The sequence below is a fragment of the Lissotriton vulgaris genome, chromosome 11 (assembly GCF_964263255.1).
Source record: "Lissotriton vulgaris chromosome 11, aLisVul1.2, whole genome shotgun sequence".
In the NCBI taxonomy this organism is placed as follows: Eukaryota; Metazoa; Chordata; class Amphibia; order Caudata; family Salamandridae; genus Lissotriton; species Lissotriton vulgaris.
In genome coordinates, this window is record NC_141699.1 from 181,406,398 (window position 1) to 182,559,830 (window position 1,153,433).

General features: G+C 44.5%; 1 protein-coding gene across 1 annotated transcript; it reads left to right on the plus strand.

Moving 5' to 3' along the window:
- The first annotated feature begins 74,849 nt into the window (after nucleotides 1–74,849).
- RPH3A (rabphilin 3A) lies at nucleotides 74,850–801,198 on the plus strand. The gene is made up of 19 exons (XM_086943083.1): nucleotides 74,850–74,955; nucleotides 251,164–251,310; nucleotides 376,886–377,018; nucleotides 381,952–382,038; nucleotides 389,971–390,136; nucleotides 439,928–439,966; nucleotides 489,601–489,771; nucleotides 556,064–556,147; nucleotides 582,480–582,539; nucleotides 616,854–617,087; nucleotides 625,243–625,322; nucleotides 632,347–632,421; nucleotides 650,427–650,536; nucleotides 651,677–651,803; nucleotides 661,534–661,590; nucleotides 665,838–665,992; nucleotides 684,530–684,611; nucleotides 696,732–696,828; nucleotides 794,882–801,198. Exons 1-19 carry the CDS (start codon nucleotides 74,879–74,881, stop codon nucleotides 795,010–795,012), a joined length of 2,112 nt encoding a protein of 703 aa, XP_086799209.1. The 5' UTR covers nucleotides 74,850–74,878; the 3' UTR covers nucleotides 795,013–801,198.
- Nucleotides 801,199–1,153,433: the final 352,235 nt, after the last annotated feature.

The following is a 1,153,433-nucleotide window of genomic DNA, read 5'->3' on the forward strand; positions in this document are numbered from 1 at the left end:
CCTGGTTCATCCTGGTCTGAGCTTTTTCAAACGTTTTTAATGTTGAGGAAGCTATGGAAATGCTGAGAAGTATGAGACAACTTGGAGCCGTGGAGGACTTTCTGAACCACAAAAGTTTCTAAATACAAATGTGAAAATTTAGACCTTCTTAATCCATTACATTTTATCGGGCCAAGCTCTATTCTGGTTGTCCAAAAATTGCACCTAGATCTTAGTCAACAGTGCCATTATTTTCTTGGCGATATGTTTAACTAAAACTTTATACGTTCAAATCACCAGTTCCCTTATTCTGATATTTATACATTTGCCTTATTTTGTTTATTATATATTCCTTCTTCATTCTAAATTATATTCAGAATTTCATTTAGAAATTTCATTTCTGTATCTAGCTTTAATTAATATTGCTTAGGTGTAGCTTAAATACTCAACACAACTTTCTATGGGGTAAAATCTGCTACTTATACTATCGCTGCCAGGGGCTGAGCAGGTTTTCCCCATTGGATCTGTGTTTTAACCTAGCAAGAGACTGTTCCATTAGGTTGTTGGGACACCACGTCAAAAAATATGAATCCTGTATCTCAGATATAATTGATATTTCCCTTCTTTGCTTCCAGGGGAAACACGGATAATGTTCAAATGCCTCTACATTTTATTCAGAGGCAAAGAAGGCACGGCTCCCGCTACTGCAGTGATATAATCAAACAATATAATCCCAGATGGACACTCAGTTCTGGGAAATGAAACCTTCCACCCCAAAATATTTCTCGAGTAGAGGGCAAAAGTATTTCTAAAATGTGTAATGCACACAGGGGGATATACAGTATGCACTGCAAGTGAAACTCTAGAAAATGGGCCGTGTGACCTTGTATTGGGGCCCAGTGAAGGTACCAGAGTGTGGCCACAAACGTGAGAACAAGACAGCCTCTAATTAGTGATGAAGCCGTTTTTACCCTTAATTTCTCTCTTCCCTACTTTACAACTGGGATCTCCGTCACTCTGGGTCTGTGGTCTTTTCCCTTAAGCTTTGGTCCATACTGTGACAACAAAATGAGTCCCCAACGAATTAAAAAATGTCTTCAAGACCATGGCCATACAATCTTGATCTTTAACAACCTTTTTTTCATTCTTGGTGCAGAGTGCCTGCATCCTCCATCTTCACATGTGTTTCTGTTTCATACCTCATTCTTCCCACCGCCCTCCAGAACTAGGGCACATGGCAGACCCAACTCTTTCCTTCCCTCACACTTCTTCTGGCTGTTTTAGTTTTGATAAATGTTTTTATACCCCGATAAGTGTTTTTTTAAACATTTTGTGTGCACAGGTTTAAATGGCAGAACTCTTAATTACAAATGATGTCAAAAATGTAAAAAATTGATGGGTGGAAAAGGGGTCACGATCAAGAGCAACGCAGGAAATAGACAAACAGAGTACAATAAGTGAAACCCTTTGGGTTCGGAAAGATGGGACAGACTGGGTGGAGCTTTATGTGCTTGCGATAGAGGTGGGCAAGGCACTTGAAAGTGCATTTTGTGACTCCTGTGAAACCTCAAGAGACCAGATGTTCGAAGAATGGGCATTAGCATTGGCAAATGCTGTCCTTTGCAGCACACAAGTAATCACCTCATTAATTTGCCAGGAATAGAAACTGCATCAAACGGTGTATCTATAGTATATCTTATAGCTATAGTAATATAGTGACCTGCTCCTCGGCAAGGGAATGCACTGACCTAGTTGGCTATACTACCACAACTGGCTCATTATTACGTGTTAGATGTTGTTATTTGACAGCCCTCTGGGTTATCCTGATGACTTAGCACAGTGTCCTGACAGACCATGTATAACAAAGGTACCCCCGGGATGTGAAGAGGAATCCCTTCCACTCAGATTTACACTGAACATATGGGGCCCTATTAGAAGGTTCCCTATAATCTCGAATCTGCGGGTGGATCTCCACTCTCTCCCAGAACCCACCCACCGACCCCACCGACACAGACGCCGACGCCTGAAACTTCAGACAGTGGATCAACGACTGCGCCAACACCCTCGATCAAGAAACCCTCCATCAATCACCCCAGCAAGAAAGCCACCTTATTCACCGAAGAACTCCAGATCTCTAAACGAACATGCCAGAAGCTGGAGAAAAAATGGCTCCACGACCGCGCACCAGACAGCTACGCAGCCCACAAGAATGCCATCCGCAGACATCACCACCTTATCAGAACAGCCAAGAGATCGTCCTTCAAAACCCGACTGGATAACAGCGCACACGACAGCAAAGAACTTTTCAACATAGTAAAGGAACTCTCCAACCCCAGCGCCAACACCAACGAAATCCAGCCCTCGCAGGATCTGTGCCACTTACTGGCCACCTTCTTCCATCACAAGATCGCCGACATCCATGACGGCTTCAACTCCTCATCCGCCCCAACCGCAACAGACCACACCCCGATCACCACCTGAACCAACCAGCTGACCTCCTGGTCCCACATCAATGACGAAGAGACACGCAAGGTCATGAACGCCATCCACTCAGGATCTCCATCAGACCCCTGCCCACACCACGTTTTCAACAAAGCTGACGCAACCATCACACCCCATCTTCGAAAGATCATCAACATCTCCTTCAACACGGAGACATTTCCGGAAAGCTGGAAGCACGCTGAAATCAAGGCCCTCCTCAAGACACCCAAGGCAGACCCCAAAGACCTCAAGAACTTCCGGCCCATCTCCCTGCTCCCCTTCCGGGCAAAGGTCATCGAGAAAATCGCCAACATGCAGCTCACCCGCCACCTCAAGGACAACAGCATCCTAGACCCATCCCAGTCCGGAATCAGACGCAACCACAGCACCGAGACTGCCCTTATCGCCGCCACTGACAACATCAGGCGCCAGCTTGACAATGGCAAAACCTTAGCCCTCATCCTCCTGGACCTGTCAGCCGCTTTTGACACGGTCTGCCACCACACACTAAGAACACGCCTCCAAAAAGCCGGAATCCAGAAGAAGACCCTGGACTGGACCACGTCCTTCCTCTCTGGCAGAACCCAGAGAGTCCGCCTCCCGCCCTTCCGATCAGAGGCCACCAACGTCATCTGCGGTGTACCCCAGGGCTCATCCCTCAGCCCGACCCTGTTCAATGTCTACATGGCCCCCCTCGCACAAGTGGCCCGCCAGCACAACCTAAACATCATCTCCTACGCCGACAACACCCAGCTCATCCTCTCCCTCACCAAGGACCTGCACACCACCAAAACCAACCTCCACGAGGGAATGAAGGCCGTCACCGATTGGATGAGGAACAGCTGTCTGAAACTAAACTCAGAAAAGATGGAGGTCCTCATCCTAGGTTCCACCCCCTCTGCTTGGGACGACTCCTGGTGGCCGACCGCACTGGGGCAGCTCCAACACCCACAAACCACGCACGCAACCTAAGATTCATCCTCGATTCCTTCCTCTCCATGTCTAAGCAGGTCAACACCATCTCCTCCTCCTGCTACAACACCTTCCGAATGCTTCGCAGGATCTACAAGTGGATCCCGACCGAAGCAAGAAGAACAGTGACCCAAGCCCTCGTCAGCAGCAGGCTAGACTACGGCAACGCACTCTAGGCAGGAATCCCGGCCAAACACCTGCGATGACTACAACGCATTCAGAACGCCTCAGCCCGACTGATCCTCAACGTCCCCTGCTGCAGCCACATCTCCCAACATCTCAGAGACCTGCACTGGCTCCCCATCAACAAGAGGATCACCTTCAAACTCCTCACCCACGCACACAAAGCACTCCACAACACCGGAGCAGCATACCTGAACAACAGACTCAACTTCTACACCCCCGCCCGCCAGCTCCGATCTGCCAGCCTCACCCTTGCCGCCGTCCCGCTTGCAACGAACGACCTCCGGCGGCAGATCCTTCTCCTTCCTCGCCGCAAAAACCTGGAACACCCTCCCCACCCATCTACGGTAGACACAGGACCTGCTCACCTTCAGAAGACTCCTCAAGACCTGGCTCTTCGAGCAGTAGCAGCAGCGCCTTGAGACCCTCACGGGTAAGTAGCGCGCTTTACAAATTCTCTGATTGATTGGTTGATTGAGTGGATAGAGGAACTGCCCGAATTTTGATGACCAGATACCTGATCAGGAGTATTTCACCTGGAGACGCCATCTGCTGAAACTAGGGGTTTCCAGGTGAAATTCTGGGGGGAAATGATGAATATCCAAGAGTCTCTGGACCACAAGTACGGATTCCCCAGGTAATTCATCATTTCCCACTGGACACTTGTGGTCCCACGTGTAAAACCTGGCAACTCCTTGGGGGAGGGGTGCAGTTTCAGGCCATTACTACGGAGCCTCATTATGAGGCCTCTAGCGGCTAGGGACTGGCCAGCAGACCTCGAGGCACAGCAGAGAGCCAAAATCTAGGTTCTCACAAAGGTAAACCCCCGCAAAACATCACAGGCCGGTGGAATTTTCTATGACCTCATTTCAGTGATGCGATATTCACAATAGCAGAAATGTGCGGTACTCCAATTACATCTCCCCCGTTCGAGGCGCTGTAACTGGGAGTTAATTGCCCAGCTGCCCTCGCTGAACCCTAAAGGAACCCAGAGGTCCAACTAGCTGCCTTCCCATCTATAGTGTGCGCCTGCACGGTGGAAAGAAGGAAAGCAAATGAGGCTGCTCGTTCTGCACCTCATTACTGGCTCTGGAAGACTAGACAAGTGAGGAGAGACAGGACATTCAATATTTAAAAAGGCTGCAATGCAGAGCTCGGGGAAGTGCTAAAAGCCTGATGCAGGTTGCATCCGAAGGAAACCACATCACAGTAAACATGTCACGGTTTAGGCCTCTCTGACACACCCATAGCATTTTATGACATTGTTGCCTTGTTCATATTGATCTATGGAACTATGGACTTCTTGAAGGTAAGTGTCCTGATGAGTTTGTCTACCTGTTTATGCCATTATTTATATTTTAGTATAAGGAAACATTTTGCTATTTTGTTCTTCTTTCTTGCATCTTATGTTACATTAGCAATTCATCTTTTTTTTAAACATCGGTCAAACAAAAGACAAAGTTTTTATCGTGCAAATAATTGCTGTTGCGTGCACAGACGACCAGTACCCAGTTCGTTACTTAGTGAGGCACGAGGCGCGGCTCTCGGGCACCTTTATTACATCTGTCCCCCCCCCCCCCCCCCCCCCCCCCCCACCGGCAGGAACCATTCCGTCCGTGGGTGGAGGGTTCAGGTCAGGAACACCCCTCCTGCCTGGGCATACAGTGGGTCCACACAGCAACATACTAGTTTTAAGCACAGAAACTCCGTGAATATATGTTTGCACAAAATGCAGATCAATAATTAAAACGAGGGTTCAAGGAGAAAAATGCCCAACTTATTCGATGATATACGGGTCATTTTTGAGGGTTCACAAAATATCATACATGATCCAGTTCAAAATCTTTATTCAGGTACACAAAGTATCCATACATCTCAGCAGCATTCCAAACTGCCCGGTAGCCAGTCCGGCCCTGAGCACAACATATCAGTAGGACCAATAAATACATAATGAAATGTAATACATAAAAACAACGATTTAAAAAGTAGTCCTTACCCTCTGTGCAGTCACAGCACGTAGCAGCATAGTCAACGAATCCAACGTATCCAGTATTCATTGGACCAGGGGCTCGCACTGCCGTTCTAAAAAAACATGCCCACATGAACAATGACCGCTTCATTAGAAAGTTGGTATAACGTATCAAAGCTACCTTATAATCATTAAACATCTTTTTATAAGGGAAGAAGAAAGGGCTTGGTGTACATTGAGTAGAAGGCACAAAAGGATAAAAAGTGCAGTTTATATTGCTCTGATCTACCATCACAAGGAGACGGTGTTCAATCAAAATTTCTTTTGAAACCAAATTGGAAGCATAATAAATATTTAATTATTCCACACCTATGACGAAACAAACTATCATATATAGTTATCAGTTATGGTAGAAGTGGTTGTTATAGGGCATTTAAGTGTCCCAGCGAACAATAAGTTACATGGATAGAACTGTAACAAATGTTTATTCTAATCGACAAGTGATATCAGAGTCTAGGCACTAACTTGTGGGTTTCTGATTTGTAATGAAGGTCTCCTCTCAGCAACTACAGAAGGGAAAGTGCCCGAGACTTCGTATCTCGCTTTCGCTCGAAGGTTCCTGGGGCCACTATGAGGATCCTGAGCGAAACAGCATGTGGATCGATGCACAGGAAAGCCAGACTGAGAAAATTGAGCATTAATACCGAACTTTTCATTCAGTAAATGTGTAAACCGATCCGAACTGCCAGAAATGGCGCTGGTTCCTCTTCCCACTTAGCCCCTCTCTCTTGGTAACGAGCTTCCAATGCAAATTCGAGCCATCGCAGACCCCAGACTGTTCAAAAAGCAGCTAAAAACCAGGCAGTTTTCAACATTTTTTACGCCGTGAATGATTTCCCTCCATCGAACCCACTACAGCGCCATGAGACCCTTCTGGGTGATATGTGCGCTTCACAAAAACCTAATCATAATAATAATAAATGCAGCGCGTTATTGCGGAAGGCATATCTTTTTGATTTCACACAATCTAGGTTTTGTGAACAGCAGCTGGGGAACCTTTTTGCGCTACACTACAAACACAAGAAACCCCTGTACCCGGGACTTTAGTTAGCAATCATCTAACAAGCATGAGAACATCATATGTTAGAATCCTCAATCATAAGATTCAAAACATACCCCCTCTCAATTAAATGGTTGGGTATATATTCTCTAATGCCCTACTAATGCCAATTCACTGTTTGTGACTACTAATGGGAAATTCAAGTGTGTGTTCAACTCGACATGCCCTATGATGTCTGCCCTACTGGGACAATACATCCATCCACACAAAAACCGTCAAACCAAAATACAAATGTGTGGCGGAGAGGAAGGCACCTCACAGGCGAACACCCTCGGGGAAATTGGCAGATGTCACCAATACTTTGCCCCTTTCTCATCATTGGTTGCCATTCCTTTTCCAGAAGAAAATGGTGTCACAACACAAAACAAATTGTGAAACAAATAATGTGAGACACAAGGTGCTGAACACGGAGCTCAGAGCATAGCTCCCTAACGTGACAAACAATACAGAGTGACAATAAAATCAACAGTCACACCAACCGTCCTACTTTATTATTGAATAAGGTATGCACTGCTGAATTAAAAAGGCTGGTAGCTTACTGCTGCATACCACTACCTGTAACCAACATGTTTCACTGCCCAATAAATTTTATTGCAGCTGGTACGAGTGGACATGGCTGGTTAAGGTTTCCTGATTAAAAGATGTCCAACGCTGGTGCAGTGACAGAGTGCTAACCCTGATGAATCTGCCATAAAATTTATTGGGCAGTGAAACATGTTGGTTACAGGTAGTGGTATGCGGCAGTAAGCTACCAGCCTTTTTAATTCAGCAGTGCATACCTTATTCAATAATAAAGTAGGACGGTTGGTGTGACTGTTGATTTTATTGTCACTCTGTATTGTTTGTCACGTTAGGGAGCTATGCTCTGAGCTCCGTGTTCAGCACCTTGTGTCTCACATTATTTGTTTCACAATTTGTTTTGTGTTGTGACACCATTTTCTTCTGGAAAAGGAATGGCAACCAATGATGAGAAAGGGGCAAAGTATTGGTAACATCTGCCAATTTCCCCGAGGGTGTTCGCCCGTGAGGGCCTTCCTCTCCGCCACACATTTGTATTTTGGTTTGACGGTTTTTGTGTGGATGGATGTATTGTCCCAGTAGGGCAGACATCATAGGGCATGTCGAGTTGAACACACACTGGAATTTCCCATTAGTAGTCACAAACAGTGAATTGGCATTAGTAGGGCATTAGAGAATATATACCCAACCATTGAATTGAGAGGGGGTATGTTTTGAATCTTATGATTGAGGATTCTAACATATGATGTTCTCATGCTTGTTAGATGATTGCTAACTAAAGTCCCGGGTACAGGGGTTTCTTGTGTTTGTATTGCATTGAGTGGAGGGCTTCCCCTGTGGTACCCGTCGTTTCCCTCTGAGCTCCTCTTGTTATTGAACCTTTTCGTGCCCCAATGGTAAGCAAATCAGTATTATGTGCATATCATTTTCTTCAAAACAAATACTGTTTGAACATGGCTTAATCAACATTTGACAAATGCCTCTATTCCACACACAAATGTCAGGCCCAACACATTGTTCTGGAAGGCGTATCACAAGATGGCGATGAATTGCGCTCTGGACAGTTCATGTGATGTGCTGTCCGCTGGTTTTAATAGGATATACTTTTGTTCAATCTGGGATTAAAACCCTGGTTTGGTAGGAGTGGTATCCCACCGAGCAAATTGCGGGAATTTAATGCAACGGCCCAAAGCCCCTGTTGAGGCAAATTTTTCTGGGTCACTCGGGGAGAAGCTATCAATGGCGCAGCAGGTGCAGTGACACTGGTGCTCTGGGGCCTACTTGACTCCAATTAGAGACTGTTTTTCACAACCAAACCAGGTGATAAGGGCAGACTCTTGTTGCTTGCATTCAGCCTATTGCACTCTTTCTGCTTCAGTCTGGGTCGGCATAGTGGTCCCAGTACCTTTGAGTAACCACCAGGTACGATGTATTCAGACTTTTGTGAGCTTTGTGTGAGAATCTGGTCAATTAGAGTAAATATTTTTCAAGGTTCCATCTATGTAACTCTGCCCTGTCTCAGTGGAAGGAATCTGGTTTGGAGAACAGGTAGGTTTACGTAGGACCTGTATGGAATGCATAGCAAGATACCACCTGAGAAGCTGCAAAGATCCCTAGGACTTAACTTACACCCTGCTGTGGAACAAAATAAGTGAAAGAATGACTACAGGGTTGTGATGAACTGCCCTGGGTCAATAAAATACACCAACACACACCTTGCATACTGCTGGGTCACTCTCTAGCATGGAACAGCTGAAATTGTGGTGATTCTGAAGTCTGGGCGTCCACAGAAGTTTTGCTCTTCCTACCACCCTGTTTCCACCTGAACACAGAGGTCAAGAAACTTACAGTGAATTGCAAGTGGTCATACGAGCATTTAAATATCTGGGCTGTATGTCATATTGGATAGGACTGCAGCAGAGGAGCAGAATATCCAACCATTGATTGATGCATTGATAGTAGATATTAAACATTGGTCGATGCTCCCCAGTCTCTCTTAGGCAGATCTTCAATTTTCAAAATGGTAGCATTGCTGCACTTTCTTTATCAATTGCAAAATTATCCCTTTTAGCTACCATGCTCCTTCTTCACCAAAACAGACTCGATTTTATGGGGCTTCCTCTGGGGTCATGGGGTTACCATGGATAGCTTTGACAAAATGTTTTAAATCGACTTACGAAGCGGGATTGTGGCGGTGCATATAAAGCCTCCTATCTGCTGATCGTAAATGAATGGTTGTGTGATATTCAAGGTGACCCCTCATATTAATCAAAACAACTGGTGCTAGGAGAGGTGCCCATACAACATAAACTATACAGAATGAAAGTGCATCCTTCCCCCTCCCCCCCCAGAGACCAAAGTGGTATCAAGATTTGGAAGGACACCTCAAACATGTTGGGTTGGGACAAGCAGTTAACCGAATAACTCTGCTCTGGGTAGGTACCATATTTCAACATGTAGCTACACTGAATGGGTTCTGGATATGGGATGTCAAAGGAATGGGACATCAGAGGGATTATACACCTGGGGGATGTGATGGCTGGAACAAGACTTGGCTTCTATCATGACCTCCAGATTGAATACAATTTGTTTTGTAGCCGTTTTTTTAATTACTCACAATTAAATCATGCAATAACACCATATATATCAGAGTTTGGAGGATCTCCAATCCTTAGAGGCGTACTAAATCTTGGGATGATTGGGAAACCAAAAAGTTACTCAAATGTATTGTTCTTTGGTAAACAGCATGGCAGATTCCTTTGATAAGCTACACCTGACTTAGGAGCAAGACCTGGGCCCATCACAGATGAAGGTTGGGGAGAAGCTCCAGCATCCCTGAGAGAACTAACTATAGTGACCAGATTCTGCCTCAGTCACTAAAGTATCTACACAGAGTATACATCATAAGGCACAGATTAAGGAAGATGGATGCAGTGGTCACCTCCTCTTGCCTCTGAAGCTCCACTCAGGACAGGGACTTATTGCATAATTAATGGAGTTGTAGGGCACTTTGTTGTTATTGGGAAATCGTACTGCTTCAGTTTCATGTTGGGTTGGACACTGCAGCCTTTTGAATGTAAATATAAATTTAGATGCAAACCGATATAAAGTGGCCTTGCTTTGGCTTGGGCTTCCTGCTAAGAGGGACGTGGCTTGTCGATGGAAAGACAAACATCCCCTCTCACTGGAAGACTGGCAAAGAGAGCTTGATTTATTCATGAGTATAGAAAAGCAAATGTATATCACCAGAGTTTGCTCTCGAAAATGTACAAAAATATAGGAGGCTTTGACTCAGTCAGTCAGTCAGGATATCTTTATTCGACTTATTACAAGTCATACAAAGAAACATAAACGATAAAACGTAACATAGGATACATATGCCCATACATACATAGCCCAGCATTTCCATAAGAACATTAAAACTACAAATATAAGTTAAATACTATACAATGTTAAAACTATACAAATTCATTCATAAGAAGCAAAAATAATACTGATGATAACCCTTAAAAATTGCTAAGGCGAGTTTTGACCGACAGCTTTCACCCTAGCTGCGGCTACTAAGAAATTCGCGATGCAAAAGGTAGTGCGGGGATTTGACAAAAGCTGTAAATAAAGCAAGGCTGGGCGAACCTGAGTGAAACCCGCTTCTTTCAGGACAGGGAGTAGGTATTTTTTCCTCTGCTCATGAAAGAAGCTGCAAAACATGACAAAGTGCATTGTGTCCTGCACCGAGAAGTCGTCACATCTACAAGGTTGGGCTTCATCTGGCTTCTGCCAGCCCTTAAATGAACCAAGGTGGTAGTGTATCAGGTTGAACCTGAACTTGGTTAACAGGAACCTATGGTAGGGAACGGTTACAAAAATAAGATAAGGTGCAATGGAGGGGGCGCTGACCAAAAGGTTATGAGACCTAACTGATGGCTTCAATAATTCGGCATCCTCACGATGCGCTTCCTTCCTATCCATGAATGCCTTTTTTATGTGACCTATATCTTGGGCCCTGATTTTGTCTGGGCATAGAAAGAGCTCAGGGCGGCCCAGGTCAGTAAAAGATTTAATTAGATAGGCCATCCATGGGATACTACTGTGTTTATCTAAAGATAAAACATCCTTCAAAATTTTATGGTTTAGTGGGAGGTCTTCGTTTAACCACAATTTCAACCATAGGATCAGGGGTGCTAAGCTCAGTAGATCTGACAGATACGGTAAGCCCACCTCTCGATGGATTGAGTAGGTTGGGGTAGACTGAGGTACGGATAGAAGGGATCTAATAAATCTGTTTTCCGCTCTCTGGATAGGGTCAAGATTAGCGTAGCCCCACAAAGATGAACCGTAAAGTGCAATAGCCACTGGCTTGCTCTTATAGATCTTTAGAAGGGCTTCCATGGGCCGGGCTCCCAGCTTGCCTGCGAAACCCAGGATCGCTGAGGAGGATCTAATTACCGCCAACTTTTTAGCTCTTATCTGTGGCCCCCATGTTCCCTTTTGGTCAAATAAAACACCCAGGTAGGGGAATGTCGTTACCATTGAGACGGGGACCCCTCTACAAAAAAAGGATTTATGCCTTTTTTTGGTGCACTCGCGCCCCATTACCATTGTGTGTGATTTTGATACATTCACCTTCAAATCCAAATTATTCATAAAAATGCCAAATGCGTCCAAAAGAGTCTGAAGGCCAACACCAGTTCGAGCAATCAACACGGCGTCGTCAGCGTACAGGAGTGCCGGGATTTGCACGCCCCCTGCACGTGGGACGTCCGCATTCTGGCCGCGCAGATGTGCCCCCAAGCCGTTGATGTAGATGGTGAAGAGCGTGGGGGCTAAGATGCAGCCTTGACGTACCCCCTTTAAGGATTTAAACAGTGGGGTACATCTACCATTATTTGACACTCGAACAGGACTCCCTGGGGGGAGGGAGGCTTTGACTCCCTCCCGTGGTATGTTTATTGACCTGATAAATTACCCAGTGGAATGCTAGATGATGAAATACATGAGTAAAAACGTTGAAAGGGTTGAACAACCTCGAGTATAGCCATGTAAAAGTCTGTTTTTTAGGGACTGTTGATGGAGGGTATGGTGGACAGCGGATGGATAAGGGCATGGTGTCTTATCTTGCTTTTAATGTTTTTTTTGGAGATGATGACAAACATGAATAAAGTGTTGAAAAAAAAAGATTGCAAGCAATACCGAAACGACATTAAAGTCAACACACCAATCAGTACAATTCCAAACCCAATTTAGACGAGAGGTGTTTATTGAAACAACACCACAATTACAAAATTAGACAAAGGAATCAAAGGATGTGAATTATTGAGCAAAAATGTTAAAAAAGAACACCAGTGAGAGCAATGTAAGTGCAAATTTGAGATAATAGTCCTTATGTGTCAACAAACATAGCCACAGGAAAGAAAGTTGACAGCAAGCAGCTGTTTCACTAACTTCTCTATCCCTGCTTCTTGCTACAGCCAGAAGTAACAATTATTCATGTACTGGTTAACTATTTTATGGTCACTAATAAAGCTCTCAGGCATACAGGGTATGTCTAGAGTCTCAGACCGCAGAAAACCGTAATACTCAACTCAACAACTTCCTCTAGCCAAGGGTTCTTCGAGGAACCTAGCTATAAGTGGTTCTGATTCCAATCCACCCTATTGGTGGCAGAAACCGATTACCTGGTTCCAGAGCAGCTTCAAAGTCTCAACTGACATGCTTGTTTCATGGAAGTGAGAGAGAGAAGGAAAATAACCTATGTACAGCTCCCTACCAAACCATATACACACAAAAGATACCTAAGTTGATAACAAATAGATTCTACCTTTAAGTCTCACAATTACCTCCAAATGCCACAGATATTGGAAGAGGACACCTCACCCGCATATTATTGTGACATGCTTTGTCATCTTTTTTTACATCTCCCCATCAAGGTAGGTGAATACCACCTTGATGGACTCAACCAATGGTGGGAAATCTCAATAAAATGTCTCTGGATATGAGCTGCATCCAGCAATTAAAAATGCATTAGGATACACCCAGAGGATATTTCTCTTTATTTAATGGGTGGCCGTGGTATGACTAAAAATAAATGTTGTTAGGATGTGTACTGTAGCCAATGGTTTATACAGCTTCTTTGAAGCATTATATTTTGGAATTCTAGAACCTAGTACTTAGATGGATTAGAGGCCTTCTTCAGGGTTTGAATGTCCCTATCTGTTTGGCATAGATCTCTTCAAGTGAATGGCTATTTATGTGTGTAATGAATGAGGCATTCTGCTCTCGTCATACTTGTATGGAAGATCTTATGTACCTGGGTTGCAGACAAAATCTCCATATTCAATATTTGAGGGACCGAGCATAATTGTTCTACCCACTGTGTGATCACTTATTGCATTTAATTATTCATTACGAACTACACCCCACCATTTGACATTTACTGGATATTCGTAGTATATCAGCCCAGCACGGACATGCTGTTTTTAAACTCTCTACTGTTTTTTTTCCACTGCAGCTATGGAATGACGTTACAGGCTTAATCAATCATATGGATGACTATGTGAATTGTGCATGGCATGCATTTAAATGGTGATCCTATTAGAGGACAGCATGGAGTGGCACCAGTAGGAACTGGTTTTCTATCGGTCCTGAAGAAGAGCCATTAGGGGACAGGCTCGAAACATGTTGACCACCCTGAAGAGTTAAACTCATTACCTCTTCAACCAGTATACCCTGATTGTAACTATACAGACAAGAGGCAGGAATAAAGCAAGAGTCCTACTAGTGAGGTATTTTTAACCAGTGAGCACATATCTCCCACTTTCCTAACTAGCCACAGTCTTTATCATAGACGCTATCTTTTAAGTGCACCTGCGTGTCCTTTTGGTCGCAGCACGCCTTGATCCGCAGTAGATCGGGATGAGCCCCAAATGAAGAAGCATGCCACCAAGGGGCAACCCTGGTGAGTGAGGGTTCTCTAGGTTAAACAATTTTTCCTGATTCTTTCCATCAAGGTGGAGAGTCTTTGTTCATTCCCCCTGACTGAGTTCTTTTTTTGTTGAAGACAAAATCTACAAGCATTTAAAAACAATACTTAATTTATTGAGTAGCAGAATTCTGTCACAGCACCCTTATACTTAAAACTTCAAATCACACAAAATATTGTTACATCCATTGGTGAAAAAACAATGCTCATCATGCTTACATAAAAAATCATAGCAAACATGACAACACACTTGTGTTATGTGAAATTGCTTATCTTACCATGACTTATAGTGTTTTTGCTTCGTGGACATAGGGAGGGTCAATTCCCTGTAGTCGAACACTAAAAGGAGTTATTACTGACATGATATGCTCTGAAACTAAAAATCCTATGAACGTGACACTCATATGAATAACAACCACCATGATCTAGGTTTTTTACACCATTATTGGGGACATGATCCAAGATCTTCTGAGTTTTACTTTTAATGGAATATAAGGTGATATATGTTAATGAGAACTGCTCTTGCCATGGCGTTGAAGCACAATTCTTGTGCTGTAGAATTATTCTATTCGCCTTGGCCACAAGTAGTATTTGTAAACCATGGTTCCTATAGTGGAAGGTCAGTCATACTACATAACTGCATGTAAAACAGACAAGCAATAAAATAGATTAAGTGCATATCATCTTCAACTAATACACTAGCATTGCTGTTCTCAGTGGTTCAGGCCAGCTTTATCTAGGGGCCATCTACTCTTCCTGTTCATTAACCTCTCACACATTCCAAGAAAAATAGCTAGCGTTACTCTTCCCCCCTTCGTTCACCGCAATGAGAGATTTTATATAACTATTCAAGAAACGCTAAAACAAAATGGATTCTGCCGTCCTCTATCTGCAGGAGCTCTGGTCATTCCCGTAGCCACTCCGCTATGGAGGCGAGGTGCCCTCCCCTCTGCAAGGGCCTGAGCTGCTTTTCTCTCCTGCTGAAGGAAGGCATACCAGAAAGTCTCAAGTAGTCCAGGGAATGAAGGAAGAAGTTCCTGCCTCCCTCTATTGGCGTTCCAAATCGAAAGCACTGTGAAAGCTACGAACTGTTCCTTTCCTCACTGTAGATGGCTAATCCTTGTTAGTTGACTATTTGTTGACCCATTCCTTGTTTTCCTAGGATCAGAGACCAGTCCATTGAATCTAGGAGTAGGGTCATTAAGGTGAGGATATGTATTGGGCCTCTAGTGAATGACCGGGAGGCCAATCAATTCGAAACTGGTTTATTCTTGGGCATCAAAAGTGCATATTCTTAATGGTCCTTTTCTAAAAAGGGAATCAAAATCTACTTTTACCAATTAAATCATTATTTTAAACTAATCGAAAAATAACTTTTAATCCTCTCTATAGCATTTTCCCATGCCTGGATAGGAAATCATGATTTGCAATGTTATTGCTGTCAGATCCTGAAAAAAGCAGCTTTACCTACACAGTGAAAACAGCTTATAGAGAATTGCTTATTGTGAGGCCATACTATCCCCAATAGGGAGTATGTCCCATTTGTATTTAATAGGCAATCTGCCTTTATGGGTGTCTTGGCTAATATATAAAAATAGATGACACGGCGCTTTCTTTCCATGTATTACTTAAGTGCCTTTAAAGTTTGAGTTGTAGCCCAGCAAGAGCAAAATGGTGTTAATTGAAGCCATATGTTTTTGACATATATGTGGGTGGTATGTACCCTGTAGCCCCCATATTCTATTTATCACCGACACCATTGTTGCACTTTGTGTGCTATTTATGGTGCCATTACAGGAAACCTAATTAAGCCAGTGTGGTGAAACCATTGCACAGTATATGTTTTAGGGGTAAGCACAAATGCTATATCACTGCTCAGCAGTGGCATAGTGCACAGAACCCTAGTGTCAGAAAAGCGAGTCTGGAGAAAGTTGGGAGACCATGACAAAGACAATATCATTGCTTACTTGGGTTATTTTAATTAATTTAGTCTTAATTGGTGTGGCATGCTTTTTTTGAGTTTGTAGCCCACTCCCACCTCAAAAGGCTAGCGTTGTCTTTCAGCTTCATCAGCTCTGCCCACCTATAGGAAGTTACTTGGTTATCTTGTTGGAGTACACAGCTATTGGTGGCCCTGGGACACAAGAGATAAATTACAGCAACCACTGACTGCAGTACCAAAGTACCCTATATAAAATATACCACAAACACATTAATTGAAATTACCTGTGACATCAAAATCTTTGTCATGAAAGCATGTATACATATTCATCCTCCCCAGTGAGCAGAAGAAGAGTGTGTAGGAGAGAAGACGATGGATGCAGGCACTCTGCACCATCGGCTTCTAACATTCGTATTGTTCCATCAAGATATCAAGCTCCTAAATTTGATTTTGTTGTGGGGAGGGAACATGATTTCGCTCGTTTTGGGCAAAAATTCAAATTTAAGTGACGCTTTAATGCTCAACCAAGAATGACTAGATACTATTTCCACGTCAACCATTTTTTTAATTTCCTTTCCTCATCATCTGAATCGTTTTGTTTTGATAAAGCTGACAGAAAGGGAAAAGCATAGGAAAAAATCACATTGACATTGTAGTGTTCATAATACTTTCATCTCCTCTCTTCACATCCAGCCCTCCTTTCTCCGGAGACTTCTCCCTGCACTGACCAGTTTAGCCCAGTCCACCGCCAAGGCAATCCATGCCCTTCTGCTGACACTAGTATTTCTTGTGGGGCACTAGAAACAAGAGTCCATCAAATATGATATCCTGAAATGATGTAGAGGTGGGAAGAATGTTTCCTCTATGTGATAATATAGGATGTGAATCCATCTATGTTAAGGTTCGTTCAAATTAAGGCACTAAAGTGGGCTCAGGCAGAAGACTGCATGTCTCTAACATAGCAACATTAAAATAGGGTCCTCAGGTTTGGTTACTGATGTGAGAGTCTGAGGGCAATTTACAATAATCCAATAATATCAGTGTTGATTTCATCTACCAACTTCGATCCAATTTAGCAGCGCATTTGAATTTATTTGAGTGATACATTCTTTCTGCAAAATAGTTGCTAGGTTGCAATGGATCCTTAAGATTACCTTTGAACACAGCATTTCTGAGAGTGATCTGTCCTGCTCCATGTTTTTCATACTGAGTGGGTAGCGCGTCCATGTGTTCTGCATTACTGCTGTTATCTTACAGAAGGCTAGTTATCTATATGTGGCCTACTGAAGTCACTCCTGGTCTACAGTGGCAAGAACTGCACTAAGGGTACAAAGCTAAGCCGCTTAAGAGAGCAGCCAGCCTGCTTAGATGGCCATGGCACATAGCAGAGGTCAAGATTTAAGAAAAAGAGGGAGAAACATGCAGTTTCTGGTGGGTTTCATCACATACATCCTGTTATATTGAACATGTGTCAAGAAATGTGAGACTTATTTAACCACAATGTGGGTGGAGCTACCTACATTTTCTGTTTAGTTCATCTGTAGACCTTGCCCTCAAATCGATTTTGCACGTGTTGACATGGCAGTGGGAATGTTAAGGCAGTGCTTAATTTGTAAAATCAATTACCTCATCAAAAGGCCACTGCAGCCTACAACACCCATTGCCCCTGATAGCGCTACCAATGACAGTGCCAAACAAGCTACTAACCATCACACCCTACAAGTGTGACAATTCAGACTATTCCAGGCCTCCGAAGCTATAAGATTAGCATGGGTGGCAGGTATTATTTAGTCATTTTTAACTTCTATTGAATTATTAAACAACTGTTATTGTGCTTACTCTAAACCAGACAAACAGCCCGCCATGTGGCAGGCTGTCAGAAGTGCTGGCGCTGCCAATTAAGTGCCTCTGCCGAGCACCGGAAACCACTGGCTCAAATTAAGCACTGGTTTAGTGCAAGTCATTTCCTAGTCTGACAGGATGTTGGCTGAGATATATGGTTCTTTCATGAATGTCCACATGTTACAGATTGAAGACCAGTATAACCCCGAAGTTAAATTGAAACGGACCTATTTCTGACAGGGAGTTGCACTCCGTCAAAGAAATGATTAACCTGTATAAAGTGCACAGATTTAGAGGTTAAAGATGTATTGATTTCACTAATCTTATTTGAAAAGTGACAACTGGATTTGCACAACAGAGGGCATGTGCCTAGTATTGTCTTTGAGTTCGCCAATGGTGTGCTTTGGTGTTTCTTTTCCTGGAACTCATTATTTCTCATTATTGAACAATACATATAATGCACATTTAAAAATATGGTGTATGATCTATATTTCTTCGGAGCGGCAAAACCTCTAGAAACCCAAATCCGAATTGTGTTAGTGTGCATAAAACATAAACAGGCAACATGAAAAAGCTGCTGCAGCGCCAGCGTGCACCGTGGGACCATGTTCATACAATGCTTTATTTAAAGAAGTGGAGAAATGTTTGATTTATAGGGAACCGGCGGAAATGGTAGGAAATTGAAAAGCGCGACCAAGATGCAGAAATTACAATGACTAATGGGAATCCCGCAGCGGCGTGGAAGCAGAGTGGAGTGATTGGACAACATCCTCCAGTGGGTCACTGATCTCAGGAGGATGCTGGTGTGTCTCACTACATCGCCAATTTGTGAGGGTGTTTAGTTCAGCATTCTTTTCTGATTGCAGCTAGAATCAATTTAATAGACCAGTAAAGTTATTGAGAAGTACCGCAAGAGATATAAATGCAAGGTGTGTTTGAAATAACATAACACCTGCCTTTAATATAGCCTTATAGCCCGCCGTAGAGGGCTATACCAGCTATTAAAGGCCCTCTCCAGCGTTAAAGGCCCGAGCCGAAGGAGAGGGTCTTTAACAAGGGAGAGGGACTTTAATAGCGGTATAGCCCACCTACGAAGGGCTATAAGGCTATTAGAACATTCTGTCACTAGAGGACAGAATGTTCTAACAAAAAAAACAAAGCCTTTTGGGAGCGTGAGGGGATTGGAATCCTCTCAGACTCCCTGAACCCTTTGTTCACAGCCAAAGCTGTGAACAAAGAGACATTGGAATGTTGGAGCTCCAGGCTCATACCAGCCATTATAAGCCCAGAGCACTCCATTGTTTTCAATGGAGCTCCCAACATTCCAATGTTCTAATAAAGTGCACATCCACGCGGGTGTAGAGAGAGAAAAAGAGATGTTGCATTTCTACGATCGAATCCCAGTTCTTTTTTGTTCATTGTAAGAAACGGGGTTGTTGGTTGGGCGGGGTGAACCCTTGTCAAGCAGCAACCTCCATTCTTCTCGGGCTGAAGCACAAGCAAACCCTAAATTAACCTCTGCTCAACCCTTGGGTAGCTTGGCACAGAACAGTGAGGCTTAAATCCGAGGCAATGTATCAAGTATTTGTGCAAAACTTCAAACTGTAACATAGTGAAAACACACCACAAAAGTATCCCACAACCGATTTAGGAAATAGAATATTTTTTATTAAAGAAAACAAGACCAAAATGACAAAAATCCAATTAGTACAACTGGAGATTTTAAATTTTCAATATTTTAGTGAATGAAAATGTCACCAAAAGGCATAAAGCGCCAACTATGGTAATCTGGTGGCACCAAACATGAACAAAGTCACAAGCTCAGGCTGACAATATTGGAGCGTAGGTCATCTACAGGTAACCATTTAGGCCAGCTTAACAGAGTACCTTAAATCCTGGTTGGTGGAGCGTTGCGAGGTTCCACGATGAATATGTGCTGCACAGCTGAAGTGATGAATCGGTTCCGAGATGTGGCAGGGCTGTGGTGCAAGGCCCTGCGGCATAGTCTAGGATCCCATTGACAGGGGCTTGTGATGCGAAGCCCGGCATTGAGGATGTGATGTGCCGGTTCCAAGGAGCTGTAATGCAGAATCTGGTGCTGCTTCCATCATCAAGAAATGTGCTAACCTGTGCGCAGTGGCGGGTTTGCAGCGGCGCTGGGCTGCAATGTGGGTCTTGGCGATGGTTCTGATCCATGCAGTTTTGTTGATGCGTCGTTTATGCTCAGTGCTGCACTGTGCAGCAGAGAATATGAGTTGGTTATGCTGTATCCAAAGAGGCTAGTAGAGGAATATAGGCCCACTTCCAAGGGCCTTACTTGGCACGGCCGACTCCCAGATGGCAGCGTCCTGGTGCAAGGTTGTTCAAAGCCTGTTGTTTCCCTGAGGCTTCAGATCAGGAGGCCAGCCAACTACCCTTGCAGCCACTCTGGGGTTCTGGGTTCAAGAAATGCAGGTCCTGTCCTTTTCACTCAGGCAAAAGATCTGCAGGCTGCAGGTCAGCAGGGCAGCCATCCAGCAGTGTCAGTCCTTCAGCAGCACAGCAGTCCTTCTTCCTGGCAGGTATCCACAGGTTCAGAAGTGTACTGAAGAGTCGATGCCTGAGGTCTAGTATGTATACCAGTTGTGCCTTTGAAGTGGGAGAGAATCTTTTAGAGGTTTTCCTTTGAAGTCCCCTGGCATCCTGCGATCCCAGCCCTGGCTCCAGACTAACTACAGGGGGTATGCAGCCCTTTGTGTGGAGCACGACATATCCTATTCAAGTGAAAAGTAGAGCTGGCTGCAGCTCAGCTCTCCCATCATGCAGTGATGCCCATCCAGGCCCACCCAAGCCCTCCATTGTGTGTAGTTGTCTAAGAGAAATACAAAAAGCCCACCAACTGTCAGCTAAACCCAGTCAAGTGACCCACGGACAGGCTACAGACACTAAATGGCTTAAGCAGCAAAATGCCAACTTTCTCAAAGTTTTATCAATACAGGAGTTTTGTCCTACGGGACCAGGCTGGACACTATAAACTTGGAAAAAATGAAAATGCCTGGTCTCGAGTTTAAGTGCTGTTTTTTAATTGTCAGCAACACAGCTTCAAATTAATTTGAAAGCTCATGTGTACTTTCACATGTTTACTTGTTTAGAACCATTTTTGTGGATACGAGGTTTAAACACAACCTTTACACAACTTATACACACACATTATACACTTTTAGTGAAAACATAATTAAACATATTGTGAAAAATGTAAAGCAAATGTTAATTGCAAATGAATTACATAGAAATTTTATCTACAACATATGAACATTCGATTGATAGGTACACCAGAAACAATTATCTCAGTCCTGTCTGCCTATTCCTTTAGCTATTTCGGACTGAAAGTCACCATAGGCTTTATTTAAATCAAATTATGTCCAACAGCCTGGGACTGGTATTTTTTGCCTTTGCTGAAAACCTGGGATGAATCCTTAGGGAAAGCCGACGCGTTTCCAAACCCGGTCCTACATTTTTCGGGTTTTTCCTCAGGGCAACCTGGGTACCTCACGTGATCCATTTCAGCGCATTTTTGAGCAGCACGCCAAACAGTAGCAGGAGCGAGTGTGGCAGAATATAACTAAGAATAATAAGCAGGACAGAGTTCCCGCGGTAGCGAAATCATTAAAGGAGAAGCACCGCGCCCATAAAGAGTGCCGCCACAAATGGGGTAAAACATATGAAATATGCACCAACAGAATCGGGCCACAACACAAGCTAGTTTCAAGTTAGAAAATTTCTTCCACCGAAAATTGATGACATCACTGCGCAGGAACAAAAGGGTACCCAGGTTGCCCTGAGGAAAAACCCGAAAAATGTAGGACCGGGTTTGGAAACGCGTCGGCTTTCCCTAAGGATTCATCCCAGGTTTTCACCAAAGGCAAAAAATACCAGTCCCAGGCTGTTGGACATAATTTGATTTAAATAAAGCCTATGGTGACTTTCAGTCCGAAATAGCTAAAGGAATAGGCAGACATGACTGAGATAATTGTTTCTGGTGTACCTATCAATCGAATGTTCATATGTTGTAGATAACATTTCTATGTAATTCATTTGCAATTAACATTTGCTTTACATTTTTCACAATATGTTTAATTATGTTTTCACTAAAAGTGTATAATGTGTGTGTATAAGTTGTGTAAAGGTTGTGTTTAAACCTCGTATCCACAAAAATGGTTCTAAACAAGTAAACATGTGAAAGTACACATGAGCTTTCTAATTAATTTGAAGCTGTGTTGCTGACAATTAAAAAACAGCACTTAAACTCGAGACCAGGCATTTTCATTTTTTCCAACTATCTCAAAGTGGCATTTTCAAAATTGTAATTTAAAATCCGACTTTACCATAAGAGAGGATTTTTCATTACAATTCTAAAGACAGCAAACATAAACTAGTTACCGCCACACATTTGGAAATTACAGCTCATTAGAGCTGTGGGAGAAGTAAACCTTGCAGTAGTGGAAAACAAATTTAAGGGCTTTTCACTACCAGGACATGTAAAACTTAAAATTACAAGTCCTGCTTATCAAATACACTCCACCTTGGCCTACGGGCTTCCATGGTCTAGCATAGGGATGACTTACATGTATTAATAAGGGAGGTTTGGGCTTGGCAAAAGGTTTATTTTTGCCAGGTCGAAATGGCAGTTTTAAAAATGCACACCTAAGCGGCAATGGCAGGTCTGAGACGCTCTCTTGAGTGGGTGGTGCAATCTGTTCTCCAGGCCACTAGTAGAATTAATTTACCTGCCCTGGGTACATTTAGTACCAATTTACTATGACCTGGAGTTAAATTAAATACGTCAATTGGGGGTAAGCCAATGTTAGCATGTTTAGAGGAGAGATAACACAAGCACGTTGCATGGGTTAGCAGAGATAAAGTTCACTGAGTCCTAATATAAAAGGGTTTAGTTGAAAGCTGGTGTGAATGTGTAATGTTTTCAGAGGTTTCCTGTATGACTTGTGATTGGGTTTGAATCAGTAGCACAGCAAGGATGCCATGGGCCGTGGTACAAGTAAGCACAATTGCTCTTTTGTCTGTTGTTGGTGGTGGTAAAATGTAGCAATTACCTAAGTTCATTGGGCCCCTCACAGCTCTTTGCCCCATTGCCACCGCAACTACTGTACTAGTGCATTCGCCACCGAAGACACCACCACAACCTTGAAAAACACCCACTTAAGGAGCCCCCACGTACCAGCGCCCTCCTTACATCTTCCACAGAGCCACCGCCGTCATCGCGCCTGAACTACGCCACACCATCAATGCCACCTTTGAATCCAGCAACTTCCGCGATGACTGGAAGCGGGCTGAGGTCAAACCCCTCCTCAAAAAATCCACGGCTGACCTGACACTCAGACCCAACTCTTCAGACTACCTCTGGCTCAGGTGGATGACTCAGAAGGACTGCTGTGCTGACAGACGGAATGCTACTTTGCTGCTGTGCTGCTTTAGTAAGTACTGGACATGCATCTTCAACCCAGAACCATTGGAGTGACTCCAAGGGCTAGTTGGCTGGCTCTTGATCAGAGCCTCAGGGACAGAAAAGGCTCCAACCACATTGAACCCAGCACTAGGACTCTGCCTGCTGTGACTCTTGCCCCCCAAAATGATGCCACCCCAGTCCTGGACCCTAGGAAGTGCACTTGAAAGTACTCTACCATCTCAGCTGTGGTGTCTTGTGTAGAACTGATGCAGCACAGTGCATCTCCTCTCTGCTCCGCATCGGAACCACCGATGTGCAGTGCATCCCAGATACAGGACCTTGCATCACAGCTCACAGCTCCTGGGAACTGCCACTGTGCGATGCATCCCAGACTCAGGACTTCACATTGCAAGCCTTCATCGATAGCATCCTCAATGACAATGCAGGATCTCCATGATGCACCTCTGATGCAGCAACTCGCATTATAGCCTGCAGCTTCTTCGGAACCGCTGCTGTGGGATGCATCTTCGACGCAAAATCTCACAATGCACAGCAACCAGGATTTAAGGTACTTTGATGAGCAGGCCTAACTTGATCCCTACATGCGGCCCATGCTGCATCGCAGTATGCATGAACTTGTGACTTTATCACGGTTCCTGCGGAACCAGATAACTACATGTGGTGCTTTATGTTTCTAAGCACTAGTGTCACTTAAATCTTTAAAGTTGCATTTCTCCGCTTCTACTGATTGGATTTTTGACGTTTTGGTCTCAAGTTATTTCTTAAATGTTAATCAATTTTTTTAAATTGCTACGAGATTGTTCTTGTGTTTTCACTTTGTTACTTTTTGGAAGTTATGGATAAATACTTTACACATTACCTCTCAGTGAAGCCTAACAGATTTGTGCCAAGCTACCAGAGGGTTAAGCGCAGGTTAATTTGGGAGTTACTTGTATTTCACCATGACAAGAATAGTTGTTTCTCCTTCTGTAGGGTTTCACCCCATTCTCCCAGAAACCCAACTCTCCACATTGTCAATAAAGAAGAGGGGCTCTGTTTGTTTCATCGAGGGATGAAGGACCAGGTCAACATGGAAATACACTCTGAATACCAAGTGAATCGAACAACAAATTGAATTGAACCATTGCGAGTGCCGTCAGGGATCCACACAACCGCTGGATTTTCGCAAACAATAACAATGAGCTGTAAACAGTGTGAAAAACATTAAGTAGCATTATACAGAACATGCATCTGTACATATAGGTGAACATTAGTAGCAAAGCGCATTATGCACGCATGGAATTCTTCCGCGCCCCCGGGGCGCGCGGCTTCTTGCTGCAGGTAGCTTCTCTGCCAGGAGCCCCTGGGGGACCGCAGCTGGCAGTCAGACATTACTCTCAGCTTCTAGTCCACGCACTGCCTGCAGTAAACCCTTTATCAGTGCTGAGGAGGCCATCAGAGAACCACCATTATGTCGGGATTCAAAAATTAAACAATGCGCTCCAGTTTCCCCTCCTTGGGGAGGAGGTTTGAAATTAAAAACAGGGCCACGGATTTATTCTGACACCTTAAGGTGCAATCAATCAATTGACAATATTAATGCTCTCATTAGCCAAAATCCATCTAAAGACAAAGCTTCCAAGTAGGGAACATGCTTACGATTATAAAGCGAATTAAGTCGGGTAATACATCTTCACCGCAGGGAAGACAAAGAAACCCCATTACGCGTTTTACTTTGTAGCTTGATTATTGCAGTATTGATTCGGGTCCTGATTTTATATTGTGAATAATTTGACATTTGTTTGCCTCGAGGACAACCCATTTTGGAAGATAAGGCACTAGATGAACTTTGAAAAACAGGGTATGCACTGGAAAATTAATCTTGATCAGTAGGAAAACCAGCCTTGGAGCTGGGAAGCTATGGCTCTTGCATCAGAATTTAATCACCAATTTATATCTGTCACTATTTAACTGTGTGAATGTGAAGATTATGGCCCCACGGCGACTTATTATAAGCCTCAAATATTCTACTAACCGTACATAAGGAAGTAACATACATATGAAAGGGGACTATTGGGATACTTCAGTGCACATTTCTTAGCATGTCATTGACATCACTTTCGTTCCGGATATATTTATTAAAACATGCCTCAAAGCATTCAGATATTAATTAAATCTGTCTCACAAAACGAGCCACCTTCCTGCTAACTTGGGTTTATGCCGTCCCTCGAGTAGGTTTCTGGCATCCTTTGAGTAGATTTCTGGCATCCTTTGAGTAGATTTCTGGCATCCTTTGAGTAGGTTTCTGGCATCCTTTGAGTAGGTTGCTGGCATCCTTTGAGTAGGTTGCTGGCATCCTTTGAGTAGGTTTCTGGCATCTTTTGAGTAGGTTTCTGCCATCCTTTGAATAGGTTTCTGGCATCCTTTGAGTCGGTTTCTGGCATCCTTTAAGTAGGTTTCTGGCATCCTTTGAGTAGATTTCTGGCATCCTTTGAGTAGGTTTCAGGCTTCCTTTGAGTAGGTTGCTGGCATCCTTTGAGTAGGTTGCTGGCATCCTTTGAGTAGGTTTCTGGCATCTTTTGAGTAGGTTTCTGCCATCCTTTGAATAGGTTTCTGGCATCCTTTGAGTAGGTTGCTGGCATCCTTTGAGTAGGTTTCTGGCATCCTTTGAGTAGGTTTCTGGCATCCTTTGAGTAGGTTGCTGGCATCCTTTGAGTAGGTTTCTGGCATCTTTTGAGTAGGTTTCTGCCATCCTTTGAATAGGTTTCTGGCATCCTTTGAGTCGGTTTCTGGCATCCTTTAAGTAGGTTTCTGGCATCCTTTGAGTAGATTTCTGGCATCCTTTGAGTAGGTTTCAGGCATCCTTTGAGTAGGTTGCTGGCATCCTTTGAGTAGGTTGCTGGCATCCTTTGAGTAGGTTTCTGGCATCTTTTGGATAGGTTTCTGCCATCCTTTGAATAGGTTTCTGGCATCCTTTGAGTAGGTTGCTGGCATCCTTTGAGTATGTTTCTGGCATCCTTTGAGTAGGTTTCTGGCATCCTTTGAGTAGGTTGCTGGCATCCTTTGAGTAGGTTGCTGGCATCCTTTGAGTAGGTTTCTGGCATCTTTTGAGTAGGTTTCTGCCATCCTTTGAATAGGTTTCTGGCATCCTTTGAGTCGGTTTCTGGCATCCTTTAAGTAGGTTTCTGGCATCCTTTGAGTAGATTTCTGGCATCCTTTGAGTAGGTTTCAGGCATCCTTTGAGTAGGTTGCTGGCATCCTTTGAGTAGGTTGCTGGCATCCTTTGAGTAGGTTTCTGGCATCCTTTGAGTAGGTTTCTGGCATCCTTTGAGTAGGTTGCTGGCATCCTTAGAGTAGGTTTCTGCCATCCTTTGAATAGGTTTCTGGCATCCTTTGAGTAGGTTGCTGGCATCCTTTCAGTAGGTTTCTGCATCCTTTGAGTAGGTTTCTGCCATCCTTTGAATAGGTTTCTGGCATCCTTTGAGTAGGTTGCTGGCATCCTTTCAGTAGGTTTCTGCATCCTTTGAGTAGGTTTCTGGCATCCTTTGAGTAGGTTTCTGGCATCCTTTGAGTAGGTTTCTGGCATCCTTTGAGTAGGTTTCTGGCATCATTTGAGTAGGTTTCTGGCATCCTTTGAGTAGGTTTCTGGCATCCTTTGAGTAGGTTTCTGGCATCCTTTGAGTAGGTTTCTGGCATCCTTTGAGTAGGTTTCTGGCATCCTTTGATTAGGTTTCTCGCATCTTTTGAGTAGGTTTCTGCCATCCTTTGAATAGGTTTCTGGCATCCTTTGAGTAGGTTGCTGGCATCCTTTGAGTAGGTTTCTGCATCCTTTGAGTAGGTTTCTGGCATCCTTTGAGTAGGTTTCTGGCATCCTTTGAGTAGGTTTCTCGCATCCTTTGAGTAGGTTTCTGCCATAGTTTGAGTAGGTTGCTGGCATCCTTTGAGTAGGTTGCTGGCATCCTTTGAGTCGGTTTCTGGCATCCTTTGAGTAGGTTTCTGGCATCCTTTGAGTAGGTTTCTGCCATCCTTTGAGTAGGTTGCTGGCATCCTTTGAGTAGGTTGCTGGCATCCTTTGAGTCGGTTTCTGGCATCCTTTAAGTAGGTTTCTGGCATCCTTTAAGTAGGTTTCTGGCATCCTTTGATTAGGTTTCTGGCAACCTTTGATTAGGGTTTTCTTTTGGCATCCTTTGAGTAGGTTTCTGGCATCCTTTGATTTGGTTTCGGATATCCTTTGAATAGATTTCTGCCATCCTTTGAGTAGATTCATCCTTAGAGTAAATTTCTGGCATTCTAGTAATTCACAAAGAATTTCAGGTGAGTCCTGAAAGCATTGACTTCGGCAGCTTTCCAGGAGTGCTTTCAGGCGTAAATATGCACACACACGCGGAAATGTAGCACAACTTCCTTTGTGCATGTGCACACGTAGCCTTTTTTGTTTTAAACTTTTTATTACAATATTTTTGTTTCTCTGCTAGGGAAATATTTTCCTGGTCGGCAGCCGCATTGCACTACACAAGCAACAACCGCTTAGCATTCAATCTGAGGCAACAATACTGAGGTTAAAGAAAAGGCTGAACAGAAAGCTGGCTATTTTCTACTAGGGAAGTGAATGAAGGCCCTTTTATTCTGTCTTTTTTTCTTATGCCTTTTCTCTTTTTGATTGGTCTATTTGTATGTTTTTGATAGAGCTTTCCACTTAGGTAGGTTCAAGAGACTCCCTGAGAGTGCATGTGTGTTTTATAAACAAATAAAATACATAAATGAAATGCACCCTTGCCAATTGTGGGAGTGATCTCCCCTTTTATGCGTGGAAATGAATTTAGTTTTGCCCTTTAAAGCAGTCAGGGGTGGGGGGAGGGTGGGAATCAGTCGTATGGCTTCAGGACAAATACCCCAAAATTGCATCTTTGCCCACATGCACCTGAACGCTTCAACCAACATACCATGACATTTCTTATTTTTGGAATTAACAAAACATAGACAGCATCATCAGACCCCTGTATTGTTTGCTGGAGATTTCACCAATAATGACCAGAAAGCCCTTTGAACTATCAGAAATAGACTCCCATTTGCTCATGGTTATCATCTATCACCTAATATTTGTTTGTAACCCCTTGAGCTGACACAATGCATCTGTACATTTGCTAGTGAGTCACAAAGACTCATGCCTGCCTCTAAGCCTGCCATTGGCAAGGGTCTGCAATGCATGTTTTGTAATTTTGCAATGTGATTTCACTTCAAACTACTTTGCACATTGCCTTTACAAATGCAAAGTGCTTTGTAAATCTGCCCCTTTGCATTTTGAGGTTCAATATTCAGCCTAGTGAGCAATTGCTAGTGCTCCTCAGTGAGCAAAGCTAAATGCTATTGTGTTGTTTTTGGAAATTAAAGTGACTGTACCAGGGGGCCTCCTTATGATTGCGGCTTAGCGAGATCTGCCTGCTCATTGCACATGTCGCAGGGATGGTGCAGATAACTTTAGCCTCAATACATCCCTGCAATTGATAATAGATATGGGCATCAAATAAAAAACATTTCTTTTAAAGAAAATACATTCTAGGTTAAACTATATCCAGGCTAGCAAACGTGAACAGTGGCTTGCACGTCAGATTTTCTATTGTAAATATTAAGAGATTAGAATCGTTCATAAACGGTCCAAGTAGCACAACGTTTGCAGGTGTCAATTCACTTTTAAGTTATTTCTGTGATACTCCACGTCAAGTTTAAAATGGTCTCTAATTTGTCTTTAAAACTCACTTTTTTATGCATATAGTGATTCCTTCTATAGTTTTCAAATATGAAAGCACTGCTAATAACAGATTTTACTGTTACCTGATTTAACTGTACTCAACTTACCAATCTTGAAATAAATAAAATCAGAATTGGCACTTCTGTTTTTCAAACTTGTGACTACAAAATCACTGCAGATGTCGGTGCAAAGCATGTAATGCCCTTTGCTATTTTCCCAGGTAAATGTTTATTTTTAACGAACCTGATCGCCCCAAGCAGAACTGTCTTTGGTTCCTTTGGGTCCTTTACCTTCTACAGAGAGTTTCAATAGTATGTATCAATGGTTTGCGACCAAATGCAGTAGCACAACATGAGCCAGGTACTGACCCTCGATTGGGGTGGTATCTGGCAACATCCCTCTTAGGAATCATAACTGCTGACCTTTAGGGGGAGGGGCTTGTCAAGGGACAGGGCAACGACACCGGTCAAGGGGGCCACTGCAGGATCTCCCAATCCATCCCTTAAAGGACACCTTTTTTGTAAAAGCAGCACCTGTCCCTTTTAGTTTTCCTGCAGTGGATGTGATTTCAGAAATTGGTGTCTGTTGTGGTCTGTTTGCATTCACAGGAAGTTACAAAATGCCTCCTGCCTAATTGATATTGATTAGGAGGCTTTGTGTCTTCCTGTGAATCCACATGACCAAGTAGTAGATCAGTCATCACAAAGTGCTGGGCAGAAGGAAACCATTTGGTGCACAATTTGCACCCACTGCTTGTGACAAGTCCCATCACACATCAGACTCTCTTTTGATTCTTAGGGAGGCCTCTGCTCAGGATGCTGCTGCAGTCCAGTCTTGATAGAATTATTGATCTGCCCACTTCAATTCAATAGTATCGTGCACGCATATTAGACTGACAGTGCACACTTGTCTATTGCACCAACCCAGCATGAGTTGAACTAAATATGGACTGTGACACATCACCATCAGCTGGGGCCCTGAGAAAGGCACCCCCTTTCCTGCCTTTCTTTATCTGATCCTCTGCGATTGACCCTTACAGGCAGAACCCACTCTACCTTATCCAGAAAGGGATGTGCGACAGGCGTACTGGGCTAGAGCTCTGATTGCCAGATGTGTCCTCCATGTAGATGCATTTGGGTATCATCTGCATACATTTGGGACTGAAAGGGATGTGTTTCAATGCGATGATCATCAGCCCTGCACTTTCAGACATTGTGGCTGTGCCGTGTGGCTCTTTGAAGCCTGTAGCGCATTCCGATGATGGGTTCCTAGAATTAAAGACTGCGGAACTGGGGGTAGTGTTTGATCTGCCAAAGAGTTTTGGCTATTCATATTAAAATATAATTTGCATAATATGTAAATATTTCATAGCCTTGTTTTATTTCGTTTACACGAAGAGGAGCAGTGCCTGCTCGTTAGTTTCTGCAGTAAAGGTGCGCGAGGGATGTCTGTGTGTGAGAAATGGTGCTGCATTGCAGTACAAGCACGAGCTGGTGGAGCACAGAGAGCAAAAGAGAGCACAGCCGACTTTGAAGCAGTAAACAGACTACCGAGAAACAAAAGCACCTGGAAGGGAAAATGGAGGCGCACATAGGCTGATTGCACCTCCTGCAGCTCGACAGAATTGGATTGTCGGAGCAGCTGGAAGGATTGGCGGTGCTGGAGAACCAGACAGCCTCTCAGAAAGTGCTGAAAGATGCATGCATTGATGATTGTCACAAACCTGAAAACCAGACACTGAGGCGGTGTTTCCTTGGTCACGTATTAAATTATTAACAGTAATCAATGCGGCTAAATGTATGTGGTGCATGGCCGGTCAGGCTTTGCATACCCCTGAGATTCTCCCATTAGCATGCACACCCCTTAGAGCTCTAATTGTACCAGATAAACAGTGGTAATTGTTATTCTGTGGCTATCTTGAAAGGTCAGTACTTTCCAAATCCTGTTGCAAGGCAGAGTTGTAAAACTCCTGCATGCTAATGTATTGCATTAGCATGTAAGAGTGCAATCTTGTTAGTAGGACTTGCTTGACTTCCTTTACGTCATCATGGAGCCATCTTGATTTTATGGGTGTGTATTAGTCCCCCTGTCCTTCTTTTGAGACTGTGCTTGTATAAAAGATGACATACATATAATGCGTGTCGCAAAAAGCAAACATCTCTTCAAAGCATTGAAAAGTGTAACAGGTATTGATTGGACTGAAAACATTGTCGATGGCCTGTATACTCCTAAAGTGCTGAAAGAGGTGGGCTTACCTCATTTTGGTCCTTCTGGAGCATACAGGCTACAATCTATCAGTGCTTAATTTGTAAAATAATAAGTGCCAGTGCTCTCGACGGGAGGCCACTGCAGCTTGCTACGCACATTACCCCTGCTAGCTGCCTATGAAAGTACAAACACAGCTACTAACCATTACACCCTTATATGGGTGACAAGTCATACTATTTCAGGCCCCCAAAGCTATTCGATTGGATTGGGAGGGTGGTATTAGTCTTCATAAATGTAAACTGACCTAATAAGCACCTGTTATTGTGCTCACACCTAAACTAGCCAGACAGCACCACTATGTGACTGTCATACGCCCTGGTGCTAGCAATTTAGTTGTACCTGTCTGCTAAGATCTTCCCCAGGATTTTATAGTCATCGTCCAGAATGCCGATGGGTCTAAGGAACCTGATCTCGTAGGGCCTTTGTATAGCTTTGGAAGGGGAAACAGGAGGGCCTCACATTGAGAATGTGGTAGTCCACCGGTGCGGAGCTGTGTTGTGTTTTCACTTTATTTCTGTTTGTCTGCTGCTTAAATACTTTCCCTCTAAGTTAAGGCGTTTGTGCCACCCTACCAGAGGGACGAGAACAGGCTAATTTGGGGTTTGCTTGTGTATCATCCTGAAACAAATTATGATTGATGCTTGAGTAGGGTTTAACCCCCTCCAACCAGTAACCAAATTTCCCACAAGGTTGCATTGCCAGGCACTGGGATGTTCTGAGGTAGGGAAGGTGGGACTGGAGTTCGGTCTTCCGTTGTACACTAGCCAGTGCCTGGAGAAATTCCTGAACCCCGTCCTGGCTACTCTCTCACACTATTCTCACCTCTTTATTTAGCATTGCCTCTTTAGTTTACTAAAAAAATTCCCAGAACCCTGTATCCACAGTGGTTATCCCTTTATTCCTTTTTGAGGAGTGCTGGCCCTAGCCCCTACCCTTTACAGATGTAGCGCCCTCCCCTCTGTCAGGGTTTAAACTGGCTTTCCCTCCAGCTTGGGTCGGAGCCAGTAAGTCTGGAGCAGGCAGAAAATTAGCAGAATCAGCTGTTCCTGCTTATTTGGCACTGACAGTCAAAAGAAGAATTGCTAATGTGGTCCTCTGTTCTGCTTCCCTCCCAGATGGATAATCCCTATTAAGTGGCCAGTTGTTGACAAAAGTATTGTTTCTTGGGTCCAGAGTCAAAGCAAATGTCCTGTAGGAGCAGGCTCATCTACTTATTTAGTAACACACTGCCTTCCACAGTAGTAGGTGAAAAGTGCAATATAATCTCAACATAGACAATTTAATAGATCATATAATGATAAATCCATTTGAAACTGAGAAACAAAATAAAATATTTTAATAGTCTATAGCAAACATTTACAATATCCACCATATATAATAAAATTATTGCATTGTTTAATTCATAATACCTTCCCTCTTACAAAACGTAAGCAAATATTGTTCCCTGGTAACAACCAGCCCAAGAAATGTAAATAAAATGTGCCATGTCTGGGCATCCACATAATGTGTACAGGTCATTAGCTCTCAGCAACGGAATTTGTGCTGAGTCGCTACAGTCTAGCTGAGAGGCGAACTCGTTATAAACCAGTTTACTCTCAAACAGCACAGAGTACACTTTATTTTTACTATTTCACTAACTTCATCAACAGTCTTTCACTATTGAATTTGATTTTTGGAAATAAATGGAAAATAATATTGTTTTCTAGTATTTTCCAACGTGGAACTACAAATATGTATTTTTTCTACACCTAGCTCTATTAATTGAAGATCTAGCCTAATTGGTGCAGTGAAAGCCATTTTGGAGTATGTTTTTTCACTATTCTTAACATGTAGGATGCCACATTTCTACATATTAAGCACACAAGCCCCGTGGGATTACAAGGCACACTTTAGGGACACCGAATTTATAAAGGAAAAATAGGGTTTCCTCTTGGTAGAGGCACATTTTCCTGCCATGCATCAATCTAATACTTCTGAACTACAGTCCAGCCAGGGTTTAATAGTGCTCTTAGCGGCTTTATACTTTTGTCATATATGAAGAGGGTGTAAATGCACACTACAGTCACAGTTGACCTTTAACTACCACTCCACTCGTGCAATTTACATGCCAATTTGCAATGACCTCAGAGGGAAGGTAAATAGATGGGGTGAAACTATTTGATAGTGAGGAAAACACTTTTTACAATTTTTATAGTATCATTTTAGAAGCAGACCACATGCACTGTGGCACTGGGTTGTAGTGTCACAGCGGCAAAAGGTGTAAAATCAGGGGAGACCCTGCAGATAAGGTACATTTCCTACACTAATATTGAAAGACCTAAGGTCAGGTACATGCTCCTGGTCCTCTGGCTTGTGCTACAATGTAGGAACCAAGATACAGTTTAAAATATTAAGGTATGGACCTGATTTAGAGGATGGCTGTCATGGGGAAGCCACAAAATTTGACTGATTTCGCATCTGCATCTTTGGCAGCAAAATTGCTCTATTTAGAGGTCAGAAGAAAGAACATATCACGCCAGTGAATACTCTTGTAGACCAGTCTTCAGCTTTGCCACAGTGCGGATGTAACCCACCAGAAATGGTGGAGGATCAACTGCGCAATTTATAGTGGTTGGTATACATAATATCTGGAAGAGGTGTTTCTGTGAAAGACCTTCCTGGAAAGGGTGGTAGGCCAAAGGAAAAAGTAAATTCTAGTACTCCCAACGTACTGGGAAACATCCCCAAGCATATAAGTGTGTCAACATATTTGGGCACTGTAAATGTACTTGCATTGTCAGTGTCCATATTTGGTGGTGCAAATTCCACTATCAGGCCTAGACATCAACACATTTTTAGCTGGAGGTCTCACAGCTGCGTTGCTTCTTCCAAGGCGGATGAAAACAGAGCCTCAACTGTCCTGATGGATAACAGTAAACTCCTCTGCTGCTTTAGCAGAGAACCAAATTCTTCCGCAGGGATAGACTGAAAATGCAGCTACACATATCATATCTTAATCTTAATCTTCAATATTATTTAGATTGCAACACTACTATTTCTATCACTAGTGCATTTATATCAAATGATTGGCTCATACATTTAGGGTGGTGCTAATTCTAGGCACTATACATATCATGCATCATATTTAAAAAATGCAAATACCTCCTGAATAAGAATTTTTATAATCAATACAACCCCAGCATAGGCCGCTAAGATTGTAGTCTTCTTGGAGCTTTCCTCTAACTCTCTTCTCTACTCTTTCCTTCTCTCTCAGCTGTCCTTAATCTTCTAACAATGCATTGGAATGGGGTACAGCCTAACATGTATATCACCTGCCTGTAAACATGACAACATCACCCAAGCTTGACCAGTACCCTATAACAGTAAAGCGAAAGTACCTATATGGAAAACTCAAAAAATACTTTGAAATTAAAAACATATATATATATATATATATATATATATATATATATATATATATATATATATATATATATATATATATATATATATATATATATATATATTATCACAGGATCTCCCCGATCCCGGGGAGGAATGGAGTCGCTGAAAGACGGCATTGACACGCTTCTTTCAATAAAGGTGATTTATTTCATCAATCCATGTGGGGGATTTAGCAACAAAAAGCAACCAACGCGTTTCGACAGCGTCCGCTGTCTTGATCACGGTCAGTTTGGGAAGTGAAGCTTGCAGTTTTATGAAACAAACAAAACATTTTGGTTACACCCCTTGGTCACTGGCCCCACCCATACATTTGGGTATTGTGGGATATGTAGTCCTCATGCAATTCATATTACTTTTTCCGTGAAAGTTTTTAGGGATGCATGTCATTTATACATTTAAATTGCTGTTCAATTTAGTTCTGTCCACATTTAAATTAGCAGTTTTTAGGGGTGCATGTCATTTATACATTTAAATTGCTGTTCAATTTAGTTCCGTCCACATTAAGATAACAGTGGCGATACGTTTTGGTATTATGGGTGTCATGAGAAGCCCGTGGATTTTGTGGTCCCGCCCTCCAGTGGGCTTGGGCTGTGCCTCTGCTGACTGGTATTGGTAATTATTTCACGCCCACCATTGCTAGACATTTTGTCATGTTACCCAACCTATGACCTGCATTTTATGTATTGGTAATCAGGCATAACATTTCATATAGTTCGATTCATTTATACAATAGGGCATGTGAGCACAGTCCTTTGGTGTTTATGTTCAGGTTCTCATTGGCATAATACTGCCCTCTGGTGGGCTGATTAGTCCATTGAAACAGCTGTTTGTTTCATCTGTGAGCATAGTTCAAGTGAAAAAATAAGTGCAGTTGTGAAAAATTAAAAATAATGGGTTAAAATTGTTCATGGTCTGCGGGAAGTTAATAGAGAGTTGTTTGATTAAAGATGTATATATAGTTCTTCCGACTGGTTGAGCCCAAAGGGGGTCATGGTCCTGAAGCTCAGGATATGTTTCGATTCTTTTCGTCGGAGTTCCTTCTCATTGTGTCCACCCCTGATTGAGAGACTTAAGGTTTCAATGCCCCAGAAACGTAGTTTCTTCCAATCTCCTTCGTGATTCAACTCCATGTGTTTTGCAACAGCGTTGCTTCTGTCCTTGTGTACAGTGGCTCTGACGTGCTCTAATATACGTTTTTTTAACTCACAGATTGTACTGCCTATATATTTGAGCTTGCATGGACATTCAATCATGTACACTGTGTTTTTGCTGTTGCACGTCATGCATTCTTTGATTTTCCAGGTTTTGTTGTTGGGCATTGGTATTTCCGTAGTTGGCTTGGCTATTTCGCAGATCTTACAATTGTAACATTTTACAAAACCTTTGGTTTGCAGCCATGATTTCTTGTTGGAGGTTTGGAAGTGACTATGAACCAGTTGGTCCTGCAGATTTTTAGCTCTCCTGTATGTTAGGATGGGGTGGTTACCCATTTTTTCTCCTATTACTGGGTCCAATTGTAAAAGCTTCCATTTTCTTCTTAGTATTTGATTCAGTTGTTTGGTCTCTTGACTGTAATCCGTAATGAACCTGATCGGTTCTTCTTGTGTTGGTCCTGAGATCTCTTTTGGTTTTAGGCAATCTTCCCTTGTTTTAGAATTGGCCTTTTCCCAACATAGTTGAGTTGCTCGTTGATTATATTGTCTCTTGTCAAAGCGTTGCTTGGCGATGTTACTTTGTTTTTGCCATTGTTGCTCCTCACTGCAAATTCTCCTTAAGCGTAAGAATTCCCCGTAGGGGATGCTTGTTATGAGCGACTGCTGGTGGAAGCTGGCAGCTTCTAATGTTGAGTTTGTCGCAGTGCTTTTGCGATGAAGGGTGGTTTCCATTAGATTGTTTCGTATGTACACTTCCGTGTCTAGGAAAACTGCTGTATCTTGACTGATGTTGTAGGTGAATTTGATGCCAGGTGTGCTATTGTTTAAAATTTGAAAATATTGCAAAAATTTGTCTTTTCCTCCGTCCCACACAATGAACAGGTCATCTATAAATCTTTTCCAGACTTTGATATGTTGTGTGAACGTTTGTAGATTTATGTTCCATGCCACTGTTTCCTCCCACCAACCCATGGCGGTGCAGGCATAATTGGGGCTAAAGGAAAAGCCCATGGCCGCTCCATTCTTTTGTTTGTACATAGTTTTCCCAAACACGAATACATTGTTTTCAAGCAGATATTTAATCATGTCGAGCAGCATGATGTTGTGATGTTGGTAATGGATGTTCCGTTCCTGGAAGGCGCATTGGCATGCCTCAAGACCCATATTGTTGTCTATGTTTGTGTATAATGCAATTACATCCATGGGGATCAGGATGTAATGTGATTGCCATTGTATTTGTTTCAAATTACAAAGAAAGTCCGTGGTGTCTTTTATGTAAGACTTTAGGAGCTTCACATGTGGGCTCAGATAGAAATCTATAAAGTTAGATATGGGCTCCAGTAAGGAACCATTAGCCGACACAATTGGTCTCCCTGGTGGTTTCGTGGCGTTTTTGTGGATCTTAGGCAGAAAGTATATGGTAGCTGTCTTCGGGAAATCCACTGTCAAATACTTTTTCTCATCAAAGTCTAGGAGTTCTTCTTTTTCCCATTGTGATATCTTTCCGTCCAATTCTCTCTTAATTTGATCCATTGGATTTTTGTCTATTTTTTCATAATAGTGCAAATTGTTAAGTTGTTCCATCGCCTCAGCAATATAAAGTTTTCGGTCCCATAGCACTATGTTCCCGCCTTTGTCGGCCGCTTTGATCTCAAAGGTGTCATTGTTCCGTAATGAGTTTAAGGCTTCTCTTTCACTTTTAGATAGATTATCTTTGGTTTGGTTTTTTATTTTGATGTTATATAAGTCGTGAATTACTGCCTCTTGAAACATGTCAATTTTGTTTCCTGGTGCTAGTTGCGGGTAAAACTTGGATTTCGCTTTCAAACCACTAGTTCCGGCTCCCAGTTGTGGTATGGCTGTTTCTAGGCTAATTTCCTGGCCCTCTTGTGCATTTAGATTTAGCACAGTTAAGTATGCTTCCGACTCTTTTGCAAGGAGTATCGATGTTGGTTTGGGCTGATTTTTGGTGATTTTGGGTTTATTTTTTCTCTCCGCAAAGAATTTTGCAAGCTTGATTTTTCGTATATATAAGTACAGGTCAATTCTTGTTTGGGCCAGGTTAATGCGTGCTTTGGGACAGAAATTAATTCCTTTCTTTAGTAGGGAGATTTCCGCATCCGTGATTTCTTTTCCAGATAGATTGACTATTTGGAGTTCTTCATCTATTTCCCTCTCTTTTGTTTCATAAGTCTGGTTTCTGTTCCCACTTTTTCGCTTGTAACCGTTTCTCCGTCGGCCCCTCCTTGTGTGGATCTGTTGAATCTTGGTTGCCAACCTCTTCCTCTGCCCCTGGCTCGACCGCGTGTATTTCTCTGCACCCCGTGGTTCTGTTCCCATCTTTGTTGCGATAGGACAAGGCGCATGTCTCCTAAAAAAACCCTCTGTCCGGGGTCTAGATTTGTGTCATCTTCGCTTAAATCTGCTGATGTTAAGGATGCCATACTTGAGGAGGAGCTGGCAATGTTAGTTTTGGATGGCCTGAATGAATCATATTTTCGTGCAAACGTAAATATGCGACCTTGCGCATAATCATTGGCGTCCCTTTCGAATTTAGTTTGTTTTCTTTGCCTGACCTCTTCTTCATGTTTTTCAATTTGCTTGTTTAAGTCTTCTTTAAACTTTGTCATTTCTGTATTCAGTTTGATTGAGTCCAGCTCTTTCTCTACTGTTCGCAGTTGTTCTTTTATTTTTTCTAGAGCTATCTCGATATGTTTGACTAGAATTTTTATCAATCCCAGGGAAGAGTTTAGCGTGTGTTCACCCCACTCTTGAAGTAGTTCATTGGTGACATCCTGTTGGCTTGGCATTGTCAGTATTCGTAGCCCACGGGGCACTCTTTCTACTTCCAGATACTGTTGCAATGAAATCAGTTCCCAAGATTTGTTTATTTCTTTTTTATTTAGCTTCTCCCATAGTCGGAGTTTATCCTTTATGTCATTCTTTTCTTGGTCCTTATGGCTCTCTGCTGGTTTAGCCTTATCTTGTTTATTGAACATGGTACCAATGAGTTCTTTTCTCTTAGCTTCCCGCTTATCCATTGTGAAATTTCGTATTTTTGTTGTTTATATTGCCCCACTTTTGAGTATCAGTGTCAATTCGTTTATTTTAATAGCGAGTCCGTCTTGTTTACTCTCGTCCTTTACTGCTTGTGCTATTAGTGTCTTTGTTTATGTTTATGCCCACGATTGGGTAAGTAAACGGATTTATCAGAATCCCAGAGCACTTTGACAGTTTTTGGCAGATTTCAACCCAAGTAGCCGGTTAGCGCAATGCTGTGTTTTATCTCAAACTTTCAGGGTCGGGCGCACTCAAACAGCGTTCCACCCGGCGTACTCCAGCATTCAAACACTCTTACCTTGGAGTCTCCCTCCGTGGTAGGTGAATGGCCGCCTTCTTCCGCCAGTCGTCAGCTGTGAGTCCCTCTGTCTTCCGAAGGTATGCCGGCGAGCGCCTCGAAGAGTGATTTGTATTCCACCGCTTGGCTCACTTTCCCTTCGCTAGGCGCTCCTTGATTCTCGGTCGCGTTTCTCCTGCGGTTGAGCCAACCGCTGCAAATTATCACAGGATCTCCCCGGTCCCGGGGAGGAATGGAGTCGCTGAAAGACGGCACTGACACGCTTCTTTCAATAAAGGTGATTTATTTCATCAATCCATGTGGGGGATTTAGCAACAAAAAGCAACCAACGCGTTTCGACAGCGTCCGCTGTCTTGATCACGGTCAGTTTGGGAAGTGAAGCTTGCAGTTTTATGAAACAAACAAAACATTTTGGTTACACCCCTTGGTCACTGGCCCCACCCATACATTTGGGTATTGTGGGATATGTAGTCCTCATGCAATTCATATTACTTTTTCCGTGAAAGTTTTTAGGGATGCATGTCATTTATACATTTAAATTGCTGTTCAATTTAGTTCTGTTCACATTTAAATTAGCAGTTTTTAGGGGGTATAAATGACATGCACCCCTAAAAACTGCTAATTTAAATGTGGACAGAACTAAATTGAACAGCAATTTAAATGTATAAATGACATGCATCCCTAAAAACTTTCACGGAAAAAGTAATATGAATTGCATGAGGACTACATATCCCACAATACCCAAATGTATGGGTGGGGCCAGTGACCAAGGGGTGTAACCAAAATGTTTTGTTTGTTTCATAAAACTGCAACCTTCACTTCCCAAACTGACCGTGATCAAGACAGCGGACGCTGTCGAAACGCGTTGGTTGCTTTTTGTTGCTAAATCCCCCACATGGATTGATGAAATAAATCACCTTTATTGAAAGAAGCGTGTCAGTGCCGTCTTTCAGCGACTCCATTCCTCCCCGGGACCGGGGAGATCCTGTGATAATTTGCAGCGGTTGGCTCAACCGCAGGAGAAACGCGACCGAGAATCAAGGAGCGCCTAGCGAAGGGAAAGTGAGCCAAGCGGTGGAATATATATATATATATATATATATATATATATATATATATATATATATATATATATATATATATATATATATATATTTTATAATAATAATTATAATCACCCTATTTTAATGACTTTTCAGAGGCAGAATTTAAATATTGGTAATTAACCAAAGGACATAGTCATCGCCATTCACAGATTCATTTTTACTGATTTATCTGCGCCTGCCATTTACCTGTTAGTGATCACTTAGATGCATTTTTGCTCGATTAATATAAATTGCATGATATCTAAAATGAACACTATTTTATTTTAATCGTGATGAAAAGTGGCAGGAGAGGAATTTTTCAACATCTGCCATCTGTATTCTTACTCTGCAGTAGATGAGTGGTTAAAATAAGGACGAGTATTTGGGGTTCTCTGGCAACATGAGACAAATTTTTAGTTATCAGGGAATTGCAGTAAATCTGAAGGTCTTACAAAATCTGGCTCAGGACATTCAAAGCCCTGTAAGGTAAACTGTGCATGTCACAAGTCTGAATACGTGCATGTAAAAGTAAATGTGTTTGTATTTATATAGCGCCTTCTACCCAGAGGTCTCGAAGCGCTGTATTCATACCGCTGTGGAACCCTTCCTGGCTTTCCTGTGAGATGCCCACTCCTGGGCACCCCCAAGTTGAAGTCAGGCATCCAAGCGCTGCTGGGGCCGTTGTGGAGATTAAGCAAGCTATTGCCCAGAGTCACAGAGTGGGACCCATGATTAGACTAGGCACCGAGGCGAGAATTATCAGGTCCGGGGAGATTGAGTCCAAGAGCCGCCGAGGCGGGAATTGAACCCTGGTCCCGGGCCAAACCTCTGCATCAGGGTCTGCCGCTCTAACCATTGAGCAACGCTTCTCCACTTTGCCATGTCGCAGACTAATGCATTTTGTCTCAGTCAGTTTTCAGTGGTGTGCTATAAATGCTTTCACTATCAGGCACGTCGACCGGTGTAGCTGCACAGGAAACTGACCTCTGGGGGGCGCTGTTTAAAAAATAATTACTTACGATTAAGAAACACATGCTGCAGAGTTCCCTGTACGTCCAGCTCTCAGGCAGCAATGAAAATATCAAGATAACTCTTGAAATTATTGTTACTGCTAGAATGAAAGATCAGACTTTTGTCTAGTGGCAGTTTTGACTCCCCATAAAGTAGCACAGGGGGTTCATATCCCCAGCCGCGGCTCATGCAGGTAAGAGTGGTGGGGCCAGGTGAGGGGGGATTTCGAAAGACGAGGAAAAATGCATTATTTATTTCATTTTTCCTCGTGGTCATCTGTTGTCATCCCTCACCCGGCCCCACTGCTCTCACCTGCATTGGCCGCAGCAGAATATGCCTGCTACAAAGAAACTACTAAGCATGGGCGGAAAATCCGTTCCGCTTGCGAATTTTGCGGATTTTCAGTAAATTCGCAATCCGCGAACTCTTGCGATTTTACCGAAAATCCGCATATTCGCACGCAGCGGATTTTTTTGCTTGGTGATACAATATTGCAGCGTGCGGCGTTCACTTACCCTCATTCAGCGTTTGCCGAGTTGTTTTCTCGATATTTTGCGAGTGCTGCGCCATTTTGGATCTTGCTGCGGGATCCCGCGGGAGTTTGGCGACGCATCGCGAGAGTTAGCAATTGAGAACATGTAGATGCGGCGAGCAGCAACAATCTCAAACTCGCGAAATTACAAAATTTGCAATTCTGCACAAGAAATCCACCAGCAAGCACCATAAACATTCTGAAAATGATGATTTTTATTAGAATAACTCCTCAGGTTGACATTTGCCTGCACTTTTTTGGATTTGAGGCATTTTTTACTTTCTTTGGATCACTTTTGGATTAGAAATCAACTTTCACAAGTAAGTTTGTTTGGGACATTACAGTTGCTGTTCTGCAGAAAAACAAGTTTTGCAAAACTGGAAGCACTCAGCAGGTGCAAAAGTTCACTCATCATTAGTAACCATTCCCTGTAGTGCTTCCTGAGGGGCCCCTCCAGAGTTCAGTTGCCTACGTTTGTTTGGGGCATTACAGTTGCTGTTCTGCAGAAAAACGAGTTTTGCAAAACTGAAAGCACTCAGCAGGTTCAAAAGTTCAAACTAATCATTAGTAACCATTCCCTATAGTGCTTCCCGAGGGGCCCCTCCAGAGTTCAGTTGCCTACTTGCAACTATTCTATGACCCTGCTCTGACCCTCACAGCAGGCTCATAGAATAGATACAAGTAGGCCACAAAGGTCCTGGGAAAAAAATTGCACTGCAACAGAAAGCAAATTACAGATAAGGAAGCAGGTGCCAGACAGGAAGTTTAAATTCAGTGACACATTAATCAACCCCAAATGAATTCATGTCAGTTGAAGCAGGGCAGGTGTGCTTGCTTTTCCCCCCATAATCTACAGTGATGAATCAGAGGGTGGCAGTGATGTACCAGTGGGTGGCATGGGTGAATCAGAGGGTGGCAGTGGTGAAACAGAGGGTGCTGTGAACCTGTGATGATGAACCAGATGTAAAAACAACAAAGTCGCGACCGTTGCGAGCTGACAAGTAAGTTCGCAATTGCGAACTGGTACAAAACCCTCGCAAACTGGCAGAAACCCTTGCGAACACAAAAAAATCCGCAAATTTGCAAGAGTTCACGGATTTTGCGGATTGCGAGTTCGCAAATACGCAAATTCGCGAACGCCAGTTTCGCAAAATTCGCCCATGCTTAGAAACTACCACGCATATCACAGATCTGAATTCTATGTTGATAGCTGAGTGGATTACTGTTTTTGTTACAGAGATCCATTTGTTACGGCAGTTCAAAAGATACAACTGTAATGTGAAACAGTGACTGTTACGAACTGCCAACAAAGAGCTCCATGCAAACTACATAAAATAGGTTAGGACTAGGGTTGGTTGGTGAACTCCACTGCGCCTGTGGAGTTCGTGGAGTTTTCCCACTCCGTACTCCTCTTGGAATGCGGAGTTTGGTAAAACTCCGTCAACTGCTCATAAAGCTGAGTTTACCAGCACACGCTTGCCCCTTGTAAGCATAGCCTCAGGGAGTATTGCTCTGTTTTGCGCTGTGCTAGTATGACAGTGTTGGGCATACATGGACCCATGAGTAAGTATGGGTGAATTTTGCAGATCTGCGGTCCGCGAATTCGTGCAAAATTGCAAAAAAAATCCACAAATTCGCAGATTTTCCTGCGAAATCGCAGATTTTTTTGCAATTGCACTATACTCAACTGGGGTACTTTCAACTGGCTAATCAGTAAGTGATACCTCGTTGGGTAAATGTATATTGCTTTTCCTACACTGCAGCTGCATAAAGGGCCAGAAGATTTGCCTTCAGTGACCCTGTGTGCCTGTAACTTTGCCACCATGCCAAAATGCGCTAAGGTCCCTTGAGTGAGCTGTCCATCATAGTTGGGAAAGGGCTGGTACCGCTAGTGTGTGGTGCAGGGCTTCCATGCGTGTCAACATGCCTCTTGTGTAAAGGGTCAGAGAGAGAGCAGGGCAGCAGGTGAGAAAAAAGCAGCCTCCTGGCCACAGGAACTACACGGGGATCACGCTCGAGAAACTCATGGATGCAAGGACCTCCGTCGAGTATTACAGCTCATTTTCGACGGTAGATATGGGGTTAAAGCACACTTGCCCAGCCTCGACCGTGCTAATGTTTTGGGCTGATTAAAACATTACTGACTTTGAGCTTCAACTCTGGCACCTGCTTTATTTGTATCTGTAAGTGCTTCCTGCTGAGTTTTGATTTTTGGGAAAGGAGCCTCGTGCCAGAATGAATCCTGCCCTGCATAGTTATTCATGAAGATGCCACTATGATGGACGAAGCTGTCCATCATAGAGGGGAAAGGGCACGGAGACGTTTGGTACCGGGAGTGTGTAATGCGGGGCCAAACGAGCAGGTCTTCTATGCGTGTCAACATGCCTCTTGTGTATAAAGGGTCAGAGAGCGAGCAGGGCAGCAGGTGAGGAGAAAGCAGCCTCCTGGCCACAGGAACTATACAGGGATCACGCTCGAGAAACTCATGGATGCAAAGACCTCCCTCGAGTATTACAGCTCATTTTCGACGGCACATATGCGGTTAAAGCACACTTGCCCAGCCTCAACAGTGCTAATGTTTTGGGCTGATTAAAACGTTACTGACTTTGAGCTTCAACTCAGGCACCTGCTTTATTTGTATCTGCAAGTGCTTCCTGCTGAGGTTTAATTTTTGGGACAGGAGCCTAATTGCCTACTTGTAACTATTCTCTGACCCTGCTTCGAGGGTCAGAGCAGGGTCAGAGAAGAGTTGCAAGTAGGCAACGAGGCGCCGCTCAGGAAGCACTTACAGGGTTACAGCAGGTGCCCAACTTGAAGTTGATTTCTTTGTAACCCTTTTGTAAATGGTTACTTGGGCACCTGCTGCTGTAACCCTGTAAGTGCTTCATGAATAATTTGTCCCTCTCGCGGATTCGCGGATTTTTCTGCGATTTCACGAGGTTTGCAGATCGTGAAATCGCAGAAAATCTGCAAATTCCGCGAGCGGAACAAATTTTCGGCCCACACTTACCCATGAGTACAGGGCTTGAGAAGCATGTTACCTGACTTTGGTGGGATAGCACTGAACCAGGTGTACTGTCCTGAAGAAGTCCAGTCCTGGGGTACAGCCACCTGGCCGACCCTGCTTTTGGTCTCTCATACGGCAGCGCGCACCACCATCCTCGGATCCACAGGTGCAAGGCTCTAACATCACGGCTGTTGATGAATTACTGAGGGCTGCACGAAGCTCGTGCAGAGACAGAGTGGGTGCTGCAAACAGCACAGAGCTGAGCAGAGCTTAGGCATGGGGAGCCGGCTACATGGACAGCTCACCCACGCCGGTGAGTGAGGGTCGAGGGAGGAGGGTTAGGAGAGTCCCTGTCCTTGCACTTATCTTGTTATGCTCTTTGTTTCTGTCATTATAGGAAGGACCCCCACATCCCTCGTTGCACACACTTTGTGTTTAAAGAGCGAGATCATTTTTTTACTTAACAGGGTCACCCACATCTCTGTTTTTAAGAGGGTGAGATTTTATGTCATACACATTCTGTTGGGAAGGGGACCACAGCTAAATTTTACCTCATTAAAGACCTGGTAAAAAAGCCCTGCAAAGCTTCTCATGCCACACCTTGACTCCCATGTGAGATGCACATCACATTAGCGCCTGACATGGACTCCATGTAGTGGCTCTTTTTGCCACATGGTAGAGATCACTATGAAGCAATCATCTTGTTCTGTGGGTGTTTTGCTGCTTTTCATACAGTGAACATTTCTGCTGTGGGAGAAATACCACTGTACACCCGGTCTCACATACATTTAATACTCGCTGCACTGTTTAGTTATTTTATCCAGTCTCTCATTATCTGTATCTGTTGCTAAAAAGTGTTCGCTTAGGTAAATAAAATGTCTTATTTGTGCGAGAAGCAGAAACATAAAATGGTAGTTTTACCATTTTATGTTTCTGCCTCTCGCACTGCGAGAAAACTGTGGGTCGACGCTCCTCCACCCAAATAAAGGAGCTGCCCCTGGAGTGCTTCCTTGTAATGATAGGAATTGTCTTTCTCTGGCTTTCCACAAAATCAGCTCTTTAAATAGAAAATCCGTGAGATAGGCCAGAAATATCAAGAGGTGGTGCTGTGGGGCGCCTCTGGAGGTCTACTCTATGTGCACGTTCTATTTTCATCTCAGTTTCTGGGGGGCCACCAAAATATAGCTGAAGCGGTCTCTCAAGTATCGATTTATGTCTGAACCCTCTGCCTCGGATGGCACCCCCATGATGCAAATATTGTTCCTCCAAGAGCGATTTTCGAAGTCCCCGGCATATGTTTGAAGGTCTATCTGTCGTTCACATAGCCAAATCATCTCCTGCTGTAGCTGCTCCACTTCCTCGTCGCAAGTATGCTCATAGTCCTCTATGATCGCCACACTATCCCCTATGAAATCCACGTCATATCAAATCTCTTTATTATTGTTGGATAATTCCCCTCTGAGAATTTGTAGGTCTTTATGCAGTGTGAAAAAGAGTGTCTCTAAGAAGGAGTGTGTGACTGGCTCGTCTGCATTTTCTGTCTCTTGCCCAGAGTGGGTGTTGAGAAACACCCGCTCATCTCCTCCCGTTACGGTCAGCATGTCTTTCAGTGTCTCATTCTTCTTCCTCCTTACAGAAGGCAAGTTGGAGGATGTGGGTTACTTCTATTTACTGAGAGAGCCTCCGTCGCAGTGGGGGACTCTCGCTCCCAGTCGTGATTATGTGTTTCCGATGGACGTGTGTGGTGGATCCAATGTGTGCTTGCACTTGACAACCTGTTCTCAGAGGCCCAATGTTCCTCCTCTCCCAGCTGTCTGTAAGTTTGGGTCTTCCTTTAGCCTCTGTCTCAAGGCTCTCTTCACATTTAACGACCCTTACTCAGATTCGTCACTAGTGTGAGGCTCTCCCATCTTCTCTTCTCTTTTATCAGGCACTCTAGTTTATCAACCGGGCCCACATCCCAGAGGCTACCTCAACTGTCTTCTGGCGTTCCTGTTGGCTCAATGGGGGACTGCTATCATATGGCCACTTCCTCTGTGAACTGCCAATCCACTTGTGTCTTTGTGGTTCGCCTGGTGTTCTCTCGCTATTAGAGATCCGCCACTATTACTACAAGATTGCGAGGTCCCGTCGGGTCCCACGAAACTTCACTTCGATGGTTCCACACCAAACCTGGGCAGGCTTCGTCAGCCTCGGTCCCACCCATGAGGGTACGCTGTTGCTCAGGGGGTCAAAGCAGGCATTCTTAACACTATGATTAACCTCTGCAGTGTGGCCGCTATCCCTGAGCGCACCCCACACAGTCTTCTCCTAACGCTTCAGGCTAATCGTCCGGAGCTTCTTTTACTTCAGCTCTCCTTTGGGTGCCACTCCTTCAGGGCCGGCTCCCCTCCAGGCTCTCTCCTGGGCTATCTAGTCGGATCTCTCTGGGCGCTTTACCTCATATTGAGTGTTTCTTTAGTCCCCCCCACCTGCCACCCGTCTATGGCCTTCGCCAGTTTTTCTTTGATTTGGGAGAGTGTCCCTCAGGGCCTTCCTCTTTCAACAATCCCTCTAGGAGTTATAGACGGGGCTTCTTGGCAGCAGGGATCAGGCATAGCCTTTTTCCCCAGGGTCTGCCGGTTCCACCACTCTCCGGAATCATTCTGGCCTCATCCTATGTGCAGGTGTCAACACTCTTCCCCACAGCTGCGCTGAGTCGTGGGAGCCGCTGCGCTGCAGTTTCATTCTCAGGTCTCATCTCTGCTCGCGTTCCCAACTATCCTCTGTCGTCTACCTTCTTGGCAGGTGTCCAATGTTTAACGTTCTGGAGGCCACCTCCACAGTTGAGCACTGTGCCTCCTCTGAAGGTGTCTGAGTGCTCGATCTGGCCCAGGTGTCTCACAGCTGGGAAGTCCTTTTATGGAGCACTCCGGGCTGCAGCCACCATTACTCGCAGCTGGACCTGTCACTTTTTTGTGAGCTGTTGGTCTCCTGGGGGGGCAATCATGCTCTGGCTCCGATGGTCAGCACTCTGCCCTTTGCTGTCTGCTGATCTTTTGGGCATTCCCAGATTGGGCTTGGGCCATGGCAGGCGAACGGGAGCGGTGAGATGAAGAACGCACGTCTTACCCATTTGCCACCTTGGCCAGCACCCCCAAGACATAAACTTTAAACATTAATTTGTAAACGAAAAAAATACTAAACCCTGTAATCCAGAATTGATGTTATTGAAAATCTGTCAGACGCCAATAAAATGACTTATTTATATTTAGCTCATAAACAGAATGTTTTATTGGTGTTCTTACCGCTCATCAAGCCTAGTTTTTCGGGATATTTCACTTGCAATTTTTTTATTTTGGTAAGCTAGCAAAGTTTAAAAAAAAAAACACTAAAGTTGCAAAAAGTAAACTTTAGAAATTCCGCACACCATTCATGGCAACATCTTGATGGCATACACATACTTATACATTTCATTTACCCTGGTAGCATGCAAGTAACAGTTTATGGAACATCCTTGCCGCCATGCTTAAAAGTGCTTTTATTTCTTAGCATGACGGTGCTCTCACATTTTAAGGGGCTGTTCAGCTTTTATATTTTTCTGTCTCGCCTACTCGTTTAACTTTTCTTTGCCAATTATGTGGAAATGTTAGGTTTCCTTTACTAGGGATATCCTTTCTTGTTCGCACCCACCTCAGTGATCACAGCATCTTCCGACCTGCCAGTCACTCCATGGGAAGTGCTCATTATTCAAGTCTGTGGAGGAGAAAACGGGACAAAATCACTCATGATGCCATACCCGCCTTCACATGTTGTTCCTGTATCTGTGTGAGTGAATGAACTCTTGAGTATGTCAATAGTGCTACACTAATTACACTATTCTAAGGTAGCGAGGCCTCTATGGACCTTCCTCAATTTCTCCTGATGCCCTGTGTTGCTGAGAACATATTGGGTACCATGAAAGGCTGATGATGTGCATTTGATTTCTCCCTTATATCCTGGGCTATGCCCCAGGCCAGCTTGGCATTTGTTCCTTTTCCCATGATAGTGTGGTGTCCGTTGTGGGTGTGTGGTTTTATCTGTAGACCCAATGGTTATTATTTCACTGGACTAAAGTGGCTGGTGGCAGTGACCACTTTCCTACTCTTCCTGTTGCACTGTCATGTGATTGACATTTTGGGTGCAATGCTTTACTACAGGAGAAAGCTTTCTGTTGATCACATAAGCAACAACTGGAAAAAAGCAAACCAAAGCTGATATCACTACAATACTACCCACTGTATCCTGGTAACACAAGAAGCCAATGAACTTCCAATCTCCTAGATCAATCAACACTGCTTCATATTCCATTAGCCTTAATACTCACCTACACCTATATATCTTTATATTATATTCAAATGATTGCCTAAGAACAAACAGAGGAATTGCTAATATTATGAACAAATGACAACCAAGGTAGGGGCTCATCTATGAATATTCTGAAAAAAAGTTATGTTGACCAAAGAAAATTGAGACGCGCCAGTTTGAAACAGATCTATTGATCTTGGGACACATGTTTTCTAAGGACATTAAATCTTGTTATTTTTCTGCAGTTCATCATGTGAATGGTCTTTTTCTAACCAGGAGGACATCTGTGACCACAGGAATAAGTAATTGGAAGATAATGTGCGTACTTATGTAATGCTATTAGCCCAGTCTGACAGCGCCAGCACGGCTTGATAAATCTGCTCACTTGGGTTCCATTAATTATGAGTGTTCGCTGCGTGGCTGCGATGGGTGATGAGTGTAAAACGATAGAGTCAAGTGATGCATCCTTAAATTAGGTTCTCGAAGTGAGGTGCATGCAGCAGAAGATGAGTGTAACAGTACTACCACATCATATGAATTAGCAACATACTGTGTCCACAATAAGGAGCATTTTTAAAGAAAGAGCTGTCTGGTTGCAAATCAAGGACTTTATGAACCATATGTTTTTAGCTAATGGAGACTTGTGGATATGCTTACTGTGCAATACATTAAACACCTGTTAGAACTGGCCTTTGCGAAACGCAGCCCCCGAGCTAACGTTTCACAAGCATAATGATTGAAGAGGCATAGGGAAGTGCAAGATGTTGCAAGTCAATTTCCATGGAAAATGTAAGCAATTTAATTCAATCTCCACAGCTCCATACTATAGACCCATTCAATAGGGAACTGGGGTAGTTAGCTAATACCACAGAAGCTGACATAAAGTGACAAACTTAAACTAAAAAGAGAGAAAATAAAACTAAGAGGTGTGAAATGTGAGCAGATAAGATTTTTTCTGTTAACGCTAAAAAGTTGGTGCCCTGTGGCATTTGAATGCAAAACAATTCCAACAAATAGGGAATGGGCCGAATAGCAAAGACAATACAACATTGAAGTCATATGGATGCTATCAGGATAACATTTGAGAGCTTACTTCCAGAACAGAAATAAAAAGGAAAATGCTCAAAACACAAATGTTGACCAGACCAATATATGTAAACTCGTTCTCATCAATTCCAATTTTTCTTTTTTTTTTTACAGATTTCTGCTTGTTTATTCTCACAAGGATGGCACCCAGAATCTTTTGTAGAACTTTAAACATGCTGCTTTATCCTCATGAAGATGAGCACACACATTTCTAACATGAATAGCAATTTTTAGGCATCTGCCGGTGTTTCCCAGTCACTAAAAAGATGAATACAAGCCTGATTTTAGGTTTTACGTTCTAAAATAAAAAATATAACCACAAATCTCGAATTGATTACTTTTTGTAAGATTTTAGGCTGGTTGACTCAGTGATTCAGGTGGGCCATGTTGGAGTACATTTTTCTGATCATTTAGCGATTACTCTTTGGTTGGCTATAGGGGACAGCATATCGGGTTCGATTTGGAGTTTAGAAAGTACGGTGCTCTCTGATCAGGAAGTCCTGGAGCTTTTGAAGGAGGATACAGAAATATTTTTTGAGAAGAATCTGGGATCAGCCAGGATAGAGATTGTCTGGGATGCATATAAGGCATTTTTACTAGGGAGATTGGGATCTTTGGAGGCGAAAAAAAGGAGACTCTATTCGGGAAGGGTTGCAGACTTGGAAAAGAAGATCCGTCAATTGGAGGCAGATATGATGAATTGTGGAAGTAATATTTCAAATGAAATGGTCCTTAAAGAGTTAACGGAGTTAAAGATAGATCTGCTAGGAATCCTGAGATGGAGGGTTAAGGAAAAGTGGGACTCTAGTCAACTGGCACATTTCGAATATGTTGAGGGCTGCAGTAAACTGTTAGCCTGGAAGACAAAGGAGGACCAAGTTCGGAATTTTATTAAAGAAGTAAAGAGCGCGGAGACGGGGTTGATGATCACAGATAACAAAGGAATAGCTGCTGCCTTTCATTAGTATTTTGTGAAGGTCTATAATGAGGATATGATGGTTGAAGAGCAGGCGGTGCAGAGTTAGGTGGAACTTTTGGAGCCTTTACCAGATGAGTTTAAGGACGTTTTAAATCAGGAGATAACCGAGTTGGAGGTTGAAGATGTTATTAAGGGAGAAAAAAAAGGCGAAGCTGCTGGGCCAGATGGCCTTCCCACTGAAGTTTATAGATCTTTGGTTTGGATATTACCACCGATTATATGTCAGCTGTTTAATCAGATATTCTTGGGTAATGCGTCTCTGCCCCCTTCTTGGAATGAGGCGAATATTACATTAATACCGAAGCCAGAGAAGTCACCAAAATGTATGGACTCATATCGGCCTATCTCATTACTTAACTCCGATTATAAACTTTTTGCTATAATTATGGCCGATAGATTGAATGGAGTTAGTTCACGAGGACCAAAAAGGTTTTTATAAATGGTAGATACTTGAAAGAGCGAACTTTCTCACTTATTGGCACTATAGATATGGCCTCAGCCCACGATCTTCCCTTGGCGGTTATCGCCCTAGATGCCACCAAGGTGTTTGATCGTGTGAATTGGGTTTACTTGCACGCCTTAGTAAAACATCCTAATTTGGGGCAGAATTTCAGTAAATCTCTTTCAGCCATATATCAGACCCCCTCGTCAAAGGTGTTAGTGAACGGGATACTTACTCCGCCAGTGCCAATCATGCGAGGTACTAGACAAGGGGGCCCTCTGTCACCACTTTTGTTTGACTTATACATAGATCCCCTAGCATGTAAGATAAGATCTGTTGAAAATATCGTCCCCTTTGAATTTGAAGGTTGGTCTAAAAAGATTGGTCTATATGCAGACGGCATCATTATTTATACTCCTAATCTACACCAGTCAATGGGATGTCTTTTAGATTTAACCAAAGGGTTTGGGGCTGTTTCAGGATATGATATAAATAAGTAGAAAACAGAAGTTATGGCATGGAATATAAACACGGAGGGTACTGTATGTAAAAACGAGATGAGATATCTTGGAGTTAGAATTACTCAGAATATTGGGGAACTTACTAAAGTCAACTTCACTAAGCTTAAAAAGGAGATAAGTGCTAGTTTTCGAGGCTGGACACATCTACCACTTACTTTGTTTGGTCGGATGAACTTGTTAAAAATTATGGTTCTGCCGAAGGTAACGTTTTTGTCCGAAACAGTTCCCCTGTAAATTAATAAGGAATGGTTTGCCAAACTACAGAGTGTGATCAGTTCCTTCCTGTGGGCATCGAAAAGTCCACGTCTGTCTTGGAAGAAGCTTAGAAGAAGACTGGTTAAGGGAGGTTTGGCGGCCCCAGATTTGCACTTTTATTCATGGGCCTTTTTGTTGAAAAACAGCAGAATGCTGTTGGACATCCCGAACAACACGGTGATAGGGAAAATGTTTTCTGCAATGCTTAGGAGGCAAAACTTTATTGAAAACGTTTTTTTATATAAATTCGCTGATCCGAAAATTCTTTAAAAAGGTTAGGTTAAAGGTTTTAAGGGACTTAGAAGAAACTTGGTTTAGAATTAGGAGGGCATTAAAGTTTCCATACTTCAGCCAGATGGCATCGATTTAGGATGCGCCAGGCTCTCCCCTCTGGTCGAAGGATGCGTCGGCCCGACCTTTAAAGGAGATGGGTCCTCAGAGATGGAAGGAGCTATTCCCGGATGGGGAGTTGGTCTCTTGGAGTTCCTGTGAACAAGAGTGGGGCCATAGCTTTTCTAGATTTAAGTATTTGCAGATCCAGAGCTGGTCGGTGGTAGTGGGGGATCAAATTGGAACTTGCAACGAGCTGGAGGAGAAGTTGTTTTCAAACTATGCATTTAAAAAAGAAGTTTTGTTGTGGTACTGGCTGATGTTAGAGATGGAGGACGGCCCTTTCAAGTTACCTGAGAGCCTGTGGGGAGATTCCTTGCCGGAGATTGTTACAGAAGACCAATGGCAAGTAACAATGTCTATGCTCTATAAAATAGTAAAGCCTGCAAATTTAAGGTGGAATCATTTCTTTACGATCCATAGGGTGTACTGGTCTCCTCAAAGACTCTCCAAATTTGGCTTAGGCGGTGTGGTGGTGTGCCCCAAGTGCAAAATCCCCAATGAAGATGACCTGCATATGTTTCTCCTATGTCTGAAGATCAAAGAGTTTTGGGAGGCTGTGAGTAGCTGTTTGTCGAGGGCCTGAGGCCTGCAGATCAAGGTAAGCCTAGAGCTAGTTATATCTGGGAGACTTGACCTGCAAGGTAAGGGCCCAGACGATAATGCAAAACTTGTTTTTTATGCTATGCTCTTGGCATGAAGAGAAATTTGTAAATTGTGGGTTTCACCGGTCTCCCCAACAGAATTGGATTGGTTAAGAGCTATGAGATTTATTGCGAAACTGGATATTTCGGATCAGACGAAGAAGAGATATAAATTTTGGACTCCTTTTTTGGCGTGATTTGGGTGAGGGTAAAGGGGTCTTTTGCTTTTGATTTATTATAAATCCGATGATTAAGCCTTCGCCTACCTCGGCTGATTAAAACCTTCTTAGGCTCCGCTGAGATTCAGGGTAAGGCTCGATATGCGCTGGAGGAAGACTCCCTGACCCCTTTCGTACAGTGGGCCATGCCCGGAGGGGAGTCTCAGCTCTAAACATTGCTGTGTATGCCCCCCTCTTTCAAATCCAGCAAATGAGGTGGAAAAGCCCATGGTGGTTTCCTTGAGTATTGGGTGGCAAAAAGGCAAAGAGAAAACAAAAAAAGCCTGATTTTGAGTTGACTCAGCATCTCTTGTTAGTTAAAAGCATGCGAATAAGCATGGTGCCTGCAAGTTTTATATCTTTGCTGTTAGATGTGCAAGTCTTCACCCATACCTTTTGCTTTACCCCTCCATTTTTTGTTGATCCATTTTGGTTGGCCTTAGGACCCTGCACACTTGACCACTGCTAATCAGTACTAAAGTACTTGAGCTCTCTCCCTAAAACATGTAACATAGGCTTAAACCCAATTGGCACATTTAATTTGCTTGTAACTCCCTAGTAAAGTGGTACTACATGTACCCAGGGCCTGTAAATTAAATGCTACTAGTGGGTCTGAAGAACCGACTATGCCTCCCACCTGAGTAGCCCTTTAAACATGTCTCAGGCCTGCCATTGCAGCCTGTGTGTGCAGTTTTAAACTGCCATTTCAACCCATCTAAGTAAACCTTTTGTCAAGCCATTACATATAAGTCCCCCATAGGGTAGGCCCTAAAGAGCTAATAGGGCAGGGAGCTGTGTACTTAAAAAGTTGGACAAGTACTTTTCATTTTTACATGTCCTGGTAGTAAAAAAACTCTTAAATGTGTCTTTTACTACAGCAAGGCCTACCTCTCCCATAGATAACATTGGGTTACCTTATTACATTTAATACATGATCACTTTCAATTGGGAGCAGATGGGAATATTGAGTTTGGTGTCAATAGAATTGAAATTTTAAACTATCTTTAATGGTAAACTTGTTTTTAAGTCACAATTCTGGAAATGCCACTTTTAGAAAGTTGCCATTTTCTTGTCCCAACTATTTGGTGCCAGCTACCTGTTTCCTGGGGCACATGACTAGGTGTAGCTGGCAGTTGGTCTTGGTATATTACACCCAGACAGTGAGACAAAGGGGAATAGGTGTTGGCAGGTTGGGCCATCTCAAACTTGATGATGGGTGGAGCTGTCATGTACCATACTTGCTCATCACTAAGGCTCTGCTTGAGCATTCTCACAAAGATTTTGACACTGGTCATTTGTGATGCCAGGCAAGCTGGGTCCAGGGTAGGGGGGCAGGAAATTCCAAATACCTCTGGGAGTGGAAACCTCCAGAATCTTCTCCTACTTCAAAGGTGGCACCAGGTATAAATATTGGACCCTCAGACCCAACTCTTCATTACACCTTTGTACCAGTGGATGACCTTGGACAATGCTGCTCTGCAAGGGTGACTGCTACCCTGCTTCCCTGCTCCTCAAGTGAGAAGGACAGGACCTTCACTTTAAACCCACTACTACCAGAGTGACTTCAAGGGCTAGTTGGCCAGCCTCCTGATCAGAGCCTCAGGGACAGAAAAGGCCCTAAATAACTTGAACACAGCACCTGAGCTTTGCCTATTGTGAGTATTACTCCCCAAAATGGTGCTTCCCCTGTCCTGAATCCCTGGAATTGGACCTGAAAGTGCTCTGCGAACCCAGCTGTGGTTGTGTGAGCAGAGCAGATGCAACTCATCTCATTGCAGGCACTTCGGAACTGCAGCTGTGTGACGCATCTCCAATGCAAGACGTTGCATTGCAGCCCGCATCTTCCTCAGAAAGTCTGCTACGTGGTACATCCTCTAACCAGGACTTCGCATTGCTAGCCCTTTTTTGACAACATCCTTGAAAACAACGCAGAACTTCACATCACAGCCCTACAAGTTCCTAGGAACAACCACTGCGCAATGCATCCTAAACACGGGATTCTGCATTGCAAGCACCTTATCTACGGCATCCTCGATGACGATGCAGGGTTCCACATCGCAGCGCTGCAGCTTCTAGGGAACCCTAGCTGCACGACGCATCCTTGACGTGAGATCTCACAACTCTTCGCTAACCATGATTTAAGGTACTTTTGTTTAGTGGGCCCAACTATGTCCTCGTAGCCGGCCTACGCTCCATCGCAGTTGGACTTCACTTGTGACTATGTCCTGGTCTGGCACTATTTTCACTTATATCTTTAAAATTGCATATCTCCAACTCTGCGGAATGAAGTTTTGACTTTTTTGTGGAAAATAACGTATTTAAGTTACTCTATCTTTCTGAATATTTTTTCCTTGTGTTATGTTTTCACATTATTACTGTTTGAAGTGCTGCACACACACTTTACTCATTGTCTCTAAGTTAAGGCTGACTGCTCTCAGCAAAGCCACAGGAGGGTTGAGCTCAGGTTAATTTGGGGTTTGGTTATGTTTCACTCTACAAGAATTGTGGTTGCTGCTTCAGTAGAATTTCATGCCCCCTCAACCAGTAACCCAATTTCCAACACTTACTCATTTTGATTTGTCTGAGTTCCCTAATTTGTGAAACGTGTGCAGGTTGGGTGAGTAGAACCCTGTTTGTTACTCCCTTCATTGCAAATGTAGCCAGAGACACGGATTGAGGAATTCTCTTCTATTCACTAAGACTCTTTGTAGTCATGTGAACTCATATCTCAGTCCACTCAAGGTCATAGGTTCTCTTCATATATCCTAATCTTCAGTATTGCTTGGAATTACCACTTTGCATTTGCACATCCTTTTTTTAGGGCACAATGTTAGGGCTTATTTTGTTTTTGGCACTTTTTGGTGCATTTGATGTGAGTGAGGTAACTGCACTCACCAAGTGGTATCCGTTGGTTGCGTATCTGATTTTGATGGGGCCTGGGTGAAATTCCAAACATCGGCATAATCTCTCATAATTTTAGTAATTCCATTTTACTTTTGTTATCCAAAATTCCAGAGGTTACTCTATTATGCACATTATGTAATTACATGCTGTTTACCGCAAGAGCACAGGAATAATGAGAACAACCAGAATGCGAGTGTCTGAAGTTTGCAGTACTTATGTTTTTTCCAATGTTTCTTTTGTGACAAATTGGTTGTGCCATCCAAAATATGGGCCTGATTACGATTGCGGTTTTCCCGCATCCTCCGGGCTGGCGGAAGCCACCGCCGGCCCGGAGGATGCAGGAAAACCGCTGCGGACTGAAAAAGACCCCCCGCCAGATTAGGATGGCTGGGGGATCGTTTTTCAGTCCGCAGCTTTTCCGCCGCGGTCGCCTTCCGACCGCGGAGGAAAAGCTTTAACATGGCTGGCGGTGTCTATCAGACACCGCCAGCCATATTAGGATGTCTGCGGAAAGATGCCTTTACACGGCGGCATTTCCGCCGTGTAAAGGCATACGGATTTGTGTTTGGGGGCCCGTTGCGGGCCCCCAGGGGTGAAGGGGGGGTTGGGGGTGCACATGGGGGGTACCTATGGTACCCCCCTGCATTTGCCTGCACAAAGCGGCAGGCACCGCGAGGTGCCTGCCGCTTTGTGCATGCAAATGCACAACTCACATTTTTATCATTGCGGAGGGTGCTGCTTCAAGCAGCACCCGCCGCAATGATAAAAATACAGGATGTGACCGCCAGGGTGGCGGTCACATCCTAATTTGCACGGAGGGACCGCCGCTGCCCCTGCGGACGGTCCCTCCTACTCTATGGTGGCGGACGGACTCAGGTCCGTCCGCCATCAAAATCTCCCCCTAAATGCCAGAATGCAATTCGCTCTAAGAAATAGCACCAAATGTCAGTTTTGTTTTGCTATTTTATAATTATGTGAACGTTTGCACAATTTTCCCCACATTTCACGTAACTACATAAATGCAAATTATGATTTTGAACAGCACCCAATGATCGTCCACATGCCCCTGTTTTGATGTGTTAAGATACAGCGGCGGCCAGCATGGATCGCAAGTGGGGGGGGTGGGCACAGGGTTCACGGAGGGGGGCTACAGAGGGGTCATGGGTGATGTCGGGGGCAAAATAATAATAAAAAAAAATAGCTATACTTACCTTGACGGGTCCTGGGTCTTCTCTGCTCCTGCTCTCCTGCCTCCTACCTCCAACAGGAAGCAGGTAGCCAGGCTCCCTCCCCTAAGCCAATCACACTGCTGCAATAGCAGCGTTCTGATTGGTCTGAGCGCTGTGACACGGGGCTCAGCCAGAGGCTGGAAGGGTGGGAATATTCTCCTTGCAGGCTGTAATGCAGCCGGTATGGAGAACAGGGAAGTGCACATGACTGGTTTGGGCAGCCCAAGAGGGCTATCCAAACAGTCATTGCACACTTTGGAGTGGGCAAACCACTTCTCCCCTGCACTGCTCGGAGAGCAGAGCAGCCCTGCCCACCCGCACGCCGCAAAGGAGCAGAACATGTCAGGAAGAATAAAATGATAATTACTTACATTTATTATCATTTTAGGTTACTCTTCTGCTTAAAAGCAATGGGGCGATGCCCCCGCTAAGATAACACCAGAAGACTACAAAAATGGCTTGGCTTTATTGAAATTAGTGATATTTCTTGATCATCACAGCTTGTGGAAGTGCTGGTTGGAGGCAAGTTCGGACATGTTGGGTGCTACATAATAACGTTTCCACAGTCTCCTTTGCCTCTGAAGGATTAAGGATGCTTAGAATCATTTGTTGAACCTAAATTCTAAAGTTGTGGAACAATTCAGGCAATTCTTAACTTCCCGTTGTTGAACATTACTCATGTACACAATAATGAAATCTATCACTGTCTATTCCACCAATTTTGTCAGCAGGCATAACATTCAATTTAGATTTGCTCATACTTATATTAAAAATTAAATATTGATGCTAAAATGATACGCCATCCTAAAAATAAATGATGATGGCATGCCATGTCTTCATTAGCAGTATGCTGCTGTACCATCCACTCTTCTTTTTTTGACACACTTCTGGATGTGCAGCCAAAGCATTTCATTCTCCCCTTAATGTGTACGTGTAGAGGTGACTTCTCCATGGATATGCACCCTCAAACATTCATTCTCTCCTGTTCTTCATTTGTTTTTTTTAATGTCTTCCTGTTCTCCAAGTTTGTGTTTTCAATTTATGGGTTTCACTCTAAGTTTTCAGCAGATAGAATAGATTGAGCTATTGAACTGTTGCTCCGATATGATTTTACCTTAAATAAATGAAAAGACAAGGCATTTGGAAAAACAGGAATACATTGGTTTAATTAAATGAAGTGGCTGGAAGAGTCTTGACAGAGTGTGTCTGAATAAAGTTTCACTCTGAAAAAGTCTCAGCTGACAATATATACATATCAAGAGGGACAATAAACCAATTCTGCATTCTTGAAAAAGCATCTCAATTATAAATGAACAAGTTTGGGCATCTGATAAGGAAAACGATGTCTCTCGACCTCGGGGAGAGCTAGTGTCGGCCAGTGTGTATGTATCCAGATATCCGGTGTGGGGGAGCACATGATGTGCATGTTGTGTTCTGATTGGCTGAGTGTTCCTTCCTACATGTGGAATCTAGCTTCATGGTATTTTGGGTAACGTGCACCTTTAACCAATTTTATTGGGGTCAATTTCCTTAGACCGGTTTGTGGTGCAGCTATCTATCTGTGGGATCTATCAGGGTTTTCTCTGGGTGCGTGTTTGTTCATGGGCTAAATGTGATTCCACCTGTGACCTGTTACTCGATAGGCTTGGGTTGGGGGTAGTAGGACGACCTGTCTGACCACATATCTCTGAGTCTAGGTTAATGGAGAGGTCACCGTGGGAGAATCCAACAGCAATTATACGAGTTTCTCAGAACTCCCGAAAATAATATGGGATTAATTTATATAATTCTTACCTACATTCGCAACATTGTGCATATAGTTATCACAGTGTACATCGACATTGTCTTTACTGATATTGACACAGTTATGCATTCCTAGATCATGCCATATATCAGAATTGTTTCTACTGGTAACAACATTGTTATGCGTGACTGGATTATGGCATACACTGACATTGTTACTTCGGTATCAACACTGTTGTGCAGGCACAGGTAATGGCATACTTTGACATTGCATTTACTGGTATTGCTGTTGTAGGTCCTGCACATATCACGGTATTCATTGACATAATATTCATCCATTCCAAAAGAACTACATTCTGTGAAAGCAGTGCTCCCTTCTGCTGTTGATGGTTTAAAGACTGGGTCAAAGGCAATTGTGCAGCATTTACTTTACCTGCTGTGGCACATAGGCACCATGACGAGACTAAATTTGTGGATTAGCCAAACAATGCAGTTTTGACATTCCTGAAGTCAAGTCTTGTAAGTTTTCCTATGTACTTCCTTTAACCCTTTGCAGAGTTTATGGACATAAAGGGCCTGATCACTAGGAACCCACAAAATGGTAGTGATACTTATGTGCCTGTATTTTTCAGTAGCATGCCCATGCTAGTTAGCAGGTGGCCAATATGCACCTATTTCAGAGTTTGACATAACAAAATGTGGAATAACATGCCAATTTCAAATGGTATTCCCGATACCAATGTGAGTTACTGCACATATGTGCTACTTGCTTTCACCATTGAAAGGAGAATTTGCTCGTTAATGGGATTTGTAGCCCCACTGTGATGACTGCTAAGGTGTGAGGTCAACTGACAATAATTTCCTGCATCTTCACTTATTCCCATAGCTCTAAAAAGAGACCTGATGCTTTAAAACACATCCAGAAGTGGTTCTGCTTCCCGTGTAGCCCAAAAGTAGAGATGGCAGCAAAACCTAAGACCACCATCAGCCTCTTTCCAGTGTTCTTCATAGGCCAGTCTTACATTTTATCTGGGACTTCCAGTGGCAAACTCACAGCTCTTGTGCTTTTTGTAGTAAGGTATAAAACCTTTATTTTGTGTTTTGGGGGCGCACTCTGTTACCTACACCTAGCGACTGACCAACAGAACAAGCCTCAGCCTCCAGTGGTTATTTTGCTAAGAAACCGCCATTTTAATGTGTTACTTTGCTACGCATGCTAGTGGTGCATGTAGATAAGGCATGATTTGATGCTTTCAGACTGTATACAGAACACTGTGTACAGTACACTGTTTAGAAGATTAGCCTCTGATCCTGAATTGTACAATAACTGGACAAGTAACCTTTAATGCAGGACAATAGCACATTGGTGGTTTTAAATCATTAAATCATTAATACTTCAATTCAGTGAGAATCCTACTGTAAATAGGACCATAGTTAGTTCAGGAGTCTTACATGCTTTTGGCATTGCATGAGCTGTAGTCCAATGCAGGACTGATTCATTCCACTACTCCTTCCAAAAGGCCATAGACCTATTCAGTGCTGGTTCAATCTACTGCAGCCTACAAATGTACAGATCCCCATGCAGTGCTGGCTCACTTGACTGCTCCCTACAAGAGTTTTGTGGGGCTGTTCACATCGGTGCTCCACAAAAGGGCTAGAGTTCAATGTAGTGCTGCTTCCCATACATGCTCCCTATAGAGGATGTAGTCCCATGCAGTGCTACTTCATTCCACTGCTCTGTACAAGGATTATAGTGGTATGTGGTCCTTGTTCAGTCCACTGCTCCTTACAATGGACATCATTCTTCATGTAGAGTATGGCGGATGACCCACTTTTCCGTCAGTGTGGTCAAAGTAATGCTCACCCGCACTGTGGCTCGAATACTTTCTACCAATATCTAGCTCTCCACTGGCCCTGCAGGGATCTCTGAAAGCAGTAAATGGTTTGTGCGCTACCAACATGTTTCAGGCAGCCGCTTATATATTTTTTGGGTTTCCCCAAAAACTATTTCCAGTGCTTATGTTTGAAAAACAAAAAATAAATGACCCTGAGAGTGTTCCCCCAGGATGTGAGGATCATTCTTTTCTCTATCTGTTTCTGTTTGGGACCGCCAAGCTTTTCCTGGCAGTCATGAACAAAAGAAATACTTCATACCCTCAGGTCTAAATTGGGCCAATAATGTAGGGTTTCTACCTATGGGGCCAGCAGAGGCAAAACTTAAAACAAAAAGAATATGGTCTGCCAGACTCTAAATAGAGGGGGTGGACCATCAGTTAGTGGTGGAGCACCCAATCTGCCAAACTCTTATTCAGGCCCATGGAGGTATGCAGCGCTATTCCAGTTCTTGCTTCTGCTCTTTACAAGTACTAGATTCAGTGCAAGTTCATTCCTCTTGCTCTTTGCAAGTTATATTGTCTCATACAGTGCTGTCCTGTACAAAGATATATAAAAAGTCTAGTTCTTTTGAGTTGCACACCCTTGTATACTCTAATAATGTTGGACACCTGCATGGATTTTGAATATACACAAAGCTCTTGTGAATAGCACTCTTTGGACAGCACTTTAAATAAAGTAACCTATCCACAAGAGTTCACGCTCGCGCGGTTCAACAAGATATCTCAAAACCACTGAATGAGTCAACAGAGTCTTGCGTCATACCAGCAAATGCTTTAATAATGTTTTTTCTATGCCAGCAGAATGTATATTTTGAACCATTTTGTAATAGGGATTTTGCTGCAAAAGGAATAGAAGAGGCCTGTATTAGTTGGAAGGAGAAAGTGCAGCTCTATTTTAAGAGTAGGAGATTTGTTAAACCATAAAATGTTTCTTTTTCCAGAACCTCATTGTTGACACCAGAAATAATATTTATATTAATAAAGCCAGAATACTATGTCATTTTTGCGTATGCAGTGGAACATGTAATGTACTAATTAACTACTAATGGAGATGATTAATGTTTATTGATGTATGGAAATCTATGGAAACGGAAAAATAATAAAAAGTTTTACAGAATACTATATCATCAGTTTCAGTAACAATCCGTATTAGTTTTACTTCTACATCTGTAATGTCAACTTGGGATGAAAGTCTGTTAGATAAATAGTGTTAGACCTGGCATCCTTGGTGTGGTTTCCCCTATCTTTTTTGCCTCTGCCTCCGGTATTTTTGACGCTGTGCTGGATTTCCTTTTTGCTGGTATAGATGCTTTGGGCACTTTGCCACCGCTGATCAGTGTCAAAGTGCAAGTGCTCCTTGTATAAATTATTATTGTAAATTGGTTATCCATGATTGGCATATTTGTATCACCAAGAGGTCCCTAGTAAAGTGCACTGAGTATGCTAGGGCTGGTGATACAAATGCTACTAGTGGGCCTGCAGCACTGATTGTGCCACCCACAGGAGTAGCCCTAAAATGGTGTCTCAGGCCTGCCACCGCAGTGCCTGTGTGCAGGCTGTGAACTGCCATGTCCTCCTGGTCAGTGTCCCCACTGACCCGGCCTAACCCTTCCCTTTCTGTGCACATTAGTCACCCCTATGCAAGGCCCAAGTTACCCTCTTGGGCAGGGTGCAGCGTATGTGAAAGGTAGAGCATGTACTAGTGCAGGTGACATGCTCTGGTAGTGAATGGCAGCCAGTTTAGTTTTTCACTATTGTAAGGCTACCTTGCCCATAGGCTATCAAGGGGAATGCTGGCTACAGTGGCTTCCAGCATATCTTCGCATAGGAGCAAGATAGGACATAAATGTCTGGTATCCCTGAACTCAGAATAATTTAATAACACATCTTTTAGGAAAGGTGGTTTTTAAATCCTGTGTTTGAGAACAGCACTTTTAGAAAGTTGCTGTTCTCTTGTCTAACCTTTCTGTGTGCCTTGGCTTGTTTGTGATTTGACTCTCTGGTTTGAGAGTGACAGGGGCTGGGGAGCCCCAGGAGGTTGGCTGAGTCAGCCCTAGGCTGAATGACTGCATCTTCATCTTGAGTGGTGGGATTGGATAGCACCTACTGCCTGAATAGGTCTGTGCCTGCCTTCCAAAATGCTGGCTCCACCTCCTGCTGGGCGGCTGACGACCATGCTCCTCTCTCTGAAAGGAAGGGAGAGGCCAGGAAAACAAAGTGCTCAGGGAACATCCAGACCTGGTTCAGACAGGATCAGAGCCCTCCTGCACAAAGGAAACAAAGACTGTTAGGGGTATAAGTATAGGACCCCTGACTACAGAAAATTATATCATCCTGGAATCAAGAAGAAACCTCTGCCAAGGAGAAAGCTGAAACTGAAGAAGGAAGACTGTCCTGCTGTTGCTCTGTTGGACTGACCTGCTGTTGCTTTGCTGCCAAGGAGAAGGGGAAGGACTTTGCTTTGTGCTTTGTCCCCTTGCTTGAAGGAATCTCAAAGGGCCTGAGAAGAGCTGGCTCCCTATTAAGAAGTCCCAGGAACAAAAGGACTTCACCTCCAGCTTCCCTGAACTCTGCTGAGAGAGTTCTGTCCTTCCTAGAGTGCTTGGGCCAGTTGTAGTGCCTCTGGAAGTTGTAACTGTGTTAGGAAGCTGGAAACCAAGATTTTAAATACTTTCTGCAAGTTTTATCGTCTCGCTCGCTTGCGGAGCGCATCCCCATCAGTGCAAGGAAATTCCCGCTGCTACCTAGGCCGAGATCGTCGCAGCGCTGTTGCCGCTGCAAGTGTCGTTGCATCCTTCATTTGTGGGACGCACCAGTTCGGTGCAGGAAGATTACCATCGCTGTGAGTATCGTCGCAGAGCCTGTCGTCACTGGGTGAGATCGTCGTACCGCTTGCTTGCGGACCGCATCATGTGGATGCGAGATTCATCGCAGAGCCATCTCATCGACGGGCCGCGAGAGTAGAAGATTGACGCTTAGCCGTGCATTGTCGCCACACCAGAGATCATCGCCGCCCCAAAGATCGTCACATCGTACCTTTTGCGAGCCGCCTCCACGAAAATCTGTGCACCGGAATCCATGCACGCATCCCTCCCCATACAGACCGAAGTCATCGCAACACGCCCACTGCATAGAGCGGGGTTGTCGCATCGCCTCCCAAGGGTCTCAGGATTGACGTATCGCTTGCTTTTCATCTCTGCAGCTTTTCACTTGGAACTTTTGCCATATCTAAAGGTACTGTTGGCTAAAACGTGACACAACTGTGGGTTATTTTAACGCAACCTTAAGAACTCATTTGAAACCATATTCTTGAACTGTGTATGTTGGATTTTTGTCATTTTGGTCTTGTGTAGTTTAGATTAAATACCTTTATTTTTCTAAACAGTTGAGGAGACAGTTTGTGATGTTTTCACTGTGTTACTCTGAGTGTTGGTACAAATACTTTACACATTTCCTTTGATAAGCAGGACTGCTCATGCCAAGCTACCATGGGGGTGAGCAGGGGTTATCTAAGAGTGTTCCCTCCTTACCCTGACTAGAAGCAAGGGTCCCTATTTTGACAGTTGTATCTACCCCTACCAACTAGAGACCCCAAGTTCTAACAAGTAGACTAGTACATTCCCTTATGGGGAATGTGTTTGACCATGTGGTCACATGCTGAAGCTTGGTATATCACTTTGATCTCCCGCCCCCTCTCAGCCGCTTGAATCTGGGCACTGTAAGCAGATGCTTGCTTGCAGACCTAAGGTTCCTTGTAGGGACAAAATGATGAAAAAATGCTTTAATGCAGTCTGAGCCCCGGCCATAGTAGGCATTATGAGTAAGGCAGAGAGCTTTAAACATCACCCTACGATCGATTGGAAGCCAATGCAGAGACCGAAGGGAGGATGAGACTGAATGGTGTTTGGGCACATCAGTCACCAGCCTTACCGCAGTGCAAGTTTGCTTGCACAATATTATTCTGAGAAGACACTGTACATGCTGCTCATTTTTAGAAACCTTTTCTCATCATGTAATCTGTGTTCTTCGTTCAAGGCTAGGAACACAGAACAAGATATTCTAGTGCTTGTATTGCCTATTCGGAGATAGCTTCTAACATCTAGACATATCATTGCAACAGAGCTATACCTCTAACACAATGGGTTTTATTATATGAATGTTACATTGGCCTTCAGAGGTCAGAGAGGAGCACTGTCCTGGAATGAATTTGTGTTCGCTGATCTTCCATCTTAGTCCATGTAGCCCTGCAAGAATTTATAATTGGCAACTAAATCATAAAGAGAGAGATCAGATGTGCTGCAAGTTGCACTCAGTTGTCAACTGCAGAACCACAGAGAACGTTTCAAACTGACAAGCACTGTATTTGGCGGAATCCTCCAAGCATTTATGAAAAATCTTGACTGTAAGAGAAACTTGTTAGGTACAGGTGGGGGCAGAGCAACTTTCTTAACCGAACCCTTGGAATTGTCCTGCGCACTTTTGGCACTCACCAAAGAGTCAATCAGGAAAGACTGCCCTTTACCTCTGAATTAATGTTCGCAAACTTTAACACTAATTATCGTACTGTCTTCAGAAGTGCCATGTACTAGTACATGGTGAGTTTTCTTATTCACAACAGCTCACTATGTCCGGCACTTAATAAGCCAATTAAAGGCAATGGAACCCTCTTCATGCATCACCCACCAGTTTTTCGTGATTGAGAGGCCAATCTGTCTGTGACGGCATAGATAAGGAAATCTGCTTCATAGGTCTACGTGCTGCATATCCTGCCTCAGCCATACCAAAGTGATGTTCCCTTTTCAAGATTGTCTTCAAGCTCTTCTGTCTTGATGGAACTAAGATACAGAAATGATGTTGCATTAGGAACTCAACTGCATGCCACACTCATTCATTTGTCCCTCCCCTGGCCTTCCATCACAGCCCTGCTAAAAAGCCTCATGCAGGCTCTTAATTTCTGAAAAATGTGTTACTTCCATAGATCCTATTCAACCCATATAACAAACCTGTATTATTCAACCTTAAATCTAAAACCAAAGTAGCTGGTTGGTGTTTTTGCACGACTGCTTTTGTTTTCTTAGTCAAAATTCTTTGCATTTTTCTGTCTCTTTATATTTAAATGGATAGATTTACTTGTTTTTTGTATGCACCAGCTTATTTTGCAGGACAAAACAGTCTAACTGAAGGGAAAGCCAATAGTAATTTTGAAGGCATTTGGTCAATCTGTCAGTGAACAGATGTATATACATATTGCAGGAGCTGGTTAGGATGCACTAAAGTCCTGATTTAGGTGAGAAAGGTAATAAGAAGTTTGTCAAAAAGCAGTCGTCCTGTCCCCATCCCTAGTTCTCCACCATCCTATTATTGGGATTGTGGAAAGTAGACTAACTGATGTTGCATCATCCTCAAGCTCAATCCATGGGTTCATCATCCATCGTTGTTTGTGTCTCTAAATGTGGTGATGGACCGACCATTCAATCAAAGGTCAGTTGTCTGCATCAATGCGATAAAAGGCCACCATGTAGTGGGTGGCAGTCTTTCATGAAAAAGGCTTTTAGATATTTGTGATTTACCAGAAATATATCTCAGCATGTCAGGAATACTTGAAATGTGGGTTTGTTGTAGGTACACAGATATAAGGCTGGAAATTTACCACGGTACACGGAAAGGGTGGAGTTCCTATTGTAGACTTATTACTCCCAGGACCGAGACCTTGGTGTTAAAATAAAAGTAGCTGAAATGGTTGCAATATTTGACTGCGGTTGACTTTTCAGTTACTTTGGTGGCAAGGACACCTCCAACACAGGTGTGACGGGAACGTCCAATCTACATGCTGTAAATTAGCTCTTGAAACCCTAGCTTACTTTTTCCTTTTCTTGCAAATTACTTTCTTGTTAGACAGTAGCGTCTTATGAGAACAAAACAAAAGCTGGGCAAAAGCCTTGAGCTGTGCAAAATTCTTTTGCGCTCCTGGGAAAGAATAAGTAGATGAATCTTTACATTGTGACCACCAAAAACTAAAATTGATTGTGCCAGGGTAAAAACATTATTAGTTATTCAAAAATGCTTTAATATGTAAGTCTGTATGCGTAAAGGGCAAGGATAATTCAATTCACTTTTTTTTATATGGGGCATGGCTACCCGACCAGGCCTCCCAGTGCTAGTTGCAAAAGAACCCCGCTAAGCTACTGTTATGAACCAGTTTTTTTTCTGAAGCAGACTTCTGAATGCTGACTTCTGAAGGAGGCTGGAAGGGCGTTCCAAAGCATGGGAACAAGGTATGCAGGGGAGCAGCCTCTGCTTCAGGCTCTTTTGAACTTAGGCACCACCAGGAGTCCCTGATTAACTGATCTAAAAGACCTCCCTTGAACATATGAGGTGGGTAGGTTCCAGATGATGAGTAGGCTTTTGCCGTGCAAGGCCGATGCGTGATGCAAAGAGCTGGTCTGGCTGATTCATGCTTAGGTATTTTGTGAATGATTCTGGCAGCGGCATTCTGCATCATATGGAGCATTTGTATCATGTATTTAGGGCTCCCTAAATAAAGGGAGTTGCTGTTGTCTTAATGAATTGAATGTGAGTCTGTATGCCTAAAGGACGAAGATAATAAACCAGTGTTTTACATACATTTGCATCTTTTCCATTAAGTTTTACAAAAGGCATGATTATTAAAATTGCCCACATTTTAAGACACCAGGATGGAGTCAGTTACCTTTAATGACAAGGAAAGGTAAATTTCAATACATTTACATTTGACATTTCTTCCAGGCTGCGCAGAGCGCCCACAACAAAGGCACAAAGAGGTGTGTGAGCTTTCCACTGAAGTGTGATCAATGTAGACAAATGCTTGGCCTCACCTAACGGGCCCCCTTCAATCTGCAACTCCGCCCTTACTCACACATAGCATTTACAACAAGCATTTACAATGCAATGGTTTTGCCTTTGTTAAAGTTAGAGCTATTGGCATTGCTCTTGAAATTTTTTTTATTTATGTTTTTTAACATAAATAAATGGCATTGTCATTTACAATAGCAGGGCAGGGCACAGGGAAGGGGGGAGAGGAGAGACGAAGGAGAGCTGCGGGCTCAGGGAAGGGGGGGCGAGGAGAGACGAAGGAGAGACGAAGGAGAGCTGCGGGCTCTTGTTGTAATGCTTGCATAGATGAGTTGGTGGATGCATGCATGGGTGCATGCATGGATGGGTGTATGGATGGGTGTATGGATAGATGGATGGGTGGATGGATAGATGCATATATACAGCCAATCCCTCAACAATTTATGCAATCCACCAACCCATCTAACCAACAACCCATCCATGCATCCACCCATACATCCATGCATCATGCATACATCCATCCATCATGCATCCATCCACCCACTGTGTCCCACTCCGACCCCTCTAAATATAACTCATTTTTTCTGTATAAAGAGACGAGGTTGACCTCTGTAGCCGTTAGGCCACATCCTGGTAAACCTAACCTCAAAGGAGCAATGTTTTTTGCAAATAATATTTACAACACAATATTTACATCAGTTGATAATTTTGTTATCGATACTCTGACATACAACCAATCTAGTGCCGTCCCGTTAAATTCCCCAAACCTTGCTGTGCTGCCTACAGTCTTGCTACATCGCACTACCAGGTCCATACTACTGGAAATAACTTCGTGCCACCTCCTCTTTCTGCTTTAAAAACTTCCTTTTAGACTCCCCTTCTCATGCTGGAAAGTGGCCACAATTCTTTGGAACTCATTCTTGCACCTGGCTGCACTCACGTGTCCCCCGTAATGTGCGCATGCCACGTTGTCTAGCTTGTGTATTGTCCTCCAGTAAACACATTATGCATCCAGGATAGAAACAAACTCTACTGTCACCCGCACTATTTGTGACCTTCTGTGCTGTGGAGGACACTTTTTGCGGGCAAGGAGTGTCTCTTTCCAGCTAAGTAAATGCCCACTTAAAAAAATGGAAGAAACGGGCTCAGGGTGCCAGGCCGTCCCAGTCCCATTAAAAGTAGATTTCCTTGGGCACATGACCAGTCTGTCAAAGCCAAAACATGTAGGTGATGGCACGTGCCTGCTGGTGCTGTCGGGCGTCACCTGGTCCTTCTATCAGCCATTTTCTTTCTCATCCCAGTGCTATTAATAATATGGGGCGTCTGTTAATAAAAAATGCTTACCCTCAAAGTGCTCGTGGTGCCCTCGGTTTGGAGAAGAGCCCCTCGGTCATCCGCCCCAGGGGTTGCCCCAGAATTCGCACAACTAGGGCCGATGTGGGTCCCAAGGTGCTGAATCCATTCTTTGTTGAGGCGGAGCCCCCGCGAGCCTCCTGCTAATGTCCCCCGCCGCCAGAGTGGAAATTAGCGGGATTAACCGGAGCGGCTCCCGCTATCGGAAATGTCATCGAAAGCAATTGTTCAAGACCATTTTCTTCAGCCTTGGGGGAGCCCTTTGTAGCCGGCATCTTCCTGCCCTGCAGCCATTAACACTAGGAGCCAGTTTCATTTTACTCAAATTAATACAAAACTATAAATTCATTTTATGACTTGGGGGAATGGCAAACGGCTCTTGAAATGTTCCTCGGGTGATTAGATATGAGACCTGCGGGTTATACCGGCTGGTCCGCTCCATTACATCAGGGTCGTATCTGCTCAGCTTAGTACTTTAAAACATCACTATTTATTTTACTCCCAGTGACTCCGGCCTGGAAGGGAAGCAGGTGAGGGAGGCGCCTCCGTTCTTGATGTACCTTCGCTGCTAATTGCCTGGTAATGCCAGGGCAGCAGAAGCTGAAGCCCTTACCTTCCTTACTGGTGTCTCCCTGCTGAAGGCCAGGCCAGGCCAGCCCAGTGAAGGGTGCACGGTGGACGTGTAATCTGTGTGAGGCTCTGCCGTCACCCCGGGAGTACCATGGCTCCCCGGGGCAGCGGGGGCTCCAGTTCATCAGTGCATTTGTAAATGTCAGGTTCTTTTTACGTTTTAGTAAATATTTAAGGTCGGACTGTTTTTAATGCTGCTTAAATTCGATGAGATCAAAATGATTTACTTGGAATCACAGGTGAGACCTCACTGGGAAGTCGGGATGAGAATTTGGGTCCGTCCCCCCCTCCCGCTTCAAAATCAGTCTTCTAGGGTCGACTGTGATGTCGGAGTATTCTGTGAATATGACACGAGGTAAACAGAGGGAGGGGGAGGGGGAGGGGGGGGCGGAAAGGCACGGAGAGCGGGAGGGGGTCGGGAACGGCCACACACGAGGTAAACGGAGGAGGGGGGGGGCGGAAAGGCACGAAGAGCGGGAGGGGGTCGGGAACGGCCACACACGAGGTAAACGGAGGAGGGGGGGCGGAAAGGCACGAAGAGCGGGAGGGGGGTCGGGAACGGCCACACACGAGGTAAACGGAGGAGGGGGGGGGCGGAAAGGCACGAAGAGCAGGAGGGGGGTCGGGAACGGCCACACACTGACAGCGGGAGGGTGAGGGGCGGGAACAGACACACACACACGGACAAAGCAACAAACTAAAAAACAAAGCACTCACCTGGACATCTTCCGGCAGATCTCTTGCTTCCTGCTCTCCACTCCTCCTCCCGATGACGTGGTGGAGGCTCGGCCGGCTGGGCCAATCCCAGCGCGGCCCTGGCTGGAGGCGGACGGCTGCTTCCTTCGGCTGGCCGGCCTGAGGAGAGGGAGGGAGACGGGCTGCCACGGAGCGGGAGGGAGGGGCTATCCAGCGACTTTTGTGCAATGTCCCGAGCAGGAAGGCAGAGGCAGGTGCCGGCAATGCCGGACCAGATTCGGGGGCGTTCCCTGCTTTTGGCTGACGTCGCGTGATGTTGGCAAAAGCCAAAGAATCTCGGGAACGCCCCCGAATCTGGTCCGGCATTGACGGACAGGCCCCTCGTCCAATGGCTATGCTCCATTTATGGAGCCAGCCAATAAATGACGGGGGCCGTTCCAAACCACACTACAGTTCTCATTAGGTTTTCGCCTGCGCGAAAAAGATGCGCAGAGCGCATCTTTTCGCCAGGCAAAACCTAAAAAGGGTAGAGCTTCAGGAAGTCAAATCAGCAGCCATTTGCTAACAAAGTTCTCATCAGATTTGTAAAGGGACCCCTTTCACCATCCCCTCACTCACACCAGTGTTAGCTTCCCCTATCCTCCAGCCGCTGGAATGCAGGTAATACACTTCCACTGCCTGGGAAGATGTCCTCATCGTCCATCTGGTGCCAATGAAAACCAGAGGCATTTACATGTATCCCACTCTGCTGTATAATTGAAACTGAGTCAAATCTGAGAATGTACACCAGATTCTCTTTTTCAAGGTGTACATTATTTCCCATGTATTTTCTCGACTTGAGTCAAGCCATTACTTCTCACTTTCATCCCTTGAGCTGATCAACTGAGTTACCTGGATGGGTGGTCTGGAAGTAGCCTAGCAGAGGAGCGATGGTTTACCAGATTCTAGCACCTTTAAATAATTCCCAAATAGCTCAATCTTCACAGGTAAATAAAGTTTATTTCCACATTCTTGCATCCTCAAACTTTTCATGCTGTCTCAAAAATAGTCACTACATTCTTTAAATCTGCCATTAAAAAAGTTCCTTTAATAAAAATGATGTTTGTCGCCCCTCCTTTTTTCTTCTCTCTTTCAAATGTCCCTCTCCTTCCCTTCCTTCCTCAGCATGCCTCCTCTCTCTGAGCACAACATACTCTGCCACATGCACGTTTGACTAGGCTCTATGTCAATAAATTTCCCACAACTCAGTTACTCGATCTCAATCTCTTCTCCTTCCACTGAAAGTCATACCTAAGCAACCTAACAAGAGCTAAACATCTCTAACTCCTTTATTATCCCCCCAACTATGTTTTTGAGCCCCCACCCCCCACTAATGATTGCAACGAACCACTATTACTTTAGTCCAGCATAGAAAAGCTGAAATGACTGCATGGATTGGTTTGCTTAGAGCGCACAAGACTAATCCCAATAACTAACAGTAGCCAAGAACACTGAACTAACCATGAGCCTTGGATTCCGGATCAGAGTGCTGCCCGCCGTAAAGCTCTTAGATGCCTCATCAGGAGTAGCAAGCGACATGCAAATGCAAGTACAATGACAATTTCCAAGGCCCTTGTTAGTTTGGTGACAAACTGTCCAGTCACTGTTGTAATACATATCATCATAAAACCAGTCAAACCCATTGAAACACAGTATATTTATCACCCAAACTCCAGAAAAGCTACACTTCTGAACCAATTTCCACCACATATGAGAAGCAAAGAATATTCTTAAATCAGGAATTACATAAAGATTGATTCATGTTTTTTTTTGGCCGGTTATACGTAACTGATAAGTAAATGTGAGATAGCACCAAGGTCATAGATTAGAATGAAGCGAAAGCTAAAGAATCTGTATTTCTTTATATTCAAACTCACTTTCATTAATGTGTGGCACAGAAATAGGGGCATCCCTTATAATGTTTATTTATTTAAGTTTTTTAGAGCAGCCAGTGCCACTAAGGCAACAAATAAATTCACATAAAAATGCAACACTGCATACATGAGAGGATCTTGAAGAGGGCGAGGAATGGAGGAAGGGATAAACCCGTTAGACCAATGGTTCCTAAACTGTGTTGGTTAGCCCTATGTGTGGAGCAGTGCCACAGTGCTGAACACTGTCCAGAAGACTAGTTTCCAATCCACAATTTTGGTGAATCTTCCACAAACTGTTGCTGCTCTTTTGTTACTTCATGATGCCATTTCAACAGAGAATGTGTTCACTATATGCGATCATACACAAACATCCCACTTGTGTATGACTTTTATATTGAGAAATATGGATGTTGCCTAATGGTGAGAGCTGTTGACTTTGGATCTGTAGAGCCAGATTCAAGACCCAGCGTTACTTCAACATCCTTTGAGTCTGGGCAAATGACTAAATCTCTTCTGCTTATAATAAAATGAATCCGACTTTGTGTAATGTCACCTGGTGCTCATGTAATGTACACCAATACCCTTGGGCCATGATCATGCTATAAATCTGTAATACAGAGTCCAAAATGTACTACTGGGCCTCGTTTTAGCACAAAAATGGATACAAGGCCTTCCCCATACTTGGCTGCAGAATGGGTCTCTCAAATTTGCTAAAACTACTGGTATCAACACCAAGATTTTTCATAGGCCTAGTGCTTTTCGTAAACAGATGCCACAGGCCAGCATCCCGCTCTGAAAAGTGGTCTAGCTCCAGACTCCAGAGCTGTTTGTTCTCCATCTGCCACTTTGGTGTGCCGATCAATATTTTGGTCGGAGTCCGATACCAAACGCATGGTCAAGTTTCTGACATTTAAAAACAATTGATGTTACTACATTAACAAATTGCCTCTTCTCATGTCCATTAAAGCAAGGAGGGTTGTGAAAGTTTGTTGTTCTAAACATTAGGTTGTGATTCTAGAAACCTCTGAAAGCACTCAGTTAGACACGAGGTACAGTCTACGCAGGTGTGTTGTTAAGTCTTTTTGGAAGGATAGCAAGTTGGTGCTAAGTGTTACTTTATCTGAAAGTTCATTCTTGCTGCTTAGACTTTTCCTTTTGGAATTCAAAGGCTTAGGCGAGGCTTACTTCTAGTGAGTAGTAGCTGGAAGACCAGGAGATAAGGCTTTGTGAATGGATCACGCCATCTTGAAGTGTGTTCCAGTTTCCTAAGACTGCCAGTGGAGGTCCGTCAGAATCGGGCTGATTTGATCTAATTTCTTGACTTTTGTAAAAACACACTCCGCTATATTTACTGTGGCCTGGAGATTTGCCACATGATACACTGTCGATAATGTATTGTTGGATAAAAGCACACATGTGTAAACTTTCTGTACCTGAGGATGTCGATGCATCTACAATATTGCAAAGTCTAAGCTAATGCCTCATTCTGACATAGCCATGTTTGCAGATTATTTCTACATCATCATTGTTGCATTTGTAAGGTGCTAATGGGAAGGTGCGCAGGTGCAACAAGATGCTTTGCATTTCTCAATACAAAAGTGTGTAAAGGATTTAGCGCTTTTGCTCATGCCAAACAATTCACACCTGCTCATTTTTACATGCCAAAGCACCAAGTGATTAAAATTGCATGAACTAATCACATTTGAAAATCCCTGGTATTTCTCTGAAGCTTTTAATTTACAAATGATTATTTTATTTGCAGATATTGTAGATCCAGGATTCCACGATGACGGACACAGTCTTGGGCAACAGTACTGATCGCTGGATGTGTCCGAACGACAGGCAAATGGCACTCCGGAACAAGTAAGTGACACATTTTGGTTCCAAGCACACAGCCATCTCCAGCCTTTTCCGTGACTTTGCTTTAACTGAATACACGGCCGGATTAAACCCTGTGGCGGGTCCTAGACAGGCAAAATTTCAGGGCCCCCCTCGGAAATGATCTCCTAATACGTTTTTAATTTTAACAACCAACAATTTTAATAAACCAATTTTAGTACACAAAACGAAACATTACCAATTATTAATGTTATTAAACAAAAATGTATTGGAAATAATTTAAGAAAGCTTGATTATAATGGTCTTGCAAGATTAAATCAATATTATTTTTATCCATTGTCACGGGCCCAGAAAAGGAGAGGGGCCCAAAGGCCGGTGACTATTAGGTAATTGCAAGAGGAGTTGGCCTAACGGCTAGGGCAGTTGACCTCAAATCTGGGGAACTGGGTTCGAATCTCGCCAACTATTCTGAACATCCTGTGATTCTGGGCAAATCACTTAATCTCCCTGTGCCTAACAAAAATGAATGTGTCCTCATGTAATGCAATTGGTGACAATTAAAGCAGACAAGTGCTCCCATGCAATCAAATCCAAGAGACCTTGAAAATCATTAACTTTGCTGCCGTTTACCCAACCATCCAATGCTCTGCAAAAGAAAGTGACATACTCTACCCAGGCACTGCTTTCTATCTTCTTGCACTTCCTGAACCTCTGCCTATAGAGTTCAGGGGTCAAACCATACCTAGTCATGAGTGCCTCTTTCATGTGGCTATAGGAATTATGGACTTCAGAAGGCAATACCAACAGTGTGTCCCGCCCCTCACTAAGGAACCTTCCCCACAACCCGCTCCCCAATCTCTCTCAGGGACCCGGTGGGAAGACACGGCTACCTCATAGGCTCTGAACCACTGCCCAATATCATCATTCTTAAAAAAACTCCTTTACCACATCTTTGGGGATGTACACTCTACCTTCCCCAGGTGCTGACAGCGTGCTGCTTCCAGAGGGAGTAATCTCTAGGCTTCAGATCCAACTCCCTCAAAACTTTGTCATGCTCCAATTGCAATCTCATTTCCTCTAGAGCCATCTTCTTGCTTTCTAGCTCCAGTTGCCGATTCAATTTGAGCTTGGCCATCTCCATTTCATGCATCCTGTTTTCTTTTCTGTCTGCCAACTCTTGTGGGGACAGACGTCGGGCAGAAATACTGCTACCCACTGGGGAGGGCGCACCCCTCCTCTGAGGACCCAGTGGCCCACCAAGCTGCACCTCTGTATCCTCATAATTCAGTAACTCACTGGGGGCATTCCTTGCTTCCACCCAGGCCCTCAGCGCCATGTGGTATTGCTCCTTTTTGGGGATTCCAGCTACTAAAATGTTTAACTTTTTGCAGAAGCTCTTGGGCTGGATGTTCTTGTAGCTTTCTCATTTCTCTTCCTCCCAATCACAGTCAACAGATGCAATGGATGCTGCCTTTTCCATTCTGACTGAACCAGGCATGACTTTTCAGAAAAAAAGGAGATCTCTGGCCAAAACAAGTATCAAAGGTACATAGCTGCGTTATGATCTGCAATCACTACGTAGTGTTCACCAATCACTGTACATGAGTCACAAATGCAAATTCGGAATCCTTTCCACTTGCTTCCAATGTTAGAATTGGGGGTCTCTGGTTGGCACAGGTAGGTACTTGTGACAAGCAGGGACGCTCTCCTCAAGTCAGGGCAAGGGAATTACTCTCTCAAAATAACCCCTGCTCACCCTCTAGGCGGCGTGGAGCAAGCAGTCAAGGCTTATTTCAGAGGCGATGTAAGTTAAGCAGTTGTGACAACATACAGTAACCCAGTGACAACACTACAAATGGACACCACACAGGTTTTATATACAAAAAAGTATACTTTATATAGAGTTATCACAAGACCAATAAACGACAAAAAGAATCCACAGTACTATTAAGTTTCAAGAGTTCAGGTTAAAAAGGCTTAATTCAAGGTTCTGTGCGAGTCAGTAGCCTTGTCCGGCTACAGCGTTGCTGAAAAGAACACAGAGTCTATCAAATCCAGCGGACCGCGGCGGTCCGGGCCCATTCATATGTCGACAGACTCAGTCACAGTACCTTTTCCTTGGGGCGGCTGGCACGGAAGTGCGAGCCGGTTCCGGGGTTCGTTGCGGTGTAGAAAAGAAAGTGTTGCAGATCACGGTGTCTTTTGAGTCGCGGTGCAGGCTACGGCTCGTTGACGGCGACAAGACGGAGTCGGTGAGCTCAGAGCTTGCGTTGTTCAAGGCGGACGTTGCTCGCTGCGGTGCTTCCAGCTTTACGGTGCGGCAAAAGAGCCGGAGGTCGGGAGCTGAGATCTGTCCAGACAGCGGTGTGAGTCAGGCGGTGCGTCGCAAAGCGTGCGAGGCGGTGCCCAACCCCGGTGCGGTCACAGGACTCGAAGTCAGCAGCAGTGACCGCATCGGTCAGACCAGTTCGATTTGGTGTAGCGAGGCATTGCACGTTGCGATGTCCTTCCAGTCACAGTGCAGGCTACGGCTCGTTGACAGCGTGAAGTCAGAGTTGGTGAGCGCAGAGCTTGCGTTGTTCAAGGCGGACGTTGCTTAGTGCAGTGCCTACAGGACACCGGGACGGTCGTGAGAGTCGTTCACAGCTCCCTGCCTCTGTAGCCACTTGTTTCCAGCAGCAATTCACAAAGGCTGGTGAAGTCCACTGGTCCTGGGACTTCAGTCAGGGGGCAAGCTCTCTTCCAAGCCCTTGGATATCTTTGCACAAGTTGAAAAGAAAAGTCCACAAAGCCTTTCTCCTCCCTTTGGCAGCAAGGCAACCACTGCAGGCCAATCCCCCAAGCAGCACTTCAGCTTGAAAATTGTCTCTCCTCAGTTTCTTTAGGTTCCTTCTCCTCAGCAGAGGTTTCGTCTTGTAAGTCCAGAAGTGATCTAATTTCATGGGATCAGGGTCCCAATACTTATACCCCAGAATCCTTTGTTCTCTGAGGGGAGAGGGGCCTGTGCCCAGTTCAAGCCAGTTCTGAAGCACTCTGTTTACCAGACTTCTCCTTCCCTTTCACAGCACAGGGCAGGCACATCAGACGCCCCACAGGAGGTGGAGCCAGCATTGTGGAAGGCGAGTACAGTCCAGGAGCACTTTGTTGACAGTCTTCCTTCTCTTCTTTCAGTGTGCAGGGCAAAGACATCAAACACACCACAGGGGGTGGAGCCAGCATTGTAGAGGGAGGGCCCAGCCCTTTTCAGGTCCCAGGTGCAACTCCTCCCTCCCATCTAGATGCAGATCTCCATATTCACCACCGGGCAGCCCCAGTCTGTCTCCTGGAATTCCCCAATCCTGTCACACACAAACCCAGACAAGGAATACACAACCTCGCAGAGGCGGGCTCAAATGGTTAGGCAAGGAAATACCTACTTTCTAAAAGTGGTATTTGCAAACACAGAATATTAAAATAAACTTTACAAAAATATGTATTTTATTATTCGGAGACCAGGCATACTAAACTCGAATTTCTACCATGTTCTCTGAGTCTACTAAGATTATAAAGTGTAATAATTCTAACAGCCTATTCTGGCCTATGAAGAACATGTAGCCTTGCAATAATGAAGAACGAAAATGGGTGTAATTCACTATTAGGACATGCCACACACATCAGGGCTTGTCCTACCTTATACTTACAATGCACCGTGCCTTTGGGCCTACCACAGGGGTGACTAATATGAAGAAAAGGGAAGGTTTAGGGACTGGCAAGTGGGTGCACTTGCCCAGTCAGCGTTACAGTACCAGACTGCACGCAGGCTCTTCAATGGCAGACCTTAGACACATTTTACAAGGCCGCTTCTGTGGGTGGCACAATCAGTGCTGCATGCCCACTAGCAGTGTTTGGATTTACACGCCCTGGGCACACCCAGTGCACTGTACTAGGGTCTGACAAGTAAACCAAACATCCAATCATGTAACCACTAATCAATACATCAATTTACAGTAGGGAGCACTCACACTGTGGCACTGGACAGCATTGGCACAGTGCCCAAAGCATCTAACACCAGAAAAACACAAGGCAACAGCAAAAATGGAAGGGAGACCCACACCAATGGTGCCAGGTCTAACAGTCCTCATGTAATGCAATTGGTGGCAAGTAAAGTGCTCTGATACCCGATTCGGGTCAAGTTCACGATATATAAAGCTCTGTAAAAAAAAATAATCCGGATTGGTGTCTGGTTGATTGTCATTATGAGGGCAAAACGTGACAACTGAAACCAGTAACAGACTTAACTCATGAGATATTCAGCCTGACGTGACTGGGAAGCCAGGAGTGCTGGGAAAGTGTACCTAAAGTGTCAGACATAACACGTGACTAACTGTGGCCCAGCCCTTCCTGTCTTTCAGAGGCAAGGGCCTCTAAGGATGTGTCCCGGTTTGTGTATTCCCAGCACAAGCTTGCTTTGAAGTAAAACGTGTTTGTCTTGCATAACATGTAATTAATATTTTAAAAAGTAAACGAGGCAGATGGGAGAAGATTGTAGAGCTGAGTTAGAAGCTCGAATCATTCTTAGCAACAAAAAAAAATAAAATCGGCCCACACCACAGGATGCCACAAAACTATGGGGCCAAATGCTTAATTTGTAAAAGAATACGTTCTTAGGCGGCGCTAATGCATGTCAGCATGCAGAATACCAAACCGGTTTCGTTTGATTCCACCTCATCTCTTTTTAATCTATCGCCCAACACTTTCTGCCTTTCTGTCTCGCTCATGGAGGTTCATTTTCCTCTCTTCTTTTTTTACCCTCTCCTGTGTTTTTCTCTCTCTTGCTGTGTATTAAAGTATGTTGAGGAAAGATAAGTGCCAGTCCTAATTATCAGTGCAGGTGGGCCTCCCCTATAACCATGGCTGAAATTAAGCACTGGTGAGGCCATGGTTGGGTCATGGCAGTGTAACCTGACCTAAAGGCCGACCCCTAGCCTGAAGCCTATCGGTAAAATGCCATTGTAGCAGAATGGTAAGTCTAACTTTGGAAAGTAGCCTTACCACACGCCCCTAATCTTGGGCTGAGTAATTTTGGCAGATGGAGCGATCCATCAGGGAATGAACTATAGCTTAATTATCCAGGTACATGGTTGAGTTGATAATGGGGACAGGAGATACTGAATTGTTCCAGAACCAGGATATAATTCAATATATTTCAGTGTAGACAACATGCTATCAGAATGAAAAAAATGCAGGAGCGGTTCTAATACTTATCACAGCTTTGGTCAATGTCACACTTCCATATCTAATGCATATTCCGAGATGTAAAAAGCATATTAGCACAGTGAGTAGAAAATATGAAAGTGTGATATGATGCTAATGTTTTTAATGTATAACCCTAATGGATCAAATGGTACACACAGTTAAAAATGCAACTTCTTGCACTCAAGCACTTTATCTCCCTTTTCTTTGTGTCTCTGCGTCCCAGCCAAACATCCCCTCACACTGGGGAGAGGAGTTGGCCTAACGGCTAAGGCGGTCGACCTTGGAGGTGAAGAACCAGGTTCGAGTCTTCTCAGGGACGCACAACATCCTGTGATTCGGGGCAAATCACTTCATCTCCCCGTGCCGAACAAAAATTAATGTGTCCTCATGTAATGCAACTGGCCCAATACCTTCGGGTCAAGTTCGCTCTATATAAAGTTCCGTAGAAAATTGAAATAATTTTTCACATTTATTGTGCAGTATTGATAGGATTAGAGCAATAGTGTTCATCATGGAACCACATGATTGTAAATTGTATTGCAGTTGAATTTCAAGCTATAACACGAGCTAAGCAATATTTTTATAAATATTTATTCAGGACCAAAGAGGATCTCCATTGGAATCAAAACATAAAACCACTACAACACCATTAATCAGTGTGTATATATATATAAATATATATATATTCACTTAAAAAACCATAGGTTTCAGGCCTTATATAGTTAGGAATTAGCATTTAAAAAAACATTGAAATTGCTCCTATATAGTTAGTTGTACTAACTATATTTTGCGCACCCGCAATCCACTGCTGATGATGTCACATATTACATCATTCATGACATGGTCAGTGACATTACTGATGACATCACTGATGACATCTCAAATGACATCACTGATGACATCACTGATGACAAACTACTGGAGGGATTTTCTCCAAACATAGCAAAGGCACATGTGCATACCAGGCCCTACCATTTTGCCAAGTTTGGTGTAATTCCATTCAGCCGTTCGAGCTGTAGCCGTGTCTAAAGGTCCCTATGGAAATTAACATGGGGAAAACACGTTTTGGGACCCCCCTTTTATCTCAACCCCCACTTGACGAATCCCCCCCAAACTTTCAGGGAAGGAGCGGAGCGGAGCAGGCCATCTTTTTTGAGAAATTCGCAAAGATTCGTCCACCGGCGCCAAAGTTATTCTCAATAGAATGTTGCGGATTTCCTATGGAAACTAGGTCCTAACTACTGTCTATAGTTGGGCTACATCTGGCTGATATTTGGGCTACATTTGGGCTCTTTTGTCTCTGGTGGCCATCTCGGGAGACTGCATATCAGGATTGTTTTAATGAAATATAAGAGGATTTGAGAAGTCACTCAAAATGTGCCCTAATTTTTCTTTCTTCAGCACTAATCATAATTTCTATGGCAAAATGAACCCCCTCATTTTGTTCCTTTGCAAATTAAATGTTTTAAGTGTTAACACTTTATTCCAATCAAGATGACTTCAGGTGTGCCATACTTTTGTCATAAGACTGTTAGCACTCTAGTTGTTCTTTAGAACAATCTGGGACATTCTGTCATTGGGCTATAGTTGGGCTACATCTGGCTGATATTCGGGCTACATTTGGTTTTATTTGTCTCTGGTGGCCATCTTTGGGCTACATTGGGCTACATTGGGCTACATTTGGGCTCTAACATATATATATAGCCCAATGTAGTCCAATATATATTTTTTCAAAGTTAATTTTCTCAGCAACTACTGAACAGATTTACACCATTCAAAGAAAAGCGTAATCTGCGAGCTGGACTCTACCTTTCTACCATATTTCTTATAAATCCATTCAGCCGTTCGAGCTGTAGTCGTGTCTAAACGTCCTATGGAAAATAACATGGGGAAAACACGTTTTGGGACCCCCTTTTATCTAAGCCCCCACTTGACGAATCCCCCCCAAACTTTCAGGGAAGGAGCGGAGCGGAGCAGGCCATCTTCTTTGAGAAATTCGCAAAGATTCGTCCACTGGCGCCAAAGTTATTCTCAATAGAATGTTGCGGATTTCCTATATTCCTATATATCTTTGCACAAATGACCACGCCAAGTGAGATTTACGATTTCTTTATTGCCGCTGCCAAACGCGTTTCGACTACACAGTAGTCTTGATCACTGGTTGTGGTTAGAAAAAGCGCGCGGCAATTTAAAGAAAAAAATGAAAAAAAAGTCTTTTCATCATCATGCACGTCAGTGACCACATGTCAACTGACAGGAAAGACAGACTTAATTTTAACAATTCATTGTTGGAACGATGTTTTACACATTTACTTCAACATGATTAACATACATTTGTTCAGAATGCATACAGTACGTTTGACTACTTAGCATGGACAATCTTGTGATTAAAATAAAATTGTTTTTTTACGAGTTACTTGTAGATTATTTTAACACCATGAATTGAGGTAATTGAAGGAAATATTGATTTGCTTTTATGCATGGTACAACCGATGTGTTTGCTCACTGGAGCTCTATTTTTTGCAATGTTTAAATACGAGTTGAGATAGATACATAGTTTGTAATTTCTAAACCTAGAAGAAAATCGGTAACATCTGTATAAATCCGATAGATATTTAGGTAAGCCCACATGGGCTATATTTTTTGAATTGCTAATATTACACTTATGACAAGCGTTGGCAAGGTGTTCATTTTATGCACAAATGCAGCGTAAGCAGGTTAATGCGCGTCATTGTCGATAAAGTTTTTCGAAAGTGTTAAAATAATCTTTAAGTAACTCGTAAAAAAACAATTTTATTTTAATCACAAGATATTTCTCCCTTTGGGCATATCCTTTCAGAACTGGGACATAGTTGTTGTTGATAAACAATTGAAACAATTTATTGATGTTATATGTGAATTTTTTTGTTTGTTCAATTTCTGACAACTATTTTCCAAAAATATTAAGTGTTGTGTTGACTATGATGAAAAAAGTTTGTGATCACAGTAATTCATTTGCATGATCGTGAAGGTAAATGCTGATCAGCGCTGGGACGCTTACGGGCAGCCATGCGCTTTAGAAATCTTTTAACATTTAACATCTTGTGACAGTAAAGTTAATATTGTCATTTGTATATTGGATAGTTTTTAGTGGTCTAGCCTTGCTGTCAGTAAACTGGTCCAACCCCTTACACTTTTGTAGACCTTTAGAAAGTTGGCATCTTCCTTTCTTAGCCATTAATACCTGTAGCTTGTCCCTGGGTCACATGACATGGTGTAGCTGACAGTTGGGCTTTGTGTATTCCTCTTGGAAAGCCTCACACAATAGAGAGCTTAGGTTTGCCTGGGTGGGCCATCACTGGAAGAATAGGAGGGTGGAGCGGAGCACAGCCCTACTTACACTTGAATAAGCTGTGTCCTGCCTCCACACAAAGGCTGCATACCCCTTGTAGTTAGTCTGAAGCCAGGACAGGGAAGGCAGGATCCCTGAGGACTTCAAACAAAAGCCTCTGGAAGTGTCTCCCCATCATCAAAGGCACAACAGGGTATAAATACAGGACCTCAGAAACCAACTCTAAAGTACACTTCTGGTCCTGTGGATCTTTGACAGGAAGAAGGACTGCTGTGCCACTGAAAGGACTACCTCTCTGCTGGACTGCTGCTCTGAAGGACTACTGCCCTGCTGTGCTGCCTGCTTCTCTCTTGCCTGGGTGAGAAGGACTTTATCTGCATCTCTTGAACCCAGAAACCCAGAGTGACTCCAAGGGCTAGTTGGCTGGCCTCCTGATCTGTAGCCTCAGGGAAAGAGCAGCCTTTCCACAACCCTTCATCTGGACTATGGCATTTGTGAGCCTACCATGACAAGTGGTACCACTCCAGTCCTGGACCGTTGGACATAAGCCTAAGAAGCTTCTTAGTCTCTTTGAATCCAACAAAACTGACTCATCTCTGCTGTGTGGTGAAAATACGAGCAGAACCAACGCATCGCCTCTGCTGTGTGGATTGGAACTGTTACTAAGACCTGCATTGCATCTCGTTGCCTCATCGGAACTGACACATCCTCTGAGCAGGGCCTCTAATCACTTGTATACGGCAATCTCAACACCGGGCTCCTCATTGCAACCTTGCAGCTCCTCGGAGTGATGCATCGCAATGACAGCATGATGCATCCTTAACGCCGTACTTCACACAGCAAGCCCACGTTAATGGGATCCTCGATGACTATGCAAGACGTCACACCGAAGCCTTGCCAAATCTTGGAACCAACACATCGTGTTTGCTGCGTGAAGCATCTCCGAAGCGGGTCCTTGCTATGCTCCACAAATAGGATTTAAGGTACCCTGTACAACGGGCCTAACTTGTACCCTGTAGCGAGCTCACACTCTATCGTGGTTAGCCTGAAGTTGTGACTTTATCACAGTCCAGCACAACCAAGTAGCCACAGTTGATGCTTTGCAGTTTTTGGCTGTACTTTTACTGAAATCTTTAAATGCATATCAATGGTTCTACTTATTTGTTTTTTTTAAATTTTGGTCTTGTTTTATGTATTTAAAAATTCCCTGTGTGAGAACCGTTTGTAGTTTGCTTTCACTGTGTAACTGTTTGTGGTGTTGCACAAATACTTTATGCATTGCCTCAGAGTTAAGTCTGCCTGCTCTGTGCCAAGCTACCAGAGGGTTGAGCACAGGTTAATTTAGGGTTTGCTTTTGACTTCACCCTGAGAATGCAGTTGCTGCTTGAGAAGGGTTTCACCAAGTTAACCAGTAACCCAATTTCTTACAGATATAAACATCAACTTAAAGTTGATGAGAGTGCTGAAGATAAGAAGAGTATCGATCCAGTGTTGTCAGTGTTGATAAAATGTGAAATCTGCGGAAATTAGATTGAAAAACAGAAGGAAGCAATAGCTAAATGCTAGCACATTAGGAGAGTGCCTTCATATATCCTATCTTCCAGGACAAATGTCAAAAAATTATATTGTAGCCAAATACCTGATCTGTAACAGTGAACAAAAGGTGATAGTGCTAAGTAGTGTTTACATAAGGAGTATCAATTAAAGCTGGTCAACTCCTGCTAAACATACCAATTACCGATCACGTAGGACCTGGTAGTTATAATAAGCTAATTTTGTAAGCTTTTCAAATGATCTATAATGGATTCCTTAGTTCCATATGAGGAGTAAAGGGAGATTTGCCACTTCAGTGAAGTAATTCCTTAAAAGGAGTGCAGTACACTTTTCAAAAACAACGTAATCCTAGCCATGACAAGCTGCGAGTCAAATATTAAGGAACTTAAAATAAATAGATTCCACTCTATAATGTGGAAAAGAATAGTAACAGGCCATGGGCATTATTTGGAGACATCAGTAATCACCTTGTGTGCATGATGCGGCTCCCAGAGTGTATTGCCGTCATGCGTGCAGGCTGTGCGGATGCTAATATATCATGGTCTTTCGGAAAAGATGATGGACGAGCCAGCATCCAATTCTGTTTCACCAAGCTAATAAGTCCGCCATTTTGAAATGGTGGAATGCCTCACTGCTTCATGTCTGAATGAGTAAGATATTGTGTGAAATTTAACTATTTCAGCAATATTACATGTATCGCAAAATACCAATAATAATAATCATTAATAATAGTATTTTTTTTAAAGTTTCGATTTTCCAGAGAGTAACAGTCTCATAAAAAACATGTGAGAGAACCCACTGAAAAGTGTACATGCAAAGATTAAAGAAATTTTAAAGATATGAAAAACGGTGGCGGTATCCAGGAGTACAATGGGTACAATTTGTTAAACATAAGAAGTTTTCATTTATATTAAACAAACAAGTCACATATGTTACAATGAGTATGTCCTCTGCTACATTTGTCAAATGTCAGAACACCTTATTTACAAAAAGAATCCATCAAGCTAAATCTAGCCTCGATAAGCTATGTGTTATTACATCTTCCATTCGAGTGCCAAAGAACTTTTTAACAGTATTCTGTGTATTTGTGGAAGGATGTAAATGCTAAATCAATTTAGTGATTTTGTCATAGGATTATGATCTAATTTTTTGTCAGCTGTTGATTAATTTCACATATGTAATCACGTTTGTTCATCACTACTATTTCCCCCCTTTGTTCACAACTTTAATAGCAAAAGTTCATGTGTAAGCCATTTTAGTGCTTTCCGTTCCTCCAATGTTAGGTTTTCTTGTGCATGTCTTGATTTTGATAAAATATTATCTTCCAATTTATGAAGTTCTTGAGTTACCATTTTATAAAAAATGTGGTATTTGGCAGTAAGAGTTTGACAAAAGTGGATTTAGGTTTTAAGCCAACATCAATGTTACGGTTTGGTGAAATATCCAACAGAATCAACAAAATGAATGAGGTATCAATAGTGTGGTTAGCTCAGTGTAATCCAGCGACAACAGTAATTGCAAGTCTTTAAATCCCTAATCAGGATATTAAAATTTGAGGGAATGCATGTAAGCCTGCTGTCCATAGGTTTCCCGCTAAAGTATTTGTTTGGTTTAGTCTTGCGAACAGACTGATTCAGATCTATGCACAGTTGAGTAAAACTCACAATTGCAATGGAGGAAAAATAGACCTATGAGTAATAGATTTATTTGGTTTTGGTTCAATGTATGGTCCGATAGATTAATAATTGAAATATTTGATTTGTCAGCAGTCTCACTTTGATTCTTTGAAGTGAAGGATGTCTGATTCAATTTCTTTGATCCATGAAGGCCGATCGCATTTTAAACCCTTCTTGATTAACAGGTTTCTAATAGTCAGGCTTACAAGAATTGAATCATAACCCTATGACAGAGAGGACTACCTTGATGGAACATAAATTGATAAGAAAACAGGATGAATTCTTCTTACTGACCGGGAATTCAAGAACATGTTCAACTCATTTCCTAAGGCTCCATGCATTTACACCTTTCCAAAAATACACAGAATACTATTAAAAAGATCTATGGCACTCAAAAAGAAGATGCAATAACAAATAGCTTTTCCAGGCTGGATATGGAATGATGTAATATTTTTATAAACAGTTTTCTGACACATGGAAAATGTAGCAGATTACATTACCATTGTAAAATTCGAGAATTCTTTGTTTAACATCAATGACAAAATATTTAAGTTTAACAAATTGCAACCTCGTCTGTTTTTTCAGGTTTTTAACTTTTTTTAAATCTCTGCATGTATTCTTTTGGGCAGGTTCTCTAACACATAACTTTCCGTTGAGACTGCTGCTCTCTGGAGTAACTGCACTTTTAAAAGATTACTATTATGAAATATTTTATATTATTGGTATTCTGCATTATATGTATACTTCCACATGATATCTTGTCTATGTAAACATGAATATGTGAGGCATTCCGCTGCAATTAGAAAATTGCAGACTTATTGGGTGGTTGAACAGAATTGGATGCTGAGTCTTCCTTTATCACTTTGCAAAGACCACAATATTTTAGCATTCACCCATCCTGCCGCCATGACGGTAATGTATTGCGGGAGTCAGTTTATGTACACAAGGTTAGTACTGATGGTCTCCAAACAAATGTCCGTGACCTATTACTATTTTTCCCACAATCCCGAGTGGAATCTATTTATTTAAAGTTTCTTTCTATTTGTTTTACAGTTTATCATGGCTAGGGTTATGCTTTTTGGAAGAGTGTACTTTAGTCGTTTTAATGAATTACTTCACCGATTTGGCAAATCTGACTTACTCCTTGTGTGGAACTATGGAAGCTGTTATAGATTATTTGCCAAGCTTACACAAAGCGCTGATTCTTCTGCAGTATCCTACATGATTGGTAGGTGGTGCATTTGGCAGGGTTTAACCAGATTTCATTGATACATGACATGTGAATACTATTTAGAACTGGCATCTTTCGTTCTCTATTCCATTATACTTTTTTTACATTTGTCTAGGAAGATACAAGATATATGAAGGTACTCTGTTAAGGTGCTAGCATTTAGCCATTGTTTCCTCCTGTTTTTCGATTTATTCTCCACAACTTTTAAATCTTGACTATCAGGGGACAACACCGGACTGATACTTTTCTCCAGCACTCACATCAGGTTTCGGTTGCTTTTCACATCTCTGTGTATAGTTATTATGCTCATAATTAACCATTGGGAGTGTATATTTGGAACGTATTTCTTTTTTAGGATAAATAGATTAACTGAGCAACCTGGCTCTTACTATTGTGGCAGTTACTTTACTCTTCCTCTTATGGTAGCACAATTTTTCATGTACCCTTTTCAAAAAGCATGACTTATACCAAGATGTTAAGCTGATATGAACATACTTTAATTAAATAAAGAAATATATACGATAAAGAACCACACTTGACAAAACACTTGTCGGCTGCTGGATGTTTGTATACATATTGTCCTAACTATGACTTGTATAAGTGCTGGAAGTATTGACTATAAAAGATGACGGGAACAAACAACAATTGTTATTACTTTCTTGATACAATAGACCATATACATCGATTAATAGTGCTACAGAGTCATAGTGGATTTATGTTTTGATTGTGACTAGGGGTTTCAATATATTTTACATCCCATTGTATGCAGGGTAAAGGACACTGTTAGAAGCACCTAATGTTCTTGGGTTCAAGTACTGAAAATGTGGCACTTTACAAAACCATTACTACTTAGTTCTGTGTAAATGTGATTATTTTGTAACCACTACTACCTAACTGTGTTGTTTTTCAGGTTCTCAGTTGGAGTACTCTGTTGTTCCCCTTCCTTGGTTGTTTACCACTTTCCTATCTTTGACCGGTTGTATTACAGTCTGCCCAGTGCCTGCATCTATAGTAACTTCGAATAAAATGTGGAATCTGTGAGCGTTTAGTTGATTACATTTGCCATTGAATGTTCAAAACTATTTAATGAAGATGGCCACTGAGATTAAGACCCTCAGCTCTTTTTCAAGTCTGAGTTCATTACCTGCACTCTAGGTGTGATTTGTAATTTGGGACTTGAAACAAACTCTGTTTTATTATTTTCTGATACCAAAATAGTCTTGGGCTTATTGTACTCTTCAAATATCTCTGGGGATGAGTTGTCTTGTACTACCAGCCCCCCTCCTCCCAGTATGTCTCCAAATACACACAGTCTCGCTAAATCTTCAAGGAGATGAGCCACTTTCCCCAATATTCATCCCTGCCCGGAAAACTTCCCCCCTGCTAAGAAAAACTCAAGACACCGGAAGAGGAAACAGCAACCTCTTCAGCCACACCACAGAACTGCTCTGGATGGACTACCACTGCATCCATTTCTCTTTTAGAAAACCCACCACTCTCAAGCACACACACAGCACCCCCTCACAGAATCTGGAATAAAGTCTTCACAGAACACCTCACCTCTGCCCTCATCTGGAATCCACCCTTACCATGACAGACACCAACACTGCGGCAAGCAACCTCCACCAATGGGTCGCCAACTGTACCAACACACTTGCGCCCCTCCGGAAGGCCACAAGGCGACACAAGAAAGCAAACTGATTAGCCATGACTCTCCAAGAATCCAAGTGCTCCTGCCAAAGACTGGAAAAAATGTGGAGAAACAGCCATACTCCAGAAGCATGCCTACAAAACAGCCACCACAGCACACCACCAACTCATCAAAGCCACAAAGAAGAATTTATTTCAAGATAGAATCCTCCACAATGCCCAAGACAGAGCACACCAAGAAACTCTTCACCATCCTACAGGAATTTGCCAAACCCAGCAGTGAAACAACAGACGTCCCCCCTGACAAGACCTCTACAACAGCTCCTTCTTTCACCTCTGCATCACCCCAACCCCCTCCCCCACAATCATCACCCAATAGACCCTACTTACATGGAAACCATTCACGATAGAAGACACCCTAAAGACCATGAAGAGCATCCACTCTGGAGCACCTTCAGACCCCTGCCCACCACACATCTTCCGCAGGGCCGCCACAGCCATCACACGCCAGACGATCAACTGCTTCCTCTGGACTGCCACATTGATCGACGATTGGAAGCATGCCTAAATCAATCCCCTCCTGAAGAAGCCCTCTGCGGACTCGACAAGCCTCAAGAATTTCAGACAATCTTTCTGCTTCCTTTCACTGCAAAGGTCCTCGAAAAGGCTGTCAACAGCCAGCTAGCACTCTTCATTGAAACCCACAACATCCTAGACACCTCCCAATCTGGATTCTGCAGCAATCACAGCACCGAGACCGCCCTCCTCACTGCCACAGATGACATTCTTGCTCCTCTCGGCCAAGGCCAAACAGCAGCCCTCATCCTCCTGGACCTATCAGCAGCCTTCAGCACTGTCTCCCACTGCACACTAGCCACCAGACTCCACAATGTCGGCATCCAAGGAAAGGCCCTAGACTGGATAAGCTCATTCCTCACCGGCAAAACACAGAGAATAAGACTCCTGCCCTTCCTTTCATAACTAACAGAGACCAAATGTGGAATACCCCAAGGATCTTTCCTCAGCATCATACTGGACTCATCGCTCACTATGAATCGCCAGATCAACGCAGTCTACTCTACATGCTTCAACACCCTCCACATACTGGAAGGGATGGGAGCACACTGCTGACCTCCCAGCACAGTTCGCACCTTAGCATTAAGGTAAATGCAGTTTGTAGTGCACGCTTACTTGGTATTTTGCAGGAGTGTTCCACAAAAGTTAGTGCAGGTTAGTGCTGACACATGTGTTTCTGGATTTTATCCGTCATCAGTAGAGATCAAAAAACAATTTTCATCTGGGGTGGCTGAGAAGGCAGCCACAATTCTTACAGGTCTCAGTACCTCTCACAGGCACAAGGGTGCATCTCTACTAGCTCGTCAGCTCAATGGCTCAAGGGAGCCTTTTCAAACAGGAAGGGGTGGGAACACACTGCTGACCTCCCTGCACAGGTTGCCCTCCATATACTAAACAAAACATTCAAATGGATACCCTCTGACTCCAGGAAAATGGTTACTCACGCCCTCATCACCAGCAGACTTGACTAGGGCAACGCCCTCTATGCCTTAATCAACAAAAAAGTCCTCTACAAACTCCTGAACATCGCGGCCAGACTAATCCTCGATATCCCAATACACAACCACATCACCCAATACCTCCTCAACCTCCCCTGGCTTCCCGTCGAAAGGAGAACAACTTTCAAACTACTCACCTGCGCATACAAGGCCCTCCACAACATCAGACCTCAATACCTCAACGACTACCTCTCCTTTTACGCTCCCCCGAGAAACCTCCGCTCAGCTGACGTCTCTCAAGCCACCGTCCCTAGATTCTGCAGGAACAGAACAGGTGGACGGTACTTCTCCTACCTTGTAGGCAAGACATGGAGCAAGCTCCCCCTCCACCTCCTGCGAAGCCCAATGCTGCATCAATTTAGGAAAGACCTCAAGACCTGGCTCTTTGAATGATCTCCAACAGAGTTGCACAAACCCCCCAGTCCCTTGAGACCCTAACTGCTGAGTAGTGCGCTCTACAAAAACACTGATTGATTGGTTGACTTTTAAGCTAGGTCACCATTTTACACCAAGTTGAAAGACTAACAACACTGATGCTCTGTAAGCACACCTACCCATTACAAGTTACCATTACATTACTAGAGCGGCCGACCTTGAAGATGGGGAACCAGGTTTGAGTCTGGAGGGAGGCTCAATATCTAGTGATTTTGGGCAAATCATTTAATTCTCCCCATGAAAAAAGAGTATTTCGGTAAATAGTTGCTAGTACTTCTACACATTACATGAAGCGTTTATATCTCTAATGCGCAGGGAGGGTGTAGATGTTGTACACTTGTTTTGGTACAATTTTTGCCATGCCTTCCTGTAATGTCTCTGTGCTTTAAAGTGCCTTCTAATTATCTTTTGCCGCTCTGTTTTTTTTCTGCCATTTCATAGTTCGCATCTGCCAGAAATTCTATGTTTTATTGCTCATTACATTTCAGAAAGGGGGAACGGCTCACTTTTGGTATCTTTTTAATCCTCAGAGAGCACTCTGTCATTAATCCAACTATCTCAGCTGCATCCGACACAGTAAGGAGCTGCTTTTCTAATCCTTCACTATTACCTCACGTAAGACTTCTCACCCTGTCAGCACGTTGCATGCTGGCTGCCAGAGTATTTATTAGCAGATTATCGTTTTAGTAAAAACTCCTGATATTAACTTTTTTTTTAAATAGGGGTTTCACATACTCTTTATGGAGGGAACTAACCTGCCAACCTCCCCCTGACTTTCTGATCTGCCGCGGCTATTTGTTCCGTTTGAGCGGAGAGAGCCAAAGATGAGGAGTCCCATTTCCGTTCTTAGCTGGCCGCCATCTTAGAAGTTAGCAGTCCAGCTTTTCTCCTGTACTAGGGGATACATTTAGATCTAAGACCAGGCGCACAGTGGATGGGCGCATCGCCCAAAAAGACCAGACTCGGACACATGTTCCTTCAATAGCAGAAAAGGCCACCTTTATTTTAGATCAGGTAACTCCAAATTCAGGCAATTAAGTTTATAAGATCAACAATTTAGTAAAACATGCCAAAACCTTTACCATTTTCCTGGGTATAAAATATTAGCATTTTCAGACCGAAACCCTCAAATATTATGTTAGCACATTCTTTCAAAACCTTGTGTTTCCATTACTCTTCATTTGTTACCTTTACTCCTTTCACCTTTCTTTTTTCTTAAATCGGAGGTGGGCAAGCCCGCTCCAGACTTACCCACCCCAAACCAACGCCTGAACTTCTCTTAAGCCTGGGAGCTACCTATCTAAAAGTGACAATATATATGCAACACACAACATTTTTTTTTTTTGCATTTATTTGTTTATTCTCTTTTTTTATTTTTATTTTTTTTATTTATTTCTTTAACTAATTATTTATAAATTTTTTTAATTTAGGGGATGGGAGGGTGGGACGCACAAAATGACACCTCCCGCCTGCCAGCTGCCTCCTCGCACCTCACTCAACGCACGCTGTGAACATTCCACAGCACGCGCCTGCCTCCCCGCCCGTAGAATACGTCCCAACTGTTACATATGGTTCAATGACTACTACTGGATTTGAGGTAAGTCACTGAACGCAAGATGTCAGCGTGTCCGGGAGGCTTTTCCAGGTGAAGCACGTCTTTTTCGACCTCAACGAACGGATAGACTAATATTCTTGTGATGCTCCTTGAATATATTGGTGATTTAAAGACCAAGTAATTCGATCCTTAAACTCCAATAAAGCTTTTCAGGGGTCATCGGTACATACCTAACAATTCGTCCTGATGATGGTCTTGTGATTAGTCTTCTTAAGACCGAAACGCCGACCTTCACGTCCACTTCTGCCATTGCTGACATCTTGCGTTCAGTCACTTACCTCAAATCCAGTAGTAGTCATTTATGTCACTCCTTTTCATCAACCTTATTCGGAGCTATGGCTTAGCTGGCTTTTCTTACGCCTATGACACTCCGATAGTGGTGTCTATCTCATCAGATGTAAAAGAACAGGCAGGAAACTTTTGCAGCTGCATGTCTCACGTTGCAAGCTAGATGCAGGGTAACTGTCAGAAATTGAACTCTGAAAAAAACGAGGTTTTGCTTTTTGGAAAGGGGAATGAGTCTAGGCGGTCCTCGGTATTAGGTACACTACCAATGCTGGTTCAGAAAGCGAGAAACGTGGGAGTCTTTTTTGACACACAAGTTTGGGTGTCAGAATAAATAAACACAATCACTTCTTCAGGTTTCTTTGTGTTGAAGGTCCTAATTTTTTTCCCCCGTTTATTCTCTGTGATTTGCAAAAGACAGTGATGATGGCTCTTATCTTCTCGAAGTTGGATTACTGTAATGCCCTGTATTGGGCACTCATAAACGAATGTATGATGTTACAATGCATACATTTACAACGGATGCACTTACAACGCAGTTCTTACATCGCAACATCCACTACAATGCATTCCATTACATCGCCTGACACTACATCGCATATTTAAAAACTACCTTTACAACGCATTCCATTACGTCGTATACTATCGTTACAACGCATACCATTACAATGCATTCCATTACATTGTATGTAAGGTAAGTATTGGATAGTGTAGGGGTAAAAATTACTATTCTAACTCCAGGGGTTGCAACAGTAGGGTATGTGTTGGATAGTGTAGGGGTTAAAATTACTATTCTAACTCCAGGGGGTTCAACAGTAGGGTAAGTGTTGGATAGTGTAGGGGTACTATGCGTTGTAATGGTATGCGTTGTAATGCCTGCGTTGTACAGGTTGTTTCCCCCTCATAAACATGTGGTAAGCAATATTACAGTCTTTTCAGAATGTGGCGGCAAGACTATTGTTGAAAATACCCACGTTTGCACCAGTATCCCAATCACTGCATGGTCTCCACTGGCTACCAGTGAGAACAAGCATTTACAATGCAAATGGTCTCGGTTTTGTTAAAGTTAGAGCTATTGGCATTGCAAATGGCATTTTTTTTTTTTTTTTTAAAACATAAATGATATTGTCATTTACAATGGCAATAGGTGAGCATTAGAGAGTAGTAGAGAGTATTAGCCTACACAGAGCCACACACACACACAGCGAGCCCCACACACACACACACACACAGCGAGCCACACACACACACACAGTGAGCCACACACACACACAGCAAAACAATCACAAGCAGGGGACAGAGGCAAGAAAAAAGGATCACAAGCAGGGGACAGAGGCAAGAAAAAACGATCACAAGCAGGGGACAGAGGCAAGAAAAATCGATCACAAGCAGGGGACAGAGGCAAGAAAAATCGACCACGAGCAGGGGACAAAGGCAAGAAAAAACGATCACAGAGGTAAGAAAAAATGATCACAGAGGCAAGAAAAATCGATCACAAGCAGGGGACAGAGGCACGAAAAATCGACCACACAGGCAAGAAAAAACGATCGGGGGTAGAATTAACTATTGTTTTATTCTACGGTCCAAATGTCGACGACCCATCTTACATCAATAACGTACAGGTAAAACTGACTGGAAGGTCTACCCCATTAATAATAGGAGGAAATTTTAACGTTCTCATTAACCCGGTAAAGGACAGGTCCAACCTTATCTACTATGTTGGAGCCCCATGGATTTGCCGTGCTTTACTCAATATGATGCACGATTTAGGGCTCATAGATGTTTGGAGGACTAAGGAAGGAAGTAAGGAAGGGAGTAATGCAGGTTTTAACTTTTATAGTAAAAAGCATGGTCATTCGTCAAGAATAGATTACATTTTTGCAGATAGATCAGGGTTTGAAAGAATTGAGAATATCACTATCTTACCAAGTATCCTCTCTGACCATGCTCCTCTCTTCTTCTCGTTTTCCCACTCAAGCTCCAGACTGAGTTCCAGGCCTAGGTGGACATTGAAGAGGGCTTTTCTCTCTGACCTCGACCTAATCAGCACAATCAAAATATCCACCACAGACTTTTTTGAAAACAACATTAGCTCTACCTCCCCAGATGTTGTTTGGGTGCTTATAAAGCAAACCTTCGGGGGCTTTTGCACAGCCTGATCTGCTCAAAAAATAGGGTAGAGTCTCTGGAGCTTCAGGAGCTGGAGAGGGAGATAGGGAACCTGGAGAGGTTGAGACTTAACACCACACAGATACATACAGAGGAACTATTGCGCATCAAGGCTGACCTTCAGCGTCTCCCTCAGGGTTATAGAGGCAAACTCGAGTCAAAAATTAAAGCAAAGTGGCTGACACATAATATGCAGCTCTACGAGTACGGGGAAAAAGCAGGAGCCCTCCTGGCCTGGAAAGTTCGGGCTGACCGGGTTAAGAACAATATTATTCAGTTAATTGTAGATGAGAATGGAGGATCCTCAAGCAAACACGAAGATATGCAGAACTGTCTCCTCTCCCTATTCTCAGATCTCTATAAGGAGGAGGCTTCCCCCGGTCTGAAGAGCATTAGAGATTGGCTAAAGTTAAAAAAGCTACCAGGACTTATTGTAAGTAGCCAAGCTGCCCGGGACTCCCCTATTACCGAGAGCGAGGTTTCGGCTCATATTAACAAGATTAAAAGTAATAAAGCCGCAGGGACAGACGCCTTACCAGGCGAGGTCTATAAAACCATCCAGGCAGAGCTGATTCCAAGATTATGTGAGCTCTTCAATTTTGCATATAGCATGGACGGTAGAGTACCGAAATCCTGGAAGGAAGCTATTATAGTTCTTATTTTAAAACCAGGTATTGATCCATGCAGGGCAGACTCCTAAAGGCCAATCTCTCTGCTCAATGCAGATTATAAGGTTTTTATGTCCATCTTAGCAGGAAGATTGGCCAAAATAGTCCCACAGCTGGTAAGCACAGATCAAAAGGGATTCATCCCAGGTAGGCATATACAGGTTCAGACTTTGCAGTTAATCGGTACCATCGATCTCGCTGTCACCCGGTCGTCTCCCCTTGCTGTGGCAGCTTTTGACACAGCGAAGGCTTTCCATCAAGTGAGTTGGGCCTTCCTGTGGGAGGTCCTGAGGGCAATGGGATTCGGCCCAGTCTTTATACAGACATTAATCAACTGCTACCAGGGAGCCTCTGCAGCGATATTGCTTAATGGCATAGTGACGGCGAGCTTTAACATCTTAAGGGGAACAAGGCAGGGCTGTCCCATCTCGCCCTTACTTTTCGATCTTTATATTGAACCCCTGGCTCAGGCCATAAGACTTCAGGAATTAATTTCTCCGTTCAGTGTTCATTCCATCAGCTGCAAGCTTGCTCTCTATACTGATGACTTGCTGTTGTACACTAACAACCCTGCCGAGGTATTACCAAGAGTGCAGGTCCTCCTTGAGGAGTTCGGACTGTATTCCGGCTATCTTGTAAATACTTCGAAGACTGATGTTATGACATGGAACATCGACAATTGGACTGGTAAGATAAGTAGTGAATTCAGATATCTGAGTATTACGATTGTGGACAACGTAGCAGATATATCAAGGGTCAATCTGAAGAGGATTTCTAGGGAGATTGATCGGCTGTTTTCAAGATGGGCTAATCTACCACTCACAATTTACGGTGGGGAAAACCTGGTTAAAATGGTTGTCTTGCAAAAAGTAACTTATCTCTTTAGCACTATTCCCCTAGAGTTCCCCCAAAGAGAAATAGAGAAAATACAAAGTAAAATAGGTTCTATTATCTGGTCTAATAAATCAGCCCGACTGTCATGGAAAAAACTAAAACGCAAACTCCAGAAAGGTGGCTTGGCACTCCCAGATATACTCTGGTATTCATATGCGTTCCAGTTTAAAAATATCCGGGCTTTACTTTCTATGGTGGGGAAATCTAATTGTAGGAAGATTTTAAATGAGATGGTGGCTTTTGAAGGTGGTGGGGAGGGTTTTTTGTATACATTTGGTGCTCCCAGATTTTTTAAGTAAGTCCGTCTGACGTTCTTCACAGCTGCATTGAAGTTGTGGTATAGGCTCAGGAAAACATGGGGGTTAGGCTATTACTCTGATTTTGCCCCTATCTGGGACCCACCGGGGTTACCTGAGTGTTTAAGGGATAGTCTAGCACTTCACATTAAGAAAGTCGGGCTTAGGTTCTGGTCAGACCTTGTCTCCTTCGATGGGGTGCACCCATGGGAGGTCTTAAGGTTAAAAGTCTGGGATACACTTTCAAGGTTCAGATACATACAACTAACCTCCTGGTATGCTGCGGAGAAACCACACATTGGTGGGAACTGGGACATCGAGCTCCAATACCAGAATATCCACCCAATCAAAAAGGAGGTTAGAGATTGGTATGGGAAGATGGTGGATGCGAGTGAAACTTTGGGTCTTTCACAACATGCAGTTTGGGACTCATCAGTGCTGCAGACGGTGGCCCCAGAAATGTTTGAGCTTTCTTTGCAGATGTTATACAAAGTAGTTAAACCTGCTTCCTTAAAGAAGAATCCTTTTTACGTAATCAACAGGTTATATTACACCCCAAAGAAGATTGCCAAGTTTGCACCCCTGGTTTCTTCAAAGTGCCCTAGATGCGACACCGCTCAAGCTGACGATTTGCATATATTTTACGAGTGTGGAGTCTTAAAGGGGTTCTGGTAAAACATAGAGAGTGCGCTGGGTGCCATTTTGAAAGTTAATTTCAAGCTTGATCGCCCTACGTTTATATTCGGCATAGATAACAACCCTTCGCTTGCATTGACTGGTAGGCAGAAAGGCCTTTTAATGTATTTGATTTTAATAGCCCGAAGAGAGATATGTAGGCTATGGAAGGATCCATCTCCCCCGCTTTATGAGAAATGACTTTGGGGTGCCTTGGCCATGGCGCAGTTGGGCTTGGGTCACTTGGTCAGTGACGAGCCCAGCATCTGGATACAGCTTCTTGACTGGGGCAGAGAAATTAGGCTAATCTAAATTTTTTTTGTCCAATGATTACATCAGGCTTTTTTTACAACAAAAAAAGAAAGCTGGCCTGGTTGGGCCCATAGCTAATGCAATTGCATAAACCCCGGGCGCACAAGTTAGAAGGCTGGTTTCTAGCTTATATTTGCATGCTTGATGGTGAGATGAGGACTGAAAAAATAAAATGAAAAAAAAAAGAAAAAACGATCACAGAGGCAAGACAAGAAAAGCGAAAAATACCAGCTGACTTCCCGCTGCTGCTGCTCTTCCTCTGCTGGTGCCTGGGCCCGCTGTGCGCCACGTTGGTGCTGGCGCTGCCCTTGTTATGTTTACTCTACCTCTCCTGTTGATTTTTGTGACGGCTTATTTTGTACCATTTCTCTCATGTAACATAACTGGTTCTATTGTACAGCGCTCTGACACCTTCGGGTAAAGTCTGCGCTATATAAAAATGCATTAAATAAATAAATAAATAAATATGTACCTTGGACGGAACCCCTGCAGCTCGAAGGCCTGTGCTCTCCTGTAGGTCGAGTGTTGCCCTGGCTGCAGTATAATTTTACGCAAACCAACGGTTTAAAACTGCAAGCTTAGTTTCTAGGTTCCGAGCTCATGACTGATCTGCTAGCTGAACCATCACCCCAAAAATACTTTGGAAAACACTGCCTTTTTCTAGCGAATTCTTAAATCCCACCGTTTTCTCAAGGGGATAATGACTGGCGAAATGCTTCCCCACCCATCATGCACCGCGATTGTTACATAGCACTCGTATAGCGCAAAATCACACATTTATATCTTCGGGGTATTGGTCATGAGTGCTGAACAGAAATACACAAAAACGACCACGGTGAAATCCTACCGACCTCAACCTTCCACATCACCAACCTACTCAAGGCTGGGAATCCAACACTCCCTTCTTCCCTTGCACCTCACAATTGGGAGTGATGGCTCGCATTTAACCCATTATGTATTCACAGTGGTGCACTATTCCATTTACACTGAACTCCGCCCACCACAAATGACAATTGGCAAACAGCGGGACATCTTCCTGCAGAAACCATTCAACCCGTGTCACAAACTGAGTTCAAAAACTCTTTCGACCACCCCCACTCACTGAAATTAGCTTTACGGGGCCGTCGCTCATCGTGCATCGAGGCCCTCCGAGCTCCGGGTCCCCGGATGAGTGGCGCTCCGGGATGAGAGGCCCTCGCTGCCCGTGCTCCCGCCTCTGTGCAGGTGGCGGTTGGCGAGCTCATCTCCTCAGGCCTGGTCAGAGGCCTCTCGACCCCCGGCTCCTGACGATCACCATCTCAAAGGCTGGAATTACACTCAAATCACAATGGGCCCCGGAGAAGGAGGACCCCACAGCCCGGATCGGATTTCACCCTCCACTGACCAGAATGGGGGAAGCAAGCCATGAACTAACCCTGAAATACCCGTGTGCATCTCCATGAGCGGCCAGGAGTTTCAGACTTTTCCGAACGTCGCGGACACTTCTGCCAGGGAAGGTTCTGTTGGCTTAGTCTGCAGAGCTAAGAGAGATGCCTGTGGTGTAGTGGAAAGGAGGTACAGGAGAGCTGGAAAGGAGAGGGAGAGTAGAAAGTAGAAGAGGGAAGAAGAAGAGAAAACAAGAGAGGAGCACTCCACACTTCCCATTGGCTGGAATATAAAATTCCAGCCAATGGGAAGGGAAGAGAAAGAACCTAAAAAAATACGCCCCTCAATCCCAAAAACACGGGGCTTAAATGGACAGATGCTCCTCTCCTCCAATGGCTGGCCTCCGTTTAGGAAGCCAGCCAATGTAGAAGAGGGGCGGGTTCAAACCCCTCATCGAAAACCATAAGATCTCGCCGGCGAGAATGCGCAAGCGCCGCCTACGCAGGCCGAGACCTAAAAAGGATTTTTTTCAGGGTAATGTGCCTGGTTCATAAGGCCCTCTACCAGGCCGGTCCAGTGTACTTTCAGGAACGGTTCTCCTGGTATACTCCTAATAGGAATTTCAGATCCAGCTCTCCATGAAAGGTCACTAACCCCAGAATAAACAAAGCAAGATGGGGAGGAAGACTTTACGTCTCCAACTTACCCTGTTGCAATTTAGGAAGCAGTTTAAAACTTGACTTTTCACTGAAGCCGCAGGATAAGCTTCAGTCAGAGTAACTGTGCTCCAGCTGGCTAGTTGGTTTTGTTGTCCTACCCTTAGTGCTAAGAAACCTACTGGTAAACGCATGCTTTATAAAACTATCTCATTCATTAATTCATTCAAAATGTTATTTAGCACTGGTGATTTCTGAAAATAAAGATTCTCTTCTGCTTCTGAACCTTCAATCCACATTGTATTCTATGGTATTCTGACGTATTCAGGGACGGACTGGCCGTAGCTGGCACTGGGTGTTTCCCCGGTGGGCAGCCAGGGTGGGGGCCAGTTTTGGGCCTCTGGGGGGGCCATTTTTATTACCGGGTGTTGGTAATATCGGCCCACTGTAACAAAATCGGCTGATACTGGCCATAGCAAACAGCTTGGCTGCACCACCCTCCCCCCCAAGGGGGGGCAGGCCGCGCAGTTCGCCAGGGACGGTTTTGGTTCCAAGTCCAGCCCTGATTGTATTCTGCTACAGGTCGTTGTAATTTACCTCTGGATGCGCTCAAGCTTTTTTCAAATCATAGCATCAATTCAGCTAAAGCTCTATCCTAATTCTTTTTTGAGCCAATTCATTTGAAAAGTGCATTCTGACGATTTAACTCTCGGTTGCGTTCCGTGCTTCCGTTACTGCCCCACCATTTGTTCTCTTGGCCAAGGCCTATTCGTCCCACAATTTTTCCCTCATATCCCACAATATTCTACAACGTGACCAGAGATCCTGAGAATCAGATACTGGTTTGTTAATGAGCGAGAGCCACGTATGAACTCCCTCAAAGATGATAACCCAGTGGCATTCTCAACAAATACAGTTTCAATGAAAGTACCTTGGTTTTATCTCCGGTAGTTATGTCAGGAAGCAAAAGGCTTTTAGAGAAATAGAAGTAACATATTTAAGCAGTATCAAAATAAGATGCAAATCATGAACCAAAAATCATTTACGTGAATTCAATGGTATGAATTTTCGACATTTAAATAAAAGCACAAAGAAACAAGAAAACGTCAATAAAAAAACTTGGTACTATTTTGGCCTACACCTGATGGAGCGCAGGATATTTAAGACCAGTGAGCTGCCCCTTTTAACAGTTTTGACCACTTTACATAGCCTTCAGAGTAGAAGTCAAGTGCAAGGTAGGAAACTTCGACCACCAAATAGTCCACAGGGCTAGATGCGATGGAATTAAATTCCTGCTGATGCCTTCAGTTTTGGCTCAGTGGAGTCAATTTGGTGCAGGGATGACTTTTCCACCTGTTTACCTTGTATTCTACTACACTGGGACTTATTGATAGTTTGGCACAGTTTGAGCACTCATTGCAAATCAGCTTTGCCCTGCCTGCCAAACTCATGGTTCCATCATTCTGTTTGCAGTCAGGGGTGGAAGATCAGGTTAACAACCTAGGAGCCTCCCCTGGGTTCATTCTTGTAAACCTCGACCTGACAGGCTGTCCATATAGTGGCTGCCAGATCCCAGTGATGGTCAGCTGGCCCTAGTGAGGGCAGGGCGACCATCACCCCTTTTCTCTGCCCACATCAGTTATGCAAGACGTGTCTGATTGAGGGATTGAAAAATGCCCCCCCCCCCTTGCATAAGGACAAACTTCCCCTTGTGCCAGGGCCATTTGTTTAAGGTTCTGCTTAGGTAGTTTTTTTTAAAAATGCCTGCCAAGCAGGTGTTTCAAACAACGTTCTTCTCCAAGTTAATTTGAGCCTTCATCAGTAATCACTGACTAGGGATTAATGATAAGACTTCAACCCATGGTATGAAAGCGCCCATACTTCAGTCATTCCACTTTTAGACACTTCCGCAAACCTGACTACAAACAAATATGACAAAATAGTGTCCTCGTGGTCTATCAAAGTACGAGGACCCAAAGGCAACAGCATGGAGCTCCTTCAGAACTCCCAGGGGCCAACCTATTAAACTAAGAACTGAACTTTCCCACCCCCCTGAGCAGAGACAGCATAGGACTTATTCTTGACCCTGAGCAGGACAGGATGAGAGGAGTCAATCTGGCTATGGGGAAGGCCAGCTTCAAATTCCATCTCTCATCAGAGCCATATTTACAATGAACACGTTTGCCTCAAGTTTCCCCCCTATCTTGTGTAAGTCATCATCTATGCTTTCCTCTACCCTCACATTACAATATAAGTTGAGGTGGATATCAGTCGCGGCTGGCAGCACTTGAGAGTGGTGGGGCCGGCAAATGGGTGGTGGGTGTGTGATGGCACACATGATGCAGCAAAAAAAAAAATGTGGGTGATGGCACACATGATGCAGCAAAAAAAAAATGTGTGTACTTACCTGGCGAACATCCTCATTGCTGCATTCCAGTTTCTTACTCTCGCCTCCACCTCCAGCACAGAGGGAGTTTCCCCAGACAGACACTGGATAACAAGAGAGCTGCCAGGGAGCTAATGTCAGAACAGCACTGCAGCACAGCACAAGGGCAGGGTTGCACCGCAGCCATAAATGAGGCTCTGCGGGCCTGGATAGGAGCGACTGAGCTCACCCTGCTCCTGAGGACTTTGCGAAGCACTGGCCCGCCATGTTGTGAAAATAAAGTATTTCAAAGCCCCACAATCACGCAAGTGCCTCGGATCAAGCCCTGTTCCCTTTTGCTGCGGACAGTGACAATGGGGTCTTGGCAGCGCAGGACCCTCAACACAACCCTTGGTCTAACCCAGCTGTCTTAAGACAAAGAGACATGCGCACTTTGAACAGAAGTGCCCTGTGCTCAGGCAGCCCACCCTCCTCCCTGCTGCTGTCAATCAGCAGACCCTGCCCCGTCCTGATTTTCGGGACAGGAGGATAACAAATAAAATGGTAACAAATTACCTTCATTTCCATTTTATTTTTCATCTCTGGCCTGGGGCTTTTTTTTGGCACGTTGGTTAGTGGTGCGGTGCTCCGCCCCTCAAACGGAGCAGCCGCCCTGGTGGATTGTAGTATTTCCTTTCAAAGACGAGGTCAGTAGAAGAATTAAGTTGAAGGTTTATTCCATAAGAAAGAGCACATCCAAGTACTTCAGTGGCATATAACAGAATGAACACAGTGGTACTTAACAGAATCATAACAGTGTCTTGTAGAATATAGAGCACCGGTTAAAGGGATACAAGCATGTAAGAGCGAGACACTTAAAGGGATATTGCAGGATACTACATGGATATTGCTGTAATTACCCTCCCTCTGCCTTCCTGCAAGAGAGCTGTCAAGCCAGTTACTCTGAAATGTCCTTCCTTCTTTGTTGGGAGACTCTTCACACCTTTCTGCTGAACTGTACAAAATTAATTACTGCCTCTGCGGCAGGGAAAGTCTGAGAGAATTACTTTGGGGACTGGCCAAACCTCAGGCAGAGATGAACAACTCCTATTTAAAGAAAGCATCTTTGTGGCAGGTTAATTAACCAAAAATCTATGTTCAACAGTGATTTGAGTTTTTTGATAATTCTCAGTGCTGCACAGATCATTTTTCTGGACCTTCTTAGTCAATTTACATAAAAGTGAATTTCATTCTTAAAGCAGATTTGGGCAAAATGGAATTCTTCCTTCAGTCTAATGTAGTAAAACAGCTTTTGATTTCAGTTAGTGGGGTCCCACACATTTCGTATTTGAAATGCCTCACTTTCTCACATTCTCAGGCCTTGTAGCCTCCAAGGCACTACTTACAAGTGGCTGAGCCTAATGTAGCAAGTAAACTTTTAAACATGTAAAACATTTTGTTCTCATATGTGCCTGTTGCAGCACGTGCTTGTAGAAGCTCAGCCTTAGGCGATGTTTTCACTCTGAAGCAGCTGAAAAGTATTATAGCACAATTTTGATTCGTTGGAAGGCCGCTGAAAAGTGGTGTTGAGAGGTGGTCTGAAGCACCTCAAAAGTGATGTGAGGAAAACATGTGCGACGGTGAATGTCAAAGGAAACAAAACCCACTGCCTGCAAATGATATAAAAATACGCTATTCGTCAAGGATACAAAACAAGGGATCTACATGCACCCGTCCCCAAGGGACATAGAAACAGTGTGCATAGGGGGAAGACCATAGGACATAAACAGATAATGGAAATAGGACAAAATTGATAGGGCATATATTTAAAATGTATTAAGCACTTATTTTTCCTGTTTATCAAAATATCAGCAATATGTTTAAGAAAAATGAAATAAATACAGTGCCATATTCATAAACAATTATATAAATCGGTGGTGCCCAGGTGCATCGCTCATACAATTACCCCACACGTACTCGCAACAGAATCATACTGAGTCATTCACACAGCACATTGCTCAATGACAGTCCACTGCATTAGATACAGTGATTCCCTCGAATAATCATAAAGGTGTATAACATAGATTGTACATAAGATAGCATTATGGTATTTCTCCTATTCCAATATCCACATTTGTAACATATGTGTCAGATTCCTTATTGGTACATATTTTTGTGAGTCTTCATTGGAGCCTAAGGGCGAACCAGCACAGATACAAGGTAAATTCCGCAGGAGACCTAGTGGTCAGTGGACACATGCGCCGATGCGCGTTTCAGTGAACGACCCACGTGTGGGTCACACCTTCTTCAGTGCGCAAAACAGGGAGAACAAGAGGCTATAGGCACCTGGGGAACCAGGGAAGGTATTGAAGCGCTAGAATGGAGCCTATTACACAGCGATTTGGAGGAATACCAAAGAATCTTGATATTAGAATTGATGCAGTTTGCCCTGTATCATAGTTATTTCGAATGGAACGGACGATTTTTCAATCAAACCAACGGCACATCAATGGGTTTTGGGGGGGCCCCCTCATATGCTAATATTTTCATGCAAAAATTTGAAAGGGACAACATCCTGAAGAATGAAACTTGGACTGAAGGTCTCATCATGTTTAAGCGGTTCATTGATGACATTTTCTTGATTTGGTGTGGAGCGAAAGAAAAATTGGAAGACAATATCAAGATTCTCAACTGCCTAAACGAACGGATTAAGTTCACACATACCATTTCCAAAAACACCATATCTTACCTAGATGTGCAAATCACTATATGTAACCAGGAAATTAACACGAAAGTGTTCCACAAGCCGACTGACAGAAATTCGTGTCTTCTCTTCCAAAGTTTCCACCCTGAGTCATTGAAAAAACATTTGCCTGTATCTCAATATATAAGACTCAAGAGAATTACATCCAATGAAGATCAAGCCAGAGAGTCTATTTCGCAACAAACTGTGAGGTACAAACAGAGGGGATATCCCAATGATATTCTCATACAAGCCATGATGAAAGTAGATAAAATGAAAAGGATTGATTTATTGTCATTCAAAACCAAACAAATCACAGAAAAAACTGTATGTGTACTCAAATATTCATCTGACTCAGTAAAGATCAAAAGAGCTATTAATAAGCATTGGCATCTGGTACAATCAGAACCTGATTTAAAGGATCTATATAATGAGCGTATCACGTTTGCATATCAAAGATCGAAAAATCTCAAAGAACTGCTCAATACTCCTGTCATGGAGAAGAAAATATGGAAAGGAATGTCCAAATGTTTTAATTGTACCCACTGCAACAACGTTATCAGCGGTAAAACATTGATGCATCCCACCAAAGGTTTTCCAATTGAACTACACCACTCAAGTATGTGTGATACTGCGAATTGTATATATCTTATCAAATGCCCTTGTGGTAAGGTATACATCGGGCAAACGGAACGGAAATTGAAAGTCCGTATCACGGAGCACAAAAGTAACATCAGGCTCAACAATCTCAAGTCATCAGTGGCTTGTCACTGGAAAGAGATGAATCATCAAGTATCCCAACTAAAATTCATGGTGGTTGAGGCAATCCATCAGCGTCCTGACATGGATCCTATAAAACAAAGACTGAAAGCTGAGTTCTATTGGATCAAAAAACTTAATTCCACCCATCCTGTGGGTTTAAATGATCGTATTGAACATTCGTGGGTCTTATAACACACTTATCCACTGTATTGACTTTCGCTATATCCTGCTCCCCACCTACTCGTTTCGATGTTGATTTCGTGTATTCATTCCTGTACTTGCTGTTGAACCTACCTCATCATTCACATGTATTTTCCTTTATTTATGTACATTCCGTAATGTCTTATTTTTATTTTTATTGTTTATATATATTTGTTCCTTCTCTTCGCTTTTGCATCTCTGCGCTACTTGTTTTGAAGTCACCATACTCGCCTCACGTGACCGGGGAACCACTACTCCATTGGTTGTGGTCGCGGTCACGTGATTGAGTTTGCACCCTATTAGATTCCTTGTAGCTAGCTCGTTCATAATTCTTTGAATCCACGGAAGCGCGGACGCGTGTATTTACTCATAAGTGTTCATTGCTCACTGCTTCATATGCGTAAATGTTAATAACCAGCGGATCCTTGGGTTCTTTTAACACTTAGGTGGAGTATCTTTCTGCTCATAGATTGGTTTTACTTTTTGATTTGAAGTATAGCGGCGACTTTTCCTTGGTACGTTGGCAATTTATAATTGAGCACTACTTTTTTCAATCTTTCCGTTTCTTATCCGGTGACTGTGAGTTTATGGCACGCAGCTTTTTGAGTTGATTATCCTTGAGAGTGACTAACTTTGGTCCTGTTTGATTTCCATTTATTGCAGACCCCTGACGAAGGGTCATGGTTCTTGTACGACCCGAAATGCATTGGGTGTTGTCACAAAGTGGATTTATGTATTGAAAAAAGTTCGACATAAGATGACTATTATGTTGATGAATTAAACAATATAATGTTGGAAGAGATGTATGATTTGAAATTCAGAGGAACTGAATAAATACTTATGAACTTCTAATAGAAAACGTTGTTTTTCATTGTGAATCCGGTGCCCAGTCTAGAGGTTAGGCCTCTACCCTCATCACTTGACTGAACCTGAGATGATACCAGTTCCAAAGGAACGGAATAAGATACTCGCAACCTTGAGTCAGTCTTCAGTGAAAAGGGGCTCCCACATGGAATAGTAGTGGCAAGCTACGATGAAAGATATCCACAGGGGCCTTCAAAGTAGAGGGCACACCATCCTGAGATTCACAAGTCTGGGGTACAAGGGGTCCTAATGTCAAGGGTCCGGGACGATCGGAATGACAGACATAAATGAATATCCTGGATGGTCTGCTCGTCAGTCGCAATCTAAAGACAAAGTGGATATCGGAGCTTCTCCCGGTGAAGCCAATGAGCTTGAGTGACTGAATCAGACTACTTACTGAACCGTACAAACCTACCACTCCTTTGACCAGCCACTTCACCGTCCAGGCACTTTTTTCATTGTTTTTATTACTACCCTGACAATCCTACATCGACTTACCCTACAACTACCTCGGTTTTTGTATTTAGTTTATTTTTGAAAATTATTTATCTTGAAGTCTAATTGTGACTTTTTCAAAATGTGATTTTTATGTTAATTTATTTGATTACTACTTTTAATGTGACCCTTACATCATTATTTTTAAACTCACCTACATTAACTTAATTAATTGTATATCTACTGGCTCTAAACATAGTCATGTTAATTAATTATTTGTAATAAGATACATTTTTTTATTAAGTTATCTGTAATTTAACAACTATTAGTGACCAGAAGTCTAACTATTACATAATTCATTTACAGTTAATTTAAATCAATCGTTATAAACCTACCCCTATTACCAAATCTATCTTGTTATACATTTCAATGTGATTTAATTACATTAAATAGCAGTAATGTAGCCATTCACACAATTGTCATCCTTATTGTTGCATAGGAATGCAATTTAAAGGAGTAACTCCTAAAATGGCTGGATAGTGAAACTTCTCATTTAAGAGTTGGGAAGATGACCCTTCATTCCTCCCTATTTTATATATAAATGTATTCAATGAAATGTTTTATATTTTAATTTTCTTTATCAATTTTAAATAAATACACTTACCGTAATATTCTTATTATACCCACCTATGTTGATATACTGAAAGTCGATGTAGTGGTCACTTTGAAGTAGTGCAGGCCTGTCAGAAACTTATGCGGGGATCACGCTAAAGACATTTTTGAGGTCCAAAGTCTGGTCATGGAAATTAATGGGGAACATTAGTGAGAGAGTGATAGTTTGAGACATTATTGATATAACATAGTGTTAAGATAATAAATGCAGGAATCCAAGGTATAAATGATTTATTATCATAAATGATAACAACACCAAAGACATCCAGTAACCACGAAGTCCAGCCTTCAACTGCTCTGGAACAGCACGGAACGAACCTAAGACTCTAGAACATCAATAGAGTCAAAGCTAGGTTTGTGCCCTAAAGGCATATTAACATAGCAACAATCATCATAACACATCTTCCCCCTTTAATATAAAAAATGTTTTTTAAAAATAAATAAAAACAAAATAAAAAAACAACAAAAAAATTAAGAATACAACTTATTTAGAATAGAAGCTATAAAATCTGAAAACCATATAGGTTTCTTTCGTAAACGTTTAGTGCCAGATGAGCACACATTCTTTTGAACAGTATCTTTACAAGAAGGCACAACTGCTAAATCTTTACCGTTGACACTGATATCATTGTTGTTAACTACTTCAGTATTGTTGTTAAGATTCTTGTCATTATTGTCAACTACTACAGAATTATCCAGAACAACTTCCATAAAATCATTATTCTTCTTGACAGCAGTATCTTTATATAAATCCTTATTCCCTTTGAATATTCCCCTCTGGAACAGCACAGCACGAACCTAAGACTCTAGAACATCAATAGAGTCAAAGCTAGGTTCGTGCCTTAAAGGCATATTAACATAGCAACAATCATCATAACACATAGCCACATATACCTTGCAGCAGAAGCAGTAACCTAGCATGCTATCTTTAAAAGGTGTCACCTCCAGGACACACGCACCTTCATCCTCAGTAGAAGATGCATTAACAAACCATGTGAAAACATCTGTGGCAATTTGGGGATCGACCACATTTAAAATTGCTGGTAAGTTTTAAGTTGTCTTGTTTTCTCCCATATTACTTGTACAAATGTCCACAGGCATTCAGAAGGATCAATTTCCTAATTAATAGTAATATTTTCCTATTAATTATAAATGTTTGGTCCGAATTGATTATGTTCTGCACATTGTTGGGACTGGAATTTCTCCTGTGTGATATACTGTCATGTCACCTCCCCTGGGTGCCTGAACTGCACACCTGTGCCGCTGCTCTTTTTAAATTTTTTTGTCAAGCCGCACACAAATCCCATGTATGCAGATTGACCTGGGCCTAGTGGTTTGACATTGATGGGTTCTGGACCTAGACTTGAATCGGAATGCGCGCACACCTAGAACATCCAAGGGACAACTGTCCTTGTTGCAGGTTTCATGGCTTGAGCGTTGTTGGTGCAGCGCACCATGGTTGATGTATTGTAGTGAAAGTCTTGTACATGCGAGACATCGATGCATGCTTACAAGACCATTCATATAAAGTTTTCCTGTTCATCAGTTCTGAACGCAACATCTTGTGTGTTGTGCTTGTGTTCTAGATGTGATAGTATGCTATGCATGAGTAATATAGGCCTACGGGTTCCAATGTGGCAGCCGACAGCAAGGACCAGAGTAGAAGATGGAGGAGAGGTTGCTTTCTTCACCAAGCACATTACTTTTTTTTTGTTTAAGAAATTTTTATTAAGCATTGAAAAGTAATACAAAAAGCATGTCATGAAAAATTAGAGAAAGTACATATGAATATATTAATAAATGACATTAATCCAGAGGAATTTATATATGGAAAAGAAGGGTAGAAAGAAATAGAGAAAGGAAAGAAGGAAAGAGATAGAAAGAGGAAAGCAGAAGAGAAGGAAAGAGTAGAGGGGAGAAAGAGGAGAAAGGGTAGGTAACCAGAGGGATCATGAGGGATGAGGAGCACGCGGTAATGGAGAAGGATTAGAGGAAAGATAGGAGGTGAAGGGAAGCCATAACAGATCGGATTTAATTTTCAGAGGAACAGAGGCGGAGGAAGCAATAGAAATTCTGTGTTCATCACAATTATAATTCCACCATGTGTGGACCGAGAGTTTTGAATTGTCTTTCCAACACGATAAAATAACTTTAAATGCAAGAGCAATAAATAGGTCTAACAATTTAGCAGAAGAGGGTGTAACAATATTAATATCTTCAGATAAAGAACCTAAAAATATTCGTAAAAAAGATAATTGGGAGGAAAGAGATAACATTTTCATACATATAGTCCAAACATCAGTCCAAAAAGATAAAACAGGGGAACATTCGTACAGTTGGTGTTGTAGAGTACCTGTAACTTTGGAACAAGACCAACATAAAGGAGAAGAGGTTGGAGAAAATTTATGAATAGTAACCGGGGTAATAACAACTCTATGATATAAAAAAAGTAAGGATTGAGTAATGCGTGCAGCAACGGAGACTTTAAAAATCCTGGACCATAAACAATCCCACATTGCAATGTCAAGGGAGACATCAAGATCGGTCTCCCAAGCAGTCTCTACTTTTGATTTAGAACAAACAGAAGAATTGGACAGTAAAAGTGAATATACAAGAGCAGCTTTAGGGAGTTGAGTAGAAAAAAGAGGATAAAGTGGAGTGACAGGAGTGAAGGAAGAAAAAGATTCGGAGGAAGAAGGTAATGAGGATAAGTGAGATTGAATAGCAGATGTTATAATAGAATATTCAGAGAGAAATGAGGAAGGTAAATTAAACATGTTTTGTAATCCTGGAAAAGAAATAAGAGAGGAATCAAGGAAAAATTGATGTACAAACAGTATATCCTTTTCTTTCCAGTGTTTAAAATAGAACGATTTACCTTTATATCTAAGAAATTTGTTATACCAAACTATAGAGGATAAAAAACATTGCAGAGGGGAGAGAGTAGAGGAAAAAACATTTTGCAACAGAGATTGGGAATATTTCAAAATGGGGTATTTGGATATAAAGGTACAATTTGACATAAAAGTAATGTGCTGAAAGGAGAAATCTTTTAAAAGAGAGCGTTCCAGAAGAACCCACTTAGGGACAGGAGTATCAAGGAAGTTGTAAGCCAAGGAGAAGGATTGTTTGATCAAAAAGGCAGAGTGGTATGAGCCAAAATCAGGAAACCGAACACCACCTTCCTTTTTAGGTCTGATCAACTTATGTAAACCAATGCGGGGATGTTTATTATTACACAAAAATTTTGTACATACAGAATTAATACGAGAAAAATAGGATTTGGGAATTTTGAAAGGGAGCATAGAAACAGTATACAACACATGTGGGGTAATCATCATTTTGATGGTGTCCAGTCTACCCCACCAGGATAGAAATAGGGGGGACCAAATTTGCAGAAGGGATTGAATTTTACTAGTCAACGAATCAAAGGTTAATTTAAGGGTATCTTTTAGAGAGGAGGAGAACCATATACCAAGGTACTTAATTTTAGATGGGCACCATGCAAAATCAGTATTATTAAACATGTATTGAAAACACAGTGAGTTAAGGGGTAGAACTTCCGTTTTGGATAAATTAAGTTTATAACCTGATATGGAGGAATACAGCTGAACTTCATTTAAAAAGGGTGGAAGGGAGGATTCGGGATTAGACATGTAAATGAGGACATCATCAGCATACGCTGACAATTTAGTTTCGACAGAGGAAAATTTTATACCAGTAATATCAGGGTTGGAACGAATGCGCTGTAGAAAGGGCTCAAGACATAAAATAAATTATAAAGGGGAAAGGGGACAACCTTGTCTCGTGCCTCTGGTCAAAGAAAAGAATCTGGAAAATTGGTTGTTAACAAAAATACTGGCACGAGGGGATGAATAAAGGAGCTTAACCAAGGATATAAAATTTGGGCCAAAACCAAACCAATTAAGGGTACGAAACATATATTGCCAATTAATACGGTCGAAAGCTTTTTCAGCATCCAGAGAAAGGGCTGCCAACGGGGTTTTGACATTTTTACTGTGAGCAAGAACATTGGAAAAAAGACGAGCATTATCGGCAGGGAGTCTAACCTTAACAAAACCCACCTGGTCTGTGTTGATTAAGCGAGGGATAATAGAGTCAAGGCGAGAGGCGAGGATTTTAGCAAAAATTTTACAATCATAATTAATTAAGGATATGAGGCGGTAATTTTTACATTGGGAATGATCCTTATCAGGTTCGGGGATAATTACAATGAGAGCAACCAAAAAGGACCCAGAGGCTTTAGCCTCCAAAATAAAAGAATTAAATAACTGAAGGAGTTTAGGGGCAAAAAAGGAATGGAAGGAGGAATAAAATTCAACAGGCAGACCATCAGGGCCATGGGCTTTTGATTTTTTGAGAGAATGAATGGCCTTGGTGATTTCCTGGAGAGTAATTTCACGTTCCAAGTGAGAAAAGTCAACGGGGAGGGAATGAGGGGAAGGAAGGCCTTCAAAAAAAGTTGTTAAGTTTGCATCAGAGGGGTGTGTGTCATCTGTATATAGGGCTTGGTAATAGTTGTGAAAGACTTCAGCAATGTCTTCATCGGAGGTAACCAGTCTATTGAGAGAATCATTAAAAATTGGGCCGACAGCTTTGCGTTCAAACTTGATTTTTAAATAATTGGCCAACATTTTCCCTGCTTTGTTCTGGCCACCATGAAATGTAGATTTTATTTTAAGGAGGATGTGACAGGCTTCATTAGTGATAATTTTATTAAGTGCTCTTTTGGCAAGAATCAAGTCCTGATGGGCAGAAGAGGATTTGGAGGTGAAATATATGTGTTCGAGAGTTTTAATCTGTTTAAGTTGATCCTCATACTTCTGCTTATTGAGCTTCTTTTTTGTAGAAACATAAGAAATTGTAAAAGCTCGAAAAGAAGCTTTAAAAGCATCCCAGGTGTTAGGAATGGAGGTGTCAGCGGGGTTATTAAAGGAAAAGTATTCATTGAAAAACTCAGTACATTTTTTCATGAAAGTGGCATCAGATAAAAGAAAAGAATTACATTTCCAACGACTAAATTTAGAGGGGCTGAGGGAAAGATCAAGGGTAGTATATACAGGAGCATGGTCGGAGATAAAAATAGAACCAATAACAGATTTTTGAATGGAGGGGAGAAGAGACTTACTAATCATAATATAATCAATTCTTGAACGGGTGTGATGAACATTAGAAAAAAAAGTATTTTCCAATAAATCAGGGTTACACACTTTCCACGAATCATATAAAGGACGCGAGGCAATGGCAGATTGAAAACTCTTATGAGATTTATCAGGCTGAAATTTACTCGAAGACAACCGATCCGAAAAAGGGTCTAACCATTGGTTAAAATCACCAGCTACTATAAAATCAGGGCAATCTATAGATGCAATGAGCAGTTTGATGTCTTTCCAAAATTTGGGATCTGGACGAACAGGGCCATATATATTCAATAAAACCATCGTCTTGATGTGTATAACAACCTTTGCCATTGCCCAACGACCTTCATCATCATTTTGAGAGGAAATAATTTGAACATTTAAAGCTTTATGAAACAATATAGCAACCCCTCCTTTTTTGTTAACGGCAGGAGAAAACACAACCTGACCCACCCAATGTCTCTTAAGCTTAAGCGATTCAACGTCTGAGCAATGCGTTTCCTGAAGGAAAACAACCAGTGAATGGAATTTGGTTAAGTGTGACAATACCTTCTGACGCTTGACAGGATGACCAAGACCTCGAACATTCCAAGAGACAAAATTACACATGTTGGGAGGAGGGGAGGATAGGCAACAAATTGAGGCGACACATGGCAAGGAGATCACTACAAAAGGGAAGACAAAAAATAACAGGTAAACAGTGGATTCGTAGGACGCTCATCTTAAGAAAGCCAACAAGAGTCAAAAAATGAGGAACCAATAATCGAACAAACAGAGAAAACAGTAGAGACCACTTAGGAAGAAGAAAGCAAAGAGAAAGAGAAGAAAGAGAAAGAGAAAGGTAAGAAAGACATGTAAAGACAGAAAGAGATAAAGGGAACAGATCAAGGCACGAAGGCTTGATCTGAGAAAAAGAGAGTAACCAAAACATGTGAGACGAGGGTACAACAGAGAGAGGACATGACCCACGAGCACACAGGATACGGACATTAGGAAAAGGAAAAACACAAGGATGTGAGGTAAATATCTGACGAAGATAAAGAGGGAAGATAAATTAAGAGAAGTTAGGAAGAATAGAATAAGGGTTTTAAAAAGAGAGAGCAAAGAAAGACGTAAAAGCATTAGCTAGCAGTGTCCATAGTGGAAGGAGAGACACTTAGCAGGTAGTTGCAAAGTTTCTGTGGATCATCATAGGACCTGGTGCGACCATTATGTGTGATCTTGCAGAAGCAGGGATGTAGAATTCCATATTGAATGTTGAGCTGTCTCATCATGGGACGGAGGTTCAGGAACTCTTTACGCCGAGCATTTGTAGCAGAAGATAGATCCTGGGAAATGAAAATGTTATGACCAGACCACTGGAGACGACGTTTGGCCCTGGCAGCCTTCAATACGGCCATTAACTCGGTGAACTCCAAGAATAGCATGATGATGCCACGTGGTTTGGAGGCATTAGAATTGAGGCGGCCAAGACGGTGTGCTCGTTGGATGTTGAGAGGGTATGACGATGGTTGGAGTTCCAAAAGTTCCTGGAGAAATTTTCGAATAAAAGAGACCATGTCAGCCCCTTCCAAATTTTCCGGAACACCATAAACACGTAGGTTATTTCGTCTATTGCGATTTTCCAAATCCTCTGTGTGAAGTTTGAGCTTGTGGATCTCTTGTTCCAATAATGGAATCTTAGTTGAGAGGTCTTGGACATCGCTCACTCGCTGTTCTAAATTCAAAACTTTATTTTCCATAACCACCCAGCGCTCCTCAATCTGTTGAAGTTTAGCATTAGTAGCAGACATAAAAGGTTGAAGACCACGCACCTCTTCAAGGATGGAGTCCAGTACAGGATTAGTCGAAGAGTTAATTGGGGAGGGCGGGTCATTTTTAGGCCTTTTAGGCTTGGTTCCGGTCTGCGACAACTTCGGCGAGGTAGAGACATTCGCCATGGTTCAGGATACCAGAAGCAGGTATGTCCAATAAAATCGTAAAGTGTGAACCGGACTGGAGATGCACTATGGTGATAGGGGCACACAATGTGGCAAATATAAGGCGATGAAAAAAGGAACCGCCAAGTAACGCACTATTAATCAGTGCGAAGACAACGAAAAGCCACACAACACCGTAAAGGAGGCATCAACCAAGACCAGAACATGGACAAGGTGGTATATCACAGCACTAATATGAAGTGGCAGGCTGGAGAAGTAAAAGCCGGAACACAATAAGGCTTGTATAAACAGAGTAATGACAAAATGCAGGAGGCAGATGATCATGGGAAGCCAGGAGAGCAAGAGTCATGAAAAGATGGTGAGGCAGTCACCACATTACCCTTATGTAGAAGTAGAAAACATCGCAGTCAGGAGACTCAAAATGGCGGCCGTTTTACCTCAGAGGAGCTGGTGCGCATTAGAGTGAAATAGGCAAAGTGCACAAAGTAGAAAGAAACTCTGAGCAGTCAGTAAAAAGAGCAGCACCATAATATTATGTCCAGAACAAGCTAATGCCGGAATGAGAGGGGGATTGAAGAAGGTGCGAAGAGAGACATTCACGTCGGCGGCAAACAAAATGGCGGCCGTTCGTGATGAGATGTCAGAGAAAAGTTACCGTTGTAAATTTTCGGTGAAATAGCGGTCGTCCAGGCTGCAAAAGCGCTCCATTGTAGACTGTCCACCTTCCGACACTGCTGTATACCAAAAAAGCTGTCCGAGAAACGGCAGGAAGGGTCCTCACGGCATCCGCGGATCAGTCCGTAGCGGAGCTCACGGGAAAGATGTCCCCTGCAGATGGCGCGCAAGCCACGCCCCCCACCAAGCACATTACTGACATCTCCTGGTATGAGGGGTGAGCACCAGATGCTGTATTGAGGAAAGATGAGACAGGCTTTCCTTAGATGTGCCATGGTCCTTTCTGATACATTGAGTTGTAAGTGACTCTGAGGTAGCTGGCAGGGAGTAGAGTGAGACCTGCATTATCTTTGGTAAGGAAAGGAGCTCTTTCAAGGGGCACAGATTTCTGTCCATCTTCCTGATCTCCGAGGAAGTATCCTAAATAGCGGGATACAACCTGCTCCCATCTTTTTGTATTGCTGTGATGGACAATCCACCTGGAGCCTGCCCTTCTGGGCATAGAGTCCTTGCAGACAGAGGCTAGACCCGGAAGGTGTCCTGTCCAGGACACATTTAAGGGAAACTAACCCAAACCCGTTCCAAGCAAGCAGGCCTGGATTACACATCCTCCGTCTACCAACCAGTAAAAAGATGAGAGCTCAAAACTCCTTGTTGTACATCATTGTGGTCTCTTCTACTGAGAAGGGGGTACTCCGCAGTGTATTCAGTGATGTCTACACAGCCAAAGGGGATTCTTGCTCTGATAGCCGACTCCTCAGAAGTGAAGGAACATCACAGGAGTTTGATCTAAAGTAGGAATACCTGGATGGTCCTTGGTGCCAAAATATGCTACTTGTGAGTGAGGGAAAGATGTGCCAACCCTACAAACACCTGGATATATGGAAGGGATTGCTGTAATCGACCCTGGCATCTGTCCGTCTGACAGACTTGCTAAGCAAAGAACTCTGGGTACTGCCAGATGGCACAGTACAACCTTTTTTATTCATCCCTGTCTAAGCCACCAGGCATCAGGAGCATTTGCCAGTTTTGCAGGCCTCACTGAAGCAAGGATAAGCTGTTGCTGGTGGCCTATGCTCCCCACAACTGGACTGCGTTACTGGGAACTGCTAAATGCATCGCTGGATCGGACCTATTCCAGAAGATTAAGCGACCTGATAGGTGCCCTGGAGGCACCTCATGGAGACTCAAGGTAATCGCCTCGAGCCACTGTGTGGCAAATATAACACCTTGCATCCACCTTGCTGAAGAATCGTCATCTACGGGCGTGTGATTATCATGCCCAAGAAAAAGCACTAAGTACTCACTGGAGCTCCGGATTGTGCTGTGATCCCGGTCAGAAGCCTCTCTTCCTGCCACTATCCTCCAAGCAACACATGGCCAGCTTCCATGCAGTTCCTGAGGAGACTGCCCTGTGATCCCCAGAAGCTCCTTTTGCTGCTGAGACCCCGCAGCTGCGGAGGGATGAACACAACCATGTGCTGCTACTACGAACTTGGTGAGAGACTGAAAGGACCTATGGCCTGAGAGACTTAGATCAAAGGGAGGGGAGCGTATGAACTGCACCCACCAATCTACCTCAAATGCTAAAACTGGGGGTGAGGGAGGAGGGGTATAATCCCAGAGGCCGGGGGACCCACAAGGGGCAGATGGAGGGCTAATGGGCAGAAACCCCTAGAGCAAAAAGACACGCACCTGTGAACCAGGTATTTGTGCAATACTTATTGTACAGTGGAATTCTATATTTTCTGTGTACTAAAGTGCTTTTTTCTGCAAAGAGAAGCATTGGTCTGGACATTGATCTAATTGCACTGCAGGGACATGGGGTGGTATTGATTCTTGAGAGTGAGGAATCCTCACACGTTCCTCTCTGAGCAGCATGTGACTGCTCGCCCTCGCTACTACTGAGAGTCAAAGTGTAGTTCTTGGACTAGTATTCAGAGCCGTAGTAAGACCGGCCTCGATACCGGAGTGGTAACAGGCCTCAGCCCCCATGATTGTTGCCCAGTGACCCTTGCTTGCCCCGCGGCATTCTAAACGTGGGTCTGACCACATAATCTGGCAAAAAAATGATTCAACCTCACATTCCTTCCAGAAATCACAGGAAGAACTTTCAGCAGCCATGTGTGAAGTTTTTTTTTACTCAATGTAACACATCTTACTATCTGAATAATTAATAGCAGTCAGGTGGAACTCTATCAACATTCGCTGTGTTTCACTGGAGACGCATTTAGATTGCAACACCCCTCCACACACAAACCCACACACACACCCCTAAATCGGCAAGCTCGGGAACAAATCACATAATTCTTTCTCGACAACGCTCTGATTCCTCTTCTGTGGCTTTATACAAACAATATACAGAAGCTCACAGGCGTAGATTACTGGAGTTTCATGTTTTTACAGACACATTAAGATGAATTCCTGCTCGTATCTGAACAACGACCAAGAAACACAAGCTACATACCTGACATTCATTTCCACATTTCCTAGAAACAGAGACCATACCCTCAAAAAGACAACACTCCAGATTTAGACTATTGCTTTTAGCCTTCTCCCACTTTTACTCCCTCGACTCCCTTTCAAGTTAATGGGGAAATGAAAGTCTCCACATTTTTTCATCCTAATCTAATATCCACACAACCTGCTGATGCTTGAGGTCCAAGAGACAGCACAGGACAGAAGCAGTAAGAACACATCAATGCGGACCAGTGTCCAGAGAGGGACGATCACGGGACTCTAATTAGGCCTGGCTTGACAACACAGCTACCCACACATCTCTTGTTGCCAATTATTTCAATAAAATATGCCTAGAGTGAGCTTGGGCTACGACTAGAAGGTACGACCCACTTACCACATGCTATTGTCTGATTGGTGTATCATTCCACCTCGGACAGAGTTTTTGCATTTCAATGCAGGAAGGGCTATTTTACACTCAATCGTGCAGTGAATCGTTAAGTATTACATTTGTTTATCATCATAATGTATTGTACACAGAAATCAATCGTCTTTTAATTTGTACACTGCAGCATTTTTTTTCTTGTTCAGATATTGTATTGCAAGCCAGGCCAGTGCTTGTTTTTTTCCGTTCTTACGTTGCTGTGCAGTACAGGGACATCCTAAGGATTTTGGGGGCCCTGGGGCAAGTGTATTGTGGGGGCCCCTGTTCAGAACAGCTTTAAATTTATGATTCAGTTTCAGCTCTTTATGCCCTCTTTGGCAATGTCACCCACAGTGCACAGGCACACTGGTAAAAACTCTAAATGTGTTTACATCTAATATTAAGGGAGAGTAATGTGTGTTTTCAATATTGTAACGCACAGCAGCAGCTCACTAATATTACTGCAAATAATATCTGTGACACCCTCCCATTTCTCATATGTGAATTCCTATTTTGATCTAATAAAAACTATTTATGGATGTTGCATGAAACAGAAACACTTTTTTCTGCAAAATATCTGTAATAGATTCTCACACATCACCCACATTAAAAATAAATTAAATGAAAATGGTGTTTAAAACCATCTGTTTAAGAATTATTCAAGGTCATCAGGGCAAGACTCTGCAGAACAGAGCTGGCTGTCTCAGGGGGCCCCCTTGAAAGACTGGGGCCCTGGGCCAGAGCCCACTTTGCCCATGCCTTAAAATGCCTCTGGTGCAGTAAGTGCATGCTAAAGGGCTGCATGTCAATATCACCCATATTTACAGGAGCTATAATTATTTACAAGAAATGTACCTTGTGTAACATAAGTGGTGCTCATGTAAAGCGCAATAATACTTTTGGGAGAAGTGCGCGCTATACAAAATTGCAAAAATTGCAAAACAGGATTAAAAAACACCCTTCTCCATAAAAGAGATTTTCTGTGTTGGCCTATTTGTTACCCAGCTCGCATAGACCTTCACCCACACCATGGGCCGAAGGTTAGTGTTCAGGCATGCAAGGAGAACCCAGAGCTCATTAAGACTCCTTCTTGCTCCCCTGTGCCCTCTTGGGGTCTGACCTGACTTCCGGAGAGTCAGCGCTCAGGCCTTTTTTCCACGGAATGGTCCATGAGGTAAAAGCTTGCCACAAACCTCTGGAAGTCTTTATAATTCGTGCAAAGCACAGGCAGATGTCTTGCATCTTATTTATTGACTTTCACTGCAGTGCCGAATGTAACCCTGTGGTTGCCCCTAGGCCACCCTTGCAAATTATCTCCTAATACCCAATGCACCGGATTTGTTTTACAAACAGGCAGCTGCCGGAAGATGAACTTTTAAGAGACAATCTGTTTTGTGAACCTGATGTCTCTGGTTTATGTACTTTAACCCCTCCCACGCATGCGAGTTTGCCCCATCCTTCTTGGCTTTCTCATTCAGCATCCTCCCCCCTTAAATTACTCAGGGACAACATGTTATGGTGCATCAAAGGTCGAAGTTTATTTTAACAATCATGGATCATACATTTCACAACTTTTGGTTGGTCATTCGAAAACCTAAGTTTGTTCCACATCACCGTTATCATAGCAAACTTTGATCCACTGATTTGTTTTTCTTTCTGATTGACAGCACAGGCTTTGTGCGATGGCCCTTTTAGCAGGTGTCTCAGTGTACTGTGGATTCTAGACTTCACTAGCTACTGTGGGCGGCCGTCAGAAAAGGCCCGGCCTGCAATGCTGTTCTGCTCACCCTGGATCCTTGTTGACCCCCCGCCTTCTCCCAGTGCCCCTGCCATGTGGCATCCCAAGGACACTGTCTGAGCAGCTCTTCTACCTACGTTACTCTTTCTTCTGGGTAACTTTCTGGGCTGCTTCTGCCACACGGCCGCAGGTTTACCAATTGGGGGCAGTTCCCCTTGTAGCGCTTGCTCATGAGAAACTCAACTGTTCTAGGACCCCGACTATCTTGAATAGGAACATATCCAGGTTTACCCCGGTCATGTGTACCCCATCTTCTAAGTGGTAGCCTGGTGTCCTAAGGTTGATCAGCCCATGTCACACAAAGCCCCAACCGTTTGCCCTACATATCTTAGCCATGGCGATATTTAGCTTGTGCCTTGACATGTCCACTGCCCCCTCGTTAATCACCCCTCTTCAGGCCCGGCAAGCAATGAGTTCGGACGATATGATCTCTGCCGGGCGAATTAGCCTCGCCAGTGTAGCCAACCCAGCCACCATCTCCCCTACCAGTTCTCTTCCCCACTGCTCGCCAGGTCATTCCCCCCTAAGTGAATGACCACTGCATCGGGAAAAAAATCCCAAAGCTCAGATTCATGCGGGCGGATGTACCCTTTGGAAGCGTCCGATGCCCAGTGTCTTAATATGCTCGGCATTGAGCCCTCATTGGGCTGTGGAAGTCGCCGACCTTATCCGGAACAAATATGGCCCAAGCTCACTGGGTCTTAACCCGGTACGCTCCAGTACCGTCCTCTACACTGCTATGAATTGATGCCGGCTGAGACATGACCCATCCATGTGTGAGAATAGGGGCCTGGCGGCTGGAGTTCCTTGATCCATGTACTCCCGCATGAGGCAGACTGGGCAGCATGCCCTGTCCACATTACAGTCGATCCTTGTGAACTTTCCCTTGCCTGCCTAGTCCGTCTTAGACCTCCTTAGGTGAACTACCATGGATCCCTGTCCCATGTGTATGTCCTCTGTGTGCACACATGCCACCCTGGGGTTCCCTCTGGCTGGGCTACTAGCTCACTGATTCTGTAAGCCCCAAATAAGGCTATTGCAAATTTTGGGCCACTTCGTGATGTCCTGTGCATAAGCCTGTCATCATGCCCATTACCCCGTCCAGGACCGCAAAATATATGGGCCTTCTCCTGTCCCAGGCCCTGGGCTGAACCCTCCACAGCCTTTCATCGCTGTCCTACAGAAAAATAAACCTGTTGGGTCCCTCCCTTTGGCCAGACTTTCGTAGTGTGCCACTGCACTAAGATGCACTTGGGCCCAAGACTTGGTCTTCCCCCTCTGAAATGCTCAATTGATGAAAGCTGTAACCTCTGCAGAGAACACCCTGTGTATGTCAGCTGTGTGAGTCCTGGTACTAAAGTCCTCCCAGCACATACGATAATTTGATTCAGTTTTTGGGGACCAGCATCATTATCCCTTGTCCAAAAGGTCCCATAGGTGTCCGGGACCTGGAGTCATGCAGGGGTCTGCGTGGGGGGTCAGCTCCCTGAATCTGTCCCACTGCAAATGAGAAATTGCATCAGCTGTCAAATTTGCCATCAGCTGTCAAATTTGCCACCCCTGCTATGTGCCTGGCCCTCACTGCTGTTTGTGCCGAACTGGCAGCCGACTCAGTGTCGCAGGAGCCTCACCACTGCCGGGCATTTTGCTGTTCCTTGGTTAATCGCCTGTACCACTGCATGATTGTATGACCACAGCATGATCTGCCTGTTTGCCAAACTGTCACCCCATTTTATGAAAGACACTATAATAGGAAAGAGCTCTAAAAGGGTAATGTTGCCTGTGACCCCTGTGCTGTGCCAGCTGTCTGGCCATTGTGATGCTGACCATGAATTGCCTAAGATGGCCCCGAAGCTCCAGCTGTTTGGACATTACCCAGGGTTCTCGCCATATGAGAATGCTGTTGAACCCAGCTGGTAAAGGTATCCCATTGTTCTAGGTCCTCCTTCACCCCCTGTATGATGCCTCTGTCTCATCCCCTTGGTCAACCACGGTAGCCTCCTGGTGACAGGCCTCCCAGCTGGGATCACTCTGGTCTGAAAGCTCAATTTTCCTAGCAGCTCCTGGAGCTCACCCAATGGCACCTTCCTTTTTTGCAGCAGTCGCACTATGATGGCCTGCAGCTCTGTTACCTTGTTGCTAGGCAGCCTGCATATGCCCTCTACTGAATCCAGCTCAATTCCCAAGAATGATAGCCTAGTGACCAGGCCCTTCGTTTTCCCTGCCACTAATGGGACTCCCAGCTCCTCTGCCAACCCTTCAAACTGACTAGTACTTTTGCGCATTCCCCTAAACATGGTTTGCCAATGAACAGGAAGTTGTCCAGGTAGTGTATGCGCCCTCCCTCCGGGTGTCGTGTCCCCATTGCCCACTCTAAAACTCTGCTGAGTGACTCGAAGTAAGCGCATGATATCGCGCACCCCATAGGTAGGCATTTGTCATAGTAGTATGCCCCATCTATTTGAAAGCACAGTAGGTGGTAGCTCTGTGGGTGTACCAGCAGTAGGCGGAAAGCGGACTCTATGTCCGTCTTGACTAACAACCCCTCTCTTCCTATCTGCTTAATCAAGTCCACTGCAACATCCAGCAAGGCATAGGCCACCGAGCAGCTGTACTGCTCCAGCCAAGGCAGCTGCGCGCACCGGAAACCTTTCTTTGAAGGCCCACGCCAACGTCATATAGGCCCGCAACCAATTTTCTATTGACCTCTCTATCCTGGGTTTGCGCCTATCTCTCCTGTCCTCCTCCTTATCCTCCACCGTCAGATCCAACCCCTATTGGCGCACCTCCAATAAGGAGACTATGTCGATGTATTCCTTCCGCCATATCCTTTCCTTTAGCACCAGTGGTATCAAGTTGGATAAATCTGTGAAGTGGGTGGTAATGGAAGGGTCATCTAGGGATGGGCGAATGTACTCACTCGAGGGTTTGCCCTTGATCATTTGCACCGCTTTGCCTGTCTTTGCTTTGTTCACTACAGTCCCCCGTTCCCCTTTGTGTTACCTGGGTTTTCCTGGTCCACTACCCCCTCATCTGTGGTGTCCCAAATCCCTGATTCTCTGGGGATCCCAGTGCCCCGGCTGGTCCCTGTCTTTTTGGGTAAGGTTTGGTTCAATCCTTTCTTGCAGAACTCCGCACCCTCCCGGGGGCCCATCATACCTGGGTGGTGCCCCGTTTTGAACTGCGAGCTGGGCCCTGCCCATGGCCAGCATGGCATCCACGTAGGAGGGTGCAGCTGGGAGGGTACGTACCCCCAAGCATCCCCCTGGAAGTTTTCCTTACCCTGTCTGTCCCTCTGATTTGCTGGCCAGGGGTATTGCGGGCCCCACGGCCCCAGCGCTGTGTTGTTGGTAACCTCCAATTGTGTCCCGTAGTTAAGGATGCTCCCTGGTGCCCCTTTACTGCCCTGGGATCGCCCGCACATTGGCATGCAACTCAGCCCCTTCGCTTTGCACTTGTTGCTCACCATTGTTCGGTGCTGCATGGTAGTTCGTTGTGCTCCCTGTCCCCCTCAGGCCGCCGTTGTGGCCACAGGCCCCCCACAGGAGATTTCACTGCAGTACCCTTTTGGTTCGCTGCTCTCCTCATCCTCGACCAGTGGTGCAGGTGCTGTGCTTCTTCCACACCCTTCCTGTCCTCCTGTTGGCAGGCCTGCTTTGCCCCTCTTTTGTGATGGGGTGGGCTACCATCCCTTTGCCCTAGATGCCCTTTCGTCTAGTTTGGTGGGGTAGCTGTTCTGGCTCCATGCCCCTTCCCACCAGGCCCACAGTGATTTCCCCATCCCTTCACACCCTCCCTTTCAAGGTCACCAAAGCCCTTGGGGCAGATTTATGAAGGCCTTGCGCCGCCGGTGCGTCATTTTTAACATGGGAAAAAGTGACGCACCGGCGGCGCAAGTCCTTCATAAATCTGCCCCCTGGTTTTCTCAAAGAGGGCTTGCAGATTGTCATCCAGCTCCGGACCAGCCTCCCCCAAGGCCTGACCTGTTTCCTCTGCCTTGGACCCGTCTCCTCCTCTTGATCGGCATCCTTGCGGAAGCAGGCAGGCCTTTTTCTCCGCCTGTCGGCCTTCCTCAGTATTACTGCCATTTTGTCTGACCCACACCTTCTACGGCTGAAATCCCCACCACGTTCCAGCTCAATGCTGTTTGTACCACTGAGCATCACAGCTAAGCACTCTCCGCTCTGCTCGGGCTGCTCCACCGCACTGCTCATGCCAGTTTCTTGTTGCCGCTTTGCCTCGGTTGCCAGGGGTTTGAGCAGCATGCTTCTCAGCTCTGGGCAGACCGCAAAAGAGGTCAAAACCCTGCTGAGTTCCCCAACCCACTAAGGGAGTTATTGGCCGGCTGCTGCAGGTCCTGTTAGCACCCACTCAGTATCTCAGAGCAGGGGGGTCCCCATCGCCTGGTCTGCGCCTCTGTACCGCTTTGGTGCCCTCCTGGTGATCTGCAGACTTTTCCTCGTTGACCATGATTCTCCCTGATAGATTGAAGCGTCGTCCACGAGCTTCCTGGCGCAAAGGTTGATTCTCCTGCTGGTGTCTGTGATCCACAAAGGTCATCCACCGAGGTGAAGGTGAGATTCTTTGTGAGTAAAAGGTGGCCTGTGCCCACCTTTTGATCCCTTACTCCGCTCCGCCCTCCTTCTCTCATTGGCAGATTCAAAGGACGCGGCCAATACAGGCGTGCCCTTTTTCTCAGGTTTCTTTGTTTGCCTTGGGTGTTCCCACTGCAGTTAGGGATTCCCTGCGGGCCCCTACTGGGTCAGGCTTTGCCTTCGCTGCCCGCACCGTAAGTTTTTAATGGATACATTGCATTAATACAGAATTTTCTCTACAGAGTATTTAATCTAAAGTTTTTGCTTCTTTGAGTTGATTCATTTTTGTTCTAGCTTATGGAAACAATATTTAAGAATGCTTTATTGTACTTTTCTTTCAAGATCAAATCAATATTATTTGTATGCGTTGTTGCGGACCCATAAAAAGAGTAGGGCCCATTAGCCGGTGCCTGCTTTGCCTATTTGGTAATCTGGGACTGTTCCACTAGCTCCTTCTCCTTACCTTATCCAACATCAATACTTTCTGAGTGATGGTTTCATCACGCCGGGAGGCAGTCACCATGGTTCCCTGTCTTTGTACTACAGTGAAAGAGGCTGGTGGCGAGAGCACAGATATCTGTCAGTATATTCTACCCAAGAGATTCTCTGTTGCCTGATACATGGACAGTCCAGTTTCACTCCGGCTCACATAATGAGGAATTATATTGCTATCTTCCTGCCTGCTGATTACACAGCACACAGGGGAATTGATTTTGGTTGTTGCATTGAAAGTGAAAAGCAGTGCAGTAGTCCCCTAGCGTGTTTATAATGGCTTGTCAATGTATTTCTCAGTCATTAAGCGCATGCAGAAGACAGCGTGTGGCAAATTTCAACATGCATTGTGCACCCCTCTGCTGTGGCAGCAGTCCCTGGTGACTCCCTGCTGTAGTGCAGCATTAAATTAACAACTGCGTGTGATTTTAGTCCCAAACTGAACAGTGATAGGAAATGCCCCGGTTACTTACCGGTAATCTTCATTACTCCAAGCATATTCTTCCTCACCACATGACTAACAAAGTGAGCTGCAGCTCCACACCGGAACCCTCCAAAACAAAAAAGTCAGCCTCCCATGCCTCCCATCCCTTCCCAATATAGCCGACCCATTATACCCCTGACCTCTAAAGAGGCGGGCCGAGCCAACCCATCAGCCTGAAACTTCCAAGCATAAACATGAAGCCGATAGCCAGACAGGGTGGGCGGGATGGGATCTCATGTGGCGAGGCAGACTATACTCGGAGTAAGGAAGATTACCGGTAAGTAACCAGGGCATTACCTCCTTGTTAGTCTTCCTTGCCACATGACTAACAAAGTGAGCACTTACCAAAGCCAAGCGGCTTCATGGAAACTCACAAGAAACCAACGGATCAGAATGGAACCTCCACGGAAGAGGAGAAACCAAACAGGCCAGATGAGCGGAAGAACCACCCAAGAGAGGCAACCGCGAGCCAGAAGAACCAGCTCGGGACTGAAAGACAACGGAAGGGCCAAGAACCCAGACCCCCGAGACACGAAGTGCAGTCAGAAAAAGTGCCCCCAGGAAAGACGGGAGGAGGACAGAGAATACACGGCATCAGACTGCACAGAGCCAAAAGCAACAGCAACAGGCCCCAGAAGAGAAAGCAGCAACCCACCAAGACAGCCCAACGGACAGCCAAAAGTGAGAGAGGGGCAAGAGCCCATGACAAAGAGGGCAACCCCATCACAGCGACTAACAAAAAAGCCACCGCAGCAAGAGAGACGCAGTCCGACAAGCACAGCAACACTGCAAAAGGAGCCCAACACAAAGGGACCCCCCGGAAAGGATCGTGACTACGAGAGAACAGAGGCAGGCAAGAGGCAAAGAAGACCCAGGAAAAAAAAAAATTAACAACTGCGTGTGATTTTAGTCCCAAACTGAACAGTGATAGGAAATGCTGTGCTAGTCTGCTGTGTTAGCTCAGGGCCATCATGGGTATAGTGATTTAACACCATGCGTGCTAGCGGAATTCCGGTAGCGCGCTGGGTTTTTCAAAAACGCACTTCACGTGACGAGCTGGGCTCGTCATCAGCGTGCGAGCGGGCTACGCCATGACGAGCCCAGCTCGTCATGAGCGTCGAAGGGGTTAAGTTGAATGGCAAAGATGGCAGGATCTCAATTGAGGCGTGGGTTAAGAGCTAAGATTCCTCTGCAGCGGGTGTGGCTTACAAAAATAAAGGTGTGATCTAATACTTTTGGATTAGAAGCCTGCATTTCACAAACTTCTATATAGTGCCTGCATACATCAGGAGAAGAACTGCTATCCGCACGCAACACGATTTCTACCAGTTGATATATAAGGGATAAAGTACACCCTGCCGTACTGCATAAGGATATTGCGAGTCACTGAGGAGTTCCATAACCATAAAGAGAAATGAGTCAGAGGGCAAAGTTCCTTTATAAGGTTATGGAATTATGAGATGACTTGCAATGGCCTTATCATGTACGCAGGGAGTATGTTGTACCATAAAACACATGATCACTTCATCAACTTTCCCACAAACCACTTAAAACACATAGCTCCTTCAAATGGAAGAGTGAGCATGTTTGCAAACTTGAAGAATTAAAATAAAACCTTTAGTGCAAAATGAAATATATAAAACACCTGTTACTGTTTGCAAACAGATATTAAATAGTTCATTTCAAGTTAGTTTAAAAAAGGCTGCACTATCTACAAATGTGTAGAATCATGCATAAAGATTCAAGCTTTTCTCTAACTAGCTAAGTGCAAAAAATAAACATGTTCTTTCCACTTTCATTCTTCCACTTTCATTGTCAGCTAAAAAATGTTTTGCCGCTTTAAACAGCTGCTTCAAATATGCTCCCTGACCTGCCTTTCACCTTGGCTACTGGCAGCAGGCATTCTGAAGTCAGAACCTGCCTTTAATAGCTCGAGTTAGCATAGCAGAGGTAGTTCTTAGCATACAGAGGCATCTGTGACAAACAGTATTTGCAACAGTGCAAACATAAACTTGGCACACACTGATTTCCCATTATTTCTGCTGTGTTTGCATAAATAAGTGTGGAAAATGTATTTTTTCCAGTTTTTAAAAGTGAACAATGAGACTCTGTTTTATTCCATGTAAGTTTGCTTATTTATAGGATATATATGGCAAAAGTGGCGAAAATTCAGTTTGCTCCATTGTTCTTCTTTAAAAAACCTGCCCATTTACGAGGGTCTTTTGTTAAAATCTGACGTACAGAAAATGATGCATAATCAACCACATTTGTCATTACATTTGTCATCTATATTAAGCAATAGTTCCAGAATCCACTTTCTTATTTTTGCTCTCTTACAAAAACCTTTTATGGAATATGGACTGGGCCAAAATGTGTTAAATCCATTCAGTATTGCATTAACCGCCAAGCAAAACCCAGGGGTTTTGCCCTATCTTTGCAACATTATGATGTTTTGGCAACGGGATGCATGCTAGCTAGAGAAAGCAATGTAGGACTCAGTTCATAAAACCTTTTGCTAATCCCACTTTTACGAGGGTTTGCAAAAAGTCGCAAGAATATTGCGTTGTATTTCCACACAATATTTCTTCATGCAAAAGAATTGCATGATAATTTATGCTCTTGATGGCAAACGTCTTCATGGTAACTTAAATATCTCACCTCTTCCTTCTGTTTTTCTTTTCGGCTGCGTGAAGTGATAAGGAACAGTAAGTACTGGCATATTTACTTTTTCTACTACACGAGGTTTGCATGTTATTATGCAGCAATAATTGAAATATGATTTGTTAGTTGCCACTTTTCATTTGTCAATGAAGGTTAAACATAAGGAAAACATAGTTGCTTGGAGAAACTCACACAATCTCTTCTATAGTTTTCCTCTCTTTTCTTTCTTTAGCAACATATTTGGAAAGCGCATGCATATTTCTTGTTAAGATGGACATTTTTGTGTGGCATATATGCAGTTCCTGTTCTTTTGTACCTGTGCTATTGATATTTCTCTGTCATTGTAAACTAAAAAGGTAGTAGTGGAGCGTGGAGCTCAGCAGCGGCCTATGCAGGTAAGAGCGGTGGATCCGGTCTGGGGTGGGTAGGTATTCAACAGTCGACCACGAGGGAAAATTAAATAAATAATACATTTTCCCTTGCCGTCGTCTGTTGACCTCCACCCCACCTCCAACCCGACCCCACCGCTCTTACTTGCATGGGCTGCTACTGGTGGAGCTGTATATTTATTTCATGGAAATCCCCACAACATAATATATATTATCTTACAAATCTATATAGGATACATAGGGAGGAATTATAAATTGGGTAAGAATTTGACCCGTCAATCGTTCCTCTCCCTTATGTTTCATCCCAAATTTTTCAGCTGCTTTTAGGAGGTGATCTCTTCGGGCAATGGAGCATGCAAATTTCATCATCAACCCTTTAAGATAAAAGAGGGGAACTTAGAATAAGGTCCATAATGGGAAACTTGTAAATAGTCCTATATTGCAATTGAGATGTTCTGGCGACGACCTTGACCACTGAAGGATTTGGAATTGTCATGAGAGGCTTGCCATTGCAAACTAGTTCAATATTACATGTTATTCATTATGACAAAGGTGTTTTCCAAACTCAGAATTGGATATTGCTAAGAGGAAGGTAAATACTGGACTATATAGGACTAGTTTGTTTTTCTCTAGAAAAAAGGCAAGAACACTTCTGAGTTATGCAGTTAAAAATGTACAATAATAAAAAATTAAAAATACAATTACTTTGTTACAAAATTGATTTTTCTATAGAAGGGAGAGGTTTTGGAAGCTGTTCTCAGCAAAGTGCTGGTAACAGTTGGCACGACATGGAATTAAAATGCTATGGGTTTGGTTACCTTCCATGACTAGAATGTTTATTACATCATGGATAATGGTGCAGCTATGCAAAGTGGTTTGATGCTGGGTATTGTATACCAGCCATGCACTGCTAATTACCCCACGTATTGCATCAGTCATGACATAATCTATGATAGCATTACTGATAACAACTGAATTGACATCATTGATGACACCACCGTGCATGGCAGGCTCATGAGTTCTAGTTACTAGAGACAATTTCAACAGATACATTTCAGCGTTTGTTTTTGTTTAAAATGCTGGTATCACTGAAATTTCACCTAACTATGAGCTTACTTAAAAAAATTAAAGTAAGATATAATTACAAATACTAACATCCCTTTAACCGTTTATTTTTCTTCAGTCTATCTATCTATCTATCTATCTATCTATCTATCTATCTATCTATCTATCTATCTATCTATCTATCTATCTATCTATCTATCTATCTATCTATCTATCTATCTATCTATCTATCTATCTCTATATTGCTATAGATATTCCCTAAAAGCAGTGCTTGCAGGAGTTTCATGTAGGCCTGGGCAAAATGTCATAATTGATGGCATAATGTCATATAATTTCTGGCATTTTGCATCATGATTATCATGCTAAATGCCTAACATAATGCCCCATTGGATAATTGAGATGTGTTTTGAGTAAAAATAAACTATCACAGGCGCACGAGAAAAATGTGAACGAATAGAGTGTGACTCGCATACATCTCACACGTACACAGAACAGATCAGAAGGACTGGCATTCTTACATTGCTCCTTAAGCGTGGACCAGCCTCCCAATCCACATCAGAGCCTCCTTCTCTTGAATTCCGCACGAAGCTGAAGGTTTGATTTTTCAATTAACTCACCTACCATAGTCAGGCTAGCCACACACACCTGCACAGCGACAGGATATCCTCACGGGTGAATGTGTACTTTACAAATTAACATGATATGACTCATGGTTCTAGATTTCTGGAAACTTACCTCTAGCTCCAGGAGACACCTGGGGGACAGATTAAAACATCACATTATTTTAGGTCCATAATGGTGCATTTTATTCTTGGTAGTTCTATATGTTTACTTTCTCCCACAAGTTGTCTTGTAAAAGGCAGATAACCCACTTATGGTAGTAACACAACAGGAATAGAGTTCTAGTTCTATGCAGATCAATGTTTCAAAGTATATACAATCTAGAATCCATTACAGATTTAATCTTGGTAATGAAAATGAGTTTAAACCCAGTGCAGAGGGTAATTTACTATCCAGGTTGAAAATCAGCTGTTGTGGTGCAAGGTTATTTTAAATGTAAATCCAGACATGTGACTGATACATTTACACTCCAATAGATATTTATTGCACTTACAACAAATGCTTCTCATATGCTCCTAGAATGCCGCTCACATGTGCTTCAAGTGCTCCATATATGTGTCCAGAAACAATCCTTGCATATGAGCAAGAGTGTTACATTTTAATGTCATCCCTGGCAATAATGAATGTAGAAAATCTCAACAGATGTGCTCAATTTGTTTTATGATGTGCTTGATCATTGTGGGTAACCCTTCTATTAAAAGCCAACAAGGTTCACAGTGCACTTATGAAACATTCATCTAACATTATATTAGGTGTCTAAAACAGTGAATTATAAAGCATGTAATGTGATTGTGGTAATGCTTTCGGTGTGAAATGGCAGACTGGAACCTCAGAGACTGCGTGTTGTCTTTCTGTTGTAATAATGAGGCCATCTATTGCATAAATAAGTATGTACAAACTGCTACAAGGAGGTGAAGGATATTTAGTCCAGTTGCTATCTTTAGCGAACATTTAAACCTCACTAACTACAGTGAGGAAAAATGTTTAGAGCAACACTAGAGATGCTAGAAAAAATATTCCAAAAAGTGGTAAGTCTGAAAAAATACAAGAACTACTGAGTTTTGTTGCACGCAACAAATGCTCTCTTTACAACTTATGACTAAATATAATCAAAGAATGCATATATAACAAATCTAAACGTTTCACAGTCCCAAACTAGATAAACTGTACTACAATATTTTTTCTGTACTCTATTAGGCCTGTGTAACAAAATGTGTATTGTGCATAAGATCTAGTAGTTATAGAACACTGCAAGGATTTAAAAAACCAGGATCGCAAATACCCTTTGTTTCAGCACGATCACGAAAAATATATGTACACATTTAAACTCCTATTTTGTGCAATTAATCATATTAAACTTCTAAACAGAGAATGCATTCTTCTGAGAAAGCATGTGGATCATACACATACTTACATTAGATGCAGGACTTAACATGGATACTGAATATTTATATTTAACTACATTAATTCCACTGTGCACACAAACTTTTGTACTTTTTCCAATGTTTCTTTAATGAAGTAACTCCATGTTTACTAAGCATCCTACATCAAAAATCTGGAAAACTATCCAATGGATTTCTTTATGAAGTGCTGTCTCTTACCTACCTAAACATTAACTAGCTGGTTAGCCGTCCATTTACACATCTCACACTAAATTCCCTCTGGACTTTTCAATTAAGAATCCTACCCTGTATTGGCATTGCCACCTGTTAAAAAATGAACATACATGAACAGTGCGTTCACTTTCACTTCTGCTGTGAATTCAGCCAAGAAATGTACATTCTATCATCAATGTCTTTGTCAGGGTAGTCTACCTTGCCTCCAGTTCCTACAGAAGATTGTACTTGTCCTCGCTGTGGTGCCTTCTTGTCTTGATTATTACAACAGCATTTTTGCTAGCTTCCCCAAGAAGTCAATACACAAACTGCCAAGAGAAATGTCACAAGACACATTATCAATATCAGGCACAAAGGTCAAATGAGCAGCATTGAGGATTGTGCACGATGAAGATTCAAGTATCAAATGGCTGGACATGTTTCTGGCAGATTTGGCTCAGTAATATGCTGACTACCCAATTGCAATTTTTGCTTGCTTTGACCAATGACTTTGAAGACTACTATCACTAATGCTCATAACCGGAGTCTACAGAATATTAAGATATTGGAGCCCTAACGAAGTTCAAATGCTTGTTTGAATGAAACGCGTCGGCTGAATGTTCCTTTTTACGGGGATTTTATATATTAATAATAAATAAAGGAAGAATATTTCTAAAGAAACACAATTGGGGATTCGTGGATTGTGATATTTCCGGGTGCACCATTCCACTTCTTCATAGCAAAGTGCAGATGAGTTGACCTTTGCTTTGAGATCTTTGCATTAGCCATAGATTAAAAAGAAATCCTGCTGTGCATTGTACACACATCTTGTCATTGCCATGTGCCAGGCTACCTGACCAAACTTGTAAAGCCTTACCAGCCATCCAGTTGCTGAAGATCATATTTTTGCAAGAATCCTGGCTGTCATCAGACTGATCTAAGAAAAATTGGCAGTAGATCTCTACATGTGCAAGGTTCTTGTCTTTGAAACTTTTCTTCAGCCATTTAAGATGGGAAAAGACTTCCTAAAGTTCATCCCTAGCAAAAAACACATCTTTTCTGATTCTCATGCAGCATTGACATACCAGACTTTTGCCAAATGTAATACCATCCTCATGTGTGAATAAGTTCATGTGCATTCTTATTTTTCTACCAGTCAGAAGCTGAAAATTGGCTTACTGGAGTACTACCACACATCTCTAATGCTTTTACACCATTGCATGCATGTTAAGACTTTGCATTGAGGTAATTAGGTGGAGGCTACCAGAAAGGGCATGCTGTCTGCGTGCAAACAACCTATTATCAGCTCACCAAGATCCTATAGTGGACCTAAAGATCATGCATTGCTTACCAATGATTGGCTTTATTGTTACTCATTTGCCTGATTCCTATTCAATGGCTTGTCTTGTCCATTTTGTATTTTTCACTTGCCTGGAGCATAGTTTTGTTACTTGCCCTTCAATTGCTCACTACATTTACCTTTTTGCTTTAGCACTACATAACAGAGCATACGTTTTCCTGTTGCCTCTCTCGTGGGCTTCTCTTCCCCCTCCTTCTCTGTGATGCTTTTCCCTCCTCTGTCTATCTGCTTTTGTTCCCCGACCCCGCTGATCTCTCTAGTTTCTTTTTTGCTTAAGCACCGCAAGCCTGGGTATGTTTTCCTGCTGCCTCACTTGTGTGGTTATCTCCCCCTCCCACTCTGTGTTCTCTCTCTTATTGTCACGGCATCATGTAGCAATCATCAGGAGCACAGAATTCTCAATGGGGTCCCACCTCCAGACAGAGCCAATTCCCTAGTAAAGCCCACCTAAGATGAAACGGGGTGTTAGAGAGGGCAGATGAGGGGTAGAGCTTTTAGGGAAGGGAAACACCTGAGAGGGACTCCTGAACAAGAGAGCAAATGCTCAGGTTAACACAGTGTCTTGAGACTCGGATTATCTGGGTCTTCTTGTTTTAATCTAATATGCATAAATATATCTTTCAGAGAGGAAACTGTCGATTTCTTTCCTTAGTGCCAGACTCACTCCTGCATATGCATGAATTATTTCTTTCTAGACTAAAAACAAACAGTATAAAATTAGCACATCACATTACGCTGAACATCATGGACTTAAAGCCTCTCAAAAGATCAAAGAACTATGCACAGTCACAGTCAGTTTTACATTTCTTCTCTCAGTCTCCAGCTTTATTAACATTTATTCGATCTGTAAGGATTGTCTCATATTATGCCACCTTGTTGCCTCACATGGTCTTTGTAAATATTTCATCAATCTTTCTGTTCACAAGGTTTCTCTACCATTCTTTATTACAATGTAATCAAGTGTGTGGAGCGGCATTTCACCCCACGATGTTGGTTTTGTTAGGTGGATTTGTATGGCTCAACTTATCCCCCATTAGGGCATCCAGGTGCTGGAGAAGGAACGGGCCCGATGGTGCTCCTAGTTGAACAGCCAGGTCTTTAGCTTCTTGTGGAAGTTGAGGAGTAAAGTAGCAGTTGTGATGTGTTTGATGTGCTTTTGGCGGCAATGAAGGAGAAGGCTGACCCTCCTGTCTTGCTTCTGCGGTTGAACAGGATTCTTGCAAAGAAGAGAGCGGTGGAGTTGGAGTTGGTCACTGAGGTAAGCAGGTTCTGTGTTGTGGAGGGCCTTGTAGGCATGGATGAGCAGAAAGAACTTGCAGAATTTCTATCAGGTTAGCCTGTGAAGTTCATTGAGGTAAGGAGTGATGTGGGTGTTTCTGGGGGCGCCTAGGATGAGCCTGCCATCTGTGTTTTTGATGGCCCAGTTTCTTTTTTTTTTAGATAGTTGCAGATGCTGACATAGAGTGTGTTGCTGCAGTCGAGTCTGCTGGTAATGATGGCATGGGTGAATATGCATCTTGTGTAATTTGAAGGTCTTGCAGTGCATTCTAAGGATGTGACAGCAGGATGTGTTCACGGCGTTGACCTGTTTGTTCATCATGAGTTTGTCATCTAGGGTGATGGTGAGATTTCTGGTGTGGTCTTTGGGGGTCAGCATTTGATACAGGTCAGGTGGCCACCAGGAGGAGTTCCGGGTGAGTGCTTATTTTCTAAGATCAGGATTTCCTTTTTGTCCATGTTGAGTTTGAGGCAGTTCTCTTACATCCAGTTGGCCACATTGGATAGGCTGGTCGTGAAGTTGGTCCTGGTGGTGTTGTACATGTTAGTGAGGGAGAGGATGGGCTGAGTGGCATCGACATAGGAGACCATGTTGATACTGTGAGTTCTTATGATGTAGGCAAGATGTGCCATGTATACTTTGAATCGTGTTGGGCTGAGGGATTTGCCCTGAGGGACTCTGCAAACTAGCTTCTTGTGTTCATGGGGGAAAGTGGAGAGTATGACTCTTGTACTGTTGGAGAGGAAGGAAGCAATTCAGCTCAGTGCATGCCCTTGGATACCTGAGTCCTGGAGTTTAACAATGAGGGTGCCATGGGAGACCGTTTCAAACGCTGCTGAGAGGTCAAGCAGGAGGAGGGTAGTGGTTTCTCCTCTGTCCATGATGGATTGGATGTAATCCATGATGAATCGAATGTCGTCCATTGCTGTCAGGAGGGCGATTTCCATGCTCTGGTTGCTGTAGAAACCTGAATTGGTGGAGTCCAGGAGGTGATGCTGTTCAAGATGGGAGGAAAGGTTCTTGTTGAGCCCTTTCTCCAGGACTTTGGCAGCGAAGCGCAGGAGCGAGATGGGCCTGAAGTTACTTCGGTCATTCCGGTTGGCAGAGAGTTTCTTCAGTAGAGCTTTGACCTCTGCTTGTTTCCAGCTGTCCAGGGAATTTCTGCTGGGAATGGAGGAGTTGATGATGGAGGTATTCAGTGTGCTTCCCAGATTGTACATGTGGTGTGGGCAGTTGTCTCTAGGGGACAATGAGTGGATAGTCTGCATGGTTCTGGTGGTATCCTCTGTGGTGCAGGGGTTCGAGTTCGTTAGGAGGTGGGAGCTCCTAGAGGTAGTGGGTGGTTGCGTGATGTCCTCTACAGTGAGTTGCGGTGCAAAGTTGGTGTAGATCTTGAGTATTTCGTTGTGGAAAATGTCAGAAAACTCATCAAAGAGGATCTGTGAGGGTATGATGGTGTTGGAGGTTGGTTTAAGGTTGGTGAATTCTTGGACGATATTGAAGCTTTCTTTGCTGGAATAGGAGCAAGATTCTAGTCTGAGCAGGAGGACCGCTTTTCTGGCTTTAATTAGCTTTTCTTTTGTACCGTTCTAACATTGAAGCTGTTTTATAGTGCTACCTCCCTACTAGGATTTATACTCATGATCTTTTGAGTCATGACCTTTCTAATTGGCAATAGTCCAAGTATTGCATAGCGCTTATCTGTGCTTCTGCCTGGTCTAGGGATCCACCTTGAAAAAAGATCACCAGCCCTCTCCTGAGCTTGTCCTACAAATCTCAACAGCCTCCTTTTTTTGCACTCCTTGGATCTGGGAAGGAAAGCAGTAACCTCTCTTGGGGGGCTTCAACCCTCGAGAACAATCCAATAAAAGATGGACGCAGGGCATTCCTCCTCGCACTGAAACACTCTAAATGAAATATTTTATAATGGGAGACATCCAAGATGACCAGAACCTAGTTTTCTGGGAGTTGGAGTCCAGAACCACAACATTATTCTGTTCATATGGATTCCCCAATAGTTCGTATGGCTGAATTACATAGTACAATGGCATTAATGAAATGGCAACAATTAAATGTTAAATTCAGTGCAAGAAGCCACAGTCTTGTTGGTAATTAGTCTTGATGAATAATGACGTGTGCTTTTCGCCCCTTCTATCTGTTCTTTCTCGTCTATATGCTTCTCCCCTCTACCCTACACTGTGTGTTGCTCTCCCTCGTCCAAGTGCTTCTGTGGTGTTACTCATGCTTCTCGTCGCGCCCTCCGTATCCTTCTTTTCCCTTTTCTTTCCCCACCCACTCCTCCATTTCCCCCAGCACCTCAGTCCACTATAAAAAAAAAATAACTGGGGTTTTTAGTGTATATTTTTTATTTGCAATCGAAGTAGTGTCCATCATTTTGGATTGTAAATGAAAAATTAAAGCAAATGGTGTTCTTGTGCTTCCTCTGGTATGCACATGTGTTCTGCACACATCACTGGAATGAAACAACCATCAGTGTGCCCTCTTTTAAAAAACAAAAAATAAATGATGCTGCATTGTGCCGTCGTGCTATACAGCATCACCAAAAGCTATAGGCAAAGCCAATAAGTCCTAAAGGTGAGAACTACTGGCTTTGCCAATGATTGTGGAATCTTGCTCTCACTTCCTGAACACATCTGATGAAGTGTAGGTCTCTCTTTTGTTAACCCCTTTTGCCTGTAGTCTTGTAGTATCTATTCAGTATGTATATATGCATGTATATGCTATTTCTGAAGTGGTAACATAGCCAAAAGGTAGCCGAGTGCTCTACATGCTCAACAAGGAGCTCAAAGTCAATGGGTAATAGGGGAGGAAGCTGGGTTGCGGATGGTTAATACATTGTGAACTAGTGTTCTTTGAAAAGGTGAGCCTTCAGCTCTTTACTAAATTGGTGCAGTGTTGGAGTAGTCCTGTTGGATACGGGCATGTTGTTCCAGATCCTGAGTGCATAGATGGTACAGCATTACTGTGTTATTTTTTCTGTTACCCTTCTTGGTCTGCAGTCTGATGATTGCAGGTGTTCTGAGGACCACCAGAGATGGCAAGCTTGTAGGTAAGATAAGAAGAGGATGCTGGTCTCAATAGATTTGTAATGATGCATCTGATTTTGAAGATTGTGCAGACCGGCAATGGAAGCTATTGGAGTTCCATCAATATGGGGTTAATGCGATCATATTTCTTCAGGCCCTTGGATGAGACGTACTGCGGCGTGTAGGATTTCCTAAAGGATGCCAGTGCGGTAGCTAAGAGGCCCTGGTGTAGATGATTGCCACCATCCCAATGCGAGAGTATGAGAGCTTGGACAGCGGTTCTGAAGTCACTCCCTGGAAGAAACAGTTTGACTTTCTTTAAAAGAGAGCTGATACCAAGCTTTGTTTGTTTTTTGGCAATGTGTTCCTTGGTGTGAGGTTAATGTCTATGGTGAATCCAAGTGACTTAGCCTTCAGTGAAAGTAGGGGTTCGAAGCCGTCCAAGTTCATGTCATTGTGTCAGGTTTGTATTGCACCTTGTGGTTCTTCTTTGGGAATAACAGTATTTCTGTCTTGGCCAGGTTGAGCTTCAGGTCGGTGCAGGACATAAAGGTCTGGACAATGTGAAAGCAGTGTTTGATGCACTGAATATTTGAACCAGAGGAGACTCTTAAGGAGACTTGTGCATCAACTGTTTTCCCAGATAAATGAGGCCTCTGCATATAGGAGCATCAAGATGGCATGACCAAACACCCTTGGGGTGGAGGGTGATGGTTACAGTACCAAATCTACTATTGAAAATTGAAAGTCAGATAAAAAATTCGGAATTAAAAGTGGTTCTAATACACACACTTGTCTCAAATAGTTCCAAATTTTATTTACTTCTTTTTAAAATAATTCTTCTATGTTTGGTATTGCTCATCATATGGCACCACGCCTCCAGTATAAAATATGTATGCAATACTACCCCTCCTCTACGCAAATTTAATAACTGATACAATAAGCCCTCAATCCCTAGTACACGTTATTTCTGTCAGGAGCAAATTGTGGCCAAAGGGTGGATGCACTTTCCTCAAGTGACCTTGTCAAAAGAAATCAAATCCTTTTCTGCTTTATATTTCTAGATTTTTCAACAATACTTTGGTAAGAACTTTTCTTGGACAGTTCAGTGGGGAAAGGAATTGTTAAGAATGCGGTCCCATTGTTGCCCCATCTTATAAATAGTCCACAGCTGTTGCCTTCCATGAATCTGCTAATCGATAATTGAAGAAGGCTTTATGATAGAGGACAGTAAATACTATGACACAGTATTCTGGGTCAGCTTCCAAAAAGCTCTAGGATTTGCTCGAAGCAATGCTCCAGGGAATTGTGGAGGGTTATAATTAGGGACTAGTCCAATCTCTGGCATAGGCCTTTTTGCATAAAACTGCTTTTGTGGATCCCTTTGAATTCTGGATTTATTTCCCACATATATTTGAAATTATTGAAATCACCTACACATTTCCTACTGGTGCCTAAATTTGCAGGTGGAGTTACTGTGTAGAAAAACATCAGAAAGGAAGGATAAATTACTAGGGCAAGGAGTGTGGGCTGCTGTGCAGCTATTAACGCAAAACAAGCAACCTTGTATTGATAACGATATTGAGCGAACTTGTAAAGCGCAACGTATACCCAGAGGCATCTTGGCACTATTGATGATCAAGGGAAAAAGAGAGACCTAGTTAGGGAAAAGCCACATTTTGTAGGACTTTCTGAAATGTAAGAAAGTGTTTATGGATTTCAGAATTTGGCGAAGACATTCCTATGAAGGGCAGTACATCTAATGAAGCTCCTGCCTCCCCAGACATACGCTTATAGGAAGGAACCCCCAGGTTTCTGGAGTGGCTAGAGTGCAGGGATCTACCTGGAGAGTACCATTTAAGGTTATTCTTTACGTAACCAGGGCCAGTTCCATGAAGGTCCTTGTATGCTATGAAGAGAGCCTTAAAGGTGTTGCGTAGTACAACAGGCAGCCAGTGAAGTTTTTTTTATTGCCTGGGACACTAGGCAATCACTGTGGTAGGCATTCATTTTAATAGCAGCTCAGCAGAGTTGCAGTCTAGTCTGAGCAGTACGTTTTTGAAGCAATGAGGCCCAGCCCATCACACAGAGTGACCCCCGTTCCCTGTAACTGAGTGCTGGAATCATGAGTGTTCTGCAAATATGCAAAGGAAACACAAGGAGATGATGGACAGAGTACTGAAACTTTTCAGACGCTCACCCCCAGTCACAGATCTGTGTTTAATCCATCATCTTTATTTAGCTCACTTCGCCACCCCAGTTCAGACCCAGCATATGCAAATCAGTCTTGACCCTGTTCCTCATGGGAACAGTCCAGCCTGAACTGCCATGCCAGGTCTTCCCTGGACCGGAAACAAGCATTCTGGAACCAGTTTCGGTGTAACACACCTCATCTCCTTATGTTTGTTGTAAAAAATGCAAAGTGGGGTTGGGGGGATGAGAATCAATTAATGGGAGTGCAGATAACCTGGCATTAGCATACGGAAAATGTGTTGTTAATTGTATGTAGAGGGAGATGTGCTAGTGGGACTTAACCTTGCTGTCATGATTTACAAAGTGTAGCTGAAGAGAGTTGTAGGTGTGCAGAGACTCAACAAATTTCAAATAGTTTGTTCTTGGATCCATAATAAATTTCAATTACGCTGGAGCAAATGGCGTTATTTTCGGAATTTCATGTTACACTTGTTAACTGAAATTGCACCGCGTTGAATACTTATGATGTGTTTGCAGCAAAATTGTGGCACAGGAGGGTGGGAGCAAGGCAAACGGCCAGGCGCCCCCTGCAAATCGTGGAGAGGCACCATTAATGGCTCAACGGGGAGGAGCCTTAGTGCGGAATCCCTTGTTTTTGTCACCACAAAGCTAAGGAGGGCTGGCCGGGGGGGGGGGATGGTGCATCGAGAGGCGGGGATTGGCCTCTTTTTCTCTCCACCATGCTGAACTGCGTTAAGCGCTGTTGTCTCTCTCTTTGGGAGTCATTTCAGGGGGGGGGGGGGGAGGCAGCGACTTGCACGTTGTAAGCGCACTATGACTAGAAGGGAAGTGACTGTCATTTACACTGCTTTTTTTATTTTTACTGTTGTGTACATTCTTGCATCTAAAATTGATTTCACCCTAAAATACAGTGGTAAATGCCATATTTGCATTTTACATAATTACACTTAATTTTTCTGAGATTTCACTTAATTATGCAAAAGCAAATTACCTGATTTTCACACATTCCTACTTGTTTTCTAAATATTCAAGAATTTGATAATAAAAACACTGAATACAGTTTGCTGCATTATTTCTCATAATTTTTAGCTTTGGTCTAAGAAACATTATTGGGATTTCTTTCACCTTTTAAAATATTTTCATTAGTGTTCACTTATTGTTCTGCAGATTTGGCCTCCCTCCTGACTTTAGAGAGAAATGGTATCCTCATTCATCTTAGATTGCAACCTGAGCCCATGTGGCCCTTGGAATTACTGGCTTTCAGTGCTGGAGGGTTTGTGTGAGGATGCATGTTGGACCCAGCCTTCTGGGTAGAGAGCCTGGCGGTGAGGTAGAGCGTGAGTGGACACGCAAGACTTTGCTCCTGGTGTGGCAAGGGATAGATCTAAGATGTGTGAGTTGGTGTGTTGGCCAAAGTCTGTGTCTGACTGGCATATAGGGCAATCTAGCACTACCCAATCACCTGGTCTCATAGGTCAGTGTGTGTGCTGGGTTTTTTCTGTTTGTGGCCTATTTTCATTGTTAACTTAATGAACTCCCCATAAGCATTGCCTGCAGCAAGCACAGAAATATGCAAACGGTGCAAAACACCTGTACAGCCAGTCTATACAAGTTCGAAACTACCTTGTTTGCAAATGTGGGCCACTTTGTTTAGCATTCAGGTTCGCTAATGGGCCACTTTTATTTTGATGCTAGGACCTTTTTTGTTCCCAGTCCAACCCTGGTCTCAGACCGAGCCAGTAGTGGTTGGCGGTTGATGATCCTCCACCAGATTTTCTTTTCATCCTTCCACAGTTGATAAAATGACTACCATTGAATTGGGTGATGCCACACAAATTGTTTGTGACAGCGTACAACTAAGTGTGCGTCATGTGCGACATTATGGCAATGGTGTTGTTTTAGGTTTTAGGCAATTAGTTGCATTGGAAAATGCTTATATTGCAAGCGAGAGAGCTAGAAAGAGTTACACCGGTTATTGCTAGCAAAATAGGTTTTCTGGTTCACATAGTTCTTGGGCATTTCCTTATAATTATGCCATTTGCTATTTTAATAACATCACAAACACAAAATGATTTTAATGCCTTTTTGTACTGTTCAATGTTTAAAATGTTAATTTTTTGGGCACTGTGTTTCAGAATTGAGAAATTGCAGGCTATGTTCCTAGCTGTTCCCCGACTACAGCTTCAGAGAACTGTACAGTTCACTCTTTTGCATCACACACACATTTTTTTTCTCAGTATATCTTCAGAAATAATGCAAGGCAATGACTTAAAACGCCTCGGAGCCTTGGAAGGTACCCAGAGCATTCAATCATTCGTCTTTTGTGCAGGGGTATGTTTTATTAATAGAAAGCACTGCCACATGTGGGGAGTGATGGATAGACGCAAATGGAAAGGGACTGGTACTGAAGCAAACAAAAATGGTTTGCAATCGCACAGGTATACTGCCATTTATAACCCGAGACCGGTGGTATTGTAACAATTGTCAGAGAGGGGGTACTGCCATCACTGTTACACCACTAAACACATACTGATTGTGAAAAATGCAAGGATCACACAAAGAACAAGTAGAGCAAATCAGTCATGCTTATTCAGCAGGGGAGTGGCAGTGCTTAATTTGATCCCGTAGTTTCTGGTGCTCAGCACCGCACTTAGGGCCTCATTAGGATGGAGGATTTTCCGCATCCTCCGGGCCGGCGGAAGCCACCGCCGGCCCGGAGGATGCAGAAAATCCTCTGCGGACCCACCAAAGACGCACCGCCACATTAGGATGGCTGGTGGGTCCTGGTTTCCGTCCGCAGCTTTTCCGCCGCGGTTGGCTTACAACCGCGGCGGAAAAGCACTAATATGGTGATGGTGTCTCTCAGACACCGTCAGCCAGATTAGGATGGGCTCTGAAACATGCTTTACCACAGCTACGTTTCCGCCGTGGAAAAGCATGTGTAACTTCACTGTGGGGGCCCGTTGCGGGACCCCTAGGTGAAGGGGGGGGATGCACATGGGGGGTACCTATGGTACCCCCCTGCATTTGTATGCAGAAAGCGGCAGGCACCGCGCGGTGCCTGCCACTTTCTACATACAAATGCAATGCGTGCATTTTTAACATTGCGGCAGATGCACCTTGAAGCCACACCCGCCGCAATTTTAAAAATAGAGGATGTGACCGCCAGGGTAGCAGTCACATCCTAATTGCACAGGAGGGAACTCCGCAGCCCATGCGGAGGTTCCCTCCTACTCTATGGTGGCGGACGGACTCAAGTCCGTCCGCCATCATAATGTGCCCCATAATCAACACCGGTGCTTTTTATGAGCACCAGTTAAGAACACATTACTTACATGGAGATTCAGTGATTTGCCCAGAATCACACGATGTTGAGGTGACCCCGAGACTCAAACCTGGTCCCCCAGCTCGGAGGTTGGCAGCTCTGGTCATTACGCCACATTCTCTCCCCAATTTCATGGTTCGTAGTTTGTTCTGTTATAGGCAGCGCTAACATGAGAAATGGGCTGGTGCAAGCTAGCTCTTGACAAGAGCCCTGGCACTTATTTCTTTTGACAAAATAACCACTGTGGAGTGGTAAGGGTGTGGCATGTAGCCGGTGGAACATAATGGAGGACCCTGTGAATATTACTAAAGCATGGTTTGGTAGTGCACTGCCATTTACAGACTGCATATTTTCTATTGAAACGAAGGCAAAATTAGAACTAACATGCTGGTTTATTGATAAAACTATAGAGTGCCTAAATGATAATGTTTGAAATCGTTTTTAGCAATTTTTTATCATTTGAACACCAACAAGTAAAGTGTTCATTTATTTTTATCCTATTAAAATCTTTGTTTCCATCACACTTTAGAATTACAAAAATGTGCTTCATTTGTGCTTTTCTTTTGCTGTATATTTGGAAGTAGTTGTACAGTTAATTTAAAATGCATTTAAATGTTGGTGTGTTCGAAGAAAATCACATCCTACTAAGGCCTTTTCTTTCAAACTTCTTGTATAAGAGAAGGAGTGTCTGACAGTACTTTGCTGTAGGAGAAAGAAATGTAAACACCACACTCCATTTAAAAAAACATAAGGACTAATTTGTCAGAAAACATAGCCTGACATTTGACCTCTGTCTTTAACCACATAGCATATGTGGCAGGATACAAGACAATATTTAAAGACATCTTTATTGCTCATTCAGATTCTGAACTTTAGCATGCTTATTTTGGGATTGCTGCAGCACCCAAACACCTCTAGTTCAGCGTCTATGCCTGAGACACTGTATAAAATTGTGCATCGGTATTAAGAAGTTGTTTTTAGGTCGAGCCTAGCGGCAGCGCACATGCCCTGCTCGCTCTGCGAGACTGCTGTAGTAGAATATGGGAGAGAAGCCTGGCCCACTCACCTGCCATATTTTTCATTTTCTTGTGTCATTGTCTTTCGTAAATGCTGCCTCCAAATTCGTTAATAGGCTTGTTAGTCCCTCCTTAGTACAGCCGTATCTATATTTATACCCTCCCATGGCGAGTGGCCCTTTTACCTCAGCTGTTAGATGGGGCCTGTTATTTAGTCTGTAAGCACTATTTACTTTCTTGAGTTTCTCTTACTGCAGGCTGGACATGCGCTGCATCAGCTGAAACCACTTGTGTTTTTTAAGCAGCATGGCCGCCTTGTAACACGGGTGCCTGCTTTCAATCACTTTAACCCAGCATTATCTCGTGCCTGTTTCAAGCCCCCAAGTATAATGGATGTAGAAATGATCAGCAAATTAAGCCATGTGAATTCCAGGTAGCACATAATCCTGTGCTAATGGGCTGAAGTTGACAACAGCACATCTGTGTTACATGTCATCTGTACTAAAGCCATCTGACGGGTTGTTTTCAAAAGTCTGTTTTATTAACACCTATACTACCACAACCAATACCACCACCATCAATACCAGCACCACCACTGCCAATACCACCACTACCAATACCACCATCACCAAAACCATCACCAATAACACCACCATCAATACTACCACCGCTACCAATGCCACCACAAATGCTACCACCAATGCCACCACCACCAACAAATCCACCACCACCAGTACAACCACCACCACCACCACTACCACCACCACCAATATCACCAATATCACCACCAATACCACCACCATCACCACCAATACCTCCACCACTACCTACAATACCACCAATACCAACACCAATCCAGCACCAATACCACCACAAATACCACCACCAATACCACCACTAATACCACCACCAATGCCACCAATACCACCCCCAATACCACCACCCATACAACCACCAATACCACTACCACCACCACCAATACCACCACCACCAATACCGCCACCACCAATAACAGCACCACCAATACCACCACCACCAATACCACCACCTCAGTGCCTCAGTGACCTGTTATATACTCTAAAAGCACTATTTTTCTCACTGCAGGTCGGACATGCGCTGCTTCAGCTGAAAGCGCTTGTCTTTTACTAAGCAGCATGGCCGCCCCGTAACAGTGGCGCCTGCTATCAATCACTTTAACCTAGCATTATCTCATGTCTGTTTCAAGCCCCCAAGTAAAATGGATTTAGAAATGATTAGCGAATTAAGTCATGGGCATTCCAGGTAGCACATAATCCTGTGCTAATAGGCTGAAGCTGACAACAGAACATCTGTGTTACTTGTCATTTGTACTAAATCCACCTGGTAGCCTCTTTTATTAACACTACCACCACCACCACTACTACTGCCAATACCACCACCACCAATACCACCACCATCAATAACACAACTACCAATACCACCACCGCCAATACCATCAGCACCAATATCACCACCACCAATACCACTACCACCACCAATATACCAAAACCACCAGTTCCACCACCACCAAAGTCACCACCACCAATATACCAAAATCAATACCACCACCATCAATACCACCATCTCCACCACCAATGTCACCACCATCAATACAACTACCACCGCCATTACCACCACCATCAATTCTATCACCACCAATACGTGGTTAGTGACACCTGGTGTAGATGTCAGCTCCCTGAGCACAACCTTAAGGAAACAAGACGTGTTTCTATATAATGTGATTCAGATGTCACCAAAAAGATTGAACCAAAATTGTAGAATTTTATCTCATGTTTAATTCACATGAATTTTATCATTATCCATGAAGTTCCATAGTATATGCATATCCAAAATCAATACATGGTGATAGTATCCCAATGCATTTCGGACACATGGTCCTTCGTCAGGGGAATCCTAAACAAAATGAAAATGAGGCAATCTAAGTATAATTCACCGGGTAGCAAGATTCAACAAATAAAATAATGCTCTAACAGTTATGTAAGTGTTCTACCTGTGGTACTGATAGGTGAATATAGCGTGAGCCCAAGAACGTGCATTCCATGAAGTAAATCCCACTGTCCACACTCGTGCAAAACAGATAAAAAACAGCGCAGTTTGCAGTTTACATAGGGTGATAAACCAAATCAGTTTGCCCAAAGCGAAAAAGATGGAGCGGTCGCCATGTGCGGAGGATAGTCCAAGTAATCAAACAAACTAAGCGTGATAGCCCACTGTTAAACATTCAGATACTAAATTGTAGACGTTTGCTAAGAAATGAAAACGAAAACGAAACGCGTCTGCAGCAGTCACCGTGAATAAAAAAGCATCTCCGTGATAAAGACATCGGTGCGTGATATCCCAAGTAACAAACATAATTACCCAAGTCTGTGCACTTACGAGAAATTCAAAGCAGGATAGCGCGTCTAACCAGTGCGCTCTTCGCCATGTGGTGTATGCAGTAAGCGTTCAATGTGTGCGGAGGTAAATAGAAAGCAGTCAGTGTGCATAAAAAGAGGACTGTGTCAAGGCGGCCATGTCGGAATGGTGAAACGGAACACCGAAAAACGAATGCTAAACATGAACTGATAGTGTGGGTAATGCGGAAGGTGAAAAACGGGAGGTGAAAATGCAAGGATAGTAGAATGAAGCATTTATGGTGATTGCAGGAGGGTGTAACAATGAACAGGTTCAACAGATCAATGCAAAGAATAATTAGAGGGAAAGCAAGTATATGAAAAAGAGGAGAAGATTAAAGTGCATGTGTGTGGGTGTACCAATAGACAGATAAAGAACATCTATTCATCTCATAACAATATGTATACAGTAAACGAAGGAGATAACTATAGGTAACATTGAAATTCCATCCGATCATTGAGACCAGAGGGTTTCATTGATTGAAGGAATTTGATCCAATGGTTTTCACGCTGTAGTAAAAAATTGTTATTGTCTCTGTCGTCACGCTTACTGACCACCTCCACTGCAGCAAACCTAAGCTGACTGATGTTGTGTCTGCTGTCCTTGAAATGTATAGCCAGGTTAGATTTCATTCTCACTGAGGAGTGCGTGACCCACACTTGAACATTATCTTGATCCTGACCAGGGTCACAGCACCCCAATCCACTTGATTGTAGATTGTTCAAAATGGCATATGATGACATCACAGCGTTAACTGATCTAAAAGCAGACACTTTTGCTTTCAACACAGACGACATAGACAAAATCTATGCTCTAATTCCCGAGGTCGCAAGTCCACAAGGATCCACCAGAAATAAAGAAAGTTGTTTAAAACAGTTACTTTACTTTTCTAAGAAGGAGATAAGCCAAAGGCTCCACGCCAGTACTTTAATACGATACCATCGCGCTCAACGCATACCAAGGGGGCTCCGAGTCCCGCTGAAACCACTTCTATGCAGGAACAGCTCGAAATTTGTTGAAAGATGGTACGCCATCTTAAACAAATGCTCGTTAGATTTAATTTTACTAATAGTTGATGAACTCTCCAGAGCCCTGGAGGAACTTAACAAGGACATACAACAATGTAAGCAAGAACTAAGTGACATGCTGCCCAAGGAAGACTGGTCCAAGATACTGGAGGACATCACCGTACAATTGGACAAACACACCAGGGAGATAAACGAACGGAAATTGCGCAAGTATCGAAGAGATACTATAGATTACAAACTGGGGGAAGTGTACTCTTGGGCTGAGGTATATGCCAGAAGGCGACAGAATAAACCACCAAGATCCAACACTAACACCACGACTGAGACGTCATCTTCAGAGGAAGAATCACGCACTGATCAACGAAGAGCTAATTCACAAAAACCTTCAACCAGTACAGAAACCTCCACCATCCCCGCGGTTCCTTTTTTAGGGGAAGGCCCGGGAGAAAGAGACGACCCAGGAGGAGCCAGGTCAAAGGAAAAAGAAAAAGAGAAAGAGAGCGAGAGAGAGAGGGAGTTGAGAAGTACAACAGTGAATCAGCGAGTGGACAAACCAAAGAAGAAGACAACCTAATCATCAACATATCCTCATATACCCTAACTAAACAAGAAGTCGATGTACTACAGAAAGGTACGTCATTCATTCCCACTAGTCATACAAACGAGCTCGAGCTGGAAGTCAGCTTGTTTAAATTCATGCGTAACCTACGTTTAAGGCATTTCTTTGAGAACATTGCTCCTCCACAAAACAAGGAACAGGAAGACCAATTGAGGGGATTACGGGCCAGAAGCACATTTATGGCACCCACTAGTCACAAATCCTTCGACAAATTTGAAAGCCTAGTGAAGAATGACATTAACAACATCAACTATACCAGGAAGAAAAAACACCTGAACTTAACCAAAAAAGAATACTCATTGCTTAACAACTTAGCTAAAAAGGTGGAGATTACATACCAAACCGCAGACAAAGGGGGTGCGTTGGTCCTCATGGACACGACATTTTACAAAGAACAGGTTCGAGAACATCTTTCAGACAAGAACACCTATGATTTGATTCATTCCAATCCAACCAACAGCTACAAAGAAGTGTTGATGAATATTTTAACCATGGCAGAAGAGAACGGAACCATTGAACCCAAAACCAGGAGATTCCTAACACCGATCAACCCCAGCACACCCAGCATGTACATGCTACCCAAGGTTCATAAGAACGTTACCCAGCCCCCATTCAGACCCATTGTGTCTACACGTGGAAGCATCCATGAAAATACGGGCAAATTCATTGACAGGTATCTCCAGCCGCTAATTCAACAATCTCGCACGTACATAAAAGACACCACCCACTTCTTACAGATTCTCAACGGGATCAGGTTTGGAGAAGATGAAATCATCTGGCTGTGTTCAATAGATGTGAAATCTTTATACACAAGCATCCCTCATGACTTGGGCATGGAAGCAATTGAGAACATTTTGGTACACTCTGATCTCACACAAGACCTGCAAATTTTTTTAATGCAACTTACACATTTCACCCTCTATCAGAGCTATTTTTCCTGGGATGACCAATTCTACGCACAGTTGTCCGGGACTTCCATGGGCAATTGTGCGGCACCTGTCTATGCTAATGCATTCATGATCTACTTTGAGAACAACAACATCCTGAACCAACTTCCTTGGATCACACATGCCATGACATTCCTGCGCTACATTGACAACATCTTTGTCTTATGGCGAGGGGACTATAATTCCTTACACAAAGCAGTCACTGATCTCAATCTGATTAATAATCGCATTCAATTCACATCTGAAATGAGTCAACAATCAATCACCTTCTTAGATGTGAGAGTAACAAGGTCTCAAGATCACCTAGAGACGGATCTGTACAGAAAAACAACCGACAAAAACAACATGTTGTACTACAGTTCTTTTCACCAAAAACCTTTGAAAAATCATTTGCCATTTTCGCAACTATTACGTGTGAAACGTATTACATCTGACACCACCTAATATGAGGAACAAGCCGCTAACATGTTGGAACGCTTTGCAAAGAGAGGATATCCACGACCCATCTTGGCACATGCAAAAGAACGTTGTGACAGCATCACACGGCAGGAAGCCCTAATCACTAAACCCAAGGATAACAAAAATAGACCGGTGGTCGTATCTAAGTACTCTGAATCATCAAGGGCATACAAATCTGCCATTTTGAAACATTGGCCCATTATCTGTCGTGAACAAGATTTCAATGGTATTTTCAATGAGCAACCACTGTTTGCCTATAAAAGAGGTAATAATCTTAAAGAACTTCTAAAGAAACCCAAATCCATATCGACGATTAAATACAAAGGCAACCAACCTTGCCTTAACTGCCAAAATTGTAATAACATGATCAAAGGTTCGGTGATTAAACATCCCATGAAAGGAACTGACATCAATTTGAAATTGAATGCCACTTGTGACACTGAGAATGTTGTTTACATTGTGAAATGCCCCTGCGGGCTGATATATACTGGAAAAACCACACGCAAATTGAAACAGAGAATCAATGAACATAAGAGCAACATAAGGACTGTCAACATGAAATCTAACCTGGCTATACATTTCAAGGACAGCAGACACAACATCAGTCAGCTTAGGTTTGCTGCAGTGGAGGTGGTCGGTAAGCGTGACGACAGAGACAATAACAATTTTTTACTACAGCGTGAAAACCATTGGATCAAATTCCTTCAATCAATGAAACCCTCTGGTCTCAATGATCGGATGGAATTTCAATGTTACCTATAGTTATCTCCTTCGTTTACTGTATACATATTGTTATGAGATGTATAGATGTTCTTTATCTGTCTATTGGTACACCCACACACATGCACTTTAATCTTCTCCTCTTTTTCATATACTTGCTTTCCCTCTAATTATTCTTTGCATTGATCTGTTGAACCTGTTCATTGTTACACCCTCCTGCAATCACCATAAATGCTTCATTCTACTATCCTTGCATTTTCACCTCCCGTTTTTCACCTTCCGCATTACCCACACTATCAGTTCATGTTTAGCATTCGTTTTTCGGTGTTCCGTTTCACCATTCCGACATGGCCGCCTTGACACAGTCCTCTTTTTATGCACACTGACTGCTTTCTATTTACCTCCGCACACATTGAACGCTTACTGCATACACCACATGGCGAAGAGCGCACTGGTTAGACGCGCTATCCTGCTTTGAATTTCTCGTAAGTGCACAGACTTGGGTAATTATGTTTGTTACTTGGGATATCACGCACCGATGTCTTTATCACGGAGATGCTTTTTTATTCACGGTGACTGCTGCAGACGCGTTTCGTTTTCGTTTTCATTTCTTAGCAAACGTCTACAATTTAGTATCTGAATGTTTAACAGTGGGCTATCACGCTTAGTTTGTTTGATTACTTGGACTATCCTCCGCACATGGCGACCGCTCCATCTTTTTCGCTTTGGGCAAACTGATTTGGTTTATCACCCTATGTAAACCGCAAACTGCGCTGTTTTTTATCTGTTTTGCACGAGTGTGGATAGTGGGATTTACTTCATGGAATGCACGTTCTTGGGCTCACGCTATATTCACCTATCAGTACCACAGGTAGAACACTTACATAACTGTTAGAGCATTATTTTATTTGTTGAAACTTGCTACCCGGTGAATTATACTTAGATTGCCTCATTTTCATTTTGTTTAGGATTCCCCTGACGAAGGACCATGTGTCCGAAATGCATTGGGATACTATCACCATGTATTGATTTTGGATATGCATATACTATGGAACTTCATGGATAATGATAAAATTCATGTGAATTAAACATGAGATAAAATTCTACAATTTTGGTTCAATCTTTTTGGTGACATCTGAATCACATGATATAGAAACACGTCTTGTTTCCTTAAGGTTGTGCTCAGGGAGCTGACATCTACACCAGGTGTCACTAACCACGAATTGGATTCCCACACCTTCTTTGTCAGGGGGTGATATCTCTGATGCACACCACAACCTGTTTACCCAATTCTCACTGAGGAGTGCGTGACCCACACTTGAACATCACCACCAATACAACAACCACCACCAATGCCACTGCCAATACCATTACTACCAATACAACCACCAATACAACCAACACCAACAATACCTTACCACTACCACCACCACCACCACCACCATTAATACGACCACACCCAATATCACCACCAATACCACCACCAATACCACTACCAACAATACTACCACCAATATCACCACCCTTAATACCACCACCACCAATGCAACCACCACCAATAACAATACCACCACCAATACCACCTCCACCACCAATACCACCACCACCAATACCACTATCACCAACACCACCACCAACACCACCACCAACACCACCAATACCCCATCACCATCAATACCACCACCTCCACCACCAATACCACCAGAACTACCACCAATACCACCACCACTAATACCACTACCACCATGTATACCACCACCACCAATACCAACACCACTAATAACCCCACTTATACCACCACTAACAACACCAATACCAACACCAATACCACCACCACCAATGCCACCAATACCACCACCGCCAATACCACCACCACCACCACCAATACCACCGCAATACCACTGCTATCACCATTTATACTACCACCACCAATACTACCACCACAATACTGCCACCAATACCACCAGCAATTCCAGCACCACCAACAATACCACAACTAATACCACCACCACTACCAATGTCACCACCACCAATACCACCTGCACCACCACCAATACCTCCACCAATACCACCACCACCAATACCATCACCACGACCAATACTACCCCACCACCAATACCACTCTACCACTACCACCATTAATACCACCACCAACACCACCACCACAGACACCACCACCAATATCACCACAACCAATACCACCACCACCACCAATACCACCACCAATACCAATACAACAACCAATATCACTACTACCAGTACCACCACCACCAATACCACCATCACCACGATCACCACGACCACCAATACCACCAACACCACCAATACCACCACCAATTCCACTAATACCACCACCAATACCACCACCACCAATACCAATACTCCACCACAATTACCAATTCAAATACCACCCCAATACCTCCACCACCACCAATACCACCACCTCCACCAATTCCACCACAACCAATACCACCACCACCACCAAAACCACCACCACCACCACAAATACCACCACCACCACCACCAATACTAATACCACCACCACCACTGTTGGACCTGGGCCTCTTGGCAGGGTCATCCCCTAACTTTTTGCCTTCCTCCAATACTCTCTCTGACCTGTTTTTGTTGGTTTAATGACTCTGGGCACTTTACCACTGCTGACCAGTGCTAAAGTGCATATGCTCTCCCTGTATAAAGTGTAACTGTGATTGATGTTCATGATTGGTTCATTGGATTTACTGTCAGTCCCCAGTAAAGTGCACCAGGAGTGCCAGGGCTTGTAAATGCCAATACTGCTAGTGGGCCTGCAGCGCTGGTTGCGCCACCCACAGAAGCAGCCTTAAAATGTGTCTAGGGTCTGCCATTGCAGAACCTGCGTGCAGTCTGGTACTGTCATGCTGGCTGGGCAAGTGCACACACTTGCCAGCCCCTAAACCTTCCCTTAACTTCATATTAGTCACCCCTATGGTAGGCCCTAGGGCAGGGTGCATTGTAAGTGTAAGGTAGGACAAGCCCTGATGTGTGTGGCATGTCCTAATAGTGAATTACAGCCAAATTCGTTTTTCACTATTGTAAGGCTACCTGCTCCCCTTAGGCCAGAATGGGCTGCTGGAATTATTACACTCTATAATCCCAGCAGGCTCAGGGAACATGGTAGAGAGTCATGCTTAGTATGCCTGAACTCAGAATAATAAAATACTTCTTTTAATAAAGTTTATTTTAATATCCTGGGTTTGCAAATGCTACTTTTAGAAAGTTAGCATTTGCTTGTCTAACCATTTCAGCCGCCTCTGCTCTTGTGTGTATCTGACTGTCTGGGTGTGTGAGTGACAGGGCTGGGAGTTGACAGGTTGTGAATAGCAGGATGACACCTTAGTGGGTGGTGGGAGTTTCCCCTGAGTGATGCATCAGGCTGTGCTCTGCCTCCACAATGCTGGCTCCGCCCCCCTGGGGAGCGACTGATGACTCAGCCTGCACCTGGACCAGGAAGGACCGAAGCTTGTCAACAAAGTGCTCAAGCTGCCCCTGTCCACACAATGCCGGCTCCGCCCCCCTGGGGAGCGGCTGATGTGCCTGCCCTCACACTGAATGCAGAAGCAGAAGTACCCCCAACAAGTGCTCAGAGGCTGAGAGCAGTTATGCAAAGGCCCCCCTGGCCTGTGAGAACAAAAGAAACTGTGTATAAAAGTAGGAGCCCTGCTCCTTGTAAATTAGAATCCTGTTTTACCACGAAGGACCTCTGCCCGCCTAGAAGGAGAAGAGACGCTGGGAGAACTGGCCTGCTGCTTGCCTTGCTGAGAAAGGAGAGGAAAAGACTTGATAGGAAAAGACTTTGCTGCTTTGTGCTTAAACATTCTCCAAGGGCTTGACTGAGCTTGCCCCCTGACCTGAGCCACAGGACCATCTGGCTCAACCTGCCCTCTGCTCGTCTGCCGGTAATTAACCGGGATATCTACTACTGCCGGAGCTGTGACCTTGGTGCCCCCCAGCCCCTCCCTGAGGCCGTGACCGACTGTGTCTCCTCGTCCCCGCCGAGGAAGAGCTCCGCTCCGTTGAGCCGCTCTCCCCCCGCTGAGGAGATCGCTGTGTTGACCGCCTGGGAAGGCTCGCTGCTGTGGTGCCCCCCAGCCCCTCCCTCAGGCCGTGACCGACTGTGTCCTCTCGTCCCCGCCGAGGAAGAGCTCCGCTCCGTTGAGCCGCTCTTCCCCCGCTGAGGGGATCGCTGTGTCGACCGCCAAGGAAGGCTCGCTGCGGTGCCTCACCCTCCCGCCAGAAATCCTGTGCCGGACTACAACAGACCCAGGGGACAGACCCCCGCTGTCCGGACGCCTCGGGTGCCAGCCTCGCTCTGCTAGAGCCGCTGGGCACCTCGCATCTGCCAACAGAGGGAAAAGCCGCCACTGAGACTGCCCTCGGGCTCGTGGCCCGCAACGTTCCTTGACCCCCCTTTGTTGTCTGCCCACTGCCCTGTCCAAAAGTGCCCCCCGGCCTGAAGATCCGCTGCGGTGCGAGCCGCCCTTTCTCGCTGACTCGCACCGCTCTCTGTGCCTGCCTGCAGCTCCGCGCTGCGAGAGCGCTCCAGCCCCTCCCGCTGGAATCCGTTAGCTGTCGGGTCCCGCAGGCTGCAATCGAAGCCCCCGCCCGCGTGACTGAGGCGGCGCTGGGTCCTTGGGCCTTCCCTCCCCCTGGATAGCCCTGAGGTCGGTGTTTCCCCCCCGAGTGGGTCCTGTAGACCAGGGCGGCCATCCGCTCCACAAGACCCGGCCGGGCCGATCGCGTCTCACGCGGGAAGCGTGAGACTTGGCAGGGAGTCGGGATTTCACCCGTCCAAGGCACCGCGAAGCGCGGCAAAGTGCATAGCAGGACCCCATAGGTCCTAAAGGGGTGGAAAAGTGCACAATCTGGGCAGAAACGGACAAGGAAGTAAGAGAACACTGTGAATACCACTTGAAGTAAGCACAGAACATTTGAACTACAACTAAAAGAGAGCTTGCCTATTTACAACCTGTGGGCATACAGAAACGTTATTTGATCTTGTGATAAGTCTGTTCTAAAGAGTATATATAATTTTTACATAAAGAAGCGTATTTTTATATACTCACAGCCTGGAGTCCATTTGTGGGGGGATTGGTGTATTTTACTGTGTGTGTGATTACAAATGCTTAACTAAACAACGCCTGGAGAATAGCCTTGTCTGCTCACGCCACGCACCTAGAGGGTGAGTAAGGGTCATTCTAAAGGGGTCATCCTTCGCCCTGACTTAGAGGAGAGGGTCCCTGCTTGTCACAAGTGCATACTTGCGCCAACCAGGGACCCCCAATTCTAACAACCACCAATACCACCACCACCAATACCACCACCACCAATACCAGCACCACCAATACCAGCACCACCAATACCACCAATACCTATACCACCACCACCACCAATATCACCATCACCAATACCAATACCACCACCTCAGTGCCTCAGTGACCTGGTATACAGTCTATAAACACTATTTACTTTCTTGAGTTTCTCTCACTGCAGGTTGGACATGTGCTGCTTCAGCTGAAAGCACTTGTGTTTTTTTAAGCAGCATGGCTGCCCCCTTAACAGGGATGCCTGTTTTAATCACTTTAACCCAGCATTATCTCATGCCTGTTTCAAGCCCCCAGGTAAAATGGATTTAAAAATGATTAGCAAATTATGTCATGGGCATTCCAGGTAGCGTGTAATCTGATGCTAATGAGCTGAAGCTGACAACAGCACACTTGTGTTACGTGTCATTTGTACTAAAGCCATCTGACAGATTGTTTTCATATGCCTGTTTTGTTAACACCACCATCACCACTAATATTGCCAATACAACCACCATTAATACCACCACCATCAATACCACCACTACCAATACCACCACTGCCAATATCACCAGGACCAATACCACCACCACCAACACCACCACCATCATCAACACCACCACAACAACCACCACCACCAATATAATAACAATATCAATACGACCAAAATCAATACCCCCACCGCCACCACCAATGCCGCCACAAATGCCACCACCATCAATACAACAAACACCACCACCAATACCACCACCAATTCTACCACCAACTATACAACAACCGCCACATCCACCACCAATACCACCTCCACCATCAATACCACCAATACCACTACCAATACCACCACCACTACCACCACCAGTACCACCACCACCACCATTAGGACCAGCACATCTACGGCCACCAATACCACCAGCGATACCACCACCACTAATATCACCATTAATTCCACCACCAATACCACCACCAACAATCTCATCACCACCAATACCGCCACCATCAATACCGCCACCACCAATACCAACACAGCCACCACCAATACCAACACCACCAATACCAATACTACCACCAATACCAATACTCCACCACCATTACCAATACAAATACCACCAGTAATACCTCCACGACCACCAATACCACCACCTCCACTAATTCCACCACAACCAATACCACCACCACCACCAATACCACCACCCCATCAATACCCCACCACCAATACCACCACCACCAATACCACACCCAATACCACCACCACCAATACCAGTACCACCACCGCCAATACCACCACTACCACCACTACCAATACCAGTACCACCACCACCAATCCCACCACCACAAATACCACCACCAATACCAATACCACCACCACCACAACCACCAATACCAATACCACCACCTCAGTGTCTCAGTGACTAGTTATACAGTCTATAAACACTATTTACTTTCTTGAGTTTCTCTCACTGCAAGTTGGGCATGCGCTGCTTCAGCTGAAAGCACTTGTATTTTATTAAACAGCATGGCTGCCCCCTTAACAGGGATGCCTGTTTTAATCACTTTAACCCAGCATTATCTCATGCCTGTTTCAAGCCCCCAGGTAAAATGGATTTAGAAATGATTAGCAAATTAAGTCATGGGCATTCCAGGTAGCACGTAATCTGATGCTAATGGGCTGAAGCTGACAACAGCACACCTGTGGTACGTGCCATTTGTACTAAAGCTACCTGACAGGTTGTTTTCAAATGCCTGTTTAGTTAACACCACCACCACCACTAATACTGCCAATACCACCACCATTAATACCACCACCACCAATACCACCACTACCAATACCACCACTGCCAATATCACCAGCACGAATACCACCACCACCAACACCACCACCACCATCAACACCACAACCAATAAAATAACAATCAATACCACCAACATCAATACCCCCATCTCCACCACCAATGCTGCCACAAATGCCACCACCATCAATACAACCCCCACCACCAATACCACCACCAATTCTACCACCAACTATACAACAACCACCACCACCAATACCACCACCAATACTACCTCCACCATCAACACACCAATACCACTACCACCACCAGTACTGCCACTACCACCACCAATATGACCAGCACCATCAACACCACCAATACCACCACCACCAGTACCACCAATACCACCTACACTAATACCACCACCAACATTAACACCACCACCACCAATACCTCCATCACCATCAATACCACCACCTCCACCACCACCAATAGCACCACCACCAATACCACGACCACCACCAATACTGCCACCACCACCAATACCAGCACCACCAATACCCCCACTAATACCACCACCAATAACACCACCACCAATACCACAACCACTACCAATACCACCACCACCAATATCACCACCACCAATACTACTACCACCATTACCACCATCACAACCAATACCACCACCACCAAAACCACTACGGCCACCAATACCACCAGCAATACCACCGCCACCAATACCACCACCACCACCAATACCACCATTAATTCCACCACCAATACCACCACCACCACCAATAACCCCACCACAACCACCCCTACCACTAATACCACCACCACCAATACCACCACAACCACCAATACCACCATCACCAATACCACCACCAATACCACCATAATGACATCCACCACCACCAATACCACCACCACTACCACCACCATACCACCACCTCCAATACTACCACCAATACCACCACCACCAATACTAATACCACCACCAAGACCACGGCCACCAATACCACCACCACCACCAATAACACCACCACCAATACCACCATTAATTCCACCACCACCAATCTCACCACCACCATTAACCCCACCACAACCACCAATACCACCATCACCAGTACCACCAGAACCACCAATACCACCATCTCCAATACCACCACCACCACCACCACCACCACCAATACCACCACAATCACATCCACCACAACCAATACCACCACCACTACCACCACCACCATACCACCACCACCAATACTACCACCAATAACACCATCACCAATACCAATACCACCACCAATACCACCACCACCATTACCAATACCACCACCAATACCTATACCACCAACACCAATACTACCACTACAACCAATATCACCACCACCAATGCCAACACCAATACCACCACTAATACCACTACCAATTCCAATACCACCAATACCAATATCAATACCACCACCAATACCAATACCACAACAACCAATACCAATACCACCACCAATACCACCACCACCAATGCCACCACCACCAATACCACCGCCATCACCACCAATGTATTTATTTATTTATTTATAACACTTGTAAAGCGCGCTATTACCAGTCGGTGTCCTGGCGCTGAAGTGATAATTCCTGGGGAATGGATTTTTCGGGTACTAGAGGGAAAAGAGCCATGTTTTCAGATCTTTTCTGAATGCCATCAGATTCTCGTTCTGTTTAAGGGAGAGAGGGAGGGAGTTCCACGCCATCGCAACTCCCTGTAACGGCCGGATTCTTGGACCAGATAGGATCAGCTCCTCAGAGCACCTCCAACCCAGCCGGAACTTAACCACCTCCCTCCTCAGGACCCATCTGTCCAGGCACCTGGGTACCTACCTGAGGATGGGGAACTGCAATATACAAGCTCATATCATCAGAAACACCACTAAATCTATAGGGATTACTAGGAATACTCACTGATTACTAAGGACGTCCATGCCCTACACCACACTCATACCTCATAGTCTCGCGACCACATGGGTCCAGACTAATCTACCCTGGGGCAGTTCTGATTAGTTACCATTACACACTGACCACAGTCAGTGCTCGCTTGGCAAGTCGCAATCCTGCGTGCCTACGCACTAGTCTCCTCCCTAGTGTTCCCTCCCTCACAGCCCGATCCACAATCCGGTGGACCTACACACTAGTGTCCTCCCTAGTGTTCTCTCACTCACAGCCCGATCCGCAATCCGGCGGATCTACGCACCAGTTTCCCGCCTGGTGTTCTCATTAACGCCACTTACCAACGACGATCACTTTCCTATGAATACCTTTGGAAGGAATCTCTCATTGGCTACTCGGGATATGATACTGCACTATTATAGCACACAACAGTTTACCAAATTAGATGATGTACAATCTATTCTCCTCCTCAAGGGGCCCCTCTCTCCCTCATTGCTCAGTCACTACTTACCTGACCGGGAATTACATCCGTTCATGAAAACAATGCCTGACTAGAAGAACAGGTTACCCTAATTGAACAAGAATACAAGGCACATGCTGGTTCACTAAGAACTGGGGTATCTTTATTACAATAACAATAAAATGGGAAAAGACACATACATAGATCTGCGGGGTCTCTGCAAAGCTCTATTAATATACCACATCCACATGTAACTAACAGGAACTGTCAATAGACTGCACACCGCTGAAAGAAAAAGGATTAGACATATAGTAGGGACAAGGTTAATATTTAAAGATAAGGAAAGGTATCACCTGAGGAGTGTGGGGTCTTGCTCTAGCTGTCATCTGGGCTCCTCTCTCGTTTGTGCCTTAGCTCGTCTTAGATCCTCTCCTGCACTCTTGGACACACATCTGCGCTGATCACTCTGCACTGGATTCCTCTCTCCCACGAACTCTCTCCACCTTCCAACTTCAGTCTAATTGTTTCTGCCGCTCTGATAACCATTTGCTCCACTAGCTTCTCCACTCTGTCTGATTGTCTCTGTGCTAATGTCCAATTCACTCCAGCTGCTCCCACAGATTAATCCACGATATAACTTCAGTCTCTTCCAAAAGGCATTACTTCAGACTCCAGCTGTTCACAACTCCTCCTGATAAGTAACTGCTTCTGACTGCTTCCTTCAGTTCCAGCTCACTGACTGTCTGCCTGTCTTCTCTCTGTTCCAAGCATCTTCTGTCTCTTCTCCTCTGCTCCAACTCCTCTCCTTCTGAATTCAACTCTTTCTGCTCCAATCATCAACTGAACTCCTTCCAACTCAAACTCTTTCTGATTCTCCACTCCTGCAACTCCACTCCTCTCCTCTGCTCCAATCCAGCTCAACTCTGTCTGCAACTCCAGCTCAACTAACTGACTCCGCCTCTGCACTTCACTAATATAGAATGCTCTTCCCTCATGGAAATTTCCAACAGAGGGCTGCCTCCCACCGAATTCCTGTGCCAGCTCCAGGGCCCCTCGCGCAACCGCAGTGCGCATCCGCATGTTACGTCAGAGCCCAGGAGACAAACACATTCTTCCGATAAGAACCAGTCCTGGCTGGTTTTCCCCTAGCAGACAACAGCTTATAACTAAAACATTACCTTTACCCTGCAAGCATCTCAGTTCTGCAGGGACAGAAAGCAAAATGGAGTCTCTCTAGTTCTGGGCCTTGTAGGCCTGAGAAGGATGAAATAACACTAGGCTCTGTCAGAGTACATACACAAACCATACCAATATGTAATATAAAGTCAGGACTACAGGATCCACCCTCTACTATAGGCAGGATGATGAAAGGACACATAATTATGTCAAAGCCAATAGGCAATAGATGGATTAGAGTCAAGAATAAGGGATCTATCATCATATTAAGCAGCTATCCTCTAGTTTATGCTTCTAGGTCTAGAATAAAGGGCTTAAAAGGACCAACACAAAGCAAGAATACAGATTATAGATGTTAGCAAGCTTAAAGTCATCATCACTCCGAAATAGAGCCAAAAACCATGTCAGGACACTCCCCTAACAAATAGCACCATCACCACCAAATTCCACCACCACCAATACTAATACTACCACCACCAATACCACAATCCCGCCATGCAGAAGGAGGTGAAGCCAGGGCCCTCATACTGCTGGAGTTTTTTTTTATTAGGCTAAAAACAACAATGACAATACACAATGCCACACAGCACAGTCAAATCACAGAAAGGGTAGGAAATAGCCCCCTCCCGCTTTTCCTCCTGAGCCGCAATAGTGTACTCACAGAGCGAAACGTGTTGGAGCGCTTTGTGAGTGTTTATAGCTCAGATCATATGTAACTCTCACTTCACACTTTGAGTCTGTGTAATTTACAATACTTACACGTATTCTTCACTGCACTATTTATCACTACCTTGAAGACATCGACAGACGGTCTCTTCTTCTGATATGTACAATGTAACATGCAGTTAAGAAGGCCCTTTATTGCTATGCAATAGGTCTCACATTTGCGAGAGTTTATGACTTCTGCAGAGCCCTACCGGAAGGATTAAAAAATGAGTGTCGGTAGTGAATACATCTTTGCTAGGTTTCACTGTTTGCTTTTGTTACCTAGTTTATAAACAAGACCGGCTGTGCCTTTATGTGATTGTAATGTAATGTCAGGCACGTGTGTCTTTCTTTCAAACATTATATTTATGACACGCTATCCAGCACCAGCAGGAGCCCCCGTGCCCTGACTTTCCGCCGTTATTCAAGAGGTGCCACCTGGCACCTAGCGGAATTGTTACTTAACCAAAAGCCTCAAGTGCGATCCGGCACTGACATATATTGATATCAAGAATTAAACCATACAAGGAAGGCCCATAGCCTATTGACGATTTAGTGGCTGTCAGCCCCCATTACGGATCTACTGGGCCATATTACAAGCGTGTCATTACCGTTGAACCTTGTTCATCCTTCAAACTAATGCGATATAGGCAAAATATGTGAATAAGCTTAAGACAACAATGAACTATCCTTGTCCTAAAGATGATGCTTTATATTGTTGTGAATAGCATCGTCGACACTAAAAGCACCATATGCAATATGATTTTATAATATTGTAATGATCAATGGTGTGTAAATGGATATTTAAGTCTGTCATAGTGATTACAAACAAACAGACACATCTTATGTGTCCCTGCCTTTGGCCATTCTGTTTTTCGTTGGTTTGTCTTGTGTTCTGTGGGTCATGGCTGTGCCCACTTGTCATTTAATGTTTTGAATCACAACCAACTGAACTTGTATATAAAAATAAATTCTTGTCCGGCTGGACGAAAGACATACGATCTATTTAAGCGTATGATTATTGTGGTTGTCCATTTTTCCTTTCAAAATAGGGACCACTGTTCTCTAAAACATTTCTTTCAAACATGACATTGGCTCCACAAGTGTGATGGATGAAAGACGATTGAAAAGAATGGAGTGGTCCAAAGGGTTGTCAGCCCGCTGATTCAATCAGCAGGTTTTGCATCAGTTTCAGAACTCCAACTCATCAAGTAATGAAATTACCGTACCTCATTTTGCTGGGAATGGTTCGGTTGAGTAAATTTGTGAAAAGCAGAGCCTCCATGCTCTTCTCCAAGATTTAGCAAACACACCACATCCAGTGAGCAAACAAGTTTCATTATTGGAGACAGAAGGAATTTGCTTCTATTTCTTAGGCAAAACATATAATGCACGAAAATTCACGGTGGTATATATAAAATGTTTCTTGCTCTGTTTTCACAATACAGAAAAAGGGTGTTGAACAACATTTCACATACTAAAATGGTCAGCTAATGTGGCACAATTTGATGAAATGTGAAGTTAATATCCCACAGAGAGTATTCTTCAATGTAAAGAGAAACAACCACGTATTAACACTCATTTATTATAACCGCTATTAGTTAACATTCATAATATTCTGTGGGTTTATGCCATTATCTACGATTGGCAAAATAAATCACAGAACAAATTGTATGTACATCAACAAGCTAATCAATGATTAAAATACATAACTTATGTGAAGGGATGGGCAGTTTCTTCTTTTTCACTTTGTAGTATGTGAAAGCAATTCACCGACAACTCCACCTCTGTTTCGGGCTGTGCAGATGTTGACCTCAAACAGAAAAAAAGAGAGAACATTAGGTGGAGTCCTAGAGTAGGGTACATAAATCAATGTAAAATTGCAGGCATGACCAGGAACTTGAAGTCATTAAAGACTTTCCATTGCACTGGCGTTTAATATTGGCAAAGACTGTTCTTAACAAAAGGCCCCTGTTGGACCTGACATTCTTGGTGTGGATTTCCCCCAACTTTTTGTATTCTAGACCCCTGTTTTTGCTGACTTGGTTTTTCCTTGTTTTTGGACTCTGCACACTCTACCACTGCTAACCAGAGCTAAAGTGCTCGTGCTTTCTGATTTAAACATAGTAACATGGTCCTACACCCAATTATCATATTTAATGTACTTGTACTTCATGTACCCAGGGCCTGTAAATTAAATGCTAGTAGTGGGCATGTACAACTCATTGTGCCACCCACTCAAGAAGCCCTTTAAAAATGCTTCAAGGCTGCCATTGCATCCTTTGTGTACAGTTTTTAAACTGCCATTTTTACCAGGCAAAAAAAAACTTTTAGAGAGGCCTAAGCTCGCCTTTTTAAAACAATTGTCATCCCAAGGATAGGCTAAAAAAAGCCATAGGGTAGGGTGCACCATATTTAAAAAGTTGGACATGTCTTGTTAGTGAAAAACTCTTACATTCATTTTTACTACTTTGAGGCCATCCTCTAACATAGGCTAGCATTGGGCGAAGTTATTACATTTAATAATAAATAACTTTCAGTTTGGAACTGGTAGGATTGTTGAGTCTGGTGTCAAACGAATTGTATTTAAACCCCTCTTTAATAGTAAAGTCAGATTTTAATTCACAATTCTGAATTAGAAAGTTGGCATTTATTTGTCAGGCCTGCATACTGGGTCTTGGGTCACATGACTAGGTGTAACTGGCAGTTGTTTTTTGTACAATGCTCTCAGACAGTGAAACAAAGGGCATTTGTAAAATGATTAAATGTAACTTCTTAATATTTTTTATACCATCATGCTAATCACACATTATTAAATATAACTTATCAATGTTTCTCGGTTACCATCATGCCAATCCCAGCATTTCTTGTCATTCCTATAAAAGCTTAAAATCTGTGCACCATTTATTAATATAACTATTGACCTGTAAACTACAGATGCAGAGGTAATGAAACGTTTTTCAGTTCTTTCAGCCAATTTGAATCAAATTGGTATTACATAGATCAATGTATCTCACATGTGTTCATGAGAGCAAATCACCCTAAGTTCATCTCTATCCTTACCGCTGAGCTATGGGAACTTTCCATCTTTTTGCCACCTGTTTAAAAGCAAATGCAGCTATCCTTTCCCTTGCAGCAATAAATATATATTTATGACCTTTTGCCATGGCAATTATCCCCAACAATAGACAAGAAAGCAATATGTTTTAAGATACAAAACAAACAGGAGTGCACCCTCCTGGGCAAGATGGAGTTTCAGAGCACCCACTCCTTATATTTTAAACCTGTTTTGGAAATTTGGGACATCATTTGTCATAATCCTAGGCCAGGACAGAGAAGCATGATATTTCATTTGCATGACATAGCTTGAGTTCCAGTTTATACATGAGTGCAATCATTTCCTTTGGGAAAGCTACACTAGGAGGCTTTTACTCCTTTAAGGTAAACCCCAACTAGATTACATTTAAATGTTTTTCCCATTTGTTTCCATCTAATAGTCAATACTTTTGACTTTGAGTGAGTGGTGTCAATGTGAGTTCAATATTTGTATTCACTTAATGTATGAATCAGTTCCTGTGTTTCCACCTGCCTTCTATCACACACCACATGGTTGTCTGTATATAATTTTGGTCTTTGTTCCTTTGGATATTTGGGCGTCAATTTTAGCTGGGACACAGAGTATAATTATTGATACCGTAGGTAAATCACCCAGAGCCTAAATATAAATGTGCAAGGGTACACTCTTATAGGAGTCTGTTAGTAATTATAATCTCCATCCCAGATGTATTTCATCTGACTCTTTGTGTCAATGTGTGTGCATTTAACTGCAGAAGTTTACTGACAATTCCCACTTTTCCTAATGGTGGTCATATCCATATTGTGAGTAACAAGATTGTTAATCTTTTGGGGAGAGCGGTCACAGCCTTCGCGTGACCTGTGGCTGCACTCTTTCAAAGTCAAAATAACCGGTTTCATGCTATGCAAATCGGTGTCTTTGAGGAATACCTTCTCACCTCTGGTGTCCCCTGAGAAAATCCATGTGCTACATGTACATCAAAACCAAAACAACAAAAAGTTAAGATACAAACTACATTCCTCGGATAGGAGGATCAGGAGTTATAGCAGAAACAAAAACTGTTCACAGAGAAGTTCACAATCGATGTTGATCTACCAGGTGCTGTAAATCGAGATTTACGTACTCTTTGCAGTAGGCCGGTACAGCCTGCTCTGCAATCTTCTATATTCGAGTGAGCTTCAGGATAGAGGTTCCTTGTGCCAAGCCAGCTTCACTAGCACGATCTAGACTTGTATGATCTTGGGGTTCAGTTGGAGTCCAGCAGAACTTCACTTGGAAACTTTTCTTGGCCTTGCAATGCTGGCCAAGAGTTGCGGACATCGCTCTTCAATATTCAGACAGGCAGAAGGCAGCAATCAGGAGCAGGGGCGTCTGCCTGTCTTCTTCTGTTCGAGGCAGTTCACTCATCGGTGTGGGTCCAATAGGAGGATTCGATGGGTTAGACTAGTCTGTGATTGCCAATAACCCAATAGCAAATACAATGAAATTCCTAACACCTTCTGAGCCAATCGTTTTGGCAATGTATCTAGGTTTCTGAATTGAGAAATCCTTTGCTTTAGAAAACTGCCACACCCTTTCAGGAAAGATTTTAAATGAGCCACATATTTTATTTAAGAGTATAATTTTAGAGACAGTATAGGAGAGAAACGCATGAAAAATCTGGGCCTAACACAGTGCTCGAGCATAATTCTTCTGTGGTAAAAAAAAAATTAGATCCGTGCCTATAACAAAATTATGAGATGATCTTCCAGGTGTTCTTTTTTCACTGATAGTAGTATCCCGAGTTAGCCCAAATATTAGCCCATTCAGTGTTAAAATAGGCCCCAGTCTCTCTAGTGTATCTGGAGTGTTTCCAGGGTTCTTCCGCTGAGCTCTGTAAGACCAGCGGAGCCCAGAACACAAGCATAATTATTAGATATTTTTTGCACTCATCATAAAGCAAGAAAAAAGAGGCAAAGAAAATGAAAATAGGGCTGCAATATTAAAAAGACTACATTGAAAAGGGTTGATAAGAGAGCAATTAATGATATCAAAACTGGAAAAAAATATGCATACATGTAGAAGATTCAGATAAAGGATGTACAGTGGTCCATGCACTGGCGTAACGAAAATTGGCCATGGATTAATTTTCAGGAATGGTGCAATCAGAAGAGAACAGAACTATCAGTCAGTTATGTCTACAATCCACCTTGAAAGAGGAAGAGCCTTGTTGATTGATTCCTCACATGACTGGGCACTACTATAAGGCAATACATCATATTAACTTTGTACGTAAAAGGTAAAAAAGAATGCAGTCATGAGTGGGACATTTCCCGAAAAGGCTCAAGCTTTCCAATGAAATGTATGTTTCAGTGCTGCAGAGTGGCCTGGGAGATATTTTCAGCATGGCACTCGCTGGACGCGAGCTCACCAAAATGGCTGAAAATCCTTTCACGTGGTTGCCTGCAACTGAAAGGCTCAGTGTAGAGGGAAAGACAAATGGCTAAAATAAATCATTTGCCGCTAGATTGCTCTTTTTTTTTGTTTTTTTTTTGCATCTGTTGGACAAGAAGAATGGCAGTGACATTTCCATTAACGTATGAGGTCGATAAGTACAGGATATCCTTGGTGCTTCAGAAAGAGGCATACAACTGCAGAGTAGCCATACTGTGGCGGAGGAGACAGGACGCTCCTTGGCTGGAGTATCTGTGCGCACAATAAATAATCGTAACATAACATAACATAACATAAACAACAAAGATGCCCATTCGCAGGAAAGCTGTTTCATTCTCCTTTGTTTCAGGTTATGTAGGTTTTTGTTATTTGCTTAACAATTTTTGATAGCACTGGATTCAGCTTGTTGGGCCACAGAGCCTTTTGTTTTATATATTGTCCAAATACTAGACTTGCTCTAACTTTTGAAAGTTTTGGGTAACTGGGGACTAGAAATAATGGGCCTTTTTAGGGTAAGGTGGATGTGGGATATGACCACATAGGGTGTTCCAGGCATCTGCAACTTTTTGGCAGGTGCCCCGCAGAATTCTATACAAAGTCCATAATTGTAAAGGAAGCAGTCTGGATCCACAAGTCCAGTAAATATGGTTATATTGTAGTGTGCAATAAAAGTTCACGCCTCCTATGATGTTTAAATAATCAGCATATCACGAATTCTTTTAATTGTAATCATTTGCAGTATATGACAAAGTCTTCTAATTTGATCATTTGCAGCATTTTAGTATTTGGGAAAACTCTGTCCTAGGTTTAATAATAGAAAATTTGCTAGAGGTATGGGGGGGTGAAGGGGAGGGTACATGAATGAGGTTGGGAGACAGAACGACAGATGAGTTATTGATCTACAGAGAGGACAGCTCCGAAAGGGAAACGTCCACTTCCTTCATAGAATATTTGGGGAAAGGATAATTTTCTTCCAGATATTCAATGAGGCTTAGTTGCTATTTTAACTCGAACCCTGGCATATTTTGGGGAAAGTTATAAATTCCACAAGTATTTTTAGGAAGGTTTAAAAAGCATTAATTTTGAATGGTAGAAAGTGCTGCCCAAGGGCACAGTTCAGTGCTAAAATAGTATACCATTTGTTATGAGGCACTTCACTGCAAAGAAATAAACTCTAGTCTGTATTTAATATCGATTTAACACAGAATTCACACGAAAAAGAACAGGCTATTAAAACCAAATTGTGGAAAATTGGGTTACTAGTTGAGGGGGTGAAATTGTACATTTTTTTTTTTTTTTTATTAAGCTTTTACATTGTACATACGCACTAGCCACAATTCTTGCCTGGGCCGACCCCAAATTAACCTGTGTTTAACCCTCTGGTAGCTTGGCACAAAAGCAGTCAGGTCAATATGTAAAGTATTGATGCAGAGATTCAAACAATAATAAAGTGAAAACACACCAGAAAAAAAAATCCACACCAATTTAGAAAAAATTAATAAAAGTTAGTAAATAATTTGACCAAATCAACAAAGATCTAATCAGTTGAACTGGAGATATGCAACTTTTGATGGTTTAGGCGAAACCACAGCCTAGAAGCACAAAGCGTCAACTGCAGTTATTTGGTCGCTCCGGATCGGGACAAAGTCACAACTTCAGGCAAACCATAATGGAACGCGCCCTGGATACAGGGACCAAGATAGGCCTGCTGAGCAAAGTACCTTAAATCCTGGTTGCAGAGTGTTGTGATAGCCCACGTCGAGGATGCGTCACACCGCAGCAGTTCTGAGGAAGTTGTGGGGTAGTGATGTGGAGTTCTACATCATCTTCGTCAAAGAGGGGCTTGCAATGAGAAGACCTGAGTCACAAATGCATCACGAAGCAGCGGTTCCAAGGAAGTTGCGGGCTGCGATGCAAGGTCCTACATCAGGGATGCATCATAAAGCGTTGGATCCGCTGCAGCAGCAAGAGGATGCTTCATTGGTTCTTCTCACAGGACCACAGCAGGGCTGATAGACCACCTTCAGGCCCACTCCCAAGGGTCCAGGACTGGGGTAGCACCACTTGGTGGGCAAGACTCACAGCAGTCACAGTCCAAGTGCTGAGTTCAAGGTGGCTGGAGACTTTTCTGTCCCTGAGGCTCTGATCAGGAACCCAATAAGTCCTAAGAGTCACTCTGGTGGTTCTGGGTTAAAGATGCTGATCCAGTCCCACTCGGGTAGGAAGGCAGCAGAATAGCAGTCCTTTTTGCAGAATAGCAGTCCTATTGAGCCTTCCACAGGTCCAGTGGTGTACTGAGGAGTTGGGCCTGAGGGTCTAATATTTATATCTCATGCTCACTTGGAAGTAGGGGAAGGTTCTGGAGGTTTCCACCCTCATAGGTGTCTGGAAGTTCCTGTCACCCTGCCCTGGCCCCAACTTGTCTGGGGTCACAAAAGACTAGTGTCAAACCCTTTGTGAGCATGCTCAGTCAGAGCCTTTGTAATGTGCAAGCGTGGTAGGTGAACGCAGCTCCCCCTTATCAAGTCAGAGATGGCTCATCCTGCCAACACATATTCCACCTTTGTCTCGCTGACTGGGAGCAATACACAAAGATCAACTGCCAGCCACACTTAGTCATGTGACTCAGGATACAGGTTGCAGACACCAAATGGCTGGGAAAAGAAAAGGCCAACTTTCTAAAAGTGGCATTTTCAGAATTGTGACTTCAAATCTGACTTTGCCAACGAACAGGGTTTTAAATTACAATTCTTTAGACCCCAACTCGAAATTCCTATCTGCTCCCTATTGAAAGTTATTGCTTGCTTAAAATAATAGGTTAACCCAAAGTCATCCTATGGGAGAGGTAAGCCTTGTAGTAGTGGACAACAAATAAAACAGTTTTCAACTACCAGGATTTGTAAAAGTGAAAAGTACATGGCCAACGTTTTAAATACACTGCACCCTGTATTATGGGCTATTTAGGGCCTACCCTAGGGGGTGATTTAAATGTATTAAAAAGGAAGGTTTGGGTCTGGCAAAAGGTTTATTTTTCCAGGTTAAAATGGCAATTTAAACACGCACACACAGGCTGCATTGTTTAAAGGGCTACTTCGGTGGGTGGAACAATAAGTTCTGCAGGCCCACTAGTAGCATCTAATTTACAGCGGTGGGTACATGTAATACCACTTTACTAATGACTTACAAGTAAATTAAATGTACCAATAAGATGTAAGCCAGTTTTTCAATGTTTAAAGTTGAGGGCACAAGCACTTTAGCCAGAGCCGGCTGCCACAAAACTTAAGTGGGGACATGGGGGAGGGGGAGATGGTACAGGGGATTAGGGAAATAATTTATAATTCCTAAAAAAAGTTCCTGTTCTGATGCCGTTCTCATGCCGCCAGACACCTTGGTGCTCCTCTTCTTCCCTGATGGTGTCCCAGCAGTACCTGAGACACCAGCAATGGCTCCCCAACCAGTCCTGACACCGCTCTAAATAGCTTGAGAGCAGTGCCAGGATTGGTCTGAGTTACTTGGTTTGCTGCTCAGACAGTGCCTGGGAGTCTGTGCTGTTTCTCCAACCCGGCTGTGCAACACAGCAGGGTTGGAGAAACCTAGTGTGCGCATAATGATTTTGCCGGCCATTTTACAGCATGAACTACTCCTCCCCTGCTAACTGTGAGGACAGCCAAGCCCCTACCCGCCCAGACTTGTCTGGCTTTAGAGGGAAACAGGAAAATAAATGATAATAAAACCAATTTATTATCATTTCATTTTTTCAGGTTCCCTCAGCTGGCTCTCGGGTGGGGATATGCGGCTGATTTTAGCACTGGTTAGCAGTGGTCCAACAAAAATGAGATCAGCAAAAATGGAGGAGTATAGCAAAAAGTTTGGAGGAAGACCATCCCAAGGCTGACAGGTCTAACACACACATTGAAAAAAGGGGCATGAACTATCCAAAATGAGTTGGATGCAAAACTCTAAAATCCGTGGAGAATTACCATGGAGCACAGGGAGCGATAAAGATCCAGATTCCGGTGGAACATTCCAAGAAGCACATAAGGAAGTGAGGGTCTGTGAGGTCACTACTAGTGCCAAATAGAGACTAAAAATCGATAACAGGAAATTCATGACTGAAACCCGAGGTTGAAAAGAGTGCTTTGATATGACCAATTCTGAGAAGATTCTGATTTTGTGTCAAGGTATTACATCGACAGCTAAGAGGAAGAAGAAGATAAGATAGAACTATCTAGATTCTAAAGTTCAAAACTAGAGTAAAACTGCACACTTCAGGAGAAAGTTTCTCTATCTGTGACAAGAGAACAAAACCTAAAAAAATGCGGTTTTCAAAGACAGAACAATCCAACACGCAAATGCAAATTAAATTTGAGTCCTAAGTGGTTAAAGAAACTCTGTGTGGGCAATGCTTTATACAGAAGTGCTGACAATCTTGTAGTGGAGATCACACGTCTCAAAGATCTTCACCCAGCAATAGGCTGATGTTCCTTTATCTATGTTGTCTTTTAAGCAGGTACCTTTACTATAAAAATAAAATATAGTGATGAGGCCCTTTGTACCTGCCGGACATGTTACTGAATCACTGACATCCTACATCACACCTGCCTTTTTCTATCATGTGCATTAAGCACAATGACACAACAAACATACTGTACTTTAATGTAATAAGCCGCAGTCAATGCTACCAACTTTCATTGTAATATTAATTTATTTTAGTGTTGTTAGTGTTGTTAGTAGGAATCACATGTAGCCGTATCATTGCTCTTCTGAGGCTCTTCATTCTTTAAACACATGTGCTGCTATAAAGAAAAACCCATTCATTTTATCTGTGAAGGATTTCGATTTGAGATTTGTGGCAACAATTATAGTTCGGTATGATAACTTTGTTTAGTCTCCTACTTGTCCAAGGAGCAAAACAGCCTTTACCACGCAGGCATTGAAATGCCATGCTTTTACCACACATCTATTACAACGCATTGCCTTTACAACACGTTTTTACCATGCACATGCCTTTACTATGCATGCTTTTACAACAAAATGGTAAGAATATATAAGATAAGTGTGTGTACATATGATCTATCTATCTATCTATCTATCTATCTATCTATCTATCTATCTATCTATCTATCTATCTATCTATATTAGCGTATGGGTGTTTTTAGGGATTGAGTGGGTAAGGGAATTGGGTGGTAAGGTTACAAAAAAGGGGGTTGGACTGTGAGGGACCCCCCAAAAAGAAAATATTTATTTTCATAATAATTGAAAATTGGACGGGTTGGGGAGTGATTCTCCAATTTAAAAAATAAGTCATATAATAGTACATGCAGAGGTTTCACTTACCTTGTATATACAAGCCTTGAATTGTAAAGGCATGTGTTGTAAATGCATGGATGGTAATGGCAAAGAACCGTCCAAGGACAGTGGCAGCTTTTCATAAAGTTCTCCCTGGCGATTAAGCAAGCTATAAGGACAAGGCCGACGCAAGTAAGACACTATACACATCAGGACTGGGCCAAAATAAACGTACCCAATTTACAGGAACAACTGGTGCTGTCTACCCCCAAACTAAACCCCGATTGTAACTTAGCTAACGAGCAAATAAATAACTGGATCAAATCCGCGGTCCTAAAAGCCGCCCCGATAAAAAAGTCAAGTTCAAGAAGAAAGAATATCTCAGAACCTTGGTTCTCTGAGAAACTAAGGCTGCAAAAACAGACATGCAGGAGGGCCGAACGGAAGTGGAGGGCCAACTATGAAGAAGGGGCTAAAGAAATCTACCGTAGGACTCTGGCTTCCTATAAAAAATTAATTCTGAAAGAAAAATCTTCTTATTTTGTAAAGAAAATCAATGAGGCCAAAAATTCTTGTAAAGAACTATTTCCTACGGTCAAGAAATTGACTAACCCTGATACTAACATCCAAATGGAGGGGAGCACTGTATTCTGCAATACACTGGGACAAAGTGAAGTCAGTATACGAATCTGTTAGCTCCACCAATCACAACAACTACCCTTGCTCTGGTTGCATCCTTCATTAGAGATAGAACCTTCACAGTTAAAATAGGGGATTGTACTTCTAAATCCCTTAAGTCTCCATGGGGGGTGCCTCAGGGCTCCTCCCTAAGCCCCACCCTTTTCAATATATACATAGTCCCGTTAGCTACAATCATCAGAAACTGGGGGTTTCTTCCGGTCTCCTACGCCGATGACACCCATATAGTGGTGTCCATCTCCAACAACATAGATGAAACAGCGGAGAAGTTTAGGAAATGCATGGAACAAGTCAACAACTGGATGCAACTAATCTGCCTGAAATTAAACGGTGATAAATCAGAGGTAATGCTATTTGGGATAAAACCCAAAATCTGGTCACAGAAGTAGTGGCCGGACGGCCGGGTGATTGCCCATTACCAGTGGATAAAGTTAGGAATCTGGGCTTCGTGCTTGACGATAAACGTACGTTTCTAGCCCAGACAAACAAGCTGATCTCCTCGGTGTGGTACACCTTGAGGCTGATAAAAAGCTACTGCCGTTCATTCCTGTAGATACCTGCAAAACCTTGGTAACTATGCTGGCTCTTTCGAGGCTGGATTATGGGAACGCCTTGTATTTAGGGATGCAGAAGCAACTGATGCTAAAACTATGACTACAAAATGCGGCTGCTAGGCTGATTCTGGACATTCCTAAGGACGAACCAGTGGCCCACAGACTCAGGAGTCTGCATTGGCTTACAATGGAGAAAAGGGTGCATTTCAATTCAACTTGCCTGGCCTGTAAGGCCCTTCATGGGATTGGTTCCCACTTTCTAAAACAGAACCTAAAACAATATGAACCAACAAGGAACCTCAGATCTAGCAATGCGAAACGGATCAAAATCCCCAGATTTAAACAACTGAGATGGGGGTGGGGAAGTTTCCTGCTGCACACAGCCAAGGCCTGGAACCAGCTGCCACTATCAATAAAAAACAGTCCTTCACTTCTAGCTTTCAGGAAAGCCGTACAAACCTGGCTCTTCTCGGCTTAGCCCATTTTCCAACTTGGCAGGCCTAGACTCTGTACATCTGACCCAGCGCCAAGACGCCCCAGGGCATTCGCCCGCTTTATAAGTCCTTAAATCAAATCAAATCAAATCAAAATTAAGGGTGATTCTGCTCCATCCCAGCATTTGTTCTCGACAGATTGATATCCTTATGAGCCAAGTGTCCACCACTGGCTGCAAGATACCCATCTGCATTGCTGCGTAACACTACAGACGATTGACTCAGACCTGACCCTACATAACTCTGCATTAGCAGGATACACGTGTGCTCTGTTGCTGCAGCACATGCGTAGTTCACTTCTCTGACAATGGGGTGGGGCAGGTTTGCAATGCACCTAAATTACCTAGCTATTATTTATTTATTTTTAAACTGTTTTTATTGTTTTTATAAAGTACAGTTACAGTTTTACTTTCACTGGTAAATGAAGGAACAACATAGAGCAATTGACATGAGACATTGGTATAGATTATTACCGGACCAGATTGTGTTGGTGTGTCTGACCAGACCTTTTTCCCCGTGGTGTCTAAGCTTCCCTTGATGTTCCTGCTACTGTGGCTTCCGTCTTATCTTGGGTCAGTGTCTCTTCCTCCCCCTGGGGAGTCCATAATATTGCATCCAGGGGCCCCATAATTTGGGAAATTTCCTCGGCATCCTCGAGTCTTATATGTCGTCTTCTCAGCTTTCATGTATAGATCCATCCCCCCTCTCCACTCATATAGTGTGGGCGCTTCTGGTGCCCCCCAGTGCTTTGTCACATCATTTTTAGCCACTATCATGCCTAGGTTTGCAGAAAATGGATTGGCTCTAGGGAGGTCTACTTCTGTGGTATTCCCAATAGCACTTATTTGGGATCCATAGGTATTGTCTCCCCCAGTATCTCACTAAGTTCTGTTGTTAAAGTATTCCAGTACCTATGGATAATAGGGCATTCCTACAGTATATGCAGGTTAGTTCCCCTCTCTGTCTTGCAGCGACTGCATGAAGGTGTTTCTGCTCTCCCATTATTGTATAAGTGGACTCTGTCATAATATGCCCTGTGGAGTATTTTGAATTGTATCAAGTGGAGGCGTAATGTGATCGTGACCTCTCTAGGATGCATCAAAGCCACCTCCCAATCAAGGTCCACTAGGGATCCTAGTTCTGTTTCCCACTTTGCCCTTAGTCTTATTAAGGTGTCCGGCTTGTTATTTATAAGTGTTCTGTAAGTCCACGAGACTGCCTTCTCACCAATTTCACCCATAAGGAGTCTCCCCACCAATGGTGCATACTCAGTTCCCCTGTGTCTAACCCCTATGCTGTCCAGGCATGTGTCATTTGGAGGTATTGGTAATACTGTTTTGTATGCACATCGAACTCCTTTTGTAGGGAGGTGAAAGGTATAAGACCCTTGCCCTCCTGTATGCCCCCACCTTTGAGATGGCCAGTATATCCTATGCCCTAAAGCCACCCAACTTAGCAAACTCCTGCAGTTGCATTCCTACCCACAAAGTGGTTTCCCATGTTACTCGGTCATTCCATCGCTTCTGCCTATCTGCCTCGTTCCATGTGGCTATGGTCACCTGTGTCGCCGGCAGCAGTTTTCTCACGCACTTGCATCCATATAGGTAGTGTGTGAGGGTGTGAACCAAAGTGTGGGCTTTCCAGGGCATATGTGGGGTGGTCTCTTGGCAGGTGTTCACAATCATTGATAGCAATCAGATGTGCCACCCAGTAATAAGCTCTGATGCCTGGGAGGGGTATGCTCCAATTATATTGGTTTCATTGCAGTGTATTAAGTGGCACTCTAAGTGTTCTGCCGTTCCATAGGAACATTCTGAGTGTCCCCTCTATATTGGTAAAGACATCTTCCGGGAGTGAGTGGTATGTATTTTGGAGGACGTATGGTAATTTCGGTAGCACTATAATTTTATACATTGCTGCTTTCCCGAGGACTGTCAATGGTAGGGTTTTCCACTGTTCCACATCCTCATTAAACTCGGAGATGGGCATGTGAATGTTAACAAAAGGCTCTCTACTTTGTTTGTGGAGACTCACATGCCCAAATATGTGATTCCTTCTTTTTCTAATTTAGGTTTCTCAGGAATATCGCTTGGGTCAAGGCTTGGGTTTACCTGGTATAGGCTGGATATTTCCCAATTCATTTTGTAGCCCGCATATGCCCCATACGTCTCGAATACAATAAATATGCAGTGAGAGTTGATCGAGGGTTAGTTACATATTGGAGGATGTCATCGGAGTAGAGAGATATTCATTCATCTTCTGCCCTTTGTGCCTCCTCTCGGAAGCCTGTAATCTCTGGATGTGCATGGAATATACACTCTATGGGCTCTAGTTTCAGTGCAAATAGTAGCGGAGATCGGGGTACCTCTGCCTTGTACCTCGTTCAATGGGGAATTCCCTTGACAATGCCCCATTCATTCGCACTCGATCAACTGGGCTTTCATATCGTAGGTCTATCCACGCCCCGAAATTGGGTCTGAACCCATGTTTTTGGAGGGTTAGTTTCAAGAAGGGCAAGTGTACCGTGTCAAATGCTTTTTCGGCGTCTAACAACGATATCAGGTGGGGATTTTTTCTTGATTTTGTGGCTTCAAGCCAGTTATGCAGGTGATGAAGGTTTAATCTGGCCCTTTTGGGCATAAAGCCAGACTGATCATGGTGGACAAGAGGAGATATAATATTCGTCAATTAATGGGGTAGAATGAGGGTCAGCATTTTGGTTTTGTGGTTTAACAGGGAGATTGGCTGATATGAGCTGCATTCCGTGGGTGGCTTGCCCTTCTTGTGGATTACTAGGATTGTGGCACTTCTAAGATCGTGCGGGAGGGTAGCTGTTTCTTTTGCTTCCTGGAATAGACTTAACAGGTGTGGGCACAACAGATCTGCAATCTGCTTATAGTGTTCTGCTGGTATTCCATTGGGGCCTGGAGTTTTCCCGGGCTTCAGGTTACCTAGAGCTGTTTTTATTTCAGCAAATGTAATCTCCTCCTGCAGTAGCTGTATGGCAGTCACATTTAGGGTAGGTGTGGAGATGTCAGAGAGAAAGTGTTCTATTTGTAAAGCACTTGCAAATGGGTGCACTTCATAAAACCTCATAGTAACAGGCAAATTTGTTTGCTATGTCTGTAGGTGTGGTGTGAATATTGCCCCTTCCCGATTCTATATGTTTTACCAAGCGTGCCTCTGCTTCTTTTTTACTCAACTATGCCAGCAATCTTCCTGCCTTATCTTCTGCGTCATAAATCTGCTTGTGTGTGGCCTGAATTGCCACCTGCTCTTTGTGATGGGCTAAGGCTTGATATTCCTTATGAACGATCATCATGGCTCGTAATTGTGAGCATTCAGTTTGGAGAAGACTTGCCTCGATTTCCTCCATCTCCTTCCTTTTCCGGATTTTTTCATAAGCTATTATGTTCTGTGCCCTGTCACTGAGGACTGTCTTATATGCCTCCCAGAGTATGACCACTGAGGATAGAGAGCCCACGTTTTCTTTGAAGTACAACTCTGAATCTGTTCTAATCGCCTGAGCTATCTTATTATCTCTAAGTTTCCAGGCATTGAGTTTCCATCCCGGTTTAGCTGTACAGCTTCTCCTTCTCAGGGAAAGCCATAGGGGGAGTGGTCCGAAAGACCTCTGGCTAAATACTCTGCTTTGTCTATATCTGCCACTTTGCCCGCCCCACCAGGACATATTCCATCCTTGAGAAGACTGTATGTGCTCCCGAATAGTATGAGTAGGCCCATGCCTGAGGGTGGTGTTGTCTCCAAAGGCCTGTCAGTCCCATTGTGGTGAGAAAATGCTTGAGCTGCGTGTCAGTTGCGGGGGTGGTACACTCCAGCTAGGGATCTACCACATTGTTAAAGTCTGCCCCACTAGGTGAGTGCAAGAGCCTACCTCAAGCAGAATTTCTGTCGATCTTGTTAGTGTATATGTCTGTAGGCGTGGGGGTGCATAAACACTGAACAGTGTTATGTTGCGTCTGTTCCATGACCCCTTGACTAACTCATAGGTCCCGTTTGGATCTATCCAAGTGCGCTCTACCATAAATGGGGGTATTTACTGACCAGGATTGCCACTCCTGATGCACCAGTGCCAATGTTTTGTATGCCCCTCTGCCCAGGAATCCACATTGCGTTCCTCTCAAGTGTGTCTCTTGGAGGAATAAAACCTTGGGTTTCAGCCGTTTGAAGTAAGCATCTACCAGGCCTCTTTTCACCTTACTTCCCAGTCCGTTAACTTTCCAAGACAGGATGGAGTATTTACTGTAGTCATGTGACCCCCCCTTTGTTCATCTGGGTATCGAGTAGTATTGTCTTGGGTAGTCCTTTCTGAGGTATGGGCCCGCATCTGTGTAGCTGCTGTGGGTATCACTGTAGTTTTTGTGTGTGTCCCTGTAACTCAACTGCCCACCCACCTGCTCCCCTCAACTCTCCCCCTCCCCCCATGCACCTTCCTCTTTGTGTCAACATGACAACTGTGTGGTGGGTGGTTTAGAGAGGTCTGCCGCCAACCCTCCCCAGACCACTAATCTATTATTCTTCCCCTATTATACCAGTTAAACGTATGTATAGTCAGCAATAGGAAGGCATGTGAAACAATTAAACAAATAAACAAGCAAACAATTAGGCTTTAACTTGAATGTGGGGTAGTAGTCTCTCACAGGTGGTGATCTGTATCAGTGGGGGCTCACTGTCTCCCATGTTGCCGCCCGGCTCTGCCCGCCCCCTGGCGTATTCAACTTTAACCTTCTCTGCCTTGTGACCAATATTTTGCCCCGGATGTGTGTGGGGAGATTGTTCCAGGTTCACAATTTGGGCAACAGGGGGTGTTCCTGTTCAGAGTCAGTTGAAGGAACACAGATCGAAGCCTCCGTGTCTTCATCCTTCCGGTTCATTTCATGAGGGGTTCCCTTTTCACGAGTGTGGGCTCTACTTTCTGCCTCCCAGGAGTGTCCCCATCGCTGGTTGCCTCCCCGGGTAGGGTGTAAGGCATTGTCGCTTGGTCCGGTTCCAGAATTTCCAGAGCTTTCCCTCGGTCTGCCTTGGCCTTGGGTTGATCCTTTGTCTCAAGGCTTCCCTTGGTCCCATCTGATGGTTGCGGTGGGCGTTCTTCTGCCCATGTTCAGGCTTCCTTCGGGGTCCTAATGAAGAACCACTTCTGATTGTAAATGACTATGAGTTGGCTGGGACTAAGAGCATGTACTGAATCTGTATTGCTCTGAGCTTTGCTTTCACTGAGTCAAAGGTACACCTTTGCTTCTGCACCTCTCTGGAGTAGTCCAGGGAGATCATGATTCTTGCCTGTGCATGTCTGAGTTCCTTTGTTTCCCTCACTTCCTGCAGAATTAAGCCTCTGTATTGATAGTTTCGGAATAGGGTTATAAGTGGACGTGAGGGGGCTCCCACTGCTGGTTTGGGGTTAAGGGTTCTATATGCCCTCTCGATCACGAAACAGGTTGAGAAATGGGCTGCGGGGAATGTGTCATGTATCCAGTTCTTCAGGAACGCCCCTGTGTCTAGGCCTTCTAACCCCTCAGGAATCCGACAAAGCGCAAGTTGTTTCTCCTCACCTGGTTTTCTGCGTAGTCTACTCTCCAGGCCACCTCTTTCAGTGTGGCACACAGGTTGAGGACTTCCTTTCGCAGTTTGGTGGTAGTGTCTTCCACCTCTGAGATCCTGCCTTCTGTTAACATTACCCTTTTGGACACCTGTCAAAATAGTGTTACCTCTGACCTCAACTATCCTCCCTTCAAGGGCTTCTCTAAAGGCATTTATGTCCTGTAGGAGTGCCGCATTGTCTGGGGTGGGAGCTTGTGGTCCAATAAGATCTGCTGCTGTCTCAACAGGCTTGATGTATTTATCTAGTTTGCCTTGCCGCTGCGGATTGAATTTGTGAATGGCTTTGATTGTTGACCCTGGTAGATAGGACTCTGTGGTCCAGGGGTAAAATGGACCCAAGTTGGATCGGAGATCCGCTGGAGGCTTTCTGTTAATTCTCTCTCCGCATTTAACCTTAGGTTAGGTTATGTTTCTGGTATTCCCAACGTAAGCCTTTGTATAGGGGGTTGTTGTTCTGTCTTGATTTTCCACCTAATATATGGGTGAACAGCAGTTAAAGAATGTAATTCTTGGGGACTCCTTTAGCGTATCTCTGGCTGTCCGTGAGGTCCGTTTGCACCAACCGTCTGTTTAGTCATCCCTACGACCTGTCTCTTTGGGGCCAGGCTCTGCGTCTCCCAATCCACTTCCCCCTTGGGGCTCCCTGGGGGGGATCACCGGGCCCTCAGCCCTTTTGAGCACCAGGGACAATACCCCCGCAGATGTGGGTGGCATCAGTACTTTAGGGCCAGTCACTGCTGCCTCAGGAGGTTCTTGGCTCTATCTCTTCCCCTCCGTCCAAGAGACACTCCCTGACTCACTTGGCCTGAATGCTTGACCTCTTTCCGCCTCCTTTACCACATCGGCATCTTCAGGCCCGCTCTCTCTGGCCTCCTGGGATGCCCTAGGATCGGGCCAGAGGAGGATGAGGGGTGGAGGGACCTGTCACCCTCCTCACTCCCTCAGGGTCACTGTAGTCCACGCTCCCCCCCAGGGTGTGTCGTGTCTCGGCGTCTCTTCTTTTGTACTGCCCCAGGCTCTGCACTCCCGGGCTGGCTGCTCACTGCTCCGGTTCCTTCAAGGCTGCTCCTCACCATGGGGGACACCGTGCCTCGGCACCTCCCCCTCTGCCTTCGTTCGCCCAAGGGGCAGGCGCAGCACCCACTGTTGTCTGGGCCCTACGCTTCGGACCGGCAGCACCGCAGCTCTAGTCCGCTCAAGGGCTCTCCCCACCGTTTCGCGGCCTCATCAGCAGGACTTTACCCGGGCACAACGCTCATCAGCACTCTCCATGAAGAGGTGGAAAGGCCGAACGTCATCTCCTAGCTTCAATGCGTCTGCCCTGCAGGGCTCATAGCAGACCCTGCTCTCACTCCATCTGGCTGGCGGGTTTGCCATAAGCCCGCTACACCATTTGGTCCTTTCACCTTGCAATAAGTACCGGGGCACAGATTCTTGGCTGAAAGATGGATTTTTCATAGAATTGGGTGTCGGATTCTGTCGCGGGCCGGCGGAGCCCGGTGCCTAGAGCTTCTAGGCCGCCATCTTGCTGGCCATGCCCCGTAGCTATTATTTATCATGCAAGTTTAGTTGCTTATGCACCAATAATGTTATTGTTTGTATCTATAATGGGAGAACAACTCTTTCTCAATGAGGGTATTAAATTGAGAGGAAAGGCTTCTGCAGTTCATTCATTTATACCTAAGGCTACTTCCTGTAATTATATAACTACTCTAGTATTTCTGCAAATTTTGTCCTCTTTTCTTGTTCCATGTCTTCCGTATGTATATAATTCGAGAACATGTAAGTCCTAACAACAGCTATTCAAGTAGTTTTTTTTTTATTACGCTCTCTGTTGCTCTAATGAATGTACCTATGTGTCTTTAATGAGATCTGATGCCCATGGAGCATATTTGCGCTGTATAAAATGTCAAAAATAAAATATATACTTTTTGGGTATTATATAACACACAAAAAATCTCTCCTCCTCTATATAGGAATCACCTAGGGTTCCTAGTTCCGTTTTCTCTAACAAAGGGTTAATGAATCAGCTCAGAGCGATGGACGGGTAAAAAGGGATGGAGAGATGGAGACATCACTGGCCAAGTCCACACCGAGGACAAGGTATTGAGAGAGATTCCTCTACTACCTTCTTCCGGTAGGGCAGGATATGCCCCCAAATCCCCTCACCCCCCTCATTGAGTTGCTTGTTGCTCCAGTCGTCGGATCGAAAGCTCACATGTCTGAACCTTGGCAAGGCAAACTCAGCCTTCCATCCTTCCCAGGTCAGTAAATCCAGTATCATATATTGGGTTGTAATAACATGTCATTGTTGCTATCCAACGAGTGGTGCTCATTTTATTACCCTTGGAACAGGGAAAGGCAGAGTTGAATCATCCAGATTTAAACATGCCACATTCAGGATGCACAGGGACCTCTGCAGTGGGTGCAATAGCCCACTCATTTATTTCGCCCAAAGTGAAGTGACTTGGGGCCACATGCATGAACACATTTTCCCATAGACACAGAACGGGCAAAACCCTTTGATGCATCTGGGACTTGGTCATTTAACATAAACTCAAGTTTTTGTATAAGATTAGTTTGCATACCACTTGTTTATCTAGATACTTTTGTATAAATTGGCAATAGTACAAATGTGCGTAAATTGTTGGCAGCCTTGCTCAACTTCGCTCATGCTTCAATGTTGAAGGGGTAAAGGATTTCTATTTAAGCTTGGTTATAGCATGTTGAAAATATTTACATGTTGGCAGATGCTCCCCCGACACACACTTTTGCTTCTTGGAATAGATACAAGGCGTTTAATCCAAGAACATGGTGAAACAGATTGCAGTTGGAGCTGTTGTGCCAATACTCCTGCAGGGAGGGGCATGAATGTGCTCGCGCTGAGTCTAGATGCGCTGTGAGTCGATCAACACCCTTTCAGAGGTTGGAGACGCCCCCTCCCTGCGTAACTTACCCCCTCCCCCCACCAACTTAAAAAAGTGCTGCTACCCACTACAATGTAAAGACGTGTACCTAAACTGTGAACTGACAGGTAGGCACCATCTGCATTGATGCCAACCCACTACAATGTACGTCTTAGATGCTTCCTCACACTACTCCTACTCTACAACTGCATCTACCTTTTTCAAATCAAAAGAAACATATTTTACTAAATGCATATTTAATTATATTATTTAAGTAACATAATTTTGTTAATTCTAACACTATACCTACGTAAAATGTAATTAATCTAAATTAGATGATTACCTGCCAACCATAATCGTTAATTCGTTTTTTATTTACATTACAATAAATCATCTTTCAAGAAACAATAATACTAACCCTAACTGTTTAAATTAAATGAATAAACAGGGCTTTTTCTTTATTTAAATAAAGAATATTAAAATAGCTCTTCTCCCTTAATGTCATTGTTTTCTCCAATTACATCTAATAAAGTTTTATTGTTCTTACCTACATTAATGTACTGACCTTCTCTGCAGTGATGATATTGATGCAGTGGCCCATTAATATAGTTCCGGCATTGCAATAGGGCTAGCACCATGTGAAGAGTTGTGGTCTAGTGGAATACTTTTCGAACTTCTCCAGACCTATTTAAACCATTTATTACACTTTTGTTTTTAAATGGCTCTTTATTCGTTTTTTTGCAGTATTAATGTGTACAACATCAGTTTGGAACTTATTGGTATACTTGAGCCCTACACCCATCCGGTGATGACGGTTCCCAGTTCTTGACATTATTAATGCTTCACTTTATTTGATACTACACCATTTAGGGTCTTTCATGTATCTTGTCAATCAATATTATATATGGGATCATGGGGGCCTAATTTCGGATTTAGCCATCAAATCCAATATTTCGTCCCTGTGCCTGCATGTATCAAGCCTACACTTCTGTTGGTGTTAAGAACTGCTATTTCTGCTCTTGTCCATTTAATCACATCTTTAAGTCATGTGTCCAATCTAGAGGGCTCAGTGGCTCTCCAGCTTAGGTCAATGTATCGCTTAGTAATGTTTTACCGTGTCAGCAAATCTGTATATATATTCATTTTTCTAAAAACATGTTCTAAGTCTGCATCTAGTCTAAAAGGCATAACCTGGGGGATATCTCAAATCTTTAAGTTGCCACCTCATTTATCACATTGAAAATTCATTTACGATATTCTTTTATTTGATACTGCATGAAAACATGTACATGTGCTAATTGACTTCTGGGACACTGCTCAGACATGTTCGGGAATATACAGGCTAGATAAGTCTGGTGTAGGTAATTCCATGTGTCAAGATCATGGTTAGTATCCAGTGGCGCTGGTGAGTTTGGAAAGTGGTGGGACATAAAGACTAGGGGTGAGTGTTATGCTGCGAGTGAGCAAAGCAAACAAGCCAAACTGAAGTGTTTAAAGAAAGAGTGGTAAATGGTGCATTTTAAAGCAGATTTGCATTACATATGATCCATGTCCTAACTTAACAATGGGAGGCAAAGGATTCAGGCAGTCTCAGGGCACCTTAGCATGTAAGGGACTTACTCGATGGTAGACAGGTAGATGGCAATTGAATTGAACGTGTTGACTTCCGGGTATAACATTGTTTCTTCATCGGGGACAGCTATGCCAATACCACCTTCCAAAACTCCCATGGAATTACCCATGGTCAAGTAGAACGTGAACTTGTGTGTTTTTTTATTTGATTTTATAGTTAGAATCCCTTGGCTGTGTTTTGCAGCACAGTTCTGACCCTGGGTATTCCTGGATGGACCAGCTGTAAAAGAACCACTGTGACAAACACCCTTTATTCTACCCACTATGACAAATCTACCTGCTCCGCGGAAGCCTGAATTGGGAGTAAAGTGTTTTCATTTACAACTGCTGCCCCCTGTGAAACACCTGTCACCACATGACGCAGACAAATACAATCGATCGTAGTTTGCAGCTCTTCAGCTGTAAAATTAAAATTGCAGCTTTTCTGGAAGAGTTCAAAAGGCATGAACATAGCCTCAAAAAGCACAAAAGGACAAAACGCTGCTATTCATCAGCAACTTGTATCAGACGGTTTACATCACCGCAGCAAGTTGTTAGCAGCTCTAAGGCCGGAAAAAGTGGTTCAGGGATTTAAGCTGATATTTGGCATTTGTGTGTCAGTTACGTCACTGTGACATGAGTAAATAGAAAACTAAATTTCGGGAGATAAAATAAAAATCGGGAGAAACACCATAATAAAAGAATGCACAGTAATAGAAAATTAAAATTGGAAAAGTAGTAATGGTCAAGAGAAAGGGTTAGGCTAGTAAGGAAAGAAACAAGCATTTGCAATCAATCAATCAAACAATTTATAAAGCGCACTACATACCCGCAAGGGTCTCAAGGCGCTGGGAGGCTGCAGCTAGTGGTCGAAGAGCCAGGTCTTTAGTAGTCTCCTGAAGGTCTGAGGGTCTTCTGATTGCCGTAGGAGGAGAGGGAGGGAGTTCCATGTCTTGGCGGCGTGGTGGGAGAAGGACCTGTGGATGCGGGGGACGGTGGCCAGAGAGATCGGCGGAGCGGAGTCTCCTGTTGGGGGCGTAGAATGACAGTCGGTTGTTGAGGTATGCTGGGCCTGTGTTGTGAAGTGCCTTGTGAGCGTGGGTCAGGAGCTTGAAGGTGATTCTTCTGTCGACGGGGAGCCAGTGCAGGTTTCCCAGGTGGGGGGTGATGTGGTCTCGGCGGGGGACGTCAAGGATCAAGCGGGCCGAGGTATTCTGGATTCTTTGAAGTCTGCTGAGGAGTCTGGCTGGGGCTCCGGCATAAAGGGCGTTGCCGTAGTCGAGCTTGCTACTGATGAGGGCGTGGGTGACGGCTTTTCGTGTGTCGGTGGGGATCCATCTGTAGATCTTGCAAAGCATGCGGAGGGTGTAGAATCAGGTGTAGAAGCAGGTGGAGGAGACTGCGTTGATCTGGTTGGTCATGGTGAATTTTGAGTCGAGGATGACTCCCATGTTGCGTGCGTGGTTGGTTGGTGTAGGGGCAGTGCCCAGGGAGGTGGGCCACCAGTAGTTGTCCCAGGCTGAGGGGCTGGGTCCGAGGATGAAGATCTCTGTCTTGTCCGTGTTGCGTTTGAGCCGGCTTTCTTCCATCCAGTCGGTGACCGCCTTCATACCGCGGTGGAGGTGGGCTTTGGCGGTGAGGGGTTCGTTGGTGAGGGAGAGGATCAGCTGGGTGTCGTCGGCATAGGAGATGATGTTGAGGTCATGGAGTCTGTCGATGCGTGCAAGTGGAGCCATGTAGATGTTGAAGAGCGTCGGTCTGAGGGATGATCCTTGTGGGACACCGCAGATCGTTTTGGTGACTCCGGAGTGGAACGGAGGGAGGCAGACTCTTTGGGTTCTGTCGGAGAGGAAGGAGATGATCCTTGTCGTGGATCCCTGCGTCGTAGACGCATGTGCGTAGTTTGTGATGGCAGACCATGTCGAAGGCGGCGGAGAGGTCCAGGAGGATGAGGGCTGCTGTCTCACCATTGTCGAGTAGGAGTCTGATGTCGTCTGTGGCGGCGAAGAGGGCGGTCTCGGTGCTGTGGTTTTTGCGGAAGCCTGACTGGGAGGGTCGAGGATATTGTTGTCTTCTAGGTAGCGGGTGAGCTGGGTGTTGACGGTCTTTTCGATGACCTTCGCCGGAAATGGAAGCAGGGAGATGGGCCGGAAGTTCTTTAGGTCGCTCGGCTCCGCCTTGGTTTTCTTCAGTAAGGCGTTAATCTCGGTGTGTTTCCATCTCTCAGGGAAGGTCGCAGTCTTGAATGAGAGGTTGATGATGTTGCACAGGTGGGGTGCGATGGAGCTGTCTGCCTTGTTAAAGATGTGGTGGGGAAGAGGGTCGGTCGGGGCGCCTGAGTGGATGGTACTCATTGTTTTGATCGTGTCCTCGGTGGTTACGCTGGTCCAGGCGGTGAGGCGGTTGTGGTTGGTGGGTCTCGGTGGGGCCGGGGTGGTGGGGTTGGAGGGGTCCATCTGAAGGTTGAAGCTGTCGTGGATGTCGGTAATCTTGTGGTGGAAGAAGGCAGCAAGGGCGTCGCACAGGGCTTGTGACGGTGGGATGTTGTTGGTGCTGGAGCTGGAGTTGGAGAGTTCCTTCACGATGTTGAAGAGCTCCTTGCTGTTGTGTGAGTTGTTGTCAAGGCGGTTCGTGAAGCCGGTCTTCTTGGTGGTCCTGATGAGGTGGTGGTGGTTGCGGATGGCGGTTTTGAGAGCTGCGTGGCTGTCGGATGTTTTCTCGTCGTGACAGGTATTTTCCAGTCTCCGACATGTGCGCTTGGAGGTTAGGAGCTCCGGGGTGAACCATCTGGCTCTCTGACTGGTATATCTGTGGGTGTATTGTCTTGTCGGGGCTAAGGTGTTGGCGCAGTCTTCCATCCAGAGTTTGAAGGTGCAGGCTCCCTCCTCGAGGTCGGTGGGGTTGGTCGGGGGGGTTGAGTGCGAGGTGTGTTCGCAGTAGTTTCTCTGTGATTTTGCCCCAGCGACGTCTAGGGATCTGTAGGGTGCGGTGAAGTGAGACGGGTTTCCGGAAGGAGAAGTGGACGCAGTGGTGGTCGGTCCAGGTGAGTTTGGAGGCATGGCTGAATACAACGTGGGGACTGGAGGAGAAGATAGCATTGTGCGTGTGGCTGTCGATGTGGGTAGGTGTCGTGACGATCTGTGTCAGTCCGAGGGTGGTGAGGTTGTCGATCAGGGTGGAGGAGTTGCTGTCGTTGTTTTCCAGGTGGTAGTTGAGGTCGCCGAGAAGGATGTAGTTGGTGGAGGTCAGTGCGTGCGTGCTGATGAAGTCGGCCATGTATGGCGCGGTGGGGAGGGAGGCTCAGCTGGGAGGCGGGGGAGGTTGTAAGGGTTGACGAATGGGGAGCGGGGCGGGGCTGCAGGGGAGCAGCGGTGGGAAGCCTGAAGACCGGGAAAGACGCGGAGCGCGAGGGAGGGCGACAGCGGGGAAATTGAAGAGTGGAGCAGGCCAACAACCGGGAAGCGGAGCTGACAAACGGCAGGGGGTTATGGCGCAGTCAGTCAAACAGCAGCAGGGGATTCAAAAGGAAGAAGGGCTGGTCATGAGCAAACGAGCAAGCAGGCAATCAGGCAATCCGGCGGAGGATCCACAAGCAGGAGCAGAGGTCTCAGGTAGACAGCGGCGGAGCTGCAGAGGGAGGGGAGCGACCTACCGGAGGGTCAAGGGTCGCTCCAATGCATTTGGACTTGTATTTACGCGACACCTATTGCATTGCAAGCAGGAGTTTGGTGGGAGGGTGGAAGGGGTGCAATTAAGGCACGAACAACGGGAGTGGGGGGCACCGGAGAAGGCACAGACAGCGGGGGGGGCACGAGAACAAAATAGTGCTCAAGAAACACAAAGTAACTAAGTAACAAAGTAGGGGCCAGTAGCTAAGAAGGAGACAAGGCTGTTATAAGGAGGGACTAGAAGCCTATAAACCAATCGTAAGGCAGCATTTAGAAAAGACAAAGACAATGAAAAAGTGGGTGGGGCTTCCCTTACGTAGTCAACTACCACAGATCAACCCCAGAGCTGCGCTTGCGTGCTGGCTCAGGGCTCGACCCAAAAAATGAGACAGGTGGTGAAAATATTAAGAGAAACAGCCCCGGTTCTTTCATAATCACAGGCCAGAAATGGCGCTTGGTTATTTGGATATTTAAGGGCCGCTGTCGCTGAAAGCATGAAGTACTGTACAGGATTGATCTTTTTTATGTTATCCAGTTTACTCTTATTATCGACTCTGCTGAACCAAGAAGTCTGTTTTTAAAGAAAATTAAATGGCAATAGACATTTCAACTTTACCTCTTTATTATTTGTTTTCAACCACAAGGACTGGAGACAACTCTGTTCAGGGTGACAGGACTACTACCGCCGGGTAATCAACCGCAGGAGCTGGAGTATGAGGGCTACATGGGGTGCAAGGTCAGGTGAGAATATCTCCTTCCACTACCTCGTGTGCAATGCCGGTAATGGCGCTGGGCACGCAGAGGGAAGTGAGCAAGGGACAGAAAATGTCCAATCACTGCATGGCTTTGTAATAAAGCCATACAGGGATTGGCCGTATTATGCGAACTTAACCTGAGCCTCCCACCCTCACGCTGCCTCATGTTCAGTGCAAGACTAGAGGCCTACCCATAGCTCCTGAGCCAATCAAGAAGCTGCTCCCTTGCTGTTTATGTTTGAAACAGCATGAAAGAAGCACCGGGATTTGCTACTGCAGGTATACCCAGTGCTCCTTTCGAGGCTGGGTGAGCTGCGGCTGTGATCCTCCCATCGACTGATCTACTCATTTCAGGTAGGGAGAGACGGTCTCTTAAGTATGCATGTCTACCTGGATGGTGAATGGCACCCGTCCAACCAGACATGCACACTGCACCACTGTTCAAGAGAGTGAGCCTGCAAAACCCCACTCCCGCCTTAACTCAGGAAGATAAGGCATCTAAGAGACGGCAATAAAGCACTGCTGCTGCACTGCCAAAATAAAACAATTACTTTTTACATTGATTTAGGGGCCTGGGGCGGGGGGGCAATGCCCTTACACCCCCATAGGGGAACCACCCCTGTTAATATCGCTACTCTTTTTGCACTTTATAGTCCATACTCCATGTTAGTGTATTGGTCGTTAATACATTATTGGGAGCAATATTCTCCTTTTAATTACTCTTAAGTGTGAATAGATCCACTCTCATATACATTTCCAGTTTCATGTGTGCCTGCTTCCTACGATGGATGCCTATTATGTTCCGCTGCAGTTGATCTAAATCTAGGTAGGCAGCACACTGGCATCTCAGGTATATAAGCTGCCTGTGTTGTTATCTGCTTCAGGTATCTTTGCAGACAATAAGGTGCGGCACTGACTGCCTTCCAAATTCATAATCTCAAGGTCACTTCTCCAAAAATACCTCATAGCGAGAGTAGCCTCTAGACATAAAAAGGTACTGCACCCGATCCCTGTTTTATTTGCCTCGCAGTATCTAGATGGCGGTCAATGTCGTCTAGTGTTTGTGTCCAATATTTTTGTATCTGTGGACATTCCCAGAGGAGCTGCACCAAGGACCCAACCTTTCCACACCCCCTCCAGCAATCTGGGCGGATCAATTTTGTGCAGCCGCTCTGGAGTGAGGTACCAATATATCACCACTTTAGTAAATGTTTCAGTGAGGGTTGTATGACGAGCGGTGTGACGAGCCCTGTAGTAAATACTGTCCCAATCCTTGGTAGACAGTTGCCTCCCCAGTTCCTTCTCCCATGTGTTTGGTTAGGCTTATGTGTATGTCCCGTCAGCTGAATCAAGAAGGTGTACATTTCAGAGATCAATCTTTTGTCAGAGGCTTTTGTGATCAGCCTCTTTTCATAGGCAGTGAAATGTCTCTGGGTGGTGGGCTTATTGTCTCGGTGAAGTAGCCAGTGTTGGATTTGCAAGAACTGTAAGCATTCAGTCTATGTAAGGTCGAAGTCGACCCGTAGTTGTGGAAAGGGGTCCAGATTGTTGAATAAAGGTGTCAGCGGAGAAGGAAAGGATGACAACCCACGGAGACTACTGCACCAATCCCAGGCGTCCATGGGCATCTTGGTAATAGGCGAGAGGTAGAAGTTCAGGTATAAGTTCAGGAGTCTATGCGACCTCTTTAGGTAGTGGATCTTCCATAGAGAGGTTCCCGCTGCTGCTTGGTCGTTGTGCCATTCAACCAGATATCGTAGTTGGGCAGCCTGGAAATAGAGTTGGAGGTTTGGGACGCCCAGTCCCCAGCAGTTGGGGGAGAGATAGCTTACTTCTCTTTGCATTTGAGGTTTCTTCCCGGCCCACACAAAGCAATGAAGTTCAGTTTGTAACCTATGTATCATCCCTGCCTCGGGCATCAGGAGAAGTGTTTGAAATAAGTATAGGATTTTGGGTAAAATAGTCATTTTGATGGCCGCAACTCTTCCAAGCCACGATAGCTGGAAGAGCCTCCACCAGGCCAGTTCTAGTTTGACATGCCCATATAGGGATCGGTAGTTATTGACTGCAGTCTTCTGCAGAGATGGCGCCAGACAAATCTCTAGATAGGGGACTGCGTCTTTCGCCCATTCTATTGGGTATTAAGTTGCAAGGTGGGAAACTATCTTAGTGGGTAGAGAAAGACACAGAGTGTTAGACCTGGCACCTTGGCGTGAGTTTCCCTTCCACTTTTTGCTGATGTGCCTCAGATGTTTTTGCTGGTGTCCGCCGCTCAGGGCACTGCGCCACGGCCAACCCGTGCCGCAGTGCAAGTGCTCCCTATGAAAAGTATAACTGTGATTGGAATACCTGATTGGTTCATTGGATTTACTGTCAGTCCCCAGTAAAGTGCACCAGGAGTGCCAGGGCTTGTAAATGCCAATACTGCTAGTGGGCCTGCAGCGCTGGTTGCGCCACCCACAGAAGCAGCCTTAAGATGTGTCTAGGGTCTGCCATTGCAGAACCTGCGTGCAGTCTGGTACTGTCATGCTGGCTGGGCAAGTGCACCCACTTGCCAGCCCCTCAACCTTCCCTTAACGTCATATTAGTCACCCCTATGGTAGGCCCAAGGGCAGGGTGCATTGTAAGTGTAAGGTAGGACAGGCTCTGATGTGTGTGGCATGTCCTAATAGTGAATTACTGCCAAATTCGTTTTTCACTATTGTAAGGCTACCTGCTCCCTTTAGGCCAGAATGGGCTGCTGGAATTATTACACTCTATAATCCCAGCAGGCTCAGGGAACATGGTAGAGAGTCATGTTTAGTATGCCTGAACTCAGAATAATAAAATACATCTTTTAGTAAAGGTTATTTTAATATCCTGTGTTTGCAAATGCTACTTTTAGAAAGTTAGCATTTGCTTGCCTAACCATTTCAGCCCGCCTCTGCTAGTATGTGTATCTGACTGTCTGGGATGTGTGAGTGACAGGGCTGGGGGATGACAGGTGGTGAATGCAAGGATTACACCTTAGTGGGAGGTAGGAGTGGCCCTGGACTTCTAATCACAAACCACAATGCTGGCTCCGCCCCCCTGGGTAGCGACTGATGACTCAGCCGGCACCTGGCCCAGGAAGGGCGAAGCACCATCATCAAGGTACTCCTGGCTGCCCCTGGCCACACAATGCTGGCTCCACCTCCTGTGGAGCGTCTGATGTGCCTGCCCCTCACACTGAAAGAAGACACCAGAGTACACCCAACAAAGTACTCAGAGACTGAAAGGAGTTATGCAGAGGCCCCCCTGGCCTGGGAGAACAAAGAAAACTCTGTATAAAAGTAGGAGCCCTGCTCCTTGTAAATTAGATCTGCTTGAAGCCAAGAAGAAGCTCTGCCTGAGGAGGAGGAGCCGGGAAAGCTGTGAGGAGAAAAGACTGTCCCTCTCCTGGGGACTGGCCTGCAGTGGTGACCTTGCTGCCAAAGGAGAGCAGAGAGGAACTTTGAAAGACTTGCTGCATTTTTTGTCTAGAAAGAACTTTTGCTTTTCAACCTATCTCCAAGGGCTTGGAAGAGATCTTGCCCCCTGAACTGCGCCCCAGGAACAGTGGGCGCTACTCCTTTCGGGAAGAGGAACAGCTGCTGTGTATTGCCGACTCTGCATCACTGCCCTAAAGGACCCGTGCTAACCCCTGTCCTGCCAAGCACCGTAAATTCCTGCCGTCGCAGCTCGCACCGCAAAGGTCAGCCCTGCCTGACCCCAGCACCGTGACTGCCTCCCCGACCGGAAGAAACAACGCAAAGCAGAGGACCTGTCCGGTCCGATCACCACCTTCTGCTGCCCCCGCACCGTGGAAAGTAAATAGATGACGGACTTCAGTACGTGTGCCCATCGGGAGGAAAGAGCCCTGCAGAGACCCTCGCAATCCGCTGCACCCCTCTCCAGGCGAACCCAAGACGCAGCCCCTGCCTATAAGCCTGTGTCCCTTGAACACCGCCAACCTCTAGATCCGTGCTCCTGTGGTCTCCGTGCCGCGTCACCCTCCTGGAAGCACCGCAACGAGGGACGTCTGCCTGGCATCGGCCGCACCAAAGCTTAAAAGACACGAAGGTATTGTGTGCTAAGCGAGCAGCATTTTAGCCCACGCTGTGTGCTCCCAATTGTATGCCCATCCTGACTGTCCGCTTCTACGTTTTACAAAACACCGGGCGCATCCTGATAACAAAGTGAACTGAGCCCGTAGTGTGCGCTGAGAGTGTGCTGTTCTCTGAGAGCTTGTGCGCACCGTACTCTGCTAGTACGCCCCGCACTGCCAGCTCTGACTGTTCACGTCTGGTGTTAGAATAGAACTGTACGCCAGTAGTGCGCTTCGATTTTGAACTTTGACCGTACGCTCCTATTGTACATTGAGTACGCTCCTGTTTCGCTGAGAACAGGGTTCGCGACGTACGCCGGCTCACGCGAGAAGCGTGAGGTGTAAGAGGGCTTGTCCCGAGAACCGTACACAACGTACCAAGAGCGCTACGGAGCGCACAGACCAGAAAGGAAGTGAGAAAGCATTCAGAAGTGCCTGTAAAGACTTGAACATTTACTAAAAGATCTGTGGCATATTTAAAGAATCACTGGAACCATTTTTGAGTTGTACCAAGACTGTATTTACAAGCCTACTTGAAGTATATATATAAAGAGATATATTTTTACAAGAATACAGTCTGGTGTCATTGTGTGGTGGGTTGATGGTTGTTGTGTGTGATACTGCAAATGTTTAACCCTATGTACTCCAGAGTTTAGCCTAGACTGCTTGCGCCACACTACCTAGAGGGTGAGCAGGGGTTATTTCTGGGAGTAATCCTTTGCCCTGACTTAGAGGAGAGGGTCCCTGCTTGTCGCAAGTACATACCTGCGCCAACCAGAGACCCCCAATTCTAACATTGGACGCAGCGGTGAGGATCGCAAATTTACATTTGCAGTGTCCATACATTAACTATTGACCATTGCACAGTGATTCCAGCCCAGTAACTTAGCCACAGACTTGTTTTTTCACTTTTGCTAAAGAAGAAGATCCCTTGTGTTGAAACCATGCCTGGCACCAACAGCATAGAGAGGGCAGAATCTGTAGCTTCTGATCTGTTGGAGATAGAATGGGATGCCTCAGAGTTGGATGACTACAAGAGAAAAGAACTATGGAGCTTTATTAAGAAATTCAAGGTTCCACATGCAGGGTGCAAAAACAAGGAGGATTACCACAGAGCCCTAAAAGCCTGGATTGAATCAAGGGAATCACCTGAAGATATTGTTGTACCTGAAAGGGCAGAGAGCATCCATAGCTTTGGCAGAGGCCTGTCGCCAGAGGAGCTGGCAGACAGACAGGCAACCAGGGATCATGAAATGAAGCTGGCAGAGTTAAAATTGAAGGGCCAACTGGAGCTTGAGAGCAAGAGAATGGCTCTGGAAGAGCGAAGAATCCAAATGGATCATGAAGTGAAATTGAGGGAGATGAGTCTAAAGGAGAAAAGTTTGGAGAATCCTCCCTCTGGTGGCAGCACAACGCCGGTGCAGGTAGAGTCCAGGGTGTACATCCCCAAAGATGTAGTTAAGGAGTTCTTTAGGGGGGATGACATAGGACAGTGGTTTAGGGCTTATGAAGTAGCCATGTCCTCCCACCGGGTCCCTGACAAGGATTGGGGAGCGGGGTTGTGGGGGAGGTTCCTTAGCGAAGGGCGGGACACCCTGCTAGATTTGCCCACTGAAGAACAGAAGTCCTATCCCCGCATGAAAGAGGCCTTAATGACCAGGTATGGGCTTACCCCTGAAATGTATAGGCAGAAGTTCAGGGAGAGTGTAAAACGTCCTGGGAGTACGTATGTGGAGTATGTAACTGGTTTTTGCAGAGCACTGGATGGTTGGGTGACGGGTAGCAAAGTAAATGATTTTCAGGGGCTTTTTGATTTAATTGCATGGGAGCACTTGTCTGATCACTGTTTTCCTGAGCTACGCCAGCACCTGATTGATAGCAAGCTGTCCAGCCCGAGGAAGCTTGCTGAGGAGGCGGACCGCTGGCTCAGCACCAGGGTCCACAAGGGTCCAGTGAGAGACTCCGCCAAGGGTGGGCAGGGTCCCCAGCAGAAGAGTGGGGGGGACAGGGGTAAACAGAAAGGGTTCCCTAAAGGCCCCCAAAGTAATCCCCAAGGGAACCAGCAGAAAGGTTCTCAGCCTCCCCCAACCCCGAAGCAGAACGGGGCCCCGACAGGTAGACCTGTTCCAAAGGGGCCCTTCAATTGTTACAGGTGTGGTGACCCGGGTCACATTGCCAGTGATCCCAAGTATCGCCTGTTTGGTAAATCAGCACCCACTGGTGCTCCACCCCGGCAAGTAACTAGTGTTAATTTGGGGGAAGAAGTAGTAGTCCCTGGGGGTGGAAATCCTGTTCAGATGACCCTGGTCTCGCTAGGAGACAGTGAGATGGTCCCTGAGAACTACCTGCCCTCTAACACTAAGAAATATGGGCAGGTGGTGACCATCAATGGTAAGAAAGCTGAGGCTCTTAGAGACACAGGAGCCAGTGTGACTGCAGTGAGGCAGCACCTGGTGTCTCAAGAGCAGGTTGTACCCCATGCCTACTGTAGGGTTATCAATGCTGATAATTCAGAGAGTCAGTGTCCGATGGCTCAAGTTCCCTTCGAGCGGGGGGGGGTCTCTGGTACTCTGCAGGTCTGTGTGAGGACGGCCATGCCTGTAGACTGTTTGCTAGGGAATGACTTGGAACACTCCCCTTGGGAAAAGGTGGAGAAGACGACTCACCTGAGGATGGTGGGTCTGCCTGACTGGGCGTGCGTGACCACCCGCTCAATGGCAGCCAGTAGGGGTGCTCAAGAGATCCTGGGGCCTGAAGGAGAGGCCCAGGAACCGGCCTTAGGGAGAAGGTGCAGGGGGCGTGGGAAACCGGCCCCTGAAGTTCCCACGGTCCAGGAGGAAGCAGCCCTTGAGGGGGATGCCCTGGAGCCTACAGGGGAACAGATTGCTGAACTGGGGGACCTGCCTGAGCTGACCCATTGGCAGCAAGAAGGAGGCCCCTCCAGGGAGGAATTCTGCAGGGAGCAGAAAGAATGCCCTTCTCTCGTGGGTATGCGGCAGCAGGCTGCAGACCAGGCCAATGGTGTTCAGGCCAAAACACATTATGTGTACTGGGAGAATGACCTCCTGTATTCAGAGCCTAAGGCTGCTGAACCTGGGTCAGCCCGTGTGCTGGTGGTACCCCAGAAGTTCAGAGCCTTCCTACTGGGGCTGGCTCATGATGTGCCGTTAGCAGGACATTTGGGGATGGACAAGACCTATGACAGGCTTGTCACCCACTTTTACTGGCCCCAAATGCACAAGAGCTCAGACGCTCATTGTAGATCCTGTCAGACTTGCCAGGCAAGTGGTAAGAGCGGAGGGAAGCACAAGGCTCCTCTGCAACCCTTCCCCGTGGTCAGTACTACATTCCAACGAGTGGGTATTGACATTGTTGGGCCTCTGGACCCCAAGACAGCCATGGGCAACAGGTTCATCCTGGTCTTGGTGGACCATGCCACCCGGTACCCTGAAGCCATCCCTCTGAGGACAGTGACGGCCCCCGTGGTGGGACGTGCACTGATGGGAATTTTCTCACGAGTGGGATTCCCTCTAGAGGTGGTGAGTGACAGGGGGACCAACTTCATATCCAAGTACATGAAGTCCCTTTGGCAAGAGTGTGGTGTAACCTACAAGTTCACCACCCCTTACCATCCCCAAGGAAATGGGTTGGTTGAGAGATTCAACCGAACCCTGAAAGGCATGATCATGGGCCTAGAAGGTCCAATGAGGCGTAAGTGGGACGTCCTCTTGCCATGCCTTCTGTTTGCATACCGTGAGGTGCCACAGAAGTCCCTAGGGTTCAGCCCCTTTGAACTACTGTATGGTCACCCAGTGAGGGGACCTCTGAGTTTGGTAAAGGAAGGCTGGGAGCAATCTCCCAGGAAACCTCCCCAGAATGTATACAGTTACATGCTGGCCTTCAGAAACCAGACCAGGCGATTCAGGAAACTTGCTGAGGCAAACCTGGAATCCAGCCAGGAAGAGATGAAGCAGTGGTACGACCAGAATGCCACTCTGGTAGAGCTTCAACCTGGACAAAAAGTGTGGGTCTTGGCCCCAGTGGAGCCTTGTGCACTTCAGGATAAGTGGACAGGTCCATTTGAGGTTGTGGAGCGCAAAAGTCCAGTCACCTACTTGGTGGACATGCAGTCTCCCAGGAACCCTTTGAGGGTCCTACATGCTAACCGCCTTAAGCCCCACTTGAAGAGGTCCGAAGTGGGCATGTTGTTGGCAACTGATGATGGAATGGAGGAGGAGACTGAGCCTCTTCCTGACCTCTTGGTAGCCTCTGAGAAAGATGGGTCAGTGGATGGAGTTAACCTCTCACCCACCCTGACGCCTGAACAACAGGATGACTGCCGCCACTTGCTGGGGCAGTTTCCAGATTTGTTCTCCCTGATTCCTGGTGTCACAGATTGGTGCGTCCATGATGTGGACACAGGAGACAGCTTACCTGTGAGGCATAAGGCCTACAGAGTAACTGACAGGGTCAGAGCCTGCATAAAGGAGGAGGTCTCCAAAATGCTTGCTCTTGGGGTGGTTGAGTCCTCCAGCAGCCCTTGGTCCAGCCCCGTGGTCTTGGTCCCAAAGGCTGCTGCGCCGGGAGCCACACCTGAACTCCGGTTCTGTGTGGACTACAGAGGGCTCAATTCGGTCACCAAGACTGACGCGCACCCCATCCCCAGAGCTGATGAGCTCATTGATCGGCTAGGGGCTGCCCGGTTCCTCAGCACGTTTGATTTAACGTCTGGGTACTGGCAGATCGCCTTGACCGATGGGGCAAAAGAGAGGTCAGCGTTCTCCACACCAGATGAGCATTTCCAGTTCCGGGTTATGCCGTTTGGGATGAAGAATGCCCCTGCCACCTTTCAGAGGTTGGTCAACCAGGTGTTGGTTGGGCTGGATGAGTTCAGTGCCGCCTACCTGGATGACATTGCAGTGTTCAGTGGCACCTGGCCAGAACACCTGCGCCACCTCTGGGAAGTGTTGATGGCCCTGCGCAGAGCAGGCCTCACAATCAAGGCCAGCACGTGCCAGATTGGGCAGGGTTCAGTGGTGTACTTGGGACACCAAGTGGGGAGTGGCAAGGTGGCACCCTTGCAACCCAAAATTGAGACCATCCTGGCTTGGGAACCCCCCAAGACCCAGACTGCAGTTAGAGCCTTCCTGGGGCTCACTGGGTATTACAGGAGGTTTGTCAAGGGCTATGGCACTATTGTGACCCCCTTGACAGAGCTGACTTCTAAGAAGCAGCCCAGGAATGTGATTTGGACTGACACCTGTGAGAAGGCTTTTGACACCCTGAAAACTGCCATGTGCACGGCGCCCGTGCTCTTGGCCCCTGATTTCTCCAAGGAATTTCTGGTGCAGACAGACGCTTCAGAGCATGGTGTAGGGGCTGTTCTCTCACAGATGACTGAGGAGTGCTGGGACCAACCTGTAGCCTTCATCAGTAGGAGGTTACTTCCACGGGAAAGTAGGTGGAGTGCAATAGAGCGAGAAGCGTTTGCTGTGGTCTGGGCACTGAAGAAGCTAAGACCCTACTTGTTTGGGTCTCACTTCCTGGTTCAGACAGACCACAGGCCCCTCAGATGGTTGATGCAAATGAGGGGTGAGAACCCAAAACTGTTGTGGTGGTCCATCTCCCTACCGGGTATGAACTTCACGGTGGAACCTCGCCCTGGCACAGATCACGCCAATGCTGACGGTCTGTCCAGGTATTTCCGCCTTAGTGATGAGGAACTCCCTGGGGAAAGGTAGTTCTCCCCACATTTCGGCTGGAGGGGACACGTGTTAGACCTGGCACCTTGGCGTGAGTTTCCCTTCCACTTTTTGCTGATGTGCCTCAGATGTTTTTGCTGGTGTCCGCCGCTCAGGGCACTGCACCACGGCCAACCCGTGCCGCAGTGCAAGTGCTCCCTATGAAAAGTATAACTGTGATTGGAATACCTGATTGGTTCATTGGATTTACTGTCAGTCCCCAGTAAAGTGCACCAGGAGTGCCAGGGCTTGTAAATGCCAATACTGCTAGTGGGCCTGCAGCGCTGGTTGCGCCACCCATAGAAGCAGCCTTAAAATGTGTCTAGGGTCTGCCATTGCAGAACCTGCGTGCAGTCTGGTACTGTCATGCTGGCTGGGCAAGTGCACCCACTTGCCAGCCCCTCAACCTTCCCTTAACTTCATATTAGTCACCCCTATGGTAGGCCCAAGAGCAGGGTGCATTGTAAGTGTAAGGTAGGACAGGCTCTGATGTGTGTGGCATGTCCTAATAGTGAATTACTGCCAAATTCGTTTTTCACTATTGTAAGGCTACCTGCTCCCTTTAGGCCAGAATGGGCTGCTGGAATTATTACACTCTATAATCCCAGCAGGCTCAGGGAACATGGTAGAGAGTCATGTTTAGTATGCCTGAACTCAGAATAATAAAATACATCTTTTAGTAAAGGTTATTTTAATATCCTGTGTTTGCAAATGCTACTTTTAGAAAGTTAGCATTTGCTTGCCTAACCATTTCAGCCCGCCTCTGCTAGTATGTGTATCTGACTGTCTGGGATGTGTGAGTGACAGGGCTGGGGGATGACAGCTGGTGAATGCAAGGATTACACCTTAGTGGGAGGTAGGAGTGGCCCTGGACTTCTAATCAGGCTGTGCTCTGCCACCACAATGCTGGCTCCGCCCCCCTGGGGAGCGACTGATGACTCAGCCGGCACCTGGCCCAGGAAGGGCGAAGCACCATCATCAAGGTACTCCTGGCTGCCCCTGGCCACACAATGCTGGCTCCACCTCCTGTGGAGTGTCTGATGTGCCTGCCCCTCACACTGAAAGAAGACACCAGAGTACACCCAACTCAGAGTACTCAGAGACCGGAAGGAGTTATGCAGAGGCCCCCCTGGCCTGGGAGAACAAAGAAAACTCTGTATAAAAGTAGGAGCCCTGCTCCTTGTAAATTAGATCTGCTTGAAGCCAAGAAGAAGCTCTGCCTGAGGAGGAGGCGCCGGGAAAGCTGTGAGGAGAAAAGACTGTCCCTCTCCTGGGGACTGGCCTGCAGTGGTGACCTTGCTGCCAAAGGAGAGCAGAGAGGAACTTTGAAAGACTTGCTGCATTTTTTGTCTAGAAAGAACTTGTGCTTTTCAACCTATCTCCAAGGGCTTGGAAGAGAACTTGCCCCCTGAACTGCGCCCCAGGAACAGTGGGCGCTACTCCTGTCGGGAAGAGGAACAGCTTCTGTGTATTGCCGACTCTGCATCACCGCCCTAAAGGACCCGTGCTAACCCCTGTCCTGCCAAGCACCGTAAATTCCTGCCGTCGCAGCTCGCACCGCAAAGGTCAGCCCTGCCTGACCCCAGCACCGTGACTGCCTCCCCGACCGGAAGAAACAATGCAAAGTAGAGGACCTGTCCGGTCCGATCACCACCTTCTGCTGCCCCCGCGCCGTGGAAAGTAAAGAGAAGACGGACTTCAGTACGTGTGCCCATCGGGAGGAAAGAGCCCTGCAGAGACCCTCGCAATCCGCTGCACCCCTCTCCAGGCGAACCCAAGACGCAGCCCCTGCCTATAAGCCTGTGTCCCCTGAACACCGCCAACCTCGAGATCCGTGCTCCTGTGGTCTCCGTGCCGCGTCACCCTCCTGGAAGGCACCGCAACGAGGGACGTCTGCCTGGCATCGGCCGCACCGAAGCTTAAAAGACACGAAGGTATTGTGTGCTAAGCGAGCAGCATTTTAGCCCGCGCTGTGTGCTCCCAATTGTATGCCCATCCTGACTGTCCGCTTCTACGTTTTACAAAACACCGGGCGCATTTGTACATTGAGTACGCTCCTGTTTCGCTGAGAACAGGGTTCGCGACGTACACCGGCACACGCGAGAAGAGTGAGGTGTAGGAGGGCTTGTCCCGAGAACCGTACACAACGTACCAAGAGCGCTACGGAGCGCACAGACCAGAAAGGAAGTGAGAAAGCATTCAGAAGTGCCTGTAAAGACTTGAACATTTACTAAAAGATCTGTGGCATATTTAAAGAATCACTGGAACCATTTTTGAGTTGTACCAAGACTGTATTTACAAGCCTACTTGAAGTATATATATAAAGAGATATATTTTTACAAGAATACAGTCTGGTGTCATTGTGTGGTGGGTTGATGGTTGTTGTGTGTGATACTGCAAATGTTTAACCCTATGTACTCCAGAGTTTAGCCTAGACTGCTTGCGCCACACTACCTAGAGGGTGAGCAGGGGTTATTTCTGGGAGTAATCCTTTGCCCTGACTTAGAGGAGAGGGTCCCTGCTTGTCGCAAGTACATACCTGCTCCAACCAGAGACCCCCACTTCTAACACAGAGCCTGTGGCTTAGTGACATTTATTTAGAAGCCCGAGTTGAGGCCAAAAGCCTCCATCTCAGAGAAAAAAGCTGGTAGGGCTGAGATCGGTTTGATCCAGGGTCACAAGCACATTGTCAGCGTACAGGCTGATCGTATGTTGTTCTCCACAGAACGTGATGCCAGTGATCTCAGGGTTGTCCTGTACTCTCTGGTCAAAGGGCTCCACATATAGAGCAAACAGCAGTGGGGACAACGGGCACCCCTGCAGTGTACCTCTAATAATGGGGAAGAGAGTGCATATATGACTATTAACCCTCACCAATGCTGAGAGAAGATAACAGTACAATACCCAAGTATGAAATCATTCGGACACCCCGAAGTGGGTTAGCACTTGTTCTAGAAAGGCCCAATGAACCCTGTTGAACGCTTTCTCAGCATCAATGGCTAAGAGCCTGAACTTGCCCGACGTATGAGAAGCCTTTTCTATAATATGCAGAACCCGTTTTGTATTGTTGATTATTTGGCACTGGGGGATAAAGCTTATTTGGTCTGGGTCTACATTAGATGGCATGTGTGGGCCAAATCTAGCTGCTAAATACTAGTGATCCGAATTTAAAAGAGATATTGGGTGATATGAGTTGCACGGCTGTTTATCTTTACCGGGCATGAGAATCACCTCTACTAGGGCAGTCAGCATCAAGAAGGTGATAGTTCCCAGATCCGAGAAGGAGTTGTATAATCAAGCAGAACGTTTTATGGAAGAGAGGTGAGAACCCATCGGGTCCTGGGGTTTTTGCCTGCTTTTGTCGAGAGATCGCTGCAATGACCTCCTCTATCCTAATGTCTTGCTCCAGAACCCCTGACTGGTCTGGAGTGAGAGGTGATATGTGCGACCCTTCCAGGTAATATGAACTAGTGTTAGAATCTAGTTGCTTGTTAGTGTATGGGTCTGCATAGAAGTCTTTAAATGATTCCGCGATTGAGACATCGTGAGTAATGTTCAGCCCGTTAGCGTCCCAGAGTGATTGTACTCCCAGGTTTTGTTACCTCGGCAGCAGTTTATTGCCCATGAGACGACATCTCTTATCTCCCCCTATGTAAAAGGTGTGGTGCAACCAAAGTGATGCATGCTTGGCTCTGTCAAGGTCAATGCTTGCTAACTGTGCAAGTGCAGCTGTCGGCACATCCTTGATGCTCCTGTGAGTTGGTGGATGCCCTCTAGTTCCATCACCTGTCTAGTCAAGGGTTCTTCTTCTCTTTCTGAGCCTTATTGTCTGCTGCTGAGATAGCAATGAATTCCCTGCAAATGGCCGCCTTTAAAGCCTCGCAGAGTGTAGCTGTAAAGACTTTGGTGGGTTGTTATTCACTGCAGACAGTCAGAGATAGCCTGTCTAACCTGGTCCACCACCTTGGGGTGCTGCAGTAGTGTGTCCTGCAGCCACCAGGATCATGTACGGCATTGTGTGGGTGGGAGGCTAAGTATCAGTAAGACTGCTGAATGGTATGACAATGCAGCAGGAAGTATCGCAGCATCTGAGGTGAGGTTGAGAATATCTTTTGTACCTAAGAAAAGATCCAGTTGAGCATATGTTTTGTGTGAATGTGAAAGGCAAGAGTATTCACGGGCCTGAGGGTGAAGTGTTCTCCAGATGTCTTGAAGGCCCATATCTCTAAGTCCCCGGTGTCCCTCCCTCGAGAATGCTCCCACCTGCCAATATCTGAATGTGGACCTGTTGAGGTCATTGTCGAGGACCAGGTTAACGTCCCCACCTGTGAGAACCTGTTGTTTTTGGGGGAGACAGCGCCTTTGTGAGTGCGGTTTGTATTAATGCCTCTTGATCCTCATTTGGAGCACAGATAGATGCCTCCACCAAAGGCCAAAGGTCAGGTGCAATGCAAGGAGACAGCCATACACCTCTGGCACTTTAGAGCCTATGTTACCTTTAAAGGTATGTGAAAAGAGGAGTGCCACTCCAGCTGTCTTGGTCCGTGTGGACGGGAAGAATTGGTGTGGGAATATGCATGATCGAAGCCTGTGATAATCTTGTGGAAGGTGGTGTGTCTCTTGAAGTAAGCATATGTCTGCCCCTGTACTTTCCAAATATGACAATGCTGCTCTGCGTTTGATTGGGTTGTTCAGGCCCTTGACATTTAGAGTAATAACCTTTATTGGGTTACCCATCTAGAGTATTCATAGACAGCTGTACCCTTCCCGACTTGAAAAGAAGTGCCTGGCCAAAAGGCTACCAGTCTCCCCAAGAGCTTGCAGCTATTGTGAACATATGAGATTGTGAGTGCTTTAAGTTTGAGTGTGTCCCGAAATAAAGCAAAACCCCAAACCAATGAACAGGCAAGTATGTGAATAGAAACATGAGTAGATGTAGATGTAGATGTAGTATACTTGTAAAGCGCACAGCTGCCCCAGCAACGGGGCGTCCTGGCGCTGTATATCGCTGTGGAACCCTTCCTGGCTCTCCCTGTGAGTTGCCCCTCCTGGGCACCCCCAAGGTGAAGCCAGGCACCCCAGCGTTGTTGGGGCCGTTGTGAGCGAGTTTAAAGAACTAATAGTCTATAGTCCCAGGCATCCACTGTGGGGATGAATTTATGGCCATTTCCCCCGCCCGCCAACAAACCCCTGGCTATGCAGTCCACTGAGTTACTTGCCCATCTACGTTAAGAGGGGTTAGCATTCGCTAGTGCACCCAGGAGCACCACCAAGGCCGCCTATTGGCCCTTCGCAATAGTGTCTGGCTCCAGTCTGGTGACCCTTCCCCGGTCTGCAGGTTCATCAATGAGGGCGAGCATAGCAGGCCATTTAGTTAGTGGAGTTGTCTGTTGCTGGATCTACGCTGGGCACCTTGTGTGTTTATTCAAAGGAGCAGACTTGGAGAAGCCTCCCTTCTCAATGAAAGATCAATCAGAATGGATGCCCCCAGGAATATGATACCCCCATGCTCCGGAGGTGTGAAGTTGCTGGTCAAAAGGTGCATCGCTTTTGCAGGGTGCACGCAGCTAGGTAGGGTAGAGGGTGAGCGGTTGATCTCGAAAGGAGATAGGGTGTTTATCTCTGGCCTTGCATAGAATGTCCTCCTTTAGCTGGAAATCATGCAGGCAACCAAACTGTCCGCTGGTGGAGCGTTCTCTGCCCTCTGGGGGTTGTCTCTGTGTGAGCGGTCCATTTTTATTTCAAGTGTTGGGGGGCATGTAGACAAAGCGGAAGAGATCTGTGACGAAGCCCCAGAGATCTGTGCCTTCTGATTTGGATAGTGCTCCTATGATCCAAACATTATTGCGATGGGACCTGTTTTCATGATCTTCAGTATGGGCTTGTAGGTCTAGTTGCTGATCACGGCACAGTACGGAGCCGTAAGATTTCTTGCTACAGTGCCTTGATGTACTCCACGTTGCCATTGCAGTGACCCTCCAGCGTGGATACTCTGTCCCCCGGTGAGTCCATATCTCTCATAAGTTCCCGTATTCCTCTAGAGAGGTCTTTCATAACGTCTTGCAGATCGCCTCTGAGGTCTGTGAACAAGGACTCAGGAAACGAGCGGGTCACTGGCTCCTCCGATTCTTCTTCCTCTTGTGTGTGTTGTGTGACCGGTACCAGGGGCTGGTCCCCAGATGGGCATCCTGTCAGCCTAGAAAGCATTTCCAGGTTACGGTCTTTTTTTGTTTCTGGCAGCAGTCATCTCGGAGGTTTAGTGGCGACGTCCCACAGAGCAGTGCTTCATGGAGTGCTCTCAAAGTTCTGACAGAGGGAGCTCTGGACAGCTCCTCGCGGGGGGGCAAGGTGCTTGCTCTGGTATATCCCCCTTTCTCCAGGGTTGCTGCCCCCCCTGGGGCAATGAGTGTCCAGGACCGGATCCTCTGCTGGGCGCCGCTCCAGGATTAATATCCCCCACTCAATTGAATCCTCCACTGGTATCCAGACCAGGCAAGGCGTGGAGGGCCGGTATGGGCCTTAGTTGGGGGACTTCGGCTAAACTGCTGAAGATACCGTGTCTGGTTTCCTCCGCTCCTACCCACTGTAAGCGTATAAGCCTCCTGTGTGTCGCCTGAGGTGAGAGGAGAAATCCATACATGTGCTAAATTAGTGCAATTACACTTATTATTTTTTATTCCCATTACAAAATTGTTTCCTCTTGAAAAAACAAATTCCCTACAACCCCTCCGTTTTCTGAGGCATTTCATCCTCATTGCATAGCTGTGGATGTAGCAAAAAATGTAGGGATCAAATTTGAAAAGGATATATCCTTTCTACCTCAGGTGCGGACACTGTTGGCGTCATGCTTTTGAAATCATTGAGAAATGTCTTCAAATTTCTCCCCGTTTACATATGAAAAGTTATTGTCCATTCACTGATTACAGCCAGGCTGGACTATGCCAATGCATTGTATCTTGGGGCGACGGAGGGTCTGATAAATAAATTGCAACTGATTCAGAATGAAGCAGCCCATCTCCTTCTGAACATTCCTATAAGACAATCTGTCAGGAAAGGGTTGAAGAAATAACACTGGCTTCCAATTCAACAAAGGATAACATTTAAAGCATTAATATTAACTCCTAGAGCTCTACACAGAAAAAGCCATTGGTATCTGCAGGTTATGAACTCAGAGGAGCTTATGAACTCGGAGGACTCTCTGCTCAGCCAGCGAAAGACTGATTCAGATCCATCTGACTCGGAAAGCTAGAGCTGGAGGAAGAATGTTTTCTGCCAGGGCAGCAAAGTATGGAATGCCTTACCAGGAATCCTACGCAAGACCAATTCCTTTTCATGGATAACTAACTTCAAGACAGTCTGTCTGGTTAGCTCAGCACTGGGATGCTTCCCTGGAAGCAGCTGTGCACTCAACAAATGGCCTTTCATTTATTCATTGCAACTCTTGCCACCAGACAAACAGATTTATTCCTGACCTATGCAGGAGTCATCAACTGCTGTAATCATGGCCGAAATATTCCAGACAAAAGTTTAGGAATACTAACAAACTTGAAACATTTCTGATGGTTACCTAAATAGGACATAGCCCATTTCCCGACCCTGACTGAGAATTGCACACCTAAAGTGGTCTTTCTTTAATTGCAATTTAATATAGTGTGAACTTGACCAGAAGGTATTGGAGTGCTTTACATAAGTACCAGTTACATGACACAAAATGATTGTGAGAAATTTGGTAGTTGTTTAAGGGCGGTAAGGGGGGGTTCAACCCTTTTCAAGCAACAGGCACATTACTTGTCAGGGTGAACCACAAAAGGTCGCAGAATTAGCTTGTGCTTAAATCCTCTTGTAGCTTGGTACAAAAACAGTCGGGCTTGACTTAGAAGCAATGTGTAAAGGAGGAGGATCCAACCTTTTCTGTGGTGAGAGCTACTTCTGATTAGTGAAAATCATTGTGAGCTACAGAAGGCCAAGCAATTCATGAACTGTTACCAGACACCCCCCACCCAGCTTAATTGACTTTAAGCCTAATGTCCATAGAGACAGATACTATGGTTTGAACAAAATACTTTGACCAGGGGCACGATGACAGGGCTGCCATGTGTGTCGGTGAGAGCATTGCCTTTGGGGCTGTATGAACGTGTGTGCATGAATGGGACATATTTGTATGGCTGACTTAGAGCCTGTGTTGTATGTACTTGTGGCACAGGGCAACTTTCGCCATATGTGCACCTTTACATGAATAAAACAAACATTCAATCATTTTTATAAATAGGAACAATTTAGAGTGCAGAAAAAAAAATTCTGGAAAAATGTTCATAACATGGAACTTTTTTTGTACGTTAAATTTCTCCCACTTAACCCCTTGCGAGCTCATGACAGAACCACGTCGTCATGAGCCACGGGCGGCATGTACTCATGATGGCGTGGTTCCATCATGCGGCTGCCACTCCTCCCACAGTGCATTAATTCCCTGCCTGTGCGGGCAAATTAATGAGCGGGCGTGGTCATGACGGAACCACGCCGCCATGAGCACACCCGCCCATGACTCATGACGGCGTGGTTCCGTCATGAGCAAGGAAGTGCCACGCTCACCCCCTAACTCCCCGCGATGCGGCGGAATTCAGCGCAGGGAAGGGGTTAAAGTAATAGATGTGTTTTTCAGTTATAAATATGGCACCATGCCTACCAGCTTCCGGGAACAAGATGCCTGATGTCTAAAGGCAACATGTTGAAATGGAAGAAAATTCAACCGAAGAGTTAACTTTCTTTATATGGATTCCATAAAATTCATCATTTAATTTTTCTCCCATTTCCAAATGTCACATATACAAACAGCAGGCATCTTACTCCCAGTGACATATAGACATGGTGCCATATTTATAGCAGAAAAATACAGCCATTTGTTTAAATGGGAGGAATTCAAAGTGAACAAACATGATACACAAACTATTAAGACGTAATTGGCTTAATAAAAAGTGGAGAAAAACATTAGGACTTAATGTTTCATAAAAATATTTTTCTTCCCTTTCTCCCATTTGAACAAAAATGACTGTGTTTTTCAGTTATATATATGGCACAGTATCTACTGTTCACTAGGAGCAAGAACAAGAGGCCTGCTTTGAACTGCAAGCATATTAAAATGAAGAGTTAATTTAATCATTAAGTTAACTCTTCATTTTAATTTTCACCCATTTAAAAGCATTCAGAAACATCATTTTGTCGTCAAGCTCCCATATTGAGTTGACAAGGACTTCTATTTAAGAGTGAGATACCTTAGTACTTCAGTTCTGCACCGTTGTGCCCCAGTCTGGGCCATAAATCTGACTGAGCACTGCTCATTATTAAGTTGGCAGGGTGGCAAGTCACTTGGGGGCGAACAGGCCCATTCGCTGTTACCAAGAGCCAAAAACTTCAGGACTTCTCCTTTTCATCAAGGAAGAGCTCAATAGAGGCCACACCAAGGGTCAAAATCTTGGAAGGCATCTCTTGGGCATCAGGAACTTACTCCAGGAGAGGCCACCAGGGCTCAGGCTGACCCAATTGTAGATCCAGTGCAGCGGGTCAGCTGGGCAGTTGTAGAGAGGCCTCTAGATCTTGCTGTGTCCCTGTAGCTCAGAGCAAGAGGCTAGCTATCTAGCCCTTGGAGTCACTCGGGTATCCTGGGACGAAGAAAGCAGGTCCAGTCTTCCTTCTCATGCAGCAAGGCAGGCCACAAGCAGCAGGGCAGTCCTCTGGCAGCAGGACAGACCTTCTTCTTGTTGTGTCCAGGAGTGTGCTGTAGAGTGGGTTTTTGAAGTGGGGGAAGCTTCTGGAGTTTCCCCCTACTGAGCGGGCTAGCACTTACTGCATCCCTGGTCCTAGGATGTCTGGAGTCACAATGGACTAGTGTGAAGTTCTTTGTGTGTGTGCTGAGGCAGGGTCTTTGAAGTGCAGGTTTGACAGGTGACAGCTCTGCCCCTCTCATCAATTCGGGGTGGCCCATCCCACCAACACCCAGGCCTACTATTGTGTGGCTGTCTCGGAAGAATACACAATGGCCCACTACCAGCTACACCTATTTATGTGAACCCTTACACAGGCTGCAGGCACCAAATGGTTGGGATTAGAAAATGCTATTTTTCTAAAATTGGCCTTTTCAGAATTGTGACTTATAATCCGACTTTACAATTAAAGGGTTTTTTAAATTACTATTTATTTGAGTGTAAACATGACACTTCTAGCTATTTCCAATCAAACGTTAGCACTTATTAAATGTAATGAGGTAACCAACATTATCCTACGGGAGGGGTAGACCCTTCAACAGTGAAAAATGACTTTGAGAATTTTTCACTAGCAGGACATGTGAAACTTAATTGTACACTAAACCCTGCCCTATGGGCTGTTTAAGGCCAACCCTAGGGGGGGACTTGTATGTATTAAAAAGGGAGGTTAAGTTCGATTTTGCCAGGTTGAAATGGCAGCTTAAAACTGCATACACAAGCTGCAATGGCAGAACTGAGACGTGTTTTAAAGAGCTACGTAAGTGTGTGACACAATAGAGGCCCTGGGTACCTGTAGTGCCACTTTAATGAGGAATTCTAAGTATATTAAATGTGCTATTTGGGTGTAAGCCAATGTTACCATGTTTGAAGGAGAAAACACAAGCATTTTATCACTGGTTAGCAATGATAAAGTGTGCAGACTCTTTTTTTTTTTTAACATGTTTTTATTAAGTTCTTGGCAGAGAATCAATGACATAATGATTAACAAATATCCGACATGTAAATCTAAACATACTAAACTGAAAATACACTGAAATTGCCCAAGATAGGTACAGATCAAACAAAAGATTGTATTTAAACAAAAACATACTGTCCCAGATCCCAGATATCCAGCGTTGTACGCTTTTCTCAGTCAAAGTAATCTTTCCAGATTTTAGTAAATTTACGTAAAGCTCCAATCCTTTTTGCATACCTCAATTCACTATTTCTAACTCTCTTGATTTTTTGAAAACATTCATCTGCAGTTGGAATTATTTCTGATTTCCAATATTTAAGAATAAGAGATCTGGCAATTGCAACAATGATGTACAAAAGCTTCACCAAGGAATCTTCCAAATTAAGCTCTGGATCAACCCCAAGTATAATCAAATTATTATAGTTATCGATCTTAAAATGTAAATATTGAGACAATATAAAAAACATATTTGCCCAGAAAACCTTGATTTTGGGACAAAAGGCAATAATATGTGACCAATTAGCCAAATCAGGTTGAGTGCATCTAAAACAATTAGACGTTGCATTACTATACATTTTAGACATTGTTGCCGGTGTATAATACAATAGCCATTTGCTAAAGAAAAGCATACGTCTCCAGTTTGCCCCTCTAAGGACCGTGAAGTTTAATTTATTTAGTGTTGTCCAGTTTATTTCCTTTAAATTGAAGTTTTCATGTTTCTGCCATTTATTTATCGCTTTGGCACTCAGATCCTCCTCCCTATTTTCTGCCAAACTTTTCCTCCATGTTCCCGCCCTCTTGAATACTGGGGACCAAAAGATATCGTTCGTTAAATTAGAAATCTGGCTTAATTGTGTTATATCAATAATACTCAGTAACTTATACAGCGCTACATATGAGCCCATAAGAAGAAAATTACCGCTTATTAACACTGCCATCTCATCGGGAGTCAACCAGACTCCAAATTTAATAAAATTTGATAAGTTAATGAACCCATATCTTGCCCAGGTAAGTGTGATGTCTAATTCTAATCTGGTCCCTAATCCAAAAACAGCCTCTCTTAATGGAGTTACTAGGGACAGGAGAGAGAGTGAGTACCTTTTCAGCATAACATCTCGCTTTTTAAGAAACCAACGCAGAGTCTTGTATCTGACTAATTTGGGTGATTTAAAAATCGCGAGAGGAGAAGGTATTTTGGATTCTTTGCAGATTAAGTCAAAAAAGAAATTAATAAACAATACATCTCCAAGTGCTGGATATTTAAATCTCGAAAGATACTGCACAAAATATGCATAGTAATAGTCTTTTAAATTTGGTAGGCCCAATCCACCGTGATCCTTATCTACACATAAGGTTTCTATAGCTAATCTTGGAGTCTTTTTTGCCCATATGAAGGCTGAAAAAAGAGATTCAATCTTGGAAAAAAAAAGGCCAGGAAGGGAACAAGAAATGGTTGAAAACAAAAAGTTGAAAAGTGGGAGTATTGACATCTTAATTAATGCTACTCGGCCCAAGATAGATAAAGGAAGTGTATCCCATCTTAGGAACATAGCACGGACTTTCCTAATCAAGGGTTCAAAATTAAGCGTGTATAGATCACGTACTGTAGATGAAAAATAAACCCCTAGGTATCTTTTGGGTTTATTAGTTATACATCTCCGAATATCTGGATGCAGGTCCGGGTTGTTATTACCGCTGATAATAATCTCAGTTTTCCGCTTATTAATGCGATACCCCCCCAATGCTTCAAATTGTGAAAAAATGAGAAAGGCTTGTTCTTGTGACTGCATATCGGATTTCAACAGAAGCATAATATCAGCTGCGTACAGTTTGATCTTATCCATACCATCTATCGGTGGAGAAATATTTTTATTTTTTCTTATTGCAGATGCGAGAGGCTCGATAAAAAAAGCAAAAAGAGTGGGGGAGAGAGGGCAACCTTGTCTCGTTCCTCTTTGAACAGGAATAGACCCAACCATCAATTTATTGATTAGAATATGGGCTTTTGCTCCCTGGTACAAATTTCTAATCAAAGTGATGACTTGAGAAGGTATACCAAATCGATATAAAATAAAAAAAAGAGTGTCCCAAACTACTAAATCAAAAGCTTTTTCTGCGTCTAAAAGAAGAATTAAAGCTGATACCTTACGAGTTTCAAAAAAATCTAGTGCTTCTGCTAAATAATGTGTGTTAGTGAGCAGTTGGCGGCCAGTTATAAATCCATTCTGATCTGTATGAATTAACTGTGACGCAACCTTATTAAAACGAATAGAAAGCAATTTTGTAATGATTTTGTAATCCGAGTTTAATAAAGTTATAGGTCTATAGGAATTTGGGTCTTTTGCATCTTTTCCTTTTTTCACAAAGCTAACCACTGTACCATCATAGAAAGATGTCGGGATTGGTCCCCCCTGAAGCATTGAATTTACTAATAAAAGAAGTATTTCTGAAAGAGAGCCAAAAAAGGTGACAAAAAATTCGGCTGGAAAACCATCTGGGCCGCAAGCCTTACCATGTGGCAAGTTTTTAACTACCTGCTTCAATTCTCTAATAGAGAAGAGAGAAGCCATTACTTCTTGATCCATATTGGAAAGTGATGGAAGAGAGTATTTATCTAGAAATACATTTAAACTAATTTGATCCAAAATATGGGAAGAAGAGTAGATATTTTCGTAATGGGTTAACATAATTGCTCCTATTTCCGCCTGATCTGAGGTATCTTCTCCGGTGGTAGGCGATTTTAGAGAACGAATCAGATTGGCTGCGGCTTGTTCTTTTACTTGCCATGCCAAAAATTTTCCAGTAAAGTTGCTATTCTCATAGGATTTCTGCGCTTGCCTATAAAAGATTTCCTCACTTTTTAAGAAATAGTGAGCACTCAGTTCACGTTTTGCTGCATTTAATAGGTTTTTTACCTCTACTGAGGGATTATAATATTTTTGATGTATTAAGGCTTGTATTCTTTGCAGTAGCTGGTTTTTTGTATCACGAAATATAGCTGCCTCCCTTGCGTCCCTACTAATAATAATGCCCCGGATATACGCCTTCAAGGTGTCCCATATAATATGAATTGGTGCTGTCCCCATATTTCGTTCTACAAAATCCTTAATCTCTGCCTGGACAGACATAACCCAAGGTTCATCATTCAAATAGGATTTATTGAAGACCCAGCGTTTCACCACATTAGTCCTTGCATCTAGCTCAATTTCAAGGACAAGCATTGCGTGATCGGAGAAGCCATTATGTAAAAACTTATGATCTCGACTAGTAAGTATTGAGGAAATTAGAAAAAAATCTATACGAGAAAATGACTTGTGCCTCCCCGACCAGCATGTATATTCTCTTTTATGAGGGTTTGCTAACCGCCAACACTCAGCTAGATCTAAAGTCCTAATATTGTTAAGAATAATCTGATAAGATTTAGGTTTAGACTGCTTTTTTCCGCCCAAAGTTGAATCAAATTGTGGGTTCATCAATATATTAAAGTCCCCTCCAATAACTATATCTCCGTTGACCATAAGGAGAGATTGAAACATTTCTTCATATATTAAAGGGCAATCGTTAATGGGAGCATAGAAGTTCGCAAAAGTAATGGGAGATGGTCGATTCTTAAGTTTACAGTTAGCCCAGCACCAACGGCCCTGTGTATCTGCTTCGGTAAGAATTATTTCTGCCTCTAATTTCTTACTAAAGAATAGTGCAACCCCCCGCTGGGACTCTGAAAAGAAAGAGAAACCTCGATAGTCGGCCCATCCTTTAAACATGGAAAATGTATCTGCCTTAGAAATTGCAATATGAGTCTCTTGTATCATAATGACTGCAGGGTTCTCTGTTAGAATCCATGCCTCTATTGCCCTCATTTTCTTCTTATTATTGAGACCGTTAACATTAAAAGAAATAATTTTCAGACCCAACTTAGACATAGTTCAAACATATAATTAAAGTGCATAGCGTGCATTTCAGCCCTTATTTCCCCAAACTTCTTAGAACCATCCACACTGTGCTTACAAACTATATTAATCATCAAACAAAAATAGCACAATGCAACGTCTATCCACCAAGAACACTTTTTTTTAAAGTTTTCCCCCCCCCTACCCCTCCTTGCCTGTGGCCCCCTCCTAACTCACTGTCCATTCCCCCCACGCTTGCCACAGCACCCTTTCTTTTAACCCTGGGGTGTAGTGATAAAACACCCCCTAACCCCTGGACACGTGCTCCTCCCTCCCCTCCAAAACCAAAGAGTATAGCCATAATGGCGTTTAAGAGTAACAAAAGAGAAGTAAAAAATTAATCTGTTCTATCACTATTATACATTTTGTATTTCGTGCAGCAAATCCTGTGCTTCCTCAATATCGGATAGTAGATAGAATTTACCCTTAATCAGAACTCTAAGTTTAGATTGCTGTGCTATCATCGCCTGAGCCCCTTGAGCCTTAAACAGTTGGAGCATCTTTACAAATTCTTTCCTACGTCTGGCCGCAATAGCTGACATATCTGAGAATATTCGGCATTTCACCGTAGCATTCACAGGGAATTGTCTTTGTTTGATAGCCCTAGACAATATTTGTTCCTTTACCCTAACGTCTGCAAAATTTAGTACAATAGTACGCGGAAGGGTAGAGTTCGGAAATGGTCGAGCAGGAACTCTGTGGGCTCTTGTTATAGTGAGGTCTCCTTTATATTCCGGTATCACCCCTTGTTGAAGAAAAGAGGTTACCCATGCCAATGTATCTGACCCCTCAATTCCTTCCGGAACTCCTACGATACGTAGGTTGGACCTCCTATTATAGTTTTCCAACTCATCAAGTTTTAATTCAAGAGCCCTTGTGGTTTTTATAGTCCCTTTAGTGTCTTTTTTAACTTCGACCATTTGATCCTCCAGTGTTGAAATCCGTTCTTCTACTTCCACTAAGCGGGCTGGGAAAGTAGATACTAATTCCTCGATTTTGTCCATTTTATCCAGTCTCTGGTGGATTGCCGAAAGTTCTGCATTTTGCGACCTTTTTATTTCTCTAACTTCATCGAGAATCAGGTTGAGCATATCCTTCACAGACATTCGCATCTCTCCCTCTCTTTCCGTATTCATCTCAAGCAAGGGCCCAAGGTGGTCCGCCGCTCCCCCTTTTGTCCCCCCTCCTGCTTCCATATCGAAATCTTGAGGTGGCACCATTGCTGCACTTAATGTATCTATCGTTTTGTCTTTAGAGGTATCGAATGCTTGCTTTGAGTCATGAGCAGAATTAGTGAGAGATACCAAGTTTGAAGGGGTCGCTGCTATACACGGATCCTTTGCAGAGATTATGCCAATTGAATGATTTTGTATTGCATCTATGTTTGTTAAATTCTTTGGGGGGACCAAATTAGGTGAAAGAGGCGAGATTTTTTTTGTGAAAAGGGGGAACTGCTTAGCCGCCGAAGGAATAGGTGGAGGCGGCAGAGGTGGAGGTGGATGAGATGAGTCATGGGTATGAGATACATCATCAAGGGGAGCTTCAGTCAAATTATCTCCCATTTGCGACTGACTGTCTGTTAACAAATCCTCGACCTCAGAGTTATCAGATGAATGTACTGAGTCATCATCCTTCAGAGAGTTTCCTTCTGTTAATTTAGCAGCTGCCTCCTTTGCCTGCTGTTGCCGTTGTTTGGCTTTGAGACGAGCGTTAAGCAGTTTCCCCATTGTGCTCACACTAGGCTGGTTTGGGGTCGCAAAAAAGGGCTCTGAATAGTATTTGAGTCTTTAATTGGAAAGCATTCTTCCAGGGCCCTGCCAAAGAAAAAAGCCAAGCACAGCGTGTTCTAAACCAGGCTCCACGCTTCTTCCTAGCAAAGTCGCCGTTTATTTCACCCCTTTAGATGATATGCTATGATGCACTGCAAGCACTTCTGCAGCCTCCGGTAGTTAAGGGGAATGTATCCTCAGTGAAACAAACAGCATGTGTCCTCAGTGAAACAAACAGCACACGCCTCCCAGGTGGCTCCGCAGCAAGCTTGCGTGTACCTTTCCAAGGCGATTAGCGATCCACGTCCTTGACTTCTCCGGCAGCAGCGTCTGTTTGCTCGATTAACCGCGTGATGACAGCGGACTCATGTCAGAAATCCCAGCGCGCAGCTTGCACACCAATCAGGCAGAGTTCTGGCAGATTTCAAATTTTTTTTGTTTTGTTTTTTAAACGTATTATAGCGCACTGATCAAATTTCCTCAAGGTGCTTGCTCAAAAGTTGAAATATACAAGAAAAGTGGAAACAGAGATGTGTACACCCACACTACGGCCGTTTCCAAATTGAATGCAGTTTCAGTGTCAATGCTTGTAGCAATAGTAAATCAAAGCAACAGGCAGGCAGCAAACGAAGAGATACTTGAAGCGAGCACAGCGTTATTGCGCAGCCGAAGTTGTTCTATCCGGACACATTGTATCTCTCGTCAAAAACAGTGTCCATTGGAATTAAAGCGCCGCTCACCTCGCTCCATTCGCATTCCTTTATAAAGCCGATTTTCAATTGCGGAAGGCTTCTGTCCGCCGTAGAGGCTTAATCACCCTCAGCAATTTCAGGTATTCCTTAGAAATCACGGAAGCACTCAACACGGCACACCGAAGCAGCAGCAGCAGACGCCATTGACCTCGAGGCGGGGGAGGAGTCAGGAACAGGAGCTCAGGCTACGTGGAGGCGTGGAGCTCCACCGTAGCGTCCGTGGTAAGCCAGCGTCCGTGGTAAGCCAAGCGTCCGTGGTAAGCCCGGTTGAAATGGCAGCTTAAAACTGCATACACAAGCTGCAATGGCAGAACTGAGACGTGTTTTAAAGAGCTACGTAAGTGTGTGACACAATAGAGGCCCTGGGTACCTGTAGTGCCACTTTAATGAGGAATTCTAAGTATATTAAATGTGCTATTTGGGTGTAAGCCAATGTTACCATGTTTGAAGGAGAAAACACAAGCATTTTATCACTGGTTAGCAATGGTAAAGTGTGCAGACTCAACAAGCCAACAAAAACAAATTCAGCAAAACAGGATAGGTGAAGGCAAAATGTCCGGGGGACTACCATCCAGGGTTGTCAGGTTTAACAGAGACATGTTTTAAGCTACAGTGAGATTATGTGATTTGCCCAGAATCACAGGATGGTGGGCCAATGTTTTTAGGAGCATAAATACCTTTGAGACCTGGGCTCAAAATGGTGATATCAATAACCTCTGTATAGAAATCTTCCCCTACCAGTTAGGACTCTATATGCACTATGTCTTCCTTCAGCCCTTTAACAACACTGCTGTGACAAGGCTCCATGGTGTGGACATTCATCCCCCTTGTTTTCCACACACACAGTGTAGCTGCATTTTTGTGTACTTCATTGCACTTTAGGTTGGAAAGACATACACACAGCTCTTTGTTTTCACTGATAGGAGTGAGCATGTGCACAACCATTCAAGTAGGATACAGCTTGGGGTTCCCAGCCTCTGCGACCGTTGCCCAGGTCTTACACTGACCAAGAGCAGTGGGGCGACTGTGCACACTTGCGTCTATCAGTCTGAGGACACTGCCGGGACACTGCTTAGCTCCCTTGGCCAAAGACCAGCAACGAAATTCAACTGGACAAGATGCTCCAGACCCCAGTTCCTAGGGTGCACCACCGAGCCCATTAAAGACATGGATTTGGTCTCAGTCCCAGTCACATAGACAGTCTAGAACCCACTTGACACAATCCTGTTGAGCGTCATTGTGATGACTGGAGCAAACGCCACACGGTTTATAAGACAAGGCCAATGTGTAGAAGATAAAATATGAAAACTGTGACAAAGGGAAGACGCGTGGTGAAAAAGAAACTGCAAGAGTGAGATAGAGACAGAAGTTGTAGGGTGATAGAAGAAAGAGGCCTAAGGTGGAATCAAGACTAGGCAGCCTAAGTATTTGCCAACTCGAGCATTTCGCAGCACTGGTAGTGTGATCTTAAAACACATTTTGGATCCTGTCACTTTGTTTCTTTCTAACCAAGCAGTGTCTCCATCAGAAATAATATAACTGCAGGCGGTGATTGACAGGTAGTGAAGTACAAGTGGGAACATAAAAAGGAAGCAAGGTGCTGCAGTAACTGTGAGAAATGCTATTATCCTCCTGTCTGCTATAAAAAAATGATTCCGCAACTTGTACCCAGAAAAATTGCACAATGCACTGCGAATTGTGCAACACATTAGGATGAATTCCAAAAATTATTGTTTTAGCTTCCGTATATCACAAAGTAAGCGTGTTGTGTACATGAAGGTTTGTCTGACAAAACCCTCTGGAATGACACCAATTTGGAAAGACCGCTTATTGCAGCAGGAAACATGTTAGACATGAACATAACACTAGATGTAAGATGAACTCTGTAACTTGACAGTTCTGGAGCTTTACTTAGAGGGAAACTGGGTGAGAATATTCACCAGAGAAACAGGAAAGGGGAAGATAATGCACTCAGAAACCAAACAAGGCCACACATGCTTGGTTGAGCATGGAGTGGGAAAAATGTGTTGCCTTCATTGTGAAGCACAACGTTGTGCCGATTAATTACACCTTTTAAGTTAACTCAATGACCTCGGCATAAAGAGTCCTTGACATGCACCAAACACAGGGGACAGCTACTCGGGTGACCAGGGGGCATGTTTAATACCCGGGTGACCAGGGTACACATTTAATACCCGGTACCACTGGGAGGATGGCATATGTGCAGTGGCGTAACGAAACATGAGGGGGCCCCCCTGCAAACTACATGGAGGGGGCCCCCCTCCCATTCTCCCTGCCAGTCTAGAGCTCTCAGGCCAGCGACCCGCCATACTGCAGGGGATGCGGGCGATTGTTATGCCACTGTAACCAATACAGCCGTTATAAGTAACACTGGATGGTGGAGTCAAAGGTTGGGCTTAGTCTGCCCGCAGGCTATCATATGTGGTGGTCCATTCATTACAGGGTCCCTGCCATGAGTAGGCCTGGGAAAGTTTGCCCAATTTTAGGTGGGTTTCCTGATGCAGACTCCTGTCATGATATACAACATCGGGCCCACTCATCGTTTAGTTTTGATAAAAGTGCATCCACTGCTCCTTCTCGTTTCCGTTTTAAGACATTGGACAAAGCTTCAATGCAGTATTTCAAAAGCAGATGTAGCCACAAAGAGCACATTTTGATAATACATTTTTATTTTTATTAGACAATAGCAATCTTAAGAGGCATTGCATAGCTTCATACACACTTTGACCCCAATTCCATCACAGTCTCTCTCTCTCTCTCTGTCAGTCAGTATCTCTCTTTCAGTCAGTCAGTCTATCTCTCTCTGTCATTCAGTCTCTCTTAGTCAGTCACTCTCTCTGTCAGTCAGTCAGTCTCTCTCTCTCTCTCTCTCTCTCTCTCTCTGTCAGTCTGTCAGCCAGTCAGTCTCTCTCTGTCAGTCAGTCTCTCTCTCTGTCAGTCAGTCTATCACTCGCTGTCATTCAGTCTCTCTCAGTCAGTCTCTCTCAGTCAGTCAGTCTCTCGCTCTCTCTCTGGCAGTCAGTCTCTCTCTGTCAGTCTCTCTGTCAGTCTCTCTTAGTCAGTCTCTCTCTCTGTCAGTCAGTCTCTCTCTCTGTGTCAGAGTCTCAGTCTCTCTCTCGGTCAGTCAGTCTCTCTGTGAGTCTCTCTATCAGTCAGTCTCTGTCAGTCAGTCTCTCTCTGTTGGTCAGTCTCTCTTTCTCTGTCAGTCTCTCAGTCTCTTTCTCTCTCTGTCAGGTTCTGTCAATCAGTCAGTCTCTCTCTCAGTCAGTCAGTCTCTCTCTCAGTCAGTCAGTCCGTCTCTCTCTCAGTCAGTCAGTCTCTCTCTCTTCCAGTCAGTCTCTCTATCTCCAAGTCAGTCAGTCTCTCTCAGTCAGTCATTCTCTCTCTACCCCAGTCAGTCAGTCTCTCTCTCTCTGTCAGTCAGTCAGTCTGTCAGTCAGACTCTCTCACTCAGTCAGTCTCTCTCTCTGTCAGTCTCTCACTCAGTCAGTCTCTCACCCAGTCAGTCTCTCACCCAGTCAGTCTCTCTCTCTGTCAGTCTCTCTCTCAGTCAGTCTCTCTCGTTGTCAGTCTCTCTCTCTGTCAGTCTCTCTCTCAGTCAGTCTCTCTCTCAGTCAGTCTCTCTCTCAGTCAGTCTCTCAGTCAGTCTCTCGCTCAGTCAGTCTCTCTCTCAGTCAGTCTCTCTCAGAGTCAATCAGTCTATCTCTCTGTCAGTCAGTCTCTCTGCCTCTCTCTCTCAGTCTCTCTCTCAGTCAGTTTCTCTCTACCTCAGCCAGTCCCTGTCAGTCAGTCTCACTCTCAATCAGTCTCTCTCTCTCTGTCAGTCAGTCACTCTCTCTCTCAGTCAGTTTCTCAGTCAGTCAGTCTCTCGGTCAGTCAGTACTCAGTCTCTGAGTCAGTCAGTCAGTTTCTACTCTCTCTCCACTCTCTCCACTCTCTCCATTCGCTCTCTCAACTCTGTCGACTCTATCTCTACTGTCTCTCTCTCCACGGTCTCTCCTCTGTCTCTCTCTCCACTGTCTCCCTCCACTGTCTCCCTCCACTGTCTCCCTCCACTCTCTCTCTCTCCACCCTCTCTCCCTTCTCTCTCTCTCTACTCTCTCCACTCTCTCTCTCCACTCTCTCGCTCCACTCTCTCGCTCCACTCTCTCGCTCCACTCTCTCGCTCCACTCTCTCTCCACTCACTCTCTCTCCACTGTCTCCCTCCACTGTCTCGCTCCACTCTCTCTCTCTCCACCCTCTCTCCCTTCTCTCTCTCTCTACTCTCACCACTCTCTCGCTCCACTCTCTCTCCACTCACTCTCTCTCCACTCACTCTCTCTCCACTCACTCTCTCTCCACTGTCTCTCTCTCCACTGTCTCTCTCTCCACTGTCTCTCTCTCCACTGTCTCTCTCTACTCTCCATTCTCTCTCCACTCTCTATCTCCACTCTTTCTCTCTCTTTCCACTCTCTCTCTTTCCACTCTCTCTCTCTCCACTCACTCTCTCTCTCCACTCTCTCTCTCCACTCTCTCTCTCCACTCTCTCTCTCCACTCGCTCTCTCTACTCGCTCTCTCTACTCGCTCTCTCAACTCTCTCTCTCCACTCTATCTCTCTCTCCACTCTATCTCTCTCTCCACTCTCTCTCTCTCTCCACTCTCTCTCTCCACTCTCTCTCTCCACTCTCTCTCCACTCTCTCTCCACTCTCTCTCTCCACTCTCCACTCTCTCTCTCTCCACTCTCTCTCTCTCTCCACTCTCTCCTTCTCCACTCTCTCTCTTTCCATTCTCTCTCCACTGTTTCGCCATGCTCTCTCCACTCTCTCTCCACTCTCGGTCTCTCCACTGTCTATCTCCACTCTCTCTCCACTCTCTCTCTCTCTACTCTCTCTCTCTCCACTCTCTCTCTCTCCACTCTCGGTCTCTCCACTCTCTCCAGTTCTCTCCATGCTCTCTCCACTCTCTCTCCACTCTCGGCCTCTCCACTGTCTATCTCCACTCTCTCTCCACTGTCTACTCTGTCTCCACTGTCTCTCTCCACTCTCTCTAGCCACTCTCTCTCTCCACTGTTTCTCTCCACTCTCTCTCTCTCCACTCTCTCCCACTCTCCCTCACAAAGTAGTGTGCGTTCCATGGGTGTCCGCAGAAATGTTTCCAGGGGGGGGCACATTTTTAACTTCATCACCATCCCCCTTGCACCCTTCTCCCCTCTGCCTTGCACCCTTCTTGCCCTCCCTCTTGCACCCTTCTCCCCTTCCCCTTGTACCCTAGTCCACCTCCGCCTTGCACCCTTTTCTACCTTGCACCATTCTCCCCTCTGCCTTGCACCCTTCTCCCCTCTGCCTTGCACCCTTCTCCTCTCTGTCTTGCACCCTATTCCACCCCCGCCTTGCACCCTTCTCTAACTTTCACCCTTCTCCTCTCTGCCTTGCACCCCTTCCCCCCTCTGCCTTGCACCCTTCTCTACCTTGCACCCTTCTCCTCTCTTCCTTGCACCATTCTCCCCTCTGCCTTGTACCCTTCTCCCCTCTGCCTTGCACCCTTCTCCCCTCTGCCTTGCACCCTTCTCTCCTCTGCCTTGCACCCTTCTCCCCTCCGCCTTGCACCCCTCTCCCCCGCCGCCTTGCACCCTTCTCCCCCGCCGCCTTGCACCCTTCTCCCCCGCTGCCTTGCACCCTTCTCTACCTTGCATCCTTCTCCTCTCTGCATTGCACCCTTCTCCCCCTCCGCCTTGCACCCTTCTCCCCCGCCGCCTTGCACCCTTCTCTACCCTGCATCCTTCTCCCCTCTGCCTTGCACCCTTCTCTACCTTGCATCCTTCTCCTCTCTGCCTTGCACCCTTCTCCCCCTCCGCCTTGCACCCTTCTCCCCCGCCGCCTTGCACCCTTCTCTACCCTGCATCCTTCTCCCCTCTGCCTTGCACCCTTTTCCCCTCTGCCTTGCACCCATCTCCCCTTTGCCTTGTACCCTTCTCCCCTTTGCCTTGCACCCTTCTCCTCTCTGCCTTGCACCCTTCTCACCTCTGCCTTGCACCCTTCTCACCTCTGCCTTGCACCCTTCTCCCCCTCCGCCTTGCACCCTTCTCTACCTTGCACCCTTCTCCTCTCTTCCTTGCACCCTTCTCCCCTCTGCCTTTCACCCTTCTCCCATCTGCCATGCACGCTTCTCCCCCTCCACCTTGCACCCTTCTCTACCTTGCACCCTTCTCCTCTCTGCCTTGCACCCTTCTCCCCTCTGCCTTGCACCCTTCTCCCCTCTGCCTTGCAACCTTCTCCCCTCTGCCTTGCACCCTTCTCCCCTCTGCCTTGCACCCTTCTCCCCTCCGCCTTGCACCCTTCTCCCCTCCGCCTTGCACCCTTCTCCCCTCCGCCTTGCACCCTTCTCCCCTCTGCCTTGCACCCTTCTCCCCTCCGCCTTGCGCCCTTCTCCTCTCTGCCTTGCACCCTTCTCCCCTCTACCTTGCACCCTTCTCCCCCTCCGCCTTGCACCCTTCTCTACCTTCCACCCTTCTCCTTGCACCCTTCTCCTCTTTGCCTTGCACCCTTCTCCCCTCTGCCTTGCACCCTTCTCCCCTCTGCCTTGCACCCTTCTCCCCTCTGCCTTGCACCCTTCTCCCCTCCACCTTGCACCCTTCTCCCCTCCGCCTTGCACCCTTCTCCCCTCTGCCTTGCACCCTTCTCCCCTCCGCCTTGCGCCCTTCTCCTCTCTGCCTTGCACCCTTCTCCCCTCTACCTTGCACCCTTCTCCCCCTCCGCCTTGCACCCTTCCCTACCTTCCACCCTTCTCCTCTCTTCCTTGCACCCTTCTCCTCTTTGCCTTGCACCCTTCTCCTCTTTGCCTTGCACCCTTCTCTTCTCTGCCTTGCACACTTCTCCCCTCTGCCTTGCACCCTTCTCCCCCTCTGCCTTGCACCCTTCTCGGCCCCCCTTTCCCTCTCCCTGTGGACGCCCATGGTGTGTTCTAACAAGAGTGCTTACCTGAGGGCACCATTTTGCTGTCTCATCTCTTCTCATGTGAGCTTTGCCCTGGAGAATACTCTGTCTGGGGGGCCCCACTCCCACCCTTGTCAGGGTCCCGAGCACTGCTCTGTGCTGTCTCTTGCTCTTGCTCTCTGAGGCCCCCACCCCATCCTTGTCCCTGTCTCTTCTCTTCTCTTGTGGGGTGGGCCCCCCACCCCACCCCATCCTTGTCCCTGTCTCTTCTTGTCCCTGTCTCTTCTCTTCTCTTGTGGGGTGGAGCCCCCACCCCATCCTTGTCCCTGTCTCTTCTCTTCTCTTGTGGGGTGGGCCCCCACCCTCTCTTCTCTTCTCTTGTGGGGTGGGCCTCCCACCCCATCCTTGTCCCTGTCTCTTCTCTTCTCTTGTGGGTGGGCCCCCACCCCATCCTTGTCTGTCTCTTCTCGAATGGTGGCCTGTCCCTGTCTCTTCTCTTCTCTTCTCTTGTGGGGTGGGGCCCCCACCCCATCCTTGTCCCTGTCTCTTCTCGTCTCTTGTGGGGTGGGCCCCCCACCCCATCCTTGTCTGTCTCTTCTCGGATGGGGGCCTGTCCCTGTCTCTTCTCTTGTGGGGTGGGCCCCAACCCTCTCTTCTCTTCTCTTGTGGGGTGGGCCTCCCACCCCATCCTTGTCCCTGTCTCTTCTCGAATGGGGGCCTGTCCCTGTCTCTTCTCTTCTCTTCTCTTGTGGGGTGGGGCCCCCACCCCATCCTTGTCCCTGTCTCTTCTCTTCTGGGGTGGGCCCCCCACCCCATCCTTGTCTGTCTCTTCTCGAATGGGGGCCTGTCCCTGTCTCTTCTCTTCTCTCCTCTTGTGGGGTGGGCCCCCCACCCCATCCTTGTCCCCGTCTCTTCTTGGATGGGGGCCTGTCCCTGTCTCTTCTCTTCTCTTCTCTTGTGGGGTGGGCCCCCCACCCCATCCTTGTCCCTGTCTCTTCTCTTCTCTTGTGGGGTGGCCCCCCACCCCATCCTTGTCCCTGTCTCTTCTCTTTTCTTGTGGGGTGGGCTTTGTTTATCGAGAGGAGAGAGTGGGGGCCGGGCTCCGTGCTGCCTCAGAGGAGCAGTGGAGACTGCTGTCTCTGGTGCTACCATCCTCTTTCCGGGACTGCCTCTGGCTCTGACTGAAGAGAAACAATGTATATTGATACTTTGTTTCTCTTCAGTCAGAGGGAGGGGGCGAAGGGCTCCGAGCAGGCTGCACCTGCTTCAGATGCAGAGGGAGAGAGGCTTGCTTCAGCGCAGACCTCTCTCACAGCTCTCAGAAGAGCTGAGGGGGCCGGGGGCCCCTGGGGCCCCCTTCATTAACTGTAGAGAGTGAGGCCCCCCCGCACTGCGGGGGCTGCGGGGGCGTTTGTTACGCCCCTGCATATGTGAGCAAAAATGCGCCAAGAAGAAACAATTCAGAAAAATACAACTAAACCCAAGTAAAAGGAACCAAAACTCAGTCTAAAGTCAAGTGTAGCGTATATAAGTCATTGGTTCATGATATAAGCCAATTTCAGAAAGATGTTTTATGGCATCAGCACCGATTCCTCGTCACTTACCTTTTAATGAGGAAATAGATCAAAAGACCGCTTGGAACAAAAGTGCAAAGGATTTTTTTTCCCTACGTTTTGGAGCATTGACTGAGTATTAAGTGGAAGGCTGCATTTTTTTACAGCAATGTTTTGCAAAGTTCCAATTTGTTCTTATCGAGCGTTACACAACATGCTAGTTTACGTCCACCTGAGTAATGGCCTTTTTTTTCGCTTTTCGAGATGGTTTTCAATTTAGAGCAAGTTAATGTTCATTCAAATCCAACCGAACCGACCCTTAAAAATGAATGATCGATCATGCCTCTGCATGTTTTCCTTTTGCAACGCATATCTCTTCACACTGGCTAATGTTTCTAAACATTTCTATGTAGAATTTGATCGAGCAGGAAATAGACACTGTTTTCTACAAAGTTAATCTGCAAAGACCTGTTTTTGTGCGAGTCAAAAACGGACACTTGCTGCACAAATAGGTGTAAATGTATGGATTTTTAGGTGTAAGTGATGAAGTGAAAAACTGAAACCGTTTTCAGTAGAAGTTTGTGATGGCTGCAAAACAACTACCAAACTTCACAAACTCCTAGTTTTGTTTCGGAATGCATTTCTATTTTTTTTTAACATTTAGGCATGGTGAAATTCCTCTATAACATAGTACTGATACCCTACAGCTCCAAGAAACCAACTCACACTCATTATCATAAGTGCGTGAATGCATATAACATACGCAGACCAAACAAAATAAGATACAGGACATGACTTTTTTAGTTGAAGGAAAATGATATTGCAAGTTTATTAAATAGTTTAATGGGTTAACATACAGGTGATCTAAAAAACAGCTAGTGATGATACAACCTAACCTGTGTGGCAGCCTGATTTATCAACAAGCATCAGAGGTCTACACAACCAATGCACTACTTCAGATGACTTCAAGTGAATTTGCCGCACATCTGGAGCCCATAGGCTCTAGAAAAAGTAGTTCTTACTGAAGACGAAGTGATTAAAGGCTACCCCCTCCCCTCCACAGCTGCCCAGACGTTCACCTGTGCCAGGAAATACATGGGCACAGTCACTTTTAAAAGAGCCCTGTCATGAAGCCCCCTCTTCTGGGCATATTTTCCTGGCTGATTTTGGGAACCTAAACTGTTAGATCCCCTGTTGTTCCATCCCCAACACATTAAAACTTAAGCAACACCATGAAGATTTACAATGCACGGGCACAATAACCATATCGTCATATGGGTATGTAGTATGGTTGGTTTCGCTGCGACTGTAAAAGAAGTTGGACCAAGCTCTCAGCTGAAGGTTAAACCCTCCTGCCACTAACCTTAGAAGTGGCCTAACTAGAAAAAGGGGGAGGGGTGGATAACCAGGATGCTGAAGCCCCAGCGGAGTGGGTTTGCGAAGGGTTGCTGTCCTTGGAATCAGTGGTATGCTACCACCCACCAACAATATCTCCTTGCGTTAGATTGGAGCAGCCACATTTTCACTACATTTCTCCATTAAGCCATCTTCAATTTATTTATTGAATTCTGTCACCTCTACTAGTGCTGCGTGAAGGTGTGTACGAGTTAGTTCTCCTCAAGCTCACACTTCGCTTTTGCTGCCAGAGATCATCCCACCTTAATTGGTAGGTTTTGTCAGAACAAAAAGTAAATCAGGAAGGGTGCTGTGCCTGTGGCAGTCCCTGCCACTGCATTCCAGAAGTATGCCCTGCACTGTCTTCATGTTGATGTGACCCCTGCTCATGTGACAGCTCATACAAAACACCTGCAGCGGGCCCCACCGATGCCCAGAACCTGTGTTCACCAAGAGACTCCAGGCAGTGGCCCCTGCTGCCAAACCTTGCCGCAGCCGATCCAGACTGAGGTTGTTCCTGTTGGTGGAGCGCTCCAGAATTGGGAGTGAGCAGAGATGTGTGCAGCTAGATTCCCCGCTGGCCACCGAGAGAACAGGGCAGCGACTCTATTGAGTGGACTGTACTAAATAAACTGAGTGCTTTCAATATTGCACCTTAGCCTTCATTCATGCTGCAAAGACACGAGGGAAAAGGGAAGAAGTTTGTGATATCCCTAGGTGCAATAGGCCAAAGCTCCAGTACATTTTACTATATCCCCTAATATTAAAAGTGTGCTATTCTGTTTTACATGTGTACATTAATGCACTGTTTTTTTAATAGAAGGGCTGAGTTGGATCAATTATTGATCTTCTGGTTGGTTGTCGAGTTCTGAGCTTGCTCACTCCCACCCTAACTTGCAGTCACTGCTCACCATTGCTGTCACTCAAACTGAAGTATTGAAGGGGTTGCACCTGGCTCAGTTTGCATAGCCATAGTAGGATGGACATTAGGCTCAAGGCCCTATGGCTCATCCCCATTAGCTACTGCTTGCCCTTGAACATGGTCTGATGATATGGCAGCATACTGAAAACATGTAAATGAGCTGAAGGTATGTGAATGACATAAGGTGATGTAACATCATTGCATTCAGAGATGGGATTTCCCTTCTACATGTTTCACATGTTAAAGAGCGGAATCAGTTGCAGAGAAGAACCTCCCAAGTGTTGTCCCTGTTTATTTTCTTGCGCACATTATTCTAGAATAAAAATATGTGGGGCATGCTAATAGTTAAATAACACAGCATAAATATTTGATGATGTATGGTATGAGCTCATTAAAATAATATAAATACCATCCCCTTTCAAATCACATAAGAAGACCCTGCCAGTGCTGCATACAGAGAGCTCAGTAATGTATTACTAACAAGTCAGAAGTCAACAGCCTGTGGTGTGATGAGAGCTTTTTCAGTCATTAGCTGCCTAATAGTATAGAGTAGATGGAGAGGTGCCTGGACACTTTACTGTTACAGTTTCATGACCAATGCAGAACAGGCCTTTTATTCCAATTGCATATTTCCCCAAAGGGTTGGAGTCTGTTAGAAATGGGTTTCACTTTGGCTACGGTATGCACCTAAGCCAGGCAGAACCCTCCACTCTAGTCAGGATTACACCCTCCCCCCTTCAACCCCTTGGTAGCTTGGCATGAGCAGTCAGGCTTATTCTAGAGGTAATGTGTAAAGGGTTTGCACAACACACACTACACGCACCACAAAGGAGATCACACTAGGTTATATAAAATATCACTTATATTGTATGTAAAACCCATAGACCACAATCACATAAATCACTTTGCAAACTAGGCAATTGTCATAACATCATAGGTAGTGCAATAAAGTAAATACTTATAGATTGCAAACGTCATAAAAAACACCATCATTGTGCATATCATATACATCCTGAAAGAATACTTGTTATCCTGTCCCTGTAAGGTAAAAACGACATATCCCTATGGACACAAAATGCAGCATGTAATGGAACATGAGTCGTCACTGTTGTCCATGTCTGAGCAGGCACATCACCCCCACGATCTGTGTAAATACAGCAGGGCATACAATGCAGCAGACGATGAATGACCTGGGATCACCACACATTACTACTGCAACCTTAGGCCTAGCGCTCCCGGACTCCTATCACAGGTTATACGGTAATTTAAGCACCAAGTGCAAGGCATAGGAGCTCTTGCGTGCATTTTATCAGAAGTATGGCAATCCTAGGCATAACACTGGGAACCTCAGTCGAGGATTTACCCAGTCCTCCCAACAACAGCAGCACCCCTTCACCAAGGTTTACTCCATATGGAGGAGGGAGGAGGCTCACACCTACTGCCACTGTCAGTGGGAAGAGCTCCCCAGGCCCCCCGCATATGGCAACGATCCCCCAGGAGCTGCCCGTTAATGTGCGGTCAGCTGTCACGCCATGACAATCAGCCCCAACTGGCAGGTTGGGTTGCAGCCTTAGGCTGAAAAGCTGCAAATGTGCAGGTGCTCCCACTTGGCTTCATTTGGTCAGGGAGAACACCTCTGCGAAAGGCCAGGCCTAATGGGGCAGAGTCTCCGTCACTCCACTCACCCTCTAGGTATAAGGCGCCCAAATATCTCCGCTGTCGCAGCCTGAGAAGAACGATATTGCCGCAAATAGAGGAGCCCCCCTTGGCAGGCAGCAATGGGAGAGCCTCTCCTTACGTGACCGGACCGCGAGCCCTGCTCTCCGTGTCCCTTGAGGCAGAGGGGAACTCGCTGTGGGGGGGGGGAGGGTTCCCAACAGCACACAATCAGAAGCAGGGGAATGGTGCCGCAAGCACCACACTTTCCCCTTGTAGTCATGTTACTTCACAGCTTTCCTGGGGCTGGGCGGAGCACCAAGGCTTCTCTGGCACATGTGTCACAGCGGTCACCATGCACAGGTTCTGTCTACAAGCAGATCAGTTGCAGCGCTCACCACACACTGATCCAGGCAGCTTCAATCTGAAGGGGGAAAGGGCTCCACACTTACTTTCCTGAAAAAGCTCTCCCCACACGCTGCTTCACTCTAGTCAAAGAAGTGAGGCACCAGCCAAGGGGAAAACAACCAGGAGCAGGCCACAGTGCTCACCTCGCACTGAGCTCCTGTTAAAGCACTGGGGGCACGCAGATTCAGGATAGAAGGCAGCAGGCCAGCACACAGGGTCCTTGGAGCAAGGAGGCACACCTTCCATCAGGTCAGCACAACAAACGAAGTCCCTGTGTCTGTTTTCCTGGCAGCATAACAGTTTCTTCTGGCTAGGTGCAGTCTTTAGAGCTAAAAGTGTCTGCTTACAAGCCCACGCAGTGTCTTCAAACATCGGGATCACAGCCCCTGTACTTATACTCACAGAGTCTTTGTTCCAGGGGTACTTCAAACAAGTGCACAACACCCCCATTCACTTCCCAGCCCTGGATTCAGACACACTACAGGGGGGCAGAGACAACATTGGAACACGCATGCATAGCCCTATTCAGGTGCATGTGACAGCTCCTCCCACCACTCTAGGTCAGGAAAGCCCATCAGGATATGCGGGCACACTTCAGCACCCTCAGTGACTGTCTAGGGAGAATGCACAAAACAGGCCCAAGCCAGTCTAAAATAGACGTTGATTGGAGCCAGGCTGCAAAGCACAAAGAGTCATACGCACACACAAATACCCACATCCAAAAGTGGCTTTTCTAAATTGTAATAAACAAATCTGCTTTCACCAAAAATCAGGATTCATCACCACTATTCCAAACATACCAAAAATGGCAGCACTACCCCTTTCATATCAGAAATCACGAAATGAAACACATACCAGGGAATTCCCAACGCAAATCGATGAGAGGAGCAGCCTCACAGCAGTGAGAAACCAAATAGGCTGTTTGTCACTACCATGACATGCCACACAACAAAGCCACATGAACTACCTTTTGCTTAGACATTACGCTGCCCAAAAGGCTACCTACGGCCTACCTTAAGGGTGAACTATATGTAGTAAAAGGAGAGTTTTAGACTTGGCAAGAACTTTGATGCCAACTCACTGTGGCAGTAAACGGTGCACCCAGGCCCTGTAGTCACAGAGGCCTCAGATAGGTTTGAAAGGCTATTTCTGTGGGTGACGCAAGCAGTGCTGCAGGCCCACTAGTAGCATTTAATTTACAGGCCATGGGTATATAGGATACCACTGTACAAGGGACTTACAGGTAAATTAAATATGCCAAACAGGTCTAGACCAATCTTACCAAGTTTACAGGAGAGAGTACATGCACTTTAGCACTGATCAGCAGTGGTAAAGTGCCCAGAGTCATAAAACCAACAAAAATAGGTCGGAAAAAAAACAGCAGGAGGAAGGCAAAAAGTTTGGGGATAAACCTGCAAAAAAGACCATGTCCAAGAGAGCCTGATCTTTAAAGCCCAGGACCACTTCTGGTGCTGTTTTCACTTTCCCCAGCTATCCAAGGTTAATTGCAGCGGTCACAGGGAGGATTCAAGAAAGTGGGGAGGGGGAAGGTAGAGAGAAAGTTGTCAGAGAGTGAGAAGAGAGAATTGATGGATGGAAAGAGAGTGTTAACATGAGGAGATGAAGGGAGTGGGGCTGGTTTGAGTATTTTTGTCAGGATGCTTTTGACTCCCAACTCCGGCCCTGTTCAAAGAACTTGGCATGCTCCTCTTGATGGACGTTGCAATGAGGCACACATGTTCAATCATGTACAATGCAACACTGTCCTAGCATAACTCTCAACAGCTCTTGGCATCTACAAGTCTGGTCCATGTCAAAATACAGCCCAAAGATGCATTCTGATGTTAATCCTTTTGTCGTCCATGTTACTTGTCAGAAGAGAAGTCAAGACGTGGGCAAAAAAATATATTTTACTGTTAACAATTTGCTACCATTGTCTGTAAATTAATTACAGCCTATAGGACCCTCAGAAAAATGGTGCCCAAGAAACATCACCTCGGCTACCCCTTCCCATTGTGTTGACTAATGCAAAGTGCTCTTGGCTAAAAATCCAGGAGTGGCTGAAGCAGTCAAACACGACACAGGCCCCTTGGCACTAATGAAAAGAGAAGGATTATATACATTACAAATAATAAAATGCCCTCAACAGTACAAGAACAGGATATTGAAGTCATCTCATAGTCCATGATTTTATAAAGGTAACTGAAATGCAGCCCTGGGGCCTTTATGTGGCCTCAGAAATCATTGGTGACTTTTAATTTGCGGTTTGGGTTACTTTCTCCCACATCCCTCTTCGACCAACAATGGGGCGGGCCAACTATCCAGTGCAGTAGAAGTCTTCGATTGGTGAGTATTCTGTGTGGTACCTCAGTGGCAGCCTCTTCATGGGCTTACTGCAGTGTACACAGTCCCAGAACATGTCTGAGCACTGAATGGCATGCGCTGAGACCATGTTGTACATAGCTTGTCATTGTGCATCCTACAATTAGTGCCCTTACTCATACGATGTCCACAACTGTATTTACTACATTTATAATAATGCATGTGAATGACCAGGCCAAAGTTGGAGTTTGACTTCTTGAGATGGTGTGCCTTTCAAGAGTTGCGTGAATTTGTGTTTAAAAGCAAATCAATACTTGTGCACACAAGGGTCTTCAAGGATTGCTCCCTATAATTGGATTTCAAGGAGGAGATGTGAACCATAACGCCCACTCTTACTCGAATTGTACCTAGTCTACCTGTGCCAAGTCTGAAAATGCAGACACAGTTTTTGCCACATTACTGCAGTGCATTATTGACTCGCCTGTTTCCTTGCCCTGCATCCATCACTGTAGGATTCTGTCTTTTTCAGAGGAATTTACATTAAAACCGTCTAACATCGATCTTGATTGAAAGCCTAATCCTTCATAATTTCTGGCCTTTCGTGTTACAATTCTTACACAAAATTCTCAAATTATGCAGGGTTGTGTAAATTTAAATCTGTTCGAATAAAAATCCTATCGTGGGGTGCAGTGGAGCAATGCAGAAATCAGCCGGGGGTGCCTTGCAGCCGTTTGTTGCTTTTGCGTTTTTTTGACTATTGTTTTAGGTAAAGACCCGCGCCTGTGTTCGAAATGGACACAATGACGCATTTCGGTCTAAATTATAGCGCTTAATGCCAGATTTGGATTTTGTGTCATTTCGTTTTATTTTCTGAAATTTTGCATAATTAGCCTGATTTAGCATGGCAATAAAAGATCATGTCCCGGTAAGGGTACGTGTAATTACCTATACAGCCTCCTAAACAGTTTCAGTGTTTTGTTCAACATTTCAATGCAAACAATACTGTGCGTTCCATTTTTTGTTTTCTGATAAGTAATGGGAACAAGGGCTATGGGGCACAAAGACTCCTCCCACTCATTTTTTTCCATTAATGCAGAATCACGCTGGCTTACAATAAACACCTATGTTTGCGTTCTCTGCATCCCTTGTTTTAGAAGCCGAATTTAGCATTTTCAGATTGGAGACGCCTGAGTGAGGCAGTTTCTAGGCGATACACGTTGCTAAGCAACCTCTATCTTGTGTTCCTCGGTACTTGAGCCCCAGTATTCGCCTGTAATTGCTTTTTTAAGCCTCTCGTAAGTGATGCATTTCCACTCAGAAGTTGACACAGACTCTGTGGTTCACAAGTCCACACGAGTTTGGAATTAATGACCTAACACCCTATCACACCTGATTGTGTGAAAGGTTGTTCAAAGGTCAGCCTTTAATTGACTTCCTGTCTTAGAATGTTTGTCCATGCTTCTAGGGCAGTGTCATAACTTCACAAATCGATGACATCCCTGCTGGAGTGTTAGTCCATTGTAAGCCTTATTTATTGTCCCTCTGCAGCAGCCAGATAGAGGCAGCGTTTAACAACACCTGAGTAGTAACTGATTTTGGCTATTCTGCTGATTTCAGCTCATTTGAAGTGTCTGCAAGTTCTGAGATTTAACTAACTTGTTTACTAATCTAAACTTAACCGTTGGCAATAGCTTTAAGCGTAGAGAACTGTTGGATATTCTCTCCGGTTACAGACAAGGGGCCAGATGTAGGCCGAAAATCAGTGAATTTCCCAAAACCGACCGGTATTTAGCCCTTCCCAATGTAGGAGGCTGTAAATAAGGATTCAGTAATTTACCTATTCCTTATTTTAAGGAATCAGTAAAAATCAGTAAAATGCTGATTCCTTATTTTAAGGAATTGGTAAATTACCGAATCCTTAAAACCTATGTAAGTAGCACTTAAGTGATTGCATTTTTGCTTTAAGGATTCGTTATTTACCACCAACTACAAGTTGGTGGTAAATACCGAATACCTTTAAAAAAACAATTATTTGCTTTTTCCAAAGTGCCATGTGGCAGACATACATGCCCTTCCTATGGGCCTCCAGGCCCATAGGAATGAATGGGAAGGTATTCCTTATTACCGAATCGGTATTACCGATTCGGTAATAAGGAATATTACAGAATCTGTAAATTTTACCAGTTTTTTTACCTACATCATATTTAACGATTCCTAAATACCGAATTTGTAAAATTCGGTACTTAAGAATTGGTCAATTGAGATTACCTACATCGGGCCCTAAATATCTTTGTTAAAGAATATGGCTCTTTTAAGTGGCTCTCAAAACATTGCTTTTCTCTCTGCATTAATCTTCAGCTACTGCAGTATTTGTTCAGGTTGTTCACTCAGCTTGCCCCAAAGACACCTTAATGGTATTCAAGCGTTTTATAAAATGATATAACATAACATAAACGATTGCACAGGTCCCATCACATTTGCATCTTTTATTCATGGACCAAAATAGGTGTTGATATCTTGATGGGACAAAGTCAGAGACAAGAAGAATGGTGTGTCCGTTATGTAGCTGGGAATGAAAACATGTTTCCTTGGGTCTTCCTATGTGTAGATTGGTGAAGTGTATATGTGGTACTTGCTTGAGATGAGGTTGGTGAAATTCAAGGTAAGGCCCTTAAATATGGCTGGTAATCCGACCTAAAGCCAACATCTCGATGGGCTGCCAACCCTACATAATGTCTCTGAAGTGTTGGTGTAACTGAGAGAGGCATCTGTTTTTCTAACTCTTGATTTGTCATCTGCCTCTCATCAGACAGCCTTTCAGAGAAGTGTGGCTCAATGATTCGAGCGGCAGACCCTGATGCAGAGGTCTACACCGGGACCAGGGCTCAATTCCCCGCCTCGGCGGGTCTTGGGCTCAAAATTCCACGGACCTGATAATTCTCGCCTCGGTGCCTATTCCAATCATGGAGTCCCACTCTGCAACTCTGGGCAATAGCTTGCTTAATCTCCACAACGGCCCCCACAACGCTAAGGATGCCTGGCCTCCAACATGGGGGTGCCCAGGAGTGGACGCCTCACAGGGAAAGCCAGGATGGGTTCCACAGCGGTATTCGTACAAGCGCCTTGAGACCCTTGCGGGTGAGTAGTGCGCTATACAAGTATCAATTTACATTTTACATTTTTTCATAAGAATTCACTTGACATCCTCTGTGATGCCAGAAGGGGCTTTGAGATTCAGGAGTACACCTTTCTGAATTTATTAGCTCAGCTGTTTTTCAGCAAGTGATGAACACCTTGTTTAAGGAAATAATTAGGGTAACACATTTCAAGAATTATTTATTGGGGTAGGATGCTCTGGAGCAAGGCTGTAACAGAAGGTCTTGAAAAGTTTGAGAGATAATGGTATGACCTTAAAGAGGGAAAAGTACCAAATCGCAGTTGGTGGTTAGATAATTACATTCTCTACCCAACACTTAGCAACCAGGACCATTTCTTACTCTTACTGAATTGTTGGTTACGTTTATTCTGCATCTTGCTATGTAGACAACATTTCAACATATGCCATTAAAGAAATTATTTTAAATTGGCATTATGTGAGGAGTGCTGGGAAGCTTTCCAACATCAGAAGACTAGTAGAGTGGATGCCTCACCACTGAAAATATTTAAAGCCAATGATTGCTGCAGTGTTGTGATGTTTGTGGCAGTAGTCAGTATGCTATGCTGGTACAAGAGAGCACTAGGCTTGAAGTTGTTGCTTTTGTGTCTATATCCCTATGAGAAGATGCTCAGACGTAGTGCGGGAAGTTCTAAAATGCTAGGGGGGCAGGTCGAGAATCGGGGAGAATTGTAATGTAATTCAGTGGCAGTGTTGCAGTTAGATGTTCCTGTTCCTGTTTTGTTGCACGTGTTCACCATTAGGGATTGGGATGCATATGTAAGGCTAGTTCCCCTCCGCAGGGGGTGGGGTGTATTGACTCCTTAACACCATTTGAGGACACACCAGGGCGCTCATGATTTCTCTATGGACTAATTGCATGTACTGTTATAGCGCCTCGTTGTGCCCCACTGTCGGTGCACTTCTGCCCAAGAACGGCTGTAGAGATGAAATGTGTGTGACGAAGTGCCTAATGTAATGCTACTCTTTATAAACAACAATAAACAGATTTGACCAAAAAAAGTGCTAGGGGGGCACACTCTATTTTAGAGCTAATTGTCAGAACTTAGAATAATTTAAATACTGATTACAAACTGTTGACGTTTTTACACAAGAGAGGGGGATATGCTACACCCAGTATAGCAGAGTGAAGTAGAATTGTAGTAAGAAGTATTGTTACAAGACTGTGTACATATCTGGGGCGCAGATGTTTAAAGCTAATTTTTATCTTGCCAATTTTTTGGTAATAGTAGTGCAGAGGAGTGTGATTAAGAGAGTATGAAGTACTTTCAACATAAAGAGATTGTGGTACATTAGGTGAATGTGGTCGTGTAAGGGGAGTTGAATGCAGTAGAGTGAAGGCAGGCTTTGGATGAGGGGGAAGTGTTGGCTAGCGTGATCAAATATATTGAAGAAGGTTGAATAAGAACGAAAATGTAGGATGTGTCCAGTGGATGCTTATTGTCACATTGCAGATGAACTAATAATGACAAGTTTTTGGTGAAACAGATGTTATTAGGGATAGTGTTGTTGAGGAAAAGAACATTTTACAGAGCTCAGCTACACTAAGTGGTGTTGGAGTGCATTGGATATTATCAGTTATATTGATTGTTAAATATTGTGCTTCATCACCTTTAGGCATTTATGTATGCCATAATTAACTGGGAATCCTCCAGCGTTTACACCTATTCTTTTTATAGGAGCTGAATTCACTGCTTGTGCTTTCTCACTTATTATCCAGCACAGGGTGCATACATTTGGAATCACAACCTTGTGACACCATATTGGAGCCACCATCAAATCGCAGTGTATGTGTGCTATGTAAATCCAAAGGGGACCTTAGTAGCCTTGTTGTTGCTCCCAAATGGAAGCAATTTTTCTCAAAAGTAGAAGTCGACTAACACATTCTAGATTCTTTCATAGTTTCTACTACTTCACTAAGGGATTGGCGGAAATGGGAACCGGTGTGGAGACTGTAATAGGTGCCAATTCTGGAGGGAGCACTTTTAGAATGTGGCCTGGACTTAACACGATACTGTATACAGAGTATACATTTGATTTTGAAACCCTTCTCACTCGTGTCCTTATTTGGACATATGAGTGACAGGCCCAACTCACTACACAAATTCACAGCTATTTTTTAGTTGATGGTGAAAAGAAGAGTGGCTTTGAGTTTTGGGCATGGCCCATGTCCTAATACTACTACTTTCTACATCTCAATTTATCGATCCTTTGCATACTTATTTATTGCCACAAGATGAAAGGAGGAGTCATGGTCAACACCAACAATAATTTCGTTGACTTGGCATGCCAGGGCTGAAATTTATAATAATAGAAATTGATATGTCCTGGGACGACCTCTCCTTACTTACATGCTGTGAGGAAGATAATGAGGTAGACATAAGGTCATAATCTACCAATAGTTTTTATATGTATGCCAAGTTTGTATAAATATTAGGAATGCCAAGTTTGGGATAGTGATTTTAATTTATTATGGTCCAGATGTACTTAGGTCACATTTTGCGATTTCCTAATAGCAAAGTTTTGCGATTTACTATTAGGAAATCGCAAACACCTATGTACTAATGTGTCTTTGACAAATTTAGCGATTCATAATGGAGCCATACTTGACCTACCTCATTAATATTCATGAGGTTGCTCACAGTTTGCCTCCCTTAGGAATGGCTAAAAATACAGGGATGCTGGCCTGCTGGGGACAGCAGACCACCATGACTGTGTTTGCTTTTAAATAAAGCAACGTTTTATGTTTTGAAATGCAGCCCATTTTCTTTAAAGGAAAATGGGATGTGTTTCAAAAAGAAAAATGAAATGTTTCAGTTTAATTTTTTAAGAGTAGGCATTGACCCAATAGGAGCGCACCTGGGGCAGTCCCACACTGTAGGCATAAAGGTCCCCACTGCCAAACCACACCGCAGGCACATAAGGCTTTCTGCCCTCCCTATCCTATGAAGATGGGACGATTATAGTAAGTCCTACAAAGGATATTGAACTGTATTAGCCCCAACCTAGTAGGGATGGCAACTTCCTTAGGGTGCATCAATGCCGCCTCTCAGTCTGTATCCTCCAGGGTCCCAAAATTTGCCTCCCACCATTTGCACCTTCCCAAGAGTATCTGGGGTGTTATTCAGGACAGCTCGGTATAGCTGGGACACCACCTTATTTGTAATTTCCCATCCCTGAACTCAGAATTCCAAGGGGCTGCCATACGGGACAGCCTCCCCTAGGATCCCCTCTACTCCCAAAGCATGGGAGAGCTGTAGGTACTGCTGAATGTGGGCCAGAGCATACTCCTGCTGTAGCGCTTTGAATGTTTTGAGCTCACACCCCAAAAGACACAAGATCACCCACTGTCTCTAGTTCAGTTCGCTCTCATTGATGAAAGCTAGTGAGCGTGCCCACCTGGGTCAAGATTGTACCCCTCCACAAAGAAGCAACCAGCGTGTTTCCCCCCTGCCACCCCTGGCCTCACTGCCTCATCCCATGTCCCCAGCATTGCTGTGGGCCTCAGCAGAATCCGCCCGGCCTACCTTCCAGAGACGCAGTAGAGATAGGTCTTTCCTTCCCTGGCTGGTCTCTCCACACAATATGCTATTTCATCATGTGGGATGAGTCTGTAGCATCCTGTCAGGGCTAAGAAAATGGCACTCCAGGGCCCAAAGGAAGGTTTTTGAAGCAAATAAAGCAGCTTTGGCAGAGTGATCACCTTGTATAACACTGCTAGGCTCATCCGGGTCAGGGAAAGCACCAGCCACCATTCCGAGTCCCCTCAGAAACCTCCCAGGACTCACCCCAAATTAAGTTCCAGGGAACTGTCCTAGTCTACCCTGGGCACCAGGCAAGGCACGTCGACCCCCCCCCCCTCTCTGCCCCCCCCCACTCTCCCCGTCGCCTAGCTGATAAAGCACTGACTTGTCCTAGTAGATGCGAGACCCTGAATGGGCACCCTGTCTAGTCCCACACCCGAGTGCGATTGACTCTGAAACAACTCCGTTCACCCAGAACCGAGGCCCAAAGCCAAACCACCTCAGAGTTCCCAGCAAGTACTGCCAATCAGTGGTATCAAACGCCTTCTCTGCATCTAAAGACAGTATTGCTCTTAGTTCACTGTTGGCCTTAATCCTATCTAACGACAACTTTATTCGCTGCAGGATTAACTGCATCACCTGCCCTTGAATGAGCCTGTCTGGTCCTGGTAGATCACACCTGCAGTCACCCCAAGGAGTCAATGGCTAGAATTTTGGCCAGAATCTTACTCTTAAACAATTGGAGTGTGTGTTAAGTAGTGAGTCAAACGTTTATACAGCTTGACCGGAAAACCATTCGCCAAGGGAGTCTTCTCGGGCGACATCACCTGCACGCCACCCTAATCTCCTTTACTGTAAAATCTTGCACCAGGGCTTCGCGGCTGACCTTATCTATAACCGGGACTAGCACCTCCCCCAGGAAAGCATCAATATTATCCTCTGAGTGGTCGTGACGTTGGCATACAATACCCAATAGTAGTCCGCAAATGCCTACGCTATCTCTATATCTGTCTGCTCAAGACCTCCTCACTCCGTCCGCACTGAAGCCACCCAACGCACAGCCTTCTCTCTCCTCCCCAACCAGGCAAAGAGGTGGCCTTCCTTGTCCCCTGTATCATACAGTTTATGCAGAACCCCCAAATCGTGCTTGCACACTGCCTGGGTCAAATAATTATGATATTGCCGCCTCTTGGTCTCCGGTGCCAAGTAAGTTGCCTGCTCGCCCCCTCTGCCCAGGCTGTCTCCACCTAAAGGAGCTGTTGCTCCAACTAGAGCGTCCGCTCCTCCCTACTTTTCTAGTGGGCAATCGCGTTCTGTGCCTTGTCCCTGAGCACTGTCTTGTAAGCCTCTAATAGGGTGACCAGAGAGACCACAGACCCCTCATTTTATATGCAAAGGTCCACACTCAGGGCCTTGCTGACTTCTGCATCCCACAAGCTACCATCTCCGTAGCTAGCCACCCGCCAAGCCCCTAGTCAGACCAATGGGGGCAAGTGGCCTAATATCCCACATGCCTCTCTCAGCCACACACTCACTGGCAGAGGAAGTGAGTCTAGATGGGCCAGTGTTCCGTGAACCCCGGAAAGGAAAGAATATTGCCTCTCGGCAAGGTGTAAGGATTGCCACACATCTCCAAGCCCAAGGGCACAGGTAAAGCACACCAACACAGAAAAGGCCCCTGGTTGCGACGGAATGAGAGGATGTATCACAAGGTTCCAGTCCATAACTGCATTGAAGTCACCCCAATAGGATGCAGATCACAGGCTGCATCCTATAGGATGGGGCCAAAAGCCTCAATACCCCCAACTGGAGCTCTAGTTAGGCATATACATTAACTATAAAGAGGGATTTCCTGTCCCACTCACCAAGCACTGCAACTTAACAACTCTCAGGTTCCATCCACTGATGCTCAATCACAAAGGGCGGATACTTTTTGACCAGAATCGACATTCCATGGAAGCCCCTCATGAACCCCGTGAACGCTAATACTGTGTACTGTGTATTTACCCGTCTGAAGGTAATAGCACATTTCCAAGTAAATACATTTTCTGGAAGAGCACGGAATCAAGAGAATGTCTACCGATGTATTGCTTGACCACTCACCGTTTGATTTTACAATGAATGTATGACACAATCATGCATGCTTTTACAACGCATGCCATTGCAACGTTGGCAATACAACAAACACGTTATTACCACACGTTTCATTACCACGCAAGCCTTTTTAACAACTTTCCTTGGGGAAACGCTGAACTTTAGAATAGTATATACTACTATTCCAACTCCAGTCTGTGCAACAGTAGGGAAGGTGTTGGATTTGAAATCTAACAACACGGTCCCATATGCATGTTGTTGTAACATTAGGCATGGTACTGGAACGCATGTTAATGGAACGCTTGGTAACAACGCGTTTGTTGTATTGCCGGCTTTGTAATGGTACTGATTAGTTCTGGCTGGGTAGTAAAGGCTATTTCCCTTCAGAACCAAACCATTGACAGGAAAGAAAGGAACAGCACTGCATCACTATTGGGCTGGGACATCCAATAAGCAAATGGCATTCTCACATTCAATGAGCAGCAGGCATCCCACTCGGTGCTTCCCTCCCAGTACCCACCGAAGCAGCATCAGGTAAGCGTGTGACTCAACAAACCAAACTATAGCAGTTTGAACAAACCCTGGCTGGTGTGAACGTGGGTGGCAGGGCAGAGCGGGTGGGGGTTTTGTAAAATATAAAAAAATCACCTCTTCAACCGTCTCTACTCATCGTCTCTCCGCTTCTCTTCCGGAATCCGAGTCCAGAAGAAGCAGGAAGCACACAGGCTGCCTCCCTCTCCTAAGCCAATCAAAATGCTGCAATGCAGCATTGTGATTGGTCTGAGCTCCGTGATTCAGTGCCAGACAGGGACAAGGAGCCTGAGCTTGTTCCTCATGAGTCTGTGTAATGCAGTCTGGAGGAGAACATGCAAAGTGCACATGACTGTTTGGCCGGCCAAAAAAACATCATGCGCACTTAAGTGCATGAACCACTCCTCCTCCCTGTGCCACCTGCCCCGCCCCTCTGTAACAGCCCCACAGCAACAAAGAATAAACTGATGATAATTTTATTATCAATGTATTTTTCCCTTTTCCACGGCTCTGAAAGCAGTGGGGTGATCGACCTCTGCATTAGCGAGGAGCCACCCCTGGGTGCAGCATTTTCCATCCGACATGCTTTGTATTGCTCAGTGTAATAATCACTCCAGATTCCAATGAGGAGTGTGAAAATAGACTGCATAACAGAGAAAACTAATTGCATCACGTGTGAATAGCAGACACACTCAGGGGAAATAAGACCTAAATAACAACAGCGTCAAATCTATAAAAGGAAGTCTTGTATCACTGCGAAATCATTAATTTTTACGCGGCACAATTTCAGAATCGCAACAGTAGCACCTCACATGGTGGGTTTGCATGCAGAAAATCGAGGAAATACAGAATTGTGCATTGAGATTCCACTTATAGTAAATAAAACACGTTTAAGACTTCGTTCCGGTTTAAAGAAAAGCACGATTCGCCGTGTGGTCGAATGATAACAGAACGAGAAAACGGGTTAGTATAATCACTGTTTTCATGCAGAAGGCATGAATCCTTATCCATACGAAACACCCCTGGTCTTGATGCACCGTCCAAGAAGCTCAGCAGGAAACTGCTCGTCTATGTAGTTGTTAATCATTTAGAGCTCCTGGTTCTGCCACTGCTGACATATGCACTCCCTAACACTCCTAACATGAAGAGTCGACATTTGCTATGCCATGGATTTATTTGTTGCCCAAAGTGAGATGGGTATCGGAGTTTGCCTGGGTTGTCCTAATATAATGAAAGAGAAAGGTACAACAGGTGCTGTCCAGGCCAAAGCTATTTCATCGAGGTGATGTGCTGGATGGAAGGGAATTGATTTTATGAATTCATGTATTTTTGGTATGTTTATATAGTACAGATGTGGCTCAAGAGTGCGGGAGGTAAGTTCTTGATAACCTAGTCAGGGGTCCAGTTGTCACCCACGCTTAAAGGACTCCAAAACAGCCAGCAGAGTTTGGCAGTTTGCCTGGTGAGCAATACAGCCCAATCAGAGAACTGATCCTGAAACTGTTGACATGAGTCTCCTGCTCAAGAAAAAACATCAGGTCTCCCAGAATAATAAAATGAGGAGAAGGTTGTTGCGCTAACACTGTGTCAAGTGACATTTGACCATACACAAGTCAAGATATGTTCAGACCAGATCACTTCATAATGTTCCAAGTTTTAATATACCTTTTTGTCCTTGATGGTCCCCCAAGATGTGTGGTCTGCGCTAGTTCTCACATCCATTAGCGCACACGAAGGGGCACAAAGGTGAGAGGTCATTTCCTTGAGTATACCAGCGTGCTAACCTTTTCCTTTCCACGATCATCTCTAGACCTATCTTCCCTGTTACAAAATGTTTCTTCTCTCTTGGTTCTTGGCTGCTGATTTATTATGATTGTTAGCAAACTACTTTTTATCCTGTGACCTCCTTGCAGGTATGAACTATTTGTTCCCTGTTTATCAGGTGCAAATTCGTTGTTTTAGGATGTTTGTTAACACGAATGAGGTTAATGGGAGCTGATTGTGGTGTATGGGGGCAGGCCTATTTCCTGATCCCCCACTTGCTCTCCAGCTTCTACAGGCCAGCATATTTAAGTGCGGGAATGCAAGCACGCAGTTCTAGACTATAGAACTGTATTGCGGTCTTGCAGGACGCACAGATAGTAGTACAGAGGTTCGCTTATTTTAATCTGCAGTGATTCTTGTTGCTATTTCTTTTTAATAATTTTAATCTGTTGATTGATTGAACTGCCATTAGAGTTCACTCGCTTACTTGCACTATAGAATAAAACTTTTTGGTTGAGGGAGGGTCAGGCTTGCTGCCATCTCAGGGCGCCATCTTGGGAGGCGCTCTCGGAATGCAATCGTGCAGCGGGCGCACTGATGGCACGCCGGAGGCAAGCCCGTCTGCGCCCGTCCGTGCTCTGGAGGCACTCACCGCCAGCAACGCCGCCCGCTTGGATGGCGCTCGAGGGCGGCTAACCTATGATAGAGAACAACTTGTGAAGCTACGAAAGATAAAATGTCAAGTTACCTCTCCCACGGTTCCCATGAAAAATGTCAGAAATACCCTTATTGGTGGGCTGATTAACAGCCGGTCACTTGTTAAGTACTCCACTGATGCCTCAGGTCTGATAGAGGATATGGGACTTGACAAATGCAGAGTCAGCTGTAGAAATGGGATGTGCTTGTCCTAATGGCTAAAAAATTCTTCACAAGCCTAGAACCACGGGCAGAGGAGGAGGAGTGGGGTGATTTTTAAAGAGGAGCTGGATTTTAGACTCTTACAGATAGACGAAGTAGAGGGGATAGAAATGATGGGCTTCTCGTTACAAACTTCTAGCGGGAACCTACTTACAGGACTATTATGTTATAGGCCTCCGGGTGGTGCCACACAATATAATTTTTTTTATATTATAACTAATCTTACGTTGGCACACTTCAGAATGATTATATTAGGAGATTTTAATCTTTGGGAAGACTGGAATGTTACCAGCTTGATCTGCTCTTTTCCAAAAAGTCGACTACTAGGGTACTAAATATAGTGCCTCAGAATTGGTCTGACCATTATCTCGTTCATTTCAGCATTGGGGTGTTATGCTCTGGGGACAGCGCTAGTCACCAAAGGTCCTATAGGAGAGGTAGGGAGTGGCCAAAACTAGACAAGACCAGAACTCTTGCATTTGCCCCAGATGTTACCTACTTTGCACCCACGAAGACCGTAGAAGAAAACTATAAAGTTTATACTAGCCATATAACTGACATTCTGGATCAGGTAATCCCTATAAAGGAAAAAAAAACAGGAGCAAAATCACGGCTCCTTGGTATAGTGAGGAGCTGAAGCAGCTCCGCATGCTCCGCATGGTCCGGAAGAAGGCGGAAAGGAAATGGAGAAAGAGCTACTGTGAGGAAGCTAAAAAAGACCTGAGATTGATATAATTGAAATACAAAGAGAGTATTCTCAAGTCTAAGGCAGACTTCTCTGCCAGTTCAATGATACAAGCGCCAAACGGGACAAAAGCACTTTGTAAGATTATCAAGGACCTTTCCTCCTCTTTATGAATGGAAAATAAAGTGGCAGCATCCCAAGAACTATGTGATGAGATTGCTCTACATTTTCAGGATAAGATTGCAAAAACTGTGGATACTCTCCATGTTAATAATAATGTTGAACAACTTAATCCTGAACAAATGATAGATGAAGTTCAACAACAGCCTGTATCTTTGGATAATTTTCAGACTCTAACAGAAGCTGCTTTTGACAGCTTGGTGGATAGCGTATCCTCAGGATCACCTCTTGATCCCTTCCCCCATAAAATGTGGAAGTCATTTGGGCGAGATACCTTTCCATGGCTGAGGCAAATATGCAACCTGTCCCTGGAAAAAGGAATGGTCCTGGAATGCTGGAAATTGGCAGTAGTGACTCCACTGATTAAAAAGCCTTCTTTGGACCCGTCAACTCCGGCAAACTTCCATCTCTCTCCTACCTTATCCAGCAAAAATTCTAGAAAAAGCAGTCAGTAGGTCACTGTTGTGATTTTTGGAGGAGAATCATCTACTTGATAAAGATCTGTTTGGTTTTCGCCGAGGTCATGGGACCGAGACGGCTCGGCCACTATGTTGGATAATCTGCGAATGCGAGCTGACAACGGGAATGCTACTGTTCTAGGGCTTCTCAACATGTCGGCCGCATTCGACACGGTGAACCATCCCATTTTGGTGGAAAGGCTAAAGAGAATAGGAGTGAAAGGTCAGGCATGGCAATGGCTTCAATCTTATTTAGTAGGAAGACAGCAGGTGGTAACCCTAGGACTGTTCTCCTCGAGTAAATCCCCAGTCACCCATGGGGTGCCGCAGGGATCTGCGATTAGTCCTATTCTCTTTAATATTTATCTGCAGCCCCTGCTCCCCATTATAAAGTCTTCTGGAGTCTGCCTAGTCAACTATGCCGACGACACCCAATTGGAATTCTCTTTAGAAGGTGACCATGCATTATCTCTGGACATGTTCCAGCAATGCATGCGGCGGACGACTGACTGGCTCAGAAGAAACTCTCTGCAATTTAATAGTGGAAAGACTGAGGTGGTGTACTGCTCCTCTGGTAGGATGCCTAGACAATTTCCACCTGAGTTTAGACTTACTCCAGAGGAGGAACCACTAACCCCGGCCAGTAAGGTACGTAATCTAGGGGTGCTGATTGATGACGATCTGCAGATGGAATCACAGGCAAATAAGACTGCCAGCGTATGCTTTCCATTATTACGTAAGTTACGTAAAATACTCCCTTTACTACCCAAAGAGTCACGCTCACTGGTGGTAAGCGGTACAGTGGGAAGCAGGCTGGACTATTGCAACTCCCTGTATTTGGGGTCCCCACAATATATTTTTCCGGGGTTGCAAAGAATCCAGTCTCCAGCAGCTAAACTGGCCCTTGGTAGGCAACAGAGCTCCGCCTCTTTCACATCTTTGGCTCTGAGAGAGCTACACCGGTTGCCTATAAGGGAAAGTGTTCACTTTAAGTCCCTTTGTAGAGTGGTGTGGCTCACTGGTTAGAGGCGGCAGACCCGGAAGCAGAGGTCGACCTGGGACCAGGGTTCGATTCCCGACGCGGCAGGGTCTTGGGCCATGGTCAGCGGACTTGATAATTCTCGCCTCGGTGCCTACTCCAACCATGGGTCCCACTCAGCAACTCTGGGCAATAGCTTGCTTAATCTCTACTTACGGCCCCATCAGCGCCGGGGATGCTTGTCTCCACCTTGGAGATGACCAGGAGGGACCATCTCACAGGGAAAGCCAGGATGGGTTCCCCAGCGGTATACAGCGCCGGGACGCCCCTTTGCTGGGGCAGCTGTGCGCTTTACAAGTATACAAAATTTAACATTTGTCTGGTTTTTAGAGCGGTGCATGAGCTAGGTCATGTCCCTCTGCAGGAAAGGTTTACATGGTATCAACCCATAAGGCAGCTTCGCTCTTCTAGTGCTGGCCTTCTGACGATCCCTAGATTCAAACGGTCTAGGTTAGGAGGAAGGGCATTTAGCGTGGTTGGTGCCCGTCTGTTGCATGAACTCCTCCAGGGCCTTAGACAACTCAACTCTCTGCTAGAGTTTTGCAGGAACCTAAAAACCTGGCTCTATCCCAAGGCCTAAGCCTCGACTCTTTTATCTCTCTGTTGTGACCTGCTTCCACTCTGGTCATCTCTACCGGTCTGAAGCACCAGGATACCCGTAGGGTGACAGTATGCGCTATACACGCTCTAAATTTAATCTAAAATCAATTAATCAATCAATGGTAGTCTCAAAGCAATAGTTTCTAAATTAAATTGCATATTTTTTACTTGAAAAAGTCAGACTTTAGTAAAAGAATAAGAAGCACCGGCCCTCTGGGGGAGCTACTGTCAAGCACCACTGCCACTTTTGTTACAGGGGCCCGATATTGCAGCACTGCTGCAAAACTGGCCCCCAGTAACAAAACCAGCCCCCATGGGTCAAAAACCAACCTCCACCCTTCCAGCCCTCTGGGAAAACGCCCGGTGCCCACTCCGGCCAGTCCGGCCATGCCTGTTTAACTGCACTGATTGGCCGCTCCTGGGCCTATTGTTTCAATTCATGAAGCTGTCCACCCGAAGGATAACTGACTGTAAAACATTAATTTAAACTAGGTCCATTGTGGCTTATTTGTCTTCATAAATTACAGCCTTCTATTTTGCATTCAGAGATTCTAATTGGTAAAACTCCTAAAAGACAGTAAGCTAGAGAATATTTATTTACTACTAGAATGGTTTTAATTGAGTTTCAACAAAGCATAGTTTAATTGTCATGACTGAAGGCAATGTCTTTTCCCACGTAGCCACGTGACATGAGCGGCTCAATGCACATTGTAGTAAAAACAGTAAAGGGGTAGGATCTCAGCCAACACATTACCTAAAATAAACTTTATCTGAAGAAACCTGATGGTTATTATTGAAAGCTTAAAAACCACTTAAATTCAGCTGTTAATCTAGGCAAGGATCCATAAAGCCCCATTCACAGAGCATTACTCACACTTGGAGTCATTCATACCATCAGAAATAACCTCATTGACAGTTCAAACGTTGACCTAGGTGTCAAATGCTACCTCGTATCCACACTTACGCTGCTAATGCTCAATAGCGCTCACCGCTGGCCTTCTGCAGGTTTTTATCCTGGACCTTGTGAAAGTTAGGAACATAGGGCCAGAAGTAGGTAAGTAACATTTACCGAATTTTAATTACCGAAAATTACCGAATTTTACCGATTCGGTAATTAAGATTCGGTAAATGTGAGGGGTTGGTATGTAGGGAATCCAGATGTTCCCTTTTACCGAATCGGTAAAATTCGGTATTTACCGATTCGGTAAATACCGAATCGGTAAAGCCTATTGATTCCTATGGGCTTCAAAGCCCATAGGAATCAATAGGCTTTACCGATTCGGTATTTACCGAATCGGTAAATACCGAATTTCACAAGGGTGCAGGGGGTGTCACTTTGACACCCCCTGGCACCCCCTAAACAGGCGTGGGTGCCATGTGGCAGGCATACATGCCCTAAGGGCAGGTCTGCCTGTCACATGGCATAGGTGTGCATGCACATATGTGCATGCACACCGGAATCGGTATTTTACCATGAGGTTTTGGGCCAGATGTAGGTAAGTAACATTTACCGAATCTTAATTACCGAAAATTACCGAATTTTACCGATTCGGTAATTAAGATTCGGTAAATGTGAGGGGTTGGTATGTAGGGAATCCAGATGTTCCCTTTTACCGAATCGGTAAAATTCGGTATTTACCGATTCGGTAAATACCGAATCGGTAAAGCCTATTGATTCCTATGGGCTTCAAAGCCCATAGAAATCAATAGGCTTTACCGATTCGGTATTTACCGAATCGGTAAATACCGAATTTCACAAGGGTGCAGGGGGTGTCACTTTGACACCCCCTGGCACCCCCTAAACAGGATTGGGTGCCATGTGGCAGGCATACAAGCCCTAGGGGCAGGTCTGCCTGTCATATGGCACAGGTGTGCATGCACACATGTGCATGCACACCAGAATCGGTATTTTACCATCAAATAGTATTTGATGGTAAAATACCGATTCTGTAATGCTTGTGGGACTCAGAAGAGTCCCACCTACATATCAATTTTACCGAATCGGAAAAAATACCGATTCGGTATTTTACAGAATCGGTAAATTTACCGATCGGTAAATTTACAGATTCTGTAAAATACAGGGCCCTACATCTCAAATTGCATTTACAGGTCGGTAACGGCCGAATTCGGCCGTTACCGACCGGTAAATGCCTACCTACATCTGGCCCTTTATTTCATGGTAAAATACCGATTCTGTAAGGCCTCTGGGACTCAGAAGAGTCCCACCTACATATGTAAAATACCGAATCGGTATGAATACCGATTCGGTATTTTACAGATTCGGTAACTTTACCGATTCGGTAAATATACCGAATCGGTAAACAAGGTCCCCCTACATCTCATTGACCCATTTACCGGTCGGTAACGGCCGAAATCGACCGTTACCGACCGGTAAAGGCCACCTACATCGGGCCCATAGTGAGCCTTAAGTAATCATTCTCCGCAATCTTTGCATCATCCGGGTGTTTTAGTGCTTAATTGTGCGTGTATTTTTGTTGGTTGACGTACACTTGCTCAAAAGACCATTTTATGGATATGACAAAACCCACTTAAAAGTCTTTGTTAATTTGGAATATGTTGTTTATTTTCCCCGGCTCATACTCATAACATTTCGGGTGAGACCCATTTGCACATTTGTTACTGTTTCTAAAATACAACACTGTATCGCTATAACACTATGGATAAAAGTATCAAAATAAACACTCTTCCTCCATGCATTATTTTCGCTATGTAACGTTTCTCACATCTCGAATTCTAAATAGAACCACACAAGCCTCCATTGCAGAAGCACTCATGTCTAACAAGCATGAAGTGACAAGGCTATACAGATGAGAATTATGCATGCTGGCATCGATAGGTATGTAGTAGAAGGAAGGATTCCCGCTGTCCCTGTGACTGCAAGCCTCCATATATGCCCGAGCTTGCACAATCCAGAGTGCATTTTGTACAAAGCACAAAATCAGTGAAAGGGCAGTTCATAATACTGAATTTTGGACAGTCAGAGAGAGGAGAGAGCCTTAAGCTTCAGGGTAAGTCTAGAGGGGGATGGAGGATTATGCCTTTTCGATTTGTATTTATTTAGGTGGAATGATTTCCAATTGTTCTTTGTTGATTTTCAAATGTGTATTTTTTTGTTATATTCCCATTCATGGAACATGAACAAAAATAATGAGACACATTTGAAAATCAACGAAGAACGATTGGAAATCATTTCACCTAAATAAATACAAATCGAGAAGGCATAATGCTCCATCCCCCTCTGTGAAATGCAGGAAGAACAAAAAAGAAAATGTATAAGCCGGGTAATCTTTCATTTTTCTTAAACTCTAAAATGTAATTTCTATCATTAAAATTTCATACGATCAAAATTATTTGAATAGAGAATAAGGGGCTTATTTCAGTGTCAGTTGCAACGGAGCGATCTCCGGTCAGCGGTCCCGACCACCTAATCACGATGCAATCCCATTACCCTACGGGAGCATGTGTTATAGTCCTAAACGGATGTAACACAAAGTCCCATAGGGAATGTGTACATCCCTGCACCCTGTGGAGGGCACATCAAGGTGCCTGCCACAAGGTGCAGGGATCAGCAAGGGGGCAACTGTCTGTGGCACCCACTTGCACCTGAATCGGAGGCCCCAAACAGAAGGGACCCTGCTAGGGGCCCCCCAACACGCTTTCCAACAAGGTTTCCATGTCAGAAATGCCAGCATGGAAAACCAGCTGGAAACAGTGCATCATACTAGAGAAGGCCGAAACGCCTTCCATTTGGATTACGGGCCAGTCTCCGACTTGCAGACGGGCTCCTGGACCCGTCGGAAGGCAGCCGGAATGACCGTCCGGTTTCAGTTCAGACCGTTTGTATTATATTCAGCTGGTCTGAATTGAATCCGATGATCTTGGTCGTGAAGCCTCTGCCCTAAGGTCCGAGGTTTTACGACCAAGAGCATAAAAGGGCCCTTAATGTGCTGTTTGGCATCTGCAGAACATTGAGAAGTGTTGCTCTGTTGCCCACGTATCTGCTGGTGTCTGCATCTCAGGAACATATAAAAAGTTTAATAGTCTTTAAATTGATCCACAGACTTGCCAGCGGATGGACAATGCATCCCGCCAACCAGACAGACAGACAGAGGAAACATGAGGATCTGACAGACGAGGAAAAGGAGATTATCAACAGGGTAATCGAACGAGCAGAGAAAATGGAAGAAATGGAGCAGGAGCGTATTGGGTAAGGAGATCACCTTTCAACTGCTATGTTGTTTTCTTTAATGCAGCTCATAAAGAGATAGCCGGTAGTTGTCAGGAATAAAGCATGAAACGCAATCTGAATGTTTGAGGTGCTGTTTTCATGAGGGCTGCAATATGCGCGCCCTCCCGGGAGAAAATTGTGCATCCAGTATACACAGATTGCTCGGGTTAGCTAATATCTGGTAGCAAAAATCTGCAAACCATTCTGTCTACAAAAGTAAAAAAAATTGTATGCAATGCTATTAGTCAATGCTCATGCATATTCTGGGCATTTTCAAACATTGCAGAAGCAGTATTTACCCTACGGTTTCCTATAGGTGTGATCTGAGGATAATTAGCAGTGGAAAACCCCCCTGGGATGTGCATTTGTGTCCGCATTGTAAATCTGAGTCTGGCGCAAATTGGAGCTGGCACGCAATTCAGTATTTTCACTTGATTTGCAATCAGGTTCTTAATATTAGCGAAATACTTTTTGACATTCCCCCCCAAAAATTCCAAAAATTCCCGGAAGGAGGATATGTATGTGGTATGTTATTCTCCATGTTCTATACCAGCAACGTTTTTTCAAATAGAATTATTTTCAGTGAAACTCTGGCAATAATTGAAATGTACAAAATCTTGAATTATGTGAGAGAATAATGGAAGCTAAAGGATTGAGGTTTGTGTAGCGTTACAGAGGCTTAGCTGGCGTTTTTGGGGAGACAGGTTTGTTATTCAGCACCCCAGCCTGTGATGAAATGCATCATAACGTGCACCTGAGGCATATTATGAATGGGGCGCACTTACCCTGTTTGAATGTGTGCCCTAATACTTTGAATGCGCTGCCCCTAGGGCAGCACATTCAAGTGAAAAAGGCGGCAGCTTTGAAGCAGCCACTCCGTGTTTCACAGTGCATGCGGCAACGCGCCTGCACTTTTAAGCGGGGAGATCTCCTTGCAGGCGGGTGCAGTGAATAACTGCACTTGGCTGCAAACAGGGACATGTGTGGCCCCAAGCAAATGAGGATAGGCCCTCTGGTCGTAGCGCTGGTGCTATGTGTGCACCAGCGCTATCTGTATTACAGTGTCTGTTGCCCCTTGTCGAATACCAAAGTGCCCGGGTGGTGCGCAAAGCAGGCACTAATGACCTTTGCACCGAAGGGGCACTTTCCTAATACTGCCCCTGGTGAGCTGTTTTTAGAATGCAGAAGATGTAGGAAGATAACATGTTGTGTTTTACCAATTTCAAGCACCAACATAGAAAGAATCCCATAAAGCAGTGTTCCCCAAACTGGGTCAAGCAGATTTTTGGTGAGTCGCGAAATTCCAAGCAATTAATAAAGATGCCTTTAAATTCTGTATTTACCTTGTCACTTTGCTTCACTTTAAAGACAGAGTTCAAATGTCAGTCTATATCTTCTGCTGGTTATGTTTTTTAATGTGGGGACTGATGTCTACAAACTCCTCTCACTTTGCAGCCAGAGAAAGAAAAGTTAAGAAAAATATGTGACAATCTTGCTGGAGTGCATAAAGGGTGGAAGGAAGGGCAGTAGGATCCCATTTTTTAACATATAACAAAATGTAAATACCTGTATATTGACCAGGAACATTCAGCAGTTAGAAAAGCAAAAACGACGTTTTTTGTACTTCTGAAGTGTGCCTGGGTGCCTTTTCTGCACTATAGCAACTATAAACAATAAATACATTGATTTTGCAGGTCAAACAACAAATTATCAATCGATCATTGAATTTGTAGAGTGCCACCAATCTCAAAAGACATCTAAGCACTAAAGAATGCACAGTAGGATTCTTTTGGGAAGAGGGGTGTCTTTAAGGCGTTCCTGAAGGGCTGCAGTTCTTCGAGAATTACTGTGTTCTACCAATAGATTATACCATTCAGCACAGATAATATTCAGGAATGCTCTTCCCCCAGTCCTTTTCCTGATGCTCTTGAATGAGTGACACGTGTGACTTCGCTGCAAAAGTCAAAGATATTCAAAGGTGGTCCACGAGAGACAGATCATAAGAGATTAAGTGAACAGCTGACTAAGCAAATGACCCCATTATAATTCATTAGGCCCACTTCTCTTGTGTACACTTACATTTCAAACGTTAAAATGACTTGGTTTATGCATATAAATCTATAACCTAAGGGTACAAATGGATTGTTTGCAGCTGTTAAATCAGTTTATGATTCTGAAAACACAGTTTTGGACTTTTAAAAATGATTTACTCACGTATTTTTGATGAGATTAAATCTTCTCCCAAGGTGGACATTCCAGGGCGGGAATGCCTTGATACGTTTGTGCACACCCACAACACCACAACATTCCATGTTTGGGGGTGTTTGTAAACCTTTCCTAAGACCATTTCCCCCCTCACATGGTTGTGCATCTACACCTATTTAGAACAGTAGTAAATCCAGTGGCGGCCGGCATGGCTCATGGGTGGCAGAGCGGGCGCAGGGGTTGGAATAAAAAAAACTTGCCTTGAGGTCGGGTCTTGCGTCTCTGGTCCTGCTCCTGCTCTCCAGCCTCCGCCTCTGACAGGAAGCAGGCATCCAGGCTCCCACCCTTAAGCCAATCACAATGCCGTGACGCAGCGCTCAGACAGGGGCTGGAGGGGTGGGCATGTTCTCCATGCAGACTGTAGTGCAGCCTGCATGAAGAAGGGGAAAGTGCGCATGACTAGTTTGGGCAGCCTGAGAGGATCGGCCAAACAGTCATTGCGCACTTAGGAGTGGGCAAACAACTCTTCCCCTGAGCCCTGCTCCGGGAGCAGAGCTGCCCCACCTGCCGCAGAGCAGCAGGAGTCAGACACGAAGCATAAACTGATACCTCAAAGTTACTATCATTTTATGTTTCTCACTGCTTCAAAGCAGTGGGGCGGCGCTCCTCCGCTGTAGCGGAGGAGCCGCCCCTCAGTAAATCTATGTCAGGGTGGAACTGGAATGGTCCCAAACTAGGGCACTCATTTACACTTACAAGAATGTCGATCCTCCCACGCTCACCTCCTCACCACTGCAAGAATCAAAAAATCCAGATGGGGAGGGAGCTCTTTCTCCCACTTGGTCTCAAAACTGTGGAATGCCCCTCCATTGGACCTTAGAGGGCAGAAAAATGAACTAATATTCAGGAAAAAGCTGAAGACCTGGCTATTTCCATCTAGCCACTAATGGGCCCTTCTCTTACTACAGTTCTAATTGTCAGCGCGGGGAAGCCTCCGGGTAGCCAGGGCTATATAAATCACATAAATAAATGTACATTATGTAAATGTATGCAGGCTAAATTTCACTTAGGCATAAGTTTCACTCTATCAAATAATTCCATGAGTACACTTGGGCACCTATGTGCGTGTTGCAACTTCAGTCATGCTCCTGAACAACACAGAAAGAAATTTAATATTGTAGGAGGAAACGTATTGGAGTACTTTTCCACTTTTTCTATGAATAAGGCTCATGGTGGGTGAATGTATCTTACATGAACATCTTAACTGCTTCCATGCTCATGACGGAGCCGCTCCGTCATGAGCTTCGGTTGAGCTGTGCTCATGACGGAGCGGTTCCGTCACGGCCCGCTCGGCCTGCCTGCGCGGCGCGAATTCCGCGCCTGCGCTGGACGTTCCATTGAGCGGGCGGGGCCATGATGGAACCGCTTCGTCATGAGCACAGCACAACCGCGGCTCGTGATGGAGCGGCTCCGTCACGAGCATGCGAGCGCTGCTCGGCCCACCCCTCCCCCCTAGCGCTGCGGCGGAATTGCCGCCGCAGCGAAGGGGTTAAAACTGTTTCATGGCTCTGGCCCCCTGATACACTCTGGACATGCACCTTTGGCATAAAATATTAGCACCCATTTTGCCGCGTGGTTGTATGGCTCTTTTGTGTAATGCAGCAGTAACTGCACATTTCCCAGTTTCGTGATTGGTGTTGGCAAATGTAGCTCCTTGCCTCTCTGTTCGCCAACCCTGTGCTGTAAATGAGCACGCCACTGGCTGTTTCAAGGGGAGGCCGTCGCATGACTAGCTTTCTAGCCAGCAGCCACTGCATTGCAGTGCTTCCGGGTGAAGGGAACCGGAACCGACAGGCGGGGAGCGCTTGAACTAGCTTCAATGGCCAGGAAGAAATGTTGAAATGGAAATAAACCTCTTGCAGGCTCAATCTCACTTCTGCCTCCCCGCCATCTTCCCCGCATTTCTGGTCGAAAGAGTCTGCCTGCCTGTGCGCTTTCCCCCACCCATATAGTGATGCAAATGAATGCAAATTCCAACCTTTTTCTAATAATTTTTTCTGATATGCGCTTTCATAACCAAAGATGCCGCTTGCTTCTCGCGCCTTATCTGCCCTGCACAGACTGGGGATGAGAATGGAGCGGAAGCTGATTAAGAATCCCAGCCACTGTGCTCTACGTTTTCTGAGCTGCCCCTTGAATATTCGGCGATTAATTATTTAGAATTCTCGAGTAAACCAGCAATCCTTAGTTATTTTTCCTTTCATTGTTCTTCAGCTGCAGCACAATAGAGGACAGACAGGCCCGATGGCATAATAGACAAATGCTGCTATTGCAGGCGTCTGTGTTGAAACTCATTGTATGAATTGGGGATGGGGGGCATTCAGGCTATCATCAAAACGAGGTCGATACTATGAGCACCACTGAGTTGGGTGCTTGGGGTGAACGTATGCTTTACAAATATACATTTTAATCTATAGCTGGTGCAGTGAAAAATGTCAGCAAACAGTCTGTTCCTCTCCTCTGCTATCCCTTGTGCATCTGCTGCCGAAGAACCAACAGCTAGATTCATCAAGGATTTTTGCGGGCGCAAACGGTGCAAATCGCAGAATTCGACCGTTTGCGCCCGCAAAAATGGCATTTGGAATTCATCAATGGGTCATGAACTCGCAATTTGAAAAATCGCCAAAAATTGCTATTTTTCAAATTGCGATCGCATTTAAGGAATCTCAATTTGAGATTCCTTAAATGCTATTCATGAACCATTAAAACATTGCGATTTTGCTATTTTTTGCCGCTATTTACTGCGAAGTCTGACTTCGTGGTAAATAGCGAAAACTGAGAAACATGCACTTTTGTGCATTTTTCTCAATTGTATGTTACACACACACATGTCCTTTGGACATGTGTGTGCGCAACATAAGTCTAAATTTACATTTCAGGGGTGCTACAGGGTGTCCTTTGGACACCCCTGGTACCCTTGAAATCGCATCCTTATTTGCGATTAGCAAATTGCTAATCGCAAATAAGGAATGTGTAGGAATCGCAATTTATTTAGCGATTCCTACATGAATCCCGTTTTGCAAGTCCTTAATAGCGATTCCTTAATAATCGCTATTAAGGACTCGCAAAACAGGACAATGATGAATCTAGCTGTCAGTCTTCAGGTCCTTCCTGAACTCGAATCTAAATTTCCTAGGCTTGTAGTGCAAGTCAATACAAATTCACCTTTTCAGCTGTTGACGCAGAGCTGTGTTCCAGCAGCAATCAAGTCACTATGCCAAATTACCTACTGTCCCTGGCAAACTCCTTCCAGTTTCTCTCTGCCAAAGCTTCTGGCCTTATGCCACCAGCCCTTTGATACAACCTCAAGCAGCAATAGCAACTGTGACATATGGTTGTCAGCTTTGTGCTAAAGCAGATTGACTGAAAATCAATGCGGTCATCTGTAACACTGGTATTCAAAGACAATGTTTATGTCGTGTTGAAACATCCACGCATAAAAAATAATAATGATCAAGTTCTGTATATTGTGTCTGTTGTTTTGTCCTTAATACTACTGCAGAGGGTTTGCTGTGCTTGTGCTTGTCATCCTGTAGGCGAATGGAAATGTTTAAGGATCCTGTCATTCAGGATCAAGGCATTTACACCCACAGATCAGAGTTTTGAGCATGTAAGTTCTAATTAGAGGTGCAAACCACTTTGCAAGCCAAATTCACAAAGCCATTTGTAGGTGTAAGATGAAATAAATTGATTTAGGAGTGCAAATCCACATTTTATATGCATAAACCTTAATTTACTTGCATGCAATATTACACTAGCATTTTGTAATATTAGGAGAGTTGGGGCCATATGTATCAAGCCTTTTTCGATTCGCAAAGGCCGGATTTCGGCGAATTCCGGCCTTTGCGAATCGCAAAAGGCTGTTTTGCAATTTTTGATGTGTATTAAAAAATCGCATCATAAGGAATCCCATAACTTTGCGATTCCTTATTTTGCTATAGCATTTAAGGAATCGCAATTTTGCGATTCCTTAAATGCTATGTATGAAGCATTTTTCTATAGCGAATTAAGCTTAAGAAATCGCAATTTATCATCAACTTTCAATTGGTGGTAATTTGCGATTTCTTTAAAAAATGCACAAAATGGGATTTTTGAATATGGCTTGTGACGCACATACATGCCCATAGGGCATGTATGTGCGCCATATGCACACACACATGCTGATTTCAGGGGTGCAGCAGGGTGTCCTTGAGACACCCCTGCACCCTTGTAATCAATCTCATTTTGCGATTCGCAAATTGCGAATCGCAAAATGAAATGCATTTCACAATCATTCCTATGGGCCTCCTGGCCCATAGGAATGAATGGGAAATTATTCCTTATTTGCGAATTCGCAACTTGCGAATTCGTAAATAAAGATTAAGGAATCGCAAAAAAATGCGATTTTTTACATACATACCGTTTTGCGATTTCTAAATAGCGATTCCTTAAAAATCGCTATTTAGAAATCGCAAAACGGAACTATGATACATATGGCCCTAAGGCTGTTACTTTGAGGGTAATTAGAAACTTTTTCTTGACTCAATGTCATACTGGAAATGGTTTGATATTTTTATCTTCTCGGGGAGGAGTAAATCCGTTTTTTTAGAGGGGCGTGGTATGGAAGAGCCCCAACATTGGTGGGGTTGTGGTGGCAAAAGTTAACAAGTGTATATGTACTTAATCAGCAAATATCTTCAGAGTTTATGCAAAGCAGGAGATAAGGCTAATTGCAAACTAGGCTACTTCTATGTAGTTGGATGTGAGAAAGAAGCTACATTGGAATGCTACTTTTATTCTCCATAACCGTAGTCATTGAAAACATAGCACTAGCCTGTGAGATTCAGAATTTTTAACTGGGGTGGGGAAGGAGGGAGGCAAATCTTGAACTCCCACAAAGTCAGTCAACTAGTGCATGTTTAGAAAAAATAGAGCTTAAACAAGAACAAATGTGCTCAGCTCGATGGTCACGGCACAAAACAAACAGGATTGAAATGTGAATAAAGCAAAGCAGCAACAAATTGAGTTTTTCAACTGAAATGAGGGACTATCCCGGGCTGTTTGGGGGGGAGTTCCCCTTTTAATGTGAGTAGAAACAGTTAACCTGGGAACAGCTCACAACCCAAGGCCTTCTTTGCACCTGTACAATATTTTAGAAAAAAGGTCAGTATCCTTAAAAAATATAAGGCAAGAAATGCTTTGTATTATTCAAATAAAGAAACACATCATCCACTTAAGCAAAGTATTTAATTTGTTTCGCTTCATAAAAAAACTCCAATAAAAATCTTCTGATTCACCATGGCTAAAACGGGTTAAAAGGGTTCCAGAGCCAAAATAAGAAGTAACAGGGTTAGACCAGTACTTGACAAGTACCTCTATGTAATGAAAAAACGTGACAGTTGACCATTTATTTATAAAGTAGCTTTGGAATTGGAATACTTGATATAAATCATATTTATAAATTTCATCCAATTCCATGACATTGAGGAGCTTTAAACATACATTTCCAACCCAAGTGGTCAAAAGCCTTTTCTACCTAATATGATTACTGCAAAAAGAAATTTGTAGTTATAATATTCAAAAACATCCGAACATTGTCAGAAGATAACATGCTCATAATAAATCCTGTTTGTTGATTTTTAATCACACAATTTAGAAATGATTCCAATTGCAGGTCCAAAATCTTAGCAAATACCTTACAATACATATTTGTAGTTTGAAAGGTTTTACAAAGGGTTACATCCTCTTCTAACTTAGGAAAGAAACATATACCTGCTTCAGTGAAGGATTAATGATTTCCCTGAAGATAAAAGATGTCAAAATAAATTAAATGACTGACAAGCAATACATTGTGATAAAAGTGTTAAGAGTAAAAGGGAAATCCATGTGGACCAGGGGCTTTAATGTTTGTTAAATTATGTAGCCTTTATAGCTTTATTTAATTCCTGTTTCAGCAGAGGTAGATCTAAATATGGGTATTCTACTGTAGAAATTTAATTAAAGTAGGTATTCATGTTGGTTTCAGAGATTTCTGAATCCTGTGTATACAATTGCTCAGCAGTGCAGTTAACCAACATGCAATAGAGATTTACATACGAGTGTTGTGGCTGCTAAAAAAAACCCGTCCGCCGCTCAGATCAGACTAGAACTCTGCCTCTTTAAAATCAAGCGGTAGGTGCCGGTGCTTTCCTCAATCTATGTCATAAGCTGAGAAGGGCCAGAGTGGACTCTCTGGAGGCCCTACTGTGAGTTGATATCCGCTCTGGTGGGCCAGCGGGGTCCTCCTTTGTTTCCTCCATATAAGATGTTGATGCTTTTATTTCCTCTGATAAAATCTCTAAAGTAGGATGAAGACTTGACTTAGCAGGCGACAGAGAGCTTTTCTGCTTTCTTACTAGAAGTTTCAGCACCAACAGAATCTTTCTTCTTCGGGAACTTTGTTATTAGCAAGGAGACTGTAGGTCTTCTTGTACTAGATGCAAAGGCATCCATTTTAGGATTATCAATCATAGAAGGAGCCATAAAGAGTTTAGAAGGTTGGATACAGCGGCACTTGTCTCTATAGTCAGGGATTACTTCTACAAGAGGCCTGGAGTTAAAAAATAGAATATCAGTTATTTAAAACACATCATCCTACAGAGACTGGAGTTTCCACTACCACATCATTTAGTAATATGAATAAGAAAGTTTATTGCAAAACAACTAGTAGAGTGACCCCAACGTAGTGATGCTAATACTCCTTCAGTTGCCTGAGCCCGCATTATATTGATTTGGGTCTGCAATCACATTTCCAAATAACATTGTGCTTTCCTTATATGCATGTGAAATCTTTGCAAACTGTGGAAGTGCCTCCTATCCACTATATCTAAACTTTAAGTTGTACTTCTTAGAAGGATTTAAACTGTGCACTAATAAACCAAGTGACCTTCATTACTACTTCTGAATCCTGCAAGCTAAAATGGTCCCCATCCTGAAGAGAGTTTTTACCTAGGAAAAACGCCACCAAGCCCTGAATCCACAAACAATATCTCACCGCCAAAGGCCTACCTAGTAATTTAATATGTCCTATTAATGCCAGCTAATAGTGTGAGGCAAATCCATCCAGAAACATTTCAGTATCAACATTCACATAGGATCTTTAGTCATGTGCAACCTTTTTTTTTATACCAGAGAGAGGCCATGTCCACAGTAAAAACACTTTACTCAATTCATAACTGTTGGAGCATGTAAAAGGAAATTAGATATTTGTAAATGTTTGTGCTTATTTACATGTTATTAGGCCAGTCTGGAGCGCAATTTAATAAATTCATGAAATAACTACTGTATAGATAGTGGAACTTATTAAATATGTGACCATCAAACCAAACTCTTGTATGGCATGCTGCTGTCTTTTACCTGTTAGTTGAGTAGGGTTGTATGCGGCTTACGTTTGCTGTATAAAGTGCTAGAAAAAGTTTCAAAGTGGAGGTGCTGCCATCGTCGTTACATCACCCAAGTCAATGGGATTGTGAAAGGTCCAAGCATCACACAAAGAACAAGTGTAGTAAATGCGCCACACCCATTCAGCAGGAGAGTAATGAGGTTTAGGTAGGTAGCGGTGGCGCACTTTGGAGAACACTGTTACATATATATGTATTTTGGTAGTGCACTGTCATTTGCAGAGAGCACATTTTTCATTGAAATGGCCCTAAATTTGCACAGACGTACAGTTTTACTGATACAACTATAAAGAGAACAAAGCACAATGTGTGGAAATCAGGTTTCCATTAATTATTACAATTTGCCAATTACTTACTTAATGTTTCTTGACTTGTTTTGATCCTATTTAAATATTTCCATCACACTTCACATTTGCAGAGAGTGCTCCATGTATGCTTTCTAACTGCTGGTATGTTTTGAAATATGTGCACAGTCCATACACAAGTATTTAAGTGTTGTGGTGTTAGAAAAAAATAACATCCCACAGCCTTTCCCTTCACGCTCCCTGTTCTCTAGCAAGATAATCACATAGCTCTACATACAAAATACTCTCATTTTGTAGTCAGAGAATGAACAGTAAACACCAATCTCCATGTTAAATGAATAATCAGCAATTATTAGCTTGACATTATACCTCTTTCTTTGAACGCACAGCAAATGTGACTTTACATATTCAGATCTGTAGGTCGTAAAGTTTTGACTGATTGGCTCTTAATTCAAATTATAAGTGTATGGGGACAGTTTAAGTGCACGGGCTGTACCTATGTTGAACAGCATTATAAAGCTATAATACATGCGATTCTGCAATCCCTGTATAAATGGAAGTCTACTAATTTCTGTCTAATCTGCGATACACCAAGTCACCGTTTATAAAGAAAAGACGCCAGAACTTGATTCTTGTAAGTTATTATAGTCGAGTTTTGCTGTCACAATGCCTGCTGTCAGAGCCAGCAGCCAAGGTTTAAGGCAGGTCTAGTCACAGAGCATAATTAATGCAACTGTTTAAAGCAAGAAAAGGGACGTTGCTTTTCTTTCTTCTGCTCTATTTAATAACGTACAATGACGAGCAGAGAGAATGTTTATTTTTATGTACTTCGACAGAGAAAAGCTGGAATATATCTGTAGGTTTCCACACATTCTGAGCTACTGCAGCTTTTGTTTTTGTAACAATTGAATTGTATTGAACTGTTTCTAATATCTGTTTGCAACAAATATCTAACAGGCTTTTGATGTGCTTAATTTTGCTCTAGAGCTTTTATTTTTATTCTTCATGTTTACAAACATGCTTGCTCTTCCATATGAAAGAGCTATGCACCACGGTTTTAAATAGTTTGTGGGAAAGGTGATGGGGTGACCATGTATTATATGAGATAAAGTACACCCTGATGTACATGATAAGGATATTGCAAGTCACCTCAGAGCTCCACAACCTTATAAAGGAACTCGGCCTTCAGCCTTGTTCATCTATATGGTAATAGAACTCCTCTGTGATTTGAAATATCCTTTCAATTTACTGAGGGGGTACCTTATCACTTATATGATGTGTTTTGACACCTGGAATTAGAACAGCATGTGAAAATCAGTATTACTGCACCACATGTTTTGCCCCAATTCTGGCCTTTGTTTGGCAGTGGCATCTGGCATGGAATGGGGTGTGCAGGGTGGGGGGGACAAGGGGTTGAAAGGGACAAAATATTGAAAAAAAGAAAACATTTACCTCTTCGCACCATGGCTGCCTGTTTCTTTTCCCTTGTTGCTGAATCCGGAAGCACACAGGCTCCCCTGAGCCAATCACAATGCTGCAATGCAGTGTTGTGATTGGTCTGAACGCTCAGACTGGGACAGGGAGCCTGTGTTTGTTCCCTCACTAGGCTGTAATGCAGCCAGGGTGGGGAACAAGCAAAGTTCGCAGGACTTCTGGGGAAGCCTGAGAGGGCCGACCAAGCAGTCCTGCGCCCTTAGTGAGCTCAGTCCACTCCTCCTCCCTGAGCCACCAGCCACGCCATGCCCCTCAGAAACAAAAAATAAAATCAATAACTTTGTTATCATCATTTTATTTTTCCCTTTTCCATTGCTCTGAGAGCAGTGGGGCAACGCTCCTCTGCCTTAGCGGAGGAGCCGCACCTGGTTTTTGGGCATTGCTCCACTTTTTTTCATGGGGATTTTAGTCTGGAAAAAGAAGGCCACTTGTCACAACGTTTGTGGTCAGCATGCTTTCCTCAAATTTAGGCACAATTTCCAGGCATATTTCACCAATTTTTAACTGATGTAAGGGTTCTGGAAAAAGCGAGAAACTTGTAAATCATGTTTGGGCCAACACCTTGAGTTTGCGGGTGAAGCAGGGACACCAGACCACTTGAACTCGGGTTATCATGGCGCAGTGAACCGCTTCTCATGACCACTAAATCCACTTCCTCTTTCTAAACATTCGCAGGCTCACATCCAACCACTGCCAGCCAAAACAATGAATAAACAATAGGAAAACAAAGCAATTTACATCAAGTGCTGACTACATTGTTTTACAGTCATGGTCACGAAAAAATGCACACACAAAAGGTTTTAGTATTTAAATATGTATTGCCATGCCATACAAATAGATTATCTAAGCAGGAGTAATGAACTGAAAGAAGCAGCGAGAAGTGTGTTTAATGCAGCATACAGCTCTGCTCTCTGAAAACACATAATTGAAATGTAAAGTGATTTAATATTTCAAAATATTACGACCTGCAGTGAGCAACTGCGGTTTCTACATCTATATTAGTCTGATGTTGAGGGGCTGATTCTTGGTTATTTTACTGCACCTAACTACTACTTAAGTGCGGAAAAAATGTAATGTGCATCCCATTCCGGATTAACAGAATCAGATACCGTGAGATTTTACCCTTCGTATTGGGAGATGTAGGAGCAGAAATTACACCAGTATGGTGACATTTCAGCGTGTGCATGTCAAGTTTGTGTCTCTCTTCACCACAATTTGTAATAGTTCCCGACACGGCAAATAAACAGAAAAATATTCCTGGCAAGTGCAGGAGTAAGTGCATTTTCACAGTGGGAACTGGTAGAGAAAATGTATGCAAATATTTTCATAATGGAGAAATCTGCCTGCAAAAATAATTGTGCATGTGGGTGCTCCTGAATGTCGCAACAAAAGAAGAGATGTCCGGTCAAAGGGGTGTGTGTACTGTACTAGAAACTAAAGAAAATGTGGGATCATGCAGCAACCACAAGAAATAACACTGGGCTGAGAAACTCCCATCAGCCCACCCTTATGGCGGAACATCATCATGTGGGATTCAGATAGTGGATCCAAACCTCGCCCAACCCATCAATTGATGGTGCGGAGATAGATATCTGAGGTGGAAATCTAGCCACAGTGTTATTCAGATGGTGCTGATGATGTGCAGTGCTGTGAAAAAATGTGAATGTGAAAGTCTAAAATTGGCTACCAGGGGAAAAAAGTCAAGTTTAATAAGAATTGTCCTAGTGTCAAAATTAAAATAACGCCTAATAGTCTGAAAATATAACAATACTATGGCGCTGTGCAGGAAGGTCAACATGTTTCAGCCGAGCGGAACAAACTGTCTGAATCCCACATGATGATGTTCCGCCATAGGGGTGGGCTGATGAGAGTTTCTCAGCCCAGTGTTATTTCTTGTGGTTGCTGCATGATCCTACATTTTCTTTAGTTTCTAGTACAGTACACACACCCCTTTGACCGGACATCTCTTCTTTTGTTGCTACATTCGAATAGGGGTATTGAGATGTCAGGGTTGGTAAACTAATCCCCTTAGACCCTCCTTACACTCCTTTTTTCAATGCTCCTGAATGTCTACAGCTTTCTTAGATGTTCTTGAGTGATCCTGCGAGTAGACCAAAAAAAAAAATATTCAAATGTACAAAAACGAAGGAGTACCCATACGGGAGTAAATGCCACGCTTTTTCTAGAAGTTTAAGAATCAGGCCTAAATTTGGGGAAATGAGCTCTGCTAACAATATTAAAACAATTAATAAAGGTAACATATAGAATATACACTTTTGAAACTGGTTTCAGAAAAACAACCTTTAGCCGACTCATGGGCAAGCAGTCATAAAAGAGTTTGTGGTTGCACGTCCGTCATTAACACAAAGCTACACAAACTAAAAACGTATTCTACACCTACTAAAAACTTACAGTTGCTCAAACAATTCATCTAAAATTTTTAGAAACTGACCATTAACATGACAGCACACTATCCACCTGTTTCTCGCACTCATTTGACATCAAGGTCAGTGAACTTTAAGCCCCAGGCCACAGGCATCAGAGTCATGCACATGATGCAATTAAAGACATGTTTTTTTACTCAAAAAATGTAAACCACTCCATTTCCCTTTACATCTAGCTCCTCACTTAGCGTGTGAGGTATCTGTCCGCGCTTTAGAAATATCAGTATTATTATTATTATTATCTTGTCCTAAATGTACTGATACCCTAAAAGTTGAATTATTTGAGAACATGTGACCTGATAAAACTCTAAGGGCCAGATGTAGGTCGCCAATTACCGGTCGGTAACGGCCGATTTCGGCCGTTACCGACCGGTAATTGGTTTTTGAGATGTAGGAGGCCCGAATTTTACCGAATCTGTAAACTTACAGATTCGGTAAATTTACAGATTCGGTAAAATACAGACTCGGTATATTTACCGAATCAGTAATTCCAGATGTAGGTGGAACTTAAATTAGTGCCACAGGTACTTAAGAATTCGTTATTTACCATGAAATGCTATCTCTATGGTAAATAACAAATTCCTCTGTACATGCACATCTGTGCATGTACACCTGTGCCATGTGGCACACATACATGCCTTAAGGGCATGTATGTGTGTCACATTGCACACAAGCCAGAATCAGGGGTGCAACAGGGTGTCAAAGTGACACCCTGTCCCCCTTGTAAATTCGGTAATTTTACCGAATCGGTATTTATCGATTCGGTAATTGACATTGATTCCTATGGGCCTCAAGGCCCATAGGAATCAATGCAATTACTGAATCGGTAAATACCGATTCGGTAATTACCGAATCTTACCGTTTCAGTAATTGATTCGGTAAATATACCTACATCTCGATTGCCAGTTCTTAAATACCGAATCAGTATGATTCGGTATTTAAGAATCGGTAATCGGGGATTACCTACATCTGGCCCTAAGTGCTGTAAATAACTGGTTTTAGTAATTTCCTAGCAGATGTTACTAATGTCCTACAAACGGAACTCAATTTACCAACTCCAGAAGGATAGAAGTATGAATTGGTTGTGCCAGGATTCAAGCTTGTGATTGGTAGATCACCACAAATGCAGGCAGCAAGAGCTAATTTGATGAGCCATTTTGCAGGTTGCTTTTTACTTGAATTTTTAACTCCACAAGTAAGACACTTTTGGCATAAGATATGTCTTTAGGGTTTTTTTGGTACTCATCCAGTCAAAGGAGCATGCTCAACCTTTAAACTGATGTGTTTTGCTCTCACCCAGGCTTTCATCTGCTCAGACACTCACTAATGTCCCTTATCGAGACATGTTCATGCCTTCCTCCCACGATCAATGTGTAACCACCTCCTGGTTTCTCAGTAGGAGTGTGTGAAATTTGCACTCTTTTTGATTAATCTGTAGTTTTCATGAAGTTCTATGTCACACAAAACACCTTTCCCCAATATCTCGAATATTTTTTCTCCATGGAGGAATGCTTAACAGAAACAAGTCCCTTGAGATACCAGCAGGAGAATTGTTCGTGGAGAAAATATTTCTGTCTACTGTTAAGACACTTCTACTCAAATTAGTCTTCTGTGAGTAAAAACTATTATCCATTACAATGCAAGGTGTGTCTGCTGCAAGAGGGAATGTCAGATACTTTGTACCACTGAAAACGTGGAAAATTGCAATTCCAATCATTGCGTCATATGCTCTAAGAAATGGGTCTCCAACAGGTCGATCGTGAGCTACCAATAGCTCGCCCGCTGACTCTGAGTAGCTCGCACATGATAATTGCCTGTGCAAGCAGGGTTGAGAATGTACAGATGCCCTCCTAATGACAGCTATCTAACCTCTTCGATGCTCATGACGGCTCCCGGCTGTCATGAGTCACGGTGGGCATGTGCTGATGATGGCCGGGAGCCGTCATGACCACGCCCGCGATCGGAATGTTCAGCACTGCGGCGGAATTTGCGCCACAGTGATGAGGTTAAAACAACGTTGTACCCATTTGTTTGAGAGCTCGGAAACTGACGGTGCAGGATGATTCAGCCTATCCTCTTCTGAAAAATTTCATGTTTACTTCTTTTTCTCATTCCATCCTTGCCTCTCCTGCCTTCTTTTTCTCGTTCTTTCTGTCTTTTAAACCACTTTTTTCTTTCCGTCCTAGGTTGCTGTCCATTTGTTTCGGTTTTATCTTTCTTTTTTCTTCATGTTTCTATTTTTATTTTACTTTTGCCGTTTTCTGTACTATTTTCTTTTTTCTCATTTCTATCTTACATTCCTCCATTATATACCATTTTCCCCTTTTGTTTCTTTCTGACTTTTTGCTTTCTTCTACCCTTTAATTCTCTTTATTTCTCCTCTTTCTTCTCTCCTTATTTCTTCTCTAATTCTTTCTTCTTCACCTTTCTTTCTCTAAATATTTCTTTCCTTTGATCTTTCATTCTTTCTTTTTCCTCTCCCTTTTGTCTTTCTCCTTTTGCTTCTTCTCCTTTCTTAATTTCTCTCCTGCTTCTTTACTTCATTCAGTTTATCTTATCTTTCTTTCTCTACTTTGTTCTTGCTCTTTCCTCCTCTTTCCTTATTTCCCTCTTTTCTTTCAGTCTTATCTTTTTTCTCTGCCTTCATCTTTCCTCCTAATCGTTCTCTGTCTTTTCGTGTTTCTTGTTGGTTTTATGTATTTCACTTTTTCCTTTCTGTCTTTACCTTTGATCCTTTTATCGTTCTGTTTCTTTCGTTTTTTTTTTCTTTGTTATGCTCTTCCTTTTCTTTTTTTCATTCATTCTTTTCACTGTTTCTTTCTTTTTCTCCCTTTTTCATTTTCTATTTAATTTCTTCTAATTCCTTCATCTCCTTTATTTTCTTTGACATTCTCTATTTTACCTCGTTTTTCTTTCCTTTCTTTTGTTCTGTCTTTCTTTCTCTGCTTCTTTCTTTTTTCTTTTATTTCATGCCTTTTTTTACTCATTCCGTCATTGCTTTTTATTCTGTCTCTCTCAATCTTCTCTTCCCATTTCCATGGGCCCTAACTGATTGCTTACCTTTCCTTATCCAACCTACAACCTCCACATCATTGATAGTAGAATCTTCCTTATTTCCCCATCAAAGACATTATATTCTGATCCAAGTTCACCGAACTTACTCGGGGGCACCCAACTGATACAGTGCAAACATGTCAACCTAATCACAATTGAATTCAGAGATAGTTAAGAATTGCTTAAGTAATGGGCCACTCAAAATGGTTCAGGTCCTACTGTGGAGAGGATGTGGCACGGTGGGCAGAGCTGCTGTCTCTACTCGGGAGCTGGGTTTCTTGTTTCAGCATCCCACCATCCTGTGATTCTGGGCAAATAACTTAATCTCCCCAAGCCCTTGGACAGCACCTGGATACCCTCATGGATGATATTTTGTGCTATATAAATCTATAAACTACAAACCGTCCCATCACAGTCTGATATTGCTGGAGACACCTCAGTACCTCAACACCTGTCACTTTCCTGTTACCAGAAGACACCTATCACAGCCCACCAAGTGTATGTTATTTACAAAATTCTGTGGATTAGTAAATAAATACATTGCTATCCTTATGCTAGTGCTTGCAGGCTGTATGAATTGCTTTTTTTACCTTTGTGATTTAGCAACTCTGAACTGCAGAGTCCTTAGTGCAGAATGGGTGGTAATATATTTCTTGGCAGCAATCCCAGCAACTGTTCAGAGGTAGATGCTAGTCATTATAGAACAGCAGATAGTACCCGGCAGAATACTCTGCCAACTGTAAAGCCATCCAACAAGAGAAATTTCGTTTGGATATGGGCATGGATGTGGGCATGGCACATGCAAATAAGGCCTACCTCCTTTCACCACCCGGGGTGCAATACCTTTATGGTGTTATCGGTGGATGGGGACGCCTCATCCTGAATATGGCCAGAATTTCCTGGTCTTATTCTGAGTAGTGGTGCTAGTGTACAATAGTAGAATCCCCAGGCATCTCCCAGGGTGTGAGAGTGGTCTCTCTTGACCCTACCATTCTCAGGACAAAGATCCGACTTCTGGGGCAGGGTGTTACCACACTTCTTGAATTTAGTGGGGGCATTTCGACTGGTTGGACAGTTCTCTGCTTATGAAAATGACCAGGCCAGTGGTAAACTGTACATTTTGCTTTTTAAGTTACGTGCTTGGGGAGAGACAGATTTCTGTATATCACCTGCTCCCGCCTCCGGGAAGCACTGCCTCGGCGGGACGTATGCTGCCCCCCTTTTATGGCAGTAAGTAATCCATAATGTTTGCCCTAATCTAATCTGCCTTTAGATTTTCTTAATTGTAATATCTGTTCTTTTTTGTTTTGGTTGCTGATAACTGTTAATGGTATTGTTTTATTTTCACAAAGGGTATTTAAAAAGGAAGAGTAATGATGTTGTTACAGAGATTATTAAAGAATGGATGGTTGAAAATGTACTAAAGCTCAACTCACTGAATACTACACTACTCTTGGTAGTGAGTAACTTAATGTAGAAGTCCTATTCGACTAACAATGATATCATTCAGATCATGGAGAAGGTCAAAGCCTTAGGTGCTTTTTATGATTCATGGATCCAATGGATGACGAGGCCTAAGCCACCGTAGTAATGGTACAGTAATAACATTGGATTGATGCCAAACGTAGAAACCACTGTAGAAGTTTCTCAGCATTGAGATTGAAGCCTTGGAATTGTATGCCCTGTGTCTCCTTTACTACAACAAGCACCATCCTTTTTTTTTTAAATAACCTCATTTCCTTTTGTATTTTCAAACGCATTTTGCATTATCACATTTGTAAATAAATGTGTTCCTTTCCAAAAGTATGGGAAATTGCACCAATATGGAAATAAAAGAACCATGGAGGAGCTAATGTTGGTAGATATTCATGCATAAATTATATAGGCCTCGACAAGTATGTCTGCAACTTCATGGACCAGGCATGTTCGTTGATGTCTTCTTGGTCAGTAATAAGCAAACTATTGGAACTGGTAAATAAAGTTACAGAAGGAGTGGGGAGGGGAGGAATTGAAAAGGGGGCAGGGCCTTTGATGAGCCAGGCAGGGACTCAAGTAACTTGAAAGCAGGGGTTTGTTGAACTATGTATGATGAACCCCATTAAAGAATGTATGACCTAAATCCTTGGTGAAGTCGTTTAGGTAAGAAGGGAGGTCATCTTGTGGAATGAGTGGACATTGGGTTCTCTGTGCAGTCCAGTCAAGTCTCTGAGACTGTCATTTTCATTAACTCAACTAGGAATGTGCAATTTGCTGCAAAGGGCCTTTTTTGGAGACCTCTGGCCTCGTCTCTACCTAGCATAATGTTTTTGGCATTAGCCCACTTTAAAAGAGTCCAGAATAAAGTTGATGTGGAGGTAGGTGTAACTCTACAGCCAAATCTTGGAGTGTGCCTAAATATAAACGTGCATCTTGGGGAGGTCGCAGCTTTGTGCCAGGTGCCTCTACTAACTGGGACAAGCTACCTCTCAACATAAAATCATCTACAGATCGTCTAGCTTTCATAAAGATTCTTTTTTTTTTTTTAACTTTTTTATTTTTCAGTCACAAATACAAACCTGCAGCCCCACCTCCCCCATCCCCCCTACAGGCATAAAACATGTGGGCACAGATCGATAGACTCATTACGGCACTTTACAGGTGTGGATAACATCAGGAACAGCAAAAAGAGTAAGCACGGAAGTCCATGTGATAATCATAGCATGAATCCAAGTATTGTGGACAGCGTGAGGGTAAACAGTCAGGCCCCATGTCGCACCTACTACAGGCATCCCCTCAGCACTCCCCCCTTCCCTCCCCTTCAGACTCTGACCCTGGTGCAGAGAACAGTTCGCCACTGGTCCCATTCGAGTCAGTATGTGATGTTTGTTCGTCAGTATTTAATGCCTCAGTACACATTATACGCCATGCTAACAGATCATCCTGCAATTTCTCGTCCTTCGGAGTGGCCTGCATGTGCGTTTCCTCCGTATGTGTCCACTCACTCACGTCCCTAAGCCAAGCATCCATCCCGGGGGCCCTCTGTCCCATCCAAGTTATGGCCACTCGACGTCGAGCCAGCAAAAACATTAAATGCAATAGTTTAAATGGGAGTTTCTTTTTTCTAGGGTTGGGCACTAGTCCCAACAGGCAGTGTAGGGGGGGACAGTTCTAGTCGAAGGCCCGTTGTGGTCGATATACAACCGACTACCCCTGTCCAGAAGCTCCCCACCAGCGGACATTCCCAAGCCAGGTGTAGGAATCCCGCAGCTCTCACTCCACACCTGGGGCAACTGTCTCTCCTGTCTCTTGCATAAGGACTCACCGACTGCGGGGTGAGGTAGGTGCGGTGCATAAAGTTGAAATGGATGAGCTTGAAGCGGGCGTTGCATGACACCCGCCGAGTCAAAAGCCCTATGCGCTTACGTTGTCCCTGGTCCAGGGAAGCCCTCAAGTCCGCCTCCCAGGCCGCCCACGCAGGCGGAACCGGGGGAGCGGAGTCGCGTCTCATGGCAGCATAAAGCAAGGTTATCAGCCTGCGTCCTCTGCCACTGGATAACAGGATATGTAACGTGTGGGTAATCGGGGGTATTTCGGGGCACTGTGGCTAAACAGAGCGCACTATTGAGCGCAGTCCCTGATAGTGTAAATATCAACCTCTCCCAAGGGCGAACGACTCCTCCGCCTGTTCATAAGTCAGAAAGCTCTTCGAGGGGTACAGATCGGCGAGGATCTCTCACCCCCCATCCTTCCACGCCTGGAAGGACATATGCTGCTCCAGGTCCCTCATAGGTGCCAAGATCCAGATCAGCAGCTTCCTATGAAATGGGGCCCTGCGCAGGACCCTTTCGATGAAGCGCTGCCAGATAGCAGCGACCTGCCTCACCACATTTTATTTTATTTATTTATTTATTTTAGCGATTTGTAAAGCGCCTGGTGACCCGAGGGCATCCCCGCGCTATAATAATTATGAAGATCTGAGGACAGAAAAGGAGGGACTCTATTTAGGGAACAACAGCGTTTTCAGTTTTTTCCTAAAATTCAGATGATTAGGTTCAAGCCGAAGGGAGCGGGGAAGTGCGTTCCATCTGGTGGATGCTTTAACCGAGAAGCGACGGCCGCCAGTACGTGTCTTCCGGTGTCTGGGGATATTGGCCAGGTTCTCATTCTCCGAGCGAAGGGACCTGGGCGCTTTGTAGGGAGTGACCAGGTCACATAGGGGAGTTCAGTGTCAGCTCCAGACCCTCGCATCAACGTCACCCGGAGAAAGATTCTTAAAACATGGTTATTTAATCCTGTATTGTTAATTAATTCTTGGCAGGTCTCTTTTTGTACTCACAGTAGCCAGTGCCAAGACACCTACGGGTATTCGAGGGCCTAACAAGTTAATTTAACATTAACATTAACATAGTTAGGACCAACTTTTCCCATAGACTAAGCATTTTTGTTTTCTCAATAACGTTTGGGCCGTATGAAGAATCTTCACAACATTTCCAAAACTTGTACGCAAGTTAGTTCAGCTGCTGTCTGGAAAGTTTCAGGGTGATCATTCAAGTAGGGCCAAGAAAAAGAGGGAGTCCCAAAATGCTTTTTCCCCATGCAATGTCTATGAGGATTTTCCAGTTTTAAGACAGTTACTACCAGAAACGCTGAATGGACTTACACCAGATTTGGCAGAAATATAGATCTTGGTCAAGAAAGAGTGCTTTATGTGATTTGGTGTAAATCTGTTCAGTAGTTTCAGACTTAATAAAGGAAAAAGACAATTATATATTTAGGGAAGCAAATCCTTTGCAGATCTACTCGTGGGTAAGCCTGGGCGGAGTTCACAGAGTTCTGCTAAGCGGAACTCCGCGAGGTATAAAAAAACTCTGCCACACTACACAGAGCTCTGCAAGCGGCGGAGTACATTGGATAAATGCTGTTTGTGGTGATTTTCAGTGCCAAGTGCTTATCTACACTGTGCAATCATCACGAATGGCACCATGCACAGCGCAAGCGGGCGCTGCTTCTTTTCGCCGCTCAAGTAGATTTTTACTCAAGTGGCAGCTTTCTAAACACGAACGGACAGTGTCTCAACGCGAGAGGTCGCAAGCATACCAACCACTTGCAGTGAGAAATCAGACCTCCTGCATTGAGAAATCTCACCGAGAGGTTGATTTTCCACGCTTGTGCTCGCCAACTTGATGTTGACGATCGCGAACGAAGGGAAAATCTCGCTGGTAGGTGGATTTTCCTCACTTGCACTTGCCAACTTGACGTTGACGAGCATGACCAAGGAAAAAAACTCCACTATGCGGACTGTTTCAGAACTGCGCGAAACGTAGAGTGTGGAAATCTCTGCAAACTCTGCAAGCGGAGTTCACCACCCAGACTTACTCATGTGTCTCACGGATCCAGGAGAAAAGCAAGGCCTTGACAGGCTGGCTACAACCTAATTGGGTTGGGGTAGAGAAAAAAATACACATAAGAGGTGAGGATACAGGTATCCTGACTCCATAGGACACATGGAGGGCTCCTAATTTGCTTTTTGAGCCACTTTGCGCATCTTCAAATCCACCACCACGTTTAGTGCAGGCTCTGGCATAACTTTGCGATGGATCTGCAGATCCAAAGCACACTGGGAAAAAAATACACCCATTCACACACCAAACCTCCACCGTGAACGGCTGAACACCGTGTGCAACTTGGGGTTGGGTGCATGCAGCCTACCCCTGCAACACATGGGCAAAGGCTGTGCCCTGCGATGGTTGTAATAACGTAGAGTAATTATATATTACTTAATGGTAAAAAAACATACAGATTCACTGGGAAAAAAATGGTCACAGTGACATAGTTAGATTCAGGTTTTACCCACACAAAACCATTGAAACTCAGCAGTTATACTTATACTTATCTGAAGAAGCTACGTGTTGTGCTGTTCAGTAACTTTAGTCCACATGTTATAGTTTCATAACATAAGTATAAGTATAACTGTAACTAGTGAATTTCTATTGTCTTGTGTAGGTAAAACGTGATACATATATATATATATATATTTCCTTTTTTATATATTTTCCTTTATATAAGTATAACTACCCTTGTTGCCACTGGGTAGTTATAGTTAAGTCAGATGTTCCATAGGAAAAATGTTTTCTGTTGCTAATATCTTTAGCCCCATTTGACGAATCTCCACAAAACTTTCCATAAAGGTGCTACTTATTGATTAGTTTGTGCCTGGACATTTGGGGTGATCCATCAAGTGGGCACCAAGAAAAAAGGGAGGTCCCAAAATATAAAATCGGCATGCATTTTCCAGAGCTACAGCAAAAATTGCTGAATGGAATAACACCAAATTTGGAAGGAAGCTAGATCTTTGTACGCAGATTATGCTTTGTAGGATTTGGTGTAAATCAGTTCAGTAGTTTTTGAGATATTAGGATTAAAAAACATATAAATAGCCGGTCGGTTGAGTTTGAGGTACTCCAACCCAATAAAAAAAATTGAGTGCTCTGATTGCACCAGGGAGCTTTTTCTCCCTTGGACCAATTTGCTCCTGCGGTAGTCAGATTCTGGCAGGAGCGAGTGCTTCACATTCAGGCTTTATTAAGCAAAATCAAGAGACGCGTTTCAGCACTTACTGCCTTTTTCAATCTTGCTCAGCGCTAAAAACTAAACACAGAAATTCACTAGTTATAGTTAGCACAGTTAACTATAACTTGCGCACTCCCATGCAGTGCTTATGACCTCACATATTACATCACTCATGGCATCATCCAATGAAGGTGCTAGGTTGTTTTATAGTTTACATATTAATTTTCTACCTAATTGTGTAAAGCCTGTGTCCAACTAATGGGTGTAAGTGTTTACAAAACGCATGTGCTCCTAAGGCACCATTGGAGTGTAGAGGTATTGAACACGTTATAAATCTTTGTATTGAAGAGTAACTTTGTGTTCAGATGACTAGTGGCAGCTCGTCTGCTAACACAAGGAGATGATGAACGGAGTGCTGAAACCTTTCAGACACTCACCCCCAGTCACAGATATGGGTTGAATCCACCATCGTTCTTTAGCTCACCTTGCCACTCCAGTTCAGACACAGCTATATGCAAATCATTCTTGACTCTGTGCATCATGGGAACAGTCCAGCCCGACGTGCCAAGCCATATCTTTCCTGGACTAGAAGCAAGCATCCTGAGACCGGTTTTGGGCCAACAGCCCTCATCAGCCAGGCTTGTTTGAATCCAGTGGCAAAGTGAACAAGGGACCCATGTCTGGACATACCCTGCCAACTTAGGGCGAAAAAAGCAAACACAAGGAGTTGATGAATGGAGTGCTGAAACCTTTCAGACACTCACCCCCAGTCACAGATCTGGGCTGAATCCATCATCGTTATTTAGCTCACTTCGCCACCCCAGTTCAGACACAGCTATATACAAATCAGTCTTGACCCCGTGCCTCATGGAAACAGTCCAGCCCTAACTGCCAAGTCAAGTCTTTCCTGGACCAGAAACAAGCAGCCTTCCTGAGATGGGTTTTGGGCTAACAGCCCTCATCATCCAGGCTAGCTTGAATTTAGTGGCAAAGTGAGCAAGGGACCCACGTCTGGGCATACCCTGCCAATTTAGGGAGAACAAAGCAAACACAAAGAGATGGTGAACGGAGTGCTGAAACCTTTCAGACACTCACCCCCCAGTCACAGATCTGGTATGAATCCATCATCGTTCTTTAGCTCACTTCAGCACCCCAGTTCAGATACAGCTATATGCAAATCAGTCTTGATACTGTGCCTCATGGGAACAGTCCAGCCCGAACTGCCAAGCCATGTCTTCCCTGGACCAGAAACAAGCATCCTGAGGCTGGTTTCGGGCTAACAGCCCTGATCAGCCAGGCGAGCTTGAATCCAGTGGCAAGTGAGCAAGGGACCCATGTCTGGGCATACCCTGCCAACTTAGGGCGAACAGAGCAACCACAAGGAGATGATAAACGGATGATGAGCTTGTCTGCTAAGGCAGAGGAGCGTCACCCCACTGCTCTTTGAGTAGTGCAAAAAAGAAAAAGAAAATGATAATAACAAGTCAATATTATAATTTTATTTTTTTTATGCAGGATTTGGAGCCAGGTCAGGGCAGGGCTGAGCTCACTAGAGCAGCGTGAGGAGTGGTTTGCACTCCCTAAGTGCACATGACTGATTGGCCGGCCCTCTTGGGACGGCCAATGAGTCATGTGCACTTAGCATGTATTGCACTAGCTGCCAAGCACTGCCTGAGCAGCCAAACAGGCAACTCAGACCAATCACGACGCTGCTCATGCAGTGTCATAATTGGCTGGGAAAGTCCGGGAGCCTGGGTGGTTCTGGTGCTGAAAGAAGAGGACGGAGGAGAGGCGTGCTGTGGCGTTTATGTATTTTTCACCCTCCCGTTCCGAGGCAGCTGCCACTGCAGATGATTACTTGTGTTAATTATATTCCACACAAGGTTTTTGGTATTGCAGAAAACGTTTTCATCAGGGTAAAGATTCTACGTACTACATACTAAGTTTTGTAAGCATTTGTGAGTTATTGAACAGAATAGTCTCATCATGACAATTTCTACCTAACATAGAAGACTATGTGCAGCAGGTGCTAACCTATGTGCATGTGCTTGTTTTTCTTTATAAGATAGGCTATTTGTAACTTTTTCACAACAGTATGTTGGCTGAAGGTAGTATGATCTTTAAGAATCGCTCTTTCGAACACGTTTTGCATAGAGTGTACACTGTTCCTAATAGATACTTTTTAATACTCTGTGTTGTATTTCTCATGAGTGGTTTACTGTCTCCAAAAATTGTGATACAGAGTAAACTCTCTCTTTAGAGTAAACACTATTTACAGTACCCATGTTTCTAGTCATATTAACTTTATTTCTCAATGTATGTCCAGTGACTGTCATGGGTTTGATACAGGTAAAGCCTGTCTGTAGTAGGACATTAGTTATGTAGCAGGGTTTTCCCTGATCAGTTGTATACAGATTGAACATGGTGTGCTGGGCTGTTCACGCTTTTATCTGTGGTTCACAGTCAACATAAAGTTGCCTACCCATGAAGTGTATGGTAAACAGTCAGTGTTGCACATAGCACAACTTGGTTTACCTATGGGGTTGTAGGTATGATAGAAGTAATGATGTTTCATATTATACTCCCCTAGTTTGCACTTACTTTCATATCTCAACGCTATACCTGTTTATAAAGCAATGCATGCAAAAGAAGCTTTGATGATGTCAACAGTGATGTAATCAGTGATGTCAGGAATGATGTTAATTGAGATGACATCAGTGATGTCATAAATTATGTCATAGAACATATCTTGAGTGATGTAATATGTTAGGTCATAAGCAGTGCATGGTGGGGGTGCAAGTTATAGTTAGCTTTGCTAACTGTAACTGGTAACGTTTTGTGTTTTTTTTGTGGTCAAATCGTTAATGTTGTATTGACATATTCACCCATAACGTTAAATTAAAATAGCTTTTTTCAGTGTAAAAAATAATAATAATATATATATATATATATATATATATACATATATAGATATATATGTGTGTGTGTATATGTGTATATATATATATATATATATATATACATGTATGTTTATATATGTGTGTGTCTGTATCTATATATATGTATTTATTCAAGGCGTATAGATGAGGAGTTAAGAATAGTCAATCTATACATACCTATATGCACTTACCTTTCGACATTTGTCCACAATGTTCGTGTATGTTGATGCTCCTGGCTTGACATTCACCCATAGCCAACCAATGAAAACATCCTGAAAGAATAGAGGAACGCTGTAGTCTAGGGCCAGGCTTGCGCGGTAAATTCTTCGGCTGCTAATGACATGTTGTGCTGAGCACAGTGGAAACGGTTCATTAAATAGCAGCGTCTCACTAATACAGTAATGACCAATTTAAGCCATGCGTGGTCTTGAACAGCATTGCTCAAAGGAACACGGATGACCCATTTACTGCCACGCATTCTCAGAAGCCCCTATTCAGGGAGATAAAATAACAGAGGCACACCACCGATTTAATTAGATGAACTAGACGCGGCGGTAAGCAAGATTGCCCACTGTTGGGGTGCTCTACCTTTAGCTGTGTTGTCTGAATAAAAGACCATTCCTGTTTCATTTCACACACCGTGGTGCCGCTGCATGTGTAATGAAACGGTGCTGTGCGTCTCCACACGTTAACCCTCTGCACGCCAGTCACAATTATGCTGCAAAGAAACACGCGCGCAGATCTGCAACTGGTCACTTTGTGTTTTCTGCATTCTCATTTTTTCGAGGTGGTGATGAAGAAGGGAGAAGTGATTGAGATGACTGTCGCATTTTAAAACTATTCAAACATAAATAACATGACCTCCTCTGCTCCAAAAATCCCCACTCACCTGCCCTATGTCTAATTTCCCCGCTAAAAACCATAGCACCTTTTTCCTAATTAACTTTGGCGCTTTTCTTTTCAGCCTTCTTCCCCACACCTAAGCACAAGCTTCTTAAGTCCTGTTCAGCTGTCTCTTGCCTTTCAATGCACTCCATTTCTTTTTTCTCTCCTAGCTGATTTCCCAGTTCCTCCTAATCTACCTGCCCTCCTAACATCTCCTTCCAAACATTGGTTTCATGACCAACTTTTTGTTCAGCTACTAATTTCACACATCTGAGAACCGGTAAAATCCACGTGGAGTAACCCCAATTACACCTATTTCTCAAAACTTCCCGACCTTCTTCAGCCTTACCCATCAGGTCTCTGCTAACCGATGAACCAGTAAGAATTTCAGACTCACATGTTCCCTCCCAACTCAATTCTCCTAATATCATCTTCCTCTTTGACTGGTGAGATTCATTTCCTGTCACCCTTTTCTATCTCCTTCATTTACTTGCACCATAAAACTCCTCAAACCTCTAAAAGTCATTGCAAGAACAATCTGCAGCTGCTGAGCAACGTTTCATTGCTTTTCTCGCTCTGTTTCAACACCCCAGATCCAAATGCAATGACTGCCAGCCAAAACAACATGTCCTATTAAATTGTGGCCACACTCTTCTATCACTTCAGCCTACACGAGTTATGTTTCTGCCTGACCCTTGAATATCCTAGAATCCCAAATAAGAAAGAGCAGCCATCTGCCATCAAAAATCACCAAAGCGTACACTCATCTTCAAATTACTTTTTTGCCTTTTAGTTCAAATGATTGTCCTAGTCTAACAAAATCAATATTACTACATCCAACCCTGACCAGTCAACTCGGCTCTTTAAAATGAAAACATTGAATTTCTGCCCAGTGTACCGATTAGTACAGTTTACTAACAATATGTATAAAATGTACTTGCATGTAGGGGCTTTCAGCCAGCCCTCATCATCCATTGGTCTGTTGTCATTCACATTTTAATTCCAGCCTCCCCAACACTTGGCTAATTCTTAGCCTATGTCCCTCATTGGCTAACGCCAATGTGAGTGGCAGCATTGTCCTTCAGAAGGAGCACATCCACACACAAAGTCGTTTATTTCGGTGCTAAATACCTCTACGGCAATACCTGCTTTTTGATACACTAAAAATATTTTTTATTTTAGCTGTTGTGTTTGGATTTTTACAACTGCGAGACTCCACAAGTTCCTCCAACAATCAAGAGAAAACAGACATCATATTCTCTACCAATCCAATCCAATCCCAAAATTCTTTATTTCGGCCATATAGGCCATAAAAGATACATATAAAAGCATACATGTCAAAACATCCACATTATATAAAACATTATGTTAAAACATACTTTGAAAGAAGGGAAAAATAAATAAAATCAGTTCCTTATTGATGTTCAGAAAATACATTGGCAATACAATTCTCTACCTATGTGCAGCATATAAACCCATTGCTTGCTGCACTTTTTCATCCTATTACTATCTCTTCCAACAGTAGCCAGAATTAAATGATGTTTTACCGAACACTCTCTATTCATGAGAAATATGATGACTGATTTAGCAGCTATAATCAATTCCATCCTCAATGCTTTACTATAGGTGCTTTATAAATCTAAAAATATCCATTGACAAAACCTGGAATCAACAAGGCGAAGGAGCGTCGCCACACAGCAAAAATTAAACGATAATAACACCATGATAATATCATTTTATTTTTCTGTACTGGCTCTGTTTAGGTGCGGGGTAGGGCTGGGCTGCCCAAAGAGCAGGAGGTGGGGAGGTGGGCACTTTCTAAGTGTGCATGATGATTTGGCCGGCCGTCTTGGGCCAGCAAAACAGACATGCGCACTTAGCATTTCTCCTTTCTGCTGTATTGCACAGCTGGGTGGAGAACATGCACAGCCTCCCACTCACTGTCTGAGTTCCGAACCAGGCCACTCAGACCAATCACAATGCTGCTGTGAGGCTGATGAGAGCAGCATCGGGATTGGCTTAGGGGAGTCTGGGAACCTGTGTTCCTGTTTACTGCTTCAACCCAAGACCGAAGAGGACAGAGGAGAGGTTGCAGCTGGCAGATAAGTGTTTTTTTTTTTAACCGCCCCCCCTTCTGCTCTACCACTACTGCCCCAAAGCAGCAACTACTGCGAATCCCCAGAATCCATTGTGCAGACACATTCAACTAGGTCTCTACAATTATTGCACCCTACTCCACAGAGGGCATGGACAGACGACTATGCATCTTTACCTTTACAATGAAACACAAGTATAGAAAAAGGGACAGAGTAACACATATCACATCAGAATACGTAGGACAGCTCAAATGTAGAACTACACATCAAACAAAATACCTTCACTTGCATCACCAGTTCGCTCATGCCCAGGAGCTGCCACAATCTAAATCTAAATCAGGGATGGTGTAAAAGGACTCCAAGAAAGTATCTTCATGCACCAACCGAGAAGACCTCGGGAATGGCATCAAGCGACTCACACATAGCACCAAGCCAATGACCTTTCAATGTGAAAAACAGATTTAAACCCAATCACTCTCTCCCTCCCTCCTCCCAGAAGCAATCTTCACCATATGCTCCAATTCATTAAGTCCACCACTTGTACAGCCATGTTTCACCATCACTATTTGGTCGTTGGATAAAATTTGGAGCTGATGTTACTGGATCTGCAAACTCAAACCAGATCCCATTGTCTCGCTTTTTCTATCACCATTGCAGGTTTTCTGCAATTCTATTTTTCCTTGTTGGTTATATGCCATGTGTGTGCCTAAATGTAGCAGTACATCCCTATATGCCCCCCTACTGCAAAAAATAGTAATGGGAGCCCTGCATCACAAACATAGATTTTACAAAAGTGTGACACACCAGAATGCTATTAAAATCTGAATGACCGGAAAATTGTAGCCAGAGGTCCATTGAGCATTTTTGTTATTCCATTTAAGACTGTAATTAGCCATTGACCTAGTGTTGAGGCAGAACTGTAATGCTGAACAGAACTGTGAGTCATAAAAGCATGCAGTTCTATACAGAAATAAATTGTGCACAATTATCGATAACTAAGACAATTTGAAAAACATACACAAAAACTTGATGATGGCAGCAAAAGGCGAGTTACTGCACAAAACAGATTTCCATCTAAATTAAAAAAATCTGTGAGAACTAATATGACATTCTGGTCCCCAGAAGAACTGATAAACGTCATGTTTGCTCTGGTCCTCAAGGAAAGGCAGAGGGATAAAGAGGTGGAGAGGGAGAGTAAGATAGAAGGAAAGAGAGAGAGGGAAGGAGGCTGGTTTTCAGTGGAATGACTCACATGCACACTCCATTCACCAGTTCAATATCAGGGTCCATAGTAACCACCAGTATCCTGTCATGACCTCCTCTTTTCTTGGCCTTGAGTAGGGGCTTCTCAGGTGCCTCTTGAACCACAATACTTCATGGCAACCTCCTGCTCTTCGGGAACCTATACAAAAGGCTGTATATCAGGTTGCGCACAGCATTCCTTCAGCCAATCGTCCACAATAAAATTAAATAAATGAATACTGTGCTATTTACACTTTACACCCCTGATCATCCATCACCTGGCTTAACATTCCCCACTGCATCCTTGGATGCACTCTTACATCCATTAATTTCAACATCCGCTCGCAGCCTGAGCAGATGAGAGGTAAGGGAGTCAATTAACCCTGACATCTCTCCAACCAAGAACAAGATTACTGTCAATGAAATGCATGCAGTTTAAGAGACCATGAGTTCTAAGCGAGCACTGGTGTTCTAGGGATTGCCAGTGGCGAGAACATATACAAGAGCTTTGTGCTTCGTTGATTGTGAGGTAAGACCCTCAAATGAAGAATGTATAATGATTTATCACTATCTAGTGCCCACACACTGCCTAGTATTTCCATTTCTATAAACACAATAATTGAGGTCTCTCTGGATAACATTTCTACATATTACGTTTATACATGCACATTCTGTATCCTTTTACCAGTTGACACCAGCAGCCTCTCAATAATTGCAACACAACAAGGCTGATCCAGGTCATAGGCTGGACATGTTTGGCAGCAGTTTAGCCTCGTAGTACAAAAGCACACCTCTTCACCAGGTATTTTAGTGTTAAAGGTAAGGTGGCAAAGCTGGATATACATTTGGCCTTAATTAGCAGAATCCCAAAAGTGACACTAGTCCTTTCTCTTATCACGGAATGTGGAATGTACTTTTAAGGTTTTAACAAATCAAATAAAGTTTTGTTTGACTGACTGACTGACACTAATCGTGCCCAGTTAGTGAGACAGAGGGCTTCTAGTATGGCACTGGCCATCTTAGTTTTAATTGAAGCCATATCGAGTGACAGCTGTCCAATTACTCCACCTTACTATCGAGTCAAAAGAATATATTTTGTTGCAAAGGAATCCTTTGTGTCTTTAGGAGAATACAGAATCCTATTATTATCCGAAATACTTTTAGCAAATATAATGGAATGGAATGTCGAAGCGCACATGATAAAAAAGCTCATGCATGATGTTAAATTTGACACCGTTTGCATGGTATCCCCCAAACCGTTTCCCTTCACTCCCTGATTTTTGCTAAACACGTTTTTGTTGGCATTGCAAAAAGTGCTAAAGTGCTTGTGCTCCCTGCTTCAAACAAGGCAAAAGTGGACTACACCTTATTGGCAAATTTAATGTACATGTTAATCCCTGACAAATGGTACCAGTACCCAGGGCTTGTACACTAACTGCTAATGGTGGACAGCAGCACTCCTCTTGCCACTCACTAATGTAGCTTTCCAAAAGGTGTCTCAGACCTGGCACTACAGCCTATAGTGCAGTTTAAAATTGTCATTTCGACCTGGCAAAATAAACCTTTTGTCAGGCCCAAATCTCCCTTTTTATTACAAATAGATCACCCCTTAAAGGTTCATAGGGCAAGGTGCACCGTAGTTAAAAAGTAGGACATTTGTACTTAAGCTTTACACTCCTAGCAGTGGAAAAACTCCTAAAGTCATTTTTCATTGTTGAAAGGCTTATCTCTCCCATTGACTACCTCTTGGTTACCTTATTTCATTTAATAAGTGATCATTTCAAATTGAGAGCATATAGAGATATGATGTTTACCATCAAATGAATTGTAATTTAACATTCTTTTTAATGGTGAAGTCGGAATTTGTTTCAATTCTAAAAATGCCAACTTTTTAAAAGTTGGCATTTTCTTGTCCCAACCAACTGTGCCTTTCTGCCAGTGTCTTGGCTCACATGACCGTGAATGGCTCTGCTGTTGAGGTCTATGTATTGCCTCCAGTCAGTGAAACAGTGAGACAAACTGGGCTTAGGTGTTGACATCGTAGGCCATACTGACAGTATGGCTGGAGAGCGACTCTAACATGCCTCACTTTCCCCAGCCTCATGCTTCAAAAGGCTTTGCCTACAGCACACATAAAGGAGCCTGACACCTGGTCTCCTCTGCCTTTTGTCAACGTAGGCTGTTTGGAGCCAAAATGAGGGCAAGAGGAAGAACTGACCAGACCAGTTTTGGAGATCAATCAATCAATCAATCAAGCAATTTGTAAAGCGCACTACATACCCGTGAGGGTCTCAAGGCGCTGAGGGGGGAGAGGGGGTTCTGCTACTGTTAGAAGAGCCAGGCCATGAGGAGTCTTCTGAAGGTGAGCAGGTCTTGTGTCTCCCTGAGTTGGGTAGGGAGGGTGTTCCAGGTTATGGCATCGAGGAAGGAGAAGGATCTTCCGCCGGAGGCGAGGGCGAAGCTGGCGGATCGGAGCTGGCGGGTAGGGGTGTAGAAGTTGAGTCTGCTGTTCATAGGCTGGTCCGGTGTTATAGAGTGCCTTGTGTGCGTGGGTGAGGAGCATGAAGGTGAACCTCTTGTCTACGGGGAGCCAGTGTAGGTCTCTCAGGTGGGGGGTGATGTGGCTGCGGCGAGGGACTTTGAGGATCAGTCGGGCGGAGGCGTTTTGGATGCGTTGTGGTCGTCGCAGGTGTTTGGCCGGGATTCCTGCGTAGAGTACGTTGCCGTAGTCCAGCCTGCTGCTGACAAGGGTCTGTGTTACCGTTCTTCTCGTTTCGGTAGGGATCCATTTGTAGATCCTGCGGAGCAGGCGGAGGGTGTTGTAGCAGGATGAGGAGACGGCGTTGACCTGCTTCGACATGGAGAGGGAGGAGTCGAGGATGATTCTGAGGTTGCGTGCGTGGTCAGTGGGTGTTGGTGCTGTTCCCAGCGTGGTCAGCCACCAGGAGTCATCCCAGGCTGAGGGGGTTAGTCCGAGGATGAGGACCTCCGTCTTGTCAGAGTTCAGTATCAGTTGTCTGCTCCTCATCCATTCGGCGACGGCCTTCATTCCCTCGTGGAGGTTGGTTTTGGCGGTGTGCAGTTCCTTGGTGAGGGAGAGAATGAGCTGGGTGTCGTCGGGGTAGGAGATGATGTAGAGGTCATGCTGGCGAGCCACTTGTGCGAGGGGGTCCATGTTGACGTTAAACAGCATTGGGCTGAGAGATGTGCCCTGGGGTATGCCGCATATGATGTCGGTTGCTTCGGATCGGAAGGGTGGGAGGCGGACGCTCTGGGTCCTGCCGTGGAGGAAGGACGTGGTCCTTCTCTTGGATTCCGGCTTCTTGGAGGCGTGTCTTTAGTGTGCGGTGGCAGACCGTGTCGAAGGTGGCTGATAGTTCCAGGAGGATGAGGGCTGATGTATCGCCGTTGTCTTGTTGGCGCCTGATGTCATCTGTGGCGGGGATGAGGGCTGTCTCGGTGCTGTGGTTTCTTCTGAATCCGGACTGGGACGGGTCTAAGATGTTGTTGTCTTCGAGGTGGCAGGTCAGTTGCATGTTGACGATTTTCTCGATGACCTTCGCCGGGAATGGCAGCAGGGAGATGGGCCGGATGTTCTTGAGGTCCTTGGGGTCTGCCTTGGGCTTCTTGAGAAGGGCGTTGATTTCGGCGTGCTTCCAGCTTTCTGGGAATGTGGCTGTCTCGAAAGAGATGTTAATGACCTTCTGTAGTTGGGGTGCAATGGCTGCATCTGCTTTGTTGAATACGTGATGTGGGCAGGGGTCTGACGGTGATCCTGAGTGGATGGAGTTTATGACCTTGCGTGTCTCGTCGTCGTTGATGTTGGTCCAGGCGGTCAGGCCGTTGTTGCAGGTGGTGTTCGTCGGGCGGGTGGAGACTGTCGTTGTCAGGGTGGTCGAGGTGTTGAAGCTGTCGTGGATGTCAATGATCTTGCGGTGGAAGAAGGCGGCCAGCGAGTCACACAATTCTTGTGAAGGAGTGATGTCGTTGGTGTTGGTGTTGGTGCTGGGGTTGGAGAGCTCCTTCACGATGCAGAACAGCTCCTTGCTGTCGTGTGCGTTTTTTCTCCAGGTGGGTTTTGAAGGAAGATCTCTTGGCTAGTCTGATGAGGTGGTGATGTCTGTGGGTGGCGTTCTTGTGTGCTCTGTGGCTGTACGGTGTTTGTTCGTGGAGCAATTTCCTTTCCAGTTTCCCGAATGCTCGTTTGGAGGTCTGGAGCTCTTTGGTGAACCAGGTGCCTTTCTTGTTGGTGCAGCTGTTGGAGTGTTTTTTGAGTGGGGCGACGGTGTTGGTGCAGTCGATGGGAGGGTTCTGGGCGAGAGTGGTGGTCAGCTGGTCTTCGGTGACTTTGCTCCAGCTGCGGTGGGGCAGCTGTTGGGTGCTGTGGTGCGTGGTGGGTTTCTTGAAGGTGAAGTGGACGCAGTGGTGGTCAGTCCAGTGAAGTTCTGCGGTCTGGTCAAAGGAGACGTGGGTGCTTGTGGAGAAGATGGGGTCAATCGTGTGGCCGGCGGCATGGGTGGGTGCTGTGACGAGTTGTCTCAGGCTGAGGTTGGCAAAGTTGTCAATCAGGGTTGCAGAGTTGGTGTCGTTCTTGTTCCCGAGGTGGAAGTTAGGTCCCCGATGAGGATGTAGTCCGTGGAGGCGAGTGCGTGGCTGCTGGCGAGGTCGGCGATGACGTCGCTGAACTGTGCCTGGGGTTCAGGGGTCTGTAGACGAGTGTTCCTCTGAGGGTGGTGTTGGGGTTGGTGTGGGTCTGGAAGTGCAAGTGTTTGGCGGCGTTGAGGGTGTCGTCTGAGTGGGTGGAGACCTTGAGGGTGGACTTGTGGACGATGACTATCCTCCTCCGATTCCGTTGGTGCGGTCCCTGCGGGTGATCTGGTAGCCGTCCGGGATGACTATGGCGATGTTGGGCGCTGAGAGGTCGTTCCACCAGGTCTTGGTCAGGAGGGCAACGTCTGGGGCGGAGGTGTCGAGCAGGTCCCAGAGCTCGACGGTGTACGGAGCGGGTGTTCAGGAGTAAGCAGCGGAGGTGGTTGGAATTGGTTCTAGGAGGTTTGGAGGTTCTGACGCAGGTGAAGCTGCATGTGCAGCAGGAGAAGGGTCCGTGGGTGCGTTTCGGGGTGGCCTGGAAGCAGCTGTGGTTTTGGCCGGTGTTGAGTGGGTGGAGAGTGCTAGCGTCGTAGTGGAGTCTGGCGTTTTGTCGGTTGCGGGGTCCAGGTGTTCTCGCGCTGGGCGCATTCCTGGCGCGGATGGGTGCAGACGGGCTTGCCTCTGGCATGCCTCTGGCATGCCTCTGGCGGCCTCTGCGGCTTCGCAGCGCGGCTCTGCAGCGCGGATCTGCAGCGCGGCTCCTCAGCGGCCGCCATTTAAGGCGAGTGGGAGGGAGGAGCAGCTGGGAGGCGGGAGCGGTGTGGCGAATGGGCATTGGGAGTGTGATACAGAAAAAAGGGGGCGGGCCACAGGGGGACAGTGGCGGGAACGGGAAACAAACGGTGAGGGGTACTGAAGGCAGGGAGGGGGAGACTGGAATACTTGGGAGAATGGAAGAAAACCAGGCAATGGACCGTAAACAATCACACAATTACACAATTACAGGTAGTAGACAGGTACAGGCAGTGGAGAACTAACCAAGCGGCACTAAGCGCAGCCCAGCAGTGGTGAACTCACAATAGCAGGAGGCAGCAGGGGGGAAGGCACTGGCACAACTGGTGGAGCTGTGCGGCGTGGGGAGCAACCTGGCCGCTCACCACGCAGCGGCCGGCATTATAAGGGGGAGGTGGGAGGGTGGCACAGCTGGGAGGTGGGAGCGAGGAGGGCGGAGGGGAGGGGCCTGTGGGGGCAGCAGCGGTGGGATGGGGAGCATGGAGAAACGAGCATGAAAGGAGGCAAAAATGGTGCGAATGAGCAGTGAGGCACAAAGATCACAGCACAAATGGAGGGGTACAGCAATCGCAACAAGAATAAAACAGTGAGGCACAGTGAATATAACAAAATAAGGTGCAACCAGCGATAAGAAGGTGTTGCAAAAGGGGGCAACAAGCAAGGCTGGGCTCAAACCCCTACCAGCCTGGCAGAGGCACAGCACAAGCAGACGGCAGACCGGAGCTATGGGGTGTGAGATAGGTCGGGTATTTCCCCCTCACAAAGGCTGGCACTCTCAAACCCCAAACCAGAACACTCCTGGACCTGTGGAAGATCCAAAAAGACTTCTCTGCTGTGAGAGGACTTCCTTGCTGCTTGAAGGACTGGCGTGCTGCTGAGGAAGGGTGATTGAACCTGCTTGCCTTGATCCTAGGCTACTCAGAGTAAATTCAAGGGTCAGTTGGCTGACCTCCTGTATGAGCTACAAGAACAATTATATTAAGCTTCCAGAGGCCCCCCTGCAACTGCCCAGCTGGCCAGCTCGAACTGGATGTGCTTCGACTTGCCTGCGCCCTGCTGCTGGCTTCTGCGGGAGTAAATCCTGATCTCTAAGAGGTTCTCTCCAGGTCTCGGACCCTTGGTTGGCGTCAGTGAGAGCTCCTACTGAAGAAGGTGAAAATCCTGAAGCTGGGACTCCACGTGATTACGAATGGGCTTGTTCTCAAAGAAACTCTGTCAATGGGAAACTCCAGTGAGAACTGCTGTTCACTCTGAAGCCACCGTCCATGATGACTAGCAATGCAAGAAATCCTCTTGACACTTCAGCAATTACAGCCCACGGTGACTGTTAACGTGAAGCTCTAGAGATGTCCTCCTCTTCACTCTACAGTGATGACTGTCCTTGACGCATGACCTGTCTTTCGTGCTAAAAGCCTAGTCCTTACGGCCTCTTCCAACATTGACAGGACTCTTCGTGCCAGGACTTGAGAAGGTTACTTTTCAGCTGGACTAACGTGGTCTCTATATCTGGCATGCACTCCATCGCAGTTGGCCTGAACTGACTTTCTCGTTCTAGTGTGACCAGATAACAGTAAGTGGCGCTTCCTTGCGCTAATTTCTCTAAAAACTTTGAGAAAAAAAATATCTCTGGTTCTAATGATTGGATTTTTGTAGTTCTGGTGTCACTTTATTTATAGAGAACGCAATTTTTCTAAATTGGTTTGAGATTTTTCTTGTGCTGTTTCACTTTATCACTTTTTGTGTGCTGTCTAGATACTTTACACATTGCCTCTAAGTTAAGCCTGACTGACCAGAGTGTTAACCACAGGTTAATTTTGTGACTTATTTGGTTCACCTGGACAAGGATTGTGGTTGTTGCCTGAGTGGGGCTTCCTCCCCTTCAGCCAATAACCCAGTTTCTTAGACATGACATGTTAAAATAAGCATTTGGAAAAGCCAATAGATCCCAGCTTTAAATGGCTAAGTTATTGACTTTGATACTTCTCTACACATGCATTCTTGAAGGTGTATCTGTATGCATGCCCAGCAAGCTTGAAATAGCTTTTCTATTAGGGAAGCCCTTTCCAAGATGACTGACATATGTCTCACGAAGCACATGTGCACATGCCTCGTGATGGGTGTGTCACAACATATGTACAAGCATGCATGGTTTTGTTAATTACTATGGACGTACAATTGTCTTTCCGTGCAACTAACTTTGGATTCAACCCCAGGCAATAATCAATAGGTTCAATTTGCTTGTCTTCACCACTGTGCCTGGGCCTTGGCTGTTTAGGAGGGTCTCCACGACGTAGTGCTATGGCTATCCTTTGTTCTACCAGCTGTTCCTATTCATTCCCAGATAGTTAATTCTGCTGAGTGGTCAGCAGTTAACACCTCCCTGTCTTCCCTGGGCTCAAAGCAGTTGGTTGTCTTCTGAGCCACGGTCAATGTCTCTCGCACCCGAGGATGGGTACTCCAGCTTTGGAGGTGTGATGAGTAGCAGATGTGGTTTTAAACCGGCTCTGGCTCAGGAAGCCTAAGGCAGATTTTTATAAAGTTACTTTTGCAGCCACTTAAGAAAAAGTCTGATTTTGGTTTTTAATTTGAAAAATAATTAGGAGACAGCTTTATTTGACTTTGCTAACATTTTCCTAGGTTGGGATATAAACTGTAATATACTTTTGAACCAATCAGCCACAAACTAAAAATCCTGCACTGGCTACCAATTGCAAAAAGGATACAATTCAAATCATTATGCCTGGCCTACAAGGCAATTAACGGAACTGGATCACAATTTCTGAAGTCACATCTAAAACATTATGAGCCAAATAGACTTCTCAGATCCGGCCAAAAGAAACTCATCAGGGTCCCGAGATTCAGTAGAGCCAATTGGGGCGGAAGAAGTTTCCTGGTACATACAGCAAGAACCTGGAATCAGCTACCACTGGCCATAAAAATCAGCCCATCCTTGAAATCCTTTAGAAAGGAAGTTAAAACATGGCTTTTCTCCGCACAGCTCTAATTAACATCTTCAAGAGCCAATGGTATATCTTAGCGCCAAGACGCCTTTGGACATTCGTGCGCTCTACAAATTGATAAATCAAATCAAATCAATTTAATCACATCTACACCTGTCCTTCGGAAAATATAGCTTAACCTATACAGTGAAATAGCTTTTAGGCCTACAGTCACTGTAAGGGCACTTTTTAAATATATAGTATCCCACTTTTTTATATATTCAGCACCCTGCCTTGTGGGCTTACAAGCACACTTTAGGAGTCACTCATTAATATGTAAAATAGGTTTTCAAACATTGCAAATTTATTTTTCCATGCAATTACCTTTCTCCTTGTTCCTGCATTGCCTTTAAAATGATGCCCAGTTACAGCACAATAGTGCTCCTAGAAGCCATTTACTATTGTCATTATATATATGGATGGTGTAAAAGCACACTGCAGCCCACATATGAGACTTAACTCCTTTGTCACTGGTGCATGTTCTCTGCCAGTTAATATGGTTCTACAATCCTGTTCCCCCTCATGAACTCCCAGCGACTGCTCCTCTGGTGGGAGGAGTTTTTCCCCACTGCTCTCACAGCAGTGGAAAAAGGACAAATAAAATTATAAAAACAATGTTATTTTTTAATTTTTCTTACCAGCTATGGGGCTATGTTAGGACAAGGTGGGCTGGGGTCACAGGGAGGAGTGGTTTGTGCACCATAATTGTGCATGACTGTTTGGCCGGCCATCTTGGGCCAGCCAAACAGTTATGCACACTTAGAATTTCTCCACCTGGCTGTGTTTCACAGCCGGGTGGAGCACAGTCCCAAGGCTCCCAGGCACTGTCTGTGCAGCCAAACAGGCTGCTCAGACCAATCTCGACAATGCTGTCATGCGGATGAAAGCAGCCTTGTGATTGGCTTAGGGGAGCCTGTGTACTGCCGGAAGCCAGGTAGAGAAGACAATGGAGGAGGAGCTGTGGCCATTACCAGATAAGCATTTTTTATCCCCCTCCACTCCCTGCCCCACTAGCAGCAGCCACTGGGAACACCCAGAGATAGCTGTGTTGTCAGCAAGTAATGTACACCACTTGCACTCAGCAGTCCTTCTCCATAATGCATTCAAATAGCCAGAATGTATTAATGCAGAGTTTTGAAGGGTGCATGGAGAGGACCAACAACAGCCCATTGCATTGATGATGGCTCATACCACTGTGCATGCACATACAGGGAATATTTCTTATGCACAATAATGGTCACACACTCCACCAGCAAGCATACATTAGGGTGTCACCCGAAGCCATAAATGATAACTCATGCTATGTCGGGCAGCTTTTGCAGTGTAGAGCATGTTTCTAGTTAATGGATGGTGGCTCATGCTGTTCTGTCTAGCCTGTAATGCTGGCTCACTAACTGGCATATGAACTGAGAGTGGGCCTACTTGTAGGTAATGTCAGCAGTAGTGGTAATAAGATGTCAGGGCAGCGAGGAAAGAAAGCTTGGAACAAGCAGCATGCTGTTTATAACAGTCAGACAACCTACAAGCAATATTCTCTTGAATACATTTCCACCCCAGCAGATGAATGCTGAGACAGCAACCACCCATGCTTTACCCACCCCAACGTCAGACTTTGAGACACCACCAATACAGTTGGAATGATGAAACAGGGAGCACAAAGCACATCAAGGTTTATGGGGTCGATGGTCGTGTGCCAGATTCATGTATGTCAAAGGCACAAGTGTCAGGCTCTCAAAGTGTTAAACCTAATAATAATGCATCTGCCTTCAGAGGCTGCTCTACCACTTAAGGTCACATATTTCCCACTTGATCTGCCCTTGATCTCGGCTGAGCTCCCGGAGAAAAAATGCCAGTGCAAAAGGCTGGAAAGAAAATGGTGCCTGGGGTACGCCGAGCTGGATAAAACTATCTACAGGGAAGCTCTTAGAGACTTCAAAAAAGAGATAAAGAGTGTACAAGCTATATATTACACACAAAAAATCTCGGAAGCTAGCTCCAACTCCAAAGAGATCTATCAAATTGTGAAAAGTCTAACCAAACTCCTCCAACCCCCTCCAACTAACTATAATTCGCAAGCCCGTTGTGACGATCTAGCGGAATTCTTTTTTAATAAAATTGACCTTATCTATTCATCATTCCCGGAAATTGAGTTGAATGGCCAGTGGATGCCCCATTGTCCCATGCGCAGGATGCCATATGTAGCCTATCACCCTCGCTAGATGAGTTTCCATTGTTAAACCCAGAATCACTTGCTACTCTAATGACGCAAGTGAAATCAGGCTCTCCCAGCGACCCTGCTCCCCCAAGCACATTGGTTGCTGTTACCCGCACCATTCTTCCTAATATAATGGAGGTACTTAACGCCTCAATCTCCACTAGCACAGTTCCACCTGCGTGGAAATAGACCATGGTGCGGGCACTTGTGAAGAAACCCAATATGGACACTAATAATCTCAATATTTACTGCCCCATCTCCCTACTTCCCTGGATCAGCAAAATCCTAGAGAAACATATAAATAGTTTTTTAACAAGTTTTCTTGAGGGTAACCAGCTGTTTGACCCCTCACAGATGGGCTTCCGCCCCAAACACGGGACGGAGACAGCCTTGTTGGCAGTCATGGTGGAAACTAGAGAAATCTTGGATTGGGGGGGGGTCAGTGGCAGTCATCCTCCTCGACCTAAGCGCTGCTTTTGACACGGTAAACCATAAAATCCTTTTGCAGCGTCTCTGCAAAATTGGAATATCAGGTAGAGCATTAGAGTAGCTCAAATCCTTTCTAAGCGACAGAGCCTTTCAGGTATATGAGGGAAATACCATCTCTTTCAGTAAACCCTTGGGATGTGGAGTCCCACAGGGTTCATCCCAGAGCCCGGCGTTATTTAACGTCTATATGAGACCGCTGGCTGAGATTGTCCGTCCATATGGTATTAAGATCGTCTCCCATGCGGACGATACTCAGCTGGTGGTCTCCTTGGCACAGGAAGATGGCTCCTCAGAGTCAGGGTAAACTTGGCAGGTTGTCTAGAGAAAGTAAAAAGCTGGATGACTCTGTCTTATCTCAAGCTTAATGGAGACAAGACAGAGCTTAATGTTGCTGGACCCATTGGCCCCAGCCTCAATCAACTCAATCTGGCCCTCTTGTCTAGGCCCGCCACCAGTACCTAAGAATACAATAAAGAGTCTGGGTATCTGGCTGGACGGGTCTCTGACGTTTGACTGTCAGGCAACAAGGCTGTCTGCCACCTGTTTCGGCCTCCTCAGAGTCCTTAGGAAGATTCTTCCTTTGCTCCCTTTCAAAGCCAAACAAATGGTGATACAGGGCCTGGTCCAATCTCGTTTAGGTTTTGGTAATGCTCTGTATTTGGGAGCCCCTGACTTTACTCTGCGGAAACTGCAGGCAATCCAAAACTGTGCCGCCTGCACTTTATTGCAAATTTCTCACAGGCAATCTGCTGAACCTGGCCTGAAAAGCCTTCACTGGCTTCCTGTTAAGGACAGAATCAGCTTCAAGTCCTTATGCATTGCCCATCAAGCATTCTGGGAAGCTGGTCCGGCAATCAACCTTTCTCTAATCACCCCGTATCTTCCCAGCAGACAACTGCGCTCAGCCAATGCCTTCTTGGCCGCAGTGCCCAAGGTCAGAAGGACAAGAGCAGGAGGTCGTTCTTTCTCCTTCAATGTGGCCAAGTTATGGAATGCTCTCCCCCTCCACCTAAGATCCAATCCGGAACTGACCTCTTTCCAAAAACAATTGAAAACGTTCCTGTTTAATAAGTAGAGCCTCCCCTGGCCCATATGCTTTGCTAGACAGCACCATTAGTCTCAGCGCTTGGACGCCTCCGGGCAGCTATGTGCGCTTTATAAGAATAATTTTCATTTCATTTAATTTCATCTTCTTAAAATGTTTCTCAACTCCCATGGATGCCTGTCCCTGCTTCAGGCTGGGAGAGAGACTGCTTAACTGAGATTCTGGGTAAGTGCCCTTTATTTGGAACCAAGAACCATCTGGGTCGTTGATGATGTTAGATTATTGAGTAGCTTTCATCCACGCGGACGATGAGGCTTACAGTATTAAATGACGCCACTCTCACTTAAGAGGAAGCCGCTCTCATGGTTGCCGGTACTCAGCAAGCCAAACTCAGATCTTTTATCCCAGTGAGAGCCTTAGCCGGTTTGGGGTGTGTACCATAACTCTACCCTGCCTCCCACACTTTCATTGGGCATGCCCTTCTTTTCAACAATTGCTAAAGCAAGGTGATTAATGGTATGCTTGAATGAATCTCAACCACTGGTAATCGCTCGGGCCTCATCCCATTCCATAATGCTTGGCTGCCCATTGGATTCCCAGATCCCAAAAGTAATTACTTACAGTTTAAAAACACAAAAGGAGCCAATTCTTTGTATTAAAGGCAGATCTCAAGTGAAGGTAATCAACTCGCCCTCTCCGTTCGATCTATCATTGCCATGAGTCAAAAAACGTCAAGAATGTTAGTGTTTTTTGACATCAACATACAATTACACTGCTGAGTTACTTAGTGTTCAATAGTTTTTTTTCCAACTACGAAATATAAAAAAACATTTCCTCCCTCTACTCTCTCTCAAGTATAAAGCTATAACTCCCCTCAGTGGCATTAAGACCTGGATCTTGCAGATACTCCTGACTGTAGCCTCCTAATTAATCTGAATCACAAACTGAAATTAGAAAAGAAAGCACAGAAGTACATTTAGTCTGGGGCTTAATTAAAAAAAAACACAGGCCTCTTCACAAAGGCATTTTGGGCTAAGTAAAATACTCATTAATGTACTCCTACATGACTTTGTGAATTGACCCAAAATCATCTAAAATGGGAATATTCACGTAATATTCAAATACTGTTAGTACAAATAGGATTGTGCCCTCTTTGCACTGTTACTAATAGGGAATTGTGTATTACTTGGGTGGTTCACAAGGTCATGTAAGATTATGTTCCGGAAAGCTGGAAACATGCCGAACTCAGCGCCCTTCTGAAAAAACCCACAGCTGACCCCACCGAACTCAAAAACTACCGCCCTATCTCACTCCTGCCTTTCCCGGCCAAAGTCATTGAGAAAGCGGTCAACAACCAGCTCGCCGCATTCCTCGAAACCAACAAATCCCTCGACTCCTCACAATCCGGCTTCCGAGCCAAGCACAGCACTGAAACCGCCCTCATTGCAGCAACAGACGACATTCGAACTCTATTGGACAATGGAGACACTGTCGCCCTCATCCTCCTTGACCTCTCCGCTGCCTTCGACACGGTCTGCCATAACACTCTTTTACAACGCCTCAAAAACGTCGGAATCCAAGGAAAAGCACTGGAATGGATCACCTCGTTCCTCACCGGAAGAACGCAAAGAGTCCGCCTTCCATCATTCAAGTCAGAAGCCACTGAAGTCATCTGCGGCGTCCCACAAGGATCTTCACTCAGCCCCACCCTCTTCAACGTATACATGAGCCCCCTCGCGGCCATCGCACGCCAACACAACCTCAACATCATCTCCTACGCCGACGACACCCAACTGATCCTATCACTCACCAGAGACCCTAACACTGCCAAAACCAACTTACATGAAGGAATGAAAGAAGTAGCAGAATGGATGAATGGATGAAGCACAGCCGTCTGAAACTGAACTCGGACAAAACAGAAGTTCTCATCTTAGGCACCTCCCCCTCCGCCTGGGATGACTCTTGGTGGCCAGAGGCCCTGGGAAAAGCACCCATCCCGACGGACCACGCACGGAACCTGGGCGTCATCCTGGATTCCTCACTCTCGATGAACAGACAAGTCAACGCCGTCTCTTCATCTTGCTTCAACATTCTTCGCATGCTCAAAAAAAACATTTCGCTGGATCCCCACCGAAACTAGAAAAACGGTCACCCACGCACTGGTCACGAGCCGACTGGACTACGGAAACACCCTCTACGCCGGTACCACTGCAAAACTCCAGAAAAAACTCCAACGCATCCAGAACGCCTCAGCCAGGCTCGTATTAGACATCCCGCGTAGAGAACACATCTCTGGTCACCTAAGAAACCTCCACTGGCTCCCCGTCAATAAGAGAATTACTTTCCGGCTCCTTACCCACGCACACAAAGCACTCTACGAAATCGGACCTGAATGCCTCAACACACGACTGTCCTTCTACTCCCCCCCTCACCAGCTAAGATCCTCCAACCAAGCCTTTGCCACTGTACCTCGCATCAACAAAACCACCATGGGAGGTAGATCCTTCTCCTACCTTGCCGCTAAAGCCTGGAACGCACTTCCCACTCACCTTCGCCTGACTCAGAACCACCTAGCATTCAGAAAGCAACTTAAAACCTGGTTATTTGACAAGTAACTCCCCATCCTTCTTCAAGCGCCTTGAGACCCTCTGGGTATGTAGCGCGCTATATAAATTCACTGACTTGACTTGACTTGACTTGACTTGACTATGTAAAAGATGCTCCTGTGATACCATTTCCCTTACTCACAATTGTTTTTGTGATTCAGTTACAATTTTCCATTTCTTTTACAAGAATGTTTATATTTACCACGACTAGAAGGGCATAACAATATCACAGAGAAAAGGTTAGGGCTAAATACCATCCAGAAATGGAGCACTTTTTTACTGAACCGCAGCAATAAGAAGCCCTTTTTTAAAAGAAAATTCTTTTTTTGCTATCATATTAAACAATGGGGCTCCTCGCTTAGATATGTATGGACTCCTTCAGGTGAGCTGACCAAGATGGCAATTTTACCATCAGTTCAGAAGGGTCTTCTTGTTGCACTCTGTTTTATTGATTTTGTGCCTTTCCGGCTTTGAACCAATTATATTTTGTTCTTTCGATTTTTGAAAAATGTTGCTGGAAAACATATGCCTCTGATCTTGTGAAAGAGGATATAACTCTTTTTAGTCGGCATAAGACAATCTGTTATTTTCAAATTAATATTTTGTGTGGAAAACTAGGAGCACCCTTTGAATTGCAATGAATGAGTGAGTAATTTGCAGATTTAAAAAAAGGCTTCCAGCTTAAATTGATCAAAATTTACTATAAAACTGCCACATGGTGTCAGACAGTGGCAGACCCTTTGCAAAGGTTAATTAGGTGCTGTTTGATGTAGTCAGGTGTTGCACTGGTATTGAGGTGAAGCGTATGCCCAGACTGTATTAACGTGTATTAAAGTGGCAACAGATTGAAATAATGCTCTTGGAAACGACTCCCATGAGAATAATTAGTTAATCAGATGTAACAGTACAGCGGCACAATGATTAGCATGAGCCTTTAAAATGCAAAAGAAACTGGATAAAAAAGAGGTAAGCAGGCTTAATGCCAATTAACAATTTGTGCAAGGTTTCAGTAGTCACATAATTGGGATGAACATTTTGCCTCCCTTGTTAAAAGAAGAGAACTCGGCTTCCTGTAATAAATAATGCTTGTAGGTGGTTTTGTAGATTAAGCTTGGGGAGGGGAGTTGGCCTAAAGGCTAGGGCGGTCGACCTCAAATCTAGGGAACTGGGTTCTCGTCTCGGCAAGGACGCCCTACATTTTGTGATTCTGTGGCAAATCACTTAAACAAAAATAAATGTGTCCTCATGTAAAGCAACTGGTGCTTGTGTAAAGCGCTCTGATACCCAGTACCTTGGGGTCAAGTTCGCACTATATCAAATTCCGTAAAAAAATAAAAAAAATCATGGAGCATCACTTTTAGCGCTCTATCCCAAGACAGAAATGTATACTATACTAGAGGTGAAAACAAGGGAAGAGAAATGTGCTTTCTGGTTACCTATCACCAAGGATTGCTGTGTGCCAGCCGATTCTGTTTTGGCAATGCTGGTTTCCTTGGTTGCCTTCTGCTCCCTGCAGTTTCCTGAGTTGTTGGCGGCCCCGTCTTTGGGGACATGGGCAATGAGACACATTTGAATGTCACATTTTTAAATGACAAAATGTTTGTCCTGGAAAAATCACCGCAATATTCTGCAGGTACGTATATAGAGGTAAGCAAAGATTTATCAGCACTACCGAAAAACCCAAAGCCTAAAGTGATGTTAGATTCAAGTAATAATATTTTAAGTTTACATTTATAAATCCCTAGATATTCATTGAAAAAACATAGGTTTAAGTGATATGCTGGAAATGGAATAATATGAAAAATATAGTTTAAAAACAAAACCCCTTAAATTCACCAGTTATAGTTTACTGAGCTAACTATAACTTGCACCCTGCCACTCCCTGCTTATGAAATCACATATTATGTCCCTCGTTACATGCTAAATTACAGAATTTGTGACATTTCAAATGACATCATTTAAGACATCACTGATCACATTACTGATGACATGATCAATGCTATTGCTCATCAAATAGAAACAGTGTAGCCTCCTGTGAAAGTCTGAATACATGTTGATATGAAATACCTGTCATGTAGTGCTAAAGACAAGTTCTATAAAAACTGTAGATTTAAAAGGTATATACATATTTAGTTTCAAGTTCACTGAAAATTGCGAGACATACATTACTGTAGAATGTAAAATGAATGACTTAATCACAGACACTTCAAATCGAAGTATGATGGTCTGTGTTCTTAAAATAGCGTACTCCATTCTGCTCATTTTGCTAATATTTCTAAGGAATTTTTACATATTACGAAGGTTTGGCTACAAGGGCTGGTAGTGTATGCATTAAAATTGGCTAACGTACAGAAGTGAAGATATTGACTTAAAATTCTGTGTCGGAGAAGGTATTCAGCAGATTCATCCTATTAAGGTAAATAATGACGAAACAGTGTTTTTCAGTGGTATTCAAGGTTCTAAGCTGTTGTTCTCATTGATGTCTTCAGAGCCATTGCGTTTCTTAAGCACCTCAATACCGGTAAAAAAAAATTGCATAAAATCTACCTGATGTGGGTGATTTCATGGATATGCCTCATAATATGTTTGTTCTGCTTGTTATGTAAACTAACGCTTAATAGTACTACAGAGATTATGGAAAATTGAGTGCACGTGTACATTATACTGAATACTTTTCAGTATGGAAAGCTTATTGCAAATTGTCATATCCGTTGGATGATTACCTCAGTGGTATGATCATTGATGCCATCAATGATGTAATCTGTGATGTTACCAATGATGTCATTTAACATGTCAGCAGGGCATGGCCTGGGCAAATGTTTTAGTTAGTTCAGTAAACTATAACTGATGAATTTCAGTGTATTTTTGTTTTTTTAAACAGCAGTTTAAAGTTAAAACACATAAGTATAGAGTCAATTTAACCTTTGATTTTTTACATAAAGTTATTTCTATACCTAACAGTCTGGCAAGGCGTGGGGTTGGCTGCTTGCTCCGAGCCCCCCGGTCAGCCAACCCCATGCCGTGCACAGCTTTAGGCTGCATCCAGGCCCAGAGCCCTACCTCCTGGAAACTGCCATACCAATGACGCCTTACTTCTCATAGTACTGCTGAAGTACTTGGAAGCACAATTATGTCAGCATCTTTAAATGCTGAACCTTGCATAGACATGGTGGATTATTCACTGTTTGTTGATTTCCATTTCCGATCAGAGGCCATGATGTCTTTGGACTGCATGTAATGCAAACTTTCTCTGTTAAACTCTACCCCAGTAAAGGGTGCCTAGCAAAATCACTTAAGGTTGTTTCTAAAGGGTGTGGTCTTTTTTTGAGTGGGCACGCAAACAGCGGATTTCATTTGTATTTATTTTTTGACCTCCGTGGGTACCATGGTACTCCAGCGGGACCAACAGAATCCATGACAAGGTTTTGTGGGTTTACCGAGTGGGTTTAATACCAGTTTCGGTCCAGCAGGAGTACTTTAAAAAAAGTTGTATTTACTATGAAGGGGTAGTTTTATTTAAACCTTGTGCCCAGAGGTTTCCTCACAGGTCCAAATAACAAACGAGTCTTACAGGTTTGGTGGAATTTCGGGGTTTTTAGGTTTTGCAGTACCAGTGATAAAGTGCCTGTGTGCCCCCTTTCAACAAGACGAAATCTATATGTCCCTAATTGGTATATTTTACTTACCTATAAGTAACTAGTACATGGTACAAAATTCTACCTACGGCCTGTAAGTTAAATGTCACTCGTGGGCTGCTACACCCATAGTGCCACCCACTGCAGTGACACTGCAAACATGACTGCAGGTCTACCATTTGTAGCCTGGCTGTGCAGTTTTAAAACAGCAAATTGCACTTGTCAAAATAACACGTTTTGTAAGGTCAAAACCATCCTTTTACATATTAATAAGTCCCCCCTAAGTAGTCCCTATTGCACATAAGTTAAGGTGTATGGTGTTTAAAAGTAGGACATGCCAAAGTTTAATGTTAAACAAGTCTTTACAATGAAAAGGCCCCCAAAACTATTTTTACTATAGTAGGGGTGCTGTTCCATAGCAAAACATTGGGATACAATATTAAACGTAATACTGCTGTCTCCACCTTGGAAATGCCTAGTAATCTCTTTCTTTAACTTTTTAAAATATTTATTACAAGTCGAATTGAATAGTGAAGTCAGGTTTATAATAAATATTTTGTAAAAGATGCTATTAGAAAGTTCAAATTTCCATACATAAAGCCTCAGGACGCCCATTTGAATGAACATCAACTGTCACCTGGTAGCTAAATAGAAGGCTTGGGCCGAATATCAATTATGAAGCAGTAATCGGAGATATTTTAGTAATTCTGCGTTACCCTCAGAAGTACCTATAATTATGCTATTTCTACTTGCATAATTAAGAGTAATTTGGAGGGCAAAAAATTGTACTGCAAGAACGCATTTTAGCAAGTGTGAGCTGCGGCTCATACTCACTATTCATTTTCTGATGTATTCAGGGCTGTTTCTTAGCGTAAAATGCATCATCGTCCATTTTGCATGTGAGAGATCATTTTGCGCTAAGAAGTAGTGCTAATTGCCAGGAATAAGTTGCGGAAAATCATATCCCAAGAGCACATTTAGCGAGCGTGAGCAGGTGTTCCTGCTCACTATTTGTGTTCTGCCAAATTTAGCGCTATTTCTTACTGCAAAATCAATACTCGCATCCATTTTGAATGCACAAAGGCGGTTTTCACAGATAAAATAGCAGTAAAGGATGTGAAAACGTTGGGGGAAAATCCTTCCCTAAGAGCATATTTAGGGAGCGCTAGAAGCTTCTCACTATTTCTGTTGTGTGTAGCGCTACTTCTTGGCATAAAATACATCCTTGAGCTTAACACAGAATTACTCCTTTTGAATAATTCCTCATAATCTTGCTACATTTGTGGGTAGTTCCGCATGATTACAGTACATGGAAACATGCAAGTTATACCCACCCCTACTGAATAGCCCCCCTGATTTGTGAATATTGCTCCGAGAGCAGGTCAAAGGTTTGGGTATGGGGAGGGGTTTTTCAGTTCCTCTGGCAGGATGATCTTTGGGGCTCTAGAACTCTGCGAAAAAAAACAGTAAAATATTTGGGACCAAAATTACAAACATCCCATCAGTAGAACCGCAGATATACAATTTAAAGGTTTTATGTAAAAATAGTGTCTAGAAATACAAAGCACCAACTGTGGTTATCTGGTCACGCCAGACTGGGACCGTTACTAGTTCAAGCTGAAAGCGATGGAGTGAAGCTGGGTACAGAAACCAAGCTAGGTCTACTGTACAAAGTACCTTAAACCCTGGTTTGTACAGGTTTGCGAGATCCCCTGTCGAAGATGTGTCATGCAGCAACAGTTCCAAGTAAGCTGCGATGTAGAGTCTTGTATCGTTGTCAAGGCTAACCCTGTTGAGAGTCTTGCAATGTGAAGACCTGCGTCAAAGATGCGTCATGCACCAGTGATTCTGAAGAAGCTGCGAAGTGAAGTCCTGCATTGTCTTCGAGGATACAGCTGATGTGGGGCTTGCAATCCAAAGGTCTGCATCAAGGATGCATCGTGCAGCGGTGGTTCGGAGGAGACTTTGGACTGTGATGCATAGTCTGGCTTCTAGGATTTGTCACACTGTGGCGGTTCTGAAGCGGAGCTGCAAGAAGATGCATCATGCTGCAGAGGTTCTGCCCACAGTACCACAGCTGAAGTGTCAGAACACCTTCAAGTCCACTTTCAAGGATCCAGCAATGGAGTGGCACCACATGGGGTGGAGGGGGGAGTAGGACTGACAGCAGACAGAGTCCGGTACAGAAACAAGGTTGTTTAAATCCTGTGGTGTCCCTGAGTCTTCAGATCAGGAGACCTGCCAACTAGCTCTTGGAGTCACTCTGGAGTTCTAAGTTCAAGAGATACAGTTCCAGTTGTCCTCGCCCAGGCGAGAGGGCAGCAGTTCAGTGCAGCACAGCAGTAGTTCAGCAGTGCAGCAGTCTAGCTGAGTGGCAGTTCTTCAGCAGCACAGCAGTCCTTCTTTCTGGCAAAGTATCCTCAGGTCCAGAAGTGTACTGAAGAGTTGATGTCTCACGTCTAGTATTTATACCCAGTTGTGCCTTTGAAGTGGGAGGAGAAGTTTCTAGATGTTTCCCTTTGAAGTCCCCAGGCATCCCGCCTTCCCTGTCATGGCTACAGACTAACTATAGGGGGTATGAAGCCCTTTGTATGGAGGCAGGATTAACCTTGGGTGGAGTTCGCAGAATTGCGCTAAGCGAAACTCTGCGAAGTGGCAAAAAAACTCAAGCGGCGGTGATCCATAAAAATGCTGTTCACGATGATTGCACAGTGTGGATACTTGTCTGCACTGTGCAATCATCGCAAACAGACCTTGCACAGCACAAGCAGTCCCTTCTTTCCCTTTTCTGCTTCTCAAGTCGATTTTTACTTGAGCTGTACCTTTCTCAACGCGAACAAGCAGTTTCTCATTGTGAGCGGCCGCGAGCATACGCAACCATTTGCAATGACAAACCTGACTACCCGCGTTTAGAAATCCCGCTGGGATGGGTTTTTTTCAACGTTCGCCCGCGCCAACTTGATATTGATGATCGCAAACGAGGAAAAATCTGGGTTCAGACTGAGGTGGCATGGTATACAAAATAATGATGGGATGGGATGCGACCCTGAGTATTTACCAGTAGCAGAGATTAATTCAAGCACTCCATCACTTTTTGTAAACTTGTATGTACCGTCCTAAGTGGGATGGGTATACCCAGATGTGGGTCCAATGCACACTGTTTCATTGGAACCAAGCTGTACTCAGCTGATGCATCCATAACTAGGGAAAAACCACTCCTGAGTTGCCTGTGTTCCAATTCAGGGAGGACCTGCATTGGCAGTTCATGCTGGACTGGCCCCATTGGAGCAGAGTCAAGACTGATTTGCATATAGCCTGGACCAAACTGAGGTGACATGGTGTGCAAAATAACAATGAATTGGGACGCAGCCCAAGTAATTACCAGTGGCTGAGATTAATTCAAGCATTCCATCTATTATTTTTTTGTATACTTTGAACGTTCTAAAAGTGGCCATTTCAAAATTGTCATTTCAAATCCAATTGCACCATAAGTTAGGATTTTTCATTGCAATTCCAAAGACACCAAACATTAACTGTGTGCCTGTTCCCATTTGGAAATTACAGCTTATTAAATGTAATAGTGTAACTCCAATGTTAGTCTATGGGAAAGGTAGGCTTTGCATTAGTGAAAAATGACTTTAAGAGTTTTTCAAAACCAGGACATTTAAAAATTAAAAGTACTTGCCCAACGTTTTAAATACATTGCACCCTGCCCTTTGGGCTGTCCAGGGCCTACCCTAAGGTTTACTTGAATGTATTGAAAAGGAAAATCTGGGCCTGGCAAAAGGTTTAGTTTGCCAGGATGAAATGGCGCTTTACATCTGCACACACAGCCTGCAACAGCAGGCCTGAGACATGCTAAAAGGGCTATGTAAGTGGGTGGCATAATCAGTTCTGCAGGCCAACTAGTAGTATTTAATGTACAGGCCGTGGGCACATGCACTGCCACTTTACTAGGGACTTACAGGTAAATTAAATACACCAATTAGGGATAAGCCAGTGTTAACATGTTTTAAGGAGTGAGCACATGAACATTAGCACTGCTTAGTAGTGGTAAAGTATGAAGGCCAGCAACAACTAAATCAGCTTAAAACGGAGGAGAATGGTAAAAAGCTTGGGGGGGAACACCAACCTAAGGCTGATTAGGTATAACAGTAATGTTGTACAAGTTGTTTTTCTCATGTCACTTTTGCTGTTCCGTGGTAACAAACTCAATTTTGACATTTGCACCCTAGTAATAAACATGTCACTTTACGTTTATGAACATCCTTGCTGTAATGAAAGTGTTATTGAGATACATTTATTGCCATGTAAATTTTAACCAAATAAAAAAGTATTGTTAGCTCAAATGGATCAGACTTTGCTAAAAATTATGCCATGCTTGTTGCCACTCAATGGAAGAAGGCCAGTGGAGATTGACACCTTCAATGTTGGCATATGCTCTGTTTTTTTCTGAAAGGTGAGCCTCACTTTGGAGGAGCTGCATATTGTGGCACAGCCGCTGAAGAAATTTAATGTATCTTCTAGTGCTGGGACAAAAAAGTCCCTTGCATGATAACGGATGTGGACCCCTGTACTAAGTGCCCCAGCTGCAACAATATCTGGGTTTTTGGTGCTAATTTATGTAGTCATGAGTGATAATTAATGATGCGTGTACACCATGACATAGGCATGTCTCACAGATGGCAATCTTGTTGGACTGAGACGGGTAACCAAAGAGCTACTCTCCTAGTGGTGAAGGCTACTGCCTTTACCAGGAGTAAAGTAGCACGAGTGTGGTGGTGGCAGCATACCATGTAGTAATCAGTAGGTGTACAGGCTCACTCATGTAAAGATTTGTGCTCACCTTACATCAAGTTAGTATATCACGTTGTGCAGCACGCATGCAGTTGCAAGTGAGTGCTGTGTGGATTTATGCCTGTGAATCGAACAATACCTGGAAGATTCTGGGCTCCATTTTGGGAGACCCAGGGCAGACTGGAGGAACCTGAGGGGGTAGAGCATTTCCCCCAGAGAGATTTTGAGATTGCTTCATTTTTTAAATCTGGGTGGGACACACACTCTAGGGAGGAACAGCCAGGCTTTTCAGTACACTTCAAAAGCTGCTCTTTGATTCTGAGTGAGCTCTCTGGAAAGGGGCCTGGGCGCATCTTTGGAAAGAGGTGGGGCAGATAAGAGGATCATAGATTATGGCTGGGGCCCTGGGATAGCCTTTTGAAGCACATATTACTGTGGCTGAAACCATGTGTAAACTAGTGGTAGCCGGAACTCTTGAAGTTTCAGTCAGCGGAATACCGTAGAGTTACATAAAAACTCAGAAAAACGGGCAGAAAAAGTGCAAGTCGCACTGCTTGTGCTGCAACTTCGCACCAGTAGTGCAAACAGGGCTGATAAATCAGTACATACAGCACCATGCAGTGCACAAGAGTGCGCGGCCATTCAAGTTGAAAATCTACTTGACCAGCAGCAAATCTACTCAGACCTCTGACTGTGACCGTCTGCATTAGAAAATAGAGGCAAAATCTTGCTCACATTTCTGGAGCCTCGTGGGAAAAAATTCAACTGTGCAGCGATTGATGGAGTCGCCAAATTCCACCAGTTCTGTGGACAGAATGAAACGTTCCCGCAGTGACAGACGTCTTTCAGTAGGAAGCTGAGGGCGGAAAAATGGACACTTCAAAAGAAAGCAGACCCCCAACACAAACTTTAAAGACTCGGATTGTAAATCAAGTTTGGTGTCGAAAAATGGACTATAAGAAGGAAACCCACCAAATTTGTCAAGTGCCATGCAGTCAATCAGGCTGTATATTGAGGAAGAGACTCTCTGCAGAATTCTACTTGTGACCAGGACTGAGTGCTGAGGTCTGCCAGTCTTCCAGCTGGGTGAAGGGACATCACCCATGGAAATCCAAGACCACCTGCCCCTGTAGCCTGGAGAACCAGTGCCTGCCAGCTTGCCAAGATGAGTGTGACCTATGAGGAAGAAGAGCGCACTAGGAGGAAGTAAGGTCCATTTTGAATTCCTGGCAAGTGGATCTTCAGAGTGTTGTATGAGGAAACAGCTGCTGCACCAAATGAGTTGTTCCCTGTACACCAGAGGGGGCTGCAATAATTAGGCTGTCACCCATGTGCAGATACAAGTTGGCGCCCCCATATGCCAGAAGGTGCCGCCTCGAGGAGAGCATTACTGCTGTGCCAATCGGGCTGTAGCCTGTGTGCGGAGTAAAGTCGACAACCCTATATTTCAGAGAGGGGGTGCCACAAGGAGATTATTACTGCCATACTGATTGGGCCATAGCTTGTGTGCAGAGTAAAGTCGGCGGATCTGTAGGCCAGAGTCAGCCACCATGAAGAGGGAGTTACTGTTGGGCCAATTGGGCAATAGCTCATGTGTGAGATAAAGTCGGCGACCTCGTAAGCCAGAGGGGGGCCACCTTGAAAAACAGAGATGGTGACCTGGTTTCTCTAGTACCAAGATGGAAGGCTGCTGTGATGACCAGTTAGTGCTTGATCTAAAGTGTTGAAACCTGTACAATTGACCCTTACCTGTGAGAGGGATCAGAGAAACTTACAGTGACACAGAAGGGAGCTCTGCAGATGACCAGCCATGCCCCCTGAAAAGCCGAGAGCGCTACTCCCTCCCTGCGGATATCCGTGACGTCTGAGTGTGGAACGCTCCAAGGGGCTCCAGCAGAGCAACCCCAGCAGGAGCGGGCAAGATTGATCGCAAGGCCGAATGGGCAAGGGGAACTGGTTCTGCATCATAGCGTTGTAGGCTCCAACACTTAATTTTGGAACAGTCCGAGTAGGACTCTTAAGACTCAAACTTTGACATTTTTAACATAATTTCTTCTTTTGTCTAAACTATGTAATATGCTAATTGTTTTTTATAGTTACACAATGTTGCTTCCGGAACCTTAATTTGCTTTTCATGCATTACTATGTTATGCCTTTAAAACATGAATACAATAATGTTCAATGTGTAGTTCAATTAATGGGCCTAACCGGAATATCTGCTTTCGTGAATAAGCATTACCAATATGAAGGGAAGTGTGACTCAAGGCCCTGCCTATGTAACTCAAGGGTACTGACTGTTTGAGATATTTGTGTATGCCATATTTCCCTTTGTGTTCTTATAAAATACTCCTTTTTTCATAGAAGCAAGATTTTGACTGTAGGATCATTTATTGTTATTGAATGTATTTTGAGTTGTGAATCTTTGTTCACCCCCTACATTCTATGGACTGCTTGACCAGCCCTACCATTGAGAGTCAAGTGCTGAGGGGGTATTTGGCTCAGAGCCCATAGTAGGTGGGCTCTAGGACATCAGGAGTAAAAGGTCTCATAGCCCACGGTTGGGCCCAATAGCTCCTGCTTGCCCCGTGGCCCTCTGAAAGGGGTTCTGGCAGGTAGTTAATCTGGTTCATGGCTTCATATATAAGGAGGACTGGCAGGGGTGGCCAGGAGAGCTGCTTTTTTGGGGGAGACAGGTAAAGGAACATCTACTGGTTGACTTTCTTTGACAGTTTTCAGCAGAATTTTTACTTCTTTTGTCTAAAATAAGTAATGTGCCTTATTGGTTTTTATGGTTACATAATGTTGATTCTGTTACCTTAATTTGCTTTTCGTGCATTACTATGCTCTGCCTTTAATTGATGAATGCGATAAAGTTCAATGAGCCATGGACACTTTAATGCAATAGTTTCTATTTCAGTTAGGTTGCTTTCATAATAAATAATCCCAAACTTGCATTCACTACATACCGGGGCACAGTAAGTACTCTGAATGACATTGATTTCAGGATTGTGAGCAGCTTTTAAAATATGTTTTAATACAATTGAGAACAAGATAATCTGAATCGTAGAGGTAGATCACAAGCATATGTCTTTGACTTTTCACTGGAGTAGTGATTATATGTTGGGAAGGTAGATGGTGTGACGCAGGAGATGTAGTGTGTTCATTATGTGCTGTGGTCCAATTTATGGATTACGCATGGGTGGGAAAGCGTTCTTTGGCCTGGTGTGTCGATATCTCTGCTGTGTTATGTTGATGATGATCTGAGTGTAAAGTGGAGTGATAATGCTTGCACAACTCATGTGGTTGGTTGTACCGCTGCCCATGTAGGTAAGAGCGGTGGGCCAAGTGTGGGGCGGGAGGTGGATTTCAACAGACGACGAGGAGGGAAAATGTATTATTTATTTAATTTCCCCTCCTTGTCACCAGTCAAAATCCCCCCCCACCCCCAACCCAGCCTCACCGCTCTTACCTGCACGGGCCGTGGCTGGTTGGTTGTGCTTTACTGTGAAGCTCATTTTGATGGGGTGTGGAGTATGAGTTTTGTTCAAAGATGCTGCATTATGTGGTGCGAGGTTGGATGGGTAGATGGTGGGGCGGTTATGATTTTTGTTGGGCTCCAAGTGATAATAGCTTAGGCTTTGCTGGGTGTGATTGGTGTTGGTGTCTTATTAATGTGGTGGTGAGCTGTGTTGTGTAGTTAAGTATAGGTACATGCAGGTGTGGTGGTTCTTCTTACTCCTGAACCTGTAGACTCGAGGTCTGCCCTGGGTGCTGCTGATCAATGCACCTGTTGCAAACAGCACTCCACATTCTCTCTAGCACACCTACAGGGAAGGTGGAACTTGACCCCAAACCTTAGGAGAACAATGCATCTCCACAGGAAGGAACCTAAGGAGCATTTCACTGGTTTAGTGGTGCCATTTTCTGTGATTACAGGGGCAATACAAGCTGAGAGTTTCCATGTGTTAAACCAATCTTGAAATCTATGGGTTGCAGGCTTTTACTTAGCAATGGCATCTCGTTTTAGACATTCACCGATCCGAAAAAGTACTCTTTTTAAAATCGACTGTAGATTCATAGGCATATTGATGCTATCTGGTACCTAGCTCTGCAGATTCTCCCCAATGAGGACAATTCCCACAAATATGTGCGGTGGAAATGAAAATTTGTCTGTCGTTTTTCCTTTCTACTCTATTCTGAAAGCATGCTCCCATGAGGAGAAAAGCCGCCTTCTATGCTCCCTGAAAATGTCGAGGTGTTTGAGAAACTTTCACACCAAATTTGCGCGCCCCCCTCACTAAAGTTTATGAACATTCACAAACCCACGACTCTGTGGGTAGTTAATACTTTCCCAAAGAACATCCTCGCCTTAGGGAACATCTATGCTCTCGTTTCTGAATCCAGGGAAAATCCATCATACTGGTAGAATCTAGTATTCGGTATTTTTGTTCTTAAGTCCAAGTTTTTCGGGTCGTGCACCTAATTGATATCTGCAAACATTTGGGCGATTAATGGTCTCTGCTTAGGACTGCATACCTTGAAGTAAAGCTCCTAAAACATGGACAGATCTTTTACACTAAACATGCTTATCATTTGAGCAGAGTTTCACCCATCTGTCAGTTCAACCTTACTCTGTCTCGTCAGTAGATGTAGCGGAAGCCGAAGTCGAGTAATACACGCCAGTGTCTGTGATTACCAGTGGATGCCTACAGCATGCTGTACGCCTAATGCTGCCGTTTGTCCTTAAGTGTGCTCAGGACATCTTAACCCAGCAAAAGAAGCAATCGCCTTTCTACTCGGCAAGTGCCTCTGTGACAGCTTCCACTTGTCAGGCTGCAATGCAGGCGGCCTTGCCTTTGAACAACCTGTAGTTTAAGATGCTGCAGGGATTTGTGAGGATTTTCATGGGCTGAAAATCGTGTTGGAGAAATAAGGGTTGCAAGACGAGGGAAATGGCTTTAATCATGTGCCGTGGTTAGCACTTACCTTGATTCTATCTCTGTGGGCCACATTCCTATCGATGTCCAAATATATCAATTCTCTGCTTGGTAATGTTGCTTTCCGCCTCATAGCAGTCCTTACCGTTCTCAAATAGGAGTTGCAGCATTGGCTTGCAGCTAATATTCAATACCGCTGCAGTCTTACCATCTAATTCCAACCCTTGGACACACATTATGGGTGGAGGTATTGGGGGGGTGCGCCAGCTCAATAGAGGACACCGACACAGGCCAACAAGTACACGTGGGACACGGGGCCCAGTTTCACTGAGAGCAAATAGCCACCCGGTGAAACCACTTAAGGAAGGAACAGGGTAAGGCTTCGATGCAAGAGCAAAGCCTGGCACTCCCCTAACCACTGCAGCACCACCTGTGGAGCATACAACGTTCCCCACGCAAGGCCCCGGACTTCTCTGGTCTCCTGAGTCCCCTCTGCCTGCTGTCCCAATCAATAAGGCTGGGTATACATGCACACCTAGAAATATCCAGAGCCCCACGTCAGAGGCTTTAGCCCAGGGCTGACATGTCCCCCACCGGCCCCTGCCGCTTCACCGGGGCTGCATACTACACTCCCCTCACGCAAACCAGGCTGAACACCACCTCCCAATCTAATAGCTGAGAGTCCACCCTTAGCAAAAGGACAACGCCCTGATCCCTGGTAAGGCCTGTAACTGATGACTCAACATCCCTGCACCACAAGGACCAATAGCCCGGGGCCAAAAGCAGAAGCCATGCGTATGTGGAGTATGCGGAAAAACATCTATGTGATAACCAAGGGGACGCAGAAGCAGAGTCTGCCCTTGGCGCCATGTGTGTTTCTTGTCACATGGCAAGGTGGATGTTATGCCTATCCAGATAAGCAAGGACTCGTCTGCACTTCCAGGGATATCTCGGCCCTCGGATGTTCCATGTTAGTATATTTAGCCCCATCCTACCCTGCTGCTCTGTCATTTGAAAGGGAAAAAGTATATTGCGTAGGCGCTTCAGCAAAGGGCTGCCATCTCATTTTGCAGATGTCCCGACCCCCCTGACATGCAAGAGCTTCAATTTGTGGCCATGCACTGTACATTTGAGGAGATACACCTGCACACCTCCCCCACCAACATCGACATCCCCAACTTGTCGAAGACAGAACTCCTCCCTTCCCATAAACTAACGCCTCTAGTGGTTGATCAGATAATGTCTAAAGTCTTTGTCCCCACGCCCTGTTCGCTTCACATACTGTAAACGGAGGTCGCTGGATCCCACTCTGTCTGCGTTTCATTTGAGTTTTTGACTGAAGTATGTCCCTATCACAAGGTGAAAACTAAACAATAACCAACACTTAGACCACTATAGTACTAGTGAATTACCTCCTACAGAGAGGAGGAGAATGTGAAAGAGATAAGAATTAAGAGAAATAGAATAAAGAGCTATAGAGACAACAGAGTACCAAAAGGGTTCTCCCGGAAGGTTGGTAGGGATCCCCTTCTGGGGTGTGTATTCCGAGGGGAGCAGAGCCACTCTCCCTCCCGATTGCACGGGTAGGTGGGTGCCCGGATGTGAGATCTTTAGTGTCCCGTGACCTCCTCCTGATGTAGCAGTTAGTCGTATGTTAAAGTCTGATGACATACGGGCTATTCTCATTGAGTGCCTATTGTTCTGTATCTATAAGGTATCCTCCTTCCGGACACTCTCCAGTCATGCCCTCTGGTTCCAGGCTGATACTCTGCCCACCCCAGCCCGATCCCTTTTATCCATGTGATTATGTGGGTGACGGGGACCTCCCAGACAATGTCTCAGTGTCCTTGCTGTTAGGTAATCTTCCACCTGCTGTGGATTAGTGTAGAAGAATGATTTTTCCTGGTGTTTGATCTGTAGGCGGGCTGGGTTTAGCATTGCGTAGTCTATTTGGGCCTACCTCAGTTTTTGCTTGACCGGTAGGAGCTTCTTCCTGGCTTCCTGCACCGCCAGCCTGAAATCCGGGTAGAATGCGATCTTATTCCCCTCGAATGCTCCTTTTCCCTGGAGATGCGAAGGACTATGTCCCGGTCTTGATAGTTTAGGATCCTCGCAATTATATGCCCCTCCCTCCGGAGTGAGCCAAGACCCCAACGAGCGATGACTCTCTCAACTACAAGCTGTGCAGACAAGGCCTCCACTCGAATTGCGTCTACACCATCCGTTCCGCATAGTCTTCCATGCGCCCTGAATTGGTACCTCCGGCACCCCCATAATGCTTACATTATTGCACAGAGAGCGCGCTTCTAAGTCCTTGTCATTCATGGCAATGACTTTTAGGAGGCGCTCCATTTGCGACAGCTGCCCTTTGCTACTCTCCGATGTGTCCTCTAGTTCAGAGATCCTTTGTTCCACTTCCCGTAGCCTACCATCATGTTTTTTCCATTTTTTGAGCCATTAACTCACCTCGGGAGCATATAGCGTCTATCTTGATTTCTATGGATGTGAGGCTGTGTTTCATGGTTTTCAGTAAGTCTTTACATCGTCTTCCGCAGGGTTGTGAGCAGAGTTGGCCCCCTCTGCCAGTTTTCGGTCTGTATCTGTAGACTGAGACTGAGCTGCCCTTGTGGGTTCAAAAGACAACCTGGACTGCTTGCCTTCAGTTCTACCCATGTTGCTCCCCCAGCTCATTGTTGTGCCAACCTCCAAGGGCCTCCCCTAAAGTTGTAGCTGCCGGTGCTTGCTTCGCTTCTTGTGAGCCTGGCCTTCGCCACTGCTATTTATTCCAGCCCCAGTTGTGGCTTGTCTTTCTCACCTTATCCGTTCCAGCCGGTGCTGCTATGTGACCCCTGGCCTGTTGCTGCAATCTTGCTCTGTCTGATCTAGCAGGGGCTGGTTCCCTCCACAGACTCACTGACCAGTGCTAGTTCTTGATGTACTGTATCCCTTTGTGAAGTCCTCTATGTATTTGCCTCACTGTAAGGAGAAGCGATGCTCCTTCTTAATTCCAGTCTTTCTAATGGATGTGGTCCATCCCAGTGCACCACTTTACTAGACTGCCGGCTGGGCTTTTTTTCCTTGCTCTGTTCAGCCCCAGCGTCTCTGCGTCTCCTTCCGGGCGAGCGGTTTGCGTTCCTTGATGTGGCGTGCTGCCTCACCCGCCCTGTGCCACAGCCTCTAGCCTCACGTTCTGCGGGAAATATCTTGGTCGGTCTGCCACTTGCACCCTCTTCAGTACTCACTCCTAGGCACGTCTCACCCACACCACAGGCTTTTCCTCTGCATCCCTTGGCTCACTCGCTGTACTGGCCGTCTTCCACTCTGCAGTGACCAGCCCTCTTTCCGCTACGCCCTTGCTACCTCTAGAGCCCCAGGCGTCTTCGCTGATGCTCGTGCCTGCACCCCCTATCCAGGCCAGGCAACGGTGGGAGCAAAATGTCTCCGCGCTCTCGCCGACTTTGCCGATCCAGCGGTATGGGTCTCCCCCTAGGCTCTGCGTGTAGGCGTCGGCAGCGACAAGTCTGCAAGGCCTCGAATGCGGCCCACGCTGTTTTCTTGTCACCAGGGAGGATTACGGTATACTGGTGGTCACTTCCTGCCAGGTCTTCATTTAACGGGCATATCTTTGGTACACCCGGCCTCTGGCAGTGGTCAATGAGTAAAATTTTTACGGATTTGGCATCCGGGCTCGGGAGCTTCACAGCCATGCAGCCATCTTGCCTGTACAACCCCAACGTTAAGGTAATCCATGTCAGTGAGTTAGGTCCTGTTAGTATTTTACCTGTTTTACTTAATCTTGCATTCCCTAAGAGTGTTAGCTATTTGCAGGGTGTTGTATTTCATTATTATATCAGTATAGCATATTACTCTTGTATAGTGCATACTGTGTACTGAGATGCCCCTAGGTAATAAAACTGCAGCGATTAAGATCTCCCGTTTTGAGGTTGGAAGCAGTGTCATTTTCTCACAGTGCCTGGCAGTGGGGCAAAAAGGATTTCAGAATCCATGGTCATCCAATTTTTGGAAAGCGTGTAGAATACACAGATCAAAGGTCACATATTCCAGTTGCAATAGTGATTCTACGCAAATATGCAGAAAGGAGGTACACAGTTGTGAAAATATTGTCAGGGTGAAAGTAAAAGAAAATTCAGTTCTTAAAGGTGAGTCGATGTGTTGTGTGTTTGGCAGTGGTGAAGCGAAGGAGACAGTGGCGGCCGGCACAGGTAAGAGCAGTGGGGTGGGGGCAGGTCAGGGTGAGGGTCAGTGAAGTTGACGTACGATGGGATAAGTTAAATTAAAAAGAAAATAATACAACTTACATTGCACTCACCGCATCGCCGACTCTGCGATGGGGCTAGCGCAACATAAGTGATAAAAATTTTTTTTTTTTTACTTATCCCGTTGTATGTTGACTTCCCCAACCCCCACCCTAACCCAACCCCACTCGGCCTCACCGGCCCGCCGCTCCTACCCGTGACGGCCACAATTGGAAAGAGATGCGAGGATGATCACTCAGGAGAGAGTGAAAAGAGGAAAAACAAATAGGTGAAAGATATGCAGGTGGACAAGATGTGGGGAGAAAATGGGCGAAGATGTCTAACACAGAGTGAACATAAGAGAGTGATTGAGGCACCCTGAAGAACACTATCCCTTTCACAGGCCTCAGTAATGTTTAAGTCACAGTTTCACAATTTCAGAAAAAACAGCTAACGACTATTGACAAAGCCAATTGTCCTGGCGGATTTTAGTTGCTGACCAGACCCTGCCTGGCATAACATTCCAACACCCTGATATTTCTGCACCAAAATCTGGCAGCCTCTGAATGAGGCCTCCGTCTAATTACAAGCCTTAGACCGCCATTTCTAACCATCTTTTACTTGGGTGCAGTAATGTCTCCGGGGGTCTTGCTGGTATAGCAGGTTGCGTTTTTTCCCCTTATACTGTTGGCTTCCAATTGCGCACCCCAGATGGGGTAACACAAGAACACACATTTTCAAACTGCAAATCTTCAAAATGTTTTGGGTTTTTTTCAGGCACAAACTCTGCCAGGGACTACTTGACGAAACCTATGTGATAAAAATACTGGGTCAGTGTGAAATTTGCAAATATTTTGATATGCCAAATCGGATTTAAAACTCATGCGTGCCTAGTCAGCATTACCAGCCAATTCGAAATTAGAATCTCATCCCTTTGGCAATCTACATTCTAAATTCGCATGAATCCCTTATATGGAGAGACTCTATCCAGCTTCCTTGTTTACAGACATCATTTGCTTGACATCTCTGTCATGTATCCATCTTCAAGTGCTTTGCAGTTTGGGAAGACATAATCAGGGCTATGCAAATTTTGTCACTGCATTTTTGCATCACTGGAATGAGCCACCGACGTCTTATTAAATATTCTTATTGCATTATGTGCAACGAGAAACAAATTGTCATGTTTACTGGGCAGTGCAGTGGTGCCATGTCATAACAAGCATTGGAAATGCAATAGGTCTCGCATTAGGAAAGTTTGAGCGATTGGTATTGTAAATGACACTTTTTTTATTTATGTGTTGGTTTTGAAAATAGCAAAATTAATAGCTTTGTCAGTTACAATGTCAATAGTTTTAACTTTCGCAAATGTGACACCTATAGCATTTGTAATGCAATGTGTGTTGTATTTACGTGACTTAGATGTATTGATATTACAAATAACAATGGCTTTTAATTTTGTAAATAATTAATACTTAAATAAAAGTTATTTTTAATTTTTAATGGCAGTACCTTAAACGTTTGTAAATAACTTTTGTGAAGATTATGTTCAGTGTATTTTATTGTGACGAAAATCCAAGAACATTGCATTTGCACCTACACACACACACAGCCACACACACACACACACACATATAGATATGGTGGTGGTGGATGTGGTGGATGTGGTGTTGGTGGATGCGGTGGTGGTGGATGCGGTGGTGGTGGTGGATGTGGTGGTGGTGGTGGATGTGGTGGATGTGGTGGTGGTGGAAGTGGTGGATGTGGTGGTGGATGTGGTGGTGGTGGGTGTGGTGGTGTATGTGCTGTATGTGGTGTTGGTGGATGCGGTGGTGGTGGTGGATGTGGTGGTGGTGGTGGATGCGGTGATGGATGTGGTGGTGGTGGAAGTGGTGGTGGATGTGTTGGATGTGGTGGTGGATGTGGTGAAAGTGGTGGTGGATGTGGTGGTGGTGGTGGATGTGGTGGTGGATGCGGCGGTGGATGTTATGGTGGATGTGGAGGTGATGCTGGATGTGGTGGTGATGGTGGATGTGGTGGTGGATGTGGTGGTGATGGTGGATGTGGTGTTGGATGCGGTGGATGTGGTGGTGGTGGATGCAGTGGTGGTGCTGAATGCAGTGGTGGTGGATATGGTGGTGATGGTGGATGTGGTGTTGGATGCGGTGGTGGTGGATGCGGTGGTGGTGGTGAATGCAGTGGTGGTGGATGTGGAGGTGGTGGTGGTGGATGTAGTGGTGGTGGGTGTGGTGGGTGTGGTTAAAGTGTTGGTGGATGTGGTGGTGGATGTGGTGGTGGATGTGGTGGTGGTGGATGCAGTGGTGGTGGTGAATGTGGTGTTGGTGGTGGATGCGGTGGTGGATGTAGTGGTGGTGGACGTGTGGTGGTGGATGTGGTGGTGGTGGATGTGGTGAAAGTGGTGGTGGATGTGGTGGTGGTGGTGGATGTGGTGGTGGTGGTGGATGTGGTGGTGGTGGGGGATGTGGTGGATGTGGTGGTGGATGTGGCGGTGGATGTCATGGTGGATGTGGAGGTGGTGGTGGATGTGGTGGTGGATGTGGAGGTGGATGTGGTGGTGGTGGATGCAGTGGATGTGGTGGTGGTGGTGGTGGATGCGGTGGTGGTGGTGGATGCAGTGGTGGTGGTGGATGGGGTGTTGGTGGTGGATGCAGTGGTGGTGGATGTAGTGGTGGGGGGTGTGGTGGATGTGGTGGTGGTGGGTGTGGTGAAAGTGGTGGTGGATGTGGTGGTGGGTGTGGTGGTGTATGTGGTGGTGGTGGATGCGGTGGTGGATGTGGTGTTGGTGGATGCGGTGGTGGTGGTGGTACCTGGGTTGAGTTGTTTATAAATGATGTGATTGCAGTTCATCTATTTGATCTCCTCGACGACCAGATGGTTGTAGGAAATGGTATATGTATTGGCCATGAAATAAAATACAGTTAAACCGTAAACAGCAATTTGTGGATTATAGATAGTCTCTGTGGGCCTAATGTATGAAAGGATTTTTCTCGTCTCTATGGGGAATATGTGTTAATGTATAGGGGCCTTTGAAGCTCTGTCACCTACATGCCCTTGCAATATGGTGATATTCCCTTTCTATTTTGACCAAGCAGAAGCATTTAATGCTACCATTTATAGAAGTGGGAAGTGACGAGCAAAACGTTTTTGAATTCCTGTAAATCGAAGGAGTTTGTGGATGTTCTGTACTTTTTGCATGGTCGCACCCTTGAACATAGTACTATGAACCTCCGCAGAACTGTCTGCAGTGGCGGTTGGTGACATTTAAAAATGATGCGGCACACAGTCAAGCTCACAAACACACATACAATATCATAAATACATCAACACAAAAACGCAGTCAAGCACAGAGGGAGTTAGAAAATGCAAAAAACATAGAAGTTTCACTTACCTTTGAGCACGTCCTCACTCTCTCCAGTCCGCGACTCAGACTCATCTAAGCAGGAGGTGACGTAGCAAAGCAAACTACACTGTATCCAACCCAGACACTGCTCAGAGCAGCATCTGGATTGGCTGGTGCAGGCTAGCTCAGCGCTTTGAAAGGCACTGGGGTCCTGTGCCTGCTCTCCAACCCAGGTTGGAGAGTTTGAACTGCTAATGTCTGTTTGGCCGTATCAAGGTAGTTGGCCAAAATAGCATGTGCATTTCAAAGTGAAGGCACCACTCGTCATTGTTTGCATTTAGCAACAATGACGCACTGGCCCTGCCCTCTCCATTCGGCAGAAAGCTGGAAAAGGAAAGTGGTATTAAACCATTTTATTTTCCAGCTTTCTATGCAGCAGTGTGTGTGTGTGAGTGGGGGGGGGGGTGCTCGTATGGAGGCCCCGCCACTGACTGTCTGTAGTATTAACCTCCGTGTGAGGGTTCCAATGACAATTCATTCTAATTCTGTTAATCAGAATCCAGATGTGCAGCCTTTTACTTTAAAAAAAAAAAAAACGTTTTTAGGAACCTAATTTTGATTTGGTTCATCATTTTTTTTGCCTCTGGTCCCTTTTGGTGTCCAGGAACTATCATGGCTGCTTCGGGGTGGGGGTTGTTGGACCTGTTGATTTCTCTAGTAAAGGAGAGATGCGCCGGCACAGCAGCTGCCCTAACATGTCGGAGAAACTGTGGAATTGGAGGGAAAATCTTCATTTGGATGAATGTTGGTGGTGCTCCAATGTCTCCGACATGTTAATGAGATTAAAACTTCCTTACTGAATAACGTGATGCACGCTCATGTGTCACTCGTTTGTTCCAAAGCACTGTGGTAGTTGTGCGAGGCACCACAAGGGCCAGAAGGAGTGAACTTGCTGCAAAGTATAAGGAAACTTGACTGTATTGTGTAAAATACGGTTTGCAGATTACATGACTATAAGTGCAGTTTTGACATAGAGCTTGTCAAATATTGCAAATAAATACATATGTGTTTTTACATGCCACTCGGTCAATTGCAGTCTTTCAGGACAGAACTTTAACAAAACTGAGCTCAAATTGATTGTAAAATGGCAATTGAAAGGAGGATGCAGAAAAAGATGTTGGAAGCGCAAAAGCAAGGCTTTTAAACAAAGCAAATTGGATTGTTTTCGAGACTGAAATGTATGCTAGTAAAAGATTCAGTGATCCCGGCTCAGAGCGCTGGCTTCCAAATATGGGCGGAGCGGGGAGAGCGGCAGGAGGGTGTGAAGCAGCAGGGGCCTGAGACGCGGCCGCCACTGGCCCTGCCCTCTCCATTCGGCAGAAAGCTGGAAAAGGAAAGTGGTATTAAACCATTTTATTTTCCAGCTTTCTATGCAGCAGTGTGTGTGTGTGTGTGGGGAGGGGGGGGTGTTCGTATGGAGGCCCCGCCACTGACTGTCTGTAGTATTAACCTCCGTGTGAGGGTTCCAATGACAATTCATTCTAATTCTGTTAATCAGAATCCAGATGTGCAGCCTTTTACTTTAAAAAAAAAAAACATTTTTAGGTACCCAATTTTGATTTGGTTCATCATTTTTTTTCCCTCTGGTCCCTTTTGGTGTCCAGGAACTATCATGGCTGCTTCAGGGTGGGGGTTGTTGGACCTGTTGATTCTATGCAGCAGTGTGTGTGTGTGTGTGTGTGGGGGGGGGGGGGTGCTCGTATGGAGGCCCCGCCACTGACTGTCTGTAGTATTAACCTCCGTGTGAGGGTTCCAATGACAATTCATTCTAATTCTGTTAATCAGAATCCAGATGTGCAGCCTTTTACTTTAAAAAAAAAAAACATTTTTAGGAACCTAATTTTGATTTGGTTCATCATTTTTTTTGCCTCTGGTCCCTTTTGGTGTCCAGGAACTATCATGGCTGCTTCGGGGTGGGGGTTGTTGGACCTGTTGATTTCTCTAGTAAAGGAGAGATGCGCCGGCACAGCAGCTGCCCTAACATGTCGGAGAAACTGTGGAATTGGAGGGAAAATCTTTATTTGGATGAATGTTGGTGGTGCTCCAATGTCTCCGACATGTTGATGAGATTAAAACTTCCTTACTGAATAACGTGATGCACGCTCATGTGTCACTCGTTTGTTCCAAAGCACTGTGGTAGTTGTGCGAGGCACCACAAGGGCCAGAAGGCGTGAACTTGCTGCAAAGTATAAGGAAACTGTTGACTGTATTGTGTAAAATACGGTTTGCAGATTACATGACTATAAGTGCAGTTCTGACATAGAGCTTGTCAAATATTGCACATAAATACATATGTGTTTTTACATGCCACTCGGTCAATTGCAGTCTTTCAGGACAGAACTTTAAGAAAACTGAGCTCAAATTGATTGTAAAATGGCAATTGAAAGGAGGATGCAGAAAAAGATGTTGGAAGCGCAAAAGCAAGGCTTTTAAACAAAGCAAATTGGATTGTTTTCGAGACTGAAATGTATGCTAGTAAAAGATTCAGTGATCCCGGCTCAGAGCGCTGGCTTCCAAATATGGGCGGAGCGGGGAGAGCGGCAGGAGGGTGTGAAGCAGCGGGGGCCTGAGACGCGGCCGCCTTTGATGTGGTAATGCAGGCAAGCGGCTGGTGGCATTGTGCACGCGCTTTCACATGCACTGGAAGAAATCGCCTGGGAATCGCCTGATCTCGGTAAGCTCTGTTTAAGCTGCTATATATCGAGCTCCCGCTCAATGCGCATGCGCATTGAGATAGGTCGCTCGACCTAAAAATGAAAGAGGTGACTAAGATGCCATCCCCTGCCTTTTGAGCTCAGAAAATATCACAAGAACGGTCATGAAATTCACTTTGACCTCAGACAGGCAATTATATTTTAGTGCTTAAATATCAACAGTGCTAATGAGTAGTGAATGATAACTTGCCCAAATAACCAACTATTACAGTTAGAAAAAGGTAACGACCTTCTTCATTTAATAGATGTGTTTATTGGGCATTTCTCTATGGTGTTTTGTTTAGTGGAGGCTGTGTTGACTTTTTGCAGTATCTTCAAAGAACTGCATTACGTAAAGGCTTAGACATTGAGCAAGTGCTGCGTGGTTAAGCAGTGGTACATTCAACTTGAGTTTTTTTTTAGGTGTTATCCTGCTGAGTTAGTGGATTTCCTTTCTTTTAACTCCTTAAGCGCGGTGCAAATTCCGCTGCGGTGCCGGAGTTCTGAAGAGTGGGCGGGGCCGTGTCGTCCAACAGACGTGCGCAGCACTAGCCAGGTAGTGCTTGCGACGGCCATTGGCCGACGCGTACAGCAAAGGGGTTACGTTTTTGTGATGTGCCATTATCAAAAATCCCATCTATATTAACTTCCCTTTAACTTACATCTTTTCTGGGATTTCCGATGGATTTTATATAGGAGATGTTCTTTGAGATGACCCTCATTTAGAATATACCCCGTTTGCTCTTTCTGACAGAGTGCTGGAACAGTTGTCTGCTATACTGGCCCTCCTTAGGCCTCATATTTTAAGCATATCCTGTCCAAAGTGAAGGAATAAAAAGACAAATCATGAAGCAGATTGTAGTTGCCATGGTGCCCTGTGGGCTCCTATAGTGTCCAAATGTGGATAGAAGTTGCATGCCCCCATCTTGACTAGTAATGTGGTGTGCTTATTGGCCTTTAAGACCTAATTGATTGCCCAAGGCTGAAAGAGGTAATGAAAATATAAACACAGGGCAGCTCAGGGCTTTCCCAATTTCGTTTGGTGTATGTCCTGCTGTAGTATTGACTGGTGGCACCGAAGATGGCTCATTGTTCTTACCTGTTCCTGAAATTAGTTGCATTGGCCACTGGTTGACTTTTACCAAGTGTCTATGTGGATTAGTGCAAAGTTGAGGTACTTTTGGTTCCTCCTGCCCTGATTAATTTGCCTGCAAGTTACCTGACAGTGAAACATGTTTGGCTTTCTTTATATCTTAGCCAATGCATGTTAGTGTGGTTTTGATGATAAACCCGGGATCACACTGTCGCCCCCCCCCTCATTCACCACAGGAGCCAGGAGTAGGATGTGACACGTCTTTATTCTCTTGTGTCCTACTCACAACTAACTTCCTCCTAAACCCATTTCCTCTTCCTCCCCACGCCCCTTCCTGTCATGCCTGTCCTGTCGCAGACAGGGGTCAGGCAATCACGATACGACACCTCCCCCAAAGTCTTACTGCTTCTTAGATCTCTTCAATGAGGCGCATTGGCCGTCTGGTCTGTCGCCTGGGGCGGTCAGCCTGTTCCGGTGTTCTGGCTCGGCGGCGCACAACATTATCTTGTCTTGCCGGACTGACAAGATTGTGGTCACTGCTCCCACTTCGGCTTTCTGAGTCAGTGGTGGACTCCCAGTATTGACTTTCATTCCGCCCATGAGAGTTACATTTCTTGAAGTGTGAAATATTTTGAGTGATCCGTTTGTGATCAGCTTCTGCTGTGATCATAGTTCCTTTCCGGCGGCTGACCTTCAGGGGGTGAGTGAGGTAGCGGCTGTCCGCTTTTGTTCTTCGGTAACGTCGGACCATCACCCAGTCTCCCTCTTGGATGTCGGTGTGTCTTGCGTGTCTGCGCTGGTCAGCATATGTCTTCATTTGTAGTTTCCTGTCATAGTCTATTTTGACCAGTGTCTCATGATCAATGTTTGTAGCTTGAGGTTGAAGTGCACTGTCCAGGGTAGGCAGTCGAGGGCGAGGTACTCTTCCCAGCATCAAAGTGGCTGGGCATTGGTTAGTCGTGTTGTGAGGCGTGGTGCGGTATGCTCTTAGCACTTCATTCAGAGCTTGTTGGATGTCCCGGTGAGCCAGTTCCGCTTGTTGCACTGCTTTCTTCAAAGTCCCCATAAAGCGTTCTACCATTCCGTTGGCTTGGGGCCATAGGGGTGTGATCTTTTGATGTTTGAAATTAAGGTGTTTTGTGAATTCTGTGGATTCATGTCCGTTGAACGGTGGTCCATTGTCCGATTTGACTCGCAATGGGATGCCCCATGCTGCAAAGTTTCATCGAGAACTGGAATCACTGCGGTCGCTTTGGTGGATGGTATCAGGTGTGCAAACGGAAATCGGGAGTATTCGTCCATGATGACGACAATGTATTGGCTTGATTTCAGATGGCCGAAGAAATCAACGGCAACCTGCTGCCATACTCCTTCTGGTAGTTCCGACATTTGTAGGGGAGCTGGTGGATCGTCGCGGCTTACCAGCTGACATGAAACACAGTCTTTGAGTGTGGCCTCTACCATCTGGTCGAGTGTCGGAAACCAGACACGTTCTCGTAGAGCCTTTTTCGTGGCACTTATCCCTCTGTGGCCTTCATGAGTGAGGTTGATTACTCCTTGCCTTAGTCTTTGAGGAATGACAATCCTCCCCCCTCTCAGGATCAAACCGTCTTCACTGATAGATAGTTCTTCGTGAATGTGTTTGAACGCTGTTAGTTCCTGGGACCTCTGGCCAGAGTCCTGAGACAATTCTTTCACGTGTCGCCATGAGTTGTTGCGTATACGATCCGTGACATCTTGAATGATTGGATCCTGGGCGGCTGCTTCTCGAATCGCTGCTAGGGGAACTTTGGGCGGGCAATGACAAAGTGAATATAGTCTTCGGCCAGTGAGTGCTCCCCACTGTTAGTTGTCTTAGGGTGTCGGGACATGTAGTCTGCCGGATTTTCTGACTTCCCTGGCTTGTGGACAATGGTGTATATGTAGTCCTGGAGTCGCAGTCCCCAACGTTCAATGCGCGGAGGCATCTTGGCTTTGGGATTACCAAAGATGGTGACAAGAGCTTGGTGGTCTGTGATGATGGTAAAGTGTTTGCCGTAGACGAAGAGATGGAAGTGTTCGCAGGCCCACACCACCGCTAGACTCTCTTTCTCCGGTTGGGAGTATCGCTTCTCAGTGCTGGTAAGACTGCGACTGGCATAAGCGATGATATGGCGTTGTCCCGAATCTTCCTGATACTGCACCAGGATGGCGCCAAGGCCCACCAGACTGGCGTCAACGGTGACTTCAGTTCGTTTCTTTGCATCAAAGTAGGCCAGGTTGATGGCAGAGCCAACAGCATGTTTTATTTTGTGAAAGGAGTGGTCACAAGCATCTGTCCATGTAAAAGGTTGACCCTGGCGAGTGAGCTCTCTGAGAGGGTGGCTGATGGCAGCGAAGTCCTGGATATGTCGTGCACAATAGCTTGCCATTCCGAGGAAGGAATAAAGGTCACTGACGTCTCGCGGTGTTGGTGTGTCCTCAAGGGCAGATACTTTGTCTGGATCCGGCTTCATGTCATCTTTAGAGAAGATGTGGTCGTAAAATTTCAGGGTCGACCTGTGAAACTCACATTTTTCTGCATTCAAAGTCAAGTTTGCATTTAGTAGTGCGTGGCATACTCTGTCTAAAGCCGTATCGTGTTCAGTCTGATCTTTTCCGAACACTAACAGATCGTCACTGTAGTTGAATGCATTGGGGATCCCTTGGATTACACGTCTGATAGCCGCTTGAAATATTTCAGCCGCTGACGAGATGCCAAAATTCAAGCGCTTGTAACGGAAAAGTCCTTGATGGGTTGTAAAGGTGGTGATGTAGCGTGATTTGTCATGGAGCTCTAGCTCATGGTACCCCTTATTGAGGTCGAGTTTCGAGAATACCGTGGCTCCGTTGAGGTGAGCGATCATTTCCCTAATGTGTGGTCCAGGGTGACTGTTAAAAGTTAGGCCGCAAACGTCAACATTATCGGCGCCATCTTGCCCTTTTCGAGCCCATTAGTGCGCGTAAGCGGCAGCCATTTTGAGCACCATGGCCTCCCTGCCCCTCGCTGATAGCCAGCGCGTCTCTCTCTCTCTCCTAACCTCGCAAGCATCCCCCACACGCTGACAACCACCGCTCTCTCATGCCTTGGGTCATAAACCCCTCTCCAGCGCAGCTCTGCCTTGGAATCCCATCCTGTTCCCAGCGCGACACCTCCCTTCATTCCTTTCATGGTCCCGGGTCCTTTGATACAACCCCCCTTTTCCTGTGTGCCCGTTTGTCTCCCTTGTTCCCAGGCCGCCACCTGGCCCTGCGGATACTGTTTATTGCCCCCCCCCGTACAGTAGGAAGCTTCCCCCCATCAAAGGACCCTCGAGCTGATCAAAGCCCCCACCCTATGAGATCCGATCAACCCCACACATTCCGTGAATCGGCGGAATGTCCAACTGCGCGATAATCATCACCTGTTGTGACCGGGGTGGGGACTTCAACTGTAAATGTGTGTGGGAACGGGCCTGAAGGGGAGATTCCGAGGATGTCCTTTCATACTTCAAAACATTGCAAGAATGTGTCACATGCAATAAAGATCATAAACCTGTGTATAAGAGGCCAGGCCTCAGAGATGCGGGTAGAGCACCTCGAGAAGATACCCCTGTTGTCTTATTTGATGTGTTCTGCTCCGTCGGAATAAAACTTCTGTTTCCTGCCTTCCGGTCTCCAGCGCCTGCCTCTGTGTTTGGTAACTTGAATGGGTATAGAGGCGGTTAACGCCGGGCAACTCTGAAAAAGGTCATCTGCCCGTACCTTTTTCTACAATTGGCGCCCCAAACGTGGGGCCCATCAGCGATTCGTGGATCCAGTGGGAGAGGTCCTGACGACAGAGTGAACGGCTGCAACGATCGGGAGAGCTCCTGTCCGATAGACCCTCGTCTGACAGCCGATCATCCGAACTTCACTGGTTCCGAACAGACCTCTCTCGAGTCCTGACTGGGAACCATCAGGAGTGCCGCGAGGACTACGAAGAATAGAGGACGATCGGGCGCTGGATTCGGAAGACAAGAAACTGTCCATGCGGTCCGGGTAAGGTCGTGTAAACACGACGAATTGCGAAATGATTGTTTGGTTGTTTGGAAAATACTAGTATTACTCTTTGTTGATTTGTTTGGAGATTCGCTGTCTGCAAACGGAGAAACAACAGGCTCTCTCTTTGCGAACAGTGAAGGATAGGTAACGCAGACTTTTGCCCCCATTGTAATCCGTCGCGCCTATCTTTCTCCCCCACTGATTGATTGATTGAACCCGAACTACTCTTCGCGGATTGTTTTCTGGAGATTCTCTGTCTGCAAACAGGAAAGAACAGGTTCCCTCTTTGCAGATAGTGAAAGGGTAGGTGACGCAGACCTTTGCGGGCCTACTTATTCTCCCCACTGACTGTTTGATTGACCGAACATTGACTGTTAGATATTGGTTCATGAGGTATTCACTGCCTGCAAACAACGTAGAATAGAAATATTCTGTCTAGTCTTTGCACACAGTGATGAGATAGGTAGTGCTGACTTTTGTCCCCATTGTGATCCGTCATGCCTGTCTTCTCCCCACTGATTGGTAGCCTGTTTAGCCTGGACCGCTTATTAGAGATGAACCATCCGGCTCCACTGGAAGGCACCCCTAATAAGGACATGTTCATGAAGCATGGATTGATCGCTATAGCCTATAGCAAGCTGTGGCATAAATATATGAAAAAGGATCGAGAAAGTCAGTGGCCACTGATAGGATCCTTCGATGATGATAAAATAAACGCGCTAGAAACAGCCCTTGGTAAAAACAAGACAACGCCCACTATGCTTGATAGTTTCGGCATGTGGCGCAAAGAAACTGAACAACGTAAAAAGAGAACTGAGAGTAGGTTGGGAAAAGAGCTGCGAAAAGCAGCCCACCTAGCTGCTCAGAAACTAGAAGAAGAGATAAAGGAAAGAGAGGAAGCCAAACAGAAACTAGAAATGGAAACATCAAACCAGTGTCCGGTTAGAACACCCTCCACGCTGTACCCTGAATTACCCTCGAAACAGCGAGCAAACGATGATCTTTTGTTAGGTCCTCCGATCATCTACATGCCCCCTCCATATGCCCCTTCCCAACCCTTAGCACAGCACCCACCACCCCCAGGTACAAACGAGAGTAGCACCACAGCTTCGGCCCCCATGGCCTCTGTGCCGGCCGAACTCCTTGTATTAGATACTACACAAACGACAACGTTAGGTGACCCCGAGGCCCGAAGGGTTGGTACTGCAAGAACAAGTAGACTAGGCAAAGATGAGCGAGCAGGGGTTGACAAGATAGCAAGGACACTGGTAGAAAGGAAGGAAGATGAAGAGTACATCACGGATATGTTTAACTCGTATACAGGAAGTCACAGACGACATTTTACCGTACGACTGTGTTACCATGTCTTGAACGCATACGAGGACCGATATCGAGACAAAGGTCCCGAGAGCCTAACGACTCTGTACCGGAAGGTCGATATCGGGGATGAGGGCGAGTGTGATGTGACGGACCTCCTTATGCGTACGCTTGAGGTTTTCCGCCACCTCACTGAACAAGAATCGGGAGCTAAAACCATGACATCCGTAGCGACCGAACCACGAACTGAGCAATCTAACGCTATGATGCCGATACGAGAGGCTGCCCCTTACTGGGTTCCTCCACGAGGTGAAGGGACTAACGATGATGCAAACCACAAAGATGCAAAAGGAAGGGTAGTGTACAACTGGATCTACCAGCCATGGGACCGGCAAGAGATTCTGACGTTCCGGAAATCTCTGCCTGACCTACGTAAAAACCCCACTGCCTTCTATACTGAATTGGGTACAGCCCTAGGTTCAACGATTATGACCCTGGCTGACATCGACTTGTTCTTCGGGTTATGTCTACCAGCTGATGTGTGGAAGCAAATCCGGAAAGTCGACCACCTTGAGCTGTTTGGACATACCTGGTCACAACTCGATGGCATTGATAAACAACGAGAACCTGGACAAAAGCCTTTGAAATCCATCTTAGACCTCCCAGATAAAATCGTACAGAAATTAAAAACCCTGATTCCAGAGAAGAAAGTGGACTGGTCGATAGTAACGGCCTGTCGCCAGAAACCCCAGGAGGATGTATCGGACTACTTCTCCCGGTTTGAAACGGTGTTCTCCGATTACAGCGGCCAGGACATGACCACTGCAACCGGACACCATCTGTTTGTCCAGAATTATGTTAAGGGTTTGACACCAGAGGTCTCCCAGAAACTGCAGGCCAGCGAGAGTAGTTGGGCAGCCTCCAAACCTACGGCTATCCTCCAGATGGCCCAATATTATGAACATCAGAAAAATGAAAACGATAGAGCAACAGAGAAAAAGAAGAAGGACTTGAAAGAGAGGGTGATGATTGCACAACTGCAAGGGGTGACTATAGGACGAGACCAATACCGGGGAAACTATCAGACGAACGTCCCTAAGACTGCACCTCCCAAGGACCGCACTTTGACTCCCCACATTGGACGTACAGACATTAGAGAGGACCAGTGTGCTTTCTGTAAAGGAACTGGCCATTGGAAATCCCAGTGCCCGGTTCCTTTGGAAATAATCAGAAACAAAGACCCCAAGGACATAGCAAGTGGACCGAGAAATAGGGGACAGCAGCGAGGGCCCCTAGCTGACACGACTAACGACAGATCAGGCAGACCAAATACATTTGATCGACCCAGACAGAACCAGTGCCAGCAATCTGACTACGATGACGCCCACGACTTTGCACAGGACTGCCAAGGGCAAGGGAGGGATCCAGTCGAGCTCTATGTTGACCAGCAAGGCCCTTATGTCACTGCTAAGGTCTTGGGTACAAAGTCTCCATTTCTGGTAGACACTGGCGCAACACGTAGTGCGTTATCTAAACGACTGATTCCAAGGGCACCCTTGTCTGGCTCACTTATAACATCGACAGGTTTCGATGGAACGCCCTCCACTAACCCTTTGTCCGCTCCGATCCTCTTCGACTTAGAAAACAACACCACTGACACCACGTTTTTGCTTTCCTCCAATAGCCCTGACGCTATTATGGGACTTGACTTATTGAAACACTTCCGAGCGACAATTAGATGTTCCCAAGACGGAGTTCGAGTTTTCCTTTACGACAACCCCGTTCTGCTTAGACATTGCCCTTCCCGACGCATGTTTTCCATCACCGACGCTGACACATCCCTGCTTGACACTCTGCCTCCGTATCTGTGGGCCAAGACGGATTCGGACGTAGGGCGCATGATGATTGACCCAGTGCACATTACTGTCCGACCAGACGCAACACTCCCAAAACTTCCACAATATCGGATATCGCCCGAGGGCGAGAAGGCATTGGTAAAGATTATTCAGTCACTGATAGACGCAGGAGTGGTAGAGGAAGTGGTTAGCAACGTTTGCAACAGCCCTATCTTTCCCATCATCAAGAAACAAGGAGAGGGAGATGAGAAAGCGTACCTCTTCATCATCGACCTTCGAGAGATCAACAAAGTAGTTGTACCCCAGTACCCCGTAGTCTCAGACATCACCACCATCCTGACTTTGATTCCTTCTACTGCCACCACCTTCACTGTCATTGACCTCAAAAACGCATTCTTTTCCATCCCCATCCACCCAGACAGCCGATATCTCTTCGGCTTCACCCTAAAAGCCCGCTCATATAGGTTCTGCCGAGCACCCCAGGGCTACACAGAGAGCCCTAGCATCTACAGCCAGGCCCTCAAGAGACAGTTGGATCAAGTCCAGTTACCCGATGGAGTGGTGTTAGTGCAATACGTCGATGACATCCTTTTGGCCGCCGACACCACTCCATTAGCAGTCACAGCCACCATTCAACTCCTGCACTTCCTTGCGGAAAATGGCCACAAGGTCTCCAAGAAGAAGTTGCAATTCTGCCAACCCCAGGTCACTTACTTAGGCCACCTTTTGTCCAAAGACGGAAGGAAACTTACACCCGACCGGATCCAAACCATTCTCGAAACTCCTGTCCCTAAGACTCAGAAACAGGTCCGCTCCCTACTAGGCCTCACCTCCTTCTGCCGACAGTGGTTACCAAACTTTAGCCTCATTGTGAAACCGCTGCTTTCTCTGCTAGCTAAAGACGTCCCCTTCCCACTCCCTTGGACCCCTGAATGTCAAACCTCCTTCACGGAACTACGAGATGCCCTTTGTTCGGCCCCTGTCCTAGGTACCCCCGATTACACAAAGCCCTTCTCCCTTTACACTCACGAAAGGGAGGGGTGCGCTTTATCTGTCCTGACCCAGTCCATTGGCCCAAAGCAACGACCGTGCGCTTACTTCTCTGCCACTCTTGACCCTGTAGCCAGAGCCTTGCCTGCCTGTCTTCGAGCTGTAGCTGCCGCTGCTATCTCTATCCGACAGAGTGAGGGGATCGTACTCTCGAATCCCCTCACGGTACTAGTACCCCATGCAGTTGACACCCTCCTGAACCAAACCAAGACGCAACACCTGACGAGTGCACGACTGACTGGATACGAGCTGACTTTGCTTGCACCCCATATCACCCTAAAAAGATGCACCACACTGAACCCGGCAACTCTGTTACCCTTACCAGAGAACGATCCCAATGTGCCCCCTGTACATGACTGTGTGACTCTTACGGACGAACAGACTAGAAGTAGGGTTGACCTCAGAGACACGGCTTTTCCTGATCCTGACGGAGAGCTGTGGGTGGACGGTTCTTGCATCAAACTCCCCGATGGCACCACTTCAGCTGCCTATGCAGTCACCACGGCTCGAACTGTAGTCGAGACAGCCCGCATCACGCAACGATCTGCCCAGGCAGCAGAACTGATTGCCCTGACACGAGCCTGCATTCTAGCAGCAGGAACCACAGCGAACATTTACACCGACAGCCAGTACGCCTTCGGGGTGGTTCACCATTTTGGGCTCCTTTGGAGGGAAAGGGGATTCTTGACCTCACACGGCACCCCCATTTTACACGGGGATCTAGTCTCCGCCTTGATCGAAGCTGTCCTTCTCCCCAAAAAGCTTGCAGTCATCAAATGCCAAGCACACAAAAAGATGACAGACATTATTGGACAAGGAAATGCGCTAGCCAACATCACTGCTCGAACGACAGCTGAAAATAGGATGACAACACGTATGTATGTGACCAGGTCACAAGCTGAAAAATGGACTGACGCTAGGGACACTATTAGAGACATTCAAATGGCTAGCACACAAGACGAACTGACTGAATGGACACGGGTGGGATTAAAAGATGACGAAGGCTGCTGGCGGACAAAAGACACAAACAAATGGTTACTACCTGACTCGTACCTGATTCCCATACTGACTATGGCACACTCCCCTGCCCACATAGGATCAGCCCCCATGATTGAACTTGTCTCCAGAGTTTGGCACAATGATAAAATTACAGACTCCGCCAAACGTCTGGTCCAACAATGCTTGATATGCCTGCAACACAACCCCGGGAAAGGAACTGTAGTACCCCGGGGAGGGTTTGGGGTCCCAAATCACCCGTTTGAAGTCCTGCAGATGGACTACATCCAGCTAGACAGATGCCAAGGCCTGAAATATGTACTTGTTGTGGTATGCGCATTTAGCACATGGGTGGAAGCATACCCAACCCGTGACAACACTGCTATGGCCACTGCAAAAGTACTGTTAAAGGAATTTTTCCCCCGTTACGGCCTTTGTCGAATTTTATGGAGCGACAATGGCCCCCACTTCATAGCCGAAGTCATCCAGCTCATCTTAAAGGGGCTGGGCATCAAGCAGAAGTTCCACGCAGTCTTCCACCCCCAGTCTGCTGGACTTGTTGAGCGACACAATGCCACACTAAAGCTAAAGCTGGCCAAGATAGTGGCTACCACGGGTCTGAAATGGCCAGACGCCCTCCCACTGGCATTGCTATCGATGCGTTCCACCCCCACCAAACATCACTTGACACCTTATGAGGTTGTTTTCGGTCGACCCATGAGTGTCTGGTCTGCACCGAAACCAACTTCCATTCATGACGTCCCGGACGTCCTAATGTCTGATTATCTGTATAAATTGACTGAAACTCTGTCTGTCATTCATCAGCAGGTGCAGCAGGCCATCCCCAATGCTTCCAGGGGTCCGGGTCACGCCATCCAACCTGGGGATTTCGTGCTGATCCGGAATTTTCAGCGGTCGAAGAGTTTGGAACCCCGGTGGACGGGCCCCTGGCAAGTGTTAATCACCACCCGGGCGGCTCTTCGTGTGGAGGGGAAACGGCACTGGCTGCACGCACACCACTGTAAGAAGGTCTCCTCGACCCTGGCCACGACAGAAAACATCGACAACCAAGAAGAGCTCCTGAACAAGGACCGACCGTCACTAACCTGCTTTCCTGACACCGAAGCACTTGAACTTTCAAAATTCTCTGATCCCACTGTGCCATCCAGAGAAGGGTATTTCCTGCGTCGAAAGGAGGGAGCTTCGGCTAAGTAGACCACGGACTAAGTTAAATCTCAGAACAGTGACCTAAACACCACCAAGGGTCACCCGGAGAGAAGCTAAACGAAGTCTGTGGTTCTGCCTGCTACCGAACACCTTGAAGATGATGGAAGCGCCAGATAAGAAGATGATGGAAGCAACAGGAAATACCCGCTACAGAAACCCAAGAACAGACAGACTCCACAGCTCAAAGACAATTGCACTCTTCATCACAATCCTTTTCTGCTTTCTCCTCATGACCACACTCTGGATTGTGGAAGAAAATGCACCTGCTCACGAAACATTCCTGACCACTGCTCAGCCCACCACCATGAAGGAACATTATCTGATTTCGCTCTCTCCTCAACTCAGAGAGAGGCGAAAGGAGTTTTGGAATAACTCTTTTGTACAGCTACTTCACCAGCACAATCTCGCCACCAATGCCACCAACTGTTGGATCTGTGGGTTGCTACCCCACGCCACTGGACACTCGATACCATTCATCCCTTCACCCTTCTCGGTTCATGGCTCCTGCCTTGCTTGGCTGATCCTCCTGCAAGAAAGCTATAAAGACAATGCCACCTCCAGCAAAACCATGACGCACTTCTATCATGGGGTCTGGCGAAACAAAACAAAGACACACTTCTGCCCGCAGACCTCCAACGACTCAATCCACATGGACATCCCTGCTAAAGAACGAATTGAAATGCAGGTGTTCAACAATCCAACCAGACCCACCTTCTCCTACTTGCGGAAACGAACGGCTGCCATTCTGACTGTGGCCCTGTCAGTCATCAACGTCACAGGCCACATGTGCATAGAAGGGCTTGGGACACAGCTAGTAGGCCACAGCGCCTGCCGTTTCACCAGAACTTTGGACTCCACCGATCCGCCTTCCTTTGTATCCTCTCCAAATATGTATTTCGTCTGCGGCACAAAGGCTTACACCTGGCTCCCCAAAGGCTGGGGGGGCACTTGTTTCATCTCCTTCATCCTTCCTCCGACTTATGTGGCTCCAGCGAATCATCATAGACAAAAACGAGCCAAGGATATTGAACAGGCCGACTCAACAGGAGCGCAGTTCCTCGATGCTATGAAGGGACTTGTTCCACTCTGGGGCCCGATGGCAAACAGCCGTGCCATCCGACATCTGACCCAGGCAGTTGAGACAACAATGAACATCACAGCTGGTATCCTTGCTAACAACACCGCCGAGCTTCAAGCGGTCCGCTTGGTGGCACTCCAGAACCGCCTTGTCCTAGATGTGGTTCTTGCGGACCGTGGTGGAGCATGCCGCATTATTGGGTCCAGCTGCTGTACATACATACCGGACAATTCACCCTCAGTGTACAAAGCCATCGAACATCTCCACAGACTCTCTTCAGAAGTCCACCAGGAACAGGAGGAATGGTCGCTTGGTGGTTGGTTCTGGAACACCGTTAAGAACTGGGGCTGGAGACTGTTCACCATTATCCTGATTCCTGTAGTTGTAATATGCGGTCTATGCTTAGGAATTCAATGTCTGCCACCTCTGTGTTCATTATGTACAAATTGTATTTGCCCTAAGACCGTGGACTTTGGAAACGAACGCATGGGAGCATTATATGATGCCGAGGTTAGGAATTTGATGAAGATTGACATTGAGTAGGCAAGTTGGCTAGATATGTTGAAAAGGGAGGACTGTTAAAAGTTAGGCCGCAAACGTCAACATTATCGGCGCCATCTTGCCCTTTTCGAGCCCATTCGTGCGCGTAAGCGGCAGCCATTTTGAGCACCATGGCCTCCCTGCCCCTCGCTGATAGCCAGCGCGTCTCTCTCTCTCTCCTAACCTTGCAAGCATCCCCCACACGCTGACAACCACCGCTCTCTCATGCCTTGGGTCATAAACCCCTCTCCAGCGCAGCTCTGCCTCGGAATCCCATCCTGTTCCCAGCGCGACACCTCCCTTCATTCCTTTCATGGTCCCGGGTCCTTTGATACAACCCCCCTTTTCCTGTGTGCCCGTTTGTCTCCCTTGTTCCCAGGCCGCCACCTGGCCCTGCGGATACTGTTTATTGCCCCCCCCCCGTACAGTAGGAAGCTTCCCCCCATCAAAGGACCCTCGAGCTGATCAAAGCCCCCACCCTATGAGATCCGATCAACCCCACACATTCCGTGAATCGGCGGAATGTCCAACTGCGCGATAATCATCACCTGTTGTGACCGGGGTGGGGACTTCAACTGTAAATGTGTGTGGGAACGGGCCTGAAGGGGAGATTCCGAGGATGTCCTTTCATACTTCAAAACATTGCAAGAATGTGTCACATGCAATAAAGATCATAAACCTGTGTATAAGAGGCCAGGCCTCAGAGATGCGGGTAGAGCACCTCGAGAAGATACCCCTGTTGTCTGATTTGATGTGTTCTGCTCCGTCGGAATAAAACTTCTGTTTCCTGCCTTCCGGTCTCCAGCGCCTGCCTCTGTGTTTGGTAACTTGAATGGGTATAGAGGCGGTTAACGCCGGGCAACTCTGAAAAAGGTCATCTGCCCGTACCTTTTTCTACATGGCGTTCTCTCTCAATGGCCACGTTGAGTGCACGCATGTCCACACACAGGCGCACTTTGTTGTCTTGTCCCTTTTTTGGTACAACCACTACGGGCGACACCCATGGAGTTGGTCCTGAAGTGCGCTCAATGATGTCAGTCTGTAGCAGATCTTGGAATTCATCATCGACAGCTTGCTGTAAATGGAACGGTACCTTCCTGTGGTGCCGCGCCACTGGAGTCACACGCTCATCAATATGTAATTTCACCTTGAATTGGTTTAGCTTCCCTAGCCCCTTAAAGAGATTTGGAAACTTCGCAACAATGTCCGGGGCATCTTCAGTCATATAGAGGAGTTCCACGAGCTTCAATATTTCAGCTGTCGGCAAGCTAAGCAGACAGTCAGCCACATCTGGGCCTTCGACAACGTGGATATAGGCTGGGAAGTGTCGGTCCTTGTATGACAAAATCGTGTTGAAACGGCCTAGGCATGGTAGTGGCTTCCTGGACATCCACGTGAATATCCTGACAGCTGCAGGTTGTAGTTTGGGTAGTGGTTTCATGCTCTGGTATTCCAGTGCGCAGATGTAGTTTAGTGAGGCTCCCGAGTCTAGGACAAACTTGGCCGGGTGTTCTCCTATCCGGATGTCTAGCTTCGGATATCTCTTTAGTCGGTCTGGGTCTGATACCATACATATGTATTCGTCACTGTCTTGTGGCACGGGCGTGCGTGACGACGACTCGCTGGAGGTTGACTTTCGTGATCGATATGAGCTCACAGACCGGACACTCGACCGGGAAGAGCTAGAGGAACGTTCTTCCCTCCCCTTCACTGCACGGGCGTGATGCTGAGTGGTGGCTAGAGTTTTGGATGACCTTCGCCCTGAGCGTTGAGTCTGACAGACAATTTCAAAGTGATTTTCCCTGCCACAGCGGTGGCATCTCTGACCAATGGCTGGGCATTGTCCTGAATGAGGGTAGTCCTGGCCGCATCTGTAGCACGCGGGTGCAGGTTTGCTGGATTTAGTGTGTCACGATTCATGTCGTGACGATGGCCTCCGTGAAGGCGTGAAGTGTGTTGGCCTGCTCGTTTTATGGTGGTCAGTCCGGTGTTTCTTTTACTTGTGTACTTGCATTCTGAATGCTTGCTCCTTTCTATCCGTTTTATTAGTCTCCATTTTCTTTGCGTGATCTTCCGCCTGGTCGTTGATTCGTGTCATTTCCTCAATTTCTTTGAGGTTGTAATGCTTCTTCAGCAGTCGCCGACGTAGTGACTCGGAGTGGCAGCCTTCAATTATGCGGAGCCGGAACGCATCCTCGGTGTGGAAGTTATCCAAATCGCAATGGCGAGCCAGCCAAGTTGCGTTTGTGTAGGAATCTTTGGTCGAGGGCTCCCTTGACATCATCGTATGGGGCGGTAGCCGCGTTAGGCAGTTCCTTAATGATCTGCGAGATGTCTTTCCCCACCAAGTTCCGTAGGGCTATTAATTTCTGCTTGGGGTCTTGTACCTGAGACCCAGTCATGTAGTCCTCAAAGTCCTCGGCCCAGCTCTTCCACTTAGGTCCCATGCTGTTGCCGGATGTTAGTTCCAGGAGGTCCGGGGGCCGCAGGTATGGCACTCCCATGAATGCCTGAGGAGCAGGTGCTGGTAGTGGTGGGTTGCCTGGGGCTGCTGGTGCTCCTCCTGTGGCACCTGTCGAGCTAGTGACCGACATCTCTGCTTGTAGGTTTACTCAGCTGGCTGCTGTTGTTTAAATCAGTAATTTTGGCTTCTCCAATGTCCACTGAGCAGTTTACGCAAGTTATTTTTTTTTCCTTTGGTGACGCCTGACCCTAAAATTGCCGACACCAAAATTCTAATGGGTGTCTATGGGCAGCGCCTGACCTTAAGATGGCCGCCGCTCGGGACACGTGACCTCATGTAGCTTGCACTTGCAATCTCAAATGTCTCTTATTTGGTCTTCTGCAATCGCTAAGCTCGCCTGCCAAGTCCTTGAATTAAATCCGCAGACCTTTGGGACTCACCCTTGCTCTGCCGATCGTGACAGTCTGTCCCCAGGCACTCTCAGGCCTCGGTGCCGCTTTTGCGCCGTTTCTTCACTTCCGGCCGTTTCTTCCCGAATTAGGGATGCTCCGGGTGGCCCTCTGACCACGTACATAGCCTTGCTTTCACCACTTGCCATGTTGTAGGGCAGCACTCAAGCGCGACGTGTGGAGCGTTCCGATTTCGAGCTCTTCACACGCTGCGCCGACACAGGCTGCAGGCTCTCTGTTCTTGGGCCATTCACGGATGGCAGGGGTTTGGCAATGTGGGCTTCAGTAGCAATCCCACCCTCGTCGCCAGTTTCGCACCCCCCCCCCCTCATTCACCACAGGAGCTAGGAGTAGGATGTGACACGTCTTTATTCTCTCATGTCCTACTCACAACTAACTTCCTCCTAAGCCCATTTCCTCTTCCTCCCCACGCCCCTTCCTGTCATGCCTGTCCTGTCGCAGACAGGGGCCAGTCAATCACGATACGACACACACATGACAACATTTTTTAAAGGATGCCCTGTGGACTCATTTTTAAGTATTTTTGTACAGAGTGGAAGAAATTGATACTCGGAATTTGAGGACCTTTTAACAATAAGGGTGCAGGAGTTTGATATAAAGGTTGGGAGTTAGATTAATCTACTACATACACCCATTATAGATGTAGATACACACACTATATGAGGTCTTCCTGCTGAAATAGGAGCATGCCAATGATGATCGAATGAGCTAGTTGGCAAGCCCTTGGCCAACATCTTTCTGGTGGTTGCTACCATGTGGCACTTCATTTTTTTTTTTAATATCCCTTATTGTGATGCGTTGGTTCTGCTGACACTAGATCCTCATTTATTTACGTACACCCTTGTATCTCGCCTGACCCTGAGTTTCTCCAGACCAGGTTGGCTCCCTAGAACTAGCTTTACTACATGGACCCTATGACATTGCTCTAATAGGAACTTTCTGTGTAGAGTGTGTGACACAGGGGCTTAGTTCTTGTTTAACCAATTTCGTTTGGACCTACACCTTTATTTAAAAAAATATGCAAAGATGGGCAGCTATCTTTTAATGCTTTTTTGTAGTTGTTATTTTTAAAACTCAATCGCCCCTGTATGCATATGTAAGCACGCTCAGGCTTCTACCTTTTTAAAAAAAGAAAAAAAAGTTTTACAAGCGCTTTAATAACCCCGCCACTGGCGAAACCAATCGTCTGGAAGCCAATGCCAGACCTATCAGCTTTGCCAATGCTTGTTAAACTTGAGACTATTCTTTTTCTGACATGGCTGCCATCATTTATGTAATACCCTAAAGCACAGTAACAGTAAAGAAAATCCAGTAAAAGTGGAAAAACCTGGAACGGTGAGCTCATATTTAGATGGCCCTTAAACCGCTGCTGATCACACGGAGTTGCCTGTCAAGTGTCTTTGGTCTGCCTGACATGACAGAGGCCCCCGGTCGCTGGCAGCCTACCCACTTTATTCCTGCTTGCTTCACAAGCATCACTGCACAGGCATGTTTTGTAGCCCAGCACAAAGCAACTCAGGCTGCAACCCCCACTGTTATCAAGCCTCGTTTCACATTATTGTAACTCAGAGTGAACGCCGACAGGGAGTCGATGAATTCTCTTGTACATAAGGATGTTGGTCTCTGGTGGCAACATTTTCAGAGACGCCCGAGTATCACAGTCAGAGTAGACCGAAGCATTTATAACATTTAGGTAAGTCATCGAGCCAGCTCTTTGCCTATCAAAATGCAGTAATATGTAGGGATTGAAGGTCTCGGTATCAACCTGATCTTTTGCCCGGCCCACAGTCAGTGTCACATAGGGGCATATTCATGTCTAATGACCCCATTCTATGTGTCCATGAGCTTCTGATCCCTTCCATGGTTAAAGTGCTTGTGGGGTGAGGCTGAAAACAAGGCGGGTCTCACTGTCTCAGTGGGATTTCAGGATGATCTTTCTGTGCCTAACTTTTGGTGACCTTCCCTGATTGGTTTCTGAAGGTGTTATCCCTGATTGGTTTCTAAAGGTGTTATCCCTAGTGAGGGAGTCAGTGTGACTTCTTTAACCCATTGACACAGGCCCCTTTGCCAGGTAAAACAAATACTGGGAGCAAGAGAATCAAGATGGAAACTTGGTCGTAAATGTGGACCCGCATTGGGAACCACTGTGCTAGGGAAGAAGAAAAGGGCTTAACATTCAGAATGCTGCGGTTTTATTTTCGACCTGATAAAAATTTCCAATAATAATATCAACGACCAGAATATGGTGACTTAACTCCACATATATTTTCAAGGTATGTAGATGTCAAGTTAAGCATAGTAATTATATGCAGCCATTTTTGTACATACCTTCAATACAAGTTGGTTGTTGATATTTTTACCGCAATAAATTGGCAAGTCAATAGTTTTGTCCTCAATGTTCTGAAATACAGCCAGTAAAGGGAAAGTTCAATCACCGAGTGGATGGTCAGAGGAAATTGGCAATAAAAAGACAACCTTGGCTTTAAGGTATTTCAGGTATTTAAGGTATTTAAGGTCTCCTGACTCTAGCAGCACAAAAGGACCATCCTGCCATCCTGCAATCCCAAAGCAACCAGTGGTGTTTCTTAGGAACGTTCTAGACCATGAATTGCTGTATCGGGGTCCCTGGGTTTGGATAAAAACAAGTCCTAACACAGCAACTGCCAAGGTGCCAACCAATAACAGACTTAAAGAGGGCTGCGTGCTGGCCCCTCTTCTTTTCAATCTCTATATGTCAGATCTGGGTAACACATTAAAAGGTGCCAGTTTAATCACACCAAGGCTTGGCAAGGTGCATCTTCCAACTCTGTAGTACGCAGATGACATTGCAATACAGGACCATTTTAGAGCAGGCCTATAGAGAGCCTTCAGCGCTCTCCGTTGATACAATCAGGTGAATAAACTTCAGGTAAGCCGGGAAAAGACACAAATTGTCATCTTCTGCAAATACCCACGCAAGAAACGAGCGCATTGGCAGCCAGGAGATCTACAAATAACAACACTGCAACGTACAACTACTTAGGTGTTTGGTTTACTGAAGACACCAATCCAGTGACCCACCTATAGAAGTCAGTGCGCTGGAGTGATGCACAGCCAGAAATGCCCAAATTGTCACCTATACAGTCCAACAGCAGAACCAATGCTGAAAGTTTTCAGAGCAAAACTGATCCCAGCTCTAAACCTTCCCGTGCGCACTGGAGACGCATCTCATGAATTCTAAAATCTCAGCTTATAAGAAAATCCTCCACTCTCCCCCGCAAGCTAGAAGAGCAAGGCTGAGACTGGAACTAGACCTCGGGAGTCCGGACCTCGTGTGCCAAGGGGCTCGAGTTAAATGCTATATTAGGACTCTGCAAGCCCCTGAGATCACAAATAAAGCACAACTTCAAACAGTCTTTGAAGAGGAAGGCTCCCCATGACAATTACAGCTACTAGCGGCAATCAGATGTTTGGAAATCGAGGCTGCCAACTTGCACAGTCAGAATATACCATTTCCAGCCTGGAAAAAATCAGTGAATGGGCAGGCTATGAAAACCTCACTTGAATGGGATCTCGAAAAGCTTAGTCGCAGTTCCTCCTTTGTTGCCTGATGTCTTACACACTGGGGGATGCCCAGCCTTCCTTTCAGCAAGCTCTCACAGCCCATGCACGTCGGAAACTTTTCATGAGGCTTCTGGCTCTACCGATTATGGCCTTTCACCTTGCCTGAGTGAGGCAGGACAAGGCAACATCCTGGAAATGATGCAACTATCACAGAGAATCCTGGCTCCACCAGTTGTACTGTGGCCCCAAGCTCACTCGTGATCGCCACCGTGTACTAGTTCCTTTGTGCCAGGCCAATGAGATTAGATTTTGCAGGAAAGCCTCCGACCTATGTTTCTCCACCAACTCCCCAAAGAACGTAGCTAGGTCGGGGAAATTCACATATGCTATTTGATCCCCACTTCTCAACTTCTCAACAGGGTGATAACGGTCCATCCTCTGTGTGCCGTATGCACTCTCTTCTTTCCCTCCCAGGTGTCTAGTGACCGCTCATGTTGAATATCCCAAGGGACCCAAGTAAAGTTATTCCAGCCCTGGTAGTTAGGCGCATTGCAACAACAACACTTTGCTTTCTCCTTGTTTCTTGCACAAACCCTATCGACTTTCTATGCAAAGTAACCGGGACACAAGACCAGAAGGGACAATACCCATAATGGTTTCTCCTTTAAGAATTTTAAAGTTGTTGTCACAAAAGCAAGGTGACAATGGTCTAGTTTCTAGATCTCTCATGCACTTTTCATTTACCCTAAGGGACACATGCAAAGTTAGCCCGGTCCCTGTGGCCTTATATGCTGCACAACAAGCCATGCACACTTTTTTTTAGAGCAATCCGGACGTAAGACTAGAAGAGACAATATTTAGGTTGTCCTTACGTTTAAGAATTTTAATGCAGTTCACAAATGCTGCTTTCTTATAAGAAATGCTACAGATTGCATTTTCTTATAACATTTTAAATATTGCTTCTTATTGAATAAAGGAAACTGTTGTTTTCTATTTTTTACATGTAACGATTTTAAGTAACCGAACCTCAATAAAATTCAACACTTGAGACAGTTCTTTTTCTGACGTGGCTGCCATCACCTAAGGTGTGCCCTAGAGCACGGTAACAGCAAAGACAATCCTGTAAAAGTGGAAAAACGTGCAAGGGAAAGCTTTGCTTTACATGGCTCTTAAACCGCTGCTGATCACACGGAGTTGCCTGTCAAGTGTCTTTGGTCTGCCTGACATGACAGAGGCCCCCGGTCGCTGGCAGCCTGCCCACTTTATTCCTGCTTGCTTCACAAGCATCACTGCACAGGCATGTTTTGTAGCCCAGCACAAAGCAACTCAGGCTGCAACCCCCACTGTTATCAAGCCTCATTTTACATTATTGTAATTCAGAGTGAAAGACGCCAGGGAGCAGATGAATTCTCTTGTACATAAGGATGTTGGCCTCTGGTGGCAACATTTTCAGAGACGCCTGAGTATCACAGTCAAAGTAGACCGAAGCATTTATAACATTTAGGTAAGTCATCGAGCCAGCTCTCTGCCTATCAAAATGCAGTAATATGTAGGGATTAAAGGTCTCTGTATCAACCTGATCTCTGGCCCTGCCCACAGTCAGAGTCACATAGGGGCATATTCATGGCTAATGGCCCCATTCCATGTGCCCATGAGCTTCTGATCCCTTTCAGGGTCAGAGGGTTTGTGGGGCGAGGCTGAAAACAAGGCGGGTCTCACTATCTCGGTGGGATTGGAGGATGGTCGTTGTGTGCCTGCCTTTTTCTGACCTTCCCTGATTGGTTTCTGAGGGTGTTTTTCCCTGGGAAGGAGTTAGTGTGATTTCTTTAACCCATTGACAGGAGTCCCTGTGCCGGGTGAAACAAACAAACACTGGGAGCAAGGAATGAAGATGGAAACGTGGGCTTTACAGCCAGAATACTGCGGTTTTATTATCGACCTGTGAAATATTTCTAATGAAAATATCGACTACCAGGATATGGGGTAGGAAAGTATATATACATAAGTATAGTTTTACCATACTTAACTCCATATAAATCGTCATGGTACGTAGATGTGGAGTTAAGCATAGTAAATATATTGTCCCTTTTTTGTACATACCGCCATAATATGTTGGTTGTTGACATTTTTGCCACAATATTTTGGCAAGTCAATATTTTTGTCCGCAATATTCTGAAATACACCAAGGGAAGGCTCACACACCGAGTCGATGGTAAGAAAAAATGAACAAAAAGGAGACAACTTTGACTGACAGGTATTTCAGTTCTCCTGACTCCAGCAGCACAAAAGGACCATCCTGCAACCCCAGCGAGATCAGGGGGGTTACAATAATGTTCGAGAACGTGAATCATTGTTTTTGTGTGAAAAAACACTTTGCAAGAACTCAGAAGCTAGTCCATCCACCAACTGAAACTGGGACCCTGAAAACACAGATGGCAGCCCATTTGCCTTTATGGTAGAAAGGGTCAGGCCAGACAGGAAGCCATCGCACACCCAATGCAGAACCCTCCCATGGTCACAAGAGGAAGCCATATCCTCCTACACTAGGTCTCAATGGTCTTCAATGACAGGTGTAAACAAACCCTTATGGTGGCAGGCCATCTCAACTGTTTAACCCCTTTGATGCTCATGACGGAACGGTTCCGTCATGAGCATCGGTTGGGCTGTGCTCATGACGGAACCGTTCCGTCATGACCACGCCCGTTTTCATTAGGGCCCAGCACCGGCTTTAAATCTGCACCGCACGGATGAGGTTAAAGCAAAGGGCGACATCACAACAGTACCAGAATCTCTAATCTCTCAGATGGGCTATTCTGGTGGCTGAGGGTATATCAAGTGAAAGAGGCAGGGTGGCCTGGAGCCTTGTAATTTTAAAGAGTAGATGAGGCATGTGGTGATCACCCTTCGGCAGACAGAGGGTAGAAGGCCCTGAAAGTTTGTGGACCACAAGCAGTTTAAAGTGTCACTCCTACCAAAACTCTGCCTTGGGGACGGGTATCACAACAGCTTTGTCATCAGGTCCTGGACACTGAATAACAATGATTGCCCTGTGTAGGAGGTCTAGGTGTTGGCAAATGAATATCCACAGCCCAATGCTCATGTACTAAACTTGATATTACGTCAGCAGAATTCAACTAAGAATCTTTCAGATTAGTTTGTCTGGGTCTGTTGGCTTAGTTGACTAATTGCATCCACCGCATGGATCTGTGTTTGACCGCAAAGTCACAAGTTTAATCGTAGTGTTGTCTGCTATACCGGCCCCCCTACTGAGGAGAATGTTGAACAAGTGTTATACATTAACACAACTTCAGGTGGATTAAATTTAGAGCAGCAAGACTGGCCCTATTTATGAAGAAGAGAGACACATCATGTCAACTCTCTGTATCTGGCAAAGACTCCCTGTGCATTGACTGGTTAGATTCAAGTGGTCCTGCATAACCCACAGAGCATACCTGTCTGAAATACATATGCAAACTAGTTCATCACTACAAGCCAACCTTCAGCCAGAGACAAGCATCAGGTAATAGAACCACCCATTTCACCATCAACATCAATGATCATGGGAATACAGGGATTCTGAAGCCTGCAGCCGACTCAATCACGCCTCAAGCCAACCTGAAGACCACTCTAATTTTGAGGCGAAACACTCTCCGGTCCTATCTGGTCCCTTAGAATGCTAGACAAGCCTGTGACCAAGGGGATCCGTTAGGTAACGGATACCTGATACCTGAGAAGTTCTTAAACACTTCACAGAACACCTTTGGAAAGAATTACCTTTCTGCCTCCCGTGGAATAAGAGGAAGAAACTGCGAATAGTCTTGGGACTGCAGGAACTGGAATGCAACAGAATGGGGGATGGGATGCTTTACTATAGCTTTTTTTACTTTACAGTTTTTACGCCTCATTATTCCATTTCCTAATTGGAACTCTGTAGCTGCCTGGCACTGACAGGTGATATCTAACAAAGAAGCAGTAAATAAAACAATAAGCCCCCAGGAAGCAAACCACATGTGCACTGGAATATGAATGTTTAGAGGGAGCAATTGATATTCACATTTGTAAAAGGCTGGTCTATTCAACTACAAATGATAAACTCATGAAGAGCTCTTACAATAAAGTATGACAGGTGCATTAAGTATCCCTCAAGAACAGTGATTTAGGGCTAAAACAATCTATGTATTTGTGATGGAATAATGGGTTGAGCTTATGGCATTCCTTTTTGGGAAACAATCATTTTTTCCCCTTATTTGAACATTGGAATGTTGGGCCCTTCATAGAAGACAATGGCTTCTAATGACCGGTAGAAGCCCGGAGCATCAACATTCCAATGTTTAACAAAGGCCTTACAGAGCCCGAGGGGATTTCAACCCCCTAGGGCTCTGTGAATACTTTGTTTTACAAATTAGAACATTCTGCCATCTGGGGACGGAATGTTCTAATCGACTTAGAGCCCTCCATAGCGTGCTCTACCTGCCATTAAAGGCCCACTCACTTGTTAAAGGTCCTCGCCTTTGGCTCGGGTCTTTGAATGCTGGAGCAGGCCTTTAATGGCTGGTAGAGCCCGCTACATAAGGCTCTAAGGCTATATTAGACTTCAGCTCAGAGCAAGAGGGAGAAAGGCAGTACATGGAGAAAGGAGGGGGAAGAGAAAGATGGAAAAAAAGTGACAAAGGAAGAAAGCAGGAATAGAAAAGCACCTGCAAGAGTGCAAGAAAGAAAGAAAGACAGACATACAGACTGGAAATGTACGGTGATGAAGAAAGAGGCATGAAGTGCAATCAAAACTAAGCTGCCTTGGTATGTTGCAAACCACCCTAGCACTTGACAGCGGTGACCTGACTTCTTAATAACACTTTTGCCTTCTCACTTTTTGGGGTTTTTACAATTTGAGAATGTAAGTTATGGCAATGCACCTGTTTTCCAAGGTGAATGAGGATGGTACCGTCAACTGCAAAGAACTATGTAAGGCGTGGTATGTATACCATGTTGCAATAATCTAATTAGGAACAGTGATTCTATGAACATGATATAAGTGTCCATATCTTATGACATTTAAACAAATTCAAGAATCACAAAATGTATTCATACTGATGAACAATGTTTTGTGATATTGCAGTAAATTCCCCTGATTTTGCATATAGGTTTTTGCTGCATTTTATCAGGAGTTCCTCTGCTGAACTCAACATTCAGGAGAGCAAGGGTTTTTATTGATCTTGTTAAGATGTTTATCTTCCATAGTTTTTTGAGGTGGTTCCTACCTTTGATAAATGTCAGTCTGATGACTGCGTCTACCTCTGCACTAAGCACGCATCCAGCTGAAAGTTATAGCTGTGATGAACCATGAAAATAAAACCCCCGCATCTCTTCTCTTGCTTGTCGCTTTCATAAACTGCTTTGTCAGAATGAGGTCGCCGTGTGATTGTTGTGCATGCAGAAACCCCGGGGCCTACTTATTGAACCTTCGCTGCAGTAGGGCAGCCTTTTCTCAGAAAGTAAAATAATCGGTTTTATTTTTTACTTTTTTTGAACCAAGTTTCTCTTTCACCATTTAACGGATTGTATAATGGTATGTTTGCTGTAATTTGAATAGGGGAGATTAAAATGAGCATATTGTTAGATGCTATTGAAGCAGACATTAAAGTGAATAAGGTGCAGGGGTAGGAATCAGAGCTAGAATTTGGAAAACAGACAAAAGGATTATAAATTGCTTTCTGATTAGTCAAAGGGGACGTTCAACTGAAAAATAAGTTATTTATTTAGGGCACCTGAGTGCTTTAGTAACAGAGGGTACGTCATAACTACAGAATATAGGGGCATATTTATGAGAGGCTTACGTCACATTTGCACCACGCAAAGGGATGTACAGTGTTACAACGCATGCTTTTACCACGCATGCTTTTACAACGCAGGTTTTTCAACGCAAGTCGTTACAACGACTTGCGTTGGGGGGCGCTGGATAGTGAATAGTTTAATTTACTATTCCAACTCCAGTCCCCGTGGATAGTAGGGAAGGTGTTGGATAGTAAATTAAACTATTACCTATCCTAGAGCGACCCCCAGCACAATTCGTTGTAATGACTTGCGTTGAAAAACCTGCGTTGTAAAGGCATGCGTGGTAAAAGTTGCATCGTAAAGGATGTTCCCCTGCAAAGGGGTACATGTGTGATGCAAGCCTCTATGTCAGATTTATGATGCCACGCAAAAAATCCTTTGCGTGGCTTTGAATGGCTTAAAACATTTTGAGTACGGCAATGCAGCGCAAATCGCTGAGTTGCCTTACTCCACGCAAGGGAAGAGTTCCCTGGGCATCGCGGTGGGTGTGCCCAAACAACTCTCATCATTTTTGACACATACTCAGATTTCCAAGGACTTGTAAACCTGGGAATGTGCCAACATCTTATGCCTTCCCATGGGAGGCATAATGAGGAACAATATCTTTATTTCTCCTCGTTTTTTCCTCTTTCTACGCGTGCTGCATTCTGCAGCACACATCGAAGGAGGAAAAAGCCTCTCAGGATTGTTTTTGTGCAGGAAGGTGCCCCTTCATGCACGAAAACAATCCTGCATGCAACAGAGGCGCCCTTCCACTATGGTGCACTATGGTGCAAGGGTGCTTGCGTTGGTTCTAGGCTGCCAAAACGGAGCATGGGGAAAGAAGAGGGATATGCTGTATTGGATAAATATGGCGCATTCCTGGCCTTTCCCAGCGGCGCAGGTGACTTGCTGCGCTGTCGTGCGCTACTATTTTCATAAATATACCCCATAGTTCTTGGACAGAAACAAGTTAGCAAGGAATTATCTACATTCGGTGATACATATTCGACTTATTCTTTACAGTGGGCCATACACAGTGCCTAATTTCAGCCGGTGGTTGCAGATGGTAAGAACCAGCATTTACTTTTGTGTCTGGCACTTACTTTTGACCCAGCGCAAGAGAAACAAAACACAACAGGAGGAAATAAGGAGGAACAGAAAGACAGAAAAACAGTGGCAAAGGGAGCAAGCAGGGATGGAAAAGAACCTGCAATAGTGAAAAAACACAAACGGCCAGAAAGTGGATGGTGGTGGAAGGGAGAGAATTGTGGTGGAATCAGGACTACTCAGCCTTCGCACTCGCCTCCCCAACACTTAGCAATGCTGGCTGCAGGCTTCTGAGAAACGCGTTGGACACCGGCACTCATTATTTTACCAATGAACTATTAGCATAATATTAGAACATAAAAAAATAGAAAATGTGCACGTACATAGGAAAGGGAATAGCCTGACAAGGTATTTTTGCAACAGATAACCTTATATTATAGATCATGAGAACCTTATATTGTAGATCATGAGAAAACCTTTGGGAATATTGGGGACAATTCACAAAGTCATGCAAGAGTATATACAAGAGTTCTCCTGTAGCTGTGAGGTGGTATGCAGTGGAGCTATGTGCCCATCCACATTTCAATGCTTATGCCGTGATATCCCCACACATATGGGGGTGTCATGATGGGATAAGTATGGCTCTTACTAAAAAGTGGTTGATGCTAAGATGACGGTTCTAAAGCACTCTGACACAACCCTGTGGTACAGAAGAGCTATGCCTTAAAGTACAGTGTAAACTCCACTCTGGAAGGGAGGCTCTGAAGCTGAAAGATGGAAACGTAACAATCAGTAGGATTTGAGCAGAACCATAATTCTCCTTGTTTTTTTTAAATATGAGTGAGTTAGCAGAAGGAGGCATCATTTTCATGCTTGTACATGATGCCCTTGTGCGGAACCAACAATGTGTTTATGTACCAGGTGTGGTATTACAAATACACTGAAAAGTGAAGCAGTTCAATGTGTGCAGTGCTCCTACTTTCACTGGCAAACACTGAAAATACCTTCTTGCTCTGGTGGCATGGCCAGTCTTACATAGACCCAGAGACAAAAGGACTGCCCCGTTTGAGCAAGTTGGTGCTTATGAGTCAAGCCGTGAGTTAATATCAGCACCTGAAAGGGATGACTGCTGTGTGAAAGTGAGATAGAATGGGGCATGTTTCAGTCTGTGCAGGTGAAAGAAACCCCTTTTTTATCATAGACCTACCTTGTGACCCAAGGACATATGAGAACCAAACCTCAAACCCAAACTTTACACCTGCTTTTAGGGTTAAAACAAGATGGTGGATTTATATTACTTTCACCCACACACATCGCCATCACTGTTTCTAACGTTCAACTTGACCATGAACCAAATTAATATTTATTCAACATTGGATAACCAATAGACAACACTGTAGATAGTCAAAGGTAGGGACCATCAACGTTCCTTAACTGTTATCTTAAAAAGAATCTTGGTATGTAGTCATAAGCCGCAATACGATTCCCAAACTATGCAGCTGTATGTCTTATTACCATGTGCTGTTACTTATTAGTCATTGAAATATTGTGTCTTAAAAAAAAGAGGGGCTTTAGAGAATCCTAAAATGCTGCAAAGTATGTTGAGTAGTGAGAACCTTTAGTGGCCATGGAGACTTATTTAAATGGCCAAGATACCTGACCTCAGGCATCAGCAAGAAATTCCTTTAAATAACTAGAGGGCATTTTTAAAATAGTGAGCAGCATTTTACAGCACAACTGATTGTATGGGCTTAGACATTTACAATGTTTTCTTTCAGCCCATGGGTTACTTTGCTACTTCAGCGTCAGAGAATTATCGTACAAGGGACCACTATGAGACTAAATGCTTGAAAGTGACTTGGGTAGACATGGTTACTATTTCTGTTGCAGGGTTGATCATTCAAGAATGTAGTAATAGATTAATAATGTATATATGTGTTTGTTGTATAGCACAAACAGTCAAAAAGAAGTGCAATGCTGTTCAGTGTCATAGGCAAAGAAATAGCCAAGTGAATGGAGAAGACGCTGAAGTCATGGCAACAGAAGTAGACCGTTACTGCATTTTGATGTGGTATTCTTTGAATAAATATGTCTTCATGTTTTTCCTAAATTGGTGCAACGTTGGGGTGGTCCTGACTAGCACAGGCATGATGTTTCAGATTCTCGGTGTACAGATGGAGAAGGTTTATTGTCTTGCTTTTATTTGCACTCTTTGCTTCCTTTGCATCTCTGAGAAATGGTGAGTTGTCGGACAGATATAGCGGGGTGTTGGTCATGATGGTTTTGTAAGTGGTACAGGTGGTTTTGAAGATGGTGGTGGACAGCAATGGGAGCAGGTGGAGTTCCATCAGGATGCAGGTGATGTGGTAATATTTCTTCAGGCCCTTGTTGAGATCTCTAGAAGTGTGTAGGGTGCCTTAATGTAGGAGCAGTGTGGAGTCTGAGAGGGCACCTTCCAGATGCAGGAGGACAAGGACTTGAACAGCAATTCTGAAGTCACGTTCTGGGGGAATGGTTTTGCATTCTTTACTGAAGAGCTGGAACCACAACATCTTTTTTTTCTTGGCAGTGTATTCCATGAAGATGATGTTGTCCAGGGTGAATCCGTTTAGGCCCATTGTCATTGAGACAGATTTGGACTAGTTTGTTGTATCCTAGTGATTAGGTGGGGTTGAGCTTCAGATAGGTGCTGCCCATTCAGTTTGGATGAGGTACAGGCATTGTTGAGACATAAGATATCCAGAGCGGAGGAGAATTTCTATTGTGGTTGTGTACCGTTGGCATATTTGTGAACATCTGTGCCAGCATAAGCTGTGTCTGTTTTTAGTTTGCTTCAAAGGACTTTTAAGAACAATAGCTAGCTCATTTATTTCTAACACATATTCCTCATGCTTTTACCGTGCTTAACATTTGACTATTTATTTTCAAATATGGGCATTCTGCCCAGCCTCAACTGTTCGGCGCTTCATCAGAGGTAGTAGGTGCAATATAAATACAATTACAATGTGCCTGTAGGCCATGTCCTTCTTTGTTTATTGCCTCTGCCTGGTGATAAAGCCATTGAAGCAGACCTTCTTTGCTCATTAGTTACCATCTGACCTAAAATGTAAGTGCCCCAAGACATCTCTTTAGCAGAAGGGCGGCAATGGATGTTACTTTTGGGTAACTGATACAATCCAGCGCTTTAGTCATTCAACTTGTTAAAAAGTGTCTCCATTTCTCTGTTCGGCCTTGGCATAGTACTTTCCAATGAGCTTGGAGTTGTTGACACAAACGCTTAAATTGGTAGCCTGCATTTCTGGTTGGCTGCAGTAGGGTTTCCCTGGAGTACATTTGCAAACTTGAACTACAAGGCCATGTCTGCTCTGAAAGAGAACTTTTGCCGCACCCTAGACCGCAGCCTCTGCAAATGGTGAAGTACCTTTAAAAGCAGGACAATTTAAATGTTGTTAGCATGCTCCATCCTGGATATAATCAAAGCTACCACCAATATTCTTTTGGAGAAGGCAAGTAGAAGAGATTCTTCAGGAGGCCCATTGAACTGAGGCGGTTACCCTTTTCGTCTGGTGAAAGTTGTTGTGGAAATGAGGATTGTCTATTTTACGACCAAGATGTTCATCCTGCTTAGGTTTCTTTCACACTACAGTGACACACTCATGGTTCAGTGGATTAAAGGTGGCTAATAAATGCTGTTGGCAGGGTGCATGGTAGGCCAAGTTAAAGAACATTTGAGCGCCATCACACGATTGTGAGAATGCTATCTGTTTATCCTGATAATCTCAGACAGTTCTGTTTTGCATATCAAGGAGGCGCGTTCAGAGCACTGGTTACAAGACGAGGTGACAAAATGCCTAGCTGTCCTCCGCGAAAGAAAATTCAGTCTGCCAGTGAGCCAGACCATTTGCACTGACGTGATGACCTTGTTTGAAGGAAGGTGGCGGCTGATGGTGCTGAAGGCCAGTGAGCAATCCAAATGGATCAGGGTCTCACACTGTAAACATGCATTTCTCTGCCAGGGTCATCTGTCCATCACTAAGGTGAAGACATTGATAGCATCTTGGGTATAAAGTCAAATTGTGCCAGATCTAAAAGTCCGCAATCCTTCTTAAAAAAATTGGAAATGCTCGTTTTCCTGAGTGGCTCAATACATATGGCAGGATTTCTCTCTGCCTGTAAGGGTTCTTGCTTGAGTTTGCTTCTCATATTTGTTATCTTGGTCCTGCACAAACTCTGATTGCTGCCTGCCTGTGGGGTTGTTGGCTTGGAAGTTGTGTTCTCCATTCCACATTGATGTGCAGCCAGCCCCAGGGTTGTAGACGTGTTGCTGTGTTAATTTCTTGGATCTCCCAATAAAAACATTGGTTCCATAAATATGGCAGGATGCAAATTGACCAGAAACTTGCTGGCTCATCAGGGTATAGAAAAGCGTTTTAAAGAATAGCCATTTTAAAAATTGTATGTGCATAAAACCTTTGTTAAGTGATGATTCTATGATCAAAAGGAAACTGGTGACACCTGCTCGAGTAAAGTTCCAAGTGTATTCCCATTGGGGATAAATCCCCAGAGAAGTTGAAATACGTTATTGATGGGACAGGAGGTAGGACAATGCAAATACCTCGGTGGGCCATACCATGAGGGTATTAATTCCTCTGAAGTCTCATTAGAAATGTCCTTTGGATATAGCTTGTGAAGGCAAGTGCTAATGTCACTCGAAATCAAGATGAGATAATTTGGGAACCTGAATTGTATCTAGGATTTGGCTGCTTCTAGTTTGCACCTTTCTTTATTAATTTTCTGTGAACACCTGACAACAAACAACCGGCTAATACAGTGACCCCACTAAAATACCATCACTTTTAGGAAGGTTCTTCTTCTGTACCTTGTTAGATTGGAGGAACCTCCTTAAGCATCTGTAGATCTCGCAATATTAATAGAAAAACGTTTGTCAATCATTGTAGCTTGATGGAGGAACGTTTTCCTTGAAGAAAGTAGGATACGCAACAGCACCTTTCATATCTATCAGTGATAATAACTTGTTATTTATACAGTGGTTAATACTGCATCAGTATTGCACTTAAACCCACTGCAACTAAAAGGTTTTACTCTTTCCCTTTTTTATGGTTCTCAATGTATCAACCTTCGAAGTAGGAAAGGGTGTCTTGAAAGTGTTAGGAATCAAACACATGATGAGATCAATGTTCAATTTGTTGAAACTTCCAGTTATGCCATTTTGCAAAACTTTCACCTGTGGGAGTCTGATTCGAATACAAAATGTCTTACAGAAAGGATAACACCGAGATGGAGAGACATAGGCGCTTTTCAGTGTTTGTCTGATTACTTGTGGTAGCTGATTGAGTTGGGTATGAATGCTTATTTTTTGGGAATGAGTCAGTATTTGATAGAATGAGTGAGCTATTTGTGTGCCAATTTTTATTGTTCTCTGTGTCCCTGGGCTGATGTTATACTATTCTTTGATTCTTATTTATGAAATAATGTATGTCTTTCTGAACCATTTAAAATGTGCTATAAAAATTTTTTAAATGAATAAATAACTTGAGAATTTTGAGCTGTTCTGTGGGCGCTTCCTACTTAATGTTGGAACCCTGTGGGTCCTCTTAAAGATTGGGAACTCCCCTTTTCATGTTGTTCTTGATATATTCTGCCCTGGTGTTTTGTTCCCCCTCCCTTTATCCTGTTTAGACTTCAGGGTCCCTCTTTTATTTTTTACACATATTCTGCTTGAACCAGCATCCTGGCAGTATCTTGTGCCACTTTTTATCACAAAACGTGCCTTCAGGTCAAAAGTCTCGGGCGATATCAGCGAACCATACTGATTAATTGCATGTCATTTTGCTCGAGTTTGAGTAATTTTTCCATTCTGTTTTCATAATATTGTATAATTTGTGTGAAGTATAATTCTGTCCGATCATACGTTTGCTGAAAGAATTTCAAAATTGATATTACATATAAAGTACATACTTTGTGCCTTTTCATACAATCCTGAACCCTCTCCCTACCTCGTACCTGGACTCTCGTGCCTTCTTATGTACCTTAGCCATTGCTACCCGATTAGGTCTGTATGCAAACTGAGGAATGTATTTGTATACTATAAACGTGGACTCTTGTTTTACTTCAATAACAATTCTTCATTAGTTGCTTGCTCTATAAATGTGTTGTCGCTAATTCTACATTTTTAGGTTTGACTCAGAAGTGCACTAATTACATGATGTGGTGTTTACTAATGCTTTACCATATACAGGCAGTTGAGTTTGGCGTCTTGTCATCACATGCTGTTGGCTGTCTGGTCCACCAGGCTCTATTCTTATGTTTTGGTCAGGACTCGTTTGTGTGTGGGAGCCTGACATTAGAATGTGTACCTTATTGCATTGTCACAGAGGAAAACAGCTCTACTCCAAGATGGCCACTCCATAGTCTTGTTGTGATCTTGCAGGACTTCCGGAAATTGTCTCACGATATAGTGTGACTCCGGATCATCTTATGATCGGGCCGTCTAATCCCCGTTCGATGCCAGTGTCATTCATTGTCAATGCTATACTTGTTAATTATGCTTCCTGACAGACTGGATCCATTAACACATTAGACGTGTCTTCTTGTTTTATGATCTCTTTTCCTTCTTGCCTTTGCAGACTCCCAGCTGAACTCTTTTTCAGATGGCACTTTCACATCTAATCATGTTACCGTTTATTTAAGTGTCGTTTAGGCTTACATTCACTTGCTCAGCCACTAATAGCATCATTTGGGATGCGCGCACTAAACTAAACTTGGCTTGGCTTGGCTTTCTTGAAACTGATATTTAAATCTTTTGAAGTTTCTGGGACTCTCAGGACACCCAGGTTATGTTTCTCCTTTTCATTTTTCAAACATCTAATCCTGACCTCATAACAGAATAAACCAGGTGTACAAGTTCCAGACTGCATAGAAAACATGCATTGGCCGCATGAGCTATTGGCTTTGCTAATGTGTTTTTACCCATATTGAACCCCACCGTGGCTGCTGTTCAGCATGGCTAAACGTTAGTGGCATAGAGGAGAGTGGAGTGAAGTGGGGGTGTCATAGATTGGAATGGCAAAGAGTTGCAAAGAGTGTCGTGTATTGCCATAGAAGGAAGTAGTTCAGAGTAGAGTTTTGTAGAGTGCAGTAGTGTAGAGTGACATAGAGTACAGTGGCGTAGCACACATTAATGTTGAGTAGATTATAGTGTCATAGTGTTATAGTGACAAAGAGTGGAGTGCTGCAAAGTATAGTGGTATAGACTGGAGTGATGCAGAGTAGAGTGGTGTAGAGTGCATTGCATAGAATGCAGTAGTGCAGAGTAGAGTGTCATAGAGTGTAATCAATCGGGATTTGTAGAGCGCAGCTAAATCACCTGGGAGGGTATGCAAGTGCTAGTATCCTGCTGAGATCAGTCAAAGAGCCAGGTCTTGTGTCCCTTTCTCAACTTCTGTGAGAGACATACTGTTTCGGAGGGAGAAGGTCTTTCCAGGCCTTGGCGGCGAGGTAGGAGAAGAAGCTACCTCTGCTGTGGCTTCGATGAATGCAGGGAGTTTGAGTGAGGGTGTGGGAGGCAGAGCGTAGGAGTCTGGGGGGGTTGGTGGCAGTTCAGGCGGTGGATGATGCTGGTCCTTGGTAGTGGAGGGCCTTGTAGGCATGTATCAGCATCTTGAATTGGCATCTTTTCTGGACGTAGAGCCAGTGGAGGTTCCTGAGGTGGCGGTTCTTTGGGTCCATGCAGTGGCATAAATGAGGAAAATCACCCAAATTACAACCGATGCCCAGGCTGCTGGCACAAGACGCCTCTTAGTTCCCATCTTGAACAGTTACCAAATAAAGAGACGGGCGCTGGAAGCAGGGACGCAAGATCAGAGTTTTATTTCTCATGAGGAGAGCCTGTCATTTCAGACACGCACACAGTGTCTTCAAGAGGTGCTCTAAAAGTTTCTCTGAGGCTTCGTCTTTTATACACAGATTTACGATGCACAAACATTCCTTGTTGCAATAAAGACACTTTGAAGTACAAAGGGGCATGTTTGGAATCCCAGCTTCAGGCCTATTCCCATACCCTTCCTCGGATGTCGTTCCCTCTCCCAAATGTAACAAGTGATTGTAATCTTGCAGCCGGACATTCCAACAGGACACGAGGGCGAGAGGGGATGGTCAGATCTAACGGTGGGCAGGCGATAGGATCGGGCACTTCGGTTGATGTATCACGTTTTGTTATGCTGGGCAATAAAAAAGGGGGGAGGTGTACACCCACGAGGCTTGGTCTTATGACTTGGGACCGGGTCGAGAGGCCAGGTGTAGCCGGGAGGGGGGTCATCAGAAGAGGGGAAGGGTGTTCCTGAGGGGAAATACAGGGGGTGTGGGCCAGGCGGGGGTGTCACTTCCAGAGTAGGGTCGCGCAGAGGAAGAGGGTTTTATGGTCTATGCATGAGAGAGCGGGGGGGGTGTTCAATGCGCGGGGGGTGCTGGGGATTTAACAAACGGGCAGAGAGGCCATGGTGCCTAAAATGGCTGTCGCGTACGTGCGTGCATGGGCCTACGCTGGCGGGATGATGCAGTCAATGCTTCGCGGTATTCGTTCTGCTTACAGAGAGGGGTATGGTGAACACAAATGAACGCCGCTTATGTACATATACATGGTCATTTTCCACAGTCGCCGCTTTTTAACATAAGTTAGTTCATTTCCGTGATTATCATAACTGACGGGGTGTACATATAGCCATGTGTGGTCAATGAAATAGCGTTTGTCAATACTGGCGGATTGCATATAACCATGTGCAGTCGAAGCGATAGACGAGGTGCAGTACATATGGATTTACATTTGTTGTGTTATACATACGAGTCTAGAGATCGGTGTACTACTCAGTCGAGGTCAATCAAGGAAATGTTTCGACACATTATAGAACCATGTTCTGACTCTCTCTCCGGTGGTATCAATGTACAGTTAAAAGTGACCGACAAAACATTTTGAAAGCGATACAAAGTGGTTGAGGGAGGAATTCAGTTCAATACAAGCAATTCAAGGGGGGGGGGTAGAATGTTCCAAAAAAAAAAGGGGGGGGGTCTTCGCCACAGTGTCTTTTTAGCAGCGAGCCATCACTGGTAGGCTCTAGTAGTCCGTCTTCTTCCATTGGCGCTGTTGAGCACCGGCGGTGGAGCTATAGGTCCAGCTCGGATCCAACCTTACGCGTTGCAGTGTGCGATCTGTCCTCTGCTGTTAGACCACAGTCCTGTTTACTAACTAATCTTCTTAGGGGTGCCTCATGCTGGGCACCTGCATTTCCTTCTCCTTCCGTGGCAAAACCCTATTCTACCTAAACGCTGTTCTTCTTTTCTGAGTCAAAATCCACGTGGAAAAGGGGGGGGTGTTGCTGGATAACCGAGGGAAGAGAGGGCGGAGTGGGATTAGATCTTTGAAACAAACCAAGGGAGCAAAGGATAACGAGTAGGCAGGCCCATTGATCGGGCTCAGAGGGGCGGGGGACTTCTGGCACAAGTGGGCAGCAAAACAGAGGGCTTCAAGGCAGCCCTTCATCCTTTTATTTTCCGTGTTTGAGAGTGGTGCTTCGTCCCGCGTCTCGTTGCTCTGCGGCTCCACCTTTGGTCGAGGTCACATGTGCTTCATGATCTGTGGCCAGGCTGAGCGTCACATCCGATCCCTCTCCTCCGGTGATTGTGTATCCTTGAATGGGTACAAAACAAGCTTTAGAGAACCGGCAGGAGAAGACATTTATACATTTCAATTCCGTCCCCAATCCTAAGTAGTTGGGGATACGTTCATCGGTCACGGTCAGAAGTCGTCACTATGGAGTATGTAGGTGGGCATTTCTACTGAGTTTGTACTAAGTCTAGTTGGTGTTCATTCATGGCGTATATGGAGAGAAGTCAGACTCCTATCGACTGCATATTCTATCAAACTCAAATTTGGCCTTCGGTAGAGACTCGCTTTTCTAACCCGAGTCCTGACAGTCTTATATCTTCCTTCAGGGCCGGCTAACTCTTGCAAGCAGGGGGGGGGGGGGTGCTATCATCATGAGAGAGGGACAGAGGCTAAACATTCTTTTCTCGGAGAGCAACGGTTAATCAGGGTCATCAGTTAAACTTCAGGGACAGCTGATATGGAGCTGGGGTCAATCGGGAGAAGCGAGGACGCTTTGGACATCCGTACTTGGGTGCAGAGAGGTGGGGCAATCTGGACATTGGAGATTGTTTTCTAACGAACTGAAAACGGACGGCCACTGACATATAGTCCCCTTATAAAAAGGCCAGATTAGGGGACATCAGTCGTCTTACCTGTCCTTTCCTTCTTAGCCAATTCAAGTTCCGTCATTTCGCAGAAAGGAGAGGTAGTAATATGGCAAATTACAATCGTTTTAGTTTCTGTCAATTTTTCCCGAACACCTTTGTGTTCAAAAACCAATTAGGCTTGTGCTGGCGGGGCACAACGTTACCACACAAAGGAAGAGGGAACAGGGGGACCCTCAGAGAGAGAGAGAGAGTCGTCCGCATTGTAAATGAGCTATTCAGTACACGTACGACATGGAGAGAGAGAAATAGAGAGAGAGAGAGAGTCGTGTACAATAATAGGCCGTTTAGTGCGCACACAACACAGAACAGCAGGGGTCAAGTTATATAGAAACACAGGCTGAAGGACGACGTAGATCCATACATTACGTACACACGAATTCAGGCGGGGAAGATAGTACATGTATTATATACAAAATCCAAGACAAAACATAGAGAAGTTTCTGGCCAAAAAAAATTCTACCTGCATGCTGCGCATTCTTAGTATCCTACTTAATTCATCTGGGGGCTGAGCTTTTTACCTTTCTCTTCCTTCTTATCGTAGGCTGCCCTTGCTGGTGGCTTTGGTTGCAAATACTTACACCTTTGTCAATTGGTCGGGAACTAACCTGGTCGGGCTAATACTCGTGGTGGGATTTTCAAATCATTTTTAGCGAATGTGTTTCCAGGCTGAGGCAACGGAGGGGGTCAGTCGGGAGAACAATGGGGCAGCTTTGAGTTTCATGTCTATGAGGGTGCAAGAAGGAGGCGGTAAATCTTAAACATTTGGCAACATTCCTAGTCCTCCAGGTGGAGGGTACTTGGGTAAACCTCACCCCGGAATATTCCTTAACCTTTCCCTATTTAGTTAACGTATGAATTTACTCATTGGTGCACGTCATTCTTGGTTGCATTATTTGGGGTGCCGGTTGGAGTCATATTTTGTTATACTGTAATAACCCGTCAAGTTTCTGCTTCAGACCACCCTCCCAGTCGCTGGGTTCAGAGAGAGAAATGGTCATTTCTAAGTAAGGGAGTGCTATATCTTTGTTTGTTCGTCATGTATAGGCACCATGTTCGGACCCCTTTTCCCCATTCCATCTTTCATCATCTTTCATCACACCGCTAATAGGAAAGAGAAACCAGCACCTGAAGTAATTGTCTCAAAACATATCAACACGCCCCCGGTCCAATCAAACCAGTCAAATGCTGTGAATGGGACCAGCCTGAGTATAGAATCCTCACCCCTCCAAACCTCCTCAAAACCAAACCAGATACAAGGGATTACACAACCGAAAAGTCGGATAAAGAAACAAAAAAAACCCCCAGGAACACAGGATAAAGACAAGATGCAAGATGAGTCTGATGAAAGGGTCTTAACTAAAGAAGTCAGTGTAAATCAGATAGTAATGATCCACCAGACAGACGAAACGCAAGCACTCCAGGTCAAATCAACTAACCAGGAATCAAGGCACCAAAATGACCCAATCTTCGTGGATACCGAACAAAATAGAACAGATAAATATAATCAAAGTCAATCCATAAAAAGAGCAGATGAAAAGGTAAATAAAAGAACACCAATAAAAATAAATTTAAACGAAGATGGACAAACCTGCAGTATTCATCAAACAAACAAACAAACAAGGTGCATACACATACCACAAAACTCGAACATCGATAAAAATACGGACAGGATTAATGAACCAACCACCTATTTGAAAAGAATAGACGGTCCATACGAAGATCTAATAATAAAAACACTAAGCCAAGGGAGAAGAATAATCATAAAAGGGGAAACAACAGAAAATACAAACCCAGAAGAAGACACACAAGCTAAAACGAGCTCACAATTACAAGCAGAAACAAATAACAAACTGACATTTATACCGGAATACCAGACATCAGGACCCCAAGATTTTCTGAATAGAGGTAATATAATGAGGCTATTAAGAGAAATCCCAGAATTGAACCACATAGAATCTCAAGATCTTTTGTCAGTAGAATTTAGGTGCACTAAAAATATGTCAGAGGTGGAAGAGTCCTTAACCACCTGGTCAACTAAAGAAATAGTTGATAGAATACTTGAAATGAGTTTGTCATTTGAAGCCTGGGGCATTACACTGAGGCGAGATGATCGGAAAAAATATCCATTTCCACTTTTAAAAACTTTAACCATATGTAAAAAGACAAAGGCAGAGGGGAACAGCCAAAAATCATGTTTAAAAGGAGCGTGTGCGGTATCTCCGCAAAAAAATACACCACAAATTAGACACGAAAATGCAGTGGCTAAAGGAGGTGCCCATGAACAGGCAACTGATTGGATCTGGGTGGCTTCGGCTTTGAGCAAAAAATGCTCCTAACATGACGAGTCATTTAGAAAAAGATACCATGTTACACCCACGGATAATAGCTGATAATCAAGAGGAATCCATTGCTGCAAATCCGCACACGATCAGCCTCTGTTCCTGGAACGTCCACGGTTTCAACAGCTTGTGTCATGACCACGAAACTGCAAACTTCTTGGATCAACACGACTTAATACTGCTACAAGAAACCTGGAACCTGCGCCAAATCTCCATCCCGGGATATATCGAATTTCACGTCCTCGCCGAAAAACCCTCTAACTTTGGTCACCCTAGAGGAGGCTTATCAACGTATATCGCCCAACAACACAGATGGCATACGGAAGAAGTAGACACTGTGGTAAGCTGGATACAAGTAATAAAACTCACGGAGAAGTTGGTCGCCGGTTCAGGTTCTCGTAATCTACTATTGCGCAATGTTTATGTTCATCCGGAAAAGAAGGAGAAAAATGAAAAACTGATCACTTTACTAACCTTGATCAGGGCCTTGCAAATCACTCATGAGACGTACTCCATGATTATATCAGGTGATTTTAATAGCAACCTAACAAAAGATGACAAAATAACGCAAGCTCTTGAAGAACGGGGCCTTTTTATCCTAAATAAGAAAGTCAGCGGGGATAGTGGTATACCTATAACCTTTTTAAGCGGTAACCGAAAGTCAACAATAGACTTCACAATACTGAGCAACAGCCTGTTATCAATGGTGAGTGCATTTTCAGTGGAGCAACGTGTGGAAAGTGACCATTTCCCTCTAATTACTAAAATGATAATGTTGGTTACCAAGACGGAAAAACAAAACACCGTCATCCAGTATACTGAAAAATTCAATCTACGTAAACTAAAATGGAGAGGAAAGGATATAAAACCAACAATGGATAAACTAAAAAATGAACTGCTTAGTTTAACACCGGAAGAAAAAGAAAATCTGGTAAAAACATGGGAACACCTATGTGAAGCAGTAACAAGAAATCCCCCACGTACAAATCAAAATTCAATAAGATTCAATACTGGCAAAAAGCCTTGGTACACAACTACCCTGAGGGAAGAAAAAAGAAAAATTGCACGAGAAGTCCGCAAGCAGGCATTATTGATAAAAAGTGGAAATAAATCGGAATTGAAAGCTATGCGAAAAAAATATAAGATCATGCTAAGTAGCGCAAAATCACTGTACCAAGAGGAAATGTGGACTAACTTACTAATCGCTAGTAAACACAAAAATGCCAGAACATTTTGGGGTATTATCAATAAACTGACAAGGGGGAATACCCTAAAACAGGAGGCAGGTATCAGAGAAAGTATATGGACCCAGCATGTTGAAAACATGTTCAGCGACAGGACGGGAGGTGAAAAAAGGCACTGTAAACCGGAGTGCAAAGTATGCACTAGAAACTGCGAACATGCAGAAAATTTGCTAGGAAAAGGAGTTAATGCACCAGGAGACAAGCTGAAGCAATCGTTGGGTAGTGGAAACGAGAACAAACCTGAAAACTCACAGTTTAGCAAATCAGAAAAACTAGTGAATGCCGTGACCGACACCCTAGTAACAACAGACCAGCTTAAAGACAAGATAAATCGCCTGAAAAAAGAGGGTGCAGCGGGTCCAAACGGGCTTCCAAATGCTATCTTTAAATATTCGCCTGAATTTTGGGCAGAATACTTAATTCCACTCTTTAATGCAATCTACAATCAAAACAAACCACCAAGATTCTGGAATGGGAGCATAATTCACCCCATTTTTAAACAAGGTGACTACAACGAGCCGGGGAATTACAGGCTGATATCGCTAATGGATGTCGAGGCAAAACTATATGGATCATGCCTATTATCACTCCTTCAGGACTGGATGGAAGATACGAACATAATACCAATGTTCCAAACTGGTTTCCGGCCAAGGACGGGTACACTGACAAACTTGATAACCCTGGCGCTCTTGAAAGAAAAAGCTGCAAAAAGGGGGACGAGACTGTATGCTTGCTTTATAGACCTGCGAGCAGCATTTGACAAAGTGAACAGATCCCGGCTATGGGAAAAACTAAGATCATGGGGTATCCCGAAGAAGTTATTGGAGGGTATTATAGTCCTGCACAGCAACACCTTGCCTCGAGTAAAACTGGGAGACGGTAGCAGCGTAACGGTCGAAATAAGAACACAACAGGGCCTAAAACAAGGCTGTGTACTGGCCCCAAGTTTATTCAACCTGTACATGGCAGATATTGTCAACCACATGGAGATCGGGGAATGCCATCCACCCCACATGTCAAAAATCCCTATCCCTTTCCTGCAGTATGCAGATGATATTGTTGTTCTGAGCCAAACACCAATAGGGTTGCAAAGATCGATCAACAATTTGACAACTTATTTGGAGCACGAATGCTTGGAACTGAATAAAGATAAAACTAAAGTTGTCCGCATTGTGGATCCAAAAAAGCAAATATTCAAATGGTATGCAAATAGTTCCCCAATAAAGGAGGAAACATCATACAAATACTTAGGTTTGAAATTGGGGCGAGGGCCGACGAACAAAGAACATAAAACCGAGCTAAAAGCAAAAACACAGTCTTTGATCTATGCATACCGGCAATTACAAAAGAAACTAAGTTGTCCAAATTATACACACCTGCTGAAAGTGATAAAAGCTCAAACCCTACCATCCTTGTCATACGCACTGGCCACCTGGTGTGGCAAAGAAGCAGGGCTGTTAAACAGCCTACAAACAAAAGTATACAAGGCAGTTTTAAACCTTCCAAAATCGTCGGCACCGGCGCAGGTTCGTCTGGAATTTGGCCTTCTAAATCAGAAGTTTCGCAGTATGGGAACCTTTGTGAAACTCTGCCATAAAATACGCATGTCGGAAGCCAATTCATTGGACAACCTGTGCTGGAAAGAAATCGAAACCCAGCAGAAACAGCAAGTTCCAAACAGTTGGGGAGGCTACCTGTCTCAATCCCTAATCTGCATAGGAATTGAAGAAACCTGGGACACGAAGCCAGATAGATCCACTTTTGATAAAATTGTAAACAATGCGGTCAAATGGGAATCCTACCTTGAAGACAAGATAAATACCGCAAAAAGACGACACGGGTGGACCGTGATAAATTCATATTCCGGGATAAAACCACAGACCTATCTAGAAAGCCACTTTAACAGTTCGTTAAAACAAAGATATATAAAACACCGACTAGGTCTACAGTTCTCAAAGGACTTGCTACCAGCCTGGAAGAACTGTCACACCGACCCCCATTGTCGTCTATGTGGATACCGAAATGAAACACTAACGCACTTACTATGTGTGTGCCCGGCACTTAAGGTCTTGAGGAGACGGCTTTTAAAGAAAATTTTTAACAAATTGAACATTCGGACTTGTAGGCAAGCCGTAATCCGATGGCTAGACGGATCATGTCCTATGTTGGCCTGCAGGGGGGTCAAATATATGATGAAAGCCCAATCTCTCTTACAGCAAGCTGACCTTGGAATTATACCACCAAACTGAAATATTTGACACTTACTTTGCCACTTGACAAACAGTTTTATTTGCCAATATTTTAAAAAGTGTTTTATGTCCTATGATGATCTAGATGCATTTTGTAATGATTTTTAATAATTTTATACAATAAAATAGACTTGACTTGACTTGACATTCCATCGGCCGTTCAATCATCACTTCTCCGTTCTTTAATCGGCGTTCCGATGTGACCTGCGGAAAGAAGGGAAAAAGAAGGGGGCGGGGGCAGCGCTTTAAAACACACCAGCGCGCATAACCCGAAAATGCTTTTACTTACCACATACTCGACCTATCTCCACGGGATGCAGTCCCTACCATCTCGGCGTTTAAGCCCAGAGGGACCGGTAGTGCGGGAGAGATAATTATTGATGGTCTGTGTATTTGCATAGATCGCTCAAGCGTGGCATTTCAGGTCGGGTGTAGGGAAGGGTCAAAACAAAAGGGCAGTCGGTGTAGAGTGGGGGTGAACTCATGTTCTCCTCCGTGGAAGAGGGATGGTCTACTGTGGTACAGGGTCGTTTTTGTTCGTACTAGAGGGGCCTGGTGGCAATCCTCCAGAGTGGCTTAGGGGCATCTAAACAACTTCCCTGATACATGTGGAATATAAAGTAGAGGCTAAATACCAGGATCTTTATTGATTGCTTTATGCTGCACAAAAATGAAAATCAAATACAACAAACCTGGACCATTCATATTTGCAATATTTCTGTGTACTATACTCTTTAACCCTTAACTAATCGAGCTGTTTCATTTCACCTGTATTTTACTTATATCGGAAACAATGGCCAATTATTCAAAACTTACCAATCTAAGCGCTACAATTTATGTTTGCTTTTTCAAAAACCTTTAATAAGAAATGTTGGTGCACAAATACGGGCCTACAACCCCGTGGGCCGGCCACGGAGCAGTCTGGAACTGTGCATGAGGGGATATTTATTCGTGGGAAGCGTAACGGAGCCGGTGGTCATTGATTTCATAATAAAAGTGCGACAAGTGCAATAAAATCATATCGAAAATTCATTGTGAGCAAGTACCATAAGTGTCGAAAAAATTCGAACTTTCAATAACATGATGCGCCAAAACTTAACATCAATTCATTGTCCGGATGTTCAATCAGTACCCATCCCATATCAATTCATTGTCCGAACATATAATCAGCGCCCATTGGGCTGCATACATATCTCATGATATCAAGGCTGAGCAACCGGGACACAACGAGGAGTTGCGAGTTTCATTTGTACCGGCGCCATTTTGGGTGAGGTCAGGCCGGTCCAAGTATAGTCAAAATGTCTCCACCAACTCGTGGTTGGACCAGAACCTCTTTCGGCAGTCTAAATAGTTTTCGTAAAAGGGCAACAGAAGGGACTGGCGATATGAACCATCAGTCAAAAAAAAGGGGGGAAGGAGGCAACAATCTTTCCTATCGGGTCATACTGGTGTCCCACCAGAACTTGATCAAATTGGTAGTCCGCAGGATTTTGGTCATTTGAACTGAGGCTGGCGCCAGCATGGGAGCGCCAACGTCTCGTGGCTACATCTTGGTTGTTCCGTGGGTGATCATGGCAGTCATTCCCCACCGGGGGGCCCGTGGGGAGGGTCGGGGGCCCCCGCGGTTCTCATAGAATCTTCAAAGTCGAGGGGAACGCTTCTGGTCGTGGGACTCATTTTCTAGCTGACAAGCGACCGGGCCATCCTTTCACGCCTGGCCCGCTCCTGCAGGGTCGACTGCCCATTTCATGAGCTCGGCTGGTTCGGGCGAAGCGTTGTTGCACTGCAACAGTGGACGAGACCCCGCTGGGTGAGTGGAGCGCCGCTGCACCGCAAGAGTGGAGAAACCCTTGTTGGGTGAGCGGAGCGTTGGGGGTGCAGCTGGGGGCCTCCATCTGGGGAGGTGGGAGAGGCTCGTCCGCGCCGCCTCTCCCTCGCAGCGCACCCCACGCCGTTTCCCGGCTCCGACATTCGTGATGGCCGGACCAGGCGATAAGAGAAGGGGCGGGGGAGTTGGAGGCAGAAGCAAGTCATCCCCCCCCCGTGGCCTGCAGGGCGCCAGAAGAGGATGGGAGGACCAGTACATTCCAGGCCGACCATCCCACGACCTCTCCGGCTGATGGCGGTTAGCCGGGCCCCGCCCTGCACGTATCGAGGCCTCATCTTCCGGATGGGCGTAACCGTGGGCCTGTTGCACTTCGGGAGCTTCTGGAATGGGGGTAGGTATCTTCTGACTTGTATCTATCTTATGTTACCGTTTTTGGGCGTGGCGGGCGGTGGGACAGACATGTTTGGAGCAGTGAGGGGCGGCGGAGCCTAGCTACCTCGTGGCTGCCGTGATGTCAAGCTTGGCTTCTCTCACCACTTTCATGTTTTTTATTGCGGGCTATTTCTAACGTTTCTTATTTCTAGCAAAGTCAAAAACTCATCAGTGGCCTACTGATTTTGCTTGATTTCTTTTTCTTTCCTTTTCCAGTGTGTTTCATGCTAAAGTTTCTGTTAACAGGATACAGTGATTACTTCGTATTTTTCATATGTCCTTTTTATTAGGGGTGCCCTCCGGTTGAGCCAGATGATCTACCTCTAATAAATGGTCCGGGTGGAACTAGTTTACCAATCAGTGGGGAGTAGATAGGCATGACAGATTACAACGGGGGACAAAGGTCCTCATTACCTACCCTTCACTACTTGCAAAGACTAGACAGAATATTTCTATTCCACGTTATTTGCAGACAGAGAATACCTCAAAAAGGACTATTCCTTGAACAATAAATGTCCAGACAATCAATCAATCAGTGGGGAGAAAAACAGGTATGACGGATTACAACGGGGGACAAAAGTCCGCATTACCTATCCTTCGCTATCTGCAAAGGGAGACAGAATATTCCTATTCTTCTCTGTTTGTAGACAGGGAATATCTCAAAAGAGCGATAATTGATAAAAAATCGATAACAAACAATCAGTGGGGAGAAAGATAGGCATGACGGATTACAATGGGGGACAAAAGTCTGCATTACCTATCCTTCCCTATTTGCAAAGAGAGAGGAACGTTCCTATTCGTCGCTGTTTGCAAACAGAGAATGTCTCAAAGAGAACCAATACTTCAAGTAGCAACCAAGGCTAAATGAACCAATCAATGAAAAATACCAGTATTTAAATACTGATTCCAATACGAACAATCAATCAATCAATCAATCAGATGGATAAAGCCATTCTACCAATCAGACGTAAAAGACGTCCTACTTAACCTTACCCGGACCGGACCGTGTGGACAGTTCTTCGCCTTCCCTTTCCAGCGCCCGATCGTTCTCTTACTCCATGTTTTTACCGCAGCATTCCTGTGGGATTCCAGTCAGGACAGTAGGTCGCTTGGGAGAGGTCCGTTCGGAATCGGTGAAGTTCATTCAATCGGCAGCCGGGCGAGGGCCCTCTCAAGGCAGGTATACTCCAATCGTTTAGATGTTCACCCCATCGTCTGGACCTCTCTTACCGGACCTTATATCGCTGATGGGCCCCGCGTTGGGACGCCAATTGAGGAAAATCAGCCCAAATTACAACCGATGCCCAGGCTGCTGGCACAAGACGCCTCTTAGTTCCCATCTTGAACAGTTACCAAATAAAGAGACGGGCGCTGGATGCAGGGACGCAAGATCAGAGTTTTATTTCTCATGAGGAGAGCCTGTCATTTCAGACACGCACACAGTGTCTTCAAGAGGTGCTCTAAAAGTTTCTCTGAGGCTTCGTCTTTTATACACAGATTTACGATGCACAAACATTCCTTGTTGCAATAAAGACACTTTGAAGTACAAAGGGGCATGTTTGGAATCCCAGCTTCAGGCCTATTCCCATACCCTTCCTCGGATGTCGTTCCCTCTCCCAAATGTAACAAGTGATTGTAATCTTGCAGCCGGACATTCCAACAGGACACGAGGGCGAGAGGGGATGGTCAGATCTAACGGTGGGCAGGCGATAGGATCGGGCACTTCGGTTGATGTATCACGTTTTGTTATGCTGGGCAATAAAAAAGGGGGGAGGTGTACACCCACGAGGCTTGGTCTTATGACTTGGGACCGGGTCGAGAGGCCAGGTGTAGCCGGGAGGGGGGTCATCAGAAGAGGGGAAGGGTGTTCCTGAGGGGAAATACAGGGGGTGTGGGCCAGGCGGGGGTGTCACTTCCAGAGTAGGGTCGCGCAGAGGAAGAGGGTTTTATGGTCTATGCATGAGAGAGCGGGGGGGTGTTCAATGCGCGGGGGGTGCTGGGGATTTAACAAACGGGCAGAGAGGCCATGGTGCCTAAAATGGCTGTCGCGTACGTGCGTGCATGGGCCTACGCTGGCGGGATGATGCAGTCAATGCTTCGCGGTATTCGTTCTGCTTACAGAGAGGGGTATGGTGAACACAAATGAACGCCGCTTATGTACATATACATGGTCATTTTCCACATAGAGTCCACTGGCATTGAGTACAGTAGTGCAGTGGCGTAGAGTGTTGCTGAGTATAGTGGTGTAAAGTGTAATGGCGTAGATTTCAGCAACATACAATTCAGCATCATAGAATGCAGTGACATAAATTAGAGTGGTTCATAGTAGTGCAGTGGCGTAGAGTGCAGTGATGCAGAGTGCAGTGGTGCAGAGTAGAGTGGGGTAGAGGAGAGTGGGAGAGTGCAGTGGTGCAGAGTGGTGCAGAGTGTAGTGCTGCAGAGTGGCTTAGAGTGCATTGGCATGGAGTGCAGTAGTGCAGAGTAGAGTGTTGCAGAGTGTAGTTGTGTAGAGTGCAGTGGTGTAGAGTTGAGTGGTACAGAGCAGAGCGCACTGGCATAGAGTGCAGTAGCATAGTGTGCAGTGTTGCAGAGTAGAGTGGAGTGGCCTAGACTGGAGTGGTTTAGAGTGCAATGATGTCGAGTTGCTGACATAGAGTGCATTGACAGAGTACAGTGGTACAGGATAGAGTGAAACGGCATAGAGTGCAGTGCTGTGGAGTGGAGCAGAGCAGAGAAGAATGCAGTGCAGTGGAGTGGTGCATAGTAGAGTGGAGTGGCGTAGTGTGGAGTATGCATGGTGTGGTAGCACACGGCCATAACAAATAACACATTTTCAACTGAAATGAACATTACATTTGCACAGACATACCGTTTTACTAATAAAACGAAACAGCGCTCAAAGGATAATGTGTGGAAATGGCATCACCTAGTTTATTGATCTGATTTGATCATATTGACCACACTTCAGAATTACCAGAAAATGTGCTTCATTTGTGCTTTCCGAATTCTGATATACTCAGAAGTACTCTCACAGTTCATTTAAATGTTGTGTGCTAGAAAAAAAACTTTCCTACCCCCAGTGACCAGAATGATTGTCACATAAATCCTTTCACTTCAAAGTCACACAAAGGAAAGTAAACGCCAAGCTCCCTATGAAGACGAAGCCTGACATTTGACTTCTGTCTTTAAATGCCCAGCAAATGTGACAAGAAGAGAACAGGATTTGCATTCCTGTTTACAGAAAGGAGTCCTCATGGAAGAATACTAGGAAAGGTAGTGTGAAAAGGCTTTGCTCCTAGGGAGGGATAAACTTACAGTGGACAGCCTAAAACAAATACAGTCAGCAAATAGAAAGCTAGAAAATGTGAGTTGCAAACCACAAAGCCAGTGGTGAGCAATGGGTGGAATGCATTCCCAGAGTAGCTTTTAGAATGTCCCTAAGGTTTAGCAAACCAGACAGCTGTGCTGTCTGGTAGGCTTTGAAATAAAAAATAACTAGACAAGTTAATCACACATTTTTTGCAAATTTGAATTGGTAACACAACTATTACCACAGTAATCATTAATTCTATGCAGTGGTATGTATTGCAATACCTACTAGATATTGGTGGTGTTTACTGCGAGGATCAGACAATGGTGGAAGACCCAGTTTAGAGCATTTGGCAGCTTTCTTTGTTAACTGCACCCTCGTCTCAGGGATATATTGGGGGGCAGAAGCTGTCAGCCTGCCACATTACTCCTCGGAAGCCCGCAAACTCATCTTAGGAGTTCCTCAAGGTTCATCGCTCAATCCCACCCTCTTGAAAGCATACATGATACCTCTGGCTAATATCATCTATACACACAGCATCTACAGCCTCTCCTACACATGTGACATGCAACTCTTACTCCCATATCAGACAAGGCACCCAACACAAGAAACAAGTTCATTGCCTCCATGAGGGAGGTCACTAACTGGATGAAAGCCAATTGTCTCAAGCTCAACACAGCAGACAAGACAGAAGTAGTGATCTTTACCAAGAACAGCTCAATGGACTCCAACTGGTGGCTGGTCGAACTCAGACTCACACCTAGAACCAATGCCAGGAACCTCGAAAAAAAATCTTCAAAATCTAACTGGACATGACTGCACAAGTCAACGCCATCACTGCCTCCTGCTCTCACTCCCTGAAGATGCTGAAGATCCTCAAATGACTCCCAAGCAACGCAAGAAAAGCTGTCACTCTCACTCTAATCACCAGCAAGATGGACTATGGGCAACACTCTCTACACCAGGATCACCCAGCAACTCACTAGAAGACTACAGACCGGAATTCGGGAGCCAGACTCAACCTCAACCTCCCACACAGAACTCCCATTACACCACACCTCAAGGAAATACACTGGCTTCCAATAAACAAACACGCTCAATTCAAACTGCTCACATACACATTCAAGGCACTCCACAACCTTAGGTCCCACCTACCTGAACTTTCACATCTCCTTCCTCCATCCATCCAAACACCTTTGTTCCGCAGTTCTCCTATTCACCAACATCCTACGCATACACAGAACCAGATCAGGAGGACAAGTGTTCTCTTACATAGCTCTAAAACTTAGAATGACTTCCCTCTCCACATCAGAGCTACCTCCTTTCTTCTTGAATTCCGCAAGAAGCTGAAGCCCTGACTCTCAATTAACCAACATACCATAGCTAGAGCTCGGCACACACACCTGCTTATCGCCAGGATATCCTCATGAGTGAAAGTACCATTTACAAATATATGTAACATAATGTCAGGTTCCCCTATGGACCCTTTCCCACCACGACATTGCATGAAAATCATGCCCTTGTTAGCTGAGTCCCTTACAGCCATCTTTAACGCCTCTCTGGAGCAAGCTGAGGTCCCTTCTAAGTGGAAGCATGTCCAAGTAAAGCCTATCCTGAAGAAGCCATCTGATGATCCTGCCCTGCCTTCCCATTATCGGCCAATATCATTGATGCCTTTTTTTGGTAAGGTGTTGGAACTTCTTGTGAACAACCGGCTGACGGCTTACATAGAAGCCAGTGGACCTCTTGACCCCTCCCAGTCTGGCTTTCGGACCGCGCACAGCACAGAGACGGCTGTAGTGGAGATTGTGGATAACAACAGACTCGCGGTGGAGAGGGGCGACTCAGCTGTACTCATCCTCCTAGACCTCTCCGCAGCATTTAACACCATCTCCCACTACATTTTGAAAAATCGGCTGTGGGAGATTGGTGTCCGAGGAGGGGCACTGGGTTGGATTGAGGATTATTTTACTGGCCGCCTCACCACCATTCGAGTTGACTCTCTGGTTGCCTGCAGCCGCCCGGTCACGGTGGGCGTGCCTCAAGGCTCGATTTTGAGCCCGCTGCTTTTTTTTTTTTCAGAACAAAATTTATTGCAGTACTGACAAAGTACAAATGGGACACCGTCCCGCAACACATCGAAGGACTAGCGAGCAAAGTATGATACATTATATGTAGTCAGCACAAGCAGTAATTGGTTATGCAGCAGCCCCCCCATCTCCCAACTCCCTACCATCCCACCCTGGTCCCACCCTTACCCCCACACAGTGTCTGCATAGTCTCAAGGCACAAAGTAAAAAATCACTAAAAGTGAGTGCTCCTTTGCGCCCAAGGTCCAATAGTTAAAGCTCTTCTCCAACGTCTTGGAACACAGGTGGCTCCAGCCATAGCCCTCTATAGTCCGCACATCTTTTCCATATCTTAAAATGCTTCCGGGGGCAGCCCCTGGCCTCAAACACTGGACGCTCCAGCCGCATGCAAAAGTCTAAAACCCGTCTCCACACTTCCAGCAAGGGGGGCCTGGTGTCCTTCCAGGCCCGAGCTGTATCTCGTTTGGCCACTGTAAGGCCCAAAACCAATAGATGACGTTTGTATATGTTGCCCCCCACCTGTTCCATAACATGTAGAAGGCCGAGCTGTGGCGATCGGAGGAGGTCCCAGCCCAAAACCTCAGACAAGCAGTCCCATACACCGATCCAGAACCTCGACAGCTTTGCACACGACCACACAGTGTGGATAAAAGTACCCACCGCCCGTTCACACCTCAAGCACTCAGGGGAGGCAATCAAACCAGCCCTCCACAGTCGGTCTCTGGTATAGTAGGCCCTATGCAAGTATTTAAATTGGATAAAACGTAGACGCATCGCAATGGTCGCCCCCCTCGGGGCTTCCAGGGCCTCCCTCCAGTCCTCCTCTTCGAGAGCTCCAACATCTCCCTCCCACACAGAGCGTAGCCTATCAAGGGAGGAGGAGCAGTGCGTAACCAGGGTCTGATATATGTTAGAATTTTTTTTTCCTCCAATTCCCCCATAAACACCTTAGCCTCTAGGGGGCTGAATTAAGGCAATGACTCTAATCCTACCAGAGAGAGGGACAAGGCAGGGCGCAGTAGCAAGTACTTGAAAAATTGGGTTCTAGGCATAGTACATTCCTCACACAAGGCTTGGAACGACTAGAGGGTAGTGCCCTTCGTGACATGTCCTAGTGTTGAGATGCCGATGGCGTTCCAGCCCCTGAACCCCTGTAGGGATGCCAGTGCCGGCAGTCGCCCGTTCTGCCACAGCGGAGTCTCCCTCGTCAACTTATTCCACCACCCCATGCGGCGCAGAGCCGCACGCCATACTCGGAAGACCACCTGGGTAACCACGGGGAGCTTCTTCCTGGCAGTCGCTGAATACAAGATGGTATGTACCGTGTTTGGATCCATCAAGTATCGCTCAAGGGCATAGGTCGGATCATTCCGGTCCCCATACCACCACTCATTAAGCACCAGCAAGTGAGACGCCTGATAGTATGACAAAATGTCTGAGGTGGCCAGGCCCCCGCAGTACGTGGACAGGAAGCAAGTGCTAAGAGCCACCCTCGCCACTCCCCCCGCCCAGAGACACTGACTCAACGCAGCGTTCACCTGGCGAAACCACTGGGGTGCTATGGGGTATGGGTGATTTTGCACTTGGTATAGGAGGCGCGGGAGGGCCACCATTTTAAATATTGCCGAACGGCCATAGATATTCAGGGGCATTCTGGACCAAGTTTTCATGTCCGACCGTACTCTGTCCCAAACGGGCACCACATTGCGCGCCCATGCCACACCTGGAACATCTGTAAGAAAGACGCCCAGGTATTTAAGTCCGCCAGCCGCCTCCTGCAGCATTGACGCCCATGAACCCAGCCTCTCACCTCCCCCCAGCACCCACAGCTTGGACTTTCGCACGTTTAAGTGTAAGCCCGATACCTCCCCAAAAATTTGCATTATCTCCAGGACTCTGGGCCCAGACCTATTGATGGCCGTAAGGAAGAAGAGGACGTTGTCGGCGTACAGTGCGATGCGATCGGACGGACCCTTCTCCCACTCAAGCCCCCGCAGCTGCGCTTCCATCCGCACCGCCGCCAAGGGCTCCATAGCCAGTGCAAATAAGTAGGGTGAGAGAGGGCAACCCTGCCTGGTGCCCCGTCCGATAGAAAAGGAGCCCGCTGCTTTTTAATCTGTACTTGACACCTCTGGCTAAAATAATCAAATCCTTTGGCTTAGGAACAGTGTCATAAGCAGATGACACACAGCTGCTGATCACATGCGGCGTAGATCCCGCCGACACTTGCGTACATTTAAAAAAAAAATGTATGGTTGAGATCAGCAGCTGGATGCGGGTGAATAAACTCCAACTCAATGGGGGCAAGACTAAAATCATTTTGTTCGGAAAAGCAGAGAGATGCTGGACGCAAGAGTGGTGGCCGGCTGAATTGGGGGCTTGCCCGGCCCCCAAGTTGGTAGTCCGTAACATGGGAATTATAATGGACAGCGCCCTGTCCATGAAAAATCATGTAGCCAAGGTGACGAGCACCTGCTATGGTATAATGCGCGGCCTCAGAAAGATCTTCAAATGGCTTTCGCTGGAAGCCAGGAAGCCGTTGGTTCAGGGCCTGATCATCAGCCATCTTGATTATGGTAATGCCATGTACCACGGCCTGAATGCGGATCTGTTGGCAAAACTACAAACTTTGCAGAATACTGCGGCCAGATTAGTGCTGGACCTGCCGGCTAGAACGGCTTCCGCACCATGTTTGAAAAAACTACACTGGCTCCCCATACGGCAAAGAAGTAAATTTAAGATCTTATGCCTGACCCACAACTCATTGTACAATAAGGGGCCCGGTATCTTCAAAAAAACCTCAACTGGCATGTCCCCAGGAGGTCCTTAAGATCTAGCCACAAGTCCTTACTAACGCAACCCCGCGTGCGAACTTCTAGGAATGGGCAGCACTCCTTTTCATATCTCGCACCGGCGCTTTGGAATAAGCTTCCTCCTCACCTTCTCTCTATTAATGAGCATCAGCAATTTCATAAAGCCCTGAAAACATGGCTTTTTCCTTAGCATGATGCCCCTGTCCTTTGCTTCGATGCTCGCTCTGTTTTTGTCTTTTCTTAGCCAGTTCTTATGCTGAAAGCGCCTTGAGACCTTGCGGTGACAAGCTGCGCTCTATAAAAACCTATGACATTGACATTGACATTGACATAATGGAACATTTTCCTTATTGGCTTCTATTGATGAAGATGCAATTTCATTTTGAAGACAGCAAAAATAACGCAATTTTTGGTTTAAAAAATTGGGGGGCTTTTTCACGAATAATGTCTAGTGGCATGTATTCAACAACGCCTGTAATAGGTGAAAAAGACAGCATAGAGAAATGAAAATGGAAGCTGCTTAAATTTATTTTCCTAATAGACAAGCGTTGGCACAGCCATCGGTTTGGGGTTTGTAAACAGATTTGCAAATAATTGGAAAGGTGTTTGTGAGTCATTTTTATTTAAAAAATGTAACAACGGGGTGCCGCAATTGGCAGAGGATATCGCCAGGCCTTTTTGCGACTTTGTTAGTGGTCTGTATCAGTGGCAATTCTTCTAGCCTGGTGAAGATTTGTAGAATATATCCCTACCCACTGCTGGAGGACAGTGTTACAATTCCACTCAAGTCCCCTGTAGAAACTAGAGAACTACTGGAATCAATCAAACAGATTATGAGTGGAAAGACACCTGGGCCGAATGGCTTCCCCCCAAAATATATTTTAATGGGTACGGGGTAAGTTGGGGGAACCATTGCGAGGCATCTATTATGGGGCGTGGCAGAAGGTTGCCTCCCGAAAAACGTTAAGACAGTGACAATAGTTCTCATCCACAAGAAGGGTAAATCACCACAGTACTGTTACTCCTATACACCCATCTCATTACTGAATATTGGGGCAAAGGTGGTGGCGAAGGTTTTAGCATCTTGCCTTCCTCTGGTTAGCAATAAATTGATTGTTCCAGACAAGTCAGGTTTTATGCCACGCAGGGTTACCCAGCATAAACTCAGGTGCCTTCTCGGGGGCTTGGCCAGCAGAGATATGATGCAAGAACCTAGAGCATTGCTGTGGTCGGATGCAGAAAAAGTGTTTGACTCCCTCAAGTGGGCATATCTGCATGCCACTGTGGAGGAGATGGGGTTCGGAATGGAGTTTCGCTCCTGTGTGCAATTACTGTACATCAACTCGGTGGCCTAGGTCAGAATCAATGAGGCATTCTCTGATGAGTTCATGTTAAGCTGGACAATCAGGTAGTGATGCCAGATGTCTCCTCTGCTGTTCACCCTGCCAGTGGATCCCCTGGCTTGTTGAAGAAGTGCCTAACTTCTGGGCATAAGAGATTTCAAATGGTAGGACAGAATCACCCTACCTGCAGATGATTTGCAATACCTGACCTATTTGGAGTATTTGATTCCCTGCATGTAAGAAATCGTATCAATCTTTAGAAGGTACTCGAGCATAAGGATTAATTGGCATGAATCAACCCTATTTCTGATCAACAAGATGGCGCAGCAGGAGGGATTGTAGCTTCCCTTGAAGTGGTCCCCAGAGGGTGTTACATATTTGGAAATCGATGTAACAAAGTACTCAGTGGCGTTCCATCGAGCCAATCTAGGAAGAATTTTGAAAGATCATAGAAGGGATATGGATCACTGTAGATGACATCCCATAACTTTACTGGGAAGGGCTTTGTTATTCATAATGATAGATGTGCCCAAATTCATGTATTTGCTACAGAATATGGGTTCTGTCATGCAGTGGAAGGGGTGACCCGACCGCTCCTTTGGGATGGGCTCTAGATAATCACCAGGAGTTCTTACAAGGTGGGTATAACCTTCCCAGCTTACAGTTTTATTATTGGGTGGCCCAATTACTCACAGTAAATGAATGGGCATTGTCCACCTAACAAAATAAACGTCACTATACAGAGTATACTGCAGGCTTTTACAGGGAATGTGGAGGGTCCTTCCTTCTGAAACTACTGATCAGGGTCTGGAAAGAAGGGTAAGCTAACATTGGAGATGCTCTTGTAGGACTCTGCTATACTCACAAACCTCTAGGCTGCTGCAGGGAGAAGCATGCAGACATCCTTGGGAAGGGCAGTGTTCCGCTTGGTTCAGCTTAAGATTCTTCACTGAGGGTACTACACGAGGACGAGACTGTACCACAAGGGTAAAGTAGGAGATGAAACATGTTTGAGGAGATGTAGATGCACCGGGATAATAATGCATACATTGTGGGAATGTCCACGCATTCAGCCTTCTGGTCCAGGGTGCGCCAATGGATAGCGGGAGTCAAAGGTGAAACAATTAACCTCACTGCTCCGGTGAAATTAGGCATCTGAGGGGATAAAAAGGTGCATAAATATGCCCTCTTATGATTTAACATCATCCTTGTCATGACCAGGAGAGACATGGTACGGTCTATGGCACTCCCTGACTCGACCAAGTTTGGCACTGGATGAGGAAAATGGAGTGGTGTAGACAAACAGAAGAGAAGAATATTGGTCCGTGGAGACGCCAGGGGAGTATCGCCCTTTTAGCCAACGAGGGGACGGTCTCAGTGGCCCACTGATGGGGCCCAGTTACTAATAAATATTTGAAGGCTACCCACCTTCATGTTATGGTTTGGGGTGGTTGGTTTTGTTCCATTAACAATTGTTTCATTTTTAGTAATGAGATGCTAGTGAAGAAAATTCTAAAAACGTTCTTAACAAAAACAAAGTGCACCAGCAAACCATAATAAACATTGTATTTCTACACCCACATGTGTTTGTTCTTTGGGGCTGACACAACCTCATATAGTTTACTAATATTACAAAGATTAAGGGCGTACCAAGAAGCCTTGTATTATATGTTTAAGATCAATCAAAAACCGATGGATAAAAAATTGAATTAGTATTTTTCAGGTATTCCACAAATAGATGATAATAGGACGTTATTTCCCCAAAAAATCAATTTTTGCAATTTTTACTTCATGTTTGTTTGCACATTTCACATTTATTTTGACTATATGATGTCACATGATTCTTTAGTTTCTTAGACTTCTGCATATTTTTTTTAGACGTTTGGTGGGCAGATTAGAAGACATGCGTAAAAACACGGCTGGTGATGGGGTGAATCGTTGCATCTTGTGTGGAGAACAGCTTGGCGTGCCGGGATCATCAACATGTGTAGTTTGCGAGGACTGTAAAAAGGTACACCTTAAAATATTTTCAAGAATTCCCATGCATTAACAGCCTCATTCCAATGTGTCCATTTTAGCACTTACCCATGATGGTGACATTTTTGTTCTTTCTTTTCTCTGTCCTTCCTTGCTTTTTGCTCTCCAACTGTGCTTTCATTTTTTTGTGTGTCTTCATTCAATTTGTTTCATTTTTGCTTTCAATCACTCTCTTTATCCTAACCTCCAGGGGCTCTCTTTACTTCCATTTCTTACCCTGTGCCCTTTTCTCTACTGTTGCATTCTTTCCTTCATTTGACTTAACTGTCGTAATCTTTAATTCTATTTCTTCACAGTTTTCTTTTCCATTCTCTCAAGCACTTTATTTATCTTTACTTTTATTTCCCCACATCTTCTTTAGCCATAGCTTACTTTCTTTCCTGATATCCCACTTTTCACCTTTAGTTCTATTCATTACTGTCACTCTTCCTGACCTCTCAATCAAGACTTTCTATTTTACTTGAGTTTCTTTCTTTCAGTTGCTACCTCCATTCCCTCCAAGATAATTTCTCTAGCTCTCCTAATTTGTAATTCCATTCACCCTGTGCTTCCTTCAGTACATTTTTGTTAGCACCCATTGACATGTTTGTTCCACTCCCCCTTCTAGGTATGCATCTTAACTTCTTTACTTCTAGCCCTTGTGCCCCCTACCTTATGAAACATTACTATATGTCTCCATGTATCCCCTCTCTTCAATTTTACTTCTATGAATTACCTAGTTACACTCCTATCACTATCAGGTAGATTCATCAAGCCGAAATCGGCTCGCAAAGGGCCAGATTCTCAGAATCTGGCCCTTTGCGAGCGCTATTTTTGCATTTGGGATTCATCATCCCAAATGCAAAAATCGCGATTCTAGAAATCGCTAAATTGCGAATAATTGCAATTAAGGAATCTCAATTTGAGATTCCTTAAATGCAATTCATGAACCATTGGGTTCCCAAAAATTGGGAATTCGCAATCTGGGGCCGCTATTTACCGCGAAGTCTAACTATGTGGTAAATAGCGAAAACTTAGAAAAATGCACTTTAGTGCATTTTTCTAAGTTGTATGTTACACACACACATGTCCTTTGGACATGTGTGTGCGCAACACCAGTGTACATTACCATTTCAGGGGAGCAACAGGGTGTCCTTTGGACACCCTGGCACCCTTGAAATTGCTTCCTTATTTGCGATTTGCTAATTAAGGAAGCAGTAGAAATCGCATAAAATATTGCGATTTCTACATGCATCCCGTTTTGCGAGTCTTTAATAGCGAATCCTTAAAATTCGCTATTAAGGACTAGCAAAACATGACCATGATGAATCTGGGGGTATGTCTTTAGTTACATTCCACATATGCTTTCTTCTTCCACTCTCTCAATATTTACTTTTCTATATTATCTTCGCTTTCTTCCCATCACTACCCCTATTTTAAAATAGTGTGCTCTCCCTTAGCTCCCTCAATCATTACCGTCATTCCTTTCTTTATTTCACTACTGTTCCTTACCCTGCACCCTTTATCTGGCTCTGTCAGTCATTATTTTCATTTGTATTTTGCTCCTTTGCCTTCGATAAGAAGCTCTTTAAACGAAAATGGAGAGGTACAACATTTTTCTAAATTAACCCTAGGTGGCAAGACTGATTCCTTTGTATTAATTAGCCATAACAAAGTTTGTTGAAAGGAAAATGCTGTGAGCTAGGTATATAAATCAGGAACCTTTACACAACCATTCTGTTTAGAGCACTTCCGTTTTGAAAGCATGACACTTGACCGTTGCTAGATTTTGTATACAAGTAGAAAGCGATCAGCCAATACCTTTGGAAAGTAATCTGGCATAGTCGATTGTCATCATGAAACTGTGTAAGTTACCTTGGTGTTTAGTATCATCGCTAGGGTTTCCAAAGTTGCCCGTAAAGAAACATAGAAAGAGAGTTTTCATTTTCAAAATATCAGTTGTAAATCTAATATTAAGAAGCTGTAATTTAACTGTTTCCTTACTTCCATTTCAATACTGAAAACCTAAATATTTGATCTGTGGATTGTTTCAAGCCAATTATAATCCTAATCATGGAACTAAGGCAAATGTATCTTCCTTAACATTCTCACTAGTATTTAATGTATAACCTGGTTTTAAAAGAAGGTGGCAGTGTAGAATAATTATTTGAGATATACCTCAAATATTGTTAGCATAAGCAGAAAAATTAGATTTATTATCCCCAAATTGAAAACATGTAATATTTGTATTTTTTTTGGACCCTTACTAAAAATGTTTTAACTGATAAGTAAGAATGGTTATAAGAGATTATTCTGGTGTATTTTATTTTCAGAGAAAAGTGAAGCAAGCGTCAAATACTGACACTTTGGAAGAGTTATGTAATAATGAAATCTAAATTGGGAATTTGGTTTCAATGCTGCCTATTTTAATGACTCAACATCTAAGTAAAGCTTCTCAAACTGCCTCTATATAGCTCTCCTGTGTGCAACCCAGTCTATTTAATTAGAAGCTTTTGCTTGTTAGAAATAATATATGTATACTAAAAAAGAAAATTGTGTATTCGAAATGTGTGCATTTCTAGAACACAAAAATTCGATGTTTGGAGAAAATGGCTGAAATTCAAAAATATATTAAATGTTGATATTTGAGTAATAAATTGTGGGGTCTGGGAAAGACATTACTAATATGATTAACTTGGGGCCTGGGGCATTGAAGTGATTGCTGGCATGTATTACTCATTCAGAGGCATTCTAAATTGATAAAGGCTTTTTTTACATTACTGCTGGCAGTCCTGCCTGATGCACTGAGGTGATCACTGCTGGCAATTTTGCAAGTGGTGGCAACTAATCTAATCGCATCCGATGAGGTCACTATTACAACACTAATAATATAAATGTGTGGCTCTGGACAATTTATATTGAGCATAAGTGGCTCGTAGTAAAGGAAATGTTGGAGACCCCAAATCTAATGCCCACCCTATCAAAAACCTTCAAATCACATGTAATAGTAGGTATAGGAGAGGCCAGAGTAATGACTTAACTAAGTATATCCTCTTTCCTAATTGTCACGTACCTGGCTAATAGTTTACCTGTTTTACTCTGACCACAATTCAATTTCACATACATACATAAGTGAAAATGTATCACTGCCTTGAACAGATTTATTAACACTTTCTGTAGTCTTCGAGTTAAAGTCTGTTCATTATTAACCAATTTAAGTGCAACCTTTGATTTGGAAGAAAAAACTACATGTTTCAAAGATTTAATTATTAATAGGAAGTCCTTGGAATAGTTCAAAGAAATGTTCTTATATGAAATCTTTAGAGGATTCCATAAAAGTAAGTGATTTCAATACTGGTATCTATGATAGGAGTAAATTAAAAAGTATTTATTAAAAGATTCAAATTTAGAAATAAATGATGTATCCTACAATGAACTGAAATTAGATCTCTAAATATTCTTCCATTCATTTTTGAAAAATAAAACGAGAATCTAGTATGACCAATGCATGGCCAAAATCAGAATAGCTCAAATTTTAGAGTACAGAAGATTGGTTATTAAATATGTGCAAGCAACAATGCAGTCATTCTAGAAATGGAACCAAGCACATAAAGAGAAATGAATAACTCACCTGGATTAAATATTTCCCAATCCCCACTTGTGCCTTCTGCCTCTCTGTCTCTATTGCCTACCAGTAGACCCCTCTGAAAATTTTTAGAGAGTGGAGGCCAGGTTTGCGTGGGCCGAGGTAACCTCAGATAATGAGGGACTCTGATTTTGGGGAGGGCTGCCATGTTGTATTTGAACCAGGCTGCTTTACAGAGGAGAGATAGATAGCAATTTCATTCCTTGGGTGCCAATGATGGAGTGATGACATGGCACCACTAAACTGGTTAGGTGTCTCACCAATCACAGACTGCTTCACCGCCCTTCTTAAGCGATTGAGCTAGCAGGGAGAGTTGAGAAGAAGAATGAAAGGGACTGGTGATGCACCAGTGACACTGCACCCTTAATTCATGCTGAATCCGAAGGACCACAAATCTCCCCATCTGCCATCCCAACAAAGGAGTCACTTGACATCACTATGTGGCCATGTCAGTGGGATCATTCACATGGCACCAGGAGTATTGACATTTCCACTCCCCCACACTCAAGGAGAGAGAAAAGACATGCAATGAGAGCGAAAACAGCAGGCTCATATCACCTGACAGACTCAGTTGCCTGTTCGTTCTTCCAGTATCTTAAAGGTAAGGAGCATAGAGAAACAGGGGAACGCAGGACAAAAGGAAGCTCTTCTAAGACAATCAAAACAAGAAAATGAAGGAAAAATATCAGCAAAGTAAAGAAAAGTAAAAGTGAAGATGGAGGGTCATTAAAGAGGCAGCAACGCGTTCTGTAGATAAAACATCCTAGTTGGTAGGCAACCCGAACCACAAACCATTTGGATTGTGAACTAGACTCCACAAGCTCCTATTTATAAAATTGAGGTTGGCTGTTGTGATAGGAAATCTCCTCAGTAGGAAAGCTCATGATCATGTTTCTTCTTTAGTTTTAGGTCTGGTTATCATAAATGTTTCTGTGTTTAGTGAGATACTTCATGTTATGTTTCATTTGTGGGTCTGCCTGAATGTTTCTTTAAGTATTTTCAAGCTGGGATATCATGTTACATCCAAACCCATAAGGCAGTGTTTTTTTTAAGTATAAAGGTTATTGTTAAATGCTTCAGACCTTTACTTTGTACTGTGAACACCTAAATATGTAATTCCATGATTTTCCAAATACTGTGATTCATTTGTTCTAATGTTGAAAAAGCATGACAAAAGTATTGAAAATGAAAAGCTATTTTCTGAATGACTTTTGTGATGTTAAAATGGGACTGACCAACAATTGAAATTAACACTTACATTCAAAATTTGATTCTTTTACAGAATGTTTGCAAAAAGTGTGGAGTTGAGACTCCAAATAACCGTCCCCATTCTGTTTGGCTGTGCAAAATCTGTAGTGAACAAAGGGAGGTAAGTTCTATCACTTCATCTTGCAAATTGGTACGAATTGCAATGTGTATAGTGGTCAAGGTGTCTTGGCAGATAGAAGCATGTATTGGGCAGATAATCTGGTTGCTAGAGTATCAGATGAACTGTTGTAAACAAATGTCTGTTGCGTATCCCCGTAAGGTATACCACTGATGTGTGGGGTTGGCCCATGACTCTGAATCGTGCAGGAAATGTGCCTTGGTGAATCTGAAGGAGATCCGGGATCCTGAAGCCAAGCTGTACATCACAAACATTGCCAGAAAGCATACAAAGGCCATTTCCAATTGGAGTTTAGAGCTTGAGCCATTCTCGTAAATGGTCCCTGTAGTGCGACTGAGCCCGAAACATGTACCGCTCTGTGCACCATACAGAGTGATTTAAAGTGGACCCTTTCCTTGATAGGCGGCCAATGGAGATCTCTCGGGGCAAGAGTAGAAGAAGATCTACGTTGCCTATTTAACACCAATTTTGCTGCTGCCGACTGGACTCTCTGCAACCCCTGCAAGATATACTGTGGTGCTCCCAAGTACAGGGAGTTGCAGTAGTCCAGTCTGCTTAGCACAGTGCTTCTCACTACAAGAGTGCGTAAATCCTTGGGAAGTATTGGGAGTCTCTGGCGCAGCATGCGCATCAAAGAGAAGCACACGCTGGCTGTGTTAATTGCCTGCGACTCTATTTGGAGATTGTCATCTATCAGAACCCCCAGATTGCGCACCGTGCTGACAGGGACCAAAGGTTCCTCCTCAGGGCTAAACCTAAACTCCAGTGGTATGTGTTTAGGCATCTTAGCAGAAGAGCAATACAGCACCTCCGTTTCCCCCCCATTAAATTGCAAGGAGTTTCTCCGAAGCCAACCTGCGGTCTGACACATACACTCCTGAAACGTCTCCATGGAAACTGCGTGTTTTCCTTCCAGGGAAAATGCCAGTTGCGCATCGTTTGCATAGTTGACCAGGTCAACCCCGAACGATTTAATGATGGGAAACAGAGGCTGCAAATAGATATTGAAAAGAATAGGGCTGATCGCAGAGCCCTGTGGTACCCCATAGGCTACTGAAGATTTACGGGACTAAAACAGCCCCAAGGTTACCACATGCTGTCTCCCTGCCAGATAAGACTGCAACCACTGCAGAGCCCGTCCCTTAACTCCAATATTCTCTGATCTTTCCCCTAGAATTGCGTAGCTCACCGTGTCAAATGCGGTCGACATATTGAGAAGTACTAGGATAGTAACCTTCCCATTGTTGGCACGCATACATGGATTATCCAACATGGTGGCCAAAGCAGTCTCAGTCCCATGACCCGGCCGGAACCCAAATTGGTCCTTATCCGGCAGTTTATTATCCTTTAACCTCTTCGCTGCTGATGACGAGCTCAGCAAGTAAGTATCTTGGTGTTGTATATGTGATATGAACCTTTTACAGGTCAAACTCTCAGATGTGCTACTTTTTTTTGTCTTTGGCCAAGCAATGACTTGCAGTGGGCATTGTTAAGGGTTATTTGTAAGACCTGTTGGCTGTCTAAAGGTTGCCGGACCAACAGTCTATCTTCAAAATCACCCACTGTGATGTGTTTACGGAAAGGTTTGGTCCAATTGATTCCCCCAAACACTTTTGGGAAGCCACTATGAAATCTTGACTAGGTCCTTAGTTTTTTTTATATGTACCCCTTGTGAACCACTGCACAGTTGTCCCCTTCATTTACTGACCCTGAAGGTGTTTTTTTCTCATTGCAATAACGTCAGCTTGTCAGGTTAGTGAGCGTCAAGCTCTCACTGTTTAGCTGACTTACACCACTTTCTTTCTGAACAAGTGGATGCTCAGGACCCAGCTGGACACTTCATTACTCTTCCCCTGTTCTTTGCCCTGCCTTATCCCGCTAAAGAGGAGGAAAGATTTCATTGCTTGGACCAGAAGAGAGCATCCAGCTTCTACATAACATGTACCAAAGATCACAGCTGCAAGAGTCTTTCTTCTGACTTTAGCTGCCTCAACTAAAAGCTCCACGCTGTCTGAACTAAAGGTTCCACTCACTCCTCTTTTGCATAAAGATGTTTTCCAACCGATGGGGGCTGAGGAGGGAGAGTGGCATCAGAGCAGAACTTTGCTGGAGGCTTGAACTACGGTCCCCCTTCCCATGTTTGCTGCTAGGACATGATTGATCAAAAAAAGAATTGGAAAAAGAGGGACGGTGCCTCTCTGTGCTTTCTCTTTCAATTCCCAAGTAGCTCTCCTCTGGTGCACAATGTGTGTGTTTGAACAGCGGTTTCTATCTAAAGGAATGCGGAGTCTTATACCCAGCATGCTAGAGTGGTGCCCAAGTGCAGCAGTTGTGTGCACAGTGTGCATACAAAACAGGTACAATACATGCTGCACTCATGCCCTCTTTAAATCCCCGTGTGAACACATGCACCTCATTTTGGGATTTGAGGGATGTCAATGTGTGTACATCACATGGTTGTAACCCGCTCATTGATATAGGCTTTCCCGAACACCCGTGAGAGATTGGAACAGCTTGCCAAACGCTCTGGCAACAACCGAGACCAGCATCAAAATTGAGGAATAACCCCAGGTAGTAATCTCTGCTTTATAATTTAAGAAACACTGCTCATGAATCTCAGATTTGAGAGCGGCCATGGATCCTTACCTAGGTCTGTCACTTGGAGGCACTTACATCAGTATAGCAAGACGATGTCCCCCTCAAAGCTCCACAGAGTGCTAGCACACATGCTTCTATCAGTATAGCATCTCTTCCTGTGCAGAGTTCACTAGAACTGTTTGCACTAAGGACCTCATTGGTACCACACTCCTGAAAAAGGAAGTCCAACTTCAGTGTGCTAAAAAACATGAGTGCAGCAGAAACGAGTACCTTGTACGCCTTCATACTTAAACAACTAATATGCCAATTTCTCCAAGAATATCTTTGCTCACCTGATGAAATGTCAGTATCAAGAGAACACAAGCATTTTCGGATGTAATGCTCATACAAAGAAAGCCACTTCTTGCACTTTGACCAAGGGATTTATGTTGGTTGCACAAAGTGTGGGAGGAGCGTTTCTAAAAGGGGCATGGCCTGTGTGATTAAGAGTGTGGCTTAAATCCATAAACTAAATTTGTGATTCTCATAGTGTGCCGCCTGACTAGTATTTTGGTTCCTCTGAGGTTTCTGATATTGCATCCAGATATAACACAACAGCTGACATACACTTAAAACTAGACAAAATCAATAACAATTTTGTTGTAAATAATTATTGATCAAATGGGTCAATCTTGAAATTTGTTGAAACTGTATATTAAACATTGTTGCGGCCCGTGCAGTGTCTCAATCACTCCTGTTATCCTCATTCTCTGTTTGATATCTACACCCTTTTTCTCCATATCTCGCCCATCTTTGTATCTTACACCTCATCTCTTTCCCCTTCAGCACTCTCTTGTAAGTCCTGAATACATCTCCTTCACCTCACTACCCCTAAACACACAACGCACTGAATCAGCTGTAAGCTCTGTTTTTTCTTTTACTATTGCCAAGGCCGGACTGGCCGTAGCAGGCACTGGCGTTTCCCCGGTGGGCCGGAAGGGTGGGGGGCGGTTTTGGACCGGAGGGGCTGTTTATGGTACAGGGGGCTGCATATCAGTCCCTTGTACCAAAAGCAGCAGCAGCAGTGCTTCACACCAGCCCCCCCCCCCATCTTAATTGCCAGGGCCGGTTTGCATTCCCAGTCCTGTCCTGTCCTTTCAGTAAACAAAAGTGGATAGAATATGGAGTACATGAAGTACATGGATTTAAATGGATTATAATGGATGGAGAAATGCGATATTCTCACAAAAAGCTGTGCGACCGGGCTTGGGACACAAATGTTGCCCCGTACAGTATGCTTCACACACATTTGCACAAAATCACAATTGCAACTGGATACATGACCATTGCTCTGTGCTCTCTGCAAGTGGCCAAGAATTGGATGTCCATGTATTGTGATCACCTTTTTTGACCCATCAACACTGAAAAACCGTCTTCAACCTCAACTCGAGAGCTCTCAATCGTAGCAGCAATGGCGTAAGGAAACTTGAGGGGGTCCCCCTGCAAGGTACTTGGAAGGGCCCCCTCCGGACTCAATCAGGAGCTCTCTGGCCGAAGTGCTGAGCTGAGTGGGCCCTCTGGAGCTAGTGGCCCACCCGCACCGCAGGGGCTAGGGGGCCAGTGTTAGGCTCCTGTGATTGGTGGGTGAGTGTCTGAAAAATGTCAGCACCCCATCCATGTGGGATGGACAGTAGGAAGGAGCATGTGGTATATCTCTTATTTACCTTACTCATCAGGGGCTTACACAACATAGTAATTGCTCGTGCAACTGACGTCCAATCAGTGTTATATTTACATTTTCTTATGTACTTTAGTGATTCGAAAAAATCCATCTGAGGATCGTGGAGAAGTACCACTTCAGGAACAGCTAATGCAATTCATGCATTTTGTAAATGAAATATTTTTTCAAAAGACAGCATTATTGCAGCAAAACCAGGAGTTTACATGCAATCAAGTTACATTTAAACTCGTCCTTTACTTTTCCTTGCTAACGTCACAAAGTGTTTACAGTCACGCACAGAAAAAAATGAAATCTTCAGTATCCTACAAAGTCAGTAAACCAGCAACCTGTCTCTGAGTACTTGTAAACATTATATGAAGAAATGCGCGTGGGCGGGGTGGTATTATAAAGCTGCGCGCAATCTTTTTCTCGGTGTATTCCTAGATTATATAATAATAATATCAAACTCGGTTTCGCCATTCCTCCCTGTCCCTCGGACAAGCAGGGCCGTATTGGCGAAATAAAACTATCTCTGGAAAAATGCTTAAACCAGCCCCTTTTCCTTTGTCTGCTCGCTCTCTCTCTCCACCCATCAATGTTATCTTCTTCTCTCTCTAATCGCTTTCTCTCTAGCTTCCTTCTCACTCCCTCTTTTCTCTCTCTTTTGAATTCTCCCTCTGCATGCTACAATAAATCTTAAAGAGCTGTGGGAAAGAGACAGATGCACCAGGAACGCGGCTAGGCTTGTTAAGCAGGACTCCAGCCCGCCGGGGAAATGCCCGGTGGAACTGAAGGCCAGCCCGGCCCTACCTTTGTGATAATTCCCTCTATACTGCAGCCCCTCTCACTAAGGAAGGTCCTGGTGCCCTTTCTCCTTCGGCTATTAGAACACAGAAACCTTAATGCAAGTCCAGCCACTACCAGTTTTACAGCACTGCAACGTGAAAGAGGTTAAAATGTGCATTTCCCCGGAACCTTTTCCTGTTCTAGTTAAATTCCGGGTCATTTCTATAACCTCCTTTGTGCAAAAGTGTCAGATGTCATGCTTCCTGCTGTTGTTTGAAAACAGCAAATGAATTGAATCAATGGGAACCGAGCTCCTCGGATCACAGAGCGCAGGAATGGTTTAATCAGCCATGACATGGCCGATTACTTCAGCTAGGCGGATCATATTACATTTTAAATGTCATTTTATAGACTTTTATTCTAACAGTTTCACCACATTTTTTGGGGATTGAGGAAATGTTTTGTGTTGTTTTATCATATCCATAAAAGGATGGTTACTCTGCCTAAAAATTTGCAATGAAAAGACAACATAAAATCGTGCTTTATTTTAAACATCATTGTAACCCTGCTGTGGGATACTGGTGGAAATACTGGTGGAAATCAGAAGCAATAGATTCAGGTACAACTAGTTCTCCAGCTCCTCACCGTTGCTCATCTTGTGCATATTGTTGTCACCCACTTCCTTCGTTGCTTAGCCACCCCCCTACATCTTCTGTCGCTCTCCATCTCCCCCTTTGAGCATCCCCCCTTCCCCCTTCCACCTCTCTACATCCATTGCTTTTCAACTCCCCTCCACTCAGTAGCGTAGCGAGTATGCCACAGGCCCTAGTGCCAGCTCCTGGGGTAGTAGATACAGCGATTATCGGGGTTCAAAGGGACCCTAAAGCCTCAAGGCCCTGTTGCCACTGCACCTGATGCACAAATGGTAAGTATGTGCCTTTTACCTCAACCATTTATCCAATTTTTTCTGTTAACTCTATCTGCTCTTCAATTGTCTTTTGCCTCTCCACCAGTTCCCACTCCTCTGTCATGTTTTGTACCACCATTCTCTAGCTCCTCGTTTTTGCTTCCCAGCCTATTTTTATTTCTTAGAATTTTTTAGGTCCCGCCTACGCAGCGCGCATGCGCTGCATAGGAGAGAGACCTGTAGTCATCGCCACAGCTTTGGGGGCAAAAACGTGCACGCAATGCATTGCTTGCAATGCAACGCGTGCACATCTTGGCGATTTCCTTGCGGGAGCCTGGCTCAGCATACCACAGACCTTACAATGCACCCACAGAACCCGTCAAACAGACATCAGGCAGCCTGGATCACATAAAATTCATCTTAAGATTCAGTTATTCGTAGACCCGTTCACTCATAAAGATTTTGCATTGTCATTCTGGATATATGTGTAAATATAATGCCGGTCATTTTCTTTTTTGAAGGAGCATTAGGCCGCACGTTTTGTATATACGCGGGGCCTCTTTGATAAGGCCATTGCGCCGTCCCTGCGTCATGTTTTTTAGTAAATGAGGCCCCCAGTGTATAACTTGCACTAATCCTGCCCCCTGTAATCACTGTTAGGGCATATTGCCCGATCAGGTTTTTCTGCCATTACATCTGTTACACAATAGTATTGTATTGCCCTGTCCTGTATGTATGTATAGTTTATTGTACACCTTTAACCAGGCTCCGCTAACTTTGAATATACACCCACATTCATGTCTGCTATGTCCATAGATCTTGGCAGGCCTCGATCGTGCCATACAATCTGCAAAATGAACTAGGTAAATATATCTTTTTTTTAAATAAAAACAATGAAAGCCCTTCACACAATCTAATACCTGTGTAATTCCGTCGCCTCTTCATTTTTCCACACCCTACCACGGACCTTCACCTAGGATCTAAGGTATACTATTTGATGGAACAGCTGTAGCCCTCTTGTGAGGTCTCACACACCACCCGCACAGTTACTAACCTCCGCCACACTTATGCACCTTTTTTAGGGCAAAAACTACGCAACTTTTTAATATGAGATCATAAGGAAATCAGTCCAGCAAATGAAACAAGCATTGGCATAGCCAATAGGTCTCGCTTTTGGGACCTTATAATTATTTAGTTTTACAGCACAATATCCTTGGTGCAACAACATCAGCTGTTGCATGGCTAAATCTTGTACCTTATAAGTGTTTAGCCATGCAACAGTTGATGTTGTTGCACCAAGGATATTGGGCTGGATAACTAAACACTTAATGTCCCAAAGGTGAGACCTATTGGCTATGCCAATGCTTGTTTTTTTTTTTACAAGAGCCCACTCTCTGAATACTGCTGCTAGACCACTTGCCTTTTTTCTGCTGACACTTTTTATTTTATATATAATTTTACCATTTGTAAAGGGGAGCCTACCATCTTGGAACACTTAATTACATTCAAAAATAGACAATGGTGCTTTATGATGCCAATGTATGAGTTGTGACTTCATGATGTACGTACACACACTTGCTGCCATCCTGAAAAGGTTTTCTTTTCTGAATACCAATTTCTTAATGGTCGTCCATGTGTGTGCATGCTTTATGACTCACCTGTGGCCAACATGATTTTCTCATAAAGACAACACATTCCAAGATGACTACCAGTGTGTTTCCATTTGATTTAAAAATCTGATTTTCACTATGCTTTACATATAGATATTGGCAAAGTCAATAGCTTAACCCTCCCAGTTTAAAGGCAAGATCTTATGGTTTTTCCAATCTTTGTGAATCAGTGCCTACCTTTGTTTCCAAAAGTGTACATATTACTAAGGGATATGAACTCACAATATAATTTTGTTCTCTTTTATTGTCCTCAGGTTTGGAAGCGTTCAGGGGCCTGGTTTTTCAAAGGTTTGCCAAAGACCTTCCTTCCTCAACCAATGGCAGTAAAGAAGACCAAACCACAACAACCACAAAGTGATCCTGCCTCTTCTGAGCCTCCAGCTTCAGAAACAAGACCTTACCCAAGGAATCAAAGCCGAGGTAGGTTGGGTTTTCTATGCAAGCAGATCCAAATACTGTGTAACAAAGCTCGAACATTTGTATGTTTATAACAAGAAAATGTGTTAATAACCATTCACAATCTAGGGGTCAATTGCAAGTCCAATGTTGATATTCTCTTTTATTCTCTTGAGTGCATTAGATTATCCCTCAGGCCAAAACACAGTTTAGGATAGGATAGGATGATAATCATAAACCGCACTAAAATCATAAGGTGTCGAAGCGCTGGGAGAGTCGAAAGAGAGACTAGCATCACCAGCTAAGAGGCAAAGAGCCAGGTCTTCAGAAGCTTCCTGAAGGTCTGGAGCAAGTCAGCCGTGGTGCTAGAAGGTCGATACAAAATACAGTAGTCCTAGACCTTATTAAATTTAGATACAAATCATAAATCAATCCTGTCTGGTTAGACAAATATGTGGGTGGAGGTCAAAAACAAAATGAATTTCTGAAGGTTCACAATACTCATTATCTTATTCATACATTCAATGGGAAGGAGGTGCAACAAACCAAAAACCGAGTTCAACATTAAATTTATTTCATTTCTTAACTGGTGAAACTTATATTATTTAAATGTAATACTTCAGAATTTGTAGGCGAGAAAGGTTGTCCCAGAGGGGGAGACATGCGTGAATAAATAGTGCTCAGTGTAATTTGGTGGATAGAAAAGTAAAATGAATGGTAGGGAATTTTTTTTTACATATTTAGATACAGCACAACAGGTTGTCAATCCCCTGCCTAGCTAGCCTAGCCACAATCGTGTATGGTGGTGTACAAACTAGTCAGTTCAAGTACATATCAAAAGATTTGGCACGATGTGGGATACAAAGAGAAGGAGGGTCTAGGCTTTTCAAAAGGGGGGCGTCGACGTTTCGACCCGACTTCCGGCTATGGGGTAGTTGTGGGCCTCGGCCATGCGGGTCTTCATCAGGACAGGGGTGGGGTGTGGGCTAACAACCTTGAGTAGGAGGGGCTTGGTCACCTATGAGATTGTCAGGTCCTGGTGTCCTCAGGATCGTACGATGCTCAATGGGTTCCACCACTAGACAGCCCCTAGGTCTGAATTACCACAGACACAAAGGAGTGGTCAAGTGAGGGACAAACAGGGAAGGGTAGGATGGGGACAGCGGGGAGAGAGAGCTGTAACGAGAACAAGGCACTATAAGTCAAGCACCCACAATGCGGCCACCTTAAACATAGGTTACAAGTGCTACATACTGATTCTCTGTACATAAGCGCATAAGCAGCAATACCTGTAAAGGAAAAGAAGTGTGCTTTGCCTGGCAATCTGGATGTGCAGAGAACGTCACAATTCTAAAATGCAAAGAACTACAGGTTATAGTATATCAACAGATCAGTGACATATCACCACAAAAGGCACTGCAAACACGTACCAAATGATACATGGAAAAGGCTTCAACAGGGGGCTATGGAAAACAGCCTGCCAGGCGAAGCTCAATAACCCCTGTTGCAAGGAAACAAAAGATTGCGCAATGAATAATTCAGTAATCCAACTCAATAATAGCGCTCCGGGTTAATATCACCCTGAAGTATGTAACATGACAATTATATCCAATGATCCTCTTCAGAGAAAAATAACACTGCACTGTTATAATGTGGAAACTAAAGTCATTGAGTGCTGCACTTGCTTTCAGCAAAAAAGAAAAAACGAACTACTAATTCAGCGAGTAGTTCTGACTTGGTGTAGGTAACAAAGCAATATTGCCAAGATACAAAAACAAAGTCATTAGTAGCACTTCAAACGTTCCAACTCAAAAACGCGTTATCAGTCAATAAACAGTCTGGAAGTAATGGTGGATACAACAAGAACAAGAATACTCTCTTAATGCAGAGAGTAAATCCAAAGATACCTCAAGAGGACCCGAATGCGGGCAAAGTGCAAAAAAAGTCAGGAATACTCACTTGCTGCAGAGAGTCACACATGTGCACACGGAAGAACTCCACCCAATGCGTGAATACCGGAGCTCCTTTCAATAAAACAATGAACAGGAGAACGAACCGCTAGAGCCAAAAGACTCGAAAGCGGAACCACTCAGGAACAGGAACAAGAAGAGCAACGGAATGTGTGGGACACACAAGAACTGGTGCGAACACCCCTACCGTGATCTTCTAGGTGAAATGCAGAATCAACGGCGGTGCTCCGCTGTTCCCGGCTTCGTCTTGTTACCTTGCGCGATGACGTCACCTGCCTCTTCCACCGCGCGCTTCCCCCTAGGCTCATGGGAATCGTAGTTTGCCTGTAAAACAATGTCTCAAGGCAGTGTTCGAGCCCGCACTCCGCCATGGGACACAGCAGAGATAAAGGTTGCAGTCAGGCTTGTGCAAGGAATTGAGGAATAAAAAAGGTAGGCTCCAGTTAAGGACCTCCGCTTACCTTATGTGGTCAATAAAGAGTCTCTGTGGAGCGTAGACAAATCTGCACATCATAATGTGTGTGCTCAAAAGCAATCTCAGACAATGATTGCAGGGTATCTGGAAGAATATTTCAGAAGGTCAATTCAGTAAGGGTAAAGTTAAATAAAGCCAAACCAAGTATTTAATACTGATGGCTCATGGTTAGAAACCAAGGGGTCATACCTCTAACTCAATTCATGCTCTGTGGATAAATCGTCATTTCCAGCTTGAAAATAATTTGTATAAATAAATCTGCAGCTGAAAAAAGTTAGAAGAGAGGAGCATTAATCACTCTCCAACGTGTTTACAAGGGTTGAGGTGGGCCAAGGTCTCAGATTCCATTTACCTACAGAAGTTCAAGACAGCGTGCGCTTCCGTCACTTGCGATCGCATTCTGACGAGCGCCGCCTGAAGAGACTCGGTAAAAAAGCCGGCTTCCGCGTGTACGTGCTGACGTGCTCGCCGGTTTGAGAAGCATGTATGATGGAAAGACTAACAAGGCCATGACGGGTAATTCCCGGTGAGGATGGTTTAGAGGAAAGATTCAAGAGGAAAAAGGTCACGAGTTGACCTACACAATAGTTATCATACAGAACATGTACCTAGAAGGACAAATGAAATTTAACAATGGAATACATCATACAGAGAGATTATATCAATAAACACTGTTAGGCAGTATGTACAATACTGTGAATTGGACTATATACAGTTTACAATGCAGGTACTGTGAATTGGATTATATACAATGTACAATGCAGGTGAATGCTGAAGCACATGGTGACATTATATACACGGTAATGCGCGATATTATGAATTGTGAAAAAAAAATCAATTGGGAGAAACACATTAAAACACAGAAGTTGACATGGTGTGATCAAACAGCGTGTGTTGACCCATATGACGTTTAATGAATACACGTGTAATGAAACAATGGGCGCATACTAAGGTGATGTGGCATCCTGAAGGTGAACGGGCCAAACAAGAGCATAGTAGGGTATAAGATGTTACTGGGAACATAAGGGCCCTAGTGTGTCAAGATTCTCAATTGGTAGTACTCAACCATTACTTAGTGCAGTGACCTGTCTGCTGATTTCCTCAGACTCATTCAGGCCACGTGAAATCATGTCAAGTGAGTGTATCCATCTACACTCCCGCTTACTCAGGATATTAGAGAAGTTGCCACCCCTGGGGTTGGGTCTGATCCTTTCTATTACCCACCATGTGAGACTGTCAGGGCTGTGTTCGAAGGAGGAGAAATGCTCAACTAGGGGTGCACCCTGCACCTTACAACATATTCGGCTGCAGTGCTGGAGGATGCGGCACTTGATTTTCGGCGTAGTCTGCCCTACGTACATGAACCCACAGGGGCAGACGATGGCATAGATCACTGCTGTAGAATTGCAATTACTTTGGTCCTGGAGTGTGTATGTCCGGCCATTGTGTGTAAATTCATTCATGTCAGTAGTCATATGGCAAGCTTTACATAAGCCACACTTGTGGTGGCCCGTGACAGGTGGTAGGCCCCAAAGTGTGGTCTGTCCCGTGATACATGGTATCGGTAATAGGGATTTCACCACATAGTCTCCGACATTCTTGCCCTTCATGAATGCATACAACAGGGGGGCATGTTACCCAATTCATCCATGACCAGGGGCCAGTGTTTATTGATTGTTTTTTTGATTGCATTGCTTTTGGTGTTGAACGTTGTAACACAGACCAAACGATCTTCACTGTTGTTCTTAGTCTTAGGGACCAACAGATGCTCTCTATGGTTGTGCCTGGCCCTTTTACGTGCTTTTTTAGGAGTCTGATGGGGTAACCCCGTTCCAGAAGTCTGGTAAGGAGACCTGCAGATTCAGTGAAATAATCCTCCTTCTTGGAACAATTCCTCCGTAACCTCAAAAATTGGCCGAATGGTACGTTATCCCTGAGGTTACGGGGGTGATGGCTGGTGTACCTTAGTAGTGTAGAGAAACCCTTGGGTGCCCGTGCGCTTTAGAAGTTGTTGTTAACATAACATAACATAACACAACATAACAGTGTATTGCACTCACTACTCTTTCTATAGAGACTTGTGAGCAGTTTGCCGGACTCTGCCATGATGGTGATGTCTAGAAAATTGATGGCCATTCTGTCATATTCTAATGTAAACTGAATGTCAGTGGAACAGGAATTGAGCCACGTGTTGAACAGTATTAGTAGATCTGAGTCCCCCTCCCAGATGATTGAAACGTCGTCGATATATCGACGCCACAGTTTAATACAATCATAGTATGAATTAGTGGGGCTCAAGATGAATTCTTGCTCATATTCGTGCATGTAGATGATAGCCAGGTTGGAGGCAAAGCTGGCCTCATCGCTATGCCCTTGGTTTACTCATACTGGTTGCCTTGAAAATAGAAAACATTTTTGGTCATAGCTATGTTCAGTAGTTCAATGATGAAGTCAGTAGGGACAAAATTGGGTGTCGGCCTACGGTTTAACACTAATTCATGCATTTAAGGGCTGAGGCTTGTGGGATATTAGTGAAGAGGGCAGAAATGTCCATGGTGGCTGGTAGGTTGCTGTTAATGTCATGTGGGCACTCATCCACAAGTTGGATGGTTTGCATAGTTTCCTTGAGGTTAGTGGATGTACTCCCAGGAATAGGTTTTAGGAAGACATCTATGTATTTACATAAAGGTTCCGAGATTATGGCTCTTCCCGGAGGGTCCTGCATGCTTTTGTGGATCTTGGGCAGGGTGTAGATCGTGGGCACCCTTGGATATTTGTTATTGAGGTAGTCGAATTCTTGCTTGTTGAGATAACCTATGTCAAGGGCCCGCTGGGTCACACACGCTATGGTTTTCGCAAAAGCTTTGGTCGGGTCTTTGTTAAGTTTATCGTAGTTACCCCTGACGGATGACTGTGACAATATTTCTTTTTTGTAGTCCTCAGTGTTCTGTACCACTATGGCCCCACCCTTGTCCGCAGGTTTTATAACAATCTCTCTATTGGTTTTCAATCATGACAGAGCTTCACATTCGTCTTTACTGATATTATACTTGACATAGTGTCGTTCAGCAAGGATGCTATTCACATCCTGCATCACTACTTGTTCGTTAGCTAAAAGCTTGGGTGGCATCAAGTGAGTTGGGGGGTTGAATGTGGAGGGGGGCCTCAATCCACTGCTTGAAAAACTGGGTTTATGAGGTATTTTGAGGAAGTCTGAGCTTACGGAAGAAATGGTGTGGTTCTACCTTAAGATTGAAATTGTTGGCCATGGATGTCGGGACAAAGGATAGGCTTTTTGCCAAAATGTCTTGTTCGTGGGGCTTGAGTGTAACTAGTGCTAGAAGGTGGCAAATAATTCCAGAGTTTAGCGGCCCCCACTGAGAATGAGCAGCCACCCCATTTGGGACCTATGAAGTCTGGGAGAGACAAGTTTTTTATGAGAGGAGGATCTCAAGGCTCTGCCTGGAGTGTACCAATGAAACACGGTTTTGAGATGTGGTGAGCCATTGCTATGCATAGCTTTGTACACCAAGTTCAGAGCCTTGAAGGAGATGCGCTTCCTGATCGGAAGCCAGTGCAAGGTTTATGTGAAAGCAAAGGCTTCTCCCACTTCAGTGAGCCTGTATTAAGTATGTTCCTATTTTTACCTTCACCTGGTTTGAGGCTGGGTCACACAGACCAACATTCGATCCTATTCAGTCCTATGTGTGGATTCAAACAGGCCTTCTCGATTCTGTTTCCTAGCTGTGCTAAATGATCTCTCTATCTTTTTGGGGTAGTCTCTTTCTCTTATTTTGACCGTTAGGGTGTCTGCCTTTTTTTAAAATAATTCTCTAGTTTATTGCAGTTCCTACTCAGATGTAAGAATTGGCCATAGGGAGAGGTTCTCTCTCAATTGCTTGTGATAGAAATGGTTGTATTTTAAAAAGTTGTTCTTGTTAGTAGGCATCCTATAAGTCAGTGGTTCCTAGCCTGTGGTCCGGGGAACCTTTGGGGGCCCGTGAAGCCTACTCACAGGGTCCATGAATGCTTAAAAAATTAAATAACATTAGATGGTAAATAAAGTGTAAATAAATGAACAAATAAATGAAAATTTGAAAAAGTTCAGTAAATGTGAAGGGATTTGAAATTGGAGGTAATACAATTAAGTTGGTATCCTCTTACTGATTTGTGGGAGAAGGACATCAAACAGAATTTAATATGGATGATAAGTGGCCTCATTTGAATTTAGAATATCTCCAACCTTCCCATTAAAAGTTACAATTTGGATTTTTTAAATATTTGTTTTTTTATTAAATGAAAAATGTAATACTTTATACATGTTTTAATTAATACTTGTGTCTGCATGTGTGTGCATTGTTTTGCAAATCAAATCATCAAAATTGGTCAGTATGGGGTCCCTGACTTCCTGTAATAACTCAGTGGAGGTCCACAAAACTTACAATAATGATTCCGTGTGGGGTCCCTGGATTCCAGTATTGATTAAGTGGCGGTCCACAGGAGTCAAAAGGTTAAGAACCCTGCTGTAAGTCATTGTTCAAAGATGTCCTTGATCAAGTGTGATCTTCACATCTCGAAATACAAGTTCTTCACTACTTGTTGTATGTGTGAGCTCAAGATTGGCACTGTAGTCAGAGGCTGCTCCTCCGTTATGGCGGAGCGTCGCCCCACTGGTAGAGTCTGCCACAGAAAAAGAAAATTATATCATTGTATTTTTTTGTGAGGGGCTCTGGCTGATGGTGCGTGCAGGGTAGGGTGGGCAATAACAGGCAGGAGTGGTGGGCACTTAGAAGTGCGCATGTAAGTTTGGCGAGTCGTCTTAGGCCAGCAAAACAGAAATGAGCATTTCTATTTCTACAACCCAGCTGTGTTCACAGTTGGGTTGGAGAAAAGCTTCAGGCTCCCAGGCAGTGTCTGAGAGGCAGACCAGGCTGCTCAGACCAATCCTGGTGCTGCTCTCATTGGATGAGAGCAGCGTCAGGATTGGCTGGGCAGTGTGTGCCTTCCCATAGACTTCCAGGACTGAAGCACCCAGGCGGCCGACAGCATCAGGCAGCGAGAGGTGAGTTCTTTTCTTCTATTTTATATTTACCCTCAATTCCTTCCCCCATCCTCCCCACTCCCACCTCCCTGGTGCGGCTGCCACCATGGATTGTAGTTAAGCCACACAAAAAAGGAATGGTCACATTTGTACCACCCTCCCAGATTATGAAGGTATCGCCTTCATATCTCCTCCAAATTTTTATCTGATGGAGGAATTGATTTGTGGTGTTTGAGACAAGTTTATTTTCAAATTTGTGTATATACAGTCCCACCATACTTGGATCAAATTTACTCCCCATCTCCTTTTGGAATAGACTGGTAGGAAGGCTTTCTTTGTCCATTTCAGTAAGCAGATTATTACTTGTATCAACACTTGCAATCTTCAGGAGGGTGAGGAAACCCTTTGGGTCCTTAAGGTAAATAGGTACTCCTTGTGCCAGAGGTTGTAAAGAGAAATCACAAAATTGTGAGAATGGTTTTAAAACCGAAACAATACTCGACACAATTGGGCCACTTGGGGTAATAGGTTGTTCTTTTTTACCTTCGGGAGGGTGTAAAAATAAAGGGTCGCTGGCCTGTGGTTAACAAGAAATTCTGTTTCATTCCTTGTTATCCAGTCTCCTGTTTCAGCTGCCTCTATCATATCTTTACTTAGCTTTTGTGTGGAACCCGCAGTCAGAATTGTATACTTTCTTTCATCACCTAAAAGCCATTGGCACCCTTTTCTGTAGTTGTTTCTTGTCTGTATTACTATGCTACCTCCCTTGTCTTCTGGCTTTAATATAATTTCAGTGTCTGTACTTAATTCATTGAGAGATGTTTTTATTTCCCTTTACATGTTGTGAAAGGTTCTTAGCTTGGTGGGGTCAAGGTTATCAATTTTCTCAGTAACAGGCTATTCAAAAGTAAGGATTTCTACCAGTACACTTTGTGTGGATGGGCAAAAGTTTGATTTCTTCCATAAGCCTGTGTCACCCTTATTTGTTACCGTTGGGGTTCCTGAAAGTAAGCTTTTAATTTCAGTTTCCCAAAATCTGATTAGTCGTATAGGAGTCTGAATTTATCCAGGATGTAAGAGGAAACAAAACAGAGGCCCTTATTGTTACCTGGAGTTGGTTCTCACTTCGACATTTTTGTGTCAAATGTATCATTTAATTGTGCTTGTACTTGGGCTGGCTGTTGCATCTCTGGCCATGCTTTGTGTCTGTTTTGTCTGCTGAGTATCCTCCCACTATACCTGGGTTGTTTTTTTCTGCCCTTCCACTATCCCTGGCCTCTCCCTGAAACAAGCATTTGCAATGCAATTGATCTTGCCTTTGAGACCTTATAAGTATTCAGCAATGCAGCACATTATCACACGTTACTGCAATGTAGTTTGAAATTAATATTTTCTGAATGTTTACAGCTCTACTGTTATACTAATGTTGATTTGAGGTTTTTATATTAAGTACATACGCCTACACAGTTTTGCTTAAACATTAGCATTGATAGATATGCCATTGCATAAAAAAAGAGATTGGTCACAAAATAAAGTAGGGTATATGTCGGTGTACTGCAGAACAACAGAACGTGCCTGCCCATGCCACCTCCACCGCTAATGAAAAAACACTAGCAACAATCTTCCTCCATCCAGTGACCATGTTATTATTTATGTGGCTAATGGATCTACAGGGGTGTGATGCTTCAGTGGTGATGCCATCTGACCGGATTCACAGCTCACTCGTGCTCGCTGTGGGCAGTGCAAATGTGAAGCAGCATTTCTGACCGGAAGACTGCACACCCTCATTCATACTCCCTCCTCTGAAAAATACAGTCTGCACCATAACACGTTGAACACTGATCCCTGCCAAGTGAAATAGAAATCTTTTTACTGTGTGAGATGTTGTGTACTTGTGCATCAGGAGCAGCCTGCCATTATGGCACAGTACACCCCGAAGAGCTCCTTTGTTAGTGTTTTGTAGAGTGACAGATTTGGAAGTGCTATCAGGGATGCTCCTTTGCCAAAGCCAGGCTGTTTCATAGCTGGCAACACCACACACAGTAAAAAATATTTATTTTAATACAACTTCAGACAAGAGTTGTGGAGTGTGGGCAAGGATCTGAAACTGAGCACACTGTTAGAATGATGCACGTATTTATGGAATCAGGGCACAGGTATCTTGAACAGAATTTTCTCTCCACATAATCCAGGCTGCTGTGCAGCGGTCACAGACAGAGGCAAAGAGAATACAACCTTCTCTTACACCCAAACACAAGTATTGGCAAATTTTTTTTTTCAGTTTAATATAGCGCAAACTCAACCCAAATGTATTGGAGCCTTTGATGAGCCCCAGTTACATTACACAAGGAAACTTCATTTTTTTTTTTTTTACGCACAGGAAGATTAAGTGATTTTCCCACAGGAAGATTAAGTGATTTTCCCAGGATGTTGAGGCCACGCCCAGATTCGAACCAGCTTCTCAAGATGGCAGATCTGGACGTTACATCGATTGAGGAATTATAAAAAAATGTTGGCTAATCTTGCCAATCATGTTACAAAACATATTTAGACAATGTACTATTATGAAAATAAATACAGCAACATAATTGTGCTTAGAGGAAAGTAGAATACATGGGAACAGAGCACACATTCAATTGCACTAATCACTCAAATGAGCAAAATCATTTATTTTCACAGTTATAGTAGTTGTTGCTTTTGATTATGAATATCTTCTTGTTGCTGCTAGGTCATCAAGACCAGCAGGCTTGATCACCGAGCTATGTGTTAAAAGACAATGAGTAAAGCAGCAAAAGGGGGAAAAGGAGGAGGAGAATGGGAACGACGGATGGAGATTAAGAGAAGGGGAAGGAGGACATGGGTGGAGAGAAGGAGCAACCAGAGAAGAAAGGAATATGGTAGAAATGAAGGAGGGGATGGAAATAAGCAAAGACGGATAAATGGGAAGTAGAGAAGCTGTCTGGGTTATAGATAAACGAAGGGAAAAGAGAACAAACGTATGGAGGAATGGAATGAAAGTGAGTAATAAAGAAACTTGCTACAAGAAGGAGAGAGTGGGAAGTAGAAGAACATTGGAGTAAGTAAATAACGATAGGAAAAAGGAACAGAGGCAATGAGAAAAGTGAAGGAAGTAGATAAAGGAATGATGCAGAAATGGATGAAAGGGAGGAATAAAAAGAGAAGAATTAAGAAATGAGGAGAAGCTAAGGGAAAAGAACAGTTGGAACAGTTGGTGAATGCCACCACGCATCGGAAGGGTCATATCCTGGACTTGATATTTGCGGATCCACAATGGGTATCAATAGAGGATATTAAGTGCCAGTTCTGGACAGGCCACTTTCTGATTTTGTTCTCTCTTTGTTCAGAGGATCACACCTCGCGGGAGGTAGGATTACCCCAAGCCAAGCTAGAGAGACCTTGGTCCCGAATTCTTAAAACCTCTCCACTGCCGAATATCTTAGGTAAGGACTTTAAGCTTGGCAACACAGCTGAAGAGAGTTACACTCTCTTCTGCCAGTCCATCTCGAGCTCGCTGGATAAGTTGGCACCCCTCCGGAAGTTACGAGGGAGGGTGAATCGAGCTAGCCCTTGATATACGAGCGAATTACGCCAGCTTAAACTTGACTGTAAACGTGCAGAAAGGGCGTGGAGGAAACAGTACTTAGATTCGGAGAAAACTGTGTTCCGGACCGCCATACAAAAATACAAGGATCAGATCAAGATGGCTAAAGCGACCTATCTTGAATACACCTTGAATCAGGCCCCAAATAAGGCACAGGCCCTCTTCAAAATTGTCAGGGACCTGGCCCACCCTACGTGCGTGGCCAGCTTCGTCCCCTCATCGCAAGCTCTTTGTGACTCACTTGCTGATGCCTTTGAGGAGAAAATCTGCAAAATCTTGGAGGGTTTGCAGGACCCAGTTAATTCCACCCCTGGTTCGGGAGCTCTGGAGGCGATGGCCAGTCGACCCCTGCAGAGGGTTTCTCACCTCTGTTCGGAAGCTCCGGCCACGCCTTCCAGTCGACCCCGACCAGAGGACCGGGCCCTCAGCTTGGGACCTCCGGCGATTGAGGCCAGTCGACCCCAGCTGAGTAGCTCTCCCCTTCCCTCTTTGGACCAGGCCCTCAGTTTGGGAGCTCCGGCGATTGAGGCCAGTCGACCCCAGCTGAGTAGCTCTTCCCTTCCCTCCTTGGACCAAGCCTGCAGTCTGGGAGCTCCGGCGATTGAGGCCAGTCGACCCCAGCTGAGTAGCTTTCCCCTCCCCTACATGGAGGAGTTTGGCAGCCTAGCCCTCACGATCTCATCTGGCTCGCCTCTTGATCCTCTTCCTCCAAAACTCTGGAGGACGTTTCAGGAGGAACTCTTCCAGCCGTTGCATTCCATCTGCTGCCAGTCGTTTGAAACAGGGACTGTACCTGGTTGTTGGAAGAAGGCAGTGGTATCCCCGCTCTTAAAAAAACCTACGCTTGACCCTGCTTGCCTCTCCAATTACCGGCCAATTTCCCTGCTTCCTTTTCCAGTCAAAATCATGGAAAAATTGGTTACCCGCACACTGTCCGGCTTCTTAGAAGGGAACACCTGGTTGGATGAGACGCAATTCGGTTTTCGTCCAGCTCATGGGACGGAATCCACGTTAGTGACCGTGTTAGACAATCTGCGGGCGCGAGTCGACAGTGGTCGGGCAGCCTTTTTGGTGCTGCTCGACATGTCGGCCGCGTTCGACACGGTCAGCCATCCTACCTTAATATTGAGGCTGGAAGAGTGCGGGGTCAAAGATAAGGCCAGGGACTGGCTAATTTCCTATTTGGACAACCGTCAGCAACGGGTTTCGCTCCCTCCCTTCAGCTCAGAGGAGCGGAGAGTAGGACAAGGAGTACCTCAGGGCTCAGCCATCAGCCCTATACTCTTTAATATTTACCTCCGCCCTCTAGTCCAGCTCATTAAATCATTTGGGATCTCCGGATTTAATTATGCGGATGATACCCAGCTGGTCTTTTCACTGGAGGGACAGGATGCAGTCCCATTGGAGACCTTCCACCGGTGCATGCAGGCTACAGCGGACTGGCTCCGTTTGAACTCGTTACAGTTCAATGGAACTAAGACAGAGGTCCTGCACTGCTCCACCGACCGAGTTCCCAGAGATCTCCCAAACGATTTTTGGCCCCTGTCATTTTCAGAAATGGTGTCAGCCGCACAATCGGCGCGTAATCTGGGTGTCCTTTTTGGGCCCAACTTGCAGCTGGATCTGCACGTAAATAAGACCACCTCAACGTGCATGATGCTTATCCGCATGCTGCGCAAGGTTTTACCCCTCCTCCCTGAGCAAGCCAGACCCGAAGTAGTGCGGAGCACCATCCTAAGTCGACTCGACTACTGCAACGCACTACTTCTGGAAGCCACGGTAACACTTCTGGGCAAGCTCCAAAGGGTACAAAACTTGGCTGCCAAACTCGCCCTATCCCGTCCCTACCACAGCTCCTCCACGGCAGCGCTACAGGAACTCCATTGGCTGCCGGTCCATCTACGCGTTCGTTACAAAGCAGCGTGCATTGTGTTCAGAGCTATCCATGGCCTGGGCCCGATCCCTCTGCAAAGAATGTTTGCCTGGTATCTTACATCTCGAGCTTTACGTTCCTCTTCATCCAGGCTACTAGTAGTTCCGCGTTTCCAGAGAGTGAGGATGGGTGGCCGATCGTTCAGAGTAGCGGCGGCCAAACTCTGGAACTCCTTGCCGATATCCCTAAGGAGTCTTGAAGATCTCTTAGCCTTTAGAAAGGCGTTGAAAACCTACCTTTTCCCTAGGACAGGCTAGTTGCTGAATCTGCTGGATCTATGTTCAAAGCGCCAGGATGCCCTTGGTGGTGACAGGTTTGCGCTATACAAGTATACCACAATAAAATACAATACAAGAAAATGTAACAATTGATGAATGGAAGGTGAAGGTAGCAGGTGAAGAGCAGAACAGAAGAAAGAACTTGTGAACAAGAAGAAAGGAGGACATGAGGAAAAGTGGAAAAGAGAAGGAAGGAAAATGGGATGAAAGAAGAGAAGGATGAAAGGAAGAAAGAAAACATCAAATGATGAAAAAGGAAGGAGAGGAAAGGTGAAGGAGAATAAGGGTAAGAAAGGAGGATGGAGAGGAAAGAAGAAGTGAGAGAAAGCAAGCTAGGCAAAAAGGAAGAAGGATGAGAAAGATTCATGGGGTATAGAATGGAAGAGAGGAAAGAGTGGTAAGAGTAAGAGAAAGAAATTTAAGGTATGGATGTTGGTGTAGAAGAAGTGATGAAGGAATAAAAGAGAGGCAGAGTTCCAAAGAAAGGAGCAAAGTGGGAAAGGAAAGGAGAGAAAGAATAGAAGGAAGGCAATGGAAAGAGTGAAGGACCCAGGGAAAGGAATAAACAAGTGAGGGAGAAGAAAATGAATACAGAAAGAAGAGGAGGGAAGGTGACACAGCTGAGAGAAAAATGCTGATAACACGAATGCTGATAAGACAAGCAAGATGAGGAGACGTCAACATGTGGTGTATTGCTGATGATATAGTTGGAACCAAGACCAAATATGACGAATAAGCAAAGAGATGAGTGTTGTTAAATAGATTAAAGAAAGATGTTGAAAACTGTCTTTCGTCAAAGAAAGGGAAGAAAGAGCAATACAGAAAAAATGTCTTAAAAATAGTTTGGAAAACCATATTTACATATATTTTTCCATTTGGTTGTCAACAGACTTGCCAATGTCATTTTCCATCTCCATTGATTAAGACGTGCTCCAGTGCAAAGGGGCTTTCCTCTGATCTTCAGAAGCATGAGTCTCGGGTAGAAAATGCCCCCAAGCAAAGCAAGACCTTCATCTTGGCGCTTGCCGAGGCAATCGCCAACAGGTTGAAAGTCGATAACTCTCCTGCCCTTAAACCAGCTGAACACAGTGGGGGGTGTTCAGGGAAACCCCCTATCCTGCCTCCTGGTTTCAGGACTCTGACGCTGCAAGGAAACTTTCCTTCCTTCAGATGCGCGAAACCACCTCACCAGTCAGTAGTCTCCAAGTGCTAAGGAAAGCCGGTCTTAGAGGGTCTGGACCGCAGACTCTACTCCCTGTGGGCTCAGACATGCATCCACTGGTGGGACACCAGAGCAGCCCTCTTCAGCATCCTTGCCTCAGTCCCTTCTCAGAAACCTCTCTGCAGGGGTGAGGTGTCTGCCCCTTGCGCTGAAGAAGTGGTGTCCGGAGGGAAGGGGCAGTGTCAGGGGAAGAAGAGGTAGTGGACATATATATAGAGTGGGAGGCAGTAGAACCATTGCAAGCCCCTGGCAGCCTCGCTAAAGTTTTGCCTGATTTGTGGGGTGTGCTCTCATTCTGAACTGCTATTGCATTTCTGCACGTTCACGTTCATGTTCGAGAATTTTAGAGAGCTGCTCTGCGCTTGTGGTTAGAGAATAACAGCCGAGCATACGACTTCAAACAGAACAAGCGGATAATAATAATAATAGCATGTGTAGAGCGCAACAACTACCTCAAGCAGAGGTGTCCTGGCGCTATGCGGTCACAGCAGGTGAGGTCCAACATTGGTGCTAGCCTTGATTAAAAAGCCAAGTCTTCAAGGTCTACCTGAACTCACATTCGGACTTGATCAAGGGCATATAGGAAGGCAGGGAGTTCCACAGACTGGCCATCCCCACTGTGAAGGTCCTGCCTCCTATTTGGGACTTAGCATAGAGAGGTACACACAGCAGGTGCTGCGAGTTGGATCCCAGAGTATGTTTTTGTTAATATAGGCAAAGCATCTGCCTACGACCTCACGGGCGGCTATCTTACAAAGCACGAAAGGCCGGAGTCAGGGACTTGAACTCTATCCTTTTAGCTACAGGTAGCCAGTGAAGTTGTCTGATGTGGGGAGAGATGTGGTGACGGAACGGGACTCCATTAATTCATTTCGCTGCCGCATTATGTACCATCTGTAATCTATTGATCAGATAGTAAGGCATCCCCAGGTAGAGACAGTTTACATAGTCCAGCCAAGATGTCACTATAGTGTGGACAACGACCCTTCGACTATCCTTTGGCAATAGATGCAAGAATTTCCTTACATTTCTCAGCTTCCAAAAGCATGAGACTATTAAATGGCGGACTTTGGCAGAGAAAGAGAGGTCCGTTTCCCATTTGACGGCCACATTTTTTGCTGTGTTTCCTGGTAAAGGTGGCGATCCAATTTCAACTGGACACCAAAGTTCAGTGGGGGACGAGATGCCTGGCCGAAGAACAAGACATCCGTCTTGTCCGCATTAAGTTTTAAGCTGTTATTATTCATCCAGCTCGAAATGTCCTTCAGACACCACTTAAATTTGGTGAAAGAATCAGGAGAGTGATCCTTAAAAGAGAACAACAGCTGGGTGTCATCGGCATAGGAGACTGCCTTCACTTCCCAAGACACAATGAGAGTGAAAAGGGGCACTAGATAGGTGTTAAAGAGCAATGGACTCAAAGCAGAGCCCTGAGGCACCCTGCACCTTAGTGCCTTAGCTTCTGGTTGATGAGGTTGGAGAAAGACCCCTTGAGAGCGTTCTTTAAGGTAAGACTGGAAACAGTTTGAGTCTGTCCAGTAGGATTGGGTGCGAAACCATGTAGAATGCTGTGGACAGATCTAAAAGGACCAGCATCGCTGATGCCCCTGCATCTACAGTCATTCAGCACCTCCACAAGTCCAGTCTCAGTGCTAAATCCCGACCAGAAACCAGACTGCATGTCATGCAGGATGTCATGAGGATCCATGAAATTGGCGAGTTGGCATTGCACCAGTTTTTTCCAGCATCTTTGGAGATGCTGGCAGTAGTGAGATCGGGCGGTAGCTGCTAAGCTCTGTAGAGTCGGCTTTCGGCTTTTTTAATAGGGGCACATTTCCAAATATCAGGGAAAATGCTGGTAGTGAGGGGACATGGATCCTCCGGAGAGTCAGACTTACATCTCAGGATTTCAGCCAATGATTCCTGCAGGGAGATAGGAAGATAAAATGAAAGGGTACCCTTGGCATTGAGGATTCCCTGTGATTGTGGCTCTACCGTCTCAGCCATCGCAGGAAATGAGGTATATACCTTCTGTATTAATTCCTCGAAGAAGTCTGATATGTTCATGCACAGGGAGGGGGAAGGCTGTATATTACCCTCAATCGCAGAAGGATTGGTTAAGGATCTAACTATCCTGGAGATTTCTTTAGCAGAATTCTCCGCGCTATCAATGCGCTTCACAAAGTATTGCCATCTGGACTCCTCATCAGTTTTCAGAGTTTTTTTCAAGGCTTCCTTTTAAGTCAGTTTGGCCGCCAGACTATATTCTTTCCTTCAGAGGCTCTCCAGCTTTTTACACCTGCTCTTTTCTGCTCTGAGGTCAGCCAAGAACCAGGGAGCAGATGGGGATTCTCTCGGGGTCCTAATTGATCTCATAGGTGCGACGGTCTCCAGGGCGGTAGAGATCCACGTTTTCTGGGCAGACGAATCGTCATTGGGATTGCAAGTTAACTGTGGCCATCTCACTGATAATGCTGAACCTAGGTTATCAGCTCTTATCTTTTTCCACTTCCTTTTTAACATAGTGCAAATATCCACCACTTGGTTGGATTTTCTCTAGACAAAATGAGAAGGGGATCAAGGATGGAATGTTAAAAGAAATTAGATTAGGATGTGAAACCAAAAGCCGTCAGGAATCACTAGCAAAACGAAACTAGCAGAGGAATGATAACCAAAAACAAGGCGGAGGGGCCATCACACGCTGTACAGTTCTCTGAGTGAAATCACCAGGAATGGAACTAAGCACTCAAAGGAAGGGCATTTACACAAATGCACCAATAATAAGCCAGCATTTTGGAGTGCCACAGATAGTAACCAATGGCAATTGGTGGGTTTCCCAAACCCAGCAAAACAGATATAACAGGTCGATTGAAGCTCGACCTAAAAAGGTGGTCTGTTGTTGCATGAGTGTAAGCTATATGGATTCATCCAACCATAGTACTGTGGTTGTAGGGGTGGTGGTAATAAGGGTTGGCAAAGGTGGAACGGAGGGAAGTTCCCATAGGTATTGTATGGTGTCCCGAAGGTCTGTTCCTACGTTCTCCCTTGTGTCTACCACAGTGTCTTCATTGGTACGCCAACTGTCAGAGTTGGATGATGCACTGTCTTATCTCCACTTTTCTTTTGTTCGTTATCCTGTGCTGAGTAGGGATATATTCTTTCTTGAGAGAATCGTTTTATATCTTTCTGTAATTTCTGTATTTTTAAGTGTGTAAGGAAGTTCTTTCTTTCAGTCAGTCATTTCTTTATTACTTTGCTCAAGTTTTTTCTGAAATGTTGATGTTAGAACGCTCAATTTTAAATGCTTTTCACTTGCCTGCTTTTCATTGCGAGAGAGTATGGCACGCTCTTCACAGTTTTATAATTAATATAAGCTAATCCCTTGGTATTGCAGCCCAATCTTTTTTATTGTGAGTTGTTTATGAAAATTTAAGGAGCATTGCTCACTATAAGTCCCCTTGCTGCTCCATCAAATATTCGGTTATGATGACCCTTGTAATTTGTTTTTTATTTGTGTGTATTACTCTGCGAGACTGTCGCAGTCTTCTGTTTGCTCTAAGGTTTGTACAATATTTAAGTTGCTCATCAGCAGAGGCCCTGAGAAAATCAAATCCACCAGTATTAGAGAGGCCTGGGTTTTCTGATGTTATGATGCTCTCTTTGTACAGGGGTAGACTGTGGTGAGTTTATCTAATAAAAGGGGCTCTCTTTAGCAATAGAACTCATTTGTCTGGAATGGTGTATTTTTTCTCATCTATTTGGTCACTGAAGTTCCGTATAGCCACAACTTGTGGGATCTATCCAAATGTTATTTTCACCTATTTTGTTTTTACTGAGTATTGGCGATTTCTCTTGTACAACAGTCACTGAAGATTTAACATTAATGGTGGTTCTCCTGTGCTGTGTTCACCACGTGACAAAACAAAATGTGAACACTTATGATTACATTATCATGAATACATTTTATATATCTTTTGAATCCACTGATACCCTACCAAGACAAGACTAAGGAGGGTTTGTATATATAGGTATGCCTGAAAGAATGTGTGGCCTGTCTGTCTTTGGGGAAACCACAAATTGTAGTTGGAGTATTAGAAAAAATGAACAATAATTTTTTTCTTAAACAGTGTGATGACAAAAGAATACCCAGGGATCCAAGTGAGGTCCTGATGAAAGCCAGATATAAAAGTGGAAAACTGAGGTGGCAGGAACAGGCCAACCAAAGAATGCTAGAGTTAGAAACTCCTCTAAATGAGCATTTCCATTATGTTTCTAACTTTGCCAAAGTGCCTTCAAATAAATAGATGATAGAAACACCCTGGACAGTTCTAATCAATTTTAGTATCCCACAAATAAAGACATCACAGAGCTCTCTTGCTTGGCAAGGTAGAGCCCTTGCAGAGACTCGATAATGAAGCATACCACTGATAATCCCAGTGGGTAAAATATTTAATTAAACCACTCAGGGATTCCGTGACAATATAGATGGTTAAGAGAGAGAATATAGACTCGCTTTGCTACTCCTGGCCCTAGGAATCAAGAAGGTTCTGCAGAGGGCAACTGGACACCAAAACAACATCCCTCCTGGACAGCTTCCACAACATTGGACTCTGCTAAATCGTGACCGAACCCACGTACACAGCAGGACACACCCTTGACCCCCTCTTCACAACAGGAAACTCCATCACCTTCAGCCATACCATCGAACTCCCATGGACTGACCACTGATGAGTCCACTTCACCTTCAGAACACTCACCATCCACAGACACCAGCAACTGCTCCCATGAAGAAACTGGACCAGAATCACTGAAGACCAGCTCACCACCTCACTCAGCAAATCCGCCTCAACCATCGCGGAAAACGAAGACCCCAACACATCAGCCCGAACCCTGCACAGATGGATATCAGAGAGCACCAACACCATTGAAACATCAAGAAAAACAACAACACCCACGTCAAGAAAGCAAGATGGTTCACCAGCGAAATTCCAGAGTCCAGACGCACTTTCCAGCACCTCGAAAAGGCCTGAAGGAACACCAAATCCACAGAAGCCAACACAACTTTAGAGCCGCTAACAACGCCAAACGTCAGGATCAGGTGTGCTAACTTGCACGATTTCTGCAAGGAAATACCTCCCGATCGACCCCTTCGTGGCTCCGGAGCCACGAAGGGATTGATCGGGAGGTATTTGGCTCATGAGGCTTTTTCTTCACCTCCAAAACAGTTGATCAACAGACAACGTCTTTTTTGCTAGGTACATTGTTTCTACCTGCACTGTAATTTTTTCCTCACTTTTATTAGAAAATTCTAGTATTAGTTAGAGAAACGTGAGTAAGGTCGGGATTTGTGCACCCCGTCCTGAAGAAGGTGCTTTTTGCACCGAAACATGTCGACGCACACCAAAAGGAGGTAACGCACATTACCAGCGTAACAACCTCCCACCCGTATTTTAACAGTCCAGCCGGGGGGCTTATTAAATATTTTTTAGTCACCCCACGAGCCAGGTCCTTTTTAAACTTTCACTATTTCCCAAACCCCACAATACACTCACATATATAAAAAAAACCCCTCACTAACACCACACATAGTCTATCAAGTGCTGCCGCGTATCCGTAGGTTGCAGCACGCCGTACCCCGTAGAGGGGTATGATGACCCCGATGATGAAGCATGACACCAAGGGGACTGTTGGTGTGTGAGGGGACCTAAAAACAAGAAAGGTGTTCCCTACTGCGGAGGATACACCCAAAGTCTAAAAGATTGGATTCTATTTGTTTATGTATATATATATTGGGCCTGGGGGCACAATTCCCCGGGGCATGATCCTTTAAAATCAAAAAAGTATATAAAAAAAACAGAAGTGGGGATCTCGCGGGCCCCTCCTAGGTTAATTTCAGCCCGGGGAGCCTATCTCACGGTTGCCGGCCTTTACTTTTTTTCCTCAATTTTAAAGGGAAGGGGTGCCCGGTGTCCCGATCCTGCAAGTCATGCATATTAAAAAATATATTTTTATAATTTAGAATGTGGCCACCTGCTGAGGTCGATTTCGGCCCTGGGTACCCCATCCCCCAGAGCCAAGCCTTTTTATTTATTTACTTTTTTGCCATGGAAGGGGTGCCACACTGCATCCCCTATTTCGGACCTGGGGACCCCATCCCCCCAGGGAAGGCCTTCAACACTTTTCAATTGAATGGGTAGGGAGGCCAACAATGCTCCCCCTCTCTGTGCCGATATTGCGCAGGGGACCCCATCCCCGGGGCATGGCCACCTTATTGGGGACCGCGGGGAGCCTGTAGGCATCCGAGGTCCCTGCCAGCTGCCAACTTCCTGCAGAAGCCGGCATTGCTTTTGGACACAGGGATCCACAAACATGCAAACATGCAGCTCCCTCTTCGTGGAAGCGGGAGCATATTTAATGCTCGGGCTTCCACGAAGTGAAGCAGAGTTTGCTATGGCATGGTGGTGCTCCTACCAAACCACAGCAAACTGCAATGTCCCGGGGAAGGCACCCCGGGACATTGAGGCGCAATGTAACAAATAACATCTGAGTCAGTAGAACTGAAATGACAGTAATGTGATATGCTTAGACCAGAAGGGGCACTATCCTTGTGAAGGTAAAGGGCTACTGCCCTTACCTGGAGTTAAGTGATTCGAGCACGGTGGAGACAGCATTCCCATTTTTGTGTTTAGTAGAATCAGTAATGTGAACATGCCTTTTTTAGGTCTCGCCTAGCAGCGCGCATGCGCTGATTGGGAAAAACCTTTAGCCATTGATGCAGCTTTTGCCCTATAAACGTGCACATGTTGCATTGCCTTCAATGGCAACGCGTGCATGTCTGGCGATTTCCTTGCGGGAGCGAGCTTGACACCATATGTTTTTACTTAACTTACAAACCCATGGTGCCCCTGGCTTGCTACGGCAATGGAACCTTTTTGCGTCCTCTCGCAGGGAGGTAATTCCCGGAGCTCCACCCAATCAAGCACGAACTCCAGGTCAATCACCGGGCCCCGGTTAAGGCCCAGTCGCTTTCCTCCTCTCCTCTAGTTGGACCTCTCCACCCGCCTCACGATGACCTCTCGACTCGACTGCTGAGGCCGCCACCCTGCCATTCAGGCCTTTGGCCCCCTGCAGTCCAAGCTGCGTCACTTCAATGTATGTCCATTTGCACTTCCGCAGTGCCGAACCAGGGGTGGGGCCGCAGGAGGAGAACTTGCCACGCAGAGGGTAGGTGGATACCGTACCTATCTTGCCCCGGTCCATTGTCTGCGGCCCAGTGCTCCTCTCAGGTTTGGGCGCGCTAGGTGTCCTACGAACCCAGACATGGGGCGTCACAAGGCCCCTCTTCTCGCCTCTGGCTCGGCGATGTCTGTCCGCCCCAGCCGCCGCAGGCGTCGTTCCATGTTGCAGCACAGCAGGCAGGCCATGCCTTCACGCCTCTTCCACAGCTATCAGGTAAGTTTTCTCCGCTCATTTGTCTCTCCGGGGGCCTCTTCAGTCAGTTCGGTCACTCCAGTGACCCGTGCAGCACCAGGCATCCGTTTCTCTCCGAGCTCCCAGGAAGGCAGCAGGAGCCGACTCGCCTTATTATTTTTTCAAGTTGGCAAGCCTGTGTTTGAGTGAACTTCTATGATGGTCCGTGCATGGGTCCCTCTTGTCCGGATGCCTCGGAGGCTTCATGTCTGGTATCTGTGGGTCTAATGGAGGCCATGTGTTTGTGTCTTTGTGCTGGTCTGTGCCTGCACGTGCACGTTTCTTTTTTGCAGATTAATATAGCGTGAACTCGACCCATGGGCATCGGAGCAATTTACATGGGCACCAGTCACAATGACACACTGATATCTCTAGTTTCCAGCTGCCATCCGGACTTTTCAGTCGATGATTTCCTTTGCGACCAAAATAAAGTCAATCAATGTTTTGTTTCCCCTGGTATTGTGAAGGCACCTGGAGAAGGCAAACGAACACGTTTGTTGATGGTTTTTAAACGCCTGGCGCAAGATAGTTGCTGGAGCCACAGTGATTGATTACTTTATAGGTCCCACAAAACAATGAACACTTTACCTACCCCTCTAGCAGCAGATATGTTTGTGCACTGCTTTTTTGCTTCTCCGCCTTTAATACCGGATGTTTTATGGTTTTCATAAATACGCAGTTACATGCAGAAAAACCTCAGGAGACATTATTTGAAGGAAAGGTGCATTTTACGACCCTTTCATGCAACTGCTTTCATTGAACAAATTATTATTTGTGTTGTCTGATGTTGTTTATGCGCGGGTTGTGCAGGATATCTCATGGCTATGCGCTGCTTGCGGTTTCTGCCACTTCTGTGTGATTTATGTAGGAAATTGTCCCGAAAATGGTTCAGGTGGCATTCCTATTTCACGTCCTTTCGACGGGATGCACCATGCAGGATCCTTTCATGTGTGAAAATTAGACTGGGTCAACTTCAATAGCTGATTGTAATGGCTTTTATGTCAAGGGTAAGGCGAGTTTTGTGCCCTGGAATTTTGGAGAATGGACAGAAGGTGAGACTGTAAAGACATTACTTAACAGGCAAGAGATGATGTGTGAGAAATGCAGATAGACAAAATTGTTGGAATGTTAGGAGGAAAAGGTTGTGTCTATCAAAGTGAGAGACTGCTGAGTAAAGTGGTGTGAAGGAACGAATGGGAGTGACTGAGACATTCCAAAAACCACTGTTGCTTCCATAGACCTTGGTATTGTTTCATTCACAGTTTCATATTTTCAGATTTGAAACATGATCAATTTTAATTATTCATTACAAAACCTTTGTTGTTACTCATTTATTTGGTCCTACTAACCAGCACTGCCATAGCCAATAGGTCTAGCTGATTTGGGTATATGTCCATTGCAATGTGTCTAGATACAGTAACAGAAACGCACACAAAGGCACCCTAATAGGGGTCAGCTGGCATTCTGTGTGATGCACAGGATTTTAGTTTACATATTTTAAGTCACACCCTAAATTTCATAGGCTATGCCTCTTGGAAAGAATTCCTGGGTACGACAATTGGCAACACCTCTTTCAGATACATCCAAAATTTTTTAAATCCCATTTAAAGCACTAATTATAATAACAGTAAGGTAGCAATGGTTTTTCTTACAGTTACCTGAAAAGTGCATTTCCTCTGACGTGTAATAGACGTAACTTTTAGAGCCCAGAGGGCTGTTTTAGCTGCCTGCATATTTCAACCAGTTAGGGAAAGGATCATGTTCTCAGTTTCCACAAACCTACAGTGATAAATTGTTTTTAAGTTTAAATCTAGAGAATATTCAGAAAGTGTCCATTTTAACCATGTAAAGTGCCTCGACCAAAAGTCCTTGCAGGTTAACAATGAGCAGAGTGGTGTGAGCAGCTTCACATGTATTTATAGCCTGTTCAACAGTTTAGATACTGTGGACCTGCTACACAAACTGCACTTTGAGTAATTTCTCACTTTTGAGAAAGTATACTACTTTTCAATATATGCACAAACTGCACTTTTGTACACACTTCCAGTACTCCACATAGCCAACCACTGGTGCTGCAACACTCTGCCACAGAACATTTTAGGAGGTAGGAGCTATAGATAGGAAGTAATGTTAAATAATTTATAATAAATATTAATATATATATATATATATATCCAACCTTTCACTTCTCCTTTCAAGAAAAGATTGTCCGGGCCACTTGTAGTTTCAAATGCGTGTTTATTCGGAAGACTTCGCTCGACGCGTTTCGCAGGTAAGACCCGCTTTTTTACGAGCTCGTGAAAAAGCGGGTCTTACCTGTGAAAAGGTTGGATTTATTGGGATTCGCTATCCCGTCCGAGGCCCGCCATTGGAAGTGGCAGGGGTCCTAAGCGATACGTTGTTGGATATATATATATATATATATATATATATATATATATATATATATATATATATATATATATATATATATATATATATATATATTAACATTAATTTATATTTCTTTATGTTTTTAATGATCTTAAATGTTGTAATTCATTTTACCATTATTTCTCATGAGTTTTATATTAAGTTCCTACATCCATTATTTTCTTAGGACTCAAGTACACCTTCTCCTCTTGCTCAAGCTAACAAGATTGGGTGTATGAAGCAGACAATGGTGCAAGCAGCTCTTCAATGATGATGTACTGGGGATACATTTACTGCTCTATACAAGTGGAACGCACTAGGCAAAGGAAACCTGGGTATACACTAATAGATAAAAAACAGTGGTTCACCAAGGATTGAATACACATTTAAGTAATAACAGTTAGCAAATTAAATACTGCATACAAGGTCCAACAAGCATTGGCATAGCCAATAGGTCTTGCCTTTGGGACATTATAAGTGTTTAGCCATGCAACAGTTGATGTTTGTGCACCAAGGATATTGTGCTGAATAACAAAATAGTTATAAGGTCCCAAAGGCGAGACCTATTGGCTATGCCAATGCTTTTTACATGTGTCACCAAAGTGATGCCTACTGGCCACTCATGTAAAGTTCTCTGCCTGTATACTTATTTCACTCTTGGCCTGCATGTATTATGTGTAGAACTGGACAGAGCAGACTACTTGTGTGTGTATACAGGGTTGCATATGTGTGTCTTTGGATAGTACATAACATGGAGGCCTCTGGGTTTCACTTTGGAAACCAAGGACCTGGTGAGGACTACACACCCCATATGGAAATGTGTTTTAACATTCCTAAGGGATGAGGTGGGAAGCACACACTGAAGGAAGAGGAGCACAGTATTCACTGTGCACATCAAAGGGCCCTTTGAGTGCAGGAAGAGTCACTGGTCCATGGGGCCGGCGCTCAACGTTAGGAAGATAGTAGGACTGATAAGGTTCACGCTACCAGGGAATCTCGATGGAGAGAGAGCCTTAGTCCTTTGAAGGTTTATGGAGCATAGTTCAGTGGAGGCTGACAGACAGGTGTGATCCCAGCTACTCCTTTGGCCTGTGTTGGAGATTACTTATAATTTGAGCCATTTTTACTGTGGCAGGCTGTCCCTTTGACAAAGATATCTGCTGAGAAGAGCGCACTTCAAAAGAGTTGACAGACCCAAAACGAATTTCAAAGGCCATTTACAAAATCACATATGTGTTTGAACTCTAAAGATGGGAGCATGAGCTACATACTTTATTGAACAGCGCAGTCTCACCAGTAAAGGGAAGATTGCTTCCTACTGGAACCAGGACTGGGGACCAAGAACCCTACCACTACTAATCAAAGATCTGCCAGTCTCGGGGGGCGCTAGAGGGCGCACAAGCGGAATGGCCGCTTAGTATCGCAGCTCCCGCTCCTTGGGACATTATCCTGCTGTTATCCTCTGCCACGGTGTCCACATCAGCTTACATTCCTGGCGATTCGCAGCAGGACACTTGTATCTGCCCTCGGTCCAAGTTTGGTGCTGCTGGGAGAATTGGAGTCGGAGCGGTGCCTCATTAGAATATTGCCGACGACGGGTCTGGTGCGGAGGAGTGCATGCGGCCGGCCCTGCAGACCTACGCTGGGCCGGGGATCACCACGAGGAACTAGGCCTCTCCCCTCAGCGGCTGGAGGACCCCTGGATGACTCATCGCCGGCGGACCTGAGGCGGAGGTGAGGGGCGGCCTGCCCGGTGCTACGGGGACCCTCCCCGCCCCCCCCCCTGCTGCTCTCGCTGCCCCGTAGGGGAAACTGCTGCTCCCTCCGTTGCTGGCGGACCCCTGGACGGCTCATCACCTGCGGACCTGAGGCGGAGGTGGGGGGCGGCCTGCCCGGTGCTGCGGGGACCCTCCCCCCCCCCCTGCTGCTCTTGCTGCCCCCGTCGGGGAAACTGCTGCTGCCTCCGTTGCTGCGGGCTGCCGGGGGGCGGACACTACACAGCCTGCCTGGTCCCTGTGAGGTGCTGGGCCCGATTGGTGACGGGCGGCGCAGGCCATTATACTGCTCGGCGGAGCGGCTGCCTGTCAGGCCTGGACCCTCGAGCCTGCTGTCGATCCTGCATCGGATCTTTGCCGGCCCTAGCTGCTCACTTTGTGCCAGTTCTTGGGACGCTACCCCTCGCTGCAGAACAGCCGCACCTTCTGAGGGGAGAGGGCTGGGGCCCTTCCACGCTCCCCACCTCCTCACCGGACATTGCTCTGCTGTCTCCTGGCTGTGCTGTGCGGGGCGGACCTGTTGCAGGCGCCCCAAATTGGCCGCCGCACCTGCGGGGCACACCCCCACTGCGCCTCGGCCTTCCTGCCTCTGACACTTACCTGGACCTGCCGCGCCGCCACTCTCCGCAGCAGTTTTCACGGGCCGGGCCCCACCACCATCGCTGCTGGACCTTCGCCACCCCCTTTTCGGCCACCGGACTGCGCAGGGCCTGCGCCTGGATCCTTGTTGAACTCTCTCGGCACTGCCCTGCATACTGGTGACAGCACCCTAGATCGAAGACCCGTAGTGCTACAGCACTTTACGCTCCTGGGGTGTCGTGTCCCAGCACCACCATGGTGCGCCCAGAGAACCGCCAGACCAAGCTCAGCTTTGATGCTGCGAAGAAGGGCGCGAAGTCAACGCAGTTGGACCCGGACCCTAGCACGTCCTCCCCGAGGGCCGCCGCCTCCTCAGCTAAGGACGCCGACCTGTCCAGCCTGATACAGGAGATGCGACAGGGCTTTGCCACTGTTGTAGAGAAGGTTGATGGTGTCACCGCACGGCTGGACGCACTGGTGCACAAGGTAGACCGACATGAGGAACGCATCACGGCCGCGGAGCAACGCATCTCCGATACCTCGGACGTGGCCACGTCTCACACCACCCAACTTTCCAGGATGGACAACCTCCTCCGGATCATAGCGGCAAAAAATGAGGATTTGGAAGCCCGTAGTCGCCGTAACAACATACGGATCCCCAATGTGCCGGAATCCACAGATACGGGCAGAATGGAGCTGTACGTGGAGAAGCTGCTCAAGGGGTCCATTGGCGAAGACGCTTTTTCACCTCAGTTCATTGTTGAGAGGGCGCACCGCTCCTTGGCGCCTATGCCCAAACCTGGCCTGCCACCGCGCCCCATCATTGCTCGGCTGCTGAATTACCGAGACAGGGACACTGCACTCCGAGGGGCCCGGTCTCAAAGGTCGCTGCAATACAATGGAGTCACCTTCTCCATCTACCCGGACTTCACGCCAATGGTGCAGGAGGAGCGGCGTAAGTTCCTGCCGGTGAAGAAAAAGATACGTGAGGCGCAGGTCGATTATGCGCTCTTGTACCCTGCAAAGCTACGCATCACTCATCAGGGCAAGCAACGGTTCTTCACCAACCCACAGAAGGTAGAAGACTTTCTCAAATCGCTCCGGAGGGCGCGCAGGGAGGACCGAGATGTGGAGGAGAACTGCGACGAAGCAGACTTGTCCCCGGCGCCTCATGAAGACTGACTGCGGGTATCCGCTGCATTGCGCACCCTACCTGCGGCTACTTGTGACTTTCCCGAACATTGATGCACAGGCGCGAGAGACCGAAAGGACAGCGACCCTGCATGGACTCTTCATCCCTGTGGTAACGTAACCCAAGGACCACTTTCCTGGCCCTAGTCTCCACCGAGGGTGGCACAGATACGAGGCTGGGGTCTAGGAAGTGGCTGTGCGTTCTCTATGTCTTACCCCCACTGGGAGACCCCCTTTGACTTGCTGGCGTTCCAGCTGTTCATGTTACTTGACTTGGGGGAGGGGGGGTGGGTTGTTGGGTGGGACTGCTTGGCTGCTGGCATGATTGGGATGCTGGGGTGGGTGGTGGGATGGGATGTTAATTTTTTTCTTCGAGGCAATCATCTCTTGGACTGCATGCTTGAACTTTACCTTGGTGTGCGCACTGGTGCTGGTGGTGCGGGGGTGATTTATTTATGCTGCCCAGGGCGGCATTGTTCTGGCTTTTGTTGTGTCATCCATGGCCGCTCCGGTAGCTAACGCACAATTAACTTGTTTATCCTGGAACATAAGAGGGTTGAATAATGCCAGAAAGTGTCGAGATGTCATTACATACCTTGATAGGCATCACGTGCTAGTCGCTATGCTGCAGGAAACACATTTGTTACCACAGGGCGGTACATCATTTGCGAGTAGGTGGGCTGGGGAACGAGTCTTCTCCTCCTATTCTACCTATTCGAGGGGAGTCGCTATCCTCATTGCCCGCAGGGTCCCTTTTCAGAAGTTTGGAGACCTACTTGACGGGGAGGGCAGATATGCGCTTCTGTGGGGCAGGATAGGCCGCGACACTGTCACATTTGTATCCATGTATGCGCCTAATGTTGACACACCAGCTTTTTTCACTACACTCTGGGGCAAAATTCTCTCTATTGCATCGAAACATGTGGTTTCGGGAGGGGACTTTAATCTGGCGATGCAACCACAGCTAGATAGGGCGGATGGGGTCAGCATCTATAAGGCCAAGGCAAGGGAGGCGCTGGAGGGCATCGTTGAGGAGGGCGGACTACTGGACGCCTGGCGACACTTGCACCCCCTGGGGCGGGAAGGCACGCACTTTACATCATATACCGGGACCTGGGCACGTTTAGACTACTTTCTCATCACAAAGGATGTTGCTGTGGAACTGGTGGGGGTCCGTCACCTGCCGCGGACATACTCTGATCACAGCCCTGTCTTGCTACACTGTCGTACACCAGGCTGGGACAGTCCTCGGCCGCAGTGGCGACTTCGCCCTGATATCCTCCTCGATAACCTATTTCACACTGAGCTAGGGGAAGAGATAGCGGATTTCTTCACTAGGAATAGGGGATCGGTAGACTCTGTTGAGCATATATGGGAGGCATTCAAAGTTACAGTCAGGGGGTATTGTATATCCAAGGGCCATGGTGTCCTACGCACAATCCTTGCATCTATCCGCACATTGGAGAGAGACTTGCGGGATTTAGAACTTAGGATGGTGTCCAACCCGACCCAGGTCTGCAGGCCACCTTTAGGGAACAGCTGTCGCGTTATGAAGAGGAGGCTGCGCGAGAAGCAAAGTTTAGGGGCAAACACTGGCGGGCCCGCAGATATTGCGAAGGGGACGGGCCCGGGAAGGCACTTGCCGTGATTACACAACCACCGCAAGCTCACAACACCATATTAGAACTCACAGACACCTCTGGCACTGCTGTTCGAGACTCAGACGCGATCCTCGCTACTTTTGTGGTGCATTACCATTCACTCTACACTTCCACGGTGGGGCCTGATGCATCCTATACTGACTACCTAAGCGACGTCGCACTGTGTTGGCTTAGTGACGGCGATAGGGAGTTCCTCGCTGCTCCGTTCGAGCTAGACGAGGTGCGAGAGGCCATCATGTCCCTCAAGAATGGCAAAGCCCCAGGGCTTGACGGTATACCAGCCGAATTCTATAAAGCTTACATCGACATTATGGCCCCGGTACTCAGCGAGGTCTTCTCGGAATCACTATGCGACGGGGTGCTCCCCTGTTCCATGCGCGAGGTGGTGATCACATCCCTCCTTAAACCCGGTAAGGACCCCAAATCCTGTAACTCCTACCGTCCGCTCTCCCTCCTCAATTGCGATGTCAAGATCCTTGCCAAGGTCTTGGCCACCCGGCTGTCGTTGTTAATGACCAGACTTGTACTGCCCGACCAGTCCGGCTTTGTGGCAAGCAGGTCTACTTTCCACAACCTTCGCACGCTCTTCTCCCTGCTCCGCACGGTGCACCCTGACACACCTGTGGCGGCCATTTTCCTCGACGCGACCAAGGCCTTCGACTCCGTCGAATGGCCATACCTGTTCTCAGTGCTGGCTAGCATGGGATTTCCTAAATTATTTATATCCTGGGTCCACCTGCTGTATACTCGCCCTATGGCAAGAGTACTGATCAACGGTCATCTATCTCAGCCCATCGCATTGACCAGGGGTATGAGACAGGGATGCCCTCTCTCTCCCCTATTGTTCGCCATAGCTCTCGAGCCTCTTGCCTGTCGACTGCGCCAATTACATCGCGGCGGCGCAGTACAATGCTTGCAGCGCCAGATTGATGTGTCCCTCTACGCGGACGATATCACACTTTATGTCAAACATCCCGACGTATATCTTAATACGTTACTTAGGGAGTTTGTATTGTTCGGGCGGGATGTCAGGTGTCCATATCAACTGGTCCAAGTCGCAGCTCTTCCCCCTGACCGATGCGGTGACCGATTTCCCCCTCGATTACCCACTTGAGTGGTGTCAATCTGACCTCCGCTATCTTGGGATAAACGTTTCACGGGACAGGGACGAGACACTGCGATCCAATTACGGGGTGGCGATAACCAAACTGATCGCTTCAGTGGACCGCTGGATCACCCTACCTCTGTCCATGGCCGGGAGAGCCCTGGCGCTAATTTTTTCCGAACCATGCGGTCGGAGCTGCGACGGCTCTTTTGGGGTGGCAGGAATCCCCGACTTAAGTGGTCCACCATTACCCTCCCCTATGACAAAGGAGGTTTCGATGTTCCTGATTTCGAAGCCTACTATCAATGTGCGCAGGCGCACTTCACCTACCACTGGATGGCCCCTACTCCCTTTATGCCGCATGTAGCGGTGGAGGACTGGATCGTACATCCTCTCCGGCTCAATGGCTTGCTTCACTGTCCTGAATCTGCCATCACTACACCACATACGTCAGTCTCCTGCACATTGGACGCATGGCGCCGCATCGCCAGGGGCTTGGCTTGTAAACTTCTTTATTCACCCAAATTACCGCTCGCGCATCACCCTGATCTCACCCTCTTGGGGGAACTGGGCTTTCGAAACCTCTGTGCAAAACTACGAATCTCTAGCTGGGGTGATCTGTTCACCAATGGCATCTTCAAGTCAGCAGACCTGTTCTTTGCTGAACGTGACCGCACTCCCCTAGACCTCTTCTGCTATGTGCGGCTGCGGGCGGGGATGAGAGACATACTGCCAGAATTTCCCAACGAGCCCGACACCCTGCCACCGCTACACTTTTTATTGAGCTCACAGGACGGAGCCCATCTGGTCTCCGGCCTTTATCGACAACTCAGGGGGACTGCCCAGATACCGGAATCCAATGCGCGGATGCGCTGGGCTACCGAACTCGCAATCGACATATCAGACGAGCAGTGGCACCGCTGCTGCGCGCTCACATCTCGCATTTCTGCCAGCAGCAGACTAAAGATCATCCATTATAAATACTTGCAGCGAGTATACTACACGCCGGCGAGGAAGCGGCGCTTCGGACTGACTGATGACGACCGCTGTGAATGTTGCCATATTGCTGGTGCTGACTTCCTTCACTTGGCGTGGGCTTGCCCTCGGGTGGCGACCTACTGGCAACAAGTGCTAGATGCACTTGCTGAGATGGTTGAGGAGCCCGTGCCACCTGATTCATTGGTGGTCCTGCCGAAAATTCATTGACACTGCACTCCTGCTGGCCAAGAGACGAGTGGCGTGCCGGTGGGGAAGGGGCAGAGCGCCCAAATTTAAGGATTGGCTGGGCGACCTGACTTATTGCCAAGAGCAACACGCGACATTTGCCGAACTGTTGCCTATTTCGTGTCGCCCCGGTGACATTTGGGATCCACTGGTGCGGTACCTACTTACGCGCTCTGAAGACACGAACCCGGCAGGTGACCAACCCATCATAGATTAGTACACTGCTCCAATACTGGACCTGGCTGGGGATCCTCTTTCAGCGTGCATGCCTCCTCCTTGTGCTTTCCAGGGGGAGTACCCCCCAATTCCGAACACTGTACACTTGTTGACCCCCCCCCCTCCCCCAGACCCCACGCAAAGCCCACACCATGGCTATACTACCTTATGTTATGTTAAAAAAAATTTGTACCGCGCACGTACACCGAGACGGTTTCTTGGCACTCATAACAGACATGACGAACCGGGGCAGGAAGTGTTACTCAAAGGCCAACTTAAAGAGGTAAGTTTTCAAGGTTTTTCGGAACAGTTCGTAGGTGGGACAATGGCGAAAGGAAGAAGGGAGGGCATTCCAGAAGGTGGAGCCTAAAAAAGAGAAACGAAGGCCGCCGTGTTTTTTGCGGCGGTTCAATGGAATGCAAAGAAGATTGTCAGCAGAGGATCGAAGATTGCGAGATGGGAGGTATCGCTTGAGTTTAGAAGAAATGAACTCAGGGACGTGATTGTGAAGGGATTTAAATAAGGTGCAACCGAGTTTGAAAGAGCACCGTTTAGCCACCGGGAGCCAATGAAGGCTCCTCAGGAGGGGGGAAACATGCTGGTGTTTGGGTTGGTGAAACACCAGGCGGGCAGCCTGGTTCTGAATTAGCTGAAGTTTCTGAAGCTGGTAGGCAGGGATCCCCGCATACAAAATGTTAGCGAAGTCAACCCTGGAGATGACCAAAGCCAATATAGCTAGTATGAGTGCCTCTCTGGTTAGAAATCTACAGATCTTGCGGATCCTGCGCAGCTGGAAAAAGCAGGATGATGTTACTGCTGAGTCTGAGGTTTCATGGATAGATCCTCAGAGATGATCACTCCTAGGCTTTTCACAGTGCTGACCGGGCGAGGGGGGGAGCCAAGGGAAGGGGGCCAAAAGTTGTCATCCCAAGGGTTGGTAGGGCCGCCCACCAGAACAAGTTCCGTTTTAGACGGATTCAACTTGAGTTGGCTATGAGCCATCCAATCGGAAATGAGTAACATTGTGGTTTGGATGATAAGACGGGAAGAGGGTGAGGTGTCCAGAGGGAAAATCAATTGCAAATCGTCAGCATAATTATATATAGTAGCTGGGGAGTGACGAAGGGATGCCATGAGTGGTTGCATATATAGGTTAAAGAGAAGAGGGGAAAGAGCTGAACCCTGGGGAACACCACAAGTGAGGGGGTGAAAGGGGCAGAGAAGGTGGAGAGGTGGACTGCTTAGGAACGGCCTTGCAAGAAGGATCGAACCCAATCAAGGGCGACGCCGCGGATGCCGGCGTTGCTGACACGGTCGATCAAGATGGTATGATCGACCGTGTCAAAAGCCGCCGACAAATCTAACAGTACAAGGGCTTGGGGGATATTATTGTCGGCACCAGTTCTAAGTGTGTCCATTACTGCCGCAATCACCATCTCTGTGGAATGTAGTGGGCGGAAACCAGCCTTAGATTGCCATTACTCCCTCTTACTTACATGCGGACCGTATGTGCCCTACCCCCCCCTATGGCATGACACCCACTGCAGGCTGACCCTCTGGGACTCCATACCTACCTTGGATTCTGGCTTATAGAGACCCTCTTGCTGGGGCGACTGGGACTTGCACACACTCACATATACACCTCTGCACACATAGCATGCCACACATGCTCACTGCTGCTTAATTCACCATGTAGCATGACTTGCCTCTTCGTTATTACATTGTTGGGATGTTTTGTTAAGATGTTGTAAACCCTCAAAAAACAGAAACGGAGAGGGAAGAACTCTCTTTTCTCTCCGATGAAAAACACTGTTCTGCTGCTGTTCCTCCTTTTCTGCCGTACCACATCGGCGGCGCTACCCCACTTCATTTCTTCCATGAAATGCCGTCGGGCCTCCGGGATGCCGACACTAAGGCTGTGTACACTTCTGCGCCTATTTGCTGCCGGCCTCCGGGTTGTGGGCACGACAAGCTGTGTGACACGTCTTTAATTATACAATAAAGCAGATTTGAACTCCAAAAAAAAAAAAAAAAAGATCTGCCAGTCTCCCTGCTGGGTGAGGGGTCATCACCCAGGAAGTAAAGACCACTTGCCCTGAGTCTCAAGCACCAGCCTTCTGCCTGCCTGCCTGCCATGATCAGAGTCTCCTGTGAGGAGGAGTTCCTGGCGAGAGAGCGGCCTAGCATTTATTCTGCTGAGTGGATGCCGGTGGGCGAAGTGTCAGACGCCGGGTACAGTTGGGACTATTGCAGGACTGCGAGTCATCCACCTGCTCTTGTGGAAATAGGGCAGTTGCACTGGTGTGCATACTGTAGTCATTACCCCATTTACCAGGAGGGGCCATTGCCCATGTGCGTGCCTAAGTCTGTAACGCTGTGTGCCAGGAGGGGACCACTGTGAATTGCAGGTCGTCGCCCATGTGCGCACCCATGTACTAATAGGGGCCATTGTAACCTGAAGACTGTCACTTGTGTGTTCGCTTTTGTAGGTGACCCTGGGGGCTAGGAGGGAGACACTGTGATGGCAAGGCAGTCACCCACAAGGGAGCCGAAGTCCACACCCCTGTGTGCCCAGAGGGGCCACCATGATGACAGGATCATTGCACTGTTTTTTCGTGCAAGCATACTGTACAGAACACGTACTGATGGCTGCTGGAACCACAAGATGACGTCCAACACTGACGAGGGACCTCCTGGGACTGAGGAGGCCCTGCGCATCACTGGGAAAAGAGAGCAAGAGGTCCCGGCCCCTCAGAGAGGGCACTCTTGAACTTGCAAAGGAGTGCCCTGGGATCGCTGGCAGCCAATGGGTTGGGTAAGACTGCACAGGGCCGAGGCGCTAGTAAACTCTCAAGGCAAAGCGCAGACTTTGGGGTGCGTGGGACTAGCGCATGCCCATCTGGCAGTGGCCTCCATTATTGATTGGCGAATGCCACCCCCTAATAGAAGGCACAAAGGGAATGGGGGTTCAAGCCCTTGATAGCGCTAGTACGCTGATCAAAAGAGGGCTGTGCTGATTATTTAGTGTGTGATACATGCTTTGTGTGTTTACATTAAATACTCCTGTGTTTCCTAAAAGATATAATTTGACTGGAAAATCATCTTATTGCTGCTACAGTTTGTAAGTTGAGTTGTGAGGCTGTGTATGCCTAGCTTCCACTGATGAGACTTTGACTACTCGACCCGTGCTACCATTGAGAGACAAGTGCTAAACAGAGTAGTGCTTGGCCCAGTTACTCATGACCCTAGGTATGTTGTTCCCCGGAACATCGGGAGTAAAAGGCCACCCTCCTCACAACTGGGCCCAAGTAGCTCTCGCTTGCTCGATGTCCCTATGAAAGAGGTTCTGACAAAGAACATTGGGCCATATGTATCAACCGAATTTTGATTCGCAAACGCTGCGAATTGCAAAAAAGCAGTGTTTGTGAATCAAAATTCAGAAAACGGTATGTATGAGGATAATCATAATGCAAATTTAAGGAATCGCAAATTGCGATTCCTTAAATGCTATGCAGCAACTACTGAAGGTTTGCGATTTCTCCTTAAGAAATCGCTAATTACCACCAACTTCAAGTTGGTGGTAGTTTGCGATTTCTTTCACAAATGCACTATTTGCCATTTTAATGGTGCCATGTGGCGCACATACATGCCGTCAGGGCATGTATGTGCACCATATGTGCACACATGTAAATTTCAGGGGTGCATCAGGGTGTCCTTATGACACCCTTACACCCTTGACATTATCAATTTGCGATTCTCAAAATGCGAATCGCAAATTGAGAATAACTTCCCATTCATTTGTATGGGCCTCTGGCCCGTAGAAATGAATGGGGAAGTATTCCTTAATTGCGATTTCGCAATTTGCTAATCGCAATTAAGGAATATTAAGAAATCGCTAAAAAATTGTGATTTTTTTACATACATCCCTTTTTGCAATTCTCAAATAGCGATTTCTAAAAAATCACTATTTGAGAATCGCAAATGAGGATGTTGATACATATGGCCCATTATCATTTATTTACTTAATGTAATTACAGTACGCTTTCATGCTTCTACTTCCAGAACAGAGAGGAGCTATTTGTTTCCTGAGTTGGTGGCTTTTGTCAGCAGTAAAGACAGCAAAACTATTAACTGTTCTAGGTCAGCCCTGCATGCCTCCCAGATTGGTACTGAACATGTTCACACAGGCAATGATGTGCTCCATAATTCAGCTTAGAAAAACGCTTGCCTGGTGTCCCAACAGGACCTGAAAACCCTGGACTGCAGCCAGAAAGCATAAAGCAAAATGTCAGAAGTAGATTGCGTTGCAGTCTTGCAAAAAAACATGACTTGCTTGCTGTTTTTATTATAAAGCCATTAACTAAAGTGAAACCACTTAGGAATTAAAACATAAAGTAACTGTTGACAGTGCTTTTTTTAACATACATGGTGTTTCTTTATGTGCCTTTTTAAAATGACAATTATCAAGACATTTTAGTCCATGGGTGTGGAAAAGACGTCGGAAATACAGTGTAGAGAACATATTTGTACGAATGATTGATGGGACAGTGCGCTCGAACGGAGACCTAAACTCACGTTAACCTTCATTTCTGTTTTTACCTTAGTTTTTGTTTATCTGTCAATATGACCTATTGACACCCATCTTACAATACCTTGTGACCACAATACTGAAGAATACAACGGAAATAAATTTCCAGAGACAGTTGTCAAACTACTTGACCAACCTACGACCTATCTCCCTGCTTCTCTGCATATTAACAGAGAAATCCGTGAATAAACATCTCACTGCTTTTCTGAAGGCCAATAACATCTGGCACCCTAACCAAGCAGGCTTTAGGGCGCAACAATCGATGGAGTCAGCACTGATTTTCACCTCCGAAACACTACGAGCTGCAATAGATCAGGGAAAGAAGGCGGTCCTGGTACTTTTGGACCTATCCGCGGCATTCGATAAAGTCTCACATACCATCTTGGTGGACCGTCTAGCCGCTGCCAGGATAGCTGGGAATGTTTTGGGCTGGATAAAAAGCTTTCTAGCAAATAGGCGACAAGTGGTTACCTTAGGTCATTTTAGGTCAGAAGAAAAGCTGCTCAGCTCAGGAGTACCTCAGGGCTCCTGCCTGAGCCCAACACTTTTCAATGTATATGTGGCCCCCCTGATTGCTCTCATATCATCCTGCAACATTAACACCATCTTGTATGCGGATGATACGCAGCTCATCCTGGTGATGGATGACGACACCAATGAGGCGGAAATAATGCTTAAAAACTGCCTCAAAGCTGCGTTCCAATGGATGAGCATGAACCATCTGAAATGCAACTCAGGGAAAACCAAGATCTTGCCATATGGAAAAGAGAATTTGTTCAGCCCCACGTTATGGTGGCCGGAGGACGCCACCGTCCCCCCAAACACTGTACTGTCAATCAGAAATCTAGGGATCAGATTTGATTCTTCTCTGGCTTTTAAACATCAAGCAGTGGCCGTAGCAGGAACATGTTTCGGCATGATTAGGGGGCTAAGAAAATTCTTTGACCTAATACCACTCCCAGCACGAAAAATGGTTGCAGTGGCACTTATAATGTCATGCCTTGACTACTACAACAGTTTATATGCAGGGACAAATAGGACGGTCGGCCACAAGCTGCAAATGGTGCAATACGCAGGGGCAAGACTGGTGCTGAGATGGAATAGGAAGACGTCAGCCACAGCAGCAATGGACACTTTACATTGGCTGCCGATTCACAAACAGGCCACAGACATCGGCGTTTTCAATACAAATAACCCCTCCCCGAACCGTTCGTTGCCTCCCCCTGACTCAGGATACGCCAGAGGCAACGACGGACAGGTATGGGTTGTTTTTGTTTGTTATAACGGACTTTCTTGGGCTTTGTTGGAGTTATCCAAGCTCTTCTATAATTATAAAGCCTCATATTTGATACTTTCTTGAACAAGATTGTTTAAGACATAAAATGGAGTCCTGCTTTGACTCAGTAGACATTGTGGTGTCCTATTGAGGGTTGAGCATTTTTTGTGCTATAAACAAGGAGAATGGGTATATTTGGAAGTAGGAACACATATGTGGGGGCAGTTATTAATAAGACGGAAAGTAAGTGAATAGACTCCGTCTGCTTATATTGGGCTCATAATTCCTTACCTCCACAGAGCGGGACTCATATATCCCTGAGCCTGGTCCAGGAGAGGTGAGGTCCAGTCCCCGGTCTATCTGGGTGAGTGAATAATAATTTGTATGTGATTTGCAATTTTTTATGCATTCAGAGTAATGCGCTCAATTCAGAACACGCAGAACACAGTGTCCAACATATGTTGTTTGTTATGTTTATTCTAGATGAAAAACACACCATTTGACGGAGGAAAAGGAACCAAGTTCCGGTTACATATATCCTTAATAAATTAAGTTTGTTATAGGTTTGCTCATGATAGCACTTGCAGTAGCATTAAAAGTTTTGTAGAACAGAGGCCCTGAAGAAAGCATGAGACCACTATCCCTGTAGGCTGAAACATGTTGGCCCCGAAGCGGTTATTTGTTTCAAACCGCGTTTTTTGCAACTGTTCTTGTTTTTAATTAGGAAAAGGGCAAGCTTAATAAAATTCCCCCTTTTTTAACCCTGTATCCTATTTTAATTCACCACTTATTATAATTTGTTTGCACTGCACTTAGTCTGATCCCCATCTTGATCACATGGCTTAGGATTGACTGAGGGTTGGAACCCAACTCCGCCTATGGGAAGGGTACTTGGTCTCAATGATCTAGAGACACAGCCTCCCTGTTGGATAACCAAGTGATAATATTGATCATCACAAGAGTTTGATGGGAATCCAAGAGACACCTTTGGGTTTCACTCACCTTCCCTGCTGGTCCTGTGTTCTGTGACTTGTTTTCTACTCTGATAATTTGACTACTTTGTTTTTTTGGCTTTCTAGGCACCTAGGTAGGCAGGTTAGCTTTGTTTTGAGGTCCCTTGATATCCTCTACGTTAGACCCATGGGTTTCTTTGTTATGAATTTTCCATCAATACCCCAAGTTACAGGAAACTTACTAACCTATACTACGGCCACATTGGTAATTCTGAATCCATATTTAGCTTAGAATGTTGACCATGAAGATTCTAATGTCTCTGTAGTTTCTTCCTGTGCTTCACCTGCGTCTTCCCTTGTCTGCTCATAGTGTTGTGCCCATTGTCTACCTTGAAAACTCTCCATGTCACCAGTGGCCCCATGTCTGTGTCCTTACTTATGGGAACAGCCAGGCCTCAATACACATGTTTTCTAGTGCCCCATCCACAATGTTATCCTGTGTCTCCACAGCATCTTCCCCTGCTATTGCCTAGTATCTGTCTCTCCTCATTCCCGTGTCTCATCATTATCCTTGGATGTCTTCATCTCTGTTTGCCTGTGTCTCCCCAGTATACCATTGAATGTATACATTATAGTATACGATTGAGTCTCTTTACCCAAGTCTTTATTGCCTGATTTCGTGCTATGACACTACCATGTCTTCCTTTGGTGTTGTTATCCTGTGTCGGGCTGCCTTTATGGTCTTCCTATGTCCAAGTCTCATCAGTGTCTAGCGACGTTTGTCTCCCTAAGTTGTGTCTTCCCTGGGTTTCAGTCTGGTTGTCTCCTACTGTCTGAGTCATCAAATGCTTGCCCATGTTTCTCCAGTTTACTACTTTGTCCACCGGTCTACTTATGGGTTCGCCAGTGTCCATGTCTTCCTATCCTCATGTCTGTCCCCACTGAGTGTGTGTGCGTGCATGCATGCATGCCCACCTGTACCTCTCTCTTGTGTCTCCCAAAGTTCAAAAGTCCCCATGCCTCCCAGTGTCTTAGTCAATGTTTACCAAGTCTCATGCATTCATACACTCTCTCACCCATCGCTGTACTCGTTCTTTCAGGGAATGCATGCACCCAATTGCTTGACCCTTAATTCACGCATGCACTCACTTGTCCATCGATAAACTTACCTGTTTCTTTAATTTTCACATTCGCCCACTAACGATTCCCCACATCACGCAGACAAAATCGACAGTTTATGAAGCAGAACTTTCATTTTAATACAGCCTGACCTATTGGTTTTGAGGGAAGCAGTACCTGGAAGGGATAGCAGTGCAATTGACTTTTTAAAAGTGATTCTCTGCCCATTATAGTGGCTCCGTACAAATTGTATGTCAAATACTGCACTATTGTCTGATATAAATATACTGTTGCCCCCTTAGGTGGTAGGTTTTCTATCATATACTCCAATGGGGTGATATTTTTGTACTTGATTGTTAGAACATTACTTTTTTGTCAGACAATAGTCTGGCACCACACCTCTTTCATATGGTACACTGGCACAAGAAAGTTGACAATGAGGTTTTAAATTACTGATGCTATGTGTGGTCCCAGAGACTGTTGTAGCAGAGTAGTCGTCTGAAGTTGGAACCCTATAGAAGGCAGTGGTGTGCGCATAGAGCATGATTGCAGTGCTCCATGGCCGGCCTGGCCAAGAAATGGATCTCTGCATCAGAAGGTCATTTTCTGCAGCTGAAGCTATACAGTACACTGGAACTTTCAATAAAGAAGTTCACCTCATTAGGATATAGTAGGGTTGTTAGTATATATACAGAGTCTGTCTAATCAGCCTATTGAAACTTTGGTATTGGATTCTGGTCTTCCATGCAACTTGTAGGAACATGGCTGCAGGGTGGAGAATGAGATCACAGGAGGACTCTGGGTCTGCCTCAGAGCAGTTTCAATTACACCTCTAATGGCAAGTGCTGACTGGTTTCTACTCCTAGGGTACTGGGCAAGCCAGGTGTCACTCAGTTCAGCAGGGGTGCTGTGAGGCTGCTGTTTTTCTCTCAATTGTGAATGAGTTGGCCAGTGCCTTCCCTGGAGGCGAGGCTGCAGGGCTGCTACCATATCTGTAAAAACATCCCTGACTACAGTCTGTCGGCTTGTGAACGTGTGGAGCAAAGATGGCAGCACCTGCCAAGGGGGCTGTGAGAGGAATCATGCATGTTTTCTGTCTCTTCTAGTTTCTATCTCCAATGGAGGCATCTGTTGCCACTGCAATGCAGTGACAAGGCAATGGATGGGCAAGGGGGTGTTGTGTGGACAAGCTGTGAGCTGTAAGGGAGTGAATCATGGAGTGGAATGTGGAAATAGGTGGAGGGAGGAAACATTGAGCTAGTGGTGGTGTCTGTGAGTGGTTTCAGTGCCACCTGAAACATCACTTCTGCCTGCTGCAACAGTGAATTCCACACTTAGGTCTGTGCTGTGGTGGCACTGCAAGATCCCGAAGGTTTTGCATAAGCGATACTAGTTTGTCCATGTTGCATTGAATGGACCTTTCACCTTTCATGCATTGTAAAGAAAACACTTTATCTGTATATCAACATAGAGATTTGGTTGAATGCCAGTTATAAAATAATCTGGTTATAAAAGCCAACAGGACATTTCATTATAAAAAACACCTTCTCCCTAATAGATTCTGAGGAGGCTTGCACGGGTAATAGCCATAAAGTGCATGATGCTTGGCCGTGGTCCTCCATCATTGTAGTTCCCAAGATCATAATCAGGTTGTGGGGCATTATCGAACATTGGCACACCCACCTTAAACACCCATCCATGGCGTATTCAAAGCAAGGTGACCACTATGCATAAAGTGTCAGGTGCATTTGTATAACAACCTCAACAAGGTGGGTTAGGGGACTAACATGTCCTTAGCAGTCCACCAAGGCCTTAGTATGCGGTAGGGGGTAGTGGATTGCCATGCCCTAAGCAAACCCATCATAGTCCCATGTGTGTGGCGCAGCTGCGGTAAAAGGTGTACTGTTGAGCCTGCAGTGGCCAAAGATTATTCTATGCAGGGTAGGGAATTAAAACCTCTTTACTCTTGAGGCTTCTTGTTTTGGGTTTGTTAGACATGTGGGTCTCCAGTTGGCACATGTAGGCACCTTTGTCCAAATAGGGACCCTTGCTTCTACTCAGGGTAAGAGGGATACGCACTTTACATAACCCCTGCTCTCCCCCTTGGTAGCCTGGAACAAGCAGACAGGCTTATCCCAAATGTGTAAAGAATGTGTACCAACACTCACAGTAACTCAGTGAAAACACCACAAAAGGACACCACATCAGTTTAGAAAATAAAGTATCTTTATCTAAACTAAACAAGACCAAAATGACAAAAATACCACTTACACAGTTAAAAATATGACTTTCAAAAGGCTTCAAGAACTTGTACCATAGAAAACTTTGGATGTGTGACTTTTACACAAAGTACCTGAAGATGCGTCAAAATTCACAAGGCCAAACAGCTGCAGAGAAAGGAAGCATTGGAAAACACAGGGACGCGTCAGTTCCTGAGTCTTGGGGAGGCAAGGCAACAGCTCTGCTGCACACAGGAGAAGTGATGCGTTGAATCCGGACTGTAGGGGGAATGAGGTGTGAAAATCCAAGACAGTTCTGGTCTGCGAGTGATGCGTGGAAAACGTGGTGCACAAGTACGATGAGTGACACACAGGAGGTGATGCGTCGCTTTGCGAGGCTTCACGCCGTCTGGCGTGGGTGCTGGGGGCTGTGCGGCGAGACTCAGCGAGGCTTTGTTATTGTAGGGGTCAGTTACGAGAGACTTTGCACAGCTTTGCAATGCTTCACGCCGGTTCTTGCAGAGATTAGCTGCAAAACCCATCTCTGAGGTCCTATAACTGGAAGGAGGCACCTCAGGCAAGGGTAGGACTCACAGATGGCAGAGTCCAGTAGATATGCAGTAAGTCTTTTGTGTCCCTGAGACTTCTTAACAGGAGGCCAGCACACTTCAGGCCCTTGGAAATCTCCTTCAAGCAGCGGACACAGCACACAGCGAAGTCCTTCTCCTTTCCTTGGCAGAAACAGCAACTGCAGGCCAACCCCAAAGACACAGCAAGGGCAGTACTTCTCCTCAGTCTCTCCAGCTCTTCTCCTTGGCAAAGGTTCCTCTTGAATTCCAGGAATGATCTAAAGTTCAGGGGTTTTAGGTCTAATACTTATACCCCAAAATGTCTCTGTTCTCTTTGTGCAATGGAGTCTGACCCAAGTTCAAACCAGTTCTTGGGCACTCTGCCAGTGCACAACAACATCTTTTGTAAGTGTGGGCCTTGGACCCAGGCACACCACAAGGGGGCGCAGCCAGCATTGTGGAAGGCAGGCACAGCCCTATTCAGGTACAGGTGCTACTCCTCCTACCACTCTAAATGCAGATCAGGCCTATTCAGCCTAGTGCTGACTCATCCAGACTCCTGTTGCCACTGCATCTCCCCAACCCCTGTCACTCCAAAGCCAGACAGTCAATCCACAAACAGGCAGAGGCACACAGGAAGGTTGAACAAGAAATTAGCTACTTTCTAAAAGTGGTATTTTCAAACACACAATTAAAAAACCCCACTACCCCCATGCGATGGGCAGAAATGAACTATTACACACTCATCCGTGGATGCTGTTCACGTTATTTGCTGCAGGGCCCGCTAAAGCTCCCTGCCATTTTCATAGTAGAGTGCATTTAATATCAGTTCCCTGTGTGCACACATTTTTGTTTAGAAACCTGTTGTTTACATAACTAATTGTTTTGCTTACCATAAAATAGTTTTTATTCCAAAAATATAAGATAACAAAATCTTTTGTCGGAATGCGATTTTAATAATTTTAAATATATCATATAACCATGGTTTTAACTTACAGCAACACTTAACGTCTCCTGTAGTGTCACATGAATAATTTGTTTGATTGTTCAAATGTTCTGTTTTTATGCTAATAGCTAATAAACCCCAAAACACTTAGTAAAACTGCAGTATACTTAGTCTGCTTTGGTGAGATCACAAAAGGGCACATCATAGGGTACTAGTTGGAAAAATCCTGCAAATTAATTTCCGATTGCATTATTTTCATGTGATTACCAACTGATCCAACCCAATGTTCTAAACCTTTGGTCTCTGGTGTAGTCATCAAACAGACTGTGCTACTGGTTATATGGACCTTTAGATATCAGCTAGAAGTGTATTTGGGAGCTAACATCAGTACAAATAGTCCAATTACATGAAACCCATTCGACCAAGAGGATAGTTTCCAAAGCATGAAGGTTTATTAACAGGTTAGTCAAGGTCAGAGTCTTTATTCATTCAATTAGTCACTTATCAGATTAAGCATAAAATTCCATGAAGTCAATCAATCCAACAGAGTAAGATCATGAAGATGGTAACATCAATCATTAAAGAGTATAAGATGTGAAGCATAGAAAGTATCATTCCCATAATGGAACATCCCTAAACTAAATAAAGCATCCAAAGATGACAAGGGGGAATTCTGAGCAGAAGGCATCAGTCTGAAGTGAAACCAATCAGGGTTCAGGGTAAGTAAGAGGCATAAGACTTAAAGAGTTCAACTCAAGAATGGGGAATGTAAAATCATAGCAGTGTTAGAGAAAGGTCTTCCCTGATCTCCTCACACCTATTCTAAAAGACACACAAATAAAACTTTTCTTTCCCTCTCCCAGAACTTCTTTCCTGTAAATCCACAGATATGGGGCAAATCAGGTTGTGCCATCACCTTGGAATAAGTAAACTCCCCTCAATCCCATCATCAAACAAAGAACAACACAGCTGCACAGCCTTGGATGTATCATCAGTTCAGACTGCATGGTACAAGAGGATCTTTCCCATCCCCATTCATGGTGTAAACCTCAACTTCTTCCAAATAATCCTGTCTGCTCTAACATACCGACAAGCAAAACAATGAGCTGCTCTTCTCACTAGGATAGGTTATCTTGCTCTTGAAATGGAAAGGAAAATGTGACAACACATTTTGAAATCAGCATTGTTTATCAGTGAAAGGCTTTGAGCAGCTGAGGCCTACTTGCAGTTAGGCCAAAGTTAAAAATGCACATTTGGTTAACGTACATGTACTATAAGCTAAATGATTATACTTCAATCACATAAAGTGCAGCTTCTTTATATGTGTTTCTCCCAGTTGTGACTCTGTATTTGCTGGTTTAGTGTCTCTGTGAACTTTTTCACTGCTGTTCAGTGTTAAAGTGCAAGGGCTCCTATTGTAAAATGTGTTATGGAATGGTGTTTCCATGATTGGCATATTTGATTTACTAGTAAGTCCCTAGTAAAGTGTACAGAGGGTGCCAGGGCCTGCAAATCAAAGTGCATCACTGGTTGTGCCACCCACACAAGCAGTCATGTAAAGCGTTTTCAGACCTGCCCCTGCAGTGTCTGCGTGCAGTTTATAACTGCCCTGTCAACCTGGTAAGTGAACCCACTTGCCAGGCCCTAATCTTCCCTTTTCTTACCCCGCGCAGGCTAGGCCAGAGGTTGTGCGGAGCATTGTCTTGAGTAGACTCGATTACTGCAACGTACTACTTCTGGGGGCACCAGCGACTCTGGTGGGGAAATTGCAACAAGTGCAGAACCTTGCTGCTAAATTGGCTCTTTTGGATCGTCGCTCTGATTCATCTGTAAAGGCACTAAAGGATCTCCTTTGGTTGCCAGTCTCTCAACGGATTGATTTTAAAGCCTCTGCTTGGTGTTTAGGGCCCTTCATGGCCAGGGACCGGCACCATTGCAAGACTTGTTCTCCTGGTATACTCCTTCTAGATCTCTCCGTTCGGCCTCAGCCGGCTTGGTATCAGTTCCCAAGATTCTGAGATCCCGGATGGGAGGCCGATCCTTTAGGTTTACTGCAGCAAGACTGTGGAACTACTTGCCGCTGGGGTTGAGAACTACGGGAGATATTACTTCCTTCAAGAAAGCCTTAAAAACTCACCTCTTTCCCAGAGCAGAGTAAGTGGGACAGTAGCTGATAACATCTTGTATGGATGATCAAAGTCTAAGAGCCAGGATGCCCGTTGGGTGACAGGCATAGCGCTATATAAGTATGCCAATACATACATACATATAAGATACCCCTAAGGTAGGCCCAAAGTACCCCTGTGGGCAGGGTGCCATATATATTAAAGGTAGGACATGTACTGGTGTGTGAGACATGCCCTGGTAGTGAATTACAGTGTGTTTCGTTTTTCACTATGGAAAAGGATATATGTCCCATAGGATGGAATTGGAGTTTACTTATAACATTTTATAAGCATATCTTCCCATTGGGACACGATAGGGAGATAAGGTTTAGTATGCCTAAACTCAGAATGTAAAAATGTCTCTTTTAGTAAATATGATTTTTGTGTTCTGGGTTTGAAAATACCACTTTTAAAAAGTAGGTATTGTCTTGCTTAGCCAACCTGCGCGCCTCTGCTGGGTTTGTGGATTGACTGTCTGGATTTTGAGTAACAGGGGCTGGAGATGTGTATTCTCTTCAGACATCCACTGGGGGAGCGGGGGTTGATGTGTGTTTTGTCTATCCTGGATGAGTCAGGGCTGGGATGAATAGACCTAGGCTGCATTTAGAGTAGTGGGAGGAGATTTCCTTGCACCTGAATGGGCCTGGTCTGCCTTGGACAGTGCTGTCTCCACCTCCTGCCAGGAAGCCTGGCCAGAGAAGACAGAACTGGTTTGAGCTGGGCACAGACACTCTCTGCCCAGGAGAACAAAGAGAAATGCAGTATAACTATTGGGGCCCAAACGCTAGAAATTGAGAACTCGCTGGAATAAAGGAACCTGCCAAGAAGAAGAGCTGGAAGAACAGCTAGGAGGTGTACTACCCCTTTGCTGTGTTGTGCTTTGTTAGGTTGGCCTGCAGTTACTGGTTCTGCCTTAGGCAATGAAAGGACTGGACTGAACTTTCTTTACTTGTGCTGAGTATCTCCAAGGGCGTTAAGTAGAGCGTGCCTCCTGTTCTGAAGTCTCAGGGACCGCAAAGACTTCACTGACCTCAGGGTACCGCCTCTGGAACCGTGGCCCTGAAGACACTGCAGAGGGCCCTGTTGCATCTCTTACCACAACCCTGGTCTCACTGACGATGACGACTGCAGCAACCGAGCTGCTGCTCACACCGTGACCTGTGGGCACCACATTCTGCACTGCCTCGCATCACTTTGCAGTGCTGGTCTCACTGACGCCGTCACTGCCCGCTGACTTCAACACCCATGACTGCACCGTGGCTTGGGGGCACCGCTCGTAAGTCTCATGAAGCACAGCCTCGTCTCACACAGCCTTCCGGACAGACTGACGCCAGCACCCTGCAACCGGCGCTGCCGCCTGCACGTGATCTCCCAGCATCGCAATGAGCACCGCCTTTACTACGCACTGCAACCCTGGTCTCCCCGAGCAGTTGCCTTCATTGCGACTTGAGGGCACCACATGCCGCACTGCTATGTTTTGCATCACAACCGTTGCCACGACTGGCCCACACCATCATAATTGGCTGCAACAAAAAGGTACTGTTTACAAATCTGCCGACACTCCAATCGACGCAGTCAGACGGAACTGTTCGATTCTGTTGTTCTCAGCACTGCAGTAGCACCGGACGGAGCTCCCGACTTCAAGAAACTGCATTCTAAGTAAGCATGGGTGGAAAATCCGTTTCGCTCGCGGATTTTGCGGATTTTCGGGAAATTCGCAATCCGCGAGATTTGCGAATCTCCCGCAAAATCCGCAAATCCGCGAGCAGCGGATTTTGCTCGCACTGTTCGCGTGAGTTCGCGGCTTCCCAGTACAACTTCGCGCCCCGCGAATAAGTGCTAAATTGCAGAAATACGATCTTAGCAAAACTGAAACTACTTACCAGGTTCAAAAGTTCAGGCTCATCATTAGTAGCCATTTCCTGTAGTGCTTCCTGAGGGGCCCCTCCAGAGTTCAGTTGCCAGTTGCAACTATTATGTGACCCTGCTCTGAACCTCAGAATAGTTACACATATGCCACAAAGGTCCTGAATTACAGCTAAGGGAGACAAGCAGGAGCCAGGCTGGAAGTTAAAATCCATTAATCAGCCCCTAATTCATTATTGTCAGTTGGGGCAGGGCAGGTGTTGTAACTAATTTTGCAACAATGAAAGCACTTAGCAAGTGCAAAAGATCACTAATCAGGGCGCACTAAGGAAGCAGGTGCCAGCTAAAAAAATATTCTGTGACACATTAATCAGCCCCAAATTAATTCAGGTCACTTGAGGCAGGGAAGGTGTGCTTTGCTTTGCCGAAAATAATGTACACTGGACGACCAGAGGGTGTGGTGATGAAACAGAGGGTGGCATGGGTGGGCCAGAGGGTGGCATGAGTAGTCAGAGAGTGGCAGTGGTGACAGAGAGTGGCAGTGATGAAGAAGAGTGTCCCAAACAGGCTGGACACGTAGAAACAACAAGTTCGCAAAACTTGCGACCCGACAGGTAGGTTCGCAAATTGCGAAATTGTAAAAACCCTCGCGAACTGGCAGAAACACGGGCGAACACAAAAAAAAAAAAATCCGCAAATTCGCGGGAATTCGCGGATTTTGCGGATTGCGAGTTCGCAAATCCGCAAAATTCGCAAACGCGAGATTCGCAAAATTCGCCCATGCTTAATTCTAAGGTCATTCTTGAAAAGTGCATATATTTAAGTACTGTATGGTGGATTTCTATCATTTTGGTCTTGTTTTTAATATATAAAAATATTTGATATTTTCCTAAACTGGTGTGGTGTCCTTTTGTAGTGTTTTCATTGTATTACTGTTGGTTATGTGAAAATGCTTTACACAGTGCCTCTGAGATAGCCTGCCTGCTCGTGCCACGCTACCAAGGGAGTGAGCTGGGGTATTTCAGGAGTGTATCCCCCTTATCCAGACTAGGAAGAAGGGTCCCTACCTGTACAAAGGTGCAAACGATTGCCAACTAGAGACCCCCATGTCTAACAGTGTTTATCCACACACCAACACATGGGTTCACATATGATGGATAAAGGTTATAAAGAATGAATTTTTCACCGCTCCATAGCTATATTGTTTTATATTGAATGGATTTTCATGATGGTGTTTTCATTATTTCAGTTCATCAACTTTGTGTTTGTGGCAATGTCAACTTTTTGATTTTACATTCACCATACCTGCTTCTTTCCTCTTTTTATAATCTTCCTCAGTTTAGCATCAGTCTACTTTTTGCACGTTTTGCACACAGAGGCAGATCCACTCTCCCCTCAATACATTCTTTGCAGATATTCTCCAACCAACCTTCATTCCTCATCCTGCCTTGTTGGTGGTGTCCTTTACAACTACTGGGCTGGCAAACGCAGGGGATTTACTCGAGATGTTCCAAGTGCCAAAAAAGGAAAAATGGGAGTAGCCCATGGTTTGTTAGCAGTGCCTAGTAAGTGAGACCGTAGACACTGAAGGGATTCTATTTTGGACCCCAAAAAAAAACACCCTTCACTAATCCAGCATCCATATTTAAATAGCATTATACATTCTTCCTTTCTGTTCCCAAGCATGGCAACCACTGACAATGGGTCAATTTAAATGTAAATCAGTGTCATTAATCAGAAATAAATGTACTCCATGTTGACTACTAAGAGAATATGCTCTTAACTATAAAATGATCCCGCTTTGCACATGTACTAATGCTTTTCAGATGACCTTGGTGAAATGGTCTTAATGACTGACATTTTAGAATTGTGCAGTGTTGTATTTTGAAGACAACACATATTTGTTCTACATGTCTTAATTGCTTCCATTTCCTTTCAAGGACAAGAGGCTGGACCCCCTGTTGATCAAGACTCCTACGGTAAGAATTTTAAAAGGAAATGTCAACAAGATATTAACCTGTGCCTTGTGCTTATCTGCATGCTCAACAGTAGGCATGGCTGCTAGTTGTGAATTGTTAGTGTTTGTGATTACGCAAAGTTTCAGTAGCATAAGATTTTGCTTCATTTAATATTCCTCTACTGTAAATGTTCAGCTGTTGTTTTTAAGTATAGTCTCAGCTTTCATAAAACACTGCCCCTTGTAGGTCAATGACTATTCTTTAAGTGTCACCTCCTCGCTGAATGAAATTATGGGAAAATATTTACTCCAACATTGGTGTGTATTGACCCGTAGGTCGCACAACTCCAACTCTTTTTTTTTTTTTTTTTTTAGTTTGAAAGCTTTATTGAAATAAAGAATTAGCAATACAATAAGGTGACAACAGCAGAATAAAATGAGAAAGGGCAATCATAGGAGAATAAAATTAAGTCAGCTGATGGCACAATGAGGGAACAAAGCATTTTAAGATTTTTAAGGGAGGGAAAGGAGGGGAGGGGAAGGGAAAATAGAACAATGTATAATACAGTTAAGGCTACAATATAAGAGAAGCAAATTAGGTGATGGCAAATAGAACAGTAAATGCACGAGTGACTAATAAATGCACGAGTTAAAAAACATTATTAAGATATGAATAAACAAAGGAAAAGAGAAACTTTCAATAGTGAAAACTGAAGCATAAACTTACAAGCAGAAGTACAAACGTTCAAGGGGGTTTAAAATTGTCAGGGGTCAATGAAGTATAAGTCTTTTTGGTGGAATGATCTAAGTATAAGGTGAGAGGTAACCAGTAGAGTTCAACATTTCGAGAGGGTTTGCAGGAGGATGCATAGGCAACATTCAATCTATGAGAATGACATAGTAAATTCCACCAGGAGGTTATGGAGAGGTTGTTCAAGGATTTCCAATTGGAGGCGATATGTTGGAGTGCAAGTGCTAAAAAAGGTCAAAAAGACCACATGAATGTGGGGGGGGTCTAAATCTTCTGAAAGGCTACCTAGAAAAACCAAAGAGGTAGAGAAGGAAATAGAGAGATGAAAGATTTGAGAGATGCGGGACCACACTTGAAACCAAAAACAACGGACAGAAGGACATAGAAAGAAAAGATGATAAAGATCAGCATTGGGAGCATCACAGGTCCAACAGTTGGTTGTAGAAGAAGAAAGAAAACGAGAAAGAGAAAGAGGAGAGAGATAGAGTCTGTGATAGAAGAAGAATAAGGATTGAGTGAGAGATGCAGTGCTAGAAGTCTTCAAGGATTTCGCCCAAAGTTTGTCCCAAAGGGATGTCGGCCACGAGCAGTTTAAGTCTTTTTCCCAAGAGAGTTCCAATTTTGACTTGGGATGATCAGGGTCAGGAGCTGAGAAGTATCGATAAATAAGAGAAGCCTTAGGAATAGTAGAGAGAATGGTGAGTAAGGAGGAAAGGGAGGTGGATAGTTCATCCGAGGATAAAGAGTAGTATCGATCAAGAACGGTGTCCATGAGAATGCAATATTTCTTTGCAAACGACGCAGGACAATGAAACTGGGCCTGAAATTGGGGAAAGGAACGAGGAGACGAACCGTCAAAAAGATGATGAACCCATATAATACCTTTTGATCTCCACGAAGTCCAGGCAATAGGTCTATTCCGTATGAGAATGGATGAGTTATACCAAATGGGTGACGTTAAAAAGGATTCACGGGAGAGAGAGGCTGTGGAAAGCAAGGGTCGCAAAAGAGAGGAGGTATGTTTGAATAATGGAGGATTGAGACAAGGAGCTTTGGTAGTAAAGCGTAGCGTATCCTGAAAGGAATAAGGAAGGAGTAACTCACGTTCAACCAATAACCATAAAGGGGCAAAAGGGGAAAAGGGGTCACATCTTGCGATAACCAGCGTGAGGCCTGGCGAAGAGAGAAGGACTTGTGATAAAGACGGAAGTTTGGAAAATTAATCCCCCCATTTAATTTAGATTTACGAAGAGCTGAGAGAGATATACGAGCTTTCTTCTGCTTCCAAAGGAATTTGGATAAAAGAGAGTCAATGCAACGGAAGTAGAGAGCTGGAATATGTACAGGGAGCATGGAGAGTAAATAGATTAAAATCGGAGCAATCATCATTTTAATCGAGTCAAGACGACCCCACCAGGAAAGGTATAAAGGATTCCAGGAAGAGAGAAGCGAATCAATTCTAGAAATGACTGCAGTCATGTTAAGTCGGATAGAAGAGAGGATAGAATTAGAGAAGAGGACGCCAAGATATTTTATTTTCGTACTGTTCCAGGCAAAACCGGTAGAAGCAAAGAAATGTGGAAGGCAGAATTTAGTTATAGGAAGAATCTCCGTCTTATCCGAGTTAATTTTATATCCTGAAGCCTGGGAAAAACTCTCAAATTCATGCATTAGGGCTGGGACAGAAGTATTTGGATCTGAAATGAATAAAAGGATGTCATCCGCATAAGCCGATAACTTAAGTTGATGCTCACCATATGGGAAACCAGAAATGGAAGGGTTGTTACGAATAGAAGAAATGAAGGGTTCAAGAGCTAAAATAAAAAGAAGAGGGGAAAGAGGACAGCCCTGACGTACACCTCGTTGAAGGGTAAAGGGGGCGGTAAGTTGACCATTAACAAGGACCGATGCTTTGGGCATAGAATATATCAAAGAAACGTAGGAGATAAATTTCGGACCAAAGCCATGCCATTTCAGCGAAGCCATCAGAAAGGACCAATCAACTCGATCGAAGGCTTTTTCGGCATCAACCGAGATAGCCGCGAGGGGGATAGAGAGAGAGGAAGCCTTGTTGAGAACATTGAGGAGGAGTCTGGAGTTGTCGGAGGTGAGGCGGCCCTTAACAAAACCACATTGTTCCTTCCCAATAAGATGAGGCATAAAAAGATCAAGACGAAGGGCTAATAGTTTTGCATAGATTTTATAGTCCACATTGACTAGGGATATTGGGCGATAATTCTTACAGTATTTTGGGTCACGCCCTTCCTTAGGTATGAGGCATATGGTAGCATCCTGAAAGGAGCCTTGAGCCAAACCTGTGGAGCAAAAAGATTGAAAAAGAAAAAGAAGTTTAGGTAAGAGGAGATCAGAGAAGTGTAAGTAAAATTCAACGGGAAAGCCATCAGGCCCCGGGGTCTTGCCCTTGGTTAGAGAAGATAGCGCTGTGGATAATTCAGAGAGGGTAAAATCCGCCTCAATGTCTGAGAAATTGAGTGTAGAAGCATCTGGTTTAGGCAAACCCTCAAAATATGATTGCAGGAGATCTGGGGTAGGGGGATTCTCAGGAGAATATAAAGACTCATAGAAGGACTGGAACTGTTGTAGAATGTCTTTATCTGTGTGTAAGAGGAAGTTGGAAGGGGAATAGATAGAGTCTATGAGAGTTCTTTCTTTGCGTGATTTCAGATAATTAGCAAGCAATTTGCCCGATTTGTTGCGCCCCCCGTAATATTGTGCACTACCTCGAAGGAGAAAGGAGGAAGCCGAATCTGTAGTAAGTTTGTTAAATGCAATTTTAGCTTGAAGAAGTTCAGAAGGTATTTGAGTTGGAGAGGAGGTATAAAATTGGTGTTCAAGCGATTTGATATGTGCAAGAGCAAATTTGCGCTTTTGGAGAAACTTTTTCTTTTTTTTGGAAACAAAATCAATAATAAATCCGCGGGCTGTGGCCTTGAAAGAGTCCCAAAGAACATGGGGAGAGATATCAGGATCAGAGTTAAGCTGGAAGAATTCAGACGTGAAAGAGCGAAAAGAGGAGGAAAAAAGAGGGTCTGTTAGTAGGGAGGAGTTAAAATGCCAACGAGAAGATTTAGGAGGTGGAGGAGAAAGATCAAAATCAGGGATAATAGGGGAATGATCAGAAATGACAATAGGTTCATTAGACGAGGATATAAGATTTTGAGATAAGGAAGAAGAAAGAAAAATATAATCTAAACGGGAAAAAGAGGCGTGTGGTGGGGAGAAAAAAGAAAAATCTATAGTGTCTGGGTGTGTGAGCCTCCATGAGTCTACAAAGTGAACCTGTGTGATAGTATCGAGAAACTGTTTATGGGGTTTGTGGGGGGTGAATCGTACAGAGGATTTGCGGTCTAAAAAGGGGTGAACGATTTGATTACAATCCCCGCCCAAAAGGAAGGAATCATCTTTATGTTGGATACATTTTGCAGTAATTACAGGCCAAAAAGAGGAATCAAAACCTGTAGGACCATAAACATTGAACAAAGTAAGTGGGATATTATTAATAAGCAACTTAACTAGAATCCAACGCCCCTCATCATCTTTGTCTTCGAGAAGTACTTTACATTTGTGACGTTTGTGAATTAAAATAGCAACACCATTCTTTTAATGGGAGGCCGGCGAAAACAAAACATTGCCAACCCACAGTCTTTTAAGTTTCAAGGATTCAACATCTGAAAGATGGCTTTCTTGAATGAGAACAATATCGGGATTATAAGAGGAGAGGTGGGAGAGTACTTTCTGCCGTTTAATAGGATGGTTAAATCCTTTCACATTCCATGAAATAACTTTGAAAATCACAACATAATAAACTGTTCAAAATTGAAAGGTGCAAGAACATACTGTACAAGAGATAAAGCAAGCAATAGCATAATAAAAATTACGGTAACCAGTAGAATAGTAGAAGGAAGAATAAGGAAAAATAGGAGAAAGGTGGGAGAAAGGAAAAGGAATAGGAAAAGAGGAAGGGGGAATAGTGGAGAAAAAGGAATATGCAGTGAGAAAGGTAGAAAGGAAAGAAAAGAGAGAATGCATAGAAGACAGTACAAATCCATACGGATAACTGTATGAGACATACCTGAAGGGAAGGGTACACGAAGGGAGGTGGGGAAGTGGTGATGCGGAACAAGACGGGGAAACTAGGATCAGGAACACAGCCGCGCCGAAACCTCACAAGGGTACAAAGGATAATACATGGTGAAGGGGAAACTGAGACACATCTGTATGGGGAAGGAGAGAGAAAAACAATAAGATCAGGAACATATTACATATATTCTAAGCAATATGAGAAAGACATAAATCAAGCAGGGATCCAATATAATGGAGGTCAATCGAAAAACTGGTCAATGAAGTGAAAGAGCAAAAACAACAGCAAATAACATCAAATACATAAGGAGCATAAGAGAATCAATCAGCCACTAGTAGAAGGTGAGGATTCCATTCCATCGTTGTTGTGCAGAAGAAGGAAATTACGGAGCTCGCCAGGTTCTTGAAAGGACCAAGACTTATTCTGATGGGTGACTCTGAAGGTACATGGCTGGAACAAGCCATAACGGGCCCCTAGAGAACGCAGAGATGGTCGTAGAGCCAGGAATTCCTTGCGTCTAGATGCAGTGGCATTAGAAACATCTTGAGATATGTAGATACGTTGACCTTGCCAGGCTAACTGTCTTTTGGCTCTAGCGGCAGAGAGGATGGATAATAGATCAGTAAATTTCAAAAATAGAATGATAACACCACGAGGCTTAGTAGAGGTGGACGAGTGTATTCCAAGTCTGTGGGCTCTTTGAATGCTGATGGATGTGGACGGTGGCATGTCCAATAACTTCGGAAGAAAGGAGGTAAAAAAGGTGACTGGATCATCCCCCTCAAGAGTTTCCGGTAAACCATAAAGGCGTAGGTTGTTCCTCCTGTTACGATTTTCCAAATCCTCTGTGTGTCTTTGCAAAGAGAGGACAGTCTTCTCCAGGGACTCAATACGTTGCGTGTTGGAGTGGACCTCAGGAAGTTGATGTTCTATTGAGGAAATTCGAGTGTCCATTACTTCCCATTTGTCCTGCAAAAGTTGCATATCTCTGCTCGTGTCCTCAATGAATGGACGCAACGCACGGATCTCTTCCAAAATCAAGTCCATAGAAGGTGGAGGAGAAGAGTCAGGTGTAGGAGAGTTCTGCTTCAACCTTTTGATTAACGATGCGGAGGGTGAAGACTTATTTGATAGTGGATTGCCTGAAGAAGAGCGGTGAGTGGTGGAAGTCGACATTTTGACAGATTGTGAGGAGGTACCTAAGTTGGAAGAACTCACAGGAATCCTCTCAGAGGGATTAAACACAAACTTGGGTTTGCGCAACCGTACCATAGATGAAGTAAATCAAGAAGAACACACCTGGCAAAGGAATGTATATAGAAACTCGGTACAGAGAACAGTAGGGACTTTAATCCACCTGAATATCAATAATAAAGGCACTGATACAACGAAAGCATGGAAATGTTCATCCAGAGTGAGTCACACAGAGCCTCAAGTGGGTTAGCATACAGCAAGTCAATTGAAAATAACGTTTACTATACTATAACAGCATCCAAGGTGCGGGTACCTCCATTTGGTGTGAGTGACTGTTACCAAATGAAAGAAACATAGGATGATATACTGCATAGAAACAGGCGGAATGCCTAGCCAGCTGTATTTGTAGATAATCTAGGTCAAAGCTCAATTACAAAATCCAAGAAAGTATCGAGCAAAAAGCATGAATCCCTCAGAGAAAAGAACGTGCGCATGACACAGTAACCCATAACGCATGGATAGTCATATAACATTGGCCTCAGGACATGTCGCAGCTATAGTTCCGTGTGTAGCAGGAGGTCACAGTCACATTCGTGAAGGAGGCGTTTGACAGGATGGAGATAATGCGCCAAAAGAAAGAACCGCGACTTTTCAAATCAGCCGCGGTAACCCTAAAATGGCGGCTGCAACACCTCAAGGTGAAAGGCGCATCTGAACACAACAAGGGTGGCAAGAGCCATGAAATAATTCCCAACGCTCACCTCCAAGAACTGTCGGTATAATGCAGGGACCGAAATAAGGAAAATCTTCTCAGCAAGCGGAAGGGTAAAAGTTCGTCAGAGGAGCCGCTGACGCTGAGGCATTGCTCAAAATGGCGGATCTCGGCATCTCGTTCCCGTTCTCCGACTTTAAAACCTCAGGGAAGGTCCGAAAAAGGCAACAAAAGGTACAAACTGCTCACACCATGTTCCGCTTGAGAAATCCGGTGAGTTGCGGCAGAAATATCCCACGTCACCGCCGGGAAGCCAGAAGGAGGTGATACGGCACGGAGGAGCTCTTCACCTAGCCGTCCATCTTGCGCGGCACCCAAGCCACGCCCCCCAACTCTTTTTTTAAAAGTTTGATTTATGCACTACTACAACTCTGATACGAACACCTCTGGGGGGAAATTCAGCACTAATCTGTACTCACCTAGCTAGGTGAGAGCGGCTCTCTGGCTACTCCAACGGAATACCTTCTTGTGTACCCTCTGCAAACCAGTTCTTTTTCAGAATCCCAACACTCCCTTCAAACTTTGTTTTGGTACAACGTGCAATATGAGTCACATAGATCTAGACTGATTCTGTTGCTGTAAATGGTAGAGGTTTGTGTTGGTGGGTGGAGTTTTTTTCCTCAAAAGTTGTAAGGGGGTGTGCAAAATTGCTTTCACCCAAAGATCTAGTTGGGGAAAGGCTAGTCCTGCTCTGCAGAGTCCTCTTTCTCTCTTGAGTAAGGCACATCTTTGTCCTGCTACCCCTCTTCCTTTAGCCATGGCCACAAATCTTTCTCATACCATTACCTAACTATACTCAGTTAAGATTAAGCTACGCAGTATTTGGGATTTCAGAGCACAGTACATAAATGATGCTCACGTTTTATGACCTACTAGTTTACCCGTCGCGCATTGCTGCGATCTCAGAAGAAAGGAAATTTAAGGAAACTTGTTATGATAACATTCAATTTTCATTGTGTCAATTTTATTGAAACGTATTCATTTTAATATGGAAAACATTTTAAAGTGTTGTTTTAATTCTGTTTATTTATTCGAGTGCTTGTGGATACACAGTATTTTTTGTTTTTCTGTCTGGTGCGTTCATGAATAAATCAGAAGGTTTTCCGACGTGTGAGCTGGCCACATACAGTTGTCCATGTGAGAAGCACGGATTCTCCAAATCTAGTCCACACACTTGCAGCGATTGTCCTTGTGCTTTGTTGATGGTGATTGCAAAAGCGAGTCGCACCGTAAACTGTAAACGTTTAGTATTGGAAAGATTATGAGGGCCCTGGGGGACCGGGGGGCCTATATTTAACAAATTAATTGTTTTATTTTTTTTTATTTGCCAGAAACCTTCGCGGGAGTGTACTCAACAACTTCCCAAAGTTTCATGGCGATGGGATGAATGGTGTAGTAATGCATAAAGGACAAACAGACATACTTTCATTTTTATATATATAGATTTCTGAAAGAGCTAAATATTGGGTTTTTACCAAAGAGTAGGGACAGCTCTGGTATTTATAAGTGTTTAACCTGAAGCTAGCAGTGGAGTCCGCTTCAGTCCAGGATTTTTTTACCAAGCAAACGAAGAGCAGTGCATACACCCTTTTTTCATGATACCCAGTTGCATTGTTTGTAAAATAAACCAGAGATAACCCAACACATGCTTTACCCCTCGTTGGCCAAGTCTGCCGGATTCCAAAGGAAGCCAGACCTTCAGGGTCCAAGACATGCCTGTCTTGTTTCCTCGGCGCTAATGATCACTGTATCAGCAGAATTCACTTTACTGATTTGATTCGATGGTTTCCTTTTGTCTGCACTCACCACTTAATGTTGCTCACCTGGGTTAGGGCACACGGGCACAGCGTGGCACCAGCTTCCGCAGGGGTGGCCGTGCACAGATTAAATAGTTATGGAGGTCCTTCTTAATGTTTGTCTGTGACTCGAAGGTACAAAAGCTAATAACACTGAAAGAAAGATGATTTTATGACACAGTTGTGGGGTAGGGCCGAAGGGTGGCAATGGGACCAAACATTATTTAAAAAGAGAAAAGATGAAACGTGCAAGGAAAATAAGCCAGAGGCCAATGGAAGTGTGCAAGAGGAATGCAAAGAAAGAAACAAAGATGGAAAGAAGAATTGAAGAATCAGGTCTCCAATTCCAGTGACCTCACTTTATCCTCTAGTGCAATATAATTAAAAGTGGGAGGTATTTTATTTTTCCGTCTACTCCTTTGCTAGCCCATGGGTATAAAACAAAGTATAAACAAGAAAATTGGGAAGAAATGTAGTAATTTACTTAAAGGCGTCTATGACAGTTAATGACAGAAATGTGTTAATAATGAATATGTCTACAGGAGATGGTGGAACAGACATTGGATCTGCCTTTGTGTCTTAATACTCTTTAAAATACGTGTGCAACCTAAAATTGCGGATCTGAAGGACCCTCCTAATACAATTAGGAAAACAAGTTTTGACATAAAGACCAGATATGCCATCTCTGGCGAATAAAAATATAATCTCTTATCCAAAGACACTTCAATCTGTTCAGATCCACGGGGAGGCTCTGTATTAGTTTGCGTATATAAATAAGTTGCATGATCCATCTTGAAGATGGTGAGCGACAGCCACAAAAGCCTGCAGGGGACAAGTGACGCAGCCTCTTTCTTCTCCATAGATCAGTTTTTTTTTTCAAATGCATTGTCGTGAAAGGTTTTTAGGGACCCAGGTTTCACCTATTTTGGGTATGTGTTCGGATTATATCTGACCACATTAGATAAAATATATCACCGAGTTTGTAACCAAATTAAATGAGTAAATGTCAAAACTCTGGAAAAATAAGGACACTATTTTTTATATAAAGACAGTATCCGGTGCAAGCTAGCTAACTTTTTCTGATATTAGGAAGAATATGTTTATTTATTTTATTTTCACTTATCTTTCTTCTCTCTCTCTCACACACACACTCTCTCTCTATCGCTCTCTCTCACTACGAACCTAAGTAGCTCAAAACGTTGACGGTGCCAGATTGCACATGAAGGAAAGGGGTTGGTGCTGTTTAGTAGGGAGGGTTTTCAGGTTAACATTCCCTACGCATGAGACACATTATATTGTGGGGGGAGTGTTTTGCCTTCGGTTGGATGGATGGAAGGCATTAGGGGTTTCACCTCAGCAGAAGAGAATATAACTTGAGTGTGTTCCTGAAGGTGGCGGATGGCGGTTTTATTGATGGTGGGCGTGGAAGCGCATTCTTGAAATTTTACGACTGAGAAGTGTCTCTCTAGCCAGTGTGGGTGAAGGATGAGGGGGAGGTAGTGGTGTGACAGTGAGCTTTAATCATTTTCTCCGCCACTATTTCTTATTAAATGACTAATGAGCACAATTCAGGTGTCTACGCGTAAGAAGTATTTATCTGTGTAATAAATTAAGCCAAAGAGTAAATGATTCTTTGGCATTGCTGTGGGGGTGGTGGTGGGGGGTCGTGGGGGGATGGGGTTGTTATCTGCCCCCTCTGCCATCTTGCCTTCACAGCAGTTTCATTTAGAAAATATAGATCTTCCGTAGACCACCCGGATTGACTGCAGTGGTACTCAAGGGTGGCACTGGTCTTAGTACAAGCAAGAAAATCGCCCCCGATTCCATGGTGGGGTTCAGTGGGTCCGACACACTCCCGGGAGGCAGTACATCAACAGGCCCACAGGAAGATGCCGAAGGAGAAGGCACCCGGCTGGAGGGGGGAGGCAAGGAGGTGCCCCATGTACCCTACCAACCTCTCAATATGGTAAAAGAAATGATGCTCCACCGAGTCCCCTCTGACCAAGCACAATTGAAGAAGTGGGTCCTGATGTGGGAATACTGGCAAGAGGGGCAGAGTTTGATGCAACCGCAATAGATTTAAATATTTCTTCATTACAAACATGTGTTCACCGGTTAATACCCTTTACCGTTTCAATGTGTGTCTGGGTGAGGTTTAAACACAGCAGCTAGTATCCGGATACTGTGTCCTTTTCTTTATTTAAGTCTTGTTGAGTTCCTATTTTAATGAATACTATTTTGCATATTTCAGCATGCTCATAAAAAAGCAAAAGGACTAACATGAATCAAAGAGCAGTCGGCGAGGAGCTCCAGAGGTAGAGGGAGTGCAGTTTCACGTTGTCTTACTCCCACTCTCCCCTGTGGAGCCTGCAGTGCCCGGCACACGCATTAATTGCATCGTCCGTAGGATGAAAGGCTTGCATTGATGAAGGTCAGCGCTGCTTCAGTTGCTCATGGCAACTTAAGTGACTCACTACCTTACAGTGTCACCAAGCCCATTGCAAGCTTTTCTTTCAAGATATGCAGTTCTTGCCTTCAAATGAAATGCTAGATTTTCTACCATGTTTGTAGCAAGATAAAAGTGGCCCTTGGTTTGTACAATATATTGTTTGGTGCACTGCTTAATTTTAGCTGGTTGTTGCCGGTGGTGGGTCCCGGCACTTATTTTTTGGGACCAGCACTTATTCATCTGCATTAGACATTTATAGAGAGCAACAGTTGGAAAAAAATGTAAAAGTGGAAAGATGGAGGAAGAGAAAGACAGAAAAAGCGTCACACAGTGAAAAAGCAGGAACTTGCAGGATTGATATATTAAGAGGAAGGGGGTGCCCTTTAGTGGTTTAAAGAGGCATATGGGGGATTTAGGGGTAGGCAGCCTTGGGATTTCGAGCACCCACATTTAAATGCACCAGCCACAAGTTTCTAGCCGAGTTTCGGGCAGCGGCAATCTTTTATTTACAATTTGAGCACTGGTTTGGTGTCACAATATTTAGATATCTTTATAGGTAATTTCAGCAAAAAAATACAAGAATGCAAAAAGGCCAGTATTTAATTTGGAAAATAAAGTGCATGATGACAAGATTTCCTTCCGAGCCCACTATTGAGACCACCGAATGCTAGTAAATCCGAATACCAAGGCTGCCTCCTCTTGATTCTGCCTCATACCTCTTTCTTACACCAACCTACACTTCTTCAATGTTTATCTCACTTTTCGAATTTCTTTTCATCCCTGCTGTCTCCCTCAGTCATTTTCCTACCTGTTACTCCACCGTTCACTCTTTTATGTGTGTCCCTCTGCTTCTCTTGGTCGAATTTTGATGTTGAAAAATAATTCCTGGTCCTTAAAATGTTGGTGCCCACCACCTGACACACGCTAAGCACATATGAAAATCATCTGTAAACACGCTGATGGTGGATATGTTTACCTGTTATCTGCACTCTGGAGACCCAAGAAAGGCATTGCACCCCAACTGCTTTATTTGATTTGCTTTTAACTCAAGTTGGGTTCTGAAAATAATTAATAAAGCTAGAAGTTGCAGAATTGGCAGGGTTGTCTTAGGTTTCTTCTATGGCCCCACTTCTGTAAAGTTCACTTCTTATGAGTGGTTGTTAAACACCATGTCCGTAGGAGTTGTCTGATAATCCTCCCTTTAACTCTTCACCCTGGAGGTACTGATACAGGAGGTACTACTAAGTCGGAGGCAAGAGTAACGAGGGGTTTAAAAGTGGGGCCCTGAATGACCCCTTTAAAATTAGGAATTACCAAAGTAATCAGTAATTACAGGTCCAATTTCCCTGGTTATTCTTCATTTTCCCCAAGAGATTCAGCTATTCTCAGAAGCTGGACTATCTGGGTGAAACAAAACAAATCCTCAATGTTCCATTGGATCCCATAGTTCTGATAGACTATTGTTATTCTCCCCAAAGTAATTAAGAACCTGATGGTAGTGAGAGCCGCCCAAGTAATACATATATATTAACCATGTTGTTTTGCCTGACGGAAATGTGTTATCTAAACATATTTTAGCATTTGGCTCTATATTGAAGAGTTGGTCAAGCTTTCCACTGAGTACAAAATCAAAATAGTTGTATTTACAATTAAAGGTCTGAACTTGAGGAACATTCTTTGAAAAACAATAAAACATTCTTCCAGATAGGTGTCCTGTATTTCTTTTCTTGTTGTTGTCCTATTGAGAAAGGTGACAATTGCTTTGGGAACTAAGGAGTATCGGGGTCTGAACCTGTTTTAATGCCATCCTTACTTTATTTCCTGCACTCCAATTTAATCCCAGAGCGCTCTAAATTAGTCATCCAGCACTTTACAAAAAACTCTAAAAAAGAAGATAAGTAAACAAAAGAGACACAGATAGTCATACTAATGTGGAATATCGACTCATGATATGACTGTCTCTTCTTCCAACACAGAAATATATGTCTCAAGGCAAGAGGAAGGACAGACCCAAACATAATTAGCACTCAACAAGTTAAATTAATTAAATTGACCTCCTCTAAGGGATTTTCCCACCTATTGTGAATCTTGCGCTGGCCTCCCATACCTCTGTGTGTATGAGATATTGTGTTTTCCATTAGCCCTTCAAAAGAGGAGTCCACCTCTTCTTCCATCTTGGTGGAGGTCTGCCTACTCAAGATTCCCCCCACGTCGGTGGGGATCATTTTGCTGAAAGCAGGTGGCGAGAGCACTTTGAACAAAAAATGCTATGTTGGTTGCAGCCAAGTCTCAACGACTGCTGTTTTTTCTTCTTATGGCAAAAACAAACGCCATTGTCAAGGTTTATCTTTGCAAAAAGAAAAAATGATGGACCAGATGCTCTAGTACTATGCAACCTATGTGTGTGGCCCTTACTAATTTTGCTGCCAGGATCCTCCATTTGAGAATGGCAGACCCAGGCAGGAAAGCAGTACATTGGGAGGGCAGCCCCAAATGTGGTGGCATACACAGAGCAGCAGAACCCTTTGGAAAGACTTCGAACGGAGGAACCAGCTGAGGCTCTGTCACAACCCTAGCTGTTCCCGGTTCATCCAATACGCTCTGTAGATTTTGTAAAGTATTTCTTAAATAATATGAACATATTTTACTTGACTTCAGGATCATTAAAAAATTCAGATCAGTTTGCATGGCTGCACACCTTTCAACTAGTATTGTATCCACAATTCATATAGCACTTTACGCTGCAATGGATGAGTTTAGGAAACGCTATTTTTACTTATTGATTATTGCAGCATTATAATTACATGTGTTGAATTTTTGTAATGAGTGAGACCATTTTTAGGGCTGGAACTTTGTATTGAAAGCAACTGATTGCATTTTAAATAATTGTTTTGCACGTATTCAGTCTCTTTCTATATTCTAGAGATTGCTATATTCAAACTTATGTTTGTATATGTGAAGTTTTGGCTTCAGAATAGATTATGTGATTTATTTATATCATACATTTAAAAAGTAAAATAGCACTTTATCGACGATCTTCCCATTCTACCCTCTCCCTTCCTCAATGCTTAGCACTGCAGTTTTATGAAGATGGTACATTCATATCTGCTGGAGCATACGATTGGTTGACATCAATCAATCAATCAATCAAACATTTGTAGAGCGCACTCAAGGCGCTGGGGTGGGGGTTGCTGCTACTGCTCGAATATCCAGGTCTTGAGATGTCTCCTGAAGGTTAGCAGGTCCTGGGTCTGCCGTAGGTGGACGGGGAGGGTGTTCCATGTCTTGGCAGCGAGGTGGGAGAATGATCTGCTGCCGCCGGTCATACTGTGAATGCATGGAACGGTGGCGAGGGCGAGGTCAGCGGAGCGAAGCTGGCCGTTCAGGGTGTAGAAGGTAAGTCAATGGAGGTATGCTGGTCCACTGTTGTGGAGTGCCTTGTGAGCGTGTGTGAGGAGCTTGAAGCTCTTGTTAACGGGGAGCCAGTGCAGGTCTCTCAGGTGTGCTGTGATGTGGTTGTGGGGGGGATGTCGAGGATGAGGCATGCGGAGGCGTTCTGTATGTGTTGTAGTCATTTCTGGAGTTTGGCCGTGGTTCCCGCGTGGAGGGCATTGCCCTCGTCCATTCTGCTGCTGATGAGGCCCTATGTGACCATCCTTCTGGTTCTGGTGGAGATCCATCTGTAGATCTTGTGGAGCATGCAGAGGGTGTTGAAGCTGGAGGAGGAGACGGCGTTGACTTGCTGGGTCATTGACAGTGATGAGTCTAGGATGAACCACAGGTTGCGTGCGTGGTCGGTGGGTGTCGGTGCAGCTCCCAGTGTGGCTGGCCACCAGGAGTCATCCCAGGTGGAGGGGGTGGAGCCGAGGATGAGGACCTCCGTCTTGTCTGAGTTCAGTTTCAGGCGGCTGTTCTTCATCCATTCGGTGACTGCCTTCATTCCTTCGTGAAGGTTGGTTTTGGCGGTGGTGGGGGCCTTGGTGAGAGAGAGGATCAGCTGGGTGTCGTCGGCCAATGAGATGATGTTGAGGTTGAGCGATCGGATGATGTTGGCGAGCGGTGCCATGTAGACGTTAAAAAGGGTCTAGCTGAGGGATGATCCTTGGGGTACGCTGCAGAGGATCTTGGTGGCTTCAGTTCGAAATGGAGGGAGGCGGATACTCTGGTTCTGCCTGTGTGGAAGGAGGTGGTCCAGTCCAGGGCTTTGTCCCGGATCCCTGCCTTGTGGAGACGTGTGAGAAGGGTGTGGTGGCAGACGGTCTCAGAGGCGGCCGAAAGGTCCAGGAGGATGAGGGCCGCAGTTTTGCCGTTGTCCAGCAGGGACCTGATGTCGTTGGTGATAGCGATGAGGGCAGTTTCGGTGCTGTGGTTGCTGTGGGAGAGCGTTGTTCTCCTCGAGGAAGCAGGTCAGTTGCCTGTTGATAATCTTCTAGATGACTTTCCCTTCATGATCGCTTGCTTCCTTCTCAGCAATCTACTTCTCTTTTCATTCATTCTTCCATAGTCATTCTGCTTCTCTCCCCACTCCACTCTGCATGTCACTTGTTTATTCATTTATAGCCCTTCAGTTTCCTCTTGGGTGACCTGCTGTTTACAGTGCAGGAAAAAAAACTGTCTTCGAAGGGGAGGTGGGGTGTAGCCAGGCTTCAAAACAAACCTATCTGCTGCAGGTTGGCGTTCCCCACACTAACACTGCTACAAAGAGTGGGGTATTAATTTTTTGGAAGGTCTCAGTGGTAGTCTAGTGCCTTGAAGCAACAGTGCATGTCCACATTAGCTAGGAGGGCAATTAAAAGACAAAAAGTAATGTATATTGTCACAATACATAAGGTCATTGTTTCTGCTCTCCTTTGTACATGTGCAAACAGGCATTGGAGGAAATGTTCCAGGCAACGGTGGCCGGCACAGGTAAGGGCAGGGCAGGTCAGGGCAGGGCAGGGCAGGGGAAGTCGACAGACGATGGAATAAGTATAATTAAATAAATAATACCTATTCCGTCCTCTTTTGACTTCCCCTCTACTGTGCCAGCGCCCCACGCTACACTCCACAACAGGGGGAGCTCTGGGACATCTGTCCATGGGACGAGTGGTTGCTGATCCTATTCCGCATCACCCTTTGTGGTGGCCGGAGGCACTGGATGAGAACAAGGTTCAGGCCCAATGCAACTTCAAAATTATCAGGCCAGTCGTCGACGAGGAGCTCAACCCTCTGATCCCAAGGTGGGCGACCCTGTACTCCTGCAGATTCGCAACACTGGTAGCAAATTTAGACTGCCGTATGAAAGAGAACCCTGGGTCATCACTCACGAGAGTGGGACTAGGATCACTACGCAGCAACTTTGTGAGACTGTTACCAAGAACGTGTTATTTTTCAAGAGATTTCCTCCCTTCAAGGGAAGTGCCAAGGGACTTGGCAGTGGCTGGACCTACCATAGATGACACTGAAGCCCTGGAGGAGTGAGCTGTTTTGGAACCGGACTCACCTGTGACTGCTGCTCCGGCACCTGAACCTCCTTTGACTAGCCCTGGTTCCACAAGAAGTTCCACTGTGGCGCCCTTTAACAGCGTACAGGGGTGTCTTGCTTGCACCCGGTATAGCCTGCGAAGGAATCCTGAACCCTCCTGTGGACTGAGAGATGACTTCATGTATGACTGTTCCAGTTATTTTCAGAATGAGTATGTGGCTTGCAGGTTCGAGTTTGAGTTGTAGTCTTTAAGGATGTTTTTGTGCCTATGTTGGGCAGTTGGGTGGGCTTTCACTGTTTGTGTTGCTTGCTCCAGCAAATGTTGTATTTTTGAGATCTGTTTGGGGAGGAATCTAGTGTCGCCCCTGTGAAGCAACAGGTGCGACACGGGGTAAACCACTAGGAAGGAAGGTCAGAGGTAACTGAATGTGAACCACCCCTCTGGCCTGGCCAATAATGGTGGGATCCAGGAGTCATGTGAAAGCACCTATGAATAGGAGTCCAGGCAGATATGACATCAGGGACGCACATAAGCCGGGACTCCGTTTGCACAAACACTGTGTCCGTGCTTTATTATCTATGCGCCACAGTAACAGCGACCCCCTGTACAGCCCAATACATTTCCTGGTGTGTCGGACGCAGGGCGCGTTAACGACACAACATGCTACAATCTCCACCGATTCCCATTCGTTTCTAGAAACTTTTTTATTTTCATTTATTTTAGTCCCTTTGAATTTCAGGATAGGGGTAGTGTTGGAATTGGCCCTTTTTGCAGAGTCATCCCTGAACTTTTTTCCTTCCTCCAGGTATTTTTCTGACCTGGTGTTGGTGGTTTTAGGGCTCTGGGCACTTTAGCACTACTGTCCAGTGTGAAGTGTGTGTGCTCTCTATGGATACACCAGGACTTCAAGGAATTGTATATTGTACAAACGTATTGCTGGTATATATGAATTTGTAAATATCACTTTATGCTGCTTTTTCCATTCTTTTCTATCAAGCACTCTATAACTCAATCTTTTTGCACATTTCTCTTTGCGCAACTACAAATGCTTTTCAATGAGATAGCCAGAAATGCAATGAATTGAATTAAAATTGCCCCACGATTTTCGAATTATTGCTGTTGCTGTTTTTTGCTTTGCTTTTTGTGGATAAAATTTACATTGATTGGACCGGGCTAATTTGTTGTATATGCCCTTTGAATAAGAGAAAGTTTAATTAACTACTTGATTCACTTGGTTCTAGTAAAATGAATAGTTTGAGACCATTGTTTTTGAATAATATTCATTACCCAGGTCTGCCGACTATTTGGGTTACCCCATTTTCTTGATGGTTGCCTTGTGGGGCTGGGCACCTCGGCTTTACACCAGTAAAAGATGGCTGCATCACTGCAGTGCTGCAGTGTTTGCTGATGAAAAATAGATGCACCAAACTGCAACGCAGCACCTGACAAGATGTCTATATGTATTGCCTGCAAAAGATTGGCTGAAGCTATTTTGTGTGCAATTCAGAAGCTTAAGTGCTTTCTGTGTTTCTACTCACTGCAATAAATATCACCTGAATGCCTATTACCTAGATTAATGATGAAGATGGATTGCTGCTTCATCGGATATGGCCCTACATTGTGCTTTGTTGCATTAAACCACTGTCATGCCATCAATCAACTTGTAATATAATAGATGGACAATACTGTTTGCTCCGCAAAACACCAGAAACAAGCCTCTGCCACTTCATTTCGCAAACTAGAACCAAGAAATACCACCGCAGTCAGTTTGTGATCTACTGCGATTACCTTGCGCTGCCAGCATGAGGTCGCATGTTAATTTCAGAAAACTTATGTCTCTAGCTCTTTTACGATCACTTCATCTGTGTAGCACCGAAGGTTGTTCCTTGGTTGAAGGGTGTCTTGAGGGTGGGCCCTGCCTGAGCCACGCGTTCGCCAGGACAGTTCTCCTACATTACTGCAATCCGACTGCTGGCGTTCATTTTGATGCACATCCATCAACCATCTGTATACAAAGGGATGAATATGGAAATATGTTATAGACTTGCATCTACTTGAATTTGCTAGTTAAATGCATGCACTTCTGGTATCTTTCCTGCGGATTTAATTTTCCCATTTGAATTTTAAAGTCTCATGAGTCATCTGAAAATATTCATGAGAGACCACCCGTTGGCCCATATTTTATAACTGGAATACAGTTTGAGCTATTCATTTTCACTGATTGTTTCACTCTATGAATTTTGTTAGAGATCCCAGGTTAAAATCCAGTAGGAAAATATGTGTCTGTCAGCACTGTGCCTCGTCTGGCACTTTTGGTGTGCAAGCCACAGGGCAATTCATGGCTTTCATTCTTGTTGATTCTTAAAGGATATTTATTTTAGTTTTATAAAGTGCAGCACTAAATTCACTCACATAACGGTGTACACATAATGGTGTCCTATTCAAAGTGCTAAACTAATCCAAGCAGATTAAGTTGTTCCTTTTCAAAGAAGTGTAATTTTTCAACCAAATTAGGGGCCTCTTTCAAACTATGCTTAACACATTGTTCCCACCTCACAGAGAACATTTGTATTGTAGCCGGAATAATCCCAAAGATAAGGTGCTCTTCGTAGTTCAGTACAATTGTGTTGGCCCCTCCATCATCAACACTGTACAGACAAAATACCAAACATCACCAAATAAACAGGAATGTAATACCAGAAGAGATATGTCACGCATTCTTGGACTTTAATATAGTCCACCGCTGCAGGTTCCAAATATCTATTCTTTATATCACACAAAGACACTGAGATATGGGAGGATAGTAAAAATGCCCACCCCAACGGGCCTCTCCACTTCTCTTTCCCTCCAACCGTACAAGTTCAGGACCACAACTATACACAAAATCTTAGATTGAACAACCCAGTACAGTAAAAAGCCAAGCAGACGATATCACAAGAAAATCCCCATCAAGGGACCTGCAGATCTGTTCAGTTACCAGCGTACTGAAAACCAGAAAACTGTGCATCTGTATCTCACACTTCATCATCCACCACACTGCTACACGCTACCCCCCATAGCACGAGAACTGCACCTCGGTGGTCACCAAGCATGAGGGCACAGATAGTCGTAATGGACTGAAACTGTATATTTATCTTATGGTATCAAATAATATGTGTACATAGGATGTCTTAAATCTCATTTCAGAATATTCATTTTATAAAAAGGTACATACATCTAGGCTTTTTCAGGTAAATGGCATCTGCCTCCAATGATATCTAAACAAATGTTTGCATTTAGGTCATCAGAGGTTTGCAACCCAGGGCCCGAGAGGGCCTTCTTTATGCACATGTGCTGATTAAGACCCAGCAGACAAGGCATGTGAAGGAGAAATACCAATTCCTCTCTGTGTGTTTCTTAAAAAAGTAGTGCAGTGCAGACACATTACATCAGATGCATAATTCAATTCAATTCAATCTTTATTCGGTTAAAAAAAACCTTGTAAGATACAATACATATAACTAATAAATACAAGCGGATACAAAGTCACAGTAAAATTTGGGTACAATTAGCAGCACGTTTTCTTGTATCAAATAATACAGAGTATGTAATTACATTTCCCTGAAGGTTTTTTTGGTTGGAAGACAATTCATCATAGTCAGCTTGCCTCATCTAACGAGATCACTTGATAAGTATACAGAATAAAACAATAAAATATTTTCTATATAAAACAGCACCAGGATCACTAAAACCAACAACACTTTGTCATTTGACAACCAATATCATGTTAAGCTGGCCAGTTCATTATACTTCTACACCTAACTTATACGTTCAATTCTAGCCAGCGATAGTGCAATACAAGGGTAGATAAAATTAGATTTTAAAGCCTTTCCTCTTTCTGATCAAAGCTACACATAAGAGGAAACGGCTCAGGCTGAACACTATCGGTTGAGAGGTGTCTCCCTTAAAAATTCTAAGCCCAACCCCAATGTGGCGAAGGCCTAACATTTTGCATATGGGCTTTAACCATTTTTTCCTTGCGTTAAGATATGCAGGACATATAAATAAAACATGAGACTCATCCTCTTTCAACCCCATTTCACAAAGCTCACATAGAACTGAATCAGTATTCCTGTCTGCACCCTTATTACAGTGCCATTTGATTGTCCTGTCCCTCGTTTGCAAAATGCTGAACCGGAATTTTAAATATAGACTTTTAGCCAACGGGGGGTAGATTTCATCCATAAGGGGCTCTAGTTGCATATTCATTTTTACTTCAAAAAATTTTGAAGTCAGAGTCCCTATATTGGGGTTGGCTAACACTGAGTCACTAATAAACTCCCAGTACCTTTGTTTCAGAAGCTTTTTTGAACTATTAGTGAGGGAATCTGGGTCTGACCAGAAGTTACTCAGGCCCAGTTTTCCAAACCATTTTTCGACGTACACTAACCATGGCAGATAAGTGATATTTTTTATAGCCATTATCTCTTTCAGTGCTTCTCTGTAGTCTACCAGCTCCTCTGTAGACCACAGACGGACCCAGTAAAGCAACGGGCGAAGAGAAGCATAATCATCTGTGCGTCGAAAATTGAGGTCCCACAGTACGGGGGTCAATGGCGTGGAACCAGGTACACCTAGGAGCTGTCTGATGAAGGAATTCTCTCGTACTAGAAAGGTGTCCTTCGATACATAACACCAAAGATCTGCTCCATAGAGGGAGGATGATTGTGCTTTATATTTAAATAATTCAATGGCCGGTGAAACTGATTTAAAATGACTATTCTTGTGCTTTTTTAAAATCGGGAACTGGTTTTGAGTCAACCTCAGTTTTGCATTTTCTAATTGAGTTTTCCATGATATTTTGCTATCTAAAATAATACCAAGGTATTTAAAATTAGGGACTTCTTCAATAATTTCATCATTTATTTTAAAAATTTGTTAAAACCTTTATGAGGGTTGATTGTCTTGACCTTTGTTTTTGAGGAATTAATTTCCAATTTCCTGTCATGACAATACAAACTAAATTTATTTAAAAGGTTCTGAAGTCCTCTCGGTGTCTGAGAGATTAAAATGGTGTCGTCTGCAAATAACAATGCCGGAACGGCTTCACCACACAATTTGGGAGAGTCATGCTCGCAGCCCAAAAGGGTGTCGGGAATATCGTTAACTTAAAGGGAGAATAGGGTAGGTGCCATTACACACCCTTGCCTAACCCCTTTAGCTATTTTTATTTTCTCACTTAGCTCCCCATTTGGTCCCCATCTGACTCGTGCATAATTATTCTCATGCAGTCTGATTAGTAACTGTAGAATGTTTCCGGGCACGCCCATATTATTTAGTGTCTTCCATAGGTCTGCCCTTGGAACCATATCAAAGGCTGCTTTCAAGTCGACGAAAGCCACATATATATGGGAGCTCCGTATGATAGTGTATTTCCAGACTAAACATAAAAATCTAAAAACCTGGTCCACTGTGCTTATTTTTGGTCTAAAACCAGCCTGGTACTTCGTAAAAATAGAATGATCTTCGATCCATAAGGCAAGACGACTAAGAAGTTGGCGGGCAAAACATTTTTGTAACACGTCAATCAAACTGATAGGACGATAGTGCGAGGGATTCGACCTATCACCTTTTTTGAATAATGTTACAATCTCCGCCCCCTTCCAAGTTTCGGGGACAGGGGCTCCACTAGCAATTTCATTAGATAGTAAATTAATGTAGGGAGCCCATATGTAATTCGCGTGTTTCCAGAGGTCCCCAGGTATTTTGTCCGGGCCTGGGGCTTTTCCTGGCTTAACAGCTTTGATTGCTAGAATTGTTTCATTCAAGGTAAATACAAGAGGGGTTTCATGCAATGCCAAGTCAAGATACATATTAGCCTGGTCTTCATTATCACCTGGGTCGGCACAAGCATATAGTAAAGAGAAATGCCTGACCCAAGTCCTTTCCTCAAGAAATCTATCCTTAGTTTCAGTGACCCCTTTGGTGCCTCTAGCAATAAGGCTCCAAAAGGAAGTCTGATCTTTGCGCTTACAAGCATCTAGCAGGTCAGACCATACCCTCTCGTCCCATTCTTTTTTGGCCGAAAGTAAGCTTCTTTTGTACTGAGCTCTTTTGATTTTAACATTGTCTGATGAGTTTTCCCGGACTGCAATAATTAAGTCTGATTTGGCTCTCCGGCATTCCTGATTGTACCAAGGGTTACCCATTTTTTTACACTTGTGAGCGGCATTTGATCTTTTTACCACTCTAGTCAAGATCTCACTGAGCCGGCCAATTAAATGGTCATGGGATTCTGTCAGACAAGAGCTATGGTTAGCAGTACTATTCTCAGCCAAGGGGGACATATGTCTAACGAAGACGTGGTAGATCTGGCTGATAGTGTTTGTATTTCCTAAGACTGCTGGCCACTTTAGGGACCTACGATTGTTTGCTTCTAAGGGGTCTTGTAGTTGGTAAATATTTTGTCTGGCACTCTTATTGGTAGAGATCAAATTTTGGATAGATAGGATCAGAGGATAATGATCGCTCTCCATGCGGTCATCCACTTTTAAATCCACTACCATAGGCCATAAATGTGAGGAAACTATAAAATAATCTAGATGGCTAGAACAAACACCTCTAGTGAATGTTGGCTTACTGGGACAATCTGAAGGCAAACGCCCATTACATGCATGTAGCCCACGCTCAAACGTTAAGCTCAGTAATTGTAAGGCACTCGCAGTACAGGCTACTTTATAGGTCGTGTCAACCAGGGGTATATTGTTGACACTATCCTCGTCTTTGTAGATGTCTTCAAGACCCAGTATGGGCTCAAAACTTCTATTAAAGTCGCCACCTATAATTACCGTTGCATTCTGATCTAACCCTGCCATAATATTACCTAAGTGGGTTATGACTGGCGACTCTTTGCATGCTTGATGTGGTCTGTTATAGACATTGATCACATAAATGGTCTGTCCCTTGTTTTTTTTTAATTCAATCATCAGAAGGTCAGGATTATTTGTATCTATTTGTTTTAAGCTTACCCCCCCCTGTAATTTTTACCCATACTGTTAAACCACCAGAAGGTCTACCCCCATTAGTGTTTATTGCGGGAATAAAAAATGATCTGTAATCAACCTTAAAGTAGTTCTCCAACCCCCAAGTTTCCTGGAACAGGATAAGGTCCCCACTGGCAAGATATTGTTGCCAAGCTGGATCAGATACATTTTTTCTCAACCCTGCAATGTTCCAGCAAAATATTTTACCTATTTCTAACATTTCTTGATTTACCTGTGCCTGGGGTTGTCTAGTAGTCTCGGAGACATCCCGATTCAATGTTTGAGCCACTGTATTTTGTCTAGTGGAATGGTAGTGCGGCAGTTCTAACCTATAGTCCAGTGCATTTTGATTGAACTCAGCTTCGGGGTTATCCCTGGGAGTAACAACCCTTACTTTATTGGAAACCCCCCCCCCCCCTTGAGTCAATCACAGTCATTAAGACCAGCCAAAGCCCCAAACCTATTGGAAGTGCTAATTCCCCAGTTACAGGACGGAGCCCCAAAACCCCATCCGTTTATAGCTGTATTCCATCTAGGCACTGGGGTGTTAGGGGATGGCAAGTTCTGCTGGTCACCTAACCATCCTCCAATGTAATTGCCATTACGTGTCGCCCCATACTCATTGACATAATTACACGGCCCCCGTCTAGTCACTAAATTCCAATTTGGCCCAGGGGTAGTAAAACAAGGCACATTTTGGTGGTCACCTACCCATGCCCCAACCCTATTACCTGGAACAATATTAGTATCAGTTACCATAGGTCCCCCACCCCATCTGTTATTTCTTACCATCCAAGCTGACTTCAAGGCATTTTGTTTGGGTTCTTTTTGCAACTCGTTATAAAAAAATTCCAATGTAAGGGGGATTATGGTGCCACTTCTTCGTTGCGGGGGAAGAATGTTAGACAAAATATTCGGAAGTGTGACTGGGTTTAAGAGATTTAACACAACACAGTCACCCTTCCATTTTTTAGGCTTATTCCCAATCCATGTAACCCTCCTTGCCATTTTAATTTCATCAGCTAACTGCTGTTCTCCCCACTGCGCCATCCTCATGTTATTTGACAGCCAGTATAATGCCTTACTTGTAAGTGATGATGTTGACTCTGTTTGGTCTGGTGGTAGGGTAGGTACATTTGCTAATGCTAAAACCAACGGTGAAGCTTCTACTACAAATTGTGACGAATCTTTCTCGACGCTATAGGGTGCTGGTACAAGCGGTGGGTCTATTGGGACCTCTTTCGCTAATTCATGGGTGATTGGGCCAGTTTGTGGGTTCTCCGGTGCAGTGACCTCTAGTGGAATCGCATCTGAAGCTGTCCCACCCACACTAGGTATCTTCTGGCATTCATGCTGCTTAGTAACACTATTTGAAACAGTGCCTATCGCATCAACTAATATGTCTTGAGTACCTCCCAATTTCTTTATGACCGCAGAGAGTTTGTCAATTTTACTAATAAGTGGTTTGATAAGTGTCTGAATTTTTAACTCTAACAAGTCAGATATTTTAGACAATAAAACTTCATCCAAAGACTCCCTAGTATTTTCCTCCTCATACTCCTGACATTTGCCTTTAGTTTTTGGCGGTGGAGTAGCTTTATTCTTCCCTGACCGTGCCCCCCCACGTTTATTTTGCGTCTTACGACACGCTCTAACTGCCCTAGTCGCCCGCTTTGCAGGCGATACTTCTTCTACCACAATGTCAATATGTGTGTCCAGATCAGTATCCATATGTATCTCCATGTCAGCCGCATTTAGTCCACTTATATCCATACTGACATTGACTAGGGAGTTATTTTCAGGGGCAACGCAGCTAGGATCTTGAAGTGTTGCATCGGTTATTTGTGGATTAGGAGGAGGACTCGTAGAGGGGAGGATAGGTGACTGACTCAGACCCAACGACTGTCTTCGTTCACTGTTTATCTTGTTGACCACCTGAACGAGATAACTGTCCATGGTGTTAATTGGTGTTTCAGGTGCCACAGGAATATTTATTTTAGACATGTTTGTGCTACAGTTAGAGTTAGTTTTGTACCCACAAATTGATAAAAAGGAGGAAAAAAAATGAATAAAAAATGATCTTACTTCAGCGATAGACAGATACAATTGGTATATTTTCCTGCGATTTCCTCTTCTTGTTTAGTGGTGGTGAAAGGGCTGTTAAGGACTTCTCAAAGCAAATCCCCTCCTCTTCCGATGCTCCTGGGCAATTCGGTGGCTGCTCTAACTAGCTGCCTACCGACCCCCGTCTGGTAACCAGGACTTGGGAGGTGGTTACTGGAGGTCAACAGCACATACACTGTTATCTTGTATCGCAGGTCTTGATGCTTGATACTCCTTAGTAGATGTTAGTAGATGTTATATGGGTGGCCTAGCCTAGCCTCTTCTTGCCTCTGAGGGCCTTAGAGGGCCCGCCCTTTGCCCGGGCTTCGTCCCGCTCGCGTCCCGCGAAGCGGGGCGTAGCCTGCTCTTATGCCCCCTGGCGCCTCCTGGCGCTGGCGCGGTGTCACGGAGCGCGCCGCCGCAAAGGCTGCCGGGAATTGAAGTCCCGGAGCGGCGGCGCGGTATGTCAGCGTTCGTTTGACTCCTGGCGGTGGCGGCGTGATAATGGCGGCCCCTTTGTGACCCCTCGCTCCTGTCAGGACAGACCGTGTTTCTCGTGCCTCGGTCTGTGGTGCCTGTCACGGTTCCTCCTCTCTCAGAGGGTGTGCGCTGCTCCCGCCAATCAATCAACAACTTCTTTTTTTATGCAGCACCTTAAATCGTGCAGACTGCAACTCTCACCGGTGCTCATGGACACAAACACCCAGACTGAGGAGACATTGTCCAATTTTCTGCTGGCCTGCTGCTGCTGCTGTGCTTTGCGGGTTGCGGAAAGGTTTCACCTGGCTCCCGCTGGCTCACGCCGTTCCGCTAACTTTTCCGTTCACAATGCAGTTCATTCATTCCAAGTTCAAAAAATGCCTTCCCCGCCTCTTGCCACCTCTACTGCTTCTGCCGATTTACTCAGCAACAACTTCTGCAAGTTCCCCCGCCCTCCACTGCAACCGCTCGTTAGCTCACCTCCTGGACGGCGTTATACTGCCGGGCTGCGGTACGGCACGCGGGTTAAAGAAATATGTAGACGCGGTTCACGGCTTCCCGGCCTCTTGGCCCCAGCAGCTCCGCTCCGCTCTGATGGCTCCCTGCTGGCTGCTCCCCGGGTAGGTGACGTGATTCCCGGTCGCGGGTCCCGATCTTTCAAGCCTCTTTCAAGCCCCCGCTGGTCCGCAGCACCACACAGCTCGTCTCGTTTTCTCCGAACAGCACTGCACAGCTCTCACTCCCGGCCACCCGCAAAAGCCAAACTGGAGTCTGGAGTCTCATCCTCAGATGCATAATTAAAATATGCACATTTTATCAATGAATAATTCCCATCTAAAGATCTGTTGTCTTGACCAACCAAACACCGTACTCCACACTCCTTATCCCAGTATGTACTGAAAATAGGAGAGAACAAGTCAATCAATCAACAAAACTTTATTCGGTTTTTACAAAAAAAAACATAAACGTCAAGCAAACACAGTAAAAAATTAGCATCAAGGACTAAAAGAGGCAATACAGTGGCTCCATCATTTCACCAAAACTTGTATCGGGAGGTAAGCGAAGTCCAGAAATAAAGGAAAATGACATCATCGCCAACCCAAAAAATGCAAAACACACAAAATATTATACCCACCAAAGTAATATCTTTCATCAGAGCCACAATGAATACAGAATAAATAACAGGCACTGTAATAAAAACAATCTTATCAAGACGATAAAACTATCCCTCATGGCCCCATTGAGTGCAAAACAAAGAAGGGATCTCATATCCTAACCATAAAACCAACCATCCTGGGCCCATGAAGTGTAAAGTAAATAGCAGGGACTCTAATTAAGAAAGATCTCACGTCACCACTGTGCCCTAGATTTGTCCATGAAGAATTAATCACGACTGGCCCTAAGTCTGATTGCGGCCCTCAAAAACACTAAGACCATATAATACAGTATTCTTCAAGAGTAATTGTAAAATGATGAAAGTGGGCCAAACATGCATAAAATGTGCTTTTTTAAGAATAGGAACAAACAAGTCCATACACTAAAGCACGTGGGGGAGTTGAGGAAAATACATATGCCTCAGTACACAGCGGAGGTTATCACAGGTTGCAGAAAAAGAATGGTTATGTAACTGAAGTGTTTCTGTGAATTGTCTGCAGCCTTAGAATACACTGTTTACCTTGGACCATATATTGAAGGCCAATCCTTAACTCTGCCTTCTCTTTAAACCATCATCGACCTCTTTGTGAGTCAACACTCTAGCATCCCTTTCCTGGCTTTTCTTTCTGAACTAGTGTAAAAGTACAGCTGCTGCTACTTATTTATATAGTAGGGTGTTCTGTTTAGTCGGACAAATGGTGGGCCTGATCCCAAAAGTGCAGGCATTGTTCATTGGCCCTCAACACAGGGATAGGAATTAAGAGTTGTGTCATAATTATCACACACTCACTTTTCCCTGATTAATTCCCGTAGGTCAAACCAGCCGAAATTTATCGGAGGAAAGAGCCCAAAAAAAAGGCGAAACATGCACAATTTGGAGTGGTATTTTCCCTGTGTGTTAAATACCCCACCCTATTGCGAAGAACTAATAATGAGGGCCATAGTATATTATTAGCAATAGCAATAGCATTCACTTATATACTTTTAAAAGATAGAAAGTCGCCTTTTGTAATTGTTTACAATCGAAGTTTCGAACCAGTGCTCTTCGACGTGTATCAGGTGTACTAATTTGTGCCCCAAAAGCTGGCACCCATCACAGGGTCATCCAGAAAAGTTTTTTTTCATCCGAAAGTTTAACACATCTGAAGTGCCTAGTGTCCTGGCATTTACACCCCAAAGTGCTGGTATTCTCAAGCAATACAGCCAATGGCAAATACATTAAGCATGTGACTTTCAAACCATGCATAGAATTGTTTGCTCACTTTACAGTTTTTGTGTTTTGAAGTCCTGCTTACTTTGAAGGACGAAGGTCTCATGGTTTGGAGAGGCAAGATGGCTGCCGTGGCGTGGGCTGTGTGAGCAGCTCAGCCCTCTGCTCCGAGACCCTGGGAGGAAAAACCGTTTTAGTACTGATTTTTTCAGCCTGCACGAGATGAAATACAGAGAATTATCCGATAAACTATCGGTGAATGGTTATCTTTAATAGCACGAAAAGCTGAAGTAGCAGCAATCAAGCGGGGTACAGCGGTACCGATCAGGGTATCGCATGGTTTCCGAGAGCCACACGGCATGTTTCCCTGCTTAACCTGGCTGTAAGAATTACCTCTGGAGGCACGCTTACCTGTTACCTGCACCTGGTCTGTGGTCCGTGGTCCGTGAATGCTGGCTGACCTACTGCTTCCTCGGCGGCGTGCTCCGCTGTGGCGTTTCCCAGCAATAGTGCTCAGTTTCCGGAGCTCTATGGTACGAGGTCACGGAGGATCTCGCAAAAAGAAAATGCCGCCAAAGATACAGACGCAATCTCTCACCCGAAGTAATAAGTCAAAGGCCACCGAAGGAGAGAACGCTGAACGCACAGACTACGCTGAAGTTGAGAGATGTGTTGATGTTACTGGTGGTAATGGCACGGGAAAAGGGAGCGAATCCTCTACTAAATCCGCTGCAACCTCAAACAGCCAAAAGCAAGGAGCTCTCACTCTCCCAGCATTGTTTGAAAAACAGTCCGCAAAAAAAAAAATGTTACCCATCCTGAAGCAACTAAGTTACGAAATAATCCTGATGAAGCAATATAAATTATAGAGACTGGAGATAATATAAATACTGTCACTATAATTAATCCAGGCTTAAAAGAATCGATGTGTGGGAACAGTGGCATTATGGGATATGGAGTTTTTAAAGAACCGCATAGTAACGTGGTGACGTGTAATAACTCTGATGTAACAGCCCAACAATCGAATATATTGATGTCAATTGGTACTGAGTCAGCACCAGAACTGTCAGAATTACCAGGGCTGCAGGAAGCAGTAGAGAACTTTTTTTTCTTTATCTGACCCTTCGTCGGATGAAAGTACTAATATCAGCAAAGATTGGGTCGACTATAGCGAAGGAAGCAGTTCTGCTGAGCAGGAGGAGCTAAGGCCTAACTCAATTTTGCCGAACATTAGCATCTCTACGGTTAGAAGGCGAAGGAAAAGAGGTTCACAACGTGCAACTCGTAAGGACACTAAATCATCTATAGAAGTAGACGAAACGGCTACTATGAAATCATTGGAAGGAGAGAGACCAACACCTGGTACTGAAGCCGGGGATAACGAGGATGTTTCTGCGAATCCCACAGAGATTACTTTAACTACCATTTATAATACAATGATGAGTCACCGCGCTGAAAGCAAAGCGGAGAATCAGCGCACCCAGGCAACTTGCTCAAAAGTGAAGAATGCTGTTTGACGAGCAATTAAACTTTGTACTGAAACAGCCAATAGAGTCACAGAAGCAGAGACAAGAATTGCGGCGCTGGAGGAAGAGACAATGTCCCAAAAGCACGAACTTGAGAACATTAAAGCCCATAAGGACGATCTTTCATATAAATTATCGGGTCTGGAAAACCAGGCGCGTAGAAATAACTTACGCTTTCTCGGAATACCCGAAAAAAAAGAGGGGGTCGATGCTAGGAGGTTTATTATTGAATTATTAACAGAAGCCTTACATGAGCTGACATCATGGGATTGGTCTAAAGAAGTACAAAGAGCACACAGATTCCCATTTAATGCAAAGAAACCACGCCAGGGGGAGGAGGAGTACCCCAGGGCAATATTAGTCTGCTTTAATATTTTTCTCGCCAGAGAAGAAATTTATGCGCTAGCCAGGCCTGATAAAAAAATAGTCGCTAAGAATTGTGCGTTTTTTGTAAGGCCGGATTTCTGTCAGGCCACAGTCTCCAAGCATTGGCACTTGCGGCAGTTAATTCCAGATTTTCAAAAGAAAGGGGCCACCGTGTTTCCGCATAATCCAGCAAAGCTGAAAATAGTCATGAAAGGGCAGACTAAATTCTTTCTATCACAAATTAAAGCTAAGGAATATTTAGACTCCTCATGAGCCTTATGGGTCTTGTAGCAAGAAGCTGATCATATGGGGTTCTGGCTTAGAAGCATTCTATTGTTGTGATATAGACGAACAATGGCAGAGCTGATTCTATTCTATTGTGTTTTTCTCCTTTATAACATGTTTTTTCTTTCAGGATTCTCGGAGGCGGGGGGCACGGCACTCCATACTTTACAGAAACTGACAGTTCCTGAGCCTCATATGTTGGGGAGGGGGGAGGAGGGCTGGTTGTTGGGTAGGGGGCGTGGGGGGAAGGGGTGGTGGTGGGGGTGTAAAGCAGTGGCAGTTGTTATGGTTTACACAGCAAGGCAGACTAATCCATTATGTTTACATGGTTTGAGTCTGGAGAGAGAAGGAGCAATTTTGTTAAGTCTACTGTTAATCATATGTCATAATGGATAAAAAAATTAAATTATGTACGTTTAACATTAATGGCCTTAATGATTAAAAAAAGATAGGGATTATACGCAATTAATTCAGCTATTACGAGTTGATATTTTGTGTCTACAAGAGACTCATATCTCTTGGGACAAACGAAATGTGTTGAGAAGTCTGGGTCTCGAACTTCTAGTTTGTTAAAAGCAGCCCGGGGTTAAAAGAGGAATTGCTATTTTATGAAACAAGGGGTCGGAAAATGTGTTAGAACGTTAGCGGATAAATGGGGGAGATGGGGACTAGCAGAAATCATTATCGAGGACATCAAGTTTACAGTTTGCTGTTTATATGGCCCGAATCTGGACGATAGTGAGGTGTTAAATACGGTCAATTTAGAACTTGCTTCCTGGTGTCAACCTGTGGTGATTTAAATGTTCATATCGAATCTGATTGTAACATCAGGACCACAAGGAGCTATAAAGGTCGTAAGATTAGGACCTATCGAGCTTTAAGGGAATTGGTACTAGGGAATGGACTGAACGACGTCTGGAACAAATTACGACCCACTGACCCTGGTTACACTTTCCTTTCGACTCCACATCAAAAGTTTGTTCGCTTAGATTATTTTTTTATTTCTTCATTTTTTCTAGAGAGGGTGAATATTGATGTCATGGAGCAACTGGTTTCTGATCACAATCCTGTTATACTGGAATTATTATTACCTTCCCAGAGTATTATTTAAATAGTCAATGGTAATTGAAAAGGAGTTTGCTGTTAGATGAACATTATCTTTTACACATGGCTAAAATTATCAAAGATTTTTTTTCGTGTAATAATGAGACTGCTTCAATTCAAATTGTCTGGGATACCTTTAAACAATTGTAAGGGGGGAAACCATCAGCTACTCTAATTTCCAACGGAGGAAAATACAGGAGGAATTTAAGAATAAACTTGATAAAGTAAGAAAGGCAGAGCTAAAACTTGCCGCTAATATTAAAATGGGTCAGGTTATTGAGGAAGCTCAACGATCCCTAACTATTGAACGGGCTGTTTCATATTCCTATTTAGCTGACCAGGTTGCAGCCAAATATTAACAACATAAGACATAATGTTACGAAATAAATGAAAAAACAGGTAGAATTTTAGCTCAAAGACTCAAGACAAAAGGCTGTTCTGAATGATATAACAAAAATCATTGATTAAAAGCGTTCAGTGGCTTTTATAAATCATTATATAATAAACCAAACAATGAAATCAGTGAAGCTAAGGATCCGTTGGATTACTTGAGGAATATTGATAATTCTCCTATTACAGAAGTAGATAATGCACTACTAGCCGCTCATTGGATGAGATCGAAACAGCTATTCTAGGTTTAGCTCCAGGCAAAGCGATGGGGCCAGATAAAATTCCTTTGGAATTCTACAGCGCCTCTCGAAATATGCTAAAATCTGAACTACCCAAGATTTTTCAACAGGCTTTTCAAGGACACCCACCTAATTCCTGGTCTCTGGCTACTATAGTAGTATTCAAGAAGAAAGGAAAAGATGGCACTGAATTAGGATCATATAGGCCGAAATCTCTTATAACATCAGACAGCAATTTTTTTCTCGAAAATACTAGCTAACAGACTAAATATTATAATGCCTGCTTTGGTTTCTAAGATCCAGCATGGTTTTATTAAAAGAAGGGAGACCACTGATCATATCAAACGGATTATCACTTTGTTGGATTGGGCGCAGGCTACGGGATCCCCAGTCGGCATTGTTCTAATGGATGCAGAAAACGCTTTCGACAGTCGACTGGGGGTTCCTGTGGTCTGTGCTGGCATGGAAGGGGTTTCCTAAAGAATACATTCATGCTATTCAGGCATTGTACACCAATCCTAAAGCTATAATTCGGTTAGCTACTTAGGAACTACTAGGATCCTTTTTTGATCACAAGGGGGACAAGGCAAGGGTGTCCTTGTTCCCCCTTGCTGTTCGCGTTATATATATAGCCTTATTTGAACAAACTAATAAATGAAATTGGAATCCCCCCTGTTACATTATACCAGGTTGAACATAATGTTTTCGCATATGCGGACGATGTTGCGATTGTTACTTCTGACTCAGTTAATTCACTCGGCTGAAGGCAGACCAGAAAGCGTTGTATTGTCAACTACAGCCTCATACCTCGGTGTGACGATTTCTGCTAAAGTTGAGGATATTGTAGGACTTAATTCAGATCCTCTATTAATCTCTACTAACAGGACCCTCATGAGATTAAATAACCTACACCTATCTTTATATGGCCGTACCATTGTAGTGAAAATGATCATATTCCCCAAATTTCTTTATTTATTTCGCACCATACCGCTATTGTTCCCCTCAGTTTTTTTTTATAAATTAGATAGAATTATTTCTAGGTTCTTATGGGGCTATCGGAGAGCTAGAACTTAAATGGTGTACTTTACCAAAACTAAGAGGAGGATGGGGGATCCCGAACTTTCGATTATATTATTGGGCAGTCTCATTAAGATTTATGGGTATCCTAATATTTTCAGATTTTTGTTTGGATGAAGCAATCACTCTCTCAATCTACGAAATGCTTGTGGGAGTGGAGGCTCGACAATGTTTATTGAGACTGATAGAACCAAGTTATTATAAAAAAAACAAAGTTTAAAATTATGTTATCGGCGTTCCAAATCTGGAAACAGTTTAAAAAAAGATTTTGTTTTTGTATAAATTTGAACTACTATATGCCTTTTTTGAAGAATCTTCTGCTTCCCGAAATTTTTAGAGATTCTGTTATTCATAGATGGACTGAGCTTAAGATCTGTTCACTAGGGGATTTGTATCGGGATGAGCAATTCGTATCATATGCCTATCTCCAGAACAAATATAACCTTACAAGAGGAGATTTCTTTAAGTATCTTCAAATTCGGAGTTTTCTCGAGACAAGAAATCTATTAAATACCAATTCAATGGGTAAAGTAGATGTGTTAGAAAGTTGTAGGAAAAAAAGCAGAATTGGTGTGATATCTCAAATGGATGGTAAATAGAATAAAAGATAATTTAGTGGTATACACAGATAAATGGCAAAGAAGTCTCGGAATCGAGACGGTTGACATAAATAGGTCTTTAGAAATGCCAAGTAAGGTTATATTTAACGGTTCACTTAAAAGTCAGCATTTTATGTCCATTTTTAATTTATATTATACACCGGCCAAATTGGTGAAATGGAAAGCAAAGAAAGATATCAATTGTAGCTGCTGTGGACACATGGCCGTGGATTCAATTCATATGTTTTTTGGTCGTCCAAAATTAACTCAATTTATAACAGAGGTACAAGGTTTTCTAAATAATATTTCAGAGACACCACTTGAACTAACACCGGAATTAGTAATTCTTGGAATCCAAACTGATCAAATTGGTATTAAAACGGTTGAAGAACAAGGTTTTCTATTTATAACTATGTCTGTATACAGATATTGTATAACCTCTCGTTGGTTAGATCCTGATCCCCTGGTCTTTCATCATTGGCAATCGAAATTATTAAGTATTTATCAGCTTGAAAATGCGATGTATAAGTTGAAGGGGCGAAACAAGAGGATATTCGGCTAAAAACTTTGGTCATCGATTAGTAACTGGATTTAATTTGTTTTCTGTGTTATAACCTTTTTTTGCCAGCTGAATATATTGTATTCTTTGGAAATATCATTGTTTACTCTTTCTGATGAATTTCTCCTTTGCTGGATTTGTATATTTTACTCTTGTGTTTTGTCCTTTTTTTGTGTACTGTGCAACTTTCCACTTCCATAAAACCAATAAAAACAAATAAAAAATAAAAAAAGAAGGACGAAGGTCTGTTGACCCCCTACAAAGATAACTTTGAATAATCCCCTGTGCAACTTGATTATCATTCATTAGTAATTTTTTCGTCACAGTATCACCTCCAGTACACAATATTATCACCTAATAGGAATGCTATTTTGAGTTTTGTCGTCACCCTAAATCCATTGTTAAAAAGTAATTAACATATATTATTCTATTGAATATTCAACTGTATTGTTGGGACGACAATTAAAAATGAAATGACTAAGGGTCATATGTAGAAAGCCGTTTTGCAACTGCAAACCTTATAATCCACAAACTCACACCTTTAGCAAACCATACCAAATTGTAGTTTGGAATGGGCGTGGCAGACGAACCTCGTCCTAAATGTGATGCTGTTTTATATGTATAGAAGGTTTGCAGTTGCTAACCATTGATCAGTTACTGACACCTAAAAAGTGGTGGTAACTAGGTCACATAAAGGGAAGTTCCATTTGCGAATGGTCTTGGGTGATCTGGAGGGGAACAGGCTGCTCCTCACGAAGTCTTCCTAAACTGGATATTTTTCTAAACCTTTACAGGTTCCTTTAAGGAAAACAGACTGCTTTAAAAAATAATTAATTCTGATTTAGAAATGTACACACAGGCAGGGATGGTTGTCTACTCTTCTTGTAGGCCACCATTCCTGCGGTTGTAGCCAATCACAAGGGGTTGCAAATAACGGCCTATCCAGGTCATTTTCACTAGGCAGGTCATTTTGTGACTGAAGATTTGCTCGCATTGTAGAATTAGACGCAAAGCCGTCGCTTAATCTGTGACCCCTTTTTGCAACCTACCAATTACCACATGCGGTACCATGATTTACAAACCACTTCTAAAGACTCATCAGTTCCAGTTTTCCAGACATTAACATAACGTTTCATCGTATTTCCTAGTCATATAATGATTGCAATATAATATTTTGCTAGTATCAGTGTTGCTTTGCCTAAAAACTACATATATTCTAGATAATCAACTTACATAATATTGTTGGCACTAATACGAACTCAACGTACCTTGCCCAGTATATATATATATATATATATATATATATATATATATAACTCTAGGAGTGGCCACCCCTACTCATACAAAGAAGTCTTATAATTGTCTAAATAGGGTAAGACTGAACAGCGCATGATGAGTGTTGCATGTATGTCCCACGTTTGTTTGTACACCTTGATTTGTATGGTGTGTTTGCTGTTGCAATGTCACTACCATCATGTGTGCCACCTTATGAATGATGATGTGACTTCAATTGCTTCAAGAAGAATGGTTTTTCATGTATGAGAATTGTCTACCAATTTGTTTTCTTAGTATGTAATATACAGTAAACCTACAGGAAAGGGAAGGTAGGATCGTGCCTTGATTTCTTCACACTAAGAACACGTGAGGGATCCTTCTTGAGCCCTGATGAATCCCCTAGACCAATGAATGAATACAGAGAGCCAGAAACATGTTGGCAAACCAGAGGGATGCCGGGGACATTGCACCCAATAGAATCCACTCATTATACTTTATAGTAATTTTGTCTATACCTAATGTAACACTTAATAAAGGTAATCCTTGTGGTATAATTTAAGGTACTTTTAGATTATAACTGGATCCCTAGTACTTTATGCTGAAGATGAATATATCTGTTCCCCCTGGTGCACCATCTTACTAGGGTGTGGTGAGGTGGCTGATGATGAAACATGACACATTACGTGGTGAGGCAATCTCATTCAATATCTCAACATTCTGAGAATTAGATAATCACCTAGGATAGAGAACACTTAGGTCGGTAGAGAAGAGAAAATGACTCCTTTCAACCCTGTACAAGGTCTTCCCAAACCTGTTGTACTTCATACCATCCCCAATTCATAGGGACAGATTTCACCTCAAAACAGGGTTCCATGTCTGTGAGGCATACAGAAAGCTTGATAGCTATTAAATATCCCTGTCTTTTCCAAGACACTTTAAAATCACTCACCAAATGGCCTGACCACTTCACTGTGTCCCTAATAATTCCAGTGCTCTTCTAGCATTTCCAATTCAGCTATGTTTGCAAATAGAAACATGCAATGGCAAACACAATAGCTTTTGTTGTTTGTATGACATTACGGTTGCACATGCACATGACTTCGAAATATCAGATGGAATTGCTTTTTCAGTAAATGTTTGTCTGGCAGACCTAGGGAGTAAGCACAAACAAAAGCATCTGCAGAATGAATGCTATAGAAAATAAAAAAATAATTATTTTTGATCCATTTATATTTAGATGCTTTTTTCAGTACATGCTTCCCAATACTACTGGGCAGCTGATGGGTGATTTTCGATGTGAAATATTCCCACCTGCTTTCCCATGGAGGTGGAAGGATACATCATCAGCGAGTAGATTTTGGGTGAGCCCAATCTAAGATGTGCCTGACAATGTCTTGAGCCATGACTAAATGTTCTAGAGTAAAATAATCCGATGACTGAAGGAGGCTGACCCAAACCCCATTAAAGTATAGCATGCAACATGATCTGCATGAATGGTGCAAGAATCATATACATCAAACCTGAAGAAATACAGTGAAAAGTACTTCAGCCTATAGGCTAATGAAAAATAAACATTGTGCACGTTTGCTTTCATGCCTCTCCACTTCAGAAAATAAGGAAAAATAGCATTTCTGAACACTAGATAATGTTTGACAACTTCAGGGGCTCTATTGACTGCTTCAAAAGCAGAATACCAATGTAATTTTCGTAGAATAATATACAATCCTCAATACAATTATAACGATTTGAGTCACTGCAAACTTAAGTGCCTTTATGAAGTGCTCTGCATAGGCCTTTTCACTCTATATATGAATTTGAATTTAAAATACTTATAAAGCGCTACATTCACCATGCGGTTTCTTGGCGCTATGGAGGCTAAAATAGCAGAGGAGAGGCAATAGATGCTGGTACAATGAAAGGAAACAAGGAGGACAATTTACAGAGGGAAGGCCTGGTTGAATAAGGAAGTTTTGAGGTCTTTACGGAAAAGAGGGTAGTGCTTGGCCAACCGTAGGTGGTTGGGGAGGGAGTTCCAAAAAGTGGGTGCCAAAAATGAGAAGTTGGCCCCTCCCCACTTTTTGCGCTTGTAGCGGGGTACCTGCAAAAGTGATTGGGATGATGAGCGAAGCTCTCTGGCAGGGATATACTCCCTTATCAGAGAGGTAATGAAGGCGGGAGCTGAGCCCTGACGCGCCTGGAAGACCATACAGCCAGTTTTGAAAAGGGATCGCTCCCTGACAGGCAGCCAGTGGAGCGTCTTCAATAAAGGAGTTGAGTGGTGGGAGCGGGAAAGGCCGTACACTAGTCGGGCCGCCTGGTTTTGGACCAGTTGGAGCTTCCGTAGGCTGTACGCCGGAATGCCGTTGTACAGGGCATTGGCGTAGTCCAGCCGGGAGATCACCAAGGTGGACATGATCCGTTTAAGTGCCAGGGGAGAAAAGAAACGAGAAACAGCGCGAATAGTGCCAAGAGTGAGAAAGCAAGAAGAAACAACAGAACTAATTTGTGAGTGGAGGGTGAGATGATTATTCATTTTGATGCCTAAGGTCTTAACTGTGGGAGAGGGAGTGGGAGGGGGACCAAAGGAAGAGGGCCAAAATAAAGAGTTCCAGGGACTGGAAGAACCACCCGTGAGAACCAACTCAGTTTTATCCGGGTTCAGCTTCAGATAGTTGTGGTTCATCCAGTCCCTAATAAAAATCATAGTAGTCTGAAAGTTGGAAATAGAATAGGGAGAAGAAGAGAGGTTGAAGATGAGCTGGAGGTCATCCGCATAGTTATATACAGTGACCTCCAGCTGCTGGAGCGCAAAGATTAGGGGATAGATATAAAGATTGAACAAGAGAGGAGAAAGAGAAGAACCCTGGGGAACACCACAAGTGACCTTAAGTGGGGTGGCCGAGAAATCCCCCAACCGGACCGCCTGGGTGCGGTCCCTCAGGAAGGACGATAGCCAGACCAGGGCTGAGCCCCCGATTCCCGCCGCTCTGACACGTGAAAGCAAGATGGAGTGGTCCACCGTGTCAAAAGCGGCGGAGAGATCGAGGAGCACCAGGGCCTGGTGTTTGTTTTGGTCCATGCCCTCCCTGAGGTTGTCCAGGACCGACACCACGACGGACTCAGTGGAGTGCCTAGGCCGGAAGCCCGCCTAACGAGACGCCAGGTCCCCATTCGCTTCTACATGGGCGCTGAGTACCGATGTTACATGGCGCTCAAGCACCTTGCCCAAATAGGGCAACAGTGAAATAGGGCGATAGTTGACTGGGGCGGAAGGATCCACACCAGGCTTCTTCAGAATAGGCACTATTGTAGCAGATTTAAGTGCTGGGATCACAACCCCCTGAGCAAGGGAACTGTTGAGAAAAGTGATCGGGGCTTGGTGCAAACATAGTAAATCTGTTGAAGAATACGGGCCGGGCAAATGTCTGCCGGGGAGCCTGACTTTACCTTAGGAAGTATTGCCAAGAACACTTCTTCGGTGAGAGGGGGGATCGAAGAAAGGCAGCACTGGACAGTCGGAGGAAGGGGTTCAACAAAAGTAAGAGAGGGGGGTGGAATATTGGCCTTGATGTTAATAATTTTTTCCAAAAAATAAGAATTCAACGAATCACATAAAGATTGGGTGGGAGGAGGTTTAAGTGTAGCCCTGTCAGAGAAGGCTAGATCGTGAATAATTGTGAAAATTTCCCTGGGTTTATTCTCTGCCACCAGGATTTTTGCTGAGAAATAGGCAGTTTTGGCGCCTAGTATGGCTTTTTTGTAGTCGCCTAATAGTGTGGTGTAGTGGGTTTTCAGTAAAGGACAATAGTCCCTTCTCCATTGCCTCTCAGCCCGCCAAAGGGTCAGCTTTTTTTCCTTCAGATCTTCACTGAACCACCGATTTGACTCCTTAGGCCGTCTAGTTGAAATCCGACGTAGGGGGGCTACCGAGTCACAGCCTCCAGCGAGCCAGGTATTAATGGAGGTGGCTTGAGATGAGGAGGATAGGCCCGCCAGGTTAGGTGAAGAGTTCAGGAGAGAAGAAGATAGCGAAGGGAGGTCGACACGGTTCCAATTCCGCGCCCAGGTGTTTTTGGCAAGCGGGACCTTAGTTACAGGGTTAAGGTGGAGGGAGAAGGAGATTAGAGCATGATCTGACCAGGGACATGGGGACACTGACATAGAAGAGACGGAAATATTGAGAGACCAAACCTGGTCTAACACATGTCCGTGTATGTGTGTAGGGACTTGTATGTGAGAGACAAAATTCAGGGATTGAAGTGATTCTGTAAACTGCTTGGAGGAAGTGAACTCAAGGGGGTCCGTGGGCCAATAGTTAAAGTCGCCTAACACTAGGACTGAGGCGTAATTGACCGCCAAAGTGGCCAATAAGTCCTGAAGGGCTGGCATGAACAAGTGTGAAAACTGGGGCGGGCGATACATTAGTAGACAAGTAAGCGGGGGAGAAAAGGTAAGAGAGCGGACCACAAGATGCTCAGTGGGGGTAATAAGAGGGGAAGGAAGAAGTTGAAAATTATACTCAGACCGGGCAATAAGAGCCACGCCACCCCCTGTCTTGCCCGCCGGGCGGTCTGCACGGAGGGCCACGTAAGAAGGGGGGGGAGAGCAGCCAGAAGAGAGGGCAGAGAGGACTCACAGAACCAGGTTTCGGTTAAAAATAGTATGTCAGGCTTGTGAGAGTCAAGCAGAACAAACAGCTCCTGATGGTGTCTAACCGCTGACCTGGTGTTGAGCAGGATGATAGACAAGGGAGGGGGAGAAGATAAAGAACCAGAGTGGGTAAAGGGCTGCGCCGAGGGTGTCAACTGAGAGGAAGGAAACTGAGGAGATGGAGAAGCAAGGCCAAGAGAGGAAATGTAGCTAATGATGGAATCGGGCAGAGACCAATGGCCCTGTATAGCTTTTATATGGCAATACTTTCCTCCCCTGTTATCAAAACACAATATTCTCTGATCTGCCACATACTACTAAGAGTGCAATTCCTATTCACATAGCACAACGACCCAGAACACAAGGCTTATGGCCTGATTTAAAGATTTGTTTCTGAAGAAAAAAAAAATTAAAATGTTTGATGAATGCCCGTCAAAACAGACAGCGACTGTCCACCAAACATTTTGTACATAGATAGAAACAACCATGAGAGAATTTCCTTTCGATGCACATCAATTACTGCTGGGCCGGCGGTCTCCTCTAAATTTGTTGAACGGTGTCCTCTCTGCCAACTTGATGGATGGAGAAATGTCCACCAAGCTCTCAATCAGTCCAATAGTCCTAGAATAAAATACTTAAACACTCTCACTCAATAACCACACTCAAAGCATCATCCTTAAGAACACAAACTGCAGTTTTATGCACATTACAAAAGTGTAGTGTGCAGTCTCCAACTTTGCTGTCCTCTCACTTCTAATACAAAATGAGGATAGTGCCCTAACATTTCTCCAAGAATCCTGGTTCACCACTTCCTCTTAAACACTTTCCCATGGTTATAAAATACTTCCCCAAATCTGAACAATACAGTTAGTGAGGGCTGGTGCACTAATTTATAGATCATTTTATTGCAAGTTACAACAGTTCCACAATTTCTAATCCTTTCAATGCTTGAGATTGACAGCGGTCCAGTCAAAGTGCCTCAAGCTAAATGCTATCCTTATCCACTTTAAAGAACCCGTTTTTTTGGTGGAGAAGTGCATCAAGCACCTAGAAGGCCACCTCCTCAAAGCATGAGAGAATGTCATTTTTGAGGTGCTTAATCTTAAAAGTGAAATCGATGATTCCTCAGCGTGTCACTTGAACTCGTCCTGGCAGAAGATGACTTTCCTTAACACTATATACAACCAGCTTATATTGAGCTCTCCCCTCTTGACCTGATTATTGCCAAACAAGATACTGTGCAGATCCTCAACTCTATAACTGTGGATTGGTTCGAGCATTTACACATATGTGTTGCTAGCCCTATCACCCTCAATCACCCGAAGCAGCTGAATAATGACTTTAATTTGAGGTAGAAACTCAGTAACTTTTAGGATAGGACTTGAACCATCGTCATTTTAAAACTGTCTCACCTCATATTAATATGGCCTGGCTCTCCCTATCTACGTTTGTGGACTCTCTGTTCTGCACTTTACTGCTTCACTTGTCTCAAACACTAAGAAATGTCTTGACATCATTGTCTTCCTGATTTCCTGCCTGTGGCTGCCCTCAGAAATAGCATGCGAACATTTGAACACCTCCAAATATCGGGCATAAAAACTGAACATTTTTGGGAATACAAGAAACCTGAGAAGGAAAACACTTCTACTTATGAAGTCCTCCTTGCCCTATTTTAGGAACACAATTACCATTAGACACTTATTTGCCAGAGCCATAATAGCCCTCTCCTTTGTTTTCAGGCCAATGTTGTAAAAATCTGTTACAACTTCAGCTAAATCCTTTGTAACACCTCTAAACATTACCATGGATATCCTCAGGCTTAAATGTTGTTCCTAGCTCTGCATATAGATTCCTTCAAATGGTGATTTTTCTCTGACACGTCTTGCTAATTTGTTTCTCGCACATTGTTTTTATTGAATTATTGGGACGCATAATCCTAAATTTGAATTAATTAATGAAAATTATAAGATAATGATTTTTCCTTATGATCTTTTCTCTTATAAGATGCCTGTAACATTTAAGAGGGATGTCTTCTAACTTTGTATTTATACTTTCTGGCTCACAAAAAATTAGAACTGATTCCTGTTACATTACGATAAATATGTTAGTGTGGTATGTATTCCACCATTGTTCACTTCAAATAGACATTAACAGGCCGATAATGATGTGGCCTGAAAAGGCTCCAACCGTTGGTCAGAGCCTTTCCGGACGCATCCTAATATGCCGGCTGGATTCCTTTCTGACCGCCTCATTACGATGGAGTTGGTTGGAAAGTAATCCGAATGGTCATTCCGACTGGCTTCCAACAGGCTTGGCTCTTTCTGGCCTTGGGATTACATGTTGGGTTTCAGCAGCCTTTCCGTGCCGGTCTTTCCAACACAGAAAGGCTGTTGGAACTCGATTTTGGGGGGCCCTAGCATGGCCCCCTTGGGTGCACAGCTCCAGTTGGAGGCCGAGGGGTACCTATAGTGCCCCCCTGTTGATCCCTGCACCCTGTGGCAGGCACCTCAAGGTGCCTGTCACGGGGTGCAGGGATGACCTGCATCTCTTTCTTACAATGGGAGCATGCATTGTGGCCGTTTTACGGCTGGAATGCAAGCTCCTATTGTTGCTACCGAACAGTGTTCGGTTGCATCCTAATTAGTCAGTCGGGACCGCCAACCGGGTGTCGGTCGGTCCCATGACTGAGACAATGTCGGGCAGAGGAAACCCCACCCGATATCGTAATGAGAGCCTAACTTGTTAACAGATATTGGATAGTAAGCCATCCCCATGATTGTAGATATATTTGATTCAATATAAGATCGCCACATCGCAGGAAGAGCGGGACTAAGTATCCCAGAGTGCCCTGCTCCCTTTTCTGAATAGTGTAATCAGCAGACAACTCACAATTTGCAATTTTGTTGGAAGCTCTGGATAAGTTCCAGCCCCACTCACATCCACCTGAACGGGGCTCTTCAACACAGCTTGGTGAGTTGTAACTCCGGCTTTCGTTGATAAGATTGGAATGTATCAGGGTGACTTTGAGCACCTAATGAGTGTTTGGAATTTATTTCCTAGAGATTGCATCAGAGGTTAATTTGCCAGGGACCACTTTTCTGTTGGAAATCTTGGTAAGAGTCAGCTATTGTTACTTATACATGGAGCACTTATCAGCATGTAATCACTCATATGCCATGCGTGTTTTTCAGTGTCTGAAATATGACTCTATGGCATTCTGTTTGATTGAATCTAAAATAGAGTTTGGCCATTCTTCACTTATAGAGGCTGTATTAGCGAAAAGGGTAAAAACACGTAAGGCTATGTTCTTGATGTTACACAAGGAGATCTGGTGCAGGATTCACTAAAGTTGCAAGTATATGCAGGAGGTCATTATTTCTGGATTTTCACATCCTTCTTGCAAAGATCCTCCTAGTGTACATTGTGTTTAGTTTGGGATTTGCACACTGACCTCACATTCTGATGATAAAAATCTATATAGGGTCTGTGCGTTTAGACAACATAAGCTAAGGGATTGTTATCCAGACTGATTCTAGACATCCCCAAAGGATATGTTAGTCTTTAGACCAGCTATCTCACAGTGCCACTATAAGCACTCTAACCTTACCAAGGAGCGATTCGTTTCTGATAACTATCAAACATGGCAACCCTTGATCCTTCAGGGATTGTGGAAGCAGCACAGTACTTTTCGGTCAGTCACTTGTGCTCACTTCTTCTCAGAGAGATATACAGAATAAACAATAGGGATGTTTTCAATAAGCATTTATTGAACCAGCGTCTAGTATAAAATACGTGTGCTGCGACAACCATTAGACAACAACAGATATAAACTATTGCAAGCACCGACAGAGTAAATAAAAGGTAGAATTCTACCATGGTGCTAAAACAGTGAATATATGCAGGCATAAAGATACTTGGCGGTAATCACGCGCACTCCTAAGATGCAGACCCTAGCTAAGTGTACCTAAGTGTAGCTAGAATGTATGTAGGTGTAAACCCAAGAATCTCCCTAGGAAAGAGAAAACCCATTACCTGATAGGAAGAACGAAGGACTCCATCTTGGTCTCGAGTTGGACACCTCACAAGAGATGCCAGGCCACTTCGTACTGGAGCTTCTGCGTGCAGGAATCACATTGTCTTGTGTCAGCATTGAGGTTTCTCCTCTGGTTTGTCCAGTGAACATATGGTGCTTAAATAACCAAAAGGTACCCTCAGGGGTTCTACCTAGATGTGTAATGATACTGTGGGCCTGTTGTTCAAGGATGGCGATAGCAGTGACTTTTGTACAGAGTTATTATTCAGGAGATGGTAATTCTGCAGTTTGACACAAAGAATCCTCATGCATAATTAATAAGGCTACTTTTCAAAGAAAACCAAACAACATTTCTTCAGCACATAACTAGGTCAAAGGTCAGCGCCAAAGCCATTATGTAGAGCAAGGTAGCAAAAAATGTGGGTAAAAGGATGTGCACCTACCTAAGCCTATATTGTTGTACTTTGGGGCTCATAATAGTACCTGTGCCTCCTTAAGTAGGAGGAGTGTGACATTGGATGATATGTATTAAAAAGGTGTGGTATTCACAATAACTATGATTAGGTGTATTACTCACCCTTTTATATTCTTCTGTAGCATGTATTTTTATGTACAGGCATCTTTTTGTGAAATATTGACAAAAGATTAAGAGATGATTTCTTTAAAAAAAAATGAGTCAAAGAATAATTTGATAGTTCATATTTTTTGATTCCTAGAATGAGATTTCTTGTCTCTGTTGGTCCTGAAGAGGCCTGAAATTGTAAAGGCCGAAACGCGTCGACCTATCTTATGCAATGGAGGAGTTGCTATAAGATGAACTATGATACAGAATTCTACTGGAAGCGTCTGAGCAACTGGATGGACTATTTTATTGGTCTGACCTTCCCCTTGCTACCTTGTTACCTCTAGGTGGACCATGGAATCAAAATATATTTGATGAACCATCTATTGTACATAAAATGGATATTTGGAAAGATAAGGAATAAATATAACAGGCAAGAATGTAAAAACAACATTAGATGAATTTTTGTTACTGTGTATGTACATGAATGTCCTTGTTTTATAATATTATGTTAAGGTGTGTCTTTTTTACATGGACTGTATTGTAGTTTGAAATTAAAAATAATCATCAGTAAGAGCACACAAGTGATTGAACAGAGAGACATAGGGTGCTATAAAATTATATTTGAATATCTTAGGATAATAAATTCACAGAAATCCAATTGTTTGTTTTAAGTATTTAAGTATTGTGGAAATTTGTCCGCACGCTATCCATAATATGTTCTGAAGGCAAGTCTGATTTGTGTAACTATCTGCAATGTTATTACTACATGTAAAAAAACTTGCAGGTTTGAACCAATACACAGATTTACTAAACATTCATGTGATTTCTGAAAATATGCTGGGCGTAGGAAGGGTGAAAGGAAATAATGCTTAACATTATCTGAGTATTTCGGAGCCTGGGGGGTTCACTGTGCAAGTCCACAGATGTAACCCATTTTGCAGACACAGCCCCCATGTACATTCATTATAAACTCGCTGCCATTTATAAAGTCTGGGAGAACTCCCATTGACCTAAGCTCTAAATATTATCGGGGGAGGAGTACCCTGGAGCTTCACAGCTCCTGGCTACAATTCTCTCCGTTCACCATAAAGGTTATACTGGCTTTGGACAGACCTCCATTGAGGAACTGAATAAGGCAGTCTCATCAGTAGCAACAGAGACCGCTGTAGCTCCTTGTGGACTGCTTAGGAAACTTAATGTCCCCTTTGTCAGCACATTCCTTTGATGAGGGTGGGTTGAAGTAAAGTCTGGCTGCTTCATTTTAAATTGTGTACTCTTGGGATAACGCCAGTGTGTGGAACTCTGTTACCATCCAGCTAGGTTTGCCCTATAAAATAAGTTACAAACATAGCGAAACACCAGATATTGTACTCATTCTATGACAAAGTCTAGCAAATGATCACATTTTCACACTCACTGCCTGTGACCTAAGCAGGAATTGCGATTTCGTAATCCACGAAACACGGTGTAAACTACCAGATCATCCTCCATGTCAAAGATGTTGGAAGTCTGTTTAAATGCATAGCTTACTTACTAATTATATCAATGACGTCATCTTTGATGATGTTTTACATGACGTGGATGTCAAACGGTATGAACTAAGGGCATCTAAAGCATGTTTTGCCAGCTGGATAGCCATTTGTATACATTGGTGTGCCCATTATCCACCAGCGCAATAGACACGTGTCTACTATGCCATCAGCTTTCCATATCATGACTTCGATGATGTGCAAATGAAGGCTGCCTTTGTTTCCAGCTGAGATAAGTGACATGATTAAACCTTTAAAACACAACAAAGCGCTTCAGTCATCAAGAGTTTGTCTTTCAGGTGAATGAATCTCTGAATAGTTTGGCATGTTCTGTAGGCTTCTGACTCCCTTCCCTTCCTCTCCTGCACTTCATGGATACCTTTCACTATTCTTGCAGGTGGTAAACCAAGGGACAACCGAAAACCATTCATACATTGGTTAATACAGTCCACCTACAGCTTCTTGTGTTACTTCTTCTTTCTCAATGGTACCAGAGGGATGAGTGTAGGAAAAGGACTGCCTTCGAAGCTGTACGTTATACTACTTCTCTGACAGCCTGTGGAGTTACCCCAAACAAAGAGCATAAAGTGAAGTGTGGGACTTGGAAACATTCTGCATATCTTACTTACAGAGAGAGCTAAGCTGGATGGCTACCATTGGTGACAAAACTGAAATAAAAAATGTCTAAACAGTCTCACTTAATACAACTGTTTTGGTCTATGCCAGAGAGTCATTGCAGGGGGCATCTGACCAAAACATTGTTGGAGCAAAACACATCCATACATGAGTAGCACACATCCTGGTTGGATCTCTACTCTCAAGCCAATGCAGAATCTCCATTGGGGTGGGTTTGAAGTACACAGGAGATGAAGTGGCTGTCCACCAATAAACATGATCCAGAAGACGTGGAACGTTAATGCCCAGAGGACGGAAACAGATAACAAGCTACACAAAATCACAGAAGAGGAAAAAATACAAGGGCCACAGAAACAAAAACAAACACCCATGCACTTGAAGGCTACACACGCAGGTATCCATACAGCACACATCCTGGCACACAATTAACATACATTCAGGGACTGAAGTACAGGGCACGGATAGGGGAACCAAAAGCATCCATTGCAAAAATGCTCAGACCAGCCCCACACCCGTTCTCTGCTCACTCAATCGCTCTATTACCAGCTATCCTCTCCCTCGCTCCTTCTCCCTCATCTCTCGCGATCTTCACCGCCTCTCTCTCTTTATCTCTCTCCCTCTCTTGAAGTCCTCTGTGCATGCTTCAATTAATCTTAAGAAGGAGTGGAAAGAGACAGAGGCACGAGCAGTGGCACTAGGCTTTCAAAATCTGCCTCTAAGGGCTTCAGCCTACCCAGGAAATGCCCACTGGAATAAAGGGCAAGTCTGGGCCTGCTGATACAAATAGACATATTCATCTAAAATGCAAACACACCTGGACGGCAGCTACATTTTTCCATTGTCTTCTATTATACATTCAGCTAGTCCTAATTCTTAACCAATAGCTTTTTGCGCCCTTGTGGAGAAAGAGAATATCAAAAATAGAAGCAAGGCAAAGTTTTGATGCATAAAAGTCATGATTGACATGCCCCGGAAAGGTTGAGTGCAGGATGCCAAGGCAATTCTTGTGAAGGACCCTGCTTTCCTACCAGACTTCTGTTTCTGGGTTTATTGTGAGTTCATTGCTGCTTCAAACTGGGTTTTGAAAATGTCCAAAGTGGGTAGGGTTGGCCACAGGTGGTCAGGAACGTTTACCCCATTGGTCAGGGGAGTAATTCCCATCCACTAGCACGTGTCAGGTATAAATGCGGCATCTCCAGACGCCCACTTCAGAACACTTTATGGACCTGAAGAGGATTAGACCTACTGTCTGTTGAACTGAAAAGAGCCCTGAATGACCGAACCTGCTCCCTCTTGTACCCAAGACAAAGACAATGGAAACTCTAAGGGTCATAAGGATAACCTACTGTTCAAGCTGCAGGGATGCAATAAGCTACAAGAGGCTTTTCCTGCAACTGCCCAGCTGACCAGTGGCAACGGGAACTAGACTGGATCCTGCTATTGGCCTCTGCCTGACACACTTTGAGACTCTTAGTGCCTCTGCTAAGGTCCTGTGGGGCATTAGAAGTGTATTCATATGATGGATTTGGTGCATAAAGTACCAAGTCAGAAGGTAATCTTTGTCCAGAGCAAACCTGGTTGGTGTATATGACCAGCATCCAATCGCTGCTGGTCTTGAATTGTGCCTAGGTCCTGCTCTGGAACTTTGTGCTTCTTGGCACTATTCCTACTTAAAATGTATCTTTGGTTCATCTTATTGGAGTTTTGTCATTTTGTTTATTCAATTTTACTGTATTTTCCTAATTCAGTTGGGGACTTTTATTGTTTTGCATTTTGACTTCCTTACTGTTTTGGTACTGCATAAATACTTTACAAATTGCCCTAAGTGAAGCTTGTCTTAGCTACCAGGTTGAGAACTACATCTTAATTTAGTGCCTTTGAGCATTCACCATGACTATTGGCTTTGCAAATGCTTGTTTGCATATGTGTTGTACAAATAGCAAAATAGGTTTAACTCCCAAGCAAACCATTCAAGATATTCTAAATTGCTTTTTTGGGGGTTCCCATAGTTTCACAATTTTCGTCCCTCATATTTAGGTTTCTCATGTGAGATTAATGAGCCTGTACCCTTCCAGGACATTTAATTTTATAGTTGACAATTCTGTTGAAAACTGCATAGTCTATTTTTGAAAAATCATGCCTCAGAACATCGATTTATGAATGCTCAACATCATTGCACAACAAACTTTATAAATAGTATAGTGAACTGAGTAATTACTGGCATACTCAGTCTCACCGCTTCATAACTACATTGTGTTAAGCCCAGATGGAGGGCATGTTTTATACATCATACATCAAAGCCTCGTTTAATTCTTGCATTATAGGACATGAACCGAATGCGAACCCTTCTGGCAGAGGAAACTACCCACCGCCTAATCGAAAACCATCAGAGTCAAGAATGGCTCCTAGTGGCAGCGAGTATCCCGCAGGAGATGCCGAAAGCCACGACTATTCTTATAGCAATATGGACAATGACATCAACCGGAGCCCCGGAGGTAAGTTTTATTTACATTTCTGCCTCTTTGGAGTACATGCAACAAAATTTTTTCAGTATTTTATCATGCATAATCATACTTCGGCCACTAGATTTCTGCATGTGTGATATGCTGTGGATTTCTCTCAGTTCAAATGTGTTGATGTAACATAATTCTCCACATATAGAAATATATATATTTTTTAATTGCCTGACAGTGGAAATCCTGAAATATTTTGTGTAAATATAGTACAAGTACACCCTTAGACTGGAGATGGACAATATGGTCTTTTTGCCACTCCAGGGCACAATGAAGTGGCTTGCTTCTTCCTCCAGCTGACATCATTCCGATCAGGTGGGATGCCACCCTGCTTTTGAGAAGCCAATGCCACAGGTCAAATGCTGTCATAGATTTCCAGCACCTTGCTCTCTGTGTAGCATATTCCCCAGCCAGCTCGAATCACAATGCCAGCCTGTGAAGACAGCAGGATGTTCCAGCCATTCTGACTGCCTGACCTGTAGTCAATAGGAATGAATGAAATGGGCAATCTGATAGGTCAAATGTTAGGCAGTAAACCTGCTTGAAAAGCCCAGAGGTGCCAGTAATCTTGCTTGGCTGCCCTACAGCCACCCAGAATTGGCCTCTGCTTTCAGACCAATCTGTTTGGCCATCAGGTTAGTTGGTATCTCAATTTCCGCAGTCAAAAAGCCTTTTGGGTGCCTCATGAAGGCAGATAGCCTGAGATTCTGCCGGATGGAAATAAACTGAGGAATCACGTGATTATCATCCTACTTGCTAGAATGATGGCACATACAGATTTCAGCAATATTGAATTCAGGCGAAACCTCTGCCCCTTTTATTCAATACATCATGGTTTGTACTTCTAATTTGTTCTGTTTTGCTCATGATATGATGTAGTGTATTTTTAGAACACAGGTTTCGTCTTGAGAGGTTTCCTGGTGCTGGACAACCAAAGTTGTATTAAATGTTTTTTTGCTGAAAAAGAAAAGCGTTTAAAGCCTTTCAAAATGTTGGCTGGTGAGGCTGTTTATGAAGATTTATTGGCAGTGAATACCAACTTTTGAATGCAGCCATGGAGAAATTGCTGTCTCCCTTTCTTAAGGTCGGGTTTTATGAACTCGGAGCAAGAATTGGTGATTAGATCTGAGATTTCATTGTATGACATCCCACGTAAATGTCTTTTTGCAAAAAGACAGGTTTATGAGAATAAACATCATTTCACACAATACATATGGCCTTAAAATATATCACATTTGAAGGTACTAGAATCCAATGAAGATGCTCCCCGACCACTGTTATTGAATCGTGTTTTTTTAAATCCACATATAAGACATAAAGATGCGTTTCAAACGAATTGAAGATGGGTTGCAGTTTTTTAGGCGCTCCGAGGAGAGTGACATATCTCTAATCAATTATTGATTTAGGAGGGAAGTAACAATCGGCAGTCTCACTGTGGAATTCGAAAAAGGGAACAATTGACGAAATAGCTCCAGGATTAATAAGCATACTTCTGATGCATTCAGTGTGTGAAGCTGTGCCTAGATGTGAGTCAAAGTGAATGCTGAGATGAAGAGTAAAAGTGCCTATGCAACTAGACCAGTAGACATCCTTCACATTGCTATTAATAGATGGAAGTAGAAGTTCTGTCTTGCTTTGATTTAACTTCAAGAAGTTAGAGGACACCCACCATCTAATAACTATAAGGCTTTTAAACTAACAATCTCCTGAGGCGGAAAGCCGGGAGCGCTGCTAAAATTGCATCTTTTTTTAAAATTTACTTGTGTTAAATTGTGTTTTTTCTTGCCTGCATCTTGCAAGGATCCCTGCCTGACTTGAGACCCCCAGGCAGCCGATTTGGACGCTGTCACGGGGAATCCTCCCTCGCTGCCGCCATCAACAGCGAGCGAGTTAGCTCCGCCCACTTCGCCGGCCACGCCCCCTTCCATCAGGTTAAAAGGGCGCGCTGAACACTAGCGCGTCCCACTAACAATCTCCTGAGGCGGAAAGCCGGGAGCGCTGCTAAAATTGCATCTTTTTTTAAAATTTACTTGTGTTAAATTGTGATTTTACTTGCCTGCATCTTGCAAGGATCCCTGCCTGACTTGAGACCCCCAGACAGCCGATTTGGACGCTGTCACGGGGAATCTTCCCTCGCTGCCGCCATCAACAGCGAGCGAGTTAGCTCCGCCCACTTTGCCGGCCACGCCCCCTTCCATCAGGTTAAAAGGGCGCGCTGAACACTAGCGCGTCCCACTAACAATCTCCTGAGGCGGAAAGCCGGGAGCGCTGCTAAAATTGCATCTTTTTTTAAAATTTACTTGTGTTAAATTGTGTTTTTACTTGCCTGCATCTTGCAAGGATCCCTGCCTGACTTGAGACCCCCAGACAGCCGATTTGGACGCTGTCACGGGGAATCCTCCCTCGCTGCCGCCATCAACAGCGAGCGAGTTTGCTCCGCCCACTTCGCCGGCCACGCCCCCTTCCATCAGGTTAAAAGGGCGCGCTGAAAACTAGCGCGTCCCACTAACAATCTCCTGAGGCGGAAAGCCGGGAGCGCTGCTAAAATTGCATCTTTTTTTAAAATTTACTTGTGTTAAATTGTGTTTTTACTTGCCTGCATCTTGCAAGGATCCCTGCCTGACTTGAGACCCCCAGACAGCCGATTTGGACGCTGTCACGGGGAATCCTCCCTCGCTGCCGCCATCAACAGCGAGCGAGTTAGCTCCGCCCACTTCGCCGGCCACGCCCCCTTCCATCAGGTTAAAAGGGCGCGCTGAACACTAGCGCGTCCCACTAACAATCTCCTGAGGCGGAAAGCTGGGAGCGCTGCTAAAATTGCATCTTTTTTTAAAATTTACTTGTGTTAAATTGTGTTTTTACTTGCCTGCATCTTGCAAGGATCCCTGCCTGACTTGAGACCCCCAGACAGCCGATTTGGACGCTGTCACGGGGAATCCTCCCTCGCTGCCGCCATCAACAGCGAGCGAGTTAGCTCTGCCCACTTCGCCGGCCACGCCCCCTTCCTTTTCTCCTCCTCCTCTTGACGACCCTATAAAACTATGTGCATGGGCCGGAGGCGCAGCGGACGGGCGCAGCGGGCGCGACGAATGCGCGCCGAAGGCGCGCCTAAGGCAAGCCCGTCTGCGCCCGTCCGCGACTGTCCGGGGCTAGGGGCGCGTCATTCTGCCCAACTTACCACCTACTCCCCCACCCAACTACGCTGCCTTTGGGGCCCATGGCCCTTACCAGCCTCTACCTGCTCTCGCATTTCATCTCTTGGCCTGTCTCCGGCTGCTCCCCTCGCCATCCCTCCTCCCCAATACACTCCCCCTCATCCCTCTAGAGGCAATGTTCTCCCTGCTACCTCTAAAACCCTCTCGGCATACTATTTAAACACCCGGTCTGCAGTAGCCCATGCGCATGAACTTTCGGTACTGGTTGACCTTCATGCCCCAGATCTTCTTTTCTTAACGGAAACCTGGTTCTGTGATGACTCCCTCCCTGCTCTACTGGCCACTTTACCAGCCCCATATTACGCCCTACTCGCAGATCGCCAAAATGGCAGAGCTGGGGGCGGCGTGGCGGTCATCGCCCGAACCGACCTCCCCTTTCAAACTCTGTCTCTGCCAGATATCGCCACCACTGAGTATCTAGCTATCCGCACCACTTCCATTACGCCCTCTCTCACCTGCATACTCACCTATCGCCCCCCTCAATCCCCTTTATTGTTTCTCCCTGATTTTTTGGAAGTTCTGGCCACAATCACAGTTAACAACTCCTCCATTTTACTCTTGGGTGATTTTAATTTTTGGCCCTCTGACCCAGCTGAATGCCCATCCTCAAAAGAATTTTCAGATACCCTTCAATCTCTCAACTTTACATCCCATATCCATTTTCCTACCCATATCAAAGGTCACATCCTAGACCAGATCTGGTCCTCGAACTGTCCCGTAGAGTCCCTTTCCATCTCGCCTTGTACATGGTCTGACCATCACCTGATCTCATTTGCCCTTCCCATACACCCTCCGGTCAAGCCCCCACTCCCCAAAAACATCTGGGTTCGCGCTTGGGGACGAGTAGATCCGGAAAATCTATCCTCTCTACTCACCACCTCCCTCCCCTCCTTACAAGGTCTATCCACCCTTTCCCAGGTCACGGCCATTGAACAGTGGCTCTCCTCAGGCTGCGACTTTATTGCCCCTCTGAAACGGGTCACCTCTAAGCGAGAGAAGGATGCCAATCAGTGGTTTAACGAAGATCTCAAGGCCACCAAACTAGCGGTACGTCGAGCGGAGCGGGCTTGGAGGAGAAACTATTGCCCCTCATTGCGATTGGAGTTCATTAACATCTTGACTCAATACAAAAAGGATATCCTGTAGGCCAAAACTACCTATTTGTCCTCCAAAATCCTCGCAGCCGAGAATCAATCGAAGGAAATTTTCTCGATCGTGCATAACCTGGCGTTTTCGGACAGAACCTCTCTAAAGCCCACCCCTTCCCAGGAACTCTGTCACTCCCTCAATAACTTTTTCATTCAGAAAATAGCCACCATTAAAGCCAACATCCCTCCCCCCTCCCCTACTTTTGTCGAGCCCCAGTGCCCCCCCCCCAAGGGACAACTCACCACCCTCCCCCCTGACTAAGGAATCTCTGACTTCCATAATTTTCCTTGTCAAATCTGGCTCCCCGTTAGATCCCTGCCCTGCTCATATTCTCCGTCACATCTTTACCACTTGTCCAGACCCCCCCTTCACCTCCTCAATAGCTCCCTTTCCCAGGGCGTGGTACCTAATCCACTCAAATCAGCAGTCATTGTTCCCATCTTGAAAAAGCCGGGCGCGGACCCCTCAATCCCCGCCAATTTTCGCCCCATCTCCCTCCTGCCGTTCCTGGCGAAAGTGCTCGAGCGCCATGTCACCTGCGCTCTGAGCTCTTTTGTGGAGAAGTACGGGGCTCTTGCCCCCCGCCAGGCCGGGTTTCGCCCTGCACACTCCACGGAGTCCGTAGTCCTCCCGGTCCTTGACAACCTCAGGGAGGGAATGGACACCAACCAGCCCCAGGCCTTGGTCCTCCTCGATCTCTCAGCCGCTTTTGACACGGTGGATCATACCATCTTGCTTTCCCGTGTCAAGGTGGTGGAGATCGGGGGCACCGCGCTGGTTTGGTTATCCTCCTTCCTGAGGGACCGCACCCAGGCAGTTCGCCTGGGTGACTTTACTGCGGACTTTCGGAAAGTTCAGTGCGGGGTTCCCCAAGGCTCCTCCCTTTCCCCTCTTTTGTTTAATCTTTATATCGCCCCTCTTATTTTTTCACTGCAGCAAATGGAGGTCGCCGTATTTTTTTTTTAAACCTTTTTTTTATTGGAAGACAAGCAGAGGTCAGTAGTGGCATATATACATAGCATATGATGATACAGGGACAGTACAATGCAGCAGCGTACACGGAAAGTCCAGTTGCCAATTCAGAAATCATATCAAGAGCGATGCCCATGGAATGACGATATAAGCAAGCAATTGGAATGCGACACATCTGGACAGAGCATGCAAGTTCAGCAGTAGTACGGATATAAAGCATACATACTTCCAGGACGGAAAGTAGCATAAGTACAGTGATCTCACACCCATAGGTCAGCAGCTACTAGGCCGAGGTACGCTAGGCATCCCTTCACAGGAGCAGGCAGTATTCCCCCCCCCCCCAATGCAAATATAGTGTAGCTCCCACAAGTAATCAAGCAGCAGTGTACAGGAATCTCTCCAGTCGCCGTGTCTCAGGGTATCCGATAGACATAGGCTGATTCCCAGCAAGTGTCATCCCGTTAACCAACCCCGACCCGTTCCTCACTGTCCGACTCAGATTCCTGTGCAACTCGAGTAAGTAGGTATACCTGCAACGGGCTCCAGAAGTCCTTAGGCCTACAGCGCACAGGCATCATTTCTGCATACACATTGTATTGGTCCTGACAATAAAGGACATCCCTCAGCCAGTCCCCGAACCGCGGTGCCCTGCCCCGCCCCCAACAACAGGCCACTCGACGTTTAGCCAACAATAAAGCCACGTCCACAAATCTGCGATAGGGTGCCGGCACCTCCTTAGTATATCCCAGTAGTAGGACCATAGGGTCGAACAATACCCCATCCTCAGTCATGACCTGAAGGGCCTCGTGAACCTGTACCCAGTACTCAGCAATGGCCCCACACTCCCATGCCAAATGTAGGAAATCGGCTCCCACCGCATGGCAACGTGAACATCTATCATCCTCCGCCAACCGGAACCTGAGTTTCTTAACTGGAGTGTAATAGTATCGTTGTACAAATTTATAGTGTATGATTTTCAAGCGGCAGCTAGAGGAGATCTTGGCCGTCACACCACAACAGTACGCCCATTGGTCATCAGAGATAGAAATTCCGAGCTCAACATCCCACCACTCGCGTGCCCGACTAGACGAGGTGACCTGCTGTTTCCGGATGGCACCATACAACCTGGAGACCAAATGACGCTCATCAGAGAGCAACATCACGTGGAGCGGTAAGGCCACGCCCGGTTCCTTGGGGAACTCCGGTAGTAGCGTCCTCAAACCTTGCCGTAACCGGACATAATAAAACATCTCCAACGGGGAAAATTCCCCACTACCAAAAAATTGCTCACGGGTACGAAAGACACCCTCTCGAAAAAGGTCTACCCACGTAAGTATCACAAGACGCTTGCACAGGCGTTGGAATCCCGTCTCCTGCAACAGGACAGGGTAGGGTGATAGACCAGAGGCAAAGCAGGCGAATAGAGGAATGCAAGCTGCAGCACCTTCGTAACGCGCTTCCAGGCATCAACCGTGCAAGTCACCGTAGTCTGAGGAGTATCTATGTCTCCAACATTCCCCAGTACCATGCCCTCCAATGGGAGAGGATGAGCAACCCATTGTTCAGCAGCAAGTTGAGGCATAAACGGCATGGGGCGCGTCCAGTGGTATGCATAGTGCGCCTGGGCGCTAATATAATACTTCTCAAGATCAGGGACGTCAAAGCCCCCATCAGCATAAGGCAATGTTAAGGTGGACCATGCTAATCGCGGTTGTTTGCCCCCCCAGAACAAACGAAGGAGCTCCGAGCGGAGCCGTGTGAAGAAATACGCCCCAGGGTGATACGAAATATTCTGGAATAGGTACAGAAAGCGGGGCAACACCACCATTTTTATCAGCGACGCTCTACCCGCCATGGACAGAGGTAAGGACGACCACCTCGTAATGGCGTCTGCTAGTTTAGTGATGGCGACGCCATAATTAAGCCTAAGAGTCTCTTGCTTATGCAACGCTACCACAATACCCAGATAATGTAGTTCTGTATCACACCACTCAAGAGGATAGTCAAGCGGGAATCGATGAACCGCTGCAGTGAGCGGAAAAAATTGGGATTTTTGCCAATTGATATGCACTCCAGAGATACCGCCAAAGGCAACAAACTCACGTAGTATCGCGTTAATATTCAACTGCGGATCTTTTATATATAGGGTAACATCATCTGCATACAGAGAGATCCCGATTTGACGCTGAAAACAGTTAAATGCACTCCGTTGATGCAATTGACGTATCCTACATGCAAGAGGTTCTACGGCAATGGCAAACAGGAGGGGGGAAAGAGGACACCCCTGCCTGGTCCCTCTCGAGATCGGAAAAGGGGAAGAAAGCACACCGTTCACAATCACCCTCGCCATCGGGTCAGTGTACAGCAATTTGACCCATGAGATAAATATCCGGGGAAATCCCATTCTACATAAAACATCTATCAAGTACCCCCATTCCACAGAGTCAAACGCTTTCGTAGCATCCAAAAAAACGGCTGCCACCGGGAGCTCTGGGGCAATGGTTGGGATTAAGGAAAAGAGAGTTCGAAGATTATGAGAGGTTGCCCGGCCAGGCATAAATCCGGACTGATCAGGTAAGACTATGACGGGCATAAGCTCCGAGAGCCGCGTCGCTAACACTTTCGCCAAAACCTTAACATCACAGTTGAGCAATGAAAGAGGCCTATAGGACCCTACGTCTAGAGTATCCTTTCCCGGTTTGAGCAAAGAGGTGATAGCAACTTCCCGCATAGATCCAGGCAGTCTCCCAACCTCGAGAGATTCCTCGAATACCTCCCGTAGCACCGGGGCCATAATATCCACGTAACTTGTATAGAATTCGGCAGGGAGACCATCCAATCCTGTAGCCTTCCCGTTATTCAGAGACATAATGGCGCTTCTGATCTCATCAACCTCAAGGGGTCTACCCAGGAACGCCCTGTGATCGTCGGAAAGCCAGCAGAGCGCCAACTCGTCCAGAAATCCCCCATATCTCACATCTCCCGATTGCTGTGAAGTGTATAAGTGTGTGTAGTGGCGTATAAACGTGTCTTGGATTTCCCTCGTGTCCCTGCAGCGCGTGCCATCTGGTAAAACCAGTTCCAACACATCTGAACTATGCCTCTGATGTCTCGTGAGTGCAGCCAGTACCTTCCCAGGCCTCTCCCCCTCGCAGTACTTCCTCGCCGTCCAGTATTTCCCCCTGTGCTTCGCCTCCCTGGTCGCTTCCTCCTCGTACTCTGAGAGTTTACCCCTAAACTGTTGCATGAGGTCAGGATCAGGGCCAGCCTGCATCCCGCGCTCTAGCTGTTTTAAATCAGCCTCCAAACTCGCGAGCCTACGAACAATAGTTCTAAGCACCCCGCAGCTCTTGGATATAGTGATCCCTCGAAGCGTAACTTTAAACGCCTCCCATATCATCTCCACACTATCCACAGAACCCCTATTCCTTGGGAAAAATGCCTCCACTTCCTCGCCTAGCTCCGCCTTAAAAACGGGATCCAACAGGGCAGAAGGGAAAAGCCTCCAAGGTAGTCGCGGTATATGTAGTCCTGGCATCGACACCATAACCCTGACGGGACAGTGGTCTGAATATGTTCTGGGAAGGTGCGTCACATCGTGCAATCCCGCCACAAGTCCCCTGGAGAGAAAGACATAGTCCAGTCTCGCCCAGGTACGAGCATGAGCCGTAAAGTGTGTACCCTCCCTGACCGTGGGGTGTGCTTATCTCCAGCTATCAATCAAACCCGCTTCCTCCACAATGCCCAGCAAGACATCCCTGGCTTGTACATTGTATTGAGAGCACCCCTCCGATCTATCCTCAAGAGCCCGCATTGCTAAGTTAAAGTCACCACCCCACACAATGTGCGAGGCATCCACAGCTAGAACATGGCCCCAAAGTTCAAGAAAAAAAGCAGGCGTATCAACATTAGGTGCATAACAATTCACAAAAAGCAAGGTAATCTGCCCAAGCCTCCCCCACAATAGCACATACCTCCCGTCAGAGTCCACTCGTGAACCCAACTCCTGAAAGGAGAGTGATTTCTTAATCATTATAACAACCCCTCTTGAGTAAGAAGAGTACGATGAAAAGCTTCTCACTATGGCCCACCTCCCCCCAAACGTAGGCGCAGGTGTCCGGCATAGATGTGTCTCCTGCAGTAGCGCTACCTGTATGGCATGCCTATCCAGATAATGAAGCACATTACGACATTTCCTGGCATCATTGAGCCCACGCACATTCCAAGACAGTATCGATAACTTATCCAACACTTCGACTGCCATCACACAGAAGGAACGTGCAAGGAGATACGCTGGAGCTGCGCACAGGCACACTTCCCTGAGTCAAAGCAGTGGACCAGTTCCACTGCACTCACCGTCCCACACGAGTATCGTACACCACATACATCCATGCCGTCTTCCATCCACAGAAACAAACCCCCCTCTCCCAAACACACATGAGAACAGTCGTGCAACAGGCACGCATTCCACATGAAAAAATGTGCGCAACCTAAACATCGTGTCCCACTAGCATAACCAGTGACCTGCCCAGGGGTGACCCACCTACGCTCAGCCCCCCCATCAGAGGAAAGGTCCAGGCATGACACTGCCCTGGAGATATCAGAATAACAGCCGCAGGACATCGCCATGCCCCTGGTACAGCCATGCAGAACACCTCCAGTAGCACAAGCATCTAGTGAAAAGTAAGGCGTCAGCGCAGTGCCCCCTCCCCCCGCCCACCTGACCAACCCCAAACTGTCAGGACATTCTACCACCCACCCCCCCTCCCATCATTCATACATCCATGTAACCAACAAGTCAGTCGTACAAGAAAACTCAACAAAAGTGGGGCATTCCCAGTGGGGTGTCCACTAGAGGTACACATAACCACTCTTTCACACTATGCCAATCCTCCAGCCGCAGGGCGAAGCCCTATCCTAGGCGTAGTGTGGGAGTGGGTGCCCGGAGCAGAGTAACATCATCAACCATCGCTCCCTTGGCGACCCCCAATAGCGATCCCACGGCTCCGCTCAGTGTCCCCCATAACACGTTTAACAGTACCAGTCTGGGTAAGTGCAGGTTCCAAGGACAGTCACACAAGTGCCAGTGCAAGGCATGCACCACCACCTCCACGCCGCTAGAGACTGGGTCAGACGTCCTCTTCCTCCTCCGCCGAGCGGTGGCCATCCTGCCCCCCCTCGTCCCGCCGGTCACGAGCATTCCGTTCTTGCCAGAGTCGCTTCACAAAGTCCTCCGCCTGCTGCGGATTAGTGAAAAAAGTCTGCTTCGCCTGGTGAGTCACCCTTAGCTTCGCAGGGTACAGTAAAGCATAGTCCACTTGCAGATCCCTAAGCTTTTTCTTGACCGTCAGGAATTTGCGACGTTGCTCCTGCACCATCGGAGTGAAGTCCGGATAGATAGTGAAATTCACCCCCTCAAAGGAAAGCGAGTGGGTAGTGCGAGCCGCACGGAGTGCCGCATCACGGTCACGGTAGTTCAGGAGGCGAGCAATAATAGGCCGCGGTGCAGCGCCCGTGGCCGGCCTTGGTCCAAGGGATCGGTGTGCCCGTTCTACAATAAACTGCGTGGAGAGCGCTTCCGTTCCAATCGCACCAACTAGCAGCCTTTCCACATATGTCTCCATTTTCCCCACATTGGTCGTTTCCGGAACGCCTACCACACGTACATTATTGCGCCGACTTCTCGCTTCCAACTCCTCTTTCTTGGCGGCTATTACCCTCAGGATATTGTCCATTCTCGCCAGTTGAGTAGTATGGGTGGCCGTAGTGTCGTCATGGTCCGAGATGCGCTGCTCCGCTGTGGTAAGGCGCTCCTCGTGGACATCAAGTTTCTGCACCACGGCGTCCATGCGCGAAGACAATTTGTCCACTTTATCTACTAAAGTGGCGAATCCCTGCCGCATTTCTTGCATCATCTGCTGGAAATCCGGGGTGGTGGGTTGCGGGGCAGTGTCAGTGACAGGTGTGGGGGGGGAGCGCGAGCTCCCTGCCTCCTGCGCCAGGCGAGCGCCCCTCCTAGAAGCTGCAGAGTCAAAGGATAGCAGTAACCCCCGGAACAGCGTACAAGGGGAAGCGAGAAAGCCACCCAGTGCAAGTGCTCGGTCGTTAACCAATGTCACATACTAAACAGAACCCAAAGCACAGCGAAGGCAAAGATCGGGGTGTAGTGCTCTGATACCCACACAATATCAGCTGGTTGTTCTGTGTGCAGCCCTCGGCACCAGGTCCAAGATCGCGGTCGCCCCCTGGATGGCAGAGGGCAGCCCTTAAGCCAGCAGGCGAAACAAGTGTGTAAGGGTACAATAGTGGCCCATCTCAGCACACAGCAGGACAGACAAAGTAGAGGAACTTATGAGGTGCGATAAAGGCAATGCGCAGATGGTAGCCCCGGCGAAGTCGCCCACAGAGCAGAGCAGCACAGTCAAAAAACAATGCGGTATGCGCCGCACAGCAGGAGGCAGCAACCAGCAGCGCAATGCAATGGGTCCGGAGCGACAGTAGTCAATTGCAAGCCTCGGCGGATCCTTCAGTACCGCAGGTCCCCTCACAACGCATTCGCTGCGATGAAAATGGCGCCAAGTGGGTTAGGACGGTGTCCCATCAGTATGGCCAGTAATCCCCCCGGCATTTGCCGTCTCCACCGTCACTCACCTCCGCACGCAGCCGTCAGGGCAAGACAGTCAGGTAAGCACCAGATTCGGGGGCACGAGCAGGCGCGGATGCCCCGCCACTCCCGCTCACACAATGGCCGCGACCCCGGCCGCAGGGGAGATCGGCGTCCACACCGCAGCTCCGTCGCCGCAGTCCAGGGTGACGCCTGTCACAGCGCCGCAGATATGGCTTCACAGTATACACGCCCCAGGTGTAGCCGCCGGCCGTGGCGGAGAGGACAGCCACGGAGAGTCCCTGAGGGGGAGGGGAATGGGCCCACACCCCACGTGTAAGGCAGCGGACTAGCGTGAGCCAGGGCGCCGGACCGCGGAACTCCAGTCCTCCAGGGCGCCCAGCGGTGATTCTTTCGGGGCCTCTATCTTCGGCCAGGAAGCACCGATCGTCACAGGAATCAGAACGAGTGTGGGCAGCCGCCAACCACACCAGAATCCAGGGTCAGGGTAGAGTTGGGTGACGTTAATAAGGATAATTAGACGGATAAAAGCTCTGGGCTGCAGGAGCCTCACGGCAGTGCGGCCATTCTGCAGTGCGCCCTCTAGCGCCCCCTCGAGGTCGCCGTATTTAATTATGCGGACGACCTCCAGCTTGTCTTCAATCTGTCTTCTTCCCCCGCTTCTGTCTTTAATTTCCAATCTATCATGATCCATATCCGGGACTGGATGAACCACAACCATCTGAAACTCAACCCAGACAAGATGAGCTGGTGTTGACGGGTGGTTCATCCAGCCCCTGGTCTTCTTTATTTTGGCCCCCCTCCCTAGGCTCTCCACCTGTTCCCTCTACCTCAGTCAAAACATTAGGCATTAAACTCAACTCTCAACTCACCCTTCACTCCCAGGTTAGTTCTGTGGTTTCTTCTTCCTTCCTTTCACTGCGCACTAAACGCAAGGTATCCCGTTTTTTTTCCTTTGATGCTCTGAAATTGATCACCCTGGCTATGGTCGTCTCCCGCCTGGATTATGGCAACGCCCTATATGTATGTATACCTGCATATAGTCTACGGCGTCTGCAGCAGATCCAAAACCAGGCGGCGCGCCTGGTGTTCAAGCTCCCAAAGTCTCACCACATCACTCCCCTCCTAAAGTCTTTACATTGGCTCCCTGTTCGTGCCCGTGTCCAGTTTAAGCTCGCTTCCATCACCTTTCAAGCACGACTGGGCACGGCACCGGCTTTCATCTCATCTGAGATCACTCCCTATGTTCCCTCCAGGGAACTGCGTTCATCTACTCAGTCCCTTCTCACAGTCCCACGGTTCCGGAGAAAGAAATGGGGAGGTTCGAAATTTGCGACCCTTGCCCCGCTCCTCTGGAACTCCCTGCCTCTCGAGCTCAGAGCCTTAACCCTGTATCCGCAATTCCGGAAGCAGCTCAAAGCTCATCTGTTCACCAACTCCTTCAATTAGCCCATTAGCAGTTTGTTTTCCTTTACTCAGCTCCAGCTCCTTCGCCCAGACCTCTGTTAGTTGCAGCGCCATGAAACCGCTGGTGTACGTGCGCTTTATAAATAATTTTAAATTCAAATTCAAATTCAAATATAGAGTCCGTGTGAGCTGAGTGTCAGGGTGTGCATGAAGAACTCAGCTCCCGAATGGCTTAAGAGCTGTGCGAGTTGACACATGTAGATATTAAATGAGCATTGGCATAGCCAATAGGCCCTGCCTTTGCTACCTTATAAGTGTTTAGCAAGAGCTATTGGCTTTGTCAGTCTGAAGCAGAGGTGGTGCTTTGGTGATGTTGAGGTGGTGCTGTGCTGCTGCTGCTGCTGAGGTGGTGGTGCACTGATGCTGAGTTGGTACTGCACTGTAACAAATGTTATAGAATGAAAAACAACAGCCTCTGGCTGAAAAAAGCACTTGTGAAACCAAAGACCATGGAAAACAAGATAAAGACATGATTTGCAGCACTCAGCTGAGCGTATTCGGAAAACCAAAACAAGCCCAGGTAAAAGAAAAAGTAGTGCGCCTAAACAAATTCATATGGCCGATAGTAAAGTGATCCATGTAACAGGACTAATCTCCAGGGCATGATCAAAAATAGCAAAAGGAGAGAGAAATTTTAACTATTCACCAACAAAAGCAAAGGAATTACGAAAGGCACATAAAGGAACAAATCAAAACGGATAGGCGTTCTGAAAGCCCATACAGTATAGACAGCACAGGCGCTGCCTAGGTGAGATCTAAGAAAGTACTGTGGAAAGAAGAGACCCCTCCTGTAGTACTCTAAGTTGTATTGCTAGTGGTGTGGCTCACTGGTTACTGAACGGCCCTGGACCAGGGTTCAATTCCCGACGCGGCAGGGTCGTGGACCAGGGTCAGCGGACTCGATAATTCTAGTCTCGGTGCCTACTCTAACCAGGGATCACACTCGGCAACTCTGGGCATTAGCTTGCCTCATCTCTACAACGGCCCCCCACATTCGCCGGGGATGCCTGGTTTCACCTTGGAGATACCCAGTAGGGACCATCTCACAGGGATAGCCAGGACGGGTTCCCAGGCGGTCTACGGCGCCACGACGCCTCAGGGCAGCAGTGCGCTTTACAAGAACACATATATTACATTACATTACATTGGAGTGGAGTGGTGTGGCTCACTGGTTAGAGGCGGCAGACCCGGAAGCAGAGAACAGCCCGGGACCAGGGTTCAATTCCCGACGCGGCAGGGTCGTGGACCAGGGTCAACGGACTCGATAATTCTCGCCTCGGTGCCTACTCTAATCAGGGATCACATTTGGCAACTATGGGCATTAAGCTTGCCTCATCTCTACAACGGCCCCCCACAGATGCCGGGGATGCCTGGTTTCACCTTGGAGATACCCACAAGGGACCATCTCACAGGGAAAGCCAGGATGGGTTCCCCAGTGGTCTTAAGCGCCAGGATACCCCGAGATGGGGTAACAGTGCGCTTTACAATTATCATCATTACATTACATTACATTACATTGATTTAGGTTTGGTTGAAAAAAATGACATGTAACTGATTCATTTAATACTTTATAATGTGACAGTATGGGGTTGACAGGGTTGATAGTCCTATGCAATTAAATGACAAATCGCTTTACTTGAGTTCCATACAGATAAACCAAAACATTTACCTCCAACAACTGTTGAGGTTCCTGTGTGCTGCGCTACTATTGCGCCTCCGTTAAGGCCCACTTGCAGCAGGGGGGCTGCACCAACGACCGACCACTGGGCGATGTGCTTTCAGCCCCGGGACTGCATTGAGCTGGGGGCCTGTGAGGGAAGCGGGGGCGAGCCTGCGAGCCGTGGAAGGGACCGGAGGTGCCGGCGCACAAAGCAGCAGCTCCAGCCAAGGAAGGCTGGTTTACACAAGCACATGGCACCGAGAAGGAGCGCAACTGAGGCGTGATCCCCCTGACCGAGCCCTGGGGGCGCAGACCGCATGATCTCGGGGTCACCACTTCTCTTGGGCTTTGTGCGGGCAAAATGTATGCGGCGTGGTCGGGTTTCAGAGCAGAATGATTGGGGTAGCAGGAGCTGCCCGGGCAGCGCAGAGGCGCCCGCTTTGTGAGCGAGGAATAAACTTCCTTCATGCAGCCCCCACTGAGAAAGGTGAGCCCAGGCCGCGCTCCCCGGCCGCCCCAGGTCTGCGGCAGCCCCCGCAATATTCTGGGCCAGCAGAGAGGGCCCATGCAGAGCGGCCCTCGGGGCACACACACCCCTCCGCAAAACAAAGCAGCGGGCCGTGAAAACACCAGAAGCAGGCAGCAGCCCTGCAGCTACATTCAAATTAAAGAAACTACGCCACGGACTCTCCTGGACTTCTTTACTTTTTCTTTTGTCCTGGCCGCCATTTTGCTGCTGCCCCGGCCGCTTTTCTCTGGACCCTGACCCGTCATCTTGCCTATTCCCTCGTTTCCCCCTTGATGATCCTCAAATGTTTCTTCCCTTTTCTGATTTGCCTTTTCTCCATACCCGTATATCCCTCCCAACTTCCCTTGGTGCTGTGACTGCATCCCCCCCCCGACCCCACTTAATGGAACTCTGTTTTTCTGTATACACAGATCAACTCTAATCACTAGTATATGCAGTAGACCTTTGTACTCTCTACCATTCCTATGTGACTTAGAGTATATCCATTTGTATCCCTTCCCTATGTATATAGAAATAACTCTAATCACTAGTATGTGCAGTAGACCTTTGTACTCTCTACCATTCCTATGTGACTCTTAGAGTATATCCATTCGTATCCCTTCCCTATGTATTTAGAGATAACTCTAATCAATAGTCTCTTCTTTGTATGACTTTACATCTTGTACATTTGCAATTTTTTCTGTTTGTATCTTTTATGTAACGCATGTAATCCTTAGTCCTTATGTTTTGCAACTGGTTCTTATGTAAATCGCACTGACACCTTTGGGTAAAGTTCGGGCTATATAAAATCGCATTAAATAAATGAAAAAAATAAAAAATGTGAATAAATTGTATCCTACTGACCTGGGGCTTGGTAACCAAAAGGAACCTTATAAACCATAGATATAATGTCATAGTAGTTTTCATAACAGGCTAATTATGGAACTGTATTCCTAACATATGATGTACTCATTTTGTAAATCATGTTTATATATGTACTTACTGCCCAAAGAATGCCACATGTCGCTTAAAATGTGACCAGAAGACATGTTTGACTCCTTCAGAAATATATTAGGTTTACATTTTAACAAAATTAGCTTTGAAACATGGCACTCATTCTTCAGTTATGATTTAATATTTGGTGTCTTTCACAATGCGCTGCTCGTGTTTACACACAGACTGGCATCTCATTCCGAATCTGCGAATTGGCAAAGATTGACTGGCAAGTGAGCAGGCTGAAAAATAGAATATGGCGCAGCCTCATTGTGGAAGCAGAGCCCTGCTGACCTGTAATTTATTCACTCCATGCTGGCCCCAAGCCCAAAAAACCTGGCCTGCATCCATCTGCATCAGTCTAGTGCGTTACTGTGGTGTCATGGCTGACAGCAGCTCTACACTTGGAAGCGATTCCTTCTCTGCCTACTTATGAGGGATGTCTAAACAAACAGCGCTAGTAATCTGCTGTCATTAATCATAGCCTTACCATTATTACTTGATGAACTCCTTCAGGACAAGGTTTCACATTTAGATCCTCATTACAAGCTGGGCAGAGCAGAGTTACAGTGTGGAATTTCCGCTCAGCTGGTCACAAGTGGGCTTACATTTACACGGGAATGCTATACCTGATCTTACTAGCTGATAAAATCCCTTGAGGCTATAGCTGCAACAGCAGCCAGGCCCCTTTTCCCTACCTGCTGAGGTTTCTTTTACAGGAGGGGGAGCTACAAGAGCTGCCTTGACAAATGTTTCCCCTTTGCACCTATCAACTTTGCTCCCTCCGCGCCCACCTAGTATGTAGCATGTGGCAAATGGATCAAACCCCACACAACAGGGAATTCCTTGCAGTTTTACACTTTTTAAAACAGGTTCCATACAGTTATTCCTCATTCCATGAAGTTTAACCCATAATTGCACAATAGTGGCGGGTGTCAAACATGTCTTCTGGTCACATTTTAAGCGACATGTGACATTCTTTGGGCAGTAAGTACGCATATAAACATGATTTACAAAATGAGTACATCATATGTTAGGAATACAGTTCCATAATTAGCTTGTTATGAAAATGTGGAGAAGTGTGGCTCAATGATTAGAGCGGCGGACCCTGATGCAGAGGTCTAGCCCGGGACCAGGGTTCAATTCCCCGCCTCGGCAGGTCTTGAACTCAAAATTCCACGGACCTGATAATTCTCGCCTCGTTGCCTATTCCAATCATGGAGTCCCACTCTGCAACTCTGGGCAATAGCTTGCTTAATCTCCACAACGGCCCCCACAACGCTAAGGATGCCTGGCCTCCACCTTGGGGGTGCCCAGGAGTGGACGCCTCACAGGGAAAGCCAGGATGGGTTCCACAGCGGTATTCGTACAAGCGCCTTGAGACCCTTGCGGGTGAGTAGTGTGCTATACAAGTATCAATTTACATTTTTTTACAGATACTGCTCGGAATAAGGACTTTAGTGGGTTTGAGTGGGTGCGGCATAAAATGCAAGATGCACCTTGATAGAGTCAAAACCAGAATCACCTCTTGGGGCGTAATACCACATATCAATTAAAACTTGCTAAACTAATGTGGGTCAATAAAGCAACATTCTTAAATTAGGCTGTACTGAAGCATGCACAGCTGATTGCACAGTGCACGTAATGCGCATAGAGCATTACGTAGCAAGATGAAGTTGGCAATGGAAGGCAATGGAAGGCAATGTGCCCTTATCTTACTAAAGGGCGAGCATGGGCAGCTCATGAAAGAAACTGTAAAACTTTCATCACTGCCAAAAGTGTTTTACCTGTTATTACTATGGGGTAGCAAAGGCACACAGGTAAAAGATGTCTCTATTAGTTAAACATTTACTGCCAACATCTCTCATCTCAGGTCATGGGTGTGAGCCTGCGAGGACCAACTCAGCTTTCCATCCTTTCAAGTTTGGTGAATTGAGTACTGTTACACTGGGCAAAGCGAATGCCTGTTGTTTACAACACTTAGCAGTAGCACATGTGCCGTATGAAGTGCAATAAAGACGCGTATTCTAGTTTCATTTTAGCATTCTCTCTGTTCCATGTGTCACTCGCTATGCAGAGCTATTGTCAGTTCTCTGAATTGGGTGACAGGGGAGCAGCACAGACCGTGTACCCAATTTTGGGTGTAAAAGGCCACTTTATTGAAACAGGTTATTATCACAAAACAATCCCCAGTCTATCATACCTTTACAAAACTAAACCTCACTAGACAACAGGTTAACTATGGTCACAGATCCTCCATCCCTAAATTCCCCACCCTCCAACATAATTATCCTGTCCAAGTCTATCTCTCACCCTGCTACTTTAACCTAATAGTTACCTTTATCGTCCCATAACACTTAACTTACATCTATTATCAACTAGCTATCTAAACTTCCTACAGAGTAACGTTTTATATTCTGCCTCAACTAAGTGTGCCCTTGTTGACCCCTCCTATTTATATCCTGATTTGCCAATGGCAACAACAATAAGCTTAACTTTAAAATATGCCAAACTACTGGCCAACCTCCACTCAAAGAGAGAGTCCCTAGTCCTGAACTTTCTGCCCCCAGACCAGACTGGACCCTTTCACTCCTGAATATACAATGCATGAGCCAAAGCCTCCTTCAGCTGCATCAGGTACAGTTCCATTTGTTAGTGTGACAGATGAACCCCATCCCCCCAAAAGAATTCCACTGCGTCCTACCACAGTTCAGGGTGCTCTACTTTACCCTGTAACTCGCCTCAACTCATTGCACCCTTTCTATGCCATGACACCTGAAACAAACTTTTGTCGAAGCCCGGGTTGGTATTTTGACCCCTCTGTGCCACATGCCTTTAGACCCATTTAATAAAGGAATGGCCCACAATCCAGATGGAGAGGTCCGAGGTGCAGGCCAGCCACTGCACCTGAAAAGACAGATATGTGAGACGAGGACCCACAACAAAATTCGTACATCAACAATCCCGCTGTCCAACCTCATGTGTCACCGGGAGCAATCTGAGAACATCTGCCCAGCCCCATGATCCAAGTACTGTCCCAACTCTGATATGCAGCTTCTGTGGCCACCCCGATCCTAAAAGAGTGTGTGCCAAACGCCCTTGGGTTTTCACCCAGCTTCCCTAATGCCTTGCCCAGTATCGCCAATAGCTGGAGGAATGTCACCTGGACACTGGCATGATAGAGACTCCCCTCACCAGGGCACCGGATTTCACCTTCAACTGCTCACCCCAGTGTACCAGACACAGTCTCTCGACAGGGTAGTCCTATAGGTCTACCGTCTTCCCCTTTGAACAGTGATCAGTCTTAAACATCCAGAGGCCCAGCACCAAGCTGAATCCCTGTCTTGACACATTACTCCAGTCCAACCCCCGGGCACTCCCCAATAACTCTGACACCTGAAAACCCCAGAAACACATCCACAACATCAATGTAAAAACAGGGCCACTTCACCTTCCTAATCACACACCAGTGGCAAAACCCTTAGCACCTCCCCAAACAAATGCGAGGGCAAAGGTTTCATTTTCACGCATCCAGGGCCCCTTTCCCTGGTCCATCCTTCCAGCATCTTTCTCCCCAGCTCCCCTGCTAATGACACGTAGCCCGAGAACAGTGGCCCATGAAAGATTACTGTCAGCTTCCGCATTATAGTGACTCTTGTCAGACCCTTCTCAATCGGTGTAAGGATGAATTGAGCCACATCTTCCTAGCAGTTTCAACCTGGGGATCTCCAGCTCGCCTTGGAACTTAGGAACTCCTCCCATGCCTGCGTGTATGAACACCTAGTAGACTCTAACAACAAAGCTACCTCCAATTGAAGCAGCTTCTGTCTACTATTCTCCACATATCTGCCGGCATCGGGGACTTATGCCTGTCCACCTCCGTAGCCAGCCCTTTGAACCTCTCCGACTGCGAATGAGACAAAGCATCTACAATGTCATTGTCCACTCCTAGCACATATCAAGTCTGAAACAACATGTCATTCTTCAAACAACTCAGTAGAAAAAGCTTGAGCAACTGCGGATCCCTGGCTGATTGTCTGATCACAATGTGCACCACTGCCCGGTTACCAGTCCGAAAAAGGAACTTCTTGTGAGCCAGGTCTCTTCCCCACAACTGTACCGCCACTATGAAGGGGAAAAACTCAAAAAATGCGATGATCCTGCCACCATGCTTCCAACCCTCAGGCCACTCTTTTGCGCACCACTTCCCTTGCCAGTAAACACCATTCCCAAATACCCTAGCTTCATCTGAATTGATCTGTACATTCCAAACAAACTCCTGTTGCACGGCTAATGGGATATCATTGAAGTCATCAAAGAATGACCTCCACTTTCGCAAATCTTATCGCACCCCTGCTGACAGCTTCGTGTGGTGGTGTGGTTGTGAAAGACCCATCCGGTACAAGCCCAGGTGCATGCGAAATGTCCTGCCCCGCTTTGACCACCCTGCATGAAAAGTTCAAGAGTCCAAGAAAAATCGGCACCTCTCGCACAGTTACTGAGTCCAACAGCATATACATCGACCGTTTTTTATCCAGTGGCACATGCGCTTCTATGGCTGCCGAATCCTGTTCAATGCCCAGAAAGAACAACACTGTGCTAGGGCCCACAGTTTTCTCCGGTGCCAGTTGCACCCCATGTCCCCCATGAGCTCCTGGAAAATTGCCAGCTGCAGCTGGCAGTATGTGGAACTGGGCCGACTAACGAAAAAGAAGTCGACCAGATAGTGTGTCTCTGCCTGTGCACCTTGTGAACAAACACAGTAGGAGGGAGCTAAAGTGCTTGACCAGCACAGATTAAATCGAGCTTCCAATGGGCAGCAACTTGTTCACATACCAGAGACCATCCAATGCCCAACAACTGAAAATTCTGAGGGTGTACCAGCAACAGTCTAAAAGCACACCTTGTCACTCTTGGCCATGTTTTCCCCTTGTTCCACCTCCTCAACTAATGCCATAGCCACATCCACAGAGGAATAAGAGACTGATGCTGCCTTGTCCGTTATGAAGTCTTTGACTGATAAGATGCTGGATGAGCTGAAATTACTCCTTCTCTTTTTTGGGAACTATACCTATGGGTGATATGATCATGTCCTTCAGGTGCCAATCAGTAAAAGGCCCAGCCAGTCTACCTTCCTTGATCTCATTTGGCCTTTCATCCCTGACTACCTGTTTGTCCTGTCAGATTTCAAATTCTCAGCATACTCTTGCATCCTGGGCCCTCATATTCCAGCTTAAAACCCCATTGAAAAGCTTCAAGCATCAATTTAGTGTCCTCTCTGAGATCATAGTGTGCCAGCCAAAACTCCAATCGCTCCTGGCCTTCCCGAAAACCGGAGAGTTGAGCATTGTGTGGTCCCCCAAAGATCCCTTGGGGTTGAGCCACTGCCCCACTTGTTTGCCTTACCACACATCTGCTCCTCTCGAGCACTCGACCACAGTGTGCCGCCCTTGAAAGGGTGTGCTGCACTATAGGTCACTCACTTGCGGAAAATATTGTCTAAACAAACTTGGCTGACCCCATGGTGTGTAGCACAAGTCAGAATCAATCCCCCTACCACTTCACCTCCGCATTCAGGGCCAAACATGCCCTGAACTCGTCATCATACTGTACCCATGCGTAACCCCCATACGTGATCTGTGCTTTTCTAATTACATCCATGTATTTAAAGAGCGCTACAGACCACTCCAGGTACTTTTCACAGTAAACACTTGCAAAACTCAGGAAACACCTTCTGGACATATCATATTCTTCTTCTTTGGACCCTTCCTTCAGCCTAAACACCCTGTGAAGGACCTTAAACATCTCTACATATTCTCTCCTCCTCCTTATCTTTTCTTTCATGGACAGCATCAGGTCCGCGCCCAGTGGTTTTGTGGCTCCCATGTATGGCAGTTTCTCGACTTTAAGTTCTGTGCTTTGCGCCCTACTGACCGTCTGTGTACCTGCTACCTGACCCAATCCCTCCCTGCCGGCCTGTGCAGCCTGAGTTTTCTTTGAAAGTGTCCTCCTCATGGGCTCTCCTCCCCTCCCAGCTCTGTCCTTTATCAGTTGCGTTGGGCTGTTTTGACCTCGGTCTTACCTTCCAAGCTATCTCTTCTGTACCCACCCCGGCATCTGTTACGTACCTACCCTTACTGAGGCGCATACAACCGCTGTGTGTGTAACACCTTGCATCCACACCCTTGGAAATCATTACTATCTTAGCTTTATTGCCCTTACCTGGTGTCAAGGTCTGCGTCCACTCCTGGGCCTGCCGCCTAACCAGTTGCAAGGGTCTACCATGGCCATCATCATTACTAAGCCTCTTCCTTGCAGTGGATAGGTCCTGCAAAATATGGGAGATGACCATGTTACTCTACCTCTGCATGCACTGCTCTGCCACTACTGCCGTTCCTTCTCCATGGGAGCAACCTCATCTACCAACTCACCTTCTTCCAGACTCATCTCATCATAATATAACTGAGAGTAATTGGTCCCCAACTCATCCAAATTGAACTGTGTGTCAAGTTGCGTATACCTGTCTTGGGCCTTGCAACACGGAAGCGTCCCGTGATTTCAGCTTGCTGCCAAGGGGTTGTACTACACTCTCCCAGCCATGCCGCTGCTGACTGCCAACCAGCGCTGTCCCTTTCTGTGCCTGGGGCGTACTGTATCCTCTGGCCTGGTGCCCTGCCGAGGACACACCGGACCTTCATTGGCAGCTGCAATGATTTCCCACTAGGCCATCTGGCTGGCTGCACTGCGCCCTGCCTTCTCTTTACCTTGAGGTCCCGGAGCCGTACCGGACTCATCCGAGTCTGCTCCTCTGCTACCACTGTACATCCGCAAACTGAGAGAGAAAAGGACCAGAATGCTGGCTTCTACAAACCCATTAACTTGCCCTGCAGCACCCAATACCACATCCCCTGCTGAGCCCCCCCCCCCAAGGTCATTGCTGAGAGGCCCAAAACATCCATAGGCCCCCCCTGGGTATATACCTTTGTTGGGGGCATCCTGTCCCCTCCCGTGAAGGTTTAACTTGATCATCCCTCCCTCTGGTCGAACCCACCACTCTCCTCTATCACTTCCTCTCCATCACTCCACTCCCCGAGGGATGCAAACAGAGAGATTGTTGGCCCTCCACCCCTTTCCCTCCCTGGCTCGTTCCCCGTTGAAGCCTCCCCCCGATATGCTCATCTATCACCGGGGCCCCTTAGCCTGCTAGATCCCCATCTCCCAACCGGACTCCACGAATCACCTCAACCTCAGTCCTTCGGGGGTTCTGCCTAGTCAACCATTGCATGCCAGTGACACTGGTGGCCATCTTTTAGTACCTGAAGCTCACATGAGGACATCAACCTCCATCAGGGGGCCTGCACCAGCCTCTTCCGCCACCCCTGGGTAGGTGCCCCACTTCATCACCTTCTCCCAAACCCCACCCTCTGCCCAAACCCTTACCAACCTCACCTGGCCCAGGGGGCTAGTAGCTGTCCCCCAAACGCAGCTCAATCCTTGGGATTCCCTTTGCAGCAGAAAATTAGACCTTGATACAGAGTCCTGCGGCCCCTCACCTCAGACAACAAACATTCATTATCATCCTGGCCCCTTGGATCCCCCATGCCTCCTGCTCTCCAATCCCCCGCAGATCTCACAAGGGCACTGGGGAAGAGCCCCTCCATCCCTGGGCTGTCTTTGGTTGGTTGCCCCCAAGCCCTTTTGGGATGCTCTCTGGCTTGGCCACTTCTCAGTTATGAATCACGATTGCTTAGAATATCAGGGTTTAATTAATACTGTGGACTTTGCAGGAAATTAGCAAATGGTGGGAGGAGGGGAAAGAGTATGTTTCTAATCTGCAGGTGAAACAGGAAGAATAATCCTCTTTCATCCAGTGCTATCCAGTCACATGTCTTGCTGTTAGACATCCCATGATAAACAGATGCAGCATATTTTTTTTTGCATGACAGCTTGTCCCAGAATCTTTATACCAGCCATTATCCAGCAAGATTGCATTCAAATGTGTTCATTAAACCCAACACAAGTGAATTTGCTGCTAGATTATTTATTAACCAGCCCCCAGAGGTTTATATATTGCTTGGTTTCACTGGTAACAAAGCACAACATGGAGCCATATCTCAAGAGAGCCAATGGTTATAATTGGAGGGTGCTTCAAAGAAATAATTTTCAAGTAAAAGAGATTGAGTAACAACTGCAATAAGCAGCAAATCCCAGCAGGTTTGATCTGCATACACAATTGCTCAACAGGATGCATCATAAACTCAAGTTATTTGCCTGAAAAACCTTCTCTGTCTCCTAGTTTAGGATTAGGGTTGCAAAATACTTTTAAAACTAGAAATCCCATGACCTATAGGAGCTAGAAATACAGGGCCAATGACTTCATGTCTAGGAGAGCAGACATGCGTCTGACCCTCAAGAAACCTTGGAGTGTTGATCTACATGCATAAGAGACATACTTATGGACACCAGGCAGGACCACATTGAGCTTTTCGATCCAAGTATATGCAAACCAGCTGGATGCTGGATAAGGGTATCCCCATTTTTATCTTAGGGACACTTCCTCCAGCAGCCAGATCATGCCTGGGCTGGCAACTTGTTTCTCTGGTCCAGATACACTTATCGTGGCAACAGGTGTGTTTTAGTGTTCAGAGCACCACTGCTTTACTTATCTTGTACTGCTCTAAAGATGGGGATGTGCACCTGCTGTACCACTGTTGCCTCTTTGGATTAGCAGAACATGCAGAGTGATGGCAGGCCCATGTGCTGTCCCACAAAAGTGCCATTAATGTGTGCTGGGAAAGGGATGGGGGTTCACAAAGGTCAATAAAATGTGAGCGTGGGGCCCGATACGAATACCAGATAGTGTTATCCTTCTTCTAATTTGCGCTTGTTAATGGACAGAGAGCAGCATGTTCCAAACAAGCAAATGTAAGATTATTGCTCTGTACCCTTTGCTGGAGCTGCTCTCCTATAAATATATACTAGCGGCCAGATTCATGAAAGACCCGTTTTGCGACTCTGAAATAGCGATTCATAAGGAATCGCTATTACAGACTCGCCAAACGGGATTCATGTAGGAATCGCAAAATTAAATGCGATTCCTACAGATTCCTTATTTGTGATTAGCAAATTGCTAATCGCAAATAAGGAATAACTCACCATTCATTCCTATGGGCCAAAAGGCCCATAGGAATGAATGGGGAGTATTCCTTATTTGCGATTAGCAATTTGCTAATCGCAAATGAGATAGCGATTTAAAGGGTGACAGGGGTGTCCAGAGGACACCCTGTAGCACCCCTTAAATGCTAATTTAAACAGGTGTTGCGCACACACATGTCCAAAGGATATGTGTGTGTGCAACATGCAACTCAGAAAAATGCTTTTAAAAGCATTTTTCTGAGTTTTTGCTATTTACCACGAGGTTTGACCTCGCGGTAAATAGCGGGCCGAAATTGCGAATTCGCAAATTTTAAATGGATGACGAATTGCATTTAAGGAATCTCAAATAGAGATTCCTTAAATGTAATTCCTCGCAAAATAGCGAAATCGCTATTACCGATTTTTGCATTTGGGATGATGAATCCCAAATGCAAAAATAGCGCTCGCAAAGGGCCAGATTCTCAGAATCTGGCCCTTTGCGAGCCGATTTCGGCTTGATGAATCAGGCTGTAAGTCCTTGGCAGCAGTCCACTGTCAACCCGTTCAAATGCATTCCAAGAATTTCGAAATCCAATCAGCCGTATTGGGCAGATGTTCTCCTCTGAGAGACGATGCTGGGTAGAATAGGCCTAATCAGCACCCCAAAAGGCATGTTAACCATGTCTATCCCCTTCACACAGGGCCTGGTGACAACAGAGGAAGAGAGAGGAGGAAGCATGTCCTGTTGTTTCACTGAGGGCAGGAACCATCAGCGACATTCGCTTGCCCATTCATACAGAAAGATTTCTGTGATAATGAAAGGTAATCATAGGGGCAAGTGCACTACATTGATTAGGATCAGACTATTTGTGAACATTCCCATTTATTGAAAAACAGACAGACAGGGACGGGCCCTGGACCTAATTTATATGGGTGGCCAAAAGGCATCACCCCTGAGAGAAGTTACTGTACCTCAAAAATACATTAACGCTTTTAACTAGCTAAGGGGGACCTCTGAGGCAAGATGGCAGCCGTGTGAGGACAGTCGATCAGAATCTCCTCCCTACCTAGCCAAGCATAGATTTTTGCCTGGCTGCTGACCATCGGCTGGAGGATGTGGACGCAGTCCGAATCACAGGACAAGCTGCTGTTTGGGTGCATTGCAGTACATAAGATCCTAGCGGTACTATACCGCATTGTAAGGACGCTGGGATGGCAAGCGGCCCTTGGTGCAGTCAGACTGAGGACACATGGGGAAGCCTGGCCCCTTGCTCCAGCCTGATAGCACCCAAGCCGGCACATGCTCACAAGCCTCCTGGGGTGCTGTAGGATGTACGGCAGCTCTTTTGAGTGCTTACGGAAGAACCCGTGGGGGGGAACCCCCCAAATACAAAATACAATGCGTCATTTATAGGCAGAAGTGCATGCTGATCTTGAAGCAGGGGAAATATGTTTCTCCTTATCTGATCATCCGACATGGTCCGATAAGGAGCATGTAGGAGATATTGGGGATCGCCAAAGAAGAACATTGCAAGACAGCATCTCCAGCGATGAAAGCAATTTAGATGGGACAGGTAGTGTACCATCGCCTGAGCAGGCCTCGCGCAATCCATATTTGAAGGTTAGGAAACAGGAGACTCAGCAGGAGACTTGCTTAGGGTGCGACCTTTGGTGGGACTTCACTCCATCACCCTTGCTGGGCGGGAGTGTCGGGGATGGCGAAGAAGTCCGCTTGAGTCAACCCGATATATCAAGGTATCATGGCACATTGTAAGGAAACCCGGGCTGATAGCAGCAAGGATCAGAACACCAATTGGAAGCTACAGGGGGCCATTCGCAGAGGGGGCAAAACATTTACTGAATTTTCCAAAAGGATGACTGAAGTGGAAAATATGGTAGTTACGCTGGAGAGCAAACTGGGAGCACAAAAGATAGTATGTGAAACTATTTAGTCACATGTTTCTGATACCCACTGGAAGCTTGAAGAGCTGGAAAATAGACCAAGATGTAATACCCTTAGAGTGCTGGGCCTACAAGGGACGAATACCTGAAAATATATAGTGGTGTTATTCAAAGCAGCCTTCCCAGAACTGACCAGCAGGAATGGGGTGTTGAGATTCAACAGGTCTATAGGTTTCCATTCAAACAGTGCCCTCGGCATGTGCAGGAGCAGAAAGGCGAAAAACCGAAGACAACTGTTTTTTTGGGGGGAACTTCCTTCGTAGACAGGCAATGTTTGAACTTGCTTGCCCAGATTAGCAACACACTGTTGAAGGTTGCTCACTATTTGTTTGGCCTGATTTTTGTCGTGCCACTGTGGAGCAGCGAAGGTGCTTGAGGCAATTGATACAACCCTTTCAGAACAACGGGCCTAGTCTTACTTTAAGAACCCAGCCAAATAAAGGTGGTCATTCAGGATAGGCCCTATTTTTTAACCTTGGAAATAAAAACAAAATCATTTTTAGAGAGCTTGTGCTCAGGATTGTTGGTCTTCGTATCAAGTATAGGACGGGACTGGACAGGGCTGTAAGATGGTTTTCTGATGTATATTGCAGTTTTTTGTTTATGCTTTATGATTGCAATTATAAATCGGATTGCTTACTTAGTAGGATTGGGGTGGTAGCTATATGGTGATGGAATTTGTTGATTTTTTATTATGTGGGATGGGCCTACATAATGGGCTAGCATGAGGGTTGGATAGGGGCTGTATGTGTTTATTATTTTTTGAGGTAGTTTATATTTGGGAAGAGGGTACATGACCATCCACAGACCTGGTTGATCCAATTGCTTTTAGTGGCTGGCTGGGGGTCTTTTGGTTGGGAGGTGGGGTCTGGGGGAAGAGTGCGGGCTTTTCAGCAGACAAAGGAGGTATGTTAAATCATTATCATCTAAACATAGCAGGAGGGACTTTTTCTGGCATATTTTCTTTACTGTGAGGTTGTGGTTGATGTATGGCCTGGCAGATGGTGGGTGGCTCCTTGAGGTTAGACTAAACAAGTGGATGAATGACTGACCAAAAATTACGCATTTGTACTTTTAAAAATATTTATGGTCTTAACAATAGGGGTAGGAGAAGTCGGGTGGCATTTGGATTGAAGCTTATGAGAGGAGATGTAGTGTGTTTACAGGAGACTCATATCCCTTGGAGCAAGAAAGAATTTTTGGCTGATCTTGGGCTATCACTTTTTGGCTGTAGGCATCGAGGCTCGGCTTCTAGTGGGTAGTGGTTTTAGCTAATAAGGCTACTGGATGCTCCGCGATCGGATGCGCAGCTGTTAATTGGACTAGTAGGTTATCCTAGAATGCTGTGTTGGTGAAGGGTGATTTACCCTCTATGCCAATTATGGATCTAACCTGGAGGAGGCCGTAGTTTTCGAGTATTTGAACACTGAGCTCTCATCATGACCTACCCCAGTCGGATGGATATGAGGCCTTATTTGACTTTTTAGATAAAAACAAGCTAAGGGCAGAGGGGCGGGCAGTTTTGGAAGCACCAATTTCCTCTGAGGAAATATCAGAAGCAATTAACTCACTTTCATAGGGGAAAGCCACAGGGCCAGATAATTAGCCCCTGGAGATCCGTAAAGCTTTTTTTTTTTTTCAATACTCTGAAAAGATCTGTTCTCTGTCTTGTCAAAGGTACAGTCTGGGGAAAATCCTCCCTCATGGGAAACAACTAACATCATTATATTTCCGAAGAAAGGCAAATCCCCTCTTAGCCCTGAGTCTTATAGGCCAATTTCTTTAATAAATGCTGATGCTAAAATGTATGCTAAAGTGTTGGCTAATCAGTTTGGGCAGTCATTTCCTCCTTGGTGTCATCACAGCAGCACAGGTTATTCCTGGGCGTGGGACGGTGGATCAAGTTAGGAGGGTAATCGCTGTGTTTGATATTGCTGATGCTACTAGGACGCATATGCGTTTGGTAATAGTTAATGCCAAAAAGGCCTTTATCTGGGTTTCGTGGGACTTTTTTGTGGGCAGGATTTGCCTGTGGAGGGTTTGGCCCGGGTTTTATCAAGTCTGTTAAAGTGCTGTATCAAGCTCCTAATGCAAAACTGTGGATAATGGGGGCGGAATCTGATTGTATATCGATTAGCAGGGATCCTCGGCATGGGTGCTGTTACTCATCGCTGTTGTTCGCTCTTTATATTGATCCCGTTATTACAATACTAGAAGGAAATCACCTAATAAGGCCTGTAGTGGTAGAGCAGTTAGAAAAATAAATTGTACTGGCTTATGTGGACTACATAGCGATGGTTGCAGCGGATCCCCCAGGCGCTCTTGTGGCAATAGAAAAAGCTGCTAAGTATTTTGGGTTCAGACTAAATGAGGGGAAGACTCCGGTGATTTGCTCTAAACAAATGGGATTTGATGATTGGCAGGTGGTGGAAGAGGTGGTGTATTTAGGGATTAGCATAACTGTGACTTTGGATCATCTGGTTGAAACAAATTTAGTCCCACTGCTGCGCAATATCAAGCAGGAACTTATGAGAATCAACCACTTTCACCTCTCATTGGTGGGGAGGTGTAATGTGCTAAACATGATGATTTTGCCAAAGGTGGTGCTTGAATTCAGGGCTATTCCATTGGAGATTAACCGATCCTGGCGGACTAAACTTGAAAGTGTCTGGTCTAGTTTTTTTGTAGGAATTAAAGAAACCTAGAAGGTCAGCTAAGTATATGGCTCTCCCTAAAGCTAGAAGGGAATGGGGGTTGCCAAACCTCACGTTTTACTATTGGTTCTGTATGCTTCAGCCTACAGGGGTTCTTATTACGGGTGAGTCAGTTGGGCTAAACACTGCAGAAGTGCCAACAATTTATGAGTTAATTTTAGGGACAGAGGCCAGGGGTTGTTTTTTTAATAATCTCAAAGCTGTTTACTATAAGAAGACCAGATTTAAAATTGTAAGAGGAGCATTTAGTGTATGGAGACAGATAGCAAGGAAAGTTGAAGTCACCAAATTGTATCGCTATACACCCCTCATGGGGTTCACCGGCACTGCCATCCATATTCCATAATGGAATTGGCAGGAGATGGGCATAGAATGGCATCATGTTGCTGAATGATCTTTATGAGGAGGGGCATTTGCATTCTTTTAATGAGTTCCAGGAGATTTTTGGTTTAATTTGGGGAGATGTTTATTTACATTTCTACTGATACAAGACTTTGTAAATTAGAAAAGAGTCAGATTTTGGTCTATCAAAACCCCCCAATAGAAGCAAGTATTAATGAGGCTAGGATTGGAGCTATGTAAAACATATTGATTCAAGTGCTGCCAGATGATTTAGAGGCCCAAAATAGCAAATGAGGAACTAGGTTTGGGGTAGAGGGGGCAGTGCTTCAGGAGTCATGAGATAATGGTGGAAAGGTCTGTCTGAGGGCTGGGTTAAAGATTCAACCCTTTAAAACAATATATGATCAGTACTACACTCTGGCCAAGTTGCATATATGGGGTAAGAGGTCCGGCAATAATAGCCATTGGTGTGGGGCAGAGCAAGCCAAGATTGTACATATGATATGTTTTTTGCATGTCCTGTAGTTAACCGTTTTATAGAGGAGATTGGACATTTTCTTGGCTCAATTATAGGTGAACAGTTCCAAATCAACCCTGCTATGATGCTATTGGGGGTTAAGGGTAGCATGGACAGCAAGGTATCTGTTATTTGTTCCTATGGCCATTGCACGATTGTGCATTGCATCAGGATGGCTAAGCCCAGAGTCACCTACCTTTCCGGAATGGAGGTCCCGTTTCTTGGCAATACAGAATATGGTGAGTAACTTGTAAGTGTGCAAGGGGCGGAAGTTGCAGAGGCAGGGAGATAGGATTTTGTCGTCTGTAGTAAAGTGGATTGATAATAGAATATGAATTATTAACTTTATGAGCACTTTACAAGATGATCTGCACTTTAGGCTTACCTTTGTAAGCTTCTGTTTCGATCAGTGTATTGTTGTGTTAATGCAGCATATATTAGTTGATCGGTTGGTTTCAGCTTCACATAGTGAGACCAGCTGTCACTTTTATGTGAACATGCCTTACTGGTTGCTTCTATTATTGCACTTTATTGTTATTTGTTCCCTTTTTGTACTGTATTTATACCTCTTTTTTGATTTGGTAAAGAGGGTGATGGTGGGGAGTACTCTCTCTAGACTAGGGATTATGAATACCAGTTTAGTATCTCCCTTGCACTAGGATACTCCAAGAAAGCCCCTAGGGAGCGCTAGACTTTTCAATTTGGTGGGCCCCTCAAGCTCAATCAAAAATAATAAAATGTAAAGTAGTTTAGGTATATTGAACAAGTAACTAGAATGTGACTGGTGGCATAATCAGTTGATGACTTTCATCACTGCGGGAGTCTAAGGTTAAGTCAAGAATGTGAAGATACTTGTGTTTAGGTGAATAGAGATGGAGAAATTGGACCAAAAAACTCGTATATCCACTCCAATTCCTGTCTGCCTCATCAGTTAAATGTCAACACATATAACAGGAGTAACCCGTAAACCTAAAAGGATAAAGATAGAACTTACAGCTTCAATACTTTCCTGAATGTATAATTCATAAACAAAATATCATTAATTACATAATTCTATCAAATGTATTGCTCTATACCACAAGTCAATGAGTAAAGTAAGATATGTTCCGAAACTATCAGAAATGAATCCATATACATTTAGTAATATGTAACTAATGATATTAGGCAGCATCAAAATAATTTCAAAGTGATAGATGCTCAAGGTGCAAGATGGACACAAAATGCTCAGGATTGTTCAGGCGGCGCAAAATAGTGAAGAAAAAGAAAGAAGGGGCAAAAAAAATCACAATTCAATGATGTGCATGGAAAATTTAAAGACAACAATGTGTACTCAACAATCTAAATCTTTGCCAGGATATTATCAAAGGTGTTTGGACCTTCCATAATTCTTCAGATCATCATCAGGGCAAAGCAGTGAAAGAACACCAAAAAATACGTTTCTGGTCATGTCTTTCTTTACTTAATGACTTGTGGCATGTGGCAATACATTTTATAGCAGTGTGTAATTAATGATATTCAGTTTTTTAATGAAACCTTCAATAGTTAAATCAAACATCTTGAAAAAGTCATATTAGTACATCCATGATTTTGGGATGCCATAGATTGGATCAGGGTTTGTAGAATGAGCTTGAGCTCCCAACTCTAGAAGCCACTTTATGGAATGGGGTTATTTAGAAGTTGTGAACAAAGTTTCGGGGTGAACATGCAACCATTATGACTTGACCACAGATTAAATATTTCTATTCAAATAAATTTGTTTCCCTGTACCTCAGCTCACATGTTTTCCATCAGAGGTTAATTGTCTGTGAGGTAAGCTGAACACCAATGCAAGCAATATATAAAATCATAGAAGTGCACAGGAGATAATGTTCACTCTCTTGTGTCACACACTTCTTCTCAATCCACCACTGTGGTAAGCATACACCAGTTTTCCAGCACTTAATATTGAGAATTTTTGTTAACTTAGACCTTCAGTATTCTAGGAAAGTACCCATTCTGATTGGATTAAAATAAAACACATTCTTTCTGTCATAAACCATCACACCTGTCTTGAGTACCTTGTTCCAAAAGCTATGAGGCATTTTGCCTTGTCTCTCACTCACCCCTCATGCTATTGTCATCGCTAAATGGTACCTTCCAATTAAGAAAGCACTTACACAGTTGTACATGAACCACACATGAATTCTGCAGAGCCCGGTTTTGATTGAAAGTGGATTATTAAAACACTGTTGTTAGAAATGGGATTTCTGGTTGGCTAAAGTTTGAGCCAAATCCAGGCAGAAACCACCACTCTAGTCAGGGCAAGGGAGTTACACCCCAAAGATGTGTAAAGCGTTTGCCCAACACACACACACAGCAGCAACACACTAGGCACACCACAAAAGGAGCTCAATAGCCTGTGTATTGTCATAAACACCTTAGAAACATAATCACACATTTACACTGTGCCAACTGGCACGGGCAATATTCACCGGGGATTATATACAGTACCAGGCCAATCGGGCCACGTTCAGAACCATCAGAACAGGTCAGTAAAATGTAAACCACAACCAGTAATTACTGGTACCATAATGACCTAAGGATTATCACATTAGACATAAACCCACACAAGGCCCAGACCTCATCAGCATAAACACATTACGCGATGGGCCTCACCAGCATAAACACATTGGCCCACATGCATCAAGCATTTTTGTAGTCGCAAACGGTGCGATTCCTTAAAATCGGCCGTTTGCGAATGCAAAAGTGCTTTTTGAAATGCATGAAGCAATTTTAGAATTCGTAACATTTTTGCGAGTTCTAAAATTGCGGGTGCTTTTAAGAAGTCGCAGATGTGCGATTTCTTAAAAGCAATGCATCATTACTTTTAGAAGTGCAAATTCGCAATTAGGTGCCAAATTTACCGAGTGGTTGAACCACTCGGTAAATTTGGAAAAAGTGTTTAAAATGCTGAAAATGTTTTTTTTTCAACATTCATGTTTCACACACACATGTCCTTAGGACATGTGTGTGTGAAACATGATGCGAAAAATACATTTCAGGGGTGCATGGGGGGGTCCTTTGGACCCCCCCCCCTGCACCCATGAAATGTTCTAAGTGCCACTCGCAATTTGCTGATGCCTTCCCATTCACTCCTATGGGCCTTTTGGCCCATAGGAATCAATGGGAATTGCGAAAATTAACTTAGGAATTCGGTATTCATTTGGGATTCGGTAAAAATTGCGATTTTTACCGAAAAACAAATGAATACCGAAAATAATGATGCATAGCATTTTGCACTTCTTAATTTGCGATTCCTTATTTTTCGCAAATTAGGAAGTGCAAAATGTAACAATGATGCATGTGGGCCATTATGTACTAACCCCATAAACTTAAACACATTACGCAAATAGGTGCTACCCCAAACATCACAACATGACATTAGGCAGTAACACGTTAGGCCCCAAACCTTGTTAGCATAAACACATTACGCAATAGGCTTTACCAGCATTCACACAGTATGCATAAACATCCTAAACGCATTATGTCATAGACATCACCATAGCTACATAATGCAATTTGATAGAGCCTGGCACTCTACCAATGTCACCACAACTGCCCCCCATGCCAACTTGCCTTCTCAAAGGGCTTGAACTCCCTGTGTTCAGAATGCCAGGGCTGCTGCCAATACAGCATAGTTCGCACATGCGCAATTGTGCTGGGGCCGAGGAGTTTATCTTACTCTCCTCTCTCAAAACATGCCCCAATGAACTGTGGTCTAAACGTGGCAGCTAGCACTCAGTGCTGTGCAGCTGTCAATCCAGTGAAGGCCCTGGTACAACAGTGCCTCCTGTCCCACTCAGGGACTCTACCACCAAAAATGCCCCCAAGTTGCAGTTGCCCACTACCGAGCGGAGCAACTGTGAAAATGGCCAAAGCACCGGAACTGTGCCTCGAGAGGTACAAGTCCCTCTGGGCCTCTAACAACCAGGAGGCCCCCTGCTGGGGCGGGCACCGACAATGTGCCCGGATGCTGTGCCTCTGACAAGCACCAACAGCGCTTATGGAGCCCTTACTCACCGGGCTTGGAGGTTCTCTTCCAGCTGGACTCTCCTCCCATGTGGGCTCTCTTGGCATCACCCGTGCACCCTCCTGGGACCCGGGACTTGGATGTGGAGGCTGCGAGGAGACTTCCTTCAAGCACATCCCACGTGGGGTGGGCTCCCGCCTGGTTCTCTAAATGCGGCACCTTTCCCACTTCACCCGGGCCCCCTCCTGGGATCCAGGACTTTTCCTCTCAGCTCGTGGAGGCAGGGTAGGCTCCCGTCCTCCCTTAGTTACGCAGCCAAGATTCAGGACGCACTTCTCTTCCACTTCTGTTCAGCACATGCGGGGCTTCCTTCAGCTTGTGGGAGCCCCGCTCGGGATTTGTGACGGCTGGCAGGCCCCCCCATGTGCCAGGTAGATGTGCCTGACTTCCTGGTCGCTGCACGATCGTGGCGGACATTTTCTTATTCTCCTTTCGTGATGGCAATGAGGGGTAGGCTCCCTCTTCATTAAAAATATAAAGCGGGTTGGGCACCCGCTCAAAGATAACTACATCAGCGGGGTGGGCACCCGCATCTCCACAACTTGGGGGGGGAAGCCCTACCCTGGGGATTCCCTCTCCCTCCTTATGCAGCTCAGCTCTGCAAAAGCCTACAAGCTCCTTTCCTGGTGGGGAAATTCAAATAAAGTGCTCGCTGAGCGCTAAACGCAGACACAGTCCTGCAGGTCCTGAAATGTGCAAAGCGCTCACAGGGCGCATGAGGTAGCCACTGTCCTGGGAGAAGAAGGTGGCAATGCTGGGCCCAGGGAGGCCAGCACACAGGGCCCTCCAGCAGGGAGATAAGCCCCCATGGTGGTTCCTCCTGGGCCTCAGCAGCAGCACGCCCTACCAGTCAGGAACAATTGCAAGAACAGAACAGCTTTATGGGGTCACAGCCCCTATACTTATACCAATAACACTCTTTGTCTATAGTGCAGGGCATGGGGGGACCAGATGCAACTAGTTCAGGGGGGATTTGGAGCACTTTGTTTTGAAAGCTCCTTTTCCCCTTTGTCAGGTGGGGGCTCATCATCAGACACACCTCAGGGCGGTGGAGCCAGCATTCACTAGGGCAGGCTCCATCCTATTCAGAGTCAGGGGATTACCCCTCCCCCTACTCTTAGCCCAGGTGTCCCATTCAGTCTAGCACTAACTCACCCTGCCCCTCCTGGAGCCACCCACACCTCTCAGCCCCTGTCACTCACAAGCTAGACATGCAGTTCACATCAGGCAGGCAGACTCATAGCACACAGAAATGCCAACTTCTACAAGTGGTATTTCTCCACCAGTCATCATAAATCTGCGCACACCATTGTGCAGCATTTATTCTCACAAGTTCATACATACTAAACTCTACCCTGCCACTCCTCTCGTACCAGGAACTACCACTGACACACTTATCCCCAATGAATTCCTATGGGAGGGCAGGCTAATCTCACCACATATACACAGAGGGCACACACACTTTACACTGGACCACAGTGTTAAAGTGCCCAGAGGCCTAAAATCACCAACACCAGGTTACAGACAAGGCAAAATGTTCAGGGGTGAACCTGCCAAAAAAGGCCAAGTCCAACAATTGTCCCCACAAGCCTTCCAAAAACATTTGCTAAATCCTCTGCTTCCTCAGAATGAGGAGACTAGACTTTCTTGGTGTGAAACGGTTTGATAGCCTTGTGCCCCCTCCACACTATGGTTTGTAGTCTAAATGAGTAATATTGGGGCACAAAGTCTACTGTGGAAAATCCGGGCTATCTTCAGTGCCTTGTGTCTCACTGAACCAGAAACCTATGACCTAGACACTCCTTGTCCATTACACACACACCAAACCAAAACAAATCATAATAGAACTAAGTTAATTTATAGCTCAGGATGCCCGGCTCTGAAATCTCTCTGTAACAATTCAAACTACCATGGAGAACACACAAATAACTAGGTCCTGGCAAGCATTTAGAGCACCGGCACATCCCAACAATGGTGCTAGCCTGCAATGACTGTGCAGTGTCCAGCAGTTAAGAGTCCACTAACCAAGGTTACTCTGTCATTGATCACAGAAGACAAACAAGGTTTTTGTGCACCTAAGTGTAAAAGTCCATGCCCAGAAGCTGCCTTGCCAGACCCATCTTCTCAGCGTCAACACTATAAAAACATGTATTTAATAAAAAAAATACTTCGATTAAAATTTAAAGTGGACTAGAAAGTGAAAGATTTTGCTATGAGCAATTGTTTTTTTTGGGCTGAAGGAGAATGCGTTTTCTCTTTTTGAAGGGGGTGAGTTAAGGTGCGGCAGACTTTTTGCATTGATTCACGTGCCAAATATCTCCGGTCATTCCCTCTTTAATCTGCAGTTTAATAAAAATTCAGTTTGCCCTACGCCAAGACTGACGAGTGGCCTATTTGATTACTACCAAGTTAGCAGTGTACACTATACATATTAAAATCCTTTCTGTAACTGATAGTTGATACAAGTGTATGCAATTAGAATTCGGATTGTGAAGTCCAGTGCACTGGTCATTTGTACAAAGTTTGATTATTTTACATAACTTCAACTAGCAACAAGGGTTTCAATATGAACTTTTCTATAAGAATGTCTTTGCTGTGAAGTTTGCACACTCATGCTACTTTATGAGTGGCCCCTAATCCACATACCATGGGGTCTTTTATTTACACTGTTACGAGAACTCCAATGTGACTTCAAAAATCCTTATAATGTACAGAGGCGGTACTTTATCCCATACATCCTGGGTTTTTCCCTAAAGTGGGTTTAACATGAAGATTTTGGTGTCTCCGGCATCTAAATCCACGTGTTGGTATTTTCAGGGGCTGTTTCTCTCTTTAAATTCTGGTAGGTTTGGCCGAAATTTAATGGAAAATGTTCTTTATTGCACTCAGTATATACTGGGTGCGATGAAAACAACAAAACACATACCTCTTATATGTGAAGTAACAGCAGTTGCATCACAGAAATTATCAAGCCACTCATAATAAGGGCTGAAAAGTAATTTTTGGAGAAAGTATCACCCACGCTTAGTACTAGATATTTCTGCCTGTTCCACAAACTTTGTGAAGTACACAGATTTTTCACACCATTCTAAGGAAATTGACAAAGTAGGAGAAATCAGTTTTACAAAAGTACCTAACATGTCTTTGAATGAGCATTTGATAAGCCTAAAATATTTTTTAAAGTCCTATAGGGACAAGCAAAATGCATTTAATTCTGTTAAAATTCCAGTGCATTATGTCCGAAAGATTGCCATGTATAACATAACAGGTGTATTTGTAAAGCACACGATTACCCGAAGGTGTCCTGGCTCTGAATAACAGATGTTCTTTGTTACCTAACTCAATGGTACTCATTTTATTGACCGCAAATGGATGAAAGGCTGAGTGGACCCGCCGGCATTTGAACTTGTGACCATGAGGTCGAACACAGGAACCTGCAGTGGAGGCATTAGTCCACTGAGACACCAGACCCAGCTTTGTATAGGATGAGCTTGGCCCCCGGGAACTGCTCAAATGTTCATTTTGAGCATACACAACAAGGGGGACTGCTGGAGGACATTACTGGTGACTCCAACCTACAATATCCTAGGGATGATAAAGCCGGGGATAGTATTCCCTGTTTTATTGGAAGGGGTTTGAATACCACCATTGATTATAATTTTACTTTGACTTATTTGACCTAGCTGGGTCTATCCTATACTGTTAAGTGGTCTCAATTTAGTGTCCTATATGTTTAATCCTGAAATGGGGGAAAGAGGAGAACATAAACCCTGCTGGGGGTCTTACTAGTGCTGCTATTATCCCTCAGGATCATGCAGGTAGACTGAAACGGAACATGGTTGTCCCTGATCAGTTGATTAATGATTTATTAAATACGTGCAGAGATGATTTAAGACTTTGTTCAGATGGCGCTATTGAAGGGATACATTGTTAAATGCCTATAGTTGGATATGCCGACAGGTAGCTTAAACCCTCTTGAGACCTATAAGTAAAGTTAGTGAGGCAGGGTGAGATGGTTTGACCACAAGTGTTCAGATGCCCATCAGATATTACTGAATGCCCGAAAGCAAGTACCCCAAGATAATTACGTGTAGAAAAGATTATAAGCAAACCCTGGAAATTCACAAAAAAGAAATTAAAACAGAAGCCTGGAACTATTTATTGTGCACAGATGTTATTAAAAACAGTGCTATGTTCTGAGACATTGTTAACCACCTTTTTTTCTCGGGAGTTAGCAATAGTCCGATTGATTTTACTGTACCAATGGACAAACGTGTCATACATTTTCAAAATATTTATGGTAACCTTATAGAAGCAGCTACCCCCTCTTCCCCTGTATTTAAGGGTGGCAAATATGCTTTGGTTTTCACTGAAGGGAAAGTAACTGAGGCAATTTTATTAATGTCAAATATGGCCAGATGGTGTTCCATCATGGTCTAAAATCCTGACACCGGTATGTATTGCTGTTTGTACAACTGGCTTGCGAACATCTTGGTCAAAGTCTACCATCATGCCAGTATTTAAGAATGGGGAGAGAGCTGACCCACGATGCTATAGGCCTATATCCCTAATTGATTCAGCAGTTGAGCAAAATGTATTTCCTAATTTACATTTAGGGAACAAGAGACCAGTGCCCTTACTTGCAGCTGATAGTAGGGAAATATACTGTAGCAAAAAGGGGGACACTACATCTAGCCTTTATGGATCTATCCTTGGCTTTTGACCCTGTGAATAGATCAAAATTATGGACACTACTGATTAATATAAGGATGGACCAGAATACTGTAAATATTTGCACGGTCTGCACAGGGACCTTATTGCCATGGTGAAATATGACCCGAGGGGTAGTCTGTCACCATCCATAAAGATATTAAGGGAAGTTAGTCAGGAGTGCGCATTAGCCCCATTATTGTTCACGCTATGTATTAATAATTTAGGAACAGCTCTCTGCTCAGCTTGTAAAGACATCCCTCGAGCAGGTGCCTGGTTAATTCCTGCACTCCTTTATGTGGATGATGCAGTGCTATTATTAAGGATAGCTGTTGGGTTTCAATGCCTACTTAATTCTTTAACAGATTTTATGTCTTCACTCAAATACCAATTTTGTCAAATCAAATACAGTGACATTGGACCAGAGATCCAGAAACCAGAGAACCTAATATGGGTAAGGTAATGAAATAACACGAGTGATCACCTTCTACTTAGGAGTCTTATTTGTTGATAGGGGCACTTGGGTACCAAAAAGAAAAGAAAGCAAAGAGAAATGCTATGACAAGAGCTACTGTAGCATTTTTTGATTTTGCAAAAAGGTTGGGGGCTAAACCAATTCAAGCTATGTTAAATATACATAAAGCCAATTGTATTGCGATTGTTTATTATGGGTCTGATATTTGGGGTTATAAGGAGGCGAGCGATCTCCAAGTAGTGGCGAACAACATTCTGAGAAATCTGCTTTCAGTCCCTCAATCTGTACCCTCCTATATGGTCCATCAGGAATTGGGAGTTGGTTATGTCTCTGACCTTGTAGCATTGGCCCCACTTTTGCATTGGATCAGGCACTGGATTAATCCAGAAGTGGAATTGAAACGCTAAATAGTAGAGGATTGCCTAACTTTGGAAAGGGCAAACAACATCGCTTGGATCCACAACATTAGGATCTTAGTAGAGAAATTAGGGCACCCTGATCTATTTGAGTCTCCTAAGGAGCTTGTTAGAGGAAATGTGTCTTGGGTTAAAAAAACAATATTTGTCTATTTTGCAAACGGAGAGAGAAACAAGGGAGCTTCTTAAACCCTCTGTACAGGCCGATATATTGTTAAAAACGACTCTGTTAACAGAACCTTAATTAACTGGAATAACAATTGCTTACCGCCGCTTCCTTCTAACAAGATTCAGATTAAATCTCATACATTTTGTGTTTGCAGAACCTCAGCCGAGGTGTAAGATTGAAGAACTCGGCCCTTGTTTGTGTGACAATTTTTCTACTCAGGGCACACTGTATTTTATGATGTTCAGTGATCACTATAGCTCTCTAAAAGTTTGATATTACCACTATCAAAAGACAAAGGCTTCTTGCAAGTAAGATCTGCATTAATATATTTCCATATGATAACTAGTCCTCTGGGATTTTTTAGTATTTCAATATTTTAAATGTGGTGGTTAGGAGTCACTGTCATAACGAAACTTGAGGGGGCCCCTGCAAGGTGCGTGCAGCCCCCCCCCCCCTGTACTCATTAAGGAGCTCTCAGTGCACAGTACTATGCTGAGCGCCCCCCTACCCCCACCCCCCACACCGGGGGTGCTGCGGGGGCCTGTGTTAGGCCACTGTTAGGAGGCTCTATGCACAATTTGTTTATATTTTTATGATTGAGATTTTAGGGGATGTTTATATATTCATTATGATTTTTATGTTTATGCTTGAGTTTACTGTGTGTACTTTTATGGTTTAAGGATTCCATTGCGACCACGGTGTGAAGTTGTTTGTAACTTTACCATTTTAGGAAGCCTTTGAAAAAAGATAATGTCTTCTTATTGATAATTAGATGTGTTCGAAATCTGCTGGGTGTGGCCCATCGTCTAGCGAAGAAACGTGCACGATAGCTGGGTTATTTGACTTCCACATTTCACAACATCTATACAGAAGTGCAATGTAAAATGATGAGTCCCCCTACAGAATGTGAAGAGGGGCCCCGGGGTCTCCCTTGTCTCACAGATATTCATATGCCTTCGGTGGAAGGGGCCCCTCAGAAGGCTTTTGGGGTCCCTGAAGGGCTGAGCATCCTGTGATTCTGGGCATAGGAAAAATGAATCTGAGCTTGTGTAATGTAACTGGTATTCATGTTAAGCACTACATTTGGGTCCATGTGGCGCTATTTTAAATTGCACAAAAAAATAAAGAGCCACATGCATCATCAGGACATTTTGCGATTCCTTATTTGCGAAAAATAGGGAATCGCAAATAAGAAATCGCACAATGGGATGCATTAATTTATTCGCATAATTTTTGCGATTCGGTGAAAATCGCAATTTTTACCTGAATCGCAAGGATTATGCAAATTCTAAATTGCGATTTCGCAATTCCCATTGATTCCTATGGGGCAAAAGGCCCATAGGAATCAATGGGAAGGCATTGACATTTTGCGAAATTCTATTTGCGATTCGCAAAATGTTCATGCATTACATGGGTGCAGGGGGGGGGTCCAAATGACCCCCTCCTGCACCCCTGAAATGCATTTTTAAGTGCATGTTTCACACACACATGTCCTGAGGACATGTGTGTCTGTAACATTACAGTGTTTAAGATGCAATTTTGAGCATTTATAAACTTTTTCGCAAATTACCACGAGGTTCAACCTCGTGGTAATTTGCACCCCCTAATTGCGAATTCGCAATTTGAAATGCAATCATGCATTGCTTTTAAGAAATCGCAAATTTGCGATTCCTTAAAAGCAATCGCATTTTTGGAATTCGCTATAAATAGCGATTTTCCCAAAAATGTTTGATGCATCCAAAAAAGATATTTAGGAATCGCAAACGGCCCGAATTTACCGATTCGCACCGTTTGCGACTCCTAAATACCTTGATGCATGTGGGCCAAAGTCATTGCAGTCTGTATACACTATGGAGGAATCGACCGTTCTGTAGACTTGTGGTTCCAATCACTAATTGATGAGGCCTTTTGTTCATTTCTCTAAAATGTTTGTTCTTTTTTTTTGGTTAATTTTTAAGCTTTAACCTGCTGTGCAAATGCGTGAAGCACACAGACCATTAAAAGATAGTCCAGGAAAGCAAACAAACACAAGCGAGGCTGAAGGGCCCCCTCAAGATTATGTGGTGTGGGATGCCCCCACCGTGCGGCCTTCAGGGGTGTCCATTAAGCCCCTGCAACTATAAGTTTTTGCATTTATTGGAGGCATCAGTAGGGCCTTTCCCCATCCAAAGTGGGGGGCATGCTGGGCGGGAGGTGGAGAGGGTTTGGGTAAAAATGAAAAAAAATGTACTGTAATGCTGCTGCCGCCGCCATCTCCCGCACATCGGCTCTTCATGCTTCTGGCCCTGGGGCTGGGTACAGGCTCCCAGCCTGCCATGCGTTCAATCCTGAAGCTGCTCTCCCATGAGAGCAGATTCAGGATTGGCCTGAGCGTTGGCAACTTGAGCTCCCTGGCAGACTGGGAGCATCTGCTCTCTCCAGCCCCAGCAACGCAGTTGAGTCTGGAGAGAGCTTCACTGTGCATGAGGGGTTTTGCTGGCTTGAGACAGCCGGCCAAGCACCTCATGCACAGTGAAGGGAGTTCCCACCACTGCCCTACCAGCAGTATCATCCCTTGGTACCGGCCCGGAGACTCATCAGATACTGGGAGCGGGTCCAGAAGATTAAAATAAAACAAATGTAAAACCCGTTTTCTTATTGTTTTATGAACTGGTGGTGGCAGGTGGGAGCGGCAAGCCCCCCCCCCCCCCCCCCCCCCCCCCCATTCCCCCCTTATAGAGGGGCGGCCGCTGCTGCTTGGAATTAGTGAGCTTTAGTGAGCATCAAACTTTTTAGCCAGACTTTGTTGAGTCGCTGCTATGGGTGGGGCAATGTGTTCATTGAATGCTGTTGTGGTCATGATAGGACACCCCTAAAGATTTGGTTATGATCGGCGAAATTCCTCCCAGAGAGGTAGACTCTGGTTGGAATTCTGCCAATTGCCATCATGAGTGGCCAGGTGTCTCCAGGTCCATAATTATCAGGTCTGCAAAATGTTGACCCATTAATGCCAGCTCTTCAGACTTCAGATCTGATAGTCCAAGATCCGGAATACCGGGCCCAGTTACACCGGGAACTGATGCACCATCTTTGAACCCGCCGCATGGGCTGAGAGCAGAAGCAGCTATACCCCACCAGAATCCTGCAGCACTGTGTGGGACCATATAACGAACACTCCTACCAGGCAGACCTAGAACTTCTTAGGACCCACACAAAAGGTATTTCACCCTTGGCCACATCCAGAGTCTCAGGCCCAAGGCTATGGGCAGCAAGTGTCCCATCCACCCCAACACCTGCATGGGGGAAATAGACAAGGCTCAAACTCAGCAGGCATAGGTATCCCTTAAACCCACGCTTAGCCGCCACCCCTCCACCCCTTTTCAGGAGGAAGGACAGCCCCATAGACTTAGGCAGAGCCAAGGACTGTATGCAATGGTCCCCTTCCTCACCAGGGCACATCAGACAAGCCAACAATGTATCTCGCAGACTAGTCTAGTCTGTCTTGTGCCCCAACTCTGTATTGACACCACTGACATCCGCCATCCCTCCTGCTGAAATTTTTGGCCTACTCGATGCAGGTCGAAAGTGTCATTGTTTTTTTTCTTCCTGGAATCGGGAATAGGCATGCGGTTACGTCAATGCAATTACTCCCTTTTGTGGGGAAAACACTTAGAATTCTGAGAATTTGGTGCATACCAGTGACCAGAGATTCTGGTCCCCCTTCCACCCTATTCACAAGAAATTCCAGAAATATGGTAATCAGACCTTAAGTGGTATGGCTTTGTGGAGTTGGATGTGTGTGAGGTGTTCTGTTTTCCATGTTGTGTTGGAAAATGATGTCATTCATTATTGGTGTGTCATTCATTGATAGTATGTGTTGCTGTGAGCAGATTGATTGTTTCAGTGCATCTGCGTTAAATAAATCTGTGGTCACAGTGTGTGTAAGGCCATCAGATTATTTCATTTCATGAGGGACTTCCTGTTCCTATTCTCCCTTTCTCTTAACAACTCATTGCTTTAGGGAAGCTTGTAGTCCTGGTTCAGGAAGGATAATGTTCTAAAATGCATTGGGCTATAGCAAACAGTTGTCTGGAATATTTTGTCCCGATGAACATTCAGTCATTTGATAACCTCAAATAAGCAAGAAAGGAAACTGGGCTCCATCCTTTGCTTTGGTAGTGTTAAGCAGATAGAATTGGGGTAAAGTGGGGCCCTCCCACCTCATGACCATTGTGCGCTTGCACCTTCTGAACTATTGATAGCTATGCAATTGGTTGGGATTAATTTAAACATCTGGACAGAAGCCCTCTGCATTAGTTGAAGCCTCTTCCGCTCACACTGTTGTCCGTGCGGTTGCCCAAGCCCTTCCCTCCATTGACTTTCTGCTTGCCCTAGTCCCTCCCTCCCACTCCTCACTGTCCATGTGCTTTCCCCCAGCACCTCCCACCCACGCTGCATCGTAAGTGTGCTCCCCATCCACTATCATTTGTACTCTTCACCCGACAGAATCCTTCTCCCCCTCCTGTCCTCCTTCTGTGTTTCCTCAGGAGCACACCGCTCCAAAGAAAAACAATGCCTTAAGACACTGCCTGCGCTAATGCACTTTAAAAAACAAAACACATTAGTACCGGTTGTTTCATGGCACTTTTTAAAAATACATTTTAGCCATGCTGCACAGCAGCTCTGGTGCTGTACAGCCTGGCTACAAAACATAGCCAAAGCCAACTACTGACATAGGTGAGACCTGTTGGCTTTGCCACTGCTTATTGCTTTTGGCAGTAGGCTCTAATACATAAATGGGAATGTGGGGCTGGGTGTCTTTTCGGAGATTGTGTGGAGCAGCTCAGTTGTGCAGGGCCCACCCTTTCCTTTCACTGCTCTGTATAGCCGTGCCATTAGGGGTCCCAGAAGGGTGCTAGTTGCTTGCAAAGTACCAGCATTGTGGGCCATGTATGGGAACATGGCCCACCAATGATAAACCCCATCCAGACCCCTAGACGATGAGCTGGGACGCCAGAGGTTTGTTTTTATGGTCTCATCCACTTTTACCCTCGCCCTCCCATCCCCGTCCTATGCTCTGTCAACAAATCCCTCCCCCTCCCCCCCCATGCTGACGAAGGCTCAACCAGAACTGCCAACACAGCAAGAAGACAGTTCTCAAACATAGCTACAGCAGTGTCATAACTAGTTATGATGCATACACGCACCTAATTCATTTGTTATCAGTGGCACCTTTTCTAAACATAAATTCTAACCTTTGGATTGTGAAGCACACGGACAAACTCATGGCAAGATGTGTGATCAACCATACAAGCACGAAGCCCATTTGAGTCCCGCCAGGGAGGCTGGGTCTCCCAGGCTAGCAGAACAGAGTAAATAATTTGCAGCAATTCTGAAATAATCAGAAAGCCCCAGGCTTTTGTCCCTTGTGGTCCTCTCGCAGCAGAACTGGGTCACGGGCAGAACTCTTATTGATTTTTGTTTCCGTTGTACATGCTGCATTTGATAGCACTGGGAAACTCACCATACCAGAGGGCCAATGTACACGTGGTTCTAGAGAAAATGCTGCAGTGTTAGTTTAGATGTCCTTATTTTTAGGCAGCTGGATGGGTTTTTTGGCTACCATATTGAAAAAGTTATCCATTTATGTGAAATGTGTGCATTTGTGCAAGATTTCTTTTGCTGCTCTGTTCAAGGATGCACATTTTTTTACTGCAGTATTTAAACCATTTTCATTAGAAATGATCCTGGACTCCAGGTTCTGCTTAAATTGGTTGCTTTTTATCAAGGGGTAGGCGTTAAATTCCACTCCGCAAGCTTAGTTTGCCCACTCCGTGCTCCGCTTGGACCGAAGAGTTCGGCAAAAACTTCACCAACCTCCACATGGTAGAGTTTTTCTCATGCGCAGCTCGCCAATGTTGAGTTGGTGAGCCAGGAAAACTAGCACCAGACCGCCTCCCGGCGAGATTTCTCAACGTGGGCGGTCGTGGCAGATCACTACCGCTCGCGTTGAGAAAGTTGCCGCTCACTTTGTGAAACCTGCTGTTCAAGTAGAAAATCACCTCAAACGGCAGAAAGAAGCAGCGCGCTCTGGCACACCGCCTGGTTCTGTTTGCACTGATTGTACAGTGTGGGACAAGCTCCTGGTGCTCAAAATCAGGGCGAGCAGTGCAGCGGACTGAAATTCCGCCACCTCTGTGTAATCTCGCGGAGTTTTTAGGTTTTCACCCATCCCTACTTTTATCTCGCTGGCCATGTTGACAGAGTCTACCATGGTTTTACAGTCAACTGCGACAGGACCGGCTCTAGAAATGGCCATTATCTTTGCCCAGTTGAGCTCTCCCTCTGACTTGGTGTTAGGTTACACCAGCTAGGTAGCTCAGCAAGTTGATGCTCCCAGCTATGGTCTGCAGATTATGAGTTTTGATTGTGTCAAGGCCTGTTCAAATCTCCATTCCTTCTCAGTCATAAATTGAATATCATTAAAGGCCAGTATTTAAACTGACTTTAATTTACAGCATTTAGGGACTACCTTCGCCTGCCCTGCCCTCTCCCAAAACCTCAGTCCCCACTACCAACCTCCAGAGGCACTCCTTCTGATATTTTCAACCTGCTCTGAGCATACAGCAAATGCCAATGAGTTTGTCCCTGGCATCGGGAATAAAAAAGGCATTAGAAGTCTATTGATGTATTCTTCATTACGAGAACAGTATTTATAAATCCCAGAATTTGGGGGTGTCAGAAAGAATCAGAGCTGAGCTGAGTCAGAGTTGAGCTCTAACACTGACTGGTTTTAGGTTACACTAGCAAGACGTCTCAGTGAGTTGATGCACCCAGTTGTGCGCTGCAGGTCATGAGTTATGATGGCGGCACGGCCAGCTCAAACGTCTATCTTTTCGAGAGTGGTAAATAGAATTTTATTAAATGAGGCCAAATAATGATCTTTCATCTACAACATTTAGAGATTGCAAAAATGGGGTATCAAGTGCAACATAAAAATACATTATTACTGTCATAATTGCAATATTATCATTTTTTAAGAAGACCTGCCTATGCAATCACTTACCCTTTAGATTAATTGTATGTAAATGTATTCCATGTGCATAAATTGAATATCTGAAACACATGGCGTAAGGAAGCAGACACTAAAAAATCCAACACGCACCCTACAGTTTGGCATCATGGCCAAAGGAGAATGCACACTAGCACTCACCAGGGACTTTCGACACGTGTGTAAAAAATAATTAACCGTGAAAACGTATGTTTTTTAAGGGATATTTTTCATCTCTCTGTCCATTATGGTGCGCTTGATTAGCAAACTCAACAGCACAATATATTTAAGAATGTTGATAGTAAAACATAGTGATGGATTGAGAAATGTTTCTTCCTTTGGCAAACTTTAAAAAAAAGGAAAAATGAGAGGGAATGTGTTAGCAGTGTCCCTAACCAATTGGCCAACCGAATGCCCAAGTTTTTTTTTTTGAAGGAGTCATTCAGCAATCCACATGCTGAGAGTATCTCAAATGAAGAAATGTGTGCCCATTGGCTGAAAATTGCAATTTTATTAGCTGGGTAAAAATATCCATGGAAGCCAGGAGGCATTCCAAAATATTTGCCAACGGTTGCAGGTGGTGGGCACCGACACTCATTTTTTGGGACTTATTTTGTCATCATCAGACTTTGACTCAGAGAAAGGAAGAAAAGGAGGAGGCGAAAATGACAACCGTGACAAACGGAGAAAGCAGGATAGAGGAACCCTCCTGCAAGAGTGACATATAGAGACATGAGGTGAAATCAAGGCTAGACAGCTGTGGTTCTTTGCAACTCTAGCATTCCACAACTACAGCAGTGGAGTCCCAAGAAAACCTTTGGACATCAACACTTTAAAAATGATAAATTGAAGCACTGCTTGGAGGAATGGCGAAGGCTGGGCTGCTTTCTAACTGTTGAGAAGTGCAATTTTGCCATTCGCTTTCAGTGCCACTTTTTTTTTAATTTTAATTTGTGACATAGCAATGCCTTGTCCTCAAATCAACTCCGGTCAGATGCCAGGTTCTCCATTACCTAATTGCCACAGTTGGCTTGCAGGTGACATTCGGAAGAATATGTACTTTCCCTGCAAAGGTTTGGCGGGATGCCTCGGCTGCAATTATATTCACATGGGCTCATGAATATTTTGGTTTTAAGACCAAGGCCCCATTGCACTCAATGTTAATGTCCAGAGGAGAACGTGTGTCAGTCAAACTGCGGTCTCAGTCTAAGTGTTTCCCTTTAAAACAGCAAAAGATGAGTCTAACAATCTACTCACTAGTACTATGAGCATGCCCATACAGAGGAAATTTGAACCATGTTGTTTTTATTTTTCAATGTTTTCATCTGACATGGGTGGAATGTTTCATTCTGCGCACGGAATTTGGTGATTCAGTGTTACACTTGCAATGTGGAGTTCTGCATGAATTCAGCCAATCGCCACGTGGCTGAATTATTTTCCTGCGAGGCTCCAGAATTGTGAGCCAGCACGAGATTTGGCATTTCAAGAGTGGTTTTTCTAATGCGGGCAGTCACAGTCAGGAGACTGGTTCGCGAGTAGATTTGCTGCTGCTCGAGTAGATTTTCTATTCGAGCGGCAACAAAATCAGCTCGAATGGCAGGAGCTCTTGTGCACCACATAATGTGTTCGTTATGGTTTTTTTCCAGCGTTGCTCGTGCTAACGGCACTAAATATATATATATTACAATTTGACAAGGTCCTAACAAGCTCATCCACAGAATAAAAGTAGTATCTTGAAGGAAGTCCAGGCTCACTGATAGAATGCTTGGCGCAAGCAGGAAAGACTGACCCAGATAAAAGCATATGGTTTTTGTACAAAAACCTGCCAAACAGCAATGCAGTTACGAAATTACGATCTTAAAAGGTCTCAATCTGGGCATTTGCAAAAATAGGAATAATAACAAAATGATGACAAAAATGCCGCAAAAGGGAAAACACCTGATAAGGGGGCATAAGACATAAAGGCCCACATGCATCAAGCATTTTTGTAGTCGCAAACGGTGCGATTACTTAAAATCGGCCGCTTGCGAATGCAAAAGTGCTTTTTGGGATGCATGAAGCAATTTTAGAATTCGTAACATTCAGCCTGATTCATGTACGGGCCGTTTTGCGTGGCCCTAATAGCGAATCATAACGACTCGCTATTGAGGACACGCAAAACGGCATTCATGTAGGAATTGCTAAATCAATAGCGATTCCTACATGTTCTCTATTTGCGAGTAGCAATTTGCTACTCGCAAAAAAAGGAATAACTCCCCATTCATTCCTATGGGCCAAAAGGCCCATAGGAATGAATGGGGAGTATCCCTTATTTGCGAGTAGCAATTTGCTACTCGCAAATCAGATAGCGATTTTAAGGGTGCCAGGGGTGTCCAAAGGACACCCTGTAGCACCCCTAAAATGCACATTTGAACAGGTGTTGCGCACACACATGTCCAAAGGACATGTGTGTGTGCAACATGCAACTTAGAAAAATGCTTTTAAAAGCATTTTTCTATGTTTTTGCTATTTACCGAGAGGTCTGACCTCTCGGTAAATAGCGGCCCAATTTTGCTAAATCGCAATTTTTGCAAGTGTCATGAATAGCATTTAAGGAATCTCTAATAGAGATTCCTTAAATGCTAATCCTCGCATATTTGCTAATTCCTCATTAGCGATTTTTGCATTTGGGATTGTGAATCCCGAATGCCAAAATTGCACTCGCAAAAGGCAAGATTCTGAGAATCTTGCCCTTTGCGAGTGCAATTTTGCTTCATGAATCAGGCGGTTAGTTGCGAGTTCTAAAATTGCGGGTGCTTTTAAGAAGTCGCAGATGTGTATGGGGCATACACAATCATTATGAAATTGTCAGGCTAACTTCTCCAAGTTGTTCAATGGTGTAATGCATTTCCTTTACTGCCTACATGCTTTGTAGCAAAAACATCTAAGTGTTTCACCAAAACAAAACAAGGGTGATGTACCCCTTTTTCAGCTGTATGAAGCACCCCACTGACCTCAAACTCCATCACTGCCACTCCCAGGTGAGCTAACTATAAATTCCCTCCTTTCATCCAACTCCTGATGTAAGCTTCTTTGAGTGCTGAGCTTTGGTGAGTGTAGGATAACTTCTTGTATGAATGGGAGTGGTGTTCCAGAGGTCTCTTTAAACAAAAATGTCCCACCCACTTGACAGGCACCTGGAATTTCCCCATCCCCATTCCCATTCTGGCTATGGTATATCCATTTCTTTAACTAGTAGCTGACAGGACAACCACAAAAAATGTGAATGAGGTCTAAAACAACTTGCATGGCTCTTGAAATGCATTGAGCCGAGCTCAAGTCAAATATATTTCATATTCCCATGTGGTAGAACTGTTTTAGGTAGCTAGAATGTAAGTTTGTTCCTGGACTTTTCAACCCAGAAAAACATGCATGCTTAATTTGTTTTTTGTTCGAAAGTGGGTTATAAGTAGGGATTTACAACTCGTAATAAGGCCATCATCACAATTGAAGGTTCAGTGAAGGTAACAATAAATTATTCTTTTGCTCAACCCTTGGTAGGTGGCAACAAGCGGACAGGCTTAACTTAGGAGACAGGTGCACAAAGTATTTAAAAACACCAATACATTAAATAAGTAAAACACAACACACAATAAAAATCCAACACTAATTTATAAAATTAGGTTGTAATTGTATCTTTAAAATGATACCATAACAACAAAAATCAATATAAGGAACATGAGATATTAATTTTTCAAGAGCAAACAAATGTCTGGTGCTTAAAAGCCAAAGCGCCACTTTGGGACATCTGGTCACCCTTGACCAGCTCAAAGTCAAAGTTTGAGGCTGACTGCGATGGAGACCTGGTTGGATACACTAAGCAGGAGGCCTCTGTCAAAATGTTACCTTGGCACTTACAGACTTTTTTAGAGCTTTTTTTCTCGACGTCGAGCAAGACTACTGTTCAGGCCGGGATACGAGTTGAAGACAGTGCCTTGGCTCAGCATGAAGCCTCAGTGAAATCCTAGATGTGTTGTCGATGACAGGCGCTCCGGAGTTTTCAGCATTACAAACCTGAAATCCAGGCCAGTTTGTGGTTCATTGTTGGCAGCTTGACTCTTGTCAAGAGGTCAGTCGCTAGGGAGCTTTTTACCAACTTTGCTCCAAACTTATGGATCTTCTTCCAGAAGGTCTACTTGAGGGTTCAAAGTGTCCATAACACCAATCCAAGGGTCTAGCATCTCTGAGATGGACGTAGGGATGTTGGGACTACAATTCCCACAATGCACATGTGAAAGTCCACTGGACTCACTCCAGACTAGTGGCTTCTTGGTGGAGATGGTGCAGGTGAGCTCTGTTAACCTGTTGCTTTCAGGATGTCCACTCCTTAATCCTTGTGAAGCCAAACAAAGTCCTTAGGGCTGTAGTTCCAGATTGTGCAGCAGGTGCAGTCCTTCAGAGTGCAATCCTTTGGCTGCATATCTGAGTTCCAGCAGGGCAGTCCTTCTTCTCCTGGTTGTTTTAGGGAGGGATCTAAGTTCCTCTTTAGTGCTCCAATATATATATAAAAAAATAAGTTAGCTTGACTTTGGAAGTACCTTTAATTTCAAAGTCGAATTTGCTTATAATTTAAGTGTAAAAGCAGCCTGCAATGCAGGACTGGCTCTTAAAATGACAGGAGCACCACAGTAGTGTGCACTTAAGAGAATTACATCTACTGGGTCTCTAAACCTAAATGCCCTACAATATACTAGGCACTTACAGGTAGGTTGTCAGTACCAATTGTATTTATACCATATTGCCATTTACTTTTAAACAGAGCACTGGCCCTGGGTGTTGTTAGCAGAGCTCAGGGCACAATCAGAGTCAGAAAACCAGCATCTAGTAGTCAAAATGGGGTTACAAAATGGGGGAACACTGCAAACAGGTTCTAGTTTCTCATAGTTTTGTTGTTACTTTCCAAACGAACAATACACATTTAAAGATGTAATATTTTTTCATACGACAACTGTTAGACCTGGCGTCCTTGGCGTGGTTTTCCATTGTATTTTTGCCTCTGCCTCCTGTGTTATTGCTGCATGCTGGACCTTGTTTTTGCTGGTCTAGATGCTTTGGGCACTTTGCCACTGCTGATTAGTGCCAAAGTGCAAGTACCCCCTCTGTAAATAGTGAATATGAATTGGTGTTTCCATAATTGGCTTGTTTGACTTACTCCTAAATTCCTAGTACAGTGGCCTGTGTATGCCCAGGGCCTATAAGTCAAATGCTGCTAGTGGGTCTGCAGCACTGATTGTGCCACCCACACAAGCAGCCTTGCAAAAGGTTCCCAGACCTGCCACTGCAGTGTCTGTGCACAGTTTGGTAATGCAATGTCGACCTGGCAAGTCACCCACTTGCCAGGCCCTAACCTTCCCTTTTCTGACATGCGATTCAACCCTAAGGTAGCCCAAGGCATCCCTATGGGCAGGGTGTAGTATCTGTGAAAGGAAGGACATGTTTAGATGTGTGTAACATGTTGTTACTTCACAAGTCCTCAGGATGGTTTGTTGTTTAATGTGGTCCACCTCTTGACCGAACCACGCCTGCTTACCGTAATGGCACAGGTCGATAGAAGGATCAAGTGAGGGAAGGAAGAGAAGGGGACAGCGAGGAGGGAGATCTGAAACAACAAATAAACAATGATCACTTCACCTCATATAACACTTGCGTTCTATCCATATATCATAGGAACTCTATCATAACATACCTTAAACTGATAAATAATAATGCTTTGTATAACGTCACAGTATGAATGTTGAGCTCCCTGGTCTAGGTTGGAGAGTATTTGGCGAAACTATCTTCAGGATCTATCTCGCAGGAAATAACAATCCTCGCTAGTTTCATCCATATGGAAGTCGCTCTACATTCAGGCACTGTAAACCTCAACTGTCTGTTGAAGGGAAACTAAAGTAATAACCAAAGTAAAGGAGGCACAAAGTAAGAAGTAGTTCTTCAAAATGAGTTAAAGGCACTCACACGAGTTGTACCTGAAATGTTGTTCATTGTAGGAAGTTCACGTGAAGAAAGAAAAGAGTACGAAAATAATGTAAATACCATCCGGTATAAAGTTGTAAACATGTTTCCTCTTAATCGTCCTCCGCATGAACTCGTAACCTTGAGTTCGCCAACGGAGGACACCGTAAATCAAGGCGGCCAAAAATGCCGTCCGGGAATCAAAATAATCCGTCCTCCGCACGTGCACTATCTCGGCTCCCTAACGGAGGACAATGCCAATACTAAGAATCAACAGAAAACGTCCTCCGCATGAGCTAACGTCCTGTAGCTTGCCAACGGAGGACCGGAATGCTCCCAAACGGTAACCGGAGCTAATTACAAAATCATCCTCCGCATGAGCTCATTCACGGCTCACCAACGGAGGACTTTTAACAAAGACGGGCCGAATTCTCCAGCAGAGCGCAGCCGCGCTTCTAAGCAATTCAGGCCACAGAACAGAACAACGGATTACCAGAACGAATCCTGGTTAGTCATGTGATTAAATAGGCATTTAATTTCCAGCAGAGCGCAAGGCCTTATGGGAGATGTAGTTTGCATACCTTGCTGATATTTTCCCCTAACCAGTTGTGCACAAATGAATTGTGACACATGTCCTGATAGTAAACTACGGGGAATTTCGTTTTTCACTATTGAAAGGCTATCTGTCCCATAGGATAGAATGGGAGTTTATTTATAACATCTTATAAATATAACTTTCCATTGGGACAAGATAGGAAGGTAAAGTTTAGTATGTCTAAACTCAGAATATAAAGATGCATCTTCTAGTAAGGATGATTTTTACATTCTGTGTTTGAAAATACCACTTTTAGAAGGTAGGCCTGTTCATGCTTAGCCATCCTGCATGCCTCTGCTGGTTTGTGTATTGACTGATTGGCTTTGGAGTGACAGGGGCTGGGAATGTGCATTCACTGTAGACAGCTACAGTGGGGGTTGGGATGTGTCCTGCCTTTCCTGGATGAGTCAGGGCTGGACTGAATAGACCTAGGCAGCATTTAGACTAGGGGAGGAGATTTTCTTACACCTGGATGGGCCTGGTCTGCCTTACACATTCCTGTCTCCACCTCCTACTGGGAAGCTGCACCAGAGAGGACAGAACTGGTTTGGACTGAGCACAGAGCCTCTCTGACACCAGAGAACAAAGAGAAATGGAATATAAATATTGGAGCCCAAACCACAGAAGTTCAGATTACTTCTGGAGTTCAAGAGGAACCTCTGCCATCGAGAAGAGCTGGGAAAATTGATGGAGAAGTACTGCCCCTTTGCTGTGTGCTGTTTGGGGTTGGTTCTCAGTAGCTGTTTCTGCCAAGGAGAGGATACAACTTTGCTGTGGGATGTGTCTCCTGCTTGAGGAAGATCTCCAAGAGCTTGAAGTAGAGCTTGTCTCCTGTTCTGAAGTTTCAAGGATACACATACTTCACCACCAGCTCCCCTGAACTCCCTTGCTGGTAGTTCTGACCAGGAGGTGCCTGTTGTTGAATTGGGCCTCTGGAGGTTGTTCCTGCTGTTGGGAGCTGGAAAGAGGCCACTACTACGAGAAGCACGATGCATCCACACCTGTTTCTGATGCATTACCGAAGTAACTGATGCAGCGCCTGCCGCGGCTGGAGAAATGGCTGCATGCCGAATTCCGTGCACCGATCTCCGAAGTCCGAGATCACCGCACTGATTCCGACGCAGGCCCTGTGGTTCAATAGTAAGCACCAACGCCTCGTGGGACTGCAGCTGGGGAGACCAAAGCAGTGCCGTTGCCGCATTGAGAAACAGTTCATCCCCCATCCTCACGCATCGCACCAGAGGGCCAAATCTACAAGAACACCGGCAGCAGTAAGAAACCAACTCATCACCTCCCTGCACAGTAAGAAACCAAAACATCACCTCCCCTTCAGTAAGGAACCAACGCATCACCTCCCCTGGGTGGCAGTAAGGAACCGACGCAGCACCTCCTCTGGAGTAAGAAACCGATGCATCACCTTACCTGGGCTTAAGGAACCAACACATCATCATCCCTGCAGCTGTTTTTGATTATGAATTTGATGCATCCAAGGTACTTTGTGTTGAAAGTGTCGCATCTACAGTTTGCTACTGACAGAACTGTTTTTATCTTCTAAAAAGTACATTTTGATTACTGTACAGTGGATTTTTGTAATGTTGGTCTTGTTTGGTTTAGATAAAGATTACGTATTTTTCTAAACTGATGTGGTGTCCATTTGTAGTATTTTCACTGTATTACTGTATGTGTGCACAAATGCTTTACACACTGCCTCTTAGATAACACTGTCTGATCATGCCAAGCTACCAAAGGGGTGAACAGGGGTTATTTTAGAAGTGTATCCCCCTTACCCTGACTAGGAAGAAGGGTCCATACTTGGACAAAGGTGCAAACCATTGCCAACAAGAGACCCCCATTTACAACAAGAAGGATGTCCTGCAGCCCAAGCTGCTGAGTAAGACATGCCGAATAGATTGTTGTTAATGTTTTTATGTGTGCGTTGGATAATATTGTTTAGACATCATATTTTTGCTTGGTCTGGTGCACAGAGCAGTGCGCTTAGATAGCTGCTTTATAAGAGTGATGTGACTGTCGGAGATAAAAAAAGATTTGTTCATATAAACAGATTTCATGTCGATGATTCCTGTTCACTAGACCCCAGCTATTGCAGAGGTCAGCATAGCTGATGCCCAGAGCTAAAATTGTGGCAAAAACAGGAATTTCTCAAGATAATACTTGACGATGTTCATTATCATTTATCATGGAAAATAGAGTATGCAAATTTGAAAGTCAAAAGAGAGAGGGAGCATACCTAACATGCTGCCAAAAGTGGTAGATATAGACTGTATACTTTTTCGTTCAGTATAGTGGCACATTATCACCACTTAGCCAATTCATATAGCACATTACATGGCATAAGGAAGGTATAGGGGAAGAATGTCCAGTCTACTATAATCTGCACTAAGTCTTCGAATTTGCATCACAAGATGCTCCAAATTTATATCAGCTTGGTGCCCCGATCCTGTATAATGCATATTGTTTTTTGCATCCTGATTAGTTGGAGGTCGCAGCTGTATTAGTGTCTGTTGGATCTGTCCCTGACTTCTTGCAAGCCCTTGTAAAGTAATGTATTTTGCCTGATCTGGACATGACAACTAATCAAACAAATTCTCACTCATGAGTTAGAGGGCATATGCTATCTGCTGTTGTACATGTCATATTCAAGGCACTTAGTACCTCTTGGAAACTTTGCAGTTGCCAACACGCACTGTCACTGGCAAGGGGGCTCTAAGTGCTGAAAACACTAATTACAAGATGTTCTGTCAATTTTCGGCAAGAGCTGCTACAGCCATAATAGGCCCTTATTTTATGCAGTTCATCTTCTTCCAGGTCAGAATTTTTAGTATACAGCAGTTTGGAACTACATGTATTAGCATGCAAAGAGCTGTTAACTCCCAAACCAGTAGTGGATAAAGGCACCCTCGTGACATGTGCCAACAGAATATATGATACCATCCGTCAGTCTTTCACTCCGCTGAGAATCACAACGCGGTCGTTACAACGACCGCGTTAGGATTCCGCATACCATTGCTCTGCAAGTCAGAACAACTACTTGCGGAGGGGGGGTGCTGGATGTTGGAATAGTATAATTTACTATTCCAACTCCAGTCTGTGCGGACAATAGGGAAGGTGTTGGATTTTAAATCCAACACCTTCCGCCCCACTCCGCAAGTTGTTGTTCCGACTTGCGGAGTAATAGTATGCGGAATCACAACGCGGTCTGTGATTCCCTGCAGGGAGAAAGATTCGTTGTTAACGGCATTTACCATGCCAACAATCAGGTTGACATTTGGTGATTCAGTGGCCACTGCTTTTCTTTAATGTCTTCTCTCAGAGGATTCCATTTTTGGTGAGCCCTTCAAATGCCAAGATTACTTGACTTGGGCAAATGCCCTTCCTACTAAATCAGACCTGTACTTATATCAGTGCTGTGTAATGTGAGATCATCTGACCTTTGCAAATACATAGGGTTTGAGGAGCAGGATACTTCGTCAAAATGTGGCGAATATCCCATACGCAGTTTAGACTATAATGCACTTGTAATATGTCAGACGGGACATCCGCCAAACACGTGACAGAGTATCCTGTCCCCTAAACTTTAAATAAGGCCTGCAGCATCTTGATGTTGTGTACATTTTCTGTGTTAACAGATTGCCAGTTATGGAATTGAATGGAAAAGGGTATCGGGCATCATCTGCAATGAAAGACCGGCTTATGGTTGGGGGCTAATTTTAGGGTTACATCTAACACACAAAACCACCACCAAAAGAACACAAGGGCATGCACAGTAAGCACCACATGGGCTGGCAAAACTACTAAACTAGTTCATTAGTCTGAATTGAGGGGTTAGATTCCCCCAGTTTGCCCAAAATAGACTTGTCAACCTAATACCACCTAAATACACATCTCAATTCTGAGGGTTGGTGCTGAGATATGAAAATCAAGATATTCAGCATTCAGCTCCCACCCAAGCAGCATCTTATCGAAGCCCAGTATGGAAATAAATGAAACCGTAGGTTGCACTCCAATCTCCCCATCACTACCTCAAGCTCAGTGGAGGAGCGGGACTGGAGCGAGAAAGTAATAGTTTGCTCATCAGATTACATTTCATTACATTAGATTTGATTTTTCCAGTAAACATAGCCTTTCCTCTCTTTGACTCAGGGTGGGGTATTATTCTGGGCAGTGTGCATCAGGCATTGCCTCTCCCCTAAAACCCTGTCATTGAATAATGTGCTTATCACAGAAGGTTTCCATGAGACGACACTGACCATTACCTGCCCTGCACCTAAGGCCCTTTATTGTTCATCTGCAGGATGGTATATAATGTTTATAGCTTTATTGAATTGTTTTATGGCATGCTTTATTGCGATCCTATGGTGGTCAGTTGTTTAGCTATTCGCTGGTTTATACCTTATAGACCACGTGTAAGCACTTAGGCACTTTATCGTTCATTTGTATAATGGTATATAATGTTTACAATTTTGATTGTATTGTTTTGGGAATTACTTGATCATTATATGTTACTTTTACTATGACCAATGAACGACAGTGATACAGATGTGTATATGTGGTATCAATGTACCAGTACAGTATATAACCATTTAAGTGAATTAAGGGAAATGAAAAAAGACTAGTTAATTAACATCATTTGTTTTTAGATGAGTAAGGAATTGTTTTTTATATGATAACAATGTTTTAAGTTGTAATGCTTTTTGTTAATCGAGCAATACATATTAACTTATTGGTAAAGGAAGGTGTGTGGGACTCCCAGTGAACGCTGGAACCTCCTGCACAGTGGGGGAATCATACAAAGCATTCCTATGCTGCATGTTTTGAAAGACTTTAAGGGGGCCCTCAATGAGATTTTTACCTCCTGCACATGATGAGACATATACCAATGGGATTCACACTGGACGGTGCCACCTGCCAGAACATTCTGGCACGTCTGTATGTAGTTGACCAGGACATTGCATCCTGGCACAATACTTGGATAAAGGTGCACAGAGCTCCATCTTCTATAGAACAGGGATGGTGTTTATCGGATTCTATTGAGTATCTCTCCATTGGAAAATGAAAATGGATGCGCTCACTATAGCCTTCTAGTGCACAGGTTAGAATGTGTATAAAGAGTCATGCAGTGATCCTCCCCCTAGCAAAATGTGGCAGGTGCCTGTGGTCATGATGAACATTGGTTTACTGCTGGAAGTAGGCATTAGTACATGAGGCTGGGAGTGTTGGAAAAGGTACATGAGATCACACAAAGCAGTGCTACCTTCTACCCTTTGTGGGATGTGTATTCTGTGTCTGGAGGGCACATGTGAAGTAAGGCAGGGCATTGATTCCTCCTCCAGGAGATTGACAGTGTATTAGATATTACGTTCACAGGGCTAAGCATTGAGAATAGACCCCCTTCTTACCCAAGACAGAAGAGGTATGTGACTGCCGGATAAGCATTGCTATTGGAGTGATTGTTGTGTGGAGGGGTGCTCAAAGGGGTTCATCTCTTGAACATTTTAAGGCATTTTCTTGTAAGTCATTAGCAGTGCAGTGTAAATAGGGTTGTCTGCTAAATTTGATGACTTGACTTAAACTTTAAGGTGTTGTGTATTGATGCTAAACTAGACACATTTTCTAACTTCTGGATAACGTTTTTGGGTTGTGAAGCAATGTTAATGCATATCATTTTTCAGTGGATCGGATCTTAGGCGATATTTGTTTACATGTCCCCGTTTTCAATAATGTTTACATAACTGGTCACCAAAAGCTGACAGGTGCAATAATTAAAATATTTTTGTCTGCGTACAGGAGTAAATTGATTATTCTATGACTGTTCTATCGTGCAGCCGAGCAATTTTTCTCTCAATGAAAGGATAACTGATTCACATATATTATCTGTCCATCTTTCTCATCCCACTCCTTACTTCGTGAGGTGTCCCACCTCCATGAAACTGGTACCCAATAGAAACAAGTAACAGGAAGTTTTCTTTGCCTGTTTTCTTTGCTAGCATTTCTCCACTCCCCTTCTTTTCCCCCAGATCATCGCCTTGTAAAAAAATAGAAAGAAAGAAATCCTGGCTGCAAGGTGTTCTAAGAAGGAGATCATGTGGGATGTAGTAGGGTGGGAATGAACTGCACTAGGATACAGCTTGTTGTGGGACTTACTCAGACGGCAGGGCACACGTTGGATGGGATCTTCTCCAACAACCCGCATCTTACTTTTACAGGACTGCTACCCCTGGTCTTGTCAGACCATGTGGCGGTACGCTTTGAGTTAGCTGTTTCTAATCATCATGAGATGGGTAAACTAACTAAAAAGCAAAGGGTCTCCAGAGCATGGAATAAAATTGAGGCTAAAGAGTTAGAAGATCTTCTGAACTCTACCCTATTCTGTCCGCCTGTACCCATAGAAGAGGCGACCACCCAATATTCTAACTGGGTTGAGGCAGCCAGCGATAAGCTAGCGCCTAAAAAGAGCTCAATCTCTAATAGAGCACGGCCCTCTGCCCCATGGTACTCTCAGAAGCTGAAAGATCATGAACTAAAATGTAAATTGCTAGAGAGGAAAAGGAGGAGGGGATATAACCTCGCAGAAAAAGAGGCTTATAAACAAAGCCTGCTGGCTTATAAAGATCTACTTTTTACCACCAAGAAAGATTTCTTTGCCAACAAAATTAATTCTGCAATAAATTCGGCTAAAGAACTCTTCAAAATAGTCACTAGCCTAGCGTACCCTGGCACACCTAGTGTTTCTCCAAGTCAGGTGCTCTGCGAGGAAATAGACAGATTTTTCTGTAGCAAAGTGGAGGTTATTTTCACCACATCTAAAGGTCCAATGACAGATGGAACACTTGGTGTCGGGGAAAAATGTAAAGCTCGGTCGGGTCTTGAAGAGTTCGCATCTTTATCCACCAAGGACATTCATAAATCATTGATGTCAGCCAAATCTGGCTCCCCTTATGACCCATGCCCGGTGGTGGTACTAAAACTAGCCCCTGAAACCCATTGTTATAACGCTTACTGCCATGATGAACTCGATGTTTAAGGAAGGATATTTTCGTAAAGCCTGGAAAACTGCATCAATACTTCCTCTACTCAAGAAGCCGAATCTGGACCCGAATGATCCTAATAACGTTTGGCCGATCTCGCTTATCCCCCTGCCAGCTAAATTGATAGAGAAAAGCATGAATGAATAACTAAGTACATTCTTACGAGAGGCACAAATATTGGATCCAACGCAATACGGGTTCAGAGAGGGACACAGTCCACTCTTTTAAAATCTACAGAGGAGATTAGAGCAGTGCTTGACCAGGGAGGCAAAACGGCAATGATTATGTTGGACCTGTTTGCAGCCTTTGACACGGTCCACCATGACGTGCTGTTGGACAGTTTGTGGGAATGTGGAATCCAAGGTAAAGCATGGAAACTCAGACAGATTGCAAACAGTCTCTCTCTGCGCATTCTGTTTCAAAGCCTTCTCACTGCCCTGTGGAGTTCCGCAGGGTTCTTCACTTAGCCCCACGCTTTTTAAGGTCTACGTGTCCCTGTTGGCCCCCCTGATCAAATCCTTTGGATTTGCTCTACAATTGTATGCAGACGACACTCAGATTATGGTGTCCCTGCACCCTGGGCAAGAGACTGGGACTGCAAAACAATTCCATGACTGTATGGAAGCAGTGGGTAATTGGATGACACAAAATTGTTTAAAACTCAATTCGGGGAAGACAGAAGTCATTCTGTTTGGCAATGACCCCAAGCTTTGGACCCCAAGTTGGTGGCCAGAGTTGCTGGGCGTGCTTCCAATTCCTATGAGGGAAGTAAAGAACTTGGGTGTCCTAATTGATGATGATCTCAACTTTGAGGACCAGGTCAATGCAGTTGTCTTGGCGACCACATTTGCTCTCAGAACATGCAAGAAAATGTTGCAGTCTACCTAAGGAAAACCAACGTACAGTAGTGACGGCATTAACTATGTCGTGGTTGGACTACTTTATTAAAAATAACAAAGTCCCAAGTCGGTGGACAAAAAAGGATTTGTCCTGTTTTAGTGTTGGTGATATGGGTATAGTAGTCAAATAGGCATGCCGGGGGGTCGGCGAGAAAGGCAAAGGTACAATAACGTTTGATCAGTTATCAATGCACAGCAGTTACGCACTATAGTATCTAGGATAAACACGGGTAATGACAGGTTCTGTACAATTGTTTACAATACGTTCAACAAAGACTACAAATTTAATTAAGACTTATCACAATATATGTTTGGTAACATTATTTTAAATTTTATTACACTTTATCAATTCACAATTCATGTTAAAACCATCATTAAAAACATTTTGCAATGGACATATTAATCAAATTTTTTTTTTATAAATTGCATATAAAAGAAAAGAATCAAAAGGTCGACGCGGCGTTTCGGCTTTCTTTAGTACGCCTTCCTCAGGACTGATTCTTATTGCTCCAGATGGAATTATTACCCATGTGGAAACCGTTGTTTAAACGAAGAGTCCTGTGTGAATATGGACGATTGGCAGATCACAAGTTGCTAATATTGCTAATATCAATATGAAAAATGCGCTGTCTCTAGTACCAGAGGAGTGGATTCAATTTCCTCTAGGTTTCATTTACATTTATTTATATATCTCCCTTGGGGGACATGATGTCCACTGTTCGTATCTGTATAAAGGATATGGTCCTGCCGTATTTAGCTGCCAGAAGGAGCCACCGTTTTTATGAGGGTTGTCGGCAATATTCTCCAATAAGAGCTAGGTGATCAATCACTGCAGTCGGGGACCTCTTTCAATTAGGTCAGCATATATCGGAAAAGTGATCAACACGTTAGGGGTTGGCCTCACCGGGTTGTCGTTCTCTTTGTTCCTGATTACGGCCTCCCTGCTCCTTTTTTCTGGCAGCCTGTCCTCGTCTCATTTCCACGGCATTCAAGTGGTTGGACTACTGCAACAGCCTTTACCTAAACATTCAGGAGCGATTGCTACATAGACTCCAACTTTTACAAAATTCGCCCGCCAGACTGCTCACAGGAACAGCTAAATATGCTTCTGTCTCCAGAGATATCAGAAAACTGCACTGGTTGCCCGTTAAGAAACAGGTACAGTTTAAGCCACTCTGTACAGTTTACAAAGCTCTTCATTGTACCGGGCCAGAGCATCTGAAGCAGCAGTTTCAGTGATATGTCTCCAGTAGACCACTCCGCTCTTTAGGAGCAAAATTGTTAACTGCCCCCATTCCTAAAAAAGCCATCTGGGGAGGTAGGAGCTTCCTGGCAGGTGCTGCCATTTCATCTTAGAAATTGTCCTGATCTACTGACATTCAGGAAAGCCTTAAAAACCTGGCTTTTTGACGTTTAACTCCGTGCTCTTTATCAAATGTGTTTGGGTGGCTTGTAGACAGTGCAAGGACACCATGGGGTAGCAGTTTGCACTTTAAAAATACTATAACATAACATAACATGTGGGATGTAGTAGGGTGGGAAGAGGACGTGGATGAACTGCACTAGAATTCAGAGTAATAAAGATTACCAGTAAATAATCTTTGCATTGAAAAGAGCCCAGAAGGCAGCCTTGGTAAGCACCATTGAATAAATATACTCTTCTGTTAGCTCACCTGCTTAGTGATAGTCTACCGCAGAGCCATCAGCATGAAGGTGAACGTCGATCTGAAGCAGGAAGGGCTCTTTCGAGATGAAAGAAGGCAGCTGTCCATCACTATCACTTTTTAATGGGTCATGAAGTACCCTGTACTTTTGCTTTGTTGGCTAAGGTTGAAGGACCACGAATCCAAGAAACTTTCCAAACTACAACCAAGGATGTTGGATAATGACGGAGAGAGTGCCAATGCCTGAGGAATTCCACTTTGCATTTTGGCTTCAGATATTACGTGGGATAAAAAAAATAGCATCCATGTTTACTAAGTCATTTGTGCCTGGAACCTCCTCTATGGGGCAAACAAAATAGACCAATAAAAGCCAATAGTCACAGCACAGAATATGACTGGCCTGTCCAACAAATTTGGAATTGTGAGACGCCCTCCATCTCCTGTAGCTGCTGCCTGATGTCAGTCAGAGATGGTTCCATTCCTTGCCTTAGCACGAACCTACATTGATGTATATTCAAAAGTGTATGGTGTTCTTGGTGCCTTTAGAGGTGTTCTCATAGGATAGGCTCCAATACCTGGCTGATAATTGTGAGGGAAGGCCTCATCAGTGACTTGGAAAGCCCAATGGATTAAAGTGGCCTTTCTCAACAGATGTGTCATTAGGTATGTAGGGCATATGCAGTGCTCAATTTGAGCCAATGATTGCAGATGGAGCCCAACAGCACTTATTTTTAGGAACAAGGGGCCCTATTATGTGTAGGGTGCACTTTACCTGTTTGCACCCTGCGCATCTTAAAACAGGTGCGTTGGGTGCAAACTGGGAAAGTGCACCCTATTACATAGAATACGCTGCCCTTGGGGTGGCCGCAAACTTGCGCTGCTTTGGGGGCAGCCCATTCAGGTGAAAAAAGGAACGGCTTTGAAGCAGACGCTCCGTTTTTCACTGTGCAGGTAGCAACCTGCCTGCACTTTTAATGGGGGTTAGAGATCCGTTTGCAAGTGGGTGCAATAAGTGACTGTACCCACCTGCAAGGGGATGTCTGTGGGGTCCATTGGACCACCCTTTAACCCATCCAGAGGGCTACCTCAGTGTGCCTCCTGATACCTTGCAAGAGTGAGAGAAAGGGTAGCGTCTGGGGGTGGATACAAGAGGCATGATTTGGACTCAACACTACGCAGCCTTGGTATTTGGGAACCCTGATATTTAACAGCGCCGGTGGTGAGCTTCTAAGAAAACCTTTGGGCCCGGCACTTATTATTTTACAAATTAAGCACCTCGGCTCAGATCCCAATCTAACAGGACATATTAATGATCAGTGTGATGAACACACTGCTTCTAACCAATCCCTCCTAATAAAAGCTGAGAAGGTGGTCTTCACTCTATGTGCAGGAGGGAAGAACTGCCTTCCTTTTGTCAGTATAGAACCTGTGTGTGGGGGAGGCAAGCAAGAACCGCTGCTGATTGCCCAATACTGGATTTGTGGATGATGGAAGCTTGCTGACGATCGTCTGCACCCTGTCTAAGATGGTGAAGCTTGATAAAACCCTTTCAATGAACAAAGTCAAAACGATTGCCGTCGCCCCTGCTTCTCTCTATGGTGACAGCTTCTGGTTAAGATTCAGTCTCCTGCTATTTTCAGATATTCATTCTTCATGCCCCCTGGCAACGTGGGTTGGACTCTTTGGCCCTTTAACAACGAGTCTTCTGATTCTTATTAATATTTCTATAGAGATGGACATATGTGCACGTTCTCATTAGTTTTAAAATGATCAGTCTCTCATCATAATCCATTGTTTCACCTCTTGGTATTCAGTATGATCAGTTTCATGATGATCGTTCCTTAAAAATGAGCACTAAATGTCAAAAATTGTGATTTGAAGATGTTGATATTGTTTTGCAGTATAAATGATGCATTGAGATCGGGTCGTTTTCATTGTGTGTTTTTTGCAGGCAGTAAGCGGGCCAGTTCAGCCCAGTCGTCAAGGCCTCCTCCCAACTCTAACCAGACCTCCAACGCCCAGGCTGCCCAGCAAGGTATGTGGGGTTCACGTTGTGACATTGCCCCCAATTTATGAGGAAGAGAAAGAATGTTGGGTGAAAATGAGGTAACATTCCATACCGTGTTCTATACACAATCTGTCGTATAAACACATATATCTCTTCCTCACACACACACACGTTCTCTCATAACACAAGCACACAGAAGTACATTCTCTTCTCACGCAAAAACATATATTTTCCAACACATACAAACACACTCTCTCTCTCACATACAGACACATTCACACACACACCCTTTCACGCACACACACTCTTTCACGCACACACACAAACACTCTCTTTCACGCACACACAGCTGCATCTCAAATCTTGTGATCAAACCTAGGGGATCATTTTGAGTTGGGCGGGTGGGGTGCCAGACAACTGGGGGGACGGAAGCAGGCGCCACCTCCTTTATCACTGTGACAGCCCGTGGACTGTATTATAATTGTCCTACTTAGCTGATGGGCCATTTTTGTGTCACGTCAACCGGGTTGCCGAGTCATAGCCTGCTCGGCATTATTATTTTTCCTTTTCAGAATTAAAACCCCAAAATAGAGTGTGGAAGGGTTGTGTTTCTAATAAACATCAATAAATGATCAGACAAGCTGGGGGTTGTTTCCTAACATGACAGGACCAGTTCTGCTTTTTTCTGCTGAGTTAATTTGTAGCTTGGTGGTCCCTGGCGGGAACGTTGAAAGGCCTGCCCTAAATAGGATGGCTGCTTTCATTCCTTTGCTGGTGGCCAGGATGTGGACGGGCCCCAATTAAAGATATCCCATGGGTAGCTGAGAGCCTGTCACTGGGACTACTTTCTTTTCTTGTGCTTTATGGCTTTTAATATTAAGGAAATAAAGGCAGTTATAAGTAATTTTCCTATCAGGCTAGTCCACATCTGAATGATGCCTGAAATGTTATCTGTAGACTTTAGCCTGCAAAGAGGTTAGAACCCAATGTATGATTGCATACATAGCATTGTCTATGGCTTTAACGTGCGCCCTTTGTCTATTTTTTGATTTCGCCTTAAATGGAGTAGGTGAATGCTGGCTGGCAGTGCATCTACCTGTTATATAAAGGGGTGTGTGCTGTGTTAATGAGTGTGACTCCATAGTTGAAGTTCGGATTTTCCAGCTCAGTAACTACAGCAGATCAGTCAATTGAATGTTGATGGATGTGGTGTGGGGGTAGGTGTCAGGGGGTGGGGGGGAGGTGAACAATCTGATCTAGTTTGGCTGGGCTCACATGTTTAGCATGTTCAAATACCTAGGGTAGAGTACCTTCAAGAATATTGATTTCTAGCATTACTGATTGCAATGTTTATTAACTTACATTCCTTCTGTTGGTGCAGTGAGGGTTACTGGTTTATGAGTGGTGTGGAACCAGCTTAGGCAAGTAACCCACACACATGTCCCAGAATGCCTCATGCATTGTACAAAGGCTCATTACATTTGACCCTGGATTCTGAGGTCCAGCAAATGGAATGCCTCAAGCGCAGGTTTGCAGGTCAGGGGTGTCTTATCTAGGTCCTGGAGGGCCAGATCCGAGACACATTTACAGGATATGCAGGATGTACACAAAAATGCACATTTACTTACAACTACTTTTAAATTGAACTGATTTGCATAGTTAGAGGAAATCCTGAAATCATACTAGGCACAGGCCCTTCTAAACCTACATTGGAAACCCATCTTTATTGGTCCATCTTACTACATGTTTCCATGCCCACCGCAAACTATCAGCAATCCTCTAACCACACCATCATAAGGGATCTTGTTGGCTTCAGCTGGTGTTTGCTTGGAAGAGGGATAGGACCATAACATTGAAAATGATACGTTGAATCTGTTCTATCAGCGTCTCATGTTCTGGGCTTCGACTGGTCTCAGGTATAGTGGTCAGCTCATTGGCCCTATGTTTACCTAGGTGGAGTCAAACACTAGCATTTTTATTCTGAAGACATTACATTTTTCCTCGACTCAAGTATAGCTATGGCCCGGGCACAATTATCTTGCCTGCCCTTTAGCGCTAATCTCCAGGCTGACATGTCTCTTCACGCCATGGGCTTGCACCTGAAACCCAAACTTCAATAGATTGAACCATGAGACACGTACAGATTGTCATGTATGGTGCTTAGGGGCGCAACAGAGGACCATCGTCTTTAGGACTCAGTGGACCAAGTTCTTCTCCACACATAAGAAGGGATGTTCCTTTTGGGGCGAGACTGAGTAAACTTCAGAGGTATAGAAATCTTTGCTTTGTCAGGGTCCACAACTTAGGCCTGTGAGTACAACCTTTATTGATTATACTTCTCTTAAGGGGTACCACCCAAAAAACTCTATAGAAGTCACTTAGCTTATGTTTAACTAAAGGTTGAACATGGAAACATCTGCTGACATGGTTAACCAATGAAAATACTCTACAAGCTGCAGTGAATCCTCAGTAAAGGCATACGGTTGCCAGACTTTATAAAAGACTGCATTACTAGCTAATGCTCCCCTCATTAAGCTTACATCAGATTGCGAGAATCTCCAAGGTAAAACATTAAAAGGGGTACAGTGGAAGCTCACATTAGTTGCCGGTGTTCACTCTTCAACAGCAGGATACTAAGCAGGTTGTTCTTTTAAATTCTTGCTTAAATGACGCCCAGGGGTCTATTAGGATGGCTGGCGGATTGCCACCGCCCGTATGGGGCTGGCGATCTGCCCGCCATTTCCTTCCGCCCGCCTAACATTTCCCCCTGCCATATTATGATGGCGGTGGGGACCAAGGCGGACGGAAAGACCGTCCACCAGTTTTCCGCCGGTAGGCTATCCGCAAGATTGCCTACCTGGCAGAAAAGACCTGCAATAAAGGCACCGCCATCCTATTAGGATAATGGCGGTCTCATGCCTTTCCATGGCGGAGACTCTGCCATGGAAAGGCATGCGGAGAATGCAACTGACCCCCAAGGGGTTGGGGGGAGGGTGGCTGCACTTGGAGGATACCCTTGGTACCCCCCAACATTTGTATGCACACGGTTTCAGGCACCACGCGGTGCCTGTCACGTTGTGCAAGCAAATGCACAACATGACCTTTTAACATTGTGGCGGGTGCTGCATATAGCACCGCCCACCACAATGTTAAATATACAGGATGCGACTGCTATTGTGGGGGTCGCACCCTAATAGGCACAGCGGGACCGCCGCACCACTGGCGGCTGGTCCCCACACAGCTAGGGTGGCGGGTGGACTGGAGTCCGCCCGCCATCCTAATAGACCCCTTGATGTTAAGGGGTCTCTATTAATCTCTTACCTCATTCTCTCAAGGTATGAAAGGACGATAGTCATCCACTGGCACCTTCCGACCTACCCCACTGTGAAATGGAGGTTGCATGGAACAAAAGAATGAGTTTAAAAAAAAAAGAAAAAACATGACATTTTTATCTTCTAAAATTTCTCCTAAGAATAAAACGCCCCCAGTGATCGACCAAGTGCTAGCAAGCCAGATAGAGAGAAGAAAAATCAAAATCACAAGAAAACGTTTGAAAAACAGCACATAAATGTTGATGCACTGGTAATAAACAATGCAAAGTATTTTAAACGAAGCGAAGAACACAATAGAAGAAGTCTATGAAGCCATGCGATGCTAATAAAAAACATACTATTTGCACTTAAATACATGTTCCAGTGCCAATCCTTGCAGTTGTAACCTGGAAGGAAATTGCCACCATGATCAAGTGTACAGATGGGCATCGTGGATTGGTCTGTGTGCAACCTTCCTCCAGCAGCAGGTGTCATTCTGATGTAGATGAAGCACATCATTTTGCCTAAGTTAACTCTCCCGTGTCCTGGAGGATGAGAGGATGCTTGTGCTGATTCTCTAAGCCTCAGAACCACATAGACTTGTAGATATTCTGCTGACCTTAATCCCAGTGAGTAAGGCAAGTCCTACTGGCCTCACAATCACATCTATGAGCAAGTGCAATGCTTGACCAGCATTTGCGTATTCAGGACACGAGCAGCATGTGTGGCGAACGTCTGTAGCGTTAACACCTGATTCCCAAGTGACTGTCCAGAAAATATCCATTCCTTTCCGGCAGATCCTAGTAGCTAGGAGGAAATAAGGGACCCGACAGACCTCATCCCCCCTCTCATACTTTGTTTTCTTCTAAACTCCCCTTCTCTTAAAACAGGTGAGACTCTTAATTTTTATCTGTGTATCTATCGTAGATGGTTTATTGTGAGCTGAGACTACAAAGAGATCAAAATGCTATCTTCATGTTTCTCCTAATGTATGTAAATGTAAGCTTAGCTTACCTAAGATTTAGGGATTTGGATATAGCTCCAACCTGTTACTAGAGTTTAAGCTAACTTTGTCTTGAGGAAGGTTGGATATAAGGGTCTAACTTCCGAAGCAGCACTGTATCATAGTGAGTGGACCACTGTATCAGACTCAGAAGAGACTAAATGAGGATGTATTGCCATGGTCCTCCTCACAACCTTAAACACAGGACCACTCACTGAAAATTAACTCCTATTACTGCATGAGAGGTGTGAAGGACTTTAGCAAATAGGTTGTCCCTATTGTATATGATCTGTGTATATGCTTGCTATTAAAAATGTATATAAATGAAATAAGAGTAAAATATATTGTATATATGCCAACAGTAAAAATATTTAAAAATGCTACATGTGAGAAATGTGCCCCACTCCATTGAATCCTTCTGTATTTTTTGCTTTTTGGACTACCCGGATCCTGGACTTCTGCTGTGAATCTCACTAACTGAGTCTGACTATAAAATTTGTTAAGATGGTTTGGAAGCGCCTTTAACCCCTTCCATGCTGCAGTCGGCCATTGGCCGACGGCAGGGCTACCTCGCTGGTGCTGCCGTTGGCCAATGGCCGACGCGGCCCCGCCCGTTTTTTAAAACGGCTGCACTGCCGCGAAATCGCGGAAGCAGCCAACGGGTTAAAGATGCATTCTGCTGTGCACAGCTAGAGTAAGAGGCTCTGTGCTGGTTGCACATGAACATGTGCGCACGGGTATGTGGGCTGAACATGCAAGATTACCACTTAACTCAGCCCAGTATCCGACCACAGTTAGTCTGTTGCGAAGGGGACCCTTCATGAGTTGATGCAGACTTGGGCAGGCCCTATATTATGAGTGGGCATTAACAGTGTAAATGCCTACATCTATATTGATCCACTTAATTATGGAGAGTGCTTTACTGTATTGTACAGTATGAGCAAATTTTGTATCAATCGACATTTTCATCACAGTTAGACAAGAGGCTAGGATGAAGCTCCAATATTATTGGAAATCGTGATGCCGACTGCATATTTCAAAATTTATGCCTACTTGTGGCAGATTTGTAATTGTTCTCTGTTTCCACTCGTACTTATGTTCTGCCCTTTAAATTGCCCTGCTTGGCCAAGATAATTACTCTGCTGGCCAGCTGGAGGATCAAAGGCCTCAACACACACTGGGGCTATTTGCCAAATATTGGGCCTGTTCCTGGGAGAGGAAATGAATAATGAATCTACAAGTGCTGCTCCTCCTAGATGGTTATCCTGGATCTTCTGTGGAGTGGTCCTACAGGAGTGTGACCTCCAGAAGCAGGGAGCTCATGACTCCCACTGACTCAAGGATCCTGCAAGTGCCAAAGGAGGCAGGGCATAGGGGAAGTGCCAGCCACCAAGACAGGAAACAGGTCCTGGGTAAGGAGGGAGAACAGTCCAAATCTGGCTCCCCGCAAACTTGGAACACTTTTAGAGACTAGAGGCCTGAAGTACATGCTTTTGCTACCTAAAAGTGACCACCAGGAGCAAATCACACCTTTCCCCATTAAAAATGGCACAGCAGGGGTCATACATTTGTTGTCTTCCTCCATGGGAGAGTTGTCAGTAGGGCTGGAGGCATCCGCAAAGGATTTGCAGATTCTCGTGGGAGAGGAATGCATGGCTCCCACTCCATGTAGTCCTCAATTGCCTTAGTGAATGACAAGGTGGAGATCGACACAAAAGGATATTGGAAGGGTCTGTGTGTGGAACCCGCTCCTCATTGGTGCTTTTCTCCTTGTTGGACGGAAAAGAAAACAAACATAAGTGCCCATTCTGTTTGTTTCCACCATGTCGCTGTGAGGGACCCAGCTCCCCTCAAACTGAAGAGGAGATCTTTGCTTTGGGTGCTAATCTTGTCTCCTCTGCCTGTTTAAGGGGCAGGGACACCCAACACTGAGCCGCCCACCCATGCTGACCGTGGCCAGAAAGAATGCTGGATACCTGCTTCTGCCTGTGCTGGGCACAGGTGGGTGGGAGAGCAGGAAAAGAATCCGGCTCCCATACCAGCACACAGGAGCATTTCACCAGGAGCCTGCAGAGTCTGGAGCGGTGAGGGGCTCCACCCAGTCCATAACTTGGCTATATTTGGATGCCCGATTGTGACCTGGCACCCAAATTAAAATCAAATGAAAAGAGCCTCAAAAACATTTTCCTGCAGCGCAGGGCCAAAATCTATTGGCATTGTTTCCCAAGAAGGGCAGGGGCACCATAATGCCACTTGCATGATTCTTGGGGACACCCTGGAACAGCAGTCATTTCCCTTAAAACCACAGAAGCCCTCTCAACAGATTTCCCGAAATGACCCTAGGTCTTCAGAGTTGTAGAAAGACTGACTTTGGGAGACTACCTTCACTTTCCAAGCACTTTTGGCACTAGGTTTTTAACCTGATAGTTCTAGAGTCAAGGGACCCTTTTTGGTTGGTTGTAAGACTGCTTTGCAGCATGTGTGAAAGTAGAAAAAAACTCTAGCACATAGTTCACGGACTAATGAAATGCTTTATTGACAATGACAAAGTGAACAGTGAATCATTACATGTACTAACGAATGTCCTTGTAATTACCATCCTTACTTGTTTTATGAGGTTGCATTGGTTTATTATGATATATTTCTTCATGTATTAATCTGGTGACATCTTGGAAAAGCCGGTAGACCTTCAGTTTGATGAATACACAACATTATGTAGTTCCTGGTATATGTAAGGAGTATTGTTGTTTTGGTCTCGGCTCTCTAGGTTTGTGAACTGTTACAAGGGTGTCTCCATAGATATTTCCACCTGCTATCATCTATATATTTGTAATTTAATGCATAGTAATAAGTAGTGAGTGCGTAATAATTTACTTTCTCTTTTTAGAACAGAAAGCACTGGCTGGACAATGATTTCTTGGGTGTTTTTTGGACTGGGACACTATCCCACACCACCTTCCCTGAGTTGACTTTGGACTGTTCTGCCTTGCCACCCTGAGAAAGTCAAGCATTATAAAGAGGGTACTTGTTGCCTAGTAAAGGGAAATTGCAGGTTTATTGCTTTTAAAGGACCCACATTCTTCACAACTAAAAAAACGGATTTCTTACACTATGTATATGATTAACTTTGGTTTGGTGTATTTGAAATCCCTTTTGCATATAAACATTAAGTAGAATTCCGTTTTTGAATCTAGGTAACTAGTATTTTTAGGACATTGGGTAAATTCCATTTTATATTGTTGGATACCTTGCCCACAGTCATTGTTGAGTTCCTCTTCTTTCGTTTTTGAGTGTCTTCTGTGCTAGACCTGCCTGCAGCTCTTACAATGTGTAATTTGTGTAATTTGTTAGTAATTGGCTTTGCTGGTTTGATTCTAACCCTTTGTCTGACCCTAAACTTCTTTACAGTTTTATATAAAACTTAAAATTCTTCTAGACAGATTTTTATTTCCTTGCCTGAATCCTGATTGAGACTAGACTATTGATATTTCTTGGGGTTGAGCATTATTCCTCCTGCCTCTAAATATGCATCCTCCATGTATTTGAACTGTATTTGTAATTGTGAGCAGGTTCCTCAAAGAAATTAATATATGGTTTAGCGTTTGATGTGAAGAACCTAGATGTTTTTCAATTTTGTACTTGCCCTGGCTTTGCAGTAGAAGTTATCAGGCAGGTTTATTAGGTTGCCTATCTGTTTCTTGTTAATCTTCTTCGTGCTTTGGGATGGATTGGGATCAGGGCATATCACTGAGGGCCATACCATGTATTTGCCTCCTCCAAGAGTATACCTACTATTGCAATTAATTTCCAGGGGTTGAATCATTAAAGGGGCTTGTAAGAAATTAGGTTATTAGTTCAGAAGAGTAAAAGCCCCATTCCAAGAATAAACACAATCCTTGTTAGTGTGAATGTTAGAAATTGGGTCTCTAGTTGGCAGAGGTATGCACCCTGTTCAATTAGGGACCACAATCCTAGTCAGGGTAAGCTACACACTGAAAGATAACCTGTGCTCACCCTTTGCTAGTTTTGCACATCACAGGCAGGCTTTTAGAAAGAAGCAATGTGTAAAGTATTTGTACAACATGCACACAGACATACAGTAACAATGAAAACACCACAAAAATACTCCACACAGGTTAAAAAAATTAGAGAATCATTTTATGAATAAAACAGGGCCAAAACAACAGAAAGCCAATAACTATGCCCGGAGTTATGAATTTTTAAAGAATAAACCAAAATAGTGCTTAGAAGTCAACAGCGCTGAAAGGTTACTTGAGGTCGGGCTAGACCAGGGAAAATTCAAAGGTCAGGCCGACCGCATTGGAGGGCAGGCCGGCTACAGGACTGAGACAGTTCCCGCTGACATAGTACCTTGGATGGAACAAGCATCGATGTCAGAGACTCGATGCGAGGAGTCGAGGAGGCGCCGCGCCGTCATTGATCCTGCAGATAGAGGCCAGCGTCAGCATCAATTCACGCAGTCGATGAAGGCTTTGACGATGAACCCTTTTACAATGCATGCACTGCGTCTTTGAGCCATTCTGTCAATCGTCTTACAGCCAATCGGCCCATCGAGTTGATGTTAACGATTGGCTCCAGCATCGAAGGGCAATGCATCGGTTTCAATTGGCGCAGAGTCGGTACTTCGTAGATTTTGATACAGAAACTGCTGCAGAATTCACTTCTGAGGCCCAGGACTGGATTGACAACTCAGGCAAGGGAGAACTCACTGATGGCAGAGTGTAGCAGCAGAGATTGTAGGAAGTCTTTGATGATCCTGAGACTTCAGAAACAGGACGCAAGCCCTTGGAGCCACTCTGGGTTAAGGTGAGATTGGTCCAGTCCTTGGCCTCAACAGGGCAGAGATCAGTAGGCAGCAGGGCAGCTTAACAAAGCAGAGAAATAGTTCCTTCAGAACAGTCAGTCAAGTAGAGTGGCAATCCTTATAGCACAGCAGTCCTTACTCCTGCAGAGTTCTTCACAGGTCCACTAGTGTACTCTCTTGGTAGGGTCAGATCCCCAGCACTTATAACCAAATGTGCCTTTAAAGTGACTTCAAGCAAGCCCTTGAAGTGCAGATGTTCCCTTTCATCCCAGTCCTATTTGTTTTGAGGGGGTAATCAGCCCTTTGTGTGGGGCACACGACACTGCCTATTCAGATGTAAATGTCAGATCCCTCTCCCCCTTCCTGGTTTTGAGGCAGGAGTACACTCTGATGCTAGTTAAGGGTCCACGTCCTAGGGGCACCTCTTGAGGAACAGGACTCACTCCAGAGACCTGCAGCAGAGCTTAGGCAGGTCCAGTTTGTGCTGGTCAGTGGGACAGTTGCAATTAAGACCTTTGGAACTTGTTGTGTTTCTGTATCTCAAACAGGATGTCAGCCAACTGACCCTTGCAGTCACTTATGGGGATCCTGGATTCAAGACAGGCAGGTCCAGTTGACCTTCTTTAGATAGCTATTTAGTCACTCTTCTGAATCTTCCACAACTCCAGGAGTGTTCCAATGAGAGGTTTGGAAGATGACACATTCATACCTAGTGCCAGACTTTGGAGGACAATCCCTGACCTACTCCCAAACTGGTTATGGTTGGTTCTTCCTTTTCCCTTGAGCTCGGCTCCAAACTGTCTATGATGACAAAGGCAAGGGCATGCCTAATGTCAGGTCCCTCTGTATGTGCTGCCGGCACGGTCCTCTGAAGTGCAATCAGGGCAGGGCACACATCTTTCCCAACCATTTTGTTAGGAGACCCTACTCCCCATGTATGGAAGGAACACAGAACAGGAGAGCCATTTACCAGCATGTGACACTGGACACTCGCAGAAAGGCACATTTGGCTTAGGCAGGAAGAGGCCAACTTTCTAAAGATGCAATTTTCAGACAAGTAACCTAAAATCCTACTCTACCATTAAAGGGGATTTTAAATTGCAATTCAAATGAGTTGAATAATTATTTCTCTATTCACAAACTGAAGTTCTCACTTATAAGTGTAATAAGGTAACCCAGTGTTAGTCTGTGGGAGAATAGCCTTGCCACAGTGAAATATAACTTTAGACGTTGGTCACTGTAAGGACATGTAAAACTTGATTACACATGTTGGAAATGCTGTCTTATTACAACAACTAATGTAACATAGAACACTTAAAGCATCTCCACAAGAACTTGGCTTACACAGAAAATGTATCTGCAAGTCTGCCTACATTTTAGCATTAGGACTGTTTGCATTTATGAGGACATTGAGATGTATATACCTCCCGTAGTTTAATTTTATGTCTATCTTTATCCTCGCAAGTTTTAACATTTAATGCTACCTTTTAAAATTGTACAACTTTTATTATGGAAGCACATCTTTTGATGTATATTTACATACACACAACTCATTTTTTGACTATGTGTCTTTTATGATACATTTTACCGAAAAACAAACAGATTTTATGATGATTACACATGTCCAGCTTTTTAAATAACATGTCCCTTGCCCTATGAGTCTTTAGGGCCTATCTTAGGGGTGACTTATAAGAATTTAAAAGGATTGCTTAGGCCTGGCAAAAGGTGTATTTTTCCCTGTCCAAATGGCCATTTAAAAGTGCACCACAGGCTGCAGTGGCATGTTTTATAGTGCTATTTCAGTGGATGGCACATTGAGTGGTGCAGGCCATAAATAACATTTAATGTACAGGCCCTGGTTACATGTAGTACCATTTACTAAGGTCTTATAAGTAAATTATATGTGCCAATTGGGTGTCTACCGACTTTGCCATGTTTAGTAGGCAGAGCACAAGCACTGAACCAATGTTTAGTAGGAGTGAAATGTGCAGAGTCAGAAAAGTCAACAAAAAATAGGTTAATCAAAGGAAGCAAAAGAATCTGGAGCGATCCTGCAGAAGGGCAAGGTCAAATAGGGTTACATGTCGAAATGTTAATAAGAGGGATGGCTTTTTGGAAGGGAATTGTAATAATAATTCATGCTTTTAAATGCATTGATGTGAACAATGGGATGAGTAAATGTATGGCAAGGTGGCCAAAAAGTTTCTGCATCTCAATCAACTATTTGCAATGCACGTCCTGCATTTGGGGAATATCTAATGACAATGTATCTGTATGTAACAGCTTTTTAGGCTTCGCCTGCACAGCACTAGTGCTGTGCTTGTGAAATCTATTGTTTTAATATAAATCTGAAAAGAGGCTTACACTCTGCCCTCTTTGCTTTTAACTGGCTCCTGTGCTTGCCACTTACTTTTCCTTACGTTTCTATTGGCTGTAGCATACTACTTCTTGTTTTTTCCTCGTGTTTCTCTCTTATTAGTGTCCTGTGGCCCTAATACTGTTTTCATCCGCTTTGGTGGAATTTCTTTTAAGCGTGCCATTACCACTGCTGTCACCACAAGATCTACATTCTGATAGAGTCAGCCTTTTAGCTTTATTTACATTCTTGTGACTTCTCTTAATGAGCTTAACAAGCTGTTCATGGGAGTAATGGTGTAACACGCTTCTCTTAATTTCACACAGATGAGGATATCATGCCTGTAGGCTTCTGATCGCGTATTTTTTTGTGAGCAGCGTTTCCCTTAATAACTATATTGCCTGCAAAAGAATTATTTACTTGTCGTTTAAGTTTTTCACTTTCAGTTTATTTGCCACACAGGTGCCTTTATTGTTCCTCTCCTTACAATAATAGTGTTACGGACTGCATGCTTCAATTTGAAATACACTCAAATGTGTCTTTGTTTATACTCCTGGTCTGATTTAAAATGTATTTGTAATTTTCCTTTATATACCCTCTTTTTCATGTGGCAATAGTAGTTCTGTTGTTTTGTTTGGCATAATAGTAGTGTTATGACCCTCTCGTTTTGTTTTGTTTTATCATTTTATCATTGCATCCCTATGCGGGTCTTACTTATATTGCACCAACAACTTGTTTCAGTTCTTAATACTCTAAAAAACAGAATTTGTACTTTCGTCTAATTCATAGTCTGTAAAAAACATTGGGTTCTGGCAGTCAGCTTTATTTACCTACTTTTTCTTGCCGCTAGAGCAACTTTGATTTTTAATTTCAATGTATGAGTCACATTTCAAACCGCTCCACTTATTTTATTTCTGCATCCCTATGGAAGTCTCACTTACTTTGCATTGGTGGTCTTATTAGTTCTCCCTGCAGAGCTCTTGCGCTGTGCTTGAGAAATCTATTGCTTTTAATACAATCTTAAAAGGGACTTACATTCCGACTCCTCTGTTTCCTGGCTTCTCATTGGTTCCTGTGTGTGCCACTTACCATTCCTCCATTTCAATTGGCAGTAGCATATTTTCCACCATTGACCAATGCTGGTTTCTCGTCTGCTTCTCCTACCAGTTTCCTGCTACAAAATACTGTTAACATCTGCTTTGATGGAACTATATTTACATAAAGCTTTGCTTTTTACGCTTGCAGCATATTTATATAACAATTTGTCACCCAGGGAGATTTAGGACCCGATGTAGGTAAATCTAATTTACCACTTCTAAAATACCGAATCATACCGATTCGGTATTTAAGAAGTGGTAAATTAGAAGAGGGGAAATGTAGGTAATTCTGATTCTGTAAATACCGAATCTGTAAGATTCTGTATTTACCGATTCTGTAAATACCGAATCGGTATCCCCCATTGATTCATAGGAATCAATGTGGAATAGCAAATCGGTATTTACCGATTCGCTAATTACCTATTCTTGCAAGGGTGCAGGGGGTGTCACTTTGACACCCTCTAGCACCCCAATTACAGGCTTGTGTGCCATGTGGCACACATACATGCCCTAAGGGCATGTCTGTGTGTCACATGGCACAGATGTGCATGCACAGATGTGCATGCACAGATGTGCATGCACACCTGGATTCGGTATTTTACCACCCAATTGGATTGGGTTGTAAAATACCGACTCTTGAAGGCCTGTGGCACTCTTCAAAGGGCCACCTACATCTCTATTTACCGATTCTGTACATTTACCGATTCGGTATTTTACCGAATCGGTAAATGTACAGAATCGGTAAAATTACCGAATCTGTACTTATGTAGCCCCCTACATAAGAAAACCGTAATACCGGTCGGAAACGGCAGGCGTTATTTATTTATAACATTAATTTGAGTTGTATACAATCTTTTCTTTGCTCTTTGATTGTATCAGATGCAGTTCTCTCGCATTCATCGATTTTGGGTGTCATTGGCCTCACTTTTAAATCCTTGTCTATAGTTAAGCAAGTTCTAACTCCACATATCATTTCCTGATTTTCACTCTTTTCTCTTTTGCTTATTACGACAATCGACAAGAGTGGTGTTCATCTTATCACCCTTTGGATCACCTTACCTTGCTTTCCTTCAGTTTGTGCTTTTGTGCAGTTTTAAATGTAAAACTCTAATATGGCCTTTTTAGGTTTCGTCTGAAGAGCGCTTGCGCTGTAATTGTGATTAGGTTTCACCTGCACAGGCTTATTTGCTCAGATCTTGTTCTCTTTTTGCCTTTTCTGCTCATTTCTTGTCCTTTGTTTAGCTCTTTCTTCTCATTTCTTGCCCGCTTCTCGCAATTTCCCCCCTCCCACTGCCCAACATCCTACCTTCCCCTCAAGGCCTACTTATTTTCTTATTTCTTATTTTAAACTAAGCCACTGGAACGATTTTTGCGATACTTTCGGTAGCAGGTGTGTGAGTTCTTATCAGTGTCATTGCCACTGGAAATGGTAACCTCTAAAATATTCCCAGGCACGGTTTAATGTAAAGAAAGTTGCCATGCCATCATAAAAGCGTTACACATTTGCACAGATTTTAGCAGATGGCTTTTTCTAGCTTCTGGGAAAGTATGGGAATCTTCAACAATGCTTGTAATCACGTTCATATTTTCCTTCCATTAAAAGATGACTTCCAGCAGAGCAGCTTTTCAATTAGCTGGGCTTAATTGAGGATTACACTGATAGCGAGCATTTAAGGCTCAGAGGAAGCTCACGCCATAAAAATGCAAAAAATAACAAATGTTGGCATGGCCAACATGTTTTGCCTCTGCAAAATCTATCGGTTTTGTCAATGTTTTTTAGTCATGCAACATAGCAGCCTGTCTTAAAGTTACATTTAAAAAAGCAGAATAGCATGTTCAACGCTGTCTGCATCATCGCTCTTTAAAAAAAATAGCTTGCTGTGCCTTGAGTTCACTCAGACACTGAAATTGTAACTAAAAATAGGCAGTCTGGCACAGAGGCTGCTTCAAAAGAATCAAAGTAATTGTCACACAGGACTGGTGAGTGGTTTAATTTACAATAGGTAAAAGAGAAATCTGGAGCACAATAATTACCGCGCTTCATTGCAGGGAGAGGTGACATTTGAGATCAGACGAGAGACGGAGGGACGCCTCTATAAAACGCATAAATTGCAAAATTGATGTTACTGACAATATATTACCTTTCTCAATAAAAAGGTCATAAAACTTTTACAGAGTGCCGTAACTCATATTGCAAATCTGCTCTCCAAGCTAAAACTTACAACAAAAAAAGCTTATTAATCACATAGGTGAAAAATATTGCATTTGCCAATGCTTGTTCAGTAAGGTACTGCTCATGTGTAGGTATGTGAGAAGTTATGGTGTTTTATTTGCAGCTTTCATAGGTGAATGTAGAACACTTTGTAACTTTACAAAGCTTTTTATTTTGCAATGAGAAACAATTTTGATGAACATTTCTTTTACATATAGCCTCATTGAACACTAGCTAAGTGGGTCTCTTTATAATACACATCACTAAAAACAGGAAACAATTGCCATTCATTGCCTGGATAGTTGTATTTTGCAAAAAAATACTCTGAAAATTGTAAATTACACAAAGAAATTAAGCATATTTTTGTTTGCAGTTTGACAAGGTCCGGGTACAGTAAAATTGATCTCACTATGTGGTAAACACTTACTATTCAATGCACCGAAAATGTAGGGCAGGTTGTAGAAAGCTCTGTATATACTATACCAAAATGAGGTATAGTGTGCACAGAGTCCAGTGGAACCCCAAAGGTAGGCAGAGGTAAGGTTAGATGGCATCTCTCTCTGTATTTGTGGTAGTGTGGTAGAGCAGTAAGGCAGTATCATGAACAGTGTTAAGCATTACTCAGTCAGCAAATTAATTCCACACTCAAAGACTGAACTGCAGACTGATTGTTTTTTTATAAAAAATATTCTTTTAGTTATTTTATTTACTAAAACCCAGCAGGCCTGGCACAGGTAAGTGTTAAGTACTTTGCAGTAAATATACAGTTGTAATACAGTTTGTATTTGTAATAGTAAATTGACATTGTTTTGACTTACAGTATGGTTTCAAAGAAATGTAATACTTTGTAAATACAGTACATAGACTTGAACAGGCTTTTCAGTGAAATTACAGTTAAGTTACTTTTGAGATTACTTTTCTTACTCAGAGTAGTATACCTGGATACTACTCTGGGACAAATCCTTTTGTTAGTTAGTGCAATTTTAAAGAATTTATTTAGGTTTCAAAATTTACATATAAACTTTTCACAGAAAAACAGTCAATGTTATCCTTTGGAGGAAAATAGTGTTATCGGTTTTAAGGTAAGTATTTGGTAGTGGGAGTTAAGGTTCTGGGGGTAGACTCAGTGGTCCCCCAGGGTCAAGGATGCACTCTGGTTACACCCTCAGCTGCACTAGGTCGGCTGGGGGCAGAGTGCTGAGGCCCAATGGTATCCATCGGGGATAGGGGTTCTCCGGGTGGTGGCGGCTGACTAGCAGGCCACTTGGTTGTGCGAGCAAAGCTCCCGGACTTTAGCTCATGGCAAATGGGGAAGCAAAGTAGCGCCAAAGGTGCACCCTCAGCGCACAAGGGCGGCCGGGTACAGGGTGCTGTTTTGAAGTTTGGCGCCCTGTTGTTGTCAAAAGAGAACCTCCTGTTTGAAAAGGCAATGCAGGCTTAGGTACGAAGGTCTTCTGTGTGCGACCAACACTTTGAGAGGTAAGTTTGGAGGTTAGGGTTTGACTAGGCACTGTTGGTTTGGGCACATAAGGCCGTGGGGCATCGGGTGCAGGGGTGCCTTTTGGGGTCCGATCTTCTTACCAGCTCCTGGTTGCAGTTGGGGAGGCCTTCTGGATATAGGCTGCAGGCGTTGGCTGGAGGCTTGAGGCAGGTCAGGGGTTGCCGGATCTCAGGTTAGGATTGCTGGGGTGACCACTTCATGGTGTTTGACCACTCGAGCTCGGGACCTGGACGGCGGGGGCAGAGTGGTACGGATTTGCGGTTTCCGGCCAAGGCCAGAGGTTGCAGATGAACAAATCCGGTGTTCACAGGAGACAACATCTTTGAGGTTGAAGGCAGGCAGGTCCTCCGGGGGTTTCGAGGTTGCTGGCTGCAGGACACACCGGGATTTTGCAGGAGCAGTCGAGGGGGAGACAGGCCGGGGAGCTGGGGCCAAGTCAGTGGGCGTCTTTCTCTTGTTAGCTGCTGCACAGCTGTTCGGTCCTTATTCTTCTTCTTCTTCTCCTTCTTGTAGTTTCTTCTTGTCTGAGGAAGCAAGGTTCAGGGGTACCCCTAAATAGTAGATTTAGGGGCATTACAGGCAGGTAAAAGGTAGGGACCAATGGGTCCCTTCCCTGGGGTGGGTACACCCCTTATTATGCTACCCTCCAGTTGGAGGGGGGCATGAGCCTGTCCCTGGTCAGCTGAGGCCCCCTATCTTCAAGATGGCGTGGACTGAGAGTTGTGCTTCACCTCGCCTCCCCCACTTGAGGGGTGGAGTTGGCAGAATTGGGCACACTCCTCTTCATCACTTGTTTTTCCAGCCATTTCTCCCACCCAAAGTGGTGGTCAGAACCAGTGGGGACCAGTTGCTGAGAGCAGCAAGTGGGCTGGGGAAGCTCAAAAAGGCGGCAAGCCTTTGAAGCTTCCCCTTCGCGAACCCTGCCCATCCTGGGGGGGAGGGGTGGCTTGGAACCTCGTCCCAGGATGTGCATTGTTTGAGGCCCCAGAGAGCAGCAGCTCTCAAACCAGGGGTCCAGAAACATGTCTGGTTGTGGCAGCTGAAAGCAGCCACTCAGCCTGGACAAAACTGGTAGGTTAGTTTTCAGGGGGCATCTCTAAGATGCCCTCAGTATGCAGTTTTCAATAAATCCCACACGGGCATCAGTGTGCGTTTAATGTGCTGAGACGTTTGATACAAACTTTTCAGTTTTCAGCATAACCATTATGGTGCTGTGGAGTTTGTAATGGCAAATTCCCAGCACAATATACTCCTAATGACAGCACTGCACTTACAATGTCTAAGAATGGAATTAGACACTATAGGGGTATAGGGCTCATGCAACTGTACCCTCACCATTGGTATAGTGCACCCAGCTAGAGAGGTGGCTGACATATGCCAGGCCAGTGGGTTGTAGGCATGGCACACATAGATGTCTGCCATGCTGATTCTTCACTTTGTTCTGCACCAACACACGCAGCCTGCAAAGGCAGTGTGTGAGTGTAATGGTACAAGACCTCTAAGGGTAGCACAATAAGTGCCGCAGCCCTTAGATGCCTTCTCTGGTCACAGTGCCCTGGGTACCTGTGGTACCATGTTCACGGTGGCTGACCTGTTGCCGGAGATGACAATTGGGTTTAGGCTTCAATGCAGTTTTAGGGAGAGAACATAGGCCCTGGGTACCTGATTAACAGGAGCCCATGGCACACTCAGTCAAAGCACATCAGCAATTCAGCAAAAAGTGAGGGCAACCAGGCAGAAAGAGTGCACGTTCTCACACAGGTGCTTATTCAATGGTGTTGCAAAGTCCACAAAATCACCAAACCATTCTAACATTTGCAAAAGATAATTCATTTGCTTACCACATTTCACTTCATTGCAGTGTAATGGACTTTTTCTGCATTCAAATTCAGCTAGGGCTGCCATTCATAGCAGAACTGTAGGAGATATTGAGTTACCTACCTATAAACTCATATAGCAGTCAGGTACTGAGAAGAACTGCTTTGGAAAATATATTGTTAAAAATCTGGGTCTCTGGTTGGCATAGGTATGTACCTTTGTCCATGTAGGGACCCTTGCTTCTATTCAGGGTAAGTCAAGTCAAGTCAAGTCGATAATTTATATAGCGCACTACATACCCAGAGGGTCTCAAGGCGCTTGAGGAAGGGTGGGGAATTACTTGTCGAATATCCAGGTTTTAAGTAGCTTTCTGAATGCTAGGTGGTTCTGAGTGAGGCGAAGGTGAATGGGAAGAGAGTTCCAGGTTTTAGCTGCCAGGTATGAGAAGGATCTTCCTCCCATGGTGGATTTGTTAATGCGAGGGACAGCAGCAAGGGCTTGGTTGGAAGAGCGTAGCTGGTGGGAGGGGGTGTAGAATGAAAGTCGTGTGTTGAGGCATTCGGGTCCAAGTTCGTAAAGTGCTTTGTGTGCGTGGGTTAGGAGGCGGAATGTTATCCTCTTATTGACGGGAAGCCAGTGAAGGTTTTTCAGGTGACCAGAAATGTGGTCTTTACGCGGGATGTCTAGTATGAGTCTGGCTGATGCATTCTGGATGCGTTGGAGTTTTTTCTGGAGTTTTGCGGTGGTTCCGGCGTAAAGGGTGTTACCGTAGTCCAGGCGGCTAGTGACCAATGCGTGGGTGACCGTTTTTCTGGTTTCGGTGGGGATCCAGCGAAATGTTTTTTTGAGCATTCGAAGAATGTTGAAACAGGAGGATGAAACGGCGTTGACTTGTCTGGTCATCGAGAGTGAGGAATCCAGGATGACCCCCAGGTTACGCGCGTGGTCTGTCGGGATGGGTGCTTTTCCAAGGGCCTCTGGCCACCAAGAGTCGTCCCAGGCGGAGGGGGAGGTACCTAAGATAAGGACTTCTGTTTTGTCTGAGTTCAGTTTCAGACGGCTGTGCTTCATCCACTCAGCTACTTCTTTCATTCCTTCGTGTAGGTTGGTTTTGGCGGTGTTGGGGTCTTTGGTGAGCGAGAGGATTAGTTGAGTGTCATCCGTGTAGGAGATGATGTTGAGGTTGTGTTGGCGTACGATGTCCGCGAGGGGGCTCATGTATACGTTGAAGAGGGTGGGGCTGAGTGAAGATCCTTGTGGTACGCCGCAAATGACTTCAGTGGCCTCCGACTTGAATGGTGGGAGGCGGACTCTCTGGGTTCTTCCGGCAAGGAACGAGGTGATCCATTCCAGTGCTTTTCCTTGGATTCCGATGTTTCTGAGGCATTGTAGGAGGGTGCTATGGCAGACTGTGTCGAAGGCTGCGGAGAGGTTGAGTAGGATGAGGGTAACTGTGTCTCCATTGTCTAGTAGAGTTCGAATGTCGTCTGTTGCTGCGATGAGGGCGGTCTCAGTGCTGTGTTTGGCTTGGAAGCCGGACTGTGAGGAGTCGAGGGATTTGTTGGTTTCGAGGAAGGCGGCGAGTTGGTTGTTGACAGCTTTCTCGATGACTTTGGCCGGGAATGGAAGGAGCGAGATGGGGCAGTAGTTTTTGAGTTCGGTGGGGTCTGCTGTGGATTTCTTCAGGAGGGCGCTGAGTTTGGCGTGTTTCCAGCTTTCCGGGAAGGTGGCGGAGTTGAAGGAGCAGTTGATGACGTCTCGGAGGAGTGGTGCTATGATGGAGTCTGCTTTGTTGAAGATGTGGTGAGGGCATGGGTCTGTTGGGGATCCTGAGTGGATAGAGTTCATCAGGCGGATGGTGTCCTCAGTGAAGATTGGGTTCCAGTCATTAAGGGTGTTCAAGGGGGGTGGAGGTGCAGCCGAAGTTTGTGTGGGGTGGACTCCGGGTTAGTTGTCGAAGCTGTTGTGGATGTCTGCGATTTTGTTGTGGAAGAACAAAGCTAGGGAGTCGCAGAGGGTTTGAGATGGGGTGATGTCGTTGGAGTTGGCAGTGGGGTTGGTAAACTCTTTGACGATGTTGAATAATTCCTTGCTGTTGTGGGCGTTGTTGTCTAGTCGGTCCTTGAATGCGGCTTTCTTGGCAGTCCGGATCAGTTGGTGGTGTATGCGGGTGGCGTTTTTGAAGGCGTCCCTTGTGCTGGTGTTTGGGTCTTTTTTCCAGGCCTTCTCAAAGGAGCGACAGAGTTTCTTGGAGTTCTTAAGATCATCGTTGAACCAGGGGGCGTTTTTGCTGCCTAGCTTGAGTTGACGTTTTTTCAAAGGTGCTAGGTTGTCGGCGCTGTTGGTTAGCCATTGAGTGAGGTTAATGGCTGCTTCGTTGGGGTTCGAAGAGTTAGCAGGGGGGTTTTGAAGCAGCGATGAGGAGATCTGGTCGATGGTGATTTTGTTCCAGTTTCTTCGCAGAGTAGGTTGAGGATTGTTGTGGGCTGTGGTCTTTTTGTAGACAAAGTGAACGCAGCTGTGGTCCGTCCAATGGAGAACTGTGGTGTGACTGAAGGAGATATGTTTGCTGGAGGTGAAGATAGGGTCGAGTGTGTGACCTGCATTGTGAGTGGGGGTGTTGACAATTTGTTTGAGTCTGAGGTTGGCGAGATTGTCTAGAAGGGTGTTGGCGTTGCTGTTGTTGCTCTTTTCAAGGTGAAAATTGAGGTCTCCCAGTAGGATGTAGTCCTCGGAGGGGAGGGCGTGTGGGGTGATGAAGTCAGTGATGTCTTCACTGAATTGTGCCCGTGGTCCTGGTGGCCTGTAGAGGAGTGTGCCTCTGAGTGTGGTCTTGGGGTCGGTGTGGATCTGGAAGTGAAGGTGTTCGGCGCTAGCGAAGTCGACGTCTGAGCTGGTTGAGATGCGAATGGAATTCTTATGGACGATAGCGATGCCTCCTCCTGTTTGCTTGTAGCGGTCTTTTCGGATGATCTTGTAGCCTTCCGGGATGGCAATGGTGATGTCTGGGGCTGAGGAGGCGTTCATCCATGTTTCTGTTAGGAAGGCGACGTCCGGAGAGATGGTGTCTAGTAGATTCCAAAGGTCGATGGCGTGTCTGTGGACCGAGCGGGTGTTGAGCAGGATACATTTTAGGTGGTTGGTGTCAGATCTCTGTTTCGTGTTAGTGGATGAGGAGTTGGTCTTGGTGCCGTCATACTTGCATGAGTTGCATGTGAAGGGTCCATGGGTGTGTCCAGGAGCGGCTTGGGCGCAGTTGGGGAGTCGACCGGGGTTTAGGGCCAAGAGGGTGGAGGCGTCGAATGTAATGCGGGTGGGCTGGGACTTAAGGGAACCAGGGGGTCTGGCGCTGGGCGCGGGCCAGGCGCGGACGGGCGTAGACGGGCTTACCTTTGGCGCACCTTCGGCGCGGCCGCAGCGCGTGGACGCTGCGCGTTGAGGCATCAGCCTCAAATGAGTGGTGGGGGGGCGGAGCGTGGGAGGGGCAGCTGGGAGGCGGGATCTGGGAGGAGCCACGGGCTGCCGAGGGTAAGGGGGATACACACTTTAGGTAACCCCTGCTCACCCCCTTGGTAGCTTGGCACGAGCAGACAGGCTTATCCCAAAGGCAATGTGTAAAGTATTTGTACTCAAAACACACAGTAACACCACAAATGGACACCACTCCAGTATGCAAAACAAAGAGTATCTCTAATCTAAACCAAACGACCAAACAACAAAACTCCAATATACAATTATCAAAATAGCACTTAAAAACAGTTATTTCCAAAAGAAAGCTTGTAGGAAACAAATAGCTCCACCTGGGGCTATTACAACGTTGTGACAGGCACAAATCCAAAGTAGGGCGCCAACCACGAGGTGCGCAGCGTCGGGTGCGGAGTTACACGGACCACCAAACAACAGTATGGATGATGCACGACGTCGTGGAGATGAGGTGTTGATGCAGAGGTGAGGCCGGTTGCCTGGATCCCATGGGTAGGCGAGGCCTCGTGTCCGTGAGGAGGCGATTTGCCGAGTCCAAGAGTGGGGAGGTTGGCGGCGATGAGGTGTCGGTTTCGCTGAGGCAATGGGAAGAGTTTGTTAAGTCCCCCTCATCAGCTTTCGGCTTTGCGATAACGGGATGCTTGTGGTGACGGTTTTGGTGCGAGCACTTGCGTTGGGAAGGCTAACTGCACGCGTCAAACTGCATCAGAGCTGTGTTGCAGGTGGAGCAGTGCATCACTTCTCTAGCTCCCAACAGCAGGAATAACCAGCTGCGGCTGAAATAAACAAAAGGGTGGTGGGGCGGGTGAGGTCGTGCTGGAGGCGTCGCGCCAGAGGGTTCCAAAATATATATTTAAAAAAACTAACATATTGCTTCCGGCTGCCTCCAGCGTCGGGTCTCTTCACGCCGCCTCTTCTCTTCCTGTCTACTCCCAGTAGCCCATGGGACAGACCCACTGTCCCCTTGGGAACTGAACTGCGTGGGCAGGAAAGACACCTTGCACTGACCAGGGAGTCTGTGGGGTTTCTCCAGCTCAGCTGCTCAATGCAGCTGGGCTGGAGAAAACCTAAGTGTGCATGTGTGTTTTGGTGGGACTGAGACAGCCATACTAACACACATGAGCACACTTAGGGAGTGGAGTGCACCAGCACTCCTCGTCCCCCCTCCCATGCCTCGGCCCCACCCCTCCCAACAGTGCTGGCTAAGAGCCGGCAAATGTAAAATAAAACGATGCAAGAACATAGTTTTATTTTACATTTGCTGGCTCTATGCCAGGCAGTGAGGTGACTATCCTCTGCCATTTCGGAGGAGCCACCACTGGGAATAACTACCTGGCTGGTCAGAACTCCCAGCAGTGGAGTTCAGGGCAGCTGGTGGTGAAGTCTTTGTGTCCCTGAGACTTACGAACAGGAGGCTAGCACACAAAAGCCTGTGGAGATTCTTCTTCAAGCAGGTTCACATCAAAGTTGCAGTCTTTGTCTTTTCCTTGGCAGAAGCAGTAACTGCAGGCCAATCTAGCAAATCTCACACAGCAAAGGGGCAGTACTCCTCCTTACAGCCCTCCAGCCTTTTCCTTAGCAAAGGTTCCTCTTGAGTCCAGAAGTGATCTAATTCTTTGGGTTAAAGTCCACTACTTATACCCCCTTTTGTCTTTGTTCTCTTTGTGGCAAGGGTCTCTGAGCCCAGTCCAAAACAGTTCTGTCCTCTCTGGGACAGTATGACCACAGGAGGTGGAGACCGCATTGTGCAAAGGAGACACAGCCTATTCAGGTGCAAGTGAAACTTCTCCCACCACTCTAAATGCTGACAAGGGCGATTTAGCTCAGCTATGGGTCCTGCCGGAAAGTCAGGACTAACCTCAACCCCCCTTGTGGCTGTATACAGTGAATGCACATCCCCAGCCCTTGTCAATACGCAAAACCACAGAGGCACATAGAATGGTTAAATAAGTAAATGCCTACTTTCTAAAAGTTGTAAATGACAAAAAAGTGGCTACACCCGACATTCTTAACCAAAATTATTTATATGGATGGGACAAGCGCAATGTATGAGTTTGACCTGGTATTTTTATTTATACCTATTTACTTTATCAAATTTTTTTCATACCTTTTTCAAAATTTCACAAAAAAGGAAAATACATTTAAGTCAAGTCAAGTCAAATAACACTTTATTCGATTAATTAAAATCATAAAAGTAATGACAATAATACATTTATGTATAAAAAGAATGCAATAAAATCAATTTCATCATCAATGTGCATACAATTCATAAAAGTTAAAATACCAAAGATAAAAAATTTCAGTAGCAGCGGAGTTCTAATCATCCCACAGTCTCTAATGCCGCTAGTCTATTGACTTTTTTCCGGACAGCAGCCACCAGGAAACATGCAACCCCGTAAATTACCTGTGAACTACCTAGGAGTTGTAGGTACATTAGTGCGGGTCTTACTTGCATGAACCGATCTTCTCTAAGAAGTGGTACCAGGAACTGTTTCCTAATATCTGCATAGTGGTCACAAAACATAATAAAATGCATCAAAGTTTGGCTAGAAAAATCACTCTTGCTGTCACTTTTTGAATAGTTCAAAGGAGACTGTATTTTTTGTTAGTGCTGTGGCAGCTCTGCACGCAGGCTGGATTTGTTAGCAGTAGGGGACATGTGCACTTTTTACGTCCAGTCTTGCTTTACAGATAAAAGGAGGAGCACAAGCTGTCCACACCCATCAGACTCAGGCTGAGTTAGTTGCAGGACATAGTCCCATGTGCCGTATCTGGTGGCTTAAAAGACTAATGTCTCCACTGAAGGTCCTATGTTTGACCTCATGGTCACAGGTTTAGATCCTGGCGGCCACTCAGCCTTGCTATGTCAATGAAATCAGTTCCAATGAGTTGGGTAACATTAAAAATCTGTGTCTTTACAAATATACATTATGTTTTGGTACTCCCATAAACTCCACATGCCTAAGCAGCAGCTGTGTACAAGACACAATCTGCATGCTCTCTGGTTGCTGGAGTATTGCCAGCCATCACCTCACATGGGGCGGGGGATGGGGGAGGGGATCCCAAGCTGCTGCACTGGCCAGACATTTTCACATCATGAAACTTTCATCCTTAATCCCTTTTTGGATGCTAAAATGTATCTTACGCTAAGAAAATAACTCTAAATGCTCTACTTGACTTCTCACGTGATTGCGAGTAGTTTTGCGGAACATTTACGCGTATTTACACTAGAGAGAATTATGCCAGTTACGCCCGCACCTAGACTATACTTTTATAGTTGGAAAGCTATTAAACTAAATCACCCACCAAAAAGGAACATACATTTTTGCTTCTCTTCCATATTTTTGGTCTGAAACAGCAGGAACTACACTTACAATGCTGTCAAGTCCACTGTAGTGCAGGGCGTTTCCCTCTTGGCAGAGGGAGAAGATGGCCAGCCTTACAGAGCCACAATTGCCTCTCGCTTCTCCAGCATAACAGATCAAAGAGCACAGAGAAGGAGCACTCATCCTCCATACAATATGGCGGAAGGTGTGCCAGATCTCAAGAAGAGAGTCAGAGTATTTCTGGCCTCCTCAACCCGTTTAGCTCTTCTAGCTCAGATGGTTGTGCTCACCGCCTGTCACCCATGGGGGGACCATAGATAACTGCAAGGCTAGGTATCTCTTGATGAGGGCTACATCTGGGAGAAATCCCCTTTGTTTTCTCATTGTGGAAGCTACTCGTCTATAGAAGGGTGGGGGTGTAGATGAATTATCTGCTGCTGTTTTTCCTATTAACCTCCCCCTGGTTCATACCCACGTGCCTACTTACTAATATGTATCATTTGTAAAATTACACCTTAAATTGAATTACCCTACAAAACCTAGTATCAAGCTCAACTGTTATCACGGTAACTACATTGGAGCAACACCTGAAACTGAATGGGTTCGACCCTAATTGAAAACTCATATGCTGCATACGGTGCTGCTTACAAGAGGGACTGCCTCACACCATATCTGAGGAAGAACAATATCTGTGCAAGATCTTTGTCATTGACTGGAATGCTTATACCCCATACCAAAATCTTACAGCTTACTGAAGTTCTTACAGAAATTCTACCAGATAATCTTTGGAGATAATGGTACTCATCGTATGAATGGTACCTGCATTTCAAAATTACCTGTATCTCGTGAAATTTTATATTCATAGCGATTTACTGCCCTCACTTTTATGTTTGCATTGGAATTCCCATTTACTGCACACCCTTTGTACTTGATCTTTGGTCTGCACTAGGATCATGCTTTGACAGTCAAATTAAGCATACATGCCCATGACCTTCAGAGTTTGTTTGACACTTTGAGGCTGTAGGAGTACCTCGCATCGTTTACCCTGAAGAATTTCAGCACATGTTGAGACAAACCCCATTGGCTGACATGTCCTATTAAAAGAAATTGAAGAACCCCACTTCTTTGGACTAGAACTTGGACACATATACGTGTTACTCAAAGTATATAGAGGAGACAGGCTACAGTGCTTGTGGATATGAGTGTAATTTAGTTCATTGTAGCTTGGCATTGGATTTGATCCACTCATACTGCTGAACAAACATATTGATCCTCTGTGACTTTCTTTCGGTTTGTTGCACCATTTCCATTTACAATCTCTGTAAATAAAGGAGATGGTTATTGCATTCAAAGATTTTTTTCACAGCTGCTATTTCTAGTTTCTTATGATGAACTGTAGTGTAACTAAGTTCCCTTTTGTTTTCCAGCCCCTTCTGCTGGTGGTAGGCCTGGACCAGGCCCAGCTGGAAGATACCCAGAAAGGCAAAGTAAGAAAATATGAATCGAAATGGGCACTTACATCTTAGGGTTGGTGTTGGGTTGTTTGCTTTTCTTGCCAAAAATGTCAAATTTGTTGGCTGGGCAGATTTTCTTGCAATTGAAATAGTAATCATGCAATGGGTTGTTTCCTTACCCATTATTCAAATATTTCCCTTTCAACATACACTTGTCCCAGTAAGTAAACACTGTCCCCCTTAAGACCATTCCTTCAAAATGTGTGCCATTAGCTGATGATGCAGGAAGCTATGTATGATATGGTGGCCATCTTCTCCTTGGTTGAGATATGCATATATATGAAGGAAGTACTTATACTTATTAATTGATGTTTGAGAGAAGATATTTAATTACAAAATAAAATATTTGTTTGATGTGGAACTTCATAAGAAGCATAAAGTTGTCCTGGATTTAAACCTGGCTAATATCAGGTGTATATTCTCAACTTTTGTAGTCAATAAAAGCAGTATTATTGGTGCCATGAATTACGGGTGTCCTAGTCACAGGCTGAACCAGTATACCCTATACTGTAGCCCCTCAATTTCAGGAAGATTAAGCCTGTAAAACATAGAGGAGTTTTTAAAGAACCTACTAAAAATATCTGCCTCAAAGCCCTAGTAAGGCAAAAAAAAAAATTGGGAAATTTGACTGCTTACTATTAAAGTTGGAACTGGTTATTTAAAATGTTTATAGCTTTTCTTTAACAAACTTTTCTAGATGTTTTCAGAACTGTAAAAATGATTTAGGAATTGTAAATGTTCACATTAGTTTAAACTTTGAAGATGAAAAAATACAGGTTTCATGCAAGTCTGAATGGCAAGGACACAAATCTAAACTCAGCGGAGGTTAAAATGCCTACTGCAGTGATCTCTGTGTACCTGGTATTTTCAGTTAACAGATTGTGATCTCAGCACAACTGGGCACACAATGAGAACTTTAGGTCACTCCTGATTGTTGGACTCTAGAATATAACGCACGTACCTAACTGCGAGTTTTCCGAGGATTTGTGGTCCAGAAGGTCTTGATGCTACTGGAATTCTCATTTCCTCATCGATATCTTCGTGGTTCTCAAAAAATGTCTTGATTCCCAGTGCCCTTGATTTTTGCAACCTCTGTGCGAACAACTGGGGTTGCAGTTAGAAGAGTGGAGTGGAGCTTACCGATCAAATCTGCCACAATTGAACAAGGGGAAAAAGGTCAAGTAAATAACGGTAAATGCAGGTTTTGGTGTGGAAAATCCCAGGATCTGATGATACTAGAAATTTGCATAGTTCTCTGGGGCTCTTGCAGTTAGGCCAGAGTTGTTTAATAAGATCAGCTGGTTGATTTGTAATTAATAGTTTGTTATGTTTAATGGTGTGTTTTAATGATCTGAAGTAGTTATCTCCCAAACTAGTGTGTTACCTTTCAGGACCAGCTTTTTTCTTTTCTGGAACCCACCTCAGCCCTTCTTTTTTATGTTTAACAAGCTTTATTTGAATAAAAGTTATACAAAGATATAGGCCATAAGCCAACAACTGAATAATGAACATATGAGACACAAATAGGCAATGGAATATAATAGTAAGCTGTTTACGTTCTTAAAGGGGGAGAAAAGGAGGGAAAGAGGGAAATACAGAAAAGAAAAAACTCTGCGGCAAGAGAACGAATAATAATAATACTCTAAAGAATCAAAACAAGTATAATATCTTAATTGCACAATCTTAAAGGTAAGCAAACTAATACAACAATCTTAAAGATAAGCAAATAGAGAGAAAAAAATGAAGAGAGGAGAAACAAAATCATGGAGGTTGGAAGTTTTCAGAACAATTGCGATAAATTTGACAAATTGATAAATCATTCAGATAGGTAGTTAGTGGTAACCAAAATAGGTCTCTATTTACGTGTGGATTGCAACAGGAGGCAAAAGCAGTATCCAATCTGTGATAGTGACAGACAATGTTCCACCGGGATTTGATAGAAAGTTTTGTTGAACATTTCCAATTCATTGTAATATACTGAAAAGCTAAGGCTACCATCAAATCAAACAATCCTTTTTCATGAGATGATAAGTTCAATGAATCCGATAATCTCCCCATTAAAAGAAGAATATTTGATATAGGAATATTTAAGTTAAAAATACTTGACATGCAGGACCAGATTTGTGACCAAAAGGAAGCTACGTGGGGGCGTAAGAACAATAGGTGGAGTAAATCCGCTAGAGGGGAGGCACAAGACCAACAAGTCTTATTGCTAGTGTGTGTAAAGTGAGCTATGGAGATGGGAGTATAAAATAATCTGTGATAGAGATAAAACATAGATTGGGTGGTAGAAGCGGATCTAGATATTTTTAAGAATCTAGCCCATATCTTATTCTATAAATCAATGCTCCATTCACAACCCAAATCCATCTCCCAAGCAAGTTCCATCTTAGTCTTAGATCTCTCCAGATTGGCGGAAGAGAAATATTTATAAATCAAGGAAGCCTTTGGAAGTATTCGTAAAATTTTAAGAAGCGGATCTTGTGTAGACAGAGAGTTATCGGAAGGAAGGGAATAGAAAACATCTAAAATCACTGCCATCAGAATCGAGAATCTCTGTAAAAATGAACGAGGTCAATTAAAGGTAGCTTGGAATTGGGGAAAGGAACAAGGAGAAATGCCATCAAACACATCTTGTACCCAAATAAAATTTATATTTCTCCAGTATCTCCAAAACAAGGGTCTGTTATTGATGGTAGTGAGACGATTATACCAAATAGGGGAGCTTAAAAATAAGTTTCTGGATAAAACATTCTGTTGCTAATGAGGTCTTAATAATGAACATGTATGATTGAATATGCAAGAGGTGTGAGAGTAACCTTAGTAGTAAATACGAGAATCTCTTTGAAAGAAAAAGGGGTTAACAAACACTTTTCAATGTTAACCCAACACTTTTCAATATTAACTCAACCTCAGCATTTCTTAATCCACTGCCAGACGCTCCCTATCCCTTTATCTCACTCGTGCATGTTCCTGATTTCTCCCTTTTAGACTTTTTTCCCTTCTTTCTCTTCCTCTGTCTTGCTTCTTTGTGTGTTTTTCTCTTTCTTGCTCTCTGGAAATGTCTGATGAGAAGAAATAAGTGCCAGTCCCCAAAAATGAGTGATGGTGGTGCCCCCCACTGTCAACCACTGCCTCAAATTAAGTACTGAGCATGGTCAACCATTTCTAAATACTCGGAGTACAAGGGCTCAAAAGCCATTTTTTGGGCTATTATGATGCACATTTTCTCCAAAATTCAAGCAATATTTTGGCAAAATACTTGTACTTCTTTTTGACAATGTTTGTATCATGTGCTGGCAGTGGGGTGGCAAGAAAAAACATTCAGCCCTTGCACCTACCTTTTTTTTACAAGTATTTTTATTGTTTTAAGCACTACCAGGAGGCAATACTTCTAAACACTTTTAGGGTATCTTAGGACATATAATACAGGAGTAGCCTGGAATAGGCATTAGAGAATCAATGCTGTACATTTTTAAGCAATCACTACTAGAAACAGAAAATCACATCTTAGTCACATATCCATTTTTAATCATATAGAGGACACTCCTAGCTCTGATTATTTAGTAAAGGCCAGCATACCCGAGGGTGCAGTGGGAAAACTACTCATGAACTTTAAAGAATATTAATGCAATTTAAGCTGTCTGTGAGCTTTGGGAAAGTTTTAATGTAAAGTCTGGCAGGATGGAATGTATTGACTAATAGCTTGATAGCATAAAATACCCGTCTAATGGACTGTGTGGTAAGTGCTGTAGTGAGTGGATTGCTTTCTATGATTAGGTTTGTATTAAACCGCATTTAGTCTAATAATAAATACAAATATAAATTGAATGGGAAGAGCCATATGAATGAGTACAAACCACAGGCTGACTTAGCTTCATGACTGGAAATTTAAAGAAATAGCTGAAAGATGAAATAGTGATACTACTGATGGAATCACCAGTTTTCACCACTGGGCTAAGAACTTCAGCTCTTTTTTAATAAATCATTTTAGAATAAAATATCCTCTGCAGTTGTGAATTGCAAAGTAGTATCTGTCATGTGAAAGCAATTCCCACGAATAACTTGACCAACTCCGACATCTTGACCTTCTCGAGCTCCCAGGTTATTGTATAGATTAAATAATGAGAAAAAATGTAGTTCAGTTTATGAAAACCATTTTCCTGGGGGCCTCTACATCAAAATGATTTAATGTTCACTTAGTTGGTCGTTCAGCACCTATCATAAAACAAGCGGTGTCAAATGTGGTGCAAATGCTGATGTACCAGATGACCTTGCTGTACAATCGCTTCTTAGGCGGGGGTGGGGGCGGGGCTGGGAACAGGGAAAGGATGCATCAGCATTCCCTGCAGAGGCCTGCTCTATGTACACACAAGCTATGTTACACTTCTACCTGTTAGACATGCTATACTGTTTTAAAGCTCTTTCATTTAAATTGTAACACACCTGCTTCACTATTCCGGCCATAAATACCAAGACCTCTCTTGAAAGGAATACACCTTAAGAATTATCTTCGGGAATAAGGCAATGAACTTACATTCTCTTGAGTTGTCCCTCTCAAAATACACCTGTGCCTAGAACATGGGAATGCTTTTGCATAGGAATAAAATGTGCAAGGTTGACACATCTCAAATAGTGATTGAGGCTTTTAAGAAACAGTGTAGCGCACAGGGGAAACTTGTGCACAATGAAGATAGGAACAAAATGGCCGGTGTAAAAAAATATATATATTTTAATCACCTCATGTGCTTTTGCAAAACGGAAGTGTCAAACGGATGGCTACATAAAGGGGCAAAAGCAACAAGGAAGCCACACCTGCATATGATTTCCTGTTTTAAAAAGTAGGTTCTGTTTTGGGTGATCCCCAACTACCCTTCTTCCAAACAAAACTAGAACAGTGCGGGGAAAATCTCTTCCACAGGGGAAATAGTGTTTGGGGAGAACTGTTCAAAAATGAAAAAATAATGACATTGTTCAGAAGGCTTTTACCGTATTCATGCTGTACAGGAGCAAAGTGGGACGGGTGCAAGATAAGCCAGCCTATGTGTTAGTCATCGGTTTACACAGGAGAAAAGACCCCGCTTTCTTCTCAATCTTCTAACACCCATATTCCGACTCGACAACTAGGATCTAGTGGGGCGGGTCTAGTGCAGGTTCCCAAAATTAGGAGAGCAAGAATGGGAGGGCGGTCGTTCCGGTTTCTGGCAGCCCGACTGGAATAACCTACCCCTGAGGCTCCGTTTGGAAACCTCGGAGGTGGCTTTTCGCAAAGAGCTAAAAACCCACTTATTTCCCAGGGGACAGGTTTAGAGAGGACACAGGTGTGGGAGGCTATGATGGCGTAGGAGACTGGGGGCCGATACTTTAGCGCAGGGACACACTGGTTAGTGTAACCAGGCGCTTTACAAGCTCAGTTTACTTACTTACTATGCTCTGGTGAATGCTCATGTTTCCCATGAATTCCAGGCATGTTGTACTTCATAGGCACTTTGCACAGAGAAATAATTGCTAATTAGCTGGAATAAGTATTTTGGACAGCAACAAAGATACAAATGTCTGCATAGTGCGTTTTGCTAAAACATCAATTTCGAAGGTAATCAAGCTCAACTTTTCATGAAGAAAGCCATTTAGAAATTGACTGGATTGTTTGATGGAATTTTAATAAGTGAGAGTACTTACCCAGGCTACTCATTTCTACTTTAATAACTGGATGCCTAAGCCTATCCTTTATTACAAGCTCCCAACAAGTTGTTAAGCCCATCCAAATGAGGAGAAGGCACCTATGATGAAGCATAGCACTATTATTTGTGAGTGAGGAGTCTTCTCCTAATAAACTAAGATATTTGTGATGTGACAGGAGATTACGCAGTAGGATAAGCCCTGATTAGGAGACCGCGTACCTATTGTGTATTAGCCTCTGAATATCAAGCCTACGGTTTGTATGGTATCTGCATATGAAGGTTGTTTGGAACCTTATTGGAGTGACCTGAATTCCTACTATTGGACCACAATAAGACCTTTCTATAAATCCATCTGTGGAAGGTTTGCCTGGCTTCCATTAGAGGATACAACGGGTTGGACTCGGACAGAAAATAGGCCCAGGCACTAAAATAAGTGTCCCATATTAGCGAATGATATACCTTAAAAAAGGTGTGTCATGTTCGCTAATTGGGGCAGTTTTAAACTTGTAAACACACGTCAAAAAAGTGTTTTGCAAGGTACGGACGGCTGTATGGATTTGAGCTTGCTGCAGGCAATGTTTATTTTAATATCAGTGAGATGAACAGTAAAAAGAGGCTCAGCAGACCATAAAACAGATTACAGAAGTTGTAGCTCTTGCTACATGTGCAAAAAGAGGATGCAACACTGCTCCTTTAGGCTGGAGTCCTGCTAGACTTTAAGAATATACTCTTGAGATTCAATTGACTGCAATAAATCCAGATGGTATCATTAACAAGGGGACGAATCCTGGTGGCCAACGGCACTGGGGTCAGCCCCGACCCCCACCAACCACGCACGCAACCTGGGAATCATCCTCGACTCAACGCTCTCAATGACCAAGAAAGTCAAAGTCGTCTCCTCCTCCTGCTTCAACACCCTCCGCATGCTCCGCAAGATCTACAGATGGATCCCGACAGATACAAGAAAGACAGTCACCCAGGCCCTCGTCAGCAGCAGACTCGACTACGGAAACGCCCTCTACGCGGGAGCCCCGACCAAGCTCATCAATCGACTACAACGCTTCCAAAACGCCTCAGCACGACTGATCCTCGATGTACCACCACACGGCCACATCACCCCCCACCTGAGAAACCTACACTGGCTCCCCGTCAACAAGAGGATGTCCTTCAAGCTCCTCATACACGCACACATGGCACTCCACAAGACCGGCCCAGCCTACCACAACAGAAGGCTCTACTTCTACACCCCCAACCGCCAGCTACGCTCCGCCGTCCTCACTCGCCACCATCCCGTGCATCCGAAGAACAACCACTGGTGGGAGATCCTTCTCCCACCTCGCCACCAAGACATGGAACACCCTCCCACTGAGCCTACGACAGACCCAAGACCTGCTGACCTTCAGGAGGATACTAAAGACCTGGCTGTTCGATCAGTAGCGGCCCCCACCTCCCCCCCAGCGCCTTGAAACCCTCGCGGATATGTAGTGCGCTTAACAAATGACTGATTGAGATATACTAAAAATTTGCCATCGCTCAGACCAGTATTAATCGATTTTGGACAACTCTACCATTGTTCCTGATTTGATACAATTGTATGAATGGTAGTATCCCAAACATTAACTGAAGATTGACAACAAAGAAAGCTGGTGACAAGTGTGTGCAGTCTGAGATTTGTAGACACTTGCAAATGTACCATATCGATGACACAGATGTAAATGTAAATGTGTGTGTCTTGTAAAGCGCACTGCTACCCGGAGGCGTCCTGGGGAACCCGTCCTGGCTTTCCCTGTGAGATGTTCCCTCCTGGGTATCTCCAAGGTGAAACCAGGCATCCCTGGAGGGCCGTTGTGGAGATGAGGCAAGCTAATGCCCAGAGTTGCCGAGTGTGATCCCTGGTTAGAGTAGGCACCAAGGCGAGAATTATCGAGTCCGCTGACCCTGGTTCACGACCCTGCCGCATCGGGGATTGAACCCTGGTCCCGGGCCGTCCTCTGCTTCCGGGTCTGCCGCCTCTAACCAGTGAGCCACACCACTCCACTAGATAAAGCTGTAATTCGAATGAAGCAGCTGGAGTGGTAATGATGAGTTCGATCTAATTATGATGGATGAATTTTGATATACAGAAGTAGACTGGACTGAAAATGAACTAGCTGGGATGCAATTGAACTTATATATAATCAGACAACAAGCAAATACACAAATGGGAATATGTAAACTTTAAATAATCTAACTTAAACGCAAACAAGCTAAATGCTACATGAAAAAATCTCATAACCACAAACGTGATAGTTATCCATTTTCTTAGGGTTCCATTGGCCTCGTTTTGGAGAAAAATTAGTCCACGATGGAGACAAGTTAATTAATGTATTGAGGACAGAAACTGCATCAATGCTCCCGATTTTATAGTATTTCTTTTTTTAACATTTCTGTCTCTATTTATTCATATTTCGTTTTTGCCTATCTTGTAAGTATTTATTCATATTAATTTGTGTTCTCTAGGTAGATGGTGTAAAATGGTATATTTCCACATTTATCTAACTAGTAAATATGTGCTCATAGTGTAATGCCTGTTGTGTTTTACCAAATTAAGTAGCCAAATATAACATTACAATACACACACACATGTAAATAGTGGCACTTTACTACAAATGGATGTTGACATATGTCCTTATTTAATAAAACCGTATCCTGTTTTTTTTAACTCCCAATGCCATCTATCTGCTCAGCTGTTGGCCTGGAATTAATGAAAGACCATGTGAGAAGGCACTCAAAAGAAGTCTATTTTTTTAGGATTTTTCCATTTTTAAAAATAAATGCAGACAGGAAGCACATGATTGTTTTCTGCTGGTATTTATCTGTAAAAACTGAAAACTGGGAGTTATAACTACAAGCAAGCAGCATTTATTGTGCTCTTGTGTAGGGTAGTGTAGGTTGGTGTTATTTTTTTCTGATTGCTGAACCTAGCCCTCCAGAAATTACATGTTTTCTCTGTCTTTTTGCAATACTTGAAAAGAGTAGAGCTGGTTGTTTGTTGGTTATTTATTGATTGTTTTTCTAGCTCTGCATGTGTTAAAAATTATCTATGTCCTTTTTGTGTAGACTCTTGTGGTCAATTCTTAGTAATTGCAAATTGAACTTGTCATTTTCATTCAAAAGTCAATTCCATTCCCAGATATAATATCGTGATATGATAGTCACTCTCAAATTATCTGTCCGTATGTGTGATGGGTTCGAAGTAGATACGGACAGATAATTTGAGAGTGACCGTCATATCACGATATTACATCTGGGAATGGAAGAGACTTTTGAATGAAAACGACAAGTTCAATTTGCAAGAAATAGGAGCGCATCATTATAACTTTATTCCATAGAAGGACTGTATTTCATCAAGTATTACATACTCGTTCCATGGAAATTACAAATGCCCTGAAGAAGTTCTGTTTACAGAACAAAACACTTTGGCTGTGGTTCATTTAAAAAGAAGAATAAAAAGCAATAAAGAAGGAACCTCAATTATCAGATGGACTTAATATGATCCAACTTTAATATAATTTACACACACGTTTGACCCTGAGGAAAGGGTGGTGCTCTTGGACAGCGGGCACTGTTGAAGTTTGCACACAGAATTACTCTGTCTTGCATAATATATTGGTATAATTTTTTAGATTGGTGCCTATCGCAGGCAAGTCGGTCCAATGTCCAGTCTTTGTGTGTACATGTATTAAGGGTTTCATAGAAGAGGTTTGAAGGTTTCTAAAGTTATAGTTAACAGAAGTAAACTTAAAGTTAAGAGCCTTTGTAAACATACATTTTTATTATAAATGTAATTAATACAGCTAGAGAAATTAAGATATACAGCAGGGCAGCAAAACTAAACACAATGAACTCTACCTCAACTGTCCCACTGATACATAATATGAAACCAATAAAGGCAAAGTTAAGCTCTCAACAGCACCACAGGCAGAGATGCCTAAGTGAAGATCAAACAGAATTAGAGAGCACAGATTTGAATAACATATGTGTGTATGTACATGGTATACCAATAGAACTAGCCTATCCAAAATCTTGTTGAATGCTGTACATGGTCAAAGACAAACATAAAGTCAAAACCTAAGAGGAGATGGCGCTCGGTTGTGGAAGGTTAATGCATTGTTATATAGTAATCTTTAAAGAGTTGGGTTTTCAACTCTTTCTTGAATTTGAGCAGCGTGTGGGTGGTCCTGATGCAGATAGGGATTTTATTCCAGATGCTGAGTGCATAGATGGAAAAGGCCTGCTGTCTTGCTTTCTTTTTTTACTCTTCCGTCTTAGGGTGTGCTGAAATCCAGGCGGGGTTGTTTGTCTGCAAGACAAGCAGAGTGCTAGTCATGATAGCTTTCTAAGGACGAGTCAATGGAGTTCCATTAGGTTGCAGGTGATGTGGACATATTTGTTAAGGTCCTGAATGAGATCATCTGCAGTTTGTAGGATGCCCTAAAGGGTGCCCGGTGTAGAGTCTAAGAGGCCATGGAGTGGGGTATTACCACCAACTAAATGCAAGAGTATGAGGGCTTCAAAGCAGTTGTGAAGTCACTTGCTCCAAGGAATGGTTAGACTTTATCTTTAGCTAGTATAAGGCTGGCTTAGTTTATTTTGGAAATGTGTTCCATGAGGGTGAGGTTGATGTCCACGGTGAATCCTAGTGCCTTTTCATATGTTGAAAGTTGTGGTTCAACGCCATCAAGGATCATGTCATTGAGCCAAGTGTTTGCTGTAACTTGTTCATTGTTCTTGGGAAATATCAGGAAGTCTGTCTTGGTTGGATTAATGTTAGCATAGGCCCTGGACATTCAGGTGTAGAAGATATGCAAGCAGTGTTTTAGGCATTGGATGTCTGAAGCAGAGGAGACTTTCAAGTAGAGTTGTGTATCATCAGCAGTAATGTAGAATAAAGTAACATTTAATGAGGTCAAGCCATTGCATGCACCATCCAATAATTTAATGAGCCTTGAAAGAATGTGAAAACTCATTGTCACATTTTAAACATGAGGGTAACAGATCTAGATATAAACATGGTAATACCAACAGCATTTGAATATTAGAGAAGAAAAGTAACACACATCTAGGAAATGATAATCCCTACAATGTTGTGATCAATTTAATAAACAAATGAAAACAACTGAATACGTTTTAATTATCTGTATTGATCATTTGGCTATATCCTAAAAAGGGCGATATCGCTAACAAATCTTTGATTGCATCAAATCACACATCTTTTCTTCTATACCAGTGTTGGGTACCATTGTTACTGATAATATTAGATCTAGAAATTTTAAGGGACAAGAATGGAGGGGAAATCACTGAGTTGAAGTTTTTGTCTCCATTAACTGGAGTTCCAATTGTGACAGCTAAGAATGAAATGAAGCTGGTTGGCTTATTTTTGAGTCCTAAAGATCCCAGTAACGGTGCTGAAACTGAGTATTTATCACACCAGCCATTGGTACAATCGTACAACATACTGAACTCTTAAAATACAATGAGATACAAGGCCGAAGGACAGCAAAGGGATCTAACTTGCGAAGTGAATTCCTTCATGTTATTTTGCCTAATGAATTGTGCTTGTATAATCCTAAACATGTAAGTTCCTTTACTATTCAAACACTCAGTCATCCAAAAATTCTTTGGTTTATTTTTAATAATTGTATGGAAAAGTATGAGGTTCAAAAGGTAGCTGAAAATTTGCCCAGAAATGGCAGCATTATTTATTCATTTATTATGACGTTAAAAGAAACTTGGTTAACCGTCCTCTTAATGTTGCCTGTGATTTTGATTGTAATTATGGAAGCTAGTTGTCCATGCAGTATTAGAGCAATTAGTTGATGTACCACCTTAGTAAATAACGATCTGAAAGGCAGGTGTATGTAATAATTTAGCCAAAGAATTGTTTTGGCTATAAAAATAGTCTTTGATGTTAAGACCAAGGCAATATCTTCTTTTAATGTTAACTTTAGACCGCATGTTGTGTAGATACAAAAATTGAGAAACTGGAGCAAGCAGTAGAAAATATTAGGCCCACTGGACAAGAGACTGTTATTATATTTTGTGGTGATCTCAACACCAAGATAAGGGAAGAGTCCGAATATTCATGGAATTCTACATCTGTGGTTGGACTGATATCAGCCTTTCCTCCACATAAAATCTCAGATGGAGAAAGATGTAAAAACGTTAGGCCTCTTGCATCTTGGGTTAGCTTACTTGTCTTTTTCTATCTTCAATGGATGAGTTGGAAAAGATCAGTCTGCTACGTGAGCTTACATCAATAGTAAGCAACAGCATTCTATTGATAGGGGCGTGGCTAGATGCAGATTGCATAGAAAGCACAAAGCTGTGCTCCTGACGATTGATCCCCATCCATCACAAATCCTAACACTAATTCCGGACTCTGGGGGGTCTCAACTGGTGGACATGCGACCCCAGATGCCATAGTTATCATTGGAAGAGGGATAAGCTGATAACTGGAGTAGAATAGAGGAAGTTGGAATTGCGAATCAGAGCCCAGAGGTTCCAAGATGGTGGCGCAAAAGGACTGAATGCAGAGTGCGACCTCTAGTAGGTGCCTGCATAATAACTCTCCCACTGATTACTCAGTGGTGGGGTGTCCTGGGCTGCCTAGGAGAGGCTTGGGCCAAGACTGGAGGCATGGAGGGGCCTACAATTCCTGCTGCACCGCCTGACAGCCTGCCCAGGTTAAAGGAGCCAAGCAAGGAAGAAGAGGGACAAGCTGCAACAATTTTGGGGGCAGAAGTAGGTGGGAAGAAGGTTGTGCACTAGGGGACACAGAGCAGGACCCATGCCGGGTGAGCGTTCCCTACCAGAGGGGCCCTTGGATCCCCTCACACCCATCACCCTCCCACCTGGTGCAACAGGGCAGAGTGGCAGTGTCAAGGGCCGCAATCTACAGTAGGGCACCAGCCGCACCTGACTACAACCATAAGGCTGCTGCTGACCAAGTGGCCATCACAAGGATAAAAAACCAAGATACAGAACATAGAGACTAATTGGGAGCATTGAGAATTGGGATCCCCCTACAAGACCCAGACGCGCCCTGCAACCAGTGCTTCAAAATTGCAGCAGCAAGTGCGCAGCCGAGCGCCAGGAGGCGCTGAAGGGCACCTGGTTAGAAGAGGACCCCAGAGGTGATCACGGTGACCACTGCAGAACCTGAACTGGGACAGCCAGCGAAGAAATAGCAGAGCTCCCTTACCCAGATTTGCAAACCCAGATAATCAGGGCTAAGTAATAGTATAGAGATTGAAGGGGCAGTTACACTTTGTAGGGAGGAAGAGATTGACTAACACCCCTACCTGTATTATGCAGACTTACACATGAGCTCCATCACACTTGAGGATTGGACATTACGGGCTTATTTAACACCACTACCCCCTCCACACCCTAACACTAGAAGAAGCAACAGGGCTGGGGGAGAGCACCACCCTGCAGGAATTTAGAATGGCAATAAAGGGATTAGTGAAAGGAAATGAGTCTGGTACAGACGCGTTCCCAGTAATGTTCTATGTATGAGGAGGAATTGGCCCGTAAACTGCTAGAACTTTACAAGGCTACCAGAGAGTTGGGTCGACTTCCCTTCTCCACTAGAGAGGCGTTAGTGATACATTTGCTGAAGCTAGGTAAGCCTGCATATGACTGAACGGCTTACCGGCCATTATCAATGCTTAACATAAACTACAAGATGCTAAGCAAGATTGTGCAAACACATTACTCCCATAAATGCCAAATTTACTGCACCCATATCAGGCAGGATATATCCTTGGCCATAATATGGCACTTAATATATGGCACCTGCTGGCACTGTTAGAGGAAACTACCTAAGATCCCAGGGAAGCAGCGATATTTGCTGTCGATATAGAAAAAGCATTTGACAGCCTGGAGTGGGGGTACTTATACAGGTTGTTAGAAAAAATGTGGCTGGGGCGGGGATCTGTGGTGTGGACCAGATTGCTATACACAGACCCCGCAGCCAGAGTCTGCACAGGTTAGACCATCTCCAAGAGCTATAGCGTAGGCTTAGGAACAAAGCAGAGATGCCCCCTGTCACTGCTACTGTTTGTGACGGCCATGGAGCGGTTGTCATGTCAGGCAAGAACTGGCAACTTGTTCCAGGAAATGCAGGTAAACCAGCAACATCACCACATAGCCTTATATGCAGAAGATCTTTTACCCTTTCTTAGAGACACGACAAAGGACCTCAGCGGGGTCAGGATTGTGCTGGCAGATTTTGGTGCCCTGTCAGGCCTCAAAGTAATTTGGCAAAATATAGGTTGTTCCTGATGGAGGTGAACCAGATCCCCACAGAGAGGTTGGACCCCTTTTAAAGGGAACCACAGTGCCTCTCATATCTAGGTATCAGAATGCATCATGACCAGGCCGATCTTGATGATGGGAATGTGGGATCAGCATTCAGGTCATTAAGCGCGAATACAGACTTCTGGAGAGCACTTCCTGTCTCAGTGGCAGGCAGGGTGGTGCTGCTAAATATAATGGCGTTCCCTAGGTTGCTGTACTTTTTAACAGCCCTGCTGGTATGGACTCCGATAAATTCTGGGAGCTGGACTCTGGTCACCATGTTCATATCGCGTCTAGAGTGAGGGACAGTGGCACTGTCTACACTACAGAGACCGGTGAAGGAGGGCAGACTAACTTAACCCAAATTCTAAGCGTGCGATATACAAGAGCAACTCCAGTGGTTTATGCAGTGGATGGCAGGCAGACAGAACCCAGCCTGAGAACTAGGGCCATTTGTCCCTGAACTGCATAGACTAGCGGGTGTTATTGAAGACAAGTCACACTACAGAGGAAGACACCCAGGAATTTCTGGTGTTACGCAGATGTTGGAATTGTCTTCAGATGACAAGTCAGCGAATCCCATACTCGCCTGACTTGCCTATCACTCTACTCACAACATTACCCAATGGTGGAAAATGTGGAGACTGACGACATGGGTGGAGGCAGGGGTGACAAGAGGGGAGGACTTTCTTCTGAGAGATGGAGCTTTTGAGGATTTTAGAGAGTAGTTTGACCTCCCACAGGGCCACTTTCTATTCCACATAGTAGTCATAATGGCATTCCGTAATCTTTGGAAAACAAGCCTAATTGAACGGCAACCTCATAAAAGATGCAGGTACATCGTACTATCATTGGGGACATACAATGCAGCAACATGCCTGTATAGGGTAATAAGGGAAGATGTGCTCCAGCCAATTGAAACGATGTGCACCAGATGCAAGGTAGACGTAAGTGCTCCAATCCCTTAAGGAGACTGGGTGACAATGCTAGAAAGAGTTCCAAATGTGTCCAGGAATGCCAGATTTAAACTGATCGACTTTTATGTACTTCATATGGCGTATCTCATCCTAGACTACATTAATAAATACTTTAGCGTGGATTATGCTGTGTGCTTAATATGTGGGGAGATAGGGGTGGATCTCATGCATATGCTGTGGCACTGACCCTCCCTGCAGAATTACTAGGAAGAAGTAATGACAGTGACCGCAGAGATCATAACAAAGGAGGTTCCCTGTAACTCTGGCTATTGTTTGCTGAGTTGGTTCCCCCATACGTCCAAAACAAAAGCCACATGTAGATTTCAGGATCTGGCATTCATACTGTTGAAGAAGGAATTCACTAGGCCTGGAGGCCTGGGTAGTAAACTCTGCTCTGTTCGTGGAGTTTGCAGAGTTTTCCATGCTCCATGGAGCACGTGTGGAGCAGAGCTTGCGTGCGAGGAAAATCCTATGCTAGACCACCTCCCAGTGATATTTGTCAATGTGGGCGGTCGCGGATGGTCGTAACTGCTCAAATTGAGAAACAACCCAATGCGTTGAGGAAGCTGTCACTAGTGTAGAAAATCTACACAAGTGGCAGAAAGAAGTAGCGCCCTCTTGCACTGCGCATGGTGCAGGTCAGTAAAAATCAATACGAACGTGCGTGACCTATAAAACTTCTCTGCTTTCTGAACTCTGCGTAGTGTGGCAGAGTATTGTGATCGTTTGTACTCTTCCGAGGCCTAGAATCCCCAGATATTGGAAAGACCTAGGGGGGCTATGAGTGACAGCATTGGCTGAAAGAGCTGCATAGATGGGCTGTATATGAGAGAGGAGTGATGTTGATGGATTTTAGGAGGGGAATTGGGTCAATGGACATGGCCCTTGCTTGGGAGGCAATGGTGGACTGTTAAAAAAATAAACAGGAACCCCAGTTGCAGGTTCCATCACAGAGGGGGTCCCCTTCCCCACCATCCCCCATAGAAGGAGAAACAAAGAAATGGGCTGATCCTTGGTACTGGGCATCCCAGTACCTCAACGAATATGAGAGAGAATATGGGACTCTTAATGCAATTTACAACAGCTGAGACTGTTATTTGCAAAGAACCTACCTACATGAAGTATATATTGAAGTAGGATACAACTATTTGGAAAGGGAGGGCTGGGAGGACAGTTTAGCAGGGTGGGAGTGTTAAAAATGATGTTAGATTGAGTAAGATAATAAAGATATACTCATGCTTAGCTGTCAGTGAATGGCGCTGTCTGTTTTACTGAGTAATTTATGTAAAACTCAAAACAATTTGTTTTAAAAAGAAAAACAGCGTCCTATTGATTATATGCCAATGGACCGCCATGGAGTTAATGATTTTGTAACTGTTGTTTTTATGGGTGGGTAATGATTATCTTCTGCCTATTCTGGCAACTGTTCATTTGAATTCTATTTTTCAGCAAAATCATAGAAATATAATTGCCAACAAAGGTTGTAGAGGTACATTTACTCGAAGAGAAATAATTACTAACCAATGCTTTATGGTATTAAACTGGACCTTAGTGGGGAAACAATTAATGTCTGACACCTCCTTGAGTGATTCTAGCATAATGTACAGTGACTTTGCATACGTCATGAAATTTATATGAAAAAAATGAATTGTGGTTTGATGAGGAATGTTTCAGTGTGGGGATGGGTGTAACAAGATTACTAAGAAATTATATTAAATACCTTTCCTCCTGAACTTGTGAGATATCATATAAGCAGGGATTGAGGGAATATAAATGTCTCCTCAAAAAGAAGAAGAAGGAAGATATTGTGAAAGCCTGGCAAATAATGGATTTTCTCATTAAGAAGAACGTTAATGTAAATGTTGGATTTTACCAGTGTTTGGGGTTTAATTTAGTGAGGCAGAGATGACATCTGATGTCAGTTAACAACATATATTGTACATGTTTATCAAAGATCTTCTGACATTGAGAAGCAGAGTGCATAACATATATACAGCACAGGTGTACTCTAAGTAAGGCACCACATTAGATGCAATACCCATTTTATCTTCAAATTGAATCCATTATTAAGGCTTGGATTTTTTATCCACATTTCATACATGTCAAAAACACCAGGTGAAGCCTAACCTAGAAGGGACTATGATCAAACCCATTTCTAAAAAACAGTGGTAACTTAAAGGATCCATATGCCTCTTGGCTTATTTCCTTATTAGATTCATCATCATGAATATTTGAAAGGCTTGTACTACAATCAAAAACATTGAATCCTCTTGAGATAATGTAGGACACATCTTGGCACAAACCATCAGATATTCACCTCAAGTTATTTAGTGTGAAAGATCACAATTGAAGTTGACCTCTTTGCTTGTTTTGTAGACTTTCACGCTTCATTCAATCAGTATTTGCACACTAAAATCTGGGCTAGTGTTTGGCTATGCTTCAATGCTTATCTTACAGAAGGATTAAAAGTAAGAAGCATCCTTAAACAAAGTTGGGTTTTAGAAGATATTTCTGTATTCTTACTGAAGTTCAGCTAAATCGACCAAAGGTTAATGCTTGTAGTTAACTTTTGATGTTATTAAAATTCAAGTAGTGCAATTAACAAAAACAAAAGTTATGGATATATGTGTATAACATTTAATGCTTCTTTGAAATGATCACCATACTGATCAATTACCTTTGCCAATATTATATGCAGATTGAAATTTGTATAGGGAGGATTAATACTACAATGTTAACATACTTATTTACATACAATAGCTATATGGGGCAGCAGAATTAATTGTGAAACCTAGAGCTCCATATAAGGACGTGCAAAATAGAATAATGAAGATGCTATTATGTAATCCAACTGCATTACCAGTAGAAGCTCTTATGCTGAAGCTGGTGTTATGAGCTTTAAACTAGGACACACATTATTAGGAATGACATTCATAAATGGATTATTTAACAGGGAGATTTAGTGAGTTGTTTCTTTCTGTTGGAGGGACATCTTAAGTTTGAAAAGAAGTCCATTACTGAAACTAGGGTTTACATAATGAATCTATTTGTTAAATATGTTGTAGCTTGTTAAGAAAATGTAGTCAAATGGAAACATTTATAATTCTGAAATGGAGTCAGGGTAGCACTTACCATTGACTGATTATAAAAGTTACATATTGACTAAAAATACTGTAGCATTTTACAAAGTACAGAAGGGAGCACTGTGCTTCAAGTGTTTTGCTTCTTACAACTCACCATGTGCTCCATAGAAGAATCACTTTAGTGGAGCTGGAGCAATAGACTTAGCCTTTTAAGACAATTGATAGGTCAAACGAAAAAGCTTTTAGGTTTAGTTGTGAATAGTCTAATTAATGAGTTGACTCATATTTTTACTGTGTACTTTCTAGCTTGTAGAGCAAAGGGTTTATTTAAAGCATATGTTCGATCAAAAGAGCATTACAATTAATTATAAAGCTTTTGAACTACATTTGATGTTTGAAACATAAAATCTGCACTGGCGTATCAAATTCTATAAAATACTAATAAAAAGCGTGTTTTAAGAGAAATTATTATATTTTATTCTTGTACATGATGTTTTTATGAATGTGTATTTTATCTAATTGAAAATGTAATAGGAATTGAATATGAATTACCCCAAGAGTTAGCTTCTTGAACAGTGCATTATAGTAGTACTAATTTATGACATCCTTGGGGAACTATTTGTAACAATGAGATCAGTGCACGTAGAAGGGAAACATGTTACTTACTTGCCTATGGGACTCTTACTTAATACCAAGCCACATAATAAAGGGATAGAAGTGGATAAATTTGCACATTTTTACTCCACTGGTCATGTTGCTTCACAGCAAAATACTTTTGTTTGTTATTGTCATTAATGGGTTTCAATAACTTTTTTGAGTATTGTGTCATACCACTTCCTCTGCCATTCCTAGGTAATGAAAAATAACAGGTTTTAGTATACCTAAGTAAAGGTACTTAATTTACCAATCTCAAAAAAATAGCATGCAGGGCCTCCATTTCTTGGATTAAATTTTGAGACCGGCAGGTGACTGCAATGTTTCATGGATAAGCACTTACAACACTTAGCCATCCCTGAAAATAATGATTCCCCTTTAAATGCTTCCTTACACTAGAGCTTTTGACACTAGACACTATTGATTGCCTTCACCTGCTACATACTTCAACTAATGTATATGTGTTTGTGCCTTTTTGAAAGATAACTCTTCTTGTAGTAAAATATATAACAGAAGATGTTGGTTCCCAAAAAGAGTGGCTTCACATTAAGAGAACATCCAAGTCCAAGTCAGCAATATGGGTCCCAATATCCCATGTGTCAGAGACATGCTGAAATTCACAGACTGGTTCTACATGTAACATACATTGTGGACTATCTCCTTAATGCATCTGTCATGCATATGGAAAATATTTGGGTCAAAATAGCCATCCTTCATGAATTATATAGTAATACATTGGCCACAGCTATATAAGATGTATCACAGGATATGCAAAATCCTGCTGTATTTACAGTTTAGAAACGCTTCCAACTCAATCCCCTTCAGTGTAAAGCATTTAACTCATTTTCATATTACTCCTCACTTCCCCATATAAAGTGGTGGGATCTGATAAAGCATAAGGTGCTGAGGGCTGGAAGTACAAAGATATTTTATTGTCGCAAACCCTGCGATTTACAAAACTACAAGATCTGTAACCACAAAATGGCTATTAGAGATGTATTAAACTCATTTAGCATGTCAGAAAACCTTTACCAACTCCCAAAACAAGGTTAGCGACCTACATCGAATCGCAATTGCGAATGGACTGATAGAATTGTGCCCTCCTAATTGCAATTTCAATGTGGCACATATCAATGGTTTGAAAACACAATTACAAACATAGACCATTGATCCTTTACCAACACCTCAAAGAAAATGGTAATAAATTTTTAAAGGGGGTGTTATCCCAGGGAAAGGTTTCAAAGGGACACCTTCCTCTTTGTGATTGGTATTCGGGTGTGCTTTGGGAGGGCAGACTGAGATTTAGAGGGCCAGTGCCTGCTCTCCTTAAGTATTTTCAAACGAGAAACAATTTTTTTTTAAATGGCAAAATTCCTTTAAAGAATATGGGCTGCTTTTTAGTACATAGGTCGCATCACAAAATTAGAGACAGGACGCAAAAAGTTAGAGCACAATTTGCACTACTTCTTATGACCTCTTAGTGCATCTGCCCCTAAATGGAAAATCGTGTAACATGTACTAACTCCATGTCAACAGAAAGTGGTAACTGTTCCTATAAAGAGAGTAGAGTGAACAGTTGGAATATACAAATTGGGGGTGCTTTCTTAGCAGGAAGTGTTGCCCTCCAGACACTTATATGGGTGCTATGCTTCATCAGGCTTTTTCTCTTCGTAGGGACAACACTGCAATGCTCCACGGGCCCCGCAAGAGGGCTCTTTGACAGAGATCTTTTTGTTCCAGACGTGCGGGTGTGTGAGGATAGTAGTACAAATTATGGTGAAAAGCGGAAAGGGTCTAAAACTACATAAAGGGTACCCAGGGATATATTTAATAAAGGGTCCCCTTTGCATGATTAAAATCAATGAATTGTAGATTGTCAAAGCAAAGTTACAAAGCGTGACAATCTAGTGTGCAATGTTTGAATCCTTAGGTCGATATGTTTCACGCCTTGCTGTTCCAGGACCGAATGAAAAGAAGCCAGCGAAAGAAAGTTAAAAAGACAGGGTTATGGGTCTTTCACAGTCTCATCATTTTAGAAGTGAAGCATTTTCAATATTATATACAATGAAGCCATAGTTGCTGCTTTTTTATTTTCATGCAACTAACAACCATTGACAAAGCCAATATTCCTGGCTTGTTGTAGGTGTGATGTATTATATATCTGGATGCAATAACACAGATAGCGGAATACCAGTCGGGTAGCACACTATGCTAAGCACAGATTTTTTGCCACCTGTTTTAAGCCATGAGACACACCCTTTGGTGAGACCCCCAAGTTTTTTCAACCCACTTAAAGCCCTGGAAACAACATCATGTCGCAGTAACCGCTGGTCCCAGCACTGGACATCATGCATGACTCATGACTCCCAAGTTTTCAGATTGCTTAAGTGTAGGGGCATAGTGAACTCTCCCCGCCTCAACCTTGCTTTGGGAACAACAGCAAGGGTGAAGTTTGTGATGGACCTCTTCTGTTTGCAACTCTGCAGACAAAGGCTCAGCTCATAATTAATGTGAAAAGGTGGGTGAGTAAGTAAGTGAAGGCATTGGTAAATGGCTGGATGGATTAGTTAAGGGATGAATGGATGAGTGAAAGGAAAAATGGATAGATAATGAGAGAATGGATTGATGTGAGTGGAAGGACGCATGAGAGGGTAAATAAATACATGTATGGGTGGAATGGTGGATGTATGGGTGGAATGGTGGATGTATGGGTTAAAGGGTGGATGAATGGGTAAAAGGGTGGATGGATGAGTGAAAGGATAATAGATGAGTGAAAGGGTGGGTTATGGGCAAGTAAATGGGCAGATGGATGAGTGAAATGATGCATGAATTGATTGATAAGAGGAAGGGTTAGAATGATGACTGAGTGAGAGGGTGGATGTAATGATGGATGAGTGAGTGAAAAGGAGGGTAGATGGGCAAAAGGATGGATGGATGGACGAATGAAAGGGTGGATGGATGAGAGAAAGTATGGATGGATGAGTGATAGGGTCAATGGATGGATTTATGAGTGGATGGAATGTTGGCTGGATGGATGGGTGAAAGGATGGCTGAGTGATTGGCTGAGTGATTAGAGGATTGAGAGAAAAAGGGAGGATGGATGGATGAGTAAAATTATGGATTGATGATTGACAGGATGGATGGATGGGTGAATGGGTGAATGTGTGTATAGATGAGTGAAAAGAAGAATGTAAGGATGGATGAGTGAAGGAATGCATAGATGGGTGAAAGGGAGGGTGAAGAGCTGGAAGAAAGGATGGATGAGTGAAATGGTGACTGAATGGACAGACAAGTGACTGGGTGGATAAGTAAGTGAAAGCATGACTGGATAGGTGAGAGGGTAAATGTGTGGATGGATGAGGGAGTGAATGGATGCATGGGGGAAACGATTAATGGATGATGGATGAATGAGTTAAAGGGTGTATGGAGGGATGGATGAGTGAAATGATGAATGGAAGGATAGGTGATGGGTAGGCTTGGAAATGGTTGAATAGGTTTGGATATGGCTGGGCATACAGGTAGAAGGAAAGAATAAATGATAAAAGACTGAATAATTGATGACAGAATAATTGGATTCCACACCCCCAGGTGACTCAACCCACCATCCCAAACCGACACATGAATTCAGGCAGCAAGCGTGGAGCTCAGCTTGAAATGCTCCTTCTGCCTGCCAAAAAGCAGGAACTAGTTCCTTGTACGGTGCCATGGTACCATAAGAGACGTTCCACTGTTAAGCCACTGGGTGGCACTGCTCTCATGCCACTTGGAAAGAGCGCAAGCAGCTCCCACCTCCCCTGAGGCCATGAGAGATGCATGAGGGCACAGCTCTGTGCAGCCCTTCTTAGGGGATAGGCAAGCAAGACAACATAACCTGCTCTTGCAGACAACAGCACCAACGTGACTTGAGTCCCTTCCACCACAAATGTTTTTATCTTTTAAAATTTTGCACCCCTAAGAATATTGCACCCGGGGCAACCACCCCGCGCTATGCCCCTGTCTACCATGATGGATGACATCTGACTCTTACACCTTGTAGTCCTCAATGTCTTAAGTAACATCTCCTATACAATGACTTTCACATTTATGAGTCATTGTCTCTGTGTAATATCTGTGTGATGTAATGCATGCTGACACCCTGCCGTACATACTTCGGATGAGTAGCTCTCATTTCAATTTAGATGCCGTGCTAAGCCACCTTGCATGGCTTTCAGTGGCTTCATAAATCCTTACTAAGGCGATGCAGCGCAAATCGCTGCGTCTAATTACTCTGCGTCCTGGAGGTGTTCTATGGGTGCTGCAGTGGGTTTTCCCACGCAACAACAATGGAATTTGACGCTGCCCCAGATTTTCAAAGTCATGTAAACCTGGGGAAGCACCAAATCTGTACGCTTCACAAGATGACGCGTAACGAGTAGAAATATCTTAATTTCTCCTCATTGTTTCCTCTGTGTGCTGCATTCTGCACTCAGTGAATCCCAACCGGTCAATGACATACAGCAAATTAGGAATCTTCATCAGTCAATTAAGAGTACGGAACCACAAGCCAAGATGTCCTTGACACGGATTAGCAATTTGAAAACTTGGGTGCCCCTGGATAAAAACTCCTTTAGGCGAATTCTGGTTAGTCTTAGATCCTGTTCTCCTAGGGACCCGGTCCCCATCACTGTGCTCAAGAAACTCGAACAGCCCTCTCTGTTGTTAAATATGGAGTTGCTTAAGGCCTTCTTAAAGTAAGCAACGGTGCCACCTGCTTGGAAGCACGCAATGGTTCTTCACTTAAAAAAAAAGCTAATGCTGACCCTGCTCAACTTTTTAACTTCCGGCCCATCTCTTTGCTTCCGGCCTTCTCCAAAGTTTTGGAAAAACATATCAATACCCAACTGAAGTCATTTGTTGAATCCCAAAAGTTTTTGCATGGCTCACAGTCTGGCTTTAGACCAGGTTTTTCAACATAGACTACCCTGCTTGGAGTATAAGAAATGTTACGTAACCATGTTGATACCGGGGATACTGTGGCTCCTATACTCCTGGACTTAAGTTCCTCGTTTGACACGGTTTCTCATACCATGCTCTTGCAAGCTTTGCAAGCTTTGGGAGTGACTGGCTTAGCACTTAATTGGCTTGAGGACTTCTTGGCTGATCGCACGTTCCAAGTCTTCTCTCCCACTTCCAGTTCCAATACTCATTCTTCACCTTACTGGGTTCTTCAAGGTTCTATCCTTAGCCCTCTTTAATTTAACATCTATGTCAGGCCTCTGGCGATGATTGCTGAAGACTCTGTGCTGTCTCTCTTTTCCTATGCCGATGACACCCAGATTGTTTTCTCCCTATCTGCCTAAAGAGCCTTTAAATCATCTTCTCTTCAATCTGGGCTGAGGAATAAAGTAGGCTGAATGCAAGCAAACCTGCATAAACTCAATGGTGAAAAGACAAAGGTGATGATATTGGGCAAGAATAAAGATCTGTGGGGACCCCAACACTGGCCGACTGAAATGGGAGCTTTGCCCCAGCCTAATCATCAGGTCCAGAACCTAGGCGTTCTAATCGATGACCAGCTATCAATGATGCATCAAGCGTTGAAAGTGTCTTTGACCTGTTTTACTTTTCTCAAATGGCTTAGGAAAATCCTTTGGATATTGCCTTTGTCCACGCAACGAATCGTGGTCCATGCTCTTGTTACTTTAAAACCGGACTATGGCAACATTTTGTATCTAGGAGCCAACAAGGACGTGGTGCGGAAATTAAATTTGTTTCAGAATGCGGTGGCTAGGATGCTCTGCAAAGTTCCAAAAACAGTCTCCATCTTAGGCTCTCTCCGAGACCTTCATTGGCTCAGGGTTGAGAATCGTATTAAGTTCAAAGCCCTGAGCTATATGTTTAAAATCAAATTTGGAAAGGCTCCCCAATATTTGAATGCCTTAGTTCACCCCTATCTCCCTTCACGTTCCTTACGTTCTGCCATTCAGGCGAAATTTACGGTGTCTAGTACCAGACTGTCACGTATGGGCGGTTGATCCTTTTACTGTCTAGCTCCCTCCTTGTGGAACTCCCTTCTTATGGCACTTTGGACCGAAACTATATATGAGAATTGTCGTAAATGCTTAAAAACCTGGTTGTTTATTTTGTAGAATTTTAATTTTAATTTTTATTTTTTTCTCTTTCCTTTCTTCTTTCTGCTTCTGATAGGCAGCCCCGGGAAACCCTTGGGTAGCTGTGCTCCTTATAAGATTAAAGTAACATAACATAAGATTCTGCAGCACACATAGAAAAAGGTAAACTCCTATTGGCATTGTTTTGCTGCAGAAAGGTGCCCCTTCCTGCACATAAACAATCTTGCATGCAAAGTGGCCCACTTTCACCATGGTGCAAGGGTGTCGGCATTGGCGCTAGGCTGCAGAAACATCACCCGCGCAGGGTGAAAGGACAGGAATTCACCATAGTGCAAAGATATATTGCATTCCTGCCCTTTCACTTTTGCACAGGGCAGCACAGCAAGGTGTCTTGTTGCACTGCCCAATGCCAAAATCCCATAAATGAGCCACTAAGAGGCAAGACAGTTGTCATGTGCACTCTAAATGTGGTGTAGATTCTATTATTATATATTTAAAAGCATTATAGACTATTAATTCAAATGCAAGACATTTTAAAACAGTGTATAACCAACAACAAAGGAGTGGCTGTAAATTCAAAAAAGTGACTAGAGTGGAGTGAAACGTGAAAAAAATGAACAAATTTTTTTTTGTATTACCTTCACTCACCCGTCTATTGGGTGACATGCTTCATCATTGGGTATTTTTTCACCAGGCAGGTAAAAGACCTACCTGGTGTGCTAAGACACCTGCAATTGCAGTGGAGCTGGGTAAAGATAAAAACAGTGAAAAAATGTTATCGTGATAAAAATTAAAAAGGTGCGGACATTGATCAAAACCAGACTTTAAGACTTTAAGATCAATATGAGTGCCAGATTAAAAGTTTATGAAAGGACAGTCTTGACTTTAAGTTTGAGTCAAATTGTCCTATTCATTGGGTCAAATGGTCGACATGTTTCTGCTCATTAAGGCCAATTTGGCCGAGCTTTCTTCAGGACCAAACACAATACAAACACTAGGCGGTGTGCGCACTCTAAGGCGTACCCTAACCTCAGTGTTTTTTGAAGCTTTACAAAACTCACGGTTCTTAATACCGGTTCACCCTGGTATTTGCAGGTTTTACAATCTGTGGAGAAAGGGAGAAAAAAGAAACACATACAAACAGACATATTATCGTCAATACTATGTGTAAAAAAATTTCAAACCAATATATCAACGTGCACTCCACTCTACTAACCCTCATGGGTGTACAATATTAATTCCATGCACAGGTAAGTAAGCAAATTGTGATCAAAATTACTACAGAATAATGATGATCAATTATATGGGGAGATAAGTTAAGCTCATTATGCTATTGTGATTGTCCCCCATAAAGCCCAGAAGTACTTGGACAATGTAGCGTCTTACAATTTAATAAGTCACCGCTACTATTTTCAAAAACAACACAACTTTTGTCAAAACCATGTGCAAGATTTTTTTAAGAAGAGACCGGCGTGTCAGTACCCAGCCGGGTACTTAAAGATAACCAAAACACCCAACAATGCGGACCCATTAGCGCTAGCACACCAAAGGAATTTAGTTAGTATATTTACGTGAAACCAGTATCTGTCTCACTTCATGGGCAAAGTGGCGGGGGTTACTTCACATCGGAGGAACCTGTGGGCAAAGGAGAGGCCGTCAAGATACACGCTGGCAGCCACAATCCGCTACTTATTCGGAAAGAGGCCAGAGGTGGTAGTTTATCGGCGTGGTGTTCAGTTAGGGCAGATATTACTCACTTTCACTCCGATGGCTCCCCGCGTTGTGACCTACAAGGTTCACGTCCACCGCCCAGATGTTAACCAATGTGTGTTTCCGTAAGGGAGATATGGAGTCACGTGGGTCACGTGTCTAAAGTAGCAAATCCCATCCCACATCTCTTTGAAGTGCGCTTGTAGTTGATGTTAAGATCTTAAAGGGACAGTTACGAATAAGTCAAGACGTAACTTTATCAATCTTAAATCGATGTAAAAATGACAAGGATGGAACGTATGCGTTGCCTACCATTAAGACCAGAATAAGAGGTATTAGAACGGGGGATTTTGAACCTTTTTGCAGACCCAACAATGTCCACCTCGATAAGCATTCCCAAGTCAAATTAAGTTATCAGACAAGTCTGTTACTCTGTATATGTCATAACTGAGTCCATGACTATGGTAGTGGAACAGATTGAAGGTGTCATTTCAGTGGTGCATTACTGTTCCCCAAGGGATGTTATCATTTAAGCCTCGTAGGTGGGTAGACAATCGGTACACCCACCGCTGTTCTTTTTCAAACAGGGATTCATGTAGTCGTGTGCCAGAGTGTATCTGCTCTACCACTGTCCACCTAATATCATTAGGATTATGATTTGCCTCGATGAAATGTGTGGTAAGTTTTGTGGTATTCTTCTTACATCTGATACTACTGCGATGCTCGCAGATCCTCAACTTTATGCGCCGTGTAGTTATTCCAATGTAGCGTAAACCACAAGGGCACGTTATTAGGTAAACTACGTTACAGGAATTGCAGTTTGTATGTTGGCGCAAGTGCCAAATTTTGCCTGGTTCCAGGGTCAGAGTTTTTGTTGGGGACGTGAGATGACAGACACTACATCCGCCACAGGGATGGTGTCCTAAAACAGGGGGAAGTCCCCATGCATTAAGTATGGTACTTTGCATCTGTCCTGACGCTGTTGTTGGTCGGGTATGTACCAGCGAGTCTCTTAGACTTCTCGCTCTCCGGTAGGAGAAGAGAGGTTTTTTCCAGTTGTGCTTGTTGCTAGTGAGGCTAGTCCAGTGTCTGTTTATACACCTACTTACGGTGTTCGACAAACAATTATAAGTTGTTACACATGTAAGGGGAATCTCCTCCTCAGGGACTCTTGGGTTGTCTTCTATCAGCACATCCCTTGGCTGGTTTTTGGCCCGTTTGAAGCTTCTGGCCAAAATCTTTTTGGGATAGCCACGTGTTTCAAGTTTTTGGGTCAATGTCGCTGACTGATCTTTGAAGTCTCCCATCTCGCTACAATCACGTCTAAGATGTCTAAGATTCTCTCTTAATGTGCGGGGATGGAAACTGGTGAAATGTAAGAGATTATTTTTTGACGTTGGTTTCTGATAGTTCTTAGTTTTTAACCGGTTTCCTTTTCTAGTGTTTGTGACATCAAGGAAAACCATTTCACTGGGGTTGTAGTTGTGAGTAAATCTAAGATGTTAATTACAAGTGTTAATCCAAGTTAAGAATTCTTTCAGCTGTAATTCAGAGCCACTCCAGATAACAAGCACGTCGTCAATGTAGCGGCGCCAAAACGTTACATTGACTGTGAAAGGGTTTGAGGCGTGGAAAATGTGCTTACTCTCAAAATCATGGACATAAAGCCCAGCCACACTAGGGGCAAAAGTGCTGCCCATTGAAGTTCCGGTGGCTTGAAGATAAAGGTCAGTTTGGTATTTGAAAAAGTTCCTCTTCAGGGCTAAGGTCGCGCAGTCAACCACAAATGAGGGTGCGGTTTTGTACATCCATCCTGAGTTGTTTAAGGAGTCTCTGATGACCCTGATAGTGTCATCCTGCGGAATGCATGTATAGAGACTCTCTATGTCTAGAGAGATCAAAAATACAGGTCCTCTGGTAAAACTATTTCCTTCAACATTGCTAGTAGACTTTTTGTGTCCCTCAAATAGGTGTTAGTCTGTTGGACGAGTGGTTTTAAAAAGAAGTCACAATATTGGGATAAAGGCTCCAACAAAGACCCAATCCAGGAGACAATAGGTCGTCCGGGTGGGGGTAATTTATTTTTGTGGGTTTTCAGTAAAATGTAAAAATAAGGTATTACACCTTCAGACTTAGTCAGGAAATTTGCCTCATGTTTGGAGATGAAGTCATTGTGTTCTGCTTCAGACACCAGTTCAATGATCTCATCTCATAGGGCCTCTGTAGGGTCCATATCTAAGAGGATGTAGTTGGTTCTCTCACTCAGAAGTCGTCTACACTCAGTATCATATGCCGTAGCATCAAGTATCACAATGCCTCCCCCCTTGTCCGCAGGTTTAATTACGATGTTGGAGTTTTTTTGTAAATTTTGTAAAGCCTGATATTCACTGGCTTTCATATTTTTAAAGGGGGCAGGTTCCTGTAGCTGTTCAACCTCATGAAATACTGCCTGTTCAAAGGCTAGCAGTTCTGGTGGCACAGTGTGGGAAGGCGGAGTAAAGGTGGATTTAGAGCGGAACCCAGTGTCATCTTTAGCAGTCTGGGACTCTTCTTCTGTTCTGTTTTCAAAGAAATTTTTGAGGCGTAATTTGCGGAAAAAATCGGACAGCTCACAATGTAATTTAAAGCGGTCCAATCGTGCAGTGGGAATAAATCCCAAACCTTTCTCTAGCACTGCCGCTTCATCAGGATTGAGGGCCACTGTTGACAGGTTGACAATTAGGTTCTCAGGTTGCTTGGGCCCGGATGTTGTTCGGTCGTCTTGCTGCGGGTGTTGTCTCCCACTGCCTCGTTCGTTGTCCAGTAAACCTGATTGCCCCCTCTTCTTCTGCCCCTGTTCTGTCTGCCCTGTCCTAAAAAAGGCTGTTGGTACATGTTTTGTGGATATTGGGGGTATGCCATATGTGGTGGGTTCCATCCCCTCATTGGTCGGAAAGGTGGATGTTGAAAAGGTAGAGGGAAAGTTCCCTGTTGTGGGAATGGGTACCATGGTTGGGCTGTATGTGCTCTTCTTGACCTGCCTCTCCCTCTCTGTCTGCTGTTATGGCTCCCAGTGCTGGATCCACTGCTATTGGAGTCACTATCACCACTGTCTGTTTCATCAGTATTGCGGTTAGGTGGTGTATATTCCGCATTTGAATAGGGGTATACTTTTGCGTATGACCAGCGTTTTAAATCTTTTTGTAATTTTTGTGTTTTTGATTGGGCAAGATTTTCCTTATATTCCGTTACTTCTTTATTAAGTTCTTCCAATTTCCTCTTGTATCCAGTCAGTGTGGTCTTAAAGTGAGTTTCAGTCAACTGGATTTCTACAAGAAGCGCTTCTGAAAGTCTCAGGGATGTTTTCATGATTAATATTGCCCAATCGCGGGTACATCGCCAAGCGATTTGTGCCCATTCTTTACGGAATTGGGCATCATCAAGAAAAATCCTTGGGGCATTTGTTACTAACAAACCCTTAGGTGCTGCATTATTCAGTAAGTATTCTTTTAATATTGTCCCATGTAGGATAGCCCGAATGCGGCTCCTTTTTTGTTCAGTTAACTTAGCCCATTCAGTTGTCTGGGAAATCGTTTGGGCTACTTGGGGGACTGCAAATAGAGATGGGTCAGCCATTAAGGCATCTACCTCCTCCTTTGAATATGATAGGCCTAGGTCCTCCATAGTTCGGGGTGTTTGGTTTTATGCACAGGTTTGTTTTCGAGTCGTGAAGAGATTTGTGAAAAATTACTCTCTCAGCTGTACGCTGCAGAAGATACGAATAAACAACAAGAGAGATAGGGTTCAAAGGACGCTCCTCTACCCCAGTTTAGATATAACCAACAACAAAGGAGTGGCTGTAAATTCAAAAAAGTGACTAGAGTGGAGTGAAACGTGAAAAAAATAAACAAATATTTTTTTGTATTACCCTCACTCACCCGTCTATTGGGTGACATGCTTCATGCTCACGTATTTCAAGGTACTGCCAAGTGTAATAATAAAAGGCAGTATGATGAAATTAAATATTTCCTAGGATCACACCATTTAGTCAAGCAAGGAAGCTGGGATTGAACCAAGTTTTTCGGGTTTCTCATTGTGAATTTCAGACACTAGGTTATTACTTTCTCCTGTTTGACATCACAGGTCAATGCTTTGTTTTTAATTCTTGCTGATGAGGTTAGAGTGTGAGTGGCAGTGAAAAGCCTCTAGCAAACTTGCCTCTTTTCGGTCTTTAGGGTTTAAGAGGATCTCAAGGTGAGGCAGAGCAAGGCATCTGTCTCGAGCCTGGCTTGAACCTTCAGTCACTCAACCAACTCTAAAGCCTGCCAGACATGGATTTGAATTTTAATTCCAACAAGGGCATCTTACCTTTTCATCCTTCTGGGATCGATAAAATAGCTAACCCAATCCTGCAAAATGATAGAATATGCTGTAGCCTGTGTAATGTAGAACACCAATTTATATATTTAACTTAAATGGTTTTCAAGCAATGCTAAGTTTACAATGTGTTGTCTACCAGAACCCCTATAAATAAATGTCTCAAAAGTAAGGGCTTCAGTTATCTTGCTTTCTTAAATCACAGCACTTGCAGATATCTTAATTATGTTGTGTGCTGTGGAGTAATGGTTAGTCATTCAAAATTAGGTTTGGCCTAGTTAATTTTTAAATATATGGTAGCTCCTGGTACAGCACATATCCACATTGCAAGCCCCACAATACAACATTTCTCCCAGGTAAATTTCAACAGGTTTGCCTTGCCAACATCAACCTGGGAAAAACTTTGCTAGTGGATAAATGCCTTGTAAATAACAGAGCATGCAGGTTGTGGTGCAGAGAACACTAACAATCTGTATCTTATGTCTCATTTTTCAGACAGAACTCACAATTGATGCTATTTATCACATTGGATAAATTGAGACCCCCTCTTAGTATCTAACTTAACGTGTGCAATAGATATCACACTCTCCTCCAAGGCATTTGTAATCAGGGCCTAAATAGAATTACAAAGTTCACAGTACAAAATTGTGCAGTCTTAATGAGCATAACTTTTAGTGTTTTTTGGGAAAAGATATATGCATGCAATATTGTTAGATACACTTAAGCTTGGAATGAAGCCAATAGGAGTGAATGACTCAACGTTGTGGGGCTGTTAGGATTTGGGACTACGTTGCAGTAGGTTTGTCACCTTCTATGGCATCCCTGAATCTGAAGTGGTTTTGGATGTTTCTTATCTTGCTTTGTTGGTTTGTGAACAGAGAAGGAAGTTCCATTAGTGTGTAACTTCCTGAAGTAAATGAATGAGGGCTTGGATGCCCATTTTGAAGTCAGAGTTCTAGTCTGTGTGCATCAGTGAAGCTTTGTTTATTTTCCACTGTTGGTAATAAAAGGTGAATCCCTTTCTCACTGGACCATCAGGATTCAAGCAAGCCGGGCCGAAGGCGGCTGAAATGCCAGAAACCGGTCCCCGGTAGCTTGTCTCCTTTCTGGTGAAGAATTGGCTTGGTAGTTTAGTCTGCCCTGTTCCCATGATGCACTGGGCCAGGGACAGACTGATTTGCATATAGCCAGGTTCTGAGCTGGGATGGTGCAGTGAGATAAATAACGGTGATGGATCAAGCCCTGATCTTCGGACTGGGTAAGAGTGGTCTGCTTAATTCAGACACTCTGTTCATCACCACCCCCTTTTCTGAATCACCTTCTACATAAGGCCTCAAGGCTCATGATCCTTGCTATAATAGTTACATTTAGCCAAGGAGACAGCAGGAGGGAATGTTGACGGGAGAGATGACTTCTTTGAGGACAGAGGCCAGCATGGTTGTCTTGTCTCCTGCAATAGTTTATAGGGCAGAAGGCTATGTTAGCAGGAGGGGCAGTGCTTAAAACGGATAATACTTCATGAAAGTAATTTCTGTCTCTACAGTAATTGCTTCCTGCTCAGATGAGCCAATATGTTAACTCAAATGAGGTTGGGATTAGGCTTGCAGGGCCTAGCAATTGTGCCTAATTTCCTGCCTGCCACAACAAAGCAGAGACTAGTTTGTCTGCAGCTTAGTCTTTTTCTGACACTATGATTTCTCCAAAATGTCATGCAATTGTTCTAATTTAGCCCCATTAGTCTTATTAGACGACAGACTCATGCATGCAAAATTCTTTCTGGGTTTACTTCGTCATAATGCTACTAAGCTTCCACCCCAAGAAGTCTTATTTCATACGTCATTTGCTTCTCACAAGAATTCAATATAAATCTACAAACATTGTTATCAGTAAATACATTCTTGTTCTTTAAGCGCTGTTGTAAATTATTTTCATGAATGTTATGGCTATTTAATAATCTGCTCCCATTTGTGTTCAGTGGTCCTTTGCAGGTTTGAATGTCAGCCCCTCGCTGCCATGGTATTTGTTCACTAAAATGGCAACAATAGATGTAGTGGCGTCAAAGGTTGATCCCTTTACCCATGCTTAGCTCCACAACAGCTACTTATTTGTTGTTAGTGGCTAGGTAGAGGGTTCTGGAATGTAAAAAATACATAAGGCTTTTAAAGCTCTGTTTATTTTCTGATCCTTTCACTTAGACAAGGGCTACTGAGTGCAGTGCGATTAGGGCCAAATAGAAATCTAAAACAACATCTCTTACCCTTGGTAATCCCAGATTGACACCCATCTGAGATGTGGGTTGTCATCTATACCCAAGCTTGTGTGCTCAGTTTATTTCCTTAGTGTTTCTTATTAGAGCAAAGGTTATCAAACATGGGTTGTGTTTGTTGCTAAATGACTACCCAAGCATTTAAAATTCAAAAATATTTGGTGGGAATTGTCACAAAGTACCAAATAATATATATTCAACATTCTTTGTGCTATAGAGCTAGGATAGGCGGCAGCTTCCCCCGAACAGCTATAAAGCGGTTTACTATAGTAACAACATATTCAGAAAATAACATAAGCATATTGTGTGTAGGTAGATAAATCATGAACAGAGCAGTAACTAAATACATGTGCTTAAACTGCATTAGTTGCTTCCAATTTTAAAAATCTTCCTTTAGTGGAAGGATGGTGAAATATTTTGTAAAATATCTATTTTTTAATACTAGTTGGGTTGACAAAACAGGCCTAGAGTGTTTGGAGTGTACGATTTGCCCGAGATTGTAAAGTAAAATAGAATCTGGTGTTTCACATTGCATCAGGTATACTGGCCTAATGTGTATTAAAATAGAATATTTGTCATTCACTGTGCTAAAATTCCTTACGAGCCCCAAAATCAGGTTATGCCGAAAATAATGTTACTGACCCTGTGTGCTTTAAAAAAATGCACTATTTGCCACATGTGGTCTCAAATAATGACTCAGTGTTTTACGCACTACTACATCAGAAAATCAAAGGGAGCCCGCCACAAGTAATGTTGATTCAGCTCTTATGATGTATCTGTCTCCACTAAACCATGTGCTAGCCCCCCCACCATACACCCCTCCTGAAGTTTAAGTCTAGCTGCACCTCTGGGTTTTGGGCACACAATCCAGTGGCATTTAAGGCGGTGGATAAAACCATGCTGACCTTTCATCTCAGAAATGTCAATGTTCTGCAAACATCCAGCAAAATTCAGGTGGCTGGGTACCACATGGGACTGGTCTCAGCTGGCATTACAGTCGTACCGCATGATTGCCACATGGCTCTGCTGTCAAAATGATTCTCTGGCTTTCTTTATTGTTTATTTGATCGTAGACTGCTTTATAAACACGGTCTCCTGTTCCTTTAGTGAGCCAGCCTGCCGCTCCAGCACAGGCAGATGTGAACTACTCAGCCGCGGCGCCAAGGGATGAGAGAGGCGGTGGTTACACGGCACCCGCAGCCAGGGAAGAGAGGCTTTCACGCCAGCCAGCACAGCTGACGTCCGCGGCGTCTGTGCCCGCGCCGGCTTCACGGCAGCAGCAGCAGCAGCCAATGGATGAAGATGAAGACGAGGCCAACAGCTATGACTCCGATGAAGCAAGTATGTTACATGTCACACTTACACTGCAAACTGTGTGAAATATTCAATCACAGTACTGCAGCTATTTTACTGAATTATTTTGTGGATTAAAATATTATGTGCGGGGTCCAATGGGCAAAAGAGTGCAACAGATTTCATGCAGGTACAAGTGGTGTAAAAGGATCAGAGGAGCAACTAGAGCCAAATTTCGGGTGGGGGGGGCTAAGAAAAAATTTGGGGGGGCTAATTGTTATGTTATGTTATAGGGGTCTCTTTTATAGCGCACGGCTACTCCAAGGTGTGTCCCGGCGCTTTGGCAAAGAGAACTGAAGAAAAGTACACAACACAGCAACCCACCGAGGGCCGAAAGAATATTATTGGGAGAAGAGCCAGGTCTTCAAGTCCTTTCTGAAAGAGAACAGACTGTTGGCTTTCCTTAGGGAAACGGGAAGCTCATTCCAGCAACGAGGTGCCAAGTGTCGAAAGGAGCGACCTCCAATGCGAGCACGTCTGATGGCGGGAACGACGGCTTTGGCCAGCAAGGCCGACCTTAGAGTCCTCCTAGGAGCGTAAAAAGCCATACGCTTCCCAATATATGTTGGGCCAATCGAGTGAAGGGCCTTAAAGGCAAGGGTCTGAACCTTGAAAGTAATTCTCTTAGAGACAGGAAGCCAGTGCAGTCTCTTGAGCAACTCCGAGGCTTTTGCCCTAAGCTGAAGGCCAAAAATGGCTCTGGCAGCAGAATTCTGCATGATCTGCAGACGTGCCAGAAGATATTTGGGAAGGCCAAGACAACAATGGAAGAAACTTCCGCAACATTTTCAAGATGCCGAAGCATTTCCCTGTCAGCCCAATGATCTGGGGTCTGAAAGAAAGATCGTCATCGCACAGAACACCAAGATTTTTGGCTTTTGAAGAGGCAGCGTCAGGCGGAAACATATCCTGAGGCCACCATGTCTTCCAACTGGGATCAGGCGGACATCCGAAAAAAAAGCAACTCCGATTTATCGGAGTTGCATTTCAGACTGTACAGCTGAAACCGGTCAAAAACAGCGCCCAGGCATTCTTTGATCCGACTGCTGTCGAAGGCCTCACCCTTATTGCACGTAAAAAGGAGCTGGGTGTCATCAGCATAGGATATGATCCGGGCACCAAAAGATTCCGCCACCGCCGCCAGAGGGGCCATATAGATGTTAAAAAGGGTGGGGCTCAGGATAGACCCCTGAGGAACCCCCACCTCCAGCGGCGGCATTTCGGCGAAAAACGGAGGTGCCCGAACCACTTTTCGGCGGCCGGTCAGAAATGACTTAAACCAGTTCCACACCGTCCCACGAAAGCCAATCTCCCAGAGTCTTAAAAGGAGACCGTTGTGGGGAACGGTGTCGAAAGCCGCCGACAGATCCAACATAACCAGGATGGCCTTACCCCCTGAGTCAAGAGTCTCTCTTATGGCATCAGTGATCTCGAGAAGAGCTGTCTCCATGCTAAAATTAGCATGGAAACCCGATTGAGAGTCATGCAAGATGTTATTGTTCTTGATAAAGCTGGAAATGGAGAGATGCACATGCTTCTCAATCACCTTTGCCAGAGAAGGGAAGAGGGAGATTGGTCTATAGTTGGCGTGGATAAGGGGATCTAAAGTGGGCTTCTTAAGCAGCGGCAGAATCAAGGCATGTTTCTAAGCCAGAGGTACCTCTCCCATGATCAGGGAGGAATTAAGCAGCGGATTAAGCAAGGTGTTAACTGCAGGCGCTGCTCTCCCCAGGCATTTCGCTGGACAAGGATCAAGTGGCGAGCCGGATTGAAGCCGAGACAGGAGATCAAGAGAGGTAGCAAAAGGCATATGAGGAAAAACTGAAAGAAAAGGACCTTTCCCTTCCAATGGTAATGGTAAAGTGGTCAGGTGGCTGGCAGCTGAAATAAGGCCAGCATCAGGGAAAGAGTCCTGAATGGATTTAATTTTATTTATAAAAAAATCACCAAGCTGGCTAATCCAAGCTTCGGTATGAGAATGGGTGGGCGTACTCAAGGAAGGGGAGATGAACTCTTTTACTATCCTAAAAATTTCTTTACTCGTGTTTTCAGCTTCCTCGATTCTACGCTCAAATTATACTTTTTTCCCATCCAAAATATGATTGTGATGAAGTCTAATAGCATCCCTATATTTTACTTTATCGTCAGGGTCATACGTGCGCCGCCAAGCTCTTTCAGCCTTCTTACAGTCTTGGCGCATCTTACCAAGAAAGGGAGTAAACCAAGGGGCTGAGGCGTGCCTAACCGCAGACTTAGCTGGCTTTCCAGAGGCTAACTCCTCAAATCTGGCTGTAAGCCACTTCTGGACCAAGTCAAGATTTTGCTCCAGATTACCAGATAGCTGACAGGGATGACGGCGGAGAGCATCAGACAGCATTTCCGCCGTAACCTGATGGAAAGGCCGGGCCACCCCTCTGACATCTTTCAGCGGTCTTGTACAAGTCATGGCAGAGGAAGGAATACAGAAATTAATTAAAAAGTGATCTGACCATAGAACTGGAAACGGTGGGGACACATCAATCGGGCTAGTCGAAAATATCTGGTCAATAGTATGGCCTTTGATATGGGTGGGACTAGTGATGAAAGGAACCAGCCCTAAAGAGGAGGCAATGTCCTGCAGCTTAATAGTATCAGGGTCCGCTGTATTTAAGCATGGGCGGAAAATCCGTTTCGCTCGCGGATTTTGCGGATTTTCTGTAAATTCGCAATCCGCGAGATTCGCGAATCTCCCGCAAAATCCGCAAATCTGCGAGCAGCGGATTTTGCTCGCACTGCTCGCACTGTTCGCGTGAGTTCGCGGCTTCCCAGTACAACTTCGCGCCCCGCGAATAAGTGCAAAATTGCAGAAATACGATCTTAGCAAAACTGAAACTACTTACCAGGTTCAAAAGTTCAGGCTCATCATTAGTAGCCATTTCCTGTAGTGCTTCCTGAGGGGCCCCTCCAGAGTTCAGTTGCCAGTTGCAACTATTATGTGACCCTGCTCTGAACCTCAGAATAGTTACACATATGCCACAAAGGTCCTGAATTACAGCTAAGGGAGACAAGCAGGAGCCAGGCTGGAAGTTCAAATCCATTAATCAGCCCCTAATTCATTATTGTCAGTTGGGGCAGGGCAGGTGTTGTAACTAATTTTGCAACAATGAAAGCACTTAGCAAGTACAAAAGATCACTAATCAGGAAGCACTAAGGAAGCAGGTGCCAGCTAAAAAAATATTCTGTGACACATTAATCAGACCCAAATTAATTCAGGTCACTTGAGGCAGGGAAGGTGTGCTTGCGTTGCCACAATAATGTACACTGACTGGACAACCAGAGGGTGCTGTGATGAAACAGAGGGTGGCATGGGTGGGCCAGAGGGTGGCATGAGTAGTCAGAGAGTGGCAGTGGTGACAGAGAGTGGCAGTGAAGAAGAAGAGTGTCCCAAACAGGCTGGACACGTAGAAACAACAAGTTCGCGAAACTTGCGACCCGACAGGTAAGTTCGCAATTTGCGAAAGTGTACAAAACCCTCGCGAACTGGCAGAAACCCGCGCAAACACAAAAAAAAAAAATCCGCAAATTCGCGAGAATTCGCGGATTTTGCGGATTGCGAGTTCGCAAATCCGCAAAATTCGCGAACGCGAGATTCACAAAATTCGCCCATGCTTAGCTGTATTATCCATGTGAAGATTCAAATCTCCCAATAGAATGCAGTGCTCAGATCTAAGGCAGGGCACGGAGAGCGCAGCCTGCAGTTCGTCGAAAAAGGAGCCGAGGGGCCCCGGTGCTCTATAGATGAGGATCCCAGCGCATGTTTGACGGGGAGATAGCCTGAGGGTAAAACCAATCTGCCTAATTCTTCCAGCATTAGGCAGAGTGGAGATGTAGGAACTCAAAAAATGGGTGAAAAGTAACAAAGCCTCATTAACCAGCAAATATTCTTTTAAAGAACTGTGAAGTACTCTGCGGCTGTGTGTATGCCCAGGAAGCTGTCCCAGCCCGGGCTGCCACACACAGGGGGAGGCTGAACCCCATTGAGCGCAATGGGCATTACACGCCTGAGGATCAATCGGTGTATTGCATTTATTTTATTTATCTTGTGGTTTTTATAGTGCTTCCGAGGCCAGGTGGGCATTGGAGCACAATATATATCAAGAAGGAACAAACAGCATAAAAGGATCAACACACTATTACTTTTAATACGTCTGATGCTGTTCTTGTGGACGATGGTGATTCCCCCTCCGACTCCGTTGATGCGGTCTCTGCGGGTGATCTTATAGCCGTCTGAGATGACTATGGCTATGTCAGGTGCGGAGGAGTCATTCATCCAGGTCTCTGTGAGGAAGGCGACGTCCGGGGATGCTGTGTCGAGCAGGTCCCAGGACTTGAGGGCGTGTTTGCGTGCGGATCGGGTGTTCAGTAGGATGCATCAGAGGTAGTTGAGGTCTTTCTTGGCGGGTTGTTCGGCAGGTCTGAGGCTGGTGTAGCTGCAGTTCTGGTAGGTGAAGGGACCATGTGTGCGTTTTGGGGCGGCCTTGAAGCAGGTGTGGGTCCTTCTGGGGTTGAGAGCATGGAGTGTGCTGGCATCGTAGCGGTGGTGGTCGTCGTGGCAGGTGCGGGGACCAGGGGTTCTGGCGCTGGGCGCATTCCAGGCACGGACGGGCGCGGACAGGCTTGCCTTAGCCAGCGGCCACCATAAATGTGGATGTGGGAGGGAGGAGCAGCTGGAAGGCAGGGGCAGCGAATGGCAGTGAGGAGGGCGGGACCGCAGGGGACACAGCAGCGGGAACGGGGCAGCAAGGGGGAGACAGAGAAAACAATGGGCACAATGGGTACAATCAAGGGCAGCGAAGGGGAGACAGAAGGCAGAACGGGCACAAGATACAAAGACCAAACAGAAGGAAAACGGGCAAAAACAATGGCAGCGAGGGGGAGACAGAGGCAAAACGGGCACAAGATACAAAATCAAGCAGAAGGAAACGGGCTAAAACAATGGGAGCGAGGGGGAGACAGAGGCAAAAACGGGCACAAGATACAAAATCAAGCAGAAGGAAACAGGCAAAAAAATGGCAGCGAGGTGGAGACAGAGGCAAAAACGGGCACAAGATACAAACCTAGTGCCTACCACTGGCCACCAGGGATGAGGCGCAGGTGGTAGCCTGTCACTGGAGGAGGGCCTCAACATTTTCAGCAGCAGCAGCGTCAGAGCACACAGGCGGAACTGTGTGGTGGGGGAGCAACCTACCAGCAGGTCAAGGGTATGTTAAACAAGGGCGGCTCCTCCACTATGGCGACAGAAGAAAAATAAAATGATAAAAATGTTTTATTATCATTTTATTTTTCACTTCCAGTCTGATGAGTCTAGCGCAGGGCGAGGCTATGTCACAGCGTCAGCAGCAGGGGGAGTGGTAGGCACTGAAAGTGCGCACGTCGGTTTGGGCGGCCGTCCTAGGACAGCCAAACTGACATGCGCACTTGGATATCTTCCTTGGAGATATCAGCAGTGCTCAGAAGCACATGCTTACAGTCCCTGCTGGAGTGTGAAACCGGCCTGCTCCGCCCAATCCCAGCTCTACTATCAAGCTGGGTAATAGCATGACAGCTGCGTTGGGATTGCATGGGGAGTATGGGAGCCTGTGCTCATCGGGATTGCAGTGCCAGGAGCAGCGAGTTTGGTAGCAGATGATCATGGAGGCGGTGGCCGGCAGTGAAAGGTAAGTATACATTTATTTATTAGTATTTTCCCCAAGCTGCCCCACCTGCCCCCGCGTCGGATTGGCAGCAGCCGCGACTGATGTTAAACCATCAATGAAGGGAACAAAATGCAAAGTGGTGGGCAAACTACAAAGTAATGCATACATGTAAGATGCCCAGAACACTGGAGGTCTGTAAGAGGATACTCAAGACTGCTGATATCTTTGTAGCCACTATGTTATTTCTTAGTAGCCACTATGTTATCGCAGTCTGAATCACATTCCCAGCAATGACGAAATATTTCTGGGAAAATAAAGTGAATTTGTTTTATTATGGCGCCCTATAGGCTCGCCTTCTTATAGCTTATAAGAATCGGAGTTTATGTAATATAATGCATTCTTTTTATTCTAGCATTGCGCAAACTTGGCAAAATGTGATTGATTCATCAGTATTTTTCAGTGAAGAAAACATCATCAGAGTTCCTGCACTGATTAAAAAGATTTGAAATGAAAATACAACTCTTTGGCTCTTTTTCGCAGGTCCTTTCAGCATGCTGTGATATCATGATTTAGCAGGAACATTGTAAAGTTACCCGATTACCAAACTTTCATCCCATTTACATGTTCCTAGACCTTAATGGTAATACTGCTAGGGGTTGGTTTAGCGGAGGGGAAAACCAGTGGTAAATCGTCCTGCTCACGCGCCTTTAAAACTCGTGTTCACCGCATTCTGTGCAGTGCTGTGGAAAACTACAGGTTGACACCAGAGCAGCCTCAGCTTGCTCACCCGTGGAAAGCTCTAACCTGCTCCAAGGACTCACAGGTCACGGTAACCCTTAAATACAGTTATGGTCAAAATGTACTAGGGCTCAGAACGAGTGGCCAAGAAAGACAGATATGTAGAGAAAGAACCTATGTAAGAAAAAGAGGAGAGGAAACGGTGGATGGCCATCACGCATGTCCCCTTCCCGTGTCTGCCAGGCAAAGCCTTGTGGGCGCAGGGAGGAAAGATGCAGTAGGGCCACCACGAGCAGGAAGAAAACTCCTGGTCCTTCGGGGCATTTATGGTTTGTGCTCAGAAAACAAACTCACACTTTGGGAATTTGTTTTCTCAATACAAAAGAGTTTGTAGAGTGGGTGTTTTAAACATTGCGCCTGCTATGCAAAGCTCCAGTGCTCTGAAGGGAGCCTCTGCGACCGTGGCCTCCACCTGCCTGCGGACCATCCACTGGGATCTAAATGAAACCCCAATAGGGGCTGATGCTACTCTCCTGGTTGTGGTACCCTACACACACACAATACAGTCATGCTCCAGATTGAATACAGTCTTCTAAATGAGGCCACCTGAAAGGGCAGGGCCGGACTGGCCATAGCGGCATCACGTGTGTTCCCGGGAGGCTGGGAGCGTGGTGGCTGGTTTTAAAGTGGTGGGGGCCAGTTTTATTAAAGAGGGCCGCTTTTGCAGCTGTGCTGCAACATCGGCCCACCGTAACAAAAGCAGCAGTGCTTCACACCTGTAGGCCCCCACCCCCTCCTTGGGGTCTGACACAGGGCCGGGTTTAAGGCGGTATGATTGGTGCGGCTGCACTAGGCGCTGACCTGGAAGTTGGGTACTGACCTCTTGGGGGCACTGTGTTAGGCAATAACATTCGATTTAATTGCACCTGATGCTTGTGCGCCCAGCTTTCAGGCAGCAAAAAAATAGTCATGATAATTCTTGTGATTAATGTTTATGCTAGAGAGAGAATCCGAGTTTAGTCCAGTGGCACTTTTGACTCGCCATAAAGCAGCAGAGAGAGTAAATATGCCTGCTAAAAAGAACAAATGTGTATTGTATGTGGATAGCTGAGTGGAATATTAAAGGCAGGCATTACCAGTGCTTCAAAACAAATGAAATGTATGTGGGAGACGGGCTATGGAGGGCACATTTGCCCAGGTGGTAGTGAGGGATTTCAAGGAGGATGTCCTATTGACGTGGGGGCAAAAAAATATTGTTGCACAGGGCACCACCGGCGCTAAAGCTGGCCCTGGTCTGACAAAATTGCCAGGGCTGCTTTGGGTTCCCAGTCCGGCCCTGCTGAAGGGACTGTGCAGCATTGAGCTCTTCAATTTATCACAGTTATTATTGTGTTGAATAAAATGTACTTTCTCAACTGCAAACACTTGGTCCTCACACTGTAATCATTTGGTAATAGTCTTGCAAATATGACTAATTGTACTGAAAAGATACATCTAGATACCGTAATCAGTTCGTGGTGTGAACTGTAACACATTGAAATTCTGTGTCTATAATTTTCTTTGTGTGATTCTTCCCTGACACCGGAACACAGTTTCACCCTTGTCCACTGGATTAAACGAGGGGGCGAGCAATGACCTACTTTTATTGTGGATATCAATTTCTTCTTTGAAAATGATCCTTGGAGAAGGCATCAATGTCTTTACCTCTTCTTTGCTTTCTTTCTAATTAGCCACATTGGGAGCTCTGGAGTTCAGTCTCTTATTTGACCAAAGCAACAGCTCTCTGCAGTGCACCATCATCAAAGCAAAAGTAAGTCATTCTATTAGCTTGTAAATTCTGAGCTCTACGGGTGGGTGGAGGGCATGGATGCAGCGAGTTTCCTGTGACAGCATTCCAAGTTGGTTATTGCTGTATGTCCACAAAGCTGGTAGAGGTATCAAGGTTTTGGGCCCTAATTACAAGAGGGCAGGATTAGCACAAGGTCAACATTTTGAGTTGTGTGGCGTTTACAGTACTCAGCAATTATCTGGTAAAAAAAGCCTGCTCCACCGCACTTTCCACACATACATATCAGCAGATCAAACCTGCCATCATATATCGGAGAACAATGCCAGATTTGTTTCCTGCAGAAGGCACTAAAATCTGCATGCTATGCCTCATTTGCAAAGTCTATACTTGTAATGATTGCCTCCAATACATTTCGATCACCTGGAGATAGGATTTTAGGGAAGCAGTTATTACCCCTCATCCCTCTGGGGCACTGATTATCAAGGCCATAGTATTGCATTAATTCAGAAAGATGCTCGTGTGGTGCAGGCCTACGCTTGGAGGGCAGGGGAGATATTGACAGCCTGACAAAGTCTTAATACATGCAGCATCATAACATTATACATATAAACATCAGGATATTCCTATTGAAAATTTGGTGAATGGCATCTTGTTATGTGCACATATGCACACACTTACGCGGGGGCCAAAGGCCCATTGGGACTGCGGTTCTTGTTTGCTGTAGGCCCTGCTGACCACTGAAGGGTGGAGTGCATCTCAGGTGACACCCAACCGTGTCTCCGCCATCAAGCACCCTTTGAGCACTGAGCGAGGGGGAAGGGAACCTGGATTCCCTCTCCCATGCACAAATGTGAAGCGCATGAGTGCACCTCCTCATCTGAGAAAGTGCATGCCACCCTCCATGGCCCTTTCTAGTGTTGGCTCCAGGGAGCATGCTAAATCCCCAATGACCTGTGGGTCAGAGGTTTTCAGTGCATCTTGATAGGGTAAGTTTTCCATGTGCACGCTTCTGGAATGAAAGCGGGTACACGGGCAAAGGGGATTCCTCATTTTTATTGGGCCCTTTTACATGCAGATGAGGGAACACCCTCTTTTCAATGCATTCCCTCTACAGCTGTGGGCAAGGTGACATTTGAGCAGACAATACAGTTCTACAAACATGGCAGCGGATGATGCAGCAGGAAGAAGGGGATTCACACTAGTAGGTTGTGCAAAGTGCTTTTTATACAGGGTTATGCTTAGCAGTAAGAGTGATGCTTTAAAAACACAAAAAGTCTCTTTTGGGAATACCTTGGAGGGACCCTGCAGTGGTCCCTGGTGAGATTCCCAAAGACAAAGCTGTCCAACAAGTAAAGCTTCCCTTTTGCATAACAGTTACTACCTCCTTTGGGGACCAGCAACTGTTCATTGGTTTGTTACTGTAATTGTGAACGCAAACCATTGATACATACCACACTGAACCACACGCCCCTTCCTAATTACGATTTGGTAACAGTCGATAAGCCGATTTTTTTAGTAGGAAATACTCTTTTACTCTCAAAATGGGTTTAGCAGGTAGCAAAAAGTCATTTTTCAGTCATAACCCCTGTGATATTTCTAACCACAGGGTATGTGACACAAAACGGCTTTGTACATCGGACCCGTTCAGCCTTACGCAGTTGCTTTTCTGGGGCTGGCAAGGACTTGGGTGCATCAGATGTAGGGTGTCCTAGTATTACATCTACAATTTAACCTGTTCTGGCAAAATGGTAAATCTTTTCAAAACTCCAATTTAAACACTGCATTTGTTAGAGAGCTACATCTGTCCAAGACCCACTCCTCTGGAATGCTATGCCCTAGTCCCTGGCCCCACCAGGAGGACTGCTTCACCAACAAGCACTTAAGATAGGATTTTTCCATGAGCCCTTTCCTCAGAAATGTCAGCATCTTCAATGGGTACCTACACTCCAGTAGATGAAAACACAACCATGAAGTACTATTGAGCATGACACGCACAGCATCATATCAAATAAAGTCCAGATTCTCCTTGGTTTGCCTTAATGCTTTAAGTTCCCTCCCTTACTTTGTTGTTTTCTTTCGTGCCACACATTTCCCATTTAATATCTTAACTCCTGATGGTCATGTTTCATCTGAGTGTCTGCTGAACATGGTTGAATGAAATACTCAAGCTGTCTTGTATGTAGCTTGTGGTACTATGTTACCTTGGTAGGCTTTTACTACGAGTCAGTTGGAAGTACCGGGATGTTCTCTACCTGATCATAGCCTGTGGGCTAATGTATTCACAAGATGAGAGGTTACCAGCAGATGTTTCCGACTCTCTTGCAATGAGGACATTATTCTGGTAAGGCAAGGATTCACTCCAGGTAGACCGTTTGGACTAGTTTACTTTCCCGCTTCGTCTGATGTCTAGAGTGCACATGCATTCCTTGGGTTCAACATTCTCAACCATGCATGCCTAGTTGTGCTTTATGAATGGACAAATCTATTAGTTTTCATTTTGGAGGTGTTATATTGTTAGAATCAATGGTACTGGGACAGTGGGGGCTACCCGCAAAGCTATGCCGTCGGCTAAGCATATGATCTCTCGATGTTGACTTGTGTCCAAGCATCACAGGTCGACCTGCCGCAGTGCCTCAACGAAAACCTGAGTCAGATCCTGCCACTGTGCTGTGAAACATGTCAGCTTCATCTGTGAACTTATCAGAGCAGCAGAAAAGGCTGAGTCACACACTCCTACATCCTGCTGCAGTGAGCACCTCTTTATGAAAATTAGTTTCCAGTCGCAGAACTTTCAGGCCATATAACTCAATACTGAAACTAAATTCCATCCAAAAACTAGCATATGTTGGGGTTGGCGACCCCTTTTACTTAGTCTTGGTGGCCTGCCGAGTTGCAGTTAACACTCATAGATTGTATTGCATTTATACCATGTTTACAACCACTAAGGAGGCGTTAAAACGTTTGCGGTGAGTAGTATGCAACTACGGGACCCAATGTTAGTGGTAATCCAGTCATTATTGGTAGTTTTTGGAATTAGCCTTCCAGGAAATCTTTTAATTCATTTTTTTAACAATGATTTATTTATGGATATTGATTAATAGGTCTTACTATTTGAATTCATGCTTGGTTATTGACTTTTGGCATTTACAATTCATGGTTCCACAAACAGGGCAGTGGTGTAAACTAAAATGATGGACCCCCTGCAGAATGTGATTAGGGGCCCCTGAGTCTCCCATATCTCACAGATATTCATTGACCCAGGTCTGATAGGGGCGATTGAATGGTTGTGGGGTGCCCTTAAGGGTTACAGGTGCTTATGTTACCCCCCTGACAGGGTTATGCATAAGAGCACACATCTCAAATGACCATACTGCAGCCGTGGCCCGTGCAGGTAAGAGTGAAGTGGCGGTGGGGAGGGCTTGGGGGGTGGGGGGTGAGGGGTGATCTTGATGGCAGATGATGAGGGAAATTATTTATTTAATTTTCCCTTGTCATCGTCCATCGAAATCCCCCCCAGCCGTCCCCACCGCCCCACCGCTCTTACCAGAACGAGCCCCGGCTGCCATTCAGCATTACAGAATTGCACAGCAAAAAAGTTTCACCTTCCCTGCCGAGTCTTTCATGATTCCAGGCTACTTTATCTTATATACCGTGGATGGTCTATATACTTAAGCTTGAATTTTCAGAATTGTTTGTCTGTTGCATACTTTCTTTCTTTTTTTTATGATAGCCATGCCACATGTGCTGGTGGAATATTCCAGGCATCAACAGCCCTTTCTGAGATCTTAATCCGATGTAATATTGCAACTAAGCTGCCTTGTCTTCTTTCTCATGAGGTTTAGATTTAAAACTGTCCTTCTGCTCGAATGTATTCCCTCTTGTATTGTTATTTATTTGTAGTAGTTGGGTTGTCTCCAATGTAACCCCAATGGGTCCCTCCTTTCATAAACCATTTACATACTTTTAGGAACTGTGCACCGCACGTCCGTATCCATTTCTTCCTTATGGGGATGAGACCTCCAAAACTGAACTTGCCAATCTAAGGTCAGGTACAATGGAAAGTGATAAGACAACCTGGCCGGTTTGTGATTGTTCTATCTCTCCCATATCTCAAAGCTCCTCTTGTCTCCATCTGCACTAACTCTTGATCTCTATCAAGCGGGCGTCTGCTAGAAGCGCGGAGAATCTGTTGCGTGAAATTCCCAGAAGTATGCCTAGGAACCTACACCAGGCACCTCTTTTCATAGGTACTACTGGGAAAGTTATTTAATTGAAAATACAAAAAAATAAAAAAGTACATTCAGGTGTCTGGCCCGGGACCAGGGTTCAATTCCCCGCCTCGCCTCGGCGGGTCTTGGGCTCAAAATTCCATGGACCTGATAATTCTCGCCTCGGTGCCTATTCCAATCATGAGTCCCACTCTGCAACTCTGGGCAATAGCTTGCCTAATCTCCACAACGGCCCCCACAACGCTAAGGATGCCTGACTCCACCTTGGGGGTGCCCAGTAGTGGACAGCCTCACAGGGAAAGCCAGGATGGGTTCCACAGCGGTATTCGTACAAGCGCCTTGAGACCCTTTCGGGTGAGTAGTGCGCTATACAAGTATCAATTTACATTTTTACATTTAACCTATTGCTATACGCATCATTGCGGCCTACATAAGAGGTTGTTGAATGTAACCTATCTTCTATCAGCCCAATTGTGCAGGGAGCTTTTTCGAAATTACAGTGTGAGAAGTTGAAAGAGCCTGTACAAATGCCTGCTAGGTCTCTCTTTACTGTGCCATGTGTCTTTAAATGTCCAGTATTTGTAAAGCACAAACCATTACCGAAGATGTTTAGGCACTGGGGGCCCTCGAGAAGATTAAGCGAGCTATTGCCCAGAGTCACATGGTGCTGGGCTGATCTGCCGCCGGCACCGGGAATCGAACCTTGAGCCCCAAGGTTCCAGCGTCAGTTGCCCTGGCCGCTGCACCACACCTCTCCTTTAGAAGCAGGGTCACACGTGGTTTCTGAATGTTCTAACGGGAATAGGTTTGGAAAAAAGGAAATTAAACATTGCTTTCAAACTCAAGAGGTAAGCAATATGGAAGACAGACGAGAGAAAATCGTGAGCGATTCTCAATAAATCATTTTTTTAAAAATGTTATAGATCGAAAGTACATGAATATGGATATAAATGTGATGTATTTAATGTTTTTTTTATTAATTGTACATATTATTTTAACACGTTAGTAAATGTGAATAGTTTACATGATTTAGTTCTGTTGAAACACAATATTGAACTTAGGTTCAATAATAATTCAGATGTTGTGTTCATACATACAACTGACACATTTAGAGGGAAATGTTCAGTTCTAATTTGTATAAGCTTCTAGTCAATAAAGTTGCCAACCAAAGATTCCGCTTAAGATGGACCCAGCAAACTGTAAGATAAAATAATTTTGTTTTAAATTGACCGGTGATCAACTTGATGTTCACGCCATCCTTATAGACCCATCCAGTGCACACTAAAAAATTGTTCTCTGTGCCCAGTTCTTCGTTTCTCACAGTCACCCTCAATAGGCATCCTCGAGGTCATCTGGAGCTTTGACATCTGTTGTGATATCATTCACTGGATGACCACTTTAATTTCCAGTGGAGTCCCTGCAAACCCTCTGAAAAGTTGTGTGTAGTTTGCCATCTTTCTCATCTCCTCAAGGAAAAAAACCTTAAGGCTACTACTGCAAAAGTGTGATTGGGGCTCAATTTTCTGAATAGAAATTCTTTCAGGGGTTTCAGCGGGTTGCTGTCGACCTCTAACCCTACTGCTTGACTAACAAAGGATTTGGACTTGGGGTAAAGTCTACTTGGATATTTCCCCAGCTTCTTTTTATAGGTCACCATCTTTGCTGGCGTTAAGGTAGACTGTTCTATCACCAAGCTGAAAAAGAGGTTGATTTTCTCTTTTGGATGCTGTACAAATTCTATAACTTTCATTGATTATGAAACGCAAGTCTTTGGAGTTCAAATTTACAAACCCAAAACATGTGCTCATATTTTAGCATCCAAAAAGTGAAAATTGTCAACTTTTCGACTATGTGATACGCTATATATTTTGCAAAACTGAATATATATATACTCTTCTGTATTATGTTTCTATGGAGAAAAGTAATACACTTCCTGCTTAGTTTAAAATGAAAAGGCATTTGATTGACAGCACACTTAGCTCATTGTTTGTTCTCTGTTTACTGTAGGTGAGTGGAAACTGAATTACTGCAACTGTGTTTCAATCCATCTTTGATAGAAAAAAACACTTACAGAAATTGGATGTCGACTCAGGTGCTCTAGCAATTAACCACAAATCCAATTTCATATTTGAGGATTGCCGGTGGCAAGCTGGCAAATAACCTCAGCTGTTCTCATCTATGCGTTGAGTACCAATCACAGAGCTCAGGGTTAACATTTTACACTGGTATTTCTAATCCTACAATTTGCATAAATCATACATAGTTTACCCTTCCCGGTATTTAGTAAGAATTTCACGAGGAAGCAGTAACTCTGACAGATTCCCAGGAGTACTCTAATGCATAGGCGTTTATACATATGGCAGTGTTACAACTCCACATTTCTTCATGTTAAAATGAAGTACAAAAATTCATTTGAAGTATTTATTTTCAAAATACATAAATACCTTTGGCCATGTCGTAAATGTTGGTGTTTCTACACCTCTTAGGTGGGTGAATACATTTGCAAATTTAGTCTTGCGGTTGTGAATGAAATGTATCCTTTTGCTCCTGTTTCTCTTGCACTAACATTAGTGTTGTTTCTGACCATGGGAATGCAAATGTGGCCCCTGCCCAGGCTTTACCTGGCAGGGCAACTTGGGGCTAACTCTGTCATTTAATTCCAGCCATTGAGTTGAGCCTGGTCATTGTTCAGTTATATAATAATCAATACACACAAGAATCTGTAATTGTGTTTGCTTTGTTCAATACTTTTAACTGTGTTTTCTGACTGTTCAAGGTGAGCTAATAACATAAGAAATTGCATTTCCCCCACTTAGGGCCTGAAACCTATGGATTCCAATGGTTTAGCTGACCCGTATGTGAAGCTGCACCTCTTACCCGGAGCTAGTAAGGTAACTTACCTTGATACACAAACGTCGTACCTTTGGGCATGCCCCAGATACCATGAATATGAGTAGGTACTGCTTTAAGGTGACCCCTAAGTGGGACCCCTTTAAAACATATCCTATAGATGTATCTTATTTATCTCTTGCAAGCTGTAACGATGTGTTATTGGATTTATGGCAAGTAAAACATATCAGAATGAAGCTCTATTGAAATCACAGGTTCCACCAGATTTTCAAAAGTTATACAGACTAGTGGTCCTTTTAATCTCGAAATGAAGTGTGATCTGAATTTTCTGTTCATGTTTACTTGGCACCGCCCTGCGCCCTTCTTTTATTTCTTGTATATTGGAATAAATGTTGTGCATCTTTAATTCACCGCACAAACATGGATGTTTGAAAGAGTCCTCCCTTGAGGTAAATCATGTGTTCTTTCAAGAGGGACATTGTTTTAGTTATTTATTTATGTACGTATTTTTTGGCAACGGTATAACATTTTAACAGAAGCATTTTACAAAGGAACAGTAATGCTACATAGTGTGTCATTTAGAGTGTGAGACTCACTGTAAATTGTGGGAATTCCCACCTCTATAAAGCTTGCAGCTCCCACCTGAAATAGTGTTTTGAAAACGGCTAGGTTTCTGATGTCAGAGTCTTAGCTGTTCGACCATTGGAAACCCTATGACCCGGCCATCCATGTTCCATAGGACCATTGTGTCAGTACTTGTTTAGATGACCCCCATGCCTGTGCATCAGATCTATTGACTGTATGTTCTCAGAAACAAGACCCCGTTTTGAAAGTTTGTTCCTGAGAAGCAAAAGAAGCCCACAGAGGGGTAATTGTAACAGAGTAGATTGACCATCATGGCATTTCTACCAAAAGTGCTTCCACTGTATTGATGAAGCACGTTTAGCAGAGATGCTCTGCAACAACTTAAAATAAGGTGGGTGGTCTACTGCGGGTTTGGCAAACCATGGTTGGCGGGTGGTGGTGGGTGATCCGCCATGTCTTAAATGACCATCTTTATTAATAAACCTGATATGCTTAACAAATACCATGTTTAGGGTTAATTTGTCATAGAAAGTGGCATATTTATATAGAAGCAAGACTACAGCTAACAAGAGACAAAACTGACCATCGTTTACATATATACATTGTTTGAGGATTCAGAAGAGAAGTTAGCCTTCAAGTGCCAGAAGTTGTTTTTTATGGGCCGCTTTCAATTACTAAATTGAGCGTCTGGTCTAATGGAAGCTGGAAGTATCCTCCAGTGACCTGGGCCCAGTAAGTAGATGCACCAAAATCTCAACGAAATACAGGGGAGGTTGAGTGAGCCTGGTTTTTTGGGGGGGGCAAACTACTGAAACAGATTACGTTATAGTTGGGCAGTATGGTGGAGTGGTAGCCAGCTACATGTGCACACTGTTTTAAAAGCAAGATTGCTTAATTTGTATATGGTCCTGCTGGGGTAGGACGGAGGTGAGCATGTGCCTTCAGGATTGTAAAATGCTCTTTTATTGAAGATTAAGAACTTGTTCATTGGTGCAAAGCTGTGTTGAAGTAGACCCACTAATGAACTAATGTATTAATCCAATTTACTGATTACTAGAGAATTTATCAGTGCTTTGGTGTTATGGTAAGAGATGTAAGTACATATTTTGGGTATATTTCGAACTTGAGAAATAAAGCTGCATTGGAGGTATTACAGTATTACTGATAACGGATTCAAAATCCAACTTCACCATACGTTAGAATTTTAAATTGTGATTCCAAAGACACCAAACATAAAGGGTTACCAGTTCTAATTGGGAAAATACACTTGTAAGATATAACAAGGTAATTCAAATGTTATCCTATGGGAGAAGTAGGCCTCACAGTAGAGCTCATGGATGTATAGGGATAGAAGCCACAAGCACAAAGCCAAAGAAAAGCAAAAATAGCATCCAAGAATCGTGATCAATAGTATACATGGCAAATAGTTGAAAAGCCGAGGGAGCCGATAAGGGAGAAAACAAGGAAGACGAGGGACAAGGAAACTAGGAAAAAACAAAGAAACACGCCTTGTTTAACAGATTTGCCCACTTATGAGTTTTAGCGGTGCTAGAGAATTCAGGAGTAAGAAACACTTCACCTGGAAGCATCATAGGGGCACATGCATCAAGTATTTTTTTCTTCGCACAGTTTGCGAACGCAAACATTTTTTTTTCAGGTGCAGCAAACCCAAGTTTGCGATTCAATTACATGTTACTGAAACGCAAAATGGGTTTGTGATTCGCTATTAGGAAGAGGCATGTTTAGGGCGTCCCTTCCTAATACTGAATCGCATCGGTATGTAGGAATGTTTTGTGACCAAAATGCGGTCACAAAACATTCGCATTTTCCCACCTACTTTAAGTAGGTGGTAACCCATTTGCAAATGAGAAGGGGTATTGCAAAACGGTTGCTTCATGAATCTGGCTCTGAATTCCAAACCACTCAAGCACATAAAAATCATTCTCTGGTGCATCCTCAGTGCAATTAAAACATAAGTAGATTCCTTGAAGGTCCGAAAAGTTCTGAAGTCTCACATTTTCAAGTTAAACTTGTGTTGAGGTTTTTTCATTTAGAGTAAGAAGAAAAGGAGTTATATTGCCTCACTTTAACTCTTTGTAATAAGTTCATCATAGACACATACTCATATTAAAGGATATTGTTAAATTGTGTGAAGTGTGTAGTGTTTCAAAGGTGAGATGTCAATATGGATGTGAATCTGGAGCAGGAAGGAGGCCTGTCGAGTATTTCCTTCTGGAATTGGAAACATAAGCAGTGAGAAGAAGGAAGAAGGGACTTTAACACGGATTGTTAACATGGGGGAACCAGATGGAAAAGGGCAAATAGTAGGTGAAGAGTATGACAGTGCACCACATAGAGGCACTAAGTCAAGAGTTTTCCCCTGATTATGTGTGGTTATAGAGTGTGTATTGAAAAGTGAATCATCAGATAAGAGCTGAGTGAGTAAGATTCTGTGTAATTGATTAGTGAGGTGTAGGTAAAGTTCCCAAGCATAATGCAGTGTATGGAAAGGACTCAAGGACATTATTAGGGTCATCAAAGAAAGACCCAGGAGTACCTGGAGTGCAATAGCAAGCCACAATGTTGGCAATAAATGAGGATGTTGTTGATTATGATGAGGTTACAGCTGAAATGGTCAAGAGTGCCTTGCAAATAAGAACTCCTCCTCCACCACCTTTGTGTTTGTTACAAAGTGTATGTAAGAAGGTCCGCAAGTTAGTGTATAGAGATGCTGGTGTGGAAGAGTCATTTGGATTGAGCCAATTCTCTGTGATTACAAAAAAGAGCCTTGTGAGCACGAGCAAAACCAAGTGTATGCTATGGGTCATAATTGTACACACTGATTAACCATTCCCACGGAGATTAGAGAACTGAGAAGAGGTCGTCTGCAGAAAGGCTTGTTTGACAATGTGTGGTAGCGGTACTGTGCAGGCATGCGGTTTTCTGAGGTTTGGTGCTAGCAAGGTAAAAAAGGAGGATGAAGAAGGACAGGAGTACCATGAGGGTTATTGAGGGAGGTATACGCATTGGACTAGTTGGTGTGAGTTAATGGAGCAGCTGTGGTATATTTAAGGATGGGTCTCCTCAGAGCTGCTGTTAATTATTACAACATAAGTATTAGTGGGGGTTCAGACTGCAGTATAGATGCTAAGCTAGTGATCAGGTATGGTCCAGACTGTCAGAAGTACCGGAATAGGGGAGAATTTCCCCACCTGTTTTGGCGATAACTTTAAAAAGATATACATTTCTCTATCACCACAATCTTTGACCAAGGATAATTGTGACACTAATCAGAAACCCAAATTCACTTAGTTGAACTTCAAAATAGTGTCCTAATAAGAAATACCTCCATGGCTAGCCCAAACCAGTCTCCCATTTCCTAGAACTCATACGCCAAAAACTACTCAGACAGATTAGCCTCTGAGGTATACTCTTTTGGATGTTCCTTATCAAGGCTCAATTCTAAAATACATAGACACGTCTTTCCCTTACTAAAAACATTGAGTGGCCATTATCTATTGTCTCCCACACCTATTTGTGCAATTTACTAATGACATTGAAATGATAGCCCTGTTGTTTGCTGCTATCCAGCCACGGATGATGCTACATCAACTTAACACAACTTACTGAAACCAGAGTTTCCTCTGATCTTTCCAGCAATCTGCTCCACTTTGGGCCACACCTAGTTCAACAAAAGGTCTTTGCTGGACTTTTAGCCCAATTTTGTGAAATGTGCAAAATACTGTGCTTCTTCTTTGATATCAAAGTGAACCTGCAAGCAAACAGTAATGCTTTGGTATGAGGTGCACCTTCACCTCAACATCCTATGAAATATTAATTCCTCATCCAGGAAAATGGGTTTAACATTCCTATTCCGAGTTTGCCTGCAAACAAGGGGCATATCTTCCATATTTGATTGCTTACTGCACAAGAATCCCCATGTCCTGGAATTTAACAGGTATTTCCCCACAGTAACTATTGGCAGATCTGACCTGCTGGCATTGATCTAGGGCAGTTGCAGGGGTGCAGTGCCTGCCTCATTTCTTTAAATTCCCATACATGCAGTAACAGGTGTTACTGCACATATGGTAATTCTTCAGGGCACTTAATCAAAGCTGAGCTCTGCAATCTTATCAAGTTTTTAAATGTACACTGCTCATCACACTTCTGTAAAGTAATGTAATGCTGTAAAACAATAAGTGGCTGATGGTAATTGCATTGTGAGCCACCTCCCCACGACCACACACTAGTAGAATGGTGACACAATTTCATTTCAGAAAAGAGAAGCCTGTTTGAGGCAGTAATGTATGCATCTTCTAATGAAGAAACACAAGTGCTGGCATTCAAATACCCAGAAGGTTTGCAATTTGACAACACAGCTGTGCCTGCGCCATTTATCATTTGAAGAATCTCAAGTGTGAGAACACCCGGGTGCATCAGAAATGAGGAAAAATAACATCGAATCAATCCATGGCTGCAGGCCTATTATCAAGTGCCAGTCTTGATCAGCAAATAGCATCTCCAGCAGTTTGACATTTGCAGGGTACCAGCGGTGACAGCTGGAGAAGCATAAGTTACTCTGTTTTATGTCTACAGTCAACACACAATGAAGTGTCTCTAAATGGAACTACATCCTATAGTGTATGTACTGTCCATGCAACTGTGCATTATCTTTGAAAAAAAGAGCGATTATGGGTCTTTTGTTCTTGAAAACAACCTTTGGCGAGTTGATCCTTGGCTTATAGAGCCACTGTGTTATTACTCTCCTTTATAGTCTTATGTGCTTACCTTTACCGTGCCGATTTCCACCTGCAAGCTTCTAAGGCCCAAGATGGCGTGGTCCAATGATCACGATGTAGCTGGACAAACAAGCCTTTTTGGATGCCGGAAAGTGCATTGGGGTTGGGCCCTGGCTGAGCATGGCTTACATCACTCTTATGTCTGACATCTTTGCAAAGCATGACTACTCTACATGCTGACCTTTGGAATACTCCAAATAGGACATGCCTTGTCTTGCGAGTCTGCTTCTAGCAGATAAAGGGGTTGTAGCATATTTTTCCTGGGACTTCAGACGTGATGTGCTGCAGACTCACAGTTCCAAATGTCGGTACTTACCTTTATTTCTGGTTTAGAGATTGCTTTAACTCAATTAAAAAAAAACATCAGTAGAAAAAACATGTATATATATATATGTATGTATATATATATATATATATATATATATATAGAGAGAGAGAGAGAGAGAGAGAGAGAGAGAGAGAGAGAGAGAGAGAGAGAGAGAGAGAGAGAGAGAGAGAGAGAGAGAGAGAGAGAGAGAGAGAGAGTTAGCCCTCTGAATTCATTGATCTGACAAGCTCTGATTCACAAGTTGCTCCCACTCACTACAACATGGGGCAAAAGGTCAGCCCTCGTCAACCATGTGCTCCACTGTAATGCAACTAATGGCATTTTGCCTGAATACCTAAAAAATGTGGACTTCAGTGACTTGGCTGGAAGGGCCAATAGTTTGCTTTGCCAACATGTTTTCTTTCCATTCCATAGCTCTTTTTTTATTTTCAGTCATTCTTATTTGTTTAAACTATATTTTAGGCTTACAAGTATTCAAAGCAGAGAGTACCTTTTCTTTCCATCAACGAGGATCAAATGTTGCTATGATATGATTTAAAACTAAAATATAATATATACCTGTTCTATGAAGCGCTTGCATTTTTCTATTAGAACAATATGCACTGCTTAATTTCACGATTTCAAGTTTTTATTGCAAGCGTATGACAGAAACTTTTAGGCTTTTTATCATCTTTTTCGTTTTTGTGGCGTATATATCCAATAAAAGTGCCAACAGAATTAACCATTTCGCTGGCCAGCCTAGGCATGATTATTTGGCTTTGCCTATGCTTGTTTGTCTTGTTTCGTAGTGCGCTCAGGCGGCCTCAGAGCATTGGGGAATGAAAGAAAGGGGAGGAAAAGACAGGGCTCTGACAGGTAATGTACAGACATTTCACCAGTCTAACGACCATGTACAAAACAGATGGCTCCTCAGTTCGCTACATAATATTAAATGGTCTGGTTCCAGGCAGAGATACAGGGGTAGAGAATTTTAGTGGAAGAAATCGTAAAAAGGCAGACCCCAAACCCACAAAAATACGTTTTGGCCAGGAGATCACTGTCAAGCTTTGGACTGCTAGTTGTAGGCACCCGATTGACTCGAAGAGCCATAGCACTTTAGTGAGTTAAAACAACACTTGACTATCCCGTGCTTTGTGGGTCAGTAACAGTATATCCCGGCAATATGTGGTTTGACCAGCAACCAATTAAGAGTTGTCATGGTCTGGAAGATGTCTTCAGGCCTCTTTGGATAGGAAAAAGAAATAAACTAATCATGAAATGTAGAGCAGGTAGGGCACTTCATGAAGATTATTTTATCTGTTTTCATCTATTTATTGCCTTCAGGAATAAAATAAGTGAAATTGTCATCCACGTGACGTCAATATTACCAACATTCTCCAATCCCTGCACATCTGAAGACGGTATTTTAGCTTTGTCTGTAGCAAGACACCAAGACCCTGCAGAACTAAATCTATTGCAAACAATGTGAAGGGGCTTATTCATGCTTTGCCATTAACATGTTTTGTTCCACTCTTCTGCAAAGTGCACATCACTATATTCGCAAGGGAGCAATAGTTCGGTGATGGAAATCAGAATTTTTGACAGTTTCAAATATTTTGCACATCGTTTAGGACGGGATGGTTTTAATCGGGATTTGTTTACTAGTGACAGATAATAACAACATAATGCTCTATACTGCTCAAAAGGGCAGACCTCTTGTCAGCATAATACAAAACATGACAACAGAAGTGTTCTTTGTGTCCACCCCATTTAGCTATTAGTTTAATGCTAGAGCCCCCTTTCAAGCGTTGGTTTCCTGGGTTGCCATTCATGTTTAGTTTAAGCCCATGGCATTTCGTGTTGTGTGTACTTTTCAGCAACTTAACTTTGTTATATTTTGTTTTGGCGTTGTCAGCATGGCTTTTATTATTTTTGTAAGTGGTGCTCCTGCTTTGCTGGTTTGCTGCAAGGCACTTAAGCCGTTGGGATGTTCTTTTCTACACAGAATACCATAAGAGCCCTTCTGAGCCCCTTTGTCTCCCCTAATGCAACTGTTGGGCTACTCCACTGCATCAGAGAGCCCGGCTAGCATTCATGAGCCTTCGCCATCTCCCATGATGCTGATGCCCAGTAGCACACCCACCGAGCAACTCCGAGTCCCAGGGCACTGCCCCTGAGGCTGGCAAAGCCAATTGGTCTGGCTTATAACTGAATGTGCGAGCCAAATCCTGTTTGCATTACAGCAGTTATTGCAGGTTAAAGGTCCACATGCAAAGCTTTTGTGTAAAACCTAGCATGTTGTGTCAGGATATTAGCACTTCATTCCCACAATTCAGGCAGTACCATAATAATGAATACAATTAACTTGGTAGTAATCACTTTTTAAATGTTTGGGACAATGCACCACTTATATGGACAAGCATTGGCAAAGCTAATAGATCTCGCCTTTGCAAACGCTAATGGCTTTGCCAATGTGTTTTAGCCATGTTGTACACCAGCGTGCCTGAGGTTCAACATGACTAAAAGTTAACGGCTTAGAGGAGAGTGGCCTAGAGTGCCATAAAGTGGAGTGGTGAAGAGTAGAGTAGATTTGGGAAGATTGCAGTAGTGTCATGGAGTGTTATTGACTGGATGGGCGGTGAGTGGAATAAAGTGTTGTAGAGTGGAGTGGCTTGGAGTGAGGTAGAGTGAAGTAGAGTCATATAGAGTGAGGGTTCATAGAGCTGTATAGTGTAGTAGGGTTTTGGAGAGTGGAGTGGCCTAGAGTGAAGTGACCTGAAGTGGTGTGGCATAGAGTGTAGTAGAGTAAAGTAGGTAGAGTGTCAAAGTGGAGTGGCATAAAGTGGGGTAAAAAATCTTAATAGAGTGGAGGGGCTTGGAGTGGTGTAGAGAGGAGTAAAGTGTCATAGAATGGAATGGCGTAGAGTGGCATAGAGTGAAGTAGCACAGAGCGAAGCGGAGTGTGGTGGAGTGCTGTGGCTTAGAGGGGACTCTGAGTGGAGTGCAGTGTCGTACAGTGGAGTGGCTTAGAGTGGAATACTGTGTGTATGCCACTGCCAATATAGACAACACTTTTTCAATTGAAATGAGGAGGACATTTGCACATACAGTTATACCGATAAATCTATACAGTGCACAAATTAAAATGTATGAGATAGCATACACTAGTGTACTGATTTGCATTAATTGTATTAAATATTTGTTTCCACCTCACTTCTGAATTCCAAATGAATGTGACTCATTTGTTCTTTCCTATTTCGGATGCATTCTGAAATATTTGTACAGTTAATTTCCATACATTAAAATGTTATGTGTTAGAACAAAACCTTTTTTATCCCAGTACCCAGCCAGATCGTCAAATAAATCCTCTCACTTTGAAGTAAGAGAAAGAAAAGTAAACACTAAGTTCCCCAGGAAGACAGAGCCTGACATTTGACCTCTGTCTCTGAACATACAGCAAATTTGACAAGATAAGAACACAATTTTAGAGTCTGTTTGCAGAAAGCAAGGACTTTTAGAGGATTACAATGAACCCTATTTAACAAGCTTTGCCCTGTAGGAGGGATGAAGACATGCTGGACAGCCTAAAACAAATAAACCCAGAACATAAAAAGCCAGAAAATGTGAGTTACAAACCACAAAGTCAGTGTTAAGCAATGGGTAGAATGCATTCCCAGGGAAGCTTTCAGAATGTCCACAGAAAGCCTTTTCACAACCAGACAGCTGTGCTGTCTGATAGCCTTCAACCTAAAAAAGCACACATGAATAGCTAGAAAATTACATAGATTTAATATTCATTATATACAGTAAAAGTTGAAATGACAGGGGCAGCCAGTTTCCAGTCTCAAACCAGGCACTCCAGTCATGTAAACTGGAGGAATGCGGTGGATCAAGTTAACCACAAGTATAGATAGACTGCTGCTCCTGAGATACTCGATAGAAACAGAATACCCATACGTGTAAAGGACTGGTGTAAATTATACAGCCACCTGGAGCACTTGACAGCGACCGAAAAAGAAACAGAGACCCTAGAAGGTCAGATGCGCAAGTGACCCACATTGTAATGCTTATATAGTGGAACAAAAATACAGTAATTAATTGGGAAGGAAATTGCCTAACAGGACGGTGCTGAACAAGTAATTCTAATGAGAATGTGACCATGTTTTCATCACTGCACATGAGCGCAATGCTCTAACTAATCATCTGGATGAACCAAACGCCCAATAGATACACCTCCATCACACAAACAATCTTGCTAACCTGTCAGTCGCAGAGGATGTGCAATACATAAGGAACCTATCTTGCCAGGAATTCTTCCTTCATCTAGAAGGACCTACCAACAATATGGGGAGGGCTCTACTGGAATGACCCTGAGCAAGAGAGTACCCACCAGATTTCTAATGTACCTGGGGAGGTGATAATATTCACACCATAGATACCCACAGTATGCACAGAAGGTGTTGGTACACCATGGGGCACACCCCTTCCATCTCCTACCTTTTGTCTGTGAAAACCTGGGATAGAAAAGGAAGACTAAGTAGGTCTCAGATTCAGGGACGGCTCCTCCACTAGTGCAGAGGAGCGTCACCCCACTGCTTTCTTGCAGTGTGAGAAGCAGGAACATAAAATGGCAATAACTTTCAGTTATTACCATTTTATGTTTGGTTGCAGCCCGGCGGGCGGGGCTGCTCTGAGAGCAGGCCAGAGAAGGAGTGGTGTGCCTGCTTACACCAGAGTGCACAAAGATTGTTTGGTCAGCCCCCTGGGGCCACCCAAACCAGTCATGTGGACTCTGCCCTTCTCCATGCAATGGCCTCCCCATAAACCCCTGGCTGGGCGGCGTCCTAACCAATCACAACGCTGCTTGCAGCATTGTGATTGGCTTAGGAGAGGGAGCCTGGCTGCCTGCTTCTGTTTCCTGTTTCTGCTGGAGGCAGGACAGCCTGAGCAGGGAAGTTGGGGGACCCGGCAAATGGAAATGTATGTTTTTTTAAAATTATTATTATTAAATTAAACCCCCAGCACGCAAGCCATACCACCAGTGATTGCTCTGACTTATATCTGCCATTTCAAAACCAGATAAAGACACGGAAGTGGCCATTGCACTTATTTCCAGCATATTGGTATTGGAGCCCTTAGGCACTACAATCGTGTTATATTGGTGAATAGATTTATGTACCCATGAACAACTTCCAATGAACAACACACAAATACACGGTAGAATCTGAGTTGGGTATGGTACCAAAATAGTGTGGCTTAAGTTTTGTCTGACAAAAATATTCTGTCCCAAATATCATTTACCAAAAATGTTGCCCAATTGAAGTTATAAACAGGAAATCTGTACCCAGTGGAGCGAAGTATTTGTAAATGATATTTAGGCCATAATGTTTATATCAGCAGATGTTTCTGCTATGGGTATTCTGCCATACAGGCGTCTTTTACATCCTAACTGCAACTTAATCACTGGACAGCAGTGTGATCACTTCCTATTACATAATTTTGACCATATTCAGCGTTCGGATGTCCTCCCCAGTTACTAATGGCCTATGATTGGTTGAGGAACTCATCACTTAGTCTACAATATCTTTTATGTCAAGACATTTATGGAGTCTTTGTTCCATGTTACACAATCTTCACAACACTGTTTTTTTTCTATAATGCAATCACTCTAAAATCCCTGGGGTTTCTAAGTACTTTAAATTACAGTGTCTGGCATACTTGAACTTCCTCGTGCTCTTGCCTTCCTGTATATTTAGCTCTACATTTAATGTTAACAGCAGTCTCTGAGCTTTTACTTTCGTTGCCAGTGAACAAAACAAGAGTGGCACTGACTGAAAGATATATGGAATAATGTATCAGTCTCACCCTCTCAAATGTGTTTTCACGTTTGTTGCTCTATCAAAACCGTTTTCGAATGAAACAGTAAGAAACATTTGTCCTTGGAGCAATACTGTACAATATGATAGGAGTTGCAAAAGTAATACCACAAAAAAGCAAGCCCGCCCACTTACTTACAGGTCAAGGCCTTGGTAATGTAGCACGCTGTTGCCCTAGTTTCCCTGTTTAAGTGATATCTACCCCAGCCCAGGCAACCTGTATGGTATTGGCGTTAACATGTATAGTAGCTGGATATCAGTTCTGTCTACATGTGGTGAAGGAATACAAAAAAGTGACGGGTCAGGTACCTCTGAACCAGAACACAAGCAACCCCCGACCAGTTTTGACCTATTGGTTTTCTTCAGTAGGATGTAGCTTGGCTGGAGAGAGACAGTGAGCATGGGACCAACATCTGGGCATACCCATAACACCTATGTCATCGCACTGAGCAAAACAAACTGTGGTGGGTGGAATGCTTGAATTAACCATAAATGGTGGTAATTACTTGGGCCACATCCCGGTCCAGTTTTTATCCATCATGCCATATGAAATTCAGCAATGCAATAGGAGCAGTCCAGCCGAAACTGCTTGAATTTCAGAACCATAAACTATCTTTAGACATAAACATTCTTTGTGCCTCCATCCTGGTCATCAGAGTCCAGAAAAACAGCAATTCAACTCTTTTGGTAAACGCAAAATATACACAACAGTCTTGGTGTCAAACATCTTAGGTTTGTTGACAGAATATTGCAATGCCACACCAGAAAAGAACCAGCATAACCTCTGTACAAGCCATGGCTTTATGAAGAGCCAGGTAAACATAAAAAACAAATTCAGTCTAAAACACCTATTCTCTATATACACTGCTTAATGTTCTTGTTTCTCATGCATGCACCAATGAGGTAATTTACAGATTTATTTTACCACTGGCATCCTACTCGCACCCTAGTGGTAAATCTCCAGAAGTGTGCTATGCCTACTCTTGAGTTGCTGCATAATACATGTATAGGCAGCAACAAGTACCTGTGTGAAGGTGGGAGATTAGTCCCTCTTCAGTGCCCGCTTATACACAGACTAGGCCTTTAAGTCTCTTGCAAAACACATGAGACTTCTGCCTTTGGCTGTGGACAATATTGTGATCAGGTCCTACCGAAGTGCGATGAAGCAGGGATCCAGCCAGCACCTCAAACTCACCACCTGGTTTGCTAGCTCTAGGGTGGCATATCACCCACTTATTGCCAAAACAGGAATCAGTAAGTCTACTTTCTGGTGCTTGCTTAGTGGTGTTGAAGATGTTCTTATACATTAGTATCCCTGGAAGATGTGCATGCCAGTGGCTATGGCCTAGCATAGTGTCTGATCACTAGCCTTTTGGTCCCGAGGGCACAGTCCTAGGAGGAGGCATTTTGGCTCTTAGGGTCATCCCCAAAAGGAGATCTACTTTGTTCCTGCTATACATTCCAGGGTTTGAGAGGTCCTGGCCTAGAGGGGCTCCCCAGCACCCATCCCACATGAATGCCTCACTCGGGGCTTCTTTGAGGTGGTCTACTTCCGAGATAATTCCTTGTATACACATGTGACCTGACTTAAGGCAGATCTTCTTAGCTTATCCTACTTTTCTGACCAGAGTGACTTTGGTGTGCTTTCTCCCATGTAATCGAACTATGGTTCATGGGGGGCTCTAAAATAGTATGTTCCTAAAAAAATAGAAATACATTAAAAAAAAACTGTGCACCTATTGTCATCACTCTCAGCATACCCTGTCATCACACTTCACATACCTGCTATGAAAGGCAGTCCTATAGCAGCAATCAGTGTGAACAGACTCAAGTGAACCTTATTGGCTTGATGGGATACATGGGCTAGTAGATAACATGTTGACTGGACCCACAAGCACTGGCCTCTAATATCATCTTGTCCAGTTTGGCATGCTGTGTGGTCCTTGGAAAATTATTTCTCCCTGTGGCCCTGCTCCTAAAAATATTGTGAGTGCTAATAAACACATGTATGTAATTATAAAGCTCTGTATAAATAGCTTAACATTTACATTCTCCTCTTTAAAATGTTACAGTTTAATTTTATCTCCTAACAGTAAACCAAGGTAAGACCCAACTGGGAAAGATAGACACTCAGAAAATGGTACTTCAATTTACCTGCACATTGTGCTTCATTGCATTATGTGGCTATGGATGGAGGAACTGCTTGCTTAGATTAAAAGAAATGTGTCTCAATACCAGCACTAGTGACAAGGCCAAGATTGTTACGTGGCCACGCACAAGCCAAATAATCATTATATGTGTTGGGTCAGTGTTAGAAATGGGGGTCTCTAGTTGTCAGAGGTATGCAACTTGTCCAAGTAGGGACCCTTGCTTCTAGTCAGTATAAGGGAGTTACACACTTTAGATAACTCCTGCACACCCCTTTGGTAGCTTGGTACAAGCATACAGGCTTATGCCAAAGGCAATGTGTTAAGTATTTGCACCCAGACGCACAGTAACACAGTGAAACACTACAGATGGATACCAAACGAGTTTAGAAAAGCAAAGTATATTTATCTTAACCAAACAAGAACAAAGCAACAAAAATGCAATATACGCAATTCAAAATATGACTTTTAAAAGGTTTCATGCAATTCTGTCAATAGAGATCTATGGATGTGTGATTTTACACAATGTACCTTTAGGTGCATCAAAATTCACAGGGCCAAACAGCCGCAGAGAAAGGAAGATCAAAAAACACAGTGATGCTTCAGTTCCTGAGTCCATGGGGAGACGATGTAACAGTTCTGCAGTACGCAGGAGAAGTGATGTGTCAAATACGGACTCTAGGGGAAAGTGATGCATCGATTCCAAGACGTTTCTGGTCTGCGGGAGTGGCATCGGGGAAACTTGCTACACAGGTGTGATGTGTAGAAATCTGGGACACGGTGGAGGTCGATGCAGCGGCAAACAGGCACTGTATTGATTTCTCCAGCAGTGGTCCTCCGATGTGTGGATTCTTTCAGCTGCACAGCAGGGCCTGTGTCGGAGTCAGTGCGGTGATCTCGGACATCAGAGATCAGTGCATGGGACTCGGTGCTCAGTGGATTTTTAAGCCGCTGGCAGGTGCTACGTTGATTCTTCGGCCACACATTGATGGAACGTGGAAATTTCTCCTGCTCAGCAGTGCTGTGTCAGAAAAACAGGCGGTGGAAATGTGATGCGTCAATTTTCTTGGTTTCTACAAGTTTTTTCAGCTACCACCAGAGGACCAGAACTGGAACCGGCACCTCCTGGCAAGTCAGAACTCCCAACAGTGGAGTTCAATTAAGCTGGTGGTGAAGTCTTTGTGTTCCTGAGACTTCCGAACAGGAAGCAAGCAGACTCAAACTCTTATAGATTCTTCAGAAGCAGGTTTACAGCAAAGTTCCAGTCATTGTCCTCTCCTTCGAAGAAGCAGCAACTGCAGGCCAACCCAGCAAAGCAGCACACATCAAAGGTGCAGTACTCCTCCTTACAGCTCTTCAGCTCTTCTTCCCTGGCAGAGGATCCTCTTGATTCCAGAAGTAATCTAAAGATCTGGGATTTTATGTTCAATACCCCATTTTGTCATTGTTCTCTTTGTTTCAGAGTCTCCAAGCTCAGTACAAACCGGTTCTGTTCTCCCTGGGCAGCTTGACCACGGGGGAGGGGGGGTTTGAGGTGACAGCATTGTGCAAAGGAGACACAGCCTATTCAGGATCCAGTGAAAACTCCTCCCACCGCTCTGCATGGAAACCAGGTCTATTCAGCCTAGTGATAAGTCACCCAGGCTAGGCAGGTCACACCTCAACCCGGTCTTGCCACTCCAAAAGCAGGCAGTGAAAACACAGGCAGAGGCACACTGAATGGTAAAGTAAGAAAATGCCCATATTCTAAACAGAGTCAAGACTGATTTGCATATGGCTGGGTGGCATTCTTAAACACACAATTTAAATACCAACCTTTACTAAAAGGTGTGTTAGTAAATTTTGATTTCAGAGTCTAAACTCCATTGCTCTATCTTGTCCCAATGTAAAGTTACACTTGTAAGATGTTACAAGGCAGCTCCCATCTTAACCTATGAGACGGACAGCCTTCAATAGTGAAAAATGTAATACACAGTATTTTACTATCAGAACATGTAACACATACCAGTACATGTCCTACCTTTCAAATACAATGCACCCTTTCCTGTGGGGGTACCTTGTGTCTACCTTAGGAGTACCTTACATGTCAGAAAAGGGAAGGTTAAGGCCTGGTAATTGGGTGCACTGGGTCGACATGGCAGTTTAAAACTGCATGTGCAGATACTACAGTGACAGGTCTCAGACACATTTACAGGGCTACTCATGTAAGTGGCATAACCAGTGCTGAAGGCCACTAGTACCATTTGATTTACAGGCCCTGGCACACACCGTGCACTTTACTAAGGACTTACAAGTAAATCAAATATGCCAGTCAAGGATAACCAATCATAATCGCAATTTACACAGAGAGCATATGCACTTTAGCACTGATCTGCAGTGATAAAGTGTCCAGAGTCCTATAGCCAACAAAAACAGAGTCAGAAAAATAGGAGATAAAAGTAAAAAAAAGCTTGGGAATAAACATGCAAAAAGGGCCAGGTCTAACAGTCAGACAGGCCTATAGGGCAATCTGGCAGTGCCCAATGGCCTGGTCTGAGAGGTCAGTATGTGGTCTATTTTTTAGTGGTTGTGAGACAGTATTTTGGCTGGTTGTGGGCCAGTTTTATGGTCTTGCCGGCCCATTTTCACTGATGATATCTCTATTAAAACAAACATTGCATGCAGCAAGCTCCAATCCAGGCAGTCTTCCATACCTTGCAAATCACTAATACAGCCTGTCTATACAACTTCAAATTGGCCCTAGTTTGCAAACATGGGGCACTTTTTTAGCTATCTGATTTGCTAAAGGGTCCACTTTTATTTTGGTGCCTGGGCCTATTGTCTGCACCATTCTGGCACACTGCATGTGTACTAGTGTGCCTTTTTCATCAAAGATACCATGCCAATGAATAAAGCTAACTATTTCTATGATATATAAATCTAGGTAGCATCTTCTATGAATCCAACATGGCTGCAGGGGTATGCTTGGAGAACTGGGCCTTGAAGACTGTGTTTCTTATAGAATGTAGTGTTGGTAACCTTTTTATCTCTCACAAAATTGGATTCTGGATCTTGGCTGGAGGGCCAGACAGGTCATGGCCAGCCAATTTCTTTAGTTTTTATAGCCAATTATCCTCACCCAGGCTTATGTCTTGTACTAAGACCGATAGGTGGAAGGAGACAGAAAATAAAGACTCAAAGAAAAATCAATACTGACAAATGGTTTAGAGCAATGAGCAACCAGTGGCCGTACAAGTGGAGGATCAGAGCCCTGAGCAATGCAAGCAAACAGCCGTCAAAAAGAAAGGATGCAGGAGAGCCCGTGTAGTGAGGCTACCAGATATTCTGTGCATTATCAAGTAGACTTTAGGAGTGGTGTTTTTTTTTTTTGTTGCAATATCACCCCGCTGTAACAAAAGCAGCAGCATTGTCCCCCCTCCTCCCACCACCCCCACTTGTCTAACTTAATAGCCAGAGCTGGTTTTCTATTTTCAGTCCCGCCATGATAAGGTATGCAACCTAAGGGTGGGTGAGGGTTTTCGTCTTAACAGAATAATACTTCTGGAGCCATTGAAATAAAGTTGCCGTCATTTTGCCACTGGTGTATTCAGACTTCGAGTATCTTGTGTACTTTAAGATTGTTCAAATAACAGGCTTCAATTTGTTCATGTTGAGACTTCTGCCCATGCACAGTCATGTTCGTCTGGTGGTGTTGAATTGGTTGAAATAAATGTACTATCCTAATGCATTTTGGGACATGTAGTCTGGATGAGCTTCTATTTAAATAATTCCAATTATACATCTTTTACCAATGATTGTAACAGAAAGGCCCAGGACTGGAAGCATGAAGTACAGGACAGGTGGAGTGAGGGGCCAACCCTAGATCCATGCCAGCCTCAGAGGGCTGCTGCCAAGTGTATGAGATATACAGAAAAAACACCTTCCTTGTCTCACATTAAATTTTAATTCTCCATTGATAATGTCAACTTGGAGAACAAGAGCTTTGGGGAAAGTGTTTAATGTATACTGTTTCTACTCATTCAAGAAAACTGGCTTTAATGCACAATGGCAGTAAAACATTAACTTTGCTTTTCCTTGTTTGTTGATTTGCACATACATGTGCAAAATCAGAAAAAGCGTACGACCAAACGGACCATGCAAATGATGAAAAATGACTGTGATGGTCTCACTGACATTGAGAGCATTTCTCAGCTAGCTAGAGTAGCTTAAAAAGGACCATTTATTTGAACTATGATCAGTGTAATGCAGAAGAAAGAAAAATGCTCATGTGAGCTACATGCAAAGAGAGATCTGGTTAAATGTTATGTCCTGTACATGTCTTTTTTTCTACAGGCAAACAAACTGCGCACTAAAACCCTGCGGAACACGCGGAACCCCATATGGAACGAGGCACTTGTGTATCATGGCATCACAGAGGAAGACATGACGCGGAAGACGTTAAGGTAAGTGAACAGCTCCTTCCAAACATGCACTTATTCTTAGACGCCATTTATAGAAGGACAGTCACTAGAGGAAATTGATTCATAGAAGTGGGACATGCACTGCAGTACTGTTACATTGACACAGTGGACATGAGCGAACATGTGCATTTTACGTCTGAAAAACAAGATCATCGAAAAAAGGAGGAGTAAGGCAAACCGCTTAGGGGAAGACCACCCTAAGGCTGGCAGGTCTAACAGAAACTCATCAGCCACATTTAGCAGATGTTTAAGTCACATTTAGTCACAGTAACAGCAGGTAGCTGCTTTGTGTAAAGTAGTAAAGATACATTAGCAAGCGGTGGAAGTAGCTGAAATGGTCTAGGAGGGAGTAGAGATATAGTAGCACGCACATTATGGAATTGAGATACAATAACAACTACAATAAGTATGCACATTCATCAAACAAGTATAGCTATAAAACTCGCAAACAAAAAACCTTATCACGCCCCATCTGTGGAAATGCTCCTAAAATATGGAACTCCATCCCAGTCCATATCAGGACCAACCCCTCCTTCATGAACTTCAACAGACAGCTCAAAGACCTCCTCCTTAACCAAACTCATCCAACTGGATTGCTTCCACCCAACGAGACAGTGTTCCTCTGCTACAGGAATCTCGTCTAGCGGATAGTATAGCCACCTCAATAAGAAGGCATTTACATCTCCTGCCTTTTGATTCATTTCTATGATCCCCTCCAGGCCTTCACAAGATTCTACAGGAGACAGGGCTGTTTATTGAAATAATGTGTGTCCTATTGCATCATGATAAATGTTGTAAAGCGCTTGGACACCTTCAGGTCTGGCCAGGGATATATAAGCTCTTAAATAAATAAATATAGCATGTAGTCACTGTGGGGATGGGAAAATATTAGATGCACAGCTAGTGGCACAACAAATATTTCAAGGCACAATAGCAAACACAACAGAGAGCAGAGGAGAGACACATAAGACGCCATATTGAGATGGTTCAAAGAGCACATTAACATCTGTGGAGGTGGAAGCTTATGTTTCTCAGAAGATAGTCCAGGTCTAGCCATTTTAATAGTAGAGTACCATAGGAACTATCACTGCTTGTAATACTTGTTTATGTTATACATTTTAGGATTTCAGTATGTGATGAAGACAAGTTTGGTCACAATGAATTCATTGGTGAGACAAGATTTTCCCTGAAAAAACTTAAACCGAATGTAAAGAAGAACTTTAGCGTTTGCCTGGAGAGAGTGGTGCCGGTGAGTCTGCCATTGCCTTTGCTGGAACAGACATTGTATATTGCTGTGTTCCCTGCAGTTTAAAGCCATTCACAGCCAATGTGGGCATCAATATTTAAGAAACACATTTTTCATGAACATATGTGTAAACATAGAGTGGCTTATTTCTAATAGAGTGAATAGTCCGATGATAGCAATTCGTGAGGTGTTAATCTAGGTATATTGCCGGTAGAGTTTTTTTTCTTCATGGGATTGTGATACAACTTTGGGCAACTCAAAACAAATTGACACATACATCACATTAATCGCTAATTATATAGAAAATAATGTGCCCTCAGTTGTACTGTATAAGCATATTAAAGGTTACAGTGCAGGACTTGGCCATATAAATAAATCATGTGGTTATATACTGAGAGATCTATACCTATCCAGGGCACACCAGTGACTTATAATGTCCATGCAATATACTTAATTTGAGGCATTATTTTGTACAGTATCAAAATGACATAGCACATTATGTAAAATAACTTACATTTAACGACTCAATGGATCTGTGTTAACAACTAGGATGTAAACACAAAGAGTTTGAGTCGATTCTGCATTTGTGTAATTCTAGTGCTTTATATTGCAATTTATGAAAAAGTAAAGTTCACCACATAACCATTATCTAATCGAGCCGTGCCATAATCTTTGTCAGCACAATTTAGCTCAGCGATTGTTTTATACAACCACTGTTGAGCTTCCAACTACGGGAAAAATTAGTCCCTTGTGATGTTAATTTTTCAATTCATTAAAAATTGTGTTTGAGGAATTTTAAGGCTTCATTTTTGATTTCCCGGCAACCTGTTAGTTTATCTGAAACTGAAAACGATCAATTTAAAACAGTTGAAGCAGTTTTCAACTTTGTTTCTTGTCAGTTTTTTTGGTTGTGATGCTACACAAGATTTAGTGGAAAATGTTTATGGTTGAGAAGAAGTGGCGGGGTGTTTTGTTACAAACAAACATCAAATTGGGCGACCTGTGTCTATGTATCTAGATTTGTGTTAAGAAAACATTTGAAATAGTATTGCGGGTTGCAAATTGCTGTGGCCCGAAACTGCAGGGAATCGTTGGTGGTAGCTTAACATCACTATGCTTTTTAACATCAAGTTTTTGGGTAGTTGTGTTTGGAGTCTCATAGGGATTCATAGTTTTCGATTTACGTAATCATATGTCATTTTTTTTTTATTCCACTTTTGATGTAACAACATCACAATGATCATTTACGAACCCCATTAGTTTGCCATTTTAACTAGAGGGGATTTTCCTGTGTAATACCATAGTCTGTGTTGATGTTTTTAGGCCTAATGTTAGTCAAGACCTTTTGATTTTACTCACTAAAACGATATGCATAATATATTTATGTATAGGGCTCTCAGGCAGCCGTCTTCATCCATTGGTCCGTTGTTGTCTTATTCACATTTTTATTCCACCCACTACAGCATACAGCATGGGACAGTGGGTCCACCCACTTCAGCCAGTGAGTGTGAGTGACAGCATTCTGTCTAGTCACAATGATCACATCCCCACACAAAATAGTTCCCTTCAGTGCCAGGGACTTCTTGTGTTTTTTGAACAAATGTTTTTTGTTGTTGCTCTTAGCCATTTTTTATTAATATTGACGAGGGCTCAGCAGTTTCTCTAATAATAATTCTTTAAAAAAACTATAGCAGAACAAAACAAGCATTGGCAAAGCCAAAAGGCCTACAGTCAACACCAGCCATATTGGCTTTTTGGTAGGTCTTCCAGTAGTACTTCTGTGACAGAGTTCATGCATGCCGGGATCTAATAAGGGCCAACTAAGACACTGGGTTTCTAGGGAGCAGTACCCCCGAGAGGCCCACCTTCTGGCAGCACCAACTCTCTGAGTTGAAGCAAACCAGAGGATCAGAGTGGCCAGGCAAGGGGGAGGGCATTAGGAACGATAGAATCAGAGGAATTCCATTAATGGTGGTGCCTTAGTAGAATACTTCTGCTTGTAGTCGTTTTCGCATAACCCCTTTGGGTAAAATAGTAACAGGGAATTGTCTATACTACCAGCTTTACCCATGGCTTACAGGTTCTTTATCCAACAAAATTAGAAGCTAGAGTGGGAATCTGTACCAAAAGCATCCACAGCTCAAACTGACCAATTATAATAAAGCCCTCAATGGTAAAAACACACTTCATTTCTCATATAGGTGGCCCCAATCACTTTAGTTTTCTTTTTTGTGGGGATTTTTGTCCTAGTACTCTTCTAGAGACAACCTCTATGTGTGAGGCCCCGTGCCCAGAGAACATCGCATCAATCCATCTAGAGATTGTGTGAAAAATATATAGGAAGTGGCTCACATAAGTAACCAACCAGGAGCTATTTGGCTGTTTCTCAGCAATTTGCTAACTTTATCATCATTGACAATGTTCCTGTAAATGATGGAGGAACCAACACCCAGACTAAATCTAAGGAATATTGTGGATGTGTATGTCTCTATCAGCTATGTTGCACATCTTGTGACCTCCCTAGGTCCTCATAAAGGAATGAGAAAATAATTCCTGACAAAAAGGATTAAAAATGAGTTATGTGTGGCATTTAGAAACTGTCTGTATTGTATTTTCGTGCCCACATATAAATATGAGTCAAATAAACATATAAATGTGTGTCAGCTGTGTTTGTACTAGTCCCAGAAATCCTTCAGATTGTATAGTCCCAATAATCTGTTCTTGCTGTATTATTGGTGGTGCTTTCATACTTTGTTGGTTTTGCTGAGAAAGACATTGGGAAAGTTCGTCACAGTCTCCCACCGCATCCTAATACGCAGACTCTACGATGCAGGAATCCAGGACAAGGCCCTCGACTGGATCTGCTCCTTCCTCTCCGGCAGGACGCAGCGGGTCAGACTCCCCCCTTTCCTCTCGGACCCCACACCGATCACCTGTGGAGTCCCCCAGGGCTCCTCCCTCAGCCCGACGCTCTTCAACGTCTACATGGCTCCACTTGCCCCCATCGTCAGAACCTACGGACTCAACATCGTGTCATATGCAGACGACACCCAGCTCATCTTCTCCCTATCCAACGAGCCCAACACCGCCAGACACAACTTTCGAGAAGGCATGGAAGCCGTCGCCAAATGGATGAAAAACAGCTGCCTTCACCTAAACACCAACAAAACAGAAGTAGTCATCATGGGCCCAAACCCCGACGCCTGGAGCGACACCTGGTGGCCCACCGCCCTCGGAAACCCGCCAACCCCCACAGACCACGCACGCAACCTGGGAATCATCCTGGACTCCGAGCTCAAAATGGACCGCCAGATCAACTCTGTCTCATCTTCCTGCTTCCACACCCTCCGCCTCCTTCGTAAGACCTTCAAATGGATCCCCCTCGAACACCGAAAGACAGTCACTCACGCCCTGGTCACCAGCAGACTCGACTACGGCAACGCACTCTACGCCGGAATAAACAAAAACCTCATCCGCAAGCTACAGAACATCCAGAACGCCGCCGCAAGACTGGTCCTCAACCTGCCAAAACACTGCCACATCTCCCAGCACCTGCACACACTCCACTGGCTCCCCGTCGAGGCGAGAATCACCTTTAAGATGCTCACCCACGCACACAAGGCCCTCCACGGCACCGGACCAGCATACCTGAACAGCAGACTCAAATTCCACGCACCCCAAAGGACCCTACGATCAGCCCAGCTTTCCTACGCCGTGGTACCCCGCACCAGAAAGACCAGATCGGGAGGCCGCTCCTTCTCCTTCCTCGCGGCCAAAGCATGGAACGCCCTTCCGCTCCACCTCAGACAGACAACATCGCTCCCCATCTTCGCAAGAAACCTCAAAACCTGGCTCTTCGACAGACCCCCTCCTTGATGGAATGGAACCTGCACCCCCCCACCCCCCCCACCCCTAGCGCCTTGAGACCCTTACGGGTGAATAGTCGCGCTTTAACAAACTCCTGATTGATTGATCCTCCTTGTTGGAAGTTTCAGGATGGTAAATTAAATTCCGCAAAGAACTATGTCCAACAAAGATGTCTGGGGAATGAGGCTCGAAGCACAATGCGAGAATTTTAGTTTTTTACGATCAGGGTAAACAGTGATGGGGAATTTAGCATGTAGCAGGTAGTGCTGTCATCCTTTGAAAGTCAAGCAGATAGCTGGTAGCTCCTTTTCTGCTATGGTGTAGTGGGTTTCAGCTGGAGGGCAGTGAAAAATGAATAAAGGCACGAAAATTTATTTGAGAATACGGACTCCACTGAAGGAGCACAAGCAAACTACAGCTCCCAGCATGCACTCACCAGGGGGCGTATGCGCAATGGACAAATAGGGCTGCAGTTCTTTCCGGTTCTCAATGCTTGCCATCCCATGAAGAAGAAGCAAGATGCTTCGAAACGCGTCAGGACCTTTTAGAAATAACAGGCGCAGTGTGCAGTTCGCAATAAAGAAGGTTGTAAACCTGCTCTCACACAGAGTGGCGTCTTCATGTCAGAGGCATCTTTTGGAGAGATTTGTACGCTGTGGCCTCAACCGCGGAAGATGCACCGCTCGCTGGGAATGTCAGAGCGGGTCTGCGGGGACTGCCATTAGACAGCCGACAAGCAGCGTGAGAGAACTGCAAAACTTGAACTGGGCACTATGCCTGTAGCCCACTGGAGGGCAGTGAAAAATGAATAAAGGCACGAAAATTTATTTGAGAATACGGACTCCACCGAAGGAGCACAAGCAAACTACAGCTCCCAGCATGTACTCACCTGGGGGCGCATGGGCAATGGACAAATAGGGCTGCAGTTCTTTCCGGTTCTCAATGCTTGCCATCCCATGAAGAAGAAGCAAGATGCTTCGAAACGCGTCAGGACCTTTTAGAAATAACAGGCGCAGGGTGCATTTCGCAATGAAGAAGGTTGTAAACCTGTTCTCACACGGAGTGGCGTCTTCATGTCAGAGGCATCTTTTGTATATATATATATATATATATAAAACATTGCCCGCAGTTTTGGCAAGGTTCCATTCCCGCGCAGCCTTTCAAAACTTGAAATGGTGCAGCCTTCCGCGGCAGAGCAGCCGCGTGTAATATATTTATATATAAATATATATATATATATATATATATATATATATATATATATATATATATATATATATATATATATATATATATATATATATATATATATATATATTATCACCACGTTTGCTCCGAGTGATTGCAGATGGCCCCCGTGGGAGGTGGCGTGTACTCCGGCCGAGCACTCCAGTCATTCAGTTCTCCAAACAAACAAGTGTTCACGCTCTCAGAAAAACACCACTCCATGCCAGAAAGTAACTCCAAGGGTGTTTATTCACACCTACAACATGTTTCGGCTTGGAACAAGCCTTGATCACGTAAGTGAGAGTGTGTACAAGCATTGCTAATAAAGTCAGCATTGAAAGTGTAGTGAACACAAACGAAGGGCAACCGCCCCAACAGAAGACGGCAGACATCTTTGAATGGTAAAAGTATATACAAACAAACAGTATCTTCAGGATCAACCTGGTTAGTAAGACACGGGCCAAACGATTAAACGAAAAATGTGAAATCAATTGAAACCGTCCCCTCTGAAAAAGGTTGACCCCACAGAGAAATGAGCAAATTTGCACAAAAATGTAAGTGCGTCTCGTATGTGTCATACAAAGCCTGTAATGGATACATAACACTGCATTTGCGGATACACAAGATAAACGTTCATATACATGTTGATAAGTCACTAATAGAAATAAATGCCTAATAGCAGTGACTAAATGGCAAGTAAACTTCAAGGCTATAATAAGTCATATCAGAGCCTGCATGGGTGGGGGTGTCCCAGCGGCGCTACGTCCAGTTATCAGGTGAAATACCTTGCAGTGCCTGGTTGAGGGACAGGGTTGCGGTTTTGCCGGACCTGTATAAACCTGTTGTGTCCCGTCTCTGTGACTATTGCCCTTCTAACCGTACTCTGTGCAAAAATGAGTGGAAAGGGATGAGGACTGGAGTGGGTCGTGCAGCACAAGTGTAGTGACGTGACCCAGTTCCCCATCGGTGGTCCTGTCAAGTAAACATAAAAAAAGAGAGTTGTTAGATTTAAAATGTGAACCATGTATTGATATATACACACTGTGAGAAACTAATTACAGCACTTGTTAGAAAAACATGGGAGGAAACTATTAACAACGGAGATAGCTGTTACGACAGAAGATGGTAAGTGGCAAATGCATTGTAGGGAGGCTGACGAAAGACCAGTTTCTTAGTTGTCTTTTAGGTGGACCGCCAGGTCCTCGTCCTGGTTCAGCCCTCCTGTTGCATTAGACTGAAAATTTATGATGTACCTAGACTCAACCTGTCTGAGTTTGAGAACTCTATTGCCCCCCCCCCCCCCCCCCCCCCCCCGGGGTTCCTCTCAATCTGCTCCAGAATGAAATAACTCAATAGTGCTGGATTGGAGAAGTGCTCATCACGAAAATGCCTCGCCACAGGATACTTTTCATCTTTGTTTACAATGGCACGGTAGTGCTCTAATATGCGTTTTTTGGCATGTGCCGTCGTGCTGCCAATGTACCAAAGCTTGCAGGGACATACTATGACGTAGATCACAAACATGGAACTGCATTGTGAAGAATGACTAAATGTTACAGGAGGTCAAGGAGGGGAATTCCTCCTTTCGGAACTAGGGCTCTCACACACCCATTCTAATATATGCATTTGCACGCCCATGCATGTGCAGCCTTCCTAGAATGGGCTTTGAATCTATGTAAATATCGCCGCTCATGTTTGCACGTCAACATACGAGCAGCCAAAAATAGCTTTATTATAAAAAATATTCAAAGACATCCATCTCTGTGTGCGCACACAAAGGCAGCCATTTCCTATGGGGGGGTTGTGATAAAGATTTACAAAATATTAAAAAGCAAGTATTGCCAAAGTCAATAGGTTGGCAATCAATACCAGCCCCGATAATTATTTATGTGCTTGTTTTAAATGTAGCAGAGTTAAATGTGGAGACTTGACTTATTTGTGAAAAACTAAAGGCTTCTGTATTGTAAAGAGGATGTCCGGCTGAGATAGAGATGGCAGCTGGATGGTAGCAGCTTGGTATATGGTTCGTTCTGTGTAGTAAAACATGTGCATGGCAGGACGGAGCGAGTGCCGCTAAATGAGCAGTCACATGCTGAGCGAGAACTGGGTGGCACAGGAAGCTCTTGCGGGACATGTGTTAGTGCACTTAGGAGAGGTGTTTCAGATGCATTATGCATAACATCATACCATAGGCTGAGACTGTACTCGAGAAATCCCTACACATTGGTTTTCTTTTCCTTTGTCTAATGAAACCTGTTAAGCTTCTGCGGCAGAAGAGGGCAAGAGATTGTCATTCCAGTTATGTTTAAGTGCCTTCCTGTTATGTTCAAGTGCCCAAACCCCCATTTGGACTCTCATTATTCTAGGCAGTAAAGCAATTTCAGCATGCTCCTTTATTTTAGTGCAGTGTTAATTTTAGCCCAGTACAAATAGTACTTGCATCTGCAGCTGAAAGGCCATATCCTCGAACCACACTAGACTGTTTAACCCCACATTGTCTCTAGAATAAAAGGTACACAATCACACATTTAATTTAGCTATGCTTTGCACAAATTGCCAATTGGCTCAGTGATGTGATGACATTAGCTAGGCATCGCTTGTCAGCTGACATATTACACTCTGGGGAATGTAGTTTTTATTTTTATGCCATCACTATGGGATCAAAAACTCAAGTGAAGTATCCTTGGGTACATAAGACAAAGGGCACTATGAGGTGAAGGAATTTTTTATAAGTCCTTGGGCTGGAGACGCACAAACTCAGGATTGAAAGGATTCAAAATGTACACAGTGGTTAGGGGTACATTTAGCAATAAGAATGTATTTCTACCCAAAAAAACCTTTTTAGCAACATTAGGATGATGAGAGACTTGGAAAAAACATAACTTTCTAACCTATACCATGCAGTTTACATGCAGTTCATAGCTCACTGTGATAGATTACTATTGCAGCTTATGAACAAAAAGGTTCTCTGTGATAAAAGCAGCAACCCACTGAGCTATGCATATAAAATACACGTATGTGATCTGTGTGGTATATATTCTTTGCAGCAGGCATATTAACCTTCTACGTTACCTTAGATTAGTCAAAACTCCAGCTCACAGGCTGCAGCAGTGCAATCTTCCCTTCTTAATAGGTACAACTTGAGCATCATTAGGACAAGCTTATCACCCTTACACAACAGGTACAGATTGTGTTGTATTGGTATTTATGTAATGTTTCAGTACCACTAGTGAGGCTTAAAGCACTTTTGGGGCAATAGCAGCAGCAGCTTCCCTTCGCCATAGAACTGGTACTGCATAGCAACAATAGTGCAAGCTTCCCACTCTCACAAAAAGGACACCGCTTGGGCAGTAGTCCAAGATTTCCTCATTCAAATGGCCAATACAATCACGTAGCAGTACAGCTTGGTAACAGCAAACAAGGTTCTCTTTTTCACAGAAGGTAGCCGCAGTGCAAGTTTTCTTTCCTGGGAGATCAGATACTGCATTGGAGCAGTTTTGAAAGCTTCTACTGCTCACAGAGCATGTATTGGTAAGGCACCAGTGGCATGTATGTTCTAAACAGATGTATAAAGCAGGTGTTTAATGCACTAGACTCAGGGTACATGTGGATGAATGAGTGAAAATGCAACTACTACTACCACTCTTTCAGCACGCGCTCTGTCACACTTTCTGCTTCAACTTGCAATGCTGTCAGTGATTATTCTGTCATATCCTGAAAGCCCTACTGCAGTTACTCTGAGTTCTGCTGTTACCTCCATAGCCATTTTTGTTATGTCCTGCAGTTTTGCTGCAATCATTTCCTGTAGATACAGCTGCTTCCATTCAAAGCCGCACTTGTGAATGTACCTTAGATCCCAGGGGTTGGAGATCCTCGCTATGACAGTAGAGCGGCCTTACCTGCCCTGATGTGAAAAGGGCATTAGTGAGAGGAGGAAAACAGTCTTTCAGGGCGACGGGTTTCGTACTAAAATAAAAGTTTCTTGAGTTATTAGATTTTGACCTCAAGCAATACATGAACAGCGGCATCTCTTTTTGTGTTTACAATCTCTGGTGATTGATGCACGTCTTGGTCACAAATTTCCTTTTGTGTTGTGAGTTATTTTCAAACTCACACAGGTGACACCAAAAGTGTGTGCCACCATTAAGCAAATCGATTTAGAGGCCCTGATGTTCAGCTCAGAAGAAACAATCCTATACAGGATTATAAACTTAAATCAAGGTAGTGATAAATTCAAACATCAATTATACAAAACAACGAGAAAATAGTCACGTCTGATTTAGACAGCTAGAATGGAGCTATTTCCAAATTGTCATAACTGTATGAGCTTTCCCATGGCTAGAAAGATGACAATTGTAATGAAGACAACAGCAATCATAATTGTAATACATGTATTTGCTGTCGCTTTGGAACATTTATATTTATGGTTGTGCAGCGGGAAAAAATAATAAGACACGTTCCATTTCAATTGGTAAACAATAAGGATTTCTTAACTTGGATCTGTGCCTATATTCTCAGGTGAAATGTGTTGCCCTTTAATTTCTTTTGCACTGTTAATCTTTTTTGAAATGTTATTGATATGCTAATTCAGTCTTTTGAAATTCCTGTTCCAAGTTCACCTTTATGGTTATCTTTTCAGATGAAGCGTGCTGGAACCACAGGGTCCTCTCGTGGCATGGCGCTCTACGAAGATGAGGTAAGCGAGCACCTCAGATCACAGGCTCATCTTTGCCTGAACTTCTGTCCTCCTCTCTGGTGCATTATAACGCATGAACATCCCAGCTTTGCAGTTATAAAAGACATTCTTCCGCACTTTCAAGTGCCCGCCTTGTCTGAATTGACACTTTCAGTGTGTGGCTCCCTGGGACTGGCAGCTTGGCCAATTAGTGTAGTGAGAGAACCGACTGTAACTCCCAGAGACCCAGGGTCACAAGTTTGAATCCCATTCCTTTAATGCAGGATCTTCTGCAGAGCACTTACCGTCCTTGTTCCATGGCCTACTCTTATCTTTTATATCTTTGGTGTTCCTTATGGGACAGTGATCTGGGGATGGTACTTTTTGCATTGATTCTATTCTAGTCACTACTTTACAGTTCCTTAACCCATAACCTCTTCTATCAAAGCTTTATGAGATGCAGCTTATATACGAAAGCCAATCTGAGCTAGCAGTAGCTATGCCTGGCTTGCTGTTTAGTAGCTGAACAGTGCACTTGCCACCCGTTTCTCAGAGGTTAGGAATACAGCCTTGGGTGGAGCCTGGAAGCAGGTTCAAGCTGTTTCATTGCTCTAAATTCTACACTTTGAGCCTAATTCATAAACGGCCACATGCATCATCCCGGCCTTTTGCGAATTCCAAATTGCGAAAAATAGGGAATCGCAATTTGGAATTCGCAAAATGGGATGCATGTATATTTTCGCAAAATATTTGCGATTCGGTAAAAATCGCAATTTTTACCGAATCGCAAATATTATGCGAATTCCAAAGTGCGAATTCGCAATTCCCATTGATTCCTATGGGCCAAAAGGCCCATAGGGATCAATGGGAAGGCTTTAACAAATTGCGATTTTCTTTTTGAAAATCGCAATTTGTTAATGCATTCCAAGGGTGCAGAGGGGGGTCCCAAGGACCCCCCCTGCACCCCAGAAATTTTATTTGAAGTGCATATTTCACACACACATGTCCTAAGGACATGTGTGTCAGACACATGAAAGTTTAAAAAATGCATTTTTGAGCATTTTCAAAACTTTTCTCAAAATGCCACGAGGTTCAACCTCGTGGTAATTTGCACCTCCTTATTGCTAATTCGCAATTAGAAAAACAATCATGCATTGCTTTTAAGGAATCGCAAATTTGCGATTCCTTAAAAGCAATCGCATTTTTGGAAATCGCTAAAAATAGCAAATTTCACAAAAATGCATGATGCATCCCAAAAACTTATTTAGGTAGTGCAAACGGCCGAATTTATCGATTCGCACCGTTTGCACTTCCTAAATATGGGTGAAAGCTATTTAGAGCCCTAAATCTGCACTTTAAACTGAAAATGGGTTCATTCACGTGTGCACGTATTTCACAAAGCGGATACCTAGCAAATGGATTTACTATTGCAAGATTATACACCATGACCCTGTACAATTATGCAGTAGTAAACTCCATGCAAGGGCTGGGGAGTGCATGGACTAATATATGGTGTGCCTTAGGAGCATGTGAACACCAACAAACTTGGTTTTACCTGGTATTCATGAACTCCTTTATGATCTTTTCCACTCTGTAAACAGTCAAGGATCTAAAACTCAATCAGGATATTGGTTAAGGGGGTTTGAAGCCCTACTCAGTCAACTGCCATAGTCCTTGTCAGGGTCAAGCACAAAAGTCATTACATTAACCTGTGCTTAAACATCTGGTAGCTTGGTGGAAGCACCCAGGCTTAACTTAGAGGCAATGTGTAAAGTATTTATGCATCACGCAAACAAGACTAAAATGAAAACACAACTCGAGAAAAAAAATCCTAAACCGATTTTTAAAAATAGAATACATTTTAATACATAAAATTATACCAGAACAACAAAAATACAATCAGTAGAACCAGAACCTTGGTTTTTAAGTTTTTGGTAGAACTAGTGCCTATAAGCACAAGGTGCCACTTGTGGTTATTTAGTCGAGCTAGACCCGGGGAAAGTCACAAGTTCAGGCCAGATGCGATGGAGCACAAGCCAGATACAGGACCAGGTTAATCCCACTGAAAAAGGTACCTTTTCAATGTCCGGAGTGAAAAGTTGTGGATGGTTGTTGCTTGAGTTTCGTGTTGGCGGTCACTGTGGGCTGGCGTTGCTGTAGTTTGAAGTGCAGATCATACATTGCCGATTGTCGCTGGTGGTTGCTGTAAGGCAAAGTCAGGTTCATCAGAACTTCAAGTTGGCTGGCGACATAAGGAGAAGAGTCTTGGCACAAATACACCTGTTATGGGTCACTTAGAGCCCAAAACCTCAGGACTTTTCCTTTGCTTGGAGAGTAGTTCACTCTTACGCCAGCCTGGGGTCTAGGACCTGGAGAGACACCTATTGGAGATCAGGGATTCACTCTAGCAGAGGCCAGCAGGGCATAACTTTAAAACTGTAATCATCAGTTATAGTGATTTGTGTTCTATACGCTTTGTGTAAAGTCCACTTTAAAAGGTGTGATCAAATATCACCATGTCCCAATGGATTCCATTATTAATTCATTACTATTATATACCTGAATGTCTATACATGTTTGCTAGGTCTACAAAGGATAGTTCAGTGTTATAGATGCTTTCAAATAAAGTGGTATGACACATGTTAACCTCTAAGGACTGTTGGGTGTTTTGGACCAGCACAGACCTCTCATTCCTCTATTTATTATTGGAAGATCTGAAAACCAACTGGTCATCAGGTTCGAACCCATGATATTCACCATGTTTCGGGAAAACCTTCTTTTCTTTGCCACAGTAGATGAATGGAGGAAATGTACTCATGGAGAAGGGGTCTCGTGGGTGAGAGCTATTGCTTTCTATGTAAGATAGAAATACATTCCATCCTGTATGTAGCCAGATTATTTAAAATGTATGACATATTGCACTGCCTGTGCACAAGGCCCTCTACAAACTAGGGCCCGAATGCCTCAACTCTCGACTATCCTTCTACACACCCACCCGCCAACTGAGATCCTCCAATCAAGGCCTCGCCGCAGTTCCGCGTATCCAAAGATCCACCATGGGAGGTAGATCCTTCTCCTACCTGGCGGTCAAGACCTGGAACTCACTCCCCACCCACCTCCGCCTTACACAGAACCACATCTCCTTCAGAAAAGAACTTAAAACCTGGCTATTCGATAAATAATGAACCCATCCCCAAGCGCCTTGAGACCCTCTGGGTGAGTAGTGCGCTATAAAAATTATTGAACTTGAACTTAATATTATTGAGGTAGGTCACAATTTGCTACCCATTATGAATGGCTAAAATCACAGTGATGGTGGCCTGCTGGGGTCAGCAGACCACCATGTCTGTGATTGCTTTTAAATAAGCAATATGTTTTTTTAATGCAGCCCATTTCCCTTAAAGGAAAATAGGTTGCGTTTAAAAAAGAAAATCAAAAAAATGTCTTTTCATTTCTTAAGAGCAGACAGTGATCCGTGGGACCATTGCCTGCTCTTAAAAATGTTTTTATAAACATTCACAAAGTTTGCGAATGGGTTACCACCTACTTGAAATAGGGGGTAAAATGTGAATGTTTAGAGGCCACATTTCGGTTGCTAAACATTCTTGCATACCACTGCGATTCACCCTAAATACGCCCCTTTCTAAAACAGAATTAATATGCATTCACAATTCCAAACTGCAATTCGCTAACATGTTACTGAATCACAATTTGGGAATAGTATATATCAAAATGCATTTTCTTGTCGCAAATGGCCCGATTATGCTGGATACATCTAGCCCATTTTCATATACTTAGCTTACCGACCTCACAAAAACAAAAGGCTCTGTTGCCCTTACTGGAATTTTAGCTCATGAGTTTCAGATGTCAGCAGCGACTCAATGACTCGTTTGTTGACAAATAATGTCTTTTTTCGTAGTAACAAGATACAGAGTATGAATATGGGCTAAAGTGTGCCTACGAATATTGTACCTGCATTGACTTAGGGATCCTGCTGAATACTATACTCCTCAATTCTTTACCTTCACCAATTTGCTTACAGCAAAACAAAATTGATTACAGAATTATTGGTTAAATTTCTTATACTTTGCATTTTCTCCATAAATATGTATTTGGTTTTAATCTTGAATGAATGGTACTTAACACATGTATTGAATGATACAATGTGTGAAGCTCATGCATCTGGGTTTAGCATATTGTGGATTCCTTCCACCTCACGAGCTTGCGATTTCCCTTCTCGTTCCTCATTAGTATCCTTCTTTCCACAGACGGCAGACCGCGGTGGCGATGTGGAGGAACGCGGGAAGATTCTCCTGTCACTCATGTACAGCACACAGCAGGGAGGCCTCATTATTGGAGTCGTACGCTGTGTTCACCTAGCAGCTATGGATGCCAACGGCTACTCTGACCCCTTTGTAAAACTGTGAGTTAATATTATGGACCGCCTTCACGCAGCCAGTGGTTACTCTGAGAATTTGTTAAGAAACCTGTCAATCCACCACCCGCTCTTCCTATTTCTTTTTTTATATCAATGGTGTACCTAGCATGATTGACATTTACAAACCTTCGCAAGCAACAGTCAATGCTTTTTCTTTACATTACTTGGTGACACTACCTTTCTTTACTTTATTGACATAGTTGGTTGTGAGTGACAGTAAGGCCTTGACATTCGCAACTTCCACATTTGTAATGCACTTACTCTTATTTAGTAAAAGCAAAGTAATTTGCCTGTTGAGTTAGTGAGAATGGCTGATTTTGATAGCAGGCCAGAGGCCTATTCAAAAAGGCAGTTTGAAGAATGGAAGAAGTACTCCTATAGTAATCTTTTACTTATTCTTTCTTGTCTTGGTGAATGGGCCCAAAGACATCTAAAATGGGGATAGTCAGGAAATACTTATATGCAATTAGTAGAAATAGAAAGGAATGTGCTCTCACCTCACTTTTACTGATATGGAGTTGGACGATTTGGTGCTGATTTGGAAAAAGTATGAGAGTGCATGTGTAAATCATTATACCTGTAGTACTACTGTAGTACTTCCTAAATGCTTCCTCTACTCATAAATGCTTTTGTGAATCAGCCCCATAGTAATTAACGGGGTGCAAATGTCACAAGTGATTAATATCCGACTCCTGTTGTTATTGTTATGTACGGGGCCCTAAGCCATCCATTATTGTGAGCATGCTTTTGAAAGTGCTGTTCCCAACTGCAGTTACGTCACAGTAGTAAAAAAATAGTAATGCTGATTTCCCACTGCCGGGGTATCACAATGCTGAGACCTGGAGCCCTCATCCTTCAGTCCATCTTTATTTGTATTAAAAGTCAAGTTCATAAAGTCTGTTCTCAATAGTGGACGGATTTGGAACAAATATATAACTCGGCGCTGCAGATCGGTAACTGTAAACAATGGGAGCTGTTTTCAAGTAGCCGTTCTGAATTGTCTATATGATGTCTCTCAGAACTCTCCAGGGCTGGACCGGTCGTAGCGGGCACCGGGCAGTCCCCCGGTGCGCCCAGGGGTTGGGGCCGGTTTGGGGCCCCTGGGGGCCGTTTTTGTTACAGGGCCGTTTTTGCAGCATAGCTGCAAAATCGGCCCTGTACCAAAAGCGGCAAGGAATCCAGCCCCGGCAAAGAGCTAGGCGGCACCCACAACCCCCCGGCGAGCACTTTGCCTGGGCCGGTTTTAGTTCCCAGTCCGGCCCTGGAACCCTCTCAGTGAAAAACATCCCTTTATCCACAATTATATGTTATATATGCTATGTTATGTCTCTAACTAAGCACCACTAGCTTGAACATCAGATTCAAAATCGAAATTTTCTACTTCGACGTATCAAAAGTGGGAAACAAAATTTGCTTCCCGCTGTTGATTCCTCATAAGGGAAATTCAGGTTTCTCTTTGAGGCTGGTGTGCGAGCCTGTCATGGCAGTGCTCTCTGCCAGCCGCGGCCCGTGGAGGGAGTTACAGTGGGGCAGGAAGGCGGGGCGGGGGCTGCTAAAAACCGGAATATGGATAATTGGAGGTAAGTAAACAATTTAAGAAATAAAACAAATTTCGTAGCGTGCCCTGCTTCGCAAAATGCGAGGCAGGACGCGCTACGAAATTCGTTTTATTAATTAAATTGTTTACTTACCTCCAATTATCCACATTCCGTTTTTTAGCACCCCCACCCTGCCCTGCCTTCCTCCCCCACCGTAACTCCCTCCACGGGCCGTGGCTGCTCTCTGCTTTGATGGAGAGCGGTGAGCACAGCTTTGGGAGAGAAAAAGAGGAAATGCACAGAAGACCATGGCGTAGGACGGCAGATTGCTATGTTTTTTTATTTGGAATAGGGAAGATATGCCTTGTTATGTATGGCTCCCCCATTATTCTGCTGGGTAGTAGTTGGAATCCGGGCCAGATGAATTTGGGGGTCATCCATAGCTGAGTAATATTATAAACAGCTCAATCTTCTCTCTTGTTATCTCGTCTTGTTGTCTATTTGATGCCACTCGGAACGTGAGTGAAAAACATCCCCGTTATTCACTATTATCCACATACAATTATATATATCATTTTGTCAATTATCTCATTTTATTTCAGGAAATTTGATATTAATCTCAGATTTCCTTTTTATCTTTTTCATTGCTGAATTTTTGGGATCATCTCACTCCTCTCTTAATTTACCAGTTTAGCCTACTTTGTGCTGCTCCCCTTGATTGTTTAATTGCGAGGGTCCCATACGTGCCTTCCATTTACCTTACCCTTTTCTGTCAAAATGAACCCTTGTCTTAAACTATGCTATGTTCTTAATGAAGATGAATAGGTATCTACCTGATCCCTTACCAATTTTGTGTGTTTTCAATGTTTTTGTTTCCCCATATTTTTTTATTACGACTTTTGCATTCTGAGAATAATTGACCTAAAAAAGGCAAATCTCCTCAGATCCTTGAAACAATTCTTAGAAGAAATTGTAATTTTCCTTTTTCACTGAAGTGACATTGCATAATTTCATTACTAATATTAGTATGTAACCTTTAAGTACAACATAGCATTTACAAGAACCAAAATTGCAAGCTTCTCTCAGAGAATCCAATACACATTCAGAAGACTTCGGTGAAACCCAAGACTTAGGGAAAAAAGCATTGGTAAAGTAAATAGGTCTCGCCTATGGGTCAAAATGACTCTGTCAGTGCTTTTTATCAAAATTATATAGAGTCAGTAAAAATCCCTTAAAGAACAACAAATGGGCCAGTGACACAGCCAGTGTTGGAGGCTGTGTCATTGGTAGGCATATGCTTATGTCACCACACATGCATGTGCCTACAGAACGATGTGGCTGCAATTTTCTTTCACTTTTTGTTGACCAGTCCAAGATGGCGAGAGCCAATCAGACCAGTCAATAAAAAAATAAATTTTTAGTGCACTAAAGTACTTAAGGGGAGAGTGAGTAGCAATCTGCTGCCTCGCCCTCCCCCCAAAAAAATATATGTAGGTTTACCGAAGGATGGAGGGGAAACTGAGGAGCACTTAAGTGGGCAGGTAGTGGGCGGGCAGATAAGTTAAACTTGAAGCCGGGGAAGGAAATAGCAATATGAGTGAGAAAGCAACATGGAGCACAGTGGGTGGATCAGAAGCACACATAGAGTGCAATACACAGCAGGTGAGGGCAGGGGAAAGAAGCAAAAGAGATAAAGAGCTGGAAGATACATGCAGTCTGATGGAGTGCTTAACCAAAAAGTAAAAAGAAATTACCCAAACACGAATAGTGGAAGGCCACAATCCTATCCAGTATGCTGGAGAAGAATTAGAGGCCTTATACTTTTTGTCCATTCTAGGAACTACTGCTGTGACTGAACCTGGGTTTTTCATTATTTTAAGCCTTCTTCCCATATGTAGCTTACTAATAGGGATCAACCTCACAGACTTTCATGCAGAGTCCTTAAAATCATATAGGAAACATTTTGATTTCTTTATAGGGAGAGACAAATCAAATCTCTTCGACGCACATTCCATCAACTCATTGAACCCCCAATATCCTCAGAAGGAGAACTAGCTGGGGATGGTGAAATGGTGAAGGTGATGGTGAAGATGGTGCTATATAGCCATCCCACTCTCGACCTGATAGATCCAGGTCCTGAATCGACTCTCCTTCCTGCGGCTGACCATCTGGATCACAGTAAATGTAAACATCCCTTATGGTGATGGTAGGAGGGAAAGCTCTAACCTCTTGTGTTTACAGAAGCGCAAGAGTCGCAGACGATTGGTGCTGTGTGCCTCAGAACGTTCCTGAGAGAGAGAGACTAGTGCTTGCGTTTCAGGAAAATACTTGTAATAATCATTGAGCATGTGCCTTAGATCTGTAACCAGTGAGATTGGTACTGCTATGGTATCTCCTCTTGATGCTTGTGGTTCACCATAACCTTCCTCGTAGGGCTAATGCTCTTGGAAAGAGTCATATCTATGAAATGTGGGCTACTGGTGAGCCACAAATGAAAAACCTCCTTCGATATAACTGGAATTGTCCTTATAAGTGTAAATATCATCATCATCATCATCAGTACCATGGCACGTTACCCTTTACTGTGATGGGCTGTAAGCATGTCCAAAAAGCTCCTCATCTCCTGGCTCCTCTGTGTCATGAAGGTGGGCTGGGGTAGCGGGGATACCTTGCTGAGTACCATCAGGTCTGGCCGAAGCTGTGCAGAGGCACTCTCAGCAAACAATGTCTCTTTTTTCAGTCTTGTCAAGGGGCCATCAACAAGGTCATCAACAAAGAAATCCTCTTCTTAATGGTGAGGAAACTCACCTATGAGGCCATCTGTGAGAAATTATTATTAGTTGATTCTCATTTTGTCTCAAACTTTCAGTTCTTTTTTCGTACTCTTTAAGGCATTTAACCACATAGAGTCTTTCATTCTGAGGAAAGAAGGGGTAAAAGATAGGAGAAGACATAGTTTCGATTCTCCTTTTGAGGTAAAAGGAAACACCTTCTGATTGGATTGTCCTAGTCAAATATCTATTGCTTTAACATCGGAAGTTCTTCTGAACAATACTAGACCTAAAACAGCAAATTTATAAGAATTGCGTTTTAGGAAAAGACTGGAATTCTCACCCCAGGAGGTTAGGTTTCACAACACGTCTGTAACATCCCATAATTTGGTTTATTTAGTGGTTGGAGGGTTTAGTACTCTCACACTTATCATTATCTTTTTAGTTGGTAAATTCTGTCCTACAGATACTCCGTCTACTAGAGAGTGTCCTGCAGATATAGCTGACCTATAAACATTGACAAGTCTGTAACTAAGGCCTGATGTGAATAGTTCTGAAAGATAGTTCACAACATGCACTAAATCAGTTGAAACTGGATCATAACTTTGTTGAAAGCACCAGCGAAACCATTTGTTCCAAGCCAGTCGATATGCTTTCCTTGTTCCTGATGCCCATCATTCAGATAAGAGTCGGTAAGCATCTGGCAAAAGCCCTGGGATTCACCATTGTCTCCTGAAATATTCCAGACCATCAGAACCAGCAGTCCCTGCTCTACAAGGGGGTGGAAGTCTCCCTCTGGACCTAGGAGTATTATTCTCAATGAAGGAATTAGAATTGGAAAGTCTATGCTCATTTCCAGGACGATTGGGAACTAGGCTTGCGATCTCCAAAGGGGGGTTATCAATACTAGGCTCTTTGTAACGTCGTGCATGTAGGAGTAGGCGAGGTAGCATGACAAATGGTGGGAAAGCATAGGGTGCTAAACCCCTCCGGTCCTAGAGGAAAGCATCTACCCCTTGTGCTTGAGGGCCGGTCTCCAGCTGAAGATCTCTTCTAGTTGAGTATTCAGCATGTCTGCAAACAGGTCCATCCTGAAGGGGGCCCATTTTGATTGGATATTCAAGAATATTTCCCTGTCCATTTTCCAGTTACTCGAGTCCTTGAAGTTCTTGGAGAACAAGTCTGCTACACCATTGCTTAATCCAGGAATAAGTTCCGCTATAACTGATACTCCTTTGTTCAAGCAGTATCCCCAGAAACCCTTTGCCAGATCTCTAAGGCCTTTGGAATAGGGTCCCCCCAGCTTGTTGACATACTGGTCTGCTGACACATTGTCCAAATGTAACATTACACAGCATTTCATTGACTTCTGGGTGAAGCAACAAACTGCAAATGAACCTGCTAGTAATTCTAAGCAGTTGATATGCAATTTCTTCTCTTGATCTGTCCAACGACCCCCTGTTGGTAAGTTCCCACATCTGGCACCCCATGCTTCCAAACTCGCATCAGATTCTATTATTAGGTCTGGTTCTTCCCCAAAAAGGGCTCTGCCAGTCCTTGCCTCAGCATTTTTCAACCACCAACCACCAAACGAGTTCCCTCCTTGATTCCTGATCTAGAGATACTATCTGGGAATACGATTGTGTTGACCTCACTTCTCTTGCGTTTAGCCTTTGTAGTGCTCGATAATGTAGTCGGCCTGGGAAAATAGCCAGATTTGTGAATGACAGGAGACCCAGGATCCTTGCTAACACTCTTAGTGGAAAAATCTTTTTTGAAAGTAACTTTCTTAGTTCTTTTCGGACTTTCATTACCCTGTGTCCTGGGAGTTTTAGCTCTGCTTTTATTGTATCTACCACAAAGCCCAGGAATTGTGTCTGTTGGCTTGGTACTGTACACGATTTATTCTTGTTTAAAATAAATCCTAGGTGTTCTAAAAGCTGTATGGCGAGGTCTATATGACGGGATATTGTCAGTTTTGATTGAGCCATAGTATAGCGTCCTGATATGTTATTAATCTCACTTCCCTCTCCCTGAGCCAGGTAGACACGGGACATAGTACCTTGGTGAAGCACCAAGGGGCAGATGATAGTCCAAAAGGGAGATTGCAAAACTGGTATAGTTTTCCCTCCATATTATAAAACAAAAAGAGAGAGAGGTTTTGTGGGAATGCTCCTGGTCCCTCAAGAATTAATACAAACAACAAAAAAGGAGTTATTCCAATAAGGATTACTTCTTTGTATTAGCTTGAAAAGGAAAAATTCCTTTTTAAGAAGAACCCTCACTCACCAACCTAGTTGGTGGCATGCTTCATCATAGAGTTCCCACCCTAGGGGCCGAATGCCTCCCGGGTGTGCTGCGATGCCCGATTACAGCAGAGCGGATTTTTTTAGTGCAGAGTGAAAAGTGACTTACGATTGTCTCTATGCACCCAGAAATTTTAATGCTGGGGTCATAGGAGAAGATTAAAAATATAAGTGTGTGGTGGGGAGGAAGTAAGGGACCGGAGACCAGGTCTTGGTAAGTAGGGCTTTATTTTCTTAAAGACCTTTTTTAGGACGGGTACTGAGTCTTTCATGTGTTAAAGAAGCCGGATCCGTGGTGACAAGATGTGGTTGGTAGCGAGTCTCCTCTTCTCAGGTCCTCCTCGGGGTCCTTGTACTCTTGCCAATGGAATCCTGCCCAGGTTTGATGAGGGGGAAGAAAGAAACAGGGTGTCAGGAATGCCGTCCTCAATCTCTATTATCTACTATGTACAAGAGTTACTTCACTTCTCACTAGTGCGAGGGGTGAGGAGTGCAGGTGAAGGGATGGTGAATCGGTCTCGTGGGGTTTAAGATTCGGGAGTGAGATGCACTAGAGTCGGTGCTATACCGCTGGGCTTCCCCGCCTCCCTACGCAACCCGAGAACCTCTCTCGTACCTGGTGTAGCCACGCTTCTCCAGGAACGTGGTTCGGCGGTGCGTGGTAACAGTGGACTCCAGGATCTGTCAGGGGTCCCTCGAAAACCGGTCTTCACTCCCCTTCGTGATCGGCTGCTTCTCGTCCTCGATACTCCGCTGCTGAGATGCCTTCCTTCTGTACTCCTCCGGTACCGTCACACGCCATCTGTTCTTCTTCCTGATCTTTATCAAGTAGGATGGTGTTGACGTTTTGAAGGGGCTTCCTCGTGAAGGAAAGCCCAGTTAAAAGTACCGTCGGGTTTTTCTTCATTCGTGGCAGGGCATAATGGCGTGTTATCCTAACTCCACTCGTCCTGTGGAAAACAGAAGGTGATAATCGACACGAGGTGGTCCCCCATTCCATATTATGGCAGTCTTGGGTGGTCATCAGGCTCTCTTGGTCACATACCACCCCCCCTGGTTCCTCCCGTTCGGGGAGGGGAAAAGCCCTAGATAAGTAATCTGCATTGCCATTATCGCAACCTTTGCGGTGTCAGACCTCAAACTTCTGAGGTCTGCGTGCGGAGGTCCAAGAGCGATACTGCCATAGGCCGCCACTTCAAACCAACGCTGCAGCATTAATCCCGTCTGCCACTGCTAATCTGATTGTTCAGTCTTCGCCTCTCTCCCCGATTGTACTCCGCTATCCTCCACCGTGAGGGATCGAGCAGCATGCACCTGTTTGACTGTCAGGCAACGGTTGATATATCAGAGGTGTGTTCTCCCGCTACTCAGGTGAAGAAGATCCCTATGTCGCCACTACTGTATTGTCGCGGTCCGCACCGCCATTTTGTTTGCGAGGCCTCCCCCAACCGCAATCTCGCTACCTCCTTACTTGGCCACCTCAGGCGAGTGAGCGGATCGTGTGTTTGGGTCGTCAGTGGTCAGCGGCGATTCAGATGGTTCACGTCAGCAGCCGTCAATCTCGGGGAAGGACCACCATTTTTATGAGTGATGCTCTCCCCGCCATGGATATAGGGAGGGAGATCCAACAATGTACCGAAACATTTCACATGCCAATACATATGAAAATGTGGTATAGGAAAGCATGTAGCACTGTAAATAGTACTTTTAAGATTGCATATACTGTATAATTAAGCAGTATGCAATAGAAAATTAATAAGGTAAGTAATATGAAAGAGTCTAAGCTCATAAAAGGATAGTACTTATGTTTGTGAGCAGCAGCAGCAAAGAAGGAGGATGGCTGCTTGTAGGGGGACTTTATACCATATTGGAATGTTCATTGAAGTTCTATATTCTTCAATTGTTGCTGCTGATCTGTGTGGCAATAAAGGAGATTTGCATAATGTTAGCCTCCATGTCATGGCTTAAAATCTCCTCTCACGTCTCTAAATGCAGCCCAGATCTATTTATTCCATCCCTGACTCATGCAGGAAAGGCAAGAGACACCTCACCCCCCGCCACCCAGTGGCTGTCTGAAAAGAATGCTCATCCCCAGCCCCTGTCACTCCAAAGCCAGACAGTCAATCCACAAGCCAGCAGAGGCACATAGGATGGCTATGGAAGAAAATACCCACTTTCTAATAGTGATATTTTCAAACAGACAATATAGAAATCATCTTTACTAAAAGATGCACTTTATATTCTGAGTTCAGGCATACTAAAGAGCATCTTTTCTACCTTGTCCCATGGGAACGTTGTACTCATAAGATGTTATATATAAACTCCCATTCTATCCTAATGGACATATAGCCTTTTCGATAGTAAAAAACTAAATACACTGTATTTCACTATCAGGACATGTCTCACGCACACAAGTACATGTCCTACTTTTCACATACACTGCACTCTGCCCACAGGTGGGTGCACTTGCCAAGTCGACACAACAGTAAAAATTACACGCAGGCACTGCAGTGGCAGGTCTGAGGTACCTTTACAAGGCTACTTCTGTGGGTGGCACAATCAGTGCTTCAGGCCCCCTTAGTAGCATTTGATTTACAGGCCCTGCCACTCTCAGTGAAATGTACTAGGGACTTACCAGTAAATCAAGCATGCCAATCATGGAAGCACCAATCCATAACATAATTTACTTAGGGAGAACTTACACTTTGGCACAAATCAGCAGTGGCAAAATGCCCAAAGCATCTAGACCAGCAAAACGAAATCCAGCACACAGCAAAAATACAGGAGGCAGAGGCAAAAAGACAGAGGAAAACCACACCAAGGATGCCAGGTCTAACAAAGGTGCACGTGGTGCAAACAGCTAAAGTGCACCCTTATCATAATAATGCTTCCTGCAACCCCAGTCCCTACACCTTTTATAAAATACCCAGTGTTTCCAAGCAGGAAATTATCAGTTCTGGAGTTATGAAGCCCTGACGCACTTATACGTTTTTTGCACGTTATTTCATCTGGAGTTATCACTCCAGTTGAAATAGCACAACTCATTATGATATCCTTAGCCACAATGTTAAGCACCAACATTTATCAAGCAGTTCTCCGAATACTACAGTAAGACCAAACAGTTTTAGGTTGGTATTACTTTCCTCAGGGAATAAACAGTTTAACATACAATACCACTGTGCTTCACATTTTTGCAGGTTCAACTCACAGTCCCCTTTTTACCTCTCAGCCTATCTGTTGAGAGAGTCCTGTCTTCAATGCATCAACAAGAATTATAAAAAGCTATAATGTGGGCTTTCTCTTGCTCATTTTTCATTGGCTTTCCTCCCTCTTCTTGTGTTGGTCCCACTCCTGAAATATTTCTTCTTTACCATGTTTACTGGATGAGTTGTATTCTTCCACTGCTGACATCAGGAAACACATTTTTTCATCTGTTTTTCAGTACTCCATGGAATTGCATGTTTTTCCTTCCCATACTTACTTATTATATCTTCCTGTTAGAAATGGGGTTTCTGGTTGGCTAGGGTATGCACCTAAGCCAGGCAGGCCCCACCACTCTAGTCAGGGTAAGGGAGTTATACACCTAAGATAACCCTTGCTCACCCCCTTGGTAGCTTGGCAGAGCAGCGAGGCTTATCCCAGTGGCAATGTATAAAGCGTTTGTGCAACACACACACAAGCGATACACTAGGCACACCACAAAAAGAAACTACACACAAGGTTATATAAAAATATTCTTTGTATTGTACATAAAACACTTTAGATCATAATCACACCAATCACTGTGCAACTAGGCACTTGTCATGACATCACATGGATTACACAGTCACTTTGCCAATCGGGCAATTGTCATAACAACACCAGTAATGCACTAACATAAATACTTGTAAAGTGCACACATCATAAATTAACCATCACTACACATATAGACAACTTCCTGAAATGATAATCAGTACCCTGATACTGTAAGGCAAAACATTATATATAACATCAGGACCTAAGGTGCAACAGAATGTACCGTACACTACACACGGACCATAAATGCGGTGCATAGTATGGGTTTCCTATGTCTCTGTTCCCTCCACGTAGGTTCCTGGGCCATCAGCCCACCTACAGAAGGGGATACAGTAACCTTGCCTGGTGCTGCAAAAGCACCTGCCATGTGCATTTCAATAATGGCCCTACGGGACCAGGAAGGCAGTGACCAAATGCGGTGCAGAAGTATGCTAGTATGACCACTCTATGCCACACCGTGGTAGGTAATCACGCAGCTGCCATGATCAGGCGGTACAGCTGCAAGTGGTTGCAAAGTATGGGGGGTCAAATCCCAACAGGTATGCCCTTCAATGCAAGTCCCAAAGAGTAACTCACACTCTCTTTGAGGTGGGGTGGGAAGACCTCTCTAGGTTTCCCGCTCACTGGGACATCGGCAGCCGCTTGACCCGGTCCTCGCACCAGCCCTCAGTGGATTTTCCCCTGCCTCAACAGCTCCTTGCTTCTCTCAGGCGCAGGTGGCACAAGTCACCGGTCCGCCGCTCCCAGAGGTTCCAAAAATGCCCCTGTTTCCCTCTCACCACGGTTGTGAGGGTGCGGCTCGACTTCTGTGGTTCTCCCTATGGTCCCCAGCTGCCTGTCGGCCCGATGTGGCTTGGGCGGCCAAGGACAAGGTTTCGGCTTCCGTTTCCTGGTGCGCTGTCCAGAGGTGCGCTGGCCTCTAGAGGAATTCCTTGCACATAGGGATTCCTCTCCTTGAAGGGGGCACACAAGTTAATGCCTGCCTGTGCCCAGGCAGCGCCAATGAGCCTGCAGCTCACCGGGGGCACTGATTGCAAGGTAAGAAGGGAATCTGAGTGCTTTCACGTGCTACACTCGATTCCCAGCAGTAACTGATACTGTCCTGGCATAAGGAACTGCTGTCAGGGCAACCTCAGACGCACTCAACACGCGCTGATGACAGCAGGCAGGAAGCACCGGCTGCTTCCAGAATCACATGCCATAAATAAAACTAAGGCTGGAACAGGGAGGGAGTCACCCAGTCCACAGAGAACACTGGGGGCACCAGCAACAGGGCACAGGCAGGCCAGCCCCAAGGTCACTAGCGACAGTGGCAGTCCTTCTCTGCACCCAACAGGCAGCAGGTCAGCACTCCAAGCAATCAAGTACAATGGCGGTTCCTCCTGGCAGTCTGTACAGCCAGCAGCGTCTGTAACATTATTAATACAGTGTCTCTTCTTTTCATGAGGTCACAGTCCCTTTTCTTACAGTTCCACAGTCTCATTTACATCTCAGGCCCAGGCCCCAGACAGGGGGCGGAATGAGCATTGTAGAATGCAGGCACAGCCCTATTCATGTGCAGGTGCAACTCTCCCACTACTCTAAATGCAGGCCAGGCTTATACAGGTGCAAGGGGAACTCCTCCTGCTACTCTAAATGCAGCCAAGGTCTATTCAGCCTAGCGCTGAGTCACCCATGAAAGGCAAGACACACCTCAACCCCCCTTATGACTGTCTAAAGTGAATGCACATCCCCTTTCTCCTGTCAGTCTAAACCAGACGGTGAATACACATCCAGGCAGGGGACAAAGACTCATAACCACACAGAAAGGCCCACTTGTATAAGTAGTTATGAACAGCAGGGGCAACCCTAGAACCTGAACCAGGCGTTAAATAATACTGGAATCCAAAGAATTGTTCAAGTACAGTGCTAGAGATAAGAAGGAATTCGAACAAAGGAAACTAAATCCTAATAGCATTTAGTTAAACGAAAAAATGAAAGAAAAGAAAGAGCCCAAAGGCTAGTGCTAACCAACTAGTAAAACATCCAAAACCCATGTACAAATAATCACTTTAGATTTATAAAATGTATTGTCATAGAGTTATTTTTTACATAGAACAGTAATGGCGCTCACAAGGTTACACAAACTGATAAAATTATGAACAGTGAACATTTGTAAACAAACAAGACGTGGCTGAGGAAACTACAAAAAACATGGCTGAAAACAAAACAGAAACACACAACATAAAATGTATCCTCTTTGTTTCAGGCCACATATTGGCGGCAACGGCGTTTCGACCCGTAATTAATTTAAGGGTAATCATCTGGGAAAAACATCAGATATGAGAGCGTCAGCTGCAGATACGATTCATATGTTTTATTCATGCCCGAGACTAGCAAAGTTCTTACAGGAGGTGGTGTGTTTCTAATTACGGTTCTCAAAATCTCGGTCACTCTTTCCACTGATCTGGTAATTCTGGATAACAAGGCTAATGGGGGGTATGGGGAGGCCAAGATATGTGACTGCCTTTTTGCTTTTTGTAATGGCATGGTAAGTCTGTGTATTATATCTCAATGGATTGGCCCGAATGCCCCCACTTTTTTCAACTGGCCATCCAGGATATTGGCATTGTATAATATGGAGTCCTCTGTGCATATGTTATGGGGTAGAAGGAGGCAGGAGATGGGAAGGAAAATCTGGACTCCTATTGCGGGATGGTTACAGTAAGAGATTGTTTAATAATTGAAAGGGGATAATTCTCAAAGTTTCGTTTGTACTTTTTTTGGCAATATGTCCAGGCACTTATCCATGATTTTTTTCCTTTTTTTTTTCTCCTTTTCTCTTTGGATAATTGTATTATTCCTATTTACTTACTATTTCATGTGTCATCATTTGTATTGGTGGGAATCTGTTTTGTGTTAAAATTATGTTAATCCTATGCAATGTGCCATAACACATGTCAGGTTTTGTGTTTATAAATAAATAAATAAATATGAGAGCGTCCACTGAATATCAATAAAATCTGTATTGACAGGAGTAAATACTCCAATAGAGATGGACATGTGATGAAACACGAGACCTTTAAAACAATGATCATGCAACACTTCTCTATAAGTGGTATTTCTAAAATAGTAATGCCAAATCCACTTACACCAATAAGAAGGATTTATTAATACTATTCCAAACATGACCACGTTACCCCTCTCATATAAGACATTAACACTGAAGCACATATCAGGGAATCCCCAATGCAAACCTATGTGAGGGCAGCCTCACAGCAGTGAGAAACCAAATAGGCAGTTTGGCCCTACCAGGACATGACACAAAGTGAAGGCACATGTCCCACCTTTTACCTACACAGCACCCTGAATACAGGGCTAGCTAGGGCCTATCTTAGGGGTGACTTATATGTCATAAAAGGGGAGTCTTAGACATGGCAACCACGTTGCATGCCACGTCACTGCGGCCGTAAACTGCAGGTGCAGGCTCTGCGGCGGCAGAGGCCTGAGACTGGTTTGAAAGGCTACTTCAGTGGATCATGCAAGCAGCACTGCAAGCCCATTAGGAGCATTTAAATTTCACGACCTTGGTATATGGGATTCCACTGTACAAGGGACTTACAGGTAAATTAAATATGCCAAACAGGTGTAGACCAGGCCTCCGATGTTTTTAAGAGAGATCGCATGCACTTTATCACTAAACAGCAGTGGTAAAGTTCCCAGAGTCATAAAACCAACGAAAGTAGGTCAGATAAAATACAGGAGGGAGGCAAAAAGTTCTGGGATGACCCTGAAAAATAGGACCAAGTCCAGCACTTCCCACCATAATTAAACTACCCTACCTAGCAATATTACCTACTGTAAATACCATATATGCCTGCCTATAGTACCTACATACCATAACTACAATACATACCTCTCAACAATATGCTTCTTAACAATACTCATCTACCATAACTTACTTATCTACCAACATACTTAAAATACCATACCAAAAAATAAAATAGCAACTTACGATACCTAGCCTACCTACCATATCTAGCCTACCTCCACATGTGCATTACATTCAAGAAATGTATTTTCACTGTCACGATGATATTATTAGGCACTCCGCTCAATTATTTGATCTTCCAATTGAAGATATCTTATTTATGAATACCAATAGAACTATATTGGGTGCCTTGCTCCAATATCTTTATCTTCCTTGATAGGGGTATCTCGCTCTTCAAGATTATATGTCCTGATCTGTCCATTACAGCGGGACTTATTATGTGAGAGTTTGGTATTCGAGTCCTGAAGAAGCAATTTTTTTCCCAATTATTTTGTTATGATGTATCATGGTTGTCATGTATTTTGTATGTAGAATCATGACAAACTGGACATTCATCCTTAACAATAAAAGTACATTTCTATTACATATTCAAGGTTTGAGGAATTTACATTGCCTCTCAGATAATCAGTTATATCTTGTTGTTAGTTAGATTAAGCTTTTTCACTGGAAGGTAACAGTGATCTGAAAGTATAGCGCTAGGTGAGATTTTTCTTGCCTATTGCATGTAATTGATTTTCATTAAGTTGATAATGTTTAACAAATACTCCCATGACATTCAAGTCTTTCAAAGCTTAAATCACTGCCTATACCTTATTACACTTGCAAGTGATCACATACACTCTAATGAAAGTCAAACTGTAATGATTCTGACTTGCAGGTACTGTTGATGGAACTATTGGTCTTCACCTTGTACCATAGTTACTTCTCAGTATCTGACAAATGGTTCCACCAGCTCTGCGGGACGGCCATGGGCAATTGCACGGCGCCGTCGTACGCTAATACCTTCATGAAATCTTTTGAGGAAACCCACATATTAAATCAAACAGCTTGGAGTGACAGTGGGAAACTCTACCTGAGATTCATTGATGACATTTTCATGTTATGGTCAGGCACTGAACAAGCTCTTGTGGAGTTTTTGAATACATGGAATACCATCAGTGAGCGTATACAATTCACCTGGAACTTTGATAGGACAAGCATTCATTTCCTCGATGTTAAGGTGGAAAGACAAGCTGGCAAAGTAACTACCACCATTTTCCGAAAACCGACGGATCGGAATTCAATGTTGCATTACCAAAGCTTTCATCGAGTGGGGTTGAAACAGAATCTACCTTTGTCTCAATTGATGCGTATCAAACGCATCGTCACCTCTGAAGAAACCTGTCAGGTTGAAATGAACAACATGGTTGAGAGGTTCAAGGCTCGTGGCTATCCGCCACAAACTTTACAAAAGGCAGTTACCCGGTGTGGGAACATAACCCGTGATGTACTACTACAGGTTCGCACCAAATCTGAAAATTCCAGAATGGTAGTTGTATCCAAGTACACGGTTTTGAGCAAACAGTTCAAACACATCATTTCCAAACACTGGGCATTACTGAGCCTGGAACCAGATTTCCAGGGAGCCTTTGCACAACAACCCATGTTCGCTTACACAAGGGGAAGAAACTTGAAGGAAATGCTATGCAAACCTAAATCCGATAGTCAACCCGTCACTTACAAGGGCCTGCGCCCTTGTCACAACTGTAGCAACTGCCACAATTGTATCCCGGGGAATGTTGTCAACCACCCCATGAAGGGGTACCCCATAAAATTACAGGTGAATGCCACGTGCAATTCCATGAATGTCATCTACCTTCTGAAGTGTCCCTGTGGCAAGTGTTATGTTGGACACACTGAACGGAAAATCAGGACACGTTTGTTGGAACACAAGAGCAACATAAGGACAGGCAACATGAGATCTACCGTTGCTACTCACTTTTTGGAACATAATCACACTGTTGCTCAATTGAAATATCTTATCCTAGAGCAAGTACCAGTGACACACGACAACAAAAAAACTTTATTGAAGAGGGAAAACTTCTGGATCCGTTACATGGCGACCATGCAGCCGCACGGGCTCAATGATCGCATGGAATTTTTATGTTATCTGTGAATTATCATGTCAGTTCTCATGTGTCACACTGCATATGTCTGTCATTTTTTTGATTATTGTGCGTTTTTATATGTTCACACTTGCACGTTTTTCCCTGTGTTTCGTTCGTGTTTTATTTATTTTTATATTTGTTCTTTGTCATGGTACACTTTGGAATATGATGGGGGACACGTTCCTGCTATTTATGTGTTGAATGTTGTTTCACCATTCCAAGATGGCGCTTATACTTAGGTGAACTGTAGTCCATCTTTCATGTTTACACGCATTCTCTTATACTGACATTGCCTCGGCGCGTTTGCTTCGTGATCTGGCTTGTTGAATGTTGATCGCGTTTCCAGCGCACACCGTGAGTACCTCTGGTTGGGGGACCTATTTATCGTTACTAGCATACCTTTACGGTCTCCCTGACCGCGTGTGATATAGCCTGGCTGCATCTTTTTCACACACTCTGGTTAGCGGGTTCTCTAGCATTCTTTCACACATTCGTGCTGCATTATTAGTTGCCGCTCTGGGATTTGTACGTTGATTCACTGGGTTTATCTAATTGTTGTCACGAAGCTATTTTAAGCCTTCCTATTAGGGATTTCACTTGGCTTTCTTTTTCAACATGTTCAGTTTGTCGCTTATTTTTCTATTGCCTTTTATTTACATTACACGCACTGTGGGAAACTTGGCTGTCTGATTGAGCACACCTTTTGTTTCCATTTGTCTGCACCTTATACTTTTTATGGTTGCTTGTGTAGGTTGTTGATGATACTTGAACTCGATTTGATGATGGCATTTCTTTTGTCTGTAGAGCGATCCCCTGAGGAAGGGCTTTGTTTTAGCCCGAAATGCATTGGGATTTATAATTTTCGGACTGTTATTCTGTTGATGCTATACTTCACTTGCATTTGGATCACGATGTCTTATACATGGAACTCAATGTATATGTACTAAATCATGATGAACCAGTAAATCATTTGGATTGAACGTTTATGAAGTCTGCTTTAAATCATTAGACCCGTGTGTCTTTTCAACGCAGTGCACTGGGGGGTCTACCTCTCATCAGGGGTAGCCTTGTATTAGTCTTTGACCTCACGCTGACCGGTCCAGACAGCGTTCACCCCTGGTTGCACGCTTCACTGCTCAACCCAGTTGGAAACCGGATCACTAATAGCTGTGCAAATACCTCCTTTTCATACTTTGTGAAACTGTAATGATTGCCATAAACAAATTGACTTGTAAAGCAGGTGGGAATTTTCCATCATTGTCAAATTCCAACATGCAACTTTGGCCAAAGTGGCAGTTTTGGCTGTAAAAACCTTTTTGTTGGTGGCAGGATCAAATTATTACTGTTAATTTACAGCAATTCTGAATGACTCTTTGTGACCATGTCCATGTGCTAACCTTTTGATACTGGATCACAAGGTCTGTAATGAAGACTGGCTTTGTTTCTGTAGAAATCTGAGAATGAAGATTTTGAAGCTCTGTGGGTCAGTTGCAGTGATTGATTACATACCTTGATATCTCATAGGTGGTTTACATTGTTTGGTTTGGATTATTGGACATCGGGTCTGACCCTGCACTGATATTATGGTCCTGCTCACTGGGTGTAGGCTTGTAGGGAGGCACAGCAAGAGGGAACCATAGCCTTAAAAGGGTCCTGATTCACAAAGATTGATGTATGAGTTGATGTGATTTACTCTTGATGTCCTCCTGTTTTACTTGTGAACTTTAGGAGTAAGTCAGCCATACTCTAGGCTTACTACTCGAATTTAAGTAAAGAAAAAGAGTAACTGATTTGTGAATTGGGCCTATTATGTTATGTACATGTGTGTTCATTCAATCTATTAGAATTTTGACATTTCAGTGCACTGCTAATTTAAATATATATATAGCGTTCTCCATAATGATAAGAGTATTAACTCACTGAACTTGTAGGCTATTTAAGTGACCCTTGTGTGTACTGGGTGTACTTTACATAGAATTCAATGATTTATTTGAAAACTATTTTTAAAACAATGATTTCACTGCATGATTTTTACTGACTCGGAAATCTGTTTCCGGTTAAATTTTTGTTAGAATGTTTCCTATGTTACTATCAAAATTTTTTTTTTACCCACAAACTGTTTCCAATTCTAAAATATCTCATTTTATATCCTAGGTGGCTGAAACCTGACACTGGGAAGAAATCCAAGTTTAAGACACAGATCAAAAAGAAAACATTAAATCCAGAGTTTAATGAGGTGGGATTAGAATTTTCCAGAAAAATGTATTTCAGTAAGAACCATTAATGTACAAGGAACGTGTTTTTTTGCAATGGTCTAATTTGGAAATGTGGCTGCTGGTTGAGGGGGAGGGATGAAATCCTACTAAAGTAGCATCCACAAATCTTGTCAAGGTGAAACACAAGCAAACCCAAATTAACATGTGCTTAACCTTCGGGTAGCTTGGCACAAAAGCAGATAGGCTTAAATTTGAGGCAATGCGTCAGTGTTTTATGCAGCACTTCAAACAGTAATAACGTGAAAAAATAGCATAAGAAAAATCCCACAGCAATAAATTACTTGACACAAAACAACAAAGATCCAATCAATAGAAGCCGAGATGGGCAGTTTTAAAGATTTAAGTGAAAATATTGCCTAAAACCACAAAGCACCAACTGCTGTTATCTGGTCCCGTCGGATCGGGACAAAGTCACAAGTTCAGGCCAACTGGGACGGAGCGTGGGCCAGCTGCATGGACCTAGGTAAGCCTCCTGAACAAGAGTACCTTAAATCCTGGTTGTGGAGCATGCAAGATAACTTGTTGAGGATGCGTCTCACAACGGCAGGTCTGAGGAGTTATAAGGTTGAGATGTGAGGTCCTGGGTCATCATTGAGTATGCTGTTGATGAGGGTTTTTTGAAGCGGAGCCCTGCATTGAGGATATGCCTTCCAGTGACAATTCAGAGGGACTACGATGCGAAGTCCTGCATTTGGGATGCCTTGGGCACCTGTGCTTAAGGAGCGTAGCTGCAAGGAGATGTCACCCTGCATTGGTTCCAAAGCAAACATGCGGTGAAATGAGATGCCCTATGTCAGTTCTGCCCACAGGACCACAGCTGGACTGGAAGAGCACCATTAGGTCCACTTCCAAGGGTCCAGGACAGGGGACTGAGTCCAAGTGCTGGGTTCAAGATGGAGAAAGCCTGTTAAGTTCTGTTCCTGAGGCTTCTCATCAGGGGGACAGCAAACTGGCCTTTAGAGTCACTCTGGTGGTCCTGGGTTCAAGACGCAGGTCCAGTCCTTCACTCAGGCAGCAGACCACCAGGCATCAGGAAAGCATGCCAACAGAGTAGCAGTCTTTCTTGCAGAGCAGTATAGCAGTCCTGAGTCTTCCACAAGTCCATAGGTGTGCAGAAGAATTAGAACTTAGGGCCCAGTATTTCTACCTGGTGCCCACTTTGAAGTAGGAGAGGTTTCCAGAGGTGTTTGGAATTGTCTGCCTCTCTTCTCAGGTGCTAGATTGTCTAGGGTCACTATACACTAGTGTCAAATCCTTTCTGAGTGTGCTCAGGCAGAGCCGAAGTGTAAGTGTGGTAGGTAAAAGCTCCTCCCCCCCATCAAGTCAGAGATGGCCCATCCTGCTACCACGTATTCCTCTTTGTCTGACTGAGTGGAAGCAATACTCAATGGGCAACTGCTTGCTATACCTAGTTATGTGACCGAGGATACAAGCAGCTAGCACCAAGTGGTTAGGATAAGAAAATGCCAACTTTCTGAAAGTGGCATTTTCAGAATTGTGACTTAAAGTCTGCCTTTACCATTAAAGAGAGCACCAAAACTTAGACTTTCCTACCTGCTCCCAATTGAAAGTTATCACTTTTTAAATGGAATAAGTTAAGCCAATGTTATCCAAAGGGAAAGGTAGGGCTCACAGTAGTAAAGAAATCTAAGATGTTTTCACTACCAAAACATGGGAACCTAAAAAGTACATGTCCAGCTTTTTAAGGCAAGCTTTTGAATTGCGTGCACTGTGCGCTGTTTTGCTGCCTGCTTAGCTCATTTAACTTATTAATTGAATAGCGTGCACTGTGCGTTGTATATTGTTTTGCTGCACTGCCAAGCCTGCGTTGTGTTAATAGATTGCCGCTTCACTCTGTGCCCGGTTGTGCCTTCTAATTCATCCCCCAGGCTAGTTTCGTTTTCACCGTCGTTGCAGCCATTTTGTTGTTTATTGATTCCCTGACCGTAGCTCCACCCCGCGCCAGTCTCCCAGCTGACCCTGCCTCCCGCAGATAGTATTGGACCTACACCACCATCCCTGCGCCGTGACTCTCCTGACCTGGTCGGAAGAGGTCGCTCCTCCACCCACGCAAGGCGTCCTGACTCTGTGACCAGAGAGCGCTCTCAAGCTGATCCGTGGTATCGTAGCGCTTTTCAAGCACACCCCCAGCGCGACCTTCTCCCCCGCATCACTGCCGCTGCCTGCTTGGCTCAATATACTTTTAATTTACAAGCTTTTGAATTGTGTGCACTGTGCGCTGTTTTGCTGCCTGCTTAGCTCATTTAACTTATTAATTGAATAGCGTGCACTGTGCGTTGTATATTGTTTTGCTGCACTGCCAAGCCTGCGTTGTGTTAATAGATTGCCGCTTCACTCTGTGCCCGGTTGTGCCTTCTAATTCATCCCCCAGGCTAGTTTCGTTTTCACCGTCGTTGCAGCCATTTTGTTGTTTATTGATTCCCTGACCGTAGCTCCACCCCGCGCCCGTCTCCCAGCTGACCCTGCCTCCCGCAGATAGTATTGGACCTACACCACCATCCCTGCGCCGTGACTCTCCTGACCTGGTCGGAAGAGGTCGCTCCTCCACCCACGCAAGGCGTCCTGACTCTGTGACCAGAGAGCGCTCTCAAGCTGATCCGTGGTATCGTAGCGCTTTTCAAGCACACCCCCAGCGCGACCTTCTCCCCCGCATCACTGCCGCTGCCTGCTTGGCTCAATATACTTTTAATTTACAAGCTTTTGAATTGCGTGCACTGTGCGCTGTTTTGCTGCCTGCTTAGCTCATTTAACTTATTAATTGAATAGCGTGCACTGTGCGTTGTATATTGTTTTGCTGCACTGCCAAGCCTGCGTTGTGTTAATAGATTGCCGCTTCACTCTGTGCCCGGTTGTGCCTTCTAATTCATCCCCCAGGCTAGTTTCGTTTTCACCGTCGTTGCAGCCATTTTGTTGTTTATTGATTCCCTGACCGTAGCTCCACCCCGCGCCCGCCTCCCAGCTGACCCTGCCTCGCCCCCGCCCCCTTCCATCTTCCATATATGACAGATGCTCCCGCGCGCAGCGTTCACGCGCAGCAATCGCGCCCCATTTGCGCCGAAGGTGCGCCAAAGGTAAGCCCGTCTACGCCCGTCCACGCCAAGCCCGCGCCCAGCGCCAGACCCCCTGGCCCTCGCTTTGCCCAGCCCTCCCGCATTACCTACGATGCCACCACCCTCCTAGCCCTTAACCCCGGCCGTCCCCCCACCTGCGTCCAAGCCACTCCCGGACACACCCATGGACCTTTCTCATGCTACTCCTGCAAATTCTTCTGCACCGTCAACCACTCCGCTACGATCACACCTCAGATTCCCGACACCAACCACCTACAAGGCATCTTGCTCAACACCCGCTCGGTCCACAGGCACGCCATTGACCTATGGAATCTACTAGACACCATCTCTCCAGACGTCGCCTTCCTTACTGAAACATGGATGAACGCCTCCTCCGCCCCAGACATCACCATTGCCATCCCAGAAGATTATAAGATCATACGCAAGGACCGCACCGGCCACACAGGATGAGGAATCGCTATCGTCCATAAGAAATCCATCCAAATCTCAACCAGCTCTGACGTCAACCTCGCCAACTCTGAACACCTTCACTTCCAGATCCACATCGACCCCAAGACCACACTCAGAGGCACCCTCCTTTACAGGCCTCCAGGACCCCGCGCACAATTTAGTGAGGACATCACGGACTTCATCACTCCACACGCGCTCCCCTCCAAAGATTACATCCTTCTGGGAGACCTCAACTTTCACCTTGAAAAGAACAACGACCGCAACTCCACCACCCTGCTGGACAACCTCGCCAACCTCGGACTTAAACAACTGGTCACCTCTCCCACCCACATCGCTGGTCACACTCTCGACCCTATCTTCACCTCCAGCAAACATGTCTCCTTCAGCCACACCACGAATCTCCTTTGGACTGACCACAGCTGCGTTCACTTTACCTACAACAAGCCCAAACCCAACAACCACCCCCAACCAACTCTGCAAAGAAACTGGAACAAAATCACCATCGACCAGATCTCCTCATCGCTTCTTCTAAACCCCCCAGCCCACTCCTCAAACCCCGACCAAGCCGCCACCAACCTCACCCTATGGCTATCCAACAGCGCCGACATCCTAGCACCACTGAAAAAACGACAAAGCAAACTTGGCAGCAAGAAGGCCTCATGGTTCAACGATGATCTTAAGAAATCCAAGAAACTCTGCCGCTCCCTTGAGAAGGCCTGGAAAAAAGACCCAACCACCAGCACCAAGGACGCCTTCAAAAACGCCACCCGCATACACCACCAACTGATCCGAAAGGCCAAGAAAACCGCCTTCAAGGAACGACTAGATAACAACGCCCACAACAGCAAGGAACTTTTCAACATCGTCAAGGAATTTACCAATCCCTCGGCCAACTCTAACGACATCACCCCCTCTCAAGCCCTCTGCGACTCCCTAGCCTCATTCTTCCACAACAAAATTGCAGACATCCACAACAGCTTCGACAACCCACCCGGAGATCAACCCACCCAACCATCTGCTGGACCTTCACCCCCCACAAACATCCTTAATGACTGGAACACAATCTCCACTGAGGACACCATCCGCCTGATGAACTCCATCCACTCAGGATCCCCCACAGACCCATGTCCTCACCACATCTTCAACAAAGCAGACTCCATCATAGCACCGCACCTCCGAGACGTCATCAACTGCTCCTTCAAATCCGCCACCTTCCCGGAAAGCTGGAAACACGCCGACCTCAGCGCCCTTCTGAAAAAACCCACAGCGGACCCCACCGAACTCAAAAATTACCGCCCCATCTCGCTCCTTCCATACCCGGCCAAAGTCATCGAGAAAGCTGTCAACAACCAGCTCGCCGCCTTCCTCGAAGCCAACAAATCCCTCGACTCCTCACAGTCCGGCTTCCGAGCAAAACACAGCACTGAGACCGCCCTCATCGCAGCAACAGACGACATTCGAACTCTACTGGACAATGGAGACACAGTCGCCCTCATCCTCCTCGACCTTTCCGCAGCCTTCGACACAGTCTGCCACAGCACCCTTCTTCAGCGCCTCAGAAACATCGGAGTCCAAGGAAAGGCACTGGAATGGATCACCTCGTTCCTCACTGGAAGAACCCAGAAAGTCCGCCTCCCACCATTCAAGTCAGAGGCCACTGAAGTCATCTGCGGCGTACCACAAGGATCTTCACTCAGCCCCACCCTTTTCAACGTATACATGAGCCCCCTTGCGGCCATCGCCCGCCAACACAACCTCAACATCATCTCCTACGCGGATGACACTCAACTGATCCTATCACTCACCAATGACCCTAGCACCGCCAAAACTAACCTACACGAAGGAATGAAAGAAGTAGCCGAATGGATGAAACACAGCCGTCTGAAACTGAACTCAGATAAAACAGAAGTCCTCATCTTAGGTACCTCCCCCTCCGCATGGAACGACTCTTGGTGGCCAGAAGCCCTTGGAAAAGCACCCATCCCGACAGACCACGCACGGAACCTGGGCGTCATCCTGGATTCCTCACTTTCAATGAACAGACAAGTCAACGCCGTCTCCTCATCCTGCTTCAACATTCTCCGCATGCTCAAAAAAACATTTCGCTGGATCCCCACCGAAACTAGGAAAACGGTCACCCACGCTCTGGTCACGAGCCGACTGGACTATGGAAACACCCTCTACGCCGGGACTACCGCTAAACTCCAGAAAAAACTCCAACGAATCCAAAACGCCTCAGCCAGGCTCATATTAGACATCCCGCGTAAAGAACATATCTCTGGTCACCTGAAAAACCTCCACTGGCTTCCCGTCAATAAGAGGATCACTTTCCGGCTCCTAACCCACGCACACAAAGCACTTTACGAAATCGGACCAGAATGCCTCAACACACGACTGTCCTTCTACACCCCCTCCCGCCAGCTTCGATCTTCCAACCAAGCCCTTGCCACTGTACCTCGCATCAACAAGACCACCATGGGAGGTAGATCCTTCTCCTACCTGGCAGCTAAAACCTGGAACTCACTTCCCACTCACCTTCGCCTTACCCAGAACCACCTAGCATTCAGAAAGCAACTTAAAACGTGGATATTTGACAAGTAATTCCCCACCCCCCCTTAAGCGCCTTGAGACCCTCTGGGTATGTAGTGCGCTATATAAATCATTTGACTTGACTTGACTTGACTACCCTATGATTGACATATATTTTAAAAGGAATGATTGGGCCTGGCTGGAGTTTTCTCTTGCCAGGTCGAAATGGAAGTTTAAAACTGCACACACAGGCTGCAATGGCAGTCCTGAGAGATGTTTGCAGGGCTACTTTAGTGGGTGGCACAATAAGTGTTGCCGGTACACTAGTAGCTTTTAATTTACAGGCCCTGGGTACATGTTGAACCACTTTACTAGGGACATGCAAGTAAATTAAATGTACCAATTGGGTATAAGCCAATTCTACAATGTTTAAAGAAGCGAGCACAATCACTCATAAGCAGTGGTAAAGTGCACAGAGTCCTAAAGCCAACAAAAACGAGATCAGCAAAAATGAAGGAAAAAGGCAAAACATATGGGGGAAGAACCTCATAAGGCAGTGAGGTCTGACAGTCTTGCTGATGTGTTAGGCCTCTTTCCTGCCTGGGTTAAAATGACAGAACAATTTGTCCATATGAAACGAGATTATGGTTTAGGAGAAGGCAGAGGATTGTACTATGCACAGGTGTGACACTGGGTACTTAATCCATCAATTAATTGAGGGGAAATTGTGGTCCTAATGCCTTTTGAATGTTGCTGCATAGAGCAATGAGTGACCAATAACTATAGCAGATTTACAACTTGAAATGATGCTGCCAAGCATTACCTGAAAGGTAGCGAGCAGGACAGCCCCAATTCTACTAAAATATGGTACTTCTGCTCTCTTCCCTAATGCTGGGGCACAGTCAGGCATAGTCAGAATCCCTAGCGTCACACACACCTTTGTGCAAAAGTATCTGCACCATGTCTTAGACATAGATTTTGTACTGCAAGGGTACTCTTTGAGTGACAAATACTATGTTTAGACACATTTAAGAAATGTTCCCATTTCGATGTGTGCTGTGTAGCGCAGCACCCCTGCAAAGTCAGACAATCTTAGAGAATGCCTCTAAAAGAGTCATTATTGAAGGCGCAAAGCCTGGTTTATCATGGTTATTAGATAGGACTTTCTATCAAAAACCCTACGTGGTTGTCGGGGAAGGCCCACGTACCATCCATTGAAAGCTCCCTTTATGCTAGCTAATGCAAGCAGCACAAAGCACTGCTCTGCATTATTGTCATACAACTTTCCAGCGCTGATTGAGATTTGAGCAGGTAAGCAAATCCCAAATAAATATTTTGCACCCGTTTATGTCTCTTTTGTGGCGCAATACAATCCTGGCACAAACGTTTAGTAAACCTGCTCCCTAGACTCCCAGAATTTATAAACTTCTCCTTGAGCTGCTGAGCTCCAGAAGTTGGTGCCTTCAGATGGATTGAAAGAAAAAATTAGAAGGTGACCAACAAAGAGAGTTTTTAAAAACGTCAACCAGGTTTTTCAAAAACATACAGGAAGTTAAATCTGCCTCAAAATATATTACCTGATAAGTACCTTACTCCGGCCATTTTGTAGGCCATTGATGGTAGTATTTGAAACATTTGATAGAGAAGTGGAGTAAAAGGGGGTACTTTATTGCAAGTGCTTTAGCACTGTTCCCTGTTGTTTTTTTCGGAGTGGAGCGTTATCGCGGGCTACCAGAGTTCAGGCTCTGGGGGAACTTCCAGCGATCATCAAGGGCTAGATTCCAGGGCGAAAATGGGGTCTCCTGCAATCTTGTCTTCCATAGGTTATTGGTGGCCAAAGAGGCTGGTTCAGCAAGTGCCAAACTACCAGGTCAATTTAAGCGATATTATGGATTATGGTGTAGGTTGGGATTGCAGGTGCCCCACAATATTGAATGGTTCGTCCGAGTGACAATTCTGCAAAATATGAGACCCGAAATATGTGCTTCCTTTCCTAAGGCGTTCAAGATGTAACTCGCCCAAGAATACTTAGAGATATTAGCATATGATATGAGGAGAGCCTCTGGATATAAGCCACAAGGTCTAAGTGATAACACAGTAAACTAAATGAGAATTAAAAAGTTGAACGCAGCACATTCAGGTGGTCAGCAAAAAGAAAAGTAATCATCCATCCATGGTCTGTCATTTATTTTATTTCTGTCCGCTGCCATAAGTCATGCTTTCATTTCACTTTGGCATTGTTTCATGATATAATTCTTGTCATCTGCTGCTCTTTCTATCATGACTGCAGTTGCTAAGGGCGTCCTTCTTTCTTAGGGCTGATGTAATAACACATGTAGTAATCATGTTTGCCTAGAAGGCGTTTGGTCGAAAACATTGTTTCTGAAGAAAAAATGTAATAACTAGGAAAGAAGTGAATTAACGTGCCATCCAGAAGGATTGTACGCCTGCTAATCTAAGATGAGTCTTTCCTTATGGTCACTTAGTGGTAACAACATTACTAACTTGATCCCATGACAGGAGATGAACCGGTGGCGAATTCCCATGTTATTTCCCACAGGATTAGAAAAACAGTTAGTGTTTTTTCCAATATTGATCTACATGGTGCTCATATGAGACTCTAAAACTATTACATGTTGCTCATAGCTCTGCATGGCTTTGGCTGTATTGGCTTTTCTCAGTTCCAATCTAGTCCCTTTTTCTAACATCATATTATCCTCTGAAATTGATTTACCTGTCAATGGGATGGAGTACCAACATTATGGGTGACGGCCGGAATAAGCGACTCCAAAGAGATGCATCATGATAACACTTCATATGTCCGTGGTTCTTAACCTTTCAGCTTCTGTGGACACACAAGTCGTCACTAGTGGAAGCCGAGGACCCACACATATGCAATTTCTACAATTTGAACCACAAAACAAAACACAAAAATATGGAAACAGAAATGCGTTGAACATACACATTTTTGGAAATATTCCATTTCATTCATAGCTCAAAAAAGAAACAAAAATCGAAATATTAATTTTAATAAGAAGGTTGCAGCTTTTCTAAATTTGGCTTTATTTCTCAAAGATGTCCTCTAGTACATCACTTTGTCTTTTTTTGCTCCTAATCCAAGTTCTCTTTCTCAGCACCTACTAGTTTCAGTTGAGTCCACAAACCATCCACACTAGATTCTGCTTGCTAAGCATGTCCTGCTCTCACGAATCAAGTTAAGGATACCAACTTAATTTTTAGTTTCCAGTTTCAAATTCCTGCACATTTACTGAGCGTTTTACAACATTCAATTTAACATTTTTATGAGGATATACTTTATTAATCTGATAATATTCTTTATTTTCTAAACTGTCGAGGGACCTCTGAGTAGGCGCGGTGGAACCCCAGTTGACCGCAAAATCCATGTTAAGAACTGGTGTGATATTTCACGATTTAAGGATCAATGTGGTAGTGGCCGGAGGCTGAGCAGAACTAAATTGTGATATGTCTTCCTCAAAGTGTGCAAAGAAAATTGGCAAGTAATGTCATATGCACCCATGCTTGTGTGAGCAAAGATTGCTCAACTTGGCAGCATCAAGGAAAGCTTACTGCTTGCAGATTTATGCCTTGGATCATCAGAATTTGCCCCTTCATCAGATGTTTTCTTTCTTTCTTTCTTTCTTCCTTTCTTTCTTTCGTCCTTCTTTCATTTTTTCTTTCCTTCCTTCCTTTTTTCTTTCTTTCCTTCTTTCCTTCCTTTATGAGCATGTTTTGTTTTTGATGGTGTACAAAAGCATTTCTTTTGAATAAAAATGTAATATATGGTTGATTAGGCAGCATTCTAGTTTAAGGGTAGTGGAGCACAATACTATGAATTTATTTCTGTTGGAGTAGGAGCATCTCATGCATGGGGACATATATAGAATGCAATATTATTTGTTCGTGAGGGTTTTGTTGAAGCTGGACTGTAGAAACTCAGATTGATTAGTATAGAACATGCAACAGCTAATAGAGTTCTTTTTTCACTTACACACGATATACATGTATACATTTTTGTAGTATTGCCGGAGTTAGTCTCACTGCTCGGAAAATAATCAATAAACCAAATCTCCTCCCAAGACTACAATTTCTCAAAATCTTAACTTATCGTGCACAGTTTATTATAGATAATGTAGAGCAGGAATTGGGGTCTCTGTCTAATATACTGAAAAAGGCACACACACCAAAAAAATAAAGTTAAAAAAAATTACAAAGCTTTTTGCATGATTAAGTCTGAACTTAACAAATGTGGAATCTTATTACATGATGTCATAGTTGACACTTAGAAACATTGAAAACATTGGTGTTTTGCAAATGTGCATTTTTTCTTGCATTACAATGTGACCCCATGAGTATAGAAAGTAAGGCGTAGAGAAACCATCTGAAGATATATAACTTTTCTAAGAATCCAACCCGAAGCTCATTTTGAGCAATGCTCTCTGGACTTCAGTTTTGTACAAAACCATTCCTAGTGCACTCTTCCCTAACCAGAAGTCTACAAACAGATTTTGTGGTCTGGGACATAGTTTGGTCTTGAAAACCTTCTTCAGAAACTCAGTTATGCAAAGTAGAGTGGGGCTTGACAGTCATAGAGAAGAAGAATATTGAGCAGAGACATCTGTGGTATAATCATTGAGGCTTCTACCCATGTCATCAGATTTCATGATTAAAGCACTTTTTATCTAATATACATTCATCAGATTCAGTTCTCAATTTGCAAAAGAAATTCAGAGCCTTTTGTTTTACCGCCTCAGGAGTCCATCTTGAGGTGCACCCTAACTGCAGGGCGAGAACCGTGCATTCAGAATTATTGGTGCATTGTGGTATACCCCACCATTACCGAGCAATTCTGAATATTGACCTGATACTGGGGAAGAACTCGCAGAATGTTTAATTTGCTGCATATTTCTCTGCATGCTTGCCCCATTACTGAGCCATTTACCATGGCAGGATTGCCCATGCTTTTTGCAAGTCGAACTGTGCTTAGATTTTGGCGGGCTGGGGGGGGATGTGGTAAAATCTCGAAATGTATAATTCTGCTTCAGCCGAAAATGGTAATGTATAGGTGGAGTAGGAATACCGTTTCACTTGTCAGGCGGTTACAACTCAAGTGGTTATGGCAATACTTAACACACATCAGTCTTATAGAGCAATACGCAGTTAACGTAGGTACACAAGCACAGTAGCATTGCAGTTGTAAAGTCATGCAGAAGTATTGTGACACACCAGGATCCAGATAATCAAATCAGTGACCAGAGCAACCTGCACTGCAGGGATGTAGATTCATGCCACTAGGGGGGGCACAATGCCTCTTCTGCAACATTAGATGTGCACCCCTTATTGTAGCGGATGACATTGCCTTATTTGCATGACCGTATCCCTATGCAGATGAGGTAATACCTCATTGCATGATCGTATCGCCCTTACATACAAGGTTATCCCCTTGCCTGGAGGCAGGTTGGAAATAAATCACATGCACGTGGGCTATCTCAGACTCTTGGAAATGCCACAAAATTCTGGGACCAACGAGGTGGTAAAAATATAGTGCCCCCTTTGGGAAGTGGTATAGTGGAGATGCACAGGTTTACACCTTCGCAGCAAGACCGGCGGCTGGGTCTGTGCTGAAGGTATGTGCATCTTTGAATACTGAGGGTTTCAAGACCCTCCACAAGGGTGGATCCAATGTGGCACTGTACCCACCACCATTGCAGAGGATTTGTGAATCTGCTTTAATTACACATCCCCAGATATTCATATTCTGGAACTTTAACACAAATGTGTTTTTTATTACTTACGTATCTGTTTCAGTTAAGAGAATGCACGTATTTTCATTGATTACTAGTATATTACAAATCTAAGGATACAATTTTGTATTAATTTCCTCGTGAATGCATATTTTATCTTTACCCGATTCGGTGAAATGCGTCAGTTTATATATTTTCTGCATTGGGATTATAGTACATGTGATGTTTTCTCGGTCTTCATTTTCAGGAGTTTTTCTATGAGGTAAAACATAATGATCTTGCAAAGAAGCAACTAGACATCTCAGTCTGGGATTATGATATTGGAAAATCCAACGATTATATTGGTGAGTAAAACGGTCTTTTGTTTTATTTGTTTCGACTGCAATTTGTATTTTCCTTTGATATTCCCCCTCCATCCAACCCTTTTCTTAAAAAATGTTTGATCTTTCGATACTCTCCTAACAGCTTATTAAATAGTCTCTATTCGTTTTGTTTAAGTTTCAAGCAATTATTAGACCATACTTTTTGATCTGAAATTCCCACACTCCTTCTGGACATGATACAATGCTTCCTTCTTTGTAGGCTTTGTTACAAAAAAAAGGGTGACAATTTGACCTCTACTTGGCTACCACATCTCAGACATCACAAATCATTTGCTGTGTCTGTGTTTACGTATGTAAGTGAGTGACGAACTGATTATTCCTTCTCCATGTAAATCAGGAACTTGATGAAGGTGGGGAAAATTAATTTGGTACTTTCGAATATTTTAAGGCATTAGAAGTTGGTCCATTTCGACCTAAAAACAGAAACTAAAAAAATAAATACAAATCTTTTAAAAAACAATATTCACTTATAATGCCTAGTTTTACTTGAAATGTAGTTTAAAGAATTCCTGGCTATTCACTCCAGACCGAGCATTGAAAAGACATTCGGCAAAACAATCTGGCTTTTCTCTACAAACACACAATACTAAATGCAAAAATAGGCATTTATGTATCAGGGATCTGTGGCCTTTTCAAGCAGCTCAGTCATGCTTATTTTGGGAAAGTTGATTATTAGTTAGGGTGGATAGGAGTCTAGTATTAAGGTCACTGTTCTTGTTAGGCCCAATAAAGGTGTCAGTAATTAAAACCTGAGCTCAACCTCTGGTAGCTTTGGCACAGAGCAACAGGTAGGCTTATCCTAAAAAATGTTTGATGCATTTAGCAGTACCAAAACAGCTAAAAAGTCAAAAACACAACAGAATAAATATCCCAATGCAGCTAATAAAAATAGAGAATGAACAAAACAAATAAACAAAAAAAAGTATACAATTTGTTTACGTTTTAAATCAAAACATCACCAAAAAGCTATAAGTGCCAATCGCGGTCATCTGGTTGTGCTTGACCAAGGACCTACACAAGATTTAAGGCTGAAGCGATGGAGCACAGGTCAGATACATAAACTAGGTTCGATCTGGTCAGAAGTTTTACCTTTTGGCTTAGTATCTGAAATGGAAGTAAAAAATCCACAGCAGGGAAAGGCATCAAGCTCTGGTGAGAAAGGCTTCATGAGGTTAGATAGCCATCAAACAAGGTCCCTGTAAAGCTGTTTATTTTTGACAGGAAATCTATGAGCTGGAGAAATTCAAAATGTGCACCCAAGGAAGGTCCCTCACTGGTCGGTTACTTTTGGCGCCTTCGCCTAGTGAAGATTTGTACATTCAGATTAAGCTACTTTTTTGGAGCTTGGATTTCTCGAGCAGGACCAGGCTGCGAACTGTAAACCCACAGGTCTTTACAAGACTGAATATACTTTCTGAAATGTCCCACTGAAATGGATTTGATGCTGTGAAAAAGTCCAGAGCAGCCTCAATCTTTGGCAGAGAGGCACCACACCTTTGTCAGGCTGATTTGGCAGGTTAGTCCCTTTCCCCCCGGAGGTCGCTGGAGCCAAACATTTTTTAAGTCTCAGGTTTCTCAGCATGTTAGAAGGAGTACACTTTTACACAGCCAAGTTTCCCAGGAGCTCAGTAACTGTATTTGGGGTTGATGACCTATTCTAGTTTGAGGCACCAGCAGGGTCCATGGCAGGTCCAGTTGGAGCTGGCCAGCAAGCCTTTTCAAGAGAAGGGCTTTTAACAGCTTAGTGTGTCCCTATATGTTAACAGGAAATCATCCACCTGTTCCTTCGAGTCTATTTCATTGTTCTATGTACAAGTGCAGGTCAAATTTTTGAGGTCTCCTCACAGATCTCAACAGCAGGTGCAGTCCTTCTTCTGTCTTCCAAATGTGCTGTGTTCTGAAGAGGATGCCCAGGGTGCCACATGTATGCCTGGTAGCCGCGTGTGACTCATGCCCCCTCATTAACTAATAGGTAAACAAATACCAGGGCAAACCCTTTCCACTTTTGCAGCAGTTCCTGTCTGCCCTACTGCTAACATTCCTACAATGCCCCTCTCTATCTAAATCTAACATGGTAGAACCTTTCTTCTCCTGCGCAGAGTCCCTGTGCCCAACATAGAGTTGTGGCCAGGGAAATTAGTAACTCCTACTCTGTGGTCTCCCAAAACCTGTTATGGGGGCAGCTCGTCTTCCATTGGGATTGATGGTTGGCTGACCAGAGGGACAAAGGAGGGGGCAGTCCTGGGTGTTAGTTACATCTGCCTGAGACAGGGTAGTCCTCTTTGAAGTTGTTTAAGTTCCTGCCCAGTCCAGATGCCTATGCTTAACTTAAAGGCCTTGGGTGCAGTTGGCACTATATGCTAATGATCAATAGGTAGTGTAATAACTTTAATAAGCCAATTATGAGTATAGTCAGTTTCTAAATGATTTAGGGGTCAGAGCACATGTACTTGGGTCTGGTTATCATAGTCCCAGTTTTCAGAGTCGAAACACCAGCAGCATCAGTCCAATAAGTTGGGGGGATCATGCCAAGAGGGCGATTTTCCTACACTTATTCTCTGTATTTTAATTTTTTATAAAGATTTTCCATGTCTGTAATAATCGTAGAACACTGGAAATATACAGGCAGGTCACAATGCAAGGTGAGAAAACTGATAAAGGTAGAATGCAAACCTATAAACAATTTGCATACAAGGTCTTTCTTGAGGGGCCCACAAAAATGAAAATGAAAAGAAGTACCATGAGCAGCAGAATATGGATCTCAGGACCAGACACAGGAGATGGGCAAATAAGTAACAACTGGCAATTAAAAATTAAACAGGAGAAAAAGCAACCCTCATGGGAGGGGGGCTCAAGCACTCATGGTGGGAAGAAGAGATGATATTGGAAAATCTAATGATTATATTGGTGAGTAAAATGGTCTTTTGTTTATTGTTTTCTGCTGCAATTTGTATTTTCCTTTTAATTCACCCCTCCATACAACCCTTTCATAAACAAAGTTTGATCTTTCTATACTGCCCTAATAGCTTATTAAATACTCTCTATTACTTTTGTTTAAGTTTCAAGCAATTATTATGCTAGACTTTTTGCTCACGCTAAGGTGGGCTCTCTCTGTGTAGCCTTTTTGGAGACCAGTGCCAGCGGACGAGGATCATAAAAAAACTATACTTAAGATGTGCCTCTCATAACCCTTTATTATAGTTAAGGCTCCCTGTTTTCCGTTTTTACAGATTTTTACAGGTAAATACAGACAGAAAAATATTTTTTTTCTTGTCAGTATTTATTTTTAAATGTAGATAAAAACGGAAATTGGGTTGCTTTTTGAGTGATTGTAAATACTGCCTGCCATGACTGCCAGGCCAATAGCTATGTGGATTGATAGGTAAGGGGTTTAAAAAAGGAAATAATTTTAGTAAAGAGGATTAAACAGCAGTAGATATGCACACGGTTGATACTGAAATTTGCACATTTTCATATCAGTGCATTGAGTTATCTTCTGCGGGTGTTTACAGCATTGAAAGCGGGCAGGCATTCAAGCGTGAGTGCATATTTGTTGGTTAAATAAATGTAGAAATATACTAATTTCAACCCGGATTTTTCATAAACCCAAAATATATATGGATAAATACAGATAAAAGTAGCAACAAATAAATATGGAAAAATACAGATGGAAATGTCAAAAAAATAAATACATAAAACCGTGAGCCCTAATTAAATTCCACCAGATTGGTATCCTAGACATCATCCAAGAACTGCATATTAAGACGAGCTTCCTCCATGCACGTAGTGCTGTGGATGTGATACAGGAGAAATAAGGACCCAGCAATGCAGCTTACAATCCTGTAGTAGTCCACCCAATGTTTTTCCAAGTTGGATGTACTGAGTAATGGGTGAGCTAAGGAGGTCGATATGCTCAATCCACAAGACATGCGATTGGGCCTGAGAGAATGGATTGTATCCCCTTAGCTGGAAGTCTCGAATCCTCTCAAGTTGGGAAACAAATGAATGGAACCATTAGAGACAAGATCATCGATGTGGTGAACAGCATGGTCAGTCCAGTTGGACCAATGAATTTCCTCCCCACAGTCCGTGATGGCCGTATTGCACCACAGTAGCTTAGAACTAGCACCAGTCAATAGGCCCTATGCCACTCATACTGGGAAGTGTAAATGATCGGGTTGAAGAGTGGGTCGTTGAAGGTCTCAAGGTTTATATATAGCAAAATCACAGGATGTTTGCAAAATGTGACTTTCCAATAACACCCATGTATGTCTAGCCTTGGAAGTGGACAACCAATACATGGAATGGGACAGCTGTTGCACCCACCAATACCCTCCAAGTGTGGCAGACGTAAGCTAAGCAGTCCTTCTCCGAAGGGGAGTGAAGCTCAGTTCCCTCTCGGTCTACCCGGGCCCAAGATCATTTGGGAAATAGATTGCTGCATGTTCCGAAGGTGGGAAATCAATGTGACGAGGGGCAGAATACTGAAGATCTAGTTGGATTTGAGGAGGACATTCTTCTTGATGATCTGAACTCTACCCCACAGGGATAGTGTTGGACCTGGCCCTTTTTGCAGGGATCTCCTCAAACTTGTGGTCTTCTTTCTCCTATTTTTCTGACCCTCTTTTTGTTGACTTTAGGACTCTGGGATCTTTATCGCTGCTTATCAGTGCTAAAGTGCAAGTGCTCTCAACCTTAAAACTTGGTATGATTGGCTTACACCTGTTTGGCATATTTAATTTACTTGCAAATCCCCTGTAAAGTGGTATACCATGTTTCCAGGGCCTGTAAATTAAATTCCACTAGTGGGCTTGCAGCGCTGCTTGTGCGACACACAGAAGCAGGCTTTCAAACCTGTCTCAGGCACGTCACTGCAGTGCCTGTGTTCACATGTTACTGCCACATTGTCTTGGCATTTAACACTACTTGCTAAGCCTGAAACTCCCCTTTTACTACATATATGTCACCCCTAATTGGGCCCTCGGTAGCCTTATGGGGAGGTTGCTTTGTAAGTAAAACGTAGGACATGCACCTTTATTGTAGTAACAAACAGACTATTTTGTTTTTCACTACTGTGAGGCCTACTCCTTTCATAGACTAGCATTGGGGATTCCCTTATACATTTTTAAGTGGTAATTCTTGATCTGAAAGGAGTAGCACTGCCATGCTTGGTATTTTTAGAATGGGAGCTGATGGAGGTGGATTTTTTTATTACTAATTAGAAATGCCACTTTTTGAAAGTGAGCATTTCTCTGTGCTTATAACTGTTGTGCTTTGCAGCCTGACTCTAATCGACATCTAGGGCAGAGCTACAGTTACACTTTGTGCATACTTTCCAGACAGCCACAACACAGGAAAGGCTGGGTGTGACAAGAGAGGTATCTGCATACTGTCTTCCTGGGCTGGGAGCGAGGGAGGTGGGGCTCACTTACAATTGTGTAGGCTGTGTCCTGCTCTCACACAAAGGGCTTGTTTACCCCCTACTGATGTCTGAAACCATGGCAGAAGTTGAAAGGAGGAGTTGTTCAATTCTAAGGTTTCTTTTAAAGTCACCTTTACTTCAAAGACATTTTGAGGTATGGTACAGGGACTCTGACCTCATATTTTCAGAGCACTTTTGTAAATGGGACTGATCCTCTTTCAGAAGGACTGCCTGCGCCGCACAAATGACTCATCTGGACTGCTCTTCTGTTGTTGCCCTGCTGCCTGCTTTCTGCTGGGAGGCCTAAAGGACTCACTGGATTGCTTTCCTGCTTGTTGATCTGCTACCAGCTGCTCTTTGACTTTGGGTGCATTTAGCCCTGATGAGTTGTCAGGAGAAGTTGCCATAACGCGACCTGCCTCTTGTGCTGTCTGTCTGCCCCCTGTGGCCCTCAAGTGCCTCCCAAGAAGCCCAGCATGTTGTAGTGCTGTTTTCTGCCCCTTGGTACCCCCTCTTGTTTGTAAGTTAGCACGTAGTGAGCACTTTGTTCTTTTATGCCAACTTGTATTGAATGCTTCCCTCTTGCAAGATGGAGCACTCTGAGCTGCACGTGAAGAGCACTTGATACCCCTGAGTGAGCGATGAACACCTTTTTCCCCTGTGAGCACTGGCTATCCAGGAATGCTTGTGAAGCACTGTGCTCAGGAAATGGAGGCCCGTGCTGGGTGCTTCCTGTAGGTGCAGACACCGGAGAGGGAGAGCAACAAAGCTGCCATTCTCCAAGTACGGTATGCATGTTTGAGGCCTGCTGATTCTGAGGACCCTAGTTCCCTGCTTACCTATCTTGTGTGAGCATGATATCCCAGACAGCGACCATCCCCAACGATACCTCTGTGTTGAGACCGATCATTCTGCTCTCGCCCTCCACGTCTCCTGGGTTAGTTGGAAAATCCTCTGAATAAGCCGCCTTCTGGAGCCAGCCCTGAAGACTCAAGTTTTGAGCATTACCGTAACCTGCTGATAGAAGCAGAGGGCTCCGTTTGTTCAAGTGGACTTGGTAGGTCTGTTCTGTTCATGGCTGCAGTGTTGGTAGTCAGGTACATATGGGGATCCCTGATGGTTTTATGAGCTTGACCCTAACTAAACTGCCGGGTTTTATGCCCCAAATACTCCCTGGTATCTCTTGTGTTCAGGATAGCAGGTGCGACATAAGTGATGGTATAATGTGAAAAAGAATATACATGATTTATGTCATTTTCGCTTTACAATGGCCTAGGTTTAGGTACAGTAATTATCCCAGGTGATATCTGTTAATTCAGGTGCCTTCTCATAGTCTGGTTTGCTTTCTTGCACTCGTGTGATAATTCACACTTTTATTTCCTAACTGTTGCATTTTATTCTATGATGTCAGATTATCTATCGTTTTTCCTTGCATTGACAGAATAATGGGTATTGTCTCAGGAATTGCATAATATGCACAGTAATCCTAATTCATGTTGTTTGGTCTGTTTTTAAATGCACAATATACTATATATTTTTATATAAAGCCTGTGTGGAGTCCCTTTTGTGGTGTATTCATTGCGTTACTGATGTGAGTGTGTTGTGCATATGCTTTACTCATTGACTTTGGGTTATAAGCCTCACTGCTCTGTGCCTAGTTACCGTAGGTGAGCACAGGTTATCTTTGGGGGGCAACTTACTTTCCTTGACTAGAGTGGTGGGTTCTGCCTGGCTTAGGTGCATACCCTAGCCAACCAGAAACCAATTTCTAACAGATAGATTCAGAGCAGGCCACCTTCGAAAATCGCTCTCCATATGATCCACGATGACTGCACATTATCCAGTATCATGTCTTTCAGGCCCTGGTTAATATGTTCCCTGAGATATTTCAAATGGGACTGTAGCCACTTAAATGGTAGGTTGACCAGAGAGGCGCTTGTGGTGGTGATCATTACAGGTAGGGCCTGACATTTCGACCACTTTATCTTATATCTAGAAAAATGGGAGCAATAGTCCAGTTGGGATTTAAAAGAGGTTGTTCAGGCTGAGGGGTGTGTAACGTCAAGAAGATGTCATCCACGTAGTAAAAGGTCTTAACCTCACCAGCTGTTGTGCTAATGTCCTTAATGTTGTCATTAGATCATATTGGAATCTGCTCTAGAGCCAGTAGGAGCAGCAACGAGGATAAGGGACATCCCTGTCTGGTACCGTGGTGGATGTGAAAATATGGGGAGAAGAACCTTCAACACACAACAGATGCAGTAGGAGCATGATACATGCCTTTGGCAGGTGTGATAAAGTCATGACCTATATCCATCCTTCCAATCATCCGAAAAAGGTAACTCGATCGACACGGTTGAAAGCCTTTACGGCCACTTACCTGCCAAATAATTGGGAGAGAGTGTACATGTGGTTGGTCGAGGAGCATCCGGCGACAAAGCTCACCTATGACTGATGAATAAGAGCCATGATTACTTTATTCAATACATGTGCCCAGGGCCCATGACTTAAGAAGCACTTTAAACGTATCTCAGGCTTTGCATTGCAGAACCTGTGTGTGCAATCTTAACCTACAGACTCCCGGAACTCGAACTTCGTTCATCTGTACCATCGCCAACCTCATCGCGCCCCACGCCATCGCCTCCATGGACTACATACTCATCGGAACCTGAACTTCCAGCACAACAACCTCAGTGACCCTAAATCCACTGCCCTATCGGACAACCTCGCCAATATCAGACTGAAACAGCTCATCACATTCACTATCAGGACATGCCACACACATCAGGGCATGTCCAACTTTTTACATACATTGCACCCTGCCCACAGGGGTACATTGGGCCTATCTTAGGTGTGACTAACATGTAAGAAAAGGAAGGTTTAGGGCTTGGCAAGTGGGTATACTTGCCAAGTCGACATGGCAATACCAGACTGCACACAGGCTCTCCAATGGCAGTCCTGAGTTATATTTACAGGCTGCTTACGTAGGTGGCACAATCAGTGCTGCAGCCCACTTGCAACATTTGATTTACAGGACCTAGGCACACACAGTGCACTGTACTAGGGACAGACTAGTAAATCAAATATGCAATCATGGAATCACCAATCCATAACAACAATTTACAAACGGAGCACTTGCACTTTGGCACTGAACAGCAGTGGCAAAGTTATGTTATGTTATGTTATATTTAATTGGTTGAGCGCACGGCTACTAGGGAGTGTCCCGGTGCTAGCTTCCAAAATAGAGAAATGCTGGCACAATTGATTAAAAAAGCAGAGTTTTAAGTTTCTTCCTGAACAGCAGTGGGTCTTGGATGCTCCTTAAGGCTAGAGGCAACAAGTTCCAGGCCAGACCAGCCCTGCGCACAAAGGAATTGCCTCCCAGGCGCTGACGTTTAAACTTTGGGGTCTGCATCAGCAATAGAGCAGAGGACCGAAGCTGTCTCCCTGGCACATAGAAGGAGAATCTCTTCTGCAGGTAAATGGGTCCTGTGCCATACAGGGCCCGAAGCGCTATAGTCAGCTTTTTAAATTTCAGGCGCAATTCCACTGGAAGCCAGAGCAGGGCGCGCAGATGTGGCCTGACACTGTCCCTGGGAGTGCCCAAAGCAAATCGACCAGCAAAACAGAGTCCAAACCGCAGCAAAAACAAAGGAGGTCAATGCATAAAATACAGGAGAAACCCACGCCAATGATGCCAGGTGTAACACCATTTATTTGTAGTGTCTCTGTAATCTTAATTTAAAATCCTAACGTATGGTGAAGTCTGAGTTTAAATTACAAATTTGAAAATGCCACTTTTAGAAAATTGGCATATACTGTCTCTGGTTACATGACTGGGTGTAGTTGGGTTTTGTGTATTCCTCCTAGGCATCAACACACAAAGGGAGTTTAGGTGTGATTGGTTGGGCCATCACTGGCAATATGGGAGGGAGGAACGGGACTCTGCCTCACCTACACCTCCTCCTCCTCCTTATTACCATGCTCACTTCTCGAAAGCGCAGCGGTCGAGCGCAGCGGGCACACCATCAGCACGCCGAAGACACGCCAAAGACTAGCCCGTCTGTGCCCGTCCGTGCCAGGACGTGGCACGAGTCAGAGGCTTCCGCTCCCCCTGCACTGTTCAGGCTGGTAAGATCGTCATCTGAATTGAAAGCGCTGCGCCCTACCCCCAATCCTAGGTGCTCAATATTTAACCTCCATAAAGTCGGAATACGCTCCTGCGCTGACTGTAAACTGTCCACCTCAATTTGTCAACCCCACCCTGACACTTCCTGAAGACATAGAAAAAGCAAGTTACTGCGTAAAAACGAACCTCTAAATTACGTATTTTATAGTACAAATTGCCGATCATTGCCAAAACACAAATACGATATTTTTAACCTCTTAGCTGAAAACGGTCCCAGTGCCCTTTTCTTAACCGAGACCTGGCTGCACGACAGCGCCGGACCGGATGTTGCTACCGCCCTCCCTGACAACTACGCCATTGTCAGAATAGACAGGAACAAACAGCTAGGTGGTGGAATAGCAATTATTTTTAATAGAGAGCTAAAATGCACTCTGGAACCAGTAGCTATTCCAGACTGTGAAGCGGGTCTTTTCAAAATTTCCTTGAACGCGAACTTCACGATGTCAGGCCTTTTGATTTATCGACCCCCAGGAAATCCCTCTCAATGGGCATCTAACTTAGCCAATCTTATCACCCTTTATTATATTACTTTAAGTAATTTTTCCCTGCTGGGCGATTTGAACTTGCACCTAGAGGACCCCACCATACCCTCCTGTTCTAACCTACTGATCAACTCTAGCCCCACTCATATAGCTGGCCACTTGCTGGACCCTATAATCTCCAACATCAGTGAACTCAATTGTATTGCCACCTCGCCCATAGGTTGGTCTGACCACCACCTAATAAAATTCAGCATTACTTTTCCACCCTCCCCCAACTCGCAACATGACCCTCAAGGTTCATCTAGGAAAAATTGGAAATTAGTGAACTTAGAACTGCTAAACTCGACATTACAAGACAACCCCCCAAGTTGTAGCTCAAACATGGACTGCCTAGCAACCGAAGCACAAAATTGGCTTAGCGATGCAGCCTCCCAGCTCCATGGTATAATGATAGCCTAAAAACCGAAAAATCCAAATGCAAAGCACTCGAACGCAAATGGCGTAAGAATTACGCCCCTGACGCAAAAAAAAGCTACCAGGAAGCCAGGAACCTTTATCACACGGCCTGCGCAAAAGCAAGAGCTGCTTTCGTCTCAAAAACTATCATGGAAGCCACTAATATGCCAAAAACCCTTTTCAACAAAGTTAAAGAATTGGCTGGTGCCCACACTACAGCTGCAGCACCCCCATTAAACACTCAACAATGTCAGGCGTTAGCATGCTTTTTCACTGAAAAAATTGACAAAATCATCCTAGATATCAAGGCAAACAATACAGAACCATCTGCTTCCTCTGACTCAGAACCAACTCCCCCTTGTGCCAACTTACTGGAATCCTGGCCTGCTCTTTCAGTAGACAAACTGAAATTAATTCTTAAGACCATCAAATCCGGCTCCTCCAGGGACCCCATTCCTATCAAAATCATTAAACAACTTGGTGATAACTCATTGGAGATCATTACAAACCTTCTGAACTCCTCCCTTGATCTTGCCACTGTCCCAGCCCTATGGAAACATGCCATGGTTACGCCCCTTCTAAAAAAAACGACTGCAAACCCGGAAATCCTTGCCAATTACAGACCCATATCCCTGCTCCCGGCATTTTCCAAATGTTTGGAGAGACACGTGCATTCTGCTCTAGCTACTTTTGCAGAAGAAAACTCTCTACTGCATCCCTCACAATCTGGCTTCAGGGCTGGTTTCTCTACAGAAACCGCCCTGCTTGGAGTCACTGAACACATCCGAAAGCTACTTGATCAAGGTCAGACGGTCGCGCTCGTGCTATTAGACCTGAGCGCGGCTTTCGACACCATTTCCCATGAAACACTCGTCAAAGAATTGCACAAAAATGGTGTACGCGGAAAGGCACTGGATTGGATCCGGTCCTTCCTGACTAACCGAACCTTCCAGATTACCTCTTCACGAGCCGCTTCGGATATCCTGCCGGCACCCCATGGATTGCCCCAGGGGTCTATTCTTAGTCCTCTGTTCTTTAATTTATATCTCAGACCCCTGGCTGACCTTGTTGAACAATCGGGTCTCACTCTTATGAGCTATGCCGACGACTCCCAAATCATTTTTTCCCTATCCGAATCCTGTCCTCACTCCCCTTCTCTACTCAAAGAAGGACTCCTAAACATCCTGAACTGGATGACAAAAAAACAGTTAAAACTTAACGGTGACAAGACGGAGATTCTGGTCCTGGGAAAACATCAAGATCTGTGGAATCCCGTACACTGGCCTGACCAGATGGGCGCTCTTCCTACTCCGGTGACCCACGTTCGAAATCTGGGATTCATTCTGGACAATTCCCTATCCATGAATCAACAGGCCAGTAAAGTAACTGGTCTGTACCTCACAATAGTCAAATGGTTGAGGAAAATCCTCTGGATGCTGCCTCTTTCCACGCAAAAGACCGTAGTCAATGCCCTCATTACATCAAACCAAGGTGCCAGACAGTATAGATTATTAGAAACAAATGCACACCTAGTACAATGAATTGCTAGGCTAACAAACCATTTGTGTTTAGTCACTTGTTTTTTTATGAAACAAGATTTTAAACAAATATTTTGGATGCATTGAAAAAAAACCATATACAATACATTCAATCAAATCATACACATTGTGTATGATTTGATTGAATGTATTGTATATGGTTTTTTTTCAATGCATTTGTGAACCTCTGTAAATGTGGTGGTGTATCCCTTGATGCCAAAATATTTGTTTAAAATCTTTTTCATAAAAAAACAAGTGACTAAACACAAATGGTTTGTTAGCCTAGCAATTCATTGTACTAGGTGTGCATTTGTTTCAAATAATCTATACTGTCCGGCACCTTGGTTTGTTTGTTTCATAAGAGTGGTCCAAGCCGGTCAGAGACAGGACCCAGCCTTTCCCCCTTTTTTTCCGCTCATTACATCAAGGCTTGACTACGGCAACATTCTGTATCTGGGCGCAAACAAATCAGTAGTCGGCCGACTACAGGTGGTGCAAAATGCAGCAGTTCGTCTACTATGCAATATTCCCAAAAACTCCGGAGTCTCGAACCATCGCCGGGATCTCCATTGGCTCAGGATTGAAAACAGAATCCGCTTTAAAGCCCTGAACTATATGTTCAGAATTAAAGCGGGCACAGCACCTAAATATCTTCAAACCCTCGCCCACCTCTACACTCCCAAGCGTAACCTTCGGTCCCAGACGGCAGCCTTTTTCTGTGTGCCGAGATTCAAACGGGCGAGAGTAGGTGGCAGATCCTTCGCCCATCTGGGACCATCCCTCTGGAACACGCTCCCTTCCTTCATCCGAAAGGAAGAACATTATACCAGGTTCAGAAAGCTTGTTAAGACCTGGCTATTTGAACAATAAAACTCAATAGCCATTACCCCTTTCTCCTGTCCTCTAACTAGCTGTGTCTAGGCGCCGGGAAACCCTTTTTGGGTAGCTGTTGCACCCTATAAATGGAAAAAATAAAATAAATAAAATACACCTGAATATGCTGTGTCCTCTTGTCTCCACACAAAGGGCTGCATACCCTCTGTAGTTAGTCTAGATCCAGGGCCAGGAAGACAGGGCAGTTGTGCACTACAAGGCATGACTCTAGAAATTTCTATCCACTTCAAAGGCACAACTGTATATAAAAGAAGGACCTCAGACACCACCACTTCAGAACCCTTCTGGACCTGTGGATACTCTGCCAGAAAGAAGGACTGCTGTGCATCTGAAATGACTGCCACTCTGCTGGAGTGCTGCTCTCAAGAAACTGTTCCTGCTGTGCTGACCTGCTACTCTCTTTCCTGAGTGAAAAGGAATTGACCTACAATGGAACACAGAACACAGAGTGACTACTAAGGCTAGTTGGCTAGCCTCCTGATCTAAAGCCTCATGGACATAATAGGCCTCCAACAACCTTCCATCTGCACCTAGATTCTGCCATCTGTGAGTCTGCTCTGCCAACTAGTGCCACCCCAGTCTTGGGCCCTTGGAGGTGGGCTTAAGGTTCTTTGCCAGTCTCTGAGGATCCAGCGGAACCGACACATCTCTGTTGCGCGGTACAACCCCGAACAGAACCAAAGCATCTCCACTGTGTGGATTGGACCCGTCCTAAAGACTCACATCACTTCCACAACCTGCATCGCCTTCGGAACCACTGCTGTGTGATGCATCCTCGGTTCAGGCCCTCGGATCTCTCGTCGACGCAACAGGACCATGAACCACAGCCTCAACACATCTTGGAACCAAGGTATCTCCTCAGCTGAGAGATGCATATTCAACCATGCAATGCTCTGCAAACCAGGATGTAAGGCACTCTGTTCAGTGGACCTAACTGGGTCCCTTTAGCTAGCCCGTGCTTTATCGCATTCTGCCTGAATTTGTGACTTTGTCCCGGTCCGGGTAGACCAGATCTCCGCAGTTGATCCTTTACACCTTGTGGTTATATTTTCTGTACAAAACTTTAAAATTCAATGTCTCTGGTTCTACTAATTGGAATTTTTGTCATTTTGGTCTTGTATTATGAATTCAATTATGCTCTATATTTCTAAACTGTTGAGGGATCTTTTTGTGTGTTATTTTCACAGTTTTACAGTTTGAAGTGTTGCACAAATACTTGAGACCTTGTCTTTAAGTTAAGCCTGACTGCTCTGTGCCAAGCTACCAGGGAATTAAGTATAGTTCAATTTGGGGTTTGCTTGCACCTTGTCCTGCTTAGGATTGTGGTTGCTGCTTGACCAGGACTCACACCCAGACAACCAGCAACCCAATGTCTCACAGTAGCTTTATAAAACTCAGCCGGGAGACTATCCTTTCCGGGAGCCTTCCCAGTAGACATAGCATTGATCACTGAGGCGATATACTCTGCTGTGATCTCTCCCTATAGTTGCTCAGAGTGGGTGGGAGTCAACTTCGGCATCTAAAGATGTCTATAAAGGAAAGATTCATTGTATAGGGACATAGGCGTTCCAGATGTGTAAAGGTGTTCATAGTATTTCTGAAACTCCGCCACTGTTGCTGTTGGATGGTTAACTAGTCAGCCCTCCAGGTCTCAGATGGCAGGAATTGCCCTAGAAGAGTCTTGCTGGTGGAGTTTGTAAGCCAGTAGCTGGTCCACCTTTTCACCTGGTGGTAATGTCTCTGTCATATGCAGATAAGGCATTTATCTTCTTCTGATGTGCAGTTTGTTCAATTGATATTTTGCCTAAACAAGCTCCTGGAGAAGGGTTGAACTCAGAGAGGAGGCTCAAACAGTACCTCGGGACCTGACCTGAGATTTCAGTTTCCATTTGGAGTCCTAAAGCTTCTGTTTGGCTAACTCCGAGTCTCTCATTACCATGTGGCAAAGGACTGCTTTCCCTGCTCCCCACAACATCAATGTCAAGACCACTGAGCCCCTATTATCCTACAAATATCTCCCTACATATTCTGCAAGACATTGTTTGTTTCACCTTCAGGTTTTTGTAGTGGGAGGCATTGAAGGACCAAGGGCCTCGTGGGGGTGGACGCCAACCCAGGTCTCAGTGCAACTCCATAAGGTCATGGTCAGAGACCCCGCAGGGGATTACATCTGCATTTGCTAAATGCTGGGCACTAAAGGGGTGCCAAGCAAGTAGTCAATGCGAATCTTCAAGGGGTCGCAAAGAGCATGATCCTGCATCTGACCTGGCAAGGCATGCCTATCCCTATCGTGATTTATATCTGGTCTTCCTGAACTTTCCAGGAAAGTGTCAAGCGTCACGTTTCAGTCTCCCCCAATGGCACCAAAGGATGTCAGTAACCTACTGATGTTGGAGAGATAAGAAGTCTTGGATGTCTACAGAGCATACACAGAGCCCACAATAACAGTCGTCCCCTGTATTGAGAGTTTGATAAACACATAGCTGCCTCTGGTATCCAACCACGTTTGGAGGAGTATGTACAAAAGGTGTTTATGGAGAAGAATAGTAATTCCCTGTTTCCTACATGGGCCGCCCATCTCAACCTGAGATCTTGATATAGGAGAGATGCTAGCATGGAAAATGCAGCCCACCTAGTCCCTCCGAAGTGTATCAATCTCTGCTGGCGCAGGTGGGTGGGCAAAATACGTTTTTTATTGGACAAAAAAGGTGATGATTTTCTTTTGATGAAGTGCATCAAGCAATGCATATTGAGGGTAAGTACTTTCAAGGATCTTTGCGGCAGGGGTGAGTCATAAGGCTGATATTAGCTAGAGGGTCATAATGGCAAATCCTGGAAAGAGGTCAACTACCAAGACAAGGACACCGGAAATGTGGGAGTACAAAGGTGGGATGAGCCAGTGAGGGGTCACTGTGTGTGTGTGTGGGTATGGAGAGGGTAATCGTGCGGCGCAAGGGGTGGTTTGGGGAGTGATTGCTACCATGGTTTCCCAGTAATAGTTGGGAAGCCTGCGTCTAGAGTAGGAATAGGTCTTGTGCTTTTGAAAGGACCTTGAATAGTCCTGAAGACTGACCTGTAAACGGGATGCGAGAGGAAGCACCGGTACCAAAGGGAGTGGGGCTGCCCATCGAAGAAGGAAACAATGTATTCACACATTCCTTCTGTCCACCACACCATACAGCTTGGAGCAATGGGTTTGCCCACTTCAGCCACTTAAGCATACATACCCTTTGGTGGTCGCCCACTGGGTAGTTATGGTTAGATCCATGTTTCCGTAGAAAAAGCATTTTTTGGTTTTATAATAATTATGACATGTTTTCATGAAACTTAGCCAAAAAACTTCCTCCCCCTCAGCTCCATCCTGGAAAGTTTCTGGGTGATACATCAAGCGGGGCTGAAAAGAAGCAGAGTCCCAATATGTTGCATATTCATTTTTGCATGGAAAAAGTGGACACAGGTGTAGCCAAAATGGCTGAACAGATTTACATCAAATCTGGCAGAAAGCAAGAATTTAGTCCAGAAAGTATGCTTTTCGTGAATTTTCGTGTGATTGCATTCAGCAGTTTTGTATAGAAATGAATGTTTAAAAAGTAGATTTTTCATGTCATGGAAGATCCACAGAGCCAACAGATCTAAAGAGGAGATCTGTTTAGCTTCCACCACAACCACAAAGATGTGATGGCAGCCATTTTAGGACCCAGGGACTCGTACCCCTGTTCTAGAATTTTTAAAAAAAAACATTTAGGGGGCAGACTAGAAATGCTCTGCCTCCCTAGGTCTTGTGGACTGTCCAGAGGATCTTCTGGGGCGAAAAACAGCATTTAAAAAATATATATATCCGTGTCAATGATCCACAGTTCCGATAAAAAAAAATTGTGGTCTCCTGCCTTTTATAATAAAACTCCTGGGTGGGCGAGGAACTGGATGGGTGGCACAACTAAATTTTATGGGGAGGGGATGCATAGCACTTTGGGCCGAATCAAAGCAGAGGGGGATGTCTGGTCTGGTTCACCACCCCAAACCTGTAAAAGACCCTGAAGTCCCCATTCCCCAGGGCTGTGTTTATTTAATAAGTGGGGGCGTTTGCCCCCCTTCCCCGAGCATCTACAAGACCCCAGTGAAATTTTTGGTAATGTTGTGGGGAGCTACAGGGAGTTCAGCAGCAACCCAGCAACATTTAAAAAGAACAAGAAAAGAAAACAGTAAGTCTCCTGGATCATTGAATCACTGACTACAGGACAGGAGAGTTTATCATAATGTTTAAAGCACTCCTAATTGGATTTCTATGCTCTTCAACTGGAGTGAATGACCACCTTGTGGTTGTTTTTATGGCTGCACTTTGTGGGCTGATAAATGTTGAAAGAAAGACTCAAAAACATGTGATTATTTGTATTATTGTTTCATGACAATTACTTGTATTAAACATTACAATGTGTGAATTAGTTACATTTAGCATTTGATTATAATTATTGGTGATTTTTTTTTAATGGCAGTAGGTCTAATTTTTTATATATGTTGATATGCTGACCCCATGATAATACCAATGGGCCTGCCTTACTTATAATGACCCCCTTTATATTGTAACTTCACATAGCCCTGTGTCTAACCCCACGCAGTGCATGGGCAAAGACTGTGTGCAAGGTGGGGTTGAGTGCCAACTAGGGGTTAGGTGCAGGGCCTATGGGCAGGCCAGGCCCTGTCCTGTGGTCAACCACATGCTGTGCCTTGCCAAGGGGCACGCACTGCATGGGGTAGGGTGCTCCCAGTTGGTTTTATACAGGGCCTTGCCACAGCTTGGGCCCTGTATCCAACCCTTGTGGCTGTGCTCTGTGCACAACTCCAGACTGCGCACTGCCGTAGGCTGTGCGTAGCGGAGAGTCAGGTGCCAGTGCTGGGGTAGGGTGCAACGACACCTTAATTTATGTTAAATAAAATTAATTTACTGAAAAAAATAAGTTTTAAGTGATGTTATAGTTGGGAATTGTAATGATATGTTTAAAACAAATCCTTAGAACCTCTGAAATGACATCATTAATGACACGACTGCACTTGATTACCAGGGTGTTAAATGACAGAATACTGCTGGTGTTGGAAGTAGAGGTTTGGCACTGCATGTAAGAATGTTTTACTGAAATCGAAGATAAAAATAACAGAGAACTCGTAGAAAATGTGACCTTATTTTGGCTTTCCTGAGCACTAAGTATAATTTATTTTTTTTAAACTTTATTTTAGGGGGTTTACAGCTGTTCACATGGTGTATACAAGATTAAGCACTTATTCATATTCAGCAGTTACATCAATATCATCAAGACGTTGCCAAATGTACTTTCTTACAGTGGCTAAATCATGGAGATGGGAGGGAAGTTGTGCGAATTATGTTCAGCTGCCTTTATTGTTGTTAGAAATGGGGTTTCTGGTTGGCTAAAGTACATACCCTGGCCAGGCCGAACCGACTCCTCAGGGTAAACTAGATACAAAACAAAGATAACCTATGCCTACCCTCTGGTAGCTTGGCACTGAGCAGGCAGGCTTATCAACAGAGTCGATGTGTAAAAGATTTGTGCAACACACACACACAGTAACACAATGAATGCCCCACAAAAAGACTCCACACAGATTTTGAAAAATATATTAGTATATTCTGAAAAAAACAAGACCAAAACGATAAAAATCACATAAGTGCTTTTCCAGTTATGCAGTTCCAAAGCACTATATTACATGCATCAAGTAAACAGTATGTGAAGCAGCACCCTTGCTTTTATTAGGGTCACTATGGTCAAATTGGTAATACAAATACAATGATTTCAGTTGGGGATGGTCAGAAGCAGACTCTCGGAGCATCCATGAATAATACCAGTAAAGTTCCGGGCAGTCTAGTATCTTGATGTGGTTACTCTGTACCAGTGGGGCATACCACGCAATACTCTGGACCCTCCACAGAGGTTCCTGCCCAGAACAAGTAATGCCCGAATCAATCGTGAGTCCAAAAGCCCTCACGGCCACTCAGACAGCAATTCCTTCTGTAAATACAGCCATCTGTGATGGAGCGCGGGACGGCTTGACAGCTCACAAGGGCCCCACTCACTCACAGTACTTTTGTCATGACTGGGTCAATCTCCTAGAATCCTCAAGAGGAGACTATCAGCCCTTAGTGGAGGCTGTCAGGCTGTGGAAGTGTCAGTGGGCTTCAGAAGTTGGACCTGTGTCATTGTATTCAGGAGCTTCCTGGGAGCGGGTCAATGCAGCGCTGATGTCTGCAATCTTCATGTTGTCTTGACAACATGTCCCTGGAAAGGCTCCTTGATGGTTCAGCACATACTACCTGTGCGGCGCATACCGAAAGGAGGACAAGGTGATCCCAGGTGAAGTGTTGATGGCTTGGCATGCACTACTTGTATGGTGCTTGTACAAAGAGGAGCACGCCCTGCCTGTGTGCCATGTGTAGGAAGAGGGACATGCTGGGGATAGGGCAGAAGTCAATCTTTGGTGCTGTGGCATTGATTAGCAGCCCAGTACGCTCAGACCTGAAGAAAGCACCAGCGCTTCAGTAATCCTTCAAACACACTGGGGATCAGGCAATGGAAACACCCACTCTACAGTAATTATTCGAACATGCTGAGGATCAGGCAGAAGTCGATTTTAGCGCTCACTCAAGGCTGAGCCTTGTCAGGCTGCCAGTCTCACAGCGGTAGCAAGTTACAGTCTTTTGTAATCTTGAGACTTTAACAGGGAGCAAGCCGACAAACCCTTGGTGTCATTCTGGGTTCTGTTAATTTGAGACCAGTCCTTTCTCTCAGCAGGGTAGAGATCAGCAGGCAACAGGGCAGCTCAGCAAAGCAGAGAAACAGTCTCTTGGAACAATCAGCCTGGGAAAACAGCACACACAGGCTGGGCAGTGGCAGGCCTGAGACATGGTTAGGGGGTTTACTATGTGGGTGTCACAATCAGTGCTGCAGACCCACTAGTAGCATTTATTTCAAAGGCCCTGTGCACATGCAGTGCACTTTACTAGGGACTTATAAGTACATTAAATATGCCAATTGGGTATGAGACAATGTTATCAGTGGTAATGTGCTCAGTCTCCTAAGATTGTGCATCTGGCTCCTGTCTTTGGAACAAAGTTGAGTAATACAGTTGAAAGACGGCTTGGATTTCTGTTGTCTCAGTGACCATACAGCTGATTTCTGATGTCAGTGCTTATATGTGGTTTGTGTTATGACCTGACACAGTTTGTAGGCTAGCAGCCTTTCCGCCTTGTCACCTTTTCCATAGTAGGTTTGGTCCATATATAGGAGCGTCCTTCATTTGAATGTGTTCCAATTCACCCCTAAGTCTGCGCAATTCTCTAACGGTTCTAGTAGATCCTCCCTGCTTATGCCTCTGTTCAGCTTGGGAGAGCTAGTGTTCTAAGTCATATTATGTTTGTTTGGCTAGATGCTCAAATGTGTTGGTATGTGAAATCAAGTCCCTCCTGAACACTGCTTTAGCCACGTACCACGAGGTAGAGGAATTGACCTCTCCTGTGTCATTTTTCTGTGAAATAGTGTTCTATTGTGTCCTTGATATGATTGTTGAGAGTTGGGTCTCACAGAACTACTTAATTTATCATTCAGGGTCTTGGTAAAGGTTTCTGTGCAGTTAGGGGGGTTTACACTGAGACAGATAGCTGTATGATCAGAGAGAGACTTGATGCTGAGACTTGATGCTGATGGGCAAATCGACCAGCCAGGAAAGATAGGATTGTGATGTTAAGTAGTAATTAATACAGGAATAGATTTTGTGTACATGCAAATAAAACTTGTAATCTCTTGTGATGATGGTGCCATAGTCTACCAAGTTGAGGTCGGGGATACCGTGGAATAAGGATAGTGGTGTTTGAGTGTTAACATGTCTGGTGTGGGATCAATCCAGCAGAGGATCAAGTGTTGTATTGTAATCACCTCACATTATTACTTCTCCCGAGGCAAAGTGAGTGATCCTTAGGAAAAGATTGCCATATAAATTCTCTTTGTTTTTGTTAGACTGTATTCAGAGTTTATAGTATGGGAGGTTGAATTAAAGGGGCCCGAAAAAGTGAGATCTTACCTGACTATGGGTGCTCCTCTAGTTTTTTGCGTGTAATTTGAATGAAATTGTGTGGAATACCAATAGGATCGCAGAAGTCTAACTTTAATTGATGGGTTTCTTGTAAGAACGTCATGCCGACATCCTTGACTTTGAGCTATTGAAGTAATTCTCAGCACTTTATCAGGGAATTTAGGCCCTGTAGGTGGTAGGTAGTCAAAGTATCGAATTGTTAATATCGAAGTACAATAATATCGAAGTAGTAATATCGAAGGTAAGTAATATCGAATGTAAGTAATATCAAAGGTAAGTAACATCGATTTTGTTAATATCTATGTAAGTAATATCGATGTTACTAATTTCTATGTTAGTAATATCGATATTACTAATATCGATTTTTATATGATTTTTATGTATATTATTATGTAATTAATATGTATTATTTTTTTTTCATGTGATTTAAGTAAATTTTGTATTTTAGTACGGTAGCGGGTTGTGGGTTTATAGGAAAATAGGGTGGGAAGTAATTTATTTAGACTATATTAATTATTAATTTATTAGGAATTATAAATACATTTTTAATTAATAGGTAATTAATTTTTATTAATGAGTATTTTATTTTATTTAAATGATTAAATGATAATTATGTTCTGTAGCGGGTTATGGGTTTACAGGGGAATAGGGTGGGAAGTCATTTAATTACAGTAAATTCATTATTAATGTATTAGGAATTATAAATTAATTATTAATTAATAGGTAATTATTTTTTATTAATTAGTTATTTATTTTAATTAATTGATTAATTGATAATTATGTTCTGTAGCGGGTTATGGGTTTACAGGGGAATAGGGTGGGAAGTCATTTAATTATAGTAAATTAATTATTAATTTATTAGGGGATTATAAATTAATTATTAATTAATAGGTAATTATTTTTTATTAATTAGTCATTTATTTTAATTAATTGATTCATTGATAATTATGTTCTGTAGCGGGTTATGGATTTACAGGGGAATAGGGTGGGAAGTCATTTAATTATAGTAAATTAATTAGTAATTTATTAGGAATTATAAATTAATTGTTAATTAATAGGTAATTATTTTTTATTGATTAGTAATTCATTTTAATTAATTGATTATTGATAATTATGTTCTGTAGCGGGTTATGGGTTTATAGGGGAATAGGGTGGGAAGTAATTTAAATGTAAATAAGTAATACTTTTTTTATTAATTGTTTTTGGTAATTATATTATTGTTAATTAATAATTAATTGGTAAATAATATTTAGTAATTGGTAATTAATTTTTATTAATTTATTAATTGATAATTATGTTGTTTTTTATTTATTATTGGAGTTTGGTGTGCGCTCATAGGCGAATAGTGTGTAAAGTAATTGATATGTAATTAGGTAGTTATTAAATTTATATTTGCGTATTGGTAATTAATTTATTGGATATTAATTATTAATTGGTAAATATTTTTGTTGATAATTATTTATTGGTATTTGTAAATAGTTTAGATGTATTTAATAAATAATATTTTAAAATATAAATGTATTTATAAGTATGTTATATTTAATGTCTACGCTATCCAACACTTTCCCTACTGTTGCACTCTCAGGAGTTGGAATAGTAATTTATACCCTTAAGCTATCCAACACTTTCCCTGCTGTTGCACTCTCTGGAGTTGGAATAGTAATTTTTACCCCTACGCTATCCAACACTTTCTCTACTGTTGCACTCTCTGGAGTTGGAATAGTAATTTTTACCCCTACTCTATCCAACACTTTCCCTACTGTTGCACTCCCTGGAGTTGGAATAGTAATTTTTCCCAATCGCTATCCAACGCTTTCCCTACTGTAGCATTCTCTGGAGTTTGAATAGTAATTTTTACCCCTACGCTATCCAACGCTTTCTCTACTGTTGCACTCGTTGGAGTTGGAATAGTAATTTTTACCCTCCTGCTATCCAACACTTTCCCTACTGTTGCACTCTCTGGAGTGGGAATAGTAATTTTTACCCCTACGCTATCCAACACTTTCCCTACTGTTGCAATCTCTGAAGTTTGAATAGTAATTTTTACTTCTACGCTATCCAACACTTTCCCTACTGTTGCGCTCTCTGGAGTTGGAATAGTAATTTTTACCCCTACGCTATCCAACGTTTTGCCTACTGTTGCACTCTCTGGAGTGGGAATAGTAATTTTTACCCCTACGCTATCCAACACTTTCCCTACTGTTGCACTCTCTGGAGTTGGAATAGTAATTTTTACCTTTACGGTATCCAACCCTTTCCCTACTGTTGCACTCTCTGGAATTGGAATAGTAATTTTTACCCCTACGCTAACCAACGCTTTCCCTACTGTTGCATTCTCTGGAGTTGGAATAGTAATTTTTACCCCTACGCTATCCAACACTTTTCCTACTGTTGCATTCTCTGGAGTTTGAATAGTAATTTTTACCCCTACGCTATCCAACGTTTTTCCTACTGTTGTACTCTCTGGAGTGGGAATAGTAATTTTTACCCCTACGCTATCCAACGTTTTCCCTACTGTTGCACTCTCTGGAGTGGGAATAGTAATTTTTATCCCTACGCTATCCAACGCTTTCCCCACTGTTGCGCTCTCTGGAGTGGGAATAGTAATTTTTACTTCTACGCTATCCAACGCTTTCCCTACTGTTGCACTCTCTGGAGTGGGAATAGTAATTTTTACTTCTACGCTATCAAACTCTTTCCCTACTGTTGCATTCTCTGGAGTGGGAATAGTAATTTTTACCCCTACTCTATCCAACGCTTTCCCTACTGTTGCACTCTCTGGAGTTGGAATAGTAATTTTTAACCCTACGCTATCCAACACTTTCCCTACTGTTGCGCTCTCTGGAGTTGGAATAGTAATTTTTACCCCTACGCTATCCAACGTTTTCCCTACTGTTGCACTCTCTGGAGTGGGAATAGTAATTTTTACCCCTACGCTATCCTATATTTTCCCTACTGTTGCACTCTCTGGAGTGGGAATAGTAATTTTTACCCCTACACTATCCAACATTTTCCTTACTGTTTTATTTTTTGGAGTTGGAACAGTATTTTATTTCCTCTGTTATTTAATATTGTTTGTTTTGTTTTACTTAATGTAGTATATAATTAATTTTAGAAATTATAAAAGTATTTTTTTTTATTTGTTTTGTATAATTATTAAATTTTCATTTATGGTATTATTTTATGTTTATAGTTGAATTTGTAATTTATAATATTTTTAATTATTTATAAGTTATTACAATAATTATTAAAAGTGATTATTAAGTAAGTATATATATTATCTATTATATGTATTTGTTTAACATTTGTTTTATTAAATTATGTATATTACTTATTAATTTTAAATATTATTAAATATGTTTAACTATATTTATTAGATGTTTAAGTATTTTTTAATTAATTTTACATAATGCTTTAATTAAAAATAACAATATTTTTTTTAAAACAACATTTTGACATCTATATTTTTTTACGATATTTTTGTACTTACCTTGTTGTAGACAGGATGTCGATATTGTTGACATCAATATTTTTGTTGTGATATTTTTGTATTTCGATATTTTGATCCCCTTTAGGTTAAGTGAAACCATTGTCAGAGGTGGCATGTCATCACAGGTGTGCTCGGTGTGGAATAGTAACTATCAGTCAGTGGTGAGGTCAGAGCTAAACCTTCATTGGTGGTTAACGAGGGCGACTAGCAAGTGTTCGATCTAAGTGGGACAGTTCCTGTGATAGCCATAGGATTCACTGGGATGAAAGGAGCGTGCATGCCTATGTGAGAAGCAAACCGGTCAACGTGGTAAGGTAGGGTTGGAAAACTTGGAAAGAGGAAAATGGCAAATTAGATCCCTCAGCGGTTCTGTGGGTACAACATGTGATACTGTGAAGTTAGAAATAAGAAAGTGATCAAGAACATTGGGGCTCGCTCCATGATTGTTATCAAAAGTACACCCTCCCCCGTCCGTGAAATACTCAAGAAGATGTTACCAGCATAGAGTACCAGCATAGAGTATTGCCGAAGTGCGTTCAAACAATGTTTTCAAGGCCAAGAGTCACCAGTCAACTTGCGTCAAGATGGGTCATCTCCCAATATTGATGGCCTGTGTTCTTTATCCTTTTTCGAGGAGGCATTTTTGAGCTGCTTTATCTGAGGAATAAAAAGATTAGAAGTGCCAACCCTCCTCTGAGGTGCGTTTGGTTCATGGGAGCTGGGCTTAATCTCAGGGTGGGGGTAGTTGGGGGGGGCAGGATCTCTTTCATCTCCTGCAGGTTTCTCGTCACATGGCACTTATCTTTATAGGTAAAAAGAAGCCAGAATGGTAAGCCCCAGCGATAATGTATATATTTTTTTGGGGGGAGGTGCTGTGTGACTGCATGGAAGTCCTTGCATTTCACCAACATTGTGGTCCGACGTCCCCAAAGAGTGAGACAGAGTCAGCCCTGAAAGTCAAAGGTTCCGGCTGACGTGGCACTGTTCGGATTTTCTCCTTTGTTTGGTAGAGTCAACTTGGGTGACCACATTAAACTTGTGGGTGCAGTCCAGGAGGATGGGGGCATTGTTTGAGGCCCTTTCTCCTGTATTCATTGCCGCTATCAGGCATCCCTCACTTATCCCCTTACTGGTAGCTACACTCCAGCACCTAAAGGGCTATGCTCTCCGAAACTATTATCTAATCTCCTCACTTCTAGTAACATCAGAGAACCCTCACCTCAAATTGGGTTAACAAGTTTCCTTTTAAACATTCGTTCCCTACCTAAACACCACCAGGAATTATGGGACCTGGTAAACTCAGTCACACCAGATATTTGTTTTCTTACGGAAACCTGGTTGAAGCCTCATACAGTGCCCGCCATTACACTGGGGGTTCCTATTGGATATAAGGTTCTTAAACTAGATCGCCCCATAAAAACCGGTGGCAGCATCGCTGTGGTTTATAAAGAGAGATTGAAGGTCTCCCTACTGGATCAGAGAAGCTGTTCTATGATGGAGGTCATGATCTTTAAGATCAGCTCCACCTCGAAAACACACTGGAAAGGAGCATTAGTCTATCGCCCCCCGGGGCCGACTGCGGGTTTTTCGCTTACCTCAATGGAATTATTAGCTCCATACCTCAAAGCCAAGTAAGATTTTATCCTGCTTGGAGACTTTAATATTCATGCAGATCTCCCTAGTCACCCAGATACAATATCCCTGCTTTCCGATCTCTCTGTACTAGGACTAGAAATTCAGAATAGTGGTCCAACACATATAGGTGGGCATACCCTGGATTTAATTTTTGCCAACTGCCCTAAAATAAAATGCCAACCACCAACTCAAGTAAGTTGGTATGACCATTCTATGGTCGAATTTGCCCTTCTGGGCCTTCATCTGCCACACCAAAGATCTCTACCAGCAGTTTGGCGAAGACAGTGGCATAAAGTGACACTAGATGGGCTACAGAAGGTATGGAAGGAACCCATTATCCTGGGGGATGATAATGTAGAGACTGGCCTCACTAAGTTCAACAAGGCTCTTTTAGAGGCGGTTGATCTACTAGCGCCCTTGAAACTACACAAACAGTGCCCTAGATCCAAACTTGAGGTGTGGTACACTGAAGAGCTCAGAGTGTAGAAGCAGGGGTGTAGAAAGCTTGAAAAAATCTGGAGGAAATCACACACATTACACAGCAGGAAGTCTTACTCAGAGGCTTTGGCCATTTATCATAAAAACATAAAATTGGCCAGGAAGAATTATCTTACTTTATAGTTGATTGAAGCTGGCAACTCTTCCAGAGAACTTTACAAAATCCTACAATCTTTTGTGAAACCCGCGGCCTGTGAAAGCCCTGATGACTTCTCCCAAGCTTTGTGTGATGATATCTCTTTGTGCTTTGAGAATAAGATAGAGTTAATATATGAAAAAATTACAAAGGCCGCTAATTCCAGGAGCAATGTTCATAGCCCGCCTCTTTTGCCACCTATATGTGAAAATACCCCACTCACTAACCCCCACATGCATCAAAGTATTTTGGAATCGCAAACGGTGCGATTCCTTAAAATCGGCCGTTTGCGACTCCAAAATAGCTTTTTGGAATGCATCATTCAATTTTAGAATTCGCATCATTTTTGCGATTTCTAAAATTGCATTTGCTTTTAAGAAATCGCAAATATGCGATTTCTTAAAAGCAATGCATGAATATTTTTCAAATTGCGAATTCGCAATTAGGGGGTTAAATTTACCGAGTGGTTGAACCACTCGGTAAATTTGGAAAAAGGTTTAAAAATGCTTAAAAATGCTTTTTTTAAGCAGTCATGTTACGGACACACATGTCCTTAGGACATGTGTGTGTGTAACATGATGCGAAAAATACATTTCAGGGGTGCAGGGGGGTCCTTTGGACCCCCCCCCTGCACCCATGTAATGCATTAACAAATTGCGATTTTCAAAATGAAAATTGCAATTTGTTAAAGCCTTCCCATTGATCCCTATGGGCCTTTTGGCCCATAGGAAACAATGGGAAGTGCGAATTCGCACTTTGGAATTCGCATAATATTTGAGAATCTGTAAAAATTGCGATTTTTACCGATTCTCAAATATTTTGCACAAAGGTACATGCATCCCATTTTGCATTTCCTAATTTGCGATTCCCTAAAAATCGCAAATTAGGAAGTGCAAAATGAAACAATGATGCATGTGGGGGTATGTTTCCAGAAGTTAGCCTATCTGATGTCATTTCCTTGTATAGCCAAATTAAGACAGGGTCCCCAGCGGATCTTATGCCAACCAAAATGATTGCTCCTTTAGGTAATTTACTCTTACCAGGTATCCAAACTGTTATTAACCTCTCCCTTAAGGAAGGGCAGGTGCCTAAAGAATGGAAAAAAGCGATAGTGAAACCTATTCGGAAGAACGCAGTGTTGCCATGGTCAGACCTTTCCAATCTCCGTCCTATCTCCCTTTTACCCTACCTTAGCAAGATGACCGAGAAGCATGTGAACACCCATCTGTCTAATTTCATCGAGGCAGCGGGTGGTCTGCACCATTCACAATCTGGGTTCAGACCTAATCACAGCACCGAATCAGCCCTTCTCTCCGTGACCGATACCATCAGGATGGCACAGGATAGGGGGGGTTCTATGATTCTGGTGCTGTTGGATTTATCCGCTGCCTTTGACACGGTGTCACATGATATTCTTCTCGGTCGTCTGCAAAGGGTGGGGATAGGCGGATCTGCTCTGTCCTGGCTTGAGAGTTTTCTCTCAGGCCGCTCACAAAGTGTCAGATTGGGCTCCCACTATTCCACCTTTAGGGAGCTCACCAAGGGGGTTCCTCGGGGCTCATGCTTAAGCCCCACACTTTTCAATGTGTATGTGACCCCCTTGGCTGACGTTTTGAGAGAATATGGGTTCACGCCAATATCGTACGCTGATGACACCCAGCTTCTGTTTCCTTTCAAGGCTCTTACGCCAGCAGTCAAAAATGCTTTTGCTGCGGGTATGCGAGCAGTCTCCAACTGGATGGCCTTTAATTGCCTACAATGTAATGTGGGCAAGAAGGAGGTCATGCTTTTTGGGGAGGCCCCCCTCCTCTGGTCACCTGAATGGTGGCCTTTGGACTTAGGATCAGCTCCCTGCCCTAAGCAGGTAGTAAAGAACTTAGGGGTACGGCTTGACCAGGCACTGCTACTAAAAGACCATACTAATCAGGTAACTGGATCCTGTCTTAGGGTCATTGGACTCCTGAGGCGTGTGTTCCCGTATCTGGCAGACAGCCATAGGAAAACGTTGGTTCAAATGCTTGTAATCAGTAGATTAGATTACTGTAATGGGCTTCTTATATCTGCCAATGAAGAGCAGCTTGGCAGATTACAGGTAGCCCAGAACACGGCAGCTAGACTGGTCCTTAATGCCCCAGCCAAATCCCCTTCTCGTCCTCTCTTGGACAAACTTCACTGGCTACCCATTCGCCAGCGGGTTAAATTCAAAGTATGCTGCGTAATTCATAAATGTCTGTATGGCACAGGCCCTAAATACCTGACTGAAAAATGTACACTTTATGAGCCAGGTCGTTCCTTGCGCTCTAGGAACCAATTGCTGCTCCAGGTTCCCCGTATCAAAAGGGAAAGGCAGGGTGGTCGAGCATTGTCTTATAGAGGCCCTTTTTTGTGGAACACTCTGCCCCTTACCCTTAGGCAAAACACCAACCATCGAGCCTTTAGGAAATCCTTAAAGACATACCTGTTTTCGACAGCTTAAACCCTGCATTATTCATGATTTGGTTTTGGCCTCTGGTAAGAACACAAGCGCGGAGATACCCCTTGGGGGAGTCGAATTCCTGCGCTATATAAGCAAATAAATAAATAAATAAATAAGAAGGTGTGCAAAGAGGGGCTGGACATGGCTCTCTAGATCTGCAACCAGGATTGATGGTGCAATGCCTTGAATGTGAATGTTATTACAGTGCGATCTGTTCTCTAGGTCATCAAGCTTTTCCTGTAGCGAGCTTTATTGGTGTTCTAAAATTTCAATCCATGATGTGTGGGTATTATTTTCTTGGATTTGATCTGACATGGTGGCCTCTGTAAGGTGCAACTGTGATTCCATGGGATGCTGGGATTAGTTGAGGTCACAGAGAGCTCTACTAAAGTCCTGTCTAAGAGAAGTGATGTATTTTCAAAACTCGACCCATAGAAGTTTGAATGACCTCTTTAGTGGCTGGCATTGGAGCATCTGGGTCTATGTTTGTCATTGATGTTGAAGCCAAGGGCCCCCCGAAGGCTGGAATGAATCTGTTGTCTGGAGCAGGTACTTTTTTAAAGAGGCTCTGGATGTTCTTGATTTTGAGAATACAGCCTGGGAGGCCTATGTAGTCCTTAAAAGGAAATTGAAATGGGGTTGACAATAGTCCCTTCTGGGGCTTGTGGTCTCATGGTGTTCCCCTATTGGTGCTTGTACTTGGGCTGAGTTCAGTGGTTGCCACCACTGTGTACTATAGGCTCATCCATGAAGTCAACTGGTGCTATCACCTGTGCCCCAGGGATGTCTATTTGTGGGGGCACTTGTTCACGGTGGCTCCCTTCTCTGCACCGCGGGGGCCCATGCCTTTCTGTGCTACTGGCGAGTGCCCCTAGGGATGTCTATTTGTGGGGGCAGTTGTTCACCTTGGATCCCTTCTCTGCACCGCGGTTTAATTCAGGCTGCCTCCTGGTACTTGTTTCTTGTGGCCTAAGTATATGAGGAGGGAGGATTGCATTCACTGCACCCCACTTCGGCCATGATTCTCCTAAGGGTGGACCACGCATTGTCTCACTGCTCCTGTGGTAGGCCAAGTTCTTGTCGGGGGTGCGCTCCTGCCCTCAGACATCTCCGGGCACCAGGTGTTTTGTTGAGGTCTTTTCGCCCGGGATGACTTTGCCGTGGCACCTTATGGAACTGATGCCAATTGTTTGGCTTGTCGCTGTGGTTATTTGGGGGGCCCATGCCTTTCTGTGCTACTGGTGAGTGGGCTCAGCTGGGGGAGGTGGATCACACTGGCCAGGAGCAAGTGCTAAATCTTTATGGTAATATAGGGGGCTACTGAACTGTGTTGTGATCTCTTTGTCAGACATTTTAGCTTTGCTATTGAACAGCAGGTAGCTCCAGAACTGCTTGAAGCCCATCGCACTGGAGATCGCAGTCCTTTCTCCTCTACAGCCCTGCGAGGCAATCCTAGGGTCCAACCGCTGTCCTAGTATGTCTATCTATGCTGGTTGTAGCACCATCTTGGTGCGGGGCGGGTGGTTTGTGGAACTTTCCGTGCATAGGTGAAGGGAGATGCATCTTGTTTGGTCTCTGGTCACTCCACATAACCATAGTTTCTTTGACAAAAATAAAGCTCCCATTTCTTTATTTACTGCAGTATTCTCTGTTGATAATGCATTCACTTTTACAGCTTTGATTCCACCATGATAGTGTTTAGGAGTGCCACACTTTTATCAATATTTCTGAATGATGGCACTCTATTTGCTCATTAGAACTTGTTGGTAAATCTGCAGCTGATCACAATGGAGTTAACAGAGTTAACTGCCAGACTGCTGCTGGTTTCACAAGTACATATTTCACTCTGAATGCCAAAATGTTTTTATTAAAATGGATAAGGAAGATACTTGAGACCTCATAGAAAACTTATCCTCATGTTAGCTTTCTAGAGCACACACCATAAATTCTATGACAAAAAGAACCCTCTAATTTTAGTCATGTCTAAAAGAAATGTTCCAAGTCTTATAGCTTTGATTCCATCCAGATGGCTTCTGGTGTGCCACGGTTTTGCCATAAATACAGAATCCTAGCTTTCTTGTAGGTCTTTAGAACACTGTGGGAAGCTTTGTTGAAGGCTGGGGATCAACTGACAGGCTTCTGCTGCAGTTGGAGGTACATGTTTTACTCAGGATATCAGACTTACATGGCTGAGGATAACAATGTGAACGGTTAGAAAATCTACTCTCATTTTAGCTTCTGCAGCATCTTCCATAACCGCTATGGCAAACTCAGAAGAAAAAACAGTTTTCTCTCATACATGGTTCATCAAATCCCAGCAGATCAGCAATTTTCCTACTAAATCAACCTTTAAATGTGCCCCTCAAAAACAGACATTCGGTACATGCATTTCAAAGGGGACTATGTCCCAGAGTCCTGCCTGTAATGGCTGCTGCATCATGTTCAATGTGGGATCCCCCACATGCACACATCACCTTGCCCCTTATATTTATTGTATATATTATATTTATATATGTTGGACTTGGCCCTTTTGGCAGGTTAACCCCGAAACTTTTTGCATTTTCCTAGCCTGTTTCTGTAACCTGGTGTTGGTGATTTTAGGCCTCTGCGCACTTTCACTGTGGTCCAGTGTAAAGTGCGTCCACTCTCTCTGTATGTGTGGTGAGAGTGGCCTGCCCTCCCATAGGAATGTATGGGGATATGTGTGTCCATGGTAGTTCCTGATATGTGGGGAGTGCAGGGGCGAGTTTGGTATGTGCGAACTCGTGTGGTTAAATGCTGCGCAGCGGTGTGCACAGATTTAATGTGTCTAGTGTAGAAGTGCTACTTTTAGAAGTTGGCATTTCTGTGTGCAGTGAATGTGAATTGACTGTCTGGCTTGTGATTGACAGGAGCTGGCTGTGTGCTTGGCTCCAGGAGCCAGGGTGAGTCTGCCCGGTGGTGAATAGGGAGATCTGCATGTAGATGGGAGGGAGGAGTTGCACCTGAATAGTGCTTTGCCTTCCCTCCACAATGCTGGCTCCACCCCCTATGGTGCGTCTGATGTCCCTAGCCTGGCCAGTGAAAGGGAGAGAGGGACTGAGCAAAACAAAGTGCTCAGGAGTTACCCTGAACCAGTTGTAGCTAGTTCTCCCATTGCCTGCACCCTTTTAAACAAAGGAAATGTGTGTATAAAAAGGGGCTGTGAACCCATTTAAAATGTTCTTGTCTTGCTACTTGAAACCTCGAGGGGCGTGCTGCTGCTGGGGCCCAGGGGAAGGCTTGCCTCCCTGGGCCCTGCCCTGCCCCTGGATACCTGGAGGACTGTCTCTTTGCTGAGGAGCTGGTTGCTCCATTCCTTTGTTCTAGGACCTTTGCAGCCTTTTATGCGCTCTGGGAGCACGGTATGCTTAGCTCTCCCTCAGGAGTAAGGAGCGTGTCTGCAGGCCATGGCAGCGCTGGCCTGCAAATTGTTGGAGGGAATCCCGATGTGGGGATCCCCCTCCCTACCGCTACTGCCCACCCTGCATGATGGCCGCTTATGGGGATTCCCTTGCGGGTGCCACCCCACTTATTTATCTGTTGATTAAGCAGGTGCCCACTCTGCATCAAGCCATTCGATTTTAATGGGTGTGCGGGTGCCCACCCCGCGACTTTGACCCGGTTTCTAAATTTGTGGGCTTGGATGCGCGGGTGCCCACCCTGCGACTTTGCCGCGGCGGCCCGAGCTGTGAGAGAACTTGCCCCCAGGCCGCTGCCTAACGCGACCCGGAAGTACAGGAGGTTGTCGGGGCCGAGGACGCCGGCCGGAGCCTCACGGGCTCCACTTCCGCTTCTACCCCTGGCCAGGGAGAAGCCGCTCAGAGCACCGCCAGGTCTGTTCCAAGTCCCGGTCCTGAGAAGAGGGACCGGGTGAAGATGCGCCCGGGTGTTCGGGTTGCGTAGCGGGGCTCCCAGGAGTGAGGGGAGCCCCGGAGGCAGAGTACCGCCGCTGTGCCCCGAGAGGAGACAGCACTGGCGGAGAGAAGAGCCCAGGTGAGTGGGGCTCACAGTAAATAGTCAGAGCAGCCCGTGTGTGCAGCGGGCCGCTCCAACGTGGAGATGGTTGCCTAGAGGGCCCCCGCGGGGGTCCCATTGTCCGTGGCCATATTGAGGTGCATTGTCTGTGCCTGGGGAGCCCCGCTTGCGAGAGGGCCACCCCAATGACAGGGGGCATGTTTGTTTAAGGAGCCTAGGTGGAAGATAAGAGGAAGCAGCTTCTGTGGAAGATTTATTAAAGGATATTTTTGCCGCAATAAGCTTTTTTAAGGAAGTGTCAGAATTCGTACGATAATAAGAATATTCCAGAGTTTTAATTTCAGCTAACAGTTGAGTGTGTTGTTTTTCAAAGAATTTCTTTTTCCGCAAGACGAAGTTAATAATAAAACCCCTTGAAAGAGTCCCAAATCATTACTGGAGAAGAGTCTGGGGTAGAGTTAAGGGAGAAGAATTCAGACGCGAAAGAAGTGAATTGACCTGTGAAATTAGGATCCGAAAGTAGTGTGTTGTTAAAACGCCATCTGCCAGAATGAGGAGAGAAGGGAAGCAAATCAAAGTCTACAAAAACAGGAGCATGATCAGAAATCAGGATGGAACCGATTTCAGAGTGTGAGACAAGTTGGGATAGGGGTTTACTGAAGAAAAGGTAATCTATTCTAGACTGTGAATTATGAGGGGGAGAGTAAAAGGTGTATTCTTGCAGGTCAGGATTGCAAAGCCTCCAGATGTCCGACAAGGCCTTGCGACGAATGGCAGAGGTGAATTGTGAGTGCATCCTAGTGTTGGAGAATTTAACTGTAGAGTGTCGGTCTAAAACGGGATCAGAAATTTGGTTGGAATCACCTCCAAAAATAATATACTCATTGTTAAATGTAACAAGCTTATCTGAGATTTAAGGCCAAAACAAATTATCAATAGAAACAGGAGCATAGATATTAAACAAAACCAAAGGTATTACAGTCAGTAATGGCATGTTTTTTGTGGCATAAGATAGAAAGACTGTTCTTCCTCCCAAGAGCAGGAGAGGAAAAGACATGGCCTACCCAACCTCTCTTCAATATATTTGCCTCAAGCGCTGATAAATGAGTTTCCTGAATAAAAACAATATCAGCATTTAATTTAGCTAAATGACTTAACACACGTTGCCGTTTTATAGGGCTATTAACTCCTTTAACATTCCAAGTTAAAACTCTAAATGTAACTAAGTAAGATAAAGTATGCACATATGATACTTAGTAAAAATAAGATAGACAACAGCAATTAGAATGAGAACAAAAACAGTTTTAAGAATAAGTGTCAAAATACTGAAACTATGGCAGGAAGCAAAAATATGCACAACTTGCTTAAAGATATATGAGAAAAAATCATGAGTCATATTATAAGAAATAAATAAGAAAACAATAGAACAGTGCAAAACAGTAGCTCTAATATCAGATAAAAAAGATAGAGTAAGGAAACAAAGAAGAGGAGATTTTAAGTAAAGAGAGAGAAAAGAAGGTATTTGTAGGGTAAAAAAGCAGAGACAAGGGTAATAAAAGACCAAAAGGGTAGAATAAGAGGAAAGAGGAATAGGAAGATAAAGGGAGAGAGAGGGAAGGAGAAGAGAGAAGATAGTTGAAAGGACAGGAAGATAAAAGTCTAAGAGGTAATTCAATACTAATGCAATACAACAAATGAAGACAAGACAAAAGACAAAAGACATACCACACAAAAACAATGAGCATGGGGGTGGTGGAGCCACAAGAGGAAGTGGAGACGTCGGAACAGGGAGCTCACAAGGACGCGTGCAAAGGGAAACATCCTCCAAGGAACATGAAGTAAATACAGAGAAGAGGGATCACAAAAAGCTGCATCTGAAAAAGGGGACAAAAAAGAAAGAATGTTAACGAACTAAAATAAAAACTACAACTGTAACGAATACAAAGTTCCAAGGGAAAACAGAATGCAAATACAAAACAAAACAAAATATAGAAACAAAAGGTGAGAGAAGTAAAGAGGAGACATCAGGATGCGATAACAGTCAAAACCAAAACAGTTGAAGAATATGTGTCATGGATGAGAAATCATGGATGCAGAATTTCCATGGAGTCATTTGAACAAGAGTCAAGAAACTTCTGGAGCAGGGCTGGATCCTCGTAGCTTGTCGTCTTATTGTTATAAGTCACTTTGAATAGACATGGATGGAAAAGACCATAGCAGCCGCAGCCCCGCATCGCATACATCCGTCATCTTCTCCGAGTCTGCACATATATAAGCATGCCGGCGTGTAGTACACCCTTTGTAAAAATTTTAAATGTATCGAATGGTGTCTACCAATTTGTGATATTCACTTCGTGCCTGCATAGCAATATGTCCACTATTCTTCTGTGATATCTAACCCTAGTTCAGTGCGCCAATCTTGCAGAGCCTTCATGCCTGAGGCGCCAATACCAGTGTTGGACAGGGTATTCAGTGTTGAAATCGCATGTTGTGGGGATTGAGCTCTCAGTAAATATATTAATGTGGTGTATTCCTTAGGTTCTAACATTTCCTCCGCCAATGTGGCTCGCAGCGCATGCCTGGCATGGAAGAAATGGAATTTTGCAATAGTGGGTGCAGCCAATGTGTCTGTTTGAAGTATGTCCCAATGCTTGACCACTCCCTCGTTAAAGTAATCTCCAACTGTGGAGATGCCCAGAGACTGCATTGCTAAAATAAATTCTCTCTTCTGTCTCATTGGCAACCACCCACACAGTGCTAGCAGTAATTTGGGCGAGTAAAGTAGAGTCATACCATGCCTGTTTGTGGCCCTCGAGAGCAGGCTCCTTGTGCACCTGACTGGGTCTATGGTGTGGTAGCACTTTCGAGGTGTCCCAAGTAGATATTGAGCCAGAGTCAAAAGGTCAAGTGCTTCCCTTTCAATTTACAGATGTGGGCTATCCCGGGCACCGTGCAGCCTGTAATATGCATGCATCTGCTGTGCAGCGCAGTAGTACAGATAGAAGTCTGGGGCTCTCAACCCTCCGTCCGCTTAAGGTCTAGTCAATGTTTCCCACTGCACTCACGCCTGGTTCCCGCCCCAGGCAAGCTGGAGCAAAGAAGAGCGGAGTGTGCAGAAAAATGATTTCGGCAATAGAATATGGTACGTAGGTGAATAAAAACAGAAACCGTGGGAGTACTATCATTTTAATAAGCGAGATTCGCCCCAATAGTGACACTGGCAGATGAATCCATTTTTCCACGGAGTCCGAGAGCTTCTGTATTGCCCAGTCATAGTTTTTTCGCAGCACCACTTCCCGGTCACTATTTATCTGCTCACCCAGGTATCTAGTTGGCTCTGACTGGAAGGGTTTTGGGGGTCAGGAGGAATGCAATGGATTTGCTCCAAATAATGCGCAGACCTGAATGCTGTCTGACTCAATCTGCCTCTTGCAGGATTGGGGTTAAGTTTTGCGCAGGCTCATTAACGTATAAAAGGGGGTCGTCCGCACATGTCATAATTATCAAGTTATACATTGGGTAGCGTATCCCCTGGTGCTTGTGGTATTCACGTAGTGCACATGCAAGAGGCTCCGCAGTCAGGGCATACAACAGGGGGGGGACAAAGGACACACCTGCCTTGTAACTTGCATGATTGGTATTGGCTCTGAGAGGAGTCCATTCACACACACGCATGCTACAGGTTTCTCATACAGTACATCCACCAGTTTAATGAAAATCTTGCCCACCCCCACCTGGTTCAGCACTGCCCTCAAAAAGCACCACTCAACTGAATCGAACGCCTTCTCTGCATTGAGAAAAATTGCAGCTGCACGTATCTCTGGGTCAAGACCTGCAATCGTGCCAAAGAGGGTGCATAGGTTACTTGTTGATGAGAGGCTGGGCACAAATCCAGATTGTTCAGGGGCAAACACCATTGGGAGTAAGGGTGCAAGCTGATTCGCCAGTTTTTAGCAAACAGTTTGGTGTCTGTGTTCAGCAACAAGAGCGGCTTATAAGAGGAACATTGATGCAGGGGTTTGCCTTTTTTTAATAGGTTGATCAAGGTGGCTTCCCTCATACTAGGTGGCATTATGCCATATGTCGCCATTTCCTCAAATAAGTTTACCAATTGGAGGAGTAGTTGATCCTGATAGGCTTTGTAAAATGCCACTGTTAACCCTTCAGATCCAGGGGTCTTATCATTAGGCATGCTTTTCAGGGCTGCTGCAGTCTCGGTGGGGCACAAAGGCACCATCAGATATTCTCTGTGGGAATTTAACAGCCACTTCATGGCTATGTATGATAGATATTCTTCATCAGATTCTTCAGAATCAGATGGGGAGAAGTGTAAAGCTCCATATAATAGGAGTGGAATCTATCCGCTATCTGCCCCGCTCCACTTAGTATCTCACTGTTGTTGTTGCAGAGCTACAACACATCACCAGAGTTTACGGACGGGCGGGGCAAAGCAGCCAGCATGGCGTTTGGCCTCTCTCTCTCTCACCATATAGTTTTGCTGTGGCATATTTCCCCAAATGTAGCACTTCTGCTTGCGCTTCATCATTATATTCATTTATCTTGGACTTAATCTGTGCCATCACTTCAGGGGGGGAGTCTGCAAGAGCCTGCTGCTCCAGGACAACAAGTCGGCCTCCAGCTTCTGTAATATACCTATAATGGAAGGAAGTACTATTGCGTGCTTCAATATGTCAACTCCCCTAATATATACTTTAAAAGTTTCCCATATGGTGGCCATCTTTAGGACGCTGCCAAGGTTAGTAGAGAAAAACAGGTCAATCTCCTTCGAGACTTCCACCCAAACACCTCGTCAAGGAGGGAGTACTGCGGAAAGCGCCACGTTCGGACCCTCGGCTTTAGATCATCTATTTTTTGTTGTAGTTTGACGGAGGAGTGGTCGGGGCAAGTGTTCACAGTTTGTTATGAACAGCATTAATCCACGGGATGCCAGCCAATAATTTTTTCGCGTGTGTGTATCGTATACCGACAAATTATGTGTGTATTCCCTTCCCGTTAGGGCGCAGTGACTCCATAGGTCAACCTAGGCTATTACTGCGAGAGCCTTTGCAGCTGACGAGCGGGCAGGCAAATCGACTTTAGAGCTATCAAGCGCTGGGGATTGCACACAATTAAAGTCGCCCCCCATGAAGTGGGCATTTTTGAGTAAGCAACAAGCCTGCTATAGAGGGATAGATACATACAAACCCTCTATGCGCACATTGCACTATAATAAACCTCCCATCCAGGTAACTTTCAACTGCCTGTATTCTAATGTTTACCCATGTCGAGCCCATATAAGGACCCCACGGACGTGTGAGGTAAAGCAGAAAGCAACGCAGACACCCCTCATTCTCCTCTGTGTTAATAGCCCTGTATTAGGCACCAAATGAGTTTCCTACAGTACTGCTACATCTATATGATACCCGAGCAGTTATAAAACCACCTTTCGTTTTTTCCGCTGATCATTAAGCCCCTTTATGTTCCAGCTAAAAGAAGCTTATAGTACAGCCCCCCTGTGTGGTTGTTTGATCATACCCCCCCATTCATTTTGCACTTTAGCAATATCTTTGGCAAGCATCATGTGTCTAGCTCGATAAAAACATATAGAGTCATCCGTGCCACTGCTACAATTCAATGAATGTTCTCTTGACCCCTCTCCACGTCATGTCCCCCAACATTTGACATGGCAACATGTTCCCCCCCCTTTTCCGGAAACCCTAGTACTCCCCCTAAACAAAATACCAATGTGTAATACACTTGAGGGCGGTGAGAGTCCAACCAACTGTGATGAACTTGTATATCGCCACCACGTTTCTATAGGATATCGAAAATAGCAAAATGTTCAAATCGTTGAGCAGCAGAACCAGCAACACATTGTGTAAAAATGTTGTTCTCTGCTCTCCTACCCCCTCCTTGACTTCTAAACAATGTTCAACCAGCAGCGGCAATAACATTCCAACACCTGAGGTGCAAAAGCCGCCCAGCATGCATTCCGTATAATACATGGCTGTCATTGGAAACAATATTGTGCCCTATTGGCAGCAGCATTGTCATTGTTGCTGAGCGTCTTAACCTAAGCAGCAAATGAGTCATTCATTCTAAGGAAAAGCATGTATTGACAACGGGGAGAGGGAGAGGAGGGAACCGTTTGAGCAACAGATAAATATGTTGAACAAAGAAATGTAAATGTTAATGTTGATTTCAACTTAGAGATGTAAAGCAAAGCACTTAGATGGGATGGCATTATATCACATATATTATTTGTTTATCTACAGTGACCCCCGAAGAAGGGCAATGTTAGCCCGAAATGCATTGGGTATTAATTAAACACTGCTTTTTACGAAACCCTGCACTAGTCGTGTTCTTTCAAGAGGCCCCGAGTGGCACAGGCAGAACACTAGAAGCCTGGGAAACCATATGAAGTCTTAGGGGAACTAGAATGAAAAATTGCAACAAACAGAGTGAACAAGAATTAAAAAGTATAAAAGAATTCAAAAAGTGAGAAAGCAGCGCCGAAGATGGCACATGTCGCAGTGCATTTGGTTTGGGCCGGAGACACGCCCCAGTTTTCATGTAGGCATTTTGATAAAGCATGTTCGTAGGGTTAGTGTTCTCTGGTGTCCCGGCCTGCGACTAGTTGTGGACCTGCACTTTGTTATAACCCTTAAGCGCTTATTCAGTGAGCAAGGATCTGAGTACACCTGCACCTTGCCATTCAGTGTGAACTTCAAGGGAGCAGGGTAAAGCAAAGCATATTCAATGTTAAGCTGTCTGAGCTTCTGTTTGACAGGGACGAACCTCCTGCGTGCATCCTGCACCTGTGGGGAGACATCCTGGTACAAAGGCAGCACAGAGCCCTTGTGATTCAGTGTCCGCAGCTTGCGTGCCCTCTGAAATGCAGCATCTCTGTCTCTGTAGTTGAGGATGCATGCTATAATTGGGCGCAGAGGGGCCCCAGAGGCGTCTAGGGGTCAGTGAGTGGTGCGCTCAGTCAACTACAAACATTGAGAGGAAGGTTTCACGACAGTGGACTGTGATCAGCAGCTGCTCCACATAACGTTCCATATTGCCAGTTGAGGTGGACTCCGGCAAACCAAAGTTTAGAAGATTATTGCGCAGTGATCGGACCTCCATGTCCTCAGCTTTTGCCTGCAGTGCCTCCACAAACCTTTCCATCTGCTTTTGCGACCCAGAGGCCTCGACATTCTGGTCTTCTGTTTCCGAGCTTCTCCTCTCCACCATATCTATTCTCTCGGCGTGCTTGTCCAGCCTTTCGGACATGTGATCCATACGATAGGATAGAGAGTCTATTTTACAGGCAATCTTTGAAAGGCTCTGTTGCTTGGTCTCTAGTATATCGTGCAGATCTCCGCTGGGCTCATTTTCTGTGGTTCTCTGCTCACCTAGACCAGTGTTCGCGCCATCCTCTCTCAACCTGGTTAATTTCCGCTGATCGAATTGCAATTTTGTTTGGGTTTTATCAGGCTTCCTCATTTCCTCTTAGTGTTGCGCAGCCCTCAGGTATAGGAAAAGTACGGCACGCGGAGCCCCGGCAGTGGTCCTCTGTCCAAGGCCTCCAGCAGGGGTGTAGCCACTTCCAGTTGTAATGTGGTTAAGTGCAGGAAATATTAGACCCCAGGCGGTGATGGCTCATGACCAATAGAGTGTTGAAATCGAGTCCACACCACCCAGGCCAGGCCACAGCCTCGCCCCAAACAAGCTTTATATAGCCCAATCAAGCCAAGGTCTTCTGTAGCAGCGGTAATGTGTCCCAGGCAGTGGTCTCATGACCATACATGCCTGCCTAAAACTGCCACTGTCAGGTAGGCCCAATCCACAAATGTATTCCAGCCCGGGGTTGTACTTAGGAGTGTCTCTGCCTCTGCTCGCTATCCATGTGGCGCGGCGTCTGGCAAACCAGCAGCTGGTTGGTCCCAGGGAATCACAGGACGCACAGGGCTGCGGATCACACCGGTGACCCCACCAGCACAATGCGCCACAGAGGCTATGAGCAACCCAGACGCAGGCCCCCCTCCACTCAATGTTATGAAGCTATCCGGTGCAGAGCCCACTAGTCCCGGGGCACGTCACCTCCACCTGCGCCCAGCAGTGAGGCCATCTCACAGGGGTCAGGAATTCGGAGCGGGCGCCCCCTCGGCACACAACAACCCTCAGCCGCCCTTTGCATCGGCTGCAGCGAAGTTCTGCACAGGCCTCAGAGGGAATCGGGCAGGCCCACCTCCGATGTCGGATCAAACTGCGATGAGCAACCCAGACGCAGGCCCCCCTCCACTCAATGTTATGAAGCTATCCGGTGCAGAGCCCACTAGTCCCGGGGCACGTCACCTCCACCTGCGCCCAGCAGTGAGGCCATCTCACAGGGGTCAGGAATTCGGAGCGGGCGCCCCCTCGGCACACAACAACCCTCAGCCGCCCTTTGCATCGGCTGCAGCGAAGTTCTGCACAGGCCTCAGAGGGAATCGGGCAGGCCCACCTCCGATGTCAGATCAAACTGCGATGCCAATACAGGAATCAATGATACCGGTAGGCTGCCGATGCTTAGCGTTGTCTGTTCCTCCTATCTATTTCCTTCCACAGTCATGGATTATGTAAATATTAGCATGATTGTGGCGATGTCGGTGGGAGTGATTTTACATTGCGGCCATCTTGAGGCCAGGCAAGCTCCCCCCCCATATTGGTTATAGTTAGGGAGGTGAAATTGTCAAGTAGAAGTGCTCAAGGTATTAGTACTGATGCTAATGATAGACAAGATAAAGAGAGTAAGACTGTGCTCAAGTGAGTTTGAGGAAGTGAGAAAGTATGAGTAAGACTGAATGTGAGTGAAAATGTGTGCAAAAGAATGAGAATGCATGGGTCAGAATGAGAAAAAGTGAGAATGTTTGAATGAGTCCAAGTATGTGTACAATAATTTATGAGTGTATCCAAATGAGTGAGTATGAATGAGTGACTGAATGTAAGTGAGTATGAGAGAGAATGTAATGTTCTGATTGCAAGACTGCAGTTGGCATTGACGCTTTGAAGGTAATTCTTGGTTTATAGAGGCACCCTTGGCCAAATGATGTGCTAGCATACCAGAGACTCGTGCTCACTTAGTCTCAGAGAGATACACAGAATACACGGTATGGACATTAAGTTAAGTTATTAAGCCTATCCAGGAAAGAAAGAACAGTATACCAGTGATTATCCAAAGTTCTAGCCAAGGTGACACCAGGTATGTCCTTTTAAGAAAAATGAAGAAGTCTTTGATTTGTTGTTGACGAGATATTGGGGCTGGCATTGTTTCAGGTTCACTTGGATCCAACGAAAATGTATCAAATAACCAGATGCAGTTCGATCTATTTTAGGTAGCTCAGCAGGTTTGGCTTAACTTGTAGATGGCTCTTGTTGAGGCATATTTATGAAGACATCAGTGTTAGATCAAATTGAAATTTGTCTTTCATTTTGATTTTGAATCTCTGTTTCAAGAGGAACAAGTTCCATGTGATTGTTGCTTAGTCCATCATTCCGTATAGAAGACTCTTGAAACGTGATGAGTCTTTCTGTCTGAACTTCCTGTATGGTAGCGAGAGGTGGGCGTTAACTACTCAGGAGCCCACTAGGCCTACTATTCAGTATCAGCTACATAGTGTAAAGATACATAGTGTAGTTCGATCAGATCAATGGACAAAAATCTCTTATAATTTTTCCGGCAAGAGGTGGCAGAGGTACAGTTCTTGTTGCTTTGACGGCCAGGACAGGTACAGGCTTTCTATACGATGGCCCAAATTCTTTTTTGTCCACTATCTTTTCCCTGACCAGATCCCCGACTTTAGGAATCCAGACAGGGCTTGCTGTGACTGACTTGACTTCCCCAGTTGCAGTCTGCTTTACCTACACATTACTCTGAAGTGCCCTGGATTCATTCACATCCTGTAAAACAGCCAAACGTTTATTGAGGTCAAACGTTTTTTCATCCACCAATGTGCTTTCACAATCGAGATCAGGTACCTACATTCTCATCCCAAAAAGGACCTCATAAGGAGTGACACCCCCTAGAGAATTTCTTGGCATTTTATTCAAGTCCCGCTGTACCCCATATAAATGATTGACCCAACTGCCACCCACGTCTAATACTCTATTCGTTATTGATTGCTTCAAGTCCCAGTTTTTCCTCTCCACAACCAAATTTCCCTTGAGATGGTATGAGAGGAGTACCACATTGGAACACCCAAATGTCCCATGGCTTACTTGTAAGACCTAAAGCTAAACCTGGGGCCACAGTCAAAATGTAATGTGCCAACTGCGTCTGTCCCTATAAAGACTCGCAAATCTTTGATAACAGTTAGAGCGTCAGCAGAGCGCTGAGGCCATACCCTTAGGAGTCTCGAGCAGGAATTCACTGCAACCATGATGTACTTGTATACCCCATCAGATTGAAAGGGGCCGCAGTGGTTCAAATAGACACATGCAAGTGGTCTCTCTGATATTAGCAATGGTGTCTGTGCTGGACGTGCTATGGGGTGACCTTCATCTGATGACAGATGTCTGATTTTAAGATATGATCTTTGGTCTGCTTTGTTAACCCTGGCCACCAATAGCGTTGTTTCAGTAAAGAAACAGTCACTGCAACTCCTGCGTGTGCAGAACCCAGACCCTCTTGTGCAGCTATTATTAAGCCCAATCTGCGATCCATGTTTGGTATTACTCTATTTCCCACTCCAGGAATCTGAGCAAATGGAATGTTGTTTGCATCTAACTTGTAGGAATACTTGAGTGGAAACCCTTTTGGCAATGCCTTATTGTCTTTGCTTGAAGCAACCATTATCTGTCTGTCTATTTTCGTTTTTGAACCAGTGATTGCAGCTAGGGAAGCAGTTTGTACTGCCACCTTTGCGGCTTCATCAGCCAATGAATTCCCTTCAACGTGAACGCCATCCCGTTGATGACTCAGTGTGTGTATCACGTGAGCCCTTGGTAGTTAGTTTTTTAACTCCACTACCTGTTCCGATAGCATTTTATACTTAATTGTACCACCTTTTGAGTCTTTTAACCCATTTTTTCCCCAATGGTGAAGATATTCATTGTATGACTGGACACAGTAAAAAGAATTGCACAAAATTAGTGTGGGGAATTCTCAATCCATATTTATCAGTGCCAGCAATAGAGCTTTTAATTCTGCCAGCTGTGCCATGCAGGCTCCTAGAGACTGTGTTTTTGTACAGCTTGGATGGAACTTTCTGTCCTGCATGCAACGTTTTACAATCGCACATGAGGCACTGTATTGCTGTTTACTTCCAAAGGCCGGCTGAGGAGATGCTTCAGTGTAAACTATGTATTCATACTGATCTAGAGGCATTATTTCATTCAGGAGAGGATATTCCTGTTCATATTGCAAAAATGCTTGTGTTTTTAGACTTGGGTCGTATCTGTATTCGACATCTGATGCAGTGAGAGAATTCACCCATTGTACCCATCTCGGATGTAGAGATTTAGCATTCGGAATGCTAGCCTTCGTAGCAGCCATTAAGGCAGGTACTGGAGTCTCAACAACTATTAGTTTCTTCTGTGCCAGTGCTCTTTCTCTCACTAAAGCAGTCTGTACTGCTGTCAGAATTTTTTCTGTGAATGCAAAACGCATCTCAGCGTTCGTATATAAGTGTGATTTGTATGCTGTGTGTACTGTTTCGCCTTCATTGTATGTTAGGTAGGTGTACCCACATTGACCCGCAACTATACAGATCACTAGGTTGCAGACATTTGCACATGTCCGTAAGTGTTTAGACGTTATTGTGTCAACTTGTAGGGAACAAAGGATATCTGTGTTTTCCTGTGTCCATTGCCTACATGAAAAATCAGGTCTTATGAGGTCGTGGAAAGTTTGAACCCTTTCTGTGTAATCCAAAATGTATGTTCTACCAAAATTCAGGAATCCCAGTATGGATTGTAAACTTTTCAATGATTTTGGACGTTGGTGCAGCACACACTTTTCTAAAAAGTTAGTTGGCACGCTTTTCCTTAACTTGAGAGCTCATATCCAAAAAATAGGACATTGAGGTGGGCTATTTTTGATTTTTTAAAGTTGAATTTGTAGCCCTCAGAGGCGAATCCCAAAATGATGGTGCTCACCCTGGTCAAGTGTTCCTCTAGGTCATCATCCGTCAGAAAAATCTAATCTACATAGGGCAATACTTCCTCATTCAGATTCTGAAGTAACTCAGTTACCCTAGCTGAGAAAGACCCTGGGCTGTTTATACCCCTGGGGGAGTCGACAAAATTGATGCTGTGACCCCAGAGCTGAGAAGTCAGTCAAATATCTGCTCTCAGGAGCTGTATTTTGGCAGAAAAATCCATTTGAGATATCTAGTGTTGTTCTGTATTTTTTCCGCACAATGTTATTCATCAATGCAGTACTGAGTGTGTTTTGTACTGTAAACGTGTTTGTGCATGAGTTTAGATGTCGATAGTCCAAAACTAGATGATATGAGTTGTCAGGTTTCATTATGAGAAACAAAGGATTATTAATTGAAGAGGTGCAAGTTTCAATCACCGCCTGGACTTCAAGTTCTAAGATCTAAGATCTCCCTGACCTTTTTTTAGCTTCTTGCTTAATTGGATACTGTCTCTGTGGAGTCGGAGTAGATTTTAATGGTATCACGTGGTGGGTTGAATCTTCATTCCACCCAACATGGTTGCAATATAGTGCAGGGGCAAGGCTACCCCGCCCACTCCTGCGTGTACATGTGTTTTAAGTGGCTCGGTCCAAGGTCTGAAAAAGCAGGAAAAATGACCCTTTATCCCTTTGGGCAATTCATAACAATAGCAGGCAACTAATCTCTTTCAGCTAAAAGAATATCATAGCCAAAAGTCAGGTTCTCCCAAAAGAGACCTTTCATTCTTCTGGGCTTGTCCTCCTCCATTTGGAGTGGTATTTCATGTAACTTATGTGGGACACTTACCCTAGTATCAGGCATTTCCACTGTGATATGTTTACTCAGCACCGTTGTCATCAGAATTTCCATCAGGTTCTGGCGAGCTATTGTTACTTCTGCTGCACTCTCTAGCATTGTCAGAGCCCATTCCCCGTTCAGAAGTTGGGTCCTCAGAATTCTGGGCATGTCTGATCTTAAGGCCTGCTACTTTCTTCTTTTTGAATTGAGGATTTGATTTTGGTTTTTCTTCTTTCTTTGAAGTGTATTCTGGAGCGCGTTGCATGTTTCTGGACTTTGTACGCTCTGCTTGTCTGTGTTCTGACCATCCTTCCCTCTCAGAGTTTTTCGATGAACCCTGAAAGTGGCAAGTGTATAAGTGTCCTGATACCTGTCAGGTTTTCTAATGTTGTCCCTTTTCCTAATGTTATACCTCCTTTCGGCTGGCTCCTTTTCGGGACTACCCATCAGTTGAGGTTTTATTGCTCTAGCTCCCAAACTGACTCTACCTAATTCTGCATCAGCAGTTTCAATTATTTTAGGTAATTCATGTTCCTATTGTAGAGGAGTGAACTCCCTCAGGCATTGGCGTATTGCCACCCCTGCTGCCCCTCCTTTAATATTTGCTAATGTTATAGCTGATACCTGGGCAAAATTACCTAGTACTTTCATCCCTAAGGTCAGAGCAGGATCTGCTCCATACTCGTTCTGTATTTGTCCTAATATATCTGGTATTATTGCTAATGACGGGATACCATGAGTCCTGATATATATGGCAGCGAAAACTGTACTCCAAGAGTCACAGTCCTCTATCTGGGGGATAATCCCAATGGACAAGCAGATTGTTGACATTTTGTGTTTTTCTTTTGGGCTGATGTGTGGAAATACCGCCTCCAGCTGTGTTATTTTTTGATCTATCCAGAATGGCATTTGTTCACGTTTTGTGGGCATCTTGCCCATGACTGCATGTAACGTTTGTGGCGTGATTTTAGTTGTTGCTTGAATCGGACCTGTTGGTGTAGCCTTCATTGGCTGAAGTATGAGGGTTTTCATCACAAACTGTGTCATGTTTCTGTAAAGTCTTATTAATTCTTTATGAAGTGTATGTAAGTCTCCTACTGGCATTCTTTCAATGTCAGGATGTGGTGTGTAGGCCGCTAGTACTGGCCATGTTGCTCCGTCTCTTCCGAGCAGATCAAGTCTTACTTTATTTCTTGCATGGGTAGGGCACCTTTAAACCAGTATAAATGCTCCTAGTCAGTGAGCAGAACTTCAATGGCCTCGAATGGACAACATTCGTTCGGTATGTCATCTTCTGTGTAGTAATGAAATGTTTTTGTTCTTGCATTTGCGTGTGGGAATCTAACTTATGAATAGAATACCTCTGTTCTAAATGATTTGTGTGCCTCAATCACGAAGGTTACTGGCCCACTCCTATCTGTTAAACCATATGAAGCTAGTTTTAAGGTGATGGCATTTCTAACATTTTCAGTAATTTGTATTGCATCTTCTTCTTCGGCTGAGAGATTTAGTTCATGCACATTGTTATCCTGTTGCTTAGTCATAGTTTTTAGTAAGAGGAGTCAAAGAGTTTTCCAAGGGAACCAAGATAAGGTGTTATGCACAAATAGGAAAAATGTTTCCTTCAAGCTTGATTAACCAACAGCCAATAAATAGGATTTTGCTAACTCAGCTGCAGCAGATTTTTGTACCCTCTCACTCTGAGAATAGCACAACTGAGCTACTCAGATTTACTGTTAAATAAGTATCCAATGACCATTGGCGGCGCCATGTCGTGTAGTTCCTATAAAATCTATATAGGATCCGCGCGTTTAGACAACATACACAGTAGGATTGGTGCCAGACTGAATCTAGACATTCCCACTGGGTAGGTTGGCCAGAGTACCAGCTGGCTCACAGTGCCACTAGAAACTCCTCTTACCAAGGAGAGAATAGCTCTTGGCCACTATCGAACATGACAACACTGATCCCTCAGGACCGTGGAAACTGTGTACTACTTTTTGCTCAGTCACTCATGCTCACTTAGTCTCAGAGAAATACACAGAATAAACGGTATGGACATTTTTCAATAAGCATCTATTGAACAGTTGTTATTCTAGTGTAAAATAGGTGTGCTGAAACAACCATTAGACAGTAACAGATATAAATGATTAGAAGCACTAAGAAAGTAAAAGGATGGTAGATTTCTACCATTTCGTACAACCATGAATACAGGTAAGTATATAAAATACATGACAATAAAATGCATACTACTACGGTGCTACCCTAACTAAATGTACCCAAGTGTACCTAGCAAGTATGTAGGTGTTAAGCCAAGAACCCCTCTAGGATAAAGTTAAACCCATTACCCGAAGTGAGAGACTGTGGGACCCGGCCTTGGTCTCGAGTTGGACACCCTGCAAGGGATGTTAGACCACAGCGAGCTAGAGTATCTGCATGCAGGAGCCTCAGCGTCTCGTGTCAGTGTGTCGGCAGAGAAGTCCTGATCTCCGCTCTTTGTCTCAGCAAGATGTGATGTTTATATACCCAAAGGTCTCCCCGGGGGTTCTACCTTGCTGTGCCACTTGTCGAACTTAGGGTGACGTAGGGAATGAACTTTATACATAGTTATTATACAGGAGGTAGTAGTTATGCTGAATTTCCAAGAATCCTCATGCATAATGTATGAGGCTTTTACCAGGGAAAATCCTGCGTTCTGTGTGCAGTGTCGTATCTAGGTAAAAGGTCAGTCCCCAAAAACCGTTGTGTGTGTACTGTATGGGAGAGTATAGGTGAAAGGTTACAATGTTACCTGAGCCTATATTGGGGTACCTATATGGAATATAACAGGACCTGACATGCCAGGGGGACCTTATACAGTTATACCTAAGGTTCATGAGGGCCCCAGCTGACTCCCTAAGATGCTAACTGAGATCCGCCTTTGACTAGGTAGGGACAGTTTGGCACGCCAATCTGGGCGACGGTATCAATACTTTGAAGATAGAGGCAGAGAGCCTGTGACCTTTGGAAATCCCACTTATGACCTGGAAGAAAGAAGTAAACAAATAAGTTTGTGAATCATCTTTTGCTCAAGACATTAAAGCCCTCTGCTCAAGCCCAACTTAGAGCCACTGAACAAATCATATATACCGGGGAAAGCCCAACTCTATTTTAGTGAGGCCTTGACACCGCAAGTCAGTAGTTAAATAATTTTTATGAGACTAATAACGCTAGGTATCCCTGATTTCAATCCAGCATGGGCACGTAAGGGGGAAAATATAGAATGCAGGCTTTGCTCCTTTCAGAAGGAATCCTGGCTGCATCTCCTGTGCTGCTGCCCTGAACTAAATAATGATTGCAGGTGCCTTCTTCACCCAATTTGTATTGCCAATGGGGCAAAGACCTGCAGAGAGAGCTCGGCCTTATGTTTCTCCGAATCAATTACAATGAATCTAGCGAGGATGGGGAAATTAAAGCATCAGATTAGGATCGCCTTAAAGGAGTCACAGGAATGCAACCTTGTTCCTGTAATGGACTTGCCAATTGATGCCGAAGCAATCTGGGTGGTCCCCGACAGGCACTAAAGGGTCCCACCCAGCTACACAGAACTATCAAGTCTGAGCATTTTAATGTTCTGTATCAATGGTTTTAAGTATAAATGAAATATGAGTAATATTGGGGATTGCACTATGCAGCCAAAGCGCTGCTGTTTTAACTGTAATGATTTTAATTAATCGGTCAGTTAATAAAAAGAACAAGCCTTGCAAATGACCAGGAATCAAAAGATATTCATAATAAGGAATAGTATAGTTCATATATGATATAAAGTGTATATCAATATATACATGTTAACTTAATTACTCCCTATGATCAAATAAATTGCATAGCCCATTGTGCTATACACTAGGGTAACAATTAATCCATGGCTCGTTGTGTGTGATATAACTAATTTAGGCTCCTGGTGCTGTTCAGTGTTCTGTAGAACCATAATTTTTTATAAAATAAAAGTAGAAAGGCGTGAGATGCCCTGGCATCCCATATAAGCACTCTAAAGGTCATGTGGCATCACTTTCTTTGAAGATGCAAGGTCAAAGGTCATGATGATGTCACTTCCAGTGATGGTATTAAGGTTAGGGATATGTGATGCCACTTCCACTACCCCAGGCATTTTTGTTAATCAACGTCCATAAAAATGCCATATATTTTTCAATTATAGATTTATCCGCTGCATACTGTCAGATTGCGTTGCATGAGGATAGAAAAACACCTCCAGCATTCATTAATCCCATGGGATCTTAACAATATAGGAGAATGCCATTCTGTTTGGCATCAGCAGCTGCTGCTGTTGAGTTTTTGATGCACCAGCTATTTGGGAAAATGTCTAAAGTAAAGTGCTTCCATGACGATATATTAATTTATCAGAAGGACAAAACTGAACAAAATAAGGCGCTGGGAAAGGTTTTAAGTGGCTTAAATAAAAAAGGATGATTAACTGTGGAATATACCAAATGCACATTTGCCATGGAATCTGTAACTTCTCTGGCTCATGTGCTGAGTAGGGATTTTCTAATACCTCTAATATAAGATCATGTGATTTCTATTACTGAATAAGGAATGTGGGTGGAAGAGTGTAGAAAAAACAACGTCTTACAAGAGGTTGATCATTATGTAATGGATTGTTGGCCTATGGGAAGTGCTCCTAATTCAGATTTGAGGAGTTTTCGGGAGGTGAGGAGTGAATTGTCCTCGTAAAAGGAAGAATTATGAGGGGAGTAGAATTATTCCTTCAGATTCTTTGAGCCAAGCTATAGCCAAACAGTGCTACTGAAGGTCACGGAGGTATACTAAGTATGAAACGAGTTAGAAAATGTTACTGGTGGCCTGGGTGTAGAAATGTACATAGAAAAGATGGTAAGGAACTGTGTAAATTGGGCAAACACTGCTAAGACTTTAAAAACTCTAAGACCAAATACATGTAAACCCATGATTCTAAAATAAAAAAACCTTGGGAGACTATTGCAGTGACCATTATAGCTCCCATTGGCATCCAATCTAAATGTGTGATTACCATGGCTTTTGTATTTTCAAGATGGACATTTGTTAAAGATAGAGGTGATACTGAAATAGTGTTAGATTTCATGGACAAAGTTTTCAAATGATATGATATGATAAGTGAATGGTTACCTGTACAAGATATCACAAGTAGTAGAGACAATTTGTTTCCAACAAAGCGAAGGCTTATTTTAATTGGATGGGCATCAAACACCGTACCACATCCTTATATAATCCCAGTGGCAATGGTATGTTTGAGAGATTTAACAGAGTTCATAAAGGAGTTATTCAATTAGTGTTACAAAATAATGGGGATTGTGTGGTACAGATATTCAGAACAGTATGGATGTTTACGACTACAGTAAATGACATACCTGGTTGTTCTCCATTTGGATCATGAGAAGTATTGAGGAAAACAGTCATGTGGTGTAATGGAAAAGTCTGGAATTTGAAAAGAACTGATGAAGAGGAGATAAGAAGGTGAATGTGTGTCTTTGGAATTCTAATAATGAGTTGATGTGGATTTAGGTTTGAGCCTTTGATTGCAGATGCAGAGGTACGAAGACAGATGATTCAGCTTTCAAGACAAGATGTTTAGCATGGTAGTGTAGGACAGAGAGTAGAAGGAGGACAGAGTGCGGATGGGGAGACAATTTTGTGGTGGATAGTAAGTGTGAGAATAATGAGGGGTATGATGCTAAAATGAATAAAGAAGAAGGGGAAGGCACTACTAGGGGTAGTAGTCCTGAAGTGAATGGCAACAAAAGAATGAGGAAAAAAAACAAAATTGTTGTCAGATTAGGTCTGTAAGGAAGAAGGCAGGCTTATAACTGATGGGCTTTTTGGTGAATGGTGAGCAGTTGTTTATACATATGATTAGATTTATATACATCTGGTTATAGTTTTTTCTGTATATATATATTTTTTTAATTTAAACAAATGTTTTCTGCTATGTGTTTTTTTTATTAGTATTGTTAACGTAGGAAGATGTGTTTTTTATTAGTATTCTCAACAGAGAAAGATGTGTTGTCATGTTACTTTGTTACCCTGCAAGTGGCTGCTTCTGATTCCAGAATGTTAGAGTGAGCTGGGATCATCAGTTGCCCAGGGAGTTAGAACAGGTTGTACTCATTTTCTATGCTGGCTTTTTGGTACGAAATACACTTCTTTTCCTTAAAGACCACACTGCGCCTTTACACTTGTACCCCTTAAAGTGACCAATTTGAGGGTATCTAGACACGAAAAGTCCAGATATGTCTAACTTTTTAACCCCCTCATACCCAACACCAGTCCCTCTTTAATTGCTGATTTTTCAAAAATGGCTGAACAGATTTATACCAAATCAGACAAAGCAGACTTGCTTTTTTTCCAAATTTAGGGGTCGATTAGGATCGCGGACGGACTTGCGTCCGTCCGCGACCCCAGAGCAGGAGGGAACCTTCTCATGGCATGCGGAGTTCCCTCCTGTGCAATTAGGATGTGACCGCCACCCTGGCGGTCACATCCTCTATTTTTAACATTGCCGCGGGTGCAGCTTCAAGCTGCACCCGCGGCAATGTTACAAATGCACGCATTGCATTTGCATGCAGAAAGAGGCAGGCACCGCGCGGTGCCTGCCGCTTTCTGCATGCAAATGCAGGGGGGTACCATAGGTACCCCCCATGTGAACCCCCCACCCCCCCTTCACCTAGGGGGCCCGCAACGGGCCCCCGCAGTGAAGTTCCGTATGCTTTTCCGCGGCGGAAAACCCGCCGCGGAAAAGCATACTTTACTGGCCATCCTAATATGGTGGACGGTGTCTGGAAGACACCGTCACCATATTAGAGCTTTTCCGCCGCGGTTGTAATCCGACCGCGGCGGAAAAGCTGCGGACGGAAACCAGGACCCACCAGCCATCCTAATCTGGCAGTGGGTCTTTGGTCAGTCCACTGCGGATTTTCCGCATCCTCGGGGCCGGCGGTGGCTTCCGCCGGCCCCGAGGATGCGGAAAATCCGCAATCATAATGACCCCCTTAGTGTAATGATGTTCAGCTGCTTTTTTATGTTAGTGCGACAGAAGTTTGATTTTGGAATTAACATGGGAAATCAACGCTTTGAGCCCCTCCACCTCTTTTTTTCTTGATCCTGCTTTACAGCTTGGCAAAAACTTTCCAGGAAGTGTCTGAGGTGGAAGAACATTTTTCTATAATGTTGCATGAAGATTTGTCAAACGGCACCAAAGTTGTGAAATAAAAAAGGCTCTTCCTATGGAAACTCTGACCTAAATATAGATATAAAAATAAATAAACAAATATATATGTATTTGTATATAAATATATATATATATATATATATATATATATATATATATATATATATATATATATATATATATATATATATATATATATATATATATATATATATATTCAAACACTTATTTGGCGTTTGCTTCAGCCTCCCTCAGCAGCGGGCATTCCCGGCGGGATCGCCACTCCCCAAACATCCGCACACTCCTGGTAGTTAGAGCTCATAAATCAGCAACACACCAGAGCCGGGGCCCAAATGTTCGTTCAAAGTGCTATATATTTATTGGCACACGGACAAACCCTACGCGTTTCGAAGCTTGCGCCTCTTGCTCACGGGTAAATTGTTATGGTGGCCATTCTTTTTTTAAAGTGATACAAATAGAATTATTTTCGTGCACGTGATCACAAGAACATGGAAGAGTTACTTTGTTGCATTCATGGTCTTACGTGTAGCGTAACAAGGTTGCTTATATCAATACACACATTTGGGCATTGGAACATTTAGTGAACATAAGTCCGCTTCCACAATAAGTAATTAAACGATATTTGCAGAGCAAGACATAACGTAAACAAAAACCTGCATTTTGCATCTTATATCCCAATTGGCACATTTCAGAGCCCTCATTTAAGGAATTGTTTCGCAAATGAAAGCAGGATTCAAAAGTTCATGAATAATGATATCTCGCCCGAGTGGGCAAGAAATTATCAAATTCCTTGTGTAGAGGAAATACAGTTCAAAGTTCATACTGGTGGGTATCTAGCCCCAGTGGGCAAGCTTGTTCCAATTGTCGTGTGTATATTCAGCAGACCTGAAAATTCAAATTCAAAAGACAATGAATCAGCGATTTGCTTAATCTAACCATTATGTCACGTCAAAAAATATACATATTAAAAACAAACAGAATGGAATTTGTAAAAAAGCAGACAAAATATATCTATTATGATTGTAAGTGCACTGATAGTTCTTCCCCCATGTTATGTCCAAAGGGCTGTATGGTATTGTACCGGATGATGTATTTGGATTCCAGTTTGCGCAGCTCTAATAATCTGTTACCACCCCTTTCATTCCTAGTCACACAGTCAATGACATAGAATTTGACAAGATTAGGGTTTTGCTGATGCTCAACTGCAAAATGCCTAGCCACCGGGTATTGTGGATTTGCATTTTTGAGGGCACGTAGATGTTCAAGTGCCCGCAGTTTCGCTTTTTTAGTCGTCATCCCAATGTAAAACTTATCACATGGGCATTTGAGGGCGTACACTGCATACTCAGTGTTGCAGCCTAGCATTTTGGTGATCTTGTGTTCTGCTTGAGTACCGTAGATTTTGAGACTCTTACATTTGTGGCTGTTTTTACATGCTTTGCACTTGGTGCAGGGAAAAAATCCAACCACTTGGGAGGATTTGGTAGGTTCTTGCAGTGTGGCCTTACTAAGAGAATCCTTTAGCGATTTTGCTTTTCTAAAAGTAAGTGAGGGATTCTCACTAAGAACTTCACTGAGATCCTGATCAAGTTTGAGGATACTTCAGTGTTTGTTTAGGCTCTTTCTTAATTGCCAAGTTTGGCTATCAAAATTGGTGATAAACCTGATCTGTTCAGATTCTTCACGTGTCTTTGGTACTAACAGATCAGTTCTTTGCATTGTTTCAACCTTGGTTACAGCTTGCTTGATCACTTTGTTGCTGTACCCCCTTTCCCTGAACCTCTCACACATGGTAATTTTTTCTGTCTCAAAGCTCCCATTGACACTGCAATTACGTTTGGCCCTGATTAGTTCTCCCAATGGGATGCTCAGTATTAATTTTGGCGGGTAGCAACTCTTAGCATGGAGCAAACTGTTCCCTGCAGTGGGTTTACGAAAAAGAGAACTAGTTAATGTCCCATTGATAATTTCTAGACTCACATCCAGAAATTCCAATTTTTTGGTAATCATGTGGCTGGTAAATTTCAAATTCAATGAGTTGTCATTGAGAATGACCTCAAAATCATTTGCTTGATTCAAAGTCCCACTCCACACACACAAAATATCATCGATGTAGCGTACCCAGAGAACTATGTGGTCAGTGAAGTGGGAGTTGTTGTTCACCACTTGCTCCTCCCACCAGCCCAGGTACAACCCTGCGAAACTGGGGGCAAAGCAACTGCCCATCGAAGTTCCCTGGGTTTGCTGGTATATCTGTTTGCTGAAGATAAAGAAATTATTCTTTAAACAAATCTCAATCATGTCAAGTAACATGTGTGTGTGGAGAAGGTGAGAAACAGATCTTTTTCTCAAAAAATGCTTACAAGCGTCGACGCCTGAGTCGTGTGGTATACAAGTATAAAGACTTGTGACGTCAAAGCTGATAAGCCAATATTCATCTTTCCATACTAAGTCACTAATGACTCTCAAAAAGTCAGAAGTGTCTCTGATGAAAGAGGGAAGTGACTGGACAAGTGGCTGTAAGAAATAATCAATATACCTGGAGGTATTTTCTAATAGGCTTCCATTAGAAGATACAATAGGTCTACCCAGGGGCACCTCAAAGTTTTTATGTAACTTCGGGAGTAAGTAGAGTGCAGGGATGCGTGGATATTTATACACCAAAAAATTATATTCATCATCCTCCAAGACTCCTCTATCTCTCCAGTCATTGAGTTTGCAGAAATACATCTGTTTGGATGTCTCATATTCATGCATGCTTGAAACCTTGTAATTATCATTATTATTCAACTGCATAAGACCTTCTTTCAAGTACATATCTAGAGGCCAAATGACAACATTACCTCCTTTATCGTAGTTTTTGATTACCACATCTGACCAATTCTGCATTTCTTGTAATGCTGAGTATTGTTTTTTATTTAAATTAAAATTCAGGTGTGAAACCCGTTTTTCAATTTTTCTCATTTCATTGATCATGCCTGTTTCAAAACATTCAATGCAATTGCTGGTAATTTGCGGGACAAACAGAGATTTGGGTTTGAAGTTGCTCCCACTGCTTGCCCCAATGTCAATTTCACTGTCCAATAAATTAAGGACTGGATTGTCTAAAACATCCTCACAGCCTGCCAATTCCTGCACCAACTGTAATGTCTCTGCATCATTAATACACAGGGTGCTTGCATTGTCTTTCTTATCAAGTTTTAGCCGTGGCTTAGAGGCAAACCATTTTCTCAGCTTCAGTTTTCTAGTGAATCTAAATAAGTCAATGCGTGCCTCTGTAAAATTAAATTTTGCTGTGGGGCAAAAAGATAACCCTCGTGACAAGACATACAACTGTTCAGAAGATAAAATATGAGATGAAAGATTTACCACTGTCTTGTTATCTTGACTCTTCATTTTTGCGCCTTCTTGCCCCTTGTTCGAACTCCCACAGGGCTTGCTGATTGTGTTGTATTTGTTAATCCTCCTCTTGCTCCTTTGCCTCCTCTTGCGCCTCTGCCACGACCTCTTGGCGGGGTTTGGCGTTCCCTGGCAAGTAGCACTACCTCGTTTAAAATGCGGTCTTTTACATTTTGTGGTTCTATATTTCCAGAAACATCACTCTCCACACTTTCTCCATCTGATTGATCCAGTGCGGTGATACCTTCAATCGCTGTTTCATCTTGCGCTGCTAACTTATTATCTGGTAGTTTTGTTTTCTTGGGTGTTTTGGTAGACACGCGTAATGCTTCATATTTTTTAGCAAAAGTAAGGATCTGTCCTTTTTTGTAATCAATTTCATCTCTTACAAATTTCCTTTGTTTTTTGGCTTTTATTTCTTCTTCCACTTTCTCCAATCTTTTTTCCATCTTATTCATTTCATTGGTGAACTCACTTTCCGTGTATTTTTCTTTCAATTTCGTTATAAGCGTTTCACTTTCAATATTTAGCTCACCGCATTCCTTTTCGGCATATTTTATTAGGATGTGGAGCATATTCATCAAGCAAGCATGATTATTGGTCATCCACTCACTGATCAATTCGGGATCGGGCTTTTGAAACGTGGGGATTATAAAAATTCGAAGGCCTCGTGGAATACGCCCACATTGCACATATTTAGTAAGGGCAGCCGCCTCCCACCACTTGGATTGTTCTCTTTTAAGCACTTTCCATAGTGCGTCCCAAAGTTTCTTTACATCATCCACCCTGGTACTGGGTGGCAGTGTCTCATCACCATTATCAGTTACATTAGCTGTGAACAGTTTAGATGCTGCCTCTTTCCTTTTACTGTTCCGCGTTTCAGCCATTGTGAAATATAATTCAGCGCGCACTGCGTGCGTAGCTGCTTGCACTGAACTTCACGCTGCTTCGCCTAGAACTGTGCTGTTCTTAAAAAGTTTGAATCCCGGCTTTTGATTTCCCTCGCCTGCGCTGCCAGAGCCAGCCGACAGCCGCCCGCTTCACTCGCCAACACAGGGAAAGGGTGCAATCCTTACGATTAATAGCCTTGTTGATGTCACAGTTCCTTCGGCGGGCAGGAGCGTTTTCTCACGAATTTCAAACACTTATTTGGCGTTTGCTCCAGCCTCCCTCAGCAGCGGGCATTCCCGGCGGGATCGCCACTCCCCAAACATCCGCACACTCCTGGTAGTTAGAGCTCATAAATCAGCAACACACCAGAGCCGGGGCCCAAATGTTCGTTCAAAGTGCTATATATTTATTGGCACACGGACAAACCCTACGCGTTTCGAAGCTTGCGCCTCTTGCTCACGGGTAAATTGTTATGGTGGCCATTCTTTTTTTAAAGTGATACAAACAGAATTATTTTCGTGCACGTGATCACAAGAACATGGAAGAGTTACTTTGTTGCATTCATGGTCTTACGTGTAGCGTAACAAGGTTGCTTAAATCAATACACACATTTGGGCATTGGAACATTTAGTGAACATAAGTCCACTTCCACAATAAGTAATTAAACGATATTTGCAGAGCAAGACATAACGTAAACAAAAACCTGCATTTTGCATCTTATATCCCAATTGGCACATTTCAGAGCCCTCATTTAAGGAATTGTTTCGCAAATGAAAGCAGGATTCAAAAGTTCATGAATAATGATATCTCGCCCGAGTGGGCAAGAAATTATCAAATTCCTTGTGTAGAGGAAATACAGTTCACAGTTCATACTGGTGGGTATCTAGCCCCAGTGGGCAAGCTTGTTCCAATTGTCGTGTGTATATTCAGCATACCTGAAAATTCAAATTCAAAAGACAATGAATCAGCGATTTGCTTAATCTAACCATTATGTCACGTCAAAAAATATACATATTAAAAACAAACAGAATGGAATTTGTAAAAAAGCAGACAAAATATATCTATTATGATTGTAAGTGCACTGATAGTTCTTCCCCCATGTTATGTCCAAAGGGCTGTATGGTATTGTACCGGATGATGTATTTGGATTTGCCTCACAGCCATTTCAAATGAAGAAGATGGAGCATTTTACTTGTAAATAAAAAAGGTGTCCATGGATATAAGTTCAACTTAGATGTACAAATGGCTGTGTGAATTGAGTATGCAATGCTTTTGATTCCAATGTGGTACTATCGTCACATGGTTCATTTTTCGGTCTAATTCTCTCAGGAAATGTTTTAATGGCCCTACCATCCGAGAGCTTGATTTTGTAATGTAGCATAGTATTTCTTAAGATGCCATATAGAGAACTTTTCAAAAAAGGGGGGGGTGGTGATGAACAGAGTGTCTGAATTAAGTAGACCACTCTTAACCAGTCCAAAGATCAGGGCTTGATCCATCCACCATCCCAGCTCAGAACCTGGCTATATGCAAATTAGTCTGTCCCTGGCCCAGTGCATCATGAGAACAGGGCAGACCAAACTACCAAGCCAATTCTTCACCAGAAAGGAGACACGCTTCCGGGGACCGGTCTGGCATTTCAGCTGTCGTCGGCCCGGCTTGCTTGATCCTGATGGTGCAGTGAGCAAGGGACTCATGTCTGAGTATACCCTGCCACACCTATAGTGGCCAAAAACGATTAAAAAAAGGGGGGGTGGTGATGAACAGAGTGTCTGAATTAAGCAGACCACTCATTGCACCATCAGGATTAAAGCAAACCGGGCCGACGACGGCTGAAATGCCAGAAACCGGTCCCCGGAAGCTTGTCTCCTTTCTGGTGAAGAATTGGCTTGGTAGTTTGGTCTGCCCTGTTCCCATGATGCACTGGGACAGGAACAGACTAATTTGCATATAGCCAGGTTCTGAGCTGGGATGGTGCAGTGAGCTAAAAAACGGTGTTGGATCTAGCCCTGATCTCTTGACTGGGTGAGAGTATTCTGCTTAATTCAGAAACTCTGTCCATCACCACCCCTTGTTGTTAAATATTTTGTCCACCCTAAGCGTGGAAGGGTATACTCAGATGTGAGTCCCTTGCTCATTGCACCATCAGGATTCAAGCAAACCGGGCCGACGACGGCTGAAATGCCAGAAACTGGTCCCCGGGAGCTTGTTTCCTTCCCAGTGTAAGAATTGGCTGGGTAGTTTGGTTTGCCCTGTTCCCTTCATGCACTGGGACAGGAACAGACTAATTTGCATATAGCCAGGTTCTGAGCTGGGATGGTGCAGTGAGCTAAAAAACGGTGTTGGATCTAGCCCTGATCTCTTGACTGGGTGAGAGTATTCTGCTTAATTCAGAAACTCTGTCCATCACCACCCCTTGTTGTTAAATATATAGAGAACTTTAGCACAATAGTTCGCAGCCCAGAAACTGAATAGGGGCAGTGGTAGAGTGAATGAGAACTGCGTCTCTGGACCTCAAGGTGAACAGAAGCATTGATTCTATAAAAAGAGGACACCACAATCAAGCGTGTATTGTTATGTGAATGCAGGTGATGCTTATAAAGTACAATAGAGCGTCACTATTGTTAATTCTGGAAAAATTTGCTTTGGGTCCTACCTCGTTTCTAGGACTTAACATCCCAGCATTAGATTATTTGTCATTTTTTTTTATTACATGAATGCAACTGCCACATTTAAATAGCAGCACATTCTGTTCTGTACTAACATGCTGTCATTCTGATTCTTATTGTTACTTAAACTTGAAAAGAAACAAATAAGAACAACACAAGCTGTTGTGCCAAACAAGATGTTGCTTACCAAGGCCAGACATATTGGCTTTGCCAGTGATTGGTTTTAATTACCAGTTGGTTTACATTGAACATTTTTTCCTATTGAACACTATCGGATTATTTTCTAACTCTGTATAACTTTTGAACCACACATCATTTTTTTCTCGATTTTTGCCACAGTTTATTTATTATATTTTATCTTTCTTTTAGTAGTGCTTTTAAGGACTTTCCCCTTCTTCATTTAATTAAGTATATTATTTGGTGAATTTATTAGACACAACACCTGGTGCGCTTTCTGGGATTGCCTTGCTTCACAAGCTGGGCTATCTAAGGTAAGCCAAGGTTACCCTTGTTTGCCTTTGTGGATGTTGTGAATAGGCAATGTGGGAGCTTAGTCAGGGCTCACATCTAGACTATTGGTTATTTTGCCATTGCATGTTAGTCAATTCAATTCAATTCAAAGAGTCTTTATTCAAATTTGAAAAATTCATAAAAGTAGCCACATGACAGATTATCATAAAGTCCCATTTAAAAACTTTATACAGACTTTCAATTTTAGGCAACAGATTATTATGGCAATTAAAACAAATTACAGTTCATGTGTTTTCCATCATTTGGCCAATACGGACAAGTCTCAGAAAAGTGCTAGTGCGGAAGACTAATTCTTCGGTGTCCAGAGAAAGGAGCATCAGATACGATTCCCCCAGGGAAAGGGGTCTGTGTTTCTTAAAATACGGAGTTAAAAACCATTTGACATATTTTAAATAAAATTTGCAAAAGAAGAAGAAATGCAGATCATTTTGTGTGCTCACTCCATCGCAAGGACAAGGTTTACAATGTGATTTTGAACACTAACCCAAGGGAAAACATAACAAGACTCTTACATTTCCGGCCTTAAGCGAGACAAGATGGATCTTTCCCAATTAGTCATTGGCAGGTTGAGGTAAAGTGGTAAAGGATACCTATACATCTCATTATTCATATTTGCTACCGCCGATGATTTAGTAAGTACCTTTTTGTCCTATCTAGATTGTAAAGTGCATATAGTGCAGATTTTAGCTCCTTCTTATCACTAGGCTCGATTCTAATGGGGTCCAGTAAAAGATTACCTTTATCCACGCTACATAGGCTCTTGTGAACTCCTGAGAGCCAGGGGATCTCCCTACCTTTGTCACAACTGAGACAGACACTTATGATTTCTTGCGTCAAAGTGGCTGAATTATTCCTCCAAATGGAGAGCCAAAATGACGCTGGTCTTGTCCCAATAAAATCACAAATAAAGTGCAAATTTAGTTCCCTGTGACAGATATACTCCGAAGTAGAGATCGGTGCACCCAAGTATTTTCTGCAAAATCGATTTTCTTCTAATTGGATGCAGTGTTTTTTTTGCCAGGCCCCATATCTCTGTCCCATAGGTAATCACTGGAGCGCACTGCAATTTAATTTTTTTTAAAATAGCCTTAGTGGCACCTATTTTCCTCAGGCGTGGTAGGCTGAGAATTGAGTTGATGGCCTTTGAGAACTTGCTCGTGGAGTGGGCCAAATGTCCAGTCCACGAGCCGTTCGCCGCAAAGACCATCCCTAGATATGGGAATGAGCTAGAAGAGTGTAATACTTCGCCTCCCACTGAGATGGAGCTAAGCTGTTGTTTCCCTGGCCCACACGACATAATAAACAATTTTTTTAAATTCACGCGTAGGTCCAGGTGGTCCATATGTTGAGCGAACGTTTTTACCAAAATATGCAGGGAGTTAGGAGTACGGCCCATAAAGACCGCATCGTCTGTGTAGAGTAGTGCTGGGAGTAGTTTCCCTTTAATTCTTGGCACATCTGAAGTTACCTGCCTTAGGGAATTGCTCAACCCATTAATATAAATAATGAAAAGCAGGGGTGCTAAAACGCACCCCTGTCTAACGCCTCGTTCCACCTTAATCGCACCCGAGATCTCCCCACCCATTCCAATCCTGACTTGTGCTTTAAGATCAGTATGTAGAAATGCCAGGAAGTGTACCAGGGGTTTGTCTAATCCATAATCCAAATGAATGGACCAGAGTTTGGCCCGATTGACTAGGTCGAATGCGGACGACAAGTCCATAAAAGCTAAGTAGATCGGTGAGGATCGAGCAATATTATATGTACCAATTACTAGTTTGAGATTCAAACATTGCTCAACCGTACCAACCTTGCTTCTAAATCCCACCTGGCAGGGATCCAGTATCCCGCTTTCCTCTGTCCATTCCAAAACCCTGTTATAGAGTACCCTCCCCAGAATCTTCAGCGTATTGTCCAACAGTGAGATCGGCCTATAGTTAATAGGGTCATATCTATCTCCTTTTTTTATATATTGGCACGATAATGCTAGTTGTCCAAGTGTCGGGCATGGGAGCTAAGGGCAGGCTAATAAAAACATTTAATAGAATTGGAGCCCAAAGTTCCGGTTTCCACTTAATGATATCTATTGGGAGGCCGCCAGGACCAGGAGCCTTGTTGCCAAGGCTCTGTCTGATGGCTACATCCACCTCATGCAGCGTGATTTGTAAGCAACATAGTTGTCCTGGTACATAGCAGACTTTATTCTCTATGTCAGTCTATTCCCTGGCACCATGTCCTCTGCAATGTTTACTGTATTTTTGGGGATTCCGTGTTCACCTTACATGAGTCAAATCTGATTTTCTCAAGTATTCAAGACTGCTCTGCCTCTTTCATCGAAAAACTGGTTTCCCTCTGTGTGCTTCTCAAAAAAAAGGTTCCACATCAGGCAGGCTCCGTTTGGGTGCATCTGGATGTCCTTAGTCCATGTAGGCCAGCAAAATGCTTGCTTTTCTAGCATTCAGAGCAGGTACCAGGTGCAGACATTCAGGGCAAAGTTAGATAATCTGCCCCACACTCCTTTATCAGGCATGATATTGAGCAAAGAAATTGTGTGTTATCAAAACTCATTGCTAGATTGTCAACTTCCAGATAGTGAGGAGTGTATGAAGAATAGTAAACCTATATTTACTTCTCAATATTTTATTAGTTGAAATTTTGAATATGATAATTTTGTTGCAGAATACTTAAAACTCAATATTCCTGCACTATCAGTTTTATGGTGCTAAAAACCTTTCAGTCCTGACAATAAAGTATAGTAGTATAATAGTAGTATATTATGAATACCATACAGGGGTGGTTCCTCCATAGGAGCACAGGGGCATTGGCCCCACTGCAGGCCACTATATTCCAATCATGAATTCCTGACTCTTTGTTAAAAAAAAAAAGTAATTACATTATTTATCCATACCACACCGTCTGCACAACATGCATCATTGCTTCCTTAATGGGAACGTGACAACCACAAAGCTGTTTCTCCCAGCACTAGGTCTTATTGGGCAACCAGCTGAGACTGTGTAACTGCCTGGACTGCACATGCCAGATTGGCAAGTATTTTGCTGTGGCCAGCCTGACATGCACGGTTTAGGCTTACACAGTCAACACTGTCAAGGAGCCCGGGAAGAAGAAACACACTCTCATCAGTCTAAGATGGAGCACTGTGTCCGACCTGGCACTGCTCTTATGCCGGTTACTACAATGGACAAGCCTTGGATTTACTGGATGAGGAGACATGACTCGCACTTCGTTTTCACAAGCCCAGCCCTGCATGAACTCAGTTACAGCCAGGCAACGAGGGGACATTGCATTTTTATAGTCGAGCAGGCCCTCAGCCTTTGGGTGCATTACATTTTAAGGAGGAAAATTGTGGAGGTACGAATTTGTTTAATTTCCAGTGTGGATATCTTCAGATCCACAAGACTGGATTTTGACCAGCCCCTCATACCACAGAATTTCTCCCAGTGAGTTCCGGCATCACAATTACTCGGCATTAAGATTTCCAATGCAGCCCGGTTCACTGTAGATGACACCATTTCAGACCTGGGAAGACATCTTCACTCGCTCTCTGGGTGGAAGCTGTCCCCCTCATGGGGCACACTGCTGGAGTGATGCAGCCTGGAGGGTCCAGCTGCTTAAGTGTTCATGGCTCTCTCTAGTGCTGACTTGGTCTAATCAGACAAAAATACTCTAATGTGTGATTGTGTTCAGTCGAGCCTAGCAGCGTGCATGCGCTGTGTGCAAGACCTGTTGTTTTCTTGGATTTATAAAAGTTTTTATTGAAAAATATAAATGGAATATACATTGGCAGTTGTATACAGTACATTTGTGTTAATTATATTTCTTGGCTTGTCTATAAGTAGAAAGAAGAGAAAGAGAAAAAAAAAGAGAGAGGGGGGGGAGTTTGTGGGCTGTCTTTAAGTCTTTAAGTGTTCATCGAGTGGGCCCCACATGAGTCCCCTAGGGGTGTGCTCTTTCGAGAAGTTGCACGCTATGTTGTCTGTTGTTTTCAGTAATTGACTTAGCTCCCAGCCTGCTGCTCGCCATTTGCTCAGTGCTGTGTCACTCTTCTTTGCTGCCTTTTGATTGGTTTAGGCAGCGATACATCACTTCTGTTTCTTTTCCAGAGGAGCACCGGCCAAGTACAGTTTTGTTACGCTTAGATAGCTTATCTGTTGTTTGGGGGAACTCTTTGTTTTTATTTTTTCATTTAACATGAGACTGTTCACTCACGTTTTGTCTTTGTTTATTTACTGTTCCCTTGACATCGTTAAAAGTACAGTGTTTCCCTCTTGCAGTCTGGGACCTTTTGCAACTTGATGCCTGTGTTTGAATGTGTCACTCCCCCTCCCTCCTTCTGATCTGATGCATTCCGCTGTTGTAAACATTCTCTTTATTGCTAATCCTAGTGACTGATTGCATCCTTCCTTTTGTGCACACTCAGAACTCAGGGGTACCTCTGGTGGACTCTCTCTGCAACCACAGCTCAACTAAACAGCATTTAAAGCAACAGTTTCCCCACCCCTGCGTGGCTTAGAAAGCATTGAGTTGTACGTGAATGCATTCTTAGATGAATGCGACTAAGATGGAATTAATTACAAGGACTTTTGCTAGCTTGTTACATTTAGCCGTTTTGTTACAGGACATGCGTGTAGGTGTGTGTGTTTTATATCAGATGAAAATAATTGCAGGTGGTCACCTTTGGCCTTTTTGTGTGCTTGGCTTGGACATTTTATGTTTCTGCTCTAAGAAGATAATTCACTGCGTGGTGTCAAATGTGCTTTTTTCTGCAAAACCGACAGTTGGAACTTTTTGTAGTTAAACCTTAGATCTTTATTTTGAGTACTGAGTTTTAGGAATGCGGAAAGTAGACGCTATTTGTTGGGTGTAATACCCTATAAAAATGCAATTTTTAATACTTTGACCGAAAAATATTACAGTATTGTGAGAATGCTTTTTTTGATAGATGAAAGAGTTGACATGCATTAACGTTTGTTTAAATTGTGACTAAATATAATCATCAGTAAGCCAATCATGGCTAAAGACGACAGTGCAAAGTTTAGAAACAAAGCACTTTCTCTTTTCGGCAATGACACCTACAGCGTGGTTCCTGCACACCAGCTGCTGGCATTCAGTGACAGGATGTGCTTTCAATCCGCAGATCTTTAATTATTTTGCACAGGAAGTCTGCTTTGGAGCACAATCAATCATTTTCAATGATTTGTTTTCAGAGGTCACCTTTAATGATGCTGTAGCTAGTAGAGCTAATTACCACCTCAGCACCAGAACAGCTCCACCTAAGTACCATCTCAGCATCACTCCGCACCACCTCAACAACACTCAGCACCACCTCGGCAACACTCAGCACCACCTTTACACCATCAGAACATCACTCAAACCACCACAGCATCACTTCAGCATAAGCACAGCACCATCTCAGCACCATCTCAGCACAGCACTACCTTTGCATCAGTGCACCACTAATGCAGCACCAACTCAGCATCACTCCACACCACCTCAGCAACAATCAGCACCACATCCCCATTACTTAGCACCAGCACAGCACCACCTCAGCAACACTCAGCACCAACACAGTACCACTTTAGCACCAGCACAGCACCTCCTCAACATCAGCAGAGCACCATCTCAACACTACACGAGTCTTGAAAATATTTGGCAAGCAAAGTGTGCCCAGTTTCTTTAGAATGAAAAGAAATTTCGCAGGGAAGCCCCCCCCCCCCCACACACACACACACAAACTGCACATTCACACTCGCTCAGACAAAGTTATGCTTCCATTTTGCGCCTACCACTTTTAAACTTCACCAGCTTCCACTTATTCCATGTAAAAAAAAAAAACCATGGGAATTAAGGAAAATTAATCTTTAAACAAACAAAAGTGCAAAAAAGTGGAAACATTTCAACAAGTTATCATACCATACATAATGTATACAACTATTTGAACAAAGTGTACTTTTTGCTTGCCAACTAATGCATTTGTCATTTCTGTTCGCTCAGCATATGTTCTTTACAGAAACCTGGACAAACTTCAATATTTTCTCTGAAGTCTCTTTGCGAGTCCTTAATGGAAGCCGGCTAGATCTTCTGGGAGTAAACACTTCGTTTTAAATCACTTTTAACTGCAGAATCTCCAAAAACCCCAGCATGTCAAATGCACAGCAGCTGTAAATTGAAAATCAAGTCTCAAAGGGCAGCTGCCCCAGAACCTTCACCAGCTCTGACTCAATCCCTTTCTGCAGTGAAGCAATGAACTCATTGTAACGGTTGAGATTTAATGCAGCTAGAAGGTCAGGCAGCAAAAAAGTAACATAAGCTAATAGCTTTCCACAAAGAAGTTATGCTAAAAAGTTAAGGAAGAAAGGTATGCACAAAGAATATTATCTTTCCTGAGACTGCATGTTTTCAAAAAGAGTAAATGAGTTTCAGATATATGCAGCAAACTACTTCTTGCCCTAGTTCAGTGATCTTCAAATGTCTAACGCTGGGCAATATTTTTGCATCAGTCACTGTACTCTAAAAATTCGGTGAACGAAGGATTAAATGTAGGCTAGCGCATATGATGTTAAACATGAAGATTTACCAAATAATTTGCACAGTGAGGATTACCCAGTTCTGTTACCTTCATGTCCCAGTTAAATATCCACTGTGCAAATGATTTAAGAAGCCGTCACACCTTGCAGTTTGAAGACATCTGCACCACTCTATCGGAGTGATGTATAGATACTTCAACACCTTATCACTTATTTTAATCTGTATGGCCACCTGCCAGTTCTAATTAATGGAAGCTTAATTTGATATTACCCTCCTCATCTCTCTTCTTCAAAATACTTAACATTGAAGTCTAGCTCGACGCGAGACAGGCAGCTAATTTACTCAGTCCACAATGTTTCCCCTCTCTTCCCAGCTTTCCCTAAAAGGATATTTCTACCTGGGTAATATAAGGGAGAAGTCAACAATGTCCTACTTTTCCTGTACTTAGTCACATGTTCAACAAATGATGGGCATTTTAAAATGATGCCATGGTTCCTAAATAAGTGTGTTTCTCAGTAGATGGGTTCTCTATGAGATAAAGAAGGTCCACCCCAGATATTGGCGGCACTGCATACTAAGCAAACGAAAAGAGATGATTGAGGAGCAGATCTGGGTTGAATCCATCATAATTCTTCAGCTCACTTCGCCACCCCAGTTCAGACCCATAAATATGCATATCAGTCTTCACCCTGTGCCTCATGAGAACAGTCAATCTCGAACTGCCAAGCCAGGTCTTCCCTGAACTGGAAACAAGCATCCTGGGACCAGTTTCACTGTAACACTTCTCATCAACCAGGCTAGCTTGAATCCAGTGGCAAAGTGAGCACAGAACCCACGTCTGCGTATACCCTGCAAACTTGGGGGGAATAAAGCAAACACAAAAAGATGATGAACAGAGTGCTGAAACTTTTCAGACACTCACTCCTAGTCTTCTGTGATGGACACATGCAAGGAACTGTTGGGCTGACTGCCATGACATGCATCTCAAACACCAAAGTACTGGATGTGTGCATGACAAAGCGCGAAATTGAATGGCCAAGGGTAAAATACTATTGAGAATTATGGATAACTATAGGTTGGTTCAAGGAATGACTGCAAATACCTCACTTTTTAGTTATTTTAATGGAATACTTTGCTTATGAAGTTATGTCTGCCTAGAACATCTAAAAATCCTTTTTATAGAGTGAGTGAGAGAGAGCTTATCATTTGAACGGAGCAGTCTCCTGCGCAGTCCTTGTATCACAGTAAAAACAGCAACGTTCAGTGTTCCCAGTGGGATATCCTGCACCAGCCGTGGTACGTGCAGGTAACAGCGGTGGGGCAGGGTAGGGGGAGATTTCGAGGGATGATGCGAAGGGAAAATTAAATAAATAATTAATTCGCCCTCTGATCATCCCTCAAAATCACCCCCACATGCGGCCTCACCGGTGTTACCTGCACGGACCATGGCTGTCCTGCACTCTCTATACAGTGGACCAAATGGAAGTAATGCATGCATTATGCAATGGAGGTGGTCAAGTGAGTAGAAGCAGAAAGTAGGTAAAAAGAGTATGAAAATATCTATGTGTATCCTTGCTAGATTGCTAGCCAAAGGAAGGCAGAAAGATATGATGTATGACTCCTTAGCAAAGGAGTTTGCTCCTGGGCTATTCTACTTTATCCCAGGCCCCTCATCACAAGCAAAAGTCCTAGCAGTATGAGTCCATAGTAGTGACTCTCTTACTCTATAATTGTGGTGAAGGTTACTTGGAACAGGTGCTGAAAACATGGAACACTTATTTATATGGTTTACACACCCACTGTAAGGCTTTATGGGCAGCCTTCATTGACAGGTTTCATCGCTAGGGGCAGACTCGACCTTATGTTTTCCAGGGAGGCTAAAATGTGCATCATCATTCTTTACAATGTTATGAGTGTTGTTTTCACAGAGTGACTTATAACCTGTCATTTTCAAGAGAAAAAAGTAATTCATTGCTTCCTTGCCTGTCACAGTAGTGAGGTTAGGCAAAAGCTACACGTTCTCAACACCAAGAAAATAAAACAAGAGCTCTTGTCTGCATCCGAAAAAGTATTCTTCAGTTGACCATATTTCTGAAAAAGAGAAGCAAATATTTCAACACCGCTTTTCTTACCGATATTTATTAGACATGTTTGCCAAGCAGGGTGGGCTGAGAGAATTGCCTGCTTTGTTAGGCACTGACACCACAAAAGGCACTAAATTAAACTGCGCTGAACACTCTGGGAGCTTGGCATAAAAGCAGTCATGCTTAACTTAGAGGCAATTAGTAAAGATTTATGCAGCACTCCAACATTAATATAGTAAAAACACAAAACAAGAAAAATCTCCCACCAATTTAGAAAAATGTTATTGATTATTTGACACCAAAACCACAAAATTCCAATCAATAAAACTGGAGAGATGGAATTTCACAGATTTAATGTAAGTACAGTGCCTAAAAGCACAAAGTGCCCCTCTTGGTTATCTCTTCATGGGTGACTGGGTAAAAGTCACAAGTTCATGCCGAACGAAATTGAGTGCAGGCTGAATACAGAGAGCAGTTTAGTCCTGCTGAAAAAGTTACCTTTTCAAAAGTCAGGTGCAAAGAGTCCAATACAAGGTGAAGGAGACAGCGAGGAGCAGGGAGAGCATCACGGATGGTCACCGCAGGTTATATCTAACCTTCACCCACTCTAGTAGTGGCATGTTTCATCATCAAGTTCACCCAGACTCCTAGAGGTCTGGGTGGGCTCAACCATGTTCCAGGGAGCCCTTTTAAAAGTCTTTTGTTTGGGTGTGTTTCTTTTATACGTCTTATAAAAATCCCTTGCTCACCCTAAGGTATCCCTTTAATTGTGGGGTGAGTGGGAATCATTATAAACTATGGGAAGGCATTCGGCTGTTTCGGCTCAGTTTCCAGTCCTTTGACCTAACTTACATAATATGCAGGTCTGACCCGCTGCTCTCGTCAAGGATGAAGCATACAGGTCCTCTATTCTTTAGAGGATTAGAGAAGAGCGTAAGAAGCACCCTTTTTGATTTTGCCTTGCATATCCCCTCGGTTCCTGGGATGATTGCGTGTCACTGACAGAGGGATGTGACACGCGTCATGACGTGTTCCACTTTTGGGCTTGTACGCTTACATCGCGTCATAGTTTGGAGTCTGGTATCTAGGTGGAAGCCCACAGAGACTTGTGGGATATGAAGTTCCACTAAATATGGCAAAGGAGTAATACAAGTAATAAGAAAATATATAATAATAAATATGAGGAGCTCCTCATTGTCTCATGATACCATCACCAAAATTTGGCAGAGTTGAGGTAGTTCTGAGCTTGAAAAGATTTAATAGTTTGTAATAGGTGGCATATAAGCTCCTAAAGGAACCGCAGGTCATAAGTGATCCGCCCGATTGGTTGCAGTTTTGAGTTTTGTAAAGAATGAGAGGCAATCATTTGAATTAGGATGCAATAAGGGAACCGCACATCTCATCTCATATGACGTACGTGGTCCACAGGATAAGTTACATAGACCCCATCGTAAGTTATGTGTGGGGGCAATTGTCAGAATCGTATCATGACTAAGATAGGTAACAACATAATCATGTGTTCATAATGTTTAGAGGCGGTAAGATCATAAAAAGTCATTGGCTCAATTTGTGCCATGGAATGGCAATGTTTGGTTCTGTTATGAGTCCATAGTTTGTACACCCATGTTCTCTTGGAGTCTTTTGGTGGTGTTGTGGCTGGGGATCAGTTTTTGTAATGATTGACCATCGTAAGTCTTAGTTCCAAATGTTTTTTTTTCCGATGAAATGCACAGTAAGTTTGGTTGATAGTTTATTACGACCTATTGTGCTCACTTATTCGTTTTCTGATTTTCCTAGTTGTCATGCCAATGTAGCATTGGCCACGGGCATGTGATAGTTTAACCAACCTTATTGCTCTTGCAGTTCGCATGAGTTCTTTACTCCCATGCTTTTGCCAATCCTAGTTCTAGTGTGCATGAATACGTAGTCTAGGCACAGACTGTACAGTCTGGCCACCGCACAAGGGTGGTGGCCTATCACTCAAGGAGAGTTCCACAGTGTGGATTTGTTGTTGTTTTTTTCAAGGCCTCATTTTGCTATGGAACATACTGTCCCGTACACTCATATTCCTTTTGAATGACAAGTCCAGATGGCTAGATGTGAGAATACTCCAATATCTGTTGATGATATTTTTGATTTTGTCACAGTTCTCATTCAAAAGGAATATGGGTATACGGGACAGAGTAGTCCATAGAAAAATGAAACAAGAAAAGCACCACCACCAAATCACACCGTGAGTTACCTCGAGTGATATCGTGCTGAAGAATGCCCAATACCTATATATGCCATTAGAGTAGGGCAGAAACATGTTGGTGCTAATTAATTAGGATCATAGGACCACAACATCCTGTTTGCCCCTTCCCATAGTTTTTAATTATTCCCACTCACTCCACAAATAAATGGGTACCTTGGGGTGAGCGAGGGATTTTTATTAGATGTATGAGGGTTATATATAAAAACGTGATTTTCTCCTCTTCCCACGTCTAGGAATTGTGTAGTATAGATTTGCCTCTTTCTCCTTATACTGTGTTAGTTACAAGGGAGAATACTATTTAAGTTAAGAGATCAGGAACTCACTCCAGCAGAATCCAGCAGGGCTCAGGCAGGGCCAGTTGCAGGTCCTGGTAGACCCAGGGCAGCTGGTCAGCATGGAAGTGGCAGGGAGGCATCTGGAGCTTCCTATGTCCCTGTAGGTCTGAACAGTAGGTCAGTCAGTTGACTCTTGGAGTCACTCTGCCTGGGATGAATGGAGCACATCCAACCTTCCTTCTCAAGTAGGACAGGTCTCAGGCATCAGGGCAGTCCTCTGGCAGCAGGGTAGTCCTCCTTCTGTAGTATCCACAATCTAGGTGGGTACTGAAGAGTGGTTCTGAGGGTGCAGATTTTGAAGTGAGGGAAACTTATAGAAGGAATTTCTTTCCTTCCTGCTCTGGTCTCAGGATGTCTGGGGCGACAAAAGGCTAGTATGAAGTTCTTTGTGTGTGTGCATAGGCAGCTCCTTTAAAGTGTAAGTGTGGTTTGCGACAGCTCCACCCTACCAATTTAGTGAGGATGGCACATCCTGCCAACACCCAGTCCCTCTTTGTAACACTCTCTGGGAGGAATACACAAAGGCTAACTGCCAATGCCACCTAGTCATGTGACCCAAGACATAGGCCTTCTAAAAGAGGCATTTTCAGAATTGTCACTCAAAATTCTACTTTTCTGTTAAAGAGGGGTTTAAATTACTATTATTTTGAGACACAATTGACATTTCTACCTGCTCTCAAAGGTCAATACGTATTAACTGTAATAAGGTAACCCAATGTTATACTGTGGAATAGGTAGGCTCTACAGTAGTGAATAATGAATTTAACCGTTTTTCAATACAAGGGAATGTATAACTTAAAAATACATGTCCTATCTTTTACATGCACTGCATCCTGCCCTATGGGCTGTTTAGAGCCTACCCTAGGAGTGGTTTATATGTATTAAAAAGGAAGGTTTTGGCCCTGCAAAAGGTTTATTTTGCCAGGTCAAAATGGCAGTTTAAAACTGAGCTATGGATGCCATGGCAGGCAAGAGACATGTTTTAAAGAGCTACTTTGGTGGATGGCACAATAAGTGCTGCAGGACCACTAGTTATATTTGGTGGTTCTCACAGCAATCAATTTGAAAAATAGTAATACAATACAATTATACAAATATGAGCAAAATTACATCTCAAAGACAATTCCAAAAGGCTAACAACACACAAATAAGACCCAATTAGGTACTGGCACACATAAAGCAGGTATATAAAAACTTACAACGGACACCAATTTATTAATTATGCTGAAGTGTAATTACAAAAGGCCCGTTAGGCATTCTTGGCCACACCTAGAACTCCCAAGTACAGTCATTGGCAGAACCGGTTATCGTTCAAATGTGTTCAATGTGTCCTCAGTGTCAAAGCACAAAAGCCATGATGAACATTTACATATAGTAATGAACAAGAAAGAGAGCTTTTATTGAGTAACAGACAACTACTCAAATTAATTGATAGTATATCTTGTTGGGAAATGAACAAAACAAGTTTATCAGTTACGTAGAATTGCCAACAGCATTTTGACCCCAAAGGAAATGGAGGGGCCCATCTGGACTAAGAGTGTAGGGAAATCCTCCATGGAAAAGGAAAAAACAATAAGGGCGCTGAAGGGGTGCATCGATGAAAGAGAAAACAATTCCAAATTACCCAAGTCTCATTTAAGGAGGCAGACTGTGGAAAGAACTGCAATAATTTGGATCAACCCACCAGTAGCATTTACTTTACAGGCCCTAGATACATGCAGTACCACTTTAGTAGGGTCGTAAAAGTATATGAACTGTGGCAATTCGGTGTAGCCAATTTTATCATGCTTAAATGAGAGAGAACAAGCACTTTAGCACTAGTTAGCAGTGGTAAAGTGCACAGAGTCTGAAAGCCAACACAAACTAATTCAGCAATACAGGAGGGATGAAGATATAACATTTGGGGATGACCCAGCAAAGAAGGCTAGGTCCAACATTTAGCATAATTAGAGTACGAATATGCAAACTAGTAGAATTTTATAACAGATTGGATGCAGCTTGCTCTGTGAGCTGAGGCAATGAGTTCACAGAAAATCTTGATGATTAAAAGGGATGGAAAGCAATGAAAATCTTGATGATTAAAGTAGCTTTTGCAGTGTTGTGTTTCCTAACCACTTTCTTTTAAACCTACCACAACACACTCTAGTTTAATTGAACACACTTTGTCAGTCTTCCATTGTTGTAGCACAAAAACTTATTTTAGATTAATAGAATCATTAAGGAAAGATAAAAAATGGAAAAGTAAATTAATATGGTATGCTTTTACACTGAAATATATAGGGCTCTACTAACACACAGAGGAGTAAAAATGTATAGCTTACCTTCAACAAACCATATGAGACTTGTGCACTAATTCATCACAAAAAACCCAGGGTATGTCCAGAAGTGCTCACTGTGCCACTGGAACCCAACTGAAGAGGTCCAAATAGGGTGAACCTGGTCTTGGGTTGCTTGTGTTCTGGATCAAAGAAGACCCGGCTCGGCAGTTCAGGCTGGAATTTTTCCATTGGAGCAGGAACAAGACTGATTTGCATATGGTGGGGTCTAATCTGAGGGGATGTAGTGGGCAACAATGATGGGTTGGGACCCTACGCCTAGCATTTGCCAGTGGTTGGACTATTTGCAAACATTCCTGCATCACCTTTTGTGTGTTTGACCATTACTATCATCATCAGTACTAACTTGGTTGCATAAAATACTGTCCCCTGGGGCCAGTGGCTGTGAAACTTTGCTGCCATAAAGGTATTCACCACTGTCATCAATGGTATGTTTTTATTGTGAGAAAAATTGTTGAGCCATAAAAAATAAGATAAATGACTTTGATCACCGATACCTATTGTACATCCTTCTCAGTTTTCCATTCTGGTAAATGGCCTTTTTTTCGTAAGCCGTCTGTTTCAATCAGTTTTGGACCTACCTTGCCCTTGAGCCACACCATACTGTTACTTCCAAGTGACTTCTTTGGCTCACACATTGCCACTTTGGAGACATTAGTGTTGATATTTTCCCCTTATAAGTAAATAGCCCAAAGGCCCTCATGTTGTTGATTTAGGATTTTTCTCCTTTAGCCCTTGTTAGTCCCTCATCTGTACCATCTAGTATTCCGTCAGAACTCTGAAGATTTAACTCTGAGTGGTGCAGGGGCTTTTATGCTTATACCCAGCACAGGTAGAGAAGGTTACAATACCAAGACTCGTAAAGAGCTAGCAGGCTGTTGAGAGCCTTAATACTTAGGACAGGAGCGCTTGATGATCTCCTGGACAGATTTCCTTTGCTTTAGAATGCATGTCGCCAACATATTTCCTGTGGGCCTTGCCATAGGCACTGCCAGTGCTTAATTTAAGCTAGTAGTTTCTGGTACTCGTCCCGGCAATAAATTGTTAACACCAGCGCTTGAGACAGTCTGCCACAAGGGCACTGCCTGACTAATTTAGAGATGACCACAACAACAGTTAATTATTAAGTCAATACACATTTAAAATTACTATTACCTGCTGCCCTAGCCATTAGTAGTTGTGTTATTACTATCATTGGCAGCATGGTAGGGGCAATGTGTGGTGCAAGCTGAAGTGGCCTCCTTACGAGAGCCCTGGCACTTTTTTTTTTTGCACTGGCATCCATTTACACAGGAGCTTGTAGGAGGGTTCCTACTGTCATCAAAAAGGAGGAGTTCCTCCTGGAGATTTTCATTGTATTCTTTTCTGAATTGATGAAATGTTCAATAGCTCGTAGTATGAGGGAAGGTATTCATCAATGGCAGTTTGTGCATTGGGTGATGCATCCTAGATTGCTATCACAGGAGTATTGCTTGGGTGCCTAAGAGATGCACTGTCATGGGTTACCCTCCCAAGTGTGATGGAGGAAACTGACAACCAGGGAACAATGTTTAGATCCACAGTGAGTCTCTTGGTTTCTGGCATGGGAGCACTTGGGCATTGGCTGCTTAAACTGCCTCATGGAAAATTGGAAAACAGCATGAAGATTTGGATGGTAACAGTGGGATTGTTGCCCAACCACTGAAACCCTTAATTCCACCCATTCCTTCCTGTTTTTTCAGTGAAAGCTTGCATTCTTTGCTTGATATTTCAAACAGACTCTTAGCATCGTGGAAAGACCGGACTTAGGGCCATATGTATCACGCCAAATTGACCTCGCAAACGCTGAAATTCGCAGAATTTCGGCATTTGCGAATGCAATTTGGCCTAATGGTATGTATCAAGGAAATCTGCTTGCAAAATAAGGAATCCCAAAATTTGCGATTCCTTATTTTGCCATTGCATGTAAGGAATCGCAAATTTTGCGAGTCCTTAAATGCAATGTAAGAAGCCATAAAAATTCACAAATTGGCCTTAAGGAATCACGAATTACCACCAACTTCTAGTTGGTGGTAAGTTGCGAATTCCTTGAAAAATGCATATTTTTGCATTTTTCAAAGTGCCATGTGACGCACATACATGCCCTTAGGGCATGTATGTATGCCACATGTACACCCATGCATATTTCAGGGGTGCAACAGGTTGTCCTTTAGACACCCCTGCACCCTTGCCCCTGCACCCTTGAAAATATTCTCAATTTGCGATTAGCAAATTGCGATTCGCAAATTTCCCATTCATTCCTATGGGCCTCCTGGCCCATAGAAATGAATGGGAAAGTATTCCTTAATTGCAAATTCGCAATTTGCGAATTCGCGATTAAGGAATATCAAGAAATTGCTATAAAATTGGGATTTTCTTGATACATAGCAATTAGCGATTCTGAAATAACGATTTCTTAAAAATCGCTATTACAGAATCGCTAATTGCTACCTTCCTACATATGGCCCTAAGCGGCGCTAATTGCTACCTTCATACATATGGCCCTAAGCCATATGTATGAAGGTAGCAATTAGCGATTTTGTAATAGTGATTTTTAAGAAATCGCTATTTCAGATTTGCTAATTGCTATGTATCAAGAAAATCGCAATTTTATAGAGATTTCTTGATATTTCTTAATTGCGAATTTGCAAATTGCGAATTCGCAATTAAGGAATACTTTCCCGTTCATTTCTATGGGCCAGGAGGCCCGTAGGAATGAATGAGAAATTTGCGAATTGCAATTTTCTAATTGCAAATTGAGAATATTTTCAAGGGTGCAGGGGTGTCCGAAGGACACCTGTTGCACCCCTGAAATATGCATGGGTGCACATGTGGCGAACATACATGCCCTAAGGGCATGTATGTGCGTCACATGGCACTTTGAAAAATGCAAAAATATGCATTTTTCAAGGAATTCGCAACTTACCACCAACTAGAAGTTGGTGGTAATTTGCGATTCCTTAAGGCCAATTTGCAATTTTTTTTGGCTTCTTACATTGCATTTAAGGAATCGCAAAATTTGCGATTCCTTAAATGCAATCGCAAAATAAGGAATCACAAATTTTGTGATTCCTTATTTTGCAAGCAGATTTCCTTGATACATACCATTAGGCCAAATTGCATTCGCAAACGCCGAAATTCTGCGAATTTCTGCGTCTGCGAGGTCAATTTGGCTTGATACATATGGCCCTTAGATCTTATTTTTAATGGCTGACCTTTCATTTGAGCTAATCCTGATATCAGACTTCAACAGAGAGGACTAAGGGCAGTCTACTTTCTTTTAACATTGGCACTATAACCACACTTTTTCCCTTGCTCCGAGGGATTGGCAATGTAGGATTGGACTGGGGCCTCCCACCTCATGTGGCATAATTGTTGCTGCATCTTCTGCTACTTTGGAAACAGTTAAAGTGTGGACTGGCACTGTTCTTCCCATCCCTGTTCTTGTAGAATGAAGTAAGTGGGCTGTTGAATGAACACTTTTGAACCTGCTACTGTGTCTGGATCCCATAAACTCAAAGATCTTCCTCTAACCCTCTGATTTTCCGGACTCACACTTCCACAAGAGACCAGGCCTGAAGTAGTGGGAGTAGCAATAACGTTTTCAGAGCAGGAAGTCCCGGATGGGAAAAAATGAAGATACCCACTTCTTTGCCTCTCTACTAATAGGTAACTTTGCCTGTGATTTTGCTTAGCTACAAAACTATGAGCCAATGAAGAATCTGGGAGCGCAAAGCTCATGCAATGTGTTCATCAACGATTTCAAAGAAATGTCCTACAAACTCCAAGCATTAAGAGCTGCATAGCAACTGGGAGAATGTCCCACCAATAGAGCAGATTATGTTGCTCTGGCTTTCTTATTTTTAACGAATTTGGTGAAGCGGGTTACTGCAGCATTTAAGTGTGCATTTATGTACACCTCCCTAATGCGTGGGATTCAACTTTAGCATGGATTAAGCATGATGTCAAGACATGAACTCAGCAGTTTGGCAGGAGTAATGTAGAGGAGAAAAGTAGCATACTTAAAGGGACCAGGGCCTGGGATCAGTAATTGGTTAACTATATCTCGCTTGCCCCGATAGCTAGGGCTAACGCCCTGTGTGCACAGCTCATGTAGAGAACCTCCTCTGTGCTGCAGTAGATGCAAACTGCACTGGGACACAGCCCACCTCTCCCTTCCATTTTGAACATTCATTAAATGCCCTGTCAATCTACATGTCTCTCGCATTCTTTCTATGATACTTGATCATGATACTTGACTAATTGATTTCCACTACTGCACTGTGTTTTCATTAAGCATGGGCGGAAAATCCGTTTCGCTCGCGGATTTTGCGGATTTTCGGTAAATTCGCAATCCGCGAGATTCGCGAATCTCCCGCAAAATCTGCAAATCCGCGAGCAGCGGATTTTGCTCGCACTGCTCGCACTGTTCGCGTGAGTTTGCGGCTTCCCAGTACAACTTCGCGCCCCGCGAATAAGTGCAAAATTGCAGAAATACGATCTTAGCAAAACTGAAACTACTTACCAGGTTCAAAAGTTCAGGCTCATCATTAGTAGCCATTTCCTGTAGTGCTTCCTGAGGGGCCCCTCCAGAGTTCAGTTGCCAGTTGCAACTATTATGTGACCCTGCTCTGAACCTCAGAATAGTTACACATATGCCACAAAGGTCCTGAATTACAGCTAAGGGAGACAAGCAGGAGCCAGGCTGGAAGTTCAAATCCATTAATCAGCCCCTAATTCATTATTGTCAGTTGGGGCAGGGCAGGTGTTGTAACTAATTTTGCAACAATGAAAGCACTTAGCAAGTGCAAAAGATCACTAATCAGGAAGCACTAAGGAAGCAGGTGCCAGCTAAAAAAATATTCTGTGACACATTAATCAGCCCCAAATTAATTCAGGTCACTTGAGGCAGGGAAGGTGTGCTTGCGTTGCCACAATAATGTACACTGACTGGACAACCAGAGGGTGCTGTGATGAAACAGAGGGTGGCATTGGTGGGCCAGAGGGTGGCATGAGTAGCCAGAGAGTGGCAGTGGTGACAGAGAGTGGCAGTGATGAAGAAGAGTGTCCCAAACAGGCTGGACACGTAGAAACAACAAGTTCGCGAAACTTGCGACCCGACAGGTAAGTTTCGCAATTTGCGAAATTGTAGAAAACCCTCGCGAACTGGCAGAAACCCGCGCAAACACAAAAAAAAAAATCCGCAAATTCGCGAGAATTCGCGGATTTTGCGGATTGCGAGTTCGCAAATCCGCAAAATTCGCGAACGCGAGATTCGCAAAATTCGCCCATGCTTAGTTTTCATTCCTTTTCCCCTCACTGTTCCTTCCTAAATGTTTCCTTAGTCTAATCTACTTCTCCAACAATGTCCCTCATTCTCACTCAAGCTGCCCTATGTCACCTTAATCTTATTATGTAGCCAGGCACCTGACCTGTTCATCTCTCACCACTGCTCTTCATCTATTCAACGTAGGTGTGAGTGTGTGTGATTAGAGACCACAATTCACATGAGAACTATATGCCTCAAAAGGGCTTCATGTTGCTTAGCTTGTGCAAGAAAAACAGTGCTAGAATGTTTAGCAGGCATCACTCCATAAAATCCTGGTATAGTGTACACATTTACCTTAGATAGACTCCTATCCTAAAAACACTTGGCCAAAGCATTTGTGTCCGAGTTTCATAAATGGTATACACCTTTACAGATTTTAATTGAGTGAGGAAGATGGCTCTACATATCGAATCCTACAAACAGTTAAGTTCCCATGAAAACCCACTCATTAAATAAAGGGAATGCACAGTGCACAGTCAGAAGCCAATGCATGAAATGCAGATCAGACCTAAAAAGTGCTCCACAAGTGAAAATTAGAAGAAGTCCAACAGTTCCATTTTGCACCTTCTGTTCCTGCTGACCAGATCATCCAGAAGAAGAAGATATACAAGCTGCAGATTAAGTGTCAATTTCATTTTTGTCCTCCAGATCTAGGACTGTTGCATAGTTACAACTTTTGTCAAAGACCATAGTATATTGGGCAAGCTTCGAGTAGACATTCAGACTTAATAGGGGCAGTGAGGCGACCATCGTGGGTGTGAGAAATATCTTTTCAGGACATTGAACAAAGTGATCTTTTAATTCGGATGGACTTTCCTGACCCTTTGGAAAGGCGCCATCATTAAATAGAACTGTCTGTTATTTCTGAGGAAGCAAGGTGACAGACGCGGCAAAGCATGGGTAAGTCACTGTCCAGATAAATGGTTTTCTATCAAAACAGTAATTTGTCTGAAATTTTGTGGCATCAACTCGCCATTGAAGGCAGTGGTGGATATCTTAACTGCAGCAAATCTTCATAGTGACTAACCCCATGGGACAGAATGTTGTGTGACCAAACTAGTTCTGATGATGATCTTATAAATGTGACGTCAAATAGTCTATTGAGTGTAAGCTTTATTTTCATTGCTTCAAGTTTCAGCATGACCCCTTTTGATTCAGTTCTAACATATAATAATCATTCATTTGTTCAAGAAAACTTTATTTCGGTTGGATACAACCATAAAAGCACATAGACAATAAAAAAGAATACAAATATTCCTTCATCGTATTTAAAATTACATTTGAATGCTGGCCAATGATTAAAATACATCAATGCAACGAGAAATCACATTGGGAAAGCAGAATTTAATTATTAGTAAAATTATAAATTAAGTCTAAATATTATTAAAAGAAGGGTAAGATTACATTAGGAAGCAATTCATTCCCAGAATCTACATGGTTAAATTAATACAGAAACATTACAGAGTTTAACTAATTAATTTCCTGCGTATCTGCCACATTAAGAATAGGAACTTTGCTACTGCAGCAACTATCACAGGACTAGTATCAGTTCTCAAAATCCTATAAAAAACGAGATAGTTCCTGATGCCCAAGTTTTTGCATAGCTGGATGACCCACTTCTTCCGAATCACAGCATATGTTGGACAAAAAAGTACAACATGAAGAGGGGATACCTTCTCCTTCCTACAAGCTGGGCATGGACGAGGTGGGCCTCCAGTCCACCTGTCAGTAAATGCATGTAGGGGCAATGTTCCATATCTAAATTGTAAAAACACCTTCTTTGCTAGAGTAGGTTGTATAACATCTAATTCAGTCTCAAAGCCGTAGTGTGGTTTGAAATCGAGAAACTCATGGGTTAGGCTTGGGGTTTTGGCGGCACAAAGTACTTTCGTTAGGTTATAATCTTTTATTGTTAGGGCAAGTGATTTCTTAGAAGTGACTGAGCTAGATGCCTCGGGATTCGTCCAGAGGTTTTCTAGCCCGATCAAAATAAAAGACTGCCTAACAAAAGAAAGCCAAGGGATCTTGTCAGCACCTAAAGAACCCAGAACCACTTTTAGTTCTTCCTTGTAGCTCGCCAGCTCGGGAGTACTCCATAGTCTCCTCCAAAACAGCAAAGGCTGCGAAGCTATAACCTCAGCAATTGGACAAATGTTTAGATCAAGCCTTAACGGCACAAGCGGCGTGTTTTTAGGGAGGGACATAATCTGCCTAATAAAATTGTTTTCTGTATTAGTTAGTTCGTTTGCTGGTGTGTGGCCCCAGAGTTCCGCCCCATAGAGGGACGATGACCTTGCCTGGACGCTAAATATTTCAAGGGGGGCACTTATTGTTTTTACAACACATTTTTTTTGTATTTTTAGAATGCCCCCAATAGCCTGCGTGAGTTTTAAATTTGCCTTGACTTTTTGGGGAGCCCACCCAATTTTATCATTCAGCATTAAACCCAGATACTCAAAAATAGGGACCCTATCCAAGGGCATACCCTCCATCATGAGGTGGGGACAGTTGGTAGTATTGGCAATCAAAGCCATATACTTAGTTTTGTCAATATTGACCATCAGGTTCCTTTTTTTGCAGAAAATAGTAAACTGATTTAGCACCCGCTACATGTCCATTGGTGATTTAGAAAGCAGCAGGGTGTCATCTGCAAACATAAGTGCAGGAAATCTCTGAGAGGCCAGTTTGGGGGAGTCAATATCTTTGGTGGCCAGTAGTTCGTCAATGAGCCCGTTAAGAAAGAGGGAGAAAAGGGTGGGCGCAAGAACGCCGCCCTGTCGAACACCCTTTTCAACCGGAAACGGGCCCGTTAGTTGGCCATTCTTGTCATAGCGAACTCTGGCATATGTCCCTTCGTGAAGAAGTTTAAATTGGTAGCATAGATACGGTGGAGCCCCCATTGATAGCAATATATTTCATAGTTGGTTACGATCATCCACCATATCAAATGCGGATTTTAAGTCCACAAAGGTCAAATATAGGCTACTCCCATCCAATACAACGTGCTTCCAGTGCAGGACCTGGAGCCTGAAGAGTTGATCAATGGTAGAAAGTTTGGCCCTGAACCCCGCTTGAAGCGGGGTCCGGATACTATTTTCATCAATTCAGTCCTGCAAATGCTGTAAGAGGAGCTGAGCAAAGATTTTCTGACTCACGTCAATAAGGCTGATGGGCCTATAATAGGACGGTTTGAGCGGGGAACCCTTTTTAAATATGGGAACTATGTCCACGCCCGTCCAAGTAGATGGTAACGGTGAACCCTGGAGGATAGCATTGAACAGCAAAGACAAATAAGGTGCCCATACTGTCTGTTCATCTCTGAAAAGGTCACCAGGGATCCGGTCTAACCCTGATGCTTTGTTCTGTTGGAGGTGCCATTTGAACCTCCACTAGCGTACAGGGAGGCGTACCCCAAGTTGGGTCGATGGTCAGTAGGATAGGCGGGGTTTCACTATTCTTGTTCGTGGAAGAATATAGATCCTTAAAATAAAGAGCCCAAGATTCTTCGGGAATGTTCGGATCAATCAAGGATTTGCCCTCCGTTTTCCCGATGTGAACGAGATTCCAGAAGGTCCTTGAATCTTTTGCGATGAGCGCAGCCCTAATGGCTTGCCATCGTTCAGTTTCCCATTCTGATTTTGCGTTGAGAATAATTTTCTTGTATACATGTCTAGCTTCAGTGACACATGGCTTATGGCCTTGCTTAAGGGCCTTAAGAAGTGCACTCTTGTCATTATTACAGCCCCTAGTGAACCAGGGGTTTAAGTCCTCCTTCCTCTTAGGCTTTGTGGGCACTGATTTGCAAAAGGAATCCGTTAGGATTTCAATAAATTCCTTGTGGATACCACCAATCTCGCCAGCCACGTCATTATCTGTGGAATTTTCAAGTACAAGGTTTACCCTTTCAAGTTGGGGAAGTATACTCTGGTACAGAGAGGCTATATTTTTTTTGGACTGCTTGATTGTTGCCCAGCGGACTCGCCTCCCACCTTGCACCACTCTTAGACCACCATTTGTGTGCGTTGCATCATCGTGGTCCTCATTCACCAACTGGAGATCTAAATCAATAGTCAGGGGATCGTGATCGCTCTCCGTGCGCCTAGTTATATAGAAGTCTAGGATCTTATGCAAAGTTCCAGATAAACCAAAAAGTAGTCAATCACGGAGGCATGACCCAGTCCCCTATAGGTCGGTTGCCCTTGGGAATCCCCACGAAATCGCCCATTACAGGCCCTTAAAGCAAATGAGTAGGTAAGGGAGGTGAGCTGAAGAACAAGGGGGGTCCAGCCTTTGGCACAATACATACTCGGAGGTGGAATTGACCAGATTTCATCTTCATCTGAAGAAATAGAGGGGACGCCACTGAGGGGTTCGTAGGCACAATTAAAGTTGCCTCTAATCAGGAGAGTGGTATCGCCTGGTAGAAGTTTCAATAGAGTGATTAGAAACTCTAGGGTCTGAGAAGTTCCACCGTGCCCTACAGGACGCGAGTAGTTGTTGATCAGTGCAAATTCGGATAGTTTCTTATGGGTCAGAAGGATACATGTAAGATCTGGGCTGTTTGTGTCAATTCTTTTTGCCGTGAATCCGAAGTGTAACCCCACCCAAATGCACAGCCCTCCTGATGGTCTCCCTTTTGGGCCCTTAATAGCTTGTTCCGCATAGGTAATATATCCGGATCTATGAAGAGGGGTTAAAGCCCAAGATTCCTGGAATAGGCAGATCCCATAAAGATCAATAAAGGCACACCAATCAGGGTTGTCTAGGTTGGTTGCTAGGGCCGCGATATTCCAGGAAATAATTGTCAATGGTTTTTCCCGAGACAACAGCATATTGCCCAGGTTTACCTGTGATTTAGGGTGCTCGAGACCACCCCTGTGATTAAGAAGAGTAAGGTGTAAGGGTTCAGCACACACGGTTTGGCCACCAGCGGAATGAGTGGTTAGTTGGTCCGTGGGTCCCACATGGTGAATTGACCTGACCACATACTCGCTCGAATTACGAGGCAAATTCTATCCATGGTACATGACTTCCGAAGTTGTTGGCTGGTAGTCTAATATCCCTGTGGACCCATAAATGGTTTTTACCTCTGCTGGGCTGTAGTGGGCTGAGAGCAGCACATAATAGGCACCCTTAGTCAGTCGACCTGATCTAAAACACTAAACCTATTGGTAACCGGAAACCCTAGGAAATGATTACTGCCCCTCCAACCCCACGAGCCCTCCTCATCATACCTGACATCGAATGGCGGTTGACATTGGGCAGAAAACCAAGTTTGTGGTGGGGAACATTTGTGTGGGGGATAGAAATAACTTAGCTTCATAGTTTTAATTTTGGAAGCTACACAATTAGGATTGCTCCTACAAACATGGTCCACCACCGTGGGATTTTGAAAATTAATAACAACACAGTCCCCGTCCACATTTTTGATTTTAGGGCCCACCCAACCAACCCTTCTGGCAAACAAGAATTGCGATCGCACATTCCTTGGCAGTGGTCTACAAGTGTTCAACCAATACATCTCTTTGTTTTTAAGTTCTAAGTAGGATTCTGTTTGGTCGAGTGCCAATTTGGGGACCCCAGTTTGGACCACCACATAAGGAACGCTTTCTGGGGGAGATCAATACACGGTGGTTCCAGAAGAAAGGGGGCCTTCTTAGGTCGATCCACAGACCGATGATTTACTGATGGAAAAGATCGTGTGATTTCTGCTACTTTAGGTAAAGATTGTCTTTGCAGCGCACCTGGCAATTTGTCATGGGTAACCGGTTGTGGAATTGGCGGTTTGGGGGGTAAAGGCTGAAGATTAGTTTGCGTGGCCCAACTGGATTGAGCTGTACTCGACCATGGACTATGATGGCTGCTAGTTCCTTGGTGAGGTCAGTATTTTTAATAGTTAAATCCTCCAGTTTTGTCAGCCTATTTTCAATTAGCATAAGCCTTCTCTCCACCGGCTGAATTATCAGAGAGATAGTCAAGGATAGTTTATTGAGCAACAGATCTGCGTTCAAAGAGTTTAAAGGCAGGTCTTAGTGAGGTTGATCATGATTATTCAACATTGGTGCCAAAAGATCTATTGGCACGCCTGGCTCCACAATAGATACTTCAGTGTGGCTGCTTATTTTCTGCTACTTAGGTTTTCTACCCCAAAGTGTGGCACCCGCTCATTTCCTTTTAGGATGGCTCCTTCATTGCATGCAGGAGAGACGGATGGGGTGGTTGTGTTTATAGTTCCCTCCAACCCAATTGTGTCTAGGTTAACCGTCCCGATGGGTGGATCAATCATGAAGGTTGCAGAGTGAAATTGGTCTATAGCTAGTCCTGCCATATCGGAATCTCGGCGAGGATGAACTGGTGAGAGTACTTGAGCTAACTGGCCCAGTGAGGATCTTTTTAGAAATGCCGGATCCTGGGACAGACGCTCTGAAACAGCTATCTCTCGTTCTAAGAGCGATGATGCCCTCACAATACATTGGTCCAAAGTCCCAATGACGTGCCCTGTCATGGTAGTAGGTTTCATACCTTTGCGGGCCGCCATGGGCCACAATCATAGATAACAGAGGGGCTGATAGTACTCCCGGTTTGTGGAGGACGAAAGAGGGTGGTTCCGGTCCGGTCTCTTCCAGGCTGTAACGGGCTAGAACGGGCCCGCCCTTGGCCCGGGCTGCGCCCGGCACAACCCAAGCGCGATCCCGCGATGCGGGGGCTGTGCGTGCTTATGAGCGCCTCCAGATGCAAGGAGCACGATGGCCACGAGGAAGCCTGGGGGGTGTGGTCCCCCTTCACGCTGCGGCCGCTGAAGAATGGACGCTGCGGCGGCGGGAGGGAGACGGCCATTGGCTGTGTCAGCTGGTAAGGGCAGGCAGCAAAGAAGGTCACAGGATGCCCCAAGAGTGCTCAGAAGACGCCCGCTCCACCGGGGCTGTGCCTGCTTATGAGCGCCTCCAGGCGCGTGGATCGCGTTTGCCGCGAGGGAGCCTGGGGGTTGTGGTCCCCCTCCACGCTGCAGCCGCTGAAGAATGGACACTGCGGCGGCGGGAGGGAGACAGCCAGTGGCTGTGTCAGCAGGTAAGGGCAGGCAGCAAAGAAGGTCACAGGATGCCCCAAGAGTGCGCAGAAGAATAATCATTTTCCCAATATTTCTCTTCCCTTTTAGTGTTTGTGCAATGTATTCTGGGTCTTTAGAGACTTCTAGAAGGTTGATCAGAAAGTGGTGACGATGAATAGCATTCATCACAAAGTCTTTTAATCATGAAGAGTTCTACATAGTCAGCCTATCAAGTCTCGGAGTAAGTTTAGTCACATCAAAAATGTCTCTGGTACACAAAATGAAATGATATACTATTGGTGCTTTTACATTCCACTTTTCAGGCTAAGAGACACAATCAAAATGTTAAATTCTTTCATGTTAAATGAAAAAACTGTTCCAACAAATCCGGACTTGATTCTCTCAGGGAGCACTTATTGCGAGAGGGATTGGACTGAAAATTAGTGAATTAGAGAACCTCTCTCAACTGTGTCACAGCAGCGTATTTCATACAAATCTTACAAGTGCTACAAAACTCTGCCATGTGAATTATATCCAAATCCTCAAGGCAAGATAATAGAACACTGAGCTCTATGAAGCAGCATTGGTTTCTGGAGAAGGTGCTGATAATGATGAAATTCGACTTATAGTGTCCCAGCGAAGTAGCCAAAGATCAGAGGATAATAACTGTAGTTCAAGCCTGATTAAAAAGCCAAGTATCCAGACTCTTTTTAGAGGCTAATAGATTAGAAACAGCCAGCACATCTAGTGGGAGTAGGTTCCCAGCGGTGGCACGCAGAAAAGCCAATGATCTGCCTCCTGTTCTAGTCTTCCTTATTCTAGGAATAATTGCCAATAGTTTATTGGCAGATCTCAGATTTTAGGTGGGAGAATGGAAACTGAATCTGGCTGTAAGGTACACAGCCCCATGTGTCAGCACCAGTGCACTGAACACAATTCTTTTGCTATGGGGAAGCCAATGTAGATCATGTAAATGTGAGGAGATATGCGGGAGACATCGTTTACAACAAGTGCGATACAACGCTGTTACATTTTCACTGACATGTATTTTACACTGTACCTTTAAGTTTCTGTTAAATATTCTTTGAGTGTTCTTTAGAACACTTCTGGCTCCTGGGCATCAGGTCAGTTATTTTGTTCCTGTGTGCCAAGAAGCTGCATTCTCTGTTGCTGTGCTGCTGTTAATAAATCTTCTCAAAAGCCTCAAATTGTTCCTGTGGAATATATAACAAATTTTGGCGACGAGGGAAACAAACCATCTTTACTTGGATATACAGCAGCACAGGTGTGGAGTTATTTATGGAAGTTTACCTTTGAATCATTGCACCGGCCTCTGGAGCGTTTTTCCAAGTTGACGACGCAAGACACAACATCGTCATTGCACCTTCTTCAAAGCGTCATCGGACGAAGAATGGAACCAAGGGTTGCTGTTCCAATAAAGCGTCACATATTGGAAGCCTGAAGTAGCGCGAGAGGTTGCCACAAGTTTCTTTTCACTCGGCTACACTCAGTGCGGCATGACGTAGTTGGGCTGCGTGGCGGCCATTTTGGATATATATATTTTTTTGTTACCATAGCAACGTTTCACCGAGTGCGATTTTCGATGTATCGGGTGTTTCTTTGGTTTCAGAAACGTTTATTTCTGCAAGTAAGTTTTGTGACTTAATATAACTATATAACGATACAGAAGAAGGTTATACTGCCATAACAAGGAAGTTTTTGGTCACTTTTACAAAATTTTGTTTTCTGGATCACTTCATTATAAACATAAGAAGAAAGGTCATACACTTTCCACGAGCAAAGCAATACATCTTTTAAATACTTTTCTGTTCTTCAGAGTAGTATCTTTCCGAACCATTTTTAGTACTTTTTCCATATTTACAACATGCAATTTGATCCACCAGAGAATTTTTTACAAAACAAAGGAGATCCTCCAATTCCATGGACAAGTTGGAAGGAAGAGTTTTTCAACTACATGAAGGCGATTGATGGTGAACGCTTGGGTGCGGAGAGAAAGAAAAGTATACTGTTACACTGTTTAGGTTCAGAAGGACAAATGGTTTTTAGGACTTTACCTCCCATTCCACCTGCAGATGGTGAAGGTGAAGGTACTAATGTCTATAAGGAAGCACTTCTTAGGATTGAAAAAAGATTTAAGTCTGTTTCAAATATAGCTCTTAATAGATATAAGTTTTACACTCGTGCACAACAAGATACAGAATCGTTTGATGAGTTTATGACTGCTTTAAGATCTTTATCCATACATTGTAACTTTGGAAGTATGTGTGATGAGATGTTGAGAGATCAAATCATTGTTCATGTTAAGAACAAAAAAAACGCAAGAACGTCTTTGGGAACTCGGTGATCCTAAATTGTCTGAGGCTATTGCTATTGCGAAATCTTTAGAGCAGTCTCAGAAATGGATGCTCACTGTTCAAAAACATAGTGTAAACAAATCAGATTCGTCTGATGAAGTTTGTTTGGTTAAACATAAAGATGGTCATGTCAATGATAATGTACATCCTACTTTTAATGTCAACAGGTTGAATAATCCAGTGAATTTTTAGAGGTTTGATAAATCCGTGATATGTTATAAATGTGGCAGTAGAACGCATGTTGCTTCGTATGCTGGTTGCCCTGCTATAAATAAAGAATGCAGGAAGTGTGGGAGATTAGGGTATTTTTCAACTGTATGTAGGGACGTTAGGAAATTTGTTAAAAATCCTAAAAGTAAAGTAGCTTTTGTTACAGAGCAACCTTCAAAAGTTTGCAGTTGTGTTTGTAATAGTGCAGAAAATTGTGCTACAAAAAATAAAGGATTTGTGGTTTATCTGAGTGAAGAAATTTCTATGGTTTATGTTTCAGTTGATTGACAGGTCATTAAGAAACCTATTTGTGAAATGTTTGTGTTGGGTGTAAGTCTTAACCTAAGGGCTGACTCAGGTTCACCTTGGACCATCATTACTAAAGAATATTTTGATGAGCGTTTAGGACAGGTGTTACATTTCTCAGACATCCTTCCGTCTGAGATTTGTGCTGTGAGTTTCAATGGTTCAAGGGTAGAGATGTTAGGTTATTTTGTTGCGGAAAATACTTTCAAATCCAGATGTGTTGAGGTTAAACTGTATGTGGCAGTTATGGGTGTGAATGTGATTGGTTGGAAGGATCAATGGAGATTTGGCATTATACTTAATCCCTGTGCCAAAGATCCTGTTATGCTTGGAGAAATTTTTGATGTTGAGAATGTTTCCTCTATTGTCAATGATAAAGGAACTGAGTTAATAAAATCAGAATTTAAGGATGTTTTTTCAGACAAGTTAGGTATGATTCGGAACTATTCTCATGAAATTAAACTTAAATCTGGAGTGGTTCCGGTTAAACAAATGTTAAGAGATGTTCCTATTAATGTTAGGGAAGATCCCCAAAAAACATTAGATGAATTGGTTTTAGAAAAAATCATTGAACCCATTGATTCTGCGGAATGGGTTTCTCCGATTGTTTTGGTTAGGAAACCTGATAAATCTTTGAGAATGTGTGTGGACCTCAGGGCTCTAAATTTGGCTAAAATTGTGGATTGCCATCCCCTTCCCAACATAAATGAGGTAGTTTCTATGCTAGAAGGTGCTAAAGTTTTTTCCACTCTCGATTTAAGATCAGCATATCACCAAATTCCCCTTACTGATGATTCAAAATGCCTCACAGCCTTTATTACCCCTCAGGGCCTTTTCCAATATACAAGAATGCCGTTTGGGTTGGCTTCGGCGGCCTCAGTATTTCAAAGAGTCATGTATAATATTTTCAGAGATGTTGATCATTTTGTAAAGTGTTTTAAAGACGCTATTTTATTTTTTTCTAGTAGAAATGAAGAACATTTACTACTTTTGCGCTGTGTGTGTGAAAAATTGAGAGAAAATGGTTTGACTTTAAAGGCTAGAAAGTGCAAATTATTTCAATCTTTGGTTGAATATTTGGGTCCCACATTATCAGGGGATGGTGTAGTTCCTAAAAGATCAAATGTAGATGGTATAAGTGAAGCTCCTCCTGCCACTAATAGAGATCAGTTACTGTCATTTGCAGGTATGTGCGAATATTATAGTAAATTTGTCAACAATTTTGCAACCAAAATGGAACCTCTCAGGAAGCTTCTTAGACAAGGAAATTCTTTTGTTTGGGGGAATGAACAACAATCGGCTTTTGAGCTCATTAAGTCAAAGATCCTGCATGCTCCTACCCTTAGACCTTTCTGTCTGAACAAAATGCGTGTGATCACGGTTGACGCCAGTATATATGATGTTGGTTCTGTGTTGTCTCAAAGGTCGGGTAAGGAGGAGTGGAATGTGTGTTTTGCATCTCGCACTCTTAATGAAACTGAGCGTAGATATGCGGTCATAGAAAAAGAGCTTTTAGCTTGTGTGTGGGCGATCGAACATTTCAGGAATTTTATTTGGGGCAGTAAATTTGTGCTGAGAACGGATCACAAGCTGTTAGTAAATATTCTTTCTCCAGGTGGAGGGTGGAATTCCACGGCACGCATTTCCAGGTTAACTTCTAGACTTCAGGAGTATTCTTTCACTCCTGAGTATGTTCCAGGTAAAAAGAATGTAGTTGCAGATTTTATGTCTTGTCATCCCTGTTTAACTTCAAACAGCAAAATGTTGGATTATACTGAGGTTGTTACTTGTTTACATGATGTTTTGTCAACTTCTTTTGATGAAATTACTGAGGAAATGTGGGAATCTGCTGATAACCAAGATCTCACACTACAGACCATCAAAAAATATATTTTAGAGGGTTGGCCTGATAAAAACATTTAAAAGAGGATTTTATGCCAATGTTCAATGTCTCCAATGAATTAGAACTTGAGAACAATTTGGTTTTCAAGTCAGGTAAATGTGTACCACCTTTTGCCATGCAAAATATGATTTTGGATGTGGCACATAAATCTCATCCAGGAATGTCGGCCATGAAAAGGTTAATAAGGAATTATTTTTGGTGGCCGGGTTTAGATCGCTTGGTTGATCACAAAGTAAGAGAGTGTACTGTTTGCATGGGAAATGACAAAATGCTAAAAGTCAGTGTTCCCCCATTGAAGACAACCTCTTGGCCTACTGTTCCCTGGAAGAAAAATTTGCTTTTGATATCTCTGGTCCATTTTTGTGTCTTCCAAGCGATTCTCATTATGCTTTTGTACTTGTAGACCACCATTCTAAATGGCCAGAAGTTAAGTTTGTGTCGTCTGCCTCTACTAACATGGTGGTAGAGTTTTTTAAAGAGGTCTTTTCCAGAGAGGGTTGTCCTTCGACTATTGTCACTGATAATGGGGTTCAACTTACTTCATTAGAAATGGAGAATTTCTTTAAATTACATTGTATTAAACATCATACTGTGTCTTTTTATGAACCACATGAAAATGGATTAGTGGAACATTTTAATAGGGTTTTGAAAGGGTTCATTGCGGATGTGTGTAAGTCCGGTATTGATTGGAAAACCATTTTAGGAGAAAAACTTTGGTTTTATAGAATTACTCCCCATTCAACCACAGAAATTAGACCTTTCCGTCTTTTCAAGGGACGTGATCCGGCTTCAACTATTTGTCCTTGGTGGTCTAGAGATAAATGTTCTAATAAATCTTTTTCAAAGGAATTGGTTGAACAGGCTGCTCAGAAAGTTGAGAATAAACAAGCAAAATATAATAGTAGTATGACAATAAATGGAATGTCAGAACTCCCAATATTGCAGTGGGAGATTTAGTTAGGATCAAAAGACCTGGGTTAATAACAAAATGTTCTGATAAGTTTGGCAAGCCAATGAAAGTGGTAAGAGTGTTTAGTAATAGTGTTATAACCCAAGATGGCAAGTTGTGGAACATCAAACGCGTTGCTAAATGTCCCAGTGTTCATCAGTCTATGAATTCTTGTACTCAACAAGCAGCAAAGGATTCAAATGCCTCCAGAGTCAAGATGTCTGTTCGACCAAGATTTGTTCCCAGGAAATTTGATGATTATGTTTCATAACGTGTGATTGTTTATTTTTGTTTATTGAAAGGAGATGTGTTACATTTTCACTGACATGTATTTTACACTGTACCTTTTAAGTTTCTGTTATTATTCTTTGAGTGTTCTTTAGAACACTTCTGGCTCCTGGGCATCAGGTCAGTTATTCTGTTCCTGTATGCCAAGAAGCTGCATTCTCTGTTGCTGTGCTGCTGTTAATAAATCTTCTCAAAAGCCTCAAATTGTTCCTCAATTGTTCCTGTTGAATATATAACAAACGCATTTCATGTCAACGCAGTGGTTACAACGACCGCGTTGTTACAGCACAAACCATTACAACTCAAGTTGTTACAACGACTTGCTGCAGGGGGCAGAAAGGGTTGGATTTAAAATCCAATACCTTCCCTACTGTTGTACAGACTGGAGTTGGAATAGTAAATGATACTATTCCAACATTCAGCGCATCCTACAGTAAGTCGTTGTAACAACTTGCGTTGTAATGCTATGCGATGTAACAACGTGGTCGTTGTTACAACGGCATTGTAACGACATGGGATGTATCACATTTGCGATATGCTCTCTCACAGGCAGTTTCAAAAGGAGGCAGACTGCCACATTTTGCAGCACCTGCAATCTCTGTAAAAGATATCCCGGCAAGCCCAGGTAAAGCATGATACCATAATCTAGTCTTGATGTAATAAGAGCCTGGATGACTGTTTTCTTTGCAGAGGTAGATAATAAGCCCGAAAATGTTTCCAGTGATCGCAAAATCCCAAAACATGTACCCATAACTGATTGTATTTGTGGCTTAAATGATAGATGGACATTAAAATTTCAGCCCCAAGATCCTCACAATACCTTCCTGAGTGCCTGGGGGAGAGTCATTTTCAGGCCAGAAGGCGTTGAAGGTGGTGAAAGTGCTCACACAGTATACAAATAGTCTTTAGGAAGACTACTTCAGCAGTCCTGGCTAAACCATCTACCTACCTCCTTTAAGTTGTGAGGTCATAGTTAGATGAAGTGAGTTACCCCTCTTGCAGATTCTTGGACTGAATTTCGGCAAATGTTAGGACAATGTACTTATTAATTTTCATAATGATGATTTCAGGCCAATAACAACTGCAAACATTAAAAAATGGCCTATTGCACTTAGAAATTTGATTATCGATTGGGTACACTGTAATATGAAAATATCCCAAATTATTCTTGTGGGGGGTTTTAACATGAAACTAAGTGATTTATGTACGCAATTGCTTACAGTAGTTTCATGGATAGTTAATCCAACTATTCTTGATCAACCTTTAGGAGGAAGGATTGATTCCCACATTCCCCCACCCTTCCCAAGTTTATTAAATGAATGGTATCCATATAATGCTACGTCTTTTGTCTAGCAGCTTACATCCTTTTTGTTTTTTTTGCGCAGCCAGCGTTAAAGTGCTATTGACTACATACTTATGTGTTCAAGATGCTGATTATAGATTTTTGTATAGTGCATTTAGTGATCAAAGTTCTATTCTACAATTTGTCCTTCATTTAACAAATGAAGAAGTTAAAATAATGGTTTAAGGTTCAACTGGAGGATGATAAATCATACCATGGTAACTCAATAAGTAGTTACTGCCTCACTACAGGAAATCTTGCTTTGTTTGGATGACGAGTTTGAGACAGATGCAATTATAGAAACATTTCAGATTACCTACTATTATTGCAGATGTATTCAAGGTCTTCAAATCATCTGTATCTTATATGCAAATCAGAGAAATTATTTCACAGAAAGACGTTGCTTTGTGACCTGAAGCACTCACCACCGAATTTGGATGACGTTTCGACTTGTAGATCTATATATTAGAGCACAATTGAAGAATACGAGATAATTATTGAAAATAAAACTTGAAATAATCCAAGATCCAGTTTAGATCACAAGGATTTGACTGCCTTTTGGAAAATAATACTAAGTGAAAGAACTGAATGGGCTACTAATTCGCCATCATTTGACGTAATTGAGGCAACTGCAAACACCCTTAGGCCGCAACTGCATTCCCTGTAGCATGGCTCAGTGAGTTAAATGTACAGCTCACATCTCTTGCGATCTACAGGCCACATGTTTGAATGCCCTGAAGGCCATATCTGCCGTCTTTCCTTCCACAGTTGGTAAATTTTAGTAGCATTAACTGGGCTAATAGTAACATCTGCTACGTAGAGTGCTTAGAAATGGCATCAGTGCGGTATAAGGCACTACATAAAACAAGTTATTATTTTATTAGCATTGTTGATAAGTATCAAGCTGATCTTTCAGACAAACGTCTCATATTAACACATGCAACAAATACTGATCTACTGCCTACTGATAGGCACGAATCGTGGAATATTGAGCTAATAACCCTGATGCATTAGAAAAGCTTAATGTTAATTCAAACAGATAGATGAAGTTACTAAGAGGAAATAAACCATTAAACTTCTCGAAAGGCATAAAGTCATCCAAACGGATCAATGTCTAGACTTTCTCAGAATATGATTGGTTAACAAGGTGGACTGTTCACCAGTCTGTTGATGTGCATAATGTACTGCATCCCATGCTAATAAATGTCATGCATTCCCCCCCAAATAATTCCGTTTGTAGCAATAGGGTGATAAAAGGGAGGGGTGCCGTGTCTCAGCACTCCCTAAAGAAAGGGAAGTTTAGAACACGTGGGCACCAGCTAGTGGTGGCAACAAATTATAACGAAATATCTGAAAAGTGTTCTTTTTCCAATGTGTGGGAAGCACTCCTAGGCAAAATAACATTTTGCCTAAGGCAGTGAAAATGCTCATACGTTTCCTGGGGGGTGCACTACAAAAACCTGATGATTTTAATGTGCATCAATTTAAAAGGTTAAAAGATGCAAACGCATGTATTCTAATCACTGTTCAAATGGTTTTAGGGGTCTTTTTGCCCCCTTTTTTTAAAGTAAATATCTTGTAGCAAAGACATAGGAGGTTCGAAATGCACATCAATGCCCTTATTCTCTTTCTAGACACTGAATTGTATAAATGGTTAGTCCTCCAACCACTGTCCGATCCATTTCAGGCACTCATTGCTTCTGCTGGACTTTGGCACCCGGCTCATATCAGCATGCACCATTGACTTCGGCCAACTCACCTCACTTTCACACCTAGTGGTACTTCTCTTACTTTAACCACCCCACTCACCAAATCATCTGGTTGTGTTGATGTGCCGATTACAGACCAGTCTATAGTATTGATGTCACTGACGTCATTACTACCTCTAAAATGTATGAGACCTCGCCTTTTCCTACACATTGCTATCAGACACCTGCACCGTACAGAGAGCCCTTCAAATGCCAGTGTGCTTAAAGCCCACTCTACACCCAAATCACTGTGCACAGCATCTGCATTAACTTCATAGAGCAGCTGCTGAACGTCAACAACCATAAATGATCCAATTCTTCAAAAAAAAACATGGACTTGTCACCCACAAAATAGGAAGTCCACATCTATTCAACCTTTGAACCCAAACCATGAAATCAGTTGTTATGCCTGCTAGTGCCATGGTGCCTTCTGGGCTATTTTCACACTCTCTAAACCCAATAACATAACAAACCACCAACCTTCAAGGCTTCTAAAATTCGGAACGACAAACTCTTGAAATACCGTTCTTCAGTCAATGACTCCAGCACTTAGATGGATCTGCTCTCCTCCTCCCCCCAGCACTGTGAGACCCTCACTGGCGAGTAGTTGCACTTTACAAACCCTTCATTGATTGATTGAGTCATTCACTGCCCATTTATACATGACCTTGTCATCTTTCCACAGTTCAGCTGCTTCTGCATGGCAGCAACACACACCCCTCTCTCAATATACCACTAGACTATATGTCAACAAAATGTTATATATCCCCTTAGACATTTCAAACTAGCCCATGTTAAGCATCAGTTACACTCCCATCACTGCCTGTACCACTGATGTTGCAAGACATATCTATTTGCCTATCTTTTAGTTCTTGAATCAAAACAATAATGTGTTATCATCCTGCACGTCTTTCTCAACTTGCCTACTAATTCACTATTATTCTCATTCGTGGTGACTTAACCATCTGGAAGGATTCGCCCAATCCCATTCATATCCAACTAACAGACTCACATGTTCACTCCTCAAATTAATTTCATATTTCCCCCATACTAAATCACCACTAATCCTATCTGCGTTCCGGAGTAGCGTGATACTCCTCGAAAAGTGATTTGATGTCTCATCAGAGGTACCAAGCGCTATATGAATGCAAACCACTCCCCCTTCTATGCCTTTCTATCCAAATAACAGACTTACACATCCACCACTCAAATTAATATTAATTTACCACTAATACTTTTTGGGTTCCCTGAGTGTGCTACACACCTAAAAGCACTTTGACACCTCATCAGGGCTAGTAAGCACTATATAAGTGCAATTTCAGTGACATTTACAATATATTCTCGAGGTTGAGGACCTCACATATTGTAGCAAAATGTCTCTTTTGTTCTTTGTGGCCACTCGCGTCAAGCAACTATGCCTTGACTCTATAGTCTAAAATTCAGTTGGACTTACTTTATTCTTATCCAGATTTCCTGCTCACTTCCTCCATGTGATCCTGTCTTCTGGAAGACTTTTCAGGCACATGTTAAGCCAATATTAAATGATTAATTGAGCGACTGAAACTTCGGTCACAGTAAGTGAAATAACCTGCAAAAATACCCGACTTTGTATTGGTAATTATGAACCATTGAATAAATGCCTTCATTACTTCCATCCCACACTGATTGAAATTTTTTTCTCTTTGACAATATAAAGAAACAGAACTGCCTAACCCTTGAGTAAAGACAAGATATCTGTAAAAACAATAGTTAGATAGCTGAAATAAAGCTTATACATTTACCTGAGCCTTATCACTGCCCTTAGCAAATGTTCAAGCCAGAGAAACAGGCTTATTTAGGGGTTATGTCATTTCATGTAGCCAATAAAAAAAAATTCTGGAGCAACTGAGGCACAAAAAATGCAATAAACTTCCACTTGAAACAATGTTAATCACCTTCTTACTTTTATTCACAGGTGGGTGTGTTCTCGGAATAACAGCAAAAGGAGAACGCTTAAAACACTGGTATGAGTGTCTTAAGAACAAGGATAAGAAAATTGAACGCTGGCACAACCTACACAATGAAAACCATGTGCCAAGTGATTAAAGAACTATATGAGTATTTATAGGAAATCCATACAGTATTCTGTACCACCTCACTGTAAATGTTGGTGTCTTGTCTTCCAGTTTGTTTCCACTTTTCAGCACTCTCCCTTAAATAGAGAAGAAATTATGTTGGTATTAAATTTAAAGTAAATGTACCTATTTTAATTTCATAGAACCAGCATATTTTTCTTTGGACATTTAAAATGTAATTGTTACCAGTACGAAAGTCTGAATGAAAATTCAACATGATTTGAATGAATATAATGTTGCATTTTGTATGTATTCGGTTTAAAGCAGTTGAGCAATATTCATACTTTGATAATGATAGATGCTTGAATTTCAAAAATGTACTTTGAATTATCATAATATTTTAAATGCATATGTCTCAAAAAGGTGTAATGTGTATATGCAAGAAGAATTTCACAGAATTTTTGCTCGCCCAATTTCGCTTCCTTGTCAGTGCATGTCTGATGTTTTATCTGGCACATACAAGCATCTCTACTCTCCTAACACTTAGGTCCTTCCTTCCATTTTTGTGTGCATTATCAAGAAGGATGGGAGGAGCTACTTGCCTCAAGCCAATCTCTGTTTACTAGCAATTACAATAGAATGTGGAAGATCGTATTACTGCATGATTTGAAATGGCATAACATTTTCAACCTCATGGTCGGTGCATTCTGGGCCTGATTTCAAATTGAGTCTAATTTCTGGAGGAATGCTCAACCCTGATTACAATTAAGTGGTAGAGTTTTCTCCATCTTATTGATAAAACAGTGGATAAAAATCACCGTGTGTTTTCTCATGCAAATTTTAATTTCCTCTGGATACTGGAGAAATGTCCATCACCCTAGATTCTCACAAAAACTCTTCAGATGCTCATAGTGTGCCTGCTCTAATGTTTATGATTGTCTTTTTCTGATCAACAGTTATTCTAATACAATGAATATCAGAAATCTAGTGCACCTTCTAACACCATAGAGGTCTTTTTTTAAGACAAAAATCATAGATATCTGTGTTTCTTTTAATGTTCTTTGTCTTCAATATTAAAGTTCTGGGCATAATACACCCTTTTCTATTGTAAAGCAAGGGTGTGTGTGGTTTTTAGACAAATTTCACACACACAAGTATATACATTTAACTCTGACACTGAAGGTGTTCGTCTAATTTTCTGGTCATTGTAATATTTACAACTTGCATCTAATCCACTAAAAAGCAATCAGTTTGAATTGTTAATTTCAAAACATTACCAGTGACATGAACTGAGTTTTTATCAACTGTTCAAAAACGATTGTAGACATTGAAGAACTAAAGATTAAACATCTGTTAAAATTAAATATGTGCATTTTAGCTGAACCGTTGTTGTTACAGTGTAAGGATTATTCTAAATTGTTTCCTTCTTCCTCAATCTGCATGTAGAATAGGGATATGAATGTTTACAGAGCATCACTGTACGTCCACAATATAAATACTTCATACACCTTTCAATATCCTTTCTTTTATGGATTATTTAATTCTTTTAGACATACATTTGTTCTCTGGCTTAATTGTTGTCAATTCAAGTTTATTATGAAATGACTGCCCTTGAAGATTAAATACTCATTATTATTGAGGATTAGGTTAGTCTTGCCATATTAACACAATTTATCACTTCAGTTGTCTTGTGAAATACATATTTATGTTACTGTACAGTAATCCAGGTGCAGTACAGTGGCATCAAGACACATTGTTAGTTAAAGGTCAGCACACCATAACTTTTCATTTAGAAAGAAAGTGTAGTTCAATATTAATTCAAAGGAACAAACTGAATAAATGCGCAAGCTGATAACACAACCTTTCCAGTTTACCACAATTACTTTCACAATGAATGTACCAATTTCTGTACTCCATTTTCTATTTTATGGTACATAATGTATCTGAGCTTCAGGAAGTTCACCAAGTGGTGAAGCAATGTTGCTTAACACACCTTCACATACAAAAAACAATGGCAGTACATGGCGAGCATTATGCTATAAATATGTAAAGAAACCTGTAGCTTCTGTAAGATCCAGGCAGCACTATTGTGCTGATGTACAACGTATCACAGCAGACATTTATTTTTGATCAGTACAATTTGTTGTTCTGGTTTACTGAAAATCAATTAAACAAGAGTCGGGTAGCTCCTATGTTAAAATTGATTTCAGCTTTCATTTACTGTAAATGACCATATAATTTTTATTAAAGTTAACTGCAACAATACATATTTATTATGACTCTAGAAATATGACAAGTGCTCAGTTTAGGAATATTTACGATCAGTAGATTGATAATGTTATCCACATATTTCATAACGTAGCCTGTTATATCTTAATAGCAATACTGCAGAGCCCATGAAACGCAAGCTGGCGTTTGTGTCACAATGTCTGATTTCCAAACAGAACTGTACACAAAAAAAGGTACGAGAGGTGCAACTCATCAACCTTCCTACCAAACTATTAGCCTAACACACACAACAAAGGGGAAGAGAAAGTAAGACTAAAAGTGTTGCGCTCCCTCTCTTGGAACCCATATTTGGGTAAAAACTTCCTTTACTCACTAATAGTGGTATGCTTCTTCCTTGGGCATGCTACAACAACCCCTGTGCAACCATTGTTAGGGGTGGAGTAATGTTTTTTAAATATGTAAATAAAAAACATTGAAAGCAATCCACATTGCAATGTCTTATTAAAACTACAGTAGTAGTTTTTTATTTTTATTTTTTATTTTTATTTGAAAGGTTTTATATAGCGCTGGCTACACCGAAGGGTATCAGAGCGCTTCACATCCTCATTGAACATAGGAGGACAAAAATAACAATAAATAGTCTATGAAGCAAATTACATCAGACATCAAATGAAAATAAAGGCAGAAGTAAAATAACAATAAGCAGAGTATGAAGCAAATTACATCAGATATCATACGAAATTAGGGCATAAATAGAATACCATACTGAATGTCATGCGTATATCGTAATCGAGAGCAGATTATTATGAACAGTGTGACAATGGGGAAGGTAAGCTATACAATGTATTAGGGAGGACGTGGTATGCAGGTTCCTGGGGGGGGGGGTGGCGACAGTATGAAGAGGGGGGATCTAGGATCTAATTATCCCAAGAATTTAGTGAGGAGGTGGATTATAAGGTCTTTTTTGAAGCTGTCAAAGGAGGTGTTGCATCGGAGGTCTTTGGGGAGGGCGTTCCAGATGGTAGGGGCCTTGCCAGAGAAGGAGCGGGATTTCAACGCGCTTTTTTGAGAAGAGGTGGAATGAGCAGAAGGGTGTTAGTGCTTCTCAGGTATCTAGCACTGCCAGATGTTTTGAGTTTTGATGAGAGATATGTTGGAGAGTTCCGATAGAGGGCTTTGCGTGTGATACACACAATATTGTAGGAAGATCTGCCTTCGATGGGGAGCCATTTGAGGGTCTTGAGGGTAGGGGAGATGTGGTCAAAACATTTACTGTTGGTTGTTAATCTAGCTGCGAGGTTGAGGACGGATTTTATGGGGGCGAGGTGGATTTTGGGAGTACCGAACAGAAGGGCATTCCCGTAATCAATTTTGGATAGGACCAGCGATTGGATAATTAGTTTGAAGTCGTTGGCTTGGATAAAAGGTTTGACTTTTTTAAGGTGGTGAAGAGTGCACTTTTAGCTGAGTTCATGGGAGTTGAGTGAGTGTGAGTGAGAGAGGGCAGTTTAGGGCTGTTTATCCTGGGCCTCCTAGGCAGGGTTAAAAACGTTCCATGAGTTAGTATGGGGCTATCATTCTCCTGTCATCCCTTATGCTGTCATGACCCTGCCTAGGAGGCCCAGAGAGGGTAACAACATTGTTAGTGTAACTTCCACACCCCCTTTGTTGTGCATGTTAGGTTCCAAACAGACCTATCAGGAAACTGGGCCGTGAGTTGGATTGAAAATATACGCATTATGTGCAATGGGCACTACTGGGAGCTCTACTGGAGGCAGTGATATTGCAGATAGCAAATAATGCTTGGCACAGCACTCAGTAGCAGGCGATTACTCTATAATTGGACAAGGGGTGAGCCATCACACATTTGTGTTTTTATTTAGTTTTAATATGCTTCCCTTGTGTCTTGAACATTAGCAAATCATATTAATTTAATTGAAAATATACATTGAATATCACATTAAAAAAATTGAAATTGAAAATATACATTGAATATCACATTAAAAAAATGCAACCGGCCTCAAAAAATAAAAGCCTTCACTTATTACCTCATTAGCTAAATACATCGCCCTCTGGGCCCATTTGGGATTACAAGTCTTTCAAGAACACCACAGTTAGGAGCGTTTCACCTGAACATTTCTCATACTGAAATAAAATGACATGTCCCTATGAAATACCATATTTACCAATGCCCATGGTACTGTTATGTCCTTGGGGGGATACAAAGCTCTTTCCCAGCCATCCTATACAGTAACACCTAATTTCTAAGCATGACTTATGTTTCAGTGTGGTAAACTCATTAACTATGTGACAAATTAATCATATTGGTAATCATACGGTTTGATACAGCATCAAACCGTATGCTGTATGCGGTACAGCATACGGTTTGATGCTGTACCGCATTGCTATTATTTAAAAAATCAGAATTTACAGCCAGATGTGAGTGCGTACACTAGAATATATGAAGAAGACACAAAACTGCCTTCTTTGACGTTGGGTGGAAATGGGCAGTAGAGAGATAACAATTGGACTATTTCTACCATTGTGTACTTGAGAAAAAAATATGATGCCAGGCACATAGACATATATGTTATGATCTTTTGTTTAACCTCCGTAATCTTCCTAAGAAAAAAATTCCACATTAGTCTTTATTTGCTGTGGAACGCAGTTCATTATTCAGTTTTCAATACATATTTTGCCAGGATTTTTTCTGTACTTGCCTTTCAATAGAATATTAATATAATCAAAGTAACATCACTAATATATAGTTACCTTTCACAGCCAGAGAACGTTATTCCTTTCATGTGTGAATGTATCACCATCTGATGACTATGCTCTTGAAAGTGCATTTATTCATAAAAGTAGAATAAATGTGGTGCAGTCTTCGCTCGGCTATCAGTCTCATTTGCACAACCTCAACTTTTTCTTAAAAGAATCACAACACCCATAAATGCATTGCAAAATTGCTGACCCTATGCATGAAATATTTTAGGGAAGCTATATAGATGACTAATTCTTTCTTGTCCTCTTGTGTTGTGTGATTCCTTTATTAAGGAACATAGGTGTTTTTAGTGCGTGGTATATGTTGCTTTAATATTTTAAGTGTTATATCTAATAAAATCATCAATGTTGTTTGCATTGTTCTGATAAATCATAGAAGGTACTTTGTGATGACTGAAAATACATTCTCAGCATTTAAGCTGAACATTTTGTAAATTTGTATCATAATATAGCACTGGTAATTTTCATGGCAGTAGGTTGCTGAACAGACTCAGTGTTTCCTTTATACGCAGTAGTGGGAAGATGAGGATGTAATTGTGCCATACTAGAATATATGTTGCAGAACATGAAAATTCAATTAGTTGACTGGAGACATTGATTCTCCTTGTATTTCAGGTAAAGAATTTAATATACTGTTCTGTATGCTTGCAGGAATATTCATTGTTAGATTGCTATGACTCAGTCAGGATTGATCTTTGAAAAACTGACAATGTGACAAAACACTCACCTACAGTGAAGCACAGAACAATGAAATAATGATTGACTTCATATACCTTTTCAACTTCTCTCACCCTACACACCCACGATATTTCTTCTAGACAATCAACATGACTTCAGAGCACAGCATATTATGGTCTTGTATTGATTAAAAAGCTATCTTTTTCAATGCCATTTAAGTGTTGTGCAAATCATTTGACAATGTGTATATTTGGCACATGCTTCCGCGTTTTTCTGGTTAACTCTATACATGTATGACATAGGCGACTTTAAATAATAGTTTATCTTTAATTGTAAATAAAGCATGAGCATATGGACTGGGAATGGTGCAGTGCCTCTAATAGGGATGTTTGCATTCTAATGAGCATGCAGTGAACAGCAAACTGTTTGTGTACTAACGCGAACAAGTATCAGATTAGAAATCTCCTGTCTTCCACTGCATGCAGATACAAACATTTTCTCTATTTCTGTGGTGTATCTAATAAAGTAAAAATGTAAAAGAAGCAGTGTCTCTCTCTTTGTGTTTATATAAATCATCAACATCATCGTAAATGTTTATTTCGGAAGAGATGTGCCATAAAATATTTACATGAAGCCTGAGCGTTTTATATGTTAATTGGGTCATTAATCAGAAATGCCGTAGTCAGGCATCATAAAAGAGGAAGAATACAGGAAGTTAGAGGAGGAGGATGAGAAAGTTCAGTTTTATTTATTCATAGTTGTGCATTTGTATAGTGTGAGCCAGACCAAAAGAGGAGATTAAACACTTCACATAATTCAGCCGGCAATGCTATATCTCTAACATTAAAAAAATCGATAGATAGATATATAGATAGAACTTCGGCACCTCTTCAGGGTGGCGTGCTTAGACTGGAGAAATGCGCTAGTTAAAAGAAACATAAATTAATGCAAAATATGAATAGAGCTCTTTCGGCAGATGCAATGCTGAAAATAGTTGATTGGCACAAAACTCATGGCGTGTTTTGGTCACAATGGCCTTGATCACAGGTGTTGCTTTTATTCATACCAGGTTGGCTTTGATGGTTATTTTACCAATTCGAAGTTGTAATACTGTGACTGGAGCAGTGAAAGTATTTGTCATTTGTATGCTCAGCACGGATGGATGTTGCTAATCTTATGCTTAAAAAATTTTGCTGTAAAAATGGCATGTTCCCTTGCATTTCTTTAAGTATTATTTGTGCTGGGGTAGGATGATCTATTGTGAAGAAATGTTCATGCAGGGTTGAGTATTATTCACACTGAGGTGATAAGCCATTTAAAAAAAAAAAATTTTTTATAAAGACTTTATTGTGCATTTAAATACGATTACAACCACGGGCCTACAACCACAGGGGCCGGCCGCTAGAACAAGTAAAAGCGATCATTGTACAGCACAAATCTGTGGCCGATCTCCTAGAGGTCCGGCAATAATACAGGATAAGATTCGTAGCAACACAGGATGAAATCAGGATATGATAGTATTTTGTTTTTTTATAAAAAGGAACAAAGAAAAGAAACAAACAAGTCTCAAGGCCTAAGACATTGTATACGAAGTTGTGCTCATACGGGGGGGGGGCCCAAATGCAAGATGAACAAGCTAGCAAGCGGTAGAGATGGTCAGGGGGGGGTCAGTGGGGAAGTCAAAAATCAGGAAAAAAAGTAGACTACACAAGGAATGTCGGATCAGGGGGATAGTGAGATGTCTGGATTATCCTCAAACGGGGGTGTACATATGTTTCCTCGATAGGCGTTCCACTGGTCCCAGATTCTAGTCCACGCCCCAGTCTCGCCCTTAGCCAAATACACAGTCTTCTCTCTAAACATACACCAATCCATATTCTCCTTCCATACTGACACAGTGGGCGGCCGTTGGGAACCCCACAACTGCGCAATGTCTCTCTTTGCGATCATGTTCCCAAGGGCCGCCCACCGGGCCTGGGCGACGTTGTAATCATTCGGCTCCCACACATTCAACAGACATCTCCGGGCTTCAGGCAGCAGAGCAACCCCGGTGACACACTCCATTACAGCATGCACCCGAGTCCAAAACGCAGTCACCTCCCTGCATTCCCAGATGATATGGAGGAAAGTAGCACTCAAACCACATCCACGCTTACATAACCCATCCGCAGAGAAACCCATGGAGACCAGACGAGGACCGGTAACATACACACGATGAAGACTTTTAAGCTGGACGAGACGGAGACGGGCGGGAATGGCTACCTCCTTCGGGGAAGACAGTGCAGACTGCCAGTCTTCATCATCCAGTTCCAACCCGTCCCCAGTCCAGGCCTCCCTGAGACGCACGAGGAGATCTGCCCGATTGTTGATTAACTTTTTATATATTAGTGAAATCGTACTATCAGGCAGATGACCATCGAGTACACAGTCTTCCAGTGGGGAGGACTCAGGAATATTGGCATCGGCAGCGAAGACCGATGTCAAGGCATGGCGGACCTGTGCATATCTAAAAAACTCTCTTTCACTCAGCTCATATTCATTCTGTAGTGTCTCAAAAGTCTTAACCGCACCCTTTACCCAAAGGTCACCCACTCTGCTAATACCAATCATATCCCATTTCTCAAAACCTTTCGTTGTCCAGAGGCATCCCAATCTCTCCGACGCATACAAAGGGGTCGCACGTGTCAATCGATCCTTCCAACCCAGAGCAGCATTTGCATAACTCCAGACGCGCACAGCAATCTTAGTGGGCCCTGTTAAATTTCTCCCTGCTGCTCTAGAGTAGAGCGCCCTGTTGTAATTCCCACCCAGCAACTGATACTTGTCCATCTCAAATGCCGGATTTGGGCTGGGTGCATACATTGCGTGATTAATCGCGCACAGCTGAGAGGCCCAATAGTATTGCCTGATATCCGGGAGCCCCATGCCCCCGTCATACCAGGGGAGAGTTAGCTTAGCAAGAGCAATTCTTGCATGGCCGTCCCAAATGAGCCGCCTCTGTAGGCTTTCCCCCTCCCGAAAGTAACTTGCCGGGATGATGTCGAGTGAATTCTGAAGTGCGTATAAAAAACGTGGCAGGGACATCATTTTAAAGATCGCGGCACGACCGAGCGTGACAGTGGCAATCTACGCCAACGAACCACGTCAAGCTTCAACCTCTGGAGAGGGGGGAGCAGATTGCGCAACAGGGTCTAGCGATACAAAGATCCTCAAATATTTGAAACCCGTCTGGGAAACCTGAATAGGAAATCTATGTGGCAAGCAAGGGAGGCCACCCGAAATTACATATACACAAGATTTAATCCAATTTATAACCAGACCTGAATTCTTACCGAACGAGGTAAGAACATCAAACAAGACGTTAAGCGATTTTCGGAGGGAGGTAAAGTATAAGAGAATATCGTCGGCATACAGCGAGATCTGGTCTTCAAAATCAGTAGTCCACTGAATACCCTTTATCGACGGCTCCCATCGGAGCCAGGCTGCGAGGAGCTCTAAGGCAAGTGCAAAGAGTAGGGGAGACAGCGGACACCCCTGTCTCGTACCCCTCCCAAGAGTGAAGGAATTGGATACTCGGCCGTTAACGACCACCTGAGCCAGCGGTTCCCTGTACAGAAGCTTCACCCACCCGATAAACTCCGAACCGAAACCAAATTTCATGAGGGCGGCCCAGAGATAAGGCCATTCTATCGTATCAAAGGCCATCGTGGCGTCCAAGGAAGCCAAGATGGCCGGCTCTTGAAGAGACCCCGCCCTCGCGAGAACACCATGCAAGCGCCGCAAGTTGAGTGCGGTGTTCTGATGTGGGATAAAACCAGATTGATCCGGATGGATCAGGTCACAAATCACCGTAATCAAATGATTGGCCAGAACTTTGGCTAAGACTTTAGGTTCAGCGTTCAACAGGGAGATGGGCCTGTACGAGGAGCAGCAATCCAGAGGCTTGCCCTCCTTAGGAATTACCACAATTGTAGCTAAACGCTGATCACAAGGGAGGGCGCCAAGGTCTCGTGACTCCAGGAACATATCGCGGAGATATGGTGCGACTTTATCGGGGCGCAGTTTGTATAATTCGATGGGTAGACCGTTCGGGCCCATAGCCTAGCCCGAACGAACGGAACGAATAGCGATCGCAATCTCATCCGCAGACAATGGAGCATCCATTAAATCTCGGTCTTACTCCGATAGGCAGGGCAGCGCAATATCGCGTAGCAACAAATGGGAGTCTTCTTCATCTCTATCAGCCACTGGGGAATACACAGTATGAAAACAATCCGCAAAACACTCCACAATCTCGTTCGGCTCAGTCACACACTCTTCATTCAAAGTCTGAATCACGGGGACCACACGATTCGGCCTTTCTTTCTTATCAAGCCACGCAATCAATTTACCCGCCTTGTCCCCAACATCATACAATCTGCCCTATTGCTCCCTGTACATTGTTTTGGCAGCATCCGTGACAAGGGACTTATAGTTCAGCTGCTTCAAACCAAGGGCGTGGAGTCTATCATGGGTAACGCCTGAGTCTAAGTCATTCTCCAGGTTGACTATTTCGGCCTCAAGACGCACAACCTCTTGATTCTTAGTTTTCTTGGCTTCACAAATTAAGGATAAGGCATGCCCACAAATAACAGTCTTGAAAGCTTCCCACAGGGACATAGAAGAGGACACAGACCCCTTGTTTTCAAGGAAGTAGTGGTCTAGGGACTTTATCAGACTGTTACGGGTCTTGGGATTACGCAAATACCAGGGGTTAATGGGGGCGACCCGCCCGCACCACTCACCCCAGTATCCATACAAAGCTATTGTGGGGAATGATCCGAAATGCCCCGGGCCAGGTGTCTAATCTCTCTAACTGAAGGGGACTGGGCAGCGGGCATGAGAACGTAATCGAGTCTGGAGAGACTGCCATGGGCCCCAGAGTGAAAGGTGTACTGACTCTGCGTCGGATGCATCAGCCTCCAGCAGTCTACCAAACCAAAAGTGTCCAAAAACCCACCAAGCCTTGACTGGGACTTAGGAAGATCCCTAGGGGGGTGATGATCTACGGTACCAGAAACAACAGAATTAAAATCCCCACCCATAAGGAGAGTGCCATCAGGGAGCTCCGACATCACACGCCCGATATCTGTAAAGGTGGAGGTCTGGACACCCGGGGGAACATATACAGGGAGCAACTAAAGAGTCTTACCCTCCCATCTACCAGTGAGGGCAGCGTAGCGCCCCCTGTCGTCGAGGATTACATCGTCAATCTCCAGGGGGAGAGAGGACCGAACAAGAATACCCACCCCCCTAGAACCAGTGGTGAACCCGGAGTGTGCGACAAGGTGATAACCCCACCTATTCATGGCATGGCACATATTTCCCACCAGGTGTGTCTCCTGCAAAAGAACCACATCGGGGGATAGGCGGCGCAAGAACTGCAGTACCATTCCCCGTTTTATTCGATCACCCAACCCATTGACATTTTCCAAGATATTAACCTCAACCCACTACCCCATCCCAACAAGTGATGCAGAACTCACCCCACAAAGAGCACAACATTTGAAGCATGGAGAAGAACAATATGTTGCCTTGAAAAAGAAAAACAAACTCACAAACACCCCTTCCCACCCCCCAACCAACTCCCGTTACAACTCCCCCCTCCCTGCACCCCTGCAGTAGACTAAAAAGCCACCCCAACATGCAGGGTGCCTGTCGCCCTAACATTTCCCAATCTACAAAAAGACCCTGGAGGAGGAAAGAGGCCCACCCCCCGCCACCCTCGGGAGAACATCAGTAAAATACGAGCGTAAGAAAATTATAGAACCCAGCTGAACAAAGTCTAGTGTTCGGAGATCAGGGGCCGAGTCATAATTTCTGTTCAGGCTCACCACCCTCGGCACCACCAGGGTGCTCAGTTCGGTCGTTCCGGGCAGGCAGAGAATCCAGCCAGTCACTCACATTTTCTGGCCGGTCAAAGAAAAATGTCCGGTCCTCGTACTCCACACGAAGCCTGGTAGGGAACACCATCGCGTATTTCAGGCCTTAGTCTCGGAGACGTCGCTTCACACCCTGAAAACCCATCCTTTGCCTCTGGACGAGCTGAGTGAAGTCCGGATAAAAGTTGACTGTGGAGTTCTCGAATTTCACCGGGCCGCTCACCCTCGAAGCCTGCAGGATAGCATCACGGTCTCTGAAGTGAAAGAAGGGGCAAGATGGTTCAGGACAAGGTCCTCCACCAGGAGATCCATCGAATGATTCTCGGGGTTTTCCGGGACACCTATGACGCGGATGTTGTTGCGTCTTGCCCTATTCTCGAAATCTTCCAGCCGATGAGACATGAGATCATTAGTTGATTTCAGATTGCCAAGTTCGGTTTGAAGTTCCGACACATCGGCCGTGAGGCTAGAAGTTTTCAAATCCAGCGATTTCACCTTCTCGTTGGTTTTAGACAGGTCAGCTCTGATCAGGGTGACATCGATGGCAACCGTGTCGATTTTGTGAGCAAGAGCCTCATACTGTTGGCCGATGGTCTCCTTCATGTTAGTGATGGCGCTCATGACGTCTTGAAGAGACGGATCAGTAGGCGCGTTTGAGTCTTCCTTGGCGTCCTCCGGGGTACGGCTGGCGCCAACAGGGGATCCTTTAGATTGAGTATACCGATCCATAATGTTGGTTTGGTCCCCCGCGAAGGGGCGCCTTAGTCTTCCGTTTCTCGGCTTCGAACCTGGCCGCCATACTGGAAGATGCGCCCCGGAGGGGCCCGTGATACCTACTGAAAATGGCTGCCTGTGGGCAAGTCACCAAAAGTCCACAAAAGCAGGCTCGTGTGGCCGAGGCAAAGACACAGTTTGACCCAACTGCGTGGAGGATAGAGTCTCACTCTAACTAAACAGAGACTGGACAGATCTCCGACCGAACAGAACTGTCCCGCAGTCAGACAATGCCAGGACCCAAAAGTGAAACCAAAAGTTGATGCAGGGCTACTGGGGGAAGACCCCTCAGCCATTGTTATTCAACTTCGTCCCGGCGTCCCAATTTGCCAGGTCCCCAGCTTACCGCAGGGTGGGCCTCAAAAGTTTGAATCAATGTAGTTTCGGCTCCCAAAGTCCGAATCAAAATTTTTAAAGAGCTAAGAGATCAGCCGAGGTTCCTCTTCAATAACCTATCTGAAAATTCAGGATGTCGTCAGGATAAGTTGCGAAGAGTGGCGAGGGTCCCGGGAGGTCTGTGCTCACGCGGCCATCTCGGATGCTCGCGTAGCTCCTCCTCCTGATAAGCCATTTAGTTGTTGAGTGATGCGTCTAATGCTAATTAATGTGTATGGAGCCTTATGGACAATTCAGAATAGTACCTATGATACCCATTATTTCTTTGAATGTATTTACTGTTTGGAAGCTTATGTACCAAACTTTGCATCGTTACCAACCCATAAACATGGATTCATTGAAATGCTCAAGGTCATTCAACCAATAGCTTTGTGGGTAGCTAAGAGAGAAAATCCATGAAAGAACTAAAAGAATGTGTGAAAGGTCAGACAAATACACATCAACTGAATGGTTCCTGCCACCATAAAACTTCCTAACGCTGGAGCACTTGGGTTCCATGTAAGCCACCTTAAGAGGAAGCTCGAGCAAGTGTGATCTTTGCCTTCTTTCAGAATTTCCACATGGGGAAGCTTGATCTGTGTAAAGCTGGAGAGGGTCAGGGTAGATGACATGAGAAAGCTCCAAACTTGGCCAGAATATTTAGATTGCAGTCTATGGAAAAGATGAATGGGAGCTTCAAACTCCCCGACGATAAGAACAAGATGAAGCAAAAGAAAAGGTGTTTGGAATGTGTTGCTCTAATAATTTGAGTACTATGTGAATGTTATTTCATATATATAAAATAGACTTAGTTAATCAAAGGTTTTTGGATTTTCCTTGATGAATCCTAGAAATGAGTCTGTGATGATTGCCACGCTCAAGCGTTTCTGCACCCTGGTAAAGTCTCTCTAGGAAAAGTGTTGGGCATCCTCCTGGCCCAAGGTGTGTCTGACTCCGGTCAATTATCACCATCTGCATTTCAGGTCCCTTAAGAAAGCTAACTGGAAGGGTGTTACCACCAGATTTGACCTCAATGGGAAACCTGAAATACCTCCAGGACACCAGAGTTAATTTCATTCGGCAAAAACATTTTATTAGACTTTTTCAATTAGGTACAGATACAATAAGTAAATTGTCAACATTGCCACAGGGGAATGCAATACTTAAATGACTTCAATAAATGCAACTCATGTTGTAATCAGCCGTACACTACATAACTAATGAACAAAGGAGTGGTTATTGATCCCAACACCCTTTAGACCATAAGACTTCTCATTCATGATAAATTACGCATCTTTTCCATACTACTGTTCGCACACTCACCGCACTTAGTGAATGCATGTTTGTTGGAAATTGGGTTATTAATTGAGGGAGAAGAAAACCTTGTCCTGCAACAACTACAATTTCGGTCAGGGCGAAGTTACAAACAACCCCAAATTAACCAGTGCTGAACCCCTAGGTGCTTGGAACAAGCAGTCAGGATTATCTTGGAGGCAATGTGTAAAGTATTCATGCAGCATTTCAAACACTTGTAAAGAGAAAATACAACACAAGAAAAATCCCACACCAATTTAGAAACTTAGATTAAGATGTAGTAAATTATTGAAGATCAAAATAACAAAAATCCAATCAGTAGAGCCGGAGATAAGCACTAATGAAGGTTTAAGTAAAAGTTTAAGTAAAATGGTGTCTAAGAGCACAAAGCACCAACTGTGGTTATCTGGTCGTGCCAGAATGGGACAATGTCACAAGTTCAACCTGATAGCGGTGGAGCGTGGCCCAGACACAAGAAACAAATTAGGCCCGCTGAACAAGAGTACCTTAAATCCTTGAAGTTGTTGAGCTTTGTCAGGTCCTACATCGAGAATGCATCATGCAGCTGAGGCTATGAGAGGTTCTGGTGAGGAGATATGTCGTACAGCGGCGGTTCTGGGAAACTGCGAGACAGTGATGCAAGTCTGTCATTGAGTATGCCCTTAATGAGAGGCTTGTAATCTGGAGTCCTGCATCAAAGATATGTTGTGCACCGGCTGGTTCTGAAGAAGTTACAAGTCTTACGATGCTGAGTCCTGCATCGTCGTTGAGGATGTCTTGACGAGGGGCTTGTGATGCGAAGACCTGTATCGAGGCCGTGTCACACAGCGGCAGTTCCGAGGAGGCTGTGAGCTGCGATGTGAAGTCTTCTATCTGGTATGCATCAGGCTTGGGTTCTGATACGAAGTTTCGGGTGGCGATAGGTCACACTGTCAGTTCTGCTGGGACCACAGCTGGGCTGGGAGAGCATCTTCAGGGCCACTTCCAAGGGTCCATACCTGGGGTGGTAGCACTTGGGGGACAAGACCCCCAGCAGACTTAGTCTAGGTGCTAGGTTCAAAATGGTTGAAGCCTGTTAGGTCCCTGAGGCTTCTGATCAGGGCAGCCAACTGGACGTTGGAGTCACTCTGTTGGTCCCGGGTTTAAGACACAGGTCTAGCTCTTCACGCTGGCAGCACAGTAGCAGTCTATCTTGTAGAGCAGCAAAACAGACATTCCGATTCTTCCACAGGCGTACTGAAGAGTTTGGGTCTGAGGGTCCATTATTTACATTTGATCCCACTTTAAAGTAGGAGAAGGTTCTGAAGGTTTCCACCCCCCCCCCCCCCCTGAGGAGTCAGGCATACCCTTCCTCCCTGCCCTGGGCTCAGCTTGTCTGGAGACACACATGACTTGTGTCAAATCCTTCGTAAGAGCGTTCAGGCACAGGCTTTGTGTTGTGCAAGCGTGGTATGTGACAGCTTCCCAGCTTTGTTAAGTCAAAATGACCCATCCTCCTAACACTTATCTTCCCTTTATCTCACTGGGAGCAATACACAAGGAACAACTGCCACCCAAAGCCCAGGCACAGGCTGCAGGCACCAAATGGTTAGGACAAAAAAAATGGCAACTTTCTAAAAGTGGCATTTCCAGAATTGTGGCTTAAAATCCGACTTTACCATTAAAGAAGGTTTTTAATTGCAATGGTTTAAACGCCAAACACGGCCTGTGAGCCTGTTCCCAATTGAAAGTTTCCACTTGTTAAATGTAATAAGGGAACTCACTGTTAACCTATGGAAGAGGTAGAGCTTGCAGCAGTGAAACACAAATGTGAGTTTTGTACTACTCGGACATGTAAAACTTAAAATTGCATGACTGCCTTTTTAAATACACTGCACCATGCCCCATGGGCTATCTAGGGCCTACCCTACGGGTGATTTATATGTATTAAAAAGGAAGGTTTAGTGCTGCAAAATGTTTATTTTGCCAGTTTAAAATGGCAGTTTAAAGCTGCACACACAGGCTGCAATGGCAGGCCTGAGACATGTTTTACAAGGTACTTAAATTGCTTGCTCAAGCAGCACTGCGGCCCACTAGTAGCATTTAATTTACAAGACCTTGGTACATGTAATACCACTTTTCTAGGGACTTAAAAGTAAATTAAATATGCCAACAGGGTGTAAGCCAATATTACCATGTTCGAAAGAGAGAGCACAATCACCTTTGCACTGGTTAGCAGTAGTAAAGAGCAGAGAGTCCTAAGAGGACCACAAAAATGGGTTCATGAAACAGGAGAGGAAAGGCAAAAAGTTTGGGCATGACCCTGCAGAAAGGTCCAAGTCCAATAATCACTGTACCTGGTCATCATATCAATGCAACCTTCTTACAGCCCTAAATCTGGGAGGAGATGTTACCTCCTATAGTTCTCCTTCAACAGATCATAGGGTAGGTAGCCAAAGAGCCAGAATGTTATTTCAGTCTTTAGTAATATGAGCATACAACCTCTCTAACTGTTCTCTCCAGAAAAAATGTATGTCAGGTTAGGCTGGAATGCTGTTTCTATTGCCCATCTACAGTTAGGGGCAGATTTACAAGCCCCTTGCGCCTCTTTTACGTCACTTTTGTGACGCAGCAGCAGCGCAAAAGATGCGCCATGTGGCGGGATATTTACAACGTGACGCATCTGAGAGATGAGTCACGTTGTGAATCCCTGTGTCAGAAGGAGGCGTTCTGGCGCAGGGGGGGGGGGGGGCGTTTCGGCGCAGGAACCCCTCCTAAAAGTGGCTGAGTGAAATATACAAGATTTCACTCAGTCACTTTGGGGTCCATGCTTCGTCAAAACCCTGGGCCTGCTTGTAGCAGGCGTAAGGATTGACGCAGCATTGTAAGAATAAGCCCCCCTAGAGCATTGCTGGAGCTGCATCGCGCTTGCGACGCAACTCCAGCAATGCGTGACTTTTATAGCACAGATGCATGACGCATCTGTGCCGTTTTTGCCCCATGGTGCACCGCATTGTAAATGCGGCGCATCCATGGTGGCGGAGGCAAGGCGCACAATAAGTGGCGCATCCCTGCTGATATGCAGGGATGCGCCACTTATTGTAAATCTGCCCCCTAGTTTGGATTAGAGGAGAGGATGTGGCGTAGTGGCCTGAGCTGCCGACTTCAGAGCCTATGGGCACCGGGTTCGAGTCTCGGCGACATTATGTAATTCTGAACAAGTCATTTAATCTCCCTGGGCCTACAATTCAACACCTTGAAACCCTCAGGTGTACTTTGCCAGACTTTACAAATCCTGGATTCATTCATTAATAGAAAATGACGAAGTAGCTTACAGGATCATGGATTAATCTCCTCTCAATCGGTAGGGCATCAACCCAAAATTGTGGTAGCTGGGTTTTCCACTATTAGGAACTCTTTATAGCATCCAACACCTCTATCCAGTCTGTTGTGAATGTGGTGCATTACCACCTTATGTGAAGTGTCTGAGTCTAAATGGACCAAGTGATTGTCCGATTCTTTCTTTAACCAGTCTCCCATTATGCATTCCTAGACTGCCTTGTAACAGTAAGTACACATAGTAATCTCAACCCCCCATCTACTTTTTGGAGCTTTGACATTTTCCCTGCCATTTTGGAGACTTCCCATGCCAAACAAACCCCAACATAACATTCTGGAAGTTGTCTGGTATTTTCTTTTGTGCCTTAACCAATGGGGTGTGAAAACGAACAGCAGCCTGTGAATTATATTCCTGATGATTGCTGCAATGCAGCCAATCCAGGATATATATAGATTCTTTATATAGACCTTCATTTTGCTGAATCCTTCAGAATAAATACATACTAACTCCATTTGTACTTTTGGTGATCTTAAAGGGCACTTACCTCTTGCTATAGTATCTTGAGTTTCGGTAGTGAGAACATCACATGATCTTCAAATAAAGATATGTTATGTTTCAGGGTTCCACTGGATGGATGTTTTAGATCACTCAGTCTTAACTGTCATTCTAAAACATCTCAATACTTCTTTTAGTGAAGGTTATGTTCCTCGGAATTGGAAGCACGCCCTTGTCCTCCCCATGCTAAAAATAACCAATCTGGACTCTTCCTGTTGGTCAAATTTCTGTCCGATTTCCCTACTTTCGGTCTTCTCCAAAATATTGGAAAACCATGTTAATAGTCAACTCTCCACAGTTGAGACTCACTGGGTGCTTCACCCTTCCCAGTCTGGTTTCAGGGCTGCGCCCAGGACCAAATCTGCTCTTCTTGGGGTCTCAGAATGTCTTAGGCAACAATTTGTCTCTGGCGGCATGGCTGCTCTCATTCTGCTTGACCTAAGCGCAGCGTTTGATACAGTGTCTCATTCCATTCTGGCAGGCAGACTTGAGTCTTTGGGCATTGAAGGCTTGGCCTTGAGGTGGATGACCTCCCTCTTAAAAGATCGTACCTTCCAAGTCTCCTTGGTCAATGTAAGATCTTAGATTTCAGCTCTGACCTCTGATGTCCCTCAGAGATCCATTTCGAGCCCAATGCTCTTTAACATTTGTGTTAGGCCATTAGCAGATGTGATTGAGATGTATGGGCTTACCCTCTTTTCACATGCAAATGACACTCAGATCATCTTTTTGTTATCAGCTGCTCAACATCAAGAACTCTTGTTGCTCTATCTGGGCTGGAAGAATATTTCCCTGTTAATAAATAGTAATGTGCTGAAGTTTAACATTGATAAAACAGAGGTCTTGGTTTTGGGAAACAACCCTGAGCTCTGGGGAGCCAGCCACTGGCCGGACTCCCTCGGGCCTCTACCAACTCCAGCAACTAGGCTCAAGAATCTCAGCTTTATTATTGACGACAAGCTCTCCCTGAAGCCACAGGTGTCCAAGGTTACTGCTACCTGTTTTTCTGTTCTCAAGTGGCTGAAGAAGATCCTTTGGCTAATTCCTCCACCAGACTAAAAAACAGATATTCAACTCTGGTGATATCTAGACTGGATTACGGCAATGTGCTGTACCTAGGCACAGACAAATCCTATATTCATCATTTACAGGTCATTCAGAATGTGGCAGCCTGGTTACTCCTACAGCTACTAAGGCACACCGCTGCTTCTCCCCTGCTTCACAAATTGCACTAGCTCAAGATTGCTAAGCGCATTGAATTCAGGCTCTGTGCTATATGTTCAGGGCCAGACATGGTTTAGCTCCCTTACACATTCAAGGTCTGGTGACGCCCTATGTGCCAATGCGTCGGCTGAGATAATCCAGCCTTTCACTGTTCGCCACACCGAGGTATCCTCTTTCCCTCATGAAGGGACGTTCATTCGCTTACCTGGGTCCAAAACTGTGGAACTCTCTCCCAGCCTCTCTTAGGGACTGTCCCTCTTCTGTAAGAATCTGAAGACATGGCTTTTCTAGTTACCCGCTACGGTCTCCATCAGCTGCCTCTATCCTGCGCCGGGAGACCCTTGGAGGTAGCTATGCACATTATAAGTCCCTTACATTAATGATGGTGTCTTTGATATTACCATATTCATGAATCCTCATGGCCAGAGACGTTTACACTAATATATAGAAAAGAGAACATAAGGAGAGTCCATGTCTAATTACCTTAAAATATCAAAGTTACTTTCAAGGATACCTCATCATCTCATTAAGAATGGCCAGTCTGGGAACATTATCTAAAATTCTTCATCCACCACAAGTCCTGCTTGATCGTTATGGTATGAAGGAAGGGAGTAAGGGCAACCGCCTATGCTATACTACTAAGTTTAATTACATGACAGGCCTATAAGTCTATCAGTTTAAATGTTCTTTTCAGGTATGGTAATAACCACAATATTGGCTTCCTCCGTGGATGCCATTTATCCTCCTCCAAAACCTGTGGGAAAAAAATATAATACTTCTTTGAGAATCAGCATCAACTTGGAAGGGAAGAGCATTCTACACTTAATCAGTCAGGACCTGTGGGTTCATTTGACTTAAGGCTTTTGACAGCTGTTTGTATCTTTGATTCCTTTGCTGGGGCTCCTAATTCATCAGCTTGTTCTTCTGACAATTATAGAAACACCAAGCCATCTAAAAAGGATTCACTGCCCACTCCCTTTCCATTTCCTCTGGATTAAAGTAAGGTGTAATATGAGCTGAACATGTAAGCTTTTTTCCTTAAATAATAGATAGTTCTCATTTACTATGTCACAGAGAATACATTTCCTCCATGCTATGTTTAGCTTTAAGCTTGTTAGCCAGGAAATGTTGAATCAGTCTCCAGTCTCATACATCCTTTTCTTTACAGGCGGCAGTGCCTTCTCCAGTTTATTAACAAGAAGCATTCAAGATTGTCCCTTTATTGCAGTAAGCGTCTTAAATTCTGCCTTCATTCAAAAGCACTTTGCTTCTCCTCGGCTTCTTTTAAGTCTGCTTCAAGACTTGATGGACCAAAAGCCTTCAGCAGCTACTACTAGTGCTATCAGACGACCCCTAATTATAGCCTTTAGAGCATCCCAGCGTATCACATGCAACATGCACAACATAGCATTAGTTGCAATGTAGTTGTCTTTACCATGGGAAATCTAAGCCCTATTAGGAATGTTGCCAACCTAAAAAAGCTTCACATGGATACACTGATAAAACCCTATGACACCTCCTGTGCTCTGCTATGTCTATAGAAAACATAGATGGAGAAAAAAACTACTAAGGGGCTTCACTGAATTTCATACTCTGGCAAGCAGGGCAAAAAAAGAACGGCCACCCGAAGGGGGCCTATCTATCTATGTTTCTGTTAAGATCGCCTTTGTAGTTACAAAAGTGAACTTTATTTCACCAAGCAGGCTACGGATTAGAATTGAAAACTGAATGTTCAGTTTATAATACAGTGCATATATTAATCCAAGCTTGCGTCTGAAAAGAAAATCATTGTTTCGGTGGAACACAAGCTAATAGAACTGTCAGCCACACAAAGTAACATCCCTTGGATTATCATGGGCAGTTTTCTTCTAAATGTAGCCCATCATCAAAGGAGAATAGGATCCTTCCGCAGAATAGATGCCACTAACAGAATTCAGATTCAACATTCCAGGTACTGTAATCTGGAAAAAAATGATCATTTGCTTCTTCCAACTTTAGAGGGTCTGGGTCTAAGAGAACTGAATGGCCTTAATGGCTGCCTGATGTTCCTATGGCTTCGCCGCCCCGCTCCCGCCTCCCAGCTGCCCCTCCCTCCCACTGGAGCATTTAGGGAGGAGTGCACGCAGTGGTGATCTGTGACCTCTGTGCCTCTGGGCCGGTCACTCCACCACGCACTGCGCGCACTCCCCGTGGGTGTGCCCTAGCTGCCCCGTTCCCGCCGCTGCTCGCAGCTGTGCCCCTGACCACGAGGCGTGATCCCTGCTACTGGAGCGCAGCTTCTGCTGCCTGCGTGACCTTTCTGTTCCTGCCTCTGCAGTACCGTCTGTCCCCTCTGTGTTGGGGCTGCTTTCCCCCGCTTTGCCCAGCATTACTTTTTTCTCCCAGACTCTTGCCCAGTCCGCCGTTTTTTTGCCGCCGTTTTTCCCGCTGTACCCCCGCCACCTCCCCGCTCCCCGCCGCTGATCCCCTGCGGCCCTGCACCCCTCCACCTGGAGCCTTCCCATTCGCCGCCCCGCTCCCGCCTCCCAGCTGCCCCTCCCTCGCTCCGCCCCCTCCACTCTCCTCTTATGGCAGAGTGGCCAACGCGCGGCGTGCACGCGCAGCAGGCGCGCCCTAAGCGCGCCGAAGGTGCGCCAAAGGTAAGGACCCCTGGGCCCCGCAGACACCAGCCCACCCGCCGGACCTACGACGCCGCCACCCTCAACGCACTCAACACCGTCCGAATCCCGGGATGCTACCGAGCCACCCCGAGACGAACCCACGGACCCTTCAGCTGCCACGACTGCAAGTTCACCTGCATCCGGACCTGTCCCGCACCAACACCCGCCAAGCCGAACACCAGCAGCAACCACCTGAAGTGCATCCTCCTCAACACCCGCTCCGTCCACAGACACTCCATCGAACTCTGGAACCTCCTCGACACCACAGCTCCTGACGTCGCCTTCCTCACGGAAACCTGGATGAATGACTCCTCAGCGCCCGACATCGCCATCGCCATCCCAGAGAGCTACAAGATCACCCGAAGAGACCGCGACAACCAGACTGGAGGAGGCATCGCCATCATCTACAGAGACACCATCCGCATCAAGCCCAACACCGACGACACCCTGACAACCGCCGAACACCTGCACTCCCAGATCCACACAGACCCCAAAACCACCCTCAGAGGCACCCTGATCTACCGACCCCCGGGACCACGCACACAATTCAGCGAGGACATCGCCGACTTCATCAGCCCGCATGCCCTCCCCTCCGCTGACTACATCCTCCTGGGGAACATCAACTTCCACCTGGAGAACAACAACGACCGCAACACCATCACCCTGCTCGACAACCTCGCCAACTTCGGTCTCAAGCAGCTGGTATCCACCCCCACCCACCTCGCCGGACCCACACTCGACGCCGTCTTCTCATCCAGCAAGGACATCGCCTTCAGCCACGCCACCGGACTCCACTGGACGGACCACAGCTGCGTCCACTTCACCTTCAAAAGAACGACGATCCACCACCACCAGCAACAGGTTGCTCGAAGAAGCTGGAACAAGATCAGAGCCGACCAACTCGCCTCCTCCCTGAGCCAGCACCCTCCCGCCAGCTCAGCAAACCCCAGCCAGGCCGCCGACAACCTCACGAAGTGGATCAGCAACTGCGCGGACGAACTCGCCCCACTGAGGACCCCGCCCAGCAGACCTGGCAGCAAGAAGGCCCCATGGTTCACCGACGAACTCAAGAGCTTCAAGAAGAACTGCCGAGCCCTCCAGAAAGCCTGGAGAAGGGAACCAACATCGGACAACATGACCACCCTCAAGCTTGCCACCCGGAAGCACCACCAACTGATCCGCGCCACCAAGAAAACTGCATTCAAGGACCGGCTGGACAACAACGCACACAACTGCAAGGAACTCTTCAACATCGTGAAAGAGCTCTCCAACCCCAACGCCGGAAACAACGACATCACCCCATCGCAAGACCTCTGCAACTCCCTCGCCTCCTACTTCCACAACAAGATCACCGACATACACAACAGCTTCAGCACTCAACCGACGCACGCCACGACCGAACCACCGCCCCCCACCACCACCCTCCGCGCCTGGACTCCGATCAGCACCGAAGACACCGTCCGCATGATGAACTCCATCCACTCCGGATCTCCAACCGACCCCTGCCCTCACCACATCTTCAACAAGGCCGACGCTGTCATCGCACCCACCTGCGGAACATCATCAACACCTCCTTCGACACCGCCACCTTCCCGGAGAGCTGGAAGCACGCCGAACTCAGCGCCCTACTCAAGAAACCCACAGCGGACCCCGCCAAACTCAAGAATTACCGCCCCATCTCGCTCCTCCCGTTTCCAGCCAAAGTCATCGAGAAGACCGTCAACAAACAGCTGGCCGCCTTCCTCGAGACGAATGGATCCCTCGACCCCTCACAGTCTGGCTTCCGAGCCAACCACAGCACCGAGACCGCCCTCATCGCTGCCACCGATGACATCCGAGCCTTGATGGACAACGGAGAAACAGCGGCCCTCATCCTCCTAGACCTCTCCGCGGCATTCGACACTGTCTGCCACCTCACCCTAGTGCAGCGCCTCAGCAACATCGGAATCCAGGAGAAGGCACTGGAATGGATCATCTCCTTCCTCGACGGAAGAACACAGAGAGTCCGTCTACCACCGTACAAGTCAGAGGCCACCAAAGTCATCTGCGGCGTCCCTCAAGGATCCTCGCTGAGCCCCACCCTCTTCAACGTCTACATGAGCCCCCTCGCGGCCATCGCACGCCAACACAACCTCAACATCATCTCCTACGCTGACGACACCCAGCTGTTCCTCTCCCTGACCAACGACCCCGCCGCCGCCAGAGCCGACCTTCACGAAGGGATGAAAGACGTAGCCGAGTGGATGACGACCAGCCGCCTGAAACTGAACTCAGACAAGACGGAAGTCCTCATCCTGGGCTCCTCGCCCTCCGCCTGGGACGACTCCTGGTGGCCCCCCGCCCTGGGCACCGCACCCAAACTGACAGACCACGCACGCAACCTGGGTTTCATCCTGGACTCCTCCCTCTCCATGACCAGACAAGTCAACGCCGTCTCCTCGTCATGCTTCAACATCCTGCGCATGCTACAGAAGATCTTCCGGTGGATCCCCACAGAGACCAGGAAGACGGTCACTCAGGCCCTCGTCACCAGCCGTCTGGACTACGGCAACGCTCTCTACGCCGGAACCACCGCCAAGCTCCAGAAGAGACTCCAGCGGATCCAGAACACCTCAGCCAGACTCATCCTCGACATCCCACGAGACAGCCACATCTCCGGACATCTGAGAGACCTGCATTGGCTCCCCGTCAACAAAAGAATCACCTTCCGTCTCCTCACCCACACACACAAAGCCCTACACGATCAAGGCCCGAGCTACCTCAACAACCGCATCAACTTCTACGCTCCCAAACGCCATCTCCGATCAGCCAGTCACGCCCTCGCCGCCGTCCCCCGCATCCGAAGAACGACAACAGGAGGAAGGTCCTTCTCCTACCTGGCCGCCAAGACCTGGAACTCCCTCCCGACCGACCTGCGCCTGACCCAAGACCACCTCTCCTTCAGGAAGAAGCTCAAGACCTGGCTGTTCGAGTAGTAGCAGCACCCCCCCCCCCTCCCCCAAGCGCCTTGAGACCCTCCGGGTAAGTAGTGCGCTCTACAAATATCTTTGATTGATTGATTGATTGACCCACAGGGTTAAAAAGAGCTCAGTGTTGGACTACACATTTATTTCTATAATTCTGTTGGATAAAATCCCCAAATTCACTACAATCCCCAGATGTGAAAGCCACCTCTATGCTCAACTTATAACTGTTGGAAGTTCCAATACTGTGGCAGAACCTGTTCTTGCGGTTGGGTCAGTATCAACCACACATCAATAAAAGGGAATCTACTTAAACAGCGGGTCACTGGTAAGGTGAACTGCCTAGAAGCAGAGCGTGGGCACGACCACAGGAGAGATAGAATACCCTATACCTGACAGGTAAACAGCACAAAGGGAGATAAGAACCCACCTCAGAAGCCATAATCAATTCTGTAATTACCCCAGGAGATTATGTTGCAAAAAATGGTACTCAAAGGAGTTAAGCTCCCGAAGGAAAATACAGCATCAGGAATCCCAAACATTTAAAAAAGTTAGAGGATTAAACATTCAAAGAGCCTAACAACATGACCGCCCTCAAACACGCCACCCGCAAGCACCACCAGCTCATCCGCACCACCAAGAAGAAATCACTGAAGGAGCGACTGGACAACAACGCCCACGACAGCAAGGAACTCTTCAGCATCGTCAAGGAGTTCTCCAACCCCAGCACCGGCAACAACGACATCACCCCTTCACAAGATCTCTGCGACTCCCTCGCCTCGTTCTTCCACCGCAAGATTGCCAACATCCACAACAGTTTTGGCGCACCATCCACGCACCCAACCACCGAACCAACGCACCCCACCACCACCCTCCGCACCTGGACCACGGTGACCACAGAAGACACAGCCCGCACGATGAACACCATCCACTCCTGTTCTCCAACCGACCCCTGCCCCCACCACGTCTTCAACAAGGCCGACTCCACCATCGCACCTCAACTCCGGGTCGTCATCAACACCTTCTTCAACACTGCCACCATCCCGGAGAGCTGGAAGCATGCCGAGCTCAGCGCCCTACTGAAGAAACCAACAGCGGACCCCACCGACCTCAAAAACTTCAGCCCCATCTCGCTCCTCCCTTTTCCTGCCAAAGTCATCGAGAAGATCGCCAACAGACAGCTTGCCGCCTTCCTCGAGACGAACGGATCCCTCGACCCCTCGCAGTCCAGTTTCAGAGCCAACCACAGCACCGAGACCGCCCTCATTGCAGCCACCGACGACATCCGAGCCCTGCTCGACAACGGGGAAACAGCGGCACGAATCCTCCTGGACCTCTCCGCAGCATTCGACACTGTCTGCCACCGCACCCTAGTCCAACGCCTCAGCAACACCGGCATCCAAGAGAAGGCACTGAAGTGGATCATCTCGTTCCTCGCTGGAAGAACACAGAGAGTCCACCTCCCCCCGTTTCGATCCGAGGCCACCGAAGTCATCTGCGGCGTCCCGCAAGGATCATCACTCAGCCCCACCCTCTTCAACGTCTACATGAGACCTCTCGCTGCCCTCGCACGCCAACACAACCTCAACATCATCTCCTACGTCGACGACACCCAGCTGAACCTCTCCCTCACCAGAGACCCCGACACCGCCAGAACCAGCCTCCATGAAGGGATGAAAGACGTCGCCGAGTGGATGAAGAACAGCCGCCTGAAACTGAACTCAGACAAGACGGAAGTCCTCATCCTGGGACCATCACCCTCCGCCTGGGACGACTCCTGGTGGCTCCCAGCCCTGGGCACCGCCCCCAAGCCAACAGACCACGCACGCAACCCGGGCTTCATCCTGGACTCCTCCCTCTCGATGACCAGACAAGTCAACGCCGTCTCCTCATCATGCTTTCACACTCTTCGCATGCTTCGTAAGATCTTCCGATGGATCCCGACCAAAACTAGGAAGACGGTCACCCAGGCCCTCGTCACCAGCCGACTGGACTACGGAAACATCCTCTACGCCGGAGCCACAGCCAAACTACAGAAAAGACTCCAACGCATCCAGAACCCCTTCGCCCGACTCATCCTGGACATCCCCCGACGCAGCCACATCTCCGGCCACCTGAGGGACCTGCACTGGCTCCCCGTCAACAAGAGGATCACGTTCAGGCTCCTCACCCACGCACACAAGTCTCTCCACGACCTGGGCCCCAAGTACCTCAATGACCGTCTGACCTTCTACACGCCCACCCGCCAGCTACGGTCTACCAGCCTCGCGCTCGCCACCGTACCACGCATCCGAAGAGCCACCGCTGGAGGCAGATCCTTCTCCTACCTGCCAAGACATGGAACTCCCTCCCCATCCACCTTCGGCTGACCCAGGACCACCTCGCCTTCAGGAGACAACTCAAGACCTGGCTGTTCGAGCAGTAGCGGACCCCTTCCCCCAAGCGCTTTGAGACCCTTCCGGGTGAGTAGCGCGCTATACAAGTGTTATGATTGATTGATTGATTGAAAGAGATAGGAAATGCAAATAATAAAACACTATGAGGCTCTGTTGGAAATGGCCCTTTCTGCGGGGTTACCCCAGACTTTTCTTCCTACTCTTTTTCTGACCCTCAGTTTGTTGGCTTTAGGACTCTGAGTGCTTTACCATTGTTAATCAGTGCTAACGTGCATGTACTCTCTCTTCCAAACGTGTGTTATTGGTATATACCTGATTGCCATATCTAATTTACTTGTAAGTCCCTTGTAAGGTGGTACTCCATGTACCCAGGGCATGTAATTTAAATGCTACTAGTGGGATGCAGCACTGATTGTGCCACCTACAGCAGTAGTCTTTCAAACCTGTCTCAGGCCTGCCACCATTGCAGGGCCAATATGTGCAGTTTACTGCCACTTTGACTTGGCATTTAAAACTACATGCCCAGTCCTAAACGGCCCTTTTAATACTTACAAGTTACTCCTAAAGTAGGCCCTTGGTAGCCCAAAGAGCAGGGTGCCATGTAGGGGTGGGCGGAGAGCTCTGCTCCACCCACAAATTTGCGGAAAGTTGCCTACTCCGCATTTCGCGGAATATGCAGATTAGGCAGGACGCCACACACTCCGCGGCGGAGCATAGTTGGCACCAGCCCCCGCCTCCCTCCCGCTCTATTAATGATTAAATTAGAGGTGTAGAACTAATTTAAAAGTAAGTGAAACGTCTTACCTGAGATGCGGCATCCAGGGGCTCCCTCTCCCGCCTTCATCGCGATTTCAGCATCAAAACTGAACATGTGCGGGCCTGCGCATGCACAGTTTTGATGCTCCCTCTTCCTGCTTCATTGCGACTTCAGCATCAACATTGCGCATGCACGGGCCCCCGCATGCGCAGTTTTGATGAAGAAGTCGGCGAGGAAGAGGGAGCCCTGGGACGCCGCATCTCAGGTTAGACTTTTCCCTTACTTTTAAATGGTTTTTTACACCTCTAATTTAATTGCTAATAGGGCGGGAGGGAGGCGGGTTGCGGGTTGTATGATATTTCAACGCATGCTTTTACCGCGCATGCCTTTACAACGCAGGTATTACAACGCAAGTTGTAGCAACGACTTGCGTTGGGGGGCGCTGGATAGTGGAATAGTTTAATTTTCTATTCCAACTCCATTCCCCGTGGATAGTAGGGAAGGTGTTGGATAGAAAATTAAACTATTCCCTGTCCAACAGCGCCCTCCAGCGAATTGTAATTCCTGCTTTGTAATGGTAGTGCGTGTAGGAGAGTAGGGTCTGCCATCCTATGATCACCCAGATTTTTTGCTTTTGTTTCACTGGTTTACGACTTTCTCTGGCTGTGGGCCTGCCAATCAGACCCACAGCCTGGCTGTTCTCTCTCTAAATTACAAACTGTACCCTAGGTGCATTTATCAATTGGTACTGGGCCACCTTATCAGACCCTGTAACTCAGGGCATAGGTGTACCCAGGGCCTACCAGGGGCTGTAGCATGTATTATGCCACCCCTGGCTGGCCTCCTAAATCTGACACAACTGGCTGCATGACAGCTGGGGCAAAGTCGTGTAATCACCCTTTGCTGTAGATATAGTATACCTATATCTAACCCTAAAATGGACACACAGTTCCCTATCAGTCACTCCTATGGCAGGCCTTGACAATCCTGAAGGCAGAGTGCTTGGAATCGTGTGAGATAGTGCTCTGGCATGAGCTGAGCCTGTCTGCAGCTTGCGGAATCAAGTCCTAATAGCTGTTCCATGATATCGCATACCATATACTCTTAAGTGCATTATAATCCTCGCGGTTAAATGCTATCTTTGGTATTGCTTTATCAAAACATGTCGAGTAAGGTGTCATACAAATTGAAATACTAACCCCTCGCCAGTTCTGGCGACGGGGTTAGCATTCCACCCTTCCAGAGGGACATGACATGTATGTAACTGTGAACCCCGGTTAAAGTTAAACGAAGCCTCAGCTCCACAAAATGGATGCTGCCACCACAGACACGAGTCTGACCCCCTGCAGCTGGGAGTCCTTCCAGCGAGGGGAGCCTGGACAAAGGGTTTCCTGTCAGGGGCGGTGCTAGCACCGTCCCAGACATGGTTTTGTGTATCCTGGGTAGGCAGGGCTTTACAGGAAGGTGACTGCTGAGTGGCACCCCGGTGCTCACTACGCATAGGCCAGTCAGAACCAGTTCCAGGGGCACACCAGCCCCTGGCCTGGGGAAGTCCGGCATGGGAGAGGGGTGTAACCACCCCCCTCCTAGTCCCACCCATAGGCAGGACCTAGTCACCGGGTCAGCCCCCTTTTTTAGTATAAAGATAGGAGCGGGCCCCTGTTAAAATTAGATCATCTTTGGAATCAAGACACGACTTTCTACGAAAGGACATCAAGATTTCTTCTTCAAGATTCTCCCTTGTGGCTAAGGAGTAGTCACCCTGCATCCGCAGGCACCATCCTAAGAACACTGCGGTCTGCTGCAAGTCCTTCTTCACGAATCCGACGACCCAGCTCGACGAGACCCGGCTTCCCTGGCACCTCTGACCTCTACTCACCTCTACAGCAAAGCTGAGAACTGTGAGTGCGACGAGACCTCGAGGGACCGACGATCGCCAAGACTGCACGACTTCTTTGCAACAAGCCCACCGTGTGCTCCACTGGTGAGTGCTTTGGGGTCCGAGAAGCCCCAACCCTGAGCAGCTCCAGCACCGAAGATCAGCCCTCCAGCATCTCCACGATCTGCGTGGGGCCCTTCTGCTTTTGCGTGCTCACCGCGCTGTGTGGCTACTAGCCGGCTGGCTTGTGGCCTTCTTCACGTCGCCCGACGACATCACTGTTGCTGGTCTGGTTGCTCCAGACTGGCCCTTGCTTCCTTCTTCAAGAGAGGCACCCCGGACCCTCCTGGTCCACTCCAGACGCCATTTTGAGTCCACCACGTGGGCTTGAATTTGCCAAGGCTTTGTTGCCCAATCCTGGGTCCAGCGACGCTGACAGCTTCATCCATCGTGGGACAGCTCGCTCCTCCATCCTGGTTGCCGACAACGCCTCCTGGTCCGTGAGATCTACGAGCACAGCGTCACCCACTCACCTAGTCGAGGTGACTACCATCCGGTGCCCTCCTGGTGCCACCTGACTACTGGCTAGTAGTCTAGAACTTGGTCCCCTCTGCTTTCAAGTGTCATCTTCCTTCGATCCAGGCTTGGATCCATCGAACTTTCTTCACTGGTCGCCTGCCAGCAACTTCTTTCTTCCAGGCTCCTGGTCCGTCTACGAGGATTCCCGACGTCTTTTGAGACCTATGCAGCTGCAGCCCCTGGGCTAGGTAACTTCGGCATTTCGGTGCCCCAGCATAGCCTCACTATCCAAGGGTCAGGATCCACTTTCGTTTTCTCCCTACCAGGTCGGGTTCGCCCGAGAACACTAACTTTGTCATTACTAGCTACCATAGACTTTGTCCCGCATCACGCGTGAGAGTGCACACTCTGCACCCGAGTCCCCTAGGCCTCCTAGAAGTAATCTGAAGATTCTATAGTCAAGTCCTAGCGATTCCTAAGCCTATTAGTACTGTACTTACCTGCTAGTAATTTCGCATTCCACTTTCAGAGTATATGGTTTCCCGTGCCCCTCGGGCATTTGTATATACTGTGCTAACTTAAGTATTTTCGTAAGAGTTTTGTTTTGTGCTTAGTACCCTGTCCTCATAAAGAGTACAGGGCTGTTGTGATTCTTAATAAATATCTTGTTTATTTTCATAACACTTGTGTGGTGTCCTTTCACTTGGTATTCAAGGGGTATATGTGTGGTATAACAGCTGGCTTAACACGCCCTCTCGAGTCTTTAGCCTTAGACTGCTCGTATCCACGCTACTAGGATAGCTGGTCTATAAGGTTGACTTACAACCAATCATCAATAAGGGTTGCTGGACTGATACATAGTGTTCACTAGAATAGTGAGCACTGCATATCAGGCCACCTTCTCACATTGGTGAGCAGCGGTTGGGATTTGAGCTTGCTGTTGTTTTACCACACGTATCCTAAGAATATCTTGTTGAAAGATCACATAAGTACTGTTAGTACATATAACTAAGCTTAGAATACTCTGAGTTCTACTGAACCAGCTGTTGCAGCTCCTCAAGGCTTAGCACACCTTGGCTGCAACTCTTAGCAAGGGATCAGTAGGCAAACACATAGTGTAGGTAGGTGCATCACTTACACCACACTAGAAACAGTATGTCAGACAAAGGAGGAAACTCTGAGTCTCCCCTTGTGTCAGTGGACCCTCCACAGGTCCTCCCTTCCAGATATACTGTGCTTAGCTTCCATGAGTTACGACAAGTGTGTACCTCTAGGAAGATTAAGCAGGGGTCTAACCCCACAACTTCCTTTCTGATTGGTCTCCTAGAGACTTATGATGCCAGAAAGGCTGAGAAACTTCTTAGCCCTTCTAATCCAGATGGAGGTATACCTCCCCTTGAGGGAACAAGAGGAGACCCTGACCTAATCCACCTCTCAGCTGAGAATGAAGAGGGGGAGGAGGATGAGGATCCCTCTGAGGATGAGGCAGATAAGGGACAGGTAGAAGTCAGTAGACTAACCAGGTCCAACTTAAGCAGACATGAGATGGATACTAGGGGACCCCTGGGACCACTCTCAGGTCAGCTTAACATTGGGAATGGACGAGACAGATCTCTATCAAGAGGCTCTGGCAGATCCCTTCAAACCAATGGCTCTCACAACTCTTCTCAAAGAGGGATGACTTCCCCTCAGAGGAGAGTGTATGAAGCTAAAGAAAGGGCAGCCAATCTGAGGATTGAAAGGGAAGAACTTGCCCTGGCCAAAGAGAGGCTTGCCTTTGCTAGAGAGCAACAGTTAAGTGGGGTAGTCCCCACTGGTGGCAGCATTGTACCTAGCAATAGGGAAAGGAGTTTTGATACAAAACACCTGGGTAAGATAGTGCCCCCCTTTAAACAAGGGGATGACATCCACGAATGGATTACTGCTTTGGAGAGGGCCTGCACTGTGCAAGGTGTTCCCCAGAGTCAGTGGGCAGCTATCTTGTGGCTCTCCTTTGAAGGTAAAAGAAGAGACAAGCTCCTCACTACTAGAGTGGGGGATGCTAACAATTACCAAATCTTGAAAAATACACTGATTGATGGGTTTGGCCTAACCACTGAGCAGTACAGGTTGCTGTTCAGGGATACCCAGAAAACTCAGTCTCAAGATTGGTCTGACTTTGTAGATTGTGCCACTAAGGCTTTGGAGGGCTGGTTGCTGGGCAGTAAGGTTACTGATTATACAGGATTGTACAATTTGATCATGAGAGAACAAATTTTAAACAATTGTCAGAACCAGTTGTTGCATCAGCATCTTGTTGACTCAGATCTGACCTCTCCCCAAGAATTGGGAAAGAAGGCAGACAGATGGGTCAGAACAAGAGTTAAACAGAACCAGGGCCAGAATCAAGGTGGTCAGAAGAAAGCAGACCAGAAGGGTAAAGATTCTAAGGGGGAACAAAATGACCAGAAGTCTTCGACAGGTCCCCAACAACCCAAAGAGGGTGGGGGTCAGGCTCCCCAGAAGAAGAAAAACCAAGAAGGCCAATCTAAAAGGTGGTGCCAATACTGCAAAAGTAAAACTCACTGGTTTAGTGAGTGCACCAAGAAAGGAGGAGGGCAGACTCCTGCCACTGCAGCCCCTAAGGCACCTGTGCCCCCTAGTACAGTCAGCAGTGGTAGTGCACCTCACAAGGGTTTAGTAGGGTTAACCCTGGGTTCTGAGGGGAGTGACAACTTAGTTGGCACACTCACTCAGGCTGTCCTTGTTTGTACAGGGGATGTGGATATGTCCCCTGATATAAGTCCCAATACTTTGGGCAAATACAGACAGACACCTTTCATTAATGGAAAAATGGCTCAGGCCTATAGGGACACTTGTGCCAGTGTCACCATGGTGACACCTAACTTTGTGGACCCTGGACAGATCATGCCAGGTACAGATTTCCTGGTGACCAATGCAAGCAATGTCACTACCAATCACAGTATGGCAATTGTAGCTTTCTCCTGGGGAGGGGTAACTGGCCAAAAGAAGGTTGTAGTTAGTTCAGACCTCCCAGTGGATTGTTTGTTGGGCAATGATTTGGAGTCATCACAATGGTCAGAAGTGGAGCAGAGGACTCACATGGAAATGTTAGGTTTGCCAGCACATGTGTTTGCTGTGACTAGGTCACAGGTCAGGAAATGCCCCACTGAACAGGTGCTGGATCCTGGAACAATGGACCAGACACCTTCCAAGAAAAAGAGCAGTAGGGTCAAGGCTGTGCCTTCCCCCTTGCCCCAGGTTGTGGATCAAGTCTCAGAGGAGGCTGACCTACAGGAATTGAGGGAAACTGAGCCTAGAGAGTTTGAACTTGATCAAGTTGAATTCTTGGGTTCAGGGGGACCCTCAAGGGAAGACCTGGGGAAGGACCAGTTAGACTGCCCTTCTCTTGAACCCCTCAGACAGCAGGCTGCTGCTGAGGCTGCTGGGAACGCCACAGGTACCCACAAGGTATACTGGGAAGATGGACTCCTGTACACTGAGGCAAGAGACCCCAAGCCTGGCATGACCAGGAGGCTGGTTGTACCCTTGTCTCAGAGAGGTTTCCTCCTTACCTTGGCCCATGAGATTCCCTTAGCAGGTCACTTAGGCCAGACAAAGACTTGGGACAGGCTTGTCTCACACTTTCACTGGCCTCACATGAATGAGGATACCAAGGAGTTTTGTCGCTCCTGTGTCACTTGCCAAGCCAGTGGTAAGTCAGGTGGCACAACAAAGGCCCCCCTTATACCAATGCCTGTGGTGGGGGTGCCCTTTGAAAGAGTGGGGATTGACATTGTTGGTCCAATGGAACCCCAGACAGCATCAGGGCACAAGTTTATACTGGTGGTAGTGGATCATGCCACCAGGTATCCTGAAGCTATTCCACTTAGGACCACTACAGCACCTGTAGTGCCAAGGGCCCTAGTTGGAGTGTTCTCCAGAGTGGGCTTCCCTAAGGAGGTTGTCTCTGACAGAGGTGCAAACTTCATGTCAAGCTACTTAACTGCTATGTGGAAGGAATGTGGTGTCAATTACAAATTCACTACACCCTATCATCCACAATGCAATGGGCTTGTTGAAAGGTTCAACAGGACCCTAAAAGGGATGATTCATGGACTACCTGAAAAGCTCAGGCGTAGATGGGATGTCCTGATACCCTGCCTTCTGTTTGCTTACAGAGAGGTCCCACAAAAGGGGGTTGGCTACAGCCCTTTTGAACTTTTGTATGGGCATCCTGTGAGAGGCCCCCTGTGTTTGGTGAAGGAAGGATGGGAGAGACCTCTCAAAAAGCCTGCAACCAGCATAGTGGACTATGTACTTGGTCTCCGCTCCAGGATGGCTGAGTATATGGAGAAGGCATCTGAAAACCTTAAGGCCAGTCAAGAACTTCAAAAAGCTTGGCATGACCAAAAGGCTGTCCTGACTGTTTACCAGCCTGGACAGAAGGTGTGGGTGTTGGAGCCAGTGGCCCCAGCAGCACTCAAAGACAAATGGTCTGGGCCCCACACAATTCTTGAGCAAAAGGGAGAGGTCACCTACCTGGTGGACCTTGGAACTCCCAGGAGCCCCCACAGGGTGCTCCATGTCAACAGGCTCAAAGCATATGTCGACAGGAAGGACATGAGCTTGCTCATGGCCATAGATGAGGGACAGGAGGAAGAGAGTGACCCTCTCCCAGACCTGCTCACTCAGAATCCTGATGATGGGTCAGTAGATGGTGTTGTCTTTTGTGGCAGCCTCTCTGAGCATCAACAGAAAGACTGTAAACAGGTTCTTCAGTCTTTCAGACATATGTTTTCTCTGACACCCAGTCAGACCAATTGGTGTACCCATGAGGTTGACACTGGTGACAGCCTGCCAGTTAAGAGTAAAATCTACAGGCAGCCTGATCATGTTAGAGACTGCATAAAAACTGAAGTGCAGAAAATGTTGGAGTTGGGAGTCATTGAACCCTCAGATAGCCCTTGGGCTAGTCCAGTAGTTCTAGTGCCAAAACCTCACACCCAGGGTGGTAAGAAAGAGATGAGGTTCTGCGTAGACTACAGGGGTCTCAATGCAGTCACTAAGACTGATGCCCACCCAATACCAAGGGCAGATGAACTTATAGATAGATTGGCTTCTGCCAACTACTTAAGCACATTTGACCTGACAGCTGGGTATTGGCAAATCAGGTTAGCTGAGGATGCCAAGCCCAAGACAGCATTTTCAACCCCTGGTGGGCATTATCAATTTGTGGTAATGCCCTTTGGTCTGAAAAATGCACCTGCCACCTTCCAAAGGTTGGTGAATCATGTTCTCACTGGGCTGGATGACTTCTGTGCAGCATATCTAGATGATATTGCTGTCTTTAGCTCCACCTGGGAGGATCACCTGGTCCACCTGAGGAAAGTGTTAGAGGCTCTGCAAGCAGCAGGCCTCACTATCAAGGCCACCAAGTGCCAGATAGGGCAGACACAGGTTGTATACCTGGGCCACCTTGTAGGTGGAGGCCAGGTTCAGCCACTGGAGAGCAAAATACAGTCAATCAGGGACTGGGCTCCTCCAACCACCCAGACTCAGGTTCGAGCTTTCTTGGGCCTGACTGGTTACTACAGAAAGTTTGTCAGGAACTATGGATCGATTGTGACTCCATTAAATGAACTGACAAGTAAGAAAATGCCAAAAAAGGTTCAGTGGACAGCAGGCTGTCAAAAAGCATTTGATGACCTAAAGCAGGCCATGTGCACAGCACCTATCCTTAAGAGTCCAGACTACTCCAAACCATTCATTGTCCAAACAGATGCTTCTGAGTTGGGTGTGGGAGCTGTTCTATCTCAACTGAATTTTGATGGTCAAGACCAGCCCATTGCTTTTATAAGCAGAAGGCTGACCCCCAGAGAGAAGAATTGGTCAGCTATTGAGAGGGAGGCCTTTGCTGTGGTTTGGGCCCTGAAGAAGCTGAGGCCATACTTGTTTGGCACTCACTTCAAGATTCAGACCGACCATAAGCCCCTCTTGTGGCTAAATCAGATGAAGGGTGAAAACCCCAAACTGCTTAGGTGGTCCATTTCCCTACAGGGGATGGACTTTACAGTGGAACATAGACCTGGTACTGATCATGGCAATGCCGATGGGCTCTCCAGATATTTCCACTTAGAACAAGAAGACTCACCTGGTCAAGGTTAGCTTATTGTCCCAAAGTTTGGGGGGGGTCATGTAGGAGAGTAGGGTCTGCAATCCTATGATCACCCAGATTTTTTGCTTTTGTTTCACTGGTTTACGACTTTCTCTGGCTGTGGGCCTGCCAATCAGACCCACAGCCTGGCTGTTTTCTCTCTAAATTACAAACTGTACCCTAGGTGCATTTATCAATTGGTACTGGGCCACCTTATCAGACCCTGTAACTCAGGGCATAGGTGTACCCAGGGCCTACCAGGGGCTGTAGCATGTATTATGCCACCCCTGGCTGGCCTCCTAAATCTGACACAACTGGCTGCATGACAGCTGGGACAAAGTCGTGTAATCACCCTTTGCTGTAGATATAGTATACCTATATCTAACCCTAAAATGTACACACAGTTCACTATCAGTCACTCCTATGGCAGGCCTTGACAATCCTGAAGGCAGAGTGCTTGGAATCGTGTGAGATAGTGCTCTGGCATGAGCTGAGCCTGTCTGCAGCTTGCGGAATCAAGTCCTAATAGCTGTTCCATGATATCGCATACCATATACTCTTAAGTGCATTATAATCCTCGAGGTTAAATGCTATCTTTGGTATTGCTTTATCAAAACATGTCGAGTAAGGTGTCATACGAATTGAAATACTAACCCCTCGCCAGTTCTGGCGACGGGGCTAGCATTCCACCCTTCCAGAGGGACATGACATGTATGTAACTGTGAACCCCGGTTAAAGTTAAACGAAGCCTCAGCTCCACAAAATGGATGCTGCCACCACAGACACGAGTCTGACCCCCTGCAGCTGGGAGTCCTTCCAGCGAGGGGAGCCTGGACAAAGGGTTTCCTGTCAGGGGCGGTGCTAGCACCGTCCCAGACATGGTTTTGTGTATCCTGGGTAGGCAGGGCTTTACAGGAAGGTGACTGCTGAGTGGCACCCCGGTGCTCACTACGCATAGGCCAGTCAGAACCAGTTCCAGGGGCACACCAGCCCCTGGCCTGGGGAAGTCCGGCATGGGAGAGGGGTGTAACCACCCCCCTCCTAGTCCCACCCATAGGCAGGACCTAGTCACCGGGTCAGCCCCCTTTTTTAGTATAAAGATAGGAGCGGGCCCCTGTTAAAATTAGATCATCTTTGGAATCAAGACACGACTTTCTACGAAAGGACATCAAGATTTCTTCTTCAAGATTCTCCCTTGTGGCTAAGGAGTAGTCACCCTGCATCCGCAGGCACCATCCTAAGAACACTGCGGTCTGCTGCAAGTCCTTCTTCACGAATCCGACGACCCAGCTCGACGAGACCTGGCTTCCCTGGCACCTCTGACCTCTACTCACCTCTACAGCAAAGCTGAGAACTGTGAGTGCGACGAGACCTCGAGGGACCGACGATCGCCAAGACTGCACGACTTCTTTGCAACAAGCCCACCGTGTGCTCCACTGGTGAGTGCTTTGGGGTCCGAGAAGCCCCAACCCTGAGCAGCTCCAGCACCGAAGATCAGCCCTCCAGCATCTCCACGATCTGCGTGGGGCCCTTCTGCTTTTGCGTGCTCACCGCGCTGTGTGGCTACTAGCCGGCTGGCTTGTGGCCTTCTTCACGTCGCCCGACGACATCACTGTTGCTGGTCTGGTTGCTCCAGACTGGCCCTTGCTTCCTTCTTCAAGAGAGGCACCCCGGACCCTCCTGGTCCACTCCAGACGCCATTTTGAGTCCACCGCGTGGGCTTGAATTTGCCAAGGCTTTGTTGCCCAATCCTGGGTCCAGCGACGCTGACAGCTTCATCCATCGTGGGACAGCTCGCTCCTCCATCCTGGTCGCCGACAACGCCTCCTGGTCCGTGAGATCTACGAGCACAGCGTCACCCACTCACCTAGTCGAGGTGACTACCATCCGGTGCCCTCCTGGTGCCACCTGACTACTGGCTAGTAGTCTCGAACTTGGTCCCCTCTGCTTTCAGGTGTCATCTTCCTTCGATCCAGGCTTGGATCCATCGAACTTTCTTCACTGGTCGCCTGCCAGCAACTTCTTTCTTCCAGGCTCCTGGTCCGTCTACGAGGATTCCCGACGTCTTTTGAGACCTATGCAGCTGCAGCCCCTGGGCTAGGTAACTTCGGCATTTCGGTGCCCCAGCATAGCCTCACTATCCAAGGGTCAGGATCCACTTTCGTTTTCTCCCTACCAGGTCGGGTTCGCCCGAGAACACTAACTTTGTCATTACTAGCTACCATAGACTTTGTCCCGCATCACGCGTGAGAGTGCACACTCTGCACCCGAGTCCCCTAGGCCTCCTAGAAGTAATCTGAAGATTCTATAGTCAAGTCCTAGCGATTCCTAAGCCTATTAGTACTGTACTTACCTGCTAGTAATTTCGCATTCCACTTTCAGAGTATATGGTTTCCCGTGCCCCTCGGGCATTTGTATATACTGTGCTAACTTAAGTATTTTCGTAAGAGTTTTGTTTTGTGCTTAGTACCCTGTCCTCATAAAGAGTACAGGGCTGTTGTGATTCTTAATAAATATCTTGTTTATTTTCATAACACTTGTGTGGTGTCCTTTCACTTGGTATTCAAGGGGTATATGTGTGGTATAACAGCTGGCTTAACACGCCCTCTCGAGTCTTTAGCCTTAGACTGCTCGTATCCACGCTACTAGGATAGCTGGTCTATAAGGTTGACTTACAACCAATCATCAATAAGGGTTGCTGGACTGATACATAGTGTTCACTAGAATAGTGAGCACTGCATATCAGGCCACCTTCTCACATTGGTGAGCAGCGGTTGGGATTTGAGCTTGCTGTTGTTTTACCACACGTATCCTAAGAATATCTTGTTGAAAGATCACATAAGTACTGTTAGTACATATAACTAAGCTTAGAATACTCTGAGTTCTACTGAACCAGCTGTTGCAGCTCCTCAAGGCTTAGCACACCTTGGCTGCAACTCTTAGCAAGGGATCAGTAGGCAAACACATAGTGTAGGTAGGTGCATCACTTACACCACACTAGAAACAGTATGTCAGACAAAGGAGGAAACTCTGAGTCTCCCCTTGTGTCAGTGGACCCTCCACAGGTCCTCCCTTCCAGATATACTGTGCTTAGCTTCCATGAGTTACGACAAGTGTGTACCTCTAGGAAGATTAAGCAGGGGTCTAACCCCACAACTTCCTTTCTGATTGGTCTCCTAGAGACTTATGATGCCAGAAAGGCTGAGAAACTTCTTAGCCCTTCTAATCCAGATGGAGGTATGCCTCCCCTTGAGGGAACCAGAGGAGACCCTGACCTAATCCACCTCTCAGCTGAGAATGAAGAGGGGGAGGAGGATGAGGATCCCTCTGAGGATGAGGCAGATAAGGGACAGGTAGAAGTCAGTAGACTAACCAGGTCCAACTTAAGCAGACATGAGATGGATACTAGGGGACCCCTGGGACCACTCTCAGGTCAGCTTAACATTGGGAATGGACGAGCCAGATCTCTATCAAGAGGCTCTGGCAGATCCCTTCAAACCAATGGCTCTCACAACTCTTCTCAAAGAGGGATGACTTCCCCTCAGAGGAGAGTGTATGAAGCTAAAGAAAGGGCAGCCAATCTGAGGATTGAAAGGGAAGAACTTGCCCTGGCCAAAGAGAGGCTTGCCTTTGCTAGAGAGCAACAGTTAAGTGGGGTAGTCCCCACTGGTGGCAGCATTGTACCTAGCAATAGGGAAAGGAGTTTTGATACAAAACACCTGGGTAAGATAGTGCCCCCCTTTAAACAAGGGGATGACATCCACGAATGGATTACTGCTTTGGAGAGGGCCTGCACTGTGCAAGGTGTTCCCCAGAGTCAGTGGGCAGCTATCTTGTGGCTCTCCTTTGAAGGTAAAGGAAGAGACAAGCTCCTCACTACTAGAGTGGGGGATGCTAACAATTACCAAATCTTGAAAAATACACTGATTGATGGGTTTGGCCTAACCACTGAGCAGTACAGGTTGCTGTTCAGGGATACCCAGAAAACTCAGTCTCAAGATTGGTCTGACTTTGTAGATTGTGCCACTAAGGCTTTGGAGGGCTGGTTGCTGGGCAGTAAGGTTACTGATTATACAGGATTGTACAATTTGATCATGAGAGAACAAATTTTAAACAATTGTCAGAACCAGTTGTTGCATCAGCATCTTGTTGACTCAGATCTGACCTCTCCCCAAGAATTGGGAAAGAAGGCAGACAGATGGGTCAGAACAAGAGTTAAACAGAACCAGGGCCAGAATCAAGGTGGTCAGAAGAAAGCAGACCAGAAGGGTAAAGATTCTAAGGGGGAACAAAATGACCAGAAGTCTTCGACAGGTCCCCAACAACCCAAAGAGGGTGGGGGTCAGGCTCCCCAGAAGAAGAAAAACCAAGAAGGCCAATCTAAAAGGTGGTGCCAATACTGCAAAAGTAAAACTCACTGGTTTAGTGAGTGCACCAAGAAAGGAGGAGGGCAGACTCCTGCCACTGCAGCCCCTAAGGCACCTGTGCCCCCTAGTACAGTCAGCAGTGGTAGTGCACCTCACAAGGGTTTAGTAGGGTTAACCCTGGGTTCTGAGGGGAGTGACAACTTAGTTGGCACACTCACTCAGGCTGTCCTTGTTTGTACAGGGGATGTGGATATGTCCCCTGATATAAGTCCCAATACTTTGGGCAAATACAGACAGACACCTTTCATTAATGGAAAAATGGCTCAGGCCTATAGGGACACTTGTGCCAGTGTCACCATGGTGACACCTAACTTTGTGGACCCTGGACAGATCATGCCAGGTACAGATTTCCTGGTGACCAATGCAAGCAATGTCACTACCAATCACAGTATGGCAATTGTAGCTTTCTCCTGGGGAGGGGTAACTGGCCAAAAGAAGGTTGTAGTTAGTTCAGACCTCCCAGTGGATTGTTTGTTGGGCAATGATTTGGAGTCATCACAATGGTCAGAAGTGGAGCAGAGGACTCACATGGAAATGTTAGGTTTGCCAGCACATGTGTTTGCTGTGACTAGGTCACAGGTCAGGAAATGCCCCACTGAACAGGTGCTGGATCCTGGAACAATGGACCAGACACCTTCCAAGAAAAAGAGCAGTAGGGTCAAGGCTGTGCCTTCCCCCTTGCCCCAGGTTGTGGATCAAGTCTCAGAGGAGGCTGACCTACAGGAATTGAGGGAAACTGAGCCTAGAGAGTTTGAACTTGATCAAGTTGAATTCTTGGGTTCAGGGGGACCCTCAAGGGAAGACCTGGGGAAGGACCAGTTAGACTGCCCTTCTCTTGAACCCCTCAGACAGCAGGCTGCTGCTGAGGCTGCTGGGAACGCCACAGGTACCCACAAGGTATACTGGGAAGATGGACTCCTGTACACTGAGGCAAGAGACCCCAAGCCTGGCATGACCAGGAGGCTGGTTGTACCCTTGTCTCAGAGAGGTTTCCTCCTTACCTTGGCCCATGAGATTCCCTTAGCAGGTCACTTAGGCCAGACAAAGACTTGGGACAGGCTTGTCTCACACTTTCACTGGCCTCACATGAATGAGGATACCAAGGAGTTTTGTCGCTCCTGTGTCACTTGCCAAGCCAGTGGTAAGTCAGGTGGCACAACAAAGGCCCCCCTTATACCAATGCCTGTGGTGGGGGTGCCCTTTGAAAGAGTGGGGATTGACATTGTTGGTCCAATGGAACCCCAGACAGCATCAGGGCACAAGTTTATACTGGTGGTAGTGGATCATGCCACCAGGTATCCTGAAGCTATTCCACTTAGGACCACTACAGCACCTGTAGTGCCAAGGGCCCTAGTTGGAGTGTTCTCCAGAGTGGGCTTCCCTAAGGAGGTTGTCTCTGACAGAGGTGCAAACTTCATGTCAAGCTACTTAACTGCTATGTGGAAGGAATGTGGTGTCAATTACAAATTCACTACACCCTATCATCCACAATGCAATGGGCTTGTTGAAAGGTTCAACAGGACCCTAAAAGGGATGATTCATGGACTACCTGAAAAGCTCAGGCGTAGATGGGATGTCCTGATACCCTGCCTTCTGTTTGCTTACAGAGAGGTCCCACAAAAGGGGGTTGGCTACAGCCCTTTTGAACTTTTGTATGGGCATCCTGTGAGAGGCCCCCTGTGTTTGGTGAAGGAAGGATGGGAGAGACCTCTCAAAAAGCCTGCAACCAGCATAGTGGACTATGTACTTGGTCTCCGCTCCAGGATGGCTGAGTATATGGAGAAGGCATCTGAAAACCTTAAGGCCAGTCAAGAACTTCAAAAAGCTTGGCATGACCAAAAGGCTGTCCTGACTGTTTACCAGCCTGGACAGAAGGTGTGGGTGTTGGAGCCAGTGGCCCCAGCAGCACTCAAAGACAAATGGTCTGGGCCCCACACAATTCTTGAGCAAAAGGGAGAGGTCACCTACCTGGTGGACCTTGGAACTCCCAGGAGCCCCCACAGGGTGCTCCATGTCAACAGGCTCAAAGCATATGTCGACAGGAAGGACATGAGCTTGCTCATGGCCATAGATGAGGGACAGGAGGAAGAGAGTGACCCTCTCCCAGACCTGCTCACTCAGAATCCTGATGATGGGTCAGTAGATGGTGTTGTCTTTTGTGGCAGCCTCTCTGAGCATCAACAGAAAGACTGTAAACAGGTTCTTCAGTCTTTCAGACATATGTTTTCTCTGACACCCAGTCAGACCAATTGGTGTACCCATGAGGTTGACACTGGTGACAGCCTGCCAGTTAAGAGTAAAATCTACAGGCAGCCTGATCATGTTAGAGACTGCATAAAAACTGAAGTGCAGAAAATGTTGGAGTTGGGAGTCATTGAACCCTCAGATAGCCCTTGGGCTAGTCCAGTAGTTCTAGTGCCAAAACCTCACACCCAGGGTGGTAAGAAAGAGATGAGGTTCTGCGTAGACTACAGGGGTCTCAATGCAGTCACTAAGACTGATGCCCACCCAATACCAAGGGCAGATGAACTTATAGATAGATTGGCTTCTGCCAACTACTTAAGCACATTTGACCTGACAGCTGGGTATTGGCAAATCAGGTTAGCTGAGGATGCCAAGCCCAAGACAGCATTTTCAACCCCTGGTGGGCATTATCAATTTGTGGTAATGCCCTTTGGTCTGAAAAATGCACCTGCCACCTTCCAAAGGTTGGTGAATCATGTTCTCACTGGGCTGGATGACTTCTGTGCAGCATATCTAGATGATATTGCTGTCTTTAGCTCCACCTGGGAGGATCACCTGGTCCACCTGAGGAAAGTGTTAGAGGCTCTGCAAGCAGCAGGCCTCACTATCAAGGCCACCAAGTGCCAGATAGGGCAGACACAGGTTGTATACCTGGGCCACCTTGTAGGTGGAGGCCAGGTTCAGCCACTGGAGAGCAAAATACAGTCAATCAGGGACTGGGCTCCTCCAACCACCCAGACTCAGGTTCGAGCTTTCTTGGGCCTGACTGGTTACTACAGAAAGTTTGTCAGGAACTATGGATCGATTGTGACTCCATTAAATGAACTGACAAGTAAGAAAATGCCAAAAAAGGTTCAGTGGACAGCAGGCTGTCAAAAAGCATTTGATGACCTAAAGCAGGCCATGTGCACAGCACCTATCCTTAAGAGTCCAGACTACTCCAAACCATTCATTGTCCAAACAGATGCTTCTGAGTTGGGTGTGGGAGCTGTTCTATCTCAACTGAATTTTGATGGTCAAGACCAGCCCATTGCTTTTATAAGCAGAAGGCTGACCCCCAGAGAGAAGAATTGGTCAGCTATTGAGAGGGAGGCCTTTGCTGTGGTTTGGGCCCTGAAGAAGCTGAGGCCATACTTGTTTGGCACTCACTTCAAGATTCAGACCGACCATAAGCCCCTCTTGTGGCTAAATCAGATGAAGGGTGAAAACCCCAAACTGCTTAGGTGGTCCATTTCCCTACAGGGGATGGACTTTACAGTGGAACATAGACCTGGTACTGATCATGGCAATGCCGATGGGCTCTCCAGATATTTCCACTTAGAACAAGAAGACTCACCTGGTCAAGGTTAGCTTATTGTCCCAAAGTTTGGGGGGGGTCATGTAGGAGAGTAGGGTCTGCAATCCTATGATCACCCAGATTTTTTGCTTTTGTTTCACTGGTTTACGACTTTCTCTGGCTGTGGGCCTGCCAATCAGACCCACAGCCTGGCTGTTTTCTCTCTAAATTACAAACTGTACCCTAGGTGCATTTATCAATTGGTACTGGGCCACCTTATCAGACCCTGTAACTCAGGGCATAGGTGTACCCAGGGCCTACCAGGGGCTGTAGCATGTATTATGCCACCCCTGGCTGGCCTCCTAAATCTGACACAACTGGCTGCATGACAGCTGGGGCAAAGTCGTGTAATCACCCTTTGCTGTAGATATAGTATACCTATATCTAACCCTAAAATGGACACACAGTTCCCTATCAGTCACTCCTATGGCAGGCCTTGACAATCCTGAAGGCAGAGTGCTTGGAATCGTGTGAGATAGTGCTCTGGCATGAGCTGAGCCTGTCTGCAGCTTGCGGAATCAAGTCCTAATAGCTGTTCCATGATATCGCATACCATATACTCTTAAGTGCATTATAATCCTCGCGGTTAAATGCTATCTTTGGTATTGCTTTATCAAAACATGTCGAGTAAGGTGTCATACGAATTGAAATACTAACCCCTCGCCAGTTCTGGCGACGGGGTTAGCATTCCACCCTTCCAGAGGGACATGACATGTATGTAACTGTGAACCCCGGTTAAAGTTAAACGAAGCCTCAGCTCCACAAAATGGATGCTGCCACCACAGACACGAGTCTGACCCCCTGCAGCTGGGAGTCCTTCCAGCGAGGGGAGCCTGGACAAAGGGTTTCCTGTCAGGGGCGGTGCTAGCACCGTCCCAGACATGGTTTTGTGTATCCTGGGTAGGCAGGGCTTTACAGGAAGGTGACTGCTGAGTGGCACCCCGGTGCTCACTACGCATAGGCCAGTCAGAACCAGTTCCAGGGGCACACCAGCCCCTGGCCTGGGGAAGTCCGGCATGGGAGAGGGGTGTAACCACCCCCCTCCTAGTCCCACCCATAGGCAGGACCTAGTCACCGGGTCAGCCCCCTTTTTTAGTATAAAGATAGGAGCGGGCCCCTGTTAAAATTAGATCATCTTTGGAATCAAGACACGACTTTCTACGAAAGGACATCAAGATTTCTTCTTCAAGATTCTCCCTTGTGGCTAAGGAGTAGTCACCCTGCATCCGCAGGCACCATCCTAAGAACACTGCGGTCTGCTGCAAGTCCTTCTTCACGAATCCGACGACCCAGCTCGACGAGACCCGGCTTCCCTGGCACCTCTGACCTCTACTCACCTCTACAGCAAAGCTGAGAACTGTGAGTGCGACGAGACCTCGAGGGACCGACGATCGCCAAGACTGCACGACTTCTTTGCAACAAGCCCACCGTGTGCTCCACTGGTGAGTGCTTTGGGGTCCGAGAAGCCCCAACCCTGAGCAGCTCCAGCACCGAAGATCAGCCCTCCAGCATCTCCACGATCTGCGTGGGGCCCTTCTGCTTTTGCGTGCTCACCGCGCTGTGTGGCTACTAGCCGGCTGGCTTGTGGCCTTCTTCACGTCGCCCGACGACATCACTGTTGCTGGTCTGGTTGCTCCAGACTGGCCCTTGCTTCCTTCTTCAAGAGAGGCACCCCGGACCCTCCTGGTCCACTCCAGACGCCATTTTGAGTCCACCGCGTGGGCTTGAATTTGCCAAGGCTTTGTTGCCCAATCCTGGGTCCAGCGACGCTGACAGCTTCATCCATCGTGGGACAGCTCGCTCCTCCATCCTGGTCGCCGACAACGCCTCCTGGTCCGTGAGATCTACGAGCACAGCGTCACCCACTCACCTAGTCGAGGTGACTACCATCCGGTGCCCTCCTGGTGCCACCTGACTACTGGCTAGTAGTCTCGAACTTGGTCCCCTCTGCTTTCAGGTGTCATCTTCCTTCGATCCAGGCTTGGATCCATCGAACTTTCTTCACTGGTCGCCTGCCAGCAACTTCTTTCTTCCAGGCTCCTGGTCCGTCTACGAGGATTCCCGACGTCTTTTGAGACCTATGCAGCTGCAGCCCCTGGGCTAGGTAACTTCGGCATTTCGGTGCCCCAGCATAGCCTCACTATCCAAGGGTCAGGATCCACTTTCGTTTTCTCCCTACCAGGTCGGGTTCGCCCGAGAACACTAACTTTGTCATTACTAGCTACCATAGACTTTGTCCCGCATCACGCGTGAGAGTGCACACTCTGCACCCGAGTCCCCTAGGCCTCCTAGAAGTAATCTGAAGATTCTATAGTCAAGTCCTAGCGATTCCTAAGCCTATTAGTACTGTACTTACCTGCTAGTAATTTCGCATTCCACTTTCAGAGTATATGGTTTCCCGTGCCCCTCGGGCATTTGTATATACTGTGCTAACTTAAGTATTTTCGTAAGAGTTTTGTTTTGTGCTTAGTACCCTGTCCTCATAAAGAGTACAGGGCTGTTGTGATTCTTAATAAATATCTTGTTTATTTTCATAACACTTGTGTGGTGTCCTTTCACTTGGTATTCAAGGGGTATATGTGTGGTATAACAGCTGGCTTAACACGCCCTCTCGAGTCTTTAGCCTTAGACTGCTCGTATCCACGCTACTAGGATAGCTGGTCTATAAGGTTGACTTACAACCAATCATCAATAAGGGTTGCTGGACTGATACATAGTGTTCACTAGAATAGTGAGCACTGCATATCAGGCCACCTTCTCACATTGGTGAGCAGTGGTTGGGATTTGAGCTTGCTGTTGTTTTACCACACGTATCCTAAGAATATCTTGTTGAAAGATCACATAAGTACTGTTAGTACATATAACTAAGCTTAGAATACTCTGAGTTCTACTGAACCAGCTGTTGCAGCTCCTCAAGGCTTAGCACACCTTGGCTGCAACTCTTAGCAAGGGATCAGTAGGCAAACACATAGTGTAGGTAGGTGCATCACTTACACCACACTAGAAACAGTATGTCAGACAAAGGAGGAAACTCTGAGTCTCCCCTTGTGTCAGTGGACCCTCCACAGGTCCTCCCTTCCAGATATACTGTGCTTAGCTTCCATGAGTTACGACAAGTGTGTACCTCTAGGAAGATTAAGCAGGGGTCTAACCCCACAACTTCCTTTCTGATTGGTCTCCTAGAGACTTATGATGCCAGAAAGGCTGAGAAACTTCTTAGCCCTTCTAATCCAGATGGAGGTATGCCTCCCCTTGAGGGAACCAGAGGAGACCCTGACCTAATCCACCTCTCAGCTGAGAATGAAGAGGGGGAGGAGGATGAGGATCCCTCTGAGGATGAGGTAGATAAGGGACAGGTAGAAGTCAGTAGACTAACCAGGTCCAACTTAAGCAGACATGAGATGGATACTAGGGGACCCCTGGGACCACTCTCAGGTCAGCTTAACATTGGGAATGGACGAGCCAGATCTCTATCAAGAGGCTCTGGCAGATCCCTTCAAACCAATGGCTCTCACAACTCTTCTCAAAGAGGGATGACTTCCCCTCAGAGGAGAGTGTATGAAGCTAAAGAAAGGGCAGCCAATCTGAGGATTGAAAGGGAAGAACTTGCCCTGGCCAAAGAGAGGCTTGCCTTTGCTAGAGAGCAACAGTTAAGTGGGGTAGTCCCCACTGGTGGCAGCATTGTACCTAGCAATAGGGAAAGGAGTTTTGATACAAAACACCTGGGTAAGATAGTGCCCCCCTTTAAACAAGGGGATGACATCCACGAATGGATTACTGCTTTGGAGAGGGCCTGCACTGTGCAAGGTGTTCCCCAGAGTCAGTGGGCAGCTATCTTGTGGCTCTCCTTTGAAGGTAAAGGAAGAGACAAGCTCCTCACTACTAGAGTGGGGGATGCTAACAATTACCAAATCTTGAAAAATACACTGATTGATGGGTTTGGCCTAACCACTGAGCAGTACAGGTTGCTGTTCAGGGATACCCAGAAAACTCAGTCTCAAGATTGGTCTGACTTTGTAGATTGTGCCACTAAGGCTTTGGAGGGCTGGTTGCTGGGCAGTAAGGTTACTGATTATACAGGATTGTACAATTTGATCATGAGAGAACAAATTTTAAACAATTGTCAGAACCAGTTGTTGCATCAGCATCTTGTTGACTCAGATCTGACCTCTCCCCAAGAATTGGGAAAGAAGGCAGACAGATGGGTCAGAACAAGAGTTAAACAGAACCAGGGCCAGAATCAAGGTGGTCAGAAGAAAGCAGACCAGAAGGGTAAAGATTCTAAGGGGGAACAAAATGACCAGAAGTCTTCGACAGGTCCCCAACAACCCAAAGAGGGTGGGGGTCAGGCTCCCCAGAAGAAGAAAAACCAAGAAGGCCAATCTAAAAGGTGGTGCCAATACTGCAAAAGTAAAACTCACTGGTTTAGTGAGTGCACCAAGAAAGGAGGAGGGCAGACTCCTGCCACTGCAGCCCCTAAGGCACCTGTGCCCCCTAGTACAGTCAGCAGTGGTAGTGCACCTCACAAGGGTTTAGTAGGGTTAACCCTGGGTTCTGAGGGGAGTGACAACTTAGTTGGCACACTCACTCAGGCTGTCCTTGTTTGTACAGGGGATGTGGATATGTCCCCTGATATAAGTCCCAATACTTTGGGCAAATACAGACAGACACCTTTCATTAATGGAAAAATGGCTCAGGCCTATAGGGACACTTGTGCCAGTGTCACCATGGTGACACCTAACTTTGTGGACCCTGGACAGATCATGCCAGGTACAGATTTCCTGGTGACCAATGCAAGCAATGTCACTACCAATCACAGTATGGCAATTGTAGCTTTCTCCTGGGGAGGGGTAACTGGCCAAAAGAAGGTTGTAGTTAGTTCAGACCTCCCAGTGGATTGTTTGTTGGGCAATGATTTGGAGTCATCACAATGGTCAGAAGTGGAGCAGAGGACTCACATGGAAATGTTAGGTTTGCCAGCACATGTGTTTGCTGTGACTAGGTCACAGGTCAGGAAATGCCCCACTGAACAGGTGCTGGATCCTGGAACAATGGACCAGACACCTTCCAAGAAAAAGAGCAGTAGGGTCAAGGCTGTGCCTTCCCCCTTGCCCCAGGTTGTGGATCAAGTCTCAGAGGAGGCTGACCTACAGGAATTGAGGGAAACTGAGCCTAGAGAGTTTGAACTTGATCAAGTTGAATTCTTGGGTTCAGGGGGACCCTCAAGGGAAGACCTGGGGAAGGACCAGTTAGACTGCCCTTCTCTTGAACCCCTCAGACAGCAGGCTGCTGCTGAGGCTGCTGGGAACGCCACAGGTACCCACAAGGTATACTGGGAAGATGGACTCCTGTACACTGAGGCAAGAGACCCCAAGCCTGGCATGACCAGGAGGCTGGTTGTACCCTTGTCTCAGAGAGGTTTCCTCCTTACCTTGGCCCATGAGATTCCCTTAGCAGGTCACTTAGGCCAGACAAAGACTTGGGACAGGCTTGTCTCACACTTTCACTGGCCTCACATGAATGAGGATACCAAGGAGTTTTGTCGCTCCTGTGTCACTTGCCAAGCCAGTGGTAAGTCAGGTGGCACAACAAAGGCCCCCCTTATACCAATGCCTGTGGTGGGGGTGCTCTTTGAAAGAGTGGGGATTGACATTGTTGGTCCAATGGAACCCCAGACAGCATCAGGGCACAAGTTTATACTGGTGGTAGTGGATCATGCCACCAGGTATCCTGAAGCTATTCCACTTAGGACCACTACAGCACCTGTAGTGGCAAGGGCCCTAGTTGGAGTGTTCTCCAGAGTGGGCTTCCCTAAGGAGGTTGTCTCTGACAGAGGTGCAAACTTCATGTCAAGCTACTTAACTGCTATGTGGAAGGAATGTGGTGTCAATTACAAATTCACTACACCCTATCATCCACAATGCAATGGGCTTGTTGAAAGGTTCAACAGGACCCTAAAAGGGATGATTCATGGACTACCTGAAAAGCTCAGGCGTAGATGGGATGTCCTGATACCCTGCCTTCTGTTTGCTTACAGAGAGGTCCCACAAAAGGGGGTTGGCTACAGCCCTTTTGAACTTTTGTATGGGCATCCTGTGAGAGGCCTCCTGTGTTTGGTGAAGGAAGGATGGGAGAGACCTCTCAAAAAGCCTGCAACCAGCATAGTGGACTATGTACTTGGTCTCCGCTCCAGGATGGCTGAGTATATGGAGAAGGCATCTGAAAACCTTAAGGCCAGTCAAGAACTTCAAAAAGCTTGGCATGACCAAAAGGCTGTCCTGACTGTTTACCAGCCTGGACAGAAGGTGTGGGTGTTGGAGCCAGTGGCCCCAGCAGCACTCAAAGACAAATGGTCTGGGCCCCACACAATTCTTGAGCAAAAGGGAGAGGTCACCTACCTGGTGGACCTTGGAACTCCCAGGAGCCCCCACAGGGTGCTCCATGTCAACAGGCTCAAAGCATATGTCGACAGGAAGGACATGAGCTTGCTCATGGCCATAGATGAGGGACAGGAGGAAGAGAGTGACCCTCTCCCAGACCTGCTCACTCAGAATCCTGATGATGGGTCAGTAGATGGTGTTGTCTTTTGTGGCAGCCTCTCTGAGCATCAACAGAAAGACTGTAAACAGGTTCTTCAGTCTTTCAGACATATGTTTTCTCTGACACCCAGTCAGACCAATTGGTGTACCCATGAGGTTGACACTGGTGACAGCCTGCCAGTTAAGAGTAAAATCTACAGGCAGCCTGATCATGTTAGAGACTGCATAAAAACTGAAGTGCAGAAAATGTTGGAGTTGGGAGTCATTGAACCCTCAGATAGCCCTTGGGCTAGTCCAGTAGTTCTAGTGCCAAAACCTCACACCCAGGGTGGTAAGAAAGAGATGAGGTTCTGCGTAGACTACAGGGGTCTCAATGCAGTCACTAAGACTGATGCCCACCCAATACCAAGGGCAGATGAGCTTATAGATAGATTGGCTTCTGCCAACTACTTAAGCACATTTGACCTGACAGCTGGGTATTGGCAAATCAGGTTAGCTGAGGATGCCAAGCCCAAGACAGCATTTTCAACCCCTGGTGGGCATTATCAATTTGTGGTAATGCCCTTTGGTCTGAAAAATGCACCTGCCACCTTCCAAAGGTTGGTGAATCATGTTCTCACTGGGCTGGATGACTTCTGTGCAGCATATCTATATGATATTGCTGTCTTTAGCTCCACCTGGGAGGATCACCTGGTCCACCTGAGGAAAGTGTTAGAGGCTCTGCAAGCAGCAGGCCTCACTATCAAGGCCACCAAGTGCCAGATAGGGCAGACACAGGTTGTATACCTGGGCCACCTTGTAGGTGGAGGCCAGGTTCAGCCACTGGAGAGCAAAATACAGTCAATCAGGGACTGGGCTCCTCCAACCACCCAGACTCAGGTTCGAGCTTTCTTGGGCCTGACTGGTTACTACAGAAAGTTTGTCAGGAACTATGGATCGATTGTGACTCCATTAAATGAACTGACAAGTAAGAAAATGCCAAAAAAGGTTCAGTGGACAGCAGGCTGTCAAAAAGCATTTGATGACCTAAAGCAGGCCATGTGCACAGCACCTATCCTTAAGAGTCCAGACTACTCCAAACCATTCATTGTCCAAACAGATGCTTCTGAGTTGGGTGTGGGAGCTGTTCTATCTCAACTGAATTTTGATGGTCAAGACCAGCCCATTGCTTTTATAAGCAGAAGGCTGACCCCCAGAGAGAAGAATTGGTCAGCTATTGAGAGGGAGGCCTTTGCTGTGGTTTGGGCCCTGAAGAAGCTGAGGCCATACTTGTTTGGCACTCACTTCAAGATTCAGACCGACCATAAGCCCCTCTTGTGGCTAAATCAGATGAAGGGTGAAAACCCCAAACTGCTTAGGTGGTCCATTTCCCTACAGGGGATGGACTTTACAGTGGAACATAGACCTGGTACTGATCATGGCAATGCCGATGGGCTCTCCAGATATTTCCACTTAGAACAAGAAGACTCACCTGGTCAAGGTTAGCTTATTGTCCCAAAGTTTGGGGGGGGTCATGTAGGAGAGTAGGGTCTGCAATCCTATGATCACCCAGATTTTTTGCTTTTGTTTCACTGGTTTACGACTTTCTCTGGCTGTGGGCCTGCCAATCAGACCCACAGCCTGGCTGTTTTCTCTCTAAATTACAAACTGTACCCTAGGTGCATTTATCAATTGGTACTGGGCCACCTTATCAGACCCTGTAACTCAGGGCATAGGTGTACCCAGGGCCTACCAGGGGCTGTAGCATGTATTATGCCACCCCTGGCTGGCCTCCTAAATCTGACACAACTGGCTGCATGACAGCTGGGGCAAAGTCGTGTAATCACCCTTTGCTGTAGATATAGTATACCTATATCTAACCCTAAAATGGACACACAGATCCCTATCAGTCACTCCTATGGCAGGCCTTGACAATCCTGAAGGCAGAGTGCTTGGAATCGTGTGAGATAGTGCTCTGGCATGAGCTGAGCCTGTCTGCAGCTTGCGGAATCAAGTCCTAATAGCTGTTCCATGATATCGCATACCATATACTCTTAAGTGCATTATAATCCTCGCGGTTAAATGCTATCTTTGGTATTGCTTTATCAAAACATGTCGAGTAAGGTGTCATACGAATTGGAATACTAACCCCTCGCCAGTTCTGGCGACGGGGTTAGCATTCCACCCTTCCAGAGGGACACGACATGTATGTAACTGTGAACCCCGGTTAAAGTTAAACGAAGCCTCAGCTCCACAAAATGGATGCTGCCACCACAGACACGAGTCTGACCCCCTGCAGCTGGGAGTCCTTCCAGCGAGGGGAGCCTGGACAAAGGGTTTCCTGTCAGGGGCGGTGCTAGCACCGTCCCAGACATGGTTTTGTGTATCCTGGGTAGGCAGGGCTTTACAGGAAGGTGACTGCTGAGTGGCACCCCGGTGCTCACTACGCATAGGCCAGTCAGAACCAGTTCCAGGGGCACACCAGCCCCTGGCCTGGGGAAGTCCGGCATGGGAGAGGGGTGTAACCACCCCCCTCCTAGTCCCACCCATAGGCAGGACCTAGTCACCGGGTCAGCCCCCTTTTTTAGTATAAAGATAGCAGCGGGCCCCTGTTAAAATTAGATCATCTTTGGAATCAAGACACGACTTTCTACGAAAGGACATCAAGATTTCTTCTTCAAGATTCTCCCTTGTGGCTAAGGAGTAGTCACCCTGCATCCGCAGGCACCATCCTAAGAACACTGCGGTCTGCTGCAAGTCCTTCTTCACGAATCCGACGACCCAGCTCGACGAGACCCGGCTTCCCTGGCACCTCTGACCTCTACTCACCTCTACAGCAAAGCTGAGAACTGTGAGTGCGACGAGACCTCGAGGGACCGACGATCGCCAAGACTGCATGACTTCTTTGCAACAAGCCCGTGTGCTCCACTGGTGAGTGCTTTGGGGTCCGAGAAGCCCCAACCCTGAGCAGCTCCAGCACCGAAGATCAGCCCTCCAGCATCTCCACGATCTGCGTGGGGCCCTTCTGCTTTTGCGTGCTCACCGCGCTGTGTGGCTACTAGCCGGCTGGCTTGTGGCCTTCTTCACGTCGCCCGACGACATCACTGTTGCTGGTCTGGTTGCTCCAGACTGGCCCTTGCTTCCTTCTTCAAGAGAGGCACCCCGGACCCTCCTGGTCCACTCCAGACGCCATTTTGAGTCCACCGCGTGGGCTTGAATTTGCCAAGGCTTTGTTGCCCAATCCTGGGTCCAGCGACGCCGACAGCTTCATCCATCGTGGGACAGCTCGCTCCTCCATCCTGGTCGCCGACAACGCCTCCTGGTCCGTGAGATCTACGAGCACAGCGTCACCCACTCACCTAGTCGAGGTGACTACCATCCGGTGCCCTCCTGGTGCCACCTGACTACTGGCTAGTAGTCTCGAACTTGGTCCCCTCTGCTTTCAGGTGTCATCTTCCTTCGATCCAGGCTTGGATCCATCGAACTTTCTTCACTGGTCGCCTGCCAGCAACTTCTTTCTTCCAGGCTCCTGGTCCGTCTACGAGGATTCCCGACGTCTTTTGAGACCTATGCAGCTGCAGCCCCTGGGCTAGGTAACTTCGGCATTTCGGTGCCCCAGCATAGCCTCACTATCCAAGGGTCAGGATCCACTTTCGTTTTCTCCCTACCAGGTCGGGTTCGCCCGAGAACACTAACTTTGTCATTACTAGCTACCATAGACTTTGTCCCGCATCACGCGTGAGAGTGCACACTCTGCACCCGAGTCCCCTAGGCCTCCTAGAAGTAATCTGAAGATTCTATAGTCAAGTCCTAGCGATTCCTAAGCCTATTAGTACTGTACTTACCTGCTAGTAATTTCGCATTCCACTTTCAGAGTATATGGTTTCCCGTGCCCCTCGGGCATTTGTATATACTGTGCTACCTTAAGTATTTTCGTAAGAGTTTTGTTTTGTGCTTAGTACCCTGTCCTCATAAAGAGTACAGGGCTGTTGTGATTCTTAATAAATATCTTGTTTATTTTCATAACACTTGTGTGGTGTCCTTTCACTTGGTATTCAAGGGGTATATGTGTGGTATAACAGCTGGCTTAACACGCCCTCTCGAGTCTTTAGCCTTAGACTGCTCGTATCCACGCTACTAGGATAGCTGGTCTATAAGGTTGACTTACAACCAATCATCAATAAGGGTTGCTGGACTGATACATAGTGTTCACTAGAATAGTGAGCACTGCATATCAGGCCACCTTCTCACAGTGCGTGGTAAAAGTTTTGTTGTAAACGATGTTCCTCCGGGTGGCGTGTCATGGGGCTACGCGGAGTGTGCAGAGATTGTTCCCCCCCTCCGTGGCACTCCGGTTAACCCCACTACGCCCACCCTTAGTGCTATGTAAGTAAAAGGTAGGACATGTACTGTTATCTTTAGCATGTCCTAGTAGTGACAAACAACATATTTATTTCCTTTTCCAATACAGTAAGCACTACCCCTCTCTTAGGTTAGCATTGGGAATTCCTTAATATAGTTTTAAGATGCAATTACTGATCAGAGGGATGTAGCTGCTTGAGCTTAAATATGCTTGGAATGATAATGATAAATCCTCCTTAATGGTAAAGTTGGATTTAACATTACTGTTTTAGAAATGTCACTTTTTAGAAAGTGGACATTTATCTGTGCTTATCGTTCTGGGTGCTTTGCAGTCTGTCTCCAATAAACACCTGGGGTGGGATGGGTGACAGCTACATTTGTGCATTCCCTCTAGACACCCACAACACAGGATACACAACTTCATCTGTTACTGATGGGTCTTCCTTGGTCAGGATGGATGGGAGGGGCAAACACTTCACTGTAGTAGTTGTAGTGTTGTGTACCCACAAAAGGCCTGATTCACCCCAAGTAGCTAGGCTGGCAGAAAGGACTGGGCTGAAAAGGACCTGTGTCCACCTCAGAGAGTTCTTTTGAAGTCACCTCCATATCTAAGGCACTTTTGGGTATAAGTACTGGGTCTCTGACCCCATCTAATCAGACACTGCGTGGGACTTGTAACCAGATGCTGCTGGCTCTACATCTGCACATTGTCAGAAATACTGCTGTGCTGATAGGAGGGTCTGCCACTCTGCTAACTGCTTTGCTCCATAGGCTTGCTGATTGCTGGGGTGCAGGAGGGGCTGACACTTTGCCACCTGTCTTGATGTGCTTGCCTGCTACCTTCTTTTGTGCCCCCAACACTTGCCCCCTGTTCTTTTGCAATCTCAGAGCCATCAAAGATTCCTCCTTCCTGTCTCTGCCTTAGGACTCAGCCATGGATGAGTCCAGCAGCGGGGCTTGTGGCACAATCAATGCGTGGCTAATCAACTGTTTGTGCAAGAACCAAGAGCTATCTACATTGCAATGTTGAGTGCCTTATGAAGGATCAGCACTTTCCTTCCCTGACTCGCGCTGCTTGGGGCAGTGCACGCCGCGTACCCGAGCTGCATTCCCGACAAACATGTTGCTGAGCCAACAGGTAGGCCCAGGATGGCATCAGTGCCACCTCCACCCAACCTCTCTAGGGAGCGGAAACCAACGTGTTATGTCCACAGCTATCAATCCTCACAATCCTGGAGGGAGGAACCCGACCAAGATAGGAATAGCTGTGTCAGTTTTCACTTGTTCTTGGTGGACCGTTGAGTCTCCCCCTATCACTCCAGAACTGCCAGTGCGGCCTCTTGACGCGTTGCCTCTTCTTTGCCAATCAAGAAAGGTACTGTTTCTGGGTCATTGGACCAGCGTGGACCCCACAGCCTACCTGCAGTTAGTGGGTGGCTAGAACCTTCCTTTGCACCAGTCTTGAGGGACCCAGGGAGCATTGCTATTGTCGAGTGCATGTACAAGGCAGTGTGTGTAGCTGTCCCACACTCCTCCTTTGGCAGCTCTAGTTACACTAAGAGTAATGGTTCAAGTGGCCCAGAGGGCCTCGGATACCCTGTAATTTGGGGGCATTGCTTGTTCGGGGTGAATACCTCTGTAGAGGGCCCCAGGAAGGGGTGTGCTTTGCCCCATTGGTCTAATGCAATCACTTCAAGAGTTTCTGTTGACGATACCTGACCGGGATCATTGCACTCTCACTAGCAGGACTGCCTTAAGGCCGCTAATAGATGTGAGGGTGCTTTATCTGCCTTTGTACATGTAATGTGAGAACTGGAAAGGCACTTATGTGATTTCTATTGTTTTGACCTTGTGTTCTTCAATGCAGTGAGTACTATTTTGAGAAGTGCAAATTTGGAAAAGTACACATTGTATTGTTGGAATTTTGGGTCTTGTTTTATTTACAATAGAGAAACAATTTTTGATAAACCTTTGTGAAACCCTTTTGTGGTGGGTTGTTCATTGTGTTACTGTGTGTGTTGCACAAATACGTTACACATTGCGTCTTTTGATAAGCCTTCCTGCTCTGCGCCAAGCTACCAGAGTGTGAGCACAGGTTATCTTTAGTGTGCATCTTGCTTACCCTGACTAGATTGGTAGTTCCTGTGGCCATCTAGGAATCCCATTACTAACAGACTCTAGACGAATGCCGAAGATTAACATTGGATCGTCCACTTTCTAGCCTGCAAGAGTAAGAATCAGTTGGTCTTTTGGTGCTATATCAACTGACTAGAAATAGATCTGAATCAAATATCATGCAACACTGTGGACCAAGCCACATGGTTAGCAGATATTAAGGACCTGTAATATTTAAATGACAATGAGCCGCTCAGATTGTGCAATGGTCCCTTACCAACCCCAGTTACTCATTCCCAACAAGAATGTAAATTAACAAATGCTGTGGAGACTACATCCCCAGCCAGAATGGCCTGTCTTCCATGATCTATAAACAAGATCCGGAATACTAACCGCCACCTTCTATGATTTGTTCATTCATTGTCTGTCCGTGGATTCTGTACCAAACTCATGGAAAAGATTGATATTATACTTTATACACAAAAAAGGGTCTTGTTTAGGTCTGAATAGCTATCGTGTAATAGCTATTCTGGATAAAGACTCAAGTATTTTGCAAGCCAATTATTGTCTGATTTGAAAGCTTGGGCATCCAAGGAAAAATGAATGTGCTTTAACCAAATTGAATTTAGGGTGAAATCAAGCAAAGTAGACAATATGGCTTATTTGGCAATGTTAATAGAGAAGTTAATTAAGAGGAAACAATTACTTTGCACCTGCTTCTTTGACTTTACTAAGGCATTTGACCTTGTCAACAGAAATGTGTTCTGGCAGAAACTGGCCTCCTGGTATATCACAGTTACTCTGCTTTAGGTTATTCAATTGATTTACTTAGGGTGCAAATTGAGTTGGGCAAAAATGATGTTCTATTGCTCGCTCCCACCCTTTTCAACCTGTTTAGATCAGATTTGAGCATCCTGTTAGACCTTACACAATCTCATTCACCAAACATATATGGCCAGAATATAGCATCCATACAACATGCAGACGATGAAGTGCTTTTTAACCCCTTGCATTCGTATGATGCGCAGGAGCCGTCCGATGCAAAAGTGCTAGTGCGTCTGATGGCTCCCGCACATCCAACACCATGGCACAGGGAATCCTTCTGAACCCCCTAAATAAAAGACACACAATTGATGGACGGAATACAGAACAAATCCAAACAATCACCCCCAGTCAAGATATCTGGGTTAAATCCATCAATCTGTTGCTCACCAGGCCACCTTACAGCGAACCCGGGACCTACATCTGGGGCAAACCCGACATACTTAGGGCCGGGTTTGCCAAGACGTGGGTTCTGTGCTCTCCATGCCACTGGAGTCAAGCTATCCTGGCTGATGAGGGGTGAAACCCTGAAACTGTCCTAGGATGCTTGTTCCCAGTCCAGCGAGGACCTGGCAGTTCAGGTTGGACTGGTACAATTGGGTGCAGAGTCAAGACTGATTTGCATATGGCTGGGTTCAAACTGGAATGTCATGGGAATTGTAGGAAGGTAGGACCCTTCGGTTTGGTTACCCCCAGTTTTTGCCTGGTGTTAAACGGTGTTTTGACTAGACTGATTGGGAGCCTGCTAATCAGAACCCCAGTCTATCTGCTTTCTCCTTAAACTGTATGGTATGAACTTAGGTACACCCCAGATTGGATACTAGGAGACCCTTGCCAGTCCCTAGTATATGCTACCCATGTACCCAGGGCATAGGTACCCCAGAGGTCTCCCATGGGCTACAGCATATATTGTGCCACCCATGAGAGATCCATTCCAAATGGTACTACAGGCTTGTTATTGCAGCCAGTGTCAGTTGGTGCATGCACCACTTACTTAAGATGTAGGTTCACTATATCTAAGGGTCACCACACTTAAAACCGATAATTCACCCCTATAACAGGCATTTACAATCCTGAAGGCAGGATGCTTGGTTCTGAATGAGAGGGTGCCCCTCCATGAGCAGGACACCCCTGCATCCTACGTAGTCCATTCTCCCAGGTTGTCAGTGAAGCAGCCATATACTATATATAGAGGGGCATTACCCGATCGCGTGATGATCATCGCGAAAACAGCTGCAACTAACCCTATTATGTTGGCATCATGGATGAATCACATTATAACGCATGCTTTTACAACGCATGCTGTTACAACGCAGGTTTTACTACGCATACCTTTACAACGCATTACTCTTTGGGGTGCTGGATAGTGAATAGTTTAATTTACTATTCCAACTCCAGTCCCCGTGGACACTAGGGAAGGTGTTGGATAGTAAATTAAACGTATTCCCTATCCTAAAGCGCCCCCCAAGTGTAATGCGTTGTAAAGGTATTCGTAGTAAAACCTGCCTTGTAATAGCTTTGCGTCGTAAATGTTTCATTGTAAAGGATGTTTGCCTGGCATCATATCCCCCCACACTAGTAACCGGTGTGGTAGGTAGCATTTCACCCACCAGGAAGGCCCTTCGTGGGGCCTTTGGTATTCCCGGTACCAACCTTCTAGTTCCGGACTGCACAAATTGGTTGCTGCCGACCAGAGACACATTTCTGCCCTCCTGCTGCTGAACCAAGCTCAAGCAGGGGAAGGCAGAACAATAGGCATCCTGTCACAGGGAGGTGTAACCCCCTCCCAGACAGGATTTAGTGTATTCAGACTGGATGGGTTTGCTTTCCGGCACCTGGAAACCTGCAGGAGGGGCCTATTTGGTGTCCCTGTGCATAGTCCAGTTCAAACCAGTCCTGGGAGCCATTGGCTCCCACTCTGGTGCAAAACTGGACAAAGGACAGAGGAGTAACCTCCCCCTAACCAGACCCTCCCCTGGGAGTGTCCCCTGATCTTTCCACCCCTTTTCTGTGGGTACTTAAGGGCGTATACCAGGTTGTAGGACCGTAGATTCATCATGGACAAGATTCAGAACTAAAACCACTGCACTTTGACCGTCTGGGCACTCTGGACTTCGTTTGGGCCTGACTTCATCTCCCTCTTAGTCTGTGCTTGTGCACCATACAGGGTCTATGTAGGATCTGTGGAGCATCCATGAGACCGGAAGACAATCTCCCTTGGAGTGAAGAAGTCACTCCCCTGCATTAGCAGGCACCACAACACTGCTGACTGGTCTGTTGATCCAGAGCTCCTTCGCACTTCGAAAGGCTCAGCAACACAGGAGGTGGGTTTCTACTTTCCTCGAGGACCGAGCTGCCCTCACACCGAGTAGAAGGTCAGAATCCCTTGTGGAGGCTGCAATACCCAACTCCTGTGCACTGCGTACTTTCAGTGCAAGTGCATGTTGGCAATCCTGTCACAAATGCATTGGGCTCTGAGTAGCCCCAACCTCTGGCACCATTTTCTGCAAAGATCTTCACCCACCTTGCACCGTGTGCTTCGAGCCCTGTTGTTTTGTGAAACTGCTCGAGGTCCTCTTGAAATTCTTGTGCCTCTGGCCTGTGGGTCCAATTGAGGGTCAACTTTAATTTCCTTGGGCTCTTCTGATAGCTCTGGGCTTGCCCTGACTCCCCTGCTTGTGGTGAGTCTCCTGGACCTTGCTTGTCCGAACAGTACTTTTCCTTGACTTCCTGCGTGGGTTGCTTTTGCCAAGGTTTGTTGGGGCTCCTGCCAGATACCGATCCATCAGAAATCAACATCCTTTGTGGGACAGCTCACATCCAGCTCCTGGTTGACCTCAACATGGCCTGGTCCCCGCAGCTGCAGAGTCAAGGTCCATGTCAACTATCCTGAAGCACCCGACATTGGTGGGCATTCGTCTACCGAGCACCTGGTCACTGTCAAGTGACCCATACTCTGTCCCCTCTGCTTTCAGGTCCTCCTCAACAAGAATACCTATTTGGATTCCAACTAACACTTTCTCATCTTGCAGCAGCAGCTCTTCTTCGGAGCCCTTCATTGGGTTCAATGGCGGTTTCCGACACCACTTCACACCTATGCACCCGGCTTCCCTGGATTAGGTAGGTAACTTGGGTATTTTGGTATCCACCAGTGGGATGGTTCTCCAACCTTCTGCCTTCCACAGGGTTTCCTCGAAGTCCACTGGGAAGGGTCCCTAAACTTTAAAAATCCAAATGCGACTTACACATAGACTTGTACGGAGCAAGCAGTCGTGTACTCACACTGCAGGCGCTCTCCGTGGGGTCCCTATCTACTCACCTTGGGTGGTTCCTTGGGGTACCAGCAATTCTACATCCTCTTGACATTGTCCTGGCTCGAGTCGTGTTTCTTATACCACTTTTTTAGTATATGGTTTGGTCCCCCCCCCGAGGCCCACCTTGTATTAGTGCTATTTACTGTGAATTATTTGCTATAATATTGTGTGCTTTGTGTATATCTCCATGTGGGAGATACTGAAACATACCAGGGAGTATTATATAATAAATACATATTTGTGTAAATACCTTGTGTGGTTCCCTTTCATTGAAGCTATACTATAAGATTGCATTCTGGTCAAACAAGCTGCTTTACACTCCTTCAAGACTGAACCTGAAGGGTGCTCCCCACAGCTCCCACTTCCATAGCTTTCTAAGGTTGTCTAAGAGCTCTTAAATCACCATAAGGGTTATGTGGACAGGTGCAAGGTTCCCACTTACATTAGTGGACAGCATGTACCAAGCCAGCCTCTCACAGGGAGCAAAAAAAACGATGGGTTTAGGCCCAGATCTCTGTACAGGGGTGAATGTTTGGCATTGTTCTGCATTCTGTCCATCACTTGTTCTTTTTGCATTTTTCACCCTGAGTGGGACGGGTATGCCCAGACGTGGGTCCTGTGCTAACCATGCCACTGGAGTGAAGCTGTCCTGGCTGATGAGGGGTGAAACCCAAAACCGGCCCTAGGATTCTTGTTTCCCGTCCAGGGAGCACCTGTTTCCATTGGGCGCAGGGTCTGCGCCGAATGGACTGATTTGCATATGACTGGGTTCAAACTGGAATGGCAGGGGGAGCAAAAAGACAATGGATTCAGGCCCAGATCATTGAACGTTGTTCTGCATTCTGCCCCTCAATTGTTCTTTTTGCACTTTCCCCCAAAACAGCCTTGGGAGGGGGTGTTCAGTTGGTTTCCCTGAAATGAGGATCCGCACGCATGTCACTAACATTATCTCAGTGAAACCGAAACTGAAATGAGCCTATAACTTTCTGTGTTTTTGTGGGGCTATCTCAGCCCCGAGCACGTAGAAAGACAGGAGAAGTATCATTGGAAAGGGAAGAATCTGTCCTTTTCAATGGTACCTCATCCTAGTAGATCCCCAAGCAGGAACCTACCCACTGGACACCAGGGAGGGGGGAGCAGCCCCATGGGCTACATTTAGGCATATTCAGTCTGTTTGCTCCCCCTGGGGGGTAGATAGGGGTGACACCCCTCAATCTATCCCCCGGGGAGGGAGAGGGGGCGGAAAGTGCTCTAGGCACCAGGGATTTATTTTTAGGGGATATTTAGGGGTGGGGCTACCAGAGATTGGCATCCCAATGCCCCCACCCCTGCAAAATTCCACAGTCTTTCTGTCCCCCCGAGGCAGATGGGAGCAATAGCTCCTGCTGAAAGCCCAGTAGGCACCAGGGATTCGTTTTTTTATGTGTATAGAGTTGGAAGCTGCCCAAAATGGGCGCACCAAGGATTTTGTTTTATATGTAGGGTTGGGGGATGCCCAAAATAACATTCCAATGCCCCCACCCACCAAAAACAATTGCCACAGCCTTCCTGCCTTATACGTAGGGGTGGGGCCGGCCAAAAATGGGCATGCCAATTCCCCCCCAGAAATCCAATTTTTCTGCACCTCTAGAAGACAGATGTGGGCAATAACCCCTTATCTGCCCCGGGGGGGCAGAAAGCCCACTAGATACCAGGGATAAGTTTATGGGCATGCCAGTGAGAAGCCCCAGAGGCAAAGGTCGCTTCCTTTTTGTTAGGTACACATTTTTGCTGTTCTAGTGATATTTTAAGGCTCATCCGCACCCAAGTGGAGGCAGAAAATAATAATATAATAATAATAATAAAAGAATTTATAAAGCGCATGGTTACGCCATCTCGGTGTGTCCCCGCGCTGCAGTGAGAGGAGGTAGCAGCCCAGACTACGTTACCAGGCATCCGCGTGACTAACCTAAGAACAGGTAGGTTTTAAGCGCCTTCCTAAACTTAACTTCAGAAGTCTCCATCCGGAGTTTTAAAGGGAGTTTGTTCCAGTTCTGAGCTGCCAAGAACCGGAAGGATCTACCTCCCATTCTGGCCTTCACCTTCGGCGCTTTCAGCAGGCCAGTCCCACTCGATCACTACCACTAGAAATCAGGGAGAGTTTGTGTGTGTGTAAACTGGAGTTTGGCTGACGGTCTGCAAGTACTGACCTTTGGCTGGCATTTTGCAGTTGGTTTATGTGGACCTGCACTTGGCTAATGGTGTGGATGGACTCGTACTTGATGACGGTGTGCTTAGATTAGTGCTTGCCTGGTGGTTTGCGTGGAGTGGCGCGTGGCTGGCGGTGTATGTGGACTGGTGCTTAGCTGGTTTTGTACATGGATGGTACTTGGCTGCAGGTGCCGCCTGTCCTTAGAAGGCACCGGGCATTTCCCTGGTGGACCGGAGGGCTGGGGGCAGTTTTCTGGCCGTGGGGGCGGTTTTCTCACTAGGGACCATTTTTGCAGCAGTGATTCAATATCTGCCCCCAGTAACAAAAGTGGTAGTGGTGCTTTTTATTAGCAGAGTGGCTAGTTTTCAGAAATGTGTGGGTTTGGTAGTTTTCCCTAGCTGACCGCAGAGCCCGGGGCCAAAAACCAATGAGCCCCCTTCGCAAAACCAGGTGATTTTGTGATAGGTAATTTTAATATATCCACAAAACGTTTTGGGCCCTTGCCAGTCGTAGGTACTTGGCCCACCCACACAAGTGAGGTACCATTTTTATTAAGAGACTTTGGAAGATTCGGTGGGTAGAGGTTTGTGGATCCACACAGATTCCAGAACTTTCCATCAGAGAAATGTGAGGAAAATCAGTTTTTTTTCCACAAAGTTTGAGATTTGCAAGGGATTCTGGGCAACAGAACCTAGTAAGAGCCATACAAGTCACCCCATCCTGGATTCCCCTGGGTGCCTATTTTTAAAAAATGTATAGGTTTGCTAGGTTTCCCTAGGTTTTGCCAGATCTAGGGTTAAAGATCCACAGCTAGGCACCTAGCAAAAAAAGGATCAGTTTTCACTGTAAAAATGTGGTGTGTCCATGTTGCGTTTTGGCCTGTTTCCTATCGCGGGCACTAGGCGTACCCACACAAGTGAGGTGCCATTTTATTGGGAGATGTTGAGTAATGCGGGTGGGTGGAATTCTGTGGATCCACTCAGATTCCAGAACTTTCCATCACAGAAATGTGAGGAAATTTTTTTTTTCTTTAATAAAGCTTGAGATTTGCAAGGGATTCTGGGTAACAGAACCTGGTGAGGGCCATACAAGTTATCCCATCCTGGATTCCCCTGAGTGTCTAGTTTTCATAAATGTATAGGTTTGCTAGGTTTCCCTAGGTGCTGGTTGAGCTATGGCTCAAAATCCACAGCCAAGCAATTTGCAAAAAAAAGGTCAGTTTTCGTTGTAAAAATGTGATGTGTCCACATTGCGTTGTGGGCTGTTTCCTGTCACGGGCAGTAGGTCTACCCACACAAGTGAGGTAAAAAAATTATTGGGAGACTTTGGAGAATGCAGGGTTGTTGAAATGTTGTGGATCCACACAGATTCCAGAACTTTTCATCACAGAAATGTGATGAAAATGTGTTTTTTTTTAACGAATTTTGAGATTTGCAAGGGTTTCTGGGTAACAGAACGTGGTGAGATCCACACATATCATGAATGAATGACTACGTATTTGTATCGCGCATGGCTACCCGAAGGCATCCAAGCGCTTTAGACCAACGTTCATTCACCAAGTCTAGATAAACAGGAGGGTTTTCAGCATCTTCCTGAAACTAAGATGGTTGCCTTCCAGTCTGATGGAAAGTGGAAGATTGTTCCAGAGTTTTGAGGCCTGTAGGGAGAAGCGTCGGCCACCCATACGCACTCTCCTTATTTTGGGGACTGTCAAGAGATTTTTGTTATGAGATCTTAATTCCCGACCAGGGGAGTACGGACAGAATAATGATTGCATCAATGCAGGTCCTGATTTATTGACTGCATTATGGACCGTAACCAGAGCTTTAAATTCGATCCTCTGTTGCACTGGCAGCCAATGAAGCTGACGGAGTGCAGGTTTGGCAGAAGTTCTCCGTGGGACGTTCAGCAACATACGTGTAGCAGAGTTCTGCACGGTCCGCAGGATCTTGATTGTCCCTTGAGGGGTGCCTAAATATAGTGCATTTGAGTAGTCCAGGCATGATAATATCAACGCCTGAACTAAGATCCTTCTAGCTTTGAAGGGAAGAAGGGTGATAATTTTCCTCAGAAGCCTCATGAGTGCATAACATGTAGCAGCTACCTTCCGGGCCTGAACTGAAAAGTTAAGAGCTGGGTCCAACCCCACCCCAAGGCTCTTAATTTGAGTTTTGGGCTTGGGTGGTTGGCCTAGACTATCCGACCACCAATCCTCCACCGTGGTAGGTGTCTTGTGTCCCAACATCATCACCTCTGTTTTTGTCCCATTAAGTTTTAGGAAGCATTCATCCATCCATTCCCGAACTTTATTAAGACAGGTAGAGAGATTTTCAAAAGGGGCGTCATGAGTGGTTAATGAAATAATAAGTTGTGTGTCGTTTGCGTACGTTACCAGTTGTACTCCCCAGGGGAGCACCACCTCAGCCAAAGGCCTCATGTAAATGTTAAATAAGGTGGGGCTGAGGGACGAACCCTGGGGAACACCGCAATGAAGACACATTTGGCGGGAGGAGGCCTCGTTTTCAAAGACCACAAAGGTCCTGTCAGACAGGAAGGAATGCAGCCACTGTAGCGTGCGGCCCGAGACACCAACTTCCTCCAGCCTGTGTAACAGGATGGAATGGTTCACGGTGTCGAAGGCCGCGCTAAGATCTAATAGTAATATGGCCGCATGGTTTCCGTTGTCTACGATTTTCCTTGCTTCCTCAACCACTGTAATGAGGGCTGTTTCAGTGCCCTGGTTTCTCCTGAAACCTGTCTGTGTGGAATGTAAGGAGTTGTTATCTTCCAGAAAAGCAGCAAGTAGAGAATTAACATATTTCTCCGTAAGTTTGCTGATAGTGGGCAAGAGGGCGATGGGGCGGTAATTTGCCCAATCTTCAGGGTTGAGGTTGGGTTTCTTCAGCAGGGCCTTAACTCTAGCTTGTTTCCAGGTAGTGGGAACCAGGCCAGAGAGGCATTAATCACCTCCTGAATAACTGGGGCAACGGTATCTGATACCAGGTTTAGTATAGTAGGAGGTGCAGGATCAGTCGGCGAGCCTGACTTTAAATTGTTTAGGAGAATCTGAGTAGTAGGGAGGTCTACAGGACCAAATTCCTTCAATTGGGTCAGAGCCATGTAGGAGGAAGATGGAAATTCAATAGGTGTGTTTTGGAAGTATGAGTATATAGTGGCCACCTTATTAAAAAAGAATTTTGCAAGTTCCTCACATCGCACCTGTGCGAGTGCTGGCTCGTCAATAGGAGAAGGAGGGGTGACGAGGGATTTAAACATTTTAAAAATTTCTCTTGGGGAGTTGGCGGCTATGCTGATTTTTTCCTGAAAAAATAATTAGATTGAGTGGTTTTAATCTCCTGTTTACACTTCTTTAAGGCAAGTTTATAGCTGGCCTTATCAGTTTTAGAATAATGTTTCCTCCACTGTCTTTCATGTTGTTTACATGCTAATTTCAGTATTTTCAAATCAGGCGTGTACCAAGATTTCTTATTCTCACCACTTCTATGAGATAATTCAGTTTTTGGGAGTGTGAGGTCCAGCGAGGCCTCTACCCACTGGGTGAAAGACGTATCGGCTTCCAGAGGGTCATTGGTAATTTTTGGTAGATTGTTTTTAAGATTAGTAATCCAGGCTTCTATTGGCAGTTTGTACCAAACTCGGCAAATTTGTTTCACGAGTATAGCATGTTCAACTTGCTTCTGTGAGGGCATAGAAAACAGCAGTAGCGAATGATCAGACCAGAGGACCCTGATGGCGTTGTCGTAACTGAGGGTGTTTGCATTAGTGTAGCAATGGTCCAGGATATGTCCTGCAGTGTGCGTGGAGTCTGTGACTAACAGCTTCAGATGGAGAACATCAAGACCGGCAGTCAAATTAATGCAGGCTGGCGAGCCTGGTTCATCTGCATGGATGTTAAAGTCACCCAGAATGGAAAAGTTGGGGATAGTTCTAGAGTAATTTATTGCCATATTTGAAAGGTCTTCACAAAATTGAGCATACAGGCCTGGGGGTCTGTAGAGCAGAACTCCGGAAAAAGCACAGGTGGGAGAAAAGGAGATGGCAAACCTAAGACTTTCAGCTCCAGAGATTGAAAAGTTTTCTGTTCTGCATCCTAGGGTGTTTTTAAAAATTATGGCAATCCCTCCCCCCCGACCGTCAGGGCGGTCTTGTCTAAGTATGGCACAGTTGGATGGTAAAGCGCGGACAATGTCCAACTGGCAGCCATCATTTGTCCAGGTTTCCGTAAGGAAAAGTACATCTAAATCTCGTTCCTCAAGGAGCAGAGCGAGCTCAGTCGCATGTTTTGGTAAAGAACGACAATTAAGTAACGCAAGTCGATACCTATCAACAGCATCCCCTACGCGACACGGTTTATCAGGGAAAAGTTGGTAACTGCATCCAGTACAGGATTTAGGGGCGCGGGTGTGAACACCCAATGTGATACAATTAGTGGTTACGCCCTTATTTAGTTTAAGGAGGTCATTACGGCTATACATGATAGCGGGTCCTACCTGTGAGGCAGAGGTTAAGTCCGTGGCCCCTGGTCCAGGACTGGCCCGGACGGGCACAGACGGGCTTTCCTTAGGCGCTCCTTTGGCGCGATGTTGGTGCGTCCGCTGCGCGGAGGCATGGACGTATGTTTAAATACTAGCGCCGAGTGCCTTGCGCCTGAGCAGCTAGACTGCACCCAACCAGGGAGATACCTCCCTAAGATGGCCGCGTTCCTTCCACTTCACCTCCTAAGATCGAGGCCGGACTGAGCCCTAAATCGGCACAGTCACTCGAGTGAGGAATATGTAAATTAAAAATGCCACCAAGGCCAAAGAAATGGATTAACACAAATTGTAACAGTATTTTAAAAAACTATGCTGTAATACAGTTTAGCTTGTGCAGAGTCTATGTGTGTCTCCCGGCTTCCGCCTCAGGAGAATAAACGTGTCTCGCAAGCAGAATTGTTTCCCTGCTTAAATACTAGCGCCGAGTGCCTTGCGCCTGAGCAGCTAGACTGCACCCAACCTGGGAGATACCTCCCTAAGATGGCCGCGTTCCTTCCACTTCACCTCCCAAGATCGAGGCCGGACTGAGCCCTAAATTGGCACAGTCACTCGAGTGAGGAATATGTAAATTAAAAATGCCACCAAGGCCAAAGAAATGGATTGACACATATTTTAACAGTATTTTAGAAAACGATGCTGTAATACAGTTTAGCTTGTGCAGAGGCTATGTGTGTCTCCCGGCTTCCGCCTCAGGAGAATAAACGGGTCTCGCAAGCAGAATTGTTTCCCTGCTTAAATACTAGCGCCGAGTGCCTTGCGCCTGAGCAGCTAGACTGCACCCAACCTGGGAGATACCTCCCTAAAATGGCCGCGTTCCTTCCACTTCACCTCCTAAGATCGAGGCCAGACTGAGCCCTAAATCGGCACAGTCACTCGAGTGAGGAATATGTAAATTAAAAATGCCACCAAGGCCAAAGAAATGGATTAACAGAAATATCACCCATCCTGGATTCCGCTGGGTGTCCGGTTTTCAATAATGTACAGGTTTGCTAGGTTTCCCTACGTGCCGGCAGAGCAACAGTTCAAAATCCTCACCTAGCCACTTTGCAAAAAAAGGGTCAGTTCTCACTGTAAAAATGTGGTATCCACATTGCGTTTTGGCCTGTTTCCTGTAGCGGGCACTAGGCTTACCCACACAAGTGAGTAGGTGAAAGTTTGTGGAGCTGCAAAGATTCCACAACTTTCCATCACAGATGTGTGAGGAAAAGTTTTTTTTTACAAGTTCTGAGGTTTTCAAGGGATTCTGGGTAACAGAACCTGGTGAGAGCCCCACAAGTTATCCCATCCTGGATTCTCCTACGTGTCTAGTTTTCAAAAAGGTTTTGGTTTGCTAGGTTTCCCTAGGTGCCGATAGAGCTAGGGTTCAAAATCCTCAGCTAGGCACTTTGCAAAAAAAAAAGAGTCAGTTTTAACTGTAAAAATGTGATGTGTCCACGTTGCATTTTGGCACACAATTAAGGTACCATTTTTATCGGGAGACTTTGGGAAATGCAGGACGGGTCGCATTTTGTGGATCCACACAGATTCTAGAACTTTCCATCATAGAAATGTGGAGAAAATGTGTGTTTTTTTTATTTAGAAAGATTGAGGTTTCCAAGGGATTTTGGGTAACAGAACCTGGTGAGAGCCACCGAAGTCATCCCATCCTGGATTCCCGTGGGTGTGTAGTTTTCAAAAATACATAGATTTTCTAGGTTTTCCTATGTGCTGGCTGATCTAGGGGATCAAAATCCACAGCTAGGCACTTTAAAAAAAAGGCTCTGTTTTCATTGTAAAAATGCAGTGTGTCCACGTTGCCTTTTGGGCCGTATCCTGTCATGGGCACTAGACCTACCCTCACAAGTGGGGTTTTATTGGGAGACATTGGGGAATGCGGTGTGGGTGGAAGTTTCTGGATCCAACCAGATTCCAGAACTTTCCATCATAGAAGTGTGAGGGAAATTTGTTTTTTAGAAAGTTTGAGGTTTGCAAGGGATTCTGGGCAACAGAACCAGATGAGAGCCGCACAAGCCACCACATCCTGCATTCCCATGGGTGTCTACTTTTAAAAAATGCATAGGTTTGCTAGGTTTCCCTATTTGCCGGCTGAGCTAGGGTTCAAAATCAACAGCTAGGTACACTGCAAAAAAAGGGTCATTTTTCACTGGAATAATTTCATGTGTCCATGTTGCGTTTTGGGCCGATTCCTGTTGCAGACACTTAATCTTCCCACATAAGTGAGGTAGCATTTTTATCACGAGACTCAAGGGAATACAGAAGAGTAGAACACGTGTTATTGCCGACTGACTTTCTTTGCATTTCTGCCTCCAAAATGTACGACAATTTGTAAAAAAAAGAAGAAGTTTTGAAAAATGACCTCCAATTGCTCACATGCTTGTATGGGTACCCACAATTTTGGAAATGTGCAAAAAATACACTGCCTATACATTTTATATTTTGTTCCGATTTTAGAAATGTATTGTTTTCCTTCGTACCTATTTTTTACTCTTTATATTTTACCAAATGAATTGCTATATACCAGGTATACAATACAATATTATTGCAAGATGCAGCTCAGTTATTTATTCTGGGTTCCTCAGGGTCTTCGTAAACCTACATGTCCTATATATCCCCACAACCTGAAGGGTCCAGCGCATGTAACAGTATATTGCTTTAAAAAATGTGTCATACTTAGAAGAAGTTACAGCTGAAAGAATTGACACAAATAACTTTTTTTAATTCAATTTCAATATTTTCTATTTTAAACTGTTAGTTTCTATAAAAATAACATTGAAGGATCTGCACAAACGACCCCTTGCTGAATTCAGAATTGTCTAGTTTTCAGAAATGTAAAGCTTTCTGGGATCCGATTTTGGTTTCACACCCATTTCTACCACTAATTTAAAGAGGCTGAAAGCACAAAAAATAGGAAAAATAGGTTATGTCCCAGTAAAATACCAAAACTATATAGAAAATGTTGGTTTTCTGGCAAAAGCCTGTCTGTGCCTGAAAGCTGAGAAGATGGGAATTTCAGCACCACAAACCCTTTGGTGATACCATTTGCAGAAAAAACAACAGATGCTTTCTTCTGCAGCAATATTTTCCCATTTATTTAAAAACAAAAACAATCTTTTGCTGCATTTTGGCTTATTTCAGTGTCCCCCACAGGGGAATCCACAAACCCTGGGTACCTTTAGATTCCTCAGGGTATTGTAAAAGAAAGGGCGCAGATTTGACGTGGATACATTATGTGGACAAAAAGTTAACCAAATAGCCGTAAAAGGCTAAGCACAAGGGGGAGGGTGGAGGCCTAGCAGCGAAAGGGTTTATCAGTCTGATGTAGGCATACAGAAACATTTACATATTTTAAATACAAGTTGCAAGGCACATCAAATAGTAATTTTTGATAAAATAAATATTTACATTTTTTGCACAAAGGTGAAAAAGAGAGGTTTTTGGCATTTGGGAGGGACGCCAGTTAAGAGGTGCAACAGCTATAAGAACCTGGGGTTATGGCTGCAGGAATGTGGCTAGCATGTTTTGCAACTCAATGCACTGAAACCTAAGTTGGCCACAGTAATTCATGCTTTCAAGGTGCTGCAGGTTAATAAAGCATAAATCATCCCAGCGCTACCTTTCAGCACCATAGCATATCCTGACAAATTAGGGTCTTTCCTAAATGTCTCGCACAGCAAAGTGTTCTGATTGTGATTTCATGTTCACAATAATGCATCACAAGCTCAGGCAAGGCTGGAATTCCTCTTTCATGAACAACAGTTGGACCTGAAGGCTCTGCTGATTAAGTAAGATCATTCTTTTTGAGAGATGCAGAAGCAGATACACTAAAAGCGTATGTCTGGAAGGAGATGCATCAAGGCAGGGACATAGGGAACAGGGGCGGCTCCTCCGCTATGGCGGAGGAGCGTTGCTTTACTGTTTGGAAGCTTTAACTTTGGGGCATATTATCAAGACAATTATTGCCACTTTAGCATCCGTTTTTGGGCGAAAAGCGGCGAAAATTGTATTGCACTATTAGCGAGGACAGCTAGCTTGCGATTCCTTGCCTCAACGCCTGTTTTCATAACGCCCAACCTCCCAACACTAATCATATGCAAAGTGGGCGTACCTTACTAAAATAACCTGGGAAATGTTGCTGACACAACTATCATCAATCTTGCCGTAAACCTGTGTAGCGATATTTAAAGTAGAGCTAACCGCGCTTATCGCTGGTTTCATAACGGCTGCTTACAATCTGACTTAGCTATTATATCCTATGGGAGGTGGATTGTATGGATGAGTCCACCCTGCCCTATCTACAAGGATTTGCCTATCGCTGTGCTTTTATCGCTGGATTTCCAGCGATAATCGCACATTTATCCACTATCGCTGAGTTTATTATCAACTTGGAGTTAGACGTTGATGATAACGTGCTAACTCGGCTATATGAACCAGCAATAGACGGTGATATTCAAATTCGCTCTAAGCCCGAATTGTGATATTGTGATATTTACCGCTAATATGCCCCTCTGAGTTATTGGTGGGGCGGAGCTTGCTTGGAGCCAAGATGGCCGTGACCTAGGAGAGCTCTCCCGCTCGCCACCTTTTATCTGTCATTATACTCAAGTAAATATCGCTGTTTGGGGGAATATTACTGCAGTGGAATAGTGCTGCCTATTGAGCCAAGCGCTGTTCGAATCCCTGCCTGGCGCACATGCTTACCAGGGAAGGGAGGGTGCACACACTATTCAGCATACCAAGATATACACACTAGAATCGACTATTTGTTTGTCTCAAAAGCTCTATACACCCAGGTCCAAGACTGCACTGTATTCCCACGCATTTTCTCGGACCATTCTCCAGTGCTGCAGGTCATGGACACTCCACATAAGTATATACCCCCTTTTACTTGGAGATTCCCTCCATACTCCCTACTTGATACCGTCTTTAAGGCTGAACTTGCGGAAGCCATTAAAACTTTCTTTGAGACTAATATTGGGTCAGTTGCCTCGTTCTCTACGGTGTGGGAAACCTTTAAAGTTTATATCCGTGGTATTGCCATGGCTAGGCACTTGGGGTGCTTTGTGCACTCTGCAAGCGCCTTACAGACTTGGAGGCCAACCTTTGGAACAGAGATTGCTTTCTGGCGCAGATGCCGGCGTTACTGGAGAATTCCACACCACACTACAAGAGTACCACTCAACTGCTGATACTGAAATGAAGCACTTAGGCAAATATGAAACAGCTCGCATGTATGGGAAGGGGGAGCGACCAGGCGCAGTCTTAGCTTCACTCCTCAAGAGAGATGGCAGAGGTAGCAGAATCACACGCTGAACCACAGGGAATAGCCGCACAATTTAAGCAATATTACATGTCACTATATAGCTCTGGAGGTGGGTGCGGAGATGCTGACCTTCTAGATTACTGACACACATTAAACTGCCCTGGCTGATGAATGAGCATAGGGAATGTATCATGTGAACTCTTGAGACAGAAGAAATATCCACGGCCTTGGCAGGGATGAGATTTACTAATACTGCATCTTTTAACACTATATGAGAATATGAATGAAAGCGGGGTGATGCCTCCTTCGTTGAGAGAAGCCCTAATTGTCACAATACTTAAACCTGAAAAACCACTGACTGAATGTTCATCGTATCGCTCGTTGTCTCTTCTGAATGTAGACACGAAAATATATGCAAACATTTTTGCTAATCGACTAGCTCCCCTGGTGCCACTTTTAGTGGCCCCGGATCAAGCCAGATTCGTCCCCTGTCGCACTCTGACCTATAATCTGAGAACTGTGTTCTGAGCCATCCAACACACCAGGCAAGATATACAAGCAGTTGCAGTGTTCATCGGCATGGAAAAAGCGCTTGATTCCGTGAAGTGGCCGTTTATGACACAAGTTCTGACGAGACTTGGGTTAGGGGCCGTCTTCTTGCAACTAATAGATGTTATACAACTCCCCTACTGCCTATGGTCACTGACTCGATTAACATTGCCAGAGACACACAACAAGGTTGCTCGCTGTCTCTGTTGCTTTATGCACTAGTGGCAGAGCCTCTGGCCTGTGCATTACGTGAGTACGACGGCCATATGGGAATACATTTTCCAAACTATAACCTGATTATATCTGCAAACGCGGATGACACTTTGTTAGATATTATGGACCCTGACCAGAATCTGTCGCCAGTATTGCATGAAGTGCCTAGGTGCAGAGCAGTGTCGGGACTAAAGGATAATTGGAAGAAATTGCTTATATTCCTATTTACCCTGGCTACCGCTCCATTTACATCAGAGTATCCGCTGAGCTGGAAGACCGAACCGGTTCAATACCTGGGAATTAAAGTTCATACAGACTCAGAAGTGATTTTCAAAGAAATTTATGGGAGGACAGTAACTAAATTTGAAGACGATATAGCCCGCTGGATATGCATACCTTTATCGGTGGCGGGTAGAGTATTGATTATGAAAATGGTGGTCCTACCGCAATTCTTGTTCTTATTTGCCAACATACCCATGGTCCTCCCAAGTTCTTTTTTCCAGATGCTCACTTCTCCATTAGTATGGCCATAGGGGAATACATTTTCCGAACTATAACTTGGTTATATCTACATGCGCGGATGACACTTTGTTATATATTATGGACCCTGACCAGAATCTGTTGCCAGTATTGCGTGAAGTGACTAGGTTCGGAGCAGTGTCGGGACTAAAGATTAATTGGAAGAAATCGCTTATATTCCCATTGACACCGGCTACCGCTCAATTTACACCAAAGTACCCGCTGAGCTGGAAGACCGAACCGGTTCAATACCTGGGAATTAAAGTTCAATAGACTCAGAAGTGATTTTCAAAGAAAATTACGGGAGGGCAGTAAATAAATTGGAAGACGATGTAGCCCGCTGGATACTCTTACCTTTATCGCTGGCTAGTAGAGAATCGATCATGAAAATGGCGGTCCTACCGCGGTTCTTGTTCTTATTTGCCAACATACCCATGGTCCACCCAAGGTCTTTTTTCCGGATGCTCAGTCCTCTATTAGTACGATTAGCCTAGGCTGGGAAAACACATTAGAGTTAAATGGGACATACTTACGCTACCCTATAACTTGGGTGGTCTGGGTTCTCCAGACCTAGCCTTGTATTACAGGGCGGAACAGGAGGCACAGGCACACTATTGGATCCATGGCTCTGATGACATTCCATACATTCAAATAGAGAAAGTGGCAGTGGCCCCTCTTCCATTGCTCACGCTCAACTGGGATATTAAGTTCCATTAACGCTACAGTTCACGCATGGCATCACCTCTTGAAATTACAAGCGGGAGCAATTTTATACTCATCACAGACTCCACTAGAATGGTGTCTCTGGCTTTTGACAAAAATATTAAGATAATGGGGGATATTTTTTCCGGAGGTCAAAGCGATAACATGGGCTGAAGTAGTGCGGTGGGACAGCATACTACACCGCTTACGCAGTTCCAGTTCCACAGGGTAAGGCACGCTTTTAAAGAACTATTGGGCAGTGAGTTGGATGAGCCACCTGAAGTCGCTCCACTTAGACACCTGATAAAGACCAACACACCTGTAAAAATTGTCTCCAAGATTTATAATATGATTCAAGGTTACCAGGAGAACCACTATGTTAAAGCTAGGTTTGCACGCCAGAGAGACCTGGGCAAAATATGGAAATATTGCCGTGAGAGCACAAAACGCATATCTTTAAATGGGCGACACAGGTTGATACAGTTTACATTTTTGAACAGGGTCTATTACACATCAGATAGGCTCTGCAGATATGGTCTTAGAGAATCTGCAAAATGTGATCACTGCGGTGTTGACTCAGCTGACTTTTTCCATCTAGCCTGGGTAAGTCTAGGGATTGCGGCCTTCTGGGATTCGATATTTAAAACTTTGGGGGACATTATAGATACATCACAAGAACCAGACCCTATGCTTGACCTTCTGGGGTACTCCTTACACTTGCCCAAAGTTATTAGACGGCTTGTTGACATGGGACTATTGATGGCTAGACGCAGAGTAGCGATCTGCTGGTCCAGAGGCCCCCGCCGACTATAACCAGCTGGTCCAAAGATATGATGTACTGTAGCACACAAACAGAGTATTACAGTGACTTACTTCCCCCCTGTAATCGACCTAAAACTTTTGGGGCCTATACCAAAGATACTTGGCTGCCAGAGAGGTTGAGGAGGGGCATGAGGGGACTCCTGACGCGTTAGCCTGAAGAGCAGTGGCAATGAGAATAGTAGGGACAGATATGTACAGATTGCACATAGTGCTGGGACTAGCAATTTGGAGGATGGGTGGTGATAGTAGACATGGAAAGATGAAAGGCTTGAACTGCAATTATAGATTAATAAGTACGCTTAGCAATGGACAGTTTTACGCACAATCTTGATGTGTATTGTATAATATTGTGCTGCGTTGGATTAATAGGTGGAATTAATTCTACAAGGACAACAGTGATATTGTACATGATGTAATTGGATGTAAGAAAGATGTGTCTCTGCATTTTGTTTGCAATAAAAAGATCAATAAAAAAATTTAAAAAACTTTTTGTTATTATCATTTTATGTTTCCTGTTGCTTTGCAGGCACTGCTCTGCTCTCGGAGCAGGGCAGCAGAGGAGTTGTTTGCCCACACCTAAGTGAACAAGGACTGTATGGTCGGCCCTCTCGGTCCACCCAAACCAGTCATGTGCACTTTTCCCATTCTCCATGTAGGCTGCATTACAGCCTTCGTGGAGAACAAGCCCAGGCCCCCATTCCGTGGTTGAGCGTTTTGATTGGTCAGGGGAGCAAGGGTGCTTTCCAATCACAACGGTGGTCGGTGGTCAGGGGAGCCTTTTCGGTGCTTCCTGCGCCTCGGAGAGCAGGAGCAGAGACACGGGACCGGCGAGGCAAGTTAAGTGTTTTTTACTACTTTTCTATTTTTTTTTACCATTCTACCCTCCCACCACCCTTCGCAACCACCTGCCAATGCGCCCGCATCTGCCCAGCCACCAGGGAACCATGCCGGCCGCCAATGGTAGGGAACTCCCTGCTTTAGAAGCTTAAGTGTGGGCTCCCACTGGACCTGATAAGCTGGTGAACTGGGTTGTTATCAACATTAATTCATTGTTTATGGGCCGCTTATGTCTGCAAACAAAATGCCGATAAATAGCACTGCTACCAAATGACATGAGAGGGTTGTGAGCTTTCAGATGGTATGCTCAGGGAAGGAACACAATGGAAAAAAGTTGAATGATAGAAAATACAGAGAGAGGAACGCATTGGAAAACAATGAGCATGACATAGAAAGACAGGAAAGAAAAAATGAGGATGAGACAAAAAAGATGGGTAGATACAAAGGGGAAAAAGAACAGACGTCGAAAGGAAGGGTAACAGGAAGGGAGGAAACGTGAAGGGAAAGATGGAAGAAAGGTGAAAGGTAGGATGAAAGTGTAAATGAATGACTGGAGTTAGACGATTAACTGGCGAAAGTGTGCATGGATGGGAGTATTGAAGAATGCACAGATGAAGAAGAGTGAACGAATGGATGGTTAAAAGATAAATGGATACATGAACATATTGATGAGTGGATGGGTGAAAAAGATGGATGGGGCAAAGGGTGGGTATATGTAAAGGAGAAAGTATGTACAGATGGATGGATGAATAGATAGAAAGATAAATGGATGGTTAAATGGAAGGCGAGTGAAAGGAACTCTTCTTAGGAAGCTTGAATTGGCTCGCTTGGCGCTCCTGGTCTGATTTGAGATATGTTCAAGTGGGGGCGTTTTAATTTTCTGGCTACTCCCTTGCATCTAGGTAAAATAATATGCAAAGGAGCTAGCTCTGATCTCCAGGCAGAAAGCCCCTGAGAGCAAAATCTACTGCAAAACAGTTTTACATCACCGTTGAACAAGCAAGTAAACAGTCTCTCTTTCCTTCGGGACAAAGAAAACATTTCAAAAATAAGTTACACTTGGATGACGATTAACTCCAAAAGCGGTTACAGCACCAGAGCTATCTGGCTGTAAGCTGAAAAAACTATTTTAAACTAAGGCTTACGTAATTATGCCTTGGGTTGTGCTCGTAGCAAGACTTGCTCCCAAAATGGGTGGCAAGTTGGCAACTGTGCCCCAGAGAATATGCTGACTTTGCTCGTCTCTCAACCTCCTCTGCGTGTGTCGCAGTCTCTTAACCGAACGCAGATACTGGCTACGACCGTTGTTCATTAATTTTGGTATTAGAACTTGCGGCCAAGCGATTTTTTTTTTGTATGAAGAAATATTTTTTTTTAAATTGATTTACAATTGCTCAAAATAGTTCAAAGCGCAACAAATAAATACAAAAAAACTAATGCAAAGATACTAACAGAATCATACTATAATATAGCATAGCTGCTTCCCTATGGCGACAGCGAATTCCATTAAATTCATGGGAAAAAATAGACTTTTATCCGGCAACAGCCCGTTATCGGCTGCCCAAGAGAATGCCAGAACCTGTTAGCCAGGCTAGCGCCGCAGCCTTTTGAAAGTATTACATAATGGCTGGGCTAATCAGTTATTTACTTGCAGTGTCTATTTTTATAATGTTTTTTTAATTGGAATTTATAGATAATGCAACTGCCTACTAGCCCTTTAGTCCGAAGGGCTCACCCAAGAAGTCGCTTTTAAATGATTTTACCAGAACTTCGCTTTAGCGATTTATTACCTACAATTGCTGCACCATTCATCAACGTGTTGCAAAATGTGCCACAGAAGAAGGTTATCACTGTCAAGACTGTTGTGGCTTGTTATTTCAGTCTGCACTATGATAGAGTGGAAACCGCCTTTTGGGGCAGATTTATGATAACTGGTGCATCCCCAGTGATGCGCCAGTTATTTTGCGCCGCTGCTCCGCCACCCATGGTGCGCCGCATTTACAATGCGGCGCACCATGGGGCAAAAACGGCACAGATGCATGACGCATCTGTGCCATAAAGGTGGCGCATTGCTGGAGTTGCGTCGCAAGCGCGACGCAGCTCCAGCAAGGCTCGGGGGTACCCTATCTGTCCAATGCTGCGTCAAGCCTTACGCCTGCTTCAAGCAGGCGCAGGGTTTTGACGCAGCATTGGCCTGAAAGTGACTGAGTGAAATCTTATAGATTTCACTCAGCCACTTTTGCGAGGCGCACCTGCCCCGGAACGCCCACCCTGCGCCGGAACGCCCACAAGTGGCGCAGGGCTTTACAACGTGACGCATCTGCCAAGATGCGTCACGTTGTAAATGGGTCGTAGGGATGCGCCACGTTTACGCCGCAGTTGCGTGACGCAAACGTGGCACATTACCAACATAAATCTGCCCCATAATTTGTAGGAGTACATTATAATCATGTGGAGACCGCCCTTGCATATAATCCTTTGTTGTATCAACGTAAAGTGTGAGAATCGCGAAATGCATTAACATGGAAACGTGATGTATTGTAGGCCATTCAAAAGTAGTCTGGTGCATTAACATAGACAATTAATGTAACTAGCAGGAAACATTAACATGAAGAACTCGTTTTGTGCAACAGATTATTGTTCATGTATTCAATATGCATATTAATCATGTCTTCACATATGTAGGTAAATGCATTAATTGAAAGTGCCTTAATGTTTTGTGAATTCGTGAAGCTTAGGTGATGCTTTCTTATGTTAGCTGAATCTTGTAGGCTTAAAATGCAGTTCGCTGAAAATTCTTGCTAGAATTTACAGTTTAAATTTGATGTGTCCTGTGAATTTGTTATTTAGATTGTAGAAGCAGACGTAGATGGCCCTCCCTTTACATTTTTTTTTAAATTTAAACATTTTATTGAGAGAGGATATATCTATATTTTTTTAATTTGTTTTTATTAAGGTTTATACAAAGTTCAGGTACAAACAATAGGAATAGAAGTTCCAACCAAGAAACCAGCCAGCATGTCGATACAGTAATATACAAAGCTCCATAGTACAAGTCATTAGAGTTAGACAGAAGGAATAATACATCAAGTAAGTAGCACGTGTAGGTCAGGTAGCAGTATAACCACATGTATCCCAATTGAAGTGTAAACCATCTCGTATGTGAAAACATTAATTACATGAAACATCGGAGGCAAACAAAAAGCATAATTTAGCTATACTTGTCCGTTCAAAGGCATGCCTGGTGACAATTATACAACCTCATTGCAAACTAGTCCAGTGTATCAAGGAAACACAGCATTAAGTATCTGCACCAGGACTGGACACAGGGGATTCAGCTCTAGCGCGTGCCCAGCTTAAGAGGGGGTCCCATATGTCCCGCGGTCTTGAAGTCGGGGGCATCAGGTCCCAGAATATTCCAAGTTGTGTGTGGCCGTACGTCACATTGGACAGCCAGTTATTGAACCTTGGTACCCTCTTTCTTCCCCAACGAATAGCAACCTGTCGTCTCGCGTATAGTAAAAGAAGTGCATGTAGTTTGCGCTGTTTGGCTGGTGTGTCTTTCACGCAGCCAAGGAGGCCCAACGTCTGGGAGGGGGAATCTGTTCTGCCAATCTTATTTACCGCAGTAAATATCTCCTGCCAGAACACAGTTAACTGTGGGCAGTCCCAGGCTATGTGCAAGAAAGATGCTTGGGCGTACCCACAGCGCCAACATCTGTCATCTTCCCTTAGCCGCATGCGGCAGTGGTTGATTGGTGTCCTGTAATATCTATGCAAACATTTTAAATGTATTAGGCAAAGTCTATAATTTCGGGAGAGTTCAGTCAGCTGCCTGCAGCATAAGTCCCACTGTTCTTCTATCAATGGAGGGTCAATTTCACTATTCCACTGATGTAGGGACTTTGGCTGAATTACCGGAGAAGTATTTTGCATGCTGGTATATAGGCGCGTGACTAGTTTGCGTGGGGAAGGTGTTTTCAGGATATTCTCTAAAGCTGACAGTATTGGAGGAGCTTCGGGAAAACCCGCCCAGAGCGCGATATGCAGTTTTCGATTTTTGATATAAAAACAGCTCTGCAAATGACACATTGCGATCCTCAGTCCTGATAGGTGGAGACCTAAACTAGTCATCTGGATACAAGTCAGCAAAGGTGTGTAGCGGCATGTCCTTAACCAGGGTCTTACTCACCCCACCTTCAATGCAGGGTAGCATGGGGTTATGCGCCAGTGGTATAGATGGCGCATACAGCACCGGGATGTTAGCTCTCTTCTGGAGCGTGTTCCACGCCCAGCACAGAGTACCTGCCGTGTCTACATCTCCCCTAGGACGTTGTGACTTCTGGTACAGCGCCACCTTAAGCGCGTCAATTTCCACCGCCACATGAGGCTGATATGGCGTCTGGTGTACCCAAAAATGGAGAAATTGAGCCTGGGCACATAGGGCATAGATTCACATGTCTGGGGCGCCCAAAAAAAGTATGTAATGAAAGTGTCAATAGGTCCCCCTGAAACCCTGGCCTGTCATCCCGCCCACACCAAGGATAGTAATTGAGATCTAAAGCGTGTGAAAAAGTGTTGTGTGAAGGGGATCGGCACGTTGACAAACAGGTATAGAAATTTCAGCACAATGACCATTTTTGTCAGTGCCACCTTCCCAGCAATGGATAAAGGCAGCTTAGACCAAATTGCAACCTTACCTTCCAACCATGTATATGCCTTACCAAAGTTCAAGTTCTAGATCTCCTGTAAATGTAAATGTAAATGTAGTGTATTTTGTAAAGCGCACAGCTGCCCCAACGGGGCGTCTCGGTGCTGTATAACGCTGTGGAACCCTTCCTGGCTCTCCCTGTGAGATGCCCCTCCTGGGCACCCCCAAGGTGAAGCCAGGCATCCCAGTGTTGTAGGGGCCGTTGTGGAGATTAAGCAAGCTATTGCCCAGAGTTGCAGCGTGGGACCCATGATTAGAGAAGGCGCCGAGGCGAGAATTATCAAGTCCGCGGACATTGAGCCCAAGACCCTGCCTCGTCGGGACTTGAACCCTGGTCCCGGGCCTGATCTCTGCTTCATTCAATCAATCAATCATGACATTTGTATGGCGCGCTACTCACCCGAGGGGTCTCAAGGCGCTGGGGGAGAGGGGTACGCTACTGCTCGAAAAGCCAGGTCTTGTGTTGCTTCCTGAAGGAGAGGTGGTCCTGGGTTAGCCGAAGGTGGATGGGGAGGGAGTTCCTTGTCTTGGCTGCCAGGTAGGAGAAGGATCTTCCTCCAGCGGTGGCTCTGCGGATGTGTGGGACGGCGGCGAGGGCGAGGCTGGTCGACCGTAGCTGGCGGGTGGGCGTGTAGAAGGTCAGGCGGTTGTTGAGTTACTTGGGGCCCAAGTCGTGGAGAGCCTTGTGTGCGTGGGTGAGGAGTCTGAACATGATCCTCTTGCTGACAGGGAGCCAGTGCAGGTCTCTCAGGTGTCCGGAGATGTGGCTGTGGTGGGGGATGTCCAGGACGAGTCGTGCAGAGGCGTTCTGGATGCGTTGGAGTCTTTTCTGAAGTTTGGCTGTGGTTCCGTCGTAGAGGGTGTTTCCGTAGTCCAGTCGGCTGGTGACGAGTGCCTGTGTGACCGTCTTCCTGGTTTCGGTGGGGATCTATCGGAAGATCTTTCGGAGCATGCGCAGGGTGTTGAAGCACGATGATGAGACAGCGTTGACTTGTCTGGTCATCAAGAGGGAGGAGTCCAGGATGAAGCCCAGGTTACGTGCGTGGTCCGTTGGCTTGGGAGTGGTGCTCAGAGCAGGGGGCCACCAGGAGTCGTCCCAGGCGGAGGGCGATGATCCCAGGATGAGGACTTCCGTCTTGTCTGAGTTCAGTTTCAGGCGGCTGTTCTTCATCCACTCGGCGACACCTTTCATCTCTTCGTGTAGGCTGGTTCTGGCGGTGGCTGGGTTGTTGGTGAGGGAGAGGATCAGTTGGGTGTTGTCGGCGTAGGAGATGATGTTGAGGTTGTGTTGGCATGCGATGCCTGCGAGGGGGCTCATGTAGACGTTGAAGAGGGTGGGGCTAAGCGAAGATCCCTGTGGTACGCCGCAGATGACTTCGGTGGCCTCGGATCTGAACGGGGGAGGCGAACTCTCTGGGTTCTTCCGGCGAGGAACGAGATGATCCACTCCAGTGCCTTCTCTTGGATTCCGATGTTGCTGAGGCGCTGCACTAGGGTGTGGTGGCAGACAGTGTTGAACGCTGCAGAGAGGTCCAGGAGGATGAGGGCTGCTGTTTCCCCGTTGTCGAGCAGGGATCTAATGTCGTCAGTGGCTGCGATGAGGGTGGTCTCGGTGCTGTGGTTGGCTCGGAAGCCGGACTGCGAGTGGTCGAGGGATCCGTTCGTCTCGAGGAAGGCGGCAAGCTGTCTGTTGACTTCTCAATGACTTTGGCAGGAAAAGGGAGGAGCGAGATGGGGCGGAAGTTCTTGAGGTCGGAGGGGTCCGCTGTTGGTTTCTTCAGGAGGGCGCTGATTTCGGCGTGATTCCAGCTTTCCGGGAAGGTGGCGGTGTTGAAGGAGGCGTTGATGATGTCCCGGAGTTGGGATGCGATGATGGAGTCGGCCTTGTTGAAGACGTGGTGGGGGCAGGGGTCGGTTGGGGATCCGGAGTGGATGGTGTTCATCGTGCGGGTGGTGTCTTCGGTGCTGACCGGGGTCCAGGCGCGGAGGGTGGTGGTGGGGGTGTTGGCTCGGTGGTTGGGTGCGAGCTTGGTGCGCCGAAGCTGTTGTCTATTTCGGTGATCTTGCGGTGAAAGAACGAGGCAAGTGAGTCGCAGAGGTCTTGCGAGGGAGTGATGTCGCTCTAACCAGTGAGCCACACTTCTCCACAACTGTAGACTACGGCTCAGCCATACCCCCAAGTATTTGACTGCCTCAGCCTCCCACCTCAATGGGAATTCAGATGTCACCACTGGGGCACCATCAGTCAGTGGAAAAATTACTGACTTCGTCCAGTTAATGGAGACGCCTGCTAGCCCTCCAAATCTCATAAACTCTCGAAGAATCGGATCTAAATTTTCTTCGGGTTTAGAATGTACAGGGTTACGTCGTCCGCATAAAGTGAGATCAGAAGACTATGTGTACTGAAACCTATTCCCCGTGCAGTATGATGTTGCCGGATTCTGGCAGCCAAGGGCTCCATGGCAATAGCAAAGAGTAAGGGCGAAAGAGGGCAACCCTGCTTCTTGCACCGGGATATATGGAATGGGTCGGATAGTAAACCATTGACTCTGATCCGGGCTAGCAGCTTTGTATACAGCAGCCTGATTCGATTTATACGCTGAGGGTTCAATCCCATATGTGTTAATATTTTAAACAAAAATGGCCACTCAAGCGTGTCAAACGCTTTTGTCGCATCTAAAAAAATGGCAGGGGCATGAGCACTCGGGTGGAGATAGTGCAGCACTGAGTATAATGTACATAAAATTGTGTGAAGTCGACCGTCCAGGGATAAACCCCGACTTAGCTGGGAGGGCAATTATTGGAAGGAGCGGTTGAAGTCTATTAGCCAGCAGTTTAGCATAGATCTTTACGTCTACATTGATCAAGGATAGTGGCCTGTAAGAGTCAACCTCCATTTCAGCCTTGTCAGGCTTCAACAGTGTCATGATTACTGCTTCCCTCATGGATGGTGGAAGAATCCCTGCCTCCAGTGCTTCTTCATATACTGCAAGCAGTCTGGGGGCCAGTTCTTCTCCTTATGTTTTGTAGAAGGCGGTATTCAGGCCATCGGGTCCGGGGGCTTTATTTAGAGTCAAACTTTTTATGACCTGTGTTACATCCTCCACCGTGATGGGGAGGTTCATGTAGCCTCTGTGTGTATTGTTAAACCATACCAGGGCAATATAGTCTAAAAATTCCTGCATGCCCTCTGGGTTCGATGTCTGGGTGGCTGTATATAGAGGAGAGTAAAATTTGGAGAACTCGTTGAGAATCTCTGACTGGGCCCTAATAGTGTCTCCACTAGCACTGTTTATCTCATGCACAAAGGTCGTGGATCTGGATTGATGAACCATAACAGGCCAGCGTGCGGCCTGGTTTGTCACCTTCGCCATATCGTCTTGCCTCGGCATATTTGCCTAAAAAATCTGACCTCCCTTTGCGATTCCTCCGCAAACTCCAACAGTTTTGCCTTTAGAAGTGCAGCTGTAGCGGTGTCAGTTATAGAATAGAATTGTCTCTCAAGATCCCTTATCTGTCCCTCTAGGTCAGCTATAGTGCCCCTGATGGCTTTAAGCACACCTGCCTGCCTTGCTATACATTGTCCCCTAATCATGACGTTAAAGGCCTCCCATAGCGAGGCTTCAGTGTCCACCGATTCAGAATTAGGAGCAAAATATTCAGAAACATCAGATCTGATCTCTTTAAAGGCCTAGTCCAGTATTGCATGTGGGGTCGTCGCCAAGTGAAAGCGTGCGGGGGTATGTCTGGCAAATATAATTTAAGCATACATGGGGCATGGTCTGATAGCGAGTGTGCCAGGTGGATCACTTCAAATGTCCAGGTAGCAACATCTCGCGACACCATCCAAAAATCTAAACAAGACCAGGCTGCATGCTGTCTAGAGATACATGTCCCCTCCCTAAGCCCAGGATGGCGGACCCTCCTGATGTCTAATAAATCACCATCAGACATGATATCTTGTAATGCCGTACTAGCCTGAGGATGTAGGGGACAAGTCGAGCCTTGTCTATCGGAATCATCATTCAGTATGGCATTGAAGTCACCGCCTCATATTATTGTATGACAGCCAATAGCTCTAATCCATGACCAAATGTCATGGAAAAAGTCGGGGGAGTCAACATTCGGGCCATACACAGCTGCTGGTATTATAGTCAAGCTAAGTTAATGTGATGGGTTTGGATTAGGTGCAGGAAGAATTGGCGCTCTAGTGTGTACGTTCATAAGTCAAAGAACACAGTCTGTAAAATCACGGTGCAGACAGGTCAGGGGAAACAAACCCAAAGGAGAAAAACAACCAATGCCAGAGTGTGGGTCAAACCCATACAACAAGTAAAGCTCAAAGTCCTGTGCGTGTTTCGTCACACCATGTCTAGATGTGACTCTTCAGGGCGGTGAATTTGGAGAAGGAATCAGGTAATTCGCGAGACCAGTGATAATTCCAACCCGGGCGCGGTCTTATGTAGAAAACCGGTAGGCGATGAATATGGCCAAAGGACGGGTGTGTCCAAGAACTGGGTATATCACGTTGCGGAGTGTGTATCAGGCGTCTCGTGTTCCGGGTAATGGACCATGACGAAACACATGTCGGCTGATTTACTTTTATGTTGTACTGATCATTTTGAAATATATCGCATCTCACAAGAAACAATGGATGTCGACCTCCGTCATTTCTAATACAAGAAAAGATCAATACGTTTGGTTTGCCAATTACCCTCTTTACATTTTATACGTGTTCACAAGACTTTGAGCTTTATTATAGCCAAGCTGCCCACTCAAAGTCACACATCTCCCCTCAGGGTCAATATATGCAGTGTCTCCCCGCCAGTCTACCCCTTTTCGAATGAGTATTGCAACTCACCGTGCGTAGTTGGAATAAATAGCTGAGTGTATTTCTCCCCATCTGCTGTGGCGTAGCCAACGTGATGGCTTTACATTAAGGTGTGTTTCCTGCATAAGGCAGATGTCAATGTAGTGTTTTGTAGGCATTAACTAGTCTGGCCTTCCTCCCATTGTTCAATCCCCTAACTTTCCATGTAAGAACATTCAGTGCGTTAGTGTGTGTTCCCACAAGAGACGCCCACAACCAACTCTTGCGCCTGACCCCCGCAGTTGATTAAAATTCCAGTGTAGAACTCCAAAGTATCCGACATCGGCATACTGGCATAAAAGGTTGTAGCATACCCTTCCCAATTACAACTTTTGAAAACTGCAAACAGAATATAGGGAGATTTCCCATGAGGGCGAGGTAAAGCCGGCAGACTTTCCTGTCTACACAGGGTGGCCAGGAGTAATGCGGGTAGGTAATTAGCGGCACCTGGTGGAAATGAAGGATCATTTATATTAGCACCCCCGGGCCACTAGGGCCCAGCACCCTGCAATATTGAGCCATTTGATAACAATTAACCACAAGGAACCAACCTTCCTTGACAAAAAATAAAAATCAGCAAAGCACATTTAAAATACTACAACTAGGCTAGGCAGCAGACTGCTAACATATCAATCATTGTCACTTAGCCGGCCTGCGGAGTGTCCTTCCCCAGCTCCGGCATCCTTAGATTTTTTACCAACAACATGTTTGGTGAATTTCAGCGCAGATTTGGCATCCGTGAAATAGTGGGCAGTACCATCGTGCAAGACAATTTAGTTTAGCTGGGTAGAGCAGGGAGTAAGGGATCTGCGCCTGCAGGAGAATACACTTAGCTGGGAGAAATTCTCTGCGCGCTGCCTATACCGCCGGGGTGAAATCCGGGTAAAAGGAGATGTTATTTCTTTTGTGGTTGATTTGTCCCTTTTCCCTTGCCAAATGCAGGATAAGGTCTCGGTCTCTGTAGTTTAGTAGTTTGGCCAGTATTGGTCCTGGCATTCCACCGACAGGAGGATTCGGGCCCAGAGATCTGTGAGCCCTTTCAATCATGAATACTGGGGACAAGTGTGGGTCAAACAACTCGTGCAGGAATTAAGAAACAAATACTTCCATTTTTGAAATAGTGGTGGTCTCCAGAATACCAGTAATTCGGAGGTTGTTCCTTCTGGACCGCGAATCCAAATCATCGTTCTTGGCCCTTATAACACATAACAATTTATCCATATGCAGTAGTTGTTCCTTAGTTTTGGTTTGAAACTCATGGAATTTAGTATGCCTGTTCTCCAAACTGTCCAGTCTGGTCTCGTGCGTGGTCACCTGGTTTCTCACAGAGTCCAGCTGCGTGGTCAAATTAGCTAGCTTTGTGTCAATGTTGCGCAGGCTGAAGTGCATTTCTAGCATTAATGTTCGCAGATCTTCCCCCCGGTCCTCCGCCTGCGAGCCATGGTTTGGATCACCCTGAGGGTCAGGGTCCTGATAGATGTGTCTAGTAGAGGGTTTGTTTTCAAAGTTTATCTTGGGCTGCTTGGTGTCGGGCTTGCCCATGGCGCCGGCAGACAGCAATTCGCACAGTACTCGCACCACACCACTGCAACGCCTGTTACCACTCTTGCGGCTGCACGTCAGCTAGGCACCCACAGCCTCAAAGAACAGGGCACCACCACTGTAGCTTCTCAATCCACTACACCTGGCTTCCTTCTATCGCTGAACAATGTGCAACAGATCTAATGGCGAGAACGTCCTAGGCCAGGCTTCACTGCAGGCAGAGGCAGCGTCTCCCGTGCTATATATCCTCAGTTTTGTGGGCATTTGGTCAATTCGCAAGCGGTGAAAGACAGAGCTCCCACCCGATGTCTGCTCCCATTCGTCCAGGCACCACAACCGCAACAAGCAGGGGCACACAAATATGGCTCAGACTAGACCCTCTCCATGCTTCTTATAGTTTCAGAGCTCTATATCCTGTGTTTCCACCCTCAGACCTGGGACCAGTGTTCTCCTTCCCATATGCAGTACAAGTAAGCTCCCTGGCCCATGTAGGTTATGCCGACAGTGTGATCGCAGTCTTCATGGCACAGCAGTAAATGGCATATATTTCCCCCAATGTAGTTGCATCTGACCTGTATTTCCACGTGGTTGAGGGTCTGTGTGCCATACCAGCTACCTCAGAGTCTCTACATGCCGGGCTCAGGCTCCAATCCACCAAAATGGCGGCTGCTGCCCTTCAATGTACTCCCCTCCGAATCCTCTCGAATTGGCCGATGCCTCCCACTTTCGCCGCCTGGTGTGTCATACCTGCTAGAGGAAGATGCAGAAATCCCGGCCTTCAGCTATGTCCCTCACCATCTCGCAGTACGCTTCCGAAGCAGCCGGCCCTCACAGTCTCGGGCCAATGTGCCACACACTCTGTTCTTCTCAAAAGACAAGCTGCCATGGGTCTGCAGCATCACGACACGGCCAGCCGCCTCCGCCTCAGATGGAGCGGTCCATTCACTAAAGCAGCGCGCCACAGGATCTTGTTTCCACCAACACCCGGGGAGGGCACTCAGTTTAAGCTGCTGTGTGGCCGACAATCTCCCCTGCCTCCTCGGGGCACCACCTCGCTGGGATCAGGTGAGTATCTCTAAGATGGCACCGGCCATTCTCCGCACCTTGCTTCTCCATGGCGTCCCCGTGGTCCGCCGGCTCTTGGTGGCACCTCAAATCTTCTTGCTACTGTGGGGATCTTCACGTGAGCTGCCATCTCCTCCGGCCGCCAGCACCGCCGTCCACCGCCTCGTGCGCTCCAGGTACTGTAGGCCCAAAGACACAGGCTCGATTTCCAGGATAGCCCGGCCCTCGCCTGGACCCAGCTCCAGCGCTTCAGCCGCTCTGCAGGCTAGCTGCCCGTAACTCCAGGCATCAAAGTGCGTTGCTCACGAAATTGGCTCCACCACAGGCAAAAGTGGCCCCCCAGCCCAGGGAAGTTTGTTTGCACCGCTGTAGACTCACCGTGTGCAGGATTACATTAAGGATTTCTTCCTGGCTGGCGGAGCTCCCTTACAAAGCGGCCATTCCGCGGCTCAGCTAACCACGCCCCCATTTAGAGAGGATATTTAATACAGTACATCACACAATAAGTTGTAGTACATTCCAAAGTTTTAATAGCGCCAAGAAGCCCACGGGCGTACGTGCGCTGTATAAATAAAAATTTAACATAACATCATAGCCATCTTGCAACAGGGCATGTTCTTTTCGCTTTCCATCCGGTACTCAGTCTGTATCTGATCTTACCATAGAGTACTCTCATCCCTCCTCTTCCTCCTCAGATCTAAAGTTTCTTTCTTGGATCCTCGGTGAGGTGCATTGAAACCTCTATATTCATTCTACTTATCTCATATCTTACCCCACTTTTGAGGACAGCCACTGTTTTCATAGATAGTATTTTTGGCTACCATACACCAGTCCATATCTCTCTCCCAATACCCGAGAGATGACGTTGCCTCAGCTCCACAGTTGTGTGCTATATTTCTTTTTGCAATCATCAATCCCAAAGTCACAGCTATTCATCCTCCCCTCCTCAAATCTGTCTCTTCCAAACATTAAGCAAGCTCAACTTGGCCGATAGTTGCAGCCCAACTCCACCTTGCTCATTACCCCATCCCAGTAGGATTGTATTCTAGGACACGTCCAAATTGCATGTATGATGGATCCCTCCTGTCTGCAATCTCTCTAACAGACTGGGTCTAGTCACCTCCCCATCTTTACCAATGTAGTGCAGGAGATGTAAGCACTGTGTAATATTTTGAGTTGTATTAAGTGGATGCGGAATCTGATAGCTACCTTTCTAGGGGAGGCCAGAGCCTCTGGCCACTCATCTTCCTGTATGTCTGTGATATCTCGCTCCAATTGTCTCACAGTCGTTTTAACATATCTGGGGTGTTGTTTACTAATTTCTTGTAAGTTAGTAAGATCTCCCTTTGGGAGACATGTTCCTCAAGTATTCTATCTTCTAGGGGTGATGATTCTGCCAGACGTTCCTCTTTTGGTATTTTCACCTGCAGGGCGTGCCAGAGTTGTAGGTATCTGAGCACCTCAGTGGGGGCCAAATTATATGTTTTTTGCAGGTCTATGAAGGGTAGTATCACCAAACTAGAATATATGTCTCCCACCCTTGAGATGCCTAACAGGTCCCATTTATCAAAAGGTCCGAGTTCCACAAGAGTGTTGCCGACGTTATCTTCTTTTTCCAGCCTAGCTTACTGAGGGTTGAGTGCCAAATTTGAACCATCAGGGCTGTTGGCCCCTCTAGGGGGAAATTATTCGGTTTGGTATACAATGCACCTAAATGTCCCACTGGCTGAAGGACCAAGCAGTCCATACAGAAAGCTGGTTCTGTCATGGGCTGGTGTCCCCATTGGTTTATCACTGTCAACTGTGCCACCCGGCAATTCGTGTGTATATCTGGCAGTGCGATTCCACCATCGTACCATCCTAGGGTTAATTTATTGAGGGCGATTCTCAGGATCCCTCCATCCCACAGCAGGGTTCTGATCTTACTTTGTATTGCACTTAAGTAGGTATCAGGTGCTGGAAGGGGTGTATTCTGTAAAATATATAAAAAGCACGGCAACACCATTTTTTAAAGAGTGCAGCTCTGCCGAGTAAGGATAGGGGGAATGAGCACCAATATTGCTCATCAGTGAATAGATCTTGGTGGGGTGTTACAAAGATTCTGAGGTATCGCAATCCTTGTTCACCATTTGTGCCTTGCAGTCCAAATAACACAAAAATGATGGATTTGGATCAGTTGATCCTGAATCCCGAATATCTCCCTCATGCCGCAAAAATATTTAGAATTCTGGAAATGGAGGAGTGGGGAGATGCAACGTATAGAAGGATATCCTCAGCATAAAATGACATTTTATCCTCCCAAGCAACCATCCAGCAAAGACCCAGGATAAGTTGATCACCTCGGATCCAAGCCACTAGTGGTTCCAGCACCAGTGCAAATACCAGGGTTAAGAGAGGGCATCCCTGCCTAGTACCTCGGAGTAGCAGAAATATCTGTGACACTCTGCCATTCACTACAACCTGTGCCATCGAAGCTGTAGATAAAAGTCGGATCCAGGCCAGGAACTGCATTATCATTCTCACTCACACATACAGACACACCCAGTTGCACGGACAAATGCAGGTACGCAAACATGTACACAACACCTGTTGTGTTCTAGCGTACATTACGCCCGCCACGCAAGATGCGTGCAGCGTGGCACCACGTGACCTGGATAATAAAAGGGGCCCACGCACGCACGTACGCCAGTTGGCGTTGGCGAGCGGAGCCACAAACAGCACCCAGTGTCCTTGTACTTTATTACGGCCTTCGGCCACGTGTCAGGTTCATTGCCCCCGAGTGTAGCAAGCCCTGTGGATCCCCACATCCCACAGGCCCCCACAACACAACAGCTGGCGACGAGGGTGGGATACCCTCGCTGTGTGTGTGTGTCCCGTGCCCACGCTGCTGGGGCGGCCGCGAGCTCTGTCATCGGCTCGCGGCGCTCGTGCCCTTAGATGCGCCGGCAGTGTGGCAACACGACCTGGGCCCGGACCGGTGCCTCCGGACAGGGGCACTCCGGACAGGTGAGCTGCGACACCTCGCATGTGCGCGCCCTGCAGGGCTTGGCCTTATCGGCAAACTGTGACGGAGCCCCGGGGGGAGAGTCAGCTAATACTCCAGCCGCCCGCTGCTACACCCGGCATTGGAAGCCCCGGACAGCGCCGCATACTGGCAGGCAGTCGATGCGTGAAGCGCGCTGCCGGGTGAAACCGCGTGGGAGGGTTCGTGCCGCACGAAGGCCCAGGCCACGCCTCCCACGTCTCCGCGCTGCCCGCGCACACGACGTTTGGACCACGGTAGTCGCCCTGAAAACACATCCTCGCAGGGAGAAGGCTCAACGCCTCTGAAAGGGGGAGAAGTACCCCAGGTGAAGGGGGAACACGCTGAACAAACCAGGGACAGCATAGCAAGCAAACCAGGCCCAGCTGACCTCCATGGCCAACAAGCAGTGGTAAAAGGCCACTTCCCACGTTAGTCGGTGGAGCAAAGCAAGGAGCAGACCTCACCGACTCGCCACATTCGCCCACTGCATGGCACACTAAAACCACAAACATGGCCACGATACCCCCAATCGAACCATTCCTAGTTGAGGGGTCACCATCGTCATTGGCCCCGAAGTGGAAGGACTGGGTAGACCGGCTACTAATTTTCTTTGAGGCCACCAAAGTTCACAAAGAACAGAAACGGGCCATGATACTCCACTTAGGGGGAAAAGACGTCCACAATATTGCCAAAACTCTAGTGGAAGTCCCACAAAAAAATCACCACTCGCTTATAAATGCTCTGAATGCATACTTCAAGCCCATGGCCAACCAGGACTATGAGAGATTCATATTCCGACAAGCTAGGCAGTTACCGGAAGAGTCCCTAGACACGTATCATGCACGGCTAAAAAACCTGGCGTCAACCTGTGGGTTTGCGGATGTTACCGAGGAAATACGAGGACAGATCATCCAAGGACGTGCCTCTGCCAAACTCAGAGAACGCATTTTGGAAGAGTCTGGGAAACCCCTGGTGGATATTCTCACCCTCGGCCGAACCAAAGAGCTATCAAAGGCCTGAGCGGCCCACATGGAAGCCGCACTTCAAGCACCGGTGAAAGCAGAACCGGTCAACAAAATGACAGTGAAACCCCAAACGAAGTGGAACAAGAAAAACACAGGAGCTGCTGCGGTCACGTCGGGAAAGACCTGCGGATACTGCGGGGGACCTCCTCACCAAGCTGCAGACTGCCCGGCAAAAGGAAAACGATGCTCAGGATGTGGTCGGTTCAATCACTTCGAGAAGGTGTGTCGGCCAAGAAATTCTGGAAACCTAGGCAGGTGGTAAACGCTGTGCCAGAAGGTGATCCCAGTCCGAGTGACATGGATGATGATGAGGAGGAAGAAAAGACAGTGCACAAAGTGCACATGATTGGCACTGCACTCCGCCGAGCCAGACGACTGCCTCAGTGTGGCATCAGAGTGAATGAACAGGAGCTCATGGCTGTAGTAGACACAGGCGCGACCATCAACATCATGGCTGCCACTCTCTATCAAACACTAGATCGGCCCCCGGCTTTGAGCCCATCACCCATCACTGTGTTCGCATATGGACATGACACCCCGCTCAAGATTCGAGGGAAGTTCAAGACGACCGTCTCGCATGGAAACCGATCCATCACCGCCAACATCTTTGTATCAGAGGATGGGCAAGGCATGCTGCTCGGGTGCAAGGCAGCGGAGGACCTAGGAGTTGTCAAGTTTGCCTTCGGGGTATACCAGGAGTCAATTCAACAACTCATAACAGAATTCTCCGACATATTCAAGGGCATCGGAAAGTTCACGGGGAACAAAATACACCTCCACATAGACCACACCGTTCAGCCGGTGGCGTTGAGGCACCGCTGCATCGCATTCCATCTCAGGCCCCTCGTAGAAGAAGAGCTCTAGAAGCCAGAAGCGGGCATAATAATAGAAAAGGTAACGGGTCCCACTCCCTGGGTCTCACCCATAGTGGTCACACGGAAACCGAAGCAACCAGGAGCGGTAAGAATCTGCGTAGACATGCACCTACCCAACGCCGCCATCAAAAGGGAGCGCCATATAACGCCTACCATCGACGACCTCATAGGAGAAATGGCAGGAGCCAGCTGGTTCTCCAAACTCGACCTACGGTTCGGATATCACCAGCTGGTATTGGATGAAGAATCACGCAACATCACGACCTTCTCGACGCACGTGGGCCTTCGAAGGTACACCCGTCTCAGCTTTGGCGTTTCCAGCGCGGCCAAAGTACTTCAAAACGTCATCCAAGAGCTCATAACAAGCATACCCGGGGTGATCAATGTCAGCGATGACATCATGATATACGCCCGCACCATCCAGGAACACAACAACCGGCTGATGCAAGTGTTCCGAAGACTAAGGGAAGCAGGCCTCACGCTACATCGCGAAAAGTGCGAATTCCTGAAACGAAAGCTGCAGTTTTTCGGGTACACCTTCTCAGCCGGAGGGGTCAACCAGGATTTGGACAAGGTAAAGGATATCAAAGACGCTGCACCCCCCACCACTGTCACGGAAGTCCGAAGCTTTCCAGGAATGGTGAACTACTGCGGAAGGTTCATCCGTGACCTTGCCAATTTAACACTACCACTGAGAGAACTTACAAAGGACGCTACACCGTGGAGATGGGGTCCGGAGCAGGCCAAAGCGTTCCAAGACATCAAAGAGGCCCTGTCAGATGCCACCACCCTAGCATTCTTCGACCCCCGTAAGTTGACACTTGTGGCGGTGGATGCCCGTCCGGTGGGCCTAGGGGCCGTCTTAATGCAAAGGCAGAGATCAGATGAAGACTGGATCCCGGTGGCATTCGCCAGCCGTTCCCTCACAGACACTGAACAACAATATTCTCAAATTGAGAAAGAAGCGATAGCCATCCACTGGGCATGCCGGCATTTCCACCTGTATGTCTACGGCAAGCCGTTTGTGGTGGCCACAGACCACAAACCTTTGGTGGCCCTCTTCTCAGGAACCTCCACAAAACCTCCACCCCGCATTGAAAAATGGATGCTCCAACTCCAAAACTACAACTGCCGAGTGGAGTATCAACCCGGATCCAGGAATCCCGCAGACTACTTATCACGCCACCCGCGAGCCGCCACTCGGGAAGAAATGGAGGACGCCGCAGACACTGAAGCCTACGTGAGATGTATAACTGCCCGATCATGCCCGATGCCCATGTCGGTGGAGAGCATTGCAGAGGCCACCAGGAGAGATGACTGCCTACAAAGAGCCATAGCAGCACTTCAGAGTGGAAATTGGCACTGAGCCAAGGAACAATGGAAGATACTAACACCTGAGGCGCAACGCATCATGGAAAGCCTTCATCACGTGAGGGATGAACTCAATGAAGACGACACGGGATGCTTACTGCGAGGTCACCGACTCGTAATGCCGTCGGCTTTGACGGCTCAAGCAGTGCAGCTGGCACACGTTGGCCATCAAGGAATGGTCAAAACAAAATCCAGACTGAGAACCAAAGTGTGGTTCCCCCTCATGGACAATCTCGTGGAAGCTACTATGAGATCGTGTACTGCCTGTCAGGTCACGGGAGACGTGCCGAGGGAAGCAACTGTCATTACGGAGCCTCGGCCACAACGTCCCTGGGAGTGCTTCAGCATGGACTTTGGCAGCCTCCCCGATGGGCGACACACCATGGTAGTCATTGATGACCACTCCAAGTACCCGGATGTGGAAATAGTATCATCCACCAGTGCCACGGAAGTTATCCCCACAATCGAGAAAATCCTGGCAGCTCATGGACTGATGAAAGAACTACGAACAGACAATGGCCCTCCCTTCCAGGGGGAGGAGCTTGCTAGCTACCTCAATGCCTTAGGAATCAGACATCGCCGAATAACCCCCCGATGGCCACAGGCCAATGGCGAGGTGGAACGGTTCATGCGAACTCTCAGCAAGGTGATCAGAATAGCTCATGATAAAGGGCAGTCGCTAGAACTGGCCATCTTCACATTCCTGAGAATCTATCGACAGACCCCTCACACGACCACGGGGGTTGCACCCGGACATGCTCTTATGGGGCGAGTGGTTGCGGATTCCATCCCCCACCATCCTCACTGGAGACCAGAGTCATCCAACGAAAGCCAGATCGAGGCCCGGCGGCAGGAAGCCTATGCCCAAGCCAGCAAACGGAGGAGAGCCAGGACACCACGGATCAACCGAGGAGACCTCGTGCTACTGAAGAACCGGATCACAAGCGGGAAATTCAGACTAACCTATGAGACGGAGCCCTGGAAAGTGGTCAACGTGAAAGGGACTCGAGTCATTGCGGCTCGAGGCCGAGATGTCGTAACCCGCAATGTGTCCTACTTCAAACTGTTTCACCTTGAGACCCTGGACACCTCACCACCGGAGTCACCGGAGATCAGTGCGCCAACGAGTCCAACGTCTGTGGGGAGCCCAACGCCTAGAGGCTGCTCCTCTGAAGAAGAGTCCCCAGAGTTGCCAAGTGGCGACAACGTCACTCCCAGAGAATCTGAGAGTGTTGTCGAGGAGCTGAGCGGGGAAGATCGTGGAGCACATAGCAGTCGCCCCCCCATCCCCGGCTGGGGCTGGGGTCACGCCGAACCGAGGAGCTTCCCAATATCGACTGAGAAGAAACCCATAGCCATCCTGTCGCCTCCGAGATCATTTCACGTAAGACTGTTCCTTAGCCTACTTACTCCTATAATAAATCAGAGACTATAGAGTGAATCCAAGAGATTGGTGCTGAGTACCTGCAGTATGTACGTCTGTGTTTTGTTTTATACAGGTTGCTCATTTTGGTTTTTTTATGGTTGAAAAGGAATGTTGTGTTCTAGCTTACATTACGCCCGCCACGCAAGATGCGTGCAGCGTGGCACCACGTGACCCGGATAATAAAAGGGGCCCACGCACGCACGTACGCCAGTTGGCGTTGACGAGCGGAGCCACAAACAGCACCCAGTGTCCTTGTACTTTATTACGGCCTTCGGCCACGTGTCAGGTTCATAGGCACCAGATTGCCCCCGAGTGTAGCAAGCCCTGTGGATCCCCACATCCCACAGGCCCCCACAACACAACAAACACCCAGGAGAAGCAATTTAGTGTCGTGGGCCAGAAGCATTTCATCAAACTACGACGAATTTCGACTTGATGATGGAGTACTCAAAAATATGCCAGGAAGTTTCAGTGTGAAATCTGCATTCAGCATCCTCGACCAAACGATTTGAATTTCCCAACTCGGCACAATGCCAGGGGGTAGCAAACATCAACAGAAATGCCTGTCAATAAACACGTTTCGATGTTAAGTAAGCATTATGATAACAAAGGGTGTGCATTTATAGTCACTGCAAATAGAAAGGATTAGTGAATGTAAGCAATTTTGGTGCTCATTGATATACATAATAGATACAGTCTCATTTAAATTCTAACATCATCGGGTGATTAAACGGTCTGAAAAAGCAAATAAAACCTGAGATTTTAATCTGTCCGCTCAGTATTAAAAGATAGGACGGTTTAAATAAAAAAAATAAAACTCTAGATTTTAATGTATAGCATTCAATATACTTGTAGCGGATGCTTATTTTAAGTGTCATCTGCAGTAAATTTGTGGCTATAGTTCGATATTCAGTGGTGTATTTTACCGCTGATATATCAGTAGAAATTGATTCCTTAGTTCAGTTTCAAATGTCTGTTGTAAAATGAAACCTATTCAAAAGCAACATTGCCATCATCAGGACATAAGATGAATGGCAATTCACCCACTGCATCGATTACTTGCTTGGATATTTCTTGTGGCCTGCAAGAACTAATATTAGAATATAGCTGGATCAAAATCAAACATGCATCTTTTACAGTAGCAGAACATTTCAACAAAACACAACTCCATGCTTAGTTTAAAGAAACCACTGAGTGTTACCTTATTAAAACAGCACATTTCTGAATTGTCGATTTATTCAGTATAACAAAGCCAAACACTGTTTCTGCACACTAGTATGACTAATTACCTTATAGAAAAAACACTATACCTTCAATAAACATGACATTCGTTCATCAGCCTACGCTGCAAATAGACCACTGAGTTTATTTCACCACACTGCAAGTTCTGATGTTATTGTATGACCTTTCTATCGCGTACATAGAGTAAAAATACAGGCCTGTTACCTGTGACACTATACGCCAGGTTCAGTCTGACATGCTACAACTTCTAGACTGCAGGGTGTAAACCACGTTTCACTGATAGCTCGACATGTACAGATCACGCAGGAAATGCTCTGTTTCTATGGCTCCATATCATAATTTCAGCATGTGAATGGTCTTATTACTTACAGCATCATGTGTAGGGGTGGGTGTACATTTCCTTCCACTCGTGTAATAGGCAGCATTTTGGCTTCTTCGGGCCATATGTAGGTGGCAAAATACCGGTCGGTATTTGTACTTCCAGATGTAGGGGGCCTGAAAATTACCGATTCTGTATATTTACCGAATCGGTAATTTTACCAAATCAGTAAGGGCCAGATGTAGGTGAAATAGATTTACCGATTTTTCATTACCGAATTTTACCGATTCGGTAACTAAAAATCGGTAAATCTATGGTGTCGATATGTAGGTATTCCAGATGTGCTGGAATACCGAATCGGATGATTTCCTATGGGCTTTGAAGCCCATAGGAATGAATGGGCATTACCGATTTTCACAAGGGTGCAGGGGGTGTCACTTTGACACCATCTGGCACCCCCAAAACAGGCTTGGGTGCCATGTGGCAGGCATACATGCCCTAAGGGCAGGTCTGCCTGTCACATGGCATAGGTGTGCATGCACACATGTGCATGCACACCGGAATCGGTATTTTTTCATCAAATTGGATTTGATGGTAAAATACCGATTCGGTAAGGCCTCTCGGACTCTGAAGAGTCCCACCTACATCTGGGTGGCTCAGATTCGGTAAATTTACCGAATTTTTATTTTACCAAATCAATCAAATTACCGAATCGGTAATTTTACCGATTCGGTAAAATAATGCCCCCTACATACCTATCACCTATTTACCGATCAGTACGGCAGAAAATACCGATTTTTGGCCGTTACCGACCGACCTACATCTGGCCCTAAATGTGCAGAATCGGAAATTTGGGATGTAGGTGGCACTGGAAACAATGCCACAGGCCCTTAGAAATTCGTTATTTACCATGAAATACAATGGCATGGTAAATAACGAATTTCTGTGTACATGCACATCTGTGCATGTACACCTGTGCCATGTGGCACACATACATGCCCTAAGGGCATGTATGTGTCTTACATTGCACACAAGCCAGAATCAGGGGTGCAGCAGGGTGTCAAAGTGACACCCTGTCCCCCTTGACAAATCGTTAAAATTACCGAATCGGTATTTACCGATACGGTAATTGCCATTGATTCCTATGGGCCTCAAGGCCCATAGGGATCAATGGCAATTACCGAATCGGTAAATACCGATTCGGTAATTACCGAATATTACCGATTCGGTACTATTCAAAGAATTATTACCTACATGGCATTTACCGAATTGTAAATACCGAATCGGTAAAATTCGGTATTTACGATTCGGTAAATGCCATTTACCTACATATGGCCCGTTAGTTACTCTAACACGGAGTTCCGGACAAATTCCTCCAATCATCCTTTGGTGACATTTTACTCCCGTTCGAAGAATGCGAGGCACAACGGGAATAATGCGAGGCTCCAGCAAGTGAGATGGCAAGCGTGAGCAAGATTTGGATTTCGAACCTGGGCATTCACGAGCTGTCGCATTCACTGGACTGCTTCGCCAATAGACATTCTACTCGAGGCAAAGCAAAATTAACTTGAAACTGGATTTTTCAGTAACGTTTCTGCTCAAACGGATGGTTCAGGTAGTTTTAAAGCACAATATGATTTTTGGGGTATTTCACTTTTTTACCGGCAGGAAGGAAGGGCCACAGAGGCTCCAACTTCCCCTTCATGTCCAGAAGGCTCCTCCTAGCGCTTTGCCAATCCCTTGGTCACTTTTTATTTTGAGTTTGAGGAAAGGATCACTCTCTTGTGTGCAATCCTGCTGCATATACCATTTTATTTTCAAGTATTTTCTTTTGAGAAATCAAGTAAGTTAAAGAACCTTTTGATAAGTTTGTTGATTGCTGGAGGGCATGCACCAGTATCTTTTCACCTTTTCAGTTTATTTTTTTTCACATCTTATTTGGGTCTGTCTGCATTTGTAGTAGGGGTCTATAGTGCATTAACCTTTTTATTTTTGGCTAAGACAAAAAGTTTGCACAGGTTTGGGAGGGCCAGGGGCCTGGTTTTAAAACTTTTAAAGAACTTTTTCTCCTTTTTTCTTCTGTGAATTTTGCGCTCTTCTTTTTCTCTTTTAACTGTGGGGCATAGTCTGCCTATGCCAGTGTCCACATCCAGCCTTCTATTATTAGTAGGTATTGGGTATATAATATATATATATCTATACTACTATGATAAAGGAAGAACTTTGAGGCTTTGAGGCGGGTAAACTCAGGAACCACAGCGCCAATCCACACACCCGATACACAGTTGTAATTTTCAGGGTGTGCAGATGGTTATAGGCTATATAAATAAAAAAAAACGTTATTTAAAAAAAGTACATTAAAAAAAAAGTAGTCCCTCCGAAGTAGCGCCGGCTGCGACGTGCGTGCTCATGTCAGGAGCGCGGGATGGAGCGGCGAACATGGCGCGGGGGAGGAGCGATGACGTGAGGAGCTGGAGGAGCGGTGACCAGTGGCGGTGAGGTGACGAGCAGCGGACAGGCGGGAGGAGCGGTGACCAGCGGCGGTGAGGTGACGAGCAGCGGACAGGCGGGAGGAGCGGCGGTAATGAGCGAGGAGCGGCTGAGCGGTAAACTGAGGAGCACGGGGGAGGAGCGGCGGCTGAGGTAAGGGGACCCACGGACAATGTCGGGGCAGGCGGGGGTCGGAGCAGGCGGGGGACGGGCCGGGCGGGGGCCCGGGCTTCTGGACAATGTCGGGGCGGGCGGGGGTCGGGGAAGCCTGATTGCTCCCGGACAAGGTCGGGACGGGCTGCTAGTATATATATATATATATATATATATATATATATATATATGAAAACTCAGCTCCTCCTCGGCTCTCACACCGTTTCAAGCCGCAGCAGCGCACGCTTGCAGACGAGGGACACGGACCACAAAAGTCAGCAAAGATGCAATTTTATTTGCAACCTCTACAGAGACCAGCAGCTACGCGTTTCAGGCGGGTTGCCCTTGATATATTCTTTTCCAAAATTGCTCCGTCTGACTGCAGATGGCCCCGTGGGAGGTGGCGCGCACTCCGATCGAGCACCCGGTAGTTTAATTCCAAAAGAAGTTCCAAATAGCAACGCTCTCAGAAACCAACACGCCAGGCCAGAATTCAAAGTCCGAGGGTGTTTATTCACACCTACAACATGTTTCGGCCTTGCTCACGTGAACTACTTTTGGAATATATATATATATATATATATATATATATATATATATATTACATACTGGCGATAGCCAGTAGGTATATATAGTTAGGATTTTTTCTCTATGGAACTTTTGAAAATTCTATGTCTAATAACTTTGGCGTTTGTGGACGGAATCGGCAGAAATTTTCAGGAAAATGGCACATTTTGTTTCTGAGCAGCCCCTTAAAATTTGGGGGGGTTCCGTCAAGGGGGGGCCGAGAAAAAAGGGGGGTCCCAAAACGCGTTTTTCCCATTCATTTTTCCATAGGGCGTTTGGCCTCACTTTTAGCTCGAACGGCTAAATGGATTTGCACGAAACTTGGCAAAATTGTAGGGACTGTTAGCCCGATGTGCCTTTGCTGGGTCTCAATATATGTGCTCCAGTGGATTTTGAGAAATTAACGTTTAAAAAAACAGATATATCTGTGACAGCGTACCGGATAGCGCACCAGTTCGCGTACTTTTCGCGTAACGGAGCTTTGCGAAGCGAAGCGGATTGGCTCTCCGGTGTCTGTCAACATTCTAAACAGTCCGGAGCGGCCGCCATCTTGTCTCTCGGTAGGATCGAGAGGCAAGAGGAGGCCAAAACGAAGGGGGAAATGAAGGCAAGGGGGCAAGGTAGTCCTCTTCTGACCCCCCAGGATTGATGAGGGGGATATTAAAGTGCCCCGCGGGGCCAAAAAAAAAAAAAAAATTGCGATTTTTTGTCGTAGAGGCGCAAATCGGTACGTGAACCGGGCAGCTAACCGGCAGCATAACGGGAGTCTGAGGAGAAGCTGATTGGCTGTCAACATTGTAAACAGTCCGGAGCGGCCGCCATCTTGACTCTCTGTAGGATCGAGGTGGTGAAAAACGAAGGGGGAAATGAAGGAAATGAAGGAAAGGGGGCAGGTAGACCCCTCCTGACCCCCTAGGATTGATGAGGGGGATATTAAAGTGCCCCGCGGGGCAAAAGAAAAAATTGCGATTTTTCGCGGTAGAGGCGCTTCCCGGTACGCCAACCGGGCAGCTAACCGGCAGCGTAACGGGAGTCCGACATCTTGTGTTTTTGGAGCGTCCGGTTTGCGTACCGGGTAGCGTTCCGGTAAGCGTAACAAGGGGAAAACCAAGAGAAACAGTAAAATAAAATTTAAAGGAATAGATTTCCACCAAACTTGGCAAAATTGTAGGGACTGTTTGTTTGATGTGCCTTTGCAAGGCCTCAAGATATGTGCACGTGTGGATTTTGTCTAATTATGGTTAAAAAAAATATATATATATCTGTAAGCGTGCTCTGGCGCGCTTACGTTACGGGTTTTGTTTGTGCTGCAGAGACGATACGTCACGTTTATGCGACGCGTCATGAGGCGTCTCACTTGGCTACGTGATACGTCACGTAATAAAGAATATATTTTACAGCTATAGATATTAGCTTTTAAAAAACCAATGAAATTCACTGAAAAAACCATAGGTTATAGACCATATATAGTTAGGAATTTGCATTTACAAAACCATGAAAATTCACTGAAAAAACCATTGGTTATAGACCATATATAGTTAGGGATTAGCATTTACAAAACCTTAATTTACTCGCACAAAACCATAGAAATTCGCATATATAGTTAGTTGCAAAAACTATATATCGCGCACCCGCAATCCACTGCTGATGATGTCACATATTACATCATTCATGACATGGTCAGTGACATCACTGATGACATCACTGATGACATCTCAAATGACATCAATGATGACATCTCAAATGACATCACTGATGACATCACTGATGACATCTCAAATGACATCACTGATGAAATCACTGATAACATCTCATTTGACATTACTGATCACATCACTGATGATATCATTCATGTGATAATACGATGAACCTCTTCAGACTCTAATATAACCTTAGATACAATCAGTGTAAACAGACACTCACAGACTGTCACTCATCCATGGAGTTACTCACACACCTAGTCAGTCATGCAAAGAATCAATCACACCTCCATTTCCTCAACTATACAGTTATACACACCTTACTTAATCAAACATATACTACCACATATTTACTCTCTTATACAATCACTGATACAAGTTCACAATGATCCATACAGCCACTCACACATTCACTGGCTCCTATGCACAGTTATTTATATATGTCAACTCTTACATGTACTGTGTTTTACATATGTACTTACTTTGACATGTAGCACTGAGAAATCCAATCACTCACCAATACACTCATGCAGACAGTCAACCGCCCATACAGCTATTTCCACATGCACTTTTGAACCCATACATCTACTGAATCAACTGCTCACACATCTATGCACAGAGTCACATACCTCCCAGCCACCCCCACACACACACTCACTCTCCCATACAAATATTTGGGCAACCAATCAATAACCCATATAGTTACTCGTATAGCTACTGATCAACACATGCAGCAGTTTACAGAACTACAGAAATAATGATGCACAAATTAAGACAGTTTAGTCACCAACCCATGCACTCAGTGAGACACATTTAATCATTCTCTCATACAGTCAGTCATGCACCTACTAAATCCTTTATCCAAACACTTATACATCCACTCATTCTTCAATATGTAAGACATATTTTAACTTTACAGAAACATACAGTCACTGGATGTTGTCATCAGTAATGTCATCAGTGATGTCATTTGAGATGTCATCATTGATGTCATTTGAGATGTCATCAGTGATGTCATCAGTGATGTCACTGACCATGTCATGAATGATGTAATATGTGACATCATCAGCAGTGGATTGCGGGTGCGCGATATATAGTTTTTGCAACTAACTATATATGCAAATTTCTATGGTTTTGTGCGAGTAAATTAAGGTTTTGTAAATGCTAATCCCTATCTATATATGGTCTATAACCAATGGTTTTTTCAGTGAATATATATATATATATATATATATATATATATATATTGCAACCACAGTCCTGATATTGCCAAACTCCAAATCCTCTTCACTTTTAGGAAAGCGAAACCAGGAAATGGACCACCACACAGCAGTTGTAGTATTCAGTGCTTTATTCTTCCACCAAAGCAGACATGACGCGTTTCGACAGGGAAACACCTGTCTTGATCACATGACATGCCCCAACCCTTCAAGTGAATTTATACTGGATATTCGAGCAAGTGCTCCTTCCCCATGGTCATAGAGATGGACAACAGACTGTGCAAAGTTGTGAGTATATAAATAATAACTAATCAAAACAAGTTGTAAAACCATATTAAAGATAAATGTTGTTGCATCACTTCAGAGTAATCCAATGTTGGAGTATATTATACGAATTACCTTTCAATGCGTACATTTATAGATAAAATAATGGGCAAGTGCCCTTAACGCCTTAACTGCAGCGGTTTTTCCACCGCAGTGCGGGTGTTCTAAAGGGTGGGCGGAGCTGCGTCGGCCGTTGGTCATGCGCAGCAGTGGGGAGAAAGGACGGAAGGGGTTAATATATTTAACCATTGAAAAATCAATACTCTACTCAAAAATAGAACAACAACATATATTGATAGATCTGATGATATTGCAAAAAGTCCTGTGTGCTCATAGCAGTATAAAAAATTAAATTAAATTAATTTAAAAAAAAACAGTGCATGCTAAAATGATTTCACATAAAAGCAACCCTATCATCAAATTCATGAATAGCTTGCCATTATTTTTGAAAAAATTATATAAATATACTTATTCACTGTGTTAAAAACATGAGGTTATGGTCATAAGTCATCACTGATGTCATTTGCAATGTCATCAGTGATGTCACTGACCATGTCATGAATGATGTAATATAGGACATCATCAGCAGTGAATTGCGGGCGCGCAAGTTATAGTTAGTACAACTAACTTTAAAGGGGGAATTTCAATGGTTTTGTAATAATGATATGTCCAACTAACTATAACACCCCTAAAACCTATGGTTTTTTCAGTGAATTTCTAAGGTTTTATAAATGACAATTTTTAAATGTATTAATTCTTATATTTATTTTTTGATACTGATTTACTAAATTTGTTTTAAACTATTTATTTTTAGATATTATATTTTTTAAATTACATTTTACATTGTAAAATATACTTTCTCAGAATCAATTACTTTAGTTTAAATACTTTGCAAATAGGCAATAGACTTTTAAGTACAGTAGTTACAGTTGCTGTTATGCGCAACACAATTTCAGACACAATGCAACATTGAGCTCAATGTGAATTTCTAGGTAAATGCTATTAGTTACTTTTTGGATTACTTTTATAACCACAAGACTAGATGATGATCCTAGATTCAGTCCTGGGATATCTCCTGTAAACAGTTGGGTACAAATGTTTTGGTTACAGTAGTGATTATTAAGGAATATTATTATATTTTAAAAGTTGACACTTAGTATAACATTAGTGATTCTATGTGAAAAAGATTCTATGGGAGGAAATTCACTTATCAGGTAAGTAGTATTAACATTACTTTTTCTTACTCAGTAGTGGATCCTGGATCCAGCACAGGTGCATCTCCTATAAACAGTTGAAAGAATGCGTTTAAGGAGTATTTCTAGTTTGTGAAAATAGACACAGAAACTTTTCTGGTGAAAAGCACACAATGGATTCCTATGGAAGGGAATACAAGTTACTGGTAAGTACGGTTAGAATTGCTTTTCAGGATCAGTACTGAGCTCAAAGAAGCAGCACTGAGGTCAATCCTGATAACAGGTGAGTAAATCGGAATTCGTAGTTCTGCTAATTTTATAGGAATTTTTGTACATTTCAAAATTCGACACTTAGAAACTTTGCTAGTGAAAACCACACAATGGATTCCTATGGAAGGAAATACAAATTACTGATAAGTACGCTTAGAATTACTTTTCAGGGGCAGTGCTGGGCTCAAAGATGCAGCACTGGCTTCTCTCCTGATAACAGGTGAGTAAATCGTAATTCGTAGTTCGGCTGATTTTAGAGGAATATCTGTACATTTCAAAAATCGACACAAACTTTTCCGCTGAAAACCACACAATGGATTCCTATGGAAGGAAATACAAGTTACTGGTAAGTATGCTTAGAATTACTTTTTATGGTCAGTGCTGTGCTAAAAGATGCAGCACTGAGTTCTCTCCTGATAACAGGTGAGTAAATCGGAATTCGTAGTTCGACTGATTTTAGAGGAATATTTGTACAATGGTGAAGGAAGGGGGCGGGGCCTGCGGTGCAGTGTGCAAACTAACCCTGGGCGAAGGACTTCGCTACGCCCACAAAGTGGGCGTAGTGTTGCCTACTTCGCCCTTTGTAAAGTAGGCGTAGCAGGCAACACTACGCCCACTCCGTGGGCGTAGCGAAGTTGCCCGCCACCCGCCTCCCTCCCGCCCCCCGAACATAGCTAATTTAAGTATATGCGCAAATAAAAATAAATAAAAGCACTTACCTTATCCGCTGCGTCCCGGGGCTCCCTCTGCTCGTTCACGCCGCCGTCTTGATAGCCAATGCGCATGCGCGGCCATTCACACATGCGCATGTCTCGTGAGAAATGCGCACTGGTTATCAAGACGGTGGCGTGAACGAGCAGAGGGAGCCCCGGGACGCAGCGGATAAGGTAAGTGCCTTTTATTTATTTTTATTTGCGCATATACTTAAATTAGCTATGTACGGGAGGGGGGCATGCGGCGTGTAGTGGGGCTACGTGAAGTGCGAAGGTGGGCGTAGTTTCTCTCTCACTTTGCGTAGCTTCTCGTAGCCCCACCACGCATACTACGCCCAGGGTTAGTGCAAACTCACCCTGTGGCGCGTTTTAAGGTGGAGAATTAATTCCTCTTTAATGCTGCGGTCCCCTAGGGGCGAACTAGCCCACCAGGTACCTCCAGTATGCATCAGGGAGCTGCGTTGCAGAGAGTATTCAAAGGCCATGCCCCTTTTTACAACACTCTGCAACACAGCTCAGTGGCGCTTACTGGAGGTACCTGGTGGGCTAGTTGACTCTTAGGGGACCTCTGGATTGAAGAGGAATTAATTTCCCAACTTAAAACACGCCACAGGGCATGTTTGCACACATATCACCTTAAGCCCCACCCCCTACCTTCACCACTGTGCAAATGCGCCCGTGGCGTGTTTTAAGTTGGGGGATTAAGTCCCCTTGAATCCTGAGGCCCCCTGGCTGCCAACTAGCCCACCATGTACCTCCAGTAAGCGCACAGAGCTGCGTTGCAGAGAGGTGTAAAAAGGGGAGTGGCCTCACAACTCCTATCTGCAACGCAGCTCCCTGGCTCTTACTCCTCCGGGGCAGGCCTTTATTTATTGATCATTTATTTGGGGAGGGGGACCACGTGGCCCCCTTCCGGGGCACTTTTTGCCCCGGGGACCCCATCCCTCGAGGCCTAGCCATCCTTTCTTATGTTTTTTTGAGAGGGGGCTGCGTTGCCCTCCTCCTCAGGTCAAATATGGCCCCGGGGATCACATCACCTGGGGCCTAGCCTCTCTGTTTTAAAAAAAACTTTTTATACACAGGGGAGGGGGACCACATGGCCCCCGTCCCAGGCCACTGCTTGCCCCGGGGACCCCATCCACTGGGTCCTTGCTCTTCATTGGGGACCATGGGGGGAGCCCCAATGCCCCCACGGTCCCTGCCGGCTCCCCACATCCTGAGGGAGCTGGCATTGCTTTTCCACATGGGGAGCTGCTAACATGTAGCTTGCCTTGTAGAAACGCAATGTGGTTTAAACTTTCAAAATCCAAACCACAGTTTGCTATCACAGGACGGGAGCGACATGGCTCCCGTACTGCAGTAGCAAACAGCAGTGTCCTGGGGGTGGGCACCCCGGGACACTGCAGGAGCCAGCCCTGTAGGGTGGCGGTCCCCAGGGCCATGAAGGGCTCCAGGAGGGGAGGCACGCGGCCCTCCTCCCAATGTTTGAAAAGCCCCCCCATGCAGGTTTAGTTAATATTTTATACAAAAGCCCCAGGTGGTGGTGGTCCCCGGGACAGCGGAGGCTGTGTGCCCCCCAAATAATTTATAAAATCCCGGAGGGGTGACGGTCACCTGGGCTTGGGAGGGGCCTTGGAGGCCCCCATACATTTAAAAATGAGTCCTGGTGTGTGGCAGTCCCTCGGGCTACGGGGGGGGGGGCTGTGTGCCCCCTCGCAACTCTTTAATCAAGCCTTGGGGAGGTGGCGGTCCCCGGGGCAGTGTGGCGGTATTGGGCCCCCCTCACACATTTTTTCAGTGCCCCCGGGATCTGGCCCACCCCGGGGCTTCAATACAATGAAGCGCGGAAGCCCATTCTTAATTTTTGTAAAAGTTTCTCTGCTGATTTTCTTGGCCCTGGGGGTCCTTGTGGGACCCCCTGAGCAAGCTTAGGGGGGGGGGGGGAGGTCAGAATGTTTCTACCCTGCCCCCTTTTCATGTTTTTCACATTTTTTTTTCTTTTCTTGTGACTCGGTTCTGCTGAGTCACAAGATGGCTACCAACACTTCCTGGCATGGAGTGTTGGCAGTCAATTAAAATGAAGTTCGTGGTCGGGAGGGTCCACAGATCTACTGCGCCTCTAGATATCGAAACTTTTATTTTTTTATTTTCTCAGAAATTACTGAATGGATTTACACCAATTTAAAAAAAGGACGCTTTCTGAGCCCATTCCGTTCAGCAGTTCAGGCTGTAGCCTTGTCTAAAGTTTCCTATGGGAACTTGATTTTCTGACCTCTTTTTTTTCATTTCTGAAGAACTACTGAACAGACGTTCACCATTTAATGAAAAGGGCTCTTTCTGAACCAAGGGCTACCTTTCTGCCAAATTTGGTGTAATTCCGTTCAGCAGTTCGGGCTGTAGCCGTGTCTAAAATGTCCTATGGAAAATAACATGGAGAATACACGTTTTGGGACCCCACTTTTTTCTCAGGGCCCGCTTGGCTAAACACCCCGAAACTTTCAAGACAGGGGCAGAAAGGAGCGCCCCACTAGTTTTGAACATTTCGCGAAGATTCGTCAACCGGCACCAATGTTATTGGGAAAAGAAAAACGCTTTTCCTATGGAAACTAGGTCCTAACTATAACTATCTACTGGTGACCGCCAGTAGATAATACATATACATACATACATATATATACTAAGCATGGACGGAAAATCCGCTCCGCTCGCGGATTTTCGGTAAATTCGCAATCCGCGAGATTCGCGAATTTCCCGCGAAAATCCGCGAGCGGAACGGATTTGGTCAAAAGTTCAAGCTGACTTTTGTAACTCTTTTAGAATGGCACCGGCAAGCTGCCAGAGCCATTCTAAAATAGTTGCAAAAGTCAGCTTCAACAGGAAGCTCTAATAGATAAAGTAAAGCAGGTGCTCGAGTTAAAGCTCAAATTCAGTTACACAATCATTAATCACCCCAAACTTGGGGTGATTAATGATTGTGTAACTTAATTTGACCTTCAACTCGAGCACCTGCTTTACTTTATCTATTAGTGCTTCCTGTTGAAGCTCTTTGTAGCTATTTTAGAATGGCGCTGGCCGCTTGCCGGCGCCATTCTAAGTGGGGCTGAGGGCAGAAGGGCACAAAAGTGGGACAGAGGGCAGAAGGGGACAAAAAATGAGTGGGGCAGAGGGCAGAAGGGCACAGAAACAAGTGGTACAGAGGGCAGAAGGGCATAAAAAACGAGAGGGTGGCAGTGATTAACCAGGTAAAAAAAAAACCCGCGAACACGCAAAGCGCCCAGCGAACACCCACGAACACCCGCGAACACGCAAAAATATAAAAATCCACAAATTCGCACGAATTCGCCAATTTTGCGGATTGCGAATTCGCAAATCCGCAAATTCACGGATCGTGAATTCGCAAAATTCGCCCATGCTTAATATATACACATATACATACATACATATATATATACACATAAACATACATACATATATATACACATATACATACATACATATATAGATACACATATGCATGCATATACATACATATACATATACACATATACATACATACATATACACATATACATACATACATATGTATACACATATACATACATACATATATTGCACAAGAAACTCCTTCCCAAGAAAAGAAGCAGAGACCCAGGAGGAAACGGTTGGAAGCCTTTTTAATTTTTACAATGGCGAATGCATTTCGGCAGACTCCCGCCTTCTTCAGCGCCCAAAGCTTCCAAGAGGTATTGCCACAAGTTGCTGGTAAGTCCCACCTCTTTGTACCTTGCAGTCACAAGCCCGCTCCGCCCCCTGTAGATAGCCTGCACACCTGTGTGGAGTCCCGTAGGTGAGGGGAGACTCCATATCCCAGAATCCAGCATCATGGATCCTCGAAGGTGGTGCATGGGGGGAACAAAGTGATGACAAATGTCAGTGCAGGGTGCAGGGAACAACGTGTGCCCAGTGGAAGAAAGGAATGTAATTTCCTGCTTTGGTGTCCAAATTTAATCAAGCCCTGGGGAGTAAGCATGGGCGAATTTTGCGAATTCGCAATTTTGCGAATTTGCGAATTCGCAATCCGCAAAATTCGCGAATTTGCGCGAATTTGCAGATTTTTGTGCGTGTTCGCGGGGTGATTTGCGTATTAGCGGGGCGCTTTGCGTGCTCGCAGGGCGCTTTGCGTGTTCGTGTTTTTTTTTTTGCGAGACCGCTCGTTGTTGTGCCCTTCTGCCCTCTGCCCCAATCGTTTTTGTGCCATTCTGCCCTCTGCCCCACTCGTTTTTGTGCCCTTTTGCCCTCTGTACCACTTGTTTTTGTGCCATTCTGCCCTCTGCCCAACTCGTTTTTGTGCCTTCTGCCCTCTGCCACACTTGTTGTTGTGCCCTTCTGCCCTCTGCCCCTCTCCTGTTTTATTTTAGAATGGCGCCGGCAAGCTGCCAGCGCCATTCTAAAATAGTTACTAAGATAGCTTCATCAGGAAGCACTACTAGATAAAATAAAGCAGGTGCTCGAATTCAGTTAAACTGGAGCACCTGCTTCAATTAGTGCTTCCTGTTGAAGCTAACTTAGTAACTATTTTAGAATGGCTCTGGCAGCTTGCCGGCGCCATTCTAAAATAGTTACAAGCTTGAAGCTTGAACTTTTGCCCCCCGGATCCGTTCCACTCGTGGATTCGCGGATTTTCGGCAAGTTCGCGGGAGTTCGCGGATTGCGAATTTGCCGAAAATCTGCGAAATCTGCGAGTGAAGCGGATTTTGCACCCATGCTTACTGGGGAGGTGGCGGTCCCCGGGGCAGTGTGGTGGTATTGGGCCCCCCCACACACATTTTTTCAGTGCCCCCGGGATCTGGCCCACCCCGGGGATTCAATACAATGAAGCGCGAAAGCCCATGCTTAATTTTTGTAAAATTTTCTCTGCTGATTTTCTTGGCCCTGGGGGTCCCTGTGGGACCCCCTGAGCAAGCTTAGGGGGATCAGGGTGTTTCTACCCTGCCCCCTTTTCTTATTTTTCACGTTTGTTTTTTCTTTTTTTGTGACTCGGTTCTACTGAGTCACAAGATGGCTGCAAACACTTCCTGGTGTGGAGTGTTGGCAGCCAATTAAAATGAAGCTCGTGGTCGGGAGGGTCCGCAGATCTACTGCACCTCTAGATATCGAAACTTTTATTTTTTGATTTTCTCAGCAATTACTGAATGGATTTACACCAATTAAAAAAAAGGACGCTTTCTGAGCCCATTCAGTTCAGCAGTCCGGGCTGTAGCCTTGTCTAAAGTTTCCTATGGAAACTTGATTTTCTGACCTCTTTTTTTCATTTCTCAAGAACTACTGAACAGACTCACACCATTTAACGAAAAGGGCTCTTTCTGAACCAAGGGCTACCTTTCTGCCAAATTTGGTGTAATTCCGTTCAGCAGTTCGGGCTGTAGCCGTGTCTAAAATGTCCTACGGAAAATAACATGGAGAATACACGTTTTGGGACCCCCCTTTTTTCTCAGGGCCCGCTTGGCTAATTACCCCGAAACTTTCAAGACAGGGGCAGAACGGAGCGCCCCACTAGTTTTGAACATTTCGCGAAGATTCGTCAACCGGCACCCAAGTTATTGGAAAAAGAAAAACGCTTTTCCTATGGAAACTAGGTCCTAACCATAACTATCTACTGGTGACCGCCAGTAGATAATACATATACATACATACATATATATACACATAAACATGCATACATATACATACACATATACACACATACATATATATACACATATACATACATATACATACCTACATATACACATATACATACATACATATACACATATACATACATACATATATATACACATATACATACATACATATATATACACATATACATACATACATATATATACAGATATACACATATATATATATATAAATATATATACACATATACATACATACATATATATACGCATATACATACATATTACCTACTGGCGGTCGCCAGTAGGTATATATAGTTAGGATTTTTTCTCTATGGAACTTTTGAAAATTCTATGTCTAATAACTTTGGCGTTTGTGGACGGAATCGGCTGAAATTTTCAGCAAAATGGCACATGTTGTTTCTGAGGAGCCCCTGAAAATTTGGGGGCGTTTCGTCAAGAGGGGGCCGAGAAAAAAGGGGGGTCCCAAAACGCATTTTTCCCATTCATTTTTCCATAGGGCGTTTGGCCTCACTTTTAGCTTGAACGGCTGGATGGATTTGCACGAAACTTGGCAAAATTGTAGGGACTGTTAGCCCGATGTGCCTTTGCTGGGTCTCAATATATGTGCTCCAGTGGATTTTGAGAAATTAACGTTTAAAAAAAACAGATATATCTGTGACAGCGTCCCGGGTAGCGCACCAGTTCGCGTACTTTTAGCGTAACGGAGCTTTGCGAAACGAAGCTGATTGGCTCTCCGGTGTCTGTCAACATTCTAAACAGTCCTGAACGGCCGCCATCTTGTCTCTCGGTAGGATCGAGAGACAAGAGGAGGCCAAAACGAAGGGGAAAATGACCATAAGGGGGCATAGTAGATCCTCCCTGACCCCCTAGGTTTGATGTGGAGGCTTTAAAAGGGCCCCGCGGGGCAAAAAGAAAAAAAATTAAAATCGTTTTTTTCGTGGGGTGCGCCCGGTACGCGCATCAGAAAGCGGTCCAGGGAGCGTACTATAAGGAAACAAGAATGATTGACTTCTAGAATTCTAGAAATTTTTCATAAAGGGAAGGTAGTTCTTAAAAGAACTTTTTTTATTATTTTTGTTGTTTTTTATTTTTTTAATTATTTTTCTGAACACTTTTTATACTTTTTTTGTATTTTTTGAACGGTTTTATATTTTTTGGGGTTTTTTTCAGGGGAAAGAACGAAAAACAGGCATTAGAAACGGCTCAACAGGAGCAACAAAAAAAAAAATCACTTTCTGGGGCGTTTTGAGCACTTGTGATTTTCAAATGCTCTGTTCATTAATGGAAAGCTCATTTCGCCGTAACAAAGCAAACCCCCACAATAAATGCACACCAGCTTGATATGTTGAAAATTAGTTTGAATAGCGGGGACCATTTCCCTCGCCTCTGGTCCCGAAAGACTTTCATGGGATGAGGTGGTGGCCACAAGAGTTGGTGGATTTTCACTTAGGTTACGCACCTCCGCCATACTATAATTTATAGGATGCGACCTTTGCATGTGGCGATGCATTGTATAGTTTCCAAAGCTATACTTTTTATCCGTGCCTCGAGACAGAGGTTCTTTACATATCAGGCATGTAACATAACGTGCATTCACTTTTTTTGGCCTGCAGGAAATGAAAAAAACTGCCAAATAAAATTGGCCTTGCGGTGTGATTTCCGGGGCTCTTCAGGGAAAAATTTTATTTGATGTACATCTTGTTCTTCTTCTTCCTCCTCTTCTTCAGGGTTGGGAATAAACTGGGGAGGTGGTCCATCCTTCCTAGGAGGTTGTGGTGGTGGTGGGGGTCCACCAGCTGCAGCTACAATTGAAGCCATCTTCCAATAATGAAAATAGTTCTTCCTCTCACAAAGTTGAAAGTCAGAGTGAGAAAAATAGGAGGGGGCTTTCATCATTTTGGAAAAAAAAATGTTCTAAACCAATGAAAAGTGTAATTTTTAGGTCACATGACCTAGCTTTACATCATTCAGAAATAAAAAATGAAATCAACCAATAAAAAGTGTTATTTTGAAGTCACATGACCCGTTATGCTTACGTTACGCGACCCGTAACGCGACCCGGATCGCTTCCGAGTAGCTGCGCTTCGCGCCTTGGTTTGCGTTCCAGAACGCTTCCGGGTGTGCTAATGCGGCGCGTCATAAGACGTATTACGCGGTAACGCAATACGTCGCGCTTACGCGACGCCTCACGATATCGTTTTCTAACGCGGTGGTTGCGCTAATGGAACGTTTACCGGTTCGCCGAGCGGGTCGCGGAACCTTATTAAGCTAACAAATAAATATAAAGATAATATTACAAAAATATAAAATATATTTGTGAATTAGAATAAAAATATATGTTACAGCTATAGATATTAGCTTTTAAAAAACCAATGAAATTCACTGAAAAAACCATAGGTTATAGACCATATATAGTTATGGATTAGCATTTACAAAACCAAGAAAATTCACTGAAAAAACCATAGGTTATAGACCATATATAGTTAGGGATTAGCATTTACAAAACCTTAATTTACTCGCACAAAACCATAGAAATTCGCATATATAGTTAGTTGCAATAACTATATATCGCGCACCCGCAATCCACTGCTGATGATGTCACATATTACATCATTCATGACATGGTCAGTGACATCACTGATGACATCACTGATGACATCTCAAATGACATCACTGATGACATCACTGATGACATCTCAAATGACATCACTGATGACATCACTGATGACATCTCAAATGATATCACTGATGACATCACTGATGACATCTCATTTGACATTACTGATGACATCACTGATGACATCATTCATGTGATAATACGATGAACCTCTTCAGACTCTAATATAACCTTAGATACACTCAGTGTAAACAGACACTCACATACTGTCACTCATCCATGGAGTTACTCACACACCTAGTCAGTCATGCAAAGAATCAATCACACCTCCATTTGCTCAACTATACAGTTATACACACCTTACTTATTCAAACGTATTCTAACACATATTTACTGTCTTATACAATCACTGATACAAGTTTACAATGATCCATGCAGCCACTCACACATTCACTGGCTCTTATACACAGTAATTTATATATGTGAACTCTGACATGTACTGTGTTTTACATATGTACTTAATTTGACATGTAGCACTGAGATATCCATTCACTCACCAATACACTCGTACACAGTCAACCACCCATACAGCTGTTTCCACATGCAGTTTTGAACCCATAGATCTAGTGAATCAACTGTTCACACATGTATGCACAGAGTCACACACCTCCCAGCCACCCACACACACACTCAGTCTCCCATACAAATACTTGGGCAACCAATGAATAACCCATATAGTTACTCATATAGCTACTGATCAACACATGCAGCAGTTCATAGATCAACAGATATAATGATGCACAAATTAAGACAGTTTAGTCACTAACCCATGCACTCAGTGAGACACATTTAATCACTCTCTCATACAGTCAGTCATGCACCTACTAAATCCTTCATCCAGACACTTATGCATCCACTCATTCTTCAATATGTAAGACATATTTTAACTTTACAGAAACATACAGTCACTGGATGTTGTCATCAGTGATGTCATCAGTGATGTCATTTGAGATGTCATCAGTGATGTTATCAGTGATGTCACTGACCATGTCATGAATGATGTAATATGTGACATCATCAGCAGTGGATTGCGGGTGCGCGATATATAGTTATTGCAACTAACTTTATATGCGAATTTCTATGGTTTTGTGCGAGTAAATTAAGGTTTTGTAAATGCTAATCACTAACTATATATGGTCTATAACCTATGGTTTTTTCAGTGAATTTTCTTGGTTTTGTAAATGCTAATCCCTAACTATATATGGTCTATAACCTATGTTTTTTTCAGTGAATATACACATATACATACATATACATATATACATACATATATATATACACATATACATACATATATATACACATATACATACATATATACACACACACATATATATATTCACTGAAAAAACCATAGGTTTCACACCAGTTATAGTTAGGTGGAAATTTTACTCTCATAAAACCATTGAAATTCCCACGTTATAGTTTTTTTTTTTTTTTTTGCAAGACCTTTATTTCAAATATGCTCTCATACACAGCAGTGTGCCTACAACCCTGCACATGGCCGGCTGCTATCAAATCAATATTTAGTAACTGAAAGCACATATCAAAGGATATCAGGCGAGTACATTCCAATAGTGCAGAGGGCGACAATAGTCCATAGGTCAAGTCAAGTTCATCCTCCACCGTCGTACCTCGCTCATCACCTATAGGTCTTATTTTATATTGTTATATGGAACAACAACAACCCCCACCCCCCAGCCCAAACAAACCTGGTCCCTGGTCACAGCAAAAGTCCATAGTAGTAATGCTGAATGTTAAAACAGTGCGGAGGGTACGCAAGATACCGCCAGCGATCGAGCGAACTGTGCAACCTCAGATCTGAAACCCAGCACGGGCCACCAGTCGTTGGGTGAAAATAGGTAAAACTACGGACAGGACAGCCCACCCCAGGGTCCATACACATCAAAGGAGAAAGACATCCCATCAGCGATAGCAGTACTGCACAACCATTCAGTCAGGCAAACACTCAGACACACCGACACCAGGCAGTAGATCCCCACCCTCATCATCAGAACTGTCGTCACCTGCCAGGGAAAGCATATATGCAGTATATGGAGCCCAAATGTCCCGCTGACGCGACTTCTCCGGCAGAGTTTCAGCATAGCAAGTCAACTGATCCCTGCAGTAGGCCAGGTCCTTTAGCCACAGTTGAACATCAGGCGCTCGCCTGCCACCCCACACCATAGCCACCCTCCGTTTAGCAAGTTGTAATGCCAGGACAATCAATCTCCACTCCTTATTTGGCACTCCAGAGGCGAGCCCCAGCAAGCACAACCGTATATCCATCGCAACCTCCGTGGCCGTCATCTTAGTCAGCGCCTCAGTCACAGCCATCCAGAAGCCATACACCCGGGCACACCCCCACGCCAAATGCACGAAATCCACATCATCCTCTCCACACCGGACACATTGCGCAGAATCTCGAAGACCGTATCTAACTAGCTGCGTAGGTGTATAATACCATTGATGTATAAATTTAAAGTGGAGAAGGCGGAAATTGCCGTTGGCCACATAGCCCCCAGTCATGGAGCAGCATTCAGTCCATTCCTCATCTGTTAATGGCTCAGGCAGACACCTATCCCATCTGGCCCTAGCCAGCACAGCCCCCCCCCCCTTCGTCTTCTTGAGCGGCGCGGTATAGTCTGGAGAGTAATTTAACTCTGTCTGTCGCGGTGTAGATTAATTGCAAGGCCCCCAGTGCTAAAGGTTCCTCTGGATATGTAGGATATAAGGAGTGTATGGCCGTACGGAGTCTGACATAGATGAAGGTAGCCATGACCACACTCGTGGACTGCTCCGTCACAGTCTGCAACGAAAGGAACTTGGCCCCCGGGAAGAGATCTCCCATAGTGTGCAGACCAGCACCCTGAAGGACCTGCAGACCACCAATTTCACTCGACACTGATATGTCCGAATGGTACAACAGCGGCATGCTTGGAGCATATAGCGGTAACCTGCCTGCTCTTCTACCAAGCTCCCGCCATGCATTAGCCGTGGATCGGACTGTATCCACCTCGCCCTTGTCAAACACTGAGTGAGTGTTACCCACCATAGCCCTCAACGGGTACGGCAGTACAGCACTGGCCTCAAGCGCCACATGCGGGGTATACGGGGGCGCGGACACCCAATAGGCAGCAAAGTGCGCCTGTGCACATAAGTAATATAGCTTCATATCCGGCACAGCAAAACCACCCAGAGCATATGGTTTAGTCAGCACATCCCACGTCACTCGTGGTTTTTTACCAGCCCAGGTTAAGGTGGTCAGCAAAGAGCGCAGCCTGGCAAAGAAGTGCGACGTCAGCTGAAGGGGTATGTTTACAAAAAGATACAAAAATTTCGGAAGCACAACCATTTTGATTAAAGACACACGATCAGCAAGGGTGAGAGGAAGCCTAAGCCAACGAGCCACCTGATCCTCTAGTTTGGAGACAGCTACACCATAATTGGCTCTAATAACCTCTTGACTATTCCGATGAATCTGAATCCCAAGGTAGCGCACCGAGTCCACAGCCCATTCCAGTGGAAACTCCAAGGGAAAAGGAACGGTAACATCAGTGAGGGGCAGTATAACAGACTTATCCCAGTTGATGGTCAATCCAGAATGACGGCCAAACCGTATGAACTCTCGAAGGATAGGTTCAAGATGGCGTGCAGGCTCGCGCACATAAAGAACCATGTCATCAGCATACATGGACACAGCCAATGAACGAAGGGGAAATTTCTGAGCCGCGTCAGCATACCTTTGCCTCAAAACACAGGCCAGGGGCTCCATCACAATTGCAAATAATAAAGGTGAGAGAGGGCAACCCTGCCGAGTGCCCCTCTGCACCGGGAACGAATTTGAGACGTGGCCGTTGACCCTCACACGTGCTACGGGGTTAGTATAAAGAAGAGTTACCAACGATATAAAAAAGAAGGGCACCCCCATCCGATGCAGAATCGCTATCATATACCGCCATGCGACTGAGTCGAAAGCCTTCGCGGCGTCAAGCATGACAGCCACCGCAGCCAATTCCGGTTTGAGCAAATGTAATACGGCAAAAAGAGCCCTGAGATTGTGGGTGGTAGACCGGAGCGGTATAAATCCCGACTGATCAGGCAGTATCATTACCGGGAGGAGCAGTCGCAGCCTAGTAGCAAGTACCTTAGCTATAATCTTAACGTCAGTGTTCATTAGTGAGAGAGGGCGATACGATTCACATTGGTGGGAGGCTTCCCGGGCTTCGGCAATGCAACTAGCAGCGCCTCTCTCATCGTGGTCGGGAATTGGCCCCGGTCCACAGCTTCCTCCAGCACCATCGCCAAGTGTGGGAGTAAAAGATCAACATACTCCTTATAGAATTCGCTTGGCAAGCCATCCGTGCCGGCAGCTTTCCCATTAGGAAGAGCAGCGATCGCCTCCCGAAACTCCTCCTCGGTGATGTGGTGCATAAGGAATTCTTGTTGACCCCTCGAGAGCCAAACCAGAGCTATATCCTCAAAGTACTGAGCTATGTCTTCCTCCGTCGCCGTCTCCCGATACTCGTACATGCCTTCATAATATTTCGCAAAGCAACCCAGGATGCCAGGCGTGTCAGTTACGACCTCGCCCCCATCCACGATTTCCTGCACCGCACAATGCTTGGCCCACGGCTCCCTTATGCGATCCGCCAGGCCCTTCCCGGGTCTGCCCCCTTCACCATAATAGCGCGCCCTGGTATGCTTGGACAAGAACTTCACCTCCTTATCGGCTAATCCGTTGTACTCAGAAACCTTCGATCTAATGTCGGCTAGTAGAGCTTCTCCAGGACATTCCTCCAACCGTCGCTCCAATACCAACAACTCCCTTTCCAACCTAGACATGGAGTCTCTTAGCGATGTCAGGACTCCGGATTGAAGGCCAATGCACGCCCCACGAATGGTCACTTTGAAGGCCTCCCACACTGTGCACATACTATCAACCGTGCCGACATTTTTTTCAAAAAACTCCTCAATGATAGTTCTGAGCCGTTCGCGTAATACCAGATCAGTTAAGGTTCCCGGCGAAAGGCGCCAAGTGAATGGAGCAAGCGTACACGACGGTATCTGCAACATCAAGTGGACCGGTGCGTGGTCAGAGAGCGTGCGCGGCAAATGGTCAACCTCCAACACCCAGCCACTCACATCCCGGGTCACCAACCAGTAATCCAGTCGCGACCAAGTGTCATGCGCTGAGGTATAGCAAGTACCCTCTCTCCTCCCCGGGTGCCGCAAACGCCACACATCAACCAAACCAAGGCCTTGCATACCTTCATGAACCTCAGCAGCTGCTTTCTTCCGTACCCAGGGCTTGTCCTGTTTCCTGTCCATTTCCCCATCCAGAACTACATTAAAATCCCCACCACAAATCACAGCCGACTGTGGAAGCATGTATACCTTATTCCAAAGTGCAATATAGAAATCAGGGTCATCCACGTTTGGTCCATATACATTAAGGAGCGTGACAGGGGTACCACATAGATTACCATGCACAATAATATATCGCCCTTCCTTGTCAATGTCTTCATGTATTTTAACAAACGGCACCGTTTTTTTAATCAGTATCATTACACCACGTGCATAAGAGGAGTAGTTCGACGCCAGTCTAACTCCCGCCCATCTACGACCCACAGTTTCTGCAGCTTTGCCCCATAGTAGATGTGTCTCCTGCAGGAAGGCAATATGCGTACCATGCCTATTGAGAAACGCCAACATTTGTCTAGTCTTTTGAGGGCAGTTCAAACCCCTCACATTCCAAGTAACACATGCAATTTTACCCCCCAGTCCATCCATCAAAAGTTCACATATATCCCAAAGGCTGCAGGTCCACCCCCCAAGGCCATAAGTAGCACAACGCACACAGCCACGCAGTCTTCGAGTTCCAGTAAGTAGAGTCACCCTCATCAGGGAAAACAATGCCCGATAGCCCCCCAACCCCCGTACAGACCCTGCACCCCCCCCATCATACTCAAGGAAATACTGTGACCGTACCCAGGAAGACCAAAAGACCCCCATCCTCCCACCACCCACTTCAGCATCCCCAACCTGCCAAAGCTGACCCCATCCCCCCTCCCCCAACAACCCCAACCGTCTATTCACAAGTGTGTGGGGATCTCCCATGTGCGGGGACACAGTGGCGCACATCTCCCGCCAGAAATCCGACGAGAGAGCGGACCGTGCAAGCGATTAGAACATCCCGCCCCTCCCCCCAACCCTCAGAGCTACAAGGATCCTTGCAAAGCATGTCCGCCCAGCGCGGTCAACAAAATAAATGGCCCTCCCAACATAGCCTCATCTAAAACACCAGTACGCAAATATCAAAGGTCATTCAAGCAACTACATACCAGTCGTATAGCACCCTATGTACAGTTACAGAGTCAATCTGAGCATATTAGCCTCATGCTATTAGAGAGCCAATCCACATCAGCCCCACAGATGAATCACAGTGCAGTATAAGAAGGAGTTCCAAAAAAGCCTTCTAAAGCAGTGGCCCGCAAAGTAAAACAGGGTAAACAACACAGCAGGCAAAAAAGTACACAGTACCAAGCTGTAACACATCTAGCAGGATCAGCTTCGCCAACTCAGAGGAGTTCGCAAGGCGATATACGCCTACTCCACATCTTCCATGAGGTCCCTTTCCCCTTCCTGCTGCACATTCGAGTTCCTTTTACGTTTCTTCTGTTTTTTCGCATAGTCCATAGCAGCCTTAGGGGTAGCAAAGATTTTGTTGTCCGACGGGGGCCCTATTCGAAGACGTGCAGGATACAACATGGCGTATGGAATGTTCTCGTCTCGAAGCAGTTGTTTCACCGGGGCGAACTCCTTACGCGCTGTTTGGACCGCCACAGTGAAGTCAGGGAAGAACTCAAGTTTATTCCCTTGGTATTCAATGGTGCCCTTCTCCCTGGCTAGCCGAAGTATAACATCTCGATTCTTGTAATTAAGTATACGAGCGATGATGGGACGAGGATTGGCCCCAGGCACAGGCCTCTTCGCCAGGGTGCGGTGTGCCCGTTCCACGATGAAGACCTTCGACAACTGGTCCGAGCCAAAAATGTCCACTAGCATTCTCTCCATAAAGTCCTCCATCCGACCCACATTCGTGGACTCCGGAAGGCCCGTGACATGAATGTTGTTTCGTCTGGACCTTCCTTCCAACTCCTCATTCTTCGCCTGGATCACCGCCAGCACCCTCTCCATATTGAATACCTTAGTGGTCACCGTGGCCAGGCCATCCTCCGTAGCAGACACCCTCTGTTCCACCTCGCCCATCCTTTCATTCTGCCGATCGAACTGCGTCGCCATGTGGTCGAGCCTGTGATTGACCGCCTCCATGGTGCATTCAATGGATTGCAGCGTTTTCTGCATCGCCACCAGCGTGGTCTCCAGGTTCGGGGCACCACCAACCGCCCCCGAGTTCTCAGCGTCCGGCGGCGACTGTGATGAGGACATCGCCGTTTTTTTGGCCTCAAAGTTGAGCTTGGGCTGATTGCGCTCCGGCCTGCCCATGGCGCCCCCACGATATTCGTCTCAGCCCAGAGGTAGCAGCCCGTGTGGTCGTGGAGACACCGTCGCAAGGCCGGCCCAGGTTATTCCCAAGGCGATGCAAAAGGGCGAGCGCCTAAACTCAGAGGGCCTAGTCGTCCTCCTCCCCAGCAGCCGCAGTTCAGGGATCAACAGGGCGCCCAAGGCGGTAGGCCAAGAGCATCGGGTCCAACAGCAGTCCGTCCGACCACGTGGATTTGCAGCACAAGGGGCCCCCCAATCACGCTGGGCTGCAGCGCTCCCCCAACGCTTATCCGCAGTGCTTCAACGCCGTTGCGCACTCCAGCCAGTCGAAGCTCGCGTGGCGAGGCCTAATGCGGCCCAGCGCCGCCTCCGCAGCTCCGGTCTCGCGTAGGCCCTCGCCCCACTCACCACCACCAGCGGGGCCGGATTCCAATCCGCTTGGGCTCCAGGCACTGGCTCGCCGTCCTCAAAGCTCCGTCACCACCCGCAGTGTGGATTGCAGGTCACCAGGCTGAGTATCCGTGCAGGGGGAGCGGACCACAAGCTCCAAGCCGTTGGGCGGATCACGCTACTGGTTCGCGCGCCTCCGGTCGTCTGGCAGGCAGCGCTCGGCAAGTCCGGAAACACGGGCCAAACGACCCTCTCACCCAAGGGAAAGCACCACTCTCGAGTCTCAGGCGCTTCAGGTGAGTTTCGCCATCGAGTCGGGGGGTAAAAGCAGCAGGATATACAGAATTTTATAGCAAATTATGAACGGTCCCGGCAGAGCCTCACATACGTGCGGCCATCTTGCTCGGCGCCCTCTAGCGCCCCCCCCACGTTATAGTTAGTTGGACTCACTATAACTTGCGCGTGCAATGCACTGCTGATGACGTCACATATTACATCACTCATGACATGGTCAGTGACATCACTCAAGACATCACTGATGACATCTCAAATGACATCACTGATGACATCATCCAGTGAATGTGTATCTTTCTGATACAGCGTACCGGGGAGCGTTCCATGGGGAAAAAAGAATGATAGAGTTTTAAAAAAATGTAGCCTTTTTTTATAATTTGGAGGTAGTTCTAAAAAGAACTGTTTTTTTCTTCTTTTTGTTGTTTTATAATTTTTTTATGTTTTTTGAAAATTTGGTACTTCTTTTGGCTTTTATGAACTATTTTGTATTTTTTTGTTATTTTTATGGGGAGAAACAAAAAACAGGGAATTGAAAATGGCTCAACTGGAGTAAAAAAAAATAAGGAAAAAAATTGGGGTTTTTGGGGCAATTGTGGTTGTCACCAGCAAGGAGGATGAGCTTTAGGCTCTGCTCACCATAGGAGATGGTCTTACCACAAAAAATACAGGTGACCCTAAATTCTCCAAACCGTAGTTGAATGTAAGGGATTGTCTCCCTTGTCTCTGGTCCCGATGGAGTGGGTTGTTTTCGTTTGGAGGTGCTGGGTGTAGATTGGGGAGGGTTGCTGGCCAGTTCTCTCATCTCTGCGGCAGCATAGTTGTTCGGATGCTTGCGCTGCATGTGCCTGATCATGGTATTATTCCCAAATGAATATTTTTTATTTGGGTTACCCCTTGAAAGTTCTATGTCACAGATAAGGCAAGTCACCTTTGCCGCATTCACTCTCTTTTTTCCCTCAGGGATGGAAAAAAACTCCCATACAATGTGTGGCTTGGGTTGGTATGGGGTATTGTGTTCTTCCAGCCACCTCCTCCTCGTCCCCTCCTCTTCCTCCTCCTCCTCTTCTTCTTGACCACCAATGTGATGTTGTGGTGGTCCACTTGGTGGTGGTGGTGGTGGTGGTGGTGGAGATGCTCCAGCTGATGCTGCTACTGTAGCCATTTCAAAGTACAAAATATACCTCAAAGATTTCAAAACAGGTCTTCCTCAGTCAAAGGACAAAGTCAGAATAAGGAAAAAAGGTGGGGTCTTTCATCATTTGGAAAAAAAAAATGTCCTGAACCAATGAGAAGTGTTATTTTCAGGTCACAAGACCAGGGATTTCATCATTATGAAACCAAAACTGTTCTGCACCAATTAAAAGTGTTATTTTCAGGTCACATGATCCGACGCGCTTACGCAATGAGCCAGCGGGCGCGCCGGTGGGCGTGCCCCGGGTCTCGTCACGTAAGCGCGTCGGATGTTTACGTTGCGCGATCATATTCGCTCGAGTGCTTCCGGGAGCGCTTACGCCGTGCGTATCACGTGGACGCGGCTACGCGATACGTCACGATGATGTTTTCGTTCGCGGCAATAGCGCTAATGGGACGCTCTCCGGAGCGCGCCCTGGGGCGCTTCAAAAGACCACGCTTTCCGGGGCGCTCACCGGGGCGCGCCCCGGGAGCGCTCCAAAGCAAAAAAAAATAAAAATAAAATATACATTAAAAAAATTGTTTTAAATACAAATATAATATAGGATTCATTCATTTTCAAAAATATTACATTTCATAGCTATTGACATTTGCTATTAACAAAATTTTGAAATTCACTGAAAAAAACATAGGTTTGGGGCCTTATATATAGTTAGGAATTAGCATTTAAAATACCTATGATATTCACTGAAAAAAACATAGGTTTCACACCAGTTATAGTTAGGACTTAGCATTTAAAAAACATATGAAATTCACAGAAAAAAACAGAGGTTTCACACCAGTTATAGTTAGGAATTAGCATTTAAAAAACCTATTAAATTCTCTGAAAAAACATAGGTTTCACACCAGTTATAGTTAGCTGGAAATTTTACTGACATAAAACCATTGAAATTCCCACGTTATAGTTAGTTGGACTCACTATAACTTGCGCGCCTGCAATGCACTGCTGATGACGTCACATATTACATCACTCATGACATGGTCAGTGCAAGCAGATTGCTTTTTCACAGGGGGAGCAGCATGTTAGCTGCTCCCCATGTGGAAAAGCAATGCAGACTCCCGATGGGATCCCTGGGGCTAGTAGTGGCCCGGGAGAGGGGCCACATGACCCCCCTCCCCCCAAAAGAATAAACGGCCCGGGGGATAGTGTCCCTGGGGCCACAACTGGCCACAGGAGAGGGGCAAGGTAGTCCCCCTCCAAAATAATTATTTTAAAAAAGAAGGGCCATACCCCAGGGGATGGGGTCCCCGAGGCAAATTATGGCCTTGGGTGGGGGCCACACGGCCCCCTTGCCAATTTTATTTTTATTTAAATTAAAAATTGGGGGCAGGCCCTGGGGGTTGGGATCCCCAGGGCTAAAAAAATTGGAAAAAGAAGGGGGGCTACACAGCCTCCCAACTTTAAAAAAAAACAAGCACTGGCGTTGCCAATAGGTCTCGCAGTAGGAAAGTTGGAGCTATTGGTTTTGTAAATGACATTTTATATTTATATATCGTTATTGGCATTGTCAATAACAATATATAAATATAAAATGTCATTTACAAAACCAATAGCTCCAACTTTCCAAATGCGAAACCTATTGGCAACGCCAGTGCTTGTTTATATTGTACTAATGATTGTACAGTGACTAAGTCTGGTAGTACAGGAACGCACTAGTGTTTTGGTATTTTGTGTTGTATTATTTTGATTGAGAATCTGCTGTCCTCTTTAAATAATGACTTCCTCTGCCAGGTTAATTGGCATATCAGACAGAACAACCCTATAGATTGCCTCATTATGTCGCCATCTGCTTCTGTGATCCCATGTGGTTACTGCTTGTATTGACAATGCTAGGATCTTATATGAAATAAAAGAGATTAAGGTTCATATCACTAATGGTAGAATTCAAATGTCAATGCTCACAAGGCAAGGCAAGACAAGAGGTGAGGGCCGTTTTGTTGCCAATGTACTTAGTGCAATCTGGAGCTGTTAGATTAAAAGTAATTAGCTTGCATCAAAAAACAAACTTGGACGAAGACACTTTTAAATGTCATTTAACAATTTGGAGTCTTTAGAGAATTTTACATAGAGCGTCACCTGTATAAAATTTAGCACTCAGATGATATTCATTCAAATTCTTAAATATGGAACAAACTACATATTAAATATGACTTAGTGACCAGATACACTTGCGGAACACCGCTGAATAGGGTAACTCTCTGAAAGAAAAGGACAGAATGAGACCCTTTCTGTTTCCTGGCTCAAAAAAGAATGGAAACCGTTTAAAGTCTTTTAATTGAAGTTAGGGACCCTGGTCAAGCAGCTAAAAGGAACATGGTGATCACTATGTTAAATGCTGAAGAGAGGTTCAGCACAACTAAGAGTCAGCCAGAACCCTCCTCCGTGGCACAAGATGTCATGCCAAAAGTTTACTGATCTCAGTTTCATGCCAGGGCATGAACCCTGACTATATGGGAGACAAACCATTATCCTTTCAGTGATTACTGACCACCTCCCGTTGGGGGGCATGAGTAACATTGGTGGCATGAAATCTGATGTAACATGGATTCACCTTTTCCTAAGGAGATTAGCGATTTCACAGTTACTTTTTATTTAATAACTAAAGATTTTAGCTGAAACTTTTAAGAGAAGATTTTAGGTTTGTAGTGATCTTGTGTTTTAATCTCCACATTTTCAGTGGTTAAGATGCGGTGGCAGTCAATTTATGTTCTGTCTCAATATGTTAAACTGCACACCCTATGCAAAAAATGTTACCCTTAATTCCTATTTCATTATACCTAAGTCAATCTGTTTAGTATGCTCCTGCAAAAGTGGGGTTTTGGCCCTGACCCCCGATTAATATATGCAAATTTGAGGCCATGGAAAAATCTGGCAATGTGCAGTGCACCACTGTGTCCCTAAGGCTTCTGCTGTTGAACCAACCTTCTGTTGATTCAATAAAAAATAAAAAAAATAAAACATGTACACGCAAATCAGTTTTTGTCAATTTCTATTATATGAATAATCAAAAGCATGGCCTCAACTAAATTCAAATGTCAAATACAATGACCATCATCAAATAAAACACGATTTTCAACTTGAGAAAGCACAAGTCATGTCAAAAACAAAATCCACATTTAAGAGTATATTAACACATGACCCAATGCATTATAGAAAACCCTTCTTCATGGGTACATATAAACAATTCACATTACAAATATACAGTGATGGGCAACGGATCGCTGCCTTCCTCTGGAACTTCAAAAATAAAAGAACAAAAACATATATCACTATACATATTCATCTTTGAGGATGAATCACAAGTGAGCGTTATTAGAATTTGCAACCACAGTGGCTAGTTAAAAAAAAAAAACAGATTGATGACAGCGACTCGAACCGAGTGTGGTGCTCTGTTATATAAACGTGACCAGATCCATGCTCCCGACGCTGTTTGGTGATTGTGAAGCTGAGGTTTAACAACAATAATTCCTCTGTGAAACATGATTGTGTACATAACGGCTATCAGAAACCAAGACGTGTGGTGTCTGCTGTACATGCCATTACAACAGTGACCTAAAAAACGTGCATGCGGTCACGAAATGACCAGTGAAGTGAAAACCAGTGTTATCCCATGAATGCTTACCCAAGGAGACCGATCCTTCGCCCAACGCGTATGCATGCCTCTTACCTAGATATACTGGCTTTGTGCATACGCTCTGAAAAACATAAAGCACCCCTGTGCTTTATACACTGATTCCAGTTAAAGTTTTCAAAGGAAGGATACGCGTTTGATCAAAGTTATCCATGGCATACCCGCAGTGTATAGCAGAAGCGTTGATTAGCGACTCGACCCCGTGATCACAGAATGAACGTGAGTGCGTGCTGACGTACGTGTGTCCTTTTAAAGGGCAGTCATTCCTGAAGCAAACGTTATTGAAAACCAGTGTATTGATGCTAATAAGAAACGAAATTAAGTGTCAAGGGGACATATCTCACCAACCTGAAAACAAAGAAAAAGATTAAATAAATAAAAGGACGAAATAAAATGACCTGAAATGTAATCCATTGGGCTGCACTTACAAAAAGAAAGTACATCCCGTGTGGTATGTAATACTGCCAATGTCTAAGAGACAAATAAAAACATCGGTGGTGCCACCACAATTGGTGCATATATAAATGCAAATCCTTTACAAAGCATGGCAACAAATATCTATAGAAAACAACTATAAAACAAGTACAGAACGAAGGCAGGAAGGGGGAAAAGGAGGGACAAAGTGGGAGCCGTGGAATGAAGAAGGGAAAACGTGGAATGCCAAGAGGATGAAGACACATATGTTTCCAATTAGACTGAAGTCGATGAAGGGCGGCCGGGAAACTGAAAGTACGGCCGGCCACCGGCCAGCCATGAATAATTAGGGGAGGAGAAGATGCACAGCACACGCTGGGAGAAGCCCTTTGATGTGCTGTGCGGCCGTGAAAAAATGCAATTAGGAGGGAGGGAGGGAGGCTGATGCGCGTGCTTGTTTGGTCACGTGATTCACGTGAACTCAAAGAAAACCGCACGAACGAAAGCCTTGGTTTCATGAGTATTTTGAGCACTTGAATTCTCGCTCCGCTCAATGCGCAGGTCGCAAGACCTAAAAAAACAAGCACTGGCGTTGCCAATAGGTTTCGCATTTGGAAAGTTGGAGCTATTGGTTTTGTAAATGGCATTTTATATTTATATATCGTTATTGGCATTGTCAATAACAATATATAAATATAGCATGGGCGAATTTTGCAAATTCGCGATCCACGAATTTGCGGATTTGGGAATTCGCGATCCGCAAAATTCGCGAATTTGTGCGAATTTGCAGATTTTTGTTTTTTTGCGTGTTCGCGGGGTTTTTGCGTGTTCGCGGGTTTTTTTGCGTGTTCGCGGGGCTTTTTGCATCTTCGCGAGCCGCTTGCATAGCGAAGTTACCCATGCAGTCGTTTATGGGAGAGGGAGAGAGAGATAGATAGATAGATAGAAAGAGAGAGAAAGAGAGGGAAAGTGAGAGGGAGAGAGAGAACGAGAGAAAGAAAGAGAGGCCGGATCTCTGAAGGGCCAGATTCCTGAGTTGCCCCTACAGAACATACAGATTTTTATTTTTAGCAAAATGCATATGAAAATTGTGCTGTAAAGGTCTCTTTTAGTTTAACCCCTCCTGACAACTCAAAATGGGTGTATTTGCCATCCTCTCCCTTCTTCCTGTTTTTTATATCTGTAAGTGCTTCCTGATGAGGTTTAATTCCTTGGACAGGTGCCTCGTTGCCTACTTGTAACTATTCTCTGACCCTGCTTCAAGGGTCAGAGCAGGGTCAGAGAATAGTTGCAAGTAGGCAACGAGGCGCCAGGAAGCAATTAGCAGCAGGTGTCCAAGTTGAAGTTAATTTGTTTGTAACCCTTTTGTAAAAGGTTACAAAGAAATTAGGTTCAACTTTTGCACCTGCTGCTGTAACCCTTGCTTGGCTGAAAATTCATCCCGCTGATTCGCGGATTTTACCGCGATTTCGCGAGATTCGCGGATCGCGAAATCGCGGAAAATCTGCAAATTCGTCCGCGAAACGGATTTTACGCCCACTTACAAAACCAATAGCTCCAATTTTCCAAATGCGAAACCTATTGGCAACGTCAGTGCTTGTTAAACTAGGCATGAGCTTTGCTAAAGGGAGGAAAAAGTCGCATGCAGACAGATAAAATACTCGAGTCAGCAGAACAGCGAGATCCCCTTTATCATTAGCAGCTTTAATTACATGGGCATTTCCAAGGCTGAAAATAACGTAATCCCAGACACACAATCTTTGAATATTTGCAGAGCGCCCCGTGCGCTCTGCGCAATGAAGCGAAGCAGAATACACTTATTTTTTATTTTTAAAGAAGGTACTATGCCAAATAAAAGTAAATAAAAAAAAAAGAAATTAGGCGCCCACGGTGGCTGACCAGTTTGTACATAGTTTACAGCCGCGCAGAGCGCTCAAACTAGAAAGTAAACAAGTTTTTTGGCCAGATGTGAAAGACTATTCGATGCTGTACTGTAGATGACCATCATGTGCGTTTGCTTTTGGGTGAACAAGTGAGTGTACTGTTCTCTAAAGGCCGACAAACAGCTTGCCGAGCTGATACAATTCTGCACATGTACTAACTCCATACAGTACAATTATCCAGCACATATACATATATTGGCGTCATACGTGGCTAGACTGTCCTTGCACACCCCAAAACGCATTTCAAAAGTCGGTTATTCAGTGAAAATGCGGAACTTAGAACTCTGTTTGTGCTCAGTGATGTACAGTACATTATGGACTACACGCATGTACTTAACAGCAATACAGTAAGTGCTGGTAAAACACTATTAATGCATGCCGTAGAGTAGGATATACGATACGATAATGCTTTGAAAACGCAGAGCACGTGACACCACATAAATAAAGAACAAATTATTATAGTGTTACTGCGGACATCCATATTGATATATAGAGCAAACAACTACACAATTATAATATTAAGAACAGAACACAGGCCACAGTTTAAGATAAAAATAACACTTTTCGAAAAGTACGCCGCACAATAGCTCTCAAGCGCAATTTATTTTAATGCAACTGAAATAAAAACAGGCTCCCGTTATAGCCTGCCAAGTTATTAATCGTACAAAGATGCTGCTTTATAAACCTGAAGTTAAGCCAGCATTTCTGGGTGAGCCGGCCCTTGTTACAGCTGTGAGGGGCTGCACCAACAGCTTTACATGTGGCTTCCCTTTGACAAAACACTGCAATTGGCTGTAATGACTACGGCCTGCTCCTGGCACGAGACAAGAAGGGATGTGCAAAAGCATGACCTCAATGGGGGAGGGAGGAAACGTGCAGGAGGAAAGTGAAAGGAGAGAACCGAGGAGGGAGTGAATGGAAGGCTGGCAAATGGCCGGAGGGAAGCCGGATGGGGGTGGGAGAGCCTGGTGGGGGGGGGGGGCGGGAATGACTTAACAGCAATACAGTAAGTGCTGGTAAAACACTATTAATGCATGCCATAAAGTAGGATATACGATACGATAATGCTCTGAAAACGCAGAGCACGTGACACCACATTAATAAAGAACAAATTAATATAGTGTTACTGCGGACATCCATACTGATATATAGAGCAAACAACTACACAATTATTAAGAACAGAACACAGGCCACAGTTTAAGATAAAAATAACACTTTTCGAAAAGTACGCCGCACAATAGCTCTCAAGCGCAATTTATTGTAATGCAACTGAAATAAAAACATGCTCCGGTTATAGCCTGCCAAGTTATTAATCCTACCAAAGATGCAAACGCCCTTGGTGCATTTTACAATCAGTCAGTACTGGGTTTGTGTTTTCTCGGCATTGCGGAAGCGGGTGACAAGACGCATGGGGAGCAGCAGCCTTTGATGTGCCGGCCGTTAATCGCCGAATGAAAAGACGAGATTCCTTCATTTCGCAAAAGTGGTACCTTTAAACAATGGGCCCGAGAGCTAAAGGGAAAAGCACTTGGTGCATTTTACAATCAGTCAGTACTGGGTTTGTGTTTTCTCGGCATTGCAGAGGCGGGTGACAAGACGCATGGAGAGCAGCAGCCTTTGATGTGAGGGCCGGTAATTAGGGGAGGAGAAATGCCGGCCTGAGGTGCGCGTGCTTGTGTGGTCACGTGACCCGCTTTTGTGGTCACGTGACTCACATGCACTGTGAAGAAACCGCAGTGGTTTGACTAGTCGATCGAGCCCTTGAATTTTCGCCTATTACATTCGCAAGCGAATGATAATAGGCGAAACCTAAAAACAGGATCGCGGCCAGAGGCCACGCCCCCTCATTGCACCACTCTGCAAACGCGCCCCCTGGTGCGTTTGCAGAGAGGGAACAAATAAACTTGACTACTGGGGGTCCCTGGTGGCCAACTAGCCCACCAGGGACCTCCAGTATGCTCCAGGGAGCTCCGTTGCAGAGAGGTGTTCTGAGGCCACGCCCCTTTTCACACCTCTCTGCAACATAGCTCTGTGGCGCTTACTGGAGGTAGCTGGTGGGCTTGTTGGACCCAAGGGACCCCCAGGATTCAAAGGGACTTAATTTCCCAACTTAAAACTCAGGGTGCGTTTGCACAGTGGTGAAGGGAGGGGGCGGGCCTGAGTTCACATGTGTGCAAACACGCCCTGTGGTGCGGTTTAAGTTGGGGAATTAATTCCTTGTCAATACTGAGGGTCCCTGGGGGCCAACTAGCCCACCAAGTGCCTCTAGTAAGCACCAGGGAGCTACGTTGCAGAGTGTTGTAAAAAAAGCTTCTGAACACCTCTCTGCAACGCAGCCTCCTGGCACATACTCGAGAGACCTGGTGGGCTCGTAAGCCCCCAGGGACCCATGGGATTGAGGAGGAATTAATTCTCTAACTTAAAACGCGCCGCAGGGTGTGCTTGCAGACATATCACCTTAGGCCACTCGTCCTTTCTTCACCACTGTGCAAACGCGTCCTGTGGTGCATTTTGAAGTGGGAATTAATTCTCCTATAATACTGAGGGTCCCTGAGAGCCAAATAGCCCAACAGGTATGTCCAGTATGCTCCAGGGAGCTGCATGGCAGACAGGTGTTTAGGGACCACGCCCCTTTTTACACCTCGTTGAAACACAGCTCTCTGGCGCTTACTGGAGGTACCTAGTGGGCTAGTTTGACCCTAGGGCCCCTTCAGATTGAAGGGGACTTAATCTCTCAACTTAGAATGGTGACAGGGCACGTTTACACAATGGTGAAGGGAGGGGAGGGGCCAGACGTGATGTGTGCAAACACGCCCTGTGGCACGTTTTAAGTTGGGGAAAAAATTCTATTTCAAACTTGAGAGACCATGGGGGCCAAGTACCCACCAGTTGCTTCCAGGAAGAACCACTGCACTGTGTTGCAGAGAGGTAGTGTAGGCCATGCCCCTTTTACACATTTCTGCTACGCAGCTCTGTGGCGCTTACTGGATGTACTACGAATTCCGATTTACTCACCTGTTATCAGGAGAGACCTCAGTGCAGCATATTTGAGCCCAGTACTGATCCTGAAAAGTAATTTTAACCATACTTACCAGTAACTTGAATTTCCTTCCATAGGCTAACATTGACTGGTTTCACTTGGAAATTCTTTTAAGTGTGGAGTTTTGCAACTTTTAACTATTCACCTAAAATCATCCGAACAATGAATTACGATTTACTCACCTGTTATCAGGAGAGAATCCAGTGCTGCACCTTTTAGCCCAGCACTGACCCTGAAAAGTAATTCTAACCATACTTACCAGTGACTTGTATTTCCTTCCATAGGGATCTATTGTCTGGTTTTCACCAGAAAAGTTTCTGTCTATTTTCACAAACTAGAAATATTCCCAAACAAATCGCCTTTATGACTTAAAGGCATTCTTTCAGCTGTTTACAGGAGATGCACCAGTGCTGGATCAAGGATCCACCACTGAGTTAGAAAAAGTAATGATAACACTACTTACTTGCTAAGTGAATTTCCACCCATAGGATAACATTGGTGATTGTATGTGAGAAAGTATTTGTGTCAACCTTTAAAATACAATAATATTCCTTAAAAATCACTACTGTAACCAAAACACTTTTACTCAACTGTTTACATGAGATGTCTCAGGACTGCATCTAGGATCCAGTCCTGTGGTTAGAAAAGTAATCCATAAAGTAACTAATTGCATTTAACTAGAAATGTCCATTCAGCTCAATGTTGCATTGGGTTTGAAATTGTGTTGCCCATTGCAACAACTGTAACTACTGTACTTAAAACTCTATTGCCTATTTGCAAAGTATTTAAACTAAAGTAATTCATTCTGAGAAAGTATATTTTGGAATGTATTGTATAATGAAATTATAATGTCATTTAAAAATAAAATATATAAAAATAATTAGTTTAAAAAAGTTAGTGAATCAGTATAAAAAAATATATAAGAATTAAAACATGTAAAAATTGTCATTTACAAAGCCTTTGAAATTCACTGAAAAAACCATAGGTTTCAGACATGTTATAGTTAGAAATTAGCATTTAAATAACCTTTGAAATTCACTGAAACAACCAAAGGTTTCAGACATGTTATAGTTAGGAATTAGCATTTAAAAAACCTTAGAAATTCACTGAAAAAACATAGGTTTTAGGGGTGTTATAGTTAGTTGGACATTTCACTCGTACAAAACCATTGAAATTCCCCCGTTATAGTTGGTCGTACTAACTATAACTCGTGCGCCCTCAATCCACTGCTGATGAGGTCACATATTACATCATTCATGACATGGTCAGTGACATCACTGATTACATCACTGATGACATCTCAAATGACACATGTAGCTGTGTCTAAATTTCTTATAGAAAACTCAATGGAGAAAACATGTTTTGGGACCCCCACTCTTTCTCTGCCTTTGCTTGAAAGATCAGCCCAAAACTTTCCAGGAAGGAGTTGAAGTGAATGAGACTTTTTGGGGGATGTTTTGCGAAGATTTCTCAAACAGAGCCAAAATTAAATGCAAAACAAATAGAAATGTGGTCCTACCTATAAGTACTTAGGGGCTGATTACGATGACGATGGTGGGTGGACTTGAGTCCTCCCGCCATCGTAGCGTGATCGAAACAGCCCGCGTGTAATGGGGCGGTCCCGCACCCCTAATTACAGTGCATATGGCAATTTAATATTGCGGCGTGTGCTGCTGGCTACAGCACCCGCCGTAATGTTAAATGGCCATGTTGTGCAAGGGTATGCCCAGACGTGGGTCCCGTGCTCACTACACCGCTGGAGTCAAGCTATCCTGGCTGTTGATGGCTGATAGCCAGAAACCGGTCCTAGGATGCTTGATTCCGGTCCAGGGAAGACATGGCCTGGCAGTTCGGGCTGGACTTCCAATGAGGCACAGGGTCAAGACTGCTTTGCATATGGCCATGTCTGAACTGGGGTGGCGTAGTGAGCAAAATAGTGATGGATTAAACCCAGATCTGTGACTGGGGGTGAATGTTTTGCCAATGTGCAACATTCTGTCCATCATCTTGTGTGTTTTGCATGTTGTGCATTTCCCTGCACAATGTGGCAGGCACCACGCAATGCCTGCCACCTTGTGCATGGAAATGTAGGGGGTACCATGGGTACCCCCATGCACAACTGTCCCCTCACCACAGAGATGGCCCGTAATGGGCCCCCCGAAAGCCACCCTCCACCAGCCTTTCCATGGCAGTTCCACCGCCATGGAACGGCTGGCTGCCGCTAGCATTGTGATCGGGTGGACGGTGCGTTAGAAATGGGATCTCTGGTTGGCTAAGGCTTGCACCAAAGCCAGGCAGGTACCACCACTCTAGTCAGGGCAAGTGAGTTACATGCCAAAGATAACCCCTGCTCACCCCCTTGGTAGCTTGGCACGAGCAGTCAGGGTTATCCCGGTGGCGATGTGTAAAGCATTTGCGCAACATACACAGCAACAACATACTAGGCACAACACAAAAGGAACTCCACATGAGGTTATATGAAAGATAGCCTTTGTATTTTCATAAAACACATTGGATGGTAATGACACAACATACACTGTGCCAGCTGACACTGGGCAATATTTGCAGTGGATTATTTACACATGACAGGGTCACGTGGGCCATTGTCAGAATCATCAGCGAGTAAAGATAATAAAAGTAAGACATATCATAAACATGGAACACAACCAGTAATTACTGGCAAACACTAAACACAGCATCATCCTGTAACCATAAATCATATTATGCACAGTATCCCATTAGGCGAGAAATATATTTTGCGCCAACCTCATAAACCTAAACATATTAGACCATAATCTCCTAAGCATAAATCTCACTAGGAAATAAACTTACAAACATAAACCACAGTAGAGAATAAACTAAAACATAACACAGTATGCAAAACCTCATAATCATAAAACCATATTCAGAGGTATAAATCACGGTGCATGAAACAGTACATGTATTACATTTCCTGCTCACCTACATAAATCACATTAGGGCCTGGCACCCTACAAACCTAATAGTCCTCCTGTCCAACTGGCCATCTCTAAGGGGCTCCAATGCCCTAGGTCCAAAAGTCAGAGCAGCTGCCAAGGCAGCAGAAGTCAAGGGTACGCAATTGCAAAGACCTAAATGTAGCAGCTGGCACTAAGTGCTGCGCAGCTGGGAAAGTACTGGGGCAGAGAAGTGCATCTCACTCCTAACTTAGAACATGCCCGAAGAAAGAATTTACTAAACTCTGCAGCTGCCCACTACTTGCTGGGCAGCTGTGAATATTAAAATGAGACCTGGACACTCCTGGTGCCCCTAGAACACATATGGGACATTGCTGCAGCCCCCGCTGGTGCAGTGCAGCTGAGAATACAGTGAAGGGTCCCTGGCAAATCTGTCCCTTCGGGGCCTTACTGGGGCTCCTCTTTAAATTATATTGTCCCCAAAATGTTGCAGTTGTCCACTATCAAGTGGGGCAACTGTAAAAAACATACAGCCACTACTGGAGCGAACACGGGCCCCCTTGGCCCTTCGAACAGCAATGTACCCCCCTGTTAGAGCGGCCCGCAATAGCGGGCCCGCTCAGGGAAAAGGGATCCGACGTTGTGCCTTACAAGGAACCATGATGTGCAGAGGGAGCCCCCCCAGCACCCAACGGGGAGTCCAGACTTCAACAAGGCTGCCTCCCAATCGGCCCCACTCACCGAGCCTCGGGCAGGACTGCTTTGGCAAAGACGCAGCTCCACTCACCGGGACTTGGCAGGCCCTCCTCCTGACGAGCTCTGCTGCTATCTGAGGGGCTCCGCTGCGTTCTGGGTCCCCGGCAGGCTCCTCGGGCCATTACCAGACTCTGCTTGTTTTCTTCACCCGGTTCCCTCTCTCGGGACTGGGACTTTGACCGGGAGCCAGCAAGGCTCCGGACTTGCTTTAGACGCAGGCCCCACCCCGTCTCATTACCGGGTCGCTCGTGGCAGCAGTGGCGCGCTCCTGCGAGTGGATTTGAAATTTGGGGTGGGCTCCCACCTCGGAATAAACAAATGCAACAATGCCGGGTGGTCTCTGGCTTTGCAAAATAAGATCCATGCAGACTCAACTGAGGGGTGGGCACCCGCTCTGCAAAAATAAGCGGGAAGTTTGCCAAAACGTGGGGTGGGCACCCGTGGTTATGAAAAAAAAGCGGGGTGGGCACCCGCGATTAAGGACATCACGGGGAAATCCCTACGGTGGGAATTCCCTCCTAAAGGGGCTGCAGCTCGACACTGCGCAGCCCCCAGGTTCTCCCTCTCCTTTGGGGAAAGTCAGGGCAAAGTGTTCACAGGGCGCAACAGTCAGCTAAAGGTCCTGAGTCCTGGAAAAGAATCACTCCCAGCAAAATGTCCTCAAAGATAAAAAGTGCAATGCAGGGCCCAGGGAGTTAAGCCCTCATGGTAGCCCCCCCTGGGCCGCAGAAGCAACACACCCTGGCAGGAACAGAACTCCAGAACTGAACATCTTCATGGGGTCACAGCTCCTATATTTATACTAGTAGATCCCTTTGTGTCACAGCACAGGGCTTGGGGGATACCAGTGGGAACTGGTTTAGGGGAGCTTTGGAGCACTTTGTTTTTATCAGCTCCTCTCTCCTTTGTTAGGTGGGGGCTCTGCGATCAGACGCACCACAGGGGGCGACACCAGCATTGTGGAGGGAAGGCACAGTCCTATTCAGGTCCCAGGTGCAGCTCCTCCCTCTCATCTGCATACATATCTCTCTATTCACCACTGGGCTGACTCCCCCTTGCTCCTGGTGCCACCAACACCTCTCAGCTCCTGTCAATCACAAGCCAGACATGTAATTCACATCAGGTAGGCCGACACACAGTATATAGAAATGCCAACTTCTAAAAGTGACAGTTCTCCACAAGTCACCATAAATCTGCGCACACCATTGCGCAGATTCTATCCTCACAAGTACATACATACTAAACTCGCCCCTGCACTCCTATTATACCAGGAATTACCATGGGCACACATATCCCCCATGCATTCCTATGGGAGGGCAGGCCAATCTCACCACATGCATTCAGAGGTCTCACACAATTTTTACTGAGGCACAGTGCTAAAGTGCCCAGAGGCCTAAAATCACTACCACATGTCAGAGCTTAAGTCAAAAAGTTCAGGGGTGAACCTGCCAAAAAGGCCCGAGTCCAACACACCACAACCATATCCCCGGTCTGATCCACTCCGCTAGGCAATCACAACGATTGCCTGTGGCGAAAGCGTGGCTCACACTTGCGGAACGATTCCCCCCGCCATCCTGATGTGGTGGGGGAAATGGGCATTCAGATGGCAGAGCAACCGCCACTGCACGGCTGGTGGTGGCGATCCATCCGCCATTGTAATCAGCCCCTTAGTATTGAACTACTTTACTAGGAATTTTCAGCATGGAGATCCAAGTTATGTGGGAAATGATTCAATTTGGAGAAAAAAAACCTTTTTCAAGATGCGTACCCCATAATCAACATGTAAGAACTTACTTGGTAACATGATTAATATGGTCTTATATTACAATCTTGGTGTTCAGGTGAAATTTACAAACCATTATGTTTGACTCCTGTAGTAGCTTGTGTCATTAATAGATAACCCTGTTGAGTCAGATTCAAAATCCTCAAATTCTTTTGCAAAGCGGCAATACTTCAAGTGGTTAATAGGTGTCCCACTTGAGTCAGATCCAACTGAAGTCTGCAGAAACCTGAGGTACCTCAGGTCATTACTAGAGGTCTCGTTTGAGTGAGATGCAAATGCCTGAAAATTATTTTCTGAAGCTACAGTAACTCAAGAAGATGTTAGGTGTCCCTCTCAAAGTAGTGCCCTGGCCCCAGCTCCCACCTACCTTGGACTGGTCCTCCGACCAGTCTAAGGCCCTTTCAACACAGCCTTCTTCCACAAGACCCAGCCTTGCTGCGCTCCATCCCTCTCACTCTCCTCCTGCTTTCATTCTGCTCTCTGCTCTCACGCGCTCCTCCACAATCTCACTTTGCACACTGCCCTCTTTGCTCTCTTCCTTTTGGTGCCTGTGTCAGTATTGTCTTTTGTGCCCATTTACCTTCTCTAGCTCTTGCGCTCTTTATGCATTTTGTGTCTTTTGTGCCAGTTTCCCTTCTATGGCTCTTGTGTTCTTTAGTGATGATGACACACAAAGTTTATTTAGACCATAGTCTATAAACCATACATAGAACAATGGATCGCATATCGTGATAAGACATTTAAAACCACAATTCATTTTATACAATTACAACACTTATGAGAACCATACACATAAAATTGGGATACTCTATAATTTTCAAACTCTCCCATTCTCCTTTGTTGCCTCCGTTACATATTCTCGTGTTGCTTTCAGAAATTTCCCCAACGCAATTGTAGTATCCAAAGATGACATTTCTGTGAGGAGGTCAATAGCATCAGCCCGTGAGGACACCTCATATTTTAAAAAAATTGGACGTACATTTTTTTCCCGAATTGCTAAAATACACGTACAATCACACAATATATGTAAAATATCATTTCTTACACCTAGACCACATTTGCAAATTCCATCCGGATGGATCAGGACCACTCTTATTTTTCTTTCAATCTTCCATGGATTTAGTCCCACAGAATGTTCAAAATTTCATGTCTTAGCCATCTACTAGGCAGTAAATCCAGGTATGGGAACCGGACCTTCTTTTCCCACTCATTTTTTACCCAATTCACTGATTTTTTTAGCCTCAGATAGTCTATATCTTTTGATCTAGAGTATTCAAGCCCTTGGTCTCTAAGCATCTTTTTAGTGCACACTATATTCAACAGTGGTGGGGAAAGGCTCAATTTCAAGTTCTCAGCTACCGTCTGGAGGGTTTTCTTCACATCTCGCGCCCAGCGTAAGCTGCTTACTCGAATTTCCTCTCTACACCAAATTGAAACCTTCTCATCACCACCAGGCTCCAGTCGTTTCCAAAATCTTATTAGAGACAATTGGGACTTTACTTCCCATGATGTTAAACCCACCTCCATTCTAATTGCTTGAATCATGGAGCTATTTGGTAAGGACAACAGCATTTTCACAATCTTTCCTTCTTCCCGGTCCCACCCTTTTTTACCGCTCAGAAAAAGCACCTCTGCTCCATAAAGCACTTGTGGGGGGATCATAGCTTCAAAAGCCTTCAAAAGCGGTCTGTGTGACATTTCGCCATAATCTTTGTTAAATTTTTTCAGCCCACAGACAGACGAGTAGGCCTTTGCCTTCTGTGCCTCCAAGTGGGTATTCCACTTTAATGCGCCATTAAACCAGAGGCCTAAATATTTATATTCATATACTATGTCTAATTTATCCTGCCCTAAAAACCAATTAAAATTGTTTACCCTCTTTCCAAAACATAGGATCTTTGTTTTTTCCATATTCACTGTTAAGAGCTTTTTATCACAGTACTTATTGAACACATTTAGTTTCCTTTGTAGGCCCATTTCTGTTTGATCCAAGATCACAAGATCATCGGCGTATAAGAGACATGCCACTTTATTATAATTCATACGAGGGCTCGCACTTTTTTCAACTTCCAGAGTCGCTGGGAGGTCTGCCAAGAAGATTGAGAAAAGCAAGGGTGCTAAAACGCACCCTTGTCTCAAGCCATTCTTTACTGGAATTTTTTGGGTTAGGGAACCCTTTATATCTCTAATAACCTGGGCCCAATTACCACTATGTAATTCTTTCAAGATGTTCAATATGCTCTGTGGCATTCCATAGTTTTCCAGTACCTCCCAAAGGCTATTTCGGTCTACTGTGTCAAACGCCGCTCAGAAATCGACAAAACAGCAAAATAATTTGCCATTTTGTTCCATTGATTTCCTAGCCAGGGCCCACAATGCAAAACAATGATCTATCGTAGAGTGGCCTTCTTTGAAGCCCCCTTGTTCAACCGGGATAATAGATCTATGTTCCGCCCATACTTTTAGCTTACTAAGGATTATTTTAGAGAACATTTTTTCTCCTATATCTAATAGGTTGATTAGCCTATAATTCTTCGGGGCATATACATCCCCTTTCTTATGTAGCGGTCTTATTATAGCTCCCTTCCAGTTTGGGGGCAGAATCCCTTGGTCTAAAATTAAGGTAAACATTTTCGCGTAGAATTCCGCCCAACAAGTCTGATTTGAATATAATATCAGGGCTGGTAGATTATCTGGGCCTGCTGCCCTAGTTAGGTTCAGTGTCTTTATTGTTCTAAGAACATTTGTTGCTAAACATTCTTGTTTTAGATCCTCTACTTGGCCATGCCAGTCCCCAGCTACCTAATTTCCTTCCAGTCTCTCTCCTTGGGGCATATAATTGCTGTATATACTGTGTCCACGCCCCCTCTTCCACTACGCAAATCATCGGGGCAACCGAAGGTGCTGTTGCTGTCTGGATTAGCTCCCAGAACTGCCGTATATTTTTGGCTTCGATTGCTTCTAATAATTTGCCCCAACACTTTTCTTTATATGTCCTTTTAGCATTACGGATTAGGGTGGTATATTCCTTCTTTATTTTTATTAGGTTTTCTGCCCTGTTTTGCACGAATTTTTTCCATAGGCTACGTTCTTCTCGCCTAACTTCTCTTTTCTTTAGTAAACATTCCTGATTAAACCAAGTTTCTCGCTTTGCTTGTGACCTTCCGTTGTTCTTATTGGCGCTTACATCATACCTTAATTCTACGCTTATGCTTTCCACTACTTGAGTTATTTTCTCAACATACCAAGGTAAATTTTGGCCGCACAAGTGACCTAATTACACCTTTTGTTGCAGCTTAGTCAACCTCGCGATATATTTTTCAGTTAAACAAGTGGTTATCCGCTTTGGATAATCCATCTCTTGGGGGATAACTATATCACATGCTAAATGTTGGGCGATTACAAGCTCTAGTTTTAACATTTTATGATCACTACATTCCGCAGGGACAATCCTAAAATCTTTTATCAACTCAAAATTCCAAGCCAACATAAAAATATAATCTATCGGGCATATTTGCGTCCCATAATTAAAAGTTTTCTTTGCGGGACAATCCTGCGTTATCCTCCCATTTAGACAAAATAAACTTTTTGTCGCCAAGAAGTTGCCCAAGTTGGCCGCATCAGTTGTTATTTTAGTTTCCAGGAATTCTGCTTTTTTCACATCACAAGCATCTAGAATTTCAATATACAACTGATCAGTCAGTTTTGGGTTTAATTTGTGATTAAAATCTCCCAGTAACAACATTAAATAATTTCCATACTTATCACACAGCATATCCATATCATTCTTAAAATGTAACAGTTCATCCCCATATTCCTTCCTTGAGCTCCACTGCATATACACATTTAGGATCAACATGCTTTCATATTTTTTTATCAGCAAATGATGTTTGTATTCTGCAAGCCAAAAGCCACTTAGATGACACATGTATCTGAAAAGCCGTTATTAATAAGCATGTTGAAATCAAAGTCAACAAGCCCCCGGCAGGGCGGCCAGAGGTAGATTTTTCTGCTGGGCGGTAAATTTGTTTAAACCCTATGGCTCTTGTGTTCTTTAGTGCTTTTTTTCTTTAGTGGTCCACTTTTTGTGCCCGTTTGTCTCTTGTGCCCCTATTTGTGCTGGTTTCTGCTGCCCATGTCATTCCTTGCTGCAAAGACCCTCAGGCAACCCCCGCGCTTCTCCCCCGTCTCCATAACTGCTCTCCCGCATACCTTCTCCTGCTATGGTTTCTCGCCCCTCCCTAGCCACAAACCCTGTGCTCCTCCCCCACCTAGGACCTGCTTAATTGCGGTTTCTGTTTAAGTGTGTAGTAGGCTTGCCCCTGGCATGCCATAGGCAGGCTATTCTGCACCCGTCCACGCCTGGACTGTGCCCAATGCCACTGACCCTGGTCCATGCGATCACCACTACTATACCTCTGCTGACTTGCTAGCACTTAACACCGGACGTCAACACAACTTTTGCCCCCGAACAATGTGGACTTGCAAGGCAGGACCCTTTTCATGCACTCACTTCCATTTCTTGCTGCAGCACCCTCCTACACCACCCTCCGAACACACCTCACTCCATATTGCCTGCATGCTCCTCAACACAAGATGTCTCTACAACCACACCACAAGATCTGGAACCTCACTGACACTCACTTTTGCCCCCGAACAATGTGGACTTGCAAGGCAGGACCCTTTTCATGCACTCACTTCCATTTCTTGCTGCAGCACCCTCCTACACCACCCTCCGAACACACCTCACTCCATATTGCCTGCATGCTCCTCAACACAAGATGTCTCTACAACCACACCACAAGATCTGGAACCTCACTGACACTCACTTTTGCCCCCGAACAATGTGGACTTGCAAGGCAGGACCCTTTTCATGCACTCACTTCCATTTCTTGCTGCAGCACCCTCCTACACCACCCTCCGAACACACCTCACTCCATATTGCCTGCATGCTCCTCAACACAAGATGTCTCTACAACCACACCACAAGATCTGGAACCTCACTGACACTCACTTCCTGGACATCCTCTTCCTCACAAACCCTTTCTCTGCCCATCCTCTACCAGCATCATCTCAGTGGTCATCCCCCCGCTACAAGATCACTGGTGTGAAGTGGTGTGGCTCACTGGTTAGAGGCGGCAGACCCGTAAGCAGAGAACGGCCCGGGACCAGGGTTCAATTCCCGACGCGGCAGGGTTGTGGACAAGGGTCAAAAACGGACTTGATAATTCTCGCCTCGGTGCCTACTCTAACCATGGAACACACTCGGCAACTCTGGGCATTAAGCTTGCCTCATCTCTACAACGGCCCCCCGGGGATGCCTGGTTTCACCTTGGAGATACCCAGAAAGGGACCATCTCACAGGGAAAACCAGGACGGGTTCCCCAGCGGTCTTCAGCGCCAGGATACTCCATGGAGTCGCAGTGCGCTTTACAAGTACACCCACATTTACATCTGCTGGCTCCACAAAATTGGAGGAGGCCTTGCAATAGTCCACAAGGACACCCTAGTCTAGAGCTTGCAGATTTGTGCAAGTAATGATGACCATAGTGATTATAACAATACATTTGTGCATAATCTGATGAACCTTCTAAGTATTCATGTTTTGTAAATTTAGCAGACATCTCTAAATCTGACATCAAAATATTAAGAGTCTCAAAGTCCCAATAACCGGAAAACGTGCTTTGTGAAACAAGTCACTCAAGGAAACCTTAAATAGATGTGGAATCTTCAGCAGCTTTGCCAGACCATAGATATCATAATCAGTTCTATGCCATGCTATACCACCAGGTATAGGAACGGCTGTGATGTTTACTGATGTCAAGTCTCTTTGTTCACAATGAGATGATTTGTGTGGCTTCAGGAGCAAGTTGAGGTTCTTACTTGCTGTGTCCATTTTTACTGTATTTTCCATTGATCAGCATCCCCAAAGTGAATACCATCATTAGCCAAAGTAGGAAAAAAAATACGCCAAGCACAATCCAAAGTTCAACCCAAGGTGAAACCAGATAAGTTTTTTCAAGTTGCTGAAAAAGTTCTGTTACATGATCTTTAAAGGTTTTATTGCTGGCGTCATTTCAGGCTCACTGGGATTCTCAGAAACATATCAAAGTTCTGTCAATTGTTGGAATTGCATCAGGATTATTTGAAATTGCTGGGGCTATCGGATCCTTTGTCATATTAGTATAGTCTGATACTACATCATTGAACACAGGAGTGTCTTGGCAAACTGTAATTTGGGTCTCAAGAGGCACAAGTTTCATAGCTTTATTGCTTAGTCCTTTGTTCTGTGCTGCAGAGTCTTCAAATGTTAACAGTCTCTCAGTCTGAACCTCTTGGAGATTAGCAAGATGTGGTCTTCTGCTACCTCTTTCTAGTCCACTGGGCCTACTACTTATTATGTACCACATGATGTGGTTTGACCGGGTCGATGGATATGAACCTTTTCTATTTTCTACCAGCATGGGGCGGCAGTAACACTGTTCTTGATACGTGGATTGCTAGCGCAGGTACTGATTTTCTGTAAGAAGGCCCAAATTCCTTCTTATCCGTGATCTTTTCTCTGACTAGATTCCCTATCTTTGGAATCCAGACAGGCCTTGCTGGGAGAGGTGGTTCTCCTTCAGTGGTTGTTGGCTTCTGTATTGTGTTGCTTTGATGACTTCTTTTCTCGTTTAAGTCCTGCAAAACAGCCAAACGGTCTTTGATGTCAAAGGGTTTTTGTTCCACCACTGAAGTGTGACAATCAAGGTCCTGGACAAGCATTCTAGTACCAAAAAGGATTTCATATGGAGTGATTCCACCCAGAGAATTTCTTGGCAGATTGTTAAGACTACGTTGGACACTTTTTAGATGTTTGACCCACCCGTCACCCAAGCCTAGTACCCTAGCTGTTATGGATTGCTTTAGGTCACGGTTTTTACTTTCCACAACCAAATTTCCCTCAGGATGGAATGGACTTGAATACTGCAATACAGGGCGCGCAACACAATTTGTTGTATTCATTTAATTGTTTACTTACCTGCAATCATCCATATTCCGGTGTTTACTACCCCCCACCCTGCCCCTCCCCGCCCCACCTTTCCGCCCCACCGAACTTTCTCCACAGGCTGCAACTGCTTTCTGTCCTTGTTCACCATCCACATCTGAGCCCATCCTCATCTTCTGTTGAATCCTCGGAGCTCACCTTCCTGCAAGCAATCCTCTACCACTATATGAGGCCACTGAGAGTCAGAATCCAACTCTCCATGCAGATATATTTGAGCATTTTATCCCATCTGTTAGTGATGCTGATCAGAGGCTGCCTTGCCATGAGCAAAGCCTGGATATTATCACCAGTGACAAAACAGCAACAGTTCAAGGCTGGCTCCCGAGATGAATCTAGATAGATTCACCCCTCAGCTCAGAAGCAGAACCAAACTTGACACCAACCTCAGCTTCAGAGCTCACCTTGAATACATAAATTGAATCTTAATGAAACTTTTAAAGCGTTTGTATACCCTGGGGTGTCTTGGCTCTGAACTAGAGTAAGAACCTTTAGACATGGAAGATGGGGAATTAGTTTGAAAACAACCAAGTTTAAACATTTTTCCTGAAGGAAAGGAGAGAGTTAGTATCTCTCATGTCAGCAGGAAAAGTGTCCCATAGTTTAGCTGCACAATAGGCCGTACTCCGACCTCCCCAGCTCGCAGTTCGGATCCTAGGTACCAACATAAGTCTGGCTTTTGTGAACTTTAATTGTCTGCCTGGGTGGTACCACGAAAAGAGATGTTTCAGAGGTACCTGCCTATCCCATTCAGAGTTTTATAGGCAAGACAGAGTACCTTGAATTTGAAGCATTGCACCACAGGCAACCAGTGGCGCTTCTGGATCTCTTCTTTAACAGATTGATGCTTAGGTATAGTCAATAGGAGCCTGGCCTCAGCATTCTGCACAATCAGAAGTTTCCTTAGGTGTTGTTTCTGTAATCCAAGGTATAAACCGTTACAGTAGTCTAGCTTAGACAGCGCCCAGGTGGTCACAACTGTTTTCCTGAGGTCATTGGGAATGTATGGCAAGACCTTCTTGAGTTTCTTCAATAGATACAAAGAGGCTGAAACAGTTGCATTAGTTTGTTGTGCGTATGTAAGATTGTTATCTATCAGCACTACAAGGTTTTTGTCCTTTTTTACTGGTTATGGGGTCTGTCCTAATTCGGCTGGCCACCACAGTCCATCCCATTTTGGTTGGAGATTACTGAAGGTCACCACTTCGGTTTTATCCGAATTAAGTTTTAAACAATGTCTTCCCATCCAGAGGCTAATTTCCCTCATGTAGTGCTGAAACTGCAATGCCTGGGATAGAGTGTTTTTAGATGCTGCGACAACAATCTGCCTATCGTCGGCATAAGATGTCAAATTAAAACCGAACTGCTGTATTAATAGTGCAAGTTCAGAGACATAGACATTGAACAACGAGGGACTAACCGACGAGCTCTGAGGAATCCCACACGGCAGTACATAGTGAGTTGCCTGATACTAATCAAGGGACACTCTGCTTTCTGTTCTTCAGAAATTATGATATTTAAGCAAGGACATGGCCCTTGATCCCTATGTGTTTAAGGCGTATTAGCAAAGTGTCATTGTGCACAGTATCAAAGGCCGCTGACAAATCGAGGAGAATCAGAACAGCTGCGCCACCCTTTTCCATCACTGCTCTAATCTCCTCAGTGGCCTTGATGAGAGCAGTCTCGGTGCTATACCCTGAACAGATTCCAAATTGGGAAGGGTCGAGTAAGTCATTATCCTGAATAAAATGAGTAAGTTGGCTGTTCATTATTTTCTCGACTATTTTAGCAGGGAAAGGGAGCCTTGCAATAGGGTGATAGTTGCTGGTTATGGAGTTATCCAAATTGGCTTTTTTAAAAGAGGGAGGATAACTACATCTTTCCAGGCTATTAGGAACATCCCTGTTAAAAACATATTGTTAAAAATATTGGTTAAAATTGGGCTTCCCTTCCCTGCCATGTCTTTAAAAACTGCTGGTGGACATGGATCAGAAGGTGATCCAGATTTAGTATCTTGAATGAGTTTTTTCAACAGCTCACTAGATACATGTGAAAAGGTCAACAACTCATTTATTTGGGTCTCAGTCATGAAAAGTACTTCGGTTGCCTTGTTAGAGGTGGCAGCGAAGATGTTATATATGTCATTTACTTTATTCCTGAAAGCAAAGGCAATGTCATAATTAAAGCTGTTCCAGGTAGTGAAGAAGCTTACTACTCTACCTAATAGCTCAGTATCAGTGAGCAGCCAATCTTTATGTTATGACGTGTATAGCAGTGCATTAAAAGATTGACTATGATGCTGATGAGGACATATTCTGACCCTTTTCACAGGGAAGATTCACATTGCCAATGGTGTTATGCAGGGGTGCATCTCCCCCCCCCCCCCTGCTTTTCACCCTTTACATTACCAACTTGGCTCCAGTTTTATCCAAAATGTGCAAAGATATACCAAGGGCAGGGAAAAGCCCAATTCCGGCACTGCTGTACGCGGATGATGCTGCCTTTTTATCACGTACAGCGGCTGGGTTGCAAGTCCTTTTAAACTCATTTGCTGTTTTTATGAAATCTTTGGATCTTAGTGTTAATTTTTCTAAATCACATGTTATGATGGTTGGCACCAAAGTAAAAGGGGCAAAAACCATGCATTGTGAGGGGAATGTGTTGTCTAGGATCTCCAGATTTTCATACCTAGGTATCATATTTGATGATAAAGGCACATGGTCACCCCAAATACTAGCAAAAAGAAATGTTTTGGCCAGATCAACCTCAGCCGTCCTGGGATTTGCCCGTAAATTGGGAGCCAGACCAATACAAGCGCTTTTAAAGATATATGGTGCAAAATGCATTCCCCTTGCAATGTTTGGGGCAGATCTTAGGGGTGTCAAGAACATGAAGGCAATCCAAGTGCTGGAGGATAAGTTTTTGAGAAATATCCTATCTGTATCGCAATCCACATCCAGTTATATTGTCCATCAGGAGTGTAGAGTTGGATTTGTGAAGGATCTAATAGCTATTGCACCACTTTTAAAATGGATCTCCGCCTGGCTAAACCCTGAACTGGAATTGAACCAGGAAATCCTCAGCGACTGTTTAATTCTTGATTTTGGGTCCCCTATCCCCTGGCTGAGTTATGTCTACAAGTTGTCAGTTAAACTGGGTCGACCAGAGTTGTTTAACTCACCTGAGAAGCTGGTGAAAGGGGATTTTAAATGGGTAAAGGAATCATACATGTTAACGGCTGCTATGTTCAGAGAAGAAAAAGAGCCATACTTGAACGTCGTCACTAACCCAAATCACCATTTTTTATTAGTCAGATTCAGGCTGAATCAATTCCATTTCCTCCTTGCTGGCTCCCCAGGGTGGAAAAGGGAGGAAGATTTGGGGATCTGTTCCTGCGATAGTTTTTCTGTTCAAGATACAATGCACTTTATTTTTTTCTGTGAGCACTTTCTTCAAATTCAGAAACGTTTTATTATTCCAATTTTAAAAGATAAAGGCTTTTTGCAAGTTAAACCAGCCCTCCTCCATCTGCAGCTGCTTTTGAATGTGTGGGAGATTTTTAATCTTCCTGATTTTCTCACTGCAGCGGCTAGACTAAAGAAGAAAATAAGATGGGTATAGCCAACTTTATGAATTAGCCTGAATTAACTAAATTTAAGAATGTTCTAAACTGGCAATGTGGTTTTTAGAAATTATTGTAAATGAATTTATTATTAGTACTGTATGTATTTTAAGCTTGTGTAGTCTTATTGTAATTTTATGGCTTTAAAAAAAAATGGTTAATATGAAGTGTTTAGCATGCTTTTATGGTTTTAATATGAACTGAATAAAGTATATTTGACTGACTGACTGACGCTTTAGGGATTTTGCTCTTAGCTGTCAAATGTATGTGACGTATGGGTGGGACAAAGAAGTGAAGAACTGAAGCACTGATGTATTTAACTCTTAAGTCCTTGTCAACTGGAGCATGAGAATAAAATGATGTTTCTGAATGCTTTTAAATGGGAGAAAATGTAGAATAAACTTAATGATTAAGTTAACTCTTCATTTTAATTTTCTTCCCTTTGAAAGTGTTACATTTACAAACAGCAGGCCTCTTTCTCCTAGTATTTACAACAAGGGGTGGTGAGGGACAGAGTCTCTGAATTAAGCAGAAAGCTCTCACCCAGTCAAGAGATCAGGGCTAGATCCAACACCGTTTTTTAGCTCACTGCACCATCCCAGTTTCAGAACCTGGCTGTATGCAAATTAGTCTGTTCCTGTCCCAGTGCATGATGGGAACAGGGCAAACCAAACTACAAAAGCCAATTCTTACACTGGGAAGGAAACAAGCTCCCGGGGACCGGTTTCTGGCATTACAGCCGTCTTCGGCCCGGTTTCCTTGAATCCTGATGGTGCAATGAGCAAGGGTCTCACATCTGAGAATACCCTTCCACGCTTAGGGTGGACAAAAATATTTACAACAAGGGGTGGTGAGGGACAGAGTCTCTGAATTAAGCAGAAAGCTCTCACCCAGTCAAGAGATCAGGGCTAGATCCAACACCGTTTTTTAGCTCACTGCACCATCCCAGTTTCAGAACCTGGCTGTATGCAAATTAGTCTGTTCCTGTCCCAGTGCATGATGGGAACAGGGCAAACCAAACTACAAAAGCCAATTCTTACACTGGGAAGGAAACAAGCTCCCGGGGACCGGTTTCTGGCATTACAGCCGTCTTCGGCCCGGTTTGCTTGAATCCTGATGGTGCAATGAGCAAGGGTCTCACATCTGAGAATACCCTTCCACGCTTAGGGTGGACAAAAATATTTACAACAAGGGGTGGTGAGGGACAGAGTCTCTGAATTAAGCAGAAAGCTCTCACCCAGTCAAGAGATCAGGGCTAGATCCAACACCGTTTTTTAGCTCACTGCACCATCCCAGTTTCAGAACCTGGCTGTATGCAAATTAGTCTGTTCCTGTCCCAGTGCATGATGGGAACAGGGCAAACCAAACTACAAAAGCCAATTCTTACACTGGGAAGGAAACAAGCTCCCGGGGACCGGTTTCTGGCATTACAGCCGTCTTCGGCCCGGTTTGCTTGAATCCTGATGGTGCAATGAGCAAGGGTCTCACATCTGAGAATACCCTTCCACGCTTAGGGTGGACAAAAATATTTACAACAAGGGGTGGTGAGGGACAGAGTCTCTGAATTAAGCAGAAAGCTCTCACCCAGTCAAGAGATCAGGGCTAGATCCAACACCGTTTTTTAGCTCACTGCACCATCCCAGTTTCAGAACCTGGCTGTATGCAAATTAGTCTGTTCCTGTCCCAGTGCATGATGGGAACAGGGCAAACCAAACTACAAAAGCCAATTCTTACACTGGGAAGGAAACAAGCTCCCGGGGACCGGTTTCTGGCATTACAGCCGTCTTCGGCCCGGTTTGCTTGAATCCTGATGGTGCAATGAGCAAGGGTCTCACATCTGAGAATACCCTTCCACGCTTAGGGTGGACAAAAATATTTACAACAAGGGGTGGTGAGGGACAGAGTCTCTGAATTAAGCAGAAAGCTCTCACCCAGTCAAGAGATCAGGGCTAGATCCAACACCGTTTTTTAGCTCACTGCACCATCCCAGTTTCAGAACCTGGCTGTATGCAAATTAGTCTGTTCCTGTCCCAGTGCATGATGGGAACAGGGCAAACCAAACTACAAAAGCCAATTCTTACACTGGGAAGGAAACAAGCTCCCGGGGACCGGTTTCTGGCATTACAGCCGTCTTCGGCCCGGTTTGCTTGAATCCTGATGGTGCAATGAGCAAGGGTCTCACATCTGAGAATACCCTTCCACGCTTAGGGTGGACAAAAATATTTACAACAAGGGGTGGTGAGGGACAGAGTCTCTGAATTAAGCAGAAAGCTCTCACCCAGTCAAGAGATCAGGGCTAGATCCAACACCGTTTTTTAGCTCACTGCACCATCCCAGTTTCAGAACCTGGCTGTATGCAAATTAGTCTGTTCCTGTCCCAGTGCATGATGGGAACAGGGCAAACCAAACTACAAAAGCCAATTCTTACACTGGGAAGGAAACAAGCTCCCGGGGACCGGTTTCTGGCATTACAGCCGTCTTCGGCCCGGTTTGCTTGAATCCTGATGGTGCAATGAGCAAGGGTCTCACATCTGAGAATACCCTTCCACGCTTAGGGTGGACAAAAATATTTACAACAAGGGGTGGTGAGGGACAGAGTCTCTGAATTAAGCAGAAAGCTCTCACCCAGTCAAGAGATCAGGGCTAGATCCAACACCGTTTTTTAGCTCACTGCACCATCCCAGTTTCAGAACCTGGCTGTATGCAAATTAGTCTGTTCCTGTCCCAGTGCATGATGGGAACAGGGCAAACCAAACTACAAAAGCCAATTCTTACACTGGGAAGGAAACAAGCTCCCGGGGACCGGTTTCTGGCATTACAGCCGTCTTCGGCCCGGTTTGCTTGAATCCTGATGGTGCAATGAGCAAGGGTCTCACATCTGAGAATACCCTTCCACGCTTAGGGTGGACAAAAATATTTACAACAAGGGGTGGTGAGGGACAGAGTCTCTGAATTAAGCAGAAAGCTCTCACCCAGTCAAGAGATCAGGGCTAGATCCAACACCGTTTTTTAGCTCACTGCACCATCTCCTAGTGGCAAGTGGATACCGTGCCATATTTATAACTGAAAAATACAGTAATTGTTTTAAATGAGAGAAATTTAAAGTGAAGAAAAATATTTTAGTTGTGACATGCTGAAAGCCTACAACACTAGTAACCCTTACTTTTTATCAGTTGAGGCCCGTGGAGGGAGTTCGGTGGGGGGGGGGTGAGGTGGGTCAGGGAAGGGGCTGGGTGGGGGTTAGTAAACACCGGAATATGGATGATTGCAGGTAAGTACACAACTAAATTAATAAAACGAATTTCCATGACTTCCTTGTAAGCTTTGGCGCTAAACGCAGGACCCTAGTCAGAATGTAGAGTGCCGATTGCGTATGTGCCGATAAAGACTCGCAAATCTTATATAACAGTTCGGGCGTCAGCCGAGCGCTGAGGCCACATCCAAATGAAACATGAGAATGAATCCACTGCGACCATGATATATTTTTAGTTACCATCCCTTTGTAAGGGACCACAGTGGTCCAGGTAAACACATGCTAATGGTTTATCTGAAATTAAAAGGGGTGTCTGCGCAGGTGTTTCACTGTTGAAACTTTCATTTTCTGGCAGATTTCACATTCCAAAACACAGTTTCTGGTCTGTTTCCTCATGCGCGGTCACCAGTATCTTTGTTTTAATAATGACACTGTAGAGGAAACACCTGCATGTGCAGAGGCGAGCCCTTCATGTGCTGCTAAGATTAGCCCTAATCTGTGTTCCATGTTTGGAATTACTCTATCCCCCACTCCAGGGATTTGAGCAAAAGGAACAATATTTACATCAGTTACATAGGAGTACTTGAGTGGAAAGCCTTTTGGTAACATTTTACCGCTGTCTTTTTTGGAAGCGGCGACAGCCTGCATTATGTCGCTGTCTACTTTTGTTTTTGAACGAGTGATTGCAGCTACGGAAGCCGTTTGCACAGCTGCCTTTGCGGCTTGATAAGTCAATGAATTCCCTGCAACGTGAACACCATCACGCTGATAACTCAGTGTATGGATCACGTGAGTCTTTTGTCGTTCTTTCTGTAATTGACCTACTTGTTCCCAAAGCAACTTATGCTTCATTGTGCCACCTTTTGCATCTTTGAAACCATTTTGAACCAAGGTCTGCAAGTATTCATTGTATGACGGGATGCTGTAATACGAATCGCACACTATGAGTGTGGGGAATTCGTGATCTGTATTTTCAACGCCATCTAGAAAGCCTGTAGTTCAGCTCGCTGAGCTGTACAGTCTCCGAGAGATTGTGTTTTCGTGACCATGGGTCTGAATTTACCATCGCACCAGCGACATTTTTACAATTGCGCATGCAGCACTTTAAGCTTGTTTACCCCCAATTGCGGGTTGTGCTGATCATTCTGTATAAATTATACATTCTTACTGTTCTAGAGGCAGAATCTCAGTGGGCAGAGGACATTCTTGTTTGTATTGTAGAAATTCTTGAGTTTTCAAGTAGGGCTCAAAAACATATTCAACGTCTGTTGCAGCAAGAAAGGTAACCCATCGTATCCATCTTGGATGTACAACCTTTGCATTCGGAATGCTTGCTTTTGTCACTGTATCTAAGGCAGGTACAGGAGTAACGACCATTATGCGCTTACCCTGTGCAAGAGATCATTCTTTCGCTACTGCAGTTTTCCCTGCTGTCAGAATTTTTTCTGTTAAAGTGAATCTCATTTCAGCTTGTGATTACAAGTGTGATTTGTAAGCAATTGGTACTTTTTCACCTTCATTTAAGGTTAAGTACGCAAATCTGCATCTTCCTGGGATTATTCTGATTACAAGGTGGCGTATGTTTACACGTGTCTGTAAATGTGATGTTGCTAACCATGTCTGTTTGCGCTGAACTCAAAATTTCTGTGTGTTTTTGAGTCCAATTTGTTATTTTAAAATTAGGTTTGATTAATTCGTAGAGAGGTTTAACCCTTTCTGCGTAATTTAGAAAGTATGTTCTTCCAAAATTCAGGAAACCTAGAATTGACTAAGTTTTTCAGCGGTTTTGGAGGTTGGAGCAGCACACATTTTTCTAAAAAGTTGGCTGACAGGCTTTTGCCTTCACTTGATAACTCATTTCCAAGAAAAAGGACATTGAGGTGGGCAATTCTTGATTTCTTAAAGTTAAATTTGTACCCTTCAGAAGCGAATCCAAGTATACTGGTATCATTCATTCCGTTCAAGTGCCTGTCCAAATCATCGTCTGTTAGATAGATGTCATCGACATAAGATAATGCCTCATCATCATACGTTTGTCGTAACTCTGTTACTCTGGCTGAAAATAACCCCAGACTATTCTGCAATCCCTGGGGGAGACGACAGAAGTGACGCTGTGTCCCTATGATTGAGAAAGCGGTCAAGTTCCTGCTTTCAGGAGCAATGTTTTGATAGAAAAAAACGTTAGAAATATCTAATTTGGTTTTATATTTTTTGCGCACGATGTTATTCATCAGTTCTGCACTGTGTGCATTTTGAACTGCAAAGGTTTTGCAACAAGAGTTTAAATGTCTGTAGTCCAAAACTAGATGATATGTATTGTCTGGTTTGGAGACAGGAAACAAAGGATTGTTCATTGACGAGGTGCATGTTTCAATCACCCCTTGGTATTCAAGTTGATCTAAGATCTCCCTGACATGTTTTTTTAGCTTCTTGCCTAACTGGATACTGCCTCTGTGCAGTTGGTTTGGATTTTAACTGGATTTTGTGGTGAGGAGAATACTCATCACATCCCACATGATTTTTATATAATGCTGGAGACTGGGCTACTGCCCATTTTCTGGCATAGGTGTATTTTAATGAATTGGAATATGATTCGAGTAGGCTGACATAATGATGTCTTCGCCGTGTGGGCAATCCCTGACAAATGTTGGTGGCCAGTCTTTTTCAGCTAGAAGAATGTCATAGCCCTTAGAGAGCTTCTCCCAAAAGAGTGCTCTTATTTTCCTACCTATGTCCCCCTCCATCCGGAGCTTTACTTCAAATAACTTATGCGGTACACTGACCCTGGTATCAGCTGTTTCAACTGTCTCCAGATGATCCTTCAAGATCTTGCGAGCTATGGTGACCTCTGCTGCGCTGTCCAGCATTGTCTGGGCCCACTCCCCGTTCTTGAGTTGTGTCCTTAAGATACTCTGCATGTCTGATTTTTAGACCTGCTACCTTATTTTTGGTGAAATGGGTTTTCTTATTTTTTGGAGCGCGTTGATTGTCTTTGGACTTCACGCGTTCTTCCTTGTGTTCTGACCGTCCTCTTCTTTCCGATTTCTGTGAGGAAGTCTGAAAGGTACGAGAGGAACGTGTATCAGTATCTTGCGATCTATCATGTTTTCTCAAATCATCCCTATTCCTGAGGATATACCTCTTTTCAGAGGTCTCCTTTTGAGGACACCTTCCTCTGGACTGAGAGCGTTTCTCATTAGAAGTCTGTTTAGTATTTTCCCTCTTCTTTTTAGGAGTAGTAAGAGTTTTTTTAATAAAAACCTTTTCATGATTTTCCCACCCAAACTATCTCTTCCTAGTTCTTCATAGGATTTTCAATTATTCTGGCCATGTTCATATGGTTGCTCAGTTATATCAGTTTCCCTTATTTTTTGGCGGATCGCCACTGATGCTGCTTCACCTTTAATATTAGCTAATATTATAGCTGAGACCTGTTTGAAATCTTTCAGTAATTTCATACCCAGATTTAAAGCAGGCTCTGCCCCGTATTATATTTGAATCTGTTTCAGGACGTCTGGTATCACCACCATAGACGGAACACCATGTGTTTTTTGCAGATTGCAGCAAAGACTGTACCCAAAGTGTCGCAGGCGTCCAGGTGTGGTGTGATCCCATTGGTAAACAGATCGTTAAAATTCAGTGTTTCTCATGAGGTGTACTGTCAGGAAATACTGCCTCAATTTGAGTACTTTTTTGAGCTATCAGAATGGAATTTGTTCCCTTTTTGTGGGCAATTTACAGATGACTGGTTGTATAGTCTGTGGTGTAATTTTATTTGTGTGCCCCTGGTGAGGGGTTTGTTGTGGATGGCGGGCGGATTGCCCCCGCCAGGCTGGCGGTAGCCACCACCAGCCTGGCGGGGGAAATCCGCCCGCCATCCTTCCCTGTATTCCCCCCCCCCCCTCCATATTAGAATGGCGGGGGGGACCACGGCGGAGCAAAACACCGCCTGCCACTTTTCCGCCCCGGTCGCAATGCGGCCGGGGCGGAAAATGATTAATATGGTGGTGGTGTCTATGAGACACCGCCAGCCATATTAGAATGGCAAGTGTGCAATGCCTTTCCGCGGCTGCAATGCCGCCACGGAAAGGCAGGCGGTGTTCACTCTGGGGGCCCCCTGTGGGCCCCCGGAGTGAAGGCCAAAGGGGGGTGGCACACGGGGGGTACCTGTGGTACCCCCCTGCATTTGCATAATCAAAGCGGCAGGCACCGCGCGGTGCCTGCCGCTTTGATTACGTAAATGCTGCTAAGCATTTTTAGTATTGTGGCGGGCGGAGCAGAGAGCTCCGCCCGCCACAATACTATAAATACAGGATGTGCCCGCCACTGTGGCAGGCACACCCTAATGGTGTGTGCGGGACCCCCACCCTTAGGGCGGGCGGTCCCAATTTCCGACAGGATGGCGGGCGGGCAAAGCCCGCCCGCCATCCTAATGGGGCCCTTAGAGTCCACATGACACATTGAACCAATTGTCTATGTATTTTTATTAGTTGTTTTAGTTGAACTAATAGTTCTTCACTTTACATTTCTTGAATGTCAGGATGTGGTGTATAGCTGGCTGGTACCGGCCATGTTGCTCCTGGTCTACCTAGTGGACTGAGCCTGGCAATGTGATTTTGATGTTGTAGGGCGGCTTTAAACCAGAGCTGATGCTCTTGGTAAGATAGTGGAATTTCAATTAAGTATGGGCGAATTTTGCGAATTCGCGATCTGCGAATTTGTGAATTGCAAATTCGCAATCCGCAAAATTCGCGAATTCGTGCAAATTTGCAGATTTTTTATTTTTGCGTGTTTGCGGCTGTTCGCGGGGAGCTTTGCGTGTTTCACGGGGCGCTTTGCGTGTTCGCGGGTTTTTTTTTGCCTGGTTCATCACTTCCACCCTCTCGTTTTTTATGCCCTTCTGCCCTCTGTACAACATTCGGTCCATCACCTGTTTTGTTTGCAAATTCCGCCATAAGTACGCTGGGGATGCTCAGACGTGGGTCCCAGGCACTCCACACCACTGGAGTCAAGCTAGCCGGGCTGATGAGAGGTGTTACCTCGAAACCGGTCCGGTCCTCGGATGCTTGATTCCGTTCTGGGAAGGACATGGCTTTTGTAGTTCGGACTGGACTGTTCCCATGGGGCACAGGGTCAGAGCTGATTTGCATATCGCCATTGTCTAACCCAGGGTGGTGTGGAGTGCAAAAAAACGATGGATTTGGGCCCAGATCTTTTGACTGGGTTGAATGTGTGACATTGATCCACATTCGGTCCATCACCTGTTTTGTTTGCAAATTCCGCCATAAGTGTGCTGGGGATGCTCAGACGTGGGTCTCAGGCACTCCACACCACTGGAGTCAAGCTAGCCGGGCTGATGAGAGGTGTTACCTCGAAACCGGTCCGGTCCTCGGATGCTTGATTCCGTTCTGGGAAGGACATGGCTTTTGTAGTTTGGACTGGACTGTTCCCATGGGGCACAGGGTCAGAGCTGATTTGCATATCGCCATTGTCTAACCCAGGGTGGTGTGGAGTGCAAAAAAACGATGGATTTGGGCCCAGATCTTTTGACTGGGTTGAATGTGTGACATTGATCCACATTCGGTCCATCACCTGTTTGGTTTGCAAATTCCGCCATAAGTGCGCTGGGGATGCTCAGACGTGGGTCCCAGGCACTCCACACCACTGGAGTCAAGCTAGCCGGGCTGATGAGAGGTGTTACCTCGAAACCGGTCCTGTCCTCGGATGCTTGATTCCGTTCTGGGAAGGACATGGCTTTTGTAGTTCGGACTGGACTGTTCCCATGGGGCACAGGGTCAGAGCTGATTTGCATATCGCCATTGTCTAACCCAGGGTGGTGTGGAGTGCAAAAAAACGATGGATTTGGGCCCAGATCTTTTGACTGGGTTGAATGTGTGACATTGATCCACATTCGGTCCATCACCTGTTTTGTTTGCAAATTCTGCCATAAGTGCGCTGGGGATGCTCAGACATGGGTCCCAGGCACTCCACACCACTGGAGTCAAGCTAGCCGGGCTGATGAGAGGTGTTACCTCGAAACCGGTCCGGTCCTCGGATGCTTGATTCCGTTCTGGGAAGGACATGGCTTTTGTAGTTCGGACTGGACTGTTCCCATGGGGCACAGGGTCAGAGCTGATTTGCATATCGCCATTGTCTAACCCAGGGTGGTGTGGAGTGCAAAAAAACGATGGATATGGGCCCAGATCTTTTGACTGGGTTGAATGTGTGACATTGTTCCACATTCGGTCCATCACCTGTTTTGTTTGCAAATTCCGCCATAAGTGCGCTGGGGATGCTCAGACGTGGGTCCCAGGCACTCCACACCACTGGAGTCAAGCTAGCCGGGCTGATGAGAGGTGTTACCTCGAAACCGGTCCGGTCCTCGGATGCTTGATTCCGTTCTGGGAAGGACATGGCTTTTGTAGTTCGGACTGGACTGTTCCCATGGGGCACAGGGTCAGAGCTGATTTGCATATCGCCATTGTCTAACCCAGGGTGGTGTGGAGTGCAAAAAAACGATGGATATGGGCCCAGATCTTTTGACTGGGTTGAATGTGTGACATTGATCCACATTCGGTCCATCACCTGTTTTGTTTGCAAATTCCGCCATAAGTGCGCTGGGGATGCTCAGACGTTGGTCCCAGGCACTTCACACCACTGGAGTCAAGCTAGCCGGGCTGATGAGAGGTGTGACCTCGAAACCGGTCCGGTCCTCGGATGCTTGATTCCGTTCTGGGAAGGACATGGCTTTTGTAGTTCGGACTGGACTGTTCCCATGGGGCACAGGGTCAGAGCTGATTTGCATATCGCCATTGTCTAACCCAGGGTGGTGTGGAGTGCAAAAAACGATGGATTTGGGCCCAGATCTTTTGACTGGGTTGAATGTGTGACATTGATCCACATTCGGTCCATCACCTGTTTTGTTTGCAAATTCCGCCATAAGTGCGCTGGGGATGCTCAGACGTGGGTCCCAGGCACTCCACACCACTGGAGTCAAGCTAGCCGGGCTGATGAGAGGTGTTACCTCGAAACCGGTCCGGTCCTCGGATGCTTGATTCCGTTCTGGGAAGGACATGGCTTTTGTAGTTCGGACTGGACTGTTCCCATGGGGCACAGGGTCAGAGCTGATTTGCATATCGCCATTGTCTAACCCAGGGTGGTGTGGAGTGCAAAAAAACGATGGATTTGGGCCCAGATCTTTTGACTGGGTTGAATGTGTGACATTGATCCACATTCGGTCCATCACCTGTTTTGTTTGCAAATTCCGCCATAAGTGCGCTGGGGATGCTCAGACGTGGGTCCCAGGCACTCCACACCACTGGAGTCAAGCTAGCCGGGCTGATGAGAGGTGTTACCTCGAAACCGGTCCGGTCCTCGGATGCTTGATTCCGTTCTGGGAAGGACATGGCTTTTGTAGTTCGGACTGGACTGTTCCCATGGGGCACAGGGTCAGAGCTGATTTGCATATCGCCATTGTCTAACCCAGGGTGGTGTGGAGTGCAAAAAAACGATGGATTTGGGCCCAGATCTTTTGACTGGGTTGAATGTGTGACATTGATCCACATTCGGTCCATCACCTGTTTTGTTTGCAAATTCCGCCATAAGTGCGCTGGGGATGCTCAGACGTGGGTCCCAAGCACTTCACACCACTGGAGTCAAGCTAGCCGGGCTGATGAGAGGTGTTACCTCGAAACCGGTCCGGTCCTCGGATGCTTGATTCCGTTCTGGGAAGGACATGGCTTTTGTAGTTCGGACTGGACTGTTCCCATGGGGCACTGGGTCAGAGCTGATTTGCATATCGCCATTGTCTAACCCAGGGTGGTGTGGAGTGCAACAAAACGATGGATTTGGGCCCAGATCTTTTGACTGGGTTGAATGTGTGACATTGATCCACATTCGGTCCATCACCTGTTTTGTTTGCAAATTCTGCCATAAGTGCGCTGGGGATGCTCAGACGTGGGTCTCAGGCACTCCACACCACTGGAGTCAAGCTAGCCGGGCTGATGAGAGGTGTTACCTCGAAACCGGTCCGGTCCTCGGATGCTTGATTCCGTTCCCGGAAGGACATGGCTTTTGTAGTTCGGACTGGACTGTTCCCATGGGGCACAGGGTCAGAGCTGATTTGCATATCGCCATTGTCTAACCCAGGGTGGTGTGGAGTGCAAAAAAACGATGGATTTGGGCCCAGATCTTTTGACTGGGTTGAATGTGTGACATTGATCCACATTCGGTCCTTCACCTGTTTTGTTTGCAAATTCCGCCATAAGTGCGCTGGGGATGCTCAGACGTGGGTCCCAGGCACTCCACACCACTGGAGTCAAGCTAGCCGGGCTGATGAGAGGTGTTACCTCGAAACCGGTCCGGTCCTCGGATGCTTGATTCCGTTCTGGGAAGGACATGGCTTTTGTAGTTCGGACTGGACTGTTCCCATGGGGCACAGGGTCAGAGCTGATTTGCATATCGCCATTGTCTAACCCAGGGTGGTGTGGAGTGCAAAAAAACGATGGATTTGGGCCCAGATCTTTTGACTGGGTTGAATGTGTGACATTGATCCACATTCGGTCCATCACCTGTTTTGTTTGCAAATTCCGCCATAAGTGCGCTGGGGATGCTCAGACGTGGGTCCCAGGCACTCCACACCACTGGAGTCAAGCTAGCCGGGCTGATGAGAGGTGTTACCTCGAAACCGGTTCGGTCCTCGGATGCTTGATTCCGTTCTGGGAAGGACATGGCTTTTGTAGTTCGGACTGGACTGTTCCCATGGGGCACAGGGTCAGAGCTGATTTGCATATCGCCATTGTCTAACCCAGGGTGGTGTGGAGTGCAAAAAAACGATGGATTTGGGCCCAGATCTTTTGACTGGGTTGAATGTGTGACATTGATCCACATTCGGTCCATCACCTGTTTTGTTTGCAAATTCCGCCATAAGTGCGCTGGGGATGCTCAGACGTGGGTCCCAGGCACTCCACACCACTGGAGTCAAGCTAGCCGGGCTGATGAGAGGTGTTACCTCGAAACCGGTCCGGTCCTCGGATGCTTGATTCCGTTCTGGGAAGGACATGGCTTTTGTAGTTCGGACTGGACTGTTCCCATGGGGCACAGGGTCAGAGCTGATTTGCATATCGCCATTGTCTAACCCAGGGTGGTGTGGAGTGCAAAAAAACGATGGATTTGGACCCAGATCTTTTGACTGGGTTGAATGTGTGACATTGATCCACATTCGGTCCATCACCTGTTTTGTTTGCAAATTCCACTTGTTTTTGTGCCTTTCTGCCCTCTTCTCCACTCTTGTTTGTGCCCTTTTGCCCTCTGCCCCACTGGTTTCTGTGCAACTTCTGACCTCTGCCTAACTCATGCCCTGTGTCCCACTTTGTGCTCTTCTGCCCTCAGCCATAAGTTAGCTTCAACAGGAAGCACTAATAGATAAAGTAAAGCAGGTGCTCGAGTTGAAGGTCAAATTAAGTTACACAGTCATTAATCACCCCAAGTTTGGGGTGATTAATGATTGTGTAACTGAATTTGAGCTTCAACTCTAGCACCTGCTTTCCTTTATCTATTAGTGCTTCCTGTTGAAGCTGACTTTTGTAACTATTTTAGAGGCTCTGGCAGCTTGCCGGCGCCATTCTAAAATAGTTACAAAAAGTCAGCTTGAACTTTTGACCCAATCCGTTCCGCTCACGGATTTTGCGGGAAATTCCTGAATCTCGCAGATTGCAAATTTACTGAAAATCCGCAAAATCCGCGACCGAAATGGATTTTCCGCCCCTGCTTAATTTCAATGTCCTCGAAAGGAACGTATTCCGTTGGATTATCCTCTACTTTCTAGTAGTGAAACACATGCGATACTGCATTTACTTCAGGGAACACAATCCATGAATAGAATACCTCTGTCTGCCGATATTTGTGTGCCTCTATGACAAAAATGTGCCATTTGTTATAAGCTTTATAGTGATGGTTTTCCTTAGTTTTTCCAGGATGATTATAGCATCCGGGTCATTTTGTTGGAAAGCTGTAATTTCTAAACCTGATCAGGCTGCAACTGCAGCTCCACTGTTCTCACTTGCAGAGCAAGTTTCAAGGAAACAAAGATAAGGTGCACAATATTTTGGAACACTGTATCCTTCAACATTGAATCAAACCAAAAACTAATACATAGGATTTTCGTCTTACTCAGTAATGGCGGATATTTCATCCTTTTACCCACTCCAGACGTCTATTGGAGTATTTTTATGGGAAAAAAGGGTCTCTGTGAAAAGCACGACTGAGTTACTCTAGTATCTAGCGTTACATTAGTGCCTTACCAAACGTTGGGCGCCATGTAGTGTAGTTCCTATATTCCCAATGGCTCTGCGCATTGGAATAATATATCCTATAGATTTGACGTAGGACTTAGGTCGACTAGGTCTTTATCGAATGTATTAAACTTAATTGTGAGTGCCAACTAGCTCAGAGGTCACTAGAAACGTTATCGAATACACAAGAAGGGATTAGTTTCTGACAACCGCCTAAACATGACAACTTTGTTTCCCCAAGAATAAAACTGATCTTCAGAGTCGTAGAAACGATAGATAGAAAGATATTTTACTCAGTCAATCGTGCATGCTTCGTTTCATCAGAGGTGCAGAGAAATAGAGAGACGGGTGTTTTCAATAAATGGGTTTATTGAGCAGTCTGCTTTCTCATGCAAGTAAAGTGAACTGCTACAATCGTAAAACTGGTTGCAAAGTATAATGCGTACAGTAGGAAGAGTATTATAAAATAATACTTTAAAAGCCTTGTATGGCTCCTACACCATAGATAAATACAAACATAAATAACAAAGGCTAAAAGTACTCAACTGGTGCTTCTAAAATACGCCTACCTCAAATGTACCTAACCTAATTCTAGTACGAGGGAAGAAGTAAGTGAGGTGTAGTATAGGTTTAGTCTGTTTTTACCAAGAATCTAACCAAGAATGTCGGAGGTCTGGTATCTCTGTCTCTGGACTTGATTTCCCAACACCCCGCGAGGGGAGCTTGAAAGCACTGGAGCTGGATTCTCAGCGAGAGAAAGACAGCCTCTCTGTCAGTACGTCAGCTGGAGGGTCGGCTTACTTTGGCACTTGCTGTAGCGAGCTGGGCCGAGCAAGTAGATAGTCGAGCTGCTCTGAACCACCGTGTGTTTGCTAGGGCAAGTGTAGGCATATTTATACCTTGAAGGTGCCTTGTTGGTCGTAAGGTCGGACATAATACAGTCACCAAAGAACCCCAAGGGAATGGTAGTTCTTTGAAAACGCCATGTTTTCTAGGACAAATCAATATTAAAGTAAGGGGATGTCCCTGACTTCTGAAGCAGAGTTTTCCAAGAAATCGTTGTGGATTTTTGGAACTAGTGGAAGTAGCCATTAAGCATGGGCTGAAAATCCGTTACGCTCGCGGATTTTGCGGATTTTCGGTAAATTCGCAATCCGCGAGATCCGCGAATTTCCCGCAAAATCCGCGAATTCGCACGCAGCGGATTTTTTGCTGCGTGCGGTGTAAGTTCGCAATTGCGAACTGGTACAAAACCCTCGCGAACTGGCAGAAATCCTTGCAAACTGGCAGAAATGCTTGCGAACACAAAAAAAGCATTCAGCAGGTTCAAAAGTTCAAACTCATCCTTAGTAACCATTCCCTGTAGTGCTTCCTGACAAGGGCCCCTCCAGAGTTCAGTTGCTAGTTGCAACAATTATATGACCCTGCTCTGACCCTCACAGCAGGCTCATAGAATAGCTACAAGTAGGCCACAAAGGTCCTGGAAAAAAAATTGCACTGCAACAGAAAGCAAATTACAGATAAGGAAGCAGGTGCCAGACTGGAATTTTAAAACAGTGACACATTAATAAATCAACCCCAAATTAATTCATGTCAGTTGAAGCAGGCAGGTGTGCTTGCTTTTCCCCCCCATAATCAACAGTGATGATGAACCAGAGGGTGGCATTGATGCACCAGAGGATTGCATGGGTGAAACAGAGGGTGGCAGGGGTGAAACAGAGGGTTCTGGGAACCTGTGATGATGAACCAGAAGTAGAAACAACATAATCGTGACCGTTGCGAGCCGACATGTAAGTTCGCAATTGCGAACTGGTACAAAACCCTTGCGAACTGGCAGAAATCCTTGCAAACTGGCAGAAATCCTTGCGAACACAAAAAAAGCATTCAGCAGGTTCAAAAGTTCAAACTCATCATTAGTAACCATTCCCTGTAGTGCTTCCTGACAAGGGCCCCTCCAGAGTTCAGTTGCTAGTTGCAACAATTATATGACCCTGCTCTGACCCTCACAGCAGGCTCATAGAATAGCTACAAGTAGGCCACAAAGGTCCTGGAAAAAAAAATTGCACTGCAACAGAAAGCAAATTACAGATAAGGAAGCAGGTGCCAGACTGGAATTTTAAAACAGTGACACATTAATAAATCAACCCCAAATTAATTCATGTCAGTTGAAGCAGGCAGGTGTGCTTGCTTTTCCCCCAATAATCTACAGTGATGATGAACCAGAGGGTGGCATTGATGCACCAGAGGATGGCATGGGTAAAACAGAGGGTGGCAGGGGTGAAACAGAGGGTTCTGGGAACCTGTAATGATGAACCAGACGTAGAAACAACATAATCGTGACCGTTGCGAGCCGACATGTAAGTTCGCAATTGCGAACTGGTACAAAACCCTCGCGAACTGACAGAAATCCTTGCGAACTGGCAGAAATCCTTGCGAACACAAGAAAAAAAATTCCGCAAATTCGCGAGAATTCGCGGATTTTGCAGATTGCGAGTTCGCAAATTCGCAAAATTCGCAAACGCCAGATTCGCAAAATTCGCCCATGCTTAGTAGCCATGCCTGTATTTGGACTGGATGGGTTATGTCTAAATATGGGTATGATTTCTATGCCTATATAAGGGCAATGTGAATTATAGCTATATAAGGGCATGAATCAGTAAATTACGCTTGATTCTAAAATGCTTCACAACAGCTTCCCTGAACTCTGCTGAGTTCTGTCCTTCCTAGAGAGCTTGGGCACGTTGGTGCCTCTGGAAGCCATACCTGTGTTGGGAAGCTGGAAACCAAGATTTTAAAGACTTTCTGCAAGTTTTAACGCATCACTTGCTTACAGAGCAAATCCCCGTCAGTGTGAGGAAATCCCCGCCGCTACGAAGACCGAGATTGTCACAGCGCCTGTTGCCGCTGCCAGAATTGTCGCATCCTTCGTTTGCGGGACGCACCAGTGCGGTGCGGGAAGATTACCGTTGCTGCAAGTATCGTCGCAGAGCCTGTCGTCACTGGGTGAGAACGTCGCACCGCTTGCTTGCGGACTGCATCAAGTCGCTGCAAGAGTCGTCGCAGAGCCATTGCATTGAGGGGTCACCAGAGCAGAAGATCGACGCTAAGTCGTGCATCGTCGGCGCCCCGGAGATCGTTGCCGCCCCAAAGATCATTGCATCGTACCTTTTGTGAGCCGCTTCCACCGAAACCTTTGCACCGGAATCCACGCAAGGTATCACATCCCTCCCCATACAGACCAGAGACACCGCAACACACCCGCTACATCCAGCGGGGTTGTCTTGTCACATCGCCTCCCCAGGGTCTCAGGAGTGACGCATCGCTTGCTATTCACCGCTACAGCTTTCACTTGGAACTTTTGTTGCATATAAAGGTACTGTTGGCTAAAACATGACTCAACTGTGGATTATTTTAACGCCACCTTAAGAACACTTTTGAAACCATATTCTTGAACTGTGTATGTTGGATCTTTGGCGTTTTGGTCTTGTGTAGTGTATATTAAAATACCTTTATTTTTCTAAACTGTTGTGGAGTCAGTTTGTGGTGTTTTCCCTGTGTTACTGTGAGTGTTGGTACAAATACTTAGCACATTGCCTTTGATAAGCCTGACTGCTCGTGCCAAGCTACCAAGGAGGGTGAGCAGGGGTTATCTAAAAGTGCATCCTTCTTACACTGACTAGAAGCAAGGGTCCCTATTTGGACAGTGGTATCTACCTATGCCAACTAGAGACCCCCTAGTTCTAACACCCCCATTCCAGACGTATTAAATGAGAACGGAGCTTTAAAAAGAAGCTATTCGGGAGGGGTATGGGAATGTTGTAACCTTGGGCATAGTACTACACTACTCTAATGGAGCATAGGTAGTTTGTACTAATTCGCACTCCACAAACTGCATGTAGCACAGTACAAAAACTGTGCCTAACCACGTAGTGTAGCAGCTTAATCAACTACATCCTCAGATGCGTTGATAAAGCAATTTTACATGCTAAAAAGCGTTCAACCAATTCATAAATGTGAACTTTTTCAATTAAAGCATAAGGCAATGAGAGAGGTGATGATTTTGGGGTCCCCCTAACCTAGGGGAAGGGCCAAGCAGATGCCTTGAACACAAAAAGCATAAACAAAAAGCACATCTTGTTGAACTTTGGTGGTGGTCCCATCCTCTTATGACCACCCCAAGCACAGTTATTGGCAAAAAAACTATTCCAACCAAAGGCCCTGCAATGCATTATGGGACGTGATTAGCAGTGGGCAGTGAATATTATAGTATCCAATATCAAAATAATTCTACAAAGAGCTGCAGTTCAACTAGTCGTTACTATATGTCCTGAGTTCACACCATTCTAGTGGGAACTTAGGTCTCCAAACCTTCATGCAGGGAGTTAGAGGGAAGATCACGGGCTTGTGCCAATTAATGCCCAGGCCTGAATGCACACCAAAACAGAGTATTTCACGTATGAGAGGGTCTAAATTAGTCTGCGGGTCTCGAACATAAAGGATAGTATCATCTACATACAAGGAAAGGAGGAGGGGGCAGTGTTAAATTGCAGGCCTCTGTGCAGTTGCTTTCTTGGAAGTGGCGAATTTGGAGGTCCATAGCAAGTATAAATAATAAAGGCGACAGCGGACAACCTTGTTGTGTGCCCCGCCATAGTGTGTGGGGTATTGACAGAGTGCCTTTTAATCTGAGTCGAGGCATTGGGAGGCGATAAAGCAGAGCTGTGATTGCCACAAATACTGTAGGCATCCCCATGCGGTGCATAATGGACAGGAAAAAGGGCGTTTCCAGGGAATCGAATGCCTTTTCAGTGTCAAGCAGTATTATGGCCGCAGGTACTTCCTGATTAATTCTGTGTAGGGTAGAAAATAGCGTTCTTAAATTAAACATTGTGGAACGGTGGGGGACAAAGCCAGACTGGGACAGCCATCCAGCGGCTATCTTGGCCAAAAATTTATAGTCTAAATTTAATACTGATAGAGGTCTGTATGAGCTACAGATGTGTGGATTTTTGCCGGTATTTGGAAGAAGAATTATGACTGCTTCGTGAAGGGTAGGGGGCTGTATTTGTCTCTCTAGAGCCTCTGCATGGACTTCAATAAGTTGTGGTGCTAGTAAGTCCTTGTACGCCTTGTAAAAGTCACCCAGGCCCAGGGCGGAGGACGACCGGAGAGCATCAATGGCGGCAATACCGTCAGGTTCAGAGATGGACTCCGCCAGGAAGTCTTGCATATAAATGTCGTATACTTGTAAAGCGCACAGCTGCCCCAGCAAAGGGGCGTCCTGGCGCTGTATACCGCTGGGGAACCCATCCTGGCTTTCCCTGTGAGATGGTCCCTCCTGGGCATCTCCAAGGTGAAGACAAGCATCCCCGGCGCTGATGGGGCCGTTATTAGAGATTAAGCAAGCTATTGCCCAGAGTTGCTGAGTGGGACCCATGGTTGGAGTAGGCACCGAGGTGAGAATTAACTAGTCCGCTGACCATGGCCCAAGACCCTGCCGCGTCAGGAATCGAACCCTGGTCCCGGGCCGACCTCTGCTTCCGGGTCTGCCGCCTCTAACCAGTGAGCCACACCACTCCACTATACTTACGATATACTTCTCCAGGTAGACCAATGCCATCTCAGACAAATATGATTCCTGCTCGGAGTCATCACCCCCCATTCTGGAGGTATAAAGGGGCAAATTTATGTTAACTGGCGCATCCCCAGGGATGCGCCAGTTAACGTGCGCCACAGTGCGCCACAGCTACGCCACCCATGGTGCGCCGCATTTACAATGCGGTGCACCATGGTGCAAAAACAGAACAGATGCGTGACGCATCTGTGCCGGAAAGGTGGCGCATTGCTGGAGTTGCGTCGCAAGCGCGACGCAGCTCCAGCAAGGCTCGGGGGTGCCCCATCTTCACAATGCTGCGTCAAGACCTACGGCTGCTTCAAGCAGGCGCAGGGTTTTGACTCTGCATTGGCTTGAAAGTGACTGAGTGAAATCTCATAGATTTCACTCAGCCACTTTCAGGAGGCGTTCCTGCACAGGAACGCCCCCCCCCACCCCCCCCTGCGCAGGAACGCCTCCTTATGGCGCAGGGCTTTGCAACGTGACGCATCTCCTAGATGTGTCACGTTATAAATAGGGCGCATTGTTTGCGCCGCCGTTGCGTCAAATGAAGTGACGCAATTGCGGCGCAAAGAGGCGCAAGGGCATCATAAATCTGCCCTCAAAAGTTTTAAAATAGGACAGAAATTCATCCTGAATTTCCGCCATGTCGGTGAACTGCTGGCTTGCAGAAGACTGCATCTTGCATGCCTTGCTGTACGGAGGTCTGAGTATCTGTGCTAGAACACTCCCTGGTCGCTCACCCTCTCTGTACTGCCCAGCCTGCTGATATTTCTCCATGAAGAGGATCTCCTGGTCAGTAGTATCACTATAGTCCGCCAATAGGGACACATGTTTTAGTTCTGTGTATGGGTCCCGCGTTTGTCTCAATGAGGTATCTAAATCTGTAAGCTTGAGTGCTAATCGGGACAAAGTGGTACGCAAATCGGTGAGTACATCAGGGCCGGGGATCTTGAGATATAACAATACTGGGGAATGGTTAGAATATGTCCGAGGGAGAGTCAGGACAGAGTGACACCAATTGGTGATAGATGGAGAGTTCAAGCAGTAATCAATCCTGGTCCAGGTGTTGTGGTAGCCTGTATAATGAGTGAAGTCAGTGTGAGCTGAGTTGGTTCTGCGACCTATATTCAGAAGGGACAACTGCTTGCGAAAGGATGTGAGAGCCCGTCATGCGTGAGGTTTGGGATCGGAGGCAGTTGAGGTTCTATCGAGGGTCAGGTCAGGGCCAATGTTAAAGTTTCTGCCAATTAAAAAGGTCACAGGGCCCAACTTCAGAAGCTCTGCAAGGAGGGAGTGGAAAAAGTCAGTGGAGTCAGTGTTCGGACAATATATACAGATCAGTGCTACCCCATGTCCATCAATGTTCCCATTACAATGATGTATCTGCCCTCCTTGTCGTGGACAGTCTTGTGCATGGTAAAGGGAACCCTTTTGTGGATGAGAATGGTGACGCCTATAGCATAGCTACTGCAGTTTGCAAAGTATCTGTGTGCACCCCAGCTGGAAGCAAAGCAAGCAGGATCAGAAGTGGGCAGGTGCATCTCTTGTAAAAAACCTATATCTACTTTGTGGCAAAGCAGATAGTGGAGGACGTGGCGCTTTTTAAGGTTATCGTTAAAGACCCGACCGTTCCAAGTCACCAGCGATAGTTCTGAGGGACCATCAATGCGACCTAGTTGGGCCATGTGGGTGTTGTAATTGAAATGTAAAATGTATATAGTGGAACTTCAATGTGGCTTATGACTGTGTTCAAACTGATAAATAACCAAACATAACTAAATAATAGCAATTGTCCCTCCCCCACCCACCGCCCAGCCTCACTACCCAACCAGTAAGGTGAAACCTATATAATCAAATATATCTATAGTACCAATTGCTGTAACAAGAAAAAGCAGAAAACCCAGAAAAGGTAAATCATAAACTAAACAATAAAGTCACTGTGTACGCCATTAGCTGATCAGCATTTTTTGAATGGTGCTTGGTGAAAACGATATCCCAATGTTCTCTTCCAGCCTTTGGAGAGGGGAGCTCCGAGCAAGTTCAACTATAGCCTGTCGAGGAGGAAAGTTCCAAGCTGTCAACAAAGCTGCTGTGCCATAGCGGGAGTCTGTTGCCTTTTCCAGGTTGTATAACGTTTTGCTGTGGGAATGGCAAATTACCTGCACCTCTATGGGGTTTGGAATGATGCAGGCCCGGCCGTTGATCTCCATAAGTAGTTATTTGGGGTAAAGTATGTCGCAACTCCGGCTAAGGCCTCCGAGGGTGTTGCAACATCATTGTACTCACAGTGAGCATCTATGACCAGGATGGAGAGGTCAGAGCAGAGCCAGATTGAGATCATCCTAGGCCAGCTCCAAAGAAAAGTTCCATGCTGGCTTCTGATCCGGTTTGTGAAGGAGGGGGTCCAGTGCCATCTGCGACCATTTTGGTATTGTTTTTGTATGTGCAACAAAATTCCTGGACTTCAGTTGGATTGTCAAAGATGCGTGCACTGCCATTGACCTCCATGCACAGTCCTGCTGGATATAGCATGTCATACTTTTGGCTGAGGTTCCTGAGCATGGCTTTGATGCCATTGAACTTGCTGCGGGCCTCCTGGACCATGATGGTGAAGTCAGGGTAGAAGGACAATTTAGAGTCCTGCCAGATGATGTACCCATATTCGCCGACCAGGCCTAGTGCAGTGTCCCGGTCCTTAAAGTTCATGAGGCATGCAATGATTGGTCTCGGAGGGCATCCAGGGTTAGGATGAGGACCCAGCGTATGGTGTGCACACTCCACCACAAAGCCAGAGGTGAAGGAGTCTTTCCCGAACCTATCAGACAGGAGTGTCTCCACAAAGAAGTCCATACGGCATGTGTTGGTCGACCCAGGGACTCCCAAAATGCGAACGTTGTTCCGTCGACTACGCGTCTCCAGGTCTTCGTTCTTTATTGCCACGTCTTTAAGTATATGTTCTACCCTTTCAAGCATTTTGAGAGATTGCGCCGTGCCGTCTTCGATGTCGGATATTCAAGGCGTCTGTCATGCACCTAGATTTTAGAGCCGAGATCCGCAAGGTTTTTATCTAACGTGTCAAATCTACCATCGAGTGCCTTAAACCCCACTCTCATCTCCTGTAGTAGTGAGCCAACCTGTCCCAAGGGGTCATCTAGGGGCATCACTTCCTGTCCACCCTCAGCCATATTAGAACTGTTCTCAGGCACCTTCTCCACAATTTTATAAAAAGGGAGAGTCCTCTGCTTCAGCTCCTTGCGGCCCATGCCACACCCCAGCACAAGCGGTAGGTGACATGAGGATGGAGCTAGGGTTGGGAGGCCAGGGCCAGGTCACTCACCTATCGGAGTGGATCAATAATCACAGATGTGGGAAGCACAATGTCCCGTCCGGAGGGTGAGCAGCGCAGGTCAGGAGTGTGTGGAAGTCCAGAAACTGTGGATTTCGGCGTGGGCCCAAAAAAACAGTGTGGCCAGTAATCGCCTGGCAGTCCAGAAGGAAAAGATGCCAATGCGCAGAGCCGGAGTAAGTGGGTTAAGCAGAGGCACATAAAGCGATCATGAAAGTTGAGGAGGTAATAGTTACGGCGTGGCCAGGACCACCAACCCAAGGCAGCAAGCTGAGTGGCTTACTTGAAGACGTGTAGTGGGGCCGCATTGTAGTGTCAGCTTGGCATAGGAGTCATTGAATTGCAGCAAGGCCAGTAGAGGCAGCCGCAAGAGCAGTTGTGGCGTGGCTGGACCAAATGGCAGAAGGCTGCACTGCGTGGTTCATGTGGTCCAAGTAGCTGGAAAACTATGGAGCGCCAACCTGATACAGAAGTCGCGGGCACCCAGCGGGTCTTGTGACGGTGGTTGTGCGAGCCGATGGATGCGATCACACCAGGGGGGAGGGGTGGCAAGTGGCAACCGGGTGCGGGCTGTATTAGAACACTACAGATCAGCGCCAGTGCCAACCAGATCCCGGGGGCCATCACCGCAATGAAACCCGTGGGCTCTGTACCCGTGAGGCTCAATGGGAGGCAGAAGATAATGGGATCGGGCACGCAAGCAGCCAAATGGACCGCTGCACATGACGGGCACAGATTAAGCAGTATGGACGAAGGGATAGCCATCCCCGCACCTAGCGCACTCACCTCGCGGGCCTCAGGAGCCTTAAACCAGAGCCGCCGCCATTTTCTGTGTCGTCCTCTCTGCCTCTCTCATCGTCAAACTCAGCTCCTACAGCTCTGATCCGCATGCAGCAAGGGTAGCTGAGCTCAAGAAGCTTTCCCCAGACTCACGGAGGTAAGCTCATGACAATTTGCTCAGTGTAGATGGGGGATAATAATGGTTATGCTGAAAAGGCTGGTGGAGCTTCAATGCCATGCGGACATCACGGTCCATGGCTTGTCCACGCCCCCAACAATATCATATTTAAAAAAAATTAAAATCAAATATATTATATAGATAAAAAGAAAACATATTATAATACTTATTACATTCAACACAAACCTACAAATAATATATAAAATGAAATACATACATTTATAAAAAATTATTCCTTTAAACTAGAAAATCTTTACAAACAAAAAATGTAATAATACATAAATGTATATTTTATTTCCTATTTATTTATTTTATTTTATTTTTTCCATTTGTAGAGCCCTTAGTTACACCAATGGTGTGTCCCCGTGCTGAGACATCAGATCATGGATCTGAGGAGGTGTGTTATCATCTGCTTACTTACCAGGAGATATTGACTACCTGAGGTAGCTGTTATTCTGTTTTGGCAAACAACCAGGTTTTTAATTATTTGCGGAAACTGCTTTCACATGGCTCTATTCTTAGGGCCATCGGTAGGGTATTCCATGTCTTTGCTGCAAGGTATCTGAAGGAGTGGGCCCACATTCTTGCTCTGTGTATTCTTATTACCATCACCAGAGCTTTCCCCATGGATATTAGATTTTGTCCTAGGAGATATTGGGTCAGCAGTAGTTGAAGGTAACTTGGGCCGTTCTTTGTAAGAATGCGATGGCAGTGGCACATTACCTTAAACATAACTTTATTTTCTACTGGCAGCCAGGTAAGTCCTATCAGTGCTTTCTTCGTGTTGACTCTTTGCTATAGACTAAGTACCAATCGAGCCGCCGCGTTTTGCACTCTCTGTAGTTTGGACAGTCCTTTTTTGTGGTACCCAAGGTATAACACATTCCCATAATCCAATTGGGAGGTTGTTACCGCGTGTACTATTGTTTTCCCTGTCATAGACGGTAGAAGGTCAAGGAGTTTTCTCAGGGTTTTCATGGCCCCATAGCATTTACCCGCTACTTTCCGAATCTGGCTGTTGAATGTCAGCTTTGCATCAAATCATATTCCAAGGTTTTTAACTTCTGCTTTTGGGGGGATAGCTGACCTTGAGATTCAGGCCACCACGCCGATGACCAGATGGTTGGTGCCTTGCCCACAATCATTACCTCCTTTTTACTCCTGTCTAGTTTGAGGCAGTGATTAGACATCCATTCTGCCACTCCTTCTAAACATTTGGAGAAACGGATTGCAGCCTGATCCTCATTTTGAGACAACAGCACAATCAGCTGCATGTCGTCTGAGCAGGAGACGATTGTCACATTATGTTGCTCCACTTGTTCAGCCAGTGGCCCCACTTAAAGATTGAATAGAGTGGGGCTCAAAATTGAAAGGGAAAACTCTCTGATTGGTGTGTTTGTTGTGACATTTGAAAGCTCTGTCTGGAGAGATGTCAGCCATCTTAGTGCACTTCACCTGATGCCACAAGCATAGAGTCTTTGGAGGAGTAGCTTGTATGATACGGTGTCAAACGGAGCACTGAGGTCCAACAGGATAAGCGCGGCCATTTGTCCCTCATCTGCATGTTTTCTCAATACATCAGTGGCCAGGAGTAGTGCCAATTCCGTTGAGTGGGCCCTTCTGAAACCTGACTGGGAGGGGTGCAGTAGGTGGTTCGTATTGATGTGATCTGTCAATTGTTTATTAGTCATTTTTTCATCAATTTTTGCTTTGAATGGGAGTAGTGAGATTGGACGTAGGTTTTCTAACAAAGTGCTCTCTATTGATGGGTTTCTTTTTCAGTGGCCTGACAATCGCCTGTTTCCATTTGGTGGGGACCACCCCCTTCTGGAAGGAGTAGAATATGCTCTGAAACATATGGCATAATCAAGTTTGCTCCCTCCATTACTATTTCTGGTCATGCTGGATCTCGAGGTGAGCCAGACTTTATACTGTTGGCTCTGGCTTCAAGTTCTGCTAATTCCTGGATCCTAAATTCATCCAGGGTCACGCCTATAAAGTTTGTTTGGTTAGCATTGGTTAAGCTAGTTCCCTGCCTTGCTTCCACCGGAAAGGTGTCATATATTTTTTTCATAGTAATCAACAGGTAGGGAGGAGAATTTCTGGTCTCCACAGAGGCCATTGTGTCATCATTTTCTCTGTGTGTTTTGAGAGATTTCAGAATAGTCAATATTTCTCTAGGGGCGTTGCTGGCTTTATTTATACTTTTCGTGCAGAAAATACATCTGGATTTCTTAATTAGTGAGTGATACAGTTTTAATTCACTTTTATAGTTTTCTTTGGCCTTGCTACAATATTCCTTCCTCCATAACCGTTGAAGCTTTTTACATTTTGTTTTGGCTTTTATCAGTTCAACATAAAACCAAGGTGCTGTTGCACTCTGTCTCTTATGCATCCTAGTGCTCCATGGTGCTATCTCATCTAGTGCCTCTGTGATCCATGATTCCAGTTGGTTGTTTGCTCTATTGACATCTTCATCTAGTGTAGGTTCTTTCTTCGTCAGTGCCTGCAAAAAGGAGGCAGTGTTGAATTTGTTTCATTTCCTAGTGGTAATTTTCTTTGTTGGTTGATGTAACATTTTCCTAAGGAAAGGTATTTTGAAAGGAACTAGGTGGTGATCTGACCAGGGAATTGGCCATGGTGTTCCCACCTCTATCTCTGTGAAATCAGAAAAAATAGGGTCTAGGATGTGGCCCTTTTGGTGTGTTTGGGTCTCTACTTTTTGTACCAAATTTAGGGCCTCATTAGGATGGCAGGCGGACCAGCCCGTCCGCCATCCTTGCAGTAGTAGGGACCGCCCGCCATAAGGGCGGGTGTCCCGTCGGCAGCATTAGGATGCGCCCGCCTCAGTGGCAGGCGCATCCCGCATTCCTACCATTGTGGCGGGTGGTGCACTTAGCACCGCCCGCCACAATGGCAGGAAAGCATGCTGTGCACATCCATGCACAGCATGGCAGGCACCGCGTGGTGCCTACAATGCTGTGCATAGGTACCCCCCATGTGCACCCCCCACCGCTGCAGAGTCTCTGGGGGCCAGCAACGGGCCCCCGCAGGGATTCTCCGCATGCCTTTCAGTGGCGGCAATGCAATGCCGCAAGGCGACCGGGGCGTAAAAGCGGCGGACGGTCTTTCCGTCTGCCGAGGTCCCCCCCGCCATACTAATATGGGGGGGGAACAAATGCGGATGTCCGGCAGATTGCCCCCGCCAGGCTGGCGGTGGCTACTGCCAGCCTGGCGGGGGCAATCCGAGTGACATCGTAATGGGCCCCTTAGTGTCAGTAGGTCATTGCATAGTGCGTCAATATCTTGATTTATCTTGTTGTCAAAGTGTATATTCAGGTCTCCTAGCACCAAAACATTTTTGTGTCTGAGAGCTGGGTGCCATAAACTGTGTTGCTGGGCCTGGTGGTCTGTATTTTAAAAAACCTGATATGGTGGTGTCTTCTGTTGCCAACAGCGTGAATAAGAATGCCTCACAGAATTCAATGTCGACTTGTTTTATCTCACATTTTATTGTGGGTTTACGAATTATGGCGATGCCACCACCTAATTGGACTTCCCGATCCTGCCTTATTAGCCTGTACTCACTTGGAATGGCATCCAAGACGTCTGGAGTGGAGTTCTCGGTGAGCCAGGTTTTGGTCAGGAATAGAGCATCCAATGATCTTTCTCTTAGTAGGTCGTGAATCTCATGTTTGTGTCTAGCCAATGATCTGTAATTTAGTAGTTTTAGATGGTTAAATCCATTATTCTTTTGCTCACCATGCGACCCCAGTTCAGACCTGGCCCTATGCAAATCAGTCTTGACCCTGTGCCTCATGGGAACAGTCCAGCCCGAACTGCCAAGCCAGGTACTCCATGGACCAGAAACAAGCACCAGAAACAAGCATCCTAGGACCGGTTTCTGGGTTTCAGCCCTCTTCAGCCAGGTTAGCTTGATTCCAGTGGCACATTGAGCCCAGGACCCACGTCTAGGCATACCTGGTGCACTTCAAAACATTAGTTGAGTACACACACTTTAAAACTATAATATCCACTAACACATACCTAAATTAAAGTATAGAATAATAAAACTCAATTAAAACTGATTTTTTAATTAAAAACTATTTCTATTAACAGCTAATGATAAAGTAATGAAAATGTATTTAATACCCACTCTTTACCCCTTTAAAAGTAAAAACAACACAAACGAAAATAAACAGTTACCCAAACTAAATATCAAATAATTAACATTAACTATATCTTAATTAATTAAATAAAAAATTACTTCCCAACCTTTACATCTATACACACCACAACACACACCTAGAATATTTACATAATCACCATAATTAATTATCAATTAATTAATTTTAATTAATTAACCATTAATTAATTATTAATAAATTACTGGACACATTTAACACTATAACATCTCAATTAAACAAAGATTAATAAATAAATAAATGTAATATAATTAAATTACTTCCCACCCTATTCCCCTGTGAACCCACAACCCCCTACAGACCTAAAAAATTCAAAATTCAAACAAACAAAATGAATAACGACTAAAAACGTAACACATATTAAAAATACAAACAAGTCTTAAACAAAAAACATATATCACATAGATATACAATATAGTTTTGCAAATGTTATTAAACACCTCGATATTTTTAAAATTGATATCTTACCTAAAGTCGATATTCTTGACCACAATATTCTTGCTGTCGATATTTCTGAACCAGGATATTAATGACTCAACATATGTGCAAATCGATATTTTTTATTCAATAATCTGGCCCTGCACCCAGACCACTACATCGTACACTTCTACATCACCCCACCCCACCCCAGCAAACCAACACCCACCATGGCTGCAACTGGAACAACGTAGGAGAAGGAGATGGACTCACATCTTCCAAGCATACCAGTCTACCCTCATAGGCAACTTACAGAACAACCTATCCACCTTCAACAATTGGATCTCAGACTGCGCCAACACCCTGTCCTTTGAAGAGGATCAGACACACAAGAACTCGTGTTTAAGCAGGCTGGTACATGGAAGACATAATTGACTCCAAACGCAACTCCAAACAGCTGGAAAATGGATGGAGAACCTGTTTTGACAAAACCTCCAGGGACTGCTACAAATGAGCACTCAGAAGTTACCACATACAGATCAAAGAAGCCAAAAAAGTGGCCCTTGTGCTTAGACTCAAATCCTGTTCCAACTCTGGCAAAGAACTCTTCACCGCCATCAAACAACTACCCAACCCAATAGCAGCCTCCAACACCATCATCCCCTCACAGACCCTCTGAGATGGCCTTTTGACTTTTTCTACAACAAAATACTCAAGATCCCCATGAATCCACCACCAGGTTCTCTCACCCCCTAATGGTCTCACACCACAGAAGACACTATCAGAATCATGCAGACCATCCACCAAGGGTCCCCCACAGACTCCTCCCCTCACTACATGTTCAACCTAGGAAGCACACTGATCATCTCCACCCTATCACCATCATCAACTCTTCCATCCTCAGGGGTATCTTGCCAGCCAGCTGGACACAGGCAGAGGTCGCAGCTCTCCTAAACAAACCCTCAGCCAACCCAAAAGGTCTCCGCAATTGCAGACCCATCTTTCTCCTGCCCTTCCCAACCAGAGTCCAGGGGAACAGATCAACAAACAGCTATTTGCCCTTCTTGAACAGCACTACCTTCTGGACTCCAGTGAATCAGGGTTTAGCAGCAAACACATCAAGGTAACCTCCATTCTGGAAACAACAGATGACATCCGATCAATCAGGGACAAAGGAGAAACCACCACTCTCATCCTGCTCAACCTCAGTGGCATTCAACACAGTCTTGTATGGAACCTTCCATCACCATCCTCCAGGATTCAGGTATCCGAGCGCCAACCATGAGCTGGAAATCATCCTTTCCCTCCAACAGGTCACACCAAGTCAGGCTCCCCACTTTCATCGCCGAACACAAGCAGCTCATCTGCTGAGTCCCCCACAGCTTCTTCCTCAGCCCACAACTGTTTACTATGGCACCTCTCGCCCACATCATCAGAACCCATGACATCAACATTGTATCATTCACAAATGATAATCAGCGCATCATTTCACTCACCAACATGAACACCACCACCAGGCCAATTTTACCACCTGCTTTTCCAAATGGCCCAACTTGATGCAAGAGAACTGCTGCAAACTCAACACAGACAAAATGGAGATCCTGATCTTCAGAAGTAAGAGCTCGCCCTGGGACAACTCATGCCTTCCACAAAACAGGACCAGTGTATCTCAACCACCAACTCCTACTCTACCAACCCTGCAATAATTTGAAGACCTGGCTGTTTAACTAGGAGCATCACTGGGCCTCTTCTCTTTCTCCAGTGCCTGGAAACGCTCACGGGTGGTGAGCTGCGCCATACAAATCTACATAACACCAGAAGACCTTTGCAAAGCTGAGGGGGTGCCACTTCAATATATAAATTCTGTTCTATTATAATGATATGTTCTGCTTTCCAATAGGATAAATAAATATGTCAAAGTACTTTATGAGAATGAGTTTATAGTGCAGACAATATACTTCTTGATGTCCTGCAAATTCAATTGTACTGCACCTTATCCTGTGGTATAATCAAATGTTTAGCTGAAGTCAGCACCCAAGGAAAGAATCCAAAAGGACTATGTTGTTTAAGTGTATCTTCTTAACCCTTTTACCTACAGACTTTTAACATTGTATTCCATCACAATGGAAACTTGATATACTTTTGGGTCACTGCGCCAAGCACTTTTTGGACAGTTTGTTTCTGCAGAACACTCTTATAGTGAAGAACTGTGGGGGTGGTTATGATGGTGGTGAACCTGCCACCAGCAGTCTGCTGGTAGCGGGTTCACTGCCATAATGCAGCCAATTAAGGCCCGCCATCCTGGATGGCGGGCAATATGCCTGGTGGGTGGAAAGCCCATCCGCCACAGGTCTGACAGAGGCAATCATCACGATTGCCTTTCAGACCTACCCTACATCCACAAAATGGTGGCGGATGTGGATGCTGCATCCCCGCCAGCCTGTCTATGGTGGTTCAACTGCCATTGAAAGCCTGGCGGGGATGTACTTTGGGGCCCATTACGGGCCCCCCTTGTGCAGGGGCATGTGAATATTGCACTCCCCCTACAGTTCCCTGCACCAGGTGGCAGGCACCGCAGGGAAAAGCACAACACACTTTTTTTTACTATTTTCTGGAACCATTTAAAACAATTTTCATTGCGTTATATGCAAATATCTTGTTTAGGTTTTTTAGGGAGGATATGAGTGTGAATAAGGAAGGATGATTGTTGGAATGTGAGAAAGAACACAACACAAGTATAAATGGGTCACTAATGGCGGCTATGGCAGGGAGAATGATGATGAGATTCTGTGATGAAGGCAACACAGATTACGTTCTAAAAACAAGGTGTAGTTATTATTGTGTGTCACGGAGAAAATAATATTTTTTTATGGATTGAAGTTGCGTTTACATTTTTCTATGCAAAAGAATTTTTGAAAATTGATAATAAAACAGATTAACTCAAACGAAAAGAGTGGTTGAGAAGGACTTGTTTTATTCTGTCTTTCTTTTCAAATAAGGTTAAAGATAAGTGGTAGCACTGGCATTTCTATTTGTTATTTCTCATTTTGGTGTGGCCTTGCTGCGTTTTAGCCAAACCCCTATTTGGTCATTCTTTTTACAATTGCCTCAGGTGATGACACCATCAGCACCTGCCGCAATAGTAAACATGCACATTACAACCATCACAGTGGCGATCTCATTGTAATGTCATGTGTGGGACTGCCGCCATATAGGCGGCCGGTCCCAATCCCCGGGACGATGGCTTAAGTCTGTGCGCTACTGTAATCAGACCCTGTGTCTTAAACATTTTTTTAATTGATAAGATTGGAGTGCATTTATTTTTGCTTTACAAAAATTAACTCTGTAAGTGAAGGATATTGGTGAAGAAGGAATATACAAAACCTAGGGAATAAAGAAAGAAAGGCTGAGAAGGGTCCACGCCTGCCTCTAAAGTCCCTATGCAACACATCATCATAGGCCACCTTTTCCCACCCTGGTGAAATGGTACTACCAGAGTGGACACAATCTTGGGGTGAGCTATCCTGAGGGAGTTCTTACAAATGAATCTTTATTCTGTATAACCCGGGTCCAGTTATTTCGCTAAAAATACCTCAGGGAATACGAAAAAAGTATCCTCTGGTGCCCTGGCTGGTATTCAGACAAAATATCGGATTTGAAATGTCAACCTTCACAAATATTGAGTTGTAAATATTGTGACACAGAAATATCAACAGCAAGAATATTGTGGCCAAGGGCATCGAATTTAAGGTACGAAATATTGTTTTCAAAAATATATGTCATTAATATCATTTGCAAAAATATAGTTGTTTAAAAGATTGATTTTTTAATTAATGTTCTGCATTTTAGGATATATTTAAAATGTATGTAATGCATTCTTTTTGTATACTTATTGCTTATGTTTTTTAATATATGTGTTACATTTTATCTGTTTTACATTTTATGTGTTACAAGTTATCAACTTTATTTTAATTACATTTTGCATTTTTTAGTTCCATAGCGAGTGTGTGGGTTTATAGGGGAATAGGGTGGGAAGTAATTTAATTATAATAAATTAATTAATATTTTTTATTTATTAATATTTAACTGAGACTTTATAGTGTTAATTTGGGAAGTAATGTATTTGTACTTAATTATTAATTGGTTTTTAATTAATATAAATCTGCAATTAATTATGGTAATTGTGTAATTGTTTTTAGGTGCAGGTTGTGGGGCTTTTAGGGGGAAAAGGTGGGAAATAAATTGATTAATTAATAATTAGTTAATATATATTAATACATTTATTAAAAATTAATTATGAAAATTGTGTAATTAATTTTAGGTGCTGCTTATGGAGTTTCATAGGGGTAAAGGGTGGGAAATAATTTATTTTGAGGTAATTAATAATCAGTTGATAACTAATTAATTAATTGATTGTAGATTAATTATGGAAATTGTGTAATTAATTTTAGGTGCACATTGTGGGGTTTATAGGGGTAAAGTTCGAAGTAATTTACTTGTAATTTATTATTAATTGGTTGTTAATAGTAATTAATTAATTGCATATTAAATATTGAAATTGCGTAATTAATAATACATGTGAGTTGTGGAATTTAGAGGGGTAAAGGTTGGGAAGTAATTTATGTTTAATTAATTAATAATTCGTTTATTAATATTAATTAATTAATTATTTGTTTATTTTTGGTGTTTTACTACTATAGGGGTACAAGGAGGGGAGTAAATTCATTTAACTTACTAATAAGTTTTATTTTTGTAATTAATTTTTTTACAGTTTAATTTTAGCTGTGCTTTGTGTTTATTATAGGGTAAAGTGTGGGAAGTTTATTAATTTTTATGAGTTTTAATTTGTTTTTTAATTAATAATATATCTTTAATTGGTAATTAATTATGTTAATTATGGGAATACATTTTTTAAAATGTAGATGTGGTTGGTGAATTGTGTGTTATAGGGTAGAAACTAAAAAGTGTTAAGGTATGTAATAATTAATGTTTTTGTTTCTAAATAGTTTGTAATTCAAAATATTAATTTGTTTACATTTTTTATTTTATTTCATTTAATATAATATTTGTAGGGATTTGTCAAATGTATTTAACATTATATTATTTGTTCTATTTTGTAATATTAAATATATTTGTATTTTAATTTTTAACATATTTATACATATGTTTATTTATTTTGTTTTTAACCCTTTAGGTGCTGCGCACGTTCACCGGCCGACGGCACCACTACCTCGGGAGTGCTGCCGTCGGCCGTTGAACGTTCGAATTGCACCTGCGCAATGGAACGTCCAGCACTGGAGCTGGACGTTCCATAGCAGCTATGAGGTTAAAATATTTGTTAATATTTTTTGTTTATAATTTTGAACTGACTGGAGAATATACATTGTTACACCTCTTCCCCTACTGTTTTACTCACTGGAATGGGAATAGTAGTTTCACCCCTCCGCTATCCAACACTTTCCCTACTGTTATACTCACTAGCATGGGAATAGTAATGTTTACCCCTTTGCTATCCAAAACTTTCCCTACTGTTGCACTGACTGGAGTGGGAAATGGAAGTTTATCTTGAGTATATAGTCAAACTCAGCTAAAGGACCGAAAGAAAGACCATATGATACTACCTCTGTTTCAATGTCACTAAGTTCATGTCCTGATAGATTCACTATAGTCTTTAAATCCATCATTTTTGTTGTGTCTTCTGTCCCCTTGTTCTTGTTCCCACGGAACTTGCAATATCTTCTCTCACTGAGGCGTTTGATTTTCCGTTTCCTTTGCCGCCTTAACCATGGCTTCTTGGCCCCCCCGGCATTCTGTTCATTTTGAGCCCTCATCCGCCCATGGGCCATCATGGTGAATTCCTTTAAAATGTGATATTTTGGTCCCAGACTTACTGGGCTTGTTGCAGTGTCTCCACTACTTTCATTGGTAGTGGTTCCATTGCTGGGATTAATAATTGTTGTGTCATTGGTACTTATAGTGGCAATGTTCACATCTGGTTGTTTATCTTTAAATTGATTGCTGGTACACAGGTGGTCATATCGTTTGGTGAATGTTAAAACTTGGCCTTTTTCATAGTCCACTAAATTGAGTAGAAATTTCCTCTGTTTCTTCTCTTTGATTTCAGTCTCAATTTTATCAAGTCTCTGTTCCATTGTTGCCATATCATTCTGAAACTCTTCATTTCCACAAGCCACATTGAGTTTTGATGTTATTTCATCAATTTCAATTGTAATCCTGTCACAGTCCTTTTTGGCGTATTTCACAAGTAGTTGTAACATGATTGTAGATCGTTGATGGTTGTTAGTAGCCCATTGTTCAACTAGGGTCAGAGTCTTTAAATGTAGGAGTAATAAATATTCTAAGACCTCTGGGAATATGACCAGCCTTCACATACTTATGCAGCATGGCCGCTTCCCACCATTTGTTCTGCTCCAATTTCAGCTGTTTCCATAATTTATTCCATAGTGTTTTCTATTGAAGTACCGCTGTTGACAGTGTCTGATGTTTCTGCCTGTTCCTCATTTATAGACATATATACAATTTATAGATATATGTTTCACATTTTTTATATAATTTTAGAATGATAAAATGAATTTAAATTAATAGTTTATTAAAAATATATATTAATTATTTAGTATGTGTGTTTAACTTTCTTTAATTAAGTTTCTATGGGGCTCATTATGATGGCGGGCGGACATTAGTCCACCCGCCATCGTTGCGGTGTTTGGGACTGTCCGTCAGTTATGCGGCGGTCCCACCACTGCAATCATGATGCTGGCGGGCGCATCCCGAGTATTTCACTTTGCGGACGGTGCTTCTGGCTGCAGCACCGTACGCAATGTGAAACTGTCATGCTGTGCATTTACCTGCACTACGTGGCAGGCACCGCAGTGCAGGGAAATACATGGGGGTACCAGAGGTACCCATCAGTGCAGCAACACCTCCCCCCAAGACAAGGTGGGCCCGCAACGGGCCCCCAAACACAATACCTGCCAGCCTTTCCATGGCGGTTCCACCGCCATGGATAGGCTGGCTGATGCCAGCATAGTACTCTGGCGGGCGGTGCCTGCTAGCCACCACCACCATTTCCCTGGTCCTGTCCGCTCCTCCAGGCAATCCCAATGATTGCCTTTGCCGGAAGCGTGGCGGGCGGTCTTTGCGCCTGCCTTGCTTGCGGAACGATTTACCCCCACCATAGGAATGTGGTGGGGGGAAATTGACAACCAGATGGTGGAGGACCCGCCACCGCACAGCTGGTGGTGGTAGGCCTTCCGCCATCCTAATGATCCCCTTTCTTATGTTTGGTAACATTTATATTAAATCTACTTTATTTTTTTATATTAATTTTATTATTTAACATATTTAATATGTATTCTTTTATTTTATATATATATAAAAATCTATATTTTGTACAACTATATTTTTTATTTCAATATTTTTGTACTTACCTGTTTAAGTATAGGGAGTTGATCATTTTGCTTTCTATGTTTTTTCATTGATATTAAATCAACATATTTCTGCCCTTTTAAAAGCCTAAATGATCTCAGGCTTTCATCCGGGTTATTGTCTGGGGTCCTGACCTTAACTTAAAGTGAGGGTAAGAAATGTGCTAATAATGCAGAGGGTTCTTACCTCTCTGAAGGTAAACACCAGTTTATTGTACCTTTGGAGGAAAAAACAAGAAGGAGATATTGCAGCAGCGTTAGATATATTGGTCATGATATTCGTGTTAACACCCAGATCTTCATTACCATGCCACCCGCATGTTGTGTGGTATCCTAACAGCAGCAGCCTTTTTTAACGCAGAAACAAAGTGGCTCTCATGAAACAAAAGCACGCAAGTGACGAGGACACATGTGAAAAAGAATAACACATGCTTATTTACAGCATCCCTGTGCAACTTTACCTAGCCCTTGTGGCATTTTGCCTCAAGCTCTGTTACAGGGGGCATCTCCTAGGGTTGCACACTGAAATAGTGAAATTAACAAAGAAAGTGATTAAGACGCAAATCAGATGTGTCAAAGTGTCTGTTCCCAGAATAATGTATATCGCCATAATATTACGGAATGCAAAGGAACAGATCTCGGGGGCAGTGGGGGGGTATAAAATGTCCGCTTTGGTAATACCTGTCTTGTATCAACAGCCTATGGTAGAATAGAGAGAATGCCCCATTGGTGACTAGCACCTACAGCGATCATGCCTGAATCATTTCGACCATGCTTCTGCATTCTATTACCATGTTTTTACTTGTTCACTGATACTGAATTTGTTTTGACACTCAAGGTTTAACTCCTTTACCGCTGGGCTAATTCCCCCACGACGCATGGGGAGGGGGCTGCGCGCTGCACCGTGGTGCTTGTGACAAGCTCGGCTCATCATGCAGCACGGTGGCGCTGTGCTCTTGATGAGCTGAGCTCATCATGACCATGCCCGTTTAATGGAAAGGCCAGCACAGCAGGGGAATTATCCCCGCGTGGGCGTTCCATAGCAGTTATGACGAGCGCAGCTCGTCATGAGCACAGCTCCACTGTGCCTCATGGCGAGCTGAGCTCGTCATGAGCGCCGAAGGTGTTAAGATCTATCTGAACAACTAAGGGACTCAATATGATGGCGGGTGGACATCAGTCCGCATGCCATCATAACGGTGATGGGACCGGCCGCCAGACATGCGGCGGTCCCATCAGCCCAATTCGTATGCACCCCCCACACTGGTGGGCACATCCTTAACTTTTCACATTGGAGACGGTGCTGCTGGCTACAGCACTGTCCGCAATGTGAAAATGCCACAATATGTGGCAGGCACCATGCGGTGCCTGCCACATTATGGACATTTAGGGGGATACCATGGGTACCCCCAGTGCACCCCCACCCCACAGAGGAGTCCCACAACTGGCCCCCAAAGCCAGTCTCTGCCTGTCTTTTGGCAGCAGGATATCTGCCGCAAAATGACAGGCAGAAGGGCTCATTCTAATCACTACAGAAGTGCCTGCAAGGCACCGCTGCAATGATGCCCTCGTTCCGGGTTCCGCAAAGCGGGCGGAAAAGGACCGCCTTGATTGACCATGGTGGACGGGCTTTCCGTCAGCCGCAGAACCAATGTGATTTCCGCTGCGATAGTAATTTGGCGGTGGGTGAATCACATTGGGATGGCGGGAGGATCGCCACCGCAGGCCCTGCGGTGGCGATCCTCCTGTTGTCATAATGAGCCCCATAGTTCTTTTTGAGACTTTCTTCAGCGGGGGCTGAGTGAATTAAAAGATTTGATTATACAAGAAGATAAGGTGTAAAATATGATATATTTCTTGATTTTAACTGGTGAAAGTGATAACACTCTACTATGAATAGTTACTACTTCACGCTTGCAAATGAAAAGTGCCTTCAAATGTCTAACATTGAGGGCTATTTTTTAAGTTGATGTATACATGTGTACAAGCAAAACAGTCATTCAAAATGAAGGTACCCAACGGCAGATGTGGGCTCAGCCAATGGCCTAAATGATATGCTGTAGTGGGAGGGAACATAATTTGAATGACATTTGAGTAGCCCCATGGATAAAGAAGATTGTTTAATGGCCCTCTAATTGCATGTATTTTTATGATTTATTTGGAAAACTTCAGGCTGGCAAAACAGTTAAAGCAGTCTTTAGGCCAAATCCCACAAGAAGTGCAGAGGCCAAAATTATTTCGTAGCAGCCCAATGCCAGAATATGCTGAATGTTTGTATTTGTCATATTCCAATGCTAGTCTACCTAATATTAATTTAACCTCTTGCCTCTTAATTTCACCACCCTACACTTCATGTCTCCCTATTTTAGTATTACAGATTCCTTTAAATAAGATATTTTCCCCTTTGTTACAGTTTCTTATTGTTCTCCTCATACTTTGTTTCCCTTTTTTGCTTTTCTCGCTCTTGCCCTGTATTCAAACCTGATGGTGTAAAGGAAGGTTAGGTCCAAAAATGAATGCTGGTACCAAACACCTGCAGCAACAAGCATAAAGTAAACACTGCCCATGCGTAACAACATCCTGGTGAAATCTCTCGATACTAGAGGAGATTTCATTTGGAATATAAACCAAATTAGTGGTCAGTTCACTATTTTATGGTATTAAATGCCATGTATAAAGAACCTTGACAATGGTATCTCTAAGAGTCTTCACTTTACTATGATATTATACATCACACAGAATAATCAGGCTTTCTTTTTGAAGAGCACGTGTTTTTAATTAAGGGCCTCATTTATACTGTGAAGTCGTTGTTCTGCCAGGGCTACATGTTAAATACCTCTTTGGCACTGGTGGATGCCCCGGCCATTGGGCGGTGGATTATGTAACTGTTACCACGCATCTTTTACCACGCATACTGTAAAAACGCATACCATTACAACGCAGGATCGTTTACAATGCATACCTTTACAACGCAAGACATTACAACGCAGATACTATTACAACGCATGCCATTACAACTAAGTATAGGTAAATATATCATTTATTTAACCTTTTTTTTAATTATCAAAATATTTAAAATAAATTAAATAAATTAATTATAGTAATTTTATATATAGGGTTTAGGGCTGGGTTTGGGTTTTGGGGTACAGGGGTATTTTTAGGGTTCAGGGCTAGGTTTGGGTTTTAGGGAACAGGGGTATTTTTAGGGTTCAGGGCTGGGTGTGGGTTTTGGGGGACAGGGGTATTTTTAGGGTTCAGGGCTGGGTTTGGGTTTTGGGGTACAGGGGTATTTTTAGGGTTCAGGGCTAGGTTTGAGTTTTGGGGTACAGGGGTATTTTTAGGGTTCAGGGCTGGGTTTGGGTTTTGGGGTACAGGGGTATTTTTAGGGTTCCGGGCTGGGTTTGGGTTTTGGGGTACAGGGGTATTTTTAGGGTTCAGGGCTGGGTTTGGGTTTTGGGGTACAGGGGTATTTTTAGGGTTCAGGGCTAGGTTTGGGTTTTGGGGTACAGGGGTATTTTTAGGTTTCAGGGCTAGGTTTTAGGTTTTGGGGTATAGGGGTATTTTTAACATATATATTTACAAATTCTTAAATAAAAATTAATATAATTAATTAAAATATTTAAATAATTATTAATTACATTATTTACAAATATTATATACTTACCTATACTTACGTTGTAATGGTATGCATTGTAATAGTATCTGCGTTGTAGTGTAATGCGTTGTAAAGGCATTCGTTGTAAAGGGTCCTGCGTTGTAAAAATTGCGTGGTAATGGTATGCGTGGTAAAAGTATGCGTGCTAACGTCATATATCCGGCAGTGGATATGTAGACATTTCTCCGATGGCCTTTTACTTCGTCAGGCCATCGGGGAGGTTTGGCTATGGTGTATGGTGGTGACATGGTGGTCACTGCCATAGCCAAACTGAAGTTCTGCCCATATTAAATTGGGCAGGTGGACCCTAATGTTGGGGGGTGTATACTCCATAATTGTTGTCACGGAGTATACACATCAGCAAACATATACATCGGGCCGTGGGTGTTTTAATTATTTTGGTGAGTTTATGAATGGCTTTTCTAATCATCTGCCTAAAATATTTAATTGAGTTCTTGGGAATTACAGCCGTATTTCACTATTTTGAGGCAATTAGTTAATATTCTAGCATTTTATAAAAATTTCCGGCTTTTCTTCTTTTTTCCACTCATACTCGTTACAAAAGTTAACTGAAAAAATATGCTCTGGGGTAACAAAAGAAACGTGCTGATGCATACATATGTGAAGGAGGAGAACTATAATGTATGCTACCACATTAGGGAATATACTATACTGCGTAACATTTTTCTCAAAAACGGCCACAAATATATTATTTTACAGAGCAGATTTCTTCGTCATGACAATATTTAGTACACAAAAATACAAGTTTTGGAAGACTGTTACCAATACAACACTGCATTTCTTAATAATTGACTGTGTTAGTGAGTTTCTAAACAGGTTCATTATGATACTTTTAAGCATTATACAGATAATTATATAAATGGTTCTTAGCTTTAAAAGGTCACTACATAAGATTTCTGTTTGTTGTTCAACGTGTATCATAATTATACATGACGTCTGTTAAGATTCCAAGGTCCACAATCAGTTCTATGATCTAGTTGGATGAACAAAGCATTCCCTCTTAAGTGACAAAGCATTTCTGACCAAGACCATAGTTGTTGTCATGACGCGGTCCTGACAACATACCAATATTTTAGTGCATTGAAAATACTGAGTGGGCCATTTTCTGCTTTAAAAGGAGTGTGGCATATCATTTTCACTCATGTAAAGGTTCTGCTGTAAAACCCAGATTTCCCCTCTGGATGTTGAGTGTGTGTGTGTATGGTGTAGATGTTGTGGTGAAAGTCTGATTACTGTGAACATGTGATCCAATTTGGATAGCCTCTGGCTTGGCATAGCGCAAGATGGAAGGACTAAGTACAGTTTCCCCAGACAATGTAGGTGTATTACCTGTATTCCTGGAGATGAAGGGAAGAAGCCCAGACACAGACGCCAGAGAGTTTGCTGCAAGCCTAGCCTTTGAAATTGTATTGGAGCCTTTTAGCACAAGTGTGCTGATTTGCCTTTTTCTAAACATTGCCATTTGGTGGATGGTAGGAGGAGGGGGTGAGACCGTAGATTCAGTTATTAGGAGTATGGGAAATTCTTGGCAAAGCATACTCCTGTTCCTTCCTTGGTTGCTACTTCAGAAAGGCTTATGACAGTCCAGTGCAGAGTTTTTATGCTGCATTGAGCCAATCTTTTGGGATACTCCTGCTTGGAACAAGTATCATCACTTTCTATAGTGAGAGTTATTACCTTGCACAAAGTCTGTGTCTACTTTGCAGCCATAACATGACATTTGAAACACAACCACCCAAAACCGGTGTCAGTAATTTAGACAGAGCATCATCATCCTCTCTCTGGAAAATTAGTATACATGTTGGGCCCAAGAAATCCCACTTTGTTGCAGTTCCGCATTCTTCTTGATCAAGAGAGGACATGCTCCACAGAATACTCAGAGAGCTGCTGTGATCCAGAGTTGGTGTCTACATAACAACAGCCTCCCAGAGGGGAAGGGACATCATCTAAAGGGTGAACAACTTGCTGGAGAAGCTGTGAACTACCGAGCACCTAGATGCCTGTCTACCTGCTCAGAGTGTGAAAGAGAAGGCCTGGCTCTTTTTGGGCTTTTTACCAGAGGCTAGTTTTAGGCTTCTGTTTAAAGAGGATAGTGTTTGCTTGGTATTTCAGACCTGGCAACAGAGCAGCAGTCGACAAGCAGCAGCAACCAGAGAATGCAGAGAGCTAGGTGGTCTGAGCCACAGAGGGTGTGATACTTTCAGTAGAAAATTGATACTTGTGGGCACAGTGCTTTGGGACACTTGCAGGAGATAAATGGAGTGAAGCACAGTAATGGGATGTCTGTGGAATGGAAAAGTGAAAACAGGGGGCAGAAGACTAATGCACAACGGAAATTCACGGAAGGAGTTCACTCCGCTGATTTGTGAATTAAAACAACTTTCATACTATTGTCCCCACAGAGTGGGTTACAGGGAAACATGCTTATTGGTCCCATGTCATGAGGGGCCTTCACCTCCATATCTTGGGAATGTGGGCTTTATTTTTAACATGCACATCAGTGTTCCAAGTGGGCAAGGTTATGTCTCTTCTGAGCCCTCATTTCTGATCTTGACAATTATGTCTCAGCCAAAGAAATCTGGAAGCCAGAAAAATAAATCTGAGTGACAAACTTGGACGATATTCCTGACTAAAAATATTGTGGAGGGTGGCTGAAGAAGGAAGGTAGGATCAGTAGGGAAATTAAGGCCTGCAGGTGGACTACCTGGAAGCGCTAGGATGACTAGAGCATGAGAAACAAAATAAGGCGAACCTAATGGATGAGGACCAGAGTACCAGAAATAAATAGATGAGAAGAAACAGGACAAGGGAGAACAGAACTAGGGGTACAGGGACCACAATGAGATGGAACACGAAGGCCAGGAGCATATGGAACAGGGGTATCTGAATCCAATGAAAAGAGCCCAATAGAACAGAAGAACCAGTGGTCGAAGGAAGAGTAAGCTCTGAATCAAAATGATGAAGATGGTGAAGAGGGCCCGAGTGAACTAACCATGTTCAGAGGGACTAGGACAACCAATGCCAAATGTATCAGACCCAGGTACGCAGACCATGGAGGAAAAGTACCTGGCGACCAATGGAAAGAAGAATCAGAGATAGGAAGTCCAACACTACCAAGATCAGATCAAGGAGCACAAAGAAGCTAGAATTGAATGGTGTAGGATTGGGACCGTAGTGGCAGAGTCAGCACAAGTCGAGTGACGAGGTGGCCGAAGGCCCCGCTGACCCACGCGGATCCCGATGAGGTTAAAATAACCCGAAAAGAAGGTACCAAAGGACCTTTTCAGAACAACAACTCAAATGATGTTCTGTAATAGATACACTAAGTAATACTTAGGAGTAACTCTCACTTCTTTTCACTTCACCCCCTGGTCCTGAAGAAAGCCCACCCGACCTCCTGGCGAATAAGGGCTGAAACATGTCGACCTATTTTCACAGTCTTTGCGTGATGGAGTCATAATAGCTCTTAATCACCCACATTAACAATTTTTATTTGCCTCTAAGAACCCGGAAAGAATAAAGAATTGTATCTGGAACCTAGAGACTTTTAACACACTTCACCGTTCACGAGCACCATTTCTAGTCACTACTGTTTTAACAAAGGGTATTACCTCCAGGTGGAGGTTGCATAACCACTAAACCCTATGATTATGCAGACACATGTGGGGAAAAGCGGAGAACGAAAATATACCGCTTAACGTTACCATCAGTGAACACGTGTATGAGGGTTTTTTATTGGGATTTAAGAACCGTTCCGGCATACCCAATGTTATGCAGGACAAGTGATCCTTCCATTTTTGATTAGCTATAGTAGGATTCGGAAGACCACAACCAGAAAGGACCATGGATAGCAGGACCAGTGGAACTAGGATCAAAAAGTACATGAGAGTCAGACTGAGGGGATCCCAAACCAGGGTGACAAGGACTACATGAACCAGGGTGACCTGCAACATGGGAATTAGGTGGACGAGTGCCAAAAGGATCAGGAAGATCAGACCCAGGAAGACCATTACTAGGAGGATCATGATAGAATGGACCACAGTCAGATGGACAAGAAGTAGGTAGAATAGGCAAACCAGGAGACCAGGAGGACTTGTAGGACTAAGATGGGGCAGGCGGACCGGGGGACTAGGAGCACTAAAAAAGCAATGCCAGATAGACCAGAAGACCGAATACATGAGGAGCAGACAAAGGATTACCTGAACTAAGACCAGAACTGGACCAGGGGGTACAAGGCAAAAGGATTAGCAACAGGCAAACCAGGGGATTGGATAAAACAAGAGAGCAGGGTATGGAGGTTTGATTGACCAGACATAGGGTGAGGAGGATATAACAGTCCAGGATTGAGAGACTGGGAAAGAGGAGACCCATGACCTAAAGGTCTTAGGGCAAGAGTACATAGGACTGATGACCAGACAGACCAGGAAGATCAGGGCCTGGAAGGCTAGCATGAACCAGAAGCCAAGGAGGATGAAAACTATGAAAGGCTAGGATGGTCTATGATGGTCCAATACATGTTATTGTCTAACCAGGAACACACAGAGCAGGAGGACCAGGACCATCAAGACTAGCTTGAAGAGGACTATGAAAATCAGGGCTTGGAGGGCAATGACCAGTTTGAGTAGGATAACAGGATGAGCAGTTCAGGGACTGAGAAGACTATGTGTACCTGCTCCCAGGGTACCCATAAGATTAAAGCAAGCAGGACTAGGTTTATTATTTCATGTAATGTATTGTGAGCCTACTTGTATTAACTACTTGTTACTAAATCTTATTCTAAATGCGATTTCACGATCTGTCTATTCAAAGGAGGTTTTAGATAACTGCTTTACATTAATTATCTTTATTGTTTTTGTCTCATTCTTTTGGTCATCTCTTCTTATCTCAAGGGTTGTGTTTCAACACCTAAGAAAGGTAATGAAATAGGCATGTGTTGGGCAGTTGTTTATGCCTAGGTCCTCATAAGGAATTGCTTCACGTTCTCCAAGTATTCTAGTCCTTGTTAGCTCAAAACAAAGATCCATTGGAGAACCGTGATCTATGGTAATGCGTATGACGATTGAGGTTTTATTTATATGGGTCCAGAAGTTGAAATTGTGTGGTTTGTGATGAAAGTAAATTATATGAGTATTTCTGCTGTAACACTGTAACCCATAGAAATTCCCCAATTTTCAGCACAATTATAGAAGTGGTAGTTGCTGAAACATCTGAGCATGCAAAGTGATGAATAAAATGCCAGGACTGGTACATTCTGACCTCTGAGTGATTGAACATGCTGCCTGATGCTAGAAGAGTAGTCTGAGGATGGACCTGAGGGCAGAGGGACTGTAACTTGGCAGAGAGGTTTAAAGGTATGTGGATGAAAAGGAGCATGGTCTGTGAAGGATATAGAAAGTTTTTGAGAAACCCAGTAGTCTGAGAGCACCAAAAGGGTTAATGGCTAACAATGGGGTGTCCTTCTTTTCTACTTTTTTTCCCCACGACTTGCAATGCCATTAGGTTTTGGCACTAATGTGCTGTACAACATTTGTACATGTAGCACATGCAAATAGCATTTGTGATGTCATGTGTTTACTTACCCGTGCACGTGTGGTCAAGGGATCCCTAGGGGTCCACAGCACATACTCAGGAGATCTGTGACGGCTTCGAAAATTAAATAATATTAACAGATTGATAGAGTGTATATAAATAAAAAGGCAAAACTGAAAATGAAGGTAGTATCCTCAGAAGGATTTGCAGGAGCAGTACATGTGCTGGCATGTTTGTATTATTAGAGGCTTCAACTTAGAAAAATTCCAACCTTACCATTACATTTTAATTTTAGATTTTTTGATATTTGTTTATTTCAGAATCTGTGTATCTGTGTATTTGTTTGATGAATTCTTGTTTCTGTATTTTTTATAAATAGTTTTGCGCTTCACATGATCAGAAATAACTTCCCATTCCCTGGCTTCTGGTATTACTCAGTGGGGGTCAAGAGGTAAGGCACCACTGCATTAGCACATTAGCTCCAGTCTTACTGCCGTAAAGCGATACCACAGGGCTATCCAAGTTGAGCACGCACCATTCTAAGCCGAGCAAATCAGCAAGAGCACTAACCCAGCCAAGAGCTTTTTTTCAATAGTCTCTGATATTAAAACCCAGAAAGACGTCGCAGGCTCGTTGATTACCTCTGAGTGGCAGTGAGATGAGCTGGCAGCCTTCTTTGTTAGGAAGGTAGAAGACATTTACAAAAGCTTCCCTATGGTCCAGACAGACCCCCTTGAGACATACCGCAATCATACTAATGGTATTCTTAAGGATTTTCCCCCTATCTCTCAAGATGTTCTACTTACACTTTGTTCCAAAGTCAAGTCGGGCTCTTCTGCTGATCCTCTGAAGCCTGACCAATTCCGAAAAATTCTTCCCCCTATCATACATTCATTGGAACAGGTGATTAACAGGCCCCTTGGCGCAGCGGTTGTACCCATGGTTGTAAATAGGCCAGGGTAATACCGCAGCTTAAAAATAAACGTCCTTAAACCCCAAAAAACCTGAAAGCTTTCGGCCTATCTCTTTACTACTTTGGACTGCGAAGATTACGGAGGCCTACGTTAATTCTCTTCTCACAGTATATCTCAGTGCTAACCATATGCTCGACCCCTCTTAAAACACTTTTTGCCCCGGCCACAGCACTGAGTCAGCGCTTTTGGCTTTTCCAGAGATGTTCAGTCACATCTTTTGGCTGTGACTGAACATCCCTGGAAAGCCTTAGAAGCAGGGCAAATGTCTGCACTGATCCTTTTGGATCTTAGTGCCGCGTTTGACACAGTGTCTCACGCAATTCTGCTAAGTCATCTGGCAGAGGCTGGAGTCACTGACTCAGCATTTAAGTGGCTGGCATCCTTCCTCGCAGACAGGACTTTTCAGGTGACAGCCTCCCCTTTCGCCTCTAGAACTTTCTCTATAGGGGAAAGAGTTCCACAGGGCTCGGCCCTGAGCCCTCTGCTTTTCAATCTTTATGATCAACCTCTGGCCGCAGTAGCCAAGAGCAGAGGCCTGACTATGGTCTCTTATGCTGACAACACACAGTTGGTGGTGGCTCTCTCGAGCGACCCGAGTGGGACACCATGAAATTTCAGGGCGACCTCATGGCAGTCATCGAGTGGATGACCACCAACTGTTTCCAAATGAATGCCAACAAGTTGGAGGTGTTGTTGTTGGGAGGGAACCATGACCGTTGGAACGAGCTCCCGTGGCCAAAGAGTCTAGGCACTGCCCCTGACCCTAAGCCTGCAGTGAAGAATCAAGGGGTCTGGATGGACACTTCACTTAACTTTCAGTCTCTAACCAAAAAGGTGGCGGGAACCTGCTTTGGTCTGTTGTGCGGACTCAAACACTTCTGGGGCTTCTTTGATGCCCTGACGAGGCAGATCATTTTCCAGGCTCTGATCATGTTTAGACTCGACTATGCCAGCTCATTGTATCTGGGAATCAACAAGTCTAAAATACAAAGGCTACAGGGAGTCCAGAATGCGGCCGCAAGATCCCTTCTCGGTCTAAGCAGAACCTGCTCAGTGACAAGTGCCATTCGCCGTCTTCACTGGTTGCCTGTGTCAGGCGAATCGAGTTTAAGGCAGTGTGTATAGCCTACAAAATCCTGAAATTGGCATCTCCGCAAATCTTGCCCGACCTTCTTTTACCCTACACCCCCACGCGTTCGCCCAGATCTATTGGACAATGCCTGGTAGCGATCACCCACGTGAGAAGGGTTCACGCCGGAGGTCGTTCCTTTCAGAACAGAGCTGCCATCCTTTGGAAATCCTTGCCAGCCCATATTTGGGGGCTCACTAACTACCTCCAATTCAGGAAAGCCATTAAAACTTTTCTCTTCCCCTCTTTGTATGCCTTCCTGTGCCTTTCCGTGCGTGGCCATTTTCCTGCTGTTCAGCGCCGGGATGCCTCTTTGCTGGGGCAGCTGTTGCACTTTACAAACTCTTAACATAACATTGGCTTTTCCAATGCTCATTAGGTTTAGATTTAATATACACCTAAATGGAATGCACCGTTGGAACTACAATGTAATTCATTGGATGATGGGTCCATTTTCCATAATCTGAGAGCTGCAAAAAGTCTGCCCCTTACGGGAAACTAGGTTACTGGTTGAGGGGGCTGAAACCTAACTCAAGCAGTAACCGCAATCCCTCTCAGGATGAGGCACACGCAAACCCCAAATTAACCTGTGCTCAACCATCTGGTAGCTTGGCTCATAGCAGTCAGGCTTAACTTAGAGGCAATGTGTAAAGTATTTATGCAATACTTCAAACAGCAATAAAATGAAAACACACACATGAAAAACCCCACTCCAATTTAGGAACATAGAGCAGCATTTAATATAAAAATCAAGACCAAAACGACAACAATTCAGTAAGATGTACCAGAGGTATGCAATTTTAAATAATTAAGTGAAAAAAGCACCAAAAAGCCCAAAGCGGCTATCTGGTCGTGCGAGATCGGGAGAAAGTTCAGGCTGACCGCGATGGAGCACGGGTAAGACACAGGTACCAGGCTAGGCATGCTGAAAAGTTACCTTCTCAGTCCAGTGCAAAGAGTCCCTTTTGGAGGTAGAGGAGCCGCGAGGAGCAGGGAAGCTTCACGGAAGGTTGTCATTGTAGCAAAAGGAGCAGGCCAGGCATCGCAGATGATCGTAGACAGTAGATCCTGTTGTCATCATGGGCGGTCAGGCTTGATCTTCGCGATTGCACTCCCAACGAGCGGCCAATATTATAGTGCAAAGGGTCAGGGTGACAGAACTTCGCATTGACAGGCAATGCGTGCAAAAAGATTTTAGTGGCAACGGGGCCATTCGCAGTCACGAAGAGCCCAAAAACCTCAATTCAGCTCCACTGAGGCACACCAAGGGTCCAGGGCCTGAGGATTACCACTTGGGGGACCGGGGTGTTCCAGCTGGATCTGGGTGCTGGTTCAAGTGGTTGGGAGCCGGTTATGTCCCAGTTGCACTGGAGGTCAGCAGACTAGCCCTTGGAAAAACTCTGGGAGTCCTGGGTTCAAGTGCAGGTCAAATCCCTCTGTCTCAGGCACGAGGGCAGCAATCCTGCAAGGCAGCAGTCCAGGAAGGAAGTAGCCCAGCAGAGGAGCAATCCAGCAGAGAGGCAGTTATTTCTGTAGCACAGCAGTCCTTCTTCCGGACAGTCTCCACATCTCCAGAAGTGTTCTGAAGAGTTGGTGTCTGAGGTCCAATATGCATACCAGCTGCTTCCTTTAAAGTGGGAGAAACTTCTAGAGTTTTCTCTTTGTAGTGCACAGGTTTCCTGCCTCCCCTGTACATACTCCAGACTAACTACGGGGGTATGCAGACCTTTGTGTTGAGACAGGACACAGCCTATTCAAGTGTAAGAAGGGCTGTGCCCAACTACGCCCTCACATCCTGCCAGTGATGGCCAATCCAGGCACACCTAAGGTAGGGGTAGGCCTTGCAGTAGTGAAAAAAGAATGTAACCAGGACAAGTAAAACTTACAATTACATGTCCAATCTTTTATGTGCACTGCATCCTGCCCTCTGGGCTGTACAGGGCCCAACCTAAGTGTAACATATATATGTAAAAAAGAAGGTTTGGGGCCGGCAAAAGGTTTCTTTTACCAGGTAAAAATAGCAGTTTAAAACTTCCCACACAAGCTGCAGTGGACTTAAATGATTGGAACCATCAGTGCCGCAGGCCCACTAGTAGCATTTAATTTACGGGCCCCGGGTACAGGTAGCACCACTTTACTAGGAACTTACAAGTAAATTAATTAGGTTAAGTGGGTGTAAGCACAGACACTTTAGCACTGGTTAGCAGTGGTAAGCTGTGCAAAGTCCTAAAAGCCAACAACAACGAGTTAGGAAAACAGGAGGGTGAAGGCAAAAAGTGTGGGGATGACCCTATTGAAAGGGCCAAGTCCAACCCTTCAACTCTATCCAAACACCAGACCTCTTGGTTTTAAGATGTTGTATGCGTCACTGACTTCCCGTTCACAGTGTAAGGTGACTCTTTACTTCTACCTCTATGAATTCTCTTATCCATATAAGCTGGCATTATGGGATTATTCTCAACAAATGTTGTGTAATAATTTGAGACCACTGTTCATTACATGCATGGAAAGCTATAGATGCTGGCTGAAACACTATTCATTGTTTGAAGAAAGGAGACCCTCGTACACCTTACAAGGTTGACGGCAAACCAGGACTTGAGGCTATGAAAACATTTCCAACTGTCCCTACCTAACCATCAATCCATGCACTCACTCATTCATCTATCCATTCTTTTTTCCATTCATGCAGCTATAAATCAATGTACTCTACTCGTCCATAAATTACACCTATAAGCAGCAGTCTCTCTATGCACTCCGTAGCCCATTGATTACCCTATGAAGTAATTTTCCCACTCACCTACACATGCTGTCACTCACCCAGTAATTCTTTCAACCATTGAGTTACTCTTGTATCAGCACTCACAAATTCAGCAATACAAGAATAAACACTCACACTTGTGAAATAACCCAACCTGCTGTCCAAAACCAATGCTTACTTAACAAACAGAAAATTCAGAATGCTAATTTACTGCACCGAGGAAGCAGTGCTCTAGTTCTAAAAACACTTAAAAATCATCATTGAGACTGTCAATTTGTTGTTACACTTTGTAAAGATGCTTATTGCCACTGCAGTATGGGATGATAATGTCAGCCTTTTCCCCAGGCGCGATATGAGAATAACCCATGCTTCGCCTCGGGCACTTCCCTGCTAATTTACTACATTTCCTCGTATTTCAGTGAGGCTCTGCAATAATGAGCCGTGCATACATTACACTGCCCTGATGGTATAGGCTTGCCATCTCTCCCCACTTGACGATACTTTGGTGATGTGGAAGTCAGTGAAGAGTACTAAACCCAGTGACATTTGCATGCGAAAGAAGTGAGCTTAGAATGACAACAGGGGATGCGAGGCAAGCCACCCACGCGCAGTGCTGATGACGAGGCCAGCAAGAGGATAATTACAGCCTGTGTCCTTGCAGCAGGGCATGCCTGCAATTGCTTTTCTCAAAAGTTGCAGATCAAGACACGTTTCTGAGAGCTTCCGGCTGGCTGTGCATCTTTGCTGCATCAGTTTTTTATTACCCTGGAGTGAGGCGTGTATAAATTATCAGACTTGCTGCGCGCAGAGCTCTTTGAAGCCGCAGGGTCGAACTGGCGCTGTTTGTTGATGTCAGGGACTCTCCTCTGAGGACGCATCGCATCTTCCGACTCTGCTTATTCAGGGTGAAGCATTGCGGTGCTCAACCTTCGCAGAGTTCCCTTTAACTTCAAAGACATAACTACCCGAAGGAGGACAGGGGGCCTCGTTCCCAAGTCCCCGCATTTCACAACAGCTACATGTGAACTTCAAGGGCCTGCCACGTTTCACCTGGAGCTTGTGGCTGCTGAGAGCCGGGGAGAAAATAGGCAAATCAGCAATTACATCCCCAGCAGTATCGCTCTGAATTGCTACGGCGGACCAAGTACTATTTTTGTCAAGATTCTGTTTTTATAAACATTTTACTTTTCAGTCACGAAGAAAAGACAATAATGGCACTGTTTAAATAGCAGCACGCTATGGATCTTGTACTCAGCGGCCGCTCCCACTCGCTCCCTGCCTGTCCAGAGAAAGTGCCTCGGCGATTTCCTAGCGCCTGGTATCGTTTGCATTGACTTATTTATTTATCTGTGCTCAGTGCTCCTGCGTAGCGGTAAAATAATTAATTAATTTGCGCTTAACTGAATTTAGGCATTTCTGAACGACGACTGTGCCCCTGCTTTGTCCCGCGCTACCCTACCGCCATTTGCTGTTGTTGTTGTGTTTACCCTGTCCCCGTGTCTCCTCCCCGCTCCCGCCTCCAAGCCGACCCTCCCACAATCCGCCCCCCTCCACTATCCATTCATGGACAGATGGACCTACGCGCAGCGACCACGCGCTGCGGCCACGCCGAAGGTGCGCCAAAGGTAAGCCCGTCTACGCCCGTCCGCGCCTGGACCGCGCCTAGCGCCAGACCCCCTGCCCCTCGCGCCGCCCAGCCCTCCCGCATTACCTACAATGCCACCACCCTCCTAGCCCTTAACCCCGGCCGCTCCCCCAACTGCGTCCAAGCCGCTCCTGGACACACCCATGGACCTTTCTCCTGCTACTCCTGCAAATTCAGCGGCACCTACAACTACTTCGCTACGACCACTCCACAGACTCCCGACCCCAACCACCTACAATGCATCCTTCTCAACACCCGCTCGGTCCACAGACACGCCATTGACCTATGGAATCTACTAGACACCATCTCTCCAGACGTCGCCTTCCTAACAGAAACATGGATGAACGCTTCCTCCGCCCCAGACATCACCATTGCCATCCCTGAAGACTATAAGATCACACGCAAGGACCGTACCGGCCACACAGGAGGAGGAATCGCTATCATCCATAAGAAATCAATCCGCATCTCAACCAGCTCTGACGCCAACCTCGCCAACTCCGAACACCTTCACTTCCAAATCCACATCGACCCCAAGACCACACTCAGAGGCACCCTCCTCTACAGACCACCAGGACCCCGCGCAAAATTCAGTGAAGACATCACGGACTTCATCACTCCACACGCGCTCCCCTCCAAAGATTACATCCTTCTGGGAGACCTCAACTTTCACCTTGAAAAGATCAACGACCGCAACACCACCACCCTCCTAGACAACCTCGCCAACCTCGGACTTAAACAACTAGTCACTTCCCCCACCCACATCGCAGGTCACACACTCGACCCCATCTTCACCTCCAGCAATCATGTCTCCTTCAGCCACACTACGGATCTCCTCTGGACTGACCACAGCTGCGTTCACTTCACCTACAACAAGCCGAAACCCACCAACCACCTCCAACCTACTCTGCAAAGAAACTGGAACAAAATCACCACCGACCAGATCTCCGCATCGCTCCTTCTAAACACCCCAGCCCACTCTTCTAATCCAAACCAAGCCGCCGCCAACCTCACCCTATGGTTATCCAACACCGCCGACACCTTAGCACCACTGAAAAAACGTCAAAGCAAACCTGGCAGCAAGAAGGCCTCATGGTTCAACGATGATCTTAAGAAGTCCAAGAAACTCTGCCGCTCCCTTGAAAAGGCCTGGAAAAAAGACCCAACCACTAGCACCAAGGACGCCTTCAAAAACGCCACCCGCACTCACCACCAACTAATCCGAAAGGCCAAGAAAACAGCATTCAAGGATCGACTCGACAACAACGCCCACAACAGCAAGGAACTTTTCAACATCGTCAAGGAATTTTCCAATCCCTCGGCCAACTCCAACGACATCACCCCCTCTCAAGCCCTCTGCAACTCCCTAGCCTCATTCTTCCACAACAAGATTGCAGACATCCACAACAGCTTCGACAACCAACCCGGAGACCAACCCACCCAACCATTTGCTGAACATTCTCCCCCCGTGAACACCCTTAACGACTGGAATCCAATCTCCACTGAGGACACCATCCGCCTGATGAATTCCATCCACTCAGGATCCCCCACAGACCCATGTCCTCACCACATCTTCAACAAAGCAGACTCCGTCATAGCACCGCACCTCCGAGACGTCATCAACTGCTCCTTCAACTCCGCCACCTTCCCGGAAGACTGGAAACACGCTGAACTCACAGCCCTTCTGAAAAAACCCACAGCGGACCCCACCGAACTCAAAAATTACCGCCCCATTTCGCTCCTTCCATTCCCGGCCAAAGTCATCGAGAAAGCTGTCAACAACCAGCTCGCCGCTTTCCTCGAAGCCAACAAATCCCTCGACTCCTCACAATCTGGCTTCCGAGCAAAACACAGCACTGAGACCGCCCTCATCGCAGCAACAGACGACATTCGAACTCTACTGGACAATGGAGACACAGTCGCCCTCATCCTCCTCGACCTCTCTGCAGCATTCGACACAGTCTGCCACAGCACCCTTTTACAACGCCTCAATAACATCGGAATACAAGGAAAAGCACTTGAATGGATCACCTCGTTCCTCACCGGAAGAACCCAGAGAGTCCGCCTTCCACCATTCAAGTCCGAGGCCACTGAAGTCATCTGTGGCGTACCACAAGGATCCTCACTTAGCCCCACCCTCTTCAACGTATACATGAGCCCCCTCGCGGCCATCGCCCGCCAACACAACCTCAACATCATCTCTTACGCGGATGACACTCAACTAATCCTTTCTCTCACCAATGACCCCAGCACCGCCAAAACTAACCTACACGAAGGAATGAAAGAAGTTGCCGAATGGATGAAACAAAGCCGTCTGAAACTGAACTCAGACAAAACAGAAGTCCTCATCTTAGGTACATCCCCCTCTGCATGGGACGACTCTTGGTGGCCGGAAGCCCTTGGAAAAGCACCCATCCCGACTGACCACGCACGGAACCTAGGCGTCATCCTGGATTCTTCACTCTCAATGAACAGACAAGTCAGCGCCGTATCCTCATCCTGCTTCAACATTCTTCGCATGCTCAAAAAAACATTTAGTTGGATCCCCACCGAAACCAGGAAAACAGTCACCCATGCTCTGGTCACGAGCCGACTGGACTACGGAAACACCCTCTACGCAGGTACTACCGCTAAACTCCAGAAGAAACTCCAACGAATCCAAAACGCCTCAGCCAGGATCATATTAGACATCCCGCGCAACGAACACATCTCTGGTCACCTGAAAGACCTCCACTGGCTACCCGTCAATAAGAGAATCACTTTCCGACTGCTAACCCACGCACACAAATCACTCTACGACATCGGACCGGAATGCCTCAACTCACGACTGTCCTTCTACACCCCCTCCCGCCAACTACGTTCTTCCAACCAAGCCCTCGCCACTGTACCTCGCATCAACAAGACCACCATGGGAGGCAGATCCTTCTCATACCTGGCTGCTAAAACATGGAACTCACTCCCCGCTCACCTTCGCCTTACCCAGAACCACCTAGCATTCAGAAAGCAACTTAAAACGTGGATATTTGACAAGTAATCCTCCTCCCCTTCCTAAGCGCCTTGAGACCCTCTGGGTATGTAGTGCGCTATATAAATTCTCTGACTTGACTTGACTTGACTTCTTGCCAGATACTCATTAACACTTTCACGTTAGATCCGAAAATGTTCATTTCAAAATTTCCATTTAATTAAACTAAAAATGTTTAAAAAAAATACTTCATACATTAGTTGCAAAATTCTAGCAATCGTGGCTCAGTGTTCTTACTCATCCTTAAGGACTCACTGCACGTTGTGGTCCTATTATCTAGAACACAGCTTCCAGTCAGATGTGCTTTTCCACACCACAAATAGGCCACAACAATAGGAAAAGCATCTCGTTTTCTTTTAGTTGAATTGTACACAGAATTTGGCACCAACTCAGGGCTGGAATTTTAGCTTTTTTTCTTCGTCCTTCCCCCCCCATTTTTAGGGCTCACCTTTCCTAATCCGCAGAAATAGGAAACGAGCCCTAATGCAGTCAAACCATACTTCAGGCCAAGCAAGAGCTCTCCAGCGGATTTTCGGAAGTGCACGTCTCGTGCACGTGCTTGCCGCCTGCCTCCACCCACATCAAAGCCATCTGTTGCTTTGCGCTCGGCCTCAGGCCGGCACTTCTCCTCCCCTAATTATTCACTGCATGGCCGGCCGGCACATCAAAGGCTGCTGCTCCCCATGCGTCTTGTCTATTTTCGCTTTCTCCCCAGGCCACTTAATGGAATGCGTGATTTTGCATAAAGCCCTCCTACCGTGCCTTGCTAACTAACACTGGGTGGCAGTGAACAACAGATCGAAGCCATCTGACAGAGCCAACAATATTTTGAGTTTACCCCAACTTCCGTCTGAGTGCCGGTTTCATTACCATACGAAAGACAACAGCCAGCACTCCCCGCTCCTGTCAAAACACACCAGAGAGCACTTTATATAGAGGAGTCCAGCAAGTGTCGTAACAAATTACAATTTGGCACCATATGTTTCATTTCGAGTTCAAACACCGATTATATAGAGCTATCCAGGGGATGAAAGACAGTCTGTTAATTCCATATGGTCTTGGCATTTTTTTTTCTTGATCTGCTTGCCTCCCTCTGTCAATCTGCTTCCCCCAACAGTGTACATAACTCGCCATTCAAACGCCCCCATCATTTGCCTGCTCCGTCCTACCTTACCTCTTCTGCAGACCCCCTGCCATTTTCTGTATGACCTGATTGTTGAATGCTCAATGTCTACAAACCTCCCAGCATCCTGGCCATTTCTACTTTCATTACCCACTCCTTTATCTGCCTTTATGGAGGTCACTCTCGCGCCACCACAATCCAATATAAAACTTTGTGGCACCCATGCAGGACCACACTTTTCTCTGCTTACCTTCCATCCCTGCCATCTCCAGCCTCCCACCTGATTCTAACTCCCCGCCCACCCTTTCAAAACACAGCCAAATTTAACTCCGTGCAGTGGTTTTTTAACGGTTGAGATTGTCTTGAATAGATGCATGAAAATCGCTTCTTTCTCGTCTTAAGACAGAGTTGGAAAATCCCAGTGAATTTACGGCTAATATTCCTTAGCATTTACAGCAGTTACAGAAGTAACAGCGCTTTCATTACGTACGCACAAAGTGCATACTTATTCAAACACGGCTCACCATTTGTTCTATGTGTGTATTTTGTCATGGCTCCAAGCACCCACGCCTCCTGGAACCCACTGCCCCCTTTGCCTTAACACTTCCACACACGGTTTATACACTTCGCACATTTCTTCTAAATACTGGGTCATCTCGGGTCGGGTGGTCGAGGAGGAGTGGGGTGACTTCAACGAGAATTCCAAACCTCATTTTCCGGCTCTTGGTTCTAAGCACTCAGACGCTGCATTGTGGGAGTTGTAGTCAATAAAACCCAAAGCTAGAAAAAAGGCACGTCGGTGTCAAAAGCGAAAGCAGATGTTCAAATCTTTTGAACTTTACAGACCTGCAGTTTGGGTTAAACAACTACTAAATCATACGTGTGAAGTTAGGTCATATGAGCAGCCAGCGACTTCTCAGCGCATTCTTTTTAACCCCTAATCTACCAATCTTGAGAAAATTCTGCATTGCGCTAAAAGGAAGTTTAACGGGTTAGAAGCAACCATGATGACGGTCCACAAACGTGTACATTTTGAGCGTCAGTCACATGAAAGCGATAAACCTTTCGCATAGGCCTTTCGCGCCGGGACACTTCCGGGTATCTGTGCGCCCTACAAATGTTCATTAACATAACATAACATAAATTAGGGATGAGCGTGGCAGCTCTTAATAAACAGACAGGTTCGTTCATATTGGGCACTCTCACAATTTCGTATTCCTGTATTCTAGACTGGCCTTTGTTTGTTAGCGCAGCAAACCATGAACTGAAATACCGGAGGTGACAAAGAAAACTTGTCTCCTGAACCGTAGCCCATGTCAACACCGAAATGAAACTAAAACTATATCCAACTAACCATTATATTATCATTTCAGTTGGAACTTGCGGTCTGGGGCTAGACAATTCAAGCTGTCTGAAGCCAATCCTATCAGCGCCATTTCTTTCCCTAGGCCCTTTCCTTATCTTGTTCCCCTGGGGACAGTTTAACACCTTCTCATACCTATGAATGGCAGGTAACAAGCGCATCAGAAACACAAAAGAGGCAAACGAGGTCAGTGCTGAACACATTAAGGAGGCTGGGGCTCTTGTCAGCCATGATTTCCTACACCATGGGGCCACAACGCAGGGTGACCTGATGAATAGAGACACTTAATTTCCATTTGAATATGTTTGCCTGCCGCCCTTGGGTACTACCTGCACTTAGAAGTGCCAGGTGCAAGGTATGAATAGTACTAAATACAAATAAGATATCCGAGCTTGAATGGCATCAAATGACACGCCTGAATACCCCACATAGTAACACTTGCGTTCCTTGAATCCTATCAGACATGGCTAGGGACTGTCATCGAGTACGATTTATTATTTGAGACTAGTTCAAGAAGTGGCTGCAAAAATATAGCTCAGTGGCATTGGCACAAGTTGTATAGGGTGTCCACAACCTACAGAGCCTTTTAGCTTGGCGTTCCCGAAACCGGGGTCAGAAAATGCTGTGGATATACCAAGTACCATTGAGAAGCATACTGAAACAATAACGGCTTTTATATTTGTCAATTTGTTTACAGTAGCAAATGAATGGCGCCCATGTGACATCGTTCAATTACTGCTTCCAAGAATATTTCTTGACGCGCGAAATGTGGTGAAAGAGCGTTCAAATCCAGTGACGGTACTTGGGCAACATTCAAGCTGAGCCTGAAACCCACTCAGTCATAAATGTATAGAAAGTCAGAAATATTTGGAAATTCATTTCCACGCGTCTCTGTACTTCAGATATTTAGACTTATTATTTTATACGTAGTGCAAAAAGTGTTGAAAGACACTTAAGTGTTAAACATTATAAAGATTATAAAGTGAGTGCGCAGGGAGAACATTTTTGGGTTGGAAAAATAAACTTTTCAAATACTTGTATGAAATCACCACAATGAGGAGTTAGGGAACAGAGCCATGTGCCAGGATTATATGTGAATCCCACTCCTATGTCCGTAATTTAGGCAAATTGTAAACTTTGCTTAGTTACGCTTATAATTTTTTTAATGGAATAACTGGTCAAAAATGTGTGCTGTCCAGCAACGTTTGTGACACAGTTTGCCATTTTGTATGTTGTGATTGCTCGTCAGGAAGTAAGAAACATCCAATGTTTGTCCGTGCATAAAAAGATTGGCTCTGAGGACAGATCTTAGAGGAGTGGGTTCACAGTGTAAAGGAAAGCCACAAAGAAAGGCTGAAAGACCTATCTATCTATCGCCCTCACTCTATCTGTCTTTCTATCTATCTATCTATCTATCTATCTATCTATCTATCTATCTATCTATCTATCTATCTATCTATCTATCTATCTATCTATCTATCTATCTATCTATCGCACTGTATCTATCTATCGCACTGTATCTATCTATCTATCTATCTATCTATCTATCTATCTATCTATCTATCTATCTATCGCCTTCACTCTATCTATCGCCCTCACTCTATCTATCTGTCTATCTATCTATCACCCTCTCTCTATCTATCTGTCTATCTATCTATCGCCCTCACTCTATCTGTCTATGTATCGCACTCACTCTATTTATCGCCATCACTCTATCCATCTATCGATCGCCATCACTCTATCTATCTATCTATCTATCTATCTATCTATCTATCTATCTATCTATCTATCTATCTATCTATCTATCGCCCTCCCTCTATCTATTTATCGCCCTCCCTCTATCTATCGCACTCACTCTATCTATCTATCGCACTCACTCTATCTATTGCATCACCACAGCATCACTCAGCACCACCACAGCATCACTCAGGGGCACCATAGCATCACTATGCACTACCGCAACATCACTGAACGCCACAGCATCACTCGTCGCCACCACAACATCACTCAGCGCCACCACAGCATCAATCTATGCAACTATTCAACAACAACTGGTACCAATATGTTTTCTCAATGTTTCAAGCTTTATTACAAATGTCACAAAAAGATGTTAATATTTCACTTCTGTTCTTTGATTTTCGTCACAATAAAATACACTGAACATAATCTTCACAAAAGTTATTTACAAAAGTTTAAACTATTGCCATTATAAATTACAATAACTTTAATTTAAGTATTAATTATTCAAAAAAATTAAAAGCCATTGTTATTTGTAATATCAATACATCTAAGTCACGTAAATACAACACATATTGCATTACAAATGCTATAGGCTTCACATTTGCGAAAGTTAAAACTACTGGCATTGTGAATGACAAAGCTATTAATTTTGCTATTTTCGAAACCAACACATAAATAAAAAATGTGTCATTTACAATACCAATAGCTCAAACTTTCCTAATGCGAGACCTATTGCATTGCAAATGCTTGTTCTAGTGTCTTGTCCGTCGCCCTCATGCATTAGCAAGGTAAAGATGTCTACAAATTCCCGTCTTCAGATACCTTCTTTATTCGCCAACGGTACTTCCCAAGCCAACGAGCAGTGACCCGATGTTAGCGGTGCCACTGTGAAGAGCGGCAGCGGCGCTGCTTGGCTGCCTCTGCTGGTGCAGCTGGCTTGGGAGCCTCTAGGAAGCTACACGATGGCAGAGCAGCTTTTTTTGCCAAACTGGGACTAGGGGGTGGGGGCAACTGCAGGTAGCTGTGAGATGGGTGTAGCCAGTGATTGTGCATTTGCAGTTGTATTGCCACTCTTGGCCGGGACCCCCGGTTGTCACGCTCTGTTGCTATATGCGGTATAAATCCCTGCTGCACCCAGCCGAAGCTCCGGCGGCAGCTGAGCCCAGTAATTTCTGAGCACTAGCGCTGCCAGCCAGTTCCCCCCAAACTTGCACAATGGATGGTAGACCCTCCCCCCTAGGTGCAACAGCCACAGGCATGGGTGTTTGTACAGTATTTCCAAAACGTGATTTAAAGTCATCATTGTGTCGCTAACTGTGATAGGGTTGGTGGGCCAGCCTAGGTGACTGCAGGCACCGCTGCCCGTGGAGGGGAAGTCAATCTGACCTTCTGCACTAGAGGCTCTGCTGGAAAATCCTTGTTTGCTGGCCAGCGAGCACGCTTCGACCTCCCAAGTGCTGCCTCAACTGGTACTGCTGTAGCCACAGCAGGCACATCCTCAACTACACCAGAGTCTGCTTGTTCACAGGCGTCAAGCATCCCTTTGGTCCAGGAGACTCCTCTAGCCTTCACCATTTCCCAAACGTCTGCCCAGATTGCCTCCTGCGACTTGCCAGGCTGTGACTCTTCCACGGTGGTGATCTAGGAGAACAGGAGGGGTGGGAATCCCTGGCTAGTATCTATGCCTTTGGTTCAGGGTGCAGAAACCTCTACGCAGGTTCTGCAGAGATAAAGGATCATGAATATCTGACCCACTGGGCCTTACCGCTGACCTGCGGGCTCATCTCCCCCCGTTCTGCTTTGCCAGACTCCATCCCCCTGTGTTCACCCGTACTTACTTCTGTCTTTGCTTCCTGGCTCACCCTAGCCTGGCAAAGTATTTACGTTGATTTCAACATCAGTTAAAGGTTGACCTTGTAGGGGGGGTGCGGTGTCCGTGTTTGCAGGCAAGTGAAGGGGGGGTACTCTTTGCTGCAATTAAAAAAACAGGGTTAGGCACTTAGTCGCTTTACGGGGAACACCCAAAAGAGGTGGTGGGATGGTGGAGGGCTTGATGACCGGGGAAAAAAGAGGGGGTAGACGGGGATGGATACATGTTCTTGTTCACCTCAACCGATTCCGCTGTGACTTGCTCTTGACTGAAGCGACCGACTAACAATCGTCTGTTCCCCTTTCCTGGAAAGAACAACGATTAGCGTGGATCTTCATAGCGGCTTGGTACCACCCCAACCCCAGCCTTGCACCCCCATCCACAGCTGAGACCCTCCTCAACAACGCCCTGATCATGACGTTTGCGCGGCCCGGCAGCCTCTGTTCGTCCTCCTGATCGGGGTTTGGGCGAACAGTTTGTGAACCTCGGTGATAAAAATTGATAAACGTTATGTCCCCTGAGGGTTTCCCCTCTAGGCGCCCCGCCCATTATGGTGCACCCTTGCATGAACTTCTGCGTCGTGTCTCCCCTCAAAACTCAGTGCCCCCAACCCCCACTGTGGCCCTCACCATTAAGCTTGCCCCACTAAAATACCTCTGTGGGTCTGCCGCCCTGTCCTTCTTTCTGCTTTGCCACTGGCTGAATAGCCTGCACCTGGAGCCTCCGCTCACCAAATTGACGATGATCCCTGGGGGTGGCAAAGACAGCATATATTGCTAGGCATTGCAAATCATGGGCTCCATACAGATTCACTACAACAAGACGACACCCCAGCACAACCACATGTTTGGAAAACATATTTTTTGGGGGGTGAGAGCAAGCTCCTTAACTACTGGGCCACCATGAGCAAGCACCTTTCAGGGTGGTAAGGGGGGGTACAACCTACTTAGCGCCAGACAGCAGGACAAGAGGTATCTCACAAACTTGTTTAGCCCACCAAGGAGGCGTGGTGCCAGCTCCTGCCTGGGTGGGTGTCCCTCCGCCTTTGTACCCCGGCCTCAGACGCGGTTCGCACCGGGGCAGCATGGTCACAGTGCCCCCATGCCTCCTATCACTGCCCAGCGTACTAAAAGCTGCGCTGATGAGGGCTCGAGGGCGCTATGCCGGGAAGGGCCCTGTTATTCTGTTGGCGTCTCCCCAAATCTGTTGGCTCACCGCCAGTCATCCGACCATGTGAGAGGGAGAGAGGGGAGCGAGATTGGCGATTGGCCCTACCTGCTGGGGCCAACCGCTATACCCAGGACTCTCCTGGAGGGGCAGCACTGCCAACGTCTGGCCCCTTGCGCACTTAACCGTGGAGCATTATGCTCCCCCCGCCGGAGAGCCACTGTAGCCCCCCCCCATGCGGGAGCACAAGGGCGTACTTTTATGCCAAACAGGAGCAGCGAGATGGGGGCACCGCTCAGGTGCATCCTTGTTGCTGCATTGAAGAGCCCCGCAGCGCTCACCCCGTCCCCTAGTCGCACGGACCCCTGCGCCAAAGCCCCGATCAGCTTCTAGCTCTGCTACCTGCGTATGTGGCAAGACGCTGGAAACCTTCTCTCCCCAGGCTTGCCCAATTTGGATCCAGAAAGCAGCGTAGGGTGCAGCCCCTATTGCACACAGGCCGAGGCCCGGAAACCATCATCAACGGCAAGCACCCGACTAGGATGCGGGAGGTTATAAACGCTTTCTACCCCCCAGGTGCATCAAGCTGCGAACCGGGCCTCTCCAATTGCTATGGCGAGCAGAGGCAGCGTAGGGAGCAACGCGGCTCGCCCCCCAGACCCCCAGGCTTAGGCATAGACATGGGGTGTGATGCTGGGCACTGAATAATGATGCCACAAGAGGGGGACACTCACTGCTCTGGGATGCCGAAACTGCACTGGTGACTATGTCGCTGGCCGCGCGACACAAAGGGGAGCATGGGCGAGACAGCGTCCTAGTCCCACACGTCGCGCGAGAGGAGCCTGCAGCGCGCCAACCCCCCTCCTCGCTAACGGCCAATGGGAGGGCGCTCCCGGGCGGGGGGCATTCCCGGGGGGTTTACAGCTGGCCCAGCAACGTTGCTCGGTCTTTCCTGCCGCGTCGGTTCCCTGGGCTGCTCTGCGCTGTTGCCTCCTTTCTGTCTATTCGTCGTGCGGCGCTGCTCTTTTCGTCGTGTACGTCTTGTGGTCAGACGGTGCCAGGTATGTGCTGCTTTCTCGCCTCCCTCCCGGCCTCGTCCCTGGGCATGACCAGGTTGCACGGGGCCCCAATGGTTGCGACCAAGGGGGGGGTGAGGAGTAGCGTCAGTGTTGTGCGGGAGAGCCAGTTGCAGCCGCCTCTGTGGTTCACAGTATTTAGCCTATGATCCCAGCGCTCTGACAGACACACTTTGTGCTCTTTGGCGTTTTCGGTTCGGGTCGTGGGATGCTGGGTCCCGGTCGGCTATCTGGCGCGGGGGAGGGGAGCTTGATCTATCTCGGCGGGAATATACCTCTTTGGTAAAAGGGTTGATCGCGCCACGCTTTTCTTGAGAATGGTGGCTTAATGGAATGTAGCTTAGATCCGCATGGTCTCGCAGATATAAATATGGGGAAAACGTTGGATGCTACGCCCGATTCACAGGCAGCCCACGACACTAGTCGAAGGTCAAAACTTGGCCTCCGACGGTGACCCCGTCTGCTGGCAAGTTGCGAGCAATGGGACTCGGGAGTCCCCCTCTCTCCCCTAGGCCCGATCTCAGCGGGTGCCCTGAATCGCGATCCGGTGTCGTCTCCCGTTGAATGGGATGGCTATCAAGGTGGGGATGTATGTTGCGGGGCAATGGTGGGTTCCCTGTGGCGGAGTGCTTGCCGGGGCTGATGGTAGGAGGAGGCTATGGCCGCAGTTCATCATCAGTGGGAGGGCCATCTTGTGTATCACACGTGAGCGAGGATGCCATGCCGGGTGAATTGCCCCTCTCCGCATGTGGCCCCGGGTCGGCCCACGTTTTGTTCGTGCAACTTTGGCGCTCGTGAAGTTCGAACTCCTGTGGCATTTGGCTGCTTGCACCTTGACACAGACGCGGTCGGCGGCATTCTTCGTTGCTCTCTTGTTTTGAAAGGGATAGATGTACTTTTGGTCCGTCCCACAAGGCCGACCTGTAATTAGGCGCCCACACCCGAGTATTCATCTCATCATCGCATGACCTTGCGACCCTCCAGAGATTCATGAGGGCTTCAGACACGAGAGATTAGTTTATAATTACCATTTACCAAGGACAAAATCTGTTGCCTCAGTTTTCTGTGAGTGCCTGAATATCAGTGCCGCCTCCAATAATCCCCTGCTCGTGTACAGCACAGGAGACTCCTTTGCACATCAACATTCACAAATTCTTCCGTGGGAGGAAGGTGGAATATGGTTAGAGAGAGTAGCTCAGATTTTGCCCTAATTTCTTATGGTTGCTACAAGGTATGTCAACCACCGAGATCTATTTAAGTCAAGGGAATTAAAACTACAAACGAAAACGTATTTCGCACACGTCCAGATCAGTTGCCATCCGACTGGCCCATTTCGGCCAGCATATGATATGACCAGCAAACTGCAGCTGCAGGAATTCTCCTTGTTAACAGACCGACCCATTCGCACACAAAGGTATGCATTTACAGTGCGATCTGTGTAATAACCGGTCTCGACACAGATTAAATACTTGTAGTGGTCGACAAAGGACGTACATGAGTAATATCAATAAGGCAGGTAGCCATTTGGAACACCCTGTGATTGCAGGGTTCGTGACCCTCAGGGGGCGACAGGCCACTTCCGTTGGATTAGAATGCCCAAACGGGAAACATATTTTTAAAGCAGCCAAGCAACCTGTGTTCTTTAAAGGGACCGGTGCTACTTCGGGAATAAAAGAAAGAAAGTCAGAAAAAGTGCGGCCAGCGGCACAGCTGGCAGAGCTCGAGCAGCAGTATATCTTCTCGCGTCCCACCGCTAAGGTGGGGACGGCGTGGAATGGGAGCAGATGTGCTCGAGAGCTACGACACTCAAAAGCCGGATTGCTCGATTAACTACTAAATAAAAATGAAAAATGTAAGAGGAAAGCATGCAGAACAATAAAATATCATGGATATGCCATAACAATGCAATATGGGGGAGGAGTGTGGTGAGCAAAATATCTGAATTACCTTACTCGGGGCTTTGAGTGGGCCACTGCGGGATCACCCCATATCAGGCCTGCGCTCCCCTTGGGAGAGGTTTAATGGCTGTGGGTCCAAGGAGCACGTGGGAGTGTCCCAAGGATAGAACGTAGGGTAGCAGTGCACGGCGGTACCTGTAGTCCAGTGCATTTAGACAGAAGTAGTACATCTTCCAGAAGCTCAATGCATCTGTTGTTTGGCAACAACAGCTAAAGATTCTATATACAAATAGGCCCACGCATTCCCGTCTTCGCCTGTGGAGCAATCTCGCCTCCCTACCAATTTTCCTTCGAAATGTTCCTGAACTGGAACGAATATGAGAGATGTGGGAGTTTTGTAAATGCCAGTTCCAAAGGGGATTGCTCGGGCGTTCAGTCTAGGGCATCACTGACCTCAATATAGAGCAGACGTCGGTCTGTTAGTCGTCTTAGCAGGAATGGTCATTCTTAGGAATGCACATAGCGTTCTAAAACTGAGTCCCAATGGAACCTGGCAGTCTTGTCCCCCCTTGTATTTCATGTGGACGGAGACTATGCGCCTGAAGCTGCTGGTGCGGTGCACAGAAGCGCCCAAGAGCACCCTGCAATCGCACTCATTATACAGTAAGGGTGTTTGCATTTCTACCCAGGACATGATATATGTGCATTAAAGGTAGAGAGGTTGTCTATGTATTCACCGTTGAAATTAATATTACTTTACCTTGATGACAGAGAATATATTGTCCGATTCACAGAATAATTTTCAAATGCAGGAGCAAAATGCACTAAGTGTAAAGGACCCCTTCGAGTTAAAGCTCAACACACGGGTGGATAATGTTAGGACATTTTAATGTGTAGCATGACTAATTAGTGCATGTTGCACACAGCTTGCTTTGAAATGCCAGTAAATCAGGCAAATGCAAGAAACAATGTCATCAGAGGCATTGTAAGTCCCAAACAAGGAACTTCCTCGTGGCCTAGTGCCATGAGGAATACGCATTCACAATGAAAATTGGTCTGGTATTTTTAGGTCTGGCTTACTCATTGTAGATTGGCCTTCCTTTATATCCATTTTCAGTATACACACATTGCCCCAGCCATGTTTTCAATGATAGTAAAAATACAACTACCAACCATCACGCTCCTACTGCACTTTCGGGGACGTCCCTCCTCGAAACGCTGAAGTGAGGTGCCGGAAATACCAGCATTTGTGGAGCGCTGCCTCCGGAGAGGTGTCCCGGCGCCGGGGGTCGTCTGGGAGATTAAGAGAGCTATTATTGCCCAGAGTCACACTGTACATGACGCCTCCTCAGAGAAGGCTTCCCCAGATATGAATGGAGCTCATTGCTAGATCAGGCCATTGCTCCTTCAGAATACTATTCTCAACATAACTGTGCGCACCCTTCGTGGCAAGTCCGTAGGACAATGAGTCTGCAGATTCCCAGATGCCCCGCCAACACACACACACCCCTTACAAGCATTAATGGTGCGCCCATTGCTGCATTCATCCTCTCAGACAGGCGAGAGGGTGCTTCGCACGTTCTTTCTGCCTCCGTTGTTTGCATTAATAACGTTAAACATAAATCTTTCAACAATTATCATAGTTCGAACGGCCAATAACCAATAGGTAATGATTGCTTCGTTCTGCACTTTTTGTTTTTACAAGAGAATGTTTGTTCCATTTCATTACTCGTTGGAATGTGAACTGCTGTGGGAGAACGCAGGGGGCGAGCGGTTCATTTCAGTCCAAACGTGGATGCTCCCAGATACCCTACAACTTAGCAGTGGAGCACTATGCAATTGCACAGAACACAAAGGGCTCTCGATATACTTTACTATACTTTTCTTGTTGGTTTGTTTATCCAACAAACTTCACACTAGCTACATGTATTCCAGCTATACATGCTTGTAGCATACAGCTGATTCGGTAACCTTTCAGACGCAAGCTAGTCGGCGGTAAATCGAAATAGCGAGCTCTCCTATTTTCTCTTCAAACCCTGCAGTTTGAAAATGTACTGCGTTTTCAGAACTTCCCCCTCCTGCAGCCACGCGTTTCGCAGCGGGTCGCGCTACAAGTGTTGTGTGTCTTCTGACCTGTCATCGAGTGTCTGTGGCTGGGGCCTCGGCAAGAGCCACTTCTCGAAGCCCACATGGGGCACAGACACGCGCATCTGGGGTCCGGGGGCCCCCACCTGAGGATGGTAATACTAGGCTGTTCTTCGGGTACAGCACCGAACACGCGGCCGGCCGCTACCTGCCATCACCGCTGTCGACCGTCTGCGGTACAGATGGTGGCGGCCCCTGCCACCCGCCGGGACACCAGTGGCAATAGGAGAAACTTCTTCTATTATAGGCATAATGGATTGTGTGCACACGGGAACACTCCTTAACCGCGGACTTGCTCATCCTCCCAGTTAGTCGGAGGTCAAGGTTGCAAATCGTGGAGTGCTACTCTCATCGTTCAAAGAGATTTGGAGGTTGCATCGTGCAAACATCTCCGGAATGATTGGCACTCGTGAATGGGGGTGACATCCCTACTAGGGAGCATTGCATGCTCAACCTGGGTATCAGTGTGACTGGGCTGAGCCGCCCCCGCTGCTGGTGGAACTCCAGAGGTGATGTACAAGCTTGTCGCGGATGGGTTTTTGCTTCTGTTCAAGGCGGCACACCGCAGAGTGAGGGCTTAAGTGTGAATTAATGCGTCCATGAGCGATGGTCATTACTGAGTCTGTCTATGCGGGCATCAGTAAATTTCCCGAGGTCACAAAATCGAGCGTGAAATCGCGTGGCTCCTGCTGTACAAGTATTTTAAGACAACAGTTATCCCACACTGTAGTAGCCACGTTCTTACCCTAGCGCTGCCAAGGCTTACGTTGGGTTATATATCCCGCTACGTTTAATCTGTGAAAGGCCATCTCTTCCGGTTTCTCCCGCTCCGGTGAGCATGCGCTGGCATAGGTTCATTAGAATTTTAAAACTAAGCCGGCCATGTCAATAATGACAGGATGAAGTGTGGAACACGCTATGCACTTTACCCCTGCTGGCCAGAGCGATAGTGCCTGTAGTGCCCCTACAACATGATGAAATTGGCACACCCTTCAGTGCATTTTTAACTTACATATAAGTCTCTAGTCTAGGGTACAAAGGTGTAACATGGGCACCGGACAACTATTCCAGTTGTTATAGAACCTCCATTTTGGTGTGGGCATTACATTATTTAGCTCCAATTTTCCCTCGGGTTGCTACCATCACGAAGGCACAACTTCATTCAAGCACAGCCCAAAGATTCGAGAGTAGTAATTTATATGTGCCTAACCTTGCTTACAGTCCTGTGGGCATGTGTGAGTTTAATAGACGCGACGGCAATCGGTTTCGCGCGTTGATCGACGGTTGGGCGCGGAAGAATATATTTGCAGTTCTGCCCGGTAGTTTACCTCGTGAACTGTTCGTATAGCAACAGGGCGCCATGGCTTCGGTGGGCTTTGCTAAATTACGGGACCCATTGTTCTATTCCTGGCGTGGTCCCACTTTCACCACCAGGGCTTGCAGATGCTTCATAGATGTGTTTTTTAGTACGTTCTCCTGGGTAACTTGTGATATTACTAAATTATATTAAATCATATGTAAGTTTCTAAGTGGTATTTTGAAGTATCTTGGGGTGCACGATGATTCGCTTCTTCAGGAGGACTAGTATTTAAGGCTTAAATTAAGGGGTTAAAACGGTAATGGTGGGTTCAAGGTGAATGGTGCCTCTGGAATAGATCCCGAATGTGATCTGCGGGGGCAAGTAACGCCACTAGGTAACCAAAATACATGAGGTAGCTAACAGGGCATTACAGAAGGGAAAAGTGACAAGGGGCAGGTTACAAGAGTAACTAAAAGTACAATTGGAGGCGAAATACTGTACGGGGACAATGCAGCAATAAATGGCAAATGTTCCACAGGGACTTGAGAGGCTTGTCCATGCTATATATAAGTCCAGGCGCTGTAAGATTACCAGACGCCTGTCGGTTCCTTACTTACCCAAATAACGATTTATTAGTACTATGTGGGACCTGTCACTCTATACATAAGCAGAGGCACTGTAAGATTCCAGATGTCTGTCCCTTGTCCTACCTAGTTAACGGGCATATCCAGCGGAACAAGGAAAAGTGAACAAATATGTCAATTTTCAGTAACCTCCTTTCAAGTACAGAAGGAGGAAGAGTTAAGTAATCAGACTTCAGGCGAGCAGAGACATAACTTCTGGGAGGAGCCAGAAAGCGAATTTCTGAGTGTTAAATTTCGAACTGGGGTAATCATAAATGCTCAGAACCCGAACTGCCTTGGCGTGCCCGGTAGACAAAGTTAGCGCTAGCAAAGGTGTATTGTTTCCAAATGTTTTGTTTACATACTAACCAACCAATTTCTTTCAACATATAATCTACGAAAATTGTAGGCAGACACTTCCTCCTGAGACGAAACAGCTACCCAGGCTGTACTTAAGCACACAATGGGTGGGTATGATTTTCCTGACCTCAACACATATCAAATCCGCTTTATCAATCACCAGGCTAAGCACTGTGTTACACCAGAGAATTCTGAATGGATCCACAATAAAGACTCCTCCCCCAATTATATATCATAAACCTTTATACCAACAAAATCGTCCCTGTTAGACATGATCACAAATGGCAGACAATTTTTAGTGGTGTGGCTAAACACAGGCTACTTCTGAGCAGAACAAGAAAGCGAATTTCTGAGTGTTAAATTTCAAACTGGGGTAATCATAAATGCTTAGTACCCCGGGAGTTGATAGTACCCCTAGTATTTTGGGCGGGCGAAGGGGGTGCAGCAAAATCGATTATGCCATGCAAGGTCGGCAAACACGCAACCCTGAGTGGGGCTCAATAGGTATAGTACGCAATACATACCAGGCTCCCAGGCACAAGAACAAACATTACGTAGGCAATGATGGCACTTGGGCAAGTGCAAAGGTAAACAACACTTGAGAAATAGCAAACAGTGTGTTAAGAGAGAAGTGGCGTGGCATGCACCAAGGAGTACTAAACACAGGTACAAGGGGAGCACTGCAATAATGGCAAACACTTTAAACTGAGAACTGGGAATGACATTGACGTTTACGGACATCCGCTAGTTAGCTCTAACCAATCGCAAATAATGATCTTGCAGTGATTTGCCAGGACAATCACTGTCTTGATTATTGCTGCACTGTCGGCTCATGTAACTAAGGGCGTGTCCTAAGACCCGTTTTAAGAAATATCCATAAATGGTGTGGCCTATGTAATTGAGAGCATGACCTGAGAACTATAGCAAGAAATCTTGATTGGCAGGTACCAATACAGTGAGAAAACGGAAGGGTACTATGATAAAGGTGCACTAAACAGCAACCGAAAGTAGCTAGGTGGTGGGGGGGCTCTGTCATCGACGGGGGCCTCCTCCAGAGCTGTGGCGGAGTACAGGGCGATCTGGAAGCAGATGGACAGTAGGGGTACCTCTGCGGCAGAAGGATACAGTCTAAATACCTCTGCCTGGCACAGTAAGGGTGCCTGAGCCAAGAACCTGGAGCCGAGGGGGTTCCAGGAAACAGCGTCGGCGCCCCGTTAGTCCTTCGGGCGGTCGGGGGGCCTGAACCGACCGGGGGTGTGCCTCATCGCTCCGCCCTGACAGGGGGGGCGGGAGTAGAACGAAATAAAGTGATAATTTACTGCACCGTCAGAGCATCGACTCGCCGTGCAAGATGGCTCCTTAGGCATGCGGGTCAGCGAGGGGCTGCCGCATTGGATCGCCTGTAAGATGACCCACCTTATCAGCTACTTGTTGTACGAAATAAACCTGCACCACTGCTTTCCCACAAATATGTCTCATGAGTTTCCTTGGTATGTAAGAGTTAGCGTGCACAGTGTGGAGCGAGCGCTGGCGGTGTGGGCACTATGTCGCTGGCCGCGCGACACAAAGGGGAGCATGGGCGAGACAGCGTCCTAGTCCCACACGTCGCGCGAGAGGAGCCTGCAGCGCGCCAACCCCCCTCCTCGCTAACGGCCAATGGGAGGGCGCTCCCGGGCGGGGGGCATTCCCGGGGGGTTTACAGCTGGCCCAGCAACGTTGCTCGGTCTTTCCTGCCGCGTCGGTTCCCTGGGCTGCTCTGCGCTGTTCCCACCCTATCCCTGACCCAGCGACAGAGCTGAGGGCGAAGTTGTGAACTTTTAATGGTCAATTTTGTGTTGCAGGCGGAGTCACAGGGCGATCTGGAAGCAGATGGACAGTAGGGGTACCTCTGCGGCAGAAGGATACAGTCTAAATACCTCTGCCTGGCACAGTAAGGGTGCCTGAGCCAAGAACCTGGAGCCGAGGGGGTTCCAGGAAACAGCGTCGGCGCCCCGTTAGTCCTTCGGGCGGTCGGGGGGCCTGAACCGACCGGGGGTGTGCCTCATCGCTCCGCCCTGACAGGGGGGGCGGGAGTAGAACGAAATAAAGTGATAATTTACTGCACCGTCAGAGCATCGACTCGCCGTGCAAGATGGCTCCTTAGGCATGCGGGTCAGCGAGGGGCTGCCGCATTGGATCGCCTGTAAGATGACCCACCTTATCAGCTACTTGTTGTACGAAATAAACCTGCACCACTGCTTTCCCACAAATATGTCTCATGAGTTTCCTTGGTATGTAAGAGTTAGCGTGCACAGTGTGGAGCGAGCGCTGGCGGTGTGGGCACTAGTACAGCACGGAAGGCGAGTCACCGACGAGGCTCACTGCTGTCCCTGCATCCTCCGACTCCCCTGCTGTTCCGCCTCGCAAGACCTGATCACCAAGGTCGAGGACCAGGGATGGCCCACCACCGCGTGCCCCCAGCACACCGCAACAGGGGAAGGGGTGAGCGCCGCCGGGCTCACATGCTCCCGCCCCCACCACTCAAGTCCTGCTCTGAGAGGTGTTACCATGAGGCGTGCCTGCCCTTTAAATGATAAACCTGGCCACGGAATGGGTAGGCTAATCAGCCCGGGTGTAACAGCGGCCCTTGCGCCAACCCGAGTGCGGCCGTTATCGTGGGGGAGCGCAATGGGTGCCCTAAATACACACGCGCCCCCTGGCCTCACCTGTGGGTGGGGGCAGCTAAACTCAGGTGGGCATGCAGCCCACTTCGTAAGCCCACAAGCTTGTAAAGGTGGCGGACGAGAGCCTATGCGGCTAAAGACTCCCCGCCACGCATAACTTATACCACCCCTGCCTCGCTCCTGTGGCTCACATGGTTGCAAGGACCACATGCGGAAGGCCCAGGCCGTGCTGGAACATCGAGCGAGGAGTTAACAACCTCACCGCTCGCACTAGATGTACGGGATGCGTGTCGGAATTGGGGGGAAGCAAAAGGCACCCCTAAGCCAGCCCCACTGTCCTGATAATCATGGGCAGAATTCCAAACCATGGGACCAGGATCACCCAGATGCCGTTGCCCACATGGTGGGATGGGGGGTGATGTGTAACTAACCTCACTTCCACTCCGACCGCCCACACGACTCGAGAAGGGACTCAGAGTCACTCTTAACCTAGTATCTGAGATAGTCTGTCCTGTAATACTGGACGTAATAAATGCTTCTCTTCTAACGGGACAGGTTCCTTGTCCATGGAAACAGGCTAGAGTTAAAGCCCTTCTTAAGAAAAGTAATTTAGACTCCGAGGACTGGTCTAGTTATCGTCCCATCTCTTTGTTACCTGGGTTGAGTAAACTGGCAGAAAAACACGTCAATTCTTTGCTGTCAGCTCATCTTGAGGACAATAATTACATCCATCCTACTCAGGGCACGGAGACCACTCTGCTTGCGGTGGTAGAAGAGTCAAGGAAAATCTTGGACAACGGAGGCTGCGCTGCAACTATTTTACTGGATCTCAGCGCTGCCTTCGATACTGTGAATCATCACATTTTGATCCAAAGACTCGGGGAGGTGGGTGTTGTAGGCATTGCCCTAGAATGGCTGCAGTCCTTTCTTTTAGACAGGTGTTTTGTGGTCTTTGAAGAAGGGGCACTCTCAGACCAGAGGCCATTGCAGTGCGGAGTCCCACCTTGTTTAACATCTATATGAGGCCATTGGCAGTGGTGGTTCTTCCCTGGGGGATCCACACTGTTATGTATGCCGATGACACTCAATTAGTGGTGTTTCTTAGTCAGCAAGATAAAGCTGATTCGGGTCTACGGGCATGCCTTGCAAGGGTTTCTGAATGGATGGATGCGTCCTTTCTTAAACTGAATGGCGCAAAAACTGAGATTAGGATTCTTGGCCATGCTGCTCCTAATGATCTGGATTCTTCATGGCCTATTTGTCTTGGTTCACCGCTGGTCCACAAGACACAAATTAAGAGTCATGGTGTCTGGCTGGATTGTAACTTGAATTTTAAGGCTCAGGCAAGTAAGGTGGCCGCAAGTTGTTATGGTATGTTAAGTATGATGCGGAAGACTCTTCCCCTTCTCCCATTCTACGCCAGGTGCATAGTGGTTCAATCTTTGATCTTATCGTTGTTGGACTACGCTAATGCAGTCTACCTGGGTGCGCCCCAGGGAACAATCAAGAAACTTCAGATAGCTCAGAACTGTGCGGCTCGCCTCTTGATGGACATCCCAAAGCGTAAGTCGCCTAAGTTAGCACTTAGCCAACTGCAAAGGCTTCCTGTCTCGGAAAGAGTCAGGTTTAAGGCAATGTGTATTGTTCACAAGTGCATCTCCGGTAAGGGTCCAGCTCTGCTTCAGTCCATGGTGCAATTATATGACACCAAGAGGACTCTGAGATCGAAAAATAAACATCTGCTGGTAGTGGCAAGGATTAAACGGTCACGGACTGGAGGACAGCTGTTCTCCTATAACGCAGCCAAATTTTGGAACTAGCTCCCAGTCTTTATTCGCTTCGAGGCAGACCATCTTAGATTTAGGAGGCAGCTGAAGACTTTTCTTTTTGCCTGATTAGTGATGAATGATTAGTGTTACAGGATGCGCTGGGATGCCCTTGGGTAGCCATGCGCTATATAAGTGTGTATTCATTCATTCATTCATTCATTCATTCATTCACAGCAATCCGACAGCACGACCCGCAGACTGCGTGCCAGGTGACAAAGAGGACCCAAAATAGAGGGGGAGGCCTTAATACCCTTCCCACCCTTACAGCGCGCTTGAAATTACGTGCTTGGCGCGCCAGGTAAGGGGACTCCTCCTGGAGTCCAGCTGTAGCAAGGGGGGGTGGGGAAGTACCCAATTGCCACTAACGGGCCGTCCTTACAGGGTGGCCCCCTGCGGGGTCCGCGGGCAGCCGCACTCTACGCACTGCTGCTCGGTCTGTGCAATGTGAATGGTCTTCATCACGGCCCGCATGAAACGATCAACCTCACCATTAGCTTGAGGCCAATGGGAGTGATCCGGCAGAGTTGGCCCCTCGGGACACCAGGTAACTCACCAGACCCTGTCCATTGAATGGAAGGGCCGTTATCCTTGCTGAGTTCCCGGAAAAGGCCATGGGTGGCTATTAACTTCTCAAGTTTGGGTATTGTTTCCTCTGCGGAGGTGGTCTTCATCATCACGACCTCTGGATACTGGGAGTAGTTATCAATGACCGCTAAGAGGTGTCTGCCATTGGGCAGACTGGCAAAATCTGTGCAAGCGCTGAATCAGGGGTCTCTGGTGGCTGTTCGGTGATGGCAGAGGGTCACCTCCTCTGGTGGCCTGGCAAAGTCCACCATGGTAAACTTTCCTCACGACTTTCTCGTCAAGGCTGGGATACCATACCTTGCTTCTCAGCCTGTTTTTGGTATTGACGACTAACTGGTGTGACTCGTATGGTAGGTCTATCATCCATCGAGTCTGGCTAGTGAGCACTACAAGCCGGGGTCTTTTGATCAGGCACCCATTCGCAGTGATGGTAAGCTCCTTTCTCATGTGGCTTAGTGACTGGAGTGTGTTCTGAGCTTCCATTGTCTTTTGGGGCAGAGTAGTCATGATGGCATCCCATTTTGCCCAGCTGGTGGTGGCCACAACTTGCTGGAGACAGTTGTCAGCTCAGTTGGCTTCCATGATGTCGACCTGCATGATGGGAAGAGGACGTGACCGCTCCATGATGATCCTCACATCCTCCTCAGCCTCCTCGTCCTTATGTTCTCATTGAGGGGTGGTGGCTCATATGTGTCTGGAAAGGTAATCTGCTGGGTTGTGGGCTCCTGATAGGTATTCCATGGAAAATTGATACTCTTGTACCTGGAGTGTCTACATTTCTATCCATGGCAGAGGCTTGAATGCCGTACCTCTAAAAAGTGGTATTAAGGGTTTGTGGTAGGTACTGATGGCAAATGGGTGGCCATACAGGTAGATAAGAAAATGTCTGCAGCCCCAGTTCATCACAATTTCCTCTCTCAATATGAGAGCAGCACTGTTTAGTGGGGGTCAGAGCACAGCTGGCACAGGAGATGGAGGCCCACTGGCCAGCACTGCTGTTTTTGGGACAGGACGGCTCCCAGACCGACCTGTGGGGCTGGAGTCCACTGACAGCTCAGTGTCCTTTCTGGGGTTGAAGTAGGCGAGTGTGGTGTCGGCAGACAAAGCCTGCTTCTTGTTTTGGACGGACTTTTCTTGTTCGGGCCCCACTGTCAAGGAGTTGATGACTTGGTGAGGTCACATAGTGGTCCTGTGAGTTGGGTCAGGTTCTGAATGAACTGGCCGCAGCATGTAACCATACCTAAAAAACTTCTCACACCGGGGATGGTGGAAGGTGCCAGATGATTTCGAATGTCATCGACTTTCACTGGGTTCAGGGTGATTCCCTTCATGGAGAACTATATTTCCTCTTTCCGGAACTCACGCTTTTCTTTGTGTAGACTGAGGCTGCATTTTTGTAGCAGCTGGAGCACTGACCTCAGCCTGAGGAGATGTTTTCCCAGGGTGGGGGCATGGACCAGAATGCATCACTGACATTCAAGGCACCAGTGAGGTCCGCCAGCACTCCTCTGATAATATCCTGAAACAGCTCCGCCGCACTGGAGATGCAGAAGTTGAGGTGAGTTGAGAATGTTGTCACATGCCAGTATTCAGGCGCTAAAAGGATCTTGTGGTACCCTGACCGTAAATCCGTTTTTGAGAACTACCGGGAGCCTGACAACTCCCCCATGATATCATCCTAGGTAGGTGTTCTGTGGTGCTCACTCTCTATGGCGATGTTCAGGATCCTCATGTAGACGCCTATGTGCACCTTCACTGGCTTTTTGGCTTGCAGGAAACAGCATAGGGCAACACCCAGGGCATTGGCCCTTCCACTTTTTCCTTGATGTGGGCTTCTTCCAACTTTAGCAGCTCATCCCTTTAGTTTGGGCTGGAGATGGAAGGCCAATTGTCAATGTTATAATGCAACCGGTAGCACCAACTGGTCAATGTGGAGTTGGACAAGACAATTTTTAGGCATCCGATGCCATTGACTCCCTCAAGAAGGGAGTCATTGGCACTGATGTGATCCCAAACTCGAAGTGGACTAGCCGGAGCTGTAATGCTGTGTGACAGCTGAGCCACATATCAGCACCTTCTTCTGTGACTTATACTTTCGTCTTGATGGCTTGACCTTGGTGGCTGATGGTGGTGGTGAAGACGCTTGCTGGTGGGAGGCACTTGGACGTGTCCTAGGTAAACACCCGGGTGGTGATAGGGTACAGCACTGGTGGTGAGGCCATGCCTTTGTGCAGCAACAAGGGCAGGATGTTGATGGAGGCACCTGTGTTGATTAGTGCCACGTTGTCCATTAACCATCATTTGGCACCGGGGGACGCAGCAGATGCTACCTGGTCTTGGCTCCACTACGTGAATGATGGGGACTGTACCTTCCAACTCGTGTCTACCTGGTTGACTGCATTCTTCTTGGTCCCTTTCACTACGGACGGCGACCAACAGACCTTGGCAAAATGGTTCATCTGGCCATACAATGACCATTTTTGTCCTATTCCTGAGCAGTCTCCTACGTGTGGGCTGGGACCTCCACACCACCAGCATGGTCTGGCGGCTTGCTGCATCTTGGGGTGGTCCTTCTTTCTATGAGGTGAGGTGATGAACCCTACTTGGTTGACTGGTTCAGCTTTGAAGGCTCATTGGAGCATGGCTTCTATATGATCAGTGTGCGATTTCAACAGTTCCTTCGACCTGCCCATGTGAGGATGCCATCCATTGTCATGTGGGACACCTGCAGGATGTGTTTGCGTAGTTTTGCTGATGCACAGCCCCAGATGAATTGAGAGCAGAATTCATCCTGCTCGTCGGGGATGGTGCACTTGGTTGTTAGCTCACAGAGCCTGGCATAGAACTCATCCACTGATACTTCGGGAGTCCGCTGTGCCTCTCTGAGTAGGAACTGCTTATAGTCAGGATTTGCTGGAGGTGTTGTCATATAGTTTCTAAAAATAAATAGGATCTGCAAATTTAGACAACATAAACTAATGGATTGGAGTCTAGACTGATTCCGGACACTCCCAAAGGATATGTTAGCTTTTAGACCAGATAGCTCACAGTGCCATCATAAGCCCCCTAACCCTACCAAGGAGCAAATATTTTCTGCCAACTATTAAACATGACAACCCTTGATCCGTCAGGGGCCGTGGAAACAGTACAGTACTTTTCGCTCAGTCAATCGTGCTCACTCTGCCTCAGAGAGGTACACAGATTAAACAATAGGGACGTTTTTAATAAGTATTTATTGAACCAGCGTCATTCTAGTATAAAACATGTTTGCTGCAACAATCATTAGACAGAAGCAAATGTAAAAGATTACAAGCACCAACTTAGTTAATAAAAGGTAGAATTATACCATGGTGCTAAAACAGTAAATACATGCAGGCATATAAACATGACAGTAATCAAGCATACTCCTACAATGCAACACTATCTAAGTGTACCTAGCTTGTATGTGGGTGTAAAGCCAAAAATCCCCCAGGAAAGAGCCAACACTATTACCTGATGTGAGAGAAGGAAGGACCCCGTTTTGGTCTTGAGTTGGACACCCTGTAAGGGATGTCAGACCACTGTGTGCTGGAGCTTCTGCAGGCCGAGACCTCAGTGTCAGCGCGGATGCATCTCCTCTGTCTATCTAGTGAAGGTATGGTTCTTTTATACCATAAAATTAGCCTCTGGGTTCCTAACACAATCAATATGATTTAAGTAAGATTATGTAAATGAGCCTAAATCAATACCTGCAATTATGCAAAGTAGTTATTTTGCTCTACGATTAAGATGACTATTACCTTTATACAGAGTATGTTAATCCTGGTATGTACATCATGTGCAGGGGACTTTTCTCAGAATACACATGCATAATAAATGAGGCAAGTTTCAAGGAAACAGATCGATATGTATTCAGCATGTAACTGGGTAAAAAGTCAGTGCTAGAGCTGCTATGCAGAGCAAGGTAGGACAAATGTAGGTGAAAGGTTGTTTAGCTACTTAGGCCTAGACCAACATCCACTCCTCATCCGAAGGTCAATAGGATCAACTAATGCTAAAATATGCCTGTTAAAAAGCATAAAAAGATTGTCGTAAAACCAGTGTCTAAAACATCTAAAAACATGGTATATGTAAAAAACAATGATATTAAAATTCAATAAGCCCTACAAGTCCACTAAAGAGTCAATACATGTCCAGACTTACTAAGCACATCGTAAGCCATGGTGCTCAGTGAGAGCAGAAAAAATAATACAAAACGATATTTCGCATTCCAATTGGGCTTGTTTTGGAAAAAGGGCTGAATCATTCCCATCACATGGAGAGCCAATTGTTTATGTGTCCTGTGTGTGAGATGCAACATCACTGTTGCTGGAATTCGCAGACGTCAGTCCCTGTCACACCTCTTTTTTCAGGTCAATGGAGCAAAGGTAATTTTCTTTAGACCCCAGAGCAGCCGCGGAGGAAACACTCAATACCTGTGAGCCTGTTGTAGAGCTGTTGTCCGTTCAGACATGAGCTGCAGCATCCCACGGAGGCTCTGAGAATGCTGCCATCAACATGTGAATATGATGAGGACACTGATACATGTGGGCCTTTAAGGGGTCCAGTAATACGTCTATGTCCATTGGCAGAGCTGATGGAAGAGTCACACTTCTGTCCAACACGTATTTATATCCACACAGTAGGCAGCGTAGCACAGGCAAGATGCAGTCAACCCAAGACTGGTCTGATCTATAGGACCCGAATGTCTGACATAATATCGACAGACATAATATCGAAATACAAAAATATCGGCACAAAAATATCGACATCAAAAATATCGGAGTCATATCTTCATAAAGGTAAGTACAAAAATATCGAAAAAATAATAGCGTAGTACAAAAATATCGAAATTAAAAATATCGTTTTTTTAAATGTATTAATAATAATGTAAAAATAATTTTAAAATACATATAATTTTACAAATATTAAATAAAAATATTAAAACAAAATTAAAACTAATACATATACATTTAAAATAAATAAAACACTTAATAATTTAATGTAATTTTCTTTTTTTTAATTTCATTTAATTGATTTAATGTAAAAAAAAATTATTTTTACCCTGTACGCCTGTACCCCAAAAACCCCAAACTGACCCTGAACCCTAAAAATACCCCTTTACCCAAGAACTGAAAACTGACCCTGAACCCTAAAAATACCCCTTTACCCAAAAACTGAAAACTGACCCTGAACCCTAAAAATACCCCTTTACCCAAAAACTGAAAACTGACCCTGAACCCTAAAAATACCCCTTTACCCAAGAACTGAAAACTGACCCTGAACCCTAAAAATACCCCTTTACCCAAGAACTGAAAACTGACCCTGAACCCTAAAAATACCCCTTTACCCAAAAACTGAAAACTGACCCTAAACCCTAAAAATACCCCTTTACCCAAAAACTGAAAACTGACCCTGAACCCTAAAAATACCCCTTTACCCAAGAACTGAAAACTGACCCTGAACCCTAAAAATACCCCTTTACCCAAAAACTGAAAACTGACCCTGAACCCTAAAAATACTCCTTTACCCAAAATTAATTAATATTATTTAATTACCAATTAATTATTAATCAACAATAACAATAAAGTAAATATATTAGCACATTAGCTGTAATTAATTTAATTTAATATTTAATATTATTTTTCCCAATTAATTAATTAAGAATAACAAAAAATTATATATATAAAAAATTACTCTAATTAATTAAATTAACTAATTATTATTAATTAATTACCAACTAATTAATAATTAAAAATATGTACAAAATGATATTAATTAATTAACTAATTAATATAAATTAATTACCAATTAATTATTAAATAAAATATGTACAAACATATATTAATTAATTAATTATTATTAAATTACTTCCCACCCTATTCCCCTATAAACCCATAACCCGCTACAGAACATATTTATCAATTAGTCAATTAATTAAAAATAATTAAAAATTAATTCTCAATTAATTAATTAATAATTCCTATTAATTAATAATTAATTTAACATAATTAAATTACTTCCCACCCTATTCCCCTATAAACCCACAACCCGCTACAGTAGTAAAAGACAATATTTAATTAAATTACATTAAAAATAAATAATAAAACATAATAAATACAATATAATATACACTAAATTTATTTAAAAATTGATATTAGTAACATCGAAGTTATTTATTTCGATATTATTGACATCGATATTTAAAACTTCGATATTACTGATATCATACTAATATCGATATTAAGACTGTCGATATTACTTACCTTCGATATTTTGTCCCATCGATATTTAAACTTCGATATAATTGTATATCGAAATTTAAAACTCGATATTTTGTCTGTGTACCATAGGACCCAAATTCTCTCTTAGCTCCCGAAGTCGAGGTGTGCCCAGATGGAGTACCATGCTTCACGGCAACGTCGCACCAGCAGTGCCTTTTCCATCTCTCGATAAACTGGGCCATCCATTGTGCAGCAGAAAAATGAAAACCAGGATACCCACTACAAGTAGTAGGACCAGCAGAAGCCCTCCAAAAACACTTCCCAATACAGAGTGTATAAATGCTCAAATGACTCTGAAGATTGTCTGAAAGGTGCTCAATAGTCCAGAACCTATGCTTTTAAATAGGTGTATGATCTCCCTCGTATCAGACATGTTAAAGATACCATGAATCGTACAGACTAGCTCCTGTCAGATGAAGACTCTGTAACCTGAAGTTCAAAAGTCGCTCAGGCTGAGGTTAAGGCCACATCTTTCTGCAAAAGCATGGCTTTCAGTCATCTCTGAGAATTAAACTGTATAAAGGAAACATTCCTCCCTTACCGTGAGGGTCGGTGGAACCAATACTTGCATACAACAAGTAACCCTGGAGCTTACTGTAACTATATATGCAATGCATGGCATCTCCCCACAACAGGCTTGATCATTCAGCATCAAATAGCAACTCGTACCACTTATGAATCACAGCAGCTTCGGAACCCTTCAAGTGACATGACAAGTTAGAAACTGAAGCATTACAAGCTGCGTGAAGCATAATGTCTAAGCAAACTATGGACCCACTTAAAGCGCTTTCACAGTTCGAACCGCTGAGAAAAACGTTAGTGTCTTTATTCCTGCATCTAAATCTGTACGATAATTCTCATTACGAATGTATTTTTCCATCTCCCAGCACTTCATAGCTGCCTACTTGCTGATACTGTAGACAGTATTGAAATTGGAATTTCATGACTGGCAGTGTAATATAGCCATGTATTAACCATTCTGTGGAAGGTGACTCAGCCACAGTGAAAGGTAATTGTTCCAATTGTTTAATGTGCAAAATCTCTAAGATCCATGTCATCTGACAGAAGAGATAAGTGTTGTTTTACCTGTGACAGTGTTGAGGACTTTAGCCACACTAGGCATAAATTTCCAACACTGTAAGATGTCACCACCCAACTGTTCTGATTGTACATAACGAGGGTCAGGTCTACAGATACTAAACCCTTTGGTGGTGCTCCTGAATCTCGACTAACACCTATTTGTGTTGATAGGCCAAAAAAAGTATCCCTTCCATTTGGGGCCTAATGAATTGTAAGAACCATTATGTAGTATGTCATCTAATGTATCCTCACTGTGTTGTGTGTAATTTTGCCAAATCTCAAAGTGTGTAGGCGATGGAATCTGAGGTGTGTTCAAGTCCTTGATCTTGGCTAGCCCAAGACAGATAGTCTGTTGCACTGTCTCGTTCAGGAATATCATTTGACATGTTATGAGGCATGCTCTAAATAAGGCCTCAGTTCCCTGAACTTGCCATTCTTAAGTCCCCCAGTCAGATCCTGTGTCTATAGTGTTTTTCCAAAAGTCAAAACCATGTACAGACAACCGGGCAATAAAGGAAGCAGAGTTTATCAGCTTAGTGTTAGTGAGCATATTTTTCTTTGCAGATGCAGGTGCAACGTTACAGCAATAAGAGGCTGGGTCTAAAGTGTTAAACCCAGAAAAATAATCAAACTTTTGTGCAAATGTATTTGAACTACTACCTTTCAGCAGTGCTAAGCAATGTTCCCATTAATGGTAAGTGAAAACGTTATGTGGGATATTTGCCCTGTGCAAAAATGGTGACCCTAGTATTAGTAACAAAACATGGTGTCAAAATTAGATGTACAATCATACAATTCATCATTTGCAAATGCTGCAGATTGTTCTAAATCAGATAGCATAGTATGTACAGATTCAATGTCCTAATAATCACAGAGAGTACTAGAGGGGATGATATCACTAAGAGAAATTTTGAATAAGTGTGGTATTCTTAATTATTCAGAAGGATCATACACATCATAAGAAACTCTGTCACATACTATTCCTTCAGGAACTGAAACTGCTGTAATGTTGACTTAGGACAGATCCCCCTGTTCACGGTGTGATGAAGCATGCAGTTTCAGGACCAAGTCCACATGTTGTACTGCAGAGCGTTCTGGGAGATAATGTCCATGCAGGAATAAGAAAAAGACAGCCACTATACCAAAACAAAGGACTAGGAACAGTAGACCAATAGCAATCCAGAGCTGTAGCCAGGGAAAAACAAAGTATGTCTTTTTCAGCTAAAGATAAAAATCACAAATTTGTTGTTTTTTGGGAAACAGGAGGTGGCGGTAACTCGCATTCACTTGGATCTAATGAGAAAATGTAAAAATTGATGAAGTAGCCAGATGCAGTTTGATCTATCTTTGGTAGCTCAGCATGTTTTGTGGAACTGGTAGATGACTCCGTTTAAGACATATTCACATAGATGTATGTGTTAGGCCGAATTGAGATCTGTGTTTCATTTGAAGTTTAATGTTGTTCAATTTCAACAGGTACAAGTTGCATTCTGTTGTTGGTAACTCCTTCACTTCGTGGAGTAGAATCTTCAAACGTAATTAATCTTTTCATCTGAACTTCCAGTATGGTAGTGAGAAGAGATCTGTTGCTACCCCGGAACCCATGCAGCCTACTATTGAGTATCGGCCACATAGTGTGGTTTCATCAGATCAATTGAGATGAATCTCTTGTTTCTAAAGCAGGCAAGAGGCAGAAGAAGTTCTGTTATTGTTCCTTCGTAAGCCAGCACAGGTACAGGCCGGCGCTATGTAAGATGGCCCAAATTATTGTTTTGTCCACAATCTTTTCTCTGACTAGGTCCTCAATCTTAGGGAACCAGGCATGCCTTGCTGGAACTGCTTTCACTTCTCCAGTGGCAGTGCGCTTTACTTGGATGTTGCTTTGTAATGCCTGGAATTCATTGAGTTCCTGTAAAACAGCCAAATGATAATTGATGTCAAATGTTTTTTTTATTCGCCACTGTGCTGCCACAGTTGAGGTTTGGTACCCACATTCTTATCCCTAACAGGACTTCATATGGAGTACGGCCCCCCAGGGAACTTCTTGGCATGGTGTTTAGTGCCCTCTGGATCCCATATAGGTGACCCAACTGCCACCCGAGCCTAATACCATAGCTGTTAAGAATTGCTTTAAGTCCCAGTTCTACCTTTCCACAATTGAATTTCCCTTGGATGATTCAGGGAGGAGTACTGGAATGGTACACCCAAACTTCCCATGGCTTCTTTGTAAGACCTTGAGCTAAACACAGGGCCACAGTCAGAATGCAATGTGCCAATTGCGTATGTACCTATGAAGACTCTCAAATCCTCTATAACAGTTTGGGCGTCAGCCGAGCACTGAGGCCAAACCACAGTAATCTAGAGCATGAATCCACTGTCACCAAGATGAACTTGTAAGCCCCATCAGATTGTAAGGTACCGCAGTGGTCCAAATAGACACATGCGAGAGGTCTGTCTGATATCAGTAATGGTGTTTGTGGTGGACGTGCTACGGTGGAACTTTTCATCTGCTAACAGATGTCACACTTGAGGACATAAATCTTGGTCTGTTTAGTAAGACCTAGCCACAAATAATGCTGCTTCAGTGGAAAAATAGTTGCAGCGATACTTGCGTGTGCTGAACCTAGACCCTCATGTGCAGCTAGACCCAATCCTAATCTGGGATCCATGTTTGGTATTACTCTATCCCCCACTCCTGGAATTTAAGCATACAGAATGTTTTACGCATCTAATTTGTAGGAGTACATGAGTGGAAAATATTTTGGTAAGGCTGAGCTAGAGCGCGTAGCATTTACAGATATCATTATCTGTCCGTCTATCCTTGTGCTAGAATGAGTGATTGCAGCAAAGGTAGCAGCTCCCATTGTCGCCTTGGCGGCTTTATCAGCCAGTGAATTCCCTTCAACGTGCACGCCAACACGCTGATGACTCAATGTGTGAATTACATGAGCCCATGCAAGCATTTTTTCAGCTCTGCCACCTATTCCCAAAGCAACTTGTGCTCTATTGTGCAACCTTTGGAATCTCTAAACACATTCTGGCCCCAATAGTGAAGATATTCATTGTATGACTGGGCAGAGTAAAACTAATCACACACAATGAGTGTGGGGAATTTCTGATTCATATTTTTTAGTGCCAGTATCAGGGCTTTTAGTTCTGCCAGCTGTGCTGTGCAATCTCCTAGCGACTGTGTCTGTCTATTGCTAGGACGGAACATGCTGTCCCGCATACATCCTTTCTCAATCACACTTGCTGCTCTTTATTACTGTTTACTTCCTACGTTGCAAAAACCACAGTTGATGGACAGAATGCAGAACAATGTCATACATTCACCCCAGTACAGAGATCTGGGCCTAAATCGATCGGTTTTTTGCACTCCACACCACCCCAGTTCAGACATGGCCATATGCAAATCAGTCTGACCCTGTGCCTCATGGGAACAGTCCAGCCCGAACTGCCAAGCCATGCCTTCCCTGGACCGGAAACAAGCTTCCGAGGACCGGTTTCTGGCATTCCAGCTGTCTTCAGCCCGGCTTGCTTGAATCCAGTGGTGTGGAGAGCATGGAACTCACGTCTGAGCATACCCATCACACTCGGGGTGACAAATGCAAAAACCACAGATGATGGACAGAATGCAGAACAATGTCATACATTCACCCCAGTACAGAGATCTGGGCCTAAATCGATCGGTTTATTGCACTCCACACCACCCCAGTTCAGACATGGCCATATGCAAATCAGTCTGACCCTGTGCCTCATGGGAACAGTCCAGCCCAAACTGCCAAGCCATGCCTTCCCTGGACCGGAAACAAGCTTCTGAGGACTGGTTTCTGGCATTCCAGCTGTCTTCAGCCCGGCTTGCTTGAATCCAGTGGTGTGGAGAGCATGGGACTCACGTTTGAGCATACCCATCCCACTCGGGGTGACAAATGCAAAAACCACAGATGATGGACAGAATGCAGAACAATGTCAAACATTCACCCCAGTACAGAGATCTGGGCCTAAATCCATTGTTTTTTTTGCACTCCACACCACCCCAGTTCAGACATGGCCATATGCATATCAGTCTGGCCCTGTGCCTCATGGGAACAGTCCAGCCCGAACTGCCAAGCCATGCCTTTCCCTGGACCGGATTCAAGCTTCCTAGGACCGGTTTCTGGCATTACAGCCGTCTTCAGCCAGGCTTGCTTGAATCCAGTGGCAAAGTGAGCTAGGGACTCACGTCTGAGCATACCCTGCCATCACCACCCCCTTTTGTACTGCCTTCCCTAACTACAGCAGTTTGTACTGCTGTCCATATATTTTCTGTGGATGCAAAACACATCTCAGCATTTGTGTACAAATGTGATTTGTACGCAATGGGTACTGTATCGCCTTAATTGAAGGTTAGGTATTTGAACCCTGATTGACTAACGACTACATGGATCACCAAATTACTAGTATTTACACATGTCTGTAAGTGTTTGGAAGCTATCATGCCAGTTTGTACAGAACAGAGAGTTTATCTGTGTTCCTGTGCCCAAAGATGAACTGAAAAATCAGGTCTGATTAGGTCGCAGAAAGGTTTAACCTTTTCCGCGTAATGGAAAATGTACGTTCTGCTAAAATTTAGGAATCCTAAAATGGATTGTAAACCTTTCAGAGTTTTCTGAGATTGGGGCAGCACACATTTTTCTTCAAAAATAGCTGCCAGGCTGAATCCTTCATTTGATAGCTGATATCTCAAAAATAGGACATTGAGGTGGGCAATTTTTGATTTCTTAAAGTTAAATTTGTAGCCCACAGTGGCGAACCCAAAATTATGTTGTTTACCCTGTTCAAGCTTTCCAATAACTCATCGGCCATCAGATACATATCATCTACATAGGGCAACACCTCCTCATCACAATTTTGTATTAATTGTGTTACTCTTGCTGAGGACAACCCGGGGCTGGTCTTATACCTTTGTGACAGTCTACAGAATTGGCACTGACAGCTGAGGGGTGAAATTGGCGTCAAATATCTGCTTCGAGGAGCTATATTTTGGCAGAAAAATCCATTTGAGATATTTAGTGTTGTTTTGTATTTCTTCTGCACAATGTTATTCATTAATGCGGCACTGTGTGCATTTTGTACAGGAAATGTTTGGGTGCATGTGTTCAAGTGCCTGTAGTCTAAAACTAGACGGTATGAATTGTTGGGTTTCATTATAGGAAACAAATGATTATTTATGGAAAAGGTGCAATTTTCAATCACACTTTGGTATTCAAGTTGATGTAATATCTTGTTTCTTTGCGTAATGTTTTATTGGGTACTGCCTCTGTAGAAGCGGAGTTGATTTTAATGTGATTTCTTGGTGAGGTGACTCAGCATCCCACCCTACATGATTGTGGTAAGGTGCGGGAGCTACCGCTAATGCCCACTCCTGCGAGTATGAATGTTTTATTGACTATTGAACGAGGTCAGAGAAAGCCAGTAAAATTACATCTTGCCCATTTGGCCACTCCATAAGGAAATCGGGTGGCCAATCATTTTCAGCCAAAAGGATATCATATCCAAATGTCAGGTTCTCCCAAAAGTGACCTTTCACTTTCCTGGGTTGTTCCCCTCCATTTGGAACATAATTTAGTGTAAACGATGTGGGACACATACCCCTGTATCCAGTGTTTCCACCGTGATATGTTCATTCAATGCTTCTGTCACCAGAAATTGCATCAGGTTCTGGTGAGCTATTGTTACTTCTTTTCTTTTTAACCTTTTTTATTCAGATTTGTACAACATATTATTTATAGCCCTTGGTCCCCCCCCCCACCCCCCATGAGAACAGGTATTTCTATTATTACTTGCATAGAGATTTACATTACACAAATACAAATTCCTAAGGAGGGGATAAAGGAGAACAGAAAGAAAATATATTAACATCAAAACTTAATACACTCTTAATCATACATTTCCTTCTGTGATGATTTAGTGAGACAGAAATGAGTATTCTCAATGAGGTTGAGTTGCGTTATTTGGTGATTAAAGAATTTTAGCATTTATCTAAGGCATTTTCAATTCCTATATTCAATGCGCCTGTATCCAATCTAGCAAAGGTGCCCAGATTTTGATGCCTCTCTGCCGAATATTACGCCCCTTTTGTTTATAAATGGCTACCTCGAGACTACATGTCCCAAGTAATCTAGCCTTCCATTGGGAGAAGGATGGTGGAGTGGGATCGAGCCAGGCTGATGCGACACATAGTCGAAAGATTGCCATTGCCACGAAGATTACCCCTTGAACCTGTCTAGGACGTTCTTTATTAGTGATGCCCAGCATAATCTCTTCAGTTGTTATGTTAATCCCAGCACCGGTGATGTCCGAAAGAAACCCAGATATTTCATTTATAACGTTTGTTAGGGTATTACATGTGGCGAACATATGCACACTGTCTGCAGCAGGAAGTGCACATCGCGGGCAAGTAGTGCCCTTACCTGTCCCCCATTTAGCAATTTTATACGGTGTATAATACAGCGAAAAATATGTTTTATAGAATTGTGCCTGTAGTTTTATGGACATTAAGTAAGTAAGTGACAAATCATATGCCATAAGGGGAATGCTAGGTGGAACTTCTAGTTTAATTTGCCATGCCGCCCCATGTTTGTCCATATCATCTGGGAGTAAGGTATTAAAGCTTTCATAGATCTCACCAATTCTTGGGGGCGTATTGTTGCGTATATTTTCTATGATTTGGCATATTTGAAATTTAATACGGCCACCCCCTTTTTTTAGCAGGAAGTCTCTCACTTGAAGATATTTAAAGAAATCCCTGTTGGGGATGTTATAGTCTTTTTTTAATTCATCAAATGATTTCATTCCCTGAGTAGAGAAAAAACAACCGAGTTGCTCTATCCCTAATGTACACCAGCTCCGTACATAGGAGTCATGAAATATTTCTGGAGATCTGAATTCTGAAGAACCGGTGTGTAATGTGAAAATCGCCCAAGACCAAGTAGTTTTTAACCTGTCCCCAGACTTTGACAACATTGTTGATGTTTTTTAATGACACCTTTTTAAGGTGATCATCGTTAACGTGCCGCCAGAGACAGCCAGTGCTCCCGTTCCCTAGGATGAGTTCTTGTGGTGTAGGAATACTCAGATCATCTGGGTTAGATTTTAGCAATCTTGTGCTGTAATTCATAACTGAAGCCCAATAATAAAGCATTAAGTTAGGTAGCGCCCACCCCCCACGCTCTCTAGGTAATGTGATCCATTTGAGTGCTCTCCGAGGTTTACTATAACCCTATAAAAATCGTGAGAACATTGAATCTATTTTCTTAAATACATGTGGTGGGACTTCCAAGCAAATTGCCCTAAAAAAATATAAAGCTATTGTTACTTCTGCTGTGCTTTCTAGAATCATCAGAGCTTATTCCCCCTTCAGTGGCAGAGCCCTCAGTAGCCTGGGCATTTCTTATTTTAACGCCAGCTACATTTTTCTTTTTAAATTGAGGTTTAGTTTTGGGTGTATCTTCTTGTTTGATAATGTAGTCTGAAGTGTGATGTGTGTCTTTTGGCTTGACTCACTCTGCTGATCTGTGTTCTCACCGTCCTTCCCTGTCCAAGTTTTTTGATGAACCGAGAAAGGAATAAGAGGAATATGTATCACTATCCTGATAACTGTCAGGTTTTTTTTTATATAGTCACGGTTTCTAAGATTGTATTTTCTATCAGAGGATTCCTGTTCAGGAGACCCTCCCCATGATAGTGATGTATTCTGCTTAATATTCTTTGTTTGTTTGTTATCCCTTTTCTTGTTAGAAGAATAAGGTGCTTGCTTTGAGTTCTCCTTTTCAGAATTACTCGTTATTTGTGGTTTCCCAGGTCTAGCTTTCAAGTTATCTCTACCCAGTGAAGCATACGTTTCTTCGATAATCTTAGGTAGTTCTCGCTCCTGTTGTGCAGGAATGACTTCCCTCAGGTGTTGGTGTATAGCCACCCTGATGCCTCTCCTTTTATGTTACCTAACATAATTGTTGATACCTGGGCAAAATTGTCTATCGATTTCATTCCTAAATCCAGGGCAGGTTCTACCCGTACTCACTCTGTATTTTGTTTTAATATTTCTGAGCGGATACCAAGTGGTACATTCCTCTATCGGGGGAGCTATTTCCATTGGCAAGCAAATCGTTTGTTTTCTGTGTTTGTCCAGTGGGCCCATATGGGGAAATGCTGCTTCAAGCTGTGCTATTTTCTATGCTATGCAGAACAGCATTTGCCCCGTTTAGTGGGCATTCTTCCGATAATCGTGTTCAGCGTTTGAGGGCTGATTTTTGTTGCAGTCACTTGAGGTTGACCAGCTTGAGTGACCCTTGTAGGATGAATTGTAAGTGTTCGCACAACAAACTGTGTAAGGTTTCTGTACAGTTTTACTATGTCTCTGTAAGGTGTACGTAATTCTGCTGCTTGCAATGTATCAATATCTTGATGTGGTGTGTTAGCAGCTAGGACTGGCCAGGTCGCTCCTTCTCTGCTGAGCGGACCGAGTCTCACATTTTCTGTGGAGTGGGGGAGGGCGCCTTTTAACCAATTAATATGCTCTTAGTAGGTGAACATGACTTCTTTGGGGAGTATTCTTCAGGTATCTCATCTTCAATGTAAGTGTGAAACAACTTTGTGCATGTATCTGCGGGTGGGAATCTGACCCAAGAATAGAATACCTCTGTTCTGAATGACTCATGTGCCTCAATCACAAAGGTAACACACATTGCTGGGAGGCCGTATTCCACTAATTTCAAAGTAACTGCATGTCTGCAACCTTATCTCCCCCTGCATTTGCAACGCCGTCTTGGACAGACATTGTGGAAGGAATTTGTAAGGAAAAGAGACAATTATTGATCACTCTGGGCGCTGACCCATCAGACACTAAACTCAGATTTATAAACTGCATGGCCCATATCAGCAATTGGATGCAAACCAACCACCTTCAGCTTTACACCAGTAAGAAGGAGATTATCCACTTCAGGAAGGCCAATGAACACTGGTCCAGTGACTGGTGGCCTCAGAATCTTGGCCCCTGCCCTTCACCTAAACTTGTAGTTCTCGACCTAGGAATAATGATAAATAATCAACTGTACATGAAAGCCATGTCAATCATATAACAGGCATTTGCTGTGGATTAATGCAAAGCCCACGCAAGGTCTTCCAATGGATCCCGGTTGGGTCAAGAAAACCGCTTGTGCAGGGTCTAATCATCAGTAGGCTCGATTATGGGAACGCCCTGATGGCTTCCATCAATGAAGAGCTCACTAAACTTCAGGTGCTACTAAATACCGCTGTCATACTAGTACTAAATCTACCATCAGGGTCCCTGTTGGCCTCAAGTTTGAGAGCTCTCCATTGGCTCCCCATCAGGAAACAAATCAGTTTTAAGATCATTAGCCTGTTACACAAAGCCATTCAAGGGAACGGGCCAAGTTATCTGGCAAAAAAAACTCAATTGGTACCTGCCTAACAGAACCCTCAGATCGGGAACCAAATACCTACTCACGCCTCTCAGGATCCGTATCGCCAGGAACATTGGCAGATCCTTCTCACATCTCGCCCCTACCTTGTGGAACGCACTCCCCATGCAGTTACTTATTGTCAATGATCACCAGCCACTTTCAGAAAAGGCTAAAAACCTGCCTCTTTTGATCTCTTCCTTTTTGCTGCTGATAACTCTCCTTCCCTTCTATGGTTTTGGCTGGCACTTTGAGACCCTCGGGTGATATGTGCGCTTAATAAATCTTATAAATATGACTACGTCAAGTAGTTCTACAGCAGAGTGTTCAGGCAAGTAATGGCCATTAATTGAAAAGGAAAAAGACAGTTACAAATCCGACCCACATGAGGCGAAACACCATGGACAACACGATCCAGATATAAGTCCCTGGTGGGACCAGATAACTTCTTTTCAACCACAAGATGAAAACACAAATCCGTGTAGGAGGTATCGTCACAGACGAAGACAAAGAAGATGTATCCGAGGAAAAATTATCTTGGTCCATGTAGTAACTACTGTAACTGAGCTGAAACAATGGGGGCTGTTCCTCATTGGAAGGTGAATGTATTATACTTTCAGGAATATCAACTGTAAATTCAACTAGTGAGGTAGCATACTTGTTTTCCACAGTTGTAGATGTAGAAGGCAAAACAGGCAATAAATGAATTAAAGACTCCCTTTCCCTCTCCAGTAGCTGGGGAGAAATCGGAGAAACTGAATTCATTGTAAGCATGGGCAAATTTTGCGAATTCGCGATCCGCGAATTTGCGGATTTGCGAATTCGCGATCCGCAAAATTAGCGAATTTGTGCGAATTTGCAGATTTTTGTTTTTTTGCGTGTTCGCTGGGTTTTTTTGCGTGTTCGCTGGGTTTTTTGCGTGTTCGCGGGGCTTTTTGCGTCTTCGTGAGCCGCTTGCATAGCGAAGTTACCCATGCAGTCGTTTATGGGAGAGGGAGAGAGAGATAGATAGATAGATAGATAGATAGATAAATAGATAGAAAGAGAGAGAAAGAGAGGGAAAGAGAGAGGGAGAGAGAGAACGAGAGAAAGAAAGAGAGGCTGGATCTCTGAAGGGCCAGATTCCTGAGTTGCCCCTACAGAACATACAGCTTTTTATTTTTAGCAAAATGCATATGAAAATTGTGCTGTAAAGGTCTCTTTTAGTTTAACCCCTCCTGACAACTCAAAATGGGTGTATTTGCCATCCTCTCCCTTCTTCCTGTTTTTTCTATCTGAAAGTGCTTCCTGATGAGGTTTAATTCCTTGGACAGGTGCCTCGTTGCCTACTTGTAACTATTCTCTGACCCTGCTTCAAGGGTCAGAGCAGGGTCAGAGAATAGTTGCAAGTAGGCAACGTGGCGCCAGGAAGCAATTAGCAGCAGGTGTCCAAGTTGAAGTTAATTTGTTTGTAACCCTTTTGTAAAAGGTTACAAAGAAATTAGGTTCAACTTTTGCACTTGCTGCTGTAACCCTTGCTTGGCTGAAAATTCGTCCCCGCTGATTCGCGGATTTTACTGCGATTTCGCGAGATTCGCGTATCGCGAAATCGCGGAAAATCCGCAAATTCGCCCGCGAAACGGATTTTACGCCCACCCTTAATTCATTGGATGAAGTGCAACATCCCGATGCGGAATGCTTGGAAGCATACTATTGACTATCGGCCATACGGTGTAACATGACATGTTCAATGGAAATGAATCAATTATCTTTATGACCAGGAAGCGGAAGTAAGATCAAAGTTTGTGTGCCTTTTAAACCAATGACTAGGACTGGTGCACATTACGAGGGACCAAATTCTCTCTTGTTCTCCACCTTCTCTTGGACCAGATCACCAACTTTAGGAAGCCAGCCAGAAATCGGAATCAGCACTGCTGCATCTGTGTATGTGGGCAAGTCAGTTTTCGCAAGAGCATCACGATTCTTTTGTATTTATTTATTATTATTTTATTTAAGGTTTTGTAAAGCGCGTAGTAACCCGTAGGCATCCCACCGCTAAGATCAAGACACTCAAGAGGATGACATCAGGGAGGGGATCAGGGGAATAGGTGAGTTTTCAGAAATGTTCTGAACCGAAGGTAATCTGGTTCCATCCTAAGAATCGGGGGGAGGGCATTCCACAAGCGGGCAGCGCTCACAGAAAAACGCCATCCGCCAGTGCGTGCCTTCTTCACTCTGAAAGTAGTGATAAGGTGTTCGTGGTCAGAGCGAAGGGATCTTGCGGCTTTGTAGGGCCTAATGAAATTCTTAAGGATGGGGGACCTTTGTCCTGCAGGAGTTTATGGGACAGGCAGAGAGCCTTGAATTTAACTCGCTCTCTCACTGGTAGCCAGTGGAGATACTTCAAAGCTGGCTTGGCCGATGATCTGGCCGGAGTGTTGGTGAGGATCCGTGCCGCGGCGTTCTGGATCCTTTGCAATTTATTGAAGGTTGCTTCGGGGGCACCCAGATAGATGGCATTGCTATGGTCCAGCCTTGAAAGGATTAGGCCTTGGATGAGCAATTTCTGGGAGACGGGAGGGAGCAGGGGCAACATTTTCCTGATAGATTTAAGGAGCCCGAAGCAAATCCCAGCGATTTTTTTGGCCTGGGTTTTAAAGGACAGGTCTTTTTCTAACCAGATTCCCAAGCTTTTGATACTTTGTAGATACTGTAACATAGCACAATGGTTATCTAATTCAAATTTTGTGGCAGCCGCCGCTACGTCTGGACCATCAATGTATGGCACAAACATCTTAATGCCAAAGAGCATTTTGTACAGGGTCCGCCCACCCTGAGATCTTCTAAGGAGAATATTTAGTGCACGTTGGACTCCCTGTAGCTGAGTCAACCAGCCCCAACCCGTACCTAATACCCTTGCTGTTAAAGATTGCTTTAAGTCTTGGTTCATCCGGTCCACAACAGAATTTCCCTCAGGCCGATATGGAGACAAGAATTGCATCTGCACCACCATCTACTTCATCGCATCCCAGTAAGCCCTAGAGGCAATAGCCGGACCTTGGTCTGAATCGAGGGTGCCAATTGCATATGTCCCTACAAAGACATGCAAATCTTTTATAACAGTTTGAGCATTAGCACTGCGTTGAGGCTGAGCCCAAAATAACCTAGTGCATTAATCCACTGCAACCAAAATATATTTGAAAGCATTGTCTGAATGCAAAGGACTGCAGTGATCAAGATAAATGGAGCTAAACTGTTGATTTGAAATGAAAAGTTGAGTATGTGGTGGATGTGGTGGATGTCAAACAGTTTTCTGGTGTAAGCCACGCCACCAAAAGCGTTGCTGTAAAAGTGAAATTGCCGCCATCACACCGGCATGTTCAGAAGCCATGCATTCAGGGCAGTCCCAATCGAAGATAGTCTGCGGTCCTTGTTGGGAATCAGGTGATCACCAACTGAAAGAATAGTTACAAATGGAATTTGATCAGGTGTTAAGTGATAGGTGTAACGAGAAGGTAATCCCTGGGAAAACTGTGTACCCTCTGTTGCTGCAATAGCCACCAGAATGTCTTCATCAATTTTAGTCATAGACCTAGTAATGGATGCTACTGAGCATGTGACAAATGCAGATTTGGCTGCCTCATCAGTCACAGACGTGCCAATGGCGTGCGCTCCAACACGCTGATGGCATGTATGGATAATATGTGTGAGTGGCAAATGTTCCTTAAGAGCGGCCACTCAGGCCCAAAGCATTTTATGCTTTATTGCACTACATTTTAAATCTTGACAATCATTTTGTTTCCAAAATAAAAAATTGTCATTAAAGGATTGTACACAGTAAAAGGAATCGGACACTTCAAGTGTAGGCACTTCAGGATCAGCAAACTCAAGAGCCAAAACCAAAGCATGTAACTTGGCCAATTGTGCCGTGCAATCCCCAAGGGATTGGGTATGAACCAAGGAGGATTTAAAATCACTGTCCACTATCGTGTCTGCCACAATTGTGCAGTCTGCAGAATAAGCATGTTTAGAACCAATGGCTTATTAATCTGTACTGATCTAGAGGGAGTAGTGATAAAGAAGGAGGATCAACATGTTCATATTGTAAAAACTCTTGTGTTCGCAAAGAAGTATCAAATATAATATTGACATCTGCCGGCGTCAACAAACTAGCCTATTGTATCCAAGAAGGATGCAGAGCTTTAGAATTTGGTACACTCACCATCATAACAGCTTCTAAAGTGTGCACCAGCAAAACCATGAAAATGCGTTTTCCCTGAGCCAGAGAGCATTCCTTTAGACTCACCATCTGTACAGCTGTCAAATTTATTTCTGTCGAAGAAAAACGTATTTCGATAGGAGTATACAAGTGTGGTTTACAAGCTATGGGAACTGTGTCCCATTCATTGAAAGTCACGTAGGTGAATCCTAATGCTCCTGGTACAATTGTCAGAACCCTTACCCCTCGTTTGAACACGATCACTATGGAACGTTCCTTGAAAGAAAATGCACGACAAGGAAGAGGTTCTTGGTCAGCATGAATGCGACTCCGGCACTCCAAGATGGCCGCCAGAGTCGCGTGGAGTTAGCATTCTAGTCTTCCAGCCTCATCATCACCGCAGCTGAGGTGAGGCGCTGTCAACCGGAGAGCTGCGCACTTCACCGCGTATCTTGCCTGAGGTAGAAGCTATCAAGGAGTTTCTTGTGAAGAAAGTATTCTAAGTCCCGTTCTCATAGTTTTCCCCTTCAGAGTTTCCCAGCCCATCTCCCAGTCAAGAGAAGATCATTTTGAGAGCGTTGTAGTACGAAAGTACCTGTGATTCGTGACGCATTGTCGAGTGCGTTTGCCTGCCACTGACAGCTGCGGAGGAGTCGGCGCTCCGTTTCTCTGTGAAGAGAGAGAACGGAACAATTCGTAGATAAGTGTGACCTAGAGCGTGTAAAAGTAAACTGTGAATTACGTAATTCCGAAGAACCTTGTTGTTAGACATTCTCCTGAGAACTTACAGAATTATTAGGACTAGTTTTGTGAAGAGAAAGATTTAGCCAAGAGAGTTACTAATATCAACATCGAACAGTCAAGTCACGGGATTTCGTGAGGAGAAAGCCTAAAACTTCAAACTTCGTTATACGAAGGAAAAGTACGAAGAAAAAGACATTAATAGCCATACTCTATCGACACACGGAGAGAAGGTGTAATTCAGCTACAAGAATTCTCATGCACACTGATGATACAGAAGAGAGGCTAGTTCTGGAGGTTTACTTGGTAGGTTAGAACCCATAGGGAATTTAGATAGGTTAGTGAGGTAGAGTTAGGAGCTAATGATATGTTTCTCTCTTCCCTGTTTGCATTAGTCATGACAAGATCTGCAGACCGGATCTGAAGACAAGAACCTGCCAGACAGTCTCTTCTCTTCTCTCTCTTTTGTTATTTTATCCAATCCCCCTTCCCTCGGGATAATGGCTTAGAGACTCATGTTATCTGTGGGCTCTGCGTTATTGTTCAGAGTGGATTTGGGGAATCGGCATCTCTGTTCCTGTGCAGTCCAATACCACAGAGTTTTCTGCGATCCTGACAGAGTGAAGTGCCCAAGTTGCTATAGCACCCGAACAGAGATGGCAGAGGGGATAAACGTACAAAACTTAGGGGCAATTCTAGACACCATACAAAAGGAGCTGAGTGACTTGAGAGAGGAAAATCGAAACCTTAGGTCGGAGTTAATAAACTCTAAGAAAGAAACAGCAGAGTTGGCGCAAAAGATTAGACAGCCTTTTAGTCCAGAGCAGGAATTAACGGGGTCCATGTCAGAGAGTTCCAATAGAATGACTACCCAAGTTATTCATTCCCTATCCCCGGTCATCCCGCTAGCTTCCCCAGAGAGATTTGGCGGGGACCCACAAAAGGCACAGATATTCATTACGCAGTGCTCTTTGCATTTCCTGTGTCGCCCTTCGATTTTTCCAGACGCACAGTCCAGGGTCGCCTTTATACTCTCGTATCTGAGCGGGGACGCTGCTGCTTGGTCCTTACCATTAATCACCAAGAATGAGCCCATTTTGCGAAACTACGAAGAATTTAAACAGGAATTTTTACGAATCTTCGACAGGAGAAGAATATCCCAAGCGACGGATAATGAACTGTTGGATCTAAAACAAGGTAATAGGGATTTGGTGTCTTATCTGGCGCAATTCAACGAGCTCGTAGTGGAGACCGACTGGCCGGAGAGCAAGAGAGCGGCAGTTTTCTACAGAGGCCTGAAGGATGAGTTAAAGGACGGGCTGGCGGCAATACCTAATAGGCCAACTGAAATTTCGGCGCTAGTGGATCTCGCGCTGGAGTTCGATTTTCGGCAAGGTGAGAGAAAGGGCGAGAAAAGGAGAGACTTCAGACCAGCCGTTCCTAGATTTGACAGAGTTCGATCAGAGAATCATCGGAGCCAGGATGGAGATACGGGGACGAAGCCAATGCAAATAGGCACTATTCGTGGTCCGTTAACCAGAGAGGAGAAAGAGAAAAGAAGAACAAACAATCTATGCATGTACTGTGGTACTGGTGGCCATTTTGTGAAATTTTGCCCTAAGGAACCTAAAACGACCTTCAAGCCGAAGGAAAACTAGAGGCACCACCTGTTGGCGGAGTTGAACAGGTGGATGCGTTAATCAAGAAAACTCCAGAAGAGCATAGGGTGGCCAACACGTTACAGTCAGCGACACCTCATTTGATACTATCTATGAGGGTGAAATTTCGAGACATTGTCCTGACGGAAGTCTCAGTGATGATAGATTCGGGAGCGACTGGAAACTTCTGTGACCTGAAGTTTGCCGACAGAGTGGTCCTACTAGCCATCAAGAAAACCAGGAGTGAACCGGTTCGGGCTGTGGATGGCACGAACCTATCTTCGGGTCCCATAGTAAGCCACACCGAAGTCGTTCAACTTATTTCGAGTGATGGGCATGAAGAGAAGATTCAATTTAACCTGATAGACGCCCCTCAGTTCGAATTGATTTTAGGACTTCCGTGGCTCACCGAGCACAACCCAACGATTAATTGGAGCACCAGATCCATCCAAATGACTTCAGGTTACTGTTTGGAAAATTGTTTTGGGAAACATGAAGGAATGCGAGAAGCGAATCCTGCCTATTCGTTGTGTCAAACTGAACAATCCGTCTGTATCATCGATGCCCAAGAGGTGCCAGAAGAATACAAGGACTTCAAAGAAGTTTTCAACGAACAAGAGGCCGAACAGCTCCCTCCTCATCGAATGTACGACTGTGAAATCGAACTGGAACCCGGGGTTAATCTGCCATGCAGTAGAGTGTACGCTTTGACTGAAAATGAGCATCAGCACCTGAGGGAGTATCTGGATAAGTACCTTGCTAAGGGGTTCATTCGACCTTCACAGTCTCCAGTATCCTCACCGTTGTTCTTCGTGCCAAAGAAGGAAGGGAATCTGAGAACTTGTATAGACTACCGTGCCATCAACAAAATCACCAAAAAGAACAGATATCCTCTGCCCCTCATCTCGGTCTTGTTAGATCAAATTAAGGGAGCTAGTATCTTCACCAAGCTCGACCTACGAGGAGCCTACCATCTGGTGAGAATGAAGGAGGGTGACGAGTGGAAAACGGCATTCCGGACCAAGTTTGGACTCTTCGAGTATCAGGTTATGCCCTATGGCCTGTGCAACGCCCCGGCAGCCTTTCAATATTTCATAAACGATGTCCTGAAAGACTTCCTCGATCAATGCGCTATCGTCTATATTGACGACATCCTTATTTACTCTACGAACACAGAGGAACATCAAAGACATGTCAAAGGAGTACTACAGAAACTTAAAGACAATAGTCTCTTTGTGAAGCTGGAGAAGTGTGCATTCAGCGTGAACCAAGTGGAATTCTTAGGATTTGTCATCTCCCCTAGTGGAATCCTTATAGATAAAAAGAAAATTGAGGCTGTGGTCGAATGGAAGTCACCCGCGAGCGTCAAGAAAGTCCAGAGCTTCATAGGCTTCGCAAACTTCTATCGACGGTTCATCAGCGAGTTCTCGAGGAAAATTTTGCCGCTCACCCAATTATTAAAGAAAGGAGCTAAATTTGAATGGTCGAACGAAGCTGAAGAAGCCTTTAAGGCCTTGAAACAGGATTTTACCTCAGCGCCTATCCTACAACATCCAGATCCCATGGAACCCTTCCATGTGGAAACTGATGCCTCTGATCAAGCGGTTGGGGGAGTGTTATCTCAGAGGAATAAAGTGACAGGACAATTTCATCCAGTGGCATATCGCTCGAGGAAGCTGTCCCCAGCGGAGAAAAATTTTACCATCACGGAGAAGGAACTTTTAGCCATCAAGCATGCCTTCAAGGAATGGCGCCATTACCTCATGGGGGCTCGACATCAAGTGACAGTTTTCACTGACCACCGTAATCTGAAATTCCTGAAGACCGCCAGGACCCTTACTCCGAGGCAACTGAGGTGGTCATTGTATTTTGCGGATTACGACTTTGTGATCACCTATAGACCCGGCGCTCAAAATGGCAATGCCGACGCCTTATCGAGAATGGATACTGAAGATCACAAAACCCCTCCGGAAAGTCAAGCAATCATTCCAACGCAGAGAATCATTGGAGTCACGTCATTATATGTCAGTCTAGAACAGGATGTCTTAAAAGTAATGGACGAGACGGCCATGCTGAATTGGGTTAAGGAGGGGAATGACCGGAGAATCATCAGCCCATTGCCGTATTATCAAGACGCCTTATTCATTCCCACAAAGGAAATACAGCAACAAGTTCTACGTGAATGTCACGATGACAAGTTAGCCGGACACAAGGGAGAAGCGAAAACTAAAGAACTAATTAAGAGACATTATTGGTGGCCTGAGATGACAAAAGATATTGAAGAGTATGTTAAGACATGCGAGACTTGTGCTCTGGGAAAATCCGAACGGCAAGCCCCAAAAGGTCTCCTTCAACCTTTACCCACTCCACCCTATCCCTGGCATACCGTTACCTTAGACCTCATCACAGATTTGCCATTAAGCCAAGGTTATAATACAATATTAGTTGTGGTGGACTCGTTTACCAAAATGACCCATTTTACTGCCTTAAAAGGGGTTCCTAGTGCCAAGCAGTTAGCCACTCACTTTAGTACTCAAATTGTTAAGATACATGGAATACCAAAGGTTAATATCTCAGATAGGGGGTCCCAGTTTCTTTCCCATTTTTGGAAGTCTTTCATGGAAAGCTTGGGAACGGAGATGAGGTACTTGTCAGGCCCAGGGGGGCTTGCGGTCTAGGGCCCGCCCCATTCAGTCTTCGGCCATGTCCCAAACATTTATGTGGAAAGACTCATAGGTCTCCCTCTGCTGGACATAGGTGGTTGCTTTGTCATAGGGTTAGGGCAGGCTAAACTCTAGAACTGGATTTTGCCCTAAAATTCCATTTGATTCCCTATAGTCCGCGAGATGCGTGAGGTTTGGCAGGGTATGCGAGATGCGTGCACTTTGGCAACCGCGTACCGTGAGATGCGTGCAATTTGGCATGCTGTCGCATCCGCGAGATGCGTATGGCTTCTCGGTGACGCCGCAAGCAGGGCAAATTACGCGGGTGTGGTTACGTTGATGTACGTGACCACACCCAAGGGTCTGTGCTCACTATTCTAGAGATTTCTGAGTAGGAGGTTGGTTCCAGGCAGGCTATGTGTTGTGTATGCAGTTTAACCCTTTATGCAGATTCGTGTGTGCCGCGCTTGAGCAGACCTTTCCAGAGGAGCTTCCTGAGGTGGTAATTTCTCCGGCAAACATTGTGAAGGTTGTTTTGGACCGGATTTCTTCAAGGGATTTCTTCTTTTGGGAGTCCAGAGTCTGCAGATGATCCTAGAATTAAGAGTAGGTCGTACTCTTAAGGTATGATGGCAGTGTAATACAAAAGAAGGTTTTATCTTTGTATTTACAGAATCTTTGTAGCAAAGAAAGATCTAAACGCTGTTTTCAGTTTTTACCTCATGTTATTTAAGGAATTAAAAAACTTCAATGTTTTGGTATGAAAGTTAACCCAACATTATATTCGAATAGAAATTTATTGTTTTAGCACGGAAAGTAGATAAAACTCTTGTCTATGTTTTCTACATGCAACTAGATTATGAAACTATATCAGGACAAAATTTGAGTGTTTTGAAATACACAGTTTCGATTTATGTGAATAATGCCAAAGGTTTTGATACTATCTAGCAGAGAACAATTTACAGAAGTATAATGTAAATCGTGCTTTTTTTCTGAGAGAGTTTTATCAGAAAATGTAAGGATGTTTTATGTGCAAGGATTATCAAGCATTTGGAGAATAATTAGTATAGAGGTTAAATTGCAAGAGGTTTACATTGCAATATTATTCCTTAGAATATTGTGAATTTAGTTTTACAAAAAAACTCCATGCTTAGATTGCTGCTTGCATTAAGGAAAGCTTACTGATATATAAGTAAATAGGTATTAGTGTACGTCTAACTTTTCCTTTTCAGATCTCCCTCCCAGCTGTTCCCTTCCCAACTCCCTTTCCCCCCCCTTGATCACTTCAACATTCTGTGTAATTATTACAATCAGAATTGGAGGTATCGAGAGGTGGGCCCTTATATCATCACATCAGATTCCAAGGAAGACTTCGTCTGACAGAATAGTGAGCCCACGAATTATTTTCCTCCCGATCTGACTGTGTTGACATAATGGCCACCATGGATGATTTACTTGCGGCAATAGTTAAAATACAGGCAGATTTAAATGAGACTATGGCTGCTACAGCATTGTTGTCTGATAAAGTAGATAATATTCAGATTCTGAACACTCCCCTTCCTGAGGAGGCTCAAGACACTAGAGCTTCCACAAATATATCAGTAACTGTTCCACCACAAATTCCTCTGGCTGCGCCAGAACGTTTTTCAGGAGACCCTTCTAAAGTTCAAATATTTTTAACACAAATAGAATTGCATTTCTCTTGTAGACCTGCAGCATTTCCCACCCCCCAATCTAGAATAGCTTTCCTAATTTCTTATCTGTCTGGAGATGCTGCAAATTGGGCAGTTCCGTTAGTACGTCAAGATAGCGCTCTATTGTATAACTGGCGGCGCTTTGTAGAAGAATTTGAGAAAGTATTCGACAGACGAACAGTAACTGTGTCTGCAGATCGGGAACTGTTACAATTAAGACAAGGAAATCGAGATCTTATTGCCTACTTGTCGCATTTTAATAGATTGGTCGCAGAAACTTCTTGGCCTGAAGAAAAGTGAGCAGAACTTTTCTATCAAGGGTTGAAAGACGATCTGAAAGATGTGTTAGCTCAAATTGACCCGCAACCAACAACTTGTTCAGATTTAATTAATCTAACGTTGAGATTGGATCACAGATTATCAGAACGAAGAGGTGATAAAAAAAGAGGAGAGAAATTTAATTGAAAAAATGAAACCAAACCCAGAACTCAGTTCACACATTCTGAATCTAGCTCTGAACCAATGGAAATTGGAACCCTTAGACAACCATTGTCAAAAGACGAAAAAGAGAATAGACGCAAAAATGGACAGTGTCTTTATTGTGGACGCAAAGGACACTTTGTGAAAGATTGTATGTTGAAACCTAAGAATAAATCTCCAACCACAGGTAAAGTGTCAGTTTTGGAAACAAAAGACTTTGAGTCGGGAAACTGACATGCCCAGGATTGGTAGAAGGGGATATCTTGGGAACCATTGCTTACCCTTCAATAAACTCTTGTGTAAGTAATTACAAAGCACATTTTAGATTGGCAGTTCAAATACAACTGATTCACAAAATCTGGCAAATGGAAGTTTTAATTGACTCTGGGGCCACAGGAAACTTTGTCGATTTAAAAACCGCCCAGCGATTGAGTATCATCTGTGAGAAAAAAGACACTCCTGAAATAGTCCAAGCCGTAGATGGAAAAGTTTTGTCTGGAGGTCCAGTTACCATGCAAACCTCAAAGGTAATAATGTGTTGTGAAGACTCCAAAAAAAGATATCATAGAGAGGAGGTTCAATTCAATGTAATTCAAGCACCTCAATACGGCTTTATTTTAGGAATGCCATGGCTCTGTCTACATAATCCAATTATTGACTGGCAAAAGAGAGAACTTGTATTCCAATCTGATTTCTTTCAATCGTCTTGTATGGGAACTCTCACAAAAACAGTCAGTCAAATTGCTACTGCGGAAGAAAAAGAGACAATTCTACCCAATTGTTACAAAATGTTTCAGGAGGTATTCAGTGAAGAGAAAGCAGCAGTCCTTCCTCCTCATCGCAGCTATGATTGCCAAATCGATCTCATGCCTGGTTCATGTGTACCGAACTGTAGGATTTATGCACTTTCTGAAAAAGAAAATCAACATTTGAGAGAATACTTGGATCAATATCTTGAAAATGGGTTCATTCGTCCCTCAAAGTCACCAGCCGCCTCCCCTTTGTTTTTTATTCCAAAAGCAAATGGTGAATTAAGAACGTGCATTGGCTATAGGGCTTTGAATAAAATCACCATCAAAAACAAATACCCTTTACCATTAATCCCAGTTCTTTTAGATCAAGTAAAAACAGCAGTAATTTACACCAAGCTTGATCTAAGAGGAGCATAAAATCTGGTGAGAATCAGACAAGGAGACGAATGGAAAACTGCATTTAAAACTAGATATGGACTGTTCGAATATTTAGTAATGCCGTTTGGTCTTTGTAATGCGCCAGCAGCCTTCCAGTTTTTCCTCAATGATGTTCTACGAGAATTTCTAGATTTATTTGTTATTGTCTACATAGATGATATCTTAATTTATTCCGATTCAGAAGAGAAGCACGAAGGTCATGTCAAACAAGTTTTAAAGGCATTACAATCACACAATCTGTATTGCAAGTTATCCAAATGCGATTTTCATGTCTTTGAGGTTGAATTTCTTGGAGTACTGCTCACACCAACTGGCATGAAAATGACTGATAGAAAAATAAAAGCAGTAGCAGAATGGCCAATTCCAAAATCTGTTCGAGATGTGCAATGTTTTTTGGGCTTCGCAAATTTCTATTGACGATTTATCGATCACTTTTCAGCAGTCGTAGCTCCCATAACTCGTCTGTTACGAAAAAAGGTGAAGTTCGAATGAACTGCAGAAGCAAATGAAGCATTCCAAAGTTTGAAAAAAGCTTTTACTGTAGCCCCAATTTTGATGCATCCTGATGTGAATGAACCTTTTATAATCGAAGCGGATGCCTCAGATGTTGCAATTGCAGCCATTTTATCTCAGAGACATCACAAAACTGGTCAAATGCATCCTGTCGCTTATATGTCTCGCAAATTGAATGCAGCTGAACAGAACTACATCATTGCAGAGAAAGAGTTGCTTGCAATACTTTAAGCATTCAAAGAATGGAGACATTATATTATGGCAGCGAAATTCACAGTAACAGTGTATACAGATCATAGAAACTTACAATTCATGAGTTCAGCCAGAATGTTAACTCCACGACAAATGAGATGGATGATGTTCTTTGCAGAATATGATTTCATAGTAACCTATCGACCAGGACAAGACAACAAAAAGGCGGATGCTTTATCTAGGAAAGACTAAACATTACATAAATGTGAAGGAACTCCACAAGCAATAATAGAACCTGACAAAGTGATCTGTTTGTTGGATGCTGATCAGTTTTTAAACAATATACATGAAAATTTTCCTCCATCACAATGGGAGAAGTGGAATAACAAGAAGAAAAATCAAACAATCAAAGAAGGAATACCATTTCATGGAAAACAAGTCTACCTTCCAACCAAGGAATTACATGAGACAGTCTTTAATTGGTTACATTCCCATCCAATGGCAGGACATCCAGGTCCAAAAAAGACAGTAGAAAAGATTCAAAACTTGTTCTCGTGGCCAACTCTCCAAAAGGATGTTTCTTTGATGGCTCAAAACTGTGAAACATTCGCTAGATTTAAAACTGATCATAGCAAACCAAAAGGTTTGTTACAAGTCTTACCAACACCAATCAAACCATGGGAGCATGTTTCTTTAGATTTCATCACAAATTTGCCACTAGTGAATCTTCATTCAGTAATTTTGGTAGTTGTGGACAGTTTAACAAAATATGCCCATTTTATTGCTTGTAAATTTTGCCAACAGCAGGACAATTAGCGCAAATACTACTAACAAACAGTGCGATTACATGGTTTGCCTTCAGTGTTACTGTCTGATCGAGGGTCTCAGTTTTCATCTAAATTCTGGCAACAGTGGTGTCAAAGTCTACAAATCACATCTAATATGTCTACTAGTTACCATCCCCAAACTGATGGCCAAACTGAACGATTAAATCAGACATTAAAGCAATACTTGAGATGTTACGTAGAAGACTCCAAGAGATCTTGGTATGATTTGCTTTGGATTGCAGAAATGGCTTATAACACATCACCGCATTCTTCAACTGGGTCATCTCCATTTGAGGCTCTCTATGGCTATCTACCGAACACAATTCCTTTAGTATTGCCCAAACATGTAAGTGATACACCTGCAGTACAAGATGCTATACAACATATGCGGACTGTTCACCAACAAACTCACCAACGTTTACTACAAAGTAAAGAAAAGTACAAACAGCAGTATGATAAACATCATAGACCTGGTCCAAGATATGTTGCTGGAGATAAAGTTTGGTTGTCTCCCAAAAACTTAACTTTCAAACGAAAAAGTATGTTTCATCCTAAGTTTATCGGACCATATTCAGTACTTCGTCAAGTCAATCCAGTAACATACAAATTGTTACTTCCAAAAACTTTGAGAATCCATCCAGTGTTCCATACATCCCTTTTGAAACCAGCTAGACAAAATGTTGCAACAAGGCCAGCGCCAGTTTTGGTTCAAGGTAACTGGGAATACGAGGTACAAGACATACTGGACTCTAAACTAAAGAGAAGCAAATTGTGGTATCTTGTCTCCTGGAAAGGGTACGGAGCTGAGAACGATTCTTGGGAACCGGCAGAGAACATTCATGCCTCTCGCTTGGTGCGACGTTTCCACCTCCTTCATCCCTCGAAGCCAGGCCCTAGACCGCTCCAGGGAGGGGGGAATACTGTCAGGCCCAGGGGGGCTTGCGGTCTAGGGCCTGCCCCATTCAGTCTTCGGCCATGTCCCAAACATTTATGTGGAAAGACTCATAGGTCTCCCTCTGCTGGACATAGGTGGTTGCTTTGTCATAGGGTTAGGGCAGGCTAAACACTGGAACTGTATTTCGCCCTAAAATTCCATTTGATTCCCTATAGTCCGCGAGATGCGTGAGGTTTGGCAGGGTACGCAAGATGCGTGCACTTTGGCAACCGCGTACCACGAGATGCGTGCAATTTAGCATGCTGTCGCATCCGCGAGATGCGTATGGCTTCTCGGTGACGCCGCAAGCAGGGGAAATTACGCGGGTGTGGTTACGTTGATGTATGTGACCACACCCAAGGGTCTGTGCTCACTATTCTAGAGATTTCTGAGTAGGAGGTTGGTTCCAGGCAGGCTCTGTGTTGTGTATGCAGTTTAACCCTTTATGCAGATTCGTGTGTGCCGCGCTGGAGCAGACCTTTCCAGAGGAGCTTCCTGAGGTGGTAATTTCTCCGGCAAACATTGTGAAGGTTGTTTTGGACCGGATTTCTTCAAGGGATTTCTTCTTTTGGGAGTCCAGAGTCTGCAGATGATCCTAGAATTAAGAGTAGGTCGTACTCTTAAGGTATGATGGCAGTGTAATACAAAAGAAGGTTTTATCTTTGTATTTACAGAATCTTTGTAGCAAAGAAAGATCTAAACGCTGTTTTCAGTTTTTACCTCATGTTGTTTAAGGAATTAAAAAACTTCAATGTTTTGGTATGAAAGTTAACCCAACATTATATTCGAATAGAAATTTATTGTTTTAGCACGGAAAGTAGATAAAACTCTTGTCTATGTTTTCTACATGCAACTAGATTATGAAACTATATCAGGACAAAATTTGAGTGTTTTGAAATACACAGTTTCGATTTATGTGAATAATGCCAAAGGTTTTGATACTATCTAGCAGAGAACAATTTACAGAAGTATAGTGTAAATCGTGCTTTTTTTTCTGAGAGAGTTTTATCAGAAAATGTAAGGATGTTTTATGTGCAAAGGATTATCAAGCATTTGGAGAATAATTAGTATAGAGGTTAAATTGCAAGAGGTTTACATTGCGATATTATTCCTTAGAATATTGTGAATTTAGTTTTACAAAAAAACTCCATGCTTAGATTGCTGCTTGCATTAAGGAAAGCTTACTGATATATAAGTAAATAGGTATTAGTGTGTGTCTAACTTTTCCTTTTCAGATCTCCCTCCCAGCTGTTCCCTTCCCAACTCCCTTTTCCCCCCGCTTGATCACTTCAACGTTCTGTGTAATTATTACAATCAGAATTGGAGGTATCGAGAGGTGGGCCCTTATATCATCACATCAGATTCCGAGGAAGACTTCGTCTGACAGTACTCCACTAGTTACCATCCCGAGACCGATGGTCAGACGGAAAGGGTGAATCAGGACGTTGAGCAATATTTAAGGTTATATCTCTTGAAGCAGGAAGGAAACTTGCCAGAGTATTTGTGGGCAGCAGAGTTTGCCCATAATAATGCCAAGAATGTGTCTACCGGGTACTCCCCGTTCTATATGAACTACGGAAGACACCCTAATTCAACCATTAGGCAGACAGATATATCAGTTCCAGCAGTAGCAGAAATTGTCTCTCATCTAGAGCAAGTACATCAGAGTGCAAGAGAGAATCTGACCTTAGCTAAGACTAAATATAAGGCATACGTTGACAAGAAAAGACGAGCAGGGCCTTCCATTGAAGTTGGAGATCGTGTATGGTTAAAAGCAAAAAATCTGAGACTACGAGGAAACTGAAAATTCCAACCAAGGTTCATTGGTCCCTATCCTGTGGAGGAAAAGATTGGCCAGGTAACCTATCGGCTCACTCTACCGCCCACCCTCAAAATTCATCCAGTCTTTCACATTTCATTACTTAAAAAGGCTCCAGTTAGTCTGAGGAGACTCTTAACCCCCAAACCAATACAGTTGGAAGACGATGAAGAGTTTGAGGTGAAGGAAATTCTCGACTCAAAGGAATCTAGAACCAACTGTACTACTTGGTAGACTGGAAGGGTTATGGGCCGGAAGAGAGATCATGGGAAAAAGAAGAAGATGTGCATGCTCCCAGGTTGGTTAAATTGTTTCATCAACGCTTCCCTACCAAGCCAAGAGGGAAGGGATCTGCCTTGTTGGGGGGTACTGTCAGAACCCTTACCCCTCGTTTGAACACGATCACTATGGAACGTTCCTTGAAAGAAAATGCAGGACAAGGAAGAGGTTCTTGGTCAGCATGCATGCGACTCCGGCACTCCAAGATGGCCGCCAGAGTCGCGTGGAGCTAGCATTCTAGTCTTCCAGCCTCATCATCACCGCAGCTGAGGTGAGGCGCTGTCAACCGGAGAGCTGCGCACTTCACCGCGTATCTTGCCTGAGGTAGAACCTATCAAGGAGTTTCTTGTGAAGAAAGTATTCTAAGTCCCGTTCTCATAGTTTTCCCCTTTAGAGTTTCCCAGCCCATCTCCCAGTCAAGAGAAGATCATTTTGAGAGCGTTGCAGTACGAAAGTACCTGTGATTCGTGACGCATTGTCGAGTGCGTTTGCCTGCCACTGGCAGCTGCGGAGGAGTCGGCGCTCCATTTCTCTGTAAAGAGAGAGAACGGAACATTTCGTAGATAAGTGTGACCTAGAGCGTGTAAAAGTAAACTGTGAATTACGTAATTCCGAAGAACCTTGTTGTTAGACATTCTCCTGAGAACTTACAGAATTATAAGGACTAGTTTTGTGAAGAGAAAGATTTAGCCAAGAGAGTTACTAATATCAACATCGAACAGTCAAGTCACGGGATTTCGTGAAGAGAAAGCCTAAAACTTCAAACTTCGTTATACGAAGGAAAAGTACGAAGAAAAAGACATTAATAGCCATACTCTATCGACACACGGAGAGAAGGTGTAATTCAGCTACAAGAATTCTCATGCACGCTGATGATACAGAAGAGAGGCTAGTTCTGGAGGTTTACTTGGTAGGCTAGAACCCATAGGGAATTTAGATAGGTTAGTGAGGTAGAGTTAGGAGCTAATGACACCCAACTCCTCTACCCTTTCCACTCCCTCAACTCTAATGTTAGAGAAAATTTTGCTGAAGGCATGAGGGCTATCTCTAATTGGATGGCTTCCAACCGTCTCCAATGCAACGTTGGGAAGACGGAAGTAATGCTCTTTGGAAAAGCATCTATACTATGGTCCCCTGACTGGTGGCCCCTGGACCTAGGACCAGTACCCTCCCCAAAATTGACAGTAAAGAATCTGGGGGTGAAGTTAGATCAAAATCTGACCCTAAAAGAACATGTGAATGCAATTGCTGGAGCATGCTTCCACACCATTGGTCTGTTAAGATGAGTCTTCTCTTATCTACCAGACAATTATAGAAAGACCCTTGTGCAGACCATGGTGATAAGTAGACTAGACTACTGCAACGGGCTCCTGATACAAGCCAACGAGGATGCCATAAACCGCCTACAGGTAGTCCAAAACACTGCGGCAAGACTGATTCTGAATGCCCCTCCAAGAACCCCTTCCAAGCCTCTGCTGAGAGAACTACACTGGCTACCGATACGACAACGCATCAAATTTAAAATCTGTTGCACTGTCCACAAATGCCTATTCGGGAAAGCCCCCAACTATCTGACTCAAAAATTACACCTCTACAAACCAGATAGATCCCTACGATCAAGCAACCAACTGCTGATAAAAACTCCTTTGGTAAAAAAAACCAGACAAGGTGGCCGAGCCTTCTCCTTGGTGGGGCCTACCCTATGGAACAACTTACCCTTCAGCATCAGGCAAATCTCCAACCACTCCACCTTTAGGAAAAAATTAAAAACCAACCTGTTCCTCGAAGAATAACTGAACTATCAGCCTACTACTCTACAGCTCTTTTGCAATAACCCCTCACTCTACATCCTGCGAGCAAAGCGCGGAGATACCCCGTACGGGGTCGATTCTTGCTCTATACAAGAAATTAAATAAATAAATAAATAAATGATATGTTTCTCTCTTCCCTGTTTGCATTAGTCATGACAAGATCTGCAGACCGGATCTGAAGACAAGAACCTGCCAGACAGTCTCTTCTCTTCTCTCTCTTTTGTTATTTTATCCAATCCCCCTTCCCTCGGGATAATGGCTTAGAGACTCATGTTATCTGTGGGCTCTGGGTTATTGTTCAGAGTGGATTTGGGAATCGGCATCTCTGTTCCTGTGCAGTCTAATACCACAGAGTTTTCTGCGATCCTGACAACAATCCTTATGACCACATTTGTGGTATTGTCTCTAGTTAACAAGATTTGAGTTGCAAGCAGATCAGACTGCAAAGACCTAAGTACCTCTGAATGTTCCGGAAGCCAACTGGAAGAAGGTTTTATCAACGTGTATAGCAGTTTGATACACTGGACAAAATCAGGAATGTAGGTTCTGCCGAAATTCAAGAAACCCAGCAAAGATTGTAATTCTTTGATGGTAGATGGAGGTTGCAATTGAGCACATTTCTCCAAGAGTGGGGGCCAACCCCTACCTTCTTTATTGAGCTCACAACCAAGGAAAAGGACAGCCAAAACGGCAATATGCAACTTCTCAAAATTTAATTTGTAGCCCAACATTGCGAAATGTCTGATAATGCGATCCACGCGCATGAGATGTGGATTTATTTCATCATCCATCAAGTATATGTCATCGACGCATGACAAGGCATCAGGGTCAATTTTGTGTAAAATTGACACAATGCCTGTTGCAAACACCTCGGGAATATTCTTATATCCCATGGGCAATCTCACATATCGTATTTAGTTTTATATTTCTTTCAAACAATATTACGTACTAACGCAGAGCTATTTGTGTTTTGAACCGCAAAGGTGCGAACATGACTGTTCCAATGTCTGTAGTCTAAAACTATATGATATGAACCGTCTGGTTTCAATATCGGAAAAAGTGGATCATCCATTGATGAAACACAGGGTTCAATCACACCTTGATATTCCAATTGAGTCAGAATGTCACCCACAGATGCTTTAGCATCACGTTTAATTGGATATTGCAGTGGGGGCTGTGGCGTAGAACACAAAGGAATAACATGCACTGGCGAATCATTGTCCCAACCGGCATGGTTGCGTTATAATGCAGGAGCTAAGGCTAGGGTCCACTCTGAAGTGTAAGCATTTTTAGTCTCCTCTGGGACAAAGTGCAATAAACATGGTTGAATAATCTCCTCTCCCCTAGAAGAAGTGAGGACAAATGGGGCAGGCCAATCAACCTACACCAACAAAATATCATAAGATGACGTTAGATTTTCCCAAAAGACTGCATTAACAGTACGTTTAATATCACCTTCAATATGGAGGCTCACTTCATAAAGCCTATCAGGAGGAGCTCAGCTACATGAGAGTCAGCTGTTTCAATGGTAGTAAAAGTGTCAGTTGCTTTAGCCTCCAGACGCTGGTGGAGTGTCTGACTCACTATGGTAACCTCCGCTGCGCTGTTGAGGAGGGTTACCACCCAAGTCCTGTCAAGGAGGAAGGTTCTCACCATATGAGGCATACTTTGCAGTCAAAGCAGCAACTTTTTTCTTCTGAAATGGGGCTCGGTTTTGAGGAGGTTCCTCCTGCTTGATTTTCATGTCATACTGCGCTGGGGATCTCACCTTGTCTGCGATCCTGTCGCCTTCCTCTGCTGAATTGTTGATCGGACGGTTCCTGAAAGGATCAGGAACCTGGAACCTCTCGGGTGTTTTAATTTCAGAGAAGTCATGTAAATCATATTTACGTTCAGAAGTGTCAGGTGGAGGCGAACCAGCAAGAGAACTAGGCTTCTGCTGTTGCTGCCGCAAAACTTTTTATTCCATGTCTTTTTTGGAAAGGCTGGACGAACCTTCTTGTCTGGAGGGGTTTTACTCTGTGTCTGTGTAAATGGTCGGACACCCAAATTATTGTGACCTAAGGATGTATACACATCTGCAATAATATTTGACAACTGTCGCTTCCGAACAGCATCCGCCACCACCGCCAGCCGTGTGCGCACATGCAAGCAAACTGCTTCACCTTTAATGTTGGCCAGAATCATATTGGAGATGATAGGGAGCATTCCCACTAACTTCATCCCCAAATCCACGGCTGGACCATCCCCATATTCATCCTGAACATGTTTTAGAACGCTCTGCAGAACACTCATGGAGGGGGTGCCAAAGCACAGTGTATACACTGAAGCAAAGACCATACCCCCTGGTGTTGCAGTCCACTAAAGGATGAATCAGACCACTATGTTTCCCAACAGGATATGTTTGTGGAAAAACCGCCTCAAGCTACTCAATTTTCTGTGCTATCCAAAATGGCAGGTCCTCAGGTTATGAGGACGTTTGCCCATCACAGAGTTAATCATGACAGGACTAATCACAAGACCTCTGCCCTGCACTGGTGCCGAAGGTGCAGCTCTATCTGGAGCTACCAAAAGCCCACAAAATATAACCTGTATGACTCATCTATAAAGTTGAATTACTTGTGCATATAGCAAACAAAGCACATCGATAATAACCTTGAGATAATTTGGATGTGGTGTAAAACCAGCCAACCTGGCCAAGAAGCCCATCGATAGATAAGGTGCCTATTCGAACAAAAGAGAGAGGGTGAGGAAGGGCATCAGTAAACCAAATAGTATGCTCCAAGGAAGTCAAAGGAACTTTTGCTGCCGGAGAAGCAGTGGCAGTGTAAGCAAGAAACAAAGTTGCAGGAAATGTAACCCAAGAATAAAATACCTTGACGCGGTATGCTGAATCCGCTTCAACCACGAAAATAAAGGTAGCCCCCGCATTGGCGACCCCGTGCTGAGTCAAATAATTTATAACTGCCTCCCGACTATGTGCCGGAATCGTTTGTGCCATGTGAAAACGTGAAAAGATTTAGTAAAACGGTAGTGCAAAACGGGTCTAAAAAACCTTTAAAACTTCAAGCTTGAAAAACCTGCAGAAGTAGGTGTACCCTACAAATGCAGGAGGCGAAGCCCCCCACCACGGACGACTCCAGGAACAGGTGAAAGGGTATCGTGGACATGCACAAGTGCTACTCAGTACCAGACTAAACGTTGGTGGCACCATGTTGCAGGGATTCTGTGCAGACACAAAACTATGCATATGAAGATGAGACATAAGTGCATAGGAAATGAGTCATCCTACAACCTTAGAACCCATGAGCCTAGGACCGACTAGCAATAGTGTCTCACTTGCTCTCCTACTCACTCACAGAGAAAAAAGTGATTAGACACCCCAGAACACAACACTCCTGACTCTCTCAGGAATCTGGGTTGCAAGACACACCCTTTCGCTCGCATTCTTGCACTTTTCCACAATGAGACATGACAGAGAGACAAACAAGTTAAAAATATTTATTTTAGCTAACATGCTCTAATATGCAGTGTACGTGCCACAATAAGCAGGAAAATGTAAATGTAAATTAATTTATATAGCGCAAATCATCGAGCGGTTTCTAAGCGCTTGCTTAGGGAACCCGTCCTGGTATTCCCCTGTGAGATAACCCCAGCAGGGTATCCGCAAGGTGAAAGCCAGGCATCCCGCCGCAAGGGGCCGTTGTGGAGATTAAGCAAGCTATTTCCCAGAGTCGCAGATTGTGAACCCATGAATCGAGTAGGCACCAGAGCGAGAATTGTCGAGTCCATGACATTTTAGGACTCAAGACCCCGCCGAGCGGGGAATTGAACCCTGGTCCCGGGCTGACCTCTGCTTCCAGGTCTGCCTCCTCTAACCAGTGAGCCACACTTCTCCACATGCATAACACAAATACAGTCAGCATAGCCAGTAGTCCATAAATCATGCAAGGAGCTGTCATTATGAAATGACAGTGTAACCTAACCTCCCTCCCCTGGTATAAAGCAGAATGATTATATATTAGAAGTTATCTGGGCATTATCTGCAGACCCCGTACCTCAGTCTATAGATGGTAGGTCTAAATCACAGCCTGTTTCATAGGTGTTGTCTTGCTCTTCTCCCTAGAAAGATCCCTCTCTATGGGCCATATGTAGGTAAATTGAAAATACCGATTCCTAATTACCAAATTTTACCGAATCGGTATTTAGAAATCGGTATTTCTAATGTACGTAATAATTCGGAAAACATTACCAAATCGGTAAAAATCTGTAAAAATACCGAATCGGAAATTCAAATGCACAGCAATTGAGGAATCAGCCAATCCTGTGCAACCATCACCCCTCCCAACCAGGAAGTGGCCACACCCAGGCAGGTGCACTCAACCAGAACCTTCTGGAGAGGCTGGGAGTGCAGAGGAGAGCAACAGAGCCACTGCCTGAATCTACACTGAAAATCTTTCACAATGGCCAGCCAGGGCACAGAAGGAGGGGAAGGAAGAGAAAGCTCAAATTCAGCCAGGAGGAACTGCAGGTCTTTGTGGAGGAGGTAGTCAAGCACCACAACAAGCTTTTTGGTAAACAGTCCCTGCAAGTAGCAGAATTGGAGAAACACAAGATCTGGCTTGGAATCCAGTCCCAGGTTAATGCAATTGGAGTGACCCCCCGGGACATTGATGTTTTGAAAAAGCGTTGGTATGACCTCTGGATCATCACCAAGAGGAAGCTGGCTAAACACAAAAAAACAAGCCAGCCTGACGGGAGGAGGAAGGAACAGGGCACCTGCCCTGACTGAACTCAAGAGACTGGTGGAGTCAACAATAGAGCCAAAGAGCATCTGTGGAATTGGAGATGCAGACAGATCTGCCTGAGCTGCTTCAAAACAAGGTAAGAAGCATGCACAGCATTTTGCCCCCCCCCTTCCACTATCCCAAATTCTAAATTGGGGTATGTGAATCCCACTCCAGTACAGGTTTTACTTCAGACCAGCAATGCATTATGGGAGATGTAGTCAGTGAAACCCCTATCATGACAGGAATAGCACTGGACAACAAGGCATGTGACACACATCAGCGATAAGCAGGCAGAGGACAATGAGATAGTGTTACAGAAATGTATTTTATTTGTAGCAATGTAGGGCTGCAGGTACACTGAGCTAATGTACAATTTCTGTCCACAGGCGAGACCTCACGCAGGACTGCACAGGCCAAGGGAGAGAGGGTATCACAGAGAAGGCCACAACAAGTGATGGCCACACAACACCACCACAGCCAGCCTCACCACCACAGCCAGCCTCACCAACATCACCTGCAGTGGTGAGACCAAGAAGGCGTGCTGTTGCCAGACTACTGGATTTTGAATCCTCATATGAAGACTCCAGGGGGGGGGGGAACTCCTATTGTGCCACAGGGTGGCAGCAATGCTAGTTTGGTGGCCACGACTGAAGGAGCACACACAGGTGCCAGACGCCACTGCAGAGTTCGTGTGACAAGTCCACCTCCACAGGATGAGAGCCATGGTGTCTTTGGTGGGCTAGGAGGCAACCATGGTCAAGGTGCAGCGCCTACAAGGAAAGGCAATACTGTCAGTACAACGACAAATGAGGCGCCTCAATGATAACATGGCCAACATTGACAAGGGCATCAACTCAATGGCAGAGGGAATGAGGGAGATGGTAGCGGGCTTGCAGGACATGTCCCAATCTGTGCTGCTGCTGTGCAGTAAAATGGATGAGGACAGAGTTACAAGGCGCAGGGAGAGGCAGAAAATGGGGCAACGTACTAGGGCAGTGAACCGGCTGGCAACTGCAACTACACTACTATGCAGGCACTCCGTGGCCATGCAGGAAGGGCTGGCGCACTGCTGCACTGATGTGTCGAGGGGACTGGTAAAGGTCACAAATGCTCTGGAAGTGCTGCTTACAAGTCACTCTGCCACCACTGGTGCTGTCGAAGTTCCATACAGCGAAGACACAACCAGTCAGAGCAGCATAACCCCCCATGTGACTGACACACGGAGGAGCAGCAGACAGCATGGGGCCGCCACTGGTACCACAGCCAGTGAGGAAAGTCAATCAATGCCATCCAGCACTGTTGTGTGTGGGCGCAGACGGTGAATCAGCCTACACTTTCAGGACAGTTTTGGGTGAAGTAACCCATTACTTCCTACTATGGATGTGACAAATTGGAGATTTTGTTGTGGCGTAGTGCCCAGAAATTAAAGTACGTCATTACATTCAACAACTGGCTGTGTCTCCTTACTTACTTAAAAAAAGTTACATGTGATCTCTGCCCGTCTTTGTCTCCCATCTGTTGCTGGTGGCACTTCTGCTGCATTGGGCTCTGGCTGTGGAAATTCATCATCATGGTCCTCATAATCAATTAATTCCACTGCTGTACCTGTATTTGTGGCAAGGTTGTGCAGCATTGCACAAGTTGCAATGATTTTGCAGCAGATGATGCGTGTGTAATGACGGGTACGTCCGCTTTTGTGGAGGCAGCGGAATCTGCTTTTCAATAGTCCAAAAGTGCGCTCCACAACGTTGCGAGTTGAATTGTGTCCCACATTGTATCGTCTCTCACTCAGGGTTGTTGGGTTTAGGTAGGGTGTGAGGATAAATGACCGCACAGCATATGCACTATCGCCTAGGTGAGAAAGAGAGTGCCATTAGTCACATATGCCAATGCACATTCATCTGCAGTTAGTTTAAGGGAGTGTCACAGTGATTTTCCTAAAAGGTATCCTTCTCGAAATTCTCCAGCAGCCAGGCGTGTGTAGATCCCACTGTTCTGGAAGATGTATGAATCGTGGGTGCTCCCCGGAAATTTGGCCACAATGTCAGTCATTATGTTTTCAGCATCGCAGATTACCTGCACATGTATTGAATGGGTGGACTTTCTGTTCCTGTAGATATACTCAGTGGCTGTCGGTGGGCAGATTGGAATGTGTGTGCCATCAATACAGCCTACCACATGCGGGAACTGTGCCATCTGGTAAAAGTCTGTCTTGGTTTTCAGCAGTTCCGCTTATGTGTGATGGAAGCTGATGTAGAGATGCATTCTCTGCATCATGGCATCCAGGAACTTTCGGAAGAAACGGGACCGGCAACTCTGAAACACCCCGCCTACCGCAGCTATCACCCCCTGGTAACTGCCAGATGCGAGGAGATGTAGGCTACAGAGCACCTGCACATGTGGTGGTATGGGGTGCGCCCTTGGTGTTGGGTGCTCAAGGAGTGGGTGCAGGTCCCTTTTCAAGTCCATGATGGTGTGGGGGTGTGGCCTGTACCTTTCATGGATCTCAGCCTCAGTTAGTTGGAAGAGTGTGATGCGCTGTCTGTAAATGCACTCCTCCCGTTCCCAGATCCTCACTCCTGACTTTTCTTTTGTCATTCAGCATGTCTTTCCTTCTGCGAAGAACATTCGTGGGAATTGCGCTCTGTCATTCATTCCTCCTTCTAAGCCAATTGCAATTACGGCCTGTAGACGTAGCCGCCTTGCAATCACATAGAAAGCCACCATAGTGATCACACTGTTGCATTTTGGGATTGCTTATATACCATGTGGCTGATTACCACCTGCTTTCAGTCAGTGTTAATTACCGATTCTAAAATACTGAATTTCATGAAATTCGGTATTACCGAATGTACCTACATCTCTTTTCTACTTTTTACCGTTTCTTATTTACCGATTTGGTAAATAAGGAATCGGTAATTCCGATTCAGTAAGTTTGGATTCGGTAATGATGAATCAGTATTTACCGATTCATATTTTCCGAATCCTCATTTTTTGGTCTCCTACATCTCAATAGCCTAAATACCGTTCGGTAAAGGGAATTTTACAGAATTTCGACCGTTACCGACCAGTATCAAGCTACCTACATATGGCCTTAAGTGTGCACAACTTATTTGGTATTCCAATAAGACCAAAGTATTTATTCCCAAACATCAGTTGCATCTGTATGTTTTGTCTAGGTGCTAGGGCCTGACCAGGACAGAAAAACAAGGGGCATTGTTGATCTACCTTGCTCACAATGTTCAGACTAAATCCCAGGAACATGCGGAGTGTGAACACAGAGGTAGGTTCTCATGTGAAAATTGCAAAATAGGCATTTGTAAAATAAACTGATGTAGTAATGTGTGCAAAGCAGAGTACAGTTTGAAGCGTGCTCATGCCAACTTAGAGAAGATGACTTTGTCCCCATGGGCCATGTGAAGGTACACTGAATTTGATTGATTTCCTTTGGAATTCGATACAATAATATGGATTTGACATAGAGAATAGGACCTGTATTTACTAACATACCTAATATACTAAGCTTTAAAAAGAGAGGGTTATCTCGAAATGTGGGTTGGCTGTTTCTTGTTATTACATCATTTCACTCTCATTCAATGACATTTCCTATAAAACAAATGAATTGGATTTACAAATACAGGTATATTATTTTTCGGAAATTGTTTATTGATTGGGAATTCTTTTAAATAATCTGAAAGTTCAACTCTTTTTAAATAGGTCTTCTGCTAGTGTACCACCCTCATGCACCATGATTAGCTTGACTCTCAAATACTTAAATTTTCTTTTGTCATTTAGCATGTCTTTTCTTCTGCGAAGAACATTCGTGGGAATTGCGCTCTGTCATTCATTCCTCCTTCTAAGCCAATTGCACCATTTTTATGCAGTGTCTGCAAAAATAATTATACATATTTTGAACTCTATGGGTCCTATTTTAGAGTCCATCCTTGACAGCTAACTTGGTAGTCTTTGAGCAGCTAAATACTGTTTGAATAAGTTACCTTAACTTTGACATTCTCTCAGTTTCAGTCACGGAAATATCATCAAACTAACAATAGCACATGCAGAATTATCCCATCTGGACTCATTCCAAATTGTCTGATTCAAGTTCTTACCTCTTCAGGTTCTGCAGATAAATGAAACTTCTCTGGTCACTTGGCTCGTAATCATTAGATAAAGTAACATTTTCAAGATCCATCTATTAGAAAAGCCATGGGTGCAAATGATAAAAGCATTGGCAATGATGTGAATCTCAAATTCTCTGTATTCACATTTCTGAGAGACAATGCAGTATACAGGCAGGAAAATAACTCTCATTTAAAGAAAGACTGGAGTTGGCTGCCACTTGCTTTAGCCACCTCTTCAGATATGTGAATATATGATCCACAAGTCACATATGAGATGAAATATAAAACTTATTGGAAATTACTTTTCTGCTCTTGGAACCTAGGTGGTTCCCCTCAGAAAACATAAACACGGAGATAAAGCAATTCTGGAATCAATTTGATATCATTTTACTACAGGAGACCAGGGGCCGTATTACATAAAGTGCCCCGGGGGTGCAATGGGCATTTGAGCTTGATTTGTGCACCCGTGGGGCACTTTGATTTTACAGAAGGCCCATTCTGTAATACCAATAGCGCTGGTGCACAGAAAGCGCCAGCGCTATCTTCAATGGGGCATTCCCTCATTTGCAGGGGGGCATACCCCAAGCAAATGAGAGAATCTCTTTGGCCCTGCGCCTGTGCCTTATTACTGATGCGTGTGCAGAGGAAAAGAATTGCTCAGGAGGCGCACTGACAGTGTGCCACCTAAAAGGTGGTGGACTGTCAGTACGCCTCCTGAGAGCAGCCCTCTGCAGGGGGTGAAGGTGGCTCTATGGACCCCCCAGACATTTGATGCAGGTGGGTGCATTCACTTGCTTGCCGCCTACACAATGAAACATGGAGTGGCTATAAAGCAGCTGCTCTGTATTTCACATGATTGTGCTGCCCCCCAGGGTAGCACGAGTTTGTGGCTGCCCTAGGAGAAGCGCATTCCTTATAATGCAGTGAACTTTCCTTAATTGCGCCTGGCATACCTTCTTAAAGGTGCGCCAGGCACAATGAAGGAAAATGCAGTGCATGTGTAATGCAGCTCCTGGTATGAACAGGACATGTTCGCTTGATAGGGTTCAGCAAACACCACACTGGAATTAGAGCATGAAAGAATGGCTGTCCACAAGGTGGTCTGGCGTTGTAAATCTCATGGCAACTGAAATTTGAAATTGTTAGATTGCAAATACCCAAACCTAGGGTACTAGTGCTACTTACAAAATATGTATACTACCCTATAAAACATCCTTGTTTATAATTAGTATCTACATCAATCCTTCATAAGTAAGAGAAAGGACAATGGAATTTCTTTGTTCTATATTATGGGCCTTGTTTGAGCCTCTGTCAGTAGGTGTGTGGACCTTCCCAAGTCTACACAGGGCACCATTGATTTACAAAATGTTATATTAAACCCACTAATTAGCAAAAGAAAAAAAAACCATTTGGTACTATAAAAGAACAATATTTATTGAAAAAGATGAACAACCCAGCAATCCACATCACCTGCAACATACTCCTCAAAAACAACACACTAGCCTATCCCTTAATTCATACAATGTACACCAACTGCACAAGAACTATCCTCTCCCAAAACCCTAAAAAGCACAGGACTAACCTTTCCCTTCCACAACTCATCGCAACTCCCCGAACTGCAACAGGCCCCCACCTCACTAAGCCTTTAACACTACACTATCTTACCCCTTAACCAAATTATGACACCGAATCCACCAGCAATATTCCCAGCCCCTTCCTTATGTAAATAGATTTATGTATAGTATAAACGTTTTTCTATTGCCACTTGTGCCCTCCTATTGTCCTTCTGTCTTCCCCTCAGAGTTTCCAGGACCTCTAGGACCTTGTGGAGTGGGGCCTGTGTGGTTACAGGGTACGAGTGGTGACTGGCGGTCTGGGGGTGACAAGGGTGGCACGGCTAGGCTGCTCATTATATTCCCCAGCCAGCTGGGATGTTGATGAACTTCTAGCCTCTTCCTGCAACTCGTGCCATGACTTTCGCCAAAGGTATTCCTCCTAAACATAACTCAGTGTAAGAAAAGCATAACCTTTTGTAAGCACTAAGATAAACTATATTTTTGCTTTGTTACCACATAAACTCATATCATTCTTAATTGTCAAAACAGATCCAACCACTTACATTTTTAGGCCCAGCCTAGAGTGCTTTAGTTCTTTTTGTCACCTTTATGTTTTCCCAAAAAGAAAAGTCATTAAAAATACAAAATATAGAGGGGCTCTATCTCTTTATCTATTGAGTTCCAGCCATTGGATAGCTTCACTTTCAGTGACTGCCTTTTTTTCCTATGCACATGTATACATTCACCTATAAAATAACCCCACTAAATGAAAAAAAATTGAAAGTACTTATATTTAGGGGTTTGAGAAGTTTGTGAAATTTGTGAAATTTGTGAAATTTGCTTACACAGCATTACAGGAAATGAATGCAATTGTCAAAAAACAACCACTGATATGTTAGTTGCTCATATTGCCCCGTGCCCTTGACTTTAGCTACTGCAACTCTGTGATGGCTCATTAAGCCTTCTGACGTGAGAGGGACATCTAGTAAAGACTTAAGGTATTGCAGCTATGTTAAAGGACACACCCACTGGCTTGCCAATGGGTATATTTGATGCCCCAATACAAGTTTCTCAGAAATCAAAGGGGGAGATATTGGGGCCGGAATTAATGATCCCTGCCAGTAACTCAAACCCTGAATCTCATCATTATGAATTAAAACCAGACAGATCAAAACTAAAATGTGGTTCTAGAGCTTTTTCTATTAACCTTTTCTGCTTACTGTGAGCAGATGAAAATGGCTGTGGACCTAAATGTGGTTTTACTGGTTGCAAAAGTGCATCCTATAAACCCACTCCCATAATTTCGGAATGCAATAATTCCACATACAGCGAGTGAGAATCAGTTGCGGTAGGATGCCTTTTGAGGGCAAAGCTCCAATCAACCAATATTAGGGCCACAGTTTTATCCTGATACCTTTCATCTGACATTTCTATCTCATCGAGATTTGTTGCGACAGTCATGCTCAAAGAACACTGCTTAGAGATTGTACTGGATGTAGTTCACAGTTCAGACGGGCTTGCCTTGCCATACATTTATAGTTGAAACTTGTGGGCCTATTTATATTTATGAGTGGGGTTGTGTCACACTTGCACTACACAATGTCGAACAGGACCAACACAAGCCAAAAATGTGATATGTAGCCACGCAAGGCCACCTTGCATGGCCCTGAGTGGCTTCATAAATCCAGAGTAACACAACACAGCGCAAATTGCTGCTTTGCATTATTCTGCCCTAGAAGGTGTTCCATGGGCATTGCATGGGTGTTCCAATGCAACTCCCATAGATTTTGACGTATTCACAGATTTACCTTTGCTGCTATACCCGGGAATGTGCCAAAATGCTACACCTTCCCAGGTGAGGCATAACAAGGCAAAATATCTTTATTTCTCCTTGTTACTTCCTCTTCCTATGTGGGCTGTGTTGTGCAGCACACATACAAAGAAGAAAATGCTTCAGGGGATTGCTTTTTTGCAGGAAGGTGTCCCTTCCAGGCCTGGAATGGGAACCAAAACTGGCCCTGGCAAAGAGCTCGGTCGGCCCCCCTGGGAGCGGCCGAGCTGTTTGGCAGGGCCGGTTTTGGCCGATTTTGTTAAAGGGGCCGACTTTGCAGCTACAAAAATGGATCCAGGGTCCAAAATCGGCCCCCACCCTTGCGGCCCACCGGGGAAATGCCCAGTGCCTGCTACGCCCAGTCCGGCCTTGGCCCCTTCCTGCACAAAACAATCCTCCTTATAACTAAGGCCTGTTGCACCATAGTACAAAGGTGCTTGCGTTCGCGATAGGCAGCTAAAAGGGCTCAAGCGCAGGAACAAAGGCAGGAATATGCCATATTCTGTTAAATAAAGTGTGGGCATATTTTGGCGAACTGAAGTATTGCTGCCACACTATGCAGGTCGATTAACAGCAAAGTTGGTGACATTGTATTCAATTACGCACAATTATGTGCATTTTCTAGCATCATTATCTAGTTAATATAACATTTTAACACAGATTCTGATTCAAATATTTTAATACAATATTGATTCTAATGCTGTAGAAAACCTAAAAGGGAAAGCTATGCACATTTCGCTGATATGATTCAAAATGTCATTCGCCATTATACTGCCTTGCATGGCAGCAAAGGGAGGCAGCTGCATTCATACTGTCACCTTAAATATTTGTACTCTGACAGCTATGAACCTTCGGAAAGCCACGCTTTCAACATGAAACAGCCCTGAAGAATAACACTGAACATTAAATATAAATTATATTTGCGTCACTGTAAGAGTTCTTTAAAATTCAGGGCTTCAGACTTTAAAGAAAGGTGTGAAATCAAGTTTGGGACTGATCTATATTCGGAGAGAACTCTTTAAATAACTGCTGCTTTCATAAAACTAAAGCTAAGGTAAATTAGCATCAACTGGAAAACAAAACATTATTTGCATTATGATTATTTTATTTCCTGATGCTGACAAAAAGATCACCCCCATCAGCACATTATTGAATTTAACACCTGGGGAGAATTCTTCATCAATAGTGCCTGAAGACAGCAATCATTAGGTGAAAGATGACATGACCAGATGGGATGAAATTATGTGTTATAAGATAACTTCCTTTGCAGTCGTTCGTTGCTTGGAATCCATCAGTTAATTGCTGTGATATATTTTTTAATTTAATGATTGATTTTTGTTTGAATAATAAGGCTGAGATGTGTAGAAGATTTGCTGTGAAAATTATTGATTTCTTTAATACTTTTTCAGCTGTTGTAGTTTATTGTTTGCCAAATGAAACTTAAATAAATACATTATTATGAAGATTTAGAAACCAAAAAGGAACACACGCTGTTCCTCGGATGTCCTAAGCTAAATGTGAATGTGGTGTCAATATTTTACAGATATATCGTATGGGCCGGGATGCCCGCCACCCCCCTCAACACCAATTCCCCATGGGAGGAGACAGACACATATTTGAACTTAAAATATGAAACAAAGTTTAAAACTTTAAATTAAAACGTTTCATGGATCATGTACAAATTCAACTTTAATTACATCTTGATGAAGACAGGTTTTCCAGGCTAACCTTAACAAATCTCTAATACAAAGGTTTCCTAGCCGAGTCTAGCATCCTGATAAATACATTACATTTTTGAATTTGTACAACCTAACATTAAGGGCCAACGGCAAGGTCTTAACCGGTGTCAGATCCCTATCACCAACTTCCCCCCCTCACGGTGTGAGTGGCGCATGCGCAGAGGACTTTACCCTCGCAGCCAACTTTAACTTCCCTTGTCGTGAGGGCCCCCTTTCACTCGACGCCATCTTAAGGTCGTCTGAGTTTGCGTGCGAGGTATCTGTAAGAAGGACAGTGTGGACTCTCCCCTTCCCCACACTCTCTTCCGCCGGAGCGGATATCCGGCCCCCGGGAAATTCGTGGGAGGGGCATATAGCCGACTCCCCCTGGGAGGGGCCTATGGCCGTCTCCCCCTGGGCGACCCATCCGTAGTGGGTGCCGCCCCCCGTGGGAGGGGCCAATGGCCACCTCCCCCCGGGCGCTCCTATCCATAATGGGTGGCGCCCCCCCTAGGGACCTTGAAATCACTGCTCACCGATCATGACCTACCGCCACAGGCCAGATAGTTGACCGACTATCTGGCCCCCCCAAACTTCCTACAGGTCATGTCTCCTCAAAGCCACTAGCCAAGCTACGAAGTTTCCTATCAGTAAGTCATTCTCCGCCCTGGACAGATGCACCCCATCATGCAAATAACAATGATCGCCCCTGATACATCCATGCGAAATGCTTTGGAGATGAGCTGAGCAAAACAGGTTGTCTATTTTGTTGTTGACCCTCTTTACCGAGTGGTTCAATGCTGTCACAGACAAACCCCCCGCCATATTCTTCTGGGAATCATGTGAGACCAGGCTATCGTACACCCCGGGAGCCTTTTGGCTAACCAGCTAACTACAGACAGTATGTGCTCAACTAACACCCGTCTTCCCAGTCTCACCAAGTCATTGCCCCCCACGTGCACTATGACTACAGATGGCGCTGACCTGTGCCGCCCTAAGAGCTCTTCCACAAAAATTTTCAATCGGTCAATACAGAGGCCGCCTTTCCCATGGAAGGTCACTCTGAACCCATATTCCTCAGATGTGTGGATCGCATCACCTGCTTTGAATATGTCCCCGGCATGCCTCACGTATGAGTGGCCCACGACCCAGACCACTTGATCTCCAGTTGATGATCCCTTCCAGCCGGTCAGCTGATGCTGGGCCGGTCCCAATTTCCGCCCGCGTCACAGGCTCGCGAAACTGTAATTCAAACAAAAGACAACAAGCGTGAGTGCATTTTCCTCAGTCTTTTACAACATGTGCAGTCGCACATATCTCTTAAAACAATCCGAGGGCCAGTGGCCTAATTGTTTCACCTCGTCCACCTGCAGCCCCCGAGCCGTAGCTTCCATAGCGGCCCCTATTCTAAATGAATGGGTTCCAAAATCACACGGGTTCAAGCCCGCTGCGGCAATCGTAATCGCCAGCACCCTCTGAAACTGAAATCTTGTCAAAGGGGTGCCGTCCATATGTCTGAGCAGGGCCCCTCCCCACGTTGTCAACCTCTGTTTCAGGTAGGCCTCCACATGCCTCACTGGACAACCAGGGTTCCCCCGAGCGCGCTGCAATACCACACTATTCCCCATGGCCTCCTGGTCCGTCTTTGACCTGGCTATCAAGATCAGCAGAGAATCCCCCCTTATTTGGACGTGATCCCTGCATAGACCCCCTTCGGCATCTTTCCTATTCCTTGCCACAAGCTCACTCACCCGCAGGGCCCCATAGAATGCCAATGCGAATGCTGCTCGGAATAGTATTACCTCGCTGGGGGAGGAGCATGTCTCCTCCAGTTTCGCCAGTAAGGTGGTCAATGTATCAAACCCAATCGGGTGCCTGTTATCCCGTCTGCGAGCCTCCAGGCGCCGCCAGCCGCGGAGTGCTTTCCTGACTAAGAAGGAGCCCGTCGGGTCCCTTAACCCATGGAGCTGTGCCATAAATGATATGGCGGCCTTGTACCTATTGGCGGTTGCCGCCGACCGGCCTTCCTTCTGAAGTGCCGCCAAAAACTGCAGCAAGGACTCCTCCCACCCCCATTTATGCTCCCCTACTGGCCCCAGAAAGGCGCAGTACGAACGGAACGCACCTTCATAAGCTCTCCTCTTCCTGGGCGCTAAGCTGGCTGCCACGAGGTTTTGTAGTCCGGGGCACCGATCTGCCATAGCGCTTCGTGGAAAGGTGCCGCCACTAGCTCCGCTGTGGGTAAGTACTCCCTGAAAGCCTGCATTATCCTGCATTATTCAGTACACCCGGCACATGTTTTGCCCTGAACTGTACGTTCAATATCATGCATCGCAATACAATCTCTTTCAACAGTCGTAAGATCCATTTGCAGCGTGCTGCCTGCTGATTAATGCACTCGACCACTGTCATGTTGTCTGACCAAAACACAACTGAGCGGTCCCTAAAGTCATCTGGCCATGCCATTAAAGCCACCCAGATGGGGAATAATTCCAAGAAACCAATGTTACCTGTTAGGCCGCTTGTTCGCCACCACGCCGGCCATGTTTGTGCCGACCACCGGTTACCAAAGATTGCGCCAAACCCCACGCTCCCCGTCGAGTCGGTCCATAAGCCTAGTTCCGCCGACGAGGCTGGGGGTTTGCTCCATACCACTCGACCGTTGAAGTCCGCCAGGAATGCCAGCCAAATGAGCATGTCCTGTCGAACCTCTGACGACAGTCTAGTCCGGTGGTGTCCTTCCTTAAGGCCCACCATGGATTGCGCTATGGATCGAGAGAAAGGGCGAGCCATTGGTATCACTCTCAATGCAAAGTTCAGCTGACCCACTGACTGTTGTAACTGGTGCAGGGTCACTTTCGCCGTTTGGAGACACTGTAACAGGGAAGCCCTAAACTTGGCAACCTTCTCCGGTGGCAAACGGAAACACCCCTCTTCCGAGTCTAGTTCTATTCCCAGAAACTCGATTGAGGTAGCCGGCCCTACCGTCTTACCCGGTGCCAACGGGACTCCAAAACCCCGCTTGAGCACGCAGAAGTCCTACAATGCCCGCGCGCAGTCCCGAGTGCCCGGTGGGCCAAGAACGAGGAAATCATCCAGATAGTGCATCACATGTTTGTGCCCTGTGGCCTTTATGAACACCCACTCCAAAAATGAGCTAAACATTTCAAAATAATCACATGAAATCGAACACCCAATCGGCATGCACATATCCAAGTAATATTTCCCCATAAACATGAAACCCAGCAGGCGCTGGTCTTGAGGATGTACTGGGAGCAATCTGAATGCAGATTCAATGTCCGATTTAGCCAACAGTGTCCCGGGGCCCAGGCGATTCAACATTACCACAGCGTCATCGAACGATGCATACTTCACTGAGCATATTTCAGGGTCAATCGCCTCATTCACCGAAGCCCCCCTCGGGGCCGACAAATTGTGAATGAGCCTATACTCCCCCGGGTCCTTCTTCGGGACCACTCCCAATGGGGAACACACAAAATCAACTGCTGGTGGGTTGCCAAATGGTCCTGCCACCCGCCATAGGCTAACCTCTTTTGCGATCTTTTTGGCGGCAACTGTTGGGTTGTGTTGAATCGACAACTGATTTCTGCAGGAAGAGCTCCCCTGAAAATTGCCCACCGGGATCCTGCAGCCATATGAGAAGCCATTCCTCAGGGTCCCGGCGGACGCATGATCAGGGTATTCGTTTAGCCAGGGGGTCAAAGCCAAGATATCTATGGGCGAAGATGTTGGCTTCCGAAGCACCACATCAATCCTGCTTGGAACCCCCTTTTCTTCCTGCGCCATTGGCCGTTGATCGGCAACTGGTTTCCGGGTGTGAGGAATTCCCACAGCCCGCGCACACATGCCGGAACCTACACGTTCCATGGGGCCTGCTACAAGTTCCTTTGTTAAAGCCCCAACACACCCCTCACCTGCTTCTAGGTTGGGCCTCTCCCCCAGAGCTCGCCCGAAAGGGCTGTGACTGCCTCTGAGGGAATACCCCTGAGCCGCTCGCACTGGCCCCTGTTGCACTCGCCGGTCCCGGCAAGAGCTGCGCATGCCAGGACACCGTATCTAAACAATCCCATGTCAAGGCGGCATTAAATTCCTTCGCCTTTCTAAAGGCAATATCATAGCCTTTCCATTCGTCACCACCATACTTTGCATGGAAACTCGTTATTCTACTCTGATAACATGCCAAATCAGTCAACACCTCTGGTGTTCGTTCTCCTATAATTGATACAAAGATGTAGAAGGCCCTAGTCCAGTTCATCATCGTCTAATCGACCCTGAATTCCGCCATCTTGGCCCGCCATACACTGGGGTGCCACAAATCTTTCTGGGTCTTTGCATACTCTAATTCACGATGATCAGTCAACAGTGAAAACATGTTAACATACTTATTTGCCCACACCATCTCTTTCGTAGCCATGGGAACATCTTGAGCTAAACTTTCCCGCCTTGAGGGTGCTGCACCCTCCCCACCTTCGGTAACGATCCCTTACCGGCTTCTGCCGCGCTTCCAGCCGAGTCTTTTGTTTTCTCCTGGTTGTCTGCCGCGACCACCTTCGAAACCTGCAGGGAAATAGAAGGTACATTCGCCGTCCCGGCACCCCTTGCCTGCCGCAACTGCTCGATGATTATTCTGGCTTCTTCGGCTGGGTTTCCCGCAGCCGCTGATCCCTCTGCTCCCTTCCTTAGCCATGGTAACACCGCTGCTAACTGAAGTGCTAATTCTGGGGGCATCTGGTCATCCCCCAGTGGCGTGATAACCACAGGAATAGGCAACCCCCCATCCGGTCCCGGTACCGGGCTGGCCGCTGGCGCGACTTGAATCGGTGGAGTAACTACTGGAACTGGGGACGCGCTGGGACCCACCTTCCCCTTCCTCTTCTTACCCTTATCCCCTGTGGTGACATTCGGCAAGGCCAGTCCTATGACCCTTTTGGACCATCCTGAAGGGGCATTCTGGCCCTCCACCTGTTTCTTGATAGCCGCTAAGCCGCTAACTAGTCGGTCAACTTTACCCAACTTTCGGTCCATCACTGCTACTTTGTTCACCAACGTGCGGAGCATCCTTTCCATCTCGGAGCTTTCCTCGGATTTCTTGCCAGGCATGTCCTTGATCGATCCGTCTGACCTGATTTCAAAAGGTGACTCAGTCCCCAACCACTGCTTGATAACTGAAAGAGAAAGACAAAGATTACAAATTCTCAAAAAAGTGCAGCTTGTTCCCTTGAGGGCTCAGGAGCGACGAGTGGTGCAGCCTTCAGAGCACAGGAACAAGAGGAAGCTTCTTCGGATTCCCGCACTATTTATCCAGCTGCGGGAGGGCGGGTCCCCGCCTCCAGCACGCCCATCATTTCACGGACTTCCGGGCAGGTGTTTAGGACAACCCCTCTTGAGCGGAAGGAGCGTGTCCCGGCCACGCCGCTTCGGGCATACCTGCCGGGACACGCCCTCTGCCCACAATGGTTTCCCGGAGGATCGGGGCACCCATCCATACGTTCGGGGGGACCGAGTGGTCTCCCCTTTCCATTCATTTCGGTGCACAAAGTTCTGTGGACGAAAACATAAAAACATATAATAGTCACCACAATCCTCATATAGTGGCGGTATTTCCTTTGTGGACCCCAGTAGGAGTTTCCTGGAGCAGTATACCCGGGCGGGGGGTGGGGGTGGGGTTGAGGGATTATGGGGTGGTGGCCCAAGTAGTCCTGTGTTTCTGGAACTGCAGTTTCCAACACTGTCTCATTCACTATTGTACATGAAGGTTGGGAAGTGACTATTTAAAGTCACAGAAAAAAGTACATTTCATTATTAAAAGGGAGCTTATAAAGAAAACCCTTAAAAACATATTTAGAAGTTTGTCAGTGAAGATTAAACCAAGTTAGACCTAAAAGAAGAACTGTTGTCATTCCATCGTGTATTCGTTGCAAGGTTGAATTTACTCGTTAACACTTCCCCTGAACGATTTAGTAAAACAGCCTGTGTTACTTCAGTATACAGCTGTGGGAACATTGTTGATGCTTTTGATGAAACAGCACTTAATGTAATGCCAATCAGTCCAGTTCTTTCTAGCTAGCTCGTGCTGCTGGGTGTTTGTTGATTAGGGAACTGCCAGTGCTCTGGTTCCGGTTTTCGTTGTAGGTTTATGTAGTGGCGGCTCCTCCGCTAAGGCGGAGGAGCGACGCCCCACTGCCAGGAGCAGCAAAGAAAGGAGAAAATAAAATGATAATAACGGAATGTTATCATCATTTTAGTGCATAAGGGGGTGGGCCGGAGTTGCAGGGGAGGAGTGGTAGAACACTTCTGTGCGCAATGACTATTTGGTCGGCCCTATTGGGCTGCCCAAAACAGTCATGCGCACTCCCCTGTTCTCCATGCCGGTTGCATTATAGCCTGCATGGAGAACATGCCAAACCCTATAGCCCCTGGCATTGTGATTGGCTTAGGGGTGGGATACTGGCTGCCTGCTTCCTGTTGCAACCTGGAGTCGGACACAAGCGAGCCGGAGAGAAGACACAGGACTTGAACATGAACTTGAACTTGACCCGGTGGCGTCAAGGTAAGTTAGATATTTTTATTGTAGTTTTTTCTAAAAAGCAGCCTGCGAGTCCCTCCGCTCATGCCAGCCCTACGCCTGTGAGCCGTGCTGGCCGCTCCTGGGTTTATGCAGCTTTTATCTCATTCTTTGGTAGTCTTTCATACATGCAGTTTTTGGTGGGGCCTACAGGTTTTCACTCTCTCAATCTGCCAAGAAACCAATACATGCTCAACAGAAGTCTGTCTGATCAGATGTCTCACGAGGAACCACTCCTTCCACCCTTGTTTTCTCTTAACTATTGAGTAGTCCCTAGAAATTATCCGCTGAGTTTTATGTCTTAGATTTGTCGGTTCTGGCTCTCTTTGATCCCCAGTATTATATTTTGCTATTCAAAGATGGTCTCTATGCTCATTTTAGCTTCAGGGCATGCGGGCATTCATTCTGTGCTTGCTTATAAATCTTCTCTCTGGAGCTTTTGAGATGAGCAATATAAAGTAACATTTGTAAATATGTAGACAAATTATTTATAAATGTATTGAAGTTTATCTGGATACTCAGAATTTAAAAATATACAATTTGATAGTCATTTTTGAATCGATGAATTAAGAAATAAGGATAATTCAAACAACTGGTGCTTAACATTTTAAACACCAAGACAAGCAACCAAATGCCCCTGCTAGAGCATGGAGCCCTTTCTTCAGATGTTCCTTGCATCAGACCTTTTCAGCAGACTAAGAAATAAAAGGGAGTTAACATCATCCACAAATTCAATTTACAGTGTAATCAATTTAACCAAATAGTGAGGACCCAAAAGTTGGTAAATGGGATTAAGTACACATGTAATATAAATTCAAAGCTAAGGTGATGTACATTAATCTCAAACCTATATTGTAATAATACAGAATCGCTACTGGCAGAATAAATCATCTAACAAAGTAAAGTCTCAGAAATAGAAAACATACAAGAAATTCAGTAATTGCAATGCAGAAAATGAGGACCAGGATTTGATGATCAGAATATGATTTTTGTTCCTCTTGCTTAGGCATTAGTAGTTCTAAGTTACCTAAGGTGAGCCTACTACAGGTAGCACTAATTGGCAACCCCTAATTAGATCCAGTAAGGAAGGAAGGTGTCAGCATTGGAGAGAATTCTGTAGAAGTGCTCCAAAATCAGTAGTATTGAATAGCATAAAGCTACAAAACAGAGAAAAAGAGCAAAGTGGCCTTTACCCCTCCAGTCTAAAGGAAAATACGACTAAAGCTGAAATGTGATCACCAATTAAACCCACAAAAGAACATTCATGAATCTCATATCACATTCTCATTACTTTCCACCTACACACAATAAAACTTGGCAACTACACTTTAAACTCCTTTCCTTTGGTACCCACATCAGAACGTCCTTGGATTCCTCCCATCTCCCAATTCAGCAAGGACAATAATCATCCTTTTGTTCGTTAGCACCTCTCGTCCTTACCAAAAGTAATCCTCCCAAGCCTCACGGTCTCTCATACACAAAGTGCCTTTCTGTATCCATGAGATCCTACAAATGCACCTGCAGAGGAGAGGGAAGCATTGCAACCCAAGCAAAAGTTCACATTGAAGGTTAAATGTAAAATTCAAATGCTAAGGACTTTGGTCAAGTTAACATGACAAGCACCTCAATACACGTTTAAATACATGGTTATAGATATCTAAACAGTTTTAAACTAAATGTAGAATTTCATTCAAATTAGTACTGTATTATGTAAAAATTACCAATGTTATTCATACCACACAGGTGCATATATATATGGGAACTGCAATGTGATGATGCTGTGAGGAAAATATTAGCATGCCTACTCATATAAATGTCAATATTATATAGTAAATGAACTTCATATATCTGTTCAAGTGCACTACTTTGCGTTAATGATATTAAATCACACAAATACATGAGACCATGTGTACGTTTATATGATGCATGGTCAAAACTCAAAAGGATTGAGCCAAAGTCAAGCTGTTCCACCGCTGAAAATTAGAAATAAGAGCAAATAAACTTTTATTTCATAATAAATCCTTTATAGATGGCATCATGGTGACAGTGAAGATTTAATTTGGTTATTTTTTTTGCCAGTTTAATATTCCCCCACTGTACTTCCTTGAATGTGCTTAAAATGTACAAAATGTAGTATGTTGCTCACCTTAAACACCTGTGCCTATTGAAAGCTTCTGTTTCCACTCAATCATTGGTTTTACTGACAATCAGCTCCTGCTGTTGGTGTTTGCAGCGGCCTGTAGAGCTAGCTTCCAGGAGCCTGCTGTTGGTGTTTGCAGCGGCCTGTAGAGCTAGCTTCCAGGAGCCTGCTGTTGGTGTTTGCACTGGCCTGTAGAGCTAGCTTCCAGGAGCCTGCTGTTGGTGTTTGCACTGGCCTGTAGAGCTAGCTTCCAGGAGCCTGCTGTTGGTGTTTGCAGCGGTCTGTAGAGCTAGCTTCCAGGAGCCTGCTGTTGGTGTTTGCACTGGCCTGTAGAGCTATCTTCCAGGAGCCTGCTGTTGGTGTTTGCAGCGGCCTGTAGAGCTAGCTTCCAGGAGCCTGCTGTTGGTGTTTGCAGCGGCCTGTAGAGCTAGCTTCCAGGAGCCTGCTGTTGGTGTTTGCAGCGGCCTGTAGAGCTAGCTTCCAGGAGCCTGCTGTTGGTGTTTGCAGCGGCCTGTAGAGCTAGCTTCCAGGAGCCTGCTGTTGGTGTTTGCAGCGGCCTGTAGAGCTAGCTTCCAGGAGCCTGCTGTTGGTGTTTGCACTGGCCTGTAGAGCTAGCTTCCAGGAGCCTGCTGTTGGTGTTTGCAGCGGTCTGTAGAGCCAGCTTCCAGGAGCCTGCTGTTGGTGTTTGCACTGGCCTGTAGAGCTAGCTTCCAGGAGCCTGCTGTTGGTGTTTGCAGCGGCCTGTAGAGCTAGCTTCCAGGAGCCTGCTGTTGGTGTTTGCACTGGTCTGTAGAGCTAGCTTCCAGGAGCCTGCTGAAGGTGTTTGCACTGGCCTGTAGAGCTAGCTTCCAGGAGCCTGCTGTTGGTGTTTGCAGCGGTCTGTAGAGCTAGCTTCCAGGAGCCTGCTGTTGGTGTTTGCAGCGGTCTGTAGAGCTAGCTTCCAGGAGCCTGCTGTTGGTATGTGCAGCGGTCTGTAGAGCTAGCTTCCAGGAGCCTGCTGTTGGTGTTTGCAGCGGTCTGTAGAGCTAGCTTCCAGGAGCCTGCTGTTGGTGTTTGCAGCGGTCTGTAGAGCTAGCTTCCAGGAGCCTGCTGTTGGTGTTTGCAGCGGCCTGTAGAGGTAGCTTCCAGGAGCCTGCTGTTGGTGTTTGCAGCGGTCTGTAGAGCTAGCTTCCAGGAGCCTGCTGTTGGTGTTTGCAGCGGCATGTAGAGCTAGCTTCCAGGAGCCTGCTGTTGGTGTTTGCAGCGGTCTGTAGAGCTAGCATCCAGGAGCCTGCTGTTGGTGTTTGCAGCGGTCTGTAGAGCGAGCTTCCAGGAGCCTGCTGTTGGTGTTTGCAGCGGTCTGTAGAGCTAGCTTCCAGGAGCCTGCTGTTGGTTCCTCTCCTGTTAAAGGTGTAGTAAGTGCAGTCTCAGCACTTTCCTATGGGCCTTCCCTTATCTGTGCTGCTGCCAACTAGAACCTGAACTTATGTCTCCAAATGTGTCTTCGTCATGTTGTGGTAGAATAATTTGAAAGTGGTTATTGCCACCTTAATATCCGTTTCATAGTAGCCTAACGAGCTCTGTCTATACCTTTAGAACGGCTACTGTTATTGTCCTTGGCATATGCTGGAAAACATATAAAATGCATGGAAGGAGTGGCGTCATGATTTAGGCAGTTGTTCCAATAAAGAAAACAACAGTTGAATCCAGTATACCATTGTTTTTTTTTAATAAATATTTGTATCGGCGTATGTAACCTGTGGATATGGAGATCTTACGCTAACAGCTTTATAATCCATGCTTCACCCCAAGGATTTAGTCTAATCCTCAGAAGAAACTGAGGGTACTGACCTGGAAAATTCCCGGCACCAGTGCAAAATCAAAACACATTACAGTGCATATTTACAAAGAATGCATACAATGTAGCACTGTAAGTAAAGATCCTACACTGCTTTGCATGAAACAGGGAGTGCATAACCTCGCCATATTTTCATATAAAAGGCTCAGTTCTGTTGTCTCCATGCACTGGGGCCCCTTGTGTTGCCTAGCGCCAATGCCGGCACCCTTGCCTCATAGAGTCAGTGCCTGCTCTAAGGTCTAGAGAGTTTTTTGGCAGGAAGCATTATTTTACTGTCCAAAATTATACTTAGAGGCTTTTTCCTCTTTGTATTTGTGTGGTGGAATGCAGCACACATATAAAGAGGAAACAACAAGGAGAAACAAATAGATTTCTACTTGTAGGAACAGACTCTCTCGGATTTCTGCACCATTTTGGTGCAAACCCATGTCTTCATCTGTTTGTAAATAATCCATGGGTGGAGGTACCAGAATGCCCATAGCAACCCATGGAACGCCTCCCGGATGCAAAGTAACGCAAAGTAGCACCATGTGCTGTGTTACTTTTTCTTACAAAGCCACAAAAATCAATATTTGGGTAGCTTTGTAAATACCAAAAAGGATTTTGCATCTGGGCTGTGTCTAACCCAACACAATTTTTGGGTAAATCTTATCCTAGGTGTGGATCAGTTCCGAAGTATGTTGGTAACATACATCTATGCCTTTTGAACATTACATATGTGAGAAAAAAATTTTTTTCTATAAGGAAGGAAGCACTGGGGGATAGTATGAAATGGGAATTTAATTTTCCCCATTGTTGGGGTGATGGACACAGCGCTGAAATAGTCCAAGCTACTGGTGCTTCTCCACTGCCTGATTCTGAGGTGATATTAACTTTTCTTTAGGAAAAGGCGGCTCCCCTACCAAAAATTAGCCCTCCCACAGTGACACATAGGTTTCTGGCAGCCTCTCGGTCAGTCTTAATGTTTCACCCTACATCCTCCCTCATCTGCACGCTACTCTCCTTTGCCCATCTTGGACACAAATGTTAATTGTGGGGAAACCATTGAAGAGAAAAGTATAACTGTGATCTATTGGCCAATAACAACATTTCGATTTCTAACTAGTTTAGTTTGCTTCATAACTTTTTACACAGACTATGTGAACCTTGTAAGCCTCCTGCTCTTCAGTATTTTGGGGTGCTTTACTTTTTCAAAAGACATGAGCCCCACTTGAACTGTGAATTAGCGCCCTGGCTGCAGAGATATGTTAATAACCCAAAGCTAAACTGTTTAATTAAAGAGGTAGGGTTAAGCATGTTTTTTTTTTATCTTTCTGAGATAAATGGTAACATTGAACTGAGTGATATTAACATTTTAAGGCAAGTAGAGAACTCAGTTTGATGATTTCCAATTAACATTTACACGTTTCAATAGTTAAAGTATATTTGTTATTAATATTTTAGAGTGCATGTGCATTTGCCAGTGTGGTAATCTCTGTAAAATTTCCACAAATTATGTCACCCTAAAACTTACTTACTTAGAGTACTAGGGGCCTCATTTATGAAAAGTGATGCATCGCTGCGTGAAAACAGCTATGCGTCACTTTTCACTGCACACTCCTTACGACATCCCTGATGCGTCATATTTAATGTATAACGCATCATGTCACAAGGAGTTACAGATACGTCAGTATTTCTGACGTATCTGTAAGCGCAAAAGTGACGCATTGCTGGAGTGTGTCACAAAAGTGACGCAACTCCAGCAATGCGTCCTTTCACATGGGGAAAGCTCCATGTGAAGGGGCTTGCGTCAGTCTTACGCCTGCTGTGAGGCAGGCGCAAGATTTTGACGCAACAGCGTCCTAAAAGTGATGCAGTGAAATCTCATAGATTTCACTGAGTCACTATTACGAGGCTTTTTGCGGAGGAACGCCCCCTCTGCATAAATTATACCTGACGCAGGTATAATGTGGCGCAGGGGTTTAAAAAGTGACGCATCTACCTAGATGCGTCACTTTTTAAATATGGCGCAACGAGGCGCATTTTTTACACCGCTGGTGGGTCACAAAGAGTGACGCACCGGCGGCTCAAACCTGGCGCAAGGCCTTCATAAATAAGGCCCCTGTAACTTTCGCTCCTTTCGCGGCTGATGAATCTTTGCCACCGTTTTTGTATCGAGCATTACATCCCAAAGCCATCAATAAATACATTTGGTGTTCAGTCACTAAAGAAAGGATTGGTGAAGTTTTGAAAGTTTATTTTCTCATTCTTTGGAGATTAGTCGATATTTTTTTTTTTTTTTCAGATTAGTGGCAAATCAATGACAGAAATTATAAGAAATAGGCTGGTTTAAAAAAGCATAGAAAATAAAAAAGCGAGTTCTATTTGAAGTATAGTCCCTGTTCTACGTTAAAGGACGTGTTTAAACCTACCAAGAACCCATAAAGAGTTCTTTCTGAAAAAGAGCAAGTAGATAACGGAGCAGTTCAGAATAAGAGGCGAAATAAGAAACTCCCAGTAAAGAGTTATTCTGGAGACTCAGTCGAGTTCTCTGGTCAATTCCAGTAGCAACCGTCTAAAATGGATGAGAAGGAAAGAATTCTCAGAAAACGTAAGGGAAAACAAAAGAAAAATCACTGTAGCAGTAGCTTATGGTAAATTGGCCTAGAATAGCCAAGTTCCAAGGGGCATGGAATGGGTTGGGAAGAGTGTTGAATATCTTACTAGGAACACACACTACATAGAAAGCAGCTAAACATGTTGCAAAACAGGTGCATTTCATCATTGTCGTCCAATGTTAAGAAGTCTTCCAATGGTCCATTGTCTTCGCTCTCATTTCCCACAGTAAACGTTACCCATAGCATGAAATCAGTTAGAAATGGATACAACATATTACAAAAAGTTCCATCTATGAAGGTTCGTTGGAATGCAAGAACAGTGGTTATACGTATAGGGAATTAAGGCGCCACAGGATTTGAGTTGCGCTTATTGTTTTCTATTTGAAAAGTGACATGACCGTGCTAAAGGGTGTGGAGATCCACTAAACACAAATAAAAGTACAAAGTTCAAAGTACAATAAAAACAAAAAAAAGGCCTGTATAAGCTCCACAAAGAACCACAGTGAGGAGAAATACTAGCTGCTCACAATGAACACAAGCCAAACCCTAAGGAACACACAGTAAAAACTAGGAACAGGCATGTAAAAGCACCCTTTTGTCTTAGGAGGGACACAAGAACCACAGTAAGCAGAAACATCCAGTAAAGACAGCCAAACCATAGCCAATGTACAAAATTCAAGAACAGGCATTTTGTCAACTACCTTTTTGACTTAGGGAGCAAAGAAAACTACGGTGAGCAGAAAAAGTACCTGAACTGCAGCCGAAACCTAGTGAACTCACAGTAAAAACCAGAACCAGGCCTGTAGAAGCTCCCTTTTGACTTAGGACGGACATAATAACCACGGTTAGCAGATATACTAACTGCTCACCAGTAACGCCAGCCGAACCTTAGCCAACGTACAATAAAAACCTAGAACCGGCCTGTATAAGCTCCTTTTTATATTTTGGAGAGGTGGGGGAAGAAAACCACGGTGAGCACAATTACTAGCTGCTCACAATGAACACCAGCCAAACCCTGGTGAACACACACTAATAAACAGGAACACATCTGTATGAGCTTCCTTTTGACCTAAGAACTAGCTGAAACACACTCAAATCCCGGCCTAAAAGCACGGCAAAATAGAAAACACACCATTATCGCAAACTCTACATTGGCCAAACACACCCTTCACTTCAACACAAAAATCCAAAGAAATACCCAGACCGAACACACCTGACAATCCACACTACCTACATCTCACCCAATCCCCGTCCCCCTAGCGCAACTGGAAGACCCCAAAAACAATTTCTCCATGTGCGCAAAAATGCCCACTGGATAACATTGCAAATCGCAACTCTGCACACACATTGCAATTTGCAACACTTCCACTGCTCTGATACTCTTCAAACTTGTCTAGATACTAGTTCCAGCGATTACCAACAATGCCACCAAAAAACCACAAAATACATCCACTGGAACAAGTATGACTTTTGACCTGAAAACACGACCCACGCAAACACCAAAACGGGCCATAAAACAGGCAAATCTCGACCTAAAAAATAAAACATCCCTCAAAACCTTCCCTACACCAAAATGCATGAAACAGAACAGGGCCCTGAGCCCTAGACAAGAATGAAAACATGCCTACGCCTCAAATCCCGACAAAATGCACTTCCACACTAGGGCCAAATCACCACTTCCAGCCACCCTTTCTCTTAAAAACAATTACTCCCAACAAGCAACAGCCCAAACTATCAGCCCAGCACGCATACTCCGCTAAGAACTAGCTGCAACACACACCAATCGTGTCCCGAAAACACGAAAAAATTGGAAACAGACAAGGCCTCCAATTGGGTCTCTCAAAATATCAAAAATATACAAACCTCCATCAATTTTCTTCAAACCAAATTTCAGCAAAAATAAACACTCCCAACTCTCAGCCTATCTCGCCAAATCAGCTAAGAAGTAGCTGGAACACACTGCTATAGCGCCCTCAAAACACGCAAAAATCCAAACCCGAACATTTTACTACATTCGACATTGGCCAAACACACCCTTCTGTGCCAGTTAAAAATCCCAAAAATTAGGCACACCTGCCAAAACACTGTCCAGACCACTCATCCAGCCCGCGTCCTCCTAGCGCAAATAGAACACCCCCAAAACAATTTCTCAAAACCCACATTGCATAAATTTGCAAATCGCGCCTTCGACAAGAAATGCTTTTTGAGCACTTGCAATGCTTGAATCATCTTCCAAATTACAAGGAAACTAGTTGGAGCGATTACCAACAATCTCAACAATTATCAACAAAATCCATCCACTGGAAAGGGTACGAATTTTCACCCAAACACACACCCCCCCAATAAACATAAAAAACGTTCCAAAATTCGCCCAAATCTGGACCAATAAACGCCAAAATCCATGAAAACCTTGCCAACCTCAATATGCACAAACCTGAGTCGGGCACTGAGCCCTAGAATCCGTGAAACCCTACTTAATAGGACCCAGAGCCCTAAAAAAACGCATTTCCACTCACTTAAATAGCCCTAAAAACGAGCCACAAACGAAAACAGACCTCAACTTCCCTCAACTTAACAACTTAACATAATTGAAACGAAGGATTAAAACAATATGTCATAAATAACTTGCTTTAAACCATGCAAATGGCATGTTTTCAAAATTAGTTGCATCAATTTATAAGAATGGCTGGCGTAAATCCACTTGTAGAAACTAATGGCGGGCATGGGTGAAGACAGCAACCGTCTCCCAGAAACTACAACGTACTACGAACAACTCCTCCCACGTCACTTATTTTGCTAAAATTTAGATTATTAAAATGGTCGAATTAAAGATTATATGATCACCGTGTTTTTCTTAACCCCCTTAAGTTAAAAATGCAGCTTATACATGCCTGTTGTAGGTTTTTGTAGGTTTGCTAGGGTTGGGCTGGCGTTACTGGTGAGCAGGTAATATTTTTGCTCACCGCGGTTATTGGCTCCTTCCTAAGTCCAAAGGGTGCTTATACAGGTCTGTTCTTGGTTTTTACTGTGTGTTCACTAGTGTTCGGCTGGCATTCATTGTGTTCTGTTTGTATTTCTCCTCATTGTGGTTTTTTGTACCCCCTAAGTCAAAAAGGGAGCTTATACAGGCCTTTTCTTTGCTTTTATTGTATTTTAGCTAGGGTTCGCTAGGCGTTACTGGAGAGCAGGTAGTATTTATGCTCACCGTGGTTAGTGTGTCCCTCCTAAATCAAAAGCTAGCTTTTACATGGCTGTTCCTGGTTTCCTTTTCTGTACACCCTAAGTCAAAAAGGGAGCTTATAAAGGTCCGTTCTTCCTTTTTAGTGTGTGTCTACAAGAGTTTTGCTCGCGTTGATTGGGGAGCAGGTATTATTTCAGCTCACCGACTTTTTTTGTACCCCCTAAGTCAAAAGGGAGCTTATACAGGTCTGTTCTAGCTTTTTAGTGTGCGTGGACTAGTGTTTGGCTTGCGATGATTTGGGAGCAGTTACAAAGCTTTTTTGTAACCCCCAAATGAAAACGGATCTTATACAGGCCTGTTCCTGGTTTTTAGTGTGTGGTCACTAGTGTTCAGCTGGTGTTCATTGTGAGCAGCTACTATTTCTGCTCACCCTGGTTTTTGTGTGCGTTGACTAGGGTTTGGCTTGAGTTGATGGGGGGCAGGTATTATTTCTGCTGGAAAGGGAGCTCATACAGGCCTATACTAGTTTGCTACTGTGCGTTGACTATGGTTTCATTGTCGTTTATGGTGAGCAGATAGTGTTTTTGCTCCCTGTGGTTCTCTGTACCCCTTAAACTCAAATTGGAGCTTATACAGGCTGGTTGTATTTTGGGAGTGTGCGTTGATAGTGGTTCTGCACCTCCTTTGCTGCTCCTGAAACACTGGGACATATACTTTTTGCACTTACATTTCTTTGTAGTACTACAGTGTTACCCCCCAGTGTGCTTGGCATTTAGGATATTCCACCTTTCTTTTTTTTTTTGGGAACACCGCATTTTGATAGTTCTTTTGCAGCTGTCATCGCAATCTGTTCCACATTGTGTGTTTGTTGTACTTTTGTACACTTCTTCTTTAGCTGATTTTTTGCTTTCTGTAGAAGATCTTCTTACCTTTTCATGCAGTTTTGCTTCGTTTTATGTTTAATGTATGACATTGGCTCTTCCATGCTCTATCCAGAGTTCTGACCACACCAGTACATTTGTGCACATGTACTTTACCCATTTACATTTACTTCCTACAACCTAATTTACAAAATGTTCGTGTTACATAAAGTAACAGTCTTTGGTTGCTCTTGTGTGTTACATTTTCCACATAGTAGGTAGGACACAGATTAATAGACTGAGCCTTCACCACCCACGGACCTTCCAGCATTTTCTTTCCACCTCTTTTTCAAGGCCTTATGCAGTACTTTGTTATCTGTAATGACAGTTCTGTACTAGGGTTATCTCTGTTATACTTGCAATCTAATGAATATTCCTGCCTATGTGTATGGACCCCTTGCGTAATCTAAATTACTCTGTCAAGTTGTCTTCATTGCAGTTATTTTTCATCCTGGTGGGGGGAGGGTGGGTGCATGACTATAACAGAGATACCCTTAGTACAGAACTTTACTGACTGCTAAGAAACTACTCCATCAAATCTGTTGACTTAACCTCTTACTCGTCCAGTGTTTTCTCCTCACAGTCCAAACCTGTATAATTCTTCTGTCGTTTCCCTCTCAGTGCATGTTGGATCCACCACTTCATATTCATTATTAGACACCACCTTGTGCGTACCCACCCTGATAATGGCTCCAATGGGCATTGTTCATGCAGACTTTTTCCTGGCTTTTCTTGCATTTTTCGTGCAAATTGTTTTTGAAAGACCTCATCAACCCTTCTCGTTAAAAACAATGAAGGATGTGAAGCAACTTTATATGCTAGCTCTGCATGCCATATTAATCCCAAAATTGTTAAAGTAGTTTCTTTTCATCTTTCTGCAATGTTCTTTAGTTGCAGTCTACTCTTGTGTTTCTGCGTTTCACAACAATTGAATGCACCATCTCAATGCATATTGTGTACGGACGGACTTGACAATGGAGTCACATTATTTATTTTTTATCATTCTTTATTTCATTTTTTTAAAAATAATTTCCACATGTACCAATTACATTCATTTATTAGCATAATAAATATTAAATACATTTTATATCATACATCAGAAATACAAACATTACAGTAAAACATTGTTGAGAATGTATCAAAAGTCACAATTGTTTAAAACTTTGCAATTCCAACAGTAACATTTAAAAATAAAATTCTGTACTTCACACCAAAATTTGTGGGCCCACAAATACTAATTACTATTTTTGAAAATTCTGTACTGTTCCAGTTTAGCTTTAATTTCTAAACATGATGTCCACTACCACTGAAACAACAGTACAGAACAGGTCAAAATAGTTTCAATGTTGTCAGAATGGTCATTTACATTTACTGACATCTTTCTTTACTACTGACATATGTTACATATGTTAAAAATCACTTACATAGTAAGTATTTGTTTTGCATGCTCGGCTGTACATTAACATTGTCGCTGTCTCCTGATAATTTTTCAAGGGCCTACATTCTTTTGTTAGCATCAATGTATTGAGATGGTGACAATTGAATTATGAACACTATAATATTCTTCTATGTATATGTTAGTAAATGAAACATGGAAACATGGTAACTACAATAATAATAATAATTCACATTTGTAAAGCGCAAAATCACACGGAAGGGGCGCTAGGGGCCGTCTGTAAGATAAAGCAAGCTATTGCCCACAGTCACATGGTGCTGGCCTAATCTCCTGCAGCTGATCGATCTGTGATCCCAAGATTCTGGAGTCAGTCACCCTACATGTTGCCACACCTCTTCCCTAACTGTACAGTGCAGCCCTGACATAGTACTGACTGATGACATTATATATGACACTGATAAATCACTAAGACATTGAAGTGTACTTTAAAGAAATGTATGTGCACACTTAAGTTACGTATATTTTCATCACTTACATTTATCTGTAGACATAATTAGTCATTAATGCTTGTAAATAAATCCTTGCACTTTAATGTTAAGCAATGTATGCAAATGTTGTCCTCTATATTGCCGGGCAATTAATGTTATTATGCTTTTTGAGTAACTATTCAGATGTCATATTCAGATTCAGTTGAGTTTCATAGATATTTTCAATACTTTTAAAAACTGGACAACTTTTTTAACTTGATAGATTTAAATAGGATAAATTTGTCCTGTATGTCAATTGTTCTCTGGAAGTACCCATCTAGCCCTAAAACACTGATGCCGAAAGTGTAAGAAGAGCCATGTAGAAAAACCATCGGAAACTAGTGCGAAGAAGCATGGCTTAATACAAAAATTAAGTGCACCTTCACTTCCAAATGGCGTCTCCAGAGGTACTCACTTCCAAATGGAGTCTACAGAGGTAGCCATGGCCGTTTCAAATGAGTTATGCAGGTTCATACTGTTAGCTATCTCTCTCAATTTGCTTGCTCAACATGATTATTCCTTATGACTCGAGCATGAAAGTTAATCTACTCAAGGGTACCTATTAATTTTCCCAAAAAATTATTCTTGTTTTTATGATCCACCTTTTATAATATACACGCACCTTTATCGAAATTTTAAACTATTCTTTCTCTGACAAATACTGGCGTTCATTGAATCTAAGTACCTAATTATTAAAGTTCTCGTTTACTATAAATCATTTACTTTCGCAATGTGTTAAGAGCACACATCTGTAGCATTATTTCTGTATTAGTGGATTTCTCTGTACTTATACTGTAATCACCCCGGAGCAATGAAAAATAATGTCATTGTCTGTCTTCTCTGCAGTTCTACATTTTCACTTAAGATAAAATTCAAGACAAAAAATTCAGCCTATAAATTCAAGGCAACATTGGCCACCACTTCATTGCGATTGAAAGTGTAAAGCATAGCTGAATACCATCACTTTTTAGATATTTGTCCTATAATACAATTCATGTGGAGGGGCTGAAGATCTTACCTGGTATATAAGAAATTGTATGCCTGCAGTATTGCCACACGTACACCAAAAATGTAAGGCCGCACACCACATTTTCATGCCTTATCAGCCAATCAAAGACTGAATACATCGTCACCCAAGTGGCTCAGATGGTCCAGATTCTCCTCATCACCAGTAAGCACTATACCTAGCAGGTTTGGTAAACGTCTGGACTCCATTCCCAACAACGTCTCAACTACAGCACTAACATGAATCATAATATGTTCCCTGTGTTGTGCATTATTACGGGGTCCAGTAGTTGGCTAAGGAATCATAGCCAAATCTTATTTTTACCTTGTACCAGATGTGGGCGTCAACGTCACACCTTTTGGTGTACTTCCCTTGACACCGGCATTCTTCCTTTAGTCTCTCCCACCATTGGGCTTTATTTTGGGGATTTTTTTTACCCATTTTCGATTCCGTTGGAATATTCAAGGAAGTCTTTTACACACCTAGGGGCATATTACCAACGTTAAGCTATATTTATTGCTTACGATACTTAGCGACGAATTGTTTTACGCTAAGCATCGCCAGAAATTATCGCAGATAAACCTTGCTATATTCAATGTTTATCGCAAAATCGACAAAAATAGGCCGCATGCATCAATAAGTTTGAAAAATCAATGATATTAATGCATTACCGGGGTAATGGTTTTAGCCATGTCATCCACCTTCCATTGGATAACATGGCTAAGACCAGCTCAGGTATGGTGTTAGCTTTTGGAGATATTTGTGCTTAGCGCCAATATTTACAAAAGTTGCTAATTTTTGATAATAGTTGAAATGTCGCATATCAACATATCACCTATTACTTTTCTCTGTAACGCCATCTTTGCATCTCTTTAGAGATGCAAAGTGAAGCGTAAAGAAAAAGGGTGCTAACGTGCGTATTTTCATGTTAGCACACTGTTACTGACAGGGAGGGAGTTTTATCTCTGCTTTTTTGGTTTTTAAAGCCAAAAAAGCGGAGATAAATTCCTTGATAATATGCCTTCTACTTTGGCAAGGTGTCTTTTTTTATTATTTTCAACGTATGTGCAACATCTTCTCCGCTCTCATCTTTATTGCGGAGGTGGGTGGGTTTGCTAGTGAATCCAGCAAGATGTTCAAGATGAAGAATGAAAATGACTTGGATTACAACAAAAGAGGGTGTCAACAACCCGTCTGCCCGCCGAGATTGGGCAGGTGCGCCACACAGGTCGGAAACCTTTTTTATAATAGAAGATTATCAAAGGAAGATTAAGAATCTGCCTCACCATGGGTCTACTCTCTTGAGTACGCTTAAAATGATGGAGCAGGTAGCATTAGACAATGCCACAACAATCACTTGTTGTGCCATCTGTTTGGAATATGTTACTGAGCGATTTCATTCCCTGAATCTCGTTGCTAGAACAGCAGTTGACTTCTTGTTTACAGTCTTAAAATTCATGAATTGTCCAAAAAATATATAAGTTCTTGTCATCATCTACACATAGATGGGCATTACTGTTGTCATTCTTCAAAGATGATGGTTAAAAATGTCCAAAGTCTTTGTCAAACACTGCATGGGAAGCACAATCAAGTACCACAAGCCAATAAGCTCCAAAAATGTTCATGCTGTGGTCAAAGTGTACAAACCTGACGCACCTGAAACATCACGCATGTCCATCAATACGAGTGTATTTTAAAGCAGGATTAAAGGCAGCTGGCAAGACCAAGAATCCAGTGTCCCAGAAAGCTGGCCCCGCTGCCAAGGAGCTGAACATCTCACAGGGATCATAAAATAAAATGTTGACAGACAGTACAATAAAACAATTTAATATTTACCTGGTAAAGTTGTACTATAAGTGTCCTTGTATATCTAGAGCAAGCCACTGTTGCACACAACCATAAAGACTCAATGTGCAAGTAAAACATGTTTTTAAAAAATCATTTCATAAATATAGTGTACTGTTGCCTATCGGATCCTTCAAGCAGAAGGGGAACATCTGACAGGTCGCCTGACAAGGCTCACCAACCCATCAGCCTACATATGTCTGAATTAACCTGAAAACAAACAATATCATTATGTTAGGTTATGGACAGGTCAGTACTTGTGAGGAGTGTGTGTTAAGTGTCCAATGATTTTGATTACTGGGAGTGCATAGATTGTGCCAAGCAACCATGATGTTCAACGTCCTGCATAAGCACAGTTAACTCACAATCTGATACAGTTGTAGCATTTGATAGAGAAATAAAAAAAAGAAGAAAGTGTTGACGCACATCGGCATGTTTGCATCAAAATCTGGTGACGGTGATTGATACGAAAAAGACTCAAGGGGGTGGGGGGGTGGGACACACCTTGATGGCATTCCAGAATATGCAACTTCACTAGGAGGCAGGTTTCCTCCTTTCTTCCATGAGTGGACCAAGATAACCATACAAGAATTCACACTGCAAAACATACAGTTTAGTGTACTGCATACAGAGTAAAAAGCTATTGACCGCTCCTTCATTTTGGAGTTTTTAAAAAACGTATTCTGCAATGTGTTTTCCTTTCACCCGAGTCACTCTTTTTGTGCTCCACCCTGGTAGGCTTTTCTGCGTGTGGTCAGTGATCTTGTGACTGACTCACCTGCATTCTGTTTGTTGTCATCCAATATTGTTGGAATCCTACTCATTTTGATTCTGCAACTTGAACATCTTGCAGGATTGATTACCAAACCCACCCACCTCCGCATTAAAGATGAGGCAGTACAACCTGTTGCACATACGTGGGCAATTATCTAAAAAGACACGTTGACTATGTAAGTGTGTAAAAAACTTCATTGAATATTGCAAAGGAATACGGAACACAGAACAAAATGAGCAAAAAAGAATCACAACGGGGGGCACGTCCCCAGGAAGAGCGCCGATGTCACTGCAAGGACACCAAAAGGTGTGAAGTCGACACCCACATCTGGTGCGAGGAAAGCAACCATTAATTAGGCTATGATTCTGCAACAAACCACTAGACTCCGTAATAATGCACAGCACAGTCAACCTATTAAGATTCATGTTGCTAAAATGTACTTAGTGCTATGGTTGAAACGTTGTTGGCAATGGTGTCCAGACGTCTACCACCCCTGCTAGGTATAGTGCTTACTGGTGAAGAGGGGAATCTGGACCATCTGAGCCAGTTGTGTCACAAGTAAATCAGTGTTTGATTGGTTGATAAGGCATGAAGATGAAGTGTGTGCCGACTTCAATTTTTGTTTTTTGTGGCAATACTGCAGGCACACTGGGGTCAACAAGGAGCGTCGACTGAACGCAAAGACTCACGCTGAGGTCAAGAAGAGACCCCCGATTGTTGTCATTGTGTCCAATGTGAATACATGGAAGCAGAACAGACAGGATAATATCTGCTGACATCAAGCCAACTGCATGTTCAAGAACATCAATCCCAACAGACAGGTGGCTAAACCTAATTAACCAACACGGACACTGTAAAGAAGTCACAGCAACCCCCTCAAACATACCACCCATGTAGCGGATAATGTACTCAGTACATTTAAACCTGCTTCAACTCGAAATTCATCCACTCAAACAAAAAGACGATATTCCAGCACTTCCTTTAGGGGACCTGGAGTATACTTCAGTTACTTCCAAATTCTTAACATTTTTTGGGCACTAACATCAATTTTGAAACTCAGGCCACTCACTTATTACATACATACATACAGTCAGAGCATGTTCATATGATCACTCTACAACAAGTACTCCCATTTTGACATTCCTATACATCCTGCTCCCTGAAATTATCTAACACTTGTCATACATGGTGAAGACTATCAGTTCAAAGTCAATCCATTTGGGCTTCAAAACAACACCACAAGTGTTTAAAAAGTCCATACCAGTAGTAGCAGCACATCTTGGAAGACAACAGATACGTGTCATAGACGATTTGCTCATAAAATAGAGATCACCCATTTAAAACACTCTTGTCCAGAAAGCATTTTTTGGGTGATTCTACAGGAATTAAAGTTGATTTCTGCAGAGTAGCAACAAAAGCAAACATAAAGTGATTGCAGAAAGCTATAATGGTGCTGCACTAATGAGTGTAACAAATAAAAAAAATAAAGATGTGTACCCTAATGCAAAAGACGTGCACTGTTATGCCCACCAACTAAATCTGATTATGCAACAAACATTATGAAAGATATGAAGCAAACATATTCTTCATGGGTGGAATGTCAGCCTTCTTCTTATGCTCCCCCCAAGTAACGTAGGTACTTCTTTCCATTGCTTAACTGAAGGATTCCAAAGGAAGGCTGAACTTGTTTTATTTGTCAAATTTGTACATGTCCAGGATGTTCCCAAGGAGCCCTGAAATGCAGCTCACAACACATTTACATTTACAAAGCTGAGGAGCTTCAACGTGCAGCCACCACACTGCCTCTGCTGTGAGGCTGGACAGTTCAAAGGTATTTGGTGCGGTCAAAGTTATTTACCAATGACGGGAGTCGTGTACACCATAGGGGTAAAGCTGCTCCTGGAGTGTCTTCTTCTATGAAAGCTCTAAGGTTTAATCATTCAGAACAGGTTGTTTGTGTGGCACTCGAATGTGTGGGACTATTTCATCGGCAGAACATCCTTCGATATTTTTTGGCCAAAGTACATTTGCTTTCTAATTCTAAATTTTAACAGCAGTATTATCTGTGGCTATAGTAAACTGAACTTACTCTGTCTAGTTGATCAAAGGGTTTCCTCGCCATGAACGTGACACGTTTGCTTTGTCTACCGGCCAGTGAAGCAGAGGTGTACAATATGCACATACTGGCTTTCACAACACTTCATTTGGAAGGCAAAGCTACTGTATATTTGGGCAATGCCTAATCAAGTTAGCCAGTATTAATCAAGATCAGATAGAATTAAATAGTTGTTGATGTTATAAAATTACATTTTGTTGACCACTCAAAAAAAATTTAAAGAATTAAAAGAAACACACAGAAATGTTGAGCCATCTTCTTAACTCTCACAAAATGGAAGAGTACTACAAAGCTTGATGCCCTTGAGGGCAGAAGATAAAGTTAAACAAAAAAAAGAGCCGGAAGCCAAGAAGGCGGCCAGTATTAAATGCAAATAAATAGCGGCCCCCCGACCAGGAGCACAAAAAAGGGTCCTGGGAGGGAGAACAGGACACACCTAGACGGAGATCCCGTCAACCGTGCAATTCTGTTTAATTTCATAGGAAGTAGTGTCAATATGTTCGTACACTGACTGGTTACCAATGAAAATAAAGCCAAAAGAAGACACACTTACTGCGGATGCAACTTGAATCTCGGAACATCAAGACCAAGCAATCAGTGGCCAATAAAGGTGTCCCCGCCGACAAGGCTCAGGCACGGGGTGAAGAAAAAGCACTTTTGCACACTGACTTAAGCGGAAGGGGACCAAAAGGCAGCCGTCAAGACCAAGCAATCAGCGGCCAATAAAGGTGTACTTTTTCACAGTGAAATGTTCATATTGAATGGCAAGCAGGGGCAGTGTTCGACATCATAAAAAATGGTGTTTATTAATCCAAAAACTGTGGACAGGTGGAAGAAAAAACAATACTAATGTTAGCCTGTATGGACAGGTACTTGTGAGTAGGATTTGTTAAACAAAAAAGAGGTGGAAGCCTAGAAGCCTGACGAAGGCCAAATGTAACCAAAAGAAATAGGTAAAAGCCTAGAAGGCGCACAATTTTCATATAAGTAGCTGCCCTCCACCCCCCGCCCATAAGCCCATAAAGGGTCCCGGGCGAGGGAATCTGAACAAATTTCTGCCCCCCCCCCCCCCCCCGAGTAGGTAACACCACCAGATCCGCAACCAACACCAAGCAGTGACTTATTATCACTACCTCCCACCATAACACACCAGTCTGGGGATGACTACAAGAGTTCCTACCAGTGTGGCTAAACATCACTTAGACAAGTGGGTTTGACAAATTATCCAGTATGGCTACAGCCTAGAACGCATCTCCACACCACCCATTCAACATCCACTGTGCAAACAACATGTAGACTTGTTGCAGCAAGAGGTTATCATTATGCTGCAAAAAGGGGCCATGGAAGTATTAGAAGACAACATATTCACATTGTTCATGCAACTTATCAGAGCCCATGTACATCAGTACACAGTGCAGGGCCTATGGACACCACAACAGAAGAAAATGAACATGAACATGCTAGAACTTATGGCAGTGTTCCTAGCCTTCAAAGCGTTCAAATTACACTCGTGCAACAAGACGGTGTTGATCCAGACAGACAACATGACAGCAATGTACTACATTCAGAAGCAGGGATGTACACACTCTACACAGCTATCACATGTAGGTCAGAGCATGGAGTCCACAATCTTGAAGACTGCAACATGAGCTGATTGCACTTCCGTTAATATGCTTGATTTTAACTTTTAAATACAATGAAAGAAAAGCTTGTTAAAATTTTAAATTATACGTTATACCTGATATCTTTTCATGGTAAACATTCAATCAATTCAAATTATTCCTATCCTGTTTTACAAGAAAGGATAAGGTATCACCATTTCATTGCTGCTACACAGAATCGTTGGAGAATGGTACTGTATTTCATAAAAGTATTTCCACAATTTTGAAAAAGAAGACAGTGGAAGTTATCAGAGGGTGAGTTGAAGCAGTTTGAACCTTGAGTATAGGTAAAAAGGCTTACCTGGAAATTGAATATTAATGAGCTTATGCGATACAGAATTAAAATAAACAAAATTACTAGTCAGATACAACATCCATAGTTAAGTAAGTAACACAAAAATAACATGCAGTTAAAAATGGAATGGAAATGTAGAACATTTAACAAAAATTCAAACGACAAAGCATCCAGACTTGGAGTAGGTAACATTAAAACAAGGTAAGAAAAAATTATATGATATTACAATTCAAGTGGTTCAATTTAAGTGGAACGGCTGATGGTTTACAATTTCAGCCCTGTGTTTCGTGCTTTCTTCAGCTCAATCAACATTGCAAAAAACATTACCACTCACCCATTCTTTAATATGAGTTGACATATCGGGACAGGACAGAAGCCCATGAAGGGTTCCTGGCAAGGGAACGGGACACACCCCGACGGAGATCCCATTGACCGTGATTCCGTTGACACACAACGGTGTCCAAGCGCCTTAGTGACTGTACAAATTTGCAAAAGAACAGTGACTCTTGCAGCCAGAAGAAGCAGAACAATAAAGAGCTGGAGGCCGAGATGGCGCGCAAAAAGACAGTGCCCAACACCAAGAAACCAACGGTTCAAAAAGCTGCAAACCCCGCACACAAGTTGGAACAGGGTCACGGGAGGCTGAACGGTACACACGTCGACGGCGAGCCAGTCTGTCTTGTTGATCGAAGACTATGATCTCCTTCTTCTTGACTTTGACAAAATGGAAGACTAAAGCAATGCTTGATGCCCTTGGCGGAAGAAGATAAAGGTGAATAAAAAAAAGCTGGAAGCAAAGAAGGCGGGCAGTTGCAAATCCAAAGAAACAGCTGCCCCCTGCCCAGGAGCCCAAAAAAGGGTCCCAGGCGAGGGAACGGGACACCTCGACGGAGACCCCGTCAAAAATGATCCCGTTGACACACACCAGCGTCGAAGGGTTTGCACTTTTCAATCTACATGTGAATACTCAATGAGAAGCAGGGGCAGTGTTTCACGACATAATGTCTCTGAAGTGACTAAATGGAAGAAAACAAAAAAGAGGGGGAAGCCTACAAGGCCGATGATGGAAAAAGAGGTAGAAGCCGCACAAGTTTCTAATAAGTTGCTGCCCCCACCCAGAAGCCCATAAAGGGTTCCAGGCGAGGGAACGGGACACAAGTCGACAGCGAGCCAGTCGTCCGTGATCCTGTTGACACACGCCGGTATAGTATTGTCATTGGACGTGAAAAAAACAGTGAACAGTCAGAAACAGACTACCTAAAGTCAAACAGAGGTAGAAGCCGCACAAGTTTCTAATAAGTTGCCGCCCCACGCCCACGAAGCCCAAAAAGGTTTAGCAGTGGTTTATGAAGAAGGCTATGATCACCGAGAGCAAGAAGAAACCGCGTTGGAGCTATCCATAGAAGAAATCTAAGGCCAACTAAACACCTCTGCATACAAAGCACTCAACTCGTATGCCCTAGATTTAGCAAGGCAGTGGCCATATAATCCACAGAGCACTGTTATAACGTCTACCCTTGCATTCATTCCATAAGGTGACCAGTGCGCCTAATGCAATCTTGGCTTCCCTGTAGGAGAATATCCTTTCTGAAGGGAGCAAGGTAGGTATTTTTCATAGAAATGTTACAAGATCATATTCGACCATTCAAGGATTACAAAAAAAGGTGGTGACACATCCTTAGAAGAATGGCCTTCATGATGCAATGCAAAGTGGACAACAGCCCTCTGGCAAAGGATGGACGACATGCGCAGCTGGGACAATGGCCGCCAATCTTATCTCTTACATTTCCAAAAGGAAATTACGGCAGACGGGAGTGCTTACCCTGAAATACAGCTCCCTGCAGGTTTACATTTACAAAGATGACGAGCCTCAACATGCAGCCACCACAGTGCCCCTGCTGTGAGGCTGGCCAGTTGAAAGGTATAATGTGCCGGCAGAGCTATTTGCCAATTAAGGGTAGTCGTGAAGACCAGAGGGGCAAAGCTGGTGTTTGAGTTTCTTCTAAACGATGAAACCTTCGAGTTTTGTGCCAAGAACAGGTTGTTTATGTGGCACTAGAATGAGTGGGACCATTTAATACGCAGAAGAGCCTTCAATACTTTTTTGCACAAGTAAATTGCCTGTTAAAATTTCAGTTTTTACAGCAGTATTGTCTGTGCCTACAGTAAACAGGACTTAGTCTGGACTTAGTCTGTCTCGTGGATACAACAGTTTCATCCCATTCTCCTTGACTTTGATAAAATGGAAGAATACAGCAATGCTTGATGCCCTTGGCGGAAGAAGATAAAGGTGAACAAAAAAGGGTCCCGGGCGGGGGAAAGGGACACGCGTCGATGGACATCCTGTGGAGCGTGATCCCATTGACACACACAAGTGATGTAGCGTTCTACAGTTCCACCTACACTCAGAAGCCGAGGATGAAATCACCACCACCACCACCACTGGCATGGAGAGCGTGCCTCATTAGAAAACACCACAAAAATCTCCGAACAAACCGGGAGTAACCAGGCATCTACATCATTCAAGGTGAACAATAAGAAAGATGGAGTCCAAGAAGGCGGAAAATATTTCAGTCGCCAAGATCAAGAATCCAGCAGCCTACAATGCGGCCACTGGGACATTCGCCAAAACAGCCGCCCCCGCCCTGGAGGCCCAAAAACGGTCCCAGGCAGGGGAACGGAACACACCTCTGCGGAGATCCCGTTGAGCGTGATCCCGTTGACACACAACGATGTTGAAGCGTCTTATGACCGTAGAAAGCCATAAAAGAACACTGACTCTTGGCGGCAGAAGAAGTGCTTGACAAAACCGGCAAACCAATATTAATTTTAGGCTGTTATGGACAGCACAATGATTGTGAAGGTTGAAAGAAATGAACTTATATAATAATGTTAAGCTCTGAAGTCCATTACAAAGACATATGATTGTGCACTACGGCACACTTCCAAAGAAAATCTATTATTAACAAACCATTGCTTGAAATACAAGGCGGCGAACAATTGGTTATCAGCACAACGAGTACTGACACCGCAAAAAAAAAGGAAGATATAGTGTGTCCTGTTTGGTTTGTAACCTCACTACACAGATATGTGGCTTTGAGTATAGCAAACTCCAACTAAGACTAAATACTTCCGCCAAACTGATAGTAGTGTTGGGTCCCAGTCAGGGGGTCATTTCAATGCACACGATCTGCCATGGATTTGCCTCATACAGCCATTAATGGATATGTGAACTCTGGCATTGACAGATTTACAATAAACCTTTAAAAAAGAGCTTGAAGACAAGAAGGCGGCCAAGACTCCCGACAACAAATTTGCTGCCCCCCGCCCTGGAGCCCAAAAATGGACCAGCAACAGGAAAAATGTTGACAACAAAAGTACATGCCCAGAAGGGGCCTGTACTTTGTAATTTCAAAAGAGGCATCATAAATGGCCCGTACTTTCACTTTACAATACTGAAACACAGCCAAGGAAGGGCCTGTAGTTTGAATCAAAAGAATAATAAACAAACACAGCCCCGAGAGGGTCTGTAGTTAGAATAGAAAGAATAGACAAACACAGCTTAGAATGGGCCGGTATTTTAAATGTCTAGAATTAGTCACTGTACTTTGAAATCGATGTGTTGCATTCTGGGGATGCTGAGTTAGGCTCATGTCAAAAATCAACGATTTTATGCAGTTTTGAAAAAAAGGAAACACACGAGCCACATCGAACGGAACCAGATAGCCAGGTGCGGCTGCCTGGAGTGCAAGCGCGCAGCATTTAGCAAAACACCACAAGAATCTGTGAAGAAAGAGGGAGGCTGAGAACAGCTCAGAGAATAACCTTTCACACACAACTTATAAGGCAGGCTAAGGGTGACTTCTCAGATCTGATCTTGAAAGTGATGACCCCCTCTGCCGAGATGAATGGAGTTCCACTGGCGGGCGCAAAGAAGTCATAGTCAAACCACTTTCACCAAATACTGCGATCTGCCTTGAAAATGTGGTTAAGATGCGGCCAGGAGCCTGGTTTGGAAAGGCGTCCTACTGTCCAAGACTATAGCGGACATTACCGTTGCAGAAAACAAAAAAGACTAAGGTGAAAATTAATGAAAGTAGAAAACAAACTTTTCATACATATGGCCTGCTTTGTTCTGATAGCATCATGGGAGTGCAAGTGACACTATTTCCCCGGGGGACGGACGGACCTTTATGAAGCACAGTGAAGACACTGCAGAGGGAAGAGCAGAGATCGGACAGACGCAAAAGAGGTGCTGCGATGGGAGAGTGCCCAGACTCAGACTGGGGTCAACAAGGAGAGTCGAATGAACGGAAAGACTCACACTGGGGTCAAGAAGAGACCCCCAATTGCTGTTATTGTGTCCACTCTTAATACATGGAAGCAGAAGTGAAAAATATCTGCTGACATCAACACAACTGCATGTGGAACAACATGAGTAATTTAGAGTGTTGCATTAGACGGTGATCCCAGTACATGGCGATTGAGTGAACAAAAAACAAAAAAGGATCACCAGAGACTAAAGAAGGCGGACAAGTTGGATATTTGAAGAATTAGCTGACCCCCACGCAGAATCCCATCAAGGGTCCCGGGCAGGGGAACGGGGCACACATGTAGATGTAGATCCGTCTTATACTCTTAGACTACATGGCAAAGTACAGCAACGCTTGATGCCCTCGAAGGCTGAAGAAGAAGTTGAAAAAAAATGTGTGGTGCACATTTAAGTCAAAGTCCTACCATTTGATGTGAGAAGTGGTGAGTGTGTACTCCATAGAAAATCACAAGAGTTTTTATCAGGATTAATATCCGATCTTTCAAGTTGTGGTACAGAGGACAGAACTATTTCTGATTGCAATAGGATATCTTTATTATTTTTTGTAGAGCATGGACAGCCGACACGTGTTTCGCCCCCTCTTGGCGATTTGCGCCGGGGCTTTCTCAAGGCTGTAGAAGAAGATGAAATGGATTATTTAGATGTGCGATGAGATAGCAGTTGACCCCAAGAGAAAGAAAGAAATCCCCTAGAGTGAAAGAGTGATTGAAATGGTTTGGAGTGTCACAGCATCAAGGCCTTATCTACACCATAAGGTTACCGTGTATCGTGATTCAAGTTCAGTGGTTGTGACTTTATAATGAAACAACGCAAGCGAAAAAGTGCAAAAAAAGGTGAATCAAGTGTTATGAAATGGCAGAATATAGAGTATACTGAGAGTAATGTCTCGATGTTCAGATTTCTTTTGGCAACCCAGAAAGTATCCCAAGGTACCAGACCAGAGTGATGTGGTTAGACAAAGGAAGGAGTAACAGCATAATAGACAGTATACGATAGTAATACCTAGTTTTACATTTATGGCGTAAATTATTTTGATTTCCAATTTTTTCAGTGTCCAAAATACAGTAAGTTCAATTTTCCAGGAGCAGAAATTCTTCTGTCAATTCAAATAAAAGAATTTTGTGTACAGTAATGTTAGTAACCAAATCTGATACTTCCGCATAGCATGCAGGATATACAATTTTAACTAATACAGAATTCAAACAATACCATAAATGTGAATAGCATCTATATATGGTAACAAGTAACCAGAAAAGTTCACATTTGCTCACAGACTTTGTATTAAATTGTTCATATTTATGGACATGGATAATTTGAACACTGTATATTACTTTGTCTAACCCTGCATGTTATCACCTCAACTCAAGGGAGTTGGACCTGGCTAATATGCATGCATAGCAGGGATTGCCAATGAAAGGACATGTATTGGGAGATAGCTCAAGGTGTGAAAAGCAAGAGGAAATATCATTAAAATTGAGCGTACATGTAAAGTAATCTAAACACGGGATAACCTATATTTTGTTGGATTTACTTATTTTCTATATTCAAGAGCACATAGTTTAAAAGTATACCAAAACTGCACAAATTTGTTGCATTAAAAGGGAAAATAAATTCCTTTCATTGGTTAGTTATCAAAATTAAACATTATTGACATGGTGATACAAGTATTTCTTCATGTATATTATCTTCTGTTTAAATCAGCGTTAAAAAGGCCACATGATTATGGCTAAATCACATATCTGAACAGGAACTGTTTTTCAAGAGGGACAGTTTTATGCGAATGGGTACGAGAGTATGTAAAAAACCGACACTGCGCAAACAACTCTTCAGCTCGGAATATCCAGATAATACAGTATAAGAGGGAGCACCCAGATTGTAGGTGTGTTCCCGTCCCGCAAAGTTAGTTATAACATAATTGGTGGTAAAGCCCCCATGATTTTCGTAAGCAGATACAGGTTGCATTACGTGCATTAGATTACGGAGCGGAAGCGAACACGCAGGTATGCTTTGTAAAAGGGAGCACCCAGAGTGCAGGTGTGTTCCCGTCCTGCAAAGTTAGTTGTAACAGGATTGGTAGTAAAATCCCCATAGTTTTCATAGGCAGGGACAGGATGCATTGTTTGCATTACTTTACGGAGCATAAGCGAACACCTAGGTATGCTTTCCGTCCCGAGGGAGAAGGCCGGACTGCAATTGATTTTCTCACGCCAGCTTAGTCGGCGTTCCAAATATCTTTCTGCTTACTTGTTAGGCTGTTGCCGTATTGGGTCCCTGCTCCTAGTCCTCCATCGTCACAGTAGTTTTCGGGTTGAATCCCAGGGTTTCCCACGCCCCCGAGACACCCGGTAGTTAAAAAAAGTAAACCGGAAGTAGATCCGGGAGATCGTATTGTCCGGGTTTGCTTTGCTTCACCTTTTATTTTTATTTTTATTGGGGGACCCGATTAACACAAGAAATGAACTGTGCTATGCAAGTTGTTAATATGGTAATTTAGCCAAAAAGAAAATGAATCGGGATTTTTTTGGATAGGTTGTATCTCACTCGATTCAGTAACTAGGCCGCCATTTGTAAATGGTGTGGATGCCTTAATATCGAAATGTCAGCCTATAAATGCGAGGGCATCACAGGGCAGATGTAATATTAAATAGTTATTTTCTTTGGTGTACCTACTTTTCTCACATGAGTGTGACAAAAACTGTGAGTATTAGTTGCTCTGTCTTATCTACAAAGCAGGAATATGATCATGATTAAATTGACAAATCCTGTCAAATGACAGAGATTCGTAACCACGGGACAGGTAGAGATAAAAGTGTGAAAACTTTTAACAGGGCACATCTAAGTTCATCAAGTTGGGTCCTGATCTAATATTTGATTCTTGAGGATCAAACTAAACCATGCATGGTTTTAGAGGATATTAGTGGGACAAACACCAGTGTCACGTTTTTTTATATTTGTTTGTTGGATCTCAACAGATCCACATTCTTAACTGAACAGGTCTTATTGGGGAACAGAGGCTAGACTGAATGGTTCTGTCTAAAGAAGCCGCACATTTATACGGGGCCTAGTATAGTTGCTCATATCATATGTTGTAAATGTGTGGCTGTACCCATGGCAATGTACATCATCTCCTAATGGGGAGAAGGAAATTGGTTACAGCCACTGATGCCATTCATATTCCTGATTCAGCCCTTTTGTTTCTGTTTCCATTCCTATGATTAATGAGCTCTCTTCTCGGCGAAGCAGTTGGTCCAAATCACCTCCTCGTTTTGGTATTTTTAGTCTTTTTATGCCCACAAACGTAAAGTTCAAGTTATTCTTATGGTATTGTAGGAAATGTTCAACAAGGGACTGTCTAGTGTCTGTTCCATGGATGTTCTGATAATGTTCTTGTATTCGTACTTTTAAAGGTCTTTTTGAGCTGCCGATGTAGTGTTGTCAACAAGGGCATGTTATTAGATAGACTACATAGGGGCTTTCGCAGTTAATAAGATCTTTGATCTTATATTTGTGGCCATTGATTGAGACCTCTTTTGTTCTTGATTTGCCAAGTTTGCAGATTGAACAGTTCGTGCAAGTGTAAAAACCCATGGTCCGAGGTGGAAAAGGTCTTGGTTTCGGTTTGATATCCAAAAAGGATGGACAGAGAATGTCTCTTAGGTTTCTGCTCCGTGAAAAACCCATCTGGGGTTTATCTTGTAGTGCATTAGACAAGGTTGGGTTATCTTTCAACAGGTGCCAATGTTTTTGCAGGGTCTTGCGGATATATTGTTGTCCGCTATTGTATTCAATGTTAAAGCGAATTGTTTGTTTCCTTTCTCGCAATTGGTTATTGTGTAGTAAACTTTGTCTGTCAGTGGTTTTGAATTTGGTTAATGCCTTAGTTAGTGGTTGCTCCTTATAACCCCTTTGTTTCAGACGTTGGGTTATGTTGGCTGAATGTGTTTCATACTCTTCCACAGAGCTACAATTCATGCATGCTCGTCTATACTCCCCTCCTGGAATATTTGTGATAGTGTGGGCAGGGTGGCAGCTTGTGGCATGCAGGATGGAATTTGCAGAGCTTGGCTTTCTGTAGATTTTGGTGTGTAGCTGATTGTCTGAGATGTAAATTGACAGGTCCAAGAATTCTATTTCTGTTTTCGAGATATTATAAGTGATTTCAATTCCCCATTGATTAGGAGACATAGACTTGATAAATGATCTGAGTTTGTTCTCTGTTCCTTGCCAAATCATTAAAATATCGTCTATGTAACGACCCCACATTATTATGTTGTCTGTCCCATCTTCCGGTCTTTCTTGCCAAAGCCAGTGTTGTTCCACCACTCTCATCAGGAGACAGGCATATGGGGGTGCAAATTTGGCCCCCATAACGTTCCCCCGCAGTTGTAGGTAGTATTTCCCGTTGAAGAGGAAGTAGTTGTTAAATAGGCAAAACTCTAGGAAGTCAAGAATCATTCTGTTACGTGCCGTGAGGTGAACTGAGCGAGTTTGCAAGTATTTTCTAGCAGCAGCTATACCATCTGTGTGTTTAATTGAGGTGTATAGTCTGGTGATGTCAATTGCAATTAAGAAAAAGTCTTCTTGCCATGTTATATTTTCTAGTTTTTGGAGTACATCTTTTGTGTCCCTAATGAAGGATGGAAGAGATCTCATTAAGGGCTGCAACTCTGCATCGATGAAGGCTCCTAGATTTGAGCAGATGGAATCAATACCAGCAATGATAGGTCTTCCTTTTGGTATTCACCCTGGCTTATGCACCTTAGGTAGTAGGTACAAGGTTGGTACAATTGGGTTTTTGATGTATAAGAGATCCTTTTCTTCGATGCTTAGTAGACCTTTTTCTTGCCATAGGTCAAGTAACGCAGATAGTTTTTCTTGAATTTGCAGAGTAGGATTGCATTCTAAGATCTGATAACATGTGTTATCTTCCAATTGCCGTTGTGCTTCCAGGAGGTAGTCCGAGGTGTTTAAAATAACGACATTTCCCCCCTTATCTGCTTCCTTGATTGTCAACTCTTCATTTTGTCGTATTTCAGTCAATACCAATCTTTCTTTAGCAGTGATGTTTTTTGGAATATATTTTTGCTTGGCTTTGTATCTGTCAAATTCCTTGTTTAGATCTTCAGTCACTTTGGAAAAGAACATGTCAATCGAATTTCCAGATGGTAATGACGGGGTGAATCTTGACTTTTTCTTCAAAGGATTCGGTTTGGTATGGAAGATGTCAATGCCTAGTTCTTCTGCGGTTGTAGTGAGTGATTCCAAGTCATCCGGTGTTTCATCTGAGGACAAATGAAGTAGAAGGTTGCTGTTTTCCAAATCTTGTGCAGACAGATCACTGGTTTGGTTATTGCAATTGATGGTCGTCTGTCTTCTTGGATTATCATGGAAAAAGGAATGTAGTTTTAGTCTTCTAGTGAACTTGAAAAGGTCTATTTTGGTTTTGACCAAGTCCCATTCAATCAATCAATCATAGGCATTTATATAGCGCACTACTTACCCCGAGGGTTTCAAGGCGCTAGGGGGTGGGGGAGTGCTGCTACTGCTCGAATAGCCAGGTCTTGAGCTTCTTCCTGAAGGAGAGGTGGTCTTGGGTCAGGCGCAGGTCGGTCGGGAGGGAGTTCCAGGTCTTGGCGGCCAGGTAGGAGAAGGATCTTCCTCCCGTTGTCATTCTTCGGATGCGGGGGACGGGGGCGAGGGCTTGGCTGGCTGATCGGAGATGTCGTTTGGGAGCGTAGAAGTTGATGCGGTTGTTGAGGTAGCTGGGGCCTTGATCGTGTAGGGCTTTGTGTGCGTGGGTGAGGAGGCGGAAGGTGATTCTTTTGTTGACGGGGAGCCAGTGCAGGTCTCTCAGATGTCCGGAGATGTGGCTGTGTCGTGGGATGTCGAGGATGAGTCTGGCTGAGGCGTTCTGGATCCGCTGGAGTCTCTTCTGGAGCTTGGCGGTGGTTCCGGCGTAGAGGGCGTTGCCGTAGTCCAGTCGGCTGGTGACGAGGGCCTAGGTGACCGTCTTCCTGGTCTCGGTGGGGATCCACCGGAAGATCTTCCGTAGCATGCGTAGGATGTTGAAGCATGACGAGGAGACGGAGTTGACTTGTCTGGTCATGGTGAGGGATGAGTCCAAGATGAAGCCCAGGTTGCCTGCGTGGTCTGTCGGTTTGGGTGCGCTGCCCAGGGCGGGGGGCCACCATGAGTCGTCCCAAGCGGAGGGTGAGGAGCCCAGGATGAGGACCTCCGTCTTGTCTGAGTTCAGTTTCAGGCGGCTGGTCGTCATCCACTCGGCTACGTCTTTCATCCCTTCGTGAAGGTTGGCTCTGGCGGTGGCGGGGTCGTTGGTCAGGGAGAGGATCAGCTGGGTGTCGTCAGCGTAGGAGATGATGTTCAGGTTGTGTTGGCGTGCGATGGCCGCGAGGGGGCTCATGTAGACGTTGAAGAGGGTGGGGCTCAGCGAGGATCCTTGAGGGACGCCGCAGATGACTTCGGTGGCCTCTGACTTGTACGGTGGTAGGCGGACTCTCTGTGTTCTTCCGTTGAGGAAGGAGATGATCCAATCCAGTGCCTTCTCCTGGATTCCAACGTTGCTGAGGCGCTGCACTAGGGTGCGGTGGCAGACAGTGTTGAATGCCGCGGAGAGGTCTAGGAGGATGAGGGCCGCTGTTTCTCCATTGGGCAGTTGGACAAAAGGAAAGCCCTTTATTGAGGGACACAAAAGATGTACTCCAGAAACTAGAAAATATAACATGGCAAGAAGACTTTTTCTTAATTGCAATTGACATCACCAGCCTATACACCTCAATTAAACACACAGATGGTATAGCTGCTGCTAGAAAATACTTGCAAACCCGCTCAGTTCACCTCACGGCACGTAACAGAATGATTCTTGACTTCCTAGAGTTTTGCCTATTTAACAACTACTTCCTCTTCAACGGGAAATACTACCTACAACTGCGGGGGACCGCTATGGGGGCCAAATTTGCACCCCCATTTGCCTGTCTCCTGATGGGAGTGGTGGAACAACACTGGCTTTGGCAAGAAAGACCGGAAGATGTGACAGACAACATAATAATGTGGGGTCGTTACATAGACGATATTTTAATGATTTGGCAAGAAACAGAGAACAAACTCAGATCATTTATCAAGTCTATGTCACCTAATCAATGGGGAATTGAAATCACTTATAATATCTCGAAAACAGAAATAGAATTCTTGGACCTGTCAATTTACATCTCAGACAATCAGCTACACACCAAAATCTACAGAAAGCCAAGCTCTGCAAATTCCATCCTGCATGCCACAAGCTGCCACCCTGCCCACACTATCACAAATATTCCAGGAGGGGAGTATAGACGAGCACGCATGAATTGTAGCTCTGTGGAAGAGTATGAAACACATTCAGCCAACATAACCCAACGTCTGAAACAAAGGGGTTATAAGTAGCAACCACTAACTAAGGCATTAACCAAATTCAAAACCACTGACAGACAAGGTTTACTACACAATAACCAATTGCGAGAAAGGAAACAAACAATTTGCTTTAACCCTGAATACAATAGCGGACAACAATATATCCGCAAGACCATGCAAAAACATTGGCACCTGTTGAAAGATAACCCAACCTTGTCTAATGCACTACAAGATAAACCCCAGATGGGTTTTTCACGGAGCAGAAACCTAAGAGACATTCTCTGTCCATCCTTTTTGGATATCAAACCGAAACCAAGACCTTTTCCACCTCAGACCATGGGTTTTTACACTTGCACGAACTGTTCAATCTGCAAACTTGGCAAATCAAGAACAAAAGAGGTCTCAATCAATGGCCACAAATATAAGATCAAAGATCTTATTAACTGCGAAAGCACCTATGTAGTCTATCTAATAACATGCCCTTGTGGACAACACTACATCGGCAGCTCAAAAAGACCTTTGAAAGTACGAATACAAGAACATTATCGGAACATCCATGGAACAGACATTAGACAGTCCCTTGTTGAACATTTCCTACAATACCATAAGAATAACTTGAACTTTACGTTTGTGGGCATAAAAAGACTAAAAATACCAAAACGAGGAGGTGATTTGGACCAACTGCTTCGCCGAGAAGAGAGCTCATTAATCATAGGAATGGAAACAGTAACAAATGGGCTGAATCAGGAATATGAATGGCATCACTGGCTGTAACCAATTTCCTTCTCCCCATTAGGAGATGATGTACTTGCCATGGGTACAGCCACACATTTACAACATATGATATGAGCAACTATACTAGGCCCTGTATAAATGTGCGGCTTCTTTAGACAGAACCATTCAGTCTAGCCTCTGTTCCCCCATAAGACCTGTTCAGTTAAGAATTTCGTTCTGTTGAGATCCAACAAACAAATATAAAAAAACGTGACACTGGTGTTTGTCCCACTAATATCCTCTAAACATGCATGGTTTAGTTTGATCCTCAAGAATCAAATATTAGATCAGGACCCAACTTGATGAACTTAGATGTGCCCTGTTAAAAGTTTTCACACTTTTATCTCTACCTGTCCCGTGGTTACGAATCTCTGTCATTTGACAGGATTTGTCAATTTAATCATGATCATATTCCTGCTTTGTAGATAAGACAGAGCAACTAATACTCACAGTTTTTGTCACACTCATGTGAGAAAAGTATGTACACCAGAGAAAATAACTATTTAATATTACATCTGCCCTGTGATGCCCTCGCCTTTATAGGCTGACATTTCGATATTAAGGCATCCACACCATTTACAAATGGCGGCCTAGTTACTGAATCGAGTGAGATACAACCTATCCAAAAAAATCCCGATTCATTTTCTTTTTGGCTAAATTCCCATATTAACAACTTGCATAGCACAGTTCATTTCTTGTGTTAATCGGGTCCCCCAATAAAAATAAAAATAAAAGGTGAAGCAAAGCAAACCCGGACAATACGATCTCCCAGATCTACTTCCGGTTTACTTTCTTTAACTACCAGGTGTCTCGTGGGCGTGGGAAACCCTGGGATTCAACCCGAAAACTACCATGACGATGGAGGACTAGGAGCAGGGACCCAATATGGCAACAGCCTAACAAGTAAGCAGAAAGATATTTGGAACGCCGACTAAGCTGGCGTGAGAAAATCAATTGCAGTCTGACCTTCTCCCTCGGGACGGAAAGCATACCTATGTGTTCGCTTCTGCTCCGTAAATTAATGCAAACAATGCATCCTGTCCCTGCCTATGAAAACTATGGGGATTTTACTACCAATCCTGTTACAACTAACTTTGCAGGACGGGAACACACCTACAATCTGGGTGCTCCCTTTTACAATGCATACCTGCGTGTTCGCTTCTGCTCCGTAATCTAATGCACGTAATGCAACCTGTATCTGCTTACGAAAATCATGGGGGCTTTACCATCAATTATGTTATAACTAACTTTGCGGGACGGGAACACACCTACAATCTGGGTGCTCCCTCTTATACTGTATTATCTGGATCTTCCGAGCTGAAGAGTTGTTTGCGCACTGTCGGTTTTTTACATACTCTCATAACCAATTGGCATAAAACTGTCCCTCTTGAAAAACAGTTCCTGTTCAGATATGTGATTTAGCCATAATCATGTGGCCTTTTTAACGCTGATTTAAACAGAAGATAATATACATGAAGAAATACTTGTATCACCATGTAAATAATGTTGAATTTTGATAACTAACCAATGAAAGGAATTTATTTTCCCTTTTAATGCAACAAATTTGTGCAGTTTTGTTATATTTTTAAACTATGTGCTCTTGAATATAGAAATTAAGTAAATCCAACAAAATAAAGGTTATCCCGTGTTTAGATTACTTTACATGTACGCTCAATTTTAATGATATTTCCTCTTGCTTTTCACACCTTGAGCTATCTCCCAATACATGTCCTTTCATTGGCAATCCCTGCTATGCATGCATATTAGCCAGGTCCAACTCCCTTGAGTTGAGGTGATAACATGCAGGGTTAGACAAAGTAATATACAGTGCACAAATTATCCATGTCCATAAATATGAAACAATTTAATACAAAGTCTGTGAGCAAATGTGAACTTTTCTGGTTACTTGTTACCATATATAGATGCTATTCACATTTATGGTATTGTTTGAATTCTGTATTTGTTAAAATTGTATATCCTGCATGCTATGCGGAAGTATCAGATTTGGTTACTAACATTACTGTACACAAAATTCTTTTATTTGAATTGACAGAAGAATTTCTGCTCCTGGAAAATTGAACTTACTGTATTTTGGACACTGAAAAAATTGGAAATCAAAATAATTTACGCCATAAATGTAAAACTAGGTATTACTATCGTATACTGTCTATTATGCTGTTACTCCTTCCTTTGTCTAACCACATCACTCTGGTCTGGTACCTTGGGATACTTTCTGGGTTGCCAAAAGAAATATGAACATCGAGACATTACTCTCAGTATACTCTATATTCTGCCGTTTCATAACACTTGATTCACCTTTTTTTGCACTTTTTCGCTTGCGTTGTTTCATTATAAAGTCACAACCACTGAACTTGAATCACGATACACGGTAACCTTATGGTGTGGATAAGGCCTTGATGCTGTGACACCACAAACCATTTCAATCACTCTTTCACTCTAGGTGATTTCTTTCTTTCTCTTGGGGTCAACTGCTATCTCATCGCACATCTAAAGAATCCATTTCATCTTCTTCTACAGCCTTGAGAAAGCCCCGGCGCAAATCGCCAAGAGGGGGCGAAACACGTGTCGGCTGTCCATGCTCTACAAAAAATAATAAAGATATCCTATTGCAATCAGAAATAGTTCTGTCCTCTGTACCACAACTTGAAAGAACGGATATTAATCCTGATAAAAACTCTTGTGATTTTCTATGGAGTACACACTCACAACTTCTCAAAACTTTTGTTCTACATGAAGCCCAAGAGGTCCAGAGCTTCGAGTGTGTCTCCATTCACCTACAAATACAGCTTATTTAGGCGTTGTTCAAGCCTTAGAATCCCTGGACCTTTGCTACCTTGCCCACAATCTGAATATATGTATTCTAAAGGCTCAAACAACTAATCCCTCGTCAACCTACTAATCAGCATCAAAAGAAACCCACCATTGGTGTACAAAAGAAAAACTAATACACAATGTCATCATACAATACGAGACGCGATAGACGCAATGACAGATTGGAAGCAGCATTTGACCCCACAGGTGCAACTATAAGTCGAACACCTAGTACCACCAACCTAATGTCAGCCAAAAGCACTTTCCAGGCCTTGGAAAAGGTTGCGAAAAAGGAGACCTCAAAGTGGTGGGAAGTAGCATCTCTCAAAAAATACCTGGAACACAACCTATTTCCACGTGGATTACGAATTTTGATCTTTCCCCCAATTGAAACAACAGCTCCAGAAAAATTACAACTATGGGAAGAAAATCTTCGCATAGCCTCTAACAATATGCTTCGACAACTTATAGACATAGCACTGGAGGAATATGAAATCAACAAAAAAGAAGTTGACATCTTATCCAAAAGAATTGAGGATGCAAACTGGGGTGAGATCACAACTAAAAACTATGAGATCCTAAACAAATTTCTGGATGAATTTGAGGAAGATATAATCCAAAGAAAAAACCGAAAATTTAGACGTGACCTGCAGGACTACCAACAAGGGAGGGTGTACACTTTTGCACAGAAATACGATAACATCAACACTTCAACACCAAGCAATAGTGTCAGTGAGCTCATTCAGACACCCTCATCATCCGAGGCAGGCTCAGTAGAAAATTTAACCATATCTTCAAATATGCGACCACAGGTACATTTTCGGGAGGAGGTTCAACGACACCGTCTTGGAAATATACAAGACAATCGACCACGACCGCCAAACCTGGGCACACCAAAACCAAGTACGCCGGGTGTACAAACCAGAGCAAGGAAAAGGGAACAACATCTGATGAAAACATAACCAATAATTTGGTACCTAATCTATCTACAACCACACTGACGGAAACACACTATCAAATTCTCAAAAAAGGGCTTTCCTTTTGTCCAACTGCCCAATGGGACTTGGTCAAAACCAAAATAGACCTTTTCAAGTTCACTAGAAGACTAAAACTACATTCCTTTTTCCATGATAATCCAAGAAGACAGACGACCATCAATTGCAATAACCAAACCAGTGATCTGTCTGCACAAGACTTGGAAAACAGCAACCTTCTACTTCATTTGTCCTCAGATGAAACACCGGATGACTTGGAATCACTCACTACAACCGCAGAAGAACTAGGCATTGACATCTTCCATACCAAACTGAATCCTTTGAAGAAGAAGTCAAGATTCACCCCGTCATTACCATCTGGAAATTCGATTGACATGTTCTTTTCCAAAGTGACTAAAGATCTAAACAGGGAATTTGACAGATACAAAGCAAAGCAAAAATATATTCCAAAAAACATCACTGCTGAAGAAAGATTGGTATTGACTGAAATGCGACAAAATGAAGAGTTGACAATCAAGGAAGCAGATAAGGGGGGAAATGTCGTTATATTAAACACCTCGGACTACCTCCTGGAAGCACAACCGCAATTGGAAGATAACACATGTTATCAGATCTTAGAATGCAATCCTACTCTGCAAATTCAAGAAAAACTATCTGCGTTACTTGACCTATGGCAAGAAAAAGGTCTACTAAGCATCGAAGAAAAGAATCTCTTATACATCAAAAACCCAATTGTACCAACCTTGTACCTACTACCTAAGGTGCATAAGCCAGGGCGAATACCAAAAGGAAGACCTATCATTGCTGGTATTGATTCAATCTACTCAAATCTAGGAGCCTTCATCGATGCAGAGCTGCAGCCCTTAATGAGATCTCTTCCGTCCTTCATTAGGGACACAAAAGATGTACTCCAGAAAGTAGAAAATATAAAATGTCAAGAAGACTTTTTCTTAATTGCAATTGACATCACCAGCCTATACACCTCAATTAAACACACAGATGGTATAGCTGCTGCTAGAAAATACTTGCAAACCCGCTCAGTTTACCTCACGGCACGTAGCAGAATGATTCTTGACTTCCTAGAGTTTTGCCTATTTAACAACTACTTCCTCTTCAACGGGAAATACTACCTACAACTGCGGGGGACCGCTATGGGGGCCAAATTTGCACCCCCATATTCCTGTCTCCTGATGGGAGTGGTGGAACAACACTGGCTTTGGCAAGAAAGACCGGAAGATGTGACAGACAACATAATAATGTGGGGTCGTTACATAGACGATATTTTAATGATTTGGCAAGGAACAGAGAACAAACTCAGATCATTTATCAAGTCTATGTCACCTAATCAATGGGGAATTGAATTCACTTATAATATCTCGAAAACAGAAATTGAATTCTTGGACCTGTCAATTTACATCTCAGACAATCAGCTACACACCAAAATCTACAGAAAGCCAAGCTCTGCAAATTCCATCCTGCATGCCCCAAGCTGCCACCCTGCCCACACTATCACAAATATTCCAGGAGGGGAGTATAGACGAGCACGCATGAATTGTAGCTCTGTGGAAGAGTATGAAACACATTCAGCCAACATAACCCAACGTCTGAAACAAAGGGGTTATAAGGAGCAACCACTAACTAAGGCATTAACCAAATTCAAAACCACTGACAGACAAAGTTTACTACACAATAACCAATTGCGAGAAAGGAAACAAACAATTCGCTTTAACACTGAATACAATAGCGGACAACAATATATCCGCAAGACCCTGCAAAAACATTGGCACCTGTTGAAAGATAACCCAACCTTGTCTAATGCACTACAAGATAAACCCCAGATGGGTTTTTCACGGAGCAGAAACCTAAGAGACATTCTCTGTCCATCCTTTTTGGATATCAAACCGAAACCAAGACCTTTTCCACCTCAGACCATGGGTTTTTACACTTGCACGAACTGTTCAATCTGCAAACTTGGCAAATCAAGAACAAAAGAGGTCTCAATCAATGGCCACAAATATAAGATCAAAGATCTTATTAACTGCGAAAGCACCTATGTAGTCTATCTAATAACATGCCCTTGTGGACAACACTACATCGGCAGCTCAAAAAGACCTTTGAAAGTACGAATACAAGAACATTATCGGAACATCCATGGAACAGACACTAGACAGTCCCTTGTTGAACATTTCCTACAATACCATAAGAATAACTTGAACTTTACGTTTGTGGGCATAAAAAGACTAAAAATACCAAAACGAGGAGGTGATTTGGACCAACTGCTTCGCCGAGAAGAGAGCTCATTAATCATAGGAATGGAAACAGTAACAAATGGGCTGATTCAGGAATATGAATGGCATCACTGGCTGTAACCAATTTCCTTCTCCCCATTAGGAGATGATGTACATTGCCATGGGTACAGCCACACATTTACAACATATGATATGAGCAACTATACTAGGCCCTGTATAAATGTGCGGCTTCTTTAGACAGAACCATTCAGTCTAGCCTCTGTTCCCCCATAAGACCTGTTTAGTTAAGAATGTGGATCTGTTGAGATCCAACAAACAAATATAAAAAAACGTGACACTGGTGTTTGTCCCACTAATATCCTCTAAAACCATGCATGGTTTAGTTTGATCCTCAAGAATCAAATATTAGATCAGGACCCAACTTGATGAACTTAGATGTGCCCTGTTAAAAGTTTTCACACTTTTATCTCTACCTGTCCCGTGGTTACGAATCTCTGTCATTTGACATGATTTGTCAATTTAATTATGATCATATTCCTGCTTTGTAGATAAGACAGAGCAACTAATATTCACAGTTTTTGTCACACTCATGTGAGAAAAGTATGTACACCAGAGAAAATAACTATTTAATATTACATCTGCCCTGTGATGCCCTCGCCTTTATAGGCTGACATTTCGATATTAAGGCATCCACACCATTTACAAATGGCGGCCTAGTTACTGAATCGAGTGAGATACAACCTATCCAAAAAAATCCCGATTCATTTTCTTTTTGGCTAAATTACCATATTAACAACTTGCATAGCACAGTTCATTTCTTGTGTTAATCGGGTCCCCCAATAAAAATAAAAATAAAAGGTGAAGCAAAGCAAACCCGGACAATACGATCTCCCGGATCTACTTCCGGTTTACTTTCTCGGGTGTCTCGTGGGCGTGGGAAACCCTGGGATTCCACCCGAAAACTACCGTGACGATGGAGGACTAGGAGCAGGGACCCAATACGGCAACAACCTAACAAGTAAGCAGAAATATATTTGGAACGCCGACTAAGCTGGCGTGAGAAAATCAATTGCAGTCCGACCTTCTCCCTCGGGACGGAAAGCATACCTATGTGTTCGCTTCTGCTCCGTAAATTAATGCAAACAATGCATCCTGTCCCTGCCTATGAAAACTATGGGGATTTTACTACCAATCCTGTTACAACTAACTTTGCAGGACGGGAACACACCTACAATCTGGGTGCTCCCTTTTACAAAGCATACCTGCGTGATCCCTTCTGCTCCGTAATCTAATGCACGTAATGCAACCTGTATCTGCTTACGAAAATCATGGGGGCTTTACCACCAATTATGTTATAATTAACTTTGCCGGACGGGAACACACCTACAATCTGGGTGCTCCCTCTTATACTGTATTATCTGGATATTCCGAGCTGAAGAGTTGTTTGCGCACTGTCGGTTTTTTACATACTCTTGTACCCGTTCGCATAAAACTGTCCCTCTTGAAAAACAGTTCCTGTTCAGATATGTGATTTAGCCATAATCATGTGGCCTTTTTAACGCTGATTTAAACAGAAGATAATATACATGAAGAAATACTTGTATCACCATGTAAATAATGTTTAATTTTGATAACTAACCAATGAAAGGAATTTATTTTCCCTTTTAATGCAACAAATTAGTGCAGTTATGTAATACTTTTAAACTATGTGCTCTTGAATATAGAAATTAAGTAAATCCAACAAAATATAGGTTATCCCGTGTTTAGATTACTTTACCTGTACGCTCAATTTTAATGATATTTCCTCTTGCTTTTCACACCTTGAGCTATCTCCCAATACATGTCCTTTCATTGGCAATCCCTGCTATGCATGCATATTAGCCAGGTCCAACTCCCTTGAGTTGAGGTGATAACATGCAGGGTTAGACAAAGTAATATACAGTGCACAAATTATCCATGTCCATAAATATGAAACAATTTAATACAAAGTCTGTGAGCAAATGTGAACTTTTCTGGTTACGTGTTACCATATATAGATGCTATTCACATTTATGGTATTGTTTGAATTCTGTATTTGTTAAAATTGTATATCCTGCATGCTATGCGGAAGTATCAGATTTGGTTACTAACATTACTGTACACAAAATTCTTTTATTTGAATTGACAGAATAATTTCTGCTCCTGGAAAATTGAACTTACTGTATTTTGGACACTGAAAAAATTGGAAATCAAAATAATTTACGCCATAAATGTAAAACTAGGTATTACTATTGTATACTGTCTATTATGCTGTTACTCCTTCCTTTGTCTAACCACATCACTCTGGTCTGGTACCTTGGGATACTTTCTGGGTTGCCAAAAGAAATCTGAACATCAAGACATTACTCTCAGTATACTCTATATTCTGCCGTTTCATAACACTTGTTTCACCTTTTTTTGCACTTTTTCGCTTGCGTTGTTTCATCATAAAGTCACAACCACTGAACTTGAATCACGATACACGGTAACCTTATGGTGTAGATAAGGCCTTGATGCTGTGACACCACAAACCATTTCAATCACTCTTTCACTCTAGGTGATTTCTTTCTTTTTCTTGGGGTCAACTGCTATCTCATCGCACATCTAAATAATCCATTTCATCTTCTTCTACAGCCTTGAGAAAGCCCCGGCGCAAATCGCCAAGAGGGGGCGAAACACGTGTCGGCTGTCCATGCTCTACAAAAAATAATAAAGATATCCTTGTTGCAATCAGAAATAGTTCTGTCCTCTGTACCACAACTTGAAAGAACGGATATTAATCCTGATAAAAACTCTTGTGATTTTCTATGGAGTACACACTCACCACTTCTCAAACCTGTTTTTCTACATGAAGCCCAAGAGGTCCAGAGCTTCGAGTGTGTCTCCATTCACCTACAAATACAGCTTATTTAAGCGTTGTTCAAGCCTTAGAATCCCTGGACCTTTGCTACCTTGCCTACCATGTGGTGTGACAAGGAGGACAGACATCGATCGCCGCCTAATGTTGGGTCCGGATGATTGCACATTGTTGCCCTGGACTACAGTGCGCATGGGCTTCCACTCCATCCTCAGATTGTTTTTTTCCGCCATTGGGGTCGGATGTCTATTGGTTAATTCAAGGACAAAAGGCCTTTAGTTTCCCTCGGTATTGTCTTACAATCGGTACCAGTACTTGTTCCTGCTCTCTCAACATTTGCCTGATGAATATAAGGAGGCAGCAGGGATGCTTATTCAGGAAGGGAAGCTTATATCAAACGCATCTATCTAGTGTGCGCTGGACGCAGCAGACACCCAGGGCAATTAAGACAAGTGGGATGTTACGGCGACATGCCTGGCTTAGAATCTCCGGATTGAAGCCTGAGATTCAAAACATCATACTGAAACAGCCTGTTAACCCTGATCATTTCTTTGGCACTGGAGGTGGACGCCACCCTAGGCACAAAAAAAAAACACCTGCAAAGTCTATGGGGGCTCTACAGTCGCAGCAGTTCAGGGGTGGTTCCTTACGTCACACAGTAGAGGAACTTCCAGAGGCCAGCTGTCCCAGCAGACAACATACAGCAAAGCAGGCACGCAGACCACCTACACCAAACAGAGTAGGGGTGGCTATCGTATGGTATCGTATGGTAACAACAGCTCCCGTTCCTCCACCACTAACAAGCAGTGACGGCTTGTCACTGCCCGCAGACCATCCCACATGGTCGGGAGAGACTGCAACAGTTCCTGCCAGTCTGCAAATCCATCACCACAGGCAGGTGGGTGAGGCAGCTTATCCAGTACGGTTATTGTGTGGAGTTAACATCCACTCTACCCAACATACCCCCAAGAGACCGTCCTATGTCCACAGAGCATTTGCAATTATTGCAGCAGGAGGTAGTTGTCATGCTACAAAAAGGAGCTATAGAGCTTGTGCCTGTAGAAGAAAAAGGTACAGGGGTGTACTCGCTGTACTTCTTCATCCCAAAAAAGGACGGGTCCCTCAGACCCATACTCGACCTCAGACCACTCAACCAGTACATTCTATCAGAACACTTTGACATGTTCACATTACAGCAGGTTCTAACGTTAGTCAGTCAGGGACATTTACTCGCAACATTAGATCTGAAGGATGCATATTTTCATATACCGCTACACCCGTCACACAGAAAATAACGCAGGTTCACCATTCAGGATCAGCATTATCAGTTCAAGGTCCTCCCTTTTGGAGTGACGACAGCGCCCAGAGTGTTTACCAAGTGCCTGGCGACAGTGGCTGCACACCTGCGGAGACAGAACATTCACGTCTACCCTTATCTGCACGACTGGCCTATCCAGGCGAAGTCGGCCCAGCAGTGTGCCTACCACATGTCCCACACCATTCACCTTCTTCACGATCTGGGGTTCTCCCTGAATTATCCAAAGTCCCACCTTCAGCCCGCCCACGTACGGCAGTATCTGGGCGCGACAATCAATACTCTGGCAGCCAAAGCACAGCCAAATTCAGTGAGGATCAACAGCATGCAATTGCTGATACAACAATTCAAACCACAACGCTCGCTTCCAGCACGAGTGTTCATGCAGTTGATAGGCATAATGGCCTCCTGCATCTTCATAGTCCCGCACGCGAGACTACACATGCGTCCGCTTCAGGAGTGCTTAGCACGTCAGTGGAATGAGGCTCACGGACAGTTGAAAGACCTACTGTTGGTGACCGGTCGCGCATACAACTCTCTGCGTTGGTGGAATCCACAACACCTTTGCAGGGGCCGTCCGTTCCAGGAGCCTGTGCCACAGATTATTCTGACAACGGACGCATCTCTCCAGGGATGGGGAGCTCTAAACTCCACTACACAGTGCAGGGACTATGAACAGCACAGCAGAGGAAGATGCACATCAACCTTCTGGAACTGATGGCTATCTTCATTGTGATGAAATCATGCAAGGTACATCTGTGCAAAAGGTTGTGTTGATCCGGACGGACAACATGACGGCCATGTACTACATACAAAAGCAGGGAGGTACACTCTCCACAGTTGTGTCATCTGGCTCAGAGTTTGTGGAAGAGTGCCATTCAAAGGAACATCTTCCTCATGGCGGAGCACCTCCCGGGCAAGGACAATGAGATGGCGGACCTGCTCAGCAGGCACAGCTATCAGATGCATGAGTGGGAGATACATCCAAAAGAGCATTAGCCTGGATAGGAGTAGCCTATCCGGAATCTGTGGAAGCATCCAGTGCCATCTCTCTGGTCCCGATTCATCCTCAAACATAAGTCTGTCCCAGAGGCGCATCTTTCCTCGGGGACATAAACTTCTTTTTGGGTACATAATAAAAATAGAGGAAAGAAACAAAAAGAATAGAAAACACATACCGATGTCGAGCCATGTCAGGGTCCATGACAAGAAGGGAGGCATGTTAAAGGCTGGATGTTTTGGAATCCTGGTTCACTATACGGATATGCGTCTGGGTGGTGACAAGAAGCCATGATCTGCAGCTCACACAGTGCTACATGTCCAGGATATATGTTGCTGTTTGCTAGGACCCACAGAGACTTTAATGGACCCCGTCAACTCTGGCGTACACAGATTTACAATAAACCTTTCAAAAGAGCTCGAAGCCAACAAGGCGGCCAAGCGTCCAGACAACAAAATAGCTGCCCCCGCCCTGGAGCCCAAAAAATGGCTCCCAGCAGGGGAACGGGACACACCTCAACAGTAAAAGTACAGGACCCTTCTGGGCCTGTACTTTGGAAATCAGACAATTAAAGTACAGGCCCAGAAGGGGCCTGTACTTTGAAAATTGAACAATACAAGTACAGGCCCAGAAGGGGCCTGTACTTTGGAAAACAGACAATAAAAGTACAGGCCCAGAAGGGGCCTTTACTTTGGAAAACAGACAATCAAAGTACAGGCCCAGAAGGGGCCTGTACTTTTGAAAACAGACAATCAAAGTACAGACCCAGAATGGGCCTGTACTTTTGAAAACTGACAATAAAAGTACATGCCCAGAAGGGGCCTGTACTTTGAAAATTGAACAATAAATGTACAGGCCCAGAAGGGGCCTGTACTTTGAAAATTGAACAATAAAAGTACAGGCCCAGAAGGGGCCTGTACTTTGGAAAACAGACAATAAAAGTACAGGCCCAGAAGGGGCCTGTACTTTGGAAAACAGACAATCAAAGTACAGGCCTAGAAGGGGCCTGTACTTTGGAAAACAGACAATAAAAGTACAGGCCCAGAAGGGGCCTGTACTTTAGAAATTGGACAATAAAAGTAGAGGCCCAGAAGGGGTCTGTACCTAGAAAACACAACAATAAAGGTACAGGCCCAGAACAGTGACTCTTGGCGGTAGAAGAACCAGGAGAAAAAAGTGCTGGAAGACTACTAATGTTGTTATCTATCCTGTTTTCCAGGAACTTATAAAATACCATGCGCTCCACAGCATACCGGCAGTGGGCACCTGAAAAGGTAGTGCTAGGGGATTCTTGTAATGTTTGCTATGATGGCGTTAATCTACAGTGTACTTGTATCGGCGCGCTCATGGAGCAGAGCGATGGTGAGTGCGTAGCCATGAAGGCGATCGACATGTCTCAGGATGACATTATACAACTCCACAAAGAAGAAGAAAGTGACACATTGCCTGATTTAAAAGATGGTGGGGATAGAATCAACGATCCTCAAGTTTACGCGCTCAATTATACATGAAACAGTGGTGTTTCTTCACAAATATTTCTTTTAATTCAGATATCCTTTGTGATTAAACCAATTCTTCATTCATTGGTACATCCAATTCACTAGTACTTGTTACTCTGCGAACATAATATGCTCCTTATGTCGCCATAAACAGTTAACTTGCATTTGTAATCACCCAATGCATTTCGGGTCATAAACCTCGACCCTTCGTCAGGGGTCTGTGGACAAGGGATAAGACAGGACCAACGTTAGTTGCTACCACAACTGTCTGAATGTTAAGTACAAATTAACAAACGAAGAAACGGAAACGTGGAAGAAGATAGAAAGGTGGAAGAGTTAAACCGTGCAATGCTAAACTGACCGTCGTATATTTAAAGTGCATTGCCTGATTTAAACACAATGGAACAGCAGAAGAACATCAAGAAGGGGCCTGTACTTTGAAAATTGAACAATAAAAGTACAGGCCCAGAAGGGGCCTGTACTTTTGAAATCAGACAATGAAAGTACAGGCCCAGAAGGGGCCTGTACTTAGAAAATTAGACAATAAAAGGGCCTGTACTGTGTAAGTTCGACCATAATAGTACAGGCCCAGAAGGGGCCTGTACTTTGTAATTTGAACACAGGATCAATAAATGGCCATTACTTGGACGTACAGTGATAATACACAATTCACAGCTCAGAAAGGGACGGTACTTTGAATAGAAAGAAAATGAACAAACACTGCTCAGAAAGGGTCTCGAATTTGAATTAAAAGAATAGACAAACACAGCTCAGAAAGGGACTGTACTTTGAATTGAAAGAAAATGAACAAACACTGCTCAGAAAGGGTCTCGAGTTTGAATTAAAAGAATAGACAAACACAGCTCAGAATGGGCCGGTACTTTAAATGTAAAGAATGGGAGTCACTGTACTTTTAAATTGGTGTGTTGCATTGTGTGGACAGCGAAAAACCGCTGGCCTCATGTTGTCAAAACTGATCTTGAAGTTTGTGACCGCTTCAGCTGTACTTGAAGGGGCCTGTACTTTGAAAGAGGGGCATGTACTTTGAAAATTGAACAATAAACGTAAAGGCCCTGGAGGGGCCTGTACTTTGAAAATTGAACAATAAAAGTACAGGGCCTGTACTTTAGAAATCAGACAATAAAAGTACAGGCCCAGAAGGGGCCAGTACTTTGAAAATTGAACAATAAAAGTACAGGCCCAGAAGGGGCCTGTACTTTGGAAATCAGACAATGAAAGTACAGACCCAGAAGGGGCTGTAATTTGAAAATCAGACAATAAAAGTACAGGCCCAGAAGGTTGCCCTCAATAAATGACCTTGCTTGCTTACTTTATACGGTGGGATGAAGCCCTTCTAACCATGATAAAAGGCGAAAAGGCTTAGGTGTAAATTGAATCCAAAATGGGCTTAAGGCATGAAAGGACAGCCAGATGCCAAAATACCACCTCATATACAATTAGTCTTTGAAGTGGAGTAGGTGGATATAGAGTAAGTGTTACCTGTGAGATTCTTTGCTGACCCACAAGATTCAAGCTTCCAGATTCCAGCATTGACTTTTTTTATTGCAGATGATATGCTGCATTTTACATTTCTAAAAAATAGATGGAATGAAAAGCATCTAAATTCATTTTTTGTTCTACATTCTGGAAGTACACTCATTTATATGTTATACCTGATATCTTTTCAAGGAAAACATTCTATCAATCTCAATTTTTTAAAGTATTTTGCTTTCATGTTTTCCAGAAACAGATTCAATACCAAAAGTGAAACATGTTTTCTAAACAATAAACATTACAAATTATCTTCAATGTTGAAAAATATCAACATAGATTGAACATAATTAAACAGATTTAATAGACATGGATTGGATTGAATGAAACATGTAAAATTGGATTAAGCACATTAAATAGAGACTCTCGCCAGGGTCAAGAAGAGACAGCCAGCATTTGAAATAGTTAGTCTAGAGGTAGAGCCCCTCGTTAGTATAGCGGTAGAACCCCACTCACAATTATCTCCAATGTTGAAAACTATCAACATAGATTGAACATAATTGAACAGATTTAATAGACATGGATTGGATTGAATGAAACATGTGAAATTGGATTAAGCACATTAAATAGAGACTCTCGCCGGGGTCAAGAAGAGACAGCCAGCGTTTTAAATAGTTAGTCTAGAGGTAGAACCCCTCGTTAATATAGTGGGAGTTCCCACTTACAATTATTTTGAATGTTGAAAAATATCAACATAGATAGTTAGTCTAGAGGAAGAGCCCCTGGTTAGTCTAGTGGTAGATCCCAATTAGAATTGTCTTCAAAGTGTAAGAGTATCAGCACATATTGAATTGAATGGAACATGTGAAATTAGATTTACCACATGAAATAGAAACTGTGGCTGGCACCGGAATAAGCATTCAATAGACAGGGTGCTCAATGTTGAAAGTTGACAATTGCCATCAGTTCAACTCTGAAGGCTTAGAACATTTTTCATGACTAGCTGCAACTCGTCCACAATCCCTTAAAGCGTTCAAGGCGAGGGAAGTGGGACACACGTGGACAGCGAACCAGTCGTCCATGATCCCGTTGACACAGCAGTGTAGAAACATGTTAGTGACGGACAGAAGACAGGAGTCAACAGGAACTCTTAACAGCAGATGGAGATGAACAGTACTGTTTGAACAACTTATTAAAACACAGTAGAAAAGAGTCACACGAAAGACCTGTTTGAGGTCTGCCCTCGAAGGCTATAGAAGAAGCTGAAAAATGTGTGATGTGCCAAAAGACAGCTGTAAAGACCAAGCAATCAGCGGCCAATAATTGTGTACACATTGACAAGGCTCAGGCACAGGGTGTATTAGTAGGCGCTGATCAACAACGGCTACAATAAACATTACAAATTAGATAAATGAATATATAAATATCAAAGATTCTATAGGAAGCCACAAATGTTGACAATCATAAACACTCAAGAAACATCTAAAACAGAAAAATAACTTTTGCTGAGTATTTCTAAACACGATCCAACATACCACCCATTCAACATCCAATGTCCAAAGAACATCCAAACTTATTGCAGCAAGAGGTTAGCCTTATGCTGCAAAAAAGGTCTATAAAACTAGTATCATTAGTACATCAGGGTAAAGGGGTATTCTCACTATACTTCCTAATCCCCAAAAATGACAAGTCAATAAGACAATTATTAGACCTCAGGGCTCTAAAAAGGTCACACTGCAACAGGTACTGGCACTGCTGTGACAAGGATCCTACCTGGCAAATTTGGATCTCAGGCTCTTACTTCCACATACCGATACACCCCGCACACAGGAAGTATCTCAGATTTACCATAGTAGGACAACACTATCAATTCATGATACATCCATTTGTTGCCAAACAGTGTGTACACGTGTTTCTTCACTTCCCCATGCTTATGGGTATGATGTCTGAATTACTACATTAATCAATATAATATTCAGATTGACATAAAAGCAATGTGTGATCAAAAAAGTAGATACACAAATGTTCGGTTTGTTTGGAACCAAAAATGCAAAGTTTCCAAATAAACAGTGTATGTGTAATGACTTGGCAGTTTGGTGGTATCAACTGTATCATTCTCCCTATTTGGTTTTATAGTTATTTTTGTCAAATTATAGTATTAGATATCAACTAAATTTCATAACCAAATTAACATTTAATATGCCATTTGTCTACTAAATGGACGTCTGCTGACATTTTATATATGTCAATTGAGCAAAGATGTCATTTTTTCGATTTTAATATGATGTTATGCGTACCATTTCAATATGATACACATTTTTACATATGACCGAACTATAACTTCACATTGGTGTGCTTTGTAGCAGAGACTTCATTTTGTAAACTTTTTTTAACTAGAAGATATATGATCTTTTATCATATTTATGTTGTGAATTAACAACACAAAATAAAAGCAGGAAATAATGAGCAAATTCTACCACAACATTTTCAACAAGGCTGCTTATTTAAGATTCTTATTGCTTATGAGGTTTAAATGAATTTTGATGATATTTTGTTGACGTGCTGTCAATGCCATAAAAAGATGTGTAATGTTCAATCAATCAATCAATCAATCAATCAATCAAAGACATTTATAGAGCGCACTACTTACCCGTAGGGTCTCAAGGCGCTTGGGGGGTGGGGGGTGCCGTTACTGCTTGAATAGCCAGGTCTTCAGCTTCTTCCTGAAGGAGAGGTGGTCTTGGGTCAGGCGCAGGTCGGTCGGGAGGGAGTTCCAGGTCTTGGCGGCCAGGTAGGAGAAGGACCTTCCTCCTGTTGTCGCTCTTCGGATGCGGGGGAAGGCGGCGAGGGCGTGGCTGGCTGATCGGATGTGGCGTTTTGGAGTGTAGAAGTTGATTCGGTTGTTGAGGTAGCTCGGGCCTTGATCGTGTAGGGCTTTGTGTGCGTGGGTGAGGAGACAGAAGGTGATTCTTTTGTTGAAGGGGAGCCAGTGCAGGTCTCTCAGATGTCCGGAGATGTGGCTGTTGCGTGGGATGTCGAGGATGAGTCTGGCTGAGGCGTTCTGGATCCGCTGGAGTCTCTTCTGGAGCTTGGCGGTGGTACCGGCGTAGAGGGCGTTGCCTTAGTCCAGTCGGCTGGTGACGAGGGCCTGGGTGACTGTCTTCCTGGTCTCGGTGGGGATCCACCAGAAGATCTTCCGTAGCATGCGCAGGATGTTGAAGCAGGACGAGGAGACGGCGTTGACTTGTCTGGTCATGGAGAGGGAGGAGTCCAGGATGAAGCCCAGGTTGTGTGCGTGGTCTGTCGGTTTGGGTGCGGTGCCCAGGGCGGGGGGCCACCAGGAGTCGTCCCAGGCAGAGGGCGAGGAGCCCAGGATGAGGACCTCCGTCTTGTCTGAGTTCAGTTTCCGGCGGCTGGTCGTCATCCACTCGGCTACATCTTTCATCCCTTCGTGCAGACTGGCTCTGGCGGCGGCGGGGTCGTTGGTCAGGGACAGGATCAGCTGGGTGTCGTCAGCGTAGGAGATTATGTTGAGGTTGTGTTGGCGTGCGATGGCCGCGAGGGGGCTCATGTAGACGTTGAAGAGGGTGGGGCTCAGAGAGGATCCTTGGGGGACGCCGCAGATGACTTCGGTGGCCTCTGACTTGTACGGTGGTAGGCGGACTCTCTGAGTTCTTCCGTCGAGGAAGGAGATGATCCAATCCAGTGCCTTCTCCTGGATTCCGACGTTGCTGAGGCGATGCACTAGGGTGCGGTGGCAGACCTTGTTAAATGCCGCGGAGAGGTCTAGGAGGATGAGGGCCGCTGTGTCTCTGTTGTCCATCAGGGCTCGGATGTCGTCGGTGGCAGCGATGAGGGCGGTCTCGGTGCTGTGGTTGGCTCGGAAGCCAGACTGTGAGGGGTCGAGGGATCCATTCGTCTCGAGGAAGGTGGCCAGCCTCTTTGCACACGGCTTACCATGACTGGTTTGTCAACTGTAAATAGAGGGACTGATCAGGGTGAAAGTGATGCAGTCACATTTAAGGATAAGCACAATATGTGTTACAATTTTAGGTTAAAACATAATTTTGTCTTTTAGTGGGCTAAAAAAATTATTGTCTTGGACAGGTGGGTCAGAGTTGGAATTTTGATTAGGCTATGTGATGAGTCAAATCTGAAACTGCAAAGCATAGAAATTATATGTAAGGAGCAGTGGCGTAGATGTGTGAATATCACACAAATAGTTCAAGGACAAACTTTGCATTACCCCACTTTTGGAACTTCTCCAGGGGGCTTTTAGGGATGAGGCAAGTTGAGAGAGACAATAAACAGTAAGGAAATGCATAACACATTGAAAACACAAAATGACTACCTTTTTGCATTGTTGTAGTGTGCCGACCATACAGACACCTCCAGATTATAAATATAATTATTCATTGTGGGTACATGTTGCAAAGAGGGCTTTGTGACTTTGTTGGAAATCAGGTCATCACCCTTCCATCAACAGGCCCGCAGGCAGATAAGGCAAGCACCATATGACTGATAGAAATAGGTTGCTTAACTTCCCTAAAAGCCTAGAGTACCTACTGTCAATAAGGGGTGTTGGTTTTAACGTTTGAAATTTGGATTAAAATGAAATTAAGTAAATAAGTACTACCAAGTGTGTGTGTATATATATATATATATATATATATATATATATATATATATATATATATATATATATATATATATATATATATATATATATATATATATATATATATATATATATATACATATATATATATATATATATATATATATATATATATATATATATATACATATATACATATATATATATATATATATATATATATATATATATATATCACCATTTTCCAATCATGGATTAAGAATTAAACTATAGCAAATGCCAAAGAACAGTAAAGAAAAAAGTCAACTTTCTTACTCGTGACAATAGAACCGGACATGATTTTAGAGAACATGGTAATGTACAGCCGACTTGCAAAAACTTGATAAATGACATAAATACCCTACTTTTTCAAATACATTTGCTACAAAGGAAGCCTTGAGAAGGATGCAACGAAGATATTTCAAATTTAATGCAATGCAAATGGATCCATCTGCAGCACTCATGGCATAGGACGGTAGACTTAGGTAGAAGACTTGAGGAGGTACTATTACATTCGCCACAGACGTCTTGGACGGAATCTAAATTTGAAGAGAGACAAACATTTGCGCTTTTAAGGAGCTACTGTAAAAAGTGTAAAGAATTGAAAGTTAAGTTATTGACATAAGTGACAAACAATTAACAGTGGAGACAATATAAGCAACAACAATCAGTCTGAGCTTGACTGAAAATTGAAAAAACAACAAATAAATAGCAAATGTAAACTTTAAAACAGAAAAGTAGAGCAGTTCAATTGTCATAAGAAATGTGAAAAAATAATTCACTCTAACCTGAGAACTGCATGAGCTTCATTGCAATGAACAGTCTGTATTCCATCAAAAAAGAAGCATTTATTATCTCTTGTTGTGGAACGGGAAAACCAGTTATGTACGATTCTGCAAACTAAATAGACAGGTAAAAAAAATCAAAGTTATACAAGTAACGAAATGTAAAGGAAATGATCTTTATAAACAAAAATTTACTATATTTAATTTGGAAAAAATTGAACTAAACTCAGACAGTAGCGACTTTCCTTTAATGTGAATGGTCTAAAAAAAAAGATAGGCAGCCAAAAACCACCCACCTTGAACTTAGCTTCACATAAAAACATCGAAAATAATGTCATATTATGAAAACAATATAGAGCAATTACCAGCATGCAAAAAACACCACAATTGTAGCTGTCCTGTTGCTTGGCGTTACTTTCTACCACTAACTGCCATTGGTCACTGTCTTGACAACCGATTGCCTGTAGGAAAGCCCTTTAGAAACATATGAACAGTTATGTTTCATATTTGTCCCTCAACAAAAGGAAAATAACACAAGATGTAACTGAACAGAACTTAGACATCTAAAATCCATATATCCACAGTGTACTAAGTATGCAGTATTACAGATTACAAACATTTTAGATACATTGAAAGTACAGTGGTACCTCCAATTTGTTAAACACTTCTGGTACTTCACAGCATCGCCAACCAATGAGTTGTATAGTAATAAAACTTTGGGCAAAGGTTTCACTATCTGCAACGAAAAGGACGAGACTGACAATGAATATTGGAAACTTTGTATTTTTACTCCATTTGTGTCTTCAGAACATGTGGACGGAAAATGCAAGCAAGGGAGTAATATATTACAAAAAAACATCAAGCATAACAACAATTACATGTAAAATTCATCAATATCAACTCATTAATGTTTACACTCACCAATAGTATCCAATGCATTCCGGTATTGGTCGGACACAGGACCGTCTCATTTTCAAAAAGAGGAAGCTATGCGATACAGAACAAAAAGAAAAACTAATACAAGTCACATACAACATCCAAAACGAAAGTAAGTAACCGTAAAATATCATGCGGTTAACAATGGAATGGAAATGTAAAAAACATTAACAAAAATGACAACAACAAAGCATCCAGACTTGCAATAGGTAACATTTAACTAAAGTAAGAAATTAGGTATACCATTACAATTCTTAACTAATTGTACCACCAAAAATACCAAGAAAAAACAAATAAGAAACATGAAAAACATAAGAACAATATTTACCCGGCAAGAAGATGAAGGATAATTTCCACTGAATACAGAGGAAGCCACTGTGGCACACATCAATAAACACTAAATATAACAAAGAAAATATAATGAAGTGAAAAAAACTCAGGAAGTTAAATTTAATAGATATTAACAATGAAAAGTAAACCGATTACTTATTGTTCAAAAGATAAGAACCTTTGGTCTGAGCAAACACATTCTGGACAGATAAGCATCTATTACCTTGAAAAATAACAAAAAGAAGAAAACCTGTGCATTACTACAAGGACCAACATGAAAAGCATACAACATTACACTACATACAGTAAAAATAATTTGAAGTACGCCTACCTCATCACATATCCATTCTTTTCCTTTCAAGGTAGCAAACGAAGAATCATATAATTTAAAATTTGAAACTATTGCTTCCAACCTTCCAGTAGCAGGTTTCTTCCACACATCAAAAACTTTTTTCATGAAAACAGACTCAGAGAATGGGGGGGATATAAGCCGTGATGGAGAAACTGTAGCTGTGCTGTTGACGGTGAGAGGTGGGCTGGAGTTGGTGAGGAGCTTGCTGGAAATGGTGCGAGCCCTGCTGGAGACGGGGCGAGCCCTGCTGGAGACAGGGCGAGCCGTGCTGGAGATGTGGCGAGCCGTGTCGGAGACAGGGCGAGCCGTGCTGGAGACGGGGCGAGCCGTGCTGGAGACGGGGAGAGCCGTGCTGGAGACGGAGAGATCCGTGCTGGAGATGATGAAAGGTGACTTGGAGACGATGAAATCTTAGATTGTGGAAGACATGATGGTGACAGTGGAAGAGGTGCAGGACATGATGGAAGCACAGAAGAGCAAGTATCACTGGTCATTTTGCCTGCAAAAACATTTTTAAAAATGTACTTTATTAACAAGTTCCGTCAATAAACACAGTACTATAATATATAACCAGAACAAATAACAAACATAACAATTGCTCAGGATACTCAAGGAGTCTGCTTTTCAAAGGTTCATGTTGAGAACAACTCAGTTCTTACCAATTATAGAGAGAATTAAAGAGGCTGCGGAGGTAACAACATGAATATTATGTCAAGAATAAAAGGAAGGTACTAAACCAAAAATTACCTGGGTTGCTTACATTGTACGGCCTCAACATGTCCAAATTAAAAGTTCTACTTAATACTGTGTTTTTAGCATTCATTAGCTTTACACGCTTCCCTTGCATTTCAGCAACAGTGTAGGGTCCTGAAAATCTATTCTCCAAAACGCCGCCTTTTCTGGTTGATCGCCTAACATTTTGCAAAAGCACTAACTCTCCTTTTTGGAAGATGTATGGATGATATTTCTTGCAAAGTCTATTTTTATATTTGATTTTTTGTCTTTCCTGGCCAACCGCTATATTCTGCTTTACCTGCTCCTGCAACTCTGCTGCTCTAATTATCATTTCTGCAACAATTGCGGGATAATCACTTTCTGATGGTTGTACAAACTGAAGCTAATAAAGGAAACATAAAAATCAATAATTGCTTTTTACTTCCTTAGAAGTGGAATAAGTCTTCAAAGAGAATTATCGAATAAGATTTAACAAATGCATAATTGGTTTGTAAACAAAATAAAAGAAAAGTACATAGAACATGTAGGGCACATAACATTTGCCAGATACAAATATTAAGTCAAGTACTGAAAATCTCATACCAGTTCATCATCCAGCTCACTAGGGAATATTGCTTCACGGCCCAAGTACAGTAGAAATGGGGAAAATGTTATGGTGGAATGCGGCTTCGATCGTAAAGCAAACAAAGCATGGTCTAAATAACGATCCCAATCAGTCTGATGCTCATTCACGTACTTTGCCAATGTGCTGTATAATGAAAAAAGATGTTGCATATGTCATTTTTAATACTAACAGATCATTACTGGGCGTTGATTTCAACTTACATATGTGGTGCAGAAAAACAAACGTGAAACATTACAGAACTTGAAAAGCTACAAAAAATGCAACATGACATCAACGTATACAGTAGTCACAAAGACAATAACAACACACATTACCTTTTAATGTTAGCATTTGTACGCTCATCTAACCCATTTGTCTGTGGATGATAGGCTGCACTCATAGAACGTTCAATGTTCAACACCTTACATAATTTAGAGTTAACCTAAAAAGAAAACATCAGTACATTCTTCAAAAGAAGTGAAATACAAGTTACAAATCTGAATGATTAAAGAACAATTGAATACTTACTTTTCAAAAGAGAAAAACAATGACACAATATGAAAGCATGACAACGATGGCAGAAAAAGATAGTTGACTCACTTCGTTCAAAAACTCCCGCCCTTGATCAGAGAGGATCCTTTTCGGACAGCCATGGCGGAGAAAGATTTCCAAAAGTCTCAAAGCTACCTCAGATGCAGACTTGCTTTTTAAAGGGAATGCCTCTACCCATTTGGAAAAATAATTGGTTGCAGTTAAAATATATCTGTAGCCTGCAGGAGTTGTAGGTAAGAGTCCCATCAAATCCACTCCTACAAGCTCCCAAACACGAGTCACCTATAAATAAACACAATTGCAGAACTATAGGATAGGAAATTACAAAAATTAACTTTGGTGAAAGTCCTTGCAAGAAAAAGTATGAGAATTTTAAGCATACTTTAATTGGTTTTAACTCTGGGCACTTCTTGAGAGATGGCTGTTCCCTTTGACAAGCATCACAATGTTTAATATGCAAATAGATAATTCCAAAACTGAAATGAAAACGATGTCTGATTCTACACAAAGTCAAAAAGTTTACCAAATCTAAGTACAAAAAAATGAATTTAAGTACTAAAAAAGCATGTAAATTCTACACTATCACCAAGGCAACAACTTTTTAAATACGTTTTTGAAGGCGCAAAAAACGTTATCACTCACCCAATCTTTAATATGAGTTGTCATATCGGGCCAAAAAAAACGGGCTGCTATGCTTCTCTGTGTTTTATTAATACCAGAATGTCCACCAAATGTCGACAAATGAAATTCATGAAATATTTTTAGAGCAGCTTCAGCACCAACAACAACTTTCCTCTTCCCATCTTTAAATGTATAGAACAAATGTCCATCTATCAACGAAAAAGAAAAAGAAGAAAGATTTGCCAAACAAGCATGAACGAAATACCACATCAACAAGCAATGACGCACATACTATAAACACATGGCATAAAAACGAAATAAAATTTTAAAAAACTACCTTCGAAAATGTAGTTTTTGGACATTCGACGCAATGTATGCTTCTCTAATTTTGTAAAACCACCAGGATACACATTACGGTTCAAATAAGCCACAAGGTCATTGAACTTGAAGGGATCCATTTCGATTGCCACTGAAAATAAATAATTAATAAACATAAAACCAAATTAGGTAAATTGCATATTCTTCACGGGGAAAAGGGAATGATAGACTGATAGCTGACTACCTCAAGCGTCTAAAACTAAGAAATTAATATATAAATGCCATACATTAACCAAATTAAAACACTACAAAGGCATTGACACAATCCTGAGGAAGGGAAAAATGGCATCAGAACAAATGGCAGCTGACATTGCAGTACAACTCAAGGTAGTAAACTGAATTACAGATAATATATTGTACTTTTAAAAAGGGCATCCACAATGACTAAGAAAGACTTTCTACGACATTAAACAGCAAATGAGAATTAATTTAAGTCACAGGCCAAAAATAGGGGACAAATACAAGGAATGCTCACAAAACATAAAGTTTCTTTGTCATTATAGTGGGCGCAACATTGTTGACTTTTAGCATACCTCTATGGACATGACTACAAATCAAAAGACAAAATAGTTCTTGAGTACATTTGCAGGCGTCATGGCATCCATAATGACATTCAGGGAGAAGCCAAAAAGTACTCACCAAATGATGGCTCAAAAACAATTTCTAAAACATTGGAATTTAATGACTTTCACAGACAGCAGGCCAAAAATTATATTCGCAGACTTCATTCAACCAATGATGACAATCAGTGAAACATCTAAGAATACTATGAAAATCATGGCTCAAAATACTTTCTCAAACAATGGGGTTGAATCACATGGTCAAACGGCAGTGTCAACAACACTCACCAACTATAAGAAACACAAGAGTGGGTTGCAGTACACAGTGAAGTCTTAGTGAAAAGAAGCAAGGGATGGACTACACACTGAAGTGGAACAGACACGAAGCAAGGGTTGGACTGCAGCCTGTAAGCAGGGCTGTGACTGCGACCTAGGTAAAGTTAGAGAAAGTTGTGAACAATTATGACTCGTTTCATTGACCATTGAATGTGCATACGTTGGACAATGACTGTGTTCGTGACCAACTCATGCATCAAATACAATTTCACAAACATTGGGGTTTAATGACATTTGCAGACGGAAGGTCAAAAAATACTCGCCAACTTTAAAGAACACAAGGGTGAGTAGCAGGACACAGTGAAGTCGAAGTGAAAAGAAGGAAGGGTTGGACTACACACTGGAGTGGCACAGACGCGAAGGAAAGAATGGACTGCAGACTGTCAGCAGGGCTGTGAGTGCGACCTACGAAAAATTGAAAAAAAATGTGAACAAATATGACTCTTAAGAATCAAAATTGATTAGGCACACGTTGCACAATGATGTTGTGATGCTCACCAACTCATGGTTCATAAACTCTTTCATAAACAATGGGTTTCCTTACATTTGAAGACGAAAGGCAAAAAAATTATTACCACAATTACATAACACAAAGGGTGGGTTGCAATACACAGTGAAGTGATTGTGAAAACAAGGAAGGGTTGCACTACACACTAAAGTCCAAGAGACGTGGAGCAAGACTCACAGCATTACATTTAAATTCAAGCTAACACTGAGAAAAATTAATTGGAGGACATTGGCCATAGGGACTGAGTGCGTAGCACTGTTCAAAACGCACATGGGTGGGTTTCAACGTTGAATCGATTGGACCGAGACAGATTACAGCACAGGTCTTCAAACTTTCAGATGCTGACACCCCTATCAAAAACTTTTAAGCATTGGGACCCCCTCCTGACGAAAATTTCTAGACCTTGAGCCTCCTCACTATCGTTAACCATATTCGCCACCAATTCCCACAGCAAATCATTTATACATTGGGGAAATTAATTAAACCGTGTTTAGCAAACCAAATATGAATACACGAGCAAATATGCATTGCAGGAAGACTTAGAGCATTACTTTAAAATTGCACACTGCATGTGGATCCAATCAGGTGAAAACATGATTAATAAAAGAAACATTTGAAAAAAAGCAAGCTAGCCACGCACATGGCGAAGTTTCGAGTAACGTTCGATCGATAAGCAATGGACTGAGGCCATTTGCAAAAGGGTACCGGATGCGTAGCACATTATACAAAAACACATGGGTGGCTCAAATATGAATACACGTGCAAATATGCATTGCAGCAAGACTCAGAGCATTACTTTAAAATTGCACACTGCATGTGGATCCAATCAGGTGCAAACATGATTAATAAAAGAAACATTTGGAAAAAAGCAAGCAAGCCGCACACATGGCGAAGTTTCGAGTAACGTTCGATCGATAAGGAATGGACTGAGGCCATTTGCAAAAGGGTACCAGATGCGTAGCACATTATACAAAAACACATGGGTGACTCAAATATGAATACACATGCAAATATGCAATGCAGGAAGACTCAGAGTATTACTTCAAAATTGCACACTGCATGTGGATCCAATCAGGTTAAAACATGATTAATAAAAGAAACATTTGGAAAAAAGCAAGCAAGCCACGCACATAGCGGAGTTTCGAGTAACGTTCCATCGATAAGGAATGGACTGAGGCCATTGGCAAAAGGTTACCGGATGCGTAGCACAGTATAAAACAACACATGGGTGGCTCAAATATGAGTACGCGTGCAAATATGCATTGCAGCAAGACTCAGAGCAATACTTTAAAATTGCACACTGCATGTGGATCCAATCAGGTGAAAACATGATTTATAAAAGAAACATTTGGAAAAAAGCAAGCAAGCCACGCACATAGCGAAGTTTCGAGTAACGTTCGATCGATAAGGAATGGACTGAGGCCATTTGTAAAAGGTTACCGGATGCGTAGCACATTATACAAAAACACATGGGTGGCTCAAATATGAATACACGTGCAAATATGCATTGCAGGAAGACTCAGAGCATTACTTTAAAATTGCACACTGCATGTGGATCCAATCAGGTGAAAACATGATTAATAAAAGAAACATTTGGAAAAAAGCAAGCAAGCCACGCACATGGCAAAGTTTTGAGTAACGTTCGATCGATAAGGAATGGACTGAGGCCATTTGCAAAAGGTTACCGGATGCATAGCACATTATAAAACAACACATGGGTGGCTCAAATATGAATACACGTGCAAATATGCATTGCAGGAAGACTCAGAGCATTACTTTAAAATTGCACACTGCATGTGGATCCAATCAGGTGAAAACATGATTAATAAAAGAAACATTTGGAAAAAAGCAAGCAAGCCACGCACATGGCGAAGTTTCGAGTAACGTTCGATCGATAAGGAATGGACTGAGGCCATTTCCAAAACTTTACCGGATGCGTAGCACATTATACAAAAACACATGGGTGGCTCAAATATGAATACACGTGCAAATATGCATTGCAGCAAGACTCAGAGCATTACTTTAAAATTGCAAACTGCATGTGGATCCAATCAGGTTAAAACATGATTAATAATAGAAACATTTAGAAAAAAGCAAGCAAGCCACGCACATGGCGGAGTTTCGATTAACGTTCCATCGATAAGGAATGGACTGACGCCATTTTCAAAAGGTTACCGGATGCGTAGCACACTATAAAACAACACATGGGTGGCTCAAATATGATTACACGTGCAAATATGCATTGCAGCAAGACTCAGAGCATTACTTTAAAATTGCACACTGCATGTGGATCCAATCAGGTGCAAACATGATTAATAAAAGAAACATTTGGAAAAAAACAAGCAAGCCACGCACATGGCGAAGTTTCGAGTAACGTTCGATCGATAAGGAATGGACTGAGGCCATTTGCAAAAGGGTACCGGATGCATAGCACATTATACAAAAACACATGGGTGGCTCAAATATGAATACACGTGCAAATATGCATTGCAGGAAGACTCAGAGCATTACTTTAAAATTGCACACTGCATGTGGATCCAATCAGGTGCAAACATGATTAATAAAAGAAACATTTGGAAAAAAGCAAGCAAGCCACGCACATGGCGAAGTTTCGAGTAACGTTCGATCGATAAGGAATGGACTGAGGCCATTTGCAAAAGGTTACCGGATGCGTAGCACATTATACAAAAACACATGGGTGGCTCAAATATGAATACACGTGCAAATATGCATTGCAGGAAGACTCAGAGCATTACTTTAAAATTGCACACTGCATGTGGATCCAATCAGGTTAAAATATGATTAATAAAAGAAACATTTGGAAAAAAGCAAGCAAGCCACGCACATGGCGGAGTTTCGATTAACGTTCCATCGATAAGGAATGGACTGACGCCATTTTCAAAAGGTTACCGGATGCGTAGCACACTATAAAACAACACATGGGTGGCTCAAATATGATTACACGTGCAAATATGCATTGCAGCAAGACTCATAGCATTACTTTAAAATTGCACACTGCATGTGGATCCAATCAGGTGTAAACATGATTAATAAAAGAAACCTTTGGAAAAAAGCAAGCAAGCCACGCACATGGCGAAGTTTCGAGTAACGTTCGATCGATAAGCAATGGACTGAGGCCATTTGCAAAAGGGTACCGGATGCATAGCACATTATACAAAAACACATGGGTGGCTCAAATATGAATACACGTGCAAATATACATTGCAGGAAGACTCAGAGCATTACTTTAAAATTGCAAACTGCATGTGGATCCAATCAGGTTAAAACATGATTATTAAAAGAAACATTTGGAAAAAAGCAAGCAAGCCACGCACATGGGGGAGTTTCGAGTAACGTTCCATCGATAAGGAATGGACTGAGTCCATTTGCAAAAGGTTACCGGATGCGTAGCACAGTATAAAACAACACATGGGTGGCTCAAATATGAATGCACGTGCAAATATGCATTACAGCAAGACTCAGAGCATTATTTTAAAATTGCACACTGCATGTGGATCCAATCAGGTCAAAACATGATTAATAAAAGAAACATTTGGAAAAAAGCAAGCAAGCCACACACATGGCGAGGTTTCGAGTAACGTTCGATCGATAAGGAATGGACTGAGGCCATTTGCAAAAGGTTACCGGATGCGTAGCACATTATACAAAAACACATGGGAGGCTCAAATATGAATACACGTGCAAATATGCATTGCAGGAAGACTCAGAGCATTACTTTAAAATTGCACACTGCATGTGGATCCAATCAGGTTAAAATATGATTAATAAAAGAAACATTTGGAAAAAAGCAAGCAAGCCACGCACATGGCGGAGTTTCGAGTAACGTTCGATCGATAAGGAATGGACTGAGGCCATTTGCAAAAGGTTACCGGATGCGTAGCACATTATACAAAAACACATGGGTGGCTCAAATATGAATACACGTGCAAATATGCATTGCAGGAAGACTCAGAGCATTACTTTAAAATTGCACACTGCATGTGGATCCAATCAGGTTAAAATATGATTAATAAAAGAAACATTTGGAAAAAAGCAAGCAAGCCACGCACATGGGGGAGTTTCGAGTAACATTCCATCGATAAGGAATGGACTGAGTCCATTTGCAAAAGGTTACCGGATGCGTAGCACAGTATAAAACAACACATGGGTGGCTCAAATATGATTACACGTGCAAATATGCATTGCAGCAAGACTCAGAGCATTACTTTAAAATTGCACACTGCATGTGGATCCAATCAGGTGTAAACATGATTAATAAAAGACACATTTGGAAAAAAGCAAGCAAGCCACGCACATGGGGGAGTTTCAAGTAACGTTCCATCGATAAGGAATGGACTGAGTCCATTTGCAAATGGTTACCGGATGCTTAGCACAGTATAAAACAACACATGGGTGGCTCAAATATGAATACACGTGCAAATATGCATTGCAGCAAGACTCAGAGAATTACTTTAAAATTGCACACTGCATGTGGATCCAATCAGGTTAAAACCTGATTAATAAAAGAAACATTTGGGAAAAAAGCAAGCAAGCCACGCACATGGCGGAGTTTCGAGTAACGTTCGATCGATAAGGAATGGACTGAGGCCATTTGCAAAATGTTACCGGATGCAGAGCACATTATACAAAAACACATGGGTGGCTCAAATATGAATACACGTGCAAATATGCATTGCAGGAAGACTCAGAGCATTACTTTAAAATTGCACACTGCATGTGGATCCAATCAGGTCAAAACATGATTAATAAAAGAAACATTTGGAAAAAAGCAAGCAAGCCACGCACATGGCGAAGTTTCGAGTAACGTTCGATCGATAAGGAATGGACTGAGGCCATTTGCAAAAGGTTACCGGATGCGTAGCACATTATACAAAAACACATGGGTGGCTCAAATATGAATACATGTGCAAATATGCATTGCAGGAAGACTCAGAGCATTACTTTAAAATTGCACACTGCATGTGGATCCAATCAGGTTAAAATATGATTAATAAAAGAAACATTTGGAAAAAAGCAAGCAAGCCACGCACATGGCGAAGTTTCGATTAACGTTCCATCGATAAGGAATGGACTGACGCCATTTTCAAAAGGTTACCGGATGCGTAGCACACTATAAAACAACACACGGGTGGCTCAAATATGATTACACGTGCAAATATGCATTGCAGCAAGACTCAGAGCATTACTTTAAAATTGCACACTGCATGTGGATCCAATCAGGTGTAAACATGATTAATAAAAGACATATTTGGAAAAAAGCAAGCAAGCCACGCACATGGCGAAGTTTCGAGTAACGTTCGATCGATAAGCAATGGACTGAGGCCATTTGCAAAAGGGTACCGGATGCGTAGCACATTATACAAAAACACATGGGTGGCTCAAATATGAATATACGTGCAAATATACATTGCAGGAAGACTCAGAGCATTACTTTAAAATTGCAAACTGCATGTGGATCCAATCAGGTTAAAACATGATTAATAAAAGAAACATTTGGAAAAAAGCAAGCAAGCCACGCACATGGCGGAGTTTCGAGTAACGTTCCATCGATAAGGAATGGACTGAAGCCATTTGCAAAAGGTTACCGGATGCGTAGCACAGTATAAAACAACACATGGGTGGCTCAAATATGAATACACGTGCAAATATGCATTGCAGCAAGACTCAGAGCATTACTTTAAAATTGCACACTGCATGTGGATCCAATCAGGTTAAAACATGATTAATAAAAGAAACATTTGGAAAAAAGCAAGCAAGCCACGCACATGGGGGAGTTTCAAGTAACGTTCCATCGATAAGGAATGGACTGAGTCCATTTGCAAATGGTTACCGGATGCTTAGCACAGTATAAAACAACACATGGGTGGCTCAAATATGAATACACGTGCAAATATGCATTGCAGCAAGACTCAGAGCATTACTTTAAAATTGCACACTGCATGTGGATCCAATCAGGTTAAAACCTGATTAATAAAAGAAACATTTGGGAAAAAAGCAAGCAAGCCACGCACATGGCGGAGTTTCGAGTAACGTTCGATCGATAAGGAATGGACTGAGGCCATTTGCAAAATGTTACCGGATGCGTAGCACACTATAAAACAACACATGGGTGGCTCAAATATGAATACGCGTGCGAATATGCATTGCAGGAAGACTCAGAGCATTACTTTAAAATTGCACACTGCATGTGGATCCAATCAGGTTAAAACATGATTAATAAAAGAAACATTTGGAAAAAAGCAAGCAAGCCACGCACATGGCGGAGTTTCGAGTAACGTTCCATCGATAAGGAATGGACTGACGCCATTTGCAAAAGGTTACCGGATGCGTAGCACAGTATTAAACAACACATGGGTGGCTCAAATATGAATACACGTGCAAATATGCATTGCAGGAAGACTCAGAGCATTACTTTAAAATTGCAAACTGCATGTGGATCCAATCAGGTTAAAACATGATTAATAAAAGAAACATTTGGAAAAAAGCAAGCAAGCCACGCACATGGCGGAGTTTCAAGTAACGTTCCATCGATAAGGAATGGACTGAGGCCATTTGCAAAAGGTTACCGGATGCGTAGCACATTATACAAAAACACATGGGTGGCTCAAATATGAATACACGTGCAAATATGCATTGCAGCAAGACTCATAGCATTACTTTAAAATTGCACACTGCATGTGGATCCAATCAATTTAAAACATGATTAATAAAAGAAACATTTGGGAAAAAGCAAGCAAGCAAGCACGCACATGGCTAAGGAATTCATGAAAAAGTTAGACATAACATAATGTACAAAGTAAAGAAGTACAGGAGGATAAAGGATACAAGACTTTACTCACCGACTACAAACGAGCTGCGTTAAAGGAAATTTTCAAGAATGTCATGATATTATATACACCACATAATGAGATAATTGGTTACATCAAAGGGATACAAAATATAAGTAAGCGATGATTGGATGGACTGTCATGCACACTTATAATTGTCTGCGACGAATGTGCGCCGAGAAAGGGGATGCAATTAATTATGCCTACGTAGTGAAACGTCATGAAAAATCAAATGCGCATGCGCACAAACACAGGGGGGCCGCTCAAGCACGGGGGCCGGTGAATCATGGAACACCGGCAAGGACCGGAGACATATTGATACATTGAATTGTTAAGAATACCATTGATTCTTCCGGTTCCACACCAGGAAGACTGTTACATATTTGCAAACATAAACAAAAACAACAGATCAACTATAATTAACATTGCGGATCAAGACAATTGTTCTTGGCTCATGTCCCCTCCTTCTACGTTGTTTTAAGATGGCCCTGGCCTTTGGTGTGTATTTTAATTGTGCTCAAATTTCCTATTTTCGTCAACTAATCATTGTTCTGATGAAGTGTGGGTTCTAGTGCTCAGCCTCAATAGTCTGGCCTCCTCTGCCATATTTTACTATGTTTTTGCAGACAGCCACGTGCCTTCAAAATAGAGAAAAAATGAGTTGTTCTTTGAAATAAAACATTCAAATGCTGGTTTGTCCTACTTATACACAAAATGTAAGCTGCTGCACTTATTTTCTTTTTATTAAACGTGTTCATGATACATCTGTGGCAAAGAAAACAATCTAAGTACAGTGAAGTCGTATGGTGTGAGGAAAGAATGAATACATTTTCTTAGGAAACAGCACATTTTCAAAAAGGTCAAGCCCTGAAGTTCGATTATAACGTTAAATCACTATTTTATAGAAAACATTTATTTTCTTGGAGGGACAGTATTGAATAATTAGCAGTGACGTCTAGCAAGTAGAGAACGGCAGAAATGATGGCTTTCTACAGAAAATAAACATTTTCACTAATGCACATAAAAATAAAAGCCCATTTTTTAACATTAAACTCATTTTTCCTTATTATGTTAATATTTAGGATCTTTCTATGCTATTATTATGTGGTGAAATGTGTATAATATTTTCATCTTTTTCAGACACATACCTTTGGAGACAAATTATACTGTTGGCCACTTGAGGGTAGTATATACTAAGGAAAAAAACACACTGGCAAATGTATTTTACATTATTGGGTTCTATTTAACTGCTTCAAAAACTCGGTGAAAAGCGCCGTTTTTGATAACTGTGTATAGACAGCTATGGTAAAGTGATACAAGGCAAAAAGTTGACACTCAGTTAAGTTGCCACTGATAAATTGTGTATTTATTTGATCATTTAGATAGGGTTTGTAATCAAAATTGTGATGGATGAAAACAATATATAATATGAATTACTCTGAAAATTGTAAAACATAGCCAAATGCCCCACTTTTCCCCAAACTTAAAGAGTGTCTGTCAGACTGGGCAACGGTCAGCCTGAAAAGCCACTCTTCATGTTCAAGTCAGGCAGCCAGGTACTGTAGCTTTGCTAAATACACAGGCGCCTGGCTGCCTGAACTGAATTTTGCCAGGCACAAGATGTCACAGTCTTGTAGGCATGTCCTTAGCCCAGAAGCGCTTGGTGGTTGGACTCCTCATGATGAGAGAGCGTGTCAATGATAGTCTTGGACCAAGGCGCTTCAGTTTTAATCCCTGAAGTGTCCTGGGCCGAGTGTCCATCAGTGACGCTCGTCGCTGAGTGGGGTAGGGTCAGCAGGCTCACTGACGAGTAAAGGACTGCTGGCTCCTTTTATTGGCTGACCCATAACAAGGTCAGCCAATGAGAGGGGAAGACAGTACCAATTGCCAGGAACCACCAAGACTTCCTTTCTGCCACTCAGGATAACTGCTGTGGCCCAGTGTTATGTTTTTAATGTTCCTTGCATGTGTGTATGTATGATTGCATTTCTGTTTGTGAGTGCATGCTGTGAATGGGTGTGTGTGCATTGTGCATGTGAGTGATCATGCAAATGGTGGGTGAATTTGTGCATGTGTGTAAATGCATGCATTTGAGTATGTGTGCATGTTTATGTGTAGCCCACCACCCCCACTCAAATTACTGTCTGCCACTGCAAATTACAGATATCAATGTCATTCAGTAGAAGCTAAAATCAGACAGAACTGTAGAACTCGAGCATTGTGAGAGATACGTGAAATATGGAAGGATTAGGAGCAGGTTTCACATTCAAGGCTGTCGAGTATTAGATTTCTTAAATGTGGTATTTTTACGGTTTCAATGCACTCATAAGTGACATTCGGCTGCCAATTGTGTGACACTTAGAGTGACACTTTTTTGTGGGTAAAACCAACCGATGAAGTGTATTGAAAGATCTAAATATCAGAAAATACAACCTTTCGAGAAATGAGAAGCTCCTAAAATATCTTGAAACTAATGCAAAACTCCTGAAATGGAAGGTTACTAATCTACAGCCTCTTTGTAATGTGGCTATACTGTAAACCAGATATGGCACCCTCATTCATTTCAATGAAAGACAAACCAGGAGGAAGTTCAAAGTGGAGCCATGAGCTCAGCATAACAAGACATTAATCCTGGAATGACACTATGCAATAGGCACCGAGCATGTTTTAGAAACTGGTGCCCCTAAAAATGTAAAAAAACAAAAGAAATCATGCCTTTGGTTGTCAATACAATATAACTAACATTGGAAGGGTTTCGTAGTAGATTATCTCACATGCTGAGAGATGAGTGAACTTCAGTGCAGAGAGAGTACATGACTCGCCTGACTAGTCTGTGCAGAGGGGTCACCAGGCTACAGCAGCAGGCAGTCCTGATTCATGTAGGCTTAGGAGATGTGGACAGTCCAGTTCTGAGATGTCAGAGAGCTCACCTTTGTCTGCCAACCAGACTGAAGTGGAAACAATCCCTGCGAGGCCCAAACAGGGATAGGAAACAAGCCCGGGTACCAAAATAAAAGTGGCTCTCATTAGCAAATCAGACATTTAAAAGAGTGGTCCTCATTTTCACATTGCAGCACTATTGAACTTGTCAAAACACACTGTGTAGGTGTTTTATAAGGTATATGTTGGAACCCCATCTCACTCGGGGTAACAAATGCAAAAAGTGCATTCGGTCCATAAACTGTGTGTCTTTTGCTTTCTTGCCCTAAGTGCGCAGGTTATGCCCAGATGTGGGTCCCCGGCTCACTGTGCCACTGGATTCAAGCTATCCTGGCTGATGAGAGGGGAAACCCCGAAATGGGTCCTAGGATGCTTGTTTCCGGTCCAGGGAGGACCTGGCTTGGCAGTTCGGGCTGGACTGTTCCCATGAGGCACAGGGTCAAGACTGATTTGCATATGGCCAGGTCTAAACTAGGTTGGCATGGTGAGCAAAAGAATGATGGAATTAACCCAGATCTCTTGACTGAGGGTGAATGTTTTCATTTGCTCTACATTCCGTCCATCATCTGTGTGCCTTTTACTTTTAGAAAGTTGGCATTTTCTTGCCTTTAGCCCTTTGTGCCTGTAGCCTATCTTAGGTCACATGACAGGATGTAGCTGACAATTAGACTTTGCGAATATCCCCCAGACAGTCATACAACAGTGGGATTAGCTAGGCCTCAATGGGCAATGAACTGGTAGGAGCTGAGCACAGCCTGACTTGCACCTGAACAGGCTGTGTCCTGTCTCCCCACAGTAGACTAATGACCCTGTAGCAATCCTGCAGTCAGCTTGGAGCCAGGGTAGGGGAGATAGGGAGACCCATGCACTCCAAATAACCTTTTCAGAATCTTCTTCCACCTTCTAGAAGCAGGGCACCACAGTATAAAAATTGGACCTTAAGTCCCACTCTTTAGTTCACTACAGGCCCTGCGAAAGGACTCAGAGGACTGCCTGCTGCTGTGCAGCTGCCAGACTGCTGCTGTACCTAGAAGGACTGTTTTGCTGCCTGGAGCCTGCCTTGGACACTCAGAGACCAGCCCTGCTGTTGAGCCCTGCATATTTACCTGTACCCAGGATTGCCAAAAATGACTCCAAGGGCTAGTTTGCTGGCCTCCTGTTCAGGGCCACATGAACATAAAAGGCTCTCACCATCCTGAACCCATATGTAGAGCCAGCCTGAGTGAGCCACGAACCCCCCCCCAAAAGGTCTCCATCATTCCTGGATCCATGGTTGCGGTGCTTAACGTGGCCATGTGGCACTTTTTGCAAAAACTAAGGACGTAGGCAGAAATTAGCCAAAAAGTTTTCTGAGAACCAGGAGCAGACCGGGACCAACTAGGAGCTAGATGTAGGTAAATAGTATTTACTGATTCGTAAATACCGAATTTTACTGATACGGTATTTACGAATTGGTAAATGCTATGTAGCTAATAATTCGGTAAAAATTACCGAATCGTTAAGATTCGGTATTTACCGAATCGGTATTTACTGATTCAGTAATTGCCATTTATTCCTATGGGTCTGGAGGCTCATAGGAATGAATGTCAATTACCAAATCGGTAAATACTGATTCGGTAAAAGGGGGAAAACATTGAAGGGTGGCAGGGTGTCACTTTGACACCCTGTTGCACCCCTCAATTGCTTATGGGTGCACATGTTGCATACATACATGCCCTAAGGGCATGGATGTCTGCAACATGGCACTGAAGCAATTTGCATTTAATTGCTTTTTGTTTTATTTTCGTTTTTTACCACCAACTTGTAGTTGGTGGTAAATAATGAATCCTAACATGGGATAAACACTCATTTAAGTGCCCCCCACATTAGGAATTCGGTAACTTGCCGAATCGGTATTTAAGAAATCGGTAATTTACCGATTCCTTAAATTACCGATTCGGTAAATTACTGAATCCTTAATTTCGCCCCCCTACATAAGAAAAGCCTATTACCGGTCGGTAACGGCCGAAATTTGTTAATTTCAGCCGTTACCAACCGGTAATGGGCCACCTACATCTGGCCCTAGGTTGCCTATTTGTCCAAGGCGCTTTGCGGGTCAGATTGACTTTGCGGCTTCTCCAGCAACGTTCTTCTCTGCAGCAGCGAATCCATATTAGTGGTCCTTTGCCAAAAGGGAATCCGATCTTGTGGAACTGGATCTGGCTACAGCCTCCTGCTTCGTCCCACTGGAGATTTTCGACTTCCATCTCAACGGCTAAGTCAGAAGGTAAAAATCTTCACTGCGACTTTGATCCACAGCTATCCTACAATTACTTCCTCATCAGACACGTCTGCAGCCTTGCCCTGCTCAACTTCTACCTTCTCAGCAAAATGTTCTTCATCTTCATCCGAAGGTAAGAGCTGACCGGACCCAATCCACTTCTTGTATCCAACCCACAATCCATCATGGTCAGCCTTAACCTTTGATGTTTTCCTGATCTACAGCAACTAGATGTCTGTGGTTCTCATTTTTATCTTTTAGACACTATTTTACAGTTTATTCTTTAAAACGTCATAACTCTACCGATTTAATTTTTATCATTTTGACGTCAAGTCATTTATTAACATTTACTCTATTTTTTAAATTGGTTTGGGGTTTTTCTTGTGTTGTGTTTTCACTTTGTTACTGTTTGTATGCTGCATAAATACTTTACACATTTCCTCTAAGTTAAGCCTGACTGCTTTTTGTGCCAAGCTATCCCGGGTTTAGCACGGGTTCATTTAGTGACTTTTTGTGGTTCATCCTGCAAGGGATTGTGGCTGTTGCTTGACCAGGGTTCACACCCCAGTCAGCCAACAACCCAATTTCTCACAGTATGGGAAACTGCATCAATTTGTTTGCTGCATTAAAGGTTTGTTGTAACATCATGGCAATCAACAGTGCAGGCCCAAAAATCACTAAACCCAACAGTCAAATAACAGAAAAAAATAAAATGAGCCCACACCCTAACTTTCAGTGAGCTTACTTGCTGCAGGTGCAACAAGGAAAAAGTAAGCTGCTGCCACCACCTCATACACTATATAAGTGTTCTGCAAGGTATGGGAGAATCCATACATTTAAGCTTGCTGCAGGCAAGGTTTGTACATCAAGAAAATCAACAGTAAAACAGTGGCGCACCAGACCCAACAGGCTCTCAAATAGTAAACAAATCAGCTCACACGCTGACCTTTCATTGCCAGCCCTCTGGACTGTAAACTAAAGCTGCCGCCTGCCACCTCCTTTGCTGTATAGGTGTTTTGTAAGGTTTGGGAGATGACTGTGCGTTTAACCTTGCTGCAGGCAAGGTTTCTATAGTATGGAAATCAACAGTAAAACTCAGTGCACTAGAAGCAATGGGCCCAGAAACTGCCAAAACAATTCAGCCAACACGCTGACCTGCCACACCTAACCTTCAGAGCCTTTACTGGCAGAGGGCACAGCGAGGAAAAAGAAAGCTGCATCTGCCCACTTACATGTTGAATTGATGTTTTGCAAGGTAAGGGAGACTGTGCATTTACGCATATTGCAGGCAAGAACCCGTTTGTAAAATCCAGCACACCAGACCCGCTGGTACACAAACAGCCAGGAAAATGAGCCCTTAGGGGGCTGGACTGCACTTGTGGTGGGAGCAGCTTGGAAAAAGAAACCTGCAGCCCACTGCTTCAGTGTGTGAATGGTCTGCTTATAGAGGCCTTAAACAAGGGTGCAGGAACAAAGGCAGGAATATGCCATATTCTGTTAAATAAAGTGTGGGCATATTTTGGCGAACTGAAGTATTGCTGCCACACTATGCAGGTCGAATAACATCAAAGTTGGTGACATTGTATTCAATTACGCACAATTATGTGCATTTTGTAGCAGCATTATCTAGTTAATATAACATTTTAAAACAGATTCTGATTCAAATATTTTAATACAATATTGATTCTAATGCTGTAGAAAACCTAAAAGAGAAAGCTACGCACATTTAGCTGATATGATTCAAAATGTCATTCGCCATTATACTGCCTTGCATGGCAGCAAAGGGAGGCAGCTGCATTCATACTGTCACCTTAAATATTTGTACTCTGACAGCTATGAACCTTCGGAAAGCCACGCTTTCAACATGAAACAGCCCTGAAGAATAACACTGAACATTAAATATAAATGATATTTGCGTCACTCTAAGAGTTCTTTCAAATTCAGGGCTTCAGACTTTAAAGAAAGGTGTGAAATCAAGTTTGGGACTGATCTATATTCGGAGAGAACTCTTTAAATAACTGCTGCTTTGATGTAAAGCTAAGGTAAATTAGCATCAACTGGAAAACAAAACATTGTCATGACAAAAAATCAATCATCCTTTTCGTTTTTTTTAATATATATTTGAATTATGATTATTTTATTTCCTGATGCTGGCAAAAAAATCACCCCCATCAACACATTATTGAATTTACCACCTGGGGAAAATTCTTCATCAATAGTGCCCGAAGACAGCATTCATTAGGTGAAAGATGACATGACCAGATGGGCCTAAATTATGAGTTATAAGATAACTTCATTTGCAGTCGTTCGTTGCTTGGAATCCATCAGTTAATTGCTGTGATATATTTTTTAATTTAATGATCGATTTTTGTTTGAATAATAAGGCTGAGATGTGTAGAAGATTTGCTGTGAAAATATTGATTTCTTTAATATTTTTTCAGCTATTGTAGTTTAGTGTTAGCCAAATGAAACTTAAATAAATACATTATTATGAAGATTCAGAAACCAAAAAGGAACACACGCTGTTCCCCGGATGTCCCAAGCTAAATGTGATTATGGTGTCAATATTTTACAGATATATCGTTCATTTCGGTGCACAAAGTTCTGTGGACGAAAACATAAAAACATGTAATAGTCACCATAATCTTCATATAGTGGCGGTATTTCCTTTGTGGACGCCAGTAGGAGTTACCTGGAGCAGTATACCCGGGCGAGGGAAGGGGGAGGGGTGGGGGGGGGGGGGTTATGGGGTGGTGGCCCAAGTAGTCCAATGTTTCTGGACCTGCAGTTTCCAACACTGTCTCATTCACTATTGTACATGAAGGTTGGGAAGTGACTATTTAAAGTCACAGACAAAAAGTACATTTCATTATTAAAAGGGAGATTATAGAGAAAACCCTTAAAAGCATATTTAGATGTTTGTCAGTGAAGATTAAACCAAGTTAGACCTAAAAGAAGAACTGTTGTCATTCCATCGTGTATTCGTTGCAAGGTTGAATTTACTCGTTAACACTTCCCCTGAACGATTTAGTAAAACAGCCACTGTTACTTCAGTATACAGCAGTGGGAACATTGTTTTTTTTGAATTTTTTGAAAACCTTTATTGTGCATAAAAAGGAGAACAAATACGGGCCTACAACCGTCAGGCCGGCCACGATACTTTAAGCACAGGTGCAAGCAATGCGGTTCCCCAGCGGCGTCAGGCAAGATAGCAACAATTAGTAGCAGTTACACTGGATAGAGTTATGTCGCCAAGGAGAAGGAGCATTGAAGGTTAAATTTTTAAATTTTTGATCGAAATATAAATCAGTGAAGATTAGAAGCAAGGAGAACTGAGTCCGTACATTAACTTCACAACATGAGCAGGCAGCATCAATAAGGACAACAGTAGTGAGAACACTCCGTCAATATGGCAGTACAATGCAAAACAAAGGGGCTTCAGTCCACGTTTACGTACCACCCACAGCGCCACCCACTCCCTACTACCCCCTATCTCAGACCCAGAACAGAAAACAGGACAAGAAAGCGCAGAAGTTTAGAAAAATAAGGCCCATTGAAACTAAATAAGGAAAAATAAATCTACCCCCCACCCTACATCAATCCGGAGGCTACGGCCTACCCCCCCCCGGCAAAGTGCCTGTCGCCCATTAAAGAACCCGAAATACAGACCAAGAATAAAAGAGAAAGAGAGAAACGATAAAAGAAAGATTTTTCACTCTTGAAATATCGGGAGGAAGAAAAGAACAAGCTATTCTACCACTCCCAAAAAAGAAATAGAAGCTCGGAGGAGGGCCAAGAACACTTAAATCCGGACTCCCAGCCCGCACCAAATCCACGCCCCAGCAATTATAACCCACAGAAGTACAAGGCATTTGCATCCGTAAATGAAGAATAATAGCAACAGTATAGTCACACAATGCATCTAAGGAGTAAGACAGTTCAGGTACGAGCCAGCAACAATTAAAAACCCAGGGAAGATGTCTCCATCAGCACTTATCATCGGACTGCCCGTCCACAGAATTCCCACCCCATAGATACGAACCAGCAAATGCACCCAGCAAGTACAACCCCATGTGGGAAAAACATTACACAGATCTTATTAACAATACCAAGGCATTAGTACAGTCCGGGTCTCCGCTAGCCAAACAGACAAAGTCAGCGCAAGGAATGCCGTCAACCCTGGCCCGAACGTCGAAAACCTTCCAGGAATGGCCACCGCTGAGAACAAGCCGAAAGAAGAACAAAGGACCAAGATGGCCGTCCTCGATGAAGAAGAAACATAGGAGAACGGAATGGATGCCCCCAATCATCAATAAGTCCAATGTCAAAAAGGATCAGCTTATCGACGCATACAGGAGGAGGCACATTTTGTCTATGAAGATAAGAGGCTCCGGGGGCAGATGTATCAGGGAGGACCAACAACCGAGGAGTCAGCGAGCGATGCAGAGGCAGCAGCTGCCGAGGCAGAGCCCCAGGCTTTGGAATAAGGGGAGACAATGTAGCCGAGTCTCCAATGACGGGCAGAGTCGAATCATTGTATCCAGGGATCGCCCGCTGTACTGGAGAAGCCTGCCGAGACACAGTAACCACTTGGGGAGCAGTTGTGGGCAGCAGGGGGTCTTGTCGTCTCCGGCGCCCCAGTGCAAGTGCCATCTCGTCAATCTTGCGACCCAGCTGGCAAGTATTCCGCTGCCAGGCAGTCCGTAGGTCCGCAATGGCTCCCAGGATATCGCTATAGTCCAGGGTCCGCCGCGGTCCCACACAAAGCCAGCCCCGGGTCAATGCCAGCGGTCCGCCGCGATGGGCAAGAGCAGGCAGGACAGGGCACACATGGGACAGGGAAGCACTCCCATCCCCGTCCTCAGTGACCGGCGCCATCTTCGTTTCCTCAAGAGGACCCCAGCGAGAGAGAGCGGCGGCGTCCGTGGCACACAGCATCAGGCAGGGGCGTCGGTGAAAGTACGGCTCACTTCACAGAGCGGCTCTCCATGAGTGCCCTTCTGCCGCCGGACCCTCAGGTCGATCCACGGCAGTGAAGGCACCGCAAGATGGTGTCGAGTCAGTCCACCCACATCACAGCAAAGGAGGCGGCGGGGGTAGGGATCCTGACCCGCCAGCACGCATCGTCCCCAAGGCAGGAGTCTCACCAGGTCGGGAGGGGGCCACACCGTCTCCCTCTGCAGGCGGAAGCGCCACCTCAAACACCGACACCTTCACGATCCTTCCCCCGGACCCCGGTGTAGCAAGTTCCACAGCGGCGATAGGGGCAGGCTCCAGGGGTAGTGACGGCAGACGGCTCGCGCGGCGAGTTCACCCTCAAACCAGTCAGCAGAGACCTCGGGAAAACGCGGTCACAGGCAGCGCGGTCAATCCGTCGTGTCACCGCAAGATTAGTCAGGATTTAAAACAGGATACCGGTGCGGGAGTAAAAAGTTCGCGGAGCTGGGAGCCTACACGTCCGTCCTGTCGGCCATCTTGGCTCCTCCCCTTCAGTGGGAACATTGTTGATGCTTTTGATGAAACAGCACTTAATGTAATGCCAATCAGTCCAGTTCTTTCTAGCTAGCTCGTGCTGCTGGGTGTTTGTTGATTAGGGAACTGCCAGTGCTCTGGTTACGGTTTTCGTTGTAGGTTTATGTAGTGGCGGCTCCTCCGCTAAGGCGCAGGAGCGTCGCCCCACTGCCAGGAGCAGCAAAGAAAGGAAAAAGAAAATGATAATAATGGAATGTTATAATCATTTTAGTGCATAAGGGGGTGGGCCGGAGTTACAGGGGAGTAGTGGTAGAACACTTCCGTGCGCAATGACTATTTGGTCGGCCCTATTGGGCCGCCCAAAACAGTCATGCGCACTCCTCTGTTCTCCATGCAGGTTGCATTACAGCCTGCATGGAGAACATGCTAAACCCTACAGCCCCTGGCTGAGCACTGTGTCATGGCCCTCAGACAAATCACAATGCTGCATTGCAGCTTTGTGATTGGCTTAGGGGTGGGATGCTGGCTGCCTGCTTCCTGTTGCAACCTGGAGTCTGACACAAGCGAGCAGGAGAGAAGACACAGGACCCGGTGGCGTCAAGGTAAGTTGGATATTTTTATTGTAGTTTTTTTTAAAAAGCAGCCTGCGAGTCCCTCCCCTCATGCCAGCCCTGCACCTACGAGCCGTGCTGTCCGCCCCTGGGTTTATACAGCTTTTATCTCATTCTTTGGTAGTCTTTCATACAAGCAGTTTTGCGTGGGGCCTACAGCTTTTCACTTTCTCAATCTGCCAAGCGACCAATACATGCTCAATAGAAGTCTGCCTGATCAGATGTCTCACGAGGAAACACTCCTTCTACCCTTGTTTTCTCTTAACTGGTGAGTAGTCCCTAGAAATTATCCGCTGAGTTTTATGTCTTAGATTTGTCTACATATGTCTTGAAGCCGTGTCTGTTTTGGTTAGTGTCTGGTTCTGGCTCTCTTTAATCCCCAGTATTATATTTTGCTATTCAAAGATGGGCTCTATGCTCATTTTAGCTTCAGGGCATGCAGGGATTCATTCTGTGCTTGCTTATAAATCTTCTCTCTGGGGCCTTTGAGATGAGCAATATAAAGTAACGTTTGTAAATATAAAGACAAATTATTTATAAATGTATTGAAGTATATCTGGATACTCAGAATTTAAAAATATACAATTTAACAGTCATTTTTGAATCGATGAATTAAGAAATAAGGATAATTCAAACAACTGGTGCTTAACATTTTAAACACCAAGAAGAGCAATCAAATACCCGTGCTAGAGCATGGAGCCCTTTCTTCAGATTTTCCTTGCATCAGACCCTTTCAGGAGACTAAGAAATAAAAGGGAGTTAACATCATCCACAAATTCAATTTACAGCGTAATCAATTTGGCCAAGTAGTGAGGACCCAAAAGTCGGTAAATGGGATTAAGTAAAAATGTAATATAAATTCAAAGCTAAGGTGATGTACATTAATCTCAAAACTATATTGTAATAATACAGAATCGCTACTGGCAGAATAAATCATCCAACAAAGTAAAGTCTCAGAAATAGAAAACATACAAGACATTCAGTAATTGCAATGCAGAAAATGAGGACCCCGATTTGATGATCAGAATATGATTTTTGTTCCTCTTGCTTAGGCATTAGTACTTCTAAGTTACCTAAGCTGAGCCTACTACAGGTAGCACTAATTGGGCACACCCTAATTAGA

Coding starts and splice junctions, on each gene's coding strand:
- RPH3A (XM_086943083.1), top strand. CDS start 74,879: ATGACGGACACAGTCTTGGGCAACAGTACTGATCGCTGGATGTGTCCG. Junction 251,311..376,885: donor ATGGAGCAGGAGCGTATTGG/GTAAGGAGATCA, acceptor TATTTTTTTTAG/ACGTTTGGTGGGCAGATTAG. Junction 617,088..625,242: donor CTATGACTCCGATGAAGCAA/GTATGTTACATG, acceptor CTTTCTAATTAG/CCACATTGGGAGCTCTGGAG.